General features: G+C 44.1%; 7 protein-coding genes and 2 non-coding genes across 15 annotated transcripts; 5 read left to right on the forward strand and 4 right to left on the reverse strand.

Annotated features, from left to right (window-relative positions):
• The first annotated feature begins 61,322 nt into the window (after positions 1-61,322).
• RABGAP1L (RAB GTPase activating protein 1 like) lies at positions 61,323-675,546 on the forward strand. Of its 5 annotated transcripts, XM_058660694.1 has the most exons (26): positions 61,323-61,464; positions 113,953-114,123; positions 115,763-115,952; positions 121,725-121,935; positions 131,591-131,765; positions 138,720-138,877; positions 140,278-140,388; positions 157,073-157,139; positions 159,266-159,368; positions 162,817-162,983; positions 182,830-182,971; positions 217,934-218,027; positions 236,542-236,692; positions 399,114-399,227; positions 444,301-444,375; positions 449,843-449,968; positions 450,785-450,928; positions 491,968-492,009; positions 548,513-548,641; positions 644,194-644,286; positions 655,788-655,898; positions 665,249-665,353; positions 669,342-669,425; positions 672,509-672,580; positions 674,140-674,337; positions 675,157-675,546. In XM_058660694.1, the coding sequence occupies exons 2-26, from the start codon at positions 113,986-113,988 to the stop codon at positions 675,310-675,312; spliced, it is 3,156 nt and encodes a 1,051-aa protein (XP_058516677.1). In that variant the 5' UTR covers positions 61,323-61,464; positions 113,953-113,985; the 3' UTR covers positions 675,313-675,546. The 5 variants fall into 5 exon arrangements, with proteins under 5 accessions (XP_058516677.1, XP_058516678.1, XP_058516679.1 ...); XM_058660695.1 differs by lacking the exons at positions 655,788-655,898; positions 665,249-665,353; positions 669,342-669,425; ... (1 more) ...; positions 674,140-674,337; positions 675,157-675,546 and adding an exon at positions 644,475-644,765; XM_058660696.1 differs by lacking the exons at positions 61,323-61,464; positions 113,953-114,123; positions 115,763-115,952; ... (13 more) ...; positions 450,785-450,928; positions 491,968-492,009 and adding an exon at positions 537,453-538,086.
• GPR52 (G protein-coupled receptor 52) lies at positions 281,422-283,101 on the forward strand. Its single transcript, XM_004596279.2, has one exon. The coding sequence runs from the start codon at positions 281,720-281,722 to the stop codon at positions 282,803-282,805; it is 1,086 nt and encodes a 361-aa protein (XP_004596336.2). The 5' UTR covers positions 281,422-281,719; the 3' UTR covers positions 282,806-283,101.
• On the reverse strand, positions 301,313-301,419 carry LOC118760395 (U6 spliceosomal RNA). Its single transcript, XR_004996759.2, has one exon. It is a non-coding gene; the product is annotated as a U6 spliceosomal RNA (small nuclear RNA).
• LOC118760396 (U6 spliceosomal RNA) lies at positions 460,333-460,435 on the forward strand. Its single transcript, XR_004996760.1, has one exon. It is a non-coding gene; the product is annotated as a U6 spliceosomal RNA (small nuclear RNA).
• A 7,393-nt stretch (positions 675,547-682,939) lies between the features above and the next one.
• CACYBP (calcyclin binding protein) lies at positions 682,940-693,622 on the forward strand. Its single transcript, XM_004596278.3, has 6 exons — positions 682,940-683,159; positions 686,919-687,126; positions 690,059-690,155; positions 690,710-690,809; positions 691,669-691,766; positions 693,461-693,622. The coding sequence occupies exons 1-6, from the start codon at positions 683,139-683,141 to the stop codon at positions 693,615-693,617; spliced, it is 681 nt and encodes a 226-aa protein (XP_004596335.1). The 5' UTR covers positions 682,940-683,138; the 3' UTR covers positions 693,618-693,622.
• An 8,496-nt stretch (positions 693,623-702,118) lies between these two features.
• On the reverse strand, positions 702,119-721,468 carry MRPS14 (mitochondrial ribosomal protein S14). Its single transcript, XM_004596277.4, has 3 exons — positions 721,338-721,468; positions 717,254-717,412; positions 702,119-702,541 (listed from the first exon to the last, which is right to left on the reverse strand). The coding sequence occupies exons 1-3, from the start codon at positions 721,380-721,382 to the stop codon at positions 702,359-702,361; spliced, it is 387 nt and encodes a 128-aa protein (XP_004596334.2). The 5' UTR covers positions 721,383-721,468; the 3' UTR covers positions 702,119-702,358.
• Positions 721,469-756,437: 34,969 nt separating this feature from the next.
• On the forward strand, positions 756,438-807,811 carry TNN (tenascin N). Its single transcript, XM_058657094.1, has 19 exons — positions 756,438-756,846; positions 758,219-758,593; positions 759,076-759,339; positions 762,366-762,551; positions 763,568-763,657; positions 771,901-772,164; positions 776,973-777,236; positions 777,816-778,076; positions 779,688-779,948; positions 781,499-781,759; positions 783,261-783,521; positions 786,610-786,873; positions 789,825-789,955; positions 790,896-791,028; positions 791,431-791,582; positions 798,635-798,731; positions 799,382-799,549; positions 805,496-805,659; positions 807,653-807,811. Exons 1-19 carry the CDS (start codon positions 756,438-756,440, stop codon positions 807,809-807,811), a joined length of 4,164 nt encoding a protein of 1,387 aa, XP_058513077.1.
• Positions 807,812-816,883: 9,072 nt separating this feature from the next.
• On the reverse strand, positions 816,884-851,400 carry KIAA0040 (KIAA0040 ortholog). 2 transcript variants are annotated; one of them, XM_058660698.1, is made up of 2 exons: positions 851,258-851,400; positions 816,884-817,576 (listed from the first exon to the last, which is right to left on the reverse strand). In XM_058660698.1, exon 2 carries the CDS (start codon positions 817,456-817,458, stop codon positions 817,162-817,164), a length of 297 nt encoding a protein of 98 aa, XP_058516681.1. In that variant the 5' UTR covers positions 817,459-817,576; positions 851,258-851,400; the 3' UTR covers positions 816,884-817,161. The 2 variants fall into 2 exon arrangements, with proteins under 2 accessions (XP_058516681.1, XP_058516682.1); XM_058660699.1 differs by lacking the exon at positions 851,258-851,400 and adding an exon at positions 827,112-827,172.
• Positions 851,401-943,867: 92,467 nt separating this feature from the next.
• On the reverse strand, positions 943,868-1,019,423 carry TNR (tenascin R). Of its 2 annotated transcripts, XM_004596276.2 has the most exons (21): positions 1,018,866-1,019,423; positions 1,015,655-1,016,131; positions 1,009,502-1,009,765; positions 1,006,730-1,006,845; positions 1,001,484-1,001,634; positions 996,903-997,172; positions 991,236-991,421; positions 980,787-980,876; positions 979,948-980,211; positions 979,201-979,470; positions 977,656-977,775; positions 976,657-976,803; positions 974,313-974,432; positions 970,670-970,813; positions 969,891-970,021; positions 968,871-969,003; positions 954,049-954,200; positions 952,653-952,749; positions 949,006-949,167; positions 945,031-945,194; positions 943,868-944,203 (listed from the first exon to the last, which is right to left on the reverse strand). In XM_004596276.2, the coding sequence occupies exons 1-21, from the start codon at positions 1,019,362-1,019,364 to the stop codon at positions 944,084-944,086; spliced, it is 4,077 nt and encodes a 1,358-aa protein (XP_004596333.2). In that variant the 5' UTR covers positions 1,019,365-1,019,423; the 3' UTR covers positions 943,868-944,083. The 2 variants fall into 2 exon arrangements, with proteins under 2 accessions (XP_004596333.2, XP_036353531.2); XM_036497638.2 differs by lacking the exon at positions 1,018,866-1,019,423 and having other exon boundaries at positions 1,009,502-1,009,661; positions 1,015,655-1,015,860.
• Positions 1,019,424-1,153,433: the final 134,010 nt, after the last annotated feature.

The following is a 1,153,433-nucleotide window of genomic DNA, read 5'->3' on the forward strand; positions in this document are numbered from 1 at the left end:
GCCATTTTGTTTAAGGAGGCAAGGACTATGGATAGTACTTTGCATGCACTGAGCTGGGAGTAAACTAATTTCTGGCTCAATGAATTGCAACAACGTGGCATCCTACAGGTTCCACCCAAAATATGTCTGGGTAGCCAGCAGATTAAGAACTCTAGTAGTGGCACATCAAGTGCCTTTTTCTACAGTGTGGAAAAACTTTAAGACTGCAGGGACAACAGCAAGCTGTGCATGTGCTGAACTCGGGGAGAACTCACTGAGCTCAGTGCTTTGTACTGGTCCCACAGGAAAATAATACTGACTTATGGTATCATAAGGGTCAAAATAGGTCTGTGTGGTCCGCCGACCTAACAGCCAACAGATTCTGGCAAGATCAGCAACACCAATAACCCACTTATATAGGATACCTGGTGTCTCCCTAATCCTGGGACCTACTCAAACCAGACGTGGGAGAAAGGTTGTACAGGCAACAGTGCAGCCTCAGCACGGAGTCACAGGAGGTGTTGACTGGTGAGCCAGGAGCTGGGGCTATGGAGACCATGGTGGAAATCTAACATAAGTACCCAGACCTGGAATTCACTGGAGGGAGTGGCACAAGTGACTGCAAACAAAGAACCAGGAATCAAACACAGTAAATAAAATCAAAGTGTTCGCCTATGGATGACACAGTTTAGAAACCTGCCCCAAAGAGAAGACTGTACTAACCAGAAGTACATTGACCAAGAGCAAAAGAAGAGAAAGAGGCGCATGAATATTACTGAAGACTCCCCTGCAAAGCAGGAAATGCCCTTGCCAAGTTCAGAGTTAACTGAGGAAAACAACAAGATAATGGGGGATACAGACTTCAAAAACACTTGAACTATGGTTATGTATCAAGGTGGAGTAACCCAACATGGGGGAAGGGTGTGGTGAGGAGTGGGGGTATCCCATTACCTATTAAACTGTGTCACATAATACAATGTAATTAAATAAAATTAAAAAAATAAATTAAAATCTTAAAAAAAAGAAAAAAACACTTGTTATAAAGCTTCTTAGCAACAACAAGAAGCACATAAAGCAGGCGTTCAAGGAATTTAAGGAATATGTCACACTGGAAATGAATCAAATGAAAGCTGATATATCAGAAATGAAGAATACAGTGCAGCAAATTAAAAGTACCTTGAAGAGTCTCCAAAACAGAATGAAGGAGGCAGAAAAAGAATCTCAGAATTGGAAGATATTTCCTGACACCAGGGGGAAACAAAAAGCTGGAAGCAGAGCTGGGTGAGGCTAAAAATGTATTCAAGAATTGGAAGACAGTATTAAAAGGCCAAATATGAGTTATGGGAGTTACAGAAGGTGCAGAAATAGAAGCTAGGTTTAAAAATGTATTTAATGAGGGTCCAGTGCAATAGCATAGAGGTTGAAGTCCTTGCCTTGAACATACTTGGATCCCATATGGGTGCCAGTTCTAATCCTGGCAGTCCCGCTTCCCATCCAGCTCCCTGCTTGTGGCCTGGGAAAGCAGTCAAGGACGGCCCAAGGCCTTGGGACCCTGCACCCACATGGGAGACCCAGAAGAGCTCCTGGCTCCTAGCTTTCAAATGGCGCAGCTCCGGCTGTTGCAGTCACTTATTGGTGAACATTTTCCCTTCTGTCTCTCCTCCTCTCTCTCTCTATATATATATCTGACTTTATAATAAAAACAAATAAATCTTTAAAATAACTAACTAAATAAATCTTTAAAAAAATAAATAATAAGGCAAAATTTCCCTGATCTGGAGAAAGAATTGGGAAACAACGTCCAGGAGGGGCACTGAACTCCCAACAGGTTTGACCAAAAGCGAGCTTCACCAAGACGCATGGTAAGCCAGCTCTCTTCAATTGAACATAAGGAAAAGATCCTTAAATGTGTACGTGAAAAAAAATTAATTGATACATAAAGGAATGCCAATTAAACTCGCAGGAGACCTCTCACAGGAAACTTTACAGGCAAGAAGAGAATGGAGTAACATATTCTAGATCCTAAAAACAAAAAATTGTCGACCCAGAATAATGTACACAGCAATGCTCTCTGTCTTTGAAAAGGAAATGAAATTCTTCCAATAAAGAAAAGTTAGAAGAATTTGCCTCTTCCAAACCAGCCCTACAATGGAAACTTAAAGATGTTCTCTTGACAGAGAAGAGGAATAGCACCCAACAAAACCAAAGGCAAATGTGAAGAACATCCCAGCAAAATAACAACAGAGGACTTAAAAAAAAAAAGACTAAATCAATGAACAATCCATTCCTAAAATGACAGGACCAAATTACCACCCAACATATTAACCCTGAATGTCAATGGCTTAAACTCATCAACCAAATGTCATAGATTCGTAGACTGAATTAAAAAACAAAACCCATTTATTGGTTGCCTACAGGAGACATATTTCACCAGCAAAGATCAGCAGAAACTCTATCTCATGGAATTTGATTATTTTTGTTAGTTTCACTTCTTCGAAACACTTCCTTCTGATCAAATTCTTCAATGACTCATCAATCATACAGTAGCAACATTTTTTTCAAGAACTTGATTTTCTTTTTCATTTTTCCAGTGACACATTAGTCATTCAGTAGCATGCTATTTAACTTTGTGGTGTTGTTAATTTCTTTTTTTTTACTCCTGTTGTTGATCTTGTTTTGTGCCTTTTCATTTAAGGGGATGTATAGTAACTATGTCTAGCAGCATGTAATTTAACTTCATGGAACTGTAAATTTCTATTTTTCTTCTTGTTGATTTTGCATTGTGGCTTTTCATTTAAGGGGATGCATAGTAACTGTGTAATGGAGACTATCACATCCAGATGTGAGGATATAATGTAGTATGCATCTCTACTTCCAGACAAAGATGGACTCCCACTGAAAGTGTTTACTCTATCTTGACAATAGGATGCTGGACTCTCTGCCATTGTCCCTGCCCGCAATGATGGATATATGACTGTGTATGAAGAACTCTACTATCGTAATGATACAGAGGAACACAGTGAGGGGAAAGATTTGGGGAGAGGATAAGGGAAATCTCAGGACCTATGAAGCTGTATCATAAAATAGTAATAATAATAATAAAGAATGGGGAGTCTCAGGGGCTGGCATAAGAATAAGGCTTATTGCTTATACTTAAAGAAATAATAAAAGAAAATTTTTTGAGAAAAAACCATAATTACAGAAAATGAAATTGAGTAGTCTGCAATAGATTGCATGATTAATAAAAGGCGCTGGGGTAGGAGGGGGATGGAGGAGGTGCTGTTCAAATTCCAGCTTGTGGCTTCCGACCTAGAATTGATTCTGCTTCTCTAAGCCACGGACGCTGACTGCTGAACTGACATTTCCTGTTGACTTAAATAGAGGCCTACAAACAAATAATATAAATTATGTGTGTTTTATTTTTTAAGATTTCCTTTCTTTATAGCTGGGGCTAGGACAGAGCAAAGCTAGCAGCCTAGTCTCCCATGTGGGTGTCAGGGGCCCAGGCGCTTGGCTTATCTTCCGATGTTTTTTGAGTGAATGAATAAGGAGCTGAATTGGATGTAGAGCCTCTGGGACTGAACAAGTACCCATTGGGAAGCCAGTGTAACAGATGGTGGCTTGAGCTGCTGTGCCACAATGCTGGATCCTGAATAACTGTACAAGCAGAACCATTCAGAAAAGAAATGTGCAATTGTGTAAACATCAGGAATATTCATATTTGAAACCTCCGTTCATGATTTATTCCAGTTTGAAATGTTCAATATGCTCTTTAAAATCATGAGTAGCTAGTTCAGAAAGTTATTGACTGCTTCTCCACCTGAAGTACAGAAGTATCTTGGTCACCTAGTGCCCTCTGCTGAAGCAGCTCCAGTATAACAAACTGACGCTGGAGGAATTCACTGTGAGGAAGTGATGCCTGACGCTGTGGCCCAGGAATGCAAAGAGCCTCTGATTTTATAGTCATTCTCCAAAACTTTCCTCCTTTCTGAGTGTATTGTATCATGTAAGCTAAAAACATGCTTTATTAGCATCTAGCTCAATGCCATCTTAGAAGGCATTCAGTAGAGGCTGGGTGAATGACTGCACACGGCTTCGCTCTGCTTTAGGAGGGCTCGTGGGACAACTCATTATAGCAGGCTTCTGGAACGTGGTATCAATTTCCTGCAGTTCCCATTGGTCCTCATTAATGTTCCCTGCTCCTTTAGCCCTGCCCTGAGACGTGGCAGTCCTGGCCATCTCCAATCTTCCCCACCTCCCATTTTATTATTTTTAGCTTTGATGCAAATCCATTGGAAGTGTATGAGAGCTGGGACTTTTGTGTAAAACAGAGCTGAGTTGAAACATCGCTGTCACTTCCTTGAGCGTGTTACGACTCGTCCTTGGAAAGCTTTTCCAGCCCTAGAGTGAGGTGACTCCAGTCTCACCATGGGAGCATTGTGAAGACATCAAGGACGCCTTGCAGACAGAACACTCAACGCAAGCCTGTCACTGAGCAACTAGACAGTATTGCTGCTCTTGATTATTTTTCATCGTATTTCAGCTCCACCAGATTTTGCCGTGATTATTGACTCTCCTGGCTGCGTGAACGCTTTGGAGGTCTGCTCCGGTTCCTGCCACCCTTGACAGCATTTTCAGAGTGTGCTTCTATCAGAAAGATTTGTCTCTGGGAAGAAAATTTCTGGAGAAAAGCTCCATGTTTTAGAATCCTTTTTTCATAGCTCTTATTTTAACAATTTTCATCTAAAAGATTTGACCTGGATTACTCATTATGTTAGATCTCATTATGCCTGTCAATCATTGCAATTACTTTTTTCCTCATTGCTTGTGAAGATGATAGAACAATTTTCATAAGAAAACATGAGGGCAGGGGTCTCAGGACGGGGCGTCTCATGCCTGAATCCCAGATGCCAGCCACCACGTGCACATGGTAAGCTGTTCTCGGGCCTGCCTGGGCTCTGGGGCTGCTTCCTTCGGGGTGAGTACACCGAGGCGGGGAGGTCTCTGTGACTGGGCAGGTCCGGGGCCCACCTGCCGCCCTCATTGGGTGGTGAATGGGATTGGGGAGGGGCGCAACCTTGGGCCTGGGAGTTTAAACTAACAGCAGCCTCCCAGCTGCTGGTGGGCCTCAGGATGGGGCATCTCATGCCTGGATCCCAGACTCCAGCCACCACGTGCACATGGTGGGCTGTCCCCAGGTGGTCAGTGCACCATTTGGTGCCAGGCTCCACCTGCTGGCCGCCTGGCTGGGCAGCTCTGGGGTTTTGGTTCTTTGAATCGCTGCTTAGGTAGCTCCAGGTTGAACCCACTGAGCTTCTAGGAAGTGAATCAATCGTAAAGATTCCCAAGGACAGTAACTCTTCCTTTGAAAAACTTGTAATCACTTATCAATACTAACCACCAAATACCAGTCCATGCAAAAGCTATGGCTCGGGGCATGTCCAGCAGAATCATATCCTGTTACCTGACATGAAGATGGATCAGGAGAAGGGTCACATTAAGCAGGGCCATTACATTAACTAACACTCGAGAACCATATCCGGGAGTAGATTCTGTGAGGGTTGTGTGGGCCAAACCCTGTGGAAATTCTAGCCCCACTGGTTAGTTCGAGGGTTGGGGTGGTGATGGACCAAGTTAGGTGTGACCAAGGAGCCTGCCATCAATTACAGGTAAAGGAACCCGCAACAGTCTGGACTGGTCAAGGCAGCAGCACCCGAATGTGCATCCTGAATAGGGTGTGGAGTGGGCTGGGCTGCAACGTTCACCAGCTCTTACAAGGCCAAATGGGAGGCCAGACTATGCTGGGCCCTGGCCTAAACTCAATGGCATGTATGAGAACTGGGTCTGGGAGTGGACTAAGTGGGGGATCTTGGAAAACTCCCTTGGCGAGTCATAGCTCCCACTGGTGAACATGTGGTCCAGGCCTGGAGGTCAGACAAGCTGGACAAAGTAGCTTCAACAGCTGGGTAATGTGTCAATTGGTAATGGAACAGGGTGGACTGGCAGGACTGAGCAAACCTTAGCCCACAAGCAAAACTAGAGACCAGGATGGAGCACAGATCATGCTGAGCTAGGCTGTTGCACCTACTGGTCTACATGAGCCAGGAACGCTAAGCCACAGTGTCTAAGGCAGAGGTCGGGACAGGTGAGGGGCTGAGCCAATCTGAGTCAGAGCAACCACTGGCAGGCACGTGATCTATGGCTGGGAACAGGCCCAGTTGGAGAGCTAAGGGAACACCCTAGCTGGGTTGAGGTTCCCACCAAGGGGTGGTGGCCTGGAATGGGAGCTGCGTTCTGATCAGGATACGGTTGTAGTCTCCCTTGGCACAAGAGTGGACTGGGATTGGATGCACCGAGCCGGGTCAGACTCCAATACCCTCTGGTGTCCTGGAGGACCAGGGTAGATGGGGGATGGACTAGGCAAGGTCTCAAACCCTACTGAGCCATGTGTGAGCCATATGTGGGTATGGACGAGCCATGGCTGGGCTGAAACATCTAACAGCAAGGACCAGTTTGGGTTGAAGGCCAGTCAGGAAAAGCCACTGTTCCTGTTAGGACAGGAAATGAACTGAGTAGGGCTGGCTCATGGACCCACCGGTATGCGCAAAATCTGGCATTGGGAGAGGTTCTGGTGGAGGAGCCTGGGCAACTCCTCTGGCAGGACACAGACCTGGCAGGTAAGTGCAAGAAACATGATAGGGAACAGCCCACAACAGGCCAGGGAAAGTTCCCACTGGCATACATTTGGCATGGGTCGGGGGCAGACCGGGCTGAACCAGTTCTCGTCATCCACTGGCAAATTCAAGCACCAGAACAGTGTGGGTCGAGCCAGGCTCGGTCGCAACAAAAACTAGCGCAAAATACGGAATGCCAAGGTGAGGTTGCCTGTACCAGATGTGACTGCAGCACCCAACCAACACACATGAGAACCAGGAAAGGAGGGGGCAGAGCCGGCAGGGGATTAAGGGGTGGTTCCTTTGCTGGACAGCTACTCCCACTGAAGAGCGTGAGCTGGGATGGGGGCAGACCAGACTGGGCAGGGCTACAACATCTGTGAGCCTCATGTGGACCAGATCAGGGAAAAGCCAGGCTAGGCTGATTATTCCTACTGTGCAAACAAATTAGAGTGGGTAAGGGTTGTTTGGGCTTAGCCACAGCATCAGCTGGCAGAAGGTGGCACTGGGGGCTAATTCTGTCAAGTCAAACCACAGAACTACCTGGAGAGTGCAGAATCTGGGAGTGGGAGAGGCCTGGGAGGGAAATAGTGGGCTCCTCCCTCTTGGGTTACCACCCCCACGGGAGGGCATGGAAACTAGGACAGGGGCTGGGGTGGCTAGACAGATATCCAACAACATCCGTGGGGACTGGATAGTTGAGCTGGTTAGATGGAACTAGGCTTCAATACCCATTGACATGTACGAGAGCCAAATGGGATGTGGGACAGACTGGACTACTGCTACACATACTGGCAAACCAGGGTAGTGGGCGGGCCTGGTGGGGGTTATTGTGGGTCGCTCCGACTGGCTGCAGTTCCCACTGGTTTATGTGAGGGCCGAGTATTTGCTAGGCAGAACCAGGATGGACTGCAACACCAATTGGTTCCAGTGAAAGACAGGGATGGAAACAGAACCAACCCAACAATCACAACCACCAGCTGACTGGGGCGATGGACTGTGCCAGGCCCTGTGCTTGCTAGTACATACAAGAATCTGGTCTGAGACCACCTCAGATAAAGTTTCTTTGGAAATCACCCCAATCGAAATGCTGGACTCAGAACCCTAACCAAGAAAAGACAGAAGACAGAACAGGTTAATCAATCAGCTCAACTGTATGTTGGCAATGAAATATGGAACAAGCAGAGACTCTATGATGGACTGTGTCAATCAGTGGACTCTTCAAAGACCTCATCGTGCTTGGAGTGACAAGATGGGCAGTGATTCATAACTGTTGAACTATCAAAACCACTTGAGTAAGGCCCTTGGAGCATGCCCTACATCCGGGACTTGGGGAGGGTTGGAAATTGGGTGGGCCTTCTCCCTTAATACCCCCTTTAAACATGAAGGAAACAATATGGAAATAATAGTCTTACCCACTTTCATTCCTATAGCCCTTGAACATTTTTTACCCTAATTCACTATGTAAAGAATCTCAAAAAATATAATAAAAAAAAGATAAAAAAAAATATGAGGGCAGGGCCTGGCGCAATGGTTCAACTGATTGGTCCTTCCCCTGCAAGCACCAGCAGCCCATATGGACACAGGTTCGTGTTCCAGCTGTTCGACTTCCCATCCATCTCCCTGTTTGAAGTGTGGAAAAGCAACGGAGCATGGCCCAATGCCTTGGAAGCCCGTACCCTTGTGGAGACTTGGAACAGTCTCCTGATTCCTGGCTTCGGATTGGCTCTGCTCTGGTCATTGCGGTCTCTTGGCGAAGGAACCAGTGGATAGAAGATCTTTCTGTCTCACCTTTTCTCTGTAAATCTGACTTTCCAATAAAAATAAGTAAATCCAAAGAGAGAGAGAGAGAGAGAAGTAAATAAAATAAAATATGAGGGACCTTGAGCACAGAGAAGAAACTTGGACCCCCTAAAAATGAGACAGAAACACACAGGTTTTTCGTCACTCTAATTGTATAAAGGAGCTGGCTACATTTGAATTTAATTTAAACAAGTTAAAATCTTACTGTGTTTATTGGTATTTTTGTCACATTGCTGCACGCAGTCTGTTCTTTTTTTTCTGATATGTGTGTATTTTCTTAAAGATTTGTTCATTTACTTGAAAGGAAGTGCCACAGTTAGAGAAGGGGAGAGAAAGAGAGAAAGAGAGAGAGACAGAGACAGAGACAGAGACAGAGCGGTCTTCCATCCGTAGTGCACTCCTCAAATGGCTGCATCTTTTTAAGACAACATTACTTATTCTTTTCTGCCCTGAGACTTTAAAAGGCTACACGCAGCTACTTAATTATAATTACTGTTGAATCATTTTTATTTTCCACTAGACATGGGAAGCTAGTGCTTTTCACTACTGTATTTCCAGTGCTGAAAATACTGAATATGCGAATTGAATGAATGAATGTTATTTGATGGGCTTTATGTCCACTGGTGATTATAGAACAAATTTCTCATTTGGAACTCCTTTATGATTTTAAAGATGCGTTTAAAAATTTTATTTGAAAGACAGAATTATAGAGACAGAATGAAAGAAAGAGAGAGACAGAGGCAGAGAGACACAGAGAGTGAAGGCACGTTCCAGCAAGGGAGTGAAAATGGAGGCGCCCTAGGGTTTGACAAGTGACTTCTATTTGTTAAAATCTATTAAAATACGGACAGGTGGCAGGGAGGGAGGGAAGGAAAGCGAGAGAGCTTTCATCTTCTTCTTCGGATCCTCTAAATGCCTGCAACAGTTGGGACTGGGTTAGGGTGAAGCCAGGAACCCAGAACTCAATGTGGGTTTCCCACATGGGTGGAGAACCTCACCTGCTGTCTGCCAGGCACACATGAGCAGGAAGTTTGGATGTGGAACCAGGCACTTCAATATGACATGTGGACACCCCAAGCAACATCTTTTTTTTTTTTTTTTAAAGATTTATTCATTTTATTACAGACAGATATACAGAGAGGAGGAGAGACAGAGAGGAAGATCTTCCGTCCGATGATTCACTCCCCAAGTGAGCCGCAACGGGTCGATGCGCGCCGATCCGATGCCGGGAACCTGGAACCTCTTCCGGGTCTCCCACGCGGGTGCAGTGTCCCAATGCATTGGGCCGTCCTCAACTGCTTTCCCAGGCCACAAGCAGGGAGCTGGATGGGAAGTGGAGCTGCCGGGACTAGAACCGGCGCCCATATGGGATCCCGGGGCTTCCAAGGCGAGGACTTTAGCCGCTAGGCCACAGTGCCGGGCCCCCCAATCAACATCTTTACCACTGCGCCAGATGCCTTCACGAGTTTGTTTTTAGTGGGAAACTTCTATCTTGATAATGAACCCTAGTTGAGACAGACTGTAAGGCAGCTAGGAGCCAGCCATTTAAGCAGTGAACCAATGGATGGAAGAACTTTGTCTCTGTGTCTTCTTCTCTCCATAAATCTGATCTGGCTTTCCTATAAAAATACATAAATCTTTAAAAAAATTATTAAGAAAGCATTAGCAAGATATCTGAAGAAAATTTCACAAAACTGAAGCCCTTGAGATTTTAGACTTAAAGAAAATGTCATTGGGTATGACCTTGATATCGTCAAATTTCAGAACACTGGAGACAAGAGGAGCTTACATATTTCCAAAAAGAAAAGCACAGGTCTAATTCATGATTCAAGAACGACTTTTTACCTCAAAAGGTAGAAAACAATGGAGAAATGGTTTAAAAATCCTTAAAGAAATTTATATCCAGCCCAGGAGTCCATACCCAGTACATATATAAAAAGGGGGAGAAAAGTGATTTTTTAGACATGTAGGACCTGGTCGATCCACTTCCAATCCTGCTCTCTGCTGATGTACCTGGGAAGCAGCAGGGGGTGACCCAAGTGCGGGGACCCTGCGTGCACACATGAAAGCCCTGGCTCTCCAGGCTCCTGGCTTCGGGTTGGCATAGCCCTGACCATCATGGCCATTTGGGAAGTGAACAAGTTCTCTTTCGCTGTATCTCGAGCTCTCTAACCCTGCCTCTCAAATAAGTAGGAATAAATAATTAAAAAAGAGAGAGACAATATTCAGAAAAAAGGCTCTAAGTCAAACCCCTTTTCAGTTTCAGTCACTATATACATGATTCGTTGTTTCCTGTGCTATGAATCAAGGCCCTCCTCCCAACCAGGAACCACGTGGTACGAACGGGTCCCTTTCCAAAGTCAAAAGTTCCCAGTGCGTGTGGTTAGAAGGTGGGGCCCAACACAGATTTCACAAAGTAGATGAAGTGCCCTTGTCAAGCCAGTCTTTTCCAACATGTTCTCCTTTCCGTTTTGTTCTCTCTTATTACAAATGGGTTTATGTCTCTAATAGAAGACAATTACTTTAAGTAGAACAATCCTACTGTTTTCCACTTGGCTGTGTTAATGCGGGTCTCCTCTATGGAATCGTTGACATTGTGGAAAAAAAAAATATCAAAACCTTGGAAGAGCATCTCTGGAATATCAGATGGCTGAGCCTGGAGGGCTCCTCCCTGACTGCGTGGGGCTGGGGACCTTTGTCAGCTGGATGGAGGGAGCTCAGCGCTTGAGCCGTCTGCAGCCACGTGACCAGAGCCCCTCTTCTGCAGCACTCAATGCATGTCAAGCAGAGACTGGATCCTCACCATACCGCATCAGTGCACCTGTCAGGACTTTGATACGGAGATCGTCAGTCTCCAGAATTATGAAAAAATAGATTTCTATTGTCCTCTTAACTGGCTTGACTGGGATGTTCTGTTACGGTAAGCAAATTAAGACAAGCAATCTACGGAGAAGTTATTTTAGTCAAGACAGATCATTAGTTTTCTGATCAGTTATGTTTTATGCATATTTCTTTATTAACAACACATTTGCTTTGTGTCGCATTTGAGAGATCATTAAGGCTGTCCAGAGAATTAGGCAACAACATGTTCTCAGGGCATTTGCCCTACAGCAAACTTTTGTGATAAATACATGCGGAATAGGTGTGAGAAAAAAGTCAGAGGGTTTCATACCACTTGAGATTAATGGGAAGTATAGTTTGTCTTCCACTGAAGTGTTGATGGATAGAAGACAAAAGCGGGTGTGTAAATCCAACTCTCACTTTGTTGAAAGGGGATTAAAATAGAAAGGAATTCTATTTAGGTTCAGAAAGAACTTTTGTGAAGGAGGAGGCTCGAGATGTGTTTTCCTACTGAAAAGCCCAAATTACGGAGCTGAACTAAGCCTCTTGCCTGTCTGCTGGTGTTTTGCTCAATCGCATGGCTGTCGTGCACCAGCACTTTACAATCTACAAATTCACAGCTCCTGAGAGTTGATGGGAGATTACAGACCCCATTTACAGGATCACGGATCAAAGGAGCGGAGAAGCCTCTTCGTGCGCAGTGCTGGAGCACTTTCCTGGTCCTTGGGCACTCAGTAATTTCACACGATAGATGCAGAGCATTTATCAAGGCAATCTTTTCAGCATGTTCTGCTCTTCTCCATTTGTTCCCTCTTATTGTAAATGGGCTTACTTATATCCTGCTTCTCTAATAGAAGGCAATTACTTTAAGTAGAGCAATCTTACCACTTTCTACTTGCTGTGTTATGTTTGTCTCCTATATGGAATCTCACCTTTGACATTGTAAATTTTAAAAAGGGAAAATCTCAGAAGAGCATCTCCAGAATTTCAGAACTTGAGTCTCTGACCTGGAGTTCCCAGCTCCTAGCCCTCGCTCCCAGCTCCTGCTCCCAGCTCCAGCTCCCAGCTCCTGCTCCCAGCTCCCAGCTCCAGCTCCCAGCTCCTGCTCCCAGCTCTCAGCTCCTGCTCCCAGCTCTCAGCTCCCAGCTCCTGCTCCCAGCTCCTGCTCCCAGCTCCCAGCTCCAGCTCCAGCTCCCAGCTCTCAGCTCCTGCTCCCAGCTCTCAGCTCCCAGCTCCTGCTCCCAGCTCCTGCTCCCAGCTCCCAGCTCTCAGCTCCTGCTCCCAGCTCCCAGCTCCCAGCTCCAGCTCCCAGCTCCTTCTCCCAGCTCCAGCTCTCAGCTCCCAGTTCCCAGCTCCCAGCTCCCAGCTGGGAATTGGCTGGCTGTTTTGGTCATTTGGGGAGTGAATCATTGTATAGGAGATCTTTCTCATCCTCTCTAAAGAAAAATCTAAAAACATATTTTAAAATCTGCCATGCAGAAGATAACCACAAACTTAAAAGGGAGTTTAAGAATTTATTATTCATTAGCTTCTATAATTTTACATTGGTTTTCAGAAACATTTTCTATAGGGAAGATGAAAGAAGCATTTGGGGAACCAGTGTGGTGGCTTATCAAATTAATCCTCCATCTGCAGTGCCAGAATCCCATATAGAAACCAGTTCAAGTCCTGGCTAATCAACTTCCAATCCAACTCTCTTTTTATGGCCCAGCAAAGTAGCAGAGGATAGTCCAAGACCTTGGGCCCCTTCACCCTTGTGGGATACCTGGAGAAACACCTGGATCCCATCTTTGGATTAACCCAGGCCATTGCAGACATTTGGGAAGTGAATTAGTGGACAGAAGATCTTTCTATTTCTTCCCCCCGCCCCCGCAACTCTTGGAAGTGAAAAAAAATCTTAAAAAAGCAAGCAAGCAAGCTTTTAACATTTTTGGCATAAATGCTGCAGAGATAATTCAATTACAGCACTTCATGCTTGCAGGTTTATGCTTTTGAAGCTGTTTTCACATGCATGATTTGAGAGTGCAGGCATTGTTACCATCTGTGCATTGAGAAAACAGGCATGAGAGGTAAGTGACAGGGTCAGTTCCTTGAACTGTATTATGAAAGCCAGAAGCAGGATCCTTGTTCCAGGGCTTTGCTCTCTAGCAGCTCTCAATATTATCTTTGATTTGTGATGAGAACGTCTATATTAAAGTTCAGTGTATGAAGACAAAATAGTATTCATGGGTTTGTTTAGGGTCACTCTGCAAGAGAAATGAACAGCTTAGGAAAATACACACAGACCCTGACTTGAAATCCTTTGCACAGATCGCTTGACCACAACAGATGTGAGCGTGAAAGCTGGCAAGCAGTGCAGAACACATTGTCCATTATTACTCTTCTTAAGGTTTGTCCCAGATAAAAGGTTTCCATTAAAACCCATTTGTTTTTGGCAAACACTGTAGCTTTTGCATAACTACTCTTCTGAAGAAATATTAAAAACAAGTAAGAGAAAAAAGAAACAAAGAACTCCTTCATGATGAGCAGAGGTCAAAAGAATTACATTTTTTTACAACCTGAGTGTACATTTATTTCTGTCCTGCAGCTACATAGCAGTGTACAGTGAGAATCAATTACCATGTGGCTAAATATTGATGATCAATTATAATACAGTTCTGTTATTCTGCATCTTAAAATTATTTAAAGAAGCCAGTATATGCCAGATGAATGATTGCCTCAGTATTTTTTTTTTAAAGATTTATTCATTTTATTACAGCCAGATATACAGAGAGGAGGAGAGACAGAGAGGAAGATCTTCCGTCCGATGATTCACTCCCCAAGTGAGCCGCAACGGGCCGATGCGCGCCGATCCGATGCCAGGAACCTGGAACCTCTTCCGGGTCTCCCACGTGGGTGCAGTGTCCCAATGCATTGGGCCGTCCTCGACTGCTTTCCCAGGCCACAAGCAGGGAGCTGGATGGGAAGTGGAGCTGCCGGGATTAGAACCGGCGCCCATATGGGATCCCGGGGCTTTCAAGGCGAGGACTTTAGCCGCTAGACCACGCCGCCGGGCCCCTCAGTATTTTTTTTTAAGATTTATTTTTATTGGAAAGGCAGATTTACAGAGAGAAGGGGAGACAGAGAAAGATCTTCTGTCAGCTGGTTCATTCCCCCATTTGGCCGCAACAGCCAGAGCTGAACTGGTCTGAAGCCAGGAGCTTCTTCCAGGTCTCCCATATGGTTGCAGGGTCCCAAAGCTTTGGGCCATCCTAAACTGCTTTCCCAGGCCGCAGCAGGGAGCTGGAGATACATCCCCTTGAATGAAAAGTCGCAATACAAATACAAATACAGGAAGAAAAATAGGAATTTACAATGCCATGAAGTTAAATAGCATGCTGCTGAGTGACTAATGTTTCTCTGAAAAAAATCAAGAACTTTCTTAAAGAAAATTTTGTTACTTACTGTATGACAGTCAGTGAAAAATCTAATATGAGTAAAAATATTTTTGAAGAAATGAAACTAAAAACAAAACATAAAATACATGATATAATTTCTGCTGATCTTTGTTGGTGAGATGTGTCTCCTGTAGACAACAGAGAGATGGGTTTTGTTTTTAATATCCAGTCTACTAATTATGATGTTTGGTTGATGGGTTTATGTCTTTTACATTCAGGGTTAATATGAACAGGTGGTAACTTGGTCCTGTCATTTCAGCAATGGATTGTGCATTGTTTGATTTAGCCTTCTGTTCTAATTTTACTGGGACGTTCTTCACATTTGCCTTTGGTTTGGGTAGATGCTATTCCTTTTCTCTGTCAAGAGAACATCTTTAAGTATCATTTGTAGGGTAGATATGGAAGAGGCATATTCTTTGAGCTTTTCTTTACTGTGGGAGAATTTTATTTCATTTTCAAGGACAAAGGAAACCTCTGCTGTGTACGTTATTCTGGGCTGAAAATTTTTTCCTCTTAGAATCCAGAATATGTCACTCCAATCTCTTCTGGCCTGTAGAGTTTCCTCTAAGAGGTCAGCTGTCAGTCTGATCAGTATCCCTCAATACGTGAATTCATTTCTTTCACATGCACTTTTAAGGATCTTTTTTTCATATTCGATTGAAGAGAGCTTGATGATCATTTGTGGAGGTAAAGATTGCTTTTAGTCAAGCCTGTTGGGAGCTCTGTGCCTCACCAGTGTTCTGTTTCCCAAATCTTTCTCCAAATTAGGCAAGCTTTTATTAATTATTTCATTGAGCACAGCTTTAAACCCAGCTTCTCTTTCTGTACCATCTAGAACTCCCATAACTCTTATATTTGGCCTTTTAATAGTGAGAATAGTAAGAATTTTTTTTCTTAATTCTTGAATTTTTTTTTGAGCTTGACCAGTTTTACTGCCACCTTTTTGATTGTTTCCCCATTGTGACTAGAAATATCTTCCAATTCTGAGATTCTTTCTTCTGCCTCATTCATTCTATTATGGAGACTTCCCACAGAATTTGAAATTTGTTCTATTGCATCTCTCATCCCCAATAATTTGGCTTGATTTTGTTTCAGTGTTGCTATTTCCTGTGTGACATATTCCTTAAATTCCTTGGACTCCTGTATGTGCTTCTTGTTGTTGATAAGAAGTTTTATAACGAGTTTTTGAATCCTGTACTCCACCTTGTCTCAATGTATTCCTCAGTGAACTCTGAGGTTGGCAAATGCTTTTGCTCCTTTGTGGGGAATCTTCAGTAATATTCATTGTCCCTCTGTCTTTTCTTTTGCTCTTGGCCACTGTACTTCTGGTTAGCAGGCTCTTCTCCTTGGGGCAGGCTTCTAAACTGTGTCATCCACAGGCGAACACTTTAATTTTATTTACTGTGTTTGATTCCTGGTTGTTTGCAGTCACTTGTGCCACTCCCTCCAGCGAGTTTCAGGCCTGTGCTCTTGTGTTATGCTTCTGCTATGATCTTCATAGCCCCAGCTCCTAGCTCACCAGTCTCCACCTCCTGTGACTCCGTGCTGAGGCTGCACTGTTGTCTATACAACCTTTCTCCCACTTCTGGTTGGAGCAGTTCCCAGGATTAGGGAGACACCCGGTGTCCTAAATAACTGGGTTGTTGATGATGCTGATCTTGCCAGAAACTGCTGGTTGTTAGGTCTGAGGGCCTCACGGACCTATTTTGACTCATAAGATGCCACAGTCGGTATTATTTTCCCTGTAGGACCAGTGCTATACACTGACCTGGAAGTCAGTTTGCTCCCAGTTCAGCACATACACAGAGCCTTTGCCATGCTGTAAAATGGTACCTGATGTGCCACTGGTGGAGATCTGGATCTCTGGTTGTTAGGTCTGGTACCCGGACCTATTTTGGGTGGAACCTAGAGTTTGCTATGTTGGTGCAATGCACTGAACCAGAAATGAGTTTGCTCCAAGCTCAGTGCATTCCTGGTCCTGTATCACATCCTTTTCCTCCTTACACAAAATGGTGCCCATGTGGCTGTGGTGAGGCTCTGGGATATGAGATCCACCCTGCTCCTACATTGCCTGCTTGGGATTTACTGCTCTCTCTCTCTCTGCTCCTGGTTGAATCAAACAAATCAGCAGGATGGGTAGTTCTTTGCCTATATTCGCCTGCTGAGCTCCCAGTGAACTCGCCTTCCCACCTGGCTACTGGTGGAATTCAGTTCGCTGCTAGTTAATTGTTGTTGTGTTATCTGCAACACTACACCATGTCTCCACTGCTTTCCCATGTCTGTCCATCTGCAGGTGCCCTTCTGCAGTCATTCTGCCCTCTCTTATTTACTGGAATGTGCCTTCTCTGCTTCATCCTGGCTAATGATTCTCCATCTGTTTAAATGTGTCCTTACCCTATTCTGCCATCTTGAATCTCCTTTTTTTTTCTGATAACAAAAAAAATTTTTGGATGATGTCTACATAGTTAAGAAGGACTCATACCCATGTGCACCACTGGTTAGGATGGGTAGGGGAAAGCAGATGAGACAACTGTTTCCAATCTCTTTTTCTTCCTGTAACTCAGAAACCGTGGACAGAGGGGTGCGTGCCATCCTCAGCAGCCCAATTGCGTCAGTAGATGGGGGATGTCAACCTGATCTCATTGCAGGGCCCCTGATGTGGAGCATGTTCCAGGGGCACTGCTCAAGCGGCTGTGAATGTTCTGAGATGTTGATTTCATTGCGCCAAAGTTAAGGAAACCTTTCCAAGGTCCATTGGCTGACATAGTCCACTTTAGTCTCTACTCATTGTCAAAGCTTGGTCGGGAGAACTGCCCAGTTTGTTCTGCCCTTCCACACTGAATATTTTCGTTTTCTTTAATATTATTAATTTCATAGGCAGAAAATAATTCTTTGTTTTATTGACTACTAGGGAGACAGATCAAATTAAATATCTAAAAATAGACTTAATAATTAAATAAATCTTAAAATAGTTATTGTTTGGTGAATTATCTGCTCCTCTCATGTGTCCAGTATTCTTCTCTGTGGATGTGTGAATATCCACTTGTCTTGAAATGCAGAGAAGCAAAGTTATGAAAATCACCATTACTCCCTCACAGAAGTATCGTTAGTTCGTTATCATAACCTAGCTCTCTAGTTTTTATGAATTATTTATTCTCTGAAAATACAGTCAATTTTAATTTTTTCTTTAATATTTAGTTAATTATGTGGAGAGAGGGTATGGGAGGGAGGAGAGAGACAGAGAAAAGAATTCCCATTTGCTTTACTCTCCAGATGCCTGCTGAGCCAAACAAGAGTTAGAGCTAGGCAGGAACCCTGTCCACCTCTCTCCCAAGGTGGCCAGGACCCAGCTAATACATCCATTGAGTCCACATCAGCAGGAAGCTGGAGTGGGGAGCAGAGCTGGCAGCCAAGCCCAGAGTTTCCATTTTAGGATGTGATTGTCTTAACCACTAGCGAAAACACTTGCCCCCGTTTTCACTTTTTATTAAAAACATTTATTTTATTTCTACTTGAAAGGCAGACTTACAGAAAGAGAGAAGGAGATAACAGAGAGATCTTCCAATGGCTAGTTTACTCTGAAAAGGGTTGCAGCAGCCAGAGCAGAGCTGATCCACAGCCGGAAGCCAGGAGCTTCTTCTGAGTCTCCCATATGGGTGCAGGGGCCCAAGGACTGGGATCACCCCCTGCTGCTTCCCCAGGCCATTAGCAGAGAGCTGGATCAGAAACGGAGCGGTCAGGAAGCAGTACCTCTGTGTGATGCCAGCACTTGCAGATGGAGGCTTAAATTGCTATGCCACAGCACCACTCCTGATTGTACTCTTCTTGTGTTCTTGAGAAATTCTAAGATTTTCTAAATTTATTTTCTTGGAAATGTCTCTTCGGAAATATCACATGCAGATTATACTATTCTCAAGATCATACTCAGAAAGTGCTTTTTAGTTAAAGAATGGTTCTTTGGAAATGTATGCCTCGGGCAGGAAGGAATGAAGCAGGCAATATCAAAATGTAATTAAACCACCCAGCCTTATCTGCAGGTTAAAAATATTGTCTCCCTTTTAAATAAAGAGAAGCTACATCTTTTGCCCCTTCTGTTAAAGAAGCATATAAGCCGTTAAATGCAATTGTTATGGTGAGAGCCTTTAGCAATCTGGTCAAGCTGCCACATGTGAAGTCTGGATCCCATATAAACACAGGTTCCAGTCCTGGATGCTTCTGTGCCCTGCTGAAAAGTAACAGGAGATGACTCAAGTGCGTGGGCCCCTGCCGCCCATGTGACAGAGCTGAATGGAACTCCACTGGGCTCCTGCCTTCAGTCTGGCGCAGCATTGATCATTTGGGAAATGGATGCAAATTATTTGTGTCTCTTCCTATCTCTTTCTAGTAAACAAATATTTTTTTTTTAAAAAAATTATAACTCTAGCTAGCATATATTGCAAGATGTGAGCTGAGAGGAAGTGTGAGCAGTATCTGTTTTGTATTTCTCTAACAACTTTGGTTTTTGCTGACCCTCGTGCCCTATATTGCCTCCAAATCCATCATCACTCACTTCTAAAGCCTGCTTGCCAGGCGTTGCTGGAGACTGTTAACATCAACCACACCCGATCAACAGAGAACTCCGGGGCTTCTTGTTGGCGTTGGCATCTCAGCTCTATTTTTAACTCTCCGCAGTGTTGATGACATTTAACATTTGCTCATCTGAGTGTACTCAGCCACCCTTTCCTCCGCTCATTCCTCTCACACCTCCAAGCCTTTTCCTAAGCGGCACCCAGTGATCTGAGTGACCATATGTTCTCTGCTTCTCCAGAGTGCAAATTTCAGATATGTTGTCCTGTTGCCAAATCAGGTGCCGCACCATATGCTTCGTAGTTTCTTTGAGGGAATAGATCCACTGCCCCGTGCTTTCATTTCCTACACTCTGCACAACAAGATCTCTAATGGTTTTGATAGAAAGTGTAGGGAAAAATTTTGTCTAAAATGTGTCTCAGATGTCTTCTCCCCTGGGAAGGTTTCCTTCACAGTCTTCCTCCCTTAAATCCACTCCCACCCATGAGAACATAGTGGAAGGTGCGAGGGTTTCCAGAGTTGCCCAGGAAGGCCTTCATTACTCAGACAGAGACAACCTTCCAGTCTGCTGCTAATGATCCGACTCACGTACTGTCATCCATGTCCTTTTCCCACTTCTCCAGATCTAATTATACCCGGAAGCACAGGTCGTCTCTTTGCACTCTTTGGTCTAGAATAATACCACAGGGAATGGAGAAGGGCTCAAGTGGGTTTTCTCCTTTAAGCCCCGCAGCTTAGAGTCTCGGGGAGACTTTGCATATCCTGAGGATCTAGGAGATAAATTATTGGATCAAGCACATACGCTTTCTAAAAAAGAGAGGTTTATTTATTTTTTATTGGAAAGGCAGATCAGACAAAAGCAGAGAACGAGACACAGAAACATCTTCCATTTGCTGGCTCATTCCCCAAGTGGCCGCAACAGTCAGAGCTGAACCAATCTGAAGCCAGGTGCCAGGAGCCTCTTCCAGGGCTCTCATGTGGGTGCAGGATCCCAAGGCTTTGGACCATCCTCTACTGCTTTCCTGGGGACAAGCAGTGGAACAACTCAGACATGAACCGGCGCCCATATGGGATCCCAGTGGTTCCAAGGCGAGGATTGAGTCATTGAGCCATTGTGCTGGGCCTTGGAATGCTTGGCTTTGATTCTTGCCTCTGGCTCCTGATTCCAGTTTTCTGCTAAAGCAAATCCTACAAGGCAGAGATGATGACTCTGGCAGCTGGGCTCCTCCACCCTCATGGATCGAGTTCCTGACTTAGTGCTCAAATCTCGTTGTGGTGGGCATTTGGGGAAGGAGCTGGCAGATGAGAAGTCTCTCATTCCTCTGTCTCTTAAGTAAATGCAAGAGAGAAAGTAGAGAAATGTGTTTAGCTCTAGTTTTGAAGGCTGAAAATCCAAAATCAGATCGTCCTTATCTGTTTGGTTACTGGTGAGGGATGCCTTGGTTGGGTCACAACACGGCAAAATAAACAGAAAGGAAACTGGTTGTATGTTGAAGGGGGTCAAACTTGGGAGAGGGAAGCCTAACTTTATAACAGGGGTGGATGACAATTAGATATTTATATCATTCATGAGCCACACAATTTAAAAATTAGCCTGCAATGTCTTATCGAACATCTAATTAATTTACCCTAATGTGATGCATGGAACTGCTTCTCTGGTGAGGTATGTGACATTAGCTGATATCCTCGATGTTACTTTCAACTGCTGTTTCAAGCTTGCATGGATCAATTTGACACACAGTGGGAAATTCATCATTGCTTCTGTAACGTTTATAGAACCCAAGCAAGGGGAGGTCGTTGTACCTAACTTTTCATTTGCTTGCAGCTGAACAATGTCCTGTAACGGATTATCATGCATATCAGAGGACTCCCCATTGAATGATGTCGCAAAGATGTTAAATTCTATGTCTGTTTTTCACATCCTTGGACCTGCCATTCACTGCCTCTGTTAGTTTCTCTCACTAGTGTGTTCTGTGTCTTAGAAGGTTTTTTGACCTTCCAGAGTGGGGTGATAGACTTAGTAAACCCTCTCCAGTTGTTCTTTCCATAACCATAACTTAGTTTCAGATTATTTCATGTTTGAAACTAGGGAGTGGAGAAGTTTGTTGGGCTCTGCAATTAGATATTCAGCTGTAGGAGGTACTTGGTAATGTCCACCCCTAGCACTAGACACACAGCTACTTGTCATGGAGTTCCTGATAGGTTTTCCCTTGGGTTCTGTGAACTATTTGACCTTATTCCATAGTTCATGAAACCCCATGAGTATGCTCTGTGACTCAGTCACTGAACTTGACAGTGTTAATAAAATCACTGTATACAGAGTCACGATTATTCAGTAAGTCCTTTATCTGGCAGCTGTTACACACTCTGCATTTGGCAAAACTTATGCTTGGCACCACCGTTGTCATAACATTGTTGAGCCATAACAACTGTGTACAGGGACTTTTCTGATGTGTGATGCAGTGGTACATAATTAAATTATTTGATTCAAGGCTGAGATGGTTCAGTTCTTTCTTGACTAATACAATTAGCCCTTTTTGCAGGCCAATTTTGGCTGGAGCTCCATTAGTAGTAAGGCCACTTAACTTTTGGGATGTTAGTTCATATTTTTCTCTCATGTAAAACAAACAAGTCCCCACCTCTTGCAATGCCATGCATGGCTTCCAGTGACAGAAGCCCTTCAACAAAAACAGCAGTTTGGCAATATTTGTTGCTATGAAAAACTCCTAGATTTACTGATTTTCCAGTCCCACCTGTGGCTCCCTTGGTAGGCTAGACCCAGGGATGTTTCCCCATCCCTGGTTTTAACAATCACTCTCATGAGAGTTATCTCATTCTTGAAAGAATTATGTTAATTCCTTCAAATGATGCTGTCTCCAGTGACAGATTTACCCCTCCCTTCCCAGACTTCATCTCTTCAAGGTTCTACCAGCTCCATGTCCCTATACCAAACTTTCAGCATCCCCATGAGGCAACAGTCAAGCCACCTCCAAACCACAGCACACATGTAGAGCTCTCAAAAACAGACACCATTTTAAAAAGCAGTTTTATTACAGAACAACCCCCTAAACTAGTTGGAGATGTAACTATAGAACTGCCAACTCTGGGTCTGCTCTCCTATACGCAGAAAGCCAGTCACCAACATCATGGGGGTGGAGGAAAGTAGGTAGTTATTGCAAAATGTAGAGCAAGCAGCAGAGAGGCTACTGCTAATTCCAAGACTCCCCGAGGAGCTGTCTGTGTGTTCTTATACATCCAAACTGGGACTGAGGGGTGAATGTTTAGTTTATATCCGATTTCTCATGACCTTCTTTTGAATGGTCAGTTATGTAGGACTTTGGTGAATTAATCTCTGGAATTTATATGCTGGCCACATGTGCTTCAGATGGGCTGGGGGGCAAGGGAGTTGGATTGTAAGTGGGATTTACCTTTTGCTCCACATCTGGAATTTCCCTGCCTGGACCTGGAATTCCCCGACACAAACCCCTCTGGACAGCACTGGTCAAGACAGCTTTACCAACTGAAGAAGCTGATGACTTCTTGAATAAAGCCTTGTTGGACCAGTTGTATCACCCTCTCCACTCAGTGAATTCCTTTTGACAAAGCACAGGCAAGGACACCTTGAGCTCAGGGAGCCAGAGGGTGAGCCTGTCTTTATAGGGGTTCGGGATCAGTTCTCTCCCAAATCCTGATGAAGACTGCTGTGTTTCACACTGTTTGTGAAGTAAAGTGTGCCAGTTTCAGAGCTAGAGGAGAGGAAACGAATCATTTTTTAAAAGAAACCTTCTAGTGCCAGGTCTAGCTGTAGACATCCTGGTATCCCGCTGGTCTCTGTACAACGTACCTTGTAGCTATATCCCAATTTTATAGCAGTAAAAATGTCACCAACATCCTAGTATTTGCATACCTATCATGAAAGCCAGAGAAATTATTTCAGTATTTCAACCGATACATTTAAGTCCCCAAATACTTAGTACAGGTCAGACACAGGATTAAGCTGGGTGTGTGGCACTGTCGTTTTCAATTGTTTTTTTTTTTTTTTTTTTTTTGGCACTGTCATTTTCAGATGCATTAAATACAATTTCTCAGTGCCTTGATGAGTAAAATCACACTTCAGAGCCTCATCTCTGGAATATAAGTGATATAAGTGATGATACCAATGAAAGACAGATCTGGTGTATCTATGAAACGAGTTTGGGAAGCTGGCAGATCCCTAACTAGATCTTCCCTCTTTATCCTACAGCAAGCTGAGACTATTTTTTCCCCTTACTTAGAGACAGCCTGGATGTTTACGCTCGAGTTTCTGCTATGGCACAAAGCATGGGCGAACGCTTTGAGTGTAGTCTTTTTGGCTAAGATACCTGATAGCAGTGTTAGGAATTTTTAGGTTTCCTGGAGAGTTACTACTACATTCACAACCCTTGATGTTTTTCCAACAAAGCTGTTTTTCTCCACGAACAGCTTTAGATCTGTAGTTTTTAATACAACATCGGCTAGATCGCATTATCATGTTTGAATAGACTATAATTAGGTATCGGAGGGCCCTGGGGGCAAAGTAACTGCATCAAAGGATGATACAGCTTTTAAACTAAGTTTCAGTTATCAAATAATATGACTTAGTATCTGCCAAACAGCCGGACATGAGCCGCTAACCTCCCTGTTTGCAGAAGTCGTGGTACACAGTGAGGGGCAGGCTGTCACGAAGGGAACTAGCAGGACAGACAACAACATTTCTAGAGCTTTGATGTAATTCTTAGGGCACTTACATCAATAACATCTTCATATTAACGTCTCTTAAAGTTTAGTATCATTTTAGACCTTCACAGTATTTTTCTTTTTCTTTTTTTCTTTTTTTAAAGATTTATTTATTTTATTACAAAGTCAGATATACACAGAGGAGGAGAGACAGAGAGGAAGATCTTTCATCCGATGATTCACTCCCCAAGTGAGCCGCAACAGCCGGTGCTGCGCCGATCTGAAGCTGGGAACCAGGAACCTCTTCCAGGTCTCCCACGCGGGTGCAGGGTCCCAATGTATTGGGCCGTCCTCGACTGCTTTCCCAGAGCACAAGCAGGGAGCTGGATGGGAAGTGGAGCTGCCGGGATTAGAACTGGCTCTCATATGGGTTCCTGGTGCGTTCAAGACAAGGACTTTAGTGGCTAGGCCACGCCGCCGGGCCCCACAATATTTTTCATACGACCCAAATAGCCTAATCAACTATTGCCTTTACACATGGCGATTGACTATAATTCTCAGATGGAAATCTCAAACTCCAAAGAATTCAGAACCTTGATTTTCAGAAAAAATTCAAAGATGCCAACAGGGTTTAAATTATGTGGTCAAGATAGGATCCTTTTACACCATGAAATAATATCAATCATTTAGTTTGGGTGATTTAGCCAGTAATAAGCTAAATTAGTTAGAAAGTGATCACTTGAATGTTATAAAATAAGTACATGTGCAAAAATAATTTTGACTCTTTTAAGATTCATTTCTTTCCAAACAAGTCCTTAGTCCCCTGTCACCCATGCAGGAGTACCTATGTTTATATTTTAAAATGCTTATCTCATTTAGCTTTACGTAATTTATACTTAGCAGCTTTACCTGGATAGCTTAAGAAACTTAGTTATCAGACAGGTATAATTCTGATTTTTTAAAAAAATTGATGTATTTTTATTGAAAGTCAGATTTACAGAGAGAAGGAGAGACACAGAGAAAGATCTTCGATCCATTGGTTCACTCCCCAAGTGGCCACAATGGCCAGAGCTGAGCTGATCTGAACTCAGGAGTCAGGAGCTTCTTCTGGGTCTCCCACATGGGTGCAGAGTCCCAAGGCTTTGGGCTGTCCTCTACTGCTTTCCTAGGTTACAAGCAGGAAGCTGGATGGGAAGTGGAGCAGCTGGGACTTGAACCGGGACTCATATTCCTTAAAAAAATATTTATAGCAGATTATCTATGAAGGATTTGCCTAAGTCTTGTGAATTAACAGGCATTTGGGTCAATCTAATTTGTCTGAACCACTCTGTTTGACTGACTCCTTTGGTATAACAGCTTGTATGCATGAAACTTCTATTTTTTTTTTTAAATAAAATAACTCTAATTGAAAAACAGTGAAATAACAAAGAGATCTTTATTTTAACTCTTTATTTTTTAACTGAGATCTTTTTAAAAAGATACATGTTAATTTAAAGACTGTATTACAGAGAGGGATGCGCAGAGATCTTCATCTGTTGTTCATTCTCCAAATGGCTGCAGTGGCCAAGGGTGGACCTGGCCAGAACCTTCAAAGGCTAGGCCAAAGCAAGGAGCTTCATCCAGGTCCCTCGGTTGGAAGGAGGGGCCAAGCACCTGAGCCATCTCTTGCTGCCTTCCCAGGGGCATTAGCAGGAAGCTAACTGGTGTCCACATAGGATGACCAGTTCTTAATATCAGGGAGTGTTGAGGCCAAACAGTAAACTCCATCCCTTTTTCTTGTAGTTTTAGAGAAATGCCTTTAAACTTTGCAAATTACACCCTAGGGGGGCTATAAGAATAGAACTCTGATCACTTATAGCTATTTAGGCAGAGCCCATAGAAGGACCAAGTTACAAAGCAAGTTTGACAGGTTAAAAAGCTCCAGTGTCCAGTCACAGCTAAACCAGATTAGCACAGCAGACACTATCCTTTTCTCATCAAGCACAAGATTGCTCCTTGCCAAAACAGCTCTAGATTTTCAGCTGAATGTAAGCCTAGTTTCTTCCACCTGAGCAACATTTTAGGCCAAAGCCACCTGGTCAGCAGTCATTTATTCAGATTGTCTTTGATACTTGTAAGACGAGCTCACAGAGGAGACTGTGGGCCCGTTGTCACCACTCTGCTGCAGAATAGTCCCCAAACAAGTTGGAGGTCTTGCTATAGAAATACCAAATTTGAGTCCATTCCTCAACACACACTGGCATCAGAGTGGTGGGAAAAGGTAGTGATTTTATTGCAAGGTGCACAGCAAGGAACTGGGCATCTGTTATTTAATTCCTAGGCTCTTGAAAGAGGGATGAAGATTTTTGTAGATTGAAACATGTTTAGCTCACGTCTGAGTTCCTTATTGGTCAAGGGTGCTCATAACCTGCCTTTGATTTGTCAGTGGTGCTATGGTCATTCTTTTAAAGATTTATTTATTTGAAAATGACACACAGACAGAAGGACAAAGTTCTTCCACCTGCTCATTCACTCACCACTTGCCAGCAGCAACCAAGGCTGGGTTTGGCTGAAGGCAGAAACCAGGAACTTGTTTCAACTCTTCCACATGTGGCCCAAGCATTCGGGCCATCCTCCACTGCTTTTCCAGGCAATTGGCAGGGAGCTGGATTGGAAGTGGAACAGCTGGGAATTGAATTGGTGCCCATATGGGATGCTGACATCAGAGGTGACAGCTTTTTTATTGCATAAGTTTTATTTTTGGTAATTTTTACATATTTGATTAGGGTGCGAAGGGTCAAGGGCTAGAGGAAGGTGGGTGAGACCATTGTTTTGACATTCTCTTTTTTCCTTCCTGTATCTGGTGGGGAGGGGAGAGATAAGAGGAGAAGCCACACCCAGCCCCCTAACCATCCCAGGTCCCCAATGTGGGGCATGCTCCAAGGGGCCTGCTCAAGTGGTTTTGATAGCTCAACAGTTCTGAATTGCTGCCAATCTTGTCACCCCAATAATGATGAAATCTCTCCAGACTTCACTGGCTAACATAGTCCACCTTAGAGTCTCCATTTGCTCAGGTGTTCACTCTTTGCTGGGGTAGATGATTGATTTGTTCTGTCCTCTGTTATGGTAGCAGGTGTCCTCTGCAGGCTACAGTGTACTGCCATATCCTCCATGTGCATCTGGATATGCTTGTTCGGGAATTTATATGCTGGCCAGCTGGGCTTCAGTTGGTCTGCTCTCCTGGATCTGGAATTTCCCTGCCTGGACCTGAAATTCCCCTTAAAAGTCTTCTGAATAGCACTGGTCAAGACGGTTCTATCTATTGGAGAAGCTAATGACTTCTTGAGTCAGGTGATTGAGTCAGAGCAACTCAGTGAATTCCTTTGGGTAAAGGACAGGCAAGGGCATTGTGGGCTGAGACAGACCAATCTCAAGGCTGCACTGACTTGAGATTGTAAGGGTTCAATTGCAGCATCAATAAGAAGAAAATAACTATTTTTTCCCTGATTACGCTGTATGACACAGTTATGGCATACAATGGAATTAAACATCACATTAACATGTAGAACAGCATTCTAGTTTTTATTCATTTTCTTCTTCTCTTTCTCTTTTTTTGGTTAAGATTTATTAGGCAACTCCAAGCTTGGAGACCTCATCCTGACTGCTTTATTTACTTTCCTCATTATCTAGCAGCCAAAAAAAAAAAGTCTTATTTACTAGAAGGGCAGTGTGACAGAGAGAGATTTCTTTCATCTATTTGTTCATTTCCCAAATGCCCACAGTAGCTGGAGCTGGACTGGGCCCAAGCTGTGGGTCCAGAACTCCCTCTGGGTATCCCAAGTGGATGTCAAGAGCCCAAGCCACCTGCTGCTTCCTAGGATGCATTAACAGGAAGCTGAACTGGAAGCAAAGTAGCCAGGCCTCAAATATGGGATGCAGGCTTTACAAATGGTGGATTAAACAGCTGCACCACAATATCCACCCAATTACTATTATATAGGAAACCAGATATAAACTATTGGATGGAGATATGATGATGAGGGACCAGTTGGGACACTTTGACGGTAGTTTAGGTAGAGAGTAACGGTAACATGAGGACGAATTATGACAGTAGAGGAAAAGATAAATGTTTGCTTTCAAGGAATAATCTAGAAGTGAAATGATGCAACTGAGAGAGGAACTGGGAAATGGAAGAACACACAGAGAAGCTGAGAATAAATGGAAGCTTTTGCCAAGCATATTAAATGGTGGAATTAATTCAGAGAAATAAAACTTGCTAATAAAAGACCAAGTTTAGTGGAGACTTCCTAGGTTCATATTACACATGTTGAATTTGATAGGCCATTGCAATGTTCTTTTTTTCCTTTTTTTTTTTTTTTTTAATTTTCATGATCTTTACATAGTTGATTCGGGTTCAAAGGGTCAAGGGCTACAGGAAAGTGGATAAGACCATTGTTTCCACATTCTCTTTTTTCCTTCCTATATCTGAGGGAGGGGAGAGACAAAGGGAGAAGTCACACCCACCCTCCCTACCACATCCTGATGTGGGGCATGCTCCAAGGGTCCTGCTCTAGTGGTTTCGATAGTTCAACTGTTCTGAATTGCTGCCAATCTTGCCATTCCAAGCATGGTAAAATCTCTTCAGAATCCACTGGCTGAAATAGTCCACCTTAGCGTCTCTACTTGTCCAGATTTTCACTGCCAACACTTGGCTGAGGTAGTTGATTGATTTGTTCTGGTACCAGGTGTCATATGCAGGCTTCAGTGTACTGCCACAATGACTGCTCTGAGTCATTGAGGAGGCTCAGCTTTGACACATATACTCCACAGTAAGACCATACAGAAATCACTGGTTTTCTGTAGTGGGGAAGATGAGGATGAGCTAGAAGAAGAACAGTTAAATACCAGCCTATACCGCCTCACCCTTACATCTGATCAAAGACATTCCCAAATGTCTGATATTCCCCGGAGACCTCATGAATTCTGATCACTTTTTCCAATTATACTTAGTCAAGAGATTAATCAACCTACATATGAAAGCCTAAATTTTAATGCCATCACAGCTTTTTAAAAGGCATGTGTGTCCTACGGACCCACTTACGCATATTTATGGAAATATTTAAATAGTTGGAGCTGAGAAGCAAGCTGGATTCCTTATGATTTTGAAGTAATAGCAAAAACAGGGTTTTCTCCTTCACAATATCTACAATGGAAGATGTGGAGGAGCGATATGGCTAAGGAAAAGTTACAATCTTTAGGATGGACAGGCTGACAACTTCCTGAGGGTGGGCGACTAACTTATGCTGGTAGGAGATGGACAGTGGGCTACTACAGAGCAGCAAATTCAACTGGCTCAAGGTGCACTTACTCATATATGGGATGTAGCATTGTAGGCCTGGGAGAAAGTTGACACCGGGTCTGAATTTGCAGGCAGTTATACAAAAGTCATCCAAGGAATCGAAGGATCTTTTTTTTTTTTTAAAGATTTATTTTATTATTTTTTTATTGCAAAATCAGATATACAGAGAGGAAGAGAGAGAGAGAAAGGAAGATGTTCCGTCCCATGCCCTAAGTGACTGCAACAGCCAGTATTGCGCCGATCCGAAGCCAGGAGCCAGGAACTTCTTCCGGGGTCCCAAAGCTTTGGGCTGTCCTCCACTGCTTTCCCAGACCACAAGCAGGGAGCTGGATGGGAAGTGGAACAGCCGGGATTAGAACCAGAGTCCATAGGGGAATCCCAGCGTGTTTAAGGCAAGGACTTTAACCACTACGCTATCATGCCAGGCCCAGTCAGAGAACTTTATAGGACAGTTGACGGATTGCATAGAAAAACAGGTCAGGGACGACAGGACTAGAAAGCTATTCGTTCTACAAAAGAAAGAAAGAATCTTCTGGGTAATCTAAAAGCCTGCCGTAACAAAAGGACTTTTAAATATCGAGCCCATTTAGCAGCAATGGAAACCTTTGCTGTTCAGAAGCAAATGAAGGCTAAATGTTTCAATTGTATCAAACCAGGTAACTTTGGCAAACAATGCCGGGCACCTGCTTCAACTCAAAAAAAGGTAGTGCTGATGCTGGTAACAATAATTCCCCCGGTATATGCCCCAGGTGCCACAAAGGGCGACACTGGGCAAAAGACAGTAGTTCTAGAACTGATCGTGATAGCCAGTTCCTGCAGCCAGGAAACTCCTGGCGGGACCAGCCCCAGGCCCCGAGCAATCAGGGGTTTGCAGCACACCAGTATCCTATTCAATTCGTGCCCACAGAGCCATACAGATTTAAAACCTGCAACTGCTGGAGGTGCTACCTTAGACATTGATATCGCCCAGGATCTCACTATCACACCATCTCCGTGTCCTTGAAAAGTGCCCACTGGAATTTTTGGACCCATTCCTGAAGGAATGTTTGGCTTAATAATCGGACGTGGTAGTCTCACTTTGAAAAATGTTAAATTACATTTAGGGGTTATTGGTTCAAATTATAGAGGAGAAATTTTCTAATAATATACATATATATTTTATTAATAACATTGCATTATGTGACATTATGTACCCCCCCCCATGGTGGATTCCTCCACCTTGTTGCTGTATTATAGTTCAAATTCAGTCAAGATTCTTTCATTGCAAGAGTATACCAAGCATAGAGTCCAGCATCTTATTGCAAATTCAATGGTTTCTTGGGGAGACCATCTCTGGTCTGAAGGCAGAGCTGGCAGAATGTCATCCCGATCAATTTAAAGCCACAACATAACATCAACGACAATTTACAACATTATGGAATTAATTGACATGGTATTAAGTAACCAATATGTTAAAAAAAATGCAAGTTCTTAACCACATCTTGTGACTACTTCATTGACATTTCAATTTTAGTTTATACATAGAACCAGCTGCTATACACCTTAAAATGGCTATAGGTACTATTCAGCTGTCTCGTGTCTATTTTCATTTTAGTATTTAGCATTTTATAGTGTTGAAGCATAATTTTGCTGAATTTGGCAGATTTTACGATAGTCTAAACTGAGTTATGACTCTATCAAGGCATATGTCAATAATTGAGGTGCAGAACAGTTTTAGGAGGGGTGTGCAGAGAAATCTTCAATATCTTAGTGAGGAGTAACTAATCTTTGTGTCCTACCTAGTAAGGTATGTGTGAGTCCATGCTGATCATTTCCTGTCTGGTTCTGAACTTTCCTTGTTGTTCTCTATCTATCCGTGTGTGTGTGTGTGTGTGTGTGTGTGTGTGTGTGTGTGTGTGTTTGGGTGGAGGGGGCTGCGCTCCAGAGCAACCCTGATGGTCATTGCAAGAGAGGGTGGGGATCCAAAGTTGGAACTAAGTGAGGACCAGAAAAAGCTCCTCTCCCGAAGAAAGTTTACTGTTTGCTTCTGCGGACTGCTCAGGGTTCCTGGCTATTGTTCTGATGACCTTGGATCCTGCAAGGCAGGATTTGGGCTTCTTCCATCTCGTGTGGTAGATCCAAGTGGGAGTGGATGACCTCAGAGTACTTGGCCTCCGAAGGCACTCCATTTTCCCGTGGTCTCTTTGGCTGTTGCGATGTAGTCCTTGGTGCCCGCACTGATAGTCCTTGGTGAGGATCTGGGAGTCTCCAGGGTTGGGATACAAGCCTCCTAAAGCCATCAAAATTTTTTTGATGATTACGACTCCATGTACCCGAACTTTTAAGGTGAGAGAGAAAATTGCAGAGCTTTTGTTTCTGCCGTATTATATGCCTAGTTTCTCTAATAAGCAAAGAACTGGGTGATTTCATGTAGCTAATAAATATATAAACTTGACAACTCTTATATCTGAAGGGAAACGACCTACACTCGAATTGACCATCAATGGCAGAAAATTTTCTGGGTTATTAGACACTGAAGCAGATATTTCAGTTATTTCAAATAAGGAATGGCCTTTTTTTTGCCTTTTTAAAAATTTATTTATTATTTTTAATTCATTAATTATATTGTATTATGTGACACAGTTTCATAGCTACTTGGATTCTCCCCACTCCTCCCCAAACCCTCCCACCATGGTGGATTCCTCCACCTTGTTGCATAACCACAGTTCAAGTTCAGTTGAGATTCCCCCATCCTTTTAATTGGCTCACAGAACCTGCTGATTGTGAGCTCCAGGGTGTAGGTGCAGGGAATACCACTATGCTTCGTGTTAGTACGAAGAAGTTAAGATGTGTCGGTCCTGAAAATTTACAAGATATCATGCAACATTGTATTGCTCCATTCTTATTAATTTGTGGGGGAGAGATTTATTACAACAATGGAATGCAGAGGTTTATTTACCCTCCCCCTCTTAGCCAAGAACGAGCAACATAGACCATTGTTCTGGTAAAATTTTAGGAAGAGGCTCTCAAGAAAACATAAAGCCAGTTCCTATAGAACAAAATCATGGCCAATATGGGCTGGGTTTTTCTTAGGGGCCATTGAGTTTACTAAACCATCGCCAATACCTATTCAATGAAAATCTGATTTGCCTGTGTGGACGCCTCAATGGCCCCTTAACCGAGAAAAATGACAGGTTTTGGAACCCTTGGTTCAGGGACAACAACTTTGGAATCCTTAGTTCAGGAACAGCTACAAAGGAACCATATAAAAGAGTCTTTGTTCCCTTGGAATTCTCCAGCTTTTGTGATGAAAAAGAAGTCAGGTGCGTGTGGCAATTTTTAATTGATCTCTGAAATGTAAATGTTACTATGACCCCTATGGGTGCCCTCCAGCCTGGACTGCCTAATCCTTCTATGATTCCTTCACATTGACCATTAATTGTTTTAATTTAAGAGACTGTTTTTATTCTATTGCTACCCTTCCAGATGACCGCCCCCAATTTGCTTTTTCAGTTCCTTCTTTAAATCATCAGGCTCCTGTTAAGCGTTATCAATGGAAAATTTTGCCACAAAGTACGATTAATTCTGCTACTATGTGCCAATATTTTGTAGGAAAAGTGTTACAACCACATAATGATGCTTTTCCAGATGCTTATATTAATCATTACATGGATGACATTCTTTTTTTTATTAAATAAAGCAAACATTTATTAAATTGTAATAAAACATTCCATCAAATTACAAAAACCTGAGTAAGAAAAACAAACGGCACATGCTTAACTATAGTTGACATTCAAATAAAATTTGCATGCCCAAAATATTATACAGTAATTAGAAAATACCAGCCAAAGTAATATTAGGATACTTTTACGCGCAGTCTCAACAAATTTGAACAGAAGCAAGTTTTAACAAAGGTAAATTTTACAGTGAAACATAGCAGTAGATTAAGGATCTTATGGATGACATTCTTCTTGCTGCCTCCAGTGACGGTCAGTTACAGCAGTTCTATGAAAAGGCACAGAAGGTTCTTATGCCCAGCTTCTGATCGCTCCTGAAAAGGTCCAGAGTATAGCTCCTTATGAATATTTTGGTCATAGTCTAGATCGTACTACTGTACATTCACAAAAGTTCTCTGTCGTCAGCCCCTGTCCCTGACAGCAGCTGGGGTTCATTCTCCTGGGAGAAAGGATGTTGAGGAGCTAGATGGATGATAGGCAGTTAGGGTATGTGGTCCCTGGTGAAGTCATCTTTCTGTAATAGATAATATTGTTTCTCCCCGTTTTTCTGCTCTTCCAAGAGCATGTTCCCCCTAGCTATATCTTTCAGGCCCAATTTTACAAAACACAGGAGGATTTGTAGAAGAACATTGTCACCCTAGAAGGTCAGCGAGCACAGGATTACAATTGATCGGGTAATATTTGTATGAGAACAACTGGATGGATGCCATTTGTGTGACTGATTGTCCTCTGCATGAGAACAACTGAGTGGGCACCATTCGTATAACTAACTGGATATCACTTGTATGAGAACAGCTGAGTGGACAGCATGTGAATGAGAACACTTGGTGGGATATACAAAACAAGAGTTTCAAACAAAAGTATAGGAACAGTTGATGGATTCTGTTGATAAGCTCAATACCTCCTCCCTTATCCCATATGACCCTCAGTGTATAAAGTCTGATGCCCCTAATAAACCTCGGCTTTGACCATCAGTCAGAGTCCACGCGTGTTATTATCGGCTCCGTGCACCCAGTCCATCACTGAGTGTGACAGAGATCAGCAGTTCAGTTGGAGGGATCCTCAAAGAAACTTCATCTGAGGTGATCCCAGGCCTGATTCCTGTGTGTGCATGCCAGTACAGGATCCTGAAAAGCCTGTTGCCCCAATCAGCTTACACATATGTTGGTGGTTGCAATTGCTGGGTCAGTTCTGTTTCCAGCCCTGTATTGTAGAAGAACCAATGGGTGTTGCAGTCCAGCCTGATTCTGCCAGTGGGCACCACACTCGGCCCTCACACAATCCAGTGGGAGCTGCAGCCTAGTTGGGGCGACTCCTAATAACCTCTACCAGGCCTGTCCCCTGCACTGGTTCCTGTGCTTGCCAGTATGTGCAGCAGACTGGTTCAGTCTGTCCCACATCCCATTCAGGCTCTCCTACATGTCCATGGGCATTGAAGCCTAGTTCGACCCAATCAGCCCCACTATCCAGCCCATACACATGCTGGTTGGTGCCACTCTCTGTCTAGCTATGCTTGCCTCAGTCCTGGTTTTCATGCTCACCAGAGTGGCAACTCAAGAGGGAGGTACCAACTATTTCGCTACTGAGCCTACTCCCACTCCCAGATCATGCACTCTCCATGTGGTTCTGCAGTTTTGCTTGACAGAATTAGCCCCCTGTGCCAGCATCTGCCAGTTGATGCTATAGCAGAGCCCAACCAACCGACACTCATTCTGATTTATGCTTGCACCAACAGGAACAGTCAATCCAACTCTCGCTGGTGGGTGCTGCAACTTGTCTCTGCTCAGTCTGCTCCCATTCCCAGCTCATGTGAACCAGTAGGTGTGATACCCTAGCCCATAATAATCTACATTCCAGCCTGGTTTCTGCACTTCTCAGTGGGCTAAGGGTTGCTCAGCCCTGCCCGGTCTGCCCCCTTTCAAAATCAATCCACACACTTGCCAATGGGTGGGGCTACCTTGCCCAGCTAGTCTGACCCCTAGTTCTGGACCATGTGTTCACCAGTGGGAGCTATGACCCTTAGGAGAGTTTCCCAGATTCCCCCACTCAACCTACTCTCAGACCCAGATCTTACATGAGCCAGCAGGTGCTAGGCCCTTGCCCAACATAGCCTGCCCCTCCATCTTGGCCTTTGTATGAGCTGGTGGATGTTGCAGGCCGGCCCGCCCCACACCTTGTTTTAGGATGCACATGCAGGGTTTGCAGCTTGAACCTGCCCAGCCTATTCTCAGTCCCAGTACCCATGAGTGGTAGTAGGTTCCATGTTCAGCCCATCACCACCCCAACTCTTGAGCTAACCAGCAGGACTTGTGTTTCCACAATGCTGGGCCCACTTATTTCCTGCAGAATCTACCCCTGGACCTGGTTCTCTTGCATGCTGGTTAGTGTCACGGCCCTGCCTAACGTGACCCATCCTGTTTGGACACTCAGTCAGAGAGATTTCCTCAAGGCATACTTTCCATGAGGGGAGAGACCTCTCAGGCCTCGGCAAGCCCAGGACTCATGCACCACTTGGCAGCAATGGCTGTGGCCAGGGACCAAAGCATTGAGTCTGACCTGGCTCAGGTACCCCATGCAGCCGCCACGTTGCTGGAAACTCCCACCACCCAAGGTATTTATTAGACCACTTGAGCTAGCACAAAGATCTGTCAAAGCCTGGGTGACTCACTGTGGAAGCTGGATGTTTGAGACCAGGTGCTGGCAAGGTTAGGTCTGCTGTATCTCCCTGCTGGCTTCCAGACAGTCACCTCTGCATGTTTTCAGATGATCTTTTGTCCTTTGTGTGTGGAGAGAGTTAGAGATCGTCTTTTTTTCTCTCTCTCTTTTCTTTAGAGATCAATTTATTTGTTTTGAAAATCAGAGTTACAGATAGAAAGGGAGAGAAATTCAGAGAGAGAGAGAGAGATCTTCCAGTCTCCTGGGTCACTGCCCAAATGGCACTAACAGCTGGAGCTGGGATGATCTTAAACCAAGAGCCTGGAGCGTCTTCTGTGTCTCTCACATGGGTGCAGGGGCCCAAGGACTTGGACCGTTTTCTGCTGTTTTCAGGTGTGTTAACAGGGAGCTGCTGCAGAAGCAGAGCAGCTGGGACAGGAACTGGCCCCCAAAGTGCCTGCTGGCACTGCAGGCAACAGCTTTTCTCACTACCCCACAGTTCTTAAAAGGAAACTAATCCTAAGGAATTAGGACTCCATACTATGACACAATTTAATTTTATTTTCTTAGTGGCCCTGTTTCTAAATAAGTCAACATAAGAATTCTTGAAGTGCAAAATTCAGTCTATAAAAAGTGTATTACATGACAGGTAAAATCATAAACACTTTGGTAGAACAAAGCCAGGGTTCAAAACTTGACTACCATAAACCAAAAATTTCTACAAAATTACGTGAATAAATTGTATACTATCTGTACAATGCATGATAATTTATCCAAAAAAAGAAGAAAAAAGTATTGATACACATAAATCATGAACGAATCTCAGAATAATTACATTTAATAAAATACAACAGAGCAAAGAGAATGTGTAATTTTATCTGAGTAAAATTCTAGAAAATGAATCTATTGTTACAGGAAAACAATCAGTGTTTTTTTAAAACACTGATTAAGAGAATGTACTGAACCAGGAGAGATGGGGGAGGGGGATTCCCTAGCGAAATGAGAATGTTTAGGGGACTGGTTGTGTGCACCATTTAAGTTGGGGTCAAAGTTTCATAGGGATACATGTCCATACATTAAGAGGTATCAGACCGTACACTTTAAATTATGTGCAATTTATTCTGTCTTATGTGTGTCTAGTAAAGTGTTGAATTATGGGGTTGGGGTATGGATTAAAGGGGCTTGGCTCCCTGCCCTGATAGAGGCCAACAGGGGCCTTTTTACCAGAAGTGTGGCTTTCAGTGAAGGTGATTAGGCTTGGGCCAGGTGCTTGGTCCTGGATTCCAGTGATGTTCTGGGCCTCTTTAGGGGTTTCTGGAGGGTCCAGCCAAGTTTCTTCATGCAACATTCATTGGAGTTGTTCCTACCCTACCTTCCTGAGCTCATCATGAGGAGAAGGAATAGCCCAAAGCTTCTAGCTCCCAGCAAGTGAGGGATAAAATTTGGCAAATGATTGTATTAAATGAAATCTGTGTCGAACTGGATTAGGAAGACTTACTCTTATTTGTACGATAAGCTCTCACTGTGTATCTACTAAGTGTTAGATGTTCAGGGAGCATTTACTGAGGAATTTCCCCACACCTTGAATGTGGGCCCTGTGACTTGCTTTGGCCAATCCGGTGTGACAGAAGCAGCACTGTGTGCCAACCCTGAGATCGTGTAGGCTTCCATCATCATGGTTAGCATCCTGCCAAGTCATGTGAACAAGCCAAGCTAGCCTGCCAGAAGGTGCAAGAATGTTATGCACTGATTCCCATCAACCCAACTGACGGTTTACTAATCCCCCAAAGCCAAATTCCCCACTTTCCTAGAAGCTGCCAGTAGATACATGAAGGGGCCCAAATGAGCACAGAAGAGCTGCCCATGTAAGTCTGGTCCAAATAATTAACTTCTGAAACTGTTAGTTAAGCAAACCGTTGTTTTATGTTTCTGTCACACAGATGTGTATGCATCTGGCTCCTCTTGGGACTAGTGCTCAACTGACTTTGTCAAGTTGTTTAGTCTGTTGATAAGTCAATTTCCTCATCTTTAAAATGATTATAAAAGTAAATTTAATGTAAGGTTGCTTTTAATATCTAACCAGGCAATACTTTTACAGTGCCTTGCACAATATCAGGCACAAAGTATATAATCAGAATGTGGTGGCAAGGATTATTTTTGACTCAGGCCACTATGTTACTCATCTTTGTTTCCCCAGCAATTAGCAAAGTTCTTATTCATAAGGGAAACTCGGTAAATGTGACTATTTTCGATTACAGTGTTCTCAGTGGATGGTCTGAAGACAGTAGCATATATTTATCTCAAGGCAATAGGAAACTGTTAACTTGATGATAATTTTTAAAAACTTGTAAACAGCAAGAAGGAAATCTTTTAAAAATGATTTATTTATTTATTCATTCATTCGGAAGGCAGAGTTATAAAGAGAGAGGAAATAACAGGAAAAGAGATCTTACACTACCCACTGGGTCACTCCTCAAATGGCCCCAATAGCCGGAGCTGGGCCAGTCTGAAGCCAGGGTTTCTGGGTCTCCCACATGGGTGTAGGGGCCTAAGTAGTTAACCGTCTTCTTTCCGAGGTGCATTAACAGAGAACTGAATTGAAAGTGGAGCAGCTGGGACTCCAACTGATGCCCATATGGGATGCCAGTACTGCAGTCAACAGCTTTATGGTACTCCCCCAAATGTTGTTACGTTGTAACTTAAGACTGCTGTTGAAATTCTCACTTCTTGCTGATGGTATGTTGGAGCTTTCAATTGACTGGGATGATGCTCTGCTGGCTCTGTCTTCAGACCAGAGAGGGTATACCTAAGAAGCCGTTGGACTTGACTGGACAATAAGATGCTGGACTCTATGTTTGGTATACGCTTGCAATGGGGGAATCTCAACTGAACTTGAGCTGTGGTTATGCAACAAGGTGGAGGAATCCACCATGGTGGGAGGGTTTGGGGAGGGGTGGGGAGAACCCAAGTATCTATGTAATTGTGTCACATAATACAATGTAATTACTGAAGCTAAATAATAAATATATAAAAAAAAAAAAAAAAAAAACAAGAAATTCTCACTTCTTCACTACTCAATACCAGCAGATCACTCCTTTCTCCTTGAAACTCTGTTTTCATCTGGCTTCCTGTATAGGATACTTCACTAATTTTCTATTTCATCAGCCAATTGTGTTTAGTCTCCTTTGAAAGTCCATCCTCCTTCCTTGGCCTTTAAATATTGAGTTGATCTGGAGTCAGCCCTTGGCCCTTTTCTCTTTTTCTCTTTTTAAGGTGTATTAATTTTTTTTAATTGGAAAGGAAGATTTATAGCGAGTATAGAGAGAAAGACAGAGAGAAAAATCTGGCCTCAGTAGCAGAGCTGAACTGATCCAAAGTCAGGCACTAGAAGTCAGGAGCCTATTTTGAGTCTCCCATGTGGGTGCGGGAACCCAAGGACTCAGGCTCTCTGTGCTGTTTTCCCAGGCTATAAGCAGAAAGCTGGAAAACAGAGGAGAAGCCCGGACACAAAACAGAGCCCATACAGGTTGCCGGCACTTGCAAGTGGAGGATTAGCCTGTTGAGCCACTGTACCAGCCTAGGAGTCTCTGTCTGAAATTGTTCAAGGTGAAAAGACAGATACTATCACACACTGGTAAGTTTTAGAGCGCTTTTTAAAAAAAAAGACCTATTTATTTGAGAGGAGATTATGAAGAGACAAAGAGAGAAAAGATGAAGATCTTCTACCCAAATAGCGATAATAGTAGGGGCTTAAACCAGATCGAAGCCAGGATCCTGGAGCCTCATCTGTGTCTTCCATGTCGGTGCAAGGGGTGTAACGACCTTAAAAGTCCCTTACCATTTTCCCAGATGTACTAGCAGGGAGCTGGATCGGAAGTGGACTAGCTGGGGATATAAACCTGCATTATGTGGGAAGCTGGCACAGCTTGTAGTAGCTTAACGTGCTGTGTGCAGTTCTGCCCTACAGTGACACTTAGAAAAAACAAGCTTTGTTTCCTTATAAAAAGTTCCATTTCCTTCACAGACATGCATAGTTACTACATACCTTTGGAAATGTTGACAGGGACCAGTGCAATAGTAGTTGAAGCCTCCCCCTGTAGTGCCTGAATTCCATACAGGCATTGGTCCTGGCTGCTCCGCTTCCGATCCAGCTCCCTGCTGATGTGCCTGGGACAGCAGTAGAAGATGGCCCATATCCTTGAGCCCTTGCACCCATGGAGGAGACCTGGAAGAAGCCCCCGGCCCCTGGCTTTGAATCTCAGCTCTGGCTGTTGGGGCCAGTTGAGGAGTGAACTAACGGAGAAAAGATTTCTGTCTCTTCTCTCTCTGTAAATCTGCCTTTCAAAAAAAAAAAAAAAAAATCAAGACATTTTGTTTTGTACTAGAGAGCTTTCTTGTTGGCATCTTTATAATAAACTCCTTTCTTGATTAAGTTATTTCAAAATAATATGCACATTTACCAGAAACACTTTGCGTTTTAAAGTTTAAAGAGTACACATAAACCACTACGACATGCCTGATGGAGAACATATTGTCATAAAATATTTCTTACAATAAAATATCCCTCTACCTGGAGTCTAATTTTGTTCTAACAGTACTATTTTAACATTCTCCTTCTCTCCGTCAGAAAGGTTTCAGAAGCAAACAGCCCCCCTTCTCTTTTTTCCTGGAAGGATATTCCTCAATGAAGCATAGTTTCCTCCTGTAATCACAGATGAATCCAAAGACCAGAGGATTATCCCAAAGAAGAGTGAATTTGCATGGATAGCTCATCCTGCATGAAGCTTCAAAATGATTTCACATCCACTTTCTTGCCTAAATCTAATCCTATTCTGTCCTAATCCTATTATCGCCATTACTACAGTGCTTTTGCTGCCATTGTCACGCCTGCGAGGCGCTGGGCTGGCAGCACACCTCACTGACTCTTCATGTAAGAGCCTCACGGCACGTTCTGCTCCCGTGTTCTTTGCTTTAATACATCAGAATAGCACAAAACAAAACAAGCCTGCTTTATCAGATTTTGACTAGTTCCTATTGCTTTTGTATTTTTTGCTGAATTTTTATATTCACAAAAATATTATCTGTACTTTATGTTAAAAATACACAATGTGTATTTATTTGAAAGACAGAGTCGCAGACAGGAAGAGGAGACAGGGATCCTGCACCTGCTGCTTCTTTCCCCAAATGCCCGTAAATGCTCAGGTTGCACCTTCTGCCTTGAGAGCTTCCTTACTCTATCCTCTGCTTCCAGTTCAAGTACCGTGTCCCCTCTAATGCACTCTTTGTTCATTCTCCTGAGGAGGAACAGTCTGTTTACCTACAGCGTTTAGTTAGTATCAACAATGTCATGTTCACCATATACTGCTTTGGAGAACTGTGTGGGTGCCTATTGTGAAAACTTCCGAGTACGTTTACATATGCTCCTTACACAGGCAATACATGCAATTTTCAAAAAAGTGTGAGTGAATGAATGAAAAACCAAAGGCCTTGGCTTACTGAGTTCCTTTTTTTTAGAAGTTTTTAAAGTTAATATATAGAGAAGAGATGTTATACATTCCAGAATCACAGTTTGGAGAGGACAAACACACTTCCCTCCCTCCCCTGCTTCATCCAAACACTCTTCCTTCCCTTCTCTCTCCTCATTGGTATTTGCAGACATAATTAAAAAAAAAAAGAGTCATTTATTTTTATGGGAAAGGCAGATTTACAGAGAGAAGGGGATAGAAAGATCTTCCATTTGCTGGTTCACTCCCCAAGTGGCCACAATGGCCAGAGCTGAGCTGATCCGAAGCCAGGAACCAGGAGCCTCTTCCGGGTCTCCCGTGTGGGTACAGGATCCCAAGGCTTTGGGTCATCCTCAATTGCTTTCCCAGGCCACAAGCAGGGAGCTGAAAAGGAAGTGGAGCAGCCGAGATATGAACTGGAGTCCATATGGGATTGTAGTGGATGCAAGGCAAGGACTTTAGCCACTAGGCTACCATGCCGGGCCCTGCAGACAATTTTAACCCATACTATAGGCTTTAGGTTGAATTTATCTCTAGTCATAATATTCAATAAGTAAAAAGTAGGAAGGCCACAGTCCCATAGAAGTATAAACAAAAGGTTAAAAACGTCAAATATTACCCAAAGTGACCATTTCATCCCTATACATTTTTTTGTACATGCTAGGTATGAATTCTACTTGGTGGCTTCACCAGTTCTAAAAGGTATTAAGGGTTAAGGACCATATGGCTGTCAAAGTGGAGCCATATGTGATATTCACGTAGCTGTTCGGTCATAGTATAAATGTTATTTTCCTACTGAGTAAGTTTTTTCAAATCTCAAAATGTGAAAAAATGAAATTGCTAAACTAGTAACTATTTAAGCTGTTGGTGCCCCATGATAGAACAGAGGAGTCAGGTTGGTTGAAATATTCAAGGGAACTGTTTACTTGGAACTGTTTACTGTTTACAAACAGAAAACTAGCCTGGTGTTTCTTAGATTGCATTCAATTTACAGCCAAAGCTCAAAAGTCACTTATTATAGAACCCATCATTGTACAGTGACAATATCGATGATATGATACCAAATTCTGAATTTGTTTATAATGCCTAGAAAATTCTCCAAATGTGAATTCTAGTTGAGAAAAAGAAAATGTTTAAATTTTTTATTTGGGAGACAAAGATTCATACAGAGAAGGATTGGAAAAGAGCCAGGCAGACGGAGGATGTTGCTCTGTGGAGCCTCAGTGGCTGGGGCTGGGCAGGCCGGAGCCGGGAGCTCAGTGCACTCCTGCTCGTGGGCTGCGGGGACCAAGCTGTTGAGTCATCACCTACTGCCATTCATGGTGTTGTGTAAGAAGGAAACTGAAATTGACGGCAGAGCTGCCTTTGATCTGGAGTGTGGGTGTGCCAAAAAGAAGCTTAATTCTCAGGCCAAATGCCCACCCCCAATAACTTTACAGAAGATAAGCTTGTGTGAAGTCTTGAATGAAGACCAGAGAAATGTGATGTGATTTTGCACTGATCCTTTCTGTGTTAAATGATTGAGGAGTTGATGGTAATGATACACTCATCTCCCACCATCTGTCTTTTAATCACGAGCGTCTACTGTACTGGCTTCCATTCTGAAAGAACTGTAATCTACTAACCAAAGCTCTTCCCATTAAGATTTTTGCTCAAACACACTTCCTTACGGGGGCCTTCCTTGACTATCCAAAATGATAACTTCTATTTCTCCATGTGGCTTTATTTTTCTTGGTTGTAGTTATCATTTCCTGACACCATCTTATAATGTCTAGTTGCATATGTGTTTGCCACTGGTGTTTTCACAAGAATTCACAAGGGCCTGATTTTTTTTTTTTTTTTTTTTTTTTTTTTGCCACATTTACTTTTATGTATCTAGTACCTACAACAGAGTTTTTAGCTTAGGTGTTGTATTTGTCGGCATTAGTTACTTTAACTGAGACACCTGAAAGAAACCTCTTAGAAAGGAAGGTTTATTTTGGCTGACATTTGGAGGCTCACGGTCCCAGAACCAGCGGCCCTGGTGCTATTTCTTCTTATAAAATCTTCATGATTCAACATGGAACTTCACATTTAATCCAACCTAATCACTTTCCAGAGGCCACACCTTCAGACACCATAAACGGATCAACCTCCACTTAAGTCATCAAATATTAATCCACTAATATTTAATGTAAGATTTGGGATTTATGAGGCCAGCTTGGTGGTGTAGCAAGCTAATCTTCTACCTGCAGCGCTGGCATCCAATGGCCTGGGAAAGCAGCGACCCCTGCATCCTTGGTGGAGACATACAGGAGCTCCTGGAGCCCAACTATGGATCAGCTCAGCTCTGGCAATGGCAATCACTTGGGGAGTGAAGCCATGTGGTTCATGGAAGATCTCATTCTCTCAATCTTTGTCCCTCTTTCTCTTAGTAACTCTGAATTTCAAGTAAAATACATAAATCTTAAAAACAGAAAAAAAGATTTAAGGGGCTGGCGTGGTGTTTGCTGATCCTCTGTGGTTCTGGCATCCCACATGGTCTCTGGTTCATGTCCTGGATGCTCCACATCTGACCCACCTCCTTTCTTCTGGCCTGGAAAAACAGCAGAGGATGGCCACAGGCTTTGGGACCCTGTACTCATTTGGGAAATCTGGAGCAAGCTCTTAGCTCCTGGTAACAGATCAGCTCAGCTCTGGCCATTGCAGCCATGTGGGGAGTGAACCAGTGGGTGGAAAACCTTCTCTCTCTCCTTCTCTTTATGTGAATCTGGCTTTCAAATGAAAATAAATTTAAGATTTGTTTATTTTTATTGGAAAGTCAGATTTACAGAGAGAAGGAGAGTCAGAGAGAAAGATCTTCCATCTTTCTCAACTAAGTAGTTTGCTGTGTAAAAGGATCACTCAATAGAATCATGGGACAAACTGAAAGGCTTACCTCTGTATCTAGAAGATCATTTGTTGTTTTTGATAATTTAATTTTATTGATTAATTTTCACTTTATTTGAAAGTTTCAGAGACAGAGAGATCACCCATCCCACTAATATTCTCCCATAATGCCCTCAACAGCCAGGGCTGGGTTAAGCTGAAGCTGGGCCCCAGGAACTCAGTCCAAGTCTCCCACATGTGTGACAAGGCCATTACCTGCTGCTAGCAGGATGAACCTGGACTTGAACTTGGCATTCTGATATGTGATACAGCTGTCTAAAGCAGGGCAAGGCACCAAATGCTGGTCGTCTGATGTTTTCAAGATGTTACAGAGAGAAAGGGGGAGAGTGAGTGAAATAATTCCCACCTCTTGCTTCACTTCCCAAATAACCATATTGACTGGGCTGAGTCTGCTGAAGACAGGAGCTGGAATTTTGTTGGGGTCTCCACATGGGTGGTAGTGTTCCACACATGTGGCCCACATCCCATTGCTTCCTCAGGCACGTTAGCAGGGAGCTGGATGGGAAGTGGAGCTGTCGGGACTGGCACCAGGACTCAGTGTTCCATGCAACTTAGCCTGATGCACAGAGCTCCTGTGAGTTTTAAAGAGGTGCTCTGTTTCAAAGCTGGCAGTCACATGTAAGCAGTCTGAGTTTGTTATCATTGTTGTTCTGAGATGAAGGATTCAGGGTTTTTCCTCCCTTCTTAAAGGAGTTCATGTTGGAGTGGGGAAAGGGTTATAGGAATTAAAAGAAACCATTGATACAGTTTAGTGATCCCTTAAATAGCAGGCTGATGGAGTTGTAACTCCTTATGAAGAAATGTAGTATTCTGACAATATGGGAAAAGTCAGTCGGGGGGTGGAAATTAGGGGAAGGGGAATTCCAGACTCTACAGAATTGTACTATAAAAATCAAAAATTAGAATAAAAATTTTAAAGTAAGCAAAAAACAAAAAAATTTAGTGATCCAAGAGTAAAGATTGCTAATTTTATTTTGTCCACTAGTGGCTACTTTGTGATTACTCAGACCAGATTTTATTCCAGTAGTTCTAATAAAGAGCTCTGATTTAAAAACAACAACAGCACAACAACCAGTACATCATTTACTGGGGAACTGTGCTGGTTATCTCCTGGTTAGACACATGTCTGAGAAGTTGATTTGAATCCTGGAGCTGTAACAGAAGATTGCATAGAAAAATTGGATCCAAGCACTGTTAATGGAACTGGTGTGATATTTTAGAATGAAGCACCAGACCACCAGGAAGAAATTTCAAAGCAAAAATTTCCATTGGTTAGGCAGTTGTTAGAAGCCATAAAGGTCAGCTGGTGGAAACTGAAGGTGCTTTCTTCAAGTGGAGTCTTCAAAGAAAGTCTTGCTATACTCTGTGCCTCTCACCAGGGTGAAGGAGAAAAGGTGTGCCCTTTTATCTCGAGCTTGTTGAGGACTTCTTACAGAACTATTAAGAGAACTACTTAACTCCCTCCCCCCCCCCCGCCGCCCCCAGGAAATTCTAGATGGTTAGAAGAAGAATGGCTGACAGTCTCTTTGATGGTTGTTTTTAGACCAGGCAGGTCAAGATGAAGGATGCATGAATAAAACCCATAGAGCAGATATGGACCACTCTGGGGGCCGTCAAGACATGCTTCTGACTTCTGTCCAAGAGAATACCTCTAATGTTCACTGGCTTTACCAGAAAGAGCAGTATGATGTGGCTACTTGAGAAGCGGGATCAAGAGAAACAGAATGTATGGGCTGCAGCATGACAGGTGTTGGAGGAGTTGTAGTTCAAGTGGCCAAGTATGTGAACCTTTGACAAACACACAAAGATGCTTACAACAAAAAGAGACAGGACTTTTTTTTTTTTTAAAGATTTTATTCATTTTATTACAGCCAGATATACACAGAGGAGGAGAGACAGAGGGGAAGATCTTTCCTCCGATGATTCACTCCCCAAGTGAGCCGCAACTGGCCTGTGCGCGCCGGTCCGAAGCCGGGAACCTGGAACCTCTTCTGGGTCTCCCACGCGGGTGCAGGGTCCCAATGCATTGGGCCGTCCTCGACTGCTTTCCCAGGCCACAAGCAGGGAGCTGGATGGGAAGTGGAGCTGCTGGAATTAGAACTGGCGCCCATATGGGATCCCGGGGCTTTCAAGGCGAGGACTTTTAGCCGCTAGGCCACGCTGCCGGGCCTGAGACAGGACTTTTTAAGGTTTCATTAATTGTTTTTTTTTTTCTTTCTTTTGTGAGGTAGGGAGAGAGGAGAGTGAACTTCCAATTATTGGTTCATTCCTTAAATGCCCGCAACAGCTAGGGCCTGGCCAGTGCCAGGAGCCAGGAATTCTCCAGACCTTTAGGAACCCAGCTACTCTAGTGCTCATCAGTTCCTCCCAGGGCCTTCACTGACCAGAAGCTGGAGTCAGGAGGTGGAGCAGGAAATCAACACAGGTGCTCCAGTACGGGATGTGAACACGTCACCTGCTAGACTAAGCCTCAGCCCCCAAGGACCAGCTTTATCTGTCAGTCTAGAGAATGCAAAGGCACTTCACCACAGCTCCAGCCATTTAAGCCTTTCTGCTACCTCTGCTACTGCTCCCTCCCTGAACCTCAGCCCAGAAAGTCAGTAACAGCAGCCACTGAGTAGTGGCGATTTTCCATAGGGAGGAGAAAAGACAGAGACGCATTCTTTTTTTTTTTTCTAACTGAAGTTTTTCTTTCTGAATATCAAACTGAGGTTAAGTTTTGTGATTTTACAATGTAAGGCTTCTATGGTCTTCAAACGATTAGGAAAGTCATGAGACTTGCAGGAATTTTCATATCAGTGACGGGGGAAAAACTTCACCGAGTTAATTATAAGACCACAGTTACGTTTTGACTGTATCTCACCAGTCGTGCTAGATCAATGTAATAAACCCACAGATTTTCCACTTTGCAGTTGGTGGAAACCTTTTGGAACTTGTAGGTACAGGTTTTGAGAGGAGAAAAGCGTTTCAAGCTCAAGTTTATAAAATAAAATTTACAATTCCTCTATTTCATTCACCAATCACTAGAGTCCTGAAATAAATAAAATGTAGAAAACTCACACTGCCCAAATGGCTGCAATGGCCAGACCTTGGTGGTCTGAAGCTGGGATTCGGGGGCTTTTTTGGGGTCTTTCACCTAGGTGCAGGTGCCCAAGGCCTGTGTCCATCCTCTGTTGCTTTTTTAGGTCGTTAGAAGGCAACTGGCTTGAAAGCAGAAAAGCTGAGAATTAATCAGTGCCCATACGGGATGCTGGTGCTAAGGTGCAGGGTTAGCCTGCTATTCCACTATGCCAGCCCTGGGAGAATTCAGTTTGGGGGGCCAGTATGTGGCATAGCGGAATGTCACCACTTATGACACCAACATCCCGTTTCAGAGTGACAATTCACTCTTCCTCTTCGATCCAGGAGGTGCCTACTACTACTCCTAGGAATACAGGGGAAGATGGCTCAATTACTTGGTCTCTTGTCACCCACCACATGTGAGATTAGGCGAGGCCCAGACATTGCTACTGTGGCCTCTTGGAGGTATTGAGGATATCTTTGTGTCTCTTGTTCTCCCTTATCGTGCTTTTCAAATTAAAAAAATAATAATAATAGGTTTGGGCCCAGCACAATGACTCAATGGTTAAACCTTCTCCTTGCAAGTGCTGGAATCCCCTATAGGTACCAGTTTTTGTCCTGATTGTTCTCCACTTCCCACCCAGCTCCCTGCCTGTGGCCTGGGAAAGCAGCAAAGGACGGCCCAAAACCTTGGGACCCTGCACCCGTGTGGGAGACCCAGAAGAAGCTCCTGACTTCTGGCTTTGGACGAGCTCAGCGCTGGCCGTTGCAGCCACTTGGGTGAAACAGTAGATGGAAGAACTTTCTGTCTCTCCTTTACTCTGTAAATCTGATCAGCCTAATAAAAATATATAACTATTTTTTAAAAAAATGTTTCCAAGCATGGGAAAAAAGCAGGATGCTTTCAATAAAAAGATAACCAACACACACTAAAAAAAATTCTTTACAGGGCCAGCATTTGGTGGCAGATAAAACTACTGCCTGCAACATCATCATCCCATGTGGATGCTAGTTCAAGTCTCAGCTGCTACAATTCAGACACAGCCCTCCGCTAATGTGCCCGAGAAAGGGAGGGAAAGATGGCCCAAGAGGTTGGGTCCCAGGATGCATGCCTGCGTCCTTGCTTTGGCCTGGCCCAGTGCTGGCTGGCCTGGCCATTTGCAGAATGGACAAAAGGATAGAAGATCTGTCTCTGGATCTCTCAGTAACTGTGACTTTCTAACAAATCATTAAAATGTTAAAAAACCTTTTTATGTATATTTTAAATATAATGTATAATATAATAACAATATGTCTTAAATATATTTACTAGCATATGATACATTTTGCTTCAGACTTTGATTTATTTGAAAGGGAAAGACAGAGAAAGAGGGAGAGAGAGAGCCAGCTGCACCCACTGGTTCACTCCCATACACCTGCATCCAGGCTGAAGCCGGGCTCTTTCCCAGGGTGTGTGGTAGCAGGAGGGAGGAGGTAGAGCTGAGCTGGGCTCTAAACCCAGGCACTCTGACACGGGATACGTGTCCAACCGCTGTCTTACCACTGTGCCAAACACCACCCAGCACGACGCTGAAGTTTATTACTGAAATTCTCATTAAAACTTCCTGTGTCAGCTATCCCATATATGGCAGATCAAACTAAAGGATTTTAATTTTAAAGGAATTATACTGAAATGAAACCATTCTAACTCATTATTCTAAAATTGTGTAAGTCAATGAAGAAGAAATACAATCCTAAAATAAGGTTTAATAACAACCTGAGTGATTAAAATTAAATTTTGCTGCAGTGGGTGAAGCAAAAAGTAATAACTGATAATGGATTCAATATATAAATTTCGTTCTCTATGAAAAATTTTGGAAGCAAGAATTTCAGTTAGAGTAGAGGGTTCACAAAATCGTGAGGGACTCAAACTCCTCCCAGTTTATCACTCCACAATTCCTTTTGTTTTTGATGTTGTTTACCTAATTAAGAATTATGTATGCCCATGTGGCCCTCCGATTGGGTGGGGAGGGTCAAAGCATATGGGAAAGTGGATGGAAAAGTGCTTCAACTTTTTTTCTCCTGTACTAGGGTGCAGGGTAAAGGGAGAGGTGGGGGTCTCTCCCAGCAGCCAAACCATGTCAGTAACCGGGGATAAGGGAAAACCACTTAATGTCATCCTAGGAACCCCAGAGTGGAGCAAAATTTTGCAAGGATATTGTGATAGTTCTGAAACGTTGTTGGTTTCATTGCTCTGAGGTTGAGGGAGTCTCTCCAAGGTCTGTTGACTAACACAGTCCATCTAGTGTATCTATTCACCCAGATATTTGCTGTCAAGGCTTTGTCAGGAGAGTTGTCCGACCTGTTCTGCTCTCCTTCCTCTGACATGGTACTTGGTGTCCTCTGCAGGCCTCAGTGAGGTAGCTGTTATGCCCCCCATGCGCACTGGGGCATGCAGACCACTGCACAGGTATCAGCTACTGAGGAGGCTCATACATACATTCTGAACATACATTCTAAGACCACAAATCCTGGGATTTTCCCTGAGGTTAAAGTTTAGAGTCCAGCAGTCCAGTTATGGGGAGTCCCCCAAGACCTGACTCCTGCGTGTGCAAATCAGCAGAGGGTCTGGCTCATTCCATCACCTGCAACAGCCTACACACACTGGTGGTTGCAGCCACCTGGTCATATCTGTCCCCAGTCCCATCTCGTATGCAAACCAGTGGATTCTGCAGCCTAGCCTAATCCTGCCCACCACAAATTGTACACACCAGCATGAACTGCAGCCTAGTTTGAGCAACCCTCAACAACCCCCCCACCAGGCCTGCTCCCAGCCCCAGTTCCTGCATGTGTCGGTATGTATAGCAGACTGATCCAGTCCAGGCACATTCCATCCAGCTTTCAAACCCACCAATGGGTGCTGTATCCTAGCTCAGCCCAACTGACTGAACATGTATGCCTGTGGGTACTGCCACCTTGTCCAACCAGTCTTACTCCCAGCTATGGTTCTCATGCTTACCAGTGGGAGCTATAGCCCAGCAGAGTAGGGCCCACAGTTTACCTACTAGACCCACTCCTAGCCCCGAAGCTTGCACTTTCCAGGGGATACTGAGGTCCAATCTGACACAATTTGCACCCAGTCCTAACATTTGCCAGAGGGTTCTGCAACCAAGTCTGACTAGCCTGCACTAATTCTGGTTCTTGCATATGCCAGCAGATATGGTGGCCTAGCCTAGCTAGCTCGCCCCATAATCCAGCTCATATATATAAACTGATGAGTGCTGTAGCCCTGCCAGCCTGGTCTGTCCCCAGTACCAGGTCCGTGCAGTGACCCAGCAGGGAAGCCTCCACACCTCCCATACTAGGTTTTCCTACCCCTCCTCCAGGGTCTTGAATGTGCCTGTGGCTGCTGCAGCCTAGTCTGGCATGGCCTGCCTCACCTTGACATTTGCAGGCGGGTACTATAGCCTGATTTTTCCTGGTCTGCCCCAAATTCCAGCTCATGCTGGTAGTTATTATAGTCTAGCTCAGCCTGGCTAGCCCCTAATCTGAGCCCTAATGTAAACTGGTGGGTGTTGCAGCTCAATCTGGCCTGTCCTAAATCCCATCCTGGCTCTCACAGGTGCTAGAGGGTACTGTGGACTGACCCAGCCTGGCCCACCCTGTAGACCTGACCCACATGTATGCTGAAGAGTGCTATAACCTGGCTGCCCCCAGTCTCACCGTTCACCATCAGGGGCTGAGATCTGACAGAGGAGTTTCCCAAGGTCCTCTGTCAGGCCATCTCCCAGGTGCTGCTAAACCTGCCGACATTCACCAGCAGGTACAGCAGCCTTGCCTTACCATCCCACACTCATTGTGGTGCTTAATGGTGGGTGCTACAGCCCAACCCTTCCTGGTCCAACCCCAGACCTGGCATTCATGTGGTTCAATGGGTGCTGTGACCTAGCCCAGCCTTCCCGCATTCACCCTGGCTCTTGCAAGTACCAGTAGGTGCTGGAGCCCAGCCCAGACTGGCACAACCCCAGATCCAGCCTACGTGCATGCCAAGGGGTGCTGGAGCCATGTCCAGCCTGGTCTGTTCCCTCATCTTGGGCTCTTGTGCTCAGCGGTGGGAACTGCAGCCTAGCAGGGGAGTCTTCTTAGTTCCCCAACCAGGACCACTCCCAGTCATAGATCTCGTATCTGCAGGTGGTTGTTCCCAACCTGTAAGGTCTCTGCCTGCCCTAACCCTCCATGTCTAGGCTCTTGTCAATGGATGCTACACCCTGGCCTGACCCAGTACGACCCAGTCCATCTACAGTCACTGCTATCCCACAATTCCGATAGTCACTCCACAATTCCAATAGTGGTCCTTATCTTTTGGTTCAAGATTATTGTGGATTAAATGATCACATCTCTGTTGTAGATAGCATGAGAGCAAAAGGAAGACAAACCCAAATGTCTTTGAAGAAACTTCCCAGCTATTTTACATTTTCTAGAACACATGAATGTAAGAGGGGTTAGAAATTAATGTCTGTCACCTATGCACACTTTAATCATGAATAAGTTTGGGTTGTGCAATGAAAGTAAAAGCAGAAAATGGATGTTGAGGACAGAGTTTGTAGCTAAGAGACTTTAGTAGATCGAACATTTATTACTAAGTGAAATTCCAAGTAAAGATCCTTAATTGCATCTAATTTAATTTTCTTTAAATGCTTTTTATGCAGAGAACATTTCTGTTATTTGCAATCAAAGAAAGGACAACTCAAGAAACTCAGTAACTTGTTATATATATGATTTATTATTTTTATTGGAAAGTCAGATTTATAGAGAGACAGAGAAAGATCTTTCATCTGCTGGTACACTCTCCAAGTGGCCACAATGGCTGAAGCTGAGTCAATCAGGAGCCAGGAGCTTCTTCCAGGTCTCAACATGGGTGCAGGGTCCCAAGGCTTTGGGCCGTCCTCCACTACTTTCCCAGGCTGCAAAAATGGAGCAGCAAGGAAAGTGGAGCAGCCAGGACACGAATCGGCGCCCGTATGGGATCCAGGCAGTTGCAACACGAGGATTTTAGCCACTAGGCAATCATGCCGGGCCCTTGTTGTATTTTTAAAATTTGGTTTCATAGGAAAGCATTTCAATGATTTCTAGCACAAGTTTGTATATGTAGACAGTCAGCCTATTATCCATACAATAAACCATTACTAAACGGCTAGGCACTAGAAATGAAAAAGCATAAATTTGGTCTTCAAAGATCCTACAATCTAACAGAAAAAGACATTCCTAAATTTTTTTTTTTAATGTAAGAAAGTGTCTAGGTGATGTAAAAAAAAGTACTTATGAGGTGTGGTGATTATACAATTTTGTAACTACACAATTTTAAAGTATACTAAAAGACTTAGAGAATAACACAGTAATGTATTCATTTACTAGCTATCCACTACATGAAATAAGTTTTTTCACCTCATTATTTTCCTTGAAATATTTATTGTATTTATTCCAATGGCGCAATTGCAGAGAGAGAAAGAGAAAGGATTCTTCCATTTGCTGGTTCACTTCACAGATGGCCACAATGACCGGGGTGAACCTCACCGGGCTCAGGAGCCAGGAATCCCACAATCTCCAGTGTGGGTCCAGGATCCCAAGCATCCGACTCTTGGGCTGCTTTCCTTAGGGAGCTGGACTGGAAATGAAACGACTGGGAGTCAAGCCATTTGTCGTATGGGCTACCAATGCTACAGGCAGCAGCTTGACCTGCTACCCCACAATGCTGGCCCTAAGATTCACTGAACATAATTACAAGATACAATTTTGATTTAAAATAATAATGAATTATGGATTTTTGATATGAAGTTTGAAATTATTAGTAGTGATGTATGTGGGAATAAATGCCACAACCCGATTTTCCATCAAGAGGTTGTTACTGTTATCAAATTTTAAAAATTAAAGCGTAGTAAGAAAGGCGGGGATCTAGCGTAGTGGCTGTCTGCTTGGACACTCACACCATGTCTGAAAGCCTGAGTCTGGAGCCTGCTCTGCTTCGGGTCTGTGTGCTTTAGGCGTTCTGGGAGGGTACTGAGGTCCCTGCTGCCATGCTGGAGACCTGGCTCAAGTGACTCCTGAGTTCAGATCCCAGATGTGTGCTTTAGGCATCCTGGGAGGGTACTGAGGTTCCTGCAGCCCTTTTCCTTTCCATTTCTTAAATAAACTAGGCGTGGGGTAGGGGGTGGAGGATAGGGCTTGCAGTGATGAATGGTTCAGTGGCTAAATATTGAACTTGCAAGCACCGGGATTCCATATAGGCACTGGCTGGTTCATGTCCCGGCTACTCCATTTCACATTCAGCTCCCTGCTCGTGGCCTGGGAATGCAGTAGAAGATGGTCCAAAGCCTTGGGACCCTGTACCCATGTGAGAGACCCGGAAGAAGCTCCTGGTTCCTGGCTCCTGGCTTCAGATCAGCTCAGCTCCAGCTGTTGCAGACATTTAGGGAGTGAACCAGCAGATGGAAGATCTTTCTCTTTGTCTCTCCTTCTCTGTGTAAATCTGATGTAGCTTTCCAATAAAAATAAATAAATCTTAATAAAATACATAAAGGGGGAAACAGTAGCTAAGGATCTTCTTAAATTGGAGAAATGTTAAAGAGTATTATTCTTTGAATACATTCTAAAGTAACAGCAATTGACATTTACTAATCTTCACTTACTTTTATGTTGGTATATTCTCATTGAGCTTGGAATGCATTTTTGAAAATTTGCAGCTTTTTTTTTTTGTGTGGTGAAGAGAAAAGGGACCAAAAAAAAAAAAAAATATCTTGGAAACAGAGGCAATGGGTGTGGATTTCCCTTGACTCAGAAGAGGAAAGTGGTAATTTTCTTCCTTTTACCATGAAAGTATTTGTAATTTTGAAGCTGCTCTTCTGTAAAACATATGTATTTAAGGGACATTTCTTATATGTCCAAAACCTAGAATTTACTAGACTTGTGGCAAGCGCTTCAAGGGAACTTGGGCTTTACTGCTCAGGCTGTGTTTGCAAAGACTGGTGTAGCCATAGCATGGCAGGGAGACGGGGCGGTGGGGGGGAAAAGAATGGAGGTGGGGGAAAGAAAACCTGCCAAGATGACCGACAACACTGAGGCAGGCTCTCTTTGAGTCTACAGTTTAGTTTAATTGTTCAAACATTTCTAATATAACCAAGCTTAACACAACAAAGTAGGTAGACAAGCATTCTATTTAAAAAAAAAAATAGAAAAATGCTGAATAATAGCCTTAAAAATTGCAAAAAAAATTGCTAAACTTGAAAACAAGAAAGGGACATTTCCAGATTTTAGAGAAAGGAGAACAGAAAAACAGTATTTGAGGGAAGTGAAGGCACGAACACACTGAAGTCCAGTGGCACACTTGGGTACAAGAACTTTGAGATATGGATAGCAACTGGATGACTGAAAATAGTAGACTATAGATATAAGCAACCCTATGGCTGAACCTTAAAATATTTGTGCTGAGTGACAAAAACAACACAAAAAAAGAATATATACTATATGACTCTACTTATAGAAAACTCTAGAAAACACAACCTCTTCTTTGATGTTGGATCAGTATTTGAGGGTGCAGAACAGCTGGTAGAGGGGTGCAAATACGGAGGCATGGGAAATGGCTGGGATGTTTACGTTCACTATCTTCCTGATGGTTTTCAGGCACACACCTGTTGAAACTTGTTCAGTTGCACATTTTACACAAGTAGTGTGTAGGATATGTTAATTACACCTTGCAAAGCTGTTGAACGAAAAGACCTAATTGATTTCCAGACAAGTTCAACACGTCTTCCTTCCCACTTACATTTCTGCAACTTACTTGTTGTAGGAACTTGGTAGTCTGTCTTGTAGAATTTCCTACATTATGGGTTTTGTTGATTGCAAAAAAAAAAATAATAATAGAGAAAGAAGCCTAATGTTTCAGAGGAGCTATAAGGTGAACTCTTTATGAAAAAATTAAGTGAGGATGGGAAACAGGAAATTGGCCATATTGTGGGGTGCGAGCGAGATCACACCAGACATGTCTAAGGTTTATTAAGGAGTGTTTATTGACCACGCTTGGTAATAACAGGGCCCATTAGAAATAGCAAATCACAAATCCATATGGCAATCCAATCAATTATAACACCAAGAGGAACAAATGGTCATTACCCTGAAGTCCATCCATTAAGCTAAAGACCTATGTCCCAGCTTCCCCAACAATATAAGTTATCCTAAGAGACATGCAACGAACAACCTGGACATACTTGCAAAGCTACAGACATTCACCTTTCCCTGGCTTCTCTGCCCACGTTCCACTACTGCCAGGCCTCACCTCTCCTGGAATTCTCGAAAGTACACACATTAGCATTGCTATCTTTGTTGTCCTACCCAAGCAGTGAACAGAAGGTGCAGAATACAGAAACACAGGGGCCATGCTCAGTGGATACCTGTCCTCAGAGATACCAGGGAGGCCAAAAGTCGGAGTGCCAAAGCAACGGAAACACATGACCAAGAGAGTGACCCCTCATTTATAGGGGCTTGTGAGGGGAGTGGTTACACAACAGTGCAATAATGCCCACTCTCAGGTGATGGGTGAGAGTCACAGGTGGGCAGGAGGGAACACCTAGGTGGGGGGAGGGGGAGTGGCTTCCAAGCTCGTGACCCTGAACTAGCTGCCTACCTCACCACAATATGTTGTTAATTCTTCAAGACAGGTGAGTGACACATATGTGCAGATTATACTGTATTCTATGTGCCAAAGTATTTCTTGTGATAAAAGCTAAAAGAAGTCCTGGAGTGAGTGTTGTACAGTGGCTGAGGCTCTGCTTGGGTACCTGCATCCTTGTAGTCCAGTTCCTGCACTACCAACTCAGTTTCCTGTAATGTACACCGCGGGAGGCAGCAGAACACAGCTCAAGTGTCCTGGTGGGAGGTGGCGGGACACACCTGTCCTGACCGCTCATGTGGGAGATCAACATTGAGTTCCAGTATCCTGGATATTTGGGGCATTTGGAAAGTAGAGCAGTGGATGGAAGATCTTCCCCTATCTTTCTCTGACTCTGCCTTTCAAGAGAACAACAAGAAAAACAAAGGTCAAGTCCTATTAAGTCCTAGTTGTATCCCAAAGGTGCTGAATCTCTTCGAGTGATTATGTTAAACACTAAGGGATAATCACTGCCCCAGATCAAAGACAAGAAACCTGACCATGGGATGTGTTTCGGACACCTACCACAAGCCTTTGGTAGCTGTCTTTTTTTATTTCTTATCAAATTATAAAAGTAGGGGGTTACTAGTTATCAGTTGGTATTTGTTGTTCTGTCTGCCTCTTCCTCTACAGAGGACATTTTCCTACCTTCATGTATTTATTACTTGTGCTCCTATTCAATCTTAAAATGACTGATGACATATTGGTTTGGCTGATCATAACAGCTTGGCATGAATTGCTAGATAACCCTGAATTTCAGCCCTCTGTAAACTGAAATGTCCATGTTTTTCTTACGTAACTGCAGTCTCACCTCTGTGACGTCTTTTGCCCCCGTGTGATTTCTCCCTTTTTCAAGAAGCCACTGTTTTTATTTCTTTTTTTTTAAATCTTGTGTTTTTATCTCTTACAAAAAAGATTGCTCAATGAACTGGTGAATAGAAGATGTGTTTGTCTTCCAAATAAATAAAACAAATAAATGAATTTCTTAAGAGTCACCTGATAAATTCATTTATGCAAGATTACTAATTACATGTAGGGCAGGGAACATTTTTCCTGTCAAGGGTTATTTAGATACCTATAACATCATTCGCAGGCTATTAAAAATATGTCAACTTAAAAATTAGCCTGCGTTAGACATCTTGAATTCGGAATCCCACCTGTGTTTACCTTGGCAGGGCTTGCAGGCCAGATGTTCCCCATCCCTGTTTCAGGAGCGTTACAAAGTGGGCGTCCCAGGGAATGCTGATTCAAATAGGTCAAAGCAAAGAAGAAACAGTCAAAGTATTAAAGAACACTAGTCCAAGCAATGCAGTGCAGTAATGGGTAGTTAGGAAAGATGTTTAGAGGTTGGTCAGGTTCCTTTGAAGACCCGTTATAGGAGCTCGCAGCGTGGCTCAGGAGGTTAAGACACCATTGGTGACACTGGCACCTTGTATCAGAACACTGATTCAAGTCTCAGCTACTCCTGTCACTCTGCTTCTCATCCAGCATTCTTGCAACTGTGTTGAGGAAACAGCTGAAGATGACACTGTATTTGGGCCAAGTCTTTATAGCTATTTGGAGTGAACCAGCAACTGGAAGATCTCCGTTTTTTCTCTGTCATTCTGTCTTCTAATAGAGAAAATATCTATTTCTCCTTTAAAAAATATTTATTTTACTTGCAAGTCAGGATTACGGGGTGGGATGGGGGAGACAGGTCTTCTACCTACTGGTTCACTCCCCGAATGACTGCAAAAGCCAGAGCTGGACTGGTCCAAAACAGGGAGCCAGAAGTTTCTTCTGGGTTTCTCACTTAGGTACAGAGGTCCAAGGCTTGTTCTCTGCTGTTTTCCCATGCCATCAGCAGGGAGCTGGATCAGAAGTAGAGCAGCTGGGACTGGTGGCAATAGAGGGTGCTGGTGCTGCAACCAAAGGATTAGCTTGCAACTGCACCGGCCTCCAATTTTTCTTTTTTAGACCTTCTAAAATTGCCCCAAATATGTTACCTATCCATTTCATGTTGGTGGTGGCATGAGGGGTGGGGGAAAAAGGGAGGGGAGGAGCCCTGGTACAATGTCTCCGTAGCTAAATTCTTACCTTGCATGCCTGGGATCCCATGTTGGTGCTGTTTTTTATCTTGACTGCTCTACTTCCCATCCAGCTCTCTGCTTGTTACTTGGGAAAACAGTAGAGGATGGACCAAAGCCTTGAGACCCTGCACCCATCAGGGAGACCTAGAGGAAGCTCTTGGCTCCTGGCTTCAGATAGTGCCACTGCAGCCACTTGAGGGGTGAACTAGAGGATGGAAGATCTTTTTCTCCGTATCTCCTCTCCGTTAATGTGAGTTTCCAATAAAAATAAATTTTTTTTAAAAAAAGTGTTCTCGGCAGATTGATACAAACTCTATTAAACATCTAAATTAATTTATTGGATCAGAAAAGCTAAGTATCCTCATTAGTTCAGAGAAGTTATTAAACCCCGAGGGAGTGGCGTCTTCAGTTTGTCAGGGTCATCCTGTTGGGCTCATTCCCTCCTGGTAGCAGAGTGGTCATCTGTTAGCCAGACTAAGAAAGGGAGCACTTTCATTTCCCCAGAACCACAAGACCTGTCCTTTCACGTGACTGACCTAATTTAGACCTTTGTCAGGGCCCATCTAAGAACATGGTGGGTCAGGTGAGAACAGGATTGGGCTGGTTATCAAACAGCAACCACGACGTACACGTGGAGCTAGAAACCAGTCTAATCCCGCTCCCATCTCCAGCTGTCTCATCATTGCGGATGGGTGAAAATGTCAGCTGCAGGATCAGCCAGTACTGCCCACTAGAAAGAAAAATGATATTCCACACTGCTAAATGCCACAGTTTACATGCTGCTGTTACTGCTCAATGTTTGCTGCTTTTCCGGTTTTTGTATATAGTTGAATTGAGAAGTACAGACCTAAATGAGACAGTGTAAGGAACAATAGGAACTCAGTGAGAGACCTTGGCGTGTCCTATAGCTGATTCTTGTCATGTTAGCATGTAAGTCCATTGTTAATTTTTCCACTTTTAAAAGAGAACGCCAGAACGCCTGTGAAATCTTCTTAAATTTGGCTCCCTTTCCTTTTTAACCCCTGAGCTGGCCAAACAAAACATGTTTAGAACTGTTTTCCTGATGATGACGAGGAGTTTACAGCAAATCACCTCCAGCAGACTCTTATCAAGGTTCTCCTGTGACTTCTCTTATCAAGGTGCTGCTATCATTGACAAGCTCAGCTGTACACAATGACCCCTAGGGAAGGGGTGACATGTGGCCAACAGTTTTTCTTTTCCTTGTAGCAAAATGGCCCATAGATTGATACTATTACAGGGTCCCAAGGCTTTGGACCATCCTCTACTACTTTCTCAGGTAACAAACAAGGAGCGGGATGGGAAGTGGAGCAGCCAGGACATGAGCTGGCACCCAGATGGGATCCCAGGACTGTGAAGCAGAGAATTAGTTGAGCTATCGCTCTCAACATTTAAAAATTTTACAGGGACCAGGTGCAATGGGTAAATCCTCATCTTCACGCCCAGGATCCCATATGGTTGCCAGTTCCTATCCCAGCTGCTCCACTTCCCATTTAGCTCACTGCCTGTGGCCTGAGAAAGCAGCAGAGAATGGCCCCAAGCCTTGGGATCCTGTACCCACGTAGGAGACCTGGAAGAGGCTCCTGGCTCCTGGCTTTGGATCAGCTCAGCGCTGGCCATCAAGGTTATTTGGGGAGTGAAACAGTAGATGGAAGACCTTTCTCTTTGTCTCTGCTTCTTTCTGCAAATCTGTCTTTCCAATAGAGATAAATAAAATCTTATTTTTTTTTCTTCTTCTTTTTTTTTTGCTTTTTTATTATCTGTTTTTGTTTAGAAATAAGTAAAATTAAACAAAAAAAAAAAAAAAGAAAAAAAAGATAAAAAGTCCAGTAGGTGTGGGAAACAAATGATAATTGAGGGCTGCCACTTGGTGTAACAGTTAAGATGCAGATTTCATATTATAATACCTGAATTAGAATGTCTCCCATTTAGTTTGTTTTCTTTGTTAAATTTGAAAAGCAGTTAGACAAATATACCCGAGAGAGAGAGAGAGAGAGAGAGAGAGAGAGAGAGAGAGAGAGATAGGGAGAGAGATGGAAACAGACATCCAGGTATTTTTCATCTCCTGGTTCACTCCTCAACTTGTTGAAACAGGCCAGAGGCAGGAAGCTGGAACTCTGTCCAGGGCTTCCCCATGGGTGCAGGAGCCCGGGCACTTGGGCCACCTTCCCCACCCCTCCCAGGAGCTGCAGTAGCAGGTTCCAAGGATAGGCTTTGAGCAGCCCTTCCCATGGCAGGCCTGTGTGGGAAGCCGACCATCAGCTGGAACAGCTCTATACCCGTCTTCTCTTTGCCTTTCAAAACAAGTAAACTTTAACAAGAAAATGGGGTGACAACACTTGGTACGTGCCACTACTTATAGACATTAATGCTAGAAAAAAAAACTTATCAGGGAGGCCCCTTTTGGACAAATGTCACATTTCTCAGAGAAGCTTTTGAATCTGCATGGGAAAAGCAGGGCAGAGGAACTGAGGTGAATTACTGGAATTTGGAAACAAATAAGTCATTCGAGGCAGGACCCAAACCATTGGACATACATAAACTGTGGTGGTACAATGTTCATTCATCATGCCATCACATTCATCCACTATTTCTTGAGTCAGCTACCATGCATTGTGGAATATAAAAAAGACCTATAAAAAAAAGCATGTTCTCAGAGATCTTAGGGAATAAACATTGCAGATTAACCCAGATAATGTGTCACCAACAAAGCGCTAAGGAGATTCTGGAAAATTTCTGAGATTTGTGGCTGCAGATGACGAACAGTATTCTCAGTGCAAACAGCAGTACAGCATTTGCAGCGAAAAGGAGGTGGCTTCTCTTTCACCCGGTGGCAGAGGTGCACGCGAGGACACGCTTTCCTTGTGTACAAGCAGCGCATGGCACTTGGCCGTTCGCTGCCGACGTGGCTTGCCTTCCATCTGCCCGGCACCGCACACAGGAGATTAACAAGGGAGCGCCTCGGAAGCTCACAGACATCTTGAAAAAGTACATTTTGGGGTGCCTTCCCTGAAGACCAATGGCTTTAAGCACATCTAATGGACACCTAAGCCAGGCTTAGCAGCGCCTCCACTCAGTAACGGCTCGGCAGGGCTTCCGCCCGCCTCAGCCTCGGCCGACGCTGGCGCGCGGTCCAGCCGTCCCCATGTCCGCGGGGTCCGGGCGCCTCAGCCGGAGCTGGGCTTCTGTCAGGTTCTCTCCCGCCAGCCCGCCGCGGCCAGGCGAGCGCGCGCGCCGCCGCCCTGGGAGCGCGCACGCCGCGCCGATGGGCCGGGACGCGCGCGCTCCCGCCGGGCCGCCCTCGCCTCTTCCTGCCGGGCGGCCCCCGTCCCTCCCCTCGGCGCTCCCTCGGCGCTCCCTCCGCCCTCCTCAGCTCCGGCGGCGGCGGCGGCGAGAGCGGGACGGGCCCGGCCGCGGAGCCCCCGGCGGCGGGTGGGACGCGGGCGCCCGGCCGAGTTGTTGTTGTTGTTGTTCCGGCAGCGGCCGCGGAGGCGTGAGGAGGTGAGGCAGGCTTCGTGGGCGCTCGAGGGCGGCCCACATCCCGCGGGGCGGGTGTGCCGGGGCTGAGCCCGGGCGGGGTCGGGCTGGGGCCCCGGCGCGGGATGGGGATGCGGGAGGACTGCGCCCGGGGGCCGCGGGCCGGCCCCGGGGCCCCTCGCCGGGGGCAGGGCTGTGCCCGGCGGCCGCTGCTGCCGCCTGGGCGCCGGGCGGCCGCGGGCTCCTCAGCCCCGGCGCTGCGGCCGGCCGGGGGGCGTGTGGTTAGGTATTCTGGGAGCCTCTCGCCGGCGCCTGTCGGGGACTGCCTCGTCCTCGCCCTTCTCCTTCCTCTGCCGAGCACTTTGCCCGGCTCCTGCTGCTGGTGCTGCGGTCTGGCAGTCTTGGGCAGATCTCTACCTGCCGGGACTGCCCTGCTCAGAGTTGCCCGGCGTCGCCCCTCAGCCCAGGTGGCGGGTGCGCGGTGTCCTGAGAGCTGAGTCAAAGTTTCTGACACCGGATCGTACTTTGCACCGGCCGCCCACGGTGCGTCAGCATGTGGACAGGGGCCACCGGGCAGCGGGAGGTGGCCGGGGGCGGACGGGCTGAGGGAACGGGCTTCCTCTCACATCCCGGGCTAGCTGGCGCGGTCCGGTGCTCAGGCGCTCTCCCTGGATGCTCAGCAACAAACAAATGTGCCACACACTTATGTGGTCGCTGGTGGAATGGGTGGTTTCGCGCAAGTGAGTGACATGGCAACTCTCTGCACTGAAGATGAGCCTTTGACAGATTTCAGCACTGTTTGGAGAGTGATTTAAGGGCTTGCATTGTTTTGGGGGGGAGAACTTACAAGATTTAGGGACGTTTAATGCTCGTGCATTGAACGTTTCCTTTTGGGTAGTGGGATGATAGGAGGTAGGTAGCTGCTTGGTAGCATTCTAAAAGTCTAATTTCACGAGGTGGCACCACAGTTCCTCGTGGCCGTGCTGCTCAGCGGCTGCTGCGCTTCTGTGGAATCCTCAGTGACCGCAGAGAGGGACATGAGGCTGTGGTCGCACTGGGGGTGGACTCTGCTGGTGGACATAGCTGGTCTGCAGGCTGCTAGCTCTGGAAAACTGGCTTGCGGTCTGTTATTTCAGCAGAGCATCCTCTGTGCAGCTGACAGACACCAGGAGATGAGTTTAATGTACACAAGATCATCAAGTTGTATTAAATGTCTACCAGCTTTACAGGAGTTAGCCAAGACTTTGAGGGAGACTAGTATTTATACAAAATCAGTTCAAGATGTAACAGCGGGGTGGACCTAAGTGAGCAGATTGTCTAGTTTACACTGTGCACTGGAACACTGGGAAGAAGTTTGTAAGATTGCAGGACTGCTGTGGTATACGGGCAACATACCAACCAACCAGAAAAGATGGGCTTGTGGATGTATTTCTTTTTTGGTTGCTTGAACTTACTGATATGGTGGAAATTTCTACATGTCTTGAGTTGTGATGTTCTGAAGATTTTTGCTTCTTTGGTAAATGTTTTATGATTCAGATAATTTTTTTCGCTCTAGTAGTTATAACGTTTTTATTGTCTGAATGACAGTTTTATTAGGTATGTGAAACAGGAGTTTTCGTATCAGCTTACTTGGTTTATATTTGTGACTTAAAAAACGTGGACTGTTTTTTTTTTGCTATAAGCTAAACTTGAAATTGCGCAATTGTATACTTATTTAAATTCTGAGATGATAAAAATATTAAAGGTGAAAGTCCTTTTACCTATTTTTTTTGGCATAGTACAGAAAAGGAATTTTTTTGTGTGCTGTGAAAGTGTTTTGCAGGAGATAGCCAGGTAACAAGACATTTTCATGGAAGAAAGTGTTAGCTAAGTAGCCAAAACTTCACATATTGGAGGTGTAGAACTGGGATTGCATTACAGCCTACCACTACCTGTAAGTGGTGTGGGGTTAAACGTGACAGGATGACGGGTGTCTGTGGAATGAACTTGATGCTAGAGCCTGTGGGAGTCCCAGGAGTACAGCTCCTTTGCATCTGTCCCTCAGGTCTTGGTGAATTGCTGTGTGTGTATAGATCACACATAAATGAGTCAGGCCTCGGAGCGGATGGGCCTGAGGCAGCCCACAGCTCACAGCATCCCGACCATGGCTTCAGACATAGCTCAGGTGTTTCCTCTGAAGAGACTCAGAAACACGCGCCACACTGTGGAGGCAGAGAACGTGCAGACCCGAACCTGGGTTATGGTCAAAAACAATTTTCAAGGAGACTTTCAGTGTTTAGATTACTGAGGAAGACATTTGTTGCTTAATTTGAATCCTAGCTTTTCAAAATAGGAATAATTTTGACTTTATAGTCAGTATTTATGTTGGGTGTAAGTGTGTGAGCATCAGTGTACCCTAATAACAGTTAATGTGACCGAGCAGGAGGTAGTTCTTGGCATTTTCCTTTTTAGAATTCATTCACTTTGTATGTTGCCTTACTCAACAGATAGAATGCCATATTGTGTGACTATAGAATAAGATGTATGTCCATATGGGCTCTTCAGAAGGTTGTCTGTTGGTGTTTTTTGATGAATGCTTGGGATTTTCGTGGGAAGCTTTTTAGTGTACATTTAGTTGATTTCAAGTTAGATTTGAGCTAAGACTATTACAATGCTTGAAATTCTGAGCCTCCTTGTTTTCTGGTCTTAAAGATAGAAAGCACAATTCTTATAAATACTCATGAGGAATCTGGTTATAGGCTGTATTGCTGTGGTGGAGGTAGTGCAGCCAAAAATATGTTCAGAAAACTTCTCACCCAATTTAGTAAGCTTAAGAAGGAAATACATTCTTTTTCAGTAAATGCCTGATTTTCCCAGAATATCAAATCCAACAACTATTTGATATATTTATTTTTTCTCTTGCCTATGCTAAATTCAGCAAGTACTGCGTGTCTCTTACCTATGGCAAAAGCTGAATTCTAGCAGGTGAGTCTTAGTAATGAAGATTCCATTGTGGGGTGCAAGCTTGTTCTGGGGGATTTGAATGGCCAGTATGAGGTATGAGAAATGTCCTTTTTCTTTTTTTCTTTTTTTAACCAGGTTGTTTTCCAGTGTGGCCACATTCTCAGTGGGGTGGGAGCGTGGGCACTGACATTGTGAGTGGGGTGGGAGCGTGGGCACCAATCTCAGTGGGGTGGGAGCACGGGCACTAATATCAGAGTTATTTGGATTTGTTTTTTTTTCCATATTGTAGCTCTCCCACCTTCTCCCTTCATTTCTCAACCTTTTGCTAAATGAACCATTTAAAAACTTCATACAAAGAGAACAGATTTTGTTTATTTTCACAAGTGCAGTTTTAAGAGAGCCATTGTAACTAGTGATCTGTTGTATCTCTCAGGTGTGTAGGGTTGTACAAAAGTGTAGAGCCTTGACCTTTGGCTGATCATTTTTAAACTAAATGTGGACTACTTTTATTTTGCTTCTGCTGCTAGCAGGAGACATCTGCTACTTTCATTTTTGAGGAGTTGTGGTAGTAAAGAGCCTGGGTAGGTAACCAAGAGTCAGCCTTCCTGAGTTGTGTGGCACACATGAAAGTGACACATGAAAGTCTTTAGCTGAACATTTATTAAATTGTTTTGACTGTGACCTGCAGTAGGAAATAGCCTTTATGTCTTGATTCAGCATGTACACACACACACACACACACACACACGCACACGCACAAGGTTGATGAAATAATACTGATCTTCTCAGGTTTGTGCTGGACTGTACTTGGGCCTGTCTCCCAAGTAGGCCATGCTCACTGACATCATGTTGATAACTTGGCAGTGACCATAGTTGGACTATTTATCTCAGTGAAGTCAGCAGGTCGCACAAGGCTGAGTCTCCTTTTGTCGCCCCCCGCCGCTAGTTGTTATATAGTACATTGCTGCCTGTAACACACATTAGTACGCCTACATTTTATTTATTTCATTTCCTTTAAATGAGTTTTCCCTCCCATATTTTATAATCAGCTAATGGGTAGCAATCAGCAGTTTACTTTTGCAGGTGAATTTAGTAAGAGCCCAATGTTCAAGTGGTACAGCTAGTCCCTAGCAAAGCCAGGGCTGTACAATCCAAAGCAGTGGCTGCTGCCTTTGCCTGAACCGACTCATTCGTGCATGCGTTGGAGTGCCTACCGTGTGCAAGGCGCTCTACTGATCAGTCTGAATGGAGAAGGATGGTGTGTAGACCTTGACCACGAGGACTTTATGCTGATGGGACGTTCAATAGTGAAACAAAGATAATGTAGAAATTTAGGGTGGGAAAGAGACAAAGATAAGGTCCTGTGAGTTTGGAGAGGAGGAAGAAGTTACTTTTACTTGTAAGGGTGAAGGAAGAGGTGGCATTTTAACTATGTTTTGAAGAATTAGTGGAATTCGAACGTGTGGAAATAAGAGAGGCAGTATGGAGAGGAAGGTCTTTTTGACCTCGGTTTTCAAAGTCATTGGAGAATGGACATGGAAAAGTGGAAGAGTTGACCAGTAATCAGCAGCACATGGCTAAGAGCCTAGAGTGCCAGTTTTCCATTCTGTTTTTCAGCTTGTCTTTCATTTTTGTATCTGTAATCATTTAATACTTAATAACAGTAAATGCACTTACATGTTGTGCTTCTGGTTAAACTATGGCCATGAGAGCTCTTTTACCTTCGAATAAAAGCTCAAGGGAGGAATGAATGGTATCAGAGATATTGACTTTACCAATCCTGTGAGTTTGGAGGGGAAAATCATTTGTTTGTAATGAGATCTTAGTGTTCTTCCTTTCTCAGTAGACAGCATGAAATTGGTGGAAGCAGTTCTGAAAATATTTTAAAAGGATTTTCCAAAATATGTGATTTCCACAACTAGATCTGAATTTTCAGAGACAAATTTAGTTCATAGACGAGTTTGTATGGATTCACAGCTGAGTGTACTAGTCTTCAGAATTCAGGTCAGCAAGGCAGTGGGGAGCGACTGCTAGGTACTTCATTCCAAGAACTTCCTTGGATTTCAACATGTGTTTGCTGATAGCTCATATGACCAAAGATGTCCTGGGTGGAGCTGACTTTGTTGGACAGGGCAATTAAGATGGATAGAAAAGAAAATAAATGGCTAGAAGTTACTTGTTTTTTAAGACAGGTGACAGTAAGTTATGTTGTCTCCCATCCAAGTCCTAACCAGGCCCGACCCTGCTTAGCTTCTGAGATCAGCCAGGGTTGGGTGCGTTCAGGGTGGTATGGCCACAGGAAGTTGTGTTGTCAGTTGAATGGAGGCAGTGGTGGCTGTTCTTAAGTTTTTGTGTCTGCTGATGACTTCACACTGCTTCTGCTTAATATGATGCAGTGGATTGGAAAAGTCCTCGCATCTGAGCCAGCAGTTGTGTAAAGGTGAAAACTCTCCAGAGGGTTGCCCAGGCAACAGTACATACAGGCACTGTCTAATAGCTCATTGCTGAAGTGTGTGGAAAATTTTGGAAATCTTGGTAATGAAGTTACTGTACTATTTGGTTGGTAGAAAGCTGGGCTATTTCTGGATGGTTGAGTTTTTGAAATGTTCAAGTGCAAATATAGATTTGTTGTTGCCGTGTTGTTTCTTTCATTTGTTTAAACTCCAGCGTTAATCTATGTTGTCCTGTTGTTTTAGTAGGTTTCAACAGTTTTGTTGAATTGCACGTAAGATAGCACACCTCAGCTAGCATGATAAGAGTTTGGAGGCAGGGCGGCCCAGATACTTCACACCAGTTGAAGCAGATAATCATGTCAGCTTAGAGGGTTTTTTCTTTTGGTTTTGGGTTTTTCCCTTCTTTTGAGTCATGATAGCTTTCACACATTGAGGTTTAATCTCCAAATTTCCTGTCACTAGTTTTTGTGATATAAATTATGATGTTGTCCTTAATTTAAACGGTAAAGGGTTTCTAAAGCCATGCATTCATACATATGTGTATATGAATACCCACACACACATACATACATACACGCATACACACCATTAGTTGCTGGAATTTGAGGAGAAACTGTAGCCTACCTGGTGGAGAACTGAAAATAAGTGGTCTGGCTCTTTGCAGACTGTCATGTGAAATATTTACAAATATGAAACTTCGGTAATGGAAACCCAAGGGGAATTTTTGTGTTCCAAATTTCCAGGAAAGGAACACATTTTAGGAGGCAAATGTAGAATACATCATGTATCAATGCAAAACTTCTCAGTTTCTTCCCTGCCCACATCTGTACCCATATTTTGTCTGCGTTATCAGCAGTATGTGTAATTACAGGGCTTTAAAGTCAGGTTTCAACAGAGAATGCAAATAACAAGCACTATTTTTAGAAAAAACATGAACCTGTGGCTTTTAGTTTTGGAGGTTTAAGAGTCACTCAGTTCTGTCTTCTGATAGATTGTCTTGAGTGTTTATTTTGTGCCTTAAGATACTGTATATCATTTTGAGATGCTCTTCTAAGAGCATTATATAAGTTCAAAGAATTTTTTAGGACATTTAGTAGGTGTTTTTTCAAATAGTTTATTTCTCTGTGGTTAATTTGTCTTGATCTGACACTTGAGAGGGGTATGCTTCTATGTTCCTGCGAATCAACCACTGCAGAGAGCCTGTGCATGCACAAGCAGGTAATACGGTTTCTGAGGTTGGTTTTGAGCAATTTTGTTATCCACAACTGTTTGCCACTAGATCTTATTCATTTATTATTTTTCTCAAGATTTTTCTCTGATGAACTGTGTTCTTTCACTTGAAATCTGCCTCCTGTTTGCTTTGCAGTCAATGGTCAAATTTAGACAAGTATTCTGATGTGCTTTTGTCCCAGACTTTCCTTATTTTTTTTTCTAAAGATTTATTTTGTATTTATTGCAAAGTCAGATATACAGAGAGGAAGATCCTCTGTCCAATGAATCACTCCTCAAGTGACTGCAACGGCCGGTGCTGTGCCGATCCGAAGCCAGGAGCCAGGAACTTCCTCCACATTTCCCATGTGGGTGCAGGGTCCCAAAGCCTTGGACCGTTCTTGACTGCCATCCCAGGCCACAAGCAGGGAGCTGGATGGGACGTGGAGCTGCAGGGATTAGAACTAGCGACCATATGGAATCCTGGCACATTGACGGAGAGGACTTTAGTTGCTATGTCACCTCGCTGGGTCCTGTCCCAGACTTTCTATGTAAATGCCTATTACCAAATTGTACTATCAAGGTTGCATCAAATGTTTTCTCCCCATTGTTTGTTATTTTCTCAGTATTGTAAAATTCAGTCTTAATAATAACCCAAGCTTCTTGGAAAGTTAATGAGAGGGCCCGGTGCGATGGCCAAGCCGCTAAAGTCCTTGCCTTGAACGCGCTGGGATCCTATGTGGGCGTTGGTTCTAATCCCTGCAGCGCCATTTCCCATCCAGCTCCCTGCTTGTGGCCTGGGAAAGCTGTCGAGGATGGCCCAGTACATTGGGACCCTGCACCCGCGTGGGAGACCTGGAAGAGGTTCCTGGCTCCTGGCTTCAGTTTGACACAGCACCGGCTGTTGCGGTTACTTGGGGGAGTGAATCATCGGATGGAAGATCTTCCTGTCTGTCTCTCCTCCTCTCTGTATATCTGACTTTGTAATAAATCTTAACAAAAAAGAAAGTTAATGAGAAAAGGAAATTAGATCCTGTCAGTCAAACCCTCAGACTGAGACTGTTTGTACTTATTTTTATATATTTTGTTTTGTTTTTCTTAACATAAATTACAGATTTCATGTAAACAGTGTCAGTAGTCTTGATAGATGAGGCAAGTTTTCTCTGTTCCATTTGATATCACAAACAAATTAGTCATCCTTACCATTTGAAGTTCCAGATAAAGGTTCTTAAAGGTGACTAATAATAGCAGATTAGAGAACTCAGTTTACCAGTTGATGTGACACTTCTCCTTTGGAATATAACCTTCAGTGTGCTTGGATGTACTGAGACTTTCTAAAATATTTATTAATTTTAAAAATTTTATGTTTAATATTGATGATGTAATTGAGAGGGCTACATACCCACGTGGGCCTCCTGTTAGTGTGGGGAGGGTTGAGGTGTGGAGAATGTACTGAGAATTGTACTCAAGAGAGAACTTAGCAGCTTTTCAGCTTTTGAGGATCCTGAATAGCACAAGAGGCCAGTCCTGAAACTCACTGGAGGGAGTGGCACAAGTGACTGCAAACAACCAGGAATCAAGCACAGTAAATAAAATCAAAGTGTTCGCCTGTGGATGACACAGTTTAGAAGCCTGCCCCAAGGAGAAGAGCCTGCTAACCAGAAGTACAGTGACCAAGAGCAAAAGAAAAGACAGAGGGACAATGAATATTACTGAAGATTCCCCACAAAGGAGCAAAAGCATTTGCCAACCTCAGAGTTCACTGAGGAATACATTGAGACAAGGTGGAATACAGGATTCAAAAACTCGTTATAAAACTTCTTATCAACAACAAGAAGCACATACAGGAGTCCAAGGAATTTAAAGACTATGTCACACAGGAAATAGCAACACTGAAACAAAATCAAGCCAAATTATTGGGGATGAGAGACGCAATAGATCAAATTTCAAATTCTGTGGGAAGTCTCCATAATAGAATGAATGAGGCAGAAGAAAGAATCTCAGAATTGAAAGATATTTCTAGTCACAATGGGGAAACAATCAAAAAGGTGGCAGTAAAGCTGGTCAAGGTAAAAAAAAAATTCAAGAATTAAAAAAAAATTGTTACTATTCTCACTATTAAAAGGCCAAATATAAGAGTTATGGGAGTTCTAGAAGGCACAGAAAGAGAAGCTGGGTTTAAAACTGTGCTCAATGAAATAATTAATAAAAGCTTGCCTAATTTGGAGAAAGATTTGGGAAACAGAACACTGGTGAGGCACAGAACTCCCAACAGGCTTGACTAAAAGCAATCTTTACCTCCACAAATGATCATCAAGCTCTCTTCAATCGAATATGAAAAAAAGATCCTTAAAAGTGCATGTGAAAGAAATGAATTCACATATTGAGAGATACTGATCAGACTGACAGCTGACCTCTTAGAGGAAACTGTACAGGCCAGAAGAGATTGGAGTGACATATTCTGGATTCTAAGAGGAAAAAATTTTCAGCCCAGAATAACGTACCCAGCAGAGGTTTCCTTTATTTTTGAAGAGGAAATAAAATTCTCCCACAGTAAAGAAAAGCTCAAAGAATATGCCTCTTCCATATCTACCCTACAAATGATACTTAAAGATGTTCTCTTGACAGAGAAAAGGAATAGCATCTACCCAAACCAAAGGCAAATGTGAAGAACGTCCCAGTAAAATTAGAACAGAAGGCTAAATCAAACAATGCACAATCCATTGCTGAAATGACAGGACCAGGTTACCACCTGTTCATATTAACCCTGAATGTAAAAGGCTTATGCCCATCAACCAAACATCATAGATTAGTAGACTGGATATTAAAAACAAAACCCATCTCTCTGTTGCCTACAGAAGACACATCTCACCAATAAAGATCAACAGGAACTATATCTCATGGACTTTGATATTTTTGTTTTTATTTTTACTTCTATAAAATAATTTTTTTCTTATGTTAAATTTTTCACTGACTGATAGATCATACAGTAATATCATTTTCTTCAAGAAGGGTCTTGATTTTCTTTTTCAGTTCTTCAGAGAAACATTAGTCACTCAGCAGCATGCTATTTAACTTCATGGCATTGTAAATTCCTATTTTTCTTCCTGTTGATTTTGTTTTTTTGGCTTTTCCTTTAAGGGGATGTGTAGTAGCTGTATAGTGGAGACTGTCATATCCATATGTGAGGTTACAGTGCAGTTTGCATCTCTGCTTTTGTATTGAAGTTTGACTCCCAGTGAAATTAATGGATGTGTCTTGAGAATAGGATGGTGGACTCAGCCATTGTCCATGCCCACAATAATGGACTTATAACTGTCTATGAAGAAAATTACTATTGTGATAATATAGGGGAATGCAGTGTCTGGGAGTAGGAGTTTTGGGGAGAGGGTAAGGGAAATCCCAGAGCCTATGAAACTGTATCATAGAATAATAAGTGGGGAAACATTTTTAAAAAGATGAGGGGCTCTCACCTTGGCACAGTACGGTAAGTTTCCACCTGCAGCTCTGGCACCTCATGTGGATATCAGTTCTTTTCCAGGCTCTGTTTACAGCCCAGCTTCCTGCTTAAAGCCTGGTAAAGCAGTGGAGGATGGTGCAATTCCTTGGCATCTGCATCGGTGCGTGGGACCTGGAAGACTTTCCTACCTCTCTCTCACTGTCTCTCCTTCTCCTTTTAGCTCTGCCTTTCAAATAAAAAAAAAATCAAAATAAAAAAAAGATTCAAATAAGTCAAACCTTTTGGTTTTCTTCAAGACAGTGTAGGCAGAACACAGGGTTTTTTAGTTTTTTTCTTTCTTTGAGAGTGAGAGGACAGACACACACATGTACATGTAGAACTTCCATTTGCTGCTTTATTCTTCAGATGCTTGGAGTTGCTGGGTTTGGGCCCTCGGGGAAGAAGGTGCTGGAAACTCAATCTGGGCTTCCCACATGGTTGGAAGGGATCCAGCTACTGTGCTATAAATGCATATTCCATTATATATGTATAATATATATTACAAAATTATTTCATTTATGGTATATGTGTCATTCATCTGCTGCCTCTGAGCGCCTGCATTAACAGGAAGCTAGAATCAGTAGCTGATGCTGGAATTAGGAGGCGGATCTCAGAATTATCTCAGGCACTTTGGTGTAGGGCCGAGGGAATTGATGTCCTAACTCCTAGGCCAGAAGCCTCTCCCAGGACCTTTATTTTTGATCTAGTATTGCTGTGAGAGTGATTGAGTAGTTTTCTTTTCTTTTTTTTCTTTGCATGGCCACAATAAACTGACTTTGAGTGTTTATGTGGGTTTTTACATAAAATAACAGATTATTATCTAATCTTTACAGTAACTGTATGAGGTAGGAACTATTACAGTGTCATTCCAAGTTTGCCAACAAGGAGACAACCTTTGAGAAATTCAGTAACATGCCCAAGATTATCTTTCTTAAAAAGACAAGTCTCTCTTGCTCATAAAATTTTTATTACAGTAACTCTTAACTTCTACTTTGTGTTGATGATCTGTAAATGGTGATGTTAATTCTTGCCTATATTATGGAGTGGTTATGTGAATAAAAAAGATTTACAAAATAACATAAATGTTCCATTAGTGTGTTCATTTTATTGGATACTGATTGGAAAATCAAACAAATCTTTGAAGTCTTGCTTACATTCATTTTTTAAATCAGTTATCAGCAACATTGTACATTAAATTGAACAAATGGTTATTTAAAAGGTTATTTGCTGAATAGAAGACATCATTTTCCATGGATCTTCTAGATCCTCTAGACCCTCTAGATCCATGAAAATTAGGGAATGGCTGAAATAAAAGGAAGAGGTAACAGAGAGGCTTAGATGGTTTCTACCAGCCTGACTTCCTGCTGCAATAAGGAAGAGTTTGTGTAAATAACATTTATGACCTGTAAGATCCTTCCAACATCAAAAATCTGGGTTTTTGTATTGGAGGTTGCCTGCCTGCCTGTCTACCTGCCCTCCTTTGTTTTCTTTCTCTCTCTGTCTTTCCTTCCTCCTTCTGTTCCTTTTAGTAAAGGCTGCTTTTTCTTTCTCCCTACTTTCCCCCCCCCCCCATTGCTCTATCCCTCGCTCCCTATCTTCTTCCCCCCCCATCCTTCCTTTCTTCCAAGTCGGAGTTATATATAAAGGGAGAGGGGGAAAGGGAGAGATGGAGAGAAATTCTTCCATCTGCTGATTTACTCTGCCAAAGACCAGTGGCCAGGAGCTGGGCCTGGGTCTTGCTCGTGGGCAGTAGGTACCCATGCGCTTTGAGCATCCGCCTGTGCTTTCCCAGGCACGTTAGTGGGTAGTTGGATCTGAAATGGAAGGGGCAGCAGTAGAGAACATGCACATGCCCCCATCTGCTGAATTACTCCTAGAAGATCTGTAAACAGCCCCAAGTGAGGACACAGCTGGGATCTGAGAACTCAGTGTAGATCTCTGCTATGGGGTCAGGAACTCAATTACTTGAGCCAATCTTGTCGCCTCCATGGGTCTGAATTAGCAGGAAGTTGGTGTCAGGAGAGGAGCTGGATATGGCACCCAGGTACTCCAGTGTGAGATGTGGCCATCTTGACCACCAGACCAAATGCCTATCCTTAGAAGAGCTTTTCAGTGTTAGATGATTGACAGTCTTCCTGTTTTCCTACTTATTTCTTCCTTTAATTGTGTATGTCAGGGGCTGGTACACGATGACTCAACTGGCTGATCATCTGCCTGCAAGCACTGACATCCTGTATAAGTGCTGGTTTGTGCACCGGCTGCTCCGCTTCCCATCCAGCTCCCTGCTTGTGGCCTTGGGGATCAGTAGAGGATGGCCCAAAGCCTTTGGACCCTGCACTTGTGTGGCAGACCTGGAAAAGGCTCCTGGCTCCTGGCTTCAGATTGGCTCAGCTCTGGCCGTTGAGGTCATTTGGGGAGTGAACTGAATGGAAGATCTTTCTCTGTTCTTTGTAAATCTGCCTTTCCAATAAAATAAACACGTCTTTTAAAAAATTGTGTATGTCATGTGTATAACTTGATATTTTGATACACATATGAGTGAAATTAATTACTGTTGTCAATCAAATTAATCTCTCAATTATCTTCAGAATTTACCTTTTCTTAAAAACAAAAGTCAATGTTTATTATTTATCGACATTTGTTTATTTAAAGGTTTGTTTCTTTTCATTTGAAAAGCAGACTTAACACAGAGAGAAATATCTCCACTGGCTCATTCCTCAAATGACTACAATGGCTGAAGCTGATCTGATCCGAAACCAGGAGCCAGGAGTTTGTTTCACGTGATTGCAGGGTCTCCAGTTCTCTACTGCTTTCCCAGAGCTTAAACAGGGAGCTAGATTGGAAGTGCAGCAACCAGGATAGGGATGCCAGCGTCACAGGTGGGGGATTAGCATGTTATACCACTGTGCCAGCCCTGCCTTTTATTCATGAAGGACAGAGCATGAGAGAATGTGTGTGTGTGAGAGAGAGAGGTATGAAGGCTCTTTAGCTGAACTGACTGATCTCGCATGCTGATGGAACCCAACCCCTTGAGCTATTGCCAAGCTTTATATACGAAGGAAGCTGGCATTAGGAGCCTGGAGCTGAGCTCAGGCACCGAGGGCATGGGATGCCAGCATTGTAACTGCTGGGCTAAGTATTCCACTTGACCTCTTTATTTTTCTGTAGTATGGACATGTAAAACCTACTGTTGTGGCAAATTTACTTTAGGTTTATCTTGGTAAATAATTGCAAGTTTATATCCTTTCACTTACCTTTCCCCACTTCCTCCTCCTCCCCACCTCCCATAACCTTTGTTCTATTCTGTTTCTTTGTATTTGACTTTTCTTTAAAAAAAAAAAAAGGGTTATTTGAAGGACAAAGGGCAGAGTGACAGGGATGGGGAATGAGAGAGCTCAGCTGCTTTTTAACTCTCCTGGATGCCTTCAACAACCAGGAGTAGTCCATGATGAAGCCAGGAGCCAGGAATTCCTTCTGGGTCTCACACACGGGGGAGCAGGTGCCCACGTGCCTGACTGTTAGGCTGCTGTCCGGTGGCTCTGAGGTGTACTAGCAGGTGGCTGGATGGACTCTTGGGCTGCTTCTGTGTCTTGGCTTTCGTGGATAATGCTGCAGTGCACATGGGAATGCAGGGATCTCCACGAGGTGTAGCAGAATGCTGGGTTACATGCTAATTGTATTTTTAATCTTTTTGAAGACATTTCATACTGTGTTCCCTAGTGTATCTATTTATGTTCCTATCAAGAGTGTGCAGTCTCCTTTTTCCTCCATTCTTTCATTAATATATCCTGGCAGGTGTGAGGTGGCCTTGCATTGGCATTTGGGCTTGCCTTTTCCTGAGGGTTAGTGATACACACTCCCTCTTTCTCTCCTTCCTTCCTCCCTCCCTCCCTTCCTTCCTTCCTTCCTTCCTTCCTTCCTTCCTTCCTTCCTTCCTTCCTTCCTTCCTTTTTTCTTTCATTATTGAGTTCTATGAGTTATTTAGATCTCTGTGTGTATATATATTTGTATATATCTCACTTACCAGATAGTTGGTTTGCACATATTTTTAATCCCATCGTTCTTTTTGTTTTGTTTTGTTGGTTATTTATTTTTCCCTGGACTTGCTACTTTCTGGCATTTTTCATTTGGATGAAAATATAGGTGGGCTTGGTTTCTTCTCAGATCTCTGTCTGTGGCTTGAAAGTGACCCCCAGCTCATCATGTTCATAGGGTTGCTCCTGAGTGTGTCCAAATACTCTCCTTTATATGATCACCAATCTGATCTGATCAGGGCCCACTCGAATAGCCTCATTTTATCTTCATAATACTTTTATAAAAAGGGATCTATCTGTCTGTTTCTTTTTTTAAATATTTATTCATTTTTATTACAAAGTCAGATATAGAGAGGAAGAGAGACAAAGAGGAAGATCTTCCATCCGATGATTCACTCCCCAAGTGAGCGCAATGGCCAGCATTGTGCCGATCAGAAGCCAGGAGCCAGGAACCTCTTCCGGGTCTCCCACGCGGGTGCAGTGTCCCAGAGCTTTGGGCTGTCCTCGACTGCTTTCCCAGACCACAAGCAGGGAGCTGGATGGGAAGTGGAGCTGCAGGGATTAGAACCGACGCCCATATAGGATCCTGGTGGGTTCAAGGCGAGGACTTTAGCCGCTAGGCCGCCGTGCCGGGCCCCTGTCTGTTTATTTTTAAATCATGCTTCGATATAGGAAGGTCGGGAGAGACAGAGACAGGGAGAGACAGAGACAGGGAGAGACAGGGAGAGAGACATCTTTTGCATCTGCTTGTTTATTCCTCAGATGGCTGCAATGTCTGGGGATAGGCCACGTTGAATCCTGCAGCAAGGAACTTCACCCGGTCTCCCACAGGGTAGCAGGGTGCCAAGCACGGGGGCCCAGGCTGTTGGCAGGGAGCTGTTTTAGCAGTGGAGCAGTTGGGACAAGAACAGGTGCCCACCTGGGATGCCAGTATTTTAGTTGGCAGCTTCTCCTGCTGTGCCACAATGCCATTCCCAGTCTTCATCATATTTCTACAGGACTTATTTCCAGATCCAGTCGTATACTGAAGATAGACCTTAGTCATGAGTTTGTGTGGGTAAGATTCATTCTGTAACCATGTCTTACATTACAGTTTTATTTAAATCAAGATCTAAACATTGGCTGTGCAGCTGCTTTTAGTTGTAGATTTTGTGTGTCCCTTTTAAGTCTGTAACACTTATTTCCTTTTTTAAAAAAATATATATTTTCTTGACTGAATATCTAGCTAGTTGTCTTGTAAAATGTTCTGCATTTTGAATTTGATATATTTTCTTGTTTTTTTTTCTTTTATATTTGGAGGCAGCCTTTTTTCCCTAATTATCATTTTACTTCAGAATATTTTTAAATTTACGGGACAAAAAATTGTGTCTCCGCTCTCCCCACTGCCGCAGATCCAGGAGGGAAGGTGGAAGCATTTTTCTTCCCCTCGTCTGCACTGACCCTCTCCGTCCTAACCAGGCCCTTATGGGTCTGCATCCCCTCGCCTTTGTCATGAACATTGAAAAATCAAATTAAAAATTTTGTGAGGTAGTAATACATAGAAATTCCTAAATACCCTGTATTAGCATCTTATATATTTGTCATAGTTGGTAAACTGTACCCAGCTTCCCCTAGATTTTTTTCCATAGTTTTAAATCCTGACTATCTCCATTCCTGCCAAACCTAGTTCTATCTGTTTTGTTGTGAAATATAGGATTTCATTTTTAAATGAATGGATACTATTCCATTGTGGATATTTACCACATTTCTTCATCCATTCGTTTGATGACGGATGCATTGGTTGATTTCATACTTTAGCTGTTGTGAACAGTACTGTAATGCACATTGGAGTAGATATGTCTTTGGTACAGCTATTTTATGTCTTTGGTAAATCAGTAGTGGGATTGCTGGGTTATATAGCAAGTTTTTTGCTATTTTTGGCTTTCACGGATATCTCCATACTGTTCCCACAGTGGGTACACTAATTTCTATTCCACTGACAGTGCATACAAGTTCCCCTTTCTCCACGTCCTGGTTTGCTTAATATATAGCAGGTCAGAACAGAGTCAGATTCTTAGATGCTTTTTGGCATTTTGAATGAGCATTCTCAGCATGTGATATCTCCCTTCATTGTTTAGGAATGCTACAGAAATCCTAGTGTTTATTTGTTTTTTTTATTAAGCAGGTGAGGGGGTTGCAGACCCATGTGGGCCTCTGATTAGGATGGAGCGGGCACGAGTGGGAGGTGGATGAGATAACTGTCTTCATCTGTCCCCTGTGTCTGTGGAGAGTGTGGGGAGAGAGGGTGGCCCCTCCTTGCCTTCACACTACATGAGCACTAGGAGATGGAAAGGGTCATTTGCTGTTGCCTTGGAGACCCCAATAAGGGGAAGAATGTTCCAAAGGTGTTACTTAAGAGGCTTGATTGTTCTGAGAAGTTGTTGGCTTGTTGCATCAGGGTGAGGTCTGAGGTGTGTTGGATGTCAGTGTCCACCTCAGTGTGACCATGGACCTAAGTGCTTGCTGTAAAATCTGGCCTGGAGTGTTGGTTAATCGACCCTTTCCACCCTTGGAAGAGGTAGTTGAAATCTTTACTGTTGGCTTAGATGAGCCTGCTATCTTGCCTTTTTTTTTTGTTTCTTGCTAAAGATGTATTTATTTTTATTGGAAAGGGAGATTTACAGAGAGGAGAGACAGAGAGAAACATCTTTCATCCGCTGGTTCACTCCTTATATGGCTGCAATGGCCAGAGCTAAGCCCATCTGAAGCCAGGAGTCAGGAGCTTCTTATAGGTCTTCACGTGAGTGTAGGGTTCCAGGGCTTTGGGCTGTCCTCTGCTGATCTCCCAGGGCACAAGCAGGGAGCTGGATGGGAAGTGGAGCAGCTGGGACACAATCTGGCACCCATATGGGATGCTGGTGCTGGGACATGATCTGGCACCCATATGGGATGCTGGTGCTTCAAGGAGGAGGGTTAGCCAATTGAGTCGTTGTGCTGGGCCTTGTCTTCCATGTGCATTTGGTATGTTTTCCATCCTTGCATGGGAGTTAGTGACTGAGGTGGCTCAGTCCTGCAACATGTGCTCTGGGGTTGGACCACATGTCTGTGATTTTCCTTGAGGTCAGAAATGGCGTGCAGCACTCTAGATGGGGAGCTGCTTAAGAACGTCCACCTGGGAAGTCCTCAGACCGGGCTTCATGTGTTCTGGCTATTGTAGTGGCCTGGTCCAACCTGCCCCCTGCACTGGCCCATGTACATCCTGGTGGGTGCAGCTGCCTGATAGGTCCTGCCCGCAACCCCAATTCTCGTGCAAAATGGTGGGTACTGTGGTCTAGTCAAGCCACTACTACACTTGCCCCCTGTCTTGCCTCTTATGGGCTCTAGTGGGAGCTGCAGCCTAGCTCAGCCCAGCTTTCCTCCAGCTGCAGCTTTTGTGCTTGCCGGAGGATTCTGTGGCCCAGTCAGTGTGATGCTGCAGTACCCCTGCCAGGTCTACCCCAGCTCTGTTCTTGTGTGTGCCAGTCGCAGATGCGGCCTGGCCTGGCTCCTATGCGCACCACAGATGCTGCAGCCAAGTCAGGGAGATTTCAGGAATTCCCAGCAGGCCACACCCAGCCCTGGCTCTCATGCTGATTGGTCGGGGAGACCCTCCAGCATTCCCACTAGATCGGTTCCTTGATATGGCCCCAGCATGTGTTGGTAGATGCATTTGCCTGGCCTTGGGAGGCCCTCCAGATTTTCCCATTGATTCACCCCTGTCCCAGCTCCCTCGTTTACTGGCAGGTGCAGTGGTCCATTCTGTGAAAGCCCCTAGAGATCATCGTATACCTGTCAAACAAGCCCTCGGTGGCTCCTGTTCCAGTTTGTCTCCGGTCTCCTGGCCCCAGGCAGTGTGTTGTCTCCTTACAAGCACCTGCATTGGCACTGCGAGCTCCCCTCTGCCTATCAACCCTCATGCTTGTAGACGCTATGCATTGTGTTCACCAAAAAGGGGAGAATATTTCTATTTTGTTTTTAAATATTTATTTATTTGACAGGTAGAGTTACAGGAAGAAGAATTAAAGGGGGGCGGAGAGAGAGATGGAAAAAGAGAAAGACCAACTGGTCTTCCATCCAGAGAGAGGTCTTCCATCCACTGGTTAATTCCTCAGATGGTTGCCATTAGTGGGGCTAGGTCAGGCCAGAGCCAGGAACCAGGAGCTTCATTTAGGTTGCAGAGTATGTGTTTTTTGTACATCGTTATGAAGTTGGGCAGATCTTTTCTAAAAGTCCCACAGGGAATGTCTCTTTAGGTTACATTGTCTAGATTTGGATTTCTGCCTATCACCTGTTCACTCATTACTGGCAAGGGTCATGCAGTCATCATGACTAGCTGGTGCTGTAAAATGTGTGTGTGTGGGAAGTTGCCTTTCTGAGTACAGGGTAGTGAGAGCAACAACTTAGAGCATTCAGGGCTCTGTCAATGGCATGGAGGAGAGTAGCAACAGTTATCACATGGGGGGGGCAGAGTGTCTGTCTTAATCTTAACCATCGTTATGTACCATGACGCCTTCTTGATTTAAAAAGATATGTTTAAATAAGAGATGACTACAAACCAAAAAAATATGTAAATGGTAATACATTTCAGGATAGAACAAATATTACCTGTAAAGATTTGACAGTGATAGTGAACAGTTTAACTTCTGATACAGGCGGGTAAGCGTGTATCATGCTAGAAAAGCAAATTTTGGATGAAACAGGACTGGGAAAATTAATATAATCATGTCCATTATGAACTGGAACTTGTTCTGTAAATTAATGGTCAGAATTGGTAGATTTTCTTATTATGTTGGTAAAAAGTTAATAAATGAACTTAATAGTAGTTATTAAGCTTGTAAAACATGCTTTAAGTACAAATGGTTTTCATCCCCTCCTCCTGATTCCTATAACAAAATTCAGATTATGGTAAAATGCTTTGGTTGGAGATAAGGCAGGGCTTGCTGACTGTAAAGATGCTTAAACATTGCAACTCCGGGAAGAGGGCTAGCTGCATTAGTCAAAGGATGAAGTGAAATTACCTTCCAGCTTCAGCAGGTGGTAGCTAGGGAGAATTACCTCCTCTCAGGATCAAGAAGGTGAAGCAGTTACCGTTAAACAAATGAAGCATGAGCCTTCTAGCCTGGAATCTGTTGTTTCTTAGATAAAGTCTCGGTTGAGACCATGGGAAGGTTATTCAGCTGGTGATGCTTGGAGTAACGGTGACTATTGAATGGCTTCTATGTGTTAGTTGCTGACTAAAATGGAATTGTTTAGTATTTATACTTTTGTGCCAGTCTTTCACTCAATAACACTGTAAAATTTTCAGTAGTTAGACTATAATGCATTCTATGCGCATGCCAAACTTATTCATTCTGTCTGTGGATGGACTTATGGGTTAGTTGCAGTTTCTCTGCAGTTGTGGTTAGTGCAGTGAATATTCTTCTATGTGTGTTTTGCTGATTGCAGATGTACATTTCTACACTTGATCTTGGCCAAAAGGCCGAGAAGCGATGCAAATGTACGTTTCTTTTGACTGTTTATCAAGGAATGGTCAGAGTGTGTGTATTGGTTACTGCTGCATGACAAATTAGTTTTCTTTTTTTAAAAAAAAAATATATTTTTTTAATTTAAAAGGAATATTCATAGAGAGAAGGTGAGACAGATCTTCCATCTGCTGATTCACTCCCCAGTGGCCACTATGGCTGGAGCTGAGCCAATCCAAAGCCAGGAGCCAGGAGCTTCTTCTGGGTCTCCCATGTGCATGCAGGATCCCAAGGCTTTTGGCTGTCCTCCACAGCTTTCCCAGGCCACAGGCAGAGGGAGCTGGATGGGAAGTGGAGCAGCTGAGACATGAACTGGCGCCCATATGGTATCCTGTTGCTTGCAATTTAACCACTGAGTCATCCCAATGCGTCCTAAGTTTTTTGTGGGTTGATAATTTAGGAGTAGTTTTTTTGGGGGTAGTTTTGTCTTTCATGTGGTCTCCTAAGTGGTTGAAGGATCCATTTCCAAGTAGTTCACTCACTCAGAAGAATAACATGCAAGTTTGTTGCCATGAGACTAGTTCCTCATGTTGGGAACCCCTCGGCCTGACAGCTGTCTTTACCCAGAACAAGTGACCTGAAGGAGAGCTGAGGCAATCTAAAACCAGGAGCCAGGAACCGGGAGCCAGGGCCTTCCAAGCACGTGCAGGATCCTGTCCACGAGTGCTTTCCCAGGCCACAGGCAGGGAGCTAGAAGGGAAGTGGGGCTACCGGCTGCTGCACAAGGCCCACCAACGCATATTTGAAAGGAGGGACATACAGTGCTCTTTGAAGAGAAGTAGATCAAATGATTTATGGACATTTTGAAATGATCAGTGTTTGTAGACTCTGTCAAGCAAGTTTCCAGAATGAGGGTTTATTCGGATTTATACCCCAACAGTTTAGAAGAGTTCTAGTTGTTCTGTATTCTTGCCAGTATTTCATAATAAGGGTTTTTTTTTTTTGCATGTTAATGGTAATATCCCCTTTGAAAGTTAGATGTTGGATTTTAGAGCCTACAATATTAAATTTTTCTAAGAAATGTTTGTTTAAATGCAGCATCTTCTCAGTATTCGGAAAGACTATTACTTGGAAGGCTAAGTGTTAAAAAAAAAAAAAAGAAGGCTAAGTATTTGCCTGCGTGGCTCTTTCTGATGTGTGCACGGTAGTCTCAGATCGGGAAATAGAGCTGTATGGAATTAAAAGTTTTGCTTTGTGGATTGAAATTCAGACATAAATGTTTACAACTTTTTAAATGAAGTGATTGGAGGGTTGGATTACATGTGGATACAATATGACACAAAGATGCTTAACTTAATACAATTTAGTATAATGAAATAGTATTTGTGTGTCAGTGGTACTATCAAATATATAGAGTAATTGATATACTTAGTATTTTGTATGCTATAATAAATATGTGTCAGATTATTATAGTGTATTATGAAGTAGGAATAGGCAGTGCGCGTCAGGCTGTATATCCTATACGTAAGCAGTATATACTATGCTTAAGTTAGCGTACGTTTTTGAGAGATTTATTTATTTGAAGGCAGAGCCACGGATGCCATCTGCTGGCACACTCCCCAGTTAGCTGTAATAGGACTAGGCTAGGCTGGAAACGGGATCCAGGAGCTTGACCTGGTCTTCTGTGTGGGCGAGAGGGGCCCACATGCTTTGGCCAGCCTCTGTTGTTGGTACAGCTAGGTGTGCGACCAGGTAGCCTGATTGGAGGTGCCAAGCTCCAATTCACATGGGATGCCGGCAACTGACTGCACACAGTGTTGGCCCCCAAGTGTAAGTTGTTTTTTAGGGGATTGCTTTTTTGAGGGCTTTTGCTTGCCTTAAATGAAAGCAGGGTCATTATTTTCAAGTAAGTTTAAAATGTTCAAATGAAACGTTATTAATAAACTAAACAAAAACAAAACACCTGTAAGCTTAGGAAATTGCCTTCTAGAGGTATTTTAAACAGTGCGAAATAGATGGCGGCTTAGCAGATTGCCTGAGATTTTACACACACACACACACACACACACACACACACACACACACGGAAGTATCTTCCTGCAGCTGACTTCTTGCTAGCGTCTCTGCATAGAGAAGTGTCACGAAACAGCAGTGTCAATCTCCCGAACTGTTGTCAGGATCTATTAGTTCAGATTTTCAGGTTAAGGTCTATTTCATTTGCTTCTGCAGTTTTTGGGAGCCAAATGGAGATAGTGACATTTTAATTTTTCATCTCTGTACTGTAATTGTCTGTTGAAGAGGTGGCCAAGCTAAGGGATGTAGGAGAGGATTACTGAAGTCACTTAGCTCGGGGTGAAGCTCTGACAACTGGTGATTCCGTGTTCAGCTTGTTTGCTGTATCGTCCATGCTTCTTGGGCTCTTGAGTTCATAGATTCCACCCAAGTGTACTTCTAGGGTCAGGGGGAATCTGGGAGGCCTCTGTCAGTGTTCTCAGCTGCTCTCTTGTTTATCTGAGAAATATGGAGAGGCCTGGAGATGCTTTATAATCTTTTTGATTTCTAAAAGTATGTTTATGTGTTGGTTTGACGTTGTGCACAGTAGGGTAACCTGCCACTTGTGACGCCAGCATCCCATATGACTGACAGTCCCTGTTGTTCCACTTCTGAGTCAGCTTCTTGTGAGTGAATCTGGAAAAGCAGCAGATGATGCATCAAGTACTTACATCCCTGCCACCGATGAGGGAGCCCTGGATGGAGCCCGGCCACTGCGGCCATCTGGGGAGTAAACCAGTGCAAGCAAGACTTCTCTGGTTTGCTCTCTGGCTCTGGAATTCTGACTTTCACATAAATGAAAAAAATAATTAAAAATTGTGTGTGTGTGTGTGTGTGTGTGAGATTGAATATATGTGATAATGCATGCATGCCCATCATCTTATTTATTCCCCAAATCCCTCAGCTGCCCCTGTCTGGGATGAAAGCCAAGAAGTGTGAGCGGTGGGAGCCCAGTGAGTCTAGCCATCGTCACTGCCTCCCAGGATCCACGGTACAGTGGAGTCCAAGTACTCTGGTACAGGATGTAGGCTTCTGAACTCCCAGGAAGTCCCTGGAGCAGGAGAGTTTGTAGGCTTTCAGATCTAACTTCCAAATCTATTCATTAGGATTGCTCAGTAAGTAGATACGCCAGTTGAGATGGAAAATATTGCAGGCAGATTGCTTAGAGGCTCCGAGTACATTGAAGGGTAATTTTAAATATAAATTTGAAGGTTTCACATATTAAAATGATTTTTTATTGTATTTAAAGAAATATAAACTCATACATTCAAATAATTATTTAAAACATTTTTCTGCCTTTATTTTAAAGTCCTGCTTGGTATTTGGTAATTGTAACATGGAAGAGAGTACAAGTATTTGTTTAATAACCCTATACAAATATTAAAAGGAGATGAATTCATCATAGGCAGTGTACTTGCAATATTTTTCAGCAACAATTCTGCAACAATTCAATGGAATGCCATAGAGCTCTCTGTTTTCTTTTTGTTGGAGGCTTTGGTGTGTGCCCGTCTCCAGCACACGCGTTGAAGCTGCACCAGCGTGTCTGTGTCATTCCTTTCTCGTGCACTGGCAGGCAGCTCCCTAGGACAGCTTTGCAGATGGGTAGCTGCATTGCTTTCTACCCTTGGGTGAAGATGTGGTGTGCAGCCCTCTTTGGATTCTAGTAGGGCTAAGGAGTGATTTCTAGTCCTCTGTGAACTGTAAGGGTTAAACTCATTTTGGTAGAGTCAGAAAATCTCTCATTGGATGATAAAAGTTGTTTAGCAAGTAGAATAGTGTAGGAAATTCTACACACAGCTGCATTTCAAGTGGATGATGAAGATACAAGGAAGTATTAGCTAATGCTTTCATCTTAGGTTTGATTAAAATTTAAATGAAAGTATTGCAAGACTTGGCAAGCAGTTATTTTGAACTGCTTTCTAGTGAGATATAGTAATGAAAATCAGTATTTTGATTTTAAAAACTAATACCTATGGCTAAAATTTAAATGGAACAGCAAGTTGTCATCCTCTGCATATAACTCTCTTCCTCTGCGTCCCATCCTGTGGACAACAAGCTGGCTGAATTGTTCAGCTCTGACTGTCCCATTTGTCGTGATGCATAGACCTTGATTTTGTGTTTTACTCCTTGTTTGTATCTCTGGTACTGCGAACATACAGATGGCAAGGAGAGTGATCATGCCCCATGGTGACGGCTTATTGGAAAAGCTCTTTAGAGAATCCTGAAAAAATGAGCATATATGTATATCTTAGATATTTTATTTTTACTTGAAATCTGCGACTATGTTTATTTACCAGGCCTTTTTGTTGGCCTCTAAGGCCTTTTTTAAATATACTTTTTCCAGTTTTTAATTGTATTTTTGATAATCTTTACATATTTAATTAGGGTAAGAAGTTTCAAGGGCTACAGGCAAGTGTGTAAGACTATTATTTCCATATTGTTTCCTTCATGTATCTGAGGTAAAAGGGGATTTTAAGGGAGAAGCCCCACCCAGTCTCCCACCCACCCCAGGTCCCTGATGTGGGGCATGCTCTGAGGGTCTTGCTCAAGTGGTTTTGATAGTTCACCAGTTATGAATTGCTGCCAATCTCGCCACTCCCAGCTCGATGAGGTCGTTGAAGAATCCACTGATTGACATAATCCATCTTAGAGTCTCTGCTTGCCCTGTTTTTCGCTGCCAACATATGGCTGAGCTGGTTGATTGACTTGTTCTGTCTTCTGTCTTTTCATGGTTAGGGTTCTGAGTCCGGCAGTTCGACTGGGGGGATCCTCAAAGAAACTGTGTGAGGTGTTCCCAGTCCAGATTCTTTTTTTTTTTTTTTTTTTTAAGATTTATTCATTTTGGGCCCGGCGGCGTGGCCTAGCGGCTAAAGTCCTCGCCTTGAAAGCCCCGGGATCCCATATGGGCGCCGGTTCTAATCCCGGCAGCTCCACTTCCCGTCCAGCTCCCTGCTTGTGGCCTGGGAAAGCAGTTGAGGACGGCCCAAGGCTTTGGGATCCTGCACCCGCGTGGGAGACCAGGAAGAGGTTCCTGGTTCCCGGCTTCGGTTCGGCGCGCATCGGCCCGTTGCGGCTCACTTGGGGAGTGAAACACCGGATGGAAGATCTTCCTCTCTGTCTCTCCTCCTCTCTGTATATCCGGCTTTCCAATAATAATAAAATCTTTTTTTTAAAAAAAAAAAAAAGATTTATTCATTTTATTACAGCCAGATATACACAGAGGAGGAGAGACAGAGAGGAAGATCTTCCGTCCGATGTTTCACTCCCCAAGTGAGCCGCAACGGGCCGGTACGCGCCAATCCGATGCCGGGAACCAGGAACCTCTTCCTGGTCTCCCACGCGGGTGCAGGGTCCCAAAGCCTTGGGCCGTCCTCAACTGCTTTCCCAGGCCACAAGCAGGGAGCTGGACGGGAAGTGGAGCTGCCGGGATTAGAACCGGCGCCCATATGGGATCCCGGGGCTTTCAAGGCGAGGACTTTAGCCGCTAGGCCACGCCGCCGGGCCCCAGTCCAGATTCTTGTATGTACTAGCAAGTTCAGGGCCCGGCACAGTCCATCGCCCCAATCAGCTGGGGGTTACTGAGTCGGTTGTTTCCATCCCTGTCTTCCACTGGAACCAATGGGGGTTTGCAGTCCAGCCTGGTTCTGCCCAGCACATACTCGGCCCTCGCATAAACCAGTGGGAACTGCAGCCAGTCGGAGCGACCCACAATAACCCCCACCAGGCCTGCCCCCTACCCTGGTTTGCCAGTATGTGTGGCAGACTAGTCCAGTCTGTCCCACATCCCATTCAGCTCTCATACATGTCAATGGGTATTGAAGCCTAGTTCCATCTAACCAGCTCAACTATCCAGCCCACACAGATGTTGTTGGGTGCCTCTCTGTCTAGCCACCCCAGCCCCTGTCCTAGTTTTCGTGCCCTCCCGTGAGGGTAGTAACCCAAGAGGGAGGAGCCCACTATTTCCCTCCCAGGCCACTCCTACTCCCAGATCATGCACTCTCCAGGTGGTTCTGTGGTTTAGCTTGACAGAATTAGCCCCCAGTGCCAGCTTCTGCCAGCTGATGCTGTGGCTAAACCCAACCAACCCTCACCCACTCTAATTTTAGTTTGCACCAGTAGGAAAAATCAGCCTAGCCTGGCTTTTCCCTGATCTGATCCACATGAGGCTCACAGTTGTTGTAGCCCTGCCCAGTCTGGTCTGCCCCCATCCAACGCATGCTCTCCAGTGGGAGTAGCTGTCCAGCAAGGAAATGCCCCCTTATTCCCCTGCCGGCTCTGCCCCCTCCATTCCTGGTTCGCATGTGTGCTGGTTGGGCGCTGCAGTCACATTCGGTACAGGCAACCTCACCTTGGCATTCCGTAATGTGCACTGGTTTTTGTCGTGACTGAACCTGGCTCAACCCACACTCTGTTCCAGTGCTCGGATTCACTAGTGGATGACGTGAACTGATTTAGCCCGGTCTGCCCCCGACCCATGCCAAATGTATGCCAGTGGAAAACTTTCCATGGCCTGTTCTGGGCTGTTTCCTATCATGCTTCTTGCGCTTACCTGCAGGGACTGTGTCCTGCCCTTTTTTTTTTTTTTTTAAGATTTATTTATTTTTATTAGAAAGGCAGATATACAGGGAGGAGGAGAGACAGAGGAAGATTCTCAGTCCGCTGATCCACTCGCCAAGTGAGCGCAACGGCTGGAGCTGAGCTGATCCAAAGCCAGGAGCCTAGAGCTTTTGCAGGAGCTCCCACGTGGGTGCAGGGTCCCAAGGCCCTGGGCTGCCCTTGACTGCTTTCCCAGGTCACAAGCAGGGAGCTGGAAGGGAAGCAGGATGCCAGGATTAGAACCAGCACTCCTGTGGGATCCCAGCGCATTCAAGGTGAGGACTTTGGCTGGTCGGGTACTGCACCGGGCCCCGCTAAGGCCTGTCTTAACGTGTGTTAACCAGTAATGTTTCGTTTTCTGTTTTTCAGGGCACTTAGAATAAAGCCTTAAATTCCTATATGTTAAACAAGATTGTATATTATCTGGCCATTTGTTAATTTCTTTGAAATCTCTGGTTTTCCGTGTTTAATATCTGGCACTGGCTGTGTAGGTTTGGAGACTTGTCTTGTGGCTTTTCTACTGTTTCCATAACCTGAAGTGGTAATTTCTTTAAGTTTTTGGCTGAATTAGTCTTTTTAGGTCTTTTCTAAAATATCACTTTTTCAGACAGAGTCTTTAATATTAGATAATTTCCCAATATAAAATAAGACTCCAACCCTCAAGCCCCAGTAATTTCACCCTGTTCTTTTCCTTCACTTTATCTTGTCACTTTCTTTTTATTTTTGGGGGGGGGATTTTTAAAATTTATTTTTATTACAAAGTCAGATGTACAGAGAGGAGGAGAGACAGAGAGGAAGATCTTCTGTCCGCAAGTGACCGCAATGGCCGATTCTGCGCTGATCCAAAGCCTGGAGCCAGGAGCTCTTCCAGGTCTCCTATGTGGGTGCAGGGCCCCAAGGCCCTGGGCTGCCCTTGACTGCTTTCCCAGGCCACAAGCAGGGAGCTGGATGGGAAGTGGAGCTGCTGGGATTAGAACCAGTGCCCAATGGGATCCCAGCGCGTTCAAGGTGAGGACTTTAGCCGCTATGCCATGCCGCCGGGCCCTAGTCAGATGTTTATTAATGGTATGTAAATATATATATATTTATATAGATGAGTATTTTATATTAAAATATGGGATAGTTAGAAAATTTTCAGATGCTAATATTGAAGATAGTATGCAACTGTATACTAAAAAGAAACCTTTTAAAGACACGTGAGAAAATACTACTTATTTTAGAAATTATATGTTTTTCATTGAGACTATCCTTGAGAATTCTTACCATCTTGAGGTACATTTTGAAAATATAGGAAGGTCATTTCTTTGCTCAAGTAATTAAAGTTTTCCTTGTAACTCTGTAATGATACTTGCTCTCTGGAGAACTACATAGCTGTAAAGTGTGGAACTAGAACTGGGGCACAGATAATTAATACTAATATGCTGCAATTCTGACTTGTTGTGTCTTGCAGTCTGGTGCCCTTAATTACGTGTGCTGGGATAAACAGAATGGAAGGCATCATTTGTGAAGATTTTCTTGTTTAATCAGCTTTGTTTTTGCATAAGCAGGACTTCCTGATTTGGTAGACTGTACTTTATGTAATGGAATATGTGCTGTAAGTGCAGTGCTTATGTTGAATCTATGCAGTGTGGTTTCTTTACTATAATTAGGGATATTAGACTTCTAAACTCCACTAGCTTTAAAGTATATTTATTTCAAAATTAAATTGAGTTGAATTTATTTACTCGAGGGAGGGAGCAAAGTGGGGGAGAGAAAGTGAGAGTGGATGAATGTAAATGAATATGAATATGAATGCTTGGCTTATTCTCCAGTTGTCTGGCAGAATCTATGAGCCAGAGAATCAGGTCTCCACGTGAGTGACTGATACAGCTTCTCGCCTTTACTGCTGCTCGCTCAGGTCTGCCTTAGGGAACTAGAATCAGAGAGCCTGGGAGTTGAACCCAGACGCCCTGGGAAGGGGACAGAAGGTGTTAGCTGGCTTCCTAACCACCGAGCTAAATGCCCACTCCAGGTACGTGGGTTTCAGTTTGGTTCTTGTATAGATTGTCTAACCTCATTCAGATCTTTTAAGAATTCTCAATGCTGGGATGAGCTTTCTAGAGAGAAATTGTGTCAGTTCTGTGTAAATTCAGCACAATCATTCAATAAGTGTTGTCAAGTGATATTTGTTGTACTGAGCAGCGAGCTGGGAGTACAACAATGAGTAAGCTTAGTTGTTGTCCCAAAGGAAATAATTTTGGTCGATGAGATGTATTTAAATGATTATTTGACATGGTAAACACCAGAGTAGGATTGTGAACTGTATAAAGTGCTGTTCTTGTATGCATGGAGCTCAAAGCTTTTTGCACCCAAATATATTTAATTTTTTAAAAAAAAATTATTTTATTATTTTTTTTTATTGGAAAGGTAGATGTATAGAGAGGAGACACAGATGAAGATCTCCTTCATTTGCTGGTTTACTCCCTAAGGGGCTGCAGTGGCCAGAGCCCAGCCGATCTGAAGCCAGGAGTCAGGAGCCTCCCCTGGGGCCCCTACACAGGTGCAGGGTCCCATCCTCCACTGCCTTCCCTGGCCACTGGCAGGGAGCCGGACAGGAAATGGAGCAGCCGGACATGAACTGTCTCCCCCCCAACCCCCCCTGTGGTATCCCAATGGATGGGAGGCAAGAACCTAGTCACTAGGCTATCATGCCAGGCCTCGAACTACATTAATTTTAAATTCTATTGTCCATGAACTTTTGAACTCTTCTTGTAAGAGTTGTTTGCCTTTTTTTTTCTTCTTTCTGGGTGACTTGGAGGCTTCTAGATTTGTTAATCTGGACCAACCCCATTACTGAGGTTGAGCCTCTTTCTTCCCGATTTGTGAAACACCGAGTCTTAGAAGCATCACTGAGAAACAGCTAAGGCAGAGGTGGTAAGAGTACCCTTAGCACTTTCTGGAGTTTGGGATATACCTTGGAACAGTTTGGCAGTTTTTAAGTTCCATGTTTCAGATCGGCTCAGCTCTGGCCATTGCGGTCACAGGGGGAAAGAACCAGCAGACGGAAGAACTTTCTGTCTCTCCTTCCCTTTGTAAATTTGAATTTCCAATGAAAAGAAATACTTTTTAAAAATCTTTAATAAAGTGCTTTGGCAAAAGTGGTGAGTATTGTATTCCCTCTAGCAAGAAGTGAAAGCCCCCCATATAGAAATTAAACCCCCAAATAGGGCTTCGTTTTGGTGTGATGAGTCATGACGTGCTGTTGTCACAGGCCTTTTAGATGGAAACTTTGGGCCAGCAGCTAGGCATGTTTAGTTTCAATTATTTAACTGGGTCTCTGCCCCATCACAGTTGGACTTGAAATGAGCACCTGACCAGTGGGCAGTCGTTGTAGGAGACAGATAATTGTGTGGTGAATTTGATTTGATTGCCTCAAAGCTGGACTGCCCTTTTAATGAGCTATGTAAGTAACCACATTGTTTAATATTTGAATAATAGCCTTTCATTTGTTTCTTTTTGAAAAGATTTATTTTTATTTGAAAGGCAGATTTTGCAGAGAGCAGGAGAGGTCTTTCATCTGCTAATTCACTCCGCAAAGGACTTCAATGGCCAGAGCTGGGCTGATGGAAATCCAGGAACCTGGAGCTTGCCTTGGGCCTCTTTGTGGGAGCAGGCGCCCAAGGACTTGAGCCGCGCTCTGTTGCTTTTCCCAGGTCATAAGCAGGGATCTGGGTTGGAAGTCGAACAGGCAGAACACCAACTGATGTTCATATGGAATGCCCAGTGCCACTGTGTTGGCCCCAGTAGTCTTTTATTAAGTAGGAATATAATTAGTTGAGTGATTGTTGTGAACATAAACAATGAATTAAAGTGCCCAATAATATTTGATCTGCAGTAGGCATTAGGTAAATAGTAGTGATAAAGTTATAGCATTTGTGGGTCTCAGCAAACTACATCTTGAATGTTTAATTCTTTAAAAGATACAGCTGCTGCATTGAACACATAGTTGTAGTACAGTTTCTAAATTGTGCTGTTAAGAATAGAAAGTACGTTTCTCTTCAGACTAGTATTGCTGGCTTTACCTGTTCATTTCATAATAGCAAAGGTCTTTCTGCCGACATTGCAAACTTGGCTGTATATTTGAAAATTACACACAGTGTCAGACATAGGTTTTGCTTTTCTTGTCAGAATGAAATCCCAAAAATATTTTCTATAGCTTTTTAGAAGAGGGTTTATGGAGCAACCATATATTAGCGATGACCTGTTTTTTCCTAGGTGTTATTTGAAACAGGCGCTTTTTAAAAAGTATACAGCGTAGTGTTTTGACACACCTGCGGCTGCTGTGCCATCATGACAGTGAAATAAGAACATGTTGATGTTTGTGGGGAAAAAAAGTTAATCTGTATCAGGGTGCCTGAAGACCTCCAGAGCACTGGGCTGACTTTAGATGGGATGCCTTGCCCACAGTTATTATTTAGTAACTGTTTGGCAGCTGGCTGTTTGCTGTGTACTAGGCGCTGACTTACTGAGTAACAGGAAGGAGCTCCTGCGTGGTGCTTGCCTGAAGGTAAAAGCATATGTGTGCGCAGATTCAGACTCTGATGGTAGAAATGTTAACAAGAGGGTGGGATTTATTTCCTTTCTTTTCAGCAGATGAGAGATCTCTTCGCTCTCCCTCTCTGTAACTGCTGTTTAAATAAGTAAATCTTTCTTTAAATAAATAAATAGGTAAATATCAAGCCTTCAACTGTTTATTTTCGTCGTTCATGATGAGCAAACTAAAATATGTTTTTGGTTATACAAATTTGATATAATTTTGTAAGAATGTGGAAAACTGTCTCCTGATTTTTTTTTTTTTAAAGATTTGTTATTATTGGAAAGCCGGATATACAGAGAGGAGGAGAGACAGAGAGGAAGATCTTCCATCCGATGTTTCACTCCCCAAGTGAGCCACAACGGCCGGTGTGCCGATCCGATGCTGGGAACCAGGAACTTCTTCCGGGTTTCCCACACGGGTGCAGGGTCCCAAAGCTTTGGGCCGTCCTTGACTGCTTTCCCAGGCCACAAGCAGGGAGCTGGATGGGAAGTGGAGCTGTTGGGATTAGAACCAGTGCCCATATGGGATCCCGGCGCGTTCAAGGCAAGGACTTTAGTGGCTATGCCACGCCGCTGGGCCCTGTCTCCTGGTTTTTTTTTTAGACCTTTTTTTTTTACTGATTGCTGTACGAGCAAGTGTTGTTGAAGTTGTATGCTAGGAATGTTAAAAAAAGGTGGCTGACAGTAACTTGTTATTCACAGATTGTTTAAATGACATTAACAAATGTATGTAAGGTGCTGATAAGGGTATAGATTAGTGAAGGAAAAGTTATTTATTGATATTTAAAAACTATGAAGTTCATGGGTAAGGTTGACTACTCTGGTTTCCTGTTGATTATCTTTGAAACAATTTTCCATTTGTGAAATTTAGTTTAAAATAAAGATGGTGAATTTGACATTGAAATTGGAATTTTTATCTGAATTCCTTTGGGGAGAAGGAGGAAAGGATTACTGCCTCTTTTTTGTTTTATCTTTAGGAAAAAAGGTCAAGTGTGGTGTTAATAAGGTAGCAGGAGGATTTAGTGGGAAAATAATAACTTCCTTTATTTTTGCTTGGTGTGTAGATGTTGGCCCTTGTAGAGTTCTTTATTATTATTGTTATTAAATTTGAGAGAGATCTTCATCCACTGATTCACCCCACAAATGGTCACAGCAAGTCAGAGCTGTGGGTACGAGGGCCGGAGTACTGGAGCCATCTTCTGCTGCCTTCCCTGCTGTTACAGCCAGGGAGTCAGATTGCATGTGGAGCAGCTAGAATACCACCAGAGTCCATATGGCATGTATACACTAGAAAGTGATGGAGTAGCCTATTTAGCTGCTGTACTCGTCCCAAGGGTGTTTTTTAAAGGTTTATTTATTTTTATTGGAAAGTCAGATATACAGAGAGGAGGATAGACAGAGAGGAAGATCTTGCGTCCGATGAGTCATTCCCCAAGTGGCCACAACGTCTGCAGCCGTGATGATTTGAAGCCAGGAGCCAGGAGCTTCTTCTGGGTCTCTCCCACGTGGGGGCAGGGTCCCAAGGCTTTGGGCCATCCTCAACTGCTTTCCCAGGCCACAGGCAGGGAGCTGGAAGGGAAGCGGAGTTGCCAGGATTAGAACCGTGCCCATATGGGATCCCAGTGCATTCAAGGCGAGGACCTTAGCCATTATGCTATTGTGCCGGGCCAAGAATTTTGTTTTTTAATAAAGCTCTTTTAATAAAGATCTATCGGTATCCATCCATCCATCCATCCATCCATCCATCCATCCATCTAGTGAAAGAGTTACAAGAGGGAGGAAGAGGCAGACAAGTCTGGGTCACTCCTTCAGTGGCTGTAACAGCCAGGGCTGGGCCAAGCTGAAGCTGGGAGCCAGGCACTTTTCCTTGGTCTCTGTTGTGAATGCAAGGACCAAGTACTTAGGCCTCCCTCTGTTGTTTTCCTGTTCTCATGGAGCTGGGTTGGAACTGTGCTATATGGGTGGTGGTTTAACCTGTTGCTGCAGCATGACACTGGCCCCGTTGTAGAATTATTTTTCTTTTTTCTTGATTTTATTGGAAAGTCAGATGTAGAGAAAGAAGCAGAGACAGAAGGAGCTTCCATCTGCTGGTACACTCTCTAAATGGCTGCAATGACTGGAGCTGAGCCAATCTGAAGCCAGGAGCCAAGAGCTTCTTCCCGGGTCTCCCACACGGGTGCAGGGTCCAAGGCTTTGGACCATGCTCCCTTGCTTTTCCAGGTTGCAGGCAGGGAGCTGGAAGGGAGGTGGAGCAGCCAGGATGCGAACTGGAGCCCACATGGGATCCCTGGTTCATGCAAGGTGAGGACTTAAGCTGCTAGGCTACCATGCCCAGCCCCCTTTTTAGAATTCTTACATGTAAACTTTGGGAATCGAAGAATTGCTGTGTGAAGTGGCATTACATTTATCTTTGTATGTGTATTATCTAGGCCTATTCAGATCTGTTTAGAAATAACTTTTATTTTGCATTTATAACCCATTTGAAATTCTCAGTAGCAGAAAAGTTATTATCTCAGCTGTAATTTAAGTATATTAAAAGTAAATGCCTATAATAATAATAATAATAACCACCTAGAAATACTCGTGCAGTAATAATGAAATGGCTTGGGAAAACCAGAATTCATCTTTCTAGGTAACTGAATAGTTGGCAGCTACCATGTGGAAGCTTCTATTCCAACATTAAACTTGCTGATAGCTGGACTGAGTACTACATATATTTGTTCTTGTTTGAAGGGCACTTGGGTACTTTTTATGTTTTAGATTTTGAATTGTTGCTTTAAAATGATGTGGGCCCAGTGTGTTATCCTAGTGGCTAAGGTCCTTGTCTTGCACGTGCCAGAATCCCATAATGGGTGCCAGTTCTAATCCTGGTGGCCCCGCTTCCCATACGGCTCCCTGCTTCTTGGCCTGGGACGGCCCAAAGCCTTGGGACCCTGCCCCTGTGTGGGAGACCTGGAAGAAGCTCCTGGTTCCTGGCTTCTAATTAGCACAACTCTAGCCTTTGCGGTCGCTTGGGGAATGAAATCAGTGGACGGAAGATCTTTCTATCTCTTCTTCTTTGTATATCTGACTTTCCAATGAAAATAAATAAATATTTTTTTAAAAAGTCAAGATAGATCTAGGGGCTAGTTATCACTTCATTTACCTCTCTAACATATTTTATGAGTCTTATTGGGGCTGAGTTTCAAGACAAAAATACGGCGTGGTGTAACACGTAGGACTCCATGTCTTTCTTCTAGTGTATGTTTATAGAAACCATTGAAGTAGAGTTAAAGATTGTTATTGTGATCATTGAAATTGCAAAAGTGGGCCTGGTGGCGTGGCCTAGCGGCTAAAGTCCTCGCTTTGAACGCGCCAGGATCCCATATGGGTGCCGGTTCTAATCCCTGCAGCTCCACTTCCCATCCAGCTCCCTGTTTGTGGCCTGGGAAAGCAGTCAAGGATGGCTCAAAGCCTTGGGACCCTGCACCCGCGTGGGAGACCTGGAGGAAGTTCCTGGCTCCTGGCTTCGGATTGGCACAATACTGGCCATTGCGGTCACTTGGGGAGTGAATCATTGGACGAAAGATCTTCCTCTCTGTCTCTCCTCCTCTCTGTATATCTGACTTTGTAATAAAAATAAATAAATCTTAAAAAACCCAGAAATTGCAAAAGCACTAGGTATTTGAATTCACATCAGACTAATCTTAATACTAATTGTAACAAACTGTTTGTTACAGTAAACAGATTCCGCACATTTGAAGGTGTGGCGTAGTGCCAGGAATGGCATGGGGCGTGCGTGTGTCTAGGCTCGCATCTCATTGCCCGCTACTGACTGTACTGCGGCTCTTCGTGAGTTACGTAATTCTTCTTTAAGCCCAATTAAAATTTGATTAAGTAATATAAAGCTCCTGGCAGAGCAGCTGACAACTAGTAAAATGGTAGCTTTTAATCACAAGTGCCTACTTTTGACCATTTTTATGTAGAATTTTTTTTAATTTATAAAAATGAGTTAATATTAGCTCTGCATTGTACTAGGAAGAGTAAAGGAAATGGAGTGTAAGATTCTTAGGAAAAAATATACAGCCAGTAAATGTTAGATATTATTGAATACTTTGTTTTGGAGAGGCCTTATTCCTTAGTGAGAAAGCAGAATGGTAGGTGCGTGTGATGTTTCTGAATCTTGTCTTGGTTATCTAGTGACACTGTGGCCTAGATGGATTACGTAACTGACCTCTTCCTGTTTGTCTTATCTGTAAAATGAGTGTAATAGCTACCTTGTAGAGTGTTTGGAAGTATTGTAAATAAATAGGCCTTTAGTACATGCTAATTATTATAGGTATTCAGGTTGTTGTGGGGTGGCTAGGTTTCTTTCCAACGTAAGAACAGAATTTGAGGATGAGATGTAGGTGAAGGTCAATGGAGAAACAAGGTTTATGTACCTGCAGAGTGCAAGCGTGCACCCAGGAGTGTGGGCATTCTCGCGTGAGAGCTGCACTCCATGTGCAGCCAGGACACGTAGTCCTGGGGGCATTCCGGATGGGGCCAGACTGATCATTCAAAGGGAGTAGACTTTTCTCTCTCTCCTTTTTTTGTGAATCTCTAGAGTATCCTGGCAACAGATCTGTAATGTGAGTAGGTATGTCAGCCATGGGAATTTATTATAATAGAATTATAATGAGGTAAAGGTCATCGTGGTTTTCTTTTTAGCCAGTGTCTTTTCTAAGTAATCAGGGTTGTTGAAACTGCCAGGACGTGGGACGGGGTCAGTTGTAGGCGAGGCGCAGGTGGGACTGCAGTGCGGGCCAGGCTGCTGGGAGGTGCGGGCAGCCTCAGCTCCTTGCTTGGTTACCTGCTACATCCTGCAGTGGTCTCTGCACCAGCTCAACAGTATTTCTTCAGGTGGCAGCAGGACCAGATGGGCTGGGTTTTCTTGACAGTGATGGCTAGCTGAATTGACTACTGACCTCTCAAACCAGTCAGTTATGATTTTACTACAACAACCACTTGATAATAGCTGAAATATTTGCTTATTGATATTTTCATGTGAAATACAGATTCATGTATGTCAGAGTGCCTGGATCCTAGCTCTCGTCCGCTTTCCATTCTAGAATCCTGCTAATGCGTGCCCTGGGCAGCAGCAGCAGATGATGCAGCCGCTAAATCCCTGCCAGCCATGTTGGCTAGGGTTGGGCTCCTAGCTGCTGGCTTTATTTCGGTTCAGTCTCGGCTGCAGGGACATTTGGCTAGTAAACTGGTAGATGGAAGATCTGTTGCATACCCTCTTTCTCTCTCTGCTTTCAAACAGATTTTAAGGCAATTTTAAACGTTTGAAAAAAGGCTTCAAAATGTTTTTGAAAAAATTTAAAGATGTTTACTTTGCAGCAATGATCTGCCAACTCTTTGCATAGTTTTCTGCATAATGCGTACTTCCATGAACTTTTTAAAGACCTCTTATAGGGGTCTGTGCTGTAGCTGCATAGGCTAATCCTCTGCCTGCAGTGCCGGCATGCTATGTGGACACTGTTCTAGACCCAGCTGCTCCTCTTCTGCTCCAGCTCCATGCTTATGGCCTGGGAAAGCAGCAGGTCCTTGGGCTCCTGCACCCACTTGGGAGACCTGGAGGAAGCTCCTGACTTTGAATGGGTGCAGCTCCAGTCCTTGTAGCCGTTGGGGACTAAATCAGCGGGTAGAAGGTTTCCTGCTCTGTCTGTCCTTCTCTTTGTTCTCTGTAAATCTGCCTGTCAAATAAATAAAATCTGAAAAGAAAAAAGACCTCATGTATGTACATATATGCATATGTGTATATATATACACACATAAGATAAAGAAGAACGCAACCTGTGGTTGTTCACAGGCTAAAGGGATATTGTTTGATTCCACTAGATGCCTTTCTGCTCTGTGGGTCATGGAGGACAGAGCACTTGCTTATGTAGGTTTTCACTGAGACTTAAGAGGCTTGGTGGAGAGTTGACAGTTACTTTTTCTGGCTGGGCAATCATCAGTATGCCTTGGTTCACAACACGGAATTTATAAAATGTGACAAGTAACTTTCTTGTTTGCTTTGAACACAGTTCTCAGTGAAGTCAGAAAGCATAACGATTATTCAGTCTGTAAAAGGATGAACAGTATTGGAGTTTATCGAGCACCGGTGACTAATGTAAAAGGAAGCCACATGATCACTGACTCTAAACTGAAACTATAGTAGACTTTCACAAGGATCCCATATAGGGAGACCTATTTATGGGGAATATTGGCACTATCTGAATGTACACTCAGATATTCAAATCTCATGGCTTACTAGGGAGAAAACAAAATACACACTAGCATGTCCCCCTACCCCTTTGAGAAAAGAAGCCTCAGTACCCACAGTAACCTAGGCTTAATATAGTCCGAAGCCTGTGTGTGCTAACCACAGAATTTCTGGTGAACCTTCAGGTACTTTACAGGTGTCTTTTTCTTTCTTTGGGGGAAGATTTTGCAAGTTAGTGTCACATATATATCTGTAGAACTTCTATTTGTCAGAAATATAGAGAAAAGAGTAAAGGAGAGAGCTCCAACTCCCACCCACTGGCTTACTTGTCAGATGCCTGCAGTGACTGGGGCTGGGAACCAGTCCAGGCCTCCTGTGTGGGTGACAGGGACCCACCGGCCACTGCAGTCAGCAGCATTGCATGAGCAGGTATCTGCAATTTGGAGCAGAACTGGAATTTGAGCAGGGCCAGTCTTTGTTAACCATTAGGCTAAACAACCTTGTAGACTGTAACATTTGAGCGTTAAAAATGTGTAGTTGGAGATGGAGCTGACACTGTGGCTCAATAGGCCAATCCTCCACTTGTGAGGGTCAGCATTTCGGATGGCTACTGGCTCATGTCCCAACAGTTTCCTGCTTATATTCTGGAAAGCACTGGAGGATGGTCCAAGTCCTGGGTACCCTGCATCCACATGGAAGATCCAGAAGAAGCTCCTGGCTCCTGGCTTTGGATTGGTTCAGCTCTGTCCTTGCAGTCATTTGGGGAGTTAACCGGTGGGTGGAAGATCTGTCTTTCTCTGTCCTTCTCTCTGTAAATCTGCCTTTCAAATAAAGTAAGAAAAAAAGTCATTGAAGAGCAGGTATTTTGGCTCTACTTGTTAAGATGTCATTCCCCCCAAAATTGGAGAAGAGGATTCGTTGTGATAGAACAGCCAAAGGAAGTGTTCCAGGCTCCTTTAAGGGAAAGCAAGAAGTGCTTGCAGCAGGCGTTGAGTAAGGCAGAAGAGCAAAAGCGGGTACTGGGAGTGCCGGGGTGCGGTGTTCTGTAGCACCAGACCAATGATGCCTTTGAAGTTGCTTGGCTTTTATTTGCAGTGAAATGAGGAAGCCGTTGGAGGATTTTAATCAGAAGAGAAATGACAGGAACTAAATAAAAAGAATAATTCTTACCAATTAAAACAAAACAAAACAAAAAAGATAGGCCCTGAGGGGATCAAGTAAAGAAATAGCAGGACTGGTTGGGAGGCTTGGGAAGTAAGCGAGGTAAGCAGTGGCACTGGAGGTGGCGAGAAATGAATGATTTCTGAATGTCGTTTGAAGATAGAGCCAAAGGAATTTGCTGATTGTAAATGTGTGTGTGTGTGTGTGTGTGTGGACAGAGAGCCAGTGAGAAGGGGTGGCGTGACTCCCAGGTTTATTGCTGGAGTAGCTGGAAGGACGAGGCACCAGTTGAGATGCGCGTCCTGCTGGTCCAGACCTTGGAAGGCAGCAGTGATGTGCAGGTAGTTGGCTTTGTCTGGGCTGTGTTGGAGACCTGGGTTGAGGTCTGAGCTCCCAGTTTAGGCCTGCCTCAGCCTCTTCTGCTGCGCACATTGGAGGAGTGAGTCAGTGGATGCACGGCTCTGCATCTGCTGCTGAGTGGTGGTAATGAAAGGAATGACTCCGGTGAAGTCTTGTGTGGCATCAGAGGTCCTGGGACTGTAGTGGATCAGGCTCTGCTTTCAGTGTGGCAGTCAGTCTGCTATGGCTTGGGAAACAGATGGGATGCCACTTCACAGAGTTAGAGAACAGGATCCTGATTGTGGTGTGTCATGCTTTTCTTTTATAAATCATCAGAAAGTATTAAAAAATACCCTATGGGTGGTATATTAATATAAATGATTCAGAGGCCAGTAAATTTTGTTGAAACCATGAATAATTTACTCTTTTAATTATATGGTTTTCGGGACCGAGAGAGACCTGAGAGGGAAAAAGTGGGTTCCCTCTTCCTGGGTCACTAGTCCCGCAGGAGGGCATGAAAACTAGCACGGGGGCTGGGGTGGCTAGACAGAGAGGCACTCAACAACATCTGTGAGGGCTGGATGGTTGAGTTGGTTAGATGGAACTAAGCTTTAATACCCATTGATAAGTACAAGAGCCAAGTGGGATGGGGGACAGACTGGTCTACTGCTACACATACTGGCAAACCAGGGTAGGGGGTGGGCCTGATGGGGGTTATTGTGGGTCGCCCCGCCTAGGCTGCAGCTCCCACTGGTTGATGTAAGAGCCGAGTATGTGCTGGGCGGAACCAGACTGGACTGCAACACCCATTGGTTCCAGTGCAACTCGGGACTGAAAACAGAACCAACCCAGCAATTGAAACCACCAGCTGATCGGGGTGATGGACTGTGCCGGGCCATGTGCTTGCTAGAACATACAAGAATCTGGTCTGGGAATACCTCAAGGTTTCTTTGGAGATCTCCCCAATCGAACTGCTGGACTCAGAACTCTAACCAAGAAAAGACAGAAGACAGGACAGGTCAATCATTCATCTCAGCTATATGTTGGCAGCGAAATATGGGGCAAATGGAGACTTTATGATGGACCATATCAATCAGTGGACGATCTCATCGAGCGAAACTGGCAGCGATTCATAACTGGAGAACTATTAAAACCACTTGAGCACATATCTCAGAGCATACCCCACATCCGGGACTTGGGGTGGGCGGGAAACTGGGTGGGGCTTCTCCCTCAATATCCCCCTTTACCTCAGATACATGATGGAAGCAATATGGACATAATAGTATTACCCACTTCCCTATCCCCATTAACCTTTTTTTTTTTAACTGCAATTAACTATGTAAAGATTGTCAACAACAATACAATAAAATAAAAAGATAAAAAAATAATTATATGGTTTTGATTTGCATTTACTTTGTGAGAATAAAAAACTAAAATAAAGTAGAAAAATTCAGTACTAGAACTTTTTTAAAACTTTGATTTAGTTTATGAACATTTTTGCTTATATTTTCATTTCAGCAAGTCCTGCCCGTTTTTTTTAAATTCATCACATTATGTGGTTTCATAGAAGCTACTTTAAAATTTTTAAATATTTCTTGATAATATTATCTAAATATTAGCTGCCTTAAATCTTTTTTCTTCTGAGTTTCTTATTTTTGCTTTAAGTGATCATTGATTATTGTGATTAAGTTAGCTGTGTCTTATGTGATAGAACTTGAAAATCTTTATTGTGTTTTTTATTTTTTGAATTAAAAAATTTTAAAATGTCATTTATTTTTATTAGAAAGGAACTTTAAAATTTTTCTTTTTTAATTGTAAAAATTTTATTTTTCATAATTTTTGCATATTTGATTAAGGTGCAAAGGGTCAAGGGCTAGAGGAAAGTGGGTGAGACAATTGTTTTGACATTCTCTTTTTTCCTTCCTGTATCTGGGGGTGAAGGGAGAGATATGGGGAGAAGCCACACCCAGCCTCCCAGTCATCCCAGAAAGGTACTTTAATGGAGATAATCAGATATACAGAGAAAGATTTTCCATCCCCTGGTTCACTCCCCAAAATGGCTGTACCGGCTGGAGCTGAGCCAATCTGAAGCTAGGAACCAAGAGCTGGCACAGGGTCCCAAGGCTTTGGGCCGTCCTCGACTGCTTTCCCAGGCCATGAGCAGGGAGCTGGAGGGGAAGTGGAGCAGCCGGGACACAAACCTGTGCTCATATGGAATCTTGGTGCTTGGAGTTGAAGGATTAGTCAATTGGGCCATCATGTCGGGCCCCAAAATTCTTATTTTAGAGTTTCAGAACTTTAGAAAAGCTTGTTCTTTGTTTCATCTTCTGTTTATTATTTGAAAGACAGAGTCAGGGAGAGATGGTCAGACAGAGGGGCAGTTGGAGAGAGATTTTCCATTTGTGGATTCACTCCCCACATGCCTGCAGCAGCCCGAGAACAGGAGGCCAGTCCTCCGTCCAGGCCTCCATCGTGCAGATGGTCAGAAAGGTAAGTGGGAAGCAGGTCTGGGGCTCAACCCAGGCTCTCCAAAATGAGATGTGGGGGTCCTGTGTGTGCCTTACCTCTGAGCCAAGTACCTGTTGTGGATTTCAAAACTTTCGTTTCAAACTTTGTAACTTTCCTCGGTAGTGTACTGCTGCATAATTTTACTGAAAATATTAGGAAGTAGTTATACATGTAAAATATCTCTTCTTTGTTACAAATTATATGAAATCAAAGGAAACTGTCTTCTGGGGATTCTTTATGCTTCCAGCATTTGAATGTGGATTTTTGTCTATTCAAGTTATTACTTTGTGGAACTGCACAGATAGAGGTATAACAGGTACAAACATGTGCCCAGACACGCTTTTCCAGAAAGCCTGTGGGTGCTGTGTGCAGATTGAGGACCCCAAATCTGCCAACGAAAGTCTCAAAAAGGTCCAAAATTTGAAGTGCCAAATGATCCCACAAGTGAAAAGTTCCAAAACCCTGTTCCTGTGATGGTTGTAGTAAAATTCACTGCCCTGAAGGTAGGTCAGATTGCCTGCAGCCTGTGTGTCTGGGAAGCACCATGGAGTTTGTCCTCAGATGTGGCTTCCATCCCTGGACTACATTATGATGCTCAGAAAGTTCAAGAAGATGGAATTGGAACCTAAGATTTACTTTGATGTGAAAAATTTGGAATCCATGTAAAGTTTTTTCATAAAATGCTACTTAATGAACTTCTTGCAGCCCCCTTATGTTCTGTGCCAAGATGAGCGTTTTAAACTGTTATTTTCTGTGAGCATTTGGAAGTGCTGTGGTGCATCTAAGTATTTTAAAAGGTAAAAATTTAGGAAATACAAAACATTTCTGGTTCTAGGCCTTGGTTAAGGGGTACTCAGTTTGTGTTTGAATTTCTGTTTCTGATGGGCACGAAGATCATTTGTCAGGCATGTTTCAGAAGTACCAAGTGTCTGCTCCGTCCAGGGGCCGTCCCTGAAGGTCAAAGTCGGGTCTTTGCTGGTAGGCTTTAGTGGGAAAAGACAATCGCAACTCACTTCCTTCATTGCATTCCTCTCTATCTTCCGGGACAATAACAGTGGCTCACTTGGTGGCCAAACTTGTTTGGATTAAATAGTTGAAAAGGATGAAAAGGAGTCTGTACCCAGCCAATTGGGTAACTTTTTTTCTATTAAATTTAGTGTCATTTATGGAAGCATTACTATGGACAGTAAGCCTTAATTCCCTCCAGTCTGTAGTCTGAGTGTGAACATCCCAGTGGCGCTGTGCTGGCAGTGTGTTTCTCGGCTGAGGCTTCTAGGCCCTGATCCTGGCTTTGTCACTTTTACAAGGAACGCGTTTCCGTTGGCTCCACTTCTTGGTCGGCCTCATAAGCTGCCGTCTCCTGAGGGTAACCAGGTCATGGGCAGAGTGGGTTCTTCTCCGCTCTGCCACTCCTGCCCCGGCTTGCTGGCACCCCATTCACTGTGGAGTTGTCAGCTTCTCAGATTCTCTGCTCTCACCTCATTCCTTGTTCTCATGAATGGACTCTGAACACGTGCATGTGCAGTGTCTTCAGTCTGTTTCCTTTTACTAGTGTGTAATGAGGTTAGGATTTATCATGTGACAGAAACCCACGCTGAACTTGCTCATTATTGGAGGGAGTATTTCCTGGAAGTAAGCAAAGAGTGGGCTTATCAGGATTGGGAGTGGGAACGGGTAGGATTGGGTTCGCACTGTTTCACTTGTGCCAGGACTGTCGTCCTAACTACAGATTGGTTTTGTTTGGTTTGCAGTTTCTGCTGTGAGAGACACTGTTATGAACGCCAGTCATCGGTCCAGAGAACTTAGGAGTTAATTGCCCCAGAGTATCTTTCATGTCCACCTTTGAGTCTGCTTCACATGGGGGTTCAGGTTCCTGTAAAAGTTGTGCGATTTAAATAGAAGACTTTCTCCAAGAAAAACGAAACAGGTCTAGGGTATCGCTAGAAAAATGAGAATGCTTAAATAGCTACTAAGATAAGAGTGTAGGGCCTGGCATGAGAGCCTAGTGGTTAAAGTATTCTTGCACGTGCCGGGATACCATATGGGCGCCGGTTCTAATCCCAGCAGCCCCACTTCTCATCCAGCTCCCTGCCTGTGGCCTGGAAAAGCAGTCAAGGACGGCCCAGGGCCTTGGGGCCCTGTACCCACATAGGAGACCCAGAAGAGCTCCTGGCTCCTGGCTTTGGATTGACGCGGCACTGGCCGTTGCAGCCACTTGGGGAGTGAATCATCGGACAGAAGATCTTCCTCTCTGTCTCTCCTCCTCTCTGTATATCCGCCTTTCCAATAAAAAAAATAATAAATCTTTAAAAAAGAAAGATAATGTGAGCGCATGTGATGATTCTTCCATGGGAACTAGAGTTGTGGCTGGCCCTTCAGAAAGCGGAAGACAAAGGAGTTTTTTTTCTTCCTCTCCTGACGTGGCTCAGTTCACAACATTGGAAATGTGCTACATGATTCACGTGCGTTTTCTTACTGTAAAGAAGGAGTGTTTCCTTTTCTGCGTTTCTAACGCTGCTTGTGTGGCCACTCTAATTCCCATGCCTGATAGTCCTCCACACATCTGATTTTGGCTCACACTGCACTTTTAAGTTCTATTTTAGTTTAAGAGCTACTTGAATGTGAATTGGTACAAACATGTCTAAAAACAAGAAGCAAGCTAACCACATTTGTTAGAGAAGGAAATTAGATAATGTGCACTACAATTTGATATTTCTGAGTGTAGTATTTTGGGAACAACGTGGCTTCTGTTAGACGTTGCTGAATGTTATATTTTTTCTAGTGGAAAATTGTAGTTTTAAAGATCCATGTACGGTGTGACTGTGGCCCACTTAAAAATGATTTAAAGTAAGAATTAACAGCTATTCACTTGCTGGAAACGGAAGATTTGCCGATTGTGGCTAATGTCTGCCACTAGTGGAGTCCATTCCGTCAAAAAATCTGTTACGAGAGACATGGACATACACGGGTCTGCTGTCCGAGGTCTGTCTGAACTCAGTGTCCCTGATTCGCCTTCTATGTTTTGAGTTAGCCTTCTCTTACTACTTGCTAAAAGCACAAGCTTAGTGTTGGGCAACATTGCAGATCACTCTTTCACAGCATTCTGTCCTCTCAAACGCTTAAATTCTTGATAAAACTTTCCAAGAAAAGACATGCTTGCTTTTTTTCTGTATAAAATTTTTCATATAGACAATGTGTACCTGTAGCTGTTATTATAGCTCCACCTAGTGTCCTGACCCCGAATGACTCCTTTTCATGAACTATTTTCACAAAGTCCACCGTTCTCATACAATGGCAGTGTTTTTTTTTTAAAGACTTGTTTTATTTATTTGAAAATAATAAGTAAAATTTATTTACTTGTTTTTTTCTGCCTACAGAGCGAGAAGGATGGATACTTTCCATCCGCTGGTTTGTTGCAAGAACTGACTCAACTTGCTGCACACAGAACCCACCCCAGAGATTTACTCCTGTTTGCTTCTGGGGTTCTCAGAGTTTTAGCTCTGACATTTATGCACATGACACATTTGGAATGAAGTTTTATGTATGGTTTGAGACAATAAGTCCAACTTCCTTTTTATGTTGGTAGTAATATCCAGGAACTACTTCTTACAAGGGTTACTTTTTTCATTTCCACGTTCTGTTTTTGCTTTTTTGAGCCTGTTGAAATGTTTGACCTTATTCACGGATTTTTTAAAATATATTTTTATTTTGAATTTTGAATTGTGTGGTACAATTTTGTGTAGGCTTGGATCCCCCCCATACTCCCACCCCCCATCAGATTTTTCCCATTTTGTTACAATAGTGTAGTCCTTCATAAGGAATCATAATTCTGTCAGTCTCTTATTTAAGTGTACCCCGACATTGTTGGTACAGACAGTGTCAGGCAGTCCAGCACCCCATTGTCTACACATGTCCAACAGTTTCATTGTATTCATGGATTTTTCTGATTATATGCAAACTTGATAAGATGCCATATTCTTTGTGTTTAGATTCAAAGGCAGTGTCTAGGCATACTTTTAAAAGTATTTCTTTGTATTTTGAGGCAGGTTTTATACTTATAATGGGAGTTACAAAATTACATCTGGTAAGCTAATACTTTCCTTAATATCCTGACAAGATATCTGACATTCCTTTGCCTTAAAGAAAGCTCCCTGTTTAAAATTTATATCCTATTTGAACTGAACAACATTTTTGGTATTGATGAACATACTAATTCAGAATTAAATGTCAGGTTACTTTTATATCACGTACCGTAAAAGAATGCTTTGTTCCTAGCTGTAAGCACCTGCCTAGGTTGCCTTGTACATAGACAGGTGCTGTATTGCTGGGAGAAAAGCAGCCAGTAGTTGACGGGTATTGTGGGTCTGCGTAGTGCCAACTTTGTGTTAACTGCTGCACTAGTATGCCAACACAGCTATTTGTGTTAACTGCTGCACTGCTTATTTACTTACTTATTTAAACGTAAGTGAGGAAGGCAGCAAATTCCAGGGACTCGCCACTCTGGTCCCAGGGGCTGCAGATTGGCTAGGAAAGGGATCTGAGAATGTATTGGCATGGCAGCGGCTGAGGGCATGTTTGACAGGGAAGGGATGATTTCTGGGGTCTTCCGTGGACTGGGCCGCTGCACTTGCAGATAGACAAAGGAGCTGAGAGGGAAACTGGAGTGCATGCCTAGGTCAGGCCAACGTACCCACCCATGTGAGAGACCTGGGTGGCTTGATAGCATCATTTGCTGCCTGCTAGCACTGGCAAAAGCTAGGGCTTTGGGGGCATGCCTGGCGGGCACAGAGCAGTACCCAGTGGTGAGTGCCAGGACTGTGGGCTGGCCATGTCAGTCTGGTAGCAGCACCCAAAAGCACACATGGGATCTGGTTGTTGGATCGGGGAACTCCCCTGCTAGCCGCGGCTCCCACTGGTGAGCACGAGAGCCAGGGCAGGTAGCTGGCAAGACCAGGGTGGGCTGCAATACCTGTTGTCACATGTGTGAGCTGGGTCTAAGATTATGCCGGGCAGGGTCAGTCCATAGCACACACTGGCCTGAGAGCCATGATAGGGTGCAGGCTAGGCCAGGTTGGACTGTAACACCTGCCAGTTCACGTAAGGGACAGGGGATAGGCCAGGTTGGGCTAGGTTGCTGTACCTGCCAGGGAGACCTGGGACAGGGGATAGGCCAGGCTAAGTCAAGCTGTAGCACCTGTTGGCAAATGCTGAGCCTGGAAGTGGTCCATCTCAGACTGGGCCACACACCTGCTGGCACACACAGGACTGGGGCTGGCAGAGGGCCTGATAGGGGACTTTGGGGACTCCCTTGCTGGACCACTGCTTCCACTGGTGAATGTGGTGTGGGAATTCAAACTGAGAACAGGCTGGTTTGGATGCAGGCCATGGTGGGCTAGGCTGCCGTACCTGCTGGTGTGCGTGAGAGCCAGAATGGGTGTGGGCCAGCCAAGCTAGGCTGCATCACCAGGTGGCAAGTGCTGGGACTGGATGCAGGTTGTGTCAGGTTGGACCACAGTGCTCTGCTGGGAAATGCCAGATCCAGGGCTGGGAACTTGCCTGGCAGGGGAATTGTGGGTATTCCACTGTTAGGCTGTCCCTTTCACTGGTGAGCACAAGAACGAGGGCTGGTGTTGGCCAGACTGGACAAGGTGGGGGCGCTTGCTGGCAAACCTGAGAGCTGGGTCTGGAGGTGGGTTGGGCTGAGCTAATCTGCAGCACCCATGGGTGTGCATGAGAGCCAGATGGGATGTGGGCCGGGCTAGACTAGGCTGCAGTAGAGGCTGGCATGTGCAAATACCAGGCCTGAGGGTTGGCCTGGCGGAGGCTGTTGGGGGTCGCCCTGGCCAGGCTGCAGCACCTGCTGAGCGATGTGAGCGCTGGCTGCAACACCTGTTTGTTCACGTGAGCTACGGGGCTGAGGCAGAACTGACCAGGCAGCTGCAGCAATCGTTCATGTGTTGACTGGTGTAGGTGACAGACCATGCCTGACCCTGCACTGGCTGGTGCAAGAGGCAAGTCTGAAGTCACCCCAGGAGAGGTTTCTGTGACGACTGCCTGCCTGGACTTTTGGACTCAGACCCTGGACAGGAAAAGTCACAGCATGTGTGGCCTGACCTTGGAGTGCATATATTGGGGTTGGGCCTTCTCAGTTGCTGATGCCTGTGCAGTGGACAGCATGTCCAGATGCACGTGGGGGAGACGTGACGGCCAGCTCACCTGGGGCAGCAGGGCACGTCGGGTGCCTTGTCAGAGCATGGAAAGCAGAACAGGACCACTCTCCTGGCCAAGCTTTACAGTGTGTTCCTGGGTCTACGGATGAACTAAGGTGGACTTGGCCAGCCAACAGACCCTGGGGAGATTTTCTGAACCCTGGAGCAATAAAGCTGACAGTGTCTCAGGTCCATCAAAACCACTTGTATCACCACTGGATACATTCTTCCCTACATCAGGGTCTCCAGGGTGTCCCCCATTCCCAACTGCTGATGTAGGTTGACAGCAAGGGTCAGCCCTCCCCCTCCTTCCCTGTGGACACAGGAGAAAAATAAAACACTGAAACGAGTGCTCACCTTCCTCCATACCCGACCCTCTTGATCCTAATTAGGGGCCCACATCCCTTTCAACGATACAAACAACATTACAAATAAAGTTCAAAAAGTTAAAAGAAGAGAATACTTTGGAAGAAGAGGCGGATAAGATAGGTTTTGACAGAGGACATACAGAACCACTGTTTACTGATGTTCTTTTGAGGCAGTTCCCAAGTCTGGAATTTCAGGGAACAGTTGAGGAGACAGTAAGGGAAGGCAGAGGTTCAGAACACGTGCTCCAAAGCCAGGACACTAGTTTGAATCCTGACTGCACATTGGCTGTTTGAGAGATCTTCAACACTTTACTCGTGCTCATTAGCATGCCAGTGGTATAGCAGGCCTTCTACGAACAAAGCGCAGCTTAGGGACTGGGAGTGTTTACATAACATCAGGCTGGCTTCTGACTTCCAGCCAGATCTCATCCTGTGTTGCTCTCTCCCACCCACTCTGGTCCTTATAATATTTCACATGTCATGGATGTGGACACTAAGTCTCACTTTGAACACAGAAGGGTGGGGTGGGGTTAGGGGGAGACTGGATAAAGGGGATCAAATCAGTGTTAGGCAGAGGGATGGCTGCCTGTCAGTCTCACCCCCAGTGCTCACTCTCACACAAACTGAGGGTACTGCAGCCTTGCCCAGGCTAACCCACCCTGAGGCCCAGCTCGTGCTCACTCCAGCAGGTGCTGCACTCTAGTTGGGGCACCCCTGAAAAGCCCCTACTTGGCCCACCCCATGCCTGGTCTTCATGCATGCCAGCAGATGCTGTGTTTTCACCCTCTCCAGCCTATTCCCAGCCCTGGTTCTTGCATGCACCTGTGGGAGCTGTGGCCTAGCCTGGTTTAGCCAGCCCTCAGTTCTTGTACAGATTGGCAGGTGCTATGGTCTAGTTGGGGCTACCCGAGTGAACCCCTATGATACCTGTCCCCAGACACTGTTCTTGAGAGTACTGGCCGGTACTGTGACCTAGCATGACCCAGTCCACTCGCAGCCCTGGCTCTTGCGCATGCTTGTCGGTGCTTTGGCCTCACCTAGGGAGACCCTCTTTGTTCCCCCTTATAATCCGCTCCATCTCAGTTCCCTAAATTACCTGTGGGTGCAGTGGCTTGGCCTGTGAAAGCCCCCAGAAATAATCATCTGTGAGAAACAAGCCCTCAATGGCCCCATTCCAACCCATTCTAAGTACTCCAGCCCCTAGCAATGCATGGTCCCCCAACATGCTGTGGCAGTGCTGATGCTGGTGGGGTGGCCCTGGTTGGCATGCACTCTGTGGCATGGTGGGCAATCTGCTCCCTTCTCCCCACAAGATCTTTAAAGAAAACAGAATGTGCTATCTGCTGGCACACTCGTGTGGTTAGCAGAGTTGGCATTAGCCAGGCCCAGCTGCTGGCTGCTTCTCTCCCCGCAGTGTAATACTTGCCTAGGTGCAAGGCAAGCCGGGCTGCTGCCTGCTGCAGGGCTCATTCTTTAGTAGGATTCATTTGAGGTGGGATGTTGATTGCTTTCTCTAGACTGTCTTTCTCTTCCATGAGCATGTTAGCCTAGGAAGACAGGAAATGTGAGAATGCTTTATTTTTAAAGATTTATTTATTTTTATTAGGAAGGCAGATATACAGAGAGGAGGAGAGACAGAGGGGAAGATCTTCCATCCGATGATTCACTCCCCAAGTGAGTGCAATGGCCTGTGCTGTGCCGATCCGAAGCCGGGAACCTGGAACCTCTTCCGGATCTCCCACATGAATGCAGGGTCCCAAGGCTTTGGGCCGTCTTCGACTGCTTTCCCAGGCCACAGGCAGGGACCTGGATGGAAAGTGGGGCTGCCGGGATTAGAACCGGCGCTCCTATGGGATCCTGGCGTGTTCAAGGCGAGGACTTTAACAGCAATGCTATGGTGTTGGGCCCAGGATGTGAGAATGTTACTCCCTGGCATGGTTTCTGTAGCATGCTAGAGGTTAAGTGTGTGTAGAACAGATGAATAAAAACAGAGCTGAACAAATCAGTCAGAGCTGAGAACCTAAAGCGAGCATTAACAGGCTGATCTGTGGGCTGTAATGGGAAAGCAGCAGGATTTATGCTGCTTCTTACCAAGTTCTGGGAAGAAGTTTGAATTTTGGTTTTGAATTATACTGAAAAGTTTTAGTTTAAGCATTTTAATGTGACCTAATTTTATTTTCCAAAAATTTTCTTTGTCAGCCCTATGATTGGAGTAGTAGATGGGCTAGGAGGCTTTTGTAGGAGATCAAAGTGACTGGGATAAGGGTGCCAGTGTAAATATGAAAAAATCTGGGTAGATATGGGGTTATGTTAGAGGTGGGACACACAACACCATGTGTGAGAAGTGGGCGTGGAGCAAGGACGGTTTCTAGGTGTTGACTAGTTTGGAAGAAGGTGATGTTATTTGATGAAACCAGGTATTTGGATAAAAAAAAATTTTGAAATAGAGTTGAGACATTTCAATTTCTTAAATATTTATGTTATTTTTATTGGAAAGTCAGATTTACAGAGAGGAGGAGAGACAGAGAGGAAGATCTTCCATCTGATGATTCACTCCCCAAGTGGCTGCAAAGGCTGGAGCTGAGCCAATCCGAAGCCAGGAGCCAGGAGCCTCTTCCAGGTCTCGCACGGGAGTGCAGGGTCCCAAAGCTTTGGGCCGTCCTCGACTGCTTTCCCAGGTCACAAGCAGGGAGCTGGATGGGAAGTGGAGCTGCCGGGATTAGAACCGGCGCCCATATGGGATCCTGGCGTGTTCAAGGCAAGGACTTTTAGGCACTAGGCTACGCTGCGCTGAGCCTTAGACATTCCATTCTTACATCACATTTCATTTAAGACTCTGATGAAAGTTATATTTGGATATATCAAGTAGGGTTAAATTCCAAAGAAAAGGAATTTCAGGAGACATTTGTGTTGAAATGGAGTTTTGGGATTCTGTCAGCATCCCAGAGTACTCAGATCGTATTTGAGTTAATAACCGTGAGCAATAATGCTGTGTGGGTAAATGGCAAGGGAAGGGAGCTGCGGCTTGAACACAGGCCGTTTGCGGCGCCTATCAGAGAGGTGGAAGCACAGCGGAGTGCTAAGGACACGGCGGAGGATGGCCGTGGGAAGACACGCGCGGTGTTGGCGTCAGGCCATGGGAAGACACACGTGGTGTGTGCTGTGTGGGCGTCAGTGAAGACGTGGCTTGGTCACACATACATGTGAAAAGTGAAGTAGACTTTCAGAGGACAAATAATTGTGATTGAAAAGTTTTGTTTAGGGCCTGAAGCAATAACGTAGTGGTCAAAGTCCTCGCCTTGCACGTGCTGGGATCCCATATGGGCGCCGGTTCCAACCCTGGCAGCCCTGCTTCCCATCCAGCTCCTTGTGGCCTGGGAAAGCAGTGGAGGACGGCCCAAAGCCTTGGGACCCTGCACCCGCGTGGGAGATCTGGAAGAAGCTCCTGGCTCCTGGCTTTGGATTGGCTCAGCTCCAGCTGTTGCGGTCACTTGGGGAGTGAATCATCAGACGGAAGATTTTCCTCTCTGTCTCTCCTCCTCTCTGTATATCTACCTTTCCAATAAAAATAAATCTTAAAAAAGAAAAGTTTTGTGTAGAAAAGGATATTAACCCATCTAAAAAGAATAAATGAGGGCTAACTCATGGTAGCCTAGGAGTGTTATTATTGCTTATGTTGATATTCTAAGAAAGTAATTTTAGTTTTTGAAAGTGTAACTTGAAGGTAAAAGTGAATAATTTTGCTTTTGCAGGAGCAGTGATGTTAGTGCCACCTAATGGCAAAGTGGAATATTGCAGCCATACACTTGGTGGCAATGAGAAAAAGAATAACCTAATTAAAAACAGAAAAAACAAAGCAAAACATTTCTGGGGAGACTTTAGCCACAGATGATTAGTCGATTCAGCGTGGTTGATAAGGTCTGTGGGCTTTAGCCCCACTGCGTGTGCTGCTCCTCTGCGCGTGACTGGAATTGTCGCAGATTGGGTGGTTTGATGTGGGCTTGCCTGTTAGGCTTCAGGCTGTATGTTTATCCGTGCCTCCCCCGCCTCCACTGCCTTGCTTACAGTCTCCTTGTTGGTTTGCTCATTTCCTCACATCCATGTAAGCTCTAGGGGAGAAGTCTGCTTTATTTACTCAGATAATCCCAGTGCTAAATACAGCATGTGCTATGTGGGGTCTGTCTTCAGTTAAAACGAATTGTTAACACATGAATTTATGAATGAGTTTTGTGCTACAAGACTACTCAGAAAACAGGATTACATTGTATTTGATTTCCTTAAAAGTATTTGCTACATGAATGCAACGTGAAAAAATATTTTAACAATTCTATGTGAATGTGTGTGTGTGTGCCCTCCAGTGCAGTATGGATTAATGTATCTGCGAAAGATACATACATATGAATTCAGATGTTAATTTCAATATGAATCAGTCAAATTCAGTTTCTGGGTCAGTATTTAATCTTGAGTGGATTCATTTCAGCTAAGTATTTAGTATTTAGTTTTAATTAATTGTGCGTGTGTTTTCTTTTTGGTATGTATTTTGTAATTTCTAGCATCATGTTTAAAAAGATGTAAATAAGCATTTCTAGAAGAAAATAAGATATTAAGTAAAACAAAGAGTTGAGATATAAACTGGTTTGTGTTGATTTTCAGGGAACAGTAGGGCTCTTTTAGTGTGAAAACTCACAGTGGGGACCATCCGTTCCGTTAGGGGTCCAGTCCAACGAGGTAGCTTCCCCACTTTATCTGAGTGACTACCTGGGCAGCAGGCTGCTGCTTCACAGGGAACATTTTAAAGGCTTTCTGAGGCCATGTTTTTGACCAATCCATGTCTTTCCTTCTTCGTATGTGCAGGTGGATGTGGAAAGAGAAGTGTGCAGAGCTGAGATGGAGGTCAGAGGGTCGGTGCAGAAGGTGGGCGGGGCCTCGGGTTCTGTGGCCGCACTCCCCAGTGAAGAGTTTGTCTTGGTTCCCCAGCATGCGGACACTGCTGCTACAAAGGGTGACGAAACACCTCACCTCAAGGTAGTTTCTCTTTTGTAATATGGTACTGTTTAAAATTATTTTAAAAACCTGGTTTAAACTTATCTAAAAAGATGTATAAAATCCAAAGTGAATTAGACAGAGGCTGTTTGATTTGTATGCTTTTAGTTTTGTTACTTACTTTTTTTTTTTAAAGATTTATTTATTTTATTGCAAAGTCAGATATACAGAGAGGAAGAGAGACAGAGAGGAAGATCTTCCATCCGATGTTTCACTCTCCAAGTGAGCCGCAACGGGCCGGTACGCGCCAATCCGATGCCGGGACCAGGAACCTCTTCCGGGTGCAGGGTCCCAAAGCTTTGGGCCGTCCTCTCCTGCTTTCCCAGGCCACAAGCAGGGAGCTGGATGGGAAGTGGAGCTGCCGGGATTAGAACCGGCGCCCATATGGGATCCCGGGGCGTTCAAGGCGAGGACTTTAGCCGCTAGGCCATGCTGCCGGGCCCCTTGTTACTTACTTTTAAACTAAATTTTAGCAGAAGGATAAAATAGAAGAGAAGGGTAATTATTTAGTGAATTAAACTTAATGCTTAAGTATTATTTTTTTTTGGATACTTTTGTTCTCAATGCTATTTTTTGGAATTAGATAAGGTCATTACGTTTTGCTTTCAATTTAGAGATTTTTCAGTTTTTCTGTTTTTTTTTTTTTTAAGGCGGCTGTTAACATTCTTTCTTGTGACTATGCAGCTTACACACCTACATATGTTAAAAGTATATGTCTTATTTTTAAGATTTGGGTGTCATTCTTTTTCCTTATTTTTGTGTTGCCTTTTTCAAGTCGAAGAAAATGAAGGTAAGCTTACATACCCATAAGGATGAACTTCATGTATTACACATATACAGTTTCAGAACATAAGGATAATTCCCTCCCTTCTTCCTTTTAATTTTCATAAAATACTTAAAATTTTTTTTTAATCACAAACTTACCCCTTCACAAAATACAGACTTTAGTCAGTAGTAAGTGATGAAAACCATTGTTTCTCAGGGTATAGATTAGGTCTGTGAGCAATAATCAAACATCAGAATGTCAGTTTACAAGCACTGCTGTGCTGTGCTTAGGGTATTATCTGCTCACGTAGGCTTTGTGTCTCCTCTCTTCTAAGGAACAGACATGCCAACTTAAGTTTGTATTAGCAGTTCTTTTTTCAGCAGCCAGCAGAGTTTGTTAAGAAATCAGAAACATGTTTATGCTGTGGTAGTAAAACGATGAGCTTTCAATTGATAGGGTCAGTGGACTCTGTCCACTTAAATTTACTCATTTTCCCCCCTTTAAAACATGTAAACTTAAATTTTTAAGATATTTGCCTAAAAAATAAAAAGGAAAAATCAGAAAAATCTTACAAAATTTTACATCAAATATAGTTGGGAAACTGTCTGAAATGCTTTAAGAAGATGAAGTTCTGGGCATTGGCCTGGAGTTAGCCCTAATCATTTGTGACCATCTGGGGTGTGAACCCGCTGATGAGAGGCCTTGGTTCCTGTTGCTCTGTCACTGTCCCTGTCCTTACCTCTTTCTCTCTAACTCTACCTTTCAAATCAGTAAATAAATTAAAAAAAAAAGAAATGTTTTGCTGAAATTAAACTTCATAGCCAAAATGGGATTTGAAATTTTCTCTGTCTCTAGATAGTTTCGAATGGTGATGAGCAACTGGAAAAAGCCATGGAAGAGATTTTGAGAGATTCTGAGAAAGGGCAGAACCCTCTTGTTGATTGTCAAAGTTCTGGTGAAATTTCAGATGGTTCATTTGGAGATACTCCAGCCAGCCAACCAAATAAGTCATCTCTTCAGTTGATTTTGGATCCATCTAATACAGGTACTGCATTAAACCTTTGGAAGTTGTAAGGGAAATATCAACGAAAAATTTAAGGTGAAAATGAGAAAATTGTGTGGTTTTGGTTTTATGAGATCATGCCCATGAATTTTTCAGTTTTGGTTAAGAGTTTCCATTTTGTTTCTTATGTTGCTACTTGTCAAATCAGATTTCAGTCTTTGAGAACAGGGGTTATAATTTGGGTCTGCATTTGTCCCCTAGTGCTTGGCACCATAACTGGGCCTCAGGGAATTTATATTGACATTTATAATACAATTATGTACATTGAAAACCTGCCAGTGAATTGACAGGTCCTCAGCATCAGATAATAGGTTTTTCATATGATGTATATTTTTATTTAGTTTGATGTACTTGAAAGTTTAATTGGTAAGAATCCTAATAACATAACAGTACTATTAGTATATTAAATAATAGACATTATTTATTTTTTTTAAAAGATTTATTCATTTTATTACAGCCAGATATACACAGAGGAGGAGAGACAGAGAGGAAGATCTTCCATCCGATGATTCACTCCCCAAGTGAGCCGCAATGGGCCGATGCGTGCCGATCCGAAGCCGGGAACCTGGAACCTCTTCTGGGTCTCCCACGCGGGTGCAGTGTCCCAATGCATTGGGCCGTCCTCAACTGCTTTCCCAGGCCACAAGCAGGGAGCTGGATGGGAAGTGGAGCTGTTGGGATTAGAGCCAGCCCATATGGGATCCCGGGGCTTTCAAGGCGAGGACTTTTAGCCGCTAGGCCACGCTGCTGGGCCCAATAATAGACATTATTAAGAGTGAATAGGTTACGGATTCTGATCAATGATAAACAAGCACAGGTGGTTTTGGGTGCAACAAAAACAAGCACAGCCAGAACCCAAGTCTAGCTTCAGCCGGTTTCCATGCTGGAGCTGTAGTTTGATCTGGCTCTCTGTTGGTGCTGTTTGGTGAACTACCAGGCTTTGATTTTTCTCCTGTCACCTGTTTGCTTAGCTGTTTTACTTCATGGTCACTAAGTAGGTACAAGCAGAAATTTGTAGATAAGATTGGCTGTTCTGTTGCAGAGTTGCTGGCAAAGAGAAAGGTTTCATTCGTTTACTAACTGAGGTGACCTGCACTGGTAGGCTTGGGCTACATTCCGACCCCTCAGGAGTCACTATGATAGATGGAATTATCCTGTTTGATCTAGGCTATTCATAATCCATTTCTGAGTGTTGTCCATCGAGTAAATACAAGTATAGGATAAAGCACTAAACAGTGTGGGTATGATGGAATATACATAGAGAATTTAATTGTGATTCTTGCCTTGGAAAGCTTGATTCAGTATTAAAATGTCTGACAATATAATCTAACATGTAAAACGGTGAAAAGAGGGATTGGCATGATTGCTAAACTGGCTAATCCTCTGCCTGTAAGCACTGTCACCCCGTATGGGTGCTGGTTCATGTTCCACTTGCCATGCAGCTCCCTGCTTGTGGCCTGGGAAAGTGGTAGAGGACGGCCCAAAGCCTTGGGACCCTGCACCCGTGTGGGAGACCCTGAAAAAGCTCCTGGATTAGGATTGGCTCAGCTCTGGCTGAGTGAACTAGTGGAAGGAAGATCTTTGTGTCTCTTCTCTGTAAATCTGACTTTCCAATAAAAATAAATAGATCTTAAAAAAAGCTTATAAAAATAATGAAAAGAGAAATAAATCAATACATATGGAATAAACACTGAAAAAGATCTGTTTTATACATACACACTTAAAGTTTTTGGAAAAATAGGAATAGAAGGAAATCTTTTTCAGAACGTAAATGATATTTTTCAAAATTTAAGGCACACTATCATTAAGATAACATTTAAACTGGAATAGTTGGGGCATGCTAACTGTCATCAGGGCTAATTGAGATTGTATTGGAGAATCCAGCAGTATGAGGACAGGAGAAGGGGATGTGGTGTGATAACTAGAAAGGAAGAGCACAGTAAATTACAATCTATTACATTTAGACTTTTAGGAATGTTAGCAGAGATAATAGAAAATACTAATTCCACTTAAAATACCAACAAAGATAATATCAATGAAGAAATGGAAATTGTATGAAAGAAACCTTAATTACAAAATTATGAAATACCATGGAAGGATATTCCCACCTGAACCAACGGGAAGTGACACCATATTGATTACTGGGGAGGAGAGTCAACCTTGAAAAGGGGTCATCGAGCTCCAAGGTAGTCTGTTATTTGAGTAGTAATTCCAAATTTCAATTATTCTTTTAAACTGATTCTGAAATACATTTGGACAAGTATATGAGTAGCCAGAATAATTTAAAAAAGAACATTGGTTATTAAGATATACTGAAGATCTGTGATTAAACTGGTGTGTTGCTCTGCAGTGCAAATGATTCCCTAGAATAGGATTCCAGGAACAGACCTGGATGCATAAGGGAATTTGGTGTGTGACAGAGTTAGCTCCACAAGTCAGTAGCGTTGAGAAAATTACTGCTTTAAATGGAATAAAAGAAAATCAGATTCTTGGATCATACTATATATGCAGATAATTGCTAGTTAATTCAGTATTTAAAGGTGAAAAATAAGTCTGGATAAGTCCCAATAACTTTTGTCAATGGATATAGTTTTATGATTTTTTCTTCTTCACACTGGCAGTATCTATGTAGTTAATTACACTAATTGCTCTTCCTCCTATGCATTTATTTTTCTCACAAATTATTTAAAATATGTATGAACACTAAAGTAACATGTTATACCGGCAGGTTTTCAATATACATAACTGTATTATGAATGTCAGTATAATAAAAAGAGCAGAATAAGAGGCCATATATGGTTATATGGCTTCCCCATTTTATTTGAAGTGATTAGATTGAAAAATAAATGCATTATAATTGCTTTGGTTATTGAAACTCTGGTTTATAGACATAGTCACCTAGAGTTATTGTGTATTATTAACAGATTGAACATGTCTCATTTTGAAGTGTCTCTTTTTCCTTTGTTAACACTTGTTCTGAGCCACCTTGCTGGCGTGAGTGTGGTTCTGAGCCACCTTGCTGGCGTGAGTGTGGTTCTGAGCCACCTTGCTGGCGTGAGCGTGAGTGTGGTACTCCGGGTTTCCACTCACTCCTGTTTGCATGACATAGCTTTCTCTGTGTATGCATTTTTGTTTTACTTCTAACCTGTTTGTGTGTTTGTATTTAAAATTTCTTTTTGTTTTTAAATATCCCAGTCTGACAGTCTCAGACTTTTAATTGGTTTCAGGTTGTTGTTGCCCAGATCGTTCTCATTCCCACTTGGTTTTACGGTGACTTGCAAACATGTTTTCCCCACAATTTTAAGTCATTGAGGGACCTGTGTTGGTGGTACAGTGGGTTAAGCTGCTGCCTGCAAACCCTGCATCCATATGGATGCCAGTTCAAGTCCTGGCTGCCCCCGGCTAAAGCCTCTGGGGAAGTGGTGAAAGATGAGCCAGAGGGAGACCTGAGTGGAGCTCCAGGCTCCTGGCTTTGGCCTTAGCCAACCCTAGTCATGGCAGCCACTGGAGGAGTGAACCAGTGAGTGGAAGACCTCTTTCTCTTGTCTTTGTCTCTTTTTATGTAACTCTGCCTTTCAAATAAATAAATAAATAAACAAGTATTGTAAAGAAGTTACAGAAAAATGTGAAAATAAAGTTAGTATTCTATGACATGAAGTTTGTATAGTTTAAAGTTCTGTTTAGTTATAATGATAGAATTACACAGAGAAAGACAGAGGGATTGGTGGAGGGGAGGGAGAGAGATCTTCTTTCTTTCCTCCCAAGTGGCCACATCCATCAGAGCTGAGCCAGGCCAAGGGCAGGGACTGGGAACTTCTTTCTGGGTTGCCATGTGGGTGGCAGGGCCCAAGCACTTGTGCCGTCTTCTGCTGCTTTTCCCAGAATGTTAGCAGGGAGTTAGGTCAGAAGTGGAGCAGCTGGGGCAGAAACCTGCACTCCTGGGATTTTAGCAGTGAAGGCCATGGCTTTACCTGCTGTGCCACAATGTGGACTCTGCATGGGAAGTTTAAATGAAATGCAAACTTGACTGTGATTTTTTTTTTTGGCTTGATTTATGATTCAAAAAACTCAGAAGGGTACCGTTTATGAAACAGAATGAGAGCTCCCAGTGGCTACGAAGCAGAGTAAGGCTTGAAGGGGGAAAGGAATTTTAAGGGGGCATAATGATGATGATGATAGTAATAAAATATTATTACTTTACGAAACTGTTTTTCAGGAAAAGCTGGTGTTTCAGAATGTGACACTATAAGTAACTCTTGATTGTATCTTGTCTGTTTGGTTTATCAGTGGAAAAATTGATAGTGAGGATGCATATCTTAGAATAATATTTATGGCCTAGAGTGGAGAGGTTTGAAATGACTTTTAAGAGGAATCTGAGACTGAGAATTTAAATATAATGCAAGGATCTGGCTTAAGAGAAGTGGACTTGCTTAATTTGGGGGACATGTATATGGTTAAAGAGAAGAGGGGAAGAGTTGGAGAAGAGCTGTATGTGTGCTTTCAGGTAAAGGCACCTGATACTTGCAGATAGATGCTTTCTAACTATAGTGAAGTCTTTGCTCTGGTATCTTTAGAATTAAAGCGGTCATATATATTTTTTTAAAAATTCATCACTTTTGCAGTAGAATGGGTTGAGGTAATAATGGGATCATTCATCAACTATTTTAAGAAAAAATTGCGTTGTAATACTGAAATAGTTCATAGAAGCTAGGGAAGGGTGAGATAAGGGAGCGTAACTTCCCCTGTTACAGGTATAAGGTGTATGATTTTAATATTATTTACTTTTGATAAAAAGTTTGGCTGCTTAATAAATATGGAGCTACAAAAATTCCTGGGAAAATGAAATAAAAAGATAAGTTGATTTTATGAAAATATTTGGAATTTCAGTTTTGTCCATGAACTTTTTAAAGATCGCCTGTTTGCATGGATTTCAACATTTTTTCACCCAAATAAACTCACCTTTAAAAATAATTAAAATTTATGTCCATTTTATTTGAGTGACAACGATAACCAGAGAAAGATCTTTTCATCTCTTGTTTCATATCCGAGATGCCTGAAACAGTTGGGGTTGGGGCAGGGCGAAGCCTGGGGCCAGAATTCCATGAGAGTCTCTTACTGGGGTGGCAGGCACGCAGCTGCCTCGGTGATCTCCTGTTGCTTTCCAGGTCGCGTGTTAGCAAGAGATTGGGATTAGAGACAAAGCCCAGACTCAAACACAGGCCTTTTGATATTGTGTGTCTGTTGTTAAGTCCATTTCAGCCACTAAATGAAATGCCTGCCCGATTAACTTTTCACTAAGTTATTGAAGTACTTTCATAAGAAGAATCACCAGGGAGACAGCCAGTGACATCCGTGGGGAAGAGCCAGGCTGGGTCTGTGCCAGTGGCCTGGCCTGGCCTGGCCCTGGGTGTTGCGAGAGAGAGAGAGAGAGAGAGAGAGAAAGAAAGAGAAGGTCTCTCTCTTTTACCCTCATTCTGTCTTTGTATTTATCTACCATTTGAGTAAATAAATGAAATTTAAAAATTAGACAAGTATGCTTGTTGTTTTAAAAATACAGGGCTTAATTTGTTTTTTTTGTTTCCTCTGAAGAAGTTATAGCTGAGACTTTTTGGAGAGATATGAAAGTATGAATGGCCAGTTCTGGAATTCTGAATTAGCATTCAGGGTGAATAACAAAACAAGTGAAAACAGAAAGACACCTAACGTCGCACTGACTTTTTAGTATTTTTTTTTTTTTTTTCGGTTCTTCTTCAGAAATTTCTACGCCCAGGCCATCTTCTCCAAGTGAATTGCCTGAAGAAGATAGTGTTTTGTTTAACAAGCTGACCTACCTAGGGTGTATGAAGGTTTCTTCCCCGAGGAATGAAGTGGAGGCTTTGCGGGCGCTGGCCACGATGAAGTCGTCCTGTCAGTACCCTTTTCCTGTTACTCTGTATGTGCCAAATGTTCCAGAAGGTTCTGTGAGGTAAGCTCTAATTTTCTTTTTCTGTAGGCATGTATTAAATCTTTAGAGTGATGATGAGGATTTATTCGAAATCAGGTGGAGGACCTATAGTGAATTCACTTATACTCTGTAGATATTTAAGGTAAATGTTGTGTCTAGGCTTAGACTGTGTTCTTTATTTGTAAAGAGCATTTGCCAACTAAGAATATTATAAATGGAAATAAAACTAAGAATAATGATAATTCGTATTTTTCTATTCTGGAGTAATATTAAAATCTTTTGTTAGCCTGTCACGTAACCTTGGCCTTGAAAATGAATGAACCTGAGGTCAGTGACCACCATTGTGGCATAGGGGGTTAAGAAACCGCCTGTGAGAGAGGCAACATGGTGGCATACAGTACAGACACATTTGATAAGAAGGAGAATCTTTAGACAGGGTGAAGTACAATAAGCAGTTTACAGGGAAAAAATAGGGGTCAGGCAGTAAGCAGGGGGTACTTGGAGACCCCCTGGATACAGGGAAGCTGTGGTGGGGGCACAACAGTATTGCAGTGGACTGAAAAACCCACCAGTGGCCGATGAGCGGCAATTTAGATGCCAGTGATCCAGGCTCTGGCCATCAGTTTCCAGTGCCAGCCAGACATCCAGCAGTGGCCTCCACACAGCTCTTGTGACTGCCAGGTGGGATCCTGGGTCCGCATGGGGAGCTCGGGAGGCGAGTGCAGTCTTGGACCTGACAATTGAGCTGGGTGACTGGGACCAGCCACAGGCGGAGAAAGAGTAGGAAACTCAGCGCGCCATCTTGTGTGGAGAGGCGGAGTGCGGAGTTTATTCAACGGCACAGAGGAGGCTTGTTTATGGCTGATCACATGGAACTGATCCAGTGGGAAGGGCAGCACCAGCTTCACTCCCCGCAGGGTCAGTGTGGTCCCTGGAGCTGAAAGCCAACAGCCTCAATCCTCCAGCAGCATCCCTCCTGGTGCCATCTCGGGTAGCAGGGCAGCAAGTGTGGACTTCAAGTGAAGATCCACAGTGGGCTTGTAACTAGCTAATTGCACTGAGCTGAGCCCACAACGCCAGCCTTGCAGCCTGTGTGGTCCCTGGAGCTGACAGCCGACAGCCCCCTGATCTTTGTTGGTGCCCGTATGGATGCCATTTTGGACACTGAGGCAAGCGCTCCTGAACACTGATAAACTGCAAGAGAGGAGTGGTAAATTGCTCATGCGTCATGGGACCAGACACTGTTACACTGAAGGGAGGACAGCTGAGCTGCCCGAGAACTAAGCTAGGAACAAAATCACCACCATCTTAGAGCACTCCTCAGACTCCACAGAAAAAACGGCCCCGGCAAGGCACGCCACCAACTCCACCTGAAGTAATCAAAGCAATTTACAAAAAACCCAATGCCAGCTTCTTACTAAACAGGGAAAGATTGGAAGCCTTCCCACTAAAATCTGGAACTAGACAGGGATGTCCACTATCACCGCTACTCTTCAACATAGTATTGGAAGTCCTTGCCATAGCTATTAGGCAAGGAAAAGTAATTAAAGAAATACAAATTGGAAAGGAGGAAATGAAATTATCGCTATTTGCAGATTACATGATTCCCTACACAGGAGAACCAAAAGACTCAGCCAACAGACTACTGGAACTCATGAGAGACTTTGTGGCAGAGTAGCAGGAGACAAAATTATGAACACAAATCAGTGGCACTAGTGCACACAAATAATTACATGGCTGAGAAAGAAATTGTAAGTACAGTCCACTTTAAAATAGCATAGAGGAATCTTAAGTACCTAGGAATTAAACTGACTAAATATGTGGAAGACCGCTATGTTGAAAATTATAAATCATTAAAAAAAGGAAATAGAAGAAGACCTTGAAAAATGGAGAACCTTACCATATTCCAGGATTGGCAGGATCAACATCATCAAAATGACCATATTACCAAAAGCAATATACAGATTCAACGCAATCCCAATCAAAATCCCAACAACATTCTTCTCAGAAATAGAAGAGATGATACAGAAGTTCATCTGGAATCACAAAAGACCACGAATAGCTAAAGCTATCCTGAAAAATAGAAATCAAGCTGGAGGAATCACAATTCCAGACCTCAAGACATACTACAGAGCAGTGGTTATCAAAACAGTCTGGTACTGGTACAGAAACAGAGAAGAAGATCAGTGGAACAGAATGGAAACACCAGAAGGGGATCCACACATGTATAGTCAACTAATCTTTGACAAGAAAACTGAAAACAACCCAGGCAAAATTCCTGGTCTATTCAACAAATGCTGTTGGGACAACTGGACAGCAGCTTGCAGAATAAAGAAGCAAGATCCACACTTGTCACATACAAAAATTAGCTCTAAATGGATCAAGGACCTAAATTTATACTCAGAAGCCATCAAACTATTAAAGGAAAACGTAGGAAGCACACTCCAAGATACAGGAACAGGGAAAAAGTTAGAAAAGACGTCAAAAGTAAAGGCAATCAAATCCAAAATGAACAAATGGGACTACATCAAACTACAAAGCCTCTGCACAACAAAGGAAACAATTAAAGTGAAGAAGGAACCAACAGAATGGGAGAAAATTTTTGCACACTACACAAGTGATAGGGGACTAATATCCAGGATTTACAAAGAGCTTCAGAAACCCAGGGAAAGCGAAAAAAAAAAAAAAAAAAAAAAAAAACCAAAAAAACCAAACACAACCCTGTAACAAAATGGACAACGGAAATGAACATTTTTCAAGAGAACAGATTCAAATGACTAACAGACATATGAAAAGATGCTCAGGCTCCCTAGCCATGAGATACAAATGAAAGCCATGTTGAGTACCACCTAACTCCAGTGAGACTAGCCTACATTCAGAACTCAACTAACGACACCTGCTGGCGTGGATGTGGGGAGAAAGGCACATTCCTTCACTGCTGGTGGGGGTGTAGGCTAGTACAACCACTGTGGTAATCAGTATGGAGAGTGCTTGGAGAATTGCAAATAAATCTGCCATATGATGCAGCTATCCCGCTCCTAGGAATATACCCAATACAAGTGAAATCTATATGTGAGAAGGGGATCTGTAATCCTATATTTGCAGCAGCACAATCTACAATAGCAGAGACATGGAAACAATCCAGATGTGCGTCCACAGAAGAGTGGTTAAAGAAACTGGTACATCTACTCCATGGAATATTACTCAGCTACGAAGAAGAATGAGATTATACTGTTTACAACCAGGTTGTCCCAACTAGAGACCATTATACTTAGTGAAATGAGTCAACCACAAAAGAACAAATACCATTTTACCAGTACAGTTCTAAAGACAGAGCACAATCAAAGCTGTGGCTAATAAGAAGCGGAAGTAGTTTAGTGAAAGCGAAAGCTGATTGCTCAAGAGCAAAAGACACAGCAGCAGTCTTTTGTTGGACACTCAAGGCATTTTGCTCATTGACTTTCTAGTGGTCAAAAATAATAATAAGGGCTCGGCAGCGTGGCCTGGTGGCTAAGGTCCTCGCCTTGATCCCATATGGCCGCTGGTTCTAATCCCGGCGGCTCCATTTCCTCTCTATCTCTCCTCCTCTCAGTATATCTGACTTTGTAATAAAAATAAAATAAATCTTTAAAAAAATAAAAAAAATAATAATGAATGCTTATAATGAGAGTGTCTTGAAAAGATTAACTAGTATTTAAAATCTAGGAGAATCAACATGGTGAAATGGGGTTAAGATACTTTTAAACAGATGGAGAAATAATTAGCCAGGGTTAAGCATAGAGGACACATTCTAGGAAGTAGGAGAGTAGTTAAGAGGGCAGAAAGGCACCTGGAGACTGACGGACATGAGGAAGCAGTGGAGACAACAAAGCACTGTTGCAGTAATCAAATAATCCAGTGACAGGGAGTGGCAATATTAGCTCCACTGGCAGCCGGAGCTCCACCAGCAGCCAGCTGGGAAGTGGAATTCATCGGGAGCTAAGTCTGAGTATTCCCCACACCTAATGGCCAGCAGTTGCAGGACTCCACCAGTGCCATATCTGGTGCCATTCTGTACAGTGTGGCAAAGGCTTTCAGATTGGAGGGACAACAGTGAGCTGCACATGTGATAAGCTGAGAGCAAACTGACTTCCAGCTTAGTGCATTGCACCGGTCCCACAGGGAAAATATTACCTACTTTTGGCATCCTGTGGCCAAAATAGGTCTGGGTGTCTCTCAGACCTAATGACCATCAGGTTCTGGCAAGATAAGCACCAATAACAACCCAGTTATTGAGGACACCTGATGCCTCCCTAATCCTGGACACTGCTTGAACTGGAAGTGGGAGAAAGGTTGTACAAGCAACAGTGCAGACACAGCACAGGAGGTGGAGAATGGTGAGCCAGGAGCTAGTTCCTTCAGGCACTTCACTATGGTAACTCAAAGAATGCCTACCAGATACCCCAGACGCACCTTCTGTATGCATAATATGAACAGTTGTGGTAGTTATCCTTGTACAGTGAGAAATGCTTGATATGATGATCCATGTATGACTGAACACAGTATTCAAGAATAAAAGCTAGAAAAATGGTAATAAAAAAAACAAATACCATGTGTTCTCTCCTACATAAGGAAATAAACATGGAAAGTGTAATTTCAATAATCTAGTCCATACTGTTTTTTGTTTGTTTGCTTTTTTGGCTGTATCCCATGTGTTTTGATGTTTTTTTAAATTTTAGTTTGGTTTATTCCAAATAATTTCTTTTCTCTTGTCGAATTCATCATGGACTCATGGATTATACGATGGCATCATTTTTCCCAAGAGATTTTTGTGTTTCCTTTTTGTCACCCACGTGTTGGTCACTCAGTGGTGCATTTTTTTCATGGTGTTGTAATTTGTTGTTGATGTTGTTGTTATTGTTGTGGCTGTTCTAACTCATACCAGATGTTGACCTTGTTTCATGGCTTCCCACTTATGAAAATGTATGGTGATGGCGTACTGGGGTCTATCACATACAGACATGGGGCTATAATGGAACACGCATCCCTGCTTCCAGACAAAAGATGGACTCCCAATGAAATTGTTGAACATGTGTAGACAATGGGGTGCTGGACTGTCTGACATTGGACCAACAATGTTGGGGTACACTTAAATAAGAGACTCATAGAATTATGATTCTTTATGAAGGACTACACTGTTGTAGCAAAATGGGAAAAATCTGATGAGGGGTGGGAGTTTGGGAGGGGGAATCCCAGCCTATACGAAATTGTACCACATAATTCAAAATTCAAAATAAAAATATATTTAAAAAGCCACCTGTGAAGCTGGCACCCTATATGAAAACCCTGGTTCAAGTCCTGGCTGCTCTGTCATAAATCCAGCTTCCTGATGACATAGCTGAGGAAGAAGCAGAACATGGTCTGAGTACTTGGGACCCTGCTACCCACGTGGGATACCCAGAAGCAGCACCTGGATCCTGACTTTGGCTTGGCACAGATTCAGGGGAGTGAACCAGCAGATGGAATCTGTGCGTGTGTGTGTGTGTGTCACTCTACCTTTCCAATAAATAGTAAATTAAGAAGGGAATGCAGGAGAGGCAGGCAGAATGCACAGCGAACACCTTGTTCTTTTTTTTTTTTTTTAAGATTTATTATTATTGGAAAGCCGGATATACAGAGAGGAGGAGAGACAGAGATGAAGATCTTCCATCCAATGGTTCACTCCCCAAGTGAGCCGCAACAGCTGGTGCTGCGCCTATCCGAAGCTGGGAACCTGGAACCTCTTCCAGGGCTCCCAGACGGGTGCAGGGTCCCAAAGCTTTGGGCCGTCCTCGACTGCTTTCCCAGGCCACAAGCAGGGAGCTGGATGGGAAGTGGAGCTGTTGGGATTAGAACCGGCGCCCATATGGGATCCCGGCGCGTTCAAGGCGAGGACTTTTGGCCGCTAGGCCATGCCGCCAGGCCCTGAACACCTTGTTCTTAAGGAATGTACTAATTCTGAAATGAAGACTTGGTTGTATGGAACAACATATAGATGATGACAACACAGATGCTAAGGAACATCATGGAACACCTTGGACAGGGGTTGTCTGGGAAGGTTTGGTGGGAGATAGACTTCAGGGAGTGATGACATCTGGCTAAGTGTGGAGAAGTGGCTGGAACATCTGTGCTAGGAAGAGCTCAGAGGTGGGCCTTAAGTCTCCCTTTGACGTGGCAGTGTGGGGATGGAGCACCGTGGTGAGAGAAAGAGTGTGAAATCGGCTGGTGACATCTGGTTGTCCTCCCCTACACCCATTCTCCCTGTTTCCTACAGTAACAAACTGGGTACATGGCCAGCCTCCCTTGCAGTGAGATGTGACAGCATTTACAGATTCCAGTTGATGTGATGGTGACAACTATGATGTAGGAAATTCCCAGGCTGTGCCTTAAAAGGAAATAGGTTTTCTGCCCCATTGCTTCTCTTTTGTTTTCCTCCAGGTCAGAGCAAGGATGTGGTATGATGTCATCTTGGCTTGTGTGGACAGGGCCAACACCTTAGGGTGACCGTGCAACTTGAATGAACTCTCAGGCCCCAGTATTTGTCAAACACCTTTCATCCGGGACCAGCTTTGTGGAGAGACAGTGTGGGGAGGAGGCCCCCCCTCAGAGGCGAGTGGTTCACATTTAGGCATCTGTAGCTCTGAATTGGAGATTTCAGCATATGTTCCATTTGGAGAAGGATTAGTTCCCACAGGTACAACCCAACCTAGTAGGTGCTGTCGGATTCTGGAAGCATCTTGTAGAAGGGCTTCGAAGTTTTGGCCAACCGTGGTCTGAGGGACTCCACGACTTGCTGCAGCTCTTGAAAGCTGCTGGGAGAGCTTGCAGTTGCTGTGGGGGAGGTATTAAGAAACATTAATATTTCTGGAATGGAGGCTTTAAATGAATGCAAGAAAGATCCCATATAACATGGAACAGATCACCTTTGAAATAAAACACATCTTTTGCAGATGAAAAAAAAAAAAAAGAAAATGAGCCTTAGAATAAAACTAGGGGTCCGCTAGGATGGCTCAAGTGGCTAAATCCTTGCCTTGCATGTTTTGGGATCCTATGTGGGCATTGGTTTGTGTCCCTGCTGCTCCACTTCCTATGCAGCTCCCTGCCTGTGGCCTAGGAAAGCTGTGGAGGACGGCCCAAGGCCTTGGGATCCTGCACCTGCGTGGGAGACCCAGAAGAAGCTCCTGGCTCCTGGCTTTGGATTGACTCAGCTCTGGCCATTGTGGCCACTTGGGGAGTGAACCAGCAGATGGATCTTTCTATTTTTCATTCTCTCTGTAAATCTGACTTTCTAATAAAAATAAAATAAACCTGTAAAAAAATTTATTTCTCACACTTCTGGAGGAGAGAGATTTCTAGGTCGGTTTCCAGCTGTTTTCAGATGTCTGCTGAGGGCTTGCTGGCTCTTAAGTCCCTGCGTAAGGCTACTCGGCAGGCATCCTGCTTGGCGGGATGGGATGAGAGAGTTTCACGAGTTGCTGTTTGAATGATTCTGATCCATTCCTGAGAACACCCTTCTCTCATTCTGTTTTCTCCCTTTGCCGTCGCCAGAAGGTGAGGGCTCTTTGTGGTACATATGTCTGTGTATGATTTGCAGGAATGTGACAGTCATTGGTTTTCTTGCATGCCGTAGTCCAGTAGCCTCCCTTTCCCTCTCTTTATTGCATTCCAGTTATTCTGGCCTTTTGTTTTTTTCTCAGGCTTTATCAGTCATGATTCTTGCCTCAAGGCCTTGGCATGTTCTCTCTTCTTAAATACTTGTTCTTTCAAAGGCCTCTTTCCTCTCCAGTTTCACTTCAAGAAATATTTTATCAAAGAAGTCTTCCTTAGTCACATCATCGTATCTCTGTTTTCCCCCAACAGTACGTTTTATTTTTCTTAATGGAATTTTTCTTGGATTTGACATTATGCTTCTCTTTATTTCTGTCTTCCTTAGTAGACCTCAAGTGCCATAGGCGCGAGTTTGTGTTTTTCCCTGCTGTAACTTCGGTGCTTAGAGGAATATCTGATTCATAATAGGCTTTTAGAAAGCAAACAAGTAAGTAGAACAGGTCTGAGAAATTAAGTTGAATCAGTTCTGACCCTGGAATATTCCCCGAATGTTGATTTAATCTCCTCACCCCTCAGCATTGATCTATTTGAAAAGGAGAGAGAAGAGTGGGATTGGAGGGAGGGAGGGAGAGGGAATGAAGAGAAGTACTTAACATCCGTTGCCTCATCGCCCAGATGCCTGTCACAATCCGGTTAGCCAGGTTAGGTTCATCTGAAGCTAGGGACCTGGGATCCATGTATGTCTCCCCACATGGGTGGACCAGATCCTCGGGGTGTTTGGCCCATCATGTCCTGTCTCCCAGGCACATTAACAGAAAGCTGAGTCAGGGGGATGCAACAGCCAGAATTGAGCACTCTGGTTTCTGGATATGGGTGTCTTAAGTACTGGATTTATTTGCTGTGCCACAATTTAATCATTTTTAAATTTCTTTTTGATTTCTTGTCTCAATGTAGGTAAACTTTAGTTTTACTATAAGTACCAAAATAGTAATAACAATTTACAAAATTTTGGAAAAGAATGCTTCTAGTTTTTGGAAAAAGGGGTTTATAATTATATTGTTTATGTGTTATCTCCTAAAAATGGGCCTGTAATGTTATCTGTTTAGTTGTGATTTGTCAAACACACCTTGAGCAAGAGTTTGTGTTTTAATGCTCCTGCTTATTCCTGGTGGGTGCCCCTTACCCACCACCCCTCCTCTGGGGTGTGTGTGTGTGTGTGTGTGTGTGTGTGTGTGTGTGTGTGTTACTTTGAATTCCTGAAAGGGTCTGGAATGTTTCAATCAATTCAGGACATGTGCTTTGTGCAGGGAAAGTCACAGAAATTACAGCTTTTAATTCCCACAAACCGCTTTCGGGTCTTATTTTTGTTGTTGATTACATTTTGGGGGCATTAAAAGATTTAAAGCTTACATAAAGTTCCAAATGCTGTTTTGGGTAGAAATGGACTGTTTAGGGATGTTGTGTGCTGCTCTGTACCTAACGTTTCTTCTGTCACATTCTGCTATGTTTTCTTCTAGAACAAAACCAGACTTGGGGATGAGTGATACAGGTTTTACTGGACACAGTATACTTAGCTTTGGAATCATAGAAAATGCAGGCATGACGGTTGGTGTTGTGATGTGGGGGCCATAGCTGCTCCTGGTAACACTGGCATCTCATGGAGGGGCTGTTTCATGCCCCAGCTGTTGCACTTTGGTGTGGCTCTCTGTGAACGCCTGGGAAAAGCAACAGAAGATGGCCCAAGTGCCTAGGTGTCTGCCTCTCTGGGAAAGATGCGGATGGAGCCTCTGGCTTCCGGCTTAGACTTGGCCCCTTGGGGAGTGAACCGTGACAGAGGACCTTTCTGCCTGTCTCTGTGTCTCCCTCTGTAATTCTTCAAATTATTATTTTTAAACTCTTTCATATTAATCTTTAGAAACCAATGTAAGAATCAGAAATTGTCCAAAAAGGCTGAAGAATTTATTTGCATGTGTGTGCGTGTAAGCTTTGCAGGAATATGAAGATAATTTCTTGCATGGCTTTAGAAATGTTTCTAAGTCATTTTGACATAGTGAAATTATATGTCTTTGTGCCTTGATGTTTTGTCTTGTCTTTCCTCACTGTTCTGCAGAATCATAGAGCAATCCAGCAATGTTGAGATAGCATCTTTTCCAATCTACAAAGTGTTGTTCTGTGCACGTGGACACGATGGGACGGCGGAGAGCGGCTGCTTTGCGTTTACAGAGAGCTCCCATGGCTCAGAAGAATTTCAGATACATGTTTTCTCTTGTGAAATCAAAGAGGCTGTAAGTATAATATAGGAGAGCAACTGAAGTAGGGTAATCTTTCTAAACTCTACTCTCACTATCATATAAGTACATTTCATAATTGGGAGTATATTTCTAAAGAAAAAGTTAGTATTTGCACTGGTAAGACCTAATGTGGAAAAGTGTGTCCGATATTTCTGTTGAATAAACTGGTATTGGAAACAGGGCTGTTTAACACCTTAGCAGGTGTAATAGCAAAATACCACTTCATGAACTGCCCCCTTATTTTGCCATAGTGCCAGTTGCTTTTGTTGAGGAAGGATAAACATTTTGTGCCTCTCTCTCTCTTAGGTATATTGGTCAGTGTGAGTACAGAAAGCGTCTGTAACAATATCTGTTTCTCTGATGGGCTTGATGGTTGCGTTTGCTTTCATTTAGGTATCACATTAAGATGCAGCCATGGGACAAGTAAAGACCTGTAGATTACTGCTCTGACGCTGCCATGGCAATGAGATGGAACTCAAAATTCAGAGAGTCTATAGCAGGCTGACTTTCAAGTTGGTCATTTTGTGTGGCCTGTGAATTATATTGTGAATTTCCAAATGGCTCTGGGCAGGAGAAGAGTTCCTCTCCTGAAGAGAGGCTGTATTTTGCTTGGGAGATTGGCTCAGTTAGAGATATACACACAGAGCAGGGTTGCTTATTAGTGGTGGCAATAATTAACTGGTGGTTTATTGATTTTATTGGATGCATAGTTTAGAATCAAATGACCTTTAATGCTTAGGGAGTTCTGTTTTTTTGATATCTATTGAATTCCGTCCAACATAAAAATAAGTTTTAGTGCCATTAACCATTCCAAGGGCATTAATAAATCCATGTGGACGGGGAGTCTCAAGTATGTTTGCTTCTGAAATACAGATTGCCAGCAATTTGCCGAAAGCAGCAGTTCCTCACAGTGAGACATGAATAGTTCAACACGTGTTTTGACATGTTGTTTCCATGAAATGAGAATTCCTAGGAATGTAGATTGCTCTGAGCTTAATTCTGAGTATTACAGATGTGTCTAAATTCTAATAAGCTTGTACTGGATTGTATACACCTTAATTTGGATAATAACTATAGAAGTTCTCTTCTAAAATTATGCCTTTTGTAAGAAGTTCAAATTCTGTATTTTGTTAAGACAGACTGTAATCTGTTTCATCCCATTATTTATGTAACTTTGTGTTTACTGACCTAAGTAGGGCAAGTGGACAAGTACAGGAGCTCTGTTAGTGTGCCTGGCACGTGACGGCTGGTGATGGAACTAGGTTGAGATAGCGCATGTGTGTCTGAATGAGGGAACCTGTGTCTGATCCTTACAAACTCCGCTTCCGCGGTGGGGAAGCAGATGGTGGAGTCCTTCGTGCTGGCACCTATCATTTAACCCCCCGTGTGGTTTCTGGATCACTGGAGCAAAAGAACCAGGAGATGAGCTGAAGCGCTGGAGACCTGCTCGGGGAGATGAGAACACGCCTGCAGGAGGAAAGCGGGAGGGACCTGCCGCCAGCGTTTGCCTCGACTGTGACGGTATGAAGCTTTTGGATTTATGGCGGTGTCCTCAGGTGTATAAGAGATTTGTTATTTTGAGAACTTTAGTGATAAATTAACAATAGGAAATACTATAGTAAAGTCTTGACCCAATCTATTTAGATATAGTATACACCACATTGAGTATGTGTTTAGGGAGGGTATTGGTACAAAGCAGGTTGGGAGAAAGTGGTTTCAATGTATTACTTCATTTTTTAGAGTTTATTTTTGGAAGTGGTACTTTGTGGAGCTTTAGTGGTACGATATATTGTTAGAAGGTAGGCATTTTGTTTAGCAGTTAACACACATGCTGCTTAAGACACATACTATTGCTTGACTTTGATTTTTAGGTCTGGCTCCCTGTTGCACTTTCCTGCTACTGTGCGCCCTGCCAGGATGGTGTTGGCTCACGTAATACAGCTCAGCCAGCCCTGGCTCCCTATTGTTGTGCCGTGCCGGAGCCCTCCCGGTCAGCTCAGCCAGCCCTGGCTCCCTATTGTTGTGCTGTGCCGGAGCCCTCCCGGTCAGCTCAGCCAGCCCTGGCTGCTGTGTGCAGCCAAGGGAGGAAACAGCGGACCGAGAGGGCTCTTGTTCTCCTTATTCCTTTCCAAACAAACAAACAAACAAACAAACAAAAAAACCCCATGTTGTTTGAAGGAGAAACACCTAGTGATCATTGAGCCTTATTCTAAGGCATCATTTCTAAGTGAAGAATAACCCCGTATACATAGAGTACATATGCCAGGCACTGTGCCAGGGATTTGTTTGATGCTCATAGTGTCCATAGTGACATACAGATTTGTTTATACTTGGGATTGTATTTTTCTGTTTGCCTGGAGAAGTCCTATTTTCATACCTGTTTTCCAGGTTTATTGCTAGTACATTTTGTTTCGAGATTGTAACTCTGCATTGAGTTATACAGTGTGCCCTTCATTTGTCTGGAGACTAGCAGAAGGGAAAGCAGACTGAGTTTTATATTGAAGTTTGTGATGCTGAAAAGCCATTTGGATTTCAGTAACAACTTTCCTGTTGCTTAAGTGCCATATGCACAAAGTGTTAATTTCATATGTTTTGCCATTCTGTTTAGGACGTGGTTTATCAGCTACGTGGCTTGTATTCCAGCTTGTTACAGAATATCTTATTCACTTTAATAGAATCATTGTGGTCAGATTTACTGGTCATTTGGTTGGTTACCTGTTTCCCAGAAGTTTCCTGCTCTGTGGGAAAGGGGTAAATTCAGTTTTAGCATTTGGTCTGTCATTACGAACACAAGTAATTGACACAGATAGCTCAGGAGCCAGGTGACAGGCATTCTTGACATTGTTATTAAGTGTTTATTGTGCTACAATATCAGTGACTTATTTGTTTCCCCCTTTATGTTTCGTTTTGCAGGGTCCTTGGATAATAACCCAAGTTCTTCAGTTGAAAGCAAGAAGACACCTTGAGAGGAGCAGCCTGGCCATCAGCCTGGCTCTGCACGCCAGCGGTCGCTGTGACGCTCTCACCTCCCTGCCACGCCCCTAAGCAGTGGACACGACAGTAGAGAAGCGCAGCCCCTTGAGGAGGAGGGCTCTCTGGGACAGCTCTGGCGCAGAGTTGTAGGGCTCCCACAGAAGGGTTGGGACATGTTGGGTTTGTATCCTGGATTGTCTGCAGGCCTCTTGCTGGAATGCATCTCAGTAAGCAAGAGCCAAAGAATTGGACAGTCCAGCCAGAAGTGTGCTGATGGGCAGGGACCTTGAACAGGGAGGCCGATCTGTTGGTCTTCTGTGAGATTATCAGGGAGCATTGTGAAATTTGAATGTAAGAGTTCAAAAAGATACTTTGAAACACTCTAAGATTGTATCTCTTTTAGCTAGTATAACCATTTTTGTAAAGGTGGGTTTTGATGGCATTGTTTGCTTGTACTTACCAGTACTAGTAGTCTGTGTTATGCTGTGGAGATGCCGTTTTGTTGTCCGGAGTTACGGGCATGTGCAGATACTCCATGACAAATATCAGGACTATCAATGAGGAGATCTTTATATACTGTTTTCTTGTTTGGGAAGAGATCACTTCTGAACAGTTAATTATTGACGTGGTATTTTAGCTAAATGCCTCATTTTGAAAGCAGAAGTTATCTTGGTAGTTTTCCTTAAATTTATAATAAATTTTTTTAAAAGATTTATTATTATTAGAAAGCCGGATATGCAGAGAGGAGGAGAGACAGAGAGGAAGATCTTCCATCCGATGGTTCACTCCCCAAGTGAGCCGCAACAGCTGGTGCTGCGCCGATCCGATGCCGGGAACCAGGAACCTCTTCCAGGTCTCCCACGCGGGTGCAGGGTCCCAAAGCTTTGGGCCGTCCTCGACTGCTTTCCCAGGCCACAAGCAGGGAGCTGGATGGGAAGTGGAGCTGTTGGGATTAGAACCGGCGCCCATATGGGATCCCGGTGCGTTCAAGGCGAGGACTTCAGCCGCTAGGCTACGCTGCCGGGGCCCTAATTTATTATAAATTTTTAAAAGTTTCTAGACTGATGTTTAAATAAGAACTTTTATTATGTAATAACCTTGTTTGGAGTTTTAACATGTAATGTCCTTTTGCAAACTTGGAAAATACTGAAATAAAGAAGAAGGTAAAACGTGTTAAAATTGTTCCTATATATCCACTCCAGATAGGCACATGCCCCACGCTTACTTCAGCAACAGCAACAACAGCAGGTCGAACCAGATGTACAGTTTTTTGATTGTATGATTAGTACTCCCTGTAGGTATTATTATCTGGAGAAAAATTGTGCCATGTTATTTGTCAATAAATCTTTGCCTTATACAGAGTAAGTGCCCATCATAGATTAGTTGTGTATTTACTGTAATAATGTGACGTGTTATTAAGATGGTTATGATGGTACATATTTTTAACTTTTCTTTGATGTAATTGGTGGCCCAGTTTATTTCAACATTGACAAGCACTGATTATCATTGTTTCTGAAATTTACTATTCTTGGGTTACCATTTCTTTTTATTTAAAGATTCCAGAATTCACATATGAAAACCTTTTTGTGTGTGAATAGCAACTTGTATGACATGAGCAGTATTCAATGAAGTTTGATTGCTGTTCATCACATTAATATGCTGTTACTTTCTCCAGAGGAGATAAAGGTGGAATTTGAATTCTCTCCCAACATTCATTACCACTGTAGCTCTGCTGCATAATCTTAATGCTGTAAAGAGAAATCGCTGAAGCCTTGCTGTTTATTTTAGAATTTTCAGTTTTGTTTGACTTGTTTTGATGTGTCTTTCTGATATGAAAGGCAAGCAGTTATCTCTGGAATAAAGAAAATGTGTTAGAAGAGATGGGAAAGGGGGAAAAAGAAAACAGACCATTGGGGGTTGGTACTAATTTATACAAAATTATCTCCTGGTGTTTATTTGTACTCATATGCATTGTTAACACACTGAAATTGATTTATAGAACATAGACTTCACATTATATGTAAGGGTAGGAAGTGATGAGTACCCAAGAAATAAAAGTTGTTCAATTTCCATGATTATGCATCACCTGTAAGTATAATCTGCCATTGAATATTTCTAGCATATTCTTTGATTCTGCTTCCCCCATCACATTAATGAAAGCGTTAAATCTAATAAGTAAGTCTAAGTAAGGAACAGTAACTTAGGCTAAACATTTTTGCATTTGGTTCATCTACTGATTCCCTCTCGCTCATCCTGAACACATTCAGCTTGTGTGTGATGGAGTATAAGCTCCTGTGTCTGTAGCATCTAGGATACATAGAATGTACTCAAGAAATATATTTTTTCTAATCATTGTCTACATTATGTAAGACTTGAGGCTCAGTGTTCTTACTGCTACCAGTACATTATTGTCTTTGTTGTATTTACATTTATATAAAATTATAATGGGGTAAAGTGGCAAAATATTTTAAACATTTTATGAACATTGTGATGCAATATGACATTCTTGCAGAAGTTGCAATTTTGGGCTGGCGCATAGCACTGCTGCACAGCTGCTAAGTGTGTTAATTAATTGTCAGTCGTTGTTTATAGATGTAAGTGGCTATCGGAAGGGTGAGGGCCATGACAACTTTGAGTTAAAAACCCTGGAAGCTCTTTAAATCTTGGTTTCTGTATACTTATTCTGTGGCTTACTAGCTGGCCCTCTGAAACAGAGCAGTGTTTATGAGTGTGTGTTGGGAAGACTTAGAAGGCAGATCATTTTAGAAATTATCTTAGGCTCTATTCATTGCAACATTTCGTAGTGTTTTGAGGCTTAGAGACATCTGAAAAAAAAAACTAGAGTTTCTTTTGTGAGCTTTTTATTACTTCATCATCCTTTATTGCCAGGCTTAAATATCATAGTTGGGAGATGCAAAGGAAAAAATGTATAAGTGGCTTCTTTCAGGGAAGAGTTCTTAATGAAGCTGCTGTCTCATCATGAACACTCTTGGGCATATTTCTATACTCCAAATAGGCACATGTACATACAGTCAATAAACTGCAGTCTTTTCTTCCTTTCCTGCTCTGAGAGGAAATCATTGGCAGCAGAAAACTAGTCAAAATGGTATTAGGAGACAGTTTACTTAACTAAGAATTCTTGTCCTCATCCAGTCAGTTAATGGCTGTGTGGTTTTTGGAAATTTTTGGAGCTGTACTTTACTAAAATATATTGCAAATACCATTAAATCTAGTTTATGTGGTTACTTATGAAGGATTCAATGAGTTAACATGTCAAATGGAGTTTGAAATATGAAATGCTACATGCAAGAGTGTATCACAAACTTCGGTTAAATGGAATTAAGATATGTTTACTTTGGGGCAAAATTCTTTTTTAAATCCAGGCATAGTTTTTCATAAATATACTTTTCCATGAACTATTTGAAGACTTTCACTGTAAGGACTCTTTGCAAAGAATTTGTGTTTTGTAGTGTGGAGATTCTCTCTGGCTCTGACGAGGTCAGCTTCTGGCGATCCTTTGGTGAGCTTGTAGAAGGGAACAGAGCACGAATCAGTTTATGGTATCGGTTTATCATCTCCAAGTGCTCTTCCTTCTCTTAAGTTTTTGTGAGATGATGTCACAACATTAATTTCTTAACACATTCTGTAAAATTAATTTACATTTTGAGGGATAGTTTGGTAGTATTTACCTTGTTTGGCTGAATTCACTGTAATAGTTTTTGGGTTGTAGCAATTTAGAGTTTGAATGATCTACATTGAAATTCATAGTTTTGTACCCATCCCTCTCTAAAGCATAGTGATCAAATTTTGAGAGAAAATATATATTAACAATAAATATATGTGTAGCCTGTATGTATTTTGTCTGCTGAAGAAAATTGTGGTCATGGAAAGTTTAGATGCAGGAATTAGGAGAGAAGGGTTTCAGAGTGCAGTTAGATCCTTTGCCTAATGGTAGTTCTGTTTTTCTTCTTTTAGGTAAGCAGAATTTTATATAGTTTCTGTACAGCATTCAAACGTTCTTCCAGACAAGTGTCGGATGTTAAAGACTCGATTATGCCAACACCAGACAGTGACGTGTTCACGTTCAGTGTCTCCTTGGAGGTAAAAGAAGACGATGGAAAAGGAAACTTTAGGTGAGGTTCTTTGGAAAGAAGAAAATGTTACATTGTCCTGACATCTAAAATTGGCTAATAGGAAGTTTTTCAAAACCACACCGTGTTGGCATTAAACTTTAAACTGATTCAGCTATTTGTTTGGCGAATACATATGTTTTACTGTTTTTCTGGCAGTTAACTTAATGATTTAAAATATTCATAATTAATAAAAAACTTAGTAAATTGAAAAGAGTAAATTTTTTTTGTCTCACAGAACTCTTGAAGTTATTTTTGTGGGTTTCTGTCTCATGACATATTTTTCCATTAAAATGTACTCTTCATGGTTTATGTTAGCACATTATATGCAATGATCAGCATCTACATTTTTTTTTAAGATTTATTTATTTATTACAAAGTCAGATATACAGGGAGGAGGAGAGACAGAGAGGAAGATCTTCCATCCGATGATTCACTCCCCAAGTGAGCTGCAATGGCTAGTGCTGTGCTGATCTGAAGCCGGGAACCAGGAACCTCTTCCGGGTCTCCCACGTGGTTGCAGGGTCCCAAAGCTTTGGGCCGTCCTCGACTGCTTTCCCAGACCACAAGCAGGAAGCTGGATGGGAAGTAGAGCTGCCGGGATTAGAATTGGCGCCCATATGGGATCCTGGCGTGTTCAAGGCGAGGACTTTAGCCACTAGGCCACGCTGCTGGGCCCAGCATCTACATTTTTTTCTGTTGTCTGTTTAGCTTAATTGTGCCTTTCATCCTTGCGGTAGTTACTAGGGAGATATTTTACCTGTAGTTTACAGAGAAGTTGGGCCTCAGGTTGAATATATTGTTCAAGATATTTTTCCTTTCTAAATTAGACATTCCATGTTTTTAAAGTTTGTTTTAATGAGTTAATTTGTAAGAACAATCAGTCTGATTTAGTCTAGAACTGACTGCTGTCTTACTCTGTATTTTTTTTGTCTACCTTTAATTTTATTTACTTGTATATGTCATAATCATCTCAAACTGTAAGTACCTCAATACAACTTCTTCTCTTTGCTTAAAGTTTTACTGTGTTACAGGCATTAATGGCCACTCAGCCAGTTACACTAGAAGTGCATTAATTAAAAAAAAAAGACATTCCTAAATTAATTTTACAAATTAAAGTTTAAAAATGTATGATGCTGTCATTTTTAAGATCTTGATTTTGACTGTGGGAGATTGAAAAATGAGGATCTTGTAAATTGAGTTTAAAAATTCATAGAAACTATTTTGCTGACTGTAACACTTGTGGTCCTCTACCTATGAGAAGGTGAGAATTTACATCTCCAGAATGAGAATGTTGCTGCTGAAATTCTTTGCTGCCTAATTTGAACGATGCCAGAATATGTTTATGTTATAATTTGATTGAATTATTATGCTATTAATCCTATTCTTTTTGAATGTTTCAGTCCTGTGCCTAAGGATAGAGATAAATTTTATTTCAAATTAAAGCAAGGAATAGAGAAGAAGGTTGTGATTACAGTGCAGCAACTTTCCAACAAGGAATTAGCCATTGAAAGGTAAGCGTGTAGCTCCTAGGACTAGAGGGCCTTGCCTTGATGTCCTGGAGGTGTTTCCAGAGAAACTAAGCCAGCCGTTACTCCCTGTTGCTTCTCCGAGTACAAAATGTGACAATAACATGAGCATCTCCACTTTCCAACTCATTTTAAGAAACCAGCATAACCTTAACAATCAGAAGCCTAGTGAGTACAAAAAAAATAATGGAACTGTAGATCGAATTAATCAAGGTAAAAAAGTCTAGTTATCTGAATATATAGTAATCTGAAAGTGTAGCAAATCCAACATGGAGATAAAGATAAAATATATATTTTTTTAATTTTTATTACAAAGTCAGATATACTGAGAGGAGGAGAGATAGAGAGGAAGTGGAACTGCCGGGATTAGAACCAGCAGCCATATGGGATCAAGGCGAGGACCTTAGCCACTAGGCCACGCTGCCGAGCCCGATAAAGATAAAATATTAATGATTAGATTTTTCTCCTCAGTTTTTGGTGTATGTGCTCAGTTGTTGAGATTTGTGCTTTTTACATATTTTTGTGGTGGTATTAGCCACCTTCTCACTTCTGATACAGGCATTGCCTGTAGAGGTAAAGTCCTTCAGTTTGTGCTTGTCTTTGAGTGTCTTCATTTTGCCTTCACTTCTGAGTGATAACCTTGCTGGTTACAATACTTATATCTGTCAAGTTTTTCTTTCAGAACTTAATTTATTTAGTTACGTGAAAGCCAGAGTTAGAGACAAAAAGAGCAAGTGTGTGATTGAACTCCCATCTGGTAGTTTGTTCTCCAAATGGGCTCAAGAGCCAGGGTCGGAGGCTGAGAGACAGCAGCTTTCTCCAGGGCTTTGTTGTGGTGGCAGGGACCCAAGTGTTTGGGCTGTCTTCTGCTGTTTTCTTTCTTTCTCTCCTTCTTTTTTGTTTTTAAAGATTTGTTTATTTTTATTAGAAAGGCAGATATACAGAGAGGAGAAGATAAAGAGAAGAAGATCTTCCATCCCAGTTTACTCCCTAAGATGCCGCAATGGCTGGAGCTGAGCCAATCCGAAGCCAAAAGCCAGGAGTTTCATCCGGGTCTCTCACGTGGGTGCAGGGTCCCAAGGCTTTGGGCCGTCCTCGACTGCTTTCCCAGGGAGCTGGATGGGAAGCAGGGTCGCCAGGACTAGAACCAGTGCCCATATGGAATCCTGGCGCGTTCAAGGCGAGGACTTTAACCGCTACGCTATCACCCCAGGCCCTTCTGCTGCTTTCTTAAGCACATTATCAGGAACCTGGGTCTGAAGTGGAGTGGCTGGGACTTAAACCAGCACTCACCTGGGAGCTTTCAGTGTAAGCCTGCTGTGCCATGGTGCTAACCTGCTGGCTCCACTTTAAAACTGCAAGTATTTGTATCACCTCTCCTGTCCTGTTAATCATAATGGTGTTCATATAGTTTTATTTGAAAGGCAGATTTTATAGAAAGAATGAGAGGTAGAGAATGTCTTTCATCTGCTGGTTCACTCTCCAAGTGGCCACATAGGCCAAAGCTGAGCTGACCACAAAGCTGGGAGCCAGGAGCCTCCTCCCGGTCTCCCATGTGGGTACAGGGTCTCAGGGACTTGGGCCAGCCTCTACTGCTCTCCCAGGTCACAAGCAGGGAGCTGGGTCAGAAGTGCAGAGGCTAGGACAGGAAGTGGTGCCCATCTGGGATGCTGGCACTGCAGGGTGGAGGATTAGCTTGTTGAGCCACTGTGCTGATCCCTATACTGCTTTTATTTAAATACAACAGAGTTGTTGATGATAATATCTGACACTTATAATGTAGGTTCTTTATCCAGTAGTAACTACTTAGTACACATTAAAATTTCATTGCTTCCTCTTTCACTCATTTTATCAAGATGAGCTCTACAAACATTCAAATGAAAATTGATTGATTGTGTTAGGCCAATGAGCCTTCCCCAAAGAATATGCCATTTAGCACAAAAAGAGAATTTCTTGTGATATGAGATATCTTATAAATGCTCAGATTTACCTACTTTGGAAAAAAAACTTTTATTGGGTTAAATTTGGTATTTAATATATTTAGATCTTATTTCTAAACTGTGCAATTTAATATAATCCAGTAGGTGGCAGTCTTGGCAAGATAGTTCTTAACACCTCTCGCTGTTCTAGTATCGCCTCTGTTGGAGTTAACAGCAGAAAACCTTGATTTGAAAGAAAGTATTTACAATTCCATAATGTTGCCTTCCCTTCTGAAAGAGAAAAGAAAAATTAACATCATTGAAAGCTTCTCATATGTAATATTTCTTGGATTTATAAAATAGAAACTCAGAGAAAAACATTACCTACCTGGAAAGATAATTAATATTCTGTTTTTTTAAAAAAAATAATTTTACTGCAAAGGAAGCCTCTTTTCTTTCCATCATGAGTTCCTCTTGTATAGATAATTGGCAACATGATACTCAAGTTTTCTGTTCTATGTTTATCCTAGAATTGAGCTTGGGACAAAGAACCCTGTGGGTGCTTGCCTCATGCTTACACAGCACCTTCTCTGTGCTGGGCCCAGTGCTAGCTTTCACTTGTGAGGTGGAGAAACTATGTTCTTCAAGTTACAGTCGAGGAAATGGAGAAACAGAGGCTAGATGGCTTATCAGAGGTCAGACAGTTATTTTTGAGTTAAACCTACATAACTGTTTCAACAACCTCTTTTTAAACACTGGGATAACTGAATAAAAAGTACGTAAAATGCAAAATTGATTACCATACAAGCTGAGTGGTTGAAAATTGCAGTTGATAAAATCCATTGTTTTAAGAAGATTATGAATTCTTAAAACAGAACTGGTGATTATATATGTCCATGACCAGTTGACGTTTCTGTGAGTTTTGATGTCATTATCCTTAGAAATACTGCACAAGATTTTCTTGCAGAATACTGTATCAGTGTGGAATTTTAGTCTTATCTAGTATAAATACACTACTCTATTATCTAGCTCTCATCTCGGATACTTTGTATAGACCATTAATTATGCTTGGTACTCAAAAACTGAGGAAAGAAAAGGGAAAGTTTCAGAATTTGTCATATGAATTTTCTGACTAGCTGATTTTTTTTTTTGCCATGTATTACTTTGTGTTTTGTGATAAAAGTGTCTCAGCACAAATACTGTGATATATTTAAAAAAATAGGTGGCATTGCAGTTCCTTAGTAACAGAAGGTGTTCAAATGCTGGTAAATTCTGGTCTTGTAGGAGTGGGACTGGAAAGAGATGTTTAACCTGCAGAGTTCTATGTTGTCACGTCACCCTGTTCCCAGGTGCTGTCTTTATGTGGGCACTTTCATCCGGAATTGAGTGCTGATACAACAAACCCAGCACAGTGGTTGGATTTAATATAAGCATGAATAACGTTTAGATTGGATTTGAGCGGAGTGATATGTGTTTATGCTGGTAGAAAGGAAGGATTTCCATGGGTCGTTTTGATTTTACCCTAATTTGGGTTAAGAGTAGTCATCCCAAGTGTACTGGAAAAAATGTAGCATCTTACTAGAAGGCAAGGATCCTATCAGACCATATGGACAGATTAAGACTCATGCTATTTAATAATTTTCAGAGCAACTCAGAGATCTGCCTGTTTCAATAGCACATTCCACTTTAGTAGTGAATTCATACTTGCTGGCTTGTGGCAAAATCCATGTAATGAGAAATGAAGTGACAAGTGCCAAGTCCGTAGCATGAATTATTGACAAGTACTATTTCTTGTGTTATTTCCTTGAGGACACAGTTTTCTAGCCAAGGAATACTTAAAAATAAAAAATCAATTAGGGCTTTTTTCTTGTAGGTTAGGAAGTATAGGTAGGATTTTTACACCATTGAAATTCATGGACAGTAGAATTTGAATAATTATTCTGTAGCTTGTCTGATTGATGTGAGAATTTTTTGAGAATCTTTTCCTGAATTTGCCCTGTAATTTTGCCTTCACCTTGGCAAGTTGTTACAGTCTTGTTTCGTGGGCTGAAGTCACTAACTTGAAATTGCCTAGTTTGACTTGCATGTTTTATTCTCTTATGTAAATTAATGTGTATATACAAGGTCAAATTTTAGATGTTCTGATAATTGTTCTTAGAGGACACATCATTCTTTTCCTTTCTGAAAATTAGAAAGAATAGTGGGGTGACCTGTACATTGCATGATATTCTCAAATCTGCCTTCAGAGCTTATTTGCATACTCTCTTAATATTGTCTTTTAAGGCAGTTGAAAAACTAACCTCCTTCCTTGGGAACATAGAGTATTACTTGCAAAACTGTATTCGTTTTTCTCTGGTAGTTATTTCAAATGACGATTGCTAGAACACGTTTGACTTGATTAGGTTAGGTGCTTTGGAAAGAGGGTGGTTGGGAGCTCTGCCCGTGTCCTAGCTGTTGTACTGGGACTTGTCATTAGGACAGAATTTTCAGCATCTTCCATTGCTGGCTTCTGCTGGCATCGTTTGGAGAGAGGTGTAGTATTGTGTGTGTGTGTATTATATATGTGTATATAATATGTAATTTATAGTGTATAACAATTCTTTTTCACTGTTGTTTTGTAAAAAAGACTTTTTTTTAACATAGGAGGAATGAAAACCTGCCTCATTTCCTGTAATGTGTTTCTGTAAGATGATGAATTCTTACAGATTTTATAGATTCATTTTATAGATTTCCAGGGAATCACAGTGCTTCTCCAGAGAAGCTGTGTGTGCAGTTTCCCCAGCTTCTTGCAATGAGTAATGTTTTACATTGCTATGGTAAGCAGTGTTACAGGTAATAAAGTTTAAGTAAGGGGCCAGCCTTGTTGCCTGGGACTCAAGCATCCCAAATCAGAGCCCTGGTTTGAATCTTGCTGGATACAGCTTCCTGCCGTTAATGCCTGGGAAGACAGTAAAAGAGGGGCTGGGTGAGTGGTCCTGTCTCCCAGGTGCGAGACATGGGTGGAGTTCGGGGCTCCTTTCTTCACCCTGGCCCAGCTCCAGCCATTGTGGCCATTTGGGGAGTGAGGTGCAGATAGAAGATTTCTCTGTGTGTGTGTGTGTCTGTGAGTGTGTCTCTGCGACCAGTCTGTAAATAAGTACATCCCCCATTTTTTTGCCCCCAAATTACCACAATAGTGTATTTATTCACTTCACAATAACAATTTTAACTTTACTATCTAAAGATATTGTATCTTAGCAAGTAGAGGCAGAGGAAAAAACAAAAAAAAAGCAAAAAAATGAAGTTACATAAAATTAAAGTGAACTAAAACAAAGATGGAAATCCTAGTGTTACTCATGAATATAGACTCCTGCTGTTTCCAGCAGTGAATTCCCAGTATGCTAATCTCACTTCCTGGGTGGATTTTCATACTCTGTGTAACAGTTGTCACAAATCAGGGAGAACATATGGTATCTTTCCATTGGGGAATGGCTTATTTCACGAAGTATAATGTTTTTCAGCTGGGTCATTTTGATAGATATGATAAGAATGATAAGATTTCATTCTTTTTTGTGGCTGAGTAGTATTCCATGGTGTATGTATAGCACATTGTCTTTATCCAGTCACAAATGTGTTAGTTCCACATCTTAGTTATTATGCGTTGGAAACACGGGGTTGCAGGACATTCCCTCATATGTAGATTTCATTTCTTTTGGCTATATTCCCAGGAGTGGGATAGCTGGATCGTATGGTTGATCTGTTTTCAGATATCTGAGAAATCTCCATACATTGGGCATGGTGGCTCTCCTTGACCATTGACAGAGGGGAGGGACTGATGGCAGCTGCCTCACCTCTTGTCTTCATGTCCACTGTGGCTACAACCCTCACCCACTCTGGCACTTGAACTACACAGAGTATCTCTGTGATGTCTGTGTGAGCACAGAATCCTGCTGTAACACACTTTGGGCAATCTAGGATCTCTTAGTCTCTACTGTAAGGCACACTGAATGCCCAGGGCCCCAGGTCATATAGTGTCCTATGGTGCAGACGCAGAAGTTGTGCAGGCTGCTCTCAGATCTCCTGCAGTGGCTGGGATTTGAGGCTCTGCTGCTCACCGTGCGTCTGCCTGGCGTTTGGGCACCAGCTTCCCTTGAGTGCTCTGCCTTGGGAAATCGTGTCCCTGAGCGTGTGGCAGTGCAGAGGGGTGCCAGTATCTGCCAGTCTGCTAGCACAAAGTTCATGGGGCAGGTTCATTTGTCTCACTTAAAACTTCCTAGCCGCCTGTATTTGCAGATGCTGGCAAGTAGGCCGCTGCTCACTGTTACTGACCTCCAGGTGGGGTTAAGCCCGGGTTGCTGTAGTCCTCTCTGTGGATGGGGTGGGGGCCGCGGGAGAAAGGCGGGCAGTAGGACGATTGGAACTCTACTTCCCATGATGATTTGAGGACTCCTTGTCCTCTACCTGGCTTCTAGAGTCATGGGCACCTCATACGCTTGATGGGTAGTGTTGCCCGTGTTGCTGGATTTTGCAGGGCCGGCATGTGGAGATAAGGCATTCTCTTCTCTGACTTACAAACGACACCAACTGCTCTTTGGTCAAAGTGCCCAGACCCAATATCAAGGAAACATACCTCATCCTGTGTCCCTTGCCCCACAAACGTCTCGGGACACCCCGTCACCAGCTCCCACAACTGTCTAGGGTAAAGTTAGTGCTGTTCTCTAGGTTCTTTGCCAGAAAATATTACCCGCAGCATGGCTGCCACAGGCTGCTCCTACCTGGCTAAGCCAGCTGCAGCTCCCCTTGGTCCTGGTTGGGGCAGCTGCCCTGTGGAGTTTCTGCTGTCCACCGTGCTTCTGCCTTGTCCACGCTGTCTGTGGTGTGTCTCTGCGCTGTCCAGGATGTTGCTGCTGCAGGATTCTCTGAATTTTCTTTTGAAAACACATTGCCTATGCCAGTACTATTTTTTTTTTGTAAAGGAAGAACTTGACATTGATGCAGCGTATAGACATCTGCGGAGCTCTGGAGTCTTTTGTAAACCGTGGAACACTTTTCTTACACTCATACACCTCAATTAAAAATTTTTTTTCACCTTTTAATTCTATTTTAAAAGTGATTTTAAATGTAGCTTTATTTCAAATTTTTTAAACAAGATTTATTTAATTACAGAGAGGAGGAGAGACATGCAGAGAGAGTCATCAGTCTGCTGTTCCCAGATGGTTGTAACTCCTTGGCCAAGCCAGGAGCCAGAGCTTCATTTGGGTCTCCCAAATGGATGCAAGGGCCGAATGACTGGGGCAATATGTCTGTGCTTTTCCATGCACATTAGCAGGAAGCTGGATTAGAAGTGGAGCAGCAGGTACTCAAACCTGCACCCATGTACTATGGCCCCTTCCATGAAATATTTGAAATGTTTTTTCTAAAATTCATATTCTTTTCCATGATTATTTTTTTGTAGGTGTAGGGATTTCCCCTTTTCCTCCCTACTTCCCCTTCTACCATTTCCCCCTATACTATTACCATAGTATAGTCCTTTTGTAACAGTTACAAATTTAACATTTAATTTAGCATTAAATACATCATGGAATTGTAGGTATGGACAAAGAGAAAATATAGTATTGAGTTTGTAAAGGCACTCTTGGAGAATCAAGATGGTGGAATAGGGTAAGGTCACATTTAAACAGATGGAGAAACGTTAGCCAGGGTGAAGCAAAGAGGGTACATTACAGGAAATGGGAGAGGATAGAACGACAGCAGAGGGACACCTGGAGACTGATGGACATAGGAAAGCAGTGGAGACAACGGTGTGGTGTTGCAGTGACCATACCCTCCCTGTGGCATTCAGCAAGCAGCGATCTGAACTGCACTTGCAGCTGTAACTCCACCAGTAAGCAGGTGGGAAGGGGCGTTCACTAGGAGCTCAGGAAGTGAACCCAGAAAAAGAACTGCCCATCATGATGGTTTGTTTGATTTGACCATGAGCAAATACAGAGCAGCAGATCCCAGACTGGCAGTGCAGGAACAGGATGGATGTCACAGCATAGACACTAGAGTCAAATAGGGTGCCATTTTGTGCAGGGAGGCAAAGGCTATGGGACAGGACTGCACATGCATTAAGCTGGGAGCAAACTCATTTCTGGCTCAATGCATTGCCATAAAGTGGCATCCTACAGGTTCCACCCAAAATAGGTCTGGGTAGCTCCCATACCTAATGGCCCATACATCAAGAACTCTAGTAGTGGCACATCAGGTGCCATTTTGCACAGTGTGGCAAAGGCTTTGAGACTATAGGGACAACAGTGAGCTGTACATGCACTGAGCTGGGAGCAAATTCACTGAGCTCAGTTCATTGTACTGGTTGCCACTTACTGGAGGGAGTGGCACAAGTGACTGCAAACAAAGAACCGTGTACCAACTGCAGTAAGTAAAATCGAATTGTAGACCTGTGGGTGTCACAGCTTAGAGAAGAGCCTGCTAACCAGAAGTACAGTGACCAAGGGCAAAAGAAGAGACAGAGGCACAATGAATATTACTGGAGACTTCCCTACAAAGGAGCAAAACTCCTTGCCAACCTCAGAGTTAACTGAGGAATACATCAAGGAAATGGGGATATAGAATTCAGAAAACTCATTATAAAGCTTCTTATCAACAATGAGAAGCACATACAGGAGTTACACAGGAAATAGCAACACTGAAAATCAAGCTGAGTTATTGGAAATGAAGGACACAAGAGAGCGAATTAAAAATTCCACAGAAACTCTCTGTAACAGAATGAAATGAGGCAGAAGAAGGAATCTCAGAATTGGAAGACATGTCTTGTCACCATGGGGAAACAATCAAAAAGGTGGAAGCAGAGCTGGGTCAAAGAATTAAGAGACACTATTAAAGGCCAAATGTAAGAGTTATAGGAGTTCCAGAAGGTACAGAAAGAGAAGCTGGGTTTAAAGTTGTGTTCAATGAAAGAATTAGTGAAAACTTCGCTAATCTAGAGAAAGAATTGGGAAACAGAATACTGGAGAGGCACAGAACTCCTAACAGGCTTGACCAAAAGCGATCTTCTCCATGACACATGATAATCAAGCTGTCTTCAATCGAATATGAAAAAAAGATCCTTAAATGTGCACGTGAAAAAAATCAATAGACATATAGAGGAATGGCAATCAGACTGACAGCTGACCTCTCAGACAGGAAACTCTACAGACCAGAAGAGAATGGAGTGACATATTCTGGGTTGTAAAAGGAAAAAGTTGTCAGCCCAGAATAACGTACCCAGCAGAGGTTTCCTTTGTCTTTGAAAAGGAAATAAAATTCTTTCACAGTAAAGAAAAGCTAAAAAAAAATGCCTCTTCCATATCTGCCCTACAAATGATATTTAAAGATGTTCTCTTGACAGAAAAAAGGAATAGCATCTACCCAAACCAAAGGCAAATGTGAAGAACATCCCAGTAAAATTAGAACAGAAGACTAAATCAAACAATGCACAATCCATTGCTGAAATGACAGGACCAAGTTACCACCTGTTCATATTAACCCTGAATGTAAAAGACTTATGCCCATCAATCAAACATCATAGATTAGTAGACTGGATATTAAAAACAAAACCCATCTCTCTGTTGTCTACAGGAGACATATCTCACCAACAAAGATGAGCAGAAACTATATCATGTATTTTATGGTTTTTTTTTTTAGTTTCATTTCTTCAAAAATATTTTTACTCAGATTTTTCACTGACTCACAGGTCATATAGTAAGTGACAAAATTTTCTTTAAGAACTTGATTTTCTTTTTTAGTTCCTCAGAGAAACATTAGTCATTCAGCAGCATGTTATTTAACTTCATGGCATTGTAAATTCCTATTTTTTCCTGTTGTTGATTTTGTATTGCAGTTTTTCCTTTAAGGGGATGTATAGTAACTGTGTAATGGGGACTGTCATGTCCAGTGACATGTTATTGAACTTCATGGTGTTGTAAATTTCTATTTTTCTTCCTGAACTGATTTTTTTTTGTTTCAGGAAGCTTTCTATGGTCAAATTATCATGTTGTCTCTCCTGATTAGACCTCAATTGGGAGTATCTAATCAAATTGCTAATGATATTAATCACAGATAAACTATTTTTAAAAGATTTATTTTACTTATGTGAAAGCTAGAGAGAGAGAGATTGAGAGATTTTCCATCCGCTGATTCATTTTACAGATCCATAGATGTCTAAGTGGCTACATTGGCCAGAGCTGTGGTGGCTGAAGTCAGCAGCCAGGAGCTTCTTCAGGTCTTGTACATGAGTAAAGGCGCCCAGGCACGTGGGCCGTCTTCCATTGCTCTTCCCAGGCACGTCAGCAGGGAGCTGGATTGGAAGGGCAACATCCAGGACCCCAAGTAGCACTTCCTAGGGGATGCCAGCACTCCAAGAGACAACTTAACCTGTCATACTACAATGACTAGTGGCCTCACGGATGAAGTTTTTAATACGGAAACTTTAAAAACCAAAGCAGTTGGTTTTTTAGGTAGTGTTTTAATTGTCACAGCCAGAGCAGGGTAATTACTGTTTAGTGATTTCTCTCATATGTTTATTTCAAGTGTTGAATGCATAGGCATTAAACAAGTAAGTACTGGGCCTGGCATGGTAGCCTAGTGGCTAAAAGGCCTTGCCTTGCACGCACCAGCATCCCATATGGGTGCTTCTTCTAATCCCAATGGCTCTGTTTCCCATCCAGCTCCCTGCCTGTGCCCTGGGAAAGGATAAGAGGATGGCTGAAGCCCTTGGAACTCTGTACCTGCATGGGAGAACTGGAGGAAGCTTCTGGCTCCTGGCTTCCAATCCGCCCAGTTCTGGCCGTTGTGGATGCTTGGGGAGTGAGCCAGTGGAGAGAAGATTCTCCTGTCTGTATCTACTTCTCTCTGTAGATCAGCCTTTCCAATAGAAATACGTTTTTAAAAAAGAAAAACACAAGTAGGTACTGTTTCATTTACATTTTGAAGAGAAGGAGTCTAAAGATTGTTTTTGCCTTAATAAGAATTATAGCTAATTGATCCAGAGCATCATGCTGTTCCTCCTCAGGCCTCTGGGGGGCATATGGAGTTGGGGACATAAGCAGGGGATGCTCCCAGTACCTTGTCCTTATTGAGAACAGCAGTAGCGTATAATAATAAAAAAATTGCACACACACAAAAAAAGTTGTTTCTAAAGCTCTTTGGATCATTGGAAAGTTGGAAAACCTAAAAGAAGGAAAGATAAGAGGATAAGAGGATAGCTGCCAAAGCCAGGTGGACTCAGTTGGTCCGTGTGTGTGTGTGTGTGTGTGTGTGTGTGTGTATGGGGGATTACATGCAGGTGGTAATTTTATGTTCTACTCCAGACCTGGAATTTCTCTGAACAAAACTCCAGTGTACAGTAATGGCTTTGAAGGTTTTGTTTGTTGTGGACGCACAGGACTTGGTGAGTTGGTGATTTAAACCTTAAAGGGCCAGCCGTACCACTGTATCAATTCAGTGAATTTGTTTTGATGAGAGGTTAATTCAGCAGGCTGAGGGAGATGGACAGGAGGCTGCGTCCTGATGATATCTTGTCTCTACCAAAGGACCATGCGTATGGGGGGACTTGGGCTCATACAGAATGTGTTGCTATTTAGGTTTCCTGTGTTAGTTTTACCTGATGGAAAAAGCAAACTTTATTACTAAATATTTTTTCATCCAAGTTAAATTTTGTAATTTAATTAATGATTGGTATAATCATTTTAATCTTGATTTGAAGATGCACTTAAGTAATGGAGAAAGTAATTGTGGTGGGAAAGATTTAAGTCTCAGAGGAAGTGACTCTGGCAAACACTGTGCATTAGCGGAACTCTTGGAGCTATTTCACAACATTGAAAATGCAAAGGATCAGATATTGGGAGCTGATCCTTTCTTAGAAGTGTTACGGTTTGCCAAGGCGTGGAGCAGGTGCTTACTCTGTGTTACGGGTCATAGGAGAAGGCAGCAAGCACTGTTCTAATGAGTCTTGTTTTTCAAAGACATAAGCTGTGTACAGTGCTTCAAATGGAAAAGTACTAAATAAATAGCGTTTTTACTTAAATTATTATTTATTTGTAACTTATACTTAAGAGCTTGTAAACTTTCGAGAAAAAATGGAAAGGTCACAGGACAGTTGTCAGTTTCGCTGTTGATTCTATGACCAGTTTGAAACTTTACATTGCATGGTTATTTTTAAGGTTCAGGACCGCAGTGCATAGCAAGTGGGCCTTGTGTTGGCTTTCCCTGCTTGATACCTTTAGTAAATAGATAATGGGGAAGAAAGACTTAGAAAAGCTGAGATTAGGATATCAGTCCATGTTGCCATTTAGCCTGTTTTCCGTATTGTTCTAAAAAGCGGAGAAACTGATTATTCTGTGTTGAAATTCTGCCTGCCCCTAGGTGATGCTGTCACCTTTTCATTTTTAGTAACATAACTTGAGTCTGCGTGTCACTGTGTTCTCTGAGAGATGATTGGCCACAGCCCCCCCTCCGGAGACCCCCGCCCCTCCCCTCGTCTTTGTGGAAGCACATACAATTCTTGATGGTCTGACAGATTAAAAGCAAAAGTAAATTTAATAAAATTTCATATCACTGAACATTAATAAAACATGTCTTTTTTTCACTGTTTCTTGCAATTAAGTCTAAAGTAATAAATATTTGCTGAGGTTTTCATGTTTGTTTTGGATGGTAAGTTTGTGTTAAAGCTACTTGAAGCTTTGTTTTGAACAAAAACTCACTGCATATTTTGGAAGGCTGAACTTTCTCTTCTTAGTGATAGTGGTGCTAATAATTTATAATTTGCAGTTTCTTTATATGTTATAATAATATAATATTAATATAATTTGCAACAGTTCATTTTTGTGCTTTTTCCATTTCACCTTTACACTAATATAAAATACATATATAATCAGGTAATTTGAGACCTGTGGAAAGTGAGACTGAATTTTCGAGTTCCACACTAATATAAAATACTTATATAATCAGGTAATTTGAGACCTGTGGAAAGTGAGACTGAATTTTCGAGTTCCCAGGCTCACCCAATGAATATCTGGTCTTTTCTACTGTTACCTATTGAGGCGGCAGGGTGTATTGGAAGCTCTGAAGTGATGGAGGCTGACGCTCTCGGTGTATTGTGGTAGTAATTCTTGGGAATCTGGCAGGAGGACCTTTCTTCATAACCTCTCGGCCTTATGTTTACTTTAAGGTTGACTCCGTTTTCAAGCCCCGTATTCTCTTTTTGCCATCTTTTTCTGGGAAGCACCATTGATCGGTCACTATATTTAGGTTCTGTTTGTTCTGCATTGCCAGGATGAACTTGGTACTGGTTGTTTGGTCTTAGCTTAAGCTCTGTCAGGAGGATCAGTTGGCCCTGACCTGCAGTCAATGTCAGAACCACTTTCACAGAGATAGAAAGGCAATGTGTATCTGGGGTCCATTGTTAACAGTAACTATCAGCTCCATAGGTGAAAGCCGCCGTCTTAAAGCAGCAGGTACAGTTCACTTGTTAGGAACAGTGTTGTTTTCCACTGTGTGCCTTAGAGCTGTATCATTAACAAATTGACATCATACACAATAAAACGATGTTGGCAGAATGGAATATTGTAATTGGGGTGTAAATTCAATCCTGTAACTTAATATGTAGCTTTGGGCTAATTATTTTTGTTTCCTGAAGAGTTAGCTTTACCCTTGTTATGTGAGGGATTGTTTAGAAACATAACTGTAGTAATTGTTAGATTTGCCAACTACCCGTGAAGGAGCAAATCAACCAAGTATAGAAAAAAATATAGATGGCGTTTATTCACAGACACTGCGTTCGCGGGCCTGGCTTCCCCGTGTAGTGGGATGTCAGAGGTGGAGGAGGGAGCCGCAGAGGAACAGGACAAGCTGAGGAAAGAAGCAGGCAGGGTTTCTAAACCCCTGGACATGCACACTTGGTCCTTCCTTGGTGCAGAATATCGGCCTATGCCCATCATGGTGCAGAATATCGGCCTGTGCCCATCATTGTGCAGCATTGATGCCCCTGCCTCAGGGGCTGCCGCATTTCTGCTGTCCTACCCGGGTTTCAGTCTGAGGTCAGAATGACTTACTAGGTTCTAAGCAAGCTCCGCCCTCCTCCCTTAACCATGGCAACCATTCAATAATCTACAGTGCTCAGGGTGGACTTCAAATTCCGAATCATGTCAGCTCTTTACTATGTCATACACAGTGTTGGCTGTGTCAACTCTTTGTCTTGGTAACATCCTGTACTTCCTTGTTCGCTTCTAAGTACCTGTTTGCTTATTTTCCTCCTATACTGGCCGATGAGCTCTTTGAGAAAATAGTTGGAAAAGTGATTAGTTATTTTTAACTTTATAGAGATAATAAGAGCATGCTGAATGCTTTGAATATGCAGTGCAATAATGTTTACATTAGGCATTTGGTACTGATAGCATCCATCTAATCCCTAATATATTATTATTATTTTTTTTAAAGATTTATTATTATTGGAAAGCCAGATATACAAAGAGGAGGAGAGACAGAGAGGAAGATCTTCCATCCGATGATTCACTCCCCAAGTGAGCCGCAACGGGCCAGTGCGCGCTGATCTGAAGCTGGGAACCAGGAACCTCTTGCGGGTCTCCCACGCGGGTGCAGGGTCCCAAAGCTTTGGGCTGTCCTCGACTGCTTTCCCAGGCCACAAGCAGGGAGCTGGATGGGAAGTGGAGCTGCCGGGATTAGAACCGGCGCCCATATGGGATCCCGGGGCGTTCAAGGCGAGGACTTTAGCGGCTAGGCCATGCCGCCGCTTGGTGGCATGACTTGTTATTCACAAGGCTGGAAGAGAGCAGTACATCAAAGGTCACAGAAGTAATGTGATAAATGTTTCCATTTAGGAAAGCCTTCGTCTCCCTCTAAAGCTCCTCGGTGGTAGAGTTCAAAGCAGGAATGCTGTGCTACAGAGATGTAAAAGTGTATCATACACAAACTGCTATGAAACTTTAAACATGGAGAGGATGTATCGGAAACTATTAGCACTGATTCTTAGAGAACTGAGCGAGAAGGGAAAAATATTTTTTCTTTATAAACTTTGAAAAAATGTTTAGATTATAATGTATATAAAGTGGTTTTGAACGTTAAAAGCCCCGCAGTATGAAAATTGTCTCTTAAGTAATGAGAGTTGCAAGCTGAAACAAAGTGTCTAGAAAAATTTGTGACAAATCTGTCCTCATTGACCTGACCTTTCTGTTGAGATGACCAAATAATTTATTTGGGAAAGAATTAAATTTCTTATTCTTGCTTTAGAAGAATTTAAATCATCAGAGGAAGTAATACAGTGAATTGTATGGTTAATTGCTGTTTAATTTGTGGAGACTTTATTATAGGCGGTCATAGAGTGATTATAGCAATCTAGTAATCATGTTAAATTATGACTATTACAGTATTCCTTTGGGCTGTGCTTTTTTCTGTTAAAAAAATGTTTGGAAACTTGTCCTCAGAGCTTGCTGAAGGTATCTTTTCTGTATGTGATCAGTTTTGGATGCCAAAAAGGACTCTGTTTTAAGAGTTGTTTGTTTTTAGTTGAAAGGTAAGTTTTAGAGAGGAAGGGGGAGAGAGGGAGTTCTTTCTTCTGCTGGTTCACTCCTCCAGTGGCCACTGTCGCCAGTTTAAGTCTCCCACATGGGTGCAGGGGCTAAGCACTTGGTCATCCTCCACTGTTTTCCTAGGATATAATCAGGGTGCTGGATTGGAAGTGGAGCAGCTAGGGCACAAATTTTCCCCCATTTAGGATGCTGGCCCCACAAATAGAGGATTAGTGGGCAATGCCACCACCTAGGAGTCTTTAGCAAGGCGTACTGAAGCACTCAGCAGGCAGTCAGGGTGTTTGCTGCAGTGTAAGCTCGCGTTATAATGGATCAGTCATTTAGGAGGAGACCATGGGAACAGCATGGGGCAGATAGGGTGGCTGGGCAACTGCCATTGCTCTGAAATAACAACATTTCATGATTCTAGTTAGATTCTCTACCCGTTTATAACATGCTCTGGTTGTCAGATTGAATCAGATCAACTGATGTTTTAAAGACATTTTATTTTTAAAGATTTATTTTATTCTTATTGGAAAGTCAGTATACAGATAAGAGGAGAGACAGAAAGAATTTTCGTCTGATGATTCACTCTCCTAGCAGCGACAATGGCTGGAGCTGCAGGGATCCAAAGGCAGGAGTCAGGAGCCTCTTCTTGGTCTCCAATGAGGGTGCAGGGTCCCAAGGCTTTGGGCCGTCCTTCACTGCTTTCCCAGGCCACAAACAGGGAGCTGGGATAGGAAATGAGGCTACTGGGATTAGAACCGGTATCCATATGGGATCCCAGTGCAAGCAAGGTGAGGACTTTAGCCACTACTAGGCTACTGCCCCGGGCTCAGATTAATTGATTTTAAACTGCATAATTGGAACAACTCTGAGGCAAATGAAGTATTTTATTTACATGTAAGTTAACTTGTATCTTATGATGTCTTCTTTCAGTCAGCAGTCAGTGACCTTTTAATGGCAATTTCTGATCACTGATAATCCTTTACAAACAAGATTAAAATCTGTGAATTTTGGAAAATTAAATATGTGTAATTTTGTTATGTGTCTGAATGAATTCTTGTTTCTGGCTTTTCTAGAGAAAAGTATAAAACTGCTTATAAGTACAGAGTTCAGTTGATATGGTGATTATAGCAATCATGTTTTTCCCTCCCTGGATGTCCCTGTGTCTTTGATATCTTGTCTCCCCTTCCGTGTTCGCAGATGCTTTGGGATGCTGTTGAGCCCAGGTCGCAGTGTGAAGAGCAGTGACATGCACTTGCTGGATATGGTAATGAGAGGCTGAATAATGAACACTGTTTTCTATTTCAAAGCACTTTCTGCTTTACCATTCTGTCATGTTGTCAGTTTCTTTTAGCTGTGTGATAGTCATCGTTAACATTTTAAGCCCAAACATCAAGTTACTTGTGAGCAAGGGATTTATAAAAGTCTGCAGCAAAGCCATCACATGCAAGTTGGAAGGCAGTGAGAGCCTGGTGTGATGTCAGTGTCCATCTGTGCGTCTGCTTGCCTTCCTGGAAGGAGCCAGAGTAGCAGTGCGCAGTTACGAGCAGCATCTCCGTGATGAGTGTGCTGTCCTCATCCATCCGGCTGCACTGTCACTGCTTTGACTGCTGTCATGCATGCTGGTGTTTTCCTTAAAGCAGTTGTCTCTCTGAATTTCTTCTTGATTCCATAGCTTTAGCAGAGTGTCCCTCCTGTGGACGTGTTGTCCGAGCAGTGCTATTAAGGATTAATCTATTTTCACAAGCATGTATTTGGCGTGAAAGTAGCAATGCTTCTTATCTTTCTACAGAAATCACTTCTCACGTTGAAGTTAACTAAGCTATTCCCTTTGTAATTTCAACACGGCGTGTGAAGTACTTGTGCTAGAGTAAGTGTGTATTCTTGGTGAGCGGAGACGTTTATCTGTAGTGATATTAAGTTCTCCGTGTTTCATCCTCTCAGCTGTGTTGGCAAATGTCATTTAAATATTGCTCATTAAGTCAGCTTAAATGATGATTTTATGATAACATCAGTGTTGGTTTTCTTGTAGCATCAGAATGCGTTAGTCAGGATTTTGTGCGCTTGTCTGTGGGCCAAGTGTTGTGTCAAGTGCTGAGGTTGGACTGTATGTGAAATACGGCTTTCACCACCTGGTAATTTGTAGTCTTGCTATAGAAACAGACTGTTTAGGTGTGCAGTGTAGCACTGGGTGAAGTGCTCTCTCTGATGGTACAGTGAGCCGCGGAGTCAGGGAGGAAGCACTCCCGTAGCAGGTACAGTGGACGTGAACAGTCAATTGGCTGTTTATCCTTCTCCCTTCCATCTCTCCCTATAATACAGCAGTAATAAAAACATGGCTTAGCCTAAGGTAGACCAGAATATTTTGGAATCTTGGATATTCCATAGAGAGGTAGTTAGTCTACGGCCATACCACCCTGAACGCGCCCGATCTCGTCTGAGAGGTAGTTAGGAAGCATTGAAACATTAAACACATTTGAGATCCTAGGTCCTAATTAATCATGGTCCTTTAGATTTAAAAAGTTGAGGATGGATCAGGGCAAAGAGTTGTCCTTAAAACCTTGATTCAGATTGTAGGGTTATGGAACTGAAACCCCTTTGGTTTCTCTCCACCCTGTGGAATTGTCTTTGACTTGCAAGTCCAGCACTCATGTTCCTGAAAGAGAAGTTGGCTCACCTGCACAACCAATGTTTGTGCAAATGGAAAATCTCCAGTGTTAATATTCATTGTATTTTGTTGTGGAGTGTTTGACTCGTGCTGGATAGCTTTGTATTAAGGGGACAATCATAGTTATTATAAAACTATGTCTTTATGATCACCTGAGATCACCTTCCTTGTATCCTAATTAGTTTTAGTTTTGCCCTCAGACCCAAATGTGAATACTTTTGCCCCTTTTGTGGTGCTGATGCTGGGAGTGAGGGCTGCCTGGTACTCAGGGCCTTGACTTTGTTTCAAGAAGGAGTTCGCAAGTGAGAGAATAGTGAATAGTAAACAGTAAGCATTTGATTCAGAGAGCAAAAGTACAAATTCCAAAGAACTGGGCCTTTTGTAAGGGAAATGCTTAATATTATTTTGTTGTTTAATGAAAGGGAAGCACATTTTAATAGGAAGGGGTATTCATTTGTAATTCAACACGTAAGGGTATCCCTCCTTTTTTTTGTATGCCTCCTTTTATCTAAGAGATGTATATCTCTACACGGACTCTGAAGAAAGCTGTGGAATTAATATTTAAGGAAACTCTTATAAGGCAAAAAAAAAAAAGCAATGAAAATAAAGCCTCCACTTGACTACAAACCCAAATTTTAATAAAATGAATTGCTTAGAATAAAGTTTAAAAAGGTGATTTTTACAAATGTGTATATTATCAGAGACTGCTGTTTAAATTGTTGCAGGAATCCATGGGAAAAAGTTGTGACGGGAGAGCGTATGTCATCACCGGCATGTGGAACCCCAACGCTCCAATATTTCTGGCACTTAATGAGGAAACCCCGAAAGGTGACTTTCTTAAAAGATCCCTTATTTATTTGCCTTGAACTTTACATTATAAAAAATATAATTTTTTTAATTGTCATGTTCATTTAGAATGTAGATCTTATTTTAAAATTTGAAGTTTTTTTTTATACTTTATGTGGAATAAACTCCGTTAATCAAAAGTCTATTCCTGAAAGGCATGCAAATTAATTTTATTAAATCATGTTCATAGGAAGTATTTGGGCTTTGTGTTTCGTGTGTCACTACAGAGTTTTGTTTGATGGGATTATTGGGGGAGCATGAAGATAATGGTGAAAGCAAAGAAAGTCTGGAAATTTTCCTGTTTTTATTTATAATTTTAACTGTTTTTATATTCTAGATTATTTGCATTTTTTTCATTGATTGATTGGTTCTGTCCTTGTCTTTTTGAATATTAACAGCATATATTAAGGCTTTCATTTGTGGCCAACTTTTTTTGTCTTATTTATATTTTCAGTTTATTTAGCATGTCTGCAATTGGATAGAAGCTGATAAATATTAAATAGCCACATTTATCATTTTTCCCAATATACTTTTTATCCTTGCCTTATCCAAATATCTATCACTTGACTAAAAGATTCTACATTAAAATTAAAAGGAGTTTGTGACCAGGAAGAATTTAAATGGCAACTAGAATTGTGGCTGATGACTGTACTGTTTTGTCTAAAGCACTAGATGAAATTCTGATTTTCTGCATAGAGGGAACTTCAGATAAGTCAGGGAGTAGCTGATCAAGGATAAGTTCAGTGTAGTGCAAACAATTTTGAAATTAATCCGTAGATTTTTTAAGCCACATAATTTTTATTAATACTTATATGCATTAGGATTCCCAGAAAAGATTAGTTAGAGCTGAACAGGAACCTCAGGGACTGATGAACCCTCGCATGAAATAAAGGAAGAAAGTTTGGGATTGTTAAGCAAGATCCATGGGAGACCATCATTTGGACTGAGAAAGACAGAATGGAGTTTCATAGGAATATAAGATGTGCCAGTTTAAACACAAATTCACCTTAGTCAACCAGGCATGCCTTGACCTTTAGCCAGAGTCAGTGTAAGGAAGCCTCCTCTGTTAGTATAAGGAAAGTTAATTTTAAAATGAGTCTGGAAAAAGTTAGAACTTTAAGGTTTTTTTAAATTGAAATATTTAAAAATGTGATCTGAAGGCAGAGATAGATTTATCTCATTTACTGGTTCACTTCCTGACTGGCTCCAAGAGCTGGAGCTGAACCACGCTGAAGCAAGGATCCAGATACTCAGCTCATAGGAACCTGACTACTGGGGACATGAGCAGGCCTCCCAGGATGCTGTAAGGACCCATTACTGGGGACATGAGCTGGCCTCTCAGGGTGTTGTAGGGACCCGACTGTTGGGGACATGAGCTGGCCTCCCAGGGTGTTGTAGGGACCGTACTATTGGAACATGAGATGGCCTCCCTGGATGCTGTAGGGACCCAACTGCTGGGGACATGAGCTGGCCTCCCAGGATGCGCATTGCCAGGAGCAGAGCCAGTACTTTAATCCTAGCACTCTGATAGGGACAGGAGTGTCTGCATGTTTACTTATGTTTTTTTTTTTTTTAAGATTTATTTATTTTATCACAAAGTCAGATATACAGAGAGGAGGAGAGACAGAGAGGAAGATCTTCTGTCCGATGATTCACTCCCCAAGTGAGCTGCAATGGCCAGTGTGCGCCGATCCAAAGCCGGGAACCAGGAACCTCTTGCGGGTCTCCCATGCGGGTGCAGGGTCCCAAAGCCTTGGGCCGTCCTCGACTGCTTTCCCAGGCCACAAGCAGGGAGCTGGATGGGAAGTGGAGCTGCCGGGATTAGAACCGGCGCCCATCTGGGATCCCGGTGTGTTCAAGGCGAGGACTTTAGCCGCTAGGCCATGCCGCCAGGCCGTATTTACTTATGTTTTAAAACACACTTGTAGTAACTAGTAAGTATAGAAAGATATAGATGAAGTCCTGGACGGTCTGGGCTGTTTTAAGCAAGGTCTGTTCTTGAATGCTCAGCTTCATGCTGGCTGTCAGTCTTCAGTGGGCACAGGAGCTTGCTAAAGGTGGTCCTTGCTAAAGGTCAACCTTCTTCAAAGGACAGTGCACACCTTGCTTTGGGCAAGTGGAGCTTTTCCTGTACCTGCTGAGCTACGGTTGTTTTTACTCCAGTCGCCCTTATGCTACGGTGTCAGCTCTGATCCCATCCTTAGAAAAGCTCAGGAATCATGGAAGCAACGGAACCTAAGCAGACAGCCTTCATTCCACTACTACCACGCGTGTTTGCTGGATGCTGCAGATGTGCTCAGCGGAAATGTATTGTCAGTAGCTGTATTGCCTTCAAAACTTCCTTCCTCAAACACAGCATGTGTCGTTTTTTCCATAGCACAAAGCTTTCATAGACTTTTTGAAGAGTCCTTTCATGCATGGCTTTGATTTTTTTTTAAAGATTTATTTACTTGAAAACCAAAGTTACAGAGGGGAGAGGTCAGAGAGAAATTTTCCTGAGAATAAATACACATTATGGACAATAAGGGTATTGGTATATCTCCAGGGAGTTCTCTTAAAACATACAACATGGAAACATTTGTATTAATAATAGTATTTTACATGTACATATTTAAAATTGAGAATGCTGGACTTTTTTTTTCTAATTTTACCACTTTCTCATGTAGTTCATCACACATAGCCAATAATTACTAGTGTGTATTTTCGTAAGATGAAAAGATAGACATCTCTGTGGCTTTTCCTAGGTTCTCTGGGAAATGGGATAGGATTATGAGATCAGATGTGCTGCCTACTATTCTGAGGAGGCAGCTGCAAAATGGGATAGGATTAAAGTGAAAGATAGCAGGACATTTTTATGTTGCATAACTATTCAGGGTCTAATGTGAGGAATGAAATTAAAAAAAAAAGCTGTTGGGGGCCTGACTTGGTAGCCTAATGGCTAAAGTCCTTGCTCTGTATGCACTGGGATCCCATATCGGTGCAGGTTTATGTCCTGCAGCTCCACTTCCCATCCAGCTCCCTGCCTGTGGCCTGGGAAAGCAGTCAAGGACGGCCCAAAGCCTTGGGACACTGCACCCACATGGGAGACCTAGCAGAGGCTCCTGGCTCCTGCCTTCAGTTGGCTCAACTCTGGCCATTGTGGCAAGTGAATCAACCAACAAAGGATCTTTCTTTCTCTGTCTCTCCTCCTCTCTGTAAATCTGACTTTCCAATAATTTTTTTTAAAAAAAGAGCTATTGATAGATTTCGATATTTGATTAATATAGGGCCATTAGTGTCTGATAAACATACTTAGAGTACTTGGCTACCTATTTAATTAGGTTATAAAACATTGCACAATTGATGTTTAGAAGATACTATTGTGAAAAAAAACTCAGTTGTTTTAGGAGTGAGGAAGGGTTGTTTTCTTAATCAGAGCTTTCTGCTGCAGATAAGCGGGTGTACATGACCGTGGCAGTGGACATGGTGGTCACGGAGGTGCTGGAGCCGGTGCGTTTCCTGCTGGAGACCGTAGTCCGCGTGTACCCCGCCAACGAGCGATTCTGGTACTTCAGCAGGAAGACTTTCACGGAAACTTTCTTCATGAGGTTGAAACAGGTAGGACTTTTTTATTCGCTTACAGTACCTTTTTACCTTTTTTTTTTTGTGCTAAGGTAATTGTTTCAGTTCCTGTCATATGTATATAATTTTTCCAAAAATAAAACAATATTTGATGGCAGCCAGTAGTGTGTAAAATCCATGTTTAGGTGATGTAAGGTTTGTTTGTTTGTTTTAAGGCTGGTATAATTACCTACTTTTTCCCCAGAAATTTGTAAGTCTATCTGAATCATAAGCATATTTAATATAAATATTGATTCTGTATAAAAAATAACTTTTCTTCCTTTCATGTATAAATATTTGAAACCAAACTAACAGGACACAGATGTATTAGACGCTTATAACCTTTTAAGGGAAAAATTTCTAAGGGATATTTAATTGCTTAGTTACTTCTGCCTGTAATTTTAGGTTGTCTGTATGATACTAACATCTTATTCAACTTACTAGCAAGGCAATAAAATATTTTAAGATTAAATGAACAAAATCAGGATCCTTATGTTTAAATTAGCTAGCATTGAAAGGTAAATAAAAAATTTTTATTTGATAGTGAAGGAATATGGTAACAGTAAAAAGTAATTTGAGTTTTTATACTACCAGTTTTATAAAATCAGTGTGAAATTCTCTGTTCGAATGCTGGGAGTCCCCCCCATGCTGTGTTCTTGAGAACGTCTACTCTGCCAAGTTTGCAAGTCATGAGGCTTCGTATGTGAGGCGTTAAGTGGTGACACTAGGGATCGGTACTGACCAGAGATGGCAGCCACTTAACCACGTCTTTTCATTAAAGAAGAGGAAACAAAACAGCTATTTGTGGACCAATTAGCCTTTTAAACAGGAACTATTTTGAAATGGTCATGCTTTTTTATTTTTTATGAAATTATTACAGTTATGGTTTGACAACATTTTTTAGTATGTGGACTGTTTTTTGGTAGTATATGTCAATGAAATTATATGAGCCAATGAGATATATGAGTTCCACCAGCAGTCGGGTCCAGGTTGCCCTTTAGAACTAAATGCCATCAGATTCTGGCAAAAAGAGGAAAGAAAAAAATATCCATGCAATGGGTGCCACTGATAGCCCTGTGATCTAGTTGAAAGTCACAACTGGTGTCTCCCTAATCTGGTTCTGATAGACCCAGAGTGGGAAAAAGGCTGAGCAGACAATGGTGCGGCCACACTGTGGCAGTACAGCAGGTGGAGAGCGGTGACAGGGTGCCCTGGGTGCAGAGGCGCACAGAGGGTGGAGAGCGGTGACAGGGTGCCCTGGCTACAGAGGCACACAATGGGTGGAGAGCAGTGACGGGGTGCCCTGTGTACAGAGGTGCACAGTGGGTGGAGAGCGGTGACGGGGTGCCCTGGCTACAGAGGTGCACAGTGGGTGGAGAGCGGTGACAGGGTGCCCTGGGTACAGAGGCGCACAGAGGGTGGAGAGCGGTGACGGGGTGCCCTGGCTACAGAGGGGCACAGTGGGTGGAGAGCGGTGACAGGGTGCCTTGGGTACAGAGGCGCACAGAGGGTGGAGAGCGGTGACAGGGTGCCCTGGGTACAGAGGTGCACAGTGGGTGGAGAGCGGTGACGGGGTGCCCTGGGTACAGAGGCGCACAGTGGGTGGAGAGCGGTGACGGGGTGCCCTGGGTATAGAGGCGCACAGAGGGTGGAGAGCGGTGATGGGGTGCCCTGGGTACAGAGGCGCACAGAGGGTGGAGAGTGGTGACGGGGTGCCCTGGCTACAGAGGCGCATAGTGGGTGGAGAGCGGTGACAGGGTGCCCTAGGTACAGAGGCGCACAGTGGGTGGAGAGCGGTGATGGGGTGCCCTGGGTACAGAGGCGCACAGTGGGTGGGTGACAGGGTGCCCTGGATACAGAGGCTGCGGCAGAAGTAGCGCAGGAACCTGAGACTGAAACCAGCCCAGTTAGTCACAAAAAGGACAGAGAAGCAATAGAAGCAGAGGCGAAAAAGGAAATAGATCAATGGATACCTCAGATATACATAGAATAATCAGGAACTATTACAAGCAGCTAGATATCAACAAATCAAAAAACCGAGAAGAAATGGATAGATTTCTGGAGCCTAGAATTTACCTAAACTGAATCATGAGGAAATTAATAATCTAAATAGACCTATAACCAGGACAGTGATTAAGTTGGTACTTAAATTCCTGCCAACAACAACAGCGACAACAAAATCAAAATCCCAGGATTGGAGGTGTCACTGCTGAATTCTACCAAGCATTTCAAGAATTTACCCCCAATCCTCCACAAGGTGTTCCAAACAATAGGAAGGGAGGCAGTCCTCTGCGAAGCTAACATCACCTTAATGCCTAAGTCAGATAAGGGCAAACAGACAGAACTACAGACATCTCTGATGAGCATAGATACAAAAATCAACAAAGCACTAACCAGGAGAATCCAACAACCCATCAGACAGATCATTCATCCGGAGCAGGTGGCATTTGTCCCTGGCATTCAGGAATGGATTAACATACAGAAATCAATAAATGTGATACACTGCATGAACAAATCTGACCCGAGCATTGAAAATAACCCAGGGGAAAAGGTTGGTCTCTTCAACAAATGCTATTGGGATAATTAAATAGTAGCCCGTAGAAGTGGGAAAGCAAAATCCCTGTTACCTTACACAAAAATCAGCTCTTAATGGTTCAAGGGCCTTAATCTATACCCAGAAACCCTCAAAACAGTAGAGGAAAACATAGGAAGGACTGCGTGATGTTGGCGTTGACAAAGACTTTTTAGAAAAGTAACCAAAGCACAGGCAGTCAAAGCCAAAGTAAATATATGGGACTACATCAGGATAAGAAACTTGTACAGCAAAGGGAACAGTCAACAAAGTGAAGAATTCATCAACAGAATGGGAGAAAATCCTTGCACATTACACAATAGATAGGGAAATAACCTCTAGGATTTACAAAGAGCTTCAGAAACTCAATGGCAACAAAACAAACAACCACGTCATAAATTCAACTTGCTAATAGACATACGAAAAAATGTTCAGGTTCTCTAGCTCTCAGGGAAAAACAGGTGAAAACCACATTGAGGTTTCACCAAACTCCAGTGAGATTGGCCTACATTTGGAAATCTGCTAGCAACACTGGCATGTGGGGAGAAAGGTACCCTCCTTCACTGTGGTAGGAGTGCAGGCAGATACAGCCACAATAGAAGTCAGTATGGAGAGTGCGAAGATAGCTGAAAATTGATGTACCACATCACCCCGCTAGTCTACTCCTGGGAAGATATCCAAAGGAAGTGAAATCTGCACATAAAAATGTGGCTTGTAATCCCGTATTTACAGCAGCACAATCTGCAGTAGGGAAGACATGAAAACAACCTAGATGACTATTGAAAGCTGTGGATAAAGAGGCTGGTACATTTACTACAGGGGATACTACTACTCCATTAAGAAGAATGAAATGCTATCCTTTGCCTCAGAATGGTCCAAACTAGAGACCATTATGCTAAGTTTAATAAGTCAATGCAAAAGGACAGATACCGTATTATTTTCTGATGAAATCAGCCTTCATGCAAATACAAAACAAGTACATATATAGTTAAACATGTGAGCTGTGCAAAGACTCAACAATGTCATTACTAGGATCGGCAGTTAAACCCAGTCACTCCGACAAGGTATGTAGGCCTCCCAACCGGCAGCTTAAACACCAGACTTTTAAATGCCAGTTCCAGCACAAAGAAAATTTTAAGTGATGAAAATGTACAGATTTGTTTTGTATGCTAAGATTGTTGGTTTTTAATGTTGAGTTTACTTCCTGCAGCTTTCCGTAGCCCGTTAGTAGAATCTTTTGGTTCTCCTGTAGGCAGATTCATGCCATCTGCAAACAGGGCTAGCCTGACTTCTTTGGATTGCTTTTCTTGCCTAATGGCTGTGGGATCGCAGGACTGCATTGAGGAGCAGCAGTGAAAGAGGGGACCTGTGTTTGGGTCTGATTCTTGATGGAAATGCCTCCAGCTTTTCCCCACTCAATGTGTATTTTTTGTATATTACATTGATTGTGTCGAGGAATGTTGTTTCTGTACCCCATTTGCTCAAGTTTTATTTTTTATTTTCTGATCTCTGCATCTGTTGAGATAGTCATCTGGCTTTTATTCTCAGCTTGTTAATATGATGTAGCACGTTTATTGATTTGTGTGTGTTGCGCCGTGCGTGCGTGTGAGGGCTAAGCCCCACGTGGTCCAGGTGAACACTCCTTGACGTGTCATTGGACTCACACATCTAGTACCTGGCGCATGGTTTTTGCATCTGTGTTCATCAGTGACAATGGTTTGTAGTTCTCTTTCTTTTTCAGATCTTTTTCTGGCTTTGGCAGTTAGGTAATGCTAGCCTCATTGGAGGAGGTTGGAAAGATTCCTTCCCTTTCAGTTGTTTAGTAATTTGATAACTGGAATTAGTTCTTGACAACTTTGATAAAGTCCCAACAGGCCAATCCTCTACCTGCTACCACTGGCATCCCATATGGGCAGTCCTTCATGTCCGGTGGCTTCACTTCTGATCTGTCTGCTAACGTGCTTGTGAAAGCAGCAAAGGATGACCTTGGGCCCTCGCCCCCATGTGAGGAAGCTCTTGGCTCCTCGCTTTGGATCAGCTTAGTTCTGGCATTTGCCTCCATTTGGACTGTGACACCGGCTGATGGAATCCGCTGATAGAGGATCTCTGTTTTTCTCCCCATAAATCTACCTTTCAAATAAAAATAAATTAGGAGCATTCACAGGGAACTGGATCGAAAGCAGAACTCAGCCGGAACTCAGGCACTTCAGTATAGAATGCAGGTGTTCAATAGGTGAGTTAATCCACTTTGCCACTACACCCTCTCTGTGGCATGTTTTCATACTGATGGTGGTAATTTATGTATTCTTTCTTGTTTTTGAAGTTGTAGGTTATTAGCTTTGTTGATTATGGCACCACCTCTTAATGAGCACGTGCATGGAGGTATATTCTGCAGCTGAGTAGAGCTTGTCAGTTCTGTGATGGTTTTCTGTGACTTCCGTGTGTTCCATCAACAAGGACTTCTGTGTGTGATTAGGAGCAGTAATAGCAGTAGTCACTGCTTATAGAAGCCTGCTGCGTGCCAGCGTGCGTTGTGTATGTGTCTGTCGGGGTACAGGAACTCTCACTCCAGCTCACGCACAGCACAGTCACCAGCGTGCGTCGTGTATGTGTCTGTCGGGGTACAGGAACTCTCACTCCAGCTCACGCACAGGACGGTCACTAGCGGGTACACCTGGGATTGAACCTAAGCAGTTTGACTCTGAGCTTTATCTTTGTAAACAGGAAACTGAACTAATCACACGTTAAAATGGCAATTTTGTTAGAAATCTTTTCCTTATGAATACTGGCTCTTTTTGTTATATTTCACTTTAATTTTCTTTACTTGCCCTGTTTTTGTGGACATCACTATTTTAACTAGTTAAACATTGCATGAAACTTTTACAGAAAAAAATATCTAATGACTTGTACCATTGCAAACATTACTAGAGAATCTAGGCTTACTCCTCTATGAAAACAAGCTCTTAGCGGCTGGAAGTCAGTGATGTGCGACGCTTATGTAGGAGGCACAGTGTGCTTATGTGAGCTTCCCTGGGAACTACTTGCCAAAAAGATTTCTTCTCCAAAACTAATACCAATGAATGCCTGTTGTCTTATTATTAGATTCTTATTCTACTATTCTAAAACTTTATTGTTGATTAAAATGATACTATTTGCAGGAAATAGACCTTAGTAATTTTCAGCAGTCTGCTGTCCTTATTGCTAAGGAGGTTAGGAAGCCTGTTTCCTCAGGCTAGGTTTTATTAGCAGTCAAGGTAAAGTCACCAGGAGGGCATTCCTGCTTGATATGAAATGTCCCTGTGTCAAAAAGGCAAGGCCAAAGGCCTTTAGTCCTTATTTTGATAGTTTTGCTGACATGCCAGTACTCATTTTAGTGATAATTTTCACTGCTTAGTATAATTTTTTAAACATTTACTGGGTGACTACAATGCGGTAGGCATAATTTTAGGTTTTGGGTTAAAAAATTGAAAGTGCTATTTATGTTCTGTCTCCTAAAGGAATGAAGAGTACAGTGCTAAAATGGCTGCAATGCTAGATAGTGTGTGCAATAATCAAAGTTGTATACAAGATTTAATACATTGATTACTTTGAGTTTACATGGAATTCCTTCAATTTTGTATCTAAGCATAACTAGCTGTAAGTTTCTTATATAACTTTAGGTAAGGTATGTCTCATCTCTGAAATGAATATTATAATCATACCATCTTATAGGCTGGTCCTGGTGAATACAAATAATTCATGTAAGGCCTCTACAGTAGTGTTGTTCACATGGGCAATGCTCAGTGAATGTTAGCTGTTGTTACTAGCTTTAATTGCCTGCTGCTTATTTGTCTTCAATCTAGTCTGTATTCATTCTGGGCAAAGCCTTTTGTATCTTCAGCTGAACATAAATGATTATATCAGTAAATGAATGATTAATTTTTGAAAGATCCGGTATTAGAAATGTAACAAAGCAGAGTTTTTCAATCAGATAATAGTTGGGTAAATTTCTAAGTCTGAACATGATATCTTCAGGATTGGAAGGAAATCAGATATTGCGGAACATCAGTGCTTAGGTCATTACTGTGTCGAGGAATTTGGAGACTATCTTTAAGTGGAGAGGAAGCACTGTAGGCTTTTTAAGTTATGAAGCACACTAGACATTTAATTGAATTTGATCACCGTGCTGGCAGGCAAAGTAATGTTGAGACTGGAAGCAATAATTATGAAAGAAAAGGGCTGTTTGTGCCTAGCCTAGGAAATGATCATGGCCCAAAGAAAGGTAGTGGCAATGAAATTGTTTGGAAAGATCTATCTGAAACGTTTTGGTGAAATAAAAATTAGCCTTGATGTTTGATTTCATGTGAGTTTGAGGGACCACAAAGAGAATAGGATTATCTCCAGTTTAATAGGTGGTCTTTGTGATTACTAGGTGGTCTAGGTGGTCAGGGTGATTAATTAGAAATCCATTCTTGATTGAGCTCAAGTTCAGGGAGAAAAGAGGTGATGAAAGGCAGTAAAATTTTGAATCCATACAATTTACGTCTCTGTGATCTGCCAAGTGGAGATGTTTACTAAGCATTTGAATGTATGTGTCCTTAGAAATAAGGATTTTACTTCCTGTTAAGTACAACTCTTTTTATTCATTTATTTATGTAAAAGGAGCAGATTTTATATACTTCAAGTATATAGTTTTAAGGAAATAAGGACTTTTAAATGTTCACAGTTGAGAGGTTGGCTTTGGCATGGCTGATCGCTGGCCACTGCTGCCATTCGTGAGTGGAAGCTCTCTGTATCTTTCTGTCTCTGTTTCTCCATCCTTTTGCCTTTCAAAAACATAAATACATCTTTGGAAACAATTCAGTGCTTGAGAGTGGAGGATGATGGCAGGTGAAAATCCCGCAGACAGCAAGTGTTGGATGAGTGGTGAAGGCTGAAGAGATGCCGTGGGCAATGTAGGTGTTTACGAAACGGTCATAGGAAGAACACTGGACCAAATATTTGTAGAAAGATAAGCACAGATCTAAGGGTAAAATCACAAGAACCTGAGGCCAGGAAAGGCAGGAGAGGAGGCAGCTTCTGGGGGGTGGAATGCCTGACGTCATTCACTGCAGGGTGTTTAATTAGAAATCCATTGCTTACTAAGACATGCTGATTGTGCCTTCTAACACTTGGACACGTTCAGAGAAGTGGGGCAGAACTGAGACTGCTCTAGGACTGCCTGGAAGACAGAATGCTGCTCACCTCTGCCATAAAGCCCCCTACTCTGTCAAGGACAAAAGATGCTGGGTGCAAATCCAGAGCTTTAGAATTTTGTTTTTTTATTTTTATTTTGTTTTAATGAGATTGACTTATTTGGTTGAAAGGAAGAGTTACAGACAGGGAGGAACAGAAAAGATCCTCCATTCACTGATTGATTCCCCAAACGGCCAAAGTGGCTGGGGCTAGGTTAGGAGAAGCCAGGGGTAGTCAGGAACTCCATCTGAGTCTCCAGTGTGGGTAACTCAAGCACCTGAGCCAGGTGCATTAGTAGGGAGCTGGATTAGAAATATAAGAACCAGGCCTGGCGCAATAGTGTAATGGTTAAGGTCCTTGCCTTGAACGCGCCAGGATCCCATATGGGCGCCGGTTCTAATCCCTGCAGCTCCACTTCCCATCCAGCTCCCTGCCTGTGGCCTGGGAAAGCAGTGGAGGACGACCCAAAGCCTTGGGATACTGCACCTGCGTGGGAGACCCGGAAAGAAGTTCCTGGCTCTTGGCTTTGGATCAGCACAGCACCGGCCGCTGCGGCCACTTGGGGAGTGAATCATTGGACGAGAGGTCTTGCTCTCTGTCTCTCCTCCTCTCTGTACATCTGCCTTTCCAATAAAATAAATAAATCTTTAAAAAAAAAAAAAAGAAATGTAAGAACCAGGGCTTGAATTGGTGCTCATGTGGGATGCTGGCATCAGGGTGGAGGCTTAAACCACTGTGCCACAACTCTCTTCCCTCTTTTTTTTTTCTTTTTTTTGATATTTATTTGAAAGGTAGAGTTACAGGAGCGAAAGTGAAACACAGAACACATTTTACTTGTAATTCTGGGCAAACTATATCTTCCTTTGTACTTTTCCTGAATTTGGAATCAAGTTTTTAAGGTAGTGCTACTACTGGATTGGCACCCGCTACAAAACATACAATGAAGCACTAAAAGTCTTTTCTTGCCAATATTTATAGGAATGACACAGCAGATAGTTAAAACAGCTAATTTCTCTCCACCTTTGATACCAATTTTTTTAAGTTTTTAAATGGCTTGGAAAACAGCTGAAGTTATGTTTCTCAGTTTTGTTTGTTTGCCATGCTCACCAAAAGTGATTTTTGATGACAGTGTCTTTTTAAATTTTAAAGATTGATTTATTTATATTTTGAAGTTCACAGTAAAAGAGAGAGTGGGAGAGACAGCTGTCTTTCTTCCACTAATTCACTGCCCAGATGGCCTTAACAGCAAGTTGGGCCATGCTGAAGGCAGAAGCCGGCAGCTTCGTCTAGGCCTCCCATGCGTGTGGCTGAGCTCCGTGGGCCATCTTCTGCTGCTTTCCCAGGGTGTGAGCAGAGTGCTGGCTCAGAGTGGAACAGCTGGGACAGGAACTAAAACCCCTTGGGGTGCCGGTGGCTCAGGTGGTAGATTTACCCACTGTGCCACAACACCAGCCCTGATGACAGTCTTAAAATACTGCAGATGGAGTTTATATTGCAATACTCATAACTCTGTGATGGCCAACTGTTGCTGCTATAACAGATGGCATGAACATGATTGAATGAGCTCTTGTTTTTTCTTGATCCTGTTAGCGGGAATAAATGTCCTGTGTACTTCTCCCTCAAGGTACTTAGAAGCAGAATTGTATGATAGGGAGTTGATGAAATGCAACTGTTTTACTTTTTTTCTGTTTTATATTTCTTAAAATTACGAAAATAATTCCACATTCTGCTGGTGATGATTAATCAAAATAATTATGATACACCAGGAATGTTTAGATGGTATCACTTATATTTAAATTTGTGCCATGTAAATATGCTTTAACAAGTACATAAAAATGGAGTTCAAGTGTTTAATTTGATACAAAATATTTTTTCAAAATCCATGCATGTTTTTTGCTTAATATGAATTTTCTGTGAACTTTTTTGAGGGACTCTTGTATTGACTTCAGTAGATTGTAGGGGAGACAGGATTTATTTTCTTTACCACTGCTAGGTTCATGGGTGGGAACCCTATTTTAAAAAATACAGATTAGGGTGCATGAGCCCTGGGGGTAGGGGACAAGGCTTGGCCTGGGTCACCTGGTCAATGTCCTTGACGCACCCGCAAGATGGGTGCCTGGGGCAGGGCGTTCGGCAGGGCCCGGGCACCTGGCCTGGGTCCTTGGCCCACTTGTGCGATGGGTGCCAGGTCCATGAGCTCTGGGGTTTCTGTGGGGCCCAGGTTGTCTGACCTGGGTCCTTGGGCCCACTTTAATGGAAAAGACAAAGCAGTGGACAGCTGGCCCAGATCCACTCAGAGGCTGTGGCAGCCCATTGGAGCCTACAGAGGACATCTAGTACCATGCCAAAGCAAGGAGGGCAGAACAAATTGGACAACTACCCCAGCCAAATGATGACAGCGAACATCTGGGTGAATGGAGGCTCTAAGGTTGACTGTATCAGCCAGTTGATATTGAAAGGGTTCTCTCACCCTTGAATAGGTAAGATAGATAACATTTCAAAAGTATTGCATCCATCTGGGCAGAACCCCTGGAGTGTGTGCCACATCAGGACCGAGGGTTGGTATCAGGTGGCCATTCCCCATCCCCAGGTACTGGGGTGGTTGGGAGACTAGGTATGGCTTCTCTCCTTATCTCCCTTCCTGCAAAACAGGAAGAAAAAATGGAAAATTTGGAAACAATAATCACAAGCACTTTCCCCTAACCCTTGATCCTTCCCACCCTGATCGTATAAACATAATCTAAAATTTAAAAAAATTTAAAAAGACAAATTAACACAAGAAAATCATAGAGGCTTATTTAATGTAAGTTTTGTGTGACACAGTCTCCTTCACAAATTAAATAACTAAAGAAATAGGGAAAACTGCATGAAAGTACTTGAAAATGGGACTAGAAGATAACTTACTTTGATTCAAAATCTTATCATGCATGTATAGGGAGAATCTTCAAAAAGCTTGTGAAAAATACGTACGATTATATAATTGTTCTTTGAAAGGCAGGGTGACTGAAGCAAATGGGAGAGAGAGAGAAGCACAACCCTATTCCTCTTGCTGGTTCACTCCCCAGTGGCTGTTGCAGCTGGGGTGGGCCAGGCCGGGCCAGGGGGCTGGGGATTCCATGGGCTGACGATGGCAGTAGTTGGGCTCAAGTAGAGGAGCCGAGGCCAGGATGGTCACTGTGAGCCAGGATTCCAGCCTCACAGGCAGCTGTTTAATGGGCTGCACTAAAAAGCTGCACCCTCCCCCGCCCACCACCAGTACACACTGTTCAAACTATGCATCGGTTTCAGTCTCCTTTTGCATCAAAGTAAACTTTTAATTTGATTTTCTGTGTCATTTGTACCTTTGTATCTTAGTTTGATGGTATAAGTATGGTTGAACAAAAGGGAGTATTAGTGGTAATAAATTAAGGTCAGCTTAGCAGGGTCTGTTCAGAGTCAAGTTAGTGTCTTGGTATCTTCAAGAATAAGGATGTTTCTTCCTTCTGGGAGGGTACCTCTCGAAAGGCAGTTTCTAGATGTATTTGAGAAGGTGGACTGAGGTTCCATAGTCTGCTTCAGGGGGAGGTGAGGGGAAGGAAGGTGAGCTGTATGCTGGTGATGTTTTTTTCACATGCCAGGATGATATGTTCTGGAATAGAGACTGCAGGTTTTACGATCCTACGGCAAAGGGAATAAAACAATACAGGAAGCATTTCCTTTAATTTCTGAAGTGAAAATTGGTCAATTACATTAGGACTCCACCAGAAACTTGTGTAGTTCTTAGGTGTGAATAGGATTGCTTCTGAAGATACTGCCACTTAAAGATTTGAACTTACAAAGTAGAGAGGACAGTATCCTATGTATATGTATCTGCTGTTTGCCGTGCATTTAGAAAGTGATATGGCATTTCTTTTTTAAATTTTTTTTTTACATTTTATTATTATTATCATTTCCCTTATCCCAGCCCCAATTCCCCCCGCCCCCGCCTAGTTCCTCTGTATCATTACTAAAGTATAGTTCTTCCTACACAGTCATATGTCCATCATTGCAGGCATGGACAATGGCAGAGAGTCCAGAATCCTTTTGTCAAGATATAGTGAACAGTTTCATTATAAGTCCATCTTTGTCTGGAAGCAGAAATGCATACTGCATTGTATCCTCACATCTGAATGTTAGTCTCCGTTTCACAGCTATTGTACATCCCCTTAAATGAAAAGTCATAATATAAAATCAACAATAGAAAGAAAAATAGAAATTTACAATGCCATGAAGTTAAATGACATGTGACTAGATATGACAGTCTCCATTACACAGCTACTATACATCCCCTTCAATGAAAAGCCACAGAACTAAATCAACATCAGGGAGAAAAAAGAAATTAACAACACCAAGAAGTTAAAGAACATGCTACTAAATGACTAACGTGTAGCTGAAGAAATGAAAATCAAGAACCTTCTTGAGGAAAGTGATGCTACTGTATGATCTAGGAGTCATTGAATGATTTAATCAAAAGAAAGTGTTTTGAAGAGATGAAACTAACAGAAAACATAAAATCCCATGCGATATAGTTTCTGCTGATTTTTGGTGGTGAAATGTATCTCTTCTAGACAATAAATAGATGGGTTTTGTTTTTAATCCAGTCTGTTAATCTATGACGTTTGATTGATCTTAAGCCATTTATGTTCCGGGTTAATATATATGGGTGGTACTTTGGTCCTGTCATTTTAGGAATGGGTTGTTCATTGGTTTAGTCTTCTGTTGTCATTTTACTGGGATGTTCTTTCCATTTGCCTTTGTCTTTGTTTGGTGCTATTCCTCTTCTCTGTCAAGTTCTTTTCAATTGAATATAAGGAAAAGATCCTTAAATGTGTACGTGAAAAAAATCAGTTGACATATAAAGGAATGCCAATTAAACTCACAGGAGACCTCTCACAGGAAACTCTACAGGCAAGAAGAGAATGGAGTAACATATTCCAGATTCTAAAAGAAAAAAATTGTGGGCCTAGCTTTCTTTTGTCTTTGAAAATGAAATAAAATTCTTCCACAGTAAAGAAAAGTTAAAAGAATTTGCCTGTTCCAAACCTGCCCTACAAATGATACTTCAAGATATGGCATTTCTTAAGCAAAGGAAAATGCAAGCACAGTGACCTGCCCTTCTTTCTCTAAATCTTAGCGTTCTTCTCATCTTTCTTTTGTGAAATTTTAGAAAACCCTAGCAAGCAGGCTTCAAGTGAAATATTAGTTGCCTGTTAAAGACTTTTGTCCATTAATTTCGTTGAGATTTACTAAGCAAAGACAGTAAGCTTGGGGCTGGCGTTGTGTGTAAGGGGCTAAGCCAGTTCTTGTGACAGCAGCATTTCTTATCGTAATGCTAGTTTGGATTTTATCTGCTCTGCTTCTGATCCAGCTTCCTAACAAAAGGCAGGCCTGGTGCTTGGGCTCTAGCCAGGCTGTGGATGACCGCATAGAACTGTGGTGGTCTGCTTGTTCTGGCCCAGAATTGGCTATTTCACACTTTCAGAGAGTAAAACAGGGGATGGAAGATCTCTCTCTCTCTCTCTCTTGCTTTGCCTTTCAATAAGTATATACTGAAAATGTTTTTTTTTTTAACAAGAAATTCTTTTTAAAAGATTTATTTATTTAATTGAAAGGCAGTGTTAACAGGGAGAAGAAAGGGGAGAAATCTTGCACCTGCTGTTGCACAGCCCTCTGCAAATGGCCTCAACGGCCAGAGGCGAGCCAGTTCCAAGCCAGGAGGTTTTTCTTGGTCTGCCATGTGGGTGCAGAGGCCCAAGGGTTTGGACCATCTTCCTCCAGTGCTTCCCCAGGCACGTTGGCAGGTTGCTGAATTGGAAGCGAAATGGGTGGGACATAAAGTAGCACTTGTATTGAGTGCTGGTACCACAGGCTGCCCTGAAAAGATTTCTTTTAAAAAGTGGCATATTACTATCTGAAGAGTGTGTTACAGAGTCTGTTTGGGTGTCATGGGAGAAAGAGCAACATAATTGATAGTTAACAATGAAATTTTACTTATCCCATAAGTGAGGTATGTTATTCTTTTAAGGCTAGGGAATTTTTTTTTATTTTTAAAACTGAGGTATTGTTAATAAAATACTACTTGTTCAACTTTTAGAAATCTGTTCTGTTTTATTAAACATGTTTTGCTTTTCTTCATAAAAATACTTTTGTGCTGTTGCCTGGATGTAGTGAAATTTGGTGATAGCAATATGATAGTTATTGAGATTGAGAGTGAGCATATGGAGATAGGAGCTTGGAAAATGTTAGTGTTATATTAGTGAACTCAGTGATATTTTATTTCATACATAATCTCTGAGAAAGAGAATAATTGAAAAACTGGCAGATTTGGGTGTTTAGATGAAGTTACTGTAAAACAGCATTCGGTTCTCAAGGGCTCAGCTGAGTCAGTAGCACTGAAAACATAGAGGAGGTGATTTCTGGGTTCTTGCTTATTTTGGGAATATATGATAAACTAACCCTAAAGAGCAAATTTCAGGCAGTTATAAAAAAGAACCAAATTATAAAGGAAGACATGCTTATATGACATTCATCTTGAACATCTTAAACAGTGTTGTCTAAGTTGCAGACTCTTGGAACTCCATCCCTTGAGGCTAGCATGACGTAGTTCAATGCTGATTGACATCTGTTGAGGTATAAAGCACATGCAGTGTAATGAAGTTTAAATAATTGAAACAGTTCCTGTGAGGGCATCTCACTGTTATGACAGGTTTTCTGAACAATGTGTGGCTGCTTAGGAGGGAGAATTTTCAACTAATATTGAAAAAGCTATATTTACTTGGACATGTGTCTTGAGAAATATACCAAATTTTGCATTTGAAAAGGAATCACCTACTCATGTGTAATGATTATCTTGTGTTTTGGATTTAGTACAAGAAGTGGATGTTTTGTGCATAAAATAAACACTTCAGATCAAACTGATTCTCGATAATTAACAAAAACATGTCCTTGTAGGAGTCAGATTATATTTCTAAGCCTTAGTTTCTCCATTACCAAAAGTTAATAGTATTATTCATGTGTTTTTATCTCTAATATTCTGTGACATTGGAATTAATGACCCGGCACAAATCATTCCAGTAATGGAAGAGTCGGGTTAATCCAGGGAGTTCAGTATTTTTTCCTAGTATCTGCAGATACGATGTATGGAATGTTCTTCCTTCAGAGTGTTTCCAGGTTACCTTACTTGATTAAGGAAATATATATAAAAGTCACCAACATACGGGGAATCATAGGCTAAATACTAAATACAATATGCACGAGGCTTAAGTGGGTAGCAAATTGGTAGGGTGATGCAGGTGTTGTTAGCAGTCTGTTCTGGATGGGTCTTGCCTAGACTGAGATGCTTCACCACATATGGAGGTCTGAGTTCAGTACCTGCTCCTCACTCTGGGCTTCAGCTGTAAGGCAGTGCTGGCCCTGGGAGGCAGCAGTGATGACCTGGGTACTTGTGCCCCTGCCAACCTGTGTGTGTGTGACCTGGGTGGGGTTCTCGATAGATAAACAGAGATGGGGAGAACTCTGGTTTATCTCACATTTGCTGCAGTGGTTGGAGCTGAGCTATGGCCCAAACTGGGTGTTCCAAACAGCAGCTTAACTGGTAAGCCAAGCACCCATCCCAAAGGATTTGATTCTAATGCTACGCACGAGAGTAATTCCCATTATGTCATTTGGTTAGTAGTATCTGTGATTCTCAGCTGCTATACACATAAAATGGGGATAGTATCTATGTGGAGTCCTTTACGTATTCATTGACTAATTCAGTAACTTTGGAGCAGTAGCAATGAATGCCACAAGTCAGGTTCTTTTACATGAGCTAGATTTATGGGAGAGACAGGCTGGCAAACAAATAGGTGAATTAGAAAGCACTATCAGATTGGTAAGATGATTGGGAAGACATTTAGATGGGGAGTGACAGACACATGCTGTCTGAGGTCTGAGTGACGAGAAGGAACCTGGCATGTGCAGATCCAGGGAAGTTTCTTTCAAAGGAGTAGCCAAAACAAAAGGTCTGAGAGGCAGATGCTGTGTTTCAAAGGGCTGGGGCCTGGGGGAATGCTATGGGGAGATGGCGGGGCCTGGGTGCTGGGCATGTTCCAGGGCATCTGAGACCTCAGTCTTTCTGCATCCTGGCAGACTTGACTTTGCCATTGCCATCCATTTTCCTCATTAGAAGCCCAAAGCAATGGAACAACCTGATACTGGACTTGGACCTCTAGAACTGTGAGCGAAACAAACGTTTTCGTTTATCCGCGGCTTGTCTTAGATATTTTACTTGGTAACAAAAGCTGACTAGTTCAACAGTCGAGCTTGGGGTCTTGTGATGGGTGGATACTTGGTATCATCGTTATTGCCAGTGTGAAACTAGAATAGTTTGTGGAACCCCACTTTTGCTTTTTAGTTATTTTTTGTTAATATTCTTACAGGTTAGACTGTCTCATTCCCAAAGTGCTGTGATCAACCAATAACTTAAAGCAGTAGCAACAAGTTGTACTTGTCTAGCACTTTCTGTGTGCTAAACATCATTCTAAACATCATTCTAGTTCACTTGCCTCTTACATCTGACTAGGAACAGACTCTGAGAAAAGAGAACCTTTTCGAGAAACTAGTGGGAGGAAAGTGAGAATGAATTAAAAGTTACAAAGTGAGACTGCAGATGAGGTTGAAGGATTGAGGGGGTGGGAAAAAACCCTTTTTCTTGGTGTATCTTGTCTCTGCATGCCAGCTTCATGCTCCATGTTAGGACGAAGGGCAGTTGGTTGGCAGGAGGCTAGCCTGTGTGAAAAGGGTGGCTCAGGGGCCAGTGTTGTGACGCAGCAAGGTGCCAGCCCTTACGTCCTGGTCACTCACTTCAGATCTCTAAGCGAATGCATCAGACACTGCAATGGAAGATAGCCCAAGCACTTGGGCCCCTGCACTCCATGGGAGACCCAGAAGCTCCTGGCTGCAACCTGACCCAGCCTGGCTGTTGTGGCCATCTGGGGAGTGGATTGGTAGATGGAAAAATTCTCTCTCTGGCATGTGATCTCTTTCTCTCTTTGTAATTGTGTCCTTCAAAAAAAATTCTTAAAAAAAAATCAGATAAAGAAGAGGATAGATCCATATCATGACTCGAGGTGCTAAGAGTTACTTATTCTCACAAACTCCTGTGTCTGACTAGAGGAAGGTGAGCCACCTTTTCATCTGCCCCAGGGTACGAGAGCCGCTGGAGGCAGAAATCAGCTGCCTGCCCTCACTTTTCCCGCCACAGGTCTATTACACACTTGCTTTGTGCTCTGTGCTAAATTGAGGTTTAATGTAAAGCCATCATTTACTTTCTTGCCCTCTCCAAATTGTCACTTTGCTTTTGGATATTTCGATATTCCTTTAAATTGGAAACAAAGACTTTTGTAAAGTATTTAGGACTTAAAAAGTATAAAAGGAAAAAATTGCTCTCGAAAATACATGTTGATTTAAATTGTCTAAGTAGAAGTATAATTAGTAGAATACAACTGAATAATTGCTATTCTAATTGCAAAAAAGATGACGATTAACAAGGTTGTGGGGCTATTTAAAATGTTATAGGGAAATAAAGCTTTGGAAAGAACTTTTTTTTTCTAATAGCACATCTCTTCATCATTGGCTTAATTTTCATACATACATGAGCAAATAGAAGCTGCTTGGAAATATATATCATATCTCATACAACAGTATATAACTGTAGATTAGTGGAAATGTATGATTTTGTTATGCCATTCAGCAGCTACTTTTTTGTCGGTAGTAGTAGTGGATTTTAAGAAATTAGTCAGTGGGGTCCAGCATGATAGTCTAGTGGCTAAATTCTTGCCCTGTGTGCACCAACATCCCATATGGGCCCCACTTTGTGTCCTGGTTGCTCCACTTCCCATCCAGCTCCCTGTCTGTGGCCTCGGAGACCAGTCGAGGAATACTTAAAGCCTCGGGACCCTGCACCCGTGTGGGAGACCCGGAAGAAGCTCCTGGCTCCTGGCTTCGGGTTGGATTGGCTGGGCTCTGGAGACTGCAGCCACTCGGGGAATGAATTAGCACACAGAAGATCTCTCTGTGTCTGCTTCTCTCTGTATGTCTGCCTTTCCAATAATAAATAAATCTTTTTGTTTTAGTTGAATCGGTCCATGTAATGTAAGTTTTCTGGTAATATGCAGAAGCCTGCTGGCAGCATAATTTAAATAGTATCTGTAGTGATTATCTACCTGTTCATTACTGATATTGGTAATTTGTTTCTTCTTTCTCAGTCACTTTAAGTGGAGGTTTATTAGTCCATTTATCTTTTTTTAAAGATTTATTTATTTTTATTACAAAGGCAGATATACAGAGAGGAGGAGAGACAGAGAGGAAGATCTTCCATCCGATGATTCACTCCCCAAGTGACCGCAACAGCCGGTGCTGCGCCGATCCGAAGACGGGAACCAGGAACCTCCTCCGGGTCTCCCATGCGGGTGCAGGGTCCCAATGCATTGGGCCGTCCTCAACTGCTTTCCCAGGCCACAAGCAGGGAGCTGGATGGGAAGTGGAGCTGCCGGGATTAGAACCGGCGACCATCTGGGTTCCCGGCGTGTTCAAGGCGAGGACTTTAGTTACTAGGCCACGCTGCATGGCCCCGTTTATCTTTTTTTCTAAAACTACCTTTTCAGTTACTTAAAAAGATTTCTCCATTTTATTTATTTTCCTATAGTTTGTGTTTCTTCTGCTTGCCCTGGAGGATTTCATCTCCCTGTTGCAGTTTGTTGAGATGGAAGGCGAGATCTCTAGACTTTTAGCACATGTTTGGCCAGCTCTGCTGCACTTGATCTTCTTGTGGATGCTGTTTAGACATTTCATTTTTGTTTAGTTAGAAATGTTTCCTAATTTTAATGTTGCTCTTGGCTTTGTTCCACTTATTATTTAAAAGAATGTTATTTCCAAGTGTTTGGTAATTTTTCAGATGTAGCTCTGTTGGATTTCTAGTTGAAGTTTTTTGAGGCAGGGTCACGTGCATACCCTCATGTGTGCGTTCACGCACATGTGCCGTTAATCCAGTAGGTGCCCACCGTGACCGGGGGAAGCCGGGACCTCCCTGCAGGTGTCCCTGGTGGGAGTCGAGGACTCCGCTCTTGCCATCAGCCTGGCTGCTCCCAGCTTGTGTGTAGTTAGCAGGAAGCTGGGTTTCACGGACTTAACCCTGGCACTCTGAGATGCGATGAGCCTATCTTAATGTTTGACCCAGTTCGCATCCATAGGATCCAGATTATTTAGAAGGTAAAAACTGGCTACTCCCGTGAGTTAGGTGAAGGCTGTGCTGGTATCTCTCCGCATCAGTATAAGGGAGCCAATTAGGTGAAGGCTGTGTTGGTATCTCTCTGTATCAGTACAAGGGAGCCAATTGTAAAACTCTTGCCTCACTGGCTTGTATGTCTGTCCTAGTACCTGTGGTGTCTTGGGTTTTTCTGACTAAAAGCAACTGACTTCTCTCAAAATGGTAGTTTTTTTTAAGTGTTTTTAAAAATTTTTATTTGAAAGGCAGATTTTACAGAGACAAGAGACAGAGAGGTCTTCCATCTGCTGGTTCACTCCCCAATGACCTTAACAGGCAGAGCTGATCTGATCATAGCTGGGCACCACATGCTTCTTTTCGGTGTCCCACATGGGGTAGAGGCCCAAGGACATGGAGGATCCTCTGTTGCTTTCCCAGGCTAGAAGTAGATAGCCGGGTTGGAAATGGAGCAGTCAGGACACACACTGGTGCCCATATGGGATATTGATGCTTGCAGGCAGAGGATTAGCCTGATATGCCACTGTGCCAATGCCCAACAGTAGCTTTGAATTGTATCTTTTGAAATAATACTGAAGGAACCACATATTCATTCATGTTTATGATATAATGTGAATAATGATGCAGTCTAAAAGTTTTCTTAATCTTGGACCTGCTGAAGATCAAACATGCCATAGTGCTTTTCATTTCATTCTTTTCAGTGAGCTGTTGAAATGTTCCGCCTCAGCATGTCCTTCATACATGTCATATGCAGGTGTTGTTTGTCTCTTTCTCAGTCCGAGGGGAAAGGCCATAGCAGTACTGGAGATGCGATATATGAAGTGGTGAGTCTGCAGCGCGAGTCTGACAGAGAGGAGCCAGTGACTCCTGCCAGTGGAGGGGCGCCGTCGTCACCCCAAGAGGATGAGGCCGAAGAGGGTAAGTGACTTGACTTATGACTTGTAAAGGGGCGTGTGTGTGTGTGTGTGTGTGTGTGTGTGTGAACAGGAAGAGGGAGGAGGGCGGACGTTCATCTGGCTAGCTCGTACTCTCTGTTGGAGAGAAGTGTGTTCAGTTGCTTCTTTGGTTGCACTGTCTCCAGTACTACTGTATCCGATTATTTACAATTTACATATCATTTTGGGAGTTTTTTCTTCCTGTTGTAATGTGTTTATGAGATATTTATGAGAAATGGTTCTATGTGTCCCCTGTTACAGTGTCATACAGGGTGTCTTACTGTTCTCAAAATTTGTTTTTTTTGTCTTGATACTGGATGCCTTTTTTTTTTTTTTGCTATGTAAGTCTCTATTCCAAGGTTGTACTATAGTTTGTCTTCTGATTTGTCTAATTAAGGGTTTTTTGTTTCTTTCCAATTGTTAACAATAAAGTAGAGGTACTAAAAACATTTATGCATGAAATTGTCTGTGAATGTCAGTTCTCAGCTCACCTCAGTTAATCCTCGGGAGTGTGATTGTTGCGAGCCAGTCTGGCTACTAAATGGCTGTACCGTTCTGCATTGCCGCTGCCCGTGAGCAGGCGATCCTGTGGCTGCAAATCCTGGCATCTTGTTGGTGATTTCTGATGTTGTCTTTCTTTTTCCTCTCAACTGTCCTAGTAGGTATATAGTCATTGAATTTACAATTCCCTAACAAGACATGATGGTGAGCATTTTTCTTTCTTTTTAAAAAATATTTATTTAATTTTATGGTAATGTCAGATATATAGGGCCATCCTTCACTGCTTTCCCAGGCCACAAGCAGGGAGCTGGATGGGAAGCAGGGCCTCTGGGATTAGAAACTGTGCCCGTATGGGATCCTGGCACGTGCAAGGCGAGGACTTTAGCCACTAGGCTACTGCACCAGGCCCGTGAACATTTTTCATTGCTTACCTGTTGTCCGTGTGTTCTCTTTGGAAGAAGTGACTTAGTCAAATCTTTATCCTGTTTTAATTTTAGTTTTTGTTTTAAAAGTTACTTTTATCTCTAACTTAGATAATAGAATACAGAGTGCAGTGTACTTATGAGTGCAGTTGTGACACATATCTACTTTTTGGAATGATCTCATCAAGCTAATTAACATATCATAATACATAATTGCTTTGTGTGTGTGTGTGTGTGTGTGTGTGTGTGGTGAAAACATTTAGAACCTTTTCAGCTGTTTCTAAATATGTATTACATTATTACAAACCTTATTCTTCACAGGGATCTGTTAGGTCATTATAAAATGTAGTCCTGGTGACCAGTTGGAAGGGGAGTTCACTGGGAACTGGAGGTGGTATCTCCCTGTAGAACTCCTGGTCCTGCTGATTTGTTTAATCCAACTATGAGTAAGGCAGAGTGGCAGAGCCCAAGCAGTCAGATGTGCCAACAGGTTGGATTTCGTGACTCAGATCCCCACCAGTGCCACATCGGGTGCCGTTTTGAGTATTGTGGAAAAGGCTCCTGGGAGGGAAAACAGTGAGCTGCACATGTGGTAAACCCAGGGAAAACTGACTACTGCCGCAGTCATTGCACTGGGCCCACTGGGCAGTAATACTGGCTTGGCATCCTACAGGTTCTATCCAGGATAGGTCCAGGTTGCCCCCACACCTAATTGCCAGCAGGTTCTGACAAGAATAGAAGAGAAAAAACAATCTGTGCAGTGAGCAGCAGTGCCAACCCTGTCACCAGTTGGTGTTTCTCTAACTCCGGGCACTGCTGGAAGCCCGAGTGCGAGAAAGGCTGAGCGGCAGCAGTGCGGCCAGAGCAGTGTGGGACTGGACTGTTACACAGAGTGGTAAGCCAGGTGCTGGGCTGCAGAGACCATAGTGGAAGCATAGCAAGGGAGTCCAGGGTAAAACATCACTGGAAGGAATGGTGCAAATAATACCCAACGGCGCACTGGGCAGTGAACAGGCACAGTATGGCCCACCTCAGGACACAGCTTAGAAACTGGCCCCAAGGAGAAGAATCCCATAATCAGGGTTGCAGTGGCTAAGGGCCTAGGAGGAGACGGGTACAATGAGTGAGGTCACGGACAGCACCCCTGCAGAGGAGGTCATGGACAGCACCCCTGCAGAGGAGGTCACGGACAGCACCAGTGCACAGGAGGTCACAGACAGCACCTCTGCAGAGGAGGTCACAGACAGCACCAGTGCACAGGAGGTCACAGACAGCACCCCTGCAGAGGAGGTCACAGACAGCACCCCTGCAGAGGAGGTCATGGACAGCACCCCTGCAGAGGAGGTCACGGACAGCACCAGTGCACAGGAGGTCACAGACAGCACCCCTGCAGAGGAGGTCACAGACAGCACCAGTGCACAGGAGGTCACGGACAGCACCCCTGCAGAGGAGGTCACAGACAGCACCCCTGCAGAGGAGGTCATGGACAGCACCCCTGCATAGCAGTGCAAGTCTGTATCAGCCTCCAGGTTCTCTGAGGAAGAGATCGCGCAACGGCCAGGTGAAGGTTTAAAAATAAAAATCATTATAAGCCTTCATAGAAACAAGAAGCAGCACATTCAAGGCTCAGGGAATTTAAGGAATTTGTCACAGAGAAAATACAACACTGAAGCAAAATCAAGCCAAATTATTTGAAATGAAGAAGACAATACAGCAAATTAAACATTCAGTGGAAAGCCTCAATAATAGAAAGAGTGAGGCAGGAGAAAAGGTTCTCAGAATTAGAAGAAACCTTCTTCAGTAACGCTGAAACCATAAGAAAGCTGGAGGAGGAACTGAGTCACGCTGAGAAAAGCATCCAAGAATTAAGGAAAACCACTGAGAGACCAAACACAGGACCCTGCACGGTGGCCTAGTGGCTCAAGTCCTCGCCTTGAACATGCTGGGATCCCATATAGGTGCCGGTTCTAATCCCGGCAGCTCCACTTCCCATCCAGCTCCCTGCTTGTGGCCTGGGAAAGCAGTCGAGGACAGCCCAAAGCCTTGGGACCTTTCCCCCACGTGGGAGACCTGGATGAGGTTCCAGGCTCCTGGCTTCGGATTGGTGCAGCTCTGGCCATTGCGGCCACTGGGGAGTGAATCATCAGACGGAAGATCTTCCTCTCTGTCTCTCCTCCTCTCTGTATATCTGACTTTGCAATAAAAATAAAATAAATCTTTAAAAAAGAAGACCAAACACAAGAGTTATCTGAGTTCCAGAAGGCACGGAAGGGAAGCTGAGTTCAAAGACGTACTCAATGAAATAATAATTGAGAACTTTCATAACGTGAAAAAACAACTGGGACACTGAAAGTGAAAGAAAAGAAAAGGATATTCCAGGTAAATGAAAAGGAAAAGCAAGCTGGAATAGCTTTTCTTATATCAGATAATATAGACTTGGATGTGAAAAGTATTACAAAGAGATAAAGGTGCTACACAATGATCAAGGGACCCATTCAACAAGAAGAGTTCACCATAATAAAGATGCATACACACCAAATGTCAGGGGACCTAGCTATGTGAAATAAATATTTAATGGAAATATGGGGAGAAATAGACTCCAGTATAATAATAATGAGGGAACTTAACACCCTGCCAAACTCAGTGGGCAGATCAACGAGACAGAACTTCAGCAATGAAACAGCAGAGCTCACTGGGACAACAGAGCAGGTGGATGTAACTGGTGCCTACAGAATATGTTCCATGAGGCCATGCAACCTTCTCCAGGATTGACCATATTTTAGGTCTCAGCAGATTTAAGAACATCAAAATCATACCATACATCTTCTCAGAGCATCATGGAGTGAAACTGGAGAACAAAAAGTCAGAATACTCCAGAAGATATGCAAACACTTGGAGCTTAAAGTGCATGCTGCTAATGAACACTGGGTTGCAGAAGAAATCAAACAGGAAGTTAAAAAAAAGATTGAGATGAATGAAGGTCTGAACACAACAGATCAAAACTTACAGAGCACAGTCGTTGCAGTGTTGAGTGAAGTTCATTCTAATCAATGCTTATGCCAGGAATACAGAAAACTACCAGTAAATGGGTTAACCATACATTTGAAAGAGCTAAAAAGTTAGAAAATCCATCCCAAGGTTAGCAAGAAAAAAGAAATAATTAAAACAACGGAGGGAATAAACCAAATAGAGACCAAAAGAGCAATAAGAAAGATCAATGATTCAAAGAGCTTTTTCTTCGAGAAAAATCAACATAATAAGTTCATCACAAATCCAATTAATCATAAAAAGGAATGAGAAGATACAGATCGGTAGAATCAGAGATAAAAAAGGAAATATAGCAGTGGATACTTCAGACAATACATAGAATAATCTGGGAATACAACAAGCAACAATATGCCAACAACTCAAAGACCAAGAATAAATGGATAGATTTCTAGACATATACAATCTACCAAAACTGAATCATGAGGCAATTTACAATAGCCAGGATACAGATGGAACCAGTAATTGAATTCCTGTCAACAAAGAAAAGCTCAGGATTGGATGACTTCACTGCTGAATTCCAACAAAAGTTTCGACAAGAACTTACCCCAATCCTGTACAAGGTTTTCCAAACAATAGGAAGGGAGACAGTCCTTCCTGACTCTGTCTGGGAAGCCAATATCATCTTAGTATCAAAGCCAGATAGAGACACAGTAGAGAAAGAGCCACAGATCAATATCCGTGATGAACATAGACACCAAATCCTGAGCAGAAAACTAAACAACAGAATCCAACAATACATCACACAGGTCATTCTCCCAGACCAGGTGGGATTTGTCCCTTGCATTCAGGGATGATTTAACATATGCAAATCAGTATATGTGATATATCATGTCAACAAAATGAAAAGCGGAAAGTATATGATCATCTCAAAAGATACAGAGAAGACATTTGATACTCTTGAAGACCACCTCATGCTGCAAACCCTAAGCAAGATATTCATAATAGAAACATTTCACAATACAAATCAGTTTACGAAAGACCTAACAACAGTGTTATATTGAATGGTGAAAGACTGGAAGCTTTTCCATTATGATGTGTATCTAAACAAGGATGTCTGCTTTCATCACTGATATTCAACATAGTATTGAAAGTCCTTGCAAGAGCTTTGAGGCAAGAAAAATAAATTCTGTAAGTTCAAATTGGAAACAAGGAATTAAAAGTATTGCTGTTTGCCAGTGACATAATTCTATACAAATAGAAAAGAAGATTAAAAAATTCATCTGGAAACACAAGAGACTATGAATAGCCAAAACTATCCTGAAGCATAAAAATTAAGCTGTAGGAATCACAATTCCAGACCTCAAGACCCACTATGGGGCAGTGGTAGTCAAAACAGAGAAGAAGATCAATGGAACAGAATAGAAACCACAGAATGGATCCCATACATGTACATAAAACTAAGCTTTGACAAGAAAACTGGAAAAAATCCAGGGAAAAAGCCTGGTTTCTTCAACAGATGTTGTTGGGACAATTGGATATCGGCCTACAGTAGTAAGTAGCAAGACCCACCTGTCAGCTTGTATAAAAAATCAGCTCTAAATGGATCAAGGACCTAAATCTGCACCCAGAAACTATCGAAATGTTATAGGAAAACATAGGAAGCACACTGCAAGAGATAGGCATTGGTAAACAGTTCTTAGAAAAGTCACCTGAAGCATTGACAGTCAAAGCCAAACTAAGCAAATGGGACTACGTCAAACTAAGAGGTGTCCTTGCAGCAAAGGAGACAAAGTGAAGTGGCCTGCAACAGAATGGCAGAAAATCTGCACATTACACAACAGATGGGAGACTACTATCCAAGATTTATAAAGAGCTCCAGGAACGCAATGACAGACCATACAACCCTGTGGAGAAATGGGCGAAGGAAATTAACAGGCATCTTTTAAAAGAATAAACTCAAATGGCTAATAGACACATAAAACAATGCTCACTCACTAGCTATCAGGGAGATTCAAGTGAAAATCACATGGAGATTCCATGTAACTCCAGCGAGCTTGGTCTACATTCAGAACTGTACTAACACCTGCTGGCATGGGTTTGGGGAGAAAGGTGCCCTCCTTCACTGCTGGTGGGAGAGTACACAAACAGCCACTATGAAAGTCAGTATGGAGACTGTCAAGACAACTGCAAGTGGATATGTTGTGTGACCCAGCTGTTCAACTTCTGGGACTGTATCCGAAGGAAACTAAATCTGCATAGGAGAAAGTGACTTATATTTACAGCAGCACAATCTGTAAAAGCAGAGAAACAACAGACATGGGGACAACCCGTTTGTCCATCGAAAGAGGAATGGTGAAAAAGATTGGTACATCTACTCCGTGGAATATTATTCGGCCTTTAAAAAGAATGAAATTTTGCCAGTTGCAGCAAAAATGGGCTTAACTAGAGACCATTATGTTCAATGAAATAAGTTAATCCCAACAGGGCAAAACTGGCATGTTCTCTTTGATATGAGGCAACCTTCATGTAAACTACAAGATATAGATATATTGATAAACATGTATACACATACATTCTCAGAGGTGAACCGTGATGGAGACTAGCATACCAAGAAACGAAGATACATTGCAGTATGCGTCTCTACTTCCAGATCAGAGATGGACTCTAGATGCAACGGTGAAACGTATCTTGAGAATAGAATGCTGGACTTTGTCTATACCTGTAATATCAGGATACACTTAAATAGAAGAGTGATGGACTTGTGACTGTTGCTGAAGGACAAAACTGTTGTTTCAATATAGGGGGAAACAGTGGGAGAAGTGGGGTGGAGAGTGGAAGGGAAAGTCCCTGAGCCTAAGGGACTGTATCATGAACAATGACAAATACTTTGAAAGAGGATGAAATTAAGAGTTGACATAGGCATTTGATGGAGTGTCTTGACACAGTCTAATCAACATGTTTACCACACAGTGTAAGAAATGATGGGCAGGAAAGCCAGATTTGAGAACATTCCAGAGGCAGAGTTAGTAAGATTGATAAGGAACTTGGCCGTTGTCAGTAACAGAATAGAAAATATGAGAAAAAGTTACATTCTGGTTTCTACTTCAAGTCGTTTTGCTTGCTGCCAACAAATGAGCTGGAGAACACAGGAAAGGGAAGAGTTGGTTTGGAGGCAGGGATAAGATTCATTCAGTTTCAGACATTGATGAGTTCGAACTCATTCTGGAATATTAAAGTGAAATAATTTTTATTTGAATTTGTAAAAGAGTTTTTATAGAGATAAAAGTTCTAGTGTTGCAAACATGGAGCAATGAGAGTGGTTAAAATCAGGAAAAAATATGGGAGCGGTGATTTAATAATAGATGTCAGGAGATTACTAATACTTAAGGAGGTAGATTCAGGAAGAGAGGGTGCGGCTAAAGGGTCTGCCAGATAATTACCAGGAAAAAAAAGTAAGGAAAGCCAAATTTAAAGAGTTGGTATTATCCATGAGACAGTAATCCACAGTGCTGTCCACTGAATTGGGAGTGTCAGTAAGACAGGAACCACACTGTTAACTAGATCCGGTGAGGGAGCTCCCTGAACTCTCCTGAGGGTGGTTTAAAGTACCTATGAAACTGTGTCACATAATACAATGTAATTAATGAATTTAAAATAAAATTAAAAAAAAAAAAAAAAAAACAAAGTTGAGGAAGGAAGCCTCAAACTAATTATGGACTGAGGTGAGGAAGGGAAGGATAGTAGTTGAACAGATCTTTCAAGAAATTTAATGGGAAGAAGAGGAAAGAGATTGGAGTGAATATTCTGGATTTTTACTGAACAAGAGAGGGCTTTTCTAAGGGGTGAGAGATGAGCTTATTTTAGAAGGAGAGAATGAGCAAAAATAATTCACTCATTCACCGTGTAGATCCCCCACATGCTTTTGTGTCTTTTCAAATACTGTTTACTCTGCCTAGAGGGCTTTTCAACAAAGGCATCTTAACAGTCTAAAGAAAATAGTAATTTTAGCATAATGGCAACTTCTAAGGAATGTTTCAGAATATTTTCTATGACATTAGGTTCCTCAGGCATGTAACACTTGAAATGCATGTGATGCACAGTGGCTTAATAAGGAGTGTGGCAAACCCAGGTCTGATAAGAATCCAGGTACGAGTGGGTATCATTTTGAAATGCAGCCATCTCAGGACATTGGACACTGACAGAAATCACACCACAGATTGAGATCCGTTTCTTCAAGGTGGGTTCCTGAGCCTTGCAGGACTGAGGGATCTGTGCTGGTGGGTCCCTGGGGGTTTCATTCAGCTGTTCCCACCGCTGACTTACCCTTGTGGTTTGGCTGCAGCAGAGCAAGCAGGAGAGAGCAGCTTTGCTTTCACGGGTCAGAGGGGCTTACTTGATGTGCGGTAGGCCATGAGGGAAAAACATCTATATTTCTTCCAAGAGTTGTTGATTTTTGTAGTGGAATAGGAAAGTCGATTTGACAGGTCACATGAGGCTGCATCCTGGTTGGGATAAGCCACGGATTGGCCAGGTTTTCACAAGCTCTGAGGAATGAGTGGGCATTCAGGAGGTTCTGGATCTCTCTGGTGGTGTCCATATTCACTCAGGGCTCAGTATACACTCAGTGCTCACAGAGGAGTGTAGTGAGTCTTACTCCTGTGTTTGTGTTGGACATTGCATGTGTTGGACAATGCGTGTGCATTGGAGATGTGCTCCCAGAATTTGGCTCCTAAATGCTTTTGCTTCCCTCTGCTCCCAGTTCCATCCGCTGTTGTATAGAGACAGTCTGTGTGTTCCTGGTGGAGCAAATGAAATCTGATCTTTTCACAAGCCATTTTCCAGGCTCCAAACAGGAGCGCCACCTGGCGACGGGTCAGTGCCGAGTCACTATGACACACTGTCTCCTGCCCCGTAGGCACACGCTGACAACAGTCATTCTTTTGAAATTTTTCTTATCATGTTATGACTCTTAAAATTCCATTTTATGATCTCTCTCTCTGTAACTTTGCCTTTCAAATAAAAATAAATCTTTAAAAGTTTCTTTGTTAGGTTTCCTTTTTATATAACCAAAGGTTTTTTTTTTTTTTTTTTGGCCGGGTCATTCCAGTCTGTCTGTGTGAGTCACACTTCTCACTGGATCTCCTACTACTCTCGACCTTACAGATTTACTTGTCGTTTTGCTCCTGTTGAAGCACACCAGACGCATTCCTGCCCGACTGTCATGTTCGCTGTTGCCCAGTACGCTCCTTTCCCCCCCCCCCCATGGACACGTGGTTCTCTCCTTCCCCACTTCCCACTTTGGCCTTGATTGGCACCTTCTTTTTTTTTTTTTAAAGATTTATTCACTTTACTACTGTCAGATATACAGAGAGGAGGAGAGACAGAGAGGAAGATCTTCCATCCAATGGTTCACTCCCCAAGTGAGCCGCAACGGGCCGATGCGCGCCGATCCGAAGCCGGGAACCTGGAACCTCTTCTGGGTCTCCCATGCGGGTGCAGGGTCCCAAAGCTTTGGGCCGTCCTCGACTGCTTTCCCAGGCCACAAGCAGGGAGCTGGATGGGAAGTGGAGCTGCCGGGATTAGAACCGGCGCCCATATGGGATCCCGGTGCGTTCAAGGCGAGGACTTTAGCCGCTAGGCCACGCCGCCGGGCCCGATTGGCACCTTCTTAATGAACTCTTACCTAGTCAGTAAATGGTATCAGCTATCATAAAAACATGAACAAATAATACTAATGGATAATGAATGTTTATTATAATGCCTCAAAATTACTCAATTGAGATAGACTAGAAAACTAACACTTTTAGGACTTGGCTTGAAAATACAAAAAGCAGGGCCTGGTGTAGTGGCCTAGTGGCTAAAGTCCTTGCCTTGAACGCACTGGGATCCCATATGGGCACAGGTTCTAATCCCAGCAGCCCTGGTTCCCATCCAGCTCCCTGCTTGTGGCCTGGGAGAGCAGTTGAGGACGGCCCAATGCTTTGGAACCCTGCACCTGCGTGGGAGACCTAGAAGAAGCTCCTGGCTTCTGGCTTCGGATCGGCACGGCACTGGCCGTTGCAGTCACTTGGAGAGTGAATCATTGGACAGAAGATCTTCCTCTCTGTCTCTCCTCCTCTCTCTATATATATCTGACTTTGCAATAAAAATAAATAAATCTTAAAAAAAAGAAAAATACAAAAACATAAAAATTTTAGTTTCTCATATTTTATGATTGAATGGGGCAAGTCGTCAACTTTCTGTTTTTGCCTAACCCCCTTTTTTTTAAAATTTCTGTTCTTAGCAGTTTTTTGTTTGAGATGTCACCTTATCTTTTGAAAAATATGTTAGCCACCACCTATATATAAAAAGCAACACAAATCACAGAGTAGGAAGTAATAGTTTCTTTTATATATAGGCATTTCATATTCAGTGCACTTTATTATTAGTTCTGTAATTGACATTTCTGTCAACGCAGACATCAAAAGTTAGAGCTGGAGGTGGCATAGAAATGTTTTCCTGCTGAGGGGAATTGGAGTATTCTTATATTTAATTATTTTCAACAATTTGCCTGTCAAAGCAGAAGTGGAAGTTCAAGTCATTCTACATTGTCTTACCGAAGCCTATAATTTAACTAAAAATTGAATACAGATTTAAAATGACTAAAATTACTCTTAATTTTCTGGAAAAGATCTAAAGTAAGATGAATTAAAGTATCTGCGTATGTTTTCAAGTGCTGTTTGACAAATGAACTGTGTAAAAGGGTATTAATTTGGATGCAAAGAATCTTAGCAAAAAGTTAAGTGCATTGATGCAGCCTTATAGGGATTAGTTTAAAATTACCTCGTCACCTTTATGCTTTCTCAAAAAGTGCTAAATTACCCTGCTTTTGAAACTTGAGTTAGCCTTGGCAGTTCTTCATAGGAATGTCAAACTGGCCCTCTGTTGACCTTATGCATACATTCAGTTATATGTGTGACATGGACTACAAGCTGCACGAACAGTATACTTGGTGGTAAGCAGCAGCAATATGATGGGCTGTCATTTAAGACAAACGCACAAGTGATTGTAAAAGTTCTCGTTCAAAGAACATTAGGTGAATTTAGCGATTATATTTTTGTGGCTAGCATATACATATATATATATATATGCACACACACGTACATATATATATGACATATGTATGTGTTTGTATTTGATTCAGCTAAAATGCTAGCTTAAAAAAGTTCTCCTTGATCTCAGTGACTGTTAGGTATCTAATACTAACGTAATTCCTAAATAAAGAGCAAAATAAACTGAAATTCAGTGTATTTTCTTAATTCATAGTCTGATTAGGGAAGAAGATATTCAAAAAGAGCTTTTACCTTGAGATAAAGTTTGCAAATGAAAACCCGTGAGAGTCAAATGGAAAGGAGATAGATGATATTAAATGAACTGTTTTAGGAAAGATTACTAGACAGCGTTTATCGTGGCATGTGTTGGACACGGTGCTGCTTGCACCCTGAAAGTGCGTGTGGGTTGTGTGGAAGTCTTACTAAACTGAAGCCTTAAGTTTTATGTCTGGACACAATGCACTGATTTTAGTTCTAGATGATTACAGTTACACACTTTGAGTAGCCAGAGTTGTTGCTTTATAGCAAATATTAAGTGTCTTGAAGCAATACATACTCTATCTCACAGTTTCTGTTGGCCAGCAGCTTGGATTTGGCTTAGCTGGGCCCTCTATGTATGCTCCATGAGGCTGTAATCAAAGTTGGGGGCCAAGGCTGTGGATTCTTTTTTCTTTTTCTTTTTAAAGATTTATTTATTTATTTATTTTTCTTTTTTTTTATTATTATTATTTAACTTCATTAATTACATTGTATTATGTGACACAGTTACATAGATACTTGGGTTCTCCCACCCCTGCCCAAACCCTCCCACCATGGTGGATTCCTCCACCTTGTTGCATAACCACAGCTCGAGTTCAGTTGAGATTCCCCCATTGCAAGCATACACCAAACATAGAGGCCAGCATCTTATTGTCCAGTCAAGTTCAACGGCTTCTTAGGTATACCCTCTCTGGTCTGAAGACAGAGCTAGCAGAGTATTATCCCAGTCAATTGAAAGCTCCATCATACCATCAGCAAAAATTTACATCATTATGGAATTGACATAGTAATGAGTAACCAACATGTTGAAAGTAAATACGAGTTCCCAGCCACCTTCTGTGATCACCTCACCTATACTTCAATTTAGTTTATATACAACATATAACATTCAAAACATAACATGTTATACATAGTCAGATATACAGAGAGGAGGAGAGACAGAGAGGAAGATCTTCTGTCTGCTGGTTCACTCCCCAAGCAGCCGCAACGGCTGGAGCTGAGCCAGTCTGAAGCCAGGGGCCAGGAGCTTCCTCTGGGTCTCCCACGCAGGTGCAGCATCCCGAAGCTTTGGGCCGTCCTTGACTGCCTTCCCAGGCCACAGGCAGGGAGCTGGATGGGAAGTGGAGCCAGCGCTCATTTGATCCCAACACATTCAAGGCAAGGACCTTAGGTGTTATCGTCTCTTGCCGGGCCCAAGGCTGTGGTTCCTTTTTAAGGTTAGGGTCTCATTCAAAGTGAATTTTGGCAGAATTCATTTCCTTGCAATTTTAGCCCTTATGGTGACCTGCTTCTTTAAGGTCTCCAGGAGATCCCAGGGAAAAGCAGAAATTAGGAAGGTAGCATTTGCGTGTTTGTGGGAAGAAGTCTGGAAGCTATTAGAATCTGAAGTGTGGCTGTGAGACGGAGGCCAAGGCTGGAGAGACAGGCGGAATGTGGAATGCTGGTGGTGGAGAGCTTCCTCAGGAGAGCTGAGCAGCGTGGACTTGAACTGCTTGAAGAGGTGGGGAGTCACGGAGGCATTTTCGCGAAGGCATGGCATGAGCAAAGGGTTGCACTAGGTCAGTGAGGCTGGAAGTCAACTACAGAGCAGCTTGGAACAGTGAAGAACCTGTGACCTCAAACTCTAATTGGAGGAGATAAGGGTTTAAATCAGGGTGCTGGCTTTGAAAGTAGAAAATGACCAGTTTTAGAAAAATAATTGATAGGAAAAGGGGACTGAGTCCTGTGTGTTTTCATGTCCATATTCAAAGGCCCAGTGCCGGGTTAACTTGCCCTGAGAGAGGGCATTTGTATTAATTAATTTCATTCATATTGCAAAAGTGTGTGTGCCTATATTTTTAGGACTATCCAGGATTCTGAGAAATGACCAAAATTTACTTTTAAGATTGTTTTCAGGTGGGAATAAACCCTTTAAAAATAATTTGGAAGTTAGGGAATACTATGAGCCACGAAAATATCTATTGAACTTGACCCAAATCTTACCAAGTGTAAGCATGTGACTTAGAACGTTGAGTGTTGTGAGATTCGTTAGAAATGTCCTTTAGGTTATTGCCCCGTCTCTACACACACCAGCACACACCAACACAGTACAGGTCAAATCAGTGGGTACTTGGGTATGATTAGTTCCCTCATCAAAAGAAAGCATGTATTTTACATTCATCAGTTAATCGATTAGATCCCCCCGTGTGATTAAAAAAAATTATTTTATTTTGACCCCTTTGTGATTTTATATTTACAAATTTAAATAGAGGCTCTGGCACAGTAGCCTAGCGGCTAAAGTCCTTGCCTTGCGTTTGCTGAGATCCCGTATGGGTGCCGGTTCCTTTCCCAGCTGCCCCACTTCCCATCCAGCTCCCTGCTTGTGGCCTGGGAAAGCGGTCGAGAATGGTCCGAGGCCTTGGGATCCTACCCCTTCATGGGAGACCCAGAAGAGAGGCTCCTGGCTCCTGGTTTCGGATTGGCTCAGCTCCAGCCATTGCAGCCACTCGGGAGTGAACCATTGGATGGAAGATCTTCCTCTCTGTCTCTCTTCTTTTTTGTATATCTCTTTCCAATAAAAATAAATCTTAATTTAAATAGAAAATTTAAATTCATGAGTTCAGTATATTAAGTGCAATGTTCTATTTTCAAGTAATCTTTACATATATTTTTGAGTACCAACAGCTTCTAAATTGTGAAAACCTACAGTTTCTTTTTTTTATTATTGTTTATTATTTTTAAATCATTAATTACATTGTATTATGTGACACAGTTACATAGGTACTTGGGTTCTCCCCACCCCTCCCTAAACCCTCCCACCATGGTGGATTCCTCCACCTTGTTGCATAACCACAGCTCAAGTTCAGTTGAGATTCCCCCATTGCAAGCGTATACCAAACGTAGAGTCCAGCATCTTATTGTCCAGTCAAGTTCAACGGCTTCTTAGGTATACCCTCTCTGGTCTGAAGACAGAGCCAGCAGAGTATCATCCCAGTCAATTGAAAGCTCCAACATACCATCAGCAAAAATCTACATCATTATGGAATTAATTGACATAGTAATGAGTAACCAATATGTTAAAAGTAAATGCGAGTTCCTAGCCACCTTCTGTGACCACCTCACTTATATTTCAATTTTAGTTTATATACAACATACATAACATAACATAACATAACATAACATAACATAACATGTTATACATAACATCATATCATCTTAAATTAAGGCAAACATGTGGTATTTAACCTTTTGGGACTGGCTCATTTCCCTTAGCATTATGGTTTCCAGTTTGGCCCATTTGGCCACAAAGAACTGCATTTTGTTTTTTTTAATAGCTGAGTAGTATTCCATGGAGTAGATGAACCATAGCTTACTTATCCAATCCTCTGTTGATGGGCATTTTGGCTGCTTCCATGTTTTTGCAATTACTGATTGTGCTGCTATGAACATAGGAGTGCATGTTGGTTTCTCATAAAACAATTGTTCTGGATATATTCCTAGGAGTGCTATTGCTGGATCATACGGTATGTTGATTTTGAGTTGTTTGAATATTCTCCATACTGATTTCCATAGAGGCTGTACCAGCCTGCAGCCCCCCCAGCAGTGGAGTAGGGTTCCCTTTTGCCCACAACCTCACCAACAAGTGTTGTTGGTGCTTTTATTCATGTGGGCCAGTCTTACTGGCATTAGGTGGTACCTCATTGATGTTTTAATTTGGATTTCCCTTATTGCCAGGGAACTTGAGCATTTTTTCATATGTTTATTTGCCATTTGGGTTTGTTCCTTTGTGAAGTGTTTGCCCATTTCCCGTGCCCATTTCTTGAGTGGCTTGTTTGTTTTGACATTTTGGTTGTTTTGTAGCTCTTTGTATATTCTGGAGATTAGCCCTCTATCACCTATGTCATGTGCGAAGATCTTCTCCCATTCTGTGGGTTGCCTTTTTACTTTGTTGATTGTTTCTCTAGCTGTACAGAAGCTTCTTAGTTTGATGAGGTCCCAATTGTTTATTTTGGTCTCGATTTCTACTGCATTTGGAGTCTTTTTTAGGAAGTGAGGGCCTACCCCTAAGTGTTCCAGTGTGTTTCCAACATTTTCTTCCAAAAGTTTGAAGGTTTCTGGATGTAGGTTTAGATCTGTTATCCATTTAGATCTGATCTTAGTGTATGGTGAGAGATGTGGATCTATCTTTTTGTTTCTGCAGGCTATCAACCAGTTGTCCCAACAGCATTTATTGAACAGACCTTCCCATTTGCCTGGATTGTCGTTTGTCTTTTTGTCAAAGATTATTTGGCTATACCTGTTTGGGTTCCCTTCTGGTGTTTCTATTCTGCTCCATTGATCTTCCTCTCTATCTTTGTGCCAGTACCAGGCTGTTTTGATAACCACTGCCCTATAGTATGTCCAGAGGTCCGGAACTGTGATTCCCCCTGCTAACTTCCTGTTCTTCAGGATGGTTCTAGCTATCCGTGGGAAAACCTACAGTTTCAAAAAGGGTACATTAAATTCTTAAGTTATGAGATTGTAGACTTTTAAAAAAAAGAAGTTGTATGTATTTGATTTAGAAGACAGAGTGACAGACAGGCTTGAAGAGGGAGGGAGAGGGCGGGAGGGAGGGAAGAAGGGAGAGATACCTTCCATCTACTGGTTCAGTCCCCAAAAGGGTGCACTGTTTGGTCTAGGTCACGCTGAAGCCAGGAGCCAGGAGCTGCATCTGGGTTTCCATATGGGTGGCAGGGGCTCAAGTATTTGGGCCATTTTCTGCTACTTTTCCAGGTATAAGGATCTGTTTCAGAAGTGGAGCAGCCGAAACTTGAACCTGACACTGATGACATGGGGTACCAGCGTTAGAGTCGTGGCTGCTCTGCTTATAATCCTGTTTCCTGCTAATACTCTTGGAAGGCAGCAGAAGCTGACCCTAGTGTTTGGGTTCCTGCCTCCTCTGTCAGAGACGCAGATGAAATTCCCGCTCTTGCAGCCATTTGGGGAGTGAATCAGGCAAGTCAGATATCTCTATGTCTCTTCTCTGACACTTTACTTTTCAAATAAATAAATCTTAAGATTTTTTTTTCTAATAAGTTTGTTAAAGTATTGCATATTTCAAAGAATTACAGAAAAAGAAAGAGTATCATCACTTACTTGTGCCTGCTAGTTCATAGCCTAGATGGTTGCCACAGCCAGGACTGGGCCAGGCCAAAGCCAATTAGGTGCTTCATTCTGGTCTCCCAAGTGAGAACAGGGACAGAGTAATTGGGCTATCACTGGCTGCTCTTTCCAGGCCAGTAGCAAGGAGCTGGATTAGAAGCCACGCAGCCTGGAGATGGACCAGCACCCATATTGGATACTGCTGTTCACAATGCTACTCCCTCTATTAACGTTGCACTTCTTTATTATGTGAACATACATGCTAACTGTTACAGTTTGTGTAACACACATTTTTAGGTGGTTCTTTGTGTATGTGTGTCTCTCTGAGAAAGAGAGAGAGGGTTGACCAGATCCCTCATGCTAAAACAGGGAGATCAGAAATACATTTTGTCACAGTTGCTACAGTTTCATGTATTATCAGTAGCATTTTAGGTGGTAGCTTAATGAAGAGAATGCCTTAGAAACAGGTTCGAGTTCTTGAACTGATGCTCTTGCCGAGGTCCTTGGACACAAACTTACACAGTGTGCTCTGCCTTTCCTTAGAACAGATTGTTGACGTGTCTGTCATTTCCATTTCCGAACAAGTGAATCAAGTAAGGCGGTTCTCTGCACCTTTACTTTTGGACTGAGAGGATCATGTATTTAGTCAGATCTTCGAAAGATTTAAAGAACTAATATAAACATTTGCTTTGTTAGGTTAGTCACTGATTTGTGTGTGATGGGGGCAGATTAGTGACTTTGTATTACTTACAAGAAAACCCTAGAAGTAGTAGGGAATTTTTTTCTCTTTGCTTACTGTCGTAAACGTTTAAGTAACCAATGCAGAATGGACTGCCCTTCACCGTCAGTTCTAGCTTTCAGAGAAGCTTTGTACAGCTGACATATCCTCCTCCAACAGGATTTTTCTAGTTGTACCCATTTTGGCTACTTACTTCTCTCACAACAATCTTATAAATACTACAATGAATTATTTCTCAGCCTTTTTAATTGCATAATTTCCTGTGGCTTGACCATAGCATAATTTATTTATCCATTATTCTTTGAGGGATTTATAAACAATTTCTTTCTCTTTTAGTATTAGAGTTATGTAAATATTATGGCAAAGAATGGTCTTCCTTGTTTGTGTATTCAGAAGCATGAACACAGATTTTTGGAAATATTGCTGTGGACTGTAAAATCTGCTTTTTTAATTTAATTTCGTTTTCTGACACAGTTTCATAGGCTCTGGGATTCCCCCAACCCTCTGCAAAGCCCTCCCCCCATGTTGGATTCCTCCACAATGTTGCAGTAGTACAGTTCATATTTAGTCATGAATCCTTCGTTGTGAGCATGTACCATGCATAGAGTCCAGCATCTTATTGTCCAGATAAATTCAACAGTTTCATTGGGAAACCATCCCTGGTCTGAAAGTAGAGCTGGCAGAATATCATCCCCTCCAATCTAAAGCCACAACACAACATCAACAACAATTTACAACATCATGGAGTTAATTGACATGGTATTGAGTAACTGATATGTTAGAAAGTTCTAACTGATATGTTAGTAAGTTCTTACCCACATCCTGTGACTACTTCATTGACATTTCAATTTTAGTTTAACCATCTGCTTTTGATAGAAACTAGCAAAGTTCTCTGCAGAACAGCCACAGATTTATGCGCCTTCCAATACTGTATCGAGTGCCTCTTTCGTCTTACGCAGTGGTTATCAGGCTTTCCAATTTTCAACATTCTCTTTTACAATACATAACATTTCATTTTTTTGTTGCCTTTTCCTTTTCCCGAAATGACGGATTTGAATTTTTTCAGGAGCCTGTGTGATAACCCTCAGGACTGCTCTTCTCTCAGAGAACGTGTCTGTGTAGTCTGCCTGTGTGTTGTTCTAAAGGAAAGTCATGAGAGGACAGCGAGCACTGTTAACATTATCATTGGCAATAGGAGTAGCAGCATAGCAGTGGGGGTGGTGGGGTTTTTAAAATTTTTTTAAATTATACTTTTGATAATTGTTACATAGTTAAAAGACTATTATTTCTGCATTGTTTCTTTCATGTATCTGGGGATATTAGGGGAGAAGCCCCACCCAGTCTCCCACCCATCCCAGGTCCCTGATGTGGGACATGCTGCAAGAGTCTTGCTCAAGTGGTTTTGATAGTTCAACAGTTATGAATTGCTGCGTCTCACTACTCCGAGCACGATGAGGTCATTGAAGAATCCACTGATTGACATAGTCCATCTTAGAGTCTCCGTTTGCCCAGTTTTTCACTGCCAACATATGCATGTGGCTGAGGTGGTTGATTGACTTGTTCTGTCCTCTCTCTTCTCTTGGTTGGGGTTCTGAGTCTGGAAGTTAGATTGGGAAGATCCCAAAAGAAACTTTGTGTGAGGTGTTCCCAGTCCAGATTCTTGTGTGTACTTGCAAGTACAGGGCCCGGCACAGTCCATCGCCCCAATCAGCTGGTGATTGCAATTGCTGGGTTGGTTCTGTTTCCAGCCCTGACTTCCACTGGAACCAGTGGGTGTTGCAGTCCATCCTGGTTCTGCTCAGCACATACTCGGCCCTCGCATAAACCAGTGGGAGCTGCAGCCTATGTGGAGCGACCCACAATAACCCCCACCAGGCCCACCCCTACTCTGGTTTGCCAGTATGTGTGACAAACTAGTCCAGTCTGTCCCACATCCCATTCGGCTCTCATACATGTCAATGGGTATTGAAGCCTAGTTCCATCTAACCAGCTCAACTATTCAGCCCACACAGATGTTGTTGGGTGCCTCTCTGTCTAGCCACCCCAGCCCTTGTCCTAGTTTCCATGCCCTCCCGTTGGGGGTGGTAACCCAAGAGAGAGGAGCCCACTATTTCCCTCCCAGGCCCCTCCCACTCCCTGTTTGGGCATTCTCTGCTAACACTCTGTTTTTCAGGCTTCGTCTTAGCTTAAACTTTTCCTTTCCATCTGGGCTCTACCCTTACTGCAGGTTGGAGCTGAGTAAGGCAGATGCCTCTAGCTTTTCAGGATTGTGCTGAGTTCGTGTTGAGCTGGAATTTGCTGACAGCAGTGTGACTCCCAAGTTTGTGTCTGAGGGCTGGGCTGCAAAGGCTGGTGTCTGAAGAAGAGCCTGAAGGGAGGAGGATCCTAGCGGTGTGGGATCTCTTTACAAAATCTATCACAAGAAGGAAAATGTTAGTAACTTCAAACCATTCAGGTATTTGAAAGTTACCTCTTTCCACACAGAATATGCAATACATGTTTCTTGATTTTAATTTTTTACATTGAACTATCTAATTTATAGTTCTGCAAACTGTGACACTGAGATAAGTGAACGGCGGAAGCAGATGCTGGCTCCTGATTCCCTTATGATCGTATTCTCAGCTCGTATTTCACCTGCACTGAGAGTTGAGCTCCTTGACTACTCGAGATTATGACGGCAATTTCTATGACATCCCTTTTAGCAACAGTTCTAGAAGGAAAGAGGTTAATTTTTTTACTTGGATGCAATACAGCTCTTGCACACCTGGGAGATGTGGTATTTTAATAATTTGAACATGGTATTGCAAGTTCAGTGACTCAGATCTCTTACAATTGCAGGAGGAAAGCTGAGCTTTCCAAAAATTTAGTACTAAAAAGTCTTGCTGGCTTTATTATTGAGGATGGAGTAAATATTTGTAAAATACTTCTCAGCAGAAGGGCTACAAAATTGAGCACTGCAACTATTTTCATTATGATGAGTAGAGTATGGTGAACTATTAAAATTCTAAGCAATAACACGTTGAACACATTATCATCTTTTGAGTGGTATTTTAACAACACTAGTAAATTTTGAATCTAGATAATTAGGACTTCAGTTTGCCCTTTCTGTGTTCTACAGGAAAGCACCAACAAATTTTACAACAGGGAATGAACAGTTTTGAATTTTTTATGTCTGTTCAGAATTGCTTGATTGTAATCTGTTTAATAGTCTCTGTAATGCCAGTTCTGTCTCTATAACCTTTACAGTTCTCCTATGTTAGTGCTTTATACTTGCTTAAACCAATTTTCTTGTTTATACTCTTAATTTATTCTAGGGTCAGAGAAACAGAGCTCTCATCTGCCTTTATGCTCCTTAAATGCGTGCACTGATTAGGGGCTGAAACTCAGGAGTAGGGACCCAATCCAGGTCTTCTCTCATGTGGGTAACAGGAACGCAGCCACTGGACCCAGGGTTCACATTAGCAGAGCCAGAGCTAGGGATCCAACTCCAGTGTGTTGGTATTTTAACAGATGCACATATTCTGACCAGTGTCTTAAGCACTTGTCCCAATGCCCACTGCACTTCCCATCATTTCTCAGTGTTGTTCTGTCATAGTACCTTTTCTTTGCAGGTTCCTTTGTTCTGTCCTTCCCACTTTCAGTTATAGTAGGTACCCCTGAAGCATAAGACACTGTATTAAATGCTGAAGATGTAGTTCATATCTTCAAACAACTTTGCAGTCCGTTAAGTATACAGAGGTATATATAAAATGTATGTGAGATGATAGAGTTACAAATACGATGTTAGCTAGCTTTTCATTATTGAGACTCAGTAGCTGACACAGGCTAGTTTTGAAGGCAGAGATTCATTTTGGCTCATGGTCTTGGAGGTTCACTGTTCAAATCATTGGTCTTACTTGCCTGGTATATGATGAGAGTGGTGAAACATAGGCTCTAGAAGGACCATGTGGCAGGCCAGAAACGTTCATGTCTGCTACTCCATTATCTATTCCTGTAAAGTGGGGACTCTGTATAGAATTAAGTAAACTCCCTGTTCTTCTGCTTTCTGGCTCAACATGTGGTACCTCCTCTGTAGTTTCCACCTTTATCCTGCTCCAGGCCAGGTGGGGCTGTGAAACTGCCCAGGCCATGAGCCAAAGGAAATGTCCCTCCTCCAGAAGTTGCTTGTGTTAGTTATCTAGTCGTGATGAAAAATTGGCTGTTGCAGGAAGTTGGTACTTCATTACTATTAATTGTGAGATCATTACTATTAATTGTGCCTGAAGAGTGGATGAGCCTTGGCAAATTGCAGACTGAAAGGTTGGGAGAGTTTGGAGGAGTTGGGTTGGGAAAGCCAAGAATGCTATAAGCTGAGAGCATTGTGGGTGATTCTGATGAGGGCTCAGAGTACCATGAGAGGCTGGCAGTAAAGTGGTTGATAAAGGCATGTGGATGAGGTTTCAGATGGAAATGAGGATTTTATTGGGAATTGGATTCAAGGCTCCGTGCTCTGTAATGGCAACAGAGTAGGCTGTATTGTGGCCCTGTCGTCTTGTGAGAAGCTGAGTTCAGTCAACCAGTTTGGCAAAAAAAGATTTTTTTGAAAAAAGATTGATTTATTTGAAAGGCAGAGTCACAGAGCCAGTGAGGGATCTTCCATGAACTAGGGCGGTTTCCAGATGACTGTAGCGGCCGCAGCTGCGCCAGGCTGAACAACATCTGGAACTTCCAAGGAGGTGGCAGGGGCACAAGCCCTTGGCTCACCTGCTGCTGCTTCCCCAGGGGTGTAGGTGGAGAGCTGAACTGGATGTGCAGCAGCCAGGATTTGAGCTGGCATCTGTGTGGGGTGCCAGTGGCACAAGCTGCAGCTCAACTTTAGGTGGTACTAGGGTGCCCGCCTCAGAAGAGGACGCTGTAAAACAGCAGTGTTGAGTAATGTTTACTGTTAATGAATATGTTTTATGTGAGAATAAGGAGCAAAGGAGAGCAAAGCCAAAAGATTTTGAACATTCACAGCCTGGGCAGAGAAGGAAACAAATCTTGTTCTGAACAACAAAGTGAAGTTGAGATAGCACTTGCTGAAGAGATTATCATGATGAAAAGAAAGCCTTAATGCTTGCAGACAAAACAGTGAGTGAACAACACTGCTCTATTTTCTTTTTTCTTTTTTTTTTTTAAAGATTTATTTTATTTTTATTACAAAGTCAGATATACTGAGAGGAGGAGAGACAGAGAGGAAGTGGAGCTGCCGGGATTAGAACCAGCAGCCATATGTGATCAAGGCAAGGACCTTAGCCACTAGGCCACGCTGCCGAGCCCAACACTGCTCTATTTTCAAGGCTACCTGTTCCTTCAGAGACCCAGAGGCTGGAAGGACAGAATTATTTTGTGAAATGCAAGCACTGCCTTTCTGGCAGCTGTAGCAATGATTCAAGTGTTTATTGGCTCATCTTGTTTTGTTGGCAAACCTTGGTCATATCCACATGATACTGGTTTTGTAGATGTGTAGCTTGCAAGAAGTGGTCATGCTGGCATCTTCCAAGATTTTAAACCAAAGTCTGTGAGACCAAGTGGTGTTGTGCACCAGGGTTTGCATCTCTGGCACTGAGTCCTTCATGGTACAATGCCTGGAATCGGGAGAGTGAAGCTACAGTGGAGACCTCAGGAAAGTAGCCGTACCAGCAGTGTGAGATAGCTCCCAAGGAAAGTTGCAAGTAGTGTACCAGCAAGCGTTGGAAACTTGCAGCCTGTTGGTAGAGCCCACAAAGCTGTGGAGACATGGAGACCTGTGCCTGTAGCTCAGAGGGTGTTTCAGCTGACCTCAGGGTCCAGAGGAGATCAGCACAGGTCCTGAACAGATGCTCCGAGGAAAGCGAGTTGCTTTCTAGCAGTTACGATCTGGACACCTCCTGAAGTGATTCGTCTATGATGGTTCCCACAGTATAAGGTTTCTGTTCAATATTTATGATGTTATTTTATCTAGTTAAGGGATTCATACTTTCAAATTTAAAGAGCTATCAGCTCAATTTTTGGTCATTTTCTTAAAAAGAATGTATTTTTCATAGTTAAATAATAAGCCTGAGTCACAGAATGATATGGCGAATTCCTATTCCCTAAAATGACTAGCAAGATAGTAGGGCAGGGAGCAGAAGTATGAACTGTGGCTTGAGGTTAATGGAGTGTCTGACTTTCATGGAAGTCACATTCTGTGTTCGAAGGAAAGGTAATAAAGACAAAGACACGAGCATTCATATCAAATACTGTGTGATCTTTTTGAATCAAAGTAGTGTGTGTAGAATGGTAATTCCCAGTCTGTGTGAGCAGTGTGTTACAGCAGGCCTGGGTCTCCGCGGCTAAGTGTTCACAGCATGCATTAGAAAGCATCGCTTCCGAGATGGTGCTGCGTAAAATGCAGATAGAGGAACAGAATCAGGGGTCGGGGATCCACCTGTACTAAGTGTGAGTGCATTGAAGATTCTTACTTTTTTTTTTAAGATTTATTTATTTTATTACAAAGTCAGATATACAGAGAGAAGGAGAGACAGAGAGGAAGATCTTCCGTCTGATGATTCACTCCCCAGGTGAGCCACAACGGGCCGGTGCGCGCCGATCCGAAGCCAGGAACCAGGAACCTCTTCCGGGGCTCCCACGCAGGTGCAGGGTCCCAAAGCATTGGGCCGTCTTGACTGTTTTCCCAGGCCACAAGCAGGGAGCTGGATGGGAAGTGGAGCTGCTGGGATTAAAACCGGCGCCCATCTGGGATCCCGGTGCGTTCAAGGAGAGAGGACTTTAGCTGCTAGGCCACGCTGCCGCTGGGCCCTGAAGATTCTTACTTTTTAAATGTAGTTTCATTTTGGCTACTCAGACTGTATAAGTGTACAAAGTGAATGTGTCTTCCTTGATTCAGAGTGACTGGCCACAAGTACACTTCAGAACCTGCCAGTAATTCCAGTTTTGAAGTGTCTGCCCTATGTATGCCATTAAAAACGAATGCAATTGGTATTTGAACAGGTCTTCTAAGGAAGGCATGAATTATTCATTCTTAGTTTTTCCAGAGTGAGTTCTGGATCATTTAAAATGATTAGGAAGCCCTTTATAACACAAGTTTGTTATTCAGGAAGTTTTATGAAAAACAAAGTTCGGTAATTTTTTAGTAGGTACATACTTCTGTGCCAATTGTTATAAAGATAGGTGAGACATGTCTCTTTTAGAAACAAACCACTAAAATTTTTTAAAATGTGGTAAATGTGGTGATAAGATACGAACAGCATTTCAGGTGAACTGACTGAAAGGAATCTATTTCAGCCTGGAAATTCAAGGAAGAATTCTTACAAGTTATGTCTTTTTATTCAGTCAGGATTAATGCATATTATTTAAACAGAAGTATTTGAATGCTGTGGAAAGGGAAGGGCAAGGGGGAAATCCCTACAAAAAGGAATCAGGGAAAATAATAAAAATAAATTTTAAAAAAAGCTGTGGCCTGAGTGACACATTGAAGCCAGGCTTTCAGAAACTGGGAGAAGAGAATTCAGGAAAGTGAGCAGTTAGTTTAAGAGTTGAAGGTGAAACTTGAAGGTGCCTGTGCTGGGACGGGAGGACGGATGACTGAGCAGGAGGGAGCAGGGAAGAGAAGAGGTACAAGACACATGTGGACACGTAGGGGCCATTTCCTTTAAGTTCTTGTAAGTCACAGCGGAGAGCCTTTTGCTTCATTTTGTTTTCAAATGTATTGTGAGGTATTTGGAGGATTTTAAGCTGGAGAAACTTTTTTTTTGTCTTCTCACCATCGTTTTATCACTTCCCACTGCAATACACCCCCTGTGATTGCCAGCTGTGCTGCTGGCAACTGGATCTCAGTGGAGCAGGGTTGGAAGCAGGGAGACCATCTGGGATAGACTCAGATGTTTCTGTGAGCGTTGTTGAAGGCTTGTGCTGGGCTTGTAGTGTGAAGAAGAAAACGAGATGGATTGGATCTGTGTTTTGAAAGCAGGTAATGTAATCTGTAACAGAATCTACAAAGGAAAGCAAGTGTTCAGGCCATTAGAGAAGTGTTATAATTGGTTAAACAGAGCATGCTCACCAGGCTCATCGAAGTGGACTTTTACTTTGAAACTTATACTTAACTCCAAGATCTATAATTTCTATAATTCTATAAATCTGTAAATTCCATAATAGTCATTTGTGACTGTTAAAGGTAAAGAACCAGGAAAGTCTAGCCTGGGGTGGGCATTTGACCTGCCAGTCGACTGCATCCCATGTCAGTATGTCTTAGTTCAATTCCTTGGTTTGAATCCTGACTCCAGTGTGCTACCAGTGAAGACCATGGGAGGCAGCGATGTGATGGCTTGAAGACTGAGGTTCCTGCCGCCCATGTGGGAAGCCTGAGTTGAGTTCCTGGCCAAGGCAATGGAGAGGTGCCTATTCTGTATTCTGCCTGTGTCTTTACCTCTCAAATAAATAAATAAATTTTAAAAAGATGAAGGAAGGTTTGTTTTGTCCATTTCTCTTGCTGCCTTCCTCTTGTTCGGCCTCCATCCCTTCCACCCCACACAGATGGCAGGTAGTTGCTCTGTCCTTACCATGTCTGATTTTCTGATTTGTTCTATGACTTGACTTGGTGCCTCGTCAGCAGACTTTAGGACAAGATTATACAAAAAGCTGAGTGCCTATGGGAAGCTGACTTCATGGTTGTCCCTTGCCTGCTGGCTGTCCTGTGGCAGCTCCTGCTAATGCTGTGAATGTCCGCCCTCTGTCCCTGCTGTGTGACTGTTTCCCCTTTAGCCAACCTATGCTTAGTGGAAGGCAATGATCAGCTGATTACAAGACTCTTTTTTAAAAAGAAGATTTGTTTGAGAGATTGACAGAGAGAGAGAGATGCTCCTTCTGGATAGTCCCCTAAATGGCCACAAGGGTCAGATCCAGGCAAGGCAGAGCCGGGGACTTGACTTGGCTTTCCGTTATCAGATGGTGGTGTTACAGAGTTACAGATGACAGCTTAGCCTCCTGTGCCACAATACTGCCCCTAGAGCACTCTTACATTCATCTCTGCTGGGAAAGTTTGGCTAGCAAACTTGTGTTCTCTCAAGTTAAATTTGAGCTAGTCTGTGGGTGGGCCAGTGGTACAATGGATGACGCGTCTTACTACAGATTTGAGCTAGTCTACTAGATTGCTCTCTTGTAATTCTTTGCTTTAAATGACCTCCAACACTTGCTTATATTTTTCTAATTGATTTTGTTGCCTTTAAAAAAGTTGTTGCTCGAATGATGTCTAAGAATAATCTCTTTGGGTAGCTATCTGTTTCTTTCTTATGGTTTGCCAAATTCCCTTCTCCTTCACTACACCTTAAGTGACTTTGAGAAAGAGTCTTTGATAAGAAACTCAAATAGACATTTCTCAGTTTTTGTGGTAGGAATATAATAACCTCATGTTAAGAAGAAAATAGTTTGCTTAATATTGTTAATTGCCCTTCAAGGCTGCCCTGGTTCCCTTGAGTGTCATTGACGGATTTCAGTGATTAATGACACATTTCTATTAATATCTTGCGATTAGGAAGTACAGAAGTAATTAAAAACCTGTAATTAAATTCAGATTGACAGGGAGGATGCTTTAGTTGGCGAAGAAATCATTCAAGTGTGGTTTCTTCAATTGTTAGTAATAAATCACCTTTCTTTTGATGTGCAAAGTGTTTTAGCATTTCTGAAACTGAAAACGACACTTGGTGTCATTGACTGAAGTATGTATAATAACTGCCTTGTAGAAGAGTTATAATCTGACCTTGTTTTTTTTTTTTTTTTTCAAGAAATGAGAGATTATATTATAGGCAAAGTTGTATTGGTATGGCTTTAGTTTTTGCTTGTCCAAATTATGTAATTTGTCCCAAATAATAAACATAAATTACTCTTATTCTATTTTAGTTGACAGATGTCATTATTTTCTTGCCGCCTTAGGCATCTGTGGATTGTGCATGAATTAGAAGACTTGGGGTTTTATTTATGGTGAAATGGTGAGATGAGAGTCTATAGCTCTATATTGAGGCCTGTGTTAGCAGATCTTATTTACTAAAAAGAGTGAAATTGACAGAAAACGTTTGAAAACCCTCAGTACTCTTATTTTTAAAATTTGTTTATTTTATGGTACAGTACCACAGGCTCGGGTTTCCCCCTTCTGCTCCCGATTTCCCCCCTGTACTGGTTTACTCTGTAGTATTAGCACTGGTACAGCCCTTCACAGTCATAAGCCCATCATGCTGCTATTTAAGTGTATCCTGAACACTGCAGGCATAGATTCCATGGAATACTACTCAGCCAGTAATCATATTGTATTTATATTTCCTTTTGACTTTTCATTTTGTGCATTATCCTTCAGTTAAAAAATTAATATTATTGTGAGGCAGTGATAATGGCTCAGCTAGTTGAGTTGCTGGCACCTGGGTGAGAGGCGTGGACCAAACCCTGGACTCCTGGCTTTCGCCTCAGCCACCACTCGGATACTGTGGCATTCGGGGAGTCTCCATTACTTAGAACTCTCAGGTTTTCTCTATTTCTTTATCTTTCTGCCTCTCAAGTGGACAGGAAAGTTTCTTTTTTCTTTTTAGAAAGTTTTAAGCAGAAATAAAAATGTGTGCTTATCCTAATCTTAAAATTTAAATTTCAGTTAAACAAAGTATGTGTGCATTCTTTTTATAATATCAGTTTATGCTAGTTCCAAACTTTTATTTTATGATTAAGATGAAAAACATTGCTAATAGAAACAGTTTTTTAAAGCAATGAATGCCCAAGGTTAAGAGCTTTTAAATTATATATAATATAGATAAATTATATATAAATATATACACATTTAATTAATACAAAACTGTGTCACTGAGACTATTACTTCAACTTCATATATTTTTAGACATAAGCAGGCAATTATTCCGATATTTGGATCCAGTGATATCTGAAGTAATCTAGGTCATTGTGCTTCTTTTGAAGGAGACCAGAAAACTGTGGAGAAATGAAACCAGAATAGGAAAATGTTCTTGAAAAGGAATTTGTATTAGGCATATTGGAGAAAAATATGCTACATTTTGTTTCATGAGTTTAGCATATTCTCTCAGAGTGGTCTTGTACATTCAACTTCCTCTCTTCACAGCATCAGACTTCTGGAAAGCCCCAGACCAAGTCAGATGGCGCAGTGCCCCCTTGGTTAATCCCCATTCCCAAGCCTGTACACTATCATGTCTTCAGGGATTTTGCCAGATTTATGTCTCCAGTGTTTCTCCCCATGTCCTGTATTTCAAGAATAGAGCAGTAATAAAGAAGTACATCCATTTGTTGCACACTTAAGTATTATATTCTAAAGGCTAAGGCATGGAGACAAAGACATGTTCTTGCGCTGCAGTCTCCCCCAGCATGGGTATGGACTGGGTCTGGGGAGAACCTGGAGAACTGCTTTGTCAGGACGCAGTCCCTGCAGATGAGTGCAAGAACCGAGGCAAAGAACAGCCTAAATCAGGCCAGGTTGTAGTACCTGATAGTAGTATATGGATCTGGTCTGGGGGCAGGCCAGGCCAGGCTAGTTCATAACATCTACTGGCATATCCAAGAACCAGGATGGGTTGCAGGAGGAACCAGGATGGGTTGCAGGAGGAACCAGGTCAGGTTGCAACACTAGCCAGTTCATACTGGGGCAAGGATGGGGGCTGGCTGGGCCAGTCTAGGCTGCAGCACTCACCAGCAGGAGCTGGAACTGGGGGTAGGCTGGACTGAGCCAGGCTGAAGTACCTGCCTTTGGATGCCGAGGTGAGATGAGCCATGCCAATCTGGGGGCAGTGAATGCCAGGTCCATGAGCCCCAGGGGCTGGGGGTCCAGCAGGCCTGGGTTGTCTGGCCCAGGACCTTTGGCCTGCCAGCGAAGTGGATGATGGATCTGTGAGCTCCAGTGTGTGTGTGTGTGTGTGTGTGTGTGGTGGGGAGTGAGTGAGGGGCATACAGCAGGACCCAGGTCGTCTGGCCTAGGTCCTTGAGCTGGCATGCACAGTGGGTCCATGAGCCCCAGGGGAAGGGGATGTGACAGGGCTTCGGCCCACCTATGAGGTGGGTATTGGATTTGTGAGCCCCCTGGGTAGGGGGTTCAGCATGGCCAGAGTTGTCTGGTCTGGGTCCTTGCACCTGTTTGAATGGTGGGTGCTGGGACTATGAACCATGGGAGTTAGGGGTTCAGTGAGGCCTGGGTTGCCTGGCCTAGGTCCTTGGGCTGACCTTGGCAGTGGGTGTCAGGTCCGTAAGCCCCAGGAGTAGGGGGTCTGACAGGACCTGGGTTGCCTTGCCCAGGTATTGGGCCCGCCTGTGAGGTGGGTATCGGACCTTTGATCCCTGGGGGTAAGGAGTCTGGTGGGCCCTGGACCATCTGGCCTGGGGCCTTGGATACCCCTCCAAGGTGGTTGCTGTATCTGTGACCCCTAGGAATGGGGGAGGGTGGTGGCAGTGCTCAGGTCTCCTGGCTCAGGGCCTTGGGCCCATCTGCATGGTGGATGCTGAGTCTGAACCCAAAGCTGGGGGACACGATAGACCTGGGTTGCCTGGCCTAGGTCCATGGGCCCACTTGTGAGAACTGGTCCTCCTCAGTGTAAAGGACAGAGTGGTGAATAGCAGGCCTTGGTGCACATAGAGGATATGGTAGCCCATTGGAGCCTGTAGAGGACATCTGGTATTACAGCAAAGAATGGAAAACAGAACATATTGGACAACTACCCCAGCTAAATGATGACAGCACATATCTTGGTGAATGGAAATACTAAGTTTGACTGTGTCAGCCAGTGGACATTGGAAGGGTTTTCTCATCCATAGATCAGCAAGGTTGACAGCATTTCAGAGCCGTTATATCTACCTGGGTAGAACCCTTGGAGCTTGTGCCATATTGGGACTCTGGGTTGATATTGGGTGACCGTTCCCCATCCCCTGATATGGGGTAGTTGGGAGGCTGGGTATGACTTCTTCCCTTATCTCCCCTTCCCAGAAATGGGAAGAAGTGGAAAGTTTGGAAACAGTGATTACACACACTTTCCCCTAATCCTAGATCCTTTCCACCCCTGCTCAACTATGTAAGTATCATCTATCTATCTATCTATCTATCTATCTATCTATCTATCTATCTATCTATCATGTATAATATAATGATATCGCCTATCCTATCCTCCCTCCCTCACTTCTTGGTACCTGCCCTCTTTCTTCCTTTATTATTTTTCTATTTTTTTTTTGTTTACAATAGCATGCTTTCAGTTTACAACCACAAGCTTAACCCTGTACTAAATAAAAAAATATAAAAAGTAAAAAAAAAAAAAGACATGATCTTAGCCCTCAGTGAACATGGATTCTGGGAAAGAGAAGACTACCTGTAAATCATCAGTGTTGTAGATATTAAATATACGAGTAAATAATAAAAAGTTATGCTCTCATGAAAGTCTCATAGTTTTTACAAAATATTTTTAGGTTAATTACTTGTATTTCGTTCGAAAAGGCAGAAAGACGAAGTGGGTGTGAAGTGTTTAGTCTGTTAGGCTGGCCCACGCTGCAGGGTGTCAGGGACTGCTCCCGGGATATCTCCTGCTGTTTTTCAAGGATCTTCCTAGCAGGAAGCTGGAATAAGAAGAGCAGCCAGGACTTGGTCCAAGCACTGTGATCCTGGAGGTCGGTTTGCTAAACGCCCTCTGGACATACACTGTGGTGGAAGTCTATGCAGGGACGGAGAGGGGAAGGAGGGGCATGTTTGCTGGGGACTGGGAGCTGGGCATGGAAATACAGAAGGCTTGCATGGACCCTGTAGTTCCTTTAGCTGTGTTGTCCTGTCTCTGCATCTCCATATTTGATTAGTTTGAGTAAATAAAATGTAAATTTACTGTCTTTACCTGCTTTTAGCTCTTTACTATAGTTTCTATGCCTGCATTCTACATTATAGGGTTACAGATTTGTTTAATTAAATGCCTTATAATAACACATGTTTTAAGAGATCTTTTGCCATACTTCATAGTATGTGTTTTCCCCTTTCTTACTGCTGCTCTGGCAAGTATACGCCATTATTATTCCCATTGTAGAGAATGGCAACAGAAGCACAGGGGCTAAGTACGATTAGACCAGGATCACAGCTAAGTAAATGGTAGGGCTGGGTTTCAAATCCAGCCACTGTGGCTTGAGGAGTAACTGAATGAACCTAGTTCCCTCTGCCAGTGTCTGCACACCCATTCCTATATACTCAAGTTAAGCTATTTCTAAAGGCATAAAATGCATTTTTTTTCCTAGCTTAAAATGATTTCCCTCTTTCCTGTTTTCTCACGAGAAACTTTGAATACTTTCAAGGCCAGTGCTAATCTGGGAACTGGGACTATAGAGAGAAAAATAATTTCCGTTACCAAGAAACTCATAAAATGCTGGGAGAACATATAGAAGAAAATACGCATTCAGAACATGATGTATATCTGTGATGTAATAGGTCTGCAGGGTGAGGACATAACCTGTCCGGGAGAAGGCAACTGTACCGTGGAACCCCTGTCTTGTGTAGCTGTTGCTGTTGTTTTTCACTGTATCTGTAATGGGGCACGGCTGCAGTGTCCAGAATAAAGACGAAAAGGAAGGAGGGTATTTTACAGAAGCCAGTCATTTTCTCTTCCTTGGCTAAGTCTTGTTTTTCCACTTGGGTATTTGACCCTGACTTACTGTCACTTCCTTCTTAATTGTTTCATCAGGCATCTGTGTCTACTTTGAATTATTCTCATTTTCTTCCCTTCTTTTCTGCTAATCTAGATTTTTACGCTTCTGATAGTCTTTTATGTGGTGGAAAATAACTTGGGGAATTGTCAGGAAGACAATGTATTATTATCAGCGGTGACGATATGCCTCATTAGGAAAGGTTTATAGCAATGGAATAAGTGACTGTTTCATGGAGCAGTGGGGAGTATTCAAAAGATAAAAATTATGTTCTAATGCTTATTATTAGCATCATGTATATACATTGTGAAATATAAGAATATTTTAGGAAGTTTAAACCTCCACAATGAAAGTGAGATAAAGGACTATTAGGTGCTGAAGCATAATTGCTATTCATCCTGCAGTGTTTGTTTCCACACATTTTTAAAGCTCTATTCAGTCATGTAAATAATACTATTTATATTTTGGATGGTTTTCACTGTTGACGTATATGGATGCTCCTTGACTTGTGGTAGAGTTATACCTCAGTACACTCAATTTACTCTCACAATAAACTCAGTAAACTCTCACCTGCTGCCTTCCGCTTCCCAGTGTGGCAGCAGAGAGCAGAATCAAGCTTGCCATGTGACACTGTGACGGGGGAGTGGGCGTCGCAGGGGGCATCCTAACTGCTGTGCCAGACACCTGCTCCACGCCTTTTCTTCATGAAGTTTTAACTTTAGATCAGTAGCTTCCTTAATCTTTCTTCCTTTTTCTTTTCTCCTTTTTTTTTTTTTAATTTTTCTCAGAAAGAGATACACAGAGAGAAGGAGAGACAGACACAAGTATCTTCTATCTGCTGATTCATTCCCCAAGTGGCCGCAATGGAGAGAGAGAGAGAGAGTGAAGGAGAGACAGAGAGGAAGATCTTTCGTCCACTGATTTACTCCCCAAGTGGCTGCAACAGCCGGAGCTGAGCTGATCCGGATCAGGAACCCAGAGCCTCTTCTGAGTGTCCCACACGGGTACAGGGTCCCAAGGCTTTGGGCCGTCCTCGACTGCTTTCCCAAGCCATAGCAGGGAGCTGGATGGGAAGTGGAGCAGCCAGGATACGAACTGGCGCCCACAGGGGATCCTGGCGAGTTCAAGGCCAGAACTTTAGCCACTAGGCTACTGGGACAGATCCACAAATGTGAAACATTTTATGTATCAGTAGTATTTTTAATTTTATTATAATCAAGGTGTGTGATATCCATGAATGTTTATTTTATTGTTTCCTTTTCATTGTGTTTCTAGGTTTTGTTTTCCAAAATAATATGTAGAACTTCATTAAATGGTTTTGAATCTTGGGTTATTGTTTACTGTGGAATGGACTAAAGTATTCAGTGGGACCAGCTTGGGTTCTGCATGATTGAATGCCCACTTTTAAGCAGTTGTTTTGGGCAGCAGTTTATAAGCTGGATATTGATCAGGCTGTGAGAATGTCTGTTGCACATTTTAAGAGTTCCATTTTTCTCCTCAATGTGTCTCCTGTTGTCTGAGAAATTATAAGCGTTATAAGGGGTACTTGTTAACATGGAGAAGTTTTAGAATATTGTAATATTAAAGCCTCAGTTGTTTCTGTTTATATGATTCCTCTAGTACATAGTAATATTTCAGAAGTTTTGTAGCAGTCTGTTATGCATATTATTTTCAAAATGAACTTCTAGCAAACTTCATAGGTTTACATGTACGAGTTCCATGGCAGTCTTAGTAGTATGTATCCTCATCCTAATTTCCAAAATGATGTCATCTTTTTGAATAAAATATCTTTTTTAAAAAAAGATTTATTTTTATTACAAAGTCAGATATACAGAGAGGAGGAGAGACAGAGAGGAAGATCTTCCGTTCGATGATTCACTCCCCAAGTGAGCCGCAACGGGCTGGTGTGTGCCGATCCAAAGCCGGGAACCAGGAACCTCCTCCGGGTCTCCCACGCGGGTGCAGGGTGCCAATGCATTGGGCCGTCCTCAGCTGCTTTCCCAGGCCACAAGCAGGGAGCTGGATGGGAAGTAGAGCTGCCGGGGTTAGAACCGGCGCCCATATGGGATCCCGGTGCGTTCAAGGAGAGGACTTTAGCCGCTAGGCCACGCCGCAGGGCCCGTTGAATAAAATATCTTATAAATCTTATTAACTTGTTTTCTGAAAAGTGAAGTACTTGTTAGTGTGAATGTGTATGTTTTGATTACATTCTATTAAATTGTGTGCTAAAATCTTTTTAGTGTAGATAGGATCAAACCTTTCTGCCTGGTGAGATAAACCTTTATGTATTACATTAAATTTAATTTTTAAATGGTGTATAGATACCCAGATGTGAATTAGTTTTATTTGGTTCATTCGAGTTTGTAATATACCAAGTGTACTGCTGTTCTTAATACAGATTCTGGGGATAACGTCCTGCTGCTGCCTGTTTCCCTGAACCAGCATTAATAAAACCTTGGAGCTTTGCTCTGTGTCAGAGTTTAGGCTAGCTTGTATTATTGTGTCAGAAGCTTTTTTCTAATGTAGAGAAATTATATCTATCATATTTTCTTTCTCAACCCTCTAGCAGAAGATTTATGGAATTTAGAATTAGTCATTTGCACCACAGATTGTTAACTATATTAATCTAAATAATTCTTTCCAAACTATTACTTTACAGTTTGGAGCATTTTGTAGATTGCCATTTTAAAAGGTCAAGCAATTTTATATTTCTTTTAATGGAAAATATTTCAATGACTTGCTTAAAAAAGTGAATATTTTCTTTTAGGTTCCTGATTATCAGTTTGTATCATAATATGAGTATATGTTGTCATCTCCTGTGTTCATGCCTGTTTTGTATTATCATTAAAATTTTGCATTTTTTGGACTTACCAGTGTGATACTCATAGTGTGATAATATGGTTCCCTTTTTGGATTTTTATTTTAGGTAGTTTCAGTTTCATATTATGTAAATTATGGATAAGAATTTTTATGAAAAGTTTGTGCTTTGAAAATGTTTAGATAAGGATAAATTATAAAGTTTGGCTGCATTTTTATGATAGGTATGAACATAAAAGGAGAAATATTGCCTTATGTTTTATTAAACACATGGTCATATTTCTTACGGTATGTAAATATTAAGTAACAGTGCCTGACCTGTGTGTTGGTTCCTGTGTCTCCTTCAGAGAGCGACAGTGAACTCTCCAGTGGAACAGGCGGTGTATCTAAGGACTGTCCGGAGAAGATCCTGGATTCCTGGGGAGAACTGCTAGGAAGATGGTAACCATCTATTTTTTTTTTTATTTCTTTTTTATTTTTTTAAAGATTTATTTATTTTTATTACAAAGTCAGATATACAGAGAGGAGGAGAGACAGAGAGAAAGATCTCTCGTCCAATGATTCACTCCCCAAGTGAGTGCAACGGCCACTTCTGTGCCGATCTGAAGCCAGGAGCCAGGAACCCCCTCCGGGTCTCCCACACGGGTGCAGGGTCCCAAGGCTTTGGGCCGTCCTCAACTGCTTTCCCAGGCCACAAGCAGGGAGCTGGATGGGAAGTGGAGCTGCTGGGATTAGAACCAGCGCCCATATGGGATCCTGGTGTGTTCAAGGCAAGGACTTTAGCAGCTAGGCCACGCTGCCGGGCCCATCATCTATTTTTTAATTAAAATTTATATATTTACATAAATGTTAACTTGTATTAACTAAGATCTTGGTGTTGACATAAACTTCAGAAATGCTAAAAATATCTGTCTTAATATCTAAATTGCTTTAAGCATAAAAGTCAAATGTAATTTGTAATACTTTTTATGCATGGCTAGTTGTAAGTTTGTCCCTCCCATTCCCAGATAGTCCTATTTAAATTACTTTTGGAAGATATTTATTCCACTCAGCCATAGCATTGTTTAGATTTGTTGATTTTATGCTACATTGTCAACATGTTTCAATAGTGATTCTTAAAGGGTTACGTTTCCTGTGTCAGGTCGGTTACTAGTTAAAAGGGAGTGTAGAATTTAGAATTATCTCATTTCTGATGTAAGTTCCAACAGTCTGTCTTTTCTTCCTGGCTAAAGTGATTACATTATGTTTTGGGATATTATTTCTGCAACTAGAAAAATGATAATTTGTTTATTGAAATAATCCACATTTTCTATGAGGGTAATTCGGAATGTTCATGAAAATGTGTTTTAAGGAAAAACTATATGTGAATGTCAAAACTTTTTGCACCCAAATTATCATACAGATGTATTTTAATGTCTATTTGATTGTCATCTACTTGAAAGAGTGACAGAAAGAGAGGGAAAAACAGACATGGACGCAAGGAGGTGTCATCCAGCAGTGGCTTCCCTTTCCAGCTGTCCACAGCAGCTAGGGCTGGGCTGGCCTGAACGCAAGAGCCCAGACTTCATCTGGCCCTCCAGTGTGTGGCAAGGGCTCACGCAATTTAGCTATCCTGTGTCGTGCTCAGAATTAATTAACAGGAAGCTAGATTGCAAGTGTCATTGCTGGGATTTAAATTAGCAGTTTTAACTGGCCTATCTCTTAATTTGTCTTCTAATTCCATTTTCTTTAATTTTTTGAGTACCCTCATATTTATCAGAGCTAAATTTTTTTTAAAGATTTATTTATTTTTATTACAAAGTCAGATATACAGAGAGAGGAGCAGAGATAGAGAAGAAGATCTTCCGTCCGATGATTCACTCCCCAAGTGAGCCGCAACGGGCTAGTGCTCGCCGATCCAAAGCCGGGAACCAGGAACCTCTTCCAGGTCTCCCACACGGGTGCAGGGTCCCAATGCATTGGGCCGTCCTCAACTGCTTTCCCAGGCCACAAGCAGGGAGCTGGATGGGAAGTGGAGCTGCCGGGACTAGAACCGGCCCCCATATGGGATCCCGGTGTGTTCAAGGCGAGGACTTTAGCAGCTAGGCCACGCCACCGGGCCCAGAGCTACATATTTTTAGAAAAAATAATTTATTGGACCTGGTGCAGTAACCTAGTTGTTAAAGTGCTTGCCTTGCATGTACCAGGATCCCGCAGGGGTACCAGTTCGTGTCCTGGCTGTTTCATTTCCCATCTAGGTCTCTGCTTGTGGCCTGGGAAAGCAGTCAAGGACGGCCCAAAGAATGTGGTACTCTCTCTCCTGCCCATCACTGCTCATCAAGAAAAGCCTCAGTCAATGATGTCAGCATCTCCTGTTGATGCCACACCAAGTGAATACAACTCACAGCAAGCAGAAGCAAGGCCATAATAATAAATGAAACTGACAACAGAAACTAGAGAAAATCAAATTAAGCTTATGTTTTATTTTTATTTATTTATTTATTTTAAAAGATTTATTTATTTTTATTGGAAAGGAGGATATAGAGAGAGTAGGAGAGACAGAGAGGAAGATCTTCTGTCTGATGGTTCACTCCCCAAGTAACCTCAACGGCGGGTACTGCACTAATCCGAAGTCGGGAGCCTGGAGCTCTTCCAGGTCTCCCATGCAGGTGCAGGGAGACTTTGGGCTTTGGCCCGTCCTAGACTACTTTCCCAGGCCAAAACAGGGAGAGGGATGGGAAGCGGGGCTGCTGGGATACGAACTGGCGCCCATATGGGATTCCAGAGCATTCAAGGCGAGGACTTTAACCACTACGCGATCATGCCGGGCCCAAGCTTATGTTTTATTAAGATTAATAAACTTGGGCCTGGCGTGGTGGCCTAGCAACTAAAAGTCCTCGCCTTGAACGTGCTGGGATCCCATATGGTCACTGGTTCTAATCTCGGCGGTCCTGGTTCCCAACCAGCTCCCTGCTTGTAGCCTGGGAAAGCAGTCAAGGACGGCCCAAAGCCTTGGGACCCTGCACCCGTGTGGGAAACCCGGAAGAAGCTCCTGGATCCCGGCTTTGGATCAGTTCAGCTCCAGCCATTGCGGCTGCTTGGGGAGTGAATCATCAGACAGAAGATCTTCCTCTCTGTCTCTCCTCCTCTCTGTATATCTGACTTTGTAATAAAAATAAATAAATCTGTAAACTTGAAAAATGTTTAATGAGACGGACAGTAATAGGAAGCAAAGAGGTTGTATCATACAGGTTATTATAGACATTGCTAAGTTGGCACAAGAATATTCTAAGCAGTTTACTGCCTATAAATTTAGGAGCTTTGTTGAAATGGACAAATTCCTTGAAATTTGTGAACTGCTAGAGCTCACTCAAAATGGGATAAATAACTTGAATAGTTTTATCTATTTTTTTCATAAAAATTTAAAAGCTACATGCATATGAAAGGCAGAGAAACAGAATTCTTGCATCCAGTGGTTCACTCGCCCAGTGTCCTTGGTGACTAGATTGGGTCAGGGTGAGGCCAAGAGCCAGGAACTCCAAGTAGACTCCCATGAGTTCAGCTTTCACCTACTCAGCCCGGGGTGTGCATTAGCAGGAAGCTGGACTGGAGAATGGAGCCATTACAACATGGGCTACCTGCAGCCCAGAAAGGAGGGCCTGAGTCCTGGCTCGCGTCCCCTCCCAGTTCCCGCAAGCTTCTAATGGACATCCTGGAAGGCAGCTGGCAATGGCCAAGCGGTTGTGCCTCTGCCACCCATGTAGGAGACCCAGGCTGGTTTTCACCTGCCTAGCCTCAAATATTGTGGTCATTGGTAGGGTAAATCAGCACATTTAATTCTTTGTCATTTTACTTGTCAAATAAAGACAGCGGGAAGGAAGGAAAGGAAAGAAAAAGGAGCAGGAGGGAGGAAGAAAGATGAGGAAAAGACGCCAGGAGAGGAGAGGAAGAAAGAGAGAGGGAGAACTTTGTGAAGGTAATGTAAGTTTTTCCACAATGTGGAAAAGAAGGCAATGCTTCAGACTAATCTTAGGGTGCTAGCACGCCCTACTATCAGAACCGTTGTTTCTCAAGAATGCATGGTCGTAATTCCTCACAAAACACCAGGACATCAAATCCATTCCTGTATTCAGAGGGAGAATATGTCGTGACTATGTTAGTTCTGGAAGTGCAAGACAGGTTCAGCATTTGAAGACGAGTCAGTGTAATTCACCGTGTCAGCCCAGAAAAACCATATTGTCATCTCAGTCAATGCAGAGAAAGCATTTAACAAGATTCAGCATTCCCTCATAATAAAAAATAAACACCTCTCCACAGGTTAGGAATACAGTGGAGCACACCCAAGCTGATAAAAGGCACCCATGAAAAGACTATATCTGGCATTTTGCATAAGAGTGAAAAACCTGAAGTTGGAAAAAAGACATAGTGGTCATGTCCTTGACTGTTAAGTAAGAAAAGGAAAAGTCAAAGAAGCTTGACTTTGGATTAAATTACTTGAGTAGTCCTATCTTTTTTTTTTTTTTTTCATAAGAAAGGGTGACATTATGGTGTAGCTGGTAGATTCACTATCTGTAAAACTACATCCCGTAAGGATTGCCAGTTCAAGTCCTGGCTGCTCTGCTCCTGATACAACTCTTGGCTAATGGCTTAGGAAAGCAGTGGAAGGTGGTCCAAGTGCTTGGGCCCCTGGCACCTGCATGACAGATGTGTTCAAAGCTTCTGCCTCTCGCCTGGCCCAGCCCTAACCTGGAAGACCATCTGGGACTTGAATCAACAGATGAAAGAATCCCTGTCTCTCCTTGACTGACTTTCAAAAGAAATAAATACGTTTTTCAAAAAAAAAAAAAAGTTTGAAAAGTTAAGTATAATGCTATTTCTGATAGCAGAGATGTTGTCATCTCTGGATAATCTCAAGGAATCTACGGAACAAAGAAAGATGCTTGTAAAACTAGTAAGTTCGGGGGTGGGAGTTTGAGGGGTGAATCCCAGTCTGTATGAAATTGTACCACATAATTCAAAAATTCAAGATACAATGTATATATATATATATAGATATAGATATAGATAGATTAAACTATATCTATCTATACATAGATAGATATAGATAAACCTAGTAAGTTGGCTCTCTATGGTGAATGATTCTGAATATATATATTTCTATATTGTGATAAAAATGGAAGTTTGAAAACATGAAAGCATCAGGGAATTAATATCAAGTACTTCAGTGGAAATCTAACCAATTGTGTTCTGCGGTTGTATTTTCGAAACATTAGAAAACAGTAAGGGGGAAAATCAGAAAATTACATAATAGAGAAATAGTCCATTACCATTCAGTGAGAGACTTGATATCATTAATGTTTCATTTCTTCCTAAGCTAACATTTGGAATTTTGAAGAAAATAACAGAATTGTAAAAATTTATTTATTTATTTGAAAGTGAGAGAGAGAGAAAAAAACTTGTATCCACTGATTCAGTCCCTAAATGCCTAGAACAGCAGGAATGGGCAAGAAGAGGAGCCTGGAATCAGGCCAGGGAGTGCCGTTAGCTGCCGCTTTCCCAGGAACACAAGCAGTAGGCTAGTTGGAAACAGCAGCTGGGACTGGGCTGACCAGTCTCATTAGCCGTTTTGGAAATGCAAATAGAGACGGTCATGAGGTACCCACCCGTGCATGCCCACCAAGAAGACATCATCCAAAAGTCAGCTGAAAAAATAGTGTGGTAAGAGAGTGGGGCCATTAGAATATCACTGCCCTATTGGTAAGGGTGTGGAGCCATCAGAGTGTCACTGCACTGTTGGTGAGGATGTGGGGCCATCAGAGTGTCACTGCCCTGTTGGTAAGGGTGTGGGCCCATTAGAGTGTCACTGCCCTGTTGGTAAGGGTGTGGTGCCATCAGAGTGTCACTGCACTGTTGGTGAGGATGTGGGGCCATCAGAGTGTCACTGCCCTGTTGGTAAGGGTATGGGCCCATTAGAGTGTCACTGCCCTGTTGGGGTAAGGGTGTGGAGCCATCAGAGTGTCACTGCACTGTTGGTGAGGATGTGGGGCCATCAGAGTGTCACTGCCCTGTTGGTAAGGGTGTGGGGCCATCAGAGTGTCACTGCCCTGTTGGTAAGGGTATGGGCCCATTAGAGTGTCACTGCCCTGTTGGGGTAAGGGTGTGGAGCCATCAGAGTGTCACTGCACTGTTGGTGAGGATGTGGGGCCATTAGCATGTCACTGCCCTGCAGTTCTTAGCTTGTTGCTGGGAATGCCAAGTTGTGTTGGTAAGGGTGTGGGCCATTGGAGTGTCACTGCCCTATTGGTAAGGGTGTGGGGCCATTGGAGTGTCACTGCCCCGCAGTTTTCAGTCTGTTGCTGGAAATGCCGAGTTGTGCAATGATAGTGGATAATAAATGGTATTCTCACAGAAAGTCAGATAGACACTTCTCACTTAAACCAGTAGTTCCAATTTCACCTCTCCGTTTTTATCTAGCTGAACTTAAAACCTGAGTATCAATGTTAATGGCAGATTTGTTGATAGTTGCTGTGACTTGAAGCCGTCTGGATGTCCTTCAGCAGTAAGGGAATGAACCGTTAAACCCCCAACGTGTGCTTTCAGATATGTAACGTTAAACGTGTCAGAATCGAGTGTCCTGACACTATTTTAGTCCAGTTATACAGAATTCTAAACAAGCCAAAACAATAATAATGGAAAACATATTGATGTCTAACAAGGAATAGGGCTTTTGAAGTGGTGTGTATTTTAAAAGGGAATGGGGGGTTTCTGAGGATGTGTTTGTACGTGATAGGATTGCCCTATATCTTGGTTATGGTGGGTATCATACAACTACATACGTTTTTCAAAAGCCACAAACTGTATGATAAAAAACTGAATTTTCTCTGCCTGTGTGGGGCTTACCTAAATGGCCAAAATAGAAACTAATAATAATAGTAAGATTACAAGAATATGAATCAGGTGTTGTTGTTGCTAAAGAACTGAATATTACCACTATGTAAAAAAAAAAGTAGGGAAGGTAAAAAGCCAAATGAAATTATGAGTTACCCATAGGTTTGCTGTCTGAAGTATATTATTTTCTTGCAGTACCGTTCCTACATTAGCCTTTGTATACCCTTTGCTTTGCTGTGTATCATGTATTATAGGAAATTGTGTCCCAACTAATACATCCATTCTGAATCACCAAAGTTATGGAGTGTGTGACCTCTGTCAGGTCACTGTGGTGTCACACAATTTGTGACATAGCCTACAGCAAATATTTACTGACTATGTTTATAAATTGCTATTTCTGACCATTAAAGATTTCTGCCTTCAGTTCTGTGAACATTTTAAATGTTACTTTCAATACTACTTGACTTTCTTTGTCTTATATCATTTTAAAACCCAGTTTTATTCCCGAGTAGGTTGTAAGTACAGTGAGTCCCCCAAATCCAGTGGGTTCTGCATCTGTATCAACCATGATTGATCACATTCAAAAGAAATTTGCATATGTACCGAACATACCCAGATTTTTTTTGTCATTTTTCTCTTACCAATGCAGAGTAGCAATTACTTATGAATAATTGTATTAGATTTTATGCATAATCTAGAGGTGATTTAAAGTATGTGGGAGAATGTCATTAGGAGTTCAGGAACTAATAATGCCCCACAGATTACAAGAGATAACAGTATTCCATTCCTCATATGAACTTGAACTCTAGGAAAGTTACTTGACTGCTTTGTGACTTCTTCTTGTCATGTCACAGTAAAGTGTTTTGACATAAACATCATTCTGAGTGGTGAGTGAAAAATAAATTATAGTGGCGCAAAGTCAGAATTCAGAACAGTTGTTATTACGAATAATGAGTGGGAGAGATGATAGCATCTTTGACCAGGCTAATAAAGCAAGTGACATGTGAGCAGAGTCTGTGTATAATTTGAGAGATACAGCTGATAGAATTTGTTTTTGTTTTGTATAACCTGACAAAAAAGAAATAATTGACCAATTATCTGTAAGGTTTTGGCTTGAAGTATAAGGCAATTGGCCATTCCATCAAATATGAAACACTGTGGAGTAAGAACAGGTTTTCAGGGTAAGGCAAAAGCTTTTGGGTATGTTGAAATGTGTTTTAGACACCAAGTGTATGTTTGTAAGTTACACATGAGGTTGAGTTCAAGGGAAAGATAGGGAAAGAAATAATGAGGTTGGGAGCCATTAGTGTATGAATAGTTTTTAAAGCTGTTAGAATTGAATGAGTGAGATTACTTAGTTTTTCATTATAGATAAATTACCACAGGGGTGGGTTCTTGAGCCCTCTAACCTGTGCAGGATTAAGGAGTTGTGGAGTGTCTTGCAATGGAGACCAAGAAAGTACAGGTCAGTACTCTGGGAAGAGAAGCGAGGCGTCCAGCAAGTCAGGCTTATCACGGAGTGCTCAGGTGCCGGTAAACGGAGCTGGCTGAAGCCCGAAAATTGCTGTGGTTCCAGCAGTTCCTGGATGTCTGAAATGTATTTTATTTTTCCTGTAAAGGTAGATTCACAGAGAGCAGGATCTCTGATTTATAGAGTCAAAGATCTTCCATCTGTTGGTTCACTCCCTAAGTGTCCGCAGTAGCCAGAGCTGAGGCAGTCCGAAGCCAGGAGCCAGGGTTTTTTTCTGTGTCTCTCATTTGGGTGCAGGATCCAAAAGTTTTGGGCTGTCCTCTGCTGCCTTCCCAGACCACAGACAGGGAGCTACAAACAATATGGGTATATATCTAGCCCTTGTGTGTGCTGATTTAATGTATTTGGGTAAATTTCCAGGAGTGGGTTGGCTGGGTCATATAGTAGATCTATTTTCAACTCTGAAGAATCTCCATAATGATTGTATTAGGTTACATTTGCATTATCAGTGGGTCAGGGTACCTTTTCACCCACCCCTATCTTCTCCAGCACTTATTGTTTTTTATTTTTGCATGATTTTCATCCTAAGTGGGTTGAGGTAAAATCTCATTGTGATTTTTATCTGCATTTCCCTGATGAGTATCTGTTTTGTATTTGTTGGCCACTTGTATTTAATCTTTGTAAATATGTCTGTTCAAGTCCTTTGCCCATTTTTTTTATTTTCAACCTTTATTTATTTTTACTGCAAAGTCAGATATATACAGGGAGGAAGAGAGACAGAGAGAAATACCTTCCGTCCGTTGATTCACTCCCCAAATGACCATAATGGCCAGTGCTGTGCTGATCTGAAGCCAGGAGCCCAGATCCTCTTGCGGGTCTCCCATGCGGGTGCAGGGTCCCAAGGCTTTGGGCTATCTTCGACTGCTTTCCCAGGCCACAAGTAGGGAGCTGGATGGGAAGCAGGGCTGCCAGCATTAGAACTGGCGCCCATATGGAATCCTGGCGCGTGCAAGGCGAAGACTTTAGCCGCTAGGCCATGGTGCTGGGCCCTGCCCATTTCTTAACTGGAACATTTGTTATGTTGTTGAGATCTTGAGCTGTTTTTAGATCCTGGATATTAATACTCTCTGTGTTACATTTTTACAAATGTTTTTTCATTCTTCTTCATATGTTGATTGCTTTCTTTAACATGCAGAAACTTCTTAGTGTTGCAGGGTGCGAGCGAGATCACACCAGACATGTCTAAGGTTTATTAAGGAGTCTTTATTAATCAAGCTTGGTGTTAATAGAGCACAGTAGAAATCACAAGTCCATACAGCGATCCACCTAATCATAATCCAACCAATCATAATCCCCAAATAAACAAATGGTCATCATCCTTAAGTCCATCCATTAAGCTGAAGACCTATGTCCCAGCTTCCCCAACAATATATGTTATCCTAAGAGACATGAAACAAATAACCTGGACACACTTACAAAGAACCTGGACACACTTACAAAGCTGCAGACATTCACCTTTCCCTGGCTTCTCTGCCCACATTCTACTACTGCTAGGCCTCACCCCTCCTGGAACTCCAGATAGCACACAGACCAGAAACAACATTGTAATAACCATTGTCCCATCTAAGCAGCACACAGGGACCACGCTCAGGGGATTACCTGTCCTGGGTCAGCCAAGAGTCAGGGTGCCAGAGAAACGGAAGCACCTAGCCAGAAAGAGAGAGCCCCTGCTTCATGGGCCTTTTTAAAGGGGCTTGTGAGGGGAGTGGTTACACACAACACAATACCGTCCCCTCTCAGTTGATAGGTGAGTCACAGGTGGGCAGGAGCGAATACTTAAGTGTTGTGGGCTAAGGAGTTGATTAGTGCTCCTTAGGATGGACAGGAACAGGAACAGGGCTGGTAGCTAAAAACACCTAGACTAATTGAACTTCCAGTATCCTGGCTCATTTAGGATGTGGGGGAAGTGGTTGAGGATGCAATTGCTATTCCATTGCTGTTAGGATCCACCTTTAGGACAGAGGTTGTGGGACCCAGCCAAATTTCATTTGTCCACTTGTCAATGGGTGCTGGCTGTCACAGGCTGTACCCCAACATTAGCTTGATGTAATCCTGTTTATCTTTGCTTGAGTTGCCCATGCTTTTGAGTTCTTTGCCAATGTTTTCCTCTTGTAATTTGAGGTCCTTAGGTTGTAGATTAAGATCCTTGAATTACAGTGAGCTTGTTTTTGGGTAAGGTGTAAGGCAGGGATCTTATTTCATACTTCTATGCTTGTAGATCTGATTTTTAAGGAGCATTTGCTGAAGAGACTCCTTTCTCAAGGATTGATTTTGATTTACTTGTTAAAATTAGTTGCTGCACATGTATGGATTCAGTTCTGTGATTTCGATTCTGTTCTGTTGATCTTCCTGTCTGTTTTGGGTCAGAACCAGGCTGCTTTGATGACCACTGCTCTGTGATATGCCTTCCAGTCTGGTATTGTGATACCTCTGAGTTTGTTTTGGTTGTTTAAAGTTGGTTTAGGTACCTGTGTCTGTTTTTTTTTATATGAATTTTAGCAACATTTAGATCTGAGAACTATGTCACAGATATTTTTATTGGGATCACATTGGATGTGTAAATCGCTCTTAGTACATATGGATATCATGATATTAATTCTTAAAAAAATTTTTATATGGTTCCACAGATACAAGGATTTTCTCTTCCACCCACGATTTCCCCACACATTGTTTTACATGTTATTACAATATTATAGTCCTTCATGACCATCACAAGTCCATCATTCTGCTATTTACAAGTATCAGAACATTGTAGGTATAGACAATGTAGAAAGTCCAGCATCCTATTTTCAAGGTATTTTTAAGTTTCTTTGTGAGCCATCTTTTATTTAGGAGTAGAGATGCATACCAGAAGATGCTTTGCCTTCTTGGTATGCTATTCTCCATTATATAGTTCCTCCAGATGAATTAAGGTACACGTATGTTTTTCTGTATCTCTATTGATCTTGTACTTTGCATGACATTTGCCTTGTATCAGAGAGACTATCTTGTATTTGTCATTTTGGGATTGACTTCTTTCCAAATTTGTGTTACTTATGTACATTTATAAATGTTTTCATTATTGAGCAGAATGATCTCAAGGTGGGGCGATTGTGTTGCAAGTAGTAGAATTTTATTCTTTTTAATGTCTGACTGGTATTCCATAGAGTAGATATGCCACTATTTCTTGACCCATTCCTCATTTAACAAGCATCTGGATTGTTTCCATGTTTTTGCTATTATAGATTGTACTGCTGTAAATACAGGTTTACATGTACTTTCTCATATGCAAAGAAAATCTTAATTTCTTTTGGATATTTTCCCAGAAGTGGGATATCTGGGTTGTGCAACATGTCAATTTAGCACCTTCCAGACTGATGTCCATAGTAGCTGTATTCACCTATACTTCCAACCACAATGGAGTTGGGTACTTCTCTTCCCACAGCAACACCAACAGGTGTTGTTTTTAGATTTTCAAATGTAGGCCAATCTCACTGGATTTAGGTGATATCTCAATGTGGTTTTTATTTGTATTTTCCTGGTAGCAAGGGAGCCTGAGCGTTTTTTTTTTTTTTCATGCATCTATTAGTCATTTGAATTTGTTCTTTTAAAAGATGTGTACTCATTTCATTCACACCCGCCCCGCCCCAGGGTTGGTTGTTTTGCTGTTGTTGAGTTTCTGAAGCTCTTTGTAAATCCTGGATATCAGTCCTGTATTGTTTTGTAGTATGCCGATGTTCTCCCATTCTGTTGGTTGCTTCTTCACTTTGTGGATCGTTTCCTTTGCTGTATGAAGCCTCTTAGTTTAATGTAGTCCCGTTTGTTTATTTTGAGTTGACTGCCTGTCTTTGGTGATTATTCTAAGAAGAGTTTGCCAATGCCAATCTTTTGTGTGTTTTCCTTTAACTGTTTACTAGTTTTTTTGGTTTCTGGGTGCACATTTAGGTCCTTGATCCATTTAGAGTTGATTTTTTATAGAAGGTGGGAGGTAGGGGGGGGTCTTACTTAATTTGTTTTCTCTTGCCTAATAGCTGTAGTGATGAATTCCAATATTAAGTTTAATAGCAGTGGTGAAAGTAGACATCCTTGTCCACTTCTAGATCCTAAGAGAAAAACTTCTACTCTTTGCCCACTGAGTTTTTTGCTGGCATTGGGTTTTTTTGTATATTACTTTGTTTCTCTGGTAGAATGTTCATTCTAACATTATCTTGCTTAGGATTTTCAACATGCCGTGGTGTTGGATTTTATCCAGTGCTTTCTCTGCAGCTACTGAGATGATCATATGGCTTTTATTTTTCATTCTGTTGATGTGATGTATTGCATTTATTGATTTGCATATGTTAAACCATCCCTGAATGACAAGGATGAATCCCATTTGATCCAATTGAATGATTTTTTTTTAGTGAGAATCATATTATTATTGTCATTTTTCCCAATTTTTTAAAAAAAATTTATGGTACAATTTCATAGGTTCTGGGATTTCCCAACCTTCCTCCACCCAACTCCCACTCCCAACTGATTTTCTCCATATTGTTAAAGTAGTATAGTACTTCAGAAGGACTTGTAAGTCCATCAGTGTGTTATTTAAGTGTGCCTCGACACTGCTGGTACAGACAGTGTTAGACAGTCCGGCATCCCATTGTCTAGATATGTCCAACAGTTTCACTGGGAGTCCTTTTTTTTTCTTTGAAAGTAGGGGATGCCTATTGCATTGTATGGATGCATATTGCATTATTGTATCTTCACATCTGAATATGATAGTCTCTATTACACCATCACTATACATTCCTGAGCATCTTTTCATATGTCTATTAGCCATTTGAATCTTTTCTTTTGAAAAATGTCTGTTCATTTCCTTCCCTCATTTCTTCACAGTTTTTTTTTTTTTTTTTTTTACTGTCCCTGGGTTTCTGAAGCTCTTTGTAAATCCTAGATATTAGTCTCCAATCACTTGTGTAGTGTGCAAAGCTTTTTTCCCATTCTGTTGGTTGCTTCTTCACTTTGTTTTCTAGTTTGATGTAGTCCCATTTGATTATTTTATCTTTGACTGCTTGCGCCTTTGAAATCTTTTCCAAGAAGTCTTGCCCCAGTCCTTTATCTTGGAGAGTGTTTCATATGTTTTTCTTTAATAGTTTGGTGATTACTGTGTCACATAATACAATGTAATTGATAAATAAATTAAAAAAATAGTTTGGTGATTTCTGCTTGTAGATTTGGGTCCTTGATCCATTTAGAGCTGATTTTTGTGTAATGTGACAGATGTGGGTCTTGCCTCTTAACTCTGTAAGCTGTTGTCTAGTTGTACCAATAGCATTTGTTGAACAGACCAGGCTTTCTCCCTGGATTATTTTCAGTTTTCATGTCGAAGATTAGTTGACTATACATGTGTGGGCTCCCTTCTGGTGTTTCTGTTCTGTTCCACTGATCTTCTCTGTTCCTGTACCAGTACCAGACTGTTGAAAACTGTAGAAAAATTCTGAAGACTAGACTATACTTATCTCCACAGTGGTAAAATGTAGTCTCAATGAGTGATCTTTCATGGCCGGCGACATTTTATAGTGCATTAAGCCATTGCTGGCAGTGCTGACATCCCATGGGGCACTGGTTCCTGTGCAGGACACACTGCTTCTGATCCAGCTTCATACTGATGGTCTGAGAAAGCAGTAAAAGATGGCCCAGGTATTTGGGCCCCTTCACCTTGTTAGGGAGACCTGGAAGAAGCTCCTAGCTCCTGGCTTTGTCCTGGTCCACCCCTTACCTGTGAGGCCATTTGGAGAATGTAGCAGCAGGCAGAAGACTGATTTGTCTGTCTGTCTGTTTATCTATCTCTTACTCTCTTTTCAAGCAAAAAGAAATAAATCTTTAAAAAATGAATGATCTCATCCTAACTGAATATCAACAAATGATCAAACAATCTAAGTCCTAAAAATGTGAACATTATCATCATTAAAAATAAATATAAATAAATCCTTCCTGATTTGAAAAGAAAATACTGTCACATTTTAAAAATTAAGAACAGAGGGCCCAGCATAGTAGCCTAGCATTTGAAGTCCTCACCTTGCATATTCTGGGATCCCATGTGGGCCCTGGTTCTAATCCCAGCAGCCTGCTTTCCATCCAGCTTCCTGCTTGTGGTCTGGGAAAGCAGTCGAGGACAGCCCAAAGCCTTGTGACTCTGCACCCGTGTGGGAGACCCGGAAGAGGCTCCTGGTTCCTGGCTTTGGATTGGTGCAGCTCTAGCTGTTGTGGTCACTTGGGGCTGGAAGATCTTCATCAGATAGAAGATCTTCCTCTCTGTGTCTCCTCTCTGTATATCTGACTTTCCACTAAAAATAAATATTTTTTAAAAATTAAGAACAAAACAAAAGCTATTCAGTACAAAAATATGCTTCTAATTTTCATAATGAGTTTTAACATACCCTTTATCTTGAAACTTTCTTAATGTAGTTTGTTAGTCTGCTTTTTGTTACTTTAACAACAATATTCTGGAAGAGCTTCTTGGGATAGAAAGGGCTTATTTGAGCTTTGAGTTTAGAGGCCCGATCAGGATCAGGATAATGTAGCTCCATGGCCCTGGACGCTGGTCATGTTGAGTGTGGAGGAAACATTCTGTGGTAATGCAGGAAGCCGACATGGATAACTGATAGGCTGAACTTGAACTCTAATAATCATACTTGTTGCCAGAACCACCTTCCCAGGGTGCTTCTGCCATGACTTAAGCACCTCCAAGCAGATACAGCTTTCCGACTCCATTATGAAATCATGTGTCCACCTTTAATCCATCCGTGATTAACAGTGAGAAGTCAGAGGTTTGGGAGAAAGTTCTACCCAATCTAAAACATCATAGCATAGTTCCCATTGTTAAGGAAAGGAGACGTTCCCCACTGGATTTGGTGCCATCCTGTGTTCTCATTTCAGTCCTGGTTCTCTGTATGTGAGAGGCTTGCCACATGGGTCAAGCTGCTACAGTGAGTGTCCATCTTGTAGCTTCCTACTCTTGTCCTCTTTTGTGAAAATCACCCTCATTCCGTTGGTGAGCTCTCAGTGGTCACATTCAAACCATTTTCTTCTCATCTCTTAACTTACCTGCTGTTTTTGTTTGACATAATACCTTCCTTTGAAATTTTCTTCTCCAATAGCCAGTTTAAAAATAGGAACAGTTCTTATATGCCTGGAGAGTTTTAAGAACATCTTAAAAGGTGAGGATCAGCTGGAAGAGTAGATGGCAGCCATTTTGAATGTGTCGTAATCAACAAGAAAGCTTGCATTTAAAAAACAGTATGTGATTTTATTAGTTGACCATCTTAATTTTACTTCACAGATGTATTCATGTATTAAAAAATATGTTAGAAGGTGCATTTAGTTCTACTGGTTAAGATGCCTATACCCTATATCAGACTATTTGGGTTCAGTTGCTGGTTCTGGCTCCTGACTCTGATTTGCTGCCAGTGCACACCCTGGGTGGCGATGATGCTGGGTCTGATCCTTGGGTTGTTGCTCCCATGTGGAATGCCTGGATTGTATTCTCAGCTCCCAGCTCTGGTACTCACCCGGCTGCAGCTGTCCTGGTCATTTGAGGAGTGAGTAAGGAGATGGGAGCTCTTTGGATCTGTCTGTTTGCTCTCAAATTAAGTTTTTAGAAGTTTAAAAATAATGAAATTGAATGATCTGTTCAGTTACAACAGAATTAATGAATGTCTTTGGTCTCTCCAGCAGTATTCTAGGTGCTTGTAATACATACAAAAGACAAATATTTGTGGTGAATTTATATTCACATATTAAATATGTGTCGTGCAGAGCATAATTAATGCGTGTTTGCTTAATGTGTGATTTTAGAAGTAAATATATTGTGTATCTGTCTTATTTACAGTATGCCACAGGTTATACCAAGTCATCTACTTCCAAATTCCTAATAACTAATATTGTGTTAAAGCATGGTCATGTGTGGGTTATCTTTTTATATGAAATATTGAAATCAGTGGTTATTTTTTATAAATCACTCTTTATTATTTGAATATTCTGTGATCTATGATTAGGCACTTGACCCAATATCCTTTAGTATTTCCTAAGTAAAAGGGAATGAAATGCAGGATAATTTCTGTATTTTTACCAGGATAACCAGTGTAAGGATGCTGATCAAATAGTATTATAACTGATGTAATTATGTTTAGATGCCATTCTGTAAGGTTAAGTAGTAACCTTACAGTAATCTTCTCTCTAAGAGGAGAAAAAGCATTTTTTATTATGCTTGGCCAAACAAATATCCGCGGGTTAGCTAGAGTCTAAAAATTGATTGAGCTGAATGCTGACAGTATTCAGTGGAGACCCTTCACTGTTAATTTAAAGGGATGTGTTCGTGCATGAATATATATGGGCTCGTGAATGTATAGGGAGAGATATTAAATGTCAAAGTATTTGACAAATCTTTATACAAAATCTGAGCAAACAAAAGGTTTAATTAAGCTGTTCTTTGTTTTCATTCTTCCTATGATGTTGGTAATGGTAGCGTGAGTGAATGTGAGGGGGCAGTGGCAGATAAAATTGGTGACAGATTAGGTAGGGAAATTTGTAAAAGAAGATTTATTAGTGTTGGTGATGCATTAATTATGAAGCATGGGGCAGAAAGTAACAGCAGCAGTAGCTCCTAGGATTCCAGTTTGTGTGGATCATGGCAAAAATTCCTGAGAAGAATACCTTGGTTTAGGGAGAATATGAGTTCATCTTTGGCCATGTTGGTTTTGAGGTGCCATTGAACTCCTGGAGTTCACAGTGTGTGAGTGTTGGTGGTAATGCCTAGAGATAAGATGATGAAAAAATTAGTTCGCTGAGGAAAAGCCTCAAGGGACGAAGAATTTGAAACTGTTGAAATTAAGAGGAGCAGAAGGAATCAACAGTGGGATTTTTGAATGGGGAAAAAGAAGAGGACCCTTGTCACTGAAGCCAAGAGAAAAGGAGTGGTCGGCCATGAAAGGATTGAAAAATCCCCCTTGGATGTAATGGCATCTGGAAGAGATCATCAGTTACTGAAGTGAAGCGTTTTCAAGGAGAGAGAGAGAAAGAAGCCATATTACATTGTGCTGAGGGATGAACACGAAGGGGAGCTATAGAAACTGAGATTTCAATAACTGTTTTGATAAATTTTATATGTACGAGACATTGTGATAGAGCATTATGTGGGATTAGATAGAGACCTCTTTTACATAAAGGTATCTGTTGGAGATTTAATGAACACAGGTGTACAATGATGACTTATGGATCATTATGTATCATATAGCATATGAATCCCATAAGGGATTCGTAATTCAAAGTGCTTCATATTTAATTTAGTGGGATCTAATTTTAGTCCTTCGTGAACTGTAGCTTTTAATTAACTCAGTTTTCTAAAAGCATAGAAATTCAGCTATCCTCAAACCAAATGTTTTTCCTGTTTTCAGAAGTATTATGAGATTGTGGGAAACTCAGTTATGCGAGAGCTCCTTGAGGGCTGATTCTGACTGGCGAAGATGCTTTGGATCTCAGACTTAACTGGAGAAGCAGAGGAAGCTGAAAGGAAGCTTCAGATGCAAAGTGGTTTGCTTAGGTGTGGCTCTTCTTCAGAATAATTGTTCTCTTGACAAGACAGTATGTTTGCAATCAATTGAATACACACAGCGTTTTCTTTGAAATCTTAGCTCCCATGTACAGAATTTATTTTTCTGTGTCCGGCTTATTTCACTTAACTGGTGTTTTTCAGTTGCAGCCATTTCAATGCCGGTGACAGAATTTGATGCTTTGTTTTTTGCAGGTGAAGAATATTCCTTCATGTTTTTCTTATCCATGTTTAAATAAAGTTTCAAAATTACGTGTAGATGTATAATTATAACTCCATACTATTTTATACCTACTTTTCTCATTTAGATTAATTAAGTTCTTTAATATCTGAAAACTTGATGAGTTATATAATCTTCGCTTCATTCAGCTAGTGATACCTGCCCCCACTTAATCTGATCTCAGTTATAAGGTATGATTGGCCTAGGACCCACTTTAAACCATTCTTGAACCCCATCCTTGCCTACACACTACTAGACAAAGAATTTGGATGGTTCTATTTATTGCCTTGAAGTCCTGTCCAAAAATTATCAGCCACTACATTCATAGGAAGGACTTTTAAACATGAGTGAGAGGAAGAAAATTCATGTAAAGATGGAATAGTGTGGCTTACCAGTAGGATCAAGAAGCCGAAGTAGTCACTGTGCAGCCCTGCTGCTATCGCTCTGCTCCGTCCCCCTGCTCCGTCCCCCTGTTCCATCCCCCTGCCCCGTCCCCCCGCCCCCTCCCCCCCCGCCCCGTCCCCCTGCTCCATCCCCCCCCTGCCCCGTCCCCCTGCTCCATCCCCCTGCTCCATCCCCCTGCTCCATCCCCCTGCTCCATCCCCCTGTCCCGTCCCCCCCGCCCCCTCCCCCCGCCCCGTCCCCCTGCTCCATCCCCCCCCTGCCCCGTCCCCCTGCTCCATCCCCCTGCCCCGTGCTTTCCTAGCTGACCAGGATACCGTGTACTTGGTGAAGGGAATGTGAATGGTTTGTTTTCTTGTTTTCTCAGGCACAGCAATCTCGGTACACGCCCCAAAGGGCTGCCTGCTCTGGTCAAGAGTGGTGTTCCTGAAGCACTCAGGGCGGAAGTGTGGCAGTTACTAGCCGACTGTCATGACAATCAGTCTATGCTGGATACATACCGAATTCTTATCACGAAGGTAGGAAGCGCTTTTCATGTTGTTTTCATGGGACAGCATATTAAATGCATTTTGCTTTTCATTGTTCTTGTACACATAAATGCTTTGAATTTCTTTAGAAATATGGTGCTGCGATGTGGTCAACACTTGTGCCTTTCATTCTGGTGTCTGTTGGATTCAGGTAGACGGTGGAGTAATCAGCTGTCAATGTTTGTGCCTTTATTTCCACTTTTTGCTTGAAATGACTTTAGTTTGGCACTTTATTCACGGGATTTTACATCTGTGGATCCAATCAGTTGCAGATGAAAAATATTTAGGAAAAAAATGTTTCTACACTAAACATGTACAGATTTTTTTTTCCTTGTCATTGCCTAACAGTACAATGTAATTGCTATCAGAGCATTTCCATTTATATTAGGTGTTATGAGTAATTGTTTTAAAAGTGTGTGGAAAGCTGTGTGCTGGTGCTGTGAAGCCGCTGTTGTGTGCTCTCCAAGAGACATGCACATCTGTAGGTTTTGGTGTCCTTGGGTAAGTGCTCTGTCGCAGCCCCTCATTGCTACTGGCTTACATTTCAAGTATGTTCCAGCTTTTCAGCCAACCCTTCTTTATGTGTTTATACTCCTAGCACTCTCCTGTAATTGCTAAATAAAATTTGAAGGACTTTTGTGGTTATATAAGCTAACATTTAAATGATGTGCATAATTGCCTAGATTCCTGTTCTGTCTAAATCCTTGCTTCCAATGCAGATTCCTTTGTTTATATGCAAATTACTAGTTGTAGAGCAAAGATAATGGGAGGAGTTGGTGTTGACCCAGAATATACTTTCAGATTTCATCTCTCACTTCTTTAACAACAAATTTGGATTTTTAAATAATAGTAACTTAAAAAAATCTGTTTATAAAGAATTGTTTTAACCAACATCCTGATCTTTAGAAGATGTCACCTTAAAAAACAGTTTTACCCTTCAATTCTACTCTTCTTTCCTTCTTGTTTGCCCCTTTCTTTTCCTCAGATATTTTCTCAGTATATATTATATCCAGTCACTATCAAATTCAGCTTTTTTAAGAAGGAACTTTTATCATTTCTTAAGATTAGTAATTTCTGCAGTTGGATATACCAGATGATGCATTAGTTTTGCTGAGAAAATTTATGTCTGATTTGTATTTTTCCTAATTACAAGCACAAAAAAATTATTAAGTCATACTACTATTTGTTGTAGCGTGGTACTAAAGCTTCACTAGTCTTTGGGACCAGTGGTCGTTGTAAGTTCATGAGGAGTGACTGGGGGAGAGTGAATTCTGTGCGCTGTGGAGTGTGATCACTCATGTGCACACATCATGAGGATCACTCGTGTGCACGTCATGAGGATCACTCGTGTGCACGTGTCATGAGGATCACTCGTGTGCACGTCATGAGGATCACTCGTGTGCACGTGTCATGAGGATCACTCGTGTGCACGTCATGAGGATCACTCGTGTGCACATGTCATGAGGATCACTCGTGTGCACGTGTCATGAGGATCACTCATGTGCACGTCATGAGGATCACTCGTGTGCATGTGTCATGAGGATCACTCGTGTGCACATGTCATGAGGCATGCCCTGGGGGAGAGTGAATCCTGTGCACTCTGGAGTGTGATCCCTCGTGTGCATATGTGTATATTTACTTTCAGAGTGTTAAGCTTTTCTTTCAGTTTGTATATGCTAGACTAAGTGGATTTATATATTACTTAGTTCTAACTTAATCCTTGTAAGATGGATGAATGTTTTAAGAAGATCTTTGCAGAATACTATTTAAAAGTTTTACTGTTGTTTAGAGAAAAGGTTTATTTAGTTAAGAGGCAGCAAGACAGAGAAAGCCACCCAGAAGGAGCACTCTGCTTGCTAGTCCTCCCTCCAGATGTGTGCAGGGGTTGGTGTTGGGTCAGGCTCTCCCAGGAGCTACCAGCTGAACACAGACCTCAATGCAGATGAGGGCCCATCAGGTGAGCCCCTGCCTCCAGCATCTGCACTGGCAGAACGCTGGAGCCAGGAGCTGGAGCTGACGCTCAGACCCAGGCACCGTGGCAGGAGACGAGGATGTCTGAAGTGCCCACCCCAAGGATGTGTACTTTTAAATAATTTTTGGGAAAGAATTCACAGAGAAGGCTGTTTTAAAGCACTTGACAGTTTAAATGTTGTGTGATTTTTAATCATTGAAAACCACTTGCTTGTTTTACTGTCAATGCTTACATTCTTACACTTGAAAACTTGGAAATAGAAATTTCTAATATATTTAAAACTTGTGCTGAGAATTTGGAATTGATTGTTAACCATATGAAGTAGGTGTGAGCATTTAGCCTGATGGTGAAAGTACCTGCATGCCATGCCCTGCCTGGTTTCCCTGGTGGCCTGGCTCACTGCTCTAGCTCATTCATCCAATCCTGGGAAACGGTGGTGACGGCTCAAGTGAGCCGACTCCTGGCTTGGGCCAGCCAGCGCTTATCACTGTGAAGTGGATTAGTAGTTGGGAACTTGTTGCCTTTCTCCCTATGGTTGTCAAATAAATAATCTTCAAAATCCAGTTTCTCTGACTCTTAGTATTGGATCGCTTTTCATATAAATAATGAACTGTGTATTTCTTCCAACTACACATAAAGTAGCAGTTATGTCTTACGGCTTTGCTTACAAGGAGGCTTTGCTGACTCATAGCTGTGAGATTTCAGACCTTGGGGAAAGATGTAAATAATGCTATCACTAACATTATACCCGAATGCACGATAACAGTCTGTGTTCACACATGTGACAAAGGATTTTACCATTTATACCAAACACATGGTAGCTTTGGATAAGCAGATGTTACAGATAGAAGAGAGAATGACAAAAAGGTTTTTTCTTCGTTGATTGAAGTATATGGAAGATGCTGGAGGTGGGCATTCCCAGATTCCTTTTCCACTGGAGTTTTGCTGTGGTTTACTTTCTGCTTGTGAAAACTGAAGTGGAGAAGTAGTGTTATTTTTCCCTGGCAGTGATGAACTTCAGGAACTGTGAGGTTTTGTGTCGGTCTCTGGACGTTTTGAGGTCCTTGTCTTCGTTTGCCGTTCTGAATTTTCTTAGCCAGAGTAGCTGCCACCAGCTCTAGATTTTCTGGACTGTAACTCTGGTGGTGGGCATACAGGTTAGTTCAAGTATCTCCAGTATTGTGCTCTTTAGCTTTTCCAATGCTGAAGTACTTTAGTTCCTGCATTAAACATGCTTCCAGATACCTGCAGTTTGCTCTGTTTCCATGGCAGGGCCCTGTATGATAAACTTGATATTTATATGTTTGTAGCCTGCTTTCACAAGATGGATGTTCTATACACAGTATGAGGTTCAGGAAAGACTACAAGAAAAGCAGACTGCGCCTAAATTGCCTAAAAGGCAACCTAAAAGGCTAAGTATACATTCATCTAAACTGCAGGATCTGTATAGGACTCCTGGCATCAGCCACTAAAGCTTGGGGTCCCAAAAGACATGAATTCAAACCAACTAGCATGAGTTTTGGAGAGATCCTCTCAAATTGGATCATTTTCTAGAATGGCTCATGACTATACTTTTCTTTCTTCCTTTTTTTTTTAATAGTCAAAGGATATAAATCATAATTAACCAAAAGAAAAGAGGCATAGGGCAGAGAATGGGTCCATGAAAGTTCCAAATATAAAACTTCCACCATCCTCACAGCCTTGATAATTCAAAGCTGCATCTGTGTTTAGCAGTATGCGTTTACATACTTGGAGTATCACTGACCCAGGATGCCCACCAAACTTAAGCGTCCTGTTTTTATTGGAGGTCTGCTTTATCAGCATAATAGATTGGTTCACCACATTTGGTTAAGCTCAGTCTGTAGCAGGGAATAATCCATTTTTTTCCTTTGAAATTGGGTTGATAGTGTTATCGGGGAAAACAAGAAGGAACTGACCACCTCGGATCTTATCTCACGTGCAAGAAGGAGTTCTGTACAGACACATCAGTAAGCAAAGAAAGATTGATTAAGTCAGAAAACTCCTGCCATTACAGTCAAGAAAGACCCCAAAATCAGTTAGGGTGAGACAAAGCTTGTCAAAGGGCCAGAATCATCATCTTGTCTAGCATATCAAAATAAAAGGCCATCAGAAGGTGTGATTTTTTTTTAACTTTGAAATTTTTTTAATTTTAAAATATCTTTTATTATTCTATGATACAGTCTATAGGCTGCAATATATGCTCCCCCCCCCCCGCCCAGACCCCACTGTCCAACCCCACTGATTTCTTCCTTGTCATTACCATAGTATAGTTCTTCACTATAGGACTATAGTGATTTGGAAGATTTGGAAGTAGAGATGCACACTGCATTGTATCTTCACATTGTATGTAATAGTCTGCCACACAGTTACTGTATGTCCGCTTAAATGGAAAGCCATAAAACAAAATAAACAACAGAGAGAAAACTAGAAAATTTACAATGACATGTAGTTAAATAACATGCTACTGAATGACCAATGTGTCATTGAAGAAATGAAAAAGAAAATCAAAGACCTTCCTGAAGCAAACTATGCTTTTGTGTGGGGTATGAGTCAGGGAGGAAATTAATACGAGAAAGGAAACTTTTTTTAAAGAATGAAAATAAAAGCAGAAATATCAAACCCTCTGAGATGTAGCAAAAACAGTAGTGAAAGGGCTATTGATCTTGTATTTTGCATGACGGTTGCATTATATCAGAGAGAAGGTGATATTTGTGCTTTTGGCATTGACTTGTCTCACTGAGTATAATGGTCTCTAGTTGGAACTATCTGGTTGCAAATGGTATAATTTCATTCTTTTTAATGGCTAAATAGTATTCCATGGAGCAGATGTACCGCATTTTTTAATCCTGTTTGGATGGGCGTCTGGGTGGTTTCCATGTCTTTGCTATTGTAGATTGTGCTGCCGCAAATATAAGATTACAGATCCCTTTCTCATATGCTGATTTCGTTTCCTTTGGATATTATTCCTAGAAGGGTGTGATTTTTCACTTCTTGCTATTATCATGATAAACTGAAAACTGAAATCTTAGAAGTATGAAATCATTGTCTCCTTGCTTTCTGATAGTAAAACTAGAAACCTAGGAGTGGAATTGGTATCTTGCCTTTCTAGAGGAAGGTTCTGGGGTGAAGAAACCTTGATGTATGCTTTCAAAAGGACTCCGCTTTTCCACATTCCACCAGGGCTCCAGCCCTGGCTGCCTGCTAGCCTTCCTCAGATCACAAGTTGAGCTTTGTGTTTTTGCCATTTTCTATTGTGAGGCTTCTCATTTGTTACATAAAGTTGTCTATGAGCACACCTTGACTCACCTGATTAGCATAAACTATCTTGTGCAATTGGCACTTCTGTCAGTAAATTCCAAATTCCAAGGGCTTAGAGCTTTTTTCTTCTGAGCCTGGTGTGTGTGTGTGTGTAATTTAGTTTATTTGAAAGAATTAACAGAGAAAAGACAGGAGAGATATATAGAGATATAACTCTTAATAATTTGCTGTTCACTTGCCAAGTGACCGCAATGGCCAGGACTGTGTCAGGTGGAAGCCAGAACTAGGAGCTTCATCTAGGACACCCACATCAAGTCCAGGGACCCAAACATTTCCCAGGCCACTGTCAAGGGTCTGGATCAGAAGTGGAGCAGCGGGACACAGGCCAGAGCCTGTCTGGGCTGCTGTTGTCCTAGGCCGCTGCTTTTCCGACCATGCCCCAACACTGCTCCCAGTGTGCCTTTTAGGGAGCTCTCCCGTCAGCCTCATAACACCCCCACCATTATCCTGTGTATCAGAATTCTGTTGCGTGGTTGGTGTTGCATTGAAAGGTAGGAAATACTTCCTTTAGGTCAGTATTTGTATTATCATTCACATATATCATAGGAAAAGCATTCATAGATAGCTCAGGATAGAGTGAAAAAAAATCCAGACGTACTTGCTGCTCTATTTGTATTTGTTAACAGGAATCACTTGACATCAGGTATAGTAGCTCTTCTTACAGAACACACATTTTCTTACTGTGGTTTTATAGGAACAAGCACGTATGTGGGAACCTCCAGTGGTGTAGGAAAAGTTGGGATCCATTGTGTATTAAAGTAAGGTTTAGGATCTGATGTTAGTATGGCAAGAGTCTTTCACACTGGTGTAAGGATTTTATTGGGGAAAATTGCTCTCCTATAATCTTCAAGTAAATGTTTTGTGTTTTGATAAATATGAAAGAGAATAAATATTTAGTAGACAAGTTCCTTTCTCTGCTAAAGCTATCTCTTAATGGCTATGATTGAGATTTGGGGCTAATAATCTAGCCTATCAAAATGTATAAAGTTCATTAAGTTTATTTTAGGTTGTCTAATGTTTACTAGTTGTACCTGAATTTGACTGTCAATATACAATTAGCATAATATAATATTGCCTCATTAGTTTATAAATCTGTGACAGCGCAGAATTTGTCATTTCTGCTGTCAGCAGTACAATTTGTCAAAAACAACATTTTCTTACGAGCAGTATAGAGATGTGTCTCTGTTCATTTGCCTTTATTTAAACTTTCAAGTTGTAACATTACTATGACAGGAGGTACAAATTCATTGTCTTCCTTATACAATACCAAATATTGTAAATGAATAACATTGTTTCTGAAAATTATTTTCTCTATTGTCAATGCTTGGGAGAAAAGAGATGGCAAATAGTTATAGCTAAGAGTGTGTGTATGTGTGTATTGAATACATCTGAGTTTATACGCCACTCAGTGGGAGGAACATGACAGCCCAAAGAATTTCAGGAAGAAATGTCTGCATATTTGGTGGTCATTATTAAGGAGCTTTATTGGTCTTTTCTTTGGATCAAGTGGTTTCTTTTTTTTTTTTCTTACTAAGGAAATAGCCAAAATTTCATGGTCAGTCAATGAAATGGCTCAGCTTGAGCAAACAATTATGTAGACACCATACTGAAGACATCACAATTGTACAGCAAAGAAGAACTATGAAACGTATGCAGAACATTTAAGATTTGGTTTCTATGAAATTATTTAATTATAAATTACTATTTAATTCTAGGGGCATGCTAGTTTAAAATCTGAAGTTCGGAGTCATAACCTGAAGTGTCATCTTTAGAGGTGATGAATTTATAGCCAGCAGGCTGGATCTAAGTTATAAATATATTTTGTGTAACAATCAACATGTCAAAGAATATTATAAACTTCCAGGTTATATTTTTATTCTTTATTTTGCCATATTCCTACCACTGTTGTATTCCTTACTGTCTGTCCCTTATATATCTGTGATAGCTATCTTGTCCTCCAGTGTATTTAATCTTGTTCCTCCATTGTATCATCATGGCACAAGGAAGAGCTGTCACAGCATTCTTTGGTTTTCTTTCCACTTCCCTGGAAGGCCCTGAAGTCCACAGGAACAAGGATCACAGATTTTGCTCCTTATCTGATACCCCATGCTTGAGATAGGACCTGGCATGTTCCAGAGTACCAGTAAAATTAGCTTTAAAATTAGATTTTTTCCCTCAGGAAGGAACCAGGTCATTTGTTGACTTATCCATATAGTCATTTAATTTATTCCTTTTTTAAAAAACTCTTCTATGTTAGGTACTGGGTAAGGCTTGTGACCTATAAAGTGTTGTTTTTTTTTTACCTAGCAAATATATGTGTTGTTGGGAGAGAGATGAATAATGACTTAATTTGAGCAGCAGTTCCTGGTATACTACTCCGTGTTGTTTTGCCAGCAAGCAGATAAGAATTACTGGTGTAGAGTATTTTGCTACCATAGTGGGATTTGTAGATTAAATCACCCTGAATCATGTTGACCCAAGGCTAGAAAGTAATACTGAACAGGAAGAGAGACTGTACAGTTCAATCACACTTTATGGTCATGTTAGCTTTGCAATATAATTTATAGAAAATAAAGCTTTATGTGTTTTTGATGGATAGAAGATGGCTATAGGGACTGAAAGGATTAAAACCTCTGCTTTAGAGTTTGATGAAGATGAGAAGGGTAGATCTGTAGAGCAGCTGATAACTTCAGTCTGGAGGCAGGGACCAAGCAGGACTACTCAGAAGAACTGTGATATCTAAGTCTATGGCTAATTATGTTGAAGGGATGCTCGCACAGCGTACTTCTGTGAGAGTGGAAGCTCTCCTACAGGGGAAAGTGCTGGTTCTCACCAGGCAGCGAAACCCTTGGTTCACATAACAAACTCTGCCACTTACTGACTTGAAGTATTGAGAAAGTTCCTTAAATACCTCAGTCTTCCTTTCCTCATTGTACTAGAGCTACAGCAGTATTCATTTTCTGCGATTATCTAAGGATTCATTAAGATAATTCATGTAAATCATTCAGTGTGTCTCTAATATATGGTAAGCACTCACCAATGATAGGGATTAAGGAAAAATATAAAGAAGTATATGTTTCAATGTTAAAAATGGCACAAAAAAGTATTGTAGTATGACTGTAGAGTGTGGATATTGCTGTGGGCTCTTCAGCTTCAGGACCTCCATCTAAAGAGGGGAGAAAAGAGCTTTGCTGGACTGCATGTTATCTACTTGGGTCACTAATTCACTGTTTGTTAAACAGTGTCTCGGGATACAAGGAAGAGTAGTATTGAAATCCTACCCCTTGGGTAGTTTGTAGTTCAGAGAGGAAAGGAGTCAAGAAAGCAGAAAAATGGCAGTAACTTAGTCAAGCTCTGTGACAGAGCTGAGTTGACTAATGTGGGAGCATAGAGATTAAAATAACCAACTTTGCCTTACCCCAAAGAATAATAAGATGTACTTAAGTTAGGGCTTTGCTGGTATAAAGACACGGCATGATCAGTGTGGTTCTGCCATGTTTGGTGACTGTGGGAAGTTCTTATGATCCATGGGGACACTGTAGACCATAAAGTTTGCATAAGCAAAAGTTGTCACTTGCTATTGCTCACTGCTTGACATGCTAACATGCAACACTAGGACTGTACCTGCTAGATAAATGTTTACTGAGGGAATTAGTGGTGACTGTGGTGGGTATTGTGTTTGATACTATTGTAGGCCCTGCACATAAACATCACAGCTGAAATGATAATCCTTAACTTTTACCATTGACACAGGAGATGCAGATAGATTGAGACAGATAGTTAATAAAACAACTGAGTTGGATACTGGAGCCCATAAAATAGAAAACACTAGATCTGAAATGAGAGGAACAGGTCATTACTACTTTTAGTACCTTTTTCTTTTCATTTGACAGAGAGAGAGAGACAGAGACAGAGACAGAGAGAGACTGACTGACTTGTACCTGTTGATTCACTCTCCGAATGACTGCAATGGCTGGGCTGGACCATACTGGGATCAGCATCTGCAACCCCATTTGGGTTTTCCCCATAAGTACAGTGGCCTAAGGACTTAGACTGTTTTCATTGCTTTCAGGGGTGTATTAGCTCAGATTTTGAGATTAGGTGGAGCAGCCAGGTCTAAACAAACACCGATATGAACCTCCAGGGAGCTGTTTAAGTGACTGCACTACAATACTGGCCCCAGATACTGTTCTTTCTCTGTTGGGGAATGTGTATAAGCTTTCAAGTGACTCAAAAACAGAATAGTTCCTTAGTGTCTAAGTTAAAACTGTCTCTCTTGATATGGGTGTTTTGTCAGTTTTTCACTACTGGAACCAAACTACCTGATGGGAGCTTCTTAGGAAGGAAGTTCTGTCTCCGTTACAGTTTTACAGAGTCACAGTCCAAGGTCAGGCAGCCCCATTGTTCTGAGAGCAGAACGTGTGGAGAGGGAGCACCATGTTGGTGTGGTGTCTGAGAGCAGGGGGTGTGGAGAAGAGGACCATGTTGGAGTGGTGTCTGAGAGCAGAGGGTGTGGAGAGGGAGGACCATGTTGGAGTGGTGTCTGAGAGCAGAGGGTGTGGAGAAGAGGACCATGTTGGAGTGGTTCTGTGAGCAGGGGGCGTGGAGAGGGAGCACCATGTTGGAGTGGTGTCTGAGAGCAGAGGGCATAGAGAGAGAGAATCCCATGGGGCTTCAGAAAGCAAAGAGACAGGTAATATGTATGCAGCCTTTTTTGTGGGTTACCTTCAGTGACATCACGAATGCTGTTTGCCATATGGATGTCATAATTAGATCAAGTACCCATCTTTGATTTGTTATCCATTAACATTAATCCATGAACCATAAATCATGGATCTGTAGGGGTATATACAAATTATTTGTTAAACTATAGAGGCTATTTACAATATCTAACCCAAAGTGGAGTTGAGGCTTCAGTCACTGTCTGAGGGCCATGCACTGCTGAGAAACCACTGGAAGATTTTGTTATATACTTTCTAAAATCTTAAATCCTTTCTTGCTTATCATTGAAGTTTTACATTATTCATAATAAACCAGCATTCATAATTTTTGAGGCGATCTGAAAAAAGAGTAGGTGGATTGTAACTTGGCTCCTCCTGTGGAAACCAAACAAGCAAACAGATTGTAGAGGTTGTGAAATAAAATGAGCACTAAATCCTAATTGTTGGTTTGAGGAACCACTAAATAATGATCACGGTTTCGTCTACTCTGAACCGCTTGACATTGGGGGAGGCTGTCTATGTTTTTGTGTAACTTGGATTTTTATGTAATGTAGCAGAATTATGTGTAATTTCAGTAATTTCTTGGCATATGTGATAGTTTGTCAACCAAGTCTGCTGATGGCTGCTTATATAACAGCAAATATTATGGTTTTCTGCTTTTTTTTTAAGAAGTTATCTGATTTGTAATATTCATGCCTTATATTTTGTTAAAATCAAATTGATTTTAAATCAAATTTAACATTTAATTTAAACTTTAAATTTAACTTTTTAATTTAGCTTTTAGAAATAACCTCTTTGTAACTGTTTTCTGCTTATAATGTACATTTTTGTGTTTTTTTCTGAATTAATCTGTTCAGTATGTAGGCCCAGATACATTTGTATGTTTGTATGTGAGTATAGGATTTCTTCTTAAAGGACTTAGATTATGGAGCTTGATGACTTTGTTGAAGTTTCACTTACATGTTTTGATCTTGGGACATCAACTGAATGTTTAAGGCTCAGTTTCATCATTCATAGAACAGACTTAGTATCAGTCTACTATGTTGTTTGAATTAAATGAAATTATGAAATTCTTGTTGCATATTACTCAATCCAACTTATACTATCATAGTGCACTACTTATAGGTATTACATTATGAACTACAGTAATAGAGATAATAAGGTAATAATGGACCTTAATATCAAAGCATATTTTTTGCTTCAATATGTTTGTAAGATAACTTCTGGTCATATAATTTGCACAAGGACACAGGATATGTGAAATAGAAATGTCAGACTTGTCTTATGAGTTTTGGTTAATTTTATGGTTGGTAAATATCATTCAGTATTTGAATTCTAAATGACTTTGTAGTGAGTATGTGAATGACTATATTAGTGATTGTAAAAATTGTGCATTAGAAAGTCAAATGATATCCTCTAAAAACTGCTCTTGAAGTTAATCCTGATAGCGTTAGTAAAGCAAGGGTAGGTATGGTTATTATCTCATTCTCTTATGAATTCACACCTTCAGTCACTTTTAATTGAGTGTCTTTTACAAGCCCAGCTGAATGGCTTCTAGGTACAAGAGGTTCGTCTCTGGGGAATCACTCTGGGGAAAGCCAGGCCTTTGTATAGCGATCTGTCTGAACAAGATGGGAAGGGTTCCATTGTGAGGAGGGACGTTCGCACTCAGTGAGCTGTCTTTTATATCCACTTCACTTATCCAGGGAGCCTTGGAAAGTGACATCACAGTGTCCTGTCCTTCCCCTGTTTACAGCCAGTTGGCCAGCTACATCTGTTAGTCAAGGATCAGTACTTGTTCCCTTGTAAAATAGGCAGAACTCAATATGAATTTACTGTTATTTTATCAAAAATAGAAAAGAAAGCTCAGAAAGTATATATATATATATATATCTCATATTGGAATTCTATCATACCAGGCTGATGTGGTAGAATTTTAACCAACACTATAAGGTCTACTGAATAAATGTTTAAAAACCTGTTGCCAAGGATAGTGGGGGGTTGGTAGTGCATATTAATTTTTAATCAGCTAATTAAATAGTGTTAACTAAATAAGATGGTCTACACGTGCAAAGTAGTGAGCTGATTTTAGAACCTAGAGGCAGTGTTGAGTTAGGTTAGTGTCAGAGGGCAGGAGTGGGAGTCGCACACGGTGCTCTGGCGACGAATAATAAGTAAAGCCTGCCCTGTGCCTGGCCTGCTTGGATTCTGCCTGGCTTGCTCTCTAGAGCGCTGTGTGCACTGATGAAGCGTCGCTATGCTTATTCCTGTCAGATTCCTGGTCTTATTCAGGATAAAATCAGTCTTCCCTTTGTCCTCCAGTGTTTCCTTGTAGCAGATGGCTTTTAATAAAACATCTAGAAAAGAAAAAAAAATCTCTGGTTTAATGGAATGTATTATAATACTGCACACTTTTAAGAGCAAATATTTAGGTTGATACTTTTCTTATGATTAAATAGCATTTAGTGAATATTTAACTGAAAAGTCAAATTATAGTTTCAGTTATGTGGTTTGTATTTGTTAAGCTTTCACAACTAAATTAAATTCTGCATGTCGTTTAACCAGTAAATATTTACTTTTTCTTTACATGGTTTATTTTGTAAGATTTCATGCAGTTTGTTAGCCAAGCAGCACTGAATGTTAGATTTCACTGAGAGTCAAAGCATCGCTAATTACACGGCTGCTCTGTTCTCTGTCATCACCTTGTCTGGTTCTAGGAAATGAGCTTTTTGATAGAATGAGGTGATTCCAGCTGGGTCTGTGCTCTTGGTGTCTATAAAAACCATGAGGTCTTTGCTGGTACATTACCGATCAAGGCATAAAATTTATAAACATTTCTTTCAGAAAATTTGCCATTCTTTAAAACCTACTAACCACAGAGGGAGTTGGGAGGCTGGGCATCATGGCACAGTGCGCTTGGCCACTTTTTGGGACACTGGCATCCCATAATGTGCCACAGCACTGATTCAAGGTCCTGGTCCTGGTCCTCTGCTGCCCATGAATGTGCCTGGAAGGACAGTGGAAGCTGGCCCACCTGTCTGGGCCCCTGCATCCCTCGTGGGAGACCAGGATGAGGTCCTGAGCCCAACCAGGCTTGTGAGATGAACCAGAAGTTGGGAGATATCTCAGTGTCTGTCTGTGTTACTCTGCTTTTCAAATATATATGAGGAACGTGGTCACAGGAAAGAAGAGTATTCCCTTGGAACATCAGGCTACTGGAAGATTTTACTAAAGGAAAGTAAGAGTTGATAAAATAGGTTCTTTAAGAAATGTGCCTCTTATTTTCTGTTTTCATGTATTGTAAAGGTAGTGGTTTCTTATTGCATAATTACACATTATTATTTTTTCGCAGTGTAATTGTTACCAAATTTTCTTGGTCCTCACCCTGAGATATTTCACTGTGTAGCATATCTATAGCAACAGTTCCAAGTGTAAAACTTTAGAATAGATATAAGTCGAATAACTAAGAGTTTTTCCATCAGAACTTGAATGCTGAAATTTCTGTAAAAATCTAAAAATATGTTCTTAATTTTTCATGGTTTGGTGTGATAATTTAATATCAAATAGTTTTTGCTGTCATCTAAGCATACTTAAAAGTTTTGAGGTAAATTGAGGAAAGATGATTTTCTTTCTTTTTTTAAGATTTATTTTATTTTTATTGGAATGTCTGATATACAGAGAGGAGGAGAGACAGAGAGGAAGATCTTCCATCCAATGATTTACTCCCCAATGAGTGCAGCAGCTGGAGTTGCACCAATCTGAAGCCAGGAGCCCAGAGCTTCCTCTGGGTCTCCCACGCAGGTGCAAGGTCCCAAGGCTTTGGGCCGTCCTCCACTGCTTTCCCAGACAACAAGCAGGGAGTTGGATGGGAAGTGGGGCTGCTGGGATTAGAACCGGCGCGCATATGGGATCCTGGTGTGTGCGAGGCGAGGATTTTAGCCACTAGGCTACCATGCCTAGCCCAAGATGATTTTCTGTATTTTCAGTTTCATGCTGTGGAATTTGAGTAGGAGTGTACTATTTCAAGGGAAGACTCTTGATGTTATTGTTAAGCATAGTTCCTCCATGACATAACAACTTATGCTGTGATATAGCCTCAGCTGTATTTACAACTATAGAATTGTGAACAGGAGGAAAGCACTGCATTTTAAATTCTATTTAAGAATTATTTATTTGTTGAAATGCGAAGTAATGGGGCAAGGATGGGGGGAAAAGGCCGACAAAGAGAAATTTTCCATATGTTGGTTCATTGCCCAAATGGCTGCAGCAGCTTTGGCTGTGCCATGTTGAGGCCAGGAGCCTGGGACTCCATCCAGGCCTTGCACGTGGGCCATAGGCCTGAAGCATCTTTCTCCATGTTCTCAGGTGCGTCACCAGGAAGACAGAGCAGTCACAACTCCAGCAGGCAATTTGGTACGGGATGGTGTTGCCACAGATAGTGGCTTACACACTGCATTATAATACCAGCTCTGATATTTTTCTCAAACCTCACAGATAATCAAGAGTCTAAAATTATACTCCTGGATTCCAATTTCATAATAATTTGATTGTCCTTAGTACATATTTTTAGAATATCTTTCTGGTTTTTTGGGGGAGGTGTAATATGATATGCTATTTTTCTCCAGGATTTTTACTTTTGCTTTTCCAAATTTATGTTTAAATGTGTTTACCATTAATTAGCAACAAGGTGGAAAAGAGAATAGACAGCAGATAACTATGAGAGAAGTACCAAAAATCTGCCTCCCTACTCTGCTCTAACATATCACACATCTCTAACTGTGTGTTGCTAACTGCTTATTTAGGTTCCTTGGTTGGATTGTGCCATGAATCTCTGGCTCAGTATTTTGTAAGGCTTCGCAGTTTATCTTTGTTTCCCATGCTGTCTTCCGTTCTTTTTATTACCTGCCTCCGTTTCTTACCTGTCTGTAATGTAGTACTGAAAAGCGATTGTCATGATTTATTATTTTTATATTTGCTGACTTTCATATTCTCAGTCAATTTGTGAGATTAGACTGTCCTTTAACAGCATGGCTTTTCAACCGACAAGATAGTTAGATTATGTCAGCATGGAGAAACTTGCTATTCTGTTGCACTTTGTATCCCTGCAGAGCTTAATGAATAGGTGTTGAATGACTAAGTGAATTAAATTCAATAAATCAGTGTTCCAAGAAACAAAGAAGGAGTCAGTTGGCTATGGTATTGTAGTTGACTAATTTTATTAAAAAACTATTAAGTTTTGATGATTTTACAGAAAACTTTAAGTTAAGGATCAGAGCTGATTAACCAAAGTCTCACTTTTTTTGTTTCAGACTAAATAAATAACTCACAGGAACTAGACATAAATCCAACCAATGGAAGGTCATTTTTATCATGGGTTTCATTTTCCCCTATGATAATTGCTTCATTTAAATTATTAAGGAATGTTTATATAACAAATGCATGCAGTAGATTATATTGTCTTGCACTCTCGGTGCTGCAAATGCATTTCTTAGATCAGACTTTCTTTTCCATCAAATAGAAAAAGACAAACAGACTGATAAACCAAGAGGTTGCATTTTAAGAGGTTAAATTTTAAGGTTTTATAGGTTTTATAGAACTTAAGTTCTTCTGAAATTTCTTGATCTTCAAAGCAATGTAAATATCACGGTTGTGATATTGATGCAGAGTTTTTCATAATTTAAAATTGTAATCTATTAACATTGTGTTAGCATTTTGTTGTTTTTGTTTTATTCATTAGATATTCAAGCTCAATACTATTATCTACTTAGTTTGTTCTGATTTTACAAGAATAATCAGACCATAATGATCTGGAGTTGAGAATCTTGATGTAGTTCCTCTTTTCCCAAAAGATTACATCATTTCTGAGTTTCCAGTTTGCTTGATTGGTAATGTTTTCATTAAGCACATAATGCATTTTACTTTTTTACATACAAACTGCTGTATTTCAATGAATGGTGCATAGATGAGGCTAAAGTTGCTCACAACTTTTTTAAAACCATGGATAAGTATACTTTTTCTTTAAGAGAGATTTAATTGTTATTAATGTCAGAATAATTTAGTCACTTTTACCCTTTGAGAAGGTGATCTCTGACATGTTTATAAAAAACTGCTTAATCTTAATGGATGACTGATTTTTTTTGGAAGACAGCACAATGAAAGTTTTACCTTGATACTTGGAAAAATGATGTGAAAAGGAGAAATTTGCATTTGAATCTTTCAATCTTCAGTTCTGTGTGAAAAAGTAGAATGATAATTTTGATTAAAAGCTTATCTATCAGTCTAGTTGCTATTTCAATGATGGGAATTATTCCATTTCTTCATAAAAATTCTGGCCTCAAGTTGCTATAGCTTTCTCATTTTCCAGGACCTTAGATCTTCATCACTGTGAAGGATTTCAGTATTTAGAGGGGGTGATTGGGTTATATTTATAAAATTTCCGTCTCATTCAGTCCTATAAATCTGGCCTTTGATACCAGAAGATATTTGAGCTTTATTACATTCTGTTTCCATAGACAATATACATCCTCTGTTGTGGCTGCTGGGGTACTTCTTGATTTTGTTGTAGTTGTTCCAATTGATTTCTATTCTAAAAAGATAAAAAGACTTTTCTCATGAGGGAGGGAGGGAGGGAGGGAGAGAGAGAGAGAGAGAGCTTAATCCTATGGAGGGATGATGCTTATCAATTACCAAGAGGAGAATCCTTGTTTGTCCCCATGGCATAATGAAGCCTTGCATTAGGTGTTCTGGGACTAATTAACCAGGAAACACCTCTAATTATAGAAAAGAAAATGCTCACCAATTGCCTGTTCAGGCTTTTTTATATATATAGAAAGAAACTGTGGAGTTGGCTACTTGCACTCCAGGTTTCAGTAACATTATTTAACTCCCATTGCCCCATTTGAAATGGTTTCAGGATTTTTTAGCTTACTTTAATTTGTAGTAATTAATTTTTTTGAGTGGGATTCTTTTTGGATGCAAATTTACATAAAAGAAATAATTTTGGAGTTATTTATATATGTATATATTTATCTCTGCAAGCTTTTACATTTTTATTTGAGAGGAGGAAGAAGAGGGAATGGCAGAGATAACCCAGTTCCTTCCTCTTGTTCATTATTTTTTTTAATTTTTTTTATTTTTATTTTTATTTTTTTTTAAAGATTTATTCATTTTATTACAGCCAGATATACACAGAGAAGGAGAGACAGAGAGGAAGATCTTCCGTCCGATGATTCACTCCCCAAATGAGCTGCAACGGGCCGGTGCGCGCCAATCCGATGCCGGGAACCAGGAACCTCTTCCAGGTCTCCCACGCGGGTGCCTCCCACACGGGTGCCGTGTCCCAATGCATTGGGCCGTCCTCAACTGCTTTCCCAGGCCACAAGCAGGGAGCTGGATGGGAAGTGGAGCTGTTGGGATTAGAACCAGCGCCCATATGGGATCCTGGGGAGTTCAAGGCGAGGACTTTAGCCACTAGGCCACGCCGCCAGGCCCTCCTCTTGTTCATTATTGAAATGCTTACAGCAGCTGGGGGTAGGCCAGGGCTGGTGCTGGGAGCCAGGCACACAGGTGAGTGGCTAGGTGGGTGTGACAGGAGCCCAGCCCCGTGAGGCACTGCTACTGCCCCCAGGGTCAGCAGTGCCAGGACTGGACTAAGGAGCTACGGGCAGGTATTCAGCCAACACTCAGATTGGTTGACTGCTAGGCAACAGACCTGCTCCTTCGTAGTGTCTCATCTTTCTATGTTTTTGAAATTCTTGAATAAATCATGTTACTTATAAATAATCACAGTGGATAACATTGGTGACTAAATATAAAGATATTTATAAGTGAATCTGTAAATTTGTAATGCACAATCAAAATGAAAGCTATTTCTGATTTTATTTACTTTAAATGCATTGACATTTCTGATACTCTTTCTCAGTTGAAGTCTTCGAGAATTATCATGTAAGAGAATTTTAATTTCATAAGAGACTAGCTTCCCATAATTCTATGAGTTGTTTTCCAGGCTGTATGATTATTATATGTGACATCAGATTTTTCTTAATTCATTAATGTAATTTGTTATGAACCACTGTTGACAATGTTTTAGTTTTTCTTACTGTCACTTGTGTTAATTTTACTTGTTTTGACATTTGTCAGTAATATATACACAGGCTTCTGTGCGTTGCTAGAATTGGCGAGGGATTTGCTGAATTAGGAAAGTAGAAAGTTGGAAACCACACGTAATATGGGTGGGATTATGGCTCCTCTCATCTCCTCACCCTGCCCCCGCCTTCCGGCAGGCGTGTATCAGGAAATCAGTTACAGTTCAAGATGGACAAATGATTGTGGCTGCAAGACAGTCTGTTGATATGAACTCGTGACATACTCAGCCTGGGCAGATTTATGAGTGAAAGACTAAATACTTTTTAATAAGTGGACTCTGTTATAGTAAGCGTATAGTTCATTTAAGCAAAGCAGGAAAAGCTAAGCAATGTATGCTAAATATTGGATGGAAACGAGACAGTCTGCTGAACTAGAGCAGTGCTAAAAGCCTGGAGCCTTGACTTGCAGGCGTTCAGTACAATTCTTTGCTTATTTTTGTTCATCGTTTCCTTTGAACTTTGGGTACACAGATTGGTGTTGCCTTGAAGAAGAATTACTTAAATGTTCACCTGTCGAAGTATGTTTATTTAACCTATCAGTTTAAAGAATTGAATTTATATCCTTTCTTTTTGTGACTCCTCCATACGTTATATTGATTTAAAATAATAGTATTATAGTTAACACAGAAGTCAAAAAGTTCAGCTTTTCAGTGCAAGTTAAAATGGAAGATGTGGAAATTTTTAGCTTTGGAGATTTTAATATTGTTAGCATGTGCAGTGCTATAAGAAACTATTCCGAGATTTTTAAGAGCAATGGAGTCCTTCTTTTGGGGAATGCATACTAAAATATTTACATGTAAAATAATCTGATTTTTAAATAATATGGGGCAAGAAGTAGTATATAAGACAAAAACTGCCATAGGTTGTTGGTAGATGGATACATAGGGATTTATGAAACAATACATAGGGTTTTGTATGAATGTTTAAATGTTTCCATAGTAGAAAATTACTTCCAAAGTAGGGAACTTTTCATTTTACATAGAAAATGAAAAAGACATTAAGAATTAGGCTTCTTCCCCCCCACCTCCCTTAGAGGAACAGAAAGTAGTAGTGACAACCAGTTACCAGGTTTGTGTGTTACCAGCTTGCTGACCTGGACAGATCACAGAATGCTAGCAGTCAACAAAAGAATGGGGTGGAATTAGATTATCTCAGATTCCATTAAACTGAATTCCACTACAGAATCATAAGCTTTCTGAGTGAAAGATCTGTTTTATTCATTCCTGAAACAACACAGTTGTTGGCACAACACAATGAATGAATTCAACATTCATGTTGAATAAAGCTGGATTTCCTGCTAATATATTTTCGTACTGAAATAAAGTGATTGCTTAAGCCACCTAAATTTAAAAAAAAGGAAGATGTGTGTCAGAACCAGAAATAGAAACCTAAGTTATTGAAAATGTATCTGTGCTTTCTAGCTTTCTTACTTAAATATTTGTAGTTTCCCAACTGTAGGCAGTTGGTTAGGTTGCCTTGCCTTGAACTTGGACCAGTATTAAATGGCTGGAAGAATGGGATACATTCTGAGCCTGGTTAGTGCCAACTCTAGGTTATCTATACCAATGTGCCAGCATAATTTCCTATTTGAGTTTTCTTTTTTCTTTCTTTCCTTTAAAAAAAAAGATATTTGGGGGCAGGTGAGGGACACCAGTCCGAGACATTCCATCCCAGCCGCTAGGTCGGGGAGCTGCAGAATGCCTGGGAAAGGGGCTTCTGGGGACATGTTGGAGTGGGAGGAGCTGAGGCAATGTCTTCTGGGGGCTTCCATGGAACCAGTCACTGCACTTGCAGCAGGTGAAGGAGCTGAGATTGGGTGGGTTAGAGGGAGAAAACTCTAGGGCGTGTTTTGGTCAGGCCAAGGTACCCATCCATGTAGGAGACCTGGCCTGAGCTAAACAGCATTGCCTGCTGTCTGCTGGTGCTTGCAAAAGCTGAGGCTGTGGGGCATGCCTGGTTGGACTAGGCTTCACATTAGCTGGTGCTGGTGATAGACTGCACCTGACCCTGCACTGGCTGGTGCACACCAGAGTCAAGGCTGAGGTCATCACGATGAGGTTTCTTGGGGCACAATCCAACTAGACCACTTAACTCAAACACGACCATGGGAAAATCACAAGAGATGTAGTCTGAACTTGGAGTGCATGTATTGGGACTGGGCCTTCTCAGTTGCTGATGCCCGTGCCGTGGTCAGTATGCCCTTATTCATATGGGGGCATGACAGCCAGCTCTTCAAGGCCAACAGAAGAGGTTGAGTGCCCTGTCAGAGGATGGAAAGCAAAACAGGTTGGACAAGTCTTATGGCCAAACTTTGCAACTTGTTAATTGGCCTGTGGCTGCACTAAGGTAGATTTGGTCAGCCAATAGACCATGGAAAGATTTTCTCAACCCTGGTACAATGAAACCAACAGTAACTCAAACTATAAAACCATTTGCGTGACACTCTCAGAATACTCTCCCCCACCTGGGGATCTCTAAGGCTTCATCAAACAGTGGTGCCCAGAAGCCCAAGTGCTAATGTAGTTTGACAGCAAGGAATGGCACCCTCCCTTGAGGACTCAGGAGAAAACATCTGAAGCATTTCTCCCACGCACGTTCCTCCATGCCTCAGTCCGCCCCATCCTAATTGGAGATGCACAGAGACGTGAATCTCTCTCAAATATGTAAACAAGGTTAGAAATTAAATAAAATAATAAAAGCAATTGATGAGTCAGAAAGCTAGTTAAGTGCTAATGTGTTGAGATAAAAATATTATCAATATTGATATTTAAGAATTTTTGTATGTATATGTTGGGATTTTAAAAAAAATTAAATTGCTCCTCCTACTTCTTCTGTACCCTCCCTCCTTCATTTTTTGCCATTTTAGAGTACAGTGCTATTCTCTAAAAGTTCGAGTGCCTTGCCAAATTCTCAAATCTAGTTTTGAGACAATTTCTGTAGCTAATTTAAATAGATTGATCATGTGTTAATTTAACTTTTGATTTATGTATGAGATCTGTTAGAAGCAACCTTTGTCTCTTCAAAAATAGAGAAACATTCATTTTGGGAAATGTAGGCCAAATATAAAGGATCTTAGAAATAAATGTCCTCATTTCTAAAATAAAACTTAACTGCAGTTTACAACCAAAGAGTGCATTTGACCAAGGTGGAAAGATTGCAGGAAGAAATTGTAGTATCTAGCAGACTTTGAATAAAATTTTGGGTGAGTGATGGAGGAGCATGTGTCTGTCTGTGTGGCCTACCGAGAACACAGCCTGCGCCTTCTCTCAGCCTGCCTGCCAGGCGCAGCTCTCACAGCAGCAGGCCTAGAGGCAGCCTCCCTGTGCCGAGGCAATGTTGGCCATCATGGATCTCACGCTCAGGTTTGTGTGCTTCTTAGGGTAAGTAAGGTGCTGCCTCCTGGCTTTAAGCCTTGATACTTTTCTGATCAGCATTTGGCATTTAAAATAGTAAAATGAAAACTTTCATTTCTTCACTTGATTTGAGTCATTTGTATATTTAGTTCTTAACTGCTTTGATTATATAATAGAAATATGCATTTTGTTTATTTCTAGGGGCATCTGAAAATTATTTTGAGAGGTAGAGAGTGGAGGGGGAGGTTTGAGAGCAAGAATGAGAACAACAGAAATGGGGGAGAACCAAGATGGCGGAATAGGGTAAGGACACGTTTAAACAGATGGAAAAACATTTAATCAGGATGAAGCAGAGAGGACATATTTCAGGAAATAGGAAAGGACAGAACAGCAGAGGGATACCTGGAGACTGACAGACACAGGAAAGCAGCAAAAACAATGGTGTGGTGTTGCAGTGACTGATACTCCAGCAGCATTCAGCTAATGGCAATCTGAGCTCCAACAGCAGCTGAAACTCCACCAGCAACCAGGTGGGAAGGGACTTTCACTGGGAGCTCGGGAGGTGAACCCAGACAAAGAACTGCCCGTTCTGCTGGTCCGTTTGATTTGACCAGGAGCAGAGACAGAGCAGCAGATCACAGACGGACAGTGCGCGAACAGAGTGGATTTCACAGCCCAGTCAGCCCCCTATAGCTGAATCAGGTGCCATTTTGCATAAGACGGAAAGGGCAAGGGAAAGGACGGAGCATAAACTGAGCTGGGAGTGAACTCATTTCTGACTCAGTGAACTGCAACGGCGTGGCATTCTACAAGTTCCACCCAAGACAGGTCTGGGTAGCCCTCAGACCTGACGGCCAGGATCAAGAACTGTAGTGGTGGTACGTCAGGTGCCATTTTGTACACTGTGGCAAACGCTTTAGGACTATAGGGACAACAGTGAACTGCGCATGTGCTGAGCTTGTGAGAACTCACTGAGTTCCATGAATTGCACTGGTCCCACAGGAAAATAATACCGACTGTGGCATCGTGCTGGCCAAAATAGGTCCATGTGGCACCCAGACCTAACATCCAACAAGTTATGACGAGATCAGCAGTGCCACCAACAACCTAACTATATAGGACATCTGGTGTCTCTCTAATCCTGGGACCTGCTCGGTTGGGAGAAAGGTTGCAGAGATAACGATGCGGCCTCAGCACTGCATCATAGAAGCTGGAGAGTGGTGAGCCAAGAGCTGGGGCTATGGAGACTACGGTGGAATTCTGACATAAGAACCCAAACCTGGAACTCGCTGGAGGTTGTGACACAAGTGGCTGCAAGCAAAGAGTTGTGTACCAACTGCAATAAGTAAAATCGCATTTTAGACCTGTGGGTGACACAGCTTAGAAACCTGCCCCAAGGAATTCAAGACTTTGCTAACCAGAAGTACAATGATCAAAAGCAAAAGAAGAGACAAAGGCACAATGAATATTACTGAAAACTCCCCTGCAAAGGAGCAAAACCCTATGCCAACCTCAGAGTTAACTGAGGAAGACATCAAGAAAATGGGGGACACAGAATCCATAAGATTCATTTTAAAGATTCTGATCAAAAATGAGAAGCTCATGCAAGAGTTCAAAGACTTTATGGAAGCAACAAAGCGAATCAAGGCTGGTATATCAGAAATTAAGAACACAGTAGAGCAAATTAAAAGTACACTGGAGAGTCTCCAAAATAGAATGAAGCAAGCAGAAGCAAGAATCTCAGAATTGGAAGATATTTCCTGTCATCAGGGGGAAGCAAACAAAAAGCTGGAAGCAGAGCTGGATCAGGCCAAAAAAGTATTCAAGAATTGAAAGACACTATTAAGAGGTCAAATATAAGAGTTATGGGAGTCCCAGAAGGTACAGAAAGAGAAGCTGAGTTTGCAAATGTATTTAATGAAATAATAAAGGAAAATTTCCCTGACCTGGAGTAAGAATTGGGAAACAAGATCCAGGAGGGGCACAGAACTCCCAACAGGCTTGATCAAAAGCAATCTTCACCACGACACATGATTATCAAGCTCTCTTCAATTGAACATAAGGAAAAGATCCTTAAATGTGCATGTGAAAAAATTCAATTGACATATAAAGGGATGCCAATTAAGCTCACAGGAAATCTCTCACAGAAAACTCTACAGGCCAGAAGAAAATGGAGACACATATTCCAGATTCTAAAAGAAAAAAATTTCCAGCCTAGGATAACATATCCAGCAAAGCTTTCTTTTGTCTTTGAAAATGAAATAAAATTCTTCCACAGTAAAGAAAAGTTAAAGTTAAAAGAATTTGCCTCTTTCAAACCTGCTCTACAAATGATACTTTAAGATATTCTCTTGACAGAGAAGAGGAATAGCACCTACCAAAACCAAAGGCAAACGGGAAGAACATCCCAGTAAAATGACAACAGAAGACTAAACCAATGAACAACCCATTGCTAAAATGATAGGACCAAAGTAACATCCATGTATATTAAACTCTGAATGTGAATGGCTTAAGCTCAATCAAACGTCTTAGATTAGAAGACTGGATTAAAAAACAAAACTCATCTGCTTAATGTCTGGAGGAGACACACTTCACCAAAGATCAGCAGAAACTATATCGCATGGGTTGTGTTGTTTTCTGTTAGTTTCATCTCTTCAAAACACTTCCTTCTGATTAAATCATTCAGTGACTCAGAGATCATGCAGTGGCATCATTTTCTCCAAGAAGGTTCTTGATTTTCATTTCTTCAGCTACACATTAGTCATTTAACAGCATGTTCTTTAACTTCTTGGTGTTGTTAATTTCTTTTTTCTCCCTGATGCTGATTTTGTTTTGTGGCTCTTCATTTAAGGGGATGTATAGTACCCATGTAATGGAGACTGTCATATCTAGTAATATGTCATTTAACTTCATGGCATTGTAAATTTCTAATTTTCTTTTTATTGTTGATTTTGTATCATGACTTTTCATTTAAGGGGATGTACAGTAGTTGTGTAATGGAGACTGTCATATCTTGTAACATGTCATTTAACTTCATGGCATTGTAAATTTCTATTTTTCTTTTTATTGTTGATTTTATATCATGAGTTTTCATTTAACTGGATGTACAGCAGCTGTGAAATGGAGACTAGCATCCAGATGTGAGGATGCAGTGTGGTACGCATTTCTGCTTCCAGACAAAGAAGGACTTACAATGAAACTGTTTACTATATCTTGACAATAATATTCTGGACTCTCTGCCATTGTCCATGCCCGCATTGATGGACATATGACTGAGTATGAAGAACTCTATGTTACTAATGATATAGAGGAACTTGGTGGGGGGGAAGGGAATTAGGGAGGGGATAACGGAATATGGAGCTGTATCATAAAATGATAGCAATAATAATAAAATTTTAAAAGGTAAACAAACAAAAAGAACGAGAACAACAAAAGTAAATTCCAGCGTTTCACATGTGTTATTGACATGTCTGTAGTATTCATGGCACATATTTATGTTCTATTTGTATGTATGGAGGATAGTTCATTGTCATTTTTAGACTTATTAATCTGCAAAATCTATGCAGGTGAAGAAGTGTGTACACACATACATATATATATTTATTTTTTCTCATAGATCAGCTGTGTCATGGAGACTAGCATACCAGGATTGAAGAAATGTTGTAGTAAACAGCTTTACTCCTGAGTTAAGAGGACTTCTAGTGAAACAGTTAAATATACCTCGACAATATGATGCTAAATTTTCTACCTTTGTTTATGCTTAAACCTGATGCACTTAAATATGAGAATGTTAAACTTGTAATTACTTCTGTAATATTATTGTATTACTACTATAATAATGTGGAGGAAAATGGTGCGAGGGAAGAGGAAGTAGGGAGCGAGAATGTGGACCAAAGAGGGGAATCACTGTGCCCACAAAAGTGTATTATGGAAATAATAAGAATAATTTGTAAAAATAAAATAACTTTGTAAAGAGTCTCAAGGAGACAGAGACAGAAAGACCTTCGATGCACTGGTTTCTTCCCCAGGTGGCCACCGCTCTGGCAGAAACCAGGAATGAAGGTTGTCATTGTGACTCCCATGTGGTGGCAGGGGCCCACATGGTTGAACCATTCTCTGCGGCTTCCAGGCCACTAGCAGCCAAGTGGACCAGAAGTGGGGCAGCCAGGACATGAACCATTATGCTACAACACCATGCCTTATTATTTTTACAAGATTGTAGTATATAATGAAATACGAATTTTTAAGAAATGAAAATGAATCAATAGGCATTTAAGATTAAATTGTCAACTAGAATAGGAAGTAACAGGATTTTCAACAATCTTTGGTTGTTTTTTTTAGTCGGTTTGGAGCACTGTTAGATGCTGGATATTATGTGAAGTCATAAAGCATAGTCTTACCAGGCAGAGTTTTTTCACTGCAGTTTCTTAGTGAGAGTTGCTGTAAATGGGGTTTAACCAGCACAGTCAGCAGCCAGCGTAGTATGCTATCTTTATTAATTTTCTTTTCAGTTTTTTAAATCTGTATTGCCGGTGTCCAAACCCACATTTATGGCATTCATACGTCTTAATATGCACCCTTATGATATTTATTTGTTTATTTTTAAAGGTTTACTTGTTCTTATTTCAAAGTCAGATGTGCAGAGAGGAGGAGAGACAAAGAGAAAGATCTGTCAGTTGATTCACTCCCCAAGCGGCTACAATGGCTGAAGCTAAGCTGATCTGAAGCCAGGAGCCTCTTCCGGGTCTCCCACACGGGCATAGGGTCCCAAGGCTTTGGACCGTCCTCTACTGCTTTCCCAGGCCAGAAGCAGGAAGCTGGATGGGAAGTGGAGCTGCCAGGACATAAACCTGTGTCCTTATGGGATCATGGTGTGTGTGAGCCGAGGACTTTAGCCACAAGGCTACCGCATTGGGCCCATGTGCTTTCGACTTTGAAAAGGCATCTGGATGAGGTATCCCAGTGAACGAGGGTAAATGTCTCATTTCATAAATGAGGCAGATAGGCATTTAGGAGTGGGAGTTGTGACCTTTTCTCCCTGTCAGCCAGTGGATAGGAATAAGTATGCTAGAACTTCTCCTGTTATTTCAGGTAGTATTTATGTAAGACATGAAGAATATTTGAAATAAATGTATTTAGAATTCTCTACAAACTTGAATTCTTGTGAAAATCTTCCAAAACATAAGGAACAAACTAGACATATCCTAATAGTTTTCATTCTAGTAGACTTATTTGAAACTGAACAAGTGAGGCAGAACAGAAACAAATACTGCAGTCTTACTGCCTGTTCCTGATGGGGTGTAGACAGCTGTTCTCCTCACTTACAGTCTTTTCCTGACAGGGTGTAGACAGCTGCCCTCCTCATTTACTGACTGTTCCTGACGGGGTGTAGACAGCTGCCCTCCTAACTTACTGACTGTTCCTGACGAGGTGTAGACAGCTGTCCTCCTCACTTACTGACTGTTCATAATGGGGTGTAGACAACTGTCCTCCTCACTTACTGACTGTTCCTGACGGGGTGTAGACAGCTGCCCTCCTCACTTACTGACTGTTCATAATGGGGTGTAGACAGCTGTTCTCCTCACTTACAGTCTGTTCCTGACGGGGTGTAGACAGCTGTCCTCCTCACTTACTGACTGTTCCTGACGGGGTGTAGACAGCTGCCCTCATCACTTACTGACTGTTCCTGATGGGGTATAAACAGCTGCTGTCCTCACTTACAGTCTGTTCCTGACAGGGTGTAGACAGCTGTCCTCCTCACTTACAGTCTTTTCATAATGGGGTGTAGACAGCTGCCCTCATCACTTACTGACTGTTCCTGACGGGGTGTAGACAGCTGCACTCCTCACTGACTGTTCCTGATGGGGTGTAGACAGCTGCCCTCCTCACTTACTGACTGTTCCTGACAGGGTGTAGACAACTGTCCTCCTCACTTACTGACTGTTCCAGACGGGGTGTAGACAGCTGCCCTCATGACTTACTGACTGTTCCTGATGGGGTGTAGACAGCTGCACTCCTCACTTACTGACTGTTCCTGACGGGGTGTAGACAGCTGCTCTCATCACTTACTGACTGTTCATAATGGGGTGTAGACAGCTGTTCTCCTCACTTACAGTCTGTTCCTGACGGGGTGTAGATAGCTGCTCTCCTCACTTACTGACTGTTCCTGACGGGGTGTAGACAGCTGCTCTCATCACTTAGTGACTGTTCCTGATCGGGTGTAGACAGCTGTTTTCCACAGATACAGTTCGTGTTCATGTTGCTTAATGCATGCCTTTTTCTGTTGCCTCTGTGTATGTTTGTTAAACTCATTCTGTTTAAAGTTAAAACTGATAGGTTAAACAAAATTCTGCGGTGCCTCTGAAAATTTCTAAAGTCTTCTTACACCAATTTTGTATATAGACAAAATCTTTATTATACTATCATACACATAGATTATTAGAAATTACAGTTATTAGAGCTAAGTTGTGTGAGCAGCACAAATTGACTTCATGATATAATCAGTTATCCATCATCATTCTTGTGAAGTTCCATGGGAAATTCTACGTATTTAATATTTTTGCTCTATAATAACAACAGTGTTCTCTTTGGGGGCATAGAGCTGCTGCCAGCCTACCCAGTGCCCTGTCAGGGCATGAAATCATCTCACAGAAAGCTCTGAAGTATAAATAGTCCCATAATGATATTCTGCCTGGGCGGTGCATCTATAAAAGAAGTTATTAAGGAAAATGTCATTCCAACCCATTACTGTAACCAAGTTTCGTAATATTTTTGTAGCAATTTTTGGTGTGCACGTGTTATTTATGCACGTAAGCATCTGAACACTTGGAGTTGTAAGATTGACAAGTGTAACAAATTCAGAATAGTAGATCAGTGGTTTCTGAAATTTTGTTTTTTAAAAAAATACAAATTTGAAAGGTAGAGTGGGAAACACAGGTGCAGAGAGAAATAGAGAGAGAGAGAGAGAGAGAGAGGAGAAGGTTGGCAGGGGAGAGAGAGACAGAGACAGACACACAGACAGAAAGTCTTCATCCACTGATTCATTCCCTAATAGTTGCAGCGACCAGGAATGTGCCAGGCTGAAGCCAGGAACCTAGCTGCTTCTTGATCCTCCGGGAGAGTGCAGGTGCCCAAGCACTCAGGCCCCCTTCCTTTGCTTTCCCAGGTACATTATTATCAGGAGATGGCTTGGAAATGGAGCGGTGGGGTCTCGAACTGGTGCCCATGTGGGATGCCAGTGTCAGCACAGTTGGTGGCTTAATCTGATACCACTACACTGACCTCCCTAAAATTTTCTAAAACTTTCCTATCACAGTAGTACATATCTTTGCCCTGAGAAGACTTTTGAAGGATGGGAGAGTTAAGATTCTGTCAGAAAATGGAATTGCAACAAATTTGATTTAAAGATCTTAATTGGCTTTTATTTGTGATTCTAAAATTCAACAGCGCTTCAGTCTATAAATCATAGTGAGCCATCCAATGGCCTGACAGAAGAGGCTGATTTTGTATACAGAAAAGGGCTAAGGAAAACAAGAAGCAAGGAGGGAAAAGCAGATTAGTCTATTTTATAAAATTTGAAGTACAAGGGACTTCATTGTGCTGACCAAGGGTAACCTGTTTTAGCAACTTTATGTATTAGGAGTTTGGCTATATTCCTCAACCTCCCAACCCCTTTCTGGGAAGATAAAATAAACTTTGGGGTTAGTAGTGTGGAACGTAGGTGTGATCAACTGCATTTAGCTTTGGTCTATTAGACCTCCTGTATACAGCTCAGTCTAAACCAGTGACCTCCTGTATACAGCTCAGTCTAAGCCAGTGACCTGTATACAGCTCAGTCTAAACCAGTGACCTCCTGTATACAGCTCAGTCTAAACCAGTGGCCTGTATACAGCTCAGTCTAAACCGGTGGCCTGTATACAGCTCAGTCTAAACCGGTGGCCTGTATACAGCTCAGTCTAAACCGGTGACCTGTATACAGCTCAGTCTAAACCGGTGGCCTGTATACAGCTCAGTCTAAACCGGTGGCCTGTGTACAGCTCAGTCTAAACCAGTGACCTCCTGTATACAGCTCAGTCTAAACCAGTTGCCTTCTGTATACAGCTCAGTCTAAGCCAGTGACCTCCTGTATACAGCTCAGTCTAAACCAGTGACCTGTATACAGCTCAGTCTAAACCAGTGACCTCCTGTATACAGCTCAGTCTAAACCAGTGGCCTGTATACAGCTCAGTCTAAACCAGTGACCTCCTGTATACAGCTCAGTCTAAACCGGTGACCTGTATACAGCTCAGTCTAAACCGGTGACCTGTATACAGCTCAGTCTAAACCGGTGGCCTGTATACAGCTCAGTCTAAACCGGTGGCCTGTATACAGCTCAGTCTAAACCGGTGGCCTGCATACAGCTCAGTCTAAACCAGTGGCCTGTGTACAGCTCAGTCTAAACCAGTGACCTCCTGTATACAGCTCAGTCTAAACCAGTGGCCTGTATACAGCTCAGTCTAAACTGGTGGCCTGTATACAGCTCAGTCTAAACCAGTGGCCTCCTGTATACAGCTCAGTCTAAACCAGTTGCCTTCTGTATACAGCTCAGTCTAAACTGGTGGCCTGTGTACAGCTCAGTCTAAACCAGTGACCTCCTGTATACAGCTCAGTCTAAACCAGTTGCCTTCTGTATACAGCTCAGTCTAAACTGGTGGCCTGTGTACAGCTCAGTCTAAACCGTGACCTCCTGTATACAGCTCAGTCTAAACCAGTGACCTCCTGTATACAGCTCAGTCTAAACCGTGACCTCCTGTATACAGCTCAGTCTAAACCAGTGGCCTGTATACAGCTCAGTCTAAACAGTGACCTCCTGTGTACAGCTCAGTCTAAACCGTGACCTCCTGTATACAGCTCAGTCTAAACCAGTGGCCTGTATACAGCTCAGTCTAAACAGTGACCTCCTGTGTACAGCTCAGTCTAAACCAGTGACCTCCTGTGTACAGCTCAGTCTAAACCAGTGACCTCCTGTATACAGCTCAGTCTAAACCAGTGACCTCCTGTATACAGCTCAGTCTAAATCAGTGACCTGTATACAGCTCAGTCTAAACTGGTGGTCTCCTATATGTTTTATCTAGCCATGCCGAGGTTTTGATATCCAGAAGACATATCAGTAGACATGCTTCATATATAATAAAGAGGTTACTCATGTATCTCATGATTAACCCACTACAACACATTGAGTATTGTATGCAGTTTGTTTTAAAGATTTACTTTATTTTTATTGGGAAATTAGATATACAGAGAGGAGGAAAATTAGAGAAGAAGATCTTCCGTCCATTGATTTACGCCCCCCCCAAGTGGCCGCAACCTTTGGAGCTGAGCCGATCAGAAGCCAGGAGCCAGGATGTAGGTCTCCCACAGGGTGCAGGGTCCCAAGGCTGTCCTCGACTGCCTCCCAGGCCACAAGCAGGGAGCTGGATCAGAAGCAAGGCTGCAAGACAGGAACAGGTGCCTATGTGGGGTCCCGGTGCGTGTGCAAGGTGAGGAGTTTAGCTCTAGGCTACCGCACTTAGATGCGTTTGTTTAACAGGCTTCTACCAGCAGCGTTTATTTCACTGTTAGCTTGTGTTAAACAGCATAATGAATGTTTTCTTTCCTTTCAATTTTCTGAACCCAGAAAGTGATTTCTGTCAAAGGGTCAGTGTGGGGAATTGTTTGCTTCTCTAATTAATCACTCAGCCATTTACCTTCAGGACTTCCTACATAAGAAGAAAGTTCAGCTTGAAGATGTGGCTGATTTTACTTGATATTTCCTTTTCCTCACTCTCTGATAATGGTCTCTTTATTCTTCATATGCTTAATCTCCCCCATACCCTGATTTCCGATATTTGAAGAGAATGCTGTTGTTCATTCCAGATAAGCTTCAGCCTTATGAAATAGTAACTTGGGCCTGCATTTGGCAGGAGGGAAACACCAATCAGCCATCCTGATTTACTTAGCACATACTGCCTTCTACTGTCTGTTGGGAACTGTGCTTCCAGTGAGCATAACAGTAATGAAAGATAAATGCTGAGGAACTCACAGCCGACGGAAGGTGGGGATCCAAACTTCATATCTTTGTTTGTGGGTGAACTAAATTGCTTAGTAAATTGTTTCCCACCAACTGCAACAAAGTCTTAACGATCTGGTTAGAACATCCGTGGTCTGAAGGTTAGGTTTTGATGCCATTACTTCTGTTGACATTTGATCTTTCATCATATATTTAACATGATGCTGAGTAAGACATATACTCATAAAATCAGTAACGTATTTAAAAAGCATATCTTGGCTCTGGTGCGGTAGTCTAGTGGCTTAAGTCCTCGCCTTGCACGTGTCGGAATCCCATATGGGTACTGGTTCATATCCCGGCCACCCACTTCCTATATGCAGCTCCCTGCTTGTGGCCTGGGAAAGCAGTCAAGGACGGCCCCAAAGCCTTAGGACCCTGCACCCGCATGGGAGACCTGGAGGAAGCTCCTGGCTCCTGGCTCCTGGCTCCTGGCTTTGAATCCGTTCAGCTCTGGCCGTTGCAGCCACTTGGAGAGTGAATCAGCAGATGGAAGATCTTTTTCGCTGGCTCTCCTCTCTGTATATCTAACTTTCCAATAAAAATAAATCTTTAAAACATACACACATTTCTTTAGGCATTTGAAATTCAGAATTATTGAGGGGAAAAGTCAGAGAGAGAGAGGGAGAGTGAGTGTGTGTGTGTGTGTGAGTATTCCATCTGCTGAGTCCCTTCCCAAATGGCCGCAGTGACCAGGGCTGGGCTAGACTGAAGCCAGAAGCTTATCTGGCTCTGCTGTGTGGACACCTGGGCCCAAATCCCTGGGCCATCTGATGCTGCTTTTCCAGTGCTTTGGCAGGGAGCTGGACCTGAATCAGAGCAGCTGGGACTCAAAAATGGCTCCTGAGTGTGATTCTAGTGTGCAGACCACAGTTCCACCTGTTTCCCCACAATTCTGGCCCTAAGTTTAAACATTGATTTAAATGTAATTGGATAAAATTGGACTTGATACTTTGGCAGTAAGTAGATCTTTTCCACCTGTAGTTTATTTTCGGTAGAACTGTGAATACTGGAAGACTAGAAGTTCCAGTTTTTACAACAGTTAATGTTGAATTCAGTGCAACAGGTGTGTGTGGAGTCACCCGCATTTCCCACTCTGTGGATGACAGTAACATGCAGGGTTCTCAGAGTCACATTGTTGAGTATGTATAGAACGGTGAGGGAAATAAATAATATAAAAATATTTCAACACTTATGTTGAGGTTTTTGTTTTTTAATTTGGACTCCAAAGACAACTCATGAAGGCAGGAGCATGAGTATTTCAAGATTCGTTTTTTGAAGACTGAGTCATAGATGTTACATTCCACGCCAAGGAAAGGTTTGATTATTCTACACTTCATAGCTTTTTAAAATTCTAGTTGCTATAACAACTTTGATATTTCTTTATTATTTTTAGCACTTCAGTTGCCATAACAATAAGATATCTTAAAAAATAGCAGTTTTCTTTCATAAAGGAAGAGTTCCTTTCAATTAACAGTTAAGGTATATCAACATTACTCTTCCTATAAAATGAACTCATTATTTAAAATGTGATCCTGCTCTTCTGTTTTTGTACAATTTCAACAGATTTTTAAATATGTTTTAAAGTTTAACTTCCCCCTCTATGTGAACTGTACAAAAATTGAAGAGAGTTGGCTGTTTTGAACCCTTTTTATGAGGTAGTAATTCTTTTATATTTTTTCATTGAATGAGAAATTTTATTAAATAGTTTATATCCAGAATTGTCACTCCCCATAAAGAGAGCAAAGGTCTTACTTGATGGACAGTCCTTAGCCTTGGGAAAGGTTGGGATTTCCTCTTCCATTGAGTTGGTTTTGAGTAGATTTTCCCATCCACTGCTGTGCTGACATGGTTACTTGCTTACCTATCTAGAAGGGACCGGCAGGTTAGACTTGCTGTGACACTTCACGCACAAAGGGGTGTTTGTATTTACCCTTCAAGAAAAAGAAAATCATGTAAACTTAGTTTATTATACCCAAGCCTCTAGAAAAGTAAAGACAGAATAAGAAGGGAAAGGAGAGCATGCTGCTATATTTACTGAGCAAGTTGAGTTCTAAAATGTACGGTGTTGTGTATTATTTTTTAGGTGCCTGATTAGTTGTGGACTTTAATCAAATCTAGTGTTTTTACATACAAACATATGTTAGAAACTTACATAAAACAGAACTGAAAGATAAATTTATTTTGGTGCCAAAAATTTGAAAATCTATGCCAAGTTTTTTCCTTAATATTCATTTTCTGTTAATAATTTAAAAACCACTGATACATGCATATTTAGTGTAAAAGCTACAAAGATGTGATTGTCTCAGAAAATAATAATTCTAATTGTAGTAAGTTTTGATGATACAGACTATCAGGCCAATATTAAATGGTGTTCAGATTTCTTGATTTAAGATGGCAGAGAGCTCCTAGCTTTGTGATGTGATGACTTAACCACTGCTTGCGGCACCAGCAACCCATGTTGGAGTGCTGATTTGAGTCTTGGATGCTTCAGTTAGGATCCTGTTCTCTGGTGATACGTCTGGCAAGGCAGCAGAAAATAGTCCCAGCTTGGAACCTTGATACCTGTGTTTGAGAACTGGCTGGAGCTCCTAGCTCTTAGCTTTGGCCTGTCCCGACCCTGCCATTACAACGATTTGGGAGAATGAGCCAATAGTCAAAATGTTCTCTCTCTTTCTCTCTCTCTCTCTCTCTGTCTCTCTGTCTCTCATTTTTACTTGAGAAGCAGAGTAACAGAGGGAAGCAGTGACACAGAGCTCTCATCTGTTGATTTGCTCTCTGAACACCTCCAGCTGCTGGGTTGGGCTGGGCCAGTGCTGAAGGAGGGACCTAAGGATGCTCTCCAAGTCGGCCACATGGGTGACTGCATCCCAGTTGCTTGTGTCATCACTGCCGCCTCCAGGTCGGAATTGGTGGGAACCTGGGGCTGGGATCAGGAGCCGTATCGTGGGAACCTGGAGCTGGGATCAGGAGCTGTATCGTGGGAACCTGGAGCTAGGATCAGGAGCCGTATTGTGGGAACCTGGAGCTGGGATCAGGAGCTGTGTGTTGTGGGAACCTGGAGCTGGGATCAGGAGCTGTATCGTGGGAACCTGGAGCTGGGATCGGGAGCTGTGTGTTGTCGGAACCTGGAGCTGGGATCGGGAGCTGCGTGTTGTGGGAACCTGGAGCTGAGATCGGAAGCTGTGTGTTGTGGGAACCTGGAGCTGGGATCGGGAGCTGTGTGTTGTGGGAACCTGGAGCTGGGATCGGGAGCTGTGTGTTGTGGGAACCTGGAGCTGGATCGGGAGCTGTGTGTTGTGGGAACCTGGAGCTGGGATCGGGAGCTGTGTATTGTGGGAACCTGGAGTTTAGATTTGGAGCTATATCGTGGGAACCTGGAGCTGGAATCAGGAGCTGTGTATCGAAGGCAAGTATTTCAATGTGGGACAGCATCTTGAGCTGTAGGCCGACGTCTGCCCTGCTGAACACTCTTTGCAGTGACTTTGTGATTTTTCTCTCATTGTGCTTTTGCTCTGCCTTTTCCTGATGGTTCTGGTGCTGAGCTTTCTCATTTTCTTAATAGACATTTGTATGTCTTTCTTTGTGGGAGGAATGATGAGCAGGATTTTATTTTTAGTATGATTTATTGCATTTTTCTTTTACAGTTGTAAGAAATCTTTGTCTGTTTTGCATCATGGGGATACTCTTTTTGGTTTAGGATGTCTTCTTTTAAAAGCCATGTATTTGGAGCTTTACTTTTTTGTGTTTACTTTTATGATCCATCTCAACTAAAGTTTTGTGTATGGTAGGAGGAAGTAGTAAGCTCTTTTTTCCAGGCAGGCATTTGAAGGTTTTTGGGACCATTTAATAAAGATATTGTTTTTTCCTTCTGACTTGTTCCCGAGTTTTTATTGAAATCCAACTGGCTAGGTAAGAATGCATTTATGTTTTGGCTCTTCTCTTTTCACTGATCTGTTTAGTTCATCTTTTGCCAGCCTGGACTCACTGTGGCTGTACAATACTTTTTTAAATCAGGCTGTGCCAGTCTTCCAACTTTGTTTTTCTTTTCTTTTGAAAGACTGTTTCAGTTGTTCTCAGTCTTCATATTCACATACAGAATCCTGAGTCAGCAGCTTGTTCATATTCACATACAGAATCCTGAGTCAGCAGCTTGTTCTCCAGAAACCTGCCTGGATTCCAAAATATGGTGTATGCTCCATTTTCTTAAACTTTAAAATTTTTCTCAATAACATTTTGTCATTTTCAGTATGGAGAGTTTGATGGATCTTTAATTAAATTTATCCTTATTTTCTTTTTAAAAAGTTACTATAAATAATTTACTATTTAAAAATCCATGTTCTATTGATTGTTTCATGTATATAGCAGAGCAATGAATTTTTTTATGTTGACCAGAAAAAAAATTCTGATCAGTTTGAATGAGTACTTGGATATATACCTATATGTTTTATGTATAAAATCATAGATTTCTTTTCATATATGGCTTTCATTTGTTGTCTTACTTAGGCTGTGACTTGCTATAAAATGCATGTGAAAGTTGTAAGAATGGGTGTCTTTTATATTCAGTCTTAAGGAGAAAGCATTTCTTCTTTCACCACGAAATATTACTTTAGTGTAGGTTTTCTCATGTAGTATCTTCACCATCTAAAAAATTTTTCTTCTGGAATGCCCTGAACTTACCTCTTATAAACTATTGTGAAGAGCTAATAGTTTATGCTTTCTATCCTAGAATCAACAAATCAGTAGAATATGATATGCGTCATTTAATCAACAAATCAGTAGAATGATATGTATCCTTTCAAGGGTTTGTTTCTTAATAACCAAGTGTTTTAAGTAATGCATTTGACAGCACATTGAAACTGTTAGTATTTCACTTGGCATTCTTAAAATAAGTAATTAAATAATCACCATTGTTACATAATTTTTTAAGCACTATTATTCATATTGAAGTGGAGTTCATTATAATTGACTGGTATTGTTCATACTTAAAATGGACTGGAAATTGATCTTCCCTTCTGGACACACACAATTTGATCATATATTTCTAGCTTACCTTATGAAGCTTATATATCAGCCAAAGGATTACAAGTCAGTGTGTATTCCGAGCCTCACAAGAATTGGCTGCTGGTGGTTTTTTATTTTATTTTATTTTATTTTATTGCAATTTTTCTTATATGCTTTATATTAAAGTTATGTTAAACAATTATTTGTTTAATTCCTATTCTGTACCCAGCATTGTAGAATAGGCAGCTTACAGGTGGTGGTGAACCCGGCATTTGCTGTTCCTCTCAGTGGGCTTATAATCTAGTCATAAAGTCCATCTGTGAAATAAATAAATACAAACGGTAACAAGTATGGAACCTGGTGTCGTTTCCTATAGCAACACAGGATGGGTGTCCCAAATTAAATGGTGTTTGGACTGAGGCCAAAGATGGCATTTGACTGTGTGGTGGCACAGTCGGCAGCAGACATACATATCCCAAGGCAGTAGGAAACACAGCAAGCATATTTGTGGCTAGGGAGGAGAGGGAGGAGGTGGTTTGATAATCCTGAATACTTGGAATAGAATTGGTGTTGGATAGAGCATGGAGGCCAGATTTTATGAGGCCTTTCAAGACTCTGTTCTAATGATAGCATACAACTGCTTTAGCATTTTAAACGTGGAAGTAACTTGATTTTGTTTGCACTTTGGAATTTTGCCCTTTTGTGGTAACAGATGAAAAGAAGCCATAAAAGCTCCAGATGACTGGCTTGTAAGTCACTGCAGCCCAAAGGTGATGGTAGTTCACCTTGGGTGGTGGGAGTGGAGACGGCTGAAAGTTAGATGAGAGAAGGTTAGTCGAGGAACTAGATTTTGAATACATAGAACTTTTGGTAGCTTTCAAAAATAATTTGAAGGATAACAGCGTTAGTGTTCGTTCTACTTCTTTTGTGACATTGTGGATGGTTTATTTTTATTTTTATTGGAAAGGCAAATTTACAGAGAGAAGGAGAGACAGAAAAAAAATCTTCCATCTGCTGGTTTACTCCCAAGTTGCTGCAGTGGCCACCACTGAACCAATCTGATTCCAGGAGCCTCTTCTTGGTCTCCCACGTGGATGGAGGATCCCAAGGCTTTTGGGCCATCCTCTTCTGCTTTCTTTGGGCATAAGCAGGGAGCTGGATGGAAGTGGGACAGACAGGACACTAACTCGCCCTCATATGGAATCGCAACACTTGGAGGTAGAAGATTAACCAGTTGTGCCGTAAGGCCAGGCTCAATGGTTTTCAGAAAGTCCATGAAAACTGCATTTATAGAAGAACTGCATGGACTTTAAAAATTATTACTTGAAAATAAACTTTTTAAATTTTCGTTTTCCTAAAATGTTTTTGAGGTCCTCTTGTATACTGCTTATAAAATTATTTTTAAAAATCGTTGCCAATTTATCTTATTTTTCATTTTTATTTATTCTTGTAAATAGTTTATTCATTTATTTGGATGTCATGGTCGCAAAGGTCGGGGAGGGAGAGAGGGAAGGATAGATAAAAATGGATCTTCCCACCTGCTGGTTCAGCCCTGACTGTGCCAGGCCAGGTGCGGGACTTTATTCTGGATCTCCCATGTGGCCGGCAGAGACCAAAATACTTGGGTCATCTTCCACTGTTTTCCCTGGTGCCATTTTCAGGAAGCTGGACCCCAGAGGAGTAGGCAGAACTGTGACTGTCGTCCATGTGGGATGCTGGCATTTTAGATAAGGGTGCCACAATGCTGTAATTTATCCTATCTTTCTATGGTTGCTTATTGTCTCTCTTGCTTTGCTGTTGATCTATTGAATATTTGTTTGAATTCACTGGATTTTTAATAATGAAGAAATTGACACATGTAAAAGAATATGTTAAATTCATCTAAAAGTTATAAATTAAAAAATTAAATTGCTTTGATTTATTACCTAATAAAGTTACCTAGTTTTAGCTGTGAAAGTAATTGTGAAGTAATACCAAATAATTACTCCTAGATATTTCTTGATTAGGATTCATTAGTTGAAAGGAGAAATAGTTGATAATGATTTAAAAATGGATGACAGTGATAAAACATCTAATGGCCCTTAAAATGAAGAGAATGGGGAGTATTTATTAGAAAAGCAAAACCTGCTTTATGTAATGAGCTAAGTAAACATACGATATTGATATCTTGTTTGTTGTTAGAGACTTACTTTATAGATTAATTCCTGTTAGAAGCAACTCAGGAAAAAGAAAGAATTGAAGAGACTAGTATAGTCAGTTGATGAAAAGAAGAAAGGCTTATTGTCATACCTTTGAAAGCATGTGTAGTGGATTAATTACAGTATTTTTAGATTCATATCCTTACCAGTTATTACTTTTGGAAACAAGCATAGCTAACTAGTCCAGTATTTGGATTTTCATTTTAGTGAGATTTGTTTTTCCAGTTCACTAATTTAAAAATATTATGCTTCAGAGCTGTTTTAAAAATACATAAAGGGGCAGGTGCAACAGGTTAAGCCAGTGCTTGAGATGCAAGCCCAGCTGTTTGTAATCCGGCTTCCTACTGCTGCATCCTGGGAGGCACCAGATGATGGCTTAAGACGTGGGTCCCGGGCGGCCTGTGGAAGACCTGGAGTTCCTGCTCCTGCTCTCATGCTGGCCTCAGTCTGGCTGCTGCTGGTACCGGAGAAGGAACTAAACCAGAAGACAGGAAGATCTCTCCCTCTCTCGCTCTCTGTCCGTCTTTTTCTCTGCCTTTCAAATAAGTTTAAAAAAAAAAAAAAAAAACTAAGAAGAACCACAAAATATGTAAAGACTATGCTTTTAAAATGATTTGTTTACCTTACAGCAGCGTGAGGGTGTTTTAGTAACAATACTTAGTTGTTCAGTGGTTTTGTGGTAAAGCATATTATTTATTGCTTCTTTAAATGGAATGTGTTGAACTTATTTTCATTTATGTGCATTTATGAAGTGTAAAATGTTAGATGCAATCTTACTTGATTTAAATGCTTTTAGGAATCTCTAAAAGTCAAAATGTGAGACCAGTATCGTGGTGCAGTGGGTTACACTTCTGATGCCGACATCCCATACCTGATTAGCACTTTGAATCCCAGCTAGTCCTCCTGGTGAGCCTGGGAAGGCAGCGGTTGGCCAAGTGCTGATCCAGCTTCCTCCTGGTGAGCCTGGGAAGGCAGTGGTTGGCCGAGTGCCGTAGTGACTGGCACCATGTGGGAGTCTGGCATGGAGTTGTGGACTCCTAGCTTTGGCCAGACTCAGACCTAGTTTATTGGCCACTTAGGACGGGTGGGAAGATCTCTTTCTCTTTTGCTGTCTGTCTCTCACACTTTGTAAAAAGTCAAAATGCTTCTGGCAAAATGTGATTTCTAGGTCATTTTGCATTAATTACAACTATTTCTTTTTTGTTTTATTAATTACGTTGCATTATGTGACATAGTTTTATAGGTACCTGGATTCCCTCCCACCCCTCCACAAACCCTCCCCCCATGGTGGATTCCTCCACCTTATTGCATAACCATAGTTCAAGTTCAGTTGAGATTCTTTCATTGCAAGCATATACCAAGCATAGAGTCAAGCATCTTATTGTCCAGATAAGTTCATCGGCTTGTTGGGGAGACCTTCTCTGGTCTGAAGGTAGAGCCGGCAGAGTATCATCCCGATCAATTACAAGCCCCAACATAACAACAATTTATAATGTTATGGAATTAATTTACATAGTATTGAGTCACCAATATGTTAAAAAAAAATGCAGGTTCTTAACCACATCCTGTGACTACTTCATTGACATTTCAGTTTTAGTTTATATACAACTGGGTTCTATACATCTTTTTTTTATAATATATATTTTTTATTGCATTTCATTTTATAACAACATTTCATAGACTCTGATGTTCTTTTACTACTACTTGGTATTCTCTTTAACATTTGTTACCCTAATTTGTATTATAAGGTATTTCTGATAATGAGAAATGCATTTGCTGGTCTACACTTTATTTTAAACCTCCAAATATTTTAGCAATAACCTATTTTTCCTGGATGGAAGTTCAAAATAGAGTAAGCATTGAGCTTTCTGCTTTTTAGAAATCATTTTTGTTTCATCTTACATAATTCTAAGACACTTTCTCACTGGCGACCAGCAGGTGAAAGTGGAGGGTGGGGCTTCTCAGTTCAGTGGTAAAAGGATGATTCTGACCTGGGTTAATGTCTAATTTCATACTTTGTCATGGTAGGCACTTATCTTCTCTCACACCCACTTCATTCTGGAAAACATAAGGAGGGTCAGCTACTTCATCTGAAGGGGACTTTTTATAGAGACACATACATGAACACTCCACTCATAGTGCATGGCAGATATAATGTTAAATGGTAATCACCTTCAGGTTTCCTTTTTTTTTTTTTAATCTATTTTATTGTATGGTTGTTGAAAATCTTTACATAGTTAATTATGGTTAAAGAACAAAAACAACAAAAAAAAAGGTTCGGGGGGATAGGAAAGTGGGTAATACTATTATGTCCATATTGTTTCCATCGTGTATCTGAGGTAAAGGGGAATATTGAGGGAGAAGCTCCACCCGTTTTCCCACCCACCCCAAGTCCCGGATGTGGGGCATGCTCTGAGATATTTGCTCAAGTGGTTTTAATAGTTCTCCAGTTATGAATCACTGCCAGTTTCGCTCGATGAGGTCGTCCACTGATTGATATGGTCCATCATAAAGTCTCTGTTTGCCCAGTATTTCACTGCCAACATATAGCTGAGATGAATGATTGACCTGTTCTGTCTTCTGTCTTTTCTTGGTTAGAGTTCTGAGTCCAGCAGATCGATTGGGGAGATCTCCAAAGAAACTTTGAGGTATTCCCAGACTAGTTTCTTGTATGTTCTAGCAAGCACAGGGCCCGGGACAGTCCATCACCCTGATCAGCTGGTGGTTTCAATTGCTAGGTTGGTTCTGTTTTCAGTCCCGAGTTGCACTGGAACCAATGGGTGTTGCAGTCCAGACTGGTTCGGCCCTTACATCAACCAGTGGGAGCTGCAGCCTAGTCGGGGCGACCCACAATAACCCCCACCAGGCCCACCCCCTACCCTGGTTTGCCAGTATGTGTAGCAGAAGACCAGTCTGTCCCCCATCCCATTTGGCTCTGGTACTTGTCAATGGGTATTAAAGCTTAGTTCTATCTAACCAACTCAACCATCCAGCCCTCACAGATGTTGTTGAGTGCCTCTCTATCTAGCTATCCCAGCCCCCGTTCAGGTTTCCTCTTAATTTTTCCTGATGTAAGTCAGAATTAATTTTAAATTAGTCCTTAGGCAACTTTTTTTATAAAGATTTTTACTTATTTTTATTACAAAGTCAGATACACAGAGAGGAGAAGAGACAAAGAGGAAGCTCTTCTGTCTGATGATTCACTCCCCAAGTGAGCGTAACGGCCGGTGCTGCACTGATCCGAAGCCGGGAACCTGGAACCTCTTCCAGGTCTCCCACCCCGGTGCAGGGTCCCAAATCTTTGGGCCGTCCTCCATTGCTCCCCGAGGCCACAAGCAGGGAACTGGATGGGAAGTGGAGCTGCCGGGATTAGAACTGGCTCCTATGTGGGATCCCGGGGCGTTCAAGGCGAGGACTTTAGTGGCTAGGCCACGCCGCTGGTAGGCAACTTTTAAGAAAAGCAATTTTTCTGTTAGAAATATGAACAAAATACTGAATAGTGTTCTGTAAGCTGGATTGTTGAGCTTTCTTCCAACTTGGATGTGCGCAGCTCAGTCGCCCTAGGACTAGTTTGACTTTTTTTTTTTTTTTTTTTGGTACTAGACAAAAAGTAAACTAAACCATCTGTACATTGATTCTATACCTTTGCTCTTCTCAGATCCTGTTAGACCTTAAATATTCCTCTAGGTAGATCTGAGTACCGTGGTGTTGATTCCAGAGTTCAGCATTTTTGTAAAGGTGTGGCAGGAATTGGAAGGTTAGTACAATGAATTTTATTTTGTTTCGATCGAAATATAACTATATATCAGAGAGCAAAAATAATAGTCCTATCACTTGAGTTTCTGAAGACGGGGCTGATTTCAATAATTAATACACATTTTCTGCCAGTGAGCATTAGGTTACTGCTGACTTTTAGTGTCACAGTACCTGAGGGTAGTTTCTTACAGGGTTTAAAGGTGCATGCCAGGATTTTGTCTGTCTGTCCATAGGAAATGATCCTTACAAATGAAGGGAGGGGAGAACGTCTAGAAGTTTGTAGATGCCGTTAATAGATTCCAAGGATTGGTCAGTTCCATTGTCGTCTTTTGTCAGTCTTGATCGGAGCTCGCAGAGTAAGTCTGCAAGCCTGCATGTGCCTGGCAACTGTTACCTAGTGACAGTTTCAGCTGCAGTAGCCATTGGCTGTGCTGTTGATTGGGGCAGTGGGACCGAGTCACCTTTCTCATGGTGAGTTCTGCATCAGCTTGGGATGAGGAGGAGGAGCAGGGCTGGGGCTCAGGTGGAGGCAGTGCAACTGAGACGTTGTCAAGAACAGATGACAGCATCCTGGGAGCTGCGTCCCAGTGAATCGCCTTCCCATCCAGCAGTCCAGCCTCGCAGCCGATGAGGGTGTGTAGGTGAGAAGCGTTACCTTATTCCTGTATCCAGAGAACTGTCTCCTGATGAGTGATATTAGGATCTGCAGGAGGAATGTCCTCTGGCTATTTTAAAAGGAAGACTTCCCTGAGTGACTTGGTGGTGCACCAGGAAATAACTTTCAGAAGAATGCTTGCTGTGAAGCTGCTGCGTTGTTCCTGAAGACAGTGTTTTTTTATGTCTAGTGCATGCTGTTTCTTCAAAAGGTACGACAACAAAGATTGACAAGCTGCTCTCTGAAATGCCTGTACTTTCCAAAAGACTTTGGCAAATGTTAGCCTGGGATCAGCATGACCTTGGAAACCTTTTGGATGGATTTTATCCTGTCAGCCTTTCAGGATTTCAAACTTTAGGGTATAAACTCATCTTGATCCATCAGAGGTATTTTAATACGAGACTATGTGACAGCCTCCTACCTTATGGCCCCTGTAGCAATTGAGCATTTGCTCAAAATAGAATACAGAAATAGGAGAGACGCTTTCTTAGCATATGGCTGCTTTGTAACTGCAAATACAGTAAATAAGGTAATTTTCCACTTTCAGAAGATTGAGCTGAAGAAATCATTTAATGTTAATCACCTAATGTAGAATGAAAAGGTATAGCAAAATAGAATATGAAGCCTAGTAGGAATATATGTCATGACAGATAAAATAATCTCACAGTACAGGAAAGTTTATATGACTATCTAGATTTCATAAATGTTTACATTTATGTGAGACGCAGGTATGCTTGCAAAGGTGAAAAATAACTGAACTATGTATTGTATTATCATGCCTCACCGTAAGCAAGATGGCCTATCAATTAGTGAAAGTCATTTTTAGTTATAAATTTATGTGCTGAAATTAGTGGCAAAAACTGTTTTCATTTTGAAAGGGAAGATGTATAAGTTATATTTGTGATACGAGCATCAGTAACTATCCTGGACTAAAACTGTTTTATCTAAATGCATAAAAAGCATGAAGAATTAAAACTGTGGAAGTTTATAATTTGTCATGTGTCAATCTGTTAATCATCGTATATTTTCTGCCCTGTTGAAAATATCCCTTTTTTTTCTCATGGAAGTTATGAGTTAATTTAGAGTTTGTGAAACCTATTCTGCTTCTTTGTGCCCATAGAAAGATGAATCTTTGAAATTAGCTAATAATTTTTCAGAGAAACAGAGAAAATGGACTCTAAGGATGATCGACAAACATCAAACCCTACACTGAGCCCAAAGATCATTTTTGCCACAATGAACTTTTCTTCTTTCCAACCAAATCTGAGCTCTTCATTATTTAAATTCTAAAATATGAATGCATTTGTCATCGTAAGTGAAGCGGAAGACTTTTTAACACTTTCTCCTCTCATTCCATCGAGTTGATCTAAGAAAGCACCTCTTTCAGGACAGCAAACAACCCACAGAAGCTTTGGCGATTGTTTACATGTCTGCTTGCCTTCTTTTTGCAGATTGAATTCATCCCGGTGTGGGGTAGTAGGAAATGCTTTTTCTTTAGAAGTCCTTATATCTACACTGAGTTGTTTGAGAACCCTGGAGGAAGCTAATCAGTGACCTCTTTTCACCTCCTTTCTAGCTAACATCCCTCCTCTCCCCCAGAGCTGAGGTGTGTCACTGCTGAACTGAGTCTGAGGACGAGACTTGAGCGCTCCCTGGGACACTCAGCCCTCACAGAAGCTCTGAGGCTGTCTGCCGACGGGTTCTGCCACAGCTCGGGTGCAGAGCGTACCAGATGCTAGGCAGGGCACTTGCTTGTCCTAGCCCAGGCCGCAGGTTCTTTTGATTTCAAGCCATGAATGAGTCCAAGTGGATGGAATGGAGGACCCTGAACCTGAGCACTGGCCTCGTGAACGTGTCCGAGCATCACTCGTGCCCACTTGGATTTGGCTACTACGGCACGGTGGATGTCTGCATCTTTGAGACCATTGTTATTGTCTTGCTGACATTTCTCATCATTGCTGGAAATCTAACAGTCATCTTTGTCTTTCATTGTGCTCCCCTCTTACATCATTATACTACCAGCTATTTCATACAGACAATGGCCTATGCTGACCTCTTCGTTGGAGTGAGCTGCTTGGTTCCTACTCTCTCCCTCCTGCACTACTCCACAGGTGTCCACGAGTCACTGACTTGCCAGGTTTTTGGATATATCATTTCAGTCTTGAAAAGTGTTTCTATGGCATGTCTTGCTTGCATCAGTGTGGATCGCTATCTTGCAATCACCAAGCCTCTTTCCTACAATCAACTGGTCACCCCTTGTCGCCTGAGAGTTTGCATCGTTTTGATCTGGATCTACTCCTGCCTAATTTTCTTACCTTCCTTTTTTGGCTGGGGGAAACCTGGTTTCCATGGTGACATTTTCGAGTGGTGTGCCACGTCTTGGCTCACTAGTGCCTATTTTACCGGCTTTATTGTTTGTTTACTCTATGCTCCTGCTGCCTTTGTTGTCTGCTTCACTTACTTCCACATATTCAGAATTTGCCGGCAGCACACCAAAGAGATAAACGACCGAAGAGCTCGATTCCCTAGCCACAAGGTCGATGCTTCCAGAGAAACTGGACACAGCCCTGACCGTCGTTATGCCATGGTTTTATTTAGGATAACCAGTGTATTTTACATGCTGTGGCTCCCCTATATCATTTACTTTCTTCTAGAAAGCTCCCGAGTCTTAGACAATCCAACAGTGTCCTTCCTGACAACCTGGCTTGCTATAAGTAACAGCTTTTGTAACTGTGTGATCTATAGCCTCTCTAACAGCGTTTTCCGGCTCGGCCTCCGAAGACTGTCCGAGACAATGTGCACGTCTTGTCTCTGTGTCAAAGACCGGGAAGTGCAAGACCCCAAGCCCAGGAAACGGGCTAATTCCTGCTCCATTTGAAGAGAACTAATCAGTAAATCCAGTGCAATGTGTAGCGTGACCATAGTCTTGGGTTGTATTCTTGATTCCTCTGGAAATTTGCCACCTGAGAAATATTTACTTGAATAGTTGACTGTGAAATGAAGGATGCAACTAAGGTTTCTTTTTGTCCCCTTTCATGGAAAAAAAAACTGAAAAAAAAAGACTGTATAGAGGACAATCTAATGAGAATTATAGTGTGTGAGTGTAAATGTACAGTATTAAGAAAAATTAAGCACTGAAGAACGTGTCTCGGTTCTTGTAACAGGATGCAAGCCAGCCCCGGTGTTCTGTCTCCTGTGTCCTTGTCCTCTGTGTACTCTCTGTGTACTTGTGTTTGGTGACTCCATTTCTCCGTTTTTGTGTTTGTGGAAGTTACTACTTAGGTGTATTGCTCCTTTTAGAAAAAAAATGCTGCACATTATGTATGTGGAGAAGTATAATCTTTGCGTCCAAGTGTCCTGTTAAGCACATTAATCTGTAATCCTGAAGTGGTCTTTTCTTGAAGAACATTCACTAAAGTGTTGTATTTTGTTACTTACCGCAGGAGCTCTTAGCTCATATTTTTATAGTCTTTGTAGCAAAAATTTCATGCTAGAAAGAGAAGCAGTACTTTTGTTTCTTCTAGGTAAAATAGTATTTGCTTCCCTCCCTACCCTCAGGTTTCTAACAACCTGCAGTTTTTTTTCTCTCCATGTTTCTTCATCTGTATCCTTTTGATACTTTACTCCTGAATCGTCTTCGCTAATGAAGGGAGCTACTGCATAAAGCAATCATAATGTGAAATAATTTATCCCTTCCAACTAAATAATCTAGCAGTAGCCTGTTTGTTAGATAATTTTAATGGCTTTGGAAATGTTTTCATATGGTTCATTTTAAATTAATGAATATACCTAAAGTGGTGGGGTTTTGGGTTCTGTTTGTTTTGTTTTGTTTTTGCTGAAGTAAAGCTGAGCTTTTCTCTAGGAAAACCCGAAAGTGCTTCTGTTGCAGAGTTTGGATAATAACCCAGCAGTAAGTTGTCATTGTTAAGGCTACCTGGGATGTCCTTAGAGCAAAACAAAGCAGGAAGTAAAATATTAACCTTCTTGTGTAGGGTCTGCATTAATTTCCTGTTGTGTCACCTAGTCCTTTGTGTGATAAGAATTTGCAGATATTATATTTTTTAAACAAAGAAAATATAAACTATATTACGTGATTTGTGCGTAATGTTTTCTTAGCATAAAATCTGGATCAATGTTGCTTAAGTTGTCAACATTGGGAAAAGTCTATGAAGAACTTATTTTAAGAGAAAAATACTTTGGTGTGAATATTATTTAGATATTTATATTAGACAAAGCTATATTCTTAGTGCTGCTGAGATGAATACTATGCTTAGTTATCAGGTACAGGTGAGAACTGTCAGTATTTTCATTTGTAATGACAGGTTTTCAGGTGCAGAGAGTAAGTTATTTTTTTAGTGTGCTGTATTGGATTGTATAATGCTTTGTCAGAGGTTTGGGTGAGGCAAAAGTCAGTTGGGGAATTAGTTGTGCAGCAAGTATAAATGGTAGAACATGTATATCTTTTTTATTTTTATCGTATGTTTCCTGCCTGAAGATATTTTAAAATTTATATTGAACTACTGAGTATTTTTCTTCTCAGCGTTTTTGATTTCTTTGTTGTATGAAGTGCATTTAATAAAATGTGCCTATGACTTCAAATTAGAAGCCAGCTCTGTTTGCACATTGGTGACTGGATTCCAGAGACCCTTGTGTGGAAATGCTGTTATTCTGAACCCTGGACATGTAAGAAAGATGTCAGTAAAGATTAAACCAGTATTCTATATATCAACTTCAGGCTTTGCCTTCTGTTCAATTAAACACTTATTTAGAACAAGACTTGACTTGTTTGTGAATTAAAATCTAATTGTCTTAGACTTGCGTAGCTTTGTTTTGTATTGATTCTTGTTCCTTGTGTTCCTGTACCAGATTAGTTGAGGTGTTTCTATTAAATTGATCTGTTCAAGGAAAAAGTTCAAGGAAACAGAGACCTGCTAACTTTAAGATCTAAATAAAACCTTCAATATTTATGTATTACTTGGGAATCATATTTGGCCTTAGAGTATCTTGAAAATCAACAGATAAATGTAGAAATTCTATACAAAAACGCCAAGGCTGCACTTATCTGTATCTTTTGCCTTTTGCTCCAGATAACTGTAACACTTTACGCACAGGCTCCATGTTAAGTTTTGCCTGTGTGACAACATTTACTCTTCCCTTCAGCCCTTTGAAATGGTGTTGTTACTGTTCTCGGGAGATGAGAAATGACAAGTGATTGATCCAAGGTCATCCAACCGCTCAGTGTTACAGCTCCAGCACACCCCGATGGCCTGGAACCTAAGTGTGTAGGGTTCCCCAGGACACTGGACTGTTTTCCTTTTAAAAAGCCTTTAAACCTTTCCACCTTCTTTTTGTACATTTTGCCTATAGCATTTCTGTGAGTTTTACTATTTTTTCTTTATCTTAAGTCATTTGCTTAGGTTATTTCCTTGTGGTACTTTTTTCTGATCTTATAACTTATTTTTATTGCAACAGCAATCTGAAAAACAGACTTACAAGTTTGAGCTATAATCAAGCTGAAGCTCTGGGGCTTGACATCTGCTTAATAAATTTTTATTCACTATTTGTCAAAATTTTGTGAAAAAGCTTCAAATCTATGAATGTCTGTTTGAAAAAAAATTTATGAAGGGTAAGAATATAAAAGCAAAGCTTTACAGTGGAATGAAGGTCATCAGTTGCAGGTCTCCATTTACTGTAACGTTTCATGTGTAAATTTCTTTTGACATTTTAATACATGTTTATATCCAATTATAAAACTTGCAAAATATTTCTTTTGTTTGCTAAGTATCCAAGTTGTTTGTAAATGGTCCCACACTCCAATGGTATGTTCTGTCATCTAAGGATTCTATTATTTATGTAGTTTTTCTGAAGTTGTGCAGCATTGAAAGGGTTAATAATCTTTTAGTGTATGATGCCTGAATTGAAAACCTGGCCCTCAAAAGAACTTTACCTTAGGTGAGGCAGTGAATGTTTCAAGACCTAATTTTTGTCATTGACCTCATAGCTCCTTGTTTAAATGGACTGGCAGCCCAATCAGATCTCGTGGTCTGAGTGCTCACTGCGATTCCGGCACACACAAAATGTTGTTCACAAGATGGCAGCTGCTGTTTTGTTGTCTTTGTGAGTGATATATATATTGATCACAACTTAAAGATGACTAATAGAACGTTAACCCAAATGAATCTCTTGATTTTTAGAGTATTCTAAGATAGTTTTCTATATTTAAAAGATTGAGGTTTAACTCAGATGTTTTGAAATACATGAAAAGTTTCATTTTCTGAAGTTTTCTGTATTTGACAGAGGTTAAACTGAAATGTTTTGAAACACAGAGAAATTTCATTTTCTGCAAGGTAAATTTCTCTGAATTATTATGAGAAAATCACTCGAGAGTAAGGATGTGGCCAGCAGATGTTGGGACAAGCCCGTTAGAGGTTATTCTGCGATTAGCCTGTCTGCCTACTTGATTGTGTTGAGTGAGCTTGGCCGTCTTGTTTTCTCGTTATGGTGGCAGTGGTGGGAGAGGATTACCTATGGACGCCTTAACAGTTTTTTCGTTGTAATCTTCTTCAGTTATCAGAATGAAATTTAAGATATTTTGTCATATCTTACATATGTATGCTACCTGGAAAAAACAATAATTAATTAACTGATTTGATGAAAGATAGCATGAATTATATGAATCTAAAATTAAATGAAGTCATTGCTGTCAAGGACTTCTCTCTGTCCTTCCCTATACTGGATATTAATTATTGGACTTGTGCTAAGCAGCTAAAAATACAATTCCAATGTGAAGAGTCTACTGCTGGAATGTTGTTAGTGGAGTATCACTGCATTTGGGGAGGTTGCTGCTGTGCATAGGGTGTGTGTTGAACCACCCATGCCATAGTTCACTAGGGTGTGTGTTGAACCACCAGTGCCTTAGTTCACTAGGGTGTGTGTTGAACCACCAATGCCATAGTTCACATATATGTCTCAACCTACATGTTGCTGTATATGTTTGTTTTCTGAAGAAAATCTGACTAAGGATTTTTTTTTTTTAAGATTTATTTATTTTTATTACAAAGTCAGATATACAGAGAGGAGGAGAGACAGAGAGGAAGATCTTCCTTCCGATGATTCACTCCCCAAGTGAGCCGCAATGGGCCGATGCGCGCCGATCCAAAGCCGGGAACCAGGAACCTCTTCCAGGTCTCCCACGCAGGTGCAGGGTCCCAATGCATGGGGCCGTCCTCGACTGCTTTCCCAGGCCACAAGCAGGGAGCTGGATGGGAAGTGGAGCTGCCGGGATTAGAACCGGCACCCATATGGGATCCCGTGGCGTTCAAGGCGAGGACTTTAGCTGCTAGACCATGCCACCGGGCCCTGACTAAGGATTTTAAAGAATGGATAAAAAGTGACGCCTTCTATTACCAAATGTGTAGGTGTTAGGGAAAACAATGGTTAAAAAAAGATTTTTATTTGCAACATTACTGTTAAATGAAATTTCATTCAATGCTAGCTTTGTTCTATAATTTAAACTATTTATAACTTGAAAATATAATAAAGCAGCTGTTTCTCAAAACACAAAAAATAATATATCATCAGGATTTTTAACTGTCCTGTGTTTAAAGTTCTTAAAGTGAGTATTTCTTTTATAATTAGGAAAAGATTTTATTGCAAAGGATGTTGATTTTTTTTTGAAGATTTATTTATTTGAATAAAGAGAAAGAAATGTCTTAAGTTCCCAAATGCTTGTAACAGGCAGGAATAGGCCAGCGAGAAGCCAGGGCAGGAGCTCCATCTGGGTCTGTGCAGTGGGTGTCTGAAACCCAGGCCTTTGGGCCGTCATCGGCTGCCTCCCAGGCACGTTAGGAGGAAGCTGAATCTGAAGTTCGGAGTGATCAAGATTTGAATCAGAACTGTGCTAGCAGCTGCAGGCAGTGTGCTGTGCTGCAGCACGCACTCCAGAATGCTGAGTGTTTCTAGAAATGTTCTGACACTTGGCAGCATACCTTAAAGTAATACTGCAGGCCTCTCAACCTACAGTGTCTCAGTCCTTTTAGAAGATACTTTGTTTAGCTTTTTGATTTCTGTTTTTGTTATTTCAGATGGATTTTTTTAGAGAAACTTGATGACTTTCTACTTGTAGTGTTGGGTGTCCTTGATGTATCTTTACATTAGCATTAAATTTTGTCGTGTTGTTTGCTGAATCTCAGAGTATCATTCTTTAGTGTACAATTGATTGATGCCTCTGGAAGATCCGCATCATTACACAGCAGGAGGCTGACCCGCCCTGGGGAAAGGCAGCTGGTGCATTAATTCCATTTCCTACATGCATGGGTTTACCTTCAGTCCTCCTTGGAAGGTCATACCTTTCTTCATATTCATATGTCTAACTTTTTAGTGGTAACTTTTATTCTGTTTTTATATATAGCTTCCCATGAAAATGAAGAAAATTACAGTGATAAAAGCGCCATGGATTTGGTTTTTTTTTTTTCTGATACTTTTTAAAAAGATTTATTTATTTATTTGATAGTGTTATAGAGAGAAGAGAGGAGAAAGATCGACTTTGCATTGATCTTTAAACCTGGGCCTGGTTTATGGCCCAGGGCCAAGGACAGGAGCTGGGAGCTTCCCAGGGTTCTTCCATGTGGAATTAGGGGCACAAGTTCTTAGGCCATCTTTTGCTGCTTTTCCCACACTGTTAGTTGGGAACCGCTGAGGCACAAACCAGAGCCTGTATGGGATGCTGACCTGGCAGATGGCAGCTTTACCTGATATGCCGCCGTGCTGGTAGCCCCTCTCTGGTAAATATTTAACATTGAAAAGCAAATAGGATGTTGGTACATTTACCACAAAAAGGAGAAGAAATAAACTTACTAGAGTGGGAACATACGTTTTAGGTGATAAATAATATATACTGCTAGAATTCGTTGATTGAAAATATTGGCTAAATTTCTAGAGTCCCCAGATGTGATATTTTATTCAGGTGAAATAATGTTTATCTTTGATTTTTAAAAATTTGAACCCAGTTTTGTTTTGTTTTCTACTGACGTAAAGATCAGTAAAACTGATGCCGATTACAATGTTCAAATACGCTGCATAAATTCAAGCACTGTGTAGTATTTAAATTGCAATGAAAACGAAGTGCCAAGTTATATACCCTGTTTTTTAAACCTCAAATTGTAGCTTTGTCTTAAAAGTATGTATTTTTTGTTGACCAAATAATTACACATGTGTATGAGGTACAATTTATGCTTTCAGTGCATGTTTGTGATGTCTGCTGGTCAGGTCAGGATAATGGTGTGTCCATGGCTTCTACCAGTATGTCCATCCCTACTAGCTGTTTGAAATACACAAGTAAATTTCAGCAGACATGGTTATGCTAGTATAAACCCTGAAACTTATTCCTCCTATCCACCTGCACTCTTGTACCATTAGCCCTTCTGTCTTCCCAAGCCCGTGGATCAATACTCTATTTTCAACTAAGAAATTTTCAACTTAAAAAAAACAGCATTTGTTTGATGAAGAGAAGGAGAAACGCCGTCACCTTGTTTATTGCCCAGCTGCCCAGGATGGCCTGGCCTGGGTCAAGGCCAACGCTGTGAGGCAAGAACTCAATCCAGCTTTCCCACAGGAGTGGCAGGACTGCAGTTACCTGAGCTGTCACTACTCCCCCACAGCGTGTGTTAGCCTGAAGTCGGAATCTAGACCTGAGGTGGATATCAAACTCGGGCTTGGTGAGAGAGAGTTCTCCACTAGGCCAGGCTTCCACCCTTGGGCTCCCATTTGTAGCTTTCACACGTGAGAACATGAGTACTTACCGTTCTGTGTCTGATGTACTTTATCTAACATAATGCCTTTCAGGTTAGTACTATCCATGTTGCTGGAAATGATAAAATTTTCATTCTTCTTAAAATTTTGTGTATTTTGTGTATTTCTGCATTCATTTGTCGGTATCTTTGAATGAAATGCAAAGTGTTGCAATACATGAACAGTACCTTAGAGATTATACCTTACACAAAGTAGTGTGGACGTGTATGTTCCTAATAGCATTTATTTGAAAAGCAGAGACAAAGCCAGATAGACACTGGCCTAGATCCTCTTACTCACTGATTTACTCCTCAAATGCCTGCCATAGTCAGGGTTGGGCCAAGGTAAAGCCAGGAGCTAAGCTGATCTGAATCTAGGAGCCTCTTCAGGTCTCCCACACGGGTGCAGGGTCCCAAGGCTTTGGGCTGTTTTTGACTGCTTTCCCAGGCCACAGACAGGGAGCTGGATGGGAAATGGGGCTACCAGGACACAAACCAGTGTGCATTTGGGATCCTGGTCTGTGAAAGTGAGGACTCTAGCTGCTATCCTATCGCGCTGGGGCCCCAGGACGAATTTCTTTTATATTTTAAAGATTTGTTTATTTATTTGAATGTCCTAATTTTGGAGAGGGATGTGCCATTAGCAGGCTGCTGGATAGGAAGTGGAGCCACAGACATCGAGCAGCATCTGTATGGGAAGTCAGCCTCACAGGTGGCAGTGTGATTTACTGCACAGCAGTGCAAGCACCAGGATTGCTTTTTAGAGTATTTGTATGTTCAAGGTGGGATTTTGTGCTAAGAGACAGTTTTAATGGGATGTATTAACTGTCTTTAACAGTTCTTCAGTTTCTCATCTATACAGTGTTGTAATTTGCCTCTAGTTATGAAAACATCAGAATCACCTGATTATGTTAAGGGATTATAAACTGAATAATGATTGCTGTGTGTTTTAAGAAACCATAGGAATCTAGTATAATGGGTAAAGCTGCTACGTGGGATGCTGGCATGCCATCAGGATGTCAGTTCATGTCTTAGTTGCCCCACCTTCGATCCAGTTCCCTGCTAATGGCCTGGAAAAGCAGCAGCAGATGACCTAAGTGCTTGGGTCCCTGTTTAGTATACGAGCTGCCGAAGCGAGCACAGTGCTTGGGTCCCTGGGAGATGCAGAACCATTGTCAGGATCCTGGCTTCAGAGTGGCTCAGCTGTGATTCTTACAGCCACTAGATTTAATCTCTCTCCCTGCCTTTCCCTAACTCTGTCCTTCAATTGAATCAATCTTAAAAAAAAAAGTCTGTAACCTTAGTGATAAAAGAATGTTGAAATCACACTATATTTATGTAACATTCACTAATGTTCTGAATTTTCTTTGTAATGGATTTTCAGTAGTTTTCGAATTCATCACAGGTTAGGTTTTTCTCAAGAATTGTTAAGGAAACAGTTTTACTGTTTCTAGCTGTAGTGTTTTGTATTTGTTTCTGTACACACTTTAAAATGATTCTCAGGAAGTCAGAGATCAGTATGATTTACTGGCTTTTAAATCAGATCTTTTCAATATACAGTTTAGTTTTTACCAATGCCATAAAATTAGCAGTAGAAATAAAGACTACTGAGTTCTTTGAAAAATTGCCATGATGATTTTATCGCTGCTTAATTTTTGACACTCATTTGAAGTGTAGACAAGTTGGAATATTGTAATATTCAAATTATTAAACTGAATTAACTAGATATGTTTTTTATATTTTTTCAAAAATTATAACAATAACTATTTTCTGATTAATTTATATGCAGGGCATAAATTGTGGTTTTGTAATTCTCTCTGACTATCTAAATCCAAGAATAGACTATTGATTTTTGGGAAAGCCCTCATCATGAAGATTCCCCAGTTTTAGAATTTGAGGGGAAGACTACAGAAAGGCCTTGGAACAATTTGGAGTGATGAATGGTTGGAGGTGTTGGTGAATTTAAAAAATCGCATTGATCTAGATATCAGTTGTGTGTGTGCATGTACTAGTTCTTGAGGCGTCACTAGAGCGGAGAGAGATGTTCAGTCTCAGAGAAAAATGTTGTTGGAAGAAATATAAATAATTGTGGAATGAAATATTTGAAGGTGAAGATCTTTATGTAGATTAACTCTGATTTGTGTAAAATCATTACATCAGGCGTAAAACAGAAGCTTTGAGAGTGGACCAAGGACATTAGTGTGGTTAAAATCAACATGAGGGACTATGCAGGCAACACATTCAAAAATTCAGGCATCATCTTATACCACTTCTTGGAGTTACTTTTCATAGTATTTGTTTTCTAAGTGTAGGTAAATATCACTACATGAAGACTTTTATTTTTTTTAATGATAACTAGGCTTTAACTTGTGAGCAGCTGAAGCTAGTAATATTAAATTTAATTAATAGAATCATTCAAATCCATTCACTCAAATTACTAGGTTGCTATTTTTGTGTCAGAATTATACTAAATGTGTAAGATAATGAAATTTTTTATAAAAATTATATTACTTGAAAATCAGAATTACATTACAGAGGAAGAGATGGAAAAAGAGATCTTCCATCTCCTGGTTCACTCCCCAAATGACTGCTATGGCCACGGCTGAGCTGGGCTGGTCTGAAGCTGGGAGTCAGGAGCTTCTTCTGGCCCTCCCAAGTGGACACAGGGCCCAAGACCTGGGCCGTACTCCTGTGCCTTCCCAGGCCGTCAGCAGGAGACTAGATCAGAAGTGGAGCAGCCAAGATGCAAACTGGCCCCATATGGGATGTTTGCACCAGAGGCAAATTAGCCTGCAAATACCACCATGCTGTCCCTGGATAATAAAATATTAAAAATAGATTTTGTTTTTATTAATTTGAGAGGTGATGTGTCAGGGACAAAGATAGCAAAAGGGAGCTTTCATTCACTGGTTCACTTCCCAAATGGGGAAATGGCCAGGGCTGTGCCTGACTGTAAGCAGGAACTCCTTTCAGGCCTCCCTGGGGTGACAGGGGGAGCCAAGCAAGCTCAGTGGGCCGTCATCCAGTGTTTTCCCAGGCATATTAGCAGGGTACCTGATAGGAAGCAACACAGCTAGGAGCTTGAACCAGTGCTGTTACACAGCATGCTGTGTTATGAACTGTGGTTTAATCTGCTGTGCCTCGAATCCTAGCTTCACGATAATGAGGGATTTTTGTTGTTTGTTAAAAGCAGATTTTTACAAACAACAACAAGCTCGTTCTTCATTGTCTTCCTTTAACTTCATTTGTTGCTCTTGATCTAATTTTCCTCTGGGAAGGAGAAATTATAAAAGGACTAATTATGTCCTCTTGATGTGTTAGGAATTTCCTAGCATAATATCATCTCAGTTTTCTAATTTGCAGGCTGAATAAGTGAGAGTTCCCCTGCTGGGACAATGAATTGGGATCTGATAGGCTCTGTGCCACATTTAACAGACCTGCTGGACAAACTACCCGTTATTTTGTGATTTATTTGATTATGCAATGCCTTGTTCCTAAATGAATTTGAGGCAAATGACTATAGATTTTTGAAACCAACTGTATGTCAGAAGCAATATGTGGTCTTATAATAAATGTGTTCTGTCCCTCCCCCATCCACCCAGGGGAAATAATAGGAAAATGGTAACTTCCTTAGGACAAAATGGTAAGTTTCTTTTCATGCTTGGTATATGGTTCTGTGCATAGTAGGTGCTCAGCAAATGTTCCTAAAGCATTGGTTCCTCAACAGTTAAATTACTGAGTACCTGCTCCAAGATAAACACTCCATCAGATCCTTTGGATGGAAAGGTAACTCAAAACATGTAAATGAATTACTGCAGTACTGTGAGATAAGTATAATTAAGAAGCTAGCTATAAAGTATAGGGGTAAATAGAGAAGTGATTATGTCTTGAAAAAAGTTGGGAAGTCTTGTCTTCTAGAGATCATTTTTAAGCTGATTGTTGGAAGAATTAGGGACTTGCCAGATGAAAAAGTCCAGGCAGAATGTAACACAAAGTGGAAAGGCCAAAATCTAGGAATGACAGAGTGTGTTCCTAGTTTGTTTGTTTGATTGTACTGCCTTTGTTTCAGGAAGAATTTAAGGTAATTTATGTTCCAGTCTTTTCATACTGGAGTGGTTAGAGATGAGACTCAAAGATGGCAGGAAGTATATTATCAAGAGTTTTGTAATTGATGCTTGAATATGAATTTTATATAATGGAAAACGAACCCAAGAGGACTGATAATCAGATTTGTTGTGAATTTTCTGTATATTGAATGAGTGAAGATAGAAATTGAAGATTAATATGTACATTTACATGATTTCATTTTTGTAAAAGGCAAAAGTGCATTTATGTGTATTTATATATACTTGTATATACAAAGGAAAATGTTTCAAAGGATATACTTTAACTTGTTCACAGTGATAACCTCTGGGGAATGGGATTAGAGGGAAGGGGATTTATGTGGCTGTCTGTATCCTGGGTGGGATATTGTGCTTTTATTTCTGTATTTGAATTTTTAATAAATATGTATTATTTATTTAAAAAAGCAGATTTTTAGTTATCTAAGAGCATATAGGATCCTTGGGATATTATAGGCAATATATATAAACAAATTGAGTATAAGGCAGTAGTTGATAAAATATGCCTTGTTAATTACTACAGTTCTTAAGAGAGATTGTTGAATTCAGCTTGTTTTAGCCAGGTCTCAGGAAAATTTCTGGTATGGGGAAAGAACCTAGGCATTGGTCCCACTTCTATGATACTCATAATTTATCAACTGAATATCTTACTCTAAACAAAGCAGATGTAATCTTTTTTATTAGTTCTTGCCTTTATATAGTAAATTTATATGCTTATATTTAGATCCTTTTCCTATTTGAGTAAGGATGCTTGAATTTCAAACTTCTTGGATTGGCTTTGCGTTGTTGCTTCCGATGCCTGCAGCCTATTGCAGAGTGCTGGCTACTCCATGCCTCTGATCCAGCATTATTGCTGAAAAAACAAAAAGCCACTTGGCAGCAAAGGCTGCCCCAGCGCTTGGCTCCCTGCCACCACATGGGAGACCTGGATGGAGCACTGTATTTCTAGCCCCAACCTGGCCCAGTCCCAGCATCTGCAGACATTTAGTGGGGACAAATCAATGAATGTAAGATTCTCTCTGTGTCACTTTGCATATCAAATAAGTATAGAAGTCTTTAAAAAAAACTCCAAATGTTGTAGTTTCTTTATTTTAGTGGTAATGCTGGATAATTTTATGTTATAAGCATAGAGTCAACAATTAATATTAAATATAATCTTTAAACATCAGAAGCATTTGTTCAATTTGTCATAAATTGGAAGCCTATTTTTTGAAAGCTGATTTAAATCAACAGGCCCTTTTTTGGTATTTATCCGATAAACAGTAAAACAGAGAACATGAATCTAGTAGTATGAGAGCCAAGCTTGTGTGCATCTTTGAAATATATTTGACTTACAAGAATTTATGATTTGGCATTGATGTATGGCATTGACAACAGGGTCTTGGTAACATGTAAGTTAGAAGGAACATTGATGCAGCCATATTCGTGGCTAAGATTTATTAATAGAAGGAATTTGATGGTTTCTGACATTTTAAGCTCATAGGTGAAAACATTAGGCAGTTTCAGCTGACAGCCCCCTGATCCCTCCTCTGAGTTTAACTCCGAGATTTCCGTCTTTAGGTCTTTTCACCTCTCTTCAGAACAGCCAGTGGGCTGCAGTGGCTTAGGAGAAGACGACATAACAGCATGCTGTTCTTACGCGTTTTATGCTTACCAACTTTTATTTCAATTCTGTCAAAAGCTAATCACTGCAAACTTCTCTTTAAATCCTACCTTTTAAGTTCCCTTCCCTTGCATATAACTGATTTCCTCTTTTTCTCTTCAATCAAAAATTTATTTTGGTTGTTTTTATTTATTCTTATTTTCATATATTTTAAAGGCAGAGAGAGAGAGAGAGCGCGAAAGAGAGAGAGAGAGAGATCTTCCATTCACCCATTTAGTGCTCAGATGCTCCCCAAATTAGAGTTGGGCCGAGTTGACGCCAGAAGCCTGGAGCTTCACCTTTGTGTGTCAAGCGGGTGTCACTGCAGTCTCCCATGATGGGCAGAATTGCAGCAGACACAGGGCTTGCACCCGCATTCCGATATGGGGTGCAGGCATCCCAGGGAGCATCTAACCGGCACAGAAAATGCCTACCCTAGTTGTTTTCATCTGCTCAGAGATGTTGCTGAAGACGGAAGATCAGTGGGTGTTTGAAAGGATGAAGAGGAATAAACCAAGTGTAACTCTTCACTCAGATATGATTGGGCATGAGAAAAAGCTTTAGATTTTGGTTTTCTTTTTTTCTATTTCCCCATCTATGGATTAGGGATTCTGATATAGAGTGTTTAGCTCTTGCTAATAAATCTCAAACATTCTCTTATTTATTGCATATTCTTTATAAAGCTTAGTATACATTTAGTGTTATTTTCTCACAGTTCAAAGTCAAATACATTTTGCCAAAGTGCTGTTCAAGAGAAGTGAGCCAGCTGGTTTTCCAGTTATCTTGATAATGTATCAAACCTATGGTGGGTCACCACAAAGGAACAGTTCTCTGTTAAAATTAAGGGAACTGGCTTTTCATTTTATCTTCTGTCAGCCCCTATAGAATATTTCTGTTGTTTTCCTCTGTGCACTTTACAGAGTTGAAAGTATGTTAGCTCAGACGGATCTGCTGAGCGTTTTTGACAAAGTTGTCCCAGATTCTCTGCTTTGAGCTTCGCTCATGTTACTTTCATTGGCCACCCTTCACCCTGGGCTGAGGCTTCGCTGTTCAAGGCCATGTGTTATTTCAAGAGCATCGCATTCTCTCAGCGCTGCTCTCCTATTATGAGTGCTATCTTAAGCATTGCCTGTCTCATTGTATCTTGGGTGCACTATACAGCTGTCTTTAGACTGGACTTTGAGAAAAGCCTTAGAAGTTTCCCATGTGCTGTTTCTGTCCCTGTTGTGACAGTAACGGCCTTGCCAGCCATTCAAGGGAAGGGAGTCTTCCTAAGAAAAAGATTTTGAGGCCTCTGTCAGAGTTTATTGCCATCAAGATGTCAGCGGTTATGTGTCAAATAAACCACAGGCCTGGTTTTTTTTAAGAGGGATCTTTTAATTTAATCAGGATATGTTAGTAAAGGTTATAAGCCAACCCTCACCTACAGAACCATGGCTGTGGCTTCCACCCTGGTGAGCAGAGCCACTTTAGTACTTGGAGAAGGCATTCCTGGTGGTTATTTCTGAGAAGCAGGTATCTTTGCCTCTCTGCACCTTGTCTCCTAATTTTGTCATTTGCGTCTTCATATATAATCGTCAACTCAGGTTCTTATTGAGCTGGCTGCGAGGTGCTGTGTGTGGGAAGCCATGGATTTGTGTGGCTGAATTTGATCTACCTGGATCAGCAGCTCCTCTTTGGCCTCTTCTCAGCAGTCCCTTTGCTCCAACTCCTGTGTAGGTGAAACATTACTTAGTGTAGCTATCTCTTAATATCTACTTTAAGTGGATTTTTCCTTCTAAAAAATCTACCTTCAGTGGATTTGTAGGTTTTTGTTTTAATAATTTAACAGTCAGAGTTGCAGAGAGAAAAAAAGAGACATACAAAGCTTTCATCTGCTGGTTCACACCCCAGATGGCTGCAATGAGGGGGCTGGACCAGATTGGAACCAAGAGTCAGGATCTTCTTCCGGATCTCCAGTGTGGGTGGCAGGGGCCCAAATGCTTGGGCCGCATTGCACTGCTTTCTTCAGGTCAGTAGCAGGCAGTTGAATTCAAAATGGAGCATCCAGGACACAGACCAGCTCCCAGAGCGGAGCATCCAGGATGTGGACTGGCTGCCAGACTGGAGCATCCAGGACACGGACCAGCTCCCAGAGTGGAGCATCCAGGACACGGACTTGTTCCCAGAGCGGAGCATCCAGGATGTGGACTGGCTCCCAGCATAGAGCATCCAAGACACGGACCAGCTCCCAGAGTGGAGCATCCAGGACACGGACTTGCTCCCATAGGCTTGTAGGCTGAAACTTTTCACACTGCAATGCAGGGGTGCCCCCATTCTTGAAGATGTACCTCAAAGGATAATGAATGCATTTTAGAGTAGATCTGGCTTCCAGATACTATTTTATTTATATTAAGTGATTATCTTTTTTACTTACTCCCATTAGGGTTATAAGACAAACATTAAAATAATTGTTTTACCCAGGAGCCGTGGATACAATGCAGAACCATGTTACATCAGGTCATCTCCTAGTGTTGAGTCATGCTCTTGAACGTGGTTTTAAAGCCCTTGCCAGCTTTCCCATGAATACTGTCTAATATGGCTTTCTTTAAATGGTGCCCAGTATCTGATATGACCATGAACAGATGAAAGATAATTGGTTTCTTTGGTTTAGATAATACATATCTATTTACTTAACCTAAAAGTAAGCTACTTAGCTTTGGTGGTCATACTTTATTGATTAAGATGTGGTTTATTTTTAATAAATCCTTGTATATTTTTTATACACATTTAATCTGTGTTATGTTTTTTAAAAAAACACAATTTCACATTGTTATCTTAGTTTTTTAAGAGCTGGCTGACTTGTTTCAGCCTTTGTGAAACTTTCTTCTAATGTCTTCATTAAATGTTTGCTCTCTGAAAATGTGATAAACATATCTTTAATAGATAGATAAAAAAAAATAGATAATCTTGGGCCAGCATTGAGGTATAGCTGATTATGATGCTGATTGTGGTGGTGATGTCCCAGCTGGGTGTTGGTTTGAGGCATGGCAGCTTCACTTCTGATCCGGCTCCCTGCTAATGTACCTGAAAAAGCAATGAGTTTGGGCCCCGCCCCTGCTACCCATGGGGAAACCCAGAAGCAGCTTTGGCTGCTGGCTCTGGCCTACCCAGTTGCAGCTTTTGCAGCCGTTAGGGGAGAGAACCAGCAACTAGAGTATCTTTCTTCTTTGCACCACCCCACTGCACCCCCCCTGCCTTTCTCTAATTCTGCCTTATAAAGATTTTAAAAAGCACATAATTGAGAATCCTATCTTTCTTAGAGATGCTCAAGACAGTCCATAAATTTGGAGACATGCTAAAAGGACTCATTAGATTTAGCATATAATTATGCTGATAATTAAGATTAATTATAGCAAAAAGATGTAAAGAAAAATTGGCAATGGTAATGTTGTAGGGTTTTTGACCCTGAGTACGGCAGCAACCTCAGTTCTTGTCTCGCAGGAAAGAATTTTCATGCGGACACAGTTTAGTTTTAAAGTAAGATTTATTAGAAAAGCTAAGAAAGGAGACTCCCGCCCTAGTGACGAGAGGGGGTTCTGAGATAGAAAAGACCCTTATCCCCTGCCATAGTGGCAGGAGGAAAAGTAAAAAGACCCTAGTCCACTGCCATAGTGGCAGGAGGAAAAGCAAAAAGAGAGACCCTTATTAATGGTGGGGAAAGCATCTTTTAAAGTTTCCCTTCAAAGATGTTTCTCTGTAAACAAAGAAAATTCCTGGTTTCCATGGTACCTGGCCTTGGGACAAAAGGCCAGAAAGGTGTCACTGGCCAACTTCCTTGGTCCCTTTCTAATGATAAAGAGGCCAGCCTGAAGCGCTCCCCCTTGGCAATAACTGGAGACAGAATTGGGCGGAGGCTTCAGGTGGGGAATAGATATGTTAATGTCACCCTTGTCTCCTGGGGAAGCACTCCTGATAAGTTAAGATACGCACTTGTCTTGGGAGAGGCTTGTTCTGGTGAATCCAAGACATGGTGGGGAAAATACCCCTTTATATTTGAGAAAAAATGACTTGGGGACCCAGAAAACCCTAACTGCCTACTACCCAGTCTAACTCCTCTCACAGTAACAAGGTGGAAGCTTTTAAGAGTCCTCTCCCAGTGGAATTGGGAATTGAGTTCACACTTGATTGCTCCAGGGGTGTGAGTGAAGTGTTGGCCCAGTAGAGCTCATTAGACAATGTTCCTGTGTTTGTGGAGGTTCGAGATCCGTTCACAGTTACTTCTGCCTAGATGTCAGCATTTTTTAATTTCCAAAAGGAAGGCATGTGTTTAGCATACATCACATTGTTTATACATTCTGGACACATAAACCACTCCTTTTTTAGGGATTTTTTTTTTTTTACTGTAGGAAACGCCATTTTGGCTAAGATCTCAGAGCTAGCCTAGGGCCAGCTCTTTAGTGGACTATTTTAAGGGTTCACAGCCTCAGCTGTGTTAACTCCTTGTACCCATTAAGTCACATGTGTATTTTAAGTGTTTTAGGGTATTGGTGGGATACAGTTTCCGACAGTACAAATCAAGAGGAGTTATTCAGTGCTCTTGCCTGAAGGTGTTCCTGTTGAGATTAGAACCTGCTACCTGTATGGCAGTAAGCCTTCCATTTGTCATACAGTTTCTATTGATTTCTTCTAAATCATAATTGTAATTACTTTTGATAAAGAACATTTAACCTTTGCTTCTTTTTTGTTCCACTGATCACTGATTTCAAAATATTTATTCATTTTCTAGGTTTTAGACTCATCAGTGATTGGATTACAAAGATGCTATATAATTTCTAGAACTTAGGTTTCCCCTAACATTTTTATTGTTTTAGTTTTACCATACTTGCTTTATTTTAATTAAAATATAAATTTTGAATATCAGAGGTGTGTAGATTAATGTAAATCTATACCCTATTTGAAATACAAAGTTTTAAAAGACCAAGAAGCAAATTATTGGGTCTTTTCATTTATCCATGTAGAGAATAAGCATAATTTAATATATTGTTAATATATTAAATACATTATTATTTTAGTAATAGGTTTAATTTGGATTTAAAACACTAATTATAATTTCAGGATATTAATCAGTTAATTAATATTAATGCTGTTAGTTATTTAAAAAGATGGTAGAGTTCTAGTTCATACGATATTACGATATTATTACGCGCAGCTAATTCCCACAACCTGGTTCTTTACCGTGAGCTGAAACACACCAGACGCAACAAGGTATATCTTAGGAGGTTTATTCCAACGGGGCAGGAACAGCAAGAAAGGGGGGGGGGGGTAAGAGAGGGACAAGAGTGGGAAAGAGCAGGGTAAGAGCTGGGATAAGAGTGGGGTAAGAGAGGGAGGGATAAGAGCCGGGGGAGAAAAGAGAGCCGCACCTGGGGGAGCCTTTTTGTCAGCCAGGTATAGGGGGTGGGGATTGGGAGGGATTGAGGGCAGGCCCCCAGGGGATTGGTGCCTTCAGGTGAATGCCTAGGGATGATTGGCAAGTGGGTGGAGTTGGGGAGGGGGCTGGAAGATTGGGAGGTGGGATTCAGGTGGAAAGCCAGGCTACATCTGATTGGTGGATAGCTAGGCCGGCGCGAACTTCATGAGCTGTGAGGAAGAAGGAATGGCGCCGGGTCCAGGGAGGGATATTGGAATAACTCCTTACAAATGTATTAACTATATTAATTTTTAGATACATTTATCCATGTAGAGAATAAGTATAATTTCATATATTATTATTTGGTAGCATTTATTATAAAAATTTTTGTCATTTAAATTCTGAATCTAAGCTTAAAAGATTTTATATACAGATTTCCATGATTTTAATACAGATATTTTCGGTGTTTGGTGTCATGCTTATGTAGGGGCCATGCTGATCTCCTCCTTTTCCTTCTAGTTTTAGTGTATGTGCTGCTGAAGCGAGCACAAGCACTGTCGGTGTTTGGCACATAATGTTTCAGAGCGGGGGGTTGAAAGTGTGCTTTGGTGGAGAGTTTTAAGATGAGAGATATTGTCCAAGGACAGATGAATGAGTAGATGACTTCTCCAAATGACCAGAGTTCTGGTTTTATGGTGCTCTCTCTAGTGCTAGGTCGTTGTTGAGTATCTGCGCAAAAAGCAGATCTGTTCTCTGGGACTGAGCCAGCATCCGTTGCCACGGGCTCCGGAGTGGGCTGTCCTTTGCCACGGGCTCCGGAGTGGGCTGTCCTTTGCCACGGGCTCCGGAGTGGGCGCTCCTTTGCCACGGGCTCCAGCGTGGGCGCTGCTTTGCCACGGGCTCCAGCGTGGGCGCTGCTTTGCCACGGGTTCCGGAGTGGGCGCTCCTTTGCCACGTACTCCGGAGTGGGCGCTCCTTTGCCACGGGCTCCTTTGCCACGGGCTCCGGGGTGGGCGCTCCTTTGCCACGGGCTCCGGAGTGGGCGCTCCTTTGCCACGTACTCCGGAGTGGGCGCTCCTTTGCCACGGGCTCCTTTGCCACGGGCTCCGGAGTGGGCGCTCCTTTGCCACCTGCTCCAGCGTGGGCTCTCCAGGCTTTGCCCTTCTGCCTTCTCTTGTCTGCTGCTTTTACCCTTTGTCTAGATCACCCACAAAGTTTGAAACCTGAGCAATCTAAACATATCAAAGACATATGATGTATTTTTAAATTACATTATGAATTTTTTAATTACACGTAACATAGCTAATATAAATGTATATTATGTTATGTGTTTATATGCATCATATAAATATAATATTAAATATATAGGTGAATTATTCGTACCAACTCTTATTCTTTGTAAGCGGGTCATCTTTCTTGTTCTGTTGTATCTTCTTGTTAATGTCACTGGTATCAATATTTTCCTAGATTTCCAACTTATAGCCCTGTCTGCTTAATGAATGTTGATTGAAAAAATAATCATGAGGCCTCTTTCTTTTTTTTCTTATTCTCCATTCTTTCAGAATTTAATTTTCTCTTTTAACATGTCTTCTCTATGTAACTACTTACATAATAACCCTTTGATTCTGAAAAATGACCACTTTCTTTTTGTTTAGTCTTCAGGTATTATTTTATCATATTCTTTGTTTCAATCATAGAAATTATTTTAGGTTAACTGATAATTTATGGATGCAGCCTTCTACCTTAAGAAATTCCTTTGTAACTAGTTATGTTAGCCTCCTCTACTGTTTTTTTTTCAAGATTTATTTTATTTTTATTGGAAAGGCAGATTTACAGAGAGAAAAAAATACAGAGAGAAAGATCTTTCATCTGCTGATTCACTCCTCAGGTGGCCACAAGCCATCCGAAGCCAGAGCTGAGCGAATCTGAAGCCAGGAGCCAGGACCTTCTTCTGGGTCTCCCACATGGATACAGGGTCCCAAGGCTTTGGTCTGTCCTCTACTGCTTTCCCAGGCCACAAACTTTGGAGCTGGATGGGAAGTACAACATCTGGGACACGAACCAGCACTTGTATGGGATCCTGGCACGTGCAAGGCGAGCATTTGAGCCACCAGGCTACCACGCAGGGCCTCCTCTGTTGTTAATGGGATGACTTAGAGGGTAGTTTTCAGCATGAGCAGCCTTTCTTCTTCTTCTTTTGGTAATAGCTGCCATTTGACCTTATGTCAGTTTTCTAAACAAACAAAAATGTCTTCCTCTGGATCTGACTCTTTTGACATGTGAGAGTTAATCTTACAGTTTCCTTCTTCATATTAAGCATCCTTATTTCTTTGGTATTTTGTTCATTTATTGAACCAGCATTTATTTTCAAGTGTACAGTGCATTTGGGTTCATGTCACTATTTGAGGTGGTTGGACTATCGTGATAAGGAATGATAAACTCTTCTCAAAGGACTAACACTCACGTAAAGGTAAATAGCACTGCTTTGAGACCAGCGCCCCAAATTGAAATGCTTGCTTTTGAGGTGCGGCTCTGCTTCCGATCCAGTTTCTTGCTGATATGAACCAGAGGTGGGAGGCAACTGGTAAGGGTTCAAATACTTGGGTCTTTGTCACCCCTGAGACAGTGTCAGATGGAGTTCTGGGCTGTTAGCTTTGGCCTAGCCCAGCTATAGCTGTCATGGGCTTTGGGGAATAAACCAATAGGTTGAAGCTTTCTCTGTCTCTGCCTCTCACATTTAAAAAAAAATTACAAATCTTGGTTATTACACATCTAAATGGCAGAATCTACAAAGTTTAAATCCAGTGTTGTCTGACACCAAAAGCATGTTCTTTTTACTGTAGTAGATACTACCCTCATGTCCTCAGTTTCTGTAAGTTTCCAGGTGCTATTAGAAAAATAAATTTATACGAAAGCTAAAAACAGAGTGTGTATCTGGGATAACTCAACCAGACACATGCTTGTTTATCTTTGGTTTCATCTCTTTTATGTAGTTTTACAAAAGTACAGTTATAACTATATAATAGCCTATCATAAACTGCTAATTGTCAGTAATGTATTGCTTTGATTTATTGTGCTAGGAATTAGGTTCAAATATTTGCATATAAATATAATTTTACATGAGCATCCTGTTAATAAGAAAAAATATTTTTGCTATCAACTATCAGGAAGAGTCATATTATTGCCTGCATCTTTGTAGTAACAAAATTCTGACTTTCTGGTAAGTCATGTCTTTTCTCTAATCTGAATTAACCCTTAAATCACTGATCTGTTATTCCTCATAATAATAAATTATGGTCAGCGCACATCAGGTTTACTGATAGTGCTCATTAGAAGTGCAGTTTGCCAGCAGTCACCCTAGATTCCCTAAATGTGGGATAGGGTAGGTCTCTGAAACCTAAATATTTGCAGAGCTTGGCAGGTGAGTTCTCTGTGCTGAGAAGTTTGAGAACTTTTGCATGAAATGTGGTGGGATACGACTCTGCCTTGGAGAGAGGCTGGATCCTAACAGATCTGCACAAAGAATACCTTCCTCTGAGTTCTCCAGCTCTCTTAAATTCATAGCAGTCGTCGGTGAGACCCTGGTTCTGGCTATTAGACTTCGAAGCTGACTTACGCTGTATTCTGTAGCTGTTGGTCAGGGATGAAGCAGGGACCTCAGAATTGCTGACTAGCCCGATGCTGAAAGGAAGCCAGCTCCCAGCAGTGTCAGTTTCTGGTGACATTTCAGCCACCTTCGATGATGATCCTTTGAAACCAAAGGGGACTGCGATGGCTGAGCTGCCCAATAAGGGAACAGCTCTGCTTGTTCCAGGTGGACAACAGTAGAGTGTTCTCTTGATACTGTGAAGGTTTCAGTCTAAATATTCCCTGTCTTTGTGATCATTTCTTGCCCCTAGCTGTATGATGCCAGCCTCTTGACTGCCACCACGACCTGCTCCTACTCTGATTCTTTTACCATTTGACTGGACCGCTACTGCATTTGGTTGGTACCCTCCGGATGTCTTGCGAGCATGCTCCCATCTGCTGGAGTGGATCCGATCCCATGTACTGCGCCATATCCTTCTCACCTCTCTGTAAAGTAGTGACTGATTCTGAGTTACGTTAATTACAACAGGCACTCTTTGGTTTTAATCCACCAAAAGTCAGTTTAGAAAAAAAATGTGTACATGCATTTTGTATACATTTGTATCAGAGAAGTAAATAGTAGTGTTCCCTTTTATAAGTAGCTTTCCAGAAGTGATGTGTTTTACTGATATGTCCATACTGTAGTGTCTAGCCCTGCTGAAATTCAGCCATTCTTGAGTATGGTGTTCAGTAAGGGAACAAAACCTACCAGTGAACATATGTAGTCTAAATCTGGCTTCACTGGCATTGTACCCTAACCAAAAAAAAAAAAAAACCTCAGACGTTCACTTTCGCCTCTAAGTGAACACTTGGGTTATTTTCCTAGTGAGGAGTTAAGAATGCTAATATTAATGTATCCAGCGTTTTTGTACCTCCTAAAGGAGGCAGTCAGCATGTTGATTTATACATAGCGTATATTTAGGGCCAAAGTTTTGGTTTCTTGGTACTGATTGTGTTTCAGTACAAGGCAGTTTCAGCTCTTTTGTATTCGAGCGCTCTTCTGTCTGCTGGTTCACTCCCCAGATGGCTGCACTGGCAGGAGCTGGGCCCACCTGAAGCCAGGACCTAGAGGCTTCTTCTGAGGTGTCTTGTGTGGGTGCAGGGTCCAAGCGCTCGGGCCATCTTCCATGCTTTTCTGGGTACATGAGCAGAGAACAGGATTGGGAGTACTACAGCCAGGGCTCTGACTGGCCCCTATTGGGGATGCTTGCACTACGTGCAGCAGTGTTAGTTACTGTGCCACAGTGCCTCCTAGGAAGGTTTGACAAGAATTTTACTCATTCTTATCATATATTGTTCCTGTGTTTTAATTCAGTTGTACTTAGGGCTTTTTGGTGGTTCTTAAAAAAAAAAAAAAAGATTTACTTTTTATTTGAAAGGCTCATTTACAGAGAGAAGAGAGGTCTTCCATCCACTGGTTGGGAGCTGGGCTAGTCTGCTGGGAGTTTCCTCTGGGTCTGCCATGTGCACAGAGGGCCCAAGCCTGTGGGCTGTCCTCTACTGTTTTCCCAGGCCATAAGCAGGGAGCTGGATTGGAAGTGGAGCAGCCAGGACTAGACACGACACTTGTGTAGGATGCTGGCACTGTGAAGCATGGGATTTGCCTGTTGAGTTCTCACGCCAGCACCTGTGGTCTGGCTGAAGTTCCTTTTTAATTGGACATGATCATTACATTGATGATGTGTCAGTATTCTTTTGTAGTTTTATTTTTTAAGACATTACTGCAAGACACTGATCGCGCCCAAGCTCAGGACACAGTGATGTTAAGGCATTGTTTATCTAAACAGGAAAGAGACCATCCTGCTTGTCTTCTCAGTGAGTCTGGTTGGAAGCAATTGGTTTGGATATAACAGATTGTGCTGAAGTAGAAAAAAACTTGGAAAAATAGGTATGTTTTGGAATATAATTCTGGGTACCTTTTTAAAAGGATTCAAACTATCTAAATAGAACTAAACACTAATATAAATAGCTTGAACTTTTGTGATCTCCAAGAAAACCTGATTCAGGTATTAGATATTGACTCAGTGTTAAGTTGGTAAAGTAGTTTTCTGAATAGCACAGGTGTTAGCAGCCCCTGGTTGGTGAATGTGAGCAATGAAGCCTCAAGATACTTGCTCTGTTAGGAAAGTCTGTGCAGCGTGCAGAGTGTCTGCCAAGAGGAGGACATAATGGAGAGGGGATTTACAGGCTGAATGTGGGTTTTCTCCTTCCCTCAGCTCATACAGTGGTGGCTGGAACCCCAGTTAATGATGAGGTACCCAAGAGGGACACAGTGGGTGAGACCACAGGGGTGGGCCCCTTAAACTGATTCCCTTAGTACGAGATGCTTACTGTCCTTCTGTTTCTGCCGGGAGGGGAGCTTTCTCTGGTCCTTGCCTGGTTCCAACTTTGAATCCCCACCCTCTCTGGCAATGACCATCAGGATCGCTCCAGAAACCCCTCAAAACAAATAAACAGAAGATCTAGAATAGATAGACAGAGAACAACAAGGAAAGCTTAGAATCAGACAGGAAACGGTCAGTGTGGATTCACTTATACCTCACTAGGTGGGACACAAAGATTAGTTACTCCTCACTAGGGTATTTAAGATTTCTCTGCACACCCCTCCTAAAACTGTTCACCTAAACTGTTGACATATGTCTTGATAGAGTTATAAGCCAGTTTAGACTACCCGAAAAACTGCCAGGTTCAGCAAAAACGTGCTTCAATGCTATAAACTGCTAAATACAAAAATGAAAATAGACATGAGACAGCTGAATAGTAATCTATAGCCATTTTAAGGTGTATAGAACCCAGTTGTAGATAAACTAAAATGGAAATGTCAATGAAGAAGTCACAGGATGTGGTTAAGAACTTGCATTTTTTTTAACATATTGGTGACTCAATACCATGTCAATTAATTCCATAACGTTATAAATTGTTGCTGATGTTATGTCGGGACTTGTAATTGATTGGGATGATACTCTGCCGGCTCTACCTTCAGACCAGAGATGGTCTCCCCAAGAAACCGTTGAATTTATCTGGACAATAAGGTGCTAGACTCTATGCTTGGTATATGCTTGCAATTGAAGAATCTCAATGAATTTGAACTATAATACTGCAACAAGGTGGAGGAATCCACCATGGGGGGAGGGTTTGTGGAGGGGTGGGAGGAATCTCAGAGCCTATGAAACTGTCACATAATGCAATGTAATTAAAAAAAAAAAAAGAGTACAAGACGCCAGGGTGCGCTGTCTGCACCTTGTCCAGGATGCAGTGGAAAGACTGCCAGGCATAGATCCATCCCCGTGATCTGGAGCCCCAGCACCCTTCCCTTGGATTCCTGCAAAATTGCTCCATCCGCATGTCCGTGGTGTAATGGCTGGCAGAGCAGATGGAGACAGAGAACATCATCATATGCTGAACTTGAAATCATAAGGGAGTGGTGATAAAAAGCCAAGTAGGTGTTTATGGGAGGAAAGGAAATGATATAAAACAGAGTTCACATGATATGATGGTTGACAACATTAGGGGTTAAATAATGATGCGGAGATTTCTGATGAGCTTGAGGCGGATGTATTTATTTGTTCAAACATTTGGGGAAATGTTTAAGTTTAATTATGATATGGATTCCCCAGTGCAGCTCAGGTTTGTTGATCTTCTGGGATCACAGAACCTAGCAGAGAGTCCTCCTCAGTGCACCTTGTTTTAAGAATATCAGTGGTTTTTTGCTTTTGTTTTTTTTTTTTTTCTGCAGTGAAAGAATCCAAAGGCAATAAAGGGAAAAAATGGATGGGGAAAAATTGAGAGTAACCAGGCACAGGATTCCAAAACTCCTCATTTAGTGGAGTTACGCAGGGTGAGTTTCCTCTGCCAGCATCAGCGTGTGGGAGTGTGTGCCAAGTGTTGACTGCCCGGAAGTTGACCTGAGCCAAGAAGCTTGGAGTTCTTTTTTTTCAAGGGATCTTAACATTGGTGCCCATTGTATATCATGTGTCGGAATGTGAGGCTGTCTGACGGGAAGTGGTCCTTCAGCATAAAGGAGCTTGTTTAAACAGTTTAGGCATGGTAATCCACACAGGTCATGTAGCGAATGGTGGAAACCCTTCTGAAATTCAAATGTTGGAGAAGGGCTGACTTCAAAGCAGACTGTCCTAAATATAGCAATCTCAGGGTTGCTGTGTGGTAGGAAGTGAAAACTAAATGTATGTCACTCCGTTTTTGTTAGTAACAGTTATACATATTGGAACCAATTTTAACCCTAAAAACATTGTTTCAGTTGATCATACATATTATATAAGCATTATTTCAAAAGTTTATGAAAGAATGGAATTAAATGATAAGTTCATTTCGGTACAAAACCTTCATGGGATAAAATATTTTATTCTTAAAAGTTTATGGAAAGAAATTATGTATTATGAAAAGGTCTGCAGAATATTCACAATTTTGTGCAAGAAAAGAAATTCATTCTTAAGTTGTATTTTTCATGTGCGTTTAAAATACCCTGATAATGATGCTTCTGTTTTTGACAAGTGTAAGGAAGAGAAAGCAACTCTGAATACAGTGAACTCGCCCTACTTCTAGGGTCAGATCAGTGTGCAGTATTTTATAGGGAGTAGGAATTATCTTTACAATAGCCTTCTTTTTCTTCACTTTACTGTAAATTTATTTATTTTTGTTTGTTTGTGATACAGTTCCAAAGGCATAGGAGCAGTTGCTTTTGTAGTAAATACTGAAACAGGTCAAAGATGTTTGCTTCCTTAAACTTCAGCTTAAAGAACTACTTCATATGATATTGCTAAAAGGCTGTGATATTAAAATTTGCAATAGATTGGTTTGTTTTTCAGGAAAGAATAGTTACCTTTTTTTCCATTTATAGTATATTTTATCTTCTATCTCTCCCACACAACACCTACTTCTCATAAGAATGTTATGAAGACAAAGAATTTACAATTTTAATTTGGTCTCCAAATGAGTCCGGTAGCATACCATGACTGGATGTTTCTGGAGTTCTGTGATATAAACTTAAGTATTTGTCCAACGTCTTGAGTTTTTGGTTTTGTCAAAGCAGAAAAATATAAAGTTTTATTTTAGGTGAGTGATAAAAATGCTAAATCTTATCAAGATGTATGATAAACAAAGAAAATATAATATGTTTAAAAATATTGGGCCCAGTGCTTGATTTTTGCTGTAAGCTCACAAGAATGTCATTCATGTTGTTTATTTCACTCTGTGGAATCTTTAAACAGCTGGGGACAGGCAGTTTTTCCTAGTCGTAAATAATCTGCACAATACTGCTAAGGAATCACCTGCCCAACAAAAATGACGATACTGCCAGATTTTCTCTTCATACCCTATTGGCTCCCCCACCTCGCAAAATACAGTGGTAAAGTTGACTAGTAATGTATCTTTGTTGTTTTTTGTATAAACAAAAACAAATAAAACCTTGAACTCTGGTTCCCCCTTACTTCCCAATGCCAGAGATATGTTTCTGAAATATAAAGGCAAAACTCTACTACAGGAATATTCACTTGACATCATGGTATTTATTCTCCCCGTCGCTTGTGGGCTCAAAGACCAAAACTGTTGTTGGTACTGTACTTTCCATCGTGGTCTTTGCCTCTGGTCTGGCTCTGCTGCCTTTCGGTGGCGTGCTGAGAGCATGCTGTCGGATGCCATAGGATGCTGTGTATGCACAATTCCCCACACGCTGACTTCTGCCCAGTGCCATTTCTGCATGCTTCAGTCTGAGTCACCTTGGTAGAGATGCAGCTGTCCCCACCCTGACTCAGAGGCTTTCTTACCATCTGCTACATGCATCCCAAAGCTTTCCCACCTTGTGCTCCCATTCCCTGAGAGAGCTTTCCGTCAGCATCTGGGTTTTGGTATAGTATCTACTATCCTGAACCCTGGATGAGTGGAAATGGAAAGAGTGTAGGCCCAAGGCCGTCTAGAGAGCAGAATGACTTGACGGTTTCTTCTGGAATAGCACTTGTGACTCTTGGCCCATTTCTTCCTAGATAGCCTCTTTGTGTTTCTCGGTAGACAGTTTTTAGGCAGACTGAATTCCATCACATGCCTTCAGGTAACCATAATTTGGTACAAATCATTGCATGTTGCTAAATTTAAAAAATTTTAAAGCCAACGAAATCTCTTTTATAAATGGCACCTGTGGAACTTCTAGTCACTGAATGCTCAGCAGGTTAGCAGACCAACTCCGAGTGAGGGATCCTGCAGACGTCCAGCCCTGAAGCGCTCTCATGGGAGAGCAAGGAGAGACTACTCTTCTGTTCTACTCCCTTGTTTTACAGATAAAACAGTGAATGTTCACAGAATGAATCAGATTCAGACATTCCTTTAAAAAAAATATTTATTTTTATTGGAAATGCAAAGTTACAGAGAGAAGGAGAGAGAGATCTGCTAGTTCACTGCCCAAATGGACACACGATTAGAGCTGAGCCAATCCAAAGTCAGGAGCCAGCAGCTTCTTCCTGGTCTCCCACGTAGGTACAAGGTGCCATGAAGTGGGCTATCCTCCACTACTTTCCCAGACCATAGTTAGGGAGCTGGATCAGAAGTGAAGCAGCTAGGCCGTGAACCAGTGTCCACATGGTATGCTTGTGGGGAGCACCTGACCCCACAAGGATGAGGGGCTGCAAGATGGCGGCTGGCCGAGTGCCAGGAGGCAGGATTTGTCCCGCCAGTAGGCAGGCAGGAAGTCACAAGGATAGGCTAATGCCCCCTCGCTGCGATTGCTGGCCTATCAGATAGCGCCCAGTGGACCCATGGGGAGAAGTAATTGGTGGAGAACGGTATATAAGCAGCCCACTTTCGGCAATAAAGCTCCTCTTTTGGTTCGCCTGCCCCTTTTTGTTCATTCGTTTGTGTGCGCCGGTTGCGGTGACGGTTCCTGTTTTTTCCAGGCCCTCGAGATTCCTCGTCATTTTAGTGTTGCTGCAGGGCGGCGACATATGCTGACGCTTGCAGGTAGAGGATTACCTCATGGAGCCATCACACCAGCCGTCAATAACCATACATATTTTTAGACCCTTTCCCACTTTTTTGGAGATTTCTTTTTCTCTTAATTCATTTTGCCATTTCTGAAGGATGGTGAAACTAATTGTTTCTATGGCATTTTGTATAAAAGTAGTGCTTAGCACTTGTTTATACTTAAATGTATGTGATGATTTAGTTTGAAGTCACTGCCCAATATAATTATTGAATATATAAGTATTTAGTAAACATTATATTAAAGTGAATGCATTTGTTCAGCACTTTTCTTGGAAATTATGTGTTCAGTTTGTAAAATATCAGTTTGCATTTTTGATATTTTGACTTTTAATACACTCATGTTTGTTTTTGTGGACCTAGTTGATTCAGCTAGTTTTTTCAATCCTTTTAAAACTTTTTATCTCTACTCCCCACTGTAAAACCCAGCATATCAGAAGTCCTTTGACTAGCTAAATAGAATTACGTAGAAAATGGTACAATAGCGTAGCTTTGCTGCCTTGTTAGCACCTCTCAGTGTACTGTGTTATTCCTGACATTGACAAGTGACTGTTCAGAGTGCTTAAGGCCAACGTGTGAAGAAGCAGTGTAAAACTGAAATGACACGAATTTCAAACCTCGATCTGCCACATCTTGGCTTTCTTTAATCTTTTAAAAGAAAAAAGAAAGGTGATCAAAGCTTGCTCTCTCTAATTCTCCAAGCAATATTTGGTTAGCTCTTTATTGAGGCTCATTTCACCCTGTCTATATTCTTCATATTTCTCTAAATTGTATTTATTTTAAAGCAAAGTGATAGAGACACAGAGAACTCTAATCTGCTGGTTCACTCTTCTCTTGCCCAGAGCAGCTCGAGTTCTGGACCAACCCGAGCCAGGACACTGAAACGATATCTGGTTTCTAGTCTGAGCTGTGGAGACTCAAGCCCTTGAGCCAGACTGGCTGCTTGCACATGAGCAGGAAGCTCGGTGGGAAGTGGAGTAGTTGGTTCTTTTTTTTTTTTTTTCCAGTTAAGATTTATTTATTTATTTGTTTATTTAATGATGAACTGCTAGCCCTGTGCTGTCAATACTGTAACATGGCATGCAGGTACTCTGAACAGTTTGTTTTATCGGAGGTTCAGATTTAATAGGTTTGACATAGAGCTTGAGATTCTGTTTCTTTTTCTGGTTTTTCTTAAGCGTTTCAACATTTATTTTGTTTTATTTATTTATGCTCTGAGTGTGCACATTAGAATAACAGAGAAACAGAGCAGTCAGTGTGGCAAGATTATTCGATCAGTTAAAGACTCCACAAGGATTCCTTAACTTGTCACTCTGACCTTGACCCCGAGTTCACGTGCTGAGGAGCAGACACAGTGTCCGGGATTCTCACGTGTGTTGCCTGCCTTTGTGCCCCTGGGCAGCAACAGGTGACGACCCACGCAACTGGGCCTCTGGAGCCCACAGCCCTGGCTTCAGCCTGGCCCAGGGCCAGCTCTTGTGGGCGTTCGTGGAGTGTCTGTCTCCCTGCCTCAGATAAACTGGGGAAAGAAGACAAGACTCCCATGTGTTTTAAGTGTTTGCTTGTGTGGAATGATTGGCTGGATTGTGTTTGTCAGTCTTCGTGTTCTCAGACATTGTGACTTTGTTTTTAAAGTTGTTAACAACATTTTGGACTAGTATGTTGCTTTGTTTTGAAAGCATCTTTCTTGTTATGATGCATGAGGACCAATTTACTTATCTTGTAGTTCTGTATATCAGAAAATTAGGAACAAGCAGCGTACATATGATGCCTGTCTACCTTTAGAGACGTAATGGATTCATTGAATTTGAGAGGATGCCAGGCAAGTATTTATGGCACATTAATACAAAGTCTTTAGTTATTTTTTTCTGCTGTATACAAATTATTTACAGGCCAAAATTAAAACCATAAACCTAAATATGCAACATCAAGTGAACTTTGTAAGTCTTTTAATACTGAAATGCAAGAGTACAAGCTTAGGAATAAGATGAAATTGCTTCTTGGCCTTTTGCTAAGATCAAGTGTAAGAATAAAATGAACATTTTGTTTTGATTCCAACCAAGATTAGTGGAGTGACTTTTAAAAGTGAATTAATTCCCATTTCCTAATGCATTTTGACACTTTATAAAAAGGTTTCAGTGAAGTTCTCAGTCTGCTCTGTGAGATAAGATCTTTCTTTTTTCCCTTTATTTGATTTCATTTTCTGACAGTTTCATAGGCTCTGGGATTCCCCCATCCCCTCCCCATGCGAGATAAGATCTTGCAGAATAATTTACTGTTTTTCAATACTTTGTTTTAGTTAAAACTATTAAATATACTATTTTAATTGTATCAAGTTTGTTAGTAAAATTTAATGATAAATTGTAGAGCAGTTTACCAAACGTGGTATTACATCAAATGCAAATTATATCTGTTATATTTTATCAGGCTATAAATTAAGATAAAACTCTTAAGGTTTAAGCTTTTACATTGTCTTTCTTATAATGTGTGCAAAATTAGTCATTCAAACAAAGGACAAATCATGCAAGAGATTTATGAATTTTTAATGGGATAAAGTGCATGTCCTGCAAGAGAGCGGACCTTTGGCACTCTGGGGAAGTGATCCGTGGTTACGCGGCGATTCATTAGACTCGTGAAGTCTAAGAAGGATTTGACAAGTTAATGAATCTGTCTTCTCTCTTGTCTAAGTGCTTTCATCACTCACACCCACCCAGAGCCCCAAAGCTGTCTCCGCCTGCCTTGAGCACCAGCAGTGCGACCCGTGAACCCACTGGGCTTTCTGCACAGGATCCCCGTTTCATGTGTGCACAGGGGCACATGGTGAGGAGAAGCATGTCCTTTTGGCTTGAGAAGAATTATTTCTGAAAGCGGATGTGAAGGGGGTGGGCCGCACTGTCAGTCTCAGGGCCGGCTCCCCGTGGAGGAAGGCCTGTGAGTGTTGTTCCTGAAGGTAAATCCGGGTGTTTAGGAAGCTGTCGGCAGCACAGTGGCTCCTCTCCTGGTCCTAGGGGTGGGACTGTTTGAGTACAGTCATTGCATACAAGAGCAAAATGAGCTTTGGGATATCAAGGTTACACATTTAATCTCACCTTGATTTTTGAGAATTAGAGTACTATTTGAATGCCAGCTAAAATTCTAAAAGTTGCTGTTGGGTAGATTATTCTCCTAAATCTAGGTAGCTGATCTGTGTGTGCACGGCCCCCAGTGTATTAAAGCATGTGCGCAAACAGCATCACGGGCTGCTCTTTGGTTGTGTGTGAGTGAATAGCCTCCACTGGGCTTAGGGCAGTTGGAGTTGCCCATTTCCTGACTGCAGCCACCCCGTCATGTTTACATGGAGTAGCCATCAGGCTTTACCACATAAGAACAAAGAAGAGCTTACTGCAGATACAAAAGCAACAAATACGTGACAGTTATTCAACGTGGCTTTCTGGCATTTGCTTCCTGCAGCATTGTGTTCAAACTCTGTGCTCAAAGTCTTTATTTGAGGGAGGGGTACTGCCTATATGTAAAATTTTTTTTTTCCTGCTAGGAGCGTCATGAGCTGTGTGAGTTTGTGTTACAGTAAGCAAAAAGGACTCCCAGAGATAATGGTTGAAAGAATAAAATTATATCTATTTGGAAGGATATTCACATTTCTTTTTACATGACTGATTTTAAATTAGTTCTTATTACATAATATTAATAAGATTTTTAGGTTAAGTATATAGATATCTGTTAGTATTTAAATGAGTGATTAGAACACTATGTCCCAAAGAATTTTCCAAGTATGTAGATGGACTTGATAAACAGCTTGACTATATCTGTGAATGTACTCCGCTGTGATGGGTGTGAGTGAGCCAGACCAACGCTGAGGGCTGGCAGTGCAGAACTCCCACGTGGCTCGTTGGCACCTATCTCCTTCAGCTGTCACCTGCTGCCTTCCAGAGTGCACGTTAGCAGGAAGATGGAGTTGAGAGCAGAGCTGGGACTCTCAAATTTAGATACTCCAGGATGAGGTAGAGGTACCACAATCAGTGGCTTAACTGCTAGATGAAACGCTTATCCAGGTTTTTTTATTATTATTTTTAACAAGTTTTTTTATTAAATATGAAAGCTCATCCTAGTCTCAGATGCATTCATGTGTAAGAAATAAAACTTTTAGAATACAGTGATTCAAGAAATGAAAGTTGTTATTTATATCTGATTTCTAAAATGTTTGTGTAATTGTTTGAAAGAGTTACAGACAAAGAATCTTCCACTCATCGGCTCACTCCCCACGTGGGTACAGCAGTAGGGTCTGCGCCAGGCTGAGGCCACAGCCACAGAGGTCATTTGGGTTTCTCACATGAGCAGTGTAGGTCCAAGCACTTGGGCCATCTTTTGCTGTTTTTCTCAGGTTATTAGCAGGGAGTAAGATTGAAAGTGGAACGCTGGTGCCCACTTGGGATGCCAGCATCACAGATGATGGCTTTACCTGCTGTGGCACAGTGCTGGCCCTTTACTGAGATCTTGATTGAGTCCAGTTAGGCACTGAAGCAACTTAAAAACCACTGCTCTGCGTGAAACCTCATTTTCAGCTTTTGTCTGTTCCCACTGGATTGTTAACTTCTGACATTAATGGAATGTTTAGTAAAGTAAAATGGAAATGACATTACATTTAATTTTTAAAACTGTTTTTGAAAGTCCAAGACAGAGTAAGACATGGTTCACTGTCCAGACACCCTTAACTGCTGGGGCTCGGTCAGGCAGAATCAGGAGAAAGGACTTGGTCTCCTGCCTGGGTGTCCAGTGAAGCTGCTTGGGTCATCACCTGTGCCCTCACCTTAGCAAGAAACCGGAACCAGGTGTGTAACTGGCTCGTGAGCCCAGTACACTGATTCAGAATCTGGGTATCATATTTCTTCGCTATCATTAATATTTTTAAGTTTGCCAAAAGATACTCACACTATCGCCTGTACATTTCAGCAGAAGCTAAATTTTGATTGCCTGTTTTACTAGATATTTTAGGTGTTTGTTGCAATGCTCCTAATAAGCTTTGTTTTTGGCTAATGCAAGATGATTGATCAGGAATACCATGTTAAATAATAGTTGATTTAGTCTAGTGTGTGTCCAGGGGCTGTGATATAAGTGTGTGACACCTGAGCATCTTGTCAGGATGTAAGTTTTGATTCAATATGATTGGGATGGCCTGAGATTGCATTTTTTTCTTTTGTTCATAAAGGTTATTTTTTAAAAATTGTATTTATTTTTACCTGGAAGGCAGAATTACAGAGAGAATGAAAGGCACAGAGAAAGCGTCCATCCACTGGTTCACTCCCCAGGTAGCGAGACCAGCCGGAGGTTTCATATTTACTAATGGGTCTGGTGTTTCTTAGTGCATTTACTGGAGTGTCACTAGTTGAGCTTGTCCTAGGGCAGCAGTTCTCAAACTTCAGCACTTGCCAGAATCACACTGGAAAATTTTTGTTAAAACCATGCATGCCTATGGTCTGCTTTTTTTTTTTTTAAATCTGTTTTGGTGGACTTTGATCCATAGGAATTTGCACTTTTCAGAACTTCTCACATGTTAAGGCAAGCTGACTAACACCACATTTTGAGAAATAGTTAAGTCTGAAATTGCTATGGATAGTCACAATTCTTTTCTGGAAAGATGCCTTTATAAAATCAAAAGCACAGGGCAGATGTGTGTTGCAATAAGTTGCTGCTTTGGACAGCCATGTGGCATTTTGGAATACATAGTTTGAGTCCTAGCTTCTCTGCTGATTTCACTGACTGCTCATGCACCCTCGAAGGCCACAGGTGTTGACTTAAGCATGTGAGTCTCTTGCTGCCCGTGTGGGAGACCTGGGGTGAGTTTCTGGCTGCTGAATTGGCCTGGCTGTTACAGACACTTGGAGCATGAAATGAACTGGTGGATGGAAGCTCTCTCTTTCCTAGACTTTCTAATAAGATGACATACATACATACAATACAATACAATACAATACAATACAATACAATACAATACAGTACAATAAATAAAATAAAACCAAAGGTAACCCTGACAGCCTGTCTGAAAGGCAGATGCTTTTGAATGCCAATGTATTTAGTTGCCGGGGAAACAGTGATTTAATTTTGCATGTCTTGGCCTTAGGTAGAGGGTACATACTTTATTGTAACATAAATGTGGTAAAGGCTACACTGTCATTCATGCCCTGATTAATATTAAGGGGGTAATTGGTTGATCATAATAAATGCATGAGCATCTTAAATATTGCTGAAAATATAATCAGTATTGGTTCTTTTGTGTATTCCAACCAGCATAGTTATTTCCTTTGCAAAAGATCTGCGTCTCTCACATTATTTGCTATTTTACTTACTAATTGTCACAAAAGTAGTTTTCTCCACATACAAAAATACAGAATCAGTTTTTATATTTAAAAAATTGACTCAATTGTCATTTTAGGACAGCAGTTATATTCTGAAAGCATGTCATTCAAAGTGAACTTTAAAAATTATGCCTTTTTATAACTTGAAGAATGATTCTTCATCTATTCATGTCTCCTTCTGTTATAAGGGTGTAGGTGGTATTTATATTATGCCTAATTGATTTTGTATAAATTATTTAAAATAAAAAGGTAACACAGAGGTTACAGTTATTAGATAATTTTACCTGAAGCAGGGAGTGTCAGAATATGTGGTTCGGCAAGCTGAATAATGTCAGCCACAATGATTTAAAGGCTTTATTTAGGATTAAGCCGTCATCTGCTCAAATTTATTATCTAATTTATTCACTAATTTGCATAGATTTTGAAATTCAAAACTTCTGAGCAAGCAGTGGAATACCCGAAAATGGATTAGAGAGTGAACTGGGTCGAGGCAGATTCTAAGTAGTGAGGCCCATCTCTGGACAGAAGTGTAGGGATAGTGACTGCGGTTCCATTGTTGCTTTGCTGCTTCTTTGTCCATAGGAGTTGGTTCCTTTGTGCTACCCCCCATGGGTCTATATCCTTGCTTTGGGACCCTGTGAAGTCATCTTAACAAGAGCTCAGTTGTGGAGATCCTGTGACCAAGTACTATAGTTCCTTTCTGGGAAGGGTTCTCTACCACACCAAAGGCTGTCTGATCACAGAGGGATTAATTCTGATGAGAAAGGGGAGGAGTCGATAACCACGTCATGGAGACCATGAAGGACGCAGAAGCCTTGCAGAGAGAACACTGACCAAGTGGCCTTTGAGAGATGACTTCTGTAATGGATTCTCTAGTGTAGGAATACGTTAACAATAGTGCTTCATAACCTATTCCCTTTTTATTTTTGAAAGATTTTTTGTTTTTATTGGAAAGTCAGATTTACAGGAGAGAAGAAGAGGTAGAGAAAAAGACCTTCTGTCCCCTGGTTTACTCCCCAAGTGGTTGCAACTGCCAGAGTTGAGCAGATCTGAAGCCAGGAACCAGGAGCTTCTTCTGGGTCTCCTACACAGATGCAGGCCCCAAGCCTTTGAACCATTCCCTACTGCTTTCCCAGGCTACAAGCAGGGAGCTGGAAGGGATGTGGAATAACTGGGATATGAACCAGCGCCCGTATGGGATCTCTGCCTGTGCAAGGCGAAGACTTCAACCACTACACTACTGCACCGGGCTTCATAAACTATACTTTTTAAAGTACACTGTTTTTTTTTTTTTTTTAAGTATACTTGTTTGAAATCAGAGTTAAAGAAAGAAAGGAACAGAGAGAGCTTCCATCCACCCATTCGCTCCCTGGATGGCTGCAATGGCCAGTGGTGGACATGGCCGAGGCCGGAACCAGAAGTTTACCCAGGTCTCCACGCTGGCGCAGGGAAAAGACGCTTGGGCTTTTCTCAGGCTGTTAGCTGGGAGTGAGGCTGGCACTCCAGCTGAGCCTGTGTGGTATGCCCGCATTGCAGGCTGCAGCTTTATCCCGCTGCTCCACAATGCCAGCCCCACCTCCCATGCTTTTTACACTTGTTAAAGATGAGAGTGGCTAGGATTGGAGAAGTGAAGGGCATGTACTAACTTTCAGTTTAGAACCAAAGAACTTACATTGTATGTTTGGAAAGTACTTTCATTGAAATTTGAATAATGATTTTGTTTTCATGTCATCAAGCATAAATTATGTTAACTATTTGTGAAATAAAAAGGTGCCACACTTTCCTAGATACTTCTTTAAATATTCCAGCTGCTTTAGACAATACATGAATGGAAAAGAAATGTTAAAGATAGGTAAATTTTTTGTTGCATTTTTAAGAGCAGTGGGTTTCTACTTAAGAAGAAAATCATACCTTTTTTGGTATCATCTGTGTTATGAATCCACGGTCAACGTTGTCTTTTTCATCACAAGTAACAGCCCCTTTTCTGAGTTTATACAGATTTTGCTTGGGGTATGTTATTAACAGAATCACTTTGGCAAAATATAATTACAGGTATTCCTATAAATAAAAATATTGTTGGAATTTTATTAGCTGCCATAAGTAAAGTAGAGATTTTATATCATCCTAAAGTAATTCAGTTACAATTTTTGATGCCCTTTAATGGCCACTAGTGTAGCCAGTAGCTAAATGTAACTGTTTAAGTAAATGAAAATTAAATGCAGTTGAAGGGAATGTATGATGAGGGTGAGAATTTGGTGCGTTTCCTGTCATAGAGCTGGATTTCAGTTCCAGCTTTTTGTTCAGGCACGCTGCGGGAGGCAGCAGGTGCTGACTGAAGCATTTTTGTCCCTGCTGTACAGATGAGAGATGTGGTGAGAGTGGCCCAGGCTTCAGCTTGACCCAACCTGACTTGTGGGCATTGAGGGAGGGAACCAGGAGATGGACAATCTTCCTTTGTTTGTCTCCCTGTATCCTTGTCTCTCTGGCTCTCCAATAAAAGTAAAACAAAACGCACTTCATGTGCTGGGATGGACAATAAAGATACAGAAGATTTCCACCATCACAGAAAATACTGTTGGCTATCACTGGCTTAGACTTGAGGATAGTTTCTATGTGTGGAATTCTTGGGGTATGCACATTAGATTCACTTACGTAAGGCTGAATACCCTCAATGGTAAAAATTTTAAGTGGTAAAAATTCCCTTTCCTCCCATGGAAATGAAATCTCCAGATATATAGTCCAAGGACAGAAAAGTAATTCCATTGTGTATGAAACCTAAAATAATCCTTATTTTGTTTCTGTCTTCATCACGTCATCTCTACCTTGTGGTTCAAAATGCTTGCTAATGCTATAGCTACTAAGTCTAGTCTATATTCCAGCCAAGAGGAAAGAGAAAAAGAGAAATGGTTTCCCTCTTGCTAAAAAATTATTTCCCGTTTAGCTGCCATAGAATACTTGGACTTAAATCCCTTGCTTTAGGATTAATATTGCACATTACCAAAAGTAGTGTGAAAACTAGGGCATATTTTTCATTTGATTGAGAGCTCCCTTTATTGTCTCACTCCCCATATGCCTGAAAATGTCAGGAATGGATCAGGGGAGGGTGGCTGAAGCCAGGAGCCATGGAGGCAGTCCAGCTCTCACATGTGTGTGGGTCAGAGAAGGGTGGCTGAAGCCTGGAGCCATGGAGGCAGTCCAGCTCTCACATGTGTGTGGGACAGAGAAGGGTGGCTGAAGCCAGGAGCCATGGAGGCAGTCCAGCTCTCACATGTGTGTGGGTCAGTGGAGGGTGGCTGAAGCCAGGAGCCATGGAGGCAGTCCAGCTCTCATATGTGTGTGGGTCAGGGAAGACCCACACTCTCATATGTGTGTGGCGCAAGTCATCCCAGGCATCCCAGCCGGCCCGAGGCATGCCTCAAGTGTAGGACCAGGCATCCCAGCCAGCCCGAGGCATGCCTCAAGTGTAGGACCAGGCATCCCAGCCAGCCCGAGGCATGCCTCAGGTGGGGACCAGGCATCCCAGCCCACCCAGGTCCTGCCTCAGGTTGGGACCTGGCATCCCAGCCGGCCCGAGGCCTGCCTTAGGTATGGACCAGGTGTCCCAGCCAGCCCGAGGCCTTCCTCAGGTGTGCACCAGGCTTCCCAGCTGGCCCGAGGCCTGCCTCAGGTTTGGGCCCGGCATCCCAGTCAGCCCGAGGCCTGCCTCGGGAAGTGCTTTGTGAGCTGGGCAGCAGTGTGTCTCTGTTCTAAGAATGTGCTACTTGTTGCGAGCCTCAGAAGAGCCAGTGAGAAATTAGGGTTAATATTTACAAACTGATTTAAAGGTAATTTTGAGAGGAATGAAACTCTGATCTCAAATATAGGCATGGTGCAAATAGGGTATGTTATTTAACTGAATCATAAATAATTTAGAAATAGTATAGTTGGGTGATCCATATGGTGCCCATTTTGCCTGTACTTACTGTTCAATAGTGAGTTCTTTATTATTTGAAGCAATAGTTTGTCCTCAGTCATTATAATTTGTGAAATGTTAATGTTTGAGTTGATGTTCAGTTATGTTCTCAGTTATATACGCCTAGGTATATAACTAGAATCCTCCAAAGTAAGTTTCAAAAATGTTGTTTACGTTGCTTTTAAATGAATAAGCAGGAAAGTTAATCAGAAATGATGTTTTTCAGAAAAGTAGTATATTTCATTTCGTTGTATCTGGGGACTAGTGGTATTCTCTTGACTCTGTGTGTGTGTGTTAATACTGCTAATTGATTTCCCTAAGTGAACTATCTAGAGCCCTTCTCAATGCTTTCATTTTATTATTTGCACATTGGATTCTGTGTTGGAATGATGTTTTTTATGTTCATCATTTCTTCATTTGTATTGGTTTTTCCATATTTGGTGTTTAATGTTACTAGCCTTTTGATAATCCATTTCATTTTGCATGTTTATTTTTATTTCTTGGAAGGGGAGAGCTAGAGCTAGTGTTGCATCTGTTGGTTTACTCCCCAAACGTTCCCAGCTCTGAGGCAGACCTGGCCAAGACCAGCAGCCAGAGCCTCGCCTGGGTCTCCGTGTGTGACTGCTAACCCGCTGCCCCACAGGGCGCACGGCAGCCTCGCCTGGGTCTCCGTGTGTGACTGCTAACCCGCTGCCCCACAGGGCGCACGGCAGCCTCACCTGGGTCTCCGTGTGTGACTGCTAACCCGCTGCCCCACAGGGCGCACGGCAGCCTCGCCTGGGTCTCCGTGTGTGACTGCTAACCCGCTGCCCCACAGGGCGCACGGCAGCCTCGCCTGGGTCTCCGTGTGTGACTGCTAACCCGCTGCCCCACAGGGCGCACAGCAGTGGAAACTGGATTGGAATGAATGGGGTTTAGTGTGAGGTGCTCTGCGATTGGAGCCACAGGCCTCAGGCAGTCCTTTAGCCCACTGTGCCACACTGTATGCCACTTCAAGTAATGTTTAAAATGTATGTTCAAGAAACTCAAGAAAGAATATGAGAAACTGCTCTAATGTAAAAAATACATTCTATAGTCATGCTGCTTCTTAGTCAGCGGGCACTGCATGCCAAAAATTTCTCCAAGGACATGTGCAACAGACAGGGTGGTCTTGGAACATGCACTAGACCAGAATGAAGTCCAAGGTCTTTCTCAGGGTTATGAAATTGGATATGTAATTATATCTTCAGTGATCACTTAACAGAGATATCAAAAAGAATACAACTTAGGACTGGCCTAGAAGTGTACCATGGGAAGGCAACATCAGTCTCCTGAGCTGGAGTGCAGATTAGCAGCCCGGTTGCTCCACTTCTTGTCCATTTTTCTGCTAATTACTTGGGAAGACAGTGGAGACCCAGATGGAGTTCCTGGCCCACCTCTGGCTCTTGGAATGTCAACAGCTGGGAACTTCTCTCTGTCTCTCCCATTCTGTGTCACTCTGCCTTTCAAATAGATAAATCAATTTTTTTTTAAAGTTTTATATCAGAAAGTAGATAAAAGAGGAAAAGAGTAACTTATTGCTTACTCTTTAAAATATCTTGCATCCTAGACTGTGAAGAGAGGCAGAATTATTGAAGTAAGTTCCCAGTGATTCCTGTTTAACAGTTGTGTGTCTGAAAAACATTAGATATTCTAAAAGTCTCCAAATAGACATGTCTGTTCGCTGTCCGGTGGCAAGGGGACATGGTGCCCGGAGCCAGTAATTACACACACAGACTACTGACTGATGGTCAATAGCCGAAGTTTCTGAACAGCGAAAGACTTTTAAGGACTGAAGATCACAGAGAAGTAAGGAGGGAGGCTTTGTAACAGGGCGTGATTTACATGGACGCGTGCTAGCGGGTGCAGTCGGTGAACAGTGCGTTTTTCAGACCACTAATAATTGAACAATACATGCATGAGAAACTAGGGGGAAAAAACCACCTCTCTGATCTATTACCAAAGCTTGAGGAATAGGGAGACCCATGTTTTCATGTCCCAAGGGCCTCAGGACCTTTGCCCTAAGTTCCAGGAGCGTCCTCACAGGTTCACAGTTGGGTAGAGTTTAACACCAGCAGCTTCTTCATTGTCCTGTCCTACTCAGTTACCTTCCCGTAAGGGAATCCCACACTCATGCTGTCCCATTACATGCTATCCCTGGCCCTTTGCCCTAAGTTCTTGGAGCTTTCTCACAAGGTTACATTGCTTACAGCTTTGCACTGGTGTAATTTCCCATCTTCTTACAGATTCTTGTCTTCCCGCACATTCCTGTCTTCTCACACTTGTCCTAAATTTAAAGGAGACTTCTGGAATTCCAAGATTCCCAGTAAGTTTTCCTTCCGGTGTACGGAGCCATCAGGACAACTTTAGGACAAATTGATGTTATATTGTTGTACATGCTATTTAATAATTCATACTGACATAGGCTTTCTTTTGGGATATTTACATTGACTAAGGGTCTCTATAATTTTATTTCCCAAATTTCAGACAGGAAGTATTTTCAATGGAAAGAGCCCAGTAGTCATTTTTTAAAAAAGAGTTATTTATTTGAAAAGCAGATGACAGAATGAGAGGGCTAAGGCTGGGGTAGGGCACTAGGGGAAGGGGACAGGAAAGACAGAAGATACAAGAGAACAGAGGGAGAGATCTGTGCACTGGTCCAGTCATCACAAGACTCCAGTGGCTGCACTAGTCCAACCTGAAGCCAGAAACCAAGAGTTGCTTTGGCACTGCCCCGTGGAGACAGGAGCCCAAGCACTTGGGACGTCCTCTGCTGCTGTTTCAGGTAGCTAGATTGAAAGTCAAACAGCTGGGACTCCACACAGTAAACAAATATAAACTTGGGTTGTGAAATTTTATAGGTACTTTAGAAATTTAAAAAATGATTTTATGTATTTATTTAAATGGCAGCATGAGAAAGAGAGGGAGAGAGGGAGAGAGAGAAACAGAGAGAGAGAGAAATGTCCTTTTGGTGGTGTACACCCTGCGTGTCCTCAGTGACCTGGGCTGGGCTACGCCAAAGCCTAGAGCCAAGAGCCCCACCAGGCCTCCCACATAGACACAGGACTTGGCCATCCTCAGCTGCTTTCCCAGGCACATCAACACAGAGTGAGGAGCAGTTGAGTGGCTGGGATAGGAACTGGTGTTCATGTGGCTTAACCTACTGTATCAAAACACCTGCCGCATCCATAGATATTTTAAATTTCATATTAGTTTCATAAGCAGAATGCAAGCTCTAATACTAAAGTCTGATTTTATTTTTATCTAAGTTCTCTGAAATTTACAATTCAAAACTGACGTTTAATTTCATGAGAACTGTTTCTCCTTTATACTTTAATATTGAATTAATATACTTTTTATTTTTAAAAAAGATTTCTCTGTTGCTCTGAAAGAGTTCCTTTGAAAGAGAGAAGGAGGGACAGGGAAAGAGAGATTCCCTGTTTGCTGGTTCACTGCTCAGTGATGTCTTATTTTTGAGGGAATATGTTTAGACCATTATATATGAATTTTTAAAGAGAGGAATGGCATCGATCTCTTTTTTGCCATTTGAAATGATGCTGCCAGAGGTTTAGAAGGTTTTGTGTGGAACCAAGCAGGCTGCCTGTTAGTGGGCTCCTGCAGGTAACGCCACCTTTGTGTTCCCATACTGTTTTTCCCTTAAGCCATTGAGACTGTTTTGTGTAAGATAGAAATACGGTCAGGAAAGAAACGTGCTCTGTTTTGCTGCTATTTAAAACATTGCAGAACTAACTGGGGGACTGTAACAGTCTGTTCATCTCATTCTCAATTGAATTATTGTTTCATTTGAGGGAAGTATTCCTGTGAGAAAAAATTTGTAGAATAGCTATAATTTACAAGCGGTTTCATGCTTTTCTATGTGAAATGAAGTGATTCTCTGGAGACTTTGACCTATTAATATTATTTTCAGAATCTTAATCACTGTATTGTTTTGCTTCCTATTTAGATGATTAATGTTAATAAAGCTAATTATTTGCTGCAGTTATTAGTGTGAAATTTTTAGTTGCCCAGCAGAGAACTCCCAACAGCCACACTCTGGTGTTTTGGACCATTTTAAACCACTGTTTTTGTGCTCTTACCCTGCTGTCTGTTGGTTGGCACTCCATGTGCCATTTCTTGCAGACACTGGTTACCCACAACCCTCACCATTCTTCTGTAGTGGCAAAAGAGGAGGGCGTTTTGGTGTTTCCACAAAGCAGTCCAAGGGGGGCAGACTTGACGGAGTGGTGCTCCCTTTCTGCAGGGAAAATAGAAACATTTTAATGTTTCTTTGGTAAGGAAGAAGCCTAACGGCTAGTGTTGCCTGCCTGTGGAGCCCTGCCCTGCTGTTAACAAGCCTTGAGTGCCAGAAGCTTCTCTTTCTTGAAGCATGCTGTGCCCATCAGCTTAGGTGATAAGGTTTCCTTAAGCCTTTACCCTTTTCAGTGAAGTCTTTCTACTCTGTGTATCTAAGGGAAACCACCTCACTCTGAGAGTCAACATTAAAATCTCATAGCTTCTGTTCACTCTCCTCCAGGTTGTTAAATTTGTGGAGGAAGTGTGTCATGGAGTAAAACTTTGCGTAGTTTCTGTGGTGATGTAATATTTGAGGAACATTAAAACAATAAACAAATGAGTATTTCTGTTTTATTCCAGGATTCTGTTTAATCCTTTAAGGAATCGTTGTTACTCAGTATTTCAGGATACAGGTAGATGCCGCCTCAACTACAGGGATCATTGCTCAGCTCTCAGAGCTTATTTTTTGCTGTAATGTTTTAAAATAAATTCTTGTCTTTGGAGGCTGTATTACTGATTTAATCTCAGGCTTGGTTATTGTCCTACTATCTCTAGGCATAATAGCATGAAGCTAGGTTGGAAACGGAGTACTTGAGAAAGTTAATAAGAGAATTTTTTTAAAGTTTCTATTTTTGCAAAAAAATTTTAAGTTCATGAGTAGTTCTTTAAAATAAAAGGAGTTTCCTGTGAACTTTTTGAAGATCCCTTATATTTAACAGAAAATACCAGAGATGCTATAGAAAACATCTGATGTTATAGATACCAGTATTGTCTAACATCCCAGTCCCTGTGGTCTCAATTTTTGTTGTCTGTTTTAGGGGAATAACCATAGTAGGTAATCAACACTCAGATTGCATCTTACTTCACTGTTATCAGTGGCTTCAGCAATTCCACACAGCTGCTTCCTTTTTACTGTAAGCAGTTATTTACAGGAAGAAAAAATTAACAAACCAAAACAACAAAAAGAGCAAATTGATGTACTATCTTGGCATACTCTTTTGATGATGTTAATGTTAAAACAACCAGGAAAGAAAAACAACCGAGAGTTGCCATGGCCTTGATGGACCAGTGTTAGTGATTTAGTACAAAGTAAGGCAGATAATTATTCCTGGGGATCAGTAAACACTAAATCTGTTGATATGTAATGGAGTACTGCAGAATTTTGATTTAATGTTAACTATTTGTATATAGTATACAAAACAACATAAATAAATATGTATGATATATAATATAATACATAGCACACACACACACAAAGGCCAAGAAGCAGAAAGTTTCCCATCCCTGGTTCACTGTGTAAATGTCTGTACCAGCCAGGGATGAGCCAAGCCAAAGCAGGAGCCAGGAACTCAGTATGAGTCTTTCTCAAGGGTGGAAAGGACCCATTGCCTGGCCTTGCACACTCACAGCAAACTGGGCTGGAGAGAGGAACCGAAACTCAAGCCCAGCCATTGCAACATGGCGTGCCCATGCACCGCGTGGTAAGCAAACAGATATGCCAAATACCTCTCCAACAACTGTATTTTTATACTCACCAAATACAGTCATCTTTCTCACCTAGGTAAATATTTATAATTGTGTAAAGTATCAGGTTTACTTAAAACTTGAAACATACAGTTTATTCAGTTTTGTATCATCCGTAACATAGTTTCTGGTTCTTAGGATATGTATCCAATAAAAGCGTGGTATATTTTGAATCAGTGTCTCAGTCCTTATTTAAAAAAAACCACATTGTAGCTGTTTCCAAGAGTCCAAAGCTTTAAGTGAATAAAATACTGAGTATTATAACATTGTTAATAAATGGATACGCTTCTGTTTCCCAATTCTATGTGTGTATGTGGTTCGTGTGAGATTAATCTCTTAGTATTTTCCACTCTTGGGGAAAGAGAACATTTCTCTTGCCACACACTTCTAGCTAGTTGCTGTAAACAAAGCATTAGAACCTTCACTATCCCGCCTCTCTAAATGCTACCCTTCTTGCAGGGAGCATCGTAACGTGGTTTTATACAGTGGATCTTTAGAACATACAACTCAGACGTGGATGGAATAAATCTGTTATGTACTCTGGTTTCACACTCCGCTTATCATTTCCATGCTTACTGCCATGCTCTCTGCAAGTATTGTGGGTTTTTGTTGAATGGCAACACAGTCAGAGAAATAATAGTTAGAATCTGGTGACGTGTGATAAATCAGCATGACATTTGCAGTCGTGTATTCTGCACAGTTCTGCTGTGGAGAGAGATGTATTCTCCTGGGAGTACTAGAGAAGTTGTTAAATTGTTACGGCATTCCACAGAACATATTCATAGTTATGGAACTGTGACATACCTGTATACGAAAGAGATCACATGCAAGTGATTGTTCTTAGTGAACAAATGCCACATGTCTTTATTAAGCCTTACTTTCTTCTTATCCTGGAAATAATGATATTAAATACATAGTATGACTCTAAAGAACTGTGGCTCAGATATGTAAACAGTACCTCTTTGTTATTTCTTATAATGTTACAAGTACTGTTCATTTTCCTGGGAATGAAACAGCACATTTGCATTTAAGTAAATTGAAATGATGTAGTATTATGCCATCTTTTAAAAACTCCTGGCAAATTTTAAACATTCAGAGTACTATATAAATAGGGATGAGCTGAATCTATTCAGGGAAAGATAATTAGAGCATCTTTGGCTAAAAGATCTATGAGTAAAAATAGCTAGTCTGAGATAGTGTTGGAATAAGGTCATTAAGACCTGGAGAATAGTGATGAAAACCTTTGCTCAGATGCAGTTTCTTTATTTTAGGCTCAGTGCTTTACACTCAGCTTTAAAATCTGTGTAATCAGACTAGCCCATGAATAGTAAAGTGTTAGCAAGTTTAGTACTTTACTGTGTATTTTTTGAAGACAAAACAAGTCTATGTGTTCTAGCAATAGAACAGTTTATACATTTTCAAGAATTCTTCTTCCCTCTTTTGTCTTAAAACTATATTTATATTCATAAAAATAATATCTTAGCATCTGGTGTTATCTTTCCTGTTGCTCAGATGATGTGTAAGAATGCATTATGTTAGCCTACATTGAGATTGCTGGTTTCTTATACTGATCTGAATTCTCTGACAAATCATTTCTGATTTCGTTTTTTCAAACCTTAAATTCAGAAATTCTTTAATACAGTTCTTCTCTTTGTTTCCATTCTTAATGACTTTAAAATTCTGTATTTCTACTACTACATCTATTTCTTGTCTTCAGTCTCTTGAACTCCAAAACTTTTTCTACCTGTTACATAAAATTCTGTATTTGAAGTGTAGTGTCATTTTAAGGTAAATGACTTCTAAGAGTCACTTTCTGGTCTCTTTAGCACTCTTGTGTTCGCTATACACAGTCTCCGCCACTTCACTTCCTGGCACCATCTTTCACTTTTGGTAACTTTTGCAATTTTACATACCCAGTCAAAGTTGTGTACGTCCTACTTATGTAACATCATCAAGTGTATGTCCCCATTGCATTTTCATTCCGCATTGCTGATGTCCAGGCCCATACATCCTACAGCCTGGAAAAGAGCGGCTGCTGCTGTTGAGCTGTGTGTGCTGGGAGCCCCAGTCTGTTCACACATGGCTTATGGATCTAATGCCATTTTCTGTCTGCAAGTAAAAAAGAAACTTAATGAGGCCCATACATAAATTATAAAGCTTATGGCAACTCGGTAGATCATTTAACCTAACATACTAATTCAGTACACTAATTAATTGATCTTCAAGATACTGATTTGGATTGATTATTAAGTCACAATAAAAAGAAGTCTCCTGAATTCTACATCCATTTTCTTAATAGTGAACAATTCTTTCGATAAGAAAAACCAAAATTAATGGTGAAAATATGTGAAAACTTTAAAGTTTTTATCAGCATTCATGTTAAGTGTTTGAAGAATGGATTTGATTTCAATAAAAATGTTTTGTATCTACATTAAAGCTCTCATGTGGAAGAACTCTAGATTATGTTGGTACACTTCACACTTTTAAATTAAATTAATTTTTGCTATGAAGTAATTATAGCAAAGACAGGTCTTATAATTAATACTTTAATAGCCTTTACCATTTTTAATATTTATGTATTTATTCATTGAAAGGCAGAGTTACAGAAAGACGTGGAGATGCGGATATCTTCCATACTCTGATTCACTCTAAATGGCTACAATGGCCAGAGCTGGTGTGATGCCAAGCCAGGGCCCAGGAGCTTCCTCCAGGCTTCCCATGTTGGTATAGGGGCCTGAGGACCAGGGCTGCCCTCCACACTCTTCCCAAGTCACCAGCAAGGAGCTGGATCTGAAGAACAACAGCCAAAACTCAGGGAACTGACACCCATAGAGCAGGCGCCTCAGACAGAGGCTTGCTTGCCACACCACAGCCGTGGCCAGCCTTACGCCGTATGCACGTCCCAGAACCCGGCCAGCATATAATGGATTTGCGTTCCAATCTCTAACAGCCTTTTCTAGACTTATGGAATACTAAAACTATTCTCAATGTTTGAATCAGCTACTAAACCTATTGCCAAATATTAAAGTTAAAATCTATATCTTAAATAAAACTAGCTTGTGTAATAGTATCTTTACTGAAAACTCAAACTTTGAGACAAAACTAAAATTAGTATCAACGGAAAAATCATCGACACAGTAAACAAATATAAACTTGGGTTGTCTTTAAAGATATGTCCTTCTCCGTTAGATTATTTGAGAGAGATATATTGCGCATTATCTTGTTTATAATAACATAGCATTTTAGACTCAGGCTTGGCATAGCCCAACATGATGTAGGAATATCACACAGAATTTTCATAGGATGCAGAATTTTAAAGTTTGAGAGTTAATCCCCCAAATGCATATTTATAAATCATAATCTAATTATGGATTTCTTTTATCAAGAAAGATCAAATGTTTGGGCAGATATACAACACTGTAAAGGTAGTTTGGAAATTGAAATGTTCTCTTTTTTCCTTTGCTCATTTAGTTCTTGATATATTCAAAGATGGTTTTTAATTTCTCAGGCTTCTACATGTATTCATAAGATGGAGCTGTAAGATTAGCAAAATAATGCATAGGGTGATTTAGGAAATACTTGAAAGGTACATGAAACTAGATTTGAATCATTTTCCCCTCTCCAGGTTAAATGATATGGCCCTAGAACTCATTTTTTCTTTTCTTTTTTAAGATTTACTAATTTTTATTGGAAAGTCAGATATACAGAGAGGAGGAGAGACAGAGAGGAAAATCTTCCATGCGATGATTCACTCCCCAGGTGAGTGCAACAGCCTGTGCTGCCCCGATCCGAAGCCAAGAGCCAGGAACCTCTTCCAGATCTCCCACATGGGTGCAGGGTCCCAAGGGCTTGGGCCGTCCTTGACTGCTTTCCCAGGCCACAAACAGGGAGCTGAATAGGAAGTGGAGCTGCTGGGATTAGAACTGGCACCCATCTGAGATCTTGGCAGTGCTTGCAAGATGAGAATGTTAGCTGCTAAGCTACCATGACACACCCAGAAACTCACATTTCTTAACAAATGAAACCCTTATGCTGGACTCTGGATTCTTTATTGCATTTCTGTTTTAGACAGTTACTTAGGACACCACTAAAAATCCACAGAGTGCTTCAGTTATGTTGGTGAAGATGGTGACAGACAGCATCTGGGATTTTTATACCTGGGGTGAACTATGTATGCATATGTGTATATATATAAGTGATGAGTATAAATATATGACTACCAGTTATGGAAACTAGGGTTTCTTTTCACCAACAAAATATTTAGGCAGACATACATTTCTAAAGATTTATTTATGTATCAAGTTGATAGGTAGAAAAATAGAGAGAGAGAGAGACCATTGCTTGTTCACTCCTCAAATGACTCCAGCAGTCAAGCCTGGGCCAAGACAGGAGCACCATCTAATTTTCCCCATAGGGGGCAGGAAGTCACGTGCTTGCCGTGATTTGCCACTCCCCAGGCGCCTCAGCATGGAGCGGGATGGGAAGCTGGGCCATCAGGACTCAAGCAGTCCCTTGAGTGAGATGCTTGAAAGCCAGGAGTGAGACAGTCTCTGAGACTATTATGTGATGGTAGATGTTGTAGTTAAGTAAACCTGTTCTGAGAAGACAGATTTTAAAACTCTGCAGTAAATTAAGAATGAAATAAGATAAGGCATAATTTCCATGTAGGAGCAATTAAAATTTCATGCCCCTTTTTCTGTAACTATTAGGATAAATTGTTGTTAGAACAAACATGCTTTTTTCCATTTGATTGTTTTCTGACTTTCCTCAATGTCCTTGGTTAATTTATTTCCCAGTGGGATCCTAAATATTATGTGACTTCTTTGTCCAAGTAATAATATTGAGATGTTTTAGATGTTTTTAATGAACAGTAAACCTATCTTCATTTTAATTAAGAAAGAATACAAGAGTTTCTTCATTGTATTTGTTCAAAGTACAAGTGTGCTCTGTTAGTAGACCAGATGTGCCAGGTGGGACGCATTTCTGGGCTAGCATTCAGCTCACAGTCACAGCTGGCAGCCGACATCCCTGGAGATAGTAGAAGGGTCACGCTACCTTTATCATGGCTTCTGCTCTTGTCAGATTCCCCGCTGACTTCTCGTTGCCTGCTTTTTGACTACTGATGTGTTTGCTCACAGGTGTTTTAGCCAATCTTACACTAAGATGAGGAAATGAAAAAGACATATGGCTATACCGGACATCAGTACATACGGCCGTAGTAAATGTCTATGCTGTAGTCTGACGTGCCACCCCCTTTGAAGTACGTGGGACAACTGAAGGCCCTGAGCATGATGAAGGGGTACCACCCTGGAGACCTTCGGTCTTTCTCTGTTCTTTTAATGTTCATGTGGATTATAAGCCAAAAATTCAAAATCTCTTAGCTAGGTAAATCAGAATTTTAGCTGATAGGTGGCAAGCTTGGTGAAACGGGGGGCCTCCCTAACAGTGGTTTTAAATGTGCTCTTTTCTGAGCCGGAAATGTGGAAACTCCTGCTTTGTGCCAGACTGTTTTGCTCAAACAAGAGTTTAAACACATACATATGTAAAATGTTACTCATTCTAGCTATATTGTAAATATGGAGTTTTACTTGCGGTTTTTCAGGATCCACTGGAATTCCTCATTTGTAGTCCTATAATGTTGGAATTCATTGAAATCAACCCTCTGAGCTCATGTCCTCTGCTAGCCACTGTGTGTGTAGATCAAGGAGAGATTCCATGATGAGTGTTACAATTATTACCAAATTGTAAGCATTCCTATATTGTTAGCACCATTTGAGATGTTTTATTTTTTTGTAGTAAGTGTATTTAAGACACTGATTCCGTTGCATCCCCAATATTTTAAAATGTACTTTTGGTATTATTTTCTTTTATTATCTTTGAAAAATAATATTTGTTGTTTGTTGAATTTTTTGTTAGCAAAAGAAAGAAACTGAGCTTAGTGGTTGTCAGCTGTCACTTTTCTAGGATGTGTTATAGGCTAAATCATGTCATTTACAGCGTATTTTGACAAATGAGGAATATTATTAAAAATTACCAATTCTTCAGCTTGTATATTTTAGCGTAGAAATTTTCCTCATTTCATTGGGAGAAATTATCTAAATTATTATTTTATTTATTTAGGTAAATTTATTTATCTAGAATATACAGTAACAGTAAGAGATCTTCATATGCCTATAGCTAAGCTATGTTATTTTGAGGTGCTGTATGTATGAAAAAATAATAAAACTGACAGAATAAATGATGCATTTTTATGAGTTTGTAGTTCATTTGGGATGACGCACAGTGTCAGGACAGGAAAAGGACGAGAACTTGAAAACCAGGAAAAGGTGGCCGTGAGTTGCTACTATTCGTTGCAAGATGAAGTTTCAGCTATTTGAGCAAGAACCTAAAGGAAAAGGTAAAATGAGTACGTCAGGAAACAGCAATATGAGAAGATGCATCTTTAGGTATAGTGATAATTGTTATGTTTAGTAAAAAAAAATTAGTTGCTTTTGGAAAGCATAATGAGCAAACAGTAGATTCACAGTTTGCATGAAGTCAGAACGGGAACTTTAAGGGGCTGCATTTGCCACGTTGAATAGTAAATAATGAGGTTGGGGCAGAACAGACATTATAGGGAGGAAATAGAAGAGCAGCCCTAGACCGTTCCTTCAGAAGGCTTCGTCTGGAAAGTGATGACAGCAGTGAAAGCGTGACTTGGAAGACGGTAACTTACGATAGCACATGACTCCTGATCTTGTGGTTTTGATTATGGATTAAGCAAAGTGCGCCGTGTCTGTGTTACCCTGGCGGTCATTCTTGCGAAGTGGCCACCTTCCACGCAGAAGAGGAACGTGGAGTCTGTTGTTCCAGGGAGTTTACCTGCACTACAGAGATCTTTTTTTTCTCTTGAAGCAAACTTGTTTTTCTCGATCCTTTTATATTAGCTAACCTTGGTCCCTAGCTGGAGATGATTTTTTTTTCTTTGCTTTCACAGGCATTTCCTATTGTGCCACATTCTTTGTAATCACAATTCTTTCTGACAGGTTTTTATTAGATCCAAATTTGCAGCCAGGGTGCTGAAAACCTAGTTTATGTGTCTGCAGCAGTATCAAATATGTTACTCTCAGAACTGTTTCAGACTCTTCAAAAGTACTGAGGAAACCAACGAACTTTTATTTGTGTGATTTTTATTTATTTACATTTTTCATATAGAAATCAAAATAGAAAAATAAGTATTTTAATTCACTTAAAATAACTTTTATTAGGGTCCAGTGCAATGGCCTAGTGGCTAAAGTTCTCACCTTGAAAATGCCAGGAGCCCATATGAATGCTGGTTCTAATCCTGGCAACCCCACTTCCCATCCAGCCCCTGCTTGTGGCCTGGGAAAACAGTCGAGGACGGCCCAAAGCCTTAGGACCCTGAACCTGTGTGGGAGACCTGGAGGCTCCTGGCTCCTGGCTTCGGATTGGCTCACCTCCAGCCTTTGCTGCCACTTGGGGAGTGAACCAGTGGATGGGAGATCTTCCTCTGTTAGGGTGGTCTTGTTTATGAAGTAGATTATTTTTCAACATTCACAGGTGTCATCATAGATGTCAATTTCGGATAAATTTCTTTGATCTGTTTCCTCATGTTATTATCTGTTTTCTAATTTTCCTCTCCTCAGTTCATCTTGTGCTTGTAATTCATTTAGTTCAGTAACTGTTTCCTGCCTGTCTATGTGAAGGTGTTGTAGTTAGGGCTGATCCCCTGAGAGGATGCTGGCTGAATCCCACCTCCTCAAGGCATGTGTTTCCACCTGCAGTTGGATCGGCCAGTCCAAGGTACTTTTTTCTGATATGTGCAAAGACTCATACTGTGCTAGCAGGGCCATGGATAGTCATTCACGAAAGTTGTCAGCATTCATGTGTCTTATTTATTAAATTTTGTGAAGAATCATCACTAATCAGTTATGAGTACCTGTGGTGCTAATTCAGCAGGACTATTTCATTTGTTTCTCAGAATAACCCTATGAAGAAATTGCCATAACTATAGGTAATTGGAGGAATGGCCACATTAAGAACAACTTAGATGTATCCAGCATATCTACCACCTTTTCAGAGTAAAAATGTTTGCTCCTTTAATAAGATGAGATAAATCCTTGAAACCAGAACATGTTTGAGCTGTTTTGCCTTTGAAAATCTGTGTGCAGTTCATTCAGCAGAAAACCCTACCACAACGATTGTTCCCATTTGGACAAACAGTTCTTTTTCTTTTTTATATGTGGTTTGAGATAGTAAATCTAATTGTTTTGAGATGTTGTAAGTATGACATTGTAGTAGATTTTTTTTTTTTGCTTTGAAAAGTAGTCGGTTTATACTTGGCCCTTGATTCATAATCTGTTCTTGGTTACTTCTGTGTTCGAGCTGCAGATTCTTCCAGAACAATGCTTGTGCTTTTAACCTGTACACGATTGCATCACAGCTAGTTCTGTTATGCTCAGCTCATGTTAACTGACATATACTATGGTGAAGAAGCAGATTTTATCATTAATACATTAATATCAAGGAAATGACTTGAGAGTGCTGTTTTTTAATAGTGCAGCCAGTACTTTGTCTTAAACATGGGTTTTAAGAAAAAAGTTTTTTCATTGACATCAGAGATATTTCTTGGGGACTGGTTCAATCTTTGTTAATTGAAGTAGGAATAATAATTCCATAGAAAATAGATTCCAGTTTTTCAAGTGTGAAGGAAAATAAGAACTACTGTTAACATTATATATCATTACCAAGAATGTAGATACTTAACTGTGCGTTTAATACTTGGCATGTGGTACAACCGGAGGAGACTCCATGCACATTCCGTTTTATATGAATGATCTTTCTCTGGAGTTTGTGGTCATGCAGTTTGACTCTTGATCTCACACACACACACTCACACACACATGCTGATAGTTTCAGTAATTATTGACATAGGGATAACAATTACTGATACAAGAGTATATAACACAATAGCCTACTATATAATCCTTTTCAATTTCAAAAAACAGATGACTCATTGACAGTCATTGTCTTTTGAACAGGTCAGACACTCAAAAAGTACCTATTTCATAGTAGCTGAGGATTCAAAATCCCAAATGGAATAATGAGAGCCACTTAAAGTATTGCTTCGCGACTCAAAAATAAGAAAGTGAGCAGTGTCTGTTACAATAAAAGAATTTTATCATTGATGATTATGAAAGTATTATGGTGCTCTTTGAAACAGAACAGGAAGAATACTCATAATTATAAAAAGCAATGGCTCATTAAATACCACTAGAATGAAGAAAATGTGTTATATCTTTCCAGAACCTTGCTAACATGCCAAACATATATTAGTAGCTGTGCTTAGGTGATTTACATTTTAATTAATATTCCCTGGTTTTTCACAACACTTTGAATTCAAGCACATTTATAGACTAGGTGAAAATGTGACTTTAGGCCCTCGGCACCGTCGCGTGTGCTTATTGCGGTGAGTCTGAAAACAGCAGTTAATTATAGTAGTGCCACTTCTGTCCTTTGCTTCATTATCTCTGTCTTACACTATTATTTTCTGTTGCTGCTGGCTCTACAGCATCAGGCCTGGCACCAGTGATGTGTGAACACAATGCCAGTGCTGCATTCAGCACAGGAATAGAAAGGCAGATGGCAGATTTTACTATTTATAGTTGGAGCCAGTCTGCCTGAGGTGAGCCCCGCTGAAATGGTTCTTATCAAGAATATTTTCATTTATTAAAGGGATAAGGAAATGCCAGTGAAGTAGGAAGCTTCAGGCCTCAGGACTTGAGCAGAGCTCCTGCTCTGGGCTGTGATTAGGCATCCGGGAACTGGAGCATTAGACTTCTTCCCCCAGTTCTCAAAACAGTAGCTTCAGGTTGAGTGTATCCTTCATGACAGACGCTGAGAAATTTCTCATTCAATGAAGCTGTGCTGCCATAACAACTGATGCAAACTCAATTTTAATTGTTATGAAGAAAATAAGCATACAATAAAAAAACCTATTAGTGGCATCAATTATATTATTTAAGCAGTGAATAGTTTTTCATTTCATCTCTTGATTACCATAGGAATAAAAGACTGCCTCCCATCTAAGTCTGTATTTTTTAAAATATTAATTATTCCAATCCCTGATAAATATTTTATAATATCAGCTAGATTGACATAAATACAAAGTTTATATTCAAAATTATCATGTCATGTGGACTATCTAGGATTTCTTAACTGTTTGGTGTCAGTTTTTTTTTATTTATCAGGTTTTTTTTGTTTTGTTTTGTTTTTATTTCATGTACTTGAAAGAGCAACTGAGGGATCTATGTGCTGGTTCACTTCTGAAATGTGTGCAGTAGCTGGAGCTAGGCAAAGATGAAGCCAGGAGCACACGCTCCGCAGTGCACCACTTCCAGGGTGTATTAGCCGGCAGCGGGAGGGCCGCTGGGGGGCTTGGACCTGCGCTGGCACTCCGAGGCAGGCTATGGGTTGTTGCACGCAATGCCTGCCCTCGGCGCCTGATGTAGAATGTGCTGTACTTCTAAGGACATAGTGAGCTCATACCTAAAATGCCCTATTAAAGAATTTGGGTGAGCCACATAATCTGAAATATGGTAGTGACATGCCTAATAAAGTTGGTATTGCATGGAAAATAAGTAAATATTTTGTAAGCTGAAGAAACTAGCTTGATTTATTCACAGTAATAAAAGATAAAAAAAACATGTTGAATGGGTGTATTACAATTTAGCAATTTATTTAGTTATATTCTAATGTACATAAGAACATTTGTTCGCTTTAAACCGTAGTAAAATATCTATCATGAATTTATTGGTTTTGTTTACATGAAAAATGATTTAACTTACTTGCTTTTTTGTGGCTTATACTTAGAAGGAGCTTTTAGAAAAATACATTTCGGGCCCGGCGGCGTGGCCTAGCGGCTAAAGTCCTCGCCTTGAAAGCCCCGGGATCCCATATAGGCGCCAGTTCTAATCCCGGCAGCTCCACTTCCCATCCAGCTCCCTGCTTGTGGTCTGGGAAAGCAGTCGAGGACGGCCCAAACCTTTGGGACCCTGCACCCGCGTGGGAGACCTGGAGGAGGTTCCTGGTTCCCAGCTTCGGATCGGTGCGTACCGGCCCGTTGAGGCTCACTTGGGGAGTGAATCATCGGATGGAAGATCTTCCTCTCTGTCTCTTCTCCTCTCAGTATATCCGGCTTTCCAATAATAATAAATCTTTAAAAAAAAAAAAAAGAAAAATACATTTCGAAAGGGAAAGCTACCATATAATTAAAAAATAATATTCTTGCTTTGTAAATTTTGTATTTATTTTTATAAATTATAAATCTATATTTTATATGTATACATTTACAAATCATAAATTTATATTTACATATTTGAAATATAGGTAAGAATAAAGAACAATAAAGACTTCTGGCTAGACATAGCAAATTGAAAACACAAATAACTTAGATCTTTCCTAAAGCTCCTCTAAAGGAAAAGTAAAGATATTGTCAGATTTTAAAAATGCAAGTAAAATGACGGAGTGATAGTTTAAAAAATTTGGAAGCTGGTAGGCAGATGGATGGGTACTAATTTAGACCTGAGAAAGCTCAACTATAGTTTTTTCCAGGGGAAAACTGACAAAACTCTGTTTTATATACCAGTATTCCATAATACATAGAAATTGGAAACTCTGGGGTTTTCTGAAAGTAGAAGTTAGCAACCAGAATTTGTTTTAAAATCTGTTTAAGAATCACCTGGTTTCCATGCCATCCTCCTTACCATGTAGCTGTATGGTAACTCTTTTCCTATTTGGTAGACATGCATATACTCGTATGCATTCTATATAATCAGTTAAATAAAGAGTGCCATGATGATGGACTCTAAAAACAATGGAAGTCAGAAGGTCAGGTGGATATTAGATCAAACTCAGAGATGGTAAGTGGAATCTTGCATATTAATTGATGAGAATTCCGGCCTTGTCTTAGCCTTCAACATATTGATAATCAGGAAAGTGTAATCCGTTCCACTGACCTTCCACTTAGCTTTTTGGTGCCTGACTCTTAATATCACCAGACAGCTAAATAAGATTAGACATCAGAAATAAACTCTTGATGTTAAAAGTAATAAAGACCAAAACTACAGACAGAAGTAACTTGGAGGACACAGATCTGTACAAGGATAACACTTAAACTAAAATTAAGAATTGGACAAATAATAGAAATCAACCAAACGTAAGGTATTTTTTTTATCCATGCATATGTGTGTTCCTGTAAGTAATAACATGTAAGAAATTAAAATCAGCTTCAAGAAAATTCACAAATCCAGGAAATATCTTTTTTTAACATATATTTTTATTGCATTTCCTTTTTGTTAAAACTAATTACATTGCATTATGTGATACATTTTTTTATGCACTGGGATTACCCCGCCCCTCCCAAAACCCTCCCCCCACGCAGATTGCTCCACCTTGTTGCATTTCCATAGTTCAAATTCAGTTGACATTCTTTCATTGGAGGTATTTACCAAGCATAAAGTCCAGCATCTTATTGTCCTGGTAAGTTCAATGGTTTCTTGGTGAGACCATCTCTGGTCTGAAGGTAGAGCCGGCAGAGTATCATCCCAATCAATTAAAAGCCCCAACATAATATTTCCAACCATTTACAACATTGTGGCATTAATTGACATGGTATTGATTAACCAATATGTTAATAGGAAAATGCAGGTTCTCAACCACAACCTGTGACTTCTACATTGACATTTCAATTTTGGTTTACATTCAACCATGTTCTATGCACCTTAAAATGGCTTAGATTGCTATTCAGCTGTCTCATGCCTATTTTAATTTTAGTCTTTAGTAGTTTATAGCATTGAAGCACGTTTTTGCTGAACCTGGTTGTTTTTCGGGTGGTCTAACTGTATAATTCTAACAGGATATATGTCAACAGTTTAGGTGAGCATGTTTAGGAGGGGTGTGCAGAGAAATCTTCCATACCCCAGTGAGGATTAACTAATCTTTGTGTCCCACCCAGTGAGGTATAAGTGCATCCCCGCTGACCGTTTCCTGTCTGTTTCTAAGCTTTCCTTGTTGTTCTCTATCTATTTTAGTTTTGTTTGTTTGTTTGTTTTGAGGGGTTTCTGGAGCGCTCCTGATGGTTATTACGAGAGAGGGGGTGGGGACCCAAAGTTGGAAGCAGACAAGGACCAGAGAAAGCTCCTCTCCCTAGTCCTGCAGGAAGTTTACTGTTCTTCTGTTTCTTCGGACCGTTCAGGGATCCTGGTTGTTGTTCCGATGACCTTGGATCCTGCAAGGCAGGATTTGGGCTTCTTCCATCCCATGTGGTAGATCCAAATCGGGGTGGTTGACCTCAGAGTTCTTGGTCTCCGAAGGCACTCCATTTCCCCGTGATCTCCTTGGCAGTAGGGATGTAGTCCTCGGTGCTCCTTGGTGAGGATCTGGGAGTCTTCAGGATTGGGATAAAAGCCTCCTCCTGTCCGCCTGCTCCACTCTGGGGTCCCCCCCTGCTCTATGCCTATGACCTCCTGTTAAGAGGTTGTTAGGATGATTCTCTGCTCTCCCTCCCCATTTCCAAGTATCATGGAGCCTTGCAAGTACATTAGGTTTTACAATTCTTTGATGTAGATCATAAGCAATCTGCCTCATATCATTGGTTACTTCACAATATCTTATTGCATGAATTCAGGCTGTTTGGGGTTGAAATAATATTACTGTTTTTCGGATCAGGAAAAATTTTTAAAAGCAATTGGGTATAAGCTTAGAAAGTTATATTAAGGATGTCTTTCATGAAATGGAAATACAGAGAGATAGGAGTTAGCATAGGCAATGAAATTAAGTATTCAGAACTTGCTGTATGCTTCAGAAACAAACTTGGTACATACAGTGATATGGGTGAATCTGAAAACATAATTATTAAATGAAAAATTCACAAATTAATATATAGTACATGCTTCTATGTATATGAAACTCAAGAGCAGGAAGAATAGTCATTGGTCACGATAGTGGCTGTCCTATTAGAGTGGATCTAATATAGGAAAGGATATGTGAATGGGAAAATTGCCCAAGTGCATTATGCACATGTGAAATTCTTTGATCTGCATACTTGTATGTTATTCATTGCATAAATTATTGACTTAAGTAGTGGAGCAAAGATAGCAAAAATACCAGAGAATTAATCCAAAAGGTCTAACATTTGAATAGTGAGTTCTGGAATGAGATAAAAATATGAAATCCTAACAATTAAAAAGTGTATGAAGTATGTTTTCTGCTGTTGACATAACTTTTCAGAGTGTCAAGAGGTCAAGTGTGTGGCAGACTGGAAAAAGTGGACAGAAGATAAGACACATGTTTAGGTTACTGTGAAACCCCAAGAAATAATTTAAAAAGTGTTGAAACTTCTAGAGAGAACAAACAGGTTTTACTCGTCTCAGTATCAAAACCTGCAAGAGGAAGACAGTGGAATACCTTAAAATACAAGCAGGAAAATCCTTTCCCAGCTGGAACCTGTACTAAACCAAATGACCGTATGTAGGCATAGAGTAAAGCCATTTTTTGGGCATACTAGTCTCCACTCACCCTTCCTCAAGAAGGTATTATAGTATGTGCACCACCAAACATCAAAGAGATATAGCAAGAAGAGATAAAGGCATCAGTGCAAAGATTGTGAAGTCTACCATGACAGAGAGATGAGAGGAGCCCTCAGGATGAAGAAAGGGAAAAGGTAAAATCAGCAGCACGGGCTGATTTTGATGATCACCGTTACCATGACCATGTGATTTTTCTTTACATTTTTACGAATCTTTTTACTGTTGTATGATTTCTGGAGCTCAGTAAAAATCTATAATGTAAATAGCAAAAACGGTTTCTTTCAGAATGTCATGTACATGTCCACTGTTTATTGAAAGACTATATTTAAATAACTTCAGTATTTTTTAGAAGAGTGATGGTAGGTAATTTGCATTTATGGCCTCTAGGCCTTCTAATGGCGTGCTTTTAAAAATGTTCCAAGTAGTATGGGAAAACCTCTGTTCAGGATGTGATTGAGAGCCAAATCTGCTAAACCAGGCAAGCTAGCTGTTTACCAACTCTAGTTTATAAAAATTGTAAATCTCTTGTTTGTTCTTTGCCCATTTCTTGTCTGTCGCTTGGTTTTTCTAGCTGCCAGTATATCCTTGATATTGACCCTTTGTTAGATTAGTAACTCGAAGTGTTTTTCCCTTTCTGGTGGATGTCTGTCTCCTGCATTGATTGTTTTCTTTGTTGTGCACGAGTGGCTGAGTTTGATATAATCAATCCCATTTGTCTAGTTTCACTTTTGTTGCCTGGGCTTTGGAAGTCTTGTCTAAGAAGTCATCATCTACACCAACATCTTGAAGTGTTTCCCCTATCTATGCCTCCCAAAGCTGTTTTAACTTTCGGTCTTTGATCCAGCTTGAGTTGGCTTGTACACATGCTAAGAGGTTGGCTCCTAGTCATTCTTTTATGTACGAGTGCTCCCAGTTTTACCAGCACTATCTACTGAGAGATTATCCCTTTGCCAGTTATGGTCTGAGTACTTTTATTGAAAAAAATCAGTTTGCTGATTTAATGGATAAAGTTCATGACTCTATTCTGTTCCGTTGATCTACTAAGCAGTTTTATGCAGTAGCATGCTTCTTTGATTACTGTGGCTTTGTAGAGAACCCCAAAGTCCAGTTTTGTGATTCCTCTATTTCCTTTGTTCAGCATTGCTTTAGCTAGTCTAGGTCTTTTGGGATTCCATATGGATTTTAGGATTTTCTCCCCATTTCTATGAAGAATGTTACTGGTATTTTAATGGGGATTATATTGAATCTGCAGGTTGCTTTAGGTATTAGCTGCATTTTAATGATACTGATTCTTCTTATCTGTGAGAAATAGATGTTTTCCAGTCTTTTATTGGTGTTTTTAATGATTCCTTTCATCAGTATTTTATTTTATTTTTCATTGTAGAGATGTTTCACTTTTTGGTTTTGGTTTTTCTATCATTTATGTACAAATATTTTTTTTTTTTGAACAGCAGGTTTACTTAGAAATTACTTCGAAGATTTTCACTGAACCAGAAAACTGTAACATTTCCCTGAGTTTTATAGAAAAAGAATGGAGCATATTTGAAATTCAGCCTGGATATATATAATTTTATTAGAACCAGAAATATTCAACACTGACAAAATTTTTGGGTGCCTGCCCATAGTAGATATACCGTGAACATTTATTCAGAGAATATGATAGTGTCCTGGTAAAGAAATTCCTAAATGCGAACATAAATCAGATTTGTGTTCTGTTGCAGTGGCTGTCCTTATTTTCCCTCAGGATTTTTAACCTTAACAGTTTTTTCTTCTCTGCAGACATTCTTTCATCAGTGTTTTAATTATTGATGAGACCTCACTTGGATAATTTATTCAAATAAATAATTCCAATGAGGAGGAATAAAAACTCTGGAAATTTAATGTATGGCTTTTTTCCAGTGTTTATATCTTTCTGAGAATGAAGAACTCCAAAAGCAACACTGTTAACTTTACGTGTGTGTGTGTGTGTGTGTGTGTGTGTAAATAAGCATTTTCTTTCATATGGGAAGATCTCTTTTTTTCCTTTTAAAATTATTTTTCATAGAAACAAACAGTAACTTGTTTACAAATAGTGACTGTTGCATCATTTGATAGTTGCCTTTAGATAATACTCTATGTTGTTGATTAAAGAGGAAAACTTTTCTGTTGGAAAATGGTGTATATTGTGTTAAAAGATTCTGTAATCACTTTAGGGAACTTTTATGACTTAAGAAATGTAGAATTGTTACCATGTCACATAATACAATGTAATTACTGAAGTTAAATAATAAATAATTAAAAAAAAAAGAAATATAGAATTGTTTCCTTTTATTTGGAAGGTAGAGTATTTACATTATTATCCAAAATGATTTCATCCTCGACTCCTAAAATAGGTTACCGGTTTTGTTTATTAGGGAAAATTCATATTTAGGTATTGGGAGTTTTTTGTTTTACATTTAAAATCAGTTTTCTTTGGTAATATACAGATAGATCTAAAAATCAATGAGATTTTTATGTTGTCAAACATAAATAACATTGTAAATTTACTTTACAACTTCTGAAGTTGGTTCTTTGACTAAAAAGCCAACAATTTCACTTGTTGGTTTCTTTGAAATAGCAAGTTGGATTTCTTCTTTCCATTTCCAGACCATAAGGATAATTTCATAAATGTCTTTCCAGATTAGCTTTTGCATTTTGCCAGTTTTTCTATGACTTGTCTGAAATTTTGATTAAAAATAGACTATAAACTGATATGTGGGTGACATTTAAATTGGTTGCTGTGATAGTTCATTTCATGAGGTTGAACCAAGTGCTGAAGAGTTTAATGAAACTTTGTAAAGCAAAGCTAAGTCACTGTCAGTGGTTACTCTTTTAAACCTGGATGCAAGAGAGGGAACATGGCTTCTTGCCAGAGGACCAGTTCTCACTGAGGGAGGCAGTGGAACCTGTAAATCTGAACTCATTGGGAAGCAGGTGTTGTTACTACATATGCAGCCATTTTCATCCAGTCCTGCTCCTGAAAGAAAATTTAAAACTTTCTGTCTATACTTTTCCTGCTGGTTCCACCATTTTCATATTCTACTTCTCAGTGGAATTTGGAGTAAAGTACATCTGTGTATAGACAAAACATTTTTTTAGACTTCTTTTTTTATTGGAAAGGCAGATATACAGCAAGAAGGAGATACAGAGAGAAAGCTCCTCTGTCTGTTGATTCTCTCCCCTAGTATCCGCAATGGCCTGGTGGGACTGAGTTGATGCAAAGCCAGGAGCCAGGAGCCTCCTCAGTAGACCACACATTTTCACTATTTTTAAATAAATACAGCACTAATAAAAAATCTCTCAATAAAAGCTGCTGTCTTTCCTCCATTTATAATTCTCTTCTCCTTTTAGTTACTAACATTTTGCAAGTAGAGTCATTTCTGAAAACAAAGGTCAGAACGCTGTCTGCCTTCCTGCCTAAGGTGAAGTTTCATGTCCAAGGGTATACATAATCATTTATTTTTACTTCCTGTACAGACACTGAATACTTACCAGATACCAGAACTATGTACAACACTAGGAATACAGCTTCAACCCAGGATAGTTCCCCAGGGTCCGAGCTGAGCAGAGTGATACACAGACACAATGTCACTTTATGTGTGCCAAGTCAATGTGTACCATGTTCTCTGGGATTTTACAGGATGGAAATGGAAATGAAAGGAAATGGAAATGGAAGGGATAATTATCATTGGTTCACCCCAAACATCTATCTAATCTCCTTTTTTTCTTTATATCTGTATGTTATATTTTAGACCTTCCGTCTTATATTATTGCTTTATGTAGTACTTCTTACACAATTTTTTCTACCTAAGTATTCCCAATAGCCAACAAGGGAGGACTAGTTCTTGAGTAAAGAGGGGTAGAGTGGTATTGCCTTAGGTATTGCCTGATGCCTGCTCTCAGTTGGCTTTCTCATTATATTTTCTACCTGTAATTTTGTTGTAGAAAAGTTTGGTCCTGACCCAGCCCCTGGCTATTATAAGCATTGGGAGTGAATCAGTAGATGGAAGATTTATCCCTTTTTCTTCTTCCCTCCATCACTTCCTAAACATTCAAAAAAAGAGCCAGAAAAATAGGAACTCTATTTCAGGAACTTCAGGAGACATGGTAAATACATGCTAGTATGACATTTTCATGGTGAAATCATATACAGTTGGATCTGGTTGTAAGTTAACCTTAGTTGTTGAAAGCATAACATCAGATAAATCTGTATTTTAACTCTCACTTTTCCTGTTGCTGCATGTCTGCATGTGTAGTTTTGTTAAGATTTACCCAATTGCTTCCAAAGCTCATTTGGGTTTTTTTGAGAATGGAGTATCACAGTACATGTCAGATGTTGAACATCTTGGTTGGAGTGTGATCATTTTCCATAAATATTAGTAAGTGTTATTAATCTGCATTGTTTTTCATAAATTGCTTGTGTCTCTTTGCACAGTCCTCTTGGTTCTATGTTATACTTATTTTAGAAAATGTTAAAGAAAGGAATTCTACCGTAAAGTTAATGAGGTAAATTAGGATAAAGTTAATAAATAAATACAGTTAATGATTAATAGACCTACATATATTTAAGATAATGAAGCTTATTTCATGCCAGTCATGAAAATGTTTATTAAACAGTGATATTGCAGATTCCACTGTCTCTTGCAAATGTCGGCAGGAAGCCCTTTAAGTTCTTTTGAAGTTGAGTCAAGAGGCATTCTTAAGAAAAAGCTAGAAAAAATTTTCATCTCTGTATCCATGATCTCCAAAGTGACAAGTATACTTCAACTTGGTGAGGGAATATATTAGGTTATTTACTTATATTTATTCTCTCTGAAAGTATTTAGTACATTGACAGTAGTACCTATTGGATATAAAATTATTGAGATAGGAACTCAGCTTTGAAACACACACATATAGTATTCCACTGCTTTTGAATATGTCAAGTATAAATAGTTGGTTTATGACGCGATTTACTCAGTTGTCTAAATTGATTGGATCCTTATTTTGTTGTATGCTCTAAATGGTAAAGGAATAGTAGCTTTCTTCAGAATCTTTTTTTACTTTGTGAAGAGCTTGAGGTTTGGGAATTTATAGAAATGTTAAGATTGAGAAATTAGAAGTATTAGAATTCCTTAATGGAAATAAAAGGAAAGAATTACAGAGCTTGGTTTTTTAGAGATGTACTGTTCTTAAATGGTGTTCTTTGGACTAAGATGCAGAAGTTAAATTATGATAAATCCAGTGAAATTTTTGTTAAGTTCTGTTTGTAAAACTCAGACTTGATATGAGGGGTGTTTTCTTTCTTTCTTTTTTTTTTATTATTAGACCTAAATTCAAACATCATTTTAGATATTGCTAATGGTGGTGTTTCCTTATGTGCTTTGGAGTTAGGAAGCAAGCTTTCAATATTTATGATTCCCAAAGTGATTGAGATAAGAGAAAATCAGATTTTTTCTTATACTATAGATCTAGACTTAGTCTAAAAGAATATGAATTATAAATCCTAATCAACCAAATGCAAGATGGTGTTTGGCTTTCCCTCTCTCATATAGCCTACTTCCAAAAAAGCTAGTCCAATTTAGATGGGAAAAAAAGAAAAAATATATAAATTGAGGAAAAATTCTAAGCATTTTATATTAGGCTATGTAGCCATAGTATTATCATAGAAGCTGATCTTACATGTGTCAATTTATTGTCTACTATGTAATAATTGGGAAGTTATATTTATTCCATCTTTCAGTAAGATGAAATTTTTGCACTTTGAAAGCAGACTATTTACATAGTTGAAGATTATCTTTTAAAATCACAGGCTGAATTAACCACTAACTCTATGTTCAACAAGAAAAAATGTAGAAAGACTACAATTCCACAGTCATTTAGGAAAGGGCTATAAACAATAATCAAATCATAACAATTCTGTTTCATTCTTACACATTGTGTTTTTTTTTACATTGTATATTAAATACCATAGTTCAGAAAAAAACATTTTCCTGGGGATTGCTTTTTTATTTTCCCTAAGCATGGTGATCTCTAGTTGTATTCGTTTTGTTGCAAAAGACAGGATTTTGTTCTTTATTATGGCGGAGTGGTTTTCCAATGTGTATGTAAGTCATATTTTTTGCTTAGTCTTCATTTGCTGGATGTGATTGTCTCTGTGTTACCTTATCACCAGCTTTAATTTACACTGGAGTAAGTGTTCTAATTTCCGTTTATTCGTAGATTTATTAGAGAGAGAGAGTGAAATCTCCCTTCTGTTGTCCATAATGACCAGCCCTAGGCCAGTCCTCTGCCTAGAGCAGGAGCTCAGTTCAGGTCTCCTGTGTTGGTGGACAGACCCAGTGACTGCAGCCTTCTCCCTGAGGTCTAACAGGAAAGTGGAGTTAAGAACGGGGTCATTCTGACAGGAGGTGTAGCCATCTTGCTGAGTGCTGTATCTGCTAGGCCGAACACCTGCCCCAAATGTTTTAATTGCTTTGATAAACCTAACTGGACAAACTGTGCCCTAAAATCTGTTAGGAGGCATAATACCTGCTAAATGTATCTGTGCCGCTGGCAATTTGGCATGAATATTTCCTCTGTGTGAAAGAGGTTACATCTTAGAAGCAGCTTCAGTGGCTAGCTTCCAAGGTCAACGCTGCTCATGTTCTCTGCAGAAACTGGGGAGCAGCCTCCTAAGGCGGGAGGGTGTCATTGAAGGCATCATTTATGAGATGATGCCATGTAAGCAAAAATCCTCTAGGGAAACTTCTTACTGTATTACATTAAATTGTTTGCCTTCTTTATTTGTCCATTTTAAAAAGGACAGTTGCTGTAGTTGCACTATTACCCTTGCTGTAGAAACTTTGTCTACTAGGATTTTTAAGAATGTAAATGGAAATAAAGAAGGAACATGTTCTTGCTTATGTGTTGACATGCGTTGACTGAGGGACAAGCGCAATACTGATCCACATGATTTTCTCCGGAGGGTTTACAAGCAAGATTATTGTGAATGATAAAACCTCTGTTTTCATTTGTTCTGATATGAACGTTTTCATTCTCAGAAATTTACTGCAGTTTTTTGTATGTATTTCAGTACTTTGGCTAGGTTCCCCTCATTTTGCTTAAAAAAATCCAAGTCGGTTAAAAAGCTTAGCTATTTTACAAGATTCAGACTCAACCATAATTCTTATTTTTCTGGCTAATCCTCAGGAACTAACTGTTGCTTTTGTTGCTTAAATAAAACTAAACAAATATGAAATTTCTAATTCTCCTTTTACAAGCTTAGAAGTGCAGCAGAGGGTTTTAAAACTAACTTAAAACTACAACACTGGTTTAAATAGAAAAATAACATCTCTCAACTGTAATTTCTTACTATTGTGCTTATCTCATGAAGATTTAAAAATTCAGTGACTAATACCTGAAGAAGTATAGGCAGGTATTATATAGTGTCTGAAGTCGCTTTGTTAATGTCCTTGAACCTGAACCTTTGTGTTCCTCGTGAACAGAGCACTAGAACTTTGAAAATCACATTATTTCTCTCAAATCTCTGTATTAGATTATGCCCTTTCTACAAGTAGAAAAGTAAAAAAACAACTCTATTAAAATTTTCTATAAAAAATTCTTAAAGTATCCTGTATCCCACTTTTTTTAAGGCAGTATGTTTTCTTCCATATAATTGCCCTTTGCAAAAGAACATAGAGGGGTCTGGGAAATTTGCCTTCAGTAAAAGTTCTATGGGGGTGGAGAGGAAGGTGTGTGTGTGTGTGTTTGTATGTATGTATGCATGTGTATGTGTTTCCAACTCCCCCTGTCCTCCTTTCCTTCCTCCGTCCCTCTCTGTAAATCTGCCTTTCAAATAAAAATAAGCAAATAATTAGAAAAAAATAGTTCATGGTGAAGTGACTATTAGCCTCGCACTCAAGACACTGGGATCCCACGTTGGAGAACCTACTGCTTGACTCTGCTGCCTCTGATAATTAGGAATTAACTCCTAGTTAGGATGAATTAACCAGCAGACCCTGAAAGACAGTGTTGATGGGTCCAGTATTCATACCCCTACTACTGCATGGGAGGCCTAGACTGAGATCCTGACCAATGGCTTTTGGCCCCTGGCCCAGCCCTGGCCCATTGCGGGTATCTGAAGAACCAGTAGATGAAAACTGTCTCCTCAATAAATTCAGACTGTTTATGGGAGGAAAAAAAAAAGGAATGAAAATCCCTGAATAGTTTTGCCTTAGTATGCATTTTCCATGAATGTATTCAAGTATTCTTGTACTATTTTGAGTATTTCTGTTTTCTTCACACTGAAAACTTTAGAAAGCAAAGGTAATTAAAAGAGAAAGGAAGTAGTAAAGGAGGAGATTGGATTTTAAATATTGAGATGGACTCCTATAACCTTGAATTCCGGTGAACAGAAAAATCCATATAAAATTGGTTGCCATTCCAGACTAAAGTTTAGAATTCTACAGAGATAAAGTGAAAGCTTTAGACTTTTAGCAATAGCTCTTGAGATCTCAAGAAATAGAAAAAAAATCTAAGAAGTAAAAGTGTTGAAAAGCCAAACCACTTGTTCCTGAGTCCTTAAACTAAGAATAATTTCAGAAGCTTAGGGTTTTTCTATAAATAGTATGGCAGGATTAGCTTCATCTTTAAATAGGAGTTGAGTACTATACCCATCTGTAATCCTTGAGATTAAAGCTAGCTGAAGCTAGCTCTATTTAAGTTTAAAATCCCTTCCTTTAAATTGTTCATTTATTTTATGGAAATTGCTTATAAAATAATAATTGAAGAATCTCACTTTTACATTTTTCCTAGATTACTGTTATACAGCTGATCTCTTTCCTTGAATCCACACCTCTCCAAATGCTCCCTTTCTAAGACGTTAAACTAATCAAGCATTTCTCCTGTGTAAAAAACTATTCACAGTTCTTGTGTGAAATCCAGTTTCTTCATTGAGACAGGTATATTCTCTCAGAATTACATTGCCAGTCATCCTATAATTCCGTGATTTTCATTTTGGGTCCTCTATTAAATTTATTAGATTGCATCAAATGTTTCAAGTTAGGTTGGGAGTTCAAGTCCTGGCTACTCAGCTTCTAATCCAGCTTCCTGTCAATGTACCTGGAAAGGCATTGGATTACTGCCCGAATTTTTTTTATTTATTTATTTTTTTATTGCATTTCCTTTTTTTAATTAATTACATTGCATTATGTGATACATTTTTTATGCACTGGGATTCCCCCGCCCCTCCCAAAACCCTCCCCCCATGGCGGATTGCTCCACCTTGTTGCATTTCCATAGTTCAAATTCAGTTGACATTCTTTCATTGGAGGTATTTACCAAGCATAAAGTCCAGCATCTTATTGTCCTGGTAAGTTCAATGGTTTCTTGGTGAGACCATCTCTGGTCTGAAGGTAGAGCCGGCAGAGTATCATCCCAATCAATTAAAAGCCCCAACATAATATTTCCAACCATTTACAACATTGTGGCATTAATTGACATGGTATTGATTAACCAATATGTTAATAGGAAAATGCAGGTTCTCAACCACAACCTGTGACTTCTACATTGACATTTCAATTTTGGTTTACATTCAACCGTGTTCTATGCACCTTAAAATGGCTTAGATTGCTATTCAGCTGTCTCATGCCTATTTTAATTTTAGTATTTAGCAGTTTATAGCATTGAAGCACGTTTTTGCTGAACCTGGCTGTTTTTCGGGTGGTCTAGCTGTATAACTTTAACAGGATATATGTCAACAGTTTAGGTGAGCATGTTTAGGAGGGGTGTGCAGAGAAATCTTCCATACCCCAGTGAGGAGTAACTAATCTTTGTGTCCCACCCAGTGAGGTATAAGTGCATCCCCGCTGACCGTTTTTCCTGTCTGTTTCTAAGCTTTCCTTGTTGTTCTCTATCTATCTATTTTAGTTTAGTTTGTTTGTTTGTTTGTTTGTTTTGAGGGGTTTCTGGAGCGCTCCTGATGGTTATTACGAGAGAGGGGGTGGGGACCCAAAGTTGGAAGCAGACAAGGACCAGAGAAAGCTCCTCTCCCTAGTCCTGCAGGAAGTTTACTGTTCTTCTGTTTCTTCGGACCGTTCAGGGATCCTGGTTGTTGTTCTGATGACCTTGGATCCTGCAAGGCAGGATTTTGCCCAAATTTTTAGTCCCCTGCCATCCATGTGCAAGACCTAGATGTAATTCATGGCTCCTACCTTTAATCTGGTCCAACCCCTATCTGTCCTGGCCATTTGGAAAGTGAACCACTGGGTGGAGGTTCTCTCTGTCTCCTTCGCTCCTCTCCTCCCTACCTCCCTTCATTGGCTCTTGCAGTATTGCTTTGTGTCACTTTGCCTTTCAAATTAATAACTCAAAACAAAAATTAAAAGTAGCTGCTTGGGATGCCCACATAACATCTGGGAGTGGTGCTAGGGTCCCAGCTATTTTGCTTCTGATTCAGCTAATGAATCTAGGAAGCAGTGGATGGCAGTTCCATGCTACCCATTATGAGACCAAGATAGAATTCCTGGCTCCTGGTTTCAGCTTGGTGTAGCTCCACTACCATTTGAGGAATTAACCAGCAGATGAAAGAACGCTCTCTGTTCTTCTTCCTCTCAGTATTTTAAGCAAATAAATCATTTTGAAATAAAGAAAGCCGTAGCTTTTCAAACAGATCTAGACAATTCCATCTAGTCTCTTTGACCTTTTTTTCTGAAGAACAACCAACAAAGGAATTTAGAAATAAAAGTAGTGAATATTTATATTAAAAAAGGGAAAAAGTATTCTGGGCTGAAAAATCCAAGACTTGAATAGGTAGCCACTCCTAATTAGAGATAAGTCTGGATCAATTGACATGCTGTGAAAATGAGCCAGTCAGTGAAGGCTCCATCTAGCAGCCATGATTCTCAAGAGCAGGCAGCCTGTGGTAGTCTTGCTTCGTAGCGATGCTTACAGATGTTTACAAATCAGGGACAGTTCCACATTCTGATAGTCTATTAGTGGATACTCCTATATAGGAAACTTCCCAAAAAATCATGTAAGATGAAGTTAAAACATAAAATGTAAATTTTATTGGCCAAAATAAGCTCGATCAGGTTCAAGACACGTCTAAAAACCATGATACCAACCATTTAGTTTATAATTAACAAACTAAGAGTCCTAGGATTTAACCATGTCACTGTGACCTTTTTGACTTATGAGCTGAAAAAAAAAATGAATGCCCTTTAAAGATTTGTTAAGATTGGAAAGCAAAAAGAAATCAGAAGGAGCCAAATTGCAATTTTTAAAGTGGATGCATAATGAGTTTCCCTCAAAACTGAAGTAAAATTGCCCTTGTTAGACAATAAGAATGGATAGGAACATTGTCACAATGGGAACAAACACTGTGGTAAAGCTCTACCAATGTTCTGTTGGAGCATTGGCTCAATTTAAAAATACTGTCCTAAAAAAAAAACCATGGGGACGGTGTTGTGACATGTCAAGTTAAGTTGCTGCCTGCAGTACCGGTATCCTGTATGGGCACTGGGTCAAGTCCAAGCTGTTCCACTTCTGATTTGGCTCACTGCTAAGGCAACTGGTAAATCAGTACAAGATGACCTGTGAATCCACATGGGAGACCCAGAAAGCTCCTTACACCTGACTTTGATCTGACCCAGAGCTGGCTGGTTGCAGCCATTAAGGGATGACTCAACAGATGAAGGACAGCTCTCTCTCTCTCTCTCTCTCTCTTTCTTTCTCTCTCTTTCTTTCTCTCTCTCTCTCATACACACACAACACACACACACACACACACACACACACAGCTTCTTTCTTCCTCTAACTGTGCCTTCCAAATAAATAAAATAAAAATTTTATAAAAAAATAAGATGTTATGGTTCTTTGATCCTCTAGAAAGGTAATGAGCAAAATGCCTTTGAGTATCCTGAATAACTGTTACTGGGTCCTCTACTCCTGACCGTTCTATTTTTGCTTTGATTGTACCATTTCTACTTCTTTGTAGCCATTGTTTATGTTTTGTCTTCAGGATTATACTAGTAAAAATATATTTCATTTCCTCTTCCAGTTTCTTCAAAAAATTATTAGAATCTTGTTCCTATTTATTTAAAAATTTCAAATTGCGCTTTTACCTGCAGTTGACCTTTGTACAGCAGTTTTAACAGTAAGTTTTCTCAACATTAACTTTTCAGCCTTAATTGTGTAAATGATATTTTTTACTGTCAATCATCAGCCCTGTTCAGTTAGGGCACAAATGAACTTTTTCTTGCTAATTGATGTGGTTAGTCTGCCGCTGAAATTTTAATTTTCAGTATTATCTCTCTTCTTCAGATATGCTATCCATTTCCATTTGTTAACTGGTAATTTCTGGGACATTGTTCCCATAAACTTCTCATAAAGCATTGTGATTTCAGCATTCTTTCACCCATGTTTACCATTGTTTTTGCTTCATTTTTGTCAGGATTCATGTTGCTGTGATAGGGGCTCCTTTCAAACCAAAGTATGATCCTTCTTAGTGCCTTAAACTGGATGCTGTTCAGAAATATCGAAACAAGTTAGTGTGAGTTTACTTTGGTGCAAGCAATTTTTTAAAATTACTAGTTATTTTTGATGATTTTCACATAGTTGATTAGGGCGGTTAGGGTCAAAGGCTACAGGAAGGTGAGTGGTATCATCATTTCCACATTCTCTTTTTCCTTCCTGTCTCTGGGGGAAGGGGGAACCAGGGAGAGAAGCCACACCCAGCCTCCCCAATGCCTTTGCACCCTGGGAATGAGGACAACCAGTTTTTATATCCATATGTCATTTTTGGTAGTGTGCATTTTCCTTAAACATTGTAGATCCTCTTTCTGTTCTCTGTATCAGCTAATCATTTGTTAATGAATATTCAATGGGCAGTGGTGAAAACGAATCACTCTAGTACCTGTATTGGAATGTTAGTTTAGCCATCTTAAGCACCCTGGCAGAAATATGAGCAACAGACTCTATTGGACATCTGTAAGACTCTTCCCAAGAACAATAGAACATAAGTAGAATATTTCACAAGAGAACACCTATCCCAGGCCATTAAACAAACCTCAGAAAGATTTTAAACATTGAAATCATACAAAATGTATGTTCTCTCACCATGTTGGATTTCAAGTAGCCACAGTAACAAAGAGACCACAAGGAGGAAAATTAAAAAGCCTGTGAATCAAAGATAAAGTCTTAAAGGAAATTAGAAGAAATACAATGGACTGAAAGTGAAAATATAACATGTTGAACTATGGGGGAAGCAGCTAACGCAGTGTTAGTAGAAAAATGTATTGAACTAAAAGCTGATGTTGGAAATTTGCAAAGTTCTCAGGTCAATAATGCAAGTTCAAGAAACTCATTTCCAGCCCCCAGCAACTAGAAAAAGAATGAAGAATGAATTCAAAGCAAACAGATGAAAAGAAGTTGTAAAGATAGAAGCAAATCAAGGAATTTAGAAGTCAGAAAACTGTAATGAAATCAACAAAACTTGAAGCTGGCAAGACTGGGAAAAAAAGAAAAAGAAGAGGGAAGAGAGGAAAAGTCAGACAGAGAGACAGAGAGAAAGATGCAAATCCCCAGTAACAGGAATTGAATATGGCATATCAATACACACACAGCAGCCATGAAAAAGTAACAAGGGGATAACAAACAACTTTACACCTATAAATAGGTAATTCAAAAAAATGAATTGATTTCTTAGAAATCACAAACTACCAAAACTCAAACCAAGATGAAAGAGGCGGCCTCAACACTATATAGGCATTAAAGACATTTAATTAGTAGGTTAGAAGTTCCTGCCAAAGAAATCTCTAGGCCAAGATGTTACACTAGAGGTTTCTAGCAAACATTAGAAATGAATTTAATCCCTTTTTCCAGAAAAGAGGGACTGCTTTCTGATTCAGTTTATGAAGTTAATGTTAATAACATGAAGCTTATTATGGAAAAAGAAAGCTATAAATGATTATTTCTCATGTAGAAGTCTTCAACAAGAATCATAGTACCAGAAGGAACTACGCTCAGTTCTCATCTCTTTGAAATTAATAGTCAGAGGTGCCACTTAGAGATAGCATTTGGCTCAGCAGTTACTACGCCCTTGTCCCATACCAGAGCGCATGCCCTGCCTCTGGCTCCTGACTTCTCCAGGACCCGGGAGGGAAGCCAGTGATGGCTCAGGTAGTTCCACTCTTGCCGTCCACGTGGGAGATCGGACTGAGTCCTTGGTACCTGCCTGACTTCATTTAGCCCAGCTATCCTGGGCATTTGGAGAGTAAACCGTCAAATGAGAGCTTGCTTGCTCTCCCTCTCTGTCTCCTTCCAAGAAGCGGGATGGGGTAGAGGGAGGGGAAGGGAAGGAGGGAGAGAGGAAGAAAGGAAGAAAACTGAAAGAGGAAATGAAATATAATTTAAACCTCTCCTTTCCCCTCCCCTCTCCTCCCCTCCTTTCCTCTCTTCCCCTCTCCTCATGCCTCCTTCCATCCTTTCTTTTAGGTTTTTTTTTTTTTTTTTTAACATATTTTTATTTTGAATTTTGAAATGTGGTACAATTTTGTATAGGCTGGGATTTCCCCTCCAGACTCCCAACCCTTGTCAGATTTTTCCCATTTTGTTACAACACTGTAGTCCTTGTAACGTTTTTAATTTCCATTATAGTAAATGGCTTAATGCTCCTCTAACAGTTCAACAACTAAAAAATAACAAGGACCTTAATTTCCTATATACTTAAAGTACTGCATCTACTTAATCTAAAGTTCACTTCCCTTTGGAAAGGGGTATTTCAATGTTTGTTGTAATGTGCTAAAATTTTCTCTTTATAACCTGGTGGATGTAAAGCTGAATTAATTTGAATTGAAAGTAACTTACCATGCCTATTTCCACACCCTTGATATTCACAACCAAGAGCCTTGACATTTTGTTTTAGATGTAGATTCATAAAATTTAGTTTTGTTTGAAAGCAAAATACGGTATAATGCTTTATAGAGTGAAGTGTTCTGAGGGAAGGGTTTTTTTCCTTTATATGTGTAATTTCATGTCACATTCTCTTACATAAACATCTGTTGTTGATTTGAAACAGTTCCTTTCCATTTCAAGCAAATGCATTCCTGGAAGTTTAAAATTAGCATTCTCCCCCTAAATTTAAAAGCAATGATAAAATCAAACATTTACAATGTGGGCAGAAGGAGAGAAAGAGACTACTCTTATTACACATTTTATTCTAAAGGATGAAAGTGAGACTCCTGTAAATTTAGTTGATAATATACGTCATGTTTGCGTGTCGGTACTTGCTAACTCTTGAAGTATTAATAAATTGCGATAGTTGCATAACCCTGTTTACACTCTTGTGCTTTAATTTTTTTTTTTAGATTTATTTTATTTTTATTACAAAGTCAGATGTACTGAGAGGAGGAGAGATAGAGAGGAAGTGGAGCTGCCGGGATTAGAACCAGCGGCCATATGGGATCAAGGCGAGGACCTTAGCCACTAGGCCACGCTGCCGAGCCTGCTTGTGCTTTAATTTACACGTGGATTTTCCAAGGCCGCCATGCAGAGAATTGTTTATTGCTCCTTGATTAGGTTTCCAGCAGCAAGACTGAGCAAGAGGACGCTCGGCGTGTGGCATTTCAGCATTGTCCTGATAGGAGACTTGTGTTGTTCACGTTCAGAATAAACGAGGAAAGAGCACACATTTGTTCACAATCATATTCATATATGTGTATGTGTTGAGTGCTGAAAAAGAATAATATATGCATGAATTAGTTGGAATATATATTAGATCCCTTTAAAGGGGAGAATATGTACTGAGATATAAATTCACATTCATACTCCATTTCGTGTTATCCATTACTGAACATTATATATATTCCTTAAGCATTAAAACACTCCTCAATGTGATACTAATATGTAGGATGCCCCACGTTAGTTTTATAACAAAAGCCCTGGCTATCATTTCCTTAACATGTGTATCGTAAGTCAAATACCCGACTTGATTTTATGAAAAGTGTGTAAGGTGTATTAAGGGATTCCTTAAATAACATTTGTTGAACATCTATTGTGTGCCTAGTAGAATATATTATTTTGCCAAAGTTTTGCTTTGCAATAGATGTAAATAGCGTCACAGGTGTAAAATATGTATTTGGGCAAAAAAGATGATTTTTGACAAGAGAAAGAGTTAGGGACTGCGTTGGTGTTGAGAAGCAAGAACAAACTCACAGAAGAGTGTATGAGTGAATGGATCCATGTGTTTGAGTGCAGTATTCATTGTATAAGACTGGTGAATGCACATGGTAAAAGTCCCTGGAATCTGTATGTTTGGTCTGTATTATGGGAATGAAATAATAAAATCAGGGCCCGGCGGCATGGCCTAGCAGCTAAAGTCCTCGCCTTGAAAGCCCCGGGATCCCATATGGGCGCCGGTTCTAATCCCAACAGCTCCACTTCCCATCCAGCTTCCTGCTTGTGGCCTGGGAAAGCAGTTGAGGACGGCCCAAACCTTTGGGACACTGCACCCGCGTGGGAGACCCGGAGGAGGTTCCTGGTTCCTGGCATTGGATCGGCGCGCACCGACCCGTTGCGGCTCACTTGGGGAGTGAATCATCGGACGGAAGATCTTCCTCTCTGTCTCTCCTCCTCTCTGTATATCTGACTTTGTAACAAAAAATAAATAAATCTTTTAAAAAAAGAAATAATAAAATCAGAATTCTTTTGACTTCTAGAAGGAATTTTCTTAGATATAACCCTGATTTTGGAGAGGTTAGCATTTGGAGATGAATGGGAAAAGTAAAATAACATGCAATCGAGGCGTTTAGAAATACTCCTGTAGTGCTCTCCACAATGACGTAAGGACCCCTGAGTGGAGGGGGAGGCAGTCGGGGCTGTTGTGGTGGTCTTCTTCCCTCATCTTATGCTGCTTGCATCGTCTGGCCCTATTGGTGGCAAGACCTTGAGATCAGAGTAGCTGCGGCCAAGACCAGGAGGTGATCTGAATAGTAAAACTCTGGGCCTTATGGTCAGCAGTTGACTGAAAATTGCACTGTACCTTCCTTTTCCTGGTTGGCTCTTGAGGCTGTAAAGGGGGCTCAAGAAACTGAAAGAATTGAAAAGAAAGTGATGAGGTGAGCTTAACTTGGTGGTGGCTGTGGGATGCTGGGGTGTACATTCCTCCAAGTACTACCCCATGGGAACATTACTGTGAAGGAACAATGCTGAGTTCTTTACCTTGAGTAATTGACATTTTTTCTTGACTAAGATCCACATCATTGAATTCATTTGCTCTACAAAATTTGAAAATGTCACGGCTCCAGTTAGCTGTGGGTTGTTACAGCCTTTAATGTTGTATGTCTGTAAAGATCCTAATCTCATCTGCGTGACACAATCCGCCCGGTTCACGACCAGGCCAAGTGTCTGCGTGGCCGGCAGACAGCTTAGCTCTCCGCTGCAGCAGCTTTGCCATGGCACTTACTTGATAACTGCTTGATTGGCTCCTAATTTTCTTTTCTTTTTTTTTTAAGATTTATTATTTTTATTACAAAGTCAGATATACAGAGAGGAGGAGAGACAGAGAGGAAGATCTTCCGTCCAATGATTCACTCCCCAAGTGAGCCGCAACGGGTCGGTGCGCGCCGATCCAATGCCGGGAACCAGGAACCTCTTCCGGGTCTCCCACATGGGTGCAGGGTCCCAAAGCTTTGGGCCGTCCTCGGCCACTTTCCCAGGCCACAAGCAGGGAGCTGGATGGGAAGTGGAGCTGTTGGGATTAGAACCGGCACCCATATGGGATCCCGGGGCTTTCAAGGCGAGGACTTTAGCTGCTAGGCCACGCCGCCGGGCCCTGGCTCCTAATTTTGCTAAGTATGTCATGGAGAGTCTGTCCAGGATTCAGCAGGACACTCTACAGTGGACTCTTCAGGATTAGGGCCAGTCTAAGCACCATTAGTTTGTAAGTTACGGACTACATATTTAGCCCCTTGATTGAGGTTGTATGGCAGAGTGTCTATTTACTGGACACAAATATCACTTCATACAATTGTTTATATGTTTATATTTATGTTTATATAAATATAAATATATATGTTTATGTTTATATATGCATGTTTATATTTATATGAATATGTATGTAATAATATACTATATTATATTTAATACACACATATACACATGCTCACATATATACCTTGATTAGATCTCATTCTAGCCCAAAGCAATCAGATACTGTATATCCTACAGCTTTTCCCTCTGAAATATTCTTCCTTTCTCATGAGCCCACACTCAACCCTTCCATCCCAAGTTGTCCACTTTGGGAACCTGCTCCTTGATACAAAACGAGATACTCGCACTTACGAACAGTTCCTGCCTTGATCACATCAGACACTTTATCTGCATTCAACCATTTTTGTACTCTCATAGCCAAACACGAGAGAGTCAAGGATCCCAAGCTTCATTCCAAGGTCAAAGCAGCTGGAGATTCATCTAAGAATTCTAATTCCAGGAGAGGCTGAGCTGACTACCTTAATCCCTGCCCAAGCACGGACTCGGACTCCACATCCTTTAGGATAAATTTGAGGAAAAGAGAATGGCCCTGCCAGCTGCCATTAGTCTTCTGATTACATTGTGACTGGGAGTTGCAGGGGGAAGAAGGACTGGTGTGCTAGCACAGTACGCTAATCCTCTAGCTGTGGTGCCGACATCGCATATGGGCGTTGGTTCATGTCCCATCTGCTCTGCTTTTGATCCTGCTCCCTGATTATGCCCTGGGAAAGTAAGGAGGAAGGCTCAAATCCTTGGGCCCTTGTACCCATTCAGGCAACCCAGAGGAGGCTCCTGGCTCCTGGCTCCTGGCTCCTGGTTTTGGATCAGCTCAGCTCTGGGTATTTTGGCTGTTTGGGGAGTAAATTAGTGGATGGATGATCCTCCTCTCTGTGTTTCTCTCTCTGTAAATCTACTTTGCAATTTTTTTTTAAGTTTCTTTGGAAAAGTTTTGGCTTTGGAAAGCAAGTGAACAGAACCACACTGGGTCAGAGTGCTTGGCACCCCTGCAGTCCCAGTGACAGCCCCCTGCAAAAGAAGAGAAAGACATTTCCGCGGTTTTGGTTTTCCATGTTAACTGTTTGGCTATGGTACAGCCTTTTGCAGTCACTTATCATCCACCAACGGGGAAAGAGACCAGAGAACATTCTCCTTTCCTGGTAGAATTTTCCTCAAAAAATGATGAGAGATTTATTTTGTTTCAATTTTTTTCAGTGATACCAGTTGTGCTGTTTAGGGGCTACACTTCAGGGCTGTTAGGTCTAAATCAGCGTTACTCTTCTCGTGGTCTGCTTGTGCTCGCCTCCTTTCTCAGACCCAAGTTCCAGCCTGGAGCTCTGGGGCGGTCATCTGGGGCTTAAGGCTGTGATGTTTTGTCTCAACCTAAGGGAAGTCTTTATGGTGTTCATTGTTTGACTGCCAAAATAAGTCAAAATGTCCCTCTGAATAAAATGTATGTAGTATATACAAAGCTTAACAAATTGATATCTTAGCTGATTTAACCTTACCTTAGTTTTAAGTTTTGTCAAGTTACCCTTAACAGAAAGAATTTCTTCCTGGGGCACCTGTCATTCTCTGACCTCTATAGCAAAGCAGAAAAATTATTTCTTGAGGGTAAAAATCTGTGGACTTGTAGCCTAAGAACCCTCTGAAGTTGCATTTAGACATGCTAGTCTTATGGGTTTTTCTTCTTCTTCTTTTTTTAATCACTCTGTGTTTCCTGGATTATAGCACAGTTGCTTATCTATAATATGTTATATAGATCTTACTCTTGTCATCCTGGCAGCCATCATTTACTGGCCCTATGCAGTGGAAGGTGACTTATTATGAATTTTGTATGAGGTTAAAACTCAGCAAAGAAGTGGCAACCAAACCAATGAATTCATATTTCAAGCAGGTAGTTCTTTAGTTTTACCTCTCAGTCATTTCATTGCTTGAGTTCCAGAAAAGAAGGAGCAGTTGTGGTGACCAAGAAGTAGCAACCCCTGAAGTGAGTTGCCTTTTGTCATGTGAGTGTTCACTGAACACCATGTCTTTGTCATCAAAGTATCATTTTGTTGAGTACTTTTTAAGAGTGTTAGTGTTTTCTACCTCTGATATTATTTTGAATATAAGCCAGAATTTTATTTGCATTCCCCAAATTGGTGAAGGATTTAATTGGATGATTATTCATTATATATTTATTTTTAATTTTTTTTCCCATACTATTGATTTACATGCGTAGGGACTTATCCCTCCCCCTCCTTGTATCCCTCCTCTCTTCCTCGCTCCTCCTCTTACTATTTGTCCACAAGTTTTTGCAGTGGTATAGTCAATCCTTTCACCATTATGGGCTTAACTTTCTGATATATAAATAAATGTATCATAGTAAGAAAAATGTAGGAAATGTGATATAAGTGTAATTAAAAATAATAATATGTATATTCTGTGTATTCAGTCTTTTTCCCTTCTATTTTATTTTTATTTTATGATGTAATTCCACAGGCTCTGAGATTTCCCTTACCCCTCCCCCAAAAGCCCTTCCCCCAACTTATTTCCCCCATACTATTGCAATAGTATAGTCCTTCATAGGCAGTCATAAGTTCATCATGATGCTATTTACGTGTGTTCTGACATTGCTGGTATAAAAAACGGCAGACATCCAGCCTCCTGTTCTGATATATCCGACAGTTTCACTGGGAGTCTGTCTTTGATGTGAAAGTAGAGATACATACTGCATTTATCTTCACATCTGTATATGGTAGTCTCTATTACACAGTTACTATACATTCCTTTAAATGAGAAGCCATAAAACATAACAAGAGGAATAAAGTTTTAAAAATGCACGGCACTATGGAGTTAAGTAACATGCTACTGAATAATCAGTGTGCCGATGAGGAAATAAAAAAGAAAACACAAAAGCTTCTTTGAAAAAGTGACGCTCCTGTGTGATCTATGAGTGAGTGAAGAATTTAGTAACAGAAACTATTTTGAAGAAATGAAAATAAAAACGAAAGTATCCAAATCCATGGATAGCAACAGAAATAGCATTGAAAGGGTTATTGATCTTATACTGTGTATGAAGGTTGCCGTATATCAGAGAGAACATATGATATTTATCTTTTTGGGATTGATTTATTTCACTGAGCATAATGGTCTCTACTTGGGACCATTGGGTTGCAAATGATAGAATTTCATTGTTTTTTGATGGCTGAGCAGTATTCCATGGAGTAGATGTACCACAGTTTCTTTAACCACTCTCTTTGAATGGGCATCTGGGTTGTTTCCATGTCTTTCCTATTGTAGGTTGTGCTGCTGTAAATATAGGATTACAGGGCCCGGCACAGTAGCCTACTAAAGTCCTCACCTTGCCCATACCAGGATCCCATACCAATGTCAGCATCCTGGTGGCCCCACTTCCCATCTAGCTCTCTGCTTGTGGCCTGGGAAAGCAGTGGAGGATAGCCAAAAGCCTTGGGATCCTGCACCCATGTAGGAGACCCAGAAGAAGCTTCTGGCTCCTGGCTTCGGATTGGCTCAGCTGTGGCCATTGTGGCCACTTGGAGAGTGAATCAACAGATGGAATATCTTCCTCTCTGTCTCTTCTCCTCTCTGTAGATCTGACTTTCCCATAAAATAAAATAAAACTTTAAAAAACAGATCCCTTTCTCTTACGCAGTCTTCCTTTCCTTTGGATATATTCCTAGGAGCAGGATAGCTGGGTCATATGGCAGGTTTATTTGGAGTTCTCTAAGCACTCTCCATGCTGAGTTTCATAGTGATTGTACGAGCCTACACTCCTACCCACAGTGAAGGAGGGTACCTTTCTGCCCACACCCACAGCAACAGGTGTTAGAACTCTGATTGTAGGCTAACCACACTGAAGTTACATGGGAATCTCAGTGTGGTTTTCATTTGTAAATGAAAACCTCTCTGTTGGCTAGGGAGCCTGAGCATCTTTTCATGTGTCTGTTAGCCATTTGAATTTGTTCTTTTGAAAAATGTCTGTCTTTTCCTTCTCTCATTTCTTCACAGCGTTGTTTATTTTGCTGTCACTGTTTCTCAAACTCTTTTTAAATCCTGGGTATTATACCCCTGTTGGTTGTGTAGTGTATGAAGATTTCCTCCCATTCTGTTGGTTGCTGCTGCTGCTGCTTTTTTCTTTTTAATTAAGATTTATCTATTTATTTGAATGTTGGAATTATGAGAGAGAGAGAGAAAGAGAGAGAGAGAGAAAACCCTTTCATCCAGCAGGTCACTCCTCTTTCTGCTGCAATAGTACTGGACTAGGCCAAAGCCAGGAGCCAGCACCTGCTTCTGGGTCTCTCACATGGCTGACAAGGTGTGCATACTTCAGCTGTCTTCTGTTGCTTTTCCCAGGCCATTAACAAGGAGCTAGATTGGAAGTAGAGCAGCCAGGACAGGAACTGGCACTCACTCGAGCTTTACCTGCCATGTGACAATACTGACCCCAAGTGTTTCATAACACATTAACAACATTATTAGGAAAACTGGACTACTACAAGCAGAGATGGTCTGACAGGGCACCAAGCAGTGCTTTTCTGTAGGAGACAGTTCTGCTAAACACCATGTAAATAGAGTGCTTAACTATGTTCAAGACTGGTGAAATGTACCACTGTGTCTGAAAACTGCCGCTTTATGTGCCTCGTGTGGTAGAACTTAAACATTATGCCTCACTTATGGAATGTTAAGCTGGCATGATTCAGCACGCTAGTGTTCTTTGGTTGTGTAAAATTAGACAAGCAGAAAAATGGTTTTACATGTTAATGAGGGAGACAGTTATCCTGAAGACAAAGTGTGTAGTATAGGCTCTCCTTTCCTTTCTACCAGACTCCTCGCAATTTTTTTTTATTATTGGAAAGCCCGATATACAGAGAGGAGGAGAGACAGAGAGGAAGATCTTCCATCCGATGATTCACTCCCCAAGTGAGCACAACGGCCAATCCGAGGCCGGGAACCAGGAACCTCTTCCGGGTCTCCCACGCGGGTGCATAGTCCCAAAGCATTGGGCCATCCTCAACTGCTTTCCCAGGCCACAAGCAGGGAGCTGGATGGGAAGTGGAGCTGCCGGGATTAGAACCGGCGCCCATATGGGATCCCGGGGCGTTCAAGGCGAGGACTTTAGCTGCTAGGCCACGCCGCCATGCCCATCCTTGCATTTTTTGTTGATCCTTTTTGTGAAGCACAAACTTCAGGGATTTTTTTTGCCAGTCCCTTCACTTTTTTCTCTGTATTTCTCTCTTCCCTTTTGTTTGCAAAGACTATTTCTTGCTGCCTTTTTTCACTTTCCAAAAGCAGGGTTATCCAACAGCCTCTTGCCTGAGCTCCTGCTCTTTTCTCATTGCCCTTCAGCCAAGCTAACCTTGCCCTTGGACGTGCTGGCAGTGGGGAAGGCTCTGGCCTGGTGTGGGGCCAGCGTGCACTGAGAGCCTGGGCTGCCGCTGCCTGAGCAGCAGTTTCTCCTGCCAGTGGATTTCAGTTGGTAGTGGGAAGCTCTTTCAGGAGAGACAGGAACAGACTCTCAGTTTTTCTCAATTGTTAACCTTGGCATGACTGTCACTTTAGGCCTGATCCTTTGGTGTGGAGGGCTGGCTTATGTTCTATAAGGTTGTAGTGACAAGGATGACAGTAACATTTGCCCAACTGTGACAATAAAAAAATGACTACAGATATTGCCCCACGGGCAGAATTACTGCCTGCTGGTTGAGCTTCACTGCCTTAAAACGAATGGCAGCTTCTAGAAATACAGGTGTCTGCTCTCATTACAGTGACATTTCTCACTGATGTGTATCTTCTATTTTATAGAGCAGGGGTGAGCAAACTAATCCGGCCCTTGGGGCAAATCTGACTGCTACTTGTTTTATGATTAATTTTGAAAATGATATTTATTATCCCTGACATCTACAGAGATTGGTCACAAGCCTACAATACTTACCATCTGGCCTTCTACCAGACAAGTTCCAATGTATTAGAATGTTTGAGAGAATATCCTTTGCCTTGTACTCAATTATGAGTTTTAGAGAGTGCTAAAGCTTAATATTTTGGTGAAAAAAGCAATTTGTGCAGCTATGCAAATTAGAAATGAAATGAAATCTAAGATTTACTGCATATGTCTCTACTGGCTGCCATATGGACATAATAATATAGTACATTAATTAAAATAGCAAAAACTTTGGAACTACACTGCTTTGTGTAAAATCTGATGTGATCTATGGCAGGTTGCTTTCTGTTTAAAGTTTCATCTGTCAGATGATGATAATATTAAAACCCGGGATAAGTGAATGAATTAGCATATGCAAAGCAGGTGAAATAGTATTTTGCCTGTAGTAAATGCTATAATTAGTATGATAACCAAAGTGTTCAAGAAGTGAGCTCAGTTGTTATTTGGCCTCTGTAATTCATTACGTGACAGTGCAGTATGACGATAGTAATTTATGGTAGTTGTTTTCACAGTAAGATGTGGGCAGATAATTTCATGTTATCCCTTTCTCTCCCCACTGGCAACAACCTTAGAGGCACAGCTAGACCTTGTCTGTTTCGGTCAGCAAAACTGTGTGGGAATGCACGAACAGGGAACAGGGTTCAACTGGCTTCCTGCCAGCCTACTTATAGCATCTTGCAGGAGATTGGTTTTAAGTCACAAAGCATGTTGTCACCCAAGGTCTTGCCTTTAGTGGAAAACAAATTATCTTTGAAAAATAAGGTATAGCTGTTTGGAACTGTGTGGCTGTTCCGCCTGTCCTTGTGGAGCTGTACTCAGTGCCAATAAGGGGTGTCAGTCACGTCGTCGGCCGCCCCGGCACAGGCCTCACCTCACTTCCTAAAAATGCCTATTTTAATGTAATTTTCTGCCCAAAGATGATTGCAGCTGATCTTTTGGTTTTTTAATATTTAGCAGTTACAGGTTCCTTAATTTTCCTTTCAGAAACCAGCTTAGTGAATGCTATCATGCAGTTTTCATTCGTGCCTCCTCCTCACCTCTCTGGGACTTCTGGCTGTGCAGGTGCGAGCACTGAGGTGACGATTCATTAGCTTGCAAGTAATTCTCGAACTCTCTTCTGTACTCAGTTCATGTTTGTTGACCAGTTAAAATGATTTAGCCACCCTATTGGTGCTCTCCGTGTCTCGATTTGTCTAATCCTTTCAGCAACGTGAGATGCTACTGTTATCATTACCATTTAGCAAGAGAAGATCATGAAGGACTGAGAAGAGACTCAGCCAGAACCACACATATGGCAGCGTAACCAGGCAGAGTTAAAGCAGTGTTGGGATCGCACTGCCTGCTAACGCTGCTGCTTGGCTTGACTGAAGAGCCTCACGTCTTCAGGGCCCGGAACATGGAGTTCATGAAATGCTCTGGTTAGGTTTTGGCAGCTCAAGGGCCTTGGAAATCTTTTTGCTGCATGTAAATATCCTCTTTGAAGAAACTGAATATATGTGAAATTATGGAAGAAAAATGTCTTATTTGATGTGATCCTTTACACTCTGCAGCTTGTTTAAAAAGCAGTCCAGTGGGCCACCCTGAGCGTATACCAGGAATGAACTGCCTTCTGGTTTCCAGAAAACAAACGTTTTCCTAAAAAATGTTCTAAGGCCCTGTTATTTTTCCTCTTGAGCACCACAGTAATCTCCTGCTGGATTATCAAGCGTTTGCCATAACTTTAGTGATTGTATTCGAAAAGACGAGGAGTATGTACCACGCAGCATGTACAGTGTGCTTTGAAGACAGGTGACATTTATTAAGGAGTTAGCGAATGAATTGATTTCTAGAGGTAATCACCAGGGTGCGGGGAGGGTACACGGCCCTTGATGAGTCATCTGAAGTTTCTGAGACCAGTGCAGGCAATGAGATCTGGTTTCCTCCTAATCAAGCAAGTATCTTTCACCCTTGGGGACACATGCATTGAAACATGGCTTGCCCCTATCTGCCCACATTTCCTCCAGTTAATGACTGTGACCAGCTGCGTGTTGACATACTGTATCTCCTACTTCCTTAGATTTTAATTACCGCAACCTCATTACGAAATTCTCTGCTGTTTTTGGTTTCAAATTAATTGCCTTCTCTTCTATTTTTTGAACACTTGTTTTTTTCCTTCCTATGTAACTCCTCTAGCATCTCGATTCCATTCTCCCTTGAATTCTTTTGTGGATATTTATATTAAACTGGTTGTCATAATATTTATAAGGTGTGCATTGTCTAGACTTGACAAAATTTGGAATTTCCATGGCACTTCTGAAGTTAAATTTCCAATAACAAAGCTTTGCTTCATTGTAACTTGAACACAGGTCACAAACTGAAGAGATTCTACTCAAAGTTGTTTCCTTATGTCCCAGTTGCTTCGTTTTAGGAACATGTTCACTGATAGATTAATGAGGCAAGCAAAGTGTTCCATTTGGGACAGGGGCAAATAAAAGGTGGGCAGGCAATCCTTCAGGAACATGATTAGATCTATTCATTTTTTTTAAGACTTATTTATTTTTATGGGAAAGTCAGATCTACAGGGAGGAGATGTAGAAAGATCTTGTATCCTCTGATTTCACACTCTAAATGGCTGCAACAGAGCTGGAGCCAGAAGCTTCTTCTGGGTCTCCCACATGGTTGCAGGCTTTTGGCTGTCCTCCACTGCTTTTCCAGGCCACAAGCAGGGAGCTGAATGGGATGTGGAGCACCCAGGATGTGAACTGGTACCCATATGGGATTCTGGCACATGCAACGTGAGGACTTTAGCCACTAGGCTACTGTGCTGGGTGCTATCCATTTGCTTTTGAGTGGATCTTTTTCCAAATATACATACATTTAGATAGATAAGTAAGTTTATTTTTCTTTGGCTAATAAGTATAAAATCACAATTTGTTGTTCAGTTGCGTAAGTTTTAATGTAACATAATGTTTCATGAACAATTCCTAATGCCTAACTAGTATCTTAAGTCCTTCCAGAAGTAATTCACCAAAATATAAAGATAACTTGGTGAAATATCTATTTACTACATTTATAATTTGATGAATGTTTTATCTTTTATTGCATCTTTGTTTTTTTGGAATCACAAGGTTGTTGATTCCACTGTGGGATCAGTTTGTATCTCCAAAAGAGGCCAAGCAGAGAATAAGAGCAGTGGCATTTTGCTGCTGGTGAGATTTTGGGACCTTGTCATTGTGCAGCTCGGGGCCCCTTCCCTAAGGAACAGATACTGTATGGTTGTTTCCCAACCATCGTCACTGCAGTGGGCAGTCTCTCTTGGGCTAGGTTCTGGAGATTCTTGTTTAAAAGGCACAGATGCAGACATAGAGACCAAGCTTGAGAGCAGCTCTCTCCACTAATTCCCTCCCCAGACGCCTGCAACAAGTGGAGCTGACCCATCCCAAAGCCAGGAACCAGGAACTCAATCTGTATCTCCCACATGCTTGGCAAGAACCCACATGCTTATACTTAACCATCCCTTGCTGCCGCCCAAGGTGTGTGCTGGAGGGAAGCTGGAGCCAGAAGTGGGACCAGAGTACAAACCCTAAGATGACACTGTGCAAGTGGCGTGTTTATCAGCCCACCAAGAATTAATCCTGAGTTAGGTTCTCTTAATGCTTCTCCCACGTGTTGAATACTGTGGGAAGGAAAGGCAGAGGTGAAGAGGGTCTGGTGGTGGTGACCAGTGTCCCCCTTGCTGCGCCTTAGACACTTAATGTGTCTTGTTTGATGTTTTGTGATATTTTTAAAGACTGACCCAACATTTACACAGTGTGGTGCAAACCACATTGCTTTTGTCTGTATCTTGTATTTTCTTTTCTTTTTGTTTTGATTCTTTGTGTTTTTTTTTTCTATTTTTAATTCAGAGGGAGTAGGCATGTAGCCTGGTGGTTTAGATGCCCTACCTCTCACGTGAGAGTGCTTGGGCTCACTATTCAACTCCTGGCTTCCAACCAGTGTAGACGCTGGGAGGCGGTTGTGATGGCTGCGGTCACTGGTTTGCATTGCTGGCTCCCAGCTCTGATTCTGGCTCCTGCCTGGCCCTGGCCACCATTACAGACACAAACACTCACCTTCTTTCCCTCTGTTTCTCCTCTTCTCTGCTGCATTCTCAAATAAATGAATTTTTTAAATAAAGAAAAATGAAAATTGCAGATTTGTTCTCAAATATCTGTAACTGAATATTGCCTTTGTGTTTGTGTATATATGAGGCTTTGATTATTGAATTCAGTTAAACAAAGCTTGAAAAAAATCATTTGAGTATGTGCACTGAAGTTTTCTTGGAGGCACTGTAGATCATTTTGGAAAGACAAGAAGTGTTATGGGTTTAGATACATATTTGTTAGAAATGGTGGTTTTGATTTGCTGTCTACCATTGGTTTGAAAATAATATAAACCAATGAAGGAGAAAATTGTTTTCCTGGCCCCAGAAGGGTTGTGTGACTAAAGTAATAGGCTTATTTTTAATGGTACTAAAGTATAACATAGTGTTTATCATGTGAAGCATTTATAAAAACACAGTTTAATGACATTAAATGCATTCATACTGTTGTACAGTTGTCACCTAAAGCTTTATTGTCCCAGACAAAGTCTCCGTGTCCATTATAAGTGACTCCTCCTTCTCCCTTTTCTAAACACCCTGACAGCCTCTACTCAGTTTTCTGAGTATGAATTTTCCTACTTTGGTAAGTGGAGGTGTACATATTCTTCCTTCTGTATTTGTCTGTGTAATGTTCCCACAGTCCATGCATATTATAGCACGTATCAAAGTTATTCTACTGTATGTGTATTTGATTCTTTGTGCTTGATGTTTTCTTTGCTTGAAAATTTATTTTTTTCATGATACAGTTCCATAGACACAGGGAATTCTTCCATCTCACCTTCTCCCCTCCCTGCCACTGTTTTTCCCCAAATTGTTACAATAGTATAGTCCTTCATGCTTGATGTTTTCATTTCTGAAGTGGTTATCTAAGACTATCTGTGAATTAATGTCCTATAAATAAGTACAAGAAGACTGTATTTGGTTAGGAAGAAGATGAATCAATGAAGATAAATGAGTAGCAGTATGGTCTGGTAGTTGAACACTTCTACATTCAGGTACCTAGTTAGAATCCTGATTCCAACATTGACTAACCTTGTAAACATGGGCAAGTGACTTAGTCTCTCTAGGTCTCATTTTCCTTATTACAAAATGGGAATAACTATGTGATAGCTTACATTGTCTCTTGGGAGGATTAGATGATATGTTTATATGATGCTTAAGCAAGGTAGTATTTTAACTGTGTAAGTGCTGTTTGCTGTCATTCTTAATAATAGTGGAAGAGGGCCACATAGAAGGTTATGTAGAATTTGATGAAGAAGAGAATTCTAAGATGACTCAGGCAAACATAAAAAGAATTCTGATGTCATGTAGCTTTGGAGTGAGTTCTGGGCTCCCATCTTCACTGTGTCACAGTCCTGACCTTTGCAGGTCCAACTGCCCCTGCTGTACCTCCCACCCTGTCCTACCAATGTGCCTGAAAAAGCAGAATATGACTCAAGTGCACAAGATCCATGTGGGAGACCTTTCGCCTGGCTTTGGCCAGGCTCAGCTCCAGCCATTATGGACGCTTAGGGGAGTCACCACTAAATGGAAGATATTTCTCTTTCTTTCTCTCCCTGTTTTTCTTTCTGTGTGTTTTTTTTTTTTTGTCTCTTTCTCAGTATATATTTCCAATGAATAAATATTTTTAAAAATAAATAGTCAAGGGCCTGGCGGCGTGGCCTAGTGGCTAAAGTCCTTGCCTTGAACGCCCCGGGATCCCATATGGGCGCCGGTTCTAATTCCGGCGGCTCCACTTCCCATCCAGCTCCCTGCTTGTGGCCTGGGAAAGCAGTGGAGGAAGACCCAAAGTCTTGAGACCCTGCACCCATGTGGGAGACCCGGAGGCTCCTGGTTCCTGGCTTTGGAGAGGCACAGCACCGGCCGTTGCGCTCACTTGGGGAGTGAATCATTGGACAGAGGATCTTCCTCTCTGTCTCTCCTCCTCTCTGTATATCTTTGTAATAAAAATAAATAAATCTTTAAAAAAATAGTCAACAGTTTTTGCATTGGACATTTTTGAGCGTGTGTGTGTAAAGTCAGTGTTACAGAAAAAGGAGTGACCAAGAGATCTTTGTGTGCTGATTCACTCCCCAGAAGATCACAATGTCTATGGTTGGGCCACGCCAATGCATGGAACCAGGAGCTTTATCTGGCTCTTGCACATGGGGACAGAGCCCCAAACACTTGAGTCATCTTTCACTCACTCCCCCAGGAAATTAGAAGGGGGACTGGATTGGAAGTGGAGCAGCCAGGACAGAAACTGGCGCCAGGGGTGTGCGTGGTGACTTAACCCATCACACCATAATGTCGGTCCTAGTGCTGAGATCTTTTCAACACTTACCGTAGTGTCCTACAGTTACTGCATATTTTTGCCTCACATTGATTATGATGCTTTTCTGCTTCTGGAATATATGGGTAAAAATCATAAGAAATCATCACAGTTGTTCTCACATTTGCTCTACTCTTATTATAAGCAGCTGTTGAACGTAGAAAGTTGTCAAAAAATTTAAGTGCTTTTCAGAGAAATGTTTAGAAAAAGGTAAAACTAAACTGAATCCATTATTGAAATCTCTGTTAAGTAAGAATTGTGAACAATGCCTATACTGCAATTTATTTTCGCATCCAGAAATCGTTTTCACTGTCCTTACAAAAGAATGTTGTGAGCAAGTTTATAAAGGGGATGTTTTAAATGGTGGAAGGACAGACTTTCTGAGCACTCCTGCAGAAGGTAGGAGCACTGATTAACACACAGAAGAGACGTGCTAATTGCAGACAGCCTTATCTGGTCATTCCAGCAAGTCTCCTACAACCTGTCTGTTACTTGATGGAACTGGAAAGTAATAAAATTGCCTTTCATTACAATTATTCTGTGACTAGGAAATTTAAGTAATTTTCTCATGGCATTGCGCTGAGTGAACAATTGACTTTAAGCAAATAAAATTGCATTTTCTGGTGTATACTACAAAATCCACTTTGATGTAGGAGAAAGATGGTGCTTAAGTTTGTTAGAAAACATCGTTCTGGTTTTTCCACACTGTTGTTTTTGATAAGAAAGTTTCAAATGTCTTCCATGGGTTTTTTTAATTGTTCTTTTCCTGAAGGCTGATATTGATTTTGTTTTTAACTTAATCAAAGTTAACAGCCTTTATAGATCTTGGGACTAGTCCCTTTATTCTTTGATGGAGCAAATAATTAAAAAAATTTTTTTCTCCTCTTGACAGATTGAAATCTTTTTTTTTATTGACAGATTGAAATCTTATAAAGCATGGAGATATTATCAATTCATTCTTCCCAGAATATAGCCCCTATCTAAATTGCATCTGTTTTTTCCCATAAGTGGAATAACCAGATGTTAAAATGGCATGATACTGTTGTTACTTTAAAAAAGACACATGGTTATTATTGTGGCTATTGGACTATTCATCTTAAGTGAAATCATCACACTGTTAATTGGTTGCTGTATCATTTTATTTTTAGTCACTTTTTTCCTGATGTCTGGGCAGCACAGGTACGTTGTTCATTTGGAATCTATTAAACTTTTGATCAGCTTGAAAGACAATGTGTGTTCTCTCCTGGGTCTTTCTACCTCTTCAAGTTTTCTTAAAATATAGACGGAGTAACTTTTTACCTGGATAAAATATTCAGTACCTGGTTTGTTTTTTATCCCCCTTTTACTCCTTGTCTTTTTTCCAGACTTTATAGAAATATGGTTTTCATCTCTGTTGTGCACAGAAACATGTTTTTTAGCTTTTTAGACTTCATTGGTTGTTGCCGCCCTGCAGCGACACTAAAAGGACGAGGAATATTCTTGGAGGTCTGGGAAAAACTGGCAAAAGCGGCTGCGCTTTAAAACCTTTCTCCGCTGCTCCTGTCCCCGTCTGTCTAAGCTTTCCTACCCGCTTCTTCGCTACCCTTCCTCCTGTTTTCCACCACCCTTCTTCCCAATTCTTCCCGTTTCTGTATTCCCCCCATTCCCCACGTAAGAGCCACCAGAATGTCACGAACGAAAGAGCCCTTTATTGCCGAAAGCGAGCTGCTTAAATATAGTTCTTCCACCAATCACTTCTGCACGTGGTCCACAGGGCGCTGATAGGCCAGCAATCACAGTGAGGGAGAATTAGCCTATCCTTGTGACTTCCTGCCTCCCTCTTGGTGGGACAAATCCCGCCTCCTGGCACCTGGCCAGCCGCCATCTCGAAGCCCCTCATCCGTATGGGGTCAGGTGCTCCCCACAATTGGTTAGTACAAGCCATGGAAGAGATTAAGACTTAAGTTGCAGGTACTGATTCACAGTCTTTGCTTCTACCTTACATCACTTCACTAGAACCTGTGCACCCTCTTCCCTCCGAGCCATTATTCATCTCCTGGTTTTATCCAAAGGAGGTATATTCAAATATCACATTTGGATGTGTCTGTGGCATTTGATTCTGCTCAATTGTTTCTTGACGTTTTCTTCTCCTTTGATGTGTCTCATTGTTCACTTTCAGTTTCTGGTTGTGTTCTTAGTCTTTTGAGCAGTACGTAATTATGATGCTCTTTTCTAGATCTCTGGGGACTTAAGACATTCCCTGTTCTCAAATAGGTTATTGTCTCAGGAAGGAAACGGGCCTCAAAACAGTTTCGTGCCTTTGTCCATGCTTGTTTTCCTGCCTGGAATTATCTACATTCTCTTCATCACTGTTTGTGCCGTTCATTCATAGACACCTTTTTTATGATACATTTACAAATTCTCCTGTTTAGCACACTGCCTGCATTCTAATCTTGCGTCCTGTTTTAGCCAGGTGACTCAGTTGTGGTTTAACCCTTTAGAAGTCTTGTATCTTCAACTTTAATATGATAAAGTAAGTATTGCTATGCCTCATTGAACTCCTGCAGGTGTATATAGGTTTGTTCTATGTCATCACTGATTGGATAAACTAGAATTCACATTGAAAACATAGACTGATTTTATTTTCCTCTATCTGCCTTTTTCTCCTTCCTTACTTTTCCTGGCTTTTTTAAGATTTATTTTTATTGCAAAGTCATACATACAGAGAAGAGGAGAGACAGGGAGATCTTCTGTCCAATGATTTACTCCCCAAGTAACTGCAATGGCCAGAGCTGCGCCGATCCAAAGCCAGGAACCAGGAGCCTCTTCCAGGTCTCCCACACAGGTGCAGGGTCCCAAGGCTTTGGGCCGTTTTCCACTGCTTTCCCAGGCCAAAAGCAGGAAGATGGATGGAAAGCGGGGCTGGGATGTGAACTGGCACCCAAATGGGATCCCAGCATGTATCAGTCAAGACTTTAGTGCTAGGCTACCATGCCAGGCCCAATCAGCGTTATTCTGATTTCTGTCAGCATAGACTAGTTTTCCTTGGCTTAGAACTTTACATAATTGGAGATATATTTATGTACTTATTCTTTGGTACCTGACTTCATTCACTCAGTTTAATTTCCTAACCATGATATAATTGACATTTGGGCAGGATGATTCTTTGGCGTTGGGTTTGTGATCTGTCCTATCCATTTCAGAATGCCTAGCACTCTCTTTGGCTCTATTCACTAGGTGTCAGTGCCAATTCCTGGCTTAGTTGTGATGGCCAGACATGTTTCCAGATAATGCCAGTGCTATTCTTTTGGTCAAAATCAACCAGGTGGAGAATCATCAACTTGGCTTAATGTTTTTGAGATCCATTCATGTTGTCGAATGTATCAGATGATGGTTAAGTGGTCTGTCATAAGGATATCCTGTGGCTATTGTTGAATGTATCAGATGATGGTTAAATGGTCTGTCGTAAGGATATCCTGTGGTGTCAGTTCATCTACTGAAGGACCTTTGGTATGCTTCTGGTATGATCTGACATTGACCATTTGTAAGTATAATTTTATTTTTCTTTTGGATAAATAGGACTAGAATATATTATGTTTAATCTACTGTATAATTTTCCTTATTTTGCATAATCTATATTTACTGAAGGAATTTTCATGCATATGAAATGTTAAAAGATCCTTTAGTCAACATTCACATATTCAACATTTAGATTCTTTTGTTAATATTTTATGTTATTTGCTTTACCCTATTCTGGTCTTCCATCAATCCACCATGTTTTTGGATGCAATTCTAGAAAAGTTGCAAAGGTCAGTAGCATAGCTTTCTAACACATTGCCAGGCTTCTGAAGCACTCAAGGTTCTGACCCTCCTAGTCAATCCCAAGGTTTATTCATGCAGACTGCCTGTTCGTGGCAGGAAGTTAAGTCCAAGGAAGGAAGGAAACTTCATCCCATCACCTCACCAGATTTTATATTTGGAAAAAAATTTTATCGTGTAAAGAAAGTACAAAAGAGATCTGTTATTGATATTTTTGTTGTTTACAAGCCCGTATCACAAGTGTTAACTTGCTTGTGATCAGTGGAGAAGTCAATGTTTAAAAGACATTTTATTTGACTACTATAGTACTTAGAAATTCTTTGCTGTATTTGTGATTTCTTCTCCTGTCTCTTTATGCTGTTGATATTTCACTGGGAGTCCCTGGAAGCTCACCTCACAGCTCTGTTTCTGGATTGAACTAGAGCTCTGAAGCCTTCTCCAGATGCAACATTCTCATTGCTATTGAGTATTTGAATGAATTCTAACCATTCATGTTTAGATAGATGTCTTTTCATGGGCATGTAAAGGTTATTAGAAAAATCTAGTTGTTAAAAATAACAGCTATCTCCAGGAATGAAAACTGATTTAGTCGTGCAAACTGCCTGTTCGTGGAAGGCAGGAAGTTAAGTCCAGGCAAGTAAGGAAACTTCAGTCCATCATGAAAACTGGTTTAAAAATATGAAAATGCAAGGTTTATATACACTGGTGGCCCCCAGCACAGGCTTTGAAGGTTATTGCATGTATTAAAGTAACGAAGAGGTTGCAAGGCTGGTTGCCATGTGTGATGGATTTATGTTGTGTGCATGTGGTGAAGGATTTTACTGTACTCCATAAAAATGTACCAGTATTCCATGGTAATCATAAGATGTAAATAGAAAATGCATTTTTTAAAAAGGAATTTGTGAATAAAATGAAGAAGGTTTAATATCCAAACTACTATTTCAATAGCCAGGGATTAATGCTGACTTCTGTTCTCATATTCTACATACACACTATATGAAAGTACATTTGATGAGTAGGATTGATTATGTTATTAAGCTAAGAGAAATGCATGCTTCCTAATTAGACAAAAATCAAACCTTTATTGAGTGTAGTATCATATGTGCTTCACTATTATATGCCAGTGTTTTAAATGCTTTTCTTATAAGACATGATTATTTTGTGTTAGCAGCCAATGGTTTTCTTTCATCCAACACACACTTGTGATGTGAGACAAGCTTTTGGTCATTATCGTCTATGAACTCAGCTTATTTTCCTGCCAAAGTATCATTAGCGGTCTGTGGTACTTTCTGTGTTTCTATCATCTTCAATAAAGATGCCATTAATTTATGAACAGAATACCACCAAATAAATCTGTGTTGAGAGAATACTTGGAATCCTGTCTGGCACCTTGTTAAATATGAAGGCAGCCAGCACTGACACTGGATTCAGCACATGACCCTATAATAAGTTATCTGTGTCGAAGACAGTATATCCACCTGTAGATGTGGAAGGGAACATAGGCAATCTAATTAGAGAATATGTAGTTTCCTAGAAGCTGTAAATTGTGCTGAAGTCGCTCTAGAAACAACCATCATAACCTGAGCTTAATCTGCTTAACACATAAAGAGAGCTGTTTTATGAGACTCTGAAACAGATTTGTAAAATAAAAATGCCATGGCATCAAATATTAATATTTTACTAACAGCAGGCAGCCCAAATGTTAATGGCTGATATGCATTTGAAGGTCTACTTAACTGTGAATTTTATTAGGACCATTTCTCAAAGCTAGAGCTATAAATGGGCTTATAAATGAGAAATTAGCCTCCCCTCTAGGGAGCAGCAGTTTCTTTGAAATCTTAATTAACCAATCACACAGATCTTTCATTTCTACTTCCAATACTTGGCTAAATGCTGAAGTAAATGCTGTCTCATTGAAAACAGCTTAAATAATAGGAACACCATTATTTTATATGTTGAAATAAATGTATTCATAAATAGAAAATAGAAATTTAAAAATGGTTTATATTTGCCTGTTTGAATATTTTCTATTGCCCATTTTACTCAAAAATATATTAAAAGAAGCAGCTCTGGGTTCTTAGTTCTTGGCTTCAGATTGGCTCAGCTCCAACTGATACAGCCACTTAGGGAGTGAACCAATGCATGGAAGATCTTTCTCTCTGTATGTCTGACTTTCCAATAAAAAAAAAATCTAAAAAGTCAGAAATAAGAGATACAGGAGATTTTGTGGCTATAATAATCATTGCTCACTACATGACTTTTGAAGTACTGAGTTTTGTTTTACATAGACAATGACAAAATGAGGCAATGCATTTGAAGAGAAGTATAACAAAATATAAATGAGTTGACGCTTTGTAAAGTGGTGTCTAGAGAAGCTCTTTGAGGTGATGGAATGACAACATATAGGTAAAATTTTGGTAAATCCTGCAATTGGATATCTTCCTATACTTTCTGAAATAAATTCTTGTTGTGTCATTACCTTTTTCCAATGATTACCATAACCAGTGTGATCTTAAGAAAAATAAGAAGAACTTTAGAAAACCTTATGGTTTTGTGATTAGTTTATGTTCCCTTAGACTTATTGTTATTTTGAAATTGTTCATTTTACTTACACTGTATTCTTCCTGCATTGCATATGAGGCTTTTCAGTTTTAACTATTGAGTTAAAAAAATTCAACAGGAGAAGTCTGGCTCGTGTCAGAGCTTAAGGGGAAAGATGGCTTCTTTTTACATCCCACCAGAATGGAGTCAGTGCAGTGGAAATGACAGCTGCAAGAGATTTCCATTATGTGATGATGAAGTGGGATCACTGTGTGTTGATTTGTTTAGACACATTTTTGTAGCAAAACTCACTATGCAAAGAACTGAATATAAGAGCCGAAAATATAAAATTATTAGAATACTTAGGGTAAATATGTTACCATATTTCATTTGTAAGTTTTTTTTGGATTTTTTTACTGTTATTATTTTCCATGGTACAGTTTTTAGGTATAGGATCCCTCCCCTCCTCTCTCCATTTCCCCCCATATTGTCAAAGTGTTCCAGTCCCTTAGTAACAGTTACAAGTTAACATTCTGCTATTTTTGTGTTTTACTGCATTGTAGGTATAAGCAACCGTAGAAAATCTAAGGAAAACTCTCAATGAATCAGTTAATATACCTTGATAGTATGATACCAGATTTTTTTCCTTTGCCTACTTTTGTATTTTTAGAGTATTTATTTATTTGAAAGACAGAATTACAAAGAGAAGAGGAAAGAGAGAGAAACAGAGAGCTATCTTTCAGTCACTGGCTTGCTCACAAATGGAGCAGTGGTCAGGTCCAAGCCAGACTGAAATCAATAACCTGTAACTTAAAGTTTTTCCCGTGAGTGTGCAGGAACCCATGGACTTGGATCATCTTCTCTTGCCGTCCCAGGTGCATCAGCAGGGAATGAGATTGAGAGTTGAGTGCCTGGACTGCATGTCAACATTGAGATGACAGCTTAACTGGCGGCACCACAGTATTGGACCCAGTACTCGTGACGTTAGACTTGACAGTGCTCACGTTTCTGAGCAGTGGAGCTGGTTGGTGCTAGAACTGTAGGGACTCAAAGAAGTCATTCTTTAAAGATAAAGCTGGTTTTATCAAGGACAAACTTGTTTTCACTCTTTTGTGCCTTAATGCTAGGTTTTTTTTTTTTTTTCTCTAAACCAAGCATTTCCAATCCTTGGTGCTTCATTATTTAAAAAGCACATTGCTTTATTTAATCCAGGTTGGTTTATTATTAACCAAAAATAGCAATGCAAACTATACCATTCTATTATGCATGTTGTTAGGATTTTCAATTTATGCAAATCTCTAATTCCACACAAAAAGGACTTATATCAGAATCTATTTATAAAGAGAGAAAATTCCTTTCACCAGAAACTTAACTATTGTATTTCCTAAGCTCTTTTATAAGAAATCATCATTAAAAGGGAAAAAATGTCTTACTCAGTGAAGATGTCCTGTCTAGAACCAATTATTCCTTGCCCTGCAGTCATCTGTGAGTAATTAGACTTAATCATGTTAATAAAAGGTATGTCATTGTATTCTTATCTCATGGATTTCAGAATCCATATGTAACAAATCTGTGTCATGGTTGTCCTAAAAATTCCTTCCTTAGGATGTCATGTGCTTGCTACTTTCCTGCCCGTTTTCATCTGCTAAGAGTTGAGAAGTTTTACACCTTGGGATTATAATTTCCTAAGGCTGCGGTATTCAGACCTTTTGACACTCTTCATATGTATGTGTGTTTCTTGTCAGAAGCAGAAGTGTTCAGATGGTGTTGTAATGGGATATTAATGTTTGCTATTTTCTTTCAGCTATGGTTTTGACCTGCACTACTGAGTGGCAGGTTCAGATCATGACTCATCAACACAGATGTGAAATTCCCATGGCCATTTATTTGCTGACCTTGATCTGATCCCGGGACTCCCTCTTGCTGCCAAAGTTCCAAACTTCTGGGTGGTCCGGCTACGCAAGAGACAAGGCAAAAGAATCCTAGGCTTAAGACCACCCACCATGATTTAAGGTGCTTAGAGTGTGGCAGGGACTTAGATTGGCATGATTCATAGATAATATTAACTTTGAAAATTAGCAGCATGTTGGTGGAGTAGCAGGAGGAATTAAGAAAACAAAACTTAGAGATATTCAGTAACTTGTCCATTTGCACATGACTGTAAAGCTCAAGGCTTTTTTTTTCTTCCACTATCATATGCTTTCTGCGAAGGACATTGTATTGTGATACGGTGGGGGAAAGCTCCAGACTAGACATGGAGAACTCAATTCCAACAGAATCAGGTCACTGGCCTCTCAATATAGGATTAAATAAAAGGACTTCCATAATTTTTTGGCAATTCCTGGAGCAACTTCTCTCAGATCTGCACAATGGCATATGGAGTTCTTTGAAGCCCAAGTCCATAAAAAATGTGTAAGACTGTGCCCTGTCTGTGCTTCTTACCAGTATCCTCTATTACCCTAGGGTCATAGAATAAGCCCTTTGTAATTAAGACATGTATGGGAGCACTGCTAAGAAATTCATGCTTGGTAATGAGCTTAGCCACTTTGTAAGACACTGGGACATCTCAGAGGATCCGCCGAGGACAGGAAGGCAGAGCAGTTCCTCTCTAGGATGGAATGTATTCCTAGAGGAAGGTGTTAAGAATTTCATTTCCACTTTACTCTCCTGTTCCCTATTTTCACTCCCCTAATTGAAGGACATTTTTCTGTTTTCTGCATAGAACAAAGTGTGAGACAAGGAAGCTAAACATACAGGATGTGATTTCTGCCTTAAAATCTATATATGCATTGTTTAGTATAGAAGCTACTGTCAGGAACTTGAAAATGACAAGTCAGAATTAATAAGTAGTGTAAGTATAATAAATTTTAGAGGCTTGTGTTACAGTGTAGAAGGTAGCAATGCTGGCATCCCATATGGGTGTCAATTTGAGACTTGGCTGCTCCAGTTCCAATCTGGCTCCCAGCTAATGAGCTTTGAAAAGAGAACCCCATGCCACTCATATGGGAGACCCAGAGAAGGTTTTGGTTCCTGGTTTTGGCCTAGTCTAGACCTGTTTGTTGTGGATCCGTCCCTCTTGGTGCCCCATCCCTCTCTCTGTAACTGTGCCTTTCAAAGAAATCTTAAAAAAAAAAAAAAAAAAGAAATTGCATACCATATTTGAAACACCTAGTATGAAAAAAGAATATAAAATATCTGAATAATAGATTTAATATTGATTATATATTGAAATGTTAGCATTTCACATACTTTGTGCTAAATTAAATGTTAAAATGAATTTCTACAGTTTATTTAAAATTTTTAAGTAGCTGTAACAAAGTTTTAATCTATATCTGTGGCTTACATTTTTTTTCTTGTGGACAGTATTGATTCTAGATCAATACTACAGTCATTCTACTCAGCCTGTAATTGAGGATTCTCCACCCAACCAAAAAAGCTGTTTCACCCAACTTTTTCCTCTATATATTGTTCCCATTCTCCTTACTCCATGTTAAAGGAGTACTTGATGTTTTACCTGACTTAGAGAGTACATTTGAAAAATCACATTTGCTGACCTTAGAGCTAAGTATGGTTGAAGGGGACATCAGTTTGATGGCGCCCAGAGCCTGTGAGTTTGCTACGGTTACCCATTGGACCAAGAGTCAAGTATAAGAAAGTCCAAGCTAGTTCACATTTCCCCATGTGGACTAGAGCAGTTTTGTTTCTCTTTGACTTACTAAGTTCATCAAAGTTCCACTTCCTAATCTCCAGTCTCCTTGTTTTGCTGACCATCCTAAGCACATGCTTAGTGACATTACATGTAGTAGATTTGCAAAGACTACTAACGCATTGATGAGTCTAGTCCTGAGTGATAGGATGGTACACTGGCAGTTGTGAGCCTCGTGATTGATAGATGTCAGGCAAGAAGGTAGAAGTTGCCTGTCTGCACACATACATGTGTATTAAATGCCTTTTTACTCAATTTTTTTTCCGATTAAAAACTCTTTGTTTATTGAGTAGTGTTTGGTACAATGATTAAGAACATTAACTTAAGGACACTCAAGGGACATTGCTTGCTGCTTGGGCCATCACAGCACCAGAGGTCAAGTCTCTGTTCCTGTGAATGCAGCCAATGGCAGCTCAGGTCCTTGGGTCTGTGCTACCCACATGGGAAACCAGGTTTGAATTCCAGGTTTGCAGTATTGGCCTGGCCCACCTACAGCTGCTATGACTGTTGGAGAAATGAGTCAGTGGATAGGAGAGGTCTGTCTCTATCTCCATTTCAAATTAAATTAACTGATTCCTGTACAAGAGCAATAGATGTATAGGTAATATGCATGTGCATGTATTCATCTAGAGGAACTCTATATTTGAAACTATCATATTGAGAAGTGAAGATCTGTTGCAGTATGCATCGCTACTCTGAATAAAAGATGGATTCCCAATGGAACTGTTAAATATATCTTGACGATAGGATGCCAGACTTTGTGCGATTGTTTATACCCACAATGTCAGCGTACACTTATCTAGCAAAATAATGGACTTACAGTTTTTTTTTGAAGGACTGTGCTATTGCAGAAATATAAGTTGTTATAATCTAGGGGAAATCGATTTTGGCAGGGAAGGTGGAAAGGGTGGAATCTCTGAGCCTATGGAACTGTATGATAAAAAATAAATTAAAAAAAGAAAAAATATGTGTTTTGAAGAACATATAAAATGACAAAAAGCCACAGCGTTCATTTACGTTTCACGCCCTGAACATAATTTTTTCAACTGTGTATACCATTACAATTAGGTTTTATAATGCATGCTGCTTAATTAATTTCAATAAAAAGGCTGAAACCTTTCAGAAGAATGATAAAAACTAAATGTAGATGCTAGAATTATTAAATCATTTAAATTAAATATAAAATTTGTTTAAAACCTATTACCCATACATTTTCATTTTTCCTAAGTAACTGGTTAAAGATTGTCTATCTTCAACCTGGCACAACCTCTGAGTTTTTAGGTTAGTGCCGTGACTTCTTTGGATCAATATTTACAATGTCAATACTAGAGAAATAAATTGTCCTTTAGTAAGGCATAGCACTGTGCTAACATCTCAGCTGTAGGCTTTTGTCCTTATGCTAATTTTGAAACGGGCGACCAGACACATTTTTAAAATGTCAATTAATTGATCTTTTTTTGGCATATGATCAGACAGTATTGACAGAGTCAACATTCTCAGGATCTTTGTCATTTATTCTCTGTGAGGAACCTTTATCTGTTCCCTATCTTTGTGTCTTTTGGGACCTCAGTACAGACTGCTCTATCTAAATGTGATCGTGTTTTCCAGGTCAAGGATTCAGTTCTGTGTCTCGAGGCTTGCTGTCCTCATAATGATGATGGTGTCTGTCCACTCTTATCTGGATGTCCTCTTTTCCCTTAGTCTTCTGTAGCTCACATCACATCTTTCTGATCTTATTCACAGTAGTGTCTGTAGCTTTTAAACAGTATTTGCTCATGTTATTACGTAAATTGAGCATAGCTTGCTTGTGATTAAATGAGACCACTTTATGCCAGATAGGGTAAATTTCAGAACAAAATACTTAAAAGAACATAAAGGAAAATAAAATTTTAGGTGAAGGTACTCAGAAATCACTTTTCTGAATAGCGTGACATAAATTGAACTAGTGCTATATTTATCAAATAGAAATATCAGTCATCTGCTCGAATTTTAATTTCTGATTATCAATACAAATTTTGAAACATGTGTGTCTCATGCAATATTAAATCCCATGCCCTCGAACACGTGCTTTTATCTGGCAGCCTTGACACTGGGATAAACCCTTATTACAGTTAAGCATATTGAGTGACATGAGTTTTATTTATAGGACAACTGATTCTTTGGTGGTTATTCTGCTGTAATATTCAGTAAAATTACATTACAATACTAGGTTTTCTACATTTGCCAATACTTACCATGTCATGATCCATTTAAGTGTTAGAAAGTTTAACGTACAGCTTTTACTAAGAGGCTGTACATTGTAATAACATGGGAACAAATCAGGGGAGGGAAAATAGGGAGGAAAGAACCCTGTATCTACAAAAATGTGTTGTGGAAACTAATAACTAGAAAAAATGAGAATGTAAGTGAAAAACTAGCATGCTAAGATGCCTTGTGTTCATGAACGACCTCCCCTCCCCCCATAGCCACGCCGTTGTTTCTCCCCTTGCACCTTCCCAGGGCTGCTCTTTGGGGCGCTTTACGGGTGCCTGATCTCAGGAGCCACAGCCACAACTACTCTTTAGCCCCACTTGCCCTACTCCTGCACATGTCCCCGAAATTCAGGGGTTGCAGACTCTCCTCCAATGGCTAGACTGGTGTCTTTGTCACTAATGCTTGGGATCTCCTAAGTGCATCCATTTGTTTAAAGAATCAAAACCAGTTGCTACTACCTTTTTTTCTCCATGTGGCTCTCAGATTTGCTGCATTTGTGAAGGGTTTTCTGTTTCTTACCATCCTGGTTTTGTTTCAGGGTTGCATCATTTACATTATAATCTTAAACACAGTGTCATAATCATAATCAAAAAGAAATTTAGGTCAGAGATATGTTATTTTTAGGAACTACTTAGCCAGTGGCAGCATCACACCATTTTCAAAAAATATTGTAGCCTAGGCGAAGTTGAAAGTAGATGAAATGAAATGAATGCTTTATAAGTGTAGATAAACAAATATATGCTTTACAGATCTATGCAAAGGTTGTTTTAATCCTTGTTTCCTGTACATCAGAAATAGGAATCTTGCTCCATGGTTGTCTCCAACTAACCCTTGGCAAAGCAGGGTTTCAAAACATTGCACTTCTTGTGATTGAAATGTTGCAAATCATGGCATTGGCTGTAGTAGCAATCCCATTAGATAACATTCTACCTCCTGATGACTTTAATAATCTTCCTCCCAGAGGGCCAGATTTGAGTAACCAACAGAAGAAAAATTTTCCCAGTCTGGCTTTTATCTGTAACTCAGCATGAGGCATGACCCACCCACCATTCTCTTCTTAACTTGGGGTGCCATTTTCATCTTTCACAAACTCCTTCACGCAGGGATCCTCAATGAATGTGCAGCCCCATTAGGTATGGAGCGACAGTTAATACTACCAGGTGCATCGTCATCGGTTCGGAGTTACCTTTCAGTTCTAGCAGAGATAGCCCAAGGCACTGTGCGGTAGTCTCACATACATATATATAACTTGGTATTGTAAGAATATAAAGGAGGAAGATGTTTTTTCACCTAGGATCTTTAGGAAAGCATCATGGGAGAAATCTGATGAGCTTTTATAAATCAACAAGATTCCGAGAGGAGAGACTGCGGAAAGTAGCACTGTCTAAGCAAGGGAAAGTGAACAAAAGCTTTAAAATTTAGAACAGTGCAGTTTTGCAGAATGGGGCAACAAAGTAGTACTTTATTGAAATAGTAATACTTATTGGTGGAGGAAAAAATAGAAAACTGATAATTAATTGCCTATTGAATTTCCTAGTCATAAAGTGACAATTTCCTGAACTAGATGGGATGCCAGAAAAGGTCATGTCCTAGCTTACTCTAAGAAATTGTGACCTGTTTGACACTTAACGCCTAATTACCCTGGAACATAAGTACAGTTTCATATATGTAGTTTGGCATCAGACACTGAAAACTTTGGAAAGATGAAAGAGCTTTTTATTTGTAGAGCCTAGGGAAATAAAAAATAAAGTTTTAAAGTTAAAAATGACAAATTAACACAGTCTTATGGAACTCTTTCATTGTGGTAATTTGCTAAAGACAGAAGAAAATGTAAGCCATGATGAGAGTAGAGAAGGTACACCGGTAAGAACCACTGTGAGCCCTTTAGATTTGTTCGTAGCCAACTTGGACACTGGAGTAACTGCCCATGAGTGAGTGGGAATGGTCCAGGCAAGACTGTGCTCATTTTGGCATGAGCCATAAATTCAGAGTGTCCCCTAATTGCCTTCAGGCTTAACATTCACCTGAGACACTCACAGACTCACAAATAACTGTTAAACCTACAGTTACGCAGTACTGCAGGTAAAGAATGCAGATTAAAGCCAGCCAAGCAAAGGACTGCGAGTTAAATCCAGAAGGACCAAGCATGGAATTTGTCCTCCTTGCTTTTCTGGCATCATCATGAGACAGGACATAGAGGAAGCTGTCCTGGGCCTTGTGGCCCAAAGTCCCCATTAGACTTTACCCATGCATTGTTTTGTGTGGCAGATTTTAGTCTGCACAGACCCAACACTGCCTGGTTAAGCCTCCATAGGATGGAGTCCCATTGTGACACTGGTTAGTGTCAAGGTTTTCATACTACACATGACCTTCACTGATGAAAAGATGACAACTTCTAAGGCCAGATCTCTCTTTGGATAAGGTTCTTTATACACACCACCGATTTCATGTGATAAAAGCAGAAGAGGCTGAACTTAACAAGGCCTCACAAACCTGAAACTATACAGTCAGTGTCAGATAAATGGCTCCTTATTGCCCACAGGATTAAGTTAAAGCACTTTTATTTAAGATCTAGTTTCCTCTGTATCCCCATCAATTTCTGCCCTTATGAATTCTATTCTTTGTTTGTTTAAATATTTGTTTATTTTTATTGTAAAGGCAGATCAGATTTACAGAGAGAAGGAGAGACAGAAGGATCTTCCATCTGCTGGTTCACTCCCCAAGTGGCTACTGTTAGTTATTTAAAAAGATGTTAGAGTTCTAGTTCTTACGATATTACGATATTATCTCACACAGCTAATTCCCGCAACCTGGTTCTTTACCATGAGCTGAAAACACCAGACGCAACGAGTTATCTTAGGAGGTTTATTCCAGCGGGGAAGGAACAGGGTGGAGGTAGTGGAGATCAAAAAAAAGGGAAAAGGGGAAGGGGAGAAGGGGAAGAGAGGAAGAGCAAAGGAGAGAGAGAGAGCCGCACCTGGGGGCCTTTTTGTCTGCTAGGTGTGGGGGTGGGGATTGGGAGGGATTGAGGGCAGGCCCCAGGGGATTCTGCAGGTGAATGCCTAGGGATGATTGGTGAGTGGGCGGGGGTTGGGGAAGGGGCTGGAAGATTGGGGGTGGGATTCTCAGGTGGAATGCCAGGTTACAACTGATTGGTGGATGGCTAGTGGGGCGCAAATTTCATGAGCTGTGAGGAAGAAGAAATGGTGCCGGGTCCAGGGTGGGATATTCGAATAACTCCTTACAGCTACAATGACCAAAGCTGAGCTGATCCAAAGCCAGGAGTCAAGAGTTTCCTCCAGGTCTCCCACATGGGTGTAGGGTCCCAAGGCTTTGGGTCATCCTCCACTGCTTTCCCAGGCCATGAGCAAGGAGCTGGATGAGAAATGGAGCTGCCAGGACATAATCTGGCACCCATATGGGGTGCTGGCATGTGCAAGGTGAGGATTTAGCCGCTGAGCCTTTGAGCTGGGCCCATGAATCCTGTTCTTGCGATCTGTCTCGTGATGTCCTGGACAAACCCAGTGCCTCAGTTTACATCTTGCTATCCATCAGTGTATTTTCTCTCCGTAGAGTTTGTTGACCCTGTCTGGTCTACAATGCCCAGCATTGTATCTGTGTCCTGTGGAAGGCCACTGTTACCACTTGATAGTCTTTTGGATCACCTTTTCCACTGAGTTCTTATAGCTAACACTGCCCTTGTAATGTTAAGTTATTTCCTTTCCTTAATATTTATATTTATGTCTTGTGTTTACAGATAGATTTCAGCTTCTCGCAGGTTCAGGAAGCTATAGACTTCCTTTTTTGAAGTTTTATTTGAAAAGAGACGTTACAGAGAGAGGAGGCAGTGACACAGAGATTCTTTTCCATCTTTAGGTCTATTCCCCAGATGTTTACAACAGCGGGGGCTGGGCCAGGCTGAAAGCGGAAGCTAGGGGCTTTATCCATGTTTTCCACGTGTGTGTGCAGGGATCCAGGCACTAGGACCACGTTCCCTTGCTGTCCCAGGCACACTAGCCAGGAGCCGTGTCAGCACAGGAGCAGGTAGGACAGAAGCCAGCACCCTCATGGAATGCCAGTGCAGCAAGCAGCAGCCCAACCTGCTGCAGCACAGCACTGAGTCCTCCAAAGCCACGATGTCAACTTCTATATGAACAATGTAGATATATGTTATATGAACTTGTATAGATATATGAACTTATATATTAACTATTGGATTTAGTCTTAAAAAGCCAAGTCATATAATTTCATGAGCAATATTTATCCAGGAATGTTTGGGTCATTTTTATCAATTCATTGAAAACATCCACGAACACAAGGTCAGCACAGTGCTGGAAAATGTCAGGAAAGGCACTGGCATTCCGTTCCTATCTCAGGACCTTTGCTTCCACCTCTGATTGCAATAGTCTCTAAACCACCTGTCCCAAAATATAAGTCCTCTCCCCACTGTCTTTTTATATTAAATTTAGTTTTTCATAGTGCTTTTTAAGCCAACCAGGGTTATGTGCTGCTTCATTTGATGTTTTTGTCCCTGCAGACAGAAGACATTCACTGGAGGGGCCATTTGTCTTGCTCAGTTATACCTTCCCTGTCCAGAACAGCAGCTGCCTCGTGGCTCAAACCCAGAAAAGTATTTGTTGAAGGAATTCCCACAAATGAAAAGTTTAATTTCTAGATGTTTATTTCATTTCTGCATTATTCAATTTAAGTTGATGTTGCTGAACTTTAAGCATTTAAAAGAGGAGTAACTAAAATGATTGAACAAATATTTAAAGTTTTTCTAAAATTACCAAAAATGTACTCAGGTTATAAACAGTTATTGGATGTGTTGATAGGCATTTTTTTTATTAATTATTTAGCATTATGTGACAGTTTCATAGGCTCTGGGAATCCCCCCACCCCTCCCCACGCCCCTCCCCCCTGGTGGATTCCTCCACCTTGATGCAGTATTACAGTTCAAATTCAATCAAGATTCTTTCCTTGCAAATGTATACCAAGCATAGAGTCCAGCTACTTATTGTCCAGATGGGTTGAATAGTTTCTTGGGGAGACCATTTCCGGCCCGAAGTTAGAGCTGGTAGAATACCATCCCAGTCAATTAAGAGTCCCAATATAACATCAACAGCAATTTGCAACATTATGGAATTGACATGGTTTTGAGTAACCAGTATGTTAAAAAAAAGAAAAATGAAAAAAAAAAGCAAGTTCTTAACCACAACCTATGATTAGCTCATTGACATTTCAATTTTAGTTTATATACAGGACCGGCTGCTGTATACCTTAAAATGGCTATAAGGTACCATTCAGCTGTCTCGTGTCTATTTCATTTTAGTATTTAGCCATTTGTTGTGTTGAAGTATAATTTTGCTGATCTTGGCAGATTTTAGGATAATCTAGACTGGCTTGTAACTCTAACAAGACATTTGTCAACAATTAAGGTGCAGAACATTTTTTGGGGGGGGGGTGTGCAGGAAAATCCTCAACACCATGGTGAGGAGTGACTAATCTTCGTGTCCCACCCAGCGAGGCATGAGCCAATCCATGCCAGCTGTTTCCCGTCAGATTCCAAGCTCTACTTTTTGTTGTTTGTCTATTTATTTTAGCTTTTTTTTAGTTTGTATGATTGTTTGTTTGCTGTGAGGGGTTTTTGGAGCGATCCCGATGGTCATTGCGAGGGAGGGCGGGGGTGCAGAGGTGGAGTCAGGCTCGGACCAGAGAAAGCTCTCCTCCCTGGTCCCGAAGGACGGTTATTGTTCTTCTGTTTCTGCGGACCGCTCAGGGCTTCTGGTTGTCTTTCTGATGACGTTGGTTTCTGCCCGGTAGTATTTGGACTTCTTCCATCCCCTGTGGAAGCTCCAGTTGGGGGTGGGTGACCTCAAAGTACTCGGCCTCCGAGGGTATCCAATTCCCTGTGGCCTCCTTGGCAGTTGGGATATAGTCCTTGTTGCTCGTATTAATAGTTTGTGGTGAAGATCTGGGAGTCTTCATGGTTGGGATCCAAGCTTCCTCCTTACCACCTGCTCCACTCTGGAGTGCCCCCCTGCTCCACGCACGTGACCTCCTGTTAAGAGGTTGTCAGGATCGCACCCGATTCCCCCCTCATGCATTGGTATAGTAGTTTTATTGTTGTTTAGTGCTGCTTTGAGTCTGTTGTCTATGAATTACCAAATTTGATCTTGATAGGCTATATTGTACTTTTTCCTCACTCTTTTTATGGTCCTGAAGGACTTCCCTGCACTCCCTCTCCATTACGGATTAACAGCGTATTGAGAGTATAGTAGGTTTTACAGTTTTTCGATGTAGATCTTAAGTATTCTGACATTAATTGTTGGTTTATAGATTATATCACATTATCTTATTGCATTGGATACAGGTTGTTAGAGATCGCACTAATATTACAATATACAGGTACTATCTTCCAAGTTGTCATCTTTTCATCTCAGATTAAGGCAAACATGTGGTATTTAACCTTTTGGGATTGGTTCATTTCTCTTAGCATGATGGATTCCAGTCGGGCCCATTTGACCACAAAGAACTGCATTTCGTTTTTTTTAATAGCTGAGTAGTATTCCATAGAGTAGATTAACCATAGCTTTCTTATCCAGTCTTCTATTGATGGGCATTTTGGTTGCTTCCAGGTTTTTGCGATTGTAGATAGTGCTGCTGTGAACATAGGCGTGCATGTTGGTTTCTTGTGTAGGAGATGTTTTGGATATATCCCTAGGAGTGCTATTGCTGGATCATATGGCATGTTGATTTTCAGTTGCTTGAGTATTCGTCAAACTGATTCCCATAGAGGCTGTACAAGTCTGCAGTCCCACCAGCAGTGGAGAAGGGTTCCCTTTTCCCCACATCCTCGCCAACAAGTGTTGGTGGTATTATGTATGTGTGCCATCATTACTAGAGTTAGGTGGTACCTCATTGTTGTCTTCATTTGGATTTCCCTTATTGCCAGGGAACTTGAGCATTTTTTCATATGCTTGTTTGCCATTTGGGTTTGTTCTTTTGTGAAATGTCTGCCCATTTCCCGTGCCCATTTCTTGAGCAGTTTGTTTGTTCTGGTGTTTTGGTTTCTCTGGAGATCTTTGTATATTCTGGAGATCAGCCCTCTATCTCCTATGTAGTGTGCAAAGATCTTCTCCCATTCTGTAGGTTGTTTTTTTACTTTGTTGATTGTTTCTCTAGCTGTACAGAAGCTTCTTAGTTTGATGAGGTTCCAATTGTTTATTTTGGTCTCAATTTCTACTGCTTTTGGAGTCTTTTTTAGGAAGTGAGGGCCTACCCCTAAGTGTTCCAGTGTGTTTCCAACATTTTCTTCCAACAGTTTGAAGGTTTCTGGATGTAGGTTTAGGTCTTTCATCCATTTAGATTTGATCTTAGTGTATGGTGAGAGATGTGGGTCTATCTTTTTGTTTCTGCAGGCTATCAACCAGTTGTCCCAACAGCATTTATTGCACAGACCTTCCCATTTGCTTGGATTGTTGTCTGTCTTTTTGTCAAAGATTAATTGACTGTATCTGTGTGGGTTTCCATCTGTTGTTTCGATTCTGTTCCACTGATCTTCCTCTCTATCTTTGTGCCAGTACCAGGCTGTTTTGATAACCACTGCCCTATAGTATGTCCATAGATCCGGTACTGTGATTCCCCCTGTTAAGTTCCTGTTCTTCAGAGTGGTTCTGGCTATTCGTGGTTTTTTGTGTTTCCAGATGAATCTATGTATCATTTTTTCCAGTTCAATGAAGAATGCTGTGGGTAATTTGATTGGGATTGCATTGAATGTATATATTGCTTTTGGTAGTATAGACATTTTGATGATATTAATTTTGCCTGTTGATTGATAGGCATTTTTAGTAAAATAAGCTGCAAGGATCATGTTAAGATAGGTATGTTTATCAACTAATGATTTTAGCAGAGGCCTTCTTCAATGTTTTTGGAAAAGCATATGAATTGTTTTATATGAGGTACATAAACATAGAGCTCTTTTGAAAAGAATTCTGGGGGCCAACGTTGTGGCATAGCTCGTGAGTTGACTGCACACAGGCCGACAAAGTCCCTGCCTTCTGGCCGACCCAGCCTTTTCCCTGTGACCTTCTCTCCCTGTCTGTGACCCTGACTTTCAAACTAAGTAAATCTCTCAAAAAATAAATAAAAATGTTAATGTTTCACAAAGGCATAGAATGTATTTTGCTAAAAACTGTGTTAACTAATTTTTAAAATAATGTAAAGCCAGAATTATCTATCTGAGGGAAATGGCGGCGTGACGTTCAGGTATCGTTCTCCTTCTAGGAAACTGAACCATTTATTACTGCCTGTTGCCATAAGTTCCCCAACTGTCGAGTGCTCCAGCTGAACTTTTCCTTGGGGACAGTGAACAGTCAGCAGCCCTTGAGAATTAAAGTGTATCTAATTAAGGCCTAAGTGGATTGGATAGGTGTATTGGGAGTCTCAGAGAAACCCTAGGTGTTCAGCAGACAGTTATTCCAACTCTGACCTAGTTCCTGCAGGATCTCTCAGATCCCAGGCTGTGCCCATAGCTTGTAAAGACTCCTAAACAGCTGCTCCCAGAGGCAGGTTCTGTTTTGTTCAGATATTTTCCTCTTCTGTGCAGTACTTCCTTCAGGTCAAAGTAGCCATCATGAATATTGACTGGTCTATAAATACCTTCCTGCTCCTCCTCTCCCGCTGTGTGTGGTTTTTATTGTCACTACCTTCCCTACAGAGATGTCTGTCTGCTGGAAGGCAGAGTTAGCTTATATTCCTGACCTCCGTCTTTGATTTGAAGGCGTTTGGCAGCTTGCGTGTGCAGTGCCTGGGAAGCAGCCTGCTCCCAGTCTGACCCAGCTGAGGCTGATTTCTTTGCTTGGGTCTGAGCCCTCTCCTGCGCCCCCTGCTCTGCAGTTTTCCACTTACAGAGGCTGACAGCGATCCAGCTTCTGTGTTATTGTTTCCAGCTTATGCTTTAATAGCACCTTTTAGACTGGAATACACTTTGATGTTTTCCCCTTTCATCTCTGGGTCTTTGGATTGTAGCAAACATCAAGGCGCATATGGATGACCTAGGCTGCAGATCCATCTGCTTTCAGGAACGTGTGAGCAGAGCTGTTTGGGTTGTTTTCCCATCCAGCCTAGCACAGAAGGGGCTCCCTGTGGAGTAAAACTAGAAGGCACCTTCTTAGGTCAGAAACTTCAAGCTAATGCGTCTGATGACTGATTATCACTAGCCATGAACTAGATTAACATTTTAATGGCGCTGACAGATTTACATAGGGCTTATGAAGTTGAAATAATTTGGGGGTTGATGTAAACTAGAAACACTGCTTTTACTTTGGGTCTGAAAATGTATAATGTAAAAAGTATTGTCACAATGTTTAAAATAGTGCAAATTGAAGTATATAGCAAGTACACATTAATCAGAAAATTACTTATATGTTGCTGTTGCTTGAGACACACATGAAAAAGTCATGTTCACTAAAATACTTCGCAATTTTTGGTAGTTATTTCATAAAAAGTAACTATTTTGTCACCCAAGTGTGTGTTCCTAGTATCTGTGGACACTTGAACACTGCATTTATGTCTTCCTCTTAAGCAAGTCATTTCATCCAGGAATTAATAGAATTACAAATGTATGAGGATATACAAGTTATACCATTATGATAGCTCATGCAGTATTGTTGATAGCAGGCTCTAAACTGAACTACTTTAAAGTGATCAAAATTCATCAAGCTTATCAGTGCCTCTTGGAGTTTGCTTCATTCTAATCTTCATAAACTTGGATTATATCTTTTTTGAAACTATAGATTTTATCTGCAAGAGATTAAGATCTTTTCAGAACAAGTTTAGTCTTTTTTTGAGAACAAGTAATGGTTTAGAAATTAAGGAAAATCCTTGAAAGGTTGGTTTAGTTCTGTGTGGTGGTGATGTCAGAGGTGTAGAGCACGGGGGATAAAACTTACCTTGTCCAATGTTACTGCACAGTTCTTCCCGCTCTGTGAGTCACCTTGCATGTGTGCCCCAAGCGAAGTCTAGGTCTTGCCTAGTTCAGAAGGGAGGCCTGGGGTTCTGACAGTGGTGTTTATCCTTTTCACAGCCATGACAACTTTTCTCTGATATATAATGGAGGGGCTGTCGTGGTGGCATGGCCAGCTAATCCTGTTTCTGCAAGTGCCAGCATCCCTTATGGAGGCCAACCCATCTTCTGGCTGCTTTACTTCATATCCAGCACTCTAGTGATGGCCTGGGAAAGCAGCAAAGGATGGCCAAGACCTTGGGACTCTGCTCCCATTTGGTAGTTGGGAAGAAACTCCTGGCTTCAGATCAACTCAGCTTCAGCTGTTGTAGCCATCTGAGGAGAAGACTTTAGATAGAAGATATTTCTTTCTTTCTTTTTCTGTAGAAGGCTACCTTTCAAATAAAAATAAATAGAATATCTAAAATAAGATTTAAAGTAATAAGATATACAATAGTAATAAAATATACAATTTGTACCAGGCAGCATTCTAAATTGTTTTACTTTAAATACAACATTCTTTTCATATTACCATCCCACTTTACAGATGAGGAAACTGAAGTTTAGCAAAATGTAGTGAGTGGTGTGAGAGACTGTAGAGACTAAGCAAAGGAAGCAGGAATATCAGTGAGTTTAACTGCAGAGGTCATCGAATCATCATTTGGATTCTGTGTATCAGGATGAGAACTTCATGTACGGGAGGTGAACTGTGGCTCAAGATGTGACGGAGCTGCTCAGGAGGGAGTGGCTAGTCTCATCTGGAGTCACTTGGCAGCTTAGGGGCTCCTGTGGGTGACCTCATTTCGATTTTGATTGTGTTACTAAATATTTTTAGACATACAGAAATATGATACTTTCCTATGAAATCTGTTAACCTGATATGTTTAAATGGTCAGTTATTTGTCCTCTTTTTTGTCCTTCCTCTCTGTTCATTTTATTTCTGGTTTAAATTAGCAGCTACAGTTGGAGCAAATCTAGGAAAGAAAGAAGTGAACATTTTGTTGCCCTTTTAGAGAGGGTTAGGTCTGACCCCTCCCTGACTCAGTTTTTGAGTGACTGAGTGAGTGAATGTGGAGGATTAGGTGTGACTTCCTGATAAACTGTATTCCAAATTGTCATGAGTATTTGGTAGATTCACAGTAGCTTTTATTTTGAACATAGTTATTTTGTTATAGTTTTACTGCCACATTCCTGTTTATTATAACTCTTAGCCTTCATTTATGTGAAAGGGATAATGAGCAGTGTAACAATGTTGCTTACTTAGACTGCAAGGCTAAGTTCCAGAAATTACTCCCTTAGCCGCTAGGAATGCACAGTTTAAAAGATTTTAGAAATAATTTTAGGAAGGCAAAATCTAAGTAAGGAGTGGTTGGTGATACTTTTATTTGCTTCATCCCCTTTAAAAAGTTTTTTTCCAGCCCCTGAATGCCTGCAACAACCAGGGCTGGGCCAGATGACAAGAGCTCCATCCTTGTCTCCCACATGGTTGGCAGGGACTAGCGCTTGAGCTGTCATGCAGTGCCTCCCGGATTGTCAGGAAGCTGGGCAAGCAAGCTGGGACCCCATGCCTGGCTCTTCAACATGGGGTGCCTTAAGGACCTGTTCCACGGTGCTGCGCCATACCCCATTCCCTCCCATCCCTGTCTGTCTGAAGGAAGATGAGGCATGCACGGGGGAAAGGCCCAGTATCACTGAAATATACTAGTTTACTTTTTAGAATTTTAAAAAGTTTTGTCAATTTCCCTTTGTCTAAAACGGCACTGTGAGTACTCTTTAGACAAAGCCTCACCTCCCCGTCTATGTACATAAGAGTTTCTGGGGAGTGTCATCCAACGCCTGTATGTTATAATGCTAGACTCATGTTTCCCCTGAAACAATTCCGGAATGGCAATAGTAACACTTTTGTTGATTATCTTTTCAAGAAGTTAGTAAGTGGAGCCAATTTGTGTTTGGAAAAAATAGTTCTTCCCTTGGACAGCTCTTGCCCAGAGAAAAGTTGGGCCTATTTAGTTGTCAGATTTTCATATTTAGATTACAGATCAAACAGATGTTTTGTAGCATGCCTCTTTAGCCATCCTAACGCCAGAGTTTCCTTCAACAGGTGACACTGTATGTGTCCTAACGAATGTAAACTATGTGGTCCCTTTGGTTCCCACTGCTGCGTTGTTGTTTTTGTTGTTAGGATTCCGTTTGTATTCACCTTAGTATTCCACTGCAAGTGTAAATTCTCAGGACATCCTCTCCTGTGATGTGTACTATACTGGATGCTAGCTTGAAAATCTGAAACTTATCAGTTTACTTCCTTTCTTTCTGTACATAATGTACACTCTAATTAGTGTGAAATAACAGTGAAAAGAAAAGGGACAGCGAGAGAAGGCACTGACCTCAGAGCCCGCCGGCTGTCCCCTTTACTTGTATATTTCTCTGCTACAGAGAAGAGGAAGGAGTGTTTGTTGAAGTAACTCAAAACTGCAAGAGCAGATTTGTTCAAATATTTATGGAAGCAAGATGTTAAATAATAGCCTTAATTTGTAATCAGTAGTCTTTGATGCTTCTATGAATCATAAAAAATATTTTCACCGTAAGGGTTGTTAGAACACCCATCCTATTTTCTTAATATTTAAACAGATAAACAAAATTTTCAAGAATAAAGTGAAATAAAGTTTCAATTTGTTACTCAATTCTGAGCTTTTGGTTCCTAAATCTATCTTTAAAAATCTCTAGGTTTGTCTTTAAAGCATATGTCATTGTAACATAGTAGTTTTTTTTATTGGTTTGTTTTTAAAATTTTGTCAAGCAATTTGGACATTTTAGCTAGAAGTAGTGAAACAGTAAAAGTGTGTGTGTGCGTGTGTGTGTGTGCAATTAGATGCTTGTATTTGTCTTTACTTATATGATTGGTAATTTTACAGTATTTCCAGAGTTTCAGTTCATAACAGCTTGAAAATTTTATTTTTATTTATTTTTAAGATTTATTTTATGACACTGTTTCATAGGCCCTGGGATCTCCTCTCCTGCTCCAAGTCCTCTCCCCCACTAATTTCTCCTATATTATTGCAAGAGTATAGTCCTTCAAAAACGTCATCAATCTGCTATTTAAGTGTATCCTGCCATTGCAGGCACGGACAATGGCAGAGAGTCCAGAATCCTGTTGTCAAGATGTATTTAACAACTTAGTTGGGAGTCCTCCTTTTTACTTTTTAAATAACTATGACCTGAGTTTTTATTTATCAGCTTGTCACAAATGTAGACATTTACTTATGTTCAGTATTGGGCCAGCACTCATGTTGGTAGTGGGGGAAATTTAATCAAAGTTAAGAATTCATGGTCCTTGTGTGATCGCTTAGTGGCTAAATCCTCATTGCCTGTGCCGGAATCCCTTATGGGCTGCGGTTCTAATCCCAGCTCCCTGCCTGTGGACTGGGAAAGCAGAATAGGATGGCTCAAAGCCTTGGGACCCTGCACCCATGTAGGAGACCCTGAAGAAAGCCCTGGCTCCTGGCCTTGAATCAATTCAGCTCCAGCCATTGAAGCCACTTGGGGAGTGAATCAGCAGATGGAGATCTTTCTCTGTTTCTCCTCTTTGCAAATCTGCCTTTCCAGTAAAACCAAAAAAAACCACAAAACAAAACAAACAAACAAACAAACAAAAAGTTAAGAAGTGATATTTTTGATCTTAGTTCCATTTCTAGGAACCTGCCTTTGAGCATCATGTGCAGGCTATATGTATGAGCATGTTCCCTGTGCTGCTGTTTATTATAAAAATAAAAGGATATGCCAAAGAGTCTTATTAAGAGAATGTTACATAAATTTTGATACATTTATAGCCAGACTTACTTGCCAGTTTTGGTAACTTCTCCTAAGGAGAATGAAACTCATTTGTGCGTATTATTAAGGAACATTCTATATGTTATTCTGTTATATGATGCGAATAGTTAGTTTGGCTCTATGGGGAGGAATGTGTGAAATTTCCCTGCCTCGCTGCCCTTCCTGCCATGTGAACATACACGCCCATCCATCCATCCATCTCTGGTGGCATGATCGGCCACCAGAGAAACCGCTGGTGACATCTCTAGGGAATAGAAATATGAGTATGGGGTAGAATGCAAATTGCTTTGGATTTATGTTTCTTGTGCTATTTATTTTATAATTGTATGTGTGATTTTTCTTAATAGAAGAGAAATTACATTCTAATAAGCAAGTCATTTTTTTTTTTCCTTTTCAGGACTCAGCCCAGGAGAGCGTTATTACTCGAGATATTCATCGTACATTCCCCGCCCATGATTACTTTAAAGATACCGGAGGTGATGGCCAGGAGTCACTGTATAAAATCTGCAAGGTAAGGCCTCTAGCTCACTGCTTAGTTTATAGGCCTGCGTTCTAGAAGCCCACCTTGATGATTTTTTTTCTGTTTTTTTGGGGGGTTGGGAGGGTTTTAGTTCTTGTTTGTGCTATATTATACTACTTGCCTCACACATGTTGTCTCAGATCTGAGGAAGTACTAAGCCTGTAAGATGGCTTTTTCACTACATATCTCGTAACTCCTGCTGAAACAAGACATAGGCTAGTGTCAGCCTCCCCTGCAGGTGGGCAGCGTGCAAGGTCCTGCCCTGCTTTTCGGCAGCCTTGAAGGTCCTCCCCTGCAGGTGGGCAGCCTTGAAGGTCCTCCCCTGCAGGTGGGCAGTGTGCAAGGTCCTGCCCTGCTTTTCGGCAGCCTTGAAGGTCCTCTGCACCATGCTACCCAATGGATGGGGCTTCCAGATGACAGCTTTTCCAAAAAGATTATGTGCAGGTGCCTCCATTTTTTTTTTTTTTTTTTTACATTAGGCAAATGTAAAATGTGGTGTGGGGGAGGGGCTTGTTGAATCTGACAAGTTCTTTGATATTGTTGGTATTTTCCACATTATGCTGCATCATACATCTTTGTGCAGCTTTTATTCTATTTTTAAATCTTTTGTTTTGATACTCAATAAATGTTCTCTGCTTGGATATAAAAAAATTCAGTCTGTCAGTGTAGAAAAGCCAACAAATTATTACATTCTCAATGTTATATCAGAAATGCACAGTGAGCGTGACTGGTAAACTTATATAGTCCTTACGTACCATTTTAATAGCTTATTAAATGGAGACTGAAGCACACACCAAAAAATCTTACAATCATGCAGAAAAATAGAAAATACCATAGCTAATTTATAAATTTTCTAATCAATCCTGAATAGTTAAAGTAGCCTTTTACTAAGCAGGAAAATTTACCCAGTAGGAAGTTTGGGGTTATACTCACAAATCTGTTTCATTTTCTATTTACTCTTTAAAAAAAAAAAACACTTATGAAAGCTCTCGCCTACATGTACCAGCCAAGTCGGGTTGACGTTCAGCTCAGCAAATGGCATAGCTTTCATTAAAATCCTTCCTGCGTGGTGGTGGTTTAGCCCTCTTCCCACTCATAGGCCTGTTTTTTTTTTTTTTGGCTTCCTCTCAGTCTCTCTGTTTGCTTTTGACCTAAACATTTTGCAGAATTATAAATATACACAGATCAAAATCTATTTTTCAGTGGATGTGTCATTCAGATCTACAAGTACAGAAAAAACTTAAAATTTGAGAATATACTGCACCATGGGAGGTGATACATCAGCTAGTTTTTAAAGACCCCGAAGCCAGTCCCTGGACAACATATTTATCACAGCAGTTGTTACATGTTTTTCTACTGGAAATGGATTGCCTTTTGGCTTAAAGAATAGGGCAAAAATGAATATATCATCTACACTTACTTAGGAAGAAGCACTTATGGCATTTGTAACAACGTCTGTTTCTCTAGCATTGCCTGTATTGTCAGCCTGTCAGTGACTTTTCCATTAAATATTCTCTGAATGATGCTAGATACTTTTTCATATAACTAACAAATGGTTGTATGTCATTGTTGCCTGTGATTTAAAATTTTGCTCCATTGTAGTAAAAATAGTATTTAGCTCATTATATAATATTTAGAGGGGAAACATATGAGACATGATTAAACACAAAGATAAAATGTTTGGGGACCAATGGCCTGTTGTAGTGGGTAGAGCCACCCCATGTGGCGCCAGCATCCCACAGGGCAGTAGTTCAAGTCCTGGTTCCACTTCCAATACAGCTCCCTTCCTGCCAATGCGCCTTTAAAAGTGGTGGGTGATGACCCAAGTAGTCACCCATGTGGGAAACCCAAATGAAGCTCCTGGTTCCTGATGTCTTTCTTTCTCTCTTTATTTTTTCTCTCTGTATGTGTAACTCTGCCTTTCAAACAAATATTTTAAAAAAAATCAAAATGTTGGCACATAGACTCTAAATAGTTTATTCTGTCTCAGATGTTATAGATGATCCAGCCATCATGAGTTCATTCATCAAGTTCTCACAGTCATTTTAGGTTTTATGTATTCATTGTACAATAAGAATAGAGTTTTGAAGTTGAGTGGAGAATATAAGAATGTAGATCCAAGATACCTTATCATTGACAATAGCTTAAATTTTGTGAAGATGTGGAAAACAAAATAATATTTGAGATACTAAATAGAAATTGGTAAGGCTTTTAATATCTAGTGGAATGAATGTATATAATAATTTCACAGAAGTCTTTGCTAAAGGAAGTGAGTGAGGTACAAAGGATCCTTAGAAAGTTAGTAGAAAGCCCGTGCTATGGAAAACCTATGTGTAAATTTCAAATTGTTTGTGCACTAAAACACGTTTGTACTAACTTGTCATAACATGTCTGAATGAAAATATAATTTTAGTTATTAAAAAAATGTGATGTCAGTGGGAAAAGAGCCCCCATCAAAACAACATAAATTCTGCTACAATTGGAGCAAGGATAAATATGAAATTAATAGTGAAGCTTGAGTGGCAAAATAGTGAAATCATTGGTGTCTTATAAAAAGCCTGTGGGGAGAATGCCCCGAAAGAATCACCACTTTCCAAATGATGACTCATTTGGAGAAGGGACAAGGGGCGCACACTGGTGCAGTGGGTACGACACACGCCAAAGCAGAGGGCCAGGGATTGTATCCCGTGTAGGGTTCCATCCCAGCTTTCTACTAATGTGCATGCCTGGAGGCAGCAGACCATGAATCACGCGCTTAGGTCCCTGCTACACACATGGAAGACCAAGATGGAGCACCTGGGCCAGAGTATCTCTGATGATTCCTTTACTAAATACCCGCTATAGCCAGGTTCACTTTAGCCCAAAACCCACAGAATTGCACTTGCGTGTCCCTTTTGGAGGGCGGGAACACAGTGCTTGAACCGTTATCTACCGTCTTCCATGGTGTGCATCAGCAGGAAGTTGGAATCCAAGCAGAACTGTGACTATACCCCAGGCTCTCAGACTCAAAGGGTGGTTTAACCACTGGTCCAAATGTTACCCCTTCCACAAGAATGATTTTAAGTATTTATTTATTTGAAAGACAGAAAGAAATATGGAGAAGGAAAGCTCCAGTCCACTGGTTCAGTCCCGAATGTTCACAATGGCCAGTACTGGGTCAAGGGTGGAGAATGGTGGTTCTATCTGCGTTTCCTATGTGAGTTACTTGAGCTACTACTGCTGCCGGGTCTACATTGGCAGGAAGCTGGCGTCAGGAGCTGAAGGTGGGATTGAATTCAGGTGTTCAGAATGAGACATGGGCATCTTCACCTGCTAGGCTCACTGCCTGCTTCCTTTGCAAGACTTTGGATGGGACATCATCAGGTTTCCATCTTGCATTCCTGATTTGACAAGGTTTCTGATTTTTTAAAATTTCCTGATCTTAAAAATCTGTAATCTATTTTCTTTAGTAATTCATGTAAAAAAAAAGACTGCATTGACCTAGTCTAAATGTCCATCATCATTTACAGTAACGTGTTGATCTTGATAGAGGTTTTGTTGGAAATAAAGTTTATATTCTTTGTCTTGATTATTCTAATTTTATTTGACTTGAACTATTTAAAGTCATAGCCACAGAGGTTAGCTCAAAATTTTTCAGGGACCTTAACTGTGTGAATCGCTTGGTTTGTTATTCCTTTTCTTCCTGGTCTACAGTTCTTGAATTATTCAGCGCTCACGCCAGAAAACCTTAGGTAGAAGCCACAACTCCAAGACAGGACAGGATAGCTTGCTTGTGAGCTTTAGGACTGAATATTCTCAAGCTTCTTAATTCACTTCCCTTGTCTTTTTCTCTCAAGTTTAAGTTAAACTTTGTTTTAACTGTACAGCTCCCTCTCAGTATTCCCCAAAGCGAGGTGTGTTTCGCTTCACAGCCTCTGAGGTTAGCTCATCTGCTGAGTTTGCATTTCTATAATAACACCCTCGATCCTAACTGACCAAGCAGTGTTTCTTAGCATTTCTAACCTGTGTGATCTGCACAGAACTAAATAAATACAAATAGGATCTGATCTTACTTATATATCAGTTACTCTGTTTCTATTCTGTAAATATTGATAGACTTGCTTTTTTGTAATTCTTATTCTTTTTGGTTTTTTTCTTGTCATGTTTCATTAGTTGTACCCTCCAGTTTACAGTTAAAATGAAGTGATGAGAATAATACCTCCCTGTCTTGCTCCTTTGTTAAACACCTTGAATGGTTTCCACCTAAGGCTGCTCTGTGTTATGTGCACTAGCAACCCAACTATAGAACTTTTTTTTTTTAAATAGCATCTTCTGTGTTTTAAAAATTTGACCATATGCATTACGTCACTTATTTCTGACAGTTTCTCCTCAGTAGACACTGTACTGAGGATGTGCTGTGCTCCTAAATAGAGCAAAAATTAGTAGAAATTTCCATTACAGTATGCTTAGAAGTCAGCTCTGGCTTCAAGGATACAACAGTCTGACACTGTAACTGAAAAATTTTCTTTGGCATTGGTGAAATGAGAAAAGATCTAAGCTGTCAGATTAGGGGGAAGGCTGGTAAAAATTTAACTGTCATGTTTTAATGATCCTGTCAATTCCAGTTTCATCTCTTAATATCTTTTTCAGAGTAGGAGGAAATTGAAATTCTTCAATTTCTTCTGTTGTCATAAGTTTCAATGGAGAAGTTGAATTAAAAGTATAATAGTAGAATTCATAGGTTTCTGTAAGGTTTGGACATTAATGTTTGTGCAAGTAAAAATGTTTGCTCTTTCTCTTCTTCCCTCTATATCTTTCCTGTTAAATGGATATTGTGTTTTTATGGAATGACATTGTGAAGAAAAATATACTGTTACCTGAGATCTCTTTATCCCTTTAGAGTACAGGAATATGAGTAAAAAACTTTCTATGGTACCTTCTCTCCTATTATCTCACTTCCTCTTCTTATTTTTGTCCTAATTTTTAGAATTTTGTATTTTCAATTTTCTCTGTAATAACAAGCCTAACCCTCCACTAAATAAAGAATGCCAAACATTAAGTAGAAAACTACTGTACCTCAAGGGCAGTAAGCGGTAACCAAATCTGAACATGTCTGCTCACTCATATGCAGTACTTTTTTTGCTACTCTGTATATTAGTTAACAAAAATCAATGATATTTCTGTGTCAGGACTGGCTTATTTCACTAAGTATAAAAGTCTCCAGTTGCACTCATTTTGTTATGAAAGATTCAGGTTTTTTTTTTTATGGCTGAATAGCTTCCTATTATGTACATACACACTGTAATTTCTTCACCCAGTCATCAGTTGCTGGAATCTGGGTTGACTCCTGCTTGACTCATGGCTCACGCAGTGCATGCTTGGGCAGTGCTCCTCCCTGTCTCTCTGCGCCTGCCTGCAGCCCGTGAGCTGTGGAGTGGAGCAGCCCGTGAGCTGTGGAGTGGAGCAGCCCGTGAGCTGTGGAGTGGAGCAGCCCGTGAGCTGTGGAGTGGAGCAGCCCGTGAGCTGTGGAGTGGAGCAGGCCCAGCTGTGGAGTGGAGCAGGCCCAGCTGTGGAGTGGAGCAGCCCACGGAGCTGTGGAGTGGAGCAGCCCGTGAGCTGTGGAGTGGAGCAGGCCGTGAGCTGTGGAGTGGAGCAGGCCGTGAGCTGTGGAGTGGAGCAGGCCGTGAGCTGTGGAGTGGAGCAGCCCGTGAGCTGTGGAGTGGAGCAGGCCCAGCTGTGGAGTGGAGCAGCCCGTGCGCTGTGGAGTGGAGCAGCCCGTGAGCTGTGGAGTGGAGCAGGCCCAGCTGTGGAGTGGAGCAGCCCGTGCGCTGTGGAGTGGAGCAGCCCATGAGCTGTGGAGTGGAGCAGGCCCAGCTGTGGAGTGGAGCAGGCCGTGAGCTGTGGAGTGGAGCAGCCCGTGAGCTGTGGAGTGGAGCAGGCCCAGCTGTGGAGTGGAGCAGCCCGTGCGCTGTGGAGTGGAGCAGCCTGTGAGCTGTGGAGTGGAGCAGCCTGTGCACTGTGGAGTGGAGCAGGCCCAGCTGTGGAGTGGAGCAGGCCCAGCTGTGGAGTGGAGCAGGCCCAGCTGTGGAGTGGAGCAGGCCCAGCTGTGGAGTGGAGCAGGCCGTGAGCTGTGGAGTGGAGCAGCCTGTGAGCTGTGGAGTGGAGCAGCCTGTGCACTGTGGAGTGGAGCAGGCCCAGCTGTGGAGTGGAGCAGCCCGTGAGCTGTGGAGTGGAGCAGCCTGTGAGCTGTGGAGTGGAGCAGCCCGTGCGCTGTGGAGTGGAGCAGGCCCAGCTGTGGAGTGGAGCAGGCCCTTGCTTTTATTGCAGGGGTTTCTGCCAAGGCTGCTCTGAATGTTACCTTGCTGTTTGCTCTGCTCTTGGTTTCTGGGACTACTCAAGCGCACCACCAGGTAGTTCCTGCTGCTGATGTGCACAGCCCTGGGGATCTCCACCCTCCTGTCTTGTTTTGATCTGGTCGCTATGGTCATGGTCGTTGGCCGCTGAGCCTTTGGTCTCACCACACCTACCTCACACACCTGCACTCAACACACCTGCCTACCCTGATCAGCGGTCTTGTATTGACCGGAATGTGGACTCCTGTGTGATGTTACAATAGTATAGTTCTTCAAAACAGCAACAGTTACAACTTCATCACCCTGCTGTTTAAGTGTCCTGACAGTGTAGGTATGGACAGCACCAGGCCCTTTTCTAATTCACATGTGCTGGGAAGCTTGTTTTAAGTCAGGACATAGGTTGGTGCAGTTATAGGACCAGGCCAAAAGAGACTTGATTCTATTGATCATTTTTCCATTAAATAGATAAATACTGTGAAAGTTGGTTTTTGGTGTTCCTCCTGAGAAAAATAAATGGAGTCTGAGAAAATTTTCAGATTCTCAGTTACTGTGCTTCTAAGTATTATTTAGACTCTGTCTTCTGAATATAACAGGAAGGTGGCGACTTAAACAGTTCCTGTGTCAGCTCTGTCTTTTGACATCAAAGGCATCTGCTTTCACCTGAAGAATTTACCTGGCTTTCTCTTACTATTTTTAGGCCTGTCACATCAAGTGGAATGCATTTGGTGATTTGTTTTTGTAGGACCTGGACCCAGTCAGCCCTGGTCATCATTTATACTGTCATTCACAAAGACAGACGTGACTTTGGTGTCTGATTTCATTTGTTCAGATCATTTTTTTCCTGGTTTTCTGATTAGAACAACTGCTTTCTCAAGAAGAGACTGTTACTGTGGGTTTAATGGGAGAGCTTGAACATATTAGAGATGAATCTCTCGGTTTATCTGAGTTAGTATTTTGATAGCACAGAGCTTTTTGAGAGAGGACAAAATAGTTCTGTCTTACTAAGTGTTTTTGTCAAAACAAAATAAGAGTTTTACCAAAAACTCCAGCATTTCAAGTGTTATTCTGATCCTTTGTTGCAAGAGTAATTCACTGAGCAGTTTGGAAAAATGGAAATTATCAAAATAAGATACAGTCATACAATGTTTATATTATTTTTTAGACCTAGGAGGTTTTTGTGTATGGGGGAATTAATTTTCACTGAGTTGACAGTGTGATTTGCAATTTTCAAGCTGTTTGTACCATCTGTAATTCATCGTTATCTTTTGGAGTTATTCTATGAGCCCCAGTCTCTATAAGAGCATTTGCTGAGCAAATTTTAGTCCTGCTTTTACTGTACAAAGCCCAATTTCCCAACAGTGAGCAACCTATGCAACTCTTCCCATTTATATCTTTGAAATCTGATAAAGACCCATTGATGTGAAATTCTGGGTGTTCTTGGATCAAAATGAACCCATAAGATTGTAGTTTGGAGAAATACCTTGGGGAATTCTGCCAGTCCATGGCGTTTCTGTTTGGTGTGTGCATCCTTTCTCCCTGGAGTTTTCTTGTGAGCTTGCTTGAATTCTGACAGCCTTCTAAAACGGATCCAAATGTGAGCTGCCAAAGAATCCTTCCTATTTCTGAGGTCACTTACGTTGCCAGTATGTCCTAAGAAAGAGTGATTTAGGGCCCAGCGGCATGGCCTAGCGGCTAAAGTCCTCGCCTTGAAAGCCCCGGGATCCCATATGGGTGCCGGTTCTAATCCTGGCAGCTCCACTTCCCATCCAGCTCCCTGCTTGTGGCCTGGGAAAGCAGTTGAGGACGGCCCAATGCATTGGGACCCTGCACCCATGTGGGAGACCCGGAGGAGGTTCCTGGTTCCCGGCTTTGGATCGGCACAGCACCGGCCCGTTGCGGCTCACTTGGGGAGTGAAACGTCGGACAGAAGATCTTCCTCTCTGTCTCTCCTCTCTGTATATCCGACTTTGTAATAAAATAAATAAAATCTTTTAAAAAAAAAGTGAATTAAGTGGTTTTAGAGGACCTTGAGAAATCACAGCATGTCTCAATGAAAATTAGCTTCCATAAAGAAAATCAGCTTTTTTTGAGTCTGACCAAAGACTTGGAGATACTTCCTTATGTTTATTGACATAAACTCAGTAGTAATAGATGTTTGTGAAGCCCTTGGTTTAGAGAAAGCACTTTTGTGTGTGTTATTTGATTCATATGGTAACTCTGTGGGGAGTAAAGAATTTCCTGCATTTTATAGATGAAATCCAGGGAAAGTAAGTGATTGGCCTAAAATTGCAGTCATTGAATGATGGATTAATTTGAACCCATTATCTTTTAGATCCTGCATATCTCAGGATCTTTTCCTAATGTTCCACTGAAGAGAGTTTGATTAGCATGTGTTGTGGCAATAATTGCTTTTGGTCAAGCCTGTTGGGAGTTCTGTGCCCCTCCTGGATGTTTTTTCCTAATTATTTCTTCAGATTAGGAAAATTTTTGTTTAACATTTCACTGAATACATCTTTAAACCCAGCTACTCTTTTTGTACCTTCAGGAACTCCCATTACTCCTACATTTGGCTTTTTAATAGTGTCTCTTAATTCTTGAATACATTTTTTGGCTTGAGTCAGCTCTGCTTCTAGCTTTTTGATTGTTTCACCACTGTGACAAGAAATATCCTCCAATTCTGAGATTCTTTCTTCTGCCTCCTTCATTCTATTATGGAGCCTTTCCACTGAATTCTTAATTTTCTCCATTGTGTCATTCCTGATAATCTGGCTGTATTTTGTTTCAGTGTTGCTATTTCCTGTGAAAAATATTGTTTGAATTCTTGTATGTGCTCCTCATTGTTCATAAGAAGCTTTATGAGTTTTCTGAATTCTCTATCCCCCATTTTCTCAATGTATTTCTCAGTTAACTCTGAAGTTGGCAAAGCCTTTTGCTCCTTTGCAGGGGAGTCTTCAGTAATATTTATTATGCCTGTGTCTCTTTTGCTCTTGGTTATTGTACTTCTGATTAGCTGACTCTCTTGCTTAGGGCAGGTTTCCAAGCTGTGTCACCCATAAGGTCTGCAGTTCCATTTTACTATTTGCATTTGTTACACAGTTGTTCATTTACAGCCACTTGTGCCACTCCCTTCAGCTAGTTTCAGATCTGGGCTCTTGTAAAAGACTTCCACCATGATCCCCATAGCCCAGCTGTTGGTTCACCACTCTCCACCTCCTGTGATCCCATGCTGGGCCTGCACTGTTGTCTGTACAACCTTTCTCCCACTTCCGGTTCAAGCAGTTCTCAGGATTAGGGAGATACTAGGTGCCCTAATTGCTAGGTTGTTGGTGGTGCTGATCTTGCCGGAGCTTGTTTGCTGTTCAGTCTGAGGGCGACCCAGATCTGTCTAGGGTGAGACCCATCGGATGTGGAAGTTGATACTATTTTTCCTGTGGAATCAAAATGTAGAATGCTTTATCTTTGTGGTTGCATGTGCATTTCCCAATGGCTGCTGAAAATGAACATCTTTGTACATGCTTATCGGTCCTTAAAGTATCCTCATTCATGGCAAGGCCATTGTTTGCTGATTGTGTGGTTGGCCTTTCTCCTGTTTTTCAGGAAATTTCTGTATGATCTGAGTATGAGTTGTGTTTTAGATTTATTTACCTATGTTTCAGATATTCTCATTGACTTTTTTACTCTGTGGCAGCTTTTGGTGGACAGATGTTACTAATTTTAATGAAATCCATCTTACTGATCTTTTATGTTTTTTGTGTCATGTTTAAGACATATCTGCTTAGCTTAGAGATATGAAATTACTTAATGAAAAGCCCTAGAAATTGTATTCTTTTGCTTTTTCCATTGAGAACTAAGATCCATTTACAGTTGAGAGTTTTGTAAGGTAGAAGTAGAGGTTTCTCCATATAAAACACCAATTGATCAGCTTCAGTTATAAACAGCCCCAATTTCTACACAGCTGTTTTACTGCAGCTCCTTTGTCATGAGTCAGGCCCATGGATATGTGTGTTTATTTCTGTACCATTGTAGGCCATTGATCTATGGGTCTAATTTTGCACTAATATAATTAAAGTAGCTTTATATCAGTTACTGTTAGGATAGTATGTCTGATTAGCTGGTCATTTTAGGCCTACAACTTTATTCTGCTTCTGAATTGTTCTTGCTGTCTTGGCCCTTTGATTTTCCTTATTTTAGAGTAAGCTTGTAAGTTTATCAGATTTACTAATGTTTTACAAATGCTCTACTTTGGCTTTATTGATTTTATCTGTTGCATATTTGTTTTCTGTTTCGTTGATATGCTTCTATATGCTCTTCATTTTATTGTTTCATTTCTCATACTTTGAGTATGATTTGCTGATATTTGAATTTTTGAGATACATGTTTAAATCAGTGACTTTTGCCTTTCTCCTATTGGCTGTATCACAGGCTACAAACTGCCCGTAAAACCGAAGAACCCTTTTAGCATTGGAAAAAAATTGAAAAATAAGTGTATTTTATAAATATTTTCTTTTCCTGCTTTGAGCTGTGTAATGACAGTGAAACACGTAGCTGTCTTTGGTCTGTAGAAGTGCTCTCCTTCAGAGAAGCCGAGCTTTGCTAATGTCTTGATTCTGTTCACAGAGCACAGACTCGTGCTTTAAACAAAGGAAGAAAAATGGAAAAAAAATAATAAAAGGAAGAGTTACAGGAAAAAAATTGCATTATATACATCATTGCTAGTTTCTTTTTCCCGAATTTAAGCTGTAATTTTTAAAATGAATATATTTAATAGAAAGCATACATCATAATCATATCTGTGTTAACCAGTTTGAGAAATGTTGACAAATGTTTATACTTGTACAGTCACGATCAAAATACATTAAAATCATATGCTAAACATTTATGTCACTCCAGAAATTTCTCTCCTGACCAGTGCAGTCAATCTCCATCTGTCTACTATTATTATATATTGGTTTGTGCTTTCTGGAATTATCTGAGTAAACCACCTAACACATGCTGGCTTGTATCTGGCTTCTTTCACCAGCTCAGTACTGTTTTATATTTATTCTTAGCATTGGCTATGTCAGTATTGTTAATGTAGGAATGGTATTACTTTGTAGTCTTGGCAGTTTTGCTATATCATATTTTACTACCATTTGGCTTGAAGTATTTTCTGTTTTCCATTGTGATTTCTTTGATCAATAACATTAGTTATTTTAATTATCAACGCTAATGAAGACTAGCATCTAGTCATCTGAAGGTGACTCAAGCTGAAGCAAAGAGGCAGGAACCCCATCCGTGTCTCCCAAATGGGTTGCAGGAGCCCAAGCATTGGGGCCGTCACCCAGCACCTGGTGAAACACACGAGCAAGAAGCTGTGTCTGAAGTGCGGAACAGCTAGCACTGAAGCTAGGTGCTACAGCATGGATGGGCTTCCCATAGCTGCTTAACGTGCTGTACTCTGACTTCTGCCTCTGCATCCTTTTGTGACTGCTCGATTTTGTGCTTAAGATGTGAAGCGCGGGTCTGGTATTGTGGTATAGCAGATTCAAGCTGCCACCTGAAATGCCAGAATCTCAAGTTTCAAGTGCTTGGACCCCTGCCACCCACATGGGAGTCCTGGGAGAAGCTCCTACCTCCTGGCTTTGGCCTGGGCCAGCCCTGGCTACTGTGCCATCTGAGCTGTGAACTAACAAAGGGAAGATCTAATTTTTTTTCCTCTCTCCCTCCCTCTCCATCTGTGAAACCTTGATTCTCAAATGAATAAGTAAATGCGTTAAAAACAGTGAAGCCTTTCCAGGATGTCAGACAAGCATCGTGATAATTTAACTGGAGACTCTTCTGAGCTGGACTAAATGTTTACTTTTTATTCCTGATACTACAACACCAGTGATGAGTTATGAATCATCATGGATCCTTGGCATCTCTGTGGCATGTCCATTTTTCCAAAATTTACCTTGTGGGCTCCAGTGAAAAACACATGAGATCAGTTACTCTCAGTGTTCTTCCCATACTTTTTTTTAAAGATGACCTCATTTTCATTGAAGTCAGATCTACAGAGAGAAGGAGATAGAGAGAGATCTTCTGTCTACTGGTTCACTCCCCAAGTGGCTGCAACGGCCAGAGCTGAGCCCATACAAAGACAGGAGCCTCTTCTGGGTCTCCCATGTGGGTTCAGGGTCCCAAGACTTTATGCTGTCCTCCACTGCTTTCCCATTCTGCTAGGAGGGAGCTGGAAGGGAAGTGGAGCAGCCAGGATACAAACCTGTGACCATATGAGGTCCTGGTGCGTGCAAGGCGAGGGCTTTAGCCACTAGGCTAGCTCACTGGGCCCCCTTCCCATACTTTAATAGATAAATTGATAATTAAGAGTTTCAGACTTTCTGGAGGAGAGCATAAGTTTTCATTGATCCTCTGGATTAGTAGGATGGAGAAAGTTCCAAGTTTATAACCTGATTAATTTTGATCTCTTAAAGTAAGAATTTTATTTAGGTTTATTTTTATTTTTTATTGTTAATTATTGTTAGGTTTTTCCTCTTTAAATCATTTACAAGATTTTGCATTTCAGTTCCATTTTTAAGAACAGTTACTTCTGTTACTATTAATAACAATAAGTAGATGCATTTACGTGTTTACTTATAAACACATACATGTAAAGAACTCAACAACTCAAAGTTGAAAAGTGTTTTGTAGGGGTGGGTGTAATTCATTCTTGGCCTTTGCTTACAAGAGTTTAAACTGATTTGTTATAATTGTAAGTGTCACTGTATTTGTATGAGAGGCATGTTTTTGTATCTTTAGGATTCATGGTAACAGGATAGACCTGGAGAGCTGCAATGCATTTTAAGACATTATGACAATGAAAACACCAGCTTTGTGAGTCCTAGCGAGAGGAGGAGTGCTTTGTAATGCTCTGGAGGATGCCTGAAGAGATGTTTTTAATTTCTTCATGTACTTGGTCACAGAAGAGTTTTTCTTGAAATAGCTCTTGTAGTTTCTGTGAAGCCTGTAGCCTTTCAACTTAAAGGAAAATTGAGGCCATCGCAGTGTTTACAAGGATAAAGAGGAGAAGATGTGGGATTATAATGAAGATGTAAAATTAGAATAAAAGGATTAGTATGAATCCTAAGACTCTGGTTAGAGTCACTCTTTTTTAGAACACAACATTGTTCTTTGAAGAAAAAGAATAAAAGTTAAATTACTTTCTAAAGCAGAGAGAAAAGGAAAAATGAAATAGCCTGCAGGGTCACGCAATGGCTCAGGGGCTCAATCCTCATCTTGCATCTGCCAGGATCCCGAACAGGCATCGGTTCATGTCCCGGCTGCTCCACTTCCCATCCAGCTCCCTGTTTGTGGTCTGGGAAAGCAGAGGAGGACAGCCCAAAGCCTTGGGATCCTGTGTGGGAGGCCTGCAAGAGTCTCCAGGCTCCTGGCTTCGGATCAGCTCAGCTTTGGCCGTTGTGGCTACTTGGGGAGTGAACTAGCGGATGGGAGATCTTCCTCTCTGTCTCTCCTTCTGTGCAAATCTGCCTTTCCAATAAAAGAAAGAAATCTTTAAAAAAGAAAAGAAAAACTCTGCAAAGACACAAGAGAAGAACCCTCAAATAAAATGTGATTTATAAAGCATCCTGAAATTTTTCTTTTTCTCATGATTGACATATTTGTGAAATTTTTACTTTTATATATTTGTTTGTTGAAAGGTGAAAAGAGATCTCTCATCTGCTGCTTTGCTTCTCATATAGATATAGAGATATTAACAGTTAAGATTGGGATGGGCTGAATCCAGGAGATGAAAACTCAGCCATGTCTCCCAGCCTCCTTGTGCACAGAGGTGGTTTTTGAACCCAGGTAGTCTAACGTGAAATGTTGGCATCCAACGTGGCACTTTACCTGCATGGGCACTGGTTCTAATCCCGGCAGCCCCACTTCCCATCTAGCTCCCTGCTTGTGGCCTGGAAAAGCAGTCGAGGACGGCCCAAGGCCTTGGGACCCTGTACCCACGTGGGAACCTGGAAGAAGCTGCTGGCTCCTGGCTTCAGATCAGCTCAGCTTTGGTTGTTGCAGCCACTTGAGGAGTGAATCATTGGATGGAAGATCTTCCTCTCTGTGTCTCCTCCTCTCTGTATGTCTGACTTTCCAATAAAAATAAAATGAGCTTTTTTTTTTTTTTTTAAGTGAGAGAGGCAGTAGAGATTAATCAAAAGAGAGAGAGACTCTTCCACCCACTGTTTCATTTCTCAAATAACACAATAACCAGGTTGGATCAGGCTGAAGCCAGGATCCTGGCATTATACTTGGGTTTTCCAGGGAGATTACAGGGACCCAAGCACAGGGGTCCCCATTCACTGCTTTCCCGGTGCTAGAACACAGAGCTGAATCAGCGCAGATCCATCAGGTCTGCAGTTGGTACTTGTATGGGATGCTGACTTAACCACAGTGCTGGCCTGAGATGCGTTTTCATGGTCTGTATATAGATGTACATATTTTTAAGGTTTGTTTATAAATCAGGCCCATATAGATATTTCTGATGAAAAATTAATCTATGTAAACTTTGAAAGTTCTGGACTATTTCCTACTTCTATGAAGTATTTCTGTGCCTGAGTTTTTAGGCTAAACTTCCTAAGGGCAGAGCTACTGTTTCAGTTGGTAGAATTCCTGAATGATGAGGTTGTGTTACCCTCCCCTTCCTTTGTAATAAAAGTTCAGTAATGTAAATAAAAACTTTGAATAATGTACCATAATCAAATAGAAGTTGTTTACAATGGAAGAATTGAAATTTTGAATGTTTCTGGGACCAGTGCTGTGACATAGCAGCATCCCCTAAAGGCACTGGTTGGAGTCCCAGTGGCTCCACTTTGGATCCAGCTTCCTGCTGATGGACTGAAACGGCAGAGGGTGGCCCGCGTGCTTGGGCCCCTGCACCCACATGGGAGACCCAGAAGAAGCTCGTGGCTCATGGCTGTGGTCCAGCCCAACTCCAGCGTTTGTGGCCAGTTGGGGAGTGAATCAGGAAATGAAACATCTCCCTCTGTGTTTCAAGTAAAAATAAATAAATCTTTTAAATTTTTTGACAATCTAGGTATTTTACATTTTCTGGGTTTTTTTAGGCAGTATATCTGTTCACGTTAAAATTGGTGCCAAAGGCCTTTAAAAAAAATGAAAACTGTTATGTAAAAGGAGACTTCCATCTAGGAATTTTGCCAGCTGTGTTAGATAAGAAAATTGCTTTGCGAGCGAGTATCTGTGAGCCAGCCAGCTTTCTGCATTTCTTATCTCCAGTGTTTAGATTACTTCAGATCAGTGAGTCTATTTTTGGAGCTTTTACTGTTATACTCCTTTTTGCCAGCGTACAGGACAAACTTAATAACCTTTTTTTTTTTTTAAGTTTGATATCTTCATTAGATTGAACAGAAAATGATACTGCCAAATTGGTATGTAGCGAACATGTATTTCCATTTTTAAATCAGTTTCACACAGGAAATTTGCAGCTGCAGATTTTTGTTTTCATAAACTACTTGAAAGTGATTTGCCAACGCGATGACTCATCACCCTTAAATACTTTGCAGTGTTTTTCTTAGAAACAGGGATTTCTCCTTCACACGCTCATCACATCATGTGAATTCGCAAGTTAACATTGCTGTATTACCAGTACCTAAGCCTTAGTCATCCTTGGGGTTTCCTTAATTGTCCAAATAACACTTTCCTAAGTGAAAGGATCTAGGTGAGAGTTGCTGTTTCATTTAGTTTTCACGTCTCTTTCATTTCCTTTGACCTGGAATAGTTTTTATTCTGACTTTCACTTGCTTGCTTGCTACTTTTGAAAATTATAGGCCAGTAACTTTTTAGAACATCTTTCGATTTCAGTTTATCGTGCTTAGATTCAGATTGTATAGAGGGCGGGGTAAGACAGAGGGGTAGTCTGTTCTTATTCCTTTCAGGGAGTATGCAGTGTCAATCTTTCTGATTGTTAATGATAACCACATTTATTGCATAAATTAAGGGTTTGTCTGCCGTGCCCCTGCACTGTGAAGGCTCTCTTAGCTGTGTAATTAGCAGTGTTTTGTGGTGGAATGCTTAGTGAATATGTAATTTTCTCATTCCTTATCAGACTCTTGATTTATTTATCATTTTCATATGGACTCATAGATTCTCACTGTATTCAGTGGATAGCATTAGTTTGCTACCATTATTTATTTTAGTGCACAAGTTATTCCTGAATTGCTTAGAGGGGAGCTCGTGGGCTTACACCTGTGGCCCTTTGCCCATTCCTCAGTATTCTTTGAATACTGTTAGGGTTCAAAAAGATAATCCAGACTGATTTCTCTACTGTGATTCTATCTTTAGTCTCTACAGAACCCTGTTTTTCATTTAGATGAAGTGAAATTGAAGTTGATGCTGAGTGTATTCGTTGTCTGAAAGATGCCATTGCTTGAAGTGATTTCATTGCACAGAGCTTGAGAATCTGTTTTCATAAATGCATATGTACATATACATCTGTGTGCACAAAGATACATGTTTGAATCCGTATTTTTTAAAAAGATTTATGTTTATTGGAAAGGCGGATATACAGAGAGGAGGAGAGACAGAGAGGAAGTTCTTCTGTCCGATGGTTCACTCCCCAAGTGACCGCAACTGCTGGTGCTGTGCCAATCCGAAGCCAGAAGCCAGAAGCCAGGAGCTCTTCCAGGTCTCCCACATGGGTGCAGTGTCCCAAGGCATTGGGCTGTCCTTAACTGCTTTCCCAGGCCACAAGCAGAGAGCTGGATGGGAAGCAGGGCTGCCAGGATTAGAACCAGCGACCGTATGGGATCCTGACGCATGCAAGGCAAGGACCTTAACCACTGTGCTATTGCGCCGGGCCCAAATCCCTATTTTTTTAAAATGGGGTTGCTTGCATACCATAAAGTACATCACTTTAAAGTTCAGTGGGCTTTAGTGTATTCACAAAGTTGTGCAGCTGTCATTGCTTTGTAATTCTAGAACATTTCCATACATCTGAAAAGAACTCTCACTCGTTAGAAGTCATTCTCCATCTCTCCTGTCTTCTGCCTCTGACTCTGTTCTGTCGATGGATTTTCCTGTCATTATTTGTTATAGAACCTGTTTGCCTGGGTAATAAGTTTCATGATCTGATTCTGTAATATATATATTCTTTCTTATGTGTGGCTGTTAAAATCTCTTCTTTGTGGGTATCTTTAAAAGATACTTTCTTAAACTTCTAGAACCAGAGAGACAGAATGAGTGAATGCTTGTCTTTCCGTTACTCAGCCGACCAATTAAAAACTGTCTCGCCTTCCCTTCCTGCGTGTGCTGAGCGTCATGGTTAACCCGAGGTGGTACTCAGGTTCCGCTCCGGCCTTTGCTGGGCGAGACGAAGCTTGAGCATGAGCACAGCATGAAACGCGAGCATGGCACTACAGATCATCACAATGAGCCCTTCAAAAACCTTTGTGTACATTTCATTCCCCATCTTTTCTTTTTTAAACTTTTTTTAAAAAGATTTATTTTTATTACAAAGTCAGATATACAGAGAGGAGGAGAGACAGAGAAGAAGATCTTCCGTCCGATGATTCACTCCCCAAGTGAGCCACAACAGCCGATGCGCGCCGGTCCGAAGCTGGGAACCAGGAACCTCTTCCGGGTCTCCCAAATGGGTGCAGGGTCCCAAAGCTTTGGGCCGTCCTCGGCCACTTTCCCAGGCCACAAGCAGGGAGCTGGATGGGAAGTGGAGCTGCCGGAATTAGAACCGACGCCCATATGGGATCCCAGGGCCTTCAAGGCGAGGACTCTAGCTGCTAGGCCACGCCGCCGGGCCCTGAACTTTTGATTATTATGTTTTCGCTCCAATTTTTATCCATTACCTTAGACAGCCACTGGGTTGTTTTTGACAAATGTCCATGAGGAAGAGTCTGCTCGCTGGGATGCTGCAGTTCAGGGACCTCCGGCAGGTCAGATCCTGTCCATCCTTGGGAAGTTTTTCCAGGAATCCTTATCTTTTTGTACTTTCCCTAGAGGCTACCAAGAGGCTTGAGTTACAGATAAATATGTCTGCTTCCTTTGATCATAAAGCAATCCACAGAAGAGTTATCTGTACTTTCCTGAACTGACTTCTCTCCCTGCCCTCCTTAAACTCTTTTTTTTTTAGGATTTCCCTTTAACACTGTGCTGGTCACAACACAAATATACTCCACACTGTAGATCTAATGATGGGATCTTGATCTTTCTCCTCTTCATCTGTCAGCATCTGACAATATGTACATATAGCTTTGTTCAAGCAATTACTCCATTTCTACTATAGTTTTCTCTCCTTTTCCTTTTTTTTTTTTTTAGCTCATTCTTTATCTTTCTTGATCAATTTGTTTTTGGAATTTTTAAGATTTATGTATTTGCTTCTTTAAAAGACAGTGAGAGGAAAGGGAGAAGAGAGAGAATCTTTCTGTCTACTGGTTGTAAGAGCTTGGCCTTCGATCCACCTGTTTGCCATGTGGGTTGCAGGGACTAACGTACTCGGGCCTTCATTTGCTACTTCCCAGGTGTGTCAGCAGGCAGCTGGATTGGAATGGGAGCGGCCAGGACTTGCACCAGCATGCTGATGTGGGATGTGGGATCTGAAGCAGTTGCTTAACTCAGTGTACCACAATGCCTTACCCCTGGATTTTTTTTTTTAATTTGCATTCACTGCGTTAGTAGTTGCATCCAATCTCATGGCTTTAGATGCCTTACATACATCAATAATTGCCAGTTTTATAGTATTTCCTTGGCTTTTATAGTTTCAACTGCATACTTGCTTTCTCCTCTGGAAGTCTAATGGATCAAACAACTCCTTTATCAAAGCAAATTTTTGGGGCCCAGCGTAGTAACCTAGTGGTTAAAGTCCTCACCTTGTATGTGCTGGGAACCCTTGTGGGCACCGGTTCTAATCCTGGTGGCTCTACTGCTCATTCACCTCCCTGCTTGTGGCCTGGGAAAGCAGTTGAGGACGGCCCAAAGGCTTAAGACCTTCCTGTACCCATGTGGGAGACCAGGCAGAGGCTCCTGGATCCTGGCTCCTGGCTCCTGGCTCCTGGCTGCAGGCTCAGCTCCGGCCTTTACAGCCACTAGGGGAGTGAATCAGCAGGCAGATCTTCCTCTCTGTCTTTCTTTCTGTAAATCTGACTTTCCAATAAAAAATAAACAACTCTTTTTTAAAAAGCAATTTTTAAAATCTTTCTCATAAAACCTCCTACCCATAGCCGTTTTCATTTCAGTCAATACTGACTTATTCTTTCGTGTGATCACTCCATAGACACTGGATAATCCTTGACTCTGTCTCCTTTAATACGAGCCATCGAGCACGTGCCACCTGTTGCCTGTCACAAGGAGCGTCACTTCCCTGGATGTCAACCTGCTGTGTGGTTTTTGAGGTTTCAGGTTGACAGAGAGGCGTGGCTGCAGGCTGTTGTTGGAGCAGCGCCTTTTCCTTACATAGAGAGCAGCAGTGTGTCTTAGCCAGGGGATCTCTCCCTGCAGCCACCATAGGAAGGCCGTCTGCACACACCCTGCTTGTTCTGTAACAAAGGACCTCGTTTTCTCTTCACTTGGGGATGAAGACAAATGGGTTCCTTCCTCTTTTGGTGCCTTGCTCCTGATGCTGTATAGGAGGTTTCCATCTGTAATATGTGTAATAAATCTTGCATTGTGCACCAAAGAATAAGAACGAGATATGAGACCATATTTAAATATTACAAAGTACACATCAAGGTTGAAATGGGTAAAGATATTCCCAGATGAGATGATAGGCCCAACATTAATCATGAGAATTCTTTGTCTCTGCATCAGCAAGCATTCCAGGCCCAAAGCACATTCCTTTGCAACTGTTTGAGGATCGGCAGGTTTGTGCTGACTGCCTTCCCAAGCACCGTGTTCCTGATACAGTAACAAATCTTACTGACTGCACCTACCTTATTCAGCACCTTGTCATTCATACTAACTATAGCAACCTAATCCAAACTGGCATTATCTCCCTGCTGCGCTCTTAATTTCCAATGGTTTTCTGTTCCATTTCTCAAAATCCAGTCATTAACAATGATACATCAGGCTGAAACTCCATGCATGCCTGCTGTTTTCATCATGGACTCTGATACTACTACAGTTCTCAGTATAGACCGTCTTCCCGCTCTAAAATTTCTGATTTTTGCCGGCATTCCTTAGCCCTTTCCCTCACTTCATTTCTCACCATTATTTCTTCAGTAAAGAAACAAGAGTAATAGGAAAAGTCAATAATCCTGAAATACTATAGCGTTATTTCAAGGTCCTTGACATTTATGAGCCATCAGTAGAAATTCTGAATATAATTCCTAATAAACAGTGATTTTAAAGTTTTATTAACAAAGTACTATAATCAGGGGCATATTTTGTGATGCTTGCTAACATGAGAACTTCATAATTATATTTGTAATAAGAAATATGTTAAATTTGAGAAAAAGTCTTGTAAATGAATATTTAGGATATGATCTGTTCATCACAGAGAACTCCCTGAACTGAGTACTAAAGGAATAGGAACAGGTAATTGATCATTATTCTAAAGGCTTTGGGCAATATTTTAATGAGAAATATTGAGTACTGAAAACTTTTAATAAAAATAGTCATTTTTATTAAATGATTGACCACATTTAAAAGTTTAAAAGTAGAGTCTGGAAATACATCTGTATTAATGTTTTACCTACTTGACTTTTCCAATAATTGTGATCCTTCCTGAAAGTAATAATTTATGACTGTAATCAATAACAATTTTGGTTTTATTAATTAAAGGTCCTTTGCACTAATTTATCTTTATATATAGTTATACAGAAAGGCTCTATTTTGACTTATTTCTAGATGTAGATATAATGTGTAAGCATAGATATTTATGTATGTGTACCCAATAACATATACACACTCATATAAGCAATCATTATTATTCATACGTACTCCACTTGCAAATTCACCACACACTGAAACTTATTGTCAGTCTCAAAAATCAACACCTGCAGTGACTTATGAAACATGAACAAGTCATATCAACAATGTGTGTAACTGAAAGTGCACATTCAAAACTCTGCCTTCTTGTCCCAGCTCTCACACAGTAAACAAATATTACAGTATTCTTCTGTGGCTGACTTTGTTGTTTAAAAGAACCCACCTAGAGTGAAGTCTTCTATCGCTGAGTGCTGGTATACTGCGATGTGCTCTATCCATACGCTCCATAAGCCTTGTGCAGATGTGAGTTATGAAATGAGTGGCTGTAAATTCAGTGTTGACAAGTCAACAGTGCACTTTAGAGAAGTCATCTGTAAAGATCTAACTCTGTGAGTAAAGGCCTACAGGAATCTACCCTCTGTATCCTTGAGATACTAGTGCAGTGTCCGCCCATTCAGTACTGAAACAAGTTCATACAACATCACTCCCCTGCACAAGAACCCACAGTGAGTGTGCAAGTCTCTAAGAAGAAGCATTTTCACTTGTTATCTACTTTTCTCTCTATTTGAGTCATTACATTGAGTTCCATGAAGCCCTGATGTCTGCCTTATACATATTTGTGTTGAGAAATGCCACTCATATTAAAATCCTTACACAAACTGTTGAGTAAGTAATTAATAAGTTACTTAAAATGTTATAATTTATGTTTAAGACACGATAAACTAGCAACCTGTACCTACAATTTTGGAACTGTAACAGTAGTCTGTGTGAATGTCTCCCAGGTGTTTCTCCTATGACCAATTTTTCCACACCAAAGGCAGCTACTCTGTGGAATTCTGTGCTGCTTGTTCTTCTGTGTTCTCTCACTGAAGTAATCTCTTGGATTATTTAATGGATGTCTTTGTAGCATATATCACAAAAGTTGTGTTTTATTATTAGATTCTATAGGATTCACCTGAACTTGGTGATACATGTAAATGATGTTAAAATTCAGAGATCAGAAATGTTTGGTCTAATGGGTAACAGACAAGTTAGGGTACTCATTTCCTGTATCTGAGTGCCTGGGTTTCACTCCTAATTCCCTTCTCTAGTTTCTGATTCCCACTTGTAGTTAATGTGTACCCTGAGAGGAGGATGGTTCTGGCTTCAGTACTTGAGTCCCTGTCCCCGCTGGGAATCCTGGAATGAGTTCCCATTTCTTGGCTTTACCCACATCTAGCAGGTACTGTGGTGGTTGTGTGGGGGTGAACCAATAGATAAAAGTGTTGCTGCTGCTTAAACAAGAAGGGAGGAAAAAGAAAAGACACAGGCCAGAGATTCCTCCAGCTTTATTTTTGTTCTTCAGGTTAACTCTGGCTATTCCTGGTCTCTTGTTTCCACATGAACATTTGTATCATCTTTTCTGTTTCTTCCTAGAATGTTATTGGGATTTTAATTGATGGTTATTCTGCCAATCCAGGAACATGATAAATTTCTCCATCTTTTAATGTCTTCTGTGTCTTTTTTAAAAATGTTTTATAATTTTCATCATAGAGATTTTCCATGTCTCTGGTTAGGTTTATTACAAGGTATTTAAAGTTACTCTCCACTTTCTCAATTATGGAGTTATTTGTGTATAGTAGGATTATTGATTTATGCTCATTTATTTTGTACCCTGCTACCCTACTAAACTCTGAGTTCCAATAGTCTTGATTGAGTCTTTTGGCTCTCCTATGTAAGAATCATGTCATGTGTGAACAGGGATAATTTTAATTCCTCATTTCTGATTGAATTCCTTTATTTTCTTTTCTTTTCTTCTTCTTTTTTTTTTAGCCTGATAGCTCTAGCAAGGACTTCCAATATTATGTTGAATCACAGTGGTGACAAGTAGACATCCTTGTCTTGTTCCAGATCTTAATGGAAAAGCTTCCAGTCTTTCCCGTTTAGTATGATGCTGGCATTGGTTGTGTTACTAATGTTCCTTCTATGCCTATCTTATTGGGTGTTTTTAGCATGAAATGTTAGATTTTATCAAATGTCTTCTCTACATCTACTGAAGTGATCATATGGTTTCATTTTTTGGTTTGGTTGATGTGGTGTATCACATTTACTGATTTGCAGATGTTGAGCCATCCCTGAGTGCCAGGAATAAATCCCACCTGTGAATGTCTGATGTACTGTTGGATCCTCTTGGCTAGCATTTTGTTGAAGATTTCATTGTTTATGGTCATCAGGGATATCAGTCTGTAGTTCTCTTTCTCTGTTGTGTCTCTGTCTGGCTTTGATATTAAGGTGTTGTTAGCTTCGTAGAGTTTGGAAGGATTTCCTCCCTTTTATTGTTTTGAATAGCTTGTGGAGGATTGGGGTAAGTTCTTGAAACATTTGGTAGAGTTCAGCAGTGAAACCATCTGATCCTGATCTTTTCTTTTGGGGGAGAGATTTAATTACTAATTCAATCTCCACCCTGGTTATGAGTCTATTGAGATTGTTAATTGCCTTATGATTCAATTTTGGTAGATTTTATGTGTCCAAAAGTCTATTCATTTCTTCTAGGTGTTCTGATTTGTTCACATATAATTGCTTATTATAGTTCCTGATTATTCTATGTATGCCCAAGGTATCTGTTGTTATACTTCTACTTTCGTCTCTGATGCTGTCGACTCATATGTTCTCCCTCCTTTCTTGATTAGTTGGGCTAGTGGGGAGTCTACTTTGTTGAATTCTCAAATAACCTGTTCTCTGATTAATTGTTCTTTTTGGTCTTTATTTGGTTTAGTTCCTCCCTTACCTTCTTTATTTCTTTTTTCCTGCTAATCATGGGATGCCTTTGCTGTTGTTTTTGTAGCTCCTTCAGACATATCATTAGTTCATTTACCTGGTATTTTTCTAATTTCTGGACATAAGTATTGACTGAAGTGAACTTTCCTCTTAACACTGCCTTGATTGTGTTCCCTAATTTAATACATTGTGTTGATCCCTTCATTCATTTCAAGCAGTTTTTTTAAATTTCCTCCTCGAATTCTCCTATAACCCATTGTTCATTTAGCAGCATATTATTCGGTCTGCAAGCATTAGCATATCTCCTGGAGTGTTTTGACTTGTTGGTCACCAGTTGTATTCCATGATGGTCTGAGAAGATGCATAATTTGATTTTGATTTTTTTTTTCAATTTGCTGAGGCAAATTCTGGAGAAGTTTCCATGGGTTGATGGGAAAAAAAGTATATTCAGTGTCTTTAGGATGAAATGTTTTGTAGGTATGAATTAATGTCATGTGTTCTGTTGTCTGGGTAAGCCCTGCTGTTTTCTTGCTGAGTGTCTGTCTTATTGATTTATCCACTGATGTTAGTGGGGTGTTAACATCCCCCACTGTTATTGTATTGGAGCCAGTTTCTCCCCTTACATCCATTTCTATTTGTTCATGTAGTTATGTGCCCTGCATTTGTTGTTCTCATTGTTGCTCTCCTGGCTTAGCACATGTGTGGCTTTTGCTATTGTCCCTCCCCCAGAGCCTTTGCCACAGGACTCAAAAATGCACCCAATGTGGCTCTAGTTGGGGACTCAACCGTGAAATCCACCCTGTTCCCACATCCTACTGCTTGGTCTATGCCATTCTTCTCCTGCTTGTGGTATTAACTTAAAAATCAGCAGAACCCTGCAGATTTTTGTCTGGGTTCACCTCCTGAGATCCTAGTGTGCTCCTCTTTGAACCTAGCTTCTGGTGGAGCTCAGCTCTAAAAAACATTCATAGAGCTGTGGTTATGCAACAAGGTGGAGGAATCTACCATGGTGGGAGGGTATGGGGAGGGGGGGGAGAACCCAAGTATCTATGTAACTGTGTCACATAATACAATGTAATTAATGAAGTTAAATAATAAATAATTTAAAAAAAAGATGAATAAAAAAAAAAAAGAAAAACAAAGTGACAAGGCAAGATTTTGGTTAGTTCACTCCCCAAATGCCTGCAGCCACTTGGCCTAGGCCAAACTGAAGCCACGAGCCAGAAGCTTCAGTTAATAGGCACCCGAGCACTTGGCCATCCTCTGCTATCTCTCAGACACAGTAAACTGGAGACTGCACTGCATAAGCAACCAAGGAACTGTGCTAATTCCGTGTGCTACAATGTCCACATTTATTTATCACTACTAAATGTTAATAATTACTTAATAGGTACACAGATTATTGGTAAATAATTATTTGATAAACCAATTTGACTCTTAAATATCAAATACCCATTCTTAGAATAGCTTATTTTATTTTTTTAACATTTTATTATTATTATTATTATTATTATTATTATTATTATTATCATTTTATGATACAGTTCCATAGGCTCCTGGCAATTCCCTTATCTGCTCTCCAATTTCCTCCCCCCATCTAGTTCCTCTATATCATTACTAACATATAGTTCTTCATACTCAGTCATATGTCCATTATTGCAGGCATGGATAATAGCAGAGAGTCCAGCATTTTATTGTCAAGATATAGCACACAGTTTCATTGCAAGTCCATCTTTGTCTGGAACTAGAGATACATACTACATTGTATCCTCACATCTGGATATGTTAGTCTGCATTTCACAGCTACTGTACATTCCCTTAAATGAAAAGTCATGATACAAAATCAAAAATAAAAAGAAAAATAGAAATTTACAATGCCATGAAGTTAAATGACATGTGACTAGATATGACAGTCTCCATTACACAGTTACTATACATCCCCTTCAATGAAAAGCCACGAAACAAAATCAACATCAGGGAGGAAAAAGAAATTAACAACACCATGAAGTTAAATAACATGCTACAACATGCCTCACATGTAGCTGAAGAGATGAAAATCAAGAACCTTCTCGAAGAACAGGATGCTACTCTATGATCTATGAGTCATTGAATGATTTAATCAGAAGAAAGTGTTTTGAAGAGATGAAACCAACAGAAAACAACAAAATCCATGAGATATAGTTTCTGCTGATTTTTGTTGGTGAAGTGTGTCTCTTCTAGACAATAAATAGATGTTTTGGTTTTTTAATCCAGTCTATTAATCTATGACGTTTGATTGAGCTTAAGCCATTTACATTCAGAATTTAACATGTGTGGATGGTACTTTGATCCTGTCATTTTAGGAATGGATTGTTCATTGATTTAGTCTTCTGTTGTCATTTTACTGGGGTGTTCATCACATTTGCCTTTGTTTTTTTTTTCCCTCTTCCTTGGGGTTTGATTTTTAAAATTAATTTATTCATTAATTACATTGTATTACGTGACACAGTTTAATAGGTACTGGGATTCTCCCCACCCCTCCCAAAACCCTCCACCTTATTGCATAACCACAGCTCAAGTTCAGTTGAGATTCCCTCATTGCAAGCATATACCAAACGTAGAGTCCAGCATCCTATTGTCCAGTCAAGTTCAACAGCTTGTTAGGGAGACCCTCTCTGGTTTGAAGGCAGAGCCAGCAGAGCATCATCCGGATCAATTAAAAGCTCCAACATACCATCAGCAACAATCCAGGTACAAGGAGGCTGGTGCAGAGTCCACTGATTGACATAGTCCATCATAGAGTCTCCCCTTGTCCAGTATTTCGCTGCCAACATATGGCTGAGGTGGTTGGTTGATCTACTCCATCTTCCATCTTTACTTGGTTAATGTTCTGATTCCTCCATTTTGATTCAGTGGATCCCCAAAGAAACTTTGAGGTGTTCCCCTACCAGGTTCCTATATGTACTAGTAAGCACAGTTCCCGCCACATTCCAACACCCCGATCAGCTGGTGGTTGCAGCTGCTGGGTTGGTTCTATTCTCAGCCCCAACCTCCACCTGCAGCAATGAGTATTGCAGTCCATCCTGGCTCTGCCCATCACGCACTTGACCCTCACCTGTTGGGTGCTATTCCTCTTCTCTGTCAAGAGAACATCTTAAAATATCATTTGTAGGGCAGGTTTGGAAGAGGCAAATTCTTTTAACTTTTCTTTACTTTGGAAGAATTTTATTTCATTTTCAAAGACAAAAAGAAAGCTTTGCTGGTTATGTTATCCTAGGCCGACAATTTTTTTATTTTAGAATCTGGAATATGTGTCTTCATTCTGTTCTTGCCTGTGGAGTTTCCTGTGAGAGATCTCCTCTGAGCTTAATTGGCATTCCTTCATATGTCAATTGATTTTTTTCACATGCACCTTGAAGGAACTTTTGCTTATGTTCAATTGACGAGAGCTTGACAATCATGTGTCTTGGTGAAGATTGCTTTTGATCAAGCCTGTTGGGAGTTCTGTGCCCTTCCTGGATCTTGTTTCCCAATTCTTTCTCTAGATTAGGGAAATTTTCCTTTATTATTTCATTAAATACATTTGCAAACTCAGCTTCTCTTTCTGTACCTTCTGGGACTCCCATAACTCTTATATTTGGCCTCTTAATAGTGTCTTTCAATTCTTGAATACTGTTTTTGGCCTGATCCAGCTCTGCTTCCAGCTTTTTGTTTGCTTCCCCCTGGTGACAGGAAATATCTTCCAATTCTGAGATTCTTTCGTCTGCTTGTTCCATTCTATTTTGGAGACTCTCCACTGTACTCTTAATTTGCTCTACTGTGTTCTTAATTTCTGATATACCAGCCTTGATTTGCTTTATTGCTTCCTTAAATTCTTTGAACTCTTGCATGAGCTTCTCATTTTTGATCAGAAGCTTTAAAATGAGTCTTATAGATTCTAAGCTGTGTCACCCACAGGTCTACAATGCGATTTTACTTATTGCAGTTGGTACACAACTTTTTGCTTGCAGCCAAGTGCCACAACCTCCAACGAGTTCCAGGTCTGGGTTCTTATGTCAGATTTCCACTGTGGTCTCCACAGCCCCAGCTCTTGATTCACCACTCTCCACCTCCTGTGATACTGTGCTGAGGCTGCACCGTTGTCTCTGCAACCTTTCTCCACTGAACTGGAATTCAGATTGCTGTGCTGGAGTATCAGTCACTGCAACACCACACTGTTGTGCCCGCTGCTTTCCTGTGTCTCTCAGTCTCCAGGTACCCTCTGTTGTTATTCTGTCCTTTCCTGTTTCCTGAAATATGTCATCTCTGCTTCATACTGATTAAATGTTTTTCCATCCTTTTAAATGTGTCCTTACCCTATTCCGCCATCTTAATTCTCCCCTCAAAATGAGTCTTATGGATTCTGTGTCCCCCATTTTCTCAATATCTTTCTCAGTTAACTCTGAGGTTGGCATAGGGTTTTGCTCCTTTGCAGGGGAGTTTTCGGTAATATTCATTGTGCCTGTCTGTCTTCTTTTGCTCTTTATCATTGTACTTCTGGTTATCAGAGTCTTCTCCTTGGGGCAGGTTTCTAAACTCTGTCACCCACAGGTCTACAAAGCGATTTTACTTATTGCCGTTCGTACACAGCTCTTTGGTTGCAGCCATTTGTGCCACAACCTCCAGCAAGTTCCAGGTCTGGGTTCTTATGTTAGATTTCCACAGCCCCAACTACTGGCTCACCACTCTCCACCTGCTGTGATACCATGCTGAGGTTGCACTGTTGTTTGTACAACCTTTCTCCCACTTCCGGATGGAGCAGGTCCCAGGATCAGAGAGACACTAGGTGTCCTATAATAGTTAGGTTGTTGGTGACGCTGAGCTTGTCAGAACCTGTTGGACATTTAGGTCTGGGTGCCACACGGATGTATTTTGACCCGCACAATGCCACAGTTGGTATTATTTTCCTGTGGGACCAGTGCAATCCATTGAACTCAGTGAGTTCTCGTGATATCAGCACATGCACAGTTCACTGTTGCCCCCTGCAGTCCTAAAGCTTTTGCCACAGTGTACAAAATGGCGCCTGACGTACCACTACTAGAATTCTTGATCTGCTGGCCATCAGGTCAGATCCAAGGGCTACCCAGACCTGTCTTGGGTGGAACTTGTAGAATGCCACATTGATGCAGTTCACTGAGTCAGAAATGAGTTCACTCCCAGCTCAGCACATGCTCAGTTCTTTCCCTTTCTTTGCCTCCTCACGCAAAATGGCGCCCAATTCGCCTCTGGGGGCTGACTGGGCTGTGAAATCCACCCTGTTCTCGCACTGCCCATCTGTGATCTGCTGCTCTGTCTCTGCTCCTGGTCAAATCAAATGGACCAGAAGGATGGACAGTTCTTTGTCTGGGTTCACCTCCCAAGCTCCCAGTAAAAGTCCCTTCCCACCTGGTTGCTGGTGGAGTTCCAGATGCTGGTGGAGTTCAGATCACTGTTAGCTGAATGCAGCTGGAGTAGCAGTCACTGTAACACCACACCATTATTTTTGCTGCTTTCCTGTGTCTGTCAGTCTCCAGGTACCCCTCTGCTGTTGTTCTGTCCTTTCCTATTTCCTGGAATGTGTCCTCTCTGCTTCATCCTGAATAAATGTTTCTCCATCCGTTTAAATGTGTCCTTACCCTTCTCCACCATCTTGATTCTCCAGAATATCTGATTTCTTTTAGACAACCAGTGTCTTAAGTTTCCTGTCATTCTTGACAAGTGTTTTCTTTTAACTTAATTGTATTATTAATGAAAAATAGCCTCTCCTCAGGATAACTTTTCATCTCCTAGATTGTGTGAAAACAACTTATTTTATAAATAAAATTTTGGCGTGTTTCATGTATATCTTCATTAGGAATTAATTGTACCATCAACAATAATTCAGAGGCCTTTTTTCGTTTGTTTGTTTTGTATGTTTTGACCATGACTTGGCTGAAACTCATTGTTGGAGACAGGTGAGATCATTTTTTTATGTAGTTAATGGCAAATCATTTTATATAAATGATGAATTATTAGTAATATGAGAGGAAAGTCTGTGTTACTATTGCCTGCTCTCATCATTTTCTTAGATCTGTACTATAAAAATCTTGACAGGCCAACATTTAGGTTAGGATTTGAAGACCTACACATAACAGCTAATGGTTCAAACTGTAAATTTAGCTATCATCTTTCAAAAGCAAGTCACTGAGCAAATATGTCAATTACTTAAGCTGTTGCCAAGGGCTGAATGGAAATCTGTTTTAAAAGTTATCCCATTCTTATGTGCCCACACAGCACATTTTCTGTCTTGTTAGAGAATATATTTTTGTTTTCTTTCATTTGTCGTTTTTTTGTGTCTGAGCGTCTTTCATCTTTACCTATAAATAAGCCAATAGCCCTGCGTGCTTCTATTCTCAGGGGAGAGAAATGCCATTCTGGAGTAGCCTAACAAAGTTTTGTACATGTAATAGTGTGTGGGCAGAAAGAGAATTTCAGAGAAGTTTTTAGGATTAGTAAATACAACTGTAAAAACTAATGATGCTCTTTCATAATTTTAAATAACTCCAAAAACAGTAGTTGCTGTTGTTTGAAATCACTTGGTCAATAAAATCCCCCTGTTTGTACTATGGGGTGGCAGGACAAAAGGCCAAGTGTCTTCTCTGTTTTATTAAGGGGTATGGATGTCCTGTGTAAATATTAGTACCAGCAAGATTAAACCTAACCAACTCTGTATTTTTATGCCTAAATTTTTTGTCGTGGTTAGCATGATGATAAATACATTACATAAAGAAATTAAAAGCCCTCCTTTTTGAAACTCAGAGGACATGGAGTGAAAAAAATTAAGCTGCCTTTGATTAAATTGCCATTTGTTTGTGAAGACATGGAGGCCTATTTTTTCATCTCTATTGAACCCAAAGACAAAACAGAATGTAGGCCCTCTCTTCTGTGTATACAAATGTGTAAACATTTACGACAACTCTACAATCTATATTCATAAAGGATTAACGATACAGACTCTTTGTTAAACACATTTGAGTTCTTTGCTCAAATTATTGTTTCTAAACTTCTTTTTTCATTTCCTAGCACCTTGCAAGGAATTAATGAGAACATGGAAAAACATTCCAAATTCTGCCACTTAACAAATGTACCAACCACTTTTCTCATGCTTTTGTCATTGCCCTTCTCCTTCAGCAGGTGCACAAAAAAAATGCACTTTTTAAAAATCTAAGACAGTGTATTTTTTGCATTCCCAGAAGGTAGATTTCCCAGAAGGTAATCACACTTCCCTCACACTGTTGCTCATCCCAACACCCCTTCCTCCCTTCACCTCTTCACACGTATTTTCACACTACCTTTATTCCCATGTAGCATTGATTGGTTTTTGATTTTTCAGGTGACAGCCAGTGTGACTGGATTGAGTGAAACCAATTGTGGTTTTGATTTCTGTTTCCCTGATGGCTGGTTATCTGAGCATTTTTCCTGTGTCTGTTGGCTATTCCTTCCTCCCTCCTTCTTTTTTAGCGTGAAGGCATTTTAATTGCTGACTTTCAGGAGAGTGAAAAGAAGTGGTCGCACATGCTTATTAAAGAGAGCGTTTTGAAAATGTTAGCCTGAGCTTTTGCAAAACAAACAAACAAACAAACAAACAAATAAATAATAATAGGATCTCAGGATGCCAATCTCACTCATATAGATTACATTTTTTTTTAACTTGTGTATCACAAATCAAGGAAAACATAATATTTGTGTTTGGGGGACTGGTTAATTTCACTAAACATAATGGTTTCTAGTTGGATCCATTTAATTGTAAAAGACAAGATTTCACTCTTTTTAATCTTTCCCAGTTCTGGGCAAAACTGAATGGTTTGTTTCGTTATTGAGTTTCTTGAGCTCTTTGTAGATCCTGGATGTTAATAATCCATCAGCTAAATGATTTGCAAATATTTTATCCTGATCTTTTTTTGTCTATTCACTTTGTTGCTGATTTCCTTATTCAAAAATTGTTTATAATCTGTCACCAATGATATAAGTCTAAGTATGTGGCAGTTCTGATCAGTTCTAATCTTCTTCTGGGGATTAAGAAAACACCACCTTGTCTTTGCTACTGTGCTTGCCTTTAACTGTCCTCCCTTCACTATGCTTGGTTACCCCTGCTTTCCGTCCGAGCCCTTATTAGCATGTCTCTCACCATGTGCTTCGTCATGTACACACTTATCTTTTCCACAAGACTCTGAGCTTAGAGCATAGACTGTGTTGGATGCATAATACGCAGCACACTGGCTTGATGATTGAAAATGTAAAGTACAATTGGAAATCAAGCCACTAAAGTAGGGACAGCACAGAAAGGAGGGATATGATACAGCTATGGAGTCTGCCTTCCCCCAAATGTTATTATGAAAATTATCAAACACACAGAAAAATTGAAAGAACCAATAAACCTTCCTCTTGTATACTATGTTTTGTTCGTTACATATTTATTTGTCCTCCTGCCCCTCTATTCACCTGATCAATTTTTAGAATTTGAGAGACTGAGAGAGAAAGCTTCCTCTCCCACCGATTCATTCCCAAAGTAATCCTCAACAGCCGGACCTGGATGGGGACCAAAGCCAAGAGAGTGGTTTGGACACTGATGATGTATGTGGCAATGTGCCAAAGGACCTTAGTGTTTGACCTCACCCATCAGAGGTTTCCACCCAGACTGGTGAAAAGGGTCCCATAAAGGTGTTCATTGTGGATTTAGTGATAAAAACAGATGTGATTTGGCTAAAGAAGATCAAATAATGTTTTCAACACAATTCATGTATTTCACATGAGAGGCACACCCTATTTACTTGAGGCATCACCTTTGTTTCCAGTCTACACTGCCTGGGAAGCTCAATTCAGGAATTGGAGACAAGAATCAAACCCAGGCATGGCAGGGCGAGACAGACATCCTAGCCACTAGTCTAAACGTCTGCTCCTTTGGTTGATCCTTCTTAGTATTTTGGGACAATTCAAAGTTATAAACATCAGTATATGTATGCCTAAACACTGCCCCCCCACACACACACACATTATTAACTGGAGTCCAGCATTTGTTAACAGTTCTTTTTTTGTGTGAATGAAGTTGACATTCAATGAAATGCACAAATATGAAGTGTACTATAATTTTGACAGCTGCATGTGTGTCATGTAATCCAAGACACAGAATTTCCCTCATAAAGTTTCCAGTCAATCCTTGACTCTGTTTTGATTTTTTTTTTCTCTAAATGTTAGTTTGACTTGTTATGGAACTTTTTGTAAATGGGATCATAGAATAAATATATTTACCCATTGCATTGTTCTTTAATCTAACATGTCTATCTCTATGGTTCTCCCCATTATGTCCTCTAGCTTTTCAAGCCAGTAAAGCTACAAGTTTATATCCACGCGTTAGCCACTCTCCAGTCTGGTACAGTTGGGTCCTGGTATTGTGTAAATGACATAATGGGCTGGAGTTTTATCCACTACCATCCCCTTCTTTCAATCATATCCTCCCTTGCCATTTTTGCTGCCTTTTGTTCAGCTCACGAGTCCTTTCATGTAGTTTTATATATATTTGTCCAGCTAGAGTTTATCAGGGTTAAGGTTTACCCCAAAGGAGCCTCTCCTCCTTGCCAGAAGTAGTACTCAGATGTTCTGTAAAAACGAGCCTAAGCAGGCAGCTAGCCAAACAGCAATTAAGATAGGGTGAGGAGAGGGAAGGTAGAAGGAAAAGCAAGTTTGGAACAGATGGAGAGGATTATGCTCGATTCAGTAGAGAATTCTTTAGCTAAAGTAGACCTGTGCTTTAAAGAGCTCCAGAGGAAAGTGTTAATGCAACCCTGCATCGAAATTCATTACTAGGTCATAAAATCAGTGTAGTCGATAGTTTCTGTAAAGTCACTTTTGCTACCAACCCAGCCAAACAAGTGAAGAAGAACAGTATTGCATTGCTCACTTTCATGCTTATCCTGAGCTTTCTAATTGGAGAATAGAATGTAGAGCCAATAAACTCACTGTTTTCATCTGATACAGGATGAGCCTTTATTTTCAACTGGACTTCTCTAGCAATCTGTATAGCACAGTTCTCAATAAATTTTAAGCATATTTGTGTCACAGGGGATCAAGTATTAGTCCCAGCAATGTGTTGGGGGAGGCAGGCATTGACCAGTGGTTAAGATGACTGCATCCCATACTGTAGTAGCCAGGTTTGTGAGCCATTTCTGGCTCCTGACTCCAGCTTCCCTCTAATGCAGATGAAAGGTAGCTACTGATGGCTGGCTCAGCTGGGTCCCTGCCACCCATGGAGACCTGGACTGAATTCCCAGCTGCCTGCTTTGAACCCAGCCAAGCACAGTCTTGCAGGTGTTTGAGCAGGACCAGTGGATGAAAGCTCTTTGTCTCCATCTATCTTTTTTTCTTCTGTTTCTCAATAAATACATTTAAACATGTTTAATGTTGCCAAAGTTGATGAAGGCCTGTTGACTTTCAGAGACGCAATTTGAAGGAGTCCTCAGTATTTAAGTCTGTCATGGGCAAGGGGAAGGTTTGAGAATATGTGCATTGGTCACTCATGTAACATAGTCTCTCAGTAAATCTCATTGTTCCTAACTCATGATAATGGAAGTAACGGAGCACCTTGTTATCAGGAATGCTCCAGCCGATGATAAATAAGATCAGAACTTTCTCTTTCCTCCTTGCTTTTTTCCTTTCACATTCTGTCTGTGCTGCTTTCAACCTTCAGTATATGCACGTGTGTGCACTGTGTGCACTCATTCCCACACACAGACATGCACGCAAGCACACACACACACACACACACACACACACTCTGAATACAATTGCCAGCTAAGCAGTTAGAAATACAGCTGCAGCTTTAAGAATTTCAACTTTCAAAATTAGGCAAAGCTCTGGAAAGTAGGAAGTCTTTTCAGATTGATTGGATGATGATTCCAATGATCTCATTTCACTCTTATTAGAGGAAATTGTGATAATGTCATCCTTACTGGAAAAAGATTTAAAAAAAACAATTGTCACAAAATATGATTTTTTTTGTTAAGTTATTGTCTTTCTATTTACTGAAATGCCTGAAATCACTTAAAAATTAAAAATTAATGTAAGATGGATAAATTTAGTAACAAATGGGAGTGAATAGTATCAGGAATGAACTTTTTTTATAATGGATTAATGCACCTGGTTATTAATTTCTGCCACTTAAGGACAAAATGCCAAACTATGAAATATTTATTATCTTATTTGCTTTCACTTTTTAAGAAAATAAAGATGCAACATTATTTTTTTTGTTTGGATTGTATATCTGTATTACTTATCATAATAACTGAGAAACTTTTGAAGGTGAAGACAATGTTATTAGTGATTGTGCCAGGACAGCAGGGAATGAGGTGACCCTAAGCATGGGAGTTCTTGGGTAATATGGTGACGAGAACTTGACAGGATCTTTTCATAGAATACATAAACACAGGCTGTGCTGGATACTTTTTTGTGGACCTGCATTCTGTCACATGGAATGCTTTGCTTTCTGATTATTTGGCTTTACCTAAGGGTAAAACTGCTTGTCACTGATCTATCAAATGAACAACGAATTTAACCATACATAAATTTTATCTCCATAAACATTTGTAAATAAAACCAAACCAAAGAACACTAACTCAGTTGTGAGTGAGTAGTCAGAGTTTGCAGTGGCCGAAAGCTGCTTCCCTGAGACTTTGTTCTTGGAGGTCATTCGTCCTGGGTGATTCTGACGAGGCAGAGGGTTGCAGCTGGGACATAGTAGCATTTATAAGCTCCCACAGCACTCACAGTTCTCCCAGTGTATGCTTTTGGCTAACCTCATAGGAGATTTTGTAGGAAACATATAGTCATTTTCTGAAAATATTAGGAACCAAATTTGTGTGCTTACCTGTATATGAAGATCAGTGCTGCTTAGCTCAATCTTGGATAACTGATGTTCTTACAGGTAAAATCAATACTTTTTTTAAGTAACAAAAAGGAAAAAATGAAGACAATTTGAGTCAAAACTTACTTACACAAATGCTACTTTGAGATCTCAATTTTTTTAGCGCCTGGAAGAAGTGACTGCAGCCTGAAAACTTACTATAGCATGGAATACAGCTTTATCCATAATTTGGTTATTCTTTAAAGATTTTGTTTTTAGGGTTTTTTGTTTAAGATTTATGTATTTTTACTGGAAAGGTGATATACAGAAAGGAGAGACAGAGAGGAAGATCTTCCGTGCGATGATTCACTCTCCAAGTGACCACAGTGGCCGGTGCTGCACCGTTCCGAAGCCAGGGAGCCAGGAACTACCTCCAGGTCTCCGATGCAGGTGCAGGGTCCCAAGGCTTTGGGCCGTACTCGACTGCTTTCCCAGGCCACAAGCAGGGAGCTGGATGGGAAGCGGGGATGATGGGGTTAGAATTGGCACCCATATGGGATCCCGGCGTGTTGAAGGCAAGGGCTTTAGCCGCTAGGCCACCACACCGGACCCAAGATTTTGCTTTTAGTTTAAAGGGCAGATGTTTTTACAGAACTGGGTGTTGTTGAGACTGCAGTGTGTTTTCCCAAGATCTTTGAGTAAACTGGCTGAGTGTATTCGTTAAGATGCCCTTTTAAATATTAGGAAACCCTGGGGTTGGCGTTGAGGCAAAGCCAGAAAAGCAGCTGCCTGTGCCCCGGCATCCTACATGGCTGCAGGCTCACGTTCCAGCTGCTCCACTCATGATGCAGTCCCCTGCTATTGGCCTGGGAAAATCAAGGAAAGATTCCCCAAGTGTTTGAACCTCTGCTATCCATGAGGGAGACCTAGGTGAAGCTCCTGGCTTTGGCCTGTTACTTTTATCTGCAAAGGGAACCAGGAGATGAAAGACCTCTCCTTCTCTCCTCTCTCTATATAACTCTGACTTTTGAATAAATGAATAATCTTTAAGAGAAAATTAAGGAAGGAGAATCAAGATGGCGGAGAAGGGTAAGGACACGTTTAAACAGACGGGAAAACATTTAATCAGGATGAAACAGAGAGGACACATTCCAGGAAATAGGAAAGGACAGAACAACAGCAGAGGGGTACCTGGAGACTGACAGACACAGGAAAGCAGCAAAAATAATGGTGTGGTGTTACAGTGACTGCTACTCCAGCTGCATTCAGCTAACAGTGATCTGAACTCCACCAGCATCTGGAACTCCACCAGCAACCAGGCGGGAAGGGACTTTCACTGGGAGCTTGGGAGGTGAACCCAGACAAAGAACTGTCCATCCTTCTGGTCCATTTGATTTGACCAGGAGCAGAGACAGAGCAGCAGATCACAGATGGGCAGTGCGAGAACCGGGTGGATTTCACAGCCCAGTCAGCCCCCAGAGCCGAATTGGGCGCCATTTTGTGTGAGGAGGCAAAGCAAGGGAAAGAACTGAGCATGTGCTGAGCTGGGAGTGAACTCATTTCTGACTCAGTGAACTGCATCAATGTGGCATTCTACAAGTTCCACCCAAGACAGGTCTGGGTAGCCCTTGGATCTGACCTGATGGCCAGCAGATCAAGAATTCTAGTAGTGGTACGTCAGGCGCCATTTTGTACACTGTGGCAAAAGCTTTAGGACTGCAGGGGGCAACAGTGAACTGTGCATGTGCTGATATCACGAGAACTCACTGAGTTCAATGGATTGCACTGGTCCCACAGGAAAATAATACCAACCGTGGCATTGTGCGGGTCAAAATACATCCGTGTGGCACCCAGACCTAAATGTCCAACAGGTTCTGACAAGCTCAGCGTCACCAACAACCTAACTATTATAGGACACCTGGTGTCTCTCTGATCCTGGGACCTGCTCCAACCGGAAGTGGGAGAAAGGTTGTACAAACAACAGTGCAACCTCAGCATGGTATCACAGCAGGTGGAGAGTGGTGAGCCACGAGCTGGGGCTGTGGAGACCATGGTGGAAATCTAACATAAGAACTCAGACCTGGAACTCGCTGGAGGTTGTGGCACAAGTGGCTGCAATCAAAGAGCTGTGTACGAACGGCAATAAGTAAAATCGCTTTGTAGACCTGTGGGTGACAGAGCTTAGAAACCTGCCCCAAGGAGAAGAGTCTCATAACTAGAAGTACGATGATCAAGAACAAAAGAGAACACAAAGGCACAATGAATATTACTGCAGACTCCCCTGCAAAGGAGCAAAACCCTATGCCAACCTCAGAGTTAACTGAGGAAGATATTGAGAAAATGGGGCACACAGAATTCAGAAAACTCACTATAAAGCTTCTGATCAAAAATGAGAAGCACATACAAGAGTTCAAAGACTTTAAGGAATATGTTACAAAGAAATAGCAGCAATAAAGCAAATCAAAGGTAATATATCAGAAATTAAGAACACAGTAGAGCAAATTACCGTGGAGAGTCTTCAAAATAGAATGAAGCAAGAAGAAAGAATCTCAGAATCTGAAGATACTTCCTGTCACCAGGGGGAAGCAAACAAAAAGCTGGAAGCAGAGCTGGATCAGGCCAAAAAAGTATTCAAGAATTGAAAGACACTATTAAGAGGTCAAATATAAGAGTTATGGGAGTCCCAGAAGGTACAGAAAGACAAACTGGTTTTACACATATATTTAATGAAATAATAAAGGAAAATTTCCCTAATCTGGAGAAAGAATTGGGAAACAAGATCCAGGAAGGGCACAGAACTCCCAACAGGCTTGATCAAAAGCAATCTTCACCAAGACACATGATCATCAAGCTCTCTTCAATTGAACATAAGCAAAAGTTCCTTCAAGGTGCACATGAAAAAATTCAATTGACATATAAAGGAATGCCAATTAAGCTCACAGGAGATCTCTCACAGGAAACTCTATAGGCCAGAAGAGAATGGAGTGACATATTCCAGATTCTAAAAGAAAAAAATTGTCGGCCTAGGATAACATATCTAGCAAAGCTTTCTTTTGTCTTTGAAAATGAAATAAAATTCTTCCAAAGTAAAGAAAAGTTAAAAGAATTTGCCTCTTCCAAACTGCCCTACAAATGATACTTCAAGATGTTCTCTTGACAGAGAAGAGGAATAGCACCTACCAAAACCAAAGGCAAACGGGAAGAACATCCCAGTAAAATGACAAGAAAAGACTAAACCCATTCCTAAAATGTAGGAACAAATTACCACCCATCTATATTAACCCTGAAAGTAGTTGGGTTAAGCTAAATCAAATGTCATAGATTAGTAGACTGGTTTAAAAAACAAACCTCATCTATTTGCTGTCTAGAAGAGACACATTTCACTAACATAAATCAGCGGAAACTGTATCTCATGGATTTTGATGCTTTTGTTTTTATTAGTTTCATCTCTTCAAAATACTTTCTTCTGATTAAATTATTCAGTGACTCAGATCATACAGTAGTATCATTTTCTTCAAGCAGGTTCTTGATTTTCTTTTTCATTTCTTCAGCAACACATTAATCATTCAGTAGCATGTTATTTAACTTCATGGTGTTGTTAATTTCTTTTTTCTTCCTGTTGTTGATTTTGTTTTGTGGCTTTTCATTGAAGGGGATGTATAGTAGCTGTGTAATGGAGACTGTTATGTCTAGTAACATGTTATTTAACTTCATGGCATTGTAAATTTCTATTTTTCTTCCTATTGTTGATTTTGTATTGTGACTTTTCATTTAAGGGAATGTACAGTAGCTGTGAAATGGAGACTAACATATCCAGATGTGAGGACACAATGTAGTATGTATCTCTAGTTCCAGACAAAGATGGACTTGCAGTGAAACTGTGTTTACTATATCTTGACAATAGGAAGCTGGACTCTGCTATTGTCCATGCCCGCAATGATGGACATATGACTGTGCATGAAGAACTATACTTTAGTATTGTATAAAGGAACTAGATGGAGGGGGTGAATTGGGGAGGGGATAAGGGAAATGCCAGGAGCCTATGGAACTGGATCATAAAATGATAATGACAATAATAAATTTTCAAAAAGGAAAAAAAAGAAAATTAATGAATCCTTCCTAGATCCGGTCTTTTATTTTTAGCGTCATAGATGCAGAGGCTTCTTTTGGCAGTAAAGTCAGATGTAACTGTCAGTGTAGAGACAGTAAGATATACAGTCTTGCAAGTATGAAAAGCCCAATAGAGAGTTCAGCAATTTTTATGACAGAGCAAAAACAAAACAGATGAAAGTTCATCCTGAGTTGAAGCAGCAGATGAAATATTTTAGAATGTTTAGTTCTAACTCTGATTTTAAAAGGTAGGGGGTATATTTTAGAAGCAGTTATGTGAATGAAGATTTATCTATTTGTCTTTGAAGATTTACACTTTTGTTGCTTGCTCTCAAAGATTTGATAACATGAACAACAGTATTCTTGCATCTGCTTTGATATTTCCCTGTAATGAGATATATGGTAGTCAGATTATTTAATTAATTAAATGAATTACAGAAAATAGAATTTTATCTTTCTTTTTTTCTCCCTTCCCTCATAATTTCAATATGTGACTGAATTTTTGAAACAAGTCTGATGAAGAAATCAGGAGAAATCATGCTACAGATGTTTATTTTAAAGTAGGACAGATAAATAGATTATCAAGAATTAGCAGTTGTTTTCACAGATATCCTACTGATGGCATAAGAGTCTTGAAGATCTATATGTATTTGCCTTTAGATCTTGCAACAGTTAATTAATTAATTGATTAATTGAGTCTAATATACTTGAGCAAAAGTACACCATAACAGTTCCACTGAAAGTCACTGGGAACAGGGGCCAGCACTGTGGCCTGGTGTGTCAAGTTGCCGTCTGAGACACCAGCATTCCATATGAACACTATTTCATGTCCCAGTTGTTCCACCTCTGATCTGGCTCACGACTAATGTTACCTCCATGAAGTAGAAAATGTTGCTCAAGTGTTTCACACTCTGACACCAAAGTTGGAGACCCAGATAAAGATCCTGACTTTGACCTGGCTCAGCACTGGCCATTGTGGCCATTCAGGGAGTAAGCCAACATGTGGACATTTTTTTTTTTCTCTCTCTCTCTCTGTCTCTGTCTCTCTCTTTCAAATAAATAAATAGGTAAAGTCACTGGGCAGAGCCATGTGGTGTTACAGCCTAGCCATGCTTGGAATGCCCATCTCCCATACTGAAGTGTCTGGATTCTTGTTCCACTCTCCTTTCCAACTTGAGGAGGTAGTCAGTGATGGCTGAATAGTGAGTTCCTATTCCCCACATGAGAGACCTCAGCTGAGTTCATGGCTTCCAACTGGCCTGGTCCAGCCATGGCTTTCATGGGCACGTGGCACGTGAACAGGTAAAATGGAAATCATTCTATGTCTTTTCTGTTTCCCTTTCAAATTAAATTGAAGTGATGTATTTTTAAAGGGTCTGTGGAGTAATTTATAGATTATCTGTTCCATTTGACCTGCAGGAAAAGACTTCAGTAAAGACCCGCAGCAGATCTGCACCCCACCCTACTAATCCCTCAGTGCAGGGTTGCCACGGTGGTCCTCTTTTTGGATTTTTGCCTTTGTAGGATAATTGCCCCTGTCCTCCTCTTCATTCCCCTCCTCTCCCCCATGAACTGACAAATAAGATCAGTAATATATTTAACAATTGGACAAGAACTTGAGTCTTCAAAAAATATTTGTTTGTCACTGAAAATGCATTCTATATTGTTAACTGTTGGGGAAATGCAAAAAACACAAGAATAAATCAAAGAAACTAAAATATAAACCTAATGAGGGTAAGGGTAATAATTGTGTCCTCACTAATTGGCATATTTTACAAAATTTTTCAAAGGAAGTGTCGCCAACCAGCAGCGACACTAACGACAAGGCACACTCTTGAGGGTCTGGGAAAAGCCGGAACCGTAACTGGACCCCTCATTGCCAAAAGCGGCTGCGTTTATACCCCTTTCTCCTTTTCTCCCCTCTCTCTTTTTCTTCCCTCTCTCTGCTGCTCTTCTCCATTCTTGTCCCTGTACTTTCTGCTGCGTTTCTCCGTTCTTGTCCCCATACTTTTCTCTCCGTAGGTACTGCTTTTGTAACCCCTCTCTGCTTTTTCTCCCCGTATGCCTTAACTTTTCCACCCGAAGATCTTAGCCCCTCTACCCTCCTCTGCTGCCCCATTCTTCCCGTTCTGTCCTTCATTCTTCTCTCCGTCTTTCTCCTCGTTGTCCCCTCCTTAGCTTTTAGCAGCTGCTTTTATACCGTTCTCCACCAATCACTTCTCCCCGTGGGTCCACTTGGCGCTACCTGATAGGCCAGTAGCAATGACATAATCGCAGTGAGGGCATCAGCCTATCCCTGTGACGTCCTGTTTACCTGCTGGTGAGACCAACCCCGCCTCTTGGCCCTGGGCCAGCTGCCATCCTGTGACAGCCTTTCCTATTCCTGGGAGCAACGTCAGCATCCCACTCCCCACAAGGAAGGAAATTATGTATCAGCATAAGTAGAGCCCATTGAGAAATAAAAAGTAAATTTCACAGTAAAAAGTTTTAAAAAATCTTTATTTATTTGAAAGACAAAGCAAACTTTTGTCTACTGTGTTCACTCCTCAATATTCACAGCAGCCAGGGCTGAGCAAGAATAAAGCCAGGTGCCAGGAACTCTATCCGGGTCTCCCCTGTAGTTGCCAGGAACTCTGTCTAAATGTCCCCATGTAGCTAACAGGAACTGCATCCGGGTCTTCCGTGTAGCTAACAGGAACTCCATCTAGATGACCCCCTGTGGCTAACAGGAACTCCATCTAGATGACCCCATGTAACTAACAGGAACTCCATCCAGGTCTCCCCTGTAGCTAACAGGAACTCCATCTAGATGACCCCATGTAGCTAACAGGAACTCCATCTAGATGGCCCCCTGTGGCTAACAGGAACTCCATCTAGATGACCCCCTGTGGCTAACAGGAACTCCATCTAGATGACCCCCTGTGGCTAACAGGAACTCCATCTAGATGACCCCCTGTGGCTAACAGGAACTCCATCTAGATGACCCCATGTAGCTAACAGGAACTCCATCTAGATGGCCCCATGTTACTAACAGGAACTCCATCCAGGTCTCCCCTGTAGCTAACAGGAACTCCATCTAGATGACCCCCTGTGGCTAACAGGAACTCCATCTAGATGACCCCATGTAGCTAACAGGAACTCCATCTAGATGGCCCCATGTTACTAACAGGAACTCCATCCAGGTCTCCCCTGTAGCTAACAGGAACTCCATCTAGATGACCCCCTGTGGCTAACAGGAACTCCATCTAGATGACCCCCTGTAGCTAACAGGAACTCCATCTAGATGACCCCATGTAGCTAACAGGAACTCCATCTACATGTCCCCATGTGGCTAACAGGAACTGAGCTCACTGAGCCAGCATTTGCTGCCTCTAGAGTTGTGCTTTAGCAGGGAACTGGATCAGAAGCATGTAATGCTTGGGAATCAATCCCAGGTACTCTGACGGGGCATAGGAACATCCCGAGTGATGTCTTCATTAAAGTACCCACATGCAACATCTCTCTTTGTACTAGCCAAAAACTGTAAGCAGGAAACTGAAGGAACAAATTGTGGTGTATTCATACAGTGGGTATTGCACCACAGTGTAAAGCAGTGAATGCTGGTGCAGCTAAGCATCCCAGAAACATGCTCAGTAAAAAGTCCAGACACAAGCGAGGATTTGTATTACATAATTCCATTGACTAGAAATTATGAATAGTTAAAAACGAATGTATGGTGATAAAAATCAAGACAAGGTTGGTGACCGAGAGTAGAAATGCGTGAGATGTAAGAAATGCAGGGACGAAAATGTTCTGTGGGTGTTAGGTTGTATCCCCAGGTCATGGAAATTCCATTCAAAGGTATTTATTGGATTAAGCACAATCCATACTTGAGTAAAGTTTAACTTAAAGAATTCTGTACCCATCTCTTTTGGCAGATGGGAGATCACACTCACCTTGAGATATGCTATAACTTGTGCTGGTTGTCTTTGATAACCGATGTCCTACAAAGAGGCAATTTATATGCTCACCAAGTTAGAATTCATTGGGAACACTTCACTAAAAAGAAACAAGCCGTGTTCATGGAATGGTATCCAGATCCAGAATTTCAGCAGCACTGTTGAGATTGTTGTCTCTGGAAAGTAACCGTGGCAGCATCTGCATTTTTTGAAAATCCAGAGCACAAGTCAATGAGCCATGGCATATGAAGCTTATTTTTATATTCCCCTTGACATAAGAATGCTTTTTACATTTCCAAAGGCTTTTTAGAAGAGAAGCAATATGTGTTATTAGTTCTCCTTCAAAGCTTCCTCACTCCCATTGTTTACTGTGCGGTCAGCACTTTCCACCAGTTGTCACTGACTTAGCCTCCTAAAAATGATTACACGTTGTGCTGCTTATTGTCATGCGGCAGGTCAAGCTGCCACCTGTGCTGCCTGTCGCTCGTGAATGTCGGGTCAAATCCAAGATGCCCCACTCCAGGGCAGCTGAGAACACAGCCAGAGATGACTAACTTGCTTGGGCCTTGCTGCCCACGTGGAAGACACAGAGTTACAGCCTCCTGGCCCAGGCCAGCTGTCACAGCAATTGGAAAAGGAACAAGAGCGTGGAAAAATGTCTCTCCATTACTCTGGCTTTCAAATAAATACATAAGTCTTTATATGTATACACATTTGAGAAGTTCTAGAAGTTCTAGAGGGTAATAGTTACTAGGTTAGCAGATCTTCACTGTGTAGTCAGCAGCATCAAGATTCCCCACCTGACATGCACTAGATTCCCATATTGGCTGTAGAACTTTTTTTTTTTTAACTATTCTTTGCTGCTGCCTTCTTGTTCTCAATTCCTTCCTGACCTCAAACCAAAATGGAGCTTTTAAAACTAGGTGCTTTAGTGCCAGTTTTGGAAGGCGAACCTGGGATAATGAGACATCTGGAAGTGCTTTGGGAAGAACAGTCTCTTCGGAGGATCCCACCGTGTGGGCTAACAGCACACACACAGTGACATGGTGGGGACTGAGGGCAGGAAGGAGGCCGCAGGCTGAGCTGAGCGGGCACTGAACGTCTTAATGTCTGCAGGCTTCTTTCTCCTTGTCTGCTCCTAGGCATACTCCGTGTTTGATGAAGACATCGGCTACTGTCAGGGACAGTCGTTTCTCGCTGCTGTATTGCTGTTACATGTAAGTAATTTTCCATGTGATGAAAAACACAGTGAGACCAAGTTTCCTTTATTTTCTGCTTGGTCTCGTTCTTCCTTATTATAACCCATTTTCCTGATGAAGGTTATGTGTGGCAGTTTTTTTTTTTTTCAATGTACCTTTTGTGAAAAAGTAAGAACTCTGATGTAAAGAACAGGACATTTTCTGAACAGAGTTCATTTTGCTGGCCAGAAGGAAATAAATTGCTCATTTGGAGTTACTTTTAACTAATATATATGTATATATAAACTATATAAGAATATATACTATATAAACTATGTAAGAATCTTCTATAATTAAAGAAGTCAATTGGGTCTGGCATACTAGTAGCTAAATCCTCATCTTGCATGCACCAGGGTCCCATATAGGTGACAGTTCATGTCCCGGGTGCTCTGCTTCCCATCCAGCTCCCTGCCTATAGCCTGAGAAAGCAGTGGAGGATGGGCTAAAGCCTTGGGACCCTGCACCCACATGGGTGAAGCTCCTGGCCCCTGGCTTTGGATCGGCTCAACTCTGGCTCTTGTGGCCGCTTGGGAAGTGAACCAGCAGACAGAAGATCTTTCTGTCACTCCTGTTCTCTGTTAAAAAAAAAAAAAAATCTACCTTTCCAATACAAATAAATAAATCTTTTAAAAGGGAAATGAAGTCAATATGTTTTACTACCAAAATTTCAGGAATTAGGCCCTATCAACCTCTGCACTGTGACTAGGAAGTCTCACCTTTTCTGGGACTTATTTTTATATACTCTTATTTTCTTACCTTCATCTGATGATACCGGCTAGGAAATGGAATTATGAAACTGAATCATTTATCATTTGTGTTGTCAAAGACCTTATTTTTATTCTTTCATATGTAACTATTGATTTTTCTATTGACAAGTATAGTTCATGCTAACTAAATAACCTGCAATGGGCTGAAGCAACCTGATGTTCAAGGTCAGAGTGCAGAGAATTACCCGACCAAGCTCAGCCAAAACTTCCAGAAAACACTTTTTGGAAGAGACAGTTTTGCCAAGGCGTAGATAATTGAGATTGGAAAGTCGAAAGGACGAGAGGACAGAGTGGAGAATTGTAAACAAAAGGAACAAAGCTGAATCTATGGGGAAAAAGGGCAGTCATGGAGCGCAGCGTGAGACGACAGCAGACATCATGCGGAGTGACTGCGATGAGGGCAAACTGATCAGATGAACAGTGACAAAATAATGCAGGCCGTGCACCCAGATCCCAGATGCAGCTGTATTCCAAAGCTGGCCAGCGGGGTTCGTGTAAAGGAGGGCAAACCAAGTCAGGTGTTCTGTTCAGGTAAGTTCTTGCCACGCTGTGTGGAAGGGAAGCTGTGCGGAAGCAGCGGCTGCACACACACCTGCTGGAAAACATGACTGGAAGTGGGATGTGGAAAAAAGGCAGAATCAGGATACATTCTGGAGATAAAATTCAAAAGTTTGTGGGTGGATTGGCAAAACCAGTGTCAAAAGTGATTTGTCTGGCTTTTCAGCATTGGTAACTGGCTAGATCTGATCATTTAAGCTAAGATAGAAAATGTATCGACTGAAATTGAACCAGGGAGCCCGGTGCAATGGGTCAGTGGCTCAAGTCCTTACCTTGCATGTGCCGGAGTCCCATAGAAAGCCAATTCATGTCCCAGCTGCTCCATTTCCCATCCAGCTCCCTACTTGTGGCCTGGGAAAGCAATAGAGGATGGCCCAAAGCTTTGGGACCCTGCACCCACATGGGAGACCAGACGAAGTTCCTGGCTCCTGGCTCCTGGCTTCAGATTCACTCAGTTCTGGCCATTGCAGCCACCTGGAGAGGGAACCAGTGGACAGATCTTTCTGACTCTCCTTCTCTGCCTTCCAATAAAAATAAATCTTTATTTTTTTAAAGAACTGAACAGGAAAAAATATCTAGGAACTAATACTGAATTTTGTTTGAGTCTCTGAGCCTGAAAATCTAAAGCTGAAATTATGAGAATAGATCATATCATCGAAAAAAGAGTAAGAACAAAAGAAAAACCAGGAATGCCTAAACATTTAAAGGACTGATGAGAAAGTGGAATTGTTGCTTTCAGCAGGAAGGAAGCAATGTATAACATGAAAGTAACCAATAAGCCTGCACATTTCAAAGTAATGCACTTTGGTTAGGTTAGGCTTTCTGGAAATAAAGAGTTCTTATCGTAGGTTCATGGCCTTAATTCTGAAAACTTGATTCTGGATTGAGCAGTAACGTCTGCACGATGGGCATGCAGCATTGAAGACCCACTACATTCAAACATCTTAACGTTTACAAATCTAGTTACAAATATATTGTCCAATTATTTTTGTTGTATTTTGATTCTGTGTGTCATTGTGATGCACTGAGGTCCTGTTCTGATCATTCACTTGTGCGCACATTGGGGCTCATTTCTCTCTCTGCCTTGTTATCTGTCTACATGCAGTCTTCTCTGTATTCTTGCTGCCCCTACTGAGCCATGTGTGATGGAATAACATTTGAGCCTATTGTATCTAAACTTTGTCTTCTCAGATAGTCGTCAATGAGGGTTATATTAGTCTAGTGTTTTCATATGACATGTAGAACAAATTTAGAATCGCTTGTATTGCAAAGGGTAAACATGGTGAATACTAACCCTAAGACTGTGTCTTCTAAAATAAATGTAGTTTTTAAAAATAAAGACTATGGATTGGAATTTTCAGTTAGTATTGCCAGATTCTTTGTTTTTCAGAGCTAAAGTTCAGAACTTTCAAAGTTGGTTTTATATCAAAGAACATTTATTAATGTTTTCTGTGTTTGAGGAAAAGAAAAGTAGAAGAGAAAAGAGAGATTACTTTTTTGTCCCAGGACTTCTGTATCCTTGTCAAATTCCAGCAGACTTGTCAGTGTGTTCATTCTGTTGGAGGGCAGTGTATCTTTACCTCTGTGTTCTCAGAGCCTACAGCAGTGCTATCTCACCTGCTCAGTAAGTGCATGGAGGGATGTTGATGGGAATTTAAGCTTTTCATTTCTTACAGCAATTTTTACCACATTCAAAGCCATAATGGTTTTGTCCTCTTTATAAAATAACCAGATGGTCAAATATACAACCAATTGTCATTCATTTAGAAAGACTGTAAATAATGTAGTTGTTCTAGAGCCAGCTGCAGATTTCATAATTCAACTTTTTGCACAGCATTTGTATAGAGAACCAAGAGGATGAAGAAACTTAAAATTTGGTGATAAGGTTGTACACGATAATGCCACTTCAGGTATCATTGACAGAATTGCCAAAGTGTGAAGAATAGAGTGTGTTTGTATTTTAAATAATCACACCAAAACTGAAAAATTGGTTTTGACTAGGACAGCAGAGGTCAAAAACCAAATGCTATGGAAAGACCTCCAACAGCTCATGGATGTAAAAATCAAGTAAGCAAATTCTTAGAAAATCAAAATGACAGTACACCATCCACTTATTTAACTTCAAGAAATTTTCTTCAATTTTGGCATTTTGTGTAGGAACATTAACCATCACACTTATTGGTGGGTAAATGAAACCACTTGACTGCAACTCAGGCATGATGTTACTGCAACAAAGGGGTGAAGTATTATGATCGGCCAAATTGAGTTGTTCAAGAAAGTAATAACTGGAGTAAATGTTTGCATAGTTATTACATCCTAGAACATTGCTTAAGAACATAAGATTTTGCTGTCTGCTTCATTTAATTTCAGAATATTGGATATGTCCTTAACCATATTGTTCCAGGTAATTATATTACAAATTAGAAATTTGTTCCTTTGGCTTCAGATTTTATTACCTACTCAAAAAAAAAAAAATAAGAGCATCAATTTTATTGGTCAGCTAAATCTTACTAATAGAAGCTCATAGATCCTTTCCTGAAAACTGGATTTTATAAAAAGAAAAATAGCAATTTCATGAAGACTTTGGGAGCATGATATCACACTATCCATCAGAATTAAAAATACGTTTATCTTTGACCCAGCAACCCCTCTTTTGGAATTGGTCCCTACCGTTGTTCTGTCCCTGGATGTGTATATAAAAGATGCATGCACACAGTTATTTATTGTAGCTATTGAAAATAAAAATCAAGAATATTCAAAGCATCCATTAACAGAATATCGATTGGATAAGTGGTGTTATGTCCACAGACTAGAATACTGTCTATTTTAAAAACATAGGAACAACCCTTTAAATACTGAAGTAGAGATATTCTTAAGGGAAAAAAAAAGGCAAGATGCACAGTGAATTATATAAAATGTTACCTTTCATGTAAGGAACAAGGTAAAAGAAGAAATATTCACAGGACACAGGAGAAATTACTGAATAGTTTTATTATACGAAAAATAAGTGAAGAGGCAGGTCCTAGGGACTAGTTGGATGCAACAAGAAGGAAGAGTAAGACTTAGTCTTTTTTTTTTTTTCAATTTTAAATTGTTTTCCTATATTACTTAATTTTCTCATGTTTTTAAAATTTATTTGAGAGACACACACACAGAACTCCCACTGGGTCAGCCAGGAGTGATGGGACCAGAGCTAGAAGTCAGGAACTCAACCCATGTCTCCCACATAAGTGACAGGAACCCCAGCATTTGATCCACCGCTGCCGCCTCATGGGACCTCTATCATTGGGAAGCTGCAGATCGCTGATGTTGGATTCTACATCTAGCCAGCATCTTAATTGACAGTCTAAATGCCCACCCCTCTTGGGGTCCCTTCTGGGGATGACCAGGACTCAAGGTGTGATGACCAAGCCAAGAAAAATTAGGACACAGGGGATGCAGTGGCAACATGAACCAATGCATGCTTTATTGAGTATTTTGGGCATCTTTATACTAAGATTTTTACAGGGCAAGAGGCAGATAAAAGTTACTAGTTAAACAATAGCATACAAGTCACTCCAAAGATAGATCACAAGGAATTTGGAAGCCATCACCAGGCTTCAGGCAACAGTATAAGCAAACATGAGTTACAGGAACCAGTACCAGCAAACAGATCTAACAAGAAAAGGAACATAACAAAACTTTGTACTCAGATATGTTTAGGCCACACGCACTACAAGAGGAAGAGATAGTGAGGCACCTCACACTTTCCCAGGCACGCTTTGCCAGCGAGGCTGCCCATAGTTCTGTCCGGATTCTCAGTCTGCCAAGAACTTCGGAGACTCAGGTTCCAGGCATCCAGTGAGTGGTCTGGTTCAGGGGGAATATCCCCACAGACCACCACCCCTAACTTTTTAAGACAGCTTAGTGAATGAATGACAATGTGATTAAAATTGACCAAAGAAATTGGAAGCTTTGAACATAAATTTTGCTAATGTCACCTCATAAAGTTGGCTTTGAACAGTTTGTGCACTGTACGCCTTCAACCATTTATGCAGAAGATTAATAACATGAGGGGATTTGTAAAACATTCTGGCCAAACGTTCCTTGGTAACGTTCTGTATATTTGTGTTTTCTTGTAGATGCCAGAGGAACAAGCATTTTGTGTTTTGGTGAAAATCATGTGTAAGTATGGCTTGCGAGATCTCTACAGAAACAACTTTGAAATTCTTCATTGCAAATTCTATCAATTGGAGAGACTAATGCAGGTAAAGAAAAATTAGGTGTTTTTTATTACTGAGTTATATGTCAAGTTAAACAAAAATCCATAATGACTCGTAAGAGTCAAATGAAATGCTGTAAAAATGTAAAAAAAATCTGATTTCTGGCCACTGTCTACATTGATCTTATTATTGTAATGTATTTATTGAGTCATTTGACTATTTTAAAAGTAATTTTGCACACGTTTTTAGTCTTGTTACTATGTGATACTTTCTTCTTCATGCTTTTCAAAAGTATTTTTCTTGTTAAGAACACTATTTAGGAAACACTCAGTTTCACACTTCATGTAACCTTGTAGAATTCTCTACCAGTAATAGTATGTTGAAAATAGTTTAAAATACTTGGTTTTGCTGTAGGGTTGGTTTTCCAAGTGCTCAAAAATATACTGAAATTATACGGTAATTTCATATGATGTTGGCATTACGTGAAATCCAAGAAGAAGGTATATTTCTTTCCTGGTTATCTAAGAGTTTAAGTCTGACTGGGTGCCCTGCGACTTGGCCCTGGTGTCAGGGTGGTCAGATTGCAGGTGGTCCACTGGGGCAAGTGTTTCCCAGGAAATAAAAACAGTTAAGTGAGCAAAAGATGATCCTGATATTTGTTTACAACAACTCTGTCTTTATTTTCCTCAATTTTCTGTTTTGTACTCAATCTTGTGTCCTGTCATTGCTTCTGCGTAGTTACATCAAATGCTACCAATGCTGAAATAAAGTGATCATAGAGAACTTGTTCTAAGTTGTGCTTGGGGCAGGAAATAAGCCTTGTCCCTGTTTCTCCCTCACAATCTCTTGCCGTCCCTCCAGGAGCAGCTGCCGGACCTGCACAGCCATTTCAGTGATCTGAATTTGGAAGCTCATATGTATGCATCCCAGTGGTTTCTCACGCTCTTCACGGCCAAGTTCCCTCTCTGCATGGTGTTCCACATCATTGACCTACTGCTGTGTGAGGTACAGTGACCCCACCTTTCATCTCAGAGCCAAAGGAGAAAGTGTTGAAGTTTTCTCCATTTTCTTGTGACATTGTGTTAGATACTCACTGACCAGAAGTTCTAATTGAATTTTTAGTAATGACAGTTCAAATTAGGATTTTATGTTTTGGTGAGGGATGAAATACTAAGGCATATCTAATTCTTACAAAGTAACCTAATATCTAGGTGATAATGCATTACCCATGTAAATTTTCCTTAAATTAAGTAAGTCATTTTGAATTAACTATTTTTAATGCAATTCTAGTCCAAGAATGAATATAAATGAGAGTTCTATGAGATTTCTTAATTTCCCAACTTATACAATATCTCTCTGCATTTGATATGTGAGGCTTTTTCCAGGTGAGATGATAAATGAATGCTTATGTTATATAATTTATTTTTAGACAATAGAATATTTACACAATTCCTTAGGTGTATACATTTAGTTATTTTATTGTATTTAATTCTTGAAGTGCTGCTTTTATTTATTTTTTTCTTTTAAGCAAATATATGCTGTAATATACAATGTATATTACATTAGGAATCAAATGAGCACTTTCAGAAGTGATAGGAAAGTTGCTGGGTGAGAAGTGTGTTTTTAAATGGGACTATTAATGTGTGTAAAAATACCAGATCTTCTAAGAAGAAAGAATAATCAAAAATATAAGCTTAAATATGCATAGTTTTATTTTACCAGGCAGTGTTTTTAGGTAGATTTCTTTTTCTCAAAAGATGTTGTTTTAGCCACCCTATCACTCTCTGAGTTAGAAGTTTAACATGATAAAATGTATGAGTTATATAAAATACTACAGTGCTGTTCCTCAATTTGTTGTGTCGGTTTTTTAATTCGGGCATCACTGGGCTCTTGCTCTTCAGTGGCTCTTGTAGCACAGGACTTGAAGCGGTCATATTGTTAATAATTTGTCCTGTACCTGGATTTGAAAAAGGGGCGTTAGGTGACTTGCTAGATGTCCAGAATAGTGTGTAACAACTGGACAACCTGATTGACATGAATTCTCCTAAGTTAGAGTGTTTGGTACAACAATGTCTGTGTAACCTGATTCCCCAGTCAGAGAGGTGCACAGTTCTGATTCCTATTTGCAACGCTCTTTGGATGTGAAAATTAAAGTTAGTTTTAACAGATATTCATAGTCTTGATTTATATACACTGAACTGATTTTAGTATTTTCTAGTAATTAATAAAATTAGGTAAGTGGAGGGAGTTGACATTTAAATAGTTTTGCATTACACATGGTATGCGCATACAAATATTATCAGAGCTTCACATGTTTTGCTCAAATAGATCATCTAATTTCGTAGTAGATGTATCCTATGGTGTCCATTACCAAAGAGGGAGTGAACTTAATAGCCAAACTTACCAACGAAATGGGGTTCCTCGGTCATTCTGAGTAGAATAGGGACATTGTCCGTGAGCCTGTTGGAACAGTGACATTCTAAAATCGCCTCTGCCTGAGGGGCAGCATAGCTGGCAGCAGGCTGTGGTACCTAGGACTACTGGGAGCTAGAGTGAAATTTCACAGAATTCATATTGAAGAGGTTTCCATTTCTAATGTCAGTTGGTAAAAGAAAAAAATAATAATAGCATATATGCTATGCAAAAGAAAAGTAAATTTAGAGGCCTTCCTACCATTTATCAACTGTGCATTAACAGTGTATTAGAAATTATAATATTCATTAAATTAATAAAATCATCATGAATGTAACTTTCCCTCACCCTTAAACTTTTACTTTGTAACTACTTAAGGTAGTTACATAACTTTCCAAAATATACAGTGGGTTCTAACTGTAGCTGCATGAAATCCAGGGAAATAAATGATAACATCCCTTAACAGAGGAAAATAGCTGTCAGAATAAATTTTGTTGGCAGCAGTATTGTGGTGTGCTCAGGATATTTGTTCTTTCCACTAACTCATCTTTGTCAAGGAATATTTTGCAAAGGAAATTTTTGAATAAACTTTTACTTCCTGCCTGTTTTCTTTTTGCCCCTTTCCTTCTTGTAGTTAATAAAATATTTATATCAAAAATAATTCTTTTATATGTGATAAAGTATTCTAAGAAATGGCAACATTCTTAAATAGATCATTCATAATTGCTTATTTTTGTCTTATCCTCTTTTTAACAAAAACAATTCAAATATTGATGGCTAAGAATTCACATTTAGTTATAAATGGAAGGTTAGAAAATTGTCAGATGGAAAATATTGCATTTTTTCAAAATGTATCATTCTGACAAAAATAAGTTGGTCTCCAAGATATTCCATTTTAAAAAAAATCCTATGACAAAGTAAAAGATAAAGGCATTGAGATTGAGCTTGAAATTTTTCTGCTGGAATGCAAGCTACATACGTTTAAGAATTTCTTCATTCATCCTGAGTTTAAGAATATGAAGTGATTGTAGCAGAAAAGGGAAGAACTTATAGCTATTAACAATACTGAGTCAAAAACTCCTAGTATAATGGTTCAACTTAAAGTGGAATACAAGGATTTGGTAACCTCAGCTAATTCCCTTGTTTAATTCAAGATGAATGGATACATATTTGAAGCTGCAATTCAAAAACTTCATTTCCTTTTCTATTAAGGTGAATGGGATACTGTACAGATTGTCTTTTAACCAATAATTAAAATGAAAATCATTTTTAAAGTCTACATCTTATTATCTGCATGTATTTGAAGAGATAAAAGCTAAACAAGCTAATGCTTATTCTATGAATATTGTACTATTAGTCCACGGGGAATAAACCTTTGTGCTTTTTAAAGATTTCATTTATTTGGAAGTCACTTACAGAAAGAGAGAAGGAGAGATAGAGATCTTCCATCTGCTGATTCACATGCCAGATGGCTGCCACCGGGCGTTGGGAGCTTCATCTTGGTCTCCAACATGGGCAGAAGGGCCCTAGGGTTTGGACCATCCCCCCTCTACTTTTGCAAGCTCGTTAGCAAGGAGTGGGATCCGAAGTGGAGCATGCAGGACATGAACTGATGCCCTTATGGGACGCCAGCACTTCAAGGCAGCTTAGCCTCTTACGACTCAGAGCCAGTCCTCCCATTGCAATTTAAAATTATGTATTTATTTGAAAGGCTAAATGAAACAGAAGGAAACAGAGAGAGAGATCTTCCATCTGCCATTATATTTCTCAAATGCCCACAGCAGCTAAGGTTTAGCACAGCTCAAACCTGGAGCTTGGAACTCTATCATGTCTTCACATGGCTGGCATGCACCAAAGCACTTGAGCCATAATTGTCTGTTTCCTGGGTTGTTCATGAGCAGAAAGCTAGGGCATTTGTTAGTGAAAATCTAGCTCAGAAGGAAGGTGATGGGACTTGAACCAGGCACCTAAGAGATGAGGGCTTCCCACGGTATGACTTCCCCTTTGTGCAGATGGAGCCCCTACGATTCTAATTAAAGTACAGACGAGTAAAAGTGTGGAATAGTTGGTATAAACCTTCATGGTTTCTCGCAAAAATTAAAGTACTCATCACCCTGACCAAAAGCACAAAGCATTATCAGTGTTTCAGAAACTGTTTCCCCCTTCACGGTTCCTTTTTAGTTAACTACCACTGTGGAGTGAGTCAGCCCCGTCCAGACGTTTAATATAAGAGGTTAGCTTTGGTTTTGACCTTTATGTAAGTGGAATCACAAAATGGCTGCTTTTGTCTAAATTTTTCATCCCTCATTATGATTCATCCGTGTCGTTAAATCTAGGTATGATTGGGCTGCTCCATTGTGTGAATATATTGCAGCTTTTGCATACTTGCGTTCAGTTATTGATGGTGATTGAGTTGTTTGCAGTCCAAGGGGATCATGCTGTTATTCACATTCTTGCACTTGTCTTTGGTGGACATAGCTGTGCACTTCAGAAGGTTCCCAACCTGGACTGGAATAGTTTCAAGTGGGCATATGTTTGACTCGAGTTGGTGCTGCTAAACATCTTTACAGAACAGTGTGAGCATCACCTTTGAGGTGCTTTTCATTCAGGGAATGTCCTCCTTTTTACTCAAGAATAGGTTTTAGTCTTGTTTTGTTTTGTTTTGTTTTGTTTTGTTTTGTTTTGTTTTGTTTGAAGATACAGATCCTGGGTCAGATTGTAGCTTATGAATATGCAACAAAATGAAACTCAGTGATGGGCATGGTTCACTTGATCTTTGAAGTGGCGCACAGATGAGGACTCTGGCCTGGAACTGAGGGCTTAGGGACACTTTGGTCCTTTCCTGAGAGGAGTTACCGGAGAGGGAGATTCCAGCCAAATATTCAGTTTAAGAAGAAGCAGTGTGGTGTAACATCGGAGTTTTTACGCATCCTCTCCTGGATGGCCTTGTTCTACTCACTAGACCTGTGTAAGTCTCTCTCTCTTCCTAAGATGAGGTTGACAACACCCACCTCTCAGATTCAGCCTAAGTAAGGCTTAAATGAGGCTGTGACGTAATATGCTTAACTTTGTGCCTCCTATGTGGTAAATATTCTGCTCTGCCCATTTGCATAACAGTGTGGTTTTCAGTTTCTTTAGTTAACTAGCTTTCTAATCACCTCCTTTCCCCAGGTAGGATAGTAACTTGCAAAATGTGAAATTTTTCACTAGTTATGTTCATGAAATTTCATTCTGTTCCCCTTTCCAGGAGTGAAAGTCATTTCCCAAAGGTGTGTTTATTTGTTTGTTTGTTTTTGTCTTTCTTTACACCTCGGTTCAAAAGACTTCATGAACAACTCCAGTGTTTTTCAGGATAACTGACAGTTGGTGTTTGAAAGTGACTCCCCAATTAGTGCAGTTTTTACAGTGCCCAATATATCCTGCTTTATATAGTACTGTGAGAGTTCATGAAATTTAAAGAAATCATTGACCCTTCAAATTAGAGTTTATCTCCTACTTCTCTCAGGATGACACAAAAAAAAGTGACAGTTCCGTATTATCTGATTAAATGCCACCAGGTATAATCTTCCTTTCAAGGAGTGTTCTGAAGTTGTTATCTAAAGTGAATTCATTACATAATATTCTCCCTCTTTACCCCCAGCTTTCCTACCCAACCAAACTTATCAGAATATACCAAATAGGGAATGTCAAATCCTCTGACAAAAAGGTGACATAAGGAGAAATATTTCTGAAGGTTGCAAGAATAGTCATTGGCCACAAGAGCAAAAAAAAAGTTTTGACTAATTAATTTGAAACTATGTAGACTATATTAAAATTTTACTTGTTAGTAAAAATTTTAAGGACCAGAGTACAACTCTTTCCTGCAAAGTTTTGTGTGGATCTGATTTAGAACTCTCTTTTTGTACTCCTTTGCTTTTGACACTCCAGAAGGAGGCAGAATTCTCAAGAAAGTGGCAAAGCTGTTATCTCTGTACTTCTTAGGACTTACGCACGAACAGTCGTTGATTTGATAACCATTTATTGAACCCAAAAAATTTTCATCTAAGTATCTGGCGTATTTCTGGTGTAGGAGTGCAATTGAAGTTAAAGAAAAAAAAAACAGATAAAGCTCTTGATCTCATATAATTGTTGTCCTTGTGGAAGAAAAAAAAAATGACCAAGCAGGATAAATAATATATCAGAATTCAGAGTGTTCTGGGGAAAATGCAGGAAGGAGAGAAAAGCAGCAGATCCCAACAGGGCCTTTTGATCATTGGAAGGCATTCTGATTCACTGATCTGAGATAGAAAAATCCCTGGAGAGCTTTGGGTGTAAGACATGCACTGATGTATAGTTTATGCTGATCACTCAGGTCGCACTGTTGACGGAAGAGTTGAGGAGTTCAAGGAGGACATTAGGATCTGTTAGGAGGCACATGTGGTAATCATGGTTGCTTAGACCAAGAGAATGACAGTGACCATGGTAAGAAAAGGTTCCAGTCTGAGTACGTTCTAATAAAAGCCAGCAGTGTACTGGTGGAGCACCTGGGTGCTTTTCATCGATGGCATGTTCCGACATAATGGACTAAGGAAGGAAGTACAGGACATTTCTCAGTCTCTGTGCTTTGGGAGGAGCTTGGAAGCAGGTGGTATTGTTGCAGTATGTCAGGAGAATGTTACAATTTGCATTGTTCTGGCAATACCCGGAGTTCAATTTTTCTGCACCGTTCATTTTAAAAGCGGGTTTTGATACCTGGGAATGCTTAAGGTCAATACTGATAATCTCTTTAAATAAAAATGGGATAGAATAATGATGAAAACCAGAAGAATGAGCTTGTTACTTTTAAGGAAAGGTAAATGTTCATTGCTAAAAATAGAAGTGATGTTATACTTTAAGACTTACATTACCGTGAAGACATTAGAAGACTGTCAACCTTTAACCTGTTCCGTTACCCACAATGTTCAGTTGTTGGGTACAGAAGGCTGACTGACTTCTCAGAGGGACATTGTTTTCCTAATAAAATTGTCCTTGTGCTTAATGAATTAGAATAGCTGAAGATACTTCATAGCGTTTTTTATTACAGGAAATTCCACAATATTTAAACTCTACATATAGACTGAACAGCATAATATAATGATTAAATTTAAATTAGTGGTTATTTGTATGAAATATACAAAACACACAAACCATTGAGATATACATTTAAGCTCTGTGCGTCAAGCACTAGAGTTTAGAAATAAAACTATACATGGGCCGAATATTCCCTTATTCTTCATGGCATCCCAACAGAATGTAAGAAGCGCATGTCAGGTCAGGTCACTGCTCTGCTCTCAAGCCTTCAGTGGCTTCTCAGTTTGTTTTAGTTGCCTTGTAGTCTTACCTTCACATCTTCCTCAGTGGTAGCCATTTGGGATGTGTTAACCCATATCGGAGAGCCTAATTTGAATCTTGACTTCTCTGCCTGTGATCTAGTGTCCTGCTAATCTCCAACATGGAAGGCGGCTGAAGATGGTTCAAGTACCTGTGTTTCTACCACCCATATGGGAGGCAGGAGTTCCTGGTGCTAGCTTCCACCTGACCCAGCATTTGCTGTTGGGGCATGTGGAGAGTAAACTAATAAATACATCTCTCTTTCTCTGGCTCTCCCTCTAATAAAATAAAAACAACTGAATGAAAATTATTTTAAGAACAGACCAGGGAAATTAGAAACTTTGTATATGCTTCCTGACCAAACCCTCTTTGGCTTCCCTTAGAACAAACATTGAATAGAATTCAGTATTTATCATCCCCATGTGTGACTGCATTTTTATGACGTATGTACGTCTTTCTAAATAATTTGTAGTTGAACATATATCAAAGATATTACTAGTTTATTAATTTCATCTCCAAAACAGGTCTTGAATTTTCTTCTGATTTCGAGTCTGTGTCCTTCTATTCTGTAGTCTCTGGTAGAGGCTTCTATTTTTCCTGTCCTTTTTATCCTGTTATTCTCCATGGCATCCCAACAGAATGTGATGAAACCTGTGTCAGTCATGCCCCTGCTTGCTGTAGACCTTCTGTGGCTTCCCTCGACATAAAACTCATTGTTTTGGTACAGTAAATCCAAAAAAACATTATCTTGTAAATTCTGTTGTACTCTAGGGAAGAATTTTTTTAAATTTATTTTTATAGAAGAGAGAAGGATAGACAGAGAAAGATTTTCCATCCATTGGTTCATTCCCCAAATGGCCACAACGACAAGAGCTTAAGCCGATCTGAAGCCAGGAGCCAGGGGCTTCTTCTGGACTCATGTGTGAGTATAGGGTCCCAAGGCTTTCTGCCATCCTCTGCTGCTTTCCCAGGTCACAAGCAGGAAGCTGGATGGGAAGTGGAGCAGCTGGGACACAAACTGGGGCCCAGATGGGATCCAGGTGCTTGCAAGAGGAAAGATTTAGGCATTGTGCCAGGCCATAGAGAGTCCTCCTACTTCTCCTGTCCTTTTTATCCTGTTATTCTCCATGGCATCCCAACAGAATGTGATGAAACCTGTGTCTGGCATGCCCCTGCTTGCTGTGTAGGATTTCTATCATATAACATCAGCTAGAAGTAGTTTAAAATGGGAACTTGTGTTGAAGGATAAATATCTTTATAGTCCTACTTTCAACAACACCCAGTTTAGCTGATGGACTGTAAGGCTTCCACTTTGTGTCTCAGAAGTTTGCCAGAGGGGAACAGGAGGCTTTGTGTAGTGGATGGTAATTCTGGGCCACAGGCTGCACTCATGTTTTTACATACCTTGTCCGGCTTGTTCTTTTCTCCTCCAAGCAAACACCTGTCCTTCATATCCTTCATGGAGTTGACCAATGTCAAAATTAACTTTACCTCACATGTATCAAAAGTCTCATTATCTTGTCATTCATCTCTGAAAGCAAATAAGCAGATAGTAATTGTCTCGCTTGAGAAGTCTTCATTTTCCATTTTGATTGTAATACTGTAATCCTCATCCACTGTCAGAATTTCTGTGTCTCAATCCAAGACTGTCGATAGCAGAGCACTCCCTCTGTGATCTGTTAGAACTTCTCCATGTTGAATCCCTTGGCCTAATGCTCCTAGTACTTTTCTGCAACTGCCTTTCACATGTACTTCCCATTGTCACCCAGTGTTTGTCATTCTTAACCAAAGAGTGGGTGTATTTATTTATATCTAGACATACAATATCCACTTACCGGTACTAGAATTGTTAATTATACTGGTTAGAAAGGCATAATAGGAACTTTTGGTCTCCTACTTTTTAGATTGCCTCAACAAGGCATTCAGAAGCTCATTTTTAAAAGTACACTTGACATTTTGCCCTTGTTTATGTAAGACTATTGCCGAGCTCAGTGCAATAGCCTAATGGCTAAATCCTCACCTTGCATCCGCCAGGATCCTGTATGAGCACTGGTTTGTGTCCTGGCTGCTCCACGTCCCATCCAGCTCCCTGCTTGTGGCCTGGGAAAACAGTTGAGGATGACCCAAAGCCTTGGGACCCTGCACCTGGAGGAAGCTCCTAGCTCCTGGCTTTGGATTGGCTCAGGTCCGGCCATTCTGGCCACTTGGGGAGGGAACCAGCAAATGGAAGAGCTTTCTCTCTGTCTCTTCTCTCTGTTTATCTGACTTTCCAAAAAAAGGTTAAAAAATCTTTAAAAGAGGTGGGGAGAGAGAGATGAATGAATGGGATGTGTGTTGTATAGCATAGAATGTAAAGCTGCTGTGCACCCTATGGGCACATACAGCTTTTGCCCCAGCTGCTCCACTTCTGCTACTGCATCCTCAGAGAGCAGACTGTTTGAACCTCTGTCTCCCAAATGACAGGCCCAGAGGGAGCTCCTGGCTCCTGACTTCTGCCTGGCCCAGCTCTGGCCTTGGTGACCAGGTGGAAGATCTCTCTGTCTCTCCTCCTCTCTCTCTGCAATTCTGATTTTTAAATAAATAAATAAATAAATCTTTAAAAATATATTAACATATGATTCTTAGGAAAGGATAAAAATAAGTATCTAGTACTCACTTTGTAGCACATTTACTGATGTTGGAACAATACAGAGATTAGCCATGGCCCTGCGCTAGGATGACATGCAGCTTCCTGAGGCGTTGCCTGTGGTTAGAAGTCTTTTCGTGGAAGTCAAACCACAGGCATCAGAGAATTCACCTGGGCAGAAACCTTATACAGAACATGGAAAAGGTTTTAGCTGAAAGTTGTACTTTGTTACTTATCAAAGGATTCGCCTGGGGAGAGACCTTAAAGAATGTAATAAGAATGGAAGAACATTTTACCAAAACTGAAGCCTCAATAAGTATAGATTGCACAAAAGGGAAAAAAATCTTGTAAATGCAGCAAATGCTTAAAAATCTTTTGCCAAAAGCTAGACCTGATCAGATAGCAGAGGAGTTACACTTAGGGGGGAAAAGGGCCTGTCAATGAAATGAGTGTAAGAAATCCTTGTGCCAGACATGAGCTCGGCTCAAGCCCCAGGACTCAGAAGAGAAGACGCAATAGGACAGCTCTGCTGTACGTTATCACACTGTTAAGGACCCCACAGGGGAGAGTGTGAGGAACCTTGGGGAGCTTCTCATTGCAAGGCAAACCTCAACAAGCATCAGGATAATTATGCAGAGAAAACATGGTGAAAGTGTGCTTTATGTTGGAAAACACTTGGTTAAAAAAATACAAGGAAAAAAAGAAAAAACACTAGGTTGATTTACAGTTGTATGTACTTATACACTGAAGTGTTTTTGAGCGAATGGATAAGTGTTTCTTGGTCATTTTTAGCAGCTGCAGCAAAGCAAAGAAGTGCTGGGGTACTACTTTCCGGGCTGTGTGGGAGTTTTTGATGAGATAGGCATGAACTTTTGGGGAGTGAGGAAAGCGGGCTGGAGAGGGTAACACCATGCTTCTTCACCAATTTCCTTGAATTCATTAACTTGGCAAATCCTAGGAAGGAAGAAAATAGTGCAAGGTAATGAATTCGGAGAAGCACGGAACAGAGAGGCAGTGTCCTCCGCGTCCCTGCGGGTTGCTGCGCTCCAGCTCGATTCAGAGGTGAGGACCTGAGAGTGCCGGTTCCCGCAGGGCCCTGCGCGCAGATGTTATTGCGGGTTTATCAACAAAGTCAGGCTGACACGGAGCAGGTACGCGTTCTGACAGCTCAACTTCCGCAGCAATCGTATCTGGATCAGATTTGTTTCACAGTGAAACTGTAGCAGGACTTTATTTCACGAGGACCGAGGGGAAGAACAAGAAGAAATGTTTCAGAGTTGACACTTGTCAAGTAGGGAATGACGGTGGCTCCGGGTCCTCCCCATGTAAAGCACTTGGGCCTATTTGGATTTTTACTTCTCATTGAATTGGAAAATGGTACATGATGATTGAAATGGAACCCTATAACCCTTAAGCTTGAAAGTCTTTCTTTTAATTATTAGGGATTTTTAAGAAACTGATTCACAAGGACCTCTTTTTACAAAGAGATGCGTTCCTTAATGCTTGCTTTTTTTTTAAATGGCTGATACCAGTTACTTTTTAACTAAAACTGTTTCTTTGATACTAAAAATAGGTGATGAGGCTTACAAGATACTGCATGTACGTGAGTGGCATGTTGGAAGGATTTAGCTGTGTGTAATCCCAGTGCTGTGCTGTAATGCAGATGGCCTGTGTGCTTGGGTCTGGGGACGTGACTGTGCCTGGCTTTCTCTGAGTTTTCGTGTCTCAGGCTTCTGGCAGCACCGTTAAAGGGGTCACAGGCATGTTCTGTGCCTCACCCTGAAGGAAGGGGGCCCTAGCACCAGTCTTCTTTACTCAAAACTGTGGCATTTCCAGAGCTGGTTTGTACTTCCAGTGTGCACGCAGACGGGGACGGAGCCCTCTGCCAGCACTGAGAGTAGTGTATTTTAGGCCATTCACAAAACTTGGTATTGGAGACACAGCCCTAATATACCTTTTTGGCAGGAGGCAGGTTGGAATTGTCAGGTACAAGCAATATACAAAGACTTGCATTAAATTACACTATAGGAATTTGCTAATTTTTGTATTTACAACAAAATTTTAGCAGTTTCCTACCAGGCAACTTAACTTTTACACTGAGCATAATGATGTGTTGCATATAATGTCGCAAGAAAAGTGGCGTCCAACCCAGGCTGGGGGATTGTCCGTTGTTGATCCCACTGCTGGTGTGCTGTGCAGACGCTGTCTGCTCGTTCATTCATTTGGTTATCCTTACTGAAACATCTGAAAGATTTACTAATTTTTATTGGAAAGGCACATTTTAAAGAGAGAAGGAACAGAGAGAGATCTTCCGTCTAATTCACTCCGCAAATGGCTGCAGTGGCTGGAGCTGAGCCAATCTGAAGCCAGGGGCCAGGATGTGTCTTCAGGTCTCCCAAATGGGTGTAATGTCCCAAAGCTTTGGACCATCCTCCACTGCTTTCTCAGGCCACAAGCAGGGAGCTGGATGGGAAGTGGAGCAGCCGGGACGTGAACTGGCACCCAGAAGGGATGCCCACTCTGCAGACCTAACTGGTGATGCCCTATGTTTTTTTGTCCTTTCCTACCATGTGGGAAACCCGGATGGAGTTCCTGGCTCCTGGCTCTGGCTTGACCCAGCCCGAGCTTTTGCAGATATTCGGAGAGTGAGCAGGGGGATGGAATATTTTCCTCTGTGTTTGTTTGTCTCTTGGCCTTTCAAATAAATAAACAGACAAAATCTTAAATTAAATAAGGACCATCCAAATTGGAATGAAGAAGTCAAAATACCTATACTTGCAGGTGCCATGACATACATGGAAAAATTGAAATGCATGAAATATCTGTTAGAAAAAATAGAATTTAGCCAAGTTGCAGGATACAAAATCAACATAGTGAAACAGCAGCATTTTAATATGCTAGTACCAATTTTGCCAGAAAAAAATTAAGATGTGATTTCACTCACAATAGCTACAAGAAATAAAGCAGGAATAAATTTAAGCAAGAAGTGAAAGATCCATCCAATGAGAACTATGAAACACCAGTGAGAAAAGGTGATAGAGGACACAAAACATATAACATGTTCAAGGATTGGACTAATTAATATTGTTAAAATGCTCATACCACTCGAAACAATTCATGGGGTTTTATTGGAAAGTCAGATATACAGAGAGGAGGAGAGACAAAGAGGAAGATCTTCCATCCGTTGATTCACTCCCCATGTGGCCGCCACAGCCAGAGCTGGTCCGAAGCAAGGAGCCCTGAGCCACTTCTGGGTATCCCCACATGTGCAGTGCCTCAAGGCTTTGGGCCATCCTTGACTTCTTTCCCAGACCACAAGGAGGGAGCTGCATGGGAAGTGGGGTGCCAGGATATGAACTGGCATCTGTATGGGATCCCAGTGCATATAAGGCGAGGACTTTAGCTACTAGACTACTGCGCCAGGCCCACAATTTATAGATTTAGTGAACTCTAGCAAAATGTTAATGACATTCCTTATAGAAATAGAAAAAGCTTTAAGATCCAGAACTGGCAAAGCAATATTGTGTGAATATAAAATAAAATGAGATTTTGCTGCCAATAGGACCATAGTTGTATTAGTGTACATTTTATCTTCACGTGTTCATGTAAAAATTTTCCTTCGAGGCAGGCATTTGGCACAGAGGTTGCTGCTGTTTAATGATCGCATCCACACATGAGTGCCTTCTGGATGCAGGATTCTGTTGATTCATACACCGAGAGGCAACGGGTGTCTGGGATGCTGACACCACATGGAAGCCCTAGACTGGTTTCCAAGCTCCTGCCTTCAGCCTGGCAGAGCCCTGGTTGTTGGAGCATTAGGGAGTGAGGCAATGGATGGAGGAGCTCTCTGTCTGCCTTTCAAATAAATACAAAGAAATGAATGAAACTTCAAAGATTTATTCATTTACTTAAAAGGCATAGTTTAGGGCCCAGCGGTGTGGCCTTGCCTTGAACGCCCTGGGATCCCATATGGGTGCCGGTTCTAATCCCAGCAGCTCTACTTCCCATCAGCTCCCTGCTTGTGACCTGGGAAAGCAGTCAAGGACAGCCCAAAGCCTTGGGACCCTGCACCCGCATAGGAGACCAGAAAGAGGTTCCTGGTTCCTGACTTTGGATTGGCGCAGCACCGGCTGTTGTGGTCAATTGGGGAGTGAATCATTGCACGGAAGATCTTCCTCTCTGTCTCTCCTCCTCTCTGTATATCTGACATTGTAATAAAAATAAATAAATCTTTTTTTTTTAAAAAAAAGGCATAGTTTATAGAGAGACAAAGACACAGAAACACCTTCCATCTGCTGGTCTACTCCCAAATGCAGTCAGAGCTGGGCCTGTCTGAAGCAAAGGATCAGGAGCTTCCGCTGACCCTGCCACAGGAGCGTCCTGTGATGCATTTCATGCGCATCAGCACGGAGCTGGATCGGAAGTGGAGCAGCCAGGGCTCTAAGAGTGGCTGGCACCCTCACTGGAGGATGGTGAGCTAGGTAGAGGCTTTATAAAAATGCTGGCCACCTACATTTCAAAACATCTTTATTCAGGGAAATAATCTTTTATTTTAAAGTTAGTCTTGTAGAGCCAAAGCAGTTGTATCCACGAGAGCCAGTTCAAGTCCTGGCTGCTTAGTTTCTGATCTGCTCCCTGCTGCTGTACCTGGAAGGATGAAGGACAGCCTGAATGCTGGGTTCTGCACCCTGTCAGAGACCTGCAGGGAATCCAGGCTCCTGGAACAGCCCTGGCCTTACAGCCATTTGGGGAATGAACCAGAGATGATGAGTCTCTTTGCTCCTTTTGTCACTTTTTCAAATAAACAACCTTTTTAAATATATATATATATATATTATTTCATTTATTTAGAGGTCCCAGGAGCCTTGACAGATCTGGGTCTCCCACATGACTGGCTAGCGCCTGAGTACTTGGGCCACCACTGGTTGCATTACCAAGCACATTAACAAGGTGCTGGCTCAGAGGCGGAGCAGGCAGGCCTCAAACTATTGGCATTCTGCTGTTGGCAGGCAGTGGCTTATCATACCATCTGTCACATGCATGGAATCGAAGTTAACTGTCAACTTGTAAGACTGAAGAATTAAGTTGACATTGTGGATTGTTTGTTGATGTTATAAATGCATCCTCCAGCACTTGTGCCTTTTATATTGTACATTCAGCACATATTTTGGTGTATGCTGCATAACAAAATCATCTAATAGTACCACATTTTTCTGGAACGGTAGAGGAGGGAGCATATTATACAGTGTGTGTAAAAGCTTCAACTCGAGTTTCTTTGCAGCCATTTCTCTGATGCTGTGATGCTTTATTCAGGAGGAAAAAAATTCATAGAATGCATTAACATGCATATGTCAGTAGTATAGTTAGATTCTTAAATGTCATATTATTAAAGGTTTATGTTGAAATCTAAAAGGATTCATGAGTAATTTTATCATATTGGAAGGAGTAAAAACACATAACTTTCTAATTGGAGACATAGTAAGAAACAGATTAATATTTGTAGTGGTTAACAGGATGCCAAAAAAGAAACAAAAAATCAAGCAACATATGCTTCCAAATAGTTTTGAAATGAGACTTTTTTTGTCTCTAGAAAAATAGCTAATACTGCATGTATCAGTGAAACCAGAGATACATACTAAAATGAATTTCTCCTTTGTTTATTTAGTCCTAACAATCAATGGACCTAACAATGATGGTCAGACAGTTAATCAATAAATTCAACAATATAAGTTATTATGCACTACGATAAATGCTGTGAAGGGAAAGTCTGGGTAGCCTGTGGATTTTGTGACAAGGAAACCTGTTTTAGCTTAGGGCTTCAAGAATGGGCTCTCTCACCCACCCCCATTTGGATCTACAATGTGGGATGGAAGAAGCCCAATTCCTGCCTTGCAGGATCCAGGGTCATTGGAACGGCAACCAGGATCCCTGAGCGGTCCGCAGAAACAGAAGAACAGTAAACTTCCTTTGGAACTAGGGAGAGGAGCTTTCTCTGGCCCTTGCCGGCTTCCAACTTTGGGTCCCCACCCTTTTTTATAATAACCATCAGGATCGCTCCAGAACCCCTCATAACACACAAACAAATGAACAAACAAACTAGAATAGATAGAGAACAACTAGGAAAGCTTAGAAACAGACAGGAAACGGTCAGCGGGGATGCACTTATACCTCACTGGGTGGGACACAAAGATCAGTTACTCCTCTCTGGGGTGATAAAAATTTCTCTGCACACCCCTCCCAAAAACGTTCACCTAAACTGTTGACATATGTCCTGTTAAAGTTATAGAGTTAGACTACCCAAAAAACAACCAGGTTCAGCAAAATCATGCTTCAATGCTATAAAATGCTAAATACTAACATTAAAATAGACAAGAGACAGCTGAATAGCAATCTATAGCCATTTTAAGGTATATAGAACATGGTTGAATATAAACCAAAATTGAAATGTCTATGAGGAAGTCACAGGTTGTGGTTGAGAACCTGCATTTCCCTAGTAACATATTGGTTAATCAATACCATGTCAATTAATGCCACAATGTTGTAAATGCTTGGAAATATTATGTTGAGTTTTTTACTTGATTGGGATGATACTCTGCTGGTTCTACCTTCAGACCAGAGATGGTATTACCAAGAAGCCATTGAACTTACCAGGATAATAAGATGCTGGACTTTATGATTGGTCAAAATCTCCAATGAAAGAATCTCAACTGAATTTGAACTATGGAAATGCAACAAGGTGGAGAAATCCACCGTGTGGTGGGGGGAGAGTTTGGGGAGGGGCGGGGGAATCCTAGTGCATAAAAAATGTGTCACATAATGCAATGAAATTAATAAAAAAAAAAAAGAATGGGCTCTGAGTATGTGACATTTGAAGCTTGGATCTGAGCGGTGAATGGGCGACACATCAGTGATGGGGTGGCAGAGAGTGCACATGTGACCTTCGGGTGGGAGGGTCTCAAAGAATGTTGAAGCTTCCAGAACACAGAGAGCAGTTGGCCAATCAGCAGGTAGGACCCAGATTATACCAGAGAGCTTGGTTGGCCCTCTTAAGAGAAGCCACGGAGGATCTTTAAGAGTCTCAGAGATGACTGCTGTGAATTCCTTGGAGGAGATAAGGAGGTTACTGGAAACTGGCTGTGATGGACTAATGCCATGGAGATCGAAGTTAACTGTCAACTTGTAAGAAGTGTGTTTGAGGCAACCGCACTGGCATAGTGGTTTAAGCATCTCACATGCACTCTGGTTCAAGACTCTCGGACCACACTTCAGATCTTGCTCCCTGCTGATGGCCTGAGACAAACAACAGAGGATGGCTCAAGTTTTGGGGGTCCCTGTGCCCGCATGGGAAACCCAAAAGACGCACCTGGCTTGTGACTTAGTGCTGCCACAGCTCCAGTCGTTGCAGCCATTTGGGAAATGAATGAACCAGAAATGGAAGATCTCTCTCTCTTTCTCCCTCCCCTGTCTCTTTCCTGCTCTTTCTGTTCCTTTGTCTTCAAATAAATATCATGAATCTTTTTTAAAAAAGACAAAACAAGTATTCTTGCTGCTTCCTCTAGAGAAAGTTCCTAATCTAGGTTAGTGGGGAGCACTTGTGGTCGTCAGCAGGTCAGTAAGACATGGATGGCAGGGGTTCTGTGAGAACGTCTTCCTGCTGTCCTACTACCAGTCAGTGCTTGTTCAGAGTGCTTCTCCCTCTTCCTCTCCTGACTGCTCTCCGCAGCCTCTCAGAAACACCATTATACTCTCACCTTCTTTTTGAAGAAAATATTTATTTCTAAGACAAAATTAGAGAGAGGGAGAAATAGAGACAGAGCCAGAGGGAGATCTTTCATCTGAGTTCACTCCCCAAATGGCTACAACCACTGAGGCCACGCTACGCTGAACTCCGGAGTCTGGAATGCCATCCGGGGCTCTCCCGTGGATGGCAAGGGCATGCATTCGGACCACCTTCTGCTTCTTTCCCAGGTGCTTTAGCAGGGAACTGGGTTAGAACTGGATCTGCCAAGACTTGATCTGGCGTCTGTATAGGATGCCAATGTTGGAGGCAGCAGGTTAGGCCACTGTGCCACATATCAACCCCTGTTCACAAATAGATAAGATCATGTAATGCTTGTCTTTCTGTCCTTAGCTTATGTCACTCAACTTAGTGGATTTTGAAAATGACAATATTGCTTCTTTATATGGCTGAAGAGTCTTCTGTTGTGTTATACGATGCGTATTTTCTTTATCCATCCAGCAGTGGTTCAGTTAGGTTGTTTCCATGGGAGTGCTGACACCTCCTCCATCAAGAGATTTCATTTGCCTTGAATGTATCCCAAGTACTGGTATTGCTGGATTGTATGGTAGTTCTAGTTTTGGTTATTGGCAGACTCTCTATATGCTTACTAGCAGGATGAAAGGGTTTCCTTTTCCTTTGCTTTTAGGCACTTTTCTTAATAATAAAGAACAATGAAAAGAGCACAGATGAGGCTGAGCCTGCTGCTAGAGTGTTATGGTGGTAGTGTGGAGGAGGGTCCAGGCCACAGCAGAGCCAGGCTGGCTGCCTGAACATGGCAAGTGCCATGTTGGTCAGGTTGTGGGCTTTTTCTGAAACTGCCAGTGCCTCACCCTGTAGCTTCGTCAAGATCTATTCAAAATTCTCCAGTCTTGGTAACGTTTTTGCTTTTGAGTTGCATAAGACCAAGTTGCCTGACAGGTTTGGAGATGTCAAATAGAGGAGGTCCAGGCTTCCTGGTAGATTCTGGTCCAGCTGCGGTTGTAGTTAATGCAATAGATGCCTGCCTTCTCCACTGCTAACTGAGAATGGTTGGCTTTCCCCGTTACCCTGTAGATGTACCAGGGAGTCAGTACAACTGGCAGGAAATGAGCACTTAGGCTTGGTCCGTTTGCTCCTGGTGTACTGTCAGGACATGTGTACTAGAGCAATTTGGATCAACAGAAGACATCTGTTGCCAAAAAGTACAGAGCAGACTGGCTCAGGAAATTCTTCCCCATCGTAAAAGCTGGGTGGACTCAACACCCAGCACTTCAGGAGTCCTGGGGTCCAAGGACACTCAGAGGTCAGGGCTCAGGATGCACAGCAGGCTTACAGCTCAGTGACCGCCACCCTGGCCCTGCACCCACTGGGGTCCCTTTTCTACACAGCCTCGTGAGCACTTGTCTTCTTTATAATAGCTGATCTAATGAAAGCAAAGTGATTCCTCATTGTGGTTTGATTTGCCTCCCATGATGACTAGTGATGGCCAGAAATCAGTTTCGAGGCTATAGTGATTATTTTATTTTGTAAGCCTTAATATATGTTCAATTTGTGTGTTTGCTTAATAATCTAACACTTGTAATTTTTATTCGTCCAGAAATCTTTGCTGGATCCCATGTTTGCTGGTTCCTATATTGGGGTTTTGAGGCTAATAGCCTCCATGAGTTCTACCTACAAACTGATTTTCAGCAGATTTTTGTAATTTATGATACTACTTTCCTCTCTTACTTCTTCACTTAACTTTTGGTCAGCAACACTGAATCAAAAGTAACTTCTTCATTTGTATTGTGTTATCACAATGATCTCTTAAATAGTCTGTTATAATAAATCTAGTTAGACAATTTGAGTCATTTTCTAAATGGTAAAATTTTTGACAACTTAATTTTTGATGCCTTTTGTCATCCCTGCACTGATGCCTGGTGCCATCTGCTGTTTGTGAGCGGTAGCGCATGCTCGGGGGCAGCATGCCGAATTTCCAAGACAGGGAAGAGAGCAGAAGTGAGACCTTTAGAAACTTTATAGCTGTAGGTCATTTACTTAGTTTTTTAATGTCAAATTTCAAGATATTTTATTCATTAAATGCTTCCTTAATTTTGTCCCTTGCTCATCCAGTGTTCTTGTAAGCTTAGTCCAGAGTAAACAGACAGTAAATCACTGGGTTTGTGTGTGTGTGTGTGTGTGTGCGCGCGCGTGTGTGTGCACATGACTCAGTGTGTCTGCAGGAAGCTCGGTGTGTGTGTGTGTGTGTGTGTGTGTGTGCACATGACTCAGTGTATCTGCAGGAAGCCGAGTGTGTGTGTGTTTGCATGTGTGCATGCACATTACTCTGTGTGTGTGCACACATGACTCAGTGTGTGTGTGTGCATGTGTGTGAATTCTTGCACTAGAAGCAACTTTAGCAAGTGAGTCTGAGATTTTAGCATGCACGCATATTGACTGCAGCTTCTGCACAACTGCCACTCAAGATCCTGCTGGCAGTTGCTCCCGTCACAGATCGTAGCTGCGGCTCTGCCTGGAGAGAAGGGAGCCGGAAGGCTGTCTCCAGCACACCCTCCGGATTGCTTTGCGTTCTTCCTTTTCGGCACTAAGTCCTGTTACATAGTAGTAACGCGTTATGGTCTGTTACAGTGTTTATCAGCAATAACATTGTTATTAAGAGAAATTATATTTAATAGAATTATATTCAAGCCTCAGCTGTTTGTTGGCAAAGCACTGTAACTTCCACCACCACTAAGTTCCAAAGATGTCACTGGAAAAATGAATGCAAGCTTCAGCTATTACATTTAATACTTCATCTAGCTCATTTTTTATAGAATCTCTAATTTTTTTAAGTATAAAAAAATGAAAAGCTGGGTAAAGCACAGAGAGTAAAACCAGTGTTGGGGCACCCATAACCTGTGCTGGACTGTGACCTAGGACGTGAGCAAGCCTCTGCAAACCCAGACGCTGAAGTCACCCCATCTACCTCTCCTGACCACCATCAGATGAAGTTGTAAGCCAACAATTTAAGAAACTCTAGAAAACGTGCAGATACATAGTTTGTCATGGAAGAAATCAAAAGGAAAATAAAACACTTCTGGAGGTGAATGAATGTGACAACACAACATATCAAAAGTTAGAGTGTACAGCAAAAGCAGTGTGGAGGGTTGATCACAGAAATTAAAGCCTATATCAAGAAATCAGAAACACATCAAATAAATGATCTATCAGTGCATCTCAAGGACCTAAAACAACAACAACCAAACCAAAGAAATAATTAAAAATAGAGAAAAATACACATAATTGAAATGAAAGATCATAATATTAATGAGTTGAAGAGCTGAGTTTAAGGAAAAAAAGATGCATCATTAGCCCAATTAACCAAATATTTATTCCTTTATTTACTTATTTGTTTATAAAGAAGGCGAAAGACCCAAATAAATAAAATCAGAGATTAAAATGGAGATATGGCAAAAGACACTGCAGGTATATCATGAGGAATTGCTACAAACAGCTATATCCCAACGAATTGGAACATCTAGAAGAAATGTGTAGATTTCTGGACAAATACAAGCTAATGCTTATAGTATCACATTAATCCCAAGACCAGAAAAACAAACACTGAAAGAGAATCATAGACCCATATCTGTTGAACATGGATGCACAAATCTTCAATAAAACACTGCAAATCAGGCTCAGCACAATGTCTCAGTGGCTAAATCCTAAACTTACAAGCACTGGGCCCCCACATGGGTGCCAGTTTATATCCGGGCTGCTCCACTTCCCATCCAGCTCCCTGCCTGTTGCCTGGGAAAGCAGTTGAAGAAGGCCCAAAGCCTTGAGACCCTGCACCAATGGGGAAGACCTGGTAGAAGCTCCTGGCTCCTGGCTCCTGGCTTCTGATCAGCTCAGGTCCAGCCATTGCAGCCACAGTGAACCAGTTGATGGAAGGTATTTCTCTACTTCTCTTTATCTCTGTAAATCTGCCTTTCTAGTGAAAATGAATAATTTTTTAAAAATCAGAAAGATCATTCACCCAAAGAAAGAGGAATTTATCCCTAGTACGCAAGGGTGGTCCAACATGTGAAAATCAGTGAATTTGATGCTTCACATTAATAAGATGAAGAACAAAACCATACAATTATCTCAACAGGTGCAGAGAAAGCATTTGATAACATACCACATTCTTTCATGATAAAAAAAATCCTTAAGTAAATTGAGTATAGAAAGAACATTCCGAAACACAAATCAATTCAATATATAACAAACCCACAGCCAGAATCATATTGAGAAAAAGTTGGAAACATTTCAACTGAGATCCAAAACTGACAAGGGAGCCTACCCTCAGTCACTGCTGTTCAATATACTCCTGGAAGTTTTCACCAAAGCCATTAATCAAGAGCAAGAAATCAAAGGGATAAGAATTGGGAAGGACAAAGTCAAGCTGTCCCTGTTTGCAGATGATATTCTTTATATGCAGTGATATTCTTTACAGGGAAATCAAAAGACTACTGAGAGATTATTGGAAATCTTAAGATATTCAGTAAAGTCACAGTATATAAAAGCAACACACAAAAGTCAGCTTTTGTGCACATAGACAATTCCATGGCTGAGAAAGAATTTTAAGATTAGCTGCATTCAAAATAGTTTCAAAGAAATGTCATTGCATTGAAATGAATTTCACCAAAGATTTGAGGGAGCTCTGTAATGAGCATTACAAAGCATTAAACGAAGAAATAAAAGATGCCAAAGCATCAGAAAATCTGGCATGTTCACGTATTGCTAGAAGGTGTTCATATGACCTGAAGCAATGTGCAGATTCAGTGAGATTCCAATCAACGAGATTCCAATCAAAATACCCATAGCATTCTTCTCAGATTAAAAAAAAGCTAAAATTCATATGGGAACACAAGAGGCCCAGAATAACTAAAGCAAGCTTCACTCCCCAAGTGGCTGCAATGATCATAGCTGTTCCAATCCAAAGCCAGGAGCTAGGAACCTCCTCTGCGTCTCCCGTATGGGTGCAGGGGCCCAAGGCCCTGGGCTATCCTCTCCTGCCCCCCCAACCCCGGCCACAAACAGGCTGGATTAGAAGTGGAGCAGCAGGGAAACAAACTGGCATCCGTATGTAACCCCAGAGCTTAGAAGTGAAGGATTAGTCAGGTGAACCATCATACCAAGCCCAACTAAAGCTATATTTTAACAAAAAGACTTATTTATTTTTCTTGGAAAGTCAGATTTATAGAGAGAGGGGAGGCAAAGATCTCCTGTCTACTGGTTCACTTCCCAATGGACCGCAACAGCTGGAGCTGAGTCAGTCCTAAGCCAGGAACTAGGATCTTCTTCTGGGTCTCCTGTGCAGGTTCAGGATCCCAAGGCTTTGGGCCATCTTCTATTGCTTTTCTAGGCCACAAGCAGGGAGCTGGATGGGAAGTGGAGCAGCCAGGACAGACAGACATCCGTATGGGATCCCAGCATATGCAAGGCAAGGACTTGAGCCACTAGGTTACCATGCAGGACCATAACTGAAGCTTTCTTAAGCAATAAAAACTAGAGATATTGTAATACCAGGCTTCAAGATGTGTTACAGGACAGTTGTTCAAAACAGCTGGTACTGGCACAGAAACAGACATGCAGATCAATGAGGTAGAATAGAAATCCCAGAAATTAAGGCACACAGTTACAGCCAACTGATTTTTTACAAGTAAACTAAAATCAGTCCAGGAAGAAAGGACAGTCTACTACAAATGGTGCTGAGTGAGTTGAATCTACATGTATGCAGAAGTATGAAACAAGATCCCTACCTTATACCTTATGAAAAATCAATTCAAAATGGATCAAGGATCTAAATCTATGATCTGATGCAATCAAATTACTAGAGGAAAATGTTGGAAAACCCTGGAAACAAGCTTGGCAAAGACTTCTTGGAAAATACCCCAGAAACACAGGCAATTAAAGCAAAAATAAACAGATGGCATCATATCAAGTTAATAAACTTCTGCACTACAAAGGAAGCTGTCCACAAAGAGGCAGCCAACAGAAAGGCAGAAAATATTTGCAAATTATGCAACTGATAAAAGATTGATACCCTGAGCCTATAAAGAGCTTAAGAAACTCAGTAACAACAGCAGCAACAAAATCCAATTAAGAAACACACACTTTTGAAAGATGAATTATAAATATCCAGCACACACATGAAAACATCCTTGGGATCACCCGGCATCAGGGAAATGTATAAAAGCCACACTGAGGTTAATCTCACCCTGGTTAAAATGACCATCCAGAAATAAAGAATAAATCCACTGTATTGGGACTGTAAACCAGTAGTACAACTGTTGTGGGAGACAGTGTGAAGATTCCTCCCTCAGTTACCTGATAGTAAATCTACCGTCTGATCCAACCATCGCACTCCCAGGAATTTGCCCAAACAAAATGAAAGCAAACAAGAAAGATATTTGTACTTCCATGTTTCTGGCAGCTGAATTCACAATAGCTGAGATATAGAACCAACCCAAATGCCCATCAGCAGATAACCGGATAAAGAGAATTGCTATCCTTATTCACACAAATATGGAATACTACACAGCCATAAGGAAGAGTGAAATTCTGTCATTTGTAGCAAAATGGATGCAGCTGGAAATCGTTATGCTTAGTGAAATAAGCCCCTAAAGACAGCTCTCGTGTGTTTCCCTGCTCTGAAGTAATGCGTAGAGCACAGAAAGGTAACTTGTAGGAATGAGGTTGACAGTTGAGATTGGATTATTGCACTCTTGAGGAACGGTGGAGGTTTCTTCGGCTGCTACTTCTTGAATTTTTTTACTTAATGGAGTGTTAAGCTTGTGGTTGTGGAGTGAACTGAACATATTGCCGTTTTAAAAACTTAATAAATAAATAAGGAAGCAAGAATGTGGGTGGGAAATGAGGGCAGGAGAGAGAGTAGGATGGGAAGTGTTGCTATGGCCTTATGTCTTTCTTGTGAAATGCATGAAATTGGTTCACCTTATGTAAATAAAGTCATTTTAAAATATCACTAAAGGATTGACTGAAGTCAAGCTTGGAGCACGGGTAGGCAGGTTAGCATTAGGGTTCTAAGTAGTAAGCAGTTATTTTTAATTAGTTTATACTATTTGTGCCTATTCTACAAAGTTCCATCTAGCTTTAATTTTGTTTGAAAATTTATGAGGACCTGAAAGGTAATTCGTAGGTGAACAACCAAAGAATTTAGCATTAGTACCTGCGAGAACAGGTTCAAGGTCTGAGGAATATTTAAACTCAGAAAGGAGACCATCAAAAGCATCTTCAGTGACAAGAAAAATTGTGAGCAGATGTTGTCTGTCTCCTTTGAGGACAGAACAAAAGGAAGCAGCTGTCCACGGCGGCAGAGGCAGCAGTGGGATGTGAGGCAGGGCCACAATAGGATGCCAATAAACAGGGACCAGGAGGGATGTCGGCCTTCCTGGTTCCCTGCTTATTACCATATGTGTTTGCTGCGGTTGATTTAACACCAAAGGCTCTGAGTAGGTGCACCTCCCGAGATCCTGTCCTGCTCGGTGGTCTTGCAGGCTCTATGTACTAAAGGCTGTTAGACACCCACAGTCCCGAGCTTCCTGCAGCTCCAGTGAGACATTCTTAACCCCCAGCAACAATTCAGTAATTTTAAAAACCCAAATTACTCAGTTTCTGTGAAAAAAAAAGAAAAATGGACAGCTCTGCTCTATGTCCATGTAAAACTGTGTTATTCCTTTGACCTGTTTTTCCTAAGATACTAGCTACTTCCAAATTTTCTGGTAACCAAGGTTTCGCTTTCTTTATTTATTGTTATTTTTAATACAAAGTTTATTTTTGATGATGTTTACATAGTTGCTTGTGATGGAAAGGGTCAAGGATTAGGGAAAAGTGAGTAAGACCATTCTTTCCACATTTTTTTCCTCCTGTGTCTGGGGGAAATGGGGTAGGAGGATGGTGAAGCCGCACCCAGCCTCCCAAACACCTCAGTACTCGGGGATGGGGAACAGCCACCTGCTGTCATCCCAGGGTCTGCAATGTGGAGCATGCTCTGAGCGTTCTGCTTGAGTGGTTTCGATAGTCCTAAAATACTGTAAAGCTTGCTGATCCACAGATGGGGAAATCCTTCCAAGATCCGTTGCCTGACCTGGTCCACCTTAGAGTCTCCATTCACCCAGTTATTTGCTGTCAATGCTTGGCTGCGGTAGTTAACCAATTTGTTCTGTCCTCTTTCCTCTGCTGTGGTACCAGATGTCCTCTGGAGACCCCATGGACTTCCATATCCTCCATGTGTATCTGGTCATGCCATCCACTGCTCCATCTAATCATTGAGAAAACCCAGTTCTGACACATGCAGTACAAGGTCAGACCATAGATCCAGTGGTTCTCCCCATGATTGGATTTCTGAGTCCAGTGGTTTAGTTGGACAGATCCCCAAAGAAACCTATTCTGAAGTGGTCCCAGGCCTGACTTATGTGTTTGTCAGTACAGGGTCCAGCTTAGTCCGTCACCCACATCAGCCTACGCACACACTGGTAGTTGCAGTTGCTGGTTCTGTCTCCAGCCCCATCTTTTACAAAAACCGGTGGTGCTATGGCCCAGCCCGATCCTGACCAATCAGTAGGCCTGGTTTCTGTGCTTGCCAGTATGTGCAGCAGACTAGCCCAGTCAGCCCCACATCCCATTCAGCTCTTGTACATGTCAATGGGTGTTGAAGCTAATAAGTTCAACCCAATCAACACCATATCCAGCCCACACTCATGCCAGCAGGTGCCACCAACTGTCCAGCAGGCTTTCCCCCAGCCCTAGTTCTTATTGTAGCCCATCAGAGAGGTACCCACAATTTCCCTACTAGACCCACTCCCAGTACCGGATCTTGGACTCTCCAGGTGGTTCTGCAGTCTAGCCTGACAAGCTTTGTCGCCCATCCCAGCCCTTGCCAGCTGATGCTGTGGCAAAGCCAAACCAGTGCGTACTTACTCTGGCTCATGCATGCACCCATGTTTAGTCGGTTAGCCCAGCGTAGCTCTCCCCCAAACCTGTTCACATGCAGGCCAACAGGTCTTGTGGTCCTGCCCGACCTGGTCTGCTCCCAGTCCCAGTTCTCATGCTCATCCATGGGAGCAGTGGCCCAGCAGGGGAGCTCCCGCAGCCCCCCCCACCGACTCACAGCCCACCCTCCCAGGTCTCAAATATGCTAATGGGTGTTGCAGCCCAGTCTGATATGGCCCAGCTCACCTCGGCATTTGCTGGCAGGTGCAGTAGCCCAGTCTAGCCCAGCCAGTTCCCAGTGCCAGCCCTAACTGGCCCAGCCCAGCCTGCCCCCAGATCTGAGCCACATGTATGCCACTGGGTACCATGACCTGACCTGGTCTGGGCTGCTCCCTGTTGTGGTTCTTGTGCTCACCTGCAGGGACTGCATCCTGACAAAGGAGTTCCTCAAGCTCCTCTATCAGATCTCCTCCCAGTGGCAGATCTCATGCACATTGGTGGGTACTTGGCTCAGACTAACTTAACCCACCTCCTGTCCTGGGAGGAACAGCAGCCTTGTCCAGCTGGCCTACACCCATTCTGGTTCTTATTGTTAGGTGGTACAGCCACACTAGATAAAGCTTTCAGCAGGCTCCGAGACCCAACTTAGCCCATCTTACACCCACTCTTGCTCTCACAAACACCCATGGGTGCTGGAGTTAAGCTCCAATCTGGTACACACCAGGTCCAGTCTAGATTTGTGCCAAGGGACATTGTGGTCATGTCCAGCCCAGATCACCTCCCCCTTACCAGCTCTCATACTCACCAGTGGGCAGCACCCAGCCAGTTTGTCTCCTTAGCTCCCCAGCCAGGCCTGTTCACAGCCACAGATCTTGTGTGTGCCAGTGGTTGCTCTGACCCAGCTCTGTCTTGGCTTTTGCCATCAGATGCTGTAACGTGGGTTGACTTGGCCTGCACCCAGTCCCAGCTCTTGCTGGTGGGTATTGCAGCTCATCCCTGCACAGGCTGCTCCCATCCCTGGCTCATGCAAACTGATAATAGCCTAGCCCAGCATAACTCGCACTCCAGCCTGGCTCCTGCACATGCTGGTGGCCTAAGGTTGACCTAGCACTGCCTGGCCTGACCAGCACCCAGGCCTGGATCACATGCTGTTCAGCAGAATCCCAATCTTTTGGTGGTTTCTGGCCCAGAGCTCTGCCCATCGATCAGGATCTCAAGCTCCTGGAATGTGCACTGGCCCAGGACCCTACCCCTCTACACGCCCAAAAGCCAGGCTCAGTGAAAGTTCCCCAAACCTGGCCCACCAGCACACCGGGCCAGCATGCTAACCTGGGTCTCTCCCCACCCCTCCTCCCACCCCACTGAGGACCAAGGACGTGGGGCAATCCCCAGGCCTGCTCAGCCCAACTGAACTTGAGCCCCAGGTCACTGCTGCTCCTGCCAGCTCCCTCCCCCAGCCATTTGCAAGCCTACACCCTCAGGCCCCCTTGGGTCTGCCACCCTCCCATGCAGGGGAGAGTGACCAAAGCTTTTCCTTTTAAAACCGATTATTGATAGGATTCAATTGAGAAAGAAAATATTTTTTTCAAGAAATTTAGCAAGAAATGTACAGATGATCTTCTATCAAAGTTTGTAACATGTTCATCTTTTGATAAAAGATGACCTGTATTCTTATTGCTATTGCATCCTTTAAAGAACTGTTTTACTATAGCTCTTACTCCTTATTTATTTTTATTTAGCAGATATTAAACCAATTAGCTGAACTAATTCCTCCATGTTCTGTTAAAAGAGGACATCAGCTTCTCATTGTGGTAGATCTGGGATTTTTAGCATAATTTCTTGATGTGCAAACAGTTTCTTTGAAAAGAACTTGCAGTGTGAGTAATTTGGTTATCTGCTTCTTTAGCTGAGTATCTCTCATTCGGTCAACTCCTAATAAAGGCACGGACTCTTCCATTCACAGCTTAACGTAATTCTGAATAAACTGAATTACAGCCTAAAACAATCAAATGACTGAATATACTCGTGGTACCAGAAGGCATGGTTAAGATTTCCATGACAGATGATTACAAGAGAAAATGGTTTACAATGTCAAGTGCAGAACTTAATTAGGAACACACTAGATGCTCTTTCCTTTTTATGTTCTGAAAAAGTAATTAGTAAGGTGTACTGGTCCAAGGCAGTGGGTTTTATATATTCCTGATATTTGAATGAATACATGGAAATAGGAAAAGTAAGATTTTAAATTGTTGTGATCTCTGTGCTTTTTACTTGAGTATGAACATCATAAAGCTTTAGGAACAGGACCTTTGCTAACCTACATTATTAATATTCAAGGAAAAACAATTACAGGCAAGAAAATATTGTTTTATTTAAGAATCAGTGCTTCGTTTCATAAACACTCTTAGTTCAATCAAATTTTCACATTTAAGTAAAACTTTAGTACTCGATCCAAAAGCATTTGTACTATTAGCTCTTCAGTAAGAAAAGTATTCTCTGAGCAGCTGGGAATTACGTATATAGGGATACATTTGTGATTAATTGAGCAATTTTTAAAAATTTTTTCAGTAGATTTTTGAGTAGAAATTACATTGACAGCTTGTTTTCCTGCATTTCACAAAGTTAATCTGACCTGAAATTTTATGACGTATGCTATTCTTTTTTTTTACTATTAATCTGTCAAAATTTATAAAGCTCAGGTCTTTTAAACCAAATTATTTTCACTAAGCATAACTTATTTCATTATTTTTTCTGTAGGTTTTCAAGTTGCCAGTTATGCTAAATTCCTATTAAAATAAAACCCCACTTTGTACAAATACATACATGTAAGAGGTCTTCGGAACATTCACAGTAAATGTGTGCTCAGAAAAAACTCCGCTTTTTATTGGAAAGGCAGATCTACAGGGAGAAGGAGACTGAGTAAAGGATCTTCTGTCCACTAGTTCACTCACCAAGTGGCCTCAGTGGCCAGAGCCGAGCTGATCTGAATCCAGGAGCTTCTTCCAGGTCTCCCACACAGGTGCAGGGTCCCAAGGCTTTGGATTGTCCTCAACTGCTTTCCCAGGCCACAAGCGGAAAGCTGGGAGGGAAGTGGAGCCACTGGGATATGAACCGGTGCCCTCATGGGATCCCGGTTCATGCAAGGCAAGGATTTAGCCACTAGGCTATTGCGCCAGGCCCTTATACATCTTTTGAAGCATGCTTGCATGCATAAAGACACAGATCATAGATGACACTTATGAATTTCACAGAATTAACCTGCTTTCAGCAATTTCCCAAGTGATCACCCAGCTTTTTTCTTGCTGCTGGCAAATGGTCTTTTGGGTATATAAAGACAAACCTATATTGCATCAACTTTCATGTTTTATTATTTTTATCTGATAGCATAATATATATTCACTTTAAAATTAAATATTTAAAAAGCATCAGTTGGTTAATTTGAAAGGCAAAGCAATAAAGAGAGAAGAGAAGGGAAAGGGAAAGAGATTTTTCCATCTGCTAGTTTACTCCCTAAGTGGGCACAAGAGCTAGGACTGGGCTAGGCTGAAGCCAGGAGACAGGAGTTTCATCAGGCCCATGGCATGGGTGCCAGGGGTCAAAGCACTGGGGGCATGGGTGCCAGGGCTCGAAGCACTGGGGCCATCGCTGCTGCCATCCCAGGCTGTACGCAGGAAGCTGGGGCGGGGGAATACCTGGGACTTAGGCCATCACCGTGAGACAGAGCGCCAGCACTGTAAAGCAATGCAGCTTAACTCACTGCTACAAGGCTGACCCCTCATTTCCTAAAAATCAGTTAATTTTAGTTGGAAAATGGGCAAGTGAGAGAGAGATCTTCCATATACTAGTTCACTTCCCAAAGTGCCCACATGAGCTGGAGATGAAATAGTCCCAGTCCAGAAGCCTAGGACACAGAGCCCTGTGTGGGTGGCAGGGAACCCAACCCCTGTGTGGGTGGCAGGGGACCCAACCCAACCCCTGTGTGGGTGGCAGGGGACCCAGCCGCTCGAGCCATGGTCAGCTGACTTCCAGAGAACACATTAGCAGGATGCTGATTCGGAGGGCGGAACCAGGTCCTGACTCAGGCCCTCGGGAATGGACTGGGGTGTCCCCAGGAGTCTCTTAGTCTCCACACTGAATGTCTACTCCTGTGCGTTTTTAAGTGCATCTAATGTAATATCTTGATAGTTAAAATGTCTTAGTAGTGTTGTACAAATGAAAGCAGATGTACTGCTCAACGACTTTTTCTTTGCGTGTGTGAGTGTACTTGAAAGGTGTTTGCACCAGGGAAGTAAATATGTTCCGTTCTGATGATGTTACACGATCGTCATAGCAGATTGCAGAGAGATTACTTAGCATCTTCAGTTTCCCTACTTCAATTTCTAAGGGAAAAACTCATCTAAGGACAGACAGATGTTTCTTATTTATAAACCCATGTTAATTGTTTCTGCAATTACTAACATCGTTACTTTCACTTGGATCCTATACCTCTTAACAATTACTGAATCTGTAGTTTGAGATTTTTAGTGACATTTTGATGTTTGGCTGTAAGAATTTTGCAAAAGTGACTTTAGAAATTTATTTTATTTTATTTTGTTTTATTTTACTTAATGATATTGTTCCCTAGGCTCTGGGATTCCCCCTCTCCAGGAAACATGTTAAATAGTAATAAATAACTATGAGGAGACGTTAAGATTTTTTAAGGATTTATTTATTTTGAGTAGAATGTTATTGTGCCAGTAATTCCCATGCTTAGCTATAGTTTAGAATCATTAGCCAGTCCAGGAACATCCAGACCGGTTAAATTAGGCCTCAAGATGCCAGGAAAGTTTCCTGAGTGATGCCCATGTACTGTTGAGTTGGAATCTTTTGGTACTGTACCGTTCTCAGGCTGGATTCATGTTAGAAGCTCCTTGGAAATTCTGAGCAATGAATGGCCCCACTCCACGCGTGAGAACATCTTATTCATTTGATTGGAGGAGATTCTCCTGCATGAATGTGTGTTAAAAAATGAAAAACCCTGGTAGTTTTCATAAATGGCCAACATTGCAGACCACTGGTCTAATGGGAAGAATACTAAGAATCAGGAAGTATGGCATTTCGGTTCTACTGCTCTGAACTCAGGTCAGTTCCCTAGCACATTTTAGTGATCTATAAAATAGAAGTGTTAATAATGGCTTCTACACCAGGAGCCAGGAACTTCTTCCAGGTCTCCCATGTGAGTGCAGGGTTCCAAGGCTTTGGGCCATCTTCTTCTGCTTTCCCAGGCCACAAGAATGAATGTGGATGGGAAGTGGAGCAGCTGGGACACGAACCAGTGTCCTGGCAGATGCACAGTGAGGATTTAGCCACCATGCTACTGGGCCTGGTCCCCAAGAAAACTTTTAAAATATTGAAAAAAAATTGCTTCTTACAGCTGATGGACTTTATTATCGGTAAAGGAAACAATATGTTCATAATTTCTTTGCAGTTAGGTATATAGATGATAGCAGTTAGTGTTTGGTCACGTGGAAGCTACCCTAGGAATGGTATAGGTTTATTTGTTACTCTTTGGCACACTTTGTAGCATAAAGATACTAGATCTGTGAGCATAAAGAAACCTCGGCCCCTTGGCTGTCACCTGGCTGTTATCATCCTGGTTGTTAGAAGATGCATTGCATTTTTTGCCTTCACTGTGGAAGGATGAGTGTCTGCTCTCTGCTCTGGTCACTCCTGGGCGGTACAGACAGAGCCTCGCACTGGCCTCAACCCCGTGTCCAAGCACTTACATGCCACTCCTTCAGGGTTTTAAAAACTCCCAACTGTAGATCAACTACAAGCTCATGAGCAATTTGTTTTTGCTTGATTCTGTTTGGAGAGTACTTGCAAACAACACCTCTTGTTTCTCTCTGAAAAGGGTGAGTTGGTTAGTTTTCCTAAGCAAATCGACATGAGGCACTACCCCTAGTTTTCAGAGGAAAGAAGAAGTGGATCTTTCCTGATTGGATTGGAAAAGATGAAAGATTACCTACCCGATAACCTAGTTTAATCTTCCTGTCCAGGAGGCCAGCATTCGGGTTAAGAAAGAGTTGAATGGAAGAGGCCAGCCCTGGGCCCGGCGGCGTGGCCTAGCGGCTAAGGTCCTCGCCTTGAACGCCCCAGGATCCCATGTGGGCGCTGGTTCTGATCCCGGCAGCTCCACTTCCCATCCAGCTCCCTGCTTGTGGCCTGGGAAAGCAGTCGAGGATGGCCCAATGCCTTGGGACCCTGCACCCGTGTGGGAGACCTGGAAGAGGTTCCTGATTCCTGGCTTTGAATTGGCGCAGCACTGGCCATTGCGGCTCACTTGGGGAGTGAATCATCTTCCTCTCTGTCTCTCCTCTTCTCTGTATATCTGACTTTGTAATAAAATAAATAAAATCTTTTTAAAAAAATTTTAAAAATTAAAAAAAAAAAGAGGCCAGCCCTGTGACGTAGCAGCTCAAGCTCCCCCTGCAGCGCCCCATACGGATGCCGGTTCCGGTCCTGGCTGCTCCGCTGGCGTCCAGCTTGCTGCTGAGCTCTATCAAAGCAGCTTTGGATCAGCTCAGCTCTGGCTGTGTGCGGATGAGCCTGTAGGTGGAAGATCTCTGTCCATCTCTGCTTCTCTGTGTAACTCTACCTTTCAAATAAAAACAAAATGTACTTTAAATACATAATTGAAGATGTGTTGCCAAAGACTCTGGAAAGGAGGCTCAGCATTTGAAAGTATGGAAGACACTACTCTAAAAAGAAGTGGTAAGAAATCACCCTAATCTCATGATTTCACCTCCTTCTTAAGGGCCTATTGCTTTGACCCTACTAACTTACTAAGTTTATATACTCATCAGTGTTGAGCCCCTCCACACTGTTCCCAGTAGTGCCTGACTGTTGGCGCTTTGGAGAACACAAAGGCTGCGCCCGCATGAACTTACAGGGAACTAGAGTTAGGTCAGTGAGTAACTGCAGCCCTAGGATGAAAGCTGACTGACCAGTCACCCATAATCCATGACCATTGAGCTTTGTAGACAGATATTTGCTGAAACATGCCAAACAGGCAAAGATAAGCTACATGCTACCAGGAAAATGTACTCGTGTTTTCTTTGTTTTGACCTTTTTCTAGAACACTTCTTACGTATGAAAATGTTTATTATTAAAGAATCTAATGAACCTAGAAAATATTGAATAAACTTGAGGGAAAGGAGTGTGAGAATCACCCAATTTTATCTATATTATAATATAATGCTGGTAAATCAGTGTTGAAATAGGAAGGACTAAGCCATGAAGGGTTTAAAACAGCATGACTACATGTTCTATGCAAGGTTCTTTTTTCATTTTATTTATTTATTTATTTTTATTATTATTTATTATTTTTATGCAAGGTTATTAACCATGAAGGTTTGTGAAATCCTGGTTTCTTTTGAAGCTGTTGCCTTTCAGTGCTTCAATACTGACCTCTAGTGGCCACTCAGAAACAAAAATTAGAAACCCAGGCTTTACATCATTTTCCTGGTTTCTTCATTGAATTCCACTCTGCAGCCATCCTGAAAGATACAACTTTTAACAAGCTTAAAATATGAGAAAAAGAATAAAGCCAAAGGCTTTCAGACTAAAACATTACAATATTTTTGCTTTAGAATCTTCATCTAAGAACAGCTAGAGTGTGTGCCTTTGAATGTATCCAGTAATTACGACTTTCACCTCCTTCTCTGAAAAATGCATTGTTTTACAGATCAGAAAAGTAAAAAGCCTATCAAAGAGAAGGCAGAGCAGTTCTGCTGCTGTTACCTGGCGTTTCTGCACCCAGTACACTGCACCGAAACCACCCCGGGTTCAGGCAGAGGCTGGGTTTTTGATGCGACACTAGGTATTACATAATCTCCTCATAGGGAGACTTTTATCAGAAGTAAACACCAGACAGATCAAGCTGAGGGATTTCTAGACGATGACTGGCCAGCTGTCCTCAGTCACGCCGACGTCCTGGAAGGTGAAGACCAACAACTGTGGCGAAGGAAGCGGCCCAAGGACAGACCTCAGCTTAGTGGACGAGCCAGTCCTGCATCCTGGGCAGGAGGAGGGGCACAGGCGAGGCCCTGGACACAGGGTCAACACTAGTCTCTCGATTTGGATCATCGTGCTGTGATCATACAAGATGTTGGCAGTTGGTAAAACTGAGTGAAGGACATGCAGCAATTCTGGGCACTGCTTTGCTAAGTTCTTTCTTAGCCTAATTTTTTTTCGAAATAAAAAAGAAAAATTAAGTTAAAAATTTTTTTAAAGGTTTCTTTATTTGCAAGTCAAAGTTCTAGGACAGGGACAGGGGAGAAAGAGGGAGATCTTCCATCTGGTGCTTCACAGCCAGATGGCTGCATAGCTAGAGCTGAGCCAGTCTGAAGCCAGGAACTGCCTTCCAGGCACATTAGCAGGGAGCCGGATCAGAAGTAGAGCAGAGAAGACTTTTACCAGCAGCTGTATGGGATGCCAGTGCTGCAAGCGGTGGTTGTACGTGCTAAGCTACAGCCTTTTTGTTTGTTTGCAGTCTCACAAGTCAGGAGTTTGGAAAGGATACAACTGTGCTTAGTCTACTTTTGATTCACTTCCAGATGGAAGTGTTGGTCTTTGTTCCTTAGTCGCTGAGTCAGGTCTTCCAGGCCCACTCAGTGCCTGGCGTCTCCGAACATCTGGATCTAAGTGTGGGCTCTCTTGCGTGTTGGCTGGCTGCAGGAGTTGGGCCTTGGAAACTGGGAGTCTCTCAGTGCCTACACTCGGAAACTGTCAGAGTCTTCCACCAGATCCTGTCGGCCCGGATGGGAAGAGGACATGGACTCCACCTGTCAGGGCAACAAGGGTTTAAAGAGTGTGTCCATCTTTAGCCCATCAGACATAACTAACAGAATAAATACTTGACTTGGAATTAGTGAAGAAAGCATGATCTTGGTTTTACTATTTACTAATAATGTGACCTCTCCGAGCCTAGGCTTCCTCGTCTTTAAAATGGTAGCAACAACACCGGTGCCAGGAAGTTGTCAGAAAGCTAAGTGAACTGTGATTGGAAATGCTGAGCCTAGTGGGCAGGGGCTCCAGGAGCCTCATCTCACACGCCCGGTTCATGTGAGACGTTCACATGCTCTTGTGCGACCCTCACCTCCGTGGGCTTGCTGCACTCACTGTGGCCGCTTGAGGCTTGATAGCTCCCCCTGCCGTGCTGTCAGGCTAGCTGTACAGACGCTATCTGTGATCCTTTCATTTTGATCCCCAGGCACACAGCTGCTGACACACTGCCTTCTCGGCGTTTGTCCTCAGGGCTGTCAGCACAGGTTTGACGGTTTCTCGCAGTCTGTCAGCGCGCCCTGAACCCACGACGTGCGGCGTCTTTGTTCCCGTGACTGCTGTACTGGCAGCCTGTGTTTCACACAAGGTGGCGGGTGCTCGACTGGTGATGGTCTGCACCTTGGAGCAGTTCTCCAGTTGGGGGCAATTCCCTGTGGGTGTTTTTCACAGCAGAGATGCTGCCAGATCGTGACTGATTCGAAACAGTAGCATCCGAATGAGCTGAGGAAGCACAGTGGATCTCAGCCTGCTGCCAACAGAGGGGCGTGGTGGCCCTTGGTTGCACCGCAAGCTGCGTTTGTATTGCCTTGTGCCCTGCCAGCAGCCAGCTCCTTTTCCCAGGTGTGTTCTCAGGAAGATAAATCACACAGTTTGGTTTTGGTAGAAGTCTTCTGTTTGTTATTTTTCTATTTTCTACCCTCAAAGGATGCTTTTATGGAAGTGGAAGGAACCACTGTAATCCTTTAGGAGTACAAGGAGACATTAACTTATTACCAAAATAAAAGACTCATTCATTCAGTAATTCACAGAGCCATCTTCTTTAACTTACTGGTTTGAAATACAGCATTTTTATGTTAAAATCCTGTATCTTCATGGACTGTGTAACCTTAGCAAATTTACTTTGATTTCTTTTTTTTTAAGATTTATTTATTTATTTTTATTGGCAAGGCAGATATACAGAGAGGAGGAGAGACAGAGAGGAAGATCTTCCGTCTGATGTTTCACTCCCCAAGTGACCGCAATGGCAAGAGCTGAGCTAAACTGAAGCCAGGCACCAGTAACCTCTCTGGGTCTCCCACGCAGGTACAGGGTCCCAGGGCTTTGGGCGGTCCTTGACTGCTTTCCCAGGCCACAGGCAGGGAGCTGGATGGGAAGCAGGGCCCATCCCATTTGGGATCCTGGCACGTGCAAGGCAAGGACTTTAACCACTACACTATTGCTCCGGGCCCTACTTTGATTTCTTGAAATCTCAGCTTCCTTGTGTATCTAATGGAATATAGGATTTGGGGACCATGCATTAATGACATGTTTTAATATGATTAATTTGTGTTTTGCACTTGGAGTTAGGTCTTACACTGTAAGTGGCCGTAACAATATATTTACTTCATTATTATTTTTTCTATTGTTTTTTTTCTTTGTTTTTTATTTTTATTTACTTTTTACTGTTTTTATTTTTAGTTTTATGGTACAATCCATAGGCTCTGGATTTCTTCATTATTCTGAACAATTTCCCACATTTTAAGTCCTTTAAGTCCTACTGACTACAAGTTGCTAGAGATTACATATTTCTGGCAAAGCAGAGCTACTTTGAATACGTATGGCCTTTCCTTTAAAAATGCACTTTAAAATAGGTCTGAATTGGGCAGCAGTTGGCTCATGCAGGAATAGATGGGAAAAGTTCCGATGTCAGTTTAGTTCATTGTGGCTAAGAGTGAAGGGCAGTTCTCTTAAAATGCATGTCCTTGTTAGCTAATGTGGGAGGTGGGGACAGAGCTGGAGCTGGCCTTGTGTGTGACCCTGCTGTGACAATGAGCAAAGGGTGGCCTGCGGAAGATTCCTGTAATTTAATGACATGCCTCATTGCATTTCTTTTTTTTTTTTAAGATTTATGTATTTTTATTGGCAAGGCAGATATACAGAAAAAAGGAGAGACAGAGAGGAAGATCTTCCATCTGTTGATTTACTCCCCACACGGCTGCAAGGGCCGGAGCTGCACTGATCCGAAGCCAGGAGCCAGGAGACTTTTGTTTGCTTGTCTCTGTTTTACTGCCTTTCAAAATAATATATATCAAATTCAAGTTGCTTGTTTATTGTTCTCTTAAGAGACCAGGGTACATTTTGTAGTACCTGATTTTTATAACAAAAACTTGACATGAAAACAAAATTTTCCAGATTTCCTTTAGCCACAGGGTCTGAAATATCTCCTTCCCATAGTTATTCTTCTTTAAGCTTGTGAAGTACTTACCTTTCTTGGTTTCTATGGGTAATATTTAAAATTCCATACCAAAAGATACAATAATACCTCTTTGCTTAGAATTCGTTTTAAAATTTCACCTATTTGTTTTTCTAGTAACTTAAAATTATGTCTTTAAAATCTCAAGCATCAAAAAATTACTTGCTTTTTATTTAAGACATACACTGATGTCTTCTTTAACACAATCTTTGGGGCCGGGACTGTAGCACAATGTATTCAGCCACTGTCTGTGGTGCTGACATGCCATATAGAAGCTGACTCTAGTCCTGGCTGCTCCACATCAAGCAGTGAAACCTGACACAGGGCCTTGGGGTCCTGCGACCATGTGGGAGACCTGGAACAAGCTCTGGGCTTCAACCTGCCCTGTCCCTGGCCATTGTAGACACTGGGGAGTGAAGCGCTGGTGGAAGATCCCTCTCACCCTGTCTCTCTCATACTGCCTCTTCCTCTCTTTGTAATTCTGACTTTCAAATGAAAGAGTTCTTTTAAAGAACTGTTTGCAGAGAGAAAAAGATCTTTCATCTGCTAGATCACTCCCTAAATGGCCACAACAGACAGAGCTGAGCCGATCTGAAGCCAGGAGCCAGGACCACCTTTCTGCTTTCCCAGACCAGCAGCAGGGAGCTGGAAGGGAAGTGGGTGAGTCAGGAAATGAAGCAACGCGCATATGGGATGCTGGCACTTGAACAGGGAGGATTAGCCAATTGAGCCCTTGGGTCGAACTCCCTCTTTAAGAAAAAAACAATGTTTTAAGTGATGTAAGCATTCATTGATGAAACTGAATTATCACTATCGATAATGATAGTGTTATTATCATTCCTAGCTTTTGAAAAGTTATTGGCTCCCTGTAGTGGCATTTTGTAGTTTTTAGTAAGTACATGTGGCTCCCTCTGTTAGGCCATGTGCTGCAATGCTGGCATCTTGAATTGAGTTCTGCCAGTGTTCCTGGGAAAGCAGCAGCAGATGACCCATTGTTTCGGCTCCTGCTGTGAGGGAGACCCAGATGGAGCCATGGGCTCCTGGTTTGGGCCTCGCCCAGTCCTGGCCTTTGTGGCCTATTGGGAGTGAAACAGCAATGGAAAGTCTCTCTCTCGCTGTCTCTCTTTGTCTCTGTCCCTGTCTCTCTCCCCGTTTCTTCCCTCCCTCCCTCTATGTCTGTCTCTCCTTCATCATTCTGCCTGTCAAATAAATAAGTAAACCTTATTATATGTCATATTTTATAGTTGAATGTGAAAGATTGCATTAGCAAATTATAACGGGAATGTATTTTATTTGTCATTTCTGATTCTGGAACCTGAAAACTCTTCTATTGGAAGTTCTTTGTGAGGCTGGCATTGTGGCATAGAAAGTGTAGCTGTTGCCTACACTGCCGCTTCCCAAACGGGCACTGGTTTGTGTCCTGGCTGTTCCACTTCCAGTTGAGTTCCCCAGTAATGGCCTGAGAAAAGCTGTGGAAAATGACCCAAGTATTTGAGCTCCTGGCACGCAGTGGGAGAGCCAGATGAAGCTTCTGGCTTCTGGCTTCTGGCTTCAGCCTGCCCCAGCCCTGACTGTTGTGGCCATCTGAAAGTGAGCCAGTGGATGGAAGATTTTTGTCTCGATCTGTCCCTCTCTCTCTTTCTGTAACTCTTAAATAAGTAAGTAAGTGTTTGTTTGGTTTTGTTAAACAAAAAGCTCTTTGCTAACACATTAGATATAGTTCCATATTCAACAAAGCAGTTAGGTTATGATTGTGACCAAGATGGAGAAGACCCACGTAATGTTGGCTAGACAGGCAGGAAGCACAGGAGGTAGCAGCTTATACTGAAGGTCAGCCCAGCCTGAGGGTCAGCTCAGCCTGAAGGTCAGCTCATACTGAAGGTCAGCCCAGCCTGAGGGTTAGCCCAGCCTGAGGGTCAGCCCAGCCTGAGGGTCAGCTCAGCCTGAAGGTCAGCCCAGCCTGAGGGTCAGCTCAGCCTGAAGGTCAGCCCAGCCTGAGGGTCAGCCCAGCCTGAGGGCCAGCCCAGCCTGAGGGTCAGCTCATACTGAGGGTCAGCTCAGCCTGAAGGTCAGCCCAGCCTGAAGGTCAGCCCAGCCTGAGGGTCAGCCCAGCCTGAGGGTCAGCCCAGCCTGAGGGTCAGCTCATACTGAGGGTCAGCTCAGCCTGAAGGTCAGCCCAGCCTGAGGGTCAGCCCAGCCTGAGGGTCAGCTCAGCCTGAAGGTCAGCCCAGCCTGAGGGTCAGCTCAGCCTGAAGGTCAGCCCAGCCTGAGGGTCAGCCCAGCCTGAGGGTCAGCTCATACTGAGGGTCAGCTCAGCCTGAAGGTCAGCCCAGCCTGAGGGTCAGCCCAGCCTGAGGGTCAGCTCAGCCTAAAGGTCAGCCCAGCCTGAGGGTCAGCTCAGCCTGAAGGTCAGCCCAGCCTGAGGGTCAGATCATACTGAAGGTCAGCTCATACTGAAGGTCAGCCCAGCCTGAGGGTCAGCCCAGCCTGAGGGTCAGCTCATACTGAAGGTCAGCTCATACTGAAGGTCAGCTCATACTGAGGGTCAGCCCAGCCTGAGGGTCAGCCCAGCCTGAGGGTCAGTTCAGCCTGAAGGTCAGCCCAGCCTGAGGGTCAGCCCAGCCTGAGGGTCAGCTCATACTGAGAGCTCTTAGCATAGCAACAAAGCAGCAGTTTTGCTGGGAACTTATTTCTGTTTCTGCTTTCTTAAACATGTAACATTCTTGGTGTCTTGAGTTTAATAGCTCCAAAGCTCTTCAGAAGTATTGAGCTGAACCACTGGTCCAAATTGAGCTCCAATGTATCCATTTATCTTAAAGAAATATCACCCTCTTCTTGAGGAATAAAGGAAAAGGAATTCTAGCAGAGAGCTGCTAATTTCCACTTCTAGTTGCACAGATAATACTTGCAAGCAACCACTGAAATAAGAGTAGTGCCAAGCCAACGGGGCATCCACACCCCATGCTGGAGTCTGTCTCAGGCCCCAGGAGCTGTCGCCTCCTGTCTCCCTCTGGCAAGTCAACAGCATCACCCAGATATCTAGACTGTGACTGATCAGCCATCTTTTAAACATATATTTATTTGTTTATGACACAGACAGACAAAGAACGAGAACTACCATCCTCTGCTTCACTCCCCAGATGTCTACAAACGGGGGCCAGGGCCTAAATCCAGAGCCCAAGCACTCCCAGCACGGTCTCTGCCTCTCGGAGGATGCCCAGGCGGGGTGAAGGGAGTCAGCCGAGGCGGCTGTCCAGGCCAGTCCCTGGGAGGAAGGACAGGCCGGTCAGCAGTGGTCAGCCTCCGCTCTCTGCCTAGTGAGCAGGCCTGTGCGTCGTCACCTCACTGAACAGACCTGGGCCATGTCAGTAACCTGGAAATGGATTTTAAAAAGCTTTTTTTAAAAATTGAGATGACATTAACTTCATGTGAAATATTAATAAATAGCACCTGAAATTCTAATATTTATGAAAAGCCTCTTGAGAAGGAAAATATCTTTGTTTTTAAGTACTCATGGTTTAATTATTATTGTATAAGAAGATGAAATTAATTCAGAAATTATCTTAAAGATGTATAGAGATCTTGGGAAATTTTTAATAAAAATATTGACAGAGAGTGATTTGTATATTCGTTCTCTGTTTCAGGGATTGAACATCATCTTCCATGTGGCCTTGGCTCTGCTGAAGGTGAGTGTCTCACGGCTCCTGGGGCTGGAGTAACCCACCCACAGGCTCCAGGCATGCGCAGTGCATGGACGGACACAAGGCAGTGTCTCGGAGAAGCTCTGGGGTTTTGCTTATTTGGAGTTGTTTTTCTTAAAATTCATTTAAGCTTTCTATCCTAGTACTTTCTGCAGTAACATAACAGGTATGAAATGGATAACATGAGGAAATGTGAAAACGTGTTTTCTGTCAAAATGATGCCTGTGTTTCTCTTAAAATACTTCTTACCATACTAACTTTTCTGAAAGTGCCTACACATATAATTGAATTATTAACAAGTACTGTATTATACTTAATAAAAAGAAACAGCTCTATTTTTAATTCACCCAAAATCAATTATAACTACATTGTTGGATTGTATATCAGCATATCCGTATAGCTTTAACACTGGTCACAGTAAGATGTCTTCTTACTGCGCAGCGTGATATCTTAGTGATTAAATCCTTGCCTTGCATGTACCGGGATCCCAAAGGGGTGCCACTTGGTGGTGTCCGAGCTGCTCCACTTCCCATCCAGCTCCCTGCTTGTGGCCTAGGGAAGCAGCTGAGGATGTGCCAAAGCCTTGGGACCCTGCACCTGCGTGGCAGACCCAGAAGAAGCTCCTGGTTTCTGGTGTAGTATTGGCTCAGCTCCAGCTATTGTGGCCACTTAGGGAGTGAACCTGCGGATGGAAGGTCTTTCTCTCTCCTTCTCTCTGCAAATCTGCCTTTCCGATAAAAATAAATCAATCTAAAAAAGAAGAAAAGAAAAGAAAGAAGGGAGAGAAAGAGTTAGTGAAGGTAACCCTGGAAATTTTTGCTTTTCAATCAGTAAAGATACTGTGTTATTGAAGGTGGCAGTTGCCTTGTTTACAACAAGAGGAGGCCTGGGGCCCGCCGGGTAGCCTAGCAGCTGAAGTCCTCACCCTGCAAGCGGCAGGATCCCATATGGGAACTGGTTCATGTCCTGATGGCCCCACTTCCCATCCAGCAGCAGAGAATAACCCAAAGCCTTGGGACCCTGCACCTGCGTGGGAGACCTGGAGGAAGCTCCTGGCTCCTGACTTTGGATCGACTCAGCTCCAGCTTTTGCAGCCACTTGGGGAGTGAACCATCAGACCGAAGATCTTCCTTTCTGTCTCTCCTCCTCTCTGTAAATCTGCCTTTCTGATAAAAATTAAATAAATCTTTAGAAAGAGAAAAAAGACTAGGGCTTCCCACTAACCATTGTAACGTAGTCACAGACGTCACACATCAGATTTGGTTCTAGTTTTAGTCCTGCTTTGTGACCTCTGGCATAATACTCTTGGACGCTCAGAGCTTATATTTTGAGAGAATAGAAATTAATTTGTGTAATTATTATATGAATGAAATAGGATTGTACAAGAAAGCCCTTAATATAATGTTTGAAAATGTTACTGCCCAATGAATGTTGCTGTCATTATGATTACTGTTGTTGTTTACAAGTTAACTCAGAAGATGTTCCAGGGCCTCTGTCATTCTTCACCATCCTTCCAAATACGTCTTCGCACCCGGGAAGGGTGTCTTGGTATCTTTGGAGTCTTGATATTAACCAGTAGCAATCTTAAGTTTAAACAAATGCATTAAATAGCATGGACCCTCTGCCAGTCCAGAAGTGGGATGTGGCACCCCATCTTTTCTTCTAGTTAGCATCTATTTTTCGTTATTTCTGAAATTCATTGTATTCATTCAATGATTTTGTGTTTATATCTGAACGGCTCTATCCCAAAGTAATTTTCAAATTAGGAATGTTTTTAAAATGAAATAACACATAGTTATGTTTATTTCATTTAATGAAGTCATGGACCTTGGTCTCTAATTTTATATTACATTTTCCCAAAAAATGAAGAAGATCCCACTATGTATGTTCTTTACATAGGGCTGCAGTATGACTTTTAGAATAGCTAGGTAGTGAAAGTATTATATAATCTGATAATAAACAATACAAAGCACAAAGTGAGTACAAGGAAGTCCAACGAAGTTGTGACATTTCCCTATCAGACCGATTTTGTTAACTGTCCTACACGACATTGCAGCTTTCCCAGAATGGGTGACTCAGCTTGACTGGTGCCCTCAGGACAGTGCCTGGTGCCCTCAGGACAGTGCCTGGTCTATCTGTTAGCTAACTCCAGACCTTCCTTCCGCATATCAGACGTGCATCTGTGTCCCCTTCAGACTGGACGCATCATGTCATCATGTTCTTGGCTGACATGTTTATCTTATTTTTGAAAGAATTTGTTATTGAAGAACAGAGAGAGAAGGAGAGACAGACGCATTCTCCATCTCTTGATTTACTCCCCAGATAGCCACAATGGCCAGAGCTGAGTTGATCTCACGCCGGGAGCCAGGAGCTCCTTCCCAGGTCTCCCATGTGGTGGTGCAGGATCCCAGGGACCCAGACCATCCTCCACTGCGTTCCCAGGCCACAGCAGAGAGTGGATGGAAAGTGGAGTAGCCAGGACTCAAACCGGCGCCCATTTGCAATGCTGGTGCTGCAGGGCAGAGGGCTAGCTTGCTGTGTCACCTCAAAAGCCTGTTAAGTATCTTTTTTCGACTTTGCTTTTGGCTTGGTAATTCACTAGAAAATCAATAGGCAGGAAAGCTTTCTGTGTCTTCTATTATAGTATGAGCATGCTCTAACATCCTCTTAGAGAATTCATGTAACTGAAATAAAAATTTAAGTTGCAAACATGCATGAAAAAAAAAAATTTTAGGATCACCAGCCGTCAAGGAGATAAAAATAAAAACCACAATCCGATATCACCTCACTCAGTGAGAATGGCTTTACTCCAAAAATAAAAACAAGTCAAGGCTGTGGAGCTGAAGGTACCCTAACACGTGATTCATAGAAATGGCGCTGCTCTCAGTGCTGTGGAAGACAGGATGGCAGCGCCCTAGAAAACTGGAAGTAGACCTGCCACGTGACCAGCTGTCTCCGCCTGGGAATATATTCGAAGGAAATTAAAGCAGTCATGAGTTACTTGCAATCCCATGTTGATTGCAGCTCAGCTCTCTGGAGCTAAGGTGTGGACCCAACTTGGGTGTCTATCGATTGATAATAGGATAATGAAAAATGGCACATATAAACGCTCACACACTCACAATGAAATATCTCACCCACAAAAAATGAAGTCTTGGGCCTGGCACAGTAGCCTGGTGTCTAAAGTCCTCGCCTTCCATGTGCCGGGATCCTATATGGGTGCAGGTTCTAATTCCAGCAGCTCCACTTCCCATCCAGCTCTCTGCTTGTGGCCTGGGAAGGCAGTTGAGGATGTCCCAAAGCCTTGCGAGCCTGCACATGCATGGGAGACCCATAAGAAGCTCCTGGCTCCTGGCTTCGGATCAACTTAGCACTGTCGTTGCAACTACTTAGGGATTTAATCAATGGGCAGATCTTCCTGTCTGTCTCTCCTCCTCTCTATATATCTGACTTTCTGAGTAAAAGAAAAAAATTTTTTTAAAGATTTATTTATAAAAAAAGAATAAAGTCCTGACATTTTCAATAAAATGGATGCAACTGGTGATCATTATACTAAGTGAAATAGGATAGGGCTGGAGACATGGTATAGTAGGTTAAGCCTCTGCCTACAGTTCTGTACCGTATGATTGGTAGTTCAAGTCCCAGCTGTTCCACTTCCAGTCCAAGTCCCTGCTAATTCACCTGGGAAAGCAGCCAAAATCCTTGGACCCCTGATGTATGAGGGAGACTCAGAAGAAGCTTCCAGATCCAGGCTTCACATCAGCCATTGTGGCCATTTAGGGAATGAACCAGGTGATAGAAGATATCTCTCTGTCCGTCCTCTCTCTCTGTAAATTTGCCAGTCCAAATATAGATGAATAAATTAACAAATAAATATTTAAAAAAAGAAAGGAAGAAATAAAAAGCAAATAGACTAAGCCCAAAAAGGAAAATCTCACATGTTCTCTTTTTTTGTTAGTTAATATATCTGCTACCATAGTTTTAGTGATGTGATTGTTTTTTAATTTACTATATATAAATGAAATAAGCATCTTTTCATGTGATTATTGTTTGTAGCCCATGTCTATATGCCTGCTGAACTATGGTCTTATTCCTTTATTTATTTTTATTTAGTTGTGCATTAAGCCTTCAACTATAATGTAGATTTAAAATATATTATCTGAAAAACTTGAAAAATGAGGAGAGAAGGAGGAAGTATTATTATATTCTTAGAATTATTTCTATAAACTACATTAAGCCCGATCTCTTTGTGTTAATATCACATTAACATGAGACTTGTGCTATGGAAATTACCATGCATTTGCTGTAGCCCTGGGAATCTGTTGTATTAATAAATGACTTTATGAAACAAAAACCAGGAGGTCATATTGCCAACCATTTATGTAATGACCTTAGGTAAAGTGCAGTGTTTCCATGTTGAGAGTCAGGGGTCTGACCAATATCCGTCTCATGGGATTGTTGGTCGGCCCGATACAACGCGCAGTGCTGCTGGGACTCAGTCCAGCAGGAAGCACGGGTGCTGCTAGCGGGCACAGAGTTCCCTTGCTTTCCCAAATGCTTTCTAATCTTATTGTGTGTGCCCTAAATCGTTGAATAATTTGATATTTTATTTTCATATCATGTTCATTTCCAGATTTTTCTGTTAAACTATAGAAGCATCCTTTTACTTCATCGTTGTCTATTTACTTAATAATACCACTTGAATGAATTTACAGAAAGGGAATTGCTGGTTCAAAATGTGAGCACATTTTAATTTTTAAAATCTGTTCAAAGTAGCTCTTGGCTAGCAGTATCAGAGGGCGTTTCTCCTGTAAACTTGAAAGAGCAGAATCTAAATAGGTGCTTTTGTGAACATTGAAATAAAATTATAAAACAAATAGCTTAGAAAGGAATGATTGGGGCATTTGTTGTGCACAGCTCACTGAGCCTCTTCTTACAACACCAGCAGCCCGTATCAGAGTGCTGTTTGAGTCCCTGCTGCTCCACTTCCTTGTATCTTCCCTCTAACTGCCTGGGAAGGCCGCAGAGTGGCACAGCCTCTTAGGTCCTTGTCACCCTGGAGCTGTGTTGTGGCATAGTGTGTAAAGCTTCTGCCTGCAGTGCTGATACCCTGTCTGAGCACCAGCTGCTCCACTTCCAATTCAGCACCTTTGTGGGAGACCCAGAAGAAACTCCTGCTGACTTTGGCTTGTTTCAGCCTTGGCTATTGAGCCACATGGAGAGTGATAGATAGATGATAGATAGATAGATAGATAGATAGATAGATAGACAGATAGATAAAGAGAAAGAGTTCCTAGCCCTAGCTTTGGGCTGGGTTAGGCCTGGCTGCTGCAGTCCTTTGGGGAAGGAAGCAGCTCTTGGAAGAATTCTGTCTCCACCTGTCTCTCTGCCAATAAATATCTTTAAGGTGTACGTTATTGAAGTTTGTCTTGCTGTTTTATAAAAGACTTCTGCCAATTGGATTTTTGGGTTTTTTAAATATTCATTTTAGTTTTATTGGAAACGCAGGTTTACAAAGAAAAGAGAGACAGAGACAGAAAGAGACAGAGAGATCTTCCATCCATTGATTCACTCTTCACATGGTTACAGTGGCCATGGCGGGAGATGGGCTAGTCTGAAGCCAAGAGCCTGGAGCAGGGCCGTATCTGCCGCCTTCCCAGGCCGTTAGCAGGGGAGGATCAGAAGGGAAGGTTCTGGTACTACAACCAGTTCGCATATGGCATGCCAGTGTCCCAGGCAGGTGATTAACCTGCTACGTACTGTGCCATGCCTATGTTTTTTATTATTCTCTCTTTCTTTCTTTTTATTGGAAAGGCAGATTTACAGAGAGAAGGAGAGGCAGAGAGCAAAAGAGCTTCCATCCACTGGTTCACTCCCCAAATGGCTGCAAGAGCAGGAGCTAAACCAGTCAGAAGAGGAACTAGGAACTTCTTCTATGAGTGCAGGGGCCTGAGGACCTGCATTATCTCCCACTGCGTTCCCAGTCCGTAAGCAGTGAGCTAGATGGGAAGTGGAACAGCTGGACACAAACCGGTGTCCATTGGGAACTAGTGCTTACAAGTGGAAGACTAGCTTGTTGAGCCATGGTACTGGTCAGTGGGGTTTTGTTTCTTAAGATTTGTTTGAATGGTGAGAGGGACAGAGAAGCGAGGGAGAGAGAGACTAATGTTCCATCTACTGATCCACTTCCCATTGGTTGGCAGAATGCACGAGCTTGCGCCACCACCTTCTTCCACCCAGGTGCGTTAGCAGGCGCTTAGTCAGAAAGAAGTTAGATGGTCAGGACTGAAGTGCGCTTCAGCCTGGGACGTAACCAACTGTGCCACAATGCTTAATGCCTCCTTCAGACTTTTTTAAAGAGTCTAGCATTATGTTATTTTTGCTTAGGAGCAGCCAGGATTTTTATCAGCAAAACCACTGGATCCTGGCGCTTTATTTCTCAAAAACGTGCCTTTTCTTTTTTTGGAGGATCTTTGTATTTTATGTGTAAGTTCTGAATTTCTCTGGCATTTGGGGCTTTTCAGTTCTCTCCACTAAAAGGTTCTTCAGTTGATTTTGTTTGGTTTCGTTTACTAACCAACCGTTTGAAACTTTTTTGACAATTCACTGATAAAATTGTGTGGACATTTTCCACTAATTGTATGAAACTTCTTTTTTGTTCTTGAAGCAATTTTTCTTGGATTTTTTTTTAAAGATTGATTTATTTATTTGCAAGGCAGCTTTGGGGTGGAGGTGGGGATGGTTTTCCGTTTACCGGATCACTGCCCAAATGGCTACACCAGCTAGGGCTGGGCCTTGTCAAAGCCAGCAGCTCGGAGCTGCATCTGAGTCTCCCACATGGGTAGCAGGCCTGGGCACTTTAGCAGGGAACTGGACTTTAGCAGTGGAGCAGCTGGGACTTGAGTTGGTACCTGTGTGGGATGCCTGGGTACTGGCCACAGATTATACATGGGGATGCCTTTGTACTCAAGTACCAGCACACAGTAGGCACTTCAGAGACATTTACTGAATAACTGGCTGGTTTTTTTTTTTATTTTTTTCATACCCTAATGTGTCTGTGTGAGTAAGAATCCTGCAAGGAGGGCATCTTATTTTTAATTCAAGTCTCATGCTTTTAGGGGAAAAAATTGTTTATTTTCGATTTTATTTGAAGGGCAAAATGAGAGAGAGAGGGAGAGAAGGGGGGTGGAGAGAGGAGGAGAGAGAAAGGAAAGAAATAAGGAAGGCTAGCAACCTCCCATCAACTGCTTTACTTCCCAGTACCTATTACAGCGTTCTAGCCAAGGCTGGGCCACGCTGACTCTGTGAGCCCAAGGCTCAGCGCAGGTCTGCCCAGAGCCCTAGCCTCCCAAGGTGTATAGTTACAGGAAGCTGGGTCAGCATAGCGGGAAAGGACTTACACTAGACATTCTGGTACGCGATACTACAGTCTAGAGGCAGCCTAAGCATTGCACCACATACCTGGCCTTCCTTGGCTTCTAAAGAAATTAATCACTGTGGTCCATAATGTTTTTCTTTTGTTTGTATTATTTAAATGCAATGTCTATACCATGAAATCCAATGTTTTTATTTCATAAATTGTTTTGTTGTTTAAATTTTATCAGTATGTTTTGTCTACACATGTGTATGTGGTATAGTGTAATACTTCAAGGTGTATTAACTGATCTGGCTACTGGCCTCTTCAGCCCTTGATCTTTTCCTTGTTTTTGGAGCTTCCTAGTGCCTCTTCTCCAATTCTTTTTTTTTTTTTTCTAAGATTTATCTGTTCATTTGAAAGTCAAATTTACAGAAGGAGACACAGAGTTCGTCCATTTGCTGATTCACTGCCCAGATCCTGCACCAACGAGGGCTCAGCCAGGCCAAAGCCAGGATCCTGGAACTCCATCTGAGGCTCCCATGGGTGGCGGGGGCTCAAGAATCTGACCCACTCTCTGCCCCCTTTCCTAGGACATGGACATATGGGATGCCGGTGCAGCAGGGGACAGCTTTGTGCACTGTGTCACAGCACCAGTATGTAGTGTGTTATTTGGAGCTGTAGTTACCCTGGGACCTTTCAAAGTTGACGCTTTGGGCAGGAGCTATGGCCCAACAGCTTGGAATAAGCCACCATTGCAAGTGCCTGCATCCTTTATCATTTCAGCTTCAATCCTGGCTGCTCTGCTTCCAACCCAGATTCATACTAATGCACCAGGAAAGCAGTAGGTCAAGGCTGAAGCCCTTGAGGCCCTGCCAGCCACACAGAGGAACTGGATGGAACTGGGCTCCTGGCTTTAGTCTGTTCTAGCTTCAGTTCACCAGTGGATGGCAATAATACCAAGACAGAAATGTGCACGTTGTGGAATAGCCTGTTAAGCTGCCACTGGGACACCACATTCGTATTGGAGTGCTTGTCTTCAAGTCCTGCCTTCACTTCTGATCCAGCTTCCTGCTAATGCACCTGTGGGAAGCAGGAGGTGTTAGCTCAGTACAGGGAGACCCGGGTGAAGTCCCTGGCCCAGTGCAGCTGTTGAACGCATTTGAAATACAAACCAGAAGATGAACGAGCTTTTTGTCCCTGTCTCTGTTATTCTGCTTTTCATTTAAACAGCAAATGAATGAACAAACTGAAAGAGCAGGTATTGGGCCTTAGAAGATATTAGTCTCCAAAACTCCAGTCCATGGTTCTTTTGTAAGGCATCCCTAAAAGCCAGTCCCTCACCCGCATCATGAATTAGTTGTCTCTGCACCATTTGCTGAAAGGACTGGCTGCTCTTTCTCCACTGAACGGCTGGGCATTCTTACCAAACATCAGTTGATCACATTGCCTTGATTAGTAAGTTTTGTTGTCAAGAAATAGCAATCGTCATTTTTTTTTGAGAGTTGTTATGGTCCATTGCATTTCCTGTGGCTTTTAGGATCAAATTTCTGATTGCTGAAAGTGTGACAATGAAATTATAACAGCATCTGCATTGAATCTCTACATTAATTGGGGAGTGGCGATTCCAGTCCGTGAATATACGATGTTTTCACATTGATTTAATTTTTCTTTAATTTCTTTCGATTGTGGTTTGTAGTTTTCAATGTCTCGAAGTCTTATGCTTCTCTTGTTAAATTTATATCTAAGTGGTTTTCTGTTGGTACTATTGTAAATGGAATTATTTTCTTAATTTCATTTGCCACTTTACATTACTGCTGCCTAAAATACAGCTGGTATTTTCTATATTGATCTTAAATTCTTTACACTTTCACTGTCGAAACCTTCCAGCTTGTCCTGTTGTCGCCGGGCAGGACACCCTTTCATGAGCTGTGCCACTGCTGCTTGCTGGAGCAGGGCCCTTTCTGCCGGAATGAGGCTCCTGTTCTTTCAAAGATAATAAGTAACTTCAGCACTTCATGATCTACTACTTGTATCTACCAGCTCTCCTCAGATTCCCTACTCAAGAATCTCCTGTGAAGCATGAAGCACATTGTATATTAATATTTGTTTATGTTTGAGGGGTCTTCAAAATGGTAATGGAAAATACGTACTATAAACAGTGAGTGGACATTTGGCCTGGCAGTTAAGACACCACTTGAGATGCTGTGGAATCCGTATTGCAGTGCCTACCAAGTACTACCCAGGTCTCCAAGCGCTTAGCAGCATCAGAACTACGTAAGCCATCACCCTCCATTTTCCAAGTAAGAATTAGCAGGAAGTTGGACTCGGAATCAGAAGCAGGACCAGAACTAAGCACTGCTGAGCTCCCGGAGAGCTGCTTGAGTTTCTAGCTCCCAGCTTTGTCCTGGGACAGCTTCAGCTCAGATGGGTGTTTGGGGAATGAACCAGTACATGGGAGGTCTCTTTTGGTCTCTCTGCTCTGAATCTGAAAAACAAAAAGAAACAATAAAGAGGGCCTGGCATTGTGGCATGTCGAGTAAAGCCACCACCTGCAACTCTAGCGTGCCAATTCATGTCCCAGCTGCTCAATATTAGCTAGGAGGCCTGGGAAGTCTATTGGGAGATGCCCCTAGTGCTGGGGCTCCTCTCTGCTAAGTGCGAGGTCTGGATGAGGTCCCTGGTTTCAGCTTGGCCCAGTGTGGGCTCAGCCATGTAGGAAAGGAACCAGCTGGTGGAGGGTCAGTTTCTTTCTTTCTCTCCCTCTCTCTCTGTCTGTGACTTTCAAATAAATAAATCAGTCTTTACAAAAAGAATTAGAAGAATAAGCCATGCATAAATTTGTACCAAAGAAAACTTACGCTAACTTGTACAGAATGCCTGAAAAGCACTGAGGCATTGAGGATGAGACATCCTTGGGAACAGTCATGAAGACTGCTGAAATTGAAACCTGAAACAGATGTCACATTGATGGCGAAACTGCGGTAGAAAAAATAGGAAATCATTCATGCTTTATGAAAAGTTTATGGGAGCAGTGCTGCAAAGAAGCTGTCTGTTTCTGACTGGATGCTTCACTCTAAGAAGGGACGAGGTGGTGCTGAGCACGAGGCTCGCGGTGGCCAGCTGGACCTTCGGTTTGTGAGAATAGTTGCTCTTGTTCACACCCAGGTTTCCTCAGGCTGATGAGTGGCGGAAGGACCAACAGCTCACACTACAGACATGTCCATAGGCCTGGCTTACACGTTCCGACCAGCAGAGTAAAGCTGAGCCAACTTTGTATTTGATGGGTTGTAAAATGTGTGTTCCACATGAGCTACAGATAAGTGTGGCGCTTTCCTTGGACATTTTAGACAAGTGAGATGAAGAGCTTGAACCGTTCTTTTAAAGAATTATAACAGGAGATGAACTGTGATTTAGCATGATCCTTAAGAGAAGGTCGTCCAGGCAGTGGCCGTGAACTCCAGGCAGTGGCTGTGGACTCCAGGCAGTGGCCGTGGACTCCAGGCAGTGGCCGTGGACTCCAAGCAGTGGCCGTGGAGGGTGAAAGTGATCCGGGCAGACCTTAGCTCAAGGCAACAGTTTCTTGGAGTAATCAAAGCATTTTGCCAAATGTTAGTTTTTCTTGGGGCCCAAAGAATGATAGCAACTGTGTATTATGAAAATACAAAGTAAACCAAAGCTTTGTTAAAAAAAAAAAAAAAAGGCAAATGCCTAGGAACAGTTTACTGGAGAGTCCCTGTGCGCTATGGCAATGCTCCGGCCCACTGGTGTCGTGAAGCAAGGGCAAGTTAAAGAGGGGTGTTATGGGAACTCATTAGACATCCACTTTCTAGTCCGGGTTTGGAACCCTCTGACTTATTTTTGTTTTCTAATCTTGAAAGACGCCTGTCAAGGGCTCTCCTGGGTTTTCTTCAGCTGATACTGTAGCGAACACTGTATTGACATGATTGCATTCCCACGGCTCCAGCAGCTGGGATCGATACCTTGGAAAGTATCTTTATGGAGAATATATTGAGAATTGAAGCTTCTATTTTTTATTTTTATAATGTAAGTTCTACTTTCCATGAATTTTAGAAGTCTCCCACACCCTTATATTTATTTATTCATAAAACGACTTCGGGGCCTCATTATTGGGCCTGGTACTGTGCTTACTGAAACATATTTATTCATATGGGGCAGTCCCTTCCTGTAACTTGTTTGAAATAGTACCTGACAGTCATTTTAGCACATCCTAACTGTTAGCATGCTGCAGACTCATCAGCGTCCCAAGGGCTTTCTCTCAGAGCGCTCCTGCAGCCCTCCTGGTCCTGCCTCTGACCCTCAGATCCTGATAGAAACAGTTCCAGAAGCAAAAAAATCAGAACTGCTCATGAGGAGAGAACTCCTGCTGCTCTACCAGCCCGAACTGTGCGGTCCCATCACCTGATGAATTAGAGTCAGTTCTCAAGTGTTCCTGTTCCTGGGTTATTTCCCAAGTTTCGACTGGCCAGCTAGATGGCTTACAAGCATCAGATTTTCTTTTAACTCCCCAAATAACCCCCTTGTGCAGCAGAGCACCTAGTGCCCCGTGATGAAACCATCAGAAACAAGTTATCTAAGCAGTGTAGAAAGAGAACCAGGAGGGACAGAAGAGAAAGCGTAGCCAGAGTTAGTGCGAGCATTCAGTTACTCCTGCAGATAGGAGAGGCCTCAGCTTTGTTGTCAGCAGTCACGGGTTTGTGTGTTTTGGCTCCGTGCAGCCTCTCTGCTCTGTGTGTGAGGATTGGGGCCTGTGAGAACGCCTGATAGCGCCTGGGGAGTTTGCAGGAGCTTTCTGTTAAGGAAGACAAGGAAAGCGCCTGGGCTGCGTGTGCATCGTGACTCGGCTTATCCATATTGGATGACTGAGGACTGTTCGAACGGTTCAACTATAGGGCTTAGTTCATGAGGCATGCCCGGTCACTGTGAGGATCAAGGAACAGAATGGGAGTACAGTGGAAGAAGAAAGGCTTAATACTGATCAACAGCAGCAACCCAAAATTCCAGAGTTAGAACCGGTTTATTGGAGAGATTAAAAATCAGTTATTTAGCACTGTAGTGATAGATAAGTGTTCCTCTGGCATTTCAAAGTACAATTCAGTTTCCCCTTTTTGCTGTCATTGGGAAGAGATCGTGCCCTAGGGATCCCACCTGCTGCTCTCCCAGGACCTCCTTCGTGCCCCATGTAAGGTTAAAGGAGAAGTGGAGAGCAGTAAACCTTGAAATAAGGAAGTGAATTTCTGTCTTCCCTAGTCTGAGCGTACCTGCTGGAGTTCAAAGTTGTTGTTCTTTCTGCTTAAAGATGATGACAAAAGAAAAGCCTGAGGTTAGGGGTGACGTTCCAGCAGTTACCATGCAGTTTATGAAATTAGAAGTCTCTAACGAGCTGAAAAATGGAAACTTGTTCTTTGGGATTTGCAATGATTTCTGCACGTTTGCTTCTGTAACATGCATGTAGTACTGCCTTTTGTCCTCTTGGTGGCAGTAATTCACTATGCTTCAGTGCAGAGGTAGTTACAGTAATGTAGCAGTTTGACTTCTGTGACATTTCAATTCATTTTATTTTATTTTACTTAAGATTCATTCATTTATTTGAAAGGAGAAGTTAGAGAGAGAGACAGACTGGGTCACTGGTTCACTCTCCAAATGTCTGAGTTGGTAGGGGTGAGGCAGGCCAAAGCAGGAGCCCACTGGGACGCAGGAGTCATCTTCTAATGTCTTCCCAGGTGTATCAACAGGGACATGACGAGAAGTGGGGACCTGAGTCTGTGCTCCTATGGGATGCAGGCATTGCAAGGGGCAGCTTGCCCCAGCTCTGGCCCCAACAGTTCCTTATTTTTGATTTCTCCTTTCAACACCATTTGTTGTCTGAACATTTAATTGTTTTTTTTCAATGAAGTATGCATTTGATGACGGGTGGTTTTAAAGTGTTAGCTAATAAACAGATACTTGGTTTTCCCTAGCATAGGGTATTCAAGGGCTTTTAGAAAGTTTTAAGATTTTAGAAAGAATGTGTTTTATTAACTGGGGTCTGTGTTGTAAATATTTTATGTCATCATAGTGCCACATATTCTGTAAATTTGTTTCTCATGATTCATTTCTCATGAGACAAACTGAAATGGCTGGGAGGGAGGCTAGTTGAAGAAATACACCATGTGCCAAGCAGCCAGTCGTTAACTTGAACTGAATTTACCCTAAGCAGTATGAGGTCACTGGACAGAGAAAAGGACAAGGAGACTCAGTGTCATTCTTGGCCTATTTTGTGTGTGTGTGTGTGTGAGCAAAATGAGTATTCAGCATAAATTCATTTAAACTTTCATCTCTTTAGCTTCAAACTCTGCCCGTGCAGTCCTGTGCTTAGCCCTCATCTTTGACAAACATGTGTGTTCTTGCTCCATCTTTGGAGCTTGTGGTGGTGGGTTCTTTTACTTCCTCAGTTACCATGCGGGGAATACCTGGTATAGACAGTCTGGGATGGTGCTGGGGCACAGCAATGCCCTTAAGCCTCATCACCGTGTTGTTTTGAGGCTGATGGGGGGCACGTATGTAGACAGGGGAGCTTTGGGAAGCCAAAGACAAGGGACCACCTTTATTCTGAAAGAACTAGAAAAGAGTTTTGCGAAGGTGGCAGCTAAGTAGAGAATAAGGCATTTTAGCAAAGTGAACAGCATGAGCGAGACATGAGGAAGACTGGGCAAGACAAATCTTTGGTGTTACGCACCAAAGGAGAATGCCCAGCGTTCGATTGTGAATGGCTTTCATTATACTTCTGCCATGCATTTATGGTGACATTTTTTTAAAAAAAGATTTTCAGAGACACACACACACAGAAAGATCAACTGATCTTCCATTCTCTACAGATGACTGCAACAGCTGGGGCTGGCCCCGGCCAAAGCCAGGAACCAGGAACTTTATCTAGTTCCCACGTGGCTACAGGGGCCCAAAGACTTGGGCCATCTTCTGCTGTTTCCTTTGGCATGTTAGCAGGGAATTGGATCAGAAATGGAACAGCCAGGACTTGAGCCAGAGCCCATGTGAATGCCAGTGTTGGAGGAGGTAGCTTAACTCCCTAAGCCACAACACTGACCCCCTACTGTGAGATTTCAATCAAATCAACTAAACATTCTAACATTGAGCCTGCTCATTCACAAAATGAAGGGATAAGACAATTTCTTTGGTTTTTGCTGTTGTTGCTTATCTTTTTAAGATTTGTTTATTTGAAAGACAAAGAGGAGAGAGAGAGTTTTCCATCTGATAGGTCACTCTCCGCATGGCAGTAGTGGCCAGGACTGAACCATGCCAGAGCCATGAGCCAAAAGCTTCCTCTGGGCCATTAGCAGGGATCTGGATTGGAAGTGGCTACGAATCAGAGCCCATATGGGGTGCCAGGCTCAAGAACAGGGGCTCTTTCTACTCTGCCATCATACCAGCCCCTGAGCCAATCAGCTGTTTTCCTGTGGATTGTTAGTCCTTGCTGTGCACCTACACATATGTGTATTGTAAGAAAACTGTGTCTAAGGGGGCTTCAAAAAGTTCATGGGGTTTTCAAATAATCTTTTAAAAAATTATTCAGGAGCCAAAAAGACAAAATCCCCATCTACCCCTGCATTCCTCCGATGCCCACAACAGCCATGCTCAGCCCAGAGCCAGAGCAGATGAACTCACTCCCGTTTCCCAGGGAGTATCAGGAACCCGACTTCCTTAGCTGTCCCTGGCAGGAAGCCAGATTCAGGCCCTGCAGCCAAGAACCAAGCCCGAACACTCCGGTAGGGGCTGGAAGTGGTTTTTAACTCTAGGCTAAATGCCTGCCTGCAGTATCCTTATTTTATTACTTGCAAGAGAGAAACAGGATGAGACATGGTTCACTCTCCAAACACCCACCTCCATCACCAGGCTGTGCCATCCAGGCCAGCGTCAGGAAGCGGCAGCTCTGTCTCTGGTCTCCCTCTGAGGAGGCAGGGGCTCACCTGCTAGCTCCCAGGATAGCATTAGTACTCACTGCACAAGGGAACCCAGTTTCTTCAACGTAGAAAGCAGGTCATTCAAGCAGCAGCCTGACTGGGTGTGCCGCAGTCCTGGGCCCCATATTATCTTTTAATTCCATTTTCCATGAACTTTTTGAAGCTCCCTGATACATATGCCTTATACAAGTCTGTGGGCTTTATGGAGTAGATGAGACTCATGATTGCCATTTGTTTTATAAAAAAAGTTTATGGGCTCAGTGCGATAGCGTAGCAGCCAAAGTCCTTGCCTTGAACTGCTGGGATCCCATAAGGAAGCTGGTTCTAATTCGGGCGGCCCCACTTCCCATCCAGCTCACTGCTTGTGGCCTGGGAAAGCAGTCGAGCACAACCCAAAGCCTTGGGACCCTGCACACACATGGGAGACCTGGAGGAGGCTACTGGCACCTGGCTTTAGATTGGCTCAGCTCCAGCTGTTGTGGCTGCTTGGGGAGTGAACCATCGGACAGACGATCTTTTTCTCTGTCTCTGCTCCTCTCTGTATATCTGCCTTTCCAATAAAAATAAATACATCTTTTTAAAAAAAAATATTTATTTGAATTTGTAAAAGACAAAGCCACAGAAAGAAAGAGATAGAATCAATCTTGCATATGCTGCTTCACCGGCCAGACCCCCAGATGGTAGCGATGGCCAGGGCTGACCTAAGCAGAACTTCATCTGGGTTTCCCAACTTGAATCTCCATCTGAATCTCCCATCTTGGTGACAGGGACCCAAATAATGATGCCATCCTCCACTGCTTTCCTAGTTCCACTAGCAGCGATCCGGGTTGGATTTGAATTGGTGTTCATATGGGAGATGCCGGTCGCAAACAGTAGCTTAATATGCCAATGTCAGCCCCAGCACATTTGTTGAAGCACTTTGCTGAATTATCTCTACATATGTTATAAAAAGTTTTCTGAATAACATAATAAAAATAAAAGCAAATGAATACTCTGTTTACTGTACTTAAAAAGAAAAAGAGGTGTGAGTGCATCCTGTAATGTTAAGATGTTGCTAAGACACCTGTGTCCCCATTGCGGTTCCGAGTTTGATACTGGGCTCTGGCTCCGGACTCCACCTGCCTGCTGGAGTGGACCCTGTGGGGCTGTGGCTGCTGCACAAGCACCTTTAAACCAACAGTCACGACCCTTAAATTGTTCATTGCAATAAAGCACACAGTACATAAAATTTACAGATTTGGCCATTTTAAAGTATATACTGCAGTGGCATTAAGTACGCTATCATTGCTGTCTAACTATCACTAAAACTAAAATTATGATGTTAACCATTATACCCTAGTCCCTCCTCCTTCCAACCCCTTTTAGGTGCCATTCTATTTATTATCTCTCTGAAATTCACTGCTCTAGTTACCACAATATAATGGTGTTTGTCCTTTTGTAACCAGCTGCTTTCACTTAGCATAATATAAGGCCTTTAATTTTAATAGTCCTATTATGTTAGAGTGTATTAATATAGTAGCATGAAACTGTATCCTCATTTTACAGATTAGGAAACAAAGGCTTAGGGAAGTTTGAAAAGTTGATTAAAGACATTCAGTTACACAAAACACATAAAAAGGCAGTGTTCTTAACCACTTTAGCGAAGATATTATTATCCCTCTTGAGAGTCAAGCCTCGTTGCTTGTCACTCAGAACTCCCATTGTGCAACAGATCTTCACACTGCAGTGAAGTATCATCCAGCTATATCAACATTGTGCTCTGAAGGAAAAGAAAGGCTTTTGTTCAGGTTGCTCGAAGGCGGCATGTTCAAAGATAATTTCCACAATTAAAAATGTCACTCGTTGAATAGGGCAGAAGCGGATCAGGAGCAACTAAGCCATTGTAATGTCAACAGACGATTGAGTTTAAGCTAATGAAAGTAAGCTCGCTGTCTGCTCTCGACTGGCTGGAGTCCTGTTGGGTTCCTGAGTTTTAGGCATCTTCTTCATTCATAGCCTTTCAGATGTTTGAGGTCATCCCGGAATGCGTCCGTGTCTTAATCAAATACCAGTCCACTCAGTCACTTCGTGTGTGCTGATCACACGAAGGCATCATCAGGAGACCTTTCCTTTTTCGTCAATACCCAACAAGCTTTTATGAGTCTGAGTGTAAGATTGCTAATATTGCTTTTAGCATGAAATAGGCTCATTTTGCTCATTGAATTAAGTTCTGAGAGTTGGATAACTCACTGTGGAAATTGATTGATGTTATTCAGTGGTATAACCAGTGAGAAGAAATTCAACTGAAATATAGAGAAATGTATTTGATATTTGCTCTATGTAGATCGAGCAAAGGCTAAATATACTCCTTTCTCTGGAAGTAAAACAACGCAGAATGTTACAGACATTCCACTAAGGAAATTTGGTTTTGGTAAAGCTAAATAAATATAGAATAAAATCTTTTTTTTTTTTTTTGGCATTTGTAACCTTGACTAATAGTTTTGGTTGTTGTTGTTGTTGCTACTTAAAAACACAAAGAAGACCTGTAAAAAATACGTTTAAACAAGACAGTTTTTTGGTTTGTTTTTCCTCACACATCCTAGTGTGTAGAATGGAAGATTGGACCAAAAACGTAGATAGCACTGCTTCATGAGATCACCCAAAGGCTCAAACTGTAAATATATTTTTGTCCAATCACCCCCAGAATATTATCCTCATGTGCTTTGTCCAGGGTGCAGTGCAGAGATGGGAATTTCAAGCAGATGTTGAGGGCAAGAAATTACCCCAGTGATGTTGCATGTATCACTTCATTCACATTCCATAGACAGATCTTTTGTCTGTGGTCACAGACAGCTGCCAGGGAACAAGAAAATACAGCATGTAGCTTGGGAGCCATTGATTCTGGTAAAGATGTCATATCCCTGCAAGAAGAGTCTGCCATGGTCTGCCCTTGTGGCCGGTCAGTAACTGTGATCACACAGATGCTCCTCACTGGGGGACCCCGCGAGGCCCTGCTCACCTGTACTCAGTCAAGAGTTCTACCATGGGGGCCCGGCGGCGTGGCCTAGCGGCTAAAGTCCTCGCCTTGAAAGCCCCGGGATCCCATATGGGCGCCGGTTCTAATCCCGGCAGCTCCACTTCCCATCCAGCTCCCTGCTTGTGGCCTGGGAAGGCAGTAGAGGATGGCCCAAAGCCTTGGGACCCTGCACCCGTGTGGGAGACCCGGAGGAAGTTCCTGGTTCCCGGCATCGGATTGGCACGTACCGGCCCGTTGCGGCTCACTTGGGGAGTGAAACATCGGATGGAAGATCTTCCTCTCTGTCTCTCCTCCTCTCTGTATATCCGGCTTTCCAATAATAATAAAATCTTTAAAAAAAAAAAAAATTCTATCATGGTGCCCGCTCCGCTTTTGCGGGAGAGGGAGGTGATGGTCTTGGATGTATCGTCTCAGTCTAATGACACTTTTTGTTTTCATCTCATATCTGCTGGCAGTAAACGTGTAGCTATAACAAAAGCTGTCATTCAGAAAAGGGAAAGAATGAGAAACATTACACAGTCAGTAGATCACAGGCATTTCCAAGATTCCCTACTGCAACAGCGGAAGTTTGTTGGTTAGACCATCTGGGTGTTCCTTTGGTTCTTTGAGTTTTTTTTTTTTTTAAGATTTTTTTTTTAATTGGAAAGTCAGATTTACAGAGAAGAGAGACAGAGAGGAAGATCTCCCATCTGGTGATTCATCCCGCAAGTAGTCACAAGGACCGGAGCTGTGCCAATCTGAAGCCAGGAGCCTGGATCTCCCACATGGATGCAGGATCCAAAGCTGTGGGCCATTCTTGACTGCTTTCACAGGCCACAGACAGGGAGCTGGATGGGAAGTGGGGCCGATGGGATTAGATTTGGTGCCCACATGGCATCTTGTCGCATGCAAGGTGAGGACTTTAGGCACTAGGCTGCCGTGCCAGGCCCTGTCCTCTGTTTCTAAGCTGCAGAAATGACTACATTCGCTTTGTCTTCTCTTGTCATATCTAAAGTTGATGTTAAAGAAACACCCTCATCATCATTTTCTTTTTCTTTCTTTCCTTTTAACTTTTTAATTTCATTTTTAACATTGTTTACCTAGTTGAAAGAAACACACACCCATGTGGGCCTCTGATTAGGGTGGGGAGAGTCCAGGTATGGTGAAGGTGGTTGGCACCAATGTTTCAATTCTTTTTATTCTCTCTGTCTGCTGGGAGAAGGGGAGGGTGCCACTTCTTGCTATCAAGCTACATCAATACCAGGGAATAAGACAATAATTTGATAATACCATAGAGAACCCAATGTGGGTAGAATGTTCCAAGGGTGTTACTTGGGTGGTTTTTGATAATTCAGAAATGTATTTGGCTTCATTGCATCAGGGTTGGGAAAATTTTCCAAGGTCTATTGTCTGACCAAGTCCACCTTAGTGCATCCACAGACCCAGGAACATGTTGCACAGCTTCACCAGGAAAATGATCAAACCAGTTCTGCTTTGCATCCTCTGAGGAGCCACTCAGTGTCCCCTGCTGGGCCAGATGAGCTGGCCTTTATGTCCCCTGTGTGCATCTGGCATGCTGTCCATTGCACAGCGATCAGCAGCTGGGGAGGACCAGTCCTGATACATGTTCTCCAAGATTGAAGCACACATCTTGTGATTTTTCCCTGTTGCTGGAGTTTGAGTCCAGTGATCTAGTTGCAGCATCCCTAGGAAATCTTTCCTGGAGTGACCTCAGACTTGACGTGTGTGTGCACCAGCTAGTGTAGGGTCAAGTTTGGTTCATCACTTGGTCCAATCAACACACATGCCGGTGGATGCAGCTGCCTGGTCAGTTTCACCCCCAGTTGCATCTCTCACATGAACTAATAGGCCTATGGCCTAACCTAGCCTAGTCCAGCCCAGCCCACCACAGGCTTTGTCTTCATGTGTACCAGTGTGTGTCACAGCCTAGTCAGGGCAACCCTCAGTATCCCCCACCAGACCTACTTCCACCCCTGGCTTTTGCGTGCACTGCCGTGTGCTATGGCCTAGCTCTGCATCCCATCTGACTGCCCTGCATGCCCATGGGGGTTACAGCGTAGCTTAGCCTGACCTGCATCCGGATCCACTCCACATGTATGCTGATGGGTGCTGACACTTTGACCAGTCCACTCCCAGCCCTGGCTCTCATGCTCACTAGTGGGAGGTGCAGCCCAGCAGGGGAGTGCCCACAGTTCCCCCACCAGGCCCACCCCAGCCCTGGCTCTCATGCTCACTAGCAGGAGTTGCAGCCCAGCAGGGGAGTGTTCGCAGTCCCCCTATTAGGTGCCTCTTCCAGTCACAGATCTTGTGCCTGCCAGGCTGGACCACAGTCCAGCCCAACATGACTTGACCCAGTCCTGGTACTTGCCAGCTAGTACTGCAGCCTAGCCCAGCTAGCTCTCTCTCTCACACCAGCAGGTGTGGCAACCCAGCCCAGCCTTGCATACCCCAGGACCCAACCCAAATGCCAGCTGGTGGGTGTTGCAGCCCTGCTCAAATTGTCCTGCTCCCAGTCCTAGCTCTCCAAGCCCATCAGTGGAAGCAATGCCCAGTAGGGGGAGTCCCCAAAGTCCTCGTCCCAGGCCTGGGTCTTGTGTGTGCCAGCAGATGCTGAAGCCCAGTCTGAGATGGGCTGTTTCCAGTTTTGGCATTTGGAAGCAGGTCCTGTAGCATGGCTCAGTGCAGCCCACCCCTACCCCCACCCCCAGCCCTAGCTCTTGCCAGCAAGTGCAGTAGCCTAGCCCAGCCTAGTGCACTAGAAGTCCCAGTCCTCATGTGAACTGGTAGGGGTTGCATTTCAACCCAGCCTGGCCTGAACCCCATCCTGGCCCTCACCTTTGCCAGTGTGTTCTTTGGACTGGCCCAGCTTGTTCCATTGCTGGATCCAGCCCACAAGTATGCTGCTAGGTGCTGAAGCCTAGCCTGGCCTGACCTGCCCCCAGCCCCAGCTCTCACACTCACCCAAGGAAGTTATAAGATAGCAGAGTTCCCCAAGTCCCCCTACTAGTCCACTCCCAGCTCCAATTGCATGGTCTTGCAGCCCGGCCTGACATGACCGCTCAGTCCTGGCACTCACTGGCAGGTACTGTGGCCTAACCCAACTGGCCTACACTCATTCTGGCTCTCACCAGTGGGTGCCACACCCTAGCCTAGCGTGGCTCACTCGTAGATCCAGTTCTCATGTGATTCATCAGGTGCCATGGCCTAGCCCAGCCTGTCCTACACCCATTCTGAATGGCTCTCACAAGTGCCAGCAGGTGCTGTAGCCTTGCCTAGCTTGGCTCTCAGTCACTAGTGGGAGCTGAGGCCTAGCACAGGAGTCTTTAGAGTTCTCCTTACCAGGCCCGTTTCCAGCCCTGGGTTTTTAATATGCTAGTAGGTATTTTCACCCATCCTGGTATGGCCCACCCACTGCCTTTCAAATGCCTGCTTTATTTTAGTGCTGTTCAAAAAATTTGAAGGAAATTCTTTGAAATTAATTTCTTCATTTATTTCTCTTTTCTGGCAGTAGCTATTCACTTCTCTGTGGATAGCATTTGGCACCCTAAGAGACATTAGACTTTTTGTAGGTGTGGTGGGTTGGGATGTGGGTTTAAGGGAATACTCCATAGGGCCCGGCGGCGTGGCCTAGCGGCTAAAGTCCTCGCCTTGAAAGCCCCGGGATCCCATATGGGCACCGGTTCTAATCCCGGCAGCTCCACTTCCCATCCAGCTCCCTGCTTGTGGCCTGGGAAAGCAGTAGAGGACGGCCCAATGCATTGGGACACTGCACCTGCGTGGGAGACCCGGAGGAGGTTCCTGGTCCTGGCATCGGATTTGCGCTCACTGGCCCGTTGCGCTCACTTGGGGAGTGAATCATCGGACAGAAGATCTTCCTCTCTGTCTCTCCTCCTCTCTGTATATCTGGCTGTAATAAAAAAATGAATAAATCTTTAAAAAAAAAAAGGGAATACTCCATAAAGAATCATAGTCCTAGCTCTGTTTGAGCCAGTTCCTCACTGAATGACTTCACCATTTAAGGTCACTCCTAACCTATGAGATACTAAAGTAGAATTACAACATATTCAAATATTTGTCAATCCTTGGTTTGAAGTTGGTTCTTTGTTTCTGAGATATGACTAAGTATCTTTTTATCTTTGCCATTTCCCCCTTTTATTTGACTAACTGTAAATTTGACTACTTTTCCTCCTTTTTTCCATTCTCTGGAGTTCTGTTATCAATTTCTTATACTTATCTTTTCTTAGATCTCTTTATTTTTTGTTATTAGTCTGACATCCCTCCCCTGTTGTAGAAGGAGATAGGGGAGGCTGACACTAGCAAGTACAGGTCTGGTCACAGAGATAGTGAAATATTGTGAAGATTGAAAGTTAAACAGAGCAACTGAAGAGGAAACCGAGACAGGCATGGGCCGTTAAGCAAGGCCGACATGCGATGCCTATCAGGACCTGAGTATAAAGGCAAGAACAGACTGAGCTGCTAGAAGGCGTATCAGCCTGAGCATCCAGGAGGGCTGCCTGGAGACGAGGTGGGGGGGCCCTTGCAGGGAAAGGGCCGCTTGTCTGTTCCTGGGCCTTCACCTGTTCTGCACACCCTTGCCCGAGTTGATCAGCTATATTTTAAAGAATTAGCACTGGAAGGAATCTGCCTTTCTTTTTCTCATTACTTATTAAATATTAAGTGAGCTTTTACTTATTTTTCTTTCTTACTTAAAAAAAAAAGTCTTTCATCTGCTGGTTTACTACCCAAAAGGCCACAACAGCTGGAACTGATCTGAAGCCAGGAGCCAGGAGCTCCTTCTAGGTCTTCCATGTGGGTGCAGGTTCCCAAGGCCTTAGGTCATCCTCCACTGCTTTCCCAGGCAGCAGACAGGGAACTGGATGGAAAATGGAGCAACTGGGACATGAACTGGCACTGATATCATGTTCTGATGCTTGCAAGGGGAGGATTAACCAATTGAACCATTGTGCCAGGCCCATAAGTGAGGTTGTCATTACAAAATAATGAAAGGTAGTATATTTTGAACAGGACACAGTATGTCTTTGGTAGCATTTAAATAGGCCATTGGAAGGTTGTTTATATATCTTCTTGATGAGAATAAACTGCAGTATTTCAAAATACAATATTTCCTTTTAGGTCATTTTCAGATACAGAATTGAGTCCCGTAGGACACCCATATCCAATATTAGTCTGGGTTCAAGTCCTAGCACTGCCTCCAGCTGCAGCTACCTACTAACACACTCTGTAGGAGCCAGAAAGGGATGACTCCAAAGTGGGAGACTCAGGCTGAGTTCCCACTGCCTGGCTTTAGCCCTGCTTGTCGTGGACATTGGGGAATGAAGCATAGAGAAGAACATTGTTTCTCCATCTCTCCCTCTCTCTCTCTCTCTCTCTCTCTCTCTCTCTCAAATAAATGAACATTAAATTTTAAAACAGCAGCAATAGGATCATTTGACCCCTCCAGGAGCTTGAGCCTTTATCTGCAAGTACACACACCATCATGTCTGTGAAGGCATTGCAGGAGGAGTTATGTTTGATGTAACAATTAGGATGATGGCATCCCTTGCTGAGTGCCTCAGTTTGAGTTCTGGCTCTGCTCTAATTCCACCTTCCTATTAATAAACCCTCCAGGAGGCATCAAGTTATGGCTCAAAGTCCTGGGGCCCCTGCCAGCTGCATTGAAGACAGAATGAAATCCCTCTTTCCCAGTTGTGACGAGAAGCCAACGTGTGCATGAATGAGGGCATTTGGGAAATGAACTGGGGATGCCTTACCTTCTCTATGGCCTAATCCAATTAATTTGAAGAAAAGTTCATAAGAAATATATTTAAAAGAGGTTTATTTTGGCACATAAAGGTTGCCGTCCATGCATTGTTTTCTCTCTGAACTTTCTGAAGATCTCTCTGTCTCTTGGCCCTCCCTCTGTGCGGCAGGCACAGGCGCTTGGTCCATCTCCCACTGCTATTCCAGACATGTTAGCAGGCAGCTAGCTCGGACGTGGAGCATCCAGGACTCAGACGCACGCCGCAGTACCAGCTCTCACACAGTTGTACTTTGCACTGGTGTTTCCTTCCTGGTTTTGGAAGTTCATCAATGTTGAACTTGTTTTCACCTGGGCGTTTTCATCTTACTAATTTAAACATTAAAGTGAAAGAGATAAATACTTGCTACACCTAGTTTAATACATTTTAAAAAATGTATTATTCTCATGTTCTTATTACTCATGTTCCTCATGTGGACAACATTCATTCATTCACTCAATATTTATTAACTGATCCATGACAACTGTGACTAGAAAACATTGGGCAGCGGAAGTGCAAAGGTAAGTTAGAAAGAAGCAGTGCAGACAGGGACACAGAGTTACCGTGAAAGAGTCGCCTTTGTGGCGTCATAACTGGGACAGAATGCAAAGGCAAAGAAGGAGGCGATGATGGGGAAGACTTGGAAAGAAAATGTGGTGTTGAAGTCTTTAAAGGTTAGCATTCAGGCGACAGGAGCAGGGTGGGTACCAGTAACTGAGGCGTTGTAAAGCAGTGGGAAGGTGCCATGAGAACACTGGGCAGGAGGCATCAAGAAGGTAGATGTGATTGAAGACTTAACGGAGATCTAGATTATCTAGAGTATTCTGTGATTAGGATGTGTTTGAACCTAGAACCCAGAGGATGCCTTCAAACAATTGCATGCTTAGCTGTTGTGTTTCACAAGTATAGTTTTGGAGATAGTAAGAATGAAATGTGAAGAGTTTGGTAGTAAGTAGAAAGGCCTGTTAGGAGGCTATTGGGATAGTCCAGGGAGGAATGGTGAGTCCTTCTTTAAGACTGCAACGTAGAGGGCCTGGCACAGTAGCCTAGCGGCTAAAGTCTTCACCTTGCATTCTCCGGGATCCCATATGAGCACCAATTCATGTCCCAGCTGCTCCACTTCCCATCCAGCTCCCTGCCTGTGGCCTGGGAAAGCAGCCGAGGGCAGCCCAAAGCTTTGGGACCCTGCACCCTTGTGGGAGACCTAATGGAAGTTCCTGGTTCCTGGCTTCAGATCGGCACAGTTCCAGCCATTGCGGCTGCTTGGGAAGTCAATCATTAGATGGAAGATCTTCCTCTCTGTCTCTCCTCCTCTCTGTATATCCACCTTTCCAATAAAAATGAAATAAATGTTAAGAAAAAAAGACTGCAGTGTAGAGATGGAGGGTTAACTAAGCGCCATTCCCTCTGCACTGACACAGGAACTTGGGAAAATGTGTGTTGGCTTGATCTCTCATGGTCTCTCTTCCCTCCCTTCCCTCTGACTCCCTACTCCCCCTGACTTCCCCTTCTTCCCTCCTTTCCTCCCTTCCTCTCTTCCTCCCTTCCTTCCTTCTTTCCTTCCATCTTCCCATCTATCCATCCATCCATGTATTCATCCTTCCCATCATTTCCTTTCCTCTCATGTCCCCCTCCCTGCATGAATGTTCTCTCTTTAGCTCTAGGGAGCTGGTGTCCAGTGTTGTCTGCAGAGAGATCAGCCTGCTGGACTGTTCTCACTGTGGCTGCTTTAGTAATAGTGTCCCTAGGTGACTGAGAAGTGACACAAGATGAACTTTGGCTTGATCTGGCTTGTATGCTATGACGTGAGCCCCACTAATAATTAGACTGAGAAAGTGACCAAATCAAGTCATTTTTCAAATCAGCTTTGTGCTTCAAAGTCAAAAACTTGGAAAGACTGTTGCGTTCCCTCTAGGGGTGTCACATTTCCCCCACTCCCTGACTTGGTTGTTTTGCATGAATGAACTATGCAAGAGACACAGCCCGTTGCACTGTGGGAAGTTTCACAGAAGCTACTGAAGACATGTTTTCCTTTGTGCTGCTCCTCAGGTCGGATGTGACACTGATACCATGGCAACTGCGGCAGTCCAGGCACTTTCTTGTCACACTTGGTTTACAAAAGCAACTTTCTGGGCTGTCAACCCTGACTGTTTCTTTGATCAGCTTTATTAATCAGATACTATATTAATTTTCCTCAAACTTCTTTTCACAAGATCATGTACCTGCATATTGTATGTACTGTACCTCAGAACCATCCTCTGGCCTTCTGTTTTCATCAGTCTCTGGCCTCAGACATACCTGCTGTTTCTACTTCCTGGGCGCAGTGTTACTCAGCATTCTGTGGCTCCTAGTTGTCCCAGTCTGTAGCCACACTGAAGTCACAGTGCCATCGTGGAGCAGTGTGCTGGCCTCGTGTTCTGCCTAGTACAGTGTGTACATCATGAAGTATGGAAAATTTCTGCTTCTACCATTTTGCCCAAGGGTTTATCTAGTCCTTTCTGTCTGCTGTGTTCCTAGCTGGCTTGGCTTCATTTCCTTCCCTTTCCTGCAGTTGTTGACGGTTATATGACATGTATTATCCAAAGCTCACAGGGTTTTAGACATTGATATGAGGTTATCTTAACTTTTGAATATAGAACCCTTCCCTCTTTAACAAAAACCACAGTGACTCATGTTGACACATCTGAAGTGGTCTGTGCATTTTGTTATGGCTGGTCTTTATGATCCTAGGGATTAATAATAGCCTTGTTGAAACAGCATTTGGTGTTAATCTGACTTTTCAGGCAGACCAATTTAGTTGGACTATAGTCTGCCTTTTTTTAGTGTTTCTGTAAGCATGGGTTCAGGGAAAATAGACCTTTCATGAAAGTTTTACCTAAGTTTGTAATTTTAAACAGCAACATGATTTGTTTTACTCAGCTTCTTCATTTTTTTTTAAAGATTTATTTTATTTTTATTACAAAGTCAGATATACTGAGAGGAGGAGAGACAGAGAGGAAGTGGAGCTGCCGGGATTAGAACCAGCGGCCATATGGGATCAAGGCAAGGACCTTAGCCACTAGGCCACACTGCCGAGCCCAGCTTCTTCATTTTTTAAAACCAACTACCATTGTTTCTCCCTCCTTTCTCCCTCTCTCTCTCAAGACAGAGGAGACACACACACACACACACACACACACACACGTCTCTCCACTGCTCCACTCCCCAGCTGGATTATAACAGCTGGGAACTGCAAATCCAAGGACTCCATCCAGGTTTCCCACATGGATGGCAGGGAGCCAAGGATGTGGGCTATCATCTACTGCTTTCCCGGGCACATGAGCAGGAAGCTGGGTGGTAGCCGAGCAGCCAGCACTCCCATGACTGATGCTCGCATTGCAAGCAGTCGCTTAGCAGGCCGGGCTACTGCCTTGTCTTAACAGCATAGAACAACTGAGAAGGCTCAGGTTTGCTCACCATCTACCACATACCGTAACAAACCCACAAGTTCCTCTGTGATACTGTCCACCCCAGGAAGAGCAGAAGCCACAGATACTTCGTCCGTAAATGTCAAGGGGCCACTTGAACTGACGCTTTGTTGGTAAAGGAAGGGTGCAAAGGCTGTGTGAAAATGTAGTCTTTTCAAGTAAAACTGAGGCAATGGGAGACCCTGAGATAGGAATCTTAGTGTGTGTTTTTCTTTAATACATTTTCAACAAAGATTCTTCCTCTTTCTTACAATGATTTGTCCCTGATATTTTGATGTTTTCTAGTTTGATAGAGTGGTGATGATACATAGGAATGTAAACAATTTCAAGCAGTTGTCGATACCATGAAAGAAATAAGAAAATCTACTGAGTTGTCCTCTGTAAGACACAGTGGGCAGAGAGGCCTTTGTAAAGTGATGTTGGAGTTGAGTGACGCAGTTGAATTAGCCACGTGAAAGGGGAGGTGCAAAGGCCGTGAGGCAGGTAAAGCGTGGCATGTTGAGAACAGAACGCCTGTGTGTAGAGCATGGGGACTCAGTGAGTGAGTGAGTGAGATACACAAAGGAGGGAAATGTGCTCTGAGAGCGGGCAGAGGCCAGATGGATAGACACCTGATAGCAATTGTCTAGTTTTTGCATTTGTATACAGTAGAAAACCATGATTAATTTTTTTAAATTTATTAATTTATTTATTTATTGGAAAGGCAGATATACAGAGAGGAGGAGAGACAGAGAGGAAGATCTTCCATCTGCTGATGCACTCCAAGTGGCTGCAATGGCCAGTGCTGAGCTCATCTGAAGCCGGGTGCCAGGAGCCTCTTCCAGGTCTCCCACACGGGTTCAGGGTCCCAAAGCTTTGGGCCGTCCTCGACTGCTTTCCCAGGCCACAAGCAGGGAGCTGGATGGGAAGCAGGGCTGCTGGGAATTAGAACCAGTGCCTATGTGGGATTCCGGCACATTCAAAGCGAGGACTTTGACCACTATGCTATTACGATGGGCCCAAAAACCATGATTAGTTTTAAGCAAGGGAAAATTTTCCTGATTTGTAGACCTAAAGCTTCATTTTGGTTAAGGAATTCTGGTAGGTGGCAGAAACGTGGACAGTGTTGAATCGGTTGACCAAGTAGGTAGCTTGGGCTAAGATGGTAAAAATAAACATGAGAAAAAAGGACAGATTTAATATGCATTTTGATGATAGCTGAAATTCAGTTGCATCTGTTAAAAGTGATGGCTGTGGGGTTCTGTCGGGGTGAGGCGTGCGGGGGGAATTCACAGGTTAATACCTTTGCTTCAAAGCACAGATTTTTCCATTTAAAAGAAACTAAATATCTCCATCATGACATATTCATTTTATAAAAACAACTCACTTGCTAATCATGAGTTGATCCATATAACTTCTCCACTGAAAATACTGTTTTTCACAGTTTCAGCTGCTAAACAGTGCCTAGAATTTTGTTTCACGAGATGCCAAAGATTACAAATGTACTAGTGAACTGGAAATTAAAATAAGAAAGTGGAGCCAGTTCACAGGTTACCAAGATGAGTACAACACTTCAATATTAACAATGACAAAATATGCCCATATACGCATATAAAGATTAAAAAATTAAAAGCTGACTTAGTGTCAGAGGATCAGTTTTATATTCATCAATCTGCAGTTAAAAGCAGGTATCTGGGAGAGGCAAGATGGTGGTCCAGAGTGCGGACAGGTTTGGGATGACAGAGAATCATTAGAGTGAAGCATAAGGAGCAGGTTCCAGGAAAAGAGAGGTCAGGCAGTTGGCAGGGAGGCACCTGGAGACCCCTGAATGCAGGCAAGCAGCGGTGATGGCAGAGCGGTCTTCCCGTGAACAGAAAACCCACCAGCAGCTGGTGAACAGCAATCCAGACTCTGGCACTCCAGGCTCCGGCAACAGCCGGAGTTCCAGCAGGGGTCACAGCGCTTGTGGCAGCCTGGTGGGAGCATGAATTCACAGAGAACTCAGGAGGTGAATACAGACATAGAACTGCCCATCCTGCCAATTTGTTTGACACAACAACAAGCAGAAAAGGAGCAGTGGATTCTAAGGGGTGGGCTGGTGGCAGGATGGATCTCACAGCACAGAGATCAGCACCATCTTGTGTAGTGGAGCAGAGTGTGGATTTGAAGGGATGGCCTGGAGCAGGCTTGGTTCTAGCTAATCTCACTGAGCTGATCTCAGAGGAAAGCAGCGCCAGCTTCTCATCCTGAAGATTCTCTGTAGTCCCCAAATATGACTGCCAGTAGCCCCGGATCTCCATCAGTGCCCCGCCAGGTGCCAACTCATGCAGAGTGGAAAGGCTATGGGGGATGGGAGGAACAGTGGTAAATTGCACATGCGCTAAATCAGTAGGGCTCAGGTGCCATTTTCATGGGAACAGACACTGGTAGATAGAAGGAATGACAGCTCAGCTGTGCAAGTGCTAAGTTGGGAGCAAAACCAGGTCCAGCTTAGTGTGTTGCACAGGTCCTCAGAGAGAACAGTTCTGTCATGGCAATCTACAGGCTGCACCCAAAATAATTCCAGCTGGCCCTCAGACTTAACGCTCAGTAAATGTCGACAAGATCAGCACCGACAACCCAGTGATTTAAGACAGTTGGTGTTTTCCTAACTCGGAACACTGCTTGAACATAAAGTCAACTTGAAGACCTGAAAGTAATGCATCTTAGAAACCTACCCTAAGGAGAAGAATCTGCCAACCAGAAGTACAATGACAAAAGGTAAAAGAAGAGACAGAGGTGCTAAGAATGTTACTGAAGACTCTCTGGCAAAGGAGCAAAAGCCTCTGCCACCCTCAAAGTTAACTGAGGAAGACATCAAGAAAATGGGGGACACAAAATTAAGAAAACTCATTATGAAGCTTCTGACCAACATTTACAAGCACATAGAGGAGTTCAAGGAATTTAAAGACTATGCCACACAGGACATAGCAATGAATCAATTGAAAGTGAATATATCAGAAATTAAGAATAGAGTGGAACAAATTAAAAATACGGTGGAGAGTCTCAAAAATAGAATGAATGAAGCAGAAGGAAGAATCTCAGAATTGGAAGATATTTTCTGTCACCATTGAGAAACAAACAAAAAGTTGAAAACAGAGCTGGGTTAAGCTAAAGAAAGTATCCAAGGATTAAAATTTAATTAAACAGAATTTTTAAAAGTATCCAGTGATTAAAAGACCCAATATAAGAGTTATGGAAGTTCCAGAAGGCACAGAAACAAAAGCTGGGTTAAAGGTGTATTCAATGAAAGAATAAATTAAAATTTACCTAATCTGGAGAAAGAATTGGAAAACAGTATACGGAGGGTCACAGAACCCCTCAGCAGAGTTGATCAAAAGCAAACTTCAGGGCACATGATGATCAAGCTCTCCTCAGTTGACCATTATGTAAAGATCCTTAAATGTGCAAACGAAAAGTATCAAGTGACATAGAGGAACCCCAATCAAACTCACAGTTGACCTCTCAGAGAAAACACTACAGGCCAAAAGAGAGTGGAGTAGCATATTTCAGATTCTAAAAAGGGAAAAATTTTCAGCCAAGAATAGGATATCCAGAAAAGCTCTCCTTCATCAATGAAAATGCAGTAGAATTCTTCCATAGTGAGGAAAAGCTATAAGAATTTACCTCTTCTAAACCTGTACTGTGAATGATACTCAAAGATGTTCTCTTAAAAGAGGAAAGGAAAAGCAACTACCAAAACCAAAAGCAAATGTGCAAAACATCCCAATAGAAGGACAACAGAAGACTAAATCAAAGAACAACCCATCGCTAAAATGACAGGACCAAATTGCCAACTACCCATATTAACATTGAATGTAAATGGCTTAAAGTAATCAGTCAAACACTATAGATTAGAGGACTGGATCAAAAGCAAAACCCATTTACCTGTTGCTTACAGGAGACATATTTCACTAACAAAGATCAGAGGAAACTGCAAGTTAACAGATGGAAAGAAATATTCCAAGCAAATGGTAAGGAAAAACGAGCAGGGGTAGTCATTCTTGCAACAAATTATATAGACTTTGATGTGAAAAACAGTAAGAGATGAAGAAGGACACCACATAATGATCAAAGGAACCATTCAGCAAGAAGAGATCGCCATAATAAATGAATATGTACCAAATGCCAAGGCATCTAGCTGTGTGAAACAAATATTAATGAATTAAAAGGGAGAAATAGACTCCAATACAATAGTAGTTGGGGACTTTAATACCCCTTTAACATCAGTGGACAGAACAACAAGACAGAAACTCAGACACTCAGGAACTCAGAACTCACCCAGACACTAGAGCAAATGGACTTAGTTGTTATCTACTAAACCTTTTATTCCACAGACGGAAAGTAAGCTTTTTTACATCAGTTCATGGAATCTTCTCCAGAATTGGCCATGTTATAGGCCACAAAACAAGCCTCAGAAAATTTTTTAAAAGCAAAATTATACCACGCATCTTCCCAGACCAAATTGGAGTGAAACTAGAGACCAAGAAGTCAAAACACTTAGGAAGATGTACAAATACATGGAGACTGAATAATATGCTACTAAGTGAGCAAGGGATTAGAGAGAAAATCAAAGGGGAAATTTAAAAATCGCTTGAAGGAAATGAAGGCATCGATACAACATATCAAAACTTATGGGACACAGTCAAGGTAGTGTTAAGAGGAAAATTCATCTTATTCAGTGCTTATGTTTAGAGACTAGAAAATCACCAAGTAAATTAAGGAACTAGAAAAGCAACAGCAGAGCAATCCCAAGATTAGTAGGAAAAAAGAAATAATCAAAATAAGGGAAGAAATAAACCAAATAGTGACCAAAAGAATAATACTTCAGGTCAGTTAATCAAAGAGGTTGTTCTTTGAGAAAATCAACCAAATAGACACCCCACTAGCCTGACTAGTCAAAAAAAGGAGGGAGAAGATGCACTTCAATAGCATCAGAGAAGAGAAATGAAACATAGCAACAGATATCTCAGACATACAGAGAATGATTAGGAAATATTGCAAGCAACATATACAAACAAATCAGAACCTAAAAGAGATGGATAGATTTTTGGACCCATGCAGTCACCCAAAATTGAATCAGGAAGCAATTAATAATCTAAATGGACCTATAATATGGACTGAGATTGAATCAGTAATTAAAGTTCTCCCAACCAAGAAAAGTCCTGGAGCAGATGGCATCATTGTTGAATTCTACCAAACATTTTACGAGGAACTTACCCCAATCCTCCACAAGCTTTTCCAAACAATAGAAAGAGGGGCAATCCTTCCAAACTCTTTCTGTAAAGCCAATATCACCTTAATACCAAAGCCAGATAGAGACACAACAACAACACAAATAGAACTACAGACCAATATCCTTGATGAACATAGATGCAAAGATCCTCAACAAAATACTAGCCATCAGGCAGATCATTCACCTGGACCAGGTGGGATTCATTCCAGGCATGCAGGGATGGTTCAACATTTGCAAATCAATGAATGTGATACATCACATAAATAAAATGAAAAATAAAAACCGTATGATCCTCTCAATAGATGCGTAATAGGCATTTGATAAAATCCAACACCACTTCATGTTGAAAACCTTCAACAAGATGGCATAGAAGGAATATTCAATAACACAATCAAAGCAATTTTTAAAAAGGCCAGCATCATATTAAATGGAAGAATATTGGAAGCTTTTCCACTAAAATCTGGAACTAGACAAGGATATACATTCTCAGCTCTACTCTTCAATATAATATTGGAAGTTCTTGCCAGAGCTGTTAGGCAAGAAAATAAATAAAAGGAATCCAAACTGGAGACAAAGAACTGAAATTATCCCTATTTGCAGATAACATGATCTTCTACATAAGGGAACCAAAAGACTCAGTCAAGAAACTATTAGAACTCATAAGAAACTTTGGCAGAGTAACAGGATACAAAATTAATGAACTCAAATCGATGGCACTAGTGTACACAAATAATGCCAAGGCTGAGAAAGAAATTGTAAGCACCGTTCCTTTTAAAATAGCTGAGAGGAATCTTAAATATCTGTGGATTACTCTAACTAAATATGTGGAAAACCTCTATGATGAAAACTATAAAACATTAAAGAAATAGAAGACATTGAAAATGGAGAAACTTACATTTTCCTAGATTGGCAGGAACAATATCATCATAATATACATATTGCCAAAAGTAATATACAGATTCAAAGCATTTTGAATCAAAATCCCAACAACATTCTTCTCAGAAATAGAAAGAAAAAGATAATAAATTTGTCTAGAAACAGAAGAAACCATGAATAGCCATAGCTATCCTGAAGAATAAAAATAAAGCTGGAGCAATGAAAGAATCTCAACTGAATTTGATCTGTGGTAATGCAACAAGGTGGAGGAATACACTATGGTGGTGGTGGGGGAGTCGCAGGGCCTGTAAAACCATGACACATAATGCAATGTAATAAAAAATACCCACAAAAATGTAATACAGCAACGGGGTGGAGTAATCCACCATGGGGGGAGGGTACAGGGAGGGGTTGGGGCATCCCCAGAGCCTATGAAACTGTCACATAATGAAATGTAATTAATAAAATTTATATAAAAAAAGAAAAAAATAAAGCTGGAGGAATCATAATTCCAGACCTCAAGACATACTACAGAGCAGTGGTAATCAAAACAGTCTGGTACTGGTACAGAAACAGAGAAGAAGATCAGTGGAACAGAATAGAAACTCCAGAAGGGAGCCCACACATGTACAGTCAACTAATCTTTGACAAGAAAACTGAAAACAACCCAAGGAAAAAGCCCGGTCTGTTCATCAAATGCTGTTGGACAATTGGATAGCGGCTTGCAGAATTAGAGGCAAGACCCTGTTACATTGTACAAAAGTCAGCTCTAAGTGAATCAAGGACCTAAAGCTACACTCAGAAATCATCAAACTATCAAAGGAAAACATAGGAAGCACTCTCCAAGGAATAGGAATGGGGAAAGACTTCTTGGAAAAGATGCCAGAAGCACAGGCAGTCAAAGCCAGAATAATCAAAAGGGACTATAGCAAACTCAGATGCTTCCGTACAGCAAGGGAAACAAGTGACAGCGTGAAGAAGCAACCAACAGAATGGGAAAAAAAATCTTTGCATACTACACATCTGATAGGGGACTAATATCCAGGATTTACAAAGAATTCAGAAACCCAGGGACAGTGGAAAAAAAAAAGCAACAGCAACAACAAAGTCTGTGAAGAAATGGGGGAAGGAAATGAACAGACGTTTTGCAAAAACACAGATTCAAATGGCAGTGCAGGAAATGCTGGGTTCCCTGCCACGCATCAGTACTCTGCAACCTTGCACATTCCTGGAGCCGCCTCTGCCAAGCTTTCAGACTGTGAGTGGGCACTGGCCTGCTGCCTGTCTTATCGTTAAGAGCACAAACATGTTATACCCTGGTATTTTTTAGTAACTAACAAGATCCCATCATTTTATGATTTATTTGTGTGAAAGACAGAGTTGGGATGGGGGACTAACAGAGAAGTGTGTACATGTGCACACGTGTCTACACACAGGCGCACACACACACACACATCTTCTATTCACTGATTTACTCTTCAGATGACCACAAGCAGCTAAGGCCAGGGGATCCAAGAGCTTGTGGTCCTCTCCCATGGGTGACTGAGTCCCAGACTTAAACTATTGTTCACGGTGCTTTCCCAGGAGCATTAACACTTGGAGTTGGATCAGAAGTGGAACAGCCAAGACTTGAACTGATGCCCATGTGTAGCCAGTGCTGCAGGCTATGACTTAACCTACTAAGACATAGCACCACACAGTCTATTTTTTAAATTTGTTTATTTTTATTGGAATGGCAGACATACCAAGAGGAGGAGAGACAGAGAGGAACATCTTCTGTTGCTGGTTTACTCCCAAGTTCACTCCCCAAGAGGGCAAAATGGCCAGAGCTGAGCTGATACGAAGCCAGGACTCAGGCATTTCAGGCCCCAAGCAGGGAGTTGGGTGGGAAGTGGAAGGCGAGGCTACAAACCAGCACCCATATGGGATCTTGGCACATGCAAAGCGAGGGATTTATAGGCTGTTGTGCCAAGCCCCACATATACTTCTTTTATAACAAATGCAAATGTTGGGCCTGGTGTGGTAGCCTGGCACGTAAGTCCTGGCCTTGCACACGCCGGGACTCCCATATGAGCGCCAGCAGCCCTGCTTCCCATCCAGCTTCCTGCTTGTGTCCTGGGAAAGCAGTCGAGGATGGCCCAAAGCCTTGGGACCCTGAACCTGCGTGGGAGACCTGGAAGAAGCTCCTGGCACCTGACTTCAGATGAGCTCAGCACTGCCCATTGCAGCCCCTTGGAATGTATCGGCAGATGGAAGATCTTCCTCTCTCCTCCTCTCTGTATATCTGTCTTTTCAATATAAATAAGTAAATCTTAAAAAAGCAAATGCAGGGTCCAGCATGATAGTGTAGTGGTTAAGGTCCTTGCCTGGTACACGCCAGGATCCCATATGAGTGCCAATTCATGTCCCAGCTGCTCCACTTCCCATCCAGCTCCCTGCCTGTGGTCTGGGAAAGCAGTCGAGGACAACCCGTAGCCTTGGGACCCTGCACCCATGTGGGAGACCTGGAAGAACCTCCTGGCTCCTGGCTTCGGATCAGCTCAGATCCAGCTGTCGCGGCCGCTTAGGGAGTGAACCTTCAGACAGAACATCTTCCTCTCTGTCTCTCCTCCTCTCTGTATATCCACCTTTCCAATAAAACAAACAAACAAATAAATAAATACATCTTTAAAAAAACAAATGCAAATGTCCAGTAATGAAATAGGCAGCTCCTTGAGATGCCTGCCAGTGAAGATATGGAAGCAAAGACAAAGTAGCCAAGATGCTACAGTTCTTACAGTAATCAAAGCATTGCATTAGAGTCTGGGCACAGGATGAGTAATAAGGCATTTGTTATGCCTCTAAGACTATACAGAATGTTATTGAATTGGTATTAATACGGAAAAGTTATTTTTCTATTTTATTTTTAAAAATTGATCTTTTAGAGGGGCCAGTGTGATGGCTCAACTGGCTAATAATCTACCTTACAAGTGCCAGCATCCCATGTAGGCGTTAGTTCTAATCCTGGCTGCTCCACTTCCCATCTCGCTCCCTGCTAGTGGCCTGGGGAAGCAGTGGAGAAGAATGCAAAGCCTTGAGACCCTGCACCCTCATGGGCGACCTGGAAGAAACTCCTGCTCCCTGGCTTGGCATCAGCTCAGCATTGACTATTGCAGTCATCAGGGGAGTGAAACCGTGGCTGGAAGATTTTTTCTCTCTGTCTCTCCTTCTCTTTATAAACCTGTCTTTGCAATAAAAATAAATAAATCTTTAGAAAACATTTATTTATTTGAAACAACAGCATTGGAGAGATGGAGGGATCAAAGGAGGCAAATCGAGATAGGGAGATCGTGACGTCATTCTGCTAGTTCATTCATGACATGGCTGCGGGAGTCAGTTCTAGAACTGGCTGACATCAGGAGCCAGGAACTGCTGCCAGGCCTCCATGTGCGTGGTACAAACACATGTGCGTGGGCCATCTTTCACTGCTCTTTCAGGCATGTTAGCAGGGAGCTGGACTGGGAGTGCAGCACAGTACTGCCACGGGATGCTGACATCGCAAACAAGCCCTTCACCAGAGGCACCACAATGCTGGCTCCTCTTTTGTATTGTAAGAACAAAAAAACCCTCCCCTTTTTTTTAAAGATTTATTTTATTTCTTTTATTGGAAAGTCAGATATATAGAGAGGAGGAGAGACAGAGACAAAGATCTTCCATCCAATGATTACTCCCCAAGCTACCGCAACAGCCAGAAGCCAATCTGACGGCAGGAGCCCCTTCCGGGTCTTCCATGTGGGTGCAGGGTCCCAAGGCTTTGGGCCATCCTCGACTGCTTTCCCAGGCCACGGGCAGGAAGCTGGATGGGAAGTGGGGCTGCTGGCACCCATATGGCATCCTGGCAAGAGCAAGACGAGGACTTTAGCCATTAGGCTACAGTGCCAGACCCAAAGGAAATCCTTGTGTAAAGCAGCTATATCTTAAGTCTCACAAAAAGTCGGAATACTCCTCAAAAACTAGGAAAGTCTACAGAATTTTTACAGGATTTTTTTCCCTTCGAATTTCTAAGATTTTGTAACCTGAACCACCCACCACAGTGTCAATTAATTATTCTGTATCTTTTTTTTTGTATTTTTTATGTGCAAATTCCAATTATAAAATAATGAGACTTATTTTCTCCAATATGTCTTTCAAGCTCAGTGTCATTTTATTTTGACCTTTTCAAGTGGTTTGACTACCACATTCAGTTATAGTCAGTATCTAACAAATCTTCCCTTCCACATCCAGAAGCCGAATTCAGTCTGCAGTGACACCATGTTTGAGGGCTCAGGATTACACTGGAGCAAGGTTGCAATGCTATTCATTATGTCACCTTTATTTGGCCTCTTGTTGGCTCTGATTAATTTGTCAGAAAGGAAAGAAATGGCTAGAAAAATAAACCTTTGCAATTTACCTGTCCTGGTTGAGAAAAAAATTAAATTCTCTTTTGTTTACTAGTACTGTGACTGCGTTTTAAGAGGGAGCTAAAGAATCAGGTGATTTCATGCAAATCTTTTTCATCAGGATTTGGCTGACTTTCTTCTATTGTTAATCTGTCTAGAGTCCTTTTGTCCTCCTAAGCTCTAGCCCAGTTGAACAAAATAGCTTTTGTAGATACTGTCTTCTACAAGGCTTCTTGGGGAAAAATGAAGAAAACTGTTAGCTCTCTAGCACCAGGCATGTGCTAGGCCCTTGGAGAGAATTCTTTGTATGATTATCTTGTTAATTTTACAGAGCAGTTTGTCGGGGTAGGCTGTGTTTGCACTTTACAGAGACTCAGAGATGTCAGGTAACAGCCTTGTGAAGCAACTGGTGAAGTGATTATAAGGTGATGTAATACGAGATGTCCTGCTTTGCTCTTAACGAAACGTTAATTCTCATTACTGTTAAATCTGGATCTAGACCAGTGTCGTTAATCCAAGCCCGCTTCTGTCCGTGTCTGCTGTGGACCACGAGGTCTTGCCAGCTTCTGTCCGTGTCTGCTGTGGACCACGAGGTCTTGCCCACTTCTGTCCGTGTCTGCTGTGGACCACGAGGTCTTGCCCCCTTCTGTCCATGTCTGCTGTGGACCACGAGGTCGTGCCCGCTTCTGTCCGTGTCTGCTGTGGACCACGAGGTCATGCCCACTTCTGTCCATGTCTGCTGTGGACCACGAGGTCTTGCCCGCTTCTGTCCGTGTCTGCTGTGGACCACGAGGTCGTGCTTACATCATGACCCAGTGTGCCTTCTTCCTTCCCAGCATCCGTTTCACCACGCTTTATCTTTGTGTTTAGATACCACCCTGATTTTGAGCCCCTGTGTGTTGGAAAGGGTTTCCATTTTCCTCTTTGTAGCTGCTGAAGTGACTACAGAGAATTGCATTTTTGTGCTCACTGTTCTTAATTAGAGGCCCGTGAATTAAGATAAATATGTTTTTCATTTTACAGTGGAAAACTATTTATGTCCTGAACGTGCCTGGCAACTGTGCCACAGTGGAGGGGCTGGGAAGAGCGCTGTCCCATGCGAGGATCTAATTAAGGCTGCCCACCTCCCCCTGGTGCTGCTGGCACTCTGAGAGTGACAATGGCAGTCATTAGGCCAAGGCTGGGCGGCTGCTGGCCTTCCCTCTCTGCTACTCTCTCTCATCACTCTGGCACAAAGGTGATTGTGAGATAAAGGTGGTTGGCGATAAGCTGTCTCTCACGTACCTGAAAGTGAAACATGAATTCCCTTGTAAAGATGTCTTCTGAGGCCACTCCCACATCCGTAGCAGGAAGGAGACACAGCCTTGTCGCTACTAGTCTAGGGTTGGTACCACGTAAGAAGCCTGTGGGTAGTCATGTACCAAAACTCCCGTTGGTCCCTATCCACTTGTAGCTTCTCCATAGCGCTTACATCTTCCTTCCGCATAGAGCAGCTCAAAACCCTTTTCCTTTGTCTTGATACTTCTCTACACAATTGTTCTTTGTTAGAATTCCATGTAAGCTCCCCATTCTGGGTGCTCCTGTAAGTTGCTTGTTCCTGAGTCCCTCCTGTGTTTATGCGCATCGCGCGCCTTGAACTCCTGCTCTTCTCTTGTTGGTCTTTGGTCAGACTTACTCATAGGATCCAAGGCGGAACACCTGGGCAGACACAAGGGGAAAGTTTTTCCTCTTCTATGTGATTTCTCTGAATTTCCTCTATTATCTAACTTGCTGTTGAACTCAGAATTTTAAAACTCTCTTTTGTGGCACTGTAGAAAATTTGAGAAAGCCCATGCTATCAATTTGTTAATTCAGAAGAATTTATATTCTATTCCATTTTTTTTGAAAAAGTATTTATTTGGAGTGTAAAGTTAGAGCCAGAGAGAGGGAGGGATAAAAGGAAGGAGAAAGAGAAAGAGATCCTGTATTTGCTGGTTCACTGCCCAGAGAGCTGCAACAGCCGGAGCTGGGCTTGTCCAGAGCAGGAGCCTGGAGCTTCTCCAGTCTGCCATGTGCTGCAGGGTCCCAGGCACTTGGATCGTCTGCTGTGCTATGCTAGGGAAATTAGCAGGCAGCTGGATTAGAAGAACAAGAGACTAGACCTGGTGCCAGGCAGCAGCTTTACCCACTCCGCCACAGCACCTGTGCCTCTCATCCCTTTTTTGAACTGTTTTATAACTCAAAAATGATTCCCCAAAATGTTGTATATTTACTACTGAATTTTCTTCACATGAAATAAATTTCTGTGGTTTGGTTAGGAAGAGGGAAAGATACTCCTTGTGGAGATTCTAGAATGCATTCTTCCATCTCACTGAGTGAGCTTATGACTTTATTTTACCTAATACTGCCGGAGCCCAGCTGCAGCCAAGTTCGGAGCTCGGGAAGGGTGCGTGGAGTCAGCGATACAGAAAGACACAGACACTGTCACTTCGTGTGCTCTTGCTACAGCTCAAGAAGAAGCTGTCCTTTTTAATTACTCAGACTCCTCACAAGCTTCTGCGCAAACAACTGATTGTTTTGATTTTACTTCAAGACTAAGGGGGCATGTACAGACATTTGAACATTCCATTTTCACTTCGGGGCTAAGCAGGTGCCCCTAAAGATAATTCTGCAAAATATTGTATTCATATTCTTCAAAGCAAGCCATTATTCATTCTTCAGTAGTAGCCATGGAGCGACAGCCAGGACTCCAAGGCCAAGGCACATGCGATTACCTGCTAATCAGTAATACATTCCTACCACATTTCTGTTTCTACAATTTACCCATTATTTAATGGGAAAATAGGTTACAAGGGGAAAAACGTAAAAACCCAAGACAAAAGTTTCAAATGTTAAATCCCCCTGCAACTATAGGCTCTACAACCCCATAAACAATGAAACAATAATTAAAAGCATATTTCTTTGATAAAAGCATCCTTAATTCCTCTAGCTAAAAATTATAAAAGCGGCTAAAACAGTTACATTTTTTATGCTCCAAAGAAATCGCAGACAGGCTAGCCTTTGAGATAACAGTAACTATATTTATTACCATAGCAGTTTCAGCTCTTATTCCCATAACTTGTATTAACATTTAGAATATTTATCAAGCCCTTTCCCAGAAGGTGTGCTACATGTCTGGGCCAGATTCTGAGGCAATGGTTAAAATACCCAATAAGATGTCCAGAACGGCAAGGACATAATTGTGCCCTTGTGTGTAAATTGTCAAAGGCCCACTCACCAAGACATTATCAGTGACATTAACCCTCAAGCTCACATCAGTTGCAAAAACGATCTCACAGGGGAAACAACAATGCCTCAATAGATTACAGAATTCTTAGTGGGGTGCCTGAGTGTCCATGCAACCAGGGGGTGAAACAGCGTCAAGGTGCTCAGAGAGGAATCCACTGGGCCCTACCAAACAGCTGCAAGCTCCCCTGGGCCCTGCCAAACAGCTGCAAGCTCCCCTGGGCCCTGCCAAACAGCTGCAAGCTCCCCCCAGCCTTGCCAAACAGGAGAGCTGTTCTCTTCACTCCTTCTTGTCATCCACACCTACTGCACGGACCCCAGCATAATACCAACATCCTGTTTGGAAAGGACAACCCAAAAGTAAAACCAGGAATGTAGAATTATAGAAATTTTATTAGAGAAGATGAAGGATTTTTGAGGAAAGCGTGGTAGAGATTGGGGAACTAAAATGCGTGGCTGCTTTTTATAGCTCTTTTATGTGCCATTTTATTAAATGCACCTAAATATTTTAAGTATGACTTTGTTTCAATCTAAGAGATTGTATTTTAAATATTATATTCAATGTCTAGTATGTATGGGTTTGTTTTTATTTGAGAGATAGGGTGAGGGAGATGCAAGATAGGATGAGAGAGAGGAACAGAGAGCGAGCTAGAGAGAGAGCTTCTGTTTGATAGATCATTCATGGCCCATGCTGGACCAGGCAGGAACCAGGAACTTGGTTCAGATCTACAAGGCTGGCAGGTACTCAGTCATTTGAGGTATGCTCACTGCTTCCCAGGGTCTGCATTAGCCAGAAACTGGAACAAGAACCCAGCACTGGGTATTGAATCCAGGGCACTTAGAGGAGGCCAACCTCACGACGCCCGTCTTCCCTTCCTTAGTAAATCAGACACCCACGCCAGTACATATAATTTTAACTTGTTTTGTGGTCATCAGAGCCAAACCACAGTTGCTAGTTTGATTGATTTTACATCTTTTTGTTGCAGATCTTTAGATAAATTCTTTGAGCAAACATTTGACACAATAGTTAACTCAGAGCTTGAGATGGTAACATCCCACACCCAAGTGCCAGATTTCAGTTCTAGCCCTGTTTCAGACTAATCCAGACCCTGCTGTGACAGGCATTTGGGAAATGAACCAGTGAATGGAAGTTCTCTGACTTTATATCTGTCCCTCTAATAAAAAATGAAAAGATAAAAAGTGAATCAGAATAATCCTATAAGCTAAAGAAACATTAGATTCTTTCCTATGCAGGGCATTCAGTGTTTGAATTATTAGAATGCGCGGTTCAGATACTGGGGACTGTTCTTCCAGTTCCACTTCCTGCTAATGCGCATTCCGGGAGGCAGAAGGTGGTGGTCCATGAGCTTGGGTTCGCACTGCGCCTGTGAGATACACAGATGACCTTCCAGACTTCAGGAACCAGCTTGGCTCTCTTAGGCTTTTGGGGGAGTGAACCAGTGGATGGATAGATGACCTCGCTCTTTGCCTTTCAGATAAAATCAAAGATAAACATTTAAAATATGTCAATAAAAAATAAATGTTTCTTTTAGATGTCAGAATGCTCCCTTGTTCTTAAATGTGAAGTGTCTAGCAGTGCTTTTCATCATACATAGCAATAGCACAATCTTTTTAAGCAAAATTTCATGCAGAATACCAGCTTGTAAGCAACGCAAAAATGGCCCGGTTCTCTGTGTGGGGGTGACTAGGGATAAATTTATCTATTCAGGGGTATTCATAATTTATTTATTTAGGGGTAAATAAGAAAGGTCCAGGTCTCTTCTGTCTTCTTTATCATCTCATCTTTCTAGAAGAACCTACCCTTACCCTGGACAACCCAGCAAACATTTTCTGTAAAACCTTAGAGGCTTAAAATTTGTTTTTCTATGTATGTACTGTTCTAATGCTTTTGCTAATTTTGTTTAAAATATTTACCTTGAATACTTCTGAAAAATCATTTTTCACTAGTTTTTAAAATTATTATTATTATCATTTTATGATACAATTCCATAGGCCCTGGGATTTTCCTTACCCCCTCCCCAAATACTTTCTGCCATGCCACTCAGGTTCCCTGTATTATTACAATAGTATTGTTCTTCATAAACAGTCATATGTCCATCTTTGCAGGCATGGACAATGGCAGAGTCCAGTATCCTACTGTCAAGATGTAGTTAGCAATTTCATTGGGAATCCACCTTTGATCTGGAAGTAGAGATGCTTACTGCATTGTATCCTCACATCTGGAAAATTATTTTTATAAGTAAAAGAATTGGGACTGGCATGATGACTCAACAGGTTAATCCTCTACCTTGCAGTGCCAGCTTCCCATACGAGTGCTGGTTCATGTCCCAGCTGCTCTACTTCTGATCAGTTCCTACTTATGGCCTGGGAAGACAGCAGAGGATGGCCCAAGTCCTTGGGCACCTGCACTACATGGGCTCCATGTGCTTAGACCTCTGCCTGCATGTGGGAGGGCTGGAGAGAGTTCCCGGCTCCTGACTCCAGCCTGACACAGCTCTCACCATTGTAGCCGTCTGGCAAGTGAACCAGTGGGTAGAAGATCTCTCTCTCTCTCTCTCTCTCTCTCTCTCCTTCTCTGTCTCCTTCTCTGTCTCCTTCTCTCTCTGTGGTTCTCCCCTTCAGACAGATAAATCTATCTATCCATATATATAGAAAGTGAATATGTTGGAGGAACTCATAGGACATGGTAAGAAATTTCCTTCAAAAATAATCTTTAATTTTAAAACATTTTCCCCAAGATTTAAAAAAAGAAACCAAACAATATTTTGTTAAAAGAAACAATGTCTCTTTTAATTTCTCTCCCATAGCCTCAATTCTCTCATTTATTTCTTTAGGCAAGATTAAAGAGATCTATTAAGAAATCACCTATTTTGACATTTTGATACTCTTATTCATCAGAGTATGAAACTAAGATTCAGGAAGGAAAATTCAAACAGACGAGCAGCTTGGGGAGGCCTCCTGGGCCTGAGCCTTGTCTCCGTGCTGTGCACAGCTCATCTGGAGAAGCTGGCGTGCTCCTTCTGAGATGGGGACAGTGGCAGAGCCAGAACCCCGAGCACAGAGCAGGTTCGAACAGCAGGAAGAGACTACTGCACACGGTGGTCTCCGCTCACTTGTAGTGGGCTACAGTCGATTATGCACATCAGAGAAATTAACATAGCTCTGTAGTGGGAACACTGAACAGTATTAAATGTGGACAACTGTGGGTTATAGCCCTAATAGGGAAGGATTTATTTGACCAGGAATTGTCAGTATTTTGGACTATGAACAGAGTGTTTATCAAAGCCCATGCAATGAGAAAGTTAGTTTTGTTTTGAGAATCTCAATTGTAGCACCTCTTAAAATGTATATTCTTCGTATTATGTAGGTTTTTGTTCGGTACTTAGTCGTAGCCATGCTTCCCTCTGTACTGAAATGCTTCCTCACATCCTGGCATTGGGAGACATCATTTTTGCATGAACGCTTGGGCTCAAGGGTGTGTCACTTTTAAAATGCCCATACGTCGCTCTTGGGTCGATGCTGTTAGCATTTCACTCCAACACGTCTCTTGAGCAATCTGAAAGGATCACTACATCAGGTCAGACCTATCTGCTCTCGTTATTAGAAGGCTGGAGTGAATAAAGGTCAGCCTCTTCGATGGCTGGCTGCTCTTCCTGTGAGCATCAGCTGTTAGGGGAAGCTAGTTCATCTGTCTGCGGGTTGAGGATGCAACTGCAGAAGCCGTCAGACTAATACTGATTGAAGGTGGACTGGGAGGAGGACGCGCGGCTGTCCTACGGCTTGCCATTGGCTTCTTATTACGGCATTCTCCCCTGAGACGCACCCTGCATGCTCATTCACCTCCCTCCTTCTCTTGCTTCCGCTTGCTTTCTTGCCCCTCATTACTGATTCACAGCGAGAGGCGGCAGCCAAGGCAGCAGCAGCCAAGGCAGCAGCAGCAGCAGCAGCGCTGCTCGTCACGAACCACGGATTGCAATGAACTCATCCTTTTCTCCTTGCAGATTCACAACTGTCCTGGCGTGCTGGCGGCGGCTGCTGCTGCCTGCTCACGCACAGACCCACGCACACATTCTCTCTAACACACATGCACACTCACATGCTCTCACATGCTAGATCCTTCTGAACAGCTGGTCTGTCTGTATTCAGACCTCTGAACTCTCCTGCATCGCCCCTGGTCGTTTTCTTGCATTCGATTGCTTTTGCTGTTTTTTATTTGCCATCGGTTTTTCATTTCATTTTCATCCGCCAGTTTACTTCGGGGCTCTTGCACAGTGGATAATTAAGCCAAAATGTTTTTCTTGTGGAGGCATTAGCTGGCAATTCCCACTCCAGACTGGCTTGTGCATCCTCCCGGGCAGACCTGAGCCCGGCTCCTCTGCCGCCGCAGTTGTTAGCATTGTGGGTAAGAGATCCGCTCTGCCTCACTCTGGATACCTGCCTTCTGCTCATGGAGGAAGGGGCGCCTTGCCCAGCCCCAGCTGCCAAGCTCACGCCTCCTGTCAGAAAGTCCCAGGACATGCACGACGAGAGGAACAAGGTGGTGAATGAGTACGCTTGTCGAGTGCTGGAACTCCTGGGGATGGGGCATCGACTGTTCGTGCCTCGGCTTCTGGCGGTGAGACTGCTTTTCATTGAACTTCGTTTGTGGGAATCTGCTGCCCTGGGTGAGGATCCCTCTTCTCCCTGGCAGAGGCGTGTGGTCTCCTCTTTCCTTCTTCTCCCCGTTCTGCTGAGTGACCGCTGCCGTGCAGCTCGTTTGGAGCCTTAATTGGCTAGAAGAGATCATGGCTCTTTTCTGGAGTCCAGGGTTACACCGGTGGCATTATCTCTGTGGCAGCAAAACCATGATTTTCTAGCTGAGCAAACTCAGCAGCAAAGCGGAATTCCTAAGTGCTTGGTACAGGCATTCTGTCATTTTATCTCCAATGGGTTAAATTTCACAACAGACATAGTTACTTATCTGGACAATGTGTGGTTTGCTTTCCAACCTCCCCCCATTTGGTTGCCAATTTGATTGGGGGAGAGGAAAGGATGTAGAGAATTTTGTCATCTAAATATCTTTGGGGTAGGAAATGGTAGGTTTTTCTCCTGGCATGATTGACCGGTGTGTCTAAAGCAGCTCGAAGGTGCTGGGTCCATGCTCTGAGTCTGGGAAGTCAGGATTGCTTGGTACTTGATTTTTCTGAGCAAGAAAAATAATCGTTCTTCTTCATTTCCTATCAAGGGTTAAAATTAAATACCCACAATCACTGTTGCAGGGGTTCTTTCTCAGTGGTTTGAGAACTGTACCTAGCAACTGTTCTGTAATATAATTGGTCTATAGGAATCCTATGCCATTATGTGGTAATAATACACAAGAATAATTAAGTTTGGTGTTGTCTATAGAATGGAATTTAATATTCCAGACTATTTGCCTGTTATGGGTTTCTCATATTCTAGTCTCCTCAGCACAATATTTATTTGACTAAATTTAATCATGTCCTCTCACGTCTCACCCAGTAAATTTCATCTCTGTTTATACTTACATTTACAATGAGTAGTTCCATCTTTGAGTGTAGATTTGCACACAAATATAACCTCTTGTCTGTTATAACAGATGTGTTAGGTGGCCATATACATAAGACGTTTCCCACCCTAAAGGAGATCTGCTTACCACTACAATGGGAAGCCCGATGCTGTGGCTAACGTGCAGTTGTAGGGGGTGTTTTTTTAGAGAAATCTGGTTCTCTATCAGTAAAGGAAGAAATCGGAAGAACTCAGTACATATGTTTTTGTGCCCAGGCGAGGTTATTTTCTTCCCAAATGCCATTTTTAATAAAAGAGAAAACTGAAGAGTCATGATTCCATTGGAAAGGAGTTTTGTTTCATTTTGTTTTAATTGATATAAGAAGCATTTTATTTCAAGAGTCTTGACACAATGAAGTTTTAAAACACATTTCAGTAAATTCCCTGCCCCTCTTAGGGATCAGTCATGGTTTAATATATTTACATATCTTAAAAAAGACTACACAACTTTGTGACTCAGGGGTGACTTCCCTTGGTAACTTTCTGGTAATCCTGTCTTTGGCATTGATATTTTTCCATGCACTGAAGGAAAACATAAATTGATAACCAAGAAGAGCTCTCCTACTGAAATCAACTTCAGAGGTGAATACATACTGCCTCTAGTCAAGACAAACTTCAGCAGTTAAATTCACACGGGGTCGAGTCTCCCACTTGAGGCATTGGGAGATCATCCTAGGCATTTGTATATGCGCTGGTACAGAATTTGGTGGGTTGCCAAGTTAGGTGTCTGAGGAAAGGGCGTCTCTCAGGTTCTTGTCACTCTTAGTATTCAGAGCCTAGATGGGGATGCTACTTGGATTCCATGTGGAAGGTACATGTGTGTTGTCTCAAGGCCATTGGAACCCTCTGACTGTTACATACAGTTGTACTTGGAATATGATTCATGAATCAGGAATGATCTGCATTTCATAAAATCATATACCTTTTCATAATTAGGAGTATGGCTTTTATCCAAAGAGTAACTACTCACAGTTCAGTCCGCGTGCCAGTGGGAAGTAGAGCGGTTCAGCCTTGTGTTCTCGGACCAGCTGATGATGTGGTATTGATGGCTAATCCACACAGGGAAGTCCTGGAGGAATCCTGCCTTGTGTTGGAATCTTTCCAGTTCTAGTCAAGAGGGCAAGCACCAAAGTTTTAAGACGTGCCTCTGGTTTTTTGATCAAATTTTAAACATGGGTACATATTGTACAAACATGCATGAATATTTTATTTAAAGATTGCAATGTTTTCCATTGTAAGACAGATTACTTTAAAAAGATAAGTGGGTGGGGATATACCCAGGCCGCACTGAAGATGTGGATGCTGGGCCTTTTTCACTGTTCCCTGATTGACAGCAGGATCATGCAGCTACCAGAACACTGTGCTCCTATGACTCTTGGTTAGAAGGAAGCCAAGTTGAATAAAAGAAACACATTGGGGATTTTTGCTTATCATCCTGTAAAGGCACACCACATACAGCATGACTTTCCTTTAATAAGCCAGGTATAAATACTTCATTTTAGATACATTCTTACGTCATAAATGTTTTATGCAGAGTCGCCAACCATGTTTCCTCAGTGAAATTAAACCACCAAAGCAAGAGATAGAAATATCCTCAATACCAGCTAACTAGTATCACTTCTTTTAAATCCTGTGCAAAAACTCTTACATTTCTTTCTCTTTTTTTTTAATTGAATAACCTGAAAGAATAAACCCTAGACTTTTTTTTTTTTAATTTTTTTTTTTTAAGATTTTATTATTATTGGAAAGCTGGATATACAGAGAGGAGGAGAGACAGAGAGGAAGATCTTCCATCCGATGTTTCACTCCCCAAGTGAGCCGCAACGGGCCGGTGCGCGCCGATCCGAAGCCGGGAACCAGGAACCTCTTCCAGGTCTCCCACGTGGGTGCAGGGTCCCAATGCATTGGGCCGTCCTCAACTGCTTTCCCAGGCCACAAGCAGGGAGCTGGATGGGAAGTGGAGCTGCCGGGATTAGAACCGGCGCCCATATGGGATCCCGGGGCGTTCAAGGCGAGGACTTTAGCCGCTAGGCCACGCCGCCGGGCCCAAACCCTAGACTTTTAAATAATGATGTATCACCCAAGAATAGTGAGGAGGTTGGAATACAAGCATCTGGAGCTAACATTGAGATGCTAGAACTGTTTCCACCTACTGAAGTAAGAAAGTATCACTTGAAAATGTGACACCATTGCACTGAATTTTTCAGTGGGAAAAACACATTCAAAATGGTATCAGCAGGAGCACCTGGCCACAGTCCATGTTCTGTAAGTGCATGAAATTTGCAAAAAGCAGAACTTCTGCTCCGCTCATGTTTATAATCTCCCTTTTCCCCTCTGAGTATTTTTGTTTTTGAATATGAATAAAACGTGATTGTCACAGCATTGCACAAAGTACTTTGGCCACAGTTTTGGTACTGATCTGCTGGTTGTTTTCGCTGTGAGTGTATAGGCCTCCCCACCCAAGCAGGCTAGAGCCAGCCTGTGGGAGCTAAGCTTTCATTTCAGTAACACTCTCATGCGTCCCACTTAGGTTTGGTTTGGTTTGGTTTGTGTTGTTAATTTGTAGATGTGCTTTTTTTTAAAAAAATTTATTTTTATTTGGTAAGCAAAGTTACACAGCAAAACAGAGAGAGAGAAAGAGAGAGGGCGGGAGAGAGAGAGGTCTGTCTGCTGGTTCACTCCCTAAATAGCCACAATAGCTGGAGCGGAGCCAATCCAAAGTCAAGAGCCAGGAGCTGCTTCTGTTTCTCCCACGTGGGCTCAGGGTCATCGTCCACTGCTTTTCCAGGTCATAAGCAAGGAGTTGGACTGGGAGTGAAGCAACTGGGATGGACTCAGACTAGCGCCCAATACTGCTCTTCCCTGACTTTTGTTCTAAAAGCAATATAAAAAAAGTAAGAATTTTGCTATTTCAATGAATTCTCCTTACCTGTTGGAATCCTGTATAGTGAATATGGGCAGTAGTGATAACCCAGAAGCCAACACAATCTCCCTGAGTACTTGGTTTCATTCTTTAAGTATTAGTCTGCCTTTTAGGGATATGTATTATTTTTATTCATGTGAGAAGATAAACAGGAAGACAGAGAGATGATGTCATCAGCTGATTCACTCCCGTGAATGCCTCCCCCAAGAGCCAGGACAGGCATTAGGAGCTGGGAATCCACTCCATGCCCTCACCTGCTGCTGCCCAGGCTGGCATTAGAGGAAAACTGGAGTCAAGAGTCACAGCAGGGAATTGAACTCTGGTACTTTGATACGGGAGGCCTGTGTTTTAGCTATTAAGACTAAAGATCTTCTCACAAATGGATACATTTTCAGAACTTGAGTCTTTCCATCAAAGATCGTATGTTAGAAGCCTCTCCTCATTGTCAGAGAGAGTATTAGTATTCATATAATTATAAAGTAAATTATAGCCATTAATTATCTCCATAATGGGTATGTGTGAGGACCGTATAACCCTGGTTGAAGTCATGTTTTTGTTTCCATAGAAAGCACTACCACCTATATTATAAACTACTAATGTTAGATTTATCTGTGGATGTTGTAGATCCAGTATATTGAACAAAATACTATGTACATGATGCTAGAAATTTTAGTAAATGTATGTGTAAAGAACAGGAAGATGAGTAATGTAACAAAATGTTAATCATATTTGTATTTGTATGGAAGGGCATTATGTTGGGATTTGTAAGAATATGTATATATTTTCCATGGAGTAGGTGTTACAGGACAGTGGATTGAGTTAGCACTGGGAGTGTCCATGTCCTGTATCAGGTTGCCTGGCTCTTGTCCTGGCTACTGGACACTTCCACAGCAGTTCCTGAGGGGGTTTGTAGGTGATGACCCACGTGCTTAGATTCCTGCCACGCACCTGGGAGACCGAGGTTGGGTTCCAGGCTCCTGGCTCTGGCCCATCCCCGGCTGCTGTGTGCACTGGAGGAAGTAATCAACAGTAAATCAGCAGATGAAGGTCTCTTTCCTGTGTCACTCTGTTTTACAAATAATATTTTTAAAAAGTGTTCCTTTTGTGAGGCTGAGGCCTTAACATATAGGCACATAAACACACACTATCATTGAAAAATAAAATATTATTTTTAAAAAGCTGAATGGCAATCTGATGAGCCATAGCTTTGTTCTTAATCTGTGAACAAGAAGTATCTATGCCTCACTTGTAGAGAGGAAAACCTTTTAGATGTAGTTGTCAGAAAATGGAGAGTTGGTCTCATGAGCTCAGGATCTGCTTAAGGTGTTACAGTGGCCTTTGAGTTGATGGTAATTATGAAGTCCTCTTACAGATAGAACGTTGAAAAAAATAAAATAAAAAGATTAAAAATAAAAAAGCAGATAGAACGTTGGAGAGAACAGCCCAAGAGAATCAAAATAGGACTGCAGGTTGCCTTCTAGAATCCTGAAAAACATTGTTTCTGTTTGTGTGTTTTATCCTGAGTAGCATTTCTTTCTTCCACAATGACATTAGCTATGTTCTAATCCATGGGAAAAGTATACGTTCTTATTGCTTAGACTGCTTTATAGAACTAAAGATGTCAGCGAGATCAAGGTGCTCGTTTTTAATCACTCAAATATCAGCCTCTGAGCATATTTGAGCAGCACACAGATAACTTCCCAAACTATCATCACTTGCATTTATTTGTTTGGGAGTTTGTAAAATATGCCAGTATGCCTTAACTTGCTTCATTTTCAGAATCTTCAGATTGAAAATGCTCCCATTTGGAAAGAGGGAAAGTCATTCAACACCACGAGTAGCTAGAGTTGTAACTGGAATTCATTTAGTCTCTTCTTTTTTTACAACCTTGTCTGAACTCCTTCAGTGTGCCAACTTCCTCCCGAAGCCAGGGCGAGAGAGCAGGGTAATGTCTACACGTTGTGTATCTGAGCCCACTGCTCCATAGTTGTCAGCACTGCTTTCTTCTCATGCTTGGCTGAGCTGGACAAGCCATGTGATCTGTGAAGGGTGGCACAGGGCACTCTGGGCTCTGGGGTGGAAAAACTCTTCCTTAGCGGCTAAAGTCTCCCCCTGATGGAAGTTCTGTTGCCAGTCCTCCTCTGAGATTACAGAGGTCCTCCAGACGGCACATGTACCAGTGCGGCCATCTCTGCCTGACCAGGCTGTATTAGAAGGTAGGATTTGTCATTCGTGGTCCCAGAATTCTACTTCTGTATGAATTCAAAGGCTAGACTTGAAATTAGGTCTTCAGCAGTATAAGAAAATTAGGTAGCCAAGCCACTGCCCGTAGACAAGGGATTGTCACCTACCATACATGGGCATCTGTTTCTGGATAGCTAAAGTTAGGCCCAGAAGTACCACCTAGACCTTTTGGTGGTACAGAAGGGTTAACCCTCTTTCCTTACAAACCCAGTTGGTAGCCTGTCTAGAGTTTTCTAAACCATCACCAGACAGCTACCCGCCATGCCTATACCTCTGAAAAAGGCAGGCCAGGGATGTCGTGTGTCTGCTGCAGCTGGTGGCTGCATGTCTTTCTAATGGCTCAGCAATTGATTACTTAGTTGGAGGGGATCTCTGTCAGACTGCCTTTTCCAGCTAAGGTGAATTGATGGCATATTAGACAGTCTCTCCATTGCTTCCTGCTACTGTAGCTGTGTTTTTAAGAGGGAGCAAACAAATCTAAGATGGACTGAGGTGTTGTATTTTTTTTTTCCATTGCCACTGTTGGCCTAGTTTTACCTTCTGTTTATCAATACGTTTTTGCACCTAAAGCTGGGCCAATCTTGAGAAGCTGCCTGGTATGTTAATTAATTAATATATTTTTTTCTTTTACATTTTCCTGTTTAAACAGTAAAGGAAAAAATGACATTTATGGCAAAACAGAAATAGAAGTAGATTGTGCTCATTCATCCTGTAACAAGTGTAATGCCTCCTGTGTTCTGGAGGCCGTTTTTGTTGCAGAGGAGCCAGGAGTGAACAGGCTTGGCAAGGGAGAGGCAAGGAAAGCGTCCCCAAGAGAGGAGCAGAGGATATACAACTAGGCAGTACGTGGTGCAGCTTGGCTTTCAGGATGAAGAACCTGAGTGCTCAGTCCTTAAATCGGTGCTATAATATAAATGACAAAAATATGATGTTCTTGTAAAGATCTGGGAGAATATTGTAGGGAGAAGAAACAGTAAGGGCAGAACATCAGCGTAGTAACTGAGCTTGACGTAAACCATCATGAGAAGGCCCGTGTGCCTGGAGCCCTGGAAACAGCGCGATTTGATGAGGCTGTGGGGGGGGGGCACAGCTTCAGATCTGAAAAGCCTCGTGGACCCGAGTGAGGAGTTTGAGTTTTATTGTGAGCACAGTGGAACTCTAAGAGGCCTTTACAACAAGACCATCACCTGGTTTTCAGGGCAGTAGGATGCGGGGAGCAAGGGCAGGAAGAGGGAAGCTGGGCAGCAGGTTACTGCTCAACCCGGAAGTGACAGTGGCTTAGACCAAGCTAGTGGTTGCAGGTATTCAGGCCCTACTATGAGCAGGCGTTTCTCTGACTTGCTATATAGTTTTTTTTTTTCAAGATTTATTTATTTTTATTGCAAAGTCAGAAGTACAGAAAGGAGGACAGAGAGAAAGATCTCCCATCCGCTGATTCACTCCCCAAGCAGCTGCAATGGCCAGAGCCGAGCTGATCCGAAACCAGGAGCCAGGAGCCTCTTCCAGGTCTCCCACGTGGGTGCAGGGTCCCAAGGCTATGGGCTGTCCTTGACTGCTTTCCCAGGCCACAAGCAGGGAGCTGGATGCGAAGTGGGGCTGCTGGAATTGGCATCCATATGGGATCCTGGAATGTGCAAGGCAAGGACTTTAGCCACTAGGCCTGTTATATAATTTTCAATGCAATCTTTAAGAAGTTTTTCTTAAAAGATTTATTTATTTATTTTTCATTCCAGAGGCAGTGACAAAGTGGATGAGACAGAGAAAAGGATCTTCCATTGACTAGTTTAGTCCCCAAGTGGCCACAGAAGCAAGGCTGGGCTAGGCTGAAGCCAGGACCTTGAAACTCCCTTTGGGGTTCCCTCGAGGGTGAAAGGGTCCCTAGGTGTTGGCCCACTTCCTGTTGCTGTCCAGCCACATTAGAAAGGAACTGGGTTGGAAGCAGAGCAGCAACTGTCTGGTCCCGGATGTCAGCATCTTCATAATGGCAGCCCCATAGTCTCCACTGTTAATCAGCATTACGTTCATATTAAAATGTAGTCATATTTTCAAATTTTTTAATTTAATTTTTATGTTTTTCATTTTGTGTTTACTTGAGGCAGAGAGACAGATCTTTCCAGGTGATGGTTCATTCTTCAAATGGCCACAACAGACAAGGACTGAGCCAGCAGTGCCAGCGTCCCACAGGGGTGGCAGGGATACATGTCTGCCAGCCTCACCTGTTGCCTTCCAGTGTGCACATTAGCAGGAACCTGGGATCTCAAACAGAGCCAATGGGATGCTGGCATTGCAAGGAACGTCTTAACTACCAAATGCTGGCCTTGAAGTAATATTCAGAACTAGGGTATAGATTGGAAAACCACATTTTGAATTTCGGAAGTTTCAGGTGACTGAATACTGACTCTAAGACACTCAGTCACTTTTGTGCTTCCTTCTGTTTACACATGCTACCTGAACTCATAGTATTTATTGTGATATTTACAGAAGGTTGTTTATGAAAATATTTATTGTCCTTTTGCAAAAGCGTTGCTGAGGTACGGATGAATTAAGCTGCCCATCAGTGAGACCAGCAGACTATACTGCTGCAGCTTCCTTTCTGGCTCCCTGCTTGTGTGCCTGGAAAGGCCGGGGACATTAACCCAAGTATTTGGACCTCTGCACCCGCGTTGGGGGACCCAGGCGGAATCCTTGGCCTCTGGCTTTGGCCTGACCCATTGCTAGACATGACAGCCATTTAGGGAGTGAGTGAGTAGGGGGAGACCTCTGGCTCTCCACCGCTTCTCTCTGTAACTCTTCCTCCCAAATAAGTCAGTAAGTCTTTTAGAAACAAAATGTTAAGAAAATGTAACCAGTTATGAGGGAGAAAGAACCTGATAAATATTTTGTTTCCTTTTAGTCTTTTTTCTGTGCATACATTTGTTTCCAAGTGGTTATTATATATTTAGAGTTATTTTTAAATATATATATATATTAAAGGCAAAGTGAGAGAGAGGGACCGAGGTGTGGGGGGTTGGGGGGAGGCAGGGGGTGGAGATCTTTCCTCCACTGGTTCATTTTTTAAAATAAAATGTGTCAGCAGTAGTTTTCATAAGAATTATTTTCTTCGTTAGGTTTTTCACAGCATTTTAAAGTTATCTGATTAATTTCTTATTTTCTTCATTTGAGCTACTCTTGTTGAAAAATCCAACTTCCCATTAGGTATTCGTTATGTTACTTTGATGAACCTCGATTATATTATTTATGTCTTCAGCTGGTTATATAATAATATCCTTGAAAGACCCAAGAGAAAGGCAAAGATTAGTCTCAGAATTTAATTTTTTCCTCTTTTTTTGGTCTCATTTTTGTAACTATTCCTGGTACCATCGTAACCTTCAGGTAATATTAATTGGCATGTTAGTTTGTTAATTCTTTTTTTTTAAGATTTATTTGTTTTTATTGGAAAGGCAGATATACAGAGAGGAGGAGAGACAGAGAGGAAGACTTCATCCAATAGTTCACTCCCTAAGTGACCGCTACGGCTGGAGCTAAGACGATCTGAAGCCAGGTGCCAGGAGCTCTTCCAGGTCTCCCACGTGGGTGCAGGGTCCCAAGGCTTTGGGCTATCCTCGACTGCTTTGCCAGGTCACAGGCAGGGAGCTGGATGGGAAGCAGGGCCGCGGGGATTAGAACCAGCGAGCATAGGGGATCCCAGCACATGCAAGGCGAGGACTTTAACCACTACGCTATCGTGCCGGGCCCAAGCTAATTAATTCTTAAACTGCCTCTATTTCATGGTAATTTATTTCTACTTATTAAAAAAATCTTTAAAAACTAGAAATGTTCTTTTTCTTTTTTTTTTTAAGATTTATTCATTTTATTACAGCCAGATATACACAGAGGAGGAGAGACAGAGAGGAAGATCTTCCATCCGATGATTCACTCCCCAAGTGAGCCGCAACGGGCTGATGCGCGCCAATCCGAAGCCAGGAACCTGGAACCTCCTCCGGGTCTCCCACGCGGGTGCAGTGTCCCAATGCATTGGGCCGTCCTTGACTGCTTTCCCAGGCCACAGGCAGGGAGCTGGATGGGAAGTGGAGCTGCCGGGTTTAGAACCGGCGCCCATATGGGATCCCAGGGCATTCAAGGCGAGGACTTTAGCCGCTAGGCCACACCGCCGGGTCCTAGAAATGTTCTTAATATCACCTAAAACTTTTTGGATTGAACTTAGAGCTTACCATAAAGCATGTTTAGGAAAATAGGAATTCTTTTTGTAATATGTTTGTTCTGAGTGCAGGCTAACATATCATGGTGATTTCTGGTGCTTCTCTTGCAGACCTCAAAGGAAGACCTTTTGCAGGCAGATTTTGAAGGTGCCTTGAAGTTCTTCAGAGTCCAGCTTCCAAAGAGATACAGGGCGGAAGAAAATGCAAGAAGATTGATGGAACAAGCATGCAATATTAAAGTAAGATGCATGAATTTATAGATAACAAAGATGGAACTTGAATGCAGAGTAAGTTAGCAAACTGTGGGAAGCTCTTTTCCATAGTTTGCAGGTTTTGTTATTATGTTTAAGGCAATAATGTGCATTAACTAGCTTGTCCGACTTTGAGACTTCTTATCAACGTAATATGTGTGCAGTTTCTGTAACCCGGAAGCTAACAGGATCAGATTGTAACTGCCGTTGGACAGACACTTAATCTTCAAGGTGTGCCATGGGCTGCCGCCATAGTGGTTGCATGACAACACGTTCAGTGCTTAACTTTTGCCATCTGGTTTGGAAATATTTAGGACAAGGCAACTACTTGGACAATACAACACTTTGACTTCTGTAAGGAACGTGTAAAGTTGAGTTTTGATTTTCCTCCCATCCTTGCCAATGTCTGTGGCGATGCTGGTCCATGTCATATATCTGATAAAACTACAAAAAACCGTTAAGTTCATTCAACAGTGAAAATTCAGTTGAAAAATTTGTGGTATTGTGGATTTGAAGGCAATTTTGATGTTAATTCTTTGCATACCAGAGAGTCTTTTCACCTACCCATGACATGAAGTTTAAATTTGTTTCCTAAACAAAACATGAACGGGGTTTATGTACCTCAGCTGAATCACTATATAAGTAAGGAATTTATGTCATGTGTTAACAAGTGAGTAGGAAGAGGTAAGAGATAAGGTAGAGGGAGGAAGTGTTAGGAGACCTCACTGAAGATGGAGACCGGTCAGTCGCGGTGGTGACTAGAGGAAGAACTCCACTTAGAGGCAGCAGCCAGCTAAAAGGCCTTCCAATTGGCTCCTGCCTAGAGATTGTGAGCAGCTGTGAGGAAGCCAGTGGCACCAGAATGAAGTACTTTGAAATGAAAGTAACAGGAGAGCAAGGCAGAATGCTCACAAACAGGCAGAAAATGAAGACCATTGGAGGACCTGGGCCTTCGAGTGGGGTGGAGAGCCCTTGCAGGCTTTGAGTGGAGTAGTGAGATGACCTGTCTTTAGGTTTTAGAGAATCACAAGGCCTAGTTTGTTAACAAAGTAAGAGAAACAAGGACAGCGCCTGGAGGCTTTGAGGGAATCCCATCATGAGACTGGTGGGTTGAACACAGGTTGGTATCGGCGGAGACACGGAATAACGCCTGGGTGGAACCAGCTGGAACCTGGGTTTATTTTGGAGGCGAAGCAGTAAGACTGCACACTGTGTGGAATGTGGTCCTACGGGCTATGACATGAACAAAAAGATAACAAAAGCTCGTACTTACATGCGAAGCAGCTGTCTCAGGAACCGATTGACCTCTAGGCACCCTGACCACTGCAGCATTTTATTGGTGTAATACATTTGTTTTGAATTTTCATTGTTGTAAGTAAATAATAAATGCTAAAAGGTATAACTCAATATTGAAAGTAAATAATGATCAGAAAAATTAAAAAAAAACTTTCTTCACATGAACCCTGTACTCAAAAAAAGATCATTTTCCAAGGTTACCAGGAAAGATAGACCTCTGATGTCTTTTATCAAAAGTTCAGATTCTTTGAACACTTAAAAACTGCTTATTGTGCTTAATGGGACATGACCACTAACCCAAAGGCATCCATTGGATGAGCATGGCACCTTGCATTGACTTCATGGGAGGTGGGTTTGAAAGGAGGCTCCAGCCACTTGATTTATTCAGAGATGTAGGCAGAAATGTATAAAGTAGGAAGATACTGTAGGAATCCTAGAATAAAACACCATTTCTAAAAATGGAAATAGAAATTTAAGATACAGGTAAGTCCTAAAGTTAAATGTTTTCATGGGAAAATGAATATCATTGGCAAATGATCAAACACATCTACAAAAACAGTTGAGAAATACAGAACTTATGGGGAAAGGGTTTCTTCCCAGTGCAGCTTACAACTCAGAGGATGGAGTTAGCTGACAGGTGTCAACTGAGCAGTACAGGTTTTACGGGTTTTGAAGGACGCAGCGTGAATGTACAGAACAAGTCCCAGTGTGCTCTCAATAGGCTTCCTGTACAGGAAGTGTACTCAGTGACTTATTTGGACGTAAACAAGTAGATATGAATATTGTAATTTAAAAATTTTAAATTAAGTTCCAATAATTTAAAATTTTCAATAATTTTATTAATAGAATAATTTTTAAATGTAATTGTTGTGGGGGAATTTTGTAATATCTATGAAGATAGTCTTTTGCTTAGTGTGTACAAGATACCATTTTAAATTAAAACAAATGATTATACAGAAATGATTGTGAGGCAACCCTAGGAGAGGAAAGGCAGAGGAGCAGAGGACGAAAGGCAGAGATTGTGCAAGACTGCAGTCCAAAGGCTTAACTTTTTTTGTAAGATTAATTAATTTATTTGAAAAGAAGAGTTAGAGCAAGGAGGAGGGAGAAACAGAGAGAGATCTTCCATCTGCTGGTTCACTCTGCACATGACCACAGCCACGGGAGTTGGACTGGTCCAGAGCCGAGAGCTAGGAGCTGCTTACGGGTCTCCCACATGGATTCAGGGGCCCAAGAAATTGGGCCATCTTCTGCTGCTTGTCCAGGCACATCAGCAGGGAGCTGAGCTGGAAGCAGAGCAGCAGGGACTCAGCCCAGAGCCCGTGAAGGGACACTGGCTTGGCAGGCACATCAGCAGGGAGCCGAGCTGGAAGCAGAGCAGCAGGGACTCAGCCCAGAGCCCGTGAAGGGTTACTGGCTTGGCAGGCACTGGCTGTGCTCCTTACAGCCACTAAAGCTTGCTGGCCTGAGCTTAACCATTATCTTTTTTTTTTTTTTTTAAGATTTATTTGCACTCATTGGGAAGGCGGATTTACAGAGAGAAGGAGAGACAGAGCTGTTCTGTTGGCTCACTCCCCAAGTGATCACAGCAACAACTATGATATCTGAGCTGAGCCAATCCAAAGCCAGCAACCAGGAGCCTCTTCCAGGTCCCCATGCGGGTGCAGGTTCCAAAGGCTTTGGCCAGTTGACAGACTGCTTTCCCAGGACACAAGCAGGGAGCGGAGACACGAACCAGTGCTCATGGGGGATCCTGCTGCATGTGAGGCAAAGATTTAGCCACTGAGCCATCACACTGGCCCTAACATTACTTTTAAATAGTCTCAGACCTATATTTTTTAAGTTTAAAATATTTATTTATTTGAAAAACAGAGACAGACATATAGATAGAAAGATATCTTCCCTGCAATGGCTCTCTGCCACACATGCCTACAACAGTTGGGCAGGAGTCAGGAACTCGGTTGAGGAGGCGTTTGAGCCTGCTGAGATGCACCGTAGCAGGCACGCGGAGCAGCCACAGGATGGGCACAAGGACTCAGTCTTGGCTGGGAGGGCAGCTTCCTCGGCAGTGTCCTGCGGGCTGTGCCAGAGGCCACCCCGAGGTTGCCGACTGGAAATGCGTCTACGATACACACGTATATCTCTGAAGACACACCCCTGTGACATCTGCGGCACTCTAATGTTCTCTGCTCTACTGCATTGTCTTCTATTTTATTTAAACTCCTCTCCCATCCCCAAGAATATCTTAAAAACAAAAAAAAGGAGAAAAACGGATTACAACTCCCTGAACCAATTTCACACTGTTCGAACTTGTAATAACACTTCGCGGCCTGCCCCATGGTCGTGTCTCCTCTTCCAGCGCTTCCTGAGGGATGGTGGCCCATGAGATGTGATAGTGAATGATCCGGGTCGGGATGTAAGTCATCATGACAGTAGTATTTGCTCGGAAGGAGCTGGGCCCATGGACTCAGCCGGGTGCCTGGCCAAGCACCGTAGACAAAGGTAGACAATAGGCATGGAGCAGGCAGAGGGGCTTCACTAGGACTTATTCAGATTGTGGCCTGTTGAAGACCGAAAGTTGGGCCCAGCGCAGTAACCTTGGCTAAAGTCCTTGCCTTGCATGCACCAGGATCCCATATGGGCACCAGTTCTAATCCTGACGGCCCCGCTTCCCATCCAGCTCCCTGCTTGTGTCCTGCAAAAGCAGTCGAGGACAGCCCAATGCTTTAGGACCCTGCACCCATGTGGGAGACCCAGAAGAAGCTCCTGGCTTCAGATCAGCTCAGCTGCAGCCATTGTGGCCACTTGGGGAGTCAGTCAGCAGATGGGAGATTTTCCTCTGTCTCTCCTTCTCTCTGCTTATCTGACTTTCCAATAAAAATAAATAAATCTTTAAAAAAAGAAGACTCAGGGTAGAACAAACATTTTAAAATCTTAATGAACACTTAAAAATTTTCTCTTCCGCAGTTGATATTTGTTTGTAGTTGTATCTTGGAATGGGCATGTTCACTTTTAATTCTTCATCACAATGAATCATTTTCCTGTAGCTTTAATTAAGACACTGAATGCTGTGTGATTTCAGAACACTGACTGATTTTAAAATAGACGTAACAGTTGCAGGTGAAAAAATAGCTTGTTAGCTCTGTGTGTGGCATATTCTGTGTCCCCCAACGAGGTTTACTAATAAAACATACTAGACCAGGTACATCATTTTATTCTTCTAAAACCTGTGTGACACTAAACGTCAGGGATATCCTGAGTGCTCCTGAAATACTAATGTAATACATGTGATTTTATCTTGTTTTGATATCTTCCTGTTCCGTTGAATTCAACTCAAGCTAAAATCAGAAAATACTCATTGGACTTAACTTTGAGAGTCATGCAATTCTTTAACATTGAAATTAATACCTAAATAAAAGTTATTTAAAGTATATTTTATAAGTATTCTGCACGTACCCAGGGAGTCAGCTGTTGTTGAATATCATTATTCAGCTTTTACCTCACAGGTAAGAATTTGCGATGGGCCTAATGCAATAGCCTAGTGGCTAAATCCTGTCCTCACCTTGAACTGACGGGATCCCATATGGGCGCCGGTTCTAATCCCGGCAGCTCCACTTCCCATCCAGCTCCCTGCCTGTGGCCTGGGAAAGCAGTCGAGGACGGCGCAAAGCATTGGGACCCTGCACCCACGTGGGAGACCTGGAGGAGGCTCCTGGCTTCGGATCAGCTCAGCCCTTGTGGCCATTTGTGGGGTGAATCAGTGGGCAGAAAATCGTCTTCTCTGTCTCTTCTTCTCTCTGTAAATTTACCTTCCCAAGAAAAGTAAATAACTCTTATTTTTAAAAAGCATCTTGTGATTTCAGGGCTTTTATGTCTGGAATTGGACTACAGAGATTTTGAATCAGCAGAAACTTGAATTTCTTTGTGTGAGAAATGAACATTTTTATTCCTGTTAAGACAATAGAAATTTCCGTTGGATTTTTGTGTTTTCCAAGAGGAGAGTTGGAGCTTGTTCCCCTGTGCCAGGGCTGGGCGCTCTGGCCGAGTGCTGCACAGCCATGACACACCCGTCAGTCCCGTTATGAGCACCCTCCCCAGAGCAGCACTCGCTGGACGCCGGCCTTAAGGAACCGGAACCGTGTTGCTCTCCAAGCCCTCCACGCCGAGTGCCAGGAAGGAGGGGGAGGCACCTGAGGAGCGAAGATGAGAGGGAAGGAGGAAGCAGGTGCTTGTATAGATCCTGATCAGCCATGGCCGGCCATTTACATTTGATTCTGAGGGCAGTGATGGGAACTGAGGCCTTCTAAACTAGAGATTCCCAAATCTGTATTAAGAGCCTTATTCTGGCTGCTGTGTAGAGAGTGGATTGAGTATTAATGACACATGACATAAAGGGCTGTGATAGTCCTCTCAGTGTGTGGCCAGAGTAGTTGCTGTCTGCTGGAGAAGCATGGTGGGATTGCAGAGATGTTGAAGAGACATATTGACCAAATGCTGCTGATTTCATATGAGCGATAGGTCAGAGGAAGAGATGGCAGTGGTACTAGCATTTGCACCTAGGCAACTTGATACGAAGCAAGCTAAGGGAACACAGGACAACCAGCAAGGATGGAAATTGGTGAGTTAAATCTTGGCTATTTCAAGTTTCTGATGCATATCTACAAATTCCTATTCCAGTAACCAGAACTGTCCAAGAGCAATAGACAGGTGGATATTAAAGTGAGATGTGCTGTAAAAGTAGACATTTAGACATCATCAGCATTAAAACCAATGGGAGGGGGTGAGTTCTCTTTGAAGAGTATAGCACATGAGCCAAGAGGAGGGGTGAGAATGAATTCAGTGATGTGTAAATACGGGCTCCGTTGTAGGAGCTGGTGTGACCAAGCAGGCAGGAGGAGACCCAGGAGAGGGTGGGATGTGGACACTACGGTGCCAGGGTCACTGGTGCCCAGAGGTCATGTGAGATCCTGAGGCGTGTGGAGTGGCCACCATGCGACCTGTGATGATACGGTGCTACTTGATGGCCTTTCTGAAAACAGTCTCAGTGGAGTGAGGAAATATACAAGTCGTGCATTGGGGGGATAAAAACAAAGTGAGTAAATGGAGAAATGAAGATGAGATGAAAAATGAAAACAGGGAAAGGTTAGAAAATCCAAAAGCCAGCAAGCAAACCAGAGAACCAGCACAAGAGAGAAAAGTAACGGAACGTGAGGCTAAAGCCGACTTTTGGAAGATAGGAAAAATGAGTACTTCATGTTAACAAATATTTAGTAAATCTTAATTTATTTAATGAGTATCTACTACATACCAGCAACCCTGTTAGACCCAAATAAACTTAACATGGAACGGAAACAGCACGTACTGGGCCTCACAGGATTGTCAGTTTTGTGCAGAAAATGTTCCCTAGGTAATTACCTTAACAAACATGTGCTTGCAGAGTGAATCATCACTCAGAAGTGATATGTTAGCGCAAAGGAGCCGTGTTTGGCTCCGCGATTTAGGGGAGCTTTCTTGACCTGCAATTGGAAGGCATTTCCAAGTGAAGGAAAATCATGCACAGTCTGTGAAGAAAGGACAAGAATGGGGAGGTTGAGGAATCTTAGTACTTCATGCGGGGTAAGGCTGGGTATCCAGGAACCGGCCCACCACAGCTGCCAATCAGAGGGCATGGCCCACAAGAAGAGGCAGATTAAAGAAAGGGGACTATACTTACCTGGCAGGGGAGATACCACGATCATAAAAAACAGGGGCTGCTTCAGCAGAGAGCCCTCGGAGTTAGAGGGTTTCCTCGCTGGGTGTGCCCTGCGTCGCAGCAGGCAGGGTAAGCCAGGGATGGCTGAAGGGGAGGCCGATACACAGTGTGGGAGACGGAACTGAGCACATGCCGTTGGAACTTTCTGGTACTTCTGTTCATCAGAACCTAAAAGAAGGTGAATACAGTAGAAAGGTCTGGAAACCATGAAAAGCTTTTGAAGAAAATAATTTACTAGAAAATACAAACAAATGGCAGAGCTATACTGCTGGAGTCAGTGATTTATGGAGGCCAAATTCTGCAGTGCTGTATGCATTTCTCTAAAAGTGTTCAGCAGCTGACACACATATGTACATATAGGTATACAGAGATACAAATATTACATGTAGATACCATACATAGATACATGTGTACATAAAAATATATTTTCCATAAATAAATGCATATATTTAAACACCATAAATAAATATGTAAGAGGGAAAGTAGACAATTATTTTGTTTTAACTCACCTTGAGGTTTGCCAGTGTGAATGTAAAAAAGACAGGAAGGCCAGAGCGATGGTGTGTTGGTAAGGCCCAAAGGAGAGGAAAGAAGGAGACATCTGATTTGTAGCTTTGGCTGATTTCCATAGTATACTGTCACCTTGGCCTGTTTCAAACCATGACTCAACAGCTGCCTTACACAGTTTCTACGTGTTAACAGTCACCTCTCCCAGACACATGGTCGCTGACTCCCACATACCACTGAGTCAGGGAGAGGAGCCTAGTGGCAGGAGAGCTGTTGACAGGATGCGTGATGGGGTCTAACTGCCAGGAAGTGAAGATGGGGGCTGAGAGACTGAGATGAGAGGGCTTGAGAGAGCAAGACAGCAGTGTGGAATTCCATTGTAGCACGGTAGGGGAAGCCTAAAGGACTTATTGGCAATTACCCAAGGAAAAAGCAACTTTTCTTCAAATTTTCTTCTTTTTAAAAAAATGTCTATAATAAAGAGAGAGAGACAACTGGAACTTCCATCTGTTGGTTCAGGGCTGTCCCCCACGGGCGACAGGGGCCAGTGCTTCCAGGGTGTGCGTCAGCAGTTGCGGGGTCAGGAGCAGCAGTGACGTGAGGCACAGACACCATGATGCAGAGCCCAGGTGTCTCAGACCGTGTCCCAGCCACAGAACCTCACGCCTGGCCTCAGTGTGCAGGTGGCAAATACACTTTCTTGACATGAGAAGGAAATACTGACCTGTGATCACAAGGTTCAGCGACCAACGGCAGCAAAAACATGGCATTCTACTTCGGCTTACGTGCTTACGTGCTTACGTGGTTACGTGCTTACGTGGTTACGTGCTTATGTGGTCTGCCTTTCCTTGTCCTAATAGCGGTGCCAGCACCTCGGCCGTTTTCCTTGGACCACATGATCAGAAGGTTGAAATGCACTGTAGACAGAATAAGCAAAGATGGCAGAGGAGTCAGAGGTGCCCTAGTGGGCCTGTGGGATCCTTCGCAGTCCTCACGCACCTGCCCCATGTCAGAGAGGGCGCTACCTGTGATAACCATTTCCTTCAGCAAATCCTTCAGCTCAATGACCTGGTTACTAGGCTGGGCAGTTTTCACCTCACAGTTCATGTTTTTAATGGAAGAGTGGTGAAATCTGTTAGTTAGAATTTAATACTTTTTTCCAAGAGCTGTGTATTTTAGGAGTTGAATCTGAAGATAACTTACACACTAGAGTAAAACTTTTAAAGAACATTCATATTAAAAGTATTTTGCCTCTGATTTCTTCAGACTGTTTGCTACTTATTGCTGATGGTTGCAAAACAAACACGTTCTCCGTAAGAGAGGCCCACTCTGAATTAGAGCAAGGCCGCACAGAGACTGGCCACGTCACAAGTCTGCATTGGGTGCCTAGGTTGTCAAGACACCGCCTGAAACACCTGTGTCCCATATCAGACTGGCTGAGTCCCAACTACTTCTTACCTTCTGCCCCTCCTGAAAGGCAGGGTCCCTTCTGCATGGGAGACCCAGGTGGAGTTTCTGGCTTCCAGCCCTGGCTGTTGGGGTCCAGAGAATCGAGTGGGACTCCAAGGCGAGTGAAAGGATTTTGATTTCCAGTCCGGGGCAACCTTTTGCCATGGACAAGAAGCGCCTTGAACAAAATAAGTGTGGGGTTTTTATAGCAAATACTATGGGAAAATCAATAACTACATGATATTGGGTAAATATGTAATGGGGGTTATTTTATGACATAGAGCAGATAAATATTTACAGTGCTTAAGATTCTGATCCAATTACTTCAATAAAGATTTACAGTGCAAAAGCTCAGTATTCCAATCCTATCACTTCAATGTAGACAGTAAACAGCACGCCTGGGGGTAACTGTCCTTCCCGGGAATTCTAAAACCCGCAATATCATTCCTATGTCCTGTTTGCTTCCTGGTGTTTCAGAAAGCAGGGTTTTCCCCAGGATGGGATGCAGGTGTTTTCCTAGGAGATTCCAGAGTTCCAGGAATACATTCACCTTGACAATTAACCCTATCACCTGGCTGTTACACACTTGGAGAATGAACTAGTGGATTAAAGGTTTCTCTCTCTCTCTCTCTCTCTCTCTCTCTCTCTCTCTCTCTCTCTCTCCTTTCCTCCCTCTCTCTCTTTGCCTTTCACTTAAAGAAATACCATGAAAACATGTGTCTTTATGGGTACTACTGTAGCCTTCTTTTTGATGAAACCACACCTCAGATAAATTTTCTTATAAAGTCCTCCATACATTGGCAACCACTATTAGGTATTTGATTTCAAAAATCATGATATTCTGCTGCTAGTGACATGTCTATCATGCTACAAAATGCAGAAATGTTATAGTTAAAAAAACTTATCCTGAAGTAGTTTCAAAATATTTGCCTCTTTTTTTGTTTCCTTCAAGGTTTCTAGTAAAGTTCATCATGCTCAGTGCACCGCTAATTTGGGCCACCCCCTGCCGCAGTGACCAGGGAACATGCCATATTAGTCATTCTCTGAAACAGTCAGAAGCAGGTGGAGAAAACAGTCTAACAGCAGATGTGGGCCCGGCGGCGTGGCCTAGCGGCTAAAGTCCTCACCTTGAACGCCCCGGGATCCCATATGGGTGCAGGTTCTAATCCCGGCAGCTCTACTTCCCATCCAGCTCCCTGCTTGTGGCCTGGGAGAGCAGTTGAGGAGGCCCAGTGCTTTGGGACTCTGCACCTGTGTGGGAGACCCGGAAGAGGTTCCTGGTTCCCGGCTTCGGATCAGCGCGCACTGGCCATTGTGGCTCACTTGGGGAGTGAATCATAGGACGGAAGATCTTCCTCTCTGTCTCTCCCCCTCTCTGTATATCTGACTGTAATAAAATAAATAAATCTTTAAAAAAAAAAAACAGCAGATGTGAGGCGGCAGGCCACCTGAGATTTCTTTGTTCAGGAGACAGAGCTACTGCGAGAGAAAGGGAGAGACAGATCTTCCATCCGTTGATCTACTTCCCATATGGCCACAGTCACCTAAGACAGGAGCTTCATCCGGGTCTTCCATGTGGGCGAGGAGGGCCCAAGCACTGGGATCATCTCCTCATGCTTTCCTAGGAGGTGGATCAGAAGTGGCACAGCTGGGATTTCAACCAGCACACATTAGGGATGCTCGTGTCACGGTCTGCTTAACCTGCTGTGTGACAATGCTGACAACAAAACCCACCTTTAATAGATGTTCCATTCAGCTAAGAGGCTTTATTTTAATGTTCTTCTGCCGTTCTATTTCTACTCTATAGTTACTTCTACCAATCATTTTCCACTAATTTACTGACCAAAAAAAATGTATTGACATTTTAAAATTAACTTTGTAAAAAGAGTTATTTATTTTGAAGAGTTACACAGAGAGAGGCTAAAGGAGAGAGAGAAATACCCCCATCCACTCTGGAATCTCCTAAGAAACCCCACATTGCTACAGTAGTCGGGGCTGAAGCCAGAAGCCAGATGCTTCTTCCAGGTCCACCGTATGGACGCAGGGAGCTAAGAACTTGGACCACTTGGTGTTACTTTCCCAGGTACAGTAGCAGGGAGTTGGATCGAAGCAGAACCCCTTGACAGGAACCAGCACCCAAACAGGATGTTGCCATTGCAGGTAGCAGCTCTTCCCCCTATGCCACAATGCTGCATTCACTTGGTTGGGACCTGGCTCACCTTGCGCGTGCTGGGATCCCATATGGGTGCCAACCGTTGTGGTCACTTGGGGAGTTAACCAGTGATAGAAGATCTTTGTCTCTCCTCTCTGTAAATCTATCTTTTCAATAAAAATAAAGAAATTTTTAAAAAGAATTAACTTGGTTGACCTTACAGTATTATAAACTCCTTCATACATATCAGATTTTCTGAAGAAAAATAAGACAACTAGATATAAAAATTAGTCATGTATGGGCACATTAAAGTTGCTGTCTTATATAATAGTTTTTCTTCTCTTGAACAACCTTGCTGCTTTTTCCTGTGTGCCTAACTCATTCTCAACAGCCTTCTAATCACTTAGTAAGCCTACTGGTTGTTCCCTTAAGTAGGAATTTTCATATACCTTTGTGAAATATTTTTGCAGATTTATTATGATTTGTTTTATCAGTGGCGAAGAATAAAGTTAGAGCTGTTTTTCACTATTAGGAATACCTGTGATAAATAATTTTCCCAAAACTATTTACAGTGATATTCATTTCCTGGAGTTTATTTACTAATTTTTGCTACTTGGATTCATAATTGAGATTATATTTAAAGAGGGTTTTATGGTCTGTGCTTAGGAGATGTGGTGTTCCTCTGAGCTCTTGCTAGCTTCTTTAGCTAGCTGTAAAAATACATGCAAAAATTATTTTGGGTGTTTAAAATAGATTATATTAGGAAGGCTGGTCCTGAGGGCTTAGTATTTTTGAACGTTTAAACCACTACGGGTTTGCGTATCAGTGCCTCTGGAGAATAGCAAGTATTGATGTATTATATTTACTGAGTTGTTACTCATGGTCTCATTTCTCCAACTCTTGAAACCACCTAGCATTTAGCTGGCAAATGACAGAGTCTAATTAGTATCCTAGAGAAGATATTCATTTACTATTGTTCACTTTTCTCCCTGCTTCTTCCTGTGTCCCTGTGAAAATATTACAATGTATAAATGAGCACAGCAGCCCCAAAAGCCTTACCCCTAGCTGTTGTTGGTCAGGTCTCAAGCTCCACTCTAAGGCAGGCCACTGAGCAGAACGTGTATCCCTTGCCATAGTTATTACGTGTGCTTCGATGGGGCATTTTTTTCTCCTTGCCAAAGCCTCTGGCTGGGGAATTCTCTGTACTGCTACTCACGGAAGCAGGAAGCTGTTTTTCTCATTTGCAATGCCTAGTCTTGATCCTGTGTGGTTGTTTGTGTTTTGGATTGTCGCAGTGTGGAGGAAGGTTGCACTCTGAAGCACAGGAAGCAGTGATAGAGAGTGCCCCAGGGAGCACACATTGGTGGTGTACTCCAGCCGTATTCTCTTTGAACACACTGGTTATGCCTTCTATCCAACCCCTCCGGAGCAGTATTTCCTGCATTAAAGTGGTTTCTGAAGAGCAGTATGTTACATTCTGCTACTCGTGTCTGTAGTTTCTGCCAGGGCTGCCACAGCAGAATGCCAGCGAGTGGGGGCTTAAGTAACAGCAACTAATTTTCTTATATTTCTGAAAAATGGGAATCCAGCCTCACATTGTCTGCAGGTTTGGTTTCTTCTGACTCCCTTCTGCTTGGCTTACAGATGGCCAGTCAGCTTCTCTCTGTGGTCTCACACAGTGGTCCCTCTGTGTTATCTGTGTCCAAATAAGAGTACTAATCATGCTGACTAGGGCCCCACCTGAACACTGCATTGATAACTTAATTGCTTCTTCAATGACTTTATTTCCAAATACAGTTACGCCTGAATTAAAAGGGTTTAGGACATCATAAGCTGTGACACCCATGGGGTTAAGTGAGAGCCGGGTCTGGGGGTGAGCCTGTCTGGCCTGACACCTGACCCTTCACTACCTGGCACACACAAGAGTCAAGTCTGAGGTCACCTCAGGTGAGGTTTCTTGGGGGAGTCCCAACTAGACCACTGGACTCAGACCCCAGCCACCTCAGAATATCACAGAAATGTGTGGTTCAGCCTTGGAGTGCATGTATCAAGACGGGGCCTTCCTCGGTTGCTGATGCTAGGGAATGGACAGCATGCCCAGATGTGTGTGGGAGACGTGATGGCCAGCATATCTAGCCCAGCAGGAGACATCAAATGCCACTTTGGAGGATGGAAAGCAGAACAAGTTGAACAATTCTAGCTAAGCTAGCAAAATGTTCCTAGGTCTGTGGACTTTGTCAAGCAATAGACCTTGGAAAGATTCTGTCAACCCTGGAGCAACAAAACGGACAACTTCTCAGAGCTATCAAAACCACTCAGGTAGCATCCTTGGAACACTTCATCACATCAGGGTCTCTAAGGCGTCATCAAAGGACCATTCCCCATCCCTGGGTGCTGATGTAGTTTGACAGCAAGGATCAGCCCCCAGCTACTTCCCTGTAGACACAGGAGGGAAAAAAAGTAACCAAAACATGCGTGCCACGCACCTTCCTTAAAACCTGGCCCTTCCCACCCTAATCAGAGGCCCACACCAGCGTGCGTCACTCTCAACTATGATGACAGTATTTAAAAGAAAATTAAACGTATTTAAAAAGACAATAAAGGACATCAGCACGTGGATATGGGTTTGGGGGACCAGGGGCACAAGTCAGCCCATTGCAGTGTTCTTCCTGTAGTCAGCTGCATGCCAGTTTCCCCTCAGTTTCTCTGAAAACATTTCTCTTTTACACACTAGTCTCGCGGGCAGCGCCGAGTTGCACCTCCAACATCTGATAACACATGGCCGGTGCCTATTTTTGTCAGCATACCCGAGCTTTCCCACTTTCTCCTAAACTCTCAAATTATCCAAAAGATTCTTTTTTTCACAACTTCGTCCTCCACTTCCATCAGCCCACTGTGTTGGCAAGGAATTTCCTTTAGCACGCCTGTTAGTTTTGGAAAGTTCTCATTTACCCCACATGCCCTTTCTAGTGTGTTCTTTGTGCACTTCCTCATGGCCCTGCCTCCCGTCGTCTCTCACACCAGATGTAGCCACGTGCTTTTCCCTCTTTGGCTGAAAGCGAATTTGTACAAGCAAACTGTGTCCTAGCGTAGTGTCTAATGGCAGAAAGAAATCTATACCGTGCTATAATAGTCTGAGTATTTCGAACAATATTGTTTGATTACTATGTGAGACACAGGGATTTATTTTCTAAACTTATTCACATGAAACCTTTTATCCTAAAATAATTCTGCCAAGTCTTCGGATGAAGCCTGTTTAAGAAGCCAAATGGCATTTTCCTTGTGAAGGAAAAAAGTTAAAGATGGTTTTGAAGTTGACATATTAGGATCTTTTTAGAGCCTCCAGAATTCACAGTTTCAGGCCTCTGGCTGCTTGTCTGAACTGCCGAAGCTGCTTCAAACTGTTCTCTCTAGCTTTGCTTTCCGGCTGCCCCTCACCCCCACTGCCAGCCCCCCACCTCCATTTTTGCTTGGTGTTAAGATTTCCTCAGTTATTTGGAAGAGGAAGTGATGGAGTTAAAGGAGACAGGGGCAGTTCCTCTACCAGAGCACCACTGTCAGAGTTTAAGAACATGGTTGTTTGAAACCATGTTAAAATTCAGGTTTTGGTTCTTTTGTGCTTAACAGCTGTGTGACCTCTGGCGAGTTACTTCATGCATCTCTCCTGTGAAATGGGGATGTCATCTATGAAATAAGAGTGCTATGAGGATTGCATGGCACGATATTTATATTTTACTGCATAAAAAATAACCAACTTAGCTTCTAAAGAGTGGTCTGAAAGTCTGATGTGGAGGGGAAATTTCCTTGTCATGTAATACAGTTTGCTTCTTGAAATCCTTTTATTTATTTGGAAGGCAGTGAGAGAGAGAAAAAAATCTTTTATTTCTTACTCATTTCCCAAGTGACTGCAGTAGCTGGGGCTGGGTTAGTGTTCTGTCCTGGTGTCCCATACAGATCGGAAATGGGATGAGTGAAACTTGAGCTGCTCCCCAGTGTGGACTGCAGGCATGCCAATTTGTGGCTGAGCTGCTGCGCCATTAACTCACCTGTATACTGGTACTTTTATTTAAGATATTGTTGTGCAGTTTGAATATTTTTGCAGAGCTATTATTTTTAAATAAACACCCTCCCGACACCCCTACTAAAAAGTCACTTCACAGAAGTATCAAAGAGGGCCCGGCGGCGTGGCCTAGCGGCTGAAGTCCTTGCCCTGAACACGCCAGGATCCCATATGGGCGCCGGTTCTAATCCTGGCAGCTCCACTTCCCATCCAGCTCCCTGCTTGTGGCCTGGGAAAGCAATTGAGGACAGCCCAAAGCCTTGGGTTCCTGCACCCACGTGGGAGACCTGGAGGAGGTTCCAGGTTCCTGGCTTCAGATCGGCGCGCATCGGCCTGTTGCGCTTACTTGGGGAGTGAAACATCGGATGGTAGATCTTCCTCTCTGTCTCTCCTCCTCTCTGTCTCTCCTCCTCTGTGTATATCCGCCTTTCCAATAAAAATAAATAAATCTTTAAAAAAAAAAGTATCAAAGAATGAACCAGGTAACCTGCTTAGCTTCTTTGGTAGCAGAACTGTTGCTCAGACTAGAGGTCCTCTGACTGTCAGGAACATCGCACCTGTGACACTTAACGTGCCGTGCATTGGAAAGTCAAGTTTCCAGAGTTCTAACATCAAACATTTTTAACTCTTCTATCATGTGGTTATGAGAATTTAAGAAAAACTGAGGAAAAATCCAAAATAGATATTTATACAATTTTGTTCCTTCGAGATTTTGGTATCAGGGCTCAGCGTGGTAGCCTGACGTCCTTGCCTTCCGTATGCCAGGATACCATGTGAGCTCCAATTCGTATGTTGGCTGCTCCACTTCCCATCCAGCTCTCTGCTTGTATTCTGGGAAAGTAGTAGAGGGTGGCCCAAAGCCTTGGGATACTGAGTCCACATGGGAGACCCATAGGAAGCTCCTGACTCGTGGCTTTGGATCAGCTCATCGCCGGTCCTTGTGGCCACTTGGGGAGTGAACCAGAAGATGGAAGATCTTTCTCTCTATAAATCTGACTTTCCAATAAAAACAAATAAATCTTTAAAAACAGATTTTAGTATCTTTCCGTTGTGTAATAGAGAATTTATTGAACAAGGATGACTCTACAAAGAATAGTTTAGACAACAAAGCCAATGGGGGAAGAAAAGAATACATTTGCCAGAATTAAGCTCACTGCCTTCCTAAGACAGTAGCACATAAGAACTTGGCATTTGAAGATTTAGACAACTAATTTGAACCTCCCAAAATATCTACTTTCTTAGTCAAGACAGAGCAGCTGCCAGCCTTTAAATTCACACGTTCAATTTCAATAGGAAGTTAAGGCTTAATATCATAAAGTATTTCAGAAAAAAGGATGAGTTCACACTGTTTTCCGTTTTTTTCTGAGAATAAGGATAAGTTTATACTGTTATTTTATTTTATTTACTTATTTTAAAACAAGAAAAGTGTCTCACATTGTTTTGTTTTTTAGTTAACTAATTAATTTAGAAACAAGGATTAAAAAATATATTTGAGTGCCCCGCACAATAACCTCGTGATTAAAGTCCACACCTTGAACTGACAGGATCCCATATGGGCGCTGGTTCATATCCCAGCTGCTCCACTTCACTTCTCTTTCAGCTCCCTGCTTGTAGCCTGGGAAAGCAGTTGAGGATGGCCCAAAGTCTTGGGACCCTGAACCCACATGGAAGACCCAGAAGGATCTCATGGCTCCTGGCCTTGGATTGGCTTAGTTCAAGCCCTTGCAGCCACTTGAGGAGTGAACCAGCCATTGGAAGTTCTTTCTGTCTCTCCTCTCTATAAATCTGTCTTTTCAATTAAAAAAAAAAAATCAATCTTAAATATATATATATATATATATTTGTATATATCTTAACTATATACACACATATATATTTGGGACAATACTGATGCACATAGACATTTGTTTCCTTTTTGTGTTTAATTTTTTTCTCTTTCGATTTTCGCTCCCACATGTAAGGGAGAACATGCAGTACTTGACTTTCTGTGTCAGGCTTGTCTTACTCAGCATGATGTTCTTCAGCTGCATCCATTTTGTTCCAAGAGGCAGAATGTCATCTTTGTCAAAGCTGAATAAAATTCCATGTGTATATACCACATTTTCTTTATTCATTCATCCGAAGATAGGTACCTTAGTTGATTCCCTGTGTTGCCTGTGGCTAACAGAGCTGCTGTTGATAATGAGTGCGAGCGCTAGATGATGGGGCAGGGCTGTATCTGATATTTTAAGATATCCCTGTATTGTTTTCCGCAGTAGCCACATTGATTCACGTTTCCACCAGTAGAGTATAAGTGATGTTTCCCTTTCTGCACACCTTAGCCATTCCAACAAGCTGAAGTGTTGTCTTATTAAGGTTTGAATTTGTATTTCCCTGGCGGCTGGTGGTACTAAATGTTGCTCGTGTGTTTGTTGGTCATTTGTATTTCCTGTTTTGAGACCTGTTATTTGGAGACCTGTGCCCAGGTCGTAACTGTGTTGGTTGTCTTTTGTCACTTTGTTTTAAAGAGAATTTAATCTGATATTCTTTCTTTAATACTAACCAGTTAATTCAAAATATCTTGGAACCAGCATCACCAAAGAGCAACAGAGCCAGTGAGTGTCTCTGTCCCACCTTGTGGCCTTAGCGTCAGGTGTAGCAGCGCTGTCCCCGCCCCACCTTGTGGCCTTAATGTCAGGTGTAGCAGCGCTGTCCCCGCCCCACCTTGTGGCCTTAGTGTCAGGTGTAGCACTGCTGTCTCTGTCCCACCTTGTGGCCTTAATGTCAGGTGTAGCAGCGCTGTCTCCGCCCACCTTGTGGCCTTAGTGTCAGGTGTAGCAGCGCTGTCTCCGCCCACCTTGTGGCCTTAGTGTCAGGTGTAGCAGCGCTGTCCCCGTCCCACCATGTGTAGCACTTGTCTGAATGCCTCTGTGAGACAGTGCATTGACTCCTTTCATTTTGCCAGTGTCATGATCCAGTGTTCACTTCCTGGAAGACTCCAGAAGCTTATCACCAGCCTGTTAATTCCCTCCAGGGTGTGCCTGAGCCTCGTGAGCAGTCATACAGTATATTATAAAAACACTTATCATAGTAAATGTGAGATCCATAGATAAGAATCTAAACAACTGATTTTAATGATTGCATAGGAATATGGCTAGCAGAGAAAGTTCCTTTTCTGATCTGATAACCAAATTTCTGTGAAGAAAATACAGAACATTTTTAGCAGAAACTTGATGTTTTTCTTTGAAAATGAAGTTAAATGTTTTTCTTTGTTTTCTTTTTAATGATATGTTTCTAAGTATCCTAATTTTGTTGTGGATTTAAGCATTTGGCATAGCAAAAATTAATTCATGTTTTGTGCCAAAAATGAGAAAATGACTTCATTATTGATGGGGACCTCAATTGTTAGAGGTGACAACTTGTACAATATAATAAGGATGCGTGTCGAAAGCAAGCAGGGTGTTTTTCTGGAAGTCTCATGATCTTTGTGTTTAGTCCAAGCACAGCTTGTACTCCATGTTAGCTTACACTGAGGTTAGCTTCTGCGTGAGCCATACTTTACAGATACTGGTTTGAAAGAAATTGACGTCTGTTGAGTTCAGATTTCAGAATTATGCTAATCATGAATGAACCGTGGGAAGTGGATTCCTCGACAGCTATACTCGCTGATCCTGCTGGAGGCCACACAGCTCAGGGAGGCTTCCAGGAGTGATCTTGCAGGGTCACTCTCGATGACCTTGGCTAAGGGAGAAGGGATGAAGGAGACAGATGACCGCCACGCCGTGCTTGGTTTCCTCTGCCATATCTGTCTTCTGGATAATGCTCCTCAGAATGTGTGCTCTCTGAACCAGTAACAGAGGGGAGTGGAGTCAACAGTTAATGTTGATATGCACTCCAAAAAAGAGAAAGCGTTTTTTAGGAATGAGACTTGAGAAATGTGATGAAAGCTCTTTTGTGAGTATCCCACGGTGTCGGGACACCAAAGTTTGCTTTCAGTAATTTTGGCCTTGCGCAGTTTGTCGTTAGTATTGCAAATCAGTGGCATGATAGCTTTCCTTAACGGAGTTCTATCATTTCAGTCTTATTCTTGGCCATGATAATAACAGTGGCCTTAGATTTTGGTTTTATTTTTTTCTACACTGATTTCATGTGACAGTTGGTTGGCAGGAAAGCAAATAATATACTTTCAGACTTAATACACGTATGAGGCTTATTCATAAAGCACTAGGTGGAAGGGAGCCTTTTTATTAAGCAAAGACGTTTTCATTGTAAAAAGTGAGATTATTCCTTCTAGAAACCGTATAAATTATAGAAGGGAATTTTGAACAAATCTGTTTGGGATGAGTAGATGCCAAGTGCCCATCTCAGTGGATGATCAGCATTCTAAGTATTTTTCCATTAGCTAGTTTCAGCTCAGGAAATAGATTAGACCCGTAATGGCCTACACAACCAGGAAATGAGTGACATATTTATAGATTCCACCACTGTGTTAGAAATAAAACTTCTTGCCTTGTCAAAATTGTGACTGCTGTACACTCATGTAAATGCCTTGTTTTTCTCTTTAATGACTTTTTAAACTTTATTTTTTTGTTTTCTGATACAATTCCATAGGTTCTGGGATTTCCCTTGTTCCCTTCCCACTCTGATTTCCCCTGTATTGTTAAAGCATTATAGTCTTCATAAGCAGTCATAAATCCATCATTCTGCTATTTAAGTGTATCCTGACATTTTAATGACCTTTTTTTAAAAAGAAATAGTTCCTCTTCTTTTTCTGCCCCAACACCTTTTTATGTTTTCCCTGTGGTATTGTCAATAAAGAGAATGAGTTACCCAAAATTATATTTTGAGGGGAAGCCTGATTTCATATTAAGTGAATCTGTTGTGGAACTCTTAAAATCTGAGTCTGTGGATCACTGATGGCAGTTGGTAGAACCAAGTGGCTGTTACTATTGCTGAGCTCTCTTAAGAGTCAGGGTGAGGCTTCTTACAGAATGAGGTGGGTTGAGGGATGTCTGTTCGGCTGCTGAGCCAAGTCCTTGTTCAATGCCCAGTCCTCATGGCTCGCCTTTGATAGATGAAAGTGGTAGTGTGTTCTCTTGTTCTGATAGTGGCATAGTGGACTCTAGTCAGTCAGGTGGTAGCTAACTTCTTGCTCAGGGTCTGGGGTTCCTAGAAAACCCCTCAAGACAAGACCAAACATCAAGATACTCTCTAGAGGGGAGCTAAATGACTTCACAAATCCTGTCATCAGAACTCTGCACTGCTGTTTTTACTAATGCCTCAGTTTACTGAGTGACTTTTACTGAGAGATCAATTTGCAATGAAACTTTAAGCTGAAGGAGGAAGCCTGAGAGGCTGTGGGAGGCCAGGGCCTGCTTGTGTCTGATACCAGCAGCCCAGGCACTCCGTGTGGTCTGGTGTTGAAGCACAGGGCGGAAGGCCCCAGCCTGTGACAGCGCTGTCCCGTATTGGTCCATATTTGAGTCCCAGCTGCTCTGTTGCCATTCCAGCTCCCTGCTAACGCACCTGGGAAGGCAGCAGAAGACGGCGTTAATGCTTGAGCCTCTGCTACCTAGGTTGGAGACTGGGAAAAAACTCTTGGATCCTGGCTTCAGATCAGCTCAACTGCAGCTACTGCAGCCATTTGGGGAATCAAATAGCACATGAAAGATTTCTTTTTCTTTTTCTCCCCACATTCTGTGTCTCACGTCATCCATCTCTCTCTTTCTCTTTCTCTCTCTCTCTGTAAACTCTGCCTTTCAAATAAGTAAATACATCTTTAAAAATGTTTAATGGCACTTTATGAGAGGCTCAGCTTCAGGCTCAGGTTGTATGCTGTAGGAGCAGCGATCACACTGTTTCTGGCTTGTTGTCTGCACCGGTCATGGGGCTCACCATTCAGGTAGATGTTGCGGCACAGTAGCCTCAGCTGCCTCTTGCCCGTGATTCACATCCTGGCTACTCTGCACTTCTGAATCTGCTTCCTGTTAATATGCCTCGGAGACACTGGGCAGTTGCTGAAGTAGGGCTGTCAGCACTGTGGCCTGAGAGAGGGCAGCAGAGACAGGCTCAAGTCCTTGGGCCCCTCCAGCCACATGGGAGACCAGGAAGAAGCTCCCCACGCTTGGCTCATGGCTCCTGGTTTTGAACAAACCCAGTTCTGGCCATTGTGGTCATTTGGCAAATGAGCCAGCTGATGGAAGAAATTCCTCTCTCCCTCTCTACTCTCTAACTCTGCCTTTCACAAAAGAAAAAAAAAAACCAAACTGGGTGAGGTACTTGGGTTTCTGCCATTCACTTGGGAATGCGGGTGGAGCTCTTGGCCCCTGAGTGTGGCCAGAACTAGGCCTGTCTATCGTGTCTGGGAATGAATCTCTGCCATTCAAAATAGTTAAAAAGATAATAAAAGACAAAAGTGTACCCATGCCTTATACAGCCCTGAGAATTTATACTTTGTGAAAAACCAATGATAACTATATCTTACATGAAAGCCTAAGATGAGACATGTTTTTAACCCTCATTAGGATCCTTAATTAAGAGTCAGGAGCACTGATTCCCACCTTGACTTTGCCTCTGAAATCTCGTGTGACTTGGAGCCTTTGACATATGCTGTTGGGTTGGAGGATCCAGGAGATCTGTTTAATCCTTGACTACGCTTCACCAGTGGCTTTAGAGCCTCATGAAGAATCTCACTTCTGTAGTCCTCAACTTTCTGTACCTGTTAAGCAAAGACAAAATCTATTGAGAAAGAACTGTTAAAAGCCATGATATTTTTGAAAGAAACATTCTCAAATCAAAGACACTTTAAAACAAAGTGAGGGGCCAGCATTGAGGTACACTGGTAGAGCTGCCGCCATTGACACTGACATGTGAGTGCCAGCTCAAGTCCTGTCTGCTGGCTTCTGCAGGCTCCCTGCTACTGTGCCTGGGGAAGCAACAGATGCTGGCCCAAGTCCTTAGGCCTCTGCATCCGCGGGGGAGACACAGAAGAAGCTCCTGGCTCCAGGCTTTGACCTGTTCCAATTTGTTGGTCCCAGAACTAATGCAAGGCAAGGATTACAATCCAAGCACAGTGTACTTCCTTCTCCACTAGTCAACACAAATGTGTTTTCTTCCCAGGGCGTATGTGATTAAGGCCGTGGCAGCGGCTTCTGTGTTAAGGTTGCCTTAGCATAGCAAGGAGATCATTGTGAACAGTGGGGTTGGCAGTTGCCCAGCAGTACCTTCTGTCTGACGTTCAACATGCTACTAAAAAGGGAGAAGGAGCAGTTTCAATATTATCCATCATCCTCAAAGTGGTATTCTACTTCCTATCCCCTCTTCACACAAGAAGAGATTTTACAGCACTTTTCCTTGTGGTTATTTGTCTATTTTTTTTAAAATGAGTTTCCATTGTTATACCTAGTAGATAAAAATATTCCTCTCTGTTCAGTAAAGTTGATGAAAGGACACTTAAAATAGTTTGTGGAAAGACAGAATTTAAAGGTAAGTTTATTTTGGTGTGAAAATTGTTGGAATCCATGCATATTTTTTCATAGTATATATTTTCATGAGCATTTTTAAAACCCTTAATATAGTAAGGTCTTCAAGTCAAGAAGTTATTCCAAAATGCCAACATTGAAGAACAAATTTTTAAAAATATTTATTTGTTCTTAAAAGTTAGGGTTACACAGAGAGAGAGAGAAATCCTCCATCTGCTGATTCATTCCTGCAGTAGATAGCATTAGGCTGGGCCCAAGCCGGAGCCAAGAGCTTCATCAGATCTTCCATGTAGGGGCAGGGACCCAAGCCTTGGACCCTTCCTCTTCTGTTTTCCTAGGCTGTTAGCATGGAGCTAGATTGAAAGTGGATATAAACCAGTGCTTGACCCCAGAGCAAATTCAAGAGTTCTGACCTAGTCGTATTTCCCCTTGTTTTATCGAGGATTAGTTGCCAAAAACTCTACATTTTCAAGGTATACAGAATGGTGATTTAGTGTTTATATATATACATATATATAGAGAGAGAAATGATGATCACTATCAAGTTAATTAAAACATGTAGCACTTCATATCATTACTTTATATACATAAGTGTCTGGTGGGAATACTTAAAATGAACTTTTCTTGCAAATTTCAATATATAAATCAGCATCATTTATTAGTCAACATTCTTGGCATCTATAGGACTTAAATGTAACTGAAAGTCTGGCCCTTATACCCCAAAGTGGAATTGTTAAATAATGTAGAAGTTCAATTGTTGATTGAGGAACCTCCGTGTTGACATTTCCAACAGGGTACCAGTGTTCCATTTTATCCATATCCTTGCCAACACTTGTTCTCTCTTGGAGTTTTGATAATAGTAGGAGGTAAGGTTCTGATTTGCATTTCCCTGGTGATGGATAATGTTGAACACTTTTTCATACATCTATTTCTCACTTATGTATTGTCTTTGGGAAAACATCTATTTAGGTTCTTTGTGCATTTTTAGGTAGATTTATTTAGTAAATTTCTTTATGTGATTGAGTTGTATTAGTTTCTTGTATATTTTCATCCTGGCCTGTCACTCTGTGTCTGCTTCACAGGTGTCTTCTCCTGCCCCACAGGCTTCCTTCTTATCTTGTTGATTTTCCTGGACACGAGTTTAAAGTTGGATGTGGCTCCTCTTGTTCATTTTTGCTTTAGTTGCCTATGCTTGTGTTGTCATATCAAACAAACAAAATATTTCAAGACCAGTATGAAGAACTTACCTTCTAGATTTTTTCTAGGACCTTTGTGGTTTCTTGTCTACAATCCCTGATTTTTATTGTGGTGTAAGACAGGGTATCACTCTGTTGTTTGATATGTGGAGGTCCAGTTTTCATAGCACCGTTTATTGAAGAATCTGTTCCTTTTTTTTTTTTTTGTATATTCTTGGTGCCCTCATTGAAGATGTTTAAAAATCTAGTAGTTTCACAGCAACATCATGAAGCTGTAGTTTTGCTAATTTCATTTTCTGAAAGATAATTTTTAAAATGCAAACTAAGATTGTAATATACCCTAAACTGATTATTTGGTGGGGAGCAGGAAGAATAAATGTTAGAGATGTGTGGTGATCACTGGTGGTAGCAGAAATTAGAGTATCTGACCTGATTTGAGATGCTCAAAATAATAGGTTTTGAATGAGTAAAATGAGCACTGTTTCAATGAAATGAAAATATTAATGCTCTGAAGTACCATCTCATTTGGAAAGGGAATGCTTAAACACCATAGCTGAAGTCGCCAAAACTCTCTTTCAGCCTAATTAGCAAGTTGATGCTTTTTCCCTTTCTGCTGTTGCCTAATTTTTCATTCAATTTATCCTTTCTGAAAACCCGTGAATTTCATGCACTTTAGCCCTACAGAAGATTGTTGCTTAGCAGCCACCTACATGACTAACAATCCTGTATCTAGTGGAGGCTTTGAGTGACTTATTGATTTAATGTTGATATGCTTGTGTATTGACCATCAAAACCAAACACAAGTTTTTCCACTTTGCTTCACAGTTTTTACAATTTAATGTGTCAGGTATTTGTAGCCACAACAAAACAAAACACATTTCATAGCAGTAACTGTTTTTGTCAATTCTTAGTAGAATTGCTGGGTTTATCGTTTTTTTTTTTTACTTCATCTTTTCTAACAGAATATCCAAACCGAATATGGTGAGTAAAGCAATGTTTTCAGTGCATTAAGTGTGCGATTATACAGTGTTGCGTTTTAATGCTAAGTTTAATTTTTAAGATGTGCATTAAGGTTTTGCAGGAGGAAATTACTTACAGATTAATTGGTTGGTGTTACAAAGAGTGGTTTTATTTTTTGGTTTCTCACTCAAATGAAAGATCTAAAGCCTGGGATGGGACGCGGTGCCATCGTGGTGCCATCGTGGTGCCATCGCGGTGCCATCGTGGTGCCATCGTGGTGCCATCATGGTGCCATCATGGTGGAGTGCCTTATCAGACTCATGCTTGAGTTTCTTCCTGCTGTAACATACAATACTTCCTTACTTGCCAGATTTCACACCTGTTTTCTTTACTCTGTCTCTCTTCAGCTGCCCTGGGATAAAACCAAAGTATTAGCAAATTTGCTCACTGCTTACTTTGTTAGACTGTAGTGTTGCAAAGTTAAAGGCCACTCGTGCAAAAACATTAATAGTAAGAAGGCTGCTGTGCTGATGTAAACAGCGTTAGAGAAAACATCTGGGGGCCATTGTTGGGGTCTAGGTGAAGGAGCTGCCTGTAACAGCAGCACCCCACATCAGGCACACCAGTTTGAGTCCCAGCTGCTCCATTTTTGATTCCACTCCCTGCTTATGTAATTCGCAACAAAGATGGCCGAGATGCTCCGGCTCCTGCCATGCAGGTGGGAGATCCAGGTGGAGTTCCTGTCTCATATCTTTAGGATAGTGAACCAGAAAACAGAAGATCATTCTCTCTCTCTCTCTCTCTCTCTCTCTGTCTCTCTCTCATCCCCATACCTCCTCTTTCCCCCCACCCTCCCTCTTCCTTTCTTTCTGCCTTTCAAATATTTTCTTTTAAAGAAAGAGAAACTCTGCTTTCAAAGAGAACTTTTGTCTTAGAATGGAAATCCTTACACAATAGCCACTTTAGATTTATGTCTTACAGTGTTAGGCTTTGGATAAATGTATTTTCTCTCACAGGAAAGAATTCTTGAGGTGCAGTTTTGCATAATGAATAAGCTGGGATTTTTTTTAAGGCAATATCTTTCTTAAGATACCACCGTAGCATAAAGTAAAGTGTGTTGCTCTTTTTTGGGTTTAAGCAACATGAGTTACTCGCAGCTGGGGGCATTGTAAATCATACAACGGCTCGTCTGCAACTGGCTAATGTAGGGCTCACTTATGAAATAAAGATTCTAAGCTTGCACTGTGTTCACATTTTATGTACGTTGTCAGCTCTTTTGTAAGAAAGTACAGAAAATGCATGTTAACTATAAAGATGTATACTTAGTAAGTTATATGGATGCAGTGTGTGCCAAAATAGGTTACAACAAAAGTAATCTTTTAAGACATCTATTTGTTTGGAGTGGGGAGACGAAGGTAGGCTGACAAGCTGGCATGTTAATGTTCAAGGAATTTAAACTTCAACCATAACATTTCCTTTTTTTTTAACCTTCTCTGTAGCCATTCCCCCCAGTATATCAGTCTATCTGAATATAGAAAATAGATTTGGCGTGCAAAGTAAACTACCATTCGAATGAATGAAATTAGAATATTCTAAGTATTGCCACTATTGCTACTATAACTAATGTTTATATTTTTTTAATTATTCATTAATTTCCAGTTAAAAGCTTCACAATTATTCTTTTTTTATGGTTTATATTTATTTGAATTACACACACACACAGATGGAAGGAGATAGGCATCTTCCACTCGCTGACGGTTGGAGCGCAGGCAAGCACTTAGGCTGCCCTCTGCTGCTTTCCTTGGCGTTAGTACTAGCATGGAGCTGGATGGGAAGTGGAGAAGCCAGGACCTACAGGATGCTGTCACCATCCTAGGCTGTGGGTCTACCCACTGTGCCACAGTGCTGGCCCTGGCACTTAGGACTCTACAAGCAAGCATGAAGCCCATTTTTTAAAAAAGATTTATTTATTTCTTTGAAAGAGTTGCAAAGAGAGGTTTCCTTGTCTACAAAATTAGGGTAATCAGACAGGTCATAGTCTGAGTGAGAACTGAAGGAGGCAATGTGGTTAGTTGGTGCAGTTGCAGCTGATCCCAGCTAGCAGTGGTTCTTCTTTGTTTACTTTGAGTTCAGATTCTCTTGCTATCTCTGAGATGATTGGAGTGCACGTTCCTGTAGTCAGTTCTAAGCTTCAGGAAAAAATGTTGCTCTAAACTATTGCGTGGGATATTCCGTCTGACTTAAGATACAAATGAACAGTTCACAGCCTTGTTATAACACAATTACACAGAAAGGTTATTATTTCCATATGATAACCCAAAGTAATGCTGTTTTGTTGATGAGGTTAAAAGAGATGAATATCTTGTGGAGCAAATGCTGTTTGTTCCTTGTTTGTGTCACAGTTGCTCAGTTTGATAAGAGATAATTTGTTCAATTCTGTTTGCATTGTAATCAAGAAAGTGGAGCCTGCAGCAAATGACTAGAGATTTTTCAACCACTCCCCCAATCAAGTTTGCACTTCCTCCAATTTTTCTCACTCATTTTTTGAGAGGACTCATGTAAATGATGACATGGCTCTGAAATAAAGCAATAGTTATCAAACTTTAGTTACTCTGGGAGAATGATTAATTTGTGAGGGTAGAGACAGGCTTCCTGAATTGCAGTGGGCCCCAGACAGATGGTTCTGCCTCCACCTCCTGAGACAACAGCAGGGTGGACTCACAGCAGCCACAAAATCTACCCCAAATCCCCCAGCACTGCGAGGAATAAATTTCTGTTGTTTGTAGGTCACACAGGAGGTGGGTAGCAGAGACAAGCGTCACCTGTGATTTGTAACGCTGGAGTTCCTGTATTAATCATTATACTACATCTCCTTCCTCTGTAAGCAAAAGAGACATTACAATACGCAATGACTCTCCTTGATCTATCTTCCATAGATAGGCCAGTTTTTTTTTTACTTGACATTCGAAATCTGCCATGGCCAATTCACATTTGGCTTTGGAATCGGTGTCCTGCACTCTATCTAGGCTCACCTTCTCATCCTGTTAGGATTCTGTGTTTCCATTTAATAGGCGTAGTCAATTCTGTGAACCTGAGTGCTTGAAGGAAGCATTGTGGTGTGTTGGCTGTTTGTTATGGAGGGCATGCACCTTGGAAAAAGACGTATCTGTTTTGGAGTTCTGTCAGCTCTGCTGAAAGATGTGAGAATTAGATCTAAACATTGGTTTTTCATTCTGTATCTGTTTCATCTTAAAAAACAACAATAACAACAACAACAGAAATAGGGATAATTGACTTATTGTGAAGACTAAATAAGATTCCATGTCTACTTAACAAGTACTTACTTAAACATCAACTACTTTTATCTATATTACAAATTCAGCAAAATACACCCATGATTCACAAACCACTAAATTTGTGAAGTTGTAACAAAAATTTTTTCAAAGTCCATGGTTTTAAGCTGCCTAGACATAACTTAACAGGGAGTGTTGAGGGTCTATTTTAAAGGGAGTTATCAAAACTGAAGGAAGACTCAGAGCCCAAACAGCAATTGCATGAAATCCAATTTTGACTCCTCAACCAGCTCTGGGCTTATGAAAAAAATGAATGTAAGACCTCATGTGAATGGCTTGATTTGGATATGAGTAAAATTTTTAAACATAATTGTTAACGATTTTAGATACCAAAGTTATTTGCCGTTGGAATTAATTGAATATTATGCTCATCGTGAAACAAAGCGAAGCACTCTTAGCATTCAGCTGTGTCAAAACTCTTGGCTGTTGTCATGGAATATTAGTGCTAAGGAGCACGTGAAGGGCTTAGCTCTGGTTTAGGTCAGGTTTGATTTTAGCATGGTAATTGTAGATTTCAGAGTTGGAAATGAAGTTTAAAAAGAAAAAAACAGCTGAATTGTTAAAGAGTTGCAGCCTTTCTTTGGTAATCTGGAATCTCCCTGGCTCTCATCTTTGCAGACATGCAAATGCGGCAGTAGGATACTGCTCAGCAAGTATCTAGAGTGCTCTGAGGGTTTGTTCTCTGGCTTTAACTCTGGGGATTTGGGGGTAAAGAGTCTGTGTTCTCTGAGGTTTTGAACTCGCCTAGAAGTTGCTAGGAAAGATAGGAAAGATAATGAGCTGAATGACTACAATTCAGCCCCAGAAGAATGGCTTCTTTTCTTTACTTTTGCATAATGTTAAAGAGAGATGAGATTTCACTTATCTTTTTGCTTGTTGTTGTTCTACAGTTGTTAAAATTCAGTGGGTGTTACTGGACCATTCCAAAGCTGAGAATGTTTTGAAAAGCCTACTTCTAGGGGTACTTCTGTGGTTTCTTATTTGTGGCTGTGTTTTGTCTTTTGCTCCCCCATCTGCGTTTTGCAGTGTGCACTCTCTTGAGGTGGAGATAGAAATCTGCGTGGAAGATCAGCTTTCTGGAATGCAACAGTACTCCGAGAATTTTTATTTTGTTTTCTGTGTCTCTATGTCAGCACTAGGAACGTGCTGAGATCTTGCAGCTGCCTTAACCTTGAGAGTCTCTTGAATGGTGAGGCAGGCGGGGCTGCAGGGGCTGGAGGAGTGGGCTTGTGCAGGGCTCGGGCTGTGCATCCGGGAGATGCAGGACACCTTCCAGCCTCTAGACCGTGTATCTCTCACAGTGGGTTTGTCCTCCTTTCCATTTGAGCCTAATTTTATGACTTGTGATGAGAATGTTCAGCAAGTAGACCCAGAGCCTTGCGAAGATGATCCTTCTATGTACTGGTGTTTATAGGGGTCTCTTTTTCTAATGCGTTTGCTGCTTTTACTGAGGGGCAACAGAATGCCTGTCCCGTAATGAAGCTTTTTTGCTTTATTGCTTTTGGGAGACCACAGACAGAGAGAAATAGCCACATCTGATTCAGGCTTTTTATAAATTTTTTCTTGTTTTGACTATCCTAAAGTTCGACACTTGAGAATAGATGTTCTCTGAAGGCCAGGATGTGGCTTATTTAACTCACCCATGCAGTGTGATCCTGGTGTGTTTTGTTAAAAGTATAGCCCTAAGAAGGCTGGCCACATAGAAAGGCTAAAGAGTATTGTAACTGGTTCAAAATATAACTATTGTTAGTAAATCCTCATTTTGGGGACAAAAGAATTGATATTAGAAATACAAGCTAACACAAAGTAGATTACATTTGCTGAGATACATAATAGCAACCCTGGGGACTTTTCTGGATATCTAGATTTACTGTTATTCTTTGTTATCTGATTAAGATTAAAAAAAAAAGGTATTCCCACCTTCAAATTTCTAACCAATCTGTTGGGTGAAAGAAAATAAGAGGGTTCTGACTGCCCGCACACACGGAAAGCCAGGATCTGGTCCTTCCCTCTCAATTTACATGACCACGAGGAAATTGAAACCTGGGGAAGTTAAACGACTTTGCTCTCGGAGGGAGGACGGCCGTTGGCTAGCAGGTTCCTGTTTGAACTGGGGACCATCTATTTGGTTACCGTTGAATGCCTTGGTTTCTGCTGCCTGTTTGACACACGATCCTCTCAGGTAAACTTTAGCAACAAATGGTGGTGTCGGTACCCCATCCCTTAATCTCAGGTAATTCTCCACCACCCCTTCCCTCTTTCTCTCCCCACCCCCATTCCCCATGCAGTTGCCTGGTGTAATGGCAAATTCCTACCGAAACTCAGGTGTAAACAATCCTGGGAGAGCAGTGTGTCTCCATGGGGTGGGGGTGGGGGTAAGGGTGGGGGGACAGGAGTGTGGGTAGTGGTGGGCAAGACATCTTGCAAGGGAGCAAAGAACTTTGTGTAAACCTGACTGTGTGTAACAGCTGCTGAGGTTTGGGGAGAGGTGTAGATGTGGCTGTGGGTTCCAAGACCAAAGAGAATGTTTTAGGAAAAGAGAAGAAGTCAGTTTAACAAGTTTTCTAAAAGCTTATCAGTTTTCGAAGAGCTTACATTTAGTTGGAACCACATTTAATTATTTGTAGAAACAACAAGACGAAAAAAAACCCTTGCTCAGGAAAATATTTACTGTAGCTATGATAGAGCATGCCTTGAATTTAGTATTGAAATGTTACTACTGATTCTGGTCTTGGTGGCTAATTAAGAGAATCTTTTGCTAGTAAGCCAGAAGCTTTTAAAAATCTTTGTTTTGTAGAATCCTGAAAGGACCCAGTTATTTGACGTTGCCAGCTTTCGTTTAAGTAACATTAAAACTTGCCAGTCTTCAGTGTTTATAAAAGTGTTTTTTGCGCTGTTACAGCCTGGTGCCTTAAAAGTTTTTTATGTTAATATATTGCACCTCTAAGTGTTGTTTGCTACTGTTTCCCGGTTTCTTTTTCATGGATAATAAGTGTTCTTCATAACCAAGATGATCACCTGTTGTTATATTGAATGCGCTCTCCAAGGGTGCATAAGCAACCACTCCGACGTGGTTATAATTCCTGTTTGCTCCTGGGCGGTTGCCAGCAGGGAGTAAGGCATTATGGGAAGTCATTTCTTTACCTTCCACAACAGGTGTCTTTGTCTGTGCACCTTAGTCACAGAACAGTGTGGAAGCACTGAGTCACTGTAGCAAAGACAAGTATGAAAGCAAGAGGAATTGCTTTCACATCTAGAAAACGGTGCTGCAGGACCAGTCTGAAACCTGGTGTTAGTGAGTGCTTGAAGAGGTTCCCAGAACGTCTCAAAGTGCTTCTGAAGCCGTACAAAGGAAAGGGAACCTAAAAGGTATGACCTGCATGGGCACTTCCTAATGCCTTGCCTCCTGATTTTCATTTCATTTTTGCCTGATTACTCAGCATTGAGATAGATATGCCGGAAGAAATATTTAACTGAAACGATGCTTAAAAGATAAGGCTGCATTGTTGAAAACAAGTCATCAGTAAAAGTGTTTTCCCGGCTCTAAGAATGGTCAAACAGTTTGAAGCCATTTTAATCTTGAGGATTTACTTAAATACTGCATTTTTGCTGCAATAAGCCTATTAGACTTGCTTGTTTCCTAGCAATAAGGTATTTTCTTTCCTCCTCCCATGCACGTAAGCTTTTAATCTAGAATGCTGTAGCAGTTGCAGAACCCTGCTAAGCGCACTTGGATGGAACAGGGTCCTGATTAAGTAATCATGTTCATCTAGATGAAGATTCTTTAGGAAAATGTGAAAACAGACAGTATAGCTGTCACTCTGAGTTTTGTTTGTTTTCCAGAAAGCAAACTTAAGCAACATAATACTGCTATTGAGAATAAGACTTAAAAATTCCATCTGGTAGCTGTATTTCCTTTGATTTTAGATAAACATTACCAAATTGATTTCTAGTTCCAACAGATATTATTTCTCATCCCACTACAGTGCCATCTCTAGCAAACAGGGGAGATATTCGTTCCATGAGGAATATTGGGAGAGCAGCTTGGAGAGGCTTTATCTGATACCTTCCCTGTTGTTTTGTTACATAGTTCTTCCAGGAAGTTAGCAAACATTGTATTTCCCAGGAACTTAGGCAGCCTTGCAGGAATCACCGGGGGATGTGGGGGACCTTCAGGCTTCATCTAGAGACGTGGAAGTTCATTTATGCCTCCAGTTGAGCTTCAAAAAAGAATACTTCTGGTGGCTAAGATACTGTAGTTCCTGTTGGCTGCTGATTTGGTAAATAAGAGAAACCTGTAACCTGAAAAAAGATGAAGAGAATGTTTATGGCAGAGAAGAGTTTCTAAATCAAACCCTCGTATTGCTTTTAGGATAACAGAAAACAAAATTCCATTTAAATATTCATTTTTTTTTCCAGTGGGAAAAGGGGGAATTATTGTTGATTTCATTTTTCTATTTTGGTACATTTTTTAACAGAAATCTCAGAGAGGAAAAAGAATCCTTATTAAACTTCAGGAGAGAATTTTTTAACTACCAAGAAATTAAAATGGTTGCCATCTCTTTTCTAAGAATTTGAAGAAATAAGCACTATAAGAGTGTTAAGAAATTCTGCGTCTCCAAGAAGAATCTTCATATAAATAAAACTGAAGATGAACTATTAATTTTTAAACCAGGAACAAGTGAATTTTTGTTTTTCTGTCTTCCTATGGGATATTTTTACTTAAGAAACCGTTCTTTTATCTTGGTTTCTTTTTTTTAAGTTTAAAGAAGATTTACAAAAAGTGACTTTTCCATCTGCTGTGTGGAGAATGCAGAAGGTGTTTGCAGTGAACACTTCCTGCATAGATAACAGACTTAGCTTTCGGCTGGGGCTGAATTGCTAGACAAACCTGTGATAGCAGCTGCCTTATTTTCCTTCCCCCTCTTTACCATCATCTTTCTGGATTTTTGACGTTCGGCCCCCTCCAACTCAGGTGGGCGTGTGCGCTGGCACTGAACCGCGGTCGGCTTTCTCCTTGGATAGTCTGGTTGGGAGCTGGGGCGGCGGCAGCTGACAACATGATGGAAGAGGTCTCCATTCTGGTAGCCTATGACGCTCACGTGTTCAGCCAGCTGCACGATGAAGACTTCCTCAGTAGCCTGGTGGCCGTCAGCAAGCCCAGGTCCCTGGTAGGTGCCGCCCTTCACGCTGCTCCGCGGCTGTCTTTCTCTTCCTGTCTGAGGTTGTACTCGTGCGGCAATAAAGGCAGAGCTTCCTGGGAGTTCAAGAGGAAGTATGCTCTTGACTTCGTGTTACAGGCCGGCTGCAACAAGGTCTAAAAGTTTCTATGAGTTCTTTAGATATTTAAACATGGTCACACATCACTAGGACATTTAAATGGTTAGGTCAGTACTGTCACACATAGTAATGTCCCATGTGTAGGGCCAAATATCAATTTGTCCCATGTTTGCTTTTTTGTCTATATGTATATGATAATTAGTTGAGCACTATTCACATTTATATAATGAAGTTCAGTCTGTTTAGGTGGAACGTTTCTGTCAGTGAGATGTAGCATTGATATTAAAATTAAACTACCTAAAAAGTCAATTAACTTTCAGGGTCCTAAATTGCTGAGAAGAGCTATTATGAATATAACTCATAGATATCTTATTTGTAAACTACATTTTTACCATTCTCTAAAGGTCTTCATATACACATCTTGGCATAACGGGAGGATGAAGTTCTTGCAAGGGTCGTTCTGATAGCTACAGGGTTGAAGAGGAGTTTAGGCAGGCTCTGCCAGCTGGAGCTGTAGTGGCCTGCCACAGGATGGAGCAGTGTCTCATAAGCTTACCACCTCACTACAAACCCTGCTCCAAGCCATAGGAACAACCTAAAACCGTAACTGACTTTTTTTTAAATGAAAAGTTATAGCAATAACAAAAAAAGGGAAATCTGTAATTTAAAAAGACCTAAGGGTTATGTTAATATTGGTTTAAAAAATTCTGTAAGATTCTTGGAGGAAATTTGACTACTGCTTAGTTATTTATTTAGACTTTTATTTTTGCCTAGCAATGCAATTCTGATTGTTTTTGGAAATGTTGATCTAGGGGTATGTCATTGAATAGTTACAGATAAAATATCTATAAAAATCCAGAACAGTCCAGTAGAGTGATCGGTGGTGTGACTAAAGCTAGGTGAAAGTGTGTTGATTGTTGAGACGTGGGAATAGCACAGAGGTCAGTCATACTGGCTCTGTTTTGGTACATGTTTTCTAGATGCTGGTTAAAAAATCAGTTGCAAAAACAAAGAAAACAAAAATAAATACAAACCCGTAATATGCTTCTGAAAGTATTCCTTATGCAGAAACATTTAGTCTGTTGCATGCTTTTCTTGATTTAATATATGCTTTTTCTATATTTTTATTTAAGTGAGAGCTGTCGAAAGAGAGAGAAAAACAGACAGAGCAATCTTCAGCTGCTGGTTTGTTCCCCCAAATGCCACAACAGCTGGGGCTAAGCCAGGCAGAAGCCAGGAGCTAACAGTGTCATTTGGGCATGGCACAAGGGCCCAAGTATGTGGGCCACTAGCAAGGAGCTGTGCTGTCTGTGTGGCAGCCAGGTCACACCCGGTGCCTTTACGGCTGCAGGCATCACAGTGGGATAGCTGTGGAATAGGTACTCTTGCTGCACCGCAATGCCAATCCCAATACATTTCTATTGTTTTATTATAATGTGAGGATTATTGCTAACGCCTACCTAGTTAATTACAGTTTGTGCACTGACTTGCCATGGTACAGTCCATCATGGTTATGGATAACCTTTAAATTTCATTTTGACCATATTCCATCACAACAGTATTCCACTGTGACAATTTACCCAAAGAATTTAAAAATCTGTTCCATTTCTGTTTGGTTGCTGTGTCAGGATCCTCTTACAGAGTCTCGACTGCCATGAGCTTGTTCCAGATCCATGTGGAGTGAGCAGAGTAAAGATCTATGAAGTTGTAGTAGTCAGACATGCAGTGCTGGATGCATGTCCGGTGTATGTGTGGGCGACATCCGGCAGAGACAGACGGGGAGAGAGCAGCATGTTATTCTGCTTCCCAGAAACACCCCCTCATGCTTTGGTGCTGCCCCAGTTTGCCCAAAGGAGATTTCTGTTCCTCACCCTGTGGCTTATTTGGCATTAGATTTGGTCACTAGTAGAGAAAATTTTGGAGTTATGAAAGAGACACAAAATATTGCTTTGTGTTTCAGACTTTAAAAATTTAAATGCTGGGTGTTAAATTACACAATTTTCGAAAGATGTTTAGTTTTGTTTAGCAGATTTTAAACTTAAAACATTCTCTTGGGAGTAATACTTTGTTTTCATTCATCTAGAAAAGGTTTAGGCAGTTTTACGTTAAAGTGTTATCATTTGCTTTGCATTCCATTTGCTTTGAGATTAACTCTTTAAGTCATATGAGAATTATACTCCAATTTTCTGTAGTAGAAAGTGGATTCTTTTCAGATCAATTTATTACCGTACTGTGAAGCAAATTATACTCCTGCTAACTTGTAAAATCCTCTGGGTCTTTACTAGTAGAAAGGTTATCTAGAAGCCATCTAGGTACAGAATTAATTATCCTTCTGTAATTATATTTTGTTTCACAATGGAAGATGTAGATTCTTTTAGTGATTAGAATCTTGTTAAGTACAGTGTTTCTCATGTGTGGAATTGAGGTCTTTTCTTTTTGGTCCATGGCCTTCTGATTTTTTTGATAGAAACCCTTAAAAATAAATTCCCAAACCTTGGAGTGCACACTGTGGCACACAGCCTTTTGAGCCACTGCTTGGGATACCTTCTGGGCTTGAATCCTGGTGCCACTTCCCATCCAGCTTTGCCCTGATGGTACCTGGGAGGCAGTAGGTGGCAGTAAGTGTTTGAGTTCTTGTCACTTTTGTGGGAGGCCAGGGTGGAGTTTTTGATTTCTAAGGTCTGGCTGCCCCAGCTCCAACTGTTGCAAGCCTTTGGAGAAATAAAATCTCTCTGTTCTGTTCTCTTTATGGCAGTCTGCCATTCAAACAAACAAATAAGTAAATAAGTAAGTAGGCAAATAAACAAATAAATAAAGTTTTAAAAGTATATGGCCATATCCTGTTCCCTTAAAAATGAGTGATGCAGCCGATTGGCGATCTGTGTGTGTGTGTGTGTGTGTGTGTGTGTGTGTGTGTATCTGCATCTTCGTGCCTCAGTAAATAAAAAGTAATGTTAAGAAGTGTTACAAGAAAACAACAAATTCCTTTGTGTAAACCACAAGATAGGGAAAGAATTGGGAATGTGAATATGAACATTTGGTAGAAGTCTTAAAGATGCGCTCAGGATGCCTGCACCCCGTGCTGATGCCTGAGGTGGATTCTCTCTGCCTTCTGCTTCAGCTTCCTCTTCAGGTGCCTCGGAGGCAGCGGTGACAGCTCAGCTGCTGAATTCCTGCCACCCATGTGGGAAACGTAATGGGGTTGCAAAACCCTGGCCTGGCCACGGCAGTCTGGGCATTTGGGGGAGTAAAGCAGCAGATGGAAGTTCTCTGCCTTTCTTCCTGCCGTGAAATAAAAATAACTAAATAAACATGTAGAAAAAAAAGCAGCCCCACAAGAGATACAGTCCTTAGGGTTTTAGATCTGCCCACTGCCATTGAATGGACCTCTCGAAGCCTCAGGGTCATCATCTGAGGAATGAAGGACATAGTAGTACCACCTTGTTGTACTGTCACGAGGACTAAATGAGAACACTTGAGAAATGTTTCACATAGTCAAAGTTCTCACCCTTGTAATGAAGGAAGAGTGTGCTGACCCTTTGAGAAGGGTCTGAAGGAAGGAATGGGACGAGCAGATGAAGCACCCAGGACATATTCTCGCAGAAGGAGGGGGAAGGCCAGAAGGGAAGATGCCACTTTCCTGGTTGTCAAGTTGATTCGCTGGACTGGAGAGTCCTATCCAGTCCTACAGGAAACTTGAAACTTTCTGCCCTGAAGGTGCTGCAGAGGATGTTTAAATATGAATGAGCTCAGGAAGATGAAACTGCCCTGTGGAACCAGCCAGTAGAAGGGGATGGTAAGTGGCCTAAGTGCCTGTTGGTTGTACAGAGCTGCTGGGCAGTAGGGGACCACACAGGCAGCATTACACAGAGGCGAAAACACCCTAAGTGACATCGGAACAACGAGCAGTGACTGTGCAAGAGCAACATGAAGTAAAGGTAGCCTACACGTGTTGGTTGGTCCTTGCGCTGGATAGATACAGTACCATTAGGAAGAGGCAGCGACAGCTATGTGAGCAGAATAAATGAGTAAGTTGAAAATTACACAAGCTTCCTGCCTTAGAGAATTGGAAAGATTACTGCACCAACTGGAATGGAGGAGTTAGATGTCAGTGAAGAAAAGCTGACCCGTTTTTGTCTTTACTAAATTGAAGGCCACGATCTGTCACTGTGGAAGGTTATTCCAAGCTTAGAACCTGGTGCCTGCGTAAAGCCTAGGACATGGCTGTTCACTGTCGGCCCTTGCTGGGTTGCTCATAACCGACAGATACCGAAATAGCAGCCGTGTGCCAGCGAAGGAAGGGGGCTCTTTCTGGAGCTGCAGTTTCTCTGTTCTATAAATGGGAGATGCGGGTAAATGTTCTGTAATTACTTCCTCCTTATCGGATTGGCACATAAATTTCATCAAGCCAGCCAAATTAAAAAAAAAAAAAATTTGGAGCGATTTCCTATGCCCAAAGATGGGGAAACAATAAAGTCAATAGCTATTCTTAGATCTTCACTGATGTACATTCTATACATTGATTATAATTAAACATTATAAAAACCAATTAAGACCTTTTCATAATTAAGAAAAAATTACCTGACCCTCTAAGGAATTGTCATTGCTACTTAACATGTACTTCTTTTAGCACTGTGTTTAATAAGTTCAGGTTAGTCCAAGGAACCAAATCTTCCCTCATGTGGTTTATCAGTACTGTTGAGTTGTGGTTCCTACAGTTGTAGGTGATAAAATCTTGTAGAATTTCAGATAAGAAAGAATGTGTTGTGTGGACACTGTAACAGGGGTTTGTTCCTTTAAACGCGATGGCAGGAGTCAGCTGGGCAGCCGGCTGGTGCTGGGTCCCTGCTGGCAAGCGTTCTCGCTCTTTCCTGCCGTCTGACTCACTTCTGTCTTGCATCTACTTGATTTATCTTCCTGTCCCCACATTCTTGGCTTCTTCATTCTCATGGTGGAATAGCGCTGCCGTGACACGTGCGGAGTTGTGGTTCTGCCATGTGCAGGATGAAGTCGCTGGGACTGGAGAGTTTTGGGGAGATGAGCTGGTGCAGAGCCAGAGCCCTGAGTACCTGCAGCTGCCAAGCCCCACCCAGCCCAGCTGGCTTGTGACTTCAGGCAGCTTACTTAACCCCACTCCATACTTCATTTTTCTTCTTTATAAAATTGGAGTCATGTTAGCAAGCATCTGCTCTATAGGATTTTTGTGAAAATTAAGTTACTTTTTTTTTTTTTAAAGATTTATGTATTTATTTTTATTAGAAAGTCAGATATACAGAGAGGAGGAGAGACGGAGAGGGAGATCTTCCATCCATTGATTTACTCCCCAAGTGAGCGCAGCGGCCGGTTCTGTGCCAATCCGAAGCCAGGAACCAGGAATGTCTTCCAGGTCTCCCATGCGGGTGCAGGGTGCCAAAGCTTTGGGCCGTCCTCCACTGCTCTCCCAGGTCACAAGCAGGGAGCTGGATGGGAAGTGGAGCTGCCGGGATTAGAACCAGTGCCTGTATAGGATCCCGGGGCATTCAAGGCGAGGACTTTAGCCACTAGGCCATGCTGCCAGGCACCAAAATTAAGTTACTTTATAAAAGTGTCTCAAAATACCTAGCACATAATAATCAAATGTTTACTGATATAACAAGTTGATTTTTTGTCTTTTCAAAATATTGAAGTAAGAGGAGGTTAACTTTCAGTAAGGTGCCATAAGTAAACTTACCATCCAAGTTATTTTGCTTATTTTGCTATGAAATATGAAATTATTAAGCCAGCTTCTATTAAAATAATTATAGGTATTTTGCACTTAAAGTTGTTTCAGATGTTGAGAAATAATCATTCTACTTTTTTTTTTTTTTAGATTTATTTACTTTTATTGGAAAGGCAGATATACAGAAAGAAGGAGAGACAGAGAGAAAGATCGTCCATTCACTGATTCACTCCCTAAGTGGCTGCAACAGCTGGAGTAGAGGCAATCTGAAGCCAGGAGCCAGGAGCTTCTCCCGGGTCCCACGTGGGTACAGGGTCCCAAAGCTTTGGGGTGTCCTCCACTGCTCTCCCAGGTCACAAGCAGGGAGCTGGATGGGAAGTGGAGCTGCCGGGATTAGAACTGGTGCCAATATGGGATCCCAGTGTGTGCAAGGTGAGGACTTTAGCTGCTAGGCCGCCGTGCCAGTTGTTGTACTCTTGAGACTAGGGTTGGGATTAGCTTTGGAAGTCATTTCAAATTCCCATTTTTTTAAAAAAAAATTATTTGAAGGGCAGATTTACAGAAAGAAGGATAGAAATCTGGAGAGATGTTCCGTCTGCTGATTCACTCCCCACATGGCTGCAACAGCCAGAGCTGGGCAAGTCCAGGAGTGTGGAGCTTCTTCTGCGTCTCCCAAGTGGGTGCAGATGCCCAAGGACTGAAGCCGACTTCCAATGCTTTTCCAGACACATTAGCAAGGAACTGAATCAAGAGCAAAGCAGCCAAGATTCGAACCAGAGCCCATATGAGATGCTGGCACCCTGGGCAGGAGCTTAAGCTACTACACCCAGTACCCTCCCTCCCCCAATACCTTTTCTAGAAGATGTTATGGGAACAGTTGATAAGAAGTATTTATTAATTTTATACTAATCCTTTGTAGAAAGTTGTGTTTCAAGTAGTTGGAGCTATTATCCTAATTGCTTTGGTTCAGCCACCTCTTTGTTCATCTTGATAATCTGATAGAATTGTTCTGCTACCATGCAGTTGATATTGGGAATCCAGTTATGAACAAGATCAGTAACTTGTGACTGAGACTATGATGGTGAGAAGGAAGACACCGTCAATAACCAATAACGTCACTTATTAGGTTAGTGATGAGTGCTAGCAGTAACACGGAGTGACGTAAAGAAAAGGGTTCATGGGGAGTTTTTGATTGAGTCATCGTGAGGGTCTCAGCGCCGTCCCTGAGATCTGAGTGGTATCCACAGGAAGCTAGAAGGAGCTCTTCAGGCTGAGGAAACCCGAAGCAGGGACCAGCAATCGTAGGCAATTGTGTTGTAACGCAAAGAGGGGTGCATGACCCTGGGCAGCATGGCAAGAAAAGACATCGGGGGTGAAGTTGCACACCAGGTGGGTGTAGGGCTGTCTAAGTCAGGTGAAGTAGCTCATGGCTTCTACCTTATTTGATATCATTACATTTTATAAAGTCTAATGAATTAGTCTGTAGGTGAGGTTAACAGAAATTTAAAATGATGATTAAATTATTGGCCAGTATGGCATCGAATACTTATGGCAGCCCTGAAGCTCATCATGGAATCAAATTGTTACACTCAATGTAAGGACTTCAAGCCTATTTAGAAATAGGATTTTTGACAACAACAATCATAATAAATGTTATAAGACTAACCATAGGACTTCTAGTTGGCTCAAGTATGGTAGAAGCCCCTGTGTGATGGTCAAGACTGCAGTGGCTTGACATAGGAAAGAAGGAAAAGAAGGCGTAGAGCGTTCAGTTCCCCCTGCAGCACCAACAGTGTCCCATATGGACACTGGTTCCAGCCTGGCTACTGCACCTGCAATCCAATTCTCTGTTAATGGTGGTCTGGAAAAGAAGCAGAGAATGACCCAAGTTCTTGGTCCTCACATGAGAGACCTGAAAGAAGCTCCTGGCGCTTGGCTTCAGAGCAGCTCAGCTCGGGTCATTACAGCCAGGTGGGCAGGGAACCAATGGATAGAAGATCTGTCTGTCTTTTTCTCTTGTTCTCTCTGTAACTCTGCCAAGTAAAATAAATGAAAAAACGGAAGAAAAAAGGAAGGAAGGAAGGAAGGAAGGAAAAGTTGAGTTCAGCAGAAAAAGCATAAAGTCATATATCATATATACTAACTTAACTTTTAACTAAAGACACAAATTCTTGTTAATTTTTGTTAAAAGGCCTTTATGTCCTTTATATCCGTACAGATTCTGAAAGCATGTGCTTTAAATTTTCAGTTTTATACAGGGAAGCAATGAATCAATAAACTTGTGAAGCAGTGTATAATCAAAGTTTATTGGGATTTTTTTTTTACATTTTTAAAACATTTTTGACAGTGGCATTACCACCATTTAATGTGACGATCACTTTTGTATTTAACTCTTCACCTTTATTCAATCTTTCCAAACCACTCAGGTTAGTGTTTATAGAAAAAGCACTTGGTTTCTTTTTATATTAATTTTATGATGAACATAAACAGCTTTGAGAACAAGTACAATCAATTCTTTCAAAACTTACTCAGTGTGGAGACATACTGATAGCCACAAAGGACTAGCATGTCCAGGCAGTCTGGACCTTTCTGTAAAAGGAATGGAGAAAAACATTACTTAAGCAGCAAGATTTTTTTTAGACTCTTTGTATCATATTTTGTGTTAGACACAGGTGCACAACAGCCACAAGTCCAGTGGTGTGAAGCAGTGCCATTTGTCCTTAGGAGTCCTTGAATGGCTGGAGGTTGGCTGGTCTGGACCGGGCAGCACCTAGCATGGCTAAGGCCTCAGGCTCTCCCTTAGGAGTCCTTGAATGGCTGGAGGTTGACTGGTCTGGACTGGGCAGCACCTAGCATGGCTAAGGCCTCAGGCGTCCTTGAATGGCTGGAGGTTGGCTGGTCTGGACTGGGCAGCACCAGTGTGGCTGGGGCCTCAGCTTCAGGTGGCTGTGCTCCTCACCTGTGACCAGCTGGCTCCCTGGGCCAGATTCTTCTTGAGGAAAAGTGAGGAAGTGCTCAGGGCCTCTGAAGCTATCTGATGTGTCTACATACCTGCACTTAGAGGGAGCACAGTTGGCTTTTTGTCCATGTTCTGTTTACTAAAGCAGCTCAGAAGGCCACTTTCAACATCACAGACCTAGCAGGTATACCCGCCATAGAGACGGGGCTGGGGTGGGGTATGTGTCGGCTGGGTGCTAATCTGCCATATATACATATAACTGGACCCTTAGTATAACTAGATTAGCTATATAAATGTTTCTTGGCAGAAGAAAATATAAACACATAGTTGACACTGAACAAAAGTGTGTATGTACAATTTTGTCAACAGAAAGTGACAGCTTTTTCAAATTATTTTTTAAAATGATTTATTTATTATTTTTGTTTCAAAGGGAGAATTATAGAGACAACAGATCTTCTACCTGCTGGTTCACTCTGCAAATGGCCACTACAGTGACCAGAGCTGAGCTGCTCTAAACCTAGAGCCAAGAGCTTTATCCCAGGCTCCCATGTGGGTGCAGGGGCCCAAAGACCTGAGCCATCCCTCGCTGGTTTCGCAGCTCATGAGCAGTGCATATGGGATCCTCAGGCAGAGGATTAGCCTGGTAAGCCACCACGCCAGCCCCGAAAGTGACATCTTCTAGTGGAAAATTGCTTTGATACCTAATTAGAAATTCAGACTTCCTAAATACTCTATCACCCTTTTTCATTTTACTTGAAACTTTGGAATGAATTGGCACTCTTCTTTTCTATCCCTTCCAAAAATTAAAAAGAGGTTTCTCTTTTTAGTTTATGTGAAAGGCGGTGAGACGGGAGACTCTGAGGGATTGAAAAGGAACGAGATGGAAGCCAGAATTCTGGTCTTCGACGTGAGCGGCGGGGCTCAGGTGCCTGGCAGTGGTGTGCTGCGTGCAGGTGGTGTGGGCTCAGGAAGGTGGGTGGGGAGCAGAGGCCTGGGATTAACCTGCTCCACAGCACCCGCCTCTCTCGCCAGCGAAATCCTCGAGTGTACCATTGTCGTCCCAACCCCGTCCGAAGCCCCACAAGTCTCCACAACATAGCATGCGGTTTCCTCTGGTGGTCCAGTTATATCTATGGAAAAAATGTCTTTAAATGAATAAAATTAAATATATAAGATGGCAATGGAAATCAATTGTATTAGAATATCAAAGCAGATAAAAATAAAATTTGTGATTTACTAATGGGTGCTTCTTTATTAGCACATTAAACAATAAGATGTTGTGGTGAGTTCAACAGCAACTGGAGTTGTAAAATATTGATACATATAAAAGATATTTTGAGAAATATACAAGGCCTATAATGTGAGTAAATATATATATAATATTTATTGATTACAAAATCACAAATTATACAGAAGATTGCCTATATTTCTTATTGAAGGAACTAATAAATTTCAGCTGAGAAGTTTAAGGAAATTTTGATAGTTGGTGCTAATTTTGCTATCCTTAATGGTTGTATCAGTTAATGTACCCACCAGCAATAACATTACTCCTTTTTAGATTCTTCTTCAACAAAATTCTATAACAAAAAATAAGAATTTATCAATTTGTCAGGGGGCTGGGCATGGAGAGAAAGATAACCCACACAGAACAGCACTTTGGGCGGCCACTAGTAGCAGGTAGGGGAATTGTAACTTGCTCTGTCTAGAATTCAGAGGAAAGAACACAAAGGTAGTGGGAGAGCAGGAGTAGATCATGGAAGGTTCTTTGTGTAGTACTAAGTAACATTTTAAATTCTATAGATCAAGGTTTTTGAGTAGCAAAATGATATAACAAAGCTACAAAAAAGAATAGCAACCTTTAAAGTAAAAGATTGGCACATGTGTCTATTTCCTGAAGTTTTTTCTTGCTTTTTTCCTCATTGAGGAATAAAGTGATAGCTTGAGTTGAAAATTTGGGAATTACACATAAATAAAAGCACTACACAGCAGTCATTCACAAATTTACCAGAGATTATCTCTAAGTAACTCCCAAAAAACATAAAACACTAAGAGAAAGTGAAGATGTATATTAATGGATGGGCTGTTGCCTAGCAATTAGGATGCTGTTCCAGATACCCGTATCCCACACTGGAGGCCTGCTGTGTGCTCCTGACTGCAGCCGCCCACTGTGATGTCCCCAGTACCTGGGCTCCTCCCAACCGGGAGCAGAGCCTGTACTGACTGCCCGGCTGCCCCTCCATCCGGAGCACGTGGAGCGTGAACTAGTAACAAGCTCTCCCTGTCCTTCTCTCTCTGCCTCTCAAAAAACAAATACCAAAAAGTATATGAAATGTTTGTATTGGGTACAAAGTGGTTTCCAAAGATAACCACTTATAAAAGAGATTCTTGAGATCCCTTCTACAAAGAAAGAAGAAAAACATGAAACAAAATTGATGAACATATCTGCGTAAATTACAGTGTAATTGTTAAATTAGCCTACCTGCCCAATGAGGAGCTTCTAATTATAGGTGGATCTTTAGAGACAAAAAGAACCATGTTACTGTTTTCTCTGATGGCCATACAGCAAACCTTTTAGATAGATCTAAGCCATAATGTACTGTTTATCTTTTTTGTAATGCTGTACTTGCAAGTACTTGCTGATTAAGCCTCAAGAATTGTCAGGCAACAGGAGACTTGGGAGCATGGTACGTTTCAGAAACTGAATTCACATTTAAAATTCCTCTTCTGGAATAATCTTCTTAGTAGTAGTAGTAGCCACGTCTTGGCTGACTGTTGGAACAGTTGTGGCAGATGCCTGGGCCTTTGACTCGAGTTTAGAGATGTCTGTAAGTGGCTAATGCTCACTCTGCTCACTAATGCTCACTCCCATGTCCTGCTGGTATGGACGGGTGTTAGCATACTGTCAAATCAGCTAATCCTGCAGAATGAGGTGCTGCCAATGGGAGGGTAGGGTTGGAGAAGAGTTCTAACTACTTTGCAGAGCTGGCTGATACAGTGTGACGTCTTCAGTGGTTTTGAATTCCACCTCTTTGAGGTAGGGTTAAGATTAAACAATACGTGGTCGGCGCTGGAATCCTCCACTAAAGCAAGGATAGGGAACATTAGCCATAGACTATGTAAGGCTTGCAAAATCCTTGGATCTGGCTATGCCAAAGCGACTGTAGACAGGACTTGAACTTCATTACAGGTTAATTTTTTAAGTTGATAATTTTATATGTCCCATGAATGATATATATCCAAATGACTTTTGACAGAAGTTTCTTCACCCCTGTTTTTTTAAATAATAACTTTATTTTCTTTTTGATGATATTTACATACTTGAGAAGGATGCATGCCCACGTGGACCACCAGTTAGGGTGGCAAGGATCAAGGAATGGGGAAAGTGGGTGAGGCAATTGCTTCCCATTTTTCCTTCCTGTATCTGGAGGAAGGAGAGAGAGAAGGGTAGACGGCTGCCCCCAACAGGGTTACCACATCAGTACCTTATGGCCACTCGGTGTCATCCCAGGGTCCCCAGTGTTGAGCATGTTCCAAGGGTACTGCTCAGGTGGTTTTGATAGTTCTGAGATGTTGTTGATTTCATCGCTCCAAGGTTGAGGAAATCCTTCCAAGTTTCATTGGCTGACACAGTCCATCTTAGCGTCTCCACTCTCTCAGATTCTTGCTGTCAAAGCTTGGCCAGGAGAGTTGTCTAGACACCCTCTGCAGGCCTCAGTGATCTGTCATGTCTCCCATGTACATCTGGGCCTGCCGTCCCACTGCATGAGCTACAGCGACTAAGGAGGCTCAGTTCTGACACGGTCAGACCACAGATCCTCTGAGGCTTGCCTATGGTTAAAGAGGTTTGGTTTTTTGTTTTGTTTTGTTTCTGTTTTTGTTTTTTTGAAGATTTATTTATTTTTATTGGAAAGGCAGATATCTAGAAAGGAGAGACAGAGAGGAAAATCTTCCATCCACTGATTCAACCCCACGTGGCTGCAAAGGCCACAGCTGAGCCGATCTGAAGCCAGGAGCAAGGACCCTCTTGCAGGTCTCCCACGTAGGGTAGGTGCAGGGTCCCAAGGCTTTGGGCTGTCCTCGACTGCTTTCCCAGGCCACGGGCAGAAAGCTGGATGGGAAGTGGGGATGCCAGGATTAGAACTGGCACCCATATGGGGTCTTGGTGCATGCAAGGTGAGGACTTCAGCTGCTAGGCTACCACACCTGGCTCTGGTTAGAGTTTTGAGTCCAGCAATCCAGGTGTGCTAGCTGTACACACACACACACGTGGTTGTAGTTGTCTGGGCAGTTCTGTCCCTAGCCCCATTTCATACATAAACCAATGGATGCTGCGGCCCAGCCTAACCCAGCCCACCACACACTCGGCCCTCATACATGTCAACAGGAGCTGCAGCCTAGTTGGATCAACCCCCAATAATCCCCACTGGTCCTGCCCCGTTCCCGGTTCCTGCACATGCCGGTATGTACAGCAGACTGTTCCAAACTGTCCCACATCGCATTTGGCTCTCATTCACATCAGTGGGTGCTGTAGCTTAGCTCACTTGCGCTGGCAGGTGCTGACACCTGTTCAGCCCTCTCATCACCCCTGTTCTTAAGTTAAAGTTCTGGGCCAGGGCTGCATGCTGTGGCTCCTCACGTCAACCCGCTGTCTGCAGCACTGCATTCCATATGGGCACTGATTTGATTAGCTTGACCTGGCTGCTCCACCTCAAACCCATGTCCCTGCTAATGTGCTTGAGTGGGCAGTGGGCTGTACTGCAAGTGCTGGGGCCCCGCCTCCTGCTGGGGAGACTTGGGTGAAGGGCTGGGGCCCCTGCTGCCTGCTGGGGAGACCTGGATGAAGCACCTGGCTTTTCTCTGCCTGTGCTCTGACTGTTGTGGCTATTTCGAGAGTGAAGCGCTAGATGGAGGACTGCTCCCTCTTTCCCTCCTTCTCTGTGTAACTCTTCCCATTAATAAATACATCTTTTTTTTTTAAGAAAAGAAAGTTAAAAGGTGAACAAAAGCTTGACAGTGCTCACCAGTAACAATTCATTTTATTCCTTCTTTTTCTATTTCTTAACAGTGCAAATTGCCTTCTCTCTTGGGTATAGATCACTCCCTTTGCTTCGAATTAAAGACAGATAATACATTTTCCATTTAAAGTTCTAATGTCTTCTGTACTTATATAGTTCAATTTGTCATTTGAATTAAACTCAAAGAACATTTGAGTAACAAGGTGTAACTTAGCACTTCATAGGATTTTTTTAAGATTATTTGATGTTTGGGCCCAGCAGCGTGGCCTAGCGGCTAAAGTCCTCGCCTTGAATGCCCCGGGATCCCATATGGGCGCTGGTTCTAATCCCGGCAGCTCCACTTCTCATCCAGCTCCCTGCTTGTGGCCTGGGAAAGCAGTCGAGGACGGCCCAAAGCTGTGGGACCCTGCACCCGCGTGGGAGACCCGGAAGAGGTTCCTGGTTCCCGGCTTCAGATCGGCTTAGCACCGGCCCATTGTGGCTCACTTGGGGAGTAAAACATCGGACGGAAGATCTTCCTCTCTGTCTCTCCTCTCTGTATATACAGCTTTCCAATAATAAATCTTTAAAAAAAGATTATTTTATGTTTATTGCAAAGCCAGGAGATGAGGAGAGACAGAGAGGGAGATCTTCCATCCATTGATTTACTCCCCAAGTGACTGCAATGGCTGGTGCTAAGCCGATCCAAAGCCGGGAGCCTGGAGCTTCCTCCAGGTCTCCCACGCGGGTGCAGGGTCCCAAGGCTTTGGGCCGTCCTTGACTGCTTTCCCAGGCCACAAGCAAGGAGCTGGATGGGAAGTGGAGCTGCCGGGATTAGAACCGGCGCCCATGTGGGAATCGGGCACGTTCAAGGCGAGAACTTTAGCTGTAGGACACCGCGCTGGGCCCCATAAGATTTTTAAATGTTTATTTATTCATGTTATTTGAAAAGCAGAGCACCAGAGACATAGTGGGAGAGAGAGAGAGAGAAAGTCCTCCATCTTTTGGTTTACTCCACAAATGCCCGTGCTCACAAGAATTGGGCTGAGCTGGTGCCGATGGGTGGTGGCCTCCCGAGTGCGTTTGCAGGAATCTGAACTGGAAGCCAAAGTGGGACTATCCTAGGCACTCCAGTGCAGATGCAGGGACTAACCTGTGACACCGTGTTCCCCTCCTCAGGATTGTTGTGCAAGAATGATTTTCAGTGCTTGGCTTTCTGAGTAACAGGAAGAGTTCAGAGTGAAGAATTAAAAGGCACTGAAAATCAGGCGGATAAAGATGTAAATGTATTTTATCTAACAATGCTGCGACTGAGTTAACTAAATGCCCAAATCCACTTTTTCCCTAGAAAAGACTTACACCTAAGGACACTACTTTTTTTTTTTAATTATTGTTAAAACTGGAATTTTAAAACCCAAATTGTTTATCAGACAACATCCCAAAAGATGAATGCTTGATCTTGGGCTCTATCAGATCAAAACCTGTAGACAGTCTTCCAAAACTGGTCAGATAAATAAATGGAACGGGTGACCACGCTGTCCGTTCAGCGGGCTGAAGGATCGTGTACAGATCTGAAGTGACTAGGGTCAGAAACCACCCCTTCTTATCCCACCCCAAGTGGTCTGCACAGAGCAAGCCAATGAGACAAAATAGTCACTCCATCCCAGCTGAAGCACAGACATTCCATCTATCCCATCTATTCCCTCTGTTGTTGATTTGTTTATTGGAAAGGCAGAGTTGGGGTGTAGGGCTGGGGTAAAGAGAGAGAGATTCTCTGGTTAAATCCCCAAGTGCTGCAACAGCTGGGACTGGGCGAAGTCAACACCAGGATGCTGGACTCCATCCGTTTCCCACACGGGTGGCAGGGGTCCAGGCTCCTGGACAGTCTTTTCACTTTTCCCAGGCACATTAGCAGAGAGATGGATCAGAAGTGGAGCAGCAGGGACTCGAACCAGTGTCATATGGGATTCCAGTGTCATAGGCCTGACCTAATCTTATGCCACAACGCCAGTCCCTGTAGCCATCTCTTTTCTTCCAGTTTTTTGAAGATTTATTTATTCTTATTGTGAAGTCAGATATACAGAGAGGAGGAGAGACAATCTTCTGTCCGCTGGTTCACTACCTAAGTGGCTGCAATGGTCAGATCTGAGCTGATCTGAAGCAGGAGCCAGGAGCCAGGAGCTTCTTCTGCGTCTCCCATATGGGTGCAGGGTCCCAAGGCTTTGGGCCATCCTCCACTGCTTTCCCAGGCCACAAGCAGGGAGCTGGATGGGAAGTGGGGCTGCTGGGATTAGAACCGGCGCCCAAATGGGATCCTGGCACATGCAAGGCGAGGACTTTAGCTACTAGGCTACCGCTCTGAGTCCCCTATATATAGGTCATTGCTTATATACTGAACCCATTTGAATATTATCTGCTTCACACTGACTTGTGACATTTAAATCAAATGAACAGGCTTCAGCTTGCTTCTGGGCTCAGGAGTGTGGGCCCAGCTGTGCCAGCAAAGTGCGATAATGATGACTCAGTGAGGGCTGTGTTGTGACATTGTGCCTGGCCACCATGTGCTGAGTGGCCCCAGGGTCCATCTTCTTGCCAATTCTGATTCTGCTCTCCTGTGATTAACAGTAAAATGTGCTTTCCTGCTGCTGTGTTAGTCCCCCTTTGAAGGGACAAGAATTTCATTTTGTGATTATTAGGAAATCTGGAACAGGAAAAGGAAATCAGTATACTCTTTTTTTTTTTTAATTCCATTGTATTGTTGTTGACAATCTTTAATCAGTATACTCTTAAATTGAGATGAAAGGGGATTGATTTAATAAGGAACATAAAGGACACAGTGCATAAAGCACACAGTGTGATGACGTGGGTTCCTTTAACAGCACAACACAGGTACATGAAAGAACACAGATTTTGTGTCTTAACCCTTGCAGCATTGCTGAAAAGTGTGGTCTTTGAGGTCTGTTGAACAGACGTTGAAATGGCAACACGTGCTGACTAACACACTAGACCATGATGCTGGAGAGCTGTGAGGTCAGGCCGAGCATGCAGGCTCTCTGCTCGGGTACTGTGCCTTCTCATAGCCTACAATGAGTGCGCTGCTTGTCGCCTGGATCTGTGCTGGCCAGCTCGCTGTGTGGTGAAGGCTCAGCTGCCCGCTGCTGTGTCCTCCCATGGCAGAGAGAGGGCAGCCTTCTGAGGCCGCGGGGACAACGGTCTCATCCCCACCACCCACTTGGGCCGGCAGGGTAGGAGGGCTCCGGGGTCCGCATAACCGGCCCAGCACTGGGACTCTCTGTTTTGTTTTTTGACTATTTTCATCCTTGTACGTATGAAGTGGTGCCTCGTGTTTCTTTTTAAAGCTTTTATTTTATAACAAAATTACATAAAATAAAGTCTTCCTTTTATACCCTTTTAAAGTATGTAATTCAGTGGCATTAATTTTACTTACAATTATATCACTGTTCTTATTTTTTTATTCATCCTTTGAGATGGAAGCACTGTATTTAAAGAGTTTTTTTTCCCATTTCCTGCTGATCCTAGATGGTTCTTGGAAGTGAAGGTATACAAAGGTTTTTCCCTTGTTGAGCTCAGTCTCCTTTCTTACCTGTGCAGGAGCGTGTCCTTTGGTCTGGCGGAACACTGTTCGGTTGTCTCCATTTACCACAGTTTGTTTAGCATCACGTGGGTGTGTTTGTGAATAATGAACAGGTACACCAGAACCCAGTGAAGTACCTGTTTCTAGCTCTGTGGGGTGTGTACCCGTGCAAAGAATGGCCTGCTCGGGTGGTGATTCCATATTTGGCCATCCTGTTTCCAAGGCAACTGAACAATTTCATATCCCTACCAGAAATGTCTGTCGGTTCTAATCCGTCTGCTCTTTTAGCAATACTCGTTACTTTCCACTTTCTGATTCTAACCATCCTAAGTGGGTGTGAAGGTACAGTTCATTTTGTTTGCTCAGTGACTGTGTTACATATCTTTTCGTGTACCTATTAGTAATTTATCTTTTTTAGAGAAATTGTCTTTTCCTGTATCTTGCCTTTTTTTCAATGGGTCTTCTGGTTTTTTTTCCTTGTTGAGTATGAGAATTGCCTACATATTCTTTTTTGATGTAGGCCTTAACATTTTTCTCATTATTCAGAAACAGAGCGTTCACTGTAGGTGCCTGCAGCAGTTAGACCTAGGATGTGCCTGCCTTGGTGTCTGGATGTTGGAAGCTAAGCCCAGCTGCCCCGTGTGGGTGGCTGCCTCCCAAGCATGTGACTCATCATGCTGCCTCCAAGGTCTGCATGGAGAAGAAGCTAGAGGCAGGATTCGGGAATTGAACCAAGTACTTTGATACAGGACGAGGACTTTCTTTTTTTTAATTAATTTTTTTTAATTTGAGAGCCAGACTTGGAGAGAGAGGAGGAGAGACGCAGAGAGGGCTCTTCCGTCCTCTGGTTCACTCCTCAGAGGGTCTCAGTAGCCAGAGGTCAGCACGTCCACAGGCAGGTTCCTGGAGCTCCTTTCAGATCTCCCACATGGATGCAGGGACTCAAGGACGTCCACCATCTTCCACCACTTCTCAGGCACATGAGCAAGGAGCTAGATTGGAAGTGGAACTGCCGGAACTCAAACCAGCACCCATATGGGATGCCAGCTCCACAGGCAGAGGTTTAACCTACCATGCCTCAGTGCTGGCTGCTAGACACAGAAATTTTTTAAAAAGATTTATTTATTTATTTATTTATTTATTTATTTATTTATTTATTTATTTATTATTGTTATTGGAAAGTCAGATATACAGAGAGGAAGATCTTCTGTCCACTGATTCTTGAAGTGGCTGCAACAGCCAGAGCTTAGCCGATCCGGAGCCAGGATCCAGAAGTCTCTTGTGGGTCTCCCACGCAGGTGTAGGGTCCCAAGGCTTTGCACCATCCTCGACTGCTTTCCCAGGCCACTAGCAGAGAGCTGGATGGGAAGCAGGGAACACTGGAATTAGAACCGGCTCCCTTTTGGGATCCCGGCTCGTGCAAGGTGAGGACTTCAGGTGCTAGGTTACCACGCCAGACCCATATGGAATTATGTTTAACTAACATCTTCACTGCTGGGATAAATGCCCAACCCATATCATAGATTCTGTGTAGCAAATATTGGTCAGCTGGATAGATGTATCAGTATTTTCTCCTATTCTGTAAGTTGTCTTTGTTTTTTGGGGGTTTTTTTTTTAGATAATGGTTTAGCACAAAGAATTTTCATTTTCATGAAATTCCACTTCTCAGATTTATTTCATTTCAAACAATCACTTATATGTAACTAAACATACTCTAACACAAAGCTAAGCTTCGCTTGCTGGTTCAGTGATTGTTCCCGTCTGCTGAGTTTTGAACTGAGCAGTAAGGGATGCCAGTAGCACCCAGAGGTCAGGCGTGCTTACCTTGATGGTGTAGAGATAAGGATGATTGCAGACAACGACTTGGAACTTTTTTCTTAAAGGTTTACTTATTTGGAAGGCAGAGTTGCAGAGTGGGGGCCGGAGTATCTTCCATCTACTGGTTCAGTCCCCACATGGCCCTGACAGTCAGGGCTGGGCCAGGGTGAATGCGGGAGGCTGGGGTTCCGTCCGCACGGATGGCAGGGCCCAACACACAGAGACCCTCTTCTGCAGGAGGCTTGTTCAGACGCGGAGGGAGCAGCCAAGACCTGGTTGGTGCACCACACCATCTCTAAACAGTGGTTTCTTTGTTGTGTTTTTGTTGTTATTATTTGCCATGCCATGGTTTTGTAGGTACAGCAGTTCCCCACTCCGTCTCCCGTTCCTTCCTCCCTCCCCTCCTCCCCCTACCATTTCTCCTCATTTATTACAATAGTATAGTCCTTCAGCATTGGTCACAAGGGCACCATTCTGCTATTTAAGTGTATGATGGCACTGTAGGTATAGGCAGTGGTGGAAAATCCAGTGTCATAATTATCCAGGTATATTTAACAGTTTCATTGGTTTAAAACTATTCCTAGAACTCATTTTGTTTCACATACCCTTAATTTCCCGTCTGACATTTCTGTACTGTGCTGACCAGGCTTACCATAATATGAAAAACTGCTCAGTTTAGAAGCTTCCTCTTCGTATTATGTTTCTGGCATTGGTCATAGTAATAGCCCTATTTTTGCTTAGTAGGCCAAATGAGTAAATAGGTAAGATTTGATCTTTTCCTTTTGAAAATGGTAATCATTTATTTTTTGTGAACTATTGCTTAGATAGAATCAAAGCTAGGAAGGATCAGTTGAAAGCATTGTCCATGGCTGACAGATGGGAACAAGGCACAAGCCGTATGCTCCATATGCAGAGTTTGCCTCTGCTGGTTGCTCTCAGATTCTCAGCTCACAAAAAGGACCAGGCAAGAGAGTGTGGACAGCTCAGCTCACATCTAATCATCCTGGAAGAGGAACTCCAAAGCGTACCCAAAGGATATTTCATTTCATCTTGGCATAAGCTATACCATGCAGAGTGTCCAAGATATATCCTGCCATATTACAAGAGATATTGCAAAAAGCCAAATGACATGGACTTTGCAATCAGAAAGGTTCAGTATTCTCAGAACACACCCACACTTAGAAGCATGAAAGAATGCATCATGGAGAGTGAATTAGTACACGGCGAAATGGGTTGGTGAAAGTGCTAGTTATGACTAATCGAAGTTTACTTCATGTGAGAAGTGTTTGTCAGTCTAAGAGATAAGACATGCCAGTTAGATGAAGTTAGGCCTGAACTCTGGCCTCTTCTAGCTTGTGAGAAAAAGAATTCATTTAATGGCACAACATTTTTTTTTCGAGTACATAGAGTATATGTCTTTGGATTTTTAAAAAAACATGTACGTGTTTGTTTGGAAAACAGTTACAGAGACAGAGGGAGGACCAGAGGGAAGCCATGCTGCGTCCTTGGCTCACTCCCCAGGTGGCTGCAGGAGCTGGGGCTGGGCTTGGCTCACTCCCCAGGTGGCTGCAGGGGCAGGGGCTGGGCTTGGCTCACTCCCCAGGTGGCTGCAGGGGCTGGGGCTGGGCCAGGCCTGACCCCGGTGCTCCATCTGTGTGTCCCATGTAGGTGGCGACACGTTAGTGGGAAGCTGGCTGGAAGTGGGGCAGCTGAGACTAGAACTGTGTGCTCTAACGGAATGCCAGTATTGAAGGCCAGTGTTGTAGGCTTTGTGTCACAACCCCGGTCCCTAGTTTTATTTGCTGCTGCTTTTTTCAATCTCGAAGCTAACTGGAATATGTGACATCGTGATGGCAATCAGCTGCCGCTGGCTTCATTTCTCTGATCAGTTGGTATGCCCTCATTAAGGAGCACCAACAGGCACGGTTTAATCAAGGCCCTGCGATGTGTGAAAACTTGTCACTCTATTATATCCGACACAGACAACACCCTTGGCTCTGAGTCCCGGTGACCAGCGTCGTCCACTGGACGTGCTGCTTTTCCGTGGCCAGCCAACGGAACAGTGCAGCTCTGAGGAACTGGACTGCCTCCCTGGAGGCTGTAATTTGTGTGTGGTTGCTAGGCGAGTTGGGGTTAGCAGCGCTAAATCTAGTGTTCCTAAAGGTGGAAGGTGCGTCCCGTTGGACTGCCAAAACAGGCAGTTTCTCTTGTCTTGCCTGAAGAACTACATTCTTTCCCCCTTGAGACAGAATCTTCCAGATAAGGTAAATCTGCTTAGCAAGCCTGACTCTGCGGAAACTTCCCGCAGTGGAGAAAAGGGGACTGACTGATGACTAAGCTCTTTTCTCAGTTGATTGCCACTGGTTCTAGGTTAGATCAGGTGACAGGTGAAGTATTTGGATTGTTTTATAAATGAGCTGTCTGAAAAAGTTCTGTTTTTTTTTCTTGTCCTGCAAGACTATCTTAGCAGTTTCACTAAAGTGAACTGTGGAAGAAAGAACAGGAGTAGCGTTTTATTAGTGATATTTGAATGCCAGTATCTGAAATGAAAATGACAATGTGTTGTTTTACAAGTTTTGACACCCAAAAGATAGAGTCAAATTGTAAAGCTTCAGTAACTTTCTGGAATGTTCTTCAAATACATATACTTTAGATACACACTGGTGTCCAGGAGAGATTTCCCAGTATATTTACTACAACAGATCTTAAATATTGAACACTACGGAAGTCGTTGCATACATTTTTCTGTATGTAGGTAAGAACAGACTCGTTGGTCTGTGAACAGTTCTTTCAGACAGCTGTGATCCTTGACAAATGTTCAAGGATGATCTCCGTCTCCGTTTTCTGACATGGGATTGTATTATCCCCAAATCTGCTGTTTCTCACACGCAGCACAAGATAGTGAGATCCGAGGAGGGCGACAGCTGTCCACCAGCAGCTTCCCTTTTTGGGTCTGAAGAGCTGTTAGCGCGCTGGCCATCTCCCTGCCCACAGGGGAAGGGAGAATGATCCATCCCACCCATGAGTGGCTCACAGCTGAACTCACCTGTCACCTTGGAACTCACTTGTCCGTGTGGAATCAGAGGTGGCTGGGACAGAGCCAGGTTGAAGTTCGGAAGGAGTATCGCTACACGAAGCAGGAGAGTGGCTGCTGGGTGACAGCTTTGATTGCCTCTGTCGTAGCAACAGCTTGGGCTGCGCATGTCTGTATCTGTGGCCACAGATTTAAATGGGACTGCAAAGGACTGTTGAAACTTTATGTTTCCTTTGTTACTATTAGTAGAAAGGTTCTGCCTGGATTTATTTTTTACTTTATTAAGACTTATTTCATTTTATTTGAAAGGTTGCATTACAGAAAGAAGGAAAGACAGAGAGATCTTTCTTCTGGTGGTTCACTTCCCAACTGGCCTCAATGGCTAGAGCTGGGCCAATATGAAGCCAGGAGCCAGGAACTTCCTCTGGGTCTCCCATGTGGCTGCAGGGCCCCAAGGACTTGAGCCATCTTTTGTTTTCCCAGGCCATAACCAGGGAGTTGGATTGTAAGTGGAGCAGCTGGGACACAAACCAACATCCGCATGGGATGCCAGCATTGCAGGTGGAGGCTGAGAGTGCTGTGCCTCTGCACCAGCCTCTCTTTGAAAAAAATGCCTTTAGTAAGGTATACTGTATCTAGCCTGGCATTCACCTGTGTGTGCCATTCAGCAACACTCAGAGTTGTGTGTGTGTCATTCAGCTGAGAAGTCTGATCTCTCCCTACGATTCCCTCGTGCCCCTTGGCACTCAGTCCTCATCCCACCACTAGTTCCTCTTCATCCTACCCACCCACCTCTGCGTTCTCTGTCTGTACAGTTGCCTCCTCTGGAAATTTCATGTAAATAGAATTATAGTACGTGAACTGTTTGTACCTGGCTTTTTATTAACAAAGGTATTATCAAATAAGTTATCTTTTTAAAACAATTATCTGTTTGGAAGGTAGGATAGCAGAAAGAGAGAGAGAGAACTCTTCAGTTGCTGGTTCACTTCCCACATGTCCACAGAGAGAGGACTCGGGCACTGGGGCCGGCTTCTACTTTGCCAGGCACTGTAGCACAGAGCTGCATCGGGGGTGGAACGGCTAGATTTGGAGACTGCACACCAATACGGGGTGCTGGGTGCAGAAGCAGGGGCTCACCTTGCGACCCCACACACCACCCCGTTACTGCCCTTTTGCTTACCTTACTGAAATGGAGGTTTATCCCTGATATGTCTTATCAGTGGTTGTTCCTCTTTGATTGAATTAACAGCAATCCATTGTGTGGCCATCCCAGACTTTTATCCATCTACCAGTTGACAGTTTTTTGCTTCCAGCTTTTATCTATATGAAATAATACTCCTGAGAACATTGCCGCCCACATTTCTGTATGAACATATGTTTTTATTTCTCTTGGGTGGCTGCCCGGGAATAGAATTGCCGAGTTGTATGATACCTTTATCTTGAACTTTCAAGAAGTTGCCAAACTATTTTCCAACATTCTGTAATATTTTATATTCCTATCCGCAGTCTGTAAGGATTCCAGTTCCTCCACATGCTCCGAAATGCTTGATGATGTCAGTCTCTTTCATTACAGTTTCTAGTGGGCACATACTAGTATCTCATTGGAGGCTTTTATTTACATTTTCTAATGATGTTGAGTATCTAATTATGTACTTTTTAATGAAATATAAATTTTCTTGGTGAAATTTCTCTTGAAAACTTTTGCCTATTTTTTTTTAAGATTTGTGAATACATTTATGGAAAAGGCATTTTGTGAAGAGAAGCAGAGACAGAAAGATCTTTCATCTGCTGGTTCATGCCCCTAATGACCAAAGTGGCTGGAAAAAAGAGCCAGAAGCTTCTTCCTGATCTACGTGGGCACCGGGTCCCAAGGCTCTGGGCCGTCTTCCGCTGCTTTTGCAGGCCTTTGTCAGGGAGCCACATGGGGAGGGGAGTAGCCAGGATGCAAAGGAGCACCCACTGGGGATGCCAGCGTTTTAGGTGGATTAGCCAGTTGGGCCGTCATGCTGGCCCCTTGCCCTCCTTCAGATTAGGTTATTTATATTGTCATCAAGTCATACAAATTCTGTTTTTACTGTGTTTTGGGTCCAAGATCTTCACAAAATACATGATTTACAAATTATTACCAAGGTGTTGATTTTCTTTTTATTAGTAATTTAAGAAGAAAATTTATTTAGCATTTTTAAATTTGTTATCCTTTTGCTATCATTTCCACGAGATCTTTGCCTAATTCAGAGCATTTCCTAAAAAGTTTATGAGTTTAGTTCTTAATCTCTAGGTGTACGATGCACTTTGCTTCAGCTTGTTTTGGAATGGTATAATATGAATGTTTACATTTTTGTATGTGTTTGCCCAGGAATATCCAGTTGTCCCAGTATCATTTATTGAAAAAGACCATTTTTCTACCATTGAATTTCCTTGGAGTATTTAAATCAACATATAATGTATGTGAGAGTTTAGCCCTGAGCCCTCACATTCACTTGGTTGTCTATCCTCACCGTCTGTACTTTGAAAACCATCACAACAGTGTGTTTCGTCATCCGGTCCTGCCGGTGATGGAATCCAGGCTGAGCTCGGGGCACTTACGCTGGACAGAGTGATGCAGGAGCTGGATGAAGCTTTATATTCACACTTCAGATAAGTGAATAAAAGAAACATGCCAGTCTAGAGGGCAAAATGGCCCAAACTGAGAAAAATCATGTCACAGAAATAAATTTCTTAAATGAAAATGTTATTTCTCAAAGACTCCTAGTAGACTGGACCCATAGAGCACTGAGCAAGAGTTTGAGTGGACGCATTCTGGGTCTGGCACGGTGGTTCCGTCTCCGCTTCGAGGCCATCACCGTCCCTTTAGTGCTTCAATGGGTTCACCGGCACATCCTCCCAGGAGTGTCTGCCACTTGCAGGTTGTGGAAGAAATGGAAGAGGGTGGCTAGGCCTCTTCCTTTGGATGAGGAAGCATGTCGCAGGCCCCTCTGAAGGTTCTGTGCCTGAGTAAAACACGATAAAAGCAAGAGGAGAGCCTTTGAGCTCAGCTGCTGTAGCGAAATAACCGTCTGAGATGATTAAACAAGATACTTGTCTCCTCACTGTTCTGGAAGTCAGGCAGCGCGAGATCAGGGTTCCAACAGACGTGTTCTCTGGCAAGGGCCCTCTTCCTGTCCTGCAAGTGACCCCCTGCTCAGTGTGGTCGCACTGGACATGTTCCTGTTTGTTTACTGGAATGTCAGTTCCGTCATGGGGACTCCGTCATCTGATTTCCTCTCAACATCATTAGCTCCCAGAGAGCATAGTATCCCCAAGGGAATGGTTGCACTTTCAACATCACCCTTTTGGGGGGAAAGACATATATATATATATATATATATATATATATATATAATGCCTCCAGTCATATAATGTACAGTTATATAGTCATGTGACATTATCAGTAACAGGCCTCGACAATGGTCCCTATGCTACCACTTAGTGATCTTGGGGACTTGTTGGCTTGTGTGAGTGTACTGTGGTTTGCACAATGACAGAATCACCTAATGAGGCTTCTCTCACAACAGGTTGCTATAATTAAGTGGCATAAGACAGTATTTATAAATCTGTGCTGATAAATATATATTTGCACACATTTCAGATGGCAAATGTTGAGGACTTACACTTAAGGCGCTGTTGTGGGAGTGGAATCTCTTCTCTGTCAAAGTTCCAGAGTCTGCTAGCTGGTGGCAGAAATAGTGTAACTGCTTATACTTTTATTTCAATCCTGACAATGCCGATTCTGCCTTTTCAAACGCAGGTGCTGCAGATCCAAAGTGCACTATTTACATTTTTCTGAGCTGCTCTCAATTGATAATTCTTCATTTTAAAAATATGTGCCAGAGATACTAAATTATACCCAGAAATACAATTACATTTGGTTTTGAATGGGAAGCAGTCTTTTCATTCTGAAATATTACAGTTTGAATCAAAATAGTAAGAGACCTTCATAATTTGGAACTGTGTTATAAAATAGTTGTGTTATAAAAGAGCCCAGAATTGGAAGTCAAAGAGAATATCACTTACCAGATAACAGTAGGCAGGCCTCAGTTCTGACTTAAAAAAAAAAAAGAAAAAGATTTATCTAATTGAAAGGCAGGGTGCAAGAGAGAGGGAAGGTCCGAGAAAGGGAGAGAGAAAAAAAGATTGAGCCTGCATGTTTTGTTCACTTTGTTCGTGCGTGCAGTAGCCAGAGCTGGTCCAAGCCGAAGCCAGGAAGTCCATCTGGAACTCCCATATGGGTTGCAGGGACCCAACACTTCGCCCAGCTTCTGCCCCCAAAGTACATTAGCAGGAAACTGGATCAGAAGCAGGGTCAGGGCCTGAACTCAGACATTCTACCATGGGATGCTGGCATCTTCAGTAGCATCTTAATACAGTGTGCCACAATGCTGGCCATCGGCTTTGGCTTTTGTTTTAAAAAGATTTACTCATTTATTTTAAAGCCAACTACAGGAAAGGTGGGAAAGATCTTTTACCCACTGGTTCACTCCCCAGATGGCCACAAAACCATGGCAGGGCAGGGCCAAAGCCAAGAACCAGGAGCTTCCTCTGGGTCTCTTACATTAGTACAGGGCCACTGGCTCCTCTCATTTGGTACCCATATGGAATGCTGGCTTCACAGGCAGCAGCTTAACTTACTGCACCACAGTGCTGCCTCCAGGTTTTACTTCAAAATGAGATTGACTGTGTGCTTGCCACAGTCTCATCTGTGTCTGTGGTTGTACAGCTCTAGTTGTCTTTAATGTCTATGTACAGGTCTACCCAACTTTCTCCCTTCCCTGTTTCAAAGAATGATGCACTCTGACAAAAAGCAGCTGGTCCAGGCAGTGGCCACGTCTACCGAGTGAACAGATACTGTTGTTTCTGCATCTGGATACTAACCAGCACCACCCTTGCTTCGCTTCTGAGATTGGGTCGCTGCAGAATGCTTGGACTATAGACTCCTTCTTGCCGTGAGCAACACTAGCCCTACCTCTGTCCTTTCCCGATTCTCTGATGATTCTCGGTATTAGAAGCGCTCTTCAAAAAGTTCATGGACAATGCATACTGTGAAAATATTATGCGTGGATTTCAAATTTTTTACATTAGAATAAGTTTATCTTTTAATTTCATTAAAAAAATTATTTACTTACTCGAAAACCGGAGTTGGAGAGAGAGAGAGGAGAGATCTTCATCTACTGCCTCACTTCTCAGGGCTGTGATGGCCGAGCCGGGCTGAGCCTGAGAGCCGAACCTTGGTCTCCCTCCTGAGACAACATGGAGGCTGAAGCTTGGACCCTAAACTCACCTCAGGCTTCCCGACAGACAACACACACTTGGGCCATCTCCTTTTGCTTTTCAAGGCCATTAGCACAGAGCTGGATTGGAAGTGGAGTAACTGGGACTTGGACTGGCTTCTACATTGGATGCTGGTGTCACAGGTGGTGGCTATATCTGGTATGCCATAATGCTGACCCCTAGTTTCATTTCATATCAGTTTTTAAAATCTTTTATTTATTATTATCATTATTATTTTTTATTTTTAATATATTTTATTTTGATAATTATATAGTTGATTAGGGCACAAAGGGTCAAGGGTTACAGGAAAGTGGGTAAGACCATTTTTTCCACACTAATATCATTTTTCTGCATCTGGGGTAAGGGGAGAAACAAAGGGAGAAGCCCCACCCAGCTTCCCACCCAGCTTCCCACCCAGCCTCCCACCCATCCTCCCACCCATCCTCCCACCCATCCCAGGTCCCTGATGTGGGCCACGCTCTGAGGGTCCTGCTCAAGCAGTTTTGATAGTTCAACAGTTCTGAATTGTTGCCAGTCTCCTCGTTCCAAGCTCGATGAAATCTATTCAGAATCCACTGGCTGACATAGTCTCTTCATGGTTGGGGTTCTGAGATCAGCAGTTCAGTTGGAGGGATCCCCAAAGAAACTTTGTCTAAGGTGATCGCAGACCTAATTCTGTGTGTGCTTGCCCATACAGGGTCTGGCACAGTCCGTCACCTCAGTCAGCTTATGCCTATGCTGGTGGTTGCAATTGCTGGGTCAGTTCTCTTTCCAATCCTGTCTTCCACACGAACCGATGGGTGTTGCAGTCCAGCCTGATTCTGCCCCCCACACACTCGACCCTCACACAAACCAGTGAGAGCTGCAGCCTAGTCGGGGTGACTCCCCACGAGGCCTGCCCTCTACTCTGGTTCCCATGCTTGCCAGTATGTCCGGCAGACTAGTCCAGTCTGTCCCACATCCCATTTAGCTCTCCTACATGTCAATGGGCATTAACACCTAGCTCAAAACAACCAGCCCCACTATCCAGCCCACACACATGCTGTCAGGTGACACTCTGTTTAGCCACCCCTGCCCCTGTCCTGGTTTTCATGCTCTCCAGTGATATAGTTCCATAGGCCCCTGGGATTTCCTGTATCTCTTCCCCAATTCCCTGCCCCCACCCGAGTTCCACTATGTCATTACTAAAGTATAGTTCTTCATACACAATCATATGTCCATTGTTGTGGGCATGGACAGTGGCGGAGAGTCCATCATCCTATTGTCATATAGTAAACAGTTTCATTGGGAGTCCATCTTTAGTCTGGGAGTAGAGATGCATACTGCATTGTATCCTCACATCTGGATATGACAGTCTCCATTTCACAGTTACTATACATTCCCTTAAATGAAAAACCACAAAACAAAATCAACAACAGGAAGAAAAAAGAAATTGACAACACCATGAAGTTAAATAACATGCTACTGAAGGACCAGTATGTCGCTGAAGGAATGTAAAAGAAAACCAAGGTTCTTGAGGAAAACGATGTTACTGTATGATCTATGATTAGTTGACATGATTTAAAAACAGAACCCATCTATTTGTTGCCTACAGGAGACACATTTCACCAGTAAAAATCAGCAGGAACTGTACCTAATGGATTTTGATTTTTGTTGTTGTTAGTTTCATCTCTTCAATAACTTTCTTCTGATGAAATTCTTCAGTGACTCCCGTCAGTTTTTGATGTGCCCTCATACATACCCTGACTGCCAGAAGGAGTAGACTCTTGAATGTTTGTACCCCAATCTATACAGACCCGAGCTAATCTTTTCAAAATCTTTCATTTTTAGTGACTTATGTGTTTGTCTTAAAAGCTATCTTTAAACAACCAGTAATGATTTTATTAATAATTATATCTCAGTATAGAGAAAGTTTTTGCTACATATATAGGGATAGATAGATGAACAAGAGTGTAAATAAGCAAGTAATGGCTGAGATAAACGGAGGGTTATTCCAGAGGGAAAATTATAATATAAGCAAAAACCCATAAAGATCGGGCAGTGACCATTAATTTTCCTTTATGCCTTGATCCTGGGTACTGCTGGGGACTCCAGAAAAACTTTTACAAAGATTTAATCATTTTTATTGGAAATTCAGATATACGGAGAGGAGAAGAGACAGAGAGAAAGATTTTCCATCCATTGATTTACTCCCCAAGTGGCCACAATGGCTGGAGCTGAGCTGATCCGAAGCCAGGAACCTGGAGCTTCATTTGGATCTCCCACGTGGGTGCAGATTCCCAAGGCTTTGGGCCGTCCTTGACTGCCTTCCCAGGGCACAGGCAGGGAGCTGGTTGGGAAGCGGACCTGCCAGGATTAGAACTGGTGCCCGTATGGGATCCCGGTGCATACAAGGTGAGGACTTTAGCGACTAGACTATCATGCCAAGCCCTCCAGAAATGTTTCTAGTGATTAATTGTTGCAGGTTCTCTGACATGCACTATTTCATGAATTTATCCTCATTGTTTTCTTTTATACAGAGCTTTAACATTTCCTGCCTTCTCTGGGGGCTCTGTTTATTTTTAGCTCATTAATACATTCAGTAAATAAGTATTAATTGAGTGCCTACTGCTGGGAGCTAGATCCTATTCCTGCTGTGACAGCCAGACCAGTATCAAGCATAAGAGCTGGGAGCACAGTGGAGGTGTCCCTGTGCTGGTGGGTCTGGGAGCTGGGAGCACAGTGCAGGTGTCCCTGTGCTGGTGGGTCTGGGAGCTGGGAGCACAGTGCAGGTGTCCCCGTGCTGGTGGGTCTGGGAGCTGGGAGCACAGTGCAGATGTCCCCGTGCTGGTGGGTCTGGGAGCTGGGAGCACAGTGCAGGTGTCCCCGTGCTGGTGGGTCTGGGAGCACAGTGCAGGTGTCCCTGTGCTGGTGGGTCTGGGAGCTGGGAGCACAGTGCAGGTGTCCCCGTGCTGGTGGGTCTGGGAGCTGGGAGCACAGTGCAGGTGTCCCCGTGCTGGTGGGTCTGGGAGCTGGGAGCACAGTGCAGGTGTCGCCGTGCTGGTGGGTCTGGGAGCTGGGAGCACAGTGCAGGTGTCCCCGTGCTGGTGGGTCTGGGAGCTGGGAGCACAGTGCAGGTGTCCCCGTGCTGGTGGGTCTGGGAGCTGGGAGCACAGTGCAGGTGTCCCCGTGCTGGTGGGTCTGGGAGCTGGGAGCACAGTGCAGGTGTCCCTGCTGGTGGGTCTGGGAGCTGGGAGCACAGTGCAGGTGTCCCCGTGCTGGTGGGTCTGGGAGCTGGGAGCACAGTGCAGGTGTCCCCGTGCTGGTGGGTCTGGGAGCTGGGAGCACAGTGCAGGTGTCCCTGTGCTGGTGGGTCTGGGAGCTGGGAGCACAGTGCAGGTGTCCCTGTGCTGGTGGGTCTGGGAGCTGGGAGCACAGTGCAGGTGTCCCTGTGCTGGTGGGTCTGGGAGCTGGGAGCACAGTGCAGATGTCCCCGTGCTGATGGGTCTAGGAGCTGGGAGCACAGTGCAGGTGTCCCCGTGCTGGTGGGTCTGGGAGCACAGTGCAGGTGTCCCCGTGCTGGTGGGTCTGGGAGCTGGGAGCACAGTGCAGGTGTCCCCGTGCTGGTGGGTCTGGGAGCTGGGAGCACAGTGCAGGTGTCGCCGTGCTGGTGGGTCTGGGAGCTGGGAGCACAGTGGAGGTGTCCCCGTGCTGGTGGGTCTGGGAGCTGGGAGCACAGTGCAGGTGTCCCCGTGCTGGTGGGTCTGGGAGCTGGGAGCACAGTGCAGGTGTCCCCGTGCTGGTGGGTCTGGGAGCTGGGAGCACAGTGCAGGTGTCCCCGTGCTGGTGGGTCTGGGAGCTGGGAGCACAGTGCAGGTGTCCCCGTGCTGGTGGGTCTGGGAGCTGGGAGCACAGTGCAGGTGTCCCCGTGCTGGTGGGTCTGGGAGCTGGGAGCACAGTGCAGGTGTCCCCGTGCTGGTGGGTCTGGGAGCACAGTGCGGGTCTCCACGGGCTGGCAGACCTGTTAATTTGAGCCATCACTACTATCTCCCAGGCTCTGCATTCACAGCCGGGGATTGAACCCAGGCATTGCAATGCAGAACATAAGCACACAGGCTCTCCTTAGTGGCATTTATCATTATTACTGTTATATTTGTCTTAGTTCTCTTGGCCTTTTGTCACTATGAACCTTCTCCACTCTTGTCTCTAATACACTGCCTGTCCAGGGGTTTTAACAGTTGTGTTTGAGAACGGTTTTGTGTTTTTTTTTTTAATTTATTTTTATTACGAAGTCAGATATACAGAGAGGAGGAGAGACAGAGAGGAAGATCTTCCGTCCGATGATTCACTCCCCAAGTGAGCCGCAACAGGCCGGTACGCGCCAATCCAAAGCCGGGAACCAGGAACCTCCTCCAGGTCTCCCATGCGGGTGCAGGGTCCCAAAGCTTTGGGCCATCCTCGACTGCTTTCCCAGGCCACAAGCGGGGAGCTGGATGGGAAGTGGAGCTGCGGGGACTAGAACCAGCACCCATATGGGATCCCGGTGCGTTCAAGGCAAGGGCTTTAGCCGCTAGGCCGTGCCGCCAGGCCCCCTCATCGAGATTTTTTGCTGTCCTCGTTTGACTGGGAAAGTTGTCCAGTTTGGTTTGTTCTCCTTCTGCTACAACATCAAATGAGCTGCCATATTCGCCTTTTACATCAGGATCTGTGTCCATTGTGCTCTACCTCTTTCATTAAGTAGGGTATGTTCTTGGAGGTGAGCCCAAAGACCCGGACCAGGTGTCCCAAGCCTTGCTGGATCCCCATCCCTGGGACTCACGAACCTGGCACCTACCTCACAGGCTGGCCCCTGGACCTGGGCTAGGTGCCCAAGCCCCACCGGATCCCTCACCGCTAGGGCTCACGAACCCAACACCCACCTAGAAAGCTAGAAAGCGGGCCCCAGGATTTGGGCCAGGTGACCCAAGCCCCACTGGTTTCCCCATCCCAAGGGCTCAGGAACCCGTCTCCCACCATGCATACTTTGGTGCTCAGTTCTTTGCTGAGATGCCTGCCTCATCTATTAGGTATACAATTTTCACTATTTCCCTTCCTCAGTCTCTGCTAGCATACTTACTACTAAAAAAATTAGAAGTAATTAGAAACTTAGGGAGTATGCTAATTCCTGTTCATTTTAAAGTAAAATTCAGTTAACTTGTTTTTGTCACTGTGGTGTCATTTTTTTAGTTTTTTAATTCTCCTTGCTGAGAAGCAGATAAGAAACAAATATGCCTCAGCAAAGTGTGACTCCTAAATCAAATGATAATGGACTTCATTGGTAATGAAATTATATTCAATGTGGACTTAGGATATGGCCAATCTACTGTATAAGCCTTTATATGTCTAACTGTAGTTTGACCCACAGTGTATCTAAACATGAGTGAAGTCGGCTGTGTTGTATTTGAGATTTTATCATAGCTATTGGTATTCTTGATTATAGTATTAGGTGCTTAAGAACAACAACAGTTGTTAAAATTTCTAGATTAATGTTTGAATTGAAAAGAAGTTTAATCTACACCACCTTACAAACTCGCTTTAAATTTTCAAACATACACAGAAGTAGAGACAAAAGGGACATGTGTATCCGTGGCCCCTTGCCTAGCTTCAGCAGCCTTCAACTTCTTGCTTTCTTGTTTCGTCTCTCCTGCAACTTTTTTTTAGAAGGAGTTTATGTAGAAATCTCAATACATTTTATTCATAAATAGCTAAGCATACATATCTTAGCAGATAAGGACTTTAAAATTATAACCGTAAGATAGATTTAACAACCACTAGAATTAACAGTAACGTAAAGGTGGGTGAATTTTGGAATTTCCAATGTATGAAAAAGCCATTGCAACCAGCAGACTTAAGAACTGTAATTCTGTAAGACAAGAGAAAAATTAAAAATGTTTAATTTGTTTTAAATGCATTTATTGGAGAGACCAAGAAGAGAGACAAACAGTTGCCATCTAGTGATTCACTTCCCAAATGCCTGGAACGTTTGGAGCTGAGAGCCAGGGACTGAGTCTAGGTCTCCCACGTGTGTGACAGACATGAGCCAGCTGCTTGAACCATTGCTACTTCCTCTGAGGGTTTGCACTGTCAGAAAGCTGGAACCGGCAGTGGGCCAGGTGTCAAACCTAAGCGTTTGACATAAAAGGTAAGCGTTTAGCCACTAGACCAAATGCCCATCCTTGCTGGTTGATTTTTTTTTTTTACCCACAAGTTTAATGGAATTTCTGGGTTGTTCTTTTGACTTTAACCAGAAATATTTTAAATATCATCCTATCACTGTCGCCTCTTTAATTTTTTTTTTTTTTAATTTAAAAAGCAGATTTATAGAGAGAAGGAGAGACAGACATAGAGAGAAAGAGGTCCTTCATCTGCTGGTTTACTCCTAAAATGGCTGCAACAGCCAGAGCTGGGCAGATCCAAAGCCAGGAGCCAGGAGCTTCTTCTTGATTTCCCGCATGTGTACAGGGGTCCAAGCACTTGGGGCATCCTCCCTTGTTTTCCCAGTCCATAAGCAAGGAACTGGATTGGAATTGGAGCAGCCAGGACTGGAACCAGTGTCTATATGGGATGCCAGTGCTACGGGGAGAGGATTAACCTGTTGAGCCATTACACTGGCCCCTGTGGATGCCTTTTAACATATATTTGTTTTATTCTCAGGGTACCTCCAATATTCTGGAACCTCCCCCAGCCCCGACCCTGGGTGGCAGGAATAAATACACTAGCATGAGTCCAAGAGAACATGCTTTTTCTTGCATGATGAACACTTCACCTTTTTTTTTTTGAAAAATAGAGATGGTTAATGAATGTCTTTTGCATGATATTCTAAGAATAATATTCAGAAACCCTGCTGCTGAACTTGGTATGCTTGTCCTCTGGCTCTACGCGTATCCTGGAACACGTTGAAAAGGGAAAGTCATTGCTTGTAACTTCTAACACTGATCCTCTTTCAGGTACTTTCTTTGAGAAGCTTAATTCAAGCCAGTGCTATTGAACCAAATCAAAGCTTACTTCATCCTAGCAGTGCTCATGAGCTTTGTTGAAAATAGATTAAGGAAGCGACAGTTGTTACCATGTGTCTTAGTAGGCTGCAATAGCTCAGAGTTAGCCAGCAGCCAATTGGGGAGAACCTGTACCTCTGTCATCAGGGTAGTTCTATTCTGTTATTAGCCTGAGGATTTTAAGGATTCTGATTGACTGGTCAGTGGGACCCATCTGAAGTTCAGCTACAAAACATGCAGACAGCGCTTGTGTTGTACGTTGACCATTTTCCACCAGCGTCCTAGGCTGGCGGGAAGGAAAAGACTTTCGTTTTATTCCAGAAGACTTTGTTAATATTTAACTCCAGAAAACATTCAAATCTATGGCATTGATTACTTTGTGATCGAACCCACAATCACGGTGAAGAAACACTGTGTGAAAGAGCGGACATTCTAGCCTTGCTGATTGAAACATCGCCTCCCATTCTGTGCCTAGGCGGAACTTACTGAGACTATCCTGGCTTTAAAAAAACATTTACATGATATACAGTAAGCTGAGTCAAAGTGATGCAACTAGGAAGGACCTGGGGAAATCGTCCTGTGTTTTTCTTTCTTTGAACATTTCAGAAAGTCAATGCTTCTCTTTCAAGCTTTTAAAGAGTATTTGTTCACTCGCTTAAGAGAATTTGCTAAACATTTCTGAGCTTAGTGCTGTGCTCAATTTTCTTCTTAGCCAGTCTCAGTCTGGGAAGTTTCTCTCTCTCTCTCTTTTTTAAGTTTTATCTATTAATTTATTTGACACACAGAGAATGTGTGTGTGTGTGTGTGTGTGTGTGTGTGTGTGTGTGTGTGCCACAGAGAATGACTCCATCGCTGGTTCATGTCTCACACACCTGCCACAGCTCAGACTGGATCAGGCTGCAGTCCGAAGGCAGGAACTCCATCCAGGTCCTATGTGAAGCACGGGGACCAATGTGATGGCCATCAGCCGCTGCTTCCTGGCCTCCTGGGCTATGAACAGGATGCTAGATTGGACCAAGTCCTGGGCAATCCAATATGGGCTTGACTGACTTCCTATGCTGAGCCGCGATGACTTACTCTTCCAGTCCTCCTCTGACTTGGATAGTGCTGTTGCTTTTGAAGATCCCAGGCCAGTTACTTGATAGAATGTTGCTCGGTTTGAGTTTATCTGCTGATGCTTCTGGATTCGATTTGGAATGTACATCCTCACAGGATGCCACAGAGGCTGTGTGGTGCTTCCTTCATCTGCTGCTTGTCCACTCAGTTTCAAAGGCAGCAGAACTTGAATTGCCTCCTTGCTGCTGATGCCAACTCCAGCCCCTGGACTCCTTGACTCCTGCTGGGTTCTACAAGTTGCTCTATTCCCTTCTATGATTGAGAACAATTTGTGGAATTGGACATTAAAATTACAAAACTACTCATATTCCATTCCAAATCAAAAAAGTTTTTTCAGTCATATCTCTATATATGCTGATTTTGTATTTTATTCAGTATTGTATCTTATACTATCATTTAAAATTTTTTAAAGATTTATTTATTTTTTATTGTAATGTCAGATATACAGAGAGGAGGAGAGGCAGAGAGGAAGATCTTCCATCTAATGATTTCAGTCCCCAAGTGACTGCAATGGCTAGAGCTGAGCCAATCCGAAGCCAGGAGCCAGGAGCCTCTTCCATGTCTCCCATGCGGGTGGGGGATTCCCAATGCTTTGACCCTTCCTCAACTGTTTCCCAGGCTATAGCCAAGGAGCTGGGTGGGAATTGGGGCTGCCAGGATTAGAACCGGAGCCCATATGGGACTCCAGCACATGCAAGGTGAGGATTTCAGTCATGAGAGATGCGGAGCAGCTCCTGACTCCTGGCTTCGGACCGGCTCAGCTCCGGTTGTTGTAGTCACTTGGGGAGTGAACCAGTGGATGGAAGATCTTCTCTGTCTTTCCTCCTCTCTCTATATATATATCTGATTTTGCAATAAAAATAAAATAAATTTTTAGAAAAAAAGAACTAAACTTTCCTTTGTCTTTTTGATTTAGAAGCCATCTTGTATTATAAGGTTTGGTGGACAGAAACAGTCAAAGCAGAGATGGGAAATGGTAATAATATCAAAGAAATGAGGGTACAGTTTTTACTTTTAGCTCACTTACATGTGAGGTAAGAGTGTATAATTTAAGGCCAGGTTTTGGTGCAGAGCTTAAGCTGCCATATGGAATAGCCACAACCCATTGAAGAAGGTCTAGATTTTTTAAAAAAGATTTGCTTTATTTGTATTGGAAAGGCAGATTTACAGAGAAGAGGAAATGCAGAGAGAAAAATCTTCCATTCACTGTTCACTCCTGAAGTGGCTGCAATGGCCGGAGCAGATCCGAAGCCAGGAGCCTGGAGCTTCATTCGGATCTCCCACAGGGTGCAGGATCCCAAGGCCTTGGGCGGTCCTTGACTGCTTTCCCAGGCCACAAGCAGGGAGCTGGGTGGGACATGGAGCAGCTGGGACAGGAACCAGTGCCCATATGGGATCACGGCACATGCAAAGCAAGGATTTAACCACTAGGCAATCGCGCCAAGTCCAGATGTCCAGATATGTGAGTCCTAGCTTCACTTCTGATTCAGTTTCCTGCTAACGTGCAGCCTGGTTGACCAGTGAGTGCTGGCTCAGGGACTTGGAAATCTTGGTTAAGGTCCAGGTTTCTGGCTTTTGCCAAACCAGCCTCTCCTGTTGCAGGCATTGGAGTGGTATGCCAGTAGATAGAAGATCTCTCTCTCTCTCTGTCTCTGCTATCTAAATCATCATCATCATCACTTTTTCTTTTTTGATGATCTTTACATAGTTGATTAGGGTGCAAAGGGTCAAGGGCTACAGGAAAGTGGGTAAGACCGTTGTTTCCACATTTTTTTCTGTATTTGGGGTAACAAGAGATAAAGGGAGAAGCCATACCCAGCCTCCCAACCACCCCAGGGGCATGCTGTGAGCCCACTGCTCAAGTGGATTTTATACTTGGACAGTTCTGACTTGCTGCCAATCTCACCATTCCAAGCTCAGTGAAATCTCTCCAGACTCCACTGGCTGACATAGTCCACCTTTGAGTCTCCATTTTCCTAGATTTTTACTTGGCTGGGATAGTTATGGTACCAGTTGTCCTCTGCAGGCTCCAGCGTACTGCCATATCCCCCATGTGCATCTGGATATGCTGTCCACTGCCCCATCTAAGCCACTGAGAAGTTCCAGCTCTGATATAAGCACTCCATGGTCAGACAATGGATCCTACAATTTTCTCCATGATTGCAGTTCTGAGTCCAGTAATTCATTTGGGGGAGAATTGTCAAAGAAACCTCATCTGAGGTGATCCCAGACCTGATTCTTGTGTGTGTTTGTTAATAAAGGGTCTGGCATGGTCTGTCGCGCCAATCAGCTTATGCACACACGGATGGTTGCAATTGCTGGGTCAGTTCTGTCTCCAGCCCTGTCCTCTATGCAAACCAACGGGTATTGCATCCCAGCCCGATCCTGCCTACTGCACACTTGGCCTTCACATACACTAGTGGGAGCTGCAGCCTAACTGGGGCAACACACAATAACTCCCACCAGGCCCAGCCCAGCCCTGGTTCCTGTGCTTGTCAGTATGTACAACAGACCGGTCTAGTCTTTCCCACATCCCATTCAGCTCTATTACAAGCCAGTGGGCATTGAAGTATAGTTCAACCCATCCAGCCCCACTATCCAGCCCACACATATGCTGCTGGTCCGGCGCCACCCCCAGTTCTAGTTCACACTGGTGAAGACTATAGCCTTGCCAGCCCATCCCAGGCAGCCCCTAGTCCCAGCCCTAATGTAAACTTGCTGGTATTGCAGTTCAACCTGTCCTGATTCATACACCATTCTGGTGCTTGGATTCACCAGCGGGTGGTATGAATTGGCCTAGCCTGACTCACCCCAGACCTGAGCCAAATGCATGCTGGTGGGTACCGTTCCATGGCCTGGTCTGGGCTGCTGCCTTTCTTGGTTCTTGCACTCACTCCCTATCTTGGTTCTTGTCCTAACAGAGGAGTTGCCAAGCTCCTCCATCAGAACCTTTCCCAGTGCCAGATCTCGCACCCACTGGTGGGTCCGTGGATCAGTGCTACTTAGTCCACCTTCTGTCCCAGCAAGAACAGTGGCCTTTCCTGACCGGCCCTTACCCTTTCCGTTCTTTACTGTTGGATGCTATAGCCCAGCCTAGCCTGGTCCACATCTGGACAAAGCTCAGCAGAGACAAAGACCTAACCTGTCCATCCTACATCCATCCTGGTTCTCACTGGCTCAAGTGGGTGCTGGAGTCTAACCCAGTCTGGCACACCCCAGACCCAGTCCACACCCATGCCAAGGGAGACTGCAGCTATGTCCAGGCCAGACCACAGCCTCCACTCTGACCCTGGTGCTCACCAGTGGGAACCACAACTCAGCCAGGGTGTCCCCTTAGCTCCCCAACCAGGCCTGTTCCCAGCCATAGATCATGCACATTCCAGTGGGTGCTCTGATCCAGCTTGGCATAGCCCCTCACCTGTCTTTGCTTTGCCTTTGGATGCTGTAGCCTTGCCTGACCTGGCCAGCCCTCAGTCCCAACTCTTGCTGGTGGGTGCTGCAACCTGGCTCTGCTCAGTCTGCTCCCATCCCTGACTCTTGCAAATTGGCAGGTGTGGTAGCCTAGCCTAGCCCAGAATGATCTGCACTCCAGCCTGGTTTCTGCACTTGCCAGTGGGCTACAGACTGCTTGGCCTTTCCCAGTCTGCCCATTTCCAAAACCACCCACACACTTGCCGATGGATAGAGCTACTTTGCCCAGCCTGCGCAACACTCAGGTCTGGACCATGTGCTCACCAGCGGGAGCTATGACTCAATGGGGGAGTTTCGCAGGTTCCCCCACTTGATTCACTCCCAGACCTAGATCTCACACATGCTCCAGCAGGTGCCAGGCCCCCACCCAGCACAGCCTGCCTTCTCTGTCCCAGTCTTTGTATGAGCTGGTGGATGATGCAACCTGGCCTGCCCCACACCCTGGTAGGGGTGCACATGTGGACCTGGACCTGGACCTGCCCAGCCTGTTCCCAGCCCCAGCTAACTAATGGGACTTGTATTTCCACAGGTTCAGGCCTACATATCCCCTGCAGGATCTACCCCCAGGACCTGGTTCTCTTTCATGCTGGTTAGTGTCATGGCCCAGCTTAGTGTGACCTATCCACTGTTCTAGCACTCATTGTCATGTACTGGGATCTAGCCCTGCTAGACAGGCTCCCAGGAATAGCTTTTGTGTGGACTGGTGTGTGGGTGGTCAGCAGTGTTCCATGCTAACAAGCCCAGCTCAGAACTCCCATGTGGACTGGGGCATTGGTCTGACCCACAAAGGTCTTCTGGTCTCTCCCCTTCAACCGCCATGTCTCAGTCCTGTCACTTACCTGCAACAACAGTAGACTCTTCTTTGGGGGTCCTTCTGGAGTCATTTCTCACCTACACACAACGGCTTTTTCCAGGAATGTCCCTCAGCAGTAATTCCTCACCTAGGCTTTTATCCACAGGTCATCACTCTCCCTCACCTGTGCGATCCCCCAGTCTCCCTGCAAATCCTTAACCCCAAGTTCTTGGAGTGTCCGGGCAGGTGGCCCAAGGGTTACACTCAGTACTATTAGCACCCAAGCTGTCCAACTCAGAGCCACCCCTATTACCGACAGCTGGGCAGGGGTAAAACGACCCCTTAGCAGGGCCTCTGAGGCCACCCGGGGCTCCTGCAGAGCACGTAGGATCCAGGTGGCTCCAGCCAGGCCCAGCTCAGAGCCACCCCTGCCACCACCACCATCACTGTTTGTTTTTTTTTAAAGAATATGCAATTAATGTAGTATTACTCTCCTGTACTATTTCTGTTTCTCAAAAATTATCTCAAATAATATCAAAAATCCTTTATAAATTTGACTTTCCTGCAGACATGGAGATTCATATTTCACGTGGATAAGATAGGCCATGTAATAAAACAACTAAAAAAAAAAACTTCTCTGTTTTTGTTATTTAGTATGAAACCATGAATAAAATGATCTGAACTTACAGTAGAACAGAGCATACTAAAATTCAATTTTCCCCATATTATTACAATAGTATAGTCCTTCAGCAGCAGGTACAAGTCCCTCATTCTGCTATTTGAGTGATCATAACACTGTAGGTGTAGACAGTGATAGAAAGTCCAGCATCCTGTTGTCAAGATATATTGTCCTGTATTCTTATTAGTTTTTTGACAGCAAATTTGGATACTTGTGACGTAGTACCTGAATTTTAAAATATTTTATATTTGGGCCCAGAGTGATGGCTCACTGGCTAATTTTTCACCGTTCAAGCACTGGCAACTTATATGGACACCAGTTCATGCTCTGGCAGCTCTACTTCCCATCCAACTCCCTGCTTGTGGCCTGGGAAAGCAGTGGAGGACGGCCCAAAGCCTTGGGACCCTGGACCCACGTGGGAGAACCTCAGGGAACTCCTGACTCCTGACTTCAGATCCGCTCAGCTTTGGCCGTGTGGCCACTGGGGGAGTTAACCAGTAGATGGAAGATCTTTCCATCTCTTCTTCTCTCTGTTCATCTGATCTGCCTTTCCAATACAAAACAAATCTTTAAAAATACCTTAAATTCACATTAATGATTCTCTTGAAGAAAAACTCATTGCCTTCTCAAGAGGTAATTGGTATTTCTGATTTGTCATTTTCTTTATTATCAGGGAGACGTTATTGTTTTTACACCAAGTTTCTGTAAATGTTTGTGAATTCTTGTGATTAATGGTTCTAAGACTTTGATTTCTATAAGACTGGAAGTAACAGGTAAATAGAGACACAGCATTTCACAAAGGAGGCCGAGTAGGAGGTGTGTCTGGGTGAGACTAAGTTTCTGTTCAGCATCAGAGATTTTAAGTTACTGTGGTTTCTTGGTGGAAAATTTCGTAAAAAATAAAGCAAACTACTAATCATGTTGGTAGAATTGATGAAAACATGACGTCTAAAGAGAGGATGGTTTTTACAGCACTTCAGAATACATTAAAACAACAGTTTATTCTCATTTTCTTCCCCTGGAAATGTCCCCTTGATTGTAGTCAAGGTAAGGAGCCCTTTTTAGGCCCCAAAGATTTATTGGAAGAATTCCTCTGCATCGTTGGTGCTAGTGCTCCTGACACCGATTTGTTGGATTGTAGTAAAGTGTGTTTGGGTTTTGTATTTGCCTGAGGTATGTGTGAACAAAACCCAAGTTAAGTGAACGATTTGGCCTAAGAGCCGCTCCGGCATCCTACCTCAGTGATGAAGGGTGACAGTCGTCTCAGGTTATCAATGAAGATAGCTCTTCCTTGAACCCAAAGCCTGTGACGCAGCTTCCTGCCATAAGTCATGTTACATGTATCTTTCAGAGTACTTGATAAAGTTTATGAAGTACTGGTCTGTCCTTTTCAATGACAGTAGCTAAAGAAGCATCCACTCCACTATTCAAATTTGGGCAATCAAACCAAGGTGAATGGCGATGTGTGTGTGTTTATGGAAGTCCTTCCAAAAGCCGACGTGTGGCTCTCAACAGATTCTGGCGGCTCAGTGTTCCGCTGCTGGGTGACAATTTTTCAGTTTCTTACAGTAGTATCAGCTGGTGTTTGAATGTTAAATAAGACCCTTCCAGCTTCCCGTGCTCTTTCTCCTGTCACTCCTCCGTCTCGCGAGGCCCAGAGGACTTGTTGCACATCCACCATGACGGGGGTCTGTGACATCAGAGTGACTGGATGAGTGTACTGTTCATTTCGCTGCATTTTCTACTGCAGTCATTCTACTTAAAGTGATGGATGATGTGAGATTATGAGACAGCAACAGACAAGACCTCAAAGGATCTCTTTGGGTGTTCTTACTTGCACTAGTTATATAGTCAGTTTCCCTCTTGTAAATTACTACAGTGGGGGATTTATTAGGGAAAACATCATTTAAAAATTTTAACAGCTGCATAAACTGTCATTTGCAGCTCTCAGCTGACATTCAAACAGCTGCAGTCTGCGAGTGACTTTTGCTTTCAGCTCCAGGGAGTTCTGTCAGCTGCTGTTCCCATGGAAATGAGAAGGGCCGCATGGGTGGAAGGGAAGAGGGTTAAGTACTCGTTCACCCACACCTTATTGCTCTTACTTCCCCACAGTTTCCATAGCAACGGGAACAGAAATGTCACCCCACCCCCGGCTTTGGAGAGTAATCATGCATCTGTACACTGCAGTCTTTGGCCCTAAAGGAGACACATGAAGTAAGCTCATGTTACTGCTTTTACTTCACCTCCATGTAGCCAAACCCAATCTCACATTCATTTGATCCACTTTGTACCTAAAACTGGTACTACGTTTGTTCCCAAATGCGAATTCTCTTAAGTGTAGCTATCCTTGATGTTTGGTTCGTGTTTCACGAGCATGGTGAGTTGACTTTCTTGCTCATGTTTGTTCCCTCCAAGATTAAAGATGGTGTGACGTCTCCCCAGGCTCTTCCTCACCTCAGAAATTACCTGCATGACACATGTGATTGTTGGCACCGTCAAGTCTATCAAAAAAAAAAAATCACCCTGCAAGTTTAACTGCTTATCACAGTTTTAGGTAACAGGACTACCTCAAGCAGATCTCTGTCTTTTCATTCATCAGCTGTGTGTGATCACAGAGCTCCAGTAACACTCCTGATATCCTGAAATCAAACAGATAGGAAGTCCTTATTTGTCTCTTAAAAATATATGTGGTTTTTATTTATTTGAAAGAGTTACAGAAAGAGGAGATACAAAAAGAGAGAATCTTGTATCTGCTAGTTTACACCCCAGATGTCCACAGTGCCCCAGAGTGGGCCAGGGCAGAGCCAGGAGCTTCTCCTGAGTCGCCCATGTGGGTGCAGGTGTCCAGGCACTTGGTGCTATCCTCTGCTACCTCCCAGTTGCATCAGCAGGGAGTGCATTGAAAATGGAGAACCCAGAACTTGATCTGACTGGCACCCATATGGGATGCAGACGTTGAAGGCAGAAGCCCAACTTGCTTTGGCACAGTGCCAGCCCCTTTATCTCTCACTTTACTCCAATGCACTAATTAAAAATTCCATTTGACCCACGAGATATTAACAGTACACTTAGCTGAGGAAATGTACTTTAGGCATTTATTGAGTAACCAGATTTATGTTACATTGAAGTACATGCCAAATTTAAGTAAGGTAGACTCTCTGTTTTTTACTTTAAAGAACTGTAGAGGAGTTAGACAAATTCTTATAACAGGAAAAGATCATTAGCCATCACAGCTTTATGTGACTGTCAAATTCCATGTCAGTTCAAGGGGAGGGACCCTGGGCCTGATGGGGCCTGGGAAGACTTGCTGTAAGGGACTTGTTTAAATACCTCTATTAGGGCCAGTGGTGTGGGGGAGCAAACAGTGGACGGAAGATCTCAGTCTGTTTTTCTCCTTGTCTAATTCTGCCTCTCAAATAAATAAAATTTTTTTTATTATTGCTTTATTCTGATGATCTTTGCATAATGGAGTAGGGTGCAAAAGGTCAAGGGTTACCATTGTTTCCACAATTTTTTCTGTATTTGGGATAACGAGAGATAAAGGGAGAAGTCCCACCCAGGGTCCCCAAAGCGGGGCATGCTCTGAGGGTCCTGTTCAAGTAGTTTTTATAGTTGAACAGTTGTGACTTGCTGCCAGTCTCACCATTCCAAGCTCGAGGAGATCTCTCCAGAACAAAAATAAATGTTAGAAAAATTTTAAAGGCTTCTTGCTGTCTACGGCCATACCACCCCGAACGCGCCCGATCTCGTCTGATAAAGGCTGCTTTCTTACTGATTCCGTCTTCCCTTCTGTTACTTCCTCCACAAGGACCCTTTTTCCTGATACAATTTCACAACCTCCGTAGTTCGTTCTGTTGCTACCTTTCTTCTTTTCTTGTTTTTTAAAGGTTAATTTGTTTACTTATTCAAAAGGCCAAACAGCAGAGAGAGAAGGAGAGACAGAAACAGAGGGAGAAGTTTGCCATGTGCTGGGTCACTTCCCGAATGGTCACAGTGGCCAGCACTGGGCCAAGCCAACGCAGACACTCCATTCCAGTCTCCCACATGGGTGGCGGGAACTCAGTTCTTGGGCCGTTGCCTGCCGCCTTGTCAGGCGCGTCAGCTGGAAGCTGGATGGGGAGTAGCTGCACTCAGCCAGCACTCTGACGTCACGTGTGGCAGCTTAACCCTCTGCCCCACAGTGCTGGGTCCTAACAGACTAGCTGTAACCTAGCTAGTGAGCAGCTGTTCACGTCACTCTTTTTATTATTATTATTGTATGATTTATTTACCTTAAAGGGTAAAGGAGAGAGCATGCCATCTCCTGGTCACTTCTCAAATGTCTCAAATAGCCTGGGCAGGGCCAGAGCAAAGGCGGGAGCTCAGAACCCAAACCACATCTCCCCCATGGGTGGCAAATACACGAACTGCTAGAACCGTCCCTGCTGCCTCCCACAGGGCACAGGAGTGGAAAGGTGCAGTTAGCATAGTCAGGACTTGAACCCAGCCACTCTGACATATGCACTCTGGGCATTCAACCCAGCAATTCAATGGCTAGGCCAAATGCCTCCCACAGAGTAACATTTTTCTGAAAGATTTATTTTTTATTGGAAAAGCAGAACAGATTTACAGAGAGAAGGAGATACAGAGAGAAAGATCTTCCATCTGCTGGTTCACTCCCCACATGGCCACAACAGCCAGAGCGAGGCCTACCCAAAGGCAGGAGCCCAGGGCTTATTCTAAGTCTGCCACGCAGGTGCAGGATCCAAAAGCTTTGGACCGTCCTCTACTGCGTTCCCAGGCCACAGGCAGGGAGCTGGATGAACTGGTGCTTATATGGGATCCCGGCACTAGCAAAGTGAGGACTCTCAGCCATTGAGCCTTTGTACCAAGTTCCTAGATTAGCATTTTTAAAAGCACAATTCTGATTATTTTATTACTAATTTTAAAATTTCAGTAATGCAGTAAGATTTTTTTTTTCTAAAATTTTGTTTATTTGCTTGGAAGGCAGAATGAGGGAGAGATAGACATGGAGATAAAGATTTTCCATTTGCTAATTCTGTCCCCAAATGACTGCAACAGCCTGGCAAGTCAGGAGCCAGGAGCTCAACCTTGCCTCCATTATGTATGCAAGGGACACAAGTCCTTGGGCCACCATCTGCTGCTTTCCCAGGTGCATTAGCAGGGAGCTGGGTCAAGCCGAGTCGCTGGGCCTGATGCAATAGCTCAACTGGCCAATCCTCCGCCTCTAACCGCCGGGATCCCATGTGGGCACCAGTTCATGACCTGGTTGCTCCTCTTCCTATCCAGCTCCCTTGGGACCCCGCACCTTTGTGGCATACCCAGAAGAAGCTCCTCTGCTGGCTTTGGGTCAACTCAGCTACCGTCATTTGGGGAATGAACCAGCAGATGGAAGATCTCTCTGTCTCTCCTCTCTGTAAAGCTACCTTTCCACTAAAATGAATAAATATTGATAGAATATTGAAATTGTAGCTAAGAGTTGAACTGTTACCCCTGATGTGTGATCCTGGTGTCACAATCCGTGGCTTAATGTGCTATGCTCAAAAGCCTGAAAGCAGCTGAAGCAAAAAAAAAAAAAAATAGTATTTCTGATTTATTACAGGTTCCCTGCCTGTCAACTTAGCGATGCTCTGTGAAGCCAGGCTTTTTAAAAAAGTCTTGATTATTATTATTATTATTATTACTTGAGAAGTATATCTCAAATGCACTTCCCCTCTGAGGGTGAGGGAAAGCTTTCTGGCTGAGGAAGTAGAAAGCTGCAGTGTGGGAATGCTGGCTAGTCCAGTCTCTGTTGGAGAGGCCAGCATGCCAACGTGAATGACAGGTGGGACTCTGCGTGGGTGCCCTTCTTGCCCATGTGCAGCAGGGACAGAAAGAAATATGATCAGACCCATTTAAAAATATTTAATTTTATTTTTGATAATGTTTGCATAGGTGGTTGGTTGGTAGGGAAAGTCGAGGGTTAGGGGAAAGTGAGTGACCATTTTTTACACATCTTCCTTTCCTTCTTCCTATATCTAGGAAAGGGAGGGTAGGTAAGGGGAGGAGCTGCACCCAGCCTTCCAACCACCTTAGCACCGGGGCTAGGGAACGGCCACTCACTGTCACCCCAGGGTCCCCGATGTGGAGCGTGCTCCCAGGGCTCGATAGTTCTGAAATGCTGTCGATCTCGCCGATCCAAGGATGAGGAACTCCTCCCAAGGACTGTTGACTGACCTAGTCCGCCTTAGAGTCTCCATTCACCCAGATGTTTGCAGTCAACCCTGGCTGGTTGGCCAATCTGTTTTGCCCTCCATCCTCTGCTGTGATGCTGGTTCTCTGCATCTTAGTGGACTGCCAGATCCCCCTTGTGCATCTGGGCATGCTGTCCACTGCTCCGTCTGAGCCACTGAGGAGGTCCAGTTGACACATGCACTCCACGGTCAGAAAGGACAGTGGCCTTGGCAATGGAAGTTCCTTCTCACCCGCAACATACTACCTCAGCGATCCTCCTTCCCACACATCAGCTTACCTCTTTCCCTATTCAATCCACAAGCCCTGTGCCTGGGAACAGTGGGGCCTGGGTGCCAAATGGCACTCACCCAAGCCAGCATGAACCAGGTTGGAGGCCCGCATCTCCAAATGACACTTGCGCAGGGCGGTCCAAGTCAGGCTGGGGACTGATGGCACCAAGTCCCCCTATATATCTTTAAAAGAGGGAGAAAAATAATAGAATAGGGACTATGCTGGCATACTGGTATAATTAGCATAAATTTGGCATTATCCCAGCCCCGGATGCCTGCCAGCTATTGGCTGCTTTTCTCACAGCTGTGTGACACTTGCCTAGGTACAAGGCAACTGCTGGGGGATCTGCCGTTGATAAGGCGTAAACTGGAAGCCTTAGGGAAAGAATGCAGCAGCGTAAGAGAGGGTTGGGTCAGGGTTAGGGTTAGGGTTAGGGTTGGGTTAGGGTTAGGGTTACCATTGGAGTGTCAACGGAAACCCAGTAAAGGGCAGCCGGATACCAAGTTCTTTAATATTCTATCAGGCTTCTCATGTCTAGCATTGGCTAGCAAGATCACAAGCCTGATTTCTGTTTCTGAAATTATGGTCACTGAGCTAACAAATACCAAACCAGGTTCACACTTTAATCGGTCCTTGGCAACCTAGACCGTTGCCATCTGGTGCCGGTGTATTCATTCCAGCGTGCCCTGCAGATGCCTTGTGCCAGCGCATCCAACTCCTCACCCAAACGCTGCTTAGCCTCCGTTCCAGGCTGCTATTGTTCAGCTCTTTGCCCTGGGAAATCCTCTCCTGCTTTCCTGGGATGTCTTTGCCCTCTCTGTAGCTCTCACAGCCTACTCTACTACTGGAATCCCACCCGTGATTTACTTTAGAACCCTGCAGCACAGCCTAGGTACTGGGAGGTTGTTAGTTGACGTGTGATGTACTGAGAGCAGAGCACACAGCTAGGGAGTCTGGTTGGCCTTGGAAAGGCCTTAATCAGGAGATAACAGCTGTAAATGTCATCCATTTGTATTTAAATCCACACCAAAGGATTTTTGAATTAGCATAGATAAAGGATGGGGAGTAATTTTAAATTGGGTTGACTAGAAATACTGTCTGGGCTGCTCTGGTCCTTAATGAATTGCTTGTAAAATCCTGGTAAGGGCCCAACATGGTAGCCTAGCAGCTCAAGTCCTCACCTTGCATGCGCTGGGATCCCATATGGGCACCAGTTTTCATCCCAGTGGCCCCTCTTTCCATCCAGATCCCTGCTTGTGGCCTGGGAAAGCAGTTGAGGACAGCTAAAGCTTTGGGACCCTGTGGGAGATCCCAAGGAGGCTCCTGGCTCCTGGCTTCAGATTGGCTCAGTTCCAGCCTTGGAGGTCACTTGGGGAGTGAATCAGTGGACGGAAGATCTTTCTGTTTTTCCTTCTCTCTGTATATCTGACTTTCCAATAATAAATAAATAAATCTTTAAAAATATAAATCCTGGCAAACCAGGCAGCCTGACACCTATCCGACGTCCCTGGAGGCAGCTCAGCACTTTGTGCAGGCCTGTTGGTTACCAGCTAACGGGAAGTGCTTTCCACCTGCAGCCCACGTAGACCTATGGCCATGCCCACTGGGTTTAACCCACCCCCTCCTCTGCCAAATGCTGACACTTTTGGCTAATGAGCAACAACCCCACCCCAGGACAATGCTCAATGCCATTTCCTCTTTTACGGTCTGACCTGAATTTTCTAATGGATTTGTAGACGACTCTTCCATAGACCATAACGACATGATGCTTTATCCCTGTTACCAACTTAATATAAGTTTTGACGTTTTTTGTTCCTTGATGAAACTATTGCTTTGTGCCTATGCTTATATCCTACAGAATCCTGACACAGAATGGATACTTGCTGAATTAATGAGCACATAGATGCTCTTCCTTGTTCTATGAAAAGCAAATATAGCATTGAGTCCCGTTGGGTCATAGAGACAATGGCAGCCAACGTATGAGTTCTCAGCCTTCCATTAATTAAGTGTGCATAGTTGTCAGAGCTTTCAGTGGAAGCTTTTATTTGTGTGTGTGTCTGTGCACACGCGTTTTCAATTATTTATTTTTAATTTATTTGAGAGGCAGAGAAATGAGCACTGACAGAGACCATCCAACTAGTGGGTCATGCCCCAGATACTCACAGTAGCCAAAGTTGGGCCAGGCCAAAGCCACGAGCCCGGAACTCCATCTGCATTCCCAGGTGGGTGGCAGATCCCAAGTACCCGCTCCTCACCTGCTGCCTCCAAGGGGACTGGTTAGCAGGAGGCCGTGTCAGAGCAGGTGAGCCGGTACTGACCTCAAGAACCAGGCACACCAACACAGAATACCGACGTCACATGCCGCGACTTTACATCTGTGCCAAACAGCCACATCTCAACAGAATTTTTTTTCCTAAAAAAATATAACGTTGAAGTGTGGATACATGAGGAGAAATAAAGATCTTCAATCTTCTGGTTCACTCCCCAAATGACTGCCAGGCCACAGCTGGGAGCCTGAAAGCCCACGTGGGTCTCCCGTATGTGTGTCAGGGGCCCAAGCACTTTTCCTGGAGCAGTAATAGGAAGCTATATCAGAAGGGTGGCAGGACTGGAAGCAGAACTCCAATATGAAGGCTTGGCCTGTGGCACCACACTCACCTGTCAGCAGAAATTTATTTTATATAAAAGCTAGTTACAGGGTGGCCAGCGGGGGAGACCTTCCACTTACGGGTTCAATTCTTTTTTTTTTTTTTAGATTTATTCATTTTATTACAGCCAGATATACACAGAGGAAGAGAGACAGAGAGGAAGATCTTCCATCCGATGATTCACTCCCCAAGTGAGCCGCAATGGGCCGGTGCGTGCTGATCCAAAGCCGGGAACCTGGAACCTCTTCCGGGTCTCCCACGCGGGTGCAGGGTCCCAATGCATTGGGCCGTCCTCCACTGCTTTCCCAGGCCACAAGCAGGGAGCTGGATGGGAAGTGGAGCTGCCGGGATTAGAATCGGCGCCCATATGGGATCCCGGGGCTTTCAAGGCGAGGACTTTAGCCGCTAGGCCACGCCGCCGGGCCCTATGGGTTCAATTCTTAACTGGCCACAATGGATTTGGCTGGGCTAGGCTAAAGGTCAGTGCCAGGAGCCAGAAGTTTCCACCAGATTTCTACATGGTAGCAGGGGCCTCTACTGTTTTTATTTGTTTGTTTTTTTTTCCAAGCTGTTAGCAGAAATCTGGATTGCAAGTGGAGAAGCCGGAACATGAACGGCTGCGTGTCTGGGGTGCTGGCATAGGAGGTGTGGCTTTTCCTCCTATGGCACAACACCAGCCCCTCAACAGAAACTTTTAGAAAGTAGGATCAAGATCTTGAAGCGTTTCTTTGAAGACGTGCAGCAGTGTGACTGTGAAAGCAGACAAGTGTTAAAGCAGTGGCCAGCGGGAGCGGGAAGCGGCTCCAGGGAAGCGGAAGTGGACTGGTTGAGATCAAAGGTCGTGGCCAGGGGTTTGCGGGGGATGCGCAATGACATTTGCTTCTTATAATAGTGTTTTGAGAAAGTTAGTCGAGGTTTTACCGGAAAAATACCCAGGAAAACTTCATCGAGTTTCCTTTTTTAGCATGATTATGTTCTTGTCTATTCCTCTTATCAAAATAAGAGCCGTTTGCACATGCCAGGATCCCATTTGGGCACCAGTTTGCATTGAGGCAGCCCCACTTCCCATCCAGCTCCCTGCTTGCAGCCTGGAAAAGCAGTCGAGGACGGCCCAAAGCCTTGGGACCCTGTACCCACATGGGAGACCCAGAGGAAATTCCTGGCTCCTGCCTTTGGATCAGCACAGCTCTGGCTGTTGTGGTCACTTGGGAGTGAATCATCAGACAGATCTTCCGCTCTGTCTCTCCTTCGCTCCGTATATCTGACTTTGTAATAAGTAAGCAAATAAATAAGGGCAATAAGAAATTAAAAGGTAGACAGAATCAGTAAAATGTAATGATCTCCTAACATTACTGCAATATTGGGACCATTTTGTATTAGAACATGGTGAAGAAATTGAAATCAATATTTCAGAATGTTTCATAGACATTTTGATGAGTTCACTGCTTTGTGAAGTAAGCCATCAATGTTGGAAGGTGGCACAGTTCACAGCATTATGAATGGAGCTAGAAACCTGTCACAGGTGTGTGTGCAGGCAGGCCTCAACTATGGGAAAACAGGACCTGGCAGGTGGCCTAGAAGCAGGAGTAGTATGGAACCAGTGGAGTGCTTAGTGTTGTAACATCTGTAGCCTTGGGGTTAAGGTAGAATTGGAACAAGAGGCAAGTGTGTGTTCCTTGTCCCTGGCGCCCTTAACCATCTGTTCTTAGGGAGTCGAATACAGCCAGTTAGCGCTTACAGGCCTGTATGTTTTCAGAAATGTTTTTTCCTAGCCCCGTGGAGTAAATTATCATGGAATAATATTCTCCCTCCTTTGGTACTTGTTTTGCTAAGCTCTCTGAAGTGGAGTGGCTGAGGCAGACAGAACACGTGCCTTCTTCGACGCCTTCTCCGGAGCCAAACCCTTTAATGTCTTCCCAAACCCTTCACACAGCTGCCGACTCAGTGCTAGAATTGTGGTTGCTGGAAGCTGGCTTCATCTCTGGACTGCGTTAAGTCCTTTCAGAACTAACTGTAACTTGGACTTGGGGACCCTGGCATGTCCCATTTTCCATGGAATGTAATCTCTACCTGGTAGCTATTTTTCCTATGTCCAAGGACTAACATATTTAATGACATAATTATGTTCATTCTAGGAAATGATCTGAAGTGGGCAAGAAGAGTATGTAACGTACTATACTGTTGGCATGTTATACCAATTTTTAAGCATATGAACTTGTTAGCATGAAGAATCTTTGAAAATATCAACATGGCTCATATCAGCCTTTTGCTGTTGTCATTGCTGGATAGTAATTTATTTTTCTGGCATTTGCATTCATCACTAAATATTGTATCTTTTATTTCTTTTTTAGACATATATTTGTTTTTATTTGAAAGGCAGGTTTTACAGAAAGAAGAGGCAGAGAGAGAGAGAGGAATCTTCTAGGTTTTGGTCTACTCCCCAGATGGCCTTAACGGCTGGAGCTGAGCTGATTATGAGCCAGGAGTTTCAGCTAGGTCTCCCGCATGAGTGTAGGGGCCCAAGGACCTGAGCCATCCTTATTGCTTTCCAAGTCCATTGGCAGGAAGGTGGTTCAGAAGTGGAGCAGCCAAAACTTGAACCTGCACCTATATGGGAGACTGGTGTCTGCAGGTGGAGGTTTAGCCTGTTGAGCCATGGTAACGACCCTGTATCTTACATATCGTAAATAGAAAAGATTCATCACTCCACGAGTAAGAGCCCTTATCAGTGACTCGGTGTTACTGTTGAGGGGAAATGCTTTATGTTTAATTTGGGCAGGAGAGTCATTATAGTGAGGCATTTCTTCCTTGTTGACCACTTTATCTCTTCTTTCTTGAAAGAAATTTATGTGAAAGATTATACAGAGAGACAAAGACAGGGAATGGGAGAGACAGAGAGACAGTGAGAGACAGAGAAAGGAAGGAAGAAAAGCAAGAGAAAGAGAAATCTTCCATCTACTGGTTCACTTTCTTAATGACCCCAGTGCCAGGGCTGGGCCAGGCTGAAGCCAGGAACTTGGAACTCCATCTGGGTCTCCCCTGTGGGTGGCAGGAGTCTGTGCCTAGGTCATCTTTCCTTGCCTTCCCAGATGGTGTGGATGCTTGCTGACCCGGAGGTGTGGCAGCAGGGACTGGAGTTGGTGCTGCTATGGATTGCCAGCATCACAGATGGGCTTAGCCCTCTGCATCACAAAACCAACCCCTAAAATGAAACCAAGTTTTTTTTTTTAAAAAAAAGTCTGTCAGCTAAAGCTCAAATGATCTTATTCCAGCTTGTAAAATACCACGTATGTACTCCTCTCTGTTAGAAATAAAATGTGTCATTTTTCTTTCAAGGAAAATGCACATCATGAAAGAACTCTGCTTGGGTTTCATGGTTTTTATTAGAAATGCTGACTGCAGAGGCAAGCATTTGGTGCGGTGTTTAAGACACCTGTTGGAATGCCCACCTCTCATACCAGAAGCTTGCCCTTCTGTTCTAGCCACGTTCCGTTCCATGTCTGCTAGTGCAGACCCTGGGAGGGAGCTTTGCTGGCTCCAGCAGGAGAAGCATGGCCATTCACACGGCAGACCAGGACTGACCAGCTTTGACGCGGCCGGCCCAGATCTCACTGGCATTTGGAGAGTAGACCAGCAGATGGGAGATCTGTTTCTTTGCCTTACCCACAAATGTTATAAAAATTTAAAAAATAAAAATCCTCCACAAAAGAAATACTTAATACATGAAAAATGTAAGTATTGAGCACTAAAAATGATTAACACAAAAACACAAAATAGGGCAGTGACCCTGATAGATATGATTAGTGAAGTCACAATTATTAAGCAAGTTTATGTGAAACTGATATGACATCATTAATGTATCCAGTATCCCATCCCACATATAAAAATCAGAACCACATACTTTTTTTAAAGATTTATTTATTTTTATTTGAGAGGCAGATTTACAGAAAAGAAGGAGAGACAGAGAGAGAGAGAGAGATCTTCTATCCACTAGTTCACTTTCCAAATGGCCACAGTAGCTGGAGTTGAGCCTATCTGAAGCCAGGAGCCAAGAGCTTCATCTGGATCTCCCACTTGGGTACAGGGGCCTAAGGACTTGAGCCATCCTCTGTTGCTTTGCAAGCTCATTTTGACAAGGAGCTGAACCAGAAGTGCAGCAGCCAGGACTCAGACCTGCACCCATGTGGGATGCCGGTACTGCAAGCCGAGGCTGAGCTTGCCAAGGCACTGTGGCTCGCCCCAGGTACATACACTTTAAAAGTGGACAGAGAACGTGGACAAGAAGAGTTGGGTGTTTTTTTGGTTTAGTTTTTTGCGGTCTTCCCATCCCATGTGTCTTGCTGAGGAGAGCAGGGTTAGCACTGAGGAACTGTGCTGATTTCTCCCTTCCCAGGCTACTGCCCGTTGCCTCCTCTTACTCAACGCTTTCATTTGTGCTTCCAGATAGCAGCAGAATAGGACCCACTTGCCATGGTTTGAACGAAGGTGTGGGTGGCAAGAAGTGGGGTAATCAGGGCAAGGGAGAGAAAACCCATTTGATTTAGTACAGTGTCCTTCAAAATCATGGTCGTTTTCTGGGTTGTGACTAAGCATTTTAAAAATGGAATACAAGCAGACATTCTGAAAATATCAGAGTGCAGCAAGAAATAGTACCAGCAGCTGTCCACGTGAGCTTGCATAGCTTTTACCTCTGGCTTACTGCTGTCTAGGTTGTTGTTAGTAATAATGTAAGAGTTAACAATTCACAGTATATTTTGAATTGGCATAAGTAACAATTGGCTATAAGATAACAGGCAGGAGAGGTTTTTTTTTTTTAATCTTGCTCTTAGCAAAAGTTTATGACATTTGAGTTTTGTCTGTAAACATTTAATAGCTCAGCAGTAGTGATCATTTATATTGCTTTTATTTCCTGTCATTACCATAACAAATAATTGAATGGTCTACCATAGTTTCATGATTTTACAGTTCGGTAGGTTAGGAGTCTGCCATGGGACCCGCTGAACTAAGCTGCTGATCTTAGCAGAAGTGCATTCTGCAGTTTCTTCAGAAGCATCCATTTTTTGTCTTCCCCCAGTTCCTGGTAGCTGCCCACATTGTCTGATTCATGGACCGTCCTCCATATTCAAGGCCACCAACACTGAATTTCTTTGACATTTCTGTAGTTGTCACATCTTCCTGGGAGTAATGTCCAGAAGGGCTGCCCTCTTTATTTTCTAGAGATTTACTTATTTGTTTGTTCATTCATTTGTTTATGTGAAAGGCAAAGTGAGAGAGAGCTATTTTGAATCTGCTGGTTCACTCCCCAAATGCCTGCAATAGTAGGGGCTAGGACAACGTTAAGGCAGGAACCTGGAACCCCATTCAGTCTCCCACGTGAGTGGTACGCCCCAGGATCTGGGCCACTGTCTGCTCAGGAGGCCATCCAGTCTCCCACATGAGTGGCACGCCCCAGGATCTGGGCCATTGTCTGCACAGGAGGCCATCCAGTCTCCCACATGAGTGGCACACCCCAGGACTTGGGCCATCATCTGCTCAGAGCTGGCTTAGAAGCAGTTTCCGGCGCTCTGTCTAGTACTCTGATAGGGGAAGCTTCATGTACTGCACCATAATACCCACCCCAAGCTTTCCTGTTTAAATGATTCAGATAGTGTCCCTGGCCCATCTACATCATCTAAAACAATCTTCCCATCTTCAGATCCTGAACCTCCTTCACTGCTGGTGGGAGTGCAGGCTCGTGCAACCACTATAGAAATCACTATGGAGAGTGCTCGGGGAATTGCAAATAAACCTGCCATGTGAGCCAGCTATCTGGCCCTAGGAATATACCCAAAGGAGATGGAAGCTGCATATGAGAAGGGATCTGTAATCCAGTATTTACAGCAGCACAGTCTACAAAAACCAACACATGGACACAACCAAGATGCCCGTCCAGAGAGGAGTGATTAAAGAAACTGTGTACCTCTCTCTGCTCCATGGAATATTACTCAGCCATTGAAAAGAATGAAATTATGCAATTTGCAACTAGATGGTCCCAACTAGAGACCATTATGCTTAGTGAAAGAAGTCAATCCTAAAAGGACAAATACCATATGTTCTCTCTAATATAAGGAAACTATCATGCAAATTAAGCTTTTGTGTTTTCCTTTTGTCACCCATGTGTTGGTTATTCAGTGGCACGTTTTTCAACTCTGTGGTATTGTATTTTTAACATATCTGTTGTTGATCTTATGTCGTGACTTCTCATTTAAGGGAATGTATAGTGGTGGCGTAATAGAGACTACCATGTCCAGATGTGAAGACACAATGCAACACGAATTCCCTACTTCCACATCAAAGATGGACTCCCAGTGAGACTGTTGGACATATCTAGACAATGGGATGCCGGACTGTGTGACATTGTCTGTACCAGCAGTGTCGGGGCACACTTAACTAACACACTGATGGAATCATGACTCCTTAGGAAGCACTGTACTATTGTAACAATATGGGGAAGATCAGTCAGGGGGTGGGAATCCCATACTCTACATAATTGTACCACAAAATCCAAAATAAAAAAAAGATTCACCTACTTCCCCCCCCAAAAGATCCTGAGCCTCAGTTACACATGCCAAGTTCCTTCTACCAACGTGCCAGTGTAGGTGGCATACTCACAGCTTCTGGGCTCAGCACGCTTTGCGAGGGCATCATGTACCCGCCTTTGTCTTCTTAACTGATGTTTTCTAATTGTTTTTCTGTGAAAAATCAATAGTTCATTTAACAGAAAAATACTGAGTAGATATAGATGTGGCAAAAATCATGGAGGCTCTATTCAAATGAGTAGTTTGCCAGGAAGGGGTGTAGCCGACTCCAGCTGGCCCTGCTGCAGCCAGAGAGTGCATCCAAGGTGCTGGCCGCATTTATTCCCATTCCTCATCGTAAAGATAGTTCTTGAGAAGTCCCTGCAACCTGTGTGCTGATTCTGTGCAAGTGGATGTTGACAGTATGAACTTATGTGTCAGCACAGGCACGGCAGGGAAGAACCCTAAACATCACAAATGACTGGAAGGGTGAAGACACTGGTCATGTCTCAGAAGGCTGCTCGTTCTCAGCGTAGTGGTCCAGAGTGTCCAGCCCTGGGTCCCATGGCCGCCACGGGTCCTCTTGCCAGGCTTGGCTCTCTTGTTTTCTTTTTCTGTGTGATTGTGATAAACTGCATTTCAGAGTGAGGGCCCGTCAGTTGCACTCATCAAACAGCAGTGGGTTCTTTGAGGACATTCCCTGAACGTGCTAAACAGGAAAGCTGAAGATGACCTAGAATTGACATAGACATTAACACTCATGATTCTTCACATGTTCTTCATATCCACACTCATGTTAAATTGTTTTAACTTAAGGGGAGAAATGCCAATACTGCTCTTGAGATAACAGATTATTTCAATTCTAATAACTCTTAAGGACTTTCATTTGTCCTGAAACACAGCTTGAAAAGCTGAAAGTTCCTTGTCTTTTCATTATTTTACAAGAGTTTCATATCAGCTCCCGTCTCTTCCTCCTCCACCCTCTTCCTCCTGTTTGCACATTGTCCCAATCACAGGTGGTTGCTCAGCATCACCCCACGGCACAAGATAAATAAGCTTGGAATGTTTCCTAGCAACATACTGTTCTGGGAACCTGCTCTGCTTCCCTGAACATGATGAAGCTGAACATGCTAGAATCTCAGCCAGATGGGAGAGGATTAGCTTTCTGAGGGTGCTTAATTCATTTTTAAAAAATCACTCCCGATCACGGTGAGTAGCAAGATCGACTCTTCAAGGGACATTCTTTTCCATGTAAAAAAAGTCTTAGGTAGTTTAAATTAAAACATTTGGTTTTAGATAGATTCTCTAGTAGCAAGCTTACAATATCTAATTCAGACACTGATGAATAGATCCACTTTAGAACCCCGTGGAGAATATTTCAACAAAGAACTGATACTCCACCTGGTCCTTAGTGGTCTGATAGTCCATGTTTAAATGTAACAGCGTAGTGACCGGGCACAGGGGCTTCCCCACCTTCAGCGGCTCCCAGGGACCCATGGAGACACCTCAGCAGAACTCCCCTTAGTTCTTCGGCTCCAGGGCTCCGTCAGAGCAGGCATCTGCCTCTTGGTCTTGAGAATCTGTATTTCGTTTTCTGGGTAAATGATGAATGCGTATAAACAAAAGAAAGCTGCAGGAAACTAAGGCCACCGTCCAAATCAAGAGAAATAATGCGATTATTTTGTTGGCACATGATCCTGTGTGTGCTTCCCTTATTTGTCTGCTGGTCTAGAAGGCAGCACAGTGGGCGTTACTTTCCATTCTGTCACACTGTGCGTGGTCATAGCGTACCGTGGAAGGTCTCTTGGGATTCAGTAACTAGGAGTAGTGTCTCTCAATGGCAATATTCTACAGTCTTGGCAATTCAGTTACACTTTGGAAAATGTTCTCCATGTTGAACAGAGGAGATGTTTCCCCATCAACCAGATGAATATTTTATTTTTTTAAAGATTTATTTGTCTTTATTGCAAAGTCAGATGTACAGAAAGGAGGAGAGACAGAGAGGAAGATCTTCCATCCAAGCGGCCGCAAAGGCTGGAGCTGAGCCAATCCGGAGCCAGGAGCCAGGAGCCAGGAGCTAGGAGCTTCTTCCAGATCTCCCATGCAGGTGCAGGGTTCCAAAGCTTTGGGTCGTCCTCAACTGCTTTCCCAGGCCACAGGCAGGGAGCTGGATGGGAAGCAGTTCGGCTGGGATTAGAACCGGCAACCATATGGGATCTCAGCATGTTCAAGGCGAGGACTTTAACCACTACGCTGTCATGACGGGCCCAAATGAATATTTGAATGTGCTTGTCCAATGGTTTGTGCTACAAATCAGGATTTGGACTGAATTAATAGAACTTCCCATTTGTGATAAGAAGCAGAAAATTCTAGTGCTTTTTAGGAATCCTGGATGGTAACAGAAAAGTGATTAGATAAGCTAGAGAATAACACCTAATGTCTTTGTTTTTTTAACTTAACCAATTCTTTAGTTAGAGAATTGAAATTGTACTCATGGCAGGAAGCTGGAAGATAAATGTATTTCTGTTGTGGATACTGTCCTTCTCTTTTCCCCGAGCACACATATTCATATTTTCTAACTACTGTATTTTTAGCTAAGAAACGATCTGGAGCTATGTTGCAGCTGGTTAAGCCTCTGCCTACAGCACCGACTGTAGATATCGGAGCATGGGTTTGAGTCCTGGTTCCTCCACCTCCGGTCCAGCTCCCTGCTAATACACCTGGGAAGACAGCTGAGGATGGGGTGGTTAAGCCCCTGGTACCCACGTGGGAGACCTAGTTTCAGACTCTTGGTTTCATCCTGGCCTAACTCTGGCTGTTGCGGACATGTGGGGAAGTGAACCAGTGGATGGAAAATCTCTTTCTCTCTCTTTCCATCTTTGTCAATCTGCCTTTTAAAAAAAGAGAACGATTCGTTAAAAAAGCAAAACAAAACAAAAAAATAGCCTTTAGAGTGTCCAAGATGGGCCAGGCATCTCGGTGGATGTTGAAGGCATCAACATGTCTACTTTGTCTTTATCAAATCTGGAATAAATCAGAAAAAAAAATATATTTGCAGTTTTTAAAGTTTTATTTATTTTCATTTGAAAGCAAGAGAGAAAGATGTTAGCTCCCATCCCCTGGTTCATTCCACAACTGCCTCAGTAGCTGGAGTTGGGCCAAGCTAAAGCGACTGGCTTCATCTGGGTCTCAAGCACTTTGTGCATTAGCAGGTCGCTGAGTCAGAAGTGGAGGAAGGACTTGAACCCAGGCACTCCGGCAGGGATACGAACATCCCAGGTGTCTTTAATCAATGTGTGTCAAATGTCCACTCCAGCAGGTCTGTAATCTTAACAAGCAAAAACCCATTTTTATTCACTTCAAATGAAGGTATAAATATTAAGGAAATATTTTGATGTTGAAAGAAATTGAATACTTTTAGTTGCTTAAGAAAAGGCTAATAGTAGACTTGAATCTGCAATCTGAACAGAATGAAATACAACATACATTTTGATTGAATGCTTTAAATACTGTTAAAATCTTCTAAAAATCAGGCTTTTTTGTTTGTAAGTAAGGCAGAACACTAAAGAAAAAGGGAGAGACAGAGAAGAAAGACTCTCTGTCTACTGGTTCGCTCACCAGATGGCCGCAACAGTCAGGCTTGGGCCAGGCTGAAGCCACCAGCCAGAAATTCTGTCTGGGTCTCCCGTGTAGGTGACAGGGTCCAAGAAACGGGGCCATTGTCCAGAAAACAGAGTGAGAAGCGGGCAGCCGGGACTCCAGCGGGCACTCAGACATGGGGCAGTGGGGGTGTGAGCAGCAGGTTGAACTGGACGACACAAGGCCAGCCCCGAGCAGTGAGATGCTTCACCCATGTCGAACAGTTCATTCTCCTGACAACCACTGTGGGGTATAAATTTATTTACTTGCTGTATTACAAATAAAGAAACCCCCTGAAAGCATGAATGTCTGGATTACCTAATTAAAAATTAAGCAATGCATATTCAGACTGCTGTCTAGTGCCCAGTTCTGTGACTCTGATCATGACGCATGAGCTTGTTACTCTCAAGGTCTTCTGGTTCATGATAGTCTAGTCTTTCTTCAGAAAAGAGTTAAGTACTGTCTTTTGAGGATGGCAATTTTAGTAAGAAACAGATGAGTTGCTCAGGTGGTTTTTTTTTTTTTTTTTTTTTTAATATAGCATGATGAATTTGTATTTATTTTTAGTGTCAACTGTAAGTTTTTCTTTCTTTTGGTATCTTAACTCATTTTTAAAAATTTGCAGTTTTTATGTCTATAATCATTTTAAAGACTACTATTTATTAAAGAAAGTTAAAAATTAACAGCACCATTAAATTAACAAAAAGTTATGATATCAGCAATATCATAAAACAGAGATGGGCAAACTCTGACCTGTTCTTACAGAAGAGCTTATGCTCCAGCACAGAGGCACTTATTCATTTGTTTATCACCCATGGCAAGTTTTGTGCAGAAGGGCAGGGCTGGATGGCTGCTTCCTGGGCAACGTAGCCCACCAGAGCCCAGATGTGCATTGTGCTCTGTGCAGGGAAGGTTTCCCATCCCCCTGCTCTAGGCTCCAGATGCCCCTCATTTGGAGTTGGACATCTCCACTACAATGCCAGAAACCTCTTTTTTTTTTCTTATCTTAGGAGGTTTATTCCAAAGGGGCAGGAACAGGGTAGAGGTGGTGAAGATCAGGAAAGAAGGGAAGAGAAGAGAGAGAGGAGAAAGAGAGAGAGGAGGCCAGAGAGTGAGCTGCACCTGGGGGGCCTTTTTGTCTGCCAGGTGTAGGGGGCGGGGACTGGGAGGGATTCAGGCCAGGCCCCCAGGGGATTGGTGCCTGCAGGTGAATGCCTAGGGATGATTGGCGAGTGGGCGGAGTTGGGGAAGGGGCTGGAAGATTGGGGGGTGGGATTCTCAGGTGGAATGCCAGGTTATATCTGATTGGTGGACGGCTGGACCGGCGCGAACTTCCTGAGCTGTGAGGAAGAAGGAATGGCGCCCGGTCCAGGGAAGGATATTGGAATAACTCCTTACATTCCTCCCTTTTGTTATATATAAAGGAAGAGGGGCATTGTTCTCTATGGCTTCTTGGAGCTGTTTTCTCTTGGCAGTGGTTGCAGCCTGGTGGGAAGAATGGGAGATGAGGGATGCTTCTAGTCCTGCAAAAGAAACTGGCCAATGGTTTGATTAAAAAAATTTTTACATTTAAGTGGCTGGGAATGGAGGGAAGGGTTATTAAGAGTTATCATTGAAAAGGTGGCTTGAGTTGATTTTCTCTTAGCCAGGCCTTCTTGTATTCGATTCTTCATTACTCCTGAATGGTCAGCATAGACAGGGTATCTTCACCAGGAACCAGAGACCCTGGCTACCTATCATCCTATCTAACTCCTCACATTTCCAAACAGAGGAGTGAACAGGGATAAAGGGACAACGACCGTTCGAGCTTCTTCGAGCTGAAAGGGGGCGTTGTTGAGTAACTGCAGGAGTTGGGAGTTCTAGAGGTTCGTGGTAGAAGTAGAAGTCATCAGATGTCTGAAGTACTGCCTGGCACTTGAAGGTTTCTCTTTCTTGAAGTCTAGATAACAAAACACATCATAATTATAATCTTTCCCAACCTAGCAGGTCATGAGTTCAGTTAGTGACCCAGTTGGAATACTTGGACTAGATTTATGTCAGTTTAACTTCACTACTTCAAATCCCAAATTTTGAAACATGCTCAATGAGTGCAATGGAACACATTAAAACTTTTGGGTTGTATGAAATAGTTATCTGAATCATTGAAAGGATTAGTGTGTAGAATGCCAGAAACTTCTTTAGGAAACTCACTAGAAAATCTTTGCCTAAATGTTGTTCTAGTCTAACATGCCTTCTCTCTTATCCTTATAGGTCCCAACCAAAAAGCTGAAGAAATATGAGAAAGAGTATCAGACGATGCGAGAGAGTCAGCTGCAGCAGGAAGACCCCATGGACAGGTACAAGGTAGGCAAGATGTTTTGCACCTCTCAGAGCCAAGGGCTTCATTTTCAGCCTGAAGCAGACCAGACAAGTTCAGTCCCTTCTGGTTTGATTGACTAGACCCTGTTTTGTTACTCTGCCTGTCCAGTCCAGACGTGTTTTCATTTTAGGATCCTCCCAAGTAGCCAACCATAATATTTCTTTTCTTTCAGTTTGTATATTTTTAGGTAACTCCAGCTGTTGCATTTATACTGAGAATCTTCATAAGAAGCTAAGAGAAGGAGAGGGAAAAGGAAATAAAGTGTCTTTCTGCTTTCAAAACTCAGGAAAAAAAAAAAGAAAAATGGCAAAGTATTGTTTTAGCATTGCATGATCACATCCACAGAGACTTTTAGAAGGTGAACTATTCCAAGACTGGCACGAGGATGTTTTGTAATTAGTTGTGTGTGTGGCAAATGTTAATGCAAACTTATTTGGAAAGAAAAATAAAAGTCACAAAGGTGTATCAAGCATGTTAGTGGTGTCTGTTGCAACACTTGTTTCTACAAACTCATGAATGACGGGGATATTTGACTCTAGGGGATATTTGACTCTAGGGGATATTTGACTCTAGCATGCAGTTTCAGAGTCCAGATGATTTCAGTTGAACGTCTAATTTAATTATGGTGTTTCTTTTACAAAGTGGGTTTTTCATGGAGTCAGGTCTCTTCAGTGCCGATTAGCTGTGCTGTTCCCAAGGATTTGGTGTGTCGGAAGATACCGTTTTCCAACTTACTTTTCCAAAACAAAATATTATTGTCTTTCTTCAACCTGTTCTGATTTTTCCGATTCATGCAGGTGCATAGCAGCCCATTCTCTTTGCACACCAGCTCACTAAAACAACACAGTATTCTATTTTCAGCAGTAAGAACCAGTGCCAACATCCTGCCAAAGCCCTGAGTAACATTGTTGGTTAGGTCACCCTCTGTGGGTTGACTTTGCCTTTGTACAACAGCATTATTTACATGGTCAGAAAGCTGATATGGGTGGCACAGGTGCACCGCACATCTCTGTTGCTTTAGGATTAAGTGACGTGCTTGAATGTAGAGGAACATGAAAAAGAGTATGTAGATTTTACAGTCCGGCTGAGTTCATATGTTGGCTCTCTACATGAAAGAGAATAGGATTTGAAACACCTGTGTCACTGCTGAGCATCTTGGTTATTTGTGGAGTCCTTTCCTCAGCTGTCCAGCGTGTGATACCCTGGAGTCCTTGAGGGATTGGCATGAAGATGAGGGTTGCTGGATGCAAAGTCCTCCGGGACATAGTTGGTGCTGAGCAAAAGATTATTGCTGGTTCTATAAGGCATACCACTAAGATTTACCCGACAAATGCAGGCTCTGCCCCTACAGTCTGTTGATGAATTTCCTTGTATTTCTTATATTTCTCCTGAGTATGGCAACTGAATACTCCAGCATCATTGTTTATCCCTTTGTGTATATTACTGGCTGACGAATGAATAATAAAATTCTGCACACTGTTGTGGTAGATAATTACACATATGAACAGAAAGTATGCTATCAGACAAGGTTTGAGGCTAATTTCACCACCCACTGTCCCCTCAGCGGAGCCAGTTTTAATGTAAGTCATATAGTGTGCCTGTTGAGAAGGGCTTCAAAGCAGTCATTATGAAGATTATTAAAGGTTCAAAATGAAGTCCTGTGTTATTCTTAATTTTTATTGTTGCCATCAGTGCGAAGAATGCTTTATTGCTTGAAAGCAAACTTGGGCATATGGAATTAGACTAGGACTTGTTACTATGGACTAGGTCTTTGTTTTGGTCAAGGCAGGTATGTATGAACAATAATGTGTATATTTTTTTAAACTACTTAGAACATGTAAGATTATTTGTGTAAAAGTAGAAATAAAATATGTTGGTGTTTTTTAGGGGGCGGATAACACTTTTGAGTGCGGTGACCTCACCTGCGCTTACTAGACAAAGTACATGTCTCTTCTGGATGATTTCATAGCTTTTTTCATGCATTGCCTGACCAATGTTTGTGCACTTCTTTTTTCAAAGATTTATTCATTTTATTACAGCCAGATATACACAGAGGAGGAGAGACAGAGAGGAAGATCTTCCGTCCGATGATTCACTCCCCAAGTGAGCCGCAACAGGCTGATGCGTGCTGATCCGAAGCGGGGAACCTGGAACCTCTTCCAGGTCTCCCACGCGGGTGCAGTGTCTCAATGCATTGGGCCGTCCTCAACTGCTTTCCCAGGCCACAAGCAGGTAGCTGGATGAGAAGTGGAGCTGCCGGGATTAGAACCGGCGCCCATATGGGATCCCGGGGCTTTCAAGGCGAGGACTTTAGCCGCTAGGCCATGCCGCCGGGCCCTGGTTGTGCACTTTTTAAATAATGTCTAATTTTTGGCAAAATTACTCTGCTCCAATTAGAATCACACTTGCCAAGTGGCAATTGGTAACATAGTTTCCAGCCATCAACAGATTGATCCCTCAGATGAGATCATCACATAGTTTGACAAGCTAACTGTAGTTACCTAATGAAAGCAGCAAGTTGTCTTGGAGAATACCTTTTAGAGTTTCCTAATTTTAATGCTAACATGAATAAGATCTCTAACCTAGGAATGAGCCTGACCTTGGACTGGGAACCCAGTTAACATAAACTGTTTTTTTTTTTTTTAAGATTTATTTTTTATTTTTATTACAAAGTCAGATGTACTGAGAGGAGGAGAGCCAGAGAGGAAGTGGAGCTGCCGGGATTAGAACCAGCGGCCATATGGGATCAAGGCGAGGACCTTAGCCACTTGGCCACGCTGCCGAGCCCAACATAAACTCTTAAAAATAACTCTAGAAAACATTTGAAGGCACTGAGGACTTGCATTAATTCCATTTCTTAGGAAAAGACAAAAAAAAATTTGTTTAACCTCCTCAACCATTAGAATTCACATTACTTAAAATGCCAAGCCTAGGGACTGACATTGTAGCTTAATGGGTAAGGCCATCACCTGAGATGCTGGCATTCCATATGGGCACTGGTTATGCCCCGGCTATTCCAATCCCAGTTCACATTCCTGCTAAGGTGCCAGCAAAAGCAGCAGAAGATGCCCCAAGTACCTGGGCTCCCATGTGGGAGATCTGGAAGATGCTTCCGGATCTGGCCTTTGTCCTGGTCCAGCCCTATTTTAGCCATCTGGGAAGTGAAGAAGTGAATTGGTGGATGGATGATCATAGTCTCTCTCTCTCTCTCACTCTCTCTCTAACTCTGCTTTTCAAATAAAAAATCTGAAAATGTTACGTTTGCCTTGTAGCTTTCCATATGACAAGAGTCTTAAGAATGTTATGGGAGGGCCCGGCAGCGTGGCCTAGCGGCTAAAGTCCTCGCCTTGAAAGCCCTGGGATCCCATATGGGCGCCGGTTCTAATCCCGGCAGCTCCACTTCCCATCCAGCTCCCTGCTTGTGGCCTGGGAAAGCGGTCAAGGACGGCCCAGGGCTTTGGGACCCTGCACCCGCGTGGGAGACCCGGAAGAGGTTCCTGGTTCCCAGCATCGGATTGGCGCGCACCGGCCCATTGCGGCTCACTTGGGGAGTGAATCATCGGACGGAAGATCTTCCTCTCTGTCTCTCCTCCTCTCTGTATATCCACCTTTCCAATAATAATAAATCTTTGAAAAAAAAAAGAATGTTATGGGAATGAAGAAAACAAACAAACAGAAAAACCCAGAAATTCCGTACAATAAGGGATTCTAAGAGATACTTCTGTTCAGTACTCTTTCCCTTGGACGTGGGAGCATTGCAGGAAGACCCTAGGTTACAGTAAAGACCCAGTGATATAGAGTGACTCTCACAGGTCACACTTCTTGTGTGTCCATCTGAACATGTTGTCGCTATTTTTATGTCACATATATCTGCATTCTCATTCCTATCATTGTACTCACTTTTGTTCCAATACTTAGAGTTCAACCATTACAAGAAAGAGAGAAATATTATGGATATAAACTTAAAACTCCTCTAAACTCTAAAATTTAAACTTAAAATTCTAATTAGCAGTGTTCTTGGAGTTAGCAGCAGTGATCATTGCACACTGTTGAGTATATACTAAAATCACTGAATTGTACATTTTTATAGGATGGATTTCATAGTGTATGAAATTCTTGTGTATTTGTTACACACACAGCCTCCAACACACATATAAAATCAGCTAACATAAACATCAGCACCCAAGCAGTATTCCAACCGGACTGGCTTCCAGCTCATCATCTCCCTTTCACGAACTCCAAATCAGACCAGGGATACTTGTGTGGAAGCCATGCTTGAATGAGGCTTTCCATCGTATCAAACTGACGACTAACTATTGATCCTGTATGTCCCCAGATGCCAACACAGCCAGCGGTATGATCAGTTGCAGTCCTGTCCCTCATTTTCCAGCTAGAATATTTGTTGAACATACACGCTGATGAACACACACACACACAGGTACAGACATTCAAACATATACACACATTGCTGTGCTAACCATTCTTGGCATTAGCTTGTACTTGAATTCAGTGAACCCAAGAATGCGTACTTAGGGTGAGGAATAGCCAGCCTGTATAAGGGTCAGTCATTTGGTCTGGCCCTGCTAAGGCAACTGCAGGCAGGGATTGAAATCCAGTAGATCAACTGCAGGCTAATTTTTAAGTTCATACTCTTGCGTGGCCTGCAAATGATGCTATCAGTATCCCAATAGCCTTTGACAGAAAAAAGGTTCCCCACCTTTGGTAGCTTTTAGTGTACAGGACTACATTCTAAGAAACAGAAAGCAAACTTAATTGCAAGAAGCAGGTAGAACATTTTTCTAAATATCTTTGATCATCTTTCTTCACTTGGACCTAGACAAATTTATTTAATACTCTTTATCAACTCTGATATTTTGGTGTGTAAATTTGTTTAATGATTTCAAACAAGGTGAAATGTTGGAGAAAGATTTCACTGTAGAAATACAGGAAGTGCATTTTCATTTTGTTCAAGTCCCCAAAAGACCCACGGCAGTGGATATGTGTGGCTGCTTTGCTGCGTGTTAAAGATGAGGAGTCACGTCCTTAGTAGGCAGGCAGTAGTATTTTCCATCCTAAAGAGTGAATTGTTTTCGCTGTGGGAAAGTTTTCTGGTGATGTGATCAATTGGTGGGGTTTTTTTTAGAGACCTGCAGCCTTCGCATTCCTTTGGAAAATGATGTGTTTTTTTCTCTTCATTAAAGAACTACTTACACAAATGTAGGTTAAGCCTTAAAAAACACAGCCAGTTAATTAAATGTAGTGACTCTCCCAAAGCATAACGAAGGTTACCTGTCTGGGTGGGAAATCCTAGGGAGACTGAAATGCTTAAACTCTTGGCCTTGGAACGCAGATGGTGTTATAAACACACAATTTCTAATTGCAGTAACTTATCCATGTCCAGGACAATTACATTTGAGATGCTTTCTTCAGATTGGATATCATGATTTTTTTTTTTATCAGAATGAAATATAAATAGAAAGTGATTCCTCTTAAGTATACAGTTATTATTGCATATACAAATTTTATCAGAGCAGATGTTCCTACAAAAAATTTAAAATATAGCTAATTAATTATGAGTAGTAAAATAATAAAAACAGTATTTGAAGTAAATCTTATTGTGCTTGTATTGTGCCAATCATATGCGTCTAATGAAATGATTTCAAGGAGTAATCACATTGTCTTTGATCTTGACAAAAGGAGAAATTTGAATTATGCTGATTTCTTACGTGTGGAGGGGAAAGATTGTCTTTATCCTCCCCTGGTTGAGTCTTTTCTTTGCTCAGAGAAATCAAGATAAGTTATTCATCTATGAAAAGTGGGTTTTTTCCTTTTTTTTTTTAAATCAGTGAAATTAAGTTTATTCCTTTTACTTTTTCCATACCACAGAGGTTGTTGTTGACTTTGAAAATTGTAGTCAAATAATGTGATGTTAACAGATAGTAACAGATGACAGGATGGTTTCTGTCTGCTTATGTTAATGATAAACTTCTAAAGGCTATCGCTTTGTTTTTGGTTTGGATTGCCCAACGGATTCAGCATTTTAGGAATGTTGCGTGGAGCGCGGAGAAGCCAATGCCCTCTTGGGGCCTCAGGCAGTGTGGCCTCAGCTCTGGGCAGCATGTGCGGGAGGTCCCTGTTGCTCATGGCACACATCTCTGAGTATGGTTGTTCAGGGCTTTTACAAAGCTTCATTTCCTGTTAAAGTGGTACTGCCAAGGTCACCTGCTACGAACAGGTTCCTGTGTCGCCTCTAACTCATTTGAAATTTTGTTTGTGCCAGAGTGTTCCGCAGTGGCTGGTGGCCCCGGTCGCTGCCGGATCCTGTGAGTGACCTTTGCTGGAAGCACATCTGGGCCTAGCCCTTCCTTAGGCTCTGTCTGCTTTTACACAACAGTGGCCAAGTTGAGTAACTTCACCGGATGCTGTGACCTGCAAGGCACCAGAGCCTCAGGATCTGGCTGTTAGCAGGTCAAGTTTGCGGAGCCCTGTGCTGGAGGATAAGCTAAGCTGGCTGTTTTCCATGTTCAAAGGCACGCAGTGTGCCTTGCTGGCTGCCAGTTATTAGTTGCAAGATTTTGTTTTTAGTTGGATGTTTAAAACTTTTAAAATGTATACAAGAAAGATAAAGTTGGATGTACTGGGTGAGGAGTAAAGCATAAGACAGTTTCAAATACACAGGTTTTCTTCTCAGAGCTTCATTTAGAGAGAATATATATGTATGTAAGAAACCTTTCATGTGTAGGCGTTTACCTTTGTGTGTCAAAAAACTTTGAAGATTTAAATATGTGATTACTAACTGGTTTAAAAAAGAGGCATCCCAACAACAATATGTGAGTTGTGCCGGCAACATTGCACTGGGTCTTTTAGAAAAAGTTATCTTCCTGACCCTTCAGGGTTTTTAAAAGCATGTGCCAAGAATTCATCATCACCGCAGGAAACACACCCAACATACCGAGCCAGAGTTTCTAAAGCCACCTCCCTCCCTGTGACCTTTTCCTTTAAAGCTTTGTTTGATTCGTTTCGACTGCCAGGTCACATTTCTTTGGTTTCTCATCTTGGACTTGATGACACTCAGCCACCATCACTTGGACTGCTGCACCCCAGACTTGGTCTCGCAGAAGCAAAGGAGAACAGGCAGCGTTGTCTGTGTGTGTGTGTGTGTGTGTGTGTGTGTGTGTGTGTGTGTGTGTTCCTCAGCCCAGCAATTTCATTCTTTTGCCTGGAGACAAACCGTTTTACAAGTTTCTAACCTTGTCATATAAGGAAACTCCTTCCACCCAGCTTTAATACCCGCCCATCGGCAGCTCACACTGCAGTTGCTAATAATTCCATGTGCAGCGTTTTCGGCCAACAGGCACGCTGAGAGCACAGTGTGTGCAGGGAGGAGTTTCCGTGTTGGGAGTCTTCCTGAGTTGAGACTTGCCCACTGGCTGCCTCAAGTACCCTTTCTTCCATCAAGTGTTTGCAGTCACAGAGAAAATTTAGAGCTCTAAGGAAAAACAAAACAGCAGTAACACAGGCCTGGTTTTGTGGTTGCCTCTCCTCAGTGTTTCAGTAGGTGTTCAGTTTCATTGGATATTCCTCTTTTTTTTTTCAATTGTCTTTGAACCTATGATTGAAAGCGGTAGTTGGTCTATGACTTTTGAGGAGGTAAGTTTTTTTTTTTTTTCAATCTATATGTCTCTGTGTCATCAGTGTCTGTCTCTGAAAAATGCAGTATCCTCCTCTCAAAAGTTACTAACTGAACTTTCTCAGCCATGGGCTGGTGAAGACACTTGCTGTTTGCTTTTTGTTCAAATGATGTCTGTTACGTGAGATAGAGGAGTTCCAGGAGTGACGAAAGCAGTGTCCCCTGTAATCTGTGCTGCAAAGCCTGGGAGGGAGCAGTTAGCCTGGCGGCTTTACCGGCTCTGAGCACTCAGGCCACTTCTCTGAGCTAATGGGTCTGGCTTGGCCAGCATCTCGGAATGTACCACGCAATGGTACATGCCGCCACTACCAAACGTCCTCCCTGCTCGTACAAAGGCAAGCTTCTTACATGAGTTAGTTTTGGCTCCTGGGAAGGATCAGAGAGGACGGCCAAGTAATACAATGTTTGTTTAAGCCTTGATACGTGTAGGCAAGCTCTTTGTAGAAAGCCTGCGTCTCGGTAGGAGTGTCTCCTGTCGCGCTGCTGGCGCTGGAGGACTCGGAGGACACGTCGCTGTCACCACACCCGTACTTTGGAGGATGATACTGCATTTTCGGAACGTAGCTTGCTTTCCCACTTGTCTGAGTGCAGAGCAGGAGTCTGGCACTTCCCACTGTGCGGCTTGCTTTGCAGTCACTGAACTGAAGCTTCTTGCCAGAGCAAAAGCCAGCAGGCGCCCACTCCCCGTCCCTGTGCACCCTGCCAGGCTGTTTGGCATTCTAAGGACCCCTAAACACAAGATTTCCCTCCAGTCTTTCCCCAACCTTGCCTCTCCCTCTTTAGCCTTGTGGCTAGAGGGGGTTTGGTTGCAGCAGTCAAGTGTAACGAGAAGTTGGCCATCAGAATCTCAGCTGAGCTCACAGGTCTTTCATACACCATAGTGGAATCTACCAGACATTGATCTCAACACACTGGTGAAGTAGCTGATTGGAACTTTTTAGAATACCAAAACACAGTACTTCTCCATGAACATCGTATGACTTGGCCTAGAAGTTGTTGTAACACAGTTCTAAGCCTGTACCTGTAACCTGAAAAACTGGTAGCTGCAAGCTTTTTCATCTGTAAACAACTTTTCATTTTTTAACAACTTTTAAACGGGGGTTCTACAAGTAGGCATTCAGTAAGAGCTGGGCACTTAACTCAGGAATGGCTGTTGCAGCAGTGTTATCTTGAAGGGATTTATCAAGAAATGAGAAAAATCTCTCGTCCACTAAGCAGTCTGCATTGTGAAACATGCTGTGTTGTCGTTGACCTGGGTGTTGGCTGCCCTTTCCTGACAGGAAGGAAACTTGCTGAAAAAGTGTCTGAAACTTTTTTTTTAAATCTAAGTTTTCTACAATTATGTAAGTTGTTTCTATAAAAAAAAAGGAGTACTACTTAGCTATATCAGAAATAGACCAACTCCTTGGCCGCTGCTAGAAGGTGGGTTGGTCTGGCGGGATGTTGGATGGTGCATAGATCCATGCAGAAACGCGTAGAGGATAGGTGGTGTGCAAAGCTATGTTTACACTTACTGGTTTACTGTTGTTGTCTTTGTCTTTTCAACATATTTTCAGTTACGGGGCAATGAATATGATTTTTAAAGTTGTTTTTAAAAAGTAATTCCAAATTTCACTTTCACTGGATAAGATGCCAAAATGAGAAAAAGAAGTTTAAAGTCACTCCTACTCCAAGCCGTTGGAATCCAGGATGCCAGGATGCGTGACTCTTCCAAAGGGCTGCCTTGCCAGCCCCATTCCCTGGGCATTCCTGAAACGAGGGTGCGGCTCTTTGTAGTTCCCTCCATCTGCAGAAGTGGGGCTGCAAAACTCAGGGACATGTGCAAAGACAACAATAAAAAAATAATTCACTGCCCATAGTTAAGGTCTGTTGTTTGTTTATGTTGTTATTTTCAGTTTATCTTTTTTCCGGTAACATCAAGTGATCATTTCCCTTATCATTGCATAGTTCACCTCAGTATTTTAAGGCTGCGTGAAGATCTATCATGCATTGCTTTAAAAGTATCTGAAGACTGATGTAAGTCCCATGGTGAGTCCTGGGGTTCAGCTGTGGCTCCAGCCACTTATCCAGCTTCCTGCCAGTGTAAGACTGGGAGGCAGCAGGTGGGGGCCCTGCCACCCCTGAGGGAGACGTGCTGCCGCCTGGCTGCTATGGGCACCTGGGGAGTGAGCCAGCAGGTGGGGGCGCTGTCTATCTCCATCTGCCTCTCAAGTGAAAAAAAAAAAATCTTTATTGAGGTGATTTGGGATTTTTTGCTGTCTTTTAGTGGCTACCTTTTTTGAAGAATGTTTTGACATGCCCCAAGCAGCACAGTGGCTGCCTATGGCCAAAGTGCTGCCCTTCCCTGCCAACGGCCCTCCCTGCCTCCTATCTATTTTTTTTTTTAGCTCTTTTTAAAAGATACACAAATAAGAAATAGATTAGCTTTTCTCTTTTCTAAATAACAAACAATAGACTGTTCCACAGAGGATAATATTAACTTCACCCCACCCAGTGTGCTAATACACTGACTTCCAAAACATGAGTTTGTCTTCTGCTGTGGCTGAGTTTTTGCCAGCCTTGCAGAAAACAGTTAGGTGTGCGCATCGGAACAACAGGAAGGTCTCATCACATGGGAGTATTTCCTGTCAGCTTGCTTAAATCTCAGAAGAGTTGCCAGCAGTGGCAAAGACATGCTTGTGGTTGCTCGCAGTGGGAAACGCGTACATCGCTGTTCTTAGACTCAATGAGAATCTACAAGTCCACAGCCGTGCGGTAGGAATTACCAAGTGATTCTTCCATCCAAAACTTTGCTTCAGATTTTTTTCTTGGGAGTTTAAAGAGGGAGGGTTAGGGGGAAGGGAAACAATAGTTCACTAATTTAACTTATCCAGAATCTACAATTTTTTAAGATCTAGTTTATTTTTCTATGGAAAGTCAGATATACAGAGAGGAGGAGAGCGAGAGAGGAAGATCTTCCATCCGCTGATCACTCCCCAAGTGGCCACAATGGCTGGAGCTGAGCCAATCCGAAACCAGGAGCCAGGAGCTTCTCCTGAGTCTCCCAGTCTGTCTGTAACTTCAACTGCTTTCCCAGGCCACAGGCAGGGAGCTGGCTGGGAAGCGGGGCTGCTGGGATTAGAACTAGCGCCCATATGGGATCCTGGAGCATGCAAGGAAAGGACTTCAGGTGCTAGGCCACTGCGCCGGGCCCCAGAATCTAAATTAAAATCAAAACAAAACCAACAAGCAAAAAACCCCAACATTTCTGGCACTAACATAGAAATAGGCGTTCAGGAAAGTTCACATTTTTTAACTCAAAGGTTGTCCGCTGATAGCAAAGGCACAAGCCCACTCTTGATATTACCGTGTGATTTGGAACCCTGGTCTGGAGAGAGGGCTAGTGGTTTTCTCACATACGTCTCCACAGTGCCTTGCAGTTCTTGGAGCCAAGGGTCGGTCAGCTGTGCATGTTTCAAACCAAGAATTGCTTGTGTCTGTTTTAGGTCCGTAAGAAAACCCGCGATTTGGCGATGTAGTTGGAAATGTTGCTGTCCGTGGCACTGTTACGCAGCTGCGTCTGGAGAGCTTAGGGGACAGCTGTGTGTCACCGGGTGCAGCGCCGCATCCGCACTGCTAGCTCAACTCACTGTTGTTTCTGGACAGCCTGCCTTCCTGTGCCACTTGCGCCTCTCCTTTACACACCTTCCAGAGGTCACTTTGTTGCTGCTGCTTCTTGCTCCTCGCCGCCTCCGCGCGTGTCTGCCGGGACACTGCCTCGCTAATGCCTGCTTCCGGCTGTCACTCTCTTTGCAGAGGGAGAACCGCAGATTGCAGGAGGCCAGCATGAGGCTGGAACAAGAGAATGACGACCTCGCCCACGAACTCGTAACCAGCAAGATCGCTCTGCGGAACGACTTGGATCAGGTAAGCTGCTTGGCTGGGTAGAAACGAGACTGTAATTCTTCCCTCGAAGGCTGGACCGCCGAGCTCTCTCCAGCGTCCTGTGCGGCGAGTGGGCGGCAGCCGGGCTGCAAGTGCCGATTGGAGGGAGTAGAAGATCCAGCCTTTGGGAGGGAGTAGAAGATCCAGCCTTTGGGAGGGAGTAGAAGATCCAGCCTTTGAGAGGGAGTTGGGCCGTTTCCACACAATTCGTTTCATACCTTTTTTATATGTATAAGTGTGCCCAGTATAGTTTCTCTTCATCAGTACTTTTCCTAAAACACGGGCTGACAGTGTTCATTTGAATATAAGAAGTAGGGCAGACAGAAGTCGTATAAACAACAGCAAGTATCTGGCCTGGTTAGGGGCTAAGATGACAGTACGCCTGGAGCAGTGCCGAGTTCCTGCCTCCAGCGTCCTTTGGTGGTGTGGACCACTGGAGTCTGCTGGTGACATAGGGAGTGAGTTCCTGCCTCCAGCATCCTTTGGTGTAGACCACTGGAGTCTGCTGGTGACACAGGGAGTGCCGAGTTCCTGCCCCCAGCGTCCTTTGGTGGGGACCACTGGAGTCTGCTGGTGACAGAGGGAGTGAGTTCCTGCCTCCAGCATCCTTTGGTGTAGACCACTGGAGTCTGCTGGTGACACAGGGAGTGCCGAGTTCCTGCCCCCAGCGTCCTTTGGTGGGGACCACTGGAGTCTGCTGGTGACAGAGGGAGTGAGTTCCTGCCCCCAGCGTCCTTTGGTGTGGACCACTGGAGTCTGCTGGTGACACAGGGAGTGAGTTCCTGCCCCCAGCGTCCTTTGGTGTGGACCACTGGAGTCTGCTGGTGACACAGGGAGTTAGTCCGTGCCGGCAGCATGCAAGACATGGATTCAGTTCCCGGGTACTGGTGTTGGCGCATCGCAGGAGTGCTTCCTGGGTTTTTTCCTCTTTCTTTCTGCCCTCTTCCTTCTCAAAGATGTAAATAGAACAAAATAACATAAAAAATTAACAGTAAAATAGACAGAGTATTAGGCACCAAGAACATACAAATGCCAGCCTAACAATAGCAGGCGTCTTACTCTGTTCCAATAAAAGCTTGCATCTGCACGAAGTGTGAGGTTTTGTGGACGTGTGTACATTCAGATTGGATGGCAGAGCTGGTGCTGCCCGTCTGTGGCACAGCCCGTAAAGCTGCTGTATGCACTGGCTGCATCCCATATCCACCTACTCATCTTCCAGCTGCTCCACTTCCCATCCAGCTCCCTGTTTATGGCCTGGGAAAAACAGTGGAAGATGGCATAAGTGTGAGGGCCTCTGCCACCCGCATGGAGACCAGCGGACGCTCTGGCTCCTGGCTTCAGCTGGCGGAGTCCTGGTCATGGCCACCATGTGGGAAGACTCAAGAGCTCGTTCTGTCTCCATCTCTCTTTCTTTTTCTCTTTTTTGAAGATTTATTTATTTTCATTGGAAATGCAAATTTACAGAGAGAAGGGGACATCAAGAAGGTCTTCCATCTGTTGGTTCACTCCCCAAATGACTGTAAAATGACCAGAGCTGAGCCGATTCAAAGCCAGGAGCCAGGAACCAGGAACTTCTTCCAGGCCTTCCGTATGGGTGCAGGATCTTGAGACTTTGGGCTGTCCTCCTCTGATTTTCCAGGTGATAAGCACGGAGCTGGATGGGAAGCAGAATGGCCAGGACATGACCTGTGACCCATATGGGAGGCCAGTGCTTGCAGGGGGAAGATTAGCTAACTGAGCCATTGTTCCAACTCCATAAATAAATGTTTAAAAAGTCGGATATCCAAACAGATGTGACTCTTGGCAGTCATGTGACCCAGGGCAATCCTTAACCCATCTGTGGGACTAAAAATGAGATCTCTGCCTTATAGAGCATATCCATAGAATGGGTTCACTGAGTGTCAGCTGGCACTGGGGAAGCCAGGGGTCACTGTCCTTCCTTGTGCTTAACTATGTGTCAGCAGTGTTCAGAATACAGATCCACTGGTAATATAAATTCATTTAGATGTTTAAAATTGAAAGACGGCTCGAACCGTCCGTTGCCACTACTGCCTTTTCCCATATGAACAGTTAGTTTTGTAGCTCAGAAGTGTAGTGAGAAGGGACAATGACCACTGCCAAGGAAGACAGTGCCACCAGCAGACAGGAAGCCAAGAGCACGGGCGCTAGCTGGGGTTTGTGCCTGGAACACAGCCTGTGGCAGGGAGACAGAGCAGTTCAGGAGATTATCTAAAAAAAAACCCGAACAAACATTTAGCCCTTTGAGTCCCAAGCCCACTTCACTGACCCATTCCAAAGCTCTGAGAGGTGGGACAGTGTGATGATGGGCGACAGAGGATCTCCGCTGAGCCAGAGCCAAAGGCACCTGTCCTCACCTCTTACATTTTGTATTAAGGAGATTCTTGGTGTATCTCAGAGCCATGGTCAAGCTCTTGGATTCATATCAGCTTTTCAGATGGCCTGATTCATTAATTTGGCTGTGTTGAAGTTTTCCTCCACTCATATTTTGCTTCAGATGAAAAACCAAATGAAAAAAATCGTGAACAGTTGGACTCAGGCTCAGTGGGATGAGTTAAAGGGGTTGAAAGGAGTTTCAGAAATATATTTGGTAGTATACATTGAGCCTTTGTTTTCGCAGATAACAAATGTTCACTGTTTTGGATATAGCAACTTATAAGCATTATCTCATTAGTCTTTCACTGAATTTACAAAGAAAGTATTATTTTTTTAAGATTTATTTTTATTACAAAGTCAGATATACAGAGAGGAGGAGAGCAAGAGAGGAAGATCTTCCGTCCGATGGTTCAGTCCCCAAGTGGCCGCAACCACTGAAGCTGAACCTATCCGAAGCCAGGAGCCAGGAGCTTCTTTCTGGGTCTCCCACACGGGTATAGGGTTCCAAGGCTATGGATTGTCCTTGACTGCTTTCCCAGGCCGCAAGCAGGGAGCTGGATGGGAAGCAGGGCTGCCAGGATTAGAACCAGAGACCGTATGGGATCCTGGTGCGTGCAAGGCGAGGACTTTAACCACTATGCTATCGAGCCGGCCCACAAGTTTTATTTTAAATCTGTCATGTTAGATTGAGGGCGTAAATTATTTACATACACATATGGAGAGTTTAAAATCTACGTTTGAGGGGCCAATGCAATGATTCAACTGGCTAGTCCTCCACCTTCAAGTGCCAGCATCCCATACAGGCCTGGGTTTGTGTCCTGGCTGCTTGTGGTTGGGAGAGCAGATGAGGATGGCCCAAAGCCTTGGGAGACCCGGAAGAAGCTCCTGGCTCCTGGCTTCAGATTGGCTCAGCTCCAGTCTTTGCGGCCGATTCGGGAGTGAACCAGTGGATGGAAGAGCTTTCTCTTTGCTTGTTCTTCTCTCTGTAAATCTGCCTTTTCAATTAAAACAAGTAAATATTTTACATAAATAATGAAATAAAATAAACACAACCTTGAAAAGGGGGAGATGTGGTAAAAAATGAATATTCAAGATTGTTTGCTGCAGTATCATTTAGAATAAAAACAGAACAAATATATATAACACACAGTAGAGGAGAATGACAGTATGTTTGTGAAATGTCTTTTTTGCAATACTTTTCTAAAACATCAAGGAAGATGGTGACATTTAAGTAATATTTATAAGCTATGTATTTGCCTGTAAGACCATAAACATTTGTAATGTTTGCCTCTAAATTGCAAGGATTGTTGGCTGGTCTTGGGTCATGCTGGAGAGAAGGAGCCAGAATATACCTAGATAGGAAAAGAACATGAAAGAAAATACAGCAAAATGTTGCTACCAGATATTTCTTGGTGATAAGATTAAATCTGGTTTGTTTTTTTTTTTAATTCCTTTTGTGCTTTAATTTTCAGCTTATAAATTATGGAAGACCTTAAATTATTTAACCACCCTTGGTTAATTAATAATGAACATTATATCTTCAAATAATCAGAAAACTAATAATTAAAACATGCACATTCCTATGTAAGAATATAATATGCATGACTTTATTTTGATATTCAAAGAATTTATGTATTTACTTGAAAGAGTTAGAGGGCTCGTTCACCTAAGGCAGGCCAAAGGCGAGAAGGAACTTCATTGGGGCTCCCACATAGGAGCCCAGGCACTGGACCAAGCATCTCCTGCTGCTTTTCCCAGGCCATTAGCAGGGCGCTGGGCCAGAAGGGGCACAAGTCAGTACCCGTATGGGATGCGAGCGTTGCATGCAGTGGCGCTGTAACTAGTAATAAGGAAAAAAAAAACTGTGTGGCCACCAAGAGAATCCTTTGTGTGGATCAGTGTGGGCTGATTGGTCCTTGAGCATGAGTACCCCATGTAGGTGCTCAATGAATCCTTGAAAAGACTCCATAATTCCTTCATTTCTTCTCCCCCTTCGTGCCTCTCTGTCTGCTGACATCAAAGTGAGACATCAATGTGGCCCAAATTGGGAGCTTATTGCCCAGCTGCTGTTGCAGGCATTTCTCCTCCTAACTTGGATGTGGTCATTGGTGCAGCGGTGGGGTTTGCTTGCCTCTCGAGAAAGCTACGTGTCCCTGAAGCTCAGCCGTGCTACCCATCCAGGCCTCCAGGATCGACGTGACCTCAGGAGCCCAGAACTGCCCCGCTGGCCTTCCCCCAGGGTGCCCAGTACTTTTCCATTCCCAGTGCGGCAAATCATTTCTCTCGGTTAGAATAGCAGAACTTTGGAAAACAGCTAGACAGAGGTGAACGATTATATTTGAGACTGTATGAGTAGTAAACAGAAAGTAGTTATGCAATAAGGACTTTTTCAAAAAGAACTCCTTCCTAGCCTTTGCCACGTGAGTGCCAGCTGCAGGATTCCAGGGCATTTGGAGGCCTTGAGTTCTGTTCTGACAGCCCACCCTTTCTGTCCCTGGATAACGGTAACAATTTCTCGTGGACTGGAAATGAAAGAGCCGAAACATCTCCATGTCAGTGTCCGTGGGTGCCCGTGCTTCCCTGTTCTCACGGGACAAAGACAAGAGATGCAGTGAGTTCCTGTCCATTGCACGTGTCGCCATCCCAGCTCCATACACCCAATTATGTGTTAGACCTGACACTACAGGTCATAACTGACAAATTGTGTCATTTTGACCTCAATTGGAACAACTGACTTTTCCTTCTGAAAGCTCTTCATCCCTGATGTTGGAGCTAAGCCTGTTGATCAGGTTATCATTGTCAGGATGAAGGCACGTGTCGCTGTTCACTCCTACAAAAAGCTCATAGGAAAATGAAATTTAGAACTTGGATGCAAAAAAAGTTTGAAATCCATGCATATGAGAGATTTTTTAAAAAGATTTACTTATTTTTATTGCAAAGGCAGATATACAGAGAAGAGAAGAGACAGAAAGATCTTCCATCTGCTGGAAATGGCTGCAGCTGCCAGAGCTGAACCTATCCGAAGCCAGGAGCCAGGAGCTTCTTCTGGGTCTCCCACATGGGTGAAGAGTCCCAAGGCCCTGGGCCATCCTCAACTACCTTCCCAGGCCATAAGCAGGGATCTGGATGGGAAGTGGAGCAGCTGGGGCAGGAATGGTGCCCATATGGACTCACGGTGATGCAAGGCAAGGATTTAGCCACTAAGTTATTGTGACAAATGCATATGAGAGATTTTTTTTAAGTTCACAGGAAATGCACATTTTGAAAAAATTTTATAGATTTCTGAAATTGTGGTTGGGCGTGGAGGCCTGCATTGTGGCACAGAGGGCATGCTTCTTAGTAGCCCACGTACCGTATCCTACTGCTGGTTCAAAGCACGGAACTCGGCTTCCCATCCAGCTGCCTGCTAAGGTTCCTGGGGGACAGTGGATAGTGATTCCAGTACTCAAGGTACCACCCCCAGTGGAGAAGACACATGGACGTCCTGGCCTAGCTTCAGCCTAGCCCAGCTCAACTGCTATAGTCTTTTGAAAAGTAAACCAGCAAATGGAACATCTCCCTCTCTTTCTCTTTTTGCCTTTCAAGCAAATAAATCAATCTTTAAAATTTTTAACAATAAAACATTTGAGGGTGCTGAGTGTTAGGGAGCCCTGGATTAAAGATGCTGCTTTTGTTGTCTGGATCCCATATGGAAATGCTCGTCCAAGACCAGGTTGCTCAGCTTTCAGTCTGGCTTCATGCTAACACAGAAAGGCAGTGGCTCATGGCCTAGTAATTGGGTTCTTGCACGCATGTGGGAGTCCCACGTGGAGTTCCAGGTTCGTGGGCTTGACCTAACCCAGCCTTGGTTATCATCGGCACTCAGGTAATAAATCAGTTGTAGAAATCTCTCCCTTCCTTCCTCCCTCTTCCTGTCTTCCTCCTGTCCTCCCTGTCCTTAAAATAGATTTTAAAAAGAAACATTTTTTTAAAGTACCAAAGTAGAATTATTTTTAATTCCATTCTTCACTTTCTGATGTCCCCTCAGTTGTCACAGCAACCCTAGATTATGCTTAGAACTTTCAGTGTAAATAAGACATTATAAGAAATGGTCAGCTGGAGCCGACACAATGACTCAGTTGGCCAATCTTCCCCCTGCAAGTGCCGGGATCCCTTACGTGAGCCGGTTCATGTTCCGGCTACTGTGCTTCTGATGCAGCTCACACTTATGGCCTGGGAAGGCAGTGGAGGATGGCCCAGTGCCTTTGGAGCCTGCACCCACAAGGGAGACCCAGAGGAGGCACCTGGCTGTTAACCTCTGGCTTTCACTTCCCAAATGGCGACATGGCTGGACTAACCTCCTGCTTTAACCTCTCAGTCCTCCCCTGACAGCATCCTACTGCACAGTGACAGGTGCAGTCTGTCTTGCCCGCTAGCCTCAGGCCCCGGGAGGTTAACACCGTACCCCTTCTGTTCCTAGCACCGAACCTGTGTCATGAACAGGAGCCATTCCCTAAGTAAGCGGGAGGTTAGCTCCAGCCATGTGGCCATTTGGGAAGTGAAACATTGTATGGAAGATCTTTTTTTTAAAAAAGAAGAAAAAAGATGTGATAAACTTTTAAAAGATATAATAATGACAGTGTTCTACTCAGTCTTATTGTCAAACGATGGTGAAAGTTGGATTCAAAGATAGAACTTCGTATCTACTTAACACTGTGCTCAGTGCCATTAAAGATAATATTTCCTGGAGTGAGGTATAGTTGTTGGCTACATAAAGATCCCAGGGGGACTCCAGGTGTTTCATGTCTGGGCCTCTTGAAGAGTACAAGGTCTGGTGTCGCCTCACTCAACAGTTAACAGCCTTTGGATGAAGCCTGCTGGGAATGCGGAGCTCCCCACCAGGAGCCCGAGGCAGTGGGTGCAGAGGTCTCAAGTGCTCCACGGTAGCTCTCCTCATTGGAATGAAATGGCGGAGAGGGAAAGTACTTTATGAAGTGAAAAGTTAGTTTAGCATACAGCTTTGTAAATTCAGATCCAAGTGTCCTCAGTGAATCGGGCCCAGTGAGGCAGCAGGGAACAGAGGGACCAAGTTCGGGCTCTTGTGACAAGCTGTTAGGAGGCTGCCTTCACGGACAGTCACTGGCCCCATGCCCCAAAGGTCCTGCCCTGAGGACCAGGCCTCCAACACAGGAAACCTCCGAGGGAGTGTGTGAGCCAGGGCCACAGCTAGAGAAGTGGCGGAGGTACCTTACCTGATGTGGACTGCGGAGCAGACAAAGCAACAGATTCTCTCAACATACGAGCAATCAGGGAACCATTCTTTCACGGGAAAAAAAAAACAACACCTAAATCCAGAGGTTTCCTAAGCTATCAGCTAGTCTGGTAAGTAGCAGGTCTCCAGGGCTTGTTACTGAGTATCCATATTAGCATTTGACAGGTTTGGTTAGTTGAAGGCATTGGTCTTGGAGTGTCATGATGCGCATCCTAAGGGGCCCTCCTCTTCAGAAGGTGGAGCTGGCTGCGAGCTCTGGCCGGAGGCCTGGTGCCCTGTGCTCACAGGGCGTGGGTGGTCTGGGGAGAGACCCTCACCCTCAGGCAGGTGCAGGGAGACAGGCTGATGGGCACGTGCCGGACAGAGCTTCCCTAACCTGCAGGAGATGCCTTACGGCTTAGCAGCACTAGCAACGTACTCCTCGCATTTTGTGAAAGTCTGTCTCCACTTTTGGTGTATTCCTGTGCTATGTGGATCTCCACACCTTCAGTGTGGGACTTTAGAGTTGGAATGACTTTTAAGGGACAGTTCCTAGTGATGAGAAAACCGAGCTGTAGTCACGGAGCTAAAAAGCAGCAAAAGCGAAGAGGCTGGGGGGCAGTTCTCTGCCAGGTTCTGCCAGGCTGAGCTGGCTAGGCCATCTGGACATGGGGGAGACGTGGTGAAACACAGAGCCACCTGGCCCATTTGCTTGGTGACTGGAATGGTGTTTGGCTGCTCTGAGCCAAGGATGGCTTCTTCAACTAGCTGCCTCTCCTCTGGGTCCTGTAGTCCTCTGCCACCTCCACTCCACAGAGGTGACTTCCACAGCTGTTTGGAGGGTCACCTCCGTTCACTCACCAGGTCCTTAGGGAGTGGCTCCGGTTCATGACACAGGTTCAGTGCTAGGGACATGGTGATGGGCAAAAGGGGTACGGTGCTAACCTCCCGGGGCCTGAGGCTAGCGGGCAAGACAGACTGCACCTGTCACTGTGCAGTAGGATGCTGTCAGGGGAGGACTGAGAGGTTGAAGCGGGAGCTAATTTAGGTGGAAATAAGTGAGGCAGGACTCCGTCATGAATGCTCCCGCCTACCGGTGAGGTGCAGGCCTTGGAGTGTAAGGTGGACAGTGTTAGCCAGGTGACGCAGACACTTCAGGCTGCGTTTTGCAAGTGAGAGCCAGAGGACTTTCTCCCAGGTTCTTCCTAGGCATTCTACAAATAATCTTTTCTGTCTGGATTCTTGGCTCATTTTCAGTTTTCCTCATGACTCCCTGTTACGAATTTGTGTTTTTGTGTTTCCTGATTGACTTGCGTGGGTACCTGTGCGGACCAGGACGCGTCAGCCAGTCTGCTCGTGGCTCATCTGACTGTAGCCCACATACCACCAGCTTGAGGCTTCTGTAGGAGACCCCGTCTCCTCATCAGACCTCTGAAAATGTATGCTAAGCATGTAGGGAGGGCGTGGGCTTTGGCACCTTTCACATCTGCATTCAGATCACACAGACAGGTGTGACAGTCTCCAAGCACGCCACCATTGTTTGTCAAAATCATTACAACTAATGTGTGCCAAGTGTGCAGCATACAGTTGGCATGCAGTGGAAGGAGCCACCTGTTGGTGAGCCAGGAGGCTTTTGGGAGCAGTGACTGAAAAAGGCAGACACACGCTTGCTCTGCCTTCGCCGTGACTGGATGTTCCTTCTTTGCAGGCAGAAGACAAGGCGGATGTGCTGAATAAGGAGCTGCTCTTGACCAAGCAGAGACTGGTGGAGACCGAAGAAGAGAAGAGGAAGCAAGAGGAAGAGACTGCCCAGGTGCAGGGGGCAAGGGGTGGCACAGGCATGGGACAGGGGGCTTATTGCCACCGGGAAGAAGTGCCACTGCTGTATTCTAAGTCAGGGCGCTGTCGAAGCAGCGGGAGTTGAGTAGCTGAGACCTGACGTTTCCTGTGTGTGCGGGGGAGGCGGCATCCTGCCCGGGACAGCTGTCAGGAATCTGCCTTTGCTGAGATGGCTAGCCCGAGTGTTGACTTTTCTCTGAGTTTAGTGCCTTGGAGCTGTGATCTCAGAGCTGTGCAGATTCTGGGTGGAGCTCCAAGCTGACTGACTTCTGAAGCACTTGAGGAGCATGGCTCGGCGAAGCCTGCGCTGCTGCCTGAGGGGTTGGCTTTGTCCTGATCGTGACCTTGAAGAAGAGGCCTCCTTGGTCTTGGCAGACTCTCTGACCTATTCCCTGGAGGCATATAAAGAACCGTTTGGACTGAGGCCTGGCACAAGCACCCCACACTGTTCACGGGGGCCTGTGTGGCCAGCCAGCTGTAAGACAGAGCCACCGCTCGGAGGTGAGGGGCAGGGTGCTAGTGTGCCTCCTGCAGGAAGCCTGGCACCCCGCACTGGTGTTCTCCTGCCCTGTCTGACCCGCCCCCCTCGCAAGCTGGATATCCTCAAACCAGTCAAGTCTACTGCCAGGAGCCTGTTTGAACTTGACCGATAGAATGAACTTACAAAGAGAGACTCATAAATCATAAGTAACTTATTATAGTGCGTGTCAGCCTGGAACATCGATAATACTAAGTAGAAACAGAGCAGAGAGCATTGGCGTGCCGTCATCTGAGCAAGCAGAGTTACCCAGGGCGGTGTGTGTCAGGCACCTGCCAAGGGTTACCCGGATTGTTCTGCGCCTGCTTTTCCCACCAGTATATGACAAAAATGAGTGTTAGGCATTTACTGGGGCCCAAGATTTTTTTGAAGATTTATTTATTTTTATTACAAAGTCAGATATACAGAGAGGAGGAGAGACAGAGGGGAAGATCTTCCATCCGATGATTCACTCCCCAAGTGAGCCGCAACGGCTGGTACTGCGCCGATCCAAAGCTGAGAACCTGGAACCCCTTCTGGGTCTCCCACGCAGGTGCAGGGTCCCAAGGCTTTGGGCCGTCCTCGACTGCTTTCCCAGGCCACAAGCAGGGAGCTGGATAGGAAATGGAGCTTCCGGGATTAGAACCGGCGCCCATATGGGATCTTGTCGTGTTCAAGGCGAGGACTTTAGCCACTAGGCCACGGCACTGGGCCCAAGATTTATTTATTTTTTTTAACCTACTCAGCATTGCTCAGGCTGAGTCTTGAGTTTGGATTATCTTTTTTTTTTTTTTTTTTTTTTTTTTTTTTTTGTTCCTCTACTTCTGATCTTTGGGAAAGCTCAATTCCTGAGGTGAAGAATAAACTATTAGCCAATGAAGTTAACCCATGCTCTACCTGTCCCATTGTTCCATAAATATTATCCTAGATCCAGGGTCATTGGAGCCCAGAAGGGGAAGAGATAAGATGTGTGACATTTGCTTTGCATTTTCTGTCCTGTTTCTGTGTGTATGTGTGTGTGTGACCTGCTTTAACCATTGTGGTCTACCTATGATTACGGATTATTTTGTCCTCATTTGTCTGATGAGGAAACTGTGACTTATGGAAACTTAGTGACACTTGCTCAAGGCCTGTTAGCCCCAGGCCAGATATTTGGCACAGTGGTGAAGTTGCCATTCAAGGAGCTGGCACAGTGGCTCAACAGGCTAATCCTCCACCTGCAGTGCCGGCATCCCATGTGGGTGCTGGTTTGAGTCCTGACTGCTCCAGTTCTGATCCAGCTCCCTGCTTGTGGCCTGGGAAAGCAGCCAAGGATCACCCAAAGCCTTGGGCCCTGCATCCACATGGGAGACCTGGAAGAAGCTCCTGGCTTCAGATTGGTTCAGCCCTGGCTGTTGCAACCATTTAGGAAATGAACCAGCAGATGGAAGAGCTCTGTCACTACTGTTCCTTCTTTGTGTAAATCTGCCAGTCAAATAAAAATTGAATACATGTTTTTTTAAATGTGCCATTCAAGATGCCTGCATTGCATAGCAGAGCATGTGGGTTTAAGTCCCAGTTGCTCTGTTGCCCATCCGGCTTCCTGCTGATGCCCTCTGGAAGGCAGCAGGTGGTGATGGCTCAAATACTTAGATCCCTGCCACCCGCATGGCCCTCTGCTTGGGGTTCTGTCTCTGGTCCCGCTCAGCTGTGGTGGGAGTTTAGGGAGTGAGGCAAGAGAGGGAAGGTCTTTGTTTCTGCCTTTCAAATTTAAAAAGTGAAAATAAAATGCTAAAAATCATTAAAAAGGCTCTCAGCTTGGCGAAGTCTGTCTTCAGGCCAAATGGGGCTGTGTTAGCAGCGGAGAGAAGCCTATGGCTAATGTTTAAATTAGATCAGACAGACAGCAGAGACCAATACGAACACGGAGTTAGAGCCAGTACAACGGACAGATTACCTGAAGTATTGGCAGACTGGAAGAATTTTTGAAATTTTCTCGTGATGAAGAGTCCAGTTACAGGTTGTGGTAATTTTTGAATTCCTGAATGAAGGAGCATGCCTCTTTAATGACTGTGGATCGGCAGTGCCAACTTCATTTCTTCATTCTAGTCACGTGCTTACAGATTAATCAGAGTTGGTTTTTAAATTTTGTTTGCTTATCTGCCTGGTCCATGATGGCAGAATTAAATTCTGCCCTTTTTACCTGATGCCGTCTGAGCTTTCTCATTGCTGTAGCGTTCTAGCGTTCCTCTGTTGCTAGAGTTTTAGAGCTGCTGCCTCTCGACGGTACTGCTTCTAATTTTGCATTTCAGTGACTAACAGGTGCCTGCATGAAGCGTCACTGTAGTTCCTTGCCACCACGTCGCCCGCCGGTCTTCCGTCTCTCTCACTAGTGCTTGTGTCCTCCCTTCTGTGTCAGCCTGTCCCTCTTGCCCTCCGAGCTAACACAAGTGGCTGCAGGCACCCTCAGCGCAAGTCTGCGACTGTTGTTGCACTAATTCATGTCATCGACAGTAACCAGTTTGGCCTGCATCGTTGGCCTGGGTATTTTCTTAGGATCATTCAGTAAAGAGCTTCTGTATGGGCACTTACTCGTCAGTACTTTTACAAAGTAGTAAGCCTAAACAGCTTTATCATAGGGTCACTGCTTATACAGTGTAAGACTCCCACATCTCTGGATATGACAGGGCTTTCACATGCGGAACATGCAGGGCGGGCACTGAGCCTGGCAGGTGAAACCTCAGTTAGAAGGCCTTGTCCCTCCTCAGCACCGGGTCTGATACCTGAGCGAAGCGTCCGATGCGTTTCCTGCTGAAAGGCACCCAGGGAAGTAGCAGGGAATAGCTCAAATAATTTCCTCATTAGAAGGTCAGCTTTTAAGATCTGGTTCAATACAGCACTGAGTAGTAGTAGGCAAAAAAGAAAGAAAAGAAACAAAAGCTCAAACAATGAAACTCCTGCCATCCACCCATCCACATGGGCCACCTGGGTTAAGTTCACAGCTCACAGCCCTGCCCAGCCCCGCCCATCCAGAGTCCAGCCCAACCCAGCTCATCCCAGCCAGACCCTTCCTCAGTCCTGCCTCAGCCCTGCCTCAGCCCAGCCAGCCCTTCCTCAGCCCTGCCTCAGCCCTTCCTCAGCCCTGCCTCAGCCCAACCTCAATCCTGCCTCAGCCCTGCCTCAGCCCAGCCAAGCCCTTCCTCAGCCCTGCCTCAGCCCTGCCTCAGCCCTGCCTCAGTCACTGCACGTGTCTCAGGAGTCAGCTGTCTGTCTCACAGAGAAATAAATTAAAAAAATAGTAGTTTTTTTTTTAACGGACGCTACTTTGTGGAGGAAAATTTACTTGTTAGGGTTGCTACAATCGTCATTGTTAATCAAGTAGACTTAAATGTATTCATAGATGTTTGTAGAAAGTTATTAAGATTTTGGCTGAATCCTTAATGTTTCTTGTTTTCATTCTTCTTAGCTAAAAGAAGTCTTCAGGAAACAGCTAGAGAAAGCGGAATATGAAATAAAGAAGACTACAGCTATCATTGCTGAATATAAACAGGTAATAATAAAAAAGATGAATTCTATTTCCATCCCATGAAAGCTTATCTTGTAACAGGGAGCTAATACCGCTCTAAATAAGAGAAAAGGGAACTGTTCACGTGGGACGTGAGGAAGCCCCTTCCCGGAAAAGGGAAGACCCGAGCCATGCTGTACGGGCTGAGCGAGAGCTGGCCCTGTGGGAGGGGAGAGAGGGGGTGAGGCACGAGGGCACCGTGCGCAGACCCCACGCTCATCCATGGGGGAGGGGGCTTCCATTTGCATTCAGAGAGGTTGAAGTTCAGAAGAGAAGCACGGTTGAGAGGAGAAGCACGGTTGAGAGGAGAAGCACGGTTGAGAGGAGAAGCACGGTTGAGAGGAGAAGCACGGTTCAGAGGAGAAGCACGGTTGAGAGGAGAAGCACGGTTGAGAGGAGAAGCACGGTTGAGAGGAGAAGCACGGTTCAGAGGAGAAGCACGGTTGAGAGGAGAAGCACGGTTCAGAGGAGAAGCATGGTTCAGAGGAGAAGCACGGTTCAGAGGAGAAGCACAGTTCAGAGGAGAAGCACGGTTCAGAGGAGAAGCACAGGTGCTCTGCGGCCCCGTCGAGAGCCTCGGGTTAGGCTGGGTGCATCAGGTCTTATTTTTGAGCAGAAAGTGGCATCCTCAGGCACACAGTGTTGGTGCTCATCAGTCCTAGGGAGAAACGTGGAACCGACTGAGAGACCCGGAGCAGAGTCCACATGGAAAAGCCACAGTGTGTAATAGCGGAAGCAGAGAAGACACGTGAAGGAGAGGCCCTTTGCCTGCTAAAGGGAATGCTGCAGAGCATGTCGGGATTCTCAAGTGGGTAACTAGCGGGAGGGATGGTTAGACATGGAGCAGCACAAGCAAGAGCGTCTGCGGGGTGGGGCCTCTGGCACAGCAGGTAGCACACCCCCTGGGGTGTCAGGGGCCTCAGGTCAGGCCTGGCCCGCCTCCAGCTCCCCGCTAAGTGTACCTTTGCAGCCTTCAGATCACGGCACGGGTGCTTGGAGGTCCGCACTGAGTCCTGGGCTCCTGACGTGGCCCAAGCAGCCTCAGCTGTTGTGTGTGCATTCGGGGAGTAAACCGGTAGATGGAAGGGTGCTCTCTCATCTGTCACTGACTTCCAAGTAAATAAAATGTTTTAAAAAGTGAAAAAGAATCGATTCTCGACCTTTTGGCTAAGATCAAGTGTAAAAAAATTAAAATGGGAAAAAGTTATATGCTGTGACATTTGCCATTCCTGCAGGCACACTTCTCGTGGCCACTTGGTGCCACGGGTAACCCCAGTGTGCGTATACGCTTCAAATAATGATCTGTAGGAGTATTCTTGAATATTGTCTGGAAGCATTTCAGATGATCTGTTTGACGATAATTAGGATACGAAACAAACTAGATGTTTCTATAGCTGCTTTGGAATTGGCTATTACAGGCTTCTTCTCACAACTTTGCAGTTTATTTAACAGGCTGGCTTCCAGAAATCAGCAGAGTGATCCCTTCCTTTTTAATATCAGTTCATATACTCCTGATTGCTCCCCTGGTTTGAATCTGGAGAAACTGGAACCTGGCCTCAGCAAGCAAGCCCTGGTGTCCAGCTGTTTTAAAATCTGTTTTGGTAACAGCAGGAGAGTGTGGAGGTCTCTGGCACAAACTGTTCTTAAATTTGACACTGTTTTTCATCTTTGTTTTCTTCTAAAATAAAGGGTTCTTACTCCATTCCAGGAGGTTTGAATACCCAGTGTTTTTTAACAGATGTTTTGTCTTTAGAAGCACTCATTTCCACCAGCTCCCGGTGCCTGTTTGGTACCAGAGCTCAGGACCAGTGCTGTGACTGGGCTGTATGCTCTGCAGTTGGCCAGTGCTATAGGAGCACCAAACTCTGGCTACTTTTCTGTTTTCTCGTGATTATCACAGCGTAGCACTCTTCAGTCATCAGGAAACTGAACGATTATACAAGGTCACAGAGCTGGGAACTAGTAGAGCTGGAGTGATTTTAAAAGTCGGGGTTGATTCTAGCACCCAAGCTTTAAATTTCCATGCTATGGTTGACACACCTCTCAATGAATGTCTTAGGGCATATGCTTTCTAGTTCTTTTGTTTTATTTATTCTGATATTTCTAACAATTAATTTGAAAGGCTGAGATATAAATTGTACACACACACACACACACAGATCTGCATTTGCTAGTTCACTCCCCAAAGGCTGCCATGGCCTGGGATGCACCAGGCCAAACCAAGAGCCAGGAACTCCTTCCAGTCTCTCTTGCGGGTGGAACGGGTCCCAGGGAGTGTACTGCTTCCCACGGCCGTCCCGGGAGCACCAGCCCAGCCGGGAGCTGGGGTCCCAGGGAGTGTACTGCTTCCCACGGCCATCTCGGGAGCACCAGCCCAGCCGGGAGCTGGGGTCTAGGGGAGTGTACCGCTTCCCACGGCCGTCCCAGGAGCACCAGCCCAGCAGGGAGCTGGGGGTCCCGGGAGCACCAGCCCAGCTGGGAGCTGGGGTCCCAGGGAGTGTACCACTTCCCACTGCCGTCCCGGGAGCACCAGCCGGAGCTGGACCGGAAGCAGAGCCGCCAGGGCTCTCCAGCACTCCTACATGGGATGCAGGCATTGAAGGTAGCAAGTTGACCCACTGTGCTACTCCAGCCCCTTTTCTGCTCCTTCTTAAGGGAACTCTTGGGATTAAAAAACGGAGTCTGTGACTGGAAATAGGCGGTTTCTGTGGTTCCAGATTTCCCCATCGGATTCGCAGCCCCTGTCTTGTACAGACGGTTACCTTGTGGAGATAAATTCTGTAGGTTGATTCCAGACTGACACCAGTAATTCATGGGAACCAGTCACAGGCTAGTGACAGGAAGAAATTGAATCAGCTCCGTGTCTGCTTGTACTGATTAAGACATGGGCCTTACACCAAGGCCCTGCTGCTCACCACGGCGATCACTGGCATTGGCGGGGCTGCTCACCTGAACCACCTCTCAGGATCCATGATACTGGAGTAATACTGTGAGTGGATAAACAATTATATGCACATGTTACAAGTCACTCTTCTTTCTAACAGATAAACTCTTCTCCTTTTCCTTAGATCTGTTCCCAGCTAAGTACCAGGCTAGAGAAGCAGCAAGCAGCCAGCAAGGAGGAACTGGAAGTAGTCAAGGTAAGGCGTGAGCCAGGCCCAGGACACAGCTTTATAAGTACCTGAAAGTACCCTCCTCCTCGCTTTTGAGTTAGAAGATATTGAAGTTACAAAGAGAGCTAACCCATCTCCTGCATGGGGTGTGTGACTGTCTTCCCCGCCAGCGGAAAGGCTGTGTTCCCTGAACTCACAGCGGACGTCACAGCCAGGTGGCACTTGGGCGTCGGGGAGACAGTGGGAACTAGAGAATCCCCCCGGAGTTGGTGGGACTTGGTAGGACCGTCCGGGGACTGTCGTGAAGCGTCAGCACCATAGGCAGCAGACCTGGGCTGGAAATATCCACGCTGAGTAGCCGATGGGTTCTTCCGCGCAGTTTGAGGTTTGTGCAACATTGTCTCGGTACTGCCCCCTGGCGGTGGAAGTCCTTCCGTGGCCGCTGCTGTATTTGAACAACGGGGTTGCTTGGGCGGTAGAAACAACAGTAAATAGGCTGCCGTGACTGTGTCGCAGAAACCCAACACCATCCTATCTGAATGCCTTCTGCCTTAGACTAGTAAATAAGTGTGTTTTAGACAATTTAGCATGCCTGGGTGCACTGAGCAACTTTGAAAAGCTCCGCTTTGTTGCTGTCTTCTGTACCGTACAGAGCCTCACGTGCCTCCAAACGTGGCTTTGCAGGCTAAGTATGATACTGTAGAAAAAGTGCTCAGGTTAGGACAGGACTTGTAGTGAGTATGGATGCCCGTGTTCCAGCCTGGAAGTGGGAACCTTGTTCGGACCTGCTGTTCACAAGCAGGGATTTTTTTTCTTTCTTTCTTATTTTGTGCTAGAAAACTTGAATCTGAGATTATTGGTGAACACAGACTTCAGTGACCTGGCCCAAGCCCACTGTCCTCTAGTCACCTTTGCACAACTACTGAACACTCAGCTTTCTCCATGTACCGTGTGTGCCGTACGTGCACAGACCGTGGCGCACTGATGAAATTTCTCATCATAAAATCATTAGGCACCCAGAACTAAAGAGTTTATGGAAATACAAATGAAACAGGATTTTTTACATTTTTTTACAAATGAAACAGTCGACTATTGAGCACCTACCATGCACGTAACTAGTGGACTGTCATTTGCTACCAAGCTACACGGGAAAAAAAAATTTAGAGTTTCCTTGGGAAGCAAGTGACCTATGTACTTGAAGCGTTGAGGAATGAGTTTACGAGTGCCGAGTTGGACCTGCTGACACTTGTAGAGAGAGCACACTGGGAGAACCGCAGCCCAAAGGAGACGTGCAGAGGAGGCTGTGGACACAGGGCAAGTAGCCGTCACTCGGACAGGGAAGGGGCGGTGAGGGTCAAGGGCCACACCTTGGAACGGGCACTCCAGCGTCGAGGCAAGGAGACACATGTGGTTAGGATGTGTCGGAAGGAATCGGGAGATTCGGGGTGAGCAGGTGAACCTCCCTGCTGCCTCCCTGGGGCCTTGTGCTGACTGTAATCACACACACGGTATGACACCCTACTGTTGGAGCAAGTGATGTCGTCTGTGCAGCCTGTGATGTGGGTTCTCTGTCTTGGCTATTCCAGGGCAGAATGATGGCTTGCAAGCACTGCAGTGACGTGCTCAGCAAGGAAGGCACTCTGAAGGTAGCAGCCGTGAGCAGAGCGGACCAGGGCGTCGAATCGGATGACGAGAAGGACTCGCTCAAGAAGCAGTTGAGGGAGATGGAGCTGGAACTGGCACAAACCAAACTGCAGTTGGTGGAGGCCAAGTGTAAGATCCAGGTTGGTGTCAGAGTGGCTGGCCCGAGCGCCCTAGGGCTTGGCGATGCGGCTGTCTAGAGCAGATGCCAGCCTGGCGCAGCCAGGGAAGGGTCCCCTTAGTCTGTGTTCTGCATGGTCACCTCACAGCAAGCCCTCGCCGTTCTGAGCACTGAGAGAGACAAACACATCAGTTTACAGGAAATTTCAGTCGTCACAGTTGTAGCATGTGAGACCTGAGGCACCCGTCTGCCTCGACACTGACGCCCACTCTTTCCGTTAAAGCTGCTTTTCTCCTCGGCATGTTTGCCAGACCCTCCGCCTCTCCTTCTCTGTCCCCACACCGGAGGTTAACATAGCTAGCAGAGTGGCCCAGTTCTGCTGTATTGATCCCCGGGCCCCCTAGATGGAGCTGGTACCGCTCAGCCACATGCCAGCGATGGACCTCGAGTGATCTGGAGGGCACACGTGTTTCCCTTTGCAACTGGAACTGTCAGAATTCAGCCCAGCCATGAGTGTGTATTTGTGTTTGTGGTTTTAAACTTGCTCTCTCAAGTTGCAACCTGAATTTCAGGGGAAAAGAATCAAATGAGGCTTCATTTTCTTGTTCGGAGAAAACATACAGTCTTGGTTTGAATGGCAACTTATTTGAGCTCTCAACATTTTCCTTGCATTAAGAAACCAAATAAATCTCTCCTGGGGGTTGTGGGAAGAAAACTGTGGCAACTTAGCCCTGCAATTAAAAACAAAACAACAACAACAAGCCTGCATATCCTCTCTCTCTCTCTTTCGCTGGCAGAGGAAACATTTGTGTAACGTAGACAATTTTCTTTCTTTAATTAGGAACTTGAACATCAGAGAGGAGCCCTTATGAATGAAATCCAAGCTGCAAAAAACTCTTGGTTTAGCAAAACCCTGAACTCCATCAAAACGGCCGCAGGCACACAGCCGCTGCAGCCACCGGCGGCCGGCCAGCCAGCCAAGGAGAGCAGCACATAGCTCGAGCCTCAGCCACGCGCGAGCACACCATCAAGGCAGCCGAGGCCCGGGTGCCCTGGAGGGAAAGCAGAGGCAGCCGGAAAACAAGCCAGAATCTCTGAGTAGCTCTCACTCTTTCTTCTCCGACAGTTTTCAAAGGGATGCTATGGCAACCGACCTGGTTTATGTTGAATGCCTACTTTCTAGCTTGTCCACGGAAGGCTGTGTTCGGGTTCATTATAGTATTACACATTATTTTGTATGCCTGATGTTTAGTTGGAAACAAGTAATTCAAAACTCAGTGCTTTTTATTTAGAACTAATTATTCATAATTATTTTTATTTCCTATATAAAAATGGAGACATCTGTTTTTCCAAGTTTAAAAAGTGGTTAGGAAGAGCTCTGTCACAGCAAAAAAAAACAAACAAAAAAAACTACAAACGTTGAAACCTGGAGCTCTAAACTTTTCAGAATTTATTCAGATAAAGCACACTGCGGGGTAGCCACAGACTTCCTCCTGGAGGGGCTCCTAGGCGGTGGTCGGGCTTCCTCCTGGAGGGGCTCCTAGGCCTTGGTCGGGCTTCATCCTGGAGGGGCTCCCAGGAGGTGATCATTCCGCCTGCAGGCAGGGGCAAAGCGAGAAGGAGCAGTCCTCAGAGTTGGTCTATTTGTATTTTCCGTTGGGTGCTGCAGGAGCCTCTGCCATTTCCCGAGTCTGAGAGCAGCTGTGAGTGCAGCGCGGGTGAAGGCAGAGGTGGCTCCTGCACGAGGCCTTTCTCCCAGGGGGGCTGGGCAGGCCGCGCTGCACTGCTGTGCTAGGGCGGCCACAGGTCCAGCGACAGAATGGGTCACGGATGCTCACTGCCCGTGGATGCTGACTGCCCGTGGGCTAAGAACACTAACAGACCACAACTTGGGTAAAGGATGGCGTTTTAAAATAGAAGTTCAGGTCAGCTTCCCATCACCCTCATTCAAGATTAGGCAGCTTTTCTGATCTCTATGGCTCCCTAAAAAAATATGCTCTTGGTACCTGTAGATGAAGAAATAAACACATTTGTAACATTTTTGATTGAATAGAAAATGTTTATAGAAATACTTATGTCTTGGAAAGATAAAACTATTGCTTAAAAATGGTTAGAAATATTTTTTCAATTATATTTAACATGCCTATATAAATATTCCTTCCAGGAAAAGTCTTTGAAAAGGACAAAATCTATTCTCCAACTTTCTAAGCTATTTCAGAAGCCTCTGGTTCTCTCACATCAGCCAAACGACTGTCCGCTGTGTACAGTAACAGGTGTTGGTACTCATCCTTGGCTTCGCTGTGGAACATCTTGTTTGTGAAAGATTTTAAACTCTAGTGCCAGAGTGATTCGCCCCTGTGCCATATGTTACAATTATAATGCACCCTTCCAGGTAAAACCAAGTATGAGCCGTTCCAAGACCCAGAGGATGTCCTACATGCCGCCCCTGGTACAGACTTTCCCCTCGCGTGATCTTTCCTAAAAACTCCCTTCACCTGTGTATAAAGCTGAGCGCCTTGTTAGCTGCTACACTCTGCACCTGGTGAATTTTACAGAAACTGCTTTCCCCCTTGTAACATCTTTCTTCCTCAAACTCATTTTCTCTCTATCAAACCAGAGAGTGACTCCATTCTAGGTCTCTGCATTAACTTGACATTCCTTACATGGAGATTTAGATTAGCTAATATATATTTTTTTGTAAAATAAAACAGTGAGAAAGTTATATCTAAGACAGTCGTTTTTATAGATGTCATAGTGTAGTCTGTTAGCTTTAGTGATAACTGTATGCTTTGGTTCCAAGAAACCCTGTACAAGTCGCCTTAGCAGTCGGTCAGCTAAATTCAAAGGCCCCTTTGTCTGTGAGCCTCATAGTTCCACGCAGAGCTTTCACTTACAGAAAACTCCCTTAGCAGGAAAAGAAGATGGCTGGCGGGGGTCAAGTTCTTCTCCTCAGGCCTGGTTCAGTCTTGGTCCCTTTGCTTTTTTCCTTGAAGCAAAATCACTAGCTCCATGCATTCCAAAAGTCTGATTTCTATCTTTTGAGGTTTCTGTGTAACTCTTTGAAAAGATTATGAAATGTCTGGATACCCCCCTCCCCGTGTCATACCCGGATGCTTCCGGCTGCCACGAGCCTGTCCTGTCCTCTACCGCAGTGTCTCTCAGCTTGTAACCCTGAGACTGGAAGGAAAAGTCAAGATTTGGTTACGTAACGTGATGGTTCACAGTGTTCCAGTACCAGTCCTCGGAGTCCCTCACTCTACCATTGGAAAACTCAAGCAGCCCAGCATGAAGTCACAGCTTTTCACTCATTTTGGGATATTTGTGAGAATTTCAACAGTTCTCTGAAACTACTTACAACAATTTTTGAAACTACTTTTTAAAAGATATTGACCCAATAGTCTAGAAATGTTCACCCTCGTGTTTTTCCACCCTTTCCTAGGATGGTGCAAGAACGTGTGAAGCAGTGTGTGTGGTCCTGAGTTCTCACAGGTCTTTTCATTAGAGTCTGGAGAATAAATGAGGTGACTGAAATTCATTTCAGTAATGAAGTTCATTAGGTTTTATTTTGAGAATCTTGTTTAACACTTTCTTTGAAGCTGAGAGAAACCAGGCTCAATCTTGCAGTGCCTATGTTTGCTGGTTTCCCACATCCTGGGGTGTGTCACAATTTGGTAATTGTATGGTAATTTAATGCAAAGAAATTCCCAGTTACCTTATATTCTACAATACGAGTGCCTGTCAGAAACACTAATAGGAATGTCAAATAGGCCTATGACCTATCTTTCTGTATAACCAATCTCTCTCATCCCCTCTTCCAGCTATCAAAACATTTCTTCTTCATTGGCTTGAATTTCCCCCAGGAAGGTAGAGCAAGTTTTATATTTAAGTTGGGATATTTAATAGCATTTATCTTGCTTTATTAAAAAATACATTTCTGTGTATTGATTTTCCTTTACTCCCCACTCCATGTTCTTAAAACATTTTTGTTAACTGTTGTTCATGCCTTAGCTTAAGTGAGAAAACAAAGAAGATTCTGGAGTTAAAGCAGAGGAGACAATGAAGTCTTATAGGAGTCAGCCAGTCACCTGGGATGAGGCTCCCATGGCCAACCAATGTATGAGACTAAGTTTTCCTTGAGCTGACATCAGTCTCCTAACTGTTCCACCAGCCACAAGGTGGTGATTCGATTTCAGGACCCCTTTGGGAGGGGGGGGTGTTAAAAAAATGCATCTTGTTTGCTCTATCTTCTGAGAAAGAACACCTTCGGCTATTCAGCAAGATGATCTTATTTTGTAATCTACCCTTAAAAACTCTAAAACAGATACCATTCTCTTGCTTTTATTGCAGTCAGTGAGAATGAGCAAGTTCTATTTGACCAGCATTGAGGGGGGACGGACATGTGCGCATGTGTGTGAGACAGAAACTGACTGACTGATGGAGTTTTTCCGAGTATCCATGCAACCAAATATTGAGATTTCAAGTCATAGTGGTCAAAGCTGAAAGACCAGATAGTAGCCGAATGGCACATTCTTTCTGCCGACTAACCAGTTACAAAGTTCTCGCTCGTCACTGTGCTGTTGGTCATAGTAATTTAGAACTTTCCCCAAACCTGTTTCTTCTCTCACAGTGGCTTCCATATGACCCGGGTAAGATCCCTTACCTTGGTGACGTCCTTATCTTTTAAAAGTCTCCCCAATGAGAATTTCAGTGGGGACTATACCGCAATACAAGATGCTGATATTGAGTTAAAAACAAGGAAAGTGGATGTTTTTAAGTTGTTGGTGACAATGGTTAGCTGTCTGGTGTTCCCTTCTCAGTTCCTTACCTAAAAGACTGCATATACATCAAGCTTATCTTCAGATGAATTGGCTGCTTGCTATAAAGCATCTTCGTGAGTATACCCCATGAGGCCTACCTGCATCCCTGGCTTTGTCATTCTGAAAAGAAAAAGGAATCATTGAGTCAAAAGTGAGTGTTTGAAGCTACTTTGTTTTTCACTGCAGTCAACAGACAAAATCTTTTCTGGTAAATAATAATTTTTAATAACTATAGATTCTGTATGGAATATAGAACATTGGTTTGTGAGACTATAAATGCATCAAGATTCTGGTATCAGCAAAGCACAAGAATAAAGTTAGAGCGCGCCCAATAGCCTTTTGAATTGGTTTTTCAGTGTTTGGTGTTTTTTGTAACCCATGGAGACCAAGTTCAAGTGAGGGAACAGTTTCTCAGACAGCCCGTTACTTTCTTTCCAACCCTTACTTATCCCTTGCCGGGGAGGTAGTAAAATTCTACACTATTTTTATGAACTCTACGATTTTCCCACCTAATGAAAACAGGTGTTAGAGAGTAAGAGTTGATTAAACAGTGATCACTACGAACAATACAGTGAACATCCTTGATAAACACTGACAAATTCGATGCTTCCATAATTCCATTATTATGTACAGTACACTCTATAAATGTAAATGTAATGCTTGTCAAGAGAAGTGCAATTTATGAAACATTGTCCAAATGTTTACTTTTATAATTGTTCTAAACTTGAATTGGATTAGTATCTTCTTTTCATGTGTGAATGAAGCCTTGTGAAATAAACAAATGCAACCAAGGAGGTCACAAGGTGACTGTTTGTGAGCCAGTGATGCTCTCCATGCTTTGTGTTGCCCTGTTGGCCCCATTTAATAGTAATAAACATTTGTTCTGAAGTCTATATATGTCCATTTTTTCTTTCTAGTTGAGTTTATTCTGAATCATAGTGTTTTGATAACACTTCTGACACTTAGAAACACACGGGACCCGGCGCAGTGGCCTAGCGGCTGAGGTCCTTGCCTTGAATGCGCTGGGATCCCATGTGGGCGCCAGTTCTGGTCCCGGCAGCCCCACTTCCCATCCAGCTCCATGCTTGTGCCCTGGGAAAGCAGCCAAGGATCACCCAAAGCCTTGAGACCCTGCACCTGCGTGGGCGACCTGGAAGACGTTCCTGGCTCCTAGCTTTGGATCAGCTCTGCTCCAAACATTGTGGCCACTTGGGGAGTGAACCAGTGGATAGAAGATCTGTCTCTCCTCTCAGTAAATCTGACTTTCCAATGAAAAACAAATTCTTTTCTTGAAGCATCTGGGTAATTCTGCGTTCAGGTGGCTGTTGCATGGTGGGTAATGCATTGCAGACACTTGATGTCCAGTTTGCACTTGCCTTGTGTTTTGGTTACCCAATCCTGAAAATTTAGATTGGCTAGCTCGTGTTGGAATTCATCATGGATTAAAAACATTGACCAGGGAATGCCATTTGGCCTAGCAGTAAGAGGCATAATATTCCTGAGTCCCATTCTGATTGGAATCTTGTGTTCAATATTCAACTGCCTCTCCTGAAGTCAGTTTCCTACTAATGCAGACCCTGGAAGGCAGGGCGGGTGGTGCAAGTAACTGGGTTGCGCTGTCAGCCCGCCAGGCAGTTGAGGAACGAACCAGCAGATGGCATACTTTTAATTGTACTACCTCTCAAACGAAAAAAAAAGCTGGCCAAAGCACAATCTGTGTGTGTGTGTGTGTGTGTGTGTGTGTGTGTGCAGCCTTTCAGCTCATCTACCCATCTCCTGCAGATTCTGCGTCTCTAAGTCTTGACTAACTTGGTCTCTAAGAACCTTTCTGGTACTACCTTTGAGAAGTGATTTCTGTGGTGGTCTGACATACACTAGTTACAGACTCAGAGATGAGCACGAACCCAGTGGGCTCAATGAGTATGTAACACGCCAGTGTTCAAAACAGGAAGAATAAGATGGGTTCTGTGAATTAGGACATGAAGTTCAAGAAAGGTGTCGTCAGTCACTACAGAGCATAGTAAGGAGTTCTAGGTTCTTTTTCAGACACTCTTTAAACCTGAGCAGTTATTAGGTGTTTTTAAGCAAAGGGATATATGATTTGAAAAGACTGCTCTGGGGCCCAGCGCGATCGGATAGTGGCTAAAGTCCTCGCCTTGAACGCACCAGGATCCCATATGCGCACCGGTTCTAATCCCAGCAGCTCCACTTCCCATCCAGCTCCCTGCTTGTGGCCTGGGAAAGCAGCTGAGAACGGCCCAAAGCCTTGGGACCCTGCACTCATGTGGGAGACCTGGAAGAGGCTCCTGGCTTCGGATTGGTTCAGCTTCAGCTGGCGCAGCTGCTTGGGGAGTGAACCATTGGATGGAAGATCTTCCTCTCTGTCTCTCTTCCTCTCTGTGTATCTACCTTTCCCATAAAAATAAATCTAAAAAAAGAAAAAGAAAAAAGATGGCTGGCAGCTCTGTGAAAACTGAGCTGTAAAGACCCAGCGGGGAGGCAGAAAAGACCACAGTGAACGATGGGCTTACCTCAGATGCACTGCCTGCGGCACCTGCAACCAGACAGGTCAATGGCGGCAACATACATGACATGGGAGCCTCCAACAGGAAGGGAAAACCTTGAACAAGCTGTTAAAGCTTTGCTTCAGGAAGAGCAGTTAGAGAAAAGCAGGGAAGACTCCACACAATGCGACCTGAGGGCAGTAAGAAGCTGGAGTACGCAGTCCTGTGGCTCAAGGCCGTGCCTTTCCTCTCACAGGAGAGTCCTAGAGGTGCTTCGGGGAGAATGGTGGGGTGGAGGGAGAAGCCACACATCCCAGCCACTTCCTTCAGCTTAACATGCTGTCTGTCAAAGTGCCTCGTTGCGGGAGACCAGTGAGCCCTGTCCGGGGAGCAGTGAAGGTCGCGGGAAGCTGGCGACTCATGCACTTTGAAGATTGGGCCAACAGGACTTCCGGTTGCGAGGTCGGACCTGAGACTGAAGACAAGGTGGCCCCGTCAGCACCCTCTGCGGTGGGTGTTCCTATTGGAGCACGTACTAACTCTGTTAGTTCAACACTCAAGTGTGGTTTATATAAAACACAGCTTTATTTCACTCTACAAACCGACCACTGCATCAGCACCAGTGTATCATTCTTATCACCCTTGGCCTTGAGCACACACCGCGAGACGCTGCGCACGTGGAAGCTTCTCGGCCTCCTTCCTGCCACCGTCCTCCCAGCGTGCGGGGACTGCTCGCTAACAGGCCGGTCCGCGTGCAGCCTTCGGGGTTAACGTCAACGGACCCAGCCATGGCCTCGTACACGCCTGGCTCCGACGCCTGGCTCCGACGCCCGGCCCTTGCGGTCAGCGTCCAGCCGGCTGCTCCGCTCCGAGCTCCTCCCCAGGCCGGCCCGCGCCACGGGCTGCCCGCCGTGCCTCCACGGCAGCCCTGCCCGGAGGGGTCGGCGCAGGCCCCGGCCGCCGTCACCCAGCGCCCCAAACGCCGGAGCTCCAACTGCTCCCTTCAGGAACCCCGCGCGCCCATCGCGGCTGTTCCGGGTCGGCTCCTCCCGACTCGCGGCCCTTCTCTCCAAGCCGCACACAAGATGGCGGCCGGGCCGGCCCGGGATCTGAGCGAGAACGGAAGCCGCCCCTCACCCGGCCCACTTCCGTCTCGTGCGCAGATGCTCGCGTCATTTCCGGGGCCGTGTGAGGGCGGCTGCGCCGTGAGCTTTGCCTGCGCACCGCCCCCCCCCAGCTGTGACTGCGCAGCCGCGGCCAGCGCGGGTACCGCCGGCCTGGGCCTGAGCGGGCGGGAGGGGCTCCGGCGCGCCTGCTCTCGGGTCGCGCATTCGCTCGCGAGAGTTGGGGTTGCCGGGGGCGCGGCGGGCGGCGCGGCGGGCGGCGTCGCGAAGGTTCCAGACGCTCCGCGTGCGACGGGCGGGCCGCGCTCCGCCTCCGGCTCGGCAAGTGCGCGCTGCTTCCTGCTCGTCTGCTGCCCGGCTGCCTGACCCGGTCCCGCCATGACTTCAGCTTTGGAAGAGGTAAGGGGACGCGGCCTCGGCCTGCCCGCCCTCCCCGAAACGTCCGCCGTCCGCCGCCCGCCGCCCGCCGCGACCCTCGGCGGCGTCCGCTCCTTCCGCTCCGGCCCCGGCCGACCCTCGGCGGCGTCCGCCCCTTCCCCTCCGGCCCCGGCCGACCCTCGGCGGCGTCCGCCCCTTCCCCTCCGGCCCCGGCCGACCCTCGGCGGCGTCCGCCCCTTCCCCTCCGGCCCCGGCCGACCCTCGGCGGCGTCCGCCCCTTCCCCTCCGGCTGCCCCTTCTCCTCCGGCCCCGGCCGACCCTCGGCGGCGTCCGCCCCTTCTGCTCCGGCCCCGGCCGCCTGGAGGCACAGCCCGGGGTCCCCGCGCCGTGCTGGGCACCCGCCGAGCCCTGGTCCCGGGCACAGAGACGCACGGCCTGTGGGAAGCATCAGACAGCGGGCTGAGGAATGCGTTTTAAAAAATAATTGGAAAGTGAGTGTTTACTCGGTGTGGAGTGAGCTTTTGGTAACAGCTTCAGAAGCGCGGGTTTGGGGAGACTGTGCCCGGTTACAAGACGGGAATGGTCCTGTCTCGCTTCCTTTCCTGTTGGGGTGCATGTGGGCAGCCGGGGAAGGTCCGCTTCTGGGAAATTGCCCCTCAATATGAAGACCAGGCATTGGCAAATAGCACTTGCTTTTTTTTTTTTTCCTTAAAACGTCTGCTGATGTCCTAAAGACTTTTAGCGTTTAACAAGTTCAGTATAGTTGGTAGATGCGATTCGAAAAATATTGTGGTTCCCCGCTTCTCCTTCCCTCTCCCTCGCCAAATGCAGAAAGCTCCGTGAGAAGTGCCAGCTCTCTGCTCGGTGCTCCGCGGTGTTAACTGACCCCGAGTCCTGCCCGCTGTCAGGCGGGAATCTCCTAGAACCCTGGTAGGAAGTGGAAGGTGGGCTCAGTTTCAGAAACGGAGAAGCACATTTGGAAGCACCTCATCTGTGTGTGAAGTGTGCACCTGGCGGCCATCAGAAGGAAGCAGCAGGTGGTCCTTTGGAACAGCCCAGGACCCTCTGTCTCCACCTTTGCCTGATCCGGGCATTTCATGGAACTAGGATATTACCGTATGCAGCCTTTAGTTTTCGGTTCCTTCAATTTAGCATTGTTAACTTGGTCAGATTCCTGTTCACATTTGGTTTATGGGGGAGTGGGTACGTGTGCATGCCACTTAACGGCTGATTAATATTCCATTTGATGACACCAGTTGATGGTCATCTAAGTTGTGTCCACTTCCTGTCTGTCCCTTTCTCATGACTAACAAGATACCTGAGCCTGGCACTTGACCGAGAAGGCATCAGTGTGCCTTCCAGTTCCAAAGGCGGTCAGTCGGGCCTGGCGCTATAGCCTGGTGGCTAAATTCTCACCTGGATCCCCTCCAGCTCCCTGCTTGGGGCCTGGGAAAGCAGTGGAGGACGGCCCAAAGCCTTGGGACCCTGCACCCGTGTGGGAGACCTGGAAGAGGCTCCTGGCTCCGGGCGGTCTGTTGGCTGAGGGCCCTTCTGGTTATATCAGCAGGTGGTGAGTGTGTGAGCCAGAGAGGTCCCTGAGCTCTCAGTGCATGGGCTGTGTCCCAGGAGGGCGGGGGACTGGGCGAGGACCGGAGCGCCCGCTGTTAGGGACGGTGGGGTGTGTGGTCAGTTCTCTGACCGCTGAGGGCAGCTTCTGAGCTGGTTGCACCATTTTAGGTGTTCACAGTGTTCAGATCCTCATCAGTAGTTGTTATTTGTCGTGTTGCCCCTGTTCAGACCAGCGTGTGTTTCTGATGACTGAGGACGCATGTGCGTGCGGCCAGTTGTAGCTTTGCAGAATGTCCAGGTTCTTTGCCCGTTGGCTAGGCAGCTGGTTTTAATGTATTCCAGTGAATAATTAGGGAAGAGGTCAGGAAATAGAGTTCAGGTGGGTCGGCTGCCAGCAGTGATGGAGTTGGTGGGCTCGGACTGGTGGTCAGTGGCTGAAGTTTATTAGCAGCATCAGACTTTACACTCTGAGGGTCATACAGGATAAGGGAGGAGGTATTGAGCTTTTCAGTGGAACCCATCAATTGTGTCTATACCCTTGTTTGGAACTCTTATTTATCCCACCAAGTGTTCTCATTCACACGCTGTCCACTCAGCTGTTCTCATACGAATGTTAACCGCTGTGATCTTGTGCGCACCGTGTCCTCCTGCAGAGTGGGTTCCTGGCAGGGAATGGCAGGCCAGGCGAGGAAAGTGCCTTTGAAGCACCGAAGACATCACAGTTGCCTTGGGTACTTGGCTGTCAGGACTGCCGATCCGCCTGAAAACAGGCCTGTTCTTCTGCCGGACTGAGGATGCCTGTCCCAATCAGAAAGTTTGGATTTGTCAATTTCCTGAAACGTGATCAGGAGTTTATACTGCCCCTTTTGTGTAATTTCAGACTGTAAGCTTTTTGGGGGGTTAAGATTCAGGTATGAAAGTATGTGAAGTCATTTTAAGAAAAATGTGAGTTACCTGCTTGGAAGACTTTGTACGTTTGTGGTACGTTACAGGGTTGCCAGGGGGAAGCTTTTAAACTTATTTAAATATTTTTAAGATGTTATTTATTTGAGAGACAGAGAAACAGACACATCTCCCCATCTGTTGGTTCACACCCCCAAAACTTGTGGAACTGACCCGGAAGCTCCAGCTGGGAGCCCATCGCCTGAGCGCTCCGGCTGCCTCCTGGGTTCTCGCTTAGTGGGGGCCAGGGCAGGTACCCACCCAGTCACTCCAGGCAGTGTGTGTGCTTGTTCTGTGGGCCAGTGCTTACCCAGGTTCACTGATCTAAGAGCGTCTTCAGCTAGGGAACTTCCTAACATCTTTGCTGTACCCTTAAGGGTAACACTTAGTTTTGTTTCAGTAGGTGACATATTGGGCTTATTTTCATTCTCTTGGAAGCAGCCAGAAAGGGGATCTTGAGCGTGTCCACTGTTTACTCCCCAGATGCCTGCAGTAACCGAGTGTGGGGCAGACCAAAGCCAGGCGCCTGAAGCTTCCTCTGAGTCTCCCACCTAGATTGCACTGGGGCCATCATCTGTTCCTCTCTGGAAGCGAAGCAGCCAGGACTTGAGCCTGCACCTGCTGGGGAGTGGAGGCTTCCTGACAGCTTGACCTGCCATGCACTCAGTCCAGAGCCTGCGGTGCCTTTTCTAAATCTCAATAATAATAATTGTACCTTCTTATTTGGGAAGAAGACCTGTGAGGACCAGTCATATTACCCTCTCTAGTCTATTTTATATTCATGCTTTTAAAAATTTAAAAGATGATCCTAGAACTCACATTGTAGGGAATGTCCAAATCACTAAAAAAATGTCTCGGAGGCAGCAGCTTGCGATGCTTCCACGTGCCACGCACAGGTTCCTGTTTGAGCCCCGCTTCTTCGGCTTCCGGTCCATCTGCTGGGCCGAGTGCGGAGGGCCCTGCTGTGGGAGAGCCCATGGAGTTGGAACTGGCCAGCCCAGGTGCTTGCCACCATTTGGATAGTGAACCATGGATGAAAGATGCTTTTTTCTGTCTGCTACTCTGCCTTTTAGGTAAATTAATAACACTTCTTTTAAGGACACTCACTAAATTTTATGAAAGTGGCAGTACCTTGAGTTATAGGTCAGTGGGCCAGAGGAGGTCATTGGAGCTCAATCCAAGAAAATGTAAATGAACTCAATACTTAGCTCTTACTAAGTTGAAATGATACTCCTTATTTATCATCACTAACTTTTTATTTTAACACAGCTACAGAAAGATCTAGAAGAGGTAAAGGTGTTACTCGAAAAGTCTACTAGGAAAAGAGTACGTGATGCCCTCACCGCAGAAAAAGCCAAGATTGAGACCGAAGTCAGGAACAAGATGCAGCAGAAGCCGCAGGAGAGGGCAGAGCCTGGGGACAGTGACAAGCCTGCGCCCGTCACAGCGGGGTACACAGTGAAGATCAGCAACTACGGTAGGACCCGCTCTGCACTCGGCCTGTTCAGTACTGGGCCACCGACCAACTGCTCTTGAAAATGTGTGTTGTCTTAGAAAACTCATTTCTCCTGAATGAAGTGCTTTTGGGTTTTTTGACATCAAAAAGGAAGGATACATTCTAGAAGTCTTTACAGGAAAACAAGGTGATATAGTGGAATGATGATGAGTACCAAGGAAGGATTCTGTTTGAAAATATTTATTTTCAGTATTTCAAACGCAGTTAGAAATTGCAAGAGTGAGTGGGAGGGGAGGAGATACAGGGGTGGAAGCGTGGGGTCTTCTGTCCATGGCTCACTCCCCAGTGGCCACAGTGAGCAGGGCTAGGCCAGCCTAGAGCTTCCTCCACATTCTAGAAGGCAGGCAGTTTTGCAGTGCTTGGTGGTAGAAACTTCATTAAACACTTGTTTAATTGAAGTGAGATTTTACAATAGTATGGGAATGGGACCTGGCACTCTAGACTAGTGGCTAAAGTCCTCGTCTTGAACCTCGGGATCCCATATGAGCGCTGGTTCTAATCCCGGCAGCTCCACTTCCCATCCAGCTCCCTGCTTGTGGCCTGGGAAAGCATTTGAGGACGGTCCAAAGCCTTGGGACCCTGCACCCACATGGGAGATCTGGAAGAAGCCCCCTGCTCCTGGCTCAGTTCTGACTGTTGGGGTCAGAACCAACGGATGGAAGATCTTCCTCTCTGTCTCTTTTCTCTGTATATGTCTTTATTAAAAATAAGTCTTTAAAAAATATATTATGGGAATGTAGCTGAAAAAATGTTAAGGATAAACAGAATTGGAGGCACATTACATTTCAGGTTGGAAGGTTAGTATTTCAGCAAGTGGAAAAGGAAGAGAACAGTGTGGGCAAAGCCATGGCTGCATGGCAAGGCGTGATGGGGCTGAGTGCTGTCGGTGCCGAGCGCTGCGTCTCAGCCCTTCGGAGATGCAGCATGCTGCGGAAGAGATACACTGCCCTGTGCGGGACTAGAACCTGTCTGGCAGTGGTAGCACTATGGCCTTTTTTCCTTAAGAATTGTTTGTTTGTTTGAATAATGTAAAGGGAGGGAGGGACAGATCTTCACTCCCCAGCTGATGGCTACGCGGGACCAGGAGCTGCAGCCACGGCTGCGTGGGTAGCAGGGGCCAAGCACTCGACCGTCCTCTGCTTTCCCAGGCTCTCAGCAGGGAGCTGGGCGGAAGTAGGGCAGCTGGGACACAAGCCGCGTGCAGGTGGGATGCCAGTGTCCCAGGCTGCAGCCTTGTAAGGCGCCGTGCAGTGTGGCTCAGGGTCATAGGTGGTAGCCAGGGGCACAGCTGTGTGTAGGAGGCACTGGCCAGTGTAGACGGCAGATTGAATTATGGCATGTTAGGGGCACAGCAGTGTGTAGGAGGCACTGTGACCAGTGTAGACAGTGGATTGAATTATGGCATGTTAGGGGCACAGCAGTGTGTAGGAGGCACTGGCCAGTGTAGACAGTGGATTGAATTATGGCGTGTTAGCCAGGGTTACAGCAGTGTGTAGGAGGCACTGTGACCAGTGTAGACAGTGGATTGAATTATGGCGTGTTAGCCAGGGTTACAGCAGTGTGTAGGAGGCACTGTGACCAGTGTAGACAGTGGATTGATGAGTGCTGAGTGATCAGGCGCCTTAGAGCGTCTTTCCGGTGGAACGCTGCACTGCCATGCTCTGGGCCTGAGCGGCAGGGACAGAGATGTTCACATATGTGTATTCTTTTTTTTTTTTTTTTTAAACATTTATTATTATCGGAAAGCCGGATATACAAAGAGACAGAGAAGATCTTCCATCCGATGATTCACTCCCCAAGTGAGCCGCAGTGGGCCGGTGCTGCGCCGATCCGATGCCGGGAACCAGGAACCCCTTCCGGGTCTCCCACGTGGGTGCAGGGTCCCAAAGCCTTGGGCCGTCCTCGACTGCTTTCCCAGGCTAGTGGAGCTGCCGGGATTAGAACCAGCGTCCATATGGGATCCCGAGGCGTTCAAGGCGAGGACTTTAGCCGCTAGGCCACGCCGCTGGGCCCCTCACATGTTTGTATTCTTGACATGAGTATGTGTCCTCTGTTAGGATTGGAGACTTACAATTTGATAACTTACACTAAAATGGCATTTAATAGCTATTGATTGGTACATTAAATTACAGGCTTGAATGAAAGTAAGTATCAAAATAACAAATTTCACTTTGTCCTGGAAGGTAATTGCAAAAGGTAGAATTGGGTTTGTCGGAAGTGGGAGTATATGAAATTAATATAGATATTTAGCCATCCAGCGTACTGGGGGATTAACAAGACAGGTCTGTGACAAATAGGTAGTAGATTATAAAAGATAAATCAGGTTATCTTTTTTAAGATTTATTTTTATGTAAAAGGCAAATTTATAGAGGAGAGACAGATATTCAGTCTGCTGGTTCACTCCCCAAATGGCCACAATAGCCAGGGCTGAGCTGAACAAGAGCCAGGAGCCTCCTCTGGGTCTCCCATGGGTCCAGGAGACTCGGGAGGACTTGGGCCATGTGCTGCTGCTCTCCGGGCCCCAAGCAGAGAGCTAGATCAGAAAGGGAGAAGCTGGGACACTGCCCCACGGGCGGGGGGTTGGCCGATTGAGCCATGGTGACAGCTCTTTCCTCAGTCAGTCTTAAAGACTATATTTAAGGGCATTTTTTACTCTAAAGAATAAAAATGCTGACTTTCGTCCATTAACGGATTTGAATTTAAATTTTACAGCTTAGTGGATGCTTCACGTTCACTGCTTTGAGCTCAGTTGCTGCATCTAGAAAATATCTTCAGATTGTTCCTGGTTTACTTGTGGATTGTGTTTATCTCCTCTCACTGGGTTTATCATGAGTGGTGTGCAGCTGCTCCTCCAAAGGTGGTTTGACTGACTTGTGCCCCGTTTTGTTGTTAGGATGGGATCAGTCAGAGAAGTTTGTGAAAATCTACATCACACTAACTGGAGTTCACCAGGTTCCCCTGGAGGACGTACAGGTGCATTTCACAGAGAGGTGAGTGCTTCCCAGTGCAAAGCCAGGGTCATCGAGAGGATCTTAGGAGTGTGTTTTCTGTATCGATTTAACAAGTCTTGATTTACAGTTGAGTATCCTTTGTGTCTGCCTTGTATACGTGCTGCCCTGCTGCCCACAGCACTTTTGTATCTAAGCTGAAGAAATCTTGTGTTTAGGGCCTGGCGTGGTAGCATAGCCTATTAGCACCAGGATCCCATATGGGCGCCAGTTCGCATCCCAGTGGCCCTGGTCCCCATCCGGCTCCCTGGCTGTGGCCTGGGAAAGCAGTCAAGGACGGCCTAAAAGTTTGGGACCCTGCACCGGCACAAGAGATCCGGAAGAGGCTCTGGGCTCCTGGCTTCGGATCGCTTCAGCTCTGGCCCTGTCAGCGGACAGAGGGTCTTCCTCTCTGTCTCTCCTCCTCTCTGTATAGCAATCCGTGTTTAGAATAATTGGGGCTGGGCCAGTATGCGCCCTGAAAGGAAGCTGCTAGTCATCTCCCTGAGGACCAAGGAGGACTTCACAGAAATCATGTGTCCACTCCTGTCTTGTAGGTCATTTGATCTCTTGGTGAAAAATCTAAATGGCAAGAGTTACTCCATGATTGTGAACAATCTGTTGAAACCCATCTCTGTGGAAGGCAGTTCAAAAAAAGTGAGTGTGTTTTCTGTCAGTATTATGAACTACTTTAAACTGGCTGCTTTGGAATTGGAAAGAACTAGATGATCTTTAACAACACAACCCTGCTTACTTGGCCAACAGCCGTTTGTGGCTGCTGATGCAAGTGTTTCTCTAGCCCTTTCTGGAGAATGTGTTGTAGCTCATTGTAGGAGAGATTACTCTAAGAATGCTGCGACTAGTGAAGTGGTTAGACGGGCTCTTTGGGTTCATTACCAGTTACCAGTGCTGGCAGCTAGTGCTGTCCGTACCTCAGTTTCCCTGTTTGTACAATGATAATGTGACAAAGGTGAAATGACACAGATGTGAAATACCATGGGGAAATAGTTACTGATAGCTGTTACTAGATGCACCACATGTGAGTGTTTGATTTCAAAAAAGGCAATATTACGCTTTTAGCTTGGTTGGAGCTGCTAGAAGCTATTAAAATAGAGAGCAGCTGCCTTTGGAAAGCTGTTCCCCTTGCACTAACTCGTACGGTGCCTCTCCTGCCTGAGCAGATGAGGCTGCCTGGATGCAACACGGGGACAGAATGTCATGTTTAGTCATGTGGTTTAAAGGTCATAGCGAATAGAACTCACTGGTCAGCACGCGTCCTAACGCACCCACTAATCCCATAATGGAAGGGATATTCAGAGAGCAGCCATCCTGCTTGGAGCCGTCCTGCTTGGCTAGAGTTCTCCCGGCTCTCGCCAGAGCTCAGCGGAGGCCGTCCCTGCTCTGCTTCATGGTGTGTGTGAGTGTTCCGATTATGGAAAGGAAGTCCCATCCAGGGTAGGCACTAGATTGAGTGAACAGCTGTAGATACTCAAGCCTTTTTGTGTTTTTCTTCCAGGTCAAGACGGATACAGTTTTAATCTTATGTAGGAAAAAAGCAGAAAACACACGGTGGGACTATCTGACGCAGGTGGAGAAAGAATGCAAGGAGAAGGAGTGAGTCCGGGGTGCTCTTAGTCTGTCCACCGTGTCCTTTGCTGAGTTGTAGGTACCAGAGCTGCGCAGAGGTGTGCCTGATGGCCTCCCGATGCCCACTTACCTCATTCTTGCTTAAGCAGGGCCTGTGCCTAGCAAGATGCTTCCTTTATAATAACGATGTTACCTGAGTTGGAGAGAGATCTTCCATCCACTGGTTCACTCCTCGTGGCCACAGCAGCTGGGGCTGTGCCAGGCCAGGAGTTTGTCCTGGGTCTCCCAGGTGCATGGCATCTGTATGAGGTGCCAGTGCTGCAGGCTGCTGCTCTGGCCGCTTACCCCCCCCCCCCCAGGACCAGCCCTAGGAGGTTGATGTTTGTGTTTGAGTTGGCTGTTCAGTACTGGCTCTCAGCCCTGGGCACTCTGGGACTCCTACAGGTACACTGCGCCCGCTCGGAGATTTCCTACTTCAGGAGTTCCTCTGCCCGTGGATGTTTGTACTTAAGCTGTTTCTGATGACTCTGTGTGTGTGTGTGTGTGTGTGTTTGAGGACAGGAGTTTTTCCATCCAGGAGATCACTCCGGCCAGAAGCCATCCCTCTGGAGTTTCTTCCAGGTCTCCCACATGGGGGAAGCAAGCACTTAGGCCATTTCACTGCTCTGCTGGGCTGTTAGTAAGGAGCTGGATGGGAAGTGGAATAGCCAGGACTTGAACCTGTGACCATATGAGATGCAGCACCACAAGTGGAGGCTCATCCTACTATACCACAGCAATTGCTTTTAAAAATGTTTATTTAGGATACACTGTTTAAAACTCAGTAGGTCAAACAGTCGGCTATATCCCATGTGTGTGCCAGTTTGTGTCCCAATTGTTCCTCTTCCAATCCAGCTCCCTGCTAACGGCCTAGGGGAAAGCTAGAATATGACCCAGTGAGTGCTGAGTGATTGGATTGGGCCCCTGCACTCACAGGGGAGGTAAGGCTGAAGCTGCTGGCCCAGTCCTGGCTTTCTCAGCCGTCTGTGGTGACCCACACTGATTTCCGAATAAACAAAGGCTTCTTCAGACACTTCTAGGTCACTTGTAGCACTGAGTAGACTAACTCCTGGGGTCATCTGCTCAGGTTTGCACACTTCCGCTTACAGCCAGCATTTGCAGTGTGGCTGCCCAGGTCTGGTAGATCAGACTGGAGACTTGCCTGCACAGCCAGCTTGAACTGCTGGAGCACATGATTCTGTCTTCAGGGGTAACCGAGGGAGCCTCGGGGCCATTCTCAGGGCCTGTCCAGCCTGCCGGCGGCGTGTGTGCGCCAGCACTTGGCAAACGCTGCTTTCTAATAAAGGTAAAAATATGGTCAGAGGTTAGTGATCCCTTGAACACCAGAAGTACTGACCACGTTCAGTTTCAGGCTCAGGAGGGCTGGGCTTTTTTCCTTAGAGAGATCTCCTTACCTGTCGGCTCAATCCTGAAATGCCTGCAGTGGCCAGGCTGACTGGGAACTCCTTCCGGTCTCTGCATGCCGCTGCCAGGGCCATGACCGATTGCCAGGGCGTGCAGCAGCAGGTGGGGTCAGGGGCCGGCTGGTGCGGGACACGGCTCTCCTGCAGCCTTACGTCCGTGCCAGCAGGCGTTGTGTGTTGTACCTCCCTGTGTAGTGTTTGCCCCCCAGCCTGATTGGGTCTCGTGCCTGAATGTCACTGTTACGCGTTTCCCAACAGGAAGCCCTCCTACGACGCAGAAGCGGATCCTAGCGAAGGGCTCATGAATGTCCTGAAGAAAATCTATGAAGATGGAGATGATGATATGAAGCGAACTATTAACAAAGCCTGGGTGGAATCGAGAGAGAAACAAGCCAAAGGAGACACAGAATTCTGAGACTTCACAGCTGGGGCGCTGTGATGTGGGACTGCTGTGTCCAGTAAGGGAATATTGGTGAGCTGCATAGATTCGACAGATAACTATTCACACAGCCTTCCAAGTAAAGGCAATGAATTCTCCATTTCCTACTGGAGAGTTTATTTAAATAAAATATGCTTATTAAACATTTCCTGTAAAAATGGCTTCATTAGTACCGTGGTTTTTCAGGAGGGGTTATATTGCATTCTCATGTAAAATCTAAAACACCTAATGAGAATGCTTTGTTACATGCATTTTTGTTCAGAGGTAACAAACATTTAGTGACATCAGCTCTCACCAATGTCAGAAAATGCCGAGTAAAACCCGAATTTGTGCCTGTGCTTACAAGTTGCTGTTGTTGGATCCTGTCCCCGGCTGAAGGAGGGCCGTGCTGCGTGCCACCACCGGGCACTGCCAGCCCAGCAGACTGCTCCTGTCTGTGTATGAACACAATATTTGTGTATGGATATAAATGTGTTTATAAGTCTAAACTTGAGACAAGCATATTTGTGTCATTTTAGCCAAATTCCATCTATTCCTGTGTTCAATAAAATTAGGCTTTTATTCAACAAAGTAGTTTCACTGCTTTTTTTTGGAGTATGTTAGAGAAGTCAAGCTTTTTAGGGAAGAATTGCTTTCCCTAAAATCAGAAGCCAGCGTGAGGGTCCCAGTGATCTGTGCGTCACTGCATTGTCCTGGGCGTGTAAGCCAGGGGTCAGACGGGAGGAGGCAGCCATACACGAGAAGGGAACGCCCAGAGCATCAGCAAAGCCACGACAGATCAGACAGCGGCAGCGTGTGTGTGACAGCTGCTCAGACATCCTGCCCTAGCCGAGGTGCCGGCACAGGACACCAGGCCGGCAGGGTGAACAGCCGTTCCCTGTGGCAGCAGCTCAGAGCAGTCAAGAAAAGATGAGTTCTTGGGGGGGGGAGTCCCAGAGCCTGTGGAACTGCATCAGAAAACTTAGAAGAAAAAAAAGGTTTAAGTTTTGTTGAAAATCATAAAGATGGGTTTTGAATACTGTTAACTATAGCAGCCATCAGATACATTTTAGACTAAAGATCCAGATGTACAAACCAAAGCATACAAGGGGTGGAAGACGGATGGAACCCCACCATATCCTTGGGGTGGAGAGGCTCCTGTACCCCAGGAAGTAAAAGTCAGATACCACTAAATGCTGACTGGCTTTCACTGCATAACACATGTGGCAATAAAAACCCCTCCATGACCAAAAGATGACCTTGAGAAGACTGCAACCCTTGGGAACAGAAGGAAGTTCATAGACGAAATGTAAATACCTGAACAAAATGGTCATCCTGTTCAGGATGAGGCGGTGGACAAATGCCCACACCTGTGGCAGTGGACTGGCAAGGGCATTTGTAATGCCCGTCATGACGTAACTGTTCAGCTCGGACTCAGAACTCCAGGCTGTGTCCAGAGTGGCCCAAGTCTGGAAGCACCGGATGTCATCAAGGAACTAGCTGGATTAAATCACAAAATATGCTTTCTGTAACCCCCGAGGGTTGGCAGCATGCTTCCCGGGAGAACGGGCAGATGCTGCTGCACAGCAGGGCTGCAGGTGGACCGCACGTGACCTTGGCTTAGATCTCAAGTCATGCTCCTGTGAGTGGGCCTTTTCGACCGGCTTTAAAACCGTCTAACTGGAACAGTGAAGCCCTAAAATTTGCAAACAAGCCTAAGTATTGTTCCAGCCCATTATGATAATTAAAAGTGAAAATCTTTGGGTAATCTGGAAATAGTAGGTTTATTTCTCCTGATTCTGGGGCTGGAGATCCCAGGTTTCAGCCAGCAGAGCTGGTGCCCGGAAAGGGGGCTCGCAGTGTCCTCGGCTTGGGGGCAAGGCCACAGGCAGGAATTCCTCCCTTTCCCTGGGGCTGCCTGGTGTCCTCCACAACCCAGCCCTTCCACACCGCGCTGGTAGGGGCCGACTTTGGGGGTACATCAGACTACAGCATGCATAGCAAGGCTGCGGTATAAACCAGCTCCCCGCAGGGAACTTGAGGACACTTACCACTGCCGGCCATTAGTGAGATCCTGCGGTCACCTCTGAAATGCCTGACAACGGTCAGGCTGGGCCAGCGGGGAGCTAGGACCTAGAGTTCCAGCAGGCTCGCCCATGTTGGTGACAAGGACCAAGTGATGAAGCCGACAGCTGCTGTTTCCCAGGCTGTGCAACAGGAAGCTGGGGCCCAGATCCGCAGCATAGTGGGTTAAGCCACTGCGTATGGCTCCAGCATAACACGTGGGCACCAGTTAACGCAGCCATTTGGGGCCTGAACCAGCAGACGGAAGACTCCACCACTCTCATTCTTACAGTCCAAAACCAACCAAGCAAGCAGGAAGCTGGACGGGAAGTAGAGCAGCTGGGCCTTAAACCCGGCACTGGCACCTAAGTGTGTTCCACACACGGACTTCATCTGCACCTGCGATGCTCGTACCTGTGTATTCTTCGGTAACAACTGGGTCCGTTTATTTAATACAGAACATTAAAGTAATCCCTGTTAATCTTTTTAAAATCACATTTCCAGCGGGCCAGCACTGTGGCGCAGTGGAGTACGCCGCCATCGGTGACGCCAGCACCTAGCAGCGTGGGCTCCGACAGCTCTGCTTCCGGCCCTGGCAAGGCGGCAGAGGACGGCCCAGGCCTGGGGCGTGACGGCAGGAGGACTCTCCCTCTCCCTCCATCACTGGGCCTTGCAAATAAACAAACCCCACGTCCTGGCAAAGCGGTGACAGTCGGGTAGCATTGAGCACTAGCAGACCTCCGCACAGAGCCGAAGGGCAAGGCGGCCGACGGAATCGGGTCTCGGAGACTTTGTCATAAAGCAAGGAACTATTCCACCACCCAGGAGCCATTTTAAGGGAAAGAACAAGTGGATAGAGAAGTATATGTAAATCTATAAATTCATAATCGTCAAAACACATCAACTATTAAGATCTCATTTTTTTGTTGCCTAGAGCGGCAGCTTAATTCTGCAAATCACCAGCTGGGGGCGCCGTGCTGCGTGGCCGACTGTGCAGCCCCGGCAGCAGGTGCGCCACCTTGTGGCTGCGCCTGGGAAAGCAGGGCAGGTGGGCCCAGTGCATGGTTTTTCATAAAGAAATGGATGATACTCTGCTGGCTCTGTCTTCAGACCAGAGAGGGTATACCTAAGAAGCCGTTGAACTTGACTGGACAATAAGATGCTGGACTCTATGTTTGGTATACGCTTGCCATGGGGGAATCTCAACTGAACTTGAGCTGTGGTTATGCAACAAGGTGGAGGAATCCACCATGGTGGGAGGGTTTGGGGAGGGGTGGGAGAACCCAAGTATCTATGTAACTGTGTCACATAATACAATGTAATCAATGAAGTTAAATAATAAATAATTAAAAAAAATAATAATAAAATTTTCGTTAAAAAAAAAAAAGAAATGCATTTCAAGCTAATTGTTGGTAACGGAAAATTACTAAAGAAAATTCACTAAGAATATGGAATTAGAAAATTATTATCGAAATCTTTGTGAAACAACGGGGTGACAACAAAGAAATATTGGAAACAATGAGGGAAGAGGATACTAATGAGTGAACCTGAACCGCAGGGATCAAGCTGAAATCAACTCATCAATCCACAGAGTCCACAGCCAGACGTGCAACTTGCAACGTGACAGGACACAATCAAAACCAGACATGCACCCTCCGACGTGACGTCACACAGTCCATAGCCAGACATGCACCTTCCAATGTGACGTGACATACTCCACAGCCAGACATGCACCTTCTGACGTGACTTCAGTTCCCAGTCAGACATGCACCCTCTGACGTGACATCAGTCACAAGCAAACATGCAACTTCCGACGTGACATGACAGTCAACAGTCATGCACCTTCTGATGTGACGTCACACAGTCCACAGACATGCACCTTCCGACGTGACATGACAGTAAACAAACATGCACCTTCCGACGTGACGTGACAAAGTTCACAGCCAGACATGCACCTTCCGACGTGACGTCACACAGTCCACATCCAGACGTGCACCTTCCAATGTGACATGACATCACAGTCCCCAGTCAGACATGAACCTTACGACATGACGGGACATCACAGTCCACAGGCAAACGTGTACCTTCCAACGTGAAATGACAAGATCCACAGCTAGACGTGCACCTTCCAATACGACGTGACAAGGTCCACAGCCAGACGTGCAGCTTGACATGACGTGACACAACCATACCAGACATGAACCTTCCGACGCAATGTACAAGGTCCACAGCCAGACATGCATCTTCCGATGTGACGTCACACAGTCCACAGAAATGCACCTTCCAATGTGACGTGACATACTCCACAGCCAGACATGAACCTTCAGACGTCATGTCACACAGTCCACAACCAAACCTGAGCCTTCCGACGTGATGTGACAATACAGTATCCAGACCACAGACATGCACCCTCTGACGTGACGTGACAAGGTCCACAGCCACACATGCACCTTCCGACGTGACGTGACATCACAGTCCTCAGTCAGACGCGCACCTTCCGACGAGGGGTCAGACAGTCCACAGACATGCACCTTCCAACATGACATGACACAATCAAAACCAGACATGCACCTTCTGACGTGACGTCACACAGTCCACAGCCAGACATGCACCCTCCAGTGTGACGTAACATACTCCACAGCCAGACATGAACCTTCCGACGTCATGTCACACAGTCCACAACCAAACCTGAGCCTTGCGACGTGACGTGACACAGTCCACAGCCAGACATGCACCTTCTGACATGACTTCACAGACCCCAGCAGACATGCACCTTCTGACGTGATGACATCACAGTCACAGCCAAACATGCACCTTCCGACGTGACGTGACAAGGTCCACAGCCAGACATGCACCTTCTGACGTGACGTCACACATTTCAGACATGCACCTTCCGACGTGATGTCACAGTCCACAGCCAGACATCACTTGCCAATGTGATGTCACACAGCCCCCAGAAATGCAACTTCCGATGTGACGTGTCACAACCAAAACCAGACATGCACCTTCCGACGTGACGTCACACAGTCCACAGCCACACATGCACCTTCCGACGTGACGTTACACAGTCCCCAGGCAAACCTGCACCCTCCGACATGACGTCCCAGTCCACAGCCAGACGTGCACCTTCCGACGTGACATGACATCACAGTCCACAGCCAGGCATGAACCTTCCGATGTGATGTCCCAGTCCACAGCCAAACATGCAGCTTCTCACGTGTCGTCACAGTCGACAGTCAGACATGCACCCTCTGACATGACCACAGTCACAAGCCAAACATGCATCTTCCGACGTGACATGACAGTCAACAGACATGCACCTTCCGACGTGACGTCACACATTCCACAGCCAGACGTCACCATCCGACGTGACATGACAACACAGTACCCAGACATGCACCTTCTGACGTGACGTCACACAGTCCAGACATGCACCTTCCACGTGACATGACATCACAGTCCCCAGTCATGCACCTTCCGACATGACGTCACAGTCCCCAGCCAAACCTGCAGCCTCCGACGTGACGTCACAGTCCACAGCTAGACGTGCACCTTCTGACGTGAAGTCACACAGTCCACAGCCAAACCTGCAGCCTCCGACGTGACGTCACAGTCCACAGCTAGACGTGCACCTTCTGACGTGAAGTCACACAGTCCACAGCTAGACATGCACCCTCCGACGTGACGTCAGTCCACAGCCAAACCTGCACCCTCCGATGTGACGTCACAGTCCACAGCTAGACGTGCACCTTCTGACGTGAAGTCACACAGTCCACAGCCAGACATGCACCCTCCGACGTGATGTCACAGTCCACAGACAGACACTTTCTCATGTAATGTGACACAACCAGACAGCACTGTGATGAAATTTCATCTTTTAAATTCAGCCAGAGGGCCCAATGTGGTGGCCTAGTGCCCTTGAACTCACCTGGATCCCATACTGGTGCTGGTTCTATTCCCGGCAGCTCCACTTCCCATCCAGCTCCCTGCCTGTGGCCTCTGAAAGCAGTCCATGACGGCCCAGGGCCTTGGGACCCTGCACTCGCATGGGAGACCTGGAGGACTCTCCTGGCTTCAGATTGGCTCAGCCTCGGCCACCGTGGTCACTTCGGGAGTGAATCATTGCACGGAAGACCTTCCTCTCTGTCTCTCCTCCTCGGTATATCTGACTTTCCAATAAAAATTAAAACAAACAAAAAAACACAACCAGAATTTAGTCCAGCCTCCAGATGTAGCTTTGTTTTCAAAACCGTTGTACGAGACACTTTAAGAGTCAAACAGCCCAATACTGGACATCCTACAAGACAAATGGTCTGTTGTCTCCCACAAATCACATTACAAAGAGAGGAGTTTTTGAATCAGAGGCTTACGAAAGGAGATTGAGACACACATCCAAGTGACATATATTCATTACGTCTGGTCTCATTTCAAATAGCCCAAAGGTGGGATGTTCGTTAGCAATGGATGTCAGGAATCAACAAAGGACTGCTGTAGATACAATTGTATCTGTTAGCTTGAGCTGCTCCTGGGACGTAAGTTTTCCCATGACTTCACTTTCCCCTCCAAGTGCACTCTCGACTCCTCGAGTGGATGCTGTGTCCGACTGCACGTCCGACAGTGCATGCTGCTCTGCAGCCCGCTCCTTCCCCTCACGCGTCCCCCACATCCATCCTCTGGCCAGCCAGAGGCAGATCGCACATCTTCAGATAGGATCACTCATCTTGCTCAGTTCCCCCAAACACTCAATGTTTACCCTCTCATCTCTTCTCCTTTGGTAATACACTGCCCTGGCTTAGTTCCCCACCGTCCTGAACAGAGCGTCTTGAAGGTCTGTCTTGGCCACGGACGCAACTTCTCATGACTGTCCCCACACAACTGTCAGTCACCAAAAGCAGGTGGTGATGTCAGCCCTTGGCTTAAAACACTCCGATTTCAGGCCCAGCGCGGTGGCCTAGCGGCTGGAGTCCTCGCCTTGCACGCACCGGGATCCCATATGGGCTCTCATTCTAATCCTAGCAGCTCCACTTCCCATCCAGCTCCCTGCTGGTGGCTGGGAGAGCAGCTGAGGACGGCCCAAAGCCTTGGGACGCTGCACCCACGTGGGAGACCTGGAAGAAGCTCCTGGCTTCAGACCGGTTCAGCTCCAGGCGTGGAGGCCACCTGGGGAGTGAACCAGCAGACAGAAGATCTTCCTCTCTGTCCTCCTCCTCCGACTTTCCCATAAAAATAAATTTAAATGACAAAAAAAACCACTCCAATTCCCAGTGCTCCATTTCAGTCCTAGCTTCCATGAGACGCCCTGATGCGCGTGTGTAACGGTCAGTGTTCCTGATACATCGAAGTGGCTGCAGATCAACGGTGGGATGCATCCTGTGGGCCTAGCTTGCCTGCTTCCACTCTCCTGCCGCCTGAGCTAAGTACGCCATCTAGTGTCACCCACAAAGATGGCCCTGATGTCAAGGAGGCATTTCCATACTACCATGTATAGTATCTCCAAAATTTATGGAAGTAGAAATAAAATATTATGCTAATTTTGGTGCAGATAGTAAAATCCATGCATGTGTAGGTTATGGAAATGTCATGAAAATGTGTATTAGAAAAACCTCTGTACAAACTCTGAAATTCTTACAATATTTTTATTTATTAATTCCCTTTTCCATGAACTTCCTGTAGTACTTTTTCTTAAGATTTATCTATTTTTATTGCAAAGTCAGAGTTACAGAGACAGAGGTGGAGAGAAAGATCTTCTGTCCTTTGGTTTACCTCCCCCCAGTGCCATAACGGCTGGGTCTAAACCAATCCGAGGATCCCGGAGCTTCCTCCGGGTCTCCCACACAGGTGCAGGGTTCCAAGGCTTTGGGCCGGCCTCGACTGCTTTCCCAGGGCACCAGCAGGGAGCTGGATGGGGAGTGGAGTAGCCAGGACAGGAACCGGCGCCCATATGGGATCCCGGGGCGTTCAAGGCGAGGATTAAGCCACCAGGCTATCATGCAGTACTAATATGGACGTCCATTCCTGAGCTGAGCACACTGGAGTCACTGCGTCAAAGAACTTTGCTATCCTTAGACCCATGTCTATAACAGATAAACCAACATCAACACCCACGAAATACATTCCAACAAAACGTTTTCTCTTTGGATAGGTTTTCAAGGACACAAAGAGGCATATTTAATTGTAAAGATCCTTAAAAACGGAACAGAAAAACTCCGATTCTTTTACCCGTTGGATAGTCCAACACCAGCCTGACATCCCAACGCACTGTTACTGTCTAACAACAAGCCAGGAGTGAGGCGAGCTGGGCGGTCAGAGAAGCCAGCCCTGCATGAGCGCACAGGTCGGTCAGCTAGACTGCCCGCAGCACTGCGTGACGAGCGAGCCTGCTGACGCGGACGGCCCTAACGGGTGCGGGAGTCTGAAGGAGAGGATACAGGCACTTTGTCACAGGAAGTATTTATTAGTCCACGCAGTACCAAGGCATGGAGCAGTATGTTCAACCTATTAACTCGACTGATACAACCTCCACCTCTTTTACCACTTCCAAGGAATTCACAGACAGCATGAACACGAACAGTAGACCCAGCACCACCGCGCTCGGCCAAGGCCACGCTGGAGCAGCAGGACAGTCTTTGGGCGAGAGCTGGCTCCCCGTCACCACAGCAGCTTCAGGAGCGGGGTTACCAGATGGCGCGCTGCACCCCAGAAAGCTGGCCGTGGTCAGCTAAGTGGCGGAAGACGATGCGACTGAGCCTCCAGCGCCGCTTCACGCCACGTGGCCGGGACGTCATGACGCAGCGGTTTCTGATCCTCACAGGACAGCTGTCCCGCGGAAGAGCAGCAATTTCTTCATCAGCCACTTCCTAAGGCAATCAGAGCATTACTGCACAGCTCCCACATCTCCTCCAGCTTCGGGTGCAAGCCAGACTAACAGAGCCAGCGTTGAGCCAAAGAACTTCGACATGGTAGCAAAGCTGAGTAGAAACAGACTAGAGGGCTGGCAGAAATGCTTTCAAATCCTCTCAATGCCAGTTTCTCAAATTTACACTGAGCCTGGAGTCACAGAATCTGCAAAGTGGAGCTCCACAAAGCTTCCCCAGGTGCACACGTGCCTAGCCAAGCCCCTGTGACAGGACACAGTACTGACGCTCTTCACAGCTAACAAACCACCACAGGCGTGGCTTTCCTGGCGTGGCTGATCTACAGCAACAACCAGAGCGTAGAGGCTGTTCTGTCCTGCTTGGCTTTCACTCAACAACACGCCACGAGCCTCACCCATGTTGCTGCAAGAGGCAGAGCAAATCAAGCCACGCGTCTGACCCTGGGCTTTGGGATGGGGAGCACTGCCCCCACAGCACTTTTTTTTTAAAATAAATTTTATTTTTGATGATGTTTACATAGTTCATCAAGGAAGGAAGGGTTGAAGATTAGGAGAATGTGGGCGAGACCACTGCTTCCAAACTTCCTTTTTCTTCTTCTGTGTCTGAGGGAACAGAAGGGAAGGGGAGGGGGAGGGGGTAAGGGCACCCCAGGACCCCACCGCCTCTGCCCAGGGATGGGGGACGGCCGCCCGATGCCACCCCAGGTCCCCGATGTGGAGGACCTCCGAGGGTTCTGCTCAAAGGATGGGGGACGGTCACCTGATGTCTCCCCAGGTCCCCGATGTGGAGGACCTCCGAGGGTTCTCGAAGGATGGGGGACGGCCGCCCGATGTCACCCCAGGTCCCTGATGTGGAGGACCTCCGAGGGTTCTGCTCGAAGGATGGGGGACGGCCGCCAGATGTCTCCCCAGGTCCCCGATGTGGAGGACCTCCGAGGGTTCTGCTCAGTGGTTTAGAGAATTCTGAAATGCTGCCCATCTTGCTGATTTAAGCATGAGGAAATCCTCCCAGGGTTCACTGGCTGACAGAGTCCGTCTCAGAGTCTCCACTCACCCGGATGTTTGCTGTCAACACTTGGCTGGGGTAGCTGTCCAATTTGTTCTGCCCTCCTTCCTCTTCACTGGTACCAGATGTCCTGTGCAGGCCCCATGGACTGCCATATCCTCCCTGTGCACCCGGGCCTGCTGTCCACTGCTCCATCTGAGCCACTGAGGAGGCCCAGCTCTGACACATGTATTCCATCCATGGTCAAAAAACAGACCCTGAGTTCAGAATCCAGTGGTTCAGTTGGGGTGATTCCCAAAGAAATGTCATCTGCTGTGATCCTAGACCCGACAATTGCGTGTGCTGGCCAGTATGGAGTCCAGTTCTGGCCATCTCCCACACCAGCCTGCACACACACGGGCAGCTGCAACTGCTGGGTCAGCCTGCCTCCAGCCTTGTCTCTCACATAATCCAACGGGTACTGCAGCTCAGTCTGACCCTGCCAACCACACACTCGGCCCTCATGTACACCAGTACGAATTGCAGGCTAGTTGGAGCAACTCCCAACAATCCACACCAGGCCCACCCTCAACCCACACACTTGCTGGTAGGTGCAGCCACTTTGCCCCGCCTGACCAACATCCAGACCGCAATCACATGCATCCCCCCTGGAGCTCCAGCCCACTGGGGGAGTCTCCCCAAGTTCTCCCACCAGGCCCACCCCAGGACTCAGATCTCAGCTAGCAGGTGGTAGGCCCCCATCCAAGGTAGCCTGCCCCATCTGTCCCGGCCTTCGTATGAGCTGGTGGATGTTGCAGTCCAGCCGGCCCTACACTCTATTCTTGGGTGTGCCTGTGGGTGCTACAGCCTGGACCAGCCCGGCCTATTCCCAACCTCAGTACCGATGAGTGTTGGAGGGTTCCATGGTCATGCCTAGCTCAGCTTATCACCACCCCAACTTTTAAGCAAACCAGAGAAAGCTGCAGTTCCACAGGGGTGCGCCCACATATCCCCCAAGGATCTGGGCCAGACCTGGTTCTCTCGTGTGGTTAGTGTCATGGCCCAGGCTAACATTACTCATGCCCTGTTCCGACTCTCACTGGCAGGCACGGTGAGCTAGGCCTGCCAGGTAGGCCCCCAGCCCTAGCTTTAGTGTTGTCTGATGAATGATGGTCAGTGGCAATCCATGCTAGCTGGCCCAGCTCAGGTTTCCCGTGTGAGATACGGCACTGATCTGACCCATAAAGGTCCTCTAGCTTCCCCCCTCCAAAACTGCTTGGTCTCAGCCCCCTTGCCCACCTGCAAGTACAGTGGCCTTGTCGATGGAGGTCCCTCAGCAGCCACTCCTCAGTGTCCTCCCTCGCACACAGCCCCTTGCTCCCGTTTCCAGGAGTGCTTGTGTTCCCCAGCCCTGCCTTCTGAAGCCCAATCTTCCGGTGGGGTGGCTCGATGGCCGAGAGCTCGGCCCAACCACCAGGGTCCCAAGTTCCTGGCTCATGTGCTGGTCTGGGACCTGGCCCCTCCACCCACCGAAGACCCAGGCCTGATCAAAGTCCCCCAAGTCCGGTCCCTCAGCACACAAGGCCACTCCCCACAACCCGCAAGCCCCTTCTCCACTTGGGACCAAAGACGTGGGGAAAGTCCCAGGCTAGCTCAGCCCACTCGGGCACAAGCCCACAGGCCCACGTGTCCCCACCTGCTCCCTCCTCCAGCAAACCCACAAGGCCACACCTCCAGGCCCTTACAGTCCTGCTGCCCTCTACACAGGCACAGAAGGCAGCGGGCCAGCAACATGGCACCCTTCAACACGGAAGTTCAAAACCTTGGCAAATGACCAAGAACAAGGCAATGAGACTTGAGAAAAAACTGGAAGGAGGAAGGATACAATCATACATAGCCTTGAAGTCCATGGCGAAGATTTTGACTGCTGGAGAAGGGGAAATTGATTAGATGAGATTCACATTAAGAAATTATTAGTGGGATACTCAAGGAAGTTCCTATGAAAGAAAAAAGAAATAGTAACCATCAGAAACAAAGGCAAATGTGGAGAACATCCAACTAAAACGCTAACACAAGACCTAATTTAGAACAACACATCGCCAAAATAACAGGACCAAACTGTCCCTTATCTATAATAACGCTGAATGTAAATGGCTTAAACTCATCAATTAAACGCCATAAATTGGAGGATTGGATCAAAAAACAAAATCCATCTATCTGCTGCTTACAGGAGACGCATCTCACCAATAAAGATCAGAAAAAATTGAAAGTAAAAGGATGGAAAAAGATATTTCAAGCAAATGGTAAGGTAAGACAAGCAGGAGTAGCCATTCTTATATCAGATGACATAGACTTTGATGTGAAAAGCATCAAAAGAGATAAAGAAGGATACCATATAATGATCAAAGGATGCATCCAGCAAGAAGAGATCAGCATAATAAATGTTTATGCTCCAAATGCCAAAGCATCTAGTTACGTGAAACAAACATTAATGGGATTAAAGGGAGAAATAGACTCCAATACGATCATAGTGGGGGACCTTAATACCCCATTAACACAAATGGACAGATCAAAAAACCAGAAACTCAGCAAAGAAACAATAGAACTCATTCAAACTCTAGAGCAAATGGACTTAGTTGACATCTATCGAACCTTTCATCCTACTGACAGAATACATGTTTTTTTCATCAGCACATGGAACTTTCTCCAGAATTGATCATATCATAGGCCATAAATCAAGCCTTAGCAAATTTAAAAAAGTGGAAATCATATCATGCACGTTCTCAGACCACCAAGCAGTGAAGCTTGAGACCAAGAATTCGAAACACCAAGGAAGACCTACAAACATATGGAGGCTGAACAATATATTACTTAATGAGCAATGGGTTAGAGAGGAAATCAAAGGGGAAATTAAAAAATTGCTTGAAACAAATGAAGGCATAGGCACAACTTATCAGAACTTACGGGATACAATCAAGGCGGTGCTGAGAGGAAAGTTCATTTCAATTAATGCTTATCTCAAGAAACAAGAAAAGCACCAAGTAAATCAGCTAATCTTACAGTTGAAGGAACTTGAAAAACAACAACAAAGCAACCCTAAGACTAGTAGGAAAAAAGAAATCATCAAAATAAGGGAGGAAATAAACCAAATAGAGACCAAGAGGACTATACACAAGATTAATCAATCAAAGAGTTGGTTCTTTGAGAAAATCAACAAAATAGACTCCCCATTAGCTCGACTAATTAAAAAAAGGAGAGAGAAAATACACTTTAATAGTATCAGAAATGAGAATGGAGATGTAACAACAGATACCTCAGAAATACAAAGAATCATCAGGAACTACTATAAGCAACTATATGCGAACAAATTAGAAAACCTAGAGGAAATGGACAGATTTTTGAATTTATACAATCCACCAAAATTGAATCAAGAAGCAATTAACAATCTAAATAGCCCAATAACATGCACTGAGATTGAATCAACAATTAAAGCCCTCCCAACCAAGAAAAGCCCGGGACCAGATGGCTTCACTGCTGAATTCTACCAAACGTTTAAGGAAGAACTAACCCCAATCTTACACAAGCTTTTTCAAACAATAGAAAAAGAGGCAATTCTTCCAAACTCGTTCTATGAAGCTAATATCACTTTAATACCAAAGCCAGAGAGAGAAATAACAGAAAAAGAGAACTACAGACCGATATCCTTGATGAACACAGATGCAAAGATCTTCAATAAAATATTAGCCAACAGGATCCAACAACACATTAGGCAGATTATTCACCCGGACCAGGTGGGATTCATCCCAGGTATACAAGGATGGTTCAACATTCGCAAAACAATAAATGTGATACATCACATCAACAAGTTGACTCATAAAAACCATATGATCCTCTCAATAGATGCAGAGAAGGCATTTGATAAAATCCAACACCACTTCATGTTAAAAACCCTAAATAAGATAGGCATAGAAGGAACATTCTACAACATAATCAAAGCAATTTATGATAAACCCAATGCCAATATCATACTAAATGGGGAAAGACTAGAAGCCTTCCCGTTAAAATCTGGAACTAGACAGGGATGTCCACTCTCACCGCTACTCTTCAATATAGTTTTGGAAGTTCTTGCCAGAGCTATTAGACAAGAAAAAGCAATTAAAGGAATACAAATTGGAAATGAGGAATTAAAATTATCGCTATTCGCAGATGACATGATTCTCTATATAGGAGAACCAAAAGACTCAGTCAAAAGACTATTGGAACTCATAAGAGACTTTGGCAAAGTAGCAGGATACAAAATTAATGAACACAAATCAATGGCATTCGTGTATACAAATAATTCCACCACTGAGGAAGAAATTGTAAGTATAGTTCCCTTTAAAATAGAGGAAAAGAATCTCAAATACCTAGGAATTAAGTTAACTAAAGATGTGAAAGACCTCTACGATGAAAACTATAAATCATTTAAAAAAGAAATAGAAGATGATCTTGAAAAATGGAGAACCTTACCATGTTCTTGGATTGGCAGGACCAACATCATCAAAATGGCCATATTACCGAAAGCAATATATAGATTCAACGCAATCCCAATCAAAATCCCAGCAATATTCTTCTCAGAAATAGAAAAGATGATACAGAAGTTCATCTGGAACCACAAAAGACCACGAATAGCTAAAGCTGTCTTGAAAAATAGAAATCAAACCAGAGGAATCACAATTCCAGACCTCAAGACATTCTATAGAGCAGTGGTTATCAAAACAGTCTGGTACTGGTACAGAAACAGAGAAGATCAGTGGAACAGAATGGAAACACCAGAAGGGAGCCCACACATGTATAGTCAACTAATCTTTGACAAGAAAACAGAAAACAATCCAGGTAAAAAACCTGGTCTATTCAATAAAAACTGTTGGGACAACTGGATAGCAGCTTGCAGAATAAAGAAGCAGGACCCGTACCTGTCGCACTATACAAAAATCAGCTCTAATTGGCTCAAGGACTTAAATTTACACCCAGAAACTATTAAACTACTAAAGGAAAACATAGGAAGCACACTCCAAGATAAAGGAACAGGGAAAGACTTTTTAGAAAAGACGCCTAAAGCAACGGCGATCAAATCCAAAATGAACAAATGGGACTATATCAAACTAAAAAGTTTCTGTACAGCAAAAGAAACAATTAAAAAAGTGAAGAAACAACCTCAGAATGGGAAAAAATGTTTGCATTCTACACAAGTGACAGGGGACTAATATCTAGGATCTACAAAGAGCTTCAGAAACCCAAGGATAGTGAAAAAATAAACCCTGTAGCAAAATGGGCAAAGGAAATGAACAGACGTTTCTCAAAAAAACAGATACAAATAGCTAATAAATATATAAAAAGATGCTCAGGCTCTCTAGCCATCAGAGAGATACAAATGAAACCCACCTTGAGGTACCACCTAACTCCTGTGAGACTGGCCTACATTCAGAATTCGAAAAACAACACATGCTGGCGTGGCTGTGGGGAAAAAGGTACCCTCCTTCACTGCTGGTGGGAGTGTAGGCTAGTACAATCATTGTGGAAATCCATATGGAGAGTGCTTGGAAAATTGCAAATAAACCTGCCATATGATCCAGCAATCCCGCTCTTAGGAATATACCCAACAGAAGTGAAATCTGCATACGAGAAGGGGATCTGTAATCCTATATTCACAGCAGCACAATCCACAATAGCAATGTCATGGAAACAAACCAGATGTGCGTCTAAGGAAGAATGGTTAAAAAAAACTGTGGTAGATCTATTCAATGGAATATTATTCAGCTGTCAAGAAGAACGATATTATTCTATTCAAAACCAGGTGGTCCCAACTAGAAACTATTATGCTCAGCGAAATGAGTCAATCACAAAAGAATAAATACCATATATTCTCTCTCATATAAGAAAGCCAACATAGAAAGGTAGAGTTCATCAAGTGCCCATGGAGTTCTGATCTAAATATAGATTGCTGCAAGTCAGGTCCCACGGCAAGAGATGGTGAAAATTCTCTGTTCTAGGCATGTTGGCATTTCATGGATGAAGTAACAGCAGAGTATATTTAGCATGTTGTGAACATGAATATGGCAAATTGGCAGTTTGTCAGTTGCTGGCAATAGTTTAGAGTGATGACAAATATTAATTTGATTTTTTTGTGTGTTATTTGGTTATGAGGAAAGTGTATGGTAAGCAGTCCATTTGATGGTTTACTAATTTCCTTGTTGTTGAGAAGTCCGAGTTGATTATGTATTTAATTTGATAACAATTTGTGTGCTGTGAATTGCATTAAGAGTTATGTAGGGCAGAGATGATGCTTACTAAATGTACAAAATGGATTGATGAGATTAGCCAGTTAAATCTTTTCACCAGTAAGGCACTCAACAGCCCATGAGATATTTATTAAAAATGTCAAGTAAATCCTCTTATTTTTGTATCATAGTGTCAAATAGCAGTAAAATAAACATGTTAAGATCCTTAATCTACTGCTATGTTTCACTGTAAAATTTACCTTTGTTAAAATTTGCTTCTGTTCAAATTTGTTGAGATCGCACGTAAAAGTATCCTAATATTACTTTGGCTGGTATTTTCTAACTACTATATAATATTTTGGGAATGTAAATTTTATTTGAATGTCAACTACAGTTAAGCATATGCCGTTTGTTTTTCTTGCTCAGGTTTTGTAATTTGATCGAATGTTTTTATTATAGTTTAATAAATGTTTGCTTTATTAAAAAAAAATTATTAGTGTGCCCGATGCAGTAGCCTAGCAGCTAAAGTATTCATCTTGCATGCACCCGGAATCCCATATGGGTGCAGCAGCTGACACCTGGCAGGCCAACACCCTACGTGGGCATCAGTTCATGTCCCTGCTGTACCACTGCTGATCCGGCACCCTGATAACGGCCAAAGAAAAGCAGTGTGAAACATTGGCTCCATGCTTGCCCACCACTGATGTGGGAGACCAAGAAGAGGCTCCCAGCTCCCGGCTCCGGCCTGCCCCAGAGCTGGCAACGGGGACCATCCAGATAAGGAACCAGCAGACGAACCAACTCTGAAAATACTCCTCAGTGGAACTCATCCGAAAATTTTTTCAAAATCAACAAATTACAGAATGAATATGGGAAGGACAAAGTGACTGAGGAACGCAGGAATCGCAGCAGAACGTCAGTGCAGCCTCTAGTTCAGCAACAGTGCAGCCTCTAGTTCAACAACAGTACAGTCTGTAGTTCAACAGTACAGCCTCTAGTTCAGCAACAGTACAGCTTCTAGTTCGGCAACAGTACAGCCTCTAGTTCAGCAACAGTACAGCCTCTAGTTCAGCAACAGTACAGCCTCTAGTTCAACAGTACAGCCTCTAGCTCAGCAACAGTACAGCCTCTAGTTCAGCAACAGTACAGCCTCTAGCTCAGCAACAGTACAGCCTCTAGTTCAACAGTACAGCCTCTAGTTTGGCAACAGTACAGCCTCTAGTTCAACAGTACAGCCTCTAGTTCAGCAACAGTACAGCCTCCAGCTCAGCCACAGTACAGTCTGTAGTTCAACAGTACAGCCTCTAGTTCAGCAACAGTACAGCTTCTAGTTCGGCAACAGTACAGCCTCTAGTTCAGCAACAGTACAGCCTCTAGTTCAGCAACAGTACAGCCTCTAGTTCAACAGTACAGCCTCTAGCTCAGCAACAGTACAGCCTCTAGTTCAGCAACAGTACAGCCTCTAGTTCAGCAACAGTACAGCCTCTAGCTCAGCAACAGTACAGCCTCTAGTTCAACAGTACAGCCTCTAGTTCAGCAACAGTACAGCCTCTAGTTCAACAGTACAGCCTCTAGCTCAGCAACAGTACAGCCTCTAGTTCAACAACAGTACAGCCTCTAGCTCAGCAACAGTACAGCCTCTAGTTCAACAACAGTACATTCTGTAGTTCAACAGTACAGCCTCTAGTTCAGCAACAGTACAGCCTCTAGTTCAACAGTACAGCCTCTAGCTCAGCAACAGTACAGCCTCTAGTTCAACAACAGTACAGCCTCTAGCTCAGCAACAGTACAGCCTCTAGTTCAACAACAGTACATTCTGTAGTTCAACAGTACAGCCTCTAGTTCAACAACAGTACATTCTGTAGTTCAACAGTACAGCCTCCAGTTCGGCAACAGTACAGCCTCTAGTTCAACAACAGTACAGCCTCTAGTTCAACAGTACAGCCTCTAGCTCAGCAACAGTACAGCCTCTGGTTCAACAGTACAGCCTCTAGTTCAACAGTACAGCCTCTAGCTCAGCAACAGTACAGCCTCTAGTTCAACAACAGTACAGCCTCTAGTTCAACAGTACAGCCTCTAGTTCAACAGTACAGCCTCTAGTTCAGCAACAGTACAGCCTCTAGTTCAGCAACAGTACAGCCTCTAGTTCAACAGTACAGCCTCTTGTTCGGCAACAGTACAGCCTCTAGTTCAACAGTACAGCCTCTAGTTCAGCCACAGTACAGCCTCTAGTTCAACAACAGTACAGTCTGTAGTTCAACAGTACAGCCTCTAGCTCAACAACAGTACAGCCTCTAGCTTGGCAACAGTACAGCCTCTAGTTCGGCAACAGTACAGCCTCTAGTTCTGCAACAGTACAGCCTCTAGTTTGGCAACAGTACAGCCTCTAGTTCAACAGTACAGCCTCTAGCTCAGCAACAGTACAGCCTCTGGTTCAACAGTACAGCCTCTAGTTCAGCAACAGTACAGCCTCTAGTTCAACAACAGTACAGCCTCTAGTTCAACAGTACAGCCTGTAGTTCAGCAACAGTACAGCCTCTAGTTCAACAGTACAGCCTCTAGTTCAACAGTACAGCCTGTAGTTCAGCAACAGTACAGCCTCTAGTTCAGCAACAGTACAGCCTCTAGTTCAGCAACAGTACAGCCTCTAGTTCAGCAACAGTACAGCCTCTAGTTCAACAGTACAGCCTCTAGTTCGGCAACAGTACAGCCTCTAGTTCAGCAACAGTACAGCTTCTAGTTCGGCAACAGTACAGCCTCTAGTTCAGCAACAGTACAGCCTCTAGTTCAGCAACAGTACAGCCTCTAGTTCAACAGTACAGCCTCTAGCTCAACAACAGTACAGCCTCTAGTTCAACAGTACAGCCTCTAGCTCAGCAACAGTACAGCCTCTAGCTCAGCAACAGTACAGCCTCTAGTTCAGCAACAGTACAGCCTCTAGCTCAGCCACAGTACAGCCTCTAGTTCAACAGTACAGCCTCTAGTTCAGCAACAGTACAGCCTCTAGTTCAGCAACAGTACAGCCTCCAGCTCAGCCACAGTACAGCCTCTAGTTCAACAGTACAGCCTCTAGTTCAGCCACAGTACAGCCTCTAGCTCAGCAACAGTACAGCCTCTAGTTCAACAACAGTACAGCCTCTAGCTCAGCAACAGTACAGCCTCTAGTTCAACAACAGTACATTCTGTAGTTCAACAGTACAGCCTCTAGTTCAGCAACAGTACAGCCTCTAGTTCAACAGTACAGCCTCTAGCTCAGCAACAGTACAGCCTCTAGTTCAACAACAGTACAGCCTCTAGTTCAACAGTACAGCCTCTAGTTCAGCAACAGTACAGCCTCTAGTTCAACAGTACAGCCTCTAGTTCAGCCACAGTACAGCCTCTAGTTCAACAACAGTACAGCCTCTAGTTCAACAGTACAGCCTCTAGCTCAGCAACAGTACAGCCTCTAGCTCAGCAACAGTACAGCCTCTAGTTCAGCAACAGTACAGCCTCTAGTTCAACAGTACAGCCTCTAGCTCAGCAACAGTACAGCCTCTAGTTCGGCAACAGTTCAGCCTCTAGTTCAGCAACAGTACAGCCTCTAGCTCAGCAACAGTACAGCCTCTAGTTCGGCAACAGTACAGCCTCTAGTTCAGCAACAGTACAGCTTCTAGTTCGGCAACAGTACAGCCTCTAGTTCAACAGTACAGCCTCTAGTTCGGCAACAGTACAGCCTCTAGCTCAGCAACAGTACAGCCTCTAATTCAGCAACAGTACAGCCTGTAGTTCGGCAACAGTACAGCCTGTAGTTCGGCAACAGTACAGCCTCTAGTTCAGCAACAGTACAGCCTCTAGTTCAGCAACAGTACAGCCTCTAGTTCAACAGTACAGCCTCTAGTTCAACAACAGTACAGCCTCTAGTTCAACAGTACAGCCTCTAGTTCGGCAACAGTACAGCCTCTAGTTCGGCAACAGTACAGCCTGTAGTTCTCATCTTTATTTAACAGGCACGGAGTCCCACAGAAGAGAGAACTTTACCCGCCGGCTCACTTCCCCCAACAACAGCTGGGGTTTACCAGGCTGCTGCCAGGAGGGGGACTCAACCTAGGCCTTTCATGTGGGTGGCAAGGACCTAGAGTACTTGACCTTCACCCTGGCTCCCTGGGTGGCAGGGGCAGAGCTGTATTTGCGCCTCAACGCCCAGCCTGGAGCAGCAGGGATTCCGCGGCACCTACACCGAGCCAACCCGGGCTCCTGGCTTTAGTGTGGCCTGGCCCAGCTGCGGCAGGCGTCTGGACAGTGAAGCAATGAGGCGGAGAGCTGTCTCTCCTTCTACTTCGCAAATGGATATTTAAAAAAAGAAAATAGGGGCCCAGCACAGTAGCCTAGTGCCTAAAGTCCTCACCTTGCATGCCTGAGATCCCATGCAGGGGCTGGTTCATATCCCAGCTGCTCCACTTCCCATCCAGCTCCCTGCTTGTGGCCTGGGAAAGCAGTCGAGGATGGCCCAAGGCCTTGGGACCCTGCACCTGTGTGGGAGACCCAGAAAAAGCTTCTGGCTCCTGGCTTTGGGTTGGCTCAGCTCCGGCCACTCCGACTACTTGGGGACTGAACCAGTGAATGGAAGATCTTTCTCCTTCACTTTGTAAATCTGACTTTCCAATAAAAATAAATAAATCTTAAAAAAAAAAAAAAGAATTCCAATCTCCAAAAGAATATGCAAGTGTGGACGCTATGAAACACTTCGAGTTCAACACAGCAGAGTCAACGAGCAGACAAGTGATATGACAGGAACTTTGGAGAAGAAATGGCCAGGCTGGGAGACTGGAGGTACCGTCCACCTTGTCATCATCCACTCACCACTTACTCTGTCCTCCCCAGTGCAGTGTTCATATGTGAGATCTGGGCCGTGGACACGGAAGGCAGAACAGAGCAGGGCTTCTCGGCCCCCACGAGCACACCGTGAGTGTTCGTCCCAGGACACACTCCGTCAGCTGCTGGGCAGTCAGGAGCCAGCCCTTGAGTGACACCTGCTCCGTCACTGCTGGCCTGACACGACAGCACTTCAGAGGTCACGCGAGATGACACCGGGAACACGTCCCCCATCTTGGCCGAGACGCATAGGACAAAAAGGTGCATACTGGAATGCGCATAATGTCATGATTTGATAAAAGAACACCCTATAGGATGATTATCACAACTAAACTGCCTCGTCTCTTACAGTCACTTGAACGGTAAGGACACTTCGGGTCTGTCTTAGCAAATGGCAAGCAGACAACACAGTGTGACCGACTGTGGCTGCCACACAGCAGACACCACGAGCCGCAGGATTCCTGACCTCTGACCCTCAGAATGCATGCCTTTAACACCTTCCCATGGCCACTCGGCCCCCCCCCCCCCGCTCCCCCAGCTTCCCGGCCCCTAGAAGCAGTCATTCCTCTCTGCCTCTGTGATTGGTGGCATCCTGAGCCGAGCTTCTCAGAGGCCACGTCTGACGACTCCCCCCAAGTGAGCAGGAGGCTTGGGGGCACTGTCGTGGCAAAGGCGCAGGAGCACTGAGCCCTCAGCTCACTGGCCTCGCGCACACCCCTGCAGGGGCCACGCCCAGGCACGGGCTGCTAACTCCCACGGGCTGCTGTATTAATCTGAGCTCACTCACACTCCCCGAGAATCCCCCTGAATGTTGACATGTCACCACTTAGCAGCAAGACTCCGGCGTCAAGTGTCATGACATGAGGCGGGCCCGACATCCTCTTGTGCAACCTGAAGAACTCAACAAGAAGGAAGCCTAAATGGAAGCCTCTCCGGCACACCATGGCAGGCATGGGAACTCAGAAGACGGGCTGGGAATGTCGGGTCAGGAACAGCTTGAGCCACCTAGTAGGCAAGTGGTTCCTTGGATGAGCAATGCCCCACAGACTTTGCTAACTAGAGAGTTCAAAGACCGAGATGAAGTAAAGAAAGATCACGGAACACCCCAGCTGTGGGCAACGGCCCAGGAAGCGTTACACCGCTCAGAGAACAGCAGCTAAGAGCTGGTGGGCATCCTGGGCCTGGTGGGTGCCAAATCTGTGTTAGTAATACCAGTGTGCCAGCAGAGTCACCTAGCCTAGTTTTTTCTTTTCTACACATATGGGGAGAAGGGGTTCTGGGTCCATGAGGCCCAGGGGTGGACCTGTGGTCTGACCTCTGACTGTGGAGCGCATGTGTCAGAGCTGGGCCTCCTCAGTGGCTCAGATGGAGCAGTGGACAGCAGGCCCGGGTGCACAGGGAGGATATGGCAGTCCATGGGGCCTGCACAGGACATCTGGTACCAGTGAAGAGGAAGGAGGGCAGAACAAATTGGACAGCTACCCCAGCCAAGTGTTGACAGCAAACATCCGGGTGAGTGGAGACTGAGACGGACTCTGTCAGCCAGTGAACCCTGGGAGGATTTCCTCATGCTTAGATCAGCAAGATGGGCAGCATTTCAGAATTCTCTAAACCACTGAGCAGAACCCTCGGAGGTCCTCCACATCGGGGACCTGGGAAGACATCGGGTGACCGTCCCCCATCCTTCGAGCAGAACCCTCGGAGGTCCTCCACATCAGGGACCTGGGGTGACATCGGGCGGCCGTCCCCCATTCTTTGAGCAGAACCCTCGGAGGTCCTCCACATCGGGGACCTGGGGAGACATCAGGTGACCGTCCCCCATCCTTCGAGCAGAACCCTCGGAGGTCCTCCACATCGGGGACCTGGGAAGACATCGGGTGACCGTCCCCCATCCTTCGAGCAGAACCCTCGGAGGTCCTCCACATCGGGGACCTGGGAAGACATCGGGTGACCGTCCCCCATCCTTCGAGCAGAACCCTCGGAGGTCCTCCACATCGGGGACCTGGGGTGGCATCGGGTGGCCGTCCCCCATCCTTTGAGCAGAACCCTCGGAGGTCCTCCACATCGGGGTCCTGGGGTGACAGGCGGCCGTCCCCCATCCTTCGAGAACCCTCAGAGGTCCTCCACATCGGGGTCCTGGGGTGACAGGCAGCCACCCCCCACCCCTGGGCAGAGGCGGGTGGGGTGCTGGGGTTGGCTTCTCTTCACATCTCCCCTCTTTCCGCACACAGAAGAATGAGCAGAAAGTTTGGAAGCAGTGGTCTCACCAGCATTCCCCTAATCTTCAACCCTTCAAACCTTGATGAACTATGTAAACATTATCAAAAATAAACATTAAAAAATAAAAAGGAAGATAATGGAACCAAGTAACCGCCCAGTTCTGGCTCGGTCACTGCCAGCCAGGCCCTTCACGGGATCACACAAGCAGATGGCTGGAAGGCTTGGTCAGACTTTAAGCTGAAACCCACCAGTGTCAAGGCCGTTCTGCTGGTCAGGAGTATCTGATCAAGCTCCAGAATCATGCGAAGTCAGAGCAAACAGCCTTAATAAAGATGCCGAGTTAATGACCTTGTGGCAGAAAGGGACTCAATTAGCTGACCTGCAGAGCCTTCGGTAAAATGGTATTCTTCCGGAGCGAGTTGATGCGTAGCCTCTCGTCTGCGTACTCGTAGGCCAGTTTCCGTCTCTTCACGTCACGCAGCATTCTCCAGTCCACATAGTAACCTCGAACTTGAGGAGAAGCAGATAACGGAGACACCTAAAAGGCGAAGAGCAGGTAAGACGGGCCTGGCAGCGCTCCCAGCCCCACAAGCCGATCTGCATGACCGTGTTTAAAGGGGTCTTATGTTACCTTAGTAATTTTAAAAACACCCAATTCACACTAAATCAAGGTCATCACGTCCCCGACCTCCCACAGAAGGAAAACTGATCTCACCCACCTTTCCCTGCCACTCACCCTGTCCTAACACAGGCCTGTGACTCCCTCAACTTTGTAATGTTAATATTAAAAAAAAGAATAACGTGGTAATAAACAACATTATGCCAAAGAATGTGTTGGGAGGTGAACATTTTTCAGGTTTCATTTTGTTCAGTTTATTTGAAAGCCTGAGCAGGACAGATATCTTCCGGCCACCTGTTCACATCCCAGATGGCCCCACACCAGGGTTGGGCCAGGCCAGGCCAGGACCAGGACTTGGTCTCCCACCTGCAGGGCAGCCTGGAAGCTGCTGCCATTTCACGAAGCTTCATGCCAACCCCCGAGGTGTGTGGTGCTTGTTTTCCTGATTTTTATTTGAAATGTAGAGTTACAACATTAGGGGGGGACAGAGATCTTCCATCCACAGCTTCATTCCCCAAAGGAGGCAATGCTGTCAGAGCTGGGCCAGGCTGACACCAGGAGCTTCATTCGGGTCTCCCACAGGCAGCAGGAGCCCAAACACTTGGCCACCCTCTGCTGCTTTCCCAGGCGCCTTAGCAGGGAGTGGAAGAGGAGCCGCCAGGGCATGAAGCAGCGCCCAAATGTGACAGTGTGCCAGGTGGCAGCTTTCACCCACTAGGCCACAACACTCGTCCTGCCCGAGATTTTAACTTGATTCAGCTTGCTCTTCTACAGGTTAATAGTCACATGATTAAAAAACCAAGAAAGCATAAAAACAGTGGACAGTCTCCCTCCCATCTCCTCCCTCCGCTGCCCAGTGACCTCCAAGCACCACAGGCACCCACTCTTACTAGTTTCTCATATACTCCTGGCTCCTAACGTCAGCTGCTGCGGCCATTTGGGGAGTGAATCAGTGGATGGCACATCTAACTCTACTTTTCAAGCAAATAAATTTTAAAGCATAATTTATATATAATACATTTATATATTAAACATGTAACACATAAATACACATCATATACATATGTCTATGTGTGTCTACATACCCGGGATCTTTCTATGCCTGCATGTAAAAGATCTTCCTCATGACCCAACACTGTGGCATGGCTACCAGGTACACCAAATGGCTAACACCAGCTTGGGTGCCATGTGCTGCTCCACCTCCCTGCAGCTTCCGGCTGCATGTTCCTGGGAGGCAGCTGAGGACAGCCCAAGAGCCTGGGACCCTGCACCCATGTGGGAGAGCAGGACTCCCAGCTCCTGATTCTGCACCAGCCTGGGCTGGCCACTGCAGCCAGCTGGGGAACCAACCAACCACTCTGTGATTTTCAAATAAATGAATACTTTTTAAAAAATCCTTTTCATTTTCCTTAAATTACTAATATTATGCTGTACAGATCCATCATGAAGTATTTAATCTGACTGGACAAACTACATGAAATGTTCAAAAAGATTTATTATTTGAAAGGCAGCGCTACACAGTTTCAAATCGTCCATCCGCCCACACTGGCCAGAGCTGGGCTGCTCAGAAGCCAGGCATCTACTCTGAATCTGGCTTGGAGGTGAGGGGCCCAAGCCCTTGAGGCCGTCCTCAGCTGCTTCCCCAGGCCTGTTAGCAGGGCGCTGGACTGAAGCGCAACAGCCAGGATCCAGCGCAGGGGGCGACTGGGAGGTCACCTCCACACAGGGAGTGCGGTCCCCCACTCCACCGCAGCACTGGCCCCAGAACTTAAAGATCTCGTTAGCTTTCATAGAACTGAACAACATCTATTCTCCTAAAAGAGAAGAAATGTTCTGCATGAACAGAATCCATACAACCATTTGGCACATGAGTAAGCCTGATGAGTCAAATGAATGCCAGCCCAGCTGCGCCAGGGAGGGGCACTTACACGAGCCCTGGAGAAACAGTGAATTCCGTGACCGCTGAGGGCAAAGGGAGGCCACAGAAGGACCAGTGTGTCCAAACCAAGCACAGAAATGCGGAGAACGACAAGCAGTCACAGACCCTGGTGACACCACCCTGGCTCCAGCATGCCGTTCACGCCCCACGCGCGGGGGTCGCAGGTAAGTCGGCACTGCCCCACGCGCGGGGGTCGCAGGTAAGTCGGCACTTAGAACACAAAACTCCACATTTCTTCTCAAACGATTCCTATCTTCTCTATTGTCTACTGATTACAGAAGCAATACACCTGTACATAAGACATTCAATGGCTAGTATTTGCCGCTTCTGCGCTGTCCACTCTGCGACAGTTACTTTCCCCCTACTTTGTAACAGTATGTTACAGACTGCATTTCCTTCCTGCTGTTACATTCCGCCCAACTCTCTAGCCCTTCCCCAGTGGATCACTCACATAAACCCTGTTCCTTACCAGCTCTTCCACCGTTCCATTCCAGCTGAAACCAATCTCCTACAGCCACCCAGGGGTCTCCCTGGCGGCTCTCAGATGGCCCCCCACATTCCCCTGCCTGCCCTTGCTGCTCACTGTTCAACAATTATGGGTTCCAGCTCACAGCCACTCTGCAGCACGCTTCCCGTCTCGATTCCCAGCGATTCTGTACACACACCATACTCTGATTTTGTAGTTGGGTGAATTCCTCTCAAGGATTCCTGTTCTCTGCTCCTTTATTAACTTCCACACCTAAGTGGATCACTTCCTGTCATTTCAGTTCAGTGTCTTCTTTCTAACTCGTTTCTCCTAACTCAACAACCCTCCTGGAACTTCCAGTACCTTGGTCCTACCACACGTTCACTCTCTGATGTTGAACTTCTGATCTCCCGGTTAACCCAGCCTGAATTCCAGGATCTGTAAACACGATTACAGATCGCTCTCAAATCTTCCTGTAGCTTCCTGGCCTTTCTCTCTCATCTCCGCATTTACTCCACTTCTTAACCCTTCCTGCCCTTCCATTCCCAACGACTTCCTTAAATTCCTGACACCTGCTCCCACATCCCCACACTCAGCTGACTTCACTGGCCGCTTAATCAGAAACCTTCAGAAGCGAATTTCCAAGATCCCCACTACCACGTTCCAGTATCCGCTCCCTCTAGTCCACATCTCCTCTCCCTCCAATACAGCCTCCGTGGCTGGCAAGCACTCGGCGTGGAATGCGTGCACCCGGCAGGCAGGTAGCTTTCCTAATTACTTCAAGATTAATTCCACCTGGTTTGACTTGTACCCCTTTTCAAAAAGACGTGAAGGGCAAAGACAAACAGGCCCGGGGTCGCCCATCTGCTGGTTCGCTCCCAGATGGCCCCAGCCGCCAGGGACTGCGCTCAGACCCCAGCACCGCCCCCGCCTTCACGCCCCGGGGCGCTGATTCCAAACAGGTGGCTTAACCCCCTGCACCCTTGCCAGCCCCCTACTTTTTGCTTATAAAAAAAAAAATTCTTAATTACAATGTTGCCATTATGTTTCCATTAGCATTGCTACAGGTCAACCGTAGTCTTCCTGAGACCAAACTTGCACACACAAGACAGCGTCGCCTGTCGGCTACACAAAGGCACAGATTCTTCCCACACTCCAGCAACCTTCCTTTTAGTAAGACTGCTCTAACTCCTGACACCAAAGAAAAAAACATTTCGCTCTCAACCCTCCGTCCTCTCCGGCTACAGACCCATTTCCCCCGCTCTCAACGCCTGTGGGATCCAGGGACCCCAGCCAAGCCGCACGGAGCACGGCTGCCCGCTCCCCGCCTCGGACAGGCCGCCGTGGCCCGCTCCCACCGCCACCCTCTCCTCCCTCCGAAGTCCCCTGGACCCGGGGCCCGGCCGCCGGCCGAGGAGCCAGCGAGGAGGGCGCCTGACCTGCCGCAACGCCCGCAGCAGCGAGCCCAGCGTGGACGCCGCCATCTTGTCCGCGACCGACGCCAAACAACAGCAACTTTATCGGCACGGCCGGAAGCCGCGGGGCGGGGGGCGGGCCTTCGGCCGCAGGAGGCGGGGCTCGCGGCGGTTTGAAACTCTCGCGGGAGTTTGTGACGCTGTTGCTGAGGGCTCCGGGTCGCTCCTCGGGTTCGGTTCCCCTTCCCTCCGGAAGGGAACCACGGCTGCCGCCGCGGGCGCGCCTCCCTCTCGGCCCTCGGCGGCCCCTGTCAGAACCGCGGAGTTAGGACCCCCGCCTCCTCCGCTGGCTTGCTGCGTCTCGCGGAGGTGGTGGTGATGATGATGTGGCGGGGATAAATATGTTTGTGTTCACACATATCTAGGAAGAGGGCTTGGTCTTTTGTTGTTGCTATAGGAGACATTACCATTGAAATAAAACAGCAGGATGGAGTGCCTGGACGGCGAGCCACGCTCGGTGCTGGGGGCTTTGAGGGGTCCCGGGTGGTGCACACGCTGCAGGCTCAAAGCAGAGGTCCTCAAGTTCATTGGAGCACATCTCGTGAATCAGACAGGGTCTGCTGGCTGCTGGCAGAAGGCGGCATGAGTTCCTGTCAGGGTACAGAGTCAGGCAGCCCTCTGTCCCTGACCCAAATCCACGCAGCCGAGGGGCATCTCAGTGACTGCCTTGGGACACGGGGTGCCAGGGCATGCCCCGGCACCTGCAGCTTGCTTCCTGTGCGGTGCCACGCAGGCTGCCCCCAGTGCCCCTGGCTTCTCCACTTCCCTCCCAGCTCCCTGCTGATGCGCCTGGGAACGCCGCAGAGGAATCAGATCCTCGCACCGAGTGCCCAGCGCTGCCCACTGCTGCCATCTGGGGAATGAAAAAGTCTCTCTCTAGGGCTCTGTTTTCTCCTTTTCTGTCACTCTACTATTCAAACAGATGCAGCACGCACACACCCCTAGTTCTGAAAGCATCTTTTCTAGGAGGTTTACGTTTTGATTCTATATTAACAGCGTGACAAAGAACAAGACCAGTAATTCATCCTTAGAGTCGCACTGGCTTGGGCCAGTCTTCCTGAGGAGCCCGAGGAGCCATGGGGGGCGGGCAGAGCTGAGGGCACGTCCAGCCAAGGACGTCAAGGAGGCGGTGGTGGCCATGCGACCAGGGGCCAATGCTCCTGAGAGTGGCTGCGATGGTCAAGTCGCAGAGGTCACTGGGGTGGCTAAAAGCTGCCACCAAGGGCCAGCCAAGGAGAACACATGCCCAGGCAAGGGAGGTGGGAAGGGCGTGGCACTTCGGGGTCCTTTCTTTGTGTGCCACTCTCGGGAATCTGCTCAAGGCATCTTTCAGAAGCATTAGTAATTTGGAAAAGAAAAAATAGGATACCATGTATATAAACCAAATTTGCCATCTTCAGCAATTTAATTGTGTGGTCAGAGGCATTCAAGTCCTCTCACGCCTGTGCCACAATCATGCAACACGGGAAACATTTTTTCCAAGATTTATTTTTATTGAAAAGTCAGATATACAGAAAAGGAGAGAAAGATCTTCCATCCGATGATTCACTCTCCAAGCGGCCACACCAGGCAGAGCTGCGCAAATCCAAAATCAGGAGCCAGGAGTCTGTAATGGGTGTATGGTCTCAAGGCTTTGGGCCGTCCTCCACTGCTTTCCCAGGCCACAAACAGGGAGCTGGAGGGGAAGTGGAGCTGCCAGGATTAGAACCGGTGCCCATATGGGATCCCAGCGCTTGCACGGTAGGGACTTTAGCCACTACGCTACCGCGCTGGGCCCAGCGTGGGAAACTCTTCACTTCCCAAAGCGAAGCACTACCCCATGAAGCACTAGCTCCCATTCTTCTTCTCCAGCCCCTGGCAGCCACCCCTCTGCTTCCTGCTCCAGGAATCTGAGGACACTAAGGACCTCGTGTAAGTCGAATAGCTCAGAATTGGTCCTTCTGGGACCGCACTGGCTTCTTTCACTCCTAGTATCTTCAACGTCCATCCATGTTGCAACCTACATTCTCACTTCATTCGTTTTTGTGGCCTAACAACAGCACTCTCCTCTGCCCTCTGGTGGCTCAACTAGGTGTGTCTGTTGTGAGACGCTTGCTTTGCCGCCATCTTGTGGCCATTGTGAGTACTGCTGCCCTAACAGGTGTGCCCGACTATGTTAAACAATGATCACATCCCATTAGGCTGCTTTTCCCCTGGAGAAGAGATTAAAGCAGCTTAATGGTGCTGATGAGATAACAGATAATAAGGTGAGGCAGAAGAATTGTCTTCAGGTAATTGTATTTTGTGGGCCTTTTGCTAAGTATTTTTTTTTGAAGATTTATTTTTATTGGAAAGTTCTATTGTGCAGAGATCTTTTATCTGCTCCAAATGGCCGTGATGGCTGGCACTGAGTCTGTCTGGAGCCAGGAACCAGGAGTCTTTTCTGGGTCTCCCACTTGGGTACGAGGGCCCAAGAACTTAAGCCATCCTCCCTTGCTTTTCCAGGACATAAACAGGGCAGCGGGTCAGAAGTGGAACATTTGGGACTCGAACCGGCATCCATATGAAATGCTGGTGTTTTAGGCAGAGGATTAGTCTGTGGAGCCACCATGTTGGCCTGTGGTACATAGTTGATATTATTATTCTTTCTATACATATTATTTGAGAGGGAGAGAGAAATCTCCCTCTGCTTGGTTCACTCCCCAGACGCCTGCACCAGCTGAGGCTAGACCAGGAAGCGGAAGCCCAGTCTGGGTGGCAGGGACCGGCACCTGATGCCTCCCACGCTGGCATCTGCAGGGAGGCTGGTACTCCAGCCCAGGTCTCCTGTGTGCAAGGCGGGGATTCCCAGCAGCACCTTACCCACGGTGCCAGACCCACTGCCTAGTTCGTGGTGATTCTGTGCCAGGGTCTGATGGTCCCCCTCCCCACGCCCTGCTCTCTCGGTGTGGGGGGAGCCTGGCAAGACCTAACAAGGCTCGCGTTCCCTTATGTTCACCTGAGATTCTGCCATGTTCCTACCATAGACAGGTTGTTGCCAAGCCTGTTGGCGTCTCTCGCCTGCAATATTAGAGCCCTGAGAAGCGTGGTCATTCATTCATTCAATCCATCAGCGAAGATTTAGTGATTGTCTCTTACATGCTGCGCCGATCCGAGGCCGAGAACCAGGAACCTCTTCCAGGTCTCCCACACGAGTGCAGGGTCCCAAAGCTTTGGGCCGTCCTCGACTGCTTTCCCAGGCCACAAGCAGGGAGCTGGATGGGAAGTGGAGCTGCCGGGGTTACAACCGGCGCCCATATGGGATCCCGGCGCGTTGAAGGCGAGGACTTTCGCCACTAGGCCACACCGCCTGGCCCCCTAGTTAGTTTTATAATATGAAGCTTAGGTGTCCCGAGCTGCAAGACACGGCGCTCAAAGAATGTCGGGCTGCTGGCCCAAGAAGCACACGGACACATGGACTTGGTGGAAAGAGTGCCTCATCTCTTTATTTTTCTCCTCATATGTATACCTTCTTCTCTAGGGGAGGGGGAGATAGGGAGGGGTTTCCTGGAAGTAATTATCTTCATTGAAACAGGGGAGGAACTAATGGAACAGGAAAGAGGGTGGAGGTTCTTTTCTGCTTGCTTTGCAGGGAATGTTCTGTCCATAATGTCCTGTTTGCTGTGGCCCTGCTTGCCGAAGGCAGGCTTTGCAATGCAGCAGGCTGGCAGGAGGGCCAAGTCTAAGGCCGTAAGTTTGTGACTCCTGACCCTCAGGTTTCATGAACCTTTCAAAAGTCCGTTTTATTGCTTTTTTCCCCCTCCCTCCCTTGCCTTATATTCTTTGTTTTAGGCTTAAACATACATTCTGGAAGGGCAGAATAAAAATCAGGAATTCAACACTTTGAAATTTAGTTGGGAGAGACGGTCCCGGTAGCCTTTTTGATCCAGGGATGGCCATAGAGATGATGAAGTTGAGGCCAAAGAGATACGGAAAGTTGCTCGCAGGACCATCCTGTGCCGAGGTCCACACTTGTGTTAGGAGCCAAATGGAATAGTAGGCAGTTAGGGGCTCTGGTGAAGTTACCTTTTAAAACATAAAACTGTACCTCCCCATTTCTTGCCCTTCCGGAGCTGCGCCGATCCGAAGCCAGGAGCCAGGAACTTCCTCCAGGTCTCCTATGCAGGTGCAGGGTCCCAAGGTTTTGGCCATCCTTGCCTGCTTTCCCAGGCCACAAGCAGGGAGCTGGATGGGAAGTGGAGCTGCTGGGATTAGAACCGCCGCCATATGGGATCCCGGTGTTGCGTTCAAGGTGCCAGGCCCTAAAAAATGTTTTGCTGTATGCATTTTGTATGATTTCTATCCACATATCAATGGATGTTCTTCTTAGCAAAAGAATTCTAAAAAATATTTGAAATAGTAAGTAGGACAGGAAATAGGTAGAATGCTGTTGGGTTTTTTTTTTTTAAGAACAAACTAATGAATAGTGTTACTCTATTATATATTAACTACCATGTACTATAGCAGTATAAAGACTGAGCTAGTGGGCCTGACATGGTAGCCTAACGGCTAAAGTCCTTGCCTTGCATGTGCTGGGATCCCATACGGGTACCGCTTTGTATCCCAGCTGCTCCACTTCCCATCCAACTCCCTTTTTGTGGCCTGGGAAAGCAGTTGAGGATGGCCCAAGGTCTTGGGACTCTGCACCTACATGGGAGTCCTCGAAGAAGCTCCTGGTTCCTGGCTCTAGATCCACTCAGCTCTGGGCACTTGGTTCGCTTTGGATCAACTCAGCTCTGACCATTGTGGCCACTTGGGAAGTGAGCCAGTGGATGAAAGATCTTTTTCTCTGCGTCTCTCCTTCTCTCTGTAAATCTGTCTGTCCAATAAACAAACACTCTTTATTTCAATATATATATTATAGATATAAATTCTTGGAATTCATCATACAATTCTGTATAGTCTGGGATTCCCCTCCCTGCATTTTCTGCTCCCCAATGATTTTTCCCATAATGTCACACTCTTCATAAGGAGTTACGATTCCATTAGTCTGCTATTTAAATAAATCAATCTTTAGTTAAAAACAGAAGGCTGAGATGGCGTAGCGTTAACGCCAAAATCAATAGACAGGGAGATAAAGTGGAATAGACAAGCCAGGAAGATGTCTTAGTTTAGTTTGGATTTGTTTCTATACTAAGACAAAAAATCATTGAACAATTGGGTAAAGGTTTGAGGAAACTTTTTAAAAAAAGATTTTCATTTTATTATTTTTTTTAAGATTTATTTATTTTATTACAGTGAGCGATCACCACCAGCTGTGCCTTCTTGTTACCCACTTTCCTGTAACCCTTGAACCTTTGTGCCCTAATTAAACGTGTAAAGATTGTCAAAAATAAATATTTTAATAAGATTTATTTATTTTTATTGGAAAGGCAGATATATATAGAGGAAGACCTTCCATCCGATGATTCACTCTCCAAGTGTGTCGCTAGTGTGTGTCGCTAGTGAATGAAGTGTTTGTTCTCGTTGCACGTCTGCCTTCGTTACAGGCCAGCGTGTGGGCGGCCTGAGCACCTCTGGGAGCCCACAGCCAGGGGGCTGTGCACCGCACTGGGCACTAGATGGCAGTAATGCCATGTGTGTGCTCTACTGTCAGCCTACTGGCTGCTTTCCCACACCAGGCTTCCTGCAGATTATACACACACACACACACACACACACACACACACCGGGCTTCCCACAGACTACCAACACATACACACAAACACACACACGCCGGGCTTCCCGCAGACTGTCAACACACACACACACACACACACACACACCAGCCTTCCTGCAGACTATCAACACACATGCGCACACACACACACACACCAGGCTTCCTGCAGACTATCAACACACACACACACACACCGGGCTTCCTGCAGACTATCAACACACACACACACACACACACACCAGGCTTCCTGCAGACTATCAACACACACACACACACCAGGCTTCCTGCAGACTATCAACACACACACACACACACACACACACACACACACACCGGGCCTCCTGCAGACTAGCAACACACACACACACACACACACACACCAGGCTTCCTGCAGACTATCAACACACACACACACACACACACACACACACACACCAGGTTTCCTGCAGACTATCAACACACACACACACACACACACACACACACCAGGTTTCCTGCAGACTATCAACACACACACACACACCGGGCCTCCTGCAGACTAGCAACACACATGCACACACACACACACACACACACACACACACACACACACACACCGGGCTTCCTGCAGACTATCAAGGTCTATACCCACCCACTCCGATTCCCTCCCTCCCCAGGACACTTTGGCTATCATGAGGCGGGACCTGTGTTTGAATTTGAACTCTGCGTCCTTTTGACGAGTCCCAGGCGGGACAGGCTGTGAGAATGCAGGCTCCTTTCAAGGCAGGAGAGGGGCCAGCACTGTGATGCACTCACAGCCGTGACTTTCGGCACTGGCATCCCGTTACGGCGCTCCAGTTCGAGTCGTGGCTACTTCCTTTCTCGTTCATCTTCCTGCCAGTGCAGCCGGGAAAGCAGCAAGGTAGGGCGCCTGCCACACCCATGGGAGCCAGGTGGGGTTCCAGGCTCCGGCTTTGGCCCGTCCCAGCCCCAGCTGGTGTGGCCATTGGGGAAGCGAAGCAGTGATGGGGGAGTTCTCACTGTCTCTCTGTAGCTCTGAGTTTCCAATAAATAAATGTTTTTCCAAAAAGCAAGAGAAAAGGTGCTATTATGGCAGTAAAATACGGAGTTTTTTCCATTCTTTCACAGACCCTGGGCTTGTTATGGAGTTTTTCATTTGCATTTCCTGTCAATATAAGTAGAGAAACACAAAAATCCTTAAATTCAATTTTAAATCATTGGCATGAATTTTACCAGTCATCTTTATATTGTGTGATGCCAGCCCTCAAAAATGTTGAAAAGAGAATCTGACCGAGGCCGACTCAGTGAAGTCGCACGACTGGTGTGCTGGTACCTACCTGGGCGTCTCAGCCTTACCAGGACACGGTGAGACCGTACAATAGTAAGCAGTGCTTTTCAGTTCGTTCGCTGTCCGGGCCCGCTCTGCCTGCGCTTGGCACCTGCGGCCTAAGGGAGGGTCAGGGAGGACTGGGCCGTGGGGACCTGGTTTTACCCCCCAGTATCCATGCTTTCATCCATGCTGGACACGGGCGCTGGCGGCCTCTCAGGACAGTGGTCCTCAGGTGTGGTTGGTGGTCGCACACACGACACTGCTGCCTGAGACTTGATTTGACTCTCATTGCGTTCCCTCACATGGTGCTCCTGCAAATCCCACGCCATTGAGGCATCCTCTGAAGGCAGCAGCAAGCAGTCATGGGCTCATTCGTCCTCCCTGGTCACGCCTGGGTAGCACAGGCCCCTTGGACTTCACTGCTTTTTAAAACTTGTGCTAGTTTTATTATTTTATGATACAGTTCCATAGGCGCTGGGATTTCCCTCTTCCCTTCCCAAGCCTTGCCTTCCACCCCCACTGGTTTCCCCTAAATTTTTATAATAGTATAGTCCTCCATAAACAGTCCTAAGTCCATTGCTCTGCTATTTAAATGCAGGTGTGGACAATGGCAGACAGTCCAGCATCCTATTGTCAAGATACATGTAACAGTTTCATTGGGAGTCTGTGTTTGATTTGGAAGCAGAGATGCATGCTGTATTGTATCTTCACATTTAAAAATGATAGTCTGTATTACACAGCTACTATACATCCCCTTAAACGAAAAACCATAAAACAAAATCAACAGGAAGAAAAACTGAAAATTTACAACACCATGAAGTTGAATAACATGCTGCTGAATGCCCCATGTGTCACTGAATAAATGAAAAAGAAAATTAAAAAACTTCCTTGAAGCGAATAATGCTACCATATGACCTGTGAGTCAGTGAAGAAATTAATAAGGAAAAAATGTCTTAGTCTGAAAGGCAGGATCACAGACAGAGGGAGAGAGATCTCTCTGCTTGTTCGTTCTCCAGTGTGTGCCGCAGCTGGGCCAGGTGAGGTCAGGAACCTGGCCTGGGGCTCTCACACGGTGCAGGTACGCAGGCGCTTGGGCCGTTGTCTGCTGCTTCCCGCGCACACTAGCAGGAAGCTGCCTTGGAAACAGAATGGCTGAGTCTCAACACCAGCAATGTGGTATTGGATGTGAGCGTTCCTGCTGCAGCTCAGTGCCGCGCAGTGCTGTGATGTCTGTTTTTATAATTCAGCCGTGAGTCAGGGATGTTATCTAAGTTACGTGTAGAGCAACAAATGGTCTACTAGAGTCCTGCTGAGCAGCGAGGCGTGGCCTGGTAGGTAATCTGGAGTCCCCTGCGTCCAGCTCCCAGGCGTAGGTCTCAGCCACAACTTGGAGGTTCATGTGAAGACTACCAGCCCTGCTTTAGCTTCCTGGTCACCTCTTTCCTCTCAAGCCAAGACCCGGTCCTGAAGCCCTGCTTCCTGTCTCCACCTTGTGTTGGTTGTTGCCTCTTCCATGTGCAGCTTCTGGCAGCCCCTGCTAGTCCCTGGCTCAGGGCCTTACCACCCTTTCTCTCTGTTCTACATTCTCCTAGCAAGTTTTTTTTTTTTTTTTAATATTTTCTTTTAATTGGAAAGGTGGATATACAGAGAGGAGGAGAGACAGAAAGATCTTCCGTCTGCTGGTTCACTCCTGAAATGACTGCAACGGCTTGGATTGAGCCGATCTGAAGCCAGGAGCCAGGAACCTCTTCCAGGTCTCCCACATGAGTGCAGGGTCCCAAAGCTCTGGGCCGTCCTCAACTGCTTTCCCAGGCCACAAGCAGGGAGCTGGATGGGAAGTAGAGCTGCTGGGATTAGAACCGGTGCCTATATGGGATCCCGGTGAGTGTAAGGTGAAGACTTTTAGGCTACCGTGCCAGATCTAAGTTTTTGCTTTTTCTTCTCCCTGGTTTTTCTTAAATTTCACATTCTTCTAATGAAGAGGTACATGTTAACAATATAGCAAAATCAGTTGCTTTTCGGGTAACAATTCAGTGTAAACTTTTAGTCAAGGGGACAAGAAGAAGAAAAAACCTTGAGTTCATGGCGCAGGAAGGCAGGGAAGCTAGGCTGGGGGATGTGTGATGATGCCAGCACAGGGCACATACCTGGCCCAGGAGCACCCAGGGCAGTAGCAGTGTGTCCCACACCTCTGTGGCCCTGATCCCTACCAGAGCCTGGGTAGGAGCACAGGGAGGAGACATTGCCCTTCTGGTCCCTGTCAGTCATCCTCTCCACGGCTTTCTTCCAGGGTCTGTTCTAAACAAATTCAGAAACCTTTCTTGTAAAATTAAATGTTTAGTTTTTATTTATTTTCATCTACCTGAAAGGTTGAGTGGAAGAGACGGAAGATTTAGTGAGAGACAGAGACACAGAGAGATTGAGCTTCTGTGTTCCGGCTCACTTCCCAAATGGCCGTAACAGCCAGTGATGGGCCAGACCACAACCTGCAGCTGGGGACTCCATTGCAGGTACCCACGTGGTCAGTAGGAACCCAGGTAGCTACTTTGGAAGTAGTATGATTCGGGATACAGACAGCTTAACCCTCTATGCGACGGTGCCCACTCCCCTCCCCGCCCAAAAGATCCCCAAGTTTTACTGCACCCACCTTATTTCCAGAACTGCTTGTTAGTGTAAGAAAAATATTCCTAGACACACCAGGCCTTCTGCTGAGCCTGTTGGCTGTCAGTCATACCAGGTCAATTTGTATTTTGTCGTGATTTATTTTAGAAAGAGAAATTAAAATTACATTTCTAGGTGCATTTTTTTTCCCCTTCCTCTTTGCTGTCAGAAGAGCTATGTAATCTTGATTGATTGCTGCCTCGTTCTGAGACTTTCCGGGGTTTCTCACACTGTCCTTCCTGTAGCCAGAGACCAGGAGGATCCTGACATGTCCCTGTGACCAACAGAAAAAACGATGAGGCCTTACGCGCCATGAAAGTCTTCTGTAAACCCCTCTTGATCAGTTAACGGGTTACAGATTGAGTTCTAGGTGCTGGACATCTGCGTTCAAGGTTCCACTGGGTCAACTCTTCCTTGGATGTAAATTGTAGAGAATGAGAAGAGCTTGACTTTTCCGTGCCAGCTGAGCAACAGAAGCGGGTGGGGGAGGTGCCATGGAAACTGCCTGGATTACCCCATCTCATAGGAAACAAGATGTAGGGTAATGCCTTCTCAAAGCTTCATTTAGTGTCTGGTGTGGAACAGAGAAACCCACCATATGTACCTTCAAAGATATGAACGTAAACTGTCAATCAGCCATTTCCTTCTGGTGGAACTACAGGGCAATGCTTGGTTAACACAGTCTCCCTTCCCTACAGTGAACGGGCATCTCTCTTCCCAGAAATGTACACTGCAAGAGGTCCAGGTGGACAAGGATGCTGATGCTGATGATGTGTTCAGCTCACAGAACAGCCTCGGGAATGTAGTAGGAACTCAACAAAATATGTTCAGAAAGAATGACTGGCATTTGTATCATGCTTGGTTTACTCTTACAGATCACGGTGACTAGCAAGGGAGAAATTAGGCTCCTCATATATTTGAATACTATGTTTGGGATTTGACGGCTGACTTTGTCTCTCACTTTGGTTTGATCTGGGATTCCGTACAAAACCTCAACCTCATGCCTTAGGGGTTAACCACAGGGTCTGCTTCTGGAAGAGCAGGAGGCTTCGCAGTAATGAGGGGAAACGGTGACCCAGTAGGAAAAACTGATGTAATGAAGATGAGACAAGAGTCCCACACACGTGGCTACTTCTCCAATGTGGGATGTCCGTAGCTGCCACGGGAGCCTTCCATGGGATTCTCTTCCTTTGCTTTTATCCCACCCCAGTAGTAGCTTGGCTTCTGATCGCTGTTGCTTAATATTGGGAAAGAATGAAAGATCAATGCTAGAAGAGTCATATGCTCCATGTTGTTTTGATCCACACTGGATCACATTATATGATGATGTCCCCATTATAATGGTGCTGAAGGATTCCTATTGCCTCCTGTTTTCACAGTATCCTTTCTGTTTGGTCGTGTGCAGGTTCACAAACCCTCACCATAGGTTAAAGTTGCCTGCAGTATTTCATATTTCAGCGCTGTCGCATGCTGCCCTCCAGCTATTCAGCCCAGTAAGGAGACATCGGACAGCACAGATCTCTCAGTGTACCCATTTTTAACTGATACATGCATCAGTCATGGAGATCTTTTTTTTTTCTTCTGAGAAGTCCCAGAGTTCTCAGATGCAGATGTGAGCTTGTTAAGTTCACAGACCCGAAGACCACAGGCTCTATTTTTTTCTGGTGTTGAGACCAGAGCATGTGCCTGGTGCCAGGTGCCAGGCCCGGTACTGTCATGTTTCATCCGCATCCCCAGGCTTTGCTGGTCTCCTCTTCCAGAACGCAGGAGGAGCTTGACTTGTTCTTGCGCTGCCATGGAGAAAAGGATGGGCTCCAGGACTCCAACATGACACTCTCTGCCTCCCTTTCTTTTGACAGCATATGTGTATCAGCACAGTAAGACAGGCCTTGGTGAATGCGATCATCAGTACAGCTTTGGATTTGAGGTCTGTCGGGGTTTAGCAAAAGGTGAGCTGGTGCTTTGGGCTGGTGACTTCTGACCTGCACATCAGGTTTCCATTCAGGATGCTACTGCCCTTGGTTTTCAGCCCTAGGGTGGGAGGCAGTACGGGCTGCAGGTTGTTCCACCAGATGTGCTGCTCTGGGACTTTGAACAAGTTACACAACTCTGTGTCTGGGTGATCGACTCTTCACTGAACCCACCTCTCTCATTGTGTTGAAGACTTGGATTCGGCATGTGTCATCCTGAGAGTGCTTAGTGTACCTGCTAGGATGTAGGGAGTGCTCAGCACACGCTCTGTTCTGATCACCATGGTCAGCCCCGTGACTTGGGTCAGGCTGTCCTCTCCAGGACTCGTTCATGTCTAAAATGCCAATGTTTATATCTACTGACACCCAGCTGATCAAACCTCAACCCCAGATGAAATGTTCTAGGCATTTCCAGTGAAGGAAAAGCAGAGGGCTGCAGTTCTGGAAGGAAGCAGGGGAAGCAATAAGAGAGACAGAAGCAGTAACTGGCTCCTGTGGCTGTTCAGCAGCCTTGATTTTCATTTTATTAGCTCTCAAAGATTTATTTATGTGAAAGGCAAGTGACAGAGTTGGAGAGACACAGAGAGGAAGGGATTTTCTGTCCTCTAGAACATTCCCCAAGTGGCCTCAGCAGTAACAGATGAACATGAATCCAGCAGATGAATTCCTGGCAAGTTCAGGAGGCAAGAACTGCCTGGCTCTCTCCCGGGACTGGCAGGGACCCAAGCACTCGGGCCTCCTTCCACTGGTGTCTTTTTAAAGATTTATTTATTTTTATTGGAAAGACAGATATACAGAGAGAAAGAGGGACAGAGAGCAAGACCTTCTGTCCAGTGGTTTACTCTCCAAACGGCTGCAACAGCTGGAGCTGAGCCAATCTGAAGCCAGGAGCCAGAGCTTCTTTCGGGTCTCCCACGTGGGTGCAGGGTCCCAAGGCTTTGGGCCATCCTCAACTGCTTTCCCAGGCCACACAGGCAGGGAGCTGGATGGGAAGCAGGGCTGTCGGGACTAGAACCGGTGCCCATATGGGATTCTAGTGCATTCAAGGCGAGGACTTTAACCGCCTCACTATCGTGCTGGGCCCTCCACTGGTGTCTGAAGGACAGTAGGTAGAGTAGTTGGGGCTTGAGTTGGCATTCTCTGTGGGATGCCAGCATCACAGGAGGTCACGTAACCCTCCGTGTCCCAACACTGGCCTCACTCAGCAGGCATTATTCTGCACCTTCCATACGCAAAACGTGGTGCAGGAGGCCCATATTGTACACACGTGTGTGTGTGTGACCATGTTGTTTTTGTCTTCAAAACACTTGCAACCTCTTGTCCAGGAGGCTTTAGTTGCATGTCCAGGCAAGGTGAGGGCTGCTCTTCTGTTCACCCCTACTGCCCTGTACTCACAGTGGCTCTACTCCTCTGTGATAGCCTGCTCTCTGGGCCACCAGGAGTTCTGTGAGCTCAGGAGCAGTGTGCTGGTGGCTACACTAGGGTGCCTGGTGTTCAGGACGGGGCCAGGGAGCATGAGGAAGGCCATCTTTTTCATTGCGTATCTTCCCTTCCCTCCGGCTTTGATATTATAGCCTTGACCTTAGATTTCCTTTAGGATTCTTTCTTGGTCCTCTTCCACCTGTGATTTTCTGAAAGCTGTTTGTTCAGGAAGCGAGTGACAGAGAGATCATCGTCAATCGGCGGGTTCACTCCCAACTGTCTTCAACAGCCAGGGCTGTGCCAGGCTGAAAGCAGGGGCCGGAGCTCCACTTGGTGTCTGAGTGGGCAGCAGGGACCCACGCACTGAGCCAACAGCCCTGCCTCCCAGACGGCTCACCGAAAAGCAGCTAGGATTAGGACTGGAGCCAGGACTCAGACTCGGTCTACAAGTCCTCTGACGGTTTTCCATGTTGGTTCCCGGGGACACACTGGGCCTTACATTGAGCCAAGAGAGGCAGGGTCCTGTCTTCTCCACCATGGTGCGCTTTGGAGTCCCTAGCAGGCTTAACTACAGGTGATTTATATGTTTGGATATTAGGTCTCAGGCTCTGGCCTTTGCATCTCCTGAAGGAGATGTTTTGCCTCAAATTACTTCTCTCCTGAGTTACTCTTCTTCCACTGGGAAGAGAAATCCAGCACAAAGTAACTGACTAGAAAGAGAAGTTGGATGATTTTCTTCTAACCATCCTCTGGGCTTACTTTGCTTCCCCATTTCCCCGACCCTGGCTCCCAAACAGGGCCAGCCATGGCCCAGGGGGCAGCGGACCTGTCTGCCTCACCCGTCAGTGGGGCCTCTGTAGCGTCTGGCTTCAGTCCATGGCTGGAACCTGAGGACTTTGTGAAGGCAATCGCACATGGTGTGCCTGCAGTGTTCACGCCGAGCTCAGGCCCCTGCACGAGCACAGCGCTCCCTACCAAGCTGCTTTCCACCAAGGCTTCTGCTCAGGTGCCTCCCTCCACTCTCGGGCTCACACACTCACCGTGCCGCCTCGCCTTCGGCCCAAATCCAGGACATTTCTGACTCCCATTGTGGCTTGGCTTTGCCAGAGCCATCATTTGTAATCATTTTTGAAGTTTCTCTTTAGACTTCACCCCAAACCTCAGTGGTATGGCAGAAGGAAAGGCTGCCAAGGTTTCAAGGAGTCACGTTGTCTGAGTCCCCCGCGCCTCGGGCCGTGTTCTTCCCCCTGTGGAACGCTGTAATGGAAAGGTGGAGAGCCGTGTTTCTGCTCGTGTCTATAGCTGCTTCTGGAACACAAAGGCAAAGCCCGAGGTTGTGCGGCCCCCAGGCCTGTGACAGAGCTTTGTTGTCGAGGCTGTCGGGTGAGTTGTGCTTGGTGTGTGGACGTGGCTGCATCAGCAGGATTCTTGGGGGATTTTTTTTTTTTTTTTTTGGTCATGGTCATTGCCAATGGTCTGGTTACAAGAAGCAAGCAAAAAAAAAAAAAAAAACAACCCTGACATTCTGGGTTCACGCTGCAGCTCACTGCCATTGGTGGCGATTCAGCTTAGAAATCCTAGTTTTTGATGAGAAATGTGTTCTTATAATGCCTCTGTCTTCTTCCTAATCCCAAGTCTCACTTCGGGGCCCTTGACCCACATTGCTTCTCAGGAGGCTTCGCACGCTGTGAGCAGCACACTTCCATGCATTCCAGGACCACTGAACTCCGACATGGCTCCCAGTGTGTGTCTCACTTAGCTCAACTCCTGCTTCGGTCAAAATGACACTCTGTTTTGTATTGACTGTTGCTTTTTCTCAGTCATTCTGGTGGTTCTACCATCCCCACTACGTCCGTATCTTTATCTGCATCCAGAAAATTTCTCCGGAAGTTTAGACCTGTATAATCACACTGGTGCGTCATGGGTATCTCAATGAGCACCTCACACTCATGCCAAAAACTAAATTGGTACCTCCTTCAGATTTGGTTCACCCACAGGAGTGACTCCTACGCTGATTCTGGGATCCAGCTTGCGTTTCTCACCGTAGCATGCCTACTGCTATCCGAATTGGAGTTCTGGGCATTTACCACTCTCCCCTCTCAGGAAATCTTGTCAGTTCACAAGTAGCTGCTGAGATAAATCTCATGAGGCTTCCTGGAGATCCCCTTCCCATCATCCTTTTGTTCAAACTATCAGTCAATTCCACTAGCTCTAGTTCTGCCTACAGATATTCCCCCAGTCGCTGCTTCTTTTTCAATGAACTTGGGTAGTCAGCAGGTTTTGTAGATTCTATCCCATCGTTTCTCCACAGCAGTCTTCTCTTTTCCAGTCTGGGGACATTCAATCCCTCGTCCAGGTGACCAAAGTTGCCTCCTAACTGGCCTGCAATCTTGCATCTGTCAGAGCTGTTGTTGACTCATCCCAACACTGCCTGTGGATCTCTGTGGATCCCTGCGCTTGGGAAACATCTGTGAACAGGCAGGGAGGATGCCTGTTCTCACGTGCAGGAAGGAACCCCAGAGACAGAAAGCTAGCCTAAGAAATTGGTCAGGAATTTATAGAGTGAAGGGAATTTTCAACTACAGATAAGGAATGAGTAGGAAGCAACTCAATTACTTTCTTTTCAGATTAAAAATAACTCATATTTATGGTTGGATATTTGTAAAATATCTGAGTGAGACAGAAAGGAAAACAGCATTTATTTACCATCTCAGCACCCAGAGACCAACATGGTAACACGGCATGTCCGTCCAGCTTCATTCTGACTCATGCATTTAAAATGATCTCCCTACACCAAAGACCTCACCATACTGTTTCCCAATTTATAAAACACTCAGCAGTGGCCTCTGTAGTGGCACACAGTAGTGACTGGGGTACAGGGAAATGGTATATACACTCGGGCCTCTTTGCTAAGTGCAGGCATAGCGCTAAGTGTTGGGATGATAGAATGAACATGACTGGTAGCTTCCTCCCAAACATTATAGGTTACAACTTCAATGTCTGGTAGATTTTACTGGGAAGGGCTAAGGCTGGTAACTCCCCATTCCCACCTCTACTCCCTGTGACCCCGGGATGAATGCCAGTAAGGTCACCGGACCCACCACGTACCCAATGTAGTACTAGCGTTTCTTGGAGACAGGGCTGTGAAGCAGGTCTTGCCCAGGCTCCTCCCAAGCACGCAAGCGTCTCCGGCCTCACTGACTGTGGGCAGGCACAGTGCGGTCCTCTCTCTGCTGTTTGTTGTTCAGTATTTCAATCATTGTGGAATCTGACCCGGAAGTTAGTAGCACCCAACCGTTAATACGGGGGGAAAAGGCAAGGAGAGTATTCAAGTGACTGTTGAAGGGCACGGTGGGAAACATTTAATGTTTGTCCTTTTGAGAAGAGGGCTAACACATAGTGAATAGAGAAAAGCTGGGAAAACAAAGTGCACATGTTCTCTAGTATATGATAACCCAGGCATAAAGTACAACACACACACACACACACACACACACACATTTGTATCTATCTGTACCCACATACACAAACTATACAGAAGAGCTAGCATACGGGGAACTAAAGGGACTACACAGTATGCATCACTGTTTCTGAGTAAAAGTAGGGCTCCCAGTGAAGCTTATAAATACTCTTCCACAATGTGATATTAGGCTTTTTACCTGTACCTGCACTTATGCCATTTAAATTTAGAAAGTTACACTTGCCACTTGCACTAACGGCTAGACCACTGCGGTAATGCAAGGGGACAACATAGGAGAGGGGGAATGTGGAGAGTGAGGAAGGGCAGGCATGAACCCCTACACCTGAAGAACAATAAAACATAGGTAAACTCAAAGAAGTGTGACTACATCTGTGTTCTTGCACGTCATTCTTCAAGATCGGCCATAGCAAAGTAGTACAGGCCCAGGATTTGAACAGCATCTGTTTACTTTCTTGCGGTTACGGGGGCCGGCAGGCCAGGATCGGGGGCGCTGGCAGGACTGGCTTCTTCCCTGGCTTGGGCCTTCCCTCACAGGAGGCCAACAGGTTTCCTGTTGAGGCCTTCTTTGTATAAATGTATCTTTCTCGAATGATTTGTTTATTCAGAACAACAGACTGCAGGAATATTCCTTACATAAGCCATAACAGATCAAATTGTAAAGGGAAATAATGACAAATTTGACCAGATTACAATAAAAAATTCTTGCATATCAGAGTACTAGAAAGTTGTTAGAGAAGTACAAATATTCATACTGCAAGAATATGCTGTGTTCCCCACAAAAAATAGCATGCTAGGACATGCTGGCCACTTTAAAATAATTATTGCTGTCTGATAGCCTAGAATTATGCAGATTTAAGTATCAGCTCAATCTGCAGAGGGGAATGTTGAGGGAAGTGAAGTTTGTTTTTCTCAAAATAAAACCGTTAGAATTTATGAAAGCAGAAGTATGTCAGGAAAGGAGCTATGTTTGATCTTGCCAGTAGATGCTTTAGACATACGGACATGTGCACTGCAATGATAATCTCAATTTTAGGAAGGTGTTTCTTTCTCGGAGGAGTAATAGGATTGGGGAGGCAGGTTGAGGAACTTCAACAGCATATATATTATTGTCTTTTTAAAATGATTTAAAATTTTTTTATTGGAAAATCAGATATACAGAGAGGAGGAGAGACAGAGGAAGATCTTTTGTCTGCTGATTCACTCCCCAAGTGATTGCAATGGCCGGAGCTTAGCCAATCTGAAACCAGGAGCCAGGAACCTCTTCTGGGTCTCCCATGCCGGTGCAGGGTCTAAAGGCTTTGGGCTGCCCCTGACTACTTTCCCAGGGCAGAAGCAGGGAGCTGGAACGAAAGTGGAGGAGCTGGGACGTGAACTGGCACCCATACAGGATCCTGGCGTGTGCAAGGCGAGGACTTTAACCACTAGGCTATGGTGCCAGGTCCACTATTTTATTTTCTAATCTGGATAAGGATACAGGAGTATTTGAAATAATTTGTCTACATCTTTTTGCATATCTGAAATATTCTAGAACTGCAAAAAATCTATCTTCAGCTTGAGACTCCGTGGGGGATGCATAGAATTACCATGACCTTGGTCCTCTCCGCATTCACCCAACCAGTACTACATGCTTGGCTTAATTATATGTTACCAATACTGTTTGTAGAGACAATGTTTATAGCAACCCTGCACTGAACAAATTTACTGATGTCATTTTACAACATTTCAGATCATCATCAGTACTTTTTAGTAATTTTTTAAAAAATGTATGCAGCAGAGAGACACTGTTTCCATTTTCTGGCTCACTGCCTGAGTACCGGCCATACCTGAAGCCAAAAGATGGGAATTCAGTCTAGGTCTCTCGTATGGTGGCAGGGACCCCATTGCAGGAACATCACTGCTATTTCCAGGGCTGTGTGTAGGAAGCTGGTTCCCTTTCCTTCAGGGAACCAACAGCACGGGTTCGTACCCAACACCACAGATGGCCTCAAATGGGTTTCTTCAGCAGTTACCCAGCAAGATCCAGTTGTTACCCACAACTTGTTCTGGCTTGGAATGGAACAATTGCCTGCTGTAACCCTATCCTCTGAGAAAACAACAATTAAAAAAAAAAGAACAAAAGAAAGAACAAAAGAACAAAGCTCCAATCATAGAACATTGGCCATAGGGCTATTACAGAGAATCAAAGTTATGTTTAAAACAATAATAAAATGCACGCAGCGTGGCCTGGCTGGGCGAGGGGTGGGAGGGCATTTGAGAAGGGGGACTGTGACTCAGCAGGTAGGGAAAAATTGACTTTCCAACTTTTTAAAAAGCAGTTACTTATTTTCAGGGAGGCATACTGGGGTCTTTTATCCTTTCTAATACACACCCACGAAATTTAAGAGATGTTATGATACTTTGGTATAAGGAACCGCTAATCCCTGGAGCAACTTAGAAGCGATTGCCAGTGGCGTGCTGGTGATGTTTAACAGCCAGCTCTCCAGCCCTGCTCTGATTTCTGTGCGTAAATACTTCCACAATGGCTGACGGGAAGCTACTACAGTGATGTCTCTGAGTGGGGCATTGGGAAGAGAAGAGATGGATAGAAAGCCTGAGTGTCTGCACAAGCTGGCTCCCATCTTTCCCTAGCAGGAGGATGCGCAGTGAGTAGGACTCATGCCCAGGCAGGACCAGCACTCCCAGGCGGGAGACTCTTCTCTCTGCAGCCTTCTCTGGCTTCCTTTCAATCCGGCATCCCATGGAGAATACAAAAGCACATCCTTCATAGCCAAACATTCTTCGAAGATAAGCAAATATCGAACCTATTGATACCAACACTCTCTTCTCTTTCTAGTAAAGCATTAAGGATGCTGTGTTCCCTGAAGAAGCCGAGACTGGTGGAGGTCCAGCTGGAGGCACAGGACTCTGCAGGTCCCAGGTGAGTCGGGAAACTCCTATGATCCTTGTGCCCAACTGTAGAATTTCCCGGGAGTTTTGTGGTCTAGAGGGCGACTTCTATGCATTGGGAATTGTATATTGGCTAGAACAGTTGGAATACAACTAATATAACATCCCAACAAATTTGCTTACATAACAGAGAAACAAATGATCTCAGATAAATGAGAAATTCCCAAGGCCAGAAGACATCAAGATCTGAGGCTTCTCTCTCTACCTCTGCCCTGTCATGCTTGTCTTTTCCACATGGTGACAAGCTGGCTGGCACATTCCAGGAAGGAAAGACAACAGCTGTTAGAAGAAGGACCAATACTTCTTTGTGAGAAGCTTTTCCAGTTGGCGGAATTGGGCGGTTGGACATCATTTCCTAAATTGAACCATGTCAGGGAGGTGGTAATTACTCTGATTGGCTTAGAACAAATCACACTTTAATTATGAGTTACAGGGGAGAAGTGGCTGTGTTGGCTCAGGTCTCCCAAGGGCCTCCTTTCTGATTCTGATTTTAAAACCATCAGCTTGTGCACATCATTCTTTCTAACTGACTAGGAGATCCACTTAAATCAGAGCCATCAGCTTGCTCAGAAGCAAATTATGCTCCGCTTATTAAATTGATGAACCTCATGACCAGCTTATCAAAGTGCGTCTTAGGGACCTGTGGGAGCATAGTACTCAAAAGGTTCCAGTGTTAGAAGCCAGGCCTGCTTGTCTGTAGACACAGACAACTGGTCTTGGTCCTCCTAACAGTGTTAACAGAATGTGTAAAAGTCTTCCAGGTGAGCTGATACCAATGCTTTTTGAAAATGCAGATGGCTACAATGTTCAAGAAGATGATCATGACAAGTCAATGAAGAGAGAATTATCTGCATAAAATGATGCTGGGACAAGTGGATAATCACATGAAAAGAACGATGTTGGACCTATATCTCCCATCACAGAAATGGTTCAGAATGGACCACCGAGGGTGGGCAGTGGTTCAGTACTTAGTGGTTCAGAATGGACCACTGAGGGCGGGCAGTGGTGCGGCAGTTGGTGCTTGGGATGCCTGTGTCCCAGCTCACGGTGCCTAGGTCAGATCCTGGCTGTTCCTGTCAAACTGTTTCCTGCGGATCTTCCTGGGAAGCAGGAGATGACGGTTCAAGGACTTGGGTTCCTACCACTCACACAGGAGACCTGCCTGTGATTCTGGGCTCCAGGTTGTGGCTTGGCCAGCCCTGGCTTTTGTGAGCATGTGCAAATGACCCCTTTGCCTCTCTGCCTTACAAATGAAATAAAAATATGTTTAAAAAACAGAATCATCAACCTAAATGTAAGAGTTAAAGGTATAAAAACTTAGAAGAAGGTTTGACCTTGGATTAGTTAATGGTTTCTTCTAACTAAAACACAAGTAGTAAAACCCTAAAAAAATAAAGTGGACATTTTCAAATATATATATTCTGAAATATGTATGTGTATATTTTCAAGATATTTTCAAGAAAGGGGAACAGACATTTAATGAACAGGAGAAAATACCTGTGAATCAAATACCTATTAAGGGTCTAGTGTTCAGGCTAACAAAAGAACTTCTACCACTCAATAATGGAAAGACAAATAACCTAATTAAAAAGTGAGGAAAGGATGTGAATAGACCTTTCTGTGAAGAAATACACAAATATCCAATAAGTGCATGAAAAGCTGCTTAGCTCCATTAATCATTGAAGGAATTCAGATCAATATTCTATCACGCACGGGGATGTCTATACTGAAAAGAATATCACGGCAAGTGTTGATGAGGACGTGGGAAAATCAGAATGTCTGTATATTACCATAAGACTCTTGAGCAGTTCCTCAGATAAACATAAAATTACCAGTTGTTCTGGCAATCCAGTCTATTTCTAAGTAAACACACAAGACAAACAAAGCATACATCCCCACAAAAACTTGGACCAAATGTTCATGGCAACATTATTTATTAAAGTCCTAAGGTGGAAGTGACTCAACTTTCCGTAGCTGATGAATGAATGGCCTGACAAAACGTGGCATGTCCGTATCATAGAATAATACTCAGCAACAAAAAGTTCTGATGCATGCTTCAAAAAGATGAATCTTGAAAATATTACTGAGTAAAAGAACCCAGTAACAGGACATCATACGTGGGAAAAATTATTGCTACATGAAATTTCTAGAATCAGCAAATTTATAGGTAACATAGATTATTGGTTGTCACTGTGAGAAATGAAAGATGACTGTTGTTAGGTATAAGATCGGGATTTTTTTTTTTTTTTGAGTTGATGAAAATGTTTCTAATGAAATAATGCTGATGGCTGAAAAACCTTATGAATATCCTGGGAATCATTAAATAGTACAGTGTAAATGGATGAATTTCATGTTAGGTGCATTGTATCCCAATAAAATTATTTGTATGATTTTTGCTGGACTTTGCAGGAAAGGGACAAAAAATAGAAGTGGACTAATATAGATTTAGTTTAAAAATTCATAAAACTATTTTATGATTGGGAAGTTTACACATCCCATTATTTCTTTTCCCTTATTCTTAACCTAAATGACTTATTGTGGGAACCACATGGTTTCCAACATTTGCACACTTTGGAACCACCAGGTGGTTCCAACCACCCACAGTGCTTAGGCCTGACCCTGAGACGTGAAGTTAAAGTCTCAGGTTCCCTCCTGCCCTACTTAACAAGGTAAGTACTGCTGGCTTATCTTATTAAAAACTCCCAGGTAATTCCTGCGTGCTGCCAAGCCTGAGCATCAGGACTGTTGTTGTGGCATAACAAGCAAAGCTGATGCCTGCAGGAACCCATTTGGGTGCTGGTTCAAGTCCCAGCTGCTCTACTTCCTATTCTGCTCCCTGTTAATGCACTTGGGAAAGCAGCAGAAAATGGCCCAAGTGCTTAGGCCCTTGTACCCAAATGAGAGATCCGGAAGAAGCCACTGGTTCTTGACTTTGAATGGGCTCAGCCTGGGCTGTTACAGCCATTTTGGGACATGAACTAACAGATGAAAGATCTCTGTTTCTCTCTTCCAACCCCACAGCCTCTATAACTCTGTCTTTCAAATAAATCATCTTAAAAGGCTGAGAGCATTGAAGAGTAGACCAAGACCTGGGCAAAACTGAGTCAGATTGTGTAGTGATCTTACTAGATCTTTTATTTGTTAAGTCAAGTGTACTGAGACACGACTTGTGTATCTTACAATCTACTCTTGTGAAATATGCAGGCTGATGAATTCTGCTAAATGTATAAAGTGCTGAGACAACTACCACAATCAGTTTAAATAACATTCCGATGAACCCCCCAAATTCCTTTCTCTGATGGCAATGAGTCCCTTCCCTCTTGTCTTAGATGCGTGTACGACAGGCTGTCTATTCCTGAGTTCCACATCCACGAATTCAACCAACTATGGAGTAGAAATGCTTGAAAATAAGATATGAATCTAACATGTACAGACTTGGTTTTGGTCATTATTTCCTATCCAACTGCAGCTGTTCCTGCAAGATCAGGGGAAGGGAGCAGGTATTGAAAGGAAATAATTTTTCTCTGGGGAAAAAAAAGGAATATTAAGGCTTTTTGGAGGTAGACGAAACAGTACCTTTCACTATGGTATATTTGTGGAATTTTCCTTGCCTTTGGATATATTGAAGAAATCTGTCATAGATATAGCATTTAACTGTATTTGTATGACAAGCAATCTAGTAGTCAATAATAGTTACTGTATAGTACATGAGAATATGTGCATAGTTTATATGCAAGTACAAGGCCATTTTGTAAAAAAAAGAAAAAAAATTTATATGAATACAAGAGGCAGAGAGAGAGGACATGTGAGAGCAGTATCTTCTCCCCATTAATGCATTTTCTAAAAGGCTGCGGCAGCCTGGTATGGGCCAAACCAAAGTCCAGAGCTAACAACTTCATCCTGGTTTCCCGCATGTGTGGCAAGGGCCCCAGCACTTGGGTCATGCTCTCTGCCTTCCCAGGTGCGTTAGTAAGAAGCTGAAATAGAAGCAGCACTAGGGACTCAAATTGGCACTCTGATACAGGATGTTGGCACTGTAAGTGGAAACTTTATCCACTGTGCCACAAGGTGTATCTCTAGTCTTTTATCCATCAGTGTATATCTCTCCACGTATGTATACATTTGTAGAAAAAATCCGTAGTTGTTTCTTGGAATTATAGGAAATGTTGATTTCCCTTTTTACATTTTTCTGTATTTTGTAGTCAGTGTATAATCATGTTACTTTAATAATGAAAGTATTAGTGATGTCTTAAAAATAGTTACTTATGAGCAAAAGATACTTGAGGAGCCTCATAAAGACCAAACAGCCCTTCCTTATAAGATTTTAAGGTGCTAGCTGTAAATCCACCTCTCTGGTGCTCCACACTACAGGTCGTTGGCTAATAGCGACTGTTACTGCCTAAGGAGATTAATAAGAAGATATTGACTTCTACTGAGATGGATATAAAAAAATATTGATGCAAGAGAAGAAAATATTGACAGGAGAATTCGGTTCTTCTGTTGCCTTGAAGGGAGTAATAAAACGTCTTCTTTGCTGAATTCCATCACCTGGTGTCTGTTTTTGCAGGAGTGTACTTGCACATCTGAAGCCAAAGACAGACTATCCCTGTAAACGTGATCAGAGGCTTGACTTCTGCAGATTCTACAAGGGGAACAAGGAAGAGATGATCCTGGGGTAGAGGAAATAGTACACAGTTTACAGCCTGGAGAGAGAGAGAGAGAGAGAGAGAGAGAGAGAGAGAGAGAGAGGTTGCTGAGACAAGTTCTTGACTGTAGAGATCTGTGCAGGTTTTCTTTCAGTTCCTTTAGGCTCAGCAGAATCATAATGAAAGATACTAAGACATATCTTCCAACCAGCTGGAACAGACCAAAACCAGATGAGGCCGGCTCTGGGTCTCCGAACTAGACACAACTGATTCAGGTTTTTCCAGAGCCAGCACATTGGCCTGTTGGGTTTTTGGTGATTTCTCCAGGCAAACACAATTGAAAATGATGTCAGATGAGTAGCTGAAATGCTTTTTCCTATATTTTTCTCGAATAAAAGAAGATGATATAATAACATGTTGGTTGAATCATCACTTGAACCAAACTCTTTTTCCAGGTTATTCTGGGATGAGTTATACTATTCTATTGGGACAAAACATGTTAGGCTGCTGTATCAGTTTTTCATTGTTGCATAGCAAATGTCTCCAAAATGTAGTGGCTTTAAAAATAGTCATTTATTCACCTGTATTTCTTTGGTTGGCAGTCTGGGCTAGACTGAGCTGGGGTAGCTCACCTGGGACTGCTGGTCTCATTTGAGTATCTGGGGCCTCAGCTGGGATGGCTAGGCGTCTCTTCCTTGGCTTTCTTCCCGCAGAAGCACTTACCCCTAGAGGGGAAGAGGAAGACCATCCTGTGCTTCTTCATCTTTGGCCAGCACCCCTCAAGACTGGTTGCAAGGTGTCTGCAGAAATACCAGTCAATCTACACAGATATGACAATATCCATCTCTTCCTTATCTTTTTCTTCTTTTGAGTAAGCTTTCTTTGAATTGTTATTAGCATTTTCTCCTTCATGTCTCATTGACCCAAATGCATTGCAAGTTTTTCCCCAAATTTGTCACCGGCAGGGGTGATAATATTGCCCCCGTGGCTTTAGAGGAGAACCTACTCCTTGAAGTCCTAAACCAAGAAGAAGGAATTAGATATTGAAATAAAATTGGCATTTTCTTTGGAAAGAGGAGAGGTAAGGTTATTTGAGAGATAGACGAATCTGCACCGACCACTGTGGTTTGGGTCTAGTACCTTTGGGGAACCTGCCTGCATCTATTGTAACGGAGTTCCAGGTAAGTTACCATGTACTTAGAAGAAATTGGTTGCAGCCTTGGTCCAGAATCAGAAGTAGAGCCAGACCTTGAACCATGCACTATGATATGAAAAATCAGTATTATTTCCTGAGACATCTTAGCCACTGTACCAAATGCCTACCCAATAGCTCAGAAGCTCAATCCTGTCAGTAGCAAGAGTTTCTGGAGAGAATTGGTCGGCGAGCAGTGTGATGAGATTTGTTGACTCGGGGAGAACATTTTGCCAGTGGTGTTTGGGCAGGACCAGCGGCACACTTGAAGCCGCCCATCAAGGCTGTCTCCATCCCTTTCTTTACTCACAAAGTTCCTGAGCTCCAAATGGATACATGATCTCACATACTGTGAGACTCTTCAGCAGCTGTGTGTGGACACGTGACTGAATTCTGAATTAGATGCAGCAGAAATGACATCCAACATCAGTGTCAGGTACCAGCATGGGGGTGCTTCCTACTTAGGAAGCAGTTATAAAAGGTCCAAGGAAGAAAAGAGATGCTTGGGGTTCGGGGACTTTCTGATGAAACTCCATATTAGCCACCTTGTGTACAGCTGGCCTTGAATCTAGGGGCTGATTACAGGACTGCTTGTGGTTGTAAGAGAAGTTATGAGTTAAGAAGTTATGAACTCTTCTGGACTGAGGTGGAGATTATAAAAAGCTTACTAGTAGGAGATATAAGAAGGATTAAAAGTGATAATAATCCCAGTAATAGAAGCTAATATTCATTAAGTCTGCTTTGTATCATTGGTATCAGTTTAAATTCTTCATATGTTTCAACTCATTCAACGCTCAGAAGATTCATATTATTCTGATTTAGTGATCTGCAAACTGAGTCATGAGTGGGTAAGCCAAAGACCATTTGCAAACTCATACACTGGCCTTAGATCCAAGCAGTCGGGCTCTGGCCCAGCCTGGAACTTCTGGGAGCAGCTCTCTCAGCTTCTACCTCTCCTCTCCCTTCTCATCTTTGCCACCAACAGCATTTGATGTCTATCCAGTGGAGAGGAGACATGGGGCTCCTTCCGCTCTGTGGTGGACTGGTCCTGCGGAGTCCGCTCTAGGTAGGGCAGGAGAGATGCAAGGAGTAGGACGAACCACAGGTGGGAGCCCACAAACTACTGAAATAGTTGCAGCATATAGAAGGGATGAAAGTGTATCCATTGAACCGCAGAAGAGGAAGTGGGCCCCCAAAGGACAGCGGTGATGCTTTCCTGGCTCTGGAACCCTTCTAAGGCTAGTGTGGGGGCAGCATCTGGAAAGATGTGGGGGACCAAGGGGGAGTGTGACTGAATGTCCCTCAGTCCTTCAAAGCCCTTCCTGCCACTCATGCTGGAGGGAGGAGGTGGGGCTCAGAAGAGGGTCTGTCTCTAAGGATCTTTGCTTCCTTCTCTCTGTGGTAAAGGTCTTTTTTTTATTTTAAAATGACAAAGTCCCTGTCCTCAAATGCCTGAAACGAGAGAGAGAGAGAGAGAGAGAGAGAGAGAGAGAGAGAGAGAGAGAGATTATAAAAATATGCTTTCTAACTCCAAGACCCAGCTTGGGGTCAGAAAAACTCCGTTAATACACTTATTTTGGATCCACTTAAATGGAAACAGTCTGATATTTTTAGCTGCTGTGTAATTGAAATAAAAGGGAAGCGGGAAATGCATATACATTTTTTTCTTTCCTGGTTAGAATAAGAAAAGGAATTGCTGATTGGGTCCTAACAGAGTCCCTGCTGGGAAGGGAGGCTAACACCCAGGACTCCCCCTTGGCTCCTCCTCTGGCCCAGACAGGATTTAAACCCAGGGAGGGAAGCTGAGGAGCAGGGAGCAGGGGACAGACCAGCGCCGAGGTCTGCAGCACCAGGACCTGGCTCAGAGGGGGAAGAAGGGTTGGAAGAGGAACCCAGCAGCTTCCCAGGTAAGGGTACTATTGGCAGCAGCTTCGCCAGTGAAGCGAGCAAGCTGGCTTGGTGGGGACGGTTCCAGGACAAGGCCTAGATCTCCTTGGCCTCACGCTCCATCAAGGTAGTGTGAGTGGCTTCCCATCATCACTCTGAGGACTTATACTGGAACTAGGAGCTGTTGCCCAGGACCTGGGTGGCATGTCCTAACCTGGGGCCACTTGGATGCTCAAGAGGAATGGGTCTAGTCTGCCATGTATTGGATTCTACCTAGAGTAAAATACTTTGGCTAAAATGTCTCCTTCCAGTCTCTCATGCCCTCATCTTTTTTCTCTGTTGACTTCTTTAGGACGTCGAAGTCCCTTTTCTCCTGATGGTGGTGGTGGGGGGATCGTTCATATCACTGTGCTTGCAGACGCTAAGGCAGAGCTTGTAGCTGTGAACAAGAGACCATTTGGACTTTCCTCTTTCTGTGCTCTGTATGTGATGACCAGGGGGATGCCTGTATGCACCTCTGAAGAGTGTTGTGGTTGACCCAAACATTGACTTTCTTCAGAAATGATGTGATAGATTAGTTTTGGTATGTCTGTTATGTTTATTAATTTTTGTGTTTGGGAGGGAGCCGGGGGTGGCAGGGAAGGAGAAAGAGTGAATAGTAACAGGCGAGGTTTTACTTAGAAACCTGAGAAACTGGAGTGCTTGTATAGGCACTAGAAGGACAAGTGCTAACACAAAGGAGATAACTACTGCATCTGGACGGCCATTCGCCACCATGGCCAGATTCTGCTTGGCTTCTAGAAGGTGTCAGATGACACCTGCTCAGCCTTTGCTGTGTCTTGGCAGTGGGCAGAGCGCAGGATCCTGTTTTAGGGCAGAGGAGGATCCTGTCTTGGGGCCTTTGGGTGTGTGTGGCAGACTTGGAGTCCAGGTGACAGTGTAAGGTCAGCCACTCAGGAGGGAACACTCAGAGCAGCAACACGGGTCTCACTTTCCTAGAGAAGAGGGAAGAGGAGCTCCTGGTGGTCCCACCTGCAACTGAGTCTTGTCTCATGAGGCTGTTAGAAGGCCCTTGTGTGAGGAAGTAGTCTGTTCCTGAAGCTTACATGAAAGGCTTTGACTGATGACCTCTCTGGTGCCTAGAACAGAGCCTGGCCCAGCCAAGTGCATGGACAATGGCTCCCCCATGGTCATCATGGGCACCCTCATGACCATCACCATGTGATGAGCTTTGGTCGACAAACAGGTTGCCCTTGAAAAAGTGACTGAGCCTGAGGTAGAGTTGGGAATACCACCCTTGACCTTCTCTAGACTGTGTTATGTATTTGAGGTTTAGCCTTGCTGAAGGAAAACGTGCTTTAGGAGGAGGATCGTGTGGGGATGTAAGGATTTCCTGGGGTCACATTGAGTGGACCCCACTCAATCAGGAGAGGGGGTAGTGTAGACCTGGAAGGTGATCCCAGGAAGCTTCGTCACACACAACCACGTTTTTCATTCTTGCCCACACCTAGCTGTCTGTCTGATATGCAATGCCTGATCAGAGGATTCAGTGCTACAGAAACTAGAATGTCCTTGATTCAACTGGAGTTGGAGGAGCAGTGCTGCCTTGCACAGTGGATGGACTTGCAAGCACAGAAGAGGAAAGGCAGGGGGTGAACTGTCTAAGTCTCTAGTCCAGGATGAGTTGAGCTAGTGCAGATTTCTCAGGTGCTCAAAAACCTGTGCTCCCAGACCAAGTACATGGGTCAGAGAGCCTGGAGCTTCCTGAAGCTTTAGTTGTGTATCTGTGGCAAGAGCGAGCCAAGGAAGAAGGGATGCGTTTGCCAGTCACATTTGAGACTGAAGCCTCATTAGCTACTCACCACCCTCATTTTCCTTCATGGTTCAATGATGTCTACCCTATCATCTGGGGACAGAATGTCTTCTTAGAGATTCCATTGGAAAAATCCATCATAATGCAGTTTTTGCTAAAACCCAAAGCAGTTCTCTCATTTGCTTGTGGTTAATTGCAGAGGCAGAATGAGGTCATAAGGGAACCAGAGAAAACCCTCAGTTTAAGTAAAAAGATCTGTAACAGTGGCTAGAAATTGGTAACTCCTTTCTTTGATGTAAATGGTGTTTTGTTTTTCCTGATGGAGAGAGTTTGTTCTTTTGGAGAAAATGAGGTGACCTAAAGACCATCCAGGTCTGGGGCTTGGGATTCAGAGTCCATCCTCCTGGCATGGTCAAGGTCCCTCCACAAAGTCTTGGCAATGTTAGGGTTTAAGAAAACACAACAAGGCACCAGTTACCCCTGACCTTTAGAGTGCCTCTGCCCTCCCTCTCCACACCTCTCCACACCTCTCTTGCAGTCAGAATTAAATACATGATCAGCTTTAATAAAACCATGATTTTGGGGGAATACTTGGGTTCTTGTTACCTTTATGTAAATGCCCTTCATCTTGCACATTATGAATCTTTCTCCCTGTTTTCTGTGAGAAACTCCTCCATAGAGTCATCACCCCTCATGGGAAACACATCGTCCTGCATGTTTCTCCTATGAAATCTGGGGCTGTCTGGACCCCTTGCGCCCCTCGCAGAGGGCAGCCTGTGGTTTACTGTGAATGCCAAAGGACATGATGAAGTCATCTTTTCCTTAGGCTGGCAACCAGGAACGTCTCTCCTGCCACGTGTTCCAGCGAGAGCCGGCGCCTGGCTCCTCACACTTGACCAAGAGTGTGGGGGATGTCCCTGTTCTCATCCTCTTTCCATCAATCACCTTGCCTAAGAAAGTCTGAGCTCAGAGGGTTGAATCTGAGAGACTAGCATTAATCGGGACATCTTGCTGCAATTAGGAAGCACAAGCGGCCTCCAGGAGGACTTTTTCCAAGAGCTTCTGGAGTTTCTCATGTTCCAGTCCTCTCCAGGAAGATGGGGCTGTGGCAGCCTCACTGTGGTTTATGGCAGGGGTCTGTGGTATTCTGCATCCGCTCAGAACTTTTTCTGAAAACCATCTGCACTCCATTTATGTCTGAATGAATGCGCCACAGGCTGGGGTTGGGGCTGGAGTGTAGGAAGGAATGCAAGAGCTCATTTCTTTGAGCCCTGTTGTTGCTTGGAAGGGGACCCTGAGCAGGGAGACTGCTGTGTGCTGCTGTGAACACAGTAGGTGCTTTAGAGAGCAGTGTTTGTTGTTAGTAGGGACGCAGGCACACAGAGCTGAGGCTGTGAATCTGCGGCCTCGCACCCAGTGGTAGTATGTTCAGAGTATGTTGTTTGCTGCCTGTGAACCTCAGTTCCCAGGCTGGGGACTAAGTGACATGATTGTGTATGACTGTCTTAGAATGAACATTTTAGGTTGCAACATATCATGACTTTTTAAAAATATATTTATTTTTATTACAAAGTCAGATATATAGAGAGGAGGAGAGATAGAGAGGAAGATCTTCTGTCCGATGATTCACTCCCCAAGTGACCGCAATGGTAGTGCTGTGCCGATCTGAAGCCAGGAGCAAGGAACTTCTTCCAGGTCCCCCACACAGGAGCAGGATCCCAAAGCTTTGGGCTGTCCTCGACTGCTTTCCCAGGCCATAAGCAGGGAGCTGGATGGAAAGTGGAGCTGCTGGGATTAGAACCGGCGCCAATATGGGATCCTGGTGTTGCGTTCAAGGTGAGGACTTTAGCCGCTAGGCCACACCTCTGGGCCCCATATCATGACTTTTTAAAGCTGTACTTACCTCCAATTCACTCTGTTGATCTCTCATTACTACATCCCATGACATAAATCTCCGATTCCTAAGCTTGGATGATCGTTTTTAGTCTTAGAGGAGATTGGCTCCGGGGTAGCAGGCACTTGGTTCAGTCTATTGATGGGCCCAAGAGTCTGGTTTGAGTCCTGACTCCTCCACTGCTCTAGGTTCCTGCTGAAGTATCTAGGGAGTCAACGGATGATTGCTCAATTGTTTGGGTCCCTGACACCCACACCCACAAGAGACTTGGATTATGTTCTGGGCTTCTGGCTTGGGCTGGGCCCAACCCTGTCTGTTGCAGGATGAATGGAAGACCTCTCCCCATCTCTCTGTGTGTTTCTCCTTGGTTTCTCCTGCGGGTCACAGATTTTCTTCTCTCTTGACTCAGGCCTGGTGCTGGAATTGCAGACAAGTCCAGGGCAAGATCGGTGTCGAGGTGGCTTCTTTTTGCTACTCCTCCCTGACTTGAACAGCTGCTTCAGTTGTCGCTAGCTGCTGCCAGGGGCGGAATGAAGGTATCTCTGATGCTGTGGCAGTTCCCTGTAGTCACCAGGTGCCTAGTGACAGCAGTAGTCTTCCTAGTTGGTGCATCTCCCTTGTAGGAACCCTGTGTGGGGTCTTCAGGGATTCTGTATTCTAGCTGTGGCATCTGTTGCTGTAAGCACAGTTTCCCACTGAGGGAGCATACTCTTGGAGCTCTGGGAGCCTGCACTACAGCTTCAGTCCAGCCTTACCCTGGGTACCTCATTCCTGTAGCACCCACTTGGCCTCACCAAACACCGGATGCAGGCCTCTCCTGCCATGGCCTCTCTCCTCCCCTACCGTGGTCTCTGCATCCAGCTAAGCTCCCACCCCTGAAATCCTCCAGATCAGAGGGAGGTCCCACCCTTTGTTACCTCCTGTTGACCCTGACTGCACCCCAGCACCTCAAAACCTTTAGTGCGCAATTCTTTTTAAAGTATGTGGACACTTACTACCCGCTGCTCAGATCTCAGGACAGTGAGAAATGGGTCCTCTGATTGTTTCTGTAACCGAGTGAAGGTACTGATTCCGGTGCATGTTATGAAGTAGTTGCTGGGATCTGGTGAGCTCTCCTGCGGTCAACATCAGTAGTAGCAGGAACCCACAAGGAGTGGAAGGGTGAAGGGGTAACAGGAAGGATGTTGCCTGGTGCTGTCCTGCCGAGTTCACAGCGCTGGCACAGCCCTTGGGTGCAATATATGGCGTTTTTTTCTCCAAATGACAGAATTGCCTATATATAGCTAACTCCACCAATTTGAAAAAATAAAAAAGAGGCAGCATTGGGTGAGGGCTTTTGGGAGCTTGTACAAGGACTGGCCATGTTCTATTTCTTAACTCTAGCAATGATTATGTGGGTAAAGCTGTATGATTTATCCTGTGTGCGCGTTTCACTCTGGGCATTGGAGAAGACAATGAAGGAAAGGAAGGCACTTTTAGCAGTCGACTGAAGACACAATAAACCTCAGGAGGTTTACTGAGCACTTACATGTGCAGGGCATCATGCCAAGTGCTGGCTATACACGATCCAGGACCTAAACACCGTCACCCCCACTTTGGAAGTAAGAAGGCTGTAAGGATATATTCAAGTCATCACATGAATCTTGAGTTGTCATAGACCCATTGTCAAGGGACATCTGGGAGAACAGGTTTCTGGGCCTACCTGCGTGAGCTTAGCTGGGTGTACCTTTGTCACATAGGTTCCTGTGAATAAAGACAAGGCAAGAAAGAGGTCACTTGTGGTCTGCTTTATCCTGGTTTGTTAGTGGTCGAAGAACGTGCCTCACCAGGCGAGGATTGTGGGGACAAGGGAAATGGGCTGAGGTTAGGAGTCCTTCTGCCCTCCCACAGTGGTAGAAACCCAAATCTCCTGTTGGCCAGGGAGGCAGAACCTGAACTCCTGCCCGGTCAGTCCCCTTGCCTGACTGTGGGTCAGGAGTACCCTTGTACCAAAGGATGTGGGGTATAATGACCCAACTGCACATGTGTGACTAGGAATAACAAACAACACGAGAGGCTGATAACCTAGAGGGGGACGAGCTGTGGACAGGAGTAAAACCTAAGAAGCTGATAGCCTAGAGGGGAGATGAGCTGAGGACAGGAGTAAGTGTGACAGGAGATGGATCATCAAGACACCAAGAGAGTGCGGTTGGCCAAGCAGTTGGATTTCTCTGCAGAGCAGCAGCTCTGGTTTATAGCTGGGGCAAGGCAGGGGGACTGGAGACGAGGCTTCCTGGAGAAGACAACTTTATGAGAAACATTGATGGTTCTTATATGGAGATTGTGAGCAGAACACTGGCCTTGGAGACTGTGGGTCTGGGGATGGGCCCTCCCTTACTGACAGTGGTACCACGATGGGTTGTTCAAACTCTTGAGCCTCAGCTCTGCCCATAGTGCAAAGCAGCATGACATTGTGGTGACAGGGTTCTGGAGTCTCTCGGTTCAAAACCCGCCTCTCCTCGCTGTATGCCTGTAGGCAAGTCGTTTAAGGCAACACTGCTTCTGTTCCCTGTCTCTAAAACAGGGGAATAATAGTACATTCCACAAGGGCTTGCTGTGAATATGGATTAGTTGATCAACAAGAAACACTTAATTTGTTTTTGCGATTATTTTATTTTGATAATTTTTACGTAGTTGATTAAGGCCCAAAAGGTCAAGGGCTACAGGAAAGTGGGTAAGACCGTTGTTTCCACATTACTGTTAGTATTATTTTTCTGTATCTGGGATAAGGGAAGAGATAAAGGGAAAAGCCCCATCCAACCTCTCACCCATTCCAGGTCCCCAATGTAGGGCATGCTCCGAGGGTCCTGCTCAAGTGGTTTTGACAGTTCAACAGTTCTGAATTGCTGTCAATCTCGCCATTCCAAGCACGATGAAATCTCTCCAGAATGCACTGGCTGATATAGTTCACCTTAGAGTCTCTGTTTGCCCAGATTTTTACTGCCAACACATGGCTGGAGTAGTTGATTGAGTTCTGTCCTCTGTCCTCTGTTGTGGTACCAGGTGTCCTCTGCGAGTTCTGATGGACTGCCATATCCTCCATGTGCACCTGGATATGCTGTCCACTGCTCCATCTGAGCCTCTGAGGAGGCTCAGCTTTGACACATGCACTTCATGGTCAGACCATGGAACCTGTGACTTCTCTTTATGGTTGGGGTTTTGAGATCAGCAGTTCAACTGGGGAGATCCCCGAAGAAACTTTGTCTGAGGTGATTCCAGAACTGATTCTTGTGTGTGTTTGCCAGTACAGGGTCCGGCACAGTCTGTTGCCCCAAACAACCTATGCACATGCTGGTGATTGCAATTGCTGGGTCAGTTCTGTTTCCAGCCCTTTCTTCCACTGGAACCAATAGGTTTTGCAGTCCAGCCTGATTCTGCCCAGCACACACTTCGCCCTCACTCAAACCAGTGGGAGCTGTAGTCTAGTCAGAGAGACCCGAAATAACCCCCATCAGGCCTTCCCCCTGCCCTAGTTCCCAGCTTGACAGTATGTCCAGCAGACTGGTCCAGTCTGTCCCACGTTACCATTCAGCTGTCATACATGTCAATGGGCATTGGAGCCTAGTTCAACCCAACCAATTCCACTATCCAGCCCACACACATGCTGGCAGGTGCCACTCTGTTTAGCCACCCCTGCCCCAGTTCTGGGTCACAAGAAACACTTTGAATGGTGGCATTCACATGCCAAAGGCCTTATATGCTGCTGTTGTTATTTTATTTTTTTATTTTTAAGGGTCAGGATAGTACTAGGGTTGATATGAAGGTTACAGGCCACAAGGATCGGATCCTGACACACAGCAGGCCCTCAATACAGGACATTTGCTCTTCTTAATGTGCAGATAAACCTAGAAGCAGAAGTGAAGGGCATTCTAGGTAGTGCGAACAATACAGGCAAACAGGAGGCAGGGATGTGCAACTGTGAGGCAGAAAGAGGACATACTTCCTGAAGATCAAGGTATCAAGCCACACAGGATGTAATCCTTCTCTTGGTATCTCATCTTCCTGTGGTTGTCTAGGATCCAGCTTCCCCTAAATGGTCCCTGATTTGTCTTGCATTTGTTTGGGATGCAGGTCTCCTGGAGCACCTGCTCCCTGTGTCTTCAATGATGGGTTCCCAGAGGATGTTCAGCCTCCCCTTGGGACTCCTGCTTGGCTCTGTGCTCCTGGTGGCTTCGGCCCCAGCCACACCAGAGCCCCACAGCTGCAGCAGCAAAGAACAGCAGGTGACCCTCAGCCATACCTACAAGATCGACGTGCCCAAGTCAGCCCTGGTCCAGGTGGAGGCTGACCCTCAGCCTCTCAGTGATGAAGGGACTTCCCTATTGGCCCTGGGGGAGGCTGGGGAGGAACAGAACATCATCTTCAGGCACAATATCCGCCTTCAGACGCCACAGAAGGACTGTGAGTTGGCAGACAGTGTCCAGGACCTCCTGGCCCGGGTGAAGAAGCTGGAGGAGGAGATGGCAGAGATGAAGGAGCAGTGCAGTCCCCAGCGCTGCTGCCAAGGAGCTTCTGGTGAGTTCTCCACCTGATATTCACTCAGCAAGCATGCAATGAGCACCTGTGCGTGCCAGGCGCTGTACCAGCTCGTGAACACGGAATCTGGAGCATTTGCCCTTCTCACCCTGGGCTTCTCCAGAGGTGGGGTGGGCTATGTTCCTGCTGTGTATGTGTTTATGCAGTGGTCCTGACTCCAGGAGGCCTCTGGAAGCCTGAGCAGTGAGGAACCAGTAACCCATGAGAAGAACCTAGACTCTGGAGGCCAGCACTTCCATATGGGGCAATTAAGGACTCTAACCTGTGGATCCAGAATGTATGCAGAAGGAACAAACAGAGGCTCTGGAGAGGGACAGGACTGGGTTTGAATCCCAGTTCTGCTATTTTTACATGTGCCCTTGGACCGATCCTGTAAGGGGATAATTGTAGCAGTTAGTGTAGTTCTGGAAACCACACATGGTGTATTTATGGGCTCCTAGCCCACAGTAGATGTTCAGTAAATTGCGATCATTTTATAAACAATAAAGTACACAGTTTGAGTTTTTACAAATCATGAGGGTTCCTTTCTTCATTCTCATCTTTTTAAAAACATAAGCTGCCCAGGCTGATGGCTGATCCAAATGGCCATGAGTGAGACTTTGGCATAGGATTTTATACTGGAAGGAATCACGGAGGTTAAGTGTGTTTCCTAAAAATGCAGACACAGCCTGGCACCACAGATGCTGCCATCTGTGGAATCGTCCAGGAGTGTTTTTAGAAAGAAAAACTTTTCTAAAAAGCAAGAGAAAGGGTTGCACTGGCCTGCGTTCCAGGTAGAAGCCGTTTGCTGTCCTGGGTCAAGAAGGGAACCTGATCCAATCTCTTCTCCCACATTCTGGCCCACAGCTGAGCTGTGTGTTCTTCAGCGTGGCCTATTGTTGTTGTTGCTGTTTGAGATTTATTTATTTTCATTGGAAAGGCAAGTCACAGACATGAGAGATAGTAAGGTCTTCCACCTGCTGATTCACTCCCCAGATGGCCACAGCCAGGGAGCTGGATTGGAAATGGAGTATCAGGGACATAAACTGGTGCCTATGTGGGATTGCAAATGGAGCATTAGGTTGGCATTCCCCAGCACAGGCCTTCCACCAGGCACATTTTGCAAACACCTGGCCTTTGTTTCCAGCTCCATCCAGCCAGGATAAGGCCAACACTCCACCCACTTGCCAAAGGCGCCCGGTTCCTTAGTGTGGCCTGGCCAGCAGTCCACCTGGGTGGAGCTTTTAAGGCCCTTTCATAGAAAAATCAGTGGTAAAGGAAAGGGAAATGGCTTAGATAATACAATCTGTCGGGTGGAGAAAGGAGGGAACATATCTGGCTCACCCTCTCTGTGTGGTTTTCTCGCTTCCAGATCTGAGTCGCCACTGCAGCGGCCACGGCACCTTCTCCCTAGAGACGTGCACCTGCCGCTGCGACCAAGGCTGGGAAGGCTCAGACTGTGAGCGGCCTTCTTGCCCCGGAGCTTGCAGCGGCCACGGGCGCTGTGAGGATGGGCGCTGCCTGTGCGATGAGCCCTATGTGGGCGCCGACTGCGCCTACTCCGCCTGCCCCGAGGACTGCAGCGGGCATGGCGTCTGCGTGCAGGGCGTCTGCCAGTGCTACGAGGACTTCACGTCGGAAGACTGCAGCGAGCGGCGCTGTCCCGGCGACTGCAGTGGCCATGGCTTCTGCGACACGGGCGAGTGTTACTGCGAGGAGGGCTTCATTGGCCCCGACTGCGCACAGGGTGAGAAGCCCGTCTTCAATCTGTCATCTCTCTGAGATCCTGGTACCCAGTGCCCCAGTAACCGAGCGTCACGTCTAGGGGACTGGCCCCCTTAGCTCACCCAGAATCTCCTCAAGTGCTTGTTAACACATCCACTGCAGGGCCCCATTCTCTGAGTCAGCAGGTCTGGGTGGGGGACTGAAATGTGCTTTTTAAAATAAGTTCTCCAGTGATGCTTCTGCTGTTGGTTGCGGGCCTGACTTCTGAGGATCATTGGTCTTTTTTGTGACCTAATGGTTGTGTGTGTGTGTGTGTGTGTGGTCAGTGTTTATTCTCAAGCAGGTAAGTTTTGGGGGCCACTGGAGAGTAAAAATGGAGCCGTCCACAGGTCTGCATCCTCTACACTCGCCATTACAGTGTTCAGTAACTCTAGGTGCTCAGTGGATACTCGTCTGATTCCCCGCCTCCCTCACCCTCTCCATCTGCTTCTCCTCCTGCTGTAGTGATTGCCCCCCAGGGCCTGCAGCTGCTCAAGAGCACGGAGAGTTCCCTGCTGGTGAGCTGGGAGCCCACCAGCCAAGTGGACCACTACCTCCTCAGCTACTATCCCCTGGGGAAGGAGCTCTCAGCGAAGCAGCTCCAAGTGCCCAAGGAGCAGCACAGCTATGAGATTCCTGGTCTGCAGTCCGGAACCAAGTACATCGTCACCCTGCGCAACGTGAAGAAAGATGTGTCCAGCAGCCCCCAGCACCTCCTTGCCACCACAGGTGAGCAGGCAGCCGGGCACCCCATGTCATGCACTTTCTCCCACATTCCTCACAAATAATCCTTGGAAAAGTCAGTCTGTTGTCCTGCTTTGGGATTTGCAAATGTACAACTGCTGCAGTCCTAGGTTCTGGGGAGAAGTGTTCTTTCTCTCTTCTCCCCAGCTCCCTGATGCTGCCTGCTGGATTGGGCTAGAAGGATTCTTTCTGTCTCTGAGGTTAGGAAGGTCTCATTGCCCTGCACTTGCTCTCAAGCAGCCACAGGGGACACTTGCATCTCCAGCCCCTCCCTGAACTTCCAAGGCCATTCAGCAGCAGATTTTAATCAAGAGGGCTGTGAGTGTGTGTGTGTGTCTGCTGCAGCTACTGGATCACACTTATTTCAATAGGAATAAGGACACAAATGGAATAATTGAAGAAAGTTTAGTGAGAAGGTTGTTAACAACAATGTGGGTTTGCCTGGTGGGACACTCTGGGACTGACTTCAGTAGAGACCCACGCCAGCTTGAAGGGGGGTCCAGGATGGATGCTCATTCTGGACTCAGAGAAGGCTGCAGGCATACGTTGCCCAGTGGGGTGCTTTTGCTAGAGGCATGCAGATTTCACAATGCTCCTTAGGAGAATACCATCCTACCTTCTGATCTGCTGGTGGCTGAGTCAGAACATGGCCGGGGATCCTGGCTGGCTGAGCTCCCAAATGTCATAGCCTGAGATGTGGAGCAGAGTAGAGGGTGGCGGAGGCTGCCTGCGGACAGGGTCTCCTGTACAGTACAAGGTGCTTGGGAAGACAAGCATCAATGCTTCCTCTTCAGAAAGGCTGCTCATGGAAGCAGCTTAGGTCTGAAGGGGTCTGGATAAACCTGAGTGATCCATTCCCTCACTCAGCATATTTTTATTAACACCTGATGTGTATCTGGCACAGCAGTGAATGATGATGAAAATTTGCTGCCATGTCATCCTGCCCTGGGCCCCTTGGGAAAGGTCAGGCAAGATCCAATGGATGGGCCTTTGGAATGCATTGTCTTTGTAGGAAGATCAGCTGCATCTCTCTCTCTCTCTCTCTCTCTCTCTCTCTCTCTCGGTGGTAGAAATGAGTACTGGAAATGGTCATGGGAGACTTGGCATCTTGTAATTGGCTTTGTCAGTGTCCTTCAGCCTAAGCACCTAAGAATACCTTAGGAGTTGCGCATGTCATGTTTGCTGATTATTTAGCACGAAAGAGCCCATGCCATTGTATGACGTGATGTGTCTAGTGAGAGGATGTCAGAGGGACTGGTTAAAGAATTTGGGATAATTTAGGGATGGTTTCAGGGGCAGGAGTTTGCTTGGGCTTGGATGCTGTCACAAAGCGGAGTAGCTTTGTGACTGGTTATCTGGTGAATCTTGGCTAGCATGAGGGTGAACAGGAGGGAGCTCATGAGTTGGAGGGGGATGTTCAGTCCTCCCTGTGGCTTGGATGACGGTCCCATGATTTGCTCTGTATTCAGACATGGTCACAGAGAACTCTTATGTGTTTCTTGAGTTTCTGTGGTCAGAGTGGCTCAAGGTGTTGACACTCTGTGAAATGCTTTCTATTCAACTGGAAGACATCAAGCCGGAGAGCCTGGCTGCTCCCAACTGGTCAGAGGTCCATTTCTTCCTCTCCCTTTTGTCTGTGGCTGCTGTTGCCTACAGAGAATCAAGGCCAGCCTGCCGAGGGAGGACAGGGACATGTGTCTGAATATGCTAGCAACACTGTGGCATCTTGCTTGAGAGATGCACGAAATCCCACAAGTGTGAGGGTCGTCTTTGTCTCTGATTCCAGTAAAATCCATTCTTATATGCTCCTGATACTGAGAGACAATTATCTCTGCCATCATCCCGAACATTCTCAGTTCTTGAAAAGAATTCCCAATTCTTTAAAACCATATAAGCCATCTTCTCTATCCTAAGGTCACTTTCATTGCCTGTTGACCTGCCTCGCGGGGATTCCCAGTTTTGAAGAGAATCTAGAAGCAGAACCTAAGGGCTGGCAGAGAGCTGCAAACCAGCGGCAAAGTGTCTGTGGGCTGCTTTATCCGCAACAGACTAATGCAGGGGAGAAGGACCTCCGGGCCACTGAGCTCACAGCATCAGCATGAGTAAATTACTTGTTCCACATTTGTGACAAGTGCTGACCCTGTCTGGAGGTGGAGGGTGTGGCCAAGGAAGGGGTGAGGCGGAGAACCTGGGGGACTTGTCATTATTGTGCCAAACTGGAAGCCTGGGATCCAGCCTCTGTATTCAAAGTGCTTCCCAAAGATCCCAATTCTAGCATTTTCCTCTGGCATCCCCGTCCCCAGTTTCTTCCTGAGAAACACAGCATCCTCACTGTACCGTCACATCTTCTTTTTCTGAAGAAAGGTGATTGTTTCTCTGCTTATACGTTATTGGGAATAAGTGCATGCAGTGACTGCTTCCTCACAGAGATCCGGCAACGGGAGGCCTTCAGGTGCCTGGTAACATCCTGAGATAGTACGGAAGGAGCAGCAAGGATATTCGGAAGGACCTGGTTCATGGTTAAAATCCACCTGCTTTAGAGCTCTGCTTTGAGTGAATACTTGGGGGACAACTTGAGAATCAGGGACTTGAAGGTGGGGGCTGGAGGAAAGAACTGATTGTACTATTACTGTTCCACTCCAGCAAACTGTAAATGCGGTTCCCAGCTTCACATGAAAGGACCCAGGCCTCCTCTCTCTCCTATGGTTGTCGGGGGGCATGGAGCTTAAAGGAGGAGAGTCTGGCTCAGTCCTAACTGATTGGTGTGCCCCACTGGCCCGAGCTGACTCAGTCTGGACAGGGAGGGCAGCTTGGTACCCAGCAGGAAGGGAGAACAGAGACTTTCCCAGTATGGCCTCCATGGGAAATTGAAAGCCGATGGCGTGGGTGCTGGATGAGTAGCTCTGAGAGCGGCAAGGACTGAGGCAGCTTGCAGCCAATGGCCTGTGACTGACCTGCGGGACCCTTGCTCTTCACCGTTTTGTGTTTTTTCCTTTCTGTGCCCGTCCCAGATCATGCTGTGCTTGGTACTGCTTGGGTCACAGAGGAGACAGAGACCTCACTGGACGTGGAGTGGGAGAACCCATTGACTGAAGTGGACTACTACAAGCTGCAGTACGGCCCCTTGGCAGGGCACGAGGTGGATGAGATCATCGTGCCCAAGAGCAGTGACCCCAAGAGCCGATATGACATCACTGGTAAGGGCTGCCAAGGGGCTGGGAGACGCCTGCTGTGAATGCTGGAGTGGGGACAGTGTGCCTAAGAGTCCTGGGGCTTCAGGGTTATACTCAGACATTGACCCCTGAAACTCGCAGACCTGAGCCAGCTGTAGAGGCCTGCAGACTGTGTCAGACCTAGAACTGGAATCCCAGGGCACCTTGGTAATAATAGATGACCTGTGCAATGTTCTGCCAGGTCCGCTAGCCGGTAGAAGTCCCTGTGAGGGCCTCCAGAGGGATTGAATGGTGTTGGATGAATTGTGTGTGCACGTGGTGGGGTAGGTGTGTGGTGCTAGGAAGGTGTACTGAGACTGGTTTTTTTGAACACAATCCCTGGAAGGAATTGTGTTAGGAGGGCTGGGGGCTCCCGGTCCCAGATGACTAAACTAATGCTGTTGAGGCCTAAGAAACAGGCATGTGGATATGGACCAAGTTTTTCAGAGTTTAATAAAAGTTACACACAGTTATGAATGCCTAACTAGGTATCGGACCGTGGGAGGAGGCCTGAGCAGTTTGCCTGCTCTGAGTCCCAGTCCTGTGGTCCCACTGCCCGCGTTGAGACGTGGAGAGCAAGGTGGGGTTCTGTTTCTGGGCACTGGACAATGACAGCATGGTCCTCATTTGGATGTTTTGTCTGCTTTTGCCACCGGGGACAGGAGCAACAACCATTCAAATTGCTTCTACAGAGAAAGAAGTTTAAGGGACGTGGAAGGAAAAAAAATCTTAGAAAAGAAACTTTTAAGGGAAAAGGACTGTTAGGAGCAGGAAGACTTTGGGGGGCATAAATAAAGTCAGGAAACAAACACTAGGAGCCCCAACAAAGGGCGGGAGCTGCTTAGGAACCACTTCGCATGCTCAGGCCCTTCCTCCCGATCAACGAGCCCCCTACCTGGTGTTTTGCGTTTCAAGGGGCCCAGGAGGCCTCCAGGGGGAAGCAGCATGGGGAATGGGGCTCAGAGCCTGACCTCTCATCCAGCTCTGATGCCTGCCTGCAGGTCTGCAGCCTGGCACAGAGTATAAGATCACAGTGATCCCCATGAGAGGCGACCTGGAGGGCAAGCCCATTCTCCTGAACGGCCGGACAGGTAAGAACTACCTGCAGGTGCGGTGGGTACTCATCCTGTTTGCATGAGCACATTTTCCACAGCTGACTCCTCTCATGATAAAAATGTCAGGAATTGGCACACACAGATTCCATCCCTTCATGTAGGAGGAACTGTTTGGGGGCGGGGGCAGGGAAGCAGGAGCCTCCAAGTGCCCATCTCTGAACACTGCTCCGTTTCAGACTTTGGCAGCTGCTGAGTCAAGGAAAGGCCATCCTGACTCCTTCCTGTTTCGCTGCAGGTTGTTAGGACATGCATTAGCTCGGACCTGGGCACCCTCAGGTCCATATCATCCACAGACGGGGAGTCTATGTTTTTCTCTGGCCACATCTGTGTTTTCCTCGTGAACACACCCAGGCAGTCAAAGGATATTAAAGACCTCATCCAGAGGAATGGTATTTTAAGTATTTATTTATTGAGAAGATATACAATGATGAAACATTGTGAATCAGGTGTTTCTGACAGCAAATTGTGATTTATTAATAACAGAATTTGAAAACACTGTGGGCACATATTCGGGATATCTTATTAACATTTTACTTTTTTTTAGTGTCAATTATGAACATTTGGCTTTTTAATAGTGGCCTGCTTAACCCACATTGGGAACCTGAAATGTAAAACCTAACGCCCCGGTGGAGACTCACAGCTGGGGACTGCAAAAAGGGGCCTTTGCAATTTGAACCTTGTTCGAAAAGATTTTTCATGCTTTCCTGTTGAGTTGTGCATGTGACCGATCGGGGTGCTGAGAATAATGAGAGTTTAATTCACTATTCCAACTGCTTAGGAGTTTGCATTCTGGTGCAAGAAGGTTGTTACTGGGCGATTACAAAGGGTTAAGTATGGTTCCAGTTGTAAATGAAGTACCACAGACTAGCCTGGCCAAATACGAGACTGGTGAAACGCATTAGTCCGCTTCGCTTCCACTGTCTTTCTCTGCAGCTGAAAATCGAGTTTACTGTGTGTGAGGCGTCACGGGCGCTAAGCACGCTTCACGCATTATTGACTGGGTTCTCCCAGCTGTCTCACGACACGGTCCTTTCATATTGCTATGGCAACTACAGGAGAGCTGAGAGACTCAGAACCATCTGGGAAAGAAGTGACTGAGTTGTAACTTGAACTCAGGATGCCCAAGACCATCTACTTCACCCCTCCTGTGAGAGATAAGCGCTTTCTCTTCTACAGTCTATGCCACAAAGAACCTTTGCTCTCTGATCACCGAATGCGTGGGGAGTGTCTCCCCATGTCTCTCCACTGGAGTGTCCCAAGGTTCAATCCCACGTCGCCGCATGGGGGCATCCTAAGGTTCAGTTCTGGTTAGATATGATCTACCTGAAAAAAAAATAGTGTGTGGTTCTGCAGGGAGTGTCGATCCATCAGGACCTGCTTTATTTCAGATGCCGGTGCTAAGCACTAGGTTATCACCTGTGCTTCTGACGAACCGGTCGCACAGTGGAAGTTTCTCGGACTTCCTTCCTGGTTCTATTTTGAGTAGCTCACACAGCGCAGGGGAACATTCTGCTATGTTTACCTTTTATGAGAGGTCTTCACAAACTTCGTGGAAAATGTATGTTGTGAACAAACTATATGTGGACTGCTTTTGAGCCCAAACTTAATTTCATATAAAATTACGTATTTGAGTTTTTGGAAAGAGAGACCCAGAAAGAGACAGGCATACCAAGGCCTCCCACCTGTTGGCTCACTTCTCAAATGTCTGCGACAGCTGGGCTTGGGTTGGGCCAGGCCAGGGCTAGGGATTCAATCGGAGCCTCTCACATGAGTGTCGGGAATCCAAGCACAGAGTCATCACCTGCTCCTGCTGCAGGAAGCTGGGCTCAGGAGCAAAGCCAGGACAGGGACACAGGCCCTCTGAAATGGGGTGTGGATGTCCCAGGTTACCAGTACCCCAACTGCTGCAGCAAGCCCATGGCACACGGGGAGGGCACTGGGCTTAAATGCCCTCTCTTCTGAATGTACCACCAAGCAGGAACCTCCACATGCCCATCTCTGAACACTGCTCCTTAAAAAAAAAAAAAACCTGTTTATTTCATTTGGGTAAAAAAAATTATTATGTATTTGTTTAATGTTTTCGAAATGCAGAGGAAGAGAGAGCGCACACCTCCATCCATTGGTTCTCTCCCTAAAAGCCTGTAATGGTCAGACCAAGACAGGCTGAAGTCATGAAGTTGGACCTCTTATTAAGGCAGGGTAGCAAGGTCCCAATTACTCGAGCCATCATCTGCTGCTTCCCTTTAACAGGAAGCTGGGTTGAAGCACACCAGGATCCAAAGGCAGGGATTCTGATCGGGGATCAGTGTGTTAATCACTGAGCTAAATGCCTCACTTGAACACTGTCTGCTTCTTGCTGGAGCTCTCACTGTGTGGACTTACGAAATCATCAGCCTCCGGTCATTCCACCAGCCTGTGCCATGCTTGGCTCCCCTGGCAACTAGCCCTGCATCCTGAAGTTATCCAGGAACCCTGAGCCATACAAAAAGAGCCTTATTACTTCAGGGAGGTCAAGGGTTTTAGGAGCTATGTGCCAGGAAACTGGTACTGAAACCACAAATATTGTCTGGTTATACATTGTACTATCACACACCTCCCAGACTGCTGGCTCATGGCTTCTAGTTCATTTCAGGCTGTTTACTTTCTAAGAAGTGTCTGCAATTCCCCAGTGCCTGATGAGAAGGTATACAATCAGCCCTCTGTATCTGCTGCTCCCACGTCTGCTAATTTGAAAAAATGTACAGAAACATGGACAGATGATGTTTTTCATTTTCTTAACAAAGAAGTACAGCAAACAATAGCTATTTGTATAGCATTTACATTTATTAGGTATTATAAGTAATACAGAAAAAAATAGAATATACAGAAGGACATGTGTGGATTATATGAGTTCCATTCTATCTTAGGTTAGGACTTGAGTGTCCTTGGATTTGGTATGCCTGGGGATGCTGCACCAATCCACCGTGGGTACTGAGGCAAAGCTTTAGTCCTTCTACCATGGCCTCAGTGGACCTATCCAACCTGAGCTGCTGTTAATCTCACTTCTCCACAGCAGACTTTGCTATAGTGAGACTGTTTTCTGGGGTTTCCTGAAATGGAAATTTTATTGATACACATTGGGTTTGTGGTAGTGTGACCCTTGCCTAGAAAAAGCCTTGGCTACTATCTCTAGCTGTTGACTAATTCAACTGAGCAAACATGTATTGCCAGGTACAATTACACAAAAGAGACCTTGGCCTTTAGGGACCTCTGAAGATGGGAGGGCGTGGTCCCTGTCCTTCTGTGGTTTCACAGTATTTATGTCATCCGGGCTTATAGACTTGGCTCATATCTTAGCTTCTCCACTGGAGCCTTCTATAACCGCATTAAATGTTAGCCATCATTGTCTCAGAGTTCTTGGAGCATTTAATCACTTATGGCCTTGAACTTCTAGTAAAACTCTCAAGTGTATTATCTCATCTGGAAATGTTAACTCTCAAGAAGTAGTGCTTTTATTGTTAATTATATCCTAAAGCCAGGATGGCATATTTTTCATTGAATTGCATATAAATTTGTGTCATATGTTCCACTCACAATAGAAAAAGGAGAAAGACTGGGGTTTCTAAGGTCAGAAAACACCCTCAAACAAGGCTAGACTGCTAATTTAAAAAAGCAGTGTCTGCTTTCTCCAACATTTTGCATTCTGTGAGGTGGAAAACATTGTAATTTAAGAACAGCACGGTACAAGCATACCACACTTTAGGTCTTTTCCATGGAACACGTCACACAAAGGAACCACCGCCACAAGAGGGCAGGTGTCAGCTGAAAATCCGCACTCTGGTCACACACTCAGAGTGGACCTGGGTCCTTTTCCAGTGCAACAAGCACAGGCGGGGCAGGAGACGCTACAGTCCTCAGTTGGGAGAGTCCCTGGATTTCTTCTTACGTCCTCACAACCACATTTCCTACTTCACAAGTTCAATAATATTCCATGTGATATAATTTTCATGCTATAGTTGATAAAATGGAAGGCTACAAAGCTTAAGAGACCCAGGGTAAACTACTGAAGAGCTGAACTGCTTTTGGGTCCCAGGGTCATTTGGGACCAAAGTTAATACCCTGTTCTGGAGGTACATTGTGTGATACTAAGCTGAGAGGAGTTGGGCTCTCTGGCACATTCTGTGTAAGTGGTGCCTTTTGAGTAACTTTGCTGTTACCTTGGAATGACAATAGAGAGGCCTATGGAATCGAGGACGTTGAACACAGAGGAACTATGGTCTGAAGGCACCTCTTTGGTGAGCCCACTTTGACACCAGTGGCAGTGGCCCTGACCCCAGCTGTGCCCCCAAGTTCATGTCCCTATAGATTGTACACCCTGGATGTGCCATTTTCTCCTGTATCAACTGTGTGGCCATTATGGGTGGAGAAATCTGTTCCTACTGCCTGGGGCCACGAGCTGCAGTAGGCACTTGCCGTTGGATGTCACAGCTGAGCCTGATGACAACCACTTCCTACCTAATCCTCTGGGGAATCCTGTGACAAAGTGGAAGAAACTCCCGTGGTGTGAGCAGAGCTCCTAATTAATCTCTTCTTTATGTTCAGAAGAGATTTGACCTGGGGCTCCTGTTTAACACAAGTCCTCTAAGGTGGGTCTCACCCATCAAGCTTTACCAGCCTTGCCTTAAATCTCTTTGACTTAAAGGACCCGGAGAAAGGTCCCCCCAGGGCCGCTAGCATCCAGCAGGTGGGGAATTGCAGCCTGCAGAGGAACCTGAGCTCAGGGTACAGAGAGCTTGTTTTGTAGTTGAGGCTACAGCTGCGACTCATCTATGCTTTGGCCGCCTGCTGCAGCTACTGAAAGGCTTATTAGTTGAATGGAAAAAACCTGCTTCATGGTCCCCATGTCCCTTCTTGGCAGAGAGGGAGGCTTTGGTCTTGCAAAGCTGGCCTCTCCAGCACTGTGTTCCCAGCCCTGAGGCTCTGCTCTCATTTTTCTATTTTGGCATCTGTCTTCCATCCCAAGAAGAGCCTTGAATGGGTCTCAGAAGGGCCCCCTTGTGGCTTCATTTATTATTGTCAGGGAATTGAGAGAAGGAGAAAGGCTTCTAAGAGCTATCAACTCTGGGTGGCCTTGCCTTCAACTGACTCTGTGAACTTGGAAGAAGCCCTATCTCCTTTCTGAGCCTAACCATCCAGGTCTCCTATAACCCAGACATGATCGGATTCCCTTTTCCCTTTTCTTATTCCTCAGAGCCAGGAAGCCTTTTGCAGGTTCAGCTCCATGCTTGAGTGTTCTGGGATTGCGGGGGAAAGGAACTCCAGGAATGGTTGCAGTTTTGTCCATGAACTCATGTGAACGACATGGAGCTTTCAGCACATACAGGCAACACCCGCTCTGTTTTGTGGAGCCTGGAGGCTTTTGCTTGTTTATTTATTTTTATTTACCTGAAAGGGAGAGGAGATAAGAGACTGATTCTCTATATATCAGTTCACCCCAGGGATGCCCACAAAAGCCAGGGTTGGGCCATGATGAAGGCAGTAACCCAGAGCCCCATTTGGGTCTGTGGGTGGCAGGGGCCTAAATGTTTGAGTTGTCCTATGCTGACTTCCTAGATACATTAGCAGCGAGCTCTTTGGAAGAGGAGCACCTGGAGCTTGGCACTCCAATAGAGGATGTCAGGGTCTCAAGCAGTGGTTTACCCCACTGCGTCACAGTGTCTGCCTCTCAACATCTTTTTTTGACAACACGATTCTCCCCATGACATGCGTGATCCCACAGCTTTAGGCAAGAACTCAATAGGTGTTTGTGGGATGAGCCAGTGACCACCATCTGCTGGCTCAGTGAACTCTGGAACCTTATCTGACCTCTTTGACTAACATATAACGGATACCTTAAAAATGACTACCTGATAGTCCTTATTAAGGTTACAAGCTTGTACGTAGGAGATCTGATAAATGCCTTGTATTGTGACTGTGAGATTTGATAAATTAACTTATGGAAAGCACCTGACAGTATGTATTCAGTAGGTGGCAGTTCATGTACCAAGTAAAATGTACTCTGGCCCTGGTGATGGAAATACACCATGTTGCACCTGAGCAAGGTGCGTTGCAGCTGATAGTAGAGAATAAAACTCCACGAAGCTGTAACTTCTCTTGGGAGAACTCTGGGTAAAGAGAACAAGAGACACATGGGAAGAATGATGGATGTCTAGGAATCTGAGGGTAAGGAGTTGTTTTGTGTGCCCTTACCCGAAGCACGCCAGTCCGTGTGTGGGTGGGTCTGGGGGCACCCTGCTTAGTTCTATGCTATGCCTTATTGGTGACCTTGGTAGAGGTACCCAGATGGTCTTTGCTTGTGACTTCTCAAATGATAAGATATTGGAAAGGAAGATTGGCATGCAGGGCCAAGCTCTAGGTAATGAATAGGATTTGCAACATGAAAACATAGCAAGCACAGATGTTGGGTGCAGTAAATGCATTATACATGCAAAAAATGGGGACAGATGTGGTTCGCCACGGATGGTCTCGGCTTTTGGAGTGCACAGGTACTATTTGGAAAGCTTTATTTCTTTAAAATATGAGGTCACTTCCAAAAGTTCATGGAAGATGGAATTAGAAGCTAAATTTGTTTTTATGCAAAATAGTTTGAAATCCATGCCTATGAGGGGCCTTTAAAGTTTGTGAAAGATCACATTATGAACAGCTTTGTATGAATTTAGAACTTTTGCATGAAAATAAGCATACACTTTAGCTCGTTTTCTGTGAGCTCTTTGAAATCTTCTTCAGAGAGGCACGTGGGCTCACCTGAGACCTCCTGAAGCGGGATCTGGTGGAATCATACAAAGCACCTAGTATTGGCAAAGGTTGAACTCTGAGGTTAGCAGGGACAGGAATGGAACACATTCAGGATTTCTGAGACCTTCCGGATGTGCGATTGGGAAGCATACCATCTGGGATAGCATAACAAGTTGGCATGGATTTCTTTTTTTGTCTTTCCTTCTTTTCTTCTTCTTCTTCTTCTTCTTCTTCTTCTTCTTCTTCTTCTTCTTCTTCTCTCTCTCTCTCTCTCTCTCTCCTTTCTTCCCTGGAGAGAGAGATCATCCATCCATTGATTGATTCCACAAATGGTCACAGGGATGGAGCTATACCAGGCTTCAGCTTGGAGCCAGGAGTTGCCTCCAGGTCTTCCCTATGGCTGCATGGGCCTAAGCACTTGAGCCATCTTTTGCTGTTTTCCCAGGCTTATTAGCATGCAACTGAATGGAAATGGAACATCTAGATCTTCAACTGGTATCCATGTGGGATACTGACATTGCAGGAAGCTGCCTAAGCCACTCTGCCACCACGCTCTCCTTGGTGGGGATTTCTGATTCATGAATCATTGATGCCACTGCATGCTGTTACACTCCCTGACACATAATGAATGTTCAATGAGTTGTGAGATACATGAACTGAATTTAGAGTGTTTTTATTTGGAAAGGGCAAGAAAGGGGAATACCTGGAAGTGCCAGATCTAGGAATCACAATTTGGAAAGAATGGATAGGAGAGGTGAGGTTTTTTTTCGTATTTTGTTTTTGAAGAAATAGAAAGTGGGAAGGAAGGTTATAAGTCTTTTTAAAAATTATTTCTTTGGAGGGTGGCTTGAAAGAGGAGAGACAGCAAGTGAGATCTCCCAACCCCCAGCAATTCCCCACAGGGCTGTAATGGTCAGAGCTGGGCCAGGCCATGGTCAGGAGCAACGAGCTCACTCAGGTCTCCCATGCAGGTGGCAGAGACACGCACACCTGCTCCATCTTCTGCCACCTTCCAAGGCACAGTATTAGGGAGACAAATTGGAAGCAAAGCAGCTGGAACTCAAGCTTACACTCTGATATAGGAGGCTGGTGTCACGGTGGTAACTGCTTTTCATTGATGACTTCCAAGATGGTCTCCTGGGAGGGCAGCTAGATGGATTCTATGTGTAGACCTAGGCTAGACACATTTGAAGGAGATATACTTTGAGTGGCTGTATCTGAGGGAGTTGGTTCTAATATATTCAGTGATCTGAAAATGAATGGATTTCTTCTTTTCTGTCAGACAGCCCTTTCTCAGTTTGGGGGTCCACCTGTCATGGATGATGGAATGTCTGTTTTACCCAACTGTTGAGTGAGATCACTCTGATGAAATAGACCTTTTAGTATCTGTGACCCTGACCTGCCCATTGGTTTCCTTAATCTTTCTGTCTCGTGTTTTTGTGAAGAAATTGATGGTCCAACCAATGTGGTCACTGACAGAGTGACGGAGGACACTGCAGCTGTCTCCTGGGACCCCGTGAAGGCTGACATAGACAAGTACGTGGTGCGCTACATCTCCCCTGAAGGGGAGAGCAAGGAGACGGCAGTGCCCAAGGACCAGAGCAGCACCGTTCTGCAGGGCCTGAAACCGGGAGAGGAGTACAAAATCTACGTGTGGGCTGAGAAGGGCAGCCAGGGAAGCAAGAAAGCCGACACCAAGGCCCTAACAGGTGAGAAGCCCAGGAGCAAGTGGGAGGTCAGGTTCTGAGTCAGAAGGTCATTGCCACACGGCAATCAGCTGATTGGTTCACAGAGGTGGGAGAGGGGGGTGTACAGCAATGATGCATTTCCTAATTAAGAATTACTTCTCTTTTTAACCTCAAATGAAAATGACCAGTACTTTATATCAGATTCAGAAGATCATATCTGGGCTGGAATTCCACATGCAACTTTCAAATTTTCTTTTCTTTTTCTTTCTTTTTTTTGGTAATGAAAATGCGAAATGGGTGGCTGATGCTGAGTTTGAGTGTAATCTCAGTTTGCAGTGGCTGGGTAGACATTTTGTATAAGATCCGGAGCTGTCTGTCAGGCTGTGGAAATGGTTTGCTTCTTGGACCAACATTCACTCAACGCACTGATTCTGCATTTATCTCTATAGCCCCTGAACCCCAGTGGTTTTTTTTTTTTTTTTTTAGATTCATTTATCTATTTGAAAGGCAGCGCTACAGAGAGAGGGGAAGTGATAGCAGATCTTCCGTCTGTGGGGTCACTCTTCATGTGGTTACCATGGCCGGGCAGGCTCAGGCAGAAGCCAGGAGCCTGACCCTTGAAGCAGCTTTCTTGTGTGGGTAGCAGGGTCCCAGTTGCATTAACAGGGAGCTGGATGAAAAGTGAAGCGGGTAGCGCTGTAGAAGGTCCTCATCCTGGAATCCACTTGAAATGCTGAAACTGTTGGCAGAAGATCAGAGGCAAAGTGTTCAGTTCTTCTTGTCTGCCTCCGTCCCAGACAGGCAGGGGATGTGGAGACTCAGAGAAGCAGGTGCATAGTCAGGAGTACTGTTTCAGGAGCTGACTGTCCGGATGCTGAACCCAGCTCTGCCATTCACTGCCCGAGTGGCTTTGGGCAAGTTTCTTCTCGTTTGTGCCTCAGCTTTTGGGCTGAAAAAGGAAGCTTACACGTTTCTGTACCATAAGGGTGTTAGGAACCGTGCATTAATTTATTTATAAAAATGCCCGACACGTAGTGAGTGCTGCAGAAAAAGTGAGAGTGCATGTTTTTGGCACGTTGAGCAGCATCTGGCCTTCGAACTGCTTTGTGGTACCCTGCCTTCTAGGTCCACATGGACCTCAGCAAGCCGACTGCCCTGGGAGAGGAGAGGCTGACAGTAGGAATGGTGAGATTGAAGCTTGTGAAGGACCAGATCAGGAAACTTCTTATAAAGGCACAAAGACTGAACATTTTTTTCTCTCTTTTAAAAAAAAATGTTTATTTTATTTTATTTTATTTTATTTTATTTTATTTTATTTTATTTATTGCAGTCAGATATATGCAGAGGAGGACAGAGAGGAAGATCTTCTGTCCATTGATTCACTCCCCAAGCAGCCGCAATGGCTGGAGCGGAACCAATCTGAAGCCAGGATCCTAGAGCTTCTTCCAGGTCTCCCAAGAGGGCACAGGGTCCCAAGGCTTTGGCCTGTCCTCGAATGCTTTCCCAGGCCACAAGCAGGGAGCTGGAAGGAAAGTGGAGTAGCTGGGACGTGAACTGGCGCCTATGTGGGATCCTGGCATGTGCAAGGCAAGGGCTTTAGCCATTCGGCTACTCCACCAGGTCCAAGACTGAATGTTTTCCGCTTTGGAACCAGTCTTTGTTGCAACTTCTCAGTTTCTCCACTTCAGCATAAAAAGAGTCAAAGGCAATGTACTTAAATGAACTGACTTTTCTGCGCTGCAGCAACATTTTATTTGCTCAAACCAATAGTGAATAGTAGGGGTCTGGTGCAGCAGCTGAGCCATCATTTGGAGCACCCACTTCCCACTTGGGAGGGACTGGATTCAAGTCCTGGCTGCGTTTCTGATTTTGGCTTCCTGCTAATGCACACCTTTAGGAGATAGCAGATGATGACTCAAGTACTGAGTGCCTGTCACCAACTGCGAGGTCCACATGGAGTCCCTCCTGGCTTTGGCCTGGCCCATTCCCAGCAGCTGTAGGACTTAAGGACTGAACTAGTGGGTGGAAGGTCTGTCTGTCTATGTCTTTGCCTTCAAGGAAATAAATAATCAACAGTGAGTTAGGTTTGACCTATGGGCTACAGGTTACCACTTCCTGGTTCCATTGCACATAACTTTCTGGTTACCAGGAATTTGAGTGTCATGATTAGCATGAGTTTGCTGGTCAACATTTTTAAGGCAATCGAAGTTGGGGTAGAGAGAGCTACTTCAATCCGTCTCTTTCAGACTGGCCTGTGTAAGTGAGCACTCCAGTATATAAGGAGCCAATGGGATGTGATAAGTTTTTAAAGACAGAGTCACAGGGAAAAGAGGGAGAGAGAGGGATGGAGGGAGACATTTTCCATCTGCTGGTTCACTTCCAAATGACTGCAAAGGCCGGGGTGAAACCAAGAGTCAGAAGCTTCATCTGGGTCTCCCATGTGGCTGCAGGGGCCCAAACACTCAAGGCATTTTCTACTGCTCTCCCAGATGCATTAGTAGGGAGATGGATCAGAAATTGAGCAGCTAGGGATGCAACCTGGTGCCCGTATGGGATGCTGGTGTTGTAAGAAGGAACTGCTGTGCCACAGTGCTGCCTGGGGTGTGATATTGCTGCAGGTGGGAGATGCATGGAGCTGCAGCAGGAGGATCAAGAGCCTGACTGATGTCTTTATGGTGTACACTGTCCTTAGAGTGGAGAAGACAAGAGGGCACAGCGTAATGAGCTGTGTTCTTGAGCAAACCAATGTCCCTGAATCTGTGGAGACCTGGTTGGGAGAGGGATCCTGGTGAGCTGTGGGGTGAGGGGACGCCTGCATAGAACCACATGCCGAGGCTTCTAGGGTAAGAATGTGGCAGCTCAGGTCATCCCCAATGGCTTGTGTGGTGTGCAGGTCTGTGTGGTGCTCCAGCAGTACAGGATGTTACAGAGCATTGCAGGAAGCTCAGAGTCCCAGGAGTAGAGTTACCTGTTTTTGCAGTCAGATGTATGAGTGTATTCCAAACTCTGCTCCTTAAGGCATGCATCCCACCGAGTTAGCCTGTTGTGCTAGGCATGAGATGGAGTGCAAGCTTGAAATGCACTTGATTTCAGAGAAAGCTCACAATTTTTAAGATTTATTTTGTTTATTTGAAAAGCGGAGTTACAGAGAGAGAGAGAGAGAGAGAGAGAGAGAGAGAGTCTAAGAGAGATCTTTCCTCCACCGGTTGACTCTCTAGATGTCTGCAATGGCCAGGGCTGGGCCAGACTTATGCCAGGAACTAGAGCTCCATCTGGGTTTCCTACTTGGGTGTTGGGAGCCCAAATGCTTGGGTCATCTTCTGTTGCTTTCCCAGGTACATCAGCAGGGAGCTGGATTGGAAATGGAACAGCTGGGACTCAAATCAGCATTCATATAGCCACTATGCTACACACACACACACACATACACACACACACACACACACTCTGAGAGAGAGAGAGACAGAGACAGAGACAGAGACAGAGAGACAGAGAGAAATCTTTCATCCTCTGGTTCGTTCTTCAAATGAACACAACAGCCAGAGCTGGGCCAGGCTGAGGCCAGGAACCCAGAGCACCATCCTCACTTTCTTCAGGCACTTGGCAGGGTCCCACATCTTGAGCCATCATTCACTGCTTCCTAGGGTACCCATCAGCAGGACGCTTGAATCAGTACTGAAGCTAGGCCTTGAACCCAGGTACTATAATAGGGGATGTAAGACTTATTTTTGTTTAGTAGAAAGGCAGAATGACCCAGAGAAGAGAGCCACAGAAAAATAGATCTTCTAGCTGCTGGTTTACTTCCCAGATGGCTGTAGAGGTTGGGACTGGGCCAGGCCACAGCCATGAACCAGGAGCCAGAAACTCCATCTGGTTTTCTCATGTGAGTACAATGGAACCAAGTACTCACAGTGTCTTCTGCCAGATTCCAGGCACATTAGCAAGGAGCTGGATTGAACGTGGAGCAGCTGAGACTTGAACCAACACTCAGATGTAGGATCCAGCATTGCAGGCAATGGCTGAGCCAGCCAGCATGGGCCCAGGAGGGAGTTCTCAAAGCAGAATAATAAAGGCATTTTGTATCACACCCAATTACTTGGAGTTTGACTCTCTGAGGGTTCACATTTTGAGAAGAAAGTGATTTCCATGGCTTACATGCCTTCAGTAGTCCTAACTCATTTAAGCATGGCCAATGTCTAACTCAGTATCCAGTCTGCTGTATGATGAGGAGGCAGAGACTTGAACTCCACATCTTGTGCAAAGTGAACAGTCAGGAAGCTGTGGTGAGCAGAATCTAACATGGTTTGATAACCTGGGAACCCAGACAGATTCTGTAAGTAGAACTGTTTTTATTAAATAAGTCTATACCTCAGACACCATCGATTGAAGCCTGCTGGCTCCCTGCCACAGAAATCATGCATAATATGGATATTTTCCTTTCTGAAGAACATATTAGAGCAGATGCAGGGATCTGTTGAATTGTTCAGGTGTAAGGAGCCAGGAATGCAAAGAATATATTAAGGAAATCCAGGGCGATGGAGAGATTTACATGTGAGGACATTTTTTTTAATCTGAAAACAACTTAAGAGGAAATTTTATATGTGGAGTTGATATACGTGTTGTCTTGGTTTAAAAACTAGTTCTTATTAAATGCTGGCAGATTGTTCTTGTAATTTCTGACCACTTGCTTAATTAAACCTTTAAGTTCCTTCAATCACTATCATATAATAGAATGTGATTTATTGAAGACACTATTTTGTCTGTACGTATTGGCCCTTCAGGAACTAGAAGGTGCTAAGAGCTATAGTGTTCTTTCCTCTGTCTTAAAGAAATCGACAGCCCCACAAACCTGGTGACTGACCGGGTGACAGAGGACACAGCCACCATCTCCTGGGACCCGGTGCAGGCGGACATTGACAAGTACGTGGTACGCTACACCTCTGCCGACGGAGACAGCAAGGAGATTCCAGTGGGCAAGGAGCGGAGCAGCACCATCCTGACGGGCCTGAGGCCAGGCGTGGAGTATAAGGTCTATGTGTGGGCCCAGAAAGGGGACCAGGAGAGCAAGAAGGCCGACACCGAGGCCCCGACAGGTAACCAGAGAAAGATGGCCCTTTTGCAATAGAACTTTATGAGCTTGTGGATTTGAACGTGCATGGTGTTGGAGGCTGTGGCTTGAGCAGGCAGACTTTGTAAATTGAAGTCTTCAGGATCAGGGAGGTTCTAGGACTCAGCGAAGAGCTGCTCATGAAACCACCAGAAAGGAGAAAATAAAGCTGTGTGGTAGCAATTCTTTACCTGACTCAGCCAAGACCTGGATAGTACCTGGTCACTGCAATGCTCCTGATAGAACTTTTAGAACCTTGGGTTAAATAAGTCAGGTATCCTGACATCATGCAAGTATTGAATTTGCGTTCTTGAAATTCCAACTGTTGCTATGAAGATACTGTTCCTCTTATGCATTGGGGAACTAGGAATCTAGAAAGAATGCCAAGTTCATAATGATTCTTCCTTCACAATGGAGACCCAGGAGTGATTTTCACCCACTTGGAATGGAACCCCCACGGCCTTGTGCTTTAGGGTTCTGGAGACTGAAAGCTATGATGATGGGGGTAGTGAATGTGTTTCCCACAAGCCCAGAGTTTAGAGTTTTCTCCACGCTTCCTTTCTAGATATTGACAGCCCTAAAAACCTGGTGACTAGCCAGGTGACAGAGAACACAGTCACCATCTCCTGGGACCCGGTGCAGGCTGACATTGACAAATACATAGTGCACTACACCTCTGCCGATGGAGAGACCAAAGAGTTTTCTGTGGGGAAGAAGACCAGCACGGTCCTGACGGGCCTGAGGCCAGGTGTGGAGTACACGGTGGACGTGTGGGCCCAGAAGGGATCCCAGGAGAGCAAGAAGGCCAACACCAAGGCTCTGACAGGTAATGGAGCCTGCTTGTTGAATTTCACTCCATCACCTGGGTGGAAAGGGATGTCTTGGGGCAGAGAAGGTTGGTGCATTTCCGTGGTGAATTTTGGCAGTCTTGGTTTCCTTGTGATAGCTTCTCTCAGAATACATGTCTCATCCTTCCTGCTTCAAAGTGATCTTTAAAGGCAGATGGTGATTTCTTAGGGTCCTCCCCTCCACCTGCACCCTTCTGTGAAGCTGGTTGTGGGATGGGTGGCTCTGGAATTTTAAATGAATATTTCGAGGCTCCAGAGTAGTAAACCTGCAATACAGAAACATTTTCAGCTCTTTTCTTTTTTTTTTTCTAGGATTTAATAATCTTTTTTCTTGAAAGTCAAAGTTATAGTGAGAGAGAGAGAGAGAGAGAGAGAGAGAGAGAGAGAGAGAGAGAGAGAGAGAGAGAGAGAAAACGACTGAGAAAGATTTTTAATCTGCTGGCTCACTACCCAAATGGCCATAATAGTCAGAGCTGGGCCAGTTCGAGGCTGGGAAGCAGGAGCTTCTTCTGCGTCTCCTAGGCAGGTGCAGGGTTGCGAGGCTTTAGACCATCTTCTACTGCTCTCCCAAGTATAAGCAGAGAGTTGGATTTGAAGTGGAGCAGCTAGGACACAAACTGGTGCCCATATGGGATGTCAACACTTGCAGGTGGAGGATTAGCTTTGTATGTCACTGTGCTGGATCCCCCAAACCCCCTTTCTACAGGACAATTTTTATCTTGGTTAGAGGTACCAGAAAGATATGCCCGATAAGTATTAACAGCCCCATTTTACAAATGCAGAAATAAAAGTAGAACAGTTTGTTCAAGGTCATGAAACAGTTCAATAATTTGTGAAATTAGATGCACATCTAGAATATTAATGCTTGAAGAAACCTCGGAGGATGACACTATGGCGTAATGGATAAAGCTGCCCCGTGTGGTGTGAGCATCACCTCTGGGCACTGGTTTGAGTCCTAGCTGCTTCCTGCTCTTGTGCCTGGGAAAGCAGCAGAGGAGGGCCGGAGTGCTTAGGTCTCTGCACTCACATGAGAGACTCAGAAGCTCCTGGCTACTGGATTTAGCTTCACCCAGTGATGGCCATTGTGGTTCTTTGGAGAGTGAGCCATCAGATGGTAGATATCTCTCTGCCTCTCCCTCTCTATCTCTGAAGAGCAGACAAACAAACCAAAAAAAGGAGGAAAGAAAGAAAGGAAGGAAGAAAAAGAGGAAGGAAGAAAAAGGTAGCTCAAAGTTCATCTAACTTGAATTCCAAATTTTACAACTGAAGAAATTGAGCCACAGACAGCTGAGTTGTCCAGGTCACGGCTGGCCAAGGACAGAGCTGGGATTCCATCCCTGGCCTGCTGCTTGCAGCCTGGGTGCTTCTTGTTCCTGTGCTCTGCCTCTCTGCCTCTCTGGTCTGGGACTTGAGCCCAGGTCTTGGAACTCTAGATTTAGGCTCGTTCCTCACTCCTGTGCTGCTTCCTTGAGGCATAGAGACAAGGGCAATGTCCGTGGACCTCCTGAAGGAACATGTCTCAGTCCAAACAAGGTCTTTCCTTGTGGTGCCTGTAAATAGTGGATATTGATGAGTCCATTCCATTTCAGATATCGACAGTCCCAAAAACCTGGTGACTAGCCAGGTGACAGAGAACACAGTCACCATCTCCTGGGACCCGGTGCAGGCTGACATTGACAGGTATATGGTGCACTACACCTCTGCCGACGGAGAGACCAAAACATTTCCTGTGGGGAAGAAGACCAGCACGATCCTGACGGGCCTGAGGCCAGGTGTGGAGTACACGGTGGACGTGTGGGCCCAGAAGGGATCCCAGGAGAGCAAGAAGGCCAACACCAAGGCCCCGACAGGTAATGAGCATAGTTCTTTGGGAATGAGACCTTTCATGCCATGCTGGTGGGTTCAGATCTTGTTTTCCTTCTCTGCCACTGACAGAAATCGATCGCTACTGGGGAACCAAATGGTAGCCTTCATCATCCTGCTCACGCCTTTCCTCTCTGCTCTCGCACACACCATCTCAGGACACAGACCACACATTTGCAGCGGCATCTTTTAGTTTTGTCAAGGTTAATGGTGATTGGTCGGGTCTACCCACTTTTCTTCCAACCGTACATGTTGTTTGTAATCAATCCTTTACTCTTCTTCAAAGAGGAGAAATATAAAGAAACTGTATTTGTAGAATCCGTGAGCTGAATACTTAGAGAGTGACTTTTGTCATGCTCTCTTCAACAGTTATTATTGCTTTAGTGAGCAATTCTTTTGAATATTGTATGCTCTGTTCCAAGGACCCTAAGGTTGTAGTTCTACTCAAAAGTAGCTCATAGGTTAAAGGTATTTTCCTTCTTCCTCTCTCTCCTTCAAAAATAGCCTCACTGAGATATAACGTTCCTAGGATAAATGTCTACTTTAATATACAGAATGCGGTTGTTCCTCTAATTGGGGGGATTTGTGTTTTCCCAGTGAGAAGCCCCGTGGTCAAGGCAACCTGTTTGCTTGTCTTTAGAGACTTATCCTATTATAGGCATCTCATAGTAGCAGATCCACAGCATGTGTGGTCTTTTCTACCTGGCTTGCTTGCCAAGCATGTTTCCAGGCTTCATTCTTGCTGTAGCACACAGCAGCGCTTTATTTGATTGTCACGATTTCCATTGCGCGGCTACACCACGTTTTGTTTGTCCATCTGTCACTTTATCAACATTCGGGTTGTTTCCGCCTTTAGAGGCTGTGAGTAACGATGAGGTGAGCATTTGTGCACAGGTTGTGTCTGCTCATCTACCTTCCTCTTAGCGAGGCGTCTGCCTGGAAGGAGAATTACCTGCTCTTAGGATCGTTCTGTCCAGCTTTTCAGGGTTGCCCTGTTTGCCATTCCCCTCAGCAATGAGAGGGTTACTCTGCTCCTCAGAGGGATTGGTTGAGCTGGATAGAGCAGGAATTAACAGCTCCGTTTTGCAGAGGAGAAACCTTAGATACAGTGAAGGATGTAATTCCTACAGGTCACAATGTTGCTGCTCAAGGACTATTGACTGAATATTGTGGGAATCTGTGATCTATTTAATCTGAGACCTACATTTTACAGATAAGGAAGCTGAGACCCAGACAGACGCAGCTGAGTTGTCCAGGTCACGGCTGGCCAAGGACAGAGCTGGGATTCCATCCCTGGCCTGCTGCCTACAGCCTGGGTGCTTCTTGTTCCTGTGCTCTGCCTCTCTGGTCCGGGACTAGAGCCCAGGTCTTGGAACTCTAGATTTAGGCTCGTTCCTCACTCCTGTGCTGCTTCCTTGAGGCATAGAGACAAGGGCAATGTCCGTGGACCTCCTGAAGGAACATGTCTCAGTCCAAACAAGGTCTTTCCTTGTGGTGCCTGTAAATAGTGGATATTGATGAGTCCATTCCATTTCAGATATTGACAGTCCCAAAAACCTGGTGACTAGCCAGGTGACAGAGAACACAGTCACCATCTCCTGGGACCCGGTGCAGGCTGACATTGACAGGTATATGGTGCACTACACCTCTGCCGACGGAGAGACCAAAACATTTCCTGTGGGGAAGAAGACCAGCACGATCCTGACGGGCCTGAGGCCAGGTGTGGAGTACACGGTGGACGTGTGGGCCCAGAAGGGATCCCAGGAGAGCAAGAAGGCCAACACCAAGGCTCTGACAGGTAATGGAAATTCAGTTCTGTCATGCTAAGGCTATGCATGATAAAGTAATATTTTTCTGCTTTCATCTTGGCAGAAAATGACAATGTATGGAAAATCAGTCTAATATCCCTTTGCAATGGACTGCACACACCTTACTTGGTTTGGCTCTGTACCTTAGAAGCAGGTACATGTGGCTCTGGCCAGGCTGTGAGCCTGGCCACATAGGTCTTTAGCTGTAGAGATTTTTATGATCTCTTAATTAGTTTGTGATTGTGTACAGAAAATTAAGATCAAATGTTGTTCCAAATAATTGTGCTATATATTGAAAATTCAACTTTCAGAGTTGTGTACTTCACATATATCTTATGGTTTATGTTGTTTAAAAGGACTCATATCATAGTTGTAACATTATTTGTAAGTGTGAGTTACGATAAATCCTGTGAAGGAGATGAACATGTTCATTTAGAGAACATTGGGGCAAACATGTTTCTAAGATGAGATGGGCAAGCAGCAGTAGGATACACTTTGGCAGAAATACCCAAAAGGCAGTTGCTTACAAAGACAAGTTTATTCTTGGTTTGTGGAGTAGTAGTATAGCTGAGCTGGGGATTTGAGTGCCAGCTGACTACATTGTTATAGCTTTAGTATTGTGAAAGGAATACATGATCATGTTTCACACAATAATTTAACCAGAATGACAGTTGAGACCGTGATATGCTGAAGAATAGTAAAACAGTTTGGTTGATACACTTAGTAACATGTCAGTATGTACCCTGTCTTCTTTTTTTTTGTTGTTAAAGACTTATTTATTTTATTACAAAGTCAGACATACAGAGAGGAGAGACAGAGAGGAAGATCTTCCATCCGATCATTCACTCCCCAAGTGCCGCAACGGCTGGTGTGCCGATCTGAAGCCAGGAATCAGGAACCTCTTCCGGGTCTCCCACACGGGTGCAGGGTCCCAATGCATTGAACCATCCTCGACTGCCTTCCCAGGCCACAAGCGGGGAGCTGGATGGGAAGTGGAGCTGCCAGGATTAGAACCGGCGCCCATATGGGATCCCGGCGCCTTCAAGGCGAGGACTTTAGCCACTAGGCCATGCCGCCGGGCCCTGTACCCTGTCTTCTACAAGGGCCTGATAGACTGAGTGGCTATAGAGTGCTCTCTTCCCCACGGAGTTCACATCTGGATCTGGCTTTTAGAACCTTCCGTATGAAATGGGAGGCCTTTGTTGACATGAGGTCAGATACAAGATTGTCCTTGTTGGCGGAGACTCGTACAGAGTAGGGGCTTCATATGCTACTGCTAAGTTATAAGAGGAATATTTTGCTAAACTTTTGGCACAGTGTAATAGCCCACACTTTCAAATTCTGTTCTGTTGTACTTTCTACTCAATAAGTTGGATTCATCTGGAGAGAGAAGATGTGTGTCTGTAAAAAAGGGGCTCCTCAGGCAGAATAGTATTAGTTTCTGCACTCACCCATACTCATGCATAATGACCAACCTTTATTCCGTTTCAGATATTGACAGTCCCAAAAATCTGGTGGCTAGCCAGGTGACAGAGAACACAGTCACCATCTCCTGGGACCCGGTGCAGGCTGACATTGACAGGTATATGGTGCACTACACCTCTGCCGATGGAGAGACCAGAAAGTTTCCTGTGGGGAAGAAAACCAGCACGGTCCTGACGGGTCTGAGGCCAGGTGTGGAGTACACGGTGGACGTGTGGGCCCAGAAGGGATCCCAGGAGAGCAAGAAGGCCAACACCAAGGCCCCGACAGGTGATGAGCATCATTCTTTGACAACATTGAAATCAGTCATGCTAAGCCTACGGCAGTTCAAGTTTTGCTTGCCTTGTTTGACGCTGACAGGTGATGGGATGGAAGAAAAGAGTTAATGGCTAATTACTTTGGGTTGATTGATTGCTATTTTGGGGGATCAGATTTTGTAGACTGAGAAGAATGTGTCAGTCTACTTTTTGCAGTAAGCTTTTCACGAGCGTCTTCTAAGTTCCAGGCCTAGGAATACCATGGGGAACAAAGAAAATACAATTTTTGCTCTCTTGGAGACCCATGGGAAAGATAGAAAATAGAGAACACCATTGTAACCTGAATAAGGCCGAGTTCTTTAAAGGTGATGGATACTGCGTAGGTATAACAAAACAGGCTAGATGTGTTTCTTAGATGGGGTGAGTGAATTAGATAGCAGAATATACTTCGGAAGAAATACCAAAACAGCTGTTCCAAAGGAGTGAGCTCCTTTCTTATTGCTGTCTGTGCAATGTTAGAGAGGAAGAGGGCAAGAAGGTCCTGAAGGACCCAGGCTTCTTCTCTGTTGCTCAATCATCCCTAGGGAACTTCCCTCATCTGCATAATTGCACTCCATCTGTATTCTGGCTGGCAGGCTGGGGCATGGGAAAGGTTAGGGTGTGACAAGAACATCACATGTGTCAGACCTCCCAACTTTCCAATACCAGATTCAAGACATAGTGCCAGACCGCATGACAAGGCAGGCTGGGAAATGAAGACTCCAGCTTGATGGCTGTGCTTCCTTAATCTCCATTTCATGGACTTATCTCCATTTTACTGACTAATCTAATACATGTGACTATTTAACTTATAGTTAATTAAAAATAATTAAAATTGAAAATTATTTTCTTAGTTGGGCTCACCGTGTTCCAAATGATTAGTAACCACACTGTACTGGACAGTGCAAATTATAGAATGTTTTTTTTTTTTCATTGCAAAAAAAGATCTTTTAGATACAAAAGGAGATTGGATTTTGGAGAAAGATAGCCATTTCTGGTGAAGGGAAGGAGGTGGGTGATGGTGCTAAGTTAGATCACATCAGATAAAGGAGGAGCCGCAAGAGGCTGGCGCCAGTGAAGCACAGTGACAGAACAAGAGTCCAGTATGAGCTGAAAAGGGACGGGGTCAAGTCAACGATGGCATTGGGATGGAAGGATGAAGTGGCTAACGTGCAATACAAGAGTAACATGAAGCCAGGTTTGCTGGGGAACACTTAAGACAAGTCAGGGGGAGAGAGGACATAGAAGCGGGCCAATCAGTAGGGAAGCTGGCGTCCACGTATAGATCCAGTGTGATAGTAGCAGAGTCAGAGCAAAGGGCAGGGCTTGGGAGCCACTGGAAGTCTACATGACAAGACTTACTGATGGATGGGATGTGGGATAAGAAGAAAATGACCTGTGTTTCTGATTTGAGCAACATGGAAGACTGGGGTACCCAGATGCTTACTGGGCACCAGTTTTGTTTTTTTAAAGATTTTTAAAAAATAATCTTACTTAGTTGATTAGGGTACAAAGGGTCAAGGGCTACAGGAAAGTGGGTAATACCATTGCTTCCACACTAATATCATCATTTTTCCCCTGTATTTGGGGTCAGGGGAGAAACAAAGGGAGAAGTCCCTCCCAACCTCCCACCTATCCCAGGTCCCCAATGTAAGATAGGCTCCGAGGGTCCTGCTCAAGCAGTTTTGATAGTTCAACAGGTCTGAATTGCTGCCAAGAGATTTGTTTTTATTTGCAAGGCAGATTTACCGAGAGGAGAGACAGAGGAAGAAAGACCTTCCAACTGCTGGTTCACTCCCCAAGAGGCCACAATGGCCAGAGCTGAGTTGATCCAAAGCCAGGAGCCAGGAGCTTCTTTCTGGTTTTCCACATGAGTGCAGAGGCCCAAATGCTTGAGCCGTTCTCTGCTGCCCTCTCGGGTCATAAGCAGGGAACTGGATGGGAAGTAGAGCAGCCAGGACATGAACCAGTGCTCATGTGGGGTGTCAGCACTGCAGACAGAGGATTAACTTGCTATGTCACTGTGTCTGCCCCGGGGGTGTCATTTTTTTAAGAGAGGAGACTGAAAGAGATAAATATGTTAAGATCTTTACATATTGAAGTCTAGGTATATGTGAGATTCATTGGTTAGTTGAATGTTTTGTTTATTGATTTCCACAAATATTGCATGTCTAGTATAAGCCAGGCCCTGTCAGCATTGTGTGGTTGTAGATACAAGTCGGTGGCTCCGAACTGATTCATGAGCATTCAACTAACAAGTAAACTGTGGACGTGAGTGAGAGCACCTTGAGAGAAGTATACCAAGAAAGGGAGCTTTGGCCACTGCCACATTTGGAGGTTGCTGATAGAGGTTGGTGAGGAGGAGGCATCTGTGTTTTTGGAGGGAAATTTAGAGCTATCATAGAAGCCAGGGGCTTGTGAAGGGAGGGACTGAGAGAATCGGCTCTGCTGATGGAGGTCAGAAGCTGAGTAAAGGAAGGACAGCTGGTGCCTTGGCTGTGGCAGTGTGGAGGCAGGTGGGAACATGAACTAGCTTGGTGGCGTGGTACAGAAAGAGTGTCTGTGTGTGTGGTGAAATGAAGGTGTGCCCGTCAGTTCAGGGGTGCAGAGAATAACATGGGGAGGAAGGAGAGAGCAGGTGACGGAGAAGAGGGAGTCAGTTCTTCAAACTCAGAGCATGTGGGATCCAGCAGGAGCATGGGCAAGCCTCTACATGTCTCTGTTCCCTTTGTAAGTCAAGCAGATTGCAAGATACCCTGCCAGTAGACACTCATGTGAAACAAAGTAAGTGAAAACCACGAAGAGAGAAGGTTGTTTTCAGTAGCAGCTTGGGGCCTTACCCTGTGGGATGGGAGACTTTGATGTTTTCACATGCACAGGACCTGAATGAGAACAAGATCTGATTCCTTTTCCCAACTGGTGGTTCATTTTCCATCATCCAGGGGGCCTCTCACTCCGGGTTCAAATGGGATGAAACCATTACTCACCAAGGGCGGAGATGCCCTTTTTGGGTCCTAAAGTCCAGTTTTTTCCTGAATCTTTCTTTCTTCTTCTTTTTAAAGAAATTGACAGCCCCAAAAACCTAGTGACGAACAGGGTGACAGAGGACACAGCCACCATCTCCTGGGATCCTGTGCGAGCCAACATTGACAAGTACGTGGTGCGCTACACCTCTGCTGATGGGGAGAGCAAGGAGATTCCAGTGGGCAAGGAGCGGAGCAGCACCATCCTGACAGGCCTGAGGCCAGGCGTGGAGTATAAGGTCTATGTGTGGGCCCAGAAGGGGACCCAGGAGAGCAAGAAGGCCAACACCGAGGCCTTGACAGGTACTGCAAAGGACTGGAACTGGTGACCCCTCCTCCACATCTATTAGGGAAGAGTCTTCCTGCATGACTGGTGGAGAAGAGACCAGAGAGGGTGCCATCAGTGTGGTTGCCTCTGACCTTGAAGTGGTAACACACTGACATTGACGTGGTGTGGTGATTGTGCCAAGGAGCCCCTTGCCCAGACCACGTGTCACAGAGAGGCTCTGGGGTGATGGTGGATTGATTCCTCCATTCTGTTCCCACTTGATGATCATGGGTGCCAGGGCCGCATGGGTTTTGTGCAGTCCTGCAGCTTGCAGATCCACAGTCAGGTCTTACCAGATAGTGTGGGAGGGGTTTGTCCATCCCTTCTGTGGCACAGTGTACCAAGTGTGGTTAAGAGGTAGAAGTGCCTTGTGTATCTTTATGATTTTTGTTACTTAAAAAGGGCTAGCATTTTTGATCCCACAATCTTTTGTGTTCACAGTAAGCATTTTCAAATGAAGCAAAAGTACACATTTAAAAATTCCATTCTTTGTGCAACCCAGAACTCCTAGTACCTAGTGTGACTGTCCGGGGGCAGTCAGCAACTGGGATCTCCCCCACTATTCTTCCTTTGCCCCCCGCCCCTGCCCAATGCTCCTTTCTCTCTCTCCTTTATTTCTCTGTCTCTCCTTTACAATCCCCTTTAAAAAAAAGATTTATTTATTAGTATTGGAAAGTCAGATTCACAGAGAGAAGCAGAGACAGAGAGAAAGATCTTCCATCTGCTGGTTCACTCCCCAAGTGGCCGCAACAACAATAGCTGAGTCAATCCTAGAACCAGGAGCTTCTTCCGGGTCTCCCACACGGGTGCAGGGTCCCAAGGCTCTGGGCTGTCCTCGACTGCTTTCCCAGCCACAAGCAGGGAGCCAAATGAGAAGTCAAGCAGCTGGGACACAAATGGCACCCATATGGTATGCTAGTGCTTGCAGGTATAGGATTAGCCAATTGAACCATTGAGACACCCCTTTCCTCCCCTTTCTTCTTTATCATTTCTTTTCCCAAGTTTAAAGACAACGATAATGAGAACATTGCCTTTCTAGTTTATAAACCTTTATTTCAAACACCCGCTGGGATCTGTGGATGATCGAAGAGGTGACAAAGACAAGCTGAAAATGCTTAAATAGTGATGGTTTTGCTTTGAGTTTGTGCGAAGGAAGTCTGATTGGAGTCATGCCAGATGTTATGCTTTAGAATATCAAACCAAGCGGATTTTTTTAAATTAATTATTTTGCATTATGTGACAGTTTCATAGGCTCTGGGAATCCTCCCACCCCTCCCCCTCCCCTCTCCCCTGGTGGATTCCTCCATCTTGATGCAGTATTACAGTTCAAATTCAATCAAGAGTCTTTCCTTGCAAACATATACCAAGCATAGAGTCCAGCTACTTATTGTCCAGATGGGTTGAACAGTTTCTTGGGGAGACCATTTCTGGTCCGAAGTTAGAGCTGGTAGAATATCATCCCAGTCAATTAAGAGTTCCAATATAACATCAACAGCAATTTGCAATATTATGGAATTGACATGGTTTTGAGTAACCAGTATGTTAAAGAAAAAAAAAAAAGCAAGTCCTAACCACAACCTATGATTAGCTCATTGACATTCCAATTTTAGTTTATATACAGGGCCGGACCGGCTGCTATATACCTTAAAATGGCTATAAGGTACCATTCAGCTGTGTCGTGTCTATTTCATTTTAGTATTTAGCCATTTGTTGTGTTGAAGTATAATTTTGCTGATCTTGGCAGATTTTAGGATAATCTAGACTGGCTTGTAACTCTAACAAGATATTTGTCGACATTTAAGGTGCAGAACACATTTTTTTTTGGGGGGTGCAGGAAAATCCTTAACACCATGGTGAGGAGTAACTAATAAACCAAGCGGATATTATAAAAACTCAAAATTTGTCAAAACACCCTAATTCAAAACAACAGCTGTCTGATTTTCATTAAAATACTGCAATTCAGTTCCCTATTGAAATGCTACTGTGGAGAAAATAGCTTGGAGACATCTCTTTGGGAACTTCCAAATTAAAATTATCTTCTATGATCCTGCTTTTTTTTTTTTCGTAAATGGAAATTTCCATTCATGTCTTATTTGGTTTAAAAAAATGAGCTGCCTGACCAGTTATTACGATGTTGATGAGTATTTCTGCTCAGCATTATCTTTCCTGGTCTACTGTGCATCCTCACACACCCTCACGTTCCCTCTGTTGTTTAGGTAGAGAGGCGTAGAGACGAAGGATTTCTGCTGCCTCCTCCCCTCTTCTGTCCTTCTTCATACAAGGACTGCCTTCTCTTCTCTCTGCATTGGTGTGCGTTGGGAGGGGGGCACACAATTCGATATATATGGAACACAACTTTGTATTTTGATTATGTGTGAGGTCTATCAGTTTTTATTTTTCTACCAACTTACTTTCCATCATAAGCCCCAAGTTTGCCTGGCGCTAGGAAATCCCAGTCCTTTTAGGGTCACACCCCCTCCTTTGGGCTGTGGGGCACAAATAGTTTCCCAGCAGCAGGCAGGGGAAGCCCATCCACATTTCAGGTGTACTCTCAGGTGGGTGGTTGATGTGTCATCCCCTGTTTCTGTGCACAGTTTTTCGAGGTCTTACCACATCAGTTTGGCAGCCCTGCCAACTCTGAAAACCCATGACCGCTCTTCTCTCCCATTCTCTGGGAATCCTCTTGGGAGGTGGGATTCTGATTTGTCCCACTCTTGGACCCCTCATGTGCCATGTTCTTTAACCCTTGTGTCCTCTATGAGTGTACATTTAGAAACAAAGGTCAAAAAGGCTGCAGGGTGAGAATGCGCAGGGAGAGAAATAGGAAGCTATGGATAGAGAAGATAAAATAATTTTTGATATGTTAAAAGTGACCTCTTATTGATTACTTCTTACCACTAATCATGACCTAAATTTTTATACACAGAAATTGACCCTCCCAAAAACTTTCATTCATTCGGCGTAACTCAGTCTGGTGGTGCGTTGAGCTGGTTGCCTCCTTCTGCTCAGATCGACGGCTACATACTGACCTATGAACTCCCTAATGGCACGATTAAGGTATTTTGTTTCCCTTGTCTGTTTCTCTTGATGCTTTTTTCTTTGCGGTCTCTTAGTGAAGCAGATTGGCTTCATGGCAACCTTCTGATCCCTCCATTGAGTTCTTACGCTCACCTGCTACGTTCAGGGCACAGTGCTACACACAGTGGTCTGCATACAGAGAACACAGTAGTCTTGCCACGAGGACAACCCTTTGTGGCTGCTCCCAGCTGACCATCATATATTCACTGGCTGTACATCGGCGCTAGGTTGATTCACTTTCTGCTGGTCTTTGTTGAATAAAGAGGAGGGAACCTTTGCCTGGTTTGGTTATTGTTGTGTATATAAACAGCTGGAGTTTGTGCTAACCACATGTGAGATGCTCAGTGAATACTGAATGAACTGATCAACCCCTATTTAATTGAATCTGTTGACCCTTGGAATCTGAATGCTAATAACAGTTCCAAAATTTTATCCTGATAGAAAATGATCATTCTTTCTTCTTTAGTGAGGAAGCAAAAATGGAAAGAAGCTTTTGATTTATTCATTGTCATGATTTAATGCTTGTGGTGGCTTAGCTAGGAAAGTTGGCTGGTAGGGGGAGTAAAGATAGGTTCACAAAGGAGTCTCACTGTGTCTCAGCTACAACGACCCATTTCACCTCCCTTCGTAATGACTCCTTAGTCTGCAAGCTCTTGCTGCCTGTGGTGGCTGTATTCAGTGCTCAGCATTTATCTGAGGGCAGAAATCCCAGAAAACCTGGGTGGTGCTTCTGAAGGGGCAGTGTTCTCAGCTGATGGTTGTTGAAAGTCCTTGATGCAGGGCTCCGGAGAAGGGCCTAGGACTCCCAGGGACTCGGGGCTGCCACTGAGCCCTCAGAGAGCTTGGTCATCAGCTCTAGGCGGTACTGTTGACATCTAGGAAGTGATGACTTGAGTCACGACTGCTCTTTTTCTGATAGGAGGTACAGCTCCGAAGAGGTGAGCAGAGCTTTGAGGTGCAAGACCTGGAGCACGGTGTAACCTACCCTTTCTTCTTGGTCGCCTTCAAGGGTGATCACCGAAGCAAGATTGTCTCCACCATCCTCTCCACAGGTACCCTGGGATCCTGCCCTTAGAATGATGGTACAATAGATGGCACACGTGGGAGAGACCAGGCAAAGTGTTCTGGGATCTGCAAGTGTGTTCATAGTTAGGGATTTTTCTCTTGTGTTCAAGAGAAGGCCACATCACAATGGAGAGATTAAATGGGGGTGGGGGTGGTGCAGGAAATATAATGATGTGTTTTTTGTGGGGGAGTTTTCTTAGGGGAGGAAATGATGTGAACCTGATCTGAATTCTGGTGCATTTAGAGAGTCTGAGGAAAGTAGAGTGAGCAAGACCTGAAGACACGAGTAAAGAATTGGAAGAAGCAAACTAGTAGGAGGTTATGCAATGGTTTCCCAAAAACTGTACTCCCTCTCTCCTAACGATGCTGTCCATCTGCTTGGCTCCCAGTTAATGCCGTCTTCCCACACCCTTCGGACTGCACTCAGGTTCAGCAAAACAGCAATGCTTCCAGTGGCCTGTACACCATCTACCTCAACAGTGACCCCAAACAGCCCCTGCAGGTGTACTGCGACATGGAGACAGATGGAGGCGGCTGGATAGTGAGTCATGCAGAGCCCCCGGAGGCCCTGTGTTGTGCCTTGTCAGCCTTGACTGGTCTGTGGAGTGCTTGGGGGAGGGGTTGCTCTATTTCTTCTTTTTCTGGGGTGTGGGGGAACTGTGATGGTTTAGTTATTTCTAGGCAGATCCCAACCTACTGTGAGAACAGAGCCTCCTACATAACTGTCACAGAGCCGACTTGCATAGACTCAAGCTGCTAGCTAGGAAAGCTTGTGGGTTTGGCTTCAGCTAACGTAGTGCCTCTGCTCTAGCCTCTACAAGGCACTTTCATAAACTTGACCCTCACACGTCAGTGGTAGAGCAAAACAAGATTATTATTGCTATTTTTATAGGTAGGAAAAAATGAGGCTGACAGGTTATGTAGGTTAATTACAAAGCCATAACATGTTTTCAGGGATCCAGTGTTCTGACTCATTGGTCTTCCCAATAGGCCATCTCAGGTTGTCCAAATGATTACCTTTTTTTGTGAACCCAATCCTTTGAGTTGGAACCGGTTGTCCAGCTTCAGCACCTTGGCTCCATGGTACAGCAACTATACATTTGGGACTTTGATTTGAAAGACCAAAGCCCGAAGAAAGGAACTTGGGCAATGTTCTAGTCATTTCTCTTCAGTGTGGAGGTTTTATTCACTTGGGCCATTGTTGGCTTAAACTGCTTGACACCCTCTTTGATTGCATCTACCTGATTCAATTATATGATAAGCTGCCCTTCGGGTCACAATTCAATCCTCATCTTTCCCATAGCCCTCTGCTCCCTGGGCCTGAACTGCTGGAGGCTTTTGCTGCCCCAAGCCAGCATGCAGCCTTCACCTGCTGCGTCTTCCCAGCTGGTGTTGGCAAGGAGGAAGCCTGATCTCACAGTGTTCAGACTGCATTTGTTTACCTGCTTGCTTTGAGGCCTGGGGAACCAGACACACTTGAGCAGTCATGGATAAAATGATACCTTCTGATGAGCAGCTTTGGAGAACGCTTATTATCTACACAGCAACCTTGATGGCTGAAAGGCAGTAATTGAATTGGGGGAGGGGAATTCCTGGTTGATTTATAACAGAACAGAATACAGTGTGACAAGGGAGATCTTCTACCTGACCAGACCTGTAGGGCTGTACCTGCTGCTTTTCAGTAACTCAGATTTCTGTCCCCGTAGACCCCAAGTCCAGTTTCTTGCCTTTGTGCCTGTAAGTGACCATTGGCAGGATGTTTGGACTGCCTGCCATGGCATTTTTGAAAGCCAGCTCACATTAGGATAGTGACACATGTCAAGAACAACCTTTAGAAAGAAATCTGTCAATCTGTGTGCCCAGGAAACTCAAGATTTAGTGCACAGTACTTATCAAGTGTTTACCACGTGTCAGGCATTTGAGATTCAGCCATGAACCAGGCTCAGTCTCTAACCTCAAGGGACAGCCTTTTTATATCCTGACCATACAACTAACCCTCGCTCAGAGGTCAATTCTAGAAACTACAATCCACTGTGCATTCTAACAAACACTAGCTGCTGACCCCACCCAGTCTTGTTTTCTGTCCTAGACTTCTGTAGGTAATGCATAAACTGGGACACTGTAGAGTCATGTGGAATCTTGAACACTTTGGACTGCACTCAGGTTCAGCAGAATACATACATATATGTGTGTGTGCTTATTTTATATATGAATTATATAAAATATCTAATGTTTCATATAATTTGTACATATTTATAAATGTATTTAAATACATGTATATGTTTGATATGTATTTTAGTGTATAAGCATATCATATATGAGTAAATATAAATATACTCTCTCTTTATATCTGTCTACTGGTGTCAAGAGCTAGGGCTTCAACTGTGCTTCCCATGTGGGAGGCACAGGCACCCAGCTGCTTGAGTAATAATTACCTGCTTGCTACTGGCAACTGTCCACAGTGGCAGGAAGCTGGAATCAGGAATCAGATCTGGGACTCAAGCCCTGACACTCTGATGCAGGCATGGGTGTCTTAACCACTAGACTAAACATCCACTTTTCTCTACCAAATATTTTTCTGTCGGTTTCCATGGCTTGAAAACCGTTTCCACGGTTTTCATGGTTTTGGATGCTCCCGTCACTGAAGGGTGACCTATAGCACGCTGCTCCTTTTTGAGTGAGCTTTTAACATCCTTTTAAGGAATTTTTTCTTCCTCTGTCCCAGGCAGCAGGACCTCAATTTGATGAACAGGCCAGAAGAACTCTGCCCCGAGGTGGCCGAGGCTGCTGGCAGAAAGCCGGAAAGAACATCAGGGAGCACTCACATGTCTCAGATATTTCTATCTTTGTCGTCAGTCTCCGAAGTTGTAAGGACTGCATTAGTGGTGCTTTCCATAGGCATTTAGATGCAATTTGACTTTTCCCTCCTTGATGTAGTCATTCAGGACACTGAGTAAGTTCTTGTATGTAACGGCATCTCTGAATGTCCAGACATAAATAGATCTTTCTTCCCCAAGGTATACTCACTAGGGACCTTTGTCACTCCTGAACAGATCTTGCTAGCTGCCTTCACCCATTAGCATGGGAGCAGACTTGGTTCTGGGTGAGGCATGGATGGCTCCCTGACCAAGAGGTAGCAATGTTCCCCAGGGGGTCAGTTCACTTGGAATTTGGTATAGTGAAATGCAAAGTAGCCTTTACTGAGATGATAAGAGCGGATGTGCACGTGTCAGACTCTGACCTAGCAGCTCTACAGCTTGCTATGATCAATGACTTTGCAGAAGGGGCTGGTAATATCCTAATGTGACAGCTGGGGCTTGTCCAAGTTAACTAAGCGGTCAAACACGCATCTAGTCAGTTTAAAGCCAAGGTCACTATCAGTTTTGAAGCTTCTGTAGCTAAGCTGAAGTCCTTATGTACATGAAATCAGAAGCAAAACTCCTGCCAAGTGTGGGTGCTCTGATCTTTGGCTGGAGATGGAGACCAGAGTCTTTGTCATGTGTCTCATCTAGGGTGGAAGCATTGGAGTTGAGCTTGACCCTGTAGTTATAATTTGACACAATCTCCATGAAAACAAATACTGGTGTCACATCTGCCTAGGATGGTACTGCCTGTGAGACAGAGTCTCAGAAAAGGAATAAAAACAGGCGTCTTGCTGGGAAACCAACAAGTTCTTGGAGTTTCAGGAAGTCATGTTGCTTTCCTAAAGTCATTTTCCTACATTCTGACTGCATGAAGGACGTATGTGTGATCCTTCCATCAGCTGCTGAAGAGTAGCTATGTGATCCCAGTTGCTCGCTTTTCTGGACTTCCACATTTCTCAAGAGGCATCATATATACTTGCCCCAGAGCTAACACACAGCAGGTGCTCAAAAATTAAAATCATAGAAGTGAGTTAACAAATGTGAGGATGAAGAAAGGAAGCCAAGAGAGAAACAGGCCAACTCTAAAAGCTGTGTGTTTGAAGAAGGCTGAAGAGCAGAGCAGTGACGAGGAAGCGTGTCATTGTTTGCTGCAATCTGTTCTGCAGCTCTTTGCCCTGCAAACAGCATTTTTGCACACAGCACCTCACTGGGTTCTGCCAGCAAGTTTCTGCTTCCTCACCTCTGCTCCTGTTTTGCTCTGCAGGGGCTAAGGCTCAGAAATGGGGACTAGGATTCAAACTGCCCCCTGGTAGGGAAAGCCTGTGGTCTGACTCAGAGCCTACAACTTTACCCTTCTCAGTTCAACAGCTTTGGGCCAACTGACCCGGCCTGGAGTCCCAGAAGCAGTGCCTGGTGGACTCTGAGCACTGCATCTGGGTCACCTGTTCTTTCCTCCCTCCCTGCCTCTTTCCAGGGAAAAAATGTAAAGAAGGCACAAATACCAGGTGGTTTATGTTACCAAATTCAAGATGATGTGTTATACTTGAAGGCACCTGCTGTCAAGTGGAAATGAGAGAGATTAGATTTTGTGTTAGGGCTTCCCTCTTTGAATGGATGCAAAGGCAAAGGGGCAGAGCCTCTGGCGAGCAGGTGTCTGCTGAGTTAGGTGCCATGACATTGGGCTTGACTCGCAACATCCTGCAGGGTTATATGCATCACAAATTCCAACAGTGTACACAGGTGTGTTTAGCTTTTGTATACTTTTCAAATTTACTTCGTATTAAGGAATCCAATTTACTCTGACTGGAACTGCCTTCCTTCTTCAAATCGAAAAAGTTTTGGTAAGAAAGCACAGCTATATGCCTTTGAAATTGTACCCAGTGCTGCTCAGGTTCTCACTTCCCAGTCATCTGAAGCTTGTTCTGAGCTGGTGTCTGCACACACCTCTCATGAGCAGAAGCCCTGCCAGGGTCACCGGTGATGTCCAGGTTCCTGAATTCAAGGAGCAGCTTTAGCCTCATGTCTGGTCACCCTTCCTCTGTTCTTGGCACCATTGGCCCCCCTTTGCCCTGTGGATTTGGTGATTTCACAATTTTTACGTTCCTTCTACATTTATGGTTATTCCTCTTCTGCCTGGAATGAGCTCATCCTTTATTTTTTATGTTTTAAATTTTTTTTTAAAGATTTACTTTATTTTTATTGAAAAGTTAGTTATACAGAGAGGAGGAGAGACAGAGTGGAAGATTTTCCATCTGTTGACTCACTCCCTAAGTGGCTGCAATGGCTGGAGCTGAACCAAAGCTTGGAGCCCAGAACTTCTTTCAGACCCCAAGGCTTTGGACCATCCTCAACTGCTTTGCTAGCCAGAAGCAGGGAGCTGGATGGGAAGCAGGGCCACCGGGATTAGAACCAGTGCCCATATGGGATCTTGGTGCATGCAAGGCAAGGACTTTAACCACTAGGTTACCATGCTGGGCTCAGCCTCATTCTCCTTGATGTGGCTGGTCTGTATCAGAGGTTCCCATAGCTTGAGGTTAGGCCATTTTCTTGTCTGATATTTTTTTCTTGCCAGGTGGTCTCAACCTTTCTCATGGTTTCCATTGATCCTCTCTGCATTAGCAGCTGTCTATTAGCATGGAGTGGGTTCTACTGCAGTAATAAACCAATCTCAAATTCCAGCGGTTTCTTGCTTGCATTGTCTGTTGTAGACTGAATGGCCACTGCTAGGATTCAAGATGTTTCTATCCCGTGGCTCAGCCATCCCCATGTGTGGCCTTCTGCATGGTCCTGGAAGAAAAAGAAAGTGAGGGCTCCTGGGTCCTCTGCTTCCACTCATACTATTTGGCTTAAAATAGCCAAATGGCTCCAACTTTGTGCAAGGGAGGCTGAAAAAGGCAGTCTTCTTGAGTTCCGGGGAAGAGGAATGTGAAAGGGGTCTTGTGATCTCCCAGCAGTGTCTCAGACCCACTCACACTATACGAAATCTAGGCTGGAGCTCAGCATTCACTCCCTAGGATGCCTTGGAACTAACTCAGCCCCACCATCTGCACATGTGTGCTCATCATGCACCTCCAAAAGCTGCCCTAGTCCGGATTCCCTCATCTCAGAGAACAGTTGCATGAAGACAATCTGTTCCTCAAATCCAAACCATATGAATCATTCTTGACTTCCTCCTCTTCTAGTTCTACATTTTATCTATCACCACAGCAATTTTATCTTTGTCTACTCGTGTCCAGCCAAGTGACTGTCCTCTATCACTGTTACTCCTCAATGGTCTATTAATAAATGTCCAGGGCCAGTGCATTCTCTATGCTGGACCTAGAGAGATCTGATCAAGATGTCAACGTGATATTGCATTTCCTGCTTAAAACACTCCAGTAAACTTCATTGCTTTTACAATAAGCCAGGCTCTTCAACAATATCCATTAAAGTCCCGTGAGGACTGCTCCCTGCCCGTGTTTCCAACCTCCCTTTCCGTTGCTTTCTAATCTGCTCCCAACAGCTCCAACCTCCTGTCCTCCCACCCTCTAGCCTGAACTTTCATACGTCCCATAACACTCAGCCACTTCTGAGAGGAGCTTTCCTGGTTCCCCGGTCAGGTCTTCTCATTCTGTAGTCTCACTCCCCATTATATCATTCCATCACAACTCCCACCACAGTTTTAATGGCTGCTTTATCTGTTTGAACATTTAATTCATGGCTATTTCATTTACCATACTATTAGCTTCATCAAGGCAGAGACCATTTCTGGTTCATTCATTTTGTAACGTTGTCTTGCATCATGCCTACTACATAAGTAGATGTTCAATAAATATTTATTGGGCAAACTTTTTCTCCATAATTATTAAAATAATTGCTGTATATGAATAGGGGAATTAAAAAAAGTCCCCATCCACAGACTAAGTGAGGAAATGACAACATGTAAGTATAGTGTGGCTCCAGTGAGCTGAACAGAAGCTGAAGTTTGTGGGTAAGAGTTGGCTGTAGTCTGACGTGCACTGCCCTGCATAATCCAGCAGTCGCAGCCACACTGTCATATCCCCAAGGCTCTTCTTGTTTGAGGAGTGAAATTTCTTGAATGTAGGAAAATTCTCTGCTCTTCTTTCAGATGTTTCAATTCCAAACAAGCTAATTAGACACGTAAGGAACACATATTAAGATTGTATAACCTGGGCCCAGCATTTTGGCACAGGTTAGGCCTACTCGCAACTCCAACATTCAATATTGGAGTAGCAGTTTCAGCTCATTGGCTCAGTTCCAATCCAGCTCTCTGCTAGTGTGGCCAGGAAAGCAGCAGAAGATGGCCCTAAGACCTGGACCTCTGCATGGAAGTGGGGAGCCCAGCTGGGGAGCTCAGTGAGGAGCCCAGCTGGGGAGCCCAGGTGGGGCGCCCAGGTAGGGTTCTGTGCTCCTGATCTTGACCCTGCCCGTTGTTGCAGTCATTTGGGGAGTCACCCAGGAGATGGGCCTCCCCTTGTCTTTCTCTCTGTCACTCTGTCTTTCAAATACATAAATCTTTAAAAACAAATGATATAACCAATATAGCGAGCCTGCTGACAAACAAAAACACTTTCTGAGAGAGAAAGAGACAGGCTCCCTGGAGGAAGTCAATACTTTGCAGGTTCGTAGTGCCCCCTTGTCGTCCCAGCACCACCTTGGAAGGTACAGATCGGCCCACTTTGTTACGTCTATTTAGTGTCAGAGTAAAAGGATGCTTCTCCCTCCCCAGGTCTTCCAGAGGCGGAACACAGGGCAGCTGGATTTCTTCAAGCGTTGGCGGAGCTACGTGGAAGGCTTTGGGGACCCCATGCAGGAGTTTTGGATTGGTATGATCTCTGAGGATCCAGGGGGGGCTAGATCATGAGGGGAGAGCATCCCCTTGATGAGTTGGTCAGCTCTCCATATACAGGGACTCAGAGCGGCTTGCTTGACAGGGTGTTGGTGGGAAGGCTCTCCTGTGTGGGTTTGTGGGAGAGACTGTTGGGTCATTTCTGGGCTGCATTTAACCCCCTTGGAGCCTGAATTTCTTAGAAAACACACTAGGAGACAGCTGGTTTTGGTACTCTGGGCTTTTATTGGAGGGCATTCTAATAATCCCTGCAATTCTGCTAATAAGGCCAGGCGTGATGGCATTCCACCCTTTTCTCTCTGCTGACTTCTGGAGCAGATGTTCACAGAGAGCGAGACAGCCAAAACCATCAATTGGGAAATGAATAATTTAAAAGCCATGATCTGGATATTCACTAACAGGGTAGCTGCTGCCTGTTGTTTGGAGATCTGAGATGGGGAGGTGAGATGAGCAGGTGGTAATTAGAGCTGCCTCTGTCTCGGACGGAGAAGAGAAAGCATTGGGAAGGCCCTGTGCTAGCAGCGAGGGGAAGGCTAAGCCAGCGTTCAGGTCTGGAAGTGTCAGGTGCTCATGCTGAGGGCTCCCACCTTGGTTGACAGGTATTGGGATTTCATTCCTCATTTTCAGGTCTGGACAAGCTGCACAATCTCACCACTGCCACCCCGACCCGGTACGAGGTGCGAGTTGACTTGGAGACATTCAATGAATCTGCCTACGCCGTGTATGACTTCTTCCAAGTGGCCTCCAGCAAGGAGCGCTACAAGCTGACAGTTGGCAAGTACAACGGCACAGCAGGTAAGCAGCCGTGTCAGTGCTGTGAGGGTCTCCTGTTCTGTGGTCTGAGGATTGGTTTTCCATGTGCCTTGGGTCCGGGCATGGAGGTGAACTGTCCTCAGTGACAATCAAGCCCTACTTTCTATGAACGAGCTATTGAAAGTTGTCCTCTTCGCTTCTCGGCCTTTTGGCTAAGATCAAGTGAAAGTAGTCCTTGACTACTATAATATTGGACTTAGACCCTGCACCTCTGCCAGGTAAAATCATCCTCTTGTGGTCCCCTCCAGCCCCTGCCCTGCCCCAATCCAAGCTGGTGTTCCAGTGTTTTAGCTGAAGAGTCAGAATTGTGAATGGTCTTGGCACCTGCACATCTCTCATTTGGTTTCAGAGGACAGCTGTCATTGTTGCCCGCTTGGCAATGTGTGTGTGTGTGTGTGTGTGTGTGTGTGTGTGTGTGTGTGTTATTCTTTACTGTGTATGTTGCTATAAATAAAGCCAGAGCAATGAAAGTGTGGATTTTAACACCAGGAAGTGTAGGTCTCATTAACTGATTGCAACACTAACAACACAGCAGTGAGCAGTTCAGCCCAGCACTGGGGCTCCTTAGCCCTGATTAGCTGCTCATTGGCTTGAATCCAGTTAATGGTGTGTTCAGTTGTGAAGAAACAGAACAAAATAAAGCAGCGTGACCACAATACCAGAATGACTACAGTGACAATGGTATTGGAGGGGGAGGTATGGTTGTTGTTTTAATACTATTATTTTAAAACCTTTATACATTTTAAACAGACACAGAGGGATTTTCCATCCTCTGATTCACTCCCCAAATGGAGCTGAGCCAATCACAGCTGAGCTGAGGCGGGAGCTTCTTCTGGGTCTCCCATGCAGGTGCAGGGTCTCAAGGACTTGGCCTATCCTCTGCTACTTTCCCAGGTCATTAGCAGGGAGCTGGATTGGAAGTGGCACAGCTAGGACATGAACCGGTGCCCATGTGGAATACCATCAGCAGAGGTGGAGGGTTAGCTTACTATTGCCACTACACTGGCCCCTTTCTGTTCCTTGAAGATTTTTTTTTTTTTAAATGGCTGGGGCTGGACCAGGCCAAAGCCAGGAGCCTGCAACTCCATTCTGTTCTCCTATGTGGTTGACAAAGGCCCAAACACTTGAACCATCTTTTACCGCTTTTCCAGATGTGTTAGCAGGGAGCTGGACCTGAAGCAGAACTGGAGCATGGATTAGCACTCCAATATAGGATGCAAGAGTGACAACCAGTGGCTAGCCACAAAGCTGCCCACTGGTCCTGCCTTTCGTCTATTTTTGACTTTGGTATAACTGTAGGAATGTGTCAGCAGGCACATTGACTGGCTACATGAAGACACGGTTTCTTTCTTTAGAGTCATACATAAGCAGGTGAATTAACTTTTGCAGAGAGATACCTAAGTGATAAGCAAAGTGCTGAAGAGAGTGGAGAGTAAGTAGCTGGGGTAGGGGATCTCAAAGCAGAGGACATGCATGGCCAGCCAGGCAGGAGCTCTTCAGACCAGGGGTCGTCTAGGGGTGGGCAAGGACTGGACAGAAGAGAGAAATGATTCTTAAGACTTATTAAGTTCTCAGAATTACTCACTTACGGGGCCTGGTGGGAGAGAATTGAAAAGAATCTCTAGGTTATGGGTCCTGATCGGGCAAATCGTGAATGTAACACTTCTTTAAATCTTTACATTTTATCATCTCATTTTGACAATTCTGGCTGGGTATGTGGCCTGTTAGGATGCCTGCATTCCATGTTAGGGTTTCTGGCTCTGGCACCTTGGCTTCAGTTTCCCGCTAATGTAGACCCTGGGAGGCGTAACAATGGCTGGAGAAGTTGGGTTCCTGCTACCCAGTGTGGAAGGTCTGCCCTGAGCTTCAACCACCCAGCTGTGGCTGGTGTTGGGCATTTGGGAAGCGAACCTGCTCTGGCTGGCTGGCTAATTTTTGTTGCTGTTGTTGTTGTTAAAGATTTATTTATTTTTATTTGGAAGTCAGATGTACAGAGAGAAGATATAGAGAAAGATCTTCCATTCATTGATTCATCCCCTCACCCCCCAGTGGCCACAACGGCTGGAGCTGAACTGAGCCAAGGCCAGGAGCCAGGGGTTTCTTCAGAGTCTCCCACATGAGTGCAGAGTCCCAAGGCTTTGGGTCGCCCTTGATTGCTTTCCTAGGCCATGAACAAGGAGCTAGAAGGAAAGTGGAGCAGCTGGGACATGAACAGTGCCCATACAGGATCCTGGCATATGTAAGGCAAGGACTTAACCACTAGGCTACTGCACCGGGCTCATGGCTGTCTAGTTTTCTATTCCACTGTCTCTCAAATAGATACATAAGAAAAAGAACTTGCCAGATAGAATTGAGCCAGGCATTAAAAAAAAAAAAAAGATCACATGAATGTTTGCCTTCGGTCTTGTTTTTCAGTGTCTAGCACAAGGTACACTGGGTCACAAAATAAAACAAAGACTTTCCTGTGTAATTTGTGGATGTTTGATATTTTAAACAAGAATCCCTGAGTCTCATGTTTTCTAGGAACCATTGAAGGGGTGAATTCAGTAATATGGTGACATGGCAGGGGACAGAGTGAGTGGCTGGCCACCTACCAGGGTATAAAGAATTAGGGCACAACCAGAGAAACCTCGTCCAAGAATTCCAAGTCGAAGGGGAAAATAACCCTCTTTGGAAGGAAGGTGCTGAGTTTGGAAGAGACTGGGACTGTGCTGGCCCTGGCCCTTCCTGCCTTGGAGGTCCCAGGTCTCCTCGGCTGGAATCAGGCTGCGCTACAGCCACTGTAAGTGCAAGATCCAAGGTAAAAGTCAGGCAGTTAAAGTACAGTTGGGACACACATGTAAGATCATGTCAATGAATTATTCAAACAATCATAATAATACAGTCATAAGTAATTTAAAGATGCTGTTTGGTAGCATCTGATCTTTACTAAATAAGATCAGACTACAATCCAGATGGCTTATTCCAGCTCTCTCAACCCTTTGCAAGAGACACAATCCAGTCTGTCTGAGACTCTGGGGCCTCCTCCTACCCCTCAGCCTACAAGGAGCTCGTGTGGTCAAGGTTTTTGCTGCCAGTGCCCTGTCTCTATTCTTGACCGTGGTCAGGAGACAGCTCAGCCTTTATTTCTCAAGTTGCAGGGTCTCAACCTTGGCTGAGCCTCTCCCCAGACGAGAGCTGAGGTTGGGTGTTGACCTTTGCCTCTGAGTCCCTTTCTGAGACACAGTGGTCCTCACTGGCCTCCTGCCTGAGGACCTCACTTAGTGCCCACTCTCAGCCACTCCCTCCTCTTTTCTCAATCATGCAAATTTGCGTTTTCTGAGGCTTGGTTTAACACAATCCAGGAAAGGAACTGACCAAGTGCTAAAGTGAGTGGGGGCAGGGAGGTGGGGCATCAAGCTCCTAGATTAGTGTGAGGCCCCTCCCACTCATATTTGCATTTTAACTGTGATCAGGGAATAATTTCTGTCCTGAGGTTGCTCAGGCCAACAGTGCTGGTCAATAGAGAACGCCTACTGTAAGAAGCCTTGGGAGACTTGCAGATCACACAGCATTAGGTCAGCAATTTAGTCTCCCTGTGTGTGGCAGCATCTCTGCTTTCACGTTCTGAGTGGCTGTGATAGGATTAGTGGAGTTGTAACTTCCCTTCTACATGCCGATTGGTCTACCAGGAGGGTTTTAAAAATCCAGGAAGCGTCTGGCTACTTGTGCTCAGGGGAAGGTGAACTTGCCGTTGTGTCTGTCTCTGTCACCTCTCCCCGGTTCCTGTCTTTCTTAGAGTAGATCATATTGGAGAGACGTGCAGCCCTTATGGGAACGTGTGGTTTCAGACTCATCCCCTCAGCCTCTCCAATGGGTTCCACTGAAGCCACGAAGAATATCCCAGCAAAGTCATGGCATGGGGCTGGTTTCTGAGTCTTCCAGTGGAGTCACGAGGCTCCTGGGGGCTCTCGGTTCAAGATGCCACTCAGTTATTTAGCAATGAAAGTGAAGATCTAGTCATGTTCAGTATGATGCAGTATGACTTCCATGGCCTAATCAATCAGTTCCAGCTGATTTCAAGTCCCACCTGACAGAATCTGGTGGTACCACCAATGCCTGGGAGAATTGGGAACATGACAGGAACCTGCACTAGCGTTTAGTGGGCTGGGCCAGGGATGCTCAATACACACGGTGAAGAATTGCTCTGCTCCAAATGCTGGTGCCTTATTTGTTCTGAAGTGGGTTTTTCAATTCTGGCTTTTGAGAAACAAAAAACATCTTAGGTCCCTGGACAAAAGGGAAAACTAGGAATGGCCCAAATTCCTCTTTTACTTGCCCACTCCTGATTCCTAAGGCAAAGGACACTGAAAGTCCAAACAACTGACTGTGTCTTCTGAGGGCTATGATAACGGAAAATGGCTTCTTCTAGTCCCAGATGGTACAGCTATTGGTATCTTCTTTCCTGTCCCACGAAGTGTCGGAGCGCAGTAGGTCTCCAAGTGACATTTTGATGAGACAGATATTGACCCTGAGCTTGTTTCGGGTCAGCCCTCTCATGGGCTTTCTTGCAGAAGAGTCAACATTGCACTCAAAGCTGCATTGGCTTGGCTCCTTGACCCTATTCCAGGAGATAAGCTTCATAAGTCCTGCTGCTAGCCCTCTGTGTCTGGTCTGAAGGGTAAGACAATCACATTGCATGCCGGTATGCCTAGGTTTCAGTCCTGGGTCTACTTTCCATTTGAGCCTTCTGTTGGCACCTGGGACGGGGCAGGTGCAGCTCAGGTACTTTAGTCTCTAACAGATACCCATCTGGAGGGCCAAGAGGGAGTTCTAGTCCTAACTGTGACCTGGCCCAAGCTGTTACGAACCAGCAAAGAGGAGGTATTTCTTTTTCCTCTCAAATTAATTTTAAAAGTTAAGGAAGAAAGAGGGAAGGCACAGGCAGATTGGTGTCCCACAGATAACCCTGGGCCAGGGTTTGGATCCTGGTCTCAGGTTTGTGGACAGGTGTTGGACTCTGACTCTGTGAGGTCAGTTTCTCAAGGGAGAGTAGCACCCTGTAGGTGTGCTGGGAGAGTCAGAAGGACCGGTACTCTCAGAGGGTAGATACAAGGATAGGCAATACTAGTGCTGGAGCAGAACTGGCTGAGCTTGTAATGGTAGGGGCCCTTATGAGCTGAAGCAAAAGGTAGGCTGATGGGAGGATGGGAACTGTGGCAGGGAAATGGGAGGCCTGTAAGTAAAACCAAAGCAGATTCTGGAAGGATGTGGCAAAGCGTTAACTGCATGAGTCAGTTCTTCCAGTTCAGCAGTGTGTGTGTTGGGGGTGGTGGTGATGGAGGGTCGCTGAGACAAACCTATCCGGGGAGGAGGGCTGAGTTAGGCTTGGAGAGGTGGAGAGCCGAGAGAGGAAGCCCATGGAAGGTAGGCTTGCCCAGCTGCACAGGTGGAGGGTGCTTGGTGGGTGTGAGGTTGTGCACAGGATATGGTAAGCAACAGGCCTTAAAGGAACCACCTCCCCCTGACAGGGAGAGGGGCGCGAGGGCCCCAGATGGTGAGAATGGACGTCTAGGCCTCAGAGGAGCTCACAGGCAGAAGCCAGAGAGAAAGCTGTTGTGTGAAACTAGGCTGGAGACAAGAGGGGGCCTTGATGTCAGCCCTTGCAGCAGGGAGAGCGGGGGTAGGTGTGGGCCCTGCAGGCAGAGGGCACAATGGGGTGGCAGTCAGGATTCAGAGGTTTCAGATCCTGGTGCTTGGCAGAGATGGGGACACAGGAGAGGGGCGGTCAGTGACGGCGGGGGCAGCCACACAGTCCGTTTTGGGTATTTAACATGCGGCTCTTTGGGGTTGACACATGGCTCACAGGTCCTAGGTATTTTCACACCCTCTTTCAGCCTCAGGGACTGACTTCACCTGGGCACTCACCTGTGCTCTTCTCTCCTGCAGGGGACGCTCTTTCTTACCACAATGGGTGGAAGTTTACAACTTTTGACAGAGACAATGATATTGCTCTCAGCAACTGTGCCCTGACTCATCATGGCGGCTGGTGGTACAAGAATTGCCACTTGGCCAACCCCAATGGCAAATACGGGGAGGCCAAGCACAGTGAGGTAGGTGACGGGACGGGGGGACATGCATTTCTGTGTCAGTCTCTGCCCACCTTTAACTCACAAAAGAACACCTTGCCGGCTGGTTTGGGGCCCTGTCTCCTTCCCCGGCTGCCAGCCTCCTCTGTAACCCTGGCCCTCCCTGCCCACTCTGCATCTACATTTCTGTCCCAGTTCTGTTTGTTCACTTCTGGAATGCCAGGGGCATGGGAAACTCGGGCTGCCACTGTTGCCTAGCGACCTGTGATGTCAGTCACATGCCATCATCTTGTCCAACACACACACACACACACACACACACACACACACACACACACAGTGTTTGCTCGGCCTGCTCCAACCAAATACCATAGACTAAGTGGCTTGAACAACAGAAATTTGGATGCTGCGGAATCCGAGATCGGAGTGCGTAGATCCAGTCTTTGGTGGGGACACCTGCCCTTTCTTGCAGACAGATAGATACCCTCCTGCAGTGTCCTCCAGTTCTGAGGACCCTAATCCCCTGGGGAGGGACCCACGCTGTGCTCTCTCCTGAATGTAATTTTCCCCAAAGATCTCAGCTGCTGGTGCGGCCACTGGGAGTTGGGGCTTTAGCCTACGGTTTGCGGTTTGCGGGGACAGGCAAGCATTCAGTCAGCAGACCTCTGCTTCATCCTCCCGGTTCAACTCAGGCTTCACAAAGTTCGTGGAAAATATGTGTCATGAAGACGACAAGTATGCATCTCCCACATTCTGCACCTACCTAAACCTGTATTGTAATTCTTTTTTTCCTGGGAATGTTCTGAGGGCCCTCAGTTGTTTCAAACCCTTGGCTCACCAGGAGAGCGAAGTCTTTTCCTTAGGTCAGGCGCGGCCATGGCGCCACGTGACCCTGAATCACCCGGGGTCTGTCTGGAGCAATGACTCCCACCAGCCTCTCCCTTTGGGACTGTGCACGGGGTAGAGCCAGTGAGGACTCCTTGCCCCTTCCCACCTGGGACTTCTGGAACAATCCAGAAACGCCATGTGACCCCTTACACAATCCGTGTGTGTTGTCCGACTCCCAGCCCTGCTACCTCACAGCTTCTTGAAGATGGCATCTTGGTTCCTCCTCATCTTCATCCGCCCTTGCCCCACTCTCCTGCCAGTGCGTGCAGTCTGTATTCCTCATTTTCCTGCTTGGTCTGGCCTTAACCTCCTCAAAGTCCCTTGATCTTACTGCATCTCAGTATTCCTATAGATATCAGCACATGCATAAATATTTGCATGCCCTTGACCCTAACCAGGCTTTGGGACCTTCTAATCCCTATGCAATGTTTCAAGGACAAGAAGTTTATCCCAAGGAAGCCAGGGTAAGGTGGGCACCCCAGATCCTGGGCTGGCTCAGGGAAGCCTGTCATCAGAGATCTGAAACCAGCAGCCTGCACGCCCTAAACCATCCCCAAGTTTGCTAATAAAAGACATTCATCTAGTTAATGTGCTTTCCGCAGCCTGCAAGGCATTTAGCTTCTTGTTTATTATTTACCTCACAAATTAAAATGCATAAAATTGGTCACTGGGGCTGTTTATTGGCCAGGTTGCAAGGTTATTAAGTGAATTAAATATTATTGCGCTCACCAGTCAGAAGGCGTAAAATGAAATTTAGTTTTCAGCAGGCCATTTGTTACCCCAGAGCTAATATCTAAACAGCCTAAATTGAAAATGATTTTACACAAATGGCCAATTAATATGTTTATTTCTGACTTGGAGTTTTGGGGAAGGAGAAGAGTGAGACCAAGCTAAAGTGACCCTGCGTTTTCCTTGCGGGACCCTTCCCCATCTTCAGCCTCACCCCCAGGGTCCTGCACCAGAGCGGTCTCCAGCCCGCCCAGCCCAGCCTGCCCAGCAGGCTTGTCCCACCTGCAGCCTGCACACCCTCCTGCCTGGCCCTCCACCAAGCCAGGCTGGTGTCGCCCACCACGAACCACCCTTGCGTCCTCGCAGGAGCCTCTTCTTGATGTTTGCCTGTTTCATGTAGGGGGTGAACTGGGAGCCGTGGAAAGGACATGAGTTCTCCATTCCTTATGTGGAGCTGAAGATCCGCCCGCAAGGCTACAAACCGAAGAGCGACAGCCGCAAGAGTGGCCAGGGCAGGAAGAAGCTGGCACCTGGAGGAGGCACGACCAGAATGTTTTGATGGCTCCTTCGAGCGTCTGTCGCAGGAGACGAGACCAGCGGGTCGGGGCTGTGGAAGCTTGGGGCAGGTGGGCAGCGCTGAATGGGGCATGGCAAGTTGGGGGTCACTCACCATCCCGTGTGTCTGAGACCCCTGATAACCCACAGAAGAAATCGTGTTCTCCAAACTTCAGCTCCTGCAGTTCCCTCCCCCCTGCATGTTTGCCTGTGTGAAAACATCGCCACAGCAGGCTGTGTGGGAGGACGGACTTGGAGCTGCCAGGAGCTGCTGCCTGTCTCTAGCCACACAGCTACTGGCTTCAGGCAAATCCGCGCAGCACGTGGCAGCTGGCTCCAGCCGGTTCTAGAACTGGCCGCACCTCTCTGCTTAGAGCTCTCCAGAAAGAAGCTGTTCTGATTCCCTCCGCTGCTGCTCACTCCCCCTTCCCTCTGGGTGTTCAGGAACAGCCTGGGAATTTCTCCTCCCTCACCGTGACTGATTTACCGGGATGACACAGGGGGGTGGAGTTCCAGCTAGTTGGCCAGGTTGCAAGGTTCTTGAACTGCCTCCTTTCCGGCCATTTGCGTATCCCCCTGCACAGGTCTGCCTAAGTCATGAATAAATGCTCACACATTTAAGTGATTGTCCTTTCTTGATGACTGGGCCCTGAAGAAGACACCTCTCCCTTCACACCCGCAGGCCCCTGCTCTGTCGCTCCTGGGCTCCCCCTCCTCCCTGGAGCCCCTGGGGAAGGACCAGGGAGGCTTGTGAGCCGCTCAGCATGGTTCCTATTGGAAGGGACTTCGGGCTAGGTCAGGTCTCTGTGCTTATTTCCCATCATCTTGGGAGTTTCCTGTAGCCAAGCCAGTGACCACTGAAGTCACTTAACATCCTACTCAAAAACAGAAACAATAAAGCACTCGATGGACCAAACCTGCTGTGTGTCATTTGCTCCCCACCTGCTCCCGGCGGAAGTGAACTTGAATCCTACACTTAACCTGAGTGCCAGCAAAGGTACAGGCTTGTGCCTGACCTTGGAATGTAGTTGGTCTTGGCCTCTGACTGGGGTGATGGCATCATGGCTTTTGGAATGCAAGAGGTGGCGTGAGTGGCAAGAGGGGCAGCGGGAGCCCAGGCGGGGAGCAGGTCAGACAGGGCCGGCTGCTGTACGGTGCAGCTGTGCGCTGTCTGTCCTGCCCTGGCTCTCTCAGAGCACACCGGTGCCGTAACAGTGAACCAGATGTAACATCCCTGCCTCTGTGCACAGGCTGTCCTGGAGGACACGGACAGTCCTTGAATCTCAGAGGTCTCATTTCAGGAAGTGACGAGAACTGGGGAGAGCCAGGGGGATGAAGAGAGGTACCCGGGGGTGGGGCGCTCTCCTGAGTTGGCGCTGTCTGCATGGACACCTGCTTGCCGGGCTCCCTCTGGCTGTGGCAAACTAGCATTTCTTTGGCCAAGTGGATGCAACTGCATGGGGCCTGACTCAGCCAGGGGTGGGGGATGGTGGCCATGACAGCCCGCCTGTCAGTGCTCCTCCAGTGTGCCTGTTGATGCACAGCTGGGTGTGTGCTGATCAGCAGTCCAGTGTGGGACCAGCTTTGCAGTTACTCAGGCCTGGGGGCTGCTCACATATTGCAGCCCTAACTTGGGTGCCTCACCCCATCTCTGCCTGAACAGCGACTAGGGGCCCAGGGCGCATTTCTGCCTAGACCTGCCTTGCAGGGGGCTGGGCCCCTCCCCCGGCTGGGCTAGGAGGCATCAGGCATTTGATGCCTGCTACCCTATAGGAGGAAGCGCTGGGTGGAAAGCGGGTAGGGTCAGAAGTCTCACAAGACTAGGGAAAAGCTGCTGGAGGACAGGACAGAGGAGAACTAAACGGGGCTGCTGGTGGGGAAAGTGGTGGGGAAAGGACCATTGTGATGAGACCCCATGCTGGGTGATGGGCTAGAGAAAGCTATCCAGGGGTAAGGTGTTATCTGAATCGCGGAAGAACAGGCCCCAGGCTGTTAGGGAGGTTCCGAGTGCCTGGGGGCAGCTAGGACATCTGAGAAGGAGAAAACTGTGGATTGGGATGTGCCGGAGGCAGGACCAGGAGGCTTCAAGGTGCAGGGAGCTCCGCTGGAGCGAGCAGGAGCTATCTTGCATTTGCTGATTCACTCCCCAAATGACTACGTTGGGCCAGAGCCAGGAGCCAGGAGCCTTTCAGGTCCCTCAGGTGGGCAGCAGGGAGCCCAGCCCTTAGACTGTCTTTTGCTGCTTCGCCCAGGCACAGCAGCAGGGAGCTGGTTTGCAAGTGGAGCACGTGCCCGTGTGCGATGCCAGTGTTGGTGTGCAGGTAGCTGCTGCCAGCTGTGCCATGGCTCTGGCCCCAGAGCTGGTTGTTTTCGACAGAAGCGTCCTCTGAGAGTGGGAACTCAGAGTTGACGATGAGACAAGAATTCTTTTTCTTTCCTTTTTTAAATTTTGATTTATTTGTCTTACTTGAAAGAGTTACAAAGAGAGAGACAGAGACAGAGAAAGCTTTTATCTGCTGGTTACACCCCAAATGGCCGCAGTGGCCAGAGCCAGGTCAGTCTGCAGCAGGGGGCCAGGAGCTTCTTCCAGGTTTCCCACAGTGGTGCAGGACCCTACGACCTTGGTCATGTTCAGCTGCTTTCCCAGGTCGTTATCTGGGAACTCGATTGGAAGTGGAGCAGCTGGCACACGAACCCACACCTGTATGGGATGCCAGATCTGCAGGCAGAGGATCAGCCTGCTCTGTTTTGAACTCAGAGCTCTCAGGAACCCAAAGAGAATTGGACCCAGCAAAAACTGAAGGATCCAGGGAGAAAGCTAAGCTGGCTCCTGCTGGGAGAGGGAGGAGGCGTTTGGCGCAGCTGCTGGAGCGGTGCCTGGGACAGCCGCCTCCCTCCTGGTCAGCAGGGTTTGTGTTCTGGCCCCAGTGACGCCGTGGGAGGCATCAGTGATGCTCACCTGGGAGACCCCGATGGCGTTACACGCTCCTCCTTCAACTCTGCCTGGCTCTGACTGTCTTGGCATGGGACGCTCCTCTGTCCTGTCTGCCCTTTGCCCAGGGTCCAGCTTCCTAACAAAAATGAATGACTCAAGCAGCTGTGTGCCAGGGAGGCTCAGGACAGCGTAAGATGTCAACTGGCTGAGATGAAAAAACACTGCTTGCAGAAGGAAAAGCAAGCATGCAGTGAGATGCTCCTGGGAAAGGTTCCCCCTAAAATAATCCCCGAGTCACTCCCTGAAAGCCTTCACCGGGACAGTGGAAATGATCAGGATGGAGTTCTTGTCGTTGAGAAAGCTGATCCATGCAGGAGGGATTGGCAGCCCTGCGGCCTGCTATACTCTGCCTGGCCAGGAGATGGCAGTGCTGTCTTACAGGGAGTCCCTCTGTGAGGGTAAGTTTTGGGTGGTCCCCATTCCTTGTCTAGCTTGGGTAGCATTACCTGGGAAGTCAGTAGTCAGGCCCAGCTCAGCTTCCCGCCTATGCTTGGTGGCGGCTTAAACAGTGTTGCTGGTGGATGAACGCAAAAGTATCTAAGAACTACCTTGAAGAATTGCCTAGTGAGCAGGGAACTCTGCCGCTAGGCCAAGTCCTGGCGTAAGGTGCTGAAATGGCGTTGGTGGTGCCCTTCAGAAAGGTGAGGGAGGTGTCCCTGGAGAGCAGGCAGTTCCCAGTTTTCCATGTATTTCTGGAGTCCTCCTGCTAGTTGTTGCTATGGGGAGATTGAGTTCTAATAGGAACGTGCTACAAAGAAACTAGGTTCCCAGGTTAATCCACGAAAACCTGTTTGTTCTGCAAAACAGATGAATGGCAATGCATTTCTCAGGGTGAAAATACAGAGCAATAATGCTGCAGTATTGCCACTGAAGGAAGATAAGGAAACAGAATTGGGTGGGTGAAGTTTCATTGCCTACGGGCTCATTGTGAGGGCATCCTCAGAAGGCGTGGGGCACTGCCGGGGCTTACAGGATGACACTGGACTGTGTTCAATATGTCTCAAAGGCAGAGGTGGCCCTGCTGCAAGTTCAAATCTGAGCACCAGGTCAGCTGGTGGTCCAGGTCAGACCGAACACTGACAGGCATGCTGGGCTGGAGCCTTGGTTTGCACTCCAGAACTCGGAGGGGGAGGGTTGGCTGGCCTCCCTCCGTGGCTGGGACCCCATTTCCTTAATTTATAAAGTGGGGATGAAGTAATGAAAGCTCCCCTTACACATGACAAAACCCCGTGGAATGGTGAGATAGTAGTAGACTTGGGCTTTTAGTCTACAATTTCATTGAAACTGCTTCTGTTACTATTTTTTCCTTTGATGGGTTTCTACCCATAGCCAGCTTAAGACATATTTTCCACCGATAGCATAAATGGGAAAGGTATGGTTCACGCATGGATGAGGGAGAAGAGGCAAGGGAGAAAGAGCATTTGATGAAGTTAAGCAGAGTGTGCATTTCACAACAGGGTTTCCTTGGGTGATGTGATGGAGCTGCAGGCAGGAGCCTCCCCACACCCCATTTCCCAAACAAGGTCCCCCCAGCAGCCCCGTTCCTCCAGATGTACTAACAGAAATGTTCCACAGTCAGCGAGGTTGGGAAGGCACAGCGGAGTTCGACCAGCCTCTCTGTCACAGTGCACGGAGAACCTTTAGTGTGACACCTGCTTGTGCATCCGCAGGGGCTGTGTCGTATGCTGTGTCTGTGAATGAACTTGATCGCAGCAGTCCCATGTGGCTCTGAGTATCGCCAACAGTGTCAGTCAAGGTGCGGGTCGGGGGCCAGCGACACTTACCTAGCGTGTTTGTTAGCAGAGCTGGTTGTCTGGCTTCATCCTGGACTTAATGAATCATCCAGAAGGGCAGGGAAGGATCAGGAAACCATGTTTTTATGGAACAGCTCGATGATCATTTTCCCCCAATCAACACATTTATTTAACATACAGTAGTTGTCAAGTTCCACGGCAGATGCTGGAAGATGTAATAGTGAACATGACAGCTATAATTCTAGGCTAGGTCTCCTGGGAGTGGGGAGGCGCCATGGCAACGTGGCCAGATCCAGCCACGATAGGGAAGCTGGCATGGCTGAGGGAGCTTTTAGAGGCACCAAGGCTATGTCAGAACACATCCTCCAAAGAAATATCTGTAACAGTTAAGTCTTGGGGTTACGGAAGTGGCCCTTCCGTGAAATAAACGTGGCAGTCCTAAGGTTGACAGGTTTGTGAGCAACACGCGAAGCCCAGACTCTTGCACATGCGGTTTGGGAACCAGTGAACCAGCTGAAGGGATGAGCCAAGGAAAGCCCTGTGGGAGGCGGAAAGGAGTCGAACTCTCTCGATCTGGCCACCAGATGGCAGTGCTGCCCTGGCGTGGCTCTGTTGTGAGCCACGGAGTCAGAGGTGGAACAGACCTCTGCGGTCCTATACTGCATGTTGAGAAGCCTTAGTTCAGATCCTGACATTTCTGTGCATGGTGAAATCAGGCATACAGTATGAAATCCTAGCATACAGTACTTAGAGGCCACAGAGCCCTGCAGGTGCTGGGCAGTCCACCAAGGGTTGTCCCCTGCAGGTGCCGGGCAGTCCACCAAGACCCTGACTTAATTTTAATGAACACACCAGGCCATCGCAGGCTAACAGTACCACACTGGTATGGATGTAGTGTTTCACTTTCTGCAGAGGAATTTGGGGTCTCTAAATCTTTTTTTTCCCCAAGCAGTACACTTGTACGGTCAACCTGAAGGAATGCAATTATTTACAGCAGTGTTACCTCCAATTCTTCCCCTGTATCCATCTCCAGTCTTTTGAGCCCTCCTGTTCCCGACAGCACATTGAACTCACGCATCTGCTTTTACGTGTTTGTCACCCCCCTGTTGCCATCAAGCAGACGCTAGTTTGAGGCATAGCAGGTCACAGCGCTGCCTGCAACACTGGCCTTCCGTATCAGGGTGCTCATTTGAGCACCAGTGGCTCTGCTTCCGACCCAGGTGTGTTCACCCACGTGGGAAGGCAGCCGCAGAAGGCCCATGGGCTTGGAAGCCATGCACCCTTGGTGGAAGATGGAACGGAGCTCCCGGCTTCACCCCAGGACAGATCTGGCTGCTGCTTCCATTTGGGCAATGAACGAGCTGCTGGAAGACCTCTCTCTCCTTCAAACAAATAAGTCTTGTAAAAGAAGTCAGTGGGAATCCATGTTTTATTCAGCAGTACAGATGCATCCCCAATGAAACTGTTAAACATATCTTGACAATAGGATGCTGGACTCTCTGCCATTATCTACAATGTTATGATACACTTAAATAGCAGGATGATGGACTTGTGACTGTTGCTAAAGGACTATAGCACTGTAACAATAGGGGGGAAACAGAGTGGGGAGAGGGCACTTGGGAGGGTGGGATGGGAATCCCTGAGCCTGTTCCCCCTGCAGGGGAGATGCCCTAAGTGTTGTCAAGGGACCTTATGGTGCTTGGCTGCAGCTGGTGCCTTGGAGGGACTCTGGTCTCGGAGCTCATCAGCTTTGCAAGCGCGATGAGGAGGCCACGCTCCTGGTCTCTGTGCTGGGGGGAGGTGCTGAGCAGCAGGGTTGTACGGGCCTCTTGGGGCCCAGGGTGAGTCACTGTACCCTTCATGTCCGAGTGACATCTGGGCCAGAGCTGACGGCTCACGCTACGGAAGTCACAGACAGGAGGCCAGGCACCCAGTCTTTTATTTAAATAAATGTGTTGTTTGTGAAGCTTACAGAAAACAATACTGACAAATACTGTTCTGTTTTGATCATGTCTTTTCTCCTGGTGAAGACAGCTGCCCTTCCTCTGCGTCTCTGCCTCCCGCTGAACCACGCCCCCCTCAGCCAACGCCCCTGCAAGTTCAAAAACAAATTTGCAGAGCATGGGTGAGGAGGCTTTGCAGTGACTGGGCTGAGTCCAGCCTGTGCTGGGCAAGGACGCTGCTCTTAAGAAATCCTTTTTTGGTTCCAGACCAAACAAGGCCCAGACCTGGGGTCCCACCAGGACTGCCCGTGGTGGCTATGCTGTCACAGAGAAAGTGGGAAGAGAGAAAGGGACAGAGCTGGGGCAGAGCCGGGAGAATGAATCAGACAGCAAGGGGAGGACAGCAGGAGTTCCTAGGCTCTTCTCACACACCCACGTACCCATTTATGAGGCTGTCACAAGCCGGGTGCTTCCCCAGGCATCGGGGTGGGAGGGACCAAGCCCCACTCAGGGATTGGGTTTGCTGGGCCAAAGGCTCGGAGGCATGAGTTTCTTGTGTGTTTTATGCCTGGAGCTATAGCGCCTCTATCCAATTAGGGGACAGTGGGGACACTTGGCCTGGAGAAGAGGCCTTGTCACAGCAATGACAACTGACTGCTATCTTAATTCAGACTGGCAACCAGTTGCCATGGAAACCATGTTATCCATACGGTCCCTGGTCACGCCTGTCCAGTGTCTGGATCCTATCTGATGGCTGTCCTGACTGTAGTCTCCACACCCCCAGCCATCTCCTGCAGGGGCACGGAGAGGTGGGGCCGGGAGGGTAGCTCTTGGTGATGAGCAGCAAGGGGTGAGAACATGACGGGTAAACCCATGACGGGGATGTGAACCGGGTGTACATGACAAGCCATCCAGGTGACAAGGACAGGACCCAAGGAATTTGGACCACTCAGGATGATGGGATGAGCCTGGCTGGCTCTTAAGCACAGGCAGGCTTGCATTATGCTGCACAGACCTGCGGGACACTGGCTGAGAACCAGGTAGCCCACATGAGCCACAGAAGACTTCTTCCCATTAAGTATATATGAGGGAATTCAGGCATTTGGTTGCTATTCATTTGGCTTAGTTATGTCATCAGACAGTGATCTGCCGCCATTCACAACCACTTCTGAGGGGAAAATATTTCAAGATACTCCCTGGGGGATTCACAGCAAACCAATAGAAGTGCCTGATGCCTCCAAGTTGGGCACAGACCAGCTTTGTGATGTGGTCGCTATAAAGTCCAAATGCCAACCAGCTTGTCATACAGTTGGGCTGGTGTCCCAACCTCAGCCCTGTTGGGAAGACACTCTACATGACTCGCTGTGTCTTGTTGGTAGCTCTGCACGGGGATCGGGGCGTGTCCTGTCCTGCTGGGCCTGACACCGGTCAGTGGACGGATGGCAAGGGAAGGTCACTTGGGGGACTCAGTGAGGTATTGAGAGCAGACCCTTCACACATGGCGCACTCACCGGCAACAGCAGTCATGAGTACCGACAGTGCTGAAGGCACTTGGCTGAGCTTCAGAATAAATAAATACACTTGCTTCTGGTTCCGTCCTACCTTCCCTCCCACTCCATTTCTTCTGCCTCCCACCCGCACACACCCTGCGCCCATGCCGAATCTTTTCCAGTACCTTCTGTGTGATTGTCCTAGCTTCCTCCCTGTGGAAACCTTTGCCTACACAGGTGCTGCTCTGCTCAAATGCAGCGGTGCCTGCCCCCTCCCCTCCATGATGCCTACACTGCACAGGGTCACAGCTACAACTGTGCAAGAGCAGCTTCCTAGCAGTCACTGCTAAGAGTGCTTGGTTTGCACTTGGAAAAGGCACCTTGTGGGGTGATGGGGAGTGGGGCGAAAACTCGGACCACAGGGAGTGCCTCTCTGTGGGAATGAGAACCTTGTCACGGGTTGCAAGAACAGAACTTTCTGAGAAGTTGGAGCCCTCGCTATGCACTTTGCAGGCTGCTCTGCAGGGGGAGGGCGAGGAGGGGTTTTTGCCTGAGTACACAGCACAGTGGGGACTGTACCAGGTTGCAGTGTCCATGTGTGAGCACTTCTAGCCACGGGCTTTGGAGGTACAGTACCAGCACAGCACACCCCTCCAACCCGAATGGGATGCGTGGCGTGGAGGGATTTCACCTGGTAACAGGATTGCCAGCATGTGCCTTAATCGGGCTAGGCCCTCCCACGAGACATGCTTTTGCAGGAGTGCATAATGCAGAGGTTTGCGCAAAGGACACAGTGGGCATCTGAGGAGCGGAGTGCACCTTCCCACGTACCTCCCACCCGGATAAGCGTGTGTGAGTGTGTGTACACCCAGGAGCTGTATCAGGCTGGATGGATAAGTTTTCCTGTGCGTTTGTGCCCAGGGTAAGTCAGTAAATGTTGGAAAACATGCCCAGGTGTGCAGTAAAGTGCACTGCAATGGGCTGGCAGCTGCCAACAGTGGCCGGAGAGTCGCCCGCATGCTCCGGGAGAAGGTGCAGCTGGAGGCTTGCTCCTTGGGTCAGCAGTTCACTGTGGATGGGACTGTGTCCCTACAGGGACTCGGCTTCCCAGCCTCTGCGTGGTCGGAAAGAGGCTCGGCCCCAGAGGGAGGACACGGCGGCTTCCTGCACACCTAGACAGGCAGAGACGGCCTCTTCTCCATCTGGAGGAGCTTGGGCTGTGCCGAGATCCAGAGGTCTTCTTCATCCTTCTTCTTTTTCTTCTTTTTCTTCTTGTTTGCCTCTGGTTGCCGGCTGCCCTGGCCCGGCCGGCTCCAGCAGCAATGGCAGCAGATGAAGACGAGCGTGAGGACCACCAACAGTGGCAGCCCCAGGAGGATGCCCAGGCAGATGGTGTTGAAGAGCCCCTCCTGGTGCTTGGCTAAGATGGTGTTCCAGATGGAACTGAAGAAGGCGCTGATCTTCTCCATGGTGCTGGCTGTGCAGGGCCGGCTCGCTGGTGAGGTCTGGGCTCGACGGGGTGTGGCTTGGATCCCTTGTAATTTACTGCTCTTTCAGCTGGGGGTTTAGGCATGCCATGGATAGCACCTGAAGAGATAAAAACAGACAATTAAAAAATGTGGTGGAGATGCCTATGATTTTCATAACATAAATTATAGGCTTAGAGGAAGGGGCAAGGGGGAGGGGATGGAGGATTAACAAAGTTCGTTGAAACTATACTGAGACTTGATATTGAGAATGCACGCATGTGCTAAGTCAACAAGCAATAGCTAATTCTTGCCTTCTCCCCCACGACCTGGGGCTCAGCACATGGAAGTGAACAGCGTATCGGTGTGGCCCACACCTGTGGTCAGAGCGCCAAGGCAGCTCTAGGCACGGGCAGACTCGGGGAAGCCTCCACAGCTGCAGCTGCCCAGAACACAAAGGTCATGTAGGCCAGCTCTGTGCTGAGCCAGGAACCCGGCTTGCCGTTTCCAATGGCTGTGAGAGCTGAAGGGCCCGAGGCAGGGGGCTTAGAGCTCCCCAGGCGAGGTTGTCCCTGGTCCTCACCCAGCCGCTCCCAGCTTCCACACTGTCCTGCATGCCCGTTCCCCTGCTGCCCTCCCGCTCCTGTGCCTCAGGCGCGCTTTCTCCCAAGGCTGGAGAACAGGGAATCATTCGCTGGTTCCCTCTGCTTTCCATCTTCCTGTCCCCATTGCTCATCTCTGTTTCCTGTTGCTTCAGCAATTATTCCTTTCCATCTTGGTCTGGTCCTTTTCTTCTCAGTGGCAAAGAGGCCATGGCCGTGGGTCGTTGGCTGGGGTCCCTGGATGCTCCCCTGCGCCCATCCTGAGCTTGCTGGACAGCAAGGGCTATTCTCTTTCTTTGGCAGGGCAGCTCCTTCCCGCATCGCCCCTCTGCCTCTCCACACACATCTTCAGGATTAGCTGTGAGGAAGAGGCCTTGCAAAGCAGCTTTAGTCTGGAATCCACAGAGGCTTGTGTCCCAACAAAACCTCGAGGGCGTATGTGATCGAAGATTTAAGACACCTCTGATGCCAGACACTGCTATGGCCCCAACTGTGAACAAGTCACTGGGTTTTAGGCACTCTGCTGAAGGTAAAGAATCTGTGGGCCAGGGTAACGAAGTGACGCAGGCTCGGCTGCACAGAGATGCAGTGGACGCCCAGGCTCTCCCAGGATGCTGGTCCAGGGCTCGCTTCAGGATGCTAGGTGACAGGAGGTACAGGGGCTGACAACAACGTCACTAGATTCTTGGGTTTCACTTGATATTTTTCTCATTGCTTATACATGCATTTTAACTGGAAAACAAGCTGCTGTCATGCCTACAGATCCAGGCCCGGTGGAAGTCAAGTCCAGAGTTCAAGGTTAGCTCAGGCTTCCTTCTGTAGCTTTGCTCTAGAGCGCATGCATGGCCTTTCCAAGCAGTGGTAACTCCTGGGGTTGGAAGGATGGTTCAATTGGCTAATTCTTCACCTGCAAGTGTCATCCCATATGGGCTCAGGTTCATGTTCCAGCTAGTCCACTTTCCATCCAGCTCCCTGCCTGTGGCCTAGGCAAGCAGTGCAGGACGGCCCAGAGCCTTGGGACCTGCATCCGCGTAGGAGACTCAGATGAGGCTCCTGGCTCCTCACTTTGGATCAGCTCATTTCTGGCTGTTGTAGCCACTGGGGTGTGAACCAGTGGATAGAACATCTTTCTGTCTCTCTGTAAACCTGCCTCTCCAATAAAAATAAATCAATCTTGGAAAAAAAAGGGGCTAGTTCCTGGAATACCATAATAAATGTCTCATAGACTTGGGGCCCACTGCCCCAAGTCCCTCCCCATGAAATTACATATAAAATGCGTGCAGTTGTATAAATTGGCACCTAGCAGTGTGCCACTTGGCTCACACAGCCTGAAGTTTTGCTGTAGGATGACAATAATGATTCTGGATATCTTTTATGAAGTAGTTATTACATGTCAGGTATTCTCCTAGGCACTTGACACTGTTAGCTCATATACTCTTCATTACCATGGGCAACGTAGGTATTGATAATCTTGCAGCCTACAGCTGGAGAGATGAAGGCAGAGGTCACACAGGGATGAGTGATGGGGCCAACCTTGCTTGTTCTGGGGAGCTTGGCTCCAGACAGGTGTCAGCTGTTCACAGGCACTGCCTTGGGGCTTCTTATTCCTTTGCAAGGAATTAACCCACTTTGGAAAGCAGCCCAGGATTTACAGAATCTTAGAATACTTGGCTACTCCCCAGGCTGACCTCAATGTTTATCCCAGTCTATTGTGGAAAAGACTGCGAGGGGATTTTTCTTCCCATTGTCTGATACTTCCTAAATACACAAACATTAAAAACCAATAACTGGCCAAGTGCAAGTTTATGGAAAGCGTATGGCTGCCCCAACAGAAATTTGACATGCAACAAAGTGAAGCATCATGAGAAGTCATGCCCTTCATGGGAGACTCTGGCTGAGCCCTCTGCAGGCCTGGCAAGACCCCACGATGTGAGTCTGTCCGCACACTGCCAACCCGCCAGGCTCCTGGCACACCTGAGACCCCTTCAGCATTCTCACTAGTTCCCTCTCTTTTAGACTCTTCCTCTCCCTTTTCTGGGGCCTTTGTATGGCCTGATCCAAGGGGATATCTCTGCTCTACTGCAGGAGCCCTTTGGATGCCTTGCTTTAACTGGATCCTAGCTTTCCTAGGGCCATGTGCTCTGTGAACAGTATTCTGGGATTCACGTTGGAGGAAAACACAACCACGCTGTTGACCAATTATTTCATGCCATGAGACCTGTCCGTCTCGGTGGAGAGCAGAGGGCATCAGGGGCCAGCTCTTGAATTCAGCCGGGGAGAGAACAAGGATGTTGACGAGGCTTCCATGAAGGTGGAGCCACTCAGGAAGGACTTTGGAAGATGAACAGGATTTTGACAGAGGAACATGGATGAAAAGGATGTTCGAACACTCCAGGCAGAGAGAATTGTAGAAGATGAGCAGGAGCACAGGGAGTCTTGTGAGCCTGGGACTCAGTGGGAAGGGGAAGGACTAGAAGAGAAGCTAGAAAGGCTATGTTGCGGCTGGGGTGAGGTTGTAGTTATTAGGGGAGGGGACGACTCTGAGTGTTTAGGAAAAGGAAAGACCTGAAAAAAAAAAAAAAGCCTTCAGGAAAAAGTCAGATCTGAAAAGCTGGGGAGGAGTGCTTACAAAATCTCTTCATCCATTGGACGGTTATCCATTGAGCGCCTAATATGTGCTATGCTGTTAGGTGTTGGGGCTTTTCTTTTCTTTTCTTCTTAATATTTTATTTTTAATATTGCTTACATAGTTGAGAGGGATGCACACCCATTTGGGAGAGGAAGGTGTGTGGGACACGTTTCAGTTTTGTTCTGTGTCTGCAGGGTCTGAGAAGAGGGAGGGGAGAGCTGCTCCTTGCTGTGAAACTACGTCAGCATCTGGGGATGGTCTCTCCTTCATTTGTTTTTTTAAAAAGATACTTTTTTATTGGAAAGTCAGATTTACAGAGATCAGGAGAGGCAGAGAAAGATCTTTGCTCTGCTGGTACACTCCTCAAGTGGCTGCAATGGCCAGAGCTGAGCTGATCCGAAGCCAGGAGCCAGGAGCTCCTTCCAGGTTTCCCACGTGGGTGGAGGGCCTTGGAGCTTTGGGCCATCCTCTGCTGCATTCCCAGGCCACAAGCAGGGAGCTGGAAGGGAAGTAGAGCATCCAGGAGGTACCCATATGGGATCACAGTGCATGTAAGGAGAGGATTTATGCATTGAACCTTTGTGCCAGGACCAGCGGGGGTCCTTTGATGATGCCTTACAGACTCTGATATGGGGAAGAGTGTTCTGAGGATGTTACTGGAGTGGTTTTGATAATTGTGAAAAGTTGTTGGTTTCATTGTTCCAGGGTGGAGAAAATCTCTCCAAGGTCTATTGGTTAACAAAGTGTATCCACATACTCAGGAACATGCTGCAAAGCTTGGCTAGGAGAACTCTCCAACCTGTTCTGCTTTCCATCCTCTGATGAGGCAGCTGACAGCCCCTGCAGGCCTAGATGATCTGGCTGTCATGGCCACGTGTGCATCTGGGTGTGCTGTCCATTGCACAGGCTTCAGCAACTGAGGAGGCCCAGTCCTGATTCATGCTTTCCAAGGTCAGACTACACATCCTGGGATTTTCCCAGAGGCCAGAGTCTGAGTCCTGTGATGTAGTTGGGGAAACCTGACCTGGGGTGATCTCAAACTTGACTTGTGTGTGCCAGCCAGTGCAGGGTCAGGTTTGGTCTGTCACCTGCACCAGCCGAAGCACACTGATGCATCTGCCTGGTCATCTCCTTCCAGCCCCATATCTCACACAAACCAACATGTTGCTGAGGCCCTGCCCAGCCAGCTCACCACAGACCCGGTCCTCAGGCATACCACTGTGTGCTGCTGTCTAGCCGGGGAGACTGTGCTGGGGCTGGTAAAGAATCGCAGTGATAGGGTTTCTGGCATTGGGGAGCCTCGTTGGTTCCTGGGCAGTTACTGTCACTGAAACATCATACCATAAAAGACAAAGCCAGAGAGCGAGCCCCGACGCAGGCTGCTGAGGCTGGAGCTGAAGCACGCTTTGAGTTAGGTGCTTATCTCCATGTCCTGGGCTCTCTCACCCCTCCCAACCTTTGTCTTAAACCGGTCCATCCCTGAGCCCCTAAAATAGCCTTTGAATAAACAGATTTTTCAAGCTTTAAGCTAAGTCAAAAATTCTCTTGTGCATTCCTGGAGGTACTTATTGGAGTCTGCTCTCCTTACAGCCAAAGAGAGAGTACTCATTAACATTTGGGAACCTAGTTGGGGCAAAATATATTTAAAAGGTATTCTTTATATGATCCAAAATTCGCTTCTAGGCCCTTGGGTTACTTGCTGAACTCTGCTAATCTATGGTGTTTCATTAGTATTTATGAGCCTTGTATTATTAGCAATTCTAGGAAACAATCACGTATCTCCTTGGTGGTATGAATTAAAAGTTAGCGCTTGTGCAGACTGTTGTGCAAAAGCAGCCACACTTTGGGTCCTAGGAATGCACTCTGGGAGACCGTTTTCTTGGGTTGGCATTCTGCAAGAACTGTTGACAGTGTCAAAAAGAAAGTGCCCGGGTGGGGAGAATCCCAGTACCTATGAAACTGTGTCACATAATACAATGTAATTAATGAATTTAAAATAAAATTAAAAAAAAAAAAAAAAAAAAAAAAAAAGAAAGTGCCCAGTCTTGCAAACCAGCAATAGGTGGCAACTAACCTCATTTGTTTGATTGTGGTTGAGGTGATGTGAGGAGAGAGACAAGGAGAAGAGCTGTTTTCCTTTGTTCTCTGTAGTGTCCAGCTGGGGAGAGCCATCCTTTATTCTTCCTTTCCTAGCTTCCACCCGCCCATGTATGAGCACCTGCCTGTGTAAAAGGTGCTGATGTACAACAGTGATCCGGGAGCCATCAGACCTGGGTTTGAGCCGTGGGCTAATTGCATGATCCTAGTAAATGACCAAATCGCAGCTATAAACTGAAGCTTCCCTTGTGAAGAGATTTGAGGATTAAAAGAACTCAGTATCTTTCATGTATCTTGTAAACTGTAAAATGATATATAAACATAATCTATGAACTGGAGGTCATCCCCAAGCAGCAATGAGCAAACTCTGGTCTTGAACTTTTCCTCCACAGTGCTCACTTCTAAACTTCATCCTCATTGCCACAAGACCCAATCCCATTTGAATGGAAGGTGCATCCCAAAGAACCTTCCAGCTCATGGCTGGTGCACAGGTCCCTGGACTGCAGACTCCGGCATCCAGCAAAAGGACAAAGAGGCACTTGGGAATATGACGCTGTCTGGAGGATTGCTGACCTCACACATGGGTGAGGCCCAAGAGGATAGGCTGTCTGCAGACCCCTGGCCTCTCTTCCAGGCTTTGGGAACCTGGCAGCGCACTCAGCCTGAGTCATTCCCTATGGAAGCCTGGCCCAGTTGCTGAGAGCCCGAAGCTGTCGCAGTGTGGCACCTGCTTTGCGTTCTGCTGTGCATCAGCTGATCACTGCCCCAGTTTATCGCATGAAAGACGAATCCATGCAAAGTTCCACAACAGTGTCTGTCATTCACTGCTCTCTAAAAATGTCAGGATGAGATCCGACTCTGCAGTGGAGGGTGGGCTGAGCTGGAAGCTCCAGTCTCCACCAGAACCTCAAGCCATTCCATGGCTGTGGCTGTGGATCCTGGGCACATGCGTGAGACCACATTATCACTGAAAGTTAGGGGCCTTTCCTCACATACTGCACTATGCTTTCTGCCTCGTGTTGGGATCAGCATGGGTTTAGCTCTATCCCTTCTGCTCAAGGATGCACAGTGGCAGCAGGATGGACTGTAGACCAGAAAGGAGTGAGTTAGAGAGAGATTTCTGACGCATCCCAGGAGACCCTGACTCAGTAACTCACGGGTGGGCCCAGGAATTTGTGTTTGCAGCAAACAGCCCAAATGCTGGTGGACACTTGTCAGGCGCAAGAACCCCTGGATAAGCCAGCTCAGCAGATGATCCTTGTGTCTGAGCATGCAGCGTTGCAATGAATGAGGGAATGTATGAATTATGGGCAGGAGGAGAAAGAGAGGAAGGCCACTTGCATGCCCGGTAGCACTTTGGCCTGCCGTCAGGAGCTTCCTGAGGTGGCACTTGTTGCTCTGTGTAGTAAGGGTCTCCAGGCCAGAACTGCTTTCCTGGAGGCCATGTTTGATCAAGGTAATTAAAATCCACTGTGCTTTCATTATGGCTCTGGCTCCATGCATAATTCACAGCGCCTCTTACAAAAAGCACAAGTACAGGGAAGGCAAGAATCGTGTGGTCGAATTTTGTGCAGAGGATGTGGGAGCAGCACAGCAGAGGGGTCAGCCAGGGAAAGCGATGTAGGGCAAACAGCAGCCAGGGCAGGGTCTACGCAGGCACTGGACACTCACTCAGAAGTGCTGCTACGCAGAGGGCCCAACAGACCAGACCCCAGCCACGTAGCGCTCAGTCTAACACAGCAGCCAAGTCATCAGAGAACTATACAGACACATGCACATGCTATGAACACGATGCAGGAACATGGCTAACAGGTCACCATGACCCATTGGGGAGGCCAGGGAGGCTGTGCGTAGGGATGACTGAGCTGAACACTGAACTACAAAACCAGCAAACACTTGCCTGGTAAATCTTGCAACACAGGATAAACTCATTTTAAAGCATTCCAAACAAGGTGCTTGGCATATTTTTCCTCAACCTTTAAATGGTTTCTCAGGTGAAGTGTCTCTAAAATTTAGAGCTGAGTTCAACTGTGAATGCACCACACATTGTCCCTCCTGGCCCTCCTAAAACCTGGGAACACAGGGGAACAGCACATGTCATGTGCTTTTTATCAGACAGATAATTAGACTCCGAGCTTCTCCTGAAAAGAATCTGAGAGGACAGTGCAGCAGGAGGGCAGAGTGGGGTCTTGTGGTGTCCATGAGGCGGGCAGCCCGCCACCACTGGGCCTCGTTAAGACATGTTACAGGCTGGCATGTGCTGTGAGAAACCCCAGCATTTCAAGGCAAGACGAGAGAGAATCATAAAGAAACCTTCATTGGGTTTTGGGAAGACAGAATGGGAGGAGATGACTTCCGTTGCTCAGGATGAGGGGGATGAGATGGTGGAGGGGGAGGTGTGATGTGGCTCAGAGGTTCTCCAGTGGCTGAGGGTGGGAAGCTCTCAGGCAGGACGGGGGAGGGTCCTGAGCTGTGCACTAGCCCCAGACCGCCTGTGATGTCGCTATGTCTGAAACACACACATGCACACACACAAACACGCATATCCATGCATATATTTTTTTTCCTGCTTTGTTCTGATATGAATCCTATCTAATAGTTTACCTGACTTCTTGCCACCTTTCCTAGGGGTTAAAACATTGCACTCAGCCCCAGGTCTCTCCACCTTGCCTGTCTAAACCTTACCCTGGCTCATAAATTGCCTTGCCTTGTAAAAATCCCTCTGGTTATGAAAATACTACACCTACAACTGAGAGCCCCCAGGCCCTCTGGCAGGTAGGACAGGCAGTGGACCCCCAGTGAGGGGTTACTAACTCTGCTGTCCCAGGTATACGTTTTCTTGGTGGTTTTCACCTTGCTAACCTGGCCTGCTCAGGCGCCCTCTAAAGCTCAGCACTGCCTCTCTCAGAATGGTCAAATCACGGCAAATCCTTTGCTTGTAGTTCATTAAGTTATTTACTTACACCTGGCTCTAAGCATTCTAATTTCCCCAATTTAATTGCTTCAAATAACTAGTCCTAATAAAGAGTTGGAGGTTCCCTTGTCTCCTCAGAGTATGCATTATATGATGTGGAACAAGATAGCGAGCACCAAAGGAAAATAGATAGCATTTTCCTTCCGAATCAATATTATAATTACAGTTGCAATTTTGAACAAAAGCACACATAGATCAATATAAAATGATTAGGGCACCGTAGGTTGTTACAAATAACAAATGATGCTTTATAATATAGATGGTCTGGATTAGAAGGCTTCTAAGATGGGCCATCTGGTTGGACTTTTTACTTTATTGATGAAGAAAAACATGGGGTCTCTCGCTGAGGGTCACCTGCCGATGGCTGGTAAGGTCAAGACGAGAATCAAATTGGGCTGCTAACAGCTAGCTCAGCCTTGGTCCAGGTAACCCCCACAACAGGCCTTAAAACAAGCCCCGAGGCAGTGCTGTGCAAGATGTTCACCACCATGCTACCTTCCCGACCCTCTCAGAGCTCTGTGAGTCATGTGATCCAGTGTGGCAGAGGGTTCAAGGCTCCTGAAGTCTCCCCCTGGGCTCTCCGCGTACTCTCTCTCTTTGCTCCTCAGCCAGTCAGGTACAGTAGGGTTACCAGTGGACTCCACAAGGCCTGGGGGCAGCAAGATGCGAGGTGTCTCTGAGTGACTGTGTGAGCAGGGCTTCTGTGCTGACCTAGGGAACTGTGAAACGTGTGAGCAGTTTCTGTTGGGAGGAGACCTTGGTTTAGTCTGTCCTGACTGACACAAGTGACCAAAAGCTAAGGAGGTGATGCTCCTAACAGTTGGGAGGAGCCCCACCCCTGCCCTGCAGTGCAGCTTTGCCAAGAGGGCCTGGGCGTCCTGCTCTGGGTCCCTGGTTCTGGGTCCTGACCCGCTGGGTTGGAATTCTGGCTCTACCACTCCTGAGCCACACCCATAGCAGGTTTCCCTCTCCAGGGCTCTGTTTTCTCATTTATAAAATGGAGTTGCTAAGAACTGGGGGTTGTGAGGATTAAATGAGCCAGCAGGAACTGAGCGCCTCAGAGCCTGGTCGGGCAATAAATGTGAATCTTGATTATTTGACCCTAAGCAGATAGGCTGGCCAAAATAAACATTTCTTGACTCCTTAGCTAATGATGATTTTGTTTGCCTTGCTGGAAGTTGGGGCAGTTCTGCAGTCATGACTTTTATTGCCTAGGACTCCATTTAAAGACATCCCCCCTTCCCTGCTTTTCCCGTTGTAAGGGTATTCTAAGTCATTACAGTTATTGTTCTTTTTCAGTGACTTTCAGAATTAGAAGATGTACAGGCATCACAATTATTAAGGATTTCCTCACCCTCTTTCCAAGGATCTCACATTACTGGGTAGAATGGGATGGAAGCCTCATTTCTCATCCTACAGCCAAGGGTCCTTTTGAGTCCCTGAGGTATAGTTGCTAAAGTTGATGTCCACAGTGCTGGCATCCCATACGGGCACCAGTTCATATCCAGCTGCTCGATCCAGCTCCTTGCTAACGGCCTGGGAAAAACAGTACAAGATGGTCCAGGTGCTTGGGCCTCTGCCACCACTGTGGTAGACCTGGATGAAGCCTGGTTGATGGCTTCGGATTGGTCCTGGACATTGGGGTCACCTGGGGAGTGAACAAGCAGATGGAAAAATCTCTCCTTCTCCCTCTCTCTGTAACTCTTTCAAAACAAACAAATCTCTAAAAAAATACTTTAAAAATTTACTGCTACCATGCTTGTCCACACTAACGGTTTTTTTTGGTTTCCTTCCTTCAATTCATCTTTCTTTCTTTCTCTCTCTCTCTTTTTTAAAGATTTATTTATTTTTACTGGAAAGGCAGATTTAAAAAGAGGAGAGAGACATAGAAAGACTTTCCACCCACTGGTTCACTTCGCAAATGGCCACAATAATCAGAGAGGAGCTGATTTGAAGCCAGGGGCTTGGATCCTCTTCCAGGTCTCCCATGCATGTTCAGGGCCCCAAGGCTTTGGGCCGTCCTCCACTGTTTTTCCAGGTTATAAGCAGGGAGTTGGATGGGAAATAGAGCAGCTGGGGCATGAACCAGTGCCCATATGGGATGCTGGAGCTTGCAGGTAGAAGATTAACCAAATTAGCCATTGTGCCACCTCTTCAATTAATCTTTCTAAAATCCCAACATGATCACACACTGCCTGCTTCACCCCCAACTTGCTGTTCGTCATGATAATTATGACTCTTTGGCAAGGACAGGTCTGCCCCTCAGCTCACCCACATGGGGCTTTGCCCTCACGTTTTTGAGCTCTGGCCCATATTCCACTTGCTGCAACAGTTGTCGCCTCGCTCCGCGTGGGCTGCTGTGTCCTCCAAGCCTCCTGCTCTGTGCGGTCTTCTGTGACTCCTGACTCCCTGCTACCCACTCTGAATTGATTTCTTCCTCTTTGGAGCTACTACAGAGCCAATTACCTACCACAGGGCTGATCTCCTCATGTAAGAATTCGTTGTTTGCTTTGGAAAGTTACAAGAACACAGACACACAGAGCGGGTGATGGATCATTCAAACATTCCATCCTTGCACACTGAGTTTTCACACTCCCTTCCAGCTCTTGAACAGCTGTGGTCCTCACTCCTCTCTGTATATAACTGAAACCCAGGGCTCTGTGCTGGTCACACAATAAGTGCTGTCATTATGACACCCGACCGGTGCAAGACCGACTGGACATCCCCGGCCCTCATATCCACCCCAGAAGCTGGCCTGCTGGCTTCACCACTAACACGCACCCAGAACCCACCTGCTTTTTTCCATGTCTGTGGCTCGGTCATCATTGTCTCTTGCCTGAGGCACTGCCCTAGCTTCCTATCCAGTCCTTCGGGTTTCGCTCTGCCCAGGATATAGCTTGTCCTCCTCACACGAGCTAGCTCATGTCACCCCCACTCACTTTATACTCATGGTTCCCCATCACCAGAGGTGTGAAATCTGAACTCCTCATCATGTCCCACCAGTCCCTCCCACTGCCTGGGTCCCGCCTCTCCTGGTCTCCCCCTGCCCTCCTTTCCTCTTCCCTCGCTGTGCCCTCGCTGATGTCACAGCCACATCAGGCTATGCACCCACACAGGACCTTGCTTAGACCTTTGCCTGGCACCTTTGTTCTCAGTCTTGGTGTGATCCATTCACAACATTCACGTCTTGGCTCACAGGTTTCTCCACGATTTCTTCAAATGTCACCTGGGCAAGAGCCCTCACAAAGCAATCATAGCTGGTCCCAGCCCCAGCAAGCCTCTGTCCAGTCATCCTGTCCTCCTGCCTGTCCAGTACTTCTCCCCTTCCCAGAGAATATCCTTGGTTACCCCAACTGTGAAAAGGGCTCTGTGACAACAAGGGGCTGGACTGTGCCTTCTGCCCAGGTGCTCCTTGTCTGGACAGAAGAAGGGAGAAGGGAGGGGAGGAGAGGAGAGGGGAGCCTTGGGAAAGAGCCACAGCAGGGGATGGTGCTGGCCCTGGCCAGGTAGTGTCCTGTGCAGGCAGTCCCTGCAGCCTGAAACTCTGCTGAAGAGGAAACAAGAACCAAGCAAGTCCCCTAGCCCCGAGAGCAGCAGCTAGTGGGGTGTGTGTCTTATCAGCTCTGAAATAATCTCTTCCCTTGCTTTTGCTTGGCTACAAAGAGCCCGTTGTGGCTGGGACTTCCAGATAACCAGGGATCCCTTCTTAATTACTATATGCTCTATTTCAGGGTCAGCAAAAAAGAAAATGAAAAAGCTTCATTTTACTCAAGGCTCAAATGAATCAATCTTTCAATCAATCAGGTATTAATTAAGCCATGCTAGGAAATACAGATGAGGTAAAAAAAAAAAAAATCCTCTCCCCTTTCAAAGGTGATACTAGGGAAATAATTAGAGAATACTTTAAGAACAATGCAAAGAATTTTAAGAGGTTTTTAGTTGGGTTTTCTTTATTTTTGTTATTATGGAAGGTCCAAAACTGTTCATCCTTCGCTTTCCTTGTCTCTCTTCCTTTCTCATCCCTGATACACTGCAAAGCAGTCCAAGCCACAGACTCTAGCACAACTGGCCCATCTTACTAACATCCCTGGGTCTGGTCACTTGTGGCCATGTCTCTCTGCCTCCCTGAAGCATCCAGCTGTGCTAAACGTGATCGTCAGTGACATCACAGGCCATCAGCGAATCGCTAGGCTCCCCCTCTTTCCCCGCAAGAGCATCAAGGAATGCTCTTCCTCAAACACCACAAAATCGGTAATCGAGGATGTTGCCTGCACCGCTAACACAGTGTGGGGTCTGGGGTTACTCACTGAAGTCTCTGGAGCTTGTCTTTCATGAGCAGGGATGTCAGTTCTTGGAGAGTGACGTATTCAGCCCACTGCACGACACCTCTCGTCCCGGGATCTGGCGTGGTGTCTGGCAGAAACGGGGCTGACCCTGAGTTTGTGCTGAAGGGATGAGTGAATGAGCTCACTGCCGGATGGAGTCAATGACACAGCATGTGAGAAGCATGCTGTCTGGCTCACTACATGCAGCGTGTGTTTTAGAACTGCTGGGGAAACAACAAGACACCATATGTATTGTTTCATTGCTCATATGGTGTGAAAGCTGACAACCTTCCTGTATTCCAGAAATCTGCTGGAAGTAGAGTTTGGTTGGTTACCCATGCACTGATTCAAAGTGGATTGCCAGTGCTGGGCAGCCAGGGCAGGCCCGCCTGCCTCTTCCCTGCCTCCTTCCTGCCTCCCCCCTACCTTCTCGCTGTTGCCATCCATTCCCTCTGCAGCCCTCCTGTCCTCCAGGCTCTGGTTTCTACAGGAAGCCTTGTTCTGCCCTGTCAACTTCCCTCTCATCCTTCAGGCTACAAGGCTCACTCGCTTCCCTCAGCCTTAAGGAGGCCTCAACAGAGGGGCTTGGCCACCAAACATCCTCATGGGCACAGGGAGGGACTGAGTCAAAAGTCTAAAGGGGTGACTGTGTGTGTGTGTGTACGTGTGAGCAGTTTTCCATATAGGATCTCATCCAACAATTCAAGAGGTAGTCCTGCCGCCTTTTGTCCTCATGGTTCAGATGAGAAAACGGAGCCAGTCAGCGATGAAATGACTTGCCCAAGACTATGGAGCTACCACAGTGCAGAGTGAGGCTTGGACCTAGCCTGCTCTAGCTCCCCAGACCCTGTGGCTTTGTAGGTGACAGAGTCTTGTGTCCAGGTCTTCTAGAATGGTGGGGAGTTCAGCCAATCATCATCCATCAGTATTGGAAAGCCTGCCTGTGCTCCACACCCTAGAGATGCCCCCTGGGTTGAAGTGTCTTCTGCGACCGAGGGAGCTCACATCTTTCCGAGGCCAATGCAGCATCACACAGGAGCACACATCAGAGTTTGTGGGAAATGTGTGTGATGAAAAACCATGCATCTGTTTCATAACTTTTGCACAAAAATCATCTCATCTTTCAAATCAATATCCCACAAACTTCTTGGAAGCACCCCTCTGGGCCAGCACAGGGCTCGCCAGCAATGCGGCAGCCATGCCCAACTCAGAGGCACTTATGTTTTTACGGTTTTCCTGCCTCCTCCAATTTCACATAAAATCCCAGTCTGTAGCTGGACCTAAGAGCTGAGCACGCTGACTTCCCATGGGGCCGCAGGCTCTGGGGCTCCGCAGAAGCCTCTGCTCTCGCTTTATCACCCTACCCGACACCTGCTCCCTGCAGGCCTCTCAGGCTCGCAGCCTCTGGAGTACGCACAGTCCTTCAGGAGTAGAGGCTGTCTGACCTGTTCTCTGTGCTGCTGGAGACAGCCGTGCGGAGGGCTTGGAAAACACACAGGAGGACAAAAGGTAAGCTTACTTAGTGACTGCAAGCTCAGCTTGACTTAACTTGGTCTGTGGTTAATCAGGTACATGATTTTAGTCATATCAAAACATCCCGAGAAAGAAGACCACAGGCAGTGAAGCAGGTGTGCAGTGGAGGGACACTAACTGAACATGGAGTTGGGAGATCCACTCTGGTTCTCTCGTTCATCCTGGAAAACATCAGTGAAGCTTTTTAAAATTGGGTTTTTTTTTTAAAGATTTATTTATTACTTGAAAGACCAAATTATAGGAGAGAGAGAGAGAGAGAGAGAGAGGGAGAGAGAGAGGATTTTCATCCAATGATTCATTCCCCAAATGGCCACAGTGGCCAGAACTGAGCTGGTCTAAAGCAGGGATCCTGGAACTGTTTCCTCAGGCCACAAGCAGGGAGCTGGATTGGAAGTGCAGCATCCAGGACTAGAACTGGCACCTACATGGGATGCAAGCAGAGGATTAGCTTGTTGTGCCGGCCCCAAGTTGGCTTTTGGACCTCTTTCCTCACCTCAACAGGGAGGTTTTGTCTTGTCCTGGATCTGTCTCATGATTGCTGAGAAGAGTGGAGGGCATGTAGCCTAGTGGTTAGGATGCCCACATTCCACACTGCAATACCTGGGTTCTATTCCTGGCTCTGGCTCCAGACTCCGGCTGTCCGCTAATGTGGACAGTTTGGGAGGCAGTGGTGAGCACAGTCACTGTATCCCTGAAACTCATGTGAGTGACCCGCATTGAATTCTTGGCTTGTGGCTCTCAACTTTGGCTAGCCCCATCCCAGTCCTGACTGCTATGGGCATTTAGGGAGTAAACTAGCAACTGGGAGCTCTCTCTGGTTCTCCAATACATATTGCATATGTTTAAATATTTATATAGAGAGAGGTATATATGTGTATATATTTATATATGTGTGTGAGTGTGTATTATTGTAAAGAAGAAATGTGAAGACATGTGAAATAGCATGGAGAAGGGAAAAACACAATATACATGCAAAGCAGTGATATTTGTAGGGATTTACAGCAAAAAGTTGCATTGAAGCTAAACGGAAAGCGTCAAGCTTCTGTTGCTGACTTGATCCTCCACCTTCCCACCCCTCCCTTCCCTTTCTCCTTGGTCTTCCATGGACTGTCGTCACTAGGAGCCACATTTCTAACATGGAGAATTCATGGGTGCACACTCTGACGCCTTGCACACTTGCATTGGTCCATATGTATTCATCTGACCACATCCTGGTTTTAGTGCTAATAAAACCCGTAGCCATGGTGACCGTGAACCACCTTGGTTACAATGCTCTCCTTTTCATGCTTCAAGACTGTGCGGTGGAAGATTCTGGAGTCAGTCTTGGTGGGTGTGGTACCCGTGGAGGTGCAGCTCTATTTCTGGAAAGCTGGGGCCTCTGAGGTCATCCATGTGTGAGGAGTGCTGGGATAGGGTGGTGCCTGTGCTGGTCAGCTACTGGCCGACTGCAGTGACCCAAGCTTAGGTTTGCAAATGTCACATCCTCTCAGAGGCCAAGAGTGTGTTTTGAAAAAGCAACAAGACAAGCGAGCCCTTGTGTGATCCAGGTTCTCCCACACAGGCAGTGATTAAAACATAGACCTGAAATTAAAAGCTGCACAATTTTCTTTAATGCTAGAGAAGGGAATTTGAGTTGTGTAAGCTCTGCAGCATGCAAAGGACTGACTGATTATTTTCCTCGGTGGTGGGGGAGAGATTTACTGGATGGAATAACTGAAAACTAATGGGGTGACAAAAATACACAATTATGAAACTCAAATGCAATACAGATACAATTCTATTTTCCTTTCCATTTGCTCCCCTTATTTAATGTGAACAAAAGTTCAAGGCAATTAAAATCCAAAGCTACCTAGCTGCAATAGTAAGGCTTAAAATGCAAAGGCCAAATCACAGAGGCAGTGAACTGCAGCGTTCTCTCTTCAACAGCAGCTCTTCTCTGCGGAATGTCCAGTGTGGCATATTCCCTGGTCTCCAGGTTATGGGCTGTGGCCTTTGTCTCAGCGGCTGTATTGCACATCAGAGCTCATGTTTCCTGAAGATGAGCCTTTAGGTCCTCTCTGCTTGGCTTGGTGTCTGCATTGCTAGCATTGTATGTAACTTATTACAATTTCGATGAATAAGAATTGATGAATGCAGAGGAGCTAGCATATTTATTGGTCATCATCTGGTTCCAACTGCTCTCCCTCTGCCTGTCCCTTCAGCCCTTTTTTGGACTTGGGTAACGATCACACACTCTCAGTCTCACTATTGCAGTTTCTGCTGCCCCTGGCCACAAGATTGCTGAAGGGACAGGTTGTGGGGTGGGATGCCATACACAGCAGTCACCTGAATGCGAAGCCTCGATGCTTGCCTTGTCTCTTCCGATCCCTTCAGTGCACCCAAACAGCCACCCCTGGATCCCTGGAGTGTCCCTCCCACAGGGGCCTGCAGGCTTAGTTGTCCTTTCTGGTCCACAGGTTCACCTTCTGAGATTTCAGTTACCCACAGCCAACAGTGGTAGAAAAATACTGAATGGAAAATTCTACAAGTAAACAGGCTTTAAACTGCATGCTCTTATGAGCTGATGAAATCTTGCACGGCCTGTTCCATCCTGCCCTGGACGTGAATCATGCCCCTGCCCGGTACGTCTGCACTGGACACTACCGGCTGGTTGGTCGCTTAGTAACTTGGTTACTGACCATCTGGTTGGGACCTCAGTGCTTGTGTCTAAGCAACCCCTATTTTACTTGACAATAGCCTCAATGTGTAAGAGTACTGGCAATTCTATCACAGTGTATTACTTTCCATTGTTTTACTTTATTGCTTTTAGTATGTTGTTATAACTATTCTATTTTATTGTTAGTTATTGTTGTTGATTTCTTCCTATGTGCATACTTTATACGTTAAATTTTATCATATAGAGTCTGTACTGTCTACAGGTTCAGACACCTGCTGTGGGATCCCAGAACCTAGTCCCCTGTGGAAGGAAAGATGTGTGCTCCAAATGCATGGTTTGGGAGGATGGATGAAAGAAACTGATCAAACTGGGGATTTCAAGGGAGTGTTGCACAGACACTACACACAAATACACACACTACACAAATATATATTATATACATACACACATTACACGTACACTACACACACTACACACTACACACATACACACTGCATGCACATACATGCTACACACTACACACATAGACACACTACACAGACACTACACATAAACACACACTACACATAGTTACTACATGCACATACACACACATACACTGCACACATACACACACACACATCCTTCCCTTGCTTTTACCCCTTCCTTCCTCCCGACCGGTGACTTCTGCTCCATCCACAGCTGGACACCTGAAGACATTCTGGAAAGCACTGTAGACCATTGGGGTAGGGTGAGATGGGAGCAGCAGCCAGAACTCAGTCTAGTCCCTGGGTTCTCCCCTGCATGGCTTCAGGCCTGTCCCCAGACTGAGCACTGCCTTCAGAGTTTATCTCTCCTTAGCAGCCCAGGAGGCGTACTGTTTCCCTCAGATCACCTCGAAGGTACCAGGGTCTTGAAGGAGTAGGTGACGGGTTGGGATGCTCTGATAAAACAGTCTCAATGTGGGGGCCCTGCCCCAGCCAGTTAGAAGGCAGGAGAGGGTTCTGGGGATGGGAGTGGCCAGAGCAGTCAGGAAAAGAGACAGCCCTACGCGACCTAACAGGGCAAGTGGTTATGATCCCAGTGGGGACTGCGTGGGGCTCTGCTCCTGGCTTCCCTGCTTTGGCTTGTTTCTACCTTTGTCAGTTTTATGAGTCAATCAGCAGAAGGGCAGTTGGAGCCCTGAGTGGAGGAGACACCCAGATTGTATATGTTTGGGGCACAGGGGCGTCTAACAGTGTGTGTCCCTGGGGAAACCACTCAGCTGCCGTGGGCCTCAGCTTTCCTTCATCTCCAAAGCGTGGACACATCTCGGATATACAAGAGGACTTTGGCACGTGCTGCCTCTGCGGACAGGAACGGGGACGGTGCTGGAAGGCAGGGTGACTTCTCTCTCAGTGCTTTGGTACAGTTCTTCCCACAGTAAACAAGTAACAACCACAAGTGATGCCTCCCTCACAGATAAGGCATGGGAACGTGTACCAGGGCTGCCCGTATATCAAATATATATACCAAGTGTGTAACTGGTGTTATTCCACAAGGACGTCCAAGGACTATGGCAAAAGCAGTGACTCCTTGATGCTGTTGAGGACTCAGAGGTCCACAAGTCTTAAGAAACTTTACTGCAATGTGAGGAAATCTTCGTTCTTCCTGCCCAAGATGGATCGCTGGATACCCCACAGCCAGCGCGTAGCCCTTGCATCTGACTGCTGCATGTGCAGCGAGACCCACCTGCAGGCTCAGCACTGGGTGGTCTGGGTCTTCCATGTGCATTAAGGTTCCCAAGGGCCAAGGGCCAGTGGAGTCCTGCCTGCTGAGCAAGTTCTCACAAGCACATTCCATCTACCACCAGGAAGCATCGGGACTCTGCCCGCTTATGTGAGCAGAAGCCCGGCTTTGCTGTTGCCTTTGACCCCAGGGGTTCTGGAATGTGTGTGTTTGTCCCCTGGGTTGTTTATTGAGTTACTCTAATAAAAAGAATGCTGCAAGCATGTAGTTCCTTTATAGGAAACAGGCTAAGAGCACTGGTAATGATTATTTGCATTAATAAAACACACCGTTTGTGTTATTCCCCCTGCAGTTATAAATGGATTCCATCTCAAAGAAGAGTTTTAGCTAAGCAGCTACTACGCGATCAGTGTAGTGCTAAAGGGAAGAACAAGCAGTGCCTGACCTAGTTCCTATCCCAAGGGTTTCTTCCTGGCATCGGCTTCACTGGGGGTGGGGGGGAGGGGAGTGTGGGCTGTACACAGCAAGGCTCACAGATCGCAGACTCCACTCTCACACAGCAAGGTGATAACAGCACCGACATCGTTCCCCAGCCAGTGTTGTGACGTCAATGAGACGCATGTGGGTTCTCCCTAAGCAGAGAATGCCCTGCTGTGAAGTGTAGAAGCCACAGTCGCAGTTAAACGCTTAGTGTTGCCAAGTCAGAGGAGACCAATGCTGGCTTTGGTTTTGAGCAGGCAGGGGCCAGCACAGAAGTGATGGAGGCTGTGTGGGCCCCTGTGCTGTGTGTCCTCTCAGGGAGGGCTGGACATGGGGGAACAGCACAGCCAGAGCCGGGGGGTGCAGGGGTGGGCCTGGGGTGGCAGGCAACAGACCCTCTGAGGAAGAGCAGGAGAGAAGGCATGTCAGATAACCTGGTGAGATAACAGAGGGCTTGGAGGCTACCATGGGCCAGTGCAGTGGGCCCCAGGGAAGCTCCCAAATGGTGAGCAAGGACACCTATCAGCTCCACATGTCCGTGCTGCCTTCTGGCACCTCATCTCATCCATAAAGTCACAGCTCAGGACCCTGCAGGATGAAGCCCTACCCCAGCCTCAATGGCAGGCTGCCCTCACCAGCCTGGCAGTCATTGCACATTGGGCAGTAAGAACACTTGTATTTAAAGTATGTTTTCTCCATTGGACAAAATCAGATTACAAAACAAAATGAAATATTGCCAAGCTCATCAGAAAGAAACGACCATTTATGTCCCAGTCCTTAAGGATGGCGAGTGGAGGCGGTCACATCTCCGATCTTCCCATTGATGCCTGAACGGGTGTGTGCTTATTTGTAATTGTAGAAAGCCCTATCAAGAGCTGAAATTTCTAACTCATTGTAATTTTTTTCAAACCTCCTGCAAACATTCATTTCTTCAGTGCCCTGTAACATTGGGGAGGGACAGAAGTAAAAAAAAACCTAAAGTAAAGAGTTGGTCCAGCATCATGGGCTGGCTGGTGCTCTAGTGTCCCAGTTCCCAGTATGAGGCTCTCCTCACGACATTTTGGCCCAAAGAACATCAAAGGTAGGAGCACGCAATTACAACCAGCCTTTTTCAGAGCTCTCAAAGGGCTCCTCCTTCTAAACTCTGTGAGTTTTGTGGTTCCTCTCTTGATTTCAGACTTCCCACAACTTCTCTGTCTGGAACCCACAACTGCCCCCCAAGCTCACCCCAATCACCACCACCAGGGCTTCAGCTCAAACACGGTTCCTCTTGGGAAGCATGCCTTGACCTCGTGAAAGCTCAGAACCCTACTCTGCAGCTATGCTGTGCCCACAGGCTCACCACCTACACTGGGACAACGGCTTATCTGATCAACTCCCTTCTTGTCCAGTTGGAATCTGTTCCCATCATAGGATCCCTGACATCTGGGACGTATTTTACCCTTGGGAAATACGTGCTGCAGCAATGAGTGAACATTTTTATAGCTAAGGAAACCTTGAGGTTCACTGAAATTAAATGACTTGTCCAAGGTCTCAAAGCCGATGAAAGATGATGTGGCAATTCTTTTTACCTTTAAGTATCTGAGCCTGGGCCAACACTAACTTAGTGGATGAAGCCACTGGCTGCCACACTGGCAGTGACAAAGGCATAATTGCTTGGGCTTCTGCCACCTACTCATGTGGAAGATCTAGAAGAAGCTCCAGCCTCAGTCTTGACTTTGGCCCAGCTCAGTCCTGGCTGTAGCAGCTATTCATGGAGCGAACAAGTAAGGAAAGTTTTTCTCCCTCTTTCTTCCTCTGTAACTCTTTCGAATAAATAAATAAAGCTTAAAAACCATTCAGGGCTTCTTGCACTGTTTCCCACTAGTTTCTGGGTTCAGACATAACGGTGTGGTCAGATAGAAGAGCATGCTCAGTCAAAACCACCTGCTGATGGGAATCCCAGTGTCCCAGGATTCTTAGCCAGATAATGGTGGGGCATTCTGGGTTAGGCACACTCTGCTCATACTTCTGGTGACTGGTTTCTTTGGAATCTCTGACGAGGCTGTCAGGTCCAGGACATGGAGAAGAAAGCAGTTGAGGGAGCAGAGATGAGACCAGACTTCCCAAAGATCACTGTTCCCCAGGGAGACCAGCCTTGTTCTCATGCGGTGCTACTTCGAATATTAAGGTGATATTACTCAGAACTGACACGGCCCCTGTGTTGCTGGAAACCCTGAACAGCTGTGTTCTTGACTTTTCAGTGTTCCTGAGCCAAGCAGTTTCATCTGGTCGTTTCCAGCTGCCAAGCCAAATGAGAAGCATGCGTACGTGTGGTCGACTAGGCAGCTCGCTGTCTCACGGCCATCACTGCACAAAGCCCTCCCTGCTTCTTTGCTGTCATTTTTCTTCCTGCCCTGAGTGAATGCTATTGGTGCCAGGTGCAAGCCCTGCAGCCCTGCACCTAATGTCTCTGTTCACATTAGTTGGGCACCTGTTCCGCACCTGAGGACCTCCTCTCTTTTCTAAGACTTCCCCAGACAATGCTGCTTAATGAGAAGTAGACATCGCATCCCCCGCCTGGGATTTAAAATGTAACTAAAGATGGAGCCTTAAGAAAACTCAAGGAATCTTGTTCTTTTGGAGGATATGGTCCACTACAGAAGAACCACATATCATAACTAGTTAAAACATCTCAGGAGAAGTTCACACGGAAGTAGCTGGTAAGGGGAGATTTCATGGACATGCGATTTGAATGGGACCCCTCATTGTGAACAGGCTATTGAAAGAAGGATGGAGAAAGTTGCTTAAGAAAACAGAGCTGGCTCAGATAAAGAACCCCAGCAAGGTGGCTCCGGCTCCAGCCCAGGTGTGGAGGCTGCCAACCTTTCTCTGCTAGCTCGGCAATCCATTGTTCTTCCTTCTCCAACCAGCTGCCCTCATTGCTATGGTGTTCCAGCAAGTGGCCCAGCTACGACTGGCACTCCTCAAGTAAGAAGGCTGCTTCTCAACGAAACAAACATCACAACCACTCCAGTAACATCCTCAGAACACTCCTTCCCACATCGGGCTTTCTAAGAAGACAGCAAAAGACTGTCCTCCAGCCCTAGGTGCTGCTGTAGTTTGACAGCTAGGAGTGGCCTCCCCCCTTCCCTCCCTGCAACCACAGGAGAAAAAGAAAAAAATTAGAAACATTCCTCCATACCTTGACCCTCCCCACTCTAATCAGTGGCCCACAGGGGCATTTGTCCTTCTCAACTGTGTAAACAACATTAAAAATCAAAAAGAAGAAAAAAAGAGAGGCTGCTTCTGGAAGACGTTTCTCTTTCTCCAAACCACATGATATGCTTGGACTGGGACTTGAATGGTGGTGGCTTCCTACACGCTGGGCCCCAAGAACCTTCAGGAATTATACTGATATTAGACCATAAGGGAGATTATTGTGTTCAAGAACCTTCAGGGAATTATGTGGTTTTTGGTCTCCTTTGCCTTAATCACACTTTCTTTGTATATGTTTAAACTGGGTGATCATCCTGATCTCATATTTGGTATGAGGCTCTGGATAACCAAGGCTGGTTGTACTTGGCTCAAGTTCAAAGGTCTCTCTCTCTTAGACACACACACTGCTCACCCATTTAACAACACTACCCACATTTAGCATAAGGTTTGTGGAAAAGAAATGAGATTTTTGGCTCAGGTGAGGTCAGTCTAGCTCTGGCAGTGGCTCAGAGGTTGGAAAGCAGATGCCTGTAGGGTAGAAGCCCACAGGGTAGAAGCCCACAGGGTGGTTGCCTGTAGGGTAGACGGCCACAGGGTGGTTGCCTGTAGGGTAGATGGCCACAGGGTGGTTGCCTGTAGGGTAGATGCCAACAGGGTGGTTGCCTGTAGGGTAGATGGCCACAGGGTGGTTGCCTGTAGGGTAGATGCCCACAGGGTAGATGTGACATTCTCTTTGACCTGAAGCTGTCCCTTTCTTTTTCTTTACAGCATCATCATGCTCTTTTCTTTTGTTTGTTTTTCTCACTTTTTTTTGCAAGAGAAGGGAGAAACAGAACCTCCACCTGCTGGTTCATTCTCCAGATGCCCACAACGACCAGGACGAGGCCACGTTCAGGTCTCCCTCTCGGGTGGCAGGAATCTGACCCCTTGAGCCATCACCACTGCTTCCTCCTGGTTGGGCCAAATGGTAACTGCAGCCTAGACCAAGGCCCTGCCACTCCTTGCCGTCTGAGTGGGGAAGGCCCTTGCCTCCCTGTTCCTCAGCTTCTTCAACTCTCAGAGAAGAAAAGAACCTCTATCACAGGACTGCTGAGGGAATCAGATGAGCTAAATAATGTTTCATGTGGTGAAAATGGTGCCTGCACAGAGTGAATGCTCAATGAACACTTTGTCGGCTTTCCCTGCAGACATCTGAGCTGGTGATTCCTGCTGTGGCTTGATGATGAGGGGCTCCGGTGTGCCAAAGGGGCCATGGTAATGACTCCTCGGCACAGCACAGAAAGATGACTGTCACTGTTTCAGTCAGTGAGGAATACTCCAACCTGTGACACTACAGCAACCACCGACCCATGCACAGCTCCACCAGATACATGTGAGATAAAGCAGGATGTGGTAGCCTAAGGCTTTCTCTGGAATCATATGCTACACAGAAAGCATCACACCAGAAAGTTCCTCTCCCTTTCTGCCACCTTACATTCTGACAACAAGGGAGATTATGATAGTATAGGTGCTGTTCATGTCTGCTTTCTAACCCACGTGGAACTGTTTGGCAGCTTGTTCTTCTGGGAGCCTGCAGTGTCTGGTTTGATCTTGGCCCACATTAGGTGCTCAAGGAATGTTAATGTTGATTAACCGGCTGGCCTCTGGGGATGGAAAGCGGAGTGAAGAGTGCTCTGTGAGGGCCACATGTTATCTCCACAGGGCTAGGATGGCCATACTGAGCCCTTGTATCTATCCAGGGTTTTGTAGGCCTCTCAAGTGCCATCCATCAAGGCGCACAATCATAGGAGAGCCACAGCAGGACAAGAGGGCCAGGACTGAGGCCTGAGCAGAACAGACGGCTGGGCCTTCTCAGTTGGCACTGTAGCCAACAACTGCAGCTGCCAGCTCAGGCAAGTTGGTCAGACGTCTGGGGAGCCAGCCGGGCAAGAACAAAGCAGATGTCAGGGATTTCAGAACAGAACGATCTGGAGTTTGGGTGGTGGAATAAAAGATGACGGCTCTTGGGGACAGGGACCCAGGGTGGACTCCTATCCGGCAGAGGTTGCTTCTCACAGCTCTAGGAGGAGGGCAGGACTGGCAGACTCTGCCTGCAGACTCTGGGCATGGGTAGTGGGCCCCAGAGGGTGGGATCTGTGCCTGCTTTTGTTTTCAAAAAAATTCCCCAGCGCCTCTGTCACAGAGGCGGGCACACATGGAGGTGCTTAGGAAACGTGGAGGGGAAAAAATGTGGCCAGTCTTGTCGGGACAGCTCCTGCCAACAGCAGCAAGGCTGTTGGGCCCCCCAAGAGTTCTGAAAGTTCTCTGACAATGGTGACCACTGAAGGAGAGTGACCAAGTGGGGAGATTCTGGGTTTCCCATTCCTGCTGGCTGAGGCGAATGGCTTCCAGGCCTGCATGGACATATACTAGGAGTCTCTGAAAGCAACATTAAGCCTTGAAATGAACCTGCAGCTTTGGAAAGAGGCTCATCAGCTCCTTTCTTCCGTGTGACCCTTCGGTCTCTTCCCAGGGCGTGAGAAGGCCTCCACACGGGGCCATCTGACATCGCTCCGCCCCTTCCTCCCCACCTGTCCTCTCAGAGGTGCGGAGGACAATCAGACCCATTGCAGACTCCTCCTTGCGTCTTTCCCCTCACTCCTAGGTTGGACTGCTTGGAGAAAAGTGATGAAGTGAGATGTTAACACCAAACGTGAATCTTGCAACATGGTGACGAAGGCTAGAAGCTCCAACTACACAAGTGCCCGTGTTTAAATGTTTATTTTTTTTCTATTTTAAAGGCAGAACATAGGGTGCGAGAGTAGGAGCCAGAGAGAGAAATTGGGAACTATTCCATTTACTGTTTCACTCTCCAAACATTTTCATCAGCCAAGACTGGGCCAGGAACTGGAAATGCCTTCCAAACCTGCTATGTGGGAGCAGGGGCCCAAATACTGGAGCCATTGTCTTATGTCTCCCAGTCACATTAGCAGAAAGCTGCACTGAAAGCAGAGTGGCTAGTGCTTACACTGGCACTTCGATACAGGGTGTGGGTGTCGCAAGCAGTGGTTTAACCCACAGCACCCTAATACCCAGCCTCGGTAGTACACATTGAATGAGTGCCAGACACTGTACCCATAAATACGATGGTGGAGGAGTGACGTCAAAGGGTGGCGGGGAGGCCCAGACCTTACCAAAGGTCCCAGACTGTCTCACCACAGCTGGGCCACGTGCTTTTCTTCTGAGTGCTATGTGTCCTCCTAACAGCAACACCGATCACAGCAGCTCTTACACTGTGTTCCTACCGCCTTGTTACCTGGCTGACAAAAGAGACCTAAGCTCCCGATTCTTCTGTCACAGCTAGAAGCTTCCATTCCTGCAGTAAGAATGCTGAGCTCCTGGTAGGGGCCTCAGTCTCCTCATCTTTTTTTTTTTTTAAAGATTTATTTATTTTTATTGGAAAGTCAGATATACAGAGAGGAGAGACGGATCTTTCGTCCGTTGATTCACTCCCCAAGTGGCCGCAACAGCTGGGGCTGTAGCTGATCCGAAGCTAGGACCCAGGAGCCTCTACCAGGTCTCCCATGTGGGTGCAGGGTCCCAAGGCTTTGGGCCGTCTTCAACTGCTTTCTTAGGCCACTAGCAGGGAGCTGGATGGGAAGCGGGGCTGCTGGGATTAGAACCAGTGCCCATTTGGGATCCTGGCGCATGCAAGGAGAGGACTTTAGCCGCTAGGCTACCACACTGGGCCCCAGTTTCCTCATCTTTAAACAGTGTGCCTGTTTTGTTGTCACAAGGGAGTAAAAGGAAGAAAAGAGGTAGCGTGACCCACACCATGCCTGACATATACACAGCACCACGTAAATACTGGGAGCTGCCGCTTCCTACTCAGCTCTGCCAAGCGGGTTTTCGTTTACTAGATATTTTCTTTCTTTTTTTTTTTTTTTAAGATTTATTATTATTGGAAAGCCGGATATACAGAGAGGAGGAGAGACAGAGAGGAAGATCTTCCGTCTGATGTTTCACTCCCCAACCGAGCCGCAACGGCCTGTGCGCACCTATCTGATGCCGGGAACCTGGAACCTCTTCCGGGTCTCCCACGTAGGTGCAGGGTCCCAAAGCATTGGGCCGTCCTCGACTGCTTTCCCAGGCCACAAGCAGGGAGCTGGATGGGAAGTGGAGCTGCGGGGATAAGAACCGGCGCCCATATGGGCTCCTGGCACGTTCAAGGCGAGGACTTAAGCCGCTAGGCCATGCCGCCGGGCCCTACTAGATATTTTCTATCCCAAGCCTCCAAATAACTCTGCATCTTCAGGAAGAGAAGCAGGATTTAGTAGTTCTTATCAAGGCATCATCAAAACATCAAAGAAGAGACCCGCACGTGCAAGTGCGCACACGATGTCTAAGCAGGGGAAAGGGATTTGGAAGCTATGTTGATAACGCGGAGGAAAGCGGTCTGGAATGCCTCAAAGGTTCAAGGCAGAATCATCACTGATCCAGCAGTTCCATTCCCGGCTATATGTTCCAAAGAACAGAAGAACAGTCTTCAACCAAACCCTTGACCCATGTGTTACAGCATATTCACCATAGCCAAGAAATAGAAACAACTCAAATGCCAAATAACAGAAAGGATAAAAACCCTGAGAGCTGTGCATCCAATAGAATATCATCCAACCATAAAAATGATACATATGCTAAAACATTGATGGACATGAAAACTTAATGCTCAGTGAAAAACAAAACAAAACAAAACAAACAGTCTCCAAAGTCACATATAAGAAATGTCTGGCTCGGGTCAGTCTGCACTAGCAGAAGGCAGACTGTGGCTACCGTGAACTGGGGAAGAGAGACCAACAGGAAAAAATGGCAGAATGTCGTGCGGCTGGGAAGCATTCCAGAACCAAATAAAGTCCCAGACAAGGAGAGCTAGATGCCATGGCCGCACAACGTTATCTACGTGCTAAACAGCACAGGGGTTCCCACACGGGTTAATATTATGTATGTGAGTTTCATTCAGTTAAACAAAGGTGAGAGCAGATAACACAAACATCTCCCAGGAGCTGACCACGGAAAAGAACGCTATTGCTATTTGGGAAATATCACATGCTATTAGTGAGATTCTCTGTGTGCATTTATTCATTTGCTTCAACACCAAAGATCGAATGGCCACAGACCCAGTGGTTTATGATTTTTTCCCCTTATTCTCAGGCCCCACCCTGAAGGAATAATATTTTTTTAAACCGGTATAGTCTTATTCCTGGAAAATGCCAGTCAGGAGTACTTGCTGCCCTCCCCATGTGGCACACGCCCTGTGCCTGTGTGTCTCCTCCCTGGTCCCAGCCTGCATGAAGCTGTGAGGCTCTGTCTGGCAGCGAGGTGTTTTTTCCAGGACCAGTTGAGGAGACAGCCAATCACCTGCCGGACAGGAGGACATCATGGCTCTTTCCTCAGAAGGGTCAACCACCACCTCCCACTAAAGCGATACAAACAGAAGTTCTGGGGCCCAGTGTGGAAACTTAGTGGCTAAAGTCCTCACCTTGAACATGCCAGGATCCCATATGGGCACCAGTTCTAATTCCGGCAGTGCCACTTCCCATCCAGCTCCCTGCTTGCAGCCTGGGAAAGCAGTCGAGGATGGCCCAAAGCCTTGGGACCCCGCACCGGCATGGGAAACCCAGAAGAGGCTCCTGGTTTCAGATCTGCTCAGCTCTGGCCATTGCAGCTGCTTGGGGAGTGAACCAGCTGATGGAAGATCTGTCTCTCCTCCTCTCTGTGTATCTGCCTTCCCAATAAAAATAAAAAGTCTTTAAAAAAAAAGAATGGACGTTCTGACAGCACAAACCCTGAAGCCCGAGCCAAGTGGGGCTTTTCCTGCGATCCAGGCAAGGCTGCGGTCCCGATGTCCTTCAAGGCAGGATCCAGGGGCCTGATTTGGAATCCAGGAGGCTTCAGCTAGCAGGTGGGGCCCGAGACTCTGCTCTGCTTGCCAGCCAAAGGGGGCGTTATGGGAAGGTGTGGTCACCAGGTAATGAGTCTGCAGGCTTTAATCTGGGCTTTAATCCAGGCTGTGCTGTGCTGGTACCTGCGCACATTGTGGCTCTGGGCTGAAGGAAACGTTTCAGGTCAGCAGTAGAGCGAGGAAGCAGGGCAGCGGCCCCCATCACTTATAAGAAAGGGGCTTGGGCCTGGCGGCATGGCCTAGCGGCTCAAGTCCTCGCCTTGAAAGCCCCGGGAGCCCATATGGGCGCCGGTTCTAATCCCCGCAGCTCCACTTCCCATCCAGCTCCCTGCTTGCGGCTTGGGAAAGCAGTTGAGGACAGCCCAATGCTTTGGGACCCTGCACCCGCGTGGGAGACCCAGAAGAGGTTCCAGGTTCCTGGCTTCGGATTGGCACGCACCGGCCGTTGCAGCTCACTTGGGGAGTGAAACATCGGACGGCAGATCTTCCTCTCTGTCTCTCCTCCTCTCTGTATATCCGGCTTTCCAATAACAATAAATCAAAAAAAAAAAAAAAAAAAAAGCGGGGGGCTTGACAGGTGACGAGTGTGGAGGGCTGGCCTTCAGCGAGCTATACTCTTTTTCAGTTCTGCTGTTTCTCCCCAGGGTCGTGTTGAATACCCAGCAGATGTGCCAGCAATCTTATGGGTAAGTGGTGGCTGTCCTCTTACAAGCCTCTAATTCTTAGCACGACCATTCAACTAAGAATGCAAACAAAATCTGTGGGAGCCAAGGCAAATGGTCTGACCTTTATCACTGGGAAGGTCAGTTTCACCCCAGTGTTAGCTCCTGCTGGTTGCAGGCCAGCAGGACTGAGTAGCTGCCTGGCGTTTGCAGACTCTAACCAGGGCTTTGGATGTCTGCTGACCACAGAGCAGGGCTTCTGAAAGCCGGCAGCTGGGCCTGCTGGGGGAGTTACCTAACAATCTAACAGGAGAAGCCACAAGCAGAAAGATGCAGGCCCAGTATCTTATTTGGTTGAAAAGCGACTAAGTAGGCTCCTGATTCAGGGTACAGCACAGTGGCCACTGTCACATGTCACTTAGGTTAACACATAGTACATTTAAGGTGGTGACTGTTCTCATAACACTAAAGTGAACGAAACTTCCCACTTCCCATGGGTCCTCTCTTTGCCCACCCCCAGCTTCTACCCTCATCCCTCAATATGAGACCCTAACTCTTTTGGCTCTTAGGACAAGCTGAACACTCACAGTGCTCCAACAGGCAGTTTTGTTGATTGTTGTTGAGTCAGATGTTTCCCCATCCCTTCCACCAATTTTCTTTTTGACTTTCCCAGAAGACAACAAAATAATCATATGGTTTTCTTCAAGTCTCTGCAGCTTGAAATGAGACTGGTATCTAAGTGATGAATAAAACTCAGCAGAAAGCCTCATGGTGGGAGACAGCGACAGAGGGCTGTGGTCCAGGGCAAGACTTAAGTGGCCGAGCCACACGACACTCAGATCTCTCCGTTTCTGAGTGACAAACTCACAAAGTGGCTTGCTTATGACCGTGGGAGCAAGACTCTTCCCAGAGGCGGGGACTGAATCTGGATGCGCTCACAGCCCTTTGGGAGTTGCCCAAGAAAGGCTTGTTGCTTTCTGCAAAGTCCATTTGGGAACTTAGCCACCCTCTGAATTCTCTGCTGAATTCTCTGCTGAATGTCCACCCATGTCCCCTGTGGATGCTCTATTCAGATGGCTCCACCTGATGTGGGGGCAAGGCCTTACACCTGAGCGGACTGCTACCTGGGGACTGCCTTCAGAGAACTTGCTGGATGTCTCCCTTTCACTGGTTGGAGAGGTTTAAAAAGCCTGTCTTGCCACAGCCTTTATCTCTCTTACTGCTCCTGTAATGTGTTTCAAGAGCAGCAGTGGGTCACCTGAGGCCTTCACATTGCATGGTAAGCCACACATTGATGGCGGCTCATCTGCTCTTCTGCAGCACATTCTTAGCCCTGAGGTTGAACAATCACCATGACACCTGGGCACAACCTCAAGTGGTTTCCCTTCTGGAGGGGTCTTCGGGCTATCTTGAGGAAAGAACAGGCAGGGAGGATGTGGGGTGCTGTGGAGACTCTTAAGGCATGAAGCCATCTGCTTCTCTCAGCACAGGCCCCTGCTTGTCCTGGCGTGTCACTTGGCCTCCAAGCACAGTCTGCCTACCTTGCCTCTCTTCAGTCGTGGAGTGCCTGCATGTGTTCCCATGCGTGAGGTACAAAGAGTCTAGGTGACAGAGACCCTAGAGTCCTGGGTATTCCTGAACATACAGGCCTGGCTTGTAATCTGCTCATTCCTTTAGCCAGCAGTGGGACCTGGCCACACCCTTTACTCCCTGAGCCCTGATGTGCCTGCTGGTGAAGTCAGGGAGTAGAGCTGGCTCACAACCATGGTTTTCACTGAATCTTAGGTTACTTCCTCTTCTTCATCAACAGCTAGCCCCCATGAGAATCCTGTTTACTTGAACGTTTGATGTTGGTATTAAGCTCGAAAACCATGGACTTCTCTGGTTAGAACATGAGAACACAGGAAAGCATCAACCAGGGCCACCACTGGTTTAACCAACACCTCAGTGAGGATTAGGAAAAGGGGTCCTCCCTGGTCCCATGCAAGTGGGGCCAGTTCATCCCCTCCCAAGAGGACTCCCGGTTGCTTCTAGCCACACACGCTCCTAGCAGTCGGGCGACCTACATGGTTATTAGCAGGGTCTTGGCTTCTTCGGGTTCCAACCACTTTAGCCAGGAGTAAAATAGCACAGATGTCCAACGTTAGAGACTTTCATAGTAACAGCTTTGAAACATTTGGTACAATTCAAAAGCTGAAAGTCCAGGCCTAAGATGATGTCAAGATGCTACACCAACACAGTCCATCTGATTGTGATAGCTTCAAAAGGCGTGAGTAGCAATAATAATAAAAACCCCTCACACTTTCATAGAGCCTTACAATTTATGCAGCACACTAAATGTACTTGCTTTTTCAATTTTATTCTGATTCTAACCATTGCTCTGTGGAGTGATAATTATCCCCATTTCAAATTGAAGGCAAATGAAGCTGAGAGCTTCAAAGACTTGTTCAAGGGCAGCTAATAAGTGGTCAAGCTTGGGATTGAATCCACGTCTAACTCTGAGTCAGAGGTGTTTTTCTAGCATGTAAGTGATTCAAGATCCTGACGTGGGCCTTGGCGGGCAGACTTAGAGAAGTGCTCTGTAAGGGTCTGGAATTATTCTGAGCAAGTCACCCTTCTTGTTTGCACCAAGGCAGGCCTCACCCACCTGGATGCTGTGACGGGAGACTTGAGGTCTGATCTCTGGAGAAGTCCTAGCAGATCGTACAACTAAAGTGGGGTTTTTCACATGGGGAGTGATTCCTAGGGATTCATACATGGCAAATGCGCCTGGACTTACTGACCCCAAATTCTCTCCACCATTTTAGGAAATGCCCTGCCAGAAACCCTTGCGAGTCTGGACAGTCACCTGTAAGTTACCACACGACATGATAGAAACATCTAGAGGCCACTACTTCCCAGTCCAAGACCCTTCATCACTGATGAGTTCTCACTGATGGAGCCATCACTGAGCCGTCATCTGCCTCCACACTGCTTTTGGGCACAACATTTGGGCTGCAGCAGCCTCCACCTCTCTCCTACCACTAGTCCTGTACGCCAACCGCTTGCCACAGATGTCTACCGGGATGCTCTCTGTTTGACCTTCTCGTACAGTCCGCTCCTCTTCTTCGTACCATCTCCAGGCCTGACACCACACACAGCGCACCACCTCCTTCCTCCAGCTCAGCCCTGGGATACACACACTCCTCCCTTAACAGACTCACTTAGAGTGATTCTGCCCCCTAAACTCCACTGCTCCTCATCTGGCCTCTGAGGTCCCCATGAACTCTGCTCCCCATACCTCCAAGTTTCCTTCCATCTAGCCAATGGTTCTCCCTCCAGATGCAAATGTGACTATACTCTTCCTCTCCTGAAAACCAAAACAGCTTCCCAGTGCTACAGGACAGTTCATTCTTTGTACCCAAGTGGCACAGTCCCCACTCCAAGCTGCTTCCAGACCTTATCACTGATTTGTTCTCACTCTGACCACAGCATGACTCTCCATCACTTCTTCAGTGCTGACTTTCCAGATGGTCTCCAAGGAAAACATTCCTGTTCCCTCCATCGGGGTATTCCAGTGGCCCATGGCTGGGATGGGTTTTATTCTGAACTGTAGTATGTATCTGTACCTGTCTTATTTACCAGGCCAGGTTCCCCCAAAGCCGTGACATCCCTCTGAGTGGATGGGCAGGACTCACTGGAGGGAGAAGAAATCCTCTTTCCATTCCATAGGATAGTAGTGATCTGGGATGGAACCCAGAGAAACATGTGTTGCAATGTGTCTCTTCTCTACATTTTCTATGCAGTGAGGATGAGGAGGCAGAATTTCAGACAAAGCAAAAAACGTAATCAGACATTTCTGTATAATGTGCCCGCAGTCCAGCACTGGGCAAGGGTAGACCATCAAATTAAGTGGTTGACGGATGTGAGTCAACTTAAACGTTAGAAAGACCCTGGTAAAATTCTTTAGGTAGGATTTGCAAATCTTTTATGAAAGAGACAAGATGGAACAATGCAATTTTAATGTCTAAGTTTTTTGTAAAGTAAGACTCTGGTTATCCAGCAGGATTTAGGAGTGGAAGTTTCTTAAAATTGGCTTCAGGTTCTCGTGCTTTTCTTTTTTTTCCCCCAGTGAACCAAGTGCAATAGTTTTGGATGGGAGGCGCTTCTGAGACACTCAGGTGTATGTTCTAGGAGGATCCACAGGGCAGCCTGGGAGGATCCGGCACCCTGGCTGCGTGTTTTCTGCTAAATTAGGGCAAGTGCAGGCCTCCTCTGAGTTTCCCTGCAGCACCAGCCCAGGCAGGACTGGGGCTCCCGCTGGCTGATCTCTATCACTGAGTTAACTCTAGCATTGCCCAGTAACCGCGCGCGCGCGCGCGCGCGCGCGCGCGCATACCCACACACCCACACACACCCCTCCGTAAAACTCTCCAATACGCCAGGAAAGCGCATCCACCTTCAGGGACGGAGTGGGTCTGGGGTGGGACCGCAGCCCGAGTGCAAGAGGTTAGGAAGATAATCTGTGTTACGGCCAACTTCCTGGAGGCCTGGAGACTGGCAGACAGGTACCCACGTTGCCCCTGGCTCTGGGCCATATTTTCGGTTTTTTTTTGGCTAACTTCAGGGTCCCATTGAAATTAGGGCTTCACCTAGCATGGGGAGGAAACATCTACGCTCCACGCGCTCTCGGGAGGCGCCAGGCCTTGACTTTGTCCGAGGCACACAGAAAGTCCAGCTGTCCCTGTCCAACTACTTCTCCCCCGTGGCCGCCCCGCGCGCCCCGGAATCGGCTCCAGACAGGGGGGCGCGGTCCAGGACCCTCGCCGAGGAGGTCGCAGAGCCACCCCAGCAGCCCAGCTAGAAGCAGCTCCTCCGTCCCGCGCGTGCCCGGAGCCATCCTTCTCAACTGACACAGGAGTGGAAGTCCCTTGTCAAACGAGGGCGGCGTCGCGTCGCAGTACTTTAGAAAACACACACACACACACACACACACCAACGACAACAAATCTGGAAACTCACCTTTCCGTCCGTAGTCGGGCTTCCTGGAGAAGCGGTGGCCCAGGAACGTGTCGGGTGCCGTCTCGTGGGACCGCAACGCAGGCAGCAGTGCCAGCGAGGGCTCGGTCCGCCCCAGCCGCCGGATCCCCGCCCCGCGCCCGCCCGCCGCCCGGGCTCGGAGGGAGCCGCCCCGTCCCGCCCAGAGCTTACCTGCCGCCGCCGCCCGGAATGCGCCCTCGTCGCTCCCGCCGGCCAACCGCGGCCGCCTGGCCCGCTTGGAGGTTGCGCTCCCGTCCGGTCCTGCCCCTGGATGCCAGACGCACAACTTCCTGAATTGGGCTCGCGGGCGCTCGCGCTGCCTGGCTCGGCCCAGGCTTTGCACCCGGCGCTGATCAAGTCCTGGTGCGCCTGGGTCGGGGCGCCCACGCCCCAGACCGCCCTCCCCGCTCGCCCTGCAGCCAGCACCCCCTCCGCCCGGCCGTGACGTGTTCCTGCCCCTGAGGCCTGGCCCCGGGTGGCGCCTCCTCCAGGACGCTGAGCGCTCCCGTTGACCGGCTCACCGGGGTTCCCTGGGACGTGAGACACAAACTTGGGGATACAGACTGTGCAGAGTTCTCCGAGAGTCGGGGGAGTGTAGAGGGGTACCGTGGGGCCAACGTGTGCGGGTGGACCGGAACGATAGCGCCTCTCTGCACACCGAGGGATCCGAGAGGCGCGGCCCATACCTGGGGAAGTCTTGCAGGCCCTCGCTGAAGGAGTTGGGGAAACCAAGAACCAGTAACTGCTGTCAGCAGAGCTGCCTCTCATCCCCTTTTGTGTTTTATCCACTTTCTAGTCGAAGTTTGTGGATCCAGCTCTGAGCAGCCAGACTGCTGGGTAATGTTGGACACAGATCTCTCTGATGGCCGGAGCAGGGGGGCATGGCGTGTGTTTCCAAGCTCGCTGTGGGTGGATGGAGATGATGTTAGGATCTGGCTGGGGTAGCGGGCTCTCCTAGAAGTATCTTTGGAGAGCCTTCCACGACACAGACTCGAGTTTCTGCTTTTTTGGCTGAGTCTGCCAGGTGCACCGGTACCAGATGCTGGGCTGGGACTTGCTCTCAACTGACTGTGTCAACACCGTGTCCTTTGTGTGACAGCATGAAAATGACATGGGCAGCCAAAATGTTACAGTTAAGAAGGGCGAGCACCCTCTGTTTATGCAGGAGGAACCAAATGGCTTTGAGCTGAAAGACCAAAGAGAAAACCCAGCATTCCAGCCAGAAATGCCACGGATGGTCAGGGAATGGGACAAAACAAAAACATGTTTTCTTTCAAAGGAGGGTTAGATGAGCACTTCCTTCCCCGGAATCCAGGTGTAGTGCAGGAAGTCTGGAAATGAATGGGAACAGGGGAAAGAGGAGTTCCACCATCAGGCTGGTGAGCACAGAGTCGGACAGGGCCGGCACAGCTTTGAGACAAGATATGGTGTTCTTAGACATGGACCAAAGCAATTACTTGGCCGTGTGATGTGTTTGCCACACTGGAAAAGCCCCATCTCTAATGACATTTTGAGCCTACAAATATTTACCTGTGTAGACTTGGTTCCCTTACGACTAGAGCCTGAAGCAAAAGGTTGTATGGAGTCTATTAGAGCTTGGGGGCAGACAGGCTGGTGGGGTAACTGCGCGGGGCTTAGTGCCAACTGGAGGGGCACCTGCACGGGGCTTAGTGCCAGCCGGAGGCTTTGCGATTGAGGGCCATTTCTGCAGCATTATGCATGTCATTCAGTCTTTTACACAACAGCTTCTCAAGATACGGCACTGCCCTCATCTTTAGACATGGGGAGACCCAGGTTTGGAGGAAGTGGGGGGATCTCCAAGTATTCCTCACCTCCTACTCTGGCTTCTTCCATAGCCTCACTTGTTGGGCATAAAGTAGCTTTGTATAAAGGAATTCCACCCTTGAGCAGCGGCAATGTGCAAACTTCCGGAAACACCAGTAAGGAATTGGGCTATGAAAACACTTTGCTGAAAATCTAGAGCAACCATACAGACTGGTTGTGGCTGACCTGACAGTCATGTAGGGCTGCTGTTGGAGAACACAGGAAGAATTGGAGAATTCACAGGAAGAGACCAAGGCAATGAGACAAAGCCCAGAGCTTCCCAGGCGTGGCTGATAAGGTAGAAAGAAAAGCAGAGGCCACACGTAAGGTGTGTGACTCGCTAAGCTCTCCCCCTCAACAAGCAGGCAAGCCTTGTGCTCACAGCTAATAACTTCTGCAGCAAAGCGATGGGGACTTTGGGATGTATTTGCCTGCACTGGGTTGCTAGGGCTGCAAGTTTGTCTAGACTAACACCATCAGGCAGATGTCAAGGTGACAGAGGAGAAGGCATGCAGGAATTCTCGCTCTGGGGGGTTGGTATCCCCCTAAATGTGAAAGCAGCTCAGAGCACCAGCCTACTGTATCATTCTCCTGGCTTTGGAGTCCCACTTCCTAGGAACTGCTGAATGGCCCTGGGCAGCCACAGTGGGATGACACTGTGCAGCATCTTGGTTTTTTATTTTCAGTAAGGGTATTGGAAGGTGGTCTAGAAGTTGGTGGACTCCTACCAGAGTGAAAAGGGATACTAACACTTCATTTTAGAAAAAAAAAAAAAAAACAACAAAGTAAGCCAGTTTATGAACTAGAGCAGAACTTTGAGCCCCTTTTTTGATGGCCCCTTTCCTCCTATCTACTTTAGCACCTGCTGAATTCTGGTTTCACATCTATATATTACTAGCTGAAAAAAAGGTGGGCGCTACTGCCTTGTTCTCACATGCTGTAAAAATCAGTGGCACATTGAGTATTCAACATGAGCCTATTTTGAAAGCTCCAACTGTCTATATTTGCTTTCCTTTCTTGGTGAAACCCTGTTTCAGACAGGCTGACTTGCGGTATTAGACAGAACTGACCCACTGGTACCGCCTGTAGACAGCCTACCTTCTGGTTTGCAAATCGGGCCAAGGGTGGACTCTGTGTCTACTGTAATAGGGTAGCACTCAGGACAATGGTGCACAAAATGGGTCTGTTCTTTGGGTGGGGAAATATTAAACTGAGAACATGACCTTGCTCTTACCTGAAACTGGCATGTTCTCACTTGCAACACTGTTTTAGAGGAAGTCCCTGAACAGCAACCTGGATGTTTTGAGGAACTGACTGGAACTTAGAAGGCCTGTTGCCAAGGCAAGAGTGGTCAGGAGGAAATGATCAGGCTACGAATGATGTGGATAAGATGAATACTGACTTGTTGGTCGCATCCCGAACTACAGCAACTACAGCAACTACGGAAGCATCAGGGAGGCAAGTTCAGGACAAGTCAGCGGAAATACTACCTCACACAGCAGGTAATGAATTTGTGGAATGCATTCTTATCCGGAGGTGGTGCAAGCTGGCAACAGAAATGGATTCCATAGGGGTCTGGATGGCTTGCGAATGCAAGGGCCACAACAGAGAACTGATGGAAACAGAGATGTACTCCACGTGGCTGGAAGTAGAGCAAGGCCCACTTCACACAGTGCCTACCCGGGGGTTTTGGTGGACAAAAGACTCCTGGATTCCACAGAGCTTTGATCTGAACCAGTGGGCGATATTAAAGCCACTTCTTCATTCTATGACCTTTGCCCTTTGCGTAAGCCTTTTTGCCTAAGTCTCACGGCATATTTAAAAGGCATTGCCTTTTAATTTTGGCTTTTGATTTCTGAACAGATTTAAGTGTCTGCCCTCATACTGGCTATTATATCTCTTGCAATTAGATTTATGTTTAGGTCTTGTACCCTAAATTGGCTAACTCTGATATGAATTGTTGATTGTGACAGCTCCTCTAAAAACAGTTGCAACAACATACTTTTCTGGGAACATTTTTTTCTACGTAGTGTCCAAAGTGTCTTCAGTGTTGTACCAAGGATGACAGAAAAAAAACGTTACTCTTATGGCCACAGCTTCAAATCTTTGCAGTGGGGCAAGTTCAAGAGATTCTTAGAAGTCTCTTCTAATTGTCCACCTGTCTTCCCATTCTGTTCCATTCATGCTGTGCCTTCTTCAGCGATCCTGTAAGTTGCAGCGAGTGGAGTGGCGGCTGGGAGGCCCTTCGTTTGCGCCTCTGGTGCTCTAAAGGGTTCAGTTTTCATTTTCTGTTTCTGGTTGACAGTCCCCCAGGGCTGTGTCTTTAAAGCTGTTTTTACAGCACTCTCACTGGCTGTTGTAAACTGACCAGGCACTGCTACTCAGGGCTCTTTGTGGGGATTCAGCAGGCTTTGTTCAGATGTAAACAGCAGGTCTCCAGATTGTTTTTGTGGCAGGCCTCTCAGGGAAGGAGGGGAGCCCCAATAGGCTTCTCACTGCACCTCTCTTTGCAGTTACGCTTCTCTCAGGGATGGGTTTACTTACCTATTGAGTGGGTTTCATATAGCATTTACATGGCCCAGGTAGAATCAGTCTCATTACTTGGTCAGAGAGGTGCTTGGGAAACCCCTACCTGTCCAGCCCAGAACGTTCATTGTGGCAGAAATTTTTGTGAAGGCTGAAATTGCTCATTCCTCTTGCCTGAGGGCCCACAAAATGACTGTGGCTTTGCCGGTTGCTTCCTTAACTACCTCAGTGACTCAGAACATAAGGGTTACCGTGAACAAATTTCCTCTGCATCTGCTGAGCTAGCTCTTTTTGAGACAAGTTTAAAAGGAAGGGATTACAAAACTTTCATGAGGGCCCGGCGGCATGGCCTAGCGGCTCAAGTCCTCGCCTTGAACGCGCCGGGATCCCATGTGGGCACTGGTTCGTATCCCGGCAGCTCCACTTCCCATCCAGCTCCCTGCCTGTGGCCTGCGAAAGCAGTCGAGGACGGCCCAGTGCATTGGGACCCTGTACCCGCGTGGGAGACCTGGAAGAGGTTCCTGGTTCCCGGCATCGGATTGGCGCAGCACCGGCCGTTGCGGCTCAACTGGGGAGTGAATCATCGGATGGAAGATCTTCCTCTCTGTCTCTCCTCCTCTGTATATCCGGCTTTCCAATAATAATAAAATCTTTAAAACAAAACAAAACAAAACAACTTTCATGAAACGATGGGTTTGCCTTCAGTGACCAGAACTGCATTCACTTTCTGTCCATTTTAACTACTATTGACCTGTTGCTGTCTCTGCGCCATAGCATTGGACTAACAGCTAACTCATACTGCCTTTGGATTTCTAACAATCCTGTGAGGTACCATTGTCATGCCCATCTAACAGATGAGAGATGTGAGATTTGGCAAAATCAAAAGATGTATCAAAGGTTAAACGGCAGACAGAATTAACAAATAGTTAGACATGCATTTATTTAGGCCAAAAAATGTCCCTAGTAACAATGCAGAGTTTAAGATAGGACCTGGTCTTGTGGCATTGCAGCCTAAGTGCATGCTCCCAGCCAACACCTGCATCCCATATTGAATGTAGAAGGGAGATTTTCCTTCTCTGTCTCTCTCTCTCTTCATCTTGCAAGTAAATAAATCTTTAAAAAACAAGCCATTAGATGTAAAAATTGAATAAGATTCTAGTCTGGAAGAGCTTATAGTAGGTTTGAGTTTTAAATTCAGGGTGCACTGCTGCCCATTTTCATCACCTGGACAAACTTGGGATGTCTATGGGACAGAATCAAATGAACTGATCTGGAGTGATAACACCAACACATTGAGCTTTGTGAATTGTCAGTTTATGGATAATGCACACAGGTATGTTAGACAGACGGGACTAATGAGCAGGTGGGACTTGAAGAGGCTGGTTGCCCTTTATGGCTGCATACGTGGACCAGAATGCCTTGATGCCTAGACCCATGCTCTCCATTTGCAGTGTGCAGGATGAATGACATATTCCATCAACATCTCTTAATGGGTCCTGAAACGAGGAAGCGAAAAACAAATTCATGGACTCTAACAGAACGTATCTGTCAGCCTTGGAGCGAATTGCTGCGCTTGGGAACGGATGGATTGGTTACGAAACTTCTTCTCAACACCTCCCACCAAATATCCCTAGAGCTCGAGAGATGGATGCTTTATAAAGACAACATGTAAAAGTTTGTGGCTTCGTATACACTCAACACACACTCTCATGTGCCTGCAGGGATGTGCGTACCGCAGTGTGACAGGCACAGGGTCAGAAGATCTGATCCACACTAGAACTGTGCTTTCACCAACAGAGCTAATAAATCCATCTCAAGGAATTTCACTCACCCTTTTATTCATCCAGCTAGGCGTGAGCAAATACGTATAAAGAATCTAGAATAACCCCTGCACTGTGCTAGGTGGATACTCTGATATGGGGTGCTATGGCTTTTACGGAATATATAATTCAATGAGGGCTTGACCCCTGGCCTGATTAGCAGGTAGCAGAAAATTGCTTGTAAAGAAGTGTTAATTTTTGTAAGACATTAAGGGCTGGGACACTCAGAATATACTAGCGACAAGAATCTAGGAAATGCAGAAGAATTGGAAAGTGGGGGAAAGTGAAAGATTCCTAATTCAATACACATGAACAAAGATACAGAGAAGAATAAACATTTTGGGTAGGCCATTTTGGGTAAGTAGCAATTATTTGCACACTTTCTTTCTTAAAACTAGGAAAATCTTTCACCTTTGTTAAATCAGTGGGTTCAGAATGTTAACTGCTATAGATTTAATGATCCGTGATTACTTTAAAATTTATTGTTAAAAGGAAAAAACTACGGAGACACTCAAAACTGTAAAGAAGAAGAAAGTATCGTTCATAATCCTGGTAGCATTTTGGTAAGGGTTATTCTAGTCTTAAGGCTTTTTTATTTTTAAGGTGGGGTGACAGAGAGAGATTGAAGCACAGAGAATCTTCCATCTGCTAAGTCAGTCCCTACATGGTAGCCCCGGCTAGAGCCAGGAATCTGGAACTCCATCTGGTCTCTGATTTGGACAGTAGGAACCCAAGGCAGCTTGAGCAGTTCCACTGCCTTCCCAGGAACATCAGTGGGAGGCTAGATAGGAAGCAAGTCAACCAGGACTCCAGTCGGCGCTCTGATGATGGGGAACTGATGTTGTATCAGTGTTTTAACTGACTCAGCTACAACACTAGTCTGTGTTCTAGTATTTTAGAAGATTATTAGAATTTGTACATTGGTAGTTAGGGAATCACTGAAAATTTTGATAATGGACTTTTCCAAAAAGTTAATAATCTGGGGCTCAGCACAGTAGCTTACTGGCTAAATTCTCATCTTGCATGTGCCAAGATCCCATATGAGCGCTGGTTTGTGTCACAGTTGCTTCACTTCCCATCCAGCTCCCTGCTCATGGCCTGCGAAATCAGTAGAGGCTGGCCCAAGTCCTTGGACCCCTGGACTTGTGTGGGAGACCTGGAAGAGGCTCCTGCCCCCTGGCTCTGGATTGGCTCAGTTCTGGCTGGTGAGGCCACATGGGGAATGAACCAGTGGACAGAAGATCTTTCTGTCTGTCCTTCTCTGCGAATCTGGCTTTCTAAAAATAAATAAATCTTTGAAAAAAATAAGTTCATCTGATGGCTTTTTCTGGAATCGCAAGAATGAGGAGACACTGGGAGTCAGAAACGCCAAGGTGCTGGAAGCCTGCTCTGAGCTCTAGGCCCTGCCTTGACAGCTCGCTAACACTAACCACTGACCCCAGCAGTGATGCGCGGCAGGACGCAAGCCTGGCTGGGCTGCTGAGCAAGGGCTTGCCGTCCCTGGATGATCTCTTCCAACCCTAGCACTCTAGAGCTTAGCATTGTGAATTGTGGAGACTCACATTCACCTAATTATGGCTCTTTCTTCTTCTCTTCTTAAATGAGTTATTTACTTCTTTATTCGAAAGGCAGAGTGACAGGTAAGAGACAGAGGTGTCATCACAAGTTGGTTTGCTCCCCAGATGGCTAGGAAGTGCACCCAGGTCTCCCACAGGAGTGGTGGCGTCCTAAGCGCTTGGGCGGTCACCCACTGTCAGCCTTCTCAGGCTCGTTCTCAGGATGCTGGATCTGATATGGAAGGCCAGTGGGGCTCACCATGGTTCCCCACGGTACAAGCCTCTTTTTTGCTCCTATGATTTGACTGCGTTTGGGTTGCTGTGATGTTATTGGTAACAGGATAAGGCTGCTGAAGAGTAAAAGTCCAGGGACTCGGCTGCTGAGAACGGCTTTGTTTGTGGTTGAGCCCAGCTAGATTACGGCGGGGAGCATTGGAGGGGCATCTCTGCTCCTGCAGCTTCCAGCTCCACCACCGTCTCTTCAGGAAGGAGGCAGAAGCACTCCGTGTGCACTCCCGGAGGGTCTTGTGTATTACCCAGTAATGGTATTTCCTGCTTCTTTGTCCTCCCACATGGCTCTGTGAGCGCTCACGAGCCTGCTGGGGTCTGGCAAACAGGACTCTGCCTGGCAGGCCGTTATCAGTGAATGAAGATTCCCGACTACAGCCCAGATCTGGGGAGTTCTGAAAATGTTTACTCTGAGTCCGGAGGAGCATGGCGCCCTTCCTTGGGTACTTATCTCCTTGTAAGCCCCCAGGACCAGGGACTCTCCTTCCTCAGCTCGGCTTTGTGGGCTGTTCTTCCGGCCTCCTGTCTGACTGCACCAGGGGCAGACGGAGGAAAAGGATGCACCGCTGTGGGGCCAGGGCATGGGGGAGTGAGGCTCAGAGGCATTCTGAAATCAGGTCAGGTGTGCTCTCCGCAGCGGGGACCTTGGCACTCCCTGTATTTGATAGCCAGTCCTGTTCCAGGCCAACAAAAGCAAGCAGCCCAGCTCCGAGGATGAGTCTCCACCTCCAATGTCGCAGTGTCCTCTCAAGTTCCTCATGCTGCCAGCTTTCTGTGTGGGCTGGGTGGCAAAAGATGCTGTAGGCGCATCAAGAATGCTGGACACAGAGTGCCCCGCAGAGAGGTCTTGAAGCTCTACAGCCTCTGGTGGCTCTGGTCAGCACGCGGGAGAGAGACTGTTTGTGTCTATATATGGCCTGAAAATAGCCCAATCACAGGCCTGGCTGCCCTGGTGAGGCCCAGCCCAGCTGGACACCACTTTCCGCAGCCTGCCGGTCACTCAGCTCAGGCTCAGCAACGAAAAGATTTGCCTCCCAGGGCGGCTGGCCGGCTTTCCCCGCGCCTCGAGTCCTCCACCCTCTGTTTCCTTGGAATGCTGGAGCTGAAAACCAAAGAATGAAACTCGCAGCTGCAGCCCTGCTAAAAATAGAAAGTTTGTTTATTCTCTGTGTTCGTGAAGCCTGTTTCCTGCTGCTGCTGTTGCTACCATTGTCACTCCCAGGCAGGAAGGGGAGGGACTCCCTGCGGGTCCCTGGGGACTGGAGAATTCCTTCCAAAGCTGAGGGCTCCAGTGGAACCCAGAAGGACCCGGAAGACTCAGTGGATCCACTTTCTTTTATTGCACCTGCCTCTCTGATAGCTGCTGTCTCTCTGCAGAATTTGGGGTTTTTCATAGGGTCTGCTTGAGTGTCCGCTTTCTGATGCATTCTTCGCTTTTGTCATGGTCGCATGGCCAGAGAGGGACACTGAGCCAAGAGGCAAGAAACTCCAGATTTTCTTTCGTGTTGGCTGTTTGCTTTGGTGGTTCTGAATGCCAGGCTCCTCAAACATACAACAGGAATATCGGCAGATGCGTAAAAGTCCAGAGTTGTAACTGGCAGAAGACAACTTTGAGATGTTCAAGAGATCTAAAAAAGAAATTATTTATGCTTTTATTCAACAGGTTTCTCAAGTTGTCAAAAGAGTCATTTCCTTTGCCCCAGAGGGTTCTATTTTTCTTTTTTAATTTTGCACAGAGAGAAGGAAAGACAGAGTGAGAAAGATCTTTCATTAGTTAGTTCACTCCCTAAATGTCTGCAATGGCCAAGCTGATCTGATCTAATGTGAATAGTCAGGAGCCAGAGACTCACACAAGGGTGCAGGCTCCCAAGGCTTTAGGCCATCCTATGCTGCTTTCTCAGGCTATAAACAGGGAGCTGGATCAGAAGTGGAGCTGCTGGGATATGAACTGATGCCCATATGGGATGCTGGCACTTGCAGGAGGAGGTTTAGCCCACTGAGCCGCAGTGCTGGAGCTGTCTGTCCCACCACTGCTCTTGAATCCTTCTCTCCTCAAAAAAGTAGATAGGAAAGAGGAGATTAGTCATGGAAGTGTGCTTTGATCTGAGCCCTTTTGATATCCAAAAGTAAAATTCCTAAAATACATGAGGAGAGAGCTAGGTTAAAATAAAGAATTCAGGGTTAGGATTTGGCAATGCTCAGCATCCTGTTAGCTTGCTTTGGGATTTGGAGTGATGCTGCCTGGCTGTGTGTCTCACCTCGCTTGTCGTGGGGAGCCACTGATAACAGACGTTCCAGCTGCAGGGAGCTCAGCTACTCAGCTGTGGAGGTCTCTCCAGGGCTTGTCACCTGCTTTGCAGACAGGGACCTGGGGAATTCCTGCTCTGCCTCAGTGGTGAGGTGCTGCAGATACTCAATGGAGTGGACACCGAGGCTTTAGCAGGAAGCAGGATTTATTTGTGCTGGCATAAGGCCCAGGGGCTTCATATCCAAAAATGTGGCCATGATCCAAGAGGGAGTATTTCCTGATTTTTTTGTAGTTTCTTTTTCTCCTTACATGATTACTCACTTTCTGATTTATTGTGCCAGTACTATATGGCAACTATAGGGATTGTTGCACATATATATATTTCTTTGTTCTTTCTTTTCAAATTTTTGTTTGTTCCAGTAAGAACCCTACCATAGGAATTGTGAAGGATACATTTTTGAAGCACCTGGAGGAGCCACTGTGACTGTTGTATTTGCTCGTTTTCTGTGGAGAACCATGGCACACTCAGCTAATTCCGGCCCCTTGTTTACCATGAGTAACTATGCAACAGGGCCTGGGGTTGTGAGCCACAAATTGATCCATTGACTGATACAAACTGAAAAAATTTTTATTTAGATCCAAGAGCTTAAGTTTTCTGTAAAATTTAGGAACTCTGACTTGGATGGGTTCCTTTTTCCCCCTGAACTGTCCTAGACTGAATTTGGCGTTTTTTGAAGTTGTGAACATACACGACAAACTAGGTACTTGTGACGTTATCATCTTTGTGAATCACAAATATTTTCAAGATGCATTATCTTGCAGACATTCTAAATGTTGTTTATGCTCACTACTGTTTCTGAGGAACAGAAGTGATTAGAACTGCCACTAGATTTATTATATCTGGTCTTTAAACAAATTTGAACTGTATTTAACTACAGGTATTTTGCACCCTGGAAGCATTGCACTTGGGCTTCATGGATTTCACCAGACTATTAGAAGTCAAGAAATCCTTGCCTGAAAGCAGTATGTATGACTGGATACAAAATTTGCAGGGCACAGAAAAAGAAAAGAAAGGGTGCGGTTGCTTGTTCAAGAAATTTTAGGAACTGTAAGCAGCAATAGCAGAGAAGTGAAGCTGGCATGAAACCCTGGTGAACGCGGAGCCCCGTGTGGCTGCATGGATTGCATACCTACGAAGCCAGCCCTGGTTTCAGGAAGGTCAAGGGGCCAGTTTCGGGAACAGTAACCAAAATTGTGGTGGAAAAATGACCTGCTCAAAATGCAAATACTGAAACGTGTTCCTGTGTCACACTAGCAGTAAAAGCTAGCAACTGCCCTTGAATCTCCTGCAGGTCAATCAGCAAGCTGGGGGCTGAACTATCCATGTGGCCTGGGCTCTGCATGATTCCTGGTTTTTCATCACTAGCTTTTGACTTAAACGTGGGTTAGTTAAATGTGCATGTCTTTGGTGGAGTACGGTCCGCGGGCAATGCTCTAGCAGGAGCCCACTAACACTGAGAGCTGTGCATGACTGGCTTCCAGAGAGGAAGGTCAGCTGTGTTCTACAGTCAGAGAGGCGCCCCTAACAGAACCTGCATACCCAGGGGTGTCCTGATCACTTCTGAAGAAGGCCTGTTGGCTAGCCCTGGACATGTGGCTACTGATAGGGAGAAGGGGCTGTCCGGAAAGCAGTACTGTACACACTGAGCTATGTCCACTTTGGGAACACTGGAGTAGGTGCTGTGGACAATAAGCCAGGTGATTTGGAACAGGGATTATTCAAGAAAATTAATAACTATCAAAGTAGGACATAAAAATCTGCCTTTTGAAAAGACTTATTTTTTTTTATTAGAAAGGCAGATTTACAGAGAGAAGGACAGACAGAAAGATCTTCTGTCTGTTATTTCATTCCCCAAGTGGTTGCAATGGCCGGAAACAATCTGATCCAAAGCCAGGAGCCAGGAGCCTCTTGTAGGTCTCCCATGCAGGTGCAGGGTCCCAAGGCTTTGGGCCATCCTCTACTGCTTTCGCAGGGCACAAGCTGGGAGCTGGATGGGAAGTGAAGCAGCCAGGACATGAACAAACATTTTGGCACAAACATAAACTTGTTCATTAATTCTATTTTCATTAACTTTGAAGTGTCCTATACTATTAAACAAAATTAGGAGTCTCTCTGAATTTCATGCATTTCTTCTTCAAAGTTTTTTTTCCCCTTACGTTTTAGGATCTGATTTAGAATAACACAAATAATGCATCACTTTGGGGAAATCTTGAATTGTAAAAGGGCTTTCAGCTTGCCAATGGAGTGTTTGAAAATAGGGTTTTACCTATAATCTTGTCTCATTTGTTTTACCAAATCGGTTTGAACACTAAGAGCTCTTTAAAGCATTGTGGTCTCCATGAGCTGCTTCCCTGGGATGCTAATGTCACCAAGGTCAAATGGTTGGAAGATTTCAGACCAACGACACCTGAACGATGCAAAATGCTGGGATTGTTGGTTGGAAATTTGGGATCCTCTGTTTCTTCCCTAACAGGTTCTGACTCTTAAGAAACAGAACACCTTGTGCACAAACTCCTGCCACGCAAGCTCCAGTGGGGTCATGGAATTCTGAGCTTAGAGTCTTGCTTTCTGCTCAGAGCGAAAGAGAAGAAAAGCAGGTGAGATGTTATTGAACTAGATTGTGCAGTTGTTTTCTCTGAGTTATTTGCTGCTTCGTGTTCCAAGCACGAAGCTGGTGTTGGCAGCATTCCAGGTCATGCAGTGTCCTATTGCATTAGCCTGAGCTTCTGCGTATCGATCGGGCACCCTGGCTAATATAGTTTGTTTTCTCTTGAAATGGGACTAAACATGGAATTCTAGTGAAGTATTCTAGAGTATTCTAGAGTATTCTAGAGTATTCTTTAGAGTCTCCTGGGCTGGAGTTTGGAGCTTTGGGAGATGTGTAAAACTGCAGGAGCCAGGTTGCTGGGGGTCTCTGTCATGATTATACGGATGGAGACCCTGCAGAATAATTCCAGTAAGATTTACTTATGACGCTTCGTGGAATAAGTATAGCATAACCTCGGGTGCTTGACTTAAAATGTAGCTCTTCTTTCCCAATCTTTATCTACCATGATATGCAAAACTGTGATTTTACACACACATCTGTACCTCTGTCCTTTAGTCTACCTAACACATAAGGCTTCTTTTTAGAACAGTGATCACTGCTGATATTAATCCAGCATTTGCAATGGGCTAGGCAGTCTTCTATAATCTTTACAAGCTTGGGTTTTTTTTTTTTTAAAGATTTATTTTATTTTTATTACAAAGTCAGATATACTGAGAGGAGGAGAGATAGAGAGGAAGTGGAGCTGCCGGGATTAGAACCAGCAGCCATATGGGATCAAGGCAAGGACCTTAGCCACTAGGCCACGCTGCCAAGCCCACAAGCTTGGTTTTCATACTTTTTCATAACTTCTCAGGTAGGCAGCATTATTACATTCATGATCTGGATGAGGAGAGTTAAATTAAAAACTTAATTTTATCCACGGTCACAAACTGGGAAACATTGGAACTGGTCTTGAATTTCAAATCTAGCATTCTCTTACCTGCTTGTCGCACTGAGCCAGAAAATATGGATAGTTGAGGGCCCGGCGGCATGGCCTAGTGGCTAAAGTCCTCGCCTTGAACTTGCCGGGAGCCCATATGGGTGCCGGTTCTAATCCTTGCAGCTCCACTTCCCATCCAGCTCCCTGCTTGTGGCCTAGGAAAGCAGGAGAGGACAGCCCAAAGCCTTGGGACCCTGCACCCGCGTGGGAGACCCAGAAGAGGTTCCTGGTTCCCGGCTTCGGATCGGCGCGCACCGGCCCGTTGCGGCTCAGTTGGGGAGTGAATCATCGGACGGAAGATCTTCCTCTCTGTCTCTCCTCCTCTCTGTATATCTGACTTTGTAATAAAAATAAATAAATCTTTAAAAAAATATGGATAGTTGGTGCACATGTGAAGGCAGGAAAAAGTTTGCAGGAAAGTGGAACTAAAAGGTAAGTCTATGTTGTTGCAAAAGAATTAAAATCCACGCATAGAAGGCTCTTCAAGGAAGTTCGTGGAGGATGTGTAGTATGAAAGAAAAGCTGTGCATGGGTTTCCTTTATTTTCCTATCAAAAATCGATGTTTTAATTTTATTCTCGATAAACTTTTATACACTAGTATACATTTCCAGACAATGATTTTTTTTATGCCTCCTTTACGCAAAGATTATGCAATTCCCAAAAATCAGTGATCTGCATCATTTATTGACTTTTTCCTACATGTAGAATTCTGTGCTTGACGCTGAGGGGAAATGGAGAAATGAAAGAAAGTGCTAGAGGGGAAGTGCCTGGCTCCATCACTGATTGGTTCGGTCAGATCACCACTCTCTTGGTCATGGAAGGTGTGCAGGTGGGATTAGATGAAATCCAAGATCCTCAGCAGTTTTTTGATTCTCTGCCTCTAGCTTTGTGTCAGACATGGCATAGGACAGATGTCATCCCTACTACAAAGGAGCCTCTAAAAGGCCTTTAAACCCATGAAGCAATTAGACTGTTGTAGAGTGGTAAATTGCCTACCCCAGGCTGTAAGCAATCAGTGGATAAGTTCTTGCTTGATCCTCTTCTGTACTCAGCAACATTAGAGATAAAAGACATGTCATAATCTGTGCCCTTAGTAAGCGTACAAATTAATTGGGAGAACAAGACATAAGTACGTGGAACAGCGACTAATGTAAGACATCAGATAATTAAATGTCAAATTGTGTTGGGTAGGCACTCGTGATGATAAAATGGCAGCAGTGAACATTTCTGGGGTTCTTAGGTGAGTGTGCAAAGTTTAAGGGCTGTAAAAATTCCTCAGATAATCAAAAGAAGTCATATGTAATCATTCAGGAAGTCGGAATTAGTGCAAACAATTCTGAAACAATATACCAATGTTTTCAATAAGGACTGGTCATTGTGGCTTTTTCTTTTATCTCAGACCCCAGCTGGAGTCAGCACAGCACTGTGTGTCCGATTGCTAGTTGATTGCTTCACATCGTCTGACATAACCCTATAGTGACCCGTATGCTCACAATCTATTATCTGTGTGATTTTGTGGGTGAGTAATTAACATCTGGTGACAAAACTTGAATCCAGTGTTTGGCTTTATAATTTATGTTTTTTAAAAGTGATTTATTCGGGCCCGGCGGCGTGGCCTAGCGGCTAAAGTCCTCACCTTGAAAGCCCCGGGATCCCATATGGGCGCCGGTTCTAATTCCAGCAGCTCCACTTCCCATCCAGCTCTCTGCTTGTGGCCTGGGAAAGCAGTCGAGGACAGCCCAAAGCTTTGGGACCCTGCACCCGCGTGGGAGACCCAGAAGAGGCTCCTGGTTCCTGGCTTCGGATCGGCACGCACCGGCCCGTTGCGGCTCAGTTGGGGAGTGAAACATCGGATGGAAGATCTTCCTCTCTGTCTCTCCTCCTCTCTGTATATCCGGCTTTCCAATAATAATAAAATCTTTAAACAAAAAGTGATTTATTCATTTATTTGAAGGACAGTTTCAGAGAGGGGGAGAGGCACGGAGGAGAGAGCTCTTCCATCTACTGATTCTTTGCATCAGCACCTGCGATGGTCAGGGCTGTGCCAGGACAAAGTCTGAGTCTGCCATTTGTGTGCAGGGGCCCAAAGACGTGGATGACCTTCTGCTGCTTTGCTGAGCATTAGCAGGGAGCTGGATCTGAACAAGAACAGCCAGAAATGGAATCAGCGTCCATGTGGGATGCCAGCGTTCTAGGCTGTAGCTTAAGAACCTGTGTTGCAACACTGCCCCCTATAATTCACGCTTTTAAACATGGCCCTAGCTGTTCTCACATATATACAGAAGGGACTCCCTGTTCCAGTAGAGAGTACTGTGTCCCAGTGCTGCTGAGCTGAAGTGGGCTTTGCCTAGGGCAACTTCAGGGCCTTCCCCAACGAGGAGCTCCACTACACTGCCGCACCTGATGCCTACCAGCTGAAACACTTGACTGGCTTTTCTCTCCCCACCCAGTGGGTTCCACAAGGCTGCAGCCACCTGGGCCGCACCCTACACCACAGCTCCAGGGTGTGCTTAACATTCCAGGGCGTACTTCACCTTCGTTTTCATCAGCAAGTGGACATGCAAGGGGAAGTCCATTCCAATTGAGTGTTCTGCCTGACCACACCCGAAGAAGAGGCTCTGTCATGTTTATCAATTTCTCTCAGCCAGGAAGTTATGCTGAACACAGGCAAGACCTGTCTTGGAAGTGTTTTTAGTCTCAGAAGCCCTCTGCAGCACTGAGCCCCATTTCCGAGCAGGAAATGAAACCACAGAGAGCAAGTGAGATCTTGATCTTCAAGTCGTTGCTTTTGCAAAGTCGTTGCAAGGCTTTGTTTTGGCAGCTATGCAGGCAGCAGGAGCCTGCCCAGGGTAGGGGGCAAAGATGCTGACCAGCAGAGCCCACCCGGTGCTTCAGCTGACTTCTGTTGTGCGGGCCACACATAGCACCTAATCCCTGTGTCTCTGGGACTGGGTGCTAGGTTTCCACTCACAGTGCGGAGGCCTGAGGTCACTAGATGTGCTGCAGAAAAGTCAGAATTCTGAACTGTCAGAATGCAAGTTGACCTTGAGGGTCGTCTGGTACATTTCTGCACTTCATAGAAGCCTGGGGGAATGATGTGGCTTTGGGAATGGTCACCTAAACACTTTGTGGTGGGCATGGGGTATGCAGTTGACTAGCTGATATGGTGAAGTAGTGATTTGAACTAACCACAGGGCCATTTTGATGATGCCTCCAAAGTGCTACTTTTAAGAATGAAAATGTTCACTCTCCTCTTTGATCTTGTGTTTGTTCCTTTTTTTTTCATGTTCACAAGGAAAACCATATGGGCTTCCGTTGTGATGTCTTTATTGCACACCAACATGCAACATACTTTCCTTCTATAAAAAGACTTGTTGTGTTATGGGTCCACATTTAAATTGGTGAATATTGTGTTTCTTTTTTTAAATCTCTTATCTGGATAGAAGGACTTCCATGTTTATGTTGTGGAATGAAGAACCCATGTTTTAGATTTTACAGTGTGTCTAGCTGATTTGTGTGTTACTTAGAGTTCTAATGTATTTTGAAAGTTTCTCCCAGGATGTTGGGTTATTTTCTTGGGTCATTGAGATGATCCCAGAGGAAGTTGTGTCCGTCGTCCCTCAGTCCCTCCTCCATCCCAGTCCATCATTGGGAGTGGCCTGCTTCATAAGAGTCTAAGAACCTGTGAGTAACAGGTGGTTGAGAAGCAGGGCCATTTAATGACCCGTGACCAGCCACAATTTCAGGTGTTTAATTTAAAAATGTTAAATGAATCTGATGACTTCACAGATCGGGGAATGAAAGTTTATGGTGCATAAGTCAGCAAGATGGGAATACCCATTAGCTGCCAGTTGCACAAGGATATTAAGATGTGTTTACACCACACATGTTCAATGCTATATGCCTGCAATTCTGTATGCTATATAAGTGACTCATTTCTTGGGCAGCTATCCACAATTCCTGATTTCGCTCCATTACTTGAGCTCTTATCCAAGGAACTCCACCTGTGTGAACCACCCTGCCTTCTGTTAGCATGGTGAGCTTCTTATCTTTGAGGTCTGTGCTGACTGCCTCAGACCACTCCTTTCTTTGTACTACATGGTCACTTGCCTGCCTCCCTCTGGCACAGCCCGCTGCTCTTGGTGGGCAGCTGTGTGATTGCCTGAGTGTACTCTACCTGAGGTCAGGGGTCATGACTCGTCCACCTTGAGGTCCCAGAGCCAAGCACGGTGTTTGGAAGCTTAGTTAACATCCAGTAGGATGATGGTGCTGCAGGACGTGTTCTCGCAGGCTTCACGCTCATGGCCAGAGGGCAGCTGGGGATCTTGCTCCCTAAATCGCTCAGAAAGAGGGGGTCGCAGATGTCACACACATATTTCCTTTGATACTGGAAATGCTTTTGCTTCAGTCCAGGCATTTTCCCAATAAAGTGCATTTTGGATTCTGTGCCTCTGGGCATTCATATAAACTTGTGGCTGTAAAAGAAAATCTGATATTTTTCTGCATGCCTTCCAGTTCACTACTGCTTTTAAAATATAAAATACTTATTATAACATGATCATTATTCTGTGTGGATTCCAAATTACCTTTTTATGCTGTTATCTTTCTCCATCTATGTGATTTTATGCTTCAGCAATGCATTTGTCAGTCAACAAATATTTATGGTGAGCAATGTAGGTGTTCTACGTAACAGTTTCTGTGTATCATACTGCTACTGAGTATTCTCCTGAAACTGTAACTTTGCCTCCTAATACTGTTGAAATGAGAAAAATATTTCATGTGAAGATGGTTGGAAGCTCACAATCCACAGATTGGTGCGTTTGATGGGGAAAGGGATGGTTATAATTGATGGGCCTACTGTGTGCATTTTGCTCCAGTTTACATCCGTTACCTGATTTCATTCCCAACGGCGGATGTGGATTCAGAGACAACAGGCTCCTGTAGGCACAAGGGGCCAAACCCTGGCGAGACCTCAGGCTCCCCTGAAACTAAAGCCCATATTCTTTGCCGTGTGTTGCTTTCTTATTACATTTAACAATTCACATTTCATTGAAGGAGAATGTTTGGAATGATTACAATTGCAAGTGGAGTGTAAATTCCTCAAGGCTGGAACTGTGTGTAAAACTGAATGTGTTTGATAAATTTGACACATCATTGTGTTTGTTTTTTCCATTCTATGTGAAAGACAGGAGTCACACTGGGATTCCTTGCTAGGCAGAGCTTTCACACCCTCCCTCCTTCCATCTATGCCAAAGAATCACATTCAGGATCTAAACCCAAATTCAAAAACCCAACATTGGTGTTCCTGATGCTAACCACGCAGCCATTCTGTTTGTGTTCCTGCTGCTGCCGATGGCTCTTCCATCGTCGAGCTACATCGTTTCTCTCTCACCCTCGCTCTCCCCTCTCTCAAAGGCCCTGGAAGGAAAAGAGAAAAAAATAGCCTACCTAGTGAAATATATGAGATGTTATAGATCATTTGTTTGTTTGTTCACTCATCAATCAATCTGTAGCTCCTTCATGTGACTGAAGAGTGTCTATGTTGTGCCCAGGTTTTGCAGTTCCTAGGAAGTCCTCAGGAGTTTGAAGTCAATGCAAACGCATAAAGGTGGTTTACTCAAACTAACCTAGCCTCCCAGCCCAGCAGGACGGGGGAGCAGTGGCGGTGAAAAGCTGCAGCCGAAGGGGCAGAAGAAGGTCTAGAAATAAAGGCCTGAGGTTCAACAGCACAGGGCTTCTATACATTTCAGGCCAATTCCATATAATTATACAATCATGATTGGTCAGTTTAACTGTTAACTGTTAAAAAGAGCAAGTTGGCAGGCTTCTATCAGTGGGTTTGAAGCAAGCAACGTTCAAAAAGTACAAACCAATGGACTCTAGGGCAGTGGGTCTTATCTTACACCAGGGCCTCCTTCCTGAGGAGTGCTCTGCTGTCGTGACCTGCCAGGTGTAGACTGTCAGGCCTGGGGGTCACACAGCCCCCTAGCCAAGCAAGTAAGGCAGAAATCACAAAAGCAGAAAACACTGTGATTCTTCATCTACGATGTGCGTGCTGCCCACCCTTGAGGGCTTGTTGTGGACGATTACTGATTTGAGACTTTTTCTCTTCTAATGTACATACTTAATGTCATAAATTTACCTCTCTGTCCGTATTCCACAGATTTTTAAAATTATATTTCATTTATTTCCCTTTTTAAAAGATTTATCCATTTTTATTGGAAAGTTAGCTATACAGAGAGGAGGAGAGACGGTGAGGAAGATTTTCTGTCTGCTGGTTCACTTCCCAAGTGGTCACAACAGCTGGAGCTGAGCCAATCTGAAGGCAGGAGCAGGAGCCTCTTCCGGGTCTTCCACGCAGGTTGCTTGGGAGTCTTCTGGGTCTCCCACGCAGTCCTTGGCTGCTTTCGCAGGCTACAAGCAGGAAGCTGGATGGGAACTGGGGTGCCAGGATTAGAAACAGTGACTATATGGGATTCTAGTGCGTTCAAGGTGAGGACTTTACTACTAGGTTATGGTGCTAGGCTCTTCATTTATTTTCAATGTGTTTAAAACTATCCTAGCAGGTTTCTTCTTTGACCCACTGATTGTTCAGAAGTCTGTTGATTAGTTTCCAAGTGTTCAGAGAGTTTCCAAATCCTTCTGCTATTGGCTTTTGGTGTGCCTGGATTGCGGTCATAAACATACTCTGTATGATTTCAGTTCTTCTAAATTTGTTAAGGTTTGTTTTATGCCAAAGGAATATATGTTCTTCAGGTACTTGATATAAATTTATACTCTGCTGTTGTTGGGTGAAGTAATTCATGAATACAAGTTAGATTGTGTTGCTATTAATGCTGATTAGTTTTTCCATATCCTTGATGGCTTTCTGCTTGGTTATTCTAACAGTTAAGTCTGCATCCTTGTGGACTTGCTTATTTTTTGGTCTAGTGCATGTACATGTAACGTTGCTCATTCGGGGAGGCTCTTCAATGATCACATGAAATCCCCTGCTGGGTGTGGCAGATGTCTGTGCTTTGAAATCGCCTTTCTCTGATACTAATATAGTCAGTCCCAATTCTATTTGATTAATATTTAGAACACATATCTCCTTTCATTATTTACATTCGGACTGGTGATATTGTTAGATAAGAAGGACTTCAAAAAAGGGGAGATGGAATTAAAATATAATGTGTGTTTTCCATGAGCATTTTCAAGTCCCCTTGTATTTGAAATGAGTATAAGTATAATAATACTTATACGGGATCTTTAAAAGTTCATGGACACACTGGCCTGGAGGGGTAGCAGGATGATCCTGTGCGGCGCTAGCATCTCACGTGGGTGTCAGTTCCTGCTGTCCTGAGACCCCCACTTCTGATCCAGCTCCCTGAGAACGCAGTGGGGGATGGCTCAAGCCCCTGGGTTTCTCCATCCACGTGAGAGACCCAGAGGAAACTCCTGGCTCCTGGCTTTGGACCAGCTCAGATCTGGCCATTGCAGTTATTTGGGGAGTGAATCAGCAGATGGAAGATCTCTCTCTTTCTCTCTGCAAACCTGCCTTTCAAATGAAAAATCTTTTTTTTTGCTTAAATGTTCATAGACAAGGTATGGAAAACTTCTGTGTGGACTTCAAAACTTTATATCAATATAAACTAACTTAATTTTTCTAAAACTTTATTGAAGTAACTTTCTAGCTGGGTAGGATTTTAAAATTTTCTATCTCAATACATATTTCTCCTTTTGCATTTAACATAAATATTGATTGAACTTACATACATTATTTTGCCTTTTGTTTTCTGCCCTGCCTTTTCATTTTTTTTTCTTTGCCTTCTTAGAATTCGACTTTGGTCTATCTACAGTGATTCAAAATTCAAAGAAATCATTTGTAAGTGTTGAACTGTGTGCTGTTGTGGGTTGTGCGATACAATCTCACAACGCGCCACTCTGCACGGGGTGAGAATCGCCTCTGTCTAGCACGGCTGTACCGTCTTCTCCACTTGCCCGTAGGCACTCAGTGACCATCACCGTCATCAGAGGAACCGTGACCGAAGACCATCACCATCATCAGAGGAACCGTGACCGAATTGCAGTGCTGGTATTCCGGTCAGCCTCTTTTTACTTAATAACGGCCCTTAAGCGCAAGGCTAGTAATGACAGCAATTTGGATATGGCAAAAAAGGAAGTTGTAAAAGTGTTTCTTTGAAGTAAAAAGGGAAAGATTCTCAGTAAGAGAAGAAAAACAAATCATATGCTGAGGCTGCTAAGATTCATGGGCAGACTTTTTCTTCCATCTGTGAAACTGTGAAGAAGGAAAGAACTTCGCACAATTTTTTTTTTGTTACACCTTAAACTGCAAAATTACAGCCGGAGTTTGTGGGTAGAAGACATGGACAGAAAATATGTTCCAAGTGCTGGCAATCTGTTGCTCCGGAAAGCAATAGGTCCTATGCAAAGACAGACAGAGAGAGAGAGAGAGAGAGAGAGAGAGAGAGAGAGAGAGAGAGGAGAAAGAAAGAGAGAGGAGGGAGATTTTGTAAAATGAGTAAAGTTAAGCTATTTGTTGTGAGGGTTAGTTACACAGAGTCAAGAAGAGGTTCTCAGAGAAACAAAGAAAATGACTGGAGTGCCTGTATCAGCTGACAAACCCCTTGCTGCGAACAACCTAAAGAAAGGTAGCAGTCAGAGCAGGTGTCAACGGATGGGACCAGGGGCTCTTCTGTAAGAAGATGCTAGGTTCACAGAAGTGCAGAAGTCACACAGAAGACAGCGAGGGGTTAACCCGGACACTTGTGGCAGTGCTGTAGGGCATGTAGTCGTAATGCCAGGTGTCATGAACCGCACACTCTCAGGAACACCTGCTTGTGTTCTGGCCACACATCCAGAAAGTGTGCACTACAGCCTTTGTTTAAGGAATGGTTTCATCGGTGCTTCATTGTAGAAGTGAAAAAATATTTGGAAGAGGTAGGGTTGGAATTTAGTCCGTTAACAATAAACAATGCATCTGGCTGCCTCTAATCTGCTCGCAAGGAAAATGAAAGTTGAGGCTGTATTTTTGCCTCCAAGTGCAATTTTGCTGCGTTAGTCTCTTGAACAAGACAGGGCGTGATTTGGCTTGTCAAGGCCACACACACACACACACACACACACACACACACACACATACACTCAGCATTTGATCACATTTGATCAGCAACTGATGCAGACCAGATGGGACTTTAACCTGGTGACACTTTATCGCTGCGAGGTGGAGGTGGACATTGAGAGTCTGCCTTTGTCCTCATTGACAACTGACACCAGAGAGAGCTATTGCCCATCACTCACCGTGCAGGCCGCTCTCCACAGACTGCAGTCAGAATGCCTTGTTGTTGCTGGGTGCAGCGAAAAGCCAAACGCCCTAGGCTTCCTTTGACAGCAGTGGGAGAGGATGGAGGGAGGGAGGCATGTTACTGCTGCCTGGAGGTGGACATCAGACCCTTGATGTCAGGGGTTTGTGGGGAAGACCAGTTGTTAGCCAGGGAGGCCAGATGCCCGAGTGGATCTCCCCTGACATCACACCAGCAGGTGCGTGGGGCACCTAGTTGCCGTTTCTCAAGGCTTCCAGTTATTTTTGATGCTATGGGTGACAGTGGGGTCTTAGCTTTGCTTTGGAGTGGTAATAGAGTGGCTAATATGCAAAAACAAATTTTCCATCTTGCCAGGCTGCCCAATTCCTGGTTCTTTGTCTCGTGAGAGAGACCTTTTGTTGAAGTCTCTTCTGGTCTAGATCTGTTAAGAAGTTGCTTCTTCAAGTCTGGGATGCAAAAAAAATTGGGGGAGGGCCTGGCACAGTGGCTTAGTGGCTAAAGTCCTTGCCTTGCCTGCGCTGGGATCCCATATGGGCGCCAGTTCTAATCCCAGCAGCCCCATCTCCCATCCAGCTCCCTGCTTGTGGCCTGAGAAAGCAGTTAATGATGGCCCAAAGCCTTGGGACCCTGCACCCATGTGGGAGACCCAGAAGAGGCTCCTGGCTCCTGGGTTCAGATTGGCTCAGCTCTAGCTGTTGTGGCCACATGGGGAGTGAATCATCGGACAGAAGATCTTCCTCTCTGTCTCTCCTCCTCTCTGTATATCTGCCTTTCCAATAAAAATAAATAAATCTTTTTTTTTTAAAAAAAGGAATGAAAAAGTGATACTTTTCCCCAATTTCCTTTTTTTTAAGATTCATTTTATTTTTTATTGGAAAGTCAGCTATACTGAGAGGAGGAGGGACAGAGAGGAAAATCTGTCATTTCTTGTTGTGACCCCTTAATAAATAAATCTTTTTTTTTAAAAAAAGGAATGAAAAAGTGATACTTTTCCCCAATTTCCTTTTTTTTAAGATTCATTTTATTTTTTATTGGAAAGTCAGCTATACTGAGAGGAGGAGGGACAGAGAGGAAAATCTGTCATTTCTTGTTGTGACCCCTTAAGTGGTCACAACAGTCAGGGCTGAACCGATCTGAAGTCAGGAGCCAGGAGCTCTTTCAGGTCTCCCGCGTGGGTGCAGGATCCCAAGGCCTTGGGCCGTCCTTGACTGCTTTCCCAGGCCACAAGCAGGGATCTGGATGGGAAGTGGAGCTGCTGGGATTAGAGCCGGCGCCCATATGGGATCCCCACACATTCAAGGTAAGGACATTAGCCACTAAGTCACCACGCCAAGCTCCATGCCTTGAGTTTTTAAATATCCAATCTGCTGTCTCCTTTCTGTCTTTAAGTATCTTTCATACATAATTTTCAGGACTTTTAATTACATATAAAGGCAGGAATCATTACATCTGAGTCCACCATCTCTCTGGAAGCAAAGGCATTGACTACAAAGATTTCACATGAAGACTTTGTGCGAATCTGAATTTCAACTTAAAATTTTGAGAATTTTAATTATGCATTTCGATGTCATTCCAGTGAAAACATTGGTACCATGCTTCACTCATATGGGCAATATGATTTGTTCAATGGCACAAAATGTTTTCAGCTACTACCTTTATCTGTTGAAGATACTGTGATGATTTGCAAATATTTCTGGAAGTTCAAATGAAAATATAAAGCAAAAAATCGACACCTGGCACTTACCAGCAAACAATAATTCGGTATTGTAAGAAGCATTGCAGTTTTGCTGAAGGGAAGGACTTGACAAGTTAATTTGTCTTTTCTCTTAGTCCCAAGTGCTTCTGTTGCTCAAACCTTCCTGGTGGCCCCATGTCTGCAGGACAAAACCCATGAGCCTTCACAGCCTTCAGATGCAGCTGGCTTCTGTCAAGGACGTGGATGAAAGACAAAGTGGGGTAGTTCCTTGGGCTTGAGGAGTGCTGGAAATACCAGCAGATGTGTGACATTGGGGGGTTGTCACCAAGGCTCAAGTGGTCAGTTTTTATAATGTCTTCACAAGTGTATGGGTTTGTACTGATGCGAGACATGGAATACCTTCCAATGCAGATTAAGGAAGCAGACCCCACTGGCCAGAGCCCAGGGTGGTGTTGCTTATACTGAAGAGTTTTGGCTATGGTACTTGCCATATTTTCAGCGTCTTCTTTCTCGTCTGTGTTCTTGTAATCTAGTGTAAGACTATTAACAATGTAAATGAGGCAAAACTAAACATTACCACAATCAATCGAGAATTAATATGAGGTAAACACAGATCAGGTGCCGGGAGAGTTGGTTCTGCATAATTGATGGTGTTGTTTCAATGGCACCGCAGGATTATGTGTGTGTGGGCAGGGAGGGGTTGCTCTCCCATTGAATTATTGGGGAAAAGGCCGAATTTCTTTTTATGGTCAATTTCATTTTTCTAACTAGAGTCATATGCTTGATATGATAATTAAAAATGCATCCAGTCACCCACAGCATTAGCAGTGTGTGTTTGGGTGGATGACAGCATAATTGCAAGCCCTTATCTTCAATTTTGAGACTTAAATCTCTTTCCCATTTAGTGTTAATTGGCTCTGGGCTTCCATCCATTCTTAACTTCAGGTTCATTTGCTGTAATATATTTTATTATATGAGCTCTAAAACCTTCTCTAGTGGATACAATAAATCTATGCATCTGATTCATCTTTGTTATTATGATTAATATTTTTTGCATTGGGAAGCCTGATTCCTCAGACTGTGAAATATAGGAGTGAGCATCTTTCAGAATTACTGTGTCAAGTGTGTGAAAAGATACTCACAGGCATTATCTTACTAGATCACAATCTAAAAAGCTGTCTGAAAAATAAAACACTTGGCGTTTTTGTTTTTCCTGTTCTTAACTCCTGTCAATTTCTCACAACTCCCACGGCAAGCATGTTTGAAAATTTAGGTCTTTACATGACTACTTCTTTTTCCCAAATTGCCAATGAAACTGGCCTGGCCTCTGGCTGCTGTACCACCTTAAGCTATGTGCCCAGAGAGACCGTGTTGCTCTCGTGGTCCCTGGCTACCTGATCATGGCGTTTGGCTTTCTGGAGTGAGGAGGGAGGCTGCAGATGCTCGTTGGTGTTATGTTGAAGTTACAAACCGTCGTCTAAGGAAAACGGCCATAGATGCATCCGGTTTTCGGAGGTCAGCAGCCCCTGAGCAGCCTCCTTATGGACTCTGTGCCTGGGATGAAGCGCTTTGGTTTGCAGCTCTCAGGGCTCAGGGCACTCGCAGCATCCACACTGCTGTGCATTGCTTACAAGAGCGGTGTGCAGGCGCGTCTGGTGACGCTGAGAAGCAGGTCGGGTAGAGATTTCATTGTGTCAGCCAAGGACATAATTAAATATTTATAGCCCAAAAGACAAGAGGGTAGACGGTGTTATAGATCAGAGAGTCAGTTTATGAAGTGAAGTTAAAGACTTCCTCTGCTTTCTGATTAATTGGAGCTAACATTATAATTATTTTGGAAAAATGCATGAAAAGGATTATCATTTAATGTGGCTGTCTCTGCAAGTTGGCTTCACTAAAGGAGTCAAAGGATTTTTGGTTCTGTAACACACGTAGATGGGCTTCAGATATGCAAATCAGGGAGCAAGAAGTGGGAAGAATTCCTAGGAGAGACGGAAAGGGCATAATCTTGGTGTTTAAAGCTGGAGTATAGAGAACTTTCTCTCTAGAGAACGTTCAAGAAATGGGACAGCCAGTATCAGGTGTCAGGTTGTTTGCTGTGTGGTGAGATAATATCACCCATGCTCCATGACCTACAAACTGTCAATACAGATCCTGTTAACATGCAATGTTTGTAAAATGATTGCTTTTTGGTGAGAGGATAGTGTTGGGTGAAGAAACTGCAAAATTGTGGAGAGCAATGAATAAGAATTCCGCAAGACAGGGATTTGCAGCCATAGGTCAGAGCCTCTATTGAGGTCCCTTTGCATTCTGCACAAAGCTCGGAGCAGGTATTAGATTTGTCCCTAGGACAGAAAATTGGGATTTGAGCCAAACAGTTGCACCCCTTAAGGAGCCTGATGACTCCTGCTGACCTCCGAGGAACACTGGTCAGAAGCAGTTGAACTCATTTCTACTGCTTGCTCTCCTGACTGCGGCACACAGACATCATGTCCTAGGCAGGGTGCCAGCAGCTTTCCAAGGCAGATGTGTCTGAGGGAGAAGCAAGAATGTTTCTGGTAACCTTGAGGAAGGCCCAGAGGAATCCAACTATGAGAGTCAAAAACGGGTTTTGGTGGCGTCAGATAATTTGAAAAGCATTTGCCAAGCTTCCTCACCAACTCTTCAGTTCATACATCTCTAATTCCTGGCTGTGACAGCCCTGAGGCCTGGGGTGCTGCTCAGAGAAAGTCCTGGCAGAGAAAGTCCTCATAGAGCATCCTCTGCGAACTAATCTCTCTGCCTTCCACAGGAATGTGGGACCTTGAAATTCAGGGTGTGAGAGGCAGAAGACCTGCTGGGGGCGGGTAGGGTAGGACAGTGGTCAAGACTGTGACAACCCCTTCCTTCTTTCAATGATTGGTTAGCAGTGTTAGACCCCGGGACACACTGGGTATGCCTTCTCAGTTGGCGTGTCTTCTGCATTGTGTGGGTTCTGCACGGGAATTCCTTCCTGAGGGAGTCTTCGGCACTCAGAGAACGGACTTGGAGTGCGAAGCAGAGGCTGTTGCACAGCCCTCAAGTGCAGTTGGGAATGCCAGCGTTCGAGAGAGGTGACCTGGCTGACGTCATGTGGTCACACTGACCCGCATTCCTGGCATTTTTCTTGAAAACTGTGACAGAAAAGTAGTCCCTGGGGAGCCCCTAGGATCTCCTTCAGGGGGATGAGGATACCTCTTCGAAGGGTGAGCCTTAAGTGAAGGATCTTCAAAAAGTTGGTAGAAAATGCATCTTATTAAAAAAAAAATAGATTTCATAGTTTACACAAAAATAAGCTATCTTTTACATTCATTTTCCCATGAGTATTTTGAAGTTCCCTCCTATTGTACCCAGGGATGCTTAGGGGATTGTAAACGACATGTGGACCGGAGGGAGAGAGGGGAATAGAGGCCTGTGTTGCTGACTCAGCATTTCATGCATCTCAGGACATTGAGCTTCTTCTGCAGCAATTCGCTGGGTACCCTCAGATGAACAGGTGCTGGGGATATAGTCTCCATGGTGATGGAGCTTAGGGGACTAATGTGGTACAGGTGCTGAAGTGGCCTCCAAGGCTCTATGTGACTTGGCCTCTGATACCTCTTCACTTTTCATTTCCTGCTGTTTTATCCTGTAGTACCTCTGACAGCCCCAGACACACTGTTCTTGAAATGCACATTTCCACCTTAAAGCCTTTGCACTGGCTGTTCCTTCTGCCAAGAATGCTCTTTCTTTCAGTCTTTAAACAGATGTCAACTTAACCCCAGTTTAACAACACAATGCAAAATAGGTGTTTGGGCTAATGGTGAAGACTCTCACTGAGATGTCATTGAGAACCCACAACAGACTGTCCAGGCTTTATTCCTGGCTTGGATTTTTAATTCCAGTTTCCTGTTAATGCAGACCCGGGGAGGCAGTGGCAAGAGTTAATCTATTAGGCTTCTGCCGTCATCCTGTGAGGTCTGGATTAAGTTTCTGGCTCTTGGCTTTGGCCTGGCTCAGCCCCATTGAGTGTGGGAACCTGGGAGTGAACCAAGAATGGGAACTCTGCAACTTTCTCTTTCTGCTTCTCAAAAACAAACAAGCAAATAAATGCACCACTCGTCTCTTCTCACATACAGCAGATCTCCATGCTCGTGTTCCGCACTTCCTTTTTGAAGCTTTTATTCCCTCCTACTGTATCATATACTTCATTTGCTTGTTGGGGTTTATTTATTACCTGTGGCCACCTACTGTTTGTACATGAGGGTCAGGAACTGCTGGAGTTGGACCACTGCATAGTGGATAGTCTTCAGAGGGGTTGGAAAGTCAGCCGTCCCTTCCCATTTCTAGGCCAGGACTTGCCTGGAGCTGAGCCCTTGACTCATTCTTGGCATTATATCAAGGCTTCCTTGGCCAAAGGAGGACCTTCCTTCCTGCGGTGCTCCAGATGGAACAATGTTGCCAACTAGAAGAGGAGGCACATGGCTACTCTGGCCAATGTGTCCAGGCTCTTGATTCTCACAGCTTTGGACAGCTTAGCAAGGGAAGTTCTTGAAAGGTTTTGTCTTTTGTGGAGAGATCCATTTCTACTTTTTTAAAAAAAAGATTTAATTTATTTTTTATTGGAAAGTCAGCTATGCAGAGAGGAGGAGAAACAGAGAGGAAGATCTTCTGTCCCATGATTCACTCCCCAAGTGAGCGCAACGGCCGGTACTGCGCTGATCCAAAGCCGGGAACCAGGAGCCTCTTCTGGGTCTCTTACGCAGGTGCAGGGTCTCAAGGCTTTGGGCTGCCCTCAACTGTTTTCCCAGGCCACAAGCAGGGAGCTGGATGGGAAGTGGGGCTGCCGGGATTAGAACCAGCGCCCATATGGGATCCCGGTGCGTTCAGGGCGAGGACTTTAGCCACTAGGCTACCACGCCGCGCCCCAATTCTACTTTTCTAAATATGATCTCAAGTTTTTTTCCTTCCTTCCAGTTTGATTTCCCCTCAAGAGGTTCTCCAGACATCAGTGGTGCTATCCCGTCTCAGGAATCTATCACCTTCCTGGTGTTTCTGAAAGTCTCCAGGCGTGCTTACATGTGCTGTACACCATCTGTGCTCTCCCCAGTGGAGTACCACTCAGATGGTTCCACCAGCTCTGACCTTGTTCTAACCACTTCTTTTGGATACTTCAAGTAAGACTGGAGGGGGTGGACTTTATCTGCTTCAAAGAGCTAACTCAGAGCTGGACAAGAACTGAGGAAGCACAAGCAGCTTTTAAGTCAGGAAAGGGAAGCTTAGTTCTACTGATAATCGTCAATGCTCTTGGAAGTCTAGTTGCCATTCTCCATGGTGGACCGTGCCTGCAACTGGACACTCTTTCCTAAGCCTCTGGCCAGCTGCATTGTCCCAGGACTTACTCATCTCTGCAAGGCCATTTCCTTGACTCTCCCTTTCTCCTCAGGTGTGAATCTGAAGCTAGCTCCATGGTCCCACTGACCGTTTGTCTGTTAGTCCCAGAAGGCAAGTTTATAACAATATTGGAGCTTTGTCCTTTTCTTTGCCTGGAAAGCTCCTCCACAGATCTTCCTGTGCTGGCCCCATGTCAGTCCCGTCTTAGCTCCAGGACACCTCTACAGAGGAGCTTCTTTGGACTCTCCAACTCATCTTCTTCCTCTGCTCAGGTATGTTTTCTTCTTAGTTCAATCTTATCTATTGCTTCATTATTTTATTACTTACACTCCCATCTCCCCAACCTCAGATGAGTGTTTTCATGTCCCTAACATGTAATGGAACTCAACCTCCAGAAAAGCTTGGACCTTTGTCTGGATCAACATTATGGTTCTAGGAACTAGTGGAGGAATAGTCGGTCAATAAATGTTTTTGAATGAATAGATAGCTCAGTTCCCACCCAACAGGTCTAGTTCTCTGTTTTCTCCAATGTTTCAAGGATAGCCAGAGATCCATATTCTTAGTATCAGTTCCCAAAGTGGTAACTATTGTTTGTTCACCCAGCTGCCACTTTAGGATACTGCCCTAAACTCATTGTAACAAAATTCCAAGTATCTGGAGGAAGCAGGAGAAGGGCTAGGCTTTCTGAAGGAACATAGGTGAGACAGGAGACAGGGGGAGATTCCTTTTGCTGAGTCCTGAAGGGGGAAGGGCACCTAGGAAGGCATGGTTGCATGCTGCAGGGGCACAGGGGCTCTTGGCATCCCTCTAAGTTGGCATGAAAGTCATGCAGAGGTGAGACTTAGAGGGACCATGGGAAGGGTTTGCTACAGAAGCCGGCTCTGTGGAAGGGGCTAGAAGGTGGAGGGGAGGCACGTATTTGTACAGGGCTGCATCCCTCAGAAATGAGCTTGCAGCAACAACTGGCTTGGGTTTCCCAGCAGCCTGTGGGGTAGGTCTTGGAGTCAGGTTGAAATGAGAGTTTCCAAAGCACCAATGCAATTTTTAGACAAGCAAGTCTGTGGACTCGTATCCATTCCCATTGCATGACCTTCTGCTTTAGGCAAAGTGGAGAAGAGAGCTGGCAAGAGTGTTGGGAAAAAGAACAACACCGAAGATCTTGCAGTGTAGACTTCTCAGCCTAGAATGCCCTTGAACTCTCGTGGACACCTTGCACTCACCCTCAGACAGCATCCTCCCTGCTGGGTCTCCTGGGGTGGGTGTTTCTCCCTGCTTGCTCCTGAGCTGTGCACCTCAGAAGCCAGCCCTCCCAGCACTGGACACGGGAGTTCCAGCAGTAGGGAGAGGCTAAGGCAGCAGAGGCCTCTGAAGGTCCAGACGGCAGACAGCCAGTGTCAAGGTTATCATCTCCCTCACCGCGTTATATATCACCGGCTTGCAGTCGTGGCAGTCATGGTATCATTTTTTTCTCTCAACACCCTCTCTATCTGACTCCTCCACTTCAGGTAAAACAGAAAGTTGACTTGGTTGTCTAAGAAATGCACTGGAATTTCATTTATTTTCATTACAATCTGACTCCAAGACCTAATCCCCACAGGATACTGGGAAATCCCTGGGCTCTGCTGGCGTGGTTTGACTTTTAAGACTTAGTCACCTAGGCTGCTGGGAAATCCCTGGGCTCTGCTGGCTTGGTCCTTTTTTTTTTTGGGAAGAGAACACAGGCCTTTGTGACCTTTTTCATACTTCAAAGCCCCTTTTCCTTCCCAGTCTTCCTCCCTCATGCCCTCCCCAGAGAACTAGCTGGAAAGAAGGAAGCTATCTGACTCATGCTGGCAGATAGGATAAAACTTTTCCACCAAGTGGCAGCCAGAGACGAGGGAGAGGGTTGCTGCTGCTATGGAGCGAGCAGTTTCCCTCTGCTGAGAGCTTGAAAGAGCAGTGCAGATGTACCTGCTGCCCTGCCCGTTCTCCCCCTCCTGACCTAGAGATTTTCACTGCCTGTGATCTACCATGGGGCTGTGGCCGCCCTGTGTTGGAATGCTCCCTTCTTCCCAAGGCAGGTGAGCACACGCAAATACAGGACAAACCTCAAAACTCAGCATTCTCTAATGGTCAGGACGATACCTATACAAAAAATAAAGTTTCTTACCTGTGTCACCTGCTACATCTCATCTCTCCTCCTCCTCTTGGAGAAACAGAGCAGGGAGTGAAAGAGAGGAAGGAGTAGAGGTGGAAGGGAAGAGGAAGGGAGGGGAGGCCTGAGGTCACTTTGGAAGTGGGCTGAGCAGGCGGCAAGTATAAATGAGAGGGTCCCATTTATTGCAGGCACCAATGTGTGCGCCACAGGGACTAACACCTGGTCCTGCAATCACACTCTATCCAATTGTCTGGGCGTCTCTGGAAACTTGCACTGGTGAGCCAGGCAAGACCCCAGGGGCCCCTAGGAGATGTCTCTTTCCATGGAAGCAGGGACTAAGCCCCACCTTCTTAGCCTGGTAGCAGGCCTTGGACTTCAGAGAGGAGGAATGATGGTAGGAGCCCAGTGTTTGTTCCTTGTATGTGTCCAATCCTTCCCCCAAGCCCTAGGGAGAGTGAGGACTACCTGTAGGAGATGCTGGGCCATATCATTTCTGCTTTAGTGGTCCTAGATATTTGGTCGCACACCAAGGAGAGAAGGGGCATTCCTCTCCACATTTAATCTTTGATGGGGGATGTTGTGGGGGAATGCTTTGTGGGCATACCATGGCAGAAGATGCTAATGTTGGGGTTACGTGTAAGAGAGCTCTCAGAAATACGTGGGTGGGTCTTGGCAGGATGGGCAGCTGTGTTACATGAACAGGATTCCAACAGCCATGTAAGAATTCCAACTTGCATTGACAACCTGGGATGGGCATCACAGAAATCCTCACACAATGCTCACACAGCTTTCTATAAGAGAACAGCCAGTGTGAAAATCATCAGGGCCCGCGTTGTGGCATAGCACGTTAGGCTGCCTCTTGTGAGGTTGGTATCTCATCTGAGAATTGCTTTGAGTCCTGCCTGCTCCACTTCTGATCCAGCTCTCTGCTAATGCACCTGGAAAAGCAGTGGAAGATGGCCCAAGTACTTGGGCCCCTGCTACCTATGTGGGAGAGAGAGACGGAATTCCAGGCTCCTACCAGCAGACCATTGTGTTCATGGGAGGAGTGAACCAGCAATTGAAAGATCTCTCTCTCCTCCTATCCCCTGTCCATCTCTGTCTTCCCTTTTCTCTGCTGTTGTTTTCCAAAATAAATAAATGATGTTTAAAAAACACTTCAAGGGAGATTGGATTGGCTCTATTAGGACTGACTCAGCCCTGTCTCTCCAGGGCTGCTCATGGGTGCCCTGGGCTTGTCCTTCAGAAGCTGTGAGGTCAGTAACGCCCGCGTCACCCCAGGTACTAACCAGGAGAAAACCAGTAAAGACAGAGAAAATATATGACTTTTCTGCTTGCTAATGCTGCGTTGCAAAATTCCATTTATGATGAGAAACAAATGGAAGTGCCATCCTGCAAAGACCTGGGCACACCAGCTCGCCTGGAGTGTCCTCCAGGTAAGAAAGACTTAGAATAAATAGGCAGAAGGACAAAGAGGAAGGGACCAGGTGACTGTCATGGCCATGCATCTAATTCACGAAGCAGGTGGGAAAGGGGTGACAGGGTTGGGAGTGTCACACTGATGGATGTCGTCCTCCATGTGAAGGAAACCTCAGCTTTGGAAAATGTGTTCCTGTATGAACAGCTGGACTGTGTCCACACGCAACATCCTTTGGGGTGTGGCCTGCACTGGCAACGGTTGCTGAGTCTTCTGGACTGCTAAGTGTTTATGGCTGCTTCAGGCAGACTCCTCAGGAAAACAGAACCTATTGGCTATAGAGCATACACGCAGTAGCCTTTTCTTGTTCACAGTTTTGCTTTTCATAGTTTCAATTACTTAGTCAACTGAAAACATCAAATGGAAAAAAAGCAAAAGCAAGCAATTCGTGAGTTTCAAATGTGCAGAAAAAAAAATCCTAGCACGTAGAGGACACTATTCATAGTTTCGGCATTTACAGGGGGGTCTGTGGATAAGGGGAACTCTCGTACATTTACATGCATGTGTATGCCAAAGAGGTCAGTGTGAGTATACTCACTGAGCAGAATATACGGGCTTGTGTCAAGATAGCAGATACCATTGCTTGAATCTACTAACATCTCACCGTCATCTGGAACCTGTGGCTCATTCTCTGAGCCACCATGCTTCCAAGCATCTCTGGTATTAAAGCCAAGGCAAGGGAGATTGCCTTCTTGATTGAGGAACAAGGCAGCATCTGCTGTGTGCCACACCCTGTGTTGCAGGGAGCAAAAGGGGGACGGCATTGCACTTGTTTCCGGGAACTCAAGGTTAAACTGAGCCCCCTACGACAAGCATGCTTCAGGAAGTATGTGCAAAGTGTGGTTGTGGGCTGTCCCAAAATCTGAAGAAGCTTTTGTTTTATTCACTCTTCCAGGTAGTTTAAATATTTTGAAAAGTGAACTGAATTTTGACATTCAAGATTGAAAAGGGCTATTCCAGGTGGTGTTGTATCTGAGGAATGTTGGTGAGCCTTGGTGTGTGTGTGTGTGTGTGTGTGTGTGTGTGTGTGTGAGAGAGAGAGAGAGAGAGAGAGCGCGAGAGCGCAAGCAGTGAAGAATGGTATATGGGCTACAAGGGCTGTCTAAGGACTGGGGTTCAGGAAAGGAAAAGACAGCTAAGTAGAAAAGGTTATGGCTCCATTGGGAAGGCGCAGATGCCATTAGACAGATGAGACATTCAGAAGCTCTTGGGGAGCTATTGATTGTATTTAATAAAGGGGAGGGAACTGTTCATTTTTAGATTTATTTACTTAATTGAAAGGCAGAATAACAGAGGGAGGGAAGAAAGGAGAGAGAGAGGGAGAGCAACATAAAGAGGGAGGGGGACAGAAAGAGCGCAAGTGAGCAGTGGCTGAACCTGCTGTGCCACAGTGCCAGCCTGTGGAGGCCCTGGTGCTGTAGCCTAGCAGTTAAAGTCCTCACCTTGCACACATTGGGATCCCATACAGGCACCGGTTCTAATCCTGGCAGCTCTACTTCCGATCCAGCACCCTGTTTGTAGCCTTGGAAAGCAGTTGATGATGGCCCAAAGCCTTGGGACTCTGCACCCATGTGGGAGACCTGAAGAAACTCCTGGCTCCTGGCTTCAGATTGGCTCAGCTCTGGCCATTGCAGCCACTTGAGGGGTGAATCATCGGACGGAAGATCTTCCTCTCTGTATAACTGACTTTCCAATAGAAATAAATCTTTAAAAATTCATTAAATAGACTAAAGGTTGTCAGAATGCAGAGTAAGAGTGTTGGTAAGAGCTGGATGAGGACTGAATCGTTGCCAAGGTAGAGGAAATGGCTGTGAGACATTCATGTGAGTGCAGCTCTGGAGGTAGAAGCTGCTATCTGACAGCAGGAGGAAGTCAGTGTTAGTTCATCCACTTGTCTCTTTCAGCTCACTGTGAAAGACTACCCAATGTCTGCTGGGTCCCCTCCAGCTCAAAGAGAGAAACTTGGAACTCTCAATTTTATGTGACCCTCAGCAGGATATGTTTGTACCCCTAAAGTGAGAACAGCATGCAAATCTGTGGGTGGCTGGGCATCCTGCTTGGTGTCAGAAGTGAAACCCTACGCAGAGGACAGTGTTGGGCCTGGTGTATATGCAGAGAATTCCACGGTAGCCTGTCACCTGATTTGCAGAGGGATCCCTCACCAATCCCTCAAGGTCAGGGATGGCCCTGCCTTTGCCCTCTTCTGGCCGGGGAAGCTTGCTGTAGGTGAGAAGGTAGGCTGCCCAGTTCCTGCTGATGAAGCCCTGCTCACCTGGGACACCCCACAGGAAGCTCTGAAGAGCCATGGAGTCATGTGAAAACCATTGGTGTTTGTGGGTTCTGGGTGTCACTTCTGGGGGCATTTGTTGAGTAGGGTGATGAGGGTGCGTGGGCTAAATCTTATCTGTCAGAGTTCATTTACTTTTTTTTCTTTCTTTTTTGGGATGAGTAATGTATGTAGAAAATTGTAGAATTGTGAAAATCTTTACAACTAAAAACATAAGTAAAATAAACCTATAATCCTACTAATAAGAGTAGTGGGTGGCAAGCCTTCCTGATGAAGGCAGCATACCCTTTCGATGGGTGTAAGATTTGTACCATTTTCTATGCTTATGGCCCATCCTATACCAACCAGTGTGTAGCCATTGCCAAGCACATGGTGTCTTGTATTTCCTCAATTTGTCACCAGGATCCTCATGGGTCCTTTCTTACGGGAAGCCCAGGATGCCATGTGAGGCTGTTCCCTTTTCTGATATCTTGTGATCATCAGGAGTCACCCAGCCCAAAGCGAGCCGGGCTTGTTGCCAAAAGTCCAGCTGTTTATTCTTCTTGCTCCCATCTGTCATCATTGTTACCTGCCCACCAGCCCCGTGGTGTCTCCCGGAGTGCCCACCAGCCCCGTGGTGTCTCCCGGAGTGCCCACCAACCCTGTGGTGTCTCCCAGAGTGCCCATTAACCCCGTGGTGTCTCCCATCCTTGCAGCAATTATAGGGAGTCACCATCGGCGGCACCCCCCAGGTTCTTTATACTCCCATTAGTAAGCATTCCAGAGTGCTATTGATGGTCTTGACAGCTGCAAGATTCATCTGGGGGTGCTACTCAGGGTCTTGAGTCTTCTCATGCCTCAGCACATACTGTTCTGGAACTGGCCTTTCCCAGGAACCTCAGGCTCCAGCAGAGTGTGTAACTCTGTCTCCTTTGGCCTTTCTCGTCTTTGGGGTTTTAAGAATCTTTTTCTGCCAATAAAACAAGACTAGGGCCACTTCCACTTTCCTCATTTTAAATGTAGGTGGGAAAAATGTGGAAATCTAGGTGTAGAAATACTTTCTTCCCTGAAGACCCTGGACTCCCTCCATCTCTGGAAATCAGCTGTGCACATCAAGGAATACCCTACATGAAATATAATTACATGGTCCTGCAAAGGGCATTTCAGAAAACTAAATTTTCCTCCAAGAAGACAAAGAACTCAAATACGACGGATTGCTGAAGGACTGGCAGAAAAGCCAGACAGTGCTGGTGCAGTGTCCCATGGAGGTTTCTTTCGGATCATATGAAATCCGCAGTGTCCTTACCTGTCGCTCCTGGGGAGATGGGCAGGCTTGCAATGCCAGACATCGCCTCTTGGGGCATAGACGAAGTACTTGGAGCAGCTCTTTCAATCAGTTTAAAAAATGGCAGTGCTTTCCAAATCTCAGAGCCAAGGATTGAGTGTGAATAGTAACTATGTGTGTGTAACTGAGGTATTCTACTTTTAAAGACAGCCCCATGCTTCACTTGCTTCCTACCACCCAGACTCACACACTGTCAGTGCCCATCTGGACAACTGAAATAACCTCCCACGCTGCTGCCATAGTCCATGCTCAAAATCCACGCATAACCACTGTGCACAGACCTGCTGTGGGAAGAAGGCCCCCTGCCGTGTGACTCCCCACACATGTCCCTGGCTTACACCAACCCTCACTCCAGGCTCACTGTGCACAGACCTGCTGTGGGAAGAAGGCCCCCTGCCGTGTGACCCCCACACATGTCCCTGGCTCATCCCAATCCTCGCTCCAGGCTCACTGTGCACAGACCTGCTGTAGGAAGAAGGCCCCCTGCCGTGTGATTCCCCACACATCTCCTTGGCTCACCCCAATCCTTGCTCCAGGCTCACTGTCCTGGCTCTCCCTTGAATAGCCCACTCCTGTTACTTCCTCAGGACCTTGGCACATGCTGTTCCCTCTTTCCAGAACATGCTTTTTCCATTTCTGTACATGATTCACTCCCTTCGCATTAATTCTCAACTCAAAAGCCACTTTTTTCAGAGAGAATCTGAAAATTTCTACCGTCCCACTTCCATCATGTTTTATGCCTCAGTCATGCTTTTCCTTCACAGTTCCTACTATTATCCCCCAATTCGGTGCTTTGCTGCATTGCTCCTCCCATGTTAGCTGTGTTTCTAGCATTAGAGTTGAAGGTCTTTGTGCCCTCCCCCCCCCCCCCCCCCCCCCCCCCCCCCCCCCCCCCCCCCCCACAGTGGAATACTCTCGATTTCGAACCAGGTCTGGCCAATGGTGGATGCCTCATGAACGTGTTCCATGTGAATGCATGAATGTGTGACATTGTTTCTCAACTTTTTTTATTTATTTATTTTTAAAGGCAGATATACAGAGAGGAGAAGAGACAGAAGAAGATCTTTGGTCTGCTGATTCACTCCCCAAGTGACCAAAATGGGCCAAGCTGAGCCTATCTGAAGCCAGGAGCCTGGAGTCTCTTCTAGGTCTCCCACATGGGTGCAGGGTCCCAAGGCTTTGGGCCATCCTTGACTGCTTGCCCATGCCACAAGTAGGGAGCTAGATGGGAAGTGGAGCTGCCGGTACACGAACCGGCACCCATATGGGATCCCGGTGCGTGCAAGATGAGGACTTTAGCTGCTAGGCTACAGAACTCCAGGCCCTTTTTTCTCAAATTTTGATGATGGAACACAAATAGTGAAGCGGTTTGTTCTATTATGAATCATTAGTCTCCCCTGGCTACCTCCTGAAGTTCTTGACAGTATCTTTGTGGAGGACATTAGACATAAGCTGACATAGGTTTTCTCTCAGTCTCTGTTTATCTCTCTCACACACACAGACAAACACACAGAAATAGGTAAGCAAAAATGAAATTAGATTTCAAAAACATTGTAATTTTGAAAAGTATTATATTTTCAAAACATTCAGACATTCTATTTGAATGACAGAACTAGAGAGAGTGAGCCAGTGAGTAAGAGAGATCCTCTATCCACTGTTTCAGTCCTCAAATGGCTGCAGCAGCTGGGTCTGCACTGGCCTGAAGCTGGGAACCTGGAACTCCACTGGGGTCACCCATGTAGGTGACAGGCACACAGGCACTTGGGTCATCTTCTGGTGTTCTCAGGCATGTTAACAAGGAGCTGAATGGGAAGTGGAGCAGCCGGGACTCCAACTGGCTTAACCCACAGTGCTACAGTGCTGGCCCCATAATTAGATCTGCTCTGCCTTGGGGTGTTACTGCCGATCCTATTAGAGCTGTACCACTCATTGCCAATGGTCATGCAGATTCTTCTAGAGAAATTTGCCTATGGAACATGGTTTGGCTTCTGAGTGGTGCATCTATGGGGAGCCTTCTAAAACCTGTAGCCTTTTGGGTTTAAAAAGAGTGACTAGTGAGCTTTTGTCTGGATAGTTCAGTTCCATGTGACAGTGAGTAGGGTCATTCATTCACCTGCACTCAGCTGGTACCCAAAGTGGCCCAGGGGAGCCAAGAAGGTTTCCCTCTCATATCTAGTTCCTTGATGCTGCCTGTAAGGCCTTTCTCTCTTCCCATGGCCAACTGTCCTCCCTCAAGGCAGCTGGCTTTCAGGAGGAAGCAAGTAGCAGCCCAAACACTGTATTCTTGGTTCTACTACTTGCTAGCTTTGGGATACTCGGCAAATCGTGATTCTCCAAGGTTAAACGGCCTCGTCTGTGAAGTGGGGATAATAACACACTTGAAGGGCTTGAAGCAGTGTTTGTGTGAGAGGAGAATGGAATCCCAGAACCTCATAACCTGGGAATTGGCCAGGGACATAGGCAAGAGCTACTTTTCAGTGCCCTTCCATTTATAAGAAGTAATGATAGGAGAGGGATTTCCAGCCAGAAGTGTAATCTGGAGCATGCGCAAGAAAAATTGCCATTTCAAAGTTTCATATCATTCTTTGTGTTGTTTGGAGTGAAGCCCAGAGTAGAAACACACATGAAAGGACCCTTTGTGATTGTTGAAAGCAAAGCTGGGGGAGAGGGGGCAAAGTGCGACAAAGGGGGATCTAAAAGTGCTTTGCACAATAAAGAAACAGAAAATATCTGTTATCCAGGCCTGGAGCTCAGAGCAAAGAGGGCCTGGCAAGATGCTGTTTCTGCTGTGACGTACGCAATGCATCTTGAGTCTGTCTCCATTATCAGCACATCTTGAGGAATAGCTTTGTGTTACAGAGGCCCACAGACAATGTGGAGGAGGCGAGAGGACAGTATCTCAGGAGAAAGATGGAGTAAGCTAGTGAGAAATGAACAGGCAGCAGGAACTCAAAGAACACTGGAAACACCGGAGTGACCTCAGTGTTAGATGGGAGCTCAGGTAAGTTACTGGGGATGTGAGCTTAGCAAGCTGGTACAGCTGGAGACAGGCTGGTTATGTGCATGTAGAACTTGATCCGTTGCTGACTTACCTAAAATAGTAACTTCTGACTTAGTATTCAGAGCACAAATAACTTGCCAAGAGAAATAAAACTTAACATGGACACTCGTATTCAGACCAAGGTTTTTGTGAGCCTTATTCACTTTTTCCACTATACCACACTTGCTTCAAGTACTATGTACTTGCTACCAAGACTTTATTTAGAGTATCAAAGCCAAATAAAGGCTCTGCTGGGAGCTTGCAGTCAAGCCAAATGGTGACGCACCCTGGGTCACCCAAGGCAAGGCAGGGGCATTTTTAGGGCTCGCTGGGGATTGTGCAAGTGTACTTTTAAAAATTATTATTATTTTGGAATCAGTCCTCCAGGGATCAGGAGGCTCTAAAGTCCTTCTCTGTTCCAGTTCTTTTAAAATCTTGTTTATATGCTAATTGTATTCTATCCTTACCTGTGGTTCTGTCATCCCTCGAGTAAATAGGGACCATAATGAGAAGAGAAACCAGAAATGCAAATGAAGAAAGACAAAGAGTGTGCGTGAACAGGGGCCAGCCTATTGGAGACAAATACATTCCTGCACAGAGAGCCACACTGTCTCAGCCCTAAGCTCACACCTTTATTTTTTTTTATGTACTTTGGCATAAGAAGCCTTGCTTGCATTGGTAATGATTCTGTTAATCTTTTATAGCTTGTAGAAGTCATGGTCACATTGAAAATCCCTCTTGCCTCAGCAGATAGAGGACTCTTACACTTCCTGAAATATTGTGTTTGAGTCAGGCTGGCATCTGGGGGGTATTATTGGTGACCCTGGGCCATCTTTCCACTGTTATCACACACCCCTCCATGCATGCAAAGAGGTTTCTGATGACCTCCTCAACCTGCGTCTGCTCCAAGGCTTGGCTGCCGCGGTGGTGGCCCGGTTGCCGGTGCAGGTGCGCCACTCTCCATGTTCCCTGTACTATCCTCCGAGAAGAAAGCCTGCTGCTCTCTTCATCTCCATCTCCCGCTCCAGATCGACACTCACCCACAGATGAGTTGTACAACGCATGCATTTATCGCATGCTTGTTTCCTTTTGGTCCCTGGTACCTACCTATTTCCTGGCTCCCTCCTTTACTTCACTGAGGATTTTGGGATGTGTGTCGGACATTGTCCCGATTTATTTCAGATGTGATCCTAGAGCAATTTAACATTTGTCAGACAACTGATCCAATAACCCAGTCTCCGAATTCCCTGACATTGCTGACTGCAGTGTCCTTCATTTCTCCTCTTCCATCAGCCTCCGGGAAGCACTGCGGTGCCTTGTTCTCTAATCACCAAGTACTGTCCTACGTTTGCAATATTTCTCCCATCACACTTGGACCCACCTGCACTTTCTGTTCCTTGATCAATTCATGTTTCTCAGTCTATCAGCATCTTTGAGACATTTTTTTCTTTACTCAATGTAGACACCCTGAGTTATACCGAGATTCTTTTATGAACATCTCTGATGTCTTTCCATCCTTCAAACTTCTCTCATTTCACCTGATTAAATCTCAGACTGGAATCAGTGGTACTATTATACTTTATTCTTTTTGCTGGGTTCTAAATACACTTGAAATTCTTAAAGTTCTTACAGTTCTTAAAGTTCTTACACACAGCTAATTTCCTGCAGCCAAGTTTTCACGGTCAGTTTACCGTGTTGCGTTATTAGGAGTTCCTTTTATTCCAACAGGTTAGGAACAGGAGTGGGGGTGGAGGGGGCACAGGAAGGGAAACATCTCCTGCCATGGCGGCAGGATGGGGATGCCAGGGCAGGGGAAGGGGGCAAGATAGAGGATGGGGGAGAACCAGGTGAAAAGGGAAGGGAAGGAAGGGAAACAGGAAGGGGCAAACATGGAAGCTCATTTATGCAACCAGGTGAGCCTGCAAGTTGTGGGGTACAGGGGGAATTGGGAGGGTCTGAAGGCAGGCCCCAAGGGAATGGTGATTGCGGGTGATTGGTAAGTGGGTGGAGAATGGGGAAGGCCCCGCCCCAGAGATTGGTGGGTGGAGTTGTCGGGTAAGACGCCAGAAGGTTACATCTGATTCGTGGTCAATGTGGGAAAGGGGAAGCGGGAAGCTATGCCGGGACCAAGATGGGATGTTCGAATCACTTTCGTTTTGCTAACTTACCTCTATTAAGTTGATGTAATTCAGTAAATCCACTATTTTTGCTTTCTGCAGCCACTTTCCCCCTGTTCTCCTTATCATTATAACTCTTCCTTTTAGGAATTCCTCTCTGTGTTTTAGTTGACTTGCAAATCCCAGACTTCTGACTTTCAGATCCTCCTGTTGGATGACTTCCTCAGAACTGATACCAGAAAGCCACTCAGTACTTTCAAACCTAACCTGGCTAAGCTTATTCATTATCTCTCTCACCAAACTCCCGGTCTTCTTTATCCTTCACCCAGGTTTGGTGATACCATCATCTAGCAATCACTGACATATGACTATTAAGGACCACCCTGAACATCCTCTTCTTTTCCCTTCTTGTTGCTCAAGCTACCACCAACTGTGGTTGGTTTTGTCTTCCATGTCTATAGCTTTTTTTTTTTTCCTTTTTGGATTGTCACAGTGAGGTTTTATTACAATGAGAGGCAAGACAACTGACCGACCTGCCAGCTGAGACCAACACGCCTTACCGGAGTATGGCCAATAGCTCTTAATTTTACTTCTGCCTCTCCATTCTCAGAGTTACTCTTCCAGTTGAATCCTATAACCTACTAATTACAATGATGATTTTTAAAAAAGATTTTTTTTTTTATTGTAAAGTCAGATATACATAGAGGAGGAGAGACAGAGAGGAAGATCTTCCGTCTGATGATTCACTCCCCAAGTGAGCGCAACGGCTGGTGCTGCACCGATTCAAAGCTGGGAACCAGGAACCTCTTCCAGGACTCCCACACGGGTGCAGGGTCCCAAAGCTTTGAGCCATCCTCGACTGCTTTCCCAGGCCACAAGCAGGGAGCTGGATGGGAAGTGGAGCTGCGGGGATTAGAACCAGCGCCCATATGGGATCCCGGTGCGTTCAAGGCGAGGACTTTAACCGCTAGGCCACACCGCTGGACCCAATGATGATCTTTTAATTGATCATTCTATCTCCGTTCTTGACCTGCTACAGCTTATACTCCCCATGGTCAGCAGAAGGATACATCTTCACAATCAGGGTGCAGTGTGGAGGGCCCTTAACTGGACTAGGCTAATGCCATGGCAGTTTTCATTTACCAAGTGAAGTGAATGTGCATTCTTATTGCATGCAAGTCCTTGATAAGAAACCTCTCCTTGTTTTTTCAGGTTTATCTCATGGTATCTTGCCTTGCAACTTACTCTCCATCAACAAGTTTTTTTTTTTTTTTTTAATTATTCCTTCTACATACCTTAGTATTTCTCAACACATAAAGATGGACATACCACTTTGTCTCATTCCTTAAGCTGGAGGGATATTGTTTTCTCAGTTTTTACTGGACCTCCTAATTCTTCAACTCCCATCCCCTCAGCCTTTCTGGATGGGACTTCTTTGAGTTAGAGCAGACTGTGAGACAAAGCAGTGGCTGCTGCACTCTGGCTTCTTCCTGAATGTTGGACAGTACTGCCTTGCACCACCTCATAGCTCCCAATACCTACCTGAAACCCTTTTTAGTTTTCTGAGCAAAGGTGAGAAATCAAACATATTCCTGAGGAAATAGTGTCTCAAGTCCCCTCCTTTCCTGAAACACACACAGAGGGGAGAACACAAATGTGGCAATCCACTGGTGGCAAACACAGGGAAGCGTGTGGGGTAACAGAGACATTTGTTGATGAATGTCATAAGGCCACATTACAGATTCAGTTGTCTGTTTGACCTATCAGTTGGGACAGGGGCACATCTGCCTTAAACAATAGATCCTAAGAGTCTTCACACTTGTGTATATTTCTTGGCTTTTCTAATCCTGAAGATTTTTCAAAGTGAACTGTGGAGCAAGGGTGGTAGTGATACAACTAAAACAACTTTCGTTTTTTTGGGGTGCAATGGTTCGACTGGCCAATCATCCACCTGTAAGACCTTGCGTCTTGTATGGTTGCCAGTTTGTGTCCTGGGTGCTCTGCTTCTGCTCCTGCTCTCTGCTTATGGACTGGAAAAGCAGCAGAGTAAGGCTTAAGTCCTTGGGTCTTTGCACAGTTCCAGAAGAGGCTTCTGGCTTTGGATCGGCTAAGCTTTGGCCATTGCTGCCTCTTGGGGAGTGAACCAGTGATTACAGGATCTTTCTCTTTCTCTCCTCTCTGTAGATTTGTCTTTCAAATAAAAAATATATATATATTTAAATATATATATATATATTTAAAAAACAGAAACACCCTTTTTTGGGTTATTGTTGCCCATGAACTTTCAAATACAGGCTGTTCTAAGGTTAAGAAATAATTCTAAGTTTGGAGAGACAGGGTGTGAAGTCAAGGACAGCAGAGACACTTGTTAGCAACTGGCTGGCTGCTCCTCCTCCTTTTCTGTAAGAACATGAGCCACGAGCAGCTCTTTCCATACAGCGAGGGCCTGAGTCATGCAGGACATCCCACGCGTGCCTTGTCAGAAGGCATGAATGTGACTGTGAGCTGTCTGGATGCACTCCCTCTACTTATCTTTCATTACTATGGAAAATCCCACAAGTGCATGGCTGTGGATTTCAGTTCTTCCAGGCAGAGTTTCTTCAGCTATTTCGTAAAGATTAAAGAGGTTGGAGGAGTCCTGAGGAGGCATCATGGATGGGGGTAATGCATAGGTGAATAGTAGCATTATGATACAAGGTTGTATACTTGAAGTGCCCTACTAATTTGCTATGGGACTTGACTTCTTTTTGAGATTGGGGTGGTTGGTCTAGATAAATAAGCCTCACACTTTGACATACCAAAACCACCCAAGGATTTTACCAAAATGTGTATTTCATTTTAACAGGTCCGGGGTCTCTGCTGACAGCATTTAAAAGCTTTTATGTCGGGCTGCTGGTCTTTGCATCACACTTTGTGCCATAAGGTGATTTGATATCTTGTCCAGTTTAAATGAACAAGCTTTTATAATATGACTTCTTCACAGGCAATTAGCCAAAACACTTCCTATATTATAGGAATAATGATAAGAAAACCCACAATGATTAAGAATCACTGTAGAAAAGTAGAACAAAATAAAGAAATTAGTACTCAGTAGGCTAGATTTGTCAGTGAACTTTGTCTCAGTGACACAGTGAGTAAGAGAGGCAGGACCGAGTCAGAATCAGGGAATAAGTCTAGTCCTTAAGAAGTGCCTGGAGAGAAGGCAGAGTAAAGGAGTCTTATGAGAATGAAGGCACTTCATGAAGCAAGCCAGACAGGCAGAGTACTGCATGCAAGAAGCCAGAACATGACGTGGTGACATTAACACTTGGATAACGAAAGGAGACCTGTTGGGAGGTCAAGATGGAACAGTGCAAGTGAAAAGTTCAACAGAAGTTAAGAAATATGAAATTGAGAATGAAGAGCATGAAAATAAAGAGACCTTGAAAAACTGTTCAACATACATATAAAAAAAAGTTCCAGAAAAGAAAGGATAGAGACAGGGAAGAGAAGGAGGGTCTCATTAAATGAATCTGAAAATTTCTTAGGATTGAAAAATGTGAATTACCAGGGTCCTACACAATTAATGAAAATAAAACCACAGAGCTGGTGTGCTGGCATAGTAGGTAAAACTTCCTACAATGCCAGCATCCCAAATGGGTGCCAGTTTGAGTCCCAACTGTTCTATTACCAATCCAATTTCTTGCTAATATAGCTGAAAAGGCAATGGAATATGGCCCAAGTGCTTGGTCCCACACGCCCATGTGGGAGACCCCCAAAGAAGTTCCTGGATTTGCCCTGGCCCAGCCTTGGCCACTGTGGCCATTTTGGAATGAACCAGCAGGTATAAGATCTCTTCATCCCTTTCTTTCTTTCTTTCTTTCTTTCTTTCTTTCTTTCTTTCTTTCTTTCTTTCTTTCTTTCTTTCTTTCTTTCTTTCTTTCTTTCCTTCTTTCCTTCTTTCTTTTTTCTTTCTTTCTTTCTTTCTTTCTTTCTTTCTTTCTTTCTTTCTTTCTTTCTCTCTCTCTCTCTCTCTCTCTCTCTCTCTCTCTCTTCCTTCCTTCCTTCCTTCCTTCCTTTCTTTTTTTTTTAAAGATTTATTTATTTTCATTACAAACTCAGATATATAGAGAGGAGGAGAGATAGAGAGGAAGATCTTCCATCCGATGATTCACTCCCCAAGTGAGCGCAAGGGCTGGTGCTGTGCCGATCCGAAGCTGGGAACCTGGAACCTCTTCCTGGTCTCCCACATGGGTGCAGGGTCCCAAAGCTTTGGGCCGTCCTTGACTGCTTTCCCAGGCCACAAGCAGGGAGCTGGATGGGAAGTGGAGCTGCCGAAATTAGAACTGGCACCCATATGGGATCCCGGTGCATGCAAGGCAAGGTCTTTAGCCACTAGGCAACAGAACAAAGAAGACAGCAGGTTTCTATCAACATTGAATGTTGGAAGACAGTAGCATACCTCCAAATAGAAAGTGATACGACTTAGAATTCAGTATTAGTCAATTTCTTATGTAGAGAAGTCATTTTTCTGACGTGAAGTTTCTAAAATCTACTTACCATACCATCTTTTTTGGAAAGTTAATCAAAAAGGCACCCTATCAAATGAGAAATTAATATAATGAAAAAGAAAAATTTCAATCCAGGAAATAGAGGATCCAGCACCTGAGAGAGGTAAGGAATTCTTTATAAAGATGGTTAACAGGTTTATTAAAATTCCAGCTTTGTGACACATTTAGAGGACAGGAGGCTCAGAATGGTGCTGGTCTACAGGTGTCAGAATGGGTTCTTCAAGGAAATGAAGTGAATAGGACATTTATAGGATACCTGAAACTCTAAGAAAGGTTGTACAGTTTCTGAAATATAGACAATGAAATCCACCTGTCCAACTTTCAAATGAATTACTGGTAAGTATACACATAGCAGACTAAAGACATGGTCATAAAATTCAAGCAAATAATCAAATGAAAGTCAATTGTTAATTCCAGGGAAAATAGGAAATTGCTCAGGAACAAAAAAGTCATAATACAATATTATGTGGCTTAGTTACAAAGTAAGTTCACACAGATAAAATAATATAAACATGTGATTCTTATGCTGCCCAAATTCTAACTTACAAGTAGCAGAATGTGATAGAAAGTAGATGTTGGGAATTGGAGTGTATACGAGAGGAAACACATACATAGTAGAAGATCGATAGATTTTAGACAATAATGAAAAATTATCACAAAGTAATAATCATTTTTAAAAATCGAGGTAGGAAACACAGGACTTGTGCAGGAAGGTAGTAGGCTTTATTTTTAGAGTTTGGTTTTTGAAACACTTGTGACACAGCGAAGTGGATATGTTGACTAGTGGAATTGCCTTCTTTGTGGGTACAGTGCCAACTAGCCTCAACATGGGTTCTTTTCTATAATCAGGCCATACAGGGAATACATCACTACTTGTTTTCAATTCTCAGAATTGTTGGCGTTAGGTTCAGAGGTGATTGAGAGTGACAGAGAATTTAGTTCAGACGAAGGGGAGAGAATCTGACAGATTGTTCCCTGGTGGGAGATGGCCCAGGACCACAGCCCACATACGAGGTGACTGCATGAGGGAAATGGCCACCCAGAGTTTGCAACACTGGGATTTTTTTTTAAGTCTTAGGCAGGGGGCCTGGGAGAGGGCAGTAGCCTCTTGGTTTGGGCATGCACAAGACGTGTAGACACGTAGTGCAGGTGCTCATCATGGCAGGTGGTGCCCTCTTGTGCAGAGGCAAGGTCAGGGTGATTCAGCCTTCCAAGTATTCCTGGAAGGGAGTGTCAGCTTGATTGTCACAGAGTGGTGGAGTCACTTCTGCTCGGTACAACTAAAAAGTAAATAAAAGTAGAAGAGGACCCAGGATAACCACCAGAGGATACTAGCAAGTTATAGATAAGCAGGGCAAGAGGAGATTGCAAGGAGACATAGGAATAGCCAGAATAGTAATAAAACGGTACAATAGAGGGTGGCATCTGGAAGCTACAGAAGGTGCAGGAGAGGCGCCAAAGAGGCAGATTACATGCATAAGCATTTAAAGGGGCTCTTGATTTTACCTGTGAGGAGGCTGTTGGCGGCTTTAGCCAGGGCAGTTTCATTGGTAGGATAATATTCAGGAGCCAGGTGGCATTGTGGCTGGAACCCAGGACCCATTCAGCTGAAACATCCACCTCTGTAACCTAAGCTAAAACTCCAGGCTCCAACTCACATTTGGAGGAAAGTGTTTTCACCCAAGAGACCACTTAGACACACAACATTAAGTTTCCACAATGACTTTGTGACAACATTTCTAGGGATTCATGGACCCTGGCTAATCTTATTATTGCATTCTTTAGATTAGCTATTTTTATGTTGTTTTAGTGCAAAACCTTAAATTGCAAGAAGTGCTCAAATCTACTAAAAGTATGTTGAATCACTCTGTCCTTCAAGAACTTTCTCATAACGAGCTAACAAGTTTTCAGCTAGAAAACCAAGAGACTCTAGTAGGAATGGGAGCTGTTGATTGGCTATCTACACATGGGCCAGACACAGATTGGACCCCCAGGAAACTTACAGTGAAGCAGGATGTCTTTGTGCCCAGAGAGCATTGAAATAAGGCAAAAAGTGCTTGAGAATATTATTCTGGAGAGTCTTCTATCCAAATCACCCAAAAGTAGAGGACTCAGGTGAGGCTGAGATCGCTGAAGAAGCATGTCAGTTGTTTTGCCATAACATTACCCTGTCTTACCCTAATATGAGCCCAATTTTCTGTAGCTGTGGTAGTTGTGGACTCGCAACCGGTAGCTTTGCTTGTTCAGCTAAAGTAGTTTAGCCACATGTGCAAGGGGGTGAAGAATGGCTTCCCTCTGTAGCTGGTGTTTGGAGTTTGTTGGAATACTCCTTCCTGAGAAGACAGGGTGGAAACCCAATTATTTTAATCTCTTCTCTCAATAAAACACAGCATCACTTGTCACTAAAACATGTAAGAATTTTTTTCCACAGATAAATAAGATTCCAGCTGAATGTCTTCCATTCCTTCACTGACACTTCCATGTTTACATTATACAATTAGCTTCATCTGTGGAAGCTGGTCCTGGCTAAAGCTAGAGTCAGAAACCGCATGTTGGTCTACCATGTGGATATCAGGGTCTTGCATTGCCTTCTCAAACACGTTAGAAGGAAACTGGATTGAGTTTCCACAATGACTCTGTGACAACATTTCTAGGGATCCATGAACCCTGGCTAATCTTATTATTGCATTCTTTAGATCAGCTATGTTTATGTTGTTTTAATGAGAAACCCTAAATTGGAAGAAGTGCTCAAATCTACTAGAAGAGCAAGTGAAGCAACAGGGATTCAGACTAGTGTCCACAGAATCTCCAAGAACTACTAACCTAAGACCATCCAGCAAACGAAAAGATAGAAACTGCCCTGAGCCAGCAGACCAAGTCTTGGTGCTGAGTCTCTGCTGATGCACATTTTGTTAGAATAAAACTTCAATTTGGTAGAATTAGAACTTCCAATTAGAGCCAAGACCTTTGGATACTGAAAACTATTTTATTTCTTTGAGTGTTTCTATTTCACCAAAGCGTACATCCAACTCCCCATCCACTTTCCAAGATAAGACCTCACACAGTGCTTTGACACAGACTGGAAAGGAAGAAAGGAGAAACTCAAGCACAGCCGTCTGCAACAGGGTTTGCCATGCAAGTGGGAGGATAGCAGCCTTGTCACTATCAATAACGCCCAGTGTGGAATACACACACATGTAAGCAGACATTTCAAGAAGGGGACAAATGACGGATTGTCTGTGGGGCATTGGTTGTTAAAGCTGAAAAAGAAAAACAAAAATGAAACTTTTCACTCTATTTTTCTTTTCACTTGTTTGGCACTCACTGGTAGCTATACACCTCCGTGTGCCGTTGTCAGTTAGAACATGGTACCGAGAAGGGCCTAGAAATGCATCTCCATTTGAATTTATACTCAAGGACAGAGCCTTGCTGATGTTTTCTGCAGTGCTAGGTCCTCAAGATATAGATTTATTGAAGTAATGAAATCTGCCTCCTTAGAGAAGACCTAGTTTGGTTGACTCTCACAGACAGAAGTCGAACTGCTAACCCGGTAGGCTGAAGTATCTATTTTGCTATATATATTTATAAAGGCAATTACCATCATGTTTCACAAGGTTCCCTTTGAAAAAATCATTAAGCCACAGATCTCTGCTTTTTCTTGTGTAGTAGGAATAAACTGAGTTAATTCCTTGCTGTAAACCCATATGGCTCTGAAAATGCATAGCTCAGTTTCTGGTTATGTAATGGCTAGGGACTTGGAGCCATCTGCATTCTAATAGCAATGAAAATGCTAAATGCATTGAAAAACTGATAAAATACAGCAGCAAGTATTTATCAGCCCAACCACTAATGGGAAAAGGGACACAGAGAAGTAAACCAAGTTCTGAAATTGTTAAATATTTATTCTAAAACTGCTGAAATTTTAATATTGTTTACACAGTTGAGAGGGATGCACACGCAGGTGGGTCTTCAGTTAAGGTGGGACGGGTCAAGGCATGGAGGAAGGTGGGTGGGACAAATGTTTCAATTCTGTTCCTCCTGTGTCTGCAGAAAGGGAAGAGGAGGGGCCCACTGTTTGCTGTCACACTACATGAGACCTGGGGATGGGGGTCAGTCACTTGATGAAAACTTAGAGACCTTGATGTGAGGAGCAGTGTTCTGAGGGTGTTTCTTGAGTGGTTTTGATAGTTCTGAGGTGTTGTTGACTGCATTGTACTGGGGTTGAGAAACGTGTTCCAATGTCTTTGGCTGACCAAGTCCACTTTAGTGCATCCCCAGGCCCAGAGACGTGCTGCAAAGCTTGACCATGAGAGTGGTCCAACACGTTCTGCTTTCCATTCTCTGACAAGGCACTTGACATCCTCTGCTGGCCTAGATGAGCTGGCTGCCATGTTCTCCCTGTCCACTGCACAGGCATCAGCAACTGATGCATTTACTGCAAGGTCAGACTACACATCCTGTGATTTTCCCAGTGTCCAGGGTTTGAGTCCAGTGATCTAGCTGGGAAGTCCTCCAAGAAACCAAGCCTGGGGTAACCTCAGATGTGACTGTTGTATGTGCCAGCCAGTGCAGGGACAAGTCAGTCTGTCACTTGCATCAGTCAATGTACACACTGGTGGACGCAGCTGGCTAGTCATTTCTGCCCCAAGTCCCATGTCTCACAGGAATTGATGGGTGCTATGGCCTAACCCAGCCCAGCCCACCACAGGCTGGTTTTCATTTACTCCAGCAAGTGCCATACCCTAGTCAGGACGACCCCCTAGTAACCTCCACCAGGCTTGTTCCCAGCCTCAATTCTTGCATGTTCTGGATTGTTCTGTGTCTTAGCCAGGTCCATCCTGCATCCCATCTGGTTCTTGTGCACACCCATGGATGCTGCAGCTTAGCTCAGCCCAACCCACCCCCAGACCAAGACCACACATATGCCAATGGGTGCTGCTACTTTGACCAGCCTGGCCCACTCCAGGCCCTGGCTCTCATGCTCATTGGTGGAAGAGCAGCACAGCAGGAAAGTGCCCACAGTTCCCCTACTAGGCCCACGCCTGGCTCTAGTATTCACATGTGCCAGCAGGTGCTGTGGTTCCGTGTAACACAGCTGGCCCCTGGTCCTGGCATTCCCTGGTGGGTGCTACAGCCTAACCCAGCCTGACCCACTCTCCCATGAACTAGCAGATACCATGGCCTGGCTCAGAATCTTGTGTATGCTGGCTGGTGCTTCAAACAAGCCTGATACGTCCCACCTGCAATCTTAGCTCTCCCTAGTGTGTATTGCAGGTTAGCTCAGCTGGATGTGGCCCAGATATCCCTATCCTGGCTCTCATGTGTTCCAGCTGGTATTATGGCCTGCCCAGCCCCCCCAGCCTTGGCTGCTATGCACCTCAGATGGAGCTGTGGCCTAACAGGGGAGTTGCCCAGGATCCACTCTCAGGCCTGCTTCCAGCCCTGGATCTCATGTGTGCTGACAGGTGCTGTGGCCCTGCTGAGCAGGGCCTGCCCTCAGTCCTGGTCTTGGCATGAACCAGTGGACACTGCAACCTGGCCCAGCCTGTCCTCCTTCCAGCTTTGGCTCCTGTGAGTATCAGTTGAGTTTCATGGTCCAGCCTGGTTAAGCCTGTCACCACCCCTAGCTGACTGGAGGGTGCTGCATTGCCACGGAGGTTAGTCCACAGTCCGAAGATCTGGTTCTCTAGTGTTCTTGTGGGTGCTGCTGAAGAACCTAGATGTTTTCTGCTTTTGTGATTTCTGCCTTACTTGCTTGGCTGGGGGCTGTGTGACCCCAAGGCCTAACAGTCTACACCTGGCAGGTCACGTCAGCAGAGCACTCCTCAGGAAGGAGGCCCTGGCATCAGATAAGACCCACTGCCCTGTAGCTTATCAAACCCACCAACAGAAGCCTGCCAACTAGTTCTTTTTGAAAGTTAACAGTTGGGCCTGGTGGCGTGGCCTAGCAGCTAAAGTCCTCGCCTTGCATGCACCGGGATCCCATATGGGCACCAGTTTTAATCCCAGCAGTTCCACTTCCCATCCAGCTCCCTGCTTGTGGCCTGGGAAAGCAGTGGAGGACGGCCCAAAGCCTTGGGACCCTGCACCCATGTGGGAGACCTGTAAGAAGTTCCTGGCTCCTGGGTTCGGACTGGCATAGCACCGGCCGTTGCGCTCACTTGGGGAGTGAATCATCGGACGGAAGATCTTCCTCTCTGTCTCTGCTCCTCTCTGTATATCTGACTTTCCAGTAAAAATAAAATAAATCTTACAAAAAAAGAAAGTTAGCAGTTAGCAGTTAAAACTGACCAATCATGACTGTATGTTTTTATGGAACTGGCCTGAAATGTGTAAGAACCCTGTGCTATTCAACCTCGCTCTCTTTTTTCAGCCCTGCTGTTCCTGCTGCACCCTCCGCTGCAGCTGCACCTCCCCCATTACTGCTGGGCTTGGAGGGGCGTGTGGATGGCTGGGAGACCTAGGTGAACCTGAATAAATTGCCTTTTATGTGTTAGTACCAACTTCAGACTGGATGATTTTCTGGGGATCTCAAAATCCGGTAGAACACTGCAGCCTAGTGTGACATAACCCACCTCTGCTCTGACACCCAGGGGTGGGTATTGTGGGATAGCCCAGCCACACATTCCTCCAAGCTATAGCTTTGTGTGGGCCAGTGGGCAGTGGGTGATGATATTTAGCACAGCCCAGGTCTCCCTTGTGGGTGGGTGGCTTGGCCTGACCTAGACATGCCCTCTGGTTATCTCTCTCTGATCCATCTGGTCTTAGCTTGTTCGTTTAGCTAGGAATGCAGCGGTCTGGTCTGTGAAATCTCCTTGAAGTCATTCCTGCATGGTCAAACATCAGCTGCTCCCACCCTGACACATTCCCCAACTCCCCTCCCCATGCAATCTGCTGCTCCTTGCCTGAGGACCAGGGTGACGCATGTTCCCCACCTTCTCCACATATCTCCTAACTAACTGACTAGCTAACCAACTATGCTGACACACTGGTATAATTAACACAGATTTGGCATTCACCAGGCTCAGAATGCCCGCCAGCTATTGGCTGCTTTTCTCTCAGCATTGCAACACTTAACTAAGTGTGAGGACTGTTGGCTGAAGCAAATTAAGATAATTCATTTTATAAATAAATTTATATATAATACATAATTTATACATAAGATAAATTATAAAGATGAGCTTCATTTTTTTTGAATTTTTTTAGGACCAGCCCTTGTGTGCGTGTGTGTTTTGCATGAAAAACTCATTTCTCTCTCCTTCTCTCTCTCTCTCTCTCACACACACACACACCCGACACACACACACCCCACACACAGAGGAACAGGATAGAGAGAGAATTTAGTGTCTGTTTCCAAGTTCTGGAACCCCAGTGAGTCACGCACCAAGTAAAATATGAGCCAGAACTAAATTCAGCATCCATCTCTTCAAGGCGAGTGGTGTAAGGACCAGACAGAACAGGCTGGTAGTAGAAAGCCTCTCTTTGCTAACTGGAACTTCTCATGTGGACACAGGAGTCAAAGTATGTGACCCTAGTGATCTCAAGCCATTCAGGTTCAATTTGTAAAAATCTTCCAATGGCAATGCCCGAAGTTAGCTGGGGAAAGTGACCACCGATCCTTTCTGAAAAAAAATCTGTTTTCATCTAAGACCACAAAGAATTCTCACAAGGAGGAAGAGGGCAGTCAACAATTAGAAGTCACTGAATATATAGACAGAAGAAACGTATCTGACAGTTCTGCGATATCATAATTGTCAAATTCATAATCCACAATTAATGATTCCTATCTTTAAAGAATAAAAGACAAGCTTAAAAATGTCGGTAGGGAATGCAACATTATAATGAAGTTTAAGTACATTGGAAGAACCAAATATAATTTCTAAGAATGATAATTACAGTAATAAAATGATAAAAATCCAATGGATGGTTTTAATATCAGATTAGACAGAGGTGGAGAAATAGTGTGTGAACTAGCAGATGGGGCAAAGAATTCAGAATACAGTGCGCATGCGTACACACACACACACACACACACACCCCCCCCAAGAGATACCCAGAGATGCAAGGAACAGTGTGATACTCTAACAAACACTTCACTGAGTTAGCAGCTAGAGGTAAGAATGAAATAGAGAACGTGTTTTTCAATGATAGCTGAGAAGTTTGTTAACTGTTAAAGGCAAAAGCCTGCAGAGTCTAAACAATGCCCACAAATCCCAACAGAAATTAAAAATAAATAATCATGGCTTCCCATTTAGACAGACTGCAGTGAGGCACGAACAATAACGAAAATCTTAAAAAATAGGGATAGATTGCCTCTAAAAGATAAACAGTGCAACAGAAAGCTGTTCTTTTTTGCTTTTGTTTTTAGCAGAAACAGGAAAAACCTGGAATCAAAGCTTAGTATTCTGAAGGGGAAAAAACTACCAACTTGCAGTTCTGCACCCAAGGGAAAGTATATTTCAAGAATAAGAAGAAAATAAAGACATTTTTTTTCCGAAAGCCAAAAAACCAATAGAATTCCACTGGCAAAGGAGCCTCTGTGAAGGAAGTTCTGAGGAATGTATTCAGCACTGGGATGCAGTCCCAGGTGGACGGCTTCCAATCAAAGAAGGGTGAGAAGGCTGGTGGCAGACTTGCTAAGTGAAATCTTTGAATACGGAAAACAGTACAAATGGTATCTCATGGTTTTCTTTAAAGGAAACATGCCAGATAAATGTGGACTGTTTAATTAAAATAACGTGTAAATTCTTGAGGAGGAGATAAGTATGAAAATGTTCACATGTTGTTCAGAGCAAATATTCTTTAAATTCAGACTTTGATGAATTAGCATGAGAGATAGTCCCTGAAAAAATAGCATATTGTATAAATTCCAAACCTGTAAAAAATAAAAACGAGAGAATAAAAAAAAATTCTCAATTTTAGAAGAGGTAACAAATGAGGGAAAAAGAAACAAAACAAGTCGAACCAAAGTAGAAAGCACAAAACAAAGTGGGAGGAGTATGTGTGGAAATATAACAGCCATTTCATCAAATCTGCAAAGAATAAATGGAACCGTATCCGACACAAATGAAACTCAACAGTAAGAAAAAAAAACTTACTAAAAATATACATACATATTCAGGCATGCACCAGGTGATGGTTTGAGTGTTGAGATACTGCATTCCACGTGAGAGTCAGATTGCAAAATTATTTTTTTCGCTTAACTTGTGGGAATGGAGTTTCACCGCTTGAATTACGAAACTCCATGCGTTTTGACAAAGCCGTGAGGTCAGGTACCCGCAGTGGTGCTGTCAGGGTGGTGTCTCCGTCATCCTATGCTTGAGTGCATGCATTTCATACTCGAGCTCTGGCTCCTACTCCAGCTTCTCAAGGACCTTGAGACGCAGTGTAATGGTTCAAACGATTGGGCTTCTGCCATCCACACGGAACCTGGATCGCGTTCCCAGCTCCTGGCTTCCACCTAGCGCAGTCCTGGTCATTGCAGGCATGTGGGTTTGATGCAGTGAAGTAAAGCTTGTGTTTCCATCTCTGCGTTTTGTTTCTGTCTAGCTTTCTCTCTGCAGCTTAAATACATTATTACTTTTTTGTATCAAATATTCTGTATTATTGTTAGTATCATTTTATGATACAGTTCCATAGGCCTTGGGGTTTCCCTTACCCTTACCTAAGTCCTCTCCTCCCCCACCATGTTCCCCTGTTTTATTACTATACTATAGTTCTTCATAAACAGTCATATGTCTATCGTCGTGTACATGGACAATGGCAGAGAGTCCAGCATCCTATTGTCAAATTATCATTAACGGTTTCATTGGTAGTCCATCTTTGATCTGTAAATAGAGACATCCACTGCATTGTATCCTCACATCTGGATATGATAGTATCTATTACACAGTTATTATACATCCCCTAAAATGAAAATCCACAATACAAAATCAACAACAAGAAGAAAACAGAAATCTACAACACCATGAAGTTCTCAAGAGGGTTTGATAGTTTAATAGTGCTGAGTTGCTGTTGATCCCACTACTCCAATCGTGATGAAATTGCTCTGGAATCCACTGGCTGCTATGGTCCACCTTAGAGTCTCCATCTGCCCATATACTCACTGCCAACACTTGGTTGGAGTGGTTGATCAATTTGTTTTGTCCTCTGTCCTCTGTCATGGTACCAGGTGTCCTCTGCAGACTCCGATGTACTGCCATATCCTCCATGTGCATTTGGATATGCTGTCTATTGCTCCACCTGAGCCACTGAGCAGGCCCAGCTCTGACACTTGCACTCCATGGTCAGACCATGGAACCTGCAATTCTCTTCATGGTCGGGGTTCTGAGTCCAGCATTTCAGTTGGTAGGGGTTTGCCAAAGAAACTTCATCAGACCTGATTCTTGTGTGTTTGCCAATACAGGGTCTGGCACAGCCTGTCACCCAAATCAGTCTATGCACACTTTAGTAGTTGCAATTGCTGGGTCAATTCTGCCTCCAGCCCCACATTTTACACAGATCATTGGTTTGGAGTCCAGCCCAATCCTGCCCACCACATGCTTGGCCTTCACGCAAAGTAGTGTTAGCTACAGCCTGGTTGGAGTGATCCGCAATAGCCCTTACCAGGCCTGCCCCCTATCTTGGTTTCTGTGCTTGCCAGTATGTACAGCTGACTTGTCCTGTCTGTCCCATATCCCATTTGGCTCTTGTACATTGAGCCCAGTTCATCCCAACCAGCCCCACTATACAGTCCACACTGGTGCCACCATATGTCTAGCTATGTCTGTGCTTGACAGATGCTGCCACCCCCTATGCCAGCATCTGCCAGCTGATGCTGCGATAAAGCCCAACCCACCCACACTCACTCTGGCTTATGCATGCACCAGGAAATACAGTCAGTCCCGACTTTTCCCTGATCCAGCTCACATGTAGGCCATCAGATGTTTTGACCCTGCCTGGTCTGGTCTGCCCCCAACCCAGCTCTCATGCTCATCAGTGGGAGAAGTAGTCCGGAAGGGGGGACCCCACAGTCCCCACCACTGGATCTCCCTGGGTTTCATATGTGCTGTTTGGGTGCTGCGGCCCAGTCTGGCACAGCCTGCCTCACCTCAGCATTTGCCAGGGGGTGCTGTAGCCTGGCCAGGCCCAGCCCACCCTCAATTCCAGCTCAGGCTGGTGGGGGCCACAGCCTAGTCTAGCCCTGTTAGTTCCCAGTCCTGGACCTCATGTGGACTGGCTGGTATTGCGTCCCAACCCGGCCCAACCCACACTCCATTCTGGTGCTCAGATCTGCCACCGGGAGATATGAACTAACCCCACCCGGCCTACCCCTGACCTGCATCAGATGTATGCTGGTGGGTACCTTATTTTGGCCTGGTCTGGGCTGCTTCCCATCTTGGTTCTTGCACTCACCTTCAGGGAATATGTTTCGACAGAGGAGTTACCCAAGTTCCTCCATCTCCCAATGCCATATCTTGCATATACCAGTGGGTTCGTGGGCCAGCTCTACTTAGTCCACCTCCTGTCCTACAGGAACAGTGGCCACTCCTGACCAGCCCTCATTCATTCTGGTTCTTTTTGTTGGGTGTTACAGCCTAGCCAAGCCTGGTCCACACCCAGACACAGTTCACACATGGCTCAGCAGGGGCAGAGACGTGGCCTAGTACCAGTGGGTGCTAGATTCTAGCCCAGTCTGATGTATCCCAGACCAGCCCACATCCATGCTAAGGGATCCTGCAGTCAAATCCACACCCAACCACAGCCCCCTTGTGTTCACCAATGGGAATCACACCCAAGCCAGGGCGTCCCCTTTGCTCCCCAACCAGGCTTGGTCCCATCCACAGATTTTGCCCGTGCCAGTGGTTGCTCTGACTTGGCCTGACATAGCCCCCATCCATCTTAGGCTTGCCTTTGGATGCTGCAGCCAGGCCTGACAGCAAATCCCTAGTTCCAACTCTTGCTGGCGGGTGCTGCAGCCTGGTCCTGCTCAGTCTGCTCCCATCCCAGGCTTATGTAAACCAGTAGATGTGAATCCTTAGCCCAACATGACCTGCACTCCAACCTGGTTTCTGCACTTGCCAGTGGGCTAAGGTCTGCTCGGCTCTGCCCAGTCTGCCCCTTCCAAAACCAACCCACACATTTGCCAATGGGTGGGGCCGCCTTGCCCAGCTTGCTTTACCCCTAGGTCTGGAATGCACGCTCATCAGTGGGAGCTGTGGCCCCATAGGGGAGTTTCCAGGTTCCCACATTCAGCCCACTCTGAGACCCAGATCTCACATGCTCTAGTAGGTGGTAAGCCCTGGTCCGACATAATCTGCCCCTCCATCTTGGCCTTTGTATGAGCTGGTGGATGTTGCGGGCCAACCCACCCCACACACTGTTTTAGGATGCACAAACAGGTGCTGCAGCTTGGACCTTCCCAGCCTATTCTTAGCCCCAGTACCTGTGAGTTTTGGCGGGTTCCATGTTCACACCTAATTCAACCCATCACCACCCCAATTCTTGAGCTAACTAGCGGGACTTGTATTTCCATAGGGTTGGGTCCATTTACCCCTGCAGAATCTACTCCCAGACCTGGTTCTCTCACTGCTGGTTAGTGTCATGACCCTGCCTGCTATGACCTGTCCCCTGTTCCCACACTTAAGCAGGTACTGGGATCCAGCTCAGCTAGGCGGGCCCCCAGCCATAGCTTTAGTGTGGTCTGACATGTGGTGGACAGCGATACTCTGTGCTAACAAGTCCATCTCAGGACTCCTATGTGGGCTGGTGAATCATTCTGACCCATGCAGATCTTTCAGTCTCTCCCCTCCAAACCACCAGGTAAAGGTCCCCTCACTTACCTGCAAGTACAGCGGCTTTGTTGTTCAGCGTCCCTCAGGATTCATTCCTCACCTACACGTACGGTAGCCTTATCTGTGAATGTCCCTAGGTAGTAGTTCGTCACCCTCAAATCCCCAGAGCTCGTTGGTGGGAGGCCATTGGGCGGAGCCCAAAGTACAATGGGCACACTGGCCACCCAAGCCAAGACGGCCCTAGCTGCTCTGAGGCAGCCAGGCTAGGCCAGTGCCCCCTACACCGACTAGCTAGAAGTGGCTGGTAGAGTGAGGGTGTCCCATCTGCACGCCAAGCCCTCCAAGCCCTCCAGGCAGGTGCCAAGATGGCCCGAGCTGCTCCAAAACAGCCCTGTTCAATAAACTATTAAAAACGTTAAAAACTCTGCAAAAATTCTCAAAGGACCAAACAGATCAAAGAAGATAGACAGATGTGAATAAGCGTGTGAAAAAGTGCTGAACATCACCATCACTAGAGAATTGCTGATTATAAACCACAGTGTGGTACCAGCACACATCTCCTAGAATGGCCCAAACCCAAACAACTGGCTAAAGTTCGGAGGCAGAGGAACTCAATTTACTACTAATGAGAATATAAAATGAACAACCACTTTGGAAGTCTGGAAATTTCTTACAAAGCTGGACATAGTTTTGCCATACATCCAGAAAGCACATTCCTACATATAGGAATATAGGAATATCCTACTGAGCTGAAAATATACACCTACGTAAAATCCTTGACACACACGTCCAGAACAAGATTATTTGTAATTACCACATACAAGATGTTCTTCAGCAGTGAATCAGTGAACACAGTGGCATTTCCATGCAATGGAATATTATTCAGTGACAAAAAATGACAAAAAATGGGTTATCAAGCCATAATAAGCCGTGGAGGGACCTTGACTGGATGTTGCTCAGTGCCAGTAGCCAGTCTTAAAAGACTACTAGCTGTTTGATTGCAGCTATAGAAATTCTGAAGAAGGCTCAACTGTACAGATAGTAAAAGTGTCAGTGGTTTCCAGGGGATGTGAAGGAATAGTGAAAGATGTGGAGATTATGCTCAGGGGAGTGGTGAGCTGTTCAGTATGATAGTATGACTGCAGACACATGTCCTGATGCTTTCGTCAAAACTCATAGAGTTTTGTAACACAAACTGAGAACTGACATGCATGCAAGTTAAAAAAAATCATTTTGTAAGCTGGGAGACCCAAGGAGAGAATGCAACTGTGTTTTAAAAGACCTCACTGAAGGATTAGGAAGAAAAGGTATAGACCTAAATAGTTTTGGAAATGAAAGGAACTGAATGTAAGCACTGTATTTCATATGACAAAATTATTTCCCACGGAGCTACAGACTAACGATTCTGATACCACCATGCATGTATATGGAGCTGTACAATTAAGTAAATAGATGACAGATGGTAGGAACTACGTTTCTCACTGCTGGAGTGCAAATTTACAGATGAGCCTAGGAAGGAAGCTGGAACGAACCATATGGTAATGGATTAGACTTGGAGACATCAGTAAGAACTCATGTCTAATCTAATATAGATAAAAATGGTTATATATGGATTTATATGCAGACAGGCATTCATTTGTTCTGTCAGTTGAAAGAACCTAAAATGAATTACATCTCACTTCCTGGGAATCCACATAGCATTTAGGTCATGAATAATACCATTACAGAACAAAAGAAGCCAGTCTCTTTAGAGAAATGGCTAATTGTAAGATTGGAGGAGAAAATACGCAAGATGAATCTGGAACATTCTGTAGTGCCAGCAAATGGGAAACTACTCAAAGATATACAAAAGCAAATATGACTACTGATAAAACCACTCATCCTTCAGTCTTCTCGCATAGTGAGGATAAAACCACTGCCTGCAGTGCCAGCACCTTATGTGGGTGGTGGTTCCTGTCCTGGATGCTCCATTTCCAGGCTAGCCAGTTGCTAATGGTCTTAGAAAAGCAGTGCAGGACAGCTTGAGTGCTTAGGCCCCTGTTGCCCACATGGAGGGCCTGAAAGAAGCTCCTAGCTCCTGCCTTGTATTCTCTCTTTCGTTCTCTCTCTTCCTCCTTCTCATCCTCCCTATGCTTCCCCCTCCTCTCTGCTACCTTAACTTTCAAATGCATACATACATCTTTAAAAAAAGTAAAAGGGACGCTCCACAATGATGTGGGTAAATCAAAAGTGCCCATGACATGAGCCAATGGAGAAAATGATGGATAGCCAAAGTGGGAACAATTTGAGTAAGAAAATAAACATTGATTTGTAATCCAAAGTATAAGCAAAAATAAAAATATACCCATGAATCTCTCAAGGTATAAATAAGTGATTTAATGACTAAATAAATGAAAAAAATAGAGGATACGGTGCTTCCACACAGAAATATTCCAAAAATTTATATAGATATGTTTAAGGAAGTGATAGACAGCTCTCTACTGTAACTCAAGGTTTGTCTGCACGCAGTACCTTCCTTCCAGAGAATTTGAGTGAAGGAGAAATAATTTAATTTTGGATAAACTTGAAAAGCACAGTCTTAGCCAAGTGAGGAAGGTGAGCATCAATAACGATAAGCCACGCTGACAGAATGTACCCTTAATATGGTGGGTGGCATTGGTACTTGTCTTCTGTAGTCTCACTTCCCTGAACACACTATCCCAATCTAATAACTAGAAAAATGCTAGAAAATCTACTGAGAGATTTTTGACAAAATATCTTAACAGTAATCCTCATGAAAGACAGCCAGGAGGAAGCCAAGAGGTGATTATGACCGAAGGTTATGTGAAATGGGTGGAATGTGAGAACAGATACAAGGATCTGAGGCAGAAACTAAGGCAGTTTGAATTTAGTTAATAATAATGTATTAATTCTAACAAATATGACACATTAAGATGTAAAAAATTAGGGACAACTAAGTATAGGCTATCTGGAAACCACACTACCGTTGTAATTCTTCTGAATTAAAAAACTGTTTTGAGGAGTCCATGAAAACAGTATGGAGGAAATATCTCAGAAAAGTAACATTTAAAATGTAAGGATATAAGAAAAATGAAAGGAAAAAAGATTGAAGAAAGATAATTATGACAAGGCCAAACCGAACAGAAGCTGGTAGGTACAGTTAATTTAAGATCAGAAGAGCCAAAATTCTTGCTAGAGATCAAGAAGATCACTTAATGGAAATAAAAAGCTCAGCTCATCAAATAAAGACAAAAATTAGATTATGTATGTCTTTTAAAAAACACATTTTTAATTTTTCAAAATTAAAATTTAGGATTTCCCCAGCCCCTCTCCCTCCAAACCCTTCCCCCTCCAAATTGCCCTATATTATTACAATAGTGTAGCCTTTCAGCAATAGTCCCAAGTCCATAATTCTGCCGTTTAAGTTATCCTAACACTGTAGATCTAGACAATGGCAGAGAGCCCAGCATCCTATTGTCAAGACATATGCAACAGTTTCATTGGGAGTCCATCTTTTATTCAGGAATAGAGATGCATACTGCACTGTATCTTCCTTCTTGGTATGCTAGTTTTCCTTATATAGTTTCTGCTGATGAATATACATACATAAATGTTTACCTATATACTATTGATCTTGTATTTTGCATGAAGGTTGCCTTGTATCAAACAGAATATATGAAATTCTACCATTTACAATAAAATGGTCCCAACTAGAGAACATTACACCCAGTGAAATAAGCCAGTCCCAAAATAATTATGTATATCTTAATAGCATGACTAAATTGTCAAGCAAAAATTGAGAGAATTTCAAGAATTAGACAAATGCATAGCTATAGTAGGTCATTTTAACACAAGTTTCTTGGTAAATTATTGAGTACACAGAATCTAAAGAAAATATAGAACGTTTGAACAATTCGCTGAAAACTTTTGACTTAGTGGGATATTTCATTATCTTTTATAGGTGTAGCACATGTCTTTTTCAACATGTACAGTATATTTTCCATATACAGGGCTTTATGCTATAAAGCAAATCTAAAAAATTAAAAGGCTGAAAAACATAGGTGGTTCTTTGAGCTCAGTCCAATTAAGCTAGAAGTTAATGATGAAATAGTAACTCACAGAGCTATCATTTGGTGAGAATTTTAAAATACTTATAAACAAGTTTTCATCCAAGGAGAAATGCATATGGCCATAGCATATCTACAACTAAATATAAGAAACTACTACAAATCAAAATGAATAAGTTGAAGCTAAAGAAGCATGTGGAGAGAATTTACAGCTAAAATGCCAACGTAAGTGAAAAGAAAGGTTAGTTAAATTTAACAGTGTGTAAAAGTAATAATATATCATGTTGAAGTTGATTTATCTTGAAAATATAAAGTGGCGGAGTGGCCTAGCAGCTAAAGTTCTCGCCTTGAACACACCAGGATCCCATATGGGCGCCGGTTCTAATCCCGGCAGCTCCACTTCCCATCCAGCTCCCTGCTTGTGGCCTGGGAAAGCAGTTGAAGATGGCCCAAAGCTTTGGGACCCTGCACCCATGTGGGAGACCTTTAAGAAGCTCTTGGCTCCTGGGTTCGGATTGGCTCAGCTCTAGCTGTTGTGGCCACATGGGGAGTGAATCATTGGACAGAAGATCTTCCTCTCTGTCTCTCCTCCTCTCTGTATAGCTGACTTTACAATTAAAAAAAAAAATCTTAAAAAAACAAAAACAGAACAAAACAACAACAAAAAAACCACCCATTGTTAGGTGAATGACAATAAACCATGTGATAATCTCTATAGGTTAAGAAAATGTCATTCATTTACTCAAAACATTTAGTAACATGAAAGTAGAAAGAAATGACCACCTGCCCAAAATAAAGTCTGCCCCCTCAAAAAAAGTTCAGGGGGAGAAAAACTGGAGAAAACATTTTTGACATTAGTAAATTCTAGAACATGCAAAGTGAGACAAGGGTGCGATCTCTCAGCAATTTGATGTAGGAATTCCTGGAATGAGTGTGCAACTTCGCAGTTGGCCACTGCAGCCCACATCGAGGCCCTGGATCTGATCCTGGGCTCCAGCCCCAACTCCGCCTCACAGTGATGCACACCTAGGAAGCAGTGTCGAAAGTTCAAATAATGTGGGTTCTGTCACCTAAGGGGAAGACAGGGATTGCTACACTGGCCTTGGCAATAGCCCTGGCCCGGAACCATTCGGGGAGTTAGGGCCATGCTCCAGCGGATGAAATCACCAGCTCTGTCTCTTTCTGCCTCTTCAGTAGATAGATGAACAAAACTGAGGATATGATTTAGAAGGAAAGACAGAGCACTGAGTTATTTCAAAATGTGATTTGCATGTTTTCACAATTATGCAAAATCCAGGGACAAATGATTAGAATTAACGAGTTTACTGAGGTTAGGAGATAGAGACTTAAGATACAAAATTCAGTTATTTCTGTATGTCAACAACAGAGGGAAAATAACATTTTTAAATTGTAGTTGTTCACGACATTGTGTGAAGTACTATTGGGAGGTGCTTCTTCGTAGGCCTTTCATGCTTCTATGTTTCTGGTTGGGTATGCCGGGAGTGCAAGGCCCTGACAAGTCTTCGCATGAAATCTACCTACGGGTAATTATTGCAGAGAGAAACTGAAGAATGAGGTAATGCCTTTCTCTGGGAAAAAGTGTCAGTCTGCAATAGAATAATGAGTTTCCCAAACTCAGCGTTCCTCAGCTGTAAAACAAACCCATTTTACACACAGGATTCACCTAGGGATTCGAGTTGAAGCCGACCAAGTCACACACACTTCTCTGTGCTGTGAATAATTGAGTTTTGACATCTCTGCACTAGTACTGTGTCTTCTGCCAGCATTTATGAAGCAATAATAGGCCAACTTATTAACTTGGAAGTAGTGTAAAATCAAATCACAGATCCAAAAGTAACTGGCAGAAAATCTAATAAAAGTCGTGTAAAACCTCTTAGAAGAAGATTATAATCTTTTCTTGAGAGAAAATAAAGCAGATATAATAGGTTGAGAAATATTCTATGTTCATTGATTGCAGGACCTAACATTGTGAAACAGCATTTTCTTCTAAATTGATGTACTAATATATGTTTATATGATTTCCATACAAATCCTAAGACCTTCTGGTTTCCGGTGGGACCTGAAAAGCTGATTTGAAAATATATTTAGAAATGTAGAGAATGGCTAAAGTATGTGGTGAAAAGTTCTGATCAGTAATGATGAAGAATTACTTTTGATAATTACTAATAATGAATTATTTTAAAGTCATAACAATTGAGATGGTGTGGTATTGGACATGGGATTAGAGAAAGACTTACATTAGAAACGTGACAGTGCTGGCACAGTGGCTTAACAGGATAACCCTCCACTTTGCAGTGCCAGCATTCCATATGGGTGCCGATTGTAGTCCGATGCAGCACCCTGGCACTAGGAAAGCAGTGGAGGATGGCTCAAGTCTTTGCTTGAGATGGCTTGCATCATGTACCAGAATGCCTGGGTTTGAGTCCTGGTTCTGCTCTCAATTCCAGCTTCCTGCTAATGTGAGTCAGGTGATAACTCAGACTGGGTCCTGCCACTCAGCGGAAGTGAGTTCCTCCAGTTCAGAACCCCAGCCCAGCCCAGCTCTGGCTCTGGCCGGTGCTGGGCGAGCGAGCCAGTAGAGGGGAGACCTCTTGCTAGGTCTCCCTGTGTCTATTTCAGTGTACCTATCTCTATTGCTCTGTCTCTCTGCTTCTGAAATAAATTTAAAACCTTTCAAATAAAATTGATATTGCAAATCAGTGGGCAGAGATAGGCTTTAAAAAATGGTAATTAGACAATGGATTATTTATATGAAAGAAATGAAAATATGTCACCACCTCACATCATGCATTTGTGCTGTACTATAAGGAATTATATATATATTTTTAGGTCAAAAGCAGCCAAATATATGTAGTTTCACAGAACTATACTTAATTTAAAAATGCAGGTAGATTAAAATCCTAAATGTAAAAGCTAAGGCCACAGAACTTCTGAAGATAACATGAGAGAATATAGTTACAGTTCTGGATCAAAAAACAAGAAGAACAAACACTAACCGCCAAGGAAGAGACTGATGAATTAGACTACGTTGAATCCAAGAAATTCTATGAAACGCACCATGAAGAGGTGTGCAATAGCATGTTTTACATTCACAAAACTGCCAAGTGATTCCTATCTAGAACACACAGAAGAATCTCTAAAATCAGTGGGAAATGACAAGCAAACTAGTAGAAAATGACTTAATGAGTTAAGCAGATCTTCCAAACTTGACATGTTTTATTATACAATATCACAAAAATCAAATCTTTTAACATCACCACTGATCTCATCAGAAAAGTCCTTAAGTATTAGCAAGCTGTCAAGCTTACTGAGGTGGAATACTGGTTTGTCAAAATCCTAATTTTCTCTCGAGAGCTCAAATTTTATCACTGGCTACAAATCCTGTCGATTGTTTTCCTTGAAGTGACAGGTTCAGTTGGCTCATTTTCCAGGAAATGCCTGCCAAATATCCCAGTTTAAAAAATCATAGTTTGTCTGTCAGTTGTTCTTTCAAGTAAAAATGACGGTTCATAAAATATATATATAGCAACCAGTATAGTTGCATGCTGTTTTCCTCGCATCTCCAGCAGCTCATGGTACTTGGGAATGCCGCTGGAGTGCTGGGAGCAGCCTTTTCATTCAGTCACACAGAATTAGCATGACAGGCAGTCAGGGCTGTAGAATTTTAAAAATTGTGAGTAAAGGGCCCCACGTGATAGCCTCGTGGTTAAGTCCTTGCCTTGCATGTACCAGGATCCCACGTGGGTGCTGGTTCATGTCCCTTTGGCCCCACTTCTCATCTAGCTCTCTGCTTGTGGCCTGGGAAAGCAGTCGAGGACAGTCCAAAGCCTTGGGACCCTGCATCCTGCACCCACATGGGAGACCTGGAAGAAGCTCCTGGTTCCTGGGTTTCAGATCGGTTCAACTCTAGCCTTTTTGACCACTTGGGGAGTGAATCAGTGGACAGAAATCTTTCTGTCTCTCCTCCTCTCTATATATCTGACTTTAAAAATAAATAGATCTTTAAAAAAGTGTGAGTAAACAATATAATTTCTATGAAATGGTTCACGGATTTGTGCTGCAGGTGCCTGCAAGGTTTGCCCACCATCAAGAGTACAAATGCCGTGAAACATCTTAATATTACTATGAAAAGTGAACTGGAGTTTGTGGGTCCTCTCCCAGCTCTTGTGGCTCTGAGGACCACAGTTTGATAACTGCTGCCCTAAGAAGGGGTAATATCTTCAATATCAGGTAGGCAATAGTAAAGGCACTGAAAATTCAGTGGTCATTCTTTCTCTTCCTCTCTCTCTTTTTCTGCTGTAGGATTTTGCAGAACTGCTTCAGTGACCTGATGATTAGGCCAAGCTGATGAAGCCCATAGCATGGGAATTTCTTCCAAAACTGGACATTAATGAAAGGCATTTAACATACACAAAGAAGCCAGTTACGGGACCCGGCACCGTGGCCTAGCGTGTAAAGTCTCCGCCTTGCGTGTGCCGGGATCTCACATGGGTGCTGGTTTGTATCCTGGCAGCTCTGCTTCCCATCTAGTTCCCTGCTTGTGGCCTGAGGACCCTGTACCCAAGTGCGAGACCTGGAAGAGGCTCCTGGCTTTGTATAGGTCCAGCTCTGGCCTTTGTGGCCACTTCAGGAGTGAACCAGTGGAAGGAAGATCTTCCTCTCTCTCTGTCTCTCCTCTGTATATCTGAGCTTCCAATAAATAAATAAATAAATAAATACATATTTCTTAAAAAAGCAACTTGATGTGACATTTCCAATTTTTTTCTTTTTGTTTGGGATGGCTTAGGCAGTTTAAAGTTGTTTGTGTTTTGATATGAATTTTAGTTTTTTTTTCTAGTTCTGTGAAGAATGTCATTGATATTCTGATGTTGAATGCATCGACGCTGCAAATTGCTTCGATTTTAATGAGGTTCATTTTTCCTGTCAAAGGATGTGGTAAGGTTTTTCCATTTTTTCATGGGAAACGTCTACAATTAGTGTTTTATGATTTTCATTGTGAAGGTTCACTCTAGGGGTTCTTACACATCCTTTCTAAAATTCATTCCAAGGCCTTTGTTACTGTAGAAACTGTGAATGGGCTTGCTCTTACTCTCCTCCCAGTGAGTTCATTATTGAGTATAAATTGCTACTGATTTTTTGTGTGCTGATTTTGAGTCCTGCAACTTTCTTTAACATTAAATTAGTTTGTTTTATTATTATATGACACAGTGTCATAGGCTCTGGATTTCCCTTCCCCTCTCCGAATCTTCCCTCAGCCCTGATTTCCCCTATATTTTTACAATAGAATAGTCCTTCATAAGCAGTCATAAGTCCATCATTCTGCTATTTAAGCATATCCTGATATTGCAGGCCTGGAAAATGGCAGAGATCTAGCATGCTATTGTCAAGATTTATCCTCCAGTTTCAGTGGGAGTCCATCTTTGATTTAGAAGTAGAGATGCATACTGCATTGTATCTTCACATCTGGATGTGATAGTCTCTGTTACACATTCCCTTAAATGAAAAGCCATAAAACAAAATCAACAGGAAGAAAACATAGAAAATTAACAACATAAAGTTAAATAACATGCTGCTGAATGCCCAAAGTGTTGCTGAAGAAATGAAAAAGAAAATCAAAAACCATGGAGCAAACGATGTTACTGTGTGACCAGTGAGTCAGTGAGGAAATTCGTAAAAAACAAAACAAAACAATCAGAAAAACCTCTTTTTACTGGAATAAAAATAAAAACAAAAATATCAAACCTCTTGAGATATAGCAAAACAGTATTGAGGGCTATTGATCTTGTATTTTGCATAAAGGTTGCCTTATATCAGAGAGATCATATGATTTTAGAGTTTTAATAATTTCTTGTTTCAGTCTAGTTTTTCTCCATTTAAAGTCATGTTACTTGCTAGCAGATAATTTAATTTCCCCTTTTTCTATTTGGACAGTTTTTCTTGTCTAATATTAAAAGGTGAATAGATTAAGGACATGTGGTCCATGTATGCAACAGGCTGCTATTTATCCATTAAAAAGAATGAAATTCTGACACGTGCAGCAAAATCGGTATAACTGAAGGCTACATGAAATAAGCCACACTTAGAAATACAAATAGCACGCGTTCACTCTCATATGAAGTCATTTAAAAGATAAGCAATCTGAACTGAATATAGTGATTAGTGGGTCCTGGGAAGAATAGAAAAGTATAGAAGGAAATTCAACAGTAGTTAAACAGCAGTCAGATTAAAAAAAATGAGCTTTAATGTCACGCAGCAGAGTACAGTGACTTTAATTCATACTAATGGATTACATAAATATACAAGGAAAAGTGAAGGAAGTGGAAAGGCCAGTTGTCTCATTTGTTCAGTTTACAACACCAGTATGTGTTGAAATATTATACTATATCTCCACTAGAATGTGCAAAAGTTACATGTTAATAACTTTTTTTCTAAAGATTTCTTTGTTTTTATTGGAAAGGTAGATCAGACCCATGAAGAGAAGGTTAGACAGAGAGAAGGACCTTCTGTCTGCTAGTTCACTTGCCAAATGACTGCAACGTCCGGAGCTGAGCTGATCCAAAGCCAGGAGCCAGGAGCGTCTTTTGGGTCTCCACGAGTGCACAGGGTCCCAAGGTTTTGGGCCGTTCTCTGCTGCTTTCCCAGGCCACAGGCAGGGAGCTGGATGGAAACAGAGCAGCTGGAACATGAACCAGTGCCCATATGGGATCTCAGTATTCCCAAGGTGAGGATTTAGCCTCTGAGCTATTGCTCCTGTCCCGTGTTAGTACAAATTTTTCCATTTTTAATTATATTTTTGACAATCTTTACATAGTTAATTAGGGTAAAAAAGTTCAAGGGCTATAGGAAAGTGGGTAAGACTATTATTTCCATATTGTTTCCTTCATGTATCTGAGGTAAAGGGGGATATTGAGGGAGAAGCCCCACCCAGTTTCCCACCCACCCCAGGTCCTGGATGTGAAGCATGCTCCAAGATTGTTGCTCAAGTGGTTTTGATAGTTCAACAGTTATGAATCGCTGCCAATCTCGCCACTCCAAACACGATGAGGTCATTGAAGAATCCACTGAATGACATGGTCCATCATAGTCTCTGTTTGCCCAGTTTTCCACTGCAAACATATAGTTGAGGTGGTTGATTGACTTGTTCTGTCTTCTGTCTTTTCTTGGTTAAGGTTCTGAGTCCAGTATTTTGATTGGGGAGATCTCAAAAGAAACTTTGTCTGAGGTGTTCCCAGTCCAAATTCTTGTGTGTACTGGCAAGTACAGGGCCCGGCACAGTCCATTGCCCCAGTTAGCTGGTGGTTGCGATCGCTGGGTTGGTTCTGTTTTCAGCCCCGACTTCCACTGGAACTAATGGGTGTTGCAGTCCAGCCTGGTTCTGCCCAGCACATACTTGGCCCTCACATAAACCAGTGGGAGCTGCAGCCTAGTCAGAGCGACCCACAATAACCCCCACCAGGCCCTCCCCCTACCCTGGTTTGCCAGTATGTGTAGCAGACTACTCCAGTCTGTCCCACATCCCATTTGGTTCTCATGCATGTCAATGGGTATTAAAACTTACTGCCATCTAACCAGCCCCACTATGCAGCCCACACAGATGCTGTTGGGTGTCTGTTGTCTAGCCACCCCAGCCCCTGTCCTGGTTTTCATGCCCTCCCGTGAGGGTAGTAACCCAAGAGGGAGGAGCCCACTATTTCCCTCTCAGGCCTCTCCAACTCCCAGATCATGCACTCTCCAGGTAGTTCTGTGGTTTGACTTGACTGAATTAGACCCCAGTGCTAGCTTCTGCCAACTGATGCTGTGGCTAAGCCCAAATAACCCTCACCCACTCTAATTTTGTTTGCAACAGTAGGAATAATCCGCCAATCCTGGCTTTTCCCTGATCTAGTCCACATGAGGCCCACAGGCATTGTAGCCCTGCTTAGTTTGGTCTGCCCCATTCCAACTCACGCTCTCCAGTGGGAGTAGCTGTCCAGCAAGGGAGCGCCCCAATATAACCCCTGCCAGCTCTGCCCCCTCCCTTCCTGGTTCTCACGCGTGTTGGTTGGGCACTGTGGTCGTATCTGATACAGGCAACCTCACCTTGGCATTCTATATTGTGTACTGGTTTTTGTTATTGTGCACTGGTTATTGTGCACTCTGTTCTGGTGCTCGGATTTGCTGGTGAATGACGTGAACTGATTCAGCCTGGTCTGCCCCCAACCCATGCCAAATGTGTGCCAGTGGGAAACTTATCATGGCCTGTTCTGGGCTGTTTCCTATCATGTTTCTTGCGCTTACTTGCAGGGTCTGTGTCCTGTCAGAGGAGTTGCCCAGGCTCTCCCATCAGAACCTCTCCCAATGCTAGATTGCACATACCAGGGGGTCCGTGAGCCAGCCCTACTCAGTTCACCTCCTGTCCTAGCAGGAACAGTGGCTTTTCCTGACTGGCCTTCAACCCAAACTGGTTCTTGCTGCTGGATGTTTCAGCCCAGCCATGGCTTGTCCATACCCACATATGGCTCACACATGGCTCAGTAGGGGTTGAGACCTAGCCTAGTCCATCCCACATCTACCCAGGTCCTCCAGGACACCAGACAGTGTTGGAGTCTGGCCCGGCTTGGTGCATCCTGTCCCAGTCCACACTTGTGCCAGAGCAGACTACAACCGTTTCCTGATCAGAACACAGCCCCCATTCCAGCCCATGCACTCCTTGGTGGGAGCCTCAACCCAGTTAGGGTGTCCCCTTGCCTCCCAACTGGGCCTGTTCCCAGCCATAGATCACGTGCATGCCAGTGGTTGCTCTGACTCAGCTTGGCTCAGCCCCTCACCTGTCCCGATCTCTGCCTTAGACACTGTGGCTTGGTGTTCCTGGCTCACGCAGACCAGTAGGTGCAAGAACCTAGCTCGGCATGACCTGTGCTCCATCCTGGTCTCTAGTTTCACTCGTGGGCTAGGGTTTGCTCAGTCCTGCCCGGTACACCCCATTCCCTTACCAATTGTCACATTAGCCAGCTGTTGGAGCTATTTTGCCCAGCTTGTCTGACCCCCCAGGTTTGGACCACACGTTTACCAGAGGGAGCTATGACTCACCAGGGGAGTTTCCCAAGTTTCTCCACTTGATCCACTCCCAGACCCAGTTCTCATATATGCCATTGGGTTTTAGGCCAGGTCCTGGCACAGTCTGGCCTTCCATTTGGCCTTGTATGAGCTGGTGAACATTGCAGCCCAGCCCACCGCACACCCTATTCAGGATGCACATTCAGGTGCTGCTGCCTTGACCAGTCCAGAATGTGGTGGGTTCCTTTACCTGTGATTGATGGCAGGCTCCTTGGTCACACCTAGCTTAGTCCATCACCACCCCAACTCTTGAGATAACCAGAGGGGCTAGAATTTCCACAGGGTTTGGCCCACATATCCTCCACATAATCTACCCCTGGATATGGTTCTTGAGTGCTAGTTAATGTAATGGCCCTGCTTAATGTGACCCTTCTCCTGATACATCATCATGTCAGGTAATAGGATATGATCCTGCTGGACAAGCCCCAAGTCTTAGGTTTTGAATGGAATGGTGTTTGCTGGTCAGCATTATTCAGCGATTTTAAGTTCTTCAAAGGAAGAATTACTGTCGTTGGGAATCTTTAGGATTGACTCACATCCCAGAAGCACAGTGGGTTCAACCTGTAGCTACCTAAGCAGTGATTCAAAGAACAAAAATCCTAGAGTTCCTGGCCAGGCGGCCAGCAGGCAGAGCCTGGCGCCAAATGGCACACTGGCTTCCCGGGGACAGCTCACCACGTGCACGTGGTGGCTGTAGTCTGGGATCTGAGCATAAAGACGCCCTGGACTGGGACCCACCAGCAGCCAGAGGCTGCAGGAAGTTTAAACCCCCAGGCCCAAGGTTGTGCCCCTCCCCAATCCCATCCCCCACCCAATGATGGTGGCGGGTGAGCCCCGTGCCCGCCTGGACCCCAGAGACTGCTCCCCCTCGGCGTACTCACCCCGAAGGGAGCAGCCACCAGAGCCCAGGCAGGCCCGGAGACAGCTCACCATGTGCACGTGGTGGCTGTAGTCTGGCATGTTAGCACAATTTAAAAAAATTGACGTAGGGCCTGATATAGTGGCCTAGTGGCTAAAGTTCTTGCTTTGCATGCACTGCCAGGATCCCATGTGGGTGCCAGTTTGTGTCCTGGGTGTTCCACTTCCCTTCCAGCTCCCTGCTTGTGGCCTGTGAAAGCAAAAGAGGATAGCGTAAAGCCTTGGGACCTTGCACTCATGTGGAAGACTTTGGAGAGGCTCCTGGCTCCTGACTTCGGATTGCCTCAGGGCCGGCGGTTGTGGCCGCTTCGGGAGTGAACCAGCAGATGGAAGAGCTTTCTGTCTTTTCTTCTTTCTGTAAATTTGACTTTCCAATAAAAAAATTCAAAAAAAAAATTAAAACATTAATGAAAAAAGCGGGTAGGGAAACTTGATATTCTTAATGTTTAATAATCCACACGTTTAATATTTCATGAGAAAATCCTGCCACCTGTGCTTTTGAAGTGATCCAGAAACATATCACTTCTAGCCTGCATTGCTGCTGCCTTTCTCCAAGCAATCATCTTTTTCTCTTTGTGCTAGCTGGAGCTATCCAGCTTCCGAGATCAGACGAGATCGGGCGCGTTCAGGCTGGTATGGCTGTAGACGGAGCTATGCAGCTTCCGAAATCAGACGAGATCGGGCGCGTTCAGGCTGGTATGGCTGTAGACGGAGCTATCCAGCTTCCATGCTTGCCCACTCATCTAAGCACAGCAGTCACTGTGATTGTGTCATTCTTTTGCTCAGAAATTTCTGCCATCTTTCCAATTCACTTAGGGTAAGAGCCAAAAGGTCCATGGGGTTCCATGGCTGTCCTGACACAGGAACCACTAACCCCATGTGGTTAGTGGTTATGGGAAATGGAGAAACGGAGCTTCAGCCAAAGAGAAACTTGTTCGAGTGTTTCGAAGAACTTGTGTGTGTGAGCATCTACTTTTCCAACAAGCCATGAATTTTATGTACTTTTACATTTAGAAAAAATCTAAATACACGCTGTCTTGATTTTTGCTAGGATTGGGTGGTTGATCGAAACAGAAATGGACAAACATGAAATGGACAAATATGATTCTAAAGGACAAACATCCACCATCAAAGAATCACAGGTGTACTTCCTCCAAGCCCTCTTTCCTTGCAACACCCTTGGCATCTACACTTAAGTCTTCCTTCTGTGTATGCCTCTGCGGAACAGTCAAATGAGATCAGGGCCCACCAGTATGGCCTCACTTTGCCCCCAACTACTTCTTTAAAGGCTCTAACATCCACACATACTCACAGTCTGAAGTGCTGAGGTTAGCTCTCTGACATATGGATTTTTGGTGTATACACTTTAGCTCATAGCAAGGGTTAAATATGTCTGATGGAAATTTTGCATCTAATTTGAGATGTGTTGTAAATGTAAAATTAAGTATATGCTAGAATGTTGAAGACATAATAATGAAAAAGGTGAAATGTCCGCGAAGAAATTTGTTTCATGTTGGTTGTGTGTTGCAAAATAGCACTTTTGGTATTTTGACCAAGAATATACCATTAAATTAATTTTATCATTTTTTATTCATTTCCCCTACTCCCTAGTTTTTCTTTTCTTTTAGAGAGACAAAGAGAGAAGTATATTATCTGCTGGTTCGTTCCTGAAATGCCTGCAACAGTTGTGCCTGGGCTAGGCAGAAGTCAGGAGCCAAGAGCTGAATCTGGGTCTCCCAAGTGGATCTAACCACTTGAAACATCACTGCAGCCTCCAGTGTGTGAACTGGTGGGAAGTTGGACTTGGGAGTGGAGTGAGGACTTGAACTCAGGATGCAGGTGGTAGTCTAACCATACCAAATGCCTACCCCTATTTCTGACTTTCTGACTTTCTTTTTTCTGTCTCAGTAGAGCTACTAGAAATTTAAAATGATACATTCGGCTTACATCCCATTTCCATTGACCAGGACTGCTCTATAATGTGGTCGAGTGTTACCCAGCTGAACTCACTCCTTGCTATTCTTCCCCAGTCTCTCCTGGCACTAGAACTCTATGCTAGCGCCACTTGAGGGCTGAGTACTTGCTCCTCCTTCTGGGTGGAACACTTCAGTTCAGATCCCCCTGATTTGCTTCCTTAGTCTTCGTAGAACATGATTTAAATGTCACTTCACTGAAATCTCCCCTGGACATGTGTGTGTGTGGTGGTGGGGGGCAACATATGCTTTACTACATTGTAAAAGTTGAGAACCCCATCTTCATTGGGATCCTCTCAACTGAAGACCACAAAACAGTAAAAGCAATACGCTTTTTAGGAGATACTGTCAGGAAGCTCAGTGATGCAGGAAGTGAAAAGAGGAAGGGGGTGAGAGCCAACATCAGATGTCACAGAAATGGATACGAGGACTTCTGAGAAGTCACAGAACACATCTCAGATCTGTCCTGCTGAGGTGCGAGGAAATCAGGTGCAGGCATCATCTCTTGTTTCTGCTCCCATCAAATCCCTAACATTCCTATGATAAAACCTCAGAGCTTGACGTTAGAGGTCAGGCAAGGGAGCTGTCCTTAGGCGGCAGGTGGCTTCAGGGGAGACCAGATCTCTGCTGCATTCCTGTGCCCACAGCACTCCCCGGCATTATGGACTGAATGGCGTGTCGCTGTGCTTCCCGTACATCTGTTGAAATCCCAACCCCAAACTGGGCTGTATTTAGAGATAGAGGTAATCAAGGTTAGATGAAGCCATAAAAATGAAACCTTGATCCAACAGGATGAGTAACTTTGCAAAAAGACACTTGGTAGAGCTTGCTGTCTCTCCAGCCACGTACAGAGGAAAGGCCTCATGAGCCTGGAGCAAGGAGGTGAGAAATTGAATTTTCTGGCATCTTGACCTTGGATTTCCAGTCTTCACAAGAGTGAGAAAATAAATGTCTGTCATTTAAGTATTGGTATTTTGTTAAGGCAGCCTTCACAGACCAATCCAATCCCTTTGGCGATTTCTTCATTTGGGAGGCTTACCATCATCTCAGGGGTTCTATGCTGTACTTATCTTGTTGTTTTTCTCCAGCTACTATCACACAGAGTCTATGAAGGCAGGTATTTTTGCCTTGCTGTTTTTGTTTTTTTTTCTGTATCACCGTTGTACTGAATGCTGCCGAGAACACACTGGGTGCTTAGTGCATGCCTGTTGAAGGAATGAAGTGCCAGATGTGTCTGTATGTGTTAGACAGTCACCCAACCACTCGTGTGGATGTCTCCAGACATCTCTGGCTGCTGTTCCAGGTGGAGTTCCTGCCTTTGGCACTCATCTTGTGTCTCTTCGTTTGCCAAGTGGCCCTACCTGTCTGGACCTGACACCATCCACATGATCTCCTTGTCCCATATTTGAGGTCCAGGATCAGTCCATTGGCCTCCCCTTAATCTAGTTCCCTGACAAATCTTTCTCTAAACTACACTCAAACCGCCTGAGTGCAGGCCATCCTGATTTCTCACCTGAACTTCTCCTGACATTCCCCACAACGTCTCATGTATCCTCTTGCTGTTTACAAAACGGAAACCAACTCTAAAGCACAAATATATTCATCTTGTTCTCCTGCCCAGGATCCCTTATAGTCTCTCTTCTCCTAAAATAGACCATACCATACCAACACTCACACGTGGCTCACAGGGTTCTGGGTAAATAGGTCCTGTTTTCCTCTCCAGCTGTGGCAATGTTATGCACCTGTGCCTAGGTGCTCCAGGTTTCTGTGCTTTCTTGCACAGCGCCAACATACCGAGGGTGCTGGTTGCATCCCTGGTGAATGAGTGAATGGCTTTGGGAAGGGCCGAGTGAGAGCAGGTGTTCAGGACAGGAGTCCTTCAGTAGCTCTGATGAGGAGCTGCACTGAAGGACGTGGTCTTCCTGCACACATACCAGCGCTCCCTTGCCACATGCCATGCAGCGGTATGCTCTCTTGCCAGCCACGTGTGACTGTCACGCCCCAAGGGGAAGCTGCGGCTGAGGGGTTTCAGTGCCCACACACTGAGCTGCAGATGATACCACCAGCATGAAAATAATGGGCTTGGTGAACTATAAGTTCCTCTGTACCACGTGAGTGTGGCTGCAGAGAGCATGACGGAGAGTTTCTGTTCCTTTTCTTTTTATAGGTTAGTGCCTGGGAGTAGGTGAATGCCTCTGAAGGTGATGTGAGCCCTTGTCCTCTTCCGAGGGGATGGCAGGGTGTTCTCTAACTCAGGCCACTGGAGTGGGGCTGGGGAGAGGCGAGAGCCCAGCTCCTGGCTCTCCCTCACTGGTGGGTTGGCGATGGGAGCACTGGGAGTTTCCCTTACAGCCCACACTTCTGTCCGTTTCAACTATTGGGTACATTCTGAAGGGTAAGAATAGATACAATGGTGGAGAATAAGACTTGCTTGGGATGTGTGAATTCCAGAATAACTGCTTTTGCAAGCAATTCTTCTTTCAATGTTTATCTCATACTAGTGTAGTGGTGGATCTGAAACATCGACCTCGGCGTGGGGAACTGGAGTGGAGGAGGGTGTTGGTGATGCTTATCCTGTCTTGAGCCTGGGTGCATCCCACACAGTGGCAGGGGCAGGCATTCGCTGTAGTGGTTAGGATGCCACCGGAAGCTCTTAGACCCCAAACTGGAATGCCTGGTTTGAATCCCTGTACCTTCTTTTTTCCAGGTGGTTTCCTGGAGGCAGTGATGACTCAAGTGCTTGGGTCCCTTGTACCCACACAGACCGCCTGCATTGAGTTCCAAGCTCCTGGCTTTGGTCCGGCCCAGCCCTAACTGTTGCAGACATTTGTGGAGTGAACAAATGAATTGAAAAAGTCACTGAGTCTCAAATAAATAAATAAAAATAAGCATGCAGCATATACACACACAGCAGAAAATCTGTAGCTTCTTAAAAGGCAGCCATAAAAGCTGAACACAGCTGATCACAGGTGGGGAGCTCATGAAGAACCCAGCAGGCTTCTCACCCAGCCCTTGGGCTTCTCCAGTGAGCTGGCTCCATTGGCAGCCCTCTCCCTCGCACGCAGGGGAAGATGAACACTGAGCATCTCTGTCAAGCTCACGTCTCGTGGGTGCCCCTCCCACCCCTTTCTGTTCTCAGAAGGAGGTCTGAGAGCAGGAAGGTGCCCTGACTGTGCCAAGGGCATTTTCTTAAGGTAATTCCTTGGTTGAGGAAACAGGTTAGTAAAATTTCAGGTCATAACTCTTCGGTGAAGATATTTGGAAGTTAACACTTGCTTCTGTCGGGTAAACACACTCGCAGGCGTAAGGATGCCTGCTGCCCAGTCTTCACTGTGTACCTTAACAATCACCCCTCAACACAGTTGTAGGTAGGAGGGTGGGTTCCAGAAAGGTGTTAGGACTTACCTTAGGGCACATGGAAAGCAAGTGGGGCTCCTGTGTCCCTCTGTTCCTCAGGTGGCCTCAAGATATGCACTTCTGGAATACTGGAAATCTAAATTGTTTGCATCACCAAAGGCTTTGTTGAATCTTTTCCATAAGATCTAATTGATTCAATTCCATTTCCATCCATTTTATATTGACTTCATATAGAGCTCTGGGCTAAATATTGGAAACAAAAATTGAACACCCAGGCTCTGCCTTCAAGGGGCTCCCTGAGGGAAATCCTGTTCTTACTTGCTTCTTCCCAATTCCTTTTTCAGTCCTACAGAAAGACAATAGGTTCTCAACTCTGTCCTGCTGGAGGTTTGACACTTTCCTCTCTTCCTCTCTCCCCTTCCTTCCTTCCTTCCTTCCTTCCTTCCTTCCTTCCTTCCTTCCTTCCTTCCTTCCTTTCTTTCCTAGAATTATAGAGACAGAAGGACAAACAAAAAGGGACATCTTCCTCTGCTTGTTCAATTCCTAAATGACCACAGTGCCTGGAGCTGGTCTGTTCTGAAGCCAGGAGCTTCTTGTTGGTCTTGCACATTGATGCAGGAGCTGAAGGACTTGAGCCGTCCTCCACATTAGCAGGGAGTTGGATCAGAAGTGGAGCCACTGCGACTCCAACAGGTGTCCATACGGAATTTCAGCACCTCAGCAGGGCTCAGCCTACTGCACCGTGGCTCTGTCCCATGTCCCTTCTTTTTACCTGGCTTGGTCTTGGAAGAACAATGGATCGTCCTGGAAATCTGGCAGTGAGTTCCATGCAGACCGTAACAGAACAGGCATCTTGAGCTTCTCCTGGGACTCTAACTCTAGAAGGAGAGCATATGGTGGCAAGGCCCATGCGTGTTGTAGAGCGGTGCACTTCCTCAGCTTGAGCACAGGCACTCAAATCTCCTGCTCCGCTGTGAGCTCTGTGGCTGGGCACACACCTGCAGGAAGGCGCCTCATTTGAGTCTCTCAGGACTGAACCAAAGCTCTTGGTCAAGAGAAGCAAATCTGAGGGTCACTGATGCCAGCCACACTCACATATTGATGATCTACCCATCCCAGTGACTTTGACAGTCAGCAGTGTCATGGAGTTCTACTCTGGGGGATTACTTCTTTTTTCTCAACACACAACTGGAACAAGTAGTCCAACAGATGTGTTTGAGGCACAGGCAAGAAAACTGTATTGTAGTTTCTCTGACAAGACGGGAAGTAAACATGGTGCGCTCTCCCTTCCTCTTCCAGTTTGGGATAGTGTGGATGGATTAAAAGCTTGCAACACCAAAATACATGGTCTTCTCTGCCGTAAGTGGAGACTGCAGGTGGTTGCTTTTTGGAAAACTTTTTCTTCTTTTTTTTTTTCTCTATCTCCTGCTCCATTTCTATTCCACCACCCCCCTTTTTAAAAAAGAATTATTTATTTTTATTGGAACGGATGATTTATAGAGAGAAGGAGAGACAGATAGAAAGATTTTCCATCCACTGGTTCACTCCCCAAGTGCTTGCTATGGGCTAGAGCTGAGCTAATCCAAAGCCAGGAGCCAGGAGCTTCTTCTGGGTCTCCCACGCGGGTGCAGGTTCCCAAGGTCTTGGGCCATTCTAGACTGCTTTTCCAGGCCTCAAGCAGGGAGCTGGATGGGAAGTGGAGCATCTGGGATGTGAACCAAGGCCATAAGGGATTCCAGCAATTGCAAGGCGAGGACTTAGGCACTAGGCCATCATGCTTTGCCCTCCATTTCTTTCTTCTAGCTGGATTAACAGCTTTTCCTGGTTGGAGATCTTTCCTCAGAATCAGGGAGCACTGTTAGGCAAACTCTACATTGCTGCAGAAAACATCGGTGGAGGGACGGCTTTGCTCAGTCCACCAGAACCTGAGCTCTGGTCATCGCCCTTAGATGGGATTTTAGGACAGAATTTTCTTCTTTTTCTATCATTAGTGCCTAACTTATCCTAGATTACTTTTTTCTTAAGAAATCTTCAGGACATAGAAGCTTGTGAGGTATTTGGGGATCTGAAAGAATCAATACTGCTTTTTATTGTCCACTAGGTGAAGCAATAGAGGCAAAGGGCTCATTTACAAATGACCCTTAATTTGAAACCAAATCAATTCCTGCAGAGCCGCGACAAATTGAACCATTCATTTTGTTCATATCCTGTCAGTGTGGTTTTATGCATTGCACTTCTGCCTTGGAATCTGGTCCTATGCCACAAAATTCTCAGAGTAATTCTGACAAAATGAAACTGAAATAAAACACAGATATGTGCTTTTCAAGCATTTATATACCATATAAAAAGAAATTCAATATAAAGCTGTAATAATGCTCCATTTGGGTGGGTGGGGATTGTTTTATCTTTCGGGCAGAACTGGAATAGCTTGAAACTTCTAGAAATAATGCTTTCATGAAGTCTGAGTTGAAATTATCTTCATTTTGTGATAACTTCCTCTTGCAGTGGTTTGCTGCTGATTTTTGCCCCCTCAGGAAGCATCTGGCAATATCTGGAGAAAGATGTGGTTGTTACAACTTGCTGTTGGTGATGGTGGTCTTGCTGGAATTTAATGGGTAAAAGCCAGGGAGGTGGCTAAAGATTTTACAATGCATAAGACAGTCCTGCACAAGGAACTATCTGAACAAAATGTCCCTACTGTTGCTGTGTGGAAGCCTTGCTCAACAGCAAGCCCAAACTGAGTGTGAAATTCAGGCCATTTCCTTTGGGACCCAAAAAATGTCACACACGAGATTCACACAAATATCTCTCCAGATCTTTAAATGGCTCACACTGAAGCTGGGAGAGCCAAGCGGGCTCATGACTACATCCACATCTTCAAAAATCGCTTGCTCTTCTTTGCCAATATGTCACTAAGCTGTTTCAGTGTAGCTTTGCTTTAAATACAAGTGTTGGTTATTACTTTGTGGGTTTTTATTTATGGAGAAAGAAGTCATAAAAATGAGTGTGTGTGTCACAAATCAAGCCAGGTGCTGGCCGCACGCTGATGCGAGGTACATGTTTCCTCATGGTCCTCGTGATCTTTCTCGCCTGTTTACATTTCCTGGACAGCGAGTATATTGAATTTTTATAATTGCTGTTGCATTTCTTGCCCTGTATGCTTGTTTCCCAGAAACCCCTGAAGAGCTTATTGTCACAAAGAGCAGAAGCATAGCCTTCACAAGCTGTGAATGAGTGCTTGGCAGTGCTCTCTGAGGACAGCGATTTTTATTTCAAGCATAAGAGGACATCATCACGTGTAAGTGTCAGAGCCTTTGGCTGCTGCCTCCTGACATCGCCCACCCTCTGAAGAGGCTGCAGCAATCAGCCCTTGGAGAGGGTTCCATCAACTTTTTGAATTCAAGAAAAGCCCCAATTGTCACTTGGTGCTTGAAATGTGTCTGACTTACAATAAATGCTGTAAATGTTGAAATGAGAGTACGCATCTGATGAACTCAGTTCTGATCTCACGTGTGCTCTCTCCAGTTCCTCAAAGGAAAGAGGCAAAGTGAGAATAAACACCCATTGGCAGTTTTTCTGGATCCTTGTTTTAGATCATGACTGCTCCTTGATTTCCACCCCGCAAGCAAGGGTCATCTAGGGAAAGGAACATGTTACCATCTTGTGTGATGGCTGATTTTATGTGTCAACCAAATAGCACCCTGGTGTACTCAGACGAACCATTATTTCTGGGTGGATGTCTGATTTGTTTTGTTCCTGGATGAGTTTGGTATTTGGCCTGGTGGCCCGAGCAAAGTAGATCGTATCTTCTGTGGTAGACACTATCCAGTCCTCGGAGGAGGAAGAATTAGCTCCTTTCTTCCTGCCTGCCTGATGAGCAGGGACGCTCAGCTGGAACATGGTTGTTTGGCCTTGGATGTACAGCGATCTCCTCCCTTAGTTCTTGGGCCTTTAAGTCTCTGGTCTGTGTGTGTCAGGTCATGCAGCCTACATAATCATGTGACTCCATGTGATTCATAACAAATCTCTCTCTCTTCCATGTCTTGCTTCCCCTCCGCCTTCTCTCCGTTCCTTCCTCTCCCTGCCTTCTAGATTCTATTTCTCTGGAGAACCCTAATAAAAACTGATACCAAACAAAGTCCCTGGCACATAACATGCATTTAATAAATGAGGATTTAATGGTGATGTAATGAATCACAGAATAGCTTTTAAACAGACAAAAAATGGAGATTAAATCTCTTTGGTGTGGAAGGGTTTTAAGCTCTTCCTTTCGTGTCTGTCCAGTGTGGACTCTGGTATGCAGTGGGTACTCATTGAGTATGAATAGATGTGATAAGTGAAAAGCAGCAAAAGATGCTATTTTATGTGTCCTTTTACACTGCTTTGAAAGCCCAGGCCATGGGTTTATTGCTCATGTCATATGAGGGAAGCTCGCATCCTTGAAGGCCCTTCCTCTGTGGTGATGTCTTAGAGCTGACGGGCAAGTGGCCACTGCAGAAGCACGGGTCTCCAGAGCCTCCAGAACGTTTTAGGAGAGAAGCTGCTGCTGGGTTATTGCATGGATTGCTGATGCTGCCGGCATTGCTTTTGCTTAATAATCCACTCTAATTTTACCCATGGCGGTTCTCAGTTCCCACAACACAGCGATAATTAAATCTGTGTTCAGATGGTTGTAAATGCACCCAGAGGTCTTAAACTATGGGTGAATTATACTCATTTAAGTCAAAGCGTAGCACCAACTCTCTGTTGGCTCACGATTCAGGCATTGAGGAACTTCCCTGAAGTTCCACACTGTTCCTTTAGCTTCTGTCCCATATCCCAGGTCACACAGAGGCAGGACGAGAGGCAGGCGGCAGGTCTTTAATCTTCACATTATGACAGCCACTCATCTGAGTCTTAAAGCTGGCATTTCTTCAGAAGATTGCCTGAGACATCACCTGCAACGCTGCTGTTTCTGAAGGGCCTCCCATGTCCGATTGTCCAGAAATTGGTTTTATTTTTAATGTAAACGAGTGGGGAAAGGAGGGCATAAGGCAGAGGGCAAGCGCTAAGAGGAGTGCCCTGCCCGGGTCCCCTGCACTGCTGCTCTCACAGGGCCCCTTCTGCAATAGCTGTCAGGTGCCTACACACTGGCGTTTCTCATCATACAGCCCCATGGTTGTGAGGAAGCCTGGAACTGTCAAGAGATACTGAGGAGGAATGAGCCTTTTTTGCCTTACGCCCAAGGTTCAGGTTCTGCCCCCTTTAAAGCACTCACTTCACCCCAGTTTTCCATGGAACTAGGAGGAAGGTCCATTCCCCCACTTGGCCTTGGGGTTTATAAAGCTGGGACTGACCCTGGTTGTCCCAGCAATGCCTCTGGCAGGGACCAGGGAGGCAGGCAAATAGGAACCCTACACCACCCTGGCCTTGCTTCTACTCCTCCTGCTACTCTGTCCTTGGACTCTCGCACACGCTGTTCCTGCCTGGACTACTTCCATTGTCCCAAGACCCAGCCAGATTGGGTGGTCCCAGGCAGAGTCCTGAAAACCCCCAACCCACACGGGAAGACCTGGGCTTGTCACCTGGTTATGTGTGTTGTTCCAGATTCTGTGTGCTTGCGTGACCCTGAGCTGATGGAAGGCTCCCACTTGATCCTCCTCTTGGTGTTGTTTTCTTACCCAGCATAACCTAGAGGTTAGCTTGCCCTTGCATTTTGCCCTGAGCCTATTTCCAAGGGAACCAAAGGTGAGATGTTTCCCCAGGTGGCCACAGGAGGTGCTAGCGCATGGCTGACTGCAGTGAGTACTTGCAAAGCCCGGGCTCACAAGCTGGATGTGTCCACTATTCTCTGCCTGAACCCGTAGATGGCAATGCAACCTTGGAGATGTGGCTACCACCAGGCAGGCATTCCGGAGTTGCAGGGTCCAGGAGAGAAGGCAGGAGGGAGGTGGCCAGGGAGGCACTGTGTTGTGGCTGATGGAGAACTCACAACCACGGATAGCACCAGTCCCAGTGACGCAGGGAAGTAGAGGCTAGTGGGTGGGAAGTAAGGGACCCTTTTTTGACCCTAAGAATGAAGGTGAGAGGAAGAATTCCAAGTGAGTGAGAGCTAGAGAAGGAAGAAGAGAGGAGGGAAGGATGGGGAGGGAGATGGGAGCAGGTGAGGAAGGAAGGAGGACGTAAGGCCAGCTGGCCAGTGATGAGAGTCGGAGCAAGGGGACTGGGGTCGTGGATGTGGGAGAGGATCTGCAAGAGCATGAGAACAGCCACCCGAGGAGGTGAAGCGGGGTGAGCCAGGGAGAGCAGGCCCAAAGAGGGGCAGGTCTGGGGCGAAGACAGGCCAGACCCATAATCCCCCCACAAGTCACAAGACTCACACATTGGTCCTTCAGGATCTTTTATTAATGTATAGAAAATGTGTTTAAAAAAGGAACTATACAGAAGGTAAAAGCAACCAGGACTAAAAATACTAGTTAACAATGGTTAACAAGCAGAGATTCCAGTCTTGGAGCTACACTGCCACGAAGGGATGGGCCAAGCTGGGTTTAACTCTCCCTTCCTCTGTGCCTTTGTCGTTTCAGTTCACTCAGGTGCGTGTTGCCGAGATGGATTCCATCTACCTCTTCCCTTCGCTCCAGCCTCGATTTTAAGTCAGCACGTTTCCAAGCACACCGCAGCTGCAGTCAGTAAATTGGTCTTTGTTATTTTTAGCTGAAAAACCTGTTAAAGGTTAAAACGACAAACTCAGATTTGGAGGATTTGGAGGACTTGGTGATGATTATTTTTGCAAAGATCTAGAGACCAGCAGGGAGGGGGGTTTCAGGTGCCCAGAAACCCAGGTAAAGACTCTGTTAAGGTGCCTTGGGTTTCCCGTGCCAGGACAGCAGTTGAGGTTAGGGAAGCTGGGTGTGTGAGTGGTGATAGTGAAAAAGAAGGACCCGTGTGTTACAAGGAAGATGTTGAACATTAAATCTGGGAAGCCATGGTGAGACCCTAGGGTTGGAAAGGCCCTAGGGTTGGACACAGGTTAGCACGGGATTACTTAGTGGGCTGCTGTTTTGCAAGAAGCACTGTGTCTAACGCATCTGCCGTGCAGGTGTCATTGCTGCCCAAGCATCCCGCTTCCTGGTGATCTCTTGGGGAGATCCATTCCCTATGATTTGCATACTCATTGTTCAGTGCAGGAAAAGGGGCTCATTTCTGGAGTTTGGGCCTGACACCTAAAAATACCCAGCGCCGATTTCCTTCCAATTTCCCCCAAGAAGCAAAGGAAATTGAATGTGTAGCCAGGTGTCCTTTGAGGCCTTTAACCCATTGGGTGCAAGAGAGGTAAGTTGTGGGGAAAAGAAACCAGAGAATCACTAATATTAATTTCTCCCTTGCCTCCTTCCAGCCTCATTCCTCAACAGTTTCCGCTGATGTGCCCTTGCAGGGTGTTTGTGCCCTGCGGAGTCTGAGAGAAGACAGTCCACGTCTACTCAACCTTTGGTTTTAGCTTACACATTTAAGGATGTCTGCCTTTGCTACCGATGTACTGGTTTGATTCTGTTAACCATATAACCCCTTCTTTCCAAATTCTGCAGTAGGATTGGTAACCTGAAGGATGTTCCAGACATGTCCTGTGGCTGCTCCTTCCCCACTCCTGGATGCACTGTTTGTTGCAGTTTGAGGAGATTTTGGAATATCCACTTTCATGATCCTGGGAGCCAGAGAGGCTGCATGTGCCCGGAAGAGGGGAATGGAGAAAACTGTTTGTGTCTGGTCCTTAGTATCCTGCTGTGGACTCACTCCTCACCTCCCAAGTTTAAAAAGAAAGACAAAGAGCTTTTGGGCTGTTTTCTAGTCCCCTGATGGAGGAATCCGGGTCCCCTGGAGAAGCGCAAAAGATGGAAGTGACATGAGAAGCTCCCTTTGCGAGGTCAGTGAGAAATACAAGGTGGCGGCCAATGCAGAGAAACCAAAGGCTGTGGAGTTAGGCTGTGCAACTCAAATGATGGTACCTGGTAGCTGTGCGATGTCAGGCACGGTACCTAACATCCCTGTATTTCCATTCATTCCTTAAAATGATTAAACTCACCCTAGGTTGTGGTGAGGACTTACTGAAGTCATAGCTGTGCAGTTCTTAGCACAGTGTATCTAATAGTAGGTGTGCAAGAAATGCCATTTTTGTGAGTCTTCATTTGGGAAGAAACAAATGTGAAAGTCCACAGCAGAGCCGACTCAGCTCTCTTACCACCTGGCTGTGTGACTCTGGGCGATTCCTAACCCATCACGGGCTGCCTCCCTGAGCATAACGGGGGGAGGACTGGATCATGTGGTGTTCCGTTCTCACTGGCTCTGAGGCTGTGCTCCTAACACTCGTCTCCAGAGGACAACCCAGAATGTTCTCAAGCAGCATATGGGGTTTCTCTGGGAGATGCTAAAGCAGGGATGGGAAATATTCACTTCCTGGTAATGTGTCTAGACCCAAACCCTCTCTCGTAGATGAGGTGTTCCAGGCTCCCTGAGGGTGTGGTTTACTTCCCCAAGAAAGATGCTTACACTGCCCTACCCAAGCCCATGGTGACCCTGTGAAGTTGAAAGGGTTAAATGTTTCTGAACTGGAAATCTAGCGTCAGTCCAGATTCACAGTCTGGGCAATGGGGAGCTGTTTTTATTAAATTAACAGAAGGGCTGACTTTATCCAAGGAACAAGGGCTGTGTTATTTGGATGTGCTGCCATTGCCTTATTAAGCTTGAGGAAGGAGAGAGGATTTCCTGTGTGGAGAAAATGCAACATTGCCCAGAGGCTGTGAAGTTTGCCAAGGACATTTGGACGATGAAGTGCTGCAGGTGCAATGGAGTCACGGCTCAGACAAGGAGTGGCCTTCAAAAATGAGTCACAAATGCTGCGATGACACAGCAGGCGTGTGGCTGCTGTGAAGAGCAAGCGTGGCGCAGTGAGGGCACACTGTTGAGCTTTTCTGCAGCAAGGACTCTTGGGCCCAGCTCTTCTGCTAGATCGGTGGACAGGTGTTCTGGTTGGAAGCTGGAGGCCAGAACTGAGACAGCAAACCTTGATATCTGTACTGTGGCTTCTCACAGTGGTCTCTGCATGCTTAGAGTGACACCATCTGTAGAAGACTTGCTTTTGGTTCTCCAAGAGCCAATAGTTTCTTCTTTCATTTTCAAGTTATATTTTTCTCTCAGCTGTTTCTCCCGGTATAAGCAAATCCAGCTTGGGATGCACTTAGAATGAGCCAGAGCCGTTTCCCCTGCAAATCAGACCTGGACCCGCACCAATGCATCCTCTCCAAGCATTTCAGAGTTGTTTTATTTTTCTGCTTATTTTTGGAAGTTTGCATTTATTCTGTGAGTTCTCATGTGGCCTGACCATGTCAAAATGCTCCAGCACTGCCGAGAGAATCTTTATATATATGGGGTTGGGTTACAGAAGGAGTACAATTTTGAGGACCGATTTAGGCAGAGATCTCTAGGAACATGCTGAAAGCAGCCGAGAGCAGAGGCTCTGGGCACAACCTACACACCAGTAAAGAACCCTTCAGTCCAAGGAGGTTAACCAAGGCCAAGGATGCCGCTCTGGACATCTGGGTGACAGACATACTTCCAAACTTCACAGATCCATGCTGGGCCTCTGATGTCACCAACACCTTCCTTGCAGCTTTGGCAGATTTAAGATGGATGCAAAGAAGTTCCCCCCACGCCCTGTGGGGTTGTTCGAATGGAGCCCAAGCTTGGATTTTTCAGAGACGAGAAATTTTCAGAGTGGACAATGAAATACAGGTGGAGGTGGAATGTGCCCCGAACCCATTTCCTCCTGCTATAAAGGAAAGCAGTTGAACTAGGGATTGGAGTGAATAGGAGGTTGGTGATAAAAAATAAAAAGGAGTGGAAAAGTATATATCCTGGGTAAATGGGTCCACCTTTCCCGAAATTCTGAGTGGAGATTAAAAAAAAGTAACAATGAGAAAAATGTTCAGGTCCAGGAGTATTAGTGAATCTTTTTCTATGCTTTGGCCTGGAGCATCGCTGTCCTATCAGGGAGGAGCCTGAACGCCCTTTCCCAACAGAAACATTTACCGTAGCTCTTTGAAAACACTCCACCAGGGCGCTTTGCTGTTCTGACACTGGAGTTTACAAGGAAAAATGTCACTAGAACTGTTTGATACGGCAGTGAATGCATTGGCAAACTTGGTTCTTCAGTTTGGTCTTAAAAAGAAGAGCTTTCAGTCTGCAGGGGGCTGACTGGCTTCCAGGAGGAGGGAAAGTGGATGTTAGCCATCTTGCTACTTTGTGAGTTTTGGAGCTGGGAGGTGGGAAGGTGAGGATGAAGGTGGGTTTAAGTATTTACAGAAGCTAGTTCTGTCTCCTTGCTGCAGTTTTGTTCTTATTCTTCTACAAATCAATCTTTCATTCAAACTAGTTGGTCAGTTATCTTGATTTCAGCACAAGTTCTGGAAGCTTGGAAGAACCCGTTACTCTGGATTCCCAGAAAACAGCTGGCTGTTGAGAGCGCCACCTCGTGGTCACATTGCACAAATAGCCCACATTCTACAAATAACCTGTTAAATCTGAAGACCAGCAGTTTTCCACTCTGTCTTCGTATCTAACTGCCTCATCTTCCAGAAACAACCATGGAGATTGTGGGCCAAACATGCTGGAAACCACCTTTACACGATGGGAAAATGCAAAAGGAGCAGCTCCCTGGATCTTGTCTGTAGGCAGTGAGAGTGTTGCAGGCACCGTTGGTTGTGCAATTGCACTGTCTTCTGGGCTGGCCCACCCCTCGCCCTGGTGAGCCCCTCAGGGAGCTGTGGTGACTCTGTGTGCATATAACCCTCCAAGAGTTTTGAGGGACAGGATAAATGGAAATCAGTGCAGGAACTCAAGTGACGCTTCTTAGTTAAGAGGAAGTTGAATAAATAAAGAGCTTTGAGACAAGTTGGCCATGGGTGGGGCAGGGGGTGGTCCTAGGAATACAGTGGGGTACAGAATCTCTTAAAAATGGAGAAGCCTCACTCATGAGAAAATCACTCTACTTAATCAAGGGAATCTATAACCTCTTTACCGAGGGTTGGATGATCCTATTTTTGAAGTTCCTTTCTTGCTTCAAAATTCCTTAAAATGGAACTAGGCAATGCTACTGACGCTATTTATAAAAATGTTCCATAGGGTAAAATGGTCCCAATAAAAGACAGGTTTTGGTTTCCACTGATGTTTCCTTCACCTGACTTGATGACACGTAATCTCTTTCCATTTCAGTTTCCCTGATGAGGTGGGCTGTACTGGCACACCCAGGTCCCTGAGCTCTGCTCCGACAGACAAAATGAGTTTAGCCATTTCCTTGGCATTATCTCCTCTGCAACGTGTGTGCGTGCACTTTACTTACAACTTCTACACTTTCTTCCCTTCCCTCCTCCCTTCCTTCTGTCTTTCCTTCATAAACCACGGCTTCTGGAGAATATATTTGTGTTCTCCAACCAATTTGAATTTCCACTCAGGTTTTCAGATCATAGACTAGCTTTATTGATTATAAAAACTAAAAAGGAAGTTAGAAATGATTTTAGTCTCGCTCAACAAGTGGGGAAACTGAGGCCTCAAGAGGAGAAACAGGCCGCCTGCTGCCATGGAGCTAGCCATGGCTGAGGGGAACTCCACCAAGCTCCAAGTTCCTCATTCAGTGTGCTTGCTGCTGTTCAACACTAATCCTCTAGCTACATCTTGTGTAAGTTACTGCTTCTTCCTTATCATCGCCACGGTGAACTGAGAAATGACAATCTCACTTACATTTTCAGCCCAGGTATGTTGGTCACATCCACATCACGGCAGTAGACTAGGTCCTGGAGTTTGCTAAGGGAGCGTGCCCACACAGAAGGGCCGGGTGCCTTCATGCTCAGATCATCAAAAGTGTGGTCCCTGGCCCAAGGGACCGTCTCTTCCTGGCTATCAGTGTGGCTGGAATGTTTCCTTCAGAAAATGGCCAATTCTGAGGCTTATCCAGCAGCTTCTGACCAAGATAAGACATGCCCCAGCTTGACAAATATGGTCATCCTTAAAAACAGCACAGAGCCTGGAGTGAGCAAGGAAGAGCGGGAGAGGCAGCTGGGGAAACCAAATGTGGATTTGGACAGATGCCGTAGGACGGGCGCCGACAGAACTTGAAAGGCCGTGGGTTCTGGATGTTCCCGCTCTCTTAGACTTAAAAATCAAACCACAGTGGTGAAGACATCACATCTCATCCACTCAGTGCTAGGGCCAGGCCTCCCCTCTTTGTTGCTGGATTTCTAGAGGTGAGTTCCTCTGGTACTTTTCATTTTCGAGAATAGTATAAAGAAGATGGAGAAAGTCTTTTCCTAATCTCACCTTATTACAGGGGCCAAAAGAGAAGAAAGGAAACCCAAAGCATACATTTTAGTTTCTCCCAGGACTATCAGTGAGAGAAATGGTCGGCTGGTCCTTTAACTTCTTTCAACTCTAATTAGACCACCTGCACTAAGTAGTCTGGCCAGCAACAGACATTGGGCCTTTAGTATGTAATTCAGAAAAATAAAACAAAATCCACGACAAATTGGACCAGAAATAGGGAAAACAGATCAGTGCTTCCCATGGGACCTGTAACCTCCATGTCATAGGCCCTGATTTCTGAATCTTCTGTCCTCTCCTCAATGCCTGACTTAAAAGTGCTATCAACTAAGCCTTGTAAAGTTACTCTCTACTGACCTGAGGGTGGGGTCAGTGGCTTCTAAGCCGGAGGGTGATAATAGCCCCTTTGCACCAGGAGCTGAGACCATGAGACATCTTGGAACAGTGGTCAGGTGGGGGGACACTAGGTTCTAACGTAGGAAGGAATTAGGCAGAGGGTCCAATGTGGCTGGAAAGAGGCCACTACTCTTGAAAGATGGCAAGTCAGGCTGGGACTCTCTGGCTCATTCAAATGGACTTGGGCTGTTGGGATCAGGTAGGGTGGATCTGCTTCCTCTGAAGGGAAGTTGTTGGCCAAGCTATCTTGCTGAGGTTTCCCTTATGGGTTTGTGTGGGAACTTGGCCATCAGAGGCCATGACCAGACCATGAACACCTGGGAAGTAAGGGGCATCTCAGAAAGAGGGTTGTAAAGAACTTTCTTGTCCCCTTGCCAGTCTACCCTCTGCCCTTGATCACTGAACAACACTTCCTTCTTTCCTTCCTTGGTGGATCAGGAGGGGGAGCTTAAGGATGACAGTTCAGGAGGGAGAAAGTAGACCAAGGGCCAGGCTCCTGGGCAGCAGAAACTATGAGATGGTGGTCAGCTGACTCCTGCAACATCCCTGCTTCCTTTCAGACTCTTAATATGTTGCAAAGCACAGTACGATCACCCTCCCCCCTTGTTTCATATTACAAAATACAAACAAACGACAGCCAAGATCTGTTGGTTTGTGACTGTCCATTGCTCAGAACCGCAAGGCCCGCCGTTTCCTCCCAGCCGCGAGACGGTGGTTGTAGGGACGCATCTTCATTTCCACAAAGGGGATGGAGAACTCATGGCCTTTCCAGTGGTACCAGTTGATGCCCTGGGTGTGAGACAGATTGGCATGTCAGATCACTGTTGCCCCTGATGCAACACCCTGCCTAGAAGAGGAGTCACGGGAGAAAGGAATGTATGACATGGATTTATTGCCTTTCAGTTCAAGTAAGGTTTACGGTTGAGTTCCCAACAGTTTTTCCCTTAGGTATGCCTGGGGAAACGTTGAAGTCATTCCCCATGGTCAACTGTTTGTTTATAACTTGGAGGTGTTACATGGCCCAGTAGAAAGTGGTGAGTTATTTCCTAGCAACACAGAGGCATTGTGAAGTGCGTACCCGTGGCTGCTCACTCCTGATGGGCATTTTGTGGTTGCTTCCTAGGTTGGTCCACCATTCCCATCTGACCAGTATTAAAGAGTGTCCCTAGATGTGAGTCTTTGGGTATCACAACTGGATAAGTCCCACCTGGCCCATCTGGTCTCCCTATTCCCCAGTCCAGCCTAAGAACTTGTCATCTTTGAGAAGAAAGATGGCCTGGTTCATGGTCCTTCTCTCTCCTCCCTTGCTGGGTCGGCTGAGCATTGCAGTGGGCCTGGGAAGCCATCCCTGAAACTGACCAACTTCTCATGGGATCAGCTAGATAAGAAAATGGAATACAACTGGACTGGTCATCATGAGCTTCTCAAGCCAAGTTCGAGTTCCTGGGTTAGCTGCTTTTCTTCCCTTCTGCTCATTTCTGCTCTGTCCTGGCCTGACCCTGGTGAAGCCTTGAATATTTATTTTTAAAAAAGAATGAAGACTTTCATGTGCATCTAACACACACAGCCGAGAGGCCATGGGTCCTGCAGCCCAGGACCCTTCTCGGACCACTCACCTGACTGTGCCTGGACTCCCCATATTTCCCATTAAGATTGGTCCGGTGGCAGTTTTTATACCACCAGGCACCCTTGTATGACATGGCACAGTTGGTAACTGCAACATCGTTGTCCCGGTCCTCCGTGGAGAAAGGGCGTCCTTGATGATAACTGAGGGAGTCCCCTGGAAAAAAAAAAAAACAGCTTCCATGAGGCTATCCAGTTTGCCATTTTTTGTCAGGGTTTTCTGGATAGTGGACCAATCCACAGGAAATCTGGCTGAGACATAGACTCCCACCGGTCTCTCCTACTTCCACCCAAGTGGTTTGCCCACCAATCCTGAACCCTCCTCCACCTTGCCCCAGGTCAAATACATCCGAACTGTCCTCTCCAACCCTCCCCTCATCTTCTCCACATTTTGCAGGTGGTTCTGTCTAATTGCCCCGACTGTCTTCTCCAGGCATGCAGCAGGACACAGAATGCTGGTGGAGACAGCAAGGAACTATGCCAACAGGGACCACGCTGGGTCTCCACTGGGCAGCTTCTGTCCAGCCTTCTCCCAGGCTCACCATGCCTGGTCTTGCATTCAACACTTTGTGCCGCATGTGGAGAGAAATGCTAGCAAACTGGAGTTCTGATGCATGGGAAACAGGAAGATGGAGAAACATGACCATATTGAAGGAGCCACAGTTGGGAAAGCCATGTATCTTAAGGGAAGAGCAGGTTTGGAGGGGAAACAGGTTTCCTGCTCACTGTTAAAACTTTTTGGTGGGGTTTTGAGGAAAACTTATATAAATCTCATAGGGAAGTTTGGAGTTTACCAAGTAGACTGCCAAGAGGCATTTCCTGACTAGACATGAAGTATCTTCAAAACAATTGTAGAAAATGCAAACTATGAGTAGACTATACATCGTGTCAATCTTTTCATTGAACACATTTACACTTCACTGCATTTCCTGTCAACTTTTTTGAATGTCCTACATCTCAGAGCTGCTTACAGATGGAACAGACTGCTGTACGCTGTGGTTGGGGTGCCCATTCTTAGAGGCCAGCAGGGACCAGCATTCTCTCCCTGAGGTTAGACTGGGAGCTTGTGTGATCTGAGTCCTTGAGGTGACAGATCAAAGCTGCCATCCATTGATGTGGTAGGTGAGAGTCTAGGCGAAATTTGTGGCACAGGATCTGTGCTATACCCTGAATGATAGTGACAGTAGGTGCTGCTGATGTTGCACTATGCTGAGAGAAACCACCGTTCTGATTCCATGATTTCCAAATCCATCCTCAGTTGCTACTCAGTTCTCCTGGTGCTCTCCACCATAATGTGAACTGGTTGAGCCTGGATCTCTTATGATCAGATGCTGGGTCCCTGCAGGGCTAACCCCATCATTTGAAACTCATTCTTATCTCTTGGAGGTGCTGGAAAAGGCAGATGAGCTTTCTTGTTTTTCTCTGTTTTGAAGCATTTCCACTTCTGCTCACCCTGTCTTACAGTCTTTCAGCACCAGTTCCTTGACTATGTGGTCTCCACCCCATCCCCACTCTCATTCTCGCTCTTGGCTTGATGATTTTTAAGACTTGCTTTAGTTACTCCCCAGCCCGCATTCTGTCCTGCCACTCCCAGGGATGTTCCTAATGGTGGTTTTTGTCACCCCCCTCCAAGTCCAGCTCACTTTTTCTGCTCCACAAGCCCTGTTTTCTGCTCTCTTAAATCACTGTTCACATCTTTTATTTTGTCTTAGATGTTAGAACCGCTATGACCTCCTATCAACTCCTCTCTGTTGGATTCAGACAGACTTGACTTTGTCTGTTGCCGTTACACTGCCCTTCCAAATGTCCCATTCCCTAGGACCCAAAAGGCTCCCCACTGTCCTCCATGCCAAGACTAAACTCCTCTACTCCCCCGACAGCAGGTCATTCCTTCTTGTCCTTTCTGGTCCTTCTGAACGTTGAGTCTGCCTGGGTCAGCCAAGTTGGTCAGAGCTTTCCCTTTCTCCACAGCAACTGTTTCTCCTGCGATTTCTTTCCCAGAGTCTGAGTTCCTTATGCTTAAACTCCCAATCATGGCTGCCTTCATGAAACCTCCCCAACCACGCTGATCCCCTAGTTGAACATCCTTACACTGCAAGCAGATACAAGCTACCCCATGCTGTTACTCCTTAACTGTTTCTCACCACATACGGATATAGTTTACTAAATGTTTCCTTTGTGCTTCATTTGCGTTCCTGCAACTTGCATCAGGACCAGCTGGGGATTCTCAACAACCTCTTACTGATAACTTCACTGGAATCTTCAGTCCTAGTTGAAGTGGACTGCTACTGAATGAATTGGATATTGGCAACCTTAAACAATGGGGAGCAGGTGAAGGGGTTCACCTCGAATTGGAGATACTGTGGATGGCTTGTTTTCAGTAAGGCCAGTAAAAATGCAAAACTGGGAAAGATAAAGGCCAGGGGAATTGGGCCTTTCCTTTCCAGAAAATTTCTGCCCTAGAGAGAGAGCAACCAATGCAAAGAGCTGCCCATGGGAACAGAAGAGCCTACATATGTGCGGGTTTTCATCTTTTGAAGATGAACTCAATGTTCATTGTGAAGAATCAGACTTAATTCACTTAGGACAATCAACAAAGTTGTTGGCAGGATTGGCCTCTGAGTCGGGACAGTTGACTATAGTCAAACAGTCTGCCAAGTATGGGTCTGTGCATCAGGGGCTGGCCCCAAGTGAGGGGAAAAAGATAGACTTAGGGCAGGAGGAAGAGGGGCAGGGCAGGAGGAAATGTGAGGGATTGGAAGGGTTTGCTTTGCCCCTTGTAGCAGAAATAAGGATGTCTTTTCTCCAGGCCCAATTCTAATCCTAGGGAGTGAATAGCATCAGGTTATTTTGAAATGATTTAGTCTGACAGAATGTTTAATTTGCTCTATTTCAATGACTATTTTATGCCCAAAGTGTGGCAAATTGGATCTTTTGTCGGGGTGCTTCAGGCTAGTCTAGCTGCCCTTAGGTGTGATCTCAAATAAGAGCAATCTCAAAGGAGAGTGTGTCTTCCCTTCGGAACAACAATGTCTTGCTGAGAAGAGAAATAATGGAACAGCTGTAGCAATTGGAAGGGCAACACCTTGATACTCCTCTTAATTCCAAGAGGCATAAAAAATGTCGCTAAAATTATACGGCGGCAGTTAGCCCTAAAATTGGAACTAATAAAAGGGCTCATAAGTCCATGTACCAAGCATTATAGTATCTGGCAAAAGAAGTTGTATGAGATGTGTCAAAACAGAACACAGGAAACAGATCGGCCAAGCCTAAGGAGTTGGGCGAACATGATGTCCCCAGAACACTTCTGATGCAGCAGAGCCTGTAGAGAAGGCTGTTGTGCTATAAATGTCATGAATTCTGCACAGAAAAACCTGACCGGGTGTGTGTCCTCGTGGAAGGTAGAGAGAGATGCAGCCAGTGAGGAACACTCGGGCGGTGTCCTTATTCCTTTGGCGGGGAGGGAACTACCCTGGCCATGGGGCTGCGATTGTTCTCATGGCCACAAACATGGTTTCCCTGCATGTCTTTGCAGGAGAGATTTCCTCCCCAACAGAAGTAATTCTGCTCTCCTCTGGGAGGGAGGAGAGATTGTTTAATATAGACAAGAAAAAAATCCCTTGCTCCCCCAGCGCACATTAAAAAAAAAAAAAAAAAAAAAAAAAACTTTTACAGTACATTCTTTGCATTTATTGGGTCTCTTTTTTTTTCCTGTCTGTTCTGCCAAGTAGATTTGGCATCATCATTATGAGTTTCCTGATGAGGAAACCGAAGTCATGAGAAATCAGTTTCCGGTCACCTGAGTGGTTGGAAGAGAGGTCTGGGACCCAGCCGGGTGACTCCCAGGCCTCCGCTCAGCCAGCTGAGAAGGCACACTCTCCATGGGTGCTGCAGCTTCCTGATTCAACTCCCACCTAAAATGTGGGGCTCTCTGTTCTGCCTCTGGGGTTCGCTTAGGGGCCACGTACCCGCAGTGCCATTGTAGCTGCCCAGGCGGAGTTTGTACAGGCTTCTGTTGTCCTCCACAGAGAACTTGTCGTAGTATGCGAAGGCTGCCTCCTGACCGTCCCGCATGTCCACGCGCAGCTCGTAGCGGCCCTGGCTTGTGATCCTGTGTATACTGTCCAGCCCTGTGAGGAGCAGAGAGGGTTCTGAGTCAGGACCCTAGCAATTTCAGAAATGGGAGAGAACTCGCACCTGGGACCTTGAAATCGATGCTGTGCGGGTGGAGGGAGATTTCCCAACCATGTTTGCCTTCAGCCCTCCGCAATTGTTGCCAAACACACCTGGTCAGACAGAGCATTCTGTCCTCCTAAGAGGCCCAAAGAAGTGCATAGGTCGGCTGGTGAAGACTGCACAGGGGGCCTCTTCTGTTCTGGACCCAGGAGCTGACCCAGGCCTCAGGAGTCCTGGTTTTGTCCCCTGCCACCCTTGATGCCAAGCTTTGGTATTGGAAGGAAATGACAGAAGGCAACGTGAAGTACTTTTTCAGAGCATACAGGGTATGCCTGGTCAGCCTGGTGCCTCCTGGGATCCTGCAGAGGGAGTTGTGTCTGCCTTGCTTTGCTCTGTACGTCTCCTTTCTGTATGCAGGCTTCACGGAGGTCCCAGAGCCGGGCTGGAGAGCACTGCCCTTTGCCTGCTGATTCCATTTCCTTCCTATCTAATCTACCTTCTGCATTTTTGCAATGCTGTCCCTTCACAGATATCCATGGCTGGTTTCCCCAAGTCATCCCCCTCTCTCCCCTTGGCCTCTAAGTTTTCCAGATCTTGGGCTAATAGATTCTTAAACAGAGCCAATCCATGTAAGTCTAGAGCCCAGATCTTCCTTGGTAATGTTTTCTCATGTATATAATTTCTTTCCTGCTTGCCTTGGAACACTCTGATTTAGACCTACCCACCCAAACATTGCACCATCACTTGCCTTGCAGGTGATCGCTGGATCCTCCTGACTTCTCTCTGCCTGCTTTGCTATCATGTCTGTTACCTATCTGAACGTGCTATGATTTAGAATCCAAGACTTTCAGAGACGGAAGGGAAAGCAGAAATGACTTAGGACAGTTCGTTTGTGGCTAAGGATGCTGAAGCCCAGAGAGATGGAGTGATGGGCTGAGCGTCACCCCCATCTTTGGACTTTCTTGTCCTGTTGGCAATTCAAGGCTCCACCTTGATGGTGAGTTGGATGGTGTCTGCCAAATCAGTGAGGCCTGGTCCACCCTAGATGTGTGTTTGCGCAGTGGGGGTGGAGTCCATGTGCTGTACATGATATCCTTACTGGGCAAGTAGGCCCACGTCCCAGCCGTTCCAAGTGTAGACTGCTGGCGGCTCAGAGATGCCTCTTTGGAAAACTATCCTTGACCAGAGTGAGTTAGTCTCTCCCTCAGGCTTGTCTTGGGCTGATCTTCCTTAGTGACTGATTTGGGAGGCACCAAAGCCCCACTGCTTCTGTGGACTGTGACCAGCTCCAGAGCTTCCCCAGGGACCAGACTGAAGGCATCATTTCCAAGATAACACATCCACAGTTTTCATAGTTCTGTTTTGCTTTCTCTAAGCCTCTTTTCTTTAGAGAACTCCCCCCAGACAGAGCTCCACCCCACCACCAGTATATCTCTAGAACAAGAACCACCTCCCCTGCAATAGACTACTCAAAGAGGATATTTGACAAGGATCACTGTTCGGGGATTTGCTTCTAAAGAACCCAACCTAGGATTTAAACTACAGCTCACAGCAATACCACGACCGGAGTATTTACTATAGTCAAACTACACATCGCCAACCGTGCTTCTGCTTAGTGTCCTGTGTCACAGAGTCAAGGCTTCTTTCCCTTTTAATTCCCAGTCTCAATTTTGTTCCAGGGTATTTACCATGCAATGTGCTCTAATCCATCTCTGCCACCACCACCACCACCACCAGGCTTGATGGTCTGTCCTTACCTGTCATTTAATAACATTAATATCGTCATCTTTCAGTGGATTTATCTTTGAGGTTTCTTTTTCATTGATAGCACATAGTAATTAGTCTTCTATTTTGGAAAATCATTAAAAATAGCTTTATTTAACTAAAAGTTCATAGGAAATTTCCATGCATGATAGCTTACATATTTCACAAATGTGGCAAAAATTGTGCAACTGGTCCTCAGTGGCTTAGGTTTGGGGAGCATGCACCCTGTCTGCTTATTGGGCACTTGGATTCGTGTGTACTATACTTGCTTCCAAGCTCTTTGCCAAGTGATGGTATTTTCAAGGTATGGATATTTTCCCATTTTCTTGATGTTTCTCTCAAAACTGCCTTATGACTTTCATCATATGTATTTGTTACCTACATAGACAAACGGAGGTGTGAGTATCTCTGAGGTACTCTGACCGGTAACTACATGTTAGCTACCAGCTACTGAAAGAATATTCTATGGCATTGACACAGCACAGGCAGAAACAAAACCGACGGTGATCTGAACCACAGAAGAGGGAGTAGTCCGTTCTCCCATAGGTTGTGGTTCGCACAGGCTTTGCAGAGGAATAAGTGCTAACTTGGGTCTTTGAATGTATGTGGGGTCATTAAGAAGCACCCAGGAAATGAGATGGAAAGCACAGCATGGATTTCATTATTTCTGCACCCTTCTAAGCTTATCTTTCCATTTCAAGGTAAACAGGAAGGGAGATGGGCAGCCCTTGAGGAGGGAACGTTGGTGACTGCATGCTTGGAGCATGGTGTTGGTGAGGCGTGGCAGGGACAGCATTGGCCAGAGAGCTGCAGAGGGAGCTTACGGACAAACTCGGTGTGCCTGGTGGTGACCTTGTATGGTCGACCTTGCTCAGATTTGGAATGTGAGCTGTGCTAAGCAGCTTTGCGGGACAATGGGGTCAGCTTGGTGGCAGAGGTGTCGGTTGTGGGGAGTCACCTAGGCAGTTGGGAGCAGATGATGTGGTTCTGATGGGATAGTGGCCGGAAGAACCAAACATGGGACACTTTCTGCCTTTCCTGTTTCCCTTCATCGGTCTTTAAGATGGCACACCCGGGAGGAGATGCAGGCCAGGACAACCTGCCTGTGTCCAAGGGGGCACCATGCAGCCTGGCAGGCTGGATATGTGTGTTCCTTCTGATGCTATAATGGGTTCTCAAGGTATAGCTCCACTTGTGCCAGACCTCTAGGAAATTGCTCATCACCTGTAATACCACTTTAACATCCCCTCCTCCTTCTGCACATCAGGTAATAACATTGCGCACGGTACCAAGTGGAGGCACTGGCCTCATTCTCTCATGCCCTGCAGGCCGGCCGCTGCCTGGCTTCTGAGAACAGCCAGATGCCCTGGTGCTGGCTGCACTCCTTCCCCCACCAGGCCTCTTGCTCCCTTTGTAGTTGCCTCTTGTCAGGAGCTATCAGCATAAGAGACTATTAATGTGGATGGGAAGAGACAGAGCAAAGGAGAAAGCACCACAGTCAGATAAAAACAGATCAATAGTGGAGCCAAACAGAGCAGGAGGTACTGAAAGCAATTCACGAGCTGTCAACTTGCAGTGGACACAGGGCTTCTGATAGTCCCAGACAGACCCAGAAAGGAGAGAAAGGGACAAAGCCAGAGAGGCCCAGCAAGGGAGAGCAGGAGAGAGGTGGTACCTAGCCAGAATTCATCCTCCAGGTTCCCAAAGCCAACCCGGTAATCAGCCCATTTCCGGAAAAAATCTGTTTGGCCGTTCTGTCGCCTCTGGAACACCTGTAAGGAGATGTGGAAAAAATGATGAGATGCAAAGGAAAATAAAAGAAATGTGTGACACTGATGAAGCTGGGTTTTATATCTGCAACGACAAAGGCAGCCAGACAAGGAACACATTTCCTCTGTGTTTGCATGGCAGCCTTTGCAGGAGCTGTTCAGAGCCCTTCTCCTGAAGTGCTCAGGCCCCTGATGAACAGGCTGGGGGTGATGCTGACACTAATTTGCACCCCTGCAAGGTACAAAGGATTCAGGATACATATCAAGCTCCCAAGTAGTCAGGAGAAATAGGCTTGGCTCTCAAATTAATCTTGTGGAAAGCATTTGTCACCCACAGAAAGGGACCAGTACAAATCAGCCATCGCCGTCTCCATCCCATCGCCACCAAAGCAGGGTATCAGTCACGTTAGAAGCTGGTTAAGTGCTCATTTTTTTCAACCTCTAATGCATCAGCCTCGGAATCAGTTTCCAATTATGCTTTAAGAACAGGCACAAATATGTCAGACACATAAAAGAAAATGTCTCCCAAGAGCAGCTGTTATGAGCACAGCCACTATTTAACTATGTTTGGAAACTACCTGTTTTGCACCATGAAAAATCTGATGCTGAGCTGTAGCTGTGCTGGAGGGGAGGCACAGGTGGGCGGAGAGGCGGCCTTCCACCAGGCTCCAGCTACTGCAGGACTGCTCTGGGGCCAGGCTGTGGGCACTTGCCTGTCTGCACAGTGCCCGCATCGGGAGGCAGGGTTATCTGTGCTGTTGCTATTTCCTTGCAGGTTGTACTGCCCTACCAGGTATAGGAGCAAGGTGGGGACAGGAAATGTGCTTCTCTCCCTAAACGTGGAGCCTAAAGGTGGTGGCAGTACTGGTGATGAATCAATTAGGCCAGGAGACATTGGGGACACACGTGGCCCTGTAGCTAGAGCTGGCAACCTCAGCTCTGTCTCTCCCGGCTCCCCACATGCCACTCTCGGCAGGAGGCTCATCTGCCTCGACAGTGGTTTATTCCAGCTGCAGTTTCCAACGGGTCAGATCCCTGAACCCGTCTAAGCTGCTGCTTCCTGCGCCAGCACCCTTCTGCAGGAACGTCTGTGCAAGTAGGCAGGAAGGCAGTTATCGTGAGAGCCTTCATGAGGCCAAACCATCGCAGCCTCAAGGTGCTTGTTCCTCTTTTTGCCTGGCAACCTGTGCTTGGTGCTGACAGCCCTACGTGAATACGGAGGGGCTGGGAGCAAGGCTGCTCAGAGGATGATGTTTGCACCCGAGATGCCTGGATGCAAGAAGAGGAGCCGCATGTACTTACGATCCAGCCCCCGCCATCTGTGGTCATGTCGCAGTACACCTGAAGCTTCTGGCTCAGCTCCCCGTTGAGGAAGATGGTGTAGACTCCACTCAGTGTGTCTCCATTCATCAAGTGCTGGGCACAGTCCTGAGGGTGAGGGAACATCCGGCCACCTGCACGGGAAAAGAGGCAACTTCCACAAAAAGATGCTCTCCCCAGCAATCCATCGGAGCCCGATGGGTCAGTGGAGCTTTAGAGAATTTTGTATCAGAAATCCCCATGAGCTCTCACCCTATGCAAATATGGGGTCTTGGCATCCCCACACCCCACCACTTCACCTAATGTGGGGCCCACAAGACAGGATCTAGTATGATGTTGGTGAGCTCATCTCGTGGTCTGGCTCCTCAACTCATCTGTTTGACTTTGGACAAACAGCGTGTCTTCCTTGGGCATCTGTTTTCTTATCAGTAAAACAGGGCTAATACAAAAGCCTCTCCGTCCTAGGCCAAACAGCTAGGGGCTGCTTTACTCAGGCTGTGATCACAGGTGCAAGGGCCCAGATAAATCCCTGGTGGTGGGGGCATCCGCCTTTCCGAAGGAGGAGCGTATCCGTCAAGGTCTTCTGTCGTCTTCCCTGCAGCCGGTAAAGAATGTCCAAGCAAGTTCAGTATTACTGAAAAGAGGGATACCCGTTTCCCGGGCAAAATAATCTACTGATTGTGCCAAACAATCAAATAACCATGTTTGTTACGGCAGCTTTGTAAATACAGTGATCTTCCAGGTGGATGACTAGGGTTCTTTGGGGAGGGACTTCTCCAGCCGGTTGCTAGTGTCCCCTAGTGGCAGAATTAGTTCACTACAGGTATGACATTGGGTCAGGGAAAGTCCTCTTTAATCCCAGGGAATGAGTAAATGATAGCCTTAGGAAAGAGACAGGGAAATCTCACTGAAAGCCCCGCTGCTGGAAGCTGCCATCTCAGATTCAGCAGAAAGCAGCCTGTGTTAGAAGAGGTTGTTTGAGCTGGGTAGATTCCATGCAAGACCCCTCTGGAGATGCGCTCACACCTCCTAGCACAAGGCCTGCACTTTAGCAGGCTGTCTCACCACCACGGACATCCAAAGCTGGTTGCACAGAACACAGACACTGGCAACTTCAGTATGGTCACACCAGACGTCGGCTACCTGAGCCATCATTATTGTCTTCCAGGTGAACATTGGCCATATGATGCAGCCAGAGCCAGGAATCAAACACAGACAGTGGAATTGGCTCATCGGAACTGGCACCTGAATTGCTAGGCTACATGTCTGTCCTTCAGAGTGGATTCCATTTAATTCTTGCAAGAGACTTGAGAGGGAGGCAGGCGGGTACAGATCAGAGTTGCTTTCTAGAGAAGGAAAATGTATTCCAAAAAGGATCTACTTGGTCCTTTGTTTTTTTTTTAAAGATTTATTTATTTTATTACAGTCAGATATACAGAGAGGGGGAGAGACAGAGAGGAAGATCTTCATCTGATGATTCACTCCCCAAGTGAGCGGCAACGGCCGGTACGTGCCGATCCGATGCCAGGAACCAGGAACCTCTTCCAGGTCTCCCACACGGGTGCAGAGTCCCAAGGCTTTGGGCTGTCCTCTCCTGCTTTCCCAGGCCACAAGCAGGGAGCTGGATGGGAAGTGGAGCTGCCGGGATTAGAACCGGCGACCATATGGGATCCCGGTGCGTTCAAGGTGAGGACTTTAGCCGCTAGGCCACGCCGCCGGGCCCTATTTGGTCCTTTGAACTCAAACATTCAGGTCTCAGGTCAAGGTCTCTTTGTATTGTCCTGAAACAGGCAATCGAGTGTGTACTACAAACTGGAGCTCTCCATGTCTCATACAAGGAAGGATTAATACACTTTTGTATTTTTCTTATAAGTTAAAGCTTCTTGTAGGTTAAAGTTACCTCAGAAACTTCTTCGTTCAAATTACATTTACCTGTACTTTCCTGTTAGCCTGAGTATTTTTTTTTCAAACGTATATTAGCTAGTTGAATGTATTCTTTTGAAAAATGTCTGTTCATTTCCTTTGCCCATTTCTTAACAGGACTGCTTGTTTCTCTGTCATTGAGTTTCTGAGGCTCTTTATAAATCCTGGATATTAGTCCCCGACCAGTTGTGTAGTGTGCAAAGCTTTTCTCCCACTCTGGGAGAAAGAAGTTCTTCACTTTGTTGGTCATTTCTTTTTTTCTGTGAGGAAGCTTCTTTTGATGTAGTCCCATTTGTTCATTTTGGCTTTGTTTATGTTGCCTGTACTTTTGGTGACTTTCCTAACAAGTCTTTACCAATGCCTCTATCTTGGAGAGTGCTTCCTACGCTTTCCTCTAGGAGTTTGATGGTTTCTGAGATTCCACCTGACTCCGGTGAGGTTGACCTGTATTCAGAAGTATATCAACAACACCTGCTGGTGTGGGTGTGGGAAGACAGGTACCCTCCTTCACTGCTGGTGGAGTGCAGGCTAGTACAACCACTATGGAAGTCAGTATGGACAGTGCTAAAAGAAGTAAAAGTTGACCTGCCACATGACCCAGTTATCCCACTCCTAGGAACATATCCAAAGGAAATGAAATCTGCATGTCAGAAAGTGACCTGTAATACTATATTTACAGCAGCATAATCTGCAATTAATGAAGACAGGGAAACCACCAAGATGCTCATCCGAAGAGGAGTGGATAAAGAAACTGTGGTACATCTACTCCATGGAAACACCACTCAGCCATTAAAAAGAAAGTAACTCTACCATTTGTGACCAAATAGCCCCAAGTAGAGACCATTATGCTCCATGAAATAAGCCAACCCCAAAAGGATGCACATTATATTTTCTCTCTGACATAGTAAGGCAACCTTTGCATAAAATATAAATCCATGGATATACAGGTAAACATTGTGTACGTATGTTCACCTATAGAGACTGTATAATGGAGACTGGCATTCCAAGGAGGAAGATACAGGGCAGTATGCATCTCTATTCCTGAATAAAGGATGGACTCCCAATGAAGCTGCTAAGTATATCTTGACAATAGGATGCTGGATTTTCTACTATTGGCTATAACTATAATGTCAGGATACACTTAAATTGCAGAATGATGGACGTGTGTCAGTCTGAAGGATCATACTTTATAATAATAGGGGAGAATGCAGTGGGGGAGGAGGGAAATGGGGCGTTCGGAAAGGGACATCCCTGAGCCTGTGGAACTGTATCATGAAAAACAAAAATGAAAAGAAATACAGAAGAAAAATTATATTTACCCTGCTACTTGAATTGATCTCTTTAATAGCTGCAGAGTACTTGCAACTTTCATCTCCAAAGCTCTCTAAAGCTGCAATGGTTCTGCCTACATTCCAGAGGACAGTGCAAGCGCCCCTGTGGCTGAAGCGCCCCTGTGGCTGAAGCGCCCCTGTGCCTGAAGCGCCCCTGTGCCTGCACCCCCTTGCTTTGGGAGCTCTACTTCTATTTCCTGACTTCCAGGATACTCTTGACTTTATCTCCGGATCATCAGTCTATCTGCCATTACATCTCCTGTAAGGCACATATGCAAGAAAAACATGCACAGATCAATTTTATTTGTAATCGTGAAAAGTGGAAACAAATAGTGACTAACAACCTAGTTGTGCAATGAAAACCTTCCATGTGCACGTTTTGGTTTCTCAAAGGATTATAAATGAATATATCAAAAAATCTATTAATATCATTCACGTCATTAGTAAGCTAGAATATATAAATAACAATCAATCAGAATCTCAGAATCATTATAGTAAGACTATTTGATACAGTGTAACAATAAAGTATATTTTAAAAAGTTAATTTCAAAGGAAATTCTATAACTGATAAATGCTTTAAACCTCAGATCTTCACAAGTGATGCTTTTATTTATTCAAGGTTAGTCAATTAAATAATTATTTTACAAAAAACACTCTTTTCCCATGGGAAAGAGACTTAAAATGAAGATTTAACACAGAAGCTGTGGTTACATTCCTCTTTCAACACTGAGAATAACTCCACGTCCTCTAATACTACTATTAGGCACCATCCTGGAGGTCCCAGATAATGCGATAAAGAAAGAAAAATAAGAGGTATGAGTATTAGAAGTATAGAAATGAAACTCATTACTTGTAGATAGTATGAAATGCTTACCTAAATTATTAGTAGAAGCAATACTTAGAATTAGCAAGAGTTCAGCAGGATCTCTAGATACTAGATTAACACACAAAAATCAATAACAGTTATTTTTTATGCCACCAGTAGCCAACTATCAAATATTTTTAAAAAGGTAAAAGTCACAAAGCAATAAAGATTATAAAATACTCCGAAATTAGTTAAGTGCAACACGAATGGCATAAGGAAATGTTTTAAACTATTTAAAAACAGGAGAAGGTACAATGCACCCCTTCTGATTTATATTACAAACATGTCAGTTCAGCTCAAATAGATTGATAAATTCATTGCAGTGCCAATCTAAATTCAAGCTAAAGCTTCTTTTGGGGGGGAAATTTGACATGTTTGATAAATTAAGGTACATACAGAAGAATAAAGCTGGACACAGCCACAGAAAGAGGTACAAATAAGAGAATGAGGAATCGTTATGAAAGATGACCACGAACACTGAACAAACAGAGCCCCTGGCACCCCCAGAAAAGTCTGGGTGGTGTTAGATGGTGGAGACAATGCAATGGCACTTGACTTAATCCTGCTTTCTCCCACGGAAGAGGGAGCCCAGCTGAAATCTGGTTTAAATGAGAAGTACTTTGCCTTGCTTCAGCTGTTCATTTTCTGAAAACATTCTAGAAGCATGAAAAACATTGTCTCTTACTAAACATGTGACTTTGAATTCCATCAAATTTTTGAGGAAGTGCTAATTCTAATTCTTTTTTAGATTACTCAAAGCAATGAAAAGAAAACTCTTCCAAACTCATTCTTTGAGGCTAGCATTACCTTGATTCCTAAACCAAGGGAAGATATAATAATAACAGGATCATAGATCAATATCTTGATGAACACGGATACAAAAATCCTCAATAGAATACTAGAAAATCAAACCCAAAAACACATGAAGAAGATCATCTACCCAGACCAAATGTGATTTATTCCAGGGAGGCAGGAATGGTTCAACATGCCCAAATTACTAAATGTGATACATCACATCGATAAAATGAAGGCTAAAACCCATATGATTACCTCAGAAGATGCAGAGAAAACATTTGATAAAACACAACAGCTTTTTAAAAAAAGACTTTTTTTTTTTTTTATTATTGGAAATACAGGTCAGATTTATGAAGAGAAGGTGAGACAGAGAGAAAGATTCTTCATCCTCTGGTTCCCTCTCCAAATCGCTGTAACAACCTGAAGGCAGGAGCCGGGAGCCGGAAGTCTTACAGTCTTCCCACACATGTGCAGGTCCCAAGGCTTTGAGCCGTCCTCCACTGCTTTCCCAGGTCACAAGCAGGGAGCTGGATGGGAAGTGGAGCACCCAGGACATGAACTGGTGCCCATATGGGATCTTGGCACTTGCAAGGCAAGGCTTTAGCCTTTGACCCATTGTGTTGGTCCCTACAATGGCCTTTTATGATAAAAAAAAATTGAAAAAATCCTGAGTACAAAAGGAATAAATCCCACCACAATTAAAATAATAATGACAAACCTAGGGCCAGCAGCATACTGAGTTAAATAGGGTAAAGCTGAAAGCATTTCAACTAAGATCTGAAACCAGACAGGTGCCTACTGTCATTTTATTATTTAATATAATACTGCAGATTTTAGTCAGAGTCATTAGGCAAGAAAAAAAATTAAAGGGATATAATACACACAAAAACATCTTTGATGTTCACGAATTAGAAGAATTAATGTAATCACAATGCTCCTGCTAATGAAGTTACAGCTTCAAGGTGACGCCAATCAAAATACCAAGTCATTCCTTCAAGATTCAGAAAAAACAATCCTATAATTTATATGTAACATAAAGATCCCAAAAGCAAGTGAAACAACACAAAGCTGGAAGCATCACAATTTCAACACACACTCCAAGGTTGTTATAATCAAAACTCCCTGGCAGAGGCACAGAAGCAGGGATGTGCACCAATGGAACAAAACAGAAATCCTAGCAATTCTTCCAGCATCTACAACCACCGACCTTTGATAAACAGGTTAAAATTGCTCCCAAGAGGAAGGAAATCTCCTCAAGATATGGTGTCAGGAAAATTGAATTTCCTCAAGACCTCTACCTCACACTCAACATAACAATGGATCCAGAAAATAAACTTGAGTCCCAAACCATCCAAACACTGGAAGAAACCATCGGGAAATGCTGTAAGACCTTGGCCTAGGTGAAGATTTTTGGTTAAGACCACAGAAGCACAGACAGTAAATACAAAATTAGGATTATATCAAACTAAGGCTCTTCTGCTCAGCAGAGGAAATGGCCAACAAAGTGAAGAGGCAACTGACAGAATGGGAGAAAATATTTGCAAACTGTTAGTCCGATAAAGACTTAAGATTCAGAATACATAAATATATATACTATTCAGAATAATAAAAACGATCTAGTTAAGAACTGGGCAAAGGACACAAATTTTTTCAAAGGCTGAAATTCAGATGATGAACAAACACATGAAAGATATTTAGAATAATTAGCCATCAGGGAAATGCAAATTAAAACCATAGTAAGGTATCATCCAAACCCAGTTAGAATGGCTATCATCAAAACAATTCTAAGAATAGCAAATACTGATGAAGACATGGAGAAAGAGTACCTGAGGTCACTGTTGATAAGAGTGCAACTTGGTGCAGCCATTATGGAAGACAGCATGGAGATTCCTCAGAAAATTAAAAATATATCTACCATGTGGCCCAGCTATTCTGCTTCCAAAGGATATGGAATCCCATATAAGAAAGATCTTGGAATCTCATCTCTGTGGTAGCCAACTTCACAACAGCTATGATATGAAATCAGTCTGAGTGTTTTATCAACTGAGGATGGATATAGAAAATGTGGTATGTAAACATAATGTTGACATTTGTATCAAAATGTATGAAAGTGGAGATTATTATGCTAAGTGAAGTATGCCAAATTCAATGAAAAAATATCATATTTTCTCTTATTTGCGGTAATATATACATAGCTATAGAATAAAAATTATGTGGCCAATTGCTGAAAAAATGAAAAAGAACATCCAAAAATTTCTTGAGGAAAATGATGCTACTGTATGATCTAAGAGTGAAGGAAGAATTTGATAAGAGACAAAAAAACCCCTTTTTTGGAAGAAGTGAAAATAAATACAAAAAACCAACCCCCCTAAGAAGTAGCAAAAACAGTATGAAAAGGCTATTGATTTTGTATTTTGCAAGGAGGTTGCCTTATAGATAACATATCATATTTGTCCTTTTGGGGTTGGCTTATTTCATGGAGCATAATGGTCTCTACTTGGGGCTATTTGGTCACAAATGGTAGAGTTACATATTTTTTTTAATGGCTGAGTAGTGTTTCCATGGAGTAGATGTACCAGTTTCTTTATCCACTCCTCTTTAGATGAGCATCTGGGTTGTTTCCATGTCTTCATTATTGTAGGTTGTGCTGCTGTAAATATAGTATTACAGGTCACTTTCTGACATGCAGATTTCATTTCCTTTGGATATGTTCCTAGGAGTGGGATAACTGGGTCATGTGGCAGGTCAATTTTCCATTCTTTTTTAAAGATTTATTTATTTTTATTGCAAAGTCAGATATATGGAGAGAGGAGGAGAGACAGAGAGGAAGATCTTCCATCCAATGGTTTACTTCCCAAGTGACCACAACGGCCGGTGCTGTGCTGATCCAAAGCCAGGAACCCAGAACTTCCTCTAGATCTCCCAGGCAGGTGCAGGGTCCCAAGGCTTTGTGCCATCCTCAACTGCTTTCCCAGAGAGCTGGATGGGAAGTGGGGCTGCTGGGATACAAATTGGCAACCATGTGAGATCCCGATGCATTCAAGGCAAGGACTTTAGCTGCTAGGCCACCGCGCCAGGCCCCAATTTTTACTTCTTTTAGCACTGTCCGTACTGACTTCCAAAGTGGTTGTACTAGCCTGCACTCCCACCAGCAGTGAAGGAGGGTACCTTTCTTTCCACACCCACACCAGCAGGTATTGTTGGTATAGTTCTGAATATAGGTCAACCTCACTGAAATTAGCTGGAACCTCAATGTGGTTTACATTTGTATCTCTCTGATGGCTAGTGAGCCTGAGCATCTTTTCATATATCTGTTAGCCATTTGAATCTGTTCTTTTGAAAAATGTCTGTTCATTTCCTTTGCCCATTTCTTCATAATGTCTTTGTTTGTTTGTTTGTTTCTGTCATGAATTCTGAAGCTCTTTGCAAATCCTGGATATTTACAAATATCCTATCACTTGTGTAGTGTGTAAAGATTTTCTCCCATTCTGTTGGTTTCTTCTTCACTTTATTAACTGCTTCCTTTGCTGTACAGAGCTTTTTAGTTTGATGTAGTCCCAGTGGTTCATTTTGGCTTTGACTATCTGTGCTTTTGTTGACTTTTCTTTTTAAAGATTAATTTATTTTTTTATCAGATATACAAAGAGGAGGAGAGACAGAGGAAGATCTTCCATCTGCTGGTTCACTCCCCAAGTGGCTGAGCCTATCCGAAGCCAGGAACCAGGAGCTTCTTCCGGGTCTCTCATGCAGGTGCAGGGTCCCAAGGCTTTGGGCTGTCCTCAAGTGCTTTCCCAGGCCACAAGCAGGGAGCTGGATGGGAAGTGGAGCTGCCGTGATTAGAACCGGCACCCATCTGGCATCCCAGTGTGTGCAAGGCGAGGACTTCAGGTACTAGGCTATTCCTGCCCCCTTTGGTGACTTTTCTAAGAAGTCTTTGCTAATTTCTGTATCTTGGAGAGTGCTTCCTATGTTTTTGTCTAATATTTTAATGGTTTCTGGGTGAAGATTTAGATCTTTGATCCATTTAAAGCTGATTTTGGTATAAGGTAAGAGGTGGGGGTCTTGCCATCCAGTTGTCCCAACAGCATTTATTGGAGACCAGGCTTTTCCCTGGATTATTTTCAGTCCTCTTGTTGAAGATTGGCTGGATATACATCTGTGTCCTCCATGCTAAGGGTTTCTATTCTGTTCCATTGATTTTCTTCTCTGTTTCTGTGCCAGTATCAGACTGTCTTGATGATCACTGCCCTGTAGTATGTCTTGGAGATTCCTTCAGTTTGATTTTTGTTCTTCAGGACAGCTTTGGGTATTTGTGGTCTCCTGTGTTTCCAGATGAACGTTTGTATCTTCTTTTCTATTTCTAAGAAGAAAGTTGTTGGAATTTTGATTTGGATCTCATTGACTCTGTATATCACTTTTGGAAATATTTACATTTTGATAAGGTTGGCTCTGCCGATCCAGGAACTAGGTAAGTTATCCATGTTTTTAATGTTTTCTTCTATCTTCTTAGAAAATGTTTTACAGTTTTCTTCATTAAAAAAAGGAAGGCTTAAAAAGCTCAAGTTTATTCCAGGATCTCAGCCTTACAGAATGATGGGTAGAACAGGCAATCACAGGAAAAGGAAACTCTGAAGGCTGATGAATGCATGGTGCAATGCTTAAACTCGGGTCCATTGTTTTTAAAGAAACTTAACTAGAGCACTGTACCTATGATATGGTTAAAAACCACAAAGTTCAGATCATATAAAGTCTTTGAGAATGATATGTGTCATGAGGAAACAGGATCCGCATGAGCTGTTGGATTGATGTAGGTAAGGACAGCCCAATGGTGAACAGGAGACACAGGCCCTATGGCCCAATAACTCCTCTTCCTCGACATCCCAGTGGACAGGTACCAGGGACAAACCACAGGTGTTTACCACCGCACTTTTTGTGGTGATAGGAGGCTGGAAACAATTAGTTGTCTTTCTCTGAGAACATAGAGAACCAATTGTGATGAGGCACATGGGGCAGTATTTGTAAAAGAGCAAATGGTTATTCCTGCACAAATAGTGCTAGGGAAGCGTTTGGCATAGTGATTAATATGCCACTCAGGAAGCTCACATCCCATTTCAGAGTGCCTGGATTTGAGTTTCCACTCTTAGGATCCTGTTTTCATACTTCTCTAGGAGGTAGCAAGTGATGGTTCAGGTGGTTGAGTCCAAGCCACCTGTATGGGGAGACCTGGATGAAACTCCCAGCTCCTAGCTTCAGACTGGCCCAGTCCCTTCTCTATAGGTATTGCGGGAATGTGGATTGACATGTGGATGATATCTCTCTCCCTCTTTGGTGTGTGTGTTGCTGCCTTTCAAATAAAACAAAAGTTTAAAAAGCACTGAGTAAAAAAATATATATATTAATAGGGAATGCCACTTACACAATCTTGGAATGTTTCTACTCAAAACAGTTTTTCAAAAGTTCAGACAAAAGGATACTGGTTGCTTGTGGAAGGTGGAAGAAGAGATGACAGTAAGAGGAACAAGTGAAGGACCCTTGCTGGAGATTACTTTGGTGATGTGATAAGCATGGCAGGAAGATGAATGCAAACTTCTGATCTGACATGCACCCACCTAATGCATAGCAGTAGTTTGTTTAAATGTATTGGTTTTCCATTTCCTCTTCCACATCCGGGTGCCAAAAGAAGGGAAAGGTTTGCTTTTCGGGGGTTTGCTTGTCTCAATGAAAAAATAATTGAAAGTTTCTTTAGTAATGGAGCAAGAAGACACCCTGATCACTCCCCGACTTTGGAGAGGGGCACATGTGGTGTACATGGGATCACTTCAGAAAGTTCAAGGTAAGATGGGCATTTGGCACAATGGCTAAGTTCAGAAACTCTCACTCCATATTGGAATGCCCAAATTTGAGTTGTGGCATTGCTTCTAATTCCAGCTTCTCACTGATGCAGATTGTGGGAGACAGCAGGTAATGGCTTGAGAACTTGAGACCCAGCTACTTATGTGGGAGACTCGGGAGAAATTCTGGGCTCCTGATTTTGGCCTGACTCCAGCCTGGATGTTGAGTTCACTTGGGGAAAGCACACATGGGTCGAAAATCTCTGTTGGGGTATGTGTGCGTGTGTGTGTGTGTATGTGTGTGTACATATGTGTGTGTATGTCTGTCAGTCTCTGCCTTTGAAGAAAAATGAAAATAAGAAAATAAAAAATTTGAGGAAAAGTCCATGGAAAATGAGAGAAAAAAATACATTGATTTTGGTGCAATGTATATTAGAAATCTGCAAATGGGTATCTTAAAAAAATTCAATGAAAAATGTATATCATGAAAAAATTTATTTTTTCATTTTTTTAGGATCAGGGTCAACATCATTTGCTTTAATCTTTCCATGGACCAACATGTCAATGCAGACAGAGCAGACAGACCATTTTCTTTTCCAACAGAGCTATCGGACAACTTTGGGGTTTCCATGGTGCTCTGTCTACTGCCTCAGAGTCTAGGGTCTGTCAGCCCTTATTCATGTTCACGACCTCAAAAACAGAAGCGTGTCTTAGAGTAGACTCCAGAGTTTTCCTGGACAGCAGGAACTGAAGCAAAAACAATAAAAGAAAACTTCTCATTACTCATCTCCAGATACCTCAGCAAATGATCACCTTCACTTAACCTCAAGGTCAAGGCCGTGGTGTTCATGGTCTCTGAGGATGAGCTTTAAAGTGAGAGTCTTGCTTGCTTTTTATTGGATTAAAAAAAGAAATGAAACCTGCCTCTCAGAAAATCATTTCACGAAGTCCCTGTCGCTCTGCAGGGAGATGTGTTTCCTCATTTATATTCATGTCTCTAAAAGACAAGTAGACCTTGGATGAAATTTCAGGCAACAATAAATTATAAATAATGTATCCATATTTTCTCCTTCCGTACTGCTTGTATGTAACTCCCCCAAGAACTTTGTGTAAACACCAGAGACAAGCAGGTAGGAAGCTGTTAAACATGACGGAAACAATGAAATGGGCTTATGGTGTGTGGCAGGAACACAAAAAGGAAGAAATCTTGATTCAAGGAGGTTTTGTGGGGGCCAATTCTTTTCTCATTTTTTGTTCTTCTTCTTTTTTTTGTCACCTCAACTCTTCCAGACCAGCTAGGCATTCGTTAGAAAAAAAAAAATCATTTATCTTGGTCCCCTCAGGACAACGTGAGGACCTATCGGTGAAGGGACCCTTTGCACGCCAGACGTGCTCTGTTATGCCACCAGAGAGGACACAGAAAATAGAATCACCAGCTGAGATTGGTGTGTCTTAAGAAATAGTTTACTGCTAAGTAGAAAACTTGAGTGCTGTCAGAGTAGTCAGAAAGCATGCTAGCTGTTAAAACAAAATTAGCAACCAAATCCATCATCCCTGGCTTCCCATCACCTAGAAGGCGTCCAGTGCTCCTCAGACTTCTTACATGTCGGGAGCAAATTCAACCCTGGAATGCAACTTGGCAGCCCCCGACCCTGCAGGTAAGGGAAGGACTGCTGTCCTGTGTTTGTTTCTTTTCTTTCTGGGTAACGTCTCCACCCTATCACGAAGAAGAAGCAGATACCCTGTATTCTCATCCTTCTTAACACGATTTGTACCTAGGATGGGTACTTGATGGTTAAGGTGCCACCTGGGACCCCTGCATCCTCAGGGATGCCACTAAGTTGGCATGCTGGCTTTCTATGAATTCTACCTTCTTTCCGATGTAGACCCCAGAGACAGTGGTGACGACTGCTTGCTTCCTGTGTGGGAGACCCGTGGTGAGCTTCCAGCTCCTGAGTTTGTCCTGCTTTAGGTCTCACAGTAGTGGGCCTGAGGGGAGCGCATCAGTAGACAGCATATTTTTGTTGTGTTTTCAATTAACATGAAAATAAATTAAAATTAAAAAAATTTTTCACCAGGCCAAGAAAGGTGGGAGGGGAGAGTAAAAAAGAGGAGATGTGAACTCATTACTAATACGCCTTGGCTTAGTGTATCCATTCAGGGAACTTTGTATTGATGTGGCAGTCTGGAACTAGAGGGACTTTCAGTATCACACTTTGCAAGCTGTAGGAAGATACTTCTGAATTTATTCAGAATTGAAAGATGTTTATTTTGGTGCAAAGGCTTTTTAAATCCATGCATAGTTTTTCATAATGTATAATTTACAAGCACTCTTTATGTACCTTAACTGTTTGAAAGGCAGGAAAGGAGAAAGAGAAATCTTCCATCTGTGGGGGAACGCCTCAAATGTCAACAAGAGCTGGTGCTGGCCAAGTTTGAAGCCAGTAATCAGCAATCGCATTGAGGTCTCCCACATGGGTAACAGGAACTCAGGTACTGCAGGCATACTCAGGGTGTGTCTTAGCAGGGAGCTGGGGTGGAAGCAGAGGTCCACACGCTCCCCAGGCAACCCCACATGGATGCGGGTGTCCTAGGCAGCTGCCTGATTGCACCACAATAGCCACCCCAAGGGCTCTTTGGAGACTGCCCGTGCATGACTAACTGCCCCTGCAGTCCTGCCCAGGTAGTTCTAATCTTTTTCTTCTTCCTCTTTGTTCAGAGTCTGTTCTTCTGAGCTTTGCAGCTGGGACTCAACTATCCAGTTCAGCTAGTGTCTACTATGTGTGCGATGCGCTGTCTAGGAGACATTTTCTCACGCAGTACTTCTGTCCACAAAGGTTTCATTGTGCAACCAGTCATTTCAAGAGTACTGAGGAATCTCCAAGACAAGGCCAGTGGTGTTTGATATGCACAAGTGACTTGCATTTACATTTATTTCCGATAAGATTCTGCAGAAGCTTCTGAACATGGAGACATCTTCACAGTGGGTCACAGTAGCAGTAGTAGTGAGTCCTTCTCTGGTACTGTAGACTCGATCTTGAAGCAGCTAGCTGAATGGCCACACTCATTGCATGAGAAATCGGGCTGTTTAACTCTCTCCTCTGTGAGTCGGTATTGATTGTGCTCCAGGAGCCCAAGGTTCACTGGAATCTTTTCAAAGCAAGCAAGGAAAACTAAATACTTCCTGACGGTCCCCTGGTCTGTGCACCAGACCAAGCCACAGCCCCAGCCTGCTCGTATCTGTGTCTATGTCTGAGTATTTGATCTACTGAACCCACAGTGTGGTTTGAGATTCTGGGTACAGCTGCATCTAAGCAGAAGGTGGTTATGTGGCGGATGTCCTCCAGCAGCCCGAAGGGGTCTGGAAGGAAGCCCAGCTCTAAGATACCTCAGCATTTTAGCACTGCCGCCCTGCCCCTCGCCTTACCTGTGGCATCACAGGATGAGAGCTAAAAGCTCATACTACACGGAGCAAACACTGAAACCATGCTGTTTTTTTTTAAGATGAAATGATTAGACTTAATAGATAAATACAGAGCTGTCTCAGTGTCTCTGATTGGCATCTGTTTTACACAAAACTCTGACAGATGTGTAAATGCTAGTCGGAAAAGGGACAACAGAGATCCCTTTCAATACACCTGTGACTGTACAGGTCAAACACAAATGATAACAGGTGACTTGAAGCCTGAGCTGAAACTATGTGAGTGAGAGAGCTCTGTGTGCATGAAGAAGAGCTGTGGGTTTACCACTGGGAGTCACTGCTGCTGCTTTCACTGGACAAGTCCCTGATGGGTAGAAGACCAAGGAACGGGAAGAGAAAGACAAACTTGGACAGAAATCCTAACAGCAATGTGATGTCTTTACTTGGTTGTTGATCTGGATGGATCAGGGTTTGCACTGCTGGTTGCTATGATTGTCTCGGTAGTGAGGGGGATCCCTTGCAGGGTCTGAGAAAAGGCAAGCAGGGAGGCATTGGAGCTGCTCTGGCTGCTCCTGGGTGAAGCCTTGGCATGGGCTGCTGATGAGAAGGCAGCCTCTAAGCAGCCTCGATGTCCTCACCTGTACTGAAGGCAGTGGAGGTGATGCCACTCCGGGAGGTGTCCTGGGCTGCCTGCAGGAGCACTGTGTAATCTGTGTTCTCCAGGAGGCCCTCCAGGCGGATCCAGGTGTCCTCTGCATCCACAATGAGCTCCTGTGGAATGGAGGCAGGACTGAGTGAATGGCCTGTAAAATGGGAAAGGGAGAAGGGAGAAGCCAAATCCTACAGCCAGCTGGGTCAGTACCACAGGGGCCACTGTCATGCTCTGCATGCCACTGTAAGCCAGGAGATGGCTCCGCTGTGGGAGTTAGGCCAGCTCCTCTCACAGAGGCACACTGAGATAGTTTAGGTACCTGGATTATTGACTCCGGTGGGCTCAGTTGAGGGCAGAGAACGGAGCTGAGAAATCAGGACCCTAGGCTTCCCTACTCCCATCAAACAGGCTGGTTCTGCGTACATCTATTCTGTATGGTTGGCTTCTGCATACAATTTTATGTTCAAAGCTGATTCCACTGCAAACAAAGATCTGGAAACCAGAGCTCTAGATGAACTGTTTCAACTGATAAGAGCAAACAAAACTGTGTCTTCTCTTTCCTGTAGGCTACATTGATGTAACATTTGTAGAGCTTATTGAGCAGCATGAAAGTCTGTTGAATTTGGTGTACAGCTTATGTTTGCTTCGTCCTGTCAGTGACAATTCATTTCAACCCCATGTATTTGAAACTCCCCAGTGCACACGGTGCCTTCATATTAACAACTGCCAGGCTGACGCCCCGCTAGCTGGCGGAGAAATGGAACTCAGCACACATCAGTGCTCTGCCTACGTGTGTGAGGGATGGCATCAGGGCCTGGACTACTTTCAGGCCACCTGGCTTGCAGACTGGGCAGCTCCCGTATGGGCTGCCTCTGTGCCCATCACGGTAAACCTACAAATGGTTCCTTGTGATGTGCTGCCTCCCGCCTCCCTCCAGTCTCCACTGGTTGTTCCAGTGGTTAGCATTCATGTGATTGTACTTGGAGAATTTCCAACAAACACTCACCTTGCGGCTTCCATCGGCAGATTTGTAGGTCAAGACATAGTTTTCAATCTCTCCTCTGGGAGGCTGCCAGGAGATCAGGGCACTCTGTCTGGTGACTTCACTGGCTGTCAGATTTGTAGGGGGGTCCAGGACTATAAAGGGGGGAAAAAATCCAAGGTCTGCCCAGCAACACCTCTAAGGGTGTCTCCTGATCCAGCTCAGTGGTCCTAGGGCTGTGGACCTCCGTTCTGGCTTAGACAACAATAGAGGGCGCTCCTGGGTCAGAAGGCAGAGATTCAGCGCCCTGGTCACTGCTGAGCTCCTCCACTTACTTTGTCTGAGTTTGTAGGTGTGACAGTGACATCATTCCATCTGATGCTCCGTATCTGGGATTGAGACACTTGTCCAACCCACACATCGGTGAGCTCACTCTTATAACATGCCCACATTTAATCTTTGTCTGCTGTTTTCCTGCCATGGCCCCAGGTAGTGAGCCGCCTTCTCCACGGTTAGCCCTTTAACCTCCATCAGGTATTTCTGGGTCAGGTGCATTCCTGGTCTGGCCTCTCTTGGCCTGATTCTACTGACACCTAGATTTAAGGTGGGGTAGAAAGCATACGTGTGGCCTCAGGCCAGGGGCTGCTGCTCACTCGCTGTGGACTGGGGCCGCAGTCCGCAGAAACAACAGCTCACAACTCCCTGCCCACAGCCCGTAGATTACAGTCTTCAATAGAAGGAACTAATTAAAGAAGCAACAAAACCTGCAGGTGTACCACACAAGGAAATGCCCATGTACTCACGGGTAGAGAAGTTGGTAGTGATGGTGCCACTGGTGAGCGGCCCACTGGTGGCATACATGGCGACAGTATAGTGAGTGCTAGGGAGCAGGTCAACAAGCTGAAATTCCTCACTGACCCCATCAACCAGGATGGTTTCTCCAGCGACTGAAACCAGATGAACACAGAGTCAGACTGAATAAAGCTCTGCTTAGGAAAGGCCTACCACTCCAAAGGCATTTGACCAGGGCTCAGCATTACAGAATTCCGGAAAAAGTCTTTTTTCCAAATCAGTCTTTTTTCATTCAGGCATTTCCTGCTCTTTTTTTTCTTAAAGTGTTATTTATTATTTTTTATTGGAAAATCAGAAATACAGAGGGAAGGAGAGACAGAGAGGAAGATCTTTCATCTGCTGTCTTACTCCCCAAGTGGTCACAAAAGCTGGAGCTGAGCCAATCTGAGGCCAGGAGCCAGGAGCCAGGAGTGTCTTCTGGGACTCCCAAATGGATACCAGGATCCCAAGGCACTGGACTGTCCTCTACTGCTTTTCCAGGCCACCAGCAGGGAGCTAGAAGGGAAGTGAATCAGCCAGGACAGGATAAACCAGCAGCCATTCTGGATCCTGGCAAGTGCAAGGCGAGGACTTTAACCACTAGGCTACCGTGTGGGGCCCCCAATGCCTTTATAATTTCAAAGGTCCTTCTTCTGCTTTCTCAGGCCATAAGAAGGGAGCTGGTTAGGGGGTCTTCGGACACAAACCAGCACCCATATAGGATCTTGGCACATGCAAGGCCAGGACTTTAGCCATTAGGCTACTGCGCTGGGCCCTGCTGCTATCTCTCTTTATTCCTTCACCGTTATGGTTGCTTTTCTCTGGAATAGTGAGAATTTATCATGTTCATCATGAAATTAAAAATCCAAAAGGGGGCCAGTGTTGTGATGTAGTGGGTTACGCTGCTGCTTGCTGTGCTGGCATTCCATATGAGCAACGGTTCATGTCCTGGGCTGCTCCACTCCTGATCCAGCTCCCCGATCATGTACCTAGGGAAGCAGGGAGGATGGCCCAGGTGCTTGGGTTTCTGGCACCTGGGTGGGAGACTTGAACACAGTTCCTGGTTCCTGATTTCAGCCCAGTGAAGCCATCTACAGAATAAGCCTCCCTCTCTTTACTTTTAACTTTGCCTTTAAAAAAAAAAAAAAAAACAAAGAAATCTTTTAAAAAGAGAGAGGATTTAGAATAATAACTGTCACGTATTGACCAATTAGACAAATAAGTTCTGCTTGTACCACTTATGTCATTTCCTGAGGTCTGAGGATAGCCATGCGATATTATTATTCAAACAGTCTTCCTATAAACATTCCCCTTACCCCTAAGACCAACCTTACAGGACTGATTTCTCATACCATGAGCATTTGTTTCTGTTGCGTTTTGCCTGGTTGGTTGAGCTTTTGGACACTTTTTAAGTTTATTAAACATAGTCTTGAATTTGAATTCCAATAATTACCAGTTTTGTTTTATACACAGATTTGGTAAGTATGTCTTGTCTGAGTTTGTTCAAGCTGTTGATAAAACTGTTCAGTAGATTAGATCCAAATCTTCTATTGGGCAGTTAGTACACTTTTTAACCACTCAGATTTAACAAAGTTTACCAGGTACATATTCAAATTAAGTAGGGCCTGAGGTTTCAAGTTTCTGAGGCCTAAAGACATAGAAATACACACATAGAAATTAAAAATACCGATCGGTTCTTCGGAAGAGCATTCGTTATGGTGCGGTCCTTTGGAAATGCTTTGAGATACGCTGTGCTAGTCAGTTGCTGCAGCCACATCAAATTTCTCATGTTCTCCCACCTCTGGAAATGCACTTGGTTTTCTTTTTCTTGGGATTTATTCCCCCCATTCTACCCTTCTCTTTATCTAAGACCCATGCTTGGCCACTCACACCGAGCTGTAATTATATACATTTCTGTATCATCCCTAGGAGTTAGTTTCATGACGACCAGGACTTTTGTTTCTGAATCGTCAAGGCTCAATAAAGTATGTGGCCTGTGGGAGTGTATCAGAGGTATGTGTTAAATGATTGAAGTTAATAGCTAAGATGGAGTGGAGTACATTGTGCTTGTGGGCTGCTTTAGGTGAACAAGGAAAGGTTGACAGCAGAGATAGAACTGAAACTAAGACTGGAAGGGTGGACTTCTCATGCAGTCAAGCGGAGTAGCAGATTTTTCTGAAGAAGGAGACAGCAGAGCAAATGCATGTGATCTTTTGAAAGTGAGAATTAAGAAATACAGGATCTAAAAAAATGAAAACAAGCAAACAAAGGAAATACAGGATCATGGTATGCATGGAGGGGTGGTAGGAGTTGAGGTGGGTCTTGTATGCATACAAAGGCATTAGCTATATCCATAATAATGATAGTTTTTTACGCAGGGGCTATTCAATTAGCCCTAACCAACTCCAAACATGATCCATCAGGTATTTTTTGCATCTTGACTGATGCAAACTGGCCAACTGGCAGGTGAAGTTTTCTAATGGCTTGTTCAAATACAAATGTGTGGGCAGAAGAGCAAGGGTGTACAGGCATTTGACACAGCAGTTCAGATGCCGGAGGAATGCTCCACAATCCACATCTAGGTCCCCTGGTTTGAGTCCTGTCTCTGTTCCTGATTCCAGCCTCCTGTTAAAGTGGACCCTGGGAGGCAGTGGTGATGGCCTAGCTAGCTGAATCCACTTGATGGTGCCCCTCACTCCTGGCTTTTGCCCTAGCGCAGCCGTTGCACACACTTGTGTAATGAACCCTTTCTGCATGACTCTCAAATGAAAACAAATAAAAACTCGAAAAAAACCAAAGATATGCAATGGTTTCAATAAAACCTAGTGGATAGATTAATATGTAATAATGATTAATTTTTCAATTTGTGTGATTGTTTTAATTTTTACATGACTTTTTTGTGGCTTACAGAACTGGCTTTTATTCCATTTTGATAATCAAAACATTTGCCCATCGTCTGGTATCTTTGTTCTCTAAATTCTTAAATATAACCCACAACAATTCTGAGGCTCTTGTTCAATTTAGGCCAGGGCATATTTTCCCTGAGCCCACAGTCTTGGGGGCTCAGTACTGTCTTGCTCTGGCTTTTCTACTCAGTGTCAGATAGTTGAAGTTGATAACCATCATGGAGAGAAGGCAAGTGAGATGATTATTTGGTGCTTTAACCATCTGAGCTGGAAATGAGTAGAGATTCAAACAACAGTTGAGTTGAGTTGTTCTGAGTTTGTTCTGATCTGTTAGTTTGTATAATCTGCTCGAAACTTGATTCTATACCTTTAGTGTCCTTCTTGCTTGGTAAATATCTAGAAGCGTCTGCACTTTTTACGAGTTTTTTGAGGCAAGTCTTCACTCAGTTCCAAATTTTGTCTTGTTTCCTGTTGTATTTGTCTTTCGTGGCATGACTTCCCTGTATCTTTCATGTGCAACTTTTCAATTGTTATAGCTCATACACTTTGGGAGTATTTTAAGGGCTTTGCAACATAACCGAAGCTGAGAAATGCCTGATTCATCCATCAGATTGACAAATTTTTATTTTTGTTTTTTCACTTCTTTCTGGTCTGCAGCCCCAGTGCCCACCATCCTCACTTGCCTGGCACAGGTCTAGCACATACCCACCTGCGAAGTGTGTGAGAATGATGACATAGCTCTCCACTTCACCCATCGGTGCCTTCCACTGCAGCAGGGCTTCGGTGGGTGTGATGTTGGTAGCAACCAGACCCACAGGGTTATCCATGGCTAAAACAGAACAGGGGGGCAGCAGCTAGAGGTCAGAGGAGCTGTAGGGTGGAAAGGCAGCACAATACCTAGAGTTTCACTCCTGATTCACATCTGCCGATGTGTTGTGCAGGATGGGGAAGCCAATGTGCCTTTCTCCACTCAGGTTTCATCAGCCTCTCTGTCTTTTCCTTTCCCTCCTTCCTCTCCAATACCCAATTGTCCCCTGACTGTCCCAGCTCTCCCTTTTAACGAATTCATTGGTTTATTATGGGCAGAACTCTGTGTCTCAAGTGAAACAGAGGATTTAAAGGCATCTCTGTTGTGTTTTAGACATTTCAATTCACATGGAGAAACTAAAAACACAGAGGAACTGTAATTCTTTAGCTAATGAGATAAGCACATTTGTCAGACTGTTTATAGTTCTATAAATGTAAAGATGTGCCTTGTAGAAAGATCCTGGGAAGGTCTTGATGAATTTTGGGAAGTAGGAAGTGAGCACCAGGAGGGCCGGCTATGGCCAGCACTGAGAATTATTAGCAAGTACTCAGGGGATGCTTGACTGGTTGAGCCTTGGGTTGCCTCTCCGGCTACATCTGATCAGTGAATTCTTGCTTCATTACTCCGAAGGTTCACTAGGGCTGGACCGAGTCCTGGATGTCTTTCTCAATGTGCTGAGACTTGAGAGAATTCTCACAGGTTTCTGGAGGCCAAGAGAGCCTATCAGGAGACAGGGTTTACTTGTCATAACACCATCTTCCATTCCTTATTTGCCCATGCTATAAGCCTTTGCTTTTCTACTGTGGTTTCTTCTATAAAGTTGCAGCTTGTGTAGTAACGGATGGTACAACAGCAGTTTAGATTGTTGGAAAAAAAATTCTGCTATTGATTTTTTTCTCTATCTGAAAACTTTATAGGGTTAAAATTTTATCTACTTATTGTCATTTTACTTAAAAGCCAGGAAAGGGGGAACAGAAAGAGAGTGCATGCAAGAGCAAGAGAAAAACAAAGAGGGATGTTTTTTCTTCTATTGTTTTACTCTCCCAGTTCCTACAAAGGACAGAGCCGGGCCAAGCTGAAGCGAGGATTCTAGAACCGAATCCAGGTCTTCCACATGCATGGTAGGGACATGAGTACTTGAACCATTATTTGCTGTCTCCCAGACACATTAGCAGGAAGCTGAACCAGAAACAGAAGGAATCGTGTTTCACAACTAACGGTTCAATATGGAGTGCATGTGTCCCAGACAGCAAATTAACCATGGTACCAGACACCTGTTCTGTTTATTGTTTTGGCTTGCCTGTGTCCATCACCACGGCCATAAATTGATTTTACAACCTAAATTTGACTTCCTCCGGACTGCATCAGGCCAGGGTGCCGGCAGCTGGTTGGTGCTTTGTGGCCACAGGTGAGGAAGAGTTTGTCATGACTAAGATAACAGCACTTATCTCCCTTGAGGTAAAAATTCCTTCTCTGAGTGCTTTCAAAGGTTGGATTGCAGTGGAGGTGGTGACAGGTAGAACAGCAAGCTACGTCTGCCTGCATCCCGTACTGGAATCTCCCAGCTGTTTCCTTCCTGTGCATGTTCTGGGAGGCAATAGATGGTGCCCTAGTATTTGAATCCTTGTTACTCAAGTAAAACACCTGGATGGAGTTTCAGGCTTTTGCTTTTGGCCTAGTCCAGCCATGGCTACTGCGGACATTGTAGAATTGAATAAGCAGATGGAAGATCTGCATTTCTGCCTGTCTACTTACTATCTATAATCTATCTATCTATCTATCATGCATCTATATCTATTCATAATCCCATCTTTAGTTCTAACTCTAGCTCTTATTCTCTGTTGCTGTGTCTTCCAAATAAACTTAAAAAAAAATCAGATGGAATGATTTAGATTACAGTTCTGAAATTCAACTCCATCTCAGGCCTTTGAAAGGAGACTTTTAAATTGAAAGTTCTATGAGAATCTCTAACTGAAACCACCAAGACTCCTAGAGGGTGACTCCAAACTCTTAGGATTAAAGAGGGATGTCAGTGGGAGAAAACTTCCCCTCCGTAACACAGGGAGCTGAAGGGATTCTAGGACTGAAGCCTCAGACTTTGGTATCAGGGTCACTTTAGGAACCAGAACAATGGCTCTTTGCCTCTTATGATGACTGTAGGTCCTCAGCCAGCATCCTGTCTGACACACGATAGGGAGACATGCCTACCTGTGTGTACTGACACGCGATAGGGAGACTTGCCTACCTGTGTGTACCAGAGTGCAGATACGCTCACTCTCCTCCCTTCCCCGTACACTGTTGAGGCTGATTTCATATTCAGTAGCTGGATACAGCCTGGGGACGGTGAATTCGGTCACAGTGTTGGGCACCACTGAGCTGTCCAGCCGTCCTACTATGGAAGAACAAAATCCACAGTAAGGCTCAGGGGCTCTCTCACCAACACAGTCCAGTGTAAAAAGAGAGCCCAGTGGCACTGATGGGAGAGAGACTGAGTACCTAGCAGGCAGGGAAGATGAGTGGACCATTGTCCACGAGCTGGGAATGTGGAACCCTGGGAAGACTTGGCCTGTTGGGGCTACCATTTGATTTTACGGACTTTTTAGAACAAAGAAAAATAAGCTTCTTATGGGGCTTTCCAATAAACTGGTCTTCTCCAAGGTAATTATGTGAAAAAGGCACAGAGAGTATAGCTACAAAAAATAGCTCCTGCAGTCCAAAGTGAGGGTAGCCTAGAGAGCTGCCATGCCCCTCATCGCAAGTGGGCTGGCTGCCCTTCACTTGGTTCACAATGCCACATACACTACCAAAACTGGCAGGATATAGGCAAGGTCTGGGTCAAATTTCTCTGACTTTGAAGTTTTCTGGCAGGACAAAAATAGGACTCTATCACTGTGGTTGCCCTTCAAGGCTTCATGTGTGTCTTCAGCTGTCCCCCAGATTCTGGCCTTGAACTTGACACTCTCAGGACAGAGAATATGAGCTCCGTTTTTGGGGGGATCTTTGTTTCCCAGTGTCCTGCTTAGACAGCAGTGTCTAATAATCTCTGCTGGGGAAGGACCTGCTTTCTGGATGAATGTATTTATGCCTGTTGTGAGAAGATTTGGTAAGAATATGCTCCTGTCAGTCTATTCTCACTGTGACAGAGGACCCCAAAGAAGGAATAACAAGCACAGGCGGGGGCCAGGGTCAGGCTGGTTCTCCCATAGTAAGCATGGCCCAGCTCCAGATCTCACTTATCTCTTACCTTGTGTGGGTCGATACGACACTCGGTAGTAATCAAAAGCTGCGACAGGGGGGCTCCAGGAGACCGTTACTGAGTCCTTGGTCACATTGCTAATTGTGATGTCTTTAGGTGGATCAATTCCTACAAGGATCCAGATAGTTGCAAGGAAAAAGAAAGCATAGTGTGAAAAAGTAATTCCTATCCCTGGATTTCCTAAAGCCTGCGGATCAAGAATTAATGGTATCCCAGAAACAGACAAGACTGCCCGATGAACCATGGGCAGGCTGATGTCTCACCTGAAAGCTTGGTAGGTGTGGCCGAGCCACAGAGCGTGTTAGCAACATAAATTCAGCTGGGAAGGTTTGTGTCTGTAGTAATTACGATCTGTCTGGAGGCCAACTAGGAACTTTCCTTTAAATTTGTTTGTTTTTCCTGACCTGGGAATAACATAGTCATTTTGTTTGGGGAAATTTCTTTTGGACAAATCAAACTGTCTGTGGTGCTTATTTGTTAACAGCCACCTTTGGTTCAATTTTAAGAAGAAAAAGGAAGGAAGGAAGGAAGGAAGGAAGGAAGGAAGGAAGGAAGGAAGGAAGGAAGGAAGAAAAAGAAAAAATGTACGTCCTCTGTCGAGGAGTTTCAGAGCACAAGTCCAGAACAAACCCACTTTCCTAAATTTTGTTTTCATTTCTGCGGTGTACTTTGACTGCTAGAGAATCAAGGTTGAACAACTGAGTGTTAATCCACTCGTCCAGTTTGTGAGTTCTTGTTGTTATATAAGAAACTACCTAAGTGCGTATCTTATTACCACCAGACACTTCATTTTGGGAATGATGAAATGGGAATGGACACACTTAATCTCAACCCCATGCCCTGAATCATTTTCTATGCTCGTCCCCTGTGCCTGCTGGGCAATCAAGTGTCTACAGAGAAGGAGCAGGTGTGTCTTCACTGTTCAGGGACTTCTCTTGGGGATGAGCTAGACCTCTGGATGGTTGCATTTGATCCTTGGTCTCCTCAAGCTGTTGGGTCGCCTGGCCTTCCAGATGGAGATTTCCCATCTCATGTAGTACTAAGCAAAGTAGCTGTCTCAGGGTAATTCATAGAACTTCCCTAGCTTGCAAGGAAATTTCCTAGTTCTTGACTGTTTCTCTTTTTAAATGTCAGTGACTTGGGCTCAGTGCCATGGCTCAGTGGCTAAATCCTTGCCTTCTATGCACTGGGATCCCATATGGGTGCTGGTTCATGTCCCACTGCTCCACTTCCTTTCCCTTCCAGTTCCCTGCTGGTGGCCTGGGAAAGCAGTTGAGGACGGCCCAACACCTTGGAATCCTGCACCCATGTGGGAAATCTGGATGAAGGTCCTGGCTCCTGGCTTCAGATCGGCTCAGCTCTGGCTATTGCGGCCACTTGGGGAGTGAACCAGTGGATGGAAGATCTTTCTGTCTCTCCTGTAAATCTGACTTTCCAATAAAATTAATAAATATTTTAAAAAATGCCAGTGACTTGTCAAACGCTGCCTTGGGATCATGCCTCACCAACTGCTGCCAAGCCCTGTAGACTCACCTGTTGTGATAGAACCCACAATGGGTTCAGAGGTTACCGTGCCATGGACGGCCACCAGGTTCACGATATACTCGGTGGCTGGCTGCAGGCCCATCAGGACAGCGTGCCTCTTGGTGGCATCCAAGGAGACTTCCATCATCTCCTCCTCTTCATCCCGGGGGCTGTAGTTCAGTATGAGTCTGTCTGCCGGAGGAGATGGGTCACTCCAGGTGATGTTGACGCTGGAGGAAGTCACATGAGAAAAATGCAGATGGGAGATTGGGCGGAAACCTGCAAAGCACAGGAAAGGAAATATGAGGTGGTTGTCAATGGATAGAGGAGGGCCTTCTTTCTTGTTGATTAGGGCTAGACTGTACCTGCTGAGCTATAGGTTCCTCTCCATCCCCCACACTTTCCCCAGTCCTATTACTTGTACTTTTTCTAACCCATACACTGAAAACTGAATTTTGATAAACTAAGAAACACCTCTGTCAGTTATTCACATTACTGATTCAGGATTTAAAATCTCTCCTATGGGAGAAATTTAACCTGAACCTGTGGACGCTCTGGGTGCCTGTTGGTTTAGCGCAGGCAGGAACTAAACGGACAGCTACAAGGTAAAGGTGTAGGACACCAGACACGCATTTTTAGGCAAGTGATAGCATTGTTCACCCCTGCCATTTACTGCCCTGTACTCTTGTTTGGAATTATGGGGTCACCCTCTCTTCTTCTTCCCCTGTCTGAAGGAAACGGGTCCTTGGCAGTTACCTGTGAAGGCATCCACAGTGGCCTCCAAACTCTGCTGTCGACCCCTTTCTGCGGTGATGGAAATGATGTACTCTGCCCCGGGCTCCAGATCTGTCAGTGTGTATGAAGTCCTGTCCTTGGGCACAGTGATTTCGGAGGCAATTCCCGAGGAAGGGGTAAAGGTAATTCGGTAATGGTCAATGGGGCCACTGGCCTTGGTCCAGATGAGGGAGATGGAGGTCTCTGAGGAAGCTGTCACCATAAAGTCTCTGGGATTGTCGAGTTCTGTGAATCAACACAAGAGTCCTGCTTAACGTGGGTATAACCTGGGGGTATCAAAGCCCCCGGTAGGCCCACTACCCACAAGCTCCAGCTTGTCATTGCTGATGCTCGTCTCACATGGGGTCAAGCACCTTCTCTTGGGAAGATGAGCAGGATCTTGACAGACAGGTGAACAGCCAGCAGAAGGGCACTATTAGCTCCAACATTACCAGAACACATCTGCCTCTGGGACAAAGCTGTCTGCTGGCGTTCAGGCCCTCCATGTTCATTTTAACCCAGCCTTTCCCAAGAAGCCAGCCAGGGCAAACACTGACCTGACGCATTTGGCTTGTTCTGATCATTGGCGTGTGGGCAGCTAAATAGGAAGACTCTTGGGAACCTCGTCATTGCTCCAGAAGACGGGACTCCACATTGCATTTCAGGTGTCAGAGTTTGGGCACAGGGAGGATGTTGTCCTGGGCTGATAGGACAACATCTCCCGTAGGAGATGGGGGTGGAGTGGGTCACTTTCTGACTGATCCTGGCTGGGACAAACTCCCATGGTCCTTAGTCCTTTTCCTCACCATTCTTCTACTCACCAGTCCTGGCATTCATGGTGGCAGGTACGCTTCGCTGTGCATTCATAATGGCAGATATTCCAACTCCATATTCAGTGCCAGGTACTAGATCTATTGGAAGATTCAGAAGCAAACATTATTTGGTATGTGTGCTCGGTGTGGAAAACGCTAAAAGGAAGGAGGAAATGATCTTATATCTGTTCAGATCTTGTGTTTACTCCTTCTTGAATCTTCTCCTAATTTGCCTCTAAGGAAATGCTGGTTTCACTTCATGAGAAATCCATCCAGTCCATAGGTGACACCAGCTGTTCAGAGCATCTTTCTTGCTGCAGGTCTGAGGAAGGCAGTGAGGCTGCCCTCAGCAGCTACCTACTAGGTGCATTCTCCTGTAAAAAATTGCCCCACGCAGTTAGAGTGCCACGCTGATTAGCACCAAGAAGGAGGCTTCTTGCTTAAATCGTGAGTAGAACACTGTGCAGTCAGGATGTATAATGTGGAAATGAACCATAAAGCATTTCTTGAGCGTTGCATATAGATCATATTCCACTTGTGCAGAGACAAGCTGGGGCCCTGTGGGGACCCCTGGGTCCCTTCTAGGAAGCAGTGGTAGCTAGGTTTTCTCTCTGAGCACACAACTGTCAGGCCATTCATGTACGGACGTGCAGATGCCCTGTTACTGCCAGTTCCACAACCAAGGTCAGGAACTCAGGCTCCGGGATGCTCACAACTACAGATCTGGTTTGAGGATGGCTTTTGGAGCCTCTAGGAGGACGGAAAGTTAACCAAAAGCTGTTCAATGAAAAGGTGACTTACAACAACAGAAAGTTTATGCAATTTTATTATCTTACAATGCAGGAAGTCTCAAGTCAGTCAAGTTAGCAGAGCTGTATTCCACCTGGCAGTTCCATAGCACGCTGCCTGGATGCCCGCGGTGGTGGTTCCCTCATCTATCTTCAAAGTCTGGTATGATCAGATCTGTTTGTTTTCTAGCCTCAGCTTCCACTGTCACAGTTACTCTGATGTACACTCTGCTACACCCACCTTAGAAGCACCCAGGATCACACTGGGCCCACCAGGGCAGCACAAGTAATTGCCCCATCTTACAATCCAAAATCAACCACATCGGCAAAGTTCCCTTCTTGCCATCTAAGGTGACATATTCACAAACACTGAGGATTAGAATGTTCCATTGTTCCACCTACCTCCCCTGGCATCAAACTGCTCCTTGTTGATTGGCAGCAGGGTTGTAGAAAAGAGCTGAAAAATCAAATTTTACCCACCCAACATTAGCCCGTGGAGGCGCTCCAGTACCAAGATGGATCCTAATGTCGTTCTGGGCTTCTGTAAAATGTGTGCCTTTTCATGTTAAATATGTTGTGCAGCCTCAACACCCTTGTGAGCAAACTGAGACGAATAGTCTTCCCATCTGTGCTGGTTTATTGGGTCTGTTGTTATACATGACTACATCGCAGTGGCTTAAGTAACACACCTTTTTGGCCCCCTGGGATTGGAGGCTAGAACTCTGAGAACAAGGTGTCAGCAGGGCCACGCTCCTTATAAAGGTTTCAAGTGGCGGCTGGCAACTGCTTCCTTGCTTCCTGGGCTTACGGCTGCATCGCTTCAATCCCCCTGTATTGTTCTCTGGTCTTCTTCCTTCATGCCTTCTCTTATGAAGAACCTAGATTTAAGGTATACCTTGGTCCAGGCTGACCGTATCTTAATTTGATCTTGTGGATGTGAAATTTGGATAGCACATCATTCAACATAGAGCTTTTTTATTAAAAGAAGTGCAGGCACAGACTGGAGATGAGCAGGCTGATGCCCTTGGCTCAGGTCTTTGGGGAGGACCAGGATGCTTTCCTCTGCCTCCCAGTCCCAATTTTCCCAGGATCCACACTTTCTATAGGAATTGCTTTAAGCAACACGTGTCTTTGGTTTAGCCCAGGGGGACGCTGCATGGTAGCCAGGACTTTCACATCTGCTGCTTGGTGCAGCTTAAGTGTAGCCCATTGGCAGATATCCTCATGCTTGACTACAGAAGAGCCTGCTGGGACTTCAAGGAACACAGTGTCCAAACCCTGTTTGGGCTGTCATCAGAATTAGCTCTCGCTATCCTTTCCCAAATCAGCTGTATCCATTTCCTGGTCCTTACTTATTTATTTCTCTAAACTATCAGTATAAATGACAGTAAAGTCTGAGGTTTGAAACTTTGAAGTCAGAAATAGCTCTGTGATGAGACCAGGCCCTACCAGTTTCTAAATGTATGACTGTGGTTACCTGACATCTCGGAACCTCAGTTCCTGTATGTTGGAAATGGTGTCTATCTCAGAGGTCCGTTGTGAAATGAGCCAGTGTGTTTACAGTGCAGTGACTGGCCCATGCTGATAATAGCTAACAAGATTATTATTTTACACAGACAACCATTCCGGGATGTTAAGTTCACGCATTGTGAATGGTTTCATCAGCTCAGAAAGTGCCCCTGGTGGATACCGGTTGATCCGAGGTACCTCTGTTATTGCTTTTTTGTTAAGGCTAGCCTGCTGGCTCTGATGAAAGCCTGGCATTCCAGGAGTCCAGGAGCCAGTGAAGAGCAGACTGTCTGGGCTGAATACCTGTCTCGAGATTGAGTGAGTGCTTGCAAAGCTCTCGGATGCATTCAAAACACACATCCATCTTCGTCAACACATGGGGTGACTCGCAAGTACATCCTTGGTTGGAGAAATTAGATTACCTTTGGGACATAAACTACTTTTCTCAGGCAACTGATTGAGACCTTCAATTGTCTATAATGAAGTAGATATTCTCCAGCATAGATGAAGAGTGGCAGATTGAGGAAGGAAGACAGAAATTATATGTTGCCAAATGGATCTAACATGTAAGGTTTCCATCTGAGTTTCTTATTTATGAAGCTTAAATGAAACGTTCAATAATTTACAACAGACTCATCTTTTCCCAGAGAACAGCAGCGTAGCATTTAAAATACTCTCTTCTCAGGCTCTCTGTCTAGGGGCTGGGGAAATGGGGCTCACGGACTGGTTGGCGCCTGCTGCTTTCCTTTGATTTTCAGCAGCTTTCTTCCTGTGCTACAAGTGAATTGTTGCTCTTTGCCAGCAGGTAAAATACATTTCTGCTGGAAAAAAATGTGCATTGGAGTCACATCCAGCACTAGCAGCCTGCCCAGAAATTTCTCACTTTTTAAAGATCCCACTGCTCTCCATCAATGCATCCTTTATCTTTCCATCCTACTCCTGCAACAGGTAGCATATCAATGGCTCAGTTCTCTTTCTTGACAAAAGCCCAGAAAATCTGTCACATAGGAAACCATCACTTTCCAGCCCTTATAAAATCTCCTTTGTTCAGCTTGGTGGTTGATGCTTTTCTTAGCCCTTGACCTCCCATTCATTCTTCTCCGACCTGCTAAAGCACACAGTTTATCTACTCATCAAATACTATTGAGGATCCCCATTGTGCCAGGCACAGGGTGCTATGGTAAGGATACCAGGGGGAGCCGCATGGACATCAGCCTTGCCCTGTGGGGGGTGAAAAGGATCAGTACTGAAATAGTAAATTCATTATTTATTGAGCCATCCATAATATACCAAATCTTGAAATACTTCGACGGATAATCTAGAATAAAAATGAAGAAGAAAAATGAAAGTTTTGAGAGTTTGATGGCAGCAAGTACAGTTACAACCATAACTCTACACTTGATCTTAGTCAAAAGGCTGAGGAGCGATATAACCATAGCTTCTTAGAGACTCAGCTGTGTGAACTCGGTGAATTCCCCCCACAGCTCCTGGGGGCAGGCATTGCTCATCAGCAGCTAGGCTCAGGGGCACCCACCCTTTCACTAAGGTCTCAAAGAGAACACCTGCTTAAAGCTCTGGTTAGACCCTGAGTCCCTTGTTTTGTCTGACACAGCACAGCATGGTCTCAGTCCCTATGTCTTACAGGTTAGTAAGGGGAGTAGCGTAAGCTAACTAGAATTGGAGAGGTTTTGTTACTACTCTATGGACTACAGCCTAAAGGCCATTTCAGAGGGATATGATATCAGTGTGAGCTGCAAGAACTGGGGATGGCTTCCTGGGGAAGGGACTTGAGTTGAACTTGGAAAGTTAACATTCGGAAAATGGAAGGAAGGAAATATTGACTTCTCCAGTGGTCAGAATGGGGCATGGTGAGCAGCCATAGGTTCATTAGGGCTACAAAGCGGTGGAGCCTGGCAAATTCTCTGCTGCACTCCGAGAACCACAGTGACAGAGGCAGGAGGACTTACTTTCTCCTGTTTAGGAGATCTGTTCTTCAGGCTTACTGATGCTTACAGAAATGAAGACTAGAGAAACCGTGATTCCTGTGTCTTTTTATGGAAACTGTAGGTACTGAGGCCTACAGATGTGCTGGGGTTCAGGTAGCCATGTGGAAATACGACCTCTTTTCCTCCCTAGATCTCTGGGCTCCTTTCCCAGAGCCTGTGGCACTCAGGCCCACCACACTGGGGTTGATGGTTTTGTTGGTGCCACTGCACTGGATATCTGCCTTTCCACAGAAGAAAAACTTGAGGATCCTGTCCCAGCGGGACCCACAGTCAATCTTTCAGTTATAATAGCAACTGTTGGCTTTCATGTTGACCTCCTCACGAGGGTTTAAGTCAAAGAACTGAATTTTTTTTCAGTTGCAATAGAGCAAAAAAAAAAAAAAAAAAAAAAAAAAAAAACCTACAGGAGACAGAACCAGCATGGCTGCAGTCCTGGCCGTGGGAGAACCGGGAGGATGCTCAGGAGAGGCCATCTGTATTGACGAGTGTCTGGGGGCAGGACATGTTAGGTGCGAGAACAGGGCATGCAACAGAAGCACTGGCACCTAATTCTTGAGAGCCTGTATGTCATGTAGGAATCCTCACAGGGAAATTGTGCTGCAAGCGGGTTTGGAGGTCTGGGGTTTCATGAGCAGCATGGTATTTGGGAACAGAGGATCTTCTGAGAGCCCTGCAGTCACACCAGATAGGCATTGAGCTTTCTGTTAGACTCAACCTTCATCAAGGATGACACCAGGTGCTCCTTCAGCACTTCCTGAATGAGTCAGGTTTGGGAGGCCATATCCCTGCTCCTTTGGTTGTGGGTGTGAACAAGTAAAGGCCACATTAGTCATAAGGCAGGGACAGCCCAGCACTGACATCCAGAGTTAAATAAGCAGCCCCAAGGGGCACTTTCTGGTTGTCTGGGAAACAGCCACTCCCTCCCGCCCTGTAGGGATGCAGTGCCTGGGTCTTTAAGTTGAAGAAGCATTGTAGAAGCTGAAGACTTCCCACTTGGCTTTTCTCTGGGGTCCCTTTTCCCCAGATTATGACACCTTTAGTTCCTGGCTCTGTGATGAGGAGGTAACTTCTATTTGTAACCAACACCCTTTCTGATAATCCCTGGAAGGAGGCCTTGGGTTTAGAGGGTGCCTTCCCCATATGACCACTTGGGGTCACTGTGCCTCTGCCCAATGAAGCTGAGTGTGGCCCAGCCCCACCCTCAGGCCAGGTGCCCAGGCCCCTCCTTCTCTGAAGAGGCAGCAGGGCATCAGAGGTCTGGCACTGGGTTGGGGTTTCTGCACTGGCAATCAGGGAGTGCAGATGGGGTGAAGTGGATGGCTAGTGCCTTGGGTAGCACTCACCTGCTAGATGGGCTCCTCCTGGAGTCTCAGGCTTCTCCCAGGAGCACCCTCCTGCGAGCAAGGGTATCGCCTGCCTGTGTTCTCAGCTTAGGACCCCATCGGAGTACTGGGGAGAAAATGTGGGGTTTGGTGCTGCACCTGTCCCATATCCCTTGGGGGTGTTGAAGGTGGCAAATCACATCACATGCCAGTGAGTACAGGCAAGCTGTGTGAGTGTGTCATGTGTGGCTGTCTGGGAGTCTTTGTTCCCCTGCCATTCTGTATAGCTTCACAGCGTCTCTAGGACACCCTTGGGATACCTACAGCGTGGCTTTGGTTCTGTACAACTTGTTGACTGGAGGGAGAGGTAGCCCTGGTGCAGGGAGAGAGTACTGACTGAGAAGGCTTTCAGGTGGGAGCCCCATGGAGTGGATATGGGGGCCAGAAGGGCACTGGGGCTGGGGGACAGCATGGTGCACACCTGGCCAGAAAGGCCAGATCCTCTGGCCTTGGTTTCTGCTCATGGAGATCATCAGTTGTGGGCTCTGTCCATGAAGGCAGGCCGCTCCCATCCTGGTAAAACATGGCATCCATAGGCCCTTCCGGTGACTGAGCAGAGGAGCCACTCAGACGTGGCAGCCAGAGGACCTCTTGTAGTTTCGATCAGTGTCTGTCAGGGAGGCTGGTGCCTTGACCAAAAGCCAGTGGGGACTGAGAATCTCCTTCCTTCCTCGTCGTTCTCCTTCCCTCCCCAACCAGAAGTTTTCTAGGTACATCATTATTCCAAGAAAAGCAGAGTGGTGGCTCTGTTTTCTGTGCCTTATTCTAACCTGGAGGCATCAGGATAAACCTATAAGGTATGTAGCACTTGGGGACCTTCGGAAGACTCTAGATGTGGGACACAGGCCATCATCTGGGCTAAGAGGTTGAGTCTGTCATTGCGGACACCAACACCATGAGAATGAAGAAGGAATTTATGGCAAACGAAGTCTGTTTTCTTAGAAACATTTCCTTCCTTCAGAGGGGATTCTCTGAGCCTGGATGAGAGAAAATGGCTGGGGGGCAGGAGATGGTTGGTATTTTGTGCCCCATCTTGGGTTCTAGGGTTGTAGAGAGATGGTTGGTGTTTACACTTGCTGTGAGCCCTCAGAGGACCAAGAGATGGCCGGGAGAGGGGCAGCAGGGTGAGGGTTTCCATAGAGACAAGACCAGCAGTGGCCACAGGGATAAGGGCTTCCTCTATTGGCAGCAGCAAATACGGATGCATGGAGTAAAAGGGTTGAATGTCAACTGTGAGAACAAGGGGGCCCCAACTGGGGCTGCGGGAGCCTAGGCTGCCATGGCTCTGGGTCTGACCTTTGTGGAGATGAATCAAATCCAAAATTCAAGTGGATATTCCATGCTCAATGTGTGCCAGCTCTTCCCAGAGAGCTCAGAAATCAGGCAGTATCTGATGTCATGTCACAACCTGTAAGACTGTTGGAACCGAAGAAAATTCAAGATATTTCCCTGAGGTGCATATCATGAAACTGATCTCCAACCTAAGTGCATGACTCTGGTGGTCAAACCCTACAGAAGCCCGTCTCACCCACTGGAGGACATGTGTATCACCTAGGGGTTCCAAAAGCAGCTCTGACTCAGCACATAATGGAGGGGAGGATTCATGTCTGCTGGGTGATGCCCAGGCTGCTGGTCCCCACGCTGTAGTGTAAGAAGCCAGGTTCCAGATTGCAGTTAAGTAGATGGCTCATCGTAATCCATCTCTTGGCTCACAGCTTCCTCATCAGCTTGCTTCTTCACCATCACTGTCTGTAGTAGTTAGTTCACTGCACTAAAGGCACTATCTTGGACTCACCACCTCTTCTAACTCCTCATGATAACACTGTGAGGGTGGTGGTATCATTCCCCCCTTTACAGGCAAAGAAGCAGAGACTTAGGTCCAAACGTTGATTGGTCCCAAAACACAGTGAGTGGCAAGCTTGAAGGCAGAGTACAAAGTCTGGATTCCTCACATCTCACACAGAGCAGAGCTTTCAAACACAATTGGACGCTTCCAGGTCTCAACACAGGCCAAGGAGCTGGAAAGACTTCACTCTGTAGCATCCAGGTGGGTAGGGAGGGAGGAAGGGAGCTGGAATCTAGCGTCTCTTCTTTTATTCCCTTCTCTTTCCTGGTCTTTTCTGCACAGGGATGTCGTGGCAAGAGAGTGAACAATCCTTGTAACATGTGTCTCAGCAAATACAAACGCACTTGATTCCCTTATTGCCTATAATCCCTTCTTAAATCGTGTAAAGCTATTTGCTTTTATAAATCTCTCCAGCAGTGAGCTCCCTGGGATAATTATGTGATATTTTTGTATATATACTTTTGTTTTCACAAGCCCAACTCCAGCACAAACACACCAACCCATCTCAGCCAACTCTATTCCATAACGTTCCTGCATCTTACGAATCTCTGGCAGATGCACTTGAACTGTTGCTTACATTTTAGGGAGATATTTATTTGTTCATTCTCACTTTGTTTGAAATGCAGGGAGACAGAAAGACAGAGAATGATCTTTCATTCACTGGTTCGGGACATGTGGAATTGGGAGCCTAGGACTCCATCAGCTCCCCCACACAGGTGAAGGGAACGGAGGATCTGAGCTATCATCTGCTGTGGTATACATGAGTGTGTGTGTGTGGGGGGGAGCTGGATTTAAAGCAGAAGAGCTGGAACTCGATCCAGGTTCTCCCATGTGGAATGTGAGTGCCCAAAGCAGCCGTGTGACTATCTACCTCCATCTATAACACGTTACTTCTTCAGGAAATGTAGCCATCAGAGGGAGATCTTCAGGGTGAGCCTCAGGACAACTGGTTTTTAATCACACTCTCCTTGTGAAGTTGGGGAGCAAGTTTCCAAGTCCCCACCCTCCCAGGTTCAAGCTCAGTTTCCTTATCTGTAAGTGGAGATGCTAACAATACTACCTGATGTGGTCAGAGTACTGAATAAACTACCACTATGTGAAGGTGCCTGTAACAAGGATGATGATTAAACAATGAAGGCAGGCTTTTCTTTTTTTCCCCTGGTAGCAGGAAATCACAGTTTGAACGTGACTGGAGTTCTCTATGTCTCTCATGACTTTATGGTACAGCCTTCACCTGAACAACTAGCCATCATTTTCTGTAAAACTGCTTAGCGCCAAATAAGCCTGCAGCTCTAGGCAAGGACGAGCTATGCTTAGAATCAGTTCTCTCTGCAGCATTTCAGTTTGCTTGTTTAGCCTAATTTTTGTGAATGTCTCTAGCACGCTGCCAGCTGGTCTGTCCTTCCCACGTCTAATTCACCCCTGTTAATCTGCTTGTTCAGCACATCTTCCCATCTCCTTGCTATATTTTGAGGAGTGCATGCTCTGGGAAACACATTATAAAAATATTTACTTTAACTGGTCTTGTTTGGCAAGATGGTCCAGGATCTCAGCTTGGGAGGAAAGTAGCTTAGATTACATCATTGTTGTTTATTCTGTGTTCTCTTTGCTGTGTAACCCTTGTTTACTTAGATAGCAAATACTTTTGCAGGAAGCCAAGACATAAGTTTAATAAACCTTCTGTCTTCAGGCACGCTGGCAGCCCTGATCCCCCATTGTTTTGCTCTGCTTCGCCTTTATATCTAAAACCAATGCCTCGTGTTTCTTTTCATTCTCCCTGTCAGAGGTCCAGCAGGAGGGTATCCTGAGATAGATGTGCTGAAGACTCCCAAGAGCACAATGGCTAGTCCCATAGCACCCAAGGGATGGCACCTGCTACCCAGCCTAGCACCATGGTGACCTGGGGCACCAACACCTCCTCCTCTCACCTTGAGTCTAGCAACAGCCTCCTCTGGGTCTGTCCTGGCCTGGCCTGTACACACCTACCTATTACAGCACCATGTCTAACATGCTTCTGTGACTCCATTACCCTCAAGAAGAAACACAGATTCTTTAAGAGGTAGTATATATATCAAGTTCTCACCTCGTCTTTGGTCTCTTGTGGTCAATGTCCAAGGCAGAGTAAATTTTTCATTCATTCATTCATCCATTCAAGAATGCCAGTCTAGGACCTAATGCTTGCTACACACTGTGCAGGAACCTTGGGGATTCAATGATGAGCCAAAAGTAATGTGGCTCAACTCTCCGAGAACTTTAGATCAGTGTCGGAAACAGACAGTCATATCATGCCAGTGTATGTAAAGTGATGATCCAAGGATATTGCAAGGTGAGTGGTGATGAATAGCCAATCTTGCCTGGGAACAAATAGGCTCACTGGGAAATAGAAGCTGGTAATAACTGGGCAAAGAGGGAGGTGGGGAAGCTCTCAGGCAGAGAGAGCAGCTTGTGACAGATGCTGTGGCAGGAGAACCATGTGTTTGAGGAATTCAACACACCAACAGACTTGGAATAGAGATGTCAAGGATTGGGTGCAAGGGGGTGTTGCAGAGGATGGTGGAGGAAGCAGGCATGCATGATGGGCCATGCCAGTGATCTGGGTTTATTCTAAGAGCATGGGGAGGTCCTTAGAATAAACACACAAGATAATGGCACAGTCAGAATTGTCCCTTGGAAAGATCATTGATGGGTAACAGGTGGATTTGAGAGGATAAGAAAGAAAGGGGGGAAGCGATTCCAGTGTTAAGGGGAAAAGATGTCAGTAGCTTAGATGAGATGTGACTGCAATGGAGAGCAGCAGGCATATTTGGTGGTTATTTAAGAGATTTGATCAATAGGATTTGGTGCTGTGTTGGATGGGCTATAGACAGAGCCATGAGGATGTAGACTCAAACATCAATACACCCCCCCATGACATGGTCATTACTCACCGGTGAGAGTAGCCCTGGTGGTTGGGCCAATGCTCTTGGGGATCGTCATCTCATGGTATTGTTCACCGGCCAGAGTGCTGTATACAAGCTTGTACTCCTGAACCTCAGCCTCACTGTTGTCCCATTCCAGGTCAAGGCTGGTCGCTGTACGGGCGCCAACCCGCAAGTTCTTAGGGGCATCAATCTCTAAAAGCAGACAGAAAGCCCATCATTACACATGACAATGTACACGTGTGGTACATTTTTGAACTTTGGAAAGTGTTGCGGGAGAGTCTGTGCCTCCTGACTTTCTGTCCAACATTCCAGAAGACCCTGTGGCTTTTGGTTAACACCATGGCAAATTTCTTCATGTGTTGATCACAATATACTCTTCGCTTCCCTTAGGTCCACTCATATGGTCTAATGATGTTGTAGAAGTTTTAAAAAGACCCAAATAAAATAATAAGTTTCAGCATGAAGCAAAAGGAACTCCAGGAAGGGAAACTAAGAGATGGCTCTTGAATGATTAAGAAGGATAGGACAATATCATATTTGACCACTTAGCTAAGTGAAGACCATTGGTTCCAAGCTCTCATTCCCTGCTAAGCTTGCACAGACACTGCTGAGGGTTTTACTGGTTGAAAAATAAGGCATCTATAGAGGATGTCAGCAATGGAAAGAATACGGGCTTTGGAATCAGACCTTGGTTCCATCACTAGCTCTGTCACTTGCTGTAGTGGATCCTGGATGAGTCTTTTAACTTCATTGGGCCCTAATGGCACGGCTCCAGTAGAGAGGATGCTGTCATTTCCGAGTGTTGGACACATTAGTCAATGTGTGAAGGCCATGACATGGTGCCTGGTGCTCTAGGGCAGCAGGGGGAGGAACTTTCTATCTCCTCTGTAGCTCCTGGTGATTTCAAGCAACACAGCGTTTTCCAGGCTTGCTCTCTGGGGCCCCAAGGATTCCAGTATAAATGAAGGGACTACAGCCATTGGGATCTCTTTCCCAGAACTTACAGACTTTCCGGGCTCAATTTGGCAATGACCCACTTGTACTGTAATAAGATGCAGCTCTAAAAAACTGTCACTCAAAAAGTCATCTCTCCCTACCCCGCCCCCCGCTTACCCCACTCCCATCCCCGTCACTGCTCAGTTCTTGTCTGAGGCTTGACTTCAACTTGGGATTGGACCAGCCACTTGTACTGAGAAAATTGGTTCAATTTGTAGATGCAAGGCAAGTATCCACCGATTGTTCTTCCACAAGAGAGGAATGCTGTGAGTCAAGCTTCCGCGCGGAGGCTTTGGTGAGAAGTGTTCTGTTTAGTGATGTAAAGTGGGCGATTCTTCCAGCAGATTTATGTCTCTGCAGCTTGTTTTCTCTGAGAAATGTTTCCTTATTCAAAGTGCTTTAGCTTTCACACACTGCACTCTAGTCTTTCTACTTTTTTTTTTTCCTCGAGCAGGTGGGGAGAGAGACATGGAGAGTGATAACCTGGACTCAGAGTCTCACACACAAGGAGAAGCTGGGAAGAAGCAGTGGGCTGGGCTCAGGGATGTGTGGTCAGAACTCAGCTAAGGCACATGGAGTTTAGGGTTGGGTTAAGGTTGAGCTCTGTGCCCAGCACTCTTCACAGCTAGAAAACCCAGACCTCAGAAATCTGACTGTGGGTTTTTGCTTTTCTTGATTATAGGGCATATGTTTTGTATTCATGGACTATGTTTTCTCTTAAGGGACAAGTGAGCCTGAAAGGCGTCAGTTCTAGGGATGAGGTTGGGAGGTGGTCTTTGAGCAGGGATATGGGGAAACTGTTAGCTCCCCTGGGTCTTGAAGCCTGACCTCAAGTGCAAGCAGCTCAAGGGCCCTTTTAGAGAGGAGCTGAGCAGGTCTGAGTGAGGAATCTGCCAAGCAGAGAGGGCCTGAACCACTGTGCCTTGGCTAATGCATGGTCATCTCCCAAGGGAGCCAAACCAGAGCATCTTGGACAACAGAGACTCGGGGTCTGGAGGTGTGAGCTCTGGGTGGTTTCTTTCCAAGGGCTGTGTGGTGAATGCTGCATTGCCTCCATGCTAGTGCCTCATCTGCTGGCATCTTTGAGTCTTTGGCATGTTGTGGCTTTCAGAAGGATAATGCCATTCCTGCCTTCATCTGACTTTACATGATTTTCTCCTTGGGTATGTGTCTGCTTCTATGTCCAAATGCCCCCTTTTATAAAGGCACAGTCATGCTAGATTGGGGCACATCCTCATGACCTCATATTTACTTATCCACAAAGACCCTATTTCCAAGTGAGGCCACTGAAGATAAGCCTGAAGCATTCAGGTCAAAGGGGTAGCCTCTAGTTGGCCAAGTGGCCTGGTGAGTTGGCTTGGTGCCTTGGAAGATATGCACTAAGACAGAGCCCACATGTGAGCAACGCCCCACTGCCTGGAGTGCCCCACTGGGGAGGTCTGTGTGCAGCACAATGCTACAGGCAGGGAGGGTTTGCAGATTCACCTCTGGGTCAATCCCCGGCTTTGCTGTGCTTCCATCAGAGCTCTTTCCATTTTCAGAGGCACTTTAAGATCCAGGCAAATATCCCACTCACCATGCAGAAAGCAAATCTCTGTTTTAATTGCCTATGCAATTAACGCACTCCTAGTGTCGAAGCCATCACCTGGAAAAGCACTTTGGTTAATTTGAATTTAAGCGGAGTTCTGAAATGACTGAGGGCCCTACTGCGAGGGTCTGGGTACCCTTTCATCATTCAGCTGGCACCTGCCAACCCCAGGCATTGGAGAGTCTGCCTGCAAAGCTGTGTGCCTCTCCCTAGCCCATCTTCCCCCAGTCCCTGCTGCAGCAGAGGAGAGCAGGCTGGAGGTACAGGCTGAACCTGCTTTGAAAAGACAGCCTCCTAACAGCTGCCCAGCCACCAGGCAACCGGAAACAGAGAATCACGCAGCAGCAAACTGAAACTCAGGAGGAGTTCCTGGGTGACAGAATGTAATTGTCTTGATTGGAATTATCCTGGGCCACCAGCCAATCCTGCTTCCATCTTCCCGACCCACACATCAAGCATTTGCTTTTCATCTCACTGCTGGAGAGCTATTTCTTCCTTTTTTTTTTTTTTGCCTCTTCAGACTCCTTATCAGAGTAGAGCACAAAGAAACTACTTTTCAAGCACAAACTATCTTGAAATGAAGAAAAAAACGCAGAACTCATGGCCCATGAGCAATGCCAACACTCTGAGGAAGTGGTGGTGTGTGGGTGGTTATAGGCGGGGAAAGGCAGTCCAAAAAGGGGCATTGTTGGACTTCCTTCTTAAGCTCTTCTTTGAATGTTTTTAGTTAAATGATAAGAGAAGAAATGAAGAGAGGGGCCATCATTGAGTAAAGTCCTTGCCTGTGAGGCAGGGATCCCATTGAGTGCCAGTCCGTGTCCTGGCTGCTTCCCACCCAGCTCCCTGCTAACAGCCCAGGAAATCAAATGGAGGTAGTTCAAGTGCTTGTGCTGCTGCACCAATGACCTGGCCCAACCCCAACTCGCATGACTATCTGGGGGAGTAAACCATCGGATGGACGATTTCTCTCTCTCTCCCTCTTTTCCTCCCTCCCTCCCCTCTGTAACTCAGTTCAAAATATATAAATGCATCTGTAAAAAATAAGAAAAGAGAAACGGGCAGGATTTATTTACCTTTAAAAAATTAATTTGAGAATGAGAAAGAGAGATTCCACGAGCCAGTGACTGAAGTTCAGAGTCAGGGGCTCAATCTAGGTCTCCCATGTGAGTGGCAGACACCCAGTCAACTGAATCATCAGCCTGCTCCTAGGATCTCCACTAGGTAGAAGCTGGAGTCAGGATCCAGAGCTGGGAATTGAACCCTGGCACTCTGATGTGGAATACAGGCATTTTAATCAGCATCTTAACCACTAAGCTGAATGATTGTTTCCAATTTCCTTTTTCAAGAACCACACCCAGTCTCTAGAAATTTTTAGATATGCCCAGGAGGACACCGTACTAGCCTGTTGGGATGATTAGAGTGTGTAGTGTATGGGCTGGAGAGAAAAATCAGAAATGTTCTCTTTCAGAATCAAGTCCTTGGGTTGGCATTGTGCCTATGACATTGACATATGCCATCAGTGCTGGTTCACGTCCCAACTTCTCTGCTTCTGATCCAGCTCCCTGGTAATGCACCTCGGAAAGCAGCAGAAAATAGTGCAAGGGTTTGGGGTCCCGCCACCCATTTTTGTAGACCCAGATGGAGTGCTAGGCTCCTGACTTTGCCTGGCCTGGCTCCATCTGTTGTGTCCAGTGGATAGCAGGTCTTTTGCTATCTCCTGTGCTCTCCCTAACTCTTTCAGTAAGTAAATAAATGTTGAAGAATCTAACTGTACCTCCTGCAGTTAGTCAACATTGATGGCTATTCCTTTTAAATGTGGAAGTGTTTTCCTCTATGGGTTTCTTCTGAGTGGAGGTAGTTCTGCCTTAAATCATCTGGCATAGTGGTCCATTTAGTAAAATGACTGGGCACTGCCTTCTGCTCCTCTCTTACAGATAGGCAAGGATTAGACCTGTGCTTATTTTTCATGCTCTTAAATCCTAACCTGAGTACTTTCCCAACTTCCACTACTTGGAAAGATTTTTCCAGGTCCATGGTGGCCACTGGGTTTTTCAAACACTACTGACCCTATCACAAAGCTGCAAGCTTCAATCAAGGGGGTATTTTGGGTCCCTCTGTCTTACTCAAGTTAGGATGATTGAACTTGTGATTCTTTTTCTACTTTATTCATAAAAAATGCTGCTTCTTAGGTTTTACAGACATTACCCACTTCTTTTGGCAGTTACATTTTTTGACATGTGACCTCCCCAAGGTACAGAAGCCAAGACTCAATAGAGGTTAAATCCTGAGTCCACACTTGGGCCTCATTGCTCCAGTGAGCACTCCAGGAAGCCTGTCCTTGGGATGGTGCCTGTTCTGCTTGTCCAGTAGTTTGCCAGACTGATGGACATGGGCAGAGTCAGGGGGCAAGTCATCCTGAGGCCCAGCCTTTCTGGACTGTTGGTGAAGTCCTTCAGTCTTGACAAGTGGGGAGGCAGAGTAATAAGATAGGAAGCATTTTTGTGAACACCTATGGGCTCAGACTTCATCCTAACCTTCTGCTTAGTGCTTACAGATGGCAGGTAAGACACAAGACCTCACTTGGAAGATCTGCCTCTGGTTACACACGTTGGGCTTTGTGTGTCTTCATGGTAGCACAATTATGATAGATGCGCAAAGTCATCATAGCATTTTCTGGCAAATGGCAATAAGATGTCTGAGGAAGGAATGCCTTGCCTCAATTCGCACCAAATTTCCGTTTGAACTAGCATATGGAAGTTTATGTGTTTTCAAGATACACTTATCATTTACAATGACAAGCTCGAGATCCCGCCTTCGGGGAAGGTCCTTGTGTTAGGTCCCAGGTCCATCACACAGCAGTAGGGTAAGAACCTGGTTCTCCTTCCTTCCTCCGGGTGCCTAGCTTTTCCCCTCTGCTCTGTTGTGACATTAATGAGAGGCCATGAAACTTCTCTTTCTTCTTACAGTACCTGAGAATACAGATACCCAAGCACATCATCTCCCTATGCGTATTCCTCTTGTTACAATGACACCATCAGCTGTTTGGGCCATCTCTCCCACATCCTGCTTCCCTCCTATGCCAGGCTTACCTGTTGTGAACTGGGTTGTTGTGGAATCACTTTCGTTGGTTCCTCGGACTGCACTGACTGACACCTCATACCGGGAGCCAGGCCGTAGGGCCTGCACGGAATATTGGCTCAGGGGAGGCTGTAGCCGGAAGGTGGTCTTCCCACCTTCCCCACCAACCAAGCCGTATTTCAAGAGAATGAAGTCAACTCTGGCTCGAGGTGGGGTCCACTCCACGAAGGCCACAGTGTCAGAGACATCTCGAACCAGAATCTGCGTGGGTCCATCAATAACTGGAAAAGAAGGATCAAATAGAAATAAAATGAGAAATTTTGATGAGAAATAAGTCTTTGCTATCAGTCCTCTCTTGTTCAGTCAGATGAGTCAGAGAGAGAATAAATCCAGTTTTACAGAGGACATGCAGTTTTACAAAGACATGCAGTAAAGTGATGTATCTTTCCTGAGGCTGCACAGTTTAGCAACAACTCCTTTCACCAGACTTGGGGGGATGATGAGTATAGCTCAGTCAGCCCAGCTACAGCAGCCTTATGAAAACCCCAGATACTTGCATCGCTGCTGGGGAGACCCACTGCTGAGCTGCAGTGGCCACTTGGTGCAGTGGATATAATTCCAGCTTCCTGCTCATGTACACCCTAAGAGGCAATGATGAGGATTCAAGTAGTTGGGTTCCTGTCATTCATTTGGGAAACCTGGATTGACTTTCTATTTTCTTGCTTCAGCTTGGGCTAGCTCCAACTGTTGTGAACACACGGAAAGTGAACCAGCTTATGTTCTCTTTCTCTCTCTCTCGCTCACTCTCACGCTCTCTGTCCATCTATCTCTGTCTCTCTCTCTCTCAAATAAGTTAAATAAATTAAACATAACCCTATTTTTTGAACAGCCACTTGTTCTGGCATATTCTTGAGCCAGGAGTGTGCTGCTGTTGAAGATAGCTTCTCCAGCATGTGTGCATTGAGGGGAGACCTGGACCAGCTAGTACACTTCCTGTGACATCCACCAACCACAGCTGCAGTTCCTACCTGGAGCCCTGCCCACACTAAATCAGAGGCAAAGGGGAGAAGTAAAGGAATGTAGAAGCCAAATAAAATGAGGAAGTGGTGTGTGAGAAGGGAGATCCGTGACTGTCGGCAGGACAAGCAGGTCCTCCTTTAGGATTATGCAGTACCTTGAGAAAGATGAAGCTAGCTTCCATGTTCTCACTTATTTTGTAACTATACCCTTTTGACTGAGCAGGTTGATGTTAATAGTAATAATATTTTGTGAGGATTCTGAACTGGAACTAAAGATTCTGGTCCTCGACTTGACCTGTGTTGGACAATTCACACAGAAACGGGACAAATCTGACCGAGAGAGAGAGGGAGAGGGCAAAGGAGGGTGAATGAACCAAGGGAAGGGAGCAGAAACAGAGAGAGAGCAAAAGTGAACGTCCACGAGGCAGTTCTGAAACACACAGAGGACAAGTTGGCCCCGAGGGTTCTGAGGTTCACACGCATCTCTGGATCTGGGTTTTCACGAGCCACTGATGTTCTTCAAACAAGTTTCCCCCCTTTTTTTCTGCTTCTGGTTTAAATACATGCTTCTTCTTGTTACCAGACAGATTTATGACTCATTTTTAACCATCGTTCACCAGCCAATTCCGACTCTGTCTCCAGAATGGAGTCTCTCCCTTAGGACTACCTCAGGATGACTGGGAGCCTCTCAATGTGTGCAGGCTGGGCCTTTCCCCCACCCTCATGAGTCTAGCCCAGTCCTGTTCCCAGTTAAGCAGCTCAAAGTCTTGGGTCTAGAGTTAAACTAACGTGAAAACTGCCAGACTATTTTGACGCCACCTGGTTTGTAATGGAATACAAATCTTGCTTTTCATTGCTTGAAGCAGAAGTGTGACTTTGCAGAACATATCTGTTGTTTTCTCTTTAGCTTGCCCTACTTGGTGGTTTTATTTCATTAGTGAGATGGAGGAAACAGCCTTCTAGCCACCATATAAGTCCAATGCCTGAAACACAGTGGGGAATGAATGTTGAGTCGCTGAAGGGTGTGGGATGTACCTCATTCTTATGAAAAGAAGGGGAAGCATTCAGTGAATCTGAGCTTCTTAAAAAAAAAAATAAAGGCATCAGAGAAACTCAGATGACCACATAAAGCTTTTGTCCTTCATCTCTCTAGATCTGAACAATCCTAATCATAATGGATGGACCGTATTAGAATGTGATTATGTAGCACAGAGGGCTCTAGCTGCAGGAGGTCTTGTAATTTGCATTCGCAAAATGGCCTAACTAGAAGAAGCCAGTTGGAGTGCCTGATAGGACGGGGGTTTCACAGGAGGGGACTGTGTAGGTCAGCCTTCAGCAGAAGACAACAACAGCAGACCGGGCTGGGAGCCAGCCTCAGAGTCTGCCCTTTGGTTGGTGCCTGAAAGGAATGTTCCCTTCCAATTAAGAAAGTACCTGCTTACCTTCAGTTTAGGTCCTAATATCTAAACAAATACAAATAAAATCAAACTGAATTTTGTTTGTGTTCAATATTCTCATGCTAGCCAAAATATTAACTGGGACATTTTTTTCTGTTAGAAAAAAATCTGGAAATCCTTGAGCCTATAAAACTGTATTGTAACGTAAATAAAATCGCAAATGTTAAGACATTAGATAGGAACATCAAAACATATAATAAACAGCTGAATACATGCAATAGATGAAACAGAAACACCTGGCTAGCTTTAGCACACAATTCCAGATTTTTAATTTTCGCTTTTAATCTTAAAGAATTTGTAGACCAAAGAAATTCTGCAAAACTTTGTCTAAGACGAAGGCTAGGTTGAGCTCCTTTCTCCTCACAGGCTGGCCTGGAGACCCAGGTGTATCCTGTACCAGCTATCATTGCCAACTCTACAGGTTCCAGCAGAAAGCTGCACACTGAGCTGAGCTGTGGATAAACTTCAGCTTCTGTGGCCGGAGCATCCTGCAGCAACCTTGAGGCTTTCCCTGTAGGATCCATGGAGAAAAGCAGTGATTTTAAAGGCTTTTCTTGAGCGAAACTTCCTTTTAAAGAATATAATCTGGACCCGGCACGGTGGCTTAGTGACTAAAGTTATTGCCTTGAATGTGCTGGAATCCTATATGGGTGCCGGTTCTAATCCTGGCAGTTCTACTTCCCATCCAGTTCCCTGCTTGTGGCCTGGGAAAGCAGTCGAGGACGGCCCAAAGCCTTGGGACTCTGCACCCGTGTGGGAGACCTGAAGGAAGTTCCTGGCTCCTGGCTTTGGATCGGCACGCACTGGCCGTTGTGGTCACTTGGGGAGTGAATCATCAGACAGAAGATCTTCCTCTCTATCTCTCCTCCTCTCTGTATAGCTGACTTCCCAATAAAAATAAATAAATCTTTTTTAAAAAACCAATATAGTCTACATTGTGACATAGGTCAAAGTGGGCTGCTTTGGGTTGCAGGTACAGGAGAAGGGCTACTGAGAGGACAGATCACCCAGTCCCCACCATGGAGTCCAGTGTACTAATGGAAGCCACAGGAGTCTTCAGTCAATGTTTTTCAGACTGAGCTTAAAGCCTTAGTACCTGATGATGTTTTAGCTTAGATCTAAGCAATAAAGAATAAATCTATAAATCTGTCCTCATGACAGAGGGTTGTCAGTCCCTTTCCTGGCCAGTTAAACCTTTTGTCCTGGACATAAGACAGGCTTTCTAGAGTGTTAATATCTGTTCTTGAAAAAATAAATCGTCACCAATGTTTACTTATCTCAATTCTTTTAACAATGGGAAGTTATTTGCATCTCAGCTCTTTCATCAAGAAGGTGAGAACCCCAAAATAACACCAGGTTCTATTCTCGGCGAGGATACGCACACAGGCATCACATTTGCTCATTAATAGCATGGGAGCTGGACATCCTTAATTTGCTAAGGAAATAAGGCAAAAATAAGACCCAGCTAAGAATGAGTTCTGACAACGTAATATCTTGATTGAGATGAACTATGAGGATAAAATAATGATCAACTACCCCTCACTGTGAACAATGACCCAACCCATACCTACTGAATTGAATAATTTGTCAGTTCTGCCTTTATGTCCAAGTATGAGTTTTGGCACATGCATGGAACTGCCAAGTGCTAAGCACCCTCTGGTACAGTGCTAATCACGCTGTGTGCTTCATCCAACAAAGTCAGACACTGAAATGCTCATCACCATAAAGCGATTTGAAGCTGAGAATATTTAGCTGACTTTCTCCTAAGTTCACAAGGAAAACACAGGAGTTTTTTTTGGCTGATTCTAAACTCTATGGCATTGGAGCTTTGAGAAGTGAGGACTTTTAATAAACAACATTGGAGAAAACATATAGGAAATATTAATAAAGTCTGTTATCCATAGAACTCTCTGCTAGACTTCTGGGTTTGCCAGAATGTGCAATAAAGACTACAACCAGTTAAGCATCTAAGCAGTTTTGTCTCCAGGCACCGACATCATCTTAGCTCTAAGAGGAGTCTAGCACCTCTTTAACTTCTCCATGACTTGGGTGATTCTGTTTTTCCTTTTCTGAGCGACCTAAAGGAGGACATCAGGAGAAGGCTGGAGGCACTCACCAGTGGAGACGCTGGCCGAAGTTGGGGGGCTCCGAACTTGCTCTTTCAAAGCCACCACATTGACAATGTATTCCTCCCCAGGTTTTAATCCTGTCTGATTAAAGGAGGTAACATCACTGGGGAGCTGAGCGATCACTCCTCCTTCATTGTTCTGCAAAGTGGGGACAGGCAGAGAAAGCCAGAGAAAAACATTACTGGGAGAGAAAGCTGATGAGAGTAAAAAAAAAAAAAATGGTGGGACACTGATTGTAAATTGGGGGTTAAAAGTGGGGGCTACATCCATTGCCTTCATGCTAACAGCTGAGGGTCTAGTACTGGGAACAACTCCTGGCAGGTTCGTAGAAAATGGCACCATTCTGTGAGGAACTGGTAAATGGAGAACCCAGTTTCAAGAACATTTCTTTGGCTTCTACTGAGTTTATTGTTAGCCAATGAAACTTGGTCTTGAGATGGCACAGACGGACTCTTGTTGGGGATCACATGCTTGATGGTTATGGCTCACAGCCACCACTTTGGAGGCATTTATTGTAATGAGTGTGCCCTTGGCTACTTGGGGGAGTATGGCGCATTCCAGACCAAGGCGTTCCTGGTAGTTGTTTTATTTTGCTGTATTTTTGAGCCAGAGCTGTTTTGTCATACCTAGCATTCTTTACGATGTTACTTTGGGCGTAAATCTGTCAATGTTTTGCTTCCTTTTCTTTAATAAGAGTTAACATTCAGTGACACAACCATGAAGAGAAGCATGGAACAAAGAGTAACATAAAGGAGAGTGGAGGAAGGTAATCAGTGGAATAAAGAATGAGAAGAGCAAGTGGGTATTGAGTCGAGGATTTATTATCTAACCATTTTTCTATCTGTCTATCCATCTGCCTGTCTGCCTCTATCTCTCAATCATACATTATTTTGTCTTTGGAAACAGAATAGAGAGCCCTTCCTATGACAATTCCTTTCTCAATTCCTCAGTCTCTATTTATGTCATACAGAAGGCCCTATATTAATTTATAGCCACACTCTTACAAACCAGCGTTACAGATGGCTTTAACCTGCCATCCAGTGGCTTCAATCTGCCAATCACAATTGTGCCGCGTAACCGTGTCTTTGATCTTGGCACGCCCTGGCCAGCCTGCCTAGCTCTTAATTAGTGTTCTACATATTGGATGCAAAGCATCAGAACCTGAATATTTCTTTCCGTTTCAGTAGGACGGTGACAGGATTCTTTCTGCTCTGTGATAACCTCAGTAGCATGCCACATTGTATTGGCCATTTAGCTTAGATTAGGATATAATAAAATGTTTATATAGAAAGTCTATTTAGATGTATTTAGCTTTTGCCACAGAAGAGAGTATGGGGTTCAGCTTTAGTGGACAGAGCCCTGGAACAGCATATGAGGAGACACATGTGTTTGTCTGAAATCTGTCACCAGTCAGCTATCAATGCTGTGTCTCAGTCTCAAAAACTAAACTAAAGTGAGGGATTACACTTTTTGAACTTGAAGAACTTTTGTAACCATAACAGTCCATGGTCCTAGGAATTTTGATATAAAGGAATGGTGAAATCACATTCTGGTTAGCCAAAAAGTGTGTCTCTTATCATTAAATCTGATAAAGGAAGACAGAGGAAGAGTATGATAGAAACTTTTACTCTCATGAATGTTACCATTAGGGAGAACAATAGGACGGTCAACGAAGTGTAGAAACCTAGAATTGGGCAGATGCTGCTGAAAATTTAAGAAAGTTAGTCTTAGGAATAATAAAATAAAATATGGTGTTGAAGAGTAGAAAGTAATCTTAACCCCAGCTATAGTAACTGCCTAGGTTGCCTTGTATCTTGTACCTATTGGCTGTTAGCAGAAAAGCAGCCAATAGCTGGTGGGCACTTTGGGCCTGGTTAATGCCAAATTTGTGTTAATTGTACTAGTGTGTCAGATAACTGCCTATTCTATGTCTTCTTTAAAAGACATGTGGGGGAGGTGGGAGATGCCAGGCTGGGAAATGCCCCTGCAGCCCCCAAACGGGGAAGGGGCCTGTAGATTCCTTGTGGAAGGGGATTTGGGTTACATATTAGAGTTGGAGCAGCTGAGGGCATGTTTGACAGGAGAGGAATGACTATGGAGACTTCCATGGATCAGACCACTGCACTTGCAGGTAGGCAAGGGAGCTGAGACAGAGTGGTTTAGAGTGGAGGAAACCAAAGGGCATGTCTGGGTCAGGGCAAGACACTAACACAGCTCACCTAGCCAATCTGGTCTGTCCCTAAACCCAGCCCATGAGTGCCAACAGGTGCTGTATGTGGGCTAGGTCTGGGGACGGACCAGACTGGGCTAGGCTCTAGCAGTGCTGGCATTCACGAGAGCTAGAATGGGTGTAGACAGGCCAGGTAAGGCTACAGCACTTGTCAGTTCATATGAGAGCACAGTCTGGCATTGGACCAGTTTGGCTAGGCTGTAGCACACACTGACAGAAGCCAGAATGGGTACAGGTCAGTTGGGCTAAGCTATAACCTGCCAGTGAGTGCCAGAATTGGGAGCGGGTCATGTCAGGGCCACAGCACTGCGATGGAATGACCCTGGTAGGGGAACTTGGGGGACCCCTATGCTTGAATGCAGCTGCCACTGGTAAGCATGAAAGACAAGTCTAGACTGCAGCACCCATTTGCATATGTATGAGCTGGGTCTGGGGGTGGTCTGGGATGGGACAATTCACAGCACATACTTGTACCAGTGGGAGCTAGGAAGGGGTACAGACCAGGTTGACTGCAACACCCAGTTCACTTGAGGGTTCAGGGTTGTCTAGGTTGGAATAGACTGCTGTACCCATTGGTGAGAGCTGAGACTAGGGACAGGCTGGGTTAAGTCAGTCTGAGCCAGGCTTTGGCATCTACTGGAGAGTGCTGAGATTGGGGGAGGGCCATCTCAGACTTAGCCGCAGTAACCTCTGGCAAGAGCAAGATCCAGGATGGAAGTGGGTCTGGGAGAGAAATTTTAGGGACTCCCTTGCTGGGATGCTATTTCCACTGGTGAGAATGAGAGCTGGGATTGGGGATGTGTTGGTACTGGGATGGCCCAGAATGGGCTAGGTTCTTCCTGCTGGCACTGATGATCACTAGAATGGGTGCAAGCCAGATTGGCTAGCCCACAGCACCTGTTGGCAAGTGTCAATACTGAGGGTGAGTCATGTCAAGCTGGACTACGGTACCCACCCTGGCAGACACAAGATCTGGGACTTGGAACGGATCTAGAAGGGAAAACAGTGGGCACTTTCCTTCTGGGCTTCACTCCCACTGGTGGGTAGGCCAGGCTGCTCAAGGCAGAGGTCCCCGTAGGCATACATGTGTATCAGGTGGGACAGACTGAGCTAAGATGCAGCACCCATGAGTTGCACGAGAGCCAGATGGGATACGGGATGAACTGGGCTAGGTTGCAACACATGCTGGCACACACAAAAACCAGGGCTGGGGGAGGTCTTCTGGGTGGTTTTGGGGGTTGTCCTAACTAAGCCGTGGCAACTGCTGGTGTGTGTGAAGACCAGGTCTATGGCAGGCTGGGCTGGGCTGGGCTGCAGTATGCATCAGTTCATGAGAGATGCGGCTATGGTAAAACTGACCAGGCAGCTGCATCCACCAGTATTTGCATTGGCTGGTGCAGATGACAGACTGTACATGACCCTGCACTGGCTGGCACACCCAAGTCAAGCCTGAGGTCACCCCAGTTGAGGTTTCTTGGGGGACTCCCCAACTAGATGGCTGGACTCAAACTTTGGCTGGAGGGGAAATCACAATATATGTGGTCCAACTTTGGAATGCATGTATCAGGACTGGGCCTCTTCAGTTGCTGATGCCTGTGCTGTAGACAGCAGGCCCAGATGCAGATAGAGACATGACAGCAGGCTCATCCAGGTCTGTAAATGATGGTGTCTTGTCAGAGGGTGGAAGGCAGAACAGGTTGGATCATTGCCCTGGCCAAGCTTTGCAGCATGTTCCCAGGTCTGTGGATGCACTAAGGTGGATTTGCTCAGCCAACAGACTTTGGAAAGAGTTTCTCAACCCTCATGCAATGAAGCCAATGACATCTCAGAACTATCAAAACCACTCAAGTAACACCCTTGGAACATTCTTCCACACATTGGGTTCTCTGAGGTGTCATCAAATGATTGTCCCATAAACCCGGGTGCTGATGTAGTTTGACCTCCTGTGTGGACACAGGAGAAAAGGAAACATTTGTCCCACTCATTTTTCTCTATACCTCAACCCTCCTGTAACCAGAGATCCACCTGTGTGTATAACCCTCTCAACTATGTAAACAATATTAAAAATAAAATAAAATTTTAAAAAGCTTTAAAAAGAAGGGAATTTTAAGACTTCTGTACTCACAGACTAACAATGTAATTTGTTCAACAAAAATGTTGCTTAATTAATAGATTATAAATTTGTTATGAATATTTCAATAAAGCCAAGACCCTTCAGTGATTGCAGCCATGCACCTTGTACAGAATAAAGCATAGCAACTATGCCACTGATTCTTGGTGTATTTAATAGTTAAAAATAATAGACTTTAGAAGAGTATATATATATATATTTAAAGGTATAATATGTGATATTTTGATACATGTACACATTGTGTAATGTTCAATAAGTGTGCATATATATACACACACATGTAGCACTAGATATATGTGTGTCTACACCTATATGTCCTTAACCTTTAATATTTTTATGGTGAAAACATTCAAAATCTGATCTTTTAGTTTTCTTTTAAATATACAAATATATAGCATAATAACATCTACAGTCCAGTTACCATGCAGTAGAATCAGAACCTCTTACTCCCACCTAGATAATAACTTCATGTTTGTTACTCAACTTTTTCTCCCTTCCCACTTCACTTCCAAGGCTCTGGTAACTGTTACTGTATTTTACCAGTTGGTTTTTCTGTTGTTCTAGAGAAAGGCTCTGACTTTTTCATCCTTACTGAAATCATGGCTCTCCAAAACGTTAGAGCTATCAGAGCAAAAGCAATGGCTTCCCCTGCCTCCCATCGTCTAGCGCCAGGGTGCTGAGGCTGGCATCACTCTTGCTAGGCCTTATGCCTCTGGTAAAGGTACGTTTTATGACCCAGACGTCTACAGAATGTCCTTGGTATTTCTAGGGCTTGGAGAATGGTAAGTGGGAGTGTGTGACTTGCTGTCCAGTTTGCCACAGGAAGGTAAGGGAGGCCACATAAGGCTGCGTCACAGTCTGGCAGGTGTTACCTTTGGAATGAAGCTGATCTCCCACCCATCGAAAGAGAAGGAGAAGGGCTCCCACTGCACCTCCACGGTGGTCTCTGTGATGGTCTTGAATTGTAGCCCTTGAGGAGTGGAGAGATCTGGAACACAGCAATGTGGTCGATAATGTCATTGCTGTCCCTGGCAGGCACAGCTTTGTCTTGTGACTTTACTCCACTCAATGAGCGTGGTAACTGGTCGTGGGCAAACCCAACTTCACTATGAACACAAAGAGGCCTAGGTCCAGGATCAGCCCACTCCATGGTGTTCCTGATGAGCAGTGTTGGTGGAACACATGAATAAATGCCACGGACACAATCTAAAGACCAGTAACTTTTCTGTTTACATAGTAGGCTGATGTTAAAGCATGAAAGTCATACTTCTCTTTCATCGCTAAAAGTAGTAAATGTCAACATTGGACAGAATGCCTTTTTCAGAGCATTTTAACTGTCCTTGAAATCTTAGCAGGATTCCTGGGAGGTGGATAGAATGATGTCATTGCTCCCAATTCACGCGTAAGAACATGGAGGCACAGAGAAACGTAGTTAAAATGTAGAGCAAGCCAACCTCAGGATGAAGACAGGATGCCTTCCTTGATCTTCTCATGTGCCTGAGAATATTCTGCTTAGCTCAAATCACTAAATTCAGGATGGTTTGAAAGCTCTTCTTCATGTATGCAAGTGAAAAGAAAGTGTTAACAAAGAACGAAGGAGACACTAGGGATTTTGTTCCTTTTTTACTGTCTCTTGCAGTTTGTTCATTATTTCTCTCTTCTCTTCCTCACTCACCCTTTACTCTCTTAGGGTTTCTTCTCCTATTCTAATCTGCCTTTCTTTCCCAGTCCTTCCCCAGCCACACACACACATACACATGCACAGGTTTAGTGAGATGGAGTATGCTTGTCCTGATGGAGCTCCAATCACCAGCCCTGAAATATGACAACACAACTTTTCTCCATTCTCCAGGGAGCCTGCTCCTATTTCAGCTTTGTCTCTCATGGATTATTCCCTTTAGAAAACAGATAGATTCTCATTCTCCCTGTTGGTAAGTTTTCTCGTGTTTTCTGGTTGAAAGAGAGGGTTGATTCTGAACCCACCTGCTTGAAAGCATGTCAGGTGAGTTGACATGATTTTGTCCTTGTCACCTGGGAGCTTGCCTGAGGGGATGCCCTGGTTTGGCATAACAAACAGCCTTGGAGATGTAAACCTCATTGCTGTGTGTGTGCAGCACAGAGGAAGTGCCTGGAAGAGGTGCTGGGAACTTAGGGTGATGACTCATCTCCATGCAAGGTGGAGAAGCAGCAGATGGAGACGGCCTCTCCACACAATCATGGTAGACATTTAAAACTAAGTTTTAGAGCCAGAGGGATTAAAATACAAGGCAGCGATATTTATAACCATATTACTAGGCAACATTCAAAGGGGATCCCCTTAGTTAAACAGGGCTTATGCCACCCAGAAAACAAAAGGACAAGGAGACTTCTTAAATTGAGACCTATCTGGATACTCTCAATAAAGCAGTTCAAGTCTTCCACGAAGCCCTCAAGGACGAATCTTTCTAGGGGTCTATTTGCCTGAACTTTCTCAGCATGTGTTACCCGAAAAGCACCCTGATATGTGAGACTTACATAAAGTAATTTCAGATCTCCTATGCCTTTTCAGGTGAGAAGTTGATGTGCTGACCCGGGGGCTTTCTAGACGTTGAGGAGCTTACGCGTTCATAATCACTTCTTGTTTCAGTCTCTTAAGACTGCCACCCATGCCTCGCTTTTTTGAAGATATTCTTACTTCCCATAATTTAATCAGAAACAATCCCATTACCTTGATACATTCCAAAGATCTCTCACATAGGGCCCACAAGTATTTGTGTGTCTGAGGATTCTGAAACAGATTTGGGTATCCAAGTTACTGGAATATTTGTCACCTGAATTCCTCCCTTTGGCTTTTGAGAGTTCAAAGTAACACTTCAATTTGTTACTGTTAAATTTGTTAATGTAACAAATTTAAGAATCTAGAGGTGCATACACAAAGAAAAGTACACTTTCTGTTTAATGTCATCAGTGATAATTGCTATGCCATCTTATATTTTTCTATACTTAAAAAACATAACAATATACATACATATAGGAGTTTAATTTCCTGGTTGTAAGTAAAAAAGAGAAGTTTGATTTCTCATGGGAAGCAGCTCACTTGCTGTCTCTCTTCCTACTGAGTTTCTTTAAACTATCATCTAGAGCCTTAAGTTTTACAATTGAAATGAACTATTGAGATATTCTAAGTAAAATACTGTGGTGAAATGATGCCACCTCTATGTGAGGAGAAGTGGATATTACCAGCTATGGTTTTAAATTATTCTTTACTGTCTGTAACATACCACTTAGCACTGGCTTATTTTGAATCCTATTTCCAAATTCTTGGTTTTTAATCCCTTCCTAGATTCGAAGTCTGTGTAAGTCTCATACTTCATTTGACTTTTAATCAAAGTCTAGCTTAAAACAAGTAGGTGCTCAATAATTAAAGTATTTTTGTCCTTTTTGTTCTATAATTCATTGAAGCTGCCTGAATCTGGAAACTGTCTTCATTGGAAGTGCCTTTTGAATACTGTACGTTGCTTAAGTGGGTCACATCTATAGCCTTCAACAGCCATCACTATTGCAGGCATCCCTGAAGAATTAAGAAAAGACACTACAACCATGAATGTCCATGAACTCATGTAGGAAAAAATAAAAATGGAGCAGGACAGGGGAATGGTACGTACGAGTGGCCACCTTGGCAGTGATGGGAAGGCTGAGGATGTTGCTAATGACAGCGTAGACGCTGATGTTGTAGGTGAGACCTGGCTCCAGCTCGGCGATGGTGACACCGCTCCAATCTCCAGGCACCCGCTGCTGGAGCTGGAGGCCCCCCAGGGCCATCGGCTGGTAAGAGATCACATATTCCGTCACTGCCATCGGCCCGTCCCATTCCAGCTCAATGGACCTGTCGCTGATACCAGCCACTCGCAAGTCCTCTGGAGGGGCAACTACCGGGAGGCAATACAGACAGCGTGAGCTCAGAGGATTGCCTTCCCCATCCTGGACTCAACGTTCTTCTCAGTTCAACACCCCATGCTATTGGCCCCGTGCCCTGTCTGTCTGTGCCTCAGGCCTGGAACTCCTGTTGGAGGCAGGCTCTCAGCTTTCCGTGCACCGTACCCCAATCTCTACAGGATTTTGAGTTGCTGGGGTACCAGAAACAGTGCCTATGGGCTAATGAAAGTTGATTGTCAAATTCCCAAGAATCTGGCAAGACCGCTGTTAAATACAGTCATTATCAAGGATTACATTTCATATAAATTCACGGTTAATCAGATTATATAAACAAAAAGGTAATAGAGATTTGCCACTTTCAAATTGACTCTACATTTTACTATTCTTTATGCCCCTAAGGTTATTTGCATGTATTGTTAGCTTTCTGGTGGAAATACCACATAATACTATTCTACTACACGTCTCCTACTGGTTCCACGATTAGTGACATCATGCTGGCAATTTGAAATTGACTGCAGAGACTTTTTACATTATGGAAATTGGCAAATGTTACAAATCTGGGGTTTTGGTATATATTTTTCCCTTTAGAGAGCCAACTGTCACACATTTCATAGAATACCACTGACCAAATATTTTGGTAGTTCAGTAAGTTACTCTCATTAGATCACCTTGAGAGCCAATATCTGATTTGGCAAGTAAAGTAAAGACTCATTGTTGGTTATCTTGCAAAGTTTAAGAAGCCAAAACAGTAAGCTTTGTATATCATGACCAGTGAAGGCACCCAACAGCACTTTTACACGGCAACCACTAAACTTTCAAAAGAAAGAGAACTTGTGTAAAACTACTTTTTATTAGCCTTGATTTTGAAGATGATGATAAACACTCTTGAGAGTGGTTTTCTCTCTTCTATGACTTAAATGCTGCTCAAAGTTGCAAAGCTGCTAGAGGTTAAACCACACTGAAATATCCATTCATGTGTGATTCACTTGGGAAATGAAGATTCCAGGGGTGTGGAATTAAATAATTGAGCCCTCAAGAGCAATTAGGAAGCTTTGTACAGTGTATGTAGAATCAGTCCTGCTCAGATATAAATTCAAGAAGCTGACCAACATTTAAATGGTCAGAATTAGCTTACAAATTTGTGTGAGGGTACTTCTGACAGTTTTTAGAAAATGAAGTTAAAAGGTAAGACCATTTTGGTGCCTGAAAATGTTCAAATCCATGCAGTTTTTTTCATAATGCACTCATCCGTGAGCTTTATGAAAACTCCTCAGGTGCATAGATTTCAAAGATTTTTGCACCAGAATAAACTTGTCTTTTAATGATGTTTTGCAAACAGTTTTTGAAGTACCCTTGTATGTAGTGGAGATATTGATTGATTTAAAAATTGGCAATGGTTTTGAATTTCTCGCTGAGTAATCCCACTCCTTAGCATTCTAACTGAGGGGGCTGGGACAGGGGTCAGCTGCTTTGCATTGGACCGTATGGTAGAGGGTGTCTGATTTCTGGGACTCACAGATGAACCTTAAAATCCTTGGCAAAGGAAGAAATGGAGGTCTTCTTAGTGATCCAGACTCAGGGACAGAAATGAACAGTTCGTATTTGCAGTGCTAGACATTTGCTTTGCTTTTGCCCCAAACAATTCATTGTGTGAAACAGCTTGCTCTGATTGAAGGTGACAAATGATGAACAAAATCAACAATTAAAAGTTGATTTTTTAAAATAATAAAATTGAATAATTGTCAGAAAAATATAAGTAATTAAATCTCAAATGATGCTCTCCAAGTAATTCTGATTTTATCCAAACTTTGATCTGTGCTACAAATCTAGGACAGCCTGTAAAATGTGTATAGGATTACTCCTTGACCAGGCAAGAAGAGATGACCTACAGGATCTGTCAGTATTTTACATGTGTACACTAAGTATTATTCACCAGAGACACTGCGAAGCACTTTTACACGGATCATCTCATTTCAACCTCCCACTAACACTGTAGGATGAGTGTTACTGCTAGCCCTATTTTACAGATGGGGAAACTGGAGATCAGAGAAAACATAGAAACCAGGTAAAGAGAGTCTGATTCCTCTTGTGTCCAATGTACAAAGCCACTGTGTAATTACATAGCCCTTCACAGTCTACCTAACATGCTTGATACACCACCCAACTGGACATCATAAAATCCTTTAGTAACATCCCTATTACATAGTTAAGGTAGACCTATTTATCTCAAAATCACCAATGAGGAATCTGAGGCCCAAGTGAAGAGCTGTGTTGAAAGTCAAAGAGTTCGGTCCCAGAAGAACCGATTCTCAAACTTCAATCTCCCAGGTGCGGCATCTCATCCTTACCACTGGTACAGAGGATGGAGACTGCCCGATGTCTCCTTTCATTTGTACAAACAACATCTTCAAGTAGGCCGTATTAGGAATAATCACAAGGTGTGAGCTCTAAACTGGTGCTTATCCTAGAGGGAACGTCAATCACTTGTGATTCAACATGCTGCTTCCAGTTTTCCACTAATTCTAGGTTTCCTAGGCAGGACTTTCTTATCAGACAGATGGAAACAGCTATTTTAAATTTCAGATCAAGTCACCAACAACTTGTAGGGCACTTGGAATAAGCCAATGTATCTCTTCTTGGTTCCTTCTTTTGGGAAATGAAGCTAATAATAACAATGGAAAGAGATCCAAGGACTTGCAAACACAACTTCCTTTCTGTCTTGGGACCTTGACTTGAGGCCCAAGGCTGGTGGTGGTACTGCCTTTAGTTCTGACTGGGAGAGCAGTCCTCAGTCACTCATGGTGGAAAGACGCAGTAGCCATGGCTCTGTGGAGGACAGAGCTGCCATCTCCCCCGGGGAATTAGGAGTAGCTATATGTTCTGGGTATGTAAAACAAGACATAACAAAGCCTTGGGCCTTGATTTAGTGAACTTACGGTGGATGCAAGCTGCTTCGGGTTCTTTTCTTTGGGGACTAGGGAACTTCTTTTCTGTGGGAACCTCCTTTCTGTCAGACTCGGGGAGGAACAGATCACTAGAAACCAATGAACTGTGGCTCATGACATCAGGGCTTCCTGTGTGTATGGACGAGTGCTGCTCGTCTTGCTCTAGTCTTGCACCCTATGTGCTGAGAGCAATTGGATTGTGTCCATGATGAATATGTGAGCAGGTGATTTTGGGCGCCAAATGTTGAGTTGGCTGCAGTCCTGGCAGACTGCTGTTGCTAAATCCCTACAAGTCTGCCTGAGGTCTAGGGAAATGGCTTCCTGGGTTGTTTCCGGCCCTGCTCTTGTGCTTCCTTGGTCCTGCTGACTCTAAGGCAGTTTGGGTCAGCTCCACATTGGGGACAGCTGTGGACACATGGTGGTGTGCACTCCACGATTCCAACACTTCATTCTGAATCATTTGATATAGTTGGGCCTTCATAGCAAAAGGCTCCTTCTTTGGGTTTAATTTTATTTTCCAATTCTGTTCTACTTAGCATCTCAGAGAAGATTAAAGAGTGCTAGAAGTTGGTAGGACACCAGGGTTCTCTTTTTTACTCCGCCATTAATGAGCTGTCTCGTTCTGAGAACAAATCTTTCTGAACTGATTTTTGAATTTGTGAAGTGAGAAGCCTGGAGTAGCTTCTTTTTAAGGCCTGCTTTAAGTTCTCATATGCATGATTTTTTGTGTGCCATTACCTTTATAGAGGCAGAAAACAGAGGCAGGAAGCTTGAAATTTTACCCCCTAGCACAAAAGAGCAAAGACTAAAGCTAAGAGTCAAACATGATGGTGTTTGCTGACACTGTTCAATGGTGTTCCCACTGTGAGGACTGGGGGCCACAGAATGAAATCCACACGATGAGCAAGTATTTTCCATGCCCCTACAAAAGGGGAAATGCATTTTATGGCTCTCCATGTTTTCATCTTTCTAGCCCTTTTCTCGTTCCCTCACTCCTGGGGCCACGGGGGCAGCAGCACTGCTGTCACAGGTACACCTGGCAAGAAATGCCCAACAGTGGGCACAGTCACCTCTCCTACAGCTTTTCCACAAACAGCAAACAGCACAGCACTTTAGTTAATGGCCTAGATACTTCTCTGGGAGAGATCTGTGGCACTTGGTTTAAAAGGCAGACGTTAAGAGAGGTACCTCCTGCCAGGAGTGGTGACTCCAAGGTTGCTATAGTAACAGATGGAAATTAAGCACTTGCCCTCCATCACATGCTCTGTGAACCTGGGAAATCATTGCTCCTGGCCTACAGAATCCTCTTCCTCAAGGAGACTGAGATGACACGTCTGAGATCACCTGTGCATATGGATTGGACTCAACCAAGCCATGATCATTGCAGCAGCTGAGATCAAGAGCTTTCTCTGGTGCCCATTATCAGATCGACATTTTGTTTCTATCTGATCCCACCCCTGTGAAAAAGCAGGTCAAAGATTTGACAGGTGGGTGCAGGTCAACAAAGAGTGTTTAATTGGGAAGTGTGTGTGTGCGTGCTATGGAACAAAATTAACAAAGAACATTAACACAGCAGGGATGGAAGAGCCCCAACAGCTTCCAACTGGAATCACCCAGAGCCTCATCCTGCAGGAGGAAGCTACGCATGCATCAGTTTTGCCTCCTAGCAGCTGCCTAGGGACTCTATTCAGAAATAACAGGGATTAACTTCTGCTGGAACTTTGTGGTGAAATAATTGGTAAAATGACTACCTTTTTAGAAAGGAAATAATATTAGGAGGCTAAATGAAATAACCGAATATGGAAAACAAATTAAGAAACATGAAATGTTTTTCCGGAGCAGGGCATCGTTGTTTTGTTTTTCACTATTGCCACTGATCTTTGAAAAGAATGTGCAGGGTGCTTGTCTCTGTCATGAGTGTGGTGGTGACCCTAGAGAAGAAAAGGAGCAAAACTTGCAAGTCAGGGTTTACCCTGTAACCTACTGTCAGATGCCGGCCAGAACATGCCTGGACTCATTCCATTCCAACATTTAACCTGTTTTGTAGGGAACATTTTCCCACTGGGTACTCTGAATCCTCAGTGGAAGTCAGCAACTATTCAATCTGCACAGTTTAAAACACGAGCAAACGTAGCAGAACAATTGATGATTTGATCAAAAGGGTGACTAAAAAGTGACACCATGAAAACAATCTGATTTGGGGACCAAAAAAGAAGAAAAAAAGTAGAGTCATCCATCGTATGAGACTGGTGCTTTCATCGCTGTTGGATTTAGAATACTTCTTAGGACATGACCTCTGAATGAGTTTCCACAGTATAAAGGATATATGTGGCTGGTTCCCTTAATATAGTCATCTGGAATAAAGTGAGTCGTCTTCTTTTAATGCCTTGTACTAATCGTTAGAATGCTCCCTTCTGCATGCATTTAATCCCATGCCTACACACATGTTCCTTCATGTGATGACAGTAACAGCTTGTACTCTGCAAATGCCAAGACTACCAGGTAGTCTCACACCCAAATCCACCTTTGGCAGAAGCACTGTAAAGGGAGAGGTCTCCTTCACCGCACAGGTGAGGGAGAGACAGGTGAGTAGTTGGAACTTTTGGGAACCCTGTGAAATAGAGAAGGATCTTGTCTAAGCTATGCTCTCAAGGTCTCCCTCCCGCCGTCCCCACTTCAAGAACAGTAGGCTGTGGGCTCCAGTTGCAGGAACAAAGATCCACCTTGTAACCTGAAATTGACCTTCCCAACTCCCCCTTTCATCCTTCTCATCCTTTGTTAGGGACTGAAGACGTAGCTCTCTCAGGAAGCGAATGAGTACAATTGAACTGGGATTTATTTGCCGAGAATTTTGCTTCCTTCTCATTCTTTTTCCTGAAAACTTCCAACCAGTTTGTGAGACCACCCCTGCCAAATGCCCCGAGTTCCCCTTCCTACCTGCTGAGCAGTCAGGGCCCTGGTAGCCCTCCTCACAGATGCAGAGCCCCTCCTGGCAGTGTCCTCGCCCACTGCAGGCATTCAAACACCGCCGCTGGCCGCAGTCCTCGCCAACATAACCCTCCTGACACAGACAGGTGCCGTTGGCGCAACTGCCTTTCCCCGAGCAGTCCTCAGGGCACCTCAGCTCCCTGCAGTCCTCGCCCGTGTAGGGCTCTTCACAGACACACTCCCCGTCCACACAAAGCCCCCGGGAGCTGCAGTCCGCCGGGCACCGGAGCTCTGAGCAGTCGTCCCCGCTGTATTCAGAGTCACAGATGCACTGGCCATCCACACACACGCCCCGGCTGGAGCAGCCCAGGGGGCAGTAGGGCTCGGAGCAGTTCTTGCCAAACCAGCCTTCATGGCAGATGCAGCCACAGGACTCGAGGCTAAAGTTGCCGTGGCCACTGCAGTGAGGGATATAGTCCAGCTGTCCTGGAATGGTCAAGGAGAAGGTCAAAGGGCAGCAATGGCCTCTCCCATAAATACTACTGGGGAGAAATCAGCAGAGTCTTTGCTCAGCCTCTGGTCATATTTGTGCCACACAAAGTCAAGCGCAGCAGACTTTGTCACATCCACAAATAATCTCCCCCAGTGGGAGCTCTTGGTGCCTTGAACTGTGCTGGGGCAAAGTGAATGGGATCCAGTCCCTTGTCCTCCAAGAACTTAACTTCAAGATATCTTGGGCTGAGCCTCTAGAAGTTCAACTTAGATGAAGATTGGTATAAAAACAACCCATTGGGAGGTATTCCCAACAACATCTGGGAGGGAAGAGGGTAAGGTCAGGAAGTGAAGATGCTTAAGCTGGGGTATGTCCCAGGAGAACACTTGGCTCCATACAGCAAAATAGAGCAGGCAGAGTTCAGGGCCCCCCTTATCATGGGGTAGGAGCTGTCTCCTCTGTTAGGACATGTCAACTCCAGGCCCTCTTTACTCTGGATAGGCCAGGGTTTCCAAAAGAACCCCCAAACCCTCTGACAAAGACATCCCAGTACTGGCTGTTGGGACTAAAAGGGACCTGGGATGCCAGGGGCTGAGACTCAAGCTGTCTATAGAGAGGAAGGTCATGTGTGTCACAGACCACACTACTTCCCCTCCTGCCATCTGGCTGACTCTGCTCATTCATCGAAAACTTGGTGCTGGGGGCTACTTGGAACGTTTCCCAGACCCTAGTCCCATTTAGTTAGCATTTGCAATGGTTCCCTGGCCTCTGTGTCTAGCCCTTCCGCAGCTCTCCCAGTGGTGTAGCTGTAGGGGTCACTGTGTCTGTCTAGCATGAACTAAACAAACTGAAACCGAATGCTGGCTTACCGTCTTTCTCGCTACCAGACTTAAGGTTCTGAAGCCCGATAGGTTTTTGCTGCACTTCCTGGGACTCTGATGGCCTGAAAGTCTACTGCACTGACACTGTTCAACTGAACTCTTCCTTCTAACCTTTTTTCCTTATCTGTTGGGGATTCTGGTGCAAGGCTTGGTGAGAAACCTATGCGCAGCTCATTTTCTGAGCAGCAGCAAGTCCAAGTCCAGGGTAACTTCTTACTGTGATGTCCCCTGACTCTGTAATCCCCTTGAAAAGATGACCTGACCTGGAAATCTCACTGAAGAACAGCAGCCCGCACAACTGGACTGGCTCTCCTATTCTGACTTTTCCCCCCATCACATTGGCTGAAGGGGGCAAGAAAATCCCAGGAAATGTTCCATTGTTCAAACATATGCCACATATCTCTCTGGAGCTGTGGCCACCTAGACTCTGCAAAACTTTCACTCCTGCCACCCCTATCTTCATGCCTGAGAAGGTTTTGAGATCTTGGACTCTCTAGAGGTAAACCCTTCAGCCTAAGATTATGTAACATGGATGGAGTACAGTTTAGCCTAGTGGTTAAAGTCCTTACCTGGCATGCTTTGGAATCCAATATGGGCACCAGTTTATAACCTGGCTGCTTCACTTCCCTTCCAGCTCCCTGCTTGTGTCCTGGGGAACCAGCTGAGAATGGCCCAAAACCTTGGGACCCTGCATCTGTGTGGGAGACCCTGAGGAAGCTCCTGGCTGTTGGCTTTGGATTGGCTCAGCTCCAGCCATTGTGGCCACTTGGTAAGTAAACCAGTGGATGGAAGATTTTTCTCTCTGTCTCGCCTTCTCTCTGTAAATCTGTCTTTGCAAGAAAAATAAATATATCTTAGAAAATATTATATAACACATGCCTTTCTCAAGGAACTTAATTGTGTGGTTCCTAAAGTAAGGAGACAGGGGCACTTCCTGCTCCCTGGAATCAGTTTTTAATCTTGCCATTGCATACTTATGTCATACTTGCTAGAATCCAGGCTTCTGAATATGACTTTTATATTCAAGAACTTCTTGCTGTTCTTTCTATTACCATTTGTGGATGGGGAAAGGAAGGTACAGCTCATGCATCCTGCACAAGTCACAAAGTAGGAAGTAGTGAAGTCAGGATTTGAACTCAGAAAGTCCAACTCTGAATACAGTCATGTCTTCCAGAGAGGTAAAGATAGTAACTCCCAAGTTAGGGGATAGGTGGGGCTGGAGGCAAATCCCCTGAACATTTAGCTTTTTGGAAGCTGGAACAAACTTTGTAAATGTTGTTATAGAAAAGGTGTGTGGGTGCGTATGTGTTTGTGCACATACACATGTGCGCATTCATGGAGCAGACAGGAATCAAACTCCTATCTTGCTGAAGAACATGGGAACAGATCCTCTGAGATCTTAATGGTTATCCCTTTCTCAGTTGGGAGAAGGCTGTGACAGAGTGAACAGAGTGCACCTGCCTTCTCTGGTCCCTCAGGTTAACATGAATAGCTATCAATTCAGCAGCCTCTGAAAACTAAAGATGAATAAAGACAGACATCAATTCCCTGTTCGCCATCTAGTTGCTGTGCTGAACCGATGCACTGTTACCTGACTCGTCCCCCCAAAATCAGGTTAATATATTTCAGACTGGCTGAGCAGCATTGAGATTCCCTGAAGTGAGTCCCCCGGGAAGGGCTGCGTTTAGGTCTTAGAAACACATGTATTAACTGGGAGCTGAAGACTTGGGTCATTTTTCTTTCAGCAGTCATGTGAAAAGGAGCTGTCTTTCACAAGGAGTGTGTTACTCTCATTCTCCCTCTCTGTTCAGCCCTCTCCTTCCCCTCTTGAGACCCCAGACTCTACCTGTGGCGGCACTCTCGGGGCAGCAATTGGCGTTGCATTGGTCCCGCAGCACCGACACTTCCCTCTCCAGCATCTCTATCCTGCTCAGCAGCTCCTGCAGCACCTGTGCTGAGCCTGCACATGGGCAGGCCTTTTTGGGAAGGTGGATCCTGTGGGTGAAGGTGACTTGGCTCTCGTGGTCTGAAGTCTGCCCGGTGTACTCTGCTAGAGTCTCGTCTTCGTCACTCACTTCCTGCTCAGCCGAAGCCTCGAGCCCGGAGGAGCAGAGGCTGTCCAGAGGCACATTAATGTTGTACACATGGTTGAAGACCACAGGCTGCTCTTTGCTGGATGCATTATAACTGGAGACACCTCCTTCTTCCTCCGCTGCCTGTCCCTGCACCCTCTCGGTGGTGACCTCCAGCTGACATTCCAAGGGCTTGAGCATAGAGCCCAAAAGGATCAGGTTGACACTGATGAGCATGTTCTTCAGGGCCGCTGTTTCCCCATCCACCCCCATCCTCTCTCTGCTAGAGCTCCAAGTTCAAGGCCAGCCTGAAGCACACAGCATGGAGTTGCAGGAATCTGCAAGAGAAACAGAAGTGAGACAACCTCTGAGACTCCCCCCTTGGCACTGACTGTGTTCTCATTCATTAGGGAGAGGAACTGTGGGAAGAATCATTGGTTACCAAGGTGACAAAGGCCTAGGATCTACTCCCTAGAGGACTTCCTGAAAACAAACACTGCTTCCACAGAAGGCCATTCTCAGGCCATTTTGTTTTCATCAGAGCCTTTTGTAGAATACATGATTGTGGCCTCCATGGAGGGCCAGTGGCTTCTCAAGGACATGCTGGAACTAGGTGGAGGGGACTTGGGCTAGGCAAGAGGCACAGAGCTTCTGTGTACATCGGAGGGAGTATTAGGATGAAGGAGACCATGGAGATTCATGTGCACTCTCACGTTCCTTCTGATACTAATTATGAAGGGGCTCTATCAGCCACGTCAATATAGTTTGTTCCTTAACTCCCCTAAGTTCATCTGTTCATATAGGTTGACTTCAGAACAATCAGCCAGGCAAATGATACAGTTCCAGGTATTTGTCATTCATATTAGTCCTTGGGTACAATTGTGATTATCTGGGACAGTGTGAGCTGTACTTTCCTTTAATCTTCTCATTAGTGGAATTTTACTGCTCTGTGACCACAGGGTGCCTTTCTTTTGAGGTCTTGTTTAAATTGCCAAAATAATGAATTAACTCCTCTGTTGGTTATCTTGTCACCAAGAACCACTGAGCACAACAAATTCATGGTGCCATAAATCAGTTTTAGAAAAATTGTATTTTCTTTTGAGTCCTGATACAGAAGAGGAAAAAGATTGACAGTGTTTGTCTCTAGAAGCAATACTAAGGCTGCTGGGATTGTGGAGGAACAGGAAGCAGGAGAACTGAAACACAAGTCTATAAAAAAGAGAACATTTACTGTGTGAGCCCAGGGTACAGACTGTGCTGTGCACCTCACATACAATTGCACTTGACCCTTCACACAACCCTGCAATGGGGCCTGTGGGTCATTCCCATCCTAAAGTAGTTATGGAGCGAATTCTGCCTATCATAGTGAAGATTTGAATGCAGGCCGGACTGGCTTGAAAGCCCATGCTCTTAACCATTGTGATCCATTCCTTTTCTTGAACAGGAACTTGTATCTTTTGCATGGAGACAGTAAATTCTAGATTTTTCTTTGATAATGAGATTAGAAAACTTTGTAAGGGCCAGAGTTAATTTTCCTTCCTCCATGAAGCATTCTTTCCTCATCTTTTTCTGTCCTCTCTGCTAGTCTCCCAAGGCACCCTGAATTACTCTCTGCTTCTGTGAGTTTTCCTCATACAGTACTTACCATGCTAGACCATGGGCGTCTTTTGCCTGTTTCTCCATGTAAGACAGTGAAAGTGCTTAGTGGACAGTTGTTATATAAATGAATGGACAGGTATAGGAAAGGATGAGCATACAGATGAATCAATGAAGAAGCACTCATTGAACCAAAGGTGGAATCCTTCTTTCAATTCATTTAATTCCTCCCCATTATTTCCAAGTTTTTCACTGTTTACTTCAATGTCAATTCTGTACCTTATTGAAAGAATGATTTTAATAGGTACACCCTACATTAGTGATAAGCATAAACACCGTACCTTAGTACTCATCCTTATATTATACATGATTGTACTCTGTCTCTTTTTAGTATGGAGAAGAAACAGAGCAGTGCAGATCTGCTTAGACCACGGTCACCTGAGCCATTCTACCCAGGTTCAAACTTAAGCACATCCACTTTCTTGCTGTGGGAATATCTTAAAAAAAACCCCAAAACCTGCTCTGTGCCTCAGTTTCCCCATCTGCGAGGTGGAGATAATAATAGCATCTGCTGTATAGGGTTGGAGTTATGACTGAGTCATTAACCGTATGATACATATCTTGTACCCAGCACTAACTAAAATAATTTGTATGGTTTTCAGACAAATAGAACAATTGTTCCGGTTCCTTTCCTGTTCCAGGAATGCCCTGAAATTGTTGGGATGTATGACACATCTTACCCACTAACGGGCAGCAGGAAATCTTAACCCTTAGCATATCGTTATCTAAAGATGGATGAGGTGCCTGGAGAAATGTGGGTGTGGTGATCCACTGGTCACAGTGAGAGCCATGAACCTTGGAGTGATCCCTAAACCAGCTGTCTTTTATAACTACAAGCTCTTCTCAAGGTTCCTCTCACCCAAGGCTCTACTGTCCCTCCACTGGCAGGGACTCTGGACATTGCACCCTTGGAGTGTCTCTTCTGTCCTGTCATTGAAAGCTTGCTAGGCTTGGTCTTCCAGCCACTCACACAAGGAAGAGGCCTTAGTCACCTAGTGCTGAACTAGAGCTTGCTTATCTCATGCAGACTGGCATTGCTAACAAACTTTTTATTTCTGGGAATTGTAGAACTATTCATACAACATTTCAAAAACACTTTTCATAGCTTTTTACACATAGCAGATAATCAGTAAACAAGTAGAAGGATAAATAATACAATAAGATAATCAGCAAGCAAGTGGAAGAATAAATAATACAGTAAATGAAAAGGAAAGCAAAAGACAGCAAAGTTAAGAGGGCAAGATGCTAGATCCAACACATAGGTTCAAAGCAATAAATGCAGAATTATAGAGAGGGACAGGTACAGCTTTATGTATGAAAAACAAACAGGTTTTTAGTCAAGAACTAAATTTATTATGAGTCAGGTATAGTATGATTTTTAACCCCCAAGTCTTGTTTAAATGCAGACATTAATAATTGAAATATGGAATCAAGGATAAACAAGATGTTATTCTGCTCTGAGCTGCATGAGCCATCGATCACTTGTGGGTGGCTGGCATGTTGAAGAGGCTCAGATCTTGTTGTGTGAGAGGGAGGGATTTTTCATTTTGGGTCAGAGATGTGAAGACACAGGAGACACGTTTGGCTCTTGATCATTCATTCTTTGACAGGTACTTTCTGAGTACCAACTACACACTGGTACCTCTTATTCACTGAGATCACATTCCAGTGTGTGAATAGGCAGCAGGGTGGGGGTGAGGGACAGAAAATAAACAAACATTAAAGACGATCATTTATGTCATCATATGTAACTATCACACGAAACATAATGCATGATATTTAATATATGATAAGGTAACACACAGTTGTGCACGCCTGTCAGGTAGTGGTATCTGTTAGGAAGAAAATGAAAGAAACCGAGGAAGCAAGGATGTTAATCAAGCAACAGAGTTGTGGTGATGGTTTATAGAGCATAGAGCATGGGGGAGAAGCCCTCCTCTGGAAGGTGACCACTGAGCAGAGCCTTGTCTGAAATGGGGAGGAGAACCAGCAAACACTGGAGGGAGCAGAACCCTGTCACCGAGAACAGACAGTGTGGGGCTGTGAGGCAGGAGCTGGCCATGAGCCTGAGCAAGAGTACTGCTGGGGTCAAGCTGCGGAACAAACATGGGAGATGAGCTCAGAGGAACAGTGGTGGCAGGATCACAGATGGCCTTGCAAAACCCCTGGAAGGGGGCCATGTGGCCACTGTTCACAGATACATCCGCGTATCAGTAGCACTCACTACGCTTCAGTCCCAGTCCTTCGACAATTCTGTCTCCCGAAGGAGATGAAAACAAAGTAACTGCCATGACAATAGTAGTAGCCATTGCTGAACTCACACACTTGTAATTCCAAATGACTCTGCTCAGGCAGAAAAGTGTCAAAGAGCAGTTGGGTGCTAAGTGTGAAGCATGTCTGACCTTGGCGTTCAAAAAGTGCAATAGGACCTCATTTCCCAGCCCCACCCTGGCTAGTCGAGGCCAACGAGTTGTGAGAGAGAACAATGGGGTCATATTTAGGTTGGGAGCTCAGTTGTTGAGGACAGACCCCTCCAGCCCTTTTTCCCTCCTGTGATGACTGACTGTGTTCTAGATGGTGGTTGCTTTGTCAGCCTGAGTCTGATTGACAAAGATACACAGGATTTCCCTACCACCTGATAATGGATGTGTGCAAGAGAGAGAAAAATAATAGGTTTCTGAAGCACACATTTGGCATTGCTTCCCCCCGCCCCCAGCATAACAAAGCCTCTCAGGAGATAATATTGAACCAAATTTTAATGGCTTACTTCTTAGGTAGAGAAGGCAGAAATTCATTCCACGCAGAAGAAATTGCACTTGCTAAAACTCATGTGCGCAGAAGCTTGACTTATTCATGGATGCAAAGTATTTGGAGGGCTAATAAATGCAAAGGGATCGGACCTTTCTATGACAGAGGGTCCCAGGGAGGAATCTTCAGGGACACAAACATTGGCCCAATATTAAGAATAGCCCTTTTGAAAGTGAGAGCAGCTGGGCTGTTCTGAGAGGTCCTGAGTCCTTGGGCAATGGTGGTATTCAGGTACAAGCTGAGATATTGCTTGGTGAAAATGCTGAAAAGGGTCATCAAGCATCAGACAGGAACATTAAGCCCGTCTCTTCCTGACGTTTTGTGCATTTATACTCTATGTTTTTATCAAAATGACCACAGACTTGGTGATTTAAAGCCAAAGCACTCTACTCTTTTCTAGTTCTAGAGGGTTGAAGTCCAAACTGCAGGTGTCCACGGGGTTGCTCCTTCATAGAGCTCCAAGGAAGGACCTGTTTACCACCTGTGTTCGAGCTCCAAGGGATGGCTGGCAACCGCTGTCATTCCCAGGTGTTTAGATGCATCTCTGCAGTCTTTGTCTCTGATTTCACTTTGAGTCTTCCTGGTGGCTTCAAGTGGCTATCTTCTTGTGATCTCACTAGTCATGTTGGACTGCAGGCCTCCTCTAGGCAGAGTGAGCTCATCTCAGTTCAGCTAATTGTCGCTGCAATAATCCTATATTCCAACTGAGGTCGCTCTCCAAGGTACTGGAGGATAGGCCTTCAGCCTTTTCTTCCATGGGGGACGTAATTCAATTCATAACAAATGCCACATGCAGTTTTGTCAAATTAATCATTGTGCTTTTTTTTTAATTTTTCCTCACAGCAACCGTAGGGTTGTAAGGTGCAGTGACATACTTAAGGATGAAGGTCTGTATGGCACTGGCACAGCTCTGACACCAGCCAGTCAGAAAGGAGTATCAATCAGCCAGAAAAGGGCACGCATGAGTCAGCTCACCCTTGCTGCGAACAACCAGTGGGCTCCACTGCGACCTCGCTATGATAGGAGGCTTTCTCTTTCACTTGCATTATTGAATACAGAGAAAATGAGCTCCAGGAAAGGCCAAGGAACTTGACCAAGATTGCACAGATAATGAGCTCAGGAACCAAGGCTGACCCCAGATCTTGCTGACCAGAGCCTATGTTTTTAGCTGCTGTTTTTCAGCCTGCTTTAATTAGTAACCACACACTGCTCTCACGCAAAAGACTTGGAGCTCACATGTATCAACACTCTCTCCCGGGTTCAGATTTAGGACTTCCTGACAGCAATGACTTTTAGCTGAATATTTTTTTTCTCCACAAATCCTGGCTCATTCCCCAGAAATTACTTTAGTCTCTCCTCCTTGAGGGATGGTTTTTCTGATGGTTTTTTAATTTAAAAATGTCTAGGCTCCACTTTGTGCCAGGATCAATTTGAAGCCAGGAAACCGGGTTCTAGCAGAAATGCAACATGTTTTTTGAATTTGCCCTGGGACAATCCTCTATGGAACCAGCTGTCATAGAAAACTAGGCTTTGCCATGGGACCCCTTCAGCTTCCTTCTCTTCTCCGAGTCCCTTCTTGGTGTGTGTCTGCTCAGCTCTGCCCAAACCACTGCCAACAGTACCACAACCTCTCTGTTTCTGTCTCACTTTGCTTTTCTGGAGAAGGCAAGGAGGGTGGGATGAATGGCACGACAGGCTCCCTGCTCACCTCAGCTTCACCTCCGCTGAAGGCGGAAGGACAATGAAACCTCATTACCTAATGCCTTCCTAATGGTTGTGCCCTCAGTTTCACTCAGCTCACGTCACTTCATAATGACTTCAAAGTGGCCTTTCTCTCTTGGGTTCCTGTACACTGTGTTTCCTGGTTTCAACCTCTACACTCGCTGCTTATTGGTCTGTGCTGTAGAGAACGCTGACTGCTCTCCCTCTGTGACATCTCCAGTGATGGCGGTGGGCACAGCTTTACAGCTTCCCTCAGCATGGCCTGGTCTGATGCCTTAGTATAAGATGGTGGGTGCTTGTGCAAACCAGATGCCATTGCTTTGTCTCCAGAGGCAACCTTGGAGACTCATGGTGGCAAGTACAGCTTCCTCTTCTCGCCTCACTGACTTCTGGCATCTCAGTTGGATCATCAGAGTAGGAGTGGTAAGCCTCCAGGACTAGAACTCAAATGGGCCAGTTAAAGAAATAAACGGATGGTGCTATGGTCCGAATGCTTGTGCCTTCCCTGTCTCCATTTAATTCCAGGTTTAAATGTCTTCACCCACAAGACGACGATGTTAGGAGTCAGGGACCCTTGGGAGGTGACTGGGTTCTGGGAGTGGAGCCCCCTTGGGATACATGCCCCACAAAAACGGTCCCCAAGGAGCTCCCTTCCTCGCTCCCTCCTGAGAGGACATAACTAGAAGGCAGCACTGAACAGCCAGAGAGCAGCTCTCACAGACTCTAGTACTCCCGGTCTCTAGGATACTGACAAATAGATTGCATTTGTTGACAAGTAACCCAATCCATGGTGTTTTATCACGACAGCTGTCATGCTGCCTACGATGGGGAAATCAGAGAAAGAAGAGAGAGATGAAGCAGAGGGTTTGGGGAAAGAACATGGATGAGTGCTTGGCTGATGAGACAGGCAGAGCTGAGCAGAGAGAGAGAGGGAGAGCTCAGACTGGGTGGAAGACAACACACCCAACAGCCAGTATGTCCTCGCAGATGTGAGCGAGACAGAGAGCTAGTGACCCTACAAACGAGAGTGCAAGAGAGTCATGGCAGCTCGACAGACTGATACTCAAGAAACCCGTGAACTTCCGTTGATTCATTTCCTCCACTCCAGCTGCTTTATCAACATAGTTATCATGGCCAGAATCAGACATGTGTGTGTGAGCATTTGTAAGAGCTGGAGAACAGCACAGTCCTTCAGGCTGATTTGGGGCTGCGGCCGCTCCTGCAAGGAGACCAGGGTCACCTCAGCTTGGGAGTGAGAGGAAGTTTTCATTTTTAGTTTCATAAATGAGCTCCAATAAGCTAAGCTATGTGCATGCCGCCCACCACCACTACCAGCACCATCAGCACCAGCAGCACCAGGAACAGAGCTGTTTCCTGGGGGCTTTCCTTTCTCTTCCCCTCCCCTGCACACACTCCTCTGGCTTTGTTTCTTTCACTCAAAAAAATTTTTTTTAAGATTTAAAAATATTTAAAAGGCAGATTTACAGAGAGGAGGGAGGCAGGGACAGAGACACACAGAGAGAGACAAACAGAGAGAGAGATCTTCTATCTACAAGCTCACTCCACAAATGGCTGCAATGGCTGGAGCTGAGCTGATCTGAAACCAGGAGCCAGGAGCTTCCTGCAGGTCTCCAAAATGGGTGCAGGGGCCCAGGGACTTGAATCATCCTTACTGCTTTACCAGGCTATAAGCAAGGAGCTGGCTCAGAAGTGAACCTATAAAGACATGAACTGATGCCCACAACAAGCAGAGGATTAGTGTGCTATGCCGCTGTGGCAGCCATGAAGAGATTTTTGATGCTTTTGGTTGTTCTCAACTATCACAGACTGGAGAAGAAGAAAGGGAATGGGCTCAGAAGTTGCGGGGGGCGGGATGTGAGGGAGGATGGAGGAGACGAAGGGGAGGAAGAGGAGCACCCAGGCCTGCATTGGGAACCAGCCTCTTCTTTTTCTTCTCTTCTGGAAACAAGAAATATGAGATATGAGGCGAAATGCACGCAAGAGGAAGAGGAAGAAGAACCCAGTGTGAGGCCGCTGGCAGGAAGGGGGGTGGATGAGGGCAGGTGCCAGGGCTCTGTTTGGATTTTCTACCTTCAGCCTATCTTGGTTCCCACTCTGTTCCTTGGCTCAATTTATAAACCAGAACATATCGGTGGAAAATGACACTCCTTTTTTTTTTTTTTTTTAAAGTTTGAATTAGTTAAAAATAGTTCCTTCCCTGCCATTGGGATGCTCTGTCACTTGGAGAAAGAGGGTAATTATGAAAGGAGAGGGTGTAATGTGATTCCAGCCGGCCCCATTGTGTCAGTGGTGGCAGCACGAGGCTGGCTGCTGGGAGAAGGCAGGGCAGGCTCGTCTCCATCAGCTCTGGGACTTTATTGGGCCTGTCAGATTTCTGAAAAGAACCTGAGGGCAGAAAACTCCTGGAAGACAGGACTCTGTGGTTGGCCCGGAGCCGTCAGCCAGTACGTGGAGTGGAGTGGAGGATGAAGTGTAGGGCCTGGGTGGGACAGTGTCTTGCACCAGGCCCAGTTGCCCCCCCCCCCACCATGTACACTTGAATGTGCCTCTGCCTGGACGTCTTAGGGAGGGGTCTTCCATTCAGACTTAAGGGATCTGTGATCATCTCCTGGCACCTGTCTTCAGCACAGGATGCTCATGGCTTTTGTGGCACTGTGGATCAGCAAAGTCATGGAGGCCAGGATGTGGAATCTGGCTTCTGATCTTGTTCTCTGGTTTTGTCTTGTACTATTTTGGAGAACTTTAATTGACTTGACCTCTCAAAGTAACTCCTTCGTCTGAAAAATAGAGTCTTGAATACCAATGAAGGGAGTGGTGATACCCAGAAGGGATACAAATTGCGTGACTCGAAGTAAAAGTGAGGCCGTCCGGGTTTGGATTCATACTGGCCAGTACATCTAGTGGGAGTGAGGCAGATCTTGCCTATTTTCTTTCTAGATAACAATGGCAGATAGAAAATCTACTTTGTAACTTTAATAAAAATTTTATTTTACTTTTTCTATTTAAAGCATTAATAAGGATTGGCATTGTGGCATAGTGGGTTAAGCTCCACCTGTGGTACCAGCACATTAATGGGCATCCATCAGTTCAAGTCCTGGCTGCTAAACTTCTGTTCCAGCTCTCTGCTAACATAACTGTAAAAGCAGCAAAAAGCCCATGTTGTAGACCAGGAGGAAGCTCTGGAGCCATTGGGCCATCTGGGGAGTGAACCACCAGATGGAAGATCTCTGTCTCCCCTCTCTCTGTGAGTCTGCCTTTCAAATAAAAATATACAAATCTTAAAAACTAATAAACTATTTTTGGCTTTGCCCTAGGCAAAATACCCATGAAATCATGTCTAATAAGACAGCTATGTTTGTTTCTAGCTGATATTATCTCACAGACAAAAGATACCTAAAATTTCTTTGTAAGCCACCCCCAAAGAGCTGGCATACTCGTGTAACCATAGTGGTTTACATGTAACAATTTGGAGAGTATTTGCCCTAGAATGTTGTGATGTGTGATCTAGGTTTCCACATGAACTTTGTGAGAAGTTGTTAAAATTTTAGAGACAAATTTTGGTGTCTGTGTAGGACTGCTCAGGGCATACACACACATACACACATACATCTGCACAAATGTGTGTGTATGTGTCTAGATATATGTGGCTCCATGCCACCTGACAACAGTCAGTGGATTATTTATTGCTTCCATTTTGCAGATAAGGCTTAACATATGGAAATTATTTGCTTCAGTACACAGAGTAAGTCACTGAGATCCAAGATAAGACCTGAGTAATATTTCTAGATTTGTAATTTCGTAGGGGATACTGATCTTCCTCCATCAGATGCCTGTGTCCTTCGGAAGTTTGTAGAACATAAATAATGAATTCCTAATCAATCTCCACCATTTGTGGCCAAAACTTCCTCTGGGAAGCTGACCTTTTGCTGCCATTAACATCTATTTTTTTTCTCTGTTTCTTAAGTTTGGGGACATAGCATGTCACTGTTTGCTGTTCAGTTATTCTTCTTAAGTATCATATAATTGTTCATGTTTTTCTTCTTTGTGTTTAATAAAACCATGAAGAAATTTCCTTTGCAAGAAAGCTTGCCAGCCTGATTGTAGCCCCAACTGATGGTTTCCATCTGCTACCCAAGGTATACCATGCAACAGTCTGGAGTCTGAGAAATATCTGCCCTCATGAGGTGTGCCCTCTGCAGAGAAAACAAAGACACACATGACTGAAGGGCAAAGCAAGCCTGTCTGTTTTAAAGTCTTAAATCCAGGAGTGCCCACAGGCATTCTAAAGGTGAGTAGAGGTCAGTGTGCAAGACAGGACCAGTGAGGGCTTCCTCAAGAGGTGGGTTCTGAGTCCACATGGGGCCAGGGTTGGAAGGTAGCTGAGGGCTGGGGAGCTGCTAGGGAAAGGGAGAAAAAGGCAGAGTAAAAAGGCAGAGTTACCTGGGATCTCAAGACCAAATGTAAGGAAGTCTGAAGGCTTAAAATTAATTCAGATTATGAAAATAATGCAAACGCATCTTTTGTGGGTGCCCGTTATTTATGGTAGGGGTCACCAAAGCTTGATGTGCATGGACCAGTGCCAGGGTTGTGACTCAGAGCTGTACAAATTTATAAATGTAAGCTCAAAACTTTCTCAAGTTAATTATACCTATAAATGTAAGAAATGATCGCCTGATATTTAGGACATATAAACCCATTAGAAACTAACAAATCTCAGGAGTAGTCATCTTTGAAAAAATTATAATAGCTTACAACCAGCATACCAGATAGATTGATCTGTTCTAAAAATACCCAATGACAGCCTCAAGTATCAAATTCATACTGTTTCCAATGATTTGACATAAATATATTAGAGTTGATCCTTCCAGCAGGAGCTGAATAATTGCTTTCATATTGGTTAGTCATTAGTTTCTTCAGATGACTTGTATGTTGGAGGTGGCAACTTATTAAAGTTCAGCTCTAGTGATCTGAAGGAATTATTTACTTCATTGTGTAAAATATATCTTTCAGAGCATGAAAGAGCACCACCCTGACCCAAAGACTACAAGCGAGTGAATTATATCTCTTAGGGCATGAAATGGCATAATTGTCTACCTGAAACTTGAGGACGCTCTGAGAGTGCTGGCACGTGGAGCACAGCTTATTTAAATTCTTATTTAAATTCTGTTTCACACTGCATGCCAGTACCCAGCACAGGTGCCTTCCGAGCTGGCAGAGGCAGTCTGGAGGAATCCCAGGTAGCATGTTGTGCAGCTGGAGAAAGCTGGACACACCACAGGAATGAACAGCAGTCCACGAGCAGTGCCCCGTTAGAGACAGGGGAAATTTCTCTGCAAGCTCAGCAAAAGGAAGCAAGACTCTCTAGGGAAAGGCCAGGGAAAGGTAGCCTTTCAGGCGAGTCTTGAAGAATGAGAGGAGCCTTTCTGAGGAAGACGCAATGGAAACGGTGCTGAAGTGGGTGAGGAGTAGAGATTGGGGAAAATCATGCTTGGGGAAGGGTGGGGTTCCCGGAGTGACAGAGCACAGGAGTGTTTGTTTTCAGGAATGAAGATGGCAGAGCGCCCTGGTCAGCATTTTCAGACGTTTGCTTTGTATCTGTACATTTGTGAGTCATCAATGGCTTAGTTTAATTTATTTCAAAACCAGAAGGGGACACACACACAGTTATAGAGGCAGAGATTGAGCAATACAATGCTTCAATGCATTGGTTCACTCCATGAATGCTTGCAATGGCCCCAAATTGTGGCCAAAGCTTTGAGCCGGAGCTCAATCCAGGTATCCAGCCACATGAACCATGACTGTTGTCTCCCAGGGCCCACACGGGCAGGGAGCTGGAGTCTGAAGCTTGAGCTGGGTATCCAGACCCGGCAATCTGATATGGGACATGGTTGTTTTAACTGGCATCTTAACCACTAGGTGAAAAGCCTGCCATCTTCAAGTTTTTCAACAAGGCATGGCATGATTCAGAAACTTTTTAACATTTATAGTTGTAATTGTCCCCAAAGATGAATTCCAACTTGAAAAATGAATCGATGTTATTGTCTGCCATTAAGCTTATTTTGCAGTTACTTAGCTGGTGAGGTTCAGATTAACCTTCCTCATTACTTCCCAGAGTCGTTTTTCAGGCTACATAATCCCTTAAATTTCTTTTCTCTCACTCTCTTTCTCGACAAAATGCATTTTGCTCTTCATTAAGTTGCACTGCATCATCTTTACTCGTTATTGCTAAATGGGGCACTCCTGGAATTCAAACATTGTTTTATTAACTGCCAGACCCAGTATGTGCGTTATAAAATACTGGACTTTTAAATGATTTTAATCTGAATAAGGACAAGAATTGACAATTTAGCTACACACAGCTGCCTTTCTGATGAATTAAGAGTTCAGATGACTTGGAAAGGGCTAGGATGGGGTGCTATTGGTGTCTTGATAAGCAGAGCACATTTTGAGGGTTCCCAGAGTTCATGTACGCTCTGTAAGGTTCCAGATTGGTGGTGGGTTTTGGAAATGCCTGGTGCATAGTGTGGCCTCTACCCACATGCACTTTCTTTTGCCTTCCCTCGCTGCATCCAACTGTGTCTGGCCCTCAAGGTGCTGTGTCCACCCCTGCCTCCCTCCTTCCTTTCCTTGGAGGTTGTTGTGTCTGGGAGTCTTCCATTGTGAAAGGGAGACCCTGTTGGAGCCTTGAGGAGGACGAGAGCCTGGTTGCCTCTCTGGGAGGATGCCCAGGGCTGGAGGTACCCTTCGCTGCTCAGTGGCTTGGCTCCCAATGATAAACTCCCTTCCCAGGTTCTGCTAACATCTTACCCACACTCCTCACTTCTTTTGTGCCTGAGTCTGGTAACAGCTGTGCTGCTTCTGACCCTAGAAACCTGCCCTACTCAGTGGACCTGTGGCCTTCCAATACATCTGACTTCCTCTGTGGGCCTGAGGCCTCCCAGTACTCAGTCCTGTGGGGACCCACAGAGACCTGATTTCCGGGAAAGGTCTGTATCCTTCTATCTCAAATTCTGCTTAAAATTACCTTTCTCCTTATCTCTTTCATTCCCTCAGTAGTCAAATGCCAAAGTAATACAAACCTCACATCAAAAAAGAATTAATGTCTTCCAAAAACCTATATAGACTCAAGTAGGCCTTCTTCCACTGTCAATAACAGTGACATATTATTTTTTAACAACTGCCTTCAACTAACCTAACTGTGGACATGGTTCTGTGTGACTTCATGCTAAAGTCGAGAAAATTCATTGTCTGTAAAAGGTTTTAACCTTTTTTTCTCACACTGATCTTCCTGTTTTTTCCCCTTCAGAAAGCATTAGAGTGAGTGAGAGCCACAGAACCCCTGGAGTTCATCTAGGTCGTTATGATTCCCATGATGTTTCCATGAAGCATCTGGGTGGATACTCCTACCAATTCTGTCGAATACCTAAGTTTGCACATCGCTCCACTTTACAAATGATCAAACTAAGGCTCATTCCAATGAGTAACAGGCCACAGGGGTGGTGTTTAATAGAAGTCAAGCTTTCTGAGGAATTCATGCTATCTCTGAGAAATTCACAGTGCAAAATGATTTCAGTACATATCTTAGGTTTGTTTTATTCACAGGGAGCCTGGAGAAAGACACACGTTCATTTGTTCATGCATTTTTATTTCCATCTTTTTTTCACTACTCTGGATACATACAGGTGCTTTTAAGGGAGCAGCTCCCAGGTGGGGTAGTGGGTCACCATTACTGATCCCAGCTGCAGAGCTGGCAGTGGAGGAGGGGTCTGGCAGCCAGGTAAGAAAGGAATGAGCAGAGAAGCCTGCACTCCCAGTGCACAGAGCCATGTTCTGCCTCTCACTAATGACTTTTGCTCAGCAACTCTCCTGCCCCTGAGTTGGATGACTGTGCCTCAAGGGGCTCAGATATCCCTAGCAACAACTGAAAACTTGATCCTTTCCATGGAGTTTGTGATGGGAAAACCTACGCTTCTGATTCTAGTTTGCATTATCAGACAGGATTCCTGCAGGGAAATCATTATAAAAATGTTCCCCCTGCTGAGCCAAGACACAGCCTTGATTCACTAAATGGAAAGCCCAAAGCAGGTGAGCTATTTACTAAAGGGCTCTGATTATTTTCCATGCCTTATTTACCAAGGGCTGTGTTTGAAGATAATTATGAGGAAGACAGTGACATGTCCTTGTGCAGTTCTGGAGTATTCTACCTTCAGTATTCTAGACCCACACATGCGTCTGCAATGCTCCAGACTTTGGATCTGCAAGAGAAATCTACAATATGAAGTCAACAATGAATATTTATTGCCTTTCTCCAGAATAAAAAGGTTGTTGGGCTTTTCCTGGAAGACTGAAAATATGAACCTGGTGGCTGTGTTTGCATGGATAGGTTGCATTTGATTGGAAAGGGAAAGCTCCCACTGCCTTTAGGCTTAGTTGATCAGATATAATTGCATGACCCAGAGTTTTTGCATTTTCCTTGGTGAGGTAATGCTGAGGGCAGGGCACCATGGAGGAAAAGAGGACTTTTCTCTAACTGATCCCTACATAGTCCAGACACATGTCACACAGTCTGATAAAAACTTTATATTTACTCATTTAATTCTCACAGCAGCCATACAAAACACTGTTGTCGTCCTCATTTTATATTTGTGCAAGCCAAAGCCTAGAGAGGTTGAGTTACCTAAAAATCACAAAGTCTCCAGCAAGGACTTCAGGATTCAAACCCAAGTAGGTTGTCTTCCTGGAGCACCAAGGGATATATCCAATGTATCTGGGAAGCCTTCTTAGGAGAAAGAATCATGATGATTTTCTCCTTTCCAGAGCTCTAGCATCGTCTGTGATCACAGCTACCTGCTCACTTGTTTGCTTCACCCTTGATTGTAGGGTTGAAATTTTATAATCACATGCTCTGATCAACCAGCACCTGGCACAAAGCTACAAGTGCAGTAGATCCACTCCCTCTCTTTCTAAACACATACATAGTTGAGGATACTTTTAAAAAGTTTATGGAAATAGAAGAGTTTATTGCAGCACAAAAACAGTTGAGCCCCATGCGTGGTTTTGTCATAATACGTGTTTTCCTTGAATTTTCTGAAGATGCTTTCTGTGAATGAATTTCAAAAGATTTAAAAAGTATAAACTTACCTTGAAATCCTACTCTCCACGACATTTTCGAAATGCTTTTGTATTTGTACATAGATGTAATTTGGCCACATTGATGTGATTTCCTGCACATTGGCCATTCCTGGCTTCAAAATTTCTGGATTTTTTTTTCCTCTGCTGCATCTGGAGTGAGTTGTGGGGTGACCCAGAGAGGACTGGAATACACTGTCTTTCTGGCTATCAGAAGTTTCTTATTAAGATAATAAATGTCCTGCCTCCTCCCACTCCTTCCAGCTTCTCTCACTGAGAGCTCAGAAGTACAGGTCACCTCCCATTTTTCATTGATGAATTCCACCTGCCGCATTGTTTCTTGTTATTGACCTTGGTCCCTCAAAAATTTACTTGTCTTCTTCTGAAAGCAAAAGAATGTCACATAGGATTCCTTTCCCTTGGAACTGATGGAGGTTGTAGACTGCAAGCTAGACCATAGGTAGGTCTCTTAATTTCAGAATGATTTGCTTTTAAGATTTATTTATTTATTTGAAAGGCGGAGCAACAGAAAAAGAGAGATTTGCATCTGTGGATTTACTCCCAAGTGTTTGCAATAGCTAGGGATAGGCCAAGCTCAATTCAGGAGCCTGAAACTCCATCTGGGACTTTCATGTGGATGACAGGGATCCAAGGACTTGGGTCATCATTTGTTGCCATCCAAGCAACGGCTGGGACTCAAATTCATCCTCCAATAGTAAGATGTAGCACCCCAAACAGAGGCTTTATTCGCTGCATCAATTTACTTATTTGTAAAGTAGGAATGTGAAAGTATCTTATTGACTACATAGATTATGCAGTGGTCCACCATGGATGGGAATGTACTGGGCTAGCTGCCAGTTGAAATACAAAGAAGCACATGGTTTCCACTTATGTATAGGTCAGAATTTTGTTTGTTTGTTTGTTTTTAATGGGACAGCATCTTCAGAATCATCTTCCCTTGTCTGTCTCTCAATTTTGGCATTAGCACGGGTGCAGAGAGAATGGTGGGTCAGCTCTCCATGGAAAATAATTACCAAACAGACTAGAACTGGGGATTTGTGGATAACAGAGTGGCAAAAGCCATGGTGGCTTTGTGAGGTTTCTTCTTGATCCACAGTTGTAGGTAAGTGCTACTTTTTCACAAAGATGATCAACCGCCCTCGGGGAATACTCAGTTCTGGGGTGAGGTTGATGAGAGTATAAATTGGGACCCCAGACTCCTAAGAATCACAAGATTCCTAAAGTATTCCTGGGCTATGTGATGCCTGAAATATGACTTTAGGAAACCAGAGGGACACCAGGGGTTGTAGCTATTCACTCAGCTAATGGGCTAAAAAATGCAATGACAACAAAATAAATGACCCAGATAAGAAACGTGAGAAGGTCATGAACAGGCATTTGTAAAAAAAACCTGAAACACAAAATACAGATGTGAAAAAATATGAAGGATAACTATCCATCAGGGGAATGAAAATAAAAACTACAATCAGATAGCATCTCACTCCAGTTAAAATGGCTACCATCCCAAAATCACAAAATAATGAATACTGGTGAGGTTGATGAGGAAAAGACTGTAATACACTGCTGATAGGAACGAACAGTTCTGCAGCCATTATGGAAAACAGTACTGAAATTCTTCAGAAAACAAAAAACAGATTTACCAGATGATTCAGCTATCCCACCCCTGGGAGTATAGCTAAAGGAAATGAAGTCAGCCTGTATCCCATGCTTAAACAGCCCAGGTCACAAGATACAAAGAAGCAATCTGCATGTCTCGAACTGATGACCAAAGACGATAGGATGTAGATTTATTGTGGACTATTACTCACCATAAAGAAGAATGAATTTCTGAAATTTATAGCAAAATAGATGCAACAGAAGATCATTATGCCAACTGAAATCAAGTCAAACCACAAAAGACAAATACAACATGTTTTCTGTCATTTTTGGAAGTTAATATAAACATAGAATACAAAAATTGTGTGACTGTCAACTGATTTGATATATAGTTACAAATATTGCTTTACTGAATCATAACGTAAATTATAATATATTCTTTCTCACATTATAATCATTGCCATAAATTTTTTCACTCTGTGATATTAATGTTTCTGTTTCCAATGAAGATATAATATGTGTGTGTGTGTAAAAAGAAGAAGAGGAAGAGTAGTTCTTCCTTGTGGCGTAACAGGTTAAACTGTTGCCTACAATGCTGACATTCAATATGGGCATTGGTTTGAGTCCCAGCTGTTCCACCTTTCAGCTTCCTGACAACGTGCCTGGGAGGGCAGTGCAAAGTGACCTAAGTATTTGGACCCCTGCACTAATGCGGAGTGCTAGATGGAGTTTCAGATTCAGGCTCCTGGCTTCAGCCAGGGCCAGCCTTGGGGGAATGAGCTATTGGAAGGAAGATCTCTTTCTTTATTTGCTCTCTCTCTTTCTGAAACTTTTCCTTGTAAATAAACAAATTCATCTTAAAAACAAAGAGGAAGAGAGACGTCTGCCAGCAAGTTTGCCCTCCTCCATGTTACCATCCAGCAAGAGGTCCTTCCCTGGATGTCTAGCTGCTACACAAGTGCTTCCCAGCTTTCAGAACTGGCAACCACAATAACGGCCTGAGCTGGTCTCAGGTATTGTGTCCTAAATCACAAGGCAGTATGTCCAGGGTCAGTTGAAGTTCTTAAAGTGGGATTAGAGCCATGGTAATAAGAGCCGAAGGACGAACAGGCACACCAACAGAACTAGGACACAAATCCATTGCTCCAGAGGTTAAGGTACACACCAGAGACCTTGGGAGTAAGAATACGCTCACCAATGGCCTGAAACCAAGATAGTAGGTGTATATTTTTAAGAAAAAATATTCGCTGATCAGATAAACTATCAGCATTGTGTGCATGGATTAAGCTGCTGGCTGTAACTTAATCATCCTGTACTGGAGCACTGATTTGACTTCCATATGCTCCACTTCTGATCCACATTCCTGCTAATGCTCCTGAGAAAGCAGCATATGACTGCCACCTGTGTGAGAGGCCAAAATGGAGTTCTGGGGTCCTGGCTTCAGGCTGCCCCAGCCCTGGCCAGTGCAGAAACACAGTGTGAATCGGTGGGTGTAATATTTGTTTCTCAATTTCCGTTCCATGTTGCTCTGTCTCTCAAACAAATAAATCCTAAAAATACAAAAGCAATGTATGTTCATAATAGAATAATTAAAACATATAAAAAAGCAATTTTTAATGTAAACTTAAAGTCATTGATATGGGGACATTTCTTCCCAATTTTTTGAGTTTATTTCAATAATTGAGTTGGTAGCCTACTTGGAACAGATGTTTTAGGTCTGTTCTCAATAGGGAGGTACTGTGCAGTGACTGCCCTGATCTGGGTGACCTGGAAAGCTGACTGGGTGCCTGGCAGCAGACAGGCTGATGTATGAAGCAGGCCAGGTGATCCCAGGCCTAGTGGCAGTGGTGGTGATCTGGGCATATACCGGCAGAGAGACAACTCCCCTATTTTGTGCTCTACACTGGACCCAAGCATGTGTCTAACTTGTGGAGCCATGAGATGTGTCAGCAAGTTGACCTGCTGTTTTCTCTCCATAGATCTCATTAGCCTGAGTGCAGAGCTGAGTCTGAACCCTTAGCCATTGTGAGGAACCTTTTCGTTATGGTCCTGATGAGTCAGTCCTGTGGCAGACAAGGTCTGCTCCCTCCCCAACTCTATCATGTTGACCCATCTGGACAGCAGGGTCCTCAGGCAGGTGGATGTAAAGCTCCGGAGAAATTCTAGCAGATTTCAGATATCTGGAGACCAAGACTGAGCCAATTTAACGGTGTGTGGGGCTGGTCCCTCCGTCTCCAGTTTTCATCTCCCTCCCTCTTCAGAGTTATTCAAGCACCATGGGTGTCAGGTGGGAACAGTGACCAGGAGTGAACAGAAGATAGAGCTGTTGGCTTCTGTCTGCAGGTGGTGCTCAGAAGGAGCTTCAGGACAGGAAGAGCAAGCAAGAAATATCCATTCAGACCACACACCTCTCTCTAGAGTACTGCATCTACAAACGTCACAGAGGACGTCCCTTTTGCAGAGATGTGGGGAGTAATTGTCACAGAGGCCCCAGGACGTAGATTTGTGGATATCAGGTTGAGCTCATCAACCCATTTTCTAAGATCTTGTTTGAAGGATACATGAAGTAATGAAATGGTGATATAGGAGCATGACCATGGACCTGGAATCGAGTCTGACTGCTCTAGCATGAACCTCAGTTTCCCCACCTATGTACGGATGTGAAAATGATATTGAGACCACAGGGTTGCATTAAGCATTTAATATATGATAGGTATTGAGTATTCAGCACAAAATAAGTGGTCTTTGGATGTTCTAACAAAGTCTTCATCCAAATGACCAAGTCTATTGAAGTGCTATGAGTCAAGCCTTTTGAACTCTTGTCATCAGGGGTAGCTGATACAAGTGCTCTGGGGTATTACATGAGAATGGACTGCAGTGGTTTTTATCCAAACATGTGGTGTCAGCTGCAGCAGCAGTGTCCTCATAAGCTGTGTGTATGGTCTTTAGTGATGATGTCAGCAGCTGGCAGCAAAGGAGTGTGTTTGCATCCTTCTCCCCTTACATCTCTGTGGCCACCATACTCGAATTCACAAAAACAGCATTTTTTTTTTTTCAGCATCTCTGTGGACTGGGGCTTGGGAAGCTGGCTCTGGCCTTTGTACTGTAGTGGTGAATAAGCTAAGTTTGTACTCAAGTTCCAGTGCAGTGTTGGGGCCAGCAACTGTGTCACAATGCTGGGAACCATAGCTTCTGTGACTGCTATGGTCCTGCATCGCTGGGTGGTGGAGATTAGAACCTCCACTCTGCGTGGGCCTCAGCCCCTGCCACCAGTGACGCAAACATCTACGTCATGGTTTACAGCAATGCTGTGTTTGGCCTTCCATCAGCCTTCAACCCAGCCTTTGACTCCAAGGAAGCTGCTTTGAGAGTCAGCCTCCAGGAATGTGCAGTGATTGGATTTTTCTAATTTAATTGCTTCAAGGATGAAATGTTTGTGGATTCCCTGAATAGCCTGGAGAGGATCATTTCCTGCTATGTAGGGATGTGCCAAAGGAAGAATTACATCTCTCTAAAATTAATAACATGAGGTCTAATTGGCCTGTGAGAATATTACTTCCTGCATCCAAGGATGCTGGAATATTGCAATGCTGAAATGCTGAGATATTGTTGGAATACTGGGATGCCAGGATGCCGGAATACCAGTTGCTAGGATGCTACTTTACTTGGATATTGGGATGCTGGGATGCCAGGATTATGGAGTACTGTGTGGTCATGTTTGCTCCCCTCCTTCATCCAGCTGGATACCACAGGTACTTGGTAAGGTCTGATATTGATGCTGGATACTCAGGAAAAAGGCATTCAAATATCTTTATTAGATTGATTATAAAAATATACTTTCCTTTTGTAATTCACTATCTAAAATATTTATAATTTCTAACTAACATATAAATGCAATCTATCTATAATTGAAATTGAAATTCTGCAAAACAATATTTACCTTTATTCAGTGCCATACATCTATTTATTCTATTCTCTTTCGAAGATGTATGGGAAGTAAAACACTCAGTTTCCCAACCCACAAATACATCACAAAATGCAATGTGAAAATTGCTGCTTTAGAGCTGCATTGTCCAATAAATCTAATGCAGGTCACTGAAAGATAGTTACAAAGATAATTCTAGATTTTCTAGTAGTCACTTAGGTAAGTATAAAATATAAACAAAGCTAATATTTATGATATATTTTGCATTTCTCAAATATTTTATAAAGCTAAAACTTTCATGTTGCTGTGAAATCCACATGAACATCATGGATGTGCTATTTTTCTTCGTAACTATTAAGTGTTTAAAGTCTGACATGGATTTCACACTCATAGCACAGGGCCGGTTACATGTCAAGTGCTCAGTGGTGTAGGTGTGGCCAGGAGAATGAGGTCAATGTCTGGGGTAATGTTTCAAATTCTAACTGCTGATGATGACAGCACATCTACATCAGGCTGAAAAGTACAAACTTGCTTCCTACTACATTGGCTTAACTTTCTGAACAACTCTGGAAATTGAGATGGTTATCAATTCTGTTTTACATATGAGAACACTAAAGCTCAAGGCAGTGAAGTCAATTGTTTAAGATCCCACGCTTATTCAAATTAACATGAATTTGTATAATTTTAAAGTTTTAAATTAATGTGTGTATTAAAGAAATAGAAAGTTCCCATCTGCTGGTCTCTTCCCTAAATTCCTGCAATTGCCAGAGCTAGGCCAAACAGGAGCTAAGAGCCAGGAACTCAATCCAGATCTCCCAAGAGTGTCATGAACCCAGCTACTTGAGCCACTGCCTGCTATCTCCCAGGACACACGTTAACAGAAATCTGGAATTAGGAGCAGAGCTAGCTGTTGAACTCAGTCATCACAGTAATGGGATTGTGGCAGACCAAACTCCCAACTCAACACACATTTTTATGTACACCTACCAGACACAACATTAAATGTTGGCCATATATCAAGGAATAATGATCCAGCTATCGGTTGCATTTGGACTTTGCAGTTCAAGAGTCTTCTTCCATGCCACACTATTCTCATTTTATGTAAGAGGAAGTGTATGCCATCCACTCATTGTTTATTCTTGGCTGGACTTGATTTATCAGTTACCCATCCTAAATTATGCACAACTAAGTGGATATTCAGAGAATTCATTCTGGTTTTGCATTTAGCAACTTCATTTAAGTACCTGAAACACTGGACAACATTCCTTTGGACATTGAATCATTTAGTTATATTAGTATTGGTTTTCAGACAGAGAAAAGGGCACAGGTTGTGACGCAGTGGGCTAAACAATCACTTGGGACACCTGTGTCCTGCATCAAAGGGATAGAGTTATGAGTTTCCTCTGTGATTTGGTTCCGGCTTCCTGTGAAGCTTGGAGGAAGTTGGGTTGGCTCAGGCACTTAGCTCCCTCACTCCCACACGGGAGACTGTGATAGAGTGATGAGCTCCTGGCTTTGGCTTGGCCTGACCCCAGCTTTTACAGATGAACGATGTCTCACTCACTCACTCACTCACTCACTCACTCTGCCTTTCCATTAAGTGGAAAAAAATTACATCTTTCATAACTAAAAGGTAGAGCAGAAAACTGAAGTTGTAATTCAAGGTTTTCATCCTTTGGAAATTCTCGTACTTCAATTCTTACAGCTAAGTCCCCAAAGCAGTTCCATGATGTTCTAGAACATTTCATGACAGGAATTAATAGAAACTTAGCAAAGAGAAAAAAGTGCCTGTGGGGACTGTGTCAAATTTAAGAATCATACAATTAAACATAATTCAATAGATTTATTTACAGAATAAATTTTCAGAGGTTTGAACATGCAAATGTGGTTTGTGAATCAGCAAGATAGATATAGATATAGAAGTAAATATAGATGTGGAATGGATCTGTAGAACAGAATGTAAGCATGACTGCTAAATTTAGTCATGGGACGTGGCATTACATAGTGGTTGAGAGAACAGATCTGAATCTGAATTTCCAGTGTGAACTGGTTCCAAGAGTTGCTGTTCGTATGGCATCTCTTGCTTTGGTTTCCTTATCTGTCACATGGATGCAATGATGGAGTTGTACTGACGATGGATACAGATCCCAAAGCACGGAGTCAGAGAGCAGAAACCAGAGGTCACATCAGACTTTTACATTTGATAGACAAGCAAGCAGGTCCAGTTCTTAGTGGAGGCTGGGGCTGCTGCTCAGGTCTCCTGATTCCTGTTCCCATACTCTTTCATGGTTATGAGCTTCCTCCTGCGATGCTGCCTCAGACTGCTCCTCACATCCAACGAGTATTTTCTACTAGACTCCCTCAAATGTCTTCTCTTCTTCCCTTTCATTCTTTTCAGATAATATCTACATGTACCTTCTGTGTTGATAGTTATGTCCAGAGAAATGTCATTACTTAAAGGGAAAATATTACTACAGTAAAGAGTTCTCCCTGATTTTGTAGAAAGCATTCAATTTATATGGGAAGAAAAATTTCACTTTAACTCTACTCCAAGTATTCTGTAGATTCTCTGCGGTCTAATTTGGGCATCTTTATTGCGCATGTGTATTTATATGTGTGGACTGGGGAGAGACATTTAACCTCATCATCTGCTTTGTCTCATAAGAGTACCGTTTCCAGGAACAGCGTTCTTCACAACTCCTCACGGGATCTGGGAAGCAGGCTGCATTTTGCATAATCATCTGCGTGACATTCAGTATCGGACACTCTCAAAACTGTCTTTTCATTTGGGGAATATCACAAATGAACCTTAACAGAAGTATAAATCAAGTGGGAGAGGCACAAAACCTGAATCTTTTTCTTATGTATTTATGCATATACATACACATTATAAATTTGTCATTAAAAATTACTTAGGCTCTTGTCTCCGTTATATGATATTGAGAAAAACAGATATTTTCTCATATATTTATCTAAGAAGTATTCTCACATACCTTTGTGTATTGGGAGCACCGTGTTTGGAATTGGTGATGATAAATAAGGTATATTTAAGAACAGCCTTAGCTCTAAAAAACTCCCATTGCAACTAAGGCGATATCACGGACAGCAGGCTCCTTTCCTTTGCTCCTCCTTCCATGGGGACTGACTCATCATGACTCTGTCATCAGGTTCTGATGAGGTCAAGAATGAAAACACTTCACTGGGGTCAGCTCCATTTCTCGAAGCAGCTTCTGCACACCATAAAATTTCTCTAATGTGGGACCAGGCCTCAGGTTGAGAATGAGGGTCTGTATGTGGGGTGAGGCCTCAGGCCGAGGACGAAGCTCCATGCTTCTTACATAGTTGAAGATGGAATCAGTGGCCAAGGTGGTGGTCTATTCACTCTCAATGGGCAAGATCACAAACTTGGGGCACAAATCCCAGCTGATAAGAAAGGTGATCATACCACAGGAGGCCTGGTAAGTGGATCCGTCTGTCTTTCTCACTAGGAGATCCAGCGTCTTCTTACTCTTGGCTGTTCTAAGTGCTCATGATGAAGGTGAAAACCGCAAAACAACAAGCAAGAAGGAGCTGTGGATGAAGCTGTCTTGTAGTGAGCAGTGAGGAGGAGGTGGGGCTACTGACTGGGAGTCCTCAACAGGAGCTTCCCGACAGAGGTAGAGGAGGCATCCACAGAGAAAATGCAGGCAGACTCTGACCCACAGGTGTCATCTGAGATAGCAGCAGCCTTGACACTGGAAATGCACCTCATGTGTTGTGTTGTCTTGGAGAAAACTGATGGTCAAAGGCAGACCAAGGATAAAGACCTGGTTAACCTCATTTTCTAGACATCACAGAAGGGCAGGGAGCACTGGTGTCTTCAAGCGGAAACAGGGAGCCCTGCACTTAGGAAGGCACAGAAAGACGAAACCAGCCCTTGCCCAGGTAGCAAAAGTCACCCCCTAAGGATGGAAAATGAAGGCAGCCTGAAATACCTCGCTTCCTGCCTTTCACTTCTCTTTCTGCCTTTCTTTCCAATCACTCCTTCTGTTAGAGTCTGGGTCTCCTCCTGAATATCGAATGCTGTTTTAGATCCTGTGATGTTATGGGAGGGGAAAGGGATCTCTACTCTTCATCTAAATGCAATCTTACTAGGTTCCAAGGCTGCTAGACTCCACCTAATATTCACTCCTTTCTCTCAATGGTAGATGCATAATATTGGGAGCCATAGTACATTTAACTAAAACACTACATTTCCCAGTCTTTCATGTTGGGAGTGGCCAAGTAACCAAACTAGGGCCAATGAGACACAGTACTGCATAGGACTCTGAAGAAGTTGCGTATAGGGAGCACACCAGCTGAGTACTATGGTCTTTCACCTTCCTCTTCCTATGGACTAGAGCATGGATGTGATGGGGGGAGCTCCAGAAGCCATATTGGACCATGCAGTGAACTTGCACAATTAAGAGTATAGAAAAGACAGAAGGAGCCTGGGCTCATGGTGACTCTGAGGTTCTCATATCAGCCCTGGATTAGACATCTCTAAACTTCCTTGATGTGGAGAGAAATGTATTTTTATGTTGCTTATGCCATGCTTATTTCTAACTTCGGTTACTGTATCTGAACTCAGTCCTATTAGATCCACCCACCTTATAAAAAAAAATCATGTGCTCCCTTCCTTTGTCCTATGTTATTTGCTCTTCTGTCTTTGAGTCAGGCAAGAGTTGGTGCTTTGGAGTCAGCCTGAGCACCACCACATTCGATGGCTCATCCTAGGCAGTGTAGTGTCCTTGGTGTTTCTCCATCTCACAACACCTTAACAGGAACCGTGTGGGACTTCGGGGAGTTGGGAGTTGTAGCAGTTGCACGCCAGGGTTCCTTATCCTTGTGGCAGGGGCTCTTATAGAAGTGTCATACACGGCAGTCAATGCAATCTGACTGAGGCTGTCCCCTACTATCTAGGAGCCTGGATGAGGCAATAATTTATGAAGTACATTTGACATCAAGTCTAAGAGAGGGCTTTATCAAGTAAATTTTGCTGGTTGTATTGTAGGTACATTTACAAAGTAATTTACAGTTCCCTTGGAAACATGAAAGAGGTTGGATCTAAATTTAGAGTGTTCACTCTGAGCTGATGCAATAAACTCGAAGAATATTCAGAATGAACAAGCGGGGGACAGTTCACCCATAAATATGCAAACATGAAGGTCATCCATCAGATTATATAAATCAGCGCTATTTTTCACTACTTGTGGTCAAGAGGTGGAGGAGGTGGGATGGAGGGGACCATTTATTCTCTGCCTGGTCTAGGAATTCTAGTTCTTAGGGCATCGCTTTTCAGTTTACTTCCCCACCTTCTCAGCTGTGGGACACCCCATGACATTTGTCATCTATCATCTCTTAAAATTTTCTTGCAAAATATCTCAGTGTACCATCCCAGGGAATCAGCATGCAGATTGCATTTTCAGAACTCATGCACATGCTGGCATCCCAGGAAGACTCAGCAGCCGGTAAGATAATGCAGGTCCATTTTCAGAGAGCAGGCATGAAGCCAAGCACCAGGAGTGGAGATGTCACGCAGGCTCTACGTTTTATGATGACAGCAAATGGGGTGTCTGCTGGCTCTGGGCACAGTGCTCCTCTCCTGTGATGATCTCCTGCCTGAACTGGATATGAGTTCCACAGCTGATCTTGCACAACTTCCTGTATATCTCTCCCCCAGTCATCCGCTTACGTGCAATGTTATGGTAAATGTGTCTCTTTCACTCTCACAGTCAGCTGTCTGTCATCGTACATTCTCCGTGGCACTGTGAATATCTGGATAACACCAAACCCCATTTCTCCTGCATTGAAGCTATCTCTGCCTTCAACTGCTGGAATGTAACGTTATGATCCACCTGCCATTTGCCCAGCAGTTGGTACACTGACTGCCTTAATTACAAAGGGGTTTATTGGACTCCTGAGTTAATAATACCATTTTACAACCTTGAAATGCCTTCCCACCATCTATTTTCCATGCTCATTAACTTGACAATGAAAGTACTCTGTTATTATTCTATTTAGATCTCTAATCTCATCCCTTATATTCCTAGCTTTTTAATTTATTCCTAGGATCATGGTCCACATTCTTACATATTTTGGATCCTACCATGGTTGGATGTGTAGTAGAAAATTCATGAATCTTCTGAATTTGCTCCTGCTATTTCCTTGCCTAGAACTCCCAAGACAATTCTTTCTTGTCCCCTACTTTCCTGCTGTTCTCTCTCTATCATGTGCTGCTTAGCTACCCAAATCCTCCTTAATTTTAAGACCCTCATGTCACCTCTTTTGGGAAAATTCCAGTGATCCTCTGCAAGCTACACTGAAGGTGTCTTCTTTTTCATGCTCTTATAGCTAGTTGTCTTCATCATACTTTCCCCATACCATTGTGAATATGTATTTATATTTCTGTCTTTGCTGGACTGTGAGCTCCTTACGGTCAGTGGCTGAACCATTCATCTTTGTTTAGTCTCTAGTACATCTTATAGACCGGAGATATTGCAGCGAATACAAAAACTCCTCAAAAAGTTGCATTCTAATGATAGGAGAAAATTAAGATGGAGTAGATGTGGATAATGGCACAGTACTTGGAGGTTTAAGCATATCTCTTACTAGAAAATGTTACAGCACAGACTTGAAGAAAGTGAGGGAACAAGTCATACAATTTTCTGAAGAAGAAATACTGCAGTCAGACTAAACGGCAGTGCAAAGCCCTGAGGTGGGTTTATGTTTGAGATGTGCAGACTAATTGCATGCAACTCAGTGAGCAGCAACACAGATAAGGTCAGAGCGTTGTCTGGGGATAATGCCAACTGTGCAGAGCTTGGGAAGCTCTGGTGACAGTGACTGGTGTGTGTGTGTGTGTGTTATCTTAGTAGAATGGCAAAGGAGTTGAGCACAGTGACATTTTGAGAGATCATGATGGATGCTTATGAAGAATGGTCTCATAGGTGGAGAGGTGATTGCTGGATGCAAGGAGACCAATTGGAGGACTGTTATAATGATACAAAGAGGAGTGATTGTGGCTTGTGGTAGTGGAAGCAGAGTGTTATGGTCACATTCTAGATGCGCTTGGAAGGAAAACTAACCCTGATTTGCTGATGTGTTGAATATAAGAAGTGAGCAAGAGAAAGTGCATTTGATGGCACCCAAATTTTGGCCTGTGAAAACAGAAGGTGGGCGTCATGTTACGTGAAGTGGAAATATCAGGGAGGGTTGGGTCTAGACCATGGAGTAATTAAAATGTCTCACATTTGAGATGGTTAGTAGAAGTCCAGGAGATCATATTAAGGAGGATGTTGGATATATCAATCTGGAACCGGGGGGAGGGGAGTGGACTAGGGATATGAATTTGATACCTACCATGGAACTGGGTGTGGTGAGTCTAGGAGGAGAAAAAGGAATTCAGGTATTACTGATCCTATGTTGCACCAATATTTAGAGATTTGGCAGATGAGGAGGGACTCACAGAGACTGATGAAACAAACGGAGAGCGTGTTTACTGATACTAAGGAAGACAGTGTCCTAAGGAGAAAGGGCTCAACTGTGAACAGATCCCATAAGGTGAGGAAAGAGAATGGATCATTGGATTTGCAGCATGGAAGTCGCAAGTGACTGCAGGACAGAGGAGAATGGGTGATTCAGAATAGAGATCGTATTTATCAGACAGAGGTTCTTGACTAGGCAAGAAGTCATTGGATCCAGCATTCAAGTGGAGGGAGCTGGTTTGGAATAACAGTTTAGTCACTGGAGGGAAGGCAGAGTCGATGATCATAAGAGTAAACTCATTGGTAGTTGGAAAACTGAACTTGGATGGGGTTTCTGTCTGTGATTGCTTCCATTTCTCAAAGAAATAAGAAGCCAGGTCATGGGCTGAAAATGAACGTATGCGTGTGTATGTTTCATGTATCTCTGCGTCATCTGCATCTGCACCCACTAGCTAGGCATCTGACACGTGGCTGGCATGGTTAGCACAGGTTGGTGAGGCAGTGATCTGACGCTTTGCCAGATAACGTGACAGTAGCGCTTTCCCCATGATTTGAAAGATGTAATATCTTGGCTTTCAGTTGTTTACGTGTTCGGAGCACTTGCTGAAATCATGTGAGAACAGCAGGAGGGATACTGGGGAGGAAAACAGCACGCTTTTTGATTAAAAGTTTCATAGGGGAGTGTTTCTAAATTGGTCATATATAGTGTTGATGCAGGCATATGGCCTATCAAAATACATTTTTATGTTACATACTGTAAAAATAAAACTAAAATAATTGTTATAAATGCCAGATGTCATTTGTTAAATAGGAAATAAGCCCATATTGGTTCATTGTTCCTAGCTCTTTTCTGTCATAGGCATGCATGACATTCTGTCAGCTATAAAAATACAGAGGATGGGCACTTGGTACTGTGGGCTAAGGAGCCAGTTGAGTGTCTGGACTGAATCCTAGCTCCTTCACATCTGTTTTAGCTTCCTGCTGTTGTATCCGGTTCAAGTTCTTTAACATGTGTCTTTCATGTGGGAGACCAAACGGAGCTCCTGGCTTTGGTTTGTCCACCCCTGGCTGTTTTATACTTTTGGGAAGTGAATAAAAATATGGGAGATGTCTCTCCCTCCCTTTCTTTTTCTCTCTCTCCTGATTCCTGTTATTCTGCCTCAACGTAGATAAAAGTATCTACCGCTCCCTTCCCCTCTCTTCTCTCCTCTGTGTGTGTGTTATTCTGCCTTGAAAGTAGATAAAAATAAGTAATCATTCTTAAAAATTACGTACTTTCAAGAGATTAAGGAAGCCCGTTCCACAGTGTGTGGGTGAAAGATCGCAGTGGCGCGGAAGGGTGGGGCTGCAGACTCAAGACAGCTCCTCAAGGCTGCATTGGAGAAACTGCTCCTCCTGATGTACTTGGCTCCAAACCTGGCATGAGTAGGACCTTACCCTGTTGTCCCGGTTGATTTCCAACCAGTGATTTCCCAGCAGCTTTGCCAAAATGCTCCTAATTCAAGCCGTGTTGCTGAGACAAGAACAGAAGGAAAGGCCTTTAAAAATAAATCTAAAAATCAAGAGGATGAGGGTTAGATAAGCAAGGAACAAGAGTGTGAAGTACTATAACACACAGAACTGAGAAGCTATGTCTGAGAGGGACACGTTTTTGCATTTGGAAGCCTTCCCAGCCACGATTGGCTGCAACGATGAAGGGCTGAAGCTGGCATCTATGGGTTGGCAGTGGATTCTCGGGGGCTGCCTGTGGCCCGTCCCAGCGCACGCTCTGGAGGAAGACAGCTGGTAAGCCACGTGGTCAGTTCCAACGTGCCTCACTGATCTTTCCCCATTGTTTCTCCTCTTTGCTTGCCTGCGTCCCCTGTCTCTCACTTCAACCAGTTCATAGAATGTGCTGTGAAAAGCAGGCAGTACAATGTATAAACTGGCTTCAGAAATTAGGACAAGATATCAACTGTCACTTTGGCTCAGAACCACCAAAGTAGCTGGAGACTTCACAGAAATAAGATGAAAGAATGAAAGCAGCCTGGCTGTGGGGTCATGCCTGGGGAAAAGCTGGAGGGATCAGGAGAGAGGGCGGAGACATGCAGATGAGGTTGAATCCCAGGACTATCAAACTACAGTCAGCAAAGTATCGGAGAGGTAAGAGTGAAGAGGCAAGACAGGGGAAAGCATTAGGTTTGGCGGATAAGACATTCTTCCCACAGCTAACAGTTTGGGTTCTAAGCCTGGGTCTGGACCCTGGCTCCAGCTTCCTGCTAAAGCAGATGCTGGGTGGCAGCAGTGATGGTTTGAATAATTGGGTTTCTGCCACCCACCTGGGACAGCTGAAGTTCTTGGCACCTTGCTTGGACCACAGTGGGGGGGCGGGCAATGCAAGCTAGGGGAGCCAGCAGATGGGAGGGCTTTTTCTGCTTTTTCAGATAACAATAAAAACATTTAAAGGAGGTAAAGATGAAATGCATTTGAAATTCCTGAGCCACACCTACTGTCAAACAATGCATAGAGTAACTGCAAGGAGGAAGAGAACCTTCACCTGCACCAGCCTACCCTGCCTGGAGCGCAGCAGGGCCTGGCTAGTCTGCTTCCAGCATGAGAGTGTAACAGGAAAACTCCCGTCAACTCCCCCAGACTACATTTACTCCAGCCAGCCAGAACAAGTTTGCACAAGCAGCTGTCAATGTATCAGGACCTTGCACGGGATCTAGGAAAACACTGCCCGAAAACAACCTCCAAATGGTTACCACACTCTAAGACAGCTGATGTGTTCCCAGGAGCTCCCATTTGTTCATGCTGTATGTCTTGCCATAATAAGTGCAAAGTGAGTCATAAAGATAGCAACATATTCACCCATGTATATTTACAGCATATTCCTGCAGGCAACTTGTAGCTCAGTGGAACATGTACCCTGTAGTATAATTTTTCAATAATATTACATGCATTAATAAAGGTAATTTAGCAGAAGGCCCACAAAATCATTTGACTTTTTTTTTGCCATTCGCCTCAGTAATAAAATGCACTTATGTTCTACTGTAGTAGAAAAATTATGTCCTTTTGCTTGATTACGTCCCTTCAGCATTTACAGCCAGATATTTGTGTGTCACTTTACTGCATCTTATTTTAACTTGAACTATGGATTTCCTGTCCATGGATAGTGCTATTCGCAGAGTTCTGGAGATGGGCACAGCAGGATGCTCATGCTCATGGGTACCGGCAATGAGGTCCTGCACTGTGTTATTTAAGTCATACTTCCCAAGGGAATAGGGCGTTTTTTTTTTTTTTAAAGATTTATTATACAGAGAGGAGGAGAGACAGAGAGGAAGATCTTCCATCCGATGATTCACTCCCCAAGTGAGCCGCAACGGGCCGGTGCGCGCCAATCCGATGCCGGGAACCAGGAACCTCTTTCAGGTTTTCCACACAGGTGCAGGGTCCCAAAGCTTTGGGCTGTCCTCGACTGCTTTCCCAGGCCACAAGCAGGGAGCTGGATGGGAAGTGGAGCTGCCGGGGTTACAACCGGCGCCCATATGGGATCCTGGGGCATTCAAGGTGAGGACTTTAGCCGCTAGGCCACGCTGCCGGGCCCGTGAATAGGGCTCTTAACACCTGACCGGTGTTTCCTGGCCACCTGTTATGTGCTTGGTTTTGTGGTAGAGATTGTGAGTGGACAACAAAGCCAAGCATGATCTGGAGAAAGAAAATTGAAGCAAGCAGTTTTTAGAGGCTGGGTAGAGGGTGGGATACTTCTAGTACATGTTTCACCCATCAGAGTTGACTGATACATCTCTCTACCAGAGCCAAGGAGCACTGCTTTGGTCTCCAGCAAGAGGGGGGACAGAGAGAAGGGAATACAAACAAAGAAAAGCTCAGGAGAAGCTCAGGATACGAAAGCTGTTGAAAGGACTTCAAAACTCTGTTTCGAGACTGGTTGCTCAATCTTGGTTTGAGAAGCAGATGTCATCTTCAGAGTTACCACAACCTTCAGGAAATTTTCCTGTCCTTGCAAATGCTCATTTTATGACTCTGGGATCAGGGCATTTGTGGAGGAACCTAACAGAGAATTGAACTTGTAGTTGACATGAGCTTTAGGCAGAGGTTTGTAAAACGAACGAAGGGGGAGCCCAAGCTCCTTCTAGCATAGGCTGGGAGATCTGTGCTTCTGACATGCAGGTTTTCAGGACAGGAAGGCCAAGGTCTTGGTCACACCACATTAACGGTCCAATCAAAATGTGAGGGATCTTCAAAAATTCATTTAAAATAGATCATTATGAATAAACTAAGTATATATTACAATTTTAGGTACTGGAAAAAATAACCTTTAATTCTGTGTGTCTAAACTTTCTGCACTTTGTACAACATGATGGGAAAATAAAAACCAGCACATGCAGCTGAGATACCCGATAGAGACTGTAATGAAGAGGCCAGTGGAGAGTTAGATACAGCTGTGATAGCTGCAGGAAACCCTGCAAGACCAGAAAGGGTTTTCAGAAACCTCTTAATTTTCTGACCAAGCAGTTGAAGGCTTTTGTCAAGGATGAAGTGAGATCTACCTAGGATCTCAGAAGATGTAAGGATTTGGTATACACAACAGGTGCACTGCCAGTCATGACTTACCCCTGCGTGTATGGAAATCAATTCCTCTATCTGAATCCCTTGTGAGTGTGCTGTAGCTCCTGACTCAACACTTGTTATTCAAACATATCAACTAGCAGAGTCCACGAGTCATTCAACAAACAGGGGGCATGTGGCATTCTTCATTGCTAGTGTTTCCATTTTGAATAATACAGTCTCTGCTGTCCTATCCTGTGGGTGAGACAATGGCTTAGTGGGTATATCCACACTTCAGTAACTCAGCTGCCATTAGTCACTGGAGGTGGCCAGCTGGATGCAAGAATGGAGTCCCGCAGGATGGAAAGAAGTACTTAGGGAAGTGTTCAGAGGGGGCTTCATGGAGGAGGTAGTGTTTAAGCTGGGACCTGAAGAGTGAGAAAAAGAAAGCCATGCGCAAAACGGAAAGCCTATGAAGGCACAGGAAGGGATAGTCCAGGGAAAGGAGAGTGTGTGCAACAGCCTGGGAGGGAGAGAAATTTGGTATTTCTACAGACTCCCAAAGACCAACATGACTGAAGCACACTGGGAGACATGGCATTAAGCACAATGTGAGACATTTCTGGGGAGAGGGCTAGATTCCATAGAAGACCTTCTCAGCTTGTTGGTTTGGTTCTGACTGCTATGAGACTTCATCACAAGATTTCAAGTAGAAGTTTTAAATATGTTCAAAGGGTTTTTTATTACTGTTAAAACACAACTCAACAACAAACTCTCAGCACTTTACAGGCCCAGACACACTGCAACCACCTATGCTACCAAAAATGGCATGAACCTGCTAAGGTTGACTCATCATGCATCCCTGAACAGCCAACAGATGGAGAATAACATTTAGTTGTTTCAAACGGGTAATTACAGTACATATTTAAAGAAGAAATAACTGCGCTTCCTGCTTCAAGCTTTCTCTTATGAAATGGAGAACCAATATCTCCCAAATTGTGTCCCAGAGATGCAATTCATAGTTCCCAGAGCAATAGAACACTCCCTGAGGTTAATAATTCATGTGTGACCTGTGACTGTAGCTGCACGTACTGTTTTCAGTAGAAGTTCTCCTTTATTGAGTTTCACAGTGCACATCAACAGCCTCTGTGTGCCCCTGTTTGAAATCAGCTGCTTGCTTTTCAAATGTTCTGGATTATATAATTTCATTTGAACCATTATGAGAAACACATGGCTCCTGTGTGCCTGGCTGTTTAGGTTGTTTCACAAAGATATTTTAGATAGTGATTCAGATTCCAAATTTCCTTGGGCTGAAGGGATGTGACTGTCTCCTGCAGCCCCATCTGCCCCTCCTAGTCCTCAGTGCCAATCTTTTCTGGTCCTGATAAGAGGGTTTCTAACTCCGAGTTTGCAAGAAAGCATCACACATGGGGTTGGCATCCAGTAACACTGGCGTCCCATAGGAGCGTGGGTTGAGTCTTGACTGCTCCACCTTTGATTCAGTTCCAAGCTAATGCACCTGGGAAAGCATCGGAAAACGGATCAAGTACTTAGGCTCCTGCACTCATGTAGATCCGGGTGAAGCTCCTGACTCCTGGCTTCAGCCTGACCCAGCTCCAGCTGTTGTGGCCATTTGGAAAGTGAACTCTGTGTGTGTGTCTCTACTCCCTTGACTTTTGAACACACAGCAGAAATACTGTTTGTTTTTTTTTTTTTAAACCCAGTGTGCTATGCACTGCAACATGAGCAAAGCTTTGGATCTGTGTGTCTCAGAAGGAGAGTGACATCTCATTCACTGGCCAATCTGTGGCTGGCACCCGGGGGACTGCAGCATCAGCAGCTGGGTGTGGGGTCAGGCCTGGCCCTGTACCAAAGCCTTGGGTCTGAGGTTGAACTTTGTCACTGTCTCCCTATAGGCACATTTTCCTTCCACAAAAGGGCTGCCATTTTCCCTTTATTTTAGCTTTCTGAGGCTACAGCAAATTTCCTGAAATGAGGGCTGTCTTGTAAGTACCAGTGGTACAGCCTAAATTAGAGCTCTTATCCTTTTCCATCTGAGTTTTAAAGCAGATTTGAAGCTAAATTACTGCATATTATATAAATCCAGAAATAGGTAAGCATTTTTATACACATGGTTAATAGTGTGCATCTCAGGAAGGTGGGATTTTCATGATTCCTTTGGTTTTTCTGTGTTTTCTGACGTTTTTGCAACAAGTCTGAGTTTTTTCAGATAGTGAGACTACAAAACAAAGAAAAAGCTTGTTGCTCATGTCCGTAGGAAGGGGAGGGATCTAGCAGCCTTGATGAGCTGAGCAAAAGAGAACAATGATGGTTAAGGTAGGCTGCACGGCCTGGCTCCCAGTGGACTCAGGCATGGGTACCCTGGACTTTGGTTTTATGTTAAGGTGCATGTATGTGTGTGTGAGTGTGTGAGAGTGTGTGTCTGCCTGAGTGTGTATGAGTGTGTATCTCTGTATGTGTGTGTGTGTACATGTGTGTACACGTGAATGTGTGTGTCTGTGTCTGTGTGAGACAGTGCTGCAGAAGCTTCTGGTGATACTCTAGAATGCTCCCAGGACTCTTGACCCAGGATTTCATTACGTGTAACTTGGTGTATACCTTGGGAAGTGGCACTGCGTGGGCCGGGGTGAGGGATGGGTGCTGCCAAGTCCAGGGGAGACCTGGTTCCTCCTCGGAGACCCACGGTAGCAGGGAGTTGGTTCCTTTTCTTGCTTCTCTACAGTGTCCATTTCTTCTCCTCCCCCCACCCTCTTCCTTCTCTTCTTTATTTTATTTCTGCTCTTTTGGGAGAAGGAGGCAGGTAGGGCACTCAATGTTGTGCCTTATTCCCAGTCCTTGTACAGACAGACATTTTCAGCATTTGCTTGCTTCCACTTCTGACCCTGAATCATCAAAGCCAGGGTGTGGTGTTTGTTCTCTTGGTTACGACATGAGCATCCCATGTTGGAGTGCCTGGATTTAGTTCCTGATTCCAACTCTCACCAACGCAGATGCTGGGAGGCAGAGGTGATGGCCCAAGTACTTGGGTTCCTATCACCCATGCGGAAGACTCAGTTCCTGGATCCCTGCTTCATTTGAGCCCAATCAGGGGTCACTGTGGCTATTCGGGGAGTGAACCAAATGGGAGAGGATGGGAGCTCTCTTTTTTATCTCTCTGTGTCTATCTCTTTGCCTCTAAAATAAATAAATAAAGACAAGCCATAAAAATGATGACAGGAGCTGACTTGGTGGCACAGCAAGCTTATTCTCCGCCCTGTGGTGCTGACACCCATTTGGTACCGGTTTGTATTCTGGCTGCTTCTGGTCCAGCTCCCTGCTTATGGCCTGGGAAAGCAGTGGAGAATGGCCCAAGTCCTTGGGACCCTGAACCTATGTGAGAGACAGAGGAAGTTCCTAGCTCCTGGCTTCAAATCAGCTCAGCTTTGACTGTTGCAACCATTTGAGGAGTGAACCAACATGTGGAAGACATCTCTTTATCTCTTGCTCTCTCTTTGTAAAGTCTGCCTTTTAAATAAAACAATAAATCTTTAAAAATCAATTATGAAAGTCAAATTTTCAGACCGTAGAAAGCATTTAAGCAAGTCTATTTCCTCTGCTGGGATTTTTACAATTTCTGTTAAGAAGACAGCTCCTCTATTATCTCTTGTTTGTCCATTGCTTGATTTTTATTTCCAGTTTTATATCTTCCTCACATATAGGCAAAGAGTAATTTCTGGGGTGATGTAGAAACATGGACAGGAAGCTGTGTGAAACTCGGCAAGGGGAAATTCCTCAGTTAATACCACCAAATTTATTCTAAGCTGTGTAGTGTGGGACCAGTTGTGTACATGTAGCACATAAGGCAATCAGCTCAGGACTGAAGAAGGAGTCCACGGGAACCTTCATTCGGCTCCCTGCTGTGCAGTAAGGGCTCTGTAACACTACACATTATCACTGCCCTGGTGCTTGTTGCTGTTCACTGGGAGGAGGAAAGACACTGGCTTCACCATCCCTGGTGGGATAACAGAGGTGGCTTGGAGACTACGGAAGACTCCAATGGCTTATCCCTGTACTGCTCTCTTCATTTCTGCCTTCTCTGAATCAGGTGAGCTGCTGAGCCTTGGCAGGTCACTTTAACTTACCCCTGGTTCCCTGCTCTTAGGATCACTTGATGGTTTTTACTAAGTAGTTCCCTCTTTCTATCCCCTAGTAAGATCAGAGGAGTAGTTTCAAGTGGCACACAGAGACTTAAGTGTGCTGGTTCAGCTTTGGATCAACAGACACTGCTGTAAGCTACTGGAGGCCTCTGCGCAGTTACAGGTGAGAAGATATTCCCAGTTTCAAGGTTCCTCATGTTCACTTCCCTGATGTGTGGGAATACACCAGCAAACCCATGGTCTAGCACTAACCTTGAGACTGTAACTACCCCAGAGGCGGACAGGAGGAGCAAGAGGCAGGAGCGTGGTGTGGCTCCCAGCTGTCCAGAGTGGTCTGATGTGTCATGGCACGGGCTTTCAGGGTCAATGCACTTAGTGTTGAGGCTGTCTGGACCTTCGTTGGTGAGGCAAGACTTGGACTGAATAGGAAGGGATCTTTGTTATATAGGGTCCTGGCATGTGACTCAGTGGTCGGCCTGTTGGGATTGCTACCTGCTGACAGGGTTCAGTGACTGCACATCAAGGAACATTCTCTGCAAAGACTCTCAATGGTCTATTGCCTATAACAGCAGAGGCTATTTGGAGTTGTTTAGAAAATACCTGGTGGAAATGGCTGCTTGTCCTAACAGCCTGTTTGTATGACATCTGTAGACCTCCATCAAGCCCGCTGGTAGAACCTTCATTTTCCCCAAGAGCTCTCTACTCCTTCATAGTCACACACAGGTATGGCTGCATGTGTGTGTGTGTGTGTGTGTGTGTGTGTGTGTGTGTGTATGCACAGCAACAACCGGGACATGCAGCCACCCTGAATATCTCAGTAGGGACTAGTCCCTCTTCCTTTCACCTGCAGAATGAATATTCTTAATGATTCTACAGGCCCGCTGGGGGACATTTACACCTTGGGCCGGGTCAAGTGTGAGGCCCAGATATTGATTGTCCTTGTCCCTGGAAGGCCATTTTTGGAGATGAGGTGAAGGAGAAACACTGGAAAGAACTGCTAGTAAATGCTGAGGCTTTAATAAACAAGTCACAGAGAGTAGCAGACCCCATCTGGTAGTTAACTCACAAGACTCCCACCAAACCGGGCTGCATGCTGGGAGATACTACCTTTTAGTCGCTTCCACAGGGGAAAGGCAAGGCCTCTGGACTGAGAGGACTAGAGAAATTATGTTACTCTTCAGTTGGGATTTACAAGGCAGAATCTTCTTCCCCAAGGCTTCCTTCTTTGCAGTCCAAGATGCCCCACTTCTCAGCTTCATCTGCAACCTCATCTTCTACCCGTGGCATGCTTGTGTTCTGATTGGTGGCACCTGCCTATTCCAAGTTCACTTCCTCTGGTTTCCCTCCCTTTTCCCGCCTGGCTCTCAACACAGGTCTGTCACTTAAGAGGGCTGACTTGTCGCTCGCTAATCCACCTACAGCTTGTCCTGGGAGGACCTCTGTGTGTAATCGAGCGGACCCTCTGCATCCCACAGCACAATGAGAACCACCCTTTCCCAATCTTGCTGTTTGATGCAGTGAGAGAACCATGGCCTCTAATTGCAGTACGGCCCACAGTGGGCTTCACCCACCCCAACCTGCTCTACTCAAACCCTCACTCCTCACCCAAGTGCTGATTCTGTCATCTCCAGCAAGTCTCATGGCTGTGATCTCTTGCTTGCCACGCCACATTGCTCCCAGAAGAGGGAGCCTCAGTGAAGCCTCCCAGATGGGGTTCTTGTCACTGCAGCCCAGGGTGGAGGGGATCCCAACCTGGAAAGCAGACAGGTGGATCCTGCTCCACACAGTGCAGGGGCTGCCATTCCCTCAACCTCTCTTGGAGGCTGCCTGTCTCAGCAGGTGCAGATATCTGTCCCCAGCCTGGCAGGATTGTAGCTCTTTATGATGGAAGAGAAATCATGCCAAGTCTGAAAAATGATTTAGCACTCTGAATGCCAGAGAGACACAGAGTAATGGGTTCTCTCTCTCTCTCTCTCTCTCTCTCTCACACACACACACACACGGTGACACAGGGGCACTTCGATAAAGAATTGTTCCTGTGTATCCAGCCAGGTCTCACCTGTCATCTCCAAACTCTCTGAGAACGAAGTGGACATGTTTGCCAACTATTACTATCAGGTGTGCCCTGCATGCCACACATTTATTCATCCAAGCTGTCACTCAGAGGCAGTCAGTGCAAGGGAAGAGGCAGCTAGCAATGGGAATGAGGCTTTATCAGGAGTCAATACCTTGAGTCCTGGGTGTCCCTTGGGGTTCTGTGATGCTTCCAGTCTGGACGGCCAGATCAGATATCCAGACTTTATTAATCCCACAGCCATCCCCTGTGTGTCAGGCCCCTTCGTGGGCTGCGAGATGCAGTAGCGACCTAGCTGCACAGATCAGCAGTGGAGCTATTGACTCCCAGGGTTGTAACCTAGTGAGCCTAGTGAGCAATGCTGCATAAGTGTCGGGATCCTCCATCTCCTGCTCTTCCAACTCCCAGTCATTCTGGAATCAGAAGCCAGCTCTGCCTGCTTGGCTTCTCCGAGTGTCTGTCCCACAGAAACCACAGGCACAGTGAAATGACTGGTATCCTATACTGTTAAGTGTTGGGGTGGCTCAAAACATTGATAGCCACAATGGGGCCAATATCACATTCTTTAGTATTAATGTGCATTTTAAATGGAAAAGAAAGAAACTCGCACAGCACTTAGCCTATTTTAGGACTGTAATCAACAGGAGATTCCTGTTTCAACAGAATGCGTCTCACTGCTTAGCAATAAAGATAGGCCTGTGGACTGATAACTAAATACAGTGTGTAAACATTATAATAGTTTTGGAAAAAGATGCAAAAAAAAGTCAGTCAAGGAGCCCTTTAGTTTTGTGAGGATTTGCAGCTGTGGATGTGTCAAGGAGGACTTTGGAAGCTGCAAGAGTGCAAATGAGACTGTGAAAGACTGACAGGCCTGTGGGAGTTCACCAGCCTCACAAAATAAGAGGGGATAGCCTAGAGAGAGGCGGCAATCCGAGCTGGGGACGTCTCTGAAGTCCTTTCCCTTCTCCCAGCAGGGCTCCTTGTCCGACTCCTTCAGCCAAGCAGCCAGAATGAGTCATGTGGATGGAGATCAGGTCCGGCTACTCTGTCCCAGCTCCCGCAGTTCCCACCCTGCGCAGTTTCCACCCTCCCGCAGTTTCCACCCTTCAAGAGTGGAGGGACTCCATGACTTAGCAGCCACCCTGCAGAACTTAGAATGAATGGTGACACTTAGAAATTCTTACAGGACTACTAATGCAGCACTGTGCCAGCCACTTGAGACACAGGCTGCCCTACCATGCGCTGGCTTGTTACTATAATCAAATTTCTGACACAAGTTGTTAGTGAAGGAAAGGGAGTTTATCTTACTGTGAAGGGACATAAAGCCAAAGTGATTCTGTGGTGAGGGCCACCTCTTGACTGCATCACTTCCTGGGCCTAGCAGTGGTGGGAGCACCTGTGGGTACGTGAAGATGATATCTTGAGCCAGAAAGCAGAAAAAATGGAGTTTGGTAATGAGGGTAGTCTTGTTGCTGTTCTCAGAATGAAGAGTTACAGGTGAAATAGCTTAATCCCTTTGGGGAATAGTGACCCAACCATCTCCTACAGGATCCCACCTCTCCAAGTTTCTTCCTCACCTGGGGACCAAGTGCTTAATACATGGACCTCTGGGAGGGTACCTAAGTCATAACTGTAACCCATGGATAGGCCTAGGTCTGAGGCATCTCCTGCGTCAGACTTCCTCCTGCCCTGTTCCCTGCACTCCCCTGTGCACCCTGGTCCTGCCATGCTGGCTAAACACAGTGGGCAAGTTCTGCACGAGCTCTCTGCACCCCCTGCTCAGGGCGCCCTTCCCTAGAGAGCCACATGCGTCCCTCTTTCAGCTCCTGCAAGTCTTTTGAACATGTTAGTTCTGTGTACACCCATCCTGGCTACTTGTCTCATTGTGGACTCCTCTGACAGCCTTATCTCCCTTACTTTAATTTTTCCATGGCACATATGACTTTCTAGCACACTATACAGTTTACTGTTTAGTTGGTATTTTTTGCCTCCCCTCACTAGAATACAACCCCAAATATCTACAAGTATGTGATATCCAGTAGCTGTGTAGAAGACACCTTGAGAAAGAGTTCCCAAGTGCAAGTAATTGACTTGTCTCATTAACAAAATATAGTCTAGTCCCCAATACAGCAGCCTAGTGGCTAAATTCCATGCTTTGCCCACACTGGGATCCCATATGGGTGCTGGTTCTAACGCTGGCGGCCCTGCTTCCCATTCAGCTCCCTGCTTATCGCCTGGGAAAGCAGTCGAAGATGGCCCAAAACCTTGGGACCCTGCACCTGCGTGGGAGATCCGGAGGAAGCTCTTGGTTCCTGGCTTCGGATCGGCTCAGCTCCAGCTGTTGTGGCCGCTTGGGGAGTGAATCATTGGGCAGAGGATCGTCCTCTCTTTCTCTCCTCCTCTCTGTATATCTGACTTTCTAATAAAAATAACTAAATCTTTAAAAAATATAGTCTAAAACTGAGCAGATAGGGAAGTTTGGTCTAAGTGTATCGATGAATGCTTTGCATGAGGGATTTCTTTCAAGTTCCTAGCTTTTGAAAACAGCCACAAGCCATGTCTGAAACAAAATGTATGGTCTTGTTCAGTACAATTTTCTGTAATAAACTTTGCCTCCACATCTCTTAGCATCATAAATTATTATAGCTGTGAGAAATCAGCTCTAAAATTCGATGATTCTAAGTGACAAGCTCTATTATATCTTAAAAAATTGAAGTGATATATTTTCTGGATAGTAAAGAAAGCTGGAGGTCAGGGTAATAAGGGGAAACTGAGGATTTGGGCAATTTATGAGTCAATTTCGTGGGTTGGTGACTATTGGAATTTTTCCCAGTTGCTGCTGGGAGCATTTCAACCCTGCCTCCAGCTGCTGGGATAAAACATCTTCCCCATCCTTAGGTCCTCACGAAAGTCTGCAGATTCTAGTAGATAAATCGTCAGCTGTCCTTCCTATTTCTAAGGCATTAAGCTTAAATCCTGTTAAGGTTTCTCATATATTAAAAATAAAACTTCTATTAACTTTTCCCCTGTCAGTGCGATCAGAGTTAAATTAATTTTTAACACTTGAGCAGAGCAGCATAAGAGCAATGTGCCTTGGAGCAGACACATGCATGCTGCTTGGTGGAGAGAGAGGACAAGCCCAGCCAGCTCCCAGCTGCACACCACTGGCATGCCTAGGGAGGGACTCCACGCCCACAGGCTGTGCTCTGTGTTTTAAGATGTCATCTCAGACTACAGCCAATAGACCAACACACGGGTGGCTTGCTAAATAAGACATCGAAGTTACAGCCTGCGGAGGTGCCCAACCACATCAACTGATTTGGTCAAGGGACCCCCTTTCCTGGTGGAGATGCTGTACGACTCACCATCTGAGCCCAGGGAAACAGCTCTATTTCAGGCTGAATGTGCGGTGTGTGCAAGAGCGTGGTCTTCCCATCCTTAAGAGAAACTGAAGGTGTTTTCACCACTGACAGCTAGAAAGCCCTTAAACAAAACAACAACAACAACAACAAGAGAAGGACAGAAAAGAGCTACTTGGGCAATGAGCACAGAGATGCGTGTGTGTGTGGAAGCAATTTGTCACAGCATTATGTAAGTTATTGTGTGTTTACAATTAGGACATCTTCGCTTACACACATAAAGGAGAGAGATTTTCCTCACTCATTCTCCTATAGAGCTGTTATTTCCCCACTTGGCTGATGGGCAACTGAAGGTCCAGAGATGACATCTGATTTAACAAAGCCTGCACAATGGGGAAATGTCAGAGTGGTTTGAACCTATGTCTGCCGGAATCCAGAACTAGCACTTTTGTCCAGGAAGCTAGAAGGCAGATGATTCAAAATCTCTAAGTAGTCTGCCTGTACAACGGGGCATGGAAACTGCTTCAGAGCAATGTTGTGAGGACGGAAGCAGTCAAAGTGAGTGAAGTGTGTAGCAGTGTCTTGGGCAGAGCTCAATGAATGGAGGCTGTTGTGCTACTGTTGCTACTACCACTATACTCCGCTACTGTTACATCAGCACTTACACTCCCTCTTTCTCCAGTTCTGTTTCACATCAGATCTCCATATACCCCTTCTCTTAACTGCCACCCAATTCTGCGAACCAGAGTCCTTTCTCTGAGAAACCGACTGCCTGCTGATGCCCAAAGTACTCTATTGACTGAGAGAGTAGGATGCTGATCTACTTCCCCGCTTAAACCCAAATCCTGCTAGCTTTAGGCTTCAGCTGAAGCTAAACTCCAACTCCTGGATTGTAGTGACTCTGCAAACCCCACTCACTTGGCTTACCTCATCTATTTGCTTAGTTACCATTTGTTTTAGCTTGTGTCTGTGCTTGGACATCCCAACAAGTCTGTAATTCCCTTGAAAGTGGGGTATAAATCTCACTTTTATTAAACCCTATACCCTTTAAATAAATATATATTAGACAAACAAATGAGCAGGTAGAGGATGAATGATTCCACAGCACTATCATTTCCTCCCCAAAACATATAGCACAATGGAAATAAAGGTGACACAAGGATCTCAGAACTTACTATCCTTATCATCACCATTTCTGTTAGCCACTGTCACCACAATTGCCAGCATCATTAACACCAGCATCATCATCTTCACCATTATCACCTCATTAACAGCACCAAACTGTCCCCACCACCATCATCACCAATGTCATTAATATCGCCTTTATCATCAACCTGGTCTTTACCATCACCCCTTTGGCATCCCCACAATCATCATCTGTACTGCCACCACAAATGCAGTCACTATCACTATCGAAGCCTCTGCCATTGTCATCATCACTACCAGGGCCATTTGTGCCACCATTGCCATGTCCACCTCCAACAGGCAAAACTGCGAACTTTGAGTCAAAATGGTTAATAAGATGGTCTTCACATTAAGGTTTATACCAGTCCAAATTGAAGAAGAAATTTCTTCTATTTTCAATATAAGGCTAACTGGGAACTGTCTCTGACCCTGCACAAATCTATTGGGAATAGCCTCCCTAACTTGTGACAATGTATTAAAGCTGATGTTACCAAGAAGAAAGAAATCTTGCCTTGCTTTGAGCCAAGATTTCCACCTCCTCAAGAGTATGTGGACAGATGACAGATCTAATTATTCACAGTTCCAGGGGATGGGGGGGAGGGTTAATGACGGTGGTGGCCTGTCTGCCAGGGGCTGTCTCTTTTCCACACCAAAGCAGCCCGCCGTGTCCAGGAAATAAACAGCTCTGCCTTCAAACCTCAGCCAGGGACACTGCTGCTTGAGTAACTCCCAGAAAGATTCTATAAATGGTTTCTTTCATCTCCTATTGAAATGAAAGAACAAGAGAGTGAGGGAGTAGAAATGAATTGTATTCCTACTGCAGAGAGCTCATTTGATAAATAATGTATATAGAGTTTGCAGTAATAACTGCTCTTTTCCGATTCAGCATGTGCGGGTGAATTTTGACATAGATTCTCTATATTTCTAGCAGACAATGACTGACTGGTGCCTGGGTTGGCATTATGAAAAGCAAGGCAGACTGTTAACATTTGCTGTAGTGTCAGAAAGGTTAATCTGGCTTTTCCCTTGGGCTGGAGGCAGGACACTTTTGCTTTTCAGTGCAAATGTGGGAGGGAGAGGAAGAGATAAATGGAGGCTTTGCCTTTTCCTGGGCTCTAGGAATGGGCTGCGATATGATGTGTGGCCGATCAGGACCCAGCAGGGTAAGGAAACTGTATGCTGTGGGGAGCCTTGTGCACACAGGCACACACACATGTGCATGGATGTGTGCACAAATGCATCCAAATGCATGCACGTGTGTGTGTGTACATCCACATGAGCACACACAGGGATGTGTACTTGGATGGCCCAATCCAGAATCGCAATTCCAGTGGATGATTTTTTTGTTTTGTTTGTTTTCCTCAGCTTCAGTGAAAACAATCATTCAAAATGTCAAGAATCACTCCCTCCACGGTCACAGGTGGGTGGGAAGAGCATCCCAGCAGCCTCAGGAAATGATTTCCACCCTGCAGGGGCCTGCAATTCTGTGGAATCATGATCCAGGGCCCCTTTCAGCCACTGACCTCTAGTCAGGGTGCATGGCAGTCAGTGCTACAATTCACTGGAATGAAGATTGATAGCACTTAGGGTCCAGGCAGATGTAATTTACCTTGAAGGAGGGACCACTTTGGCTCCCTGGAACATGTCTTACCTCCCCCCTGGTCACCTTTGGATTTGAAGAATCGCTGGGAGAGGCCGTGAGTGTCTAAGGTTTTCAAATATTAGATTCACTTCCCCAAAGACTAGGCAACATTAATGTCAGAGCCAAACTGTGGTTTACCGAGGGTTCTTGTCTTGATTCTCCCCTCAAATAACCTACAAGGAACTTTACAGGAAATAACAGAAAATGATTTTTCTACATTTATCTTATTTCTGCCCCCCTCGCCCTTCCCTCCTTTAATCCCAATGTTGACTTTGATTTCTTCCTGCAGCCTCTCTTGGGAAATCTTACTTCCCCATATTTCCAGCTGTTTACTGCTTCTGCTCATAATTTTGCTGTCAATCCCTAGTTTTTTTTTTTTTTTTTTTTCTCTCAGTGAGACCCACACTGATGAATTCCTAATGGCTTTCTTCGGATGGTCCCTTATCTCTGCTGATGGCTTTTTCTTTCCTGGTGCCCAGGGCCTTCTCTTTGCCATTGGCTTAGTTCTTCCTCCTCCTTTCTTTGCAGCTGAGCACTTGGGATTGAGGCTACACTGATCGGACACTAGACTCCACCCTGTCACACAGTGTTGCCTTGGCGAGCTGGTTTCTCTGCTCTAAGAGCCTTGGTTTCTAGATCTAAAATACGGGGTTAATTTATCTCCAGTATAGAGGGAATCTGAGAATTAGATGCAATCTTTTTAGAAAGTATGTGTCCCAGGAGCTGGCACATATTGGGGACCCATGGCACATCCAGTTGCTCTGTTGCTTTTTCCTTTGATTGTAGAACATGTTGATTCCTGTCCCTTTCTGATTCCTTAAGTCACCTGCACTAGTCTGCATGGGTTAATCAGGCCACATTGAGGTAGAAAGTTGACAAATTTGGTATTTGTTGAAGATCACTAAGCAGTCGGAGCCAACCTCACAGTGATGGCAACAAACACCCAGAAGCAGCTTAAGCAACGAGCAGAATGATAAGATGGAAGTGAGTCAAAGGGCAGTCTCTTCATGCATTGTGTTTATACCGAAACCTTTTGATAGATGGGGAAAGAGAAAAATCAAAATGTGCTCCTAGCTTCACACGAGCTGTCATTGTCTGTGAGATAAGGATGTTCTGGTCCACAGAAGCCAGCCTCCAGACACACACCATCATTATGCACAATTTAATAATATACACAGGCCTTCTCCGGAGCTCGTACTTGGCAGGGCCAACACTGAGAGTTGATCTTGCTAATTTTGTGTATTTGGATTCTGTGGTAAAACAAGCAGTCTCAATATTTGGGTTCACTGGGAACCAGTTCTTGAATTGTAATGATGATTAAGGGTGAGAATGTCCTTGTTGCCTGAAAATTTACTTAATTCCTACTGACAGGGTGAGTTTGATGATTTGCAAATCACACCACCAGCAATACTAACAGCCTCCCCACACCCCATGACATCTTGAGAGTAAGAACTCTGGTCAGAGAACGTGGGCTGTGCTTGAAAGCAGGATGAGGAGCAGGGGGAGATGTTTGTCCCTGTTGTGGTAGGGAGGTTTTGGTTAATAACCTGCTTTGCCCACCAGAGAGTTTTCATTCCTTTGCCTTACCGAGAGACCATGTTTTAGACATTGTTTCTGTAGAATGTAGAATTGTATTGTTAGACTTTTATGAGCGGTGGAAACGAACCAACAGTGATTTTTGTAGAAGTCAGGGGCTGGAACACAAGGACAGTTTTCTCTGAGTCATACTGGGAAAACGGTGTGTCCTCAAGGATTGTGCACTGTTTTCACCTGTGGAGCAGCAGGGGCTGCAGCCACGGTCACGGGGTCAGTACATAGCTTTACGTAGAATCAGCATATGCACTTCACCACCTACCTGAATGCTTCCACAGGATCTCCTCATTCCTGTTTTTCAGAAGTTTCAGCTCCTCCCTAGTTTTATCCTATAAGCTCCATTGAGTATGCTCTTGACAGAATCCTCAATTTTTCATTCTTTGCCACTGTTTCAATGTACACACTTATCAAAAGTCACATTAGAGACAAAACCAGTTTATTTTGAAGTTCAGTGTATTGTCAAGGAACGAAATTATTTCCATCCTCTTGATCTGACCCATGCAGCATACTGGCTTTGTTCTTGAATTGGACTGCTTTTGCCTGACACATAGATACCATAACTAGTTATCACATTTGTCCTTAGCATGCCCCAAGTTTGGAAATGCGGTGAGAAGGATTTTTTTTTCTTTTGCTTTAGATGGATCAGGATTCCTCCTTCCATGATCACCACCAGCATGGCTTTTTGGACAGGAATGCTTAGCACCCTACAGTTTTCTACATTAACACCTTTACAACATGGTTTCTGTGGCAGTTTCATGAACTGGAATGTTTTTCATTTCACGTTTCCAAGTAGAAACATGAGTGTTACAAAAGTGCCCATCTAATCCCAGTCCAGAGGATACAAAGATTGTCCTCAGTCTCCTGAAGTTTTGCACAAAATTCTTTATGAAGAATTTTTATACTTGACCAATGTTAGTCCTGGCAGCCACGATCAACTCCTTATGCAGGTTACAGCATTGAATGAATTGTATTATTCATTGCTTGGTTATGTTAGCTTCCTAGTTCCTCTTATAGAACACAGCTAATTCCTTAATAACAAGGGCTCTAGCACCATTGGCACAAACTAAGATGGCATTACAGATCTTAGACAGAGTCATGGAAACTTCTCAGCCAAATTCAGCTTAGCCTAGCCTTTGTTGAATTAACTATTGCCATCTCCATGTCTGCCTGTGTGATTCCGTTGACCTGTGCCAGGGCAGCTATCTTTGATTTCCTGACTCAGTGGTTGCCTGTGCGCTTGCTTATTTCCTCACCTTGGAAGGGTATCCAAGATGTATATGCAATTCTTTAGAAATAGTACTGCATATATATATATGTACTTATATATATATATATACAAACACACACATATATCACTACAAGGGGTTGGGGAAGGGCAGGGGACAGAGGAGTGGCCAGGCTCGATGACTCAAGCTGAAAGGAAAGGAATTCTTTATGAGGTGTCAATCTGACTTTGTGATCAAGTGATATAATAAAGGAATTGTACAAAAGGGAGGGATTGTCTGATCTATTAAAGAGATACTTCAGAGACTTCCTGATTTGCATATTTAAAGTTCTTAGGATTATGACTTTTCCTCCCTGTTGGCTGTATAACAAACTGTTAATCCACAGTTGTGTCTCATTGTACCATTAAAATTGTATTCTTTAATCCATCAATAAATACTTTTGGTTAAAAAAAGAAACTATTTCTCTCTTCCCATTAGGAACTGGAGTGAGACCCTGGCTCCCCTCAAATGGATCGCTACCATTCACTTGTTCCAAAGTTGGGATTTGACCGAAAAGAAAAAAATTGCGGGAATGTTGTTGGGTAGAAAACCACAGAGGTATGCCTTTCTGTGGAGTTGTTTACATAACCAGGAATCCATAAGACAGCTGGTCCCTGAAAAATTTGTGTTCCATTTTTCTCTGGTCTGACCAGTCTCAAGATTCTTAAACCTGGACCATTGAATGTAAAAGAACCCAAGCACGCAAAATCATCACACATGCTTGATAATTCTTAAGAGTTGGCCCCGTAATCCCCAAATAACTAATCACTTTCCTCACAATATCTAAACCACAAATCTTTTCTCCTTAATGCTTAGTAGAAGAACCTGACAAATCCCAAGCATTGAACTTAATGTTCCTGAATGAAGGGCAAATCCATTTTGCCTACAAGGTTAACTAGATGTGGGTTAACCTTTGTCCTGGGTACCCAAGGGCTTCAAAAAGCCAATACTTTTAAATTAAAGTATTGAGTAGAACATGAGTGATCCTAAGAAAAGCAGGAAGTCTGTTAATAAAGGCTATGGATGCTGCAGAACCAGAAGACACCAGATCCAAAGAAGAGGAAGCACCGATTAGAGGGGCTAGAACAAGGACAGGGTAGAGATTAGCCACGAGACAGACAGGAGCTTGCTGGGAAAGGCGCACAACTCAGGAGCCATCATATCCAGAATGTAAGCATTCAAGCTACGTGCTGCTGCTGGATTGTACCTGAGCCACTCCTTACGGTAAGCACAGGTTAGGAACAGGAAGGATGGCGGTGCAACACAGCTCATGTGAGCTGAGATTATTTTCTAGAGCAGAAAAGCAGTCCTTTGGGAGCTTCCACTGGCATTTTACACTAACAGCAGCCAAAACACGCTCACTGTAATAGAGAACATTTGTTTCTCTTCGTCTTCTACCCTACCGATTGATTTTACATAATTTTTTCTCTGTTCCAGTACCATGGAAAGGGCACCGGCAATGAGGCCAATTATTCAAATGCAAGGCTTGAGAAGTTCAGGCTCCAATTTGCTGCCAGAAAGTGGGCCTTCTCTCTTCTGCTGAGGATGAGGGTAGAGGGCAGATAGCCTTGTCAGCAAGTCATCTCCACCTGCACACACCTCTGGGTGCACAGACTCTGGTAGGCTTCAATACTTCCCCAGGATGCTAGGAAAAGCATCATAACTCTCCTGCCCACGTAGCAAATGGCACCCAAGCACCACTGAAGGATGGACAGGATCCCCACAGGGATCCGTTGGCTTTGATTAAAATCTCAACTTGACTACTTACTGTAAGAACTTAGAAAAGTTATTTAGCTTTTTTTAGCCTTGGTTTTCAGATATAAAAAATAGGGATAATGTGGGAGCCAGCATGATGGCTCAACTAGCTAATCCTCCACCTCTAACTGCCAGTATCCCATATGGTGCTACTTTGTGTCCTGGCTGATTCATTTACCATCCAGCTCCTTGTTACAGCCTGAGAAAAGAAAAGGAGTGTGGCCCAAAGCCTTAGGAGCCTACACCCATGTGGGTGACCCGGAAGAAGCTCCTGGCTCCTGGCTTCAGATTGACTCAGCTCTAGCCATTGCAGCCATCTGGGGAGTGTACCAGCAGATGAAAGATCCTTCTCTCTGTCTCTCCTTCTCTCTGTAAGTCTGCCTTTCCAATGAAAACAGATAAATCTTAAAAAAAACAGATAATGAAGCTACCGATGCTTCTGAATTGGAATGGTTAAAGCAAAAAGCTCATGTAAACTTTTTAGCCAAGTGTCTACCAGAGTGTAAGTGCTCAATAAATACTATTTCTTACCTTGTGCCATTCAGTGGCAAAAAATAAGGCTTGGTGACAAATTGTTAAGTAGCCTTTAAAGTATATTGATCACAAAGCAGTGACATGTCCTACTGTGACTTTTTTCAAAAGTAAGAAGATGCTTGCTTTCTCTTGAAGTTGGTGCAAACTGCTTCCTGGTGTGGACATTTTTACAGGATCAGCTCTGTTCAGCTCTTTAGGGTCAGCCTTCCAATGCCTGGCACAGAGTGGGAGGACCCAGAACAAAGCACATAACTGGAAGGAGAAGAGGAAGGAATAAAGGACGAAATGATAACGAGTAGGAAATAGCCCAAAGCGTCATCTTGCCCTTGCTGTGACTCAGCCTTGCCCTTGTCCCCAGGCTAACCTCTGCAGCTGGCATTGCCCCCAGGATCTCCATACTCAGCATGGCAATTTGTCCACACCCACCCTTTTTCTGATCTCTTAAGCTTCTCTTGGTAAACAGGCCACCTGGTTGATGTACATGCTGGTAGGGACTGCAAGGCTTGTGACAATTCTTACTCACCCCGACCCTGTCTGACCAACTTGAACAAAGGCTTTACAACCTTGACATCAAAGTTGCCTCTGGTGTTGAACTTTCTGTACAAAAGTGGCCTTCCAATTATCAATTGAACATCAGAGATTTCGTGAATTAAGTTCCTTGTAAGCATCCCATTGGATGGTAACATGAACCTTTCCTTTAATCATCAGGACAGCCCCGTGAATTGAACTTTATAAGCCCCATTTTGTAGATAGGGAAACTGAGACTCAGAGAGGCAATAGGCACGGCTCAGAGCCATACAGCTAGGAATCCAATGCTGGCCTCTGGTTTTAAATCTCATGTTCCAGTCATTCTGTACCATAAGCTTGGCTAGTGAATATCAACTTAGCTCTGAATCATGTGAGGCCCTAAAAAATCCCCCCACCTCAGCTATACATACACCCATCAGTTACACAACTCCAGAACTGTTTCCTCATTTGCCCTCGGCTCTTATATCAACTAGGCAAAACCATGCTTGCTGAATCTCTCAGGAAAGCTGTATGTGGCTAATCTTGCCTTCCTAGAGTTGAATTCCCTACTCATCTCAGAGACTGAAATTTTAGCCTCGAATTTCTGCTTAGTTACTGGGTCATCTTTTGTCATATTTTCCTGTCCCAGCTAAGTGTCTACCAGCTTCACCTCACTTCACATCATTGATGTTGGTATATCAGGAAATCCCATCTCCAAAGCCAGATCCCTGATGCCCACTGCTCACTGGAAAGGTCATGAGACGTTGTCTAACCCTATGGAGAACTTGTTTGATTTCTTAGCTTATATTTCTAGTATCTGCAACTGCATCTACGTATCTGGTGCATTCCACACAAATGGGCGGAGTTGCCAGTGCAAGAATCTGCAGTCTCCTCTCCTTCTGAGATTCCAGGTCGTGTCTAAGCAGCTGAGCTCCACCTTTAGGGCATGACACAGTCCTTGGGGGCTCATTCCACTGTGACAGAGGTGGGAGAAACGGGTTTTAGCTTCTGCAGCTTCAGAAGAGGGAAGCTGGGAATCCAAGATCTGGCAAATGATTAATAGGCTTGGCATATTGAATTCGACCGGTCAGGGCAACATTAAATGTGATTTATGATTTGATTTTAATTGAGATTTTGCTGAATTATTATTCAATACAGAGGGCAGACCTAGACTCATATTAATAAGTATTCTAGGCATCATGTGCCCAAAGGTGATGTCCATTTCTCTCCCAGTGTGGGACCAATGGCAGCCCCTTGCTCTGCCTCCTTGCCATCTCTTCCCAACCCCGCTCAATCTTAGAAGACTGGCCAAGACATAACATTTTGTCTCTCATTTCTCTGAATTCCTTCAAACCAGAGTTCAAACTGCAAACTGACCTGATTTACAAAATGAAACAGTGAACTCAGTGACTCCGAGGTGTAACTGATTTTGTGGAAAATTTGCGTCTAAGAGAGGATAGAAGACTGGGTGCTATACAACTCAAGCAATACTTTTGCTCACACCTGGACTCCAATTCCTGGGGAGATGTTTGACTGCACAGAGAGGTGTTGGAATAGAGCCATGGAGTTCTGGAGACAAAGAATGAGATGATGTGGTGAGTCTTGAGATCAGTTGGACCTCTGGAGTTTGAGATTGTAGCTGTCTTGCTCATCAGCAGGGATGCGCACTGATACAGGAAGGCATGGTGGGTAAAATAAGCAAGAAAGAAGAAAAGAAATGTGTGGAAATTTTCCTTCTACCCTCACAAGGCTGCTCTCTGACCTACAAGTTGGAGAATTAGGCTTAAACAGCATTTATTGAATTTTGAACTGCATTCAGCAAAGAAAATTACTCATTAATATATAAAGCACCGCATTTCCCAGAATGTGAATGCCAGTGAAAAAATGGATTCGTGCCTACTTCATAGAGAGAAGCTTGCCTTTAAAGTACTAACACAAATGTGTCCTTAGGGAGAGAGGAAACAGCAAATTAGATAGAACTTTGCTATACGATATAGCAGCAGAGAAAGCCTGTGCTCAGCTCGACATCTGCAGTCATACTGGGTGGAAAGAGGGTTGCAGAATGGCAGAGCAACTGGAGGGGGCAAGCATCTTGGCAAAGCTAAGACCCTTCCTCCCTGGAGAACTTCCACACTGAGCTTGCTCCTGCTACTTAAATGAAAGAGAAACATGATATAGAGAGTGGCATCACGTGAGGCTGAAGAAGTGGACTTGAATCCTTGTTCCATTGCTAGTCAAGTTATATGCTGCAAGTTTTAAGTTCCTCAGTTGTGTATAGGCAAAGGTATAGTTTCCCATGGTGTCCCTGTGAGACTTAGTTGAGATGTTTACAATGAATGTGATATAAAATCCTATTAGTTTATCTTCTTTCCCTCTAGACATTCCTTTAGCAAAATGTCTATTCAACATTTGTTGAAGACCTGCGACATACAACATGGCTTCTGATTCTAAGGAGTAGAAATTAAAAGTTCAACTACAAAGATTTGCAGGGGACATTATGGAAACAAAGGACATGGAATTAATCCAATCTAGGATCAGCAAGAATAGCCTGGGTAGAGGCTCAGTATAACCAGAGGCACAGAGGTCACGATCCACATGATGTGCTTAGAGACCGCTGGACTCTTCAGCATGGCCAGAGCATGAGGCTGAGTCAGAGACGAGGTCAGTTTGGTAGTCAGCAGTAGTCACAGAGGGTCCCTGCTAAGGACTGCCAACTTTGAGTAGTCAAAGGAAAATACTGAAATGCTTCTATCCAAAATGGTAACCACAGAGCTGACAGTATGTGGAGGTTTGCCTGCAGGGCGCTGGCAACAGAAAACCTGCCACAGTATCCCAGGTGGCAATCAGCAAATGTAGAAGTCCGGTGTTGGCCATGAGGCTAGGGGAGAGGCAGAGACTCCAGAGATGTGTAGGTGCCAAAATGAGCAGAAACTGGATCTGTGGAAGCAGTGAACACAGCCTTCAATGTGGAGATTTCTGCCAGCTAACATCCATCAAGCAGGAAGAAAGTATTTGCTGGGGAAGACATTGGGCTCCCCTTTGGGCTTGCTGAACTCATGGTTAAATCTGATTGGTGAACTTGGGACCCTATAGAGCTGGAGCGTGAAGAAGCAATCTTCTGTGAAGATTTCTGTGAGGTGCAATGGCAAATAAAATGTATCTATGTGTTTGATGAGTTTACTATCCTATCAGGGAGCTGATATCCAGATGGAAGATTATAATAGAGCCCTCATTCCTTGAGAATACAAACTAAGGGGCAATTAATGATGTGTAGCTGGGTCAGAGTTGGTTCACAGAGTAGGAGATCTTTGAACTGGACTCTAAAGAATGGATAGAAATTCTTCAAGCATGGAGTTGAGATCGCCATGTGTGTTAGGGCAAGATAAGAACAGAAATGGTCTAAGGCAAATGAGGAGCTCAGAAATGATTCCAGAAGTGGTGTCTATCCAATGGTCTTAAACCGTGAGAGATCAGGATTTAGACTCAGTAAATTTATTTGGCTTCAGTGTGGTGCATTGTGTGAAGTGAAGAGATATTGAAGCTGAAAACTCAGAATTCGACCCAGAGACAACTGCAGTGTTCCAACTAGAAGCCATGGAGGCCAGCAGCTGCTCCAGGCTAAGTTATCAGGATAGAAAGAGTGCATGCAAGAGACCCTTCAGGAAAAAAAATGCAGTGACAGTTACTAAAGGGAAGGGATATGGAGGCAGCAAGAATGCTAGAGGAATTCTAATCAGGATATTGATCTGATCACTGTGAAAAGAGACTAGGAGAAGCCATGGACTGTGGAGAAGTGGGAATATATAGAGCTGTGGTATAGCACACTAAACCTCACCAACACCCCATATGGACCCTGGTTCATGTCCTGGCTGCTGAACCTCTGATCCAGCTCCCTGCTTATGGCCTAGGACAGCAGCAGAGGACACCTCAGTTCCTTGGGCTCCTGCATCCATGTGGAAGATCTTCAAGGTGCTCCTCGGTCCTGACTTTGGATTGGCCCAACTCCAGCCATTGTGGCTGTTTGGGGAGTGAACCAGAAGATGGAAGATCTCTTTCTCTCCTCTCTGCAAATCTGCCTCTCAAGTAAAAAAATCTTTTTTTTTTAAAGTAGGATATATTTACACTAATTTCCCTAGCATGACTTGATAAGCAAGTATTTTTCTAACTGAATTACTTTTAGTTGTTGATAATGAATATTCAAATTAATTGATATAAAATACAGCTTTCAATAGTATTTATTTGCCAGTATTACATACCAACTATGTTTGAGACAATAATACAATATTTCATTCATGTAAAATGACATGCGTATGTTTGTTATGATACAAATAATACACCAACTTTACAGGGAGAATACTCACAAAAAAGGAAACGGCAGTACAGAGAATAAATGGGGGGGTACTGGACAGGTTCTGTTTGAGAAGTCTACAGAGAAATCTAATCAACAGCTGGTATATAGAGCTGGATCTCATACGAGAGGTGCAAACTTAGGAATCACCGGTGTAAATGTGATAATTGAGTCTTTGGAATGCATTAGATCATCCAAAGAAAATGCATGGCTTAAGAGGAAGAGAAGACAGAATACGAAACAAGGATCAATTCAGTTGTATGCTAAGCCCAGCAGACATTTTGAAACAAGGTAAAATAAGAGGGAAAGAAGAATCACAAAAGAAATCATTTCGAGGGAATTTCATGGAAGTCAGGAGAAGAAAAACATGCCTTTGCTAGTCTCCCTTGGCAGTCCACGAATTATCAGCCTGACACCAGTTGTGTTTACTCATTGGTTTCTCTGTTAGCATCTGGATCCTGACATTCAGCAGCCACGCCCTACATCCCTGTGTGCTGCAAATGTGGCAAACGGCTGGGCACAAGGTGGATACTCAAGAGACGCTTGCCAACCACTGAATCAGAGGCTAATGCTAGTAAATTCTGCAGAGTAAGGTAAAATGAAGAGAGGTTGTTGCATGTACTAGGAATTTCAGCCCATTCTGTTAACAGTGATAGGATTCGGAGGGGAGACTAGCAGCAAGATGACTGTCTCAGTGTCAAGAGCAGGAGGCTCATTGCTCTTGTGTGACACTTCTAAATTAGGCAGTGAAGAGAGTAGGGCAATGAATATGTCTCAATTAGTGAAACATGAGTCATGATGAGCCTGTGGTTAATGCCTCGGTCTGAATAACGGACCCATTTATGTTCTTCCCTAACCGCGGCTGCATTTGTTGGGTTTCAGTTTGTAAAATTCTTTATTTGTGATTCGTGGCAAGCCAGGGACTGTGCCAGTATGTGCTGCAGCCATATATTGGTAATTTGTACTATATGCTGCCTTGCACTGTAGTATTTTGAAGGAAGGGGTATATAGTTGTCTATGGTCCATTGCAGTCCTTGATTCTCTGATTTCCGAGAGTTACCCTCACCAGCCTAGCTGCTGACAAGTCAGGCTTCTTTTCCACCTTTCCAAACCAGTGGTGGAGGGCCCGCTGTGGTCCACCTCACAGCCCATTTTTGTGCCTGAATGGGAAGGACCATCCGGCTTGGTAGGGAGGGCGACACTGAGGCAGAAGTTAACATGGGATGAAAGGATTTGGAGCAGAGGTGGGGAATGCAGTAGTGACTGCAGAGATGACTATTTTTAAACAAGCAGCGGTCCTGGAAGGAATTGTTTGGGCAGGATTAGCCCTTAGCACTTAAATCCTACTCACTCCTCTCGAGCTGTTGTATTTCAATAGGCAAGAATCCCAGAGAGAATTGTCCTGCTTACTTTGGAAGACAAACCAGGTTATGGAAAACCCTAGACACTCAATTTCTTCACACAGTTACTTTCTCCAGCTGCCAAATACAATTGCCTCTAGGTTCCACTAAAGTTGTGGTTCATGTTCTTATCCATATGGTAGCACAAGCATGTTTGCACACATGTTCTAATCAGTCCTGCTCCCTTGGTGGATAAGCACTGCATGGGAGAACTGTTTTTCTGGACATGCTTTGGATTGAACTGGTGTCCCCAAAAGTGGCATAATTCCAAATACTTCCCAGGAAACACAAACTCCCTGTTTGGAATGAGACCCAGTATTCCAGTACAGACTGTTATTGAGGGAGGCCAGTTGAATGGCCATGGCCTTGATGTGTCAAAAGCCATGCAGAAAAGAGTTAGTGATTGCAAGCCCTTGCCTGATTCTGCTAGCTCAACCCTACTGGGTAGCCATAGTGACATTAGAGGGATAAGGCTGAAGCACGTTGCCTTTGATTCTTATGTTCCTTTTATGTATGAGCAGTTAACAGAGTGAGAAAGTACACTCTTTAATGTACAATCTACCTGGAAAGATCAATAGCAGCTTAACATGCATTTCTGTCTAATATTCACTTTGGCAGGTCTTTGTAATAAAAATGCTGGTTTTAATGAAGTGCATTAAAATGAGGAGATTCATGGCTAGCCTGTGTGCTTTTATCACTATTGCTTCTCCTTGAGCTGTCAGAGTGCAAGCCCTTGTGTGGAAGCGAGGCAGGGGCATGTCAATGTAGGAATCATGCATATACACATTCCCCACTTCTGAAAGATTTTTGTTACCGGTGGACATATTTCCACATAATTCACTTCATTTCCATAGGACGATGTCTTTCGAAAGGTGTGTCTTAGGAAGAAAACTGTCTCATGAATTGGCAGGCAGAGAGGCTGGGAAGAGAAGAAAACTTACTGGTTGAATCATCCTTTTCCCCTCCAAATTTGTGTGCTGAAATCCTACCCTTAGTAGAACAGAACCATATTTGGAGATGTGATCGTTAATGAGGTGATTAACTTAAAAAGGAGCTGTCAGGATAGGTCCTAATCCAACCTGACTGTCCCCACGAGAGGCCGTTACACAGAGAGGCCACCCCTATGATAAGGCAGCCATCCAAAAGTCAAGGAAAGAAGCCACAACAGGTGCACCTTGCCAGTACTCGATCTCATGAAAAGACTGATGTTTATTCCTCAGGACAGCTTGCCTGTGGTAATTTCTCAGGGCACCTGAGAAAATTAACATAAAATCTAGACCCTGAACTTTAGAACCACAGGCTCGATCTCATACTGTGACAAAAGAGTGGTCCAAGGACATGGGGAGGCTGGAAGTGAGCTCAGTGGGGATGCCTGAGAAGTTCTGGAAGACAGGGCAGCTCCATCTCTGAATGCCCCCAGTACTGTCTCTGTAAGGAAGAATACCCTAGGACATGCTGCTTGATGAGCTTGTGCTTACGGCATGGGGAAATGCTTGCAGGGTTGGAGAGACGCTCGGGTAATATTTAGTGGGTCCTGCCGAGGGATCTGGGAGTCTGTGTAGCTGAGCATTTAGAAACAGGACCTGGATCTCCAGTCCCATTATACCCCAGTTGCATGGCCTGTCTGTGGGGTTGATTGTTTCTTTTTTTCCATCTGTGAAGAGGGTATAAGAGTCTTGCTGACCTCATGGACACTTGTGAAGATTACATTAATTAACTTTTGAGTCCTGAGAACAATGTCTGGCACATGGAGAACATGCTGTTTGTTCAGTAAGTGACTAGCCTGGGCTTGAGTTGTGGAGGTCCCCTGTGACAGCTGCTCAGATAGTGGGCAGACAGAAGGCCCCCATGTCATTCAGGATGCCCAGGAACAGGGTGCCATGTTCTAACTGCCACCACAGGGTCCCTAAATCCTCCTTTCCCTGCATCACTGGGCTCTGCTTTTGCTTAGGTTCTCATCGATTCTTCTGGACTCTTCCCAACATCCTCCAGCTGACCCTACAGATTCTCCTGCACACTTTGACAAAACGAACACTTTAAGAACCATGGTATGTCTCTGTTGATCATCTTTCTCCAGGGGCTGCCAGAAGAGGATGGGGTGTTGATGAGTTGGTTAAGGTATTTCATGAGATGAAAGGCATAACGCTGGGAACGTACTAATTTTCTGGGGGTAAAAGGGATAAAATCAAGTGTGTAGGCACAACAGTGTGGTAATCTGGTCCTTAGAATATATTCCTCTTTGCCTTTATTTCCTGTTAATTACTATTACTTGAAGATTCTGCTACACACATACAAAATGCCTAGTCTTCCAGGAATGTGTGGTGTGGTCCTGGGATGACCCTGCTGGGCCTTCGCCTGTATTGCCCAGTGCTCTTCTCTTTCTTGTTTTAATCTGGTGCCTTTATGTTTGTTCTTCAAAGCCCAGATTGCTTCCTTCCCAAAGGTCTTCCTAATTACTCTTCGATTAGAATTCAGACCCCTCTGCATGTTCCCATTTCTATCCTGGAACAGAAAACAAATGATGCCCCTACTCAAATTACTTCTAGTCCACAAACAATGTAAGAAGGAACACACAAGAAGTAATGAGGAATCGAAAATCACCTGTGGGAATAAAACAGGCGTTTCTTTCACAGCATCTGGCTGCCTCTTCAAGAGTCCTGTAATAAAGTGATGTTTTAAGGAACAAGCTTTCTCTGCAGCAGAGGAGGCACATGGAAATTTCTGGCATGGAGACCTCTGTCATGGCAAAAGAAATCCAGAACTGCACCCCAAACAGGAGAACCTGGGCAATGTGATGCTGGCTGCAGCCCAACGGACACACCTCCATCACACCAGGCTATCTTTGGGCAGAGAGGGCAACAGGGGAGGGTTCTGGGTGACCACAGGACTGTCTCTCAGAGCCTAGAATGCAGCTGATCATGAGCATAGAACATCTCGGGAAAATTAGTCTCCTAGAACATCAGTTTAGACACATCCATCAAATGAGCTTTTTAAAGTCTTACGAAGTTGCCGAGAGGACCAAGTAGATGGTGTCTGTTAGAAGCAGTTAACACAGAGTGTTGTCTATAATCCAGTTTAGCTTCGGGAAGGGCCTTCGTAGTACATGAGAGTGCTTTTCCTGTCTATTCCCCTGTACGTTGTAACCACAGTACCTAGGGTCCTCTAACTGCTTTGGGTGTTGTCTTCTCAGCCCTCCTTTTTTCGAGCTGTCTGATTCACATTCCATATTTTCTCCTAATGAAAAACCAGTAGCCTGTACTCAACAGTCCCTTCTGGGCTTGTTGAAAAGTGCGTTAATTTATCTGCTAACTGATTTTTGAAGGCATTAGCAGGTAATAAGAGCTTTGTATGCAACTCCTGCTCTGCCAAGCAATAGAGATGGACTATCTGACATATTACCTGAACCCTAAATAGTGACCCTTTTGAAAATTTGAACTCTTAAAGTGCAGAATGGGCATGGGGGCAGCAAAGTAGTGACTATTGGTCTTTAGAGACTCATAACAGCATCAGGGAGGCATCTGCTGTCCAGGCCTATGAATAAATCACAGGATTCTACAATAGGATTACAGTTCTTTCTCTTACATTCGAAGGAAATTACAATGGAAAGGTAAGATTGCCTAGGAAAGAAGAGCCAACAAAAAGGCTTTAAATGTTTCTGTATTCTGTTATTACACCAGCAAAATGTAACAGAAAAAAACACTGCAAGGAGAAATGAGATAATAATAACCATGGATCATTTTTAGTTCATGGGGGGAATAGTACCGTATAGATTGGAAGTGATATTATTCTGCTTGTAATATATATAGACACTGTACATTTATTCCCAGTGAAGTTCACATATGTCATTCCCACTAATAACATTTCCTTTCCTGCTCCTGCATAAGAGATATGCCATTTTCACATGTTCCACACATACTCAAAGGAACCTGCCTAGAATATTTTTGCTGATGAAACTTTCTGGATTGTAATGTTTATCTCTTTTGAAGAGCTTGCTTTCTATAACCCCATGTGGGGAGTTGTGTTCTAACTTCTCTTTGTGATGCCATCTACATGTGGATTTCTATGTCAGTTGCTTGTCTTAGACATTAACCAATTTCTTTTAAATTTGTTTTGTTTATAAACTGCTGGACAAACACAACATTTCGCTAATGCATGGAGACCCAGTTCCCTGCTCTGTAGGGGTCACCTTCTAATGAAAACAGACAAGCCCAAAACACTGGAAATCATACAAGCACAAAATCAAGAGAATTATCCTGGCTTGAGAATCAGTAGACAGCTCAGGCTTATCCTGAACAGCTGAACAAAGAGAACGGACTATTTACAAGAAAATTAGGTGGCGGATGTTCTAATCAAGCCATGCACATAAAACACACACCCAGTTCTTACACATGCAAACGGAGTTGGAATGAACTCCATCCTCCCCTGCCCTCACCTCACCCTAAGGGTCTCACTTTCTCCTGCAAAATCCTTCAGCTTTTTGATCATCTCTAGCGGTGCACATAAGCCAGCTAAGTGTGAATCTTTGCGGAACAAACATTTGATCTCCAGCTAGCTTCCTCTGCCATCCAACCCATTTCTCCATGGCTTGTTGCCCATGTTGTCACTTGCTGGGTGCCGAAAGAATGCAAATTCACTTGCATATTGATAATAGCAAAGCAGAAAAGAGAAACCAAATGGGCTGCCAAGAAAGGGGTGCATATTTGTTTCATTCTCAAACTAAAAAATAAAACACAAAAACATTTCGGGGGATGCATAATTGGTACTCTTGCATTTTTCACTTCACTGGCACTTTGCTGTAGAGTGGATAATTGGAAACTCCTGGTTTAATTTGAACCCACAGTCTTCCACAACTTAGGGATGAGAAAACTTGCACCAACCTTCATTATAGATGCATATATTGTTCACGTGGAACAGCATCAGTTTGGGAGAAAACAGGAATAAGGAAAAACGGAGCAGGCAAGACTCTGATGAATGTAGAAAACACCAGAAGTGCACTAGAATGCAGAAATGGGTCCAATCAAAGCACTTATTCATGGTCCTACCTTGGGCAAATTGCTTAAGCTCTTCGTGTTTCAATTTATCTATTGAACAGCAACACCACCAACTGTCGCATGGATGTGATGAGCCAACAAAAGGTTTTTTCAACACCATGAGGAGTTTGACCCAGTCCTGCCACAGGCTTGTTTGCAGCATATTCCTCCTCTCTAGTCATAATGGCTGAACTAATATCCATGGAACATTTACATTATATCTGGTGTTAGGCTAACTACGTGATACTGTATAACTTAATAGCAAAAAAATATTCTATGAGGATATCGGAGGAAAACTTGAAGAAGTTAACAAGTACAGCTGAAATTAAATAGTAATAAATGAGAGGGGCTAGATTGGGACTCAGCATTCTTGCACGTGAGTGCTCTGCTGTCTCTTTCTCTGACTTCCTTCTTTCTTTTGTTACCTAAAGCTCTTTGAATCTCATTGCGCTACCACATACCACAAGCATAATATGCCTTTTGGTCTTTATTAATCTGCACTTAGATGGTTCTGTATGTATTCAACCTAAGATGCCGCTTTCTGATCGACTGAAGTAATCTCTGTTGAAACTCTAATGAATGTGAAGGAGTTATCTATTATCTCAGACTGACAACATTCTGATTATCACAAGAGGTAACATGACTTATCACCAAAAGAGAAATGTGCAAATTTTGGCATTAGGTTTGGACCAATGGCAGAGAAAACTGGTTGTAGGCGGAAAAGAGTAGTGCATTCATCCTTATATCCTTTGACTCATGTTATCTTATTAGACTTACAGGGATAAATGCTTAATAAATGTTTGCAAAAAGTAGCTGAATTAATGAATGAGTAGAGGGATGAATGAATGAAAATGTCTAGACAAGATTCAAGAAGTGGCAATACCATGTCTGAACAATAGAGGCCACTGTTAACGTTTTCCAAATCCAGGGCAAATAATTAGGAGGGAATATGGATAATTTTCAGTTATCTTAAAGTTGACTACAAGGATTCAATTTTAAGATGAATTTCAATGTGCTTCCTTTCTTTACACAACCCCCTTCCAAATATGGTTTCAGGTATAGACAAGACGTCATTCTCCCTGTTGTGTGGACGGAAAGCAGGGCATATCCCCAGTCCTTGAATGACCCACACTGTTGGGGTAATACTACATCCCCGTCCTTGAATGACCCAAGCTGTTGGAGTGTCCATAACGCTACATCCCCAGTCCTTGAACGGCCCAAGCTGTTGGAGTGCCCATAATGCTGTATCCCCAGTCCTTGGATGGTCCAAGCTGTTGGGGTGCCCATAATGCTGGATGATAAGAAAACGTCTTGATGTGACTTTCTACTTGTAGATGACTTGGAGAAGAAGTTTGTGGGTGGGTGGGAGAGCTGACTATTGGCTGTGTGTTGGTCTCTACCTTTCAGAGTATCTTTCTGATTGGCTGACTACTAGAATGTCATATTCCGGATAATCTTCCAGTTCAAACCTTTACACTGGTAACCTGGTTAGGAATCTGGGATTCTTGACTGGTCCAGAACTTTTCTCTGGCAACAGGACATGGTTTCAGAGCCTCTTGTTGGCAGCAATATCTGATTTGCTTGGCATTCCTATCAACCGGAGAAGATTGGATGGGAATGCCTTCTCCATAAAGCCTGGCTGCTGCACTCAGCCTCCCTACTTACACTCCACCCCAACAACTTGGCAACATAGAGGGGGTGATTTTATGAACATTTTCTGGGTATGTGAGCTGTGAATTCTTCAGGGGAAGAGACCGTCTTTCTTCTCTTTCATGTTTAACATCTGGTGCAAGAACAAGTACAGGCACATCAACAAATGCTTGTGGGAGGAAAGAATGAGGGAATGGAGTCCACCGGACCTCACGGTGGTGCTCAAATCCGCTTCTCTGGTGCCCAGCTTAGCTATCCCTATTTTAATGGCCACATTATCTATGGCACAATGGATACAGGAAAACAGAGCAAGTGGAAGCAGCTCTTCTCAAACTCTGCCCTGTGACTCTTGCTATGATGACTGCAACGGATGCAATTCTTTTCACTGAACATAATGAGCCCAAGTTAATTTTATCCATGTTTGTTTTCAGCTCTTGCACGCACAACAGGGGGCCCTTAATGACCATCCAACTCGTGTCTTATTAAATTTAAAAAGATAAAACAAATTGCATGAACCATAAGCTTATGTGCTACCATAGGCTAATGAGGAAAATGCTGATTAAAGTTTACTCAGCAAAGAGCAGTAACAGTATACCCCAAGCGCATGAAAATAAATGTATTCTGAGAAGATACAGTGAGGAGGTGAACATCTAACCTGGAGTTTTATGATTATTAATTGGACATATGGGTGAATTATCCAGGAATGAAAAAGCCAAGATTATAAGGGCTGAACTCACCTGGGGCTTTTGATGTTTTTATAAATGGAGGGACTAGTACCAAGAAAGCCAAAATTTTGGCCCATCCCTCTCTCTGGGCCATATCCCAGTACTAGCACAGCCAAGAAGGGCACCAAGGCCTCCCATGACAAAATGCCCCAGGGAGTCTTGCTGCTCTATTTTACAAATGAAAATTTGTCTTCTCTCAAGTGAACGGAGAGTGGACCAGTCACTCCAAACTGAATGAAAGATTGCCTATAACTCACTCCCGGGGGACTCAGGTTAAACCACTTCCCTCAGCAATGAAAGAGCCTTGTGTGTCTGTAAGGAACTGTGCCAGGCACTGTAATACAGAAATGAGTCCATGGGCTGTAGTCCCTGCTGTCAAAGGCCTCACAATCTACTCAGGGGGCAGATGAAACAAGAGATGGTTAAAGCCTCAGTGTGATGGCTGCTGAGTCCTTGCAGTGGGAACCTAGAGGAAGGAACACCTGATCCTGGGCTGAGTCTTGGGATACATCCAAACCGTGTGTCAATGGCATTGAGAGGGTGCATGAGGAAAGGTATAGGAGCTCCACCCATGGGAGAACAGAGACCCATTCCCGGATCTGCAACTCTTCAATACGGCTAGAATACAGTGCAAAAACTGACCTAGAAAGCGAGAGGAGAGCAAGCACAAACCAGGAGGCAGAGGGCCTGAATGTAGAGCTTGGATTTTCTTCTGAAGAGCAGTGAGCCACCTAAGGTTTCTGGGGTTGATACGAGAGAGAGCTGCTATGGTTGTGATTCTCTGTGGTCAGACTCAAAATACAAGGTCAGTATGTGGCAAACTTGAAAGGGTCAAACTCCAATCCCAGGACTGAACATGTGGCTTCTGCCAGAGTACCTGAGTTCAATACCTGCTTTCGGTTCTTGTCACCAGCTTCTTACTGATGCAGATTCCGAGAGCCAGTGGTGATGGTTCAAATGTTTTGGGCTCTTGTCACCTGAACGGGAGACCTGGACTGAGTTCTGGGGAGTGGCTTCCGACCAGACTAACCTCAGCTGCTGCAGGCATCTGAGGAGCGACCAGAAAACAAAAGTGCTTGCTCTCTTTAAAATTAAGCAAACAAATTAAAATAACAACAACAACAACAATAATGACAACAACTGCTTGAGCATTGCAGCACGTATGGGACCAGGGTCCAGGAGGGTGATCTTGAAGTCCAGGCTCTGTCGCCGACCTTCCCTGCAGCTGGTGGGCTGCCAGCTGCATTCCCTCTCTCCTTCCGGCTGCCTAAGATGATCACAGATGTCTGTTACGAGTCTTTTCTGCAGGCTCTTGAAACCCTGCGTTTCTGAACTCTCCCTAAGGTGCTGTACTTGCCATTTTCCTTGTCAAGGTGGCCTTCACTGATCTGTGGGATCCAGGAGGTCAAGGACCTTGTTTGCCTTATTTATGTACACCCAGAAGGCGCCTAACAAACATCTGTTCACGTGAATGGATGGATGGACAAGTAGATGGCCTCTGTAAGCATTTATTCATCAGAGAGCCATCTCTGTGCCCCTTTTAGCTATGAACCTCTTCATCTCACCATATAGTATCACTACTTATTTCGTGTTTAGTGTCTTGAATCACACACCATTTGACCCTCTTCCTCCTCTTTTCTGTCCCAATCTTGTTCTTTCCTCTTTCCCTTTCAATAATCCCCACTGTGTGTCTATTGTACTCCAATTATCCACTGGCTTGGGCTTTTCTGTGTAATGACTTTCCTTCCCGGCTTCTCTACTGGCTCCTTTTGCCTGCATCTTGTCGCCTGCCTCCCCGCTCACTCTGGCTCTTTCTGACTCTTTCCTGTTTCCATTTGGTCCCCCTTTTCTTTCTCAATTGTTTTTGTCCTCATGAAATTTCTACTAACTTAATTTCTTGCTTGGCTTTTTGCTCCTGGCACTTGGTTCGAACTGACCCTTGGACTCTTTTCTCCATTTATTCTGAGCAGAATGAATTGGTGCTGATAATGGCCCTGATGCTTTTTCAGCAGAGGAAGAGATAAAGATGCAGAGACAATCTTTGAAGGCACCAGTAGGTCAGCGGTGCAAGGAAGCAGATGCTACTTGGTTCCTCACTGAGAATACTCTCCCCTTTGATGGAGCTTCAGAGAATTTCAAAGCATATGATGAGCATCTGGAATAATTCCTTCCAGAAAATAATACATCAGAAGGCAGAAAAATAATTATGTTTCTGTCAATGATCCCAGCAAAGATGTTTGCTCTCCTAAAAGACCTCAAGGCACTCATAAAACTAGGAAAACTGAGTTAAGTGCTTTTATTAAACCATTAAGAGATTTTATTCAGCTAAGACAAATGTCTTCACTGAAGGATACAGAGTTTGATGGTACAGAAAATACCCAGATGAAAACTTGTCTGAATAAATTTAGAACTTAAGGCTCTAAATGCCTGCTCTCCTTATTCAGCATCAACTTGCCAACCCAAAGTATTCTCAGGCAGTGAATTCACTGAATGTGATGGGGGTGGAGTGCAAGTGGGAGAGGTCTTGACAGCACCGGAAATTTCCCAATCCATAAGTAGACAGAGGATGAAGACATAAGTTGTAAGGAATTCATTTTCTTTCCCTCATAGTCATGGCTCCCCAGATCTTCTGGGGCCTTGTCTGTCTTGGAGTCTGAGTGATAGGTCAATGAAGGACCAGGAGGAAGGGCGTAGGGAAGGCACAGTCGGTGCCAGGGGACTCTAGCATGCATTGGCAAGGCCCCTGAATCTCCCATCACAAGCATATACACAGAAAACATGATGATGCTTACAGACACGTGATCCTAGTTCTTCCCACCAATCTGCTAAATTGTTTGTAAACCCAGAGCACATTTTTCTGGGGACATCAAAGCTCTCCCCCAACTTTTCCAGGATGGCAATGAAAATCTTTGTGCCAAAGAATTTAGTATAATAATGTTTATTTTTAAGGAATAAAATAGAGGCAAGTATTGTGAACTTGCAGCAATAGCTCAGAATTCATGATAAAAGCTAACATTTATTGGGTATTTACCATAGTGTCAGGCACTATGCCAAGCACCTTATGTATAATTCCTTCTTTTGTTCCTACAACAGCCCTATGTAAAATGTTACCTTCAATGTCTGATGAGAAAGCAATTGGACCTACCAGATGTCACTCTAAGGGATCCCTATTTGAAGTTCCCAGGCCCTTTCCTTTTGGGTTCTGGCTGTATTCTTCCTTTGGGGACTTCTCTCTTCCTTTCCCTCTACCCTACTCACGTGATAAGTATTGACATTAGATAAGTAACTGTTCTCTTGGTCTGTCTCTTCCTAAGAGAGGCATTTCAATCAAGGAGGAGGTTCTAACAAGGAATGTATGGGTTGTGGTGGCAGCCACATTTTCCAGCACAGACATAGTGCAGTGTGCCCCAGGTCTGCCAGGAGAAGAGTGGAAAATGAATCACATACCCAGGACAGTGATAGACTTCAAGCCCCTGGTTCTAGTTTGCTCCCAATTTGTGTTCCATTGGGCATGCAGGGTGCTTATGGTAAATATTTTCTTGAGCACTAGTTACTTAAACCAAACTTTTTTGGGAAAGTAGCCAACTGAAGTGATGTTTATGCAATTTGTAGCTTAAGTATGGTCAAAACTTCATGAATTGCTGGTTGTGTGATATTGAGTATGTTTCTCATTCTTTCTTACCTCAATCTTATCTGAAAAATGGGGCTGATAATGATGATCACTATCATTGAAGAGGTGGTAGAAATTATTGCTCAGGTAAAATATTTAGCACGACGCCCGATACATGGTAAGCCACCAATAAACATAATTAGCATTTATCATGGTGAATAACAGTTTGAATTCTTATTTGCATTATTATTACTGATATTTCAATTCTGATGACTTACAGAAGTATAGATTCTGGCTATGGTCCTCTGATGACACCTGGGATTTTGAGGTTATCATTCAAGTTTCTGGAAATGCATTTTCAGCAAAGCACAGAGGCACATGGAGCAGGGATTGTGGCTGCGTGGGCCTTGGGAACAGTGTTGAGTTGTTTCTGGCAGGGCCAGGGGCATTCCAAAAAAAGGACTAACAAAATCTTCAAGAGGCTTCGGTGCCCAGACTGCATTCTGAGTGAACTGTGAAGTGCAGTGCAAAGAAGCAGAGAGTCAGATTGATTTTTGAAAGGTTGAACTTCCAGGCTACTGTGAAAAGCAACCGGCAAATGGAAAGTCTATATAGTCCAGGAACAGGTAGCACTGGGGATGGTGGTGGGAGATGGACTAGACACTGAAAGTGAGTACCTTGCAGAACAAGAAAGTTTTGAGATGATGTCAGAATTTGAAAATTCCCAGGACTGTTTTTCTATGGGCAAAGTTAGGCAGGGAGGGAAGAGCGGAGGATGAAATTAGATTTCTTAAAAGGATCACTCTGAGGATTAAATACTGGTTGGAAGAGAGGCTAGAAGTCAGATGTGATTTGGGAATGCAGTGAGGGGCAGTGGAGGGCAGTAGATTTAATCCAGTTCTGCTTAGTATCTCTGCTGGGCTGGGAAATTGATTTAAGGGGGAGCTGAGCTGGGGGTCCTAAGAGGCTCTGCTCAGTCTTTGGTGGTAGTTGGGCAGGCTTGCTATTAGGCCCAGCTTCAAATGCTATGCAGGCATTTCGCTCCAAGACAGCCACCTGGGTCAGACCACTGATCATGGATCATCAGCTGCCAGCAGAGCTCCAGCATGGGCCAGTGTGTATGTCACTCAAGAAGAAGGAAGTTGAAGTGTCTGAAATCCTCTTGTCATCTGGAAAGCTGACATAGTAAGGGAGGAATAGGAGTGAGAAGGGGCTGTTTTTACTCAGTCCCCAAAAGAGTGAAGGGGGCAAAGGTGTGGGGTAGGTGAGGAAGGAAGGGTGCCTGCTCTTTGAGCAAAGGCTTCACAGCCCTAGAATGTCAGTGAGGCACTTCTGATTTATTTGTTAGAAATGTCACACTATTCTGGAAGCCTTGCCATCAGTCTGAGAGAGAGAAAGAAAGCGACATGATTATTCTAGATATTTGAGCAAATAGAACCATATCTAGCCACCGGTTCTTAGCATCACAAATTCACCAAGGACAGTCCAGGAAGCCAGGACCAGAACTCACAGCTGCCTGAATTCCCACCCAACGTTTTTCCTTCTGTTTTGCGCACAAATGCCATGGCCAACTCTGAGTGAAGGATAGCTATCCTGCCACCAGTGCAGGTTGGTGTATGCATGGGGGGCTCACAACTGAATGCTTATTGGGGAACAGTTGGGGGTTTCCATAGTTCCATTGGTTCGTGCACAGAATGTGGCTGTCCCCAGAACCACAAAATCATGGCTGTGGAGTTGAGCTGAATGTGCCTAAGTGTCTGTGCAGGAAGAGCTGATATGAGAGTGGAGATCATGCCATCCTTGGGGAACTCGGGACTTCATTTCTGGATTTATGGTATCATTATTCTGAGTTTGGGTGGCTCTTGCTAACTGCATGAGGTTGTGAACACTGATGAGCAAATGGCAACAGAGGCCTGAAAATCTTTTGTGTTTACTATGTGCAGTTTTTAATCACGCTTGTCATTGAGAATGTTTTGTTTTCCTAAGGGTTTTATCTCTAAGTTTGGGCTGGAGTTGTGACACTGTGAATAAATGTCAGCATCTCATGTAGGTGCCGGTTTGTGATCCGACTGCTCTACTTCCAAGCCATCTCCCTGCCAATGACCTGAGAAAAAGCAGTGGACAATGATCCAAATGTTTGGGCACCTGTCAACCACATGGGAGACCCGCGTGAATCTCTTGGTTTTGGCTTGGCCCAACACTAACCATTGCAGCTGTCTGGGAAGCAAACCAGCAAATAGAAGGCGTCCTCCATTTCTCTCTACCTATAACTCTGCCTTCCAAAAATAATTAAATGAATCTTTACAACAGAACTCTGGGGCTCGTGCTGTAGCACAGTGAGTAAAGCCAACATCGGCAATGGTGACTTCCCAGATGGGTACCAGCTAGAGTCCAGACTGCTCCCCTCCAGATCCAGCTCCCTGTCAATGTACCTATGAAAGCAATGGAAGATGGACCAAGTGCTTGAGCCCTGCAACGTGTGGGAAAGCTGGAAGACGCTCCTGGATCCTGGCTTTGAACCGGCCGAGCTCCGGTTGTTGCAGACATTTGGGGGAGTGACCTAGATGATGAAATGTCTCTTCCTTTGTCTCTCTGTCTCCCTGTCTTTCTCTCTCGGTAACTTTGCCTTTCAAATAAATAATAAACCTTTTTATAAAACTGAAATGCTGCACACGCATGCCTTTTCCCAACTTTAATCAAATATCTACATTATTTTATGTTTGTGGGTAATATAAAAAGTTTCCATGGATTTCAAATTTTTCAAACTGAAACAAGGTATGAAATACCTTCATGAAGTTTTCAATTTATGATGCAAGGGTTTCTTGCAAACATAATACATTCAAACACTAGGTTACTTCCTCATCTTTGCATGGGATCCTTCTGGAATGTTACCTCCTGATTTCTTCACCTTCATATCAGTGAGAGAGTTGAACTTGGATAATTTATTCATGTCATAGCTGAGACAACAGGGTCCCAGAGCAGATCAGCCATCGTCTCAAGATCACACGGGTTGGTGAAAGCTTTTAAACTGTAAACTTTTTAGTAGTTGCCTGCATGAATTCTTTAGCAGTCCACAGGCTGCTCACTGTGGGTCCAAAGCGTAGCCCCAGTCCTCTTAGTACCCCTTTCCATAGCCAGAGTTGTCTTGTTGCCCAGCTTCCTGTTTCTTCCTCTGGAGAAAGCCCCAACTCGTTGTGAGCCTGTTACCTCTGAGCAGTACATGTACTGTTGTCATTTCTGGAACTCAGCGGATGAGCAGATTCCATGTCTCCCTGGTTCCGGAAGTGCTGCTGGTGGATCGGCATAAGCCCAGCTGAGCACATCTGGCATACAGCTGTGTTTCCTGATAGGTGCCTTGCCTACAGATGTCTTTTATGAGTGAAGACAAGGCATTGCCCAAGGTTGAGATGAATGAAACTGAGACACAGACGTATTCTCAGCAATGTTTTTGTGGGAAGGCTCTTTTGGGTAAGATGATGAAATTTGCTGGTCTCAACGAAGAGGTGTCATAGGGACTCCATCCTCAGAGGCAGGTGTGTGCCTTGGCTTGAGTTGGTTTGGAAGGATTGGGACAGCTTGTGGGGCTAGTGATCTTGTTTATGCATGAAATGACAGGATGAGTTAGAACTGCTTAAAAAAAGCACCCTCTGTGGGAGTCGGGTGGTGGGGGTTATGGATAGAACAAGAGAGATACAGGGTTGATTTTTATAGCTGAGTGATTGGTACACGAGGTCCATTGACAACTCTCTATTTTTACATAGTTTTGAAATTTTCTGAAGTGAAAAATTGAAAACAAAATCTGTTCCTACATAAGGGCTTCTTGAAGTACAATTAATATTGTTCAAGATTCTATTACTTCCAAGTAATAGGCGATTGCTGGGGTGCAGGAGTGGACCCAGGTGGTAGGAGAAACAATATGTGAGTGGGTGGTCACTCACAGAGCAAGAAACAAAGAGGGATATAGACAGGGCCCCATGGAGAGAGAGGCGAGAGAGAGAGAGTGTGTGAGAGAGAGGGAGGGAGGGAGAGAATACAGCACATTTCTCTTGGTGATCTCCTTTGCTGCAGCCCTTTGAAGGCAGATGTCCTTTCCTGATGTGCCCTTAACTCTCACCTTCTCTTCTTTCCCAACACATAGCCGTCTCTCTAAGGAACCTAAGATTCCATGGAACCTAGAAACAGGGCCAGAAAGGGAAAGGGGAGAAACAAAATAGGTGCTAAAGTCACGTTCTGTCAGAGACCCTAACCTAACCTAAGGTAAGACCCCAGAAAACTGATAAAGCCAGCAGACAGCCAAGAAGGTGTTTATCTTCTGGGAGTGAGACATGCATGGGCCATCCTCCTGATAATAGAGCAGCCAGGTACCCAGAAGGGTGTGCACCAACATATCAAAAGAGGCCCAGCTGCCTCTCTGGCTGAGACTACTGGGGCCAGCTGGCTCAGCCCCATGCCACCAAGAGAAGGCCATCCACTGGCTTTTTACCAAACCAATTTCATGAAATGAGTGATGGTTTCCTTCTAGTCGAGACAGCCCCTGGCAGGCCATCCTCAGATCTTTCCAAAACTAAAAAGATTCTGAACTAAGGTTGTGAATAACCTGTTCCCACTCCTAGCTCCCACCTGCTGCCCAGGGGTCTCTTCTCTCCATCCCTGTAGGAGAGGCTACAGCTCAGGACACAGGTCTTCAAGCTGAGCAGGGGAGCCCGTGCCTGGCTAGCTAGGTGAGAGTGTTGGCTGTCCCCCATGGTATCCACAAACCCAGGTGACCCAAAATCTCACTCTGTATACTCAAGACAGACACATCCTGTAGCCTTACCTTTCACCATGCCATGAGCCACCCTGAGGTTCAACTTCTTTTCAGAGATAACTCATCCTGCCCACTCAGCTTCCCTTTGTCATCAGCAAATCTCGTTTCTCTCTCTCTCTCTCTCTCTCTCTCTCTCTCTCTCTCTCTCTCTCTCTCTCTCTCTCTCCTCTTAGCCTAACAATCCTGCCTTTTGGCTCTGTCATGTGACCCTCTTCCTGTCTCTGGCGCTCTGCCTCCCTCTCCCTAACTTCTGCCAGCTACTGTCACCATGCCTTGCTCCATTCCCTTCCCCACCACACTCTGCCCTCCCTCCAGCTGCCCGCTCTTTCCTCCGCACAGCTGGGCTCTCTGGGGGCATGGCTGTTTGGGCTGCTGTTCTATGGGCACAGGTGGCATTGGCAGATGCAGGTTCTTTCCATTCATGTGGGTAAACAGTAAACATGATATTAAAATATTCATCACCAGGGCCTCTGCCTGAATGTTAATTTAGAATGGGAGCTGATTCATAGTTCCCAGCCCTGTCTCTTGCACAGAGCCAAGCAGTGAAGATGCAATTGCAGCAGTGCCATGGTCAGGAAAGGTTGGCCCTGAGAGGAAAGTACTGATTTTGCATTTCCTTAGGGGGAAGATACATGGAGCTTTGTGGCCAGAGAAGCCAGCTGGCTGCCTGGGGAGGACATGGTTTTGTACTATAGTCGCTGCCGCTGAATGCTGCCTGCCTGGTGGTGGGCCTGGCCTGGTGGGCCATGCAGCTACCTGATGCGGGGCTCCTTGGCTCCTGGGCTCCTGGGCTCCTGCTTATCATTTTTGTACTTGTGTGTCTGGCTAGGGGTTAAATGCTGAACATTCCTGCAGCTCTGTTATGAAGGGCGATAGGTTATACATCTTTTCCTCTTTGCCATTAAAACCTAAAAATCCTTCTGGAGTCTCAGCAATGCCCCCAACAACATCAGAGGGATGCTCGAGTCATCCTAAGGGCTCAGTGGGAGAAAAGATGGACATTCTGCTCTCAGTTTCCAAAGCATTTCAGCCTTGGAAGGGGGAGATTTTCCCTACAATGAAGCTGAACACAAGAGCTAGTGTTGTGGCACAGTGGGTAAAGCTGCTGCCCGTGGTGCTGACATCTCAGTTGGGCATCAGTTTTAGTCCCAGCTGCTTCACTTTTGCCAAAGCACCTGGAAAAGCAGCAAAAGCTGGCAGCCATGTGGGAGACCTAGAAGAAGCTCCTAGCTTCTGAATGGCTTATCTCTGGCTGTTGCAGCCATGTGAAAAGTGAACCACAATTGGAAGATCTCTCTTTCTTTTTCCCTCTCTCCCTTCCTGTCTGTAACTCTGTCTTTGAAATAAATTGATTTTTTAAATGAAGCTAAATGCCTCATACATTCGCAGCTGAAAACAAGCCAGATGTGGTTCTCTGGTGCCATTGCATCATGAATTCAAGTCCACTATTAGCACTGTTTCCAGCATTCATCCATTCTGTCCATCCATTTGTTCAGTGACCATTTATAGAAGGCAGGCTTAAAGAAATATAAGATGATTTTTGGTATCCAAAAAACTTAGATCTATTGAGGGAAAAATATTATTAGAGGTATAAGTGAGGATGTTTCTCGAAATTCACTTGCTTGTTGTGATTTTTCTCAGCTTCTCTGTTTATTGTCTTGTCTGAGCGGGTGTGAGCTATGTCCATGACAAGCCAGGACCTGCAGCAGGCATTCTACATAGGCAGCTGTCGTCATCCTCACACACTCCAAACATATTTTTTTAACTCATTCAGGAGGAGGAGCAGAACCCAGAAATGTTGTTACAGTTCCTGCATATTACATGTGTCACCTCCCTCCATCCTGCCTCCCTGCCATAGAGAAATCCTGGGAGAGAGATACTTCAGCGGAGAGACTTTAAGCATCCTACTGGCTGCGGTTTAATATCTTGCTCTCTTCGAGGCATTCTGGAATTGATGTCAGAAGCTTTTTCACTCCTTGTTTCTTTTTTTAATAAAGAGAAGTTCATGTTCTTGTGCATTACACTGTTATTAAAATAGAAAGTCTCATTGCTCTGCCTGATCTGCAGATTCCAAGCCTGGTAACTGTGTCTCCGTGCTATTTTAATGCTCCAACATGTATGCCAGTAGGTCTGTGGGAGCCAAATTCATCTCACTTACTTAACTACCTTTCACCAGGTATTCCCTAACTTCTCATTGTTTTCCCACCTTGCCAATCTGTGTTGATGCACTGCTTATGTCTCTCTAATAGCCTGCATGGGCATGGCAGCTCGGCATGCACGAGGCCCCCGAGTCTGTGAAACAGGTAGGAATTAAAGTGCCGCTTGGTACACACTGTTTTGGGTAACTTGGGGACGACACACACAGGGGCTTTGGCTGCACTGCTGATTGAAGTCCCCTGTTTTCTGTCTTGCTGGGATCTAGCATTTTTCATAGCTACTTCCGTGCCAGGCACCACGCAAGGTACATTCGGGTCCAGGGTCCCAGCCAATCTCACCTTCTCACTTCACAAAGCAGAAGCTGAGCCTCAGAGTTCCAGGGAACTGCCCAAAGCCTCCTACAGATGAGGGAAGGGGAGCCAGATGTTCAACCCCACCTTTCTTAATAATAGCCAATGGTACAGGGCTTACTGTGCCCCACCTAGCACTCTGAGCGTCTTCCAGATGTTGACATTTTCAGTGAGTGATGAAGGAACTGAGGCACAGGTGGGCTAAGTAACTGGCCTGCCTTCATCCAGCCAGTCAGCGGCGGAGCCACAGCTACCTGTTGCCTCTCTGCTCCTGGGGTTCACCTCGTACTTATCCAGGTTAGAGGATTTTAGAGAGGAGACTACTGCAATAGGAGCAAGCCTATGACCAGGGGAGGCGCTGGCCCTTCTCTCCCCCTCATAGCTGGGATGCTAACTGTGCAGCTGCGTTATTTTCCTCCTTGGATCCTTCCTTGTGTCTGGCAGAGAAGAAAGCGGCTCTCCAAAGCTAACTCACCAGAAAGCAAGTGTGATGGTCAGTCCTTCTGTTCTTCCTCCCCCCACTGACCCTCGGGGTCTGCATGTGCGAGCTGAAGCCGATCACTCCCATGGATCATGTGCCTCTCTGACAGCTGCAACTCTCTCTCCAACAATTATAGCAAATGTCACTAATTTGAACGGCGAGGGACTAGGAGGAATGGATTTTGAATTAACTAGTTCAGATAATCTGATATTTTTACTGGAGCGTGACAGGGTATCCAGTTAGCCAGGCAACAATTGCTTCCAATTGTGCATTCTCTTGGATAAGCCGATACCTGCTTAACAAGATTTTGCAAATAGGCATTTGTGTTTCACGGAGGCTTGGAGATGGCTGCCGTCGTATCCTCATGCTGGATTATTTTGCGGGAGAAACAGGTTGGCATTGTGTGTAAGAAAGTGTGCTCTAGAGGTGCCCTGGGCTTCACATATGTTCTCTGCCTTGGGCCCTGACAGGATCAGTAGTCAGTACCTTGGATTCTTCCCTGTTTGTGTTAGGTGATCATCACTTTGCTTGCACCACACTAATATTGCTTGGGTTTTATGCAAAGCCATATACAGAAACGGCTCACTGCCCACCTGAGGCATGTGCAAGTGGAGCAGCTACCTCCAGGGCCCTTCTCCAGCCCCCGGTGTCTATGGAGAGCTCTTGCTGAGGGCATATTGTGCCTGAAGGTTGTGGGCCACTGAAGGCCGAGGAGACTAGCTAGGCATGACTTTCTCCCCATCATGATCATCTGCCTGCTGAAGTCAGGGGGCTCTGAGGACCCAAGGATGGGAGAGCTATAATATGGAGGAAGGAAGCTCAATGCTTGGCTGTTATAAGGAGGAAAACTGATGGCAAGGAGGCATTTGGCAGGTTTTTGCTATTATAATGTGACATTGCATCCATGCTAACTTTATTGAGGTCACAGGTCAGGACCTCCACCAGCCTTAGCCTCTGGGGATGGCGTTTTTGGTTTCAGAGACCACAGGTGGCACAGGGTGGCACAGGGTCAGAGACAGGGGATGTATGTGGTCTCTTTCCCTCTATTTATAAAGTCATTAGGATTCAGTCATGGGGGCTTTATTCTACCAATCTAATTGAATCTAACCATTTTTCAAAGACCTCCCCTCTAGACACCATAGTCAGATTAAGTTGTCACCCTCTTCATACCATTTACACAAAACTCAAAGACCATTTTGTGGGTTGATAGCAGCTATTAGGTTAGGGTGAAGGATGGATCTACATTTGTGTGGTTTTTCTTAGCCGGAAGTATGTCCTTCTTTTCTGCAAACTTCTTTATTACTATAGGTTCATTCACTATGTAGCTACTATGAATTTTAGGCTAAGGCTTTTGCTGCTTTCACAGTGCAAAAGAGTATTGGAAAGTGTACCCCAGAAAACAGAACACCCATAGTCATGGCCATCATCCACATATCTGCCTGCTCCTCAAGCGCATAAATCGTGTTCAGACCATAGCAGGTGGGAAGCACTCACTCTGGCTTAAGAGAATGCAGAATAGACCTCACTTGTGAGGCATCTATTTGTTCACATAGCTCATGTAACTCACACGTGTGTTGCTTTGTCAGTCCTCCTTGTATTGTTGTGTTTTTCTTCCTAGGATGAGCAGGCAAGTTTCAGGTCCCTGTTTGAAGTAAGCAGATAAAGGATGTGGCCTCAGTGTAAAGAGCTGGCAAATGGGGGGAAGCAGAATACTTGATTGTGTGAGACTCGGGGTGGCATCCTAAGTGAGCTGCAGCATGTATGACTGCTGGCATCATCATCTGCCAAGACTACATGCCCTGTTGATGTGGCTGTAGATGGTGTTTACTGATAGCATTAAACTCTGTTTGCTCAGCCCTCTGTTGCTCACATTTGGGGAATCACACTTTATGTAACATGTGCATGTAATCATAATTAAAAAAGAAAAACAGCAACAGAGGAAACATCAACCCAAAGCAAAGCCTATAGAAGTCTCCATACCGTAGGGTGTATGTTTTGGGGCCCAGGTCTAGCAAGGGTGATGTTGCGTGAGTTCTCTCCAATGACACGCCTGATTTCTGTTTTTATTGCCCTCCATTTTCATTATTGGTTTTCCCTTTCCTAATACATATAGAAGAGGCAGAACAGCATTTTTTTTTTTCAGAGAAGAAATGGAAAGTGAGACTGTCCTCCCTTCCAGTTACAAGTGCCAAAGGAAACCATGTTTTCCTAAATGGTAATCAGTATAGTAACAATGACAGAAGATGCTGAATGGTCAAAGTGGCCCGGCCTGGCTCCAAGGGCCACACTTGCCAGCTGTGCAACCAGCAATGGGCTCTCCAAGCAGGGTGAGACAGGAGCTGACCGTGGGCCTGCCTGAGTTGTTTCTGCTGAGCTGAAGACCTGGCCGTCATTTGTGACTTCTCTGAGCACGTTCTGGTGCTCCCTTCTGGGAACTCACACTCTGAAGCTGCAGTTTTACCAGGCAGAGCATGCATCCCACACTGATGGTCTTCCTCCAGGTCAGGTATTCTGGGGGAAATGGCTATCCAAGCAAATCACTCTGCAGAATTGGCAAATCCAGGTACAGCCCACAGAGACATCATACGCCTAAGAGGTGTTGGCTCTGCTACTGCCCAGTGGCTAAAGTCCTCACCTTGCAAGCCTTGGTATCCCATATAGGTGCTGGTTTGTACCCCAGATGCTCCACTTTCATCTCCCTGCTTGTAGCCTGAGAAACCAATAGAAGATTGCTCAGAGCCTAAGGGCCCTGCAACCGAGGTGGGAGACCTGGAAGAAGCTCCTGGCTGCTGGCTACAAATTGGCTTAGCTCTGGCCATTGTGGCCACTTGGGGAGTGAACCAGCGAATGAAAGATCTTCCTATCTCTGCTCTCTGAGACTTTGACTTCCCAATAAATAAATAAATAAAATCTTGTTTTTAAAGGAGGTGTTAGGTCAGGGTAAAGAGAGGACCTACATTTTTGTGGTTTCTCTTAACAGGAAGTGTACCTTTCTTCTCTGCCAATCTCATTCTTGCTATGTCGATTCACTGGTTGCTGGGACTGCATTTCTAGAGTAAGATCGAGCCAATTTCATAAGCACAAATCATGGTACAACACAAAAGAATATTGGAAAATGCAAGTGTCCCAGCCAAGAAAAACCAATGGTTGTGGCTAGTGTTCTTGTGCCAATAATCTCCGCCATCCAAAGGGAGTTTAAACTGCACCTATGACCTGCCACCTGTCTCTCTTGTCCCCATCCCATGTTGATAATTCTTGTTCTGGGAAAGTCTTGATTTTCTTGATACTTGTACCAAATTGAGAACAGCACTCAACTGGAGCAACAGTCTTGAAGGAACTCCAAGCTTTTTTTTGCCACCCCCTGGGTGTCATGAATTAGTCACATTTTCCAGTTGGGATTTTTAGTAGCCTTTGCTTCTACCATGCCATTCCAGCCATGTATTCCATGACATTCCAGCCTTGTGAGCACAGGGAGCTACAGAAAAGCCATTCAGCTGTTTGAAAGGAGAGCAGGTAAGTGGAGCTGAAGCCATTCGTGTGGCATTCTCCATACTTTCTACGTATGAATTTCTAATGAGATGTGGGGCCTGGGAGCACACTGGGACCCAGTGTCTCTGACCTAGCTGCAAACCCAGGAGCCCCAAGACCCTATAAGAGACTCAGGTGAATCGAAGATGTATGCTGACAACAGAGGATGCCGGGAGGCTGGGCTGTTGTTGCTGGGCGGCCTTGGGGACAAATGTGTGGTTAACTTCTGTGCTTCTCTCCCTGACTCAGCCAGAGCTTTGTTTTAAAAGCAGAACCAGATGCTGCCTCTGAGCTCAGCTTCGGGGCTGAAAATAAATTAGGAAAAGAGGACTCCATGCAGGGAGGCAGAAGGGCAAGAAACGCAGCATGCCCTAGAAAGCCTGTTCAAGATTCCATCACGAACAGGGAGGCTCCTTGTTCAAAGGGGGTGGGCAGGAGCAGGATGAAGCAAAAAGATGCCTAACCTTTAGCCTGACTGTCCCGTTTAGAAGGTGCGTTGCTGATTAAATGTGCTCTTGGCAAAGAAATAGTCATCCAGTCTGAATAGGTGAGGGAGGAAAGCAGGACCAGGCAGAACGGCAACGTGCTTATGCGCCAGTGTGCTGAGTAAGAACTCAATATTCACCAACCCTGATATATGCACTCTGCAAGTCCCCTTGCCTGGAGCATGTTATTGGGGCCACTGTAACTTTGGGAGCAATATCATTCCCATGTCTGTGTTGCACAGTATGGCAAAAGGGATTTTTCAGACGTGTTTAAGGGCCCTAACCAGGTGACTTTAAGTTAATCCAAAGGAAAACATCCTAGAGGGCCTGACCTAATCAGATGGACCTTCCAAAAATGGCGAAGTGTTGGACACACTCTCCTATTAGCCTGGAAGAAAATGAACAGCCAAATGTATAGACTGCTAATTTTAAAAGGAAACAGCTATCTTGAGTAGTCTATGAATGCGGTCATGTACTGGGACCTTGAGTAGACTCCAGGAGCCATGATCAGCCTTTGGTCAATAACCAGCAAGAAAACAGAGTCTAGTCCTTAGTGCCAAGGAACTAGATTTTGTTAAAAACCTGAGTATAGATCCTGAGCTCCATCCAGAGGAGAACCTGTCCTAGGCAAAATGCTGCCATAAGTATGTTACCAAGCTTTGAGTCACCAAGTCTGTGATAATTTCTTGCCAAGCAGGACAAGGATACATCCCACTAAGGATATATCACCCACTGGTGGGGCAACCCTAGCTTCCTGCTTTCCTTCCTTTCCTCTCTGTCTCTTTTTGTCACTTATTCATATTTAGATGCATTGGTTCATGGATTCATTGTCCCATTCATCCATGTACTCATATCCAATCACATGTTCAATACTGTGTGGCCTGGTGCTAAGGCATGGAGCCCAAGGGTGATCAGAGTACAGCCCCTGTCTTCAAGAAGGTCAGCCTAGTGCAAGTGTGGCAAGTGCTGTGCTAAGCGGCCATTCAGGAAGGAGGGGCACAGCACAGTTTCCGAAAGCCTGGGAGAGCTTCCTAGCAGGACCAGTGTCTCTGTGGGTTGCTGAAGTACACGGTAGTGGTTTCCAAGCTGCTACATGGTAGATTCACCTGGGGAGACTTCAACATTCCTGACTCCCAGCTCATGCCTCAGACTAATTCATCCTCAATGTCCAAGGTAGGAATCTGATTTAAGTGGAATGGGTATGACCTAAGCAACGTGAGTTTGAAAAATTCCCTTGGTGAAATTAATATGCCACAGGGTTCAGGAATTTCTGGTGTAGGAAATGCCGAGGTGCTCTGTCTGCCGATGGGAAGAGCCTTGGGAATGGATAGTGCTCTAGGACAACAAGTTCCAGCTTCAGTGACATCTGGGAGGCTGTGCCAACACAACAGACCCTGAGGACGCAACCCAACCCAGCACAACTAGAACATAAGGAGCCAGCAGGCCGTGTTTCCCGGCAAGGGATTGCACTAGCAGTCTTCATATGGAAAGCAGCAGTATATTTTAGGACATTGTATGATTGTATATTATCTAGAGATGAGAGTAATTGGTAAATGGAGAAAGAGCTTGGTAACTGGAAAGAGACGAAAGGTTTTATGTTTTGGTCCGTAGCATTTATGTAAATGAGCCAGTAGGGTCGACTGTGCTCTGGATGCTGTAAATCCCTGTGCAAGGGAGAAATCGCATGAGGAGCAAGTTCATGAGGCGCCCGGGGCCTGATCTCTTCTGCAGGGCAACTCTTTCCCGATGCAGTGAGCACTGCGTGCTGAGAGTGTGGGATGAAGGCACACGGCACTGCTTTCACAGGGCTGTGGAATAACAGTGTTTAGGCTGAACAATTTGCAGAGGGTAAATTAAGGGGAATGAAACTCCTGTAACAGATTCTGGGGGGAGGGAAGAGACGAAGACGGAGGAAGCAGTAGCTACTCTCCGGCAGTGACTGCCTTGCTGTAATCTGCTGCATGATGAGAAGAGAACCCAAGGAAGCTCCACCCAGATGGGATACCCTTTTGGAAGGCAGCTTAGGTTCACATATTCACAAAGGGCTTCCAGTGTTCACGAGCCTTACCTGAAGGGGCAGCCTTGAGGGTGGACCTGGAGGAGGACTTGCTGGCAAGGTGTAACCGGGAAAGCTCACGGCCAGAAGCTCTATTGCTTTGCCCAGGATGAAGTTGGTTCTAGAAGAAATTGGTGTTTGAACGGAAGTTTTTCTTGCCTAGGGTGAAAAATCTCTTTGGGTTGGATGGTTAGTGTAGCATTTTAATATTTCATATTATTGTGATTTTATCACTTCTCATACAGCAGTGCTTGATGAGAGGGTACCTTTTCCAGGCTGGGTGCTAGGCAGTTGGCAGGCACTTTCTCTTAATTCCGCTTAGTCCTACAAATTAAGTCCTTATGTGAGTGGATGTGGACAGGGAGGCTTCAGGGGGAGGGGTCCCCCAGAAGCCAGGCAAGTGAGGTAGATGAATAGTGTTGTCAGAATTGCTATGCGGATTCAATACTTTGTGTGACTGTCCCCAACTCGTGTCTCCAAGCAGCCCCCATATTCTGTGCCCTGTGCCAGCTGTCCTGTCTCAGATGCTGACCTCAATCCCACTGTAAATGGACTGCTGATCTCCATGCCCCATCCTGGGAGCTTATTCTGGCTTCAGGCCAGTCCTCTCCCAACGGCAAGTGCATTATTGTACTGCTTCCGTACCCAGCATGGGCCAAGGCTGTCCAGAGCAAATGGGTTAGTCTGAAAAACTTTCCATGGCTCTGAAAAGCAGATCTGCATTATTAAGGGTTGAATTGTGTCCCCTAAGGAGTTCACATGGTGAATTTGTAACCCAAGACCTCAAATGTAATTGCATTTGGAGCCAGGGCCTTTAAAGTAGAATCAAATTAAAAACAGGCCATTGGAATGGACCCTGATCCAACGGGGTTGATGTTCTTATAAGAAGAGAAAATTTGAAACAGGCGAGATGATAAGAGCTCTAGGGAGGCAGGAGCCACATGTAGGGCAAGGAGAATGGTCTGGAGTCCCAGCCCTCAGAGGGAATCAGCCCTGCTGATACCTTCATGTTGGGGTTCCAACCTTCAGAACTATGATACAATGTCTACACTGTTTAAGATACCCAGCCTCTGGTGCTTTTTTTTTTAAAGATTATTTTATTTTTATTGGAAAGTCAGATATACAGAGAGGAGGAGACACAGAGCAGATCTTATATCCAATGATTCACTCCCCAAGTGGCCTCAACAGCTGGAGTTGAGCCGATCCGAAGCCAGGAGCCCAGAGCCTGTTCTAGGTCTCCCATGCCAGTGCAGGTTCACAAGGCTTTGGTTCATTCTCAACTGCTTTCCCAGGGCCACAAGCAGAGAGCTGGATGGGAAGTGGGCTGCCGAGATTAGAACTAACGCCCATATGGAATCCCGGCATCTGCTAGGCGACCACGCCGGGCCCCGCCTCTGGTGCTTTGTGGGTAGCTCCAGAAAGTCCTACATAAGTCTCTCTCCTGTCTGCCTCTGCAGCCTGTCTGGGCTGGCCGCATGTCAGCTCCTCCTGGTCTTCAACATTCAGCTGCCGCTGCTTGGTATTCATCCAGCCCCCTGTGCCTTGTTCCACATTATGCCAGGAAGCCTCTTGCCCTATGTTTATTTCCGGCATCCCCCAGCAGTGAACAGCCGACTGCCAGGCTGAGAGGCAGCTGAGTGAAACCCCGTGCAGAGCTATCTGAGGGGCAGGAACCCGGGTCATAATGTGTTTCTTCTCGCCCCCTCTGTCCTGACACCTGGGGGCTTTTTCAGGTATTTCAGAGAGGCCAATGGTTTTTGAATGGAACCAGAACTTTAGATACTGAGAAAACAATGCTGACACCTGGGCCAGCAGCTCAGCAGTGGGCAGTGCTTGGGGCAGAATCCTGACCTTGTTGTTAACTGACTGTGTTTAGGCAAGTTACTCAAACTCTGTCCAAGTTTTTCCTAGCCACACAAAGGTGATGTCTGCCTCATAAGATTATTGTGAAGAGCTTATAACAAACAACAAGTGAACGCAATCTGTCAGTGCTGGACACAGTGGTGTCTGTCAGTGGAGAAGTGGCGGGGAGGCATCCTTACTGGTGAAACATCGGACTATGCAGCTCTCCTTTCAGAATTGGGGTGCTGGCACACTGAGCTACACTGCCACCTGAAGTGTCACTCCATGTTGGAGTGTTCGTTCGAGTCTTGGCTGCTCTATTTTCAATACAATACCCTGCAGATGCACCTGTGAAAGCAGTGGGTAACGGCCCAAACACTTGGACTTCTGCTACGATGTCAGAGACCCAGGTAGAGTTCTGGGCTCCTGGTTTTGTTCTGGACCAGTTCCAGCCAGTTTGGTCATTTGTGAAGTGAATCGGCAAATAGAAAATCTCCCTTCAGCTTCACGTGTTTGTGTGTGTGTCTTTCAGATAAACAAATAAGTAAAGATTTTTAAAGAGCTCTCTGACTTCTGCAAAAGTCTCAAAGCCCTTTCACTAGGCACGAGTCTAGACTGTAATATTTGCTCAGAAGCAAACAATGTGCAGGCTATGTTTTCCTCCCACATGGCACATGATCGGTGCTCTTCTGTACCCTATATGCTAGACCACCGCCCCAAGCATCTCCATGGGTTCATTTCATCCTAGCTGCAGACTGCATATGTCTTCCTAAAAGCCACGTGATAACGCCTTTATCCCCAAAACTTCAAAGTGTGGCTGGACTTAGAGATGGGATCTTGGAAGGAATGATGGAGTTAGAGAAGGTTGTGGGGATGGGCTCTCAAGAAGAGGGGATTAGGGTACACAGATAGCGGGCTCTTGTGGACAGAGGGATTGCTGAGAAAATGGCATGAAGAAGCAGTGAGAGGGTGTCCTCTGTAAGCCAACAGAGAGAACAAACCCTGCTGAGGCTTCGCTCTTGGGCTGCCAGGCCCCAGAACCGGGAGGAAGCATATTTGTTTGTGTTAAGCCACCCAGTCTGCGGGAATCTGCTATGGCAGCCAAGTCATCTGACACAGTCCTCAGCACAACCAACAATGTAGGGAATGCTAGTCCCCCATCACTCATTCACTTGCCTGACACAGATGGCTAGGTACCCACACTGGGTTCAGGACTGAGGTGCCAACAATGAGCCAGACACAGCCCTCAGAGAGCATTACAGAAAGCCTCCTCATTGAAGTGGAGACAGACTGTAATAGTATACTAGGGGCTTGACAGCCTTTCCCTGCCTGTAGATCATCGTTGTGTTTAGCCTTTCTCCCATCCTTATGCCTCTCCTAACACACAGCCTATGCTTAGTCCCATATAAGCCCTATTCCATTCTTACTCTAACACTCCTCAGCCCCAAACACTTTCTCCACTGGCCAGCATAACAAATTCCCACTCATCTTTCAAGGCCCAAGCCTCTCTGTTCTGCTGCAACAGCTGGTAAATACTGCTGCGAAATGCTTATCAGCATGCATCAACTCTAATGTCTTCACATGTCTCCGTCTATAACAAGCCTGGGTGACAAACAGGAACTATCTGTTTATTTTATATCCCTAGCACCTAGCACATCAGTGATGAAAAACGGATGTTAAATAAATGTCAGTGGAACTTATTTATCAATTTATTTCTGTCTATTTTTTTGCCTTTTTCAATTCTAGTAGAGACTTTTAAAATATTCTGTATAAACGATCAAATGCAGTCTTATCTTTCTAAAAAAACTACGCATTTTGAAATAAGAATAACTCAAAATCTATTGCTTCTCCCTCGTTGAGTGTTGCTCTCTGTAGGCATCCTCCATGGGGAGGGCATGACTACACCCCCACCCAACCCACCCGTCTTATTCTCACCCCAGACTCAGGCCTTTGCTTTCTCTCAACTCTTCTCATGCCAGTTCTTCCGACTTGGACCTTTTTCACTTCCGGGCCTCAGGGTAACTAGAGCCTTGGTACCAAAGTGTGGTCTGTGGACCACAGCATCAGTACCATTTGGGAGCTTGTTAGCAATGCAGAATTTCAGGTCCTACTAAGTTCCACTGAATCAGAACCACATGGTAACAAGATCTCAGGTGATTCCTAGGCACACATGCTTTGAAACCAGTACTGCACTAGAGCAGTTCGGCGGAACTCTTTCTGTACAGGTTCATCTGGTAAATACTGTGAGCCATGGACCCCACCCCCGCCCCCATGTAACAACTTCTGAATACTGCTGTTACTGCGCAGAACCAGCCATGGGTACACCAATAAAACTGTTGGACAAAAGCAGGTGGCAAGTTCACTGGCTAGAGTTTGCAGAGCCCTTAGACACAAGCCCTTTGCCCTTTGGTGATTGTGGTGGGCAGCCCTCAGGATTAGTTCCAGTGATCTCAGCTCCTGGTATTCACAGCCTTGGAGAATTCCCTCCCCTGAAGTGGGGGATGGATTCACTGACTCACTTCTAACACACAGAATATGCCAGAAGTGTTGAGACACTTCTCTCTCACTCTCGCTCTCAGATGGCTGCCTCTGGCAGAAGCTGGCTGTGCTGTCATAAAGAATCCTATGGAGAGACCCACATGACAAGGAGCTGGGGACTCGCATCCATCACATGAGTGAATGTGGAAGCAGATTCTCTTTGAATTCTCCATTGAGGGGGTGTAGCCCAGCTAACAGCTTGATGGCAACCTCACAAGACACCATGAACACGAACCTACCATCTAACCTTCCCGATGCCCAGCACTTGCAGTGGGGAGGTTATGAATGAGTGCTGCTTTATGACACCTGCTTTGGGGATAATTTGTCACTTGGTAAAACATAATTGATAAAATGATGTGCTCCAAATTCTTTTTCTAAAGATTTATTTATTTTTATTGGAAAGGCAGATATACAGAGAAGAGGAGAGACAGAGAGGAAGATCTTCCATTCGATGGTTCATTCCCTAAGCAGCCACAATGGTTGGAGCCAATCCAAAGCCAGGAGCTTCTTCCGGGTCTCCCACGCGGAACTGCTTTTCCAGGTCACAAGCAGGGAGCTGGATGGAAGCGGGATTAGAACCGGTGCCCATATGGGATCCTGGTGCATTCAAGGCAAGGACTTTAGCTGCTACTCTATGGCGCTGGGCCCTGTGTTGCAAATTCTTTCCTCACATCTCTCCCCTCCAACTCCTACAGCACTAGTGCACCAGGGACCTTTGCTAAGGATGTGGCCCTTTCTAAATGCCAGCAATAGAAGACAAACTCTTTGTAGTTAGTTAGGAACTATATCGTAAAAGTAAACATTCTCCAGGAGTACTTATTAAATTAAAAAATTTTTCTTATGTTGCACTGGAAAATCAGGAGCAATTATTTTGCTGGGACAATTATCCCTGCTCCCCATTGCCAGTGCGTTTGTGAATCTGCCTAAGGAAGGATGGCCAGCCACTGTTTCCACCAATGGTGTTTGCACTTGATAACACTAAAAAAAAAAAAAGTTCTTAACCAAACACCTGAAAGCTTTTTTTTTTTCAATTACTTAAGCTGAACTTTGCTGTAGAACTGATCTTTTCTGTCTTCTTTTCGAGTCCCTAGATGGGAGAGAAAATGGTCTTTGGATGATAAAGCCTGTTTGCAGGTTATCTCTGAGAAAAATGTAATCCACTGTATTCTGCTTCTAGTTTTTCGCTGCCTCCCGATTTTGTTGGCTCTTATCTCCTTTTCATTATTTCACAGTTGCCTGAGCACTTAAAGTTCTCTTTTCCCTCCCCCCGCCCCCCATCCTCATGTGGAGACTTTGTTCATAGTGCTTCCAGGTCTCATGACTGACTCTGGGGAGAGAAAAAGCCAAAGCAGAAGACAAGGCTCCCAGAAAGGGTTGCTTTCTGGTTGACCCGGTGACTTGACTCAACAGTGGCTCTCAGGAACTAAGAAGTGACAGTCTCTGACGTCAGCTTAAAAGGGCTGTATTTAAACTCAAACTGAGCAAAGAAGAATACAGACAGCTTTGTTAAGTTCAGAGATCGCTAGATCAGGGGCCAGCTTACACTGGATTTTAAAATTTCTTTCCTTTTTCTGCGAAAAGAACTGAAGTTTTCCAAACGGAGATGGCCTTGCTGGTGTGTGTGTGTGTGCGTGTGTATGAAATTACTTTTAAACATGTATTTAGACTTCCCTCTCAAGTTCAGATTCTTTATGTTGTCTATAAATTGCATCCTCATCATAAAAGCGCAATGGGTTCTAAGAGCTGAGAAAACTTTTACTTAAAAGCAAGAAATGGGGGCTGCTGTCATTGTGGCTCAGCGGGTTCAAAGAGTGCCTGCAACATCGGCATCCCACGTGAGCACCAGTTTGCATCCTGGCTGTCCCACTTCCATCTCCATGGACCCAGCTCCATGTTAGTATACGCAGGAAGACAGTAGAATGTGGCACATGGTGCTGGGGTCCTCGCACCCATGCGGGAGACCAGGATGGAGGTCCAGTCCCCTGCATTCAGCCTGACTCGCCTCTGATTGCTGTAGCCCTTCAGAGAGCAAACTGCCTGGAGCAAGATCTCCATGTATGTCTCTTTCCTTCGCTTCCCCTGCAACTCTGTCATTCCGATAAATAAATGTTTTAAAAATAAGCCATAAAAGTTACTGCAAGTATAAGAAAGTGATATTTTTGATCAGGAAGTGTGTACAGTTCACTAACTCTGTTCTGTGCTGATCACACCTCTCCAAGGTGATGGCCATTATTGTTTTAGGTCCTTCTTTCACGGAGAAAGTCATTGTTCCAGGTTAATGGTCATGTAGGACAAACCATAATTGTAGTGAGACACAGCTCCCGGGACTGTGTGTGCCCTGTGAGAGGATCCATACTGGCACCTGAAAATCACTAACGTAAAAAACTGCAAAAATTAAAAATAGGATTAGGATCTAAAACTTCAAATGAGGTTCACTCTACATGTCTAGGTGCTGGCACACTTTTTCTTAAAGGCCGAGACAGTGATTCTGCAGGCCATGTGTGTGCGCAGCTGGGTCGCCTACGTTTTCAGCTACCCACAGTCACTGCAGTCCAAAAATATGAAATGGAAAACTGTAGGAGCAGACGCTTCGTATGTTCTCAGCAGTACACCATTGTTAGAAGCATGCTGAAGTCTGGGTGCTCTGTCCTGTCCTAGTCCGACTTGGATGGGAGTCATCCGTGCACCTCACACATTCGGGCCATGGATGCTACCTGCCTAAAAGCCACTCAATAACATTTCAGTTCCCAGATCTACCCTCAGCCCCAGTGCTCATGTTCAAATGACGCTTATTTCACCTGCCACATGCCCCAAAGTGCAACAGGAGTAGCAAGGACACACCAAGCCATAGAAAGGACAGGTGGACTCTGGCCCTCTGTGCCGTATAGAGAGGCTCATAGTACAATATATGAGGTCCCCTCAAAAATTCTGTGAAAAGTGGGATGAAAAGATGCTTTTCTTTTGACATAAACTACTTTGAAGCCCACAGGTACAAGTGTATAGCCTTGTGTGTTATCTACAGTTCCAGATCTCCACCGGATGCCTGGGAACACATCCTGCTCAGATCAGGGATGACTGCCACATTGGCCTCCCAGAACTGGCAAATAGTCCTTACCAAGCATTTGGAAAGGCTCCTTTGTTATATATAATGCATTAAACAAAAGTCCAGTTTAAAAATTGACATTGAGTGTTCATTGGGACTGGTTTACAGTCATTCTGCCTCCTGCCTTGCAAAAGTAGATGCAGCAGTTTTTAAAAACTGCTCTCTGCCCTGTGCAGCCAACTTCTACTGCCAGTGAAGCCGGGCTGTGGGCCCGTGGGACCCTCACGGCCAGTGGAGCCGGGCTGTGGGCCCGTGGGGCCCTCACGGCCAGTGGAGCCGGGCTGTGGGCCCGTGGGACCCTCACGGCCAGTGGAGCCGGGCTGTGGGCCCGTGGGACCCTCATAATCAGGCTTCCCTGGATCTTTCAGCTTCATTTTCTCCACCAGCAAGTCTAAACAAAGTCGTCCTGCAGTGCATGAACAGCAAATTAATTTAAATAAAGCATGACAGAGATTTGCTTCTGTGTAAATTCGCACGGTGCAGTTTCATTAGACTGCGTTTTCATTGTCAGGCAATTGTCATGCCAAAGCAGCTGCTTATTATTTTGGAAGTTAGAAAACCCAGGAAAACACATTTTTTAGAATAAAATGCTGTCATGATGAAGGCATTTGGGTTCTGTTATATTGACTTTACAGTGGAATGATGGATTTGGAGCTTAAGGTTTTATTTTACAATAATGAAGATAACATTGGGGGGTGGGCGCTGTTTGCAGTGATTACGATGCTCCTTGGGATGTCAGCATGCTATGTGTGGGTCCTGGGCTTGCTCGCTCCTCTTCTTCAGATTCAGCTTCTGGCTATTGCACGTCCTGGGGCAGCACTGATGCCTCCGGCATGTGGGCCACTGAGCCCTCATGCAGTACTTGGACTGAGCTCCTGGCTCCCTGTTTCAGCCCGGCTCAGCCCTGGCTGTTGCAGGCATTTGGAGAGTGAACCAGCAGATGGAGAACCTCTCTCTGCCTTTTGTATCTGGGTCTCTCTGCCCTTCTAACAATTAATCGTTTTAAGTATGAACATTCATAAGACATTCCCTGTATCTCTTCTCCCCATGATTGACCCCCAAGAGCAAAAAACTTTTGTTTCCCTTGACTTCGGTGTATCTTACAGGAAGTAGCAAGAGTTGGAGCTGATTGAGATTAAAACAGGGAGGCTAAGGGCAAAAGGAGGAGGTCTGAAGCGGAAGTGAATTTGTGAGCTGTGGGACCGTCTATCCTAATTCCTGGGTTTGCTCCTCACACATCCCAATCTGAGAGCTCCTCTTCTTCCCCATGATCTTTCACAAGGTGACCAAGATGTTGCTGAATTGGGGACCAAATCCTGACAGCATGTGCAGATTCTTGTTGAAGCCTTTTGCTCATTTCCAAAGTCAGCATTCATCCCAGATGGCTGTTCGGAGCCAGGCATTCCAGTAAGTGCTACAGTTTTAGGGTCAGTGAGATATAATCTCAACTCTGAAAGAAATGGAATACTGGACATATTTACAAATAAAATACTGTCCTAGAGAAAGGTCTTTTTTTTAAAAAAAATGCTTTTTAAATGGCTCACCCAGAAAAAAGCATGTGGAAGGTGCTGGGCTATCAAGGAGGACGTGAACCCAGTTAGAAGTAGAAGCACCTGTCACAATGAGCGAGCTCTTGATCATAATCTCAAAAATTTCACTATAGCTGCTATTCCACTGAGATCAAATCTAAGACTAGAACGGCAATCTCTTAAAAACCTTTATTAGAAACCTGAAGTCACAAGGTTTAGCTGTTAATTTTCTTGTTACAAAAAAGAGCAATATTTATAATATGAAAGTGGAGTAGCAGTCTCTATCAGACTATTCTCCAACATATTCCCGCTAAGACAAAAGAGTTCTGAGGCCCCGTGTCCCTGAGCCTGCAGGAAGAGGCTGACCTAATGCCCCGTGTCCCTGAGCCTGCAGGAGGAGGCTGATCTGACTTGCCTAATCAGATTCTCCTTCCTGTGAATTAGAATGACTCGAGGAACACCAACCTGTGTGCAATGCGCAATGACAAAGCATGTTTCAGAATCACACAGCTGTATCTCTGCCCACCATACGCATGAGCGAAAAGACAGAAGACAGCATGGGTTCCTGGAGAGGAACAGACACGAGAGGTGCAGAGAGCAATTGCTAGGTTCCTGGAAGTTCTCGTGCCTGGGGCCAGGCCCTTCCTTTGCCCTTTGTTCTGGGAGACACCTTTGGGTCCTGTAGGATACACACTTTTTCCGGCAAGATGGTTAAACATGGTCTTTGAACCTTGCCATCAGTCTTGTGCAACGGCCACTCTGTGGTGTGGATGAAGTTCTGCCTCAGTGAGCCAATAAATCCAGGTATCAGTCGTGTGTCCTCTTGGATGCTGTGGATTTCGGGTCTGTTTAGTACCCAGGCTGCAGACTGAGCCTATTGAGTCTGAATTCCTAGCATGGAGTCTAGGAAACCGCGTTTTGTGGCAAGCTCATAGGAGATGAGGATGATGGGTGTTAGAGCTGCCAGACCCCACGATGATCGTTGTAATTATACTCCCATTATGTACACCACAGAGCTGTACCATTGAGGGGAGATGTTTCACAAGGGAAAAAGCTAGTCTCCCTCCTAATGTTTTCTTGTATGTGGAGGCAGTTGTGTGAGTTGTTAAGGCTCCTGTCTTAAGTCTAGCCTTTGCCTCATCGGTGACGTTTCTTGTTGCTGAGTCTAGAAGGAAAAACTGGACACATGCAACCCAGTCGCTGTCTCTTCCTTCCTTCTGGGGGTTGGCCTGCCTGCAGAGGGCATGTGCAATTCAATGCCCTACTCCTTTCTAGAAGCCTTCTACATGGACTCTGCTCTTGCCTGAAAAAAGCAAGAGGTTACTGCTCAAAGGTGACTGGGGAGATCATCCCCAGTCCAGCGCAGCTGCTATTAAGTGGGAAAAATCCTCCTTATTGTGAGGTCCGATGTTACAGCTGCAGGTGAAGCTGAAATGAGCAAGTATAGTTTACCTAGGGGAAGCCTTGTTCTCTCCTAATTACAGGCACATTTCCAGATAAGACCACCATCTACCACCAGAACCTGAGCTTCTTCCTTTGTGCCCTTCAAAGCCTCTGGAGCAAGGCTTCATAGATTCACAGTGCACCCTCCATCTCCTCCCCACAAATGTATGAGCACACAGATTTTGATTCTTCCAGAATGTTTCCAGGGGACTCTTACATTGCTGGTGGGAGGGTCACCCTTGAGGGTTATGTAAGAAATCTCTTCTGGGCACAGGCATTGTGACATAGCATGTTAACCTGCTACCTGAAACACCAGCAGCCCATATGGACACTGGTTCAAATCCTGGCTACTCCATTTCGGACTCACCTCCCTGTTAATATGCCTGGGAAAGCAGCAGAAGATGGCTTACGTGTTTGAGCCCTGTGCCCATGAGAGCCAGGAAGGAGCTTGTGGCTCCTGGTTTCAGTCTGGCTCAACTTCAGCTGTTGCAGTCATTTAGGGAATAAACCAGCAAGTGGAAAATGGATCTGCAAATCTTCCTTTAAAACAAATCCTTAAAAAAAAAAAAAAAAAAAAAGAATCCCTTCTGAATTTTCAGAGCCACACAAGTTGTAAACTAATGGCTCCCAAGATGTCCTAGAATCTTCAGACTTCCTGCTTTACATATTAAAGGGGCACCAAGGCTGCTACTGTGCTGGCATGACAACTTGGAGATTATTATGCTGGGTCATCCGGGGGAGCCCAGTGTGATTCTAGGGACATCCTTCAAACTGGAAGAGGGGGGCAGAATGCAAGGTCCTCGAAACACCACGTGCGAAGGACACTATCCATCGTTGCTGGCTTTGAGTATGTAGCACAAGACGCAAGTAAAACAACAGGGCCCATCCACACAGCTGGAAAAGGCCGGGGAATGACCTCTCCGTGTCCGGCATCTCCAGAAAGAGCACAGCCTTACCAACACCTCATCTGGAGCCCCTGAGACCCAGGTTAGACTCCTAGCCTAAAGAATCAAGGACAATCCATTTGTGCTGCTTTCTTTCACTGAAGCCTGTGGTCCCTTGTTAGGACAACAACAGGAAACGCATCCACAGTCACTTCTATGCAGAGCAAAGTCTCTCGAGAACCTGTCCTCTTCCAACAAGGTGACAAGCCCAGGAAGCTGATGCACTAGTGGCTGCTTGGTAAAGATGAAAAATTCTGAATATTTAAATGCCCAAACTACCAGACTGAGTGAATAGGATCCAGTAATGCCCGAACAGGCTTGATTTTAAGTTAAGTGAGCATGACGAGCACATTGTTAAAAGCTCAAACCTGATTAGATCTCTGATGAAGCACAGCATGACAAATGCCAGGCGACCACAGCTCTGGGAAAACTAAATGCTGTGCATAGAGCAGGGGGATTTCCTGTGGCACTGAACGTCTGGGCCCGAGAAGGAAGACACGGAGGGATCCGAAAGCAGATGGCATCACCAACTATAGACAGGGTCATTTGTCTTAGGCCAAGTCTTTGCCCACTGACTTTCCGGCTATGAACATAAACTTTTTAATGTTGCTCAGTACTGGAGACTGGAAACATAGTTTCTGGAACTGGCATACATCATGTATGGGTATATTCACTTATTCAACTGTGATGCAATCTATTCCCTCTTTGGCACATCCATTCATCAAATTATTTGTCAAATATCAATGTTCAGCATTGAAAATGTGAAATTAAATTCCACTCAGACTTATTCTCAACGAGCTGTCAATCCAGCACGCCCACTGTGATAGCGTTGAGTGCTCTCTGTTCAGTAATTGAGCTCTGCCTCTAGCAACTAAGAAAACATGGAGGAAGGGTATCCTTTAGTATAGAGATGAGAACCATGCGGGAATCAGAGAGAATTTAAAGAAGAGCCAATGTCCAAGGTGAATTTTGGAAGTTGAGACTTAGGCATGTTAGAGCAGGCACTCTAGTTGAAGCCATGTCATGGAGCTAAGATGGGCATGCCTAGAATGCAAGGCGCATCCTTTTAGGGGATCCACAAGAGAGATGACTGGAAAATCATTAGAGGCTTGGTCCTCAAGTGCTGCCTGTGACAGGATGAGCAAGCAAAGGCTGTGACAATGATAGGAGAGGGTCAAACAAGAATGCGATGGGTCCAGACTTGGGTTTCTCAAAGGTCAGTCTGCCTGCTAGGAAATGAGTGTCCTGGAGAGGAAGGAGGCTAGAGGCAGGGAGCCTCAATGGGAAATGGAGAGAGGTGCCAGAGACTCCTTGTTTAGGAAAGATTCACCCTGACAATAAGTGGAATTTAGTATTAAACTAGGATATTCATTCTTTAAAATGTATTCAGCTCACCTGAAAAGGCATTAAGGAAACAGTAGAAAAGTGGCAAATTTACAAGGCTGTCACTGGCGGCCACAGTATGTTCTTTTGGCTCTGAAAGAGTTTGTGGACTGAGAATGGATGGCGGCTAGGACCATGTTTAATATGCAATTTTATATTGTTGTCATCTGCTGTGGTTATAGGTTTGGTTCCCTTTTTATTCAGAACCATTTATTCAGAAAATGTCTTATTCAGAATTTGAGTTCATTCCTCATTAATTCAGTGGCAGCTTTCCACAACCCAGTGATTGAATTACTTAACAGCACCTGCCTGAAATGATTAACATAAGAGGAAGCCATGGGGTTGTATTTGATATAAATGATTTGTTTCCTGAAGTTGTAATTTTATTAAAGGGGGACCCAGTGAACCACCTTCATAAATGAAGTTGGGATCCTGGCTTCCTTCAGGTACCTAGGAGGCTAATGAATGATTAGCAGTTAACAAACGACAACAAGGCCCTGCAGGCAGGGGTATCTCTCAGGAGGTGGGTCAGCAGCCCTAGGGACGCGATGGAAGCTGCATGGTCACTGTGTGCTCCTCTTCCTGCTGAGGTCAGTGATGCTAGGAGAGAGGGAGAAGTGACCTGGGAGACCACCCTCCCACTCCCTCTCCCTCTCCAATGGGTGCCTTGAGTTACTCCCAAGAGGAAAGGCAGGATTCAACGCTGAACTTCACTCCTCCCCTTGGAGAGGTGAGTCCTCATGGTAACAGGGTCCAACATGACTGTCAACCCTTCAGAAAACTTTGAGGGGGCAGGATCAAGCAGAATAACACAAACTGTTGAGACATAGCCTCTCTCTCTCTTGCTCTCTCTCTCTTTGATAATTGAGAAAGTAAGTTTTGATTGGTAATATATTCTTTAGGAATTATCTCAATATTCTAACTCCATTGATTGACATTCCGGCCCATGCACACAAGCGTAAATCACATAATCACAGGAATAACTTGTGATTCTCCCAAAACATCTATTGAATATTTCGTTGATTTTTGATGTTTTTTCAATCCCTGAGAATACTATATAGAAAGGTTATAGTTGTGGTATAGGAGAGGCCAATCTTCGATTCTCTATCAACACAGTTCCCTTGGCCGCAGACACTTGGAATAACTTTTGAGGACATTTCCCTTCCTTTTCCCCCATACACTTTCTCCTGACTCCCTGACATATGCTCCACTTGCTGTATCACTACTTTCTTGTATTCTAGAAAAAGTAGAGTTTGGTGGCCCAGTGTTGCTTCAGACATTCTAGGAATCCCTTCCTGGGGGATCGCCTGCGTCAGCTGTGTGGCTCCTCACTGAGCGGAAATGCACCACATGGGAGGTGGAGCGGAGGCAAGTGGAGGACAATTTTCTGTGGACAGGGAGCCTTCAAGTGCTGCTCAGATCCCACTCTGGTTTGGTCTGCCCCATGAATTGTGCTTCCCTATGTCCCCTAACTTTCTCTTTAAGAAACACAGATTGACACCCCGACAAAGGAAAACTGGAAAAGTTTTGTGGGAGTTTTAAAAATACAGATTCACATATCACGACCCTAATGCAGGCATTGGACTTAAGGATCTGTGTTTTCACAGAAGCTTTCCCAACGGTTTTGAGGCTGATCTGATTGGCACTTGTGGAGGCAGAGGTCGCCTGTGCTTCATGCATCCTTCCTTGGACAGACGATGTCTCAACATGGCTCCCTCTGACCCCGGCTCTATGTCTTGCCCTCATCTCAGATGCCTGACTTGGGTTTGCGATCCTCTGTGTATCTGCAGATTTTCACTGCTCTGTGCATACTTCCAGGCTGTCCAATTCCCTAATTCCCTGGGATCCTTCCCAGAGCCCAGCCCACCAGATCAGCACAGCACTCAAATGCTGAACAGCGAGCCCTCAAGAAACAAACTCCAGGCTCTCTATTTGGAAGGAAAAGTAACAGTTCAAACAAATACCTACATGCATAAAAATCACCCCATTCATTCTGGAAGCTCACAGACTCCCCAGAAGCTCTGTAACACATTTGCTCCCAGAAGCCCTCTTTCTGAATTAGTGTACTGCTCTGCCCAGTTTAAGAACAGAACTTGTATTGTAAGGTTGAATTGTTGCTCCAACCAGGTGTGTTCACCCTGAACTGGCTCTCTGCAGAAAATGACCCATGTGAGCAAGGGTGGGTACGCTAAGGTTCACATGGCTGGTGTATGGCCCTCTGACCCCCAGGTCCAGAAACATACAAACATGCCTGCATGGGTCTACTCTCATTCCTCATTCCTCCCCTCATGTATCCCATCCAACTTCTAAATACCAACCCAAGGCTCACGGTGTTCACAGCCATCATCTTTTCCATTAACATAATCATCTTATTCCGGGGTCCATTAGAACATCTGCTGCAATGAGAACTTTGGGTGCAGTTGCTGGTTATTTTCTGGTCACCCCCAGCCCTAGCTGTCATGATGAATGCCCTGAATACCATGCCCACCTGTATCACACAGTCTCCCCCACTTCCATTATACTGATCAGCTTTCCCCCCACTCTACAGTCATCACCTCATTATAACTCCATTACCTCTTAGCATCATCTACATTATAACTCCATTACCTTTCGCATCACCACCATTACCTCCCTCATCACCCCCTCTACATTCCAGTGGCCCTCACCTTCTCTTTTACAGCCACCAGATTACAATTACAGGTCCATTATCTTTATCATTACCTCAGTTGCAATCATAATTGCTTCCATAACAATTTCAGTGTCTTTAGCTACCCCTCTACAATTCAAACCCCTGGCCACCTTTGATAAAGCCACAGGCATCTGTATTATGCACTAGGCAGGTACTTCAACATGTCCGATGATGTTAGAAGCCTCTTCTTTGCCTTCATCAGAGTGCCCACAATCATGCTAACTGAAAGTGGTAATCTGCCACTTTCTGGCAATGTCGCTACTGCTGTTACTACAACTCACCCCTTCCTCGTTCCTCTTGCGGCAACAGCCAGCAGTAATAACCTCATCTTCAAGGCAGTTCCACTGTGTGTGCCTTCACTACACTTGCCTCTCTCCGACAATTATGATGACTGATGTCTTTGGGGCAGCTTGAAGCTCCCTAACAGAGCTGATGACAATGCATCCTGAATTCTTGACCTTTCAGGGCGTGCATTTTGGAGAAGAGCTGTTTCTGATAGCCTCATTCTATCCATAGCATGTTAAGTTTCAGGTGTACTAGAGCTTTTTTGCTTGTAAGAGCACTTAGCAACATCTGGACAAAGTTAACATTCAGCCAGCATGGTTGATGGAAGGACTAAGTGCATCACAACTCTTCCTTTATCTTCACCCTCCCAGTCTATTGCTGTTGCATTGATCATTATCAAAACTTCATCAGTACACTCCTTTCCACTGCCTTACCCCAAGCTCCTATTTCAAAGAGATAGGTATACAACTACTCTTTCATTTCTGGGCCATTATCTCACTCATTATCATGGCCTCAATTGCAGTGGCTCCATTATACCTCGTTACCTTTGCCTGATTAAGGAGTGATAGGCTGTATGTTCATGATGCCCAGCTTTCCCCTTCCAGATCAGCCCTTAGCTCCCGGGAGAAATCGGTGTGGCTTTTCCACTACACTTGTTGTACTCTCACCCCTAACAACCATTCATCATCCCACAAGTGATATTTGCACTCCAACCTGAACGTGACAGGATTTAAATGGCAGGAGGCTGCCCCAAGTTCCTTGTTGCTGCCTGGCTATATCATCTTCAACAGATCATACAATATAGGGCTTAGGTGTAACAGCCCTGGACTTACTAAGTTGTTTGACCTCCAACTAAGTATTTGGCTTTGTCTACCTCCTTTTTTCAAATCTGTATAACATTGGTGAGAATAATCCCTGCTTTGTTTGTTGGCATGACTCAATGAATCCACACACAGAGCAATCTAACAGGGACTGGTGTCCGGATAACACTCCCCCAAAGCTCAGATCCCGTCGGGGTGCTCTTTCCACAGAGCTGAAATCTCTACAGCCCTGCATTGAAGACTTGGTGGTCTGTGACTGTGGTATTTGATTGTCAGCATTCTTGTTATTTAAAATTGTTAAATCATCGCTCAGCCTTGCTGTCCTCTGCTGACTTGGTAGGAACTCTGACACTTTCTTGGCCATGGCCATAGCTGTTCTGCACTGAGAAGCTCTTTGGGCATTTTCTTCCTGTGTATGATGAAAAGCTTTCTGTGTTTTTGTTATCATGGCTAGATTCAGTATTGCCGTGTCCGTGTGTTTTCACTCTGTCATACAGCAAAGCCTCCCAGACAGTCCTGTTCTGCTGCTATTGTGCTCATTCCTACTCCCGCTTTTCTTTTTTAAGAATGCTAAGACTTCTCAGGCAGTACTTGAAGGCAGTGGACTTTGATGCTGGAGTCGCTTCGTCCATCAGGGCTGTCCCAGCCGTATGCCAAAGAGGGCAAGACTGTATTCAAGCTTAGATCTCTCTGGATTCTCTGCTCCCTCTGAGCCTTCCTCTGGATCTGTTTTCCACTCTTTCTGCCCCTTAACTATTCAGACCACTCATTGTCTGCCAATAGCTACGTTTTGTGCAGGGTCCCATGGTATAGAATTTCTGCTTTGGAAAAATCCAGTGTTTGAGAATTGGCTGCCAAAGACAGAAGGGGATGAAATCGGGGAAAGCATCAGTCCAAGAATACCCAAAGTGCAGTCATGTGTACTGGGGTATTTTATGGACACAAGTGTGAATCCTTTTTTCCTCTGCCCCCAAAACAGAAGAATGGGGTTTTATAGACCAAGTGGTTCTGTCTCAGTGAAATGCACCTAACTTTTCAAACATATATTCACTTTCACAGGGGCATTCCAGACACCAGAAAAGAGACATTTCAGGTGTCAGAGAAGGGCCTCAGGTTAACACAGACTTTGTTTACTCCACAGAGCTTAGAAGAACCTCCAAGGTCACCTAGAGGGCAAGATGGAAACTAAGTTCAAGATGATTGTGGTGATGTCAGGTTCGGTTCCCATAATTATTATTTCTCTTATGGTTGCTTCTCCTTTTTTTTTTTTTTTTTTTTTTTTTTTTTAGTTTTCCAGACCCAAAGAGAGAAAAAAGTCTAATAAAATGGCTTGTATTGCAACATGGACAAATGAGTCTCTCAAGTGACACCTCCCTTTTGAAAGGGACATCTGTGAGAAGCAATGCATTGATGAGAATTTACTTCAGATGGTACCAGACAACATGGCAAAAACAGTGTTATTACTTCGCATGTTTCCTTCAAATTTCCTTAAAATTGAGTGGGGTTAAGGGTGAGATGAGGGAGTAATTTTCAGAGTAGGGAGATTTCACAGTGCCAATCAAAGCATACTGTGTGTGCAACATGCTGCTCTCTCTATAGAACCCTCTTGAAATGCATTTAATTTATTGACCTGAAGTCACCCATCCCACTTTTCTCTCTGAGGCCCCTAGAAGCTCCTTTAATGAAGTCATCTCATTCATTATAATGCTTCCCTGGGTTTTTCACTCCCAAGTGTCAGCAATATGAGAATTCCATTTTCAAGGGTTTGAGGTTTTCAGTGTAAACAACACTCCTGTCAAGCAAACACAAGGAAAAGGATGCTTCAGTCTTTGTTACAGAGATGACAAAAATGGGATGGCTTGAGTCCAACTCTCCAGAAATGACTAGAAACACAGAAATATTTTCTGCCTAAATTTCTGGTCTTTGGCTCAAGCAGTCTCAAGACTGGCAGCACAGTGCCCAAGGAGAGGCGATGCATAGGTTCTAGTTGCTCTGCCGTCAACATCATTGGAAGTGGCTTCTGCTTCCTGCCCTCTTCTCTTCCTTTTGGTCTTGCTTTCCCCCATGGTCTGAGATGCCAGGCTCATTTGTATCACTACTATTTCAAGGCTCACACTGAGACCCACAACTTCTGCCATGACAGCAACTTTGGTTGATTCCACATCCCCGAGTCTGTGACACATGCTCTGTTTCTCTCTCAGCACCATAACACAGCCAATACTGTGGTGCATTCTGTAGAACTTGAGTATATTGTATTCAGAATTATACTCTCAATTCAATCCTCTGCCCATGGTGAGTTCTTTTTATGTGGTTCTTTTATGTTGCTCAGGTCTCTATATTTGACAAAAAAGAAAGACTTACTAAGGAGACTTCTGCGTCCTAGCATTCTATGTGCAGGGGTTGGGCTCCAGGGTGACAATTTGTGCGTGTCACTGGACAGGGATGAACCATGACCAATAAGAATCACTCGCTTTGATGTGAGGGTGAGAGATCACAATAGCTCTTATGGGGCCATATACAAAACACATGTGGTGATGTAGGCAGCTAGTTCAGGGTCTTGAGCTCAGAAGCCACTCTTGCACCACCCCTAGGTGTTCCTTCCTGCCCACCTGTGACGTTGACCTATCATTATCTGTGACGTTGACCTGAGGGGTGGGGGCGGTATCGTATTGCATAACCACTCCCCTCACAAGCCCCTATAAAGGCCCATGATAGGCAGGAACTCACTCTCTTGGTTGTGGTCACTATAGCACTCCAGACTCTTGATTCCCAGTACCTACTTGCCCTCTGGCTTCCCAAGGACAGACTGAGGACAGGTATCCCCTGAGCATGGCCCCTGTGTGTCTGTACTCCTCACCCTCCGTTCACTGCTTGGGCAGGACAGTAAAGATGCAATGTTAAGGTGCTTTGTATTTTGAATGTGTGTACTTCTGAGTTCCAGGAGAGTTAAGGCTTAATGGTAATGGAATGTGGGCAGAGAAGCCAGGGAAAGGTGAATGCAGCTTTGTAAGTGTGTCCAGTTTGTTCGTTGCATGTCTGTTAGGATAATTTATATTGTTGGGGAAGCTGGGACATAGGTCTTCAGCTTAACGAATGAACTTCAGAGTAATAACCATTTGTTCCTGTTGGGGTTTTGATTGACTGGATTGCTATATGGACTTCTGATTTGCTGTTTCTAGTGGGCCCTGTTATCACCAAGCTTGGCTAATAACAACTCCTTAATAAACCTTAGACTTGTTTGGCATGATCCTGCTCACACCTCACAACGTGCATACACACAAAACAGAACAAAAATGAAAACAAAAAACCCTATATCATCAAATTGTAAATCCCAGTTAACTACTTACTCTGTTGACTATAGTGTTGATATTTTCATTTAGGAAAAAATTGAGGCAATTTGATCTTGTTCTGATAATATATCAAAGGGCAGTTTTACATAAGCTTTTTCACCATAAATACAGGTCCTGCTTGTGATCAATTCTCATCGGTATGTTAGAAAGCAATTTCAGAAAGTAGTTAACTTCATCAATTTGTATCTGCACATTGACCTTGGGGCCCCAGCATGCGAGGCCCATCATGCAGTGGGTTCTGTTGCTCTCTTCAGACAGCGTATGTCCCAATATGTGCACATGACTTTCCTAGTTAATCAATGCATTCAGCTGTTCGCCCTTCACTGCTTCCTTGCCTGTGGAAGCAAGACACAAACAATGTCTCTGCCCCTTGTGTGTCGTGGAAAACACATGTTTACCGTTTCTCTGAAACCTGGAGTTCTATGAAGATAGCAGATCATTCTAGGACAATAAAAATAATGAAAACAAAATAAATTTCTCTATCAGCTTGTTTACACAATTATGTAAATGATGAGCACTTATACATGGCTGATTCCTCAATTATTCATGGTTTAGAGCTCTTCAAAGTTCAGTTCAACTAAAGCACCTCTTCTTCAGCTCTGACGATGAACAAAGCATCGTAATTCGAGGAAGGAGAGACAAAGATACAATTTGATAAGGAACACTGGAGCATTACACGCATCACGGTAATACAAGTCGAGTGAGCAAAGTGCACACACACACACACTTCAGGCCCCAAGCATTCAGAGCAGAAGAGATAACATCTTCCTGGGTGGGTGGAATGCAGAGGATGCAGGCAGGGGGGAGCTTCAGATCCTCTCTTCTCCAAACCCAGCACTGCCATTTCGTTCAGCCCTGTCACCCTTTATCTGGGCAACGGAGCAGCTTTGGATCTGATCTTCCCCCTCACTAGAGCTTCTGACATGATATTTCTAAAGACCATCTGATTATGTCACTCTTGGCTTGAAACCCTCCGTTATTGCTAGGGTCTACAAGAACAAATTAAACTTTCTCAAGATCTCATATGCTCAATGCTCCTCATCCTCTGTAGCCTCAACACACTTCATCTCCAGGTCTGGTACAAAGTGCCAGCTGCTAGGGCCCCATGGCCTCACTGACCTTATCTCTGCTTCTCCTTCCACCTGAGCTGGCTCCCTCTCTCCTCTCCTCTCCTCTCCTCTCCTCTCCTCTCCTCTCCTCTCCTCTCCTCTCCTCTCCTCTCCTCTCCTCTCCTCTCTTCTCTTCTCCTCTCCTCTCCTCTCCTCCCCTCTCCTCAGTTATTCTCATGAGTCTCTCATTTGTCTGGAAATCTCACAACATTGTCTTTGCTATCTCCTTTTGCTTCAAGACAGAGCCAGTGAGTCTTATCTTCCCTGCCTATCAAGTCCTGGTGCTTGGTGATCTGGAGTAGCGGTAGGCAGGTTGCCCTGTCTGGAAGGGTGTGTCTCACTTGTCATCTGGATCCAGACTGGGCATGGCATATAGTATGCACTCAGTACATGCGTGCCAGATAAGGCCAAATTGTTATATGAACATAGGATGCATCACTATAGAGTTATAGGGTACAAAAGTGTTAAGAAGTGAGAGTAGAATATTCCTTCAGAATTCAAGGTAACAGAAAATAACAGAGCCTGTGCAGAGACATTCGAGAAGGAAGGAGTGAAGTTAAGCAAAGCTCTTTACGGCAAAGGCACAGGGGAGCTTGAAAGGAAACTTCTATTCGACACACCAATATCACGACATTGTGCATCTGAAATCCACAAAGTGTTGAGAGAAATCACAAACACCAGGAAAGCATTTTGCTGAATGATGGTCTCTTAGATAACGTTGCTCTTTCTGTGAGGAGACTGCAACTGGAGAACATGCTGAATTTCCTGAAGGCACAAGGGTGGTTCTGATGGCTCTGACAAGAACTCCTCTTGTACCTCTGAGCAGGTTGGCCAGTTGAGCTCTGACTGGTGGGCATTCAGGAGACAAACTGTGTGGCCACAGAGTGGCATTCTGCTGAGCTTCCCAACTCTGCTTTTTAATTGGGTGACAAGCAGTTACTTACATTAGAACTGGTTTCCCAAGCAGCCGCAGTTGAAATGCGTTACACATATTCTCCCCACCATAAGCCTTCAGGGATCCCATGAGGTCAGTACTCCGAACTCTGCTCAGTATTCCTGCCTGGCTTGTGAAAGACCCTCCTCTCTGTTCAGAAGAATGTAGTAGACTTTCTTTTCCCACCCGGTGCAAATACAAACCGTAATCTCAAGGCTTAGCGTCTGCTGGAAGGGTACAAGAGCAGCTACGTGGGTTGAGCATTCCTGCAGGAAGATTAGACTTGGTTACCCATGTCCAGAGAGGCAAACTCTGCCTTAGCGGTTTCAAGATTTAAGGCTGCAGAAACCCAGGTGACAGAGTCGGTTTGAGAGATGGGAAGAGAAGATAATTCAGGGTTTTTTTGTTTTGTTTTGTTTATAGCCACCCCTCACCCTTGTCTTTAGCTTCACTTTTTTGCTGTTTCAGATCACCTAAGGAAAACTGTGCTTTGAAAACATTAAGTGGAAAATTCTAGAAATAAACAACTCATAGGTTTTACATACAAGCTCTTTTAAGCGGCCACATCCTAACGCCTGCATTGTTCAGTCACTTGGTCTCATTACACAGGCCTTGTAGCCTCACATATCACCCCAAGGAGGACCAATGCAGCTCAGTAAGATATTTCAGGAGGAAAGGGGGCTGAAGAGGGAGATGAAGACAGAAAGACAGAGAAGGGAAAGGAAATAGACATTGAGGAACATATTACTACAGTAAGTCCTCCATTTGGTAGAAAGTGTAAGACTTGATCGGTGAGAGGATTAGATGGCAGGGACTAGCAGATCTCTGTTAACATAGACTGCTGAGCCTCTTTGCGGCTGGGCAGAGTACCCTCCCTGCAGAAGGGACACACTAATGCGCTTGGGAGATTAGATGCCAGTTTACTGTCAAACAGTTTAGGGGAAAGGTTATTTTTGAAAATGACATAGTCTCAGAGATGTACTGTATCTCTAACGGCTAAGGACAAATTCAACAAAGACATCCAGTTCTCCATGGGGAGATTTATAAAACACCATTGAACTATGTTGAAGAAAGTTTGCTTAACGGAGAAGTGAACATACATTAAAGAAAAGATATTTTGGGGCCCGGCGTGATAGCATAGTGGTTAAGGTCCTCGTCTTGCATGCCCGGGATCCCATATGGGTGCCGATTCTAATCCCGGTGGCCCTGCTTCCCATCCAGCTCCCTTCTTGTGGCCTGAGGAAACAGTCGAGGACGGCCCAAAGCACCTGCGTGGGAGACCCAGAAGAAGCTCCTGGCTCCTAACTTCGGGTTGGTTCAGCTCCAGCCATTGTGGCCGCTTGGGGAGTGAATCATCAGATGGAAAATCTTCCTCTCTGCCTCTCCTCCTCTCTGTATATCTGCCTTTCCAATAAAAATAAATAAATTTTTTTAAAGAGACATCTTGAGAGATAAATCAGTCACAAAATTTTCACCACAGCATGCTGTTTCCTCTTCATAATAACTGCTAATCTCTTGCAGTACTGAATTTAGATCCCATCACAGGTACTTAGTATAGGAGAAGACGGTGTAATCATTTGGTCGGATCTACAACCAGGGGCCAGAGGGCTTGGCTCTCGTGATAAGGGGGAACTGTAGTATCTATAATAATACATTGACCTTGGCTTAGGCCATCTGTTCCCAATCACATTGGGTGGCAGCCTTGTTGTCACCTCCTTTGCCATTCTGTTTTGACTTCCTAATTCTGGTGGAAGGGTGTTTATGTGGAACCCTGGACCTGTTTGCCTTACTCAGTGTGCTTTTCCTTCCCGGAAGTGGATCTGCTTGTAAGCGTTGTGAGGAGGTAGAACAGACAAATGAAGCACTCTCGTTTCTCACCTGTTTGTTTTGTTTTTGGCAAAATCCAGGTCTTAAGAAAACAAATGTTAAATCAAAGGACTAAATAGTGATTGCTCAATAAAGCCGATTGCTTGGAGCAAAAAGTGACCAGGTGATGTGGAAGTGAGAGAAGTCTTCCCATAGATCACCTTACTGAAAAAGTGTAACTGTCTGTTGCACCTATGGGTACCCGATTTACCAGTTTACTTTCCTATTTGAAAAGTTGTGATCCTGGAGACACAGCTACTCAGAGCATCACAGATCTTTAGCAATAAAAAGGAATTGTATCGGCAACCCACTTTCACTTTAGTTTGCAAAAAAACACAGGAGAAAGCAACGCTTCGGAACCTGTTTGCAATCCAGAGCAACCAGGAAGCTGGGAGCTCAGCTCCCCAAATATCTCATTCATCTCAATTTGGTAAGGAGCTGAAAGCCTATCTGGGGCCATTTAAATTCTAATGTTATTAAGAGCTCATCTAATCAGCTTTTAAAATAAGCTGCTGGCAAGCTCATGGGGAATGACGGCAGAACAGAAGCAAGTTAAGCAAGGCAGCTCGGCCCAGCTTGCCGATACCCTCAGCGTGCATTGCCAGAGCAGGAGGTCACCTGGCTGCCTTCCTTCAGGTAACTTCTTCAAGTCCTACACCAAGCCGTGTTAGTCAAAGCTGCTCTGTAGGAGCCTAGGGGAGAAAGCTCACCAAGATAGGCCATGCTCTCCTGTGACAACAATCAGAACACCTGTGTCATTGCGTGGCAGAGAAGGTGGTCTGGCTTCTGTGCCAGGAAACACCTTTTAGATTTAATCAGCAGAGCTGCATGTGCCTCTGAGAACCTTGTCTCAGCAGGCATCTTGCAATCTTCCGAGAAGCTCGGGGCGCAGGCAGCATCTCACGCTCCCTACCTGGGTCCACGGAGAGCTGTTGGTGCTGTCAACACAGATCCTCACATTCGCCGGAAGTGGACTCACCAGGGCCCAGGAGCATCTGTGAGATGGAGCTTGGCTCTGCTGTGATCTGAGCCCATCCCTAGGCCCTGCGTTATGCACCAGGCTCATTTGTAACTCGTGAGCATGCTCCAATCCAGTCTGGCCCCAGGTGATGGAGGCAGGCTGACTCCAGAGTTGATGATGGGGCTTTTCTCCAGGGCTCTTCCTGTGCCTGCTGTCTGCCCCCCGCACCCCAACTTCCCATAACCTCCGTGAAGTCTCTTCCAGGGTGGTTAGGTTCCCCTCTTCCATTTTTCCAACCCTTAAGTCAAAAGCTTCAGCAGCTCAACATGACAGCGTCTCCCAGGGCCTTTAAGACTCAGAGGTGTTTTAAATGGCCTAGGGTCCTGTAACTTCCCCCAAGGGAGACACAAATCAGCATAGAGTATTCTGGGTGAATTTGAACATTGGATTTCAGGAAAGCTTGACTTGCGTCTGCAGAACACCAGGGAAATGATTGCTAAACAAACTTACGCAACCTACAGACTACTGGAGATGGGTGGCTGGTGCGTTAGATCTGGGCCTGTCTGAAAAGTTCTCAATTCAGCACATCGAGTTTGAGTGCCAAGCAAAGTTATTAGAGGAGCAAAATATTCATGGTACCTGTCAACTCCATGAATCCTAAGAGCTTCGCCCATGGACCATTTTTTAGAGGTTATTATTTCAACTTGGAAATTCTTTAGACATATATATGTGGTATGAAAAAGGAATTAGGAAAGCTTTTAAATTAAAAGAAATAAAATGACAGGTTTTTCCTCCAGCCATATAAATAGTTATGGATAGAGATAAAGGGATGGATATTTTTTTATAATACTTTATTAGGGGTTTGGAAACTCCAGAAATTTTAGAGGCAGGCTGGTGAATAATTGAGCACTGATTCTCGTGGGCCCAGTGCAGGCGTGTGTGGGCAGGGAACCAAGTGCAGCCTTTTGGAGAGACGGAGCACAGTAACACACTTTTATGACCAACTGTGTCAAAAAATGCATTTCAGGAATATTTTATGAGAAGCCAAAACCTTGGTGCTTGACTTTTTGCAGCTTTTTTTAAAAAGCTGCCTAACCCAGAGAAGCTGACGCCGTCAGCCGCCTTGCTTCAGACTGAGTGCCCCCCAGGCTGGCATTTCAGGCACAAAGGGCCTCAGATACCTGGAAACATGCAGTAACCAGTGAAAGTCTCACACTGCTCCCTTGGGATGGCAGACGTTAAGGTCACAGGAGACGGTACCTTGTGTGACGGCGTCTTAGTCGTCCGCTCTTCAGTGTGTGTTCTTGGGTCCTGGTCCCCAGGCAGACGTGCCCTCTCAGTGGACAGGATGAGCAGGTGGTCTGGAAGAGGAATGAGGAAGGGAGAAACATCATTCAGATTGTCAAATGAGAAACATTGGCTTCCCTTTCTGTTCCTTTCTCCTCTTCAATAAATTTGGAGGTAAGCTGTATGGATTTCTGAAGAAAATGATATTTTTCTCACTTACTTCCTACGTGAGTTTTAGAGATTATTTTCATTTCATTTAAAAGATAGAGAGACGGGGGTGAGAGACAGAGAGAGATCTTCCATCCACTGATTCGCTCCTTCGATGTCTACAATAGGCAGAGCTGAACCAAGCAGAATCTTGGAGCCCAGAACTCCATTCAGGTCTCCTATGGGGGTGGCAGGGGCCCAAGTACTTGCAGCATCATCTGCGGCCTCCCATGCCACGTGTTAGCAGAAGCTGGGTTGGATGCAGGGAAGCAGGTGCTTTGCTTTGGAATGTAGGCATTCCCAGTGACACCTCGAACCACTGCTCCGAAACCTGTTATTACCTACTAAGTTATCTTTTTTACTCTCTAGACTTTTACTTTTTTTTTCTTTCTTTCATTCTCATATCTTTACTCCTTAAGCTAACACTTCCTTAGAATGATTACAAATCCAGAAATGTGACTTATGTGACGAATATGAAATCTTCCAAAGTAACTGTACGGCATGCTTAGACAATCTGATACTGACAAATGCTTGACATTCCCCAGGATGCTTCCCATCCATCCACCTTGCCCTGAGCCCCTCTGATGTCCTTAGTGCCCATGGGGTGCTGAGCACACCCACCCATGAGTCACCATTGATTGGAAATCTCTGGCTGAGTGCCATGGCCACTGCTGAGGCTGAGGTCCTCAAGGGCGGTGTCCTTGTCCAGCTCACAGCTCTCACTCTTGTCTGAGCACAAGGCTGACCAACACCCAGTGAGTGAATGAGTGTGTGCATGTAATTCTCTCATGTTAGAACCCTCTAGCAGGAATGATGATCATTTCTGCTTGCTCAGATTTGCTAACCTCTTACATGAGAGGTCCTTTGCAGGGCCTTGGTCGGCATCCTCCTGCCTGCTTCCCAAGGATCTGTCAGCACAGTTGGCCACTGGGTAATTATGCCTTCCAGAACTGGCTCCTCATGAGGCCTGCTAAGCTCTCTCCAAATGAGCTCCAGTGAGCTCGTTTGCAGACTCCTGAAGAGGATGTCTTTGCCTAGCTCTCAGGGAGTCTGATGACCAATGTGTGGGCCGCTCACCTGGCTTGCTCCTGAATAAATCTACCTGTCCTGAAGACCTCAAGGAGGCTCAGATTTAGAGGGAGCATGAAGGTCACATCGCCCTGGAAGGGGAAGTGGGCACCACTGGGAGTGTGTGCTCTGCTCCTGGCTGTCTGGAGAGGAGTGTTGTGTAGGATCCTGAGGCTGCAACCTTGGGTTTGCAGAGCATAGGACGGGAAGTCATTGTCCCTGCTTTTCCACCTCATCGTCTCTGAAGGGGCAACCTCACTTTGAATCCTGGTCCAATACTTTCTGAACCAATTAGGTCAAAGGTCGCTGAATACGTTAACAAAATCTCCTGTGGTTGAGTTCATGAAACACTGTGTACCTTCAGTAGGCTATTTTATTGTCACCTGCACTTCCAGCAAGATACAGGCACAAGCATTTATTTATTCAATAAACATATATTTGTCCACTTTAAATTCTTTTATTTGATAGTCTTGGAGTTGTAAAAATGATACACTCTAATTAGAATAAAGGGATCAATGCAAAGTTGTATTCAGAGAAAGCTAATCATTTCCCCTCCTCTCCATCCCTTAGGCAACATTTTACAAGCTGGCAAGTATCTTACCACATGCCCTTGATTTCCCAGGAAAAGGCTAATGCTGATGTACACAGAAGGGGTACTGAGACACACGTGTGTGGGCCACTGGCAGGATTTCCCAGGAACAGGCTAATGCTGATATGCACAGAAGGGGTACTGAGACACACGTGTGTGGGTCACAACACCCAAGAGGGAGCACAGGAAGCCGAAGCAGTGTTAGCCAGAAGGGACTTTGGAACTGTCTGTACTGCCAATGGATCCACCTTACTGGATCCTGTGTGGATCAGCCTTTGGGTGTGGAATGTCACTACAGACAAGGAAAGTATAACTTTGGGCAGTGAAGTCCACCCTGGCGGGGGGCAGTTTCTGTAATGGGACTCTGCTGTGAGCCGTGTGCCCTGCCAGCAGCTTTGGGCCTGAGGGCCTCGGTCAGGTGATGTTGAAGATCACCCACGACACATGACTTCAATTGTGTTCACTTGCACATGTCACAGAGACACTGGGTGGTTTTGCTTCTAGGTGCTTTTGTTTCTAACTGAAACACACTGTAACTTGCTTAGCATACTGCAACCTTGTTTCCCCCAGTCTTCTTAGGAATACATACACACTCTTACCAGGAGTTCACATTTCATAAAGATCTAGATTTTCAGCAAAGCCTCTATTTCCTTCTGCTCTGTCTACATTCTCGTCCTCTGTACAACCGCATTATCCTCAGCCTCTGTGTGGTCGGCTTGGAGCAGTTTCTTCCATGCGTTCCTCCTCATTATCTAACTGCTGACACGCATGTGTGAAGCTGCATATGCACGCTTATTTGCCTTGGTGGGCCTTGACAGCAATTTTTTAAAAGATTTGTTTATTTTTATTGGAAAGTCAGATTTACAGAGAGAAGAAGAGACAGAAAAATCTGTCCGCTGGTTCACTCCCCAAGTGGCTGCAATGGCTGAAGCCAAGCTGATCCAAAGCCAGGAGCCAGGAACCTCCTCCAGGTCTCCCATGTGGGCTCAGGATCCCAAGGCTCTGAGCTGGCCTCTACTACTTTCCCAGGTCACAAGTAGGGAGCTGGATGGGGAAAGCAGAGCAGTCTGGACATGAACTGGCACCCATATGGGATCCCTGTGTGTGCAAGGCAAAGACTTTAGCCACTAGGCTGTTGCGCCGAGTCCCGACAGCAATATTTTTTAAGGGCCTCGTTAATTCCTAGCCCCTGTCAGGCACTGAGGATATGAAAAGGGACAAGGCTCCACCTTGTCAGAGAGAGGAGCATGTTCTGAGGGGACGCACCGACACACGGAGTGTGATAGCTGCTCCACCTAGAATGTGCACCCTGGTTGTCTAACACTGTGCTCTTTTCCATTAACCAGTGTGCTTGTTTTGTTCTAGGGGGAAAAAAGTCTTAAATTTTGAGCTGAGCAATAATCAAATTGCGCGTGAGGCACATGTGTGCCACTCTTCCTGAAGCCGCAATTGCATGTATTCTGTTAGAATGAAGTGCATCAGAACCCAGAGAGTGGGCCCATGCAACGTATCCCCCGTTATGTCACTCACAGATGCCCTGAACTTAACAAGCCATCCAGCCCTGAAGAGATCACAAAAAGGCCTGATCAAAGTGTGCGCTTTTATACAACTGTGACAAGGCCAAGGATTTAACGTCAGGAATTATGGTTGGGTGTGTCACTAGGTAGCAAGGGTTCCTTTAGCAGCAATTTCCAGAGGCAGAGCCAGGAGCTGGGATAAATCTCAGGTGCAGAGCTCACACCCCTAAATTCTTTCAGCCCACACACTTACAGAAGACTCTGAGCAGGCCAGGAAATGGTACCAGGAGGGACAGATACAAGAGTAAAGGGCGTGCTGACCTGACTCTACAGCAACTTCAGCAAATCAATGTGTTCTCCTGTTCACTCTTCAAAGCCACTCACTTATCTGCACACCCTCTCTTCAGTGCCTGTCATTACCTTGGGTCAACTTGCAATAGCTCCTCTTCAAAAACAAATGTTTTCCGATGAAATATGTCCAGAAAATGAGCATTCTGTTTTCCCTTTTTTTTCCCATCAAAAGCTAATACCTCTTGTACTGAGAGTGAGTTCAGTAACCTGAGGGGCCTGGTTCAGACTGCGTAGTGTGGGCTCACTGCCCATGACTGCCCAGGAAGGATCTAAGGATCGGGGCAGTCCAGAGGGCACAACCCAAGAGGCCATGCTGACCTCAGATTTGCCCCACAGCTCTGTGGTTTTACTCTTTGGCTTAAGTGAATCATGGACAGAATAAAAGCACCTGCCAGGACTGCAGAGGTCTCTAACTTCACAGCAACAGTTCACTTTGATGTTCAGTATAAACCCTACTGCTTGGATGGTTCGGGTTTGTGTACCACAAGTTGCTGGAGATGTTCCCATGAAAGTCATTTGAGCCCAGGACATGTTGGTCAGCTCCAGACAAAACTATGCTGTAGCAAGGAGTATGACTAATTGTTTCTCACATCTCAAAGCAATCGTGCAATGTTTCAGATTGTGAAAGTCCAACAAACTATACCTGGTTGTAGTGATTGAGTAGGTACTTGAGGATGCTTGCACCTGCTGCCCCAGCACCTGGGACTGAGTTTCGGCTTCACCTCCAATTGCAAGCTTCCTGCCAGCTTGCACCCTGGCAGGCAGCAGATGCTGGCTCATGTAGCTGGGTGTCTGACACCCATGTGGGAAACTTAAACCATCTCCTGGGCATTTGGAGAATAAGTTAACACGTAGCAAGCCTCTCTTCCTTTCTGTCTCTTTGCCTCTCAAATAAGTAAATAATTTTAACAATGCACTTCATCATCTTAATGAGAAAATAAGAGATGTAGGCAACTTTTAGTGATCTGACCCATACTGTCCTCCTAAATGCATAAGGTTTCCTGCCAAGAAGGATCTTCAATGACTATTATGTTGGACTCCTGCTTTGAGGTGTAAACATTTGAAAGTTATTTAGATAGACTTCTCTGACCCACTAGTGTTAACAACACTTTGAAATTCAGCTGGTCACGAAAAGTTCATGAATTTTTCATTTGCTGTTTATTGATGCATAATAAATTACCTCAAAATTCAGTAGCTAAAAACAACAACCCTTGATTAACTCATAGTTTCTGCAAGCTAGAAATTCTGAAATGTCCTATCTGGGCAGCTGTGGTCCAGGGTTGCCTATGAGATTTCAGTCAAGAAGTCACGGATGTGCACAGCCTCCTGGGGGAGCTCCCAGGAGGATCTGTTCCCAGGTGTCTCGCTTGTGCGATGCAGGGTGCTTCAGGGAGCCTCCGCCTCTTCCCTTGTGCCTTGCCAGGGCTGCCTGAGTGTCCTTCCAACGTGGCGGCTAGCCGCCTCAGAAGGAGCAATCCAATCAAGAGAGGCGAAAGCCACATGTCTCTGGTGACCCACCTTGCCATCATGTCTGCATTTTCCTGCTGCTTACTGGGGCAGCCCCGTCTACTGTGGCGGGCCTACCCAGGGTGTGGCTGCTGAGAAGCAAGGACCGATGGGACCGGCTTGCAATTGAGCTGCCACCAATGCGGCTTCATCAACAAAGGAAAGGACATTCACAAAGGCGTTTCTGATTTGTGTGTCTCCCTTAAAGGACAAACGGCAAACATTGGTACAAATCTGACCTCTTGCCAGTCATGCACGTTTGTATTTACTGAACCCACTGAGTATTCATTTTCAAATCATAACAGGAACATAGTGAGATTTCCATATAGGATTGCTGTGAAGAGGCACTCAGTTTATCTATCTAAAAGACCTAGTCTAGTGCGGAAAGAAACTCAACTCCTCTACTTTCTCTTCTCTCTCAGGACGGCATCTTAACACATGCACAAAGCAGTCCTGTGACCCTGCTCCATGGGCCTCCATCTCATCACAGTCCGCCACCCTGGTTTATAAAGAAAGGAAGGCTCTCCTTAGCTCCTTGGGTCTGTTTCTCCCCGTGGAGGACTTGCTGAGGCTTAGACAAGTCAGGACGTGTGAAAAACAGTACAGTTCTTTTATATCTTAATTAACAATTAATTAAGTTGAGGAGCTGGTATCTGCAATATTTGAAAGACAGACCCAACAGTAATTATCTTTTATTATTACTCTCAGCACTATGGAAAATATGGTCAGGATGTTCACATTTCTGCATCTCATGTTTAATTGAGTGACCCAGTAGACTCAAAATGAACAGACAGCCCTTTCCACATTGTTTCATTAAAATCCTTTGAAATTTGGTGGTGCTTTGCTTGGCCTGCTGTCTTGGGGTTATGATCTTTAACAAGGTTGAAGGAGTGGGGCTAGGCCAACTGGCAGAAATTCTTCGGGGAAGCACACAATGCCCTCGTGCTGGCTGTGTGGGCAGCATTTCATGGACACTTCCCATGTCCCCACCAGGGAAAGGTGTTGGCCTGTGGGTCAGGGGAGGACATTGCTACAAGGTCTGAGTTGGAGAAGAGTTTCTCTCATTTTCCTATAATGGCATTAGCTTCTGTCTCCCCGTGGTGTCATTTGAAACATGCAGGACAGGGGCCCAGCGTGATAGCCTAGTGGCTAAAGTCCTTGTCTTGCACATGCCAGGATCCCATATGGATGTTGGTTCTAATCCCGGTAGCTCCACTTCTCATCCAGCTCCCTGCTTGTGGCTTAGGAAAGCAGTCGAGGATGGCCCATAAGTCCTGGGTCCTTGCACCCACATGGGAGATCTAAAAGAAGCTCCTGGTTCCTGGCTTCGGATTGGTGCAGCTCCAGCCATTGCAGCTGCTTGGGGAGTGAATCAATCCATGGAAAATCTTCCTCTCTGTATATTCGACTTTGCAATAAAAATAAATAAATCATTAGGGATGTCCCACAGCTTTCTTTTTGTAAAACAATTTATTTATTTTAAAAATAACTCATAAAAAAAGAAAGTTGTGGGACATCCCTAACCTGATGGTAGCTCAGTAAATTCATGCTCCCACAGGAGGATGTATCTGGGACCCTTAAGTTGGCCACTGCTTATGGGGCTCACAATGCTATGTCCTCAGGGGATGTGGGAGAAACGAAGCCAGAGCCTGATCTTTTTTGGCATTCTGAGTACACATCCAGTGGGCTCTCCACAGACGCTGTGTGACACAAACTAGACAAGCCACATGGAGCCTTCTGTCTTTCAGAGTTAGCCTGGGACAGCCAAATGCATGTCAAACTGCCTTCCCAGCCCAGCCAAGCTGCATAGCATTGCCACAGGGAGCTGTTTATGGCAGCAGAGTGGTCTCTCAATCCACATGCATGCGTATGTTTGTCTAGATTGTATAATGCCTTCTGGATTTAGTGCTACCTGATTGTCATTATTTCTAAATGGACTATTGGGATGATTCCTCACACACTGCTTGCAGGCGTCTGGATCTGATGTGAATATCTGGCAGGTTTTGAGTAGCTTTAGTTGGTGTCCCTCATCAAGTGGATAATTTCCATTATTCACAATTCACAATTCAGACTTGAGGCAATTCATCAGGTCTAACAAGAGATCCAAGATGGATAAGACAGTGCAGTGTGACGGGGCTGGGAAACCCTGCTGTGGCTTCTGGGCTGAGAAGGCCCCGACAGCCCTGCTCTGCCTATAGCAGGTGCACTGCCCCTGGGGCTGCTTCTCATAACTGCACTTCTTGCAGTGTCTGTCAGTCATCACGGTGCTTGGAGCTGGTCTTGCCTGGGCATCCCTCTTGGTGCAGCTCCAGTCGAAGAATCACGCATGGAGTTGATGTCATTCCTGAAGCATGATTAGCTCCACATTTTGACCACATCTACTGTTAGCACTGGCTCTCTCTCTCTGGACAATCTTTTTACATTTTCTTTGTCTTTTTCCATTTAGTGCATATTTTCAAGAAATATGTATTATTTATGTATTTATGAATAAGGCGAGTGGCAGGGAGACACAGAGAGATATTCTCTATTTCCTGGTTCAATTCCCAAGTGGCCAAAACAGCCTAGATTTAGCCAGCCCAAAGTGATGGTCAAGAACCCCCTCTGGATTTCTCCATGCATGGAAGGGGCCCAAGCACTTGAAGAATTCTGTACTGCCTTCACAGGCACATTAGCAGGGAGCTGGCTCAGCAGCGGGGCAGCCAGCACTTGGAACTGACACGCTGGTAAAAGATGAGAGTGTCACAACTCGTAACCTGTAATCCGCATGTCCAAATTTCCCGAAGTATTTACATTTTGCTTTAGTAAAGAGAAAATAAATGCTATTTTTAACATTTAGAAAGAATGGCTGTATCTCATTTTCTCAAACCTTTATTAATCCTTCTTTCCACTACAGTAAAACACCTGAGACAGGATAACTTCATGAAGAAGAGGTCTGTCTTGGCTGTCAGGTCTAGGTCAAGTTCCAGGGCCTCTGCTGGCCCTGACCTTCTTGCTGGTAGGAGAACTCCGAGGCGGCACAGGGCATCCCATAGCAAGGGGCTGGGAGCACAGCCGTCTGTGTGCTTCTCTCTGCTCTCTCCTCTTCCTGAGAAGCCAGTAGGAGCGCATTACAGGAGTTCCACTCCGATCTCATCGAACCCTGACATATCCCCCAGGCTTCACGTCCATACACCACAGTCAAATGAACGCTTCATCCCCTGAACATTTACAATGGGGCACACTCAAACCGTCTCCGAGCACAGCAAAGCCTTAGGAAATGGTTCTTCCCCTGCAGTCCACGCAAGGTTCATGAACCTGGAAAACAAATGCATTGTTTTCACCAGCTGCAACAACTATGAACCTGCCCGTTTAATTTTGTACGCGGGTGACAAGTCATAGCAATATCTGTAGTAGCTATACATTTGTCACCAATAGAAATCACAGACATTTTTTTTTTAAAGATTTTATTGTTATTGGAAAGCCGGATACACAGAGAGGAGGAGAGACAGAGAGGAAGATCTTCCATCCGATGTTTCACTCCCCAAGTGAGCCGCAACGGGCCAGTACGCGCCAATCCGATGCCGGGAACCAGGAACCTCTTCCGCGTCTCCCACGCGGGTGCAGTGTCCCAAAGCTTTGGGCCGTCCTCGACTGCCCTCCCAGGCCACAGGCAGGGAGCTGGATGGGAAGTGGAGGTGCCGGGATTAGAACCGGCGCCCATATGGGATCCCGGGGCGTTCAAGGCGAGGACTTTAGCCGCTAGGCCACGCCGCCGGGCCCCAAAATCACAGATATTTTTATATCTCATTAAAGTTATTGCAGATATGTTGAAATATTATTAAGCTTATCGCTACTACAAAATTATAGTAGTTATTAGACCTGCCAGTACATTTTATTATTTACTGTGCTAATAAAGTAACACATATATAACTATAAAACAACTTTGATTTTTTTAGTATGTTGATAGCTATATTTCAATAAAAACGCAGTTTCCATTGTAAGTCCACATGTTTTATTTTACCCATTTATACCATGCTTCTGAGAAGGAATCTGTTAATGTAAATCACAATGGGAAAAGATTAGGATCCCAGCTGAGAAGAGAAGCAGGAGAGCTGCAGTCTGAATCCGGCTGTGCTGGGGCGTCCTGTGCAGGGCGCTGCCCAGAGCTGCTGTCATCCCCATCTCACATCCCAGAAAAAGGCCACAACGAGGCCGTAAGCTGGCTCGGGGCCATTCAGCATCTGAGTGGCAGAGTGGGGCTGTGAGCGGGCAGGTCCAGATGGTCTCCTCCATCCTCCTTTAGCTCCTCAGATGAGTCAATATTGAACGAGCTGCTTTGTGTTTGTTTATGTGCGGCCAAGTCCATTCACTGTTGCCTAGAAATTTAATGGGGGTATATTTGACCTTCCCTGCTAGAATGCAGATAGCTCAAGGGCAAGGTCTAGGGGAATATTCTTTGTTTATCTCTGTAAAGCCCTTGAGATGATAGAATTAAGAAATCATCCCAGGCACTGACACTAAGATGATGAGCAAATAATTTAGAGCGTCTGCCATTGAAGGCGCTCCTTGCCCTGCAACTTCTGCTCCAGAGTCACCTTGAGAGTCGCAGGTCAATGCCACATCATCAGCCATCTAGCTGATCTTGTCACTGCGGATCTTCCTCCCTGGTTGGACTCCTCCCTGGCATCCATTCTGCTTCTTCTACATCCTACCTCCCATTCTACCTTCATCGACAGCCTCTCTGCCTCTGAAAGCAGTGGGGAATTTTTGTGGCCTGACAGAGACAAATGCCTCATTGCCAGGAAGCGTTGGGTGCATGGTCTTTAAGTGATCACCAAGCCTGGAAGGCCATACTGGAAGGGCACCCCTTGGAGAACACTTATGGAGGACCTAATTGCCTTTGCGATCCATCAATCACCAATGTAATTTTCTCTCTTTAGATGCGTGCTCCTCTCAATGAAAGCAGCTGAAAATGAAAATGAGGCCAAAAACAGAAAGTCAAAGCTTTGGTTCTGAGGTGAACTTTGCTTTTCTCTGCACCAGATATAAAGCTGTTCCTTGCCCAGATGTAGATATGGGGGAGTATTTCTCCTCCCCTTAAATAACTTTTGTAGGGCAGGTAATTGGCTTCCCCAGTGCTGGACTGGCTAAGACATAATCTTTAAGATCAAAGACTGAGTGTATTTTCTCTGATGGCACCATTAGGCCCTCCTCAGTGATAGCCAATTTCCTATCCAAAGGCACAAGCTGAAGACTGGCCCAGGAATCCCTATTTTCTCGAGACAAGTTCAATTTGAATTTGCTCTTCAATTAAGGGGAAAGTTAGCTCAGTTACCAGAGCCGTAAAGGTCAGCTTCCCAGGCGTCTGATTAACGGCTGCCCTTTGGGTTTGGTCAGCTGTGAGCCAAACCTCTGCTGCTTTCCGGTGGGTCAATGGGGACATGAAATACACAGGATTCTCTGAGAATAAGTCCTTATCCCAAGTCAGGAACCTGATCAAGTATCTTTATGGACAGAGGATGTTTCTGGGATCTTTGAACTGGTAGATAGGAGGAGGGCAGTATCCCAGTCAAACAGGAAGTGAGTTCAACCAGGGTCATGTACAAATCCAGTAGAGACACATTTTCCACTTGGAGCAGACAATTCGTTTTGGGGGTGAGATTCTCCAAGATCCAAACCTTAGCTTGGACAAAACACGAGCACCATACCCAGAGGTCAAGAGCTAAGTGCAAGCAAGAGCAGCCCAGAAAGTTAAGTTCAAGGACAGAACATTGGAAAGGGGGCCCACTGGGCCATGACTAGAGCTGAGGCGTCTGCAGACGCTCTTCTCAGATGCCAGTCTTGTGGTAAATGGGAAAGAAGATACAGGAGAGGGCCAGAAGAGTGGCCACCTGTGGTGTGATAAAGCCACTGTCACTTGAATAGACTCTCAATCTAAGCAAATCCCATGCTCAGGTCAAAAAGCTCCTGGAAAAAATCTATATACATTCTGCTTACAGACCATTTCTAAATATGCAACTAAGGAAAGCTAATCTAATGTGGAGGAGTGGTTTTTGTGGGTTAGCATAAACTTAGCTTCTAGTCCTTGCCACCCTGTCGGAGACTTGGAATGTATCACTGGCTCCTAGATTTGGCTTGAGTAGGCATTTGAGGAGTAAAGCAGCAGTTGGAAGACCTCTGGCTGTGTCTGTTTCTCTTTCTCTCTCTGCCTTTTAAATAAGATATTCCATATAAGATTGGCATTTTAGGGTGTCCTGTTATGATTGTTTTGCAGAATGCATGATTGTCATTGTGGGTGAGTCAGTTCTCCTTGAAACTCCACAGCATTGCAAGTTACATTCCGCTCTGCATTAGCAATACCCCTGCCAAGCAGTTCTTGCACCTGGCAATATTCCTCAGCAAGACAGCTGTGAGAAATGCAACCTCTAGGGGAGTTACATATCTTCCAGATGTGGAAGTTTATGTTCAGAAGCCTGAGGGCACTGCCTGAAACCCTGAAGATTTCAGCCTAATCAGAGTCGGTCAGTCCTTTGAGTGTTTTAGGAGAAGGTCATCCCCATGAGATACGAGGAAACCATGATTTCAACATTTTCATCCTTTTTCATGTATGTTTGACCAAACACTGTGAGACCCTGAAGGGTACAAACAGTGATTGTTCATCCTCTTCCCAGTAAGCATGGGCCTGAGGGATATGACAGCAACACCTGGAGTGGTGAGACTGCAAGCGGACCCCACTCAACTGTCCACACTGCAGCTTTCTGTATGCACCTCTTCCCACAAAAGAAAGCAAAGTTTACATCCTGATCACTTAACTATTCGTGAAAATGAAAATTGGCCTGTCTGAAACATCTAACAGCAAGAACCAGTTTGGGTTGAAGGCCAGTCAGGAAAAGCCACTGTTCCTGCTAGGACAGGAGGTGAACTGAGTAAGGCTGGCTCATGGTCCCCCTGGTATGCGCAAAATCTGGCATTGGGAGTGGTTCTGATGGAGGAGCCTGGGCAACTCCTCTGGCAGGACACAGACCCTGCAGGTAAGCGCAAGAAGCATGATAGGAAACAGCCCAGAACAGGCCATGGAAAGTTTCCCACTGGCATACATTTGGCATGGGTCAGGGCAGACCAGGCTGAATCAGTTCATGTCATCCACTGGCAAATCCGAGCACCAGAACAGAGTGTGGGTCGAGCCAGGTTCGGTTGCAACAAAAACCAGTGTACAATACGGAATGCCAAGCTGAGGTTGCCTGTACCGAATGTGACCACAGTGCCCAACCAGCACACGTGAGAACCAGGAAGGGAGGGGGCGGAGCCAGCAGCGGGTTCATTTGCTGGACAGCTATCCCACTGGAGAGCATGAGCTGGGATGGGGGCAGACCAGACTAAGCAGGGCTACAACACCTGTGTGCTGCATGTGGACTAGATCAGGGAAAAGTCAAACTGGGCTGATTATTCCTACTGGTGCAAACAAAATTAGAGTGGGTGAGGGTTGTTTGGGCTTAGCCGCAGCATCAGCTGGCAGAAGCTGGCACTGGTAACTGATTCTGTCAAGTCAGACCACAGAACCACCTGGAGAGTGCATAATCTGGGAGTGGGAGAGGCCTGGGAGGGAAATAGTGGACTCCTCCCTTTTGGTCTACCACTTTCATGGGAGGGCACAAAAACTAGGACAGGGGCTGGGGTGGCTAGACAAAGAGGCACCCAACAACATCCATGGGGGCTGGATAGTTGAGCTGGTTAGATGGAACTAAGCTTTAATATCCATTGACATGTACAGAGCCGAATGGGATGTGGGACAGAATGAACTAGTCTGCTGTACATACTGGCAAACCAGGGTAGGGGTGGGAGTGGTGGGGGTTATTGTGGGTTGCTCTGACTAGGCTGCAGCTCCCACTGGTTTATGTGAGGGCCAAGTGTGTGCTGAGCAGAACCAGGCTGGACTGCAACACCCATTGGTTCCAGTGGAAGTAGCGGCTGAAAACAGAGCCAACCCAGCAATTGCAACCACCAGCTGATCGTGGTGATGGACTGTGCTGGGCCCTGTACTTGCTAGCACATACAAGAATCTGGGAACACCTCAGACAAAAGACAGAAGACAGAACAAATCAATCAACCACCTCAGCTATATGTTGGCAGCGAAATACTGGGCAAACAGAGACTCTATGAAGGACTATGTGAATCAGTGGATTCTTCAATGACCTCAATGGAGTGGCGAGATTGGCAGCGATTCATAACTGGTAAACTATCAAAACCACTTGAGCAACAATCTCGGAGCATGCCCCACATCTGGGACTTGGGGTGGGTGGGAAACTGGGTGAGGCTTCTCCCTCAATATCCTCCTCTACCTCAGATACATGAAGGAAACAATATGGAAATAATAGTCTTACCCACTTTCCTATAGTCCTTGAACCTTTTTACCCTAATTAACTATGTAAAGATTATCAAAAATATAATTGAAAATGAAAAAAAAAAAAAAAGAAAATTGGTCCGTGATAAAGAGCTGACTGTGGAGCAACTGCTGCCCTAAAGGCAGATGCTCAGCTCACTGAGAGGGCACAAGCATTCATCTCTAGAGAGTGTCACACTGCATCAGGGACGAGTGGAGGTGTGTGGAGAGCTTTCTGGGGATCGTGGTCAGAGGAAAACTCAAATTCCAGGAGTAGAAATGGAAAGGGCAGGAGCAGCTCAGATGGGAAACACCAGCTGTGCCAGCACCGTTGGCTTCTGAATTCACCCTCTCTGCAAGCACGTTCTGACAGGTGCATGTTCTCAATTCCCCTACTTGCTCTCTCTGGACCTTTGCAGCTCTTATCCCATCTGCCTGGAGAAGACTTTCTAGTTATGACTTAGGTCCCAGGATTTACCTCTTCCAGGAAGACTTCCTCGCATCTCATGGAGAGTAGGTACCATCCTCTTTTCCACCCTTTCCTGCACCATCTGCTGTCAGAGTATCATTTCCAAGTTGAAATGGCTCAAACAAGCCAGCATAGCTTCAGCACCTAGTTTTGCACTTGGCCTGCCAAAGGGGGTCAGTAGGCATCAAGCCAAATCAAAGACACCCACTCACTACCTATCAGCTCTCAACCTTTACAGTTTAGAGCACTCGGTTCATTCAGTAAACGGAAAATGCCCACATTAAATACTGCTGTGTGCTGTTAGAAACTGTGTGTAGAACGAAAACAAATAAGTGATTAAGTAATGGCAGGACAAGTATTTCACTAAGAGTCCTACCCAAATAAAATAACAGGGAAAGTGTCTTTCAGACTGATTAACCACAGCTGAGAGTTAAAGACCATTTGTTACAAATCATTACAGTCAACTGATTAAAAATGAATGAGCTTGTACAGAGAGCCATTACTGAATCTGGGGCTGAAAGAGGGCAGTTAAAGCCCATTAACATGGAGGCTCCCCATCTCCGCATGTGCTGTCATATTGGGTGATTTACACCAAGGAGGTACCGAGAGCACAACTGTGAATTCACATTCAGTGAACCTCGTTCCTTACACTGTACTGGCCAGTAAAATGGGGATAATGACATTACCAGGATTAGACCCAAGCATGTGACACAGCCAACATCTGATCACACTCTTGCAAAGAAATGGCAAGTTTACTTGGTTCACCGTTAGTTTTACCAAATGTGAGTGTTGTCAGAATCCAAATGAGTCAATGGTTATTAAATGGAAGACGCAAGTCACATCAGAGGTACCTCTTGTTGCTAGAGTTAAGATTAATAACCAATAACAGCATGGGGCTCAACTTGGCACACCATGGCATTTGGAACAAATCCCAAGATCTTAGAAAGTTACTTGTCTGTATTCATTGTTGGGTTGAAGGAAAAGGGAGAATAAAAAAAACAAAAGTGCAAGAATTCCTGCCGTCCTGACCCAGGCCTTTCTATTCTCATCCCGGCTCTCTACAAGGATGCTGTGCGCCACCCCTCAGCTTGATTTCACTGTAAGTTCCTTGTGGCTTCACCAGGGGTGCTGTGTGGCTGAATGCACTTAGCTCCTTTGTGCCTGCTGGAGCTAATCCTCATCTCTGACCTCTCACCTGTCCTTGGTATGGAAAACACCTTCTAACTGAGTGATTGACAGAGAAGGATTCCACAACAAGTGAATGAATGAGCTCTCAACCCTGGCTTGTCCTGTTTGTGCCTTTGCCTTTCCGCAGAGCCCTGAGGGAAAAGGCATTCTCTACCCACACCTGAAAGGCACGGAGTTAGGCTAATCTCTTTACATCTGCTGTCAACACTGACAAGCAATTTCTTCATAATTACAAAAGGCTTTTGGTGAGACAGCGACTCCAACTGAAACAGCTTCCAAATGGCATAGGTCCAATCCTTTTACTTATCAAAGAATCATACATATTAACTACACCACACACACACACACACAATATTTCAAAAAGTTCACACAAAAAATAGAATTAAAAGATAAGTCTCTATTGGTGAAACAATTCAAATTCATGCATAGTTTTTTTTTATCCTATAGATTTCCCACAAACTCTTTGAAGTATTTTTATTTTTGCAAACTCTCTTCCCAACCACATTACTTGATTCTTTTCCAGAATCAACTTATTCCACCAAATTGTTTCCAACGCTTTTGCCTTAATTGGGCAAAAATGTACCTTTACTCTCCATTGTTCCTCACTCATCTTCCTGAAGTAGCGATACACTATTCCTAATCTGACCCTCTACATGTACCTGCTCCCTGGTACTGCCTGGCAGGGGTCCAGGACCAGCCTCGTGAGCATGACAGCAGCACCATCATGTGGGTGCATGTGCTCAGAAGGGCCCTGGGCATTGCTGTGACTGTTTCAAAATTCTTAATGATGTTGAAACAAAGGAAACCCACATTTTCATTTTGCACTGTGCCCTGGAAAGCTAATGGCTGGCAGAGATGGAAACCAGAGGAAAGGCAACAGTGAGAAACTCCAAAATAAAGGCAGAAAGAGTGCTGCTATAATACAGGTGTAGGGAGCTCTAGGCAAGAGTTCCTGGGAAGATCAGCACCAGCTGATGGTATCATTTAGGAAAGTTGGAGAGCTGTGCAGCAGCAGAGGAGACGGGCTACAGGAAGGTGATGTTTGCTAAGGAATTCTTCCGGTTGATATCATTAGACTGGGACCGTTGGGGCTGCAGAAGAAATGCTTTGAACATGAAGGTAAGAAGTACTCGTCAACACGTAAAGGACACGGTGTCTCCAGACTAGGCAAGCAGCCAGGGAACAAAGCTTAGGACTTGATATTAATGTGACCCAGCCTGGATGATGTCATTCATTTGTTTATTCTTTCCTTCAACAAACATTTATTGAGTATCTAACGTGCATGCATTGTGTTCATTCCTGGGCAATTTCAGAGATAATGGTCTGTTGCCTGCTGCTGGGACACATAGTCCATATAAAGGAGAGAAAGGCAAGTAAATAATAACGCAAGGTGATTAATGTTACAGTGGAGGCTTGTCTTACTCATTGTGAAGTAGGTGCAAGGGGAATGGGCAAGGTTAGGGAAGGTTTTACAAGAAGAGACAAGACTAGATCTTGAGGAATTAGGGGTTCACAAGTAAACAAAATTAGAAGAGCATTTGGGCAAAGGACGAACATAAGTAAATAAATGGGGGGGCCATCAAGGGACATTTTGATACTAATGAGAAGCTCAAATCAGCCAGAACAGAGGTACCAGGAACAAAAGGCCATGCAAAAAGAATTAGGATCCCTTAAGGACCACAGTGTGGGGCCTGGATTTCATTGCAGTCCAGCAGGAATATCTTTAACGTTTCTTTCTTTAAAATTTTCACACACACACACACACACACACACACACACACACACACACACACAGATTATTTAGCCACTGACTCACCTCTCCCATAATGTCCACAACACCAGGGCTGTGTCAAGCCCAAGCCAGCAGACAGGAACTCAATCTGGGTGTCTCACATGAGTGGAGAGGGGAAAACCTGGATATGTAAGTCACTACTACTGCCTCCCAACATGCTGCTAGGCAGGAAACTAGGGTAGAAAGAGGATCCAGAACTAGGATGCAACCACTCCAATATGGGATGTGGGCATCCCAAGTGGTTGTCTTAACTATTGGAACAAATACTACTCCTAGCATTTTTTAAGCAGCAAAGGGGCAGTGGCAGTTAAGATTTTGGGGAGAAATGTTCTCTTTAGCTATAACACTGAGATACCTGAAGCATGCAAGCTGGTTAGAGAATAAATACTAAAATTCAAGGATAATTACAGTGTAAACACAGAGTAGGGAAACTAGAGATCTATTCAAAGGCAGAATGAATGGTAGTTGGCTTACTGAATGGAACAAGGGAGAAGAAATAATGAGGCCTTCCTGAGTTAACAGCATTATCATTAATTTGAACTGGAAGAAGGGAACAGGATATGATAAGCATATATGTACTCGTTGAAAGCAAAGTCATGAGCAGGATTTTCCAACAACACATGTAAATCAAGAGGTCCAGAGAACATTAATGCTAAGAAAGTCAGTGGGACATGATATCTAACATCAAAAGCTAAAAACAAGCTCCTGGAAAGGTAGCTTGGCCTTAACTTTCGCTTTCGGTTGATATGTTTCTTGGAAAAGCACAGAGTTTTCTGTCTCATTGCAAATGAGAAGAATGTTTGGTCTCTTGAGACCAGGCTTGGCACAAGGACTTGCTTTGGCCAATGAGATGTGAGCAAATGTGATAGACACACTACATCTAAGCAGGAGAATTCTGACAGACACTCCCCATATGGTTCCTTCTTTCTACCATGAGATCTCTTGTGCCTTCCTCCTGTGTCCCCCAAACAGTATATATGAGACAGAGCTATATCCAACCATCAGCTGATGAGGGTATGAAATAAAACCTTTATTATTGTCAGTGGCTGAAATTTAGGGATTGTTACTGTAATCTAACATTGCAGCAACTGTTAGAAAGCAACCGTTTTTCAGAAATAAAAAATTTTAAGAAAGAGGTAGCAGATCATTGAGTCAAAATTGACAGAGAGGTAATGAAGTGGGGCAATGGGGGGAGTAGTTGGTGGTCCTAGTGAGAGTCATCGGAGTATGGCGGAAGCTGAAGCCAGATTGTTACGGGCTAAGGAGGCCTGAAGACATTGTAAGAAGGTGGAGAATGTAATTGTAGGTTAACCCGTTTATGATGCTGCTAGCTATCAAGAGAAGGAAGGAAAGAGAGAGGAGTGCTTAAGGTGGAAACAGAGTAATAGGAAAGCTTGATTCAGGGTGAAAAAGATTTGAAGCTCTAGACCAGAGAGACAGTTTGATCCCACAGAAATATATAGTAGAGGAGTGGATGCAAAAACCGGAGAAAGTAAGGCTGGGTTGGAGAGAAGACTGTTAATGGGCAGAGGGAGCTATCGGAGGGGAGGACAGGCTGCTACTAGCACCGTGGGATAACTAGGCTTGACAGAGTTACATAACTCTCAAAGCTAGGCATGTTCTTACTGCCAATGATAACCGCTTGAGGTGATCTATATGTCTATTGTCACACTATACCCTACGTGACACTTCAAGGAAGCAGCACAGAACAGTCAAAGGAAACAAGATGAGAAGGGAGTCATGCTTACTTTTTTGTGGTGCAGTAAGCTCCAAGCCCTGTGGCAGGGCTGAAGACTCAGAGAGCAAGAGCCAACCTTCTCATAGAGGAGAATGAGGACGATGGACATAAAAGAGACTACGTCGACCACGAGGTGAGCTTAAGTGTGCTGTGTGTGAAAGGCCGCGGGAAAGCTGGCACAAAGCGACAGAATCTGCTGGTCTAGATTCTGTCGAAGAAGCCTCAGAGTCACCAGCCGTCTCACTTCTTCAAGATGTTGCTCCCTACACTCTCCCTCTCTGAGGTTCAGATGGGGCTTCCCTCCAGCCTGGTCTAAAGTCAGAGGGACATGAGGTGAGAGGTGTTTTTCAGAATTCAATTTGGGCTGAATCTAAAATGACACCACAGCACGGAGAACATCAACGTGGCCTGCCTTTTAGGAGGCATTTAGAAGCGTAAGTGGCCTTTCGGCATACTGAGTCTGTGGAATGTGCTATGAGTTGTCAGAGTGCCCCTGTCACCTTGGTGTGTGGAGGATGCTTGGAGCAGAGCAAGACTCCTCTGGGCTTTTCAGAACTCTGACGACTTCTCTCGATTGTAGGCAAGAAGAAGAAGTGGGTGGAGGGAAGCAAGAGGATGCCAGGAGTTGGCAGTAAGATGACACGGAGGAGAGCAAGAGGGCAAAACTCACCTCAAGTCAACCAGAGCCTGTCTATGCCTAAAAGAGCTTGTTGCTGAGTTGAAGTTGAACGAACATTTGCACTGCTCTGCACTATCCCCAACACTCTCCATCCTTCCCTTGGACCCCATGCTACGAATTCCTAGCTCACCTGGACTTCCTATATGCACATTACCACTGTTGAACAAGACAAACCGCCAACATTAACTGTGATGTGCGTGTAAGGGACTCTCTGCCTCACTGGTTGGATTCCCTGACCCCTACATACCTGCTCAGTGGAGTGCTGACCAGCCCAGATCATCCAAGCACCCCTGAATCCATCATCTCTCATCCTAACATCCTTCACAGTTAGACTGACACTTTCATGTGAGTATATTTAAATCTGGCCACCCTGTACCCACACAGGACTACAGCCTCCTTCCTTGTGAGAGTCCACAGTTCTGCCTATTCTGTCCCTATGACCTTGAGCCTATCTGACCTTTACTTCCCTTTTATTGACCCCTAGCCCACTCTGCAGCTCCTCCTCAAGGAGAAGATCAAGTAGGGATCGGTGGTAGGAAAAGATCTTCAAGGAGAGTGGAGCTGGGGCTGGTACTAGAAGGATGAGCAGTTTCTAATCTTCACACAAAGAAGGGGAGAGTGCGCTAGGCAGAAGGAAATGTGTGAGCAAATACGCTGGGGGAGGAGGGCAGAGTGACTTCCGTGAGACGTGAAAGTTAGTGGGGTTACAACACAGGTACATGAGCATTGCAACTGGAAGGAACACAGCTAAACACAGAACTCAGAAATCTGGCCTCAGGTTTGGCACTGTAGAAATAAGATCCATTAAGGGTTTTTGAATAGAGTTAAAGGCAAGTTGAGTTTTGGAAAGCTGAGGAAGGATATATAAAAGGTGATTGGGGTGGGCCAAAACTCAATGCCAGAAGGACCTGGTGGCAAGGTGCTGAACTCCCCTGTAGGTGAGCTCACAAGCAAACTCTTGGGCTACACAATAGATACAACTGGATCAGGTTCTCACGCTGTGGCTCTAAGCGCTGTGCAAGAGAAAGAACATCCTCTTCGAGATGTCCTTTCACAAACCTGTCTCTCCACCTCTCTTTCCATGGGACAATGAATAAAGCAGGAATAATGAGTAATAATGAGGAAGCCAGGGACCCTCGCTAGAAATGGAAGTCAATGAAATATACTGCTGCTATTCTGTGTAGTAGCAACAAGAAGCTCCCCTGTGAAATGTTTACATATATCATCCACATTCCATGAGTTTACAAATACCTTGGTGCCATGATGAGAAAGTCGCTGACTGCAGTCCATCTTTATTTCTATCTTTCTCATTGTTCCTGCCTCCACTCTTCCTCTCTTCTGTTCCTTTTTAGTCTAAGACCACATTCTTGTGACTTTTCCCCTCACCTTAGAACCCATCCTTCTGCTGATTACCTGCCACTGACTCTCACTGGTTTCCTCAAAGCTAAAATAATTTTTTAAAGAAGTAGATGGACAGGCAACCCGTTGGTGAGGGAGAGCTTGGCAGTGAAAGCTTGAAGACGTGAAGCTAATGAACTAGAGTGTTGGCTACATCTCACTTGATTACTCTCAGAAAATGTAAGACTGTCTTTTAGTCATGACTGGCCATTTATCTGCTGGAATGCTCAGAACAACACGCCCTATCACATTTATCTCCCACCTTCAGGCTCCAGTCAAGCTTTCTAGAAATTAGTGATTCATCATTGAATACAACTACCATTGGGATCTGCCAGACCAAAAAAAAAAAAAAAAAAAATCACCATGTCTGCACCAAGGTGTTCTCAGTGGTAACATCTTGATGCAGCCGTCTGGTGCACACACCGGGACCACTCATTTGGGACCTCTGGGATCAGAACAGAATTGTAGAGCTCTACACTGATCTCCAGGTTCCAAAGAGGCTGTGATTTTACAGGACAGCGTGTGAGCTCTCTCTGGATCTGCTTTGGATTCTTAGACTCTGTTATCTACCTTGACTATTTCAAAAAATCTCAAGACACCTTGAAACACATTTGTGCTCAAATACACACAGATGTGCACACATGGGTCTGCACACAAGCTAATGCACACATGAACATATGTTCTTGCACAACTCAAAGATGCTCGTGCATGCAGATTGACAAACACACACACTATTCATTTCTGAGAAAAGCAGCAGTAAAAATCCAGAAAGGAAATGTCTTCCTTCTGTGGGTGGGGCAAATTTATCCACTGAAACTCATCCCACAAAATAAACAGTGTTGTGAGTTCAGTAGTGATGAATAATGGCCCGAGAGAGCCCACCCTCTTGCTCCACCCAGACAGCTGGACGCGAGCACATTTCCTCTCTGGCCAGACCCCCAGGGCCTTGGCATTTTCAGGACTTCTCAGAAGCCTACTGCATATGTTCCCTCTGCGTTAGACTTTACCCATGCTTCATGGGGAGGGAGGGTCAGGCTCTGTGCTGCCGGGCAGAATCCGGCACTGCAGTCTGAGCAGGGGGTCCATGTGCTCTAACGCCCTTCCCGAGATGGCCCTCTGGGTACCACATGGGCACACACGTGCACACACACACACCCCTGCGAGAAATGAATAAAAGGGAGTTCCACATGTCAAACACTTAATGACTTTTTAAAATCCAGGCACGTTTTGAAGCCGGTCCTCGTTACAGTTCAAGCACAAGGCTTTGCTTCTGACTTTTTTGAGTGTGTGTATTTTAGATTGACAGGCAGAAGAAGGTTTTATTTGCTCAGAAATTGTACTTATTTCAGGCAATGTGGTAATTATTTCTCCTGAAACTGGTTATTTTGTGTGTTTCCTCAAGCAAAACTGCATCTGCCAAGAGCCAGGGCTTGGCATTATTGGCGTCCCAAGCGGAGGCTGCTGGCCCTGTTGGGGACGGGCTTCTGGGTCCTTCATTCTTCCAGTCTCATCTCTGACCCTATTTACATCCGCAGAGGTGGAGATGTGAATTAGAGTGCCTCTGTTGGTGTTACGTGTTTCCTTCATTGTGAAGCCACAGACTGTTCCATCTTCACACGTGTCCGATCACAAAATCCTTGGGAGTCATAGTCAGCTGTGCCTTGGAGATCCTTTTGGCCAATCCTCTTATCTTGTGGACTTGGAGGCTCCAAGTGGCGTGAGGCCACTCAGAAGTCCTGGGCTAGAACACAAGTCTCCTTACTCAACAGCCAGTGCTCCATTCTCTTCCATATACTGATGTGATTCTTTTAAGTTAAACATTCGCTATTGAATTCCTAAGATGGATCGTGCCCAATACTAAGGACTGCTCAAGAGAACCATGAAGAGGTGGGGAATAGCAAATGAGACAACATATGGGAGACTCTTGCATTGTGCCTAGTTCCAAGAACGATTTCTCCTTGCCTCCACTTCCTTCCCATTTTCTCTCCTTCCTCTATCAATGTATTCAGAAGGGAAAAACCTCAGATATTTGAAACGGTCACATTCTTGCAGGCATCAAGAAGGGAGCTGATAGCCAGCTCCTATTTCTTCTTCCAAAGCACATTTTCTATTTCCATGACAAAGCCCCCAGTGTAGGTCCTCACCTGGAAGATCCCCGGTATTCTGGGAAGGGGGTCTACCCTATGCTGCACTCTGTTCCAGCACTGCGTATGTGTGTGGCTTGCCCATGCTGTTTGATTCTCACGTGCGTTAGTGCTGACTTACCAATGCTAGAAGGGAAGAAAAAAGCCATCCCTTCTGGTGATGACTGAAGGCAAGACACAAACTAGACACACAAATCTACTTTATTGGCGAGGTATCACTGAAACACTGTAAGCTGCTCATCTTGGGGACATATTGTCAAGGCAGCTTGGTCTTGAACCCAAGCTACTCCACTCATTCTCTGATCTTCACTTTTGAGAGATATAAAAGCACTAATTTTCTCTTAACCATCATCTAGAGGCATAAAACCATGAAGAATCTAAGGTAGTTACCCAGATCCCGATTTCAGCCTTGAATAGAAGGTTTCATCTTAAACCTTCCTTCCAACCTGGAGACACACTAACTGTGAGACCATTACAATCATCACAGTGCCAGCTGCACACAAGTCTCTTACGTCTTGTTTTGAACTGTCTCTTCAGGGAGAGGTACACAAACTCATCCCTGGACACTTAAAATAGAATAGTTATGCAAAAATTTTTTAAAATATGTGCATGTAATGGGGTTCTGGCCAGGGCTACAAATTGGAGCTTCTGGACCGGTTTGCAAATAATTGCAAATATTCCCTAAACTAGAAGGCTCACACCCTGGCTGGCATTAGGGGAGTAAGATCCATGCTACTGTGGCGCCAACCTGCAGGTTTTGCCTTAGTTAATTGCCTGCCCTTGAATCTTTGCTACCTCCTCCAGAGAGGAACAGAAGCCTGTAGCACACACAGGGGAGTGGACAGCAGCCTTAGCCTCAGGTAGCAAGAGGCAAGCAGTGCCCAAGGAGAAAGGAGCATCTCAGGTGGGCCAAGGAGACAGCCCAGTTAGATCTTAGTGTGCAGCTCTTCTTTTTCTGCCTCCACCTTAGACCTAAATGCCTTCTGATGAAAACCGTCTCCGTAAACTCTGTGAAAACAGTCCTTCCTGACAAGATCTGCAGGTGCAGCCTGTCCTCACACCAGCTGAGGCTGACCATGCAGAACGGCTGCACGGTCAGTCTGGATGTCCCCCTAACCTTATTCACCTTCCTTGGACTCTGCTCTGCTGGTTACTGAATCTGGCAGCCTCCCAAAGCCTCTTGCTTTTGCTCAGTTGTGCTCAGATGCGATTCTGATTCTTTGGTTGCCCTTGCTGTACTCAGGAAGATGCTTGCCCCCGGTCTTAGTGCTGTCTGCATCTTCTGGCAGGCTCACAAGTTCCCCCTCCCCACTGGTAGGTGCCACTTGGATGCCCCATCCTGTATCTGAGATTCTGGGTTCAAGTCCTGCCTCTGCTGCTAATTTCTGCTTCCTGCCAATGTCCCCTTGGCAGGCAACTGGTGATGACTACGGTACTTGGGCTCTTGCCACTCGTGCGGGCAATCCAGACGCAAGTCCTGGCTCCTAGCTTCGGCATGACCTAGTCTTGGCTGCTGTGGGTCTTTACGGAGTGAGTCAACTGATAGATCTCTGTCTCTTTTCTATCTCACTCTCACTTTGCCTTTTAGAATAAGAAAAAATACATATTTTTAAAAGCTCAGTGTCAGATAAGACAGCATTTTCTCTTTAGAAAGGTCTTTATGCATTTTGTAATATTTATTTTATACCTATGCAGCAGTTATTCTGCATGAATTACTATGCTATAATCTACATACTTTAAAAAATTACTCCTGACAATAAAGCATTCTAATCTTAGCCTGTGCTGTTAATATTTGATTTATAGATATAAGAAAACTAAACCTTGGAGAAGCCAAGTCATACCCCAGAATGAGTGGCCAACAGATAAATTTTAACCAAGCCTAATTCCAAGCTGTTTCTAAGCCACCCGGAGGTACTGCTCCAGGATTGGGAGGTAGCTCTTCCTCCTTGCAATGTTTTAGAATAAAAATTGAAGTTCTTTTCCACGGGACACTTTTTAAGACATTTGGAGGTAGCAGTCACGAATCCTCCTTTCCGCTCTCTCATGACTTATTTTTCCTAAGCATATTCCTTAAAAATCTGTTGTGGAGCGGGATGGATGTGCAGAGCTTAGAGACAATTTAAGACAGTAAGACAACTCTGTATGACATGGTAATGGTGGGCATTTGTCCAAACCCTTAAACACCTTTCCAAGAGCAAACTTAGGTGCATGTTGCAGACACTGATGTGAATGTAGGTTCACCAGTTGACTAAACTCTGTTCGGCTGGTGGATAACAGAGATGGTCAGTTCAGACACAGGGTCTATGAAACATCTGTCCTCTCCACTCAATTTGTGTAAACCTAAAACTGCTGTGATATCTAAAGCCTAGTGATAAAATGTGGCGGTGCGAGTATTTCTGTGGGGAGGAGGGAGAAGGTAATACTTGCCTGACATCGTGAATGTGCTAAATGCTGCTGAATTGTGCACTTTACATTTAATGTCGGTGAATCCCACTTCAGCGCAAGTTGTAAGACTCTCCTTCCCAATATAGGGCAGGTATTCTAAACCTTAAAAATATATATAGATTGATATAAACATTTGCCATGTAGTGAACACCCCAGCTTAGGAAATGAAACATGGGGGATAAAAGTTAAAGCTCTATTTTTTCATCAATTACTACCTGGTCCCAACCTCCCCCTCCCTCCACTGAGAAGGGGCTGCTGTGTTGGAGTCTGTAGTCCTCTCATCCATACATTCTTTTGTTGTTTTACTTCATACATATGTATCATTTAACAGTAAATAGGATTATTGTGAAAAGTCTTAGTGTAAATAAAGACTCTCATACTAAAGATACTCTTATTCAACTTGCTTTTTCTAGGATAATGTTGTTGGTGATATTCTTGAATACATTTTCTTCAGCCATTCTCTTGTTGATGGATATTCCGTTCTTTTCTGTTTGTAACCATCACAACAAATACAGCTAGAAACAGGTTTATATATCTCTTCTTGAGTTCAGGTGCCTGGGCTTCTCTAGCTTGTATTTCTAGAAGCAGTTTTGGTTTTATCAGTTATTGCCCAGTCTCATGATAGGGATCACAGATGATTCATCACCATATTGCCTCCCTAGAGAAGCTCTGCTGTGTCAGGAAAAACTTCTCAGGAAGATGAGGGGGTTGCCTCCTTCCATCAGAGCAGAATACCTCTCTCAGAGGCTGGAGGTCACACATGTGTTTCAACAGTCTCCTACACTGTCATCTGTGTTGCAATTTTAGATGGTATCTTCTCCTGTAAGCTACTGCTAAGCCAGGGAGCCTCGGTTTGAGCCTGTGCAGCTGAGTCTTTTCAGGCATAAGTGAAAGACTTTACTCCTACCCTTGTTGAATATCATCATACTCGTTTTAGGTATTCCTATAATCTTAAGAGATGTTTTGATTCCTGGCTCGCTCTGTTATCCAATGCATGCATTGCAATGAGCATGCCTTTCCGCATCTTTATCTAAATCTTCAGCCAAACAAGTGGGACAGAACTGAAGCTCTTATTTACTGCAAGGGTCGCCCCACCAGTGTAGATGCAATCTGTTGCCAGGCCTGGTCAGTCAGTTCCCCAGGTCATTCATAGTGTGTGTGACTTCCAGTTTCCCATTC

This window comes from Ochotona princeps, chromosome 2 (assembly GCF_030435755.1).
Source record: "Ochotona princeps isolate mOchPri1 chromosome 2, mOchPri1.hap1, whole genome shotgun sequence".
Taxonomy (NCBI): Eukaryota; Metazoa; Chordata; class Mammalia; order Lagomorpha; family Ochotonidae; genus Ochotona; species Ochotona princeps.

Coding starts and splice junctions, on each gene's coding strand:
- RABGAP1L (XM_058660694.1), top strand. CDS start 113,986: ATGGAGGTCAGAGGGTCGGTGCAGAAGGTGGGCGGGGCCTCGGGTTCT. Junction 159,369..162,816: donor TAATGAGGAAACCCCGAAAG/GTGACTTTCTTA, acceptor TTTCTGCTGCAG/ATAAGCGGGTGTACATGACC. Junction 218,028..236,541: donor GGAGAACTGCTAGGAAGATG/GTAACCATCTAT, acceptor TTGTTTTCTCAG/GCACAGCAATCTCGGTACAC.
- GPR52 (XM_004596279.2), top strand. CDS start 281,720: ATGAATGAGTCCAAGTGGATGGAATGGAGGACCCTGAACCTGAGCACT.
- CACYBP (XM_004596278.3), top strand. CDS start 683,139: ATGACTTCAGCTTTGGAAGAG. Junction 687,127..690,058: donor AGTGAAGATCAGCAACTACG/GTAGGACCCGCT, acceptor TTTTGTTGTTAG/GATGGGATCAGTCAGAGAAG. Junction 690,156..690,709: donor CAGGTGCATTTCACAGAGAG/GTGAGTGCTTCC, acceptor CCTGTCTTGTAG/GTCATTTGATCTCTTGGTGA.
- MRPS14 (XM_004596277.4), bottom strand. CDS start 721,382: ATGGCGGCGTCCACGCTGGGCTCGCTGCTGCGGGCGTTGCGGCAG. Junction 717,413..721,337: donor TGCTGCGGGCGTTGCGGCAG/GTCAGGCGCCCT, acceptor TTCGCCTTTTAG/GTGTCTCCGTTATCTGCTTC. Junction 702,542..717,253: donor TTTTACCGAAGGCTCTGCAG/GTCAGCTAATTG, acceptor TGATTGCCTTAG/GAAGTGGCTGATGAAGAAAT.
- TNN (XM_058657094.1), top strand. CDS start 756,438: ATGGGTTCCCAGAGGATGTTCAGCCTCCCCTTGGGACTCCTGCTTGGC. Junction 778,077..779,687: donor CAACACCAAGGCTCTGACAG/GTAATGGAGCCT, acceptor ATTCCATTTCAG/ATATCGACAGTCCCAAAAAC. Junction 798,732..799,381: donor CATGCAGGAGTTTTGGATTG/GTATGATCTCTG, acceptor CCTCATTTTCAG/GTCTGGACAAGCTGCACAAT.
- KIAA0040 (XM_058660698.1), bottom strand. CDS start 817,458: ATGGAGAAGATCAGCGCCTTCTTCAGTTCCATCTGGAACACCATCTTA.
- TNR (XM_004596276.2), bottom strand. CDS start 1,019,364: ATGGGGGTGGATGGGGAAACAGCGGCCCTGAAGAACATGCTCATCAGT. Junction 979,471..979,947: donor CACTGTGGATGCCTTCACAG/GTAACTGCCAAG, acceptor TGTGCTTTGCAG/GTTTCCGCCCAATCTCCCAT. Junction 952,750..954,048: donor CAGATGGCGGGGGCTGGATC/GTAAGTACATGC, acceptor ATCTCCTTACAG/GTGTTCCAGAGGCGACAGAA.